The following is a 1,153,433-nucleotide window of genomic DNA, read 5'->3' as shown; positions in this document are numbered from 1 at the left end:
GGTATGGATTTGGAGTCCTGCTGAGGTACAGGAGCTGGACGTGACAGAGATGCTTATGTAACTCTGGTGACTCCCTTTCAGCAGCTGGGGAGGCTGAAAGGGCTTTTCCATCTCCAGGGCAAGCAGGACTGCTGTGGCAAACAGCTCCCTGTTGTGGGGTGACAGCAAGTCTGGGATGACGTGCTGAAGTGTGCCTGCATGTCAGCCAGGCCCCTGACCTCCCCCTTGCTGCAGGGCCATCCCATCACCACGGTGCCCTTCACCTGACCATTGTCTGGGCTCATTTCTTGTAACTCCTTCTTTCCACACCAGCCAAGTTTGTCCCAGTCACTCTGCTTGAGTACCAGAAGATGGGAGAAATCCTGGCAGTAAACAGGCTGGCAGACAGTTTTCTTTCTTTCTTAATATTTTATTTATGGGGAAGAGGCCACACGAATAATTGAGGATGCCTGTTTGCACCCACTGCAGTCTGTGAGTGGTTTGCAACGTAAACATGTCAACTCACAACTGGAGCTTGAGAAACACATGTGCCAAAGAGCCTCGGGCCATTTCTCTGTCAGTCACACTCACCTTCCCAGCTGTGCCCTCCTCCTCTCACGCAGGGCAAGCCTAGGGGTGGGGCATTCCTGTCCCGTAGGACACCGGTGCAAGTTTCCATGGAAAAATTGATGCGGAGGAGGACGGAAACACGCCCATGGCATGAGGTGAACTTATGGTGTATTTTACGCAGAAAAAAGCAAATGGTATTTCAGACTGGTTTTTTTTTTTCTTTCTTGTGTAACATACAAATTGAGATCAGCTGAGGCACCAATAGGGTTGCCTTTAAAGAAACTGAAATGCTGTACAGAAACACTCAACAGAAACAGTAGACAAAAGGCCAAGAGGAAGAAGAAAAGAGGTGGAGAGGCCTGGAGCATTGCAGGGGGATGCTAACAATCCTGCTTGCATAGAACTAGTAAGGGGTAACAGGAGATAGAAGTATTGCTTAATAAAATGCTATAGGAAAACAGAAATAACACAAAAGACCAGGATTCTCTAAGCAGTGGCAAGGTCTCCAAAGTCTTGTAAATCTGATTTTGCTACATAAAGGCCAGATGCTGAATGGATGAGGTCCTCAATACAGTTCTTGACCTGGCGTGATTTATGAACACAAGTGCAAACACAGTAGCGAGGGTGTAGTGTAATGAATCAATTCCTATAAATATGGAAGATTGACATTCAAAGCTTCTGCTATCCTAAAACCCTAGAGCACACAAGAGACAGCATTTCATCCCCTCCAAGCCTAGCACTGGGGGGAGATAGAGGGTTTTTTAGATGCATTGGATTAAAAAGGAAGAATTTTGAAAAAGTCAACAGAATATTCTCCATACACATGATGGTGAATTAAAAAAACCAAGTGACCATATCAGACCCTAGAAAACTTATGCAGGAGGCTGTTTGGAATGTCCAGAAGCAATGTTAGAAAAGTCTCTGTGACAAATATTGAGACAGTCATGACTGCTTCCTTTCTCTTCGCAAAAGGTGGAATGTGAGTGAATAGTATTTTGTAGAAATTTCTGTTGAAGTTTACTGAATTGTTTAACTTCAAGCTGAGAAATGTCTTCTACCAGAAGCTTCAAAAATGTGTATTTATTTTTAAAAAACGAGGTGTAAGTGAGCAACAGCACTATGTTAAGAACAAAATTGCAAAAAAAGAGCTCTGGTGTGGACTTCTCACCAACTTTGCACTGACGTCACATCGTTGGCTACAGTGGACCCAGCCCTGATTAATTGCCCTTGTCAGTCAGATCCTGGGAAAGAGTCTTGAAGGCAGACTGATACTCTGAGGGCATGTCAGATGTGAGGATATTTGATTTGTGTCTTAGCTGAGAGCAGACTTGAACTGTTCTCAGTTGCTGGGCTGTGTAGTGAAAATGAGCATTAAGAACTGCCACGTGTACAGGTTCAGCCTTCTGTTTCTCCATGCAGCTTAAGGCCTCCCTCCAAAATGTGTCCATAGCTGCTGTCAAAATCAGTGGGAATTCTGTGAAAGCGTTGGGGGATGATATCATGGTGCACTTTACTTTTCATTACTTGTGAGAATTGTCTCAATGCATTGTTTCTTAAATGAGGATTTTTTTTGCAATTTAAAGCTTTTATATTAGAGATAATAATGCTTAAGATCTTTTCTAGTGCTTTCCTAAATTAGGACATGCATCACTTGTATCTAAATTTAGTTTAGATATGACTGCTCTAATATTTATTCTTATTTTATATTCTTCTCTCTTCTGGCCTAATTTCAGACAAAGAGAGTCAATATTTTCTCTACAAGTTATTTAATTTTTTTGGTCTATGATATCATAGCAAATGTCAGCTGATGTTATGTAATACAGAGTTGAAGACTGTTATCCTTCCTTTTACAAATAAACATATCTAAATAACATAGGTTCATGGTCAAATAGAATATTTTTAGAGCTATTAAAAGAGTAAAATAGTTTTCTCTGCTGATGAGAAAGTCTGTCTCTTATCCTGGTGGTCTCTTGTTTCTCCTCTGCTCGCATTTGATCTCTAACACTGTGACACTGTACCATTTTGCCGGTAACAAAGTCATCATTCACTCATTACTTAGCAAGTCCAAGCACATTTTATGGTTGATAGCTGGATTGCCAGCATGGTCCAAAATTAACTTCTCTCTGCTTATTTTTGCTTAGCTGTAGGGCCGAGGCAGTACAAAACTCCGCATGTGGCAGGAGGCAGCATGTAATAGTCTCTGTATTTCCTTACACTGAAGGGGCTAAGTGCTCTACTCTTTCGAGTGCAGCTAAGTCTGTGGTCAGCAGAAGAAATTCTGGGCCAACAACATCGAGAACCTCACCATTCCTTCAGCCTGTGGCTTGGGTAGGAGCTGGATATCTCTCTGAGTTTACAACTGCAAGGCAGCCTTAAAGCGTCCCTGATACACAGGCACACAGCTTCTTGCCTGCCCAGGCAGTGCAAATAGGCGAGCAGGACCCGCAGGAGGATCGGTGTTCGCACTGCGCTGCCCTTTGCCTCGGGAGGCCGCGGCTGTGGGGAGCGGGAGCCGGGAGGGCTCCCCGGTCAGACGCAAGCTGCAGGGAGATGCTGGCGAGCCCCAGCCGTCAGCACACGGAGCTTTTCCTCTCCCAGCACACTGGATTAATTTCTGCTGTTGGCAAAAGGGCAACACAAATGTATTTTAAAATCCCTTCCTCTGCATAATCGAAAGGGAAGGAACACGACACGAAAGCTGCCGAACAAAGAGCACACAAGCGCTCCCACCCTTGAACCTCCCTTTCAGTCACCCGTGTGCCGGCCGGCTCTCAAGGCCCGTCTAGGTCGTATTATGACTCCTTTATTAGCGTTTAAGGTCACCAGGAGACACGCAAGTGCATCCTATATCAGGAAGTGTAGTATGTCTCTGGAGTGAGATATTTGGCTGTTAGCAAGAGCCGTGGCTGCGACTCGGAAATCCCGGGACGCGCCTGGAGGGCGGGCGGGCTCGGGGCGCCGCGCTGCCTGCCAGCACACGGAGGCACCGGGAAGCGGCGCGGCTTTCCTGCCATTCTCCGCACGGGGCTGCCTTCCTCCCAGACTTCCCCACCGAGCCCCGACACCTCCTTCGCCACCTTGGCCGTCCGGCTGTGGGCTGCAATGCCAAGGAAAAGGCCTCCACTAAGGCAGGCACCCAGCACAAAAATGTGCCGCCGTCTGCCCCGGCCCCGCGGCTCCTGCAGGAAGACAGATTAGGAAGGAGCACGTCGGGCGGGCAGGGAGGCGCTGGGTGCCCGCCCGCGGCCCTGGCTGTGAGCGGCAGATTTATCGGAGCGCCTGGGAGCGCCGGGACTGGGGGACGTGCCTGGGGTGCAGAGGGGCCCTGCCCTGCCCCGTTGGGGCGCTGGCACCTGTCTCACGGCCTGCCCAGAGTCAGAGGTGGAGGCCTTTCTGGCGCTGCAGGTCCTGCCACCAAGATTAGAAGGCAAGTGCCAAGATCCTTGAAGTGCCTGGGGTGACAGAGAGTGTCGCAGCTTCCTTAGCTGTGCCCAGACCAGATCTGTCGGTCTTTCGCTCAAACGTCACTCGAGCATAAGCTCTGCTCGGAGCATACGCAATATTTTATGCATCATGACTGACAACAACTAAATGAAGCAGCTGTTGGCAAAACGTGATGCAGAAAGGGAGGCAGAAACAGGAACATTTTTTCTTATCTGCGGGAGTAACTTCAAAATATTTATGTTGTATCAGAATGTGCAAGGATAATATTCCCTTTCTCCTCATTGTCCTAACGTAAAAGAGAGAGCTGCAGACAAGGTTGTGTGTCAGCAGAAAAATTTCAGACACCGAAATGCTTTTCATTGGCTTTAGCTCTGGTCTTATTGTGGGGTGGAGGATCCTCTCAAAAACACATCCAGCTGCAAATAAATAAATAAATAAATAAATAAATAAATAAATAAATAAATAAACCACATCCATCCATCCATACATCCATACATACATACTAAAAAGTGAGTATGTTTTCCCCAACAGAAGGAAGACTATCAAGAAATCATTGTCTCAGACCAATACATTACAATTGCAACAACATCTATGGGCCCTGCTAGAATGTTAATTGCAATTAGATGGAGAAAGCAAACTCATGATAACATTGATGCCTATTATAGCTACAGAGTTATTCCACCAGAGATCACCATTTTCAGGAGTTTCTGACTTTTTGTTTATCCAGATTGGCCTTGGATAAATAGTATATGTGTGTGCGTGTGTTTGTGTATGTTCTTACATGTATATATGTGTGCAGACACAGCAAAAAATCTTACTGTCTGATTTTTTAGCTTCAATGAAATGGACAGTCAGCCATAAATAAGAGTGCAGCATATAAAGTGTTGAGGCTAATTTGAAATGGCAAGGTTTCTGTTCTGAAATATCTTTCATTTCCCAAAATTACATTTGACTTTCTAAGGAGGTAATGTTATTGAAATTCTATTAAAAATTCACACTTGAAACACAATTTCAGAAGAAACAAACCAATAACCATTTAAAAAAGAAGCTTAGTAAGGGAAAAAATTTGGCAAATTATTTAAGTGTTAGTAATACTTAGATTAAATGTCTGACCTTAAAAGAAAATCTCCAATAGCATCACCAATGTGTGACCAACAGTCATCTTCCAAAAATGCCAGTTTTTTCTGACGCATGTGTTTTGAAGTGTGTTTTGATCAGCTGCAGATTAATATCCTTTTTACTATTTTTTTAGCACAACGGAAAGAGGAGAAAAGTCACATTTTAAAAATGCTTAAGCCTCATAGTTAAGGGTGTAATTTTAACTTCTTGGCTCTGAGTAATTCTTCACACAATCCGAGATGTTTTATTAATACAGTTCATGTAGGTAAAAAGTGTTGTGCTTACATGCAAGAAAAAAAATTTATTGGAGGCTCAGCTTTCCCTGAAGCGTTTTGTCCTATTTTGAAAAGAAAAGAAGATAAAAACCCAGTGCTGGGCTGTACGTATGACACGTGGTGATGTGCAGTAGCAATTAAGTACTGTCCTTCACACTCCTCTGTCCTACCTGGCTTCACAGGGCACCTCTGAGCATCATCTCTGCTCTGGGTAGCTGAGACGGGCATGCACAACAGGCCCTCTGAGCACCTTGGGTGTTCGGCTCACAGATGGAGATTTTCTTGTGTGCTGATTTTGGCAGTCAGATCAGATTAGTCAGTCTAACTTTATGCCAGCTGGTTTTGACAGGTTCATTTATTACATTGTATTTAATTATTTATGGGTGTACTGCAATAAAGCCCGTCCATGCCTCATATTGTTGCCTTTGGAAGATCATCTACAATTAACATTACTGATAGCACCCAGAGGGTCGGATGGAGGCTTTTTGGAAAAGTTAGTCTCAACAGGTCTCACGTGTGGTTTTCCCTGCTTTTTCCTCACCTCTCCCTTGGAAGGATGTCTCTATGTCTCTCCTGCTGTGGTGGAGGTAGTGGCAATACCCACATGAGGAGGTGGTGGTGGTGGGCTGAGGGTTGTCTCCCTTCCTGTTCCTCTGGAGGAATGCTGTTCTCCCGCATAGGACATACAAGCCTTCGCAGGCCTGGAGTAGCTACAAAGGATTGTGTGCAATCTGTTTTTCTCACGCAGATCTGAGTCCCACAGCATGGCAAACCTGGCTGTGTCATCCACGGCAGGCTCAGGGCATCAATAACCGCTTTTCTTAGCTGTTGCTGTAAGACAAGTCTCTGCTCTGTGAATCTTGCGGAAGATATTTACTGCTTGAATAAAAAAAAGAAAAGAGCAAATGTTGGACAGATGCAATTAATTAAAGACTTCATTTTACTAACTAAAATTTCATATTTCCCTCCACATAAGCTATTGTAAATTGCATGATGACTAACCTAAACATTATCACACGGCATGCTGTCATCTTTCATGAATAATAAAAGGATTGCTGTAATCCTGCATAAACCCAGCTTTGGATGTTGAGAAATATTACGCAAGTGTCCAACATGAAAAGAATCGTGTTTCTTATTCCACCACTCTGGCCAAATATCATGTTGTCTTTACTGGAAAACTGTGTTCATCAAACAAGTTTAAAGCTGAGAGTGGGAGAGGGTGGGACATTGCATTCTTGAGAAATGACATTATAAACAATACGGTACTGCTTTGTGCTGTCAGTAAATTGGGGATATTCTAGAGTAAACAGGGAGAGCACGCCATAGTGTGCTTGGGCTCCATCTTCGCTTTTTTCTTCACAGAACTCACAGACTACAGAAGATGATCTGTGCTCACTGGGGCTTCCCACTCCCTTCTTCAATTCCCTTCTGCTTCACTCTCTTTAAGCTTAAAGCTCTGGATCAAGGGATATGAACCTTTCTTCTTCAATGTTTTAACTCATAATTGAAAACAAGAAAGATGGAGAGGGGGCGGGAATAGGAAATACAATCCAGCATGGCTTTGCTTTTATTTCTATATAAAGAAATAGATGTTTTTGAGGAGGGACAGATGTTGATTTTGAGGGTCTGTGCCATATAAGTGTTGAGGTATAAGCATTTTGCTGCATGTCAGTGGCTTGCTGTGGGCTACAGGTCCTCACATCATAAGCATTGAAGAAGTATTTTAAAGGTGCCATTTTTAATCCATGACTCATGACTTTCTTGACGTAGTGTTTTATGCATGGGAAATGAGTAGAGTCCTCGTTTCAAAAAAGGATCAGGGCTTTTCCATTTAATTGATATAACAGAGTATATTGTATGGTGTGTTTACTGTTCACTATGTAAATTAAGTTTCACTGTGCAGTCTTGGAGGCCTGCAGTACCAGGCAATGGTGCACTGTGCGTGCTTTGGCAGTTTTGAGGAATATATCAGCCTCACATGGACATGCTCCTGATGTGTGCTCTCGTACACAGGAACTGGGTGGAAGCTGTTCAGCTGAAAGATGCTAATGGCCTCCTTTATCAAAGGAAGCAAGTGGCAAAATAGCCAGTGTTTTATTAATTTCTTATGTGTGCTTCTTGTTTTAATAATTTCTTTTATGGATTTCTATGTCTCCCTGGAAACTGGAATGTTGTTAGAAATCCTGGAAATTATCAGGGTGTAACAACAGTAAAAATAAGAGGCTTTTAGAATTTTAAAATCCTTTTTTGTGGGAGCATTTTCTGAATGGTCTAGCAAGCTGTAGAAGCTTGCAACTGAAAAAAGTGTGACTTGGCCGCACCAAGTCCTAAGGTTATGCAAGGCCCGTCTCTCACTTCCATATTTTATCTCTTGCCATTTATCTCTCTTCTCCCCCCTTTCCATTTCATCTTCCCTTCCTCTCCTGTTTCTCCCACCGGTACACAGCTTTTGGAAAGGAATGAAAAAGACTGCTCTGTTTCCTGCTTTGGTAGGCACAGTGAGAACAGTGAGAAGGACCTTTGCTCATCATGTCTTTAAAACACTGTCCTGCAGCAACCTCTGCACTTTAAAACCTGGTAGATCATTTGAGCACTATAGACGACACAGAAACAACAGTTAATCATGACTGTAATGAGAAGAGAAAAAAGGTAAACAATTTTTCTACTTCCTTTCTACTCCACAGTGAGGAGGTGAACTGGGTAGGTGAGCTGGAGGGAAACAGGGAATTGGTAAAGGAGAATCGAAGTGCTCTCAAGCCTGTGCTGGCTGGCAAAGGATGCACCCTCATCCTGCAGAGGGAGGGACATGCATGGCATGGTGCTGGCCCCAGCCCCAGCTGTTTTCTTGGTAGCTCTGTAAATGCTGTTGACATTTGAGACAGGTTTGAGTAAGCACAAATAGCTTAAAAAGCAGCGCATAGAGCTTTGTGTTTCTCTCTAAAAAATTCCTGGTCAGGTTCTAGAAACACTGGGCAGAAGAGAGCACAGAGATGTGTTTGGGAGAGATTGCTGAAAGAGCTTGAAAGTGGGCTGGGCCTTTGCGTATGAGCTTTTCTTTATTTTGTAAGCATGCAATATGGAGATATTAATGAGAAAACAATAGGCTGTGGTTTCTATTCCCTGAGAAGCACAAGGTAGACAACTCCTATTGATCTACATATTTGTTAGGCTCATGTAAGGCAGTGAAAGGCTCAATCCTGACTAATAAATATCTGCTAATGAATACTGCTCCCAAACACTCATATATCAGTGGGGAATATCAAAAGCTCAGGCCAGCTTTTCTATGCTGTTCCAACCTACCATTCAAAAAGCTCTTGGACTCCTTTCCCGAGTCTCAAGCCTGTCATCCAAACTTTCATTGAAAAGACTGTGGTCTCAATGGACAAAACTGCACCTACAAGTCTACTCACCTTGCAACTGCATGCCAGAAACCCTCATCTAATTCTGGATAAAAAGCTGTATGCCAACAAAGAAGTATAGGATTAAAAAAATGTTGAAGAGCAATAGCTATTTTGTATATATGTAAGGTGAACCTGTGAAAGAAAAATGCTATTACCTGAGAACAAATAATAAGTTTTAAGCCTGGTAACATTTTCTTGCTTCATCTAATTTCATATGTTCTTAAACAGGTTGATTTTTGTTTAGCTCTTTTTACTAAACATAAACATTAGAGTTAAATTTGTAGTGAAAATACAATCTACACGTCAAAAGTAGAAGGACATAACTTCTCCTGACAGCTGCTCATGAACAGAAACAGTTTAAATGTGATCAGAAACAGTTTAAATGTAAACAGATCAATAGGTAAAGTGTTTTGGTTAATTTATCAACTTACTCTTTTTTCGGTCTACAATAGCCCTGAATAAAACTATTTTGGCCGCAGTCTCCTCCTGAAATCTCTCCCAGCTACCCCTGTGGCAAACCCAGAAATGAGGACTTTGGGTCACTTTTGCAATGCTCTTGGGTCACTGTGGCATACTGGTAGCAAACCAAGATTTACTCCCTTCAGCTCTCTCATCCAGTCTGGCACAGGACAGTTCTGACAGAAAAATTCCAAAAGGCTTTCTGGTATCTTACCAGTGTTTTGTGCAGCAAAATTTATGCAGTAAATCCTGTGTTTTCCTGAGATATAATAAATATATTTTGGAATAATAAATGTATTGATGAATTCTAGAATTCCTTCATAATAATAGATATTTCAAAGGAATATAAGATGGAGAGTGGAATATATAATCTGTTTTTTAGAACGCTTCATTAAATGCTTGGGGTTAATGTTTAATTATATGAATTCTTGCATGCTGAGCATTTTTTCATGACAAAATATGAAAAAAGATTACAGAACTACAGAACAAGTACAGAAAGAAGCGGATGCCCAACCTACATCAGAGACAAAATTGTGGCCTCACTTTCTCAAGGTCCCAAGTTGTTAGCAGGGCAATACTGATAATATTCCCACTAATAATTGCAGGGTGCTATCTCACTACTTGACAGTCTGGAGGCATATAGTGGGTATGCCTCATAGGCTGCCCATTACCAGGGTAGGCTCTTGGTTGTCACTCGAGTTTTTTAAATCATGATGGGTCAGCTTTCCTATAGGTTTGAGGGAAATGAGTGGCATCCTGGTGGAAGAGATGAAATTCTGATGTCGTTAACAAATGGCAAATTCCTATCTTAAAAAAAAAATTAAACCAGAAATATATAGAAATCTAAAATGAATAGTACAGGGTTATGTATCAACTTTCAAAAACAATGTTGTTTTCTTACCCTGTGGTAGTTGTAAATTTGGGTTAAAATGCATTTTATTTATTTCAACATTGTATGTTTGCAGCTTCCACAGTTGGTGTATTTGTAAACAGCCTGGCATGGTTGCTTAATTAAGACTATAGATGTAGTTTTGACTTCATATTTTGGATAAACCCTTCTGTTTTTCAAGTCATGGGGACAGATAAAACAGTCCTTGGTCTGCGCTTTTGTTTTGTTTTGATTTGTGTGCAGCATATTGTTTTCTCTGAAGTGCCTGTATGGAGATTTACATGAATAGCTCTGCAGCAGACAATGCTAGTAGAACTCTATGAAAAAAACCATAGAGTAGTACAATCAAAAGCATTACAAATACTTGCTGTTCTGCAGAGAATTTAGGTATTAAGCTGCAAGAGAAACAGACAATGAAGACCTTTGTGCACAAATACAGTCAAATGCTCACTTCTTCTTTGCATGTCTTTATGCTAATGTGACTTCAGTGAAATGTCTCTTTAAAATAGTGGAGTTATCCTGCAGGAGAAAATCAGTTCCAGAAAGCACCACAATACATTTTGAGCTCTCTCTAACTTATTGACCATAGAAAATATCTGTGACCATTTGTATTTTGCATCTCCATGCAAACTGAAAATTTAAGGCAGAGATAAAGCACTAAGCATTCTGGGAAATGAAACCTGTTGCACATTATGCCAAAAGTAATAGCAGTGGAAGTAACTAAAAAACATTCTCTGAGGCGGACCCAGACTTAGTGCAAAGAAAAGCTGCACTGTGATCATATCAGAATTTGTTCTCCCCCCTGGAGCCAATAACATGGCTTCCATGAGCTAATGATATTCAAGTTTTCTGTCCTTCAATTTATAGTGGGTGGCTTTGAAGTATTACCTCCAGTGCCACAAAATGAGAGAAATTTTCTCTGCAAGAGAGATAAAAGAGATACATCTTCTGGCAAAGACCTAAAAGTAGCTAGTCAAGGGTCTAGAGGCCCCTAATCTTTTTCCCTCTAAGGCAAACTAATTTAAAAAATATACTATCAGGCTTACAGCAGATCATAGAAACTCTTGAGGGCATATTTGGGTAGTAGATCAGGAACATTAGTGGTGTAAAATTGATTAACAGAGCTGTGCAATCAGAAATGTAGAGAAAGCTTATGGTGAAGGTCCTGCCAGAAGTAACTTGTTATTAACCCATTTGAAAATGCCATACTAGTATATAGAAATTTGGAAAGCATCTTTTTCTGTGGGAGACTAACTCTTGCACTCTGAAAACTGATGTCACCCGTAAACTCCAGAAAGAACACTCAGAATTACCCTGCTAGAGAGTAACTTCCCTGTTTTTCCCCAGCTGCACAACACAAAGACTGTATTGCAAATCAGTTCTGCTCCCCTGAAGAGGTGCTGAAGGCACCCCTGCATGTAAGGTCCAGTATTATGTTACTGGCCAAAATTACCTGAAATGTAAGGCACAAAAAGGGAAAGGTGAAAAAGAAAGCTAGATAGTGATAAAATAAAAATTATAAATATTTAGTCAATATTCTGGGCAATATGTTGTGGATCATCTCTGAGGAGCTTTTGCTGTAAGATGCTAAAGTTGCTGTATCATGTGGAATGAGTCACGTAATATGTCTCTGCATTTGAAAAATATTTTGCAAATTGAACTCTGAACAGATGAGGGCCTATAATTTAATTGATAAGGTTTGTGAAGATGGATTGCATCCCAAAATGACACATGCTCTTGTGATAACTGTGATCTCCTGCTTGACAATGCCAGAGGAGTAGGAGTCAGAATATGTCAGAACATGTTGAAACAGACAAAAAAACCCTCCTATTGATTGAGCTGGATTCCTGAAGAGTTGAAGAACAAACATGGACGCAGGATGCTTTGCAGAAATGTACTGCTTCCTTAAGCCTACAGACTCCAGCTTCTGATCTCATTTAAAGCAGCCAAGAGTCAATCTGATCTAATAGAACAATAACATAGCAGAACAATATCACTGTGCTGATTAGATGTGTGGCCAAAGCTGTCTACACTCTAGGCTAAAATCCATTTGTTGTCAACATGTCCCAGCTTAACCCCACCTCTTCTTTTCCATGGAGAACAACAGCTAAGGCACCTGTGTAGTTTCCCCTCATAGCAGAGAAACCCTCACTTGGTCTTTGTTTCTTTATTCCTGCCTCATTTCTTTCAGTTAAGATCTAGTGTCTTTGCTCTCTGCAGCATCACTCACTGTGCTAGGAATGGAATTGCCTCAAGGTAACCGGCATTTCCTTCCAGAAGTGGGATTCAGACTTTGACTGTTGCTTGGTTATCTGATACTGTTCTTGATGAGTTGGTTACTCTCTGTTGGATTTCATTCATGTTTCAAAGAGGTTTAAGAACAGTAGGTGTTATGTTATCTACTGCCAGACATACTGCCAAATTGCCTGAGTCCTCTAGAGCTTGTGCCTTTAGCAGAAAACGTTTTTCTCAACTGATATCTACTTCCAATCTGCAGAGTAACAGCACTGAATATAAAATTGGGGAGTTTCTTCATTTACATAAAGGTAAGAATTGTGTTTTCATGCTCATTGATAAGCAGATTGAATAATTTCCGGTATTTTCTTTTCCTAAACTAAAATGAAGCATCATTCCTTCAAGAAATGCCACTAACTTGACCATTCTGTGGAACACATACTTTTCACTTGCCTGTGATCCAGTTTAAAAACATGTGATGACTTTAAAATACTCAGTAGATAAAGATTTATAGCATGATATTATGTTACTGAGAAAACTGGGGCAAGAGAATATAAATAAATATAGAAGTACAGAAAATGCTCCTGTTTTGACAGTGGTGCTGTACATTTGTGTGGTGAGAAATCAGGGGACTTAAGATGACAGAGAACTAATCGATTTGCTTACAAGGACCAGAAATATGCAGTCTCAAGAATCGCTCCAGGATGAAGATGGCTACACTAAGGGTGTTGTTCTCTTTCGCCAAGTAACAATCAGTAGGTCAAAAGAAAACAAACTCAAGTTGTGCCAAGAAAGTTTAGATTGACTATTAGGAGATATTTCTTCATGAAAAAGTGTTCAAGAGTTGGGACAGATTGCTCAGGGAAGTTTTAGATTTTCAAACCCTGGACATATTTAGAAGATGTTTAGAGGAGATATTTATGTTCAGAGTTCAGTGGTGGATCTGGCAGGGCTGGGTTCATCTTATAGGTCTTTTCCAGCTTAAATGATTCTATGATCTTGTGATAATAAACTTTAGTTATAAAAATTCTTACACAATAGAAAACAAATTTACATGGCAATTTTCTATTATTAAACTGAAAAGAAAACCTTACATTGAAGCAAGTAAATTGAACAGTATCCCAGTAGAAAGTGATATAAAATGTTACAGGAGTTGCTTTTAGGTTGGAGAATTTGCTATACTGGGGAATTCATTACTATTTTTCTTGCTAGCAGGAAACAAGAATATAGTTAATTATTGCCTCTTCCATTCTCAGGTTTGTTGTTTTCTACAGAAGTAGAAAATAAGGCAAATATCTCCTAGAATAACTTCTTTGGAGAACCTATGGTCCGTGGAGCCTCAGAGGAAAGTGTTCACAGGCTGTAGGCAGTCACTGCATCATTTGAGCAAAGCTAACAAAATAAGCTATATAAGTGAAACAGCTTCTTCTTTCCCAATGGAAGAGGAGCACAGACTAGAAGGATGCATGAGGAGCAATGTTGCTGGCTCTGCTGTTGTCATCTGCACTTCATCATCTATCTTGCAAATTGTGGATTATAGCAATTGCTATCTGAACAGTAATAGAGAAATGGAAGTGTGAAAGAAGGTGTAATGATTTACAATTACTCTAAAGAATAGAATTGCAGGCCTGAAGTTTGTGTGTTGCCAGATACAAAAAGAATGCAAAGTACTAAGTGTTTCCTGCAACAGGCCATTCTAAGAACAAACATTGCAAGAATAATAAATCCAAAGGCTTCCAGAGACAAACTTGTTAAAAAGCTTGTTTTAGCAAGGAACCACAGTCAAACCACTAAGAATAGAGAGATCCAAATCTCTTCCCATTGCAGTTAGTGGCTACACATCATGCTCCAGATTTAGGGTCAAGCTTTCACAGTAATGATTTAGGAGCCCAAGTCCCATGAACATTCCTTGTGGCCACCCTTGGGTTAGGAGCAACGAGCAACTGCACTTCTTTCAGGAATGTGAGGACAGTTGAAGAATCCCCTCTTCAGCTGCTCCTAGCCAACCCTGTTAACCTGAACTGGTTTAGGCTGCGAGGCAGATGGCAGCTGAGTCTGAGTGCAGAGGTGGGGACATCCTGGGGACAATAACCTGTTAGGGGTTTTCATCCCACAATTCCCAGATCTCCTGAAAGGACAGTTGGAGAGGGTCCAGCAAGCAACAGAAAATCCTAAACGTCTCAGAGAAGTGATAGAAATAGCTTGGACAGAAATGTTAGATAAAATTGAATTCTCTGTGTGTGCTCTTTCTTTTTCTGTTTTAAGGAGAGGTTTGTGATTAATCAGATGTGATTAAAGAAGGCTGGAAAACTGACATCTGGATATTTATTTTATAATAAGCTGTTATTACATTAGCGTATTAGAGTAAGATAAAATTTAGTATCTATTCTTCCACTCCCTTTGGGTGAAGTTCTTCAAGAAATGTCACCATGAAAACCCAGGGTTACACCTACACCAGTGAACAAAAAGGACCAAGGATTTCTTTCAGCCCTTGAAGTTAGTGATTCAACCACCTTCCTAGGGAGTCCGTTCGAGTGCTTGGAAAACTTTTTGGTGAAGAAATTTTTCCTTCCTAATCTAAACCTCCCCTGGGGCCACTTGAGGCCATTTCCTCTTGTCCCTGCCCATGCTGTCCAGGGACTGCCCCTGGGACCTCCTGCATGGGCACTGATGTTCAGTGACACCCGGACTGCTCATGCTCCTGGTCCAGAGCACGCAGGTCCCACCTGCCTCCCACGCTGTCTTCAGTGTCCTGGGGGCTCCACCAACTCTCTGTGCCTGTGGGCAGGCATCCGGGAGATCCCTCAGAGGGATCTTCTTCTCCCTGAAGTCCCTTACATCCAGGTAAGGCAGCCTGGGGAGCCCTGTAACCACACCCGTTAAATTGCTAAAGGTAGCTGGGAAAGTGCGAGTTTTTCTGAGTGCTCCTGCTCTTCCACTTAAACAGGTTAGAAATAGTCTCGTGTATGAAATGGCTTGAAGGGGACTGTATTTGGAAAGCAACTTTGACTAGAGAGAGACACTGTATTTTTTTAATCTGAAACAAGTTTTTGTGGTGAAATAGTGCCACCATTCACACCAAGGGAGGCTTTAGGACTGAATATGATAATATTAAGGAACCAATTAGTAAGCTCTGACTTGGCTTGTAAATGATCATCAGATACTGTACAGGAGTTTCCTTTTTGTTTGGTCTAAGTGGTATTCTTGCAGATATCTTGGGGCTTGAAGCAGGATTTTCCATGTTGGGAGAATAAATATCCACTTAATAAGGGGCATTATTGCTTTGAATTTTCATGTACCCATGGGCATATACAGCAAATAGATTTCAGAAGACTTTACTTCAATTAGTACTGCTGTGAATAAACATTTCAGCTTTTGTTTCACACACTTACAGTTCTTCTTTCTGAGGGCTGAAGGGGTGTGCAAAGGTCAGGAAGAACAATGTCACTAAGCCTGCTTGTGAAGAAAATGCATGTAAAAACACTTGGAGTACTTAAGAGCGATTTATGGAGCCATCTAGATAATGTTACAGGAGTCACTGGTATGCCAAGAGCATAATACTGTGTTAGTCCTGCTTATCTCATTTCATTTACTTGACAGACAGTTCTTTTACCAGAGCAATTCATGCTCGTGTGAAATAAGCAGAGTTGCACAGTAAGTCTTATTTTAATGTTTTTACCACCTGGAGACAGCAATGGGCTTTCATTCCAAGGAGCAAGGAAACTCCTTTCATAACATCCTAACAAGCTCCCCTGTTTGACATCATGCTGCACATGGCACGTTCTTCAACAGACGTTGTAGAGCCTATTGATGAGTACCTGCTTTTGTCTTGAAGCTGAGGAGTTATTCTCCTCAGCAAATAGAGATCAGAAGAGAACTCTGTGTAAGTAGGGATGTGCATAATACCCTTCATTCCCTTTCTTGAATGTGAGTTTAATCTACTGGAGCCCTGTTCTCTGATAATATAGATAACACATCTTAAACACTGAAAAAACTCTGGCCAAAACTTACTGTTGGAGGTTAATGTAAGAAGTTTCCCTTGTGTGTTATTAATGGTGTATCAGTAGGGGTGGATGAGCAGCAGAGGGACCAGCAGGGCAGTGAATGCTCTGGAAGACCCATAATTCAGAAAAGATAAAGATCCCAACTGGACTAAACAAAGAGTGCCCCCCTCACAACATTGTATGTGTGCCCTTCATCCCTGAGACAAGGGCAGTGGCAGCTTTTGGAAGTAAACTAATGTGCTTGCTTTCAAATTTACCTTGTCTCACAGTAAATATGAGTTCAGAAATTATGAAATGGAATAATAGTACAAACTGTATATAAAATTGAAAACCGTGATTAAGAATCTATGATAACACCACAGAGATTTCCTCATTCTGCCTATAGGTAAAAGTGTTAAAAGTTTTCCTTTTGCATTTTGGGACTTCATTCATAAGACATTTGAAACATCTCATTCATACAGAATATCAGAAAAAGAAATATCATATAGTGCATTAAATCATAGAAAGGAAGACAATATGTTGCTAAGCATGTAGAGCTTCAATAATTCTTTTTTATATAAGTTGCAGTGAAACTATCCAATCCCCCCCACAACTGAAAATCAAGCATTAAAATGGAACTTGCATCACAATCCTAGCCAAAATAGTGAATTATTGAGTTAATAATCCTGTAAGCTTTAATCCTCTGCTGTTCTCTTTCTACCAATTGGTATGAGGGTGTCTTTCTCACTCTTCATGGATAGTCTAAGACAAGAAAAAACCCATCACTATGGTCACATGACACAATACACTGATAAGAAGAAATTCACATCATCAGCATAAGTCCGCCAAAACCCACTGACAACCCAACTTTGCACCAGGAGGATTTATGCCAGATCTTATATTATCTTCCTGTGCTGCTCTAACTCTATGCTGGTTCAGCAGTTTTCAGTCCTCTTAAAGTCAGAACAAAATTAGCATAAAAAGGCCCCAAACTGGCACAGACTCTATAGTGTGCTCTGGTTAATCTGACAGAGTTGGGATGGAGCTTGGGCTTCACTTGTGATCTGATGGAGTGCATATCTCTGAGAGCTGTTGACCAGAGAATGCAGAAACTTTGAAGATGGGATTGAGAAGAAAACTCTCATGGGCCAAACCAAATCCTTGGGCTGGAGCTCCTGTCAAACATGCAAAGTGCCTTGGCTAGACTCCAGAAGTCATTGCATGAACCTGTTCCTTTCAGGGATGAGAGAAACAGACAGCTATCACCTAGCACTGGCACTGGAGAATAAGAGGATGCAACAGAGGTACCAGAATGAGATTCCTCAGATGATCAGATTAGCCCTGATCATTTTCTGTTTAGCTGTAGTTCTTCTGAAAGAGTCAATTTAATCTGAAATAATTTTATCAGAGATATTGTTCTTTTAGCAGAGAAGGGGCAGTTCTTTGGCCCCATGAACTTTCAGTAATTTTATTTAATACTTTATTTAAGGTTCCTTCAAAGGGACTACATACAGGGATCGGGCAGTCTCTGTTGGAAGTACATTTGAATGCATTCTGTAAGAGTAAGAGAAAACTCTGTTAGCAACCTAATATTTTTTTTTTTCAAGGAAGGAGAAAAGATATGAAAATACTTTTTATCTGGTCTCAGGGGTGTCTTCTGTGGCCTTTGGTAGGGAGATAAAAGGGTCTGTGCGATGTTTACACAGCCTCCCGCAGAGTAATTGCCATAGCAGCTCATATAAAAGCACCAGTAGAAAGGTGTAAAAGTCATTTGCTGGGAAGAAATAGGAAGCAATCAGCAACACTTTAAACAAATTATTGCCATGAAATCACTCTCTCTGCTTGAGATAAGCACTCGGGGTCTGTTAAAGCTATAACAGCCCTGTGGCTTCTTCTCCTGAGACATTTTGCTGTTTTTTCATCAGATGAGGGGATGCAGTGGAGTTATGCTTTAAGCCAGTGTTGAATGTACTTGTCCCCAGGCGCCAGCTGTTAACCCTGCCGTTTGTGAGTGTGTGTGGGGGTGTCCATGTGTGTGCAAGGACTTTTCAAACATGCAGTTAAGCGCGATATCCTTTTCCAGTAAAGCAGAAATCTGTGCGGGTTAAGCTGTTTGGAAGTAGCTGTTTGCAGAGGAGCCTCTGCAGATGTCTGTGGTAGGCAGCAGAGCTCTGAGCTGGAGCACTGTGTGCCCCGAGAGGGAAGCACTTGGCACAGGTGAGCTGGGAAAGGAATATCCTTTTCTGTAGAAAATAAAGGATGTGAGGGATTTCTGAGGCTGCCTATGAACCTGGGCCAGCTCTGTGGCCACCCTGGCTCCCAGGGAGGAAGATGTTCTTTCCTGGTGTTCTGCCTTCAGAGAGAGAGAGTGTGGCTCTTGAGAATCTCCTATCCTGCCCTTGGCCAGAGGCCACATCCGAGCTGAGCTTTTGGCTGCTCGTTCCAGCTCCTGGTTACCACATCCAAAGGGTACTTGAACTATGAATCCAGTTTGTTGTTACGGGAAATTCAGAAGTGTTTGCTTTTAGATTCTGTCATGTTTATGTGTGTGCAGGTCTTTTTGCTATTGTTTCTAATTATTCTCTCCTTTTTAAAACTTCTTTTTTGCTTTTTTTTGGAAACAGATGTGTGTAGGTGGAGACAATGAATATGAGACCATTCACTTTTGCCTTTTACTGAAAATTCAAGTGTCTGCCCATTCCCTCTGATGTCACTGGTAGGATTAGGAGTGCAGGTGGGGACTAAACAGATGAGCTCTTGAGAAGGAAATTCTCATCTTGTAAATCTTCTTTCTGAAAGAAACTTGGCTGCCTAGAGCTGCAGGGCTCCAGGGTTATGATTCAAAGGGGAAAAACAGGAATAGCAGTGGACTGTGGTATTACACTGTGTGAAAATGTACAGACCCATGTTAACATGAAAGTAATCAGAATGAGGTGCGGTGGTTCTCAGCTATGGGGAAGGGGCAGTGACTGAGAGGGATGGGAGGTTACAGGGCTGCCTCTAGTGTGAGAAAATGGTTTTTGGCATTTGTTAGCCATGCCCGAGCGATGGAAGCAGGCTCAGAGGCAGCCGTCGGCACGGCTCCCAGGAGCCTGCTGACAGCCAAATGTCAGAGGCAGTCATGGGCTGGTGCTTAAGCCTTTTGCCTTTTCTCACCGAATTCACTGGAGCAGGCATAGCCAGAGCAAAACTGGCATGCAGGAGCTAGTTTGAAAAAGAGAGATCTCTGTCATGAAGGGGAGAAACAATCACAGTATTCCCAGTAGGACTTCTGGTGGACAGAAGCATTTCAGATAAGTCTTAAATCAATGAGAAGAAAATGGTAATAGAAAGGAAAAGAGCCAATCACTCCACAGCTGCCTGGTTTTAGGAATCATTTTTTTAATTTATGTGCCCAGATGTGGTTGCAGGGATAGCCCCTTCAAAACACTTGTGTTGGAAGAGATTTGTAGGTGTTACACAGCCAGGGTTCATAGACCTTGGTATAAACAAGCTGTAGTGAACTCCAGTTAGTATTTTGTGCCTTTCTGACCTGCTCAGCACCACCTACATTGCAGCACTCAAACTTTCCTGGAGGCAAACTGACTCAGAGGGGAAGTGTGAAGGAAGGATGCTGCTGGTCTCTGTTGCTGCCTTGCCACCAGCCTGGGAACTTTCTCAGTCGTACTGGAAGGTGCTGCTACTTGTGTTACTGCAATGTCATTCTTTTTCTTAACCACTTAAAAGTTACTGAATGTCTTACTTGCAGCTAAGTATGTGACATATCAGGCTCATTTTTAGTTTTGAAACATTTCTGAAGTTGGATTCATTTGACATTTTCTTATCAGTCACTGGTTGTGTCCTGCATTTTCTTTCAAGCTACTGTATATTCCTTGCTAAGGATTTGACTTCTGTTAATACTAAGTGAAGATGAGTCCAGATCACAAAAATTGAATCCATCCATCTCTGGATTCAAACTTTTTCCAAAAGTCAGGAACAGTGCAAGATGTTCAGGCTCATGTCTGAATGGAAAATATTCAAACCTGTATCAAGGCTTGTTTACATGGTTTTTGATTTCAATGTTACATGAAACAACTGCTGTTAAATTAGTGAGACTTTGTAGAAATTCTTCTTACGGGTGTAATTTCCTTTGATCTCTTGCCTGAGGAAGGAGTTTAGTAATGGAATCACTGCTCCTTCCTATTACAAGCACACATAATTGTAATTGCTTTGTCCTGGCTGTGGACTAGATTATTTCTCGACTGCTTTTTAAATATTGCTTCTTCCTCTCACATAATTTTTCTGTCAGGAGCTAGCCATACATCTCTTGCTTCTTTACTGGTCCATGATGGTTCAGCCCTCATGCTTCATGCTGCCACAGATTTTTATATCAGGGGTTTTTGACTAGGAAAGTGATTTGTGAACATCTTTTGTGCGCTGGATGCATAACCTCAAGGGTTGCTCCAGACCTTTATTTTACAGTTTTTATGTCTGTGTGGAGAATAAGCAACATCCAACAATTCTTACCTATGCAATCAACAAACAGAAGAGTAGCACATGTGCAGTTATGATGGCACTGTCACTTTGGGGCTTTCTGGGGCACCTATCCTGTTGACCTCCTTGGTATTAGGTGGCCCAAACCACCACATGTCTGTGCATGCCACTCTGTGTTTACTCTGGCAGGAAGCAGTCTGCCTGGACGCGCTGTCAAGCAGAGTGCAGGAGGTGAGTCTGGCCTCTTTCCTTCAGAAGAAACAGCTGGGCTGGAGCCAGGCAGGGAGGAGAGGTCAGCAGGTCACCTTGGGGTCAGGGATGCAAAAACCTGAGTTTGAGTAAAGTCCTAGTTTCCTCAGACACAGCAAATCTTCCCTCCCACTTTTTCATCTTTCATCTCTTCCTGCCCCTCCCCGGCCTTGGCATCTGTGGGGCCATGTATCTCATCTTTCAGCAGCAGTCAGAGGAGCTGCTGACACCCTCACCGTGTGTGCCTTTTGCAGGCTTGGCAGCAAAAATACTCTCCATAGGTAGACCAGACTACAGCATAAGGTGACCCCAAAAGTGAGGGTTGAATCAGCAGCTGGAAGGGCAAAGCAGGCTCTACCCCTTTAGCAAGGTGTTCCTGGTTGCATAAAAAGGGAAAGGAAGGCTGCAAGAGACAGAGGGAGGCAAAAGATCTCCTCCTGCCCCTGTCCACCATCTCTGCTGAAGGAACGTGTGTGGGAAATTTCTCTTCCATCCGTTTAGGGCACAAATTGTGGGGAATATGGAGTGGGCCATATGTGTTCCTTTGGGGTAATTTCACCACTGACCTTCTGACTGAGTTTTTTTCCCCTGTAGATTATCATGCACTCTTTTCCATCACTTTCTGACAGCCTGGATTGGGACCTTCAGCTGCTCCCTCTAAATAAAAGCTTAGATACAGCAAAGCATGGCAAGCAATCAGCATTCAGTCAATGCCAGATCTTCCTTTTTTTCTCCTTTCTACTTGCTCCCTCCTGTTCCCACTGCCTCTGAAGTTCAGCATCCCCCCTTGCTTGTAGGAAGAGCAAACTAACAGATTGGAGAGAGCTGGTGAAACAGAAGAAAGCTCCTTCCATGGTGCTGTCTCTCAGCACACTCTGTGCCTCACATTCACACATGTAAAATGGGATTGAAACTTCCTTGCTAAACAGAGTGACTGTGGACATGAGGCTATGTCAAGTAACCAGAAACACAACTGGATAGCATGCCTGAGGAGGAAAACAGGGCTGAGCTAGTCTTCTTGGCAAAAGCAAGATCAAAACCTTGATTTAATAAAGCGGGATGACGCCATATACCTAAATGAGCTGGCAGCTGTGAGAAGGAGGGTAAACCCCACTTGGTGTGCATTTATGAGCAGAACTTTTGCAGCACCCTGCTGTCACATGTTGCTGTGTCCTTCTTAGCTTCTTGCTGAGCTCAGGCTTCAGCCAGGCCCTCCTGACATCTGGACAAGGACCTCACTCTGCTCATCACACAAAGAGATTAGCAAGCTGCCCAGCTCACCTTTCGGAGCAATACAACATTTTCTGCAGGCCCAGTGTTCTCATTCTGCATGTAGATATATTTTAAAAAGCCCATACTGGATTTGGTATGGCTATTATTATGGGCTGGACCTCTTGGTTGGCAGACACTCTATGAACATGTGGCAGGAATTTGGAAACTAAGTATCTGTGCTGCAACACTATATTGTAAAGCTTCCTGCTTATTGGTGGAACAGAAAATAAACAAAAGGCAGCACCCTTCATTGTGTCGCTGGTGTATTTTGGCCCCAAGTCAGGGATGAGCCATTCAAACCCCTGGGAGGCTGTCAGCAAAGAGATGGGGTCAGGCAGGGTTTGAAGACCTGGTGAAGGCCAGAATGGGGTGAAATGAGGGTATGCTGAAGGCAGCTGTCCTCCTCTGCCATACAAATGTGCCCAGAGTTATTTGAGGGCAAGGGACGAAGGGAAATAGGAAAGTAAAAGAAGATATGAAGGTAGTGCATGGATAGCCTTTAAAATTCCACAGGCTTCAGGAAGGAGATAAAAAAGATGTATTTTTCAAACAGCTAAGGTATAACATTAGGGGAGATAGGAACCAAGGGGAAAGGATTTGTTTTTTCTCTTTGTCCCTTTGTTGCCCTTTTCCTTCCTACAACCTCTTGCTTGACACAGTGAGTCCTAATATGTGGCAGAGGGATGGGAAATACGTAATTTTGTATTGAGCCGTAGTTCCTCTCTGTCACAGCCACACTTCCAACCCAAATTCCTGCTGAACTCAACTCCACAGAGCACTCCTACAGCTGCTTTCAAAGCAGTGGTCACCACCTGGCTGCCTCCAGATACACATTTTTTGTGACACCCTAACCAATAATTTACATTGTCATAAAACCTCAGTCTCGTCGTGGTTCTTCTTTAGCTATAAAAGTGAGGTGAGAAGGAAAGCCCATACTTTAATCTTTGCCAGACAATGGACCTTTATCTGTTCATTGCAATCCCTATGGGACATTACTTAGGCAAATGCAGGCCTGATAAAGGCTTGCATTTAAAATGGCTATGCAGACACATCAGGAAAAGACAACACGATGCTGAGACTGTCACAGCAGAGCTGCTGTCTCTACTCAGCTGGTGTTCCCTGCAAGGTCTTTCTGGCCCTGGACTGTTCTTCAGATTACCCTCACCAGGCAGAGCAGCCTTGTGCTGTATCAGGCCTATTTTGGACATGGGGAACCAGACCAGATAAGTATCAACAGGACTTAAAATCCAGTTTAGACCAAATGCTCCCTCATACTCTGCAAAGTTTCTTAGGAAGCCTTGACCATCCAGGGTAGGGTTAGTGGCCAGTTTTTCTGTATTACACCTTAGCTGCCATCCCCAGTCAGGATTTCAACAATTAAATAATAAGCTGAGGAATAATTAGGAGTCATCCTGTCATCCAGAAGTGGAACAAACCCAGGCTATATGTGGTAGATGTGATGTGTATTGAGGCTTGAGAGAAGTGTGTCACCTGATTAAGAAGGAGATTGCTTAAGAAGGAGATTTCCTTTAGACTAGGAAAATTTGCACTTTACTTTGTACTTGCACAACAATTTGTTTTATCAATCTATACAGTAATCCATATTTACAAACAATGCATATTTACAAATAATGCATACCTAAAAATCCATAGTGATAATATATTAAATCCTGGAATCCTTGCCTCACGGTCTTGACATTTGATAAAAATGTTTTGGGAAAAATGGAGGATAATATAGTTATTTCACAGGCCATAACAAATATTAAGAATGTGGAATTTATGAATTAATAATTTTTCTTAGAAGCAAATATACAAACATTTTCTGCAAATTTAGAGAGCATTCCAATTTTAAGTCTCTTAATTCTATTACATACATTAGGCTTCAAAGCTTAGTTCATTCAAGCATGCAGGGAAATAGCAACACCTAAAATAACCCAGACTGATCAAAAATGGCTTTTAGTATTGTCCTGTTCTTTATTAAAGACAGGCCTTTTTATATAATCAGCAGCTTTTGAAGGTATAAATGCAAATGACAGTAGGTCTGACTGGGGATAAATTTACTGCAGCATCATATCTATCCCACAGAAGAGAAGAAGCTCTGATATCTGACCAGGTTTAGGCATCTACAACAGTTTCTCTCTTGGCTTTTGCTCTTTGCTGAAAAAGCATCTCCCCCTGTTGTGGCTGCGTTTCACCCCAGGTTTTCCCTTTCCACTTTTCAGATTGTGTAATAAGTCACAGCAAGGGCATCTAATCACATCTAGAATGTGACAACTTTTGGTTCAGATTCCCTTATCAGCATCACCTTTCCTTCTGCCCCTGCCCCACCCTCCAAGAAGAGCAGGCAGTGGGCCTGGGAGATCAGTCACACGTCCACTGCTTCTTCAAACACTTCATGTGGGAAACCATTCAGGGGCAGGATTGCTGAGCTGCAGACCTGGAAAATAACTGTCATCAAGACCTTTGCATCTGTCAAAGGAATTTCAGCCCAGTGACACAGCTTGGCCTCTATTTTGATGTTTGATTTTTTTTTTTTTAACTTTAGGAAGATCTTGGATTCTCTACAACTTAAAACTACCACTGCGGGGCATTACTATGTGAAGAAATCTACTTCACACACAGATATTAGCCAAGGATTACTTACACTCCTTTAAGGTGAAAAAGGGCTTTGTTGCATATTTTGTTCTGACTCAGATGAAACCATATGCTTTGCTTCTATTCTTCCTGTGGATCTGTGGAAAACCCTGTGCTCCTGCAGCCCTTTAAATCCAATTGCAGCTGGCTCTGAGCTAGAGGGGCTGCATCAGGGGAAGGGCAACCTCTCCCACCTTGCTGCCCCATGCCCCTGTGCTCCTGGCTGCCTTCCATGGTGAGGCAAAGGAGGTCCCAGCCCCTTGCCTGAGGACCAACATCAGCCAGCAGAGCTGGGTCAGGCAGGCAGGCAGGTAGTTCCAGCCCCAGCCATACAGGATGAGGAAGGGTGGCTCTGATCCTGAACACATCACCTTAGCCTGACCTTGACTCTAAATACATGGTGGAGACCTACTGAGTGTGATGGGACTGAAGACTGACTTATGTTGGTGGATTCTGCAAGATACCTAAATTCAGGTATCTTATCATAGATTTTGTTGAAACAGGACCTGATTGTGCTGAAACACGTCTCCCTGTAGAAATACAAAATACTGTTGCATATACCATATATGTACATCAAAAGTATAAAACCTGTTGCAAATCTGACCTCTATTTCATCTTGTTATATCTTAAAAGATGCCATCTGCTTCCTACATGAGTGTTTTTTACATGCAATGGCATTGGAATATAATGGCATTTAGAACCTTACAACCAGTTTGGAAATTTGTGCACAAATTTTTTAGCTCTTCAGCTATGCTCATCTAGGAGTGGGGTTTTGTGAGTCCTATTAAAATCTCAGTTCAAAAGCCCCTTTTGAAAGCTGTGTGCTTATATCCTAAAACTTTGAAGAAAAATGTAAATTATATCTGTTGAATACATTTAAACACATCAGAATTGGCCTGCTGCTATCACTGTACATGGAAGGCAGAAAACATTTTGCTCTCTTACACAATTTGCATTGAAAATCTGTTGAACCTTTTCATCAAGTGATCTTTTATTTTTGCTTTGGTTGAATACAAAATCACATACAAATATTGAAAGTGATGTGCTTTGAAAGCAAATGATATTTTGCCATTTCTTTCCTTGCTGATAATAGCAACCTTAAGAAGACTTGTTAACTTTTATGAGGCTATGTCCTTTTCTTTGTAGAGAACAAGGCAGAATATCTAGTAAGTCTTAATAAAAACATAAAAACTAAATCAAGTTTCAGCTTTGACCTTAATATCCTTCTCACTGTAGGAACCTTTGTATGCCAGGTTTAATGAGTTATGCTTTGAATTCACATGACTCCTTTTTCCTGAAGACCACACAGAACTTGGCAAAATTATCCACCAGAAAGAACTGCAACTATTTACACATGTTCCATAGGTTGATTTACATATGATTTCCCTGACACTGTAAGTGTTGTTGTGATTTTTTCTTGCTTCCATATAGACCAGAATAGTAGCCAAGCTTAGTTGGAGAGGGTCAACACCATCAGCCTTCTTGTGAGGCACTCCAGCAAGAGGAGGTTGATTCTGAATGTGGTCCCATCTCTTCAAGCAGACAATGCACACAGGAAGGATATTATAAAAAATAGCATTTCCTTCCTTCCTTCCTTCCTTCCTTCCTTCCTTCCTTCCTTCCTTCCTTCCTTCCTTCCTTCCTTCCTTCCTTCCTTCCTTCCTTCCTTCCTTCCTTCCTTCCTTCCTTCCTTCCTTCCTTCCTTCCTTCCTTCCTTCCTTCCTTCCTTCCTTCCTTCCTTCCTTCCTTCCTTCCTTCCTTCCTTCCTTCCTTCCTTCCTTCCTTCCTTCCTTCCTTCCTTCCTTCCTTCCTTCCTTCCTTCCTTCCTTCCTTCCTTCCTTCCTTCCTTCCTTCCTTCCTTCCTTCCTTCCTTCCTTCCTTCCTTCCTTCCTTCCTTCCTTCCTTCCTTCCTTCCTTCCTTCCTTCCTTCCTTCCTTCCTTCCTTCCTTCCTTCCTTCCTTCCTTCCTTCCTTCCTTCCTTCCTTCCTTCCTTCCTTCCTTCCTTCCTTCCTTCCTTCCTTCCTTCCTTCCTTCCTTCCTTCCTTCCTTCCTTCCTCCTTTTCAGATAAAGTATATTGCTTCCTTTCCCTAAAAGATTTCAGGGATGTAACAGCAAGATATCCAATCCTGTCATACCTTTCTTTAATCCAAAACTTTTTTTATGCAAAAATTTCATATTTGCATCTGTTTGCTACTCATAGATTGTTCCTTTATAGCCTGCATAGGGAGATATGGCATTTCTGGGCAGGTCATTCTAGGCTGATGGAGTTATAGTCAGACCATGATGAAGAAATGCAGAGGATGGGTCAGATCTGGAGGAAAGACCCTGCATTCTGGACTTAATATAAGGGAAGTGGATTAGGAGAAGATGAGTCTTTTAGTGGAAGAAAAAGTCAGCTGCCCATAGTTGGCTCAGCCTGTCAGTCACCAGCTGTGGCTACAGGGTTATCAGTCTGTTTCTGCAGAAGATGAGGCGATAACAGCTTATTTCCATGACACCTTTGATTTGCTTTAGTCTGGTAGCACGGAGCCTGATATGTTATCAATCCTTTCTAATCAGACAGTAGTTCTGTTCTGCAACATACCAGCTAGACCTATTTAGGCAGTCGTCATATGCTTATATGTGGAAGCAGCTGCTGCAACAAGAAGTTATGTTTAAAAGTATGTCAGTGAGCAGCTGAAAAACTGTCCTCCGCCAAAAAAAACCAAAAAAAAAAAAAAAAAAAACAAACCCTCATATCAGAGGAAAGAAAATACATTCCCAAAGGGGATGTGTTTTGTTTGTGTACACTGCAATGTGGCAGCCCTTCTAATTATCACCTAGTCAGAGAGGATGTTTTCTGTTTCGTGTGTATGGCTGCATGTTACTCATTCCTGGCTGAATTCTCACCCCTGTAATTTCAGCACTCATCTGTAGTGCTGGAATGCATGCCCAAAGAAGAAAGCCCATGAGAAACAGATTAGTAAGAAAAAAGAAAGCAAATCCCCTCCTCCTTGGAATCTATAACAACACCCCCCTTTGTATGGATATGAGACACTTCAAAAAGATGGGTGTAGCAGAAAATTTAAAGCATGCTTTGGCTTCATGTTTCGGAAGCACTAGCTCAAGTAGCAGCAGGTATCTTGCTTTTTCTGCTCTCAGTTTTCCCACATCAGATTTATAATCTATTCCCAAACACGAACTAGGAGCACGCATACCAAGCAGATACTTTTACTTTCAACAGAGATGCATCCCATCTCCTTTGTACAAGATTGTGACCACAGATAGAAGTCTCTTGCAGGGACTCTGAGAGTAGTATTCTTATTAGTTTCCTCTTTTTTCCTCTGTATTTTTTCTCTTTCAGTCGAAACACTGACAGAATAGTGAATATATTTCATCATCCAAGGAACACATTTGTTGTAGGTATCTCCTATGGAAATCTGGAGCATAAATTATGCAAAAGCTCTCTGTTTCTTCATTTCACTGCAGACATATGACAGGGTCTTCTCTGTTTGCATAGTTCTGAATTCAGGTGTTTACAGGCAACTTCAGGAAAGAAAAGCTGCCTCATATACACTGTGTTTTAAAATTAAGATGTCATGTTTAAAAGCATGGAGTCATTGCAATCTGAGATAATCTGTTCCTGTATTTCATTGGTGCGAGTTGCACATACCTGCTCACTATGGCACACTGCAAAGCCCCTGTTCACCTGCCATTCAGAAGCCATCTCAGCTTGAAATCTCATGGTAAAAGCATGTTGCACAGCCTGGTCCACTTGTAGACCTAATTTTCCTCAGCACAGGAGCTACAATATGCAGAGAGATGGGGAGCAGGTCTATTAAGAATTACCAAGTACCCACCTATTCTCTTTTGCCTGACTGAATTGAGTAAAAGTGATGTTGCACGAGCAGATATGTAGTCCCAGCATCTGATACCTTGGTCATTCAGAAAACTTGTATGACTTGAATTTTCAGATAGAGGGATTGTTCCCAGCCTCACACAAAACCCTCCTCTTCTCTGGGAGAGTGAACAGAGAATTGCACTACCTATGCTTTTGACTCATTCCTGTATTAGGAACTTGCTTTTCTTCCTGTCTCTTTAGGAGATAACGTTAGAACTGCAGGTCCAACCCATCCTCTGTCTGTCTGGAGTGCCTCATTCCTGAGCACTTGTTCGTCTTTTACCCAGGCTTGTTTGCAGCGTGTCAGTGATGGTGATAAAAGTCAGCTGAACTTAAGGCAATGCAAACAGCCAAGTACTGTCTTCATGCTGTCCCTCTGAGGTGCCTCCTAGAAAGTTCAAAAAAATGATGTGAATAGTTTATTAAGGACAGTATGTTAAGCATATAACTACCTTTTTGGTAGCCTTTCTGGAGACTTGTAACAAGGTTGTTCATTCCTTCCATGACAACAAGTCATCTGAGTGCCCTTGTCTGAGAAGTGGGACATGGCAAAGTTAAACACAAGACATAGCTTAGTCTTCTGACAGCTAAGCTTCAGCTGCAGTTTGTGAGGGCTGAGCTCCATCCATGCTGGAGGAAGGAGCTGCTCAGTCCGGAGACTGGACAGCCCCTGTGGCCTCAGGATGCTCAGACTCCTATCAGATGGGCTCCTTTAAATCTGCAGCCTTACTTTCAATTGATTCTTGGGAAACAACATGCCCTGTAGGGAAAAAAAAAAAAGGCAAAAAAAGAAAAAAAAAGCTTTCAATTCAAAACACATAGTTGTGAAAAAGCCATGCTCTGAACCAGAGTGAGAGAAAGCAGCTCAAGGCATATATTCTACCCCAGCCTGTATTTAATTATGTGTTTTGAACTGAAAACAAACATATTTAAAATGGCTACTGAGACGCACTCCTCGAATGAATCCAAGATGGTGGCAGATGTTCCAGCTTCTGTGATAAATGATTTCAAAGGCGCAGAGGCCGATCAACCTTTTAAAGTGACAGCACTTGGGTCTGACAGCCGCTTCCCAGCTCTCCAGCGGTTTCTTCACTTGACGGCTTTCGGGACGCTTTTCCACCCTGTTTCACAACATCGCCACATCATTCAAGTGGGATGAAACTGAGCCGTTTCTGTGACATTCGTGCAGAGGGATGGCCACTGTGATCCTAAAGAATGTGGCACCCACAAGCAGACACATGGCTTTGATATTTTTTATTTTATTCAGAGCCCTCTAATTTAGAAAGCCATGTGTCATCAGGCAAAACCAAATGCTAGCTCGCAGTGATCACTGCCTCTTGCCTCTCTCCCCTGCAGAAGTTAGCAACTCAAGAGGTTGCTAGAGAAGTTCCTCAGGAAAGTCCTCCATTTTTAAGAAAAGTTATTCACTGGCTGTCTGTTAGGCAAGAGGCTGGAAGACAGAACTGGCCCAGCACAAGCCTTAAGAAATAGTGCGCTCCATAAAAAGCTCAGAAGGTAATAACCAAAAGTAAACTGTCAGCTTTCCCTTAGAATAATGGAATGATGGGTAGTGGGGCAGTGGGAAGAATCAATATGTTCAAGTATAGCAAAAAGGTTCTGAAAAATGAACGTATCCTAAACACCAAGCTGGGACTGCCACACATAGAATATATGGAAAATTACTAATATACCAGTATGGGAGAGGAAGAAGGGGAAACAATTTTGGACCAAAATATAATGTATTGAAAAAAAATAATTGTCTTCTAGCTCATATTTCCTCTTAGGATGGAAGACAAGTCTCCTCTCAAACAACTTATAATTTTACAGTATGTCCCTTCCCTCTTTTTCTGCAACTTGCCAGTGTTTTTGGAGGAGGCTTTTCTTCCTGGTTTCCCTGGCCAAAACAGTCTTGCTGGCTGCTGTCTGCCCAGGGAAGGAGCATTCCATTACTTGTATAAAATTATTTTGTAAAGAACAGATTTTGGAAGGAAATTGCTTACATTCAATGAAATAGCTACTAAATTAATTAGCTAATTAATTAATTAGTAATTATTTAGCTACTAAATTTGCTTTTGGTGATCCTTCTACACTGATAACACCTAGAGCCACTGTGGCTGGGAAGAGTCATGAAACATGCGGAGCCTCACCCAGTTAGCTCTGCTTGACCTCCCACTTGACTGTTACACCTCGCCTGTGATGGAGACCATGACCTGCTCTCAGGTTTCCCACTTGTGAGCGTTGAAGTGTTAGTCCCACAATCCACTTTGTAAGAGGGCTGTAAGATGGGTGCATGAGGCACAGGCAAATTCCTCCTGCAGGAGATAAGTCTCCAGCGGCCTTAAGCATGTGGATCAAATGGTGCAGGCGGGGGTCAAGGATCCAGATAAGCAGAAGCTCCAGGAGCATCCAGCGCTCTTGTCATGAGGAGAGCCTTGTAGCCCACTTTCCTTCTTATTTCAAATTGGAGCAGCACAGAAATGTCTTCAAATATGAGCCCAGTCTTGGAGTTTCTCAACATCAGTTCCTATGACAGTAATATTATGACTCTTGGTAAATGCAGGTGCCTTTTGTATCAAGCTCTTCATCCTTTGGATACAGAACCTATCTGGAATCTATGGACTAAGAAGCAGTGGTTCTTAGGAAATCTAGGAGAGATTAGTCCCAGCATAGCCATCAACCAGGATGAAATTTAACTTCATCAGTATCGTATGTTACTCAGAAACATGTATTCACTGTTTAAAAAAAATTTAAAAAATAAAAACAAGGATATGGTGCTCTTGTACACCTTGCTATTCTCTGCCATTCTGCCCAGAAAAGCCTTTTGGAGGATGAAACACACAGCTACATATACATAATGGCTCTTGGCTTCTGCTGGGGTCCTGAATGATGTATAAGAAAATAATAATAATTTTAAAAGCCATAAAAATTTGTTAAGTAGAAAACACACCGAAATGTCACTTCTCTGCAGGCGGACTTTACAGTGTTCTGATACCTCATGCCTTCTGCAGTGTGTGTGTTCTTGTGCCTGTACCATGGACACCGTGGCCACCTGTCTTCCAAAGTGTCTTGGTGTTACTACTCGATTGTGCTGTATTATAAACACACATTCTTTCCTGTTGGTTTCTTGATCAGGGCTAGCTGTGCAGACAGCAGCCATAAGGCAGCAATTCCATTAATATCTGTGTTATTTCTTTCCTTCTGTGACTTTTAGCTCCCTGAATTGTATTTCACAGTTAGTAGCTGTTTGGATCCAGATCCAAGAAAAAGACAACTCAGCTACAAACTGTGTGCTTGGCCCCCAGAATGTAATCTGAAGGTCAGAGTTACATGCCTCTATCACTTTAGCAAAGTGTCCTGAATATCCTGATTGTAAAGCCATCTATGGTCAGCTAATTGAAAAAAAATGTGGAATTGCATTGGAAATCCTGTCCAGTTCCAGCTGTCAGAGACAAGGTTAAGGTTGCAAAGATGTCTTTGCCCAGAAAGGAGAGACAATCTGTCCCTGTGTGGGACATTTCCTATGACCAAAATGAGATGGGCACATTGTGGCTACTGCTACATTGCCTCTAACAGTTCTATTGCCTAAATGATCCTCTTACTCAGACTGCTCAGAGAAAAGAAACCATAGGACTCATTCCACAGTGGGAAGGGTTTCAAGGCATTTGAAACTGGACATGCCATCCTGGCAGCCTGTTGTGTTTGTGCCCAGGGGATATTTTGCACTATCCTGCTGATGCTGTGACTGTGCAGAGGAGCAAACCATGCAAGGAAGGACAGAGCCATGCTTCTTGCCTTTCAGAGACTTTGGATGAAGAAATGGAAAGCCAGAAAAAAGCTGACAGCAGAGTTCAAAACCCATACCCTCTTAAGTGTGGCAGCAGCATGGGACAGTCCCTACACAGGAGAGAAACCAACACCAAACACCAGGCAGAGCTGCCTTCCTTCCTTCCCATTCCACTTGCAGGGCTGCAGTTACAGACTGCGATGAGGAGAAAGGAAAGCCCCTCCCACAGATGCCACAGTGTAAAGTGATGGTGGGAGAGGAAGCACCAGCGACAGAGGAAATAGGAAAGGACTGTGCAACTTGCAGAAATTGGCAGATAGGAAAGCACAACTGGGAAAACAAATAAGATGTCAGGGAAAAGAACAAATTAATAGAGAAAAAACACCCAGGAAAGAGACAGCCTGCTCTAGGATTTGTAAGCAGGGAGTTTCCCTCTGCAGTATTATTTCAGGGAACAGTTAATCAGGGAAACACTGAGAGGCCTTTTAAAAGCCATTGGCTGCATCTGTATCAGTAAGCTAAACAGCCCTCTGTCTGGCTCCAAAGTTGGAGCGACAGCCTGGCCACATCTGTAGCTATTCAACTCTGTTAACCTCCAAAGCAGGGTGTCCATGGCAGGCTGCCTGTTGGGAACAGGCCCCATGTGAGCTGTGACCAGAAATGCCTTGGGAGAATCGCTAACTGTCATGACTAAACTGTGCCAGGGACGTTTCAGAAAGTTAAAGATGTTCACAACTGAAAGCACATTCCCAGATCTCAGCATGTTTTATCATCACAGATACAGCCATGGCTGCCAGTGCATTTTGCACTCCCATTAAAAGCATCAGCTAGAGGGTTTGATGGTGGGTTGTAAGGACAGAAGTTTAAAGGGGGAAAGTGTGATGTAAAGATGTTGGGGAATGGCAAAAGCTCCCTCTGTGATCCAGCATCCTGTATTGAAGAGTGAGCAAGGGCCAGCACTATGAGAGAAGGCTGGACAAGTATATAAGAGAATAGGTGATCCATGGACCAATGTGGTCCTGAAAGTGCACAAGTGTCTGTCACTTTCTGCTGTAATTCTATAATTCTGAATTAATTACCTTACAAATCAGGTGTTTAAAGAGTAGGTCATATGTCCTCTTCTCTTAAAGAGATCCTAAAATGCAAAACATTTTAATATTTACCAGCCTATTGTATTTTTATCATTATTTTTTCTGTTCACTCACTGGCTTGGTCACTTGGAGCATCCTATGATTCTCTTTGACATGAGGTAATGCAATTGACTTTTTGCCATCAGTGTGGTTGCTGCTTTCTTCCCACCTCTATGATATAGCAAGACAGAAAACAAAGATACCTCAAGAAGCTAAGTCAGTGGGCAATCTAATCTAAGAATTTTGATACAATCACAGAATTACAGAGTAGCTAGAGTTGAAAGGAGATCATCTAGTGCAACATCTCTGCCAAGGCAGGGTTATCTAGGGCAGGTTACACAGGAGTAAGTCCAGGTGGGTTTTGAATTTCTCTAGAGAGGGAGACTCCATGACCTCCCTGGCAGGCTGTTCCAGTGCTCTGCCACCCTCAATGCAAAGGAGTTCTTCCTTATGTTGAGGTAGAACCTCTTGTGCTTTATGGCCATTATTCCTCCTCTCGTTGCTGTGCACCACTGAAAAGTCTGGCACCAACCTCCTGGCACCTGCCTTTGAAATATTTATATGCATTGATAAGGTCTCCTTTCAGTCTTCTCCAGACTACATAGGCCCATTTCCCTCAGTGTTTCCTTGTAACAGAGAATGTCCAGACCCCTAATCATCTTTGTGGACCTCTGTTTTGTGGCCTTCTATTGGATCCTCTCCAGTAGCTCCTTGTCTTTCTTGAACTGTGGAGACCAGAATTTAACCCAGTACTCCAGATGTGACCTCACAATGGCCCAGTAGAGGGGAAGGATTGTATTTGTTCTGAGAGAAATTGCTTTAGATTACACCCAGTTGTATCAGATTTGCTGTTGAACTTACAAGGACCACGGAAAAATAAACCATAAACTTTACATGCTAGTGATGTATTTAAAATGGTATTTTGATGATGATGACCCTTCTGAACTAGTTAGGCTTCACACTGGATATTCCTAAGATAGGAAATATTTTACCTATGGGAATGTTTATGTTACTACTTGACAATACCAGACCAAAGCTGCCAAAGGATTTCTGTCTTTGCTACAGATGTGAATCAGAAGGCATTTTAAAATCCAAATTTCATTGATTAGCCCCAGTGATAGCTTTGGGAAGCATTCCCGATTTTCACAAGTGAAAATCAGAGTTAAGTCTGCTGTATTTTACAGGTTGAACCAATCATAAACTAATGGATGGATCAGAGGTTATTGGACAGCCAGGATGAAAAGGAACATGCTTCTTTCTTGCCCGGGTCTTCTTGTTAAACATCTGCTTTCCAGTCACCTCCTTTTACTGTAAGTGCAGTTTTCTACACCGTACCGAAGAAACATTACACTACTTTTGCTCAGTTAGGATTATTTTGGTTAGGCCAAACTTGATATAAATGACTTGGACAATAGTCAAGTCATTGCAGGACAGTGAGGAAATAGAGCTTTCCTTGCATGCAGAGCTGGAATACAGTTTCCACAGCACTTGCAAGAGAGCATGATAACATCACTAACTGCAATACCTCCTTAATCCAGTCCAATAAAAGATACAGTCTGGCCACACTGACCTTTTCTTTTTCTCCAGTCTGGACAGGCTCAAGTGCCTCACTTGAAATAAAATAATGAGCCTTGTGGTCAGTTTTGTTATTTTGGGTTGAGTTCCTTCTTTCAAGCAAGCTTCTGTGCAACACATGAGAACAATTTCCAGACCCTTATCAGAGCACCAGCCAAGGAGTGTCTAGCCCACTATCTGCACCTTCCAAGAGAAACAATGAGAACCCAAAGGCAGACGGCGAGACGAGCGCCAGTACACCCTCCCTGGAGAGTGGCAGCAGGGGTGGGAAGGGAGGGCAATCATCTCCCTGCTGGGAACATAATAGCCCCTGGGTAGGCCACGGCAAACAGGAAGGGTGTGGACAGGATCTGAGGGCAGCTGCTGCTCTGCTAACAGCATCTGTTCCCACCAGCTTTGATCCGGGCGTGCGGCATTCTGTGCTGCAAGATAAACACTCTTGGAGTGGGGCTTGTTTGCCTTACAGGTATCTCCTCAATGAGGTGTGTGCCCAGGCAGCCACACACTCTGCATCCAGGAGCAGCAAGACCCAGCCTTTCTGGGAGGATTGCCACAGGTCCTTGCAACCTTTTCACAAGTCTGAGAAAGGTGACATCATGTAAAGACTGCTCACCAGCCCCAGGTTTCTCACAGATCAGCACAATCACAGCCTTTACTCTTGCTCATGCCCAACCAGCCAGGCTCCTTCTCTCATCCCTGTGACTGAATACCTCAGAGAAGGGCACCAAATTTAACCTTATTAGTTAGGAGAAAATTATTCTAGTTGGCTTCTTGGCATGGCTCGAGCACTTTGTATGCCATAACTGGAGCCCTTAGGTTTGGAAAAAAGCAGGGAATCCCAAATTACCAATTTACAGGTACAGAAACACTGCTTCACTGGGAATAGATTTGGAGTTGTGCCTGCAAGCCCAATCCAACACCTACTGAAGCCAATGGGAAGCTGTTCAGAAATTTCAAGGTGTGTTTGTGAGTCCCTGGCAACTGAGGAGGGAAACTGAGTAAGTGTCACAATGTCAGAAGTCTTCAAGATCTCTTACCTTCCCAATAGTGCAATGGCTTGCACTGAGGAGGAGAGCAGCTGAAGTTAGCTGCCTCATTCCCATTTTCAGAGGTGAAGCATACCATTGCACATAGGGATGTTTGCATTTGTACAAGGCGTTTTAGAAATGGGAGTTCTCCTTCACCAGGAGTGAACATGAGACAATGACAAACTACCTTCAGATTATTTGCTGGAAGAAACAGCAGAAAAAAGTTAGTAGGTCTGTGTTTTCTGACAAATCATACTCATGTCAGCTGAAAAGTTATCTGTAGCCAAAGGGCAGTGGGTCCTGCCTATCTTCTTTAGGAGCCCCTCTCAACCCCTGAACTCTCTGTAGAGAGCAACCTAGTTCAGAAATCCATCTGGAATTGTCTTCTTTCTGCAAAGAGAAGCAGTGATACATATGATGTGAAGATACTATATGTGGGCAGGAGAGCAGGCTGTGAAAATGCTGGAATTTGGGGGCAAACACAAGGAATTTTTATATTCCTTCTATTGATATTCAAGGCAAGCACATCATGCTATTACAAGGTGAATTCCAGTTTAGTTGCACTCCTGGGAGTAATTGTCAAACTCATCTGTGTACAGTATCATTTGCTGAAAGTTTGGTTGAATCAAGAAGACTTTTCAGATGTGAAGGATGAGTCAGGTGGATACTAAGGACCTTCATTATGGTGCCTTTTACAAATAATTTGTATCTCTGGGATTTTTAATGATATTTTCATTAAGGAGAACAAACCAGAAAAACTCTAATTTGCAGCTGCCCAGACCCATTTGGCCAGAGAATTATGTGGTAGAGGCCTGGACAGCTTTCCAGAATTAAAAATGAAATAGAACCCTAGTATATGTTCAATATAATAAGCAGCCTGCAATTATTTTGTGGGGTGTGTCAACCAATCACTAAATAGATCAAGAGCTGCCAGTGTTCACGAGTTTGTGATTCTTTCTAATGAACAGCTGCAGGCAAATAATTGTTTCTCTCTACATCAAGGATTAGACTTCTATATTTTTGATTGTGAACTTTAAACTTTCCTTCCATTCTCTGTCATTTGTTCTGTGAACAGCAGTAGTGCCACATCTTAATAGATTTTGTGCCTCCTTTGGCAGCCATTATGGCTATTTCAAAATACTCCTCTTATATCCAACTTTACATTCACTGAAGTCAGGGGAAGGACACCCTCTTTTGTCCTTATGAAAGAAATTGAACATGAAGTGCCCAGGACTGTCAGGACCCAATGCACCGTGTCAGTCAATGTCTTGCAAACACCAGGGGTAGCCACTCTGCACGGGCAGCCGTGGTGGGCTGCTGAACCTGCAGCACCAGGAGCACCTGCAGGGCTCGCACAAAAGCTCCACAGCACATTTTCCCTTCATCCTCAAAGAGGTTTGGATCAAGCCCTTCAGGCATTTAGTTCAGAAACACAAGATTGTGGGAAAGAGAAGAAAAAACATTGCAACAACTTTTTGCTTTGTTTTGTTTTGTGTTGTGTTATCATTTTTTAAAGTTCCTTTTCTCTCGGACTGGCCTAGTCCATTTTTAAAATATTATTCCTTCAATATGTGGACTGAATTCAATACCAATATTTTACAATAACCATATTTCTCTGATTAAGAGCAACATTATTAAATATAGTACTTTTTAGATAACCATTTAGAAAAAGCTTATTAGATGAGCATTAAAAAAAACTTACTTATGATATATATATATGTATATGTATATATATAAGTTTATAGGAAATATCCCAGCAAAACCACTGACTAAAGTAACTGAAAACATTATGAAAGTCTCTGGGTTTTTAAAGAGAGGTTAGAGTTCATATTTTGTGATCACAGCAGAAGGTTATTTTTTAACTCTGTCGAGTGGTGGAAAGTGTCTAGCTCCTCTACACCAAAGAGGAGAGAGCGCAGGGAGAGCTTCAACATCTTGGAAGATAGAAATAATGATTTGGTGAAGTTTTATTAGACACAGGTTATTTTAGACATTGTCAGGAATAAATATAAGTTCCTGCGTACATTTAACCCAGTGGATGGGATACTCAAATCTCAGAAAAATACTAATTTATTTCATATTTCCAGAGGCATGCCATTATTTGACTTCTTTTGACTTATTAAGTATTTGTGGAAACTTCATTTTGTGCAGGAAATAGCTATAATCACCAGCAAATGTGACTTTAATAACTAAGATACTGGGAGCCATTTTTGGTTGGCACTAAACCTCACACACACTAAAACCTTGTGATAAAATGGTCTATTTCGTTATCTAAAGTTGAAAGTCAGGACAAATCCTACTGATTAAGTAAATCTTCAAGCATGATACCATATTTCCTTTCTAAAATTAAACTCTGGCTGAAGATTCTCTTACTTCTGCTAGATGTCCTCAAAATGCAAATATTGACAGCAAAAAATAAAGTCTATAGAATATTTTTGTTTAAAAATAATAGTCTTTATCTTATCTGACAAGTAAAAGAATATAAAACATAGCTTGGAAAAACTGTGAATCAGTACAAGCAGTTGATTGCAAATTGATTTCATTTTGTAACTTAAATACCAGTAAAATGCTTTTTACATTTTTGTTCTTCCAGCCTGAGGAGGGTTCATGTGAAAATGTATGTCCATGTGCAGGTTGGACACTGACTGTACTTCCACTGAGATAAACGGAGAGACTCCCATCACTGGGGTATTAAACTTTAAATAGGATAATGGAAATGTTAGGAAAAGACTCAACCCCCTTGTGAGCAGCAGCCTTGGTGGATTTATTTCTCACCCATCCCCACTGCCTGCGGGACACATGACCTCCGGCTCCCCAAGCAGACAGTCAGACACACAGTAAATGTAACTCTGGTCCTGGGAATCGTAAGGGGGGAAAAGGACACGTCCATAAACAGGGACAAACATCTTTCCTTAAGCAAAGCTGTCAGATCCATTTAAATGGAGTCCTGCTCAATCTTTTCCTCTGGGGCCACTTTTTCCTGTCTGGGAACGTCTGTGGCATTGCCTGTCTGCTCCCGAGTGACCATCACTGAGAGGTTTAGATAAGGCAAGGAATCACACTCAACAGCCTACTGATCCCAGGCTCCAAGGAAAAATGGGAAGGCTGTACTTTTGCAACCACTCTTTCAGAGAAAAAAAAAACCACCCAACAAAACCCAAGCACGTATCAACTGAACAAAGGCTGTATTGTCTGCTGGGAAACACGGATTCTTAGGAATTGTCTTCATTTGTATTTGTGTAAGAGAAGTGCTTTTAGGTGGTCTAGCTCAAGTATTAGTCTGAGGGTGGCAGCTACAGGCTTTAGCCATGTAGCTGACTCTAGAATAAATTAGATGAGGCAAAGGGAAAAAAAAGAAATTTTACTATCTGTGGCAACATTAAGTTGTAAATACCTTGGAGCAAATCTCATGTCCTTTGTTAGAATACAGGGCAGAACACCATAACTGCAGACTGCAAATATTATTAGTTATACCTTCTGGAGCTTAAAATTTGGTGGTTTACCTTTAAGCAAGAAAAAAAGTTCAGTCATCTTAATACATACACAGTCAAATTCATCAAACATTTACATAGAAATGATATCAAACTGAATAAATATAAACATGCCCTATGCCAGAGCACTTGCCTTCTAGTGCAGCTAAGATGGAGGTATGAGTTGCTTGTGCCTTTTTTGTGCAGTATGATGATCAGAACCCCCTGTGTACCAAATGCCTGTGTATGAGGAGCTGAAGGGAGCAGCTCTCTGCAATTTTTAAGTTTAGAAGGATACCAGGTCATTTGGACCAAAGCACCTTTGACATGCAAAAACATTGCATGGATCTAATGCAACTATTTTTTTTTATTTGCACAGGGAAAGGACCCAGAAACCATAGCCACATATGGTGTCTGTTTCCTGAGGACCCTGTAAAATAGTTGTAATGAGAAAACTGCCTGTGCTCCACAGACTTTGAAAGGCAAGACCCTCCTTCTGTTTTTAGAATATGTAGCAGTTGTTGATAAAAGAGCACAACACAAAGATGTTGATGTAGAGAATTATGGGTCATGCCTTTAGCTGGTATATATTGGCACAGCTCCAGAAGATCACATTATGTGCCATTCCTTCAACTGGTATATACTGGCACAGCTCCAGTGACTTCACAGAGTGTTGCTAATTTACACCAAACTTATCTACTTTATATCCGTAATTATTGCCAGAAACAATACGTAGTCATAAAGGAGAATTATTGTTTGAAACCTTGAATAAGAGGCAGACAAGATGCTTTCTGTCTTCCAGAAGAAGACACATGCTGTTTTTTGCTTTTTTGTCATTCAGGAAAATTGCCAAATAAGGGCTCAGGCTGGCACAGGATGAAGTCAGTAGAAGGTTTTCCTATAATACCCCAAGATTTTTGCTCTTGGATGTGACACCACTTCAGTGGTGGGATGAGTTTGGTTTGGTGTAGGTTCAGATAAACAACTACTTTTGATAGATACATAAAATGACATTGGAAATATCTGTCAGAGGCAGATAATTTTTGTTCTTTGGATAAGATCATGCTAGACATTAAATCAAAATCAAACCCTACCTGTCCTCTTTAAACTGTTAAATTCTAATGTGAGGTGCTCCTGGAAGAGGTTTTCTCACCTTTGAAGTGTGGTGTGAATGGAAAGAAAGCCATGGGAGCCATGGGGCATATTTGCAAAACTGCAAAAGCCTACAGGCACTTCCTTTCCTTCACATAGTTTCTTTTCAGGAGCACTGGGACAACCACCAGCACCCCACTTTCAAGAGAAGGTTTTCAGCCTAGAGCTCTCAGCAGTGTGTTGTGTGGCCTCACCCATGCTGCAAGACCTGGATCTGTTGGCATGAAGAATTGGTGCTGTATGTGAGTGGATTTAGATGTGCTCTGGTGGGACCAGCACCAGTAGCTGGGCATGGTGTGTTTCTGGCTGTGCTTTAGCAGCCAGCACTGGCTGGCATTCCCAGGGGGCTGCCTGACTTCCCACTCAGGTTACCTGTTGTAAAGATGGAGCTTGGCAAGTTACTGGAACAGGCTGTATGACACGGCAATGAGGAGAGCAATGGGACAAACTTTACTTGGAATGTCCTTTCCTATCCTGTGTTCCTGGCTATTACTCTGGCCCAGTAAAGAAGTGACAAAAGTAGGTGTAGCTGCACATAATATCCCACCATAATGAGACAGAGTTCCTGAGCTAACTGGAGAAAGCAAATAGCATTATTTGAATGCTATTTTTGACTGGTTGAATGAGATAATTTGTAGCAGCTAGAACAGTAGGACTGTTCTAACATTAAGACACATTAAAGACTGACTGAAAATTCCTGCTATTTGGTAAAATGCAAAGGATATGATTGTACTGCTAATACAAACTGACTTTATACTTGTTCAGTAGAAGGAAGGATGAAACTTAATCTGTTAATAGCATGCAACTGAACGAGAGGTTTAAATTTCCTCTGAATCATGAATAGTGAAGTGGAGCTGAGCAATGCACATTGCTGACTGCTACTAAATAGGCTACATTTCCAAGTTAACTTATTCTAACATCACTGTTGTGGCTCCACACAAATCCAGAGAGGATTGCACTCAGTTATTCTACCCTTGGCTAAACAACAGTGCTGTTTTCGGTGTTGCCCATGGAGATTACAATCTGAAATAGCCATCACTATGGAAATGGACAATGCTGTCTGATTGAGAACACAAGAGTACTCAGGTTAACCAAAATCTTTAATGAATTATTATTTCTGTTGTCAGCTTGTTTCAGTATGAATTCTCCCTCTCCAATTCTATAAAGTTCACCTGTTTTTTCAGTTATCTTCAATCTGGATTTTTATTTCATCCTGATTAAGATGTTTTCAAATTTTTTGTAAAGGAAAGTTCTCAACTTCTTTTAAAAATATTACATCAAGCCAAAAGCTTTGAACATGGTTGTTTGCAGGAAATTTTTAAAGCCATTTTCAGCTGCTTTTCTTAGAATTATCTCAAAAATTACAAAAATAAGTCCACTGTGAACTTTAGCAGTATACCTCCCTAAATCACAAAGGAGATGATTCTGAATTAATTTCCAGTATAAGTGATATAAGTGATTGGAAGTTATTCCTCTTTTCCTTTTGACTTTGGATGCACAGCACAATATTATTATCAATGAGTAATAGTAAAAGAAAACTAACTTATGTGAAGATTGTCTTTGATCCATGCTAACAAGAGTCAAAAAGGAAGAAGGAGCTTCAGAGCTACAGTACCTATATCCTGTCTAGAGTGAGCTTGTGAGATTATAGAAACTAGAATCTTAAGCTAAATATTGTGCTGTCTTGGGAGTTTTTCCACTGACAGGCTCTGTCCAAGATTTCACCCAGGACTGTGATGCTCTTTCTTAAGTGGCTCTGAAACAGATCGATAATTCACAGGAACTTCTTCATTCATGCTGCAGAAGTAAAAATAAAGGAAAGCATTACAGTGTTGATATTACCAGATGAAGATCCCTACTATTTTAATAGTAGTTACTCCTCTAAGCAAGAGTTGTATAATGTACTTGGTAGATGTGACACACCAGTGTCAGCCTTTGGAAACCTGGATGTGTTGGCCTGTTGCTGACACTGTGAAATTTTAGAAATTGCAGAAAAATAACTGTCCAGTTTTCATGTTTAAATAGTTCTAGTAGGAGGGGTTTTTATGAGTTTCTTCAGAAACGAGAAACTGTGCTTCATCATCAATGCTCTAGGGCAAACCAGGTGCAATCACCAGGCTGGGGTCACTTGTGAGGGAACTGCTCACAAGGAGCACCATTTGGCTTCTGTAGTCCAACAGGAATATTCTTGAAGAGCATAAGAAGACTTTATTTGTTTTCCACAGCTTTAAGTCAACTTTTTCAGACTCCTCTGTTTCATAGGAGTCTTTCAAATTCAGGTGGCCACAAGATATGCCATGCTAACTGGTAGTCTGTCTACCTTGGGAGTGTTTTTCTGACTCTGGCAACTAAGTAGGCAGATTCTGATGAAGGTTTTGAATTATATATATTAGAATATATATTATTATATACAAATATATTACAATGTATTTTTCAATATATTCTCCATTGCTGCAGTTTCCTAGTTCTGAAGTATAATGGGAAAAGACAGAGTACATTCATGTCATAAATCTCATGGCCACCAACCTGAACAAAAGCAAACTGAGTCCATTATGTCTGGAGAAGCTGCTAGATTTCCAGCAGATATTTGGGAGCATTATTTCAGAGAAAATTATTGTATAAAATGCACTAATTATTGTATAATTACCACTAATTTCTTTCTTATTGTCAAGGTGGTTGTTTGTTAAATGACCCACCACTTTCTAATTTGATGTTTGGAAAGTATATCATGCAAGACAATTTAGATTTTTCTCCCTGTTGTTTTAAAATATCCAGGAAGGAGTTGCCAAAAGTATTTTTAAGTTAATTAAGGATTCAGTTGGGTTACAAATAAAAACCAAAAACAGATGATGTTGTGAAGCAAATTAAGTTTTTGGTAAAAGTAGTCCCTGTGATGATTCTCATATAGATCTCCAAGATCCTTGTCCTAACAGGACAGATGTTACTTACATTTGCACTGAAGAAGACAGTAAAATCTAACACCAGTATGTTCACTTTGGTAGGGTAATGCAGTGGCTGCTATTCCTTAAATCACATGAGTTGAAGCTCCCAAGCAATACCTGAAATAAGAGAACTGAATTTCAAGTAACACAGTAGATAGTCTACTAACAGAAAGATATATCATACAGTGATTCCGAATCATTCCTATGGAAAGATTCAATGATTTGAGGAGAACCCTAATCACAGCTCTGGAGCTGGCTGATGAAAGTAAACAAGGGCTGACTGCTGCCTCCCAGGCACTGGTGTCTCCTGTGATTCTGTGCACAATAGCAGCCCCCATGCCAAGCTTCACAGGAAGATGAAGGGTGAACTTCATCCATAGATTTCACAGGATCAGGTTACCTGCATTCATAAAAACCCCGTAGGTACAATTAACTTCTCAGATCTCCTTCATTAAATGGCAAACAATCCCACATTGCAGGTTGCTTTCCCTCCTTCCCACACAGGTTTTGTGTCATCCTAGCTTCCAGGAATGACACATTACTAGCGTTCCAGGCACTGAGATCAGCATCTTAAATTACAAAGCAGCTCACTGGATTTGGGGTTTCTGCCTTACCCAGACATGTTGCTGCACTGCTGCTGGCTCCCTATCCCAAATTTCAATACAGAGTGCTTCTCATTTTATACATTTCACTTCTTTATGTTTAAGGTCTTTAGACTGTTATTCTTTTCTTTAATTTCATCTCCAGAAGAGTGGTTATATAATTGCTAAAGGCTAAATACTTACTTTTATTTTATTTCACCAAAAATACAGAGTTAACACTCTGAGAGAAAATTTGCAAACTATTTCATTTTTTTGTGGGATTCTTCTAGAGTTAATTAAGTTCCCAAGGAAAATGTTTCCAAGAATGAGATCTCCCTCCTCTCTTCCCACCTATTTTAATTGTCACACTCCTTTATGCCACTCTTTTTTCATTTGTTTTTTTTTTCTTCTTGTATATGGTATAAATTAGGGCTTTAAGAGCAGGCTCATAAGCCTGATCAACTTTAAGTATGTCCTTTGCATATAATTTATGTCAGTAAAATGAACCATTTGCACTTATATTAGAGGGAGGAAACTATAAATTATAGCCTGCCAATGAAGTGATTCACGTAGAAACAGAAAAAGGGGAGAAGCAAATGACAAAATGCTGACCTTTTTTACTGCAGCATGTAAGAGAAGAGGCTTGGCCCCACACATATATCCTCAATTTAGTCAGGAGCACATAATGTATCTTGAGGTCTTAGAAAAGTGGGGAGGTCTGAAGAAAAAAATTATGGAACTGGAAGTAGCTTTAGAAATGAAAGAAAGCCCATCAAACAAAGGGTAGTTGATCCCAAAACAAAAAAAAACCAGGCAAGTATTAGGCCACTCTCCAAAACATCCCAAACTCTGAAAAGTTAGGATCTTTGTTGTACAAAATATTTTTAAGTCTCATATGACAACAGTTTCCAGACCCCTGTCATGTTCCTTAGCAAAAATGAGCTTCTTTCAGACTTGAAAACATATCACAGAACTGTAAAGTTCTTTTGCATTTAATATTGCATTAGCTGGGACAAGGGGATTTGTATCAGTGGCTCTGTAACAGAGTGTTCCTGGCTTGCTGGAAGTGTTTGACTGACCAGTAGTGACAAATAGTCTAAAAAAGGAAAATAATCAAAACAAGAAACACTTGCTAAACAATTCCTTAAAGCCAGATTTTCATCGGCTGGGGAGGAACTGCACCCATTTACCCTCAGCAAGAAGCTTGCTTGCTTTCATGGGAAAGCTGTGGAGACTCTTACCATGAGAAAAGTTACTTGTTCTCAAACTACAGAAGATACTGGCTCCCACCTTGCTTAGCATTTAGCATTCAGCAACAGCAAACTTGTTTAAGAATTTAGAGGAAAAAACAGATACTCTGCCCAGCTCCCATTCCTCAAGTAATATATTCCCATCCTGAACTTCTTATAATTACAGGCAAAAGAAGCTACCCTACACCTTGGATATTAACTACAGTGATTGAAATTTTATGTACCAAAAAAACCCCAAAACAAAACAAGACAACAAAAAAACCCAAACAAAACACCCCCCAAACCCTCACAAAACCCCACAAAAAACTAACAAAACCACACAATCCCCCCAAAACCCCCACAAAAAAAACCCAACCAACAAACAAACACCTATCCCCCCACCCCCCAAAACAAAAAAACCACACCCCCCCCCCAAAAAAAAATCATCCCAACCCTTGGAGTATTAACATTTTCAGAGTTTTTTGATGGTATGGACAGTATTCAAGACACTTGCAGACCTCTGGCCACGCTTCTGTCTGAGAGCCAGCCCAGGTAGGAATGTGACAGCCTGGCAGTCCTGGCACTTAGGCAATGTTTCTTGCTCTCCAGATTGCTGCTGCTACAGCACTTCAACTCTTGAGTCTCTTAGCATATTCAAACTCCTGAAGCATGAAGTAAGAGATAATAACCCTCACTTTATCTGTTCAGTATTTGCTGCTCTTTCATGCATCAAGCACAATCCTCTGCTACTTGTTGTTCATATTTTTCATGTGGGAATGTCTTGTTCTTCTGCCTTAGCAGCTTTTTCTATTGACTACTGCAGTCTAGATATACGAAAAAATGTGAAGGATTTTAACAATTCAGCTTATTACAACATAATGCAGCCTCTTGCATTACACAATCAAAATATCCTATTTAGCACCGTAGCTAAAATGCAACAAACTAATTATATAAATTAAACCACTACTGCTGATATATTATTATTATATTTTAGCTGTAAATCTAAGATGGTTTGATGGTGGTTAGACAACTGTTCTTCCAAGCCTTTTCATCACCATTAAAGTGATCACTAATCAAGGGCTCCCAAAGGCAGTGACAAGGTTTATAGGGCTGCAGTTGTAAGAAAGATGAGTGCAGGGATGGATCCTTTTTCCATATCTCTGCAGTAGCACTGAAAACCCAAAGAAGGTTTAAGGAAGCTTTTGGCCCAGGATTACCATTTGTGGACACAAGACAAAACATCTCCTATAACTGTTACACACTAAATCAGTTCATTTTCTGTTGGAGGTTCATTTGCATCCTTCAACGGTGTGTTGGTTTCCTCAATTAAATCCCAGATTTCACGTCAGGATAAGATATTGCTGTTAGTATCCTCATCACTTTCCTCTTTTGGCACAGTCTAATTAGATCTGTCCTGCTGCTTTCTTCTAAAAATAGAGTTTCCAAGCTCAAAATCCTCATTCTATCATATTATTATTATTATTATTACTAGTACTACCCCATATACAAACTGCTGCAATTGCTTATGTTTTAGGAGTGATTTTGAACTCCCGAGTAAGACAAGTGGTGCCAAAGAGATGAAGAAATGAAACAAGAAGAACAAATAGCTCTGTGATCTGGACAGTCAACTCCATCTTGCTAACAAGCAAAGTAAATGACTAAAGGCTTATTAACTAAATATCGAATTAATTCTATTAACCATAAATTGCAGTAATAGGATTACCACTGTGAGCAGGATAATACTATAAAACTCCAATGAATCTCTGGACCACTGGCAGCTTTTCAAAAAGGCATCAGAAGAGGGCTATGACACTTAAGCCAGTTTAAAACCTCAGATCAGGCAATGCTGTTGCATGCATAATAAAAGTTCACTTGCTTTCTTCTTGCATACTTTCTCCAAAGCTGCCATGATGTGAAGAAATTTAGCTGTATAAAGCAAAACAAACAACAGGTAGAAATCAACTCAGAAAAAGGAAAAATATTTTCAGTATCAAAAGATATTGTACTCCTAAAACTCTGTATGGGACAATCAGGAACTGCCTTCTTCTGCTGGGGGAGTGAAGGGGAAAACCAGGTAAGAGGTAGGGAAGGAAGAACCACAGAATGGGCTCAGTCTGAGATGTCATTAGAAATCAGGGATGGTTTTGCTTCTGCCATGTCTGTACAGCAACTGGCCTCTGTATTAATTTTGACAGCCTGTATCTTAGTGCTGTAAAAAGATCAAGAAAAACGAAACTTTTGGGCAATCCTAACATTTTCCTAGTTCATTTTGTATGGTGATGTCAACTCACACTTGTGGTCCATAGGCATCTTGTGGACATAAAATTATTAAGAATATTCACTGCACACTTGTGGCACAGTTGCTAAAGTAGGCACTGCAGAGCTTAGAGCAGATCTAATATCTCACTGCATGCAAACTTAATCAACAGAATTTACAATTGCTCTTGTGTTACTGGAATGAAGGACTGATTTTTTTGTGAGTTGGAAGATGGTTTCTTTAATCCTTATTGCCTTGAAAGGCTGTATTGTTGTTTTCATCACTTGACCCATTACTCTTTTCATAATTTAATTAAATTATAAACTCTCTTGCTGATGCCGCTTGCTTGGATGTTTTCCCAACCTTCTTTGTGTGAACTCCTCTTCACCTACTGCTTTTTCAATTTTCCAATCTGCTTTGCCACTAACATCACTGCTGGAAGTTAGAAGCTGACACACAAATCCGTTTAAAGTAAGGTCTGGGTCTGTTTTTGGTCTGATATATATTAACAAAAAAGCGTCTTACAAAATTGTACCACTTCCTCTACTTTAGGCAAGTGCAAAAAGAATAAATACTTGTCTGTTCTCCCACGATGTGTAGGAGGTGACCTGGGCTGCATTGTAAATGGGTAGAGTAGATAGGCTTTTGGAGGTATGCTGTAAAACACTCACAGCTCTCCACAACAGGAACACTTTTCTCCTTCTTTCAGAAAAATCAGAATAATTTTTGCAGATTAAAACCAGCTCAGCAACTTTCCACTGACATGTCAAGGAAAATGTTTGCAACATTTTATTTTCATTTTTAAGCCTGTTCAATATGTTACATCCCCAAGCTCCCCTCAAAAGATGAGAGAAATCTTTTCCCAGAGCCAGCTGGTACTCTTTCCACAGAACGAGGACTTCAGTAAAGCTGATATTTATCAATGCAGCAGGAAGTCATGATTCTTGCAGAGCTCTAGGTGCACACACTGGCATAGCCAAAGCAAATGAAATAATTTGGGTTGTGTTTGTCTGTTCCAGTGCTACCATGCTGACAACATGCATGCTCAGTGTGCTATGCCGTGCTCACTACAAATTATCAAAAAAGGAAGAAGTTTGTAAATGCAAGTGCTTTGTCCATCACAGAATCAGCTTCCTACTTTCTGTAGACTTAGGCAGGTCTAAAGTCTCATCTGTGTTTGTTTCACTGTAATGCAGAAGTTCTCTGTTTCTCACACATAGGTCTAAGAATTGCCAAACTGGCAGGCACGTGTGGATGCATTGAAATAATTTTCTGCAGTTAGAGCTGTTAGATATGGCCCACCTGCATCCCCACTATTTGTACTGGTAGAAAGTTTCTTCCTTTAAAACTTCAGTTGAAGTCAAATGCTTTCATTATTAGCTGTGATCACAAATTCTGTACCATTATTCTTTCATCTGGCTTTATGTTTGCCTGCTGAGAACATCACTTTCCATACCATTTGTATTATGCATTGCAGAAGCCTTTTGAAACTGGGCTGATTACTGTGATCAAGGCCAATCTGTTAACACTGAATGTCAGAGAATTTTAAAAGAGAGTGTTTTCAAATCAGGTAAGGTAATATTACTTTTTCCTATAAACACTCTATTTCCACTGAAATGTCTTTATTGGCTGCCTGCTTGTGAATTCCTTGAATAATAAAGTAATAGGTATTTTTCATCTATCAGGTAATTACTTTTCAAGTCTGGAATCAGACCCTGTAAGAATTCAATATGAAATATTCAGTCTCTTTGCATCACTATCCTCTTACTATCATTACCTTATTTAGTATACAGTACTGTATTTCCAAGATGACATTTTCTCATAGAAATTCATCACTACAGAATGCATTGCAATAATTATTTAATTTAAATAATAGTTTGTAATGAATTTTTCTACTTATAGTTCTATTATTTGTGCTGCTGTGTCCTTCATGAACAGACCTCATAATCCTAGAAGATCTATACCCTTATAACAAAAAGTTTGTACTCAAGTACCAATAATATGCTGAAAGAAGTTTAGCCTTGAATAATGGTGAGACACAGTAATTGAGAGGTACAGGTTGCAGCAAATTTTATACAATAATCTACAATGTCGGCCAACTGTTTGCTCTGCAGGTGTTAATGCACAAAACACAGCAGAAAACTGCCCTTTTTTTCTGCTCTCTTGTTATGGACAGTTATTTTGTTGGCTAGGTGGTTTGGATAGCTGTGGTGTCATCATGTACCTACAGTCAGTATTTCCTACCTGATTCAAGCCTGCTGATGTTTGGGAAATGCATCAGTTACTGGAGGTTTCCACACAGTGGGTTTCTTCTATCCACTCTCCTGTCCATGCATTCACCAATTCAGACAGGTTTCCAGAGGTCCCCAGCAGTGTCAGATCTCTTTTATAGCTGTAAATGAAAATACCATCTTTGTGAGAAAAGCAACACAAGTAAAATTAATTCCCTTGGATCAGAAATTTGCATCTGGTCACCCTACTCAAGGCCATCCTTTCTCTGTGTCTTGCCTCTCTGACCTTTCAGATTGCACAAACTTGTACCACTTTCCTCCATTATGCTTTCCCTAGCCCAGGTTATGGCACCCATCAGGGGTGGGTCTGATGTTGTGGTTTAATGTAAGAGCCAGCTTTCCAGTTTGGTATGACTGAATGGAAAGCTATCAGGCTGAGTAACTGATTGCAACCAACCTATCTCTTTCTCATCTGAGTGGACAAAAAAGCACCTTTAGAAAAATCCAGTGACAGTCTGCTGTAGAAACTCAGATATCACAAGAGGCTGAAAAAGCACTGTGTGTTCTGCTTCACAGGCCTCCCTAAGGAGCATTTACACATAAAAAAGAAATTAATGAAAAACTAACTATTTTGAGTCATAAAACAATAGTTGTGCTTACACTCTAGAGACCACCAGACCAGCATTATATCACCATCTCTATAAGCTTTCTACATCTCCAGGGTAACATTGGAAACCAGTCCCATTGATCTTGGTCTCTCTGAATTAAGCTACTGAAAAATGGATGCCCCTTCTCAATGCTGTTTGTCTTCCAAATCTCCTCCACAGGCCCAGGTGTGCCATGCTAAACAGCACAGGGCACAGGTGGGGAGGGAGGGCTCACCCTCCTGGGCTGTGTTTAGGCTCCAGCCTGTCATTAACAGGCAAAGGAAATTATTCAGTGTGAGCACTGAAGGGAGACAGCCTTGAAAACTTGCAGTAACTAAACTGCTGTCCCAGCAGTGGCACAGGGGGAGATCTCCTATGCACACAGACTGTCTCAAAAAGCAGTAAGAAAGTAAGGATCAAATCAAACCGAATCAAAGGCCTGCCTTGCCCAGGATCTTGCCTTTGGCAGACATCAGTATAAGTATACTGGAAAAGGGAAAGTATAAGAACAAAATAAGTATGCAATGGGACATCACCTGATCTCCTCCTAGCTTCCAGTGATTTGTTGTTCTCAAAGGAAAGGTGGCATTTTTACATTTAATAAACCCTGAGAGAATTTTCTTAACTTTTTCCAATTGGTTTTGAACCTATATAAACTCACAGCATCCCGTGTCAAGGAAATCCACAGCTCTGCAATGTGGGGTGTGAAAGAGAAGTCCTTTCTTTTAATTTTGAAAGCTCTGCCTTTATTTGATGCTTTTCAGTTCCTGCACTGGAAGAGCCTTTCCAACCATCATCCTGAGCTCTGTGTCCTTTGTGACGTTTGTTGTAAGGCCATCCCTCATTCCTTTTTCAGGTACAAGAGTGCTTCTAGATTATTTGGGTCTTGGGTTGAAGCCACTCTGCACTGCCAATCATCCTTGTTCCTCCCCTCTGTGTCTTTTCTGACATAAAAAGGCCAGAACAAAGAAAAAGGCCCCAGCAGAACAGTACTGAGCACTAAGATGATAATTTCACATATCTATTTATTATGAGATAAATTATTCCTCAGTGTTAGCAGCAACTTGGAACCTTTCCTAGTAGTTTTAAGAAGTGGAGTTTGCATTTATATGTGTTGAATTCCACCTGCCAGTGGCTATGACAAGGTCTTCCTGCAGTTTCACTAATTTTTAGCACCAAATTCAAGCAAATCGTCTGCTGCATCCTGTGCAGAGAAGGATCCTGGTGCAGTAACATTCCCAAGATGTTGCAGTGGAAATGTAATTTTGCACTTGTCTTCTTAAAGAGGATGTTATTTGGCCCTTATGACTAAATAATCTCCTGCCCTAGAGATTCTCTGGCAAGATGCTGCTTCCTAACATGTTTGAAAAATGATTTATTGTGCACATCCATGTCTTTTGGAAGTAGTTTCTCAAAATTCCTGCCTTTGAGTGAATTCTGTTTAACCTTCCAGATCTAATGATATATTCTTAGAGAAATCTTCTGATCTCTAAGATCTTCCTCAATTAGTTGCCATCATACCTGCTTTCTTCTGGTCTTTTTATGATTTTTTAAGGATCTGGTATGTATTTTCACTGTGCCTTCAATACACAATTATTGTGGTATAAGCCAGCAGGCAGCTAAGCACCACATAACCATTCACTCATTCCCTTCACTGGGACAGAATTGGAAAAAAAAAGGTATAACTCCCAGCTTGAGATAAAGGCAGTTTAACAGAAAGAAATGGAGGATAACATCAACAACAACGACAACAACAATAATAATAATAGAAGAAGAATATGCAAAACAAATGATGCCAATAATTGCAGTTCAGCAATTATGATCGATGCCCAGTTGGTCCCTGAGCAGGGGCAGCCACTCCCTGACCAGCACCCCCAAGCTCACTGTGCTGAGCATGATGCCAGACAGTATGGAATGTCCCTTTGGCCACTAAGGGTCAGTTGTGTCCCCTCCCAGATTCCTCTCTGTCAGTATGAGAAACTGAAATTTCCTTGATTCTGTGCAAGCACTGCTCAGCAACAACAAAAACATCAGTGTGTTATCAACATTATTGTCATCCTAAATCTAAAACACAGCACTGTGCCAGCTATTACAAAAGAAAATTATTATCCCAGCCAAAACCAGGACAACTATCTTTGAATTATCTGCATGCCATCTGCAAAGACTTTACTCTTCAAAAGTTGGAGGTTTCCTTTTTTACATAATCCTACATGTTTTAAAACACATTTTTACATTACTACCTTTTGAAATTAGGCATGATAGCATAGATATGGAGTGGTTTTATTGGTTCTGCTAGGATGTTGGATGTGAGCCTAATTTGTTCCCTGTTCCACAACAGCATGTATGAATCAAGTCCAGTGGTGCTCAGGGCAAAGTAAAGAGCTGATCATTCCATCAAAGGTTCCCTGAGTCCTTGTTCCAGAAGGAAGTCATTAAGAATAACCAAATGCTTTACTCTGAGGTCCCATCCCAGCAGAGCATTAGCCAATGCATCCAGGAGTGTTTGCAGTGTCCTGCCACAGCCACGTTTCCTGTTCTCATCTCCACCAGCACTACAGGCACTGCTGCATTCCAGGGATCTCGGGATTCTACAGGCATAGTATGGGGGACAGAGGAAGGGCAGGCACACCAAGCACTGCCAAAAGTAATGCAAATGACAAGAGGACAAAAATATTGCTAATTTGCTTAGAAGAATCAATGACATTTCAGGGCTTGAAACAGGCAGACTTGGATGAGTATAGAAATACGGAACTCGTGTTTGAACAAACACTGAATAAGTTCAAAAACCTGAGGGTCTTGTCTGCTGTAAGTAGCTAATTTGTAGGCAGCTTTGAATATATCACCCAAGGGACTGTATCCATTTCTTTGTACAACATTACCCTGCAAAAAGATGCAAGCAGATATCAGTTCATTAAGGCGGTCTTATTACTGTAGTGGGACCCTCAGAGCCTGATATTCTTTAATAAAACTAAAATAATTCATGCACAAGTCAGACTATCTACAACAGCTAGTGAAGGTAAGGATAGCTGAATGGAATGAAAGGGTATTTAAAGAAATGGTACAACAAAAAGAGTGATAAACATAAATAAGTCGTTTGTCCTGCCGGTCTTGAAACATTCATGCCCTTGTTCAGAATGAAAAAGTTGCCCAAGACAAGAAGTCTATTGTACTGAAAAATATTGGCTGCCGGATGATTTTGGAAAAAAATATGCCATGTTCACAAATACCTCCCCTGACCTGTTTATTAAAAAGGACAATAAATGACTGAGCAGTAAATATTCGGAGCCTGGGAGATTTTATCAGGATAATGTTTCTGAAAAAAATTGCATGATAGAGTTGGCTGTGGGAAGAACTACAAGTTCAGATCTTTCTCAGGTCAGCTGATTCTGTTCATTTTCTAATTCCATGTACAGTTGCTATTTAACATTTTGCCAATCTTCTGGGAAAGTTTGTCAAACAAAGGTTTTGAACGTGACTTGCACAGATTGCTGACTGCCTTTCACAGCCTGTACATTTTATGAAGTCCTTCACGGGTGACTGTCTTTTGTTTTATTTTTAAATGTATTCCATAAAGGAAGAATTCTGAACTAAGCCACTGTGATTGCACTCAATCAACTTGCAAACAAAACACAGAAAAGAATTCATTATATTACTATAGTGCATTCCTGCTATTTAAGGATAGTGTCATTATGAATAGAGCTTATTGGAACAACAATGCCTGAATTTATTTATAGATCTTAGGTACAAATGAAAGAGTAAGTAGTTTTAAAACAACCAATACAGTTGCTGTGGTGTTAGCTTTCCTAAAAGTTAGCTGGAGTAGGGGCAAGTCACCAAGGGTGACACACAGTGCTCAGCATTTGACTCTGTCTGCTGCTGTTGAAGTTTGCAGGAAATCTTCATTTACATCACAGGAAACAGAACCATGCCTATGCTAAGCTCTTCTGAAAATATGTGCTTCTAAGAAATGCAGAAGGCTGCAGCTGATGTGACTCCGATGTTTCACCAGCGCTAGGAAACAACATATGAAAAAGCTAAACATTTCATCCTTGAAACTACAGAAATGTTTTAGAAATCATTACCAGGGGTTCAGGGAGGTTGATTCCAGAAAAAAAATGACCTCCAAATAACATCTTCTCTCTGTGCCATGTTCCTTAAAGGTACTTCTCAAAAAACCCCAATATCATAACAAAATATGTTATTAAACTAAGATTCTTTTTATCTGCCTGGCAAAAAGTAGCAGCTTAAATAAATTACAAAGAGAATTTTTTAGACCATATTTAATCTAATGGAAGAAAGATGAGCCACTTAGTGGTTTCAAATATTTTATACCACTGTGGTAATATCTGGTGCCAGCATCCTACCAACATCTGCACTGTTTCTCAGAAAGGAATGCTACAGGCCCTGTATATGCTACCAAACATTCACAGCTTACAAATGAAGTAAGCTTGCTCCACTGCACTGTTGTTAGTCAAGGAGAGCCCCACAGGAGCCAGTTGAGTTACCCCAGAAGATGGGAAGAGTAAGATCAGAATCAGACCTTGTATCACAATGTGTAATTCACTAATCTCTTGAAAATAGCTAGTACCCTAATTCCACCTCTTTCATAATTAGGGAGTTAGGCATTTCCTGGCTCTGGCCCCAGATATATATCATGTCAATCTATTGGAAATACTGTACATATTGACTTCTGACAACTGTCGTTGTTGTTGTTTACTTATGATAATCAGCACACACAGTCTGCTAGTCACTGTCCCAAAGAGCTTACCAAAAGAGCTTTGTCCCTTGTCCATGGACTTCCAAGGGACATGAATTGAAGCCAAGCAGAGTTCCAAGGTGGTTTCACTTGAGGGTCATATCCTAGCATGAAATCTATTTCAAGCAGAGCTGACTAGGAATTTGGCTCACTTGCACTTTGGCTGAGGGTGGTGTTGCCCATCAGGTTCACGATGACAAGTGAACAGGAAATTTCACCACTGTGTCATCAGAATGTTTCAGATTGCTCCAGGTGCAGCATGCAGCCAAGCTCTCTGTAGAAACCCTGAGATGTGGCACACAATGAAATCAGTGTCTCTTGCTCTCCAAACAGCGTGCCTGGATAGGCTGTGGTGAAACCTCCCCAGGGGGACAACGGAAGCCCGATCACTTTGGTCATTTAGAGCTGCATAGTAGGAAACACTTATGAATGTACTGTAGGGAGCAATTCTTCTTGGCAGAGTCTGTGTTAAGTGATGTAAGAGATGGCTTTTCAGCTCTTATTTCTGTGCCTTTGAGGATATATTGTTGCTATTTGCTTTCTTAAGCAGAGATCTGAGCCTCAGAGGGCATGATACAAAAAAAGCAGATAATCAAATAACTGATTTCCTTGCCTGCTTTCCTTGAAGTGTCCAAAAGTGAGATGCTGGGCTAGAGGCAAACACTGATATATTTACAAGGAGCTGAGAAGAAAAGTGTTTATTAGTGTCCCTTTGGGTCTGCTCTCCATGTGGCCACCTTCATATTTGCTGCTGCACCACCACGTACAGGTACTGTACTTGAATAACATTGGAAGTTTTCGAATCCAAGACTTTTATGTGCTGGGACATCTACAAGGAACTGGCAGATTATCATGGTTTTGCAGATTCAAAATGGGAATAGTGCAATTAAAAAAATGGAAACAAAATATTTTTTACTAATCAGATGGTGTTCAATGATAGACATACAAATGCTGTAATCATGCTCATGCTAGTTCTTGCTAATCTTCTATCAGTCTTTTTTAGACTTTTTTTTCTCTCTTCAACAAGTTTTTCATTAAGTACATGGATCTCTGCCAGAATCAGCTTTCATTCATGTTATTGTAAATCATGGCTGAAACCTGTGGTATTATTCCTGTTTTCTCCACGTACAACTTAGATGAGCTTTTAGGCTGTTGCCTTAGGGGTCAATATGTCTTGATACTTTTTGAAAAAAAAATTTGAAAAGTGCAAGAACAGTTCTGAGGCTTCTTTCTTTTTCTTTCTTTCTTTCTTTCTTTCTTTCTTTCTTTCTTTCTTTCTTTCTTTCTTTCTTTCTTTCTTTCTTTCTTTCTTTCTTTCTTTCTTTCTTTCTTTCTTTCTTTCTTTCTTTCTTTCTTTCTTTCTTTCTTTCTTTCTTTCTTTCTTTCTTTCTTTCTTTCTTTCTTTCTTTCTTTCTTTCTTTCTTTCTTTCTTTCTTTCTTTCTTTCTTTCTTTCTTTCTTTCTTTCTTTCTTTCTTTCTTTCTTTCTTTCTTTCTTTCTTTCTTTCTTTCTTTCTTTCTTTCTTTCTTTCTTTCTTTCTTTCTTTCTTTCTTTCTTTCTTTCTTTCTTTCTTTCTTTCTTTCTTTCTTTCTCTCTCTTGCTGTCTCCAAACCCCCTTCCCATCTGTCTCTTTCCCCTCTTTGTTACCTACTGCCCCAGGCTCATGTCATCTTCCCCAACTTTTAAAAAATGTAATTGTGATGAGCTAGTAAGGTAATTTGGAACATCTCCCAGCACTTCAGCAATGTTGTAGTGAAAAATCTGAAATACACACAGTTCACAGTTGCTACAATGCCATACCTGCCATCTGTTTGTTCTCTCACCTGCAAGCCTGTTCACATATTAAGATCCTCTCATGTCTAAAATAATGCATACTGTTAAGCTTCATAAAGGCATGAAATGTGAGACACAAGTAATAGCAACCTACTTATATAACAACATTTGCACTAGGATTTTCTTGTTGCCTTCAGTGGAGTTCAAGTATTTGCTTTTGTATCTCCATCTTTACGGAAAAATTACTAAACTGTTACCTTTTTGGTTGACTCAGAATCTGAAGTTAGTGCTGTTCAAGTATCCTGACTATCATTTTAAAGTGTCCCAGACTTCTGATAGCTGGGCAACCTTATGCCCCAGGGTATTTTGTTCCCAAGAAATGATTTCTTCCTCTTTCCTTTCTGCTCTGTTTATGTCACGCTGCTAAACCCTACTCTATTACAAACCTCAAGATAGTTGCTACAAATCTTGCTTGTAACAGGGCATCAGAACTGCCAGTGTCAGAGCCTTGGAAAGCCAGGAGGAAGATGGTGCTGAAGAGCAAGGCAGTTTCTGCTTTCAATTCTAGCATCCTCTGGAAGCGGAACCTATCTTGCTCCTCCTGGTCTCTTCCTGCACCTCTATTTTTTCTCTGACCATGGGTGGAAAAATCAGACCCTGCCTAGCACAAAACCCTCATGGGCTCACCCCACCTCTGCCTGGGGAAGCAGACATCAATCTTGAGTAGACTACAGGTGAGTTTTGACTTGATTCTTGTTATCTAGTTGTGAGCTTCAAGTTTTAGCTCAAAAAGTATGATTTATTTCAATTCTCTCTGCACGTTCTTCAGCAGACAGCACTGTCCCTTAGCTCACCACCCTTTCATAAACCAAGTATTTCTTGAGCTGGAAGATCACACAGTGAGTATATGCATTCCTTAAGGACTAATTATTTAAAGTTGGTTTCCAGCATTTTTTTGTACCTATGGTCTGGAGCCAAAAGATATATCTCTCCTTAATGTTTAGAAGATGCTAGATAAGGAGAAGTTGAAGAAAGCGTGCTGTGTTGAGTGCTCTAATTGCCGACACATTCCTGTGGTATACTTGATCATTAGAACAGCTCACTTGAAACAATATTTTCTTTATAGAAAGGAAGTTGGTAACTGAGTTGTTGTGCTTCTCTGCTTTGCATATTCAGTTTAAATGTTCAGCTGGCATTCAGTGTAAGGTTACTGGTTACCAGAGCGTGTTGATTCAAATTTTCATTACCCAACTGCAAACTGATTTTGTTGAATGATGCTTAAGCACTTGATTGCTGCAGATTTTCATGTATGGGCCTTTTGGATTTTAGACATGAATATGGGCCATTTAAACATGCTTTAATCTGTAATTACACTGTGATTAAAATGGCTGTGACACAGATTTGGATTCGGTCAAATCTATCCTCAAACCACAGTGGCCAAAATGAACTGGTTGTAGAAACCATGCACGAAAATACACAAGATAAAGTACAAATCCAGCCCTGAAGTATATCAGGCTAAGTAGAGTCTTGCCCAAATATCCCATTTTACTGTCTGGGGATGAGCTAAACCTGTGCTATTGGCGAGTTTCATGTGTTTGTGGCCAGAGTGTAAAGTGATATAGGGAAACAGTAATCCTACATAATTCCTACTCTAATTCCTGCAAGTCCTTTCCCTCTAAGCTGATAACTCAAGTTGTTCCCACTATGGTCTTGTCACCCCCATCACTCAGTGTCATTCTGGTGGCTCAGTTGCTCTCAGTCTCAGCTGTGAAATGCCATCATCCCACTGTTGCCCTCACTGCACAACAGCATGTGAGCCTCACCTGAACCCCAGGCTCTTCTCTGAGCTACTCTCTCTGCTCAGGCTGCCTGTGCCTATACCACCTTCCCTGGAGGTTTTTTTGGGTACTTTGGAAACCATCAGAATCCATTCAGAGGGTTTTATGAGATAGAAACAAAATGAAGAGTAAAGGGAAAAGATCGTCTTTATTCTGTGAAACAGTGTTGTTCCAGTAGAAAAGGCTTTTCTCAAAAAAGCCCAGAGTTAGTTACTATTTTCCATGAAACTTCTTTGAACAAGATTCTGCTCCAAGAAAATATAGACTATAGACTTCATTCTATATAGAATATAGACTTCATTGTGTTGGAATTCATTTGATCTCTCTTCAAGTTAAGTGTCTTGTCCACATTTGCCACCTCTGCTCCTTTGGAAGGAGGGATACTCACACCTGAGTAATTCAGTGCACCTATTTGAAACGTCTGCTTTAAGATGGGAATACCCGTGTCTCTAGAAGTTGTGCGGACAATTACCTAGGCAACTAGTGCTAACATTTTATGTCTTGGGTTAGGTCAGCTGAATCCTGCACAAAAGAGTAATTACAGAAGCTGCAGAGTGTGTTGGACAGGAGAGGGTTGCAGTTCTAAGCAGGAATTTACAAAACTATTTACTATGAGATTAATATTTTTTTCAACACACACAATAAAAAGTTAAGAAGTCACCCTGAATGAAGTCCTACTGGATGAGTTAAACCCATGTGCCTTACTTAGTAAAAGTCACTGTTTTTTTATTACAGAAATGGAAAATGAATACCACAAGACACTGCTGGAAAATCCCGAAATATTCAATGCAGATGTAAGTTGCCTGGGCATGTCAGTTAAAACTTTAAATCCTGCATACTTTGTTAAAAAGACAAGTTAAATCTCACAAAACTACTCGGATCCATTAAAAGAGGTGTGTTCATAGAAGTCATCTAGCCTGTGGACTAGAATTTTTGTTGGCAGTGACTCCTGTGACTCCCGTGACTCCCTGTGCTCCCTGGTGTTGTTGAATGAAATGCATATACCCACCATGAAACATTGAGTTCACACCATAGCCAGATTTTTTGGTGAGGTCTGTACAGTTTTAATATTACTTGAGAACACTTTTTAAGCAATATTCCGAGTCCCATAAGATCTCATGAGATCCAATTCTTCCATGAATTAACATTGAAATAATAGGTATATTTGGACTGATCACCTAACTTCCTTTGCAGATCAGTAGAAAGAAAAATTCACAGGGAGAGTCATCTTATGAGAAAAAGCACATGAACAACTGTCAAGCCCTTTCTACAATGCATATGGGGGTAGATACTTAGGTTAATAACACTTTTCATCAGGGAAGATGAACAGAATACCCTTCAGGTCAATAGAACACAACACTTGCAAAGCAAAAATCTGATCAGTCAGCTGGAAATTGTGCAGCAGCACCATGTCTGACTCCTTACTTCAAGTTTTAGTATGTGAAATTATTTCTAAGAAGTCTAATTAAAAAAGAATTAAAAATTTCAGCTGATATTTACTGATGTTACCGTATTGCCCTGCTTCCATAGACATACAACACCTCTGTTTGCAACACCTTTTGTTGTTTGAAATCTGTTTTTAATCCAATTGTCCTTAGAAATTCTTCATACTGTGCAACATTTAACTGCCCTGGCAGCTCAGGAAGAACAACAGTGAAAAATGTCCAACACAGATTTCTTGAAGCTCCAGTTTTCTTTTAGACACAGTTACAGGACTATTGGATTGGTTTTCAAGCCAGGCTTCTAAACAGTAATCCAGTAACAGAACTGCTTAAGATTTAATTGTTAAGTGGAGCATTTATTACATAGTGTGAATGTCTCAAGTTCAGCCTTCCAGTACTTTTTGAGCTTGAAATGCATTACACCAAGAAATGGCCTCACAATTTAATGTAAGCAAAACCTTTCACTGGCATAAATTTTTCTGTAGTCACCATAGGGGGAAGAAAAAGGCAAGGATGGTGTTGATTCTCCCTCTGCTATGTCTGAGATATTGTTTATTCATCAATGCATTATTTATTTTAGCTTGGTATTTCTTTTTAAAATGTCTTCACTATACTAGACTGCCACAGTTTTAAGCCTCACAGGGAAATTCAGCAAGTTATGAATAACTAGGGAGTGGGATTTCAATGTAATTCAGGAATGAGAACTAAGCAAAGAAGAATATTCAACCTTTTCATGGAAGGACTGAGTATTCTTTTCAAAGTCATATATCAAAAAGCCACATACAATGGAAACATTCTCTCTCCATAGAACATAAAAGAAGAGGGAACTGCCTGTTATATGTTCTGAAATGATCTCTTTTCATTACAGCTTCAGAATTTTTCTCTCTGGGGATCACTGACTTCAAACCATGAAGAAAGGGAGAAACGACATCATACTATTTCCATTAAAAGCAGCCATGTGTAACCTATATTTTTTCCTTTCCTCTTCCCCCCCACCCCATTTCCCAATAATATTTGCATTCCAAAAAACTTCATCTCTTTCTTTTAATGCATTGAGGTTAAGCAAATGAGGTTGCTGCTGACAATGTTGTTCATACCACTTGCGTGCTCCTTGTTTTAAGCCAGCACAAGAAAAACTGCTACGTCTGTGTGAAACTCATTAGAAAACAAAACATTCTGTCTTTCTTCATTTGGCCTGCTCCTTCTTGTTTACCATAATTAAGTTATGAGAAAATCATCTTACACACTAGGAATACAAAATTCTCTGAGTCTTGTAAATGCATAAGCTAGAACTGACTTGATTTCTTTGAATGGTCCCACATGCTGTATTTTCAGAAAACTCTTGCATATGAACAGTCAGAAAAGAAATAAGAATAAATGATTCAGAGAAAATAGAAGAAATCTGGAGAAAGGGGAATAATTACTATAAGGCAAAGGTTTCATCTGACTTTTAATAGCATGAAGAAATATAAAATTAATAAAGAACAGACAGTATAACACAAGGAATACAAAAGAAAAAGCAACATAGTCCCATGGAAGATTTTTTTTTGGTTCAGTAAGACTGACTCAAGAAGCTGACTTTGGATTTATCACTAGTAGATTTATAAAATAACTGTAGGAAGAGTGTAGAGAAGAGAGATAAAAGCTGAGTGTGAGACAGACTAAAAAATGAAAGAGAAAGCAGCACTTACCATTCACATATTGTTCTTTAGATGTCCAAAGCAGTGTACAGACATAACTCCTGTATAATATCTGTTCAAGGCAAATAGGTTTTTAATTCTCTTTTTACCAGTAGTGACCCCATAATAGGATGAGACCACTTGAGTCTCATTCTTCTGTTCATCTCCCCAGATGATAAGACTACTAATCAAAAGACCTGTGTAAGCATACTGTGTAATGCACATTTTCTATTTTCCACAGTCAAATCACAGCAATTACAGGGGCCATGCTTTATTGATCTCTATAATGTAATCTATATATATAAAAAAAAAGATAATGAGATAATGGCATAAAAATCTTAAAAAGTCAGAAAAAGTAAAATATAAATTAAGAATTACATATTTTGTAAATTAAAGACAATGTGAAAACATTCTGGAAACATTTTGGTGGATTTGTCTGGAGGCCTGAGATGGTTTCTCAAAGCATGGTTTACCAATCCTTTTGGTGTCCTTACTTAAGCCTGGATTCTTCCAACTTTAAGCATCCTGACAAGATGGTGCTAATACTATTGAAGGCAATTCATGGGCTACAAGCAAAATTAACAAGTGTATTTAATATTAGCATATTGATGAAAATCCATGATGTTTGATGTAATTTGCTGGAAGCTTCAAATTACTGATCTCTGCAAAATACACAGGGCAGTTGCATTTCTGCAGTCACACAGAGATTTGTATATGTATTGCTAGTGAATATAAGGAAAAACTGTTTTGAGATCATTAGGAAAAAAATCATCTTCTCTGAGGGTGAAGACAAAATCTTGCCATGGGGGTTGATATTAAAAGGCACTCTACAGATGTTCATTGTTACCATCAGCATAAAGGAAATGGCACTTTTAATACCAAGTGTTTGAACAGGATATCAGATTGCTATTATCACATCCTGTTTGCTAGAATAACAACACAGAACCACAGCATGAATTTTGCAAAAGATTAATGTTGTCTTTTCTGGAGCTTAAGAGAAAAAGATTGGACACTGAAAATACTTCTGTTTCTTCCCAGTATTTCCAAAGGCTAAGGCATGAGTGTATTTCTTAGACAGTCATTGATTCATTCTCTCATGTATATTGGTTTTTAAAATGTATTCAAAAATGTTTGCTGAGTAGCTGTGGGAAGTGACCTGACTGTCCAGTATGCTCCAAGTGATGTTAGATTTTTCCTTTGTTTTAGGACAACTGTGCTCTGTATTACCCCCAGCCTTTAAGTGGTTTATGATCTTTCCCCACTACAAATCATCTGCAAAATTGATTAATATGCTTTCTTCCAATCATTCCTGAAACTATTGCACACAGAAAACCCCCAGAAGGCACCTTCTCTCAATTAGCACTGGGGTTTTTTGCAGGCATTTCTCTGCATTCCCATACTACAGATTATGACATCAAACAATTGAGATTAGGATCAGAGTCTGAACAAGCAGGAAGGACATATGTTCTTAGGGGAAAAGATCTCTCACACAGAGATATTTTCAGTAAACAGCAGAATATAAAAGCTCAGCAAAAGCCCAGGCTTTATATTGGCTTTTTAAAAATGCTGTTCATTCCTTTACCACTTTTAAAGCAACATTTGGTCCTCATGAACAAAGAAAACCAATAGCATGTGACCCAGTCAGCCCTGCTGGAGTAGGCACCTCTTACTCATATGGAAGCTTTTGCCAGAACCCCATGCACACTGGTGCCAGCTTTCACCATGTTTTCCTGATGAGCTGAGGTGACTTGCTCTTGATTTGGACTTCAAACTGCTCTAAGCTGGCCAGGAAGAGCTCTTTGTTATGGTTCATCTCTTTTACTTCTGCCTCCAGAGGAAGAACAAGCCAGGCATAGGCAGAGAGGCAGGAGGTGACAAAAAGCTTTTCGTGAGGGAAGGCAATTGCATGCTTCTGTCCATTCAACTTGTCTTTTCTTCTTCCGTGAGTAAGGATGGGAGGAGAAGAGACATTTGGGTGTCCCACCCAGCAACAGACCTCTCCTTCCCAGGGCTGGTGAGGAAGTAAGGAGGTGAAATAAACACTAAATTCCTCCAGACTCTGGCCAAAAAATCTGGCAATTTTTTGATCTTTTTTAGGTCTACTAAGGCACAGAAGTTGAAGACTTGTCGTTGTTCTGGAGTTCCTGCTTTATTGAAAGCCCCATATTTTCTTGGGTATGGAGCTGTGTGATAAGGAGAAAAGTAATTCCAGTTCTTGTCACTGGGGTGGTTCTTATTTTTTTGTGGGGTTTTGAATGGTGCCAAAGACAGGCTTCCAGGCAGAGGCCAAGCTCCTCATTCCAAAAGCTAGGTACCAAAAGTTTATTTTATAATAAAAAACTGAGCAATATGGGTCATCATTAATAATTAATAAGACTTAATATATAGTTCTATAGGTCATTTTTAACATTATATGATTTTTAGGTTGATGGCAACATAAAAGCATGCTTGATGTAGACAAAAGGGCACATTAGTTTGATGATATAGTAAGTATAGCACAAATTAGTAGAAAGGTTGCCCCACCATTTAGATGTCAAAAATGTTTGTTGAGTTCAGATACCTTGATTTTGGCAACTCACTTTCCTTCTTGTTATTTACTTAAATCAGGCACAAACTCATTGAAACACCAGTGTGGTGATATTAGAAATTAGGGGCTGATTTTGAGAATGAATTATATTAAACAAGCTTTTTTTACAAATGAAAAATTCTAAGACTTTGAGGTTCCTTTGCTCTCTCCAAGCCAGTACCTCCTGGGCATTTTTCTCAGGGATGCACCTTTCTCCAACTAAAAAAAAAAAGCTGCACCAGTGGTGGGATGCATTTGAGCATTCATTATTTCCGTGGCTGATAACACACGAGCCGCATGACAATGGAAGCAGCAAGGCAATTTAACTTGCCCACATTATTAGGAAGGCACTATTTGTCCAGTCCCAGTACACTAAAATGTACATGTTATTGTTTCAAATCACAGCTATCCCTGATTGAAGTTCTAAGAGTGTGGAACCATCCAGGAGAGAGTAGTGACAAGTGTCACTACTATTTCAACCTTTTCTTCCTGCCACTTGAACGATTTTCTGTTCTCTACATAAAATTTAAGATAATGTGCATTTTTAGTTTGTTGGTTTTTTTTAATTACAGCCTTTGCACTGCCTACATAAAAGAACATTTTATTAGTTCACTTAATATTTTACATAAAATTCCAAGCACATTGTTTTATATATATATATATATCTTCTTATAAGCAGCAATTTTTAGAATGTGTTTTAATCACATATAAATACAGTATAAAATATTATTCTTAAAACTTAAAGAGTGATCAGATGAAAATGCTTTTCTCAAAATAATACCAGTAAACTGTATGCTTAACCACTTAATTCTCTTTTACCATAATTCAAAGGAAACAATTGATCTGATCCAAATGTTTATTCATACTTAGAGAAGAAAGCTATCTTAAGACAAAGAAAATACTTTAATTCTGTGGTCTGGTCTGATATTGTCAGGATATCTGAAAATATCATTCTAACATTTCCCCTGAAAGGCATTCTTTCATACAGAAAACCAAAAGAAAAGGAAGTGGGAAGTTCTTTGGGCAATGCTTATGTTTTGTGAACCTACAAATCCAGGCTAGAGTTGGTTTATTGGGTCAGATGATATTTCATCACATGAAAAAACATCTTTAAGAAATTAAGCACATCCTAGTGGCTTAGTATGTGCATTCCATTTGTATTTGAATGAATTAAACAATGCGTTTTTTTGAGAGGCAAAAGGAAACTTTCTTTCCCTTACTCTTCTGATGTTTAATTTTAAAGTTTTCCAACCGCATATGGTTGATGTGCTGGAGCAATGAAACCAAGAATAAGAATTTAGCGCTATAATTTCATGAACATTAGCAGACATAAGAGCCCACTGTTAAGTGGTTCACCTAGAAATCAATCTCTTGATTATAGATGCCTACTAGTTAAAAAGAATATGATTTGATTGATTACAGCAACCTTCATTATGTCATGGATTAGAAGCTGAGATAATAATTATTATGCAAGAACAGGTGTGGTACAAATGAGAAAGTTAAGACAGCATATCAAAAAACAAAAGACAAATTTTATTGTATACAGGTTTACTACCACCTGGAAAAAGAGAAATACAGTTTTGTTAAGATAAGACTTTCTCCTGGAGGCAAAAAAAGTGGACAGCACTTTTGAGGACAACCCTAAACTAGGCATACAGATGTCTAAGAAGCTTGGAAGTGTTAAAATAAGAGGAAATAATAAAAGGAAGATGAAAATAAGACCTAATTCCTATGCTTCTACAAGGTAATGGCCCAATAAAGGAAAGGGAAAGACAAAGGCATAGGAGTGTTTGAGTTTAAACAGTTATGTTAATCTGATTTTTTTTTCTAGTCCTGGGACTTACATAACATTCAGAAAAAAATTAAAAATGTTAGGCTATTTTGGTAGCCTCCTTTTCAGAATGGAAGTCTTTCTTCAAAGCCAAAGGGTAACTTCTGCCTCTTCGGCTGGGAAAATTGACAGAAAACTCTTGAAAAGTTCCACTTTCCTAACTTTAACTCATAGGTATTTCATGGAAATTGATCTATGTGAATGATAATAAAGGCAAAATTTGGAAGAGGAGGACTGAACTGTGCTTAGGCCAAGGGCTGAATACAGAGTGAGGCAAAAGTGAATTAAAAGAATTAGCAGGTGATTTGAGTTCTGTGGGCAGAGAGATAGTAAGTGAGTAAAGTTAAGAGAGATGAAGCTTCGTAGCAAATACCATGTGGTCTGACTGCAGCTTTCTAGGCACTTTGAAGTTCAGTGAGTATGGCTTCAGGAGTCCATTAAAATGCGTTTTACAGTAGCTGATGAAGGAAATAATTATGGTGTGTCCAAGAAAGAGTTTTACAGAGGTGGAAGCTGGTAACATTTCAGAAAAAGTATCAGAAATTCAGATAAAGATTTTTTATTATATTTTAAGATAAAGATTTTAAGACAAGGATTTTTAAATTCTATTTTAAAATAATTTGTAGTTTCAGAAGTTCAAAACTGAGATACACAGAGTAGAATTAATGTCTCACTGATGGAACATTTGACTGAGCAAATAGCTTCATTCAGAGAAATAAAGTACACAGAAAAGCTGAAAATCCAGGGGGAAAGAAGTAGGCCATGGAGATAGCAGAGAGGTACTTCTCTGATCAAAGAGGTATTTTCAGCAGTTGTTCATGAGTACTCATAATAAATTCATTTTTTGATCATATAGTGACAACATCTTGTTCTTGGCTTGACTCGTATCTCTCTAGCAGCATGTCCATTCCTAGTTAAGGCTTCACTTCTCCTTGTCTTTCCCTTGAGAGTGTGCAAAGTGCTTCTTTATCTTTCTCATGGTGAATCATGGACAGTGTCTGACCTAGTCATCCTTTGCACACAGAAAACAAAGTTATATTAGCCTTTAATCACCTGGTTCTTCTCTTGCAATGTTTAGTTCACTGAAGCAAATCTCCTAAAGCACATGCCAACTTATTCAAAAGTATGATTTTTACTCGCACCTTGTCTGTGGGAAAACATTTGGACAAAGCAAGAAATTATGTACTCAATTTACATACACCACGGATGAATATCACTAAAAGCAAGACTGACAAGTAGAACATGACAGCATTTTTATTATTGTCACCTCCTTCTATATAGCCTAGAATTTTATGTAAGATCTAATAAAATCTAGTGGCAGCTTTGCAGTACATTCACCAATTTTTAAAACCTGAAAATTTAAAGAAAATATTCTTTATCTGAAATAGCACTTTTGTCCTAAAAGTATTCAAGTATTGATTAGCAAATATTTTTATCCCAATCATAACAATGCTTGTGGTTTTTACCTTGGTTTTGTTTTACAATATGTTCACATTTTTACGATAATATACTTTTTACCTGCAACTATGTACTTATCATTCTCTTTTTCAATTAAAAGATAATGATGGAAAATTTCCATTTGCTCTATCATCTCTAAATTGCCCACTTATATGAAGGGTAAAACATTTTTGAAACTGTGCTCTTTCTCCACACCTTGACAGCACTTTATTTTTCAGCCTAAATAAATTGGATGCATCAAAGGCTTAATGTTACTCTTCTTGTTTTATCCCATGTCAGTCTCATCACTTTATGATACACAGCCCTTCCTTCCTCCAACAGTTCCCCATAACATTTCTACAGTACTTTCTGACTGTAGCAGGTCCCTGTTTTTGAAATGTGTTTATACAATTTGGTGGTCCTAAAAACCTGACTCTCCTTTTGTACTGGTGTTTACCGAGATCCCATTTTCAATCCCTCTTTTGATATTTATTCTACCAGCCCACATGGGAGAACACTAAATATGCTTCATAAATTCCCATGCTTAAGCATCAAAGAATCTGCACCAGCCCTACTGGCATTGCAAGTCATATTACATCTTTTGTAGATTGATACACATCTGCAGGGGGCAAGGTCTTTCTCATATATCTTTAAAACTGTGGCTTAAGACTTTAAAAAGAAGAATTAACATTTTAATACAAACACAAGAACATTGTTTGCATGTGGAAATGCACTGAAGTCATCCAGAACAGCATACTCCAAACAGAAGTACACCACATAAAACGTGCCTCCCTCTGCGGCTGCAGCTCTTTCTGTTTCATGTATACAGATGTTAGTGTGGACAGTATGGGGAACATCTCATGTTGCACTCTGACGACTACCGAGAAATGCTACTGACAGTCTCTTCTTCTGACATCTCTCCCACTGCATTCAGCTCAGCTCTCTGCTCCACTGTAGGGAGTTTACAGCGTAAATCACAGGGACACTACAAACTTCTGGAGGAGTGTTTAGAGGACCCACAGAGACTTTGGGCTCTTTGCAGAAAAGGAGGTTTTTATGCACAAAATTCGTGGCTCTCAATGATTTCAGAGGGAACCACAGGGCTGTATCAGTCTGGAAAGAGTGGGGAAAAGGCTCTATGGCTGGGTGATAAAACCACAGAGTACAACAGGCGATGCTGGTGGGTCACCCATCCTCACATGAGATATTAGACTGCCCTTGGGGTTAGGTCATTGTAACTGAGTCCTGCCCTTACGTACATGAAAATCTGAGCCCCACAATGCCTATATTTTCTACAACATAGAGGAGTTTCAGAATCCCTGTGTGGCCCCTCAGACTCCCTGTACTGTACATATTCAGCATTAGTTTTGGTGCAAGACCCTTTTGTGTAGTACCTTGGCTTCCCCACCCTGTGGCACTCAAAGAAAGGATCCATGCTAATCTTGCCTGGAACTACAGCTAGAGGAGAGAGGGCCTGCCTTGGAAGATCCATTCTATAAAATACAATTTTTGAAGCAGCAACCAGCAGCTGTTCCCCAATTGCTCTTTGTTTTTTTTCCTGCCTTCTGAATCCAGCACCAACATAAAAGGCAGGGAGACCCCCTTTCACACTAAGATGAAGTCTGCAGTCAGAAGAGCCTCATAGGATGTGGGGATTTGAAAGGAAAATGCCAAGCTCAGATCCTCCCTTGTCTAGCTGCATAATCTAATTGTGAAGTTACTATTTAAAGGGATTGATACAAACCAAACCAAAGCAGACAAACCCCAAAAATCAGTGATGCTGTCTTAAAGTAGTTAGTTCATAGCAGATATTAGAGACTGTTCCAAGAAAACTTTCCTTTTGAGCATCTCTGAGGATCTAAATGAAGGAAAGACACTTGTCTAGACCTTGATCATTCTTAGAAGTCAGTTGGAACTTAGCTGACTGTTTTTAGGATATAAAGTTTCTCTAAGTTTAGAAGCCACCTGGATTAGGTTGAAAGTGCAAAAACACTTTCAGGATTTTCTCTTTCCATTTAGTTGATCAATTTTCTCACAATGTCTGTTTTCTTCCTCTAGATCTGTTGACTTTAGATTCGTTCACTGAATGAGGAAGGACTGGGATATGTCTTGCAGAAGGAATGAATTTTTGCAGAGTTCATCCGTTGTACCATTTCTATTCCAGGTAATGGAAAAGTTTCATGTATTTGAACCTTTTTGGTGAACAGTTGTTCTGCAATCCTTTTATGGAGAGCAACTGCACTGTTTGTCGACAGAGATGCGTATCAAGAAGAATCAGTCATGGGAAAACATGCACTTTGCCATGAGCCAGAGCAGGGAAAGGAGAGAAGAAGAGGAAAGTGTCATAGCATTGAGGAATTTGATTATTCTTTTTCCTGAGAACATGAGGGCATGAAAAGTAAGCTGTGTTGTTCATTAAAAGAACACAGCATTGTTCAGGCATGACCCTGCTCCTTCCCAATAAAGACTGTATTGACATCTGATCCAATCTGGGAAAAATGGCTGATGAGAAAAAGGATTTGAGTGAACAGATTTCCATTTAAACCTACTGACAGCAGCACAATAGGGAGATACAAGCAGTTTCCTTAGACCTAGTTCAGTAAAGGTTGAAGGAAATAGAAAGGCCCTCAGAAGGCTGATGCAGTCCAGTCATAGCGGGCTTCCAGCACTTCTGCAGAAGATCTGTTACTACTTAAAAAGAGCAGACACTTGTTAAAATGTAGCCATTTCTCATCAGCTTTGGACTGGTACTATTTATTAGTTTAGACGCCACTGATTCCAAAAGGCCAAGGCAGTTCCTACACAGTTAGAAGAAAAATATGCTTTTGACTCCCAGGAAAGTTTCCCTCGCAGCTCCCAGTTTCCCGCTCAGGCTCTTTTGTGAGGCGAGTGGTGAAATTGGCTTTTGTGAAGAAGAGCCACACATGCAAGGCAGACTCTTCTTCGGACAAGGCGCCATCATTCATGTTGCTCGCATGTTGACAAACACTTGGGTTGTGTTGCTAAGGCAATGGTGCTGGTGTAGCAAACACATCCCTGTTAAACACCCCCCGAGGGCAGTGGGGATGGAGGGCAGCAGAACCAGATGGTTCCACTCATTCCCAGCAGTTGGCCACCGCTCTGTGCAGGGCTGCCTGGGAGCTGCTTTCCAGACGGACAGCCAGTTCAGAAGGCTTGTGGGCTGCTTTTCTTTAATTACCTCTTTTCCAGAAACATATCAAAGGCCATTTTCTTCTTCTAAGCAACACATTCAATCACTCGAAACATTTCCAGGCAGTGTGGGCTGCAGCAGCAGTGTGAGGGATCAGGGGGTGTTGAAACACAGATGTCCAAGGGGCAGGAGCAAGAGGCAGACAGTGGCTGGGGCTCGCAGCCATAAAGACCTTCCTTGGACTTTGCCAGTGGCTTTCCATACGGGACACCTCTCTATAAAACCCTAGGTGCTTGGAAAGTCTGATGTGTCTGTGGTGAGGGCACAGGAGCTGTCATGGGAATGGGAGCAGGAGAGCATGCTGATGCTAGAAAAAAATGCAGTTAGTTCCTTTCCTTTCTTTTCCTTTTTTTTCCCCAGACAAAAAAAAAAAAAAAAAAAAAAAAAAAAAAAAAAAAAAAAAAAAAAAAAAGTGAGGTTTACCTGCTTTTATTCCATTCCTTTTATTTTTATTTCTCATTGCTTGGAGGTGGGAGAGGGAGGTGGAGCACTTTGATTGAGGGGGTTGCCACAAAACATGAGTTTCTCATCTCGCCTGCCTATGGGGATCCAGTTTCCTGTCCTTGATCCCAGATTATTTTCTCCCGTCAGGAGACAGCTGGCTTGGCAGAGCGGAGCGAGGAGCGGCCCTGCCGGCAGTGCCGGGGTGCGGGGCAGGGGAGGGCCGCCATGGCCGGGCGGCAGGAGCCGCGCCCGAGGCCTCGCGCGGGTGACCGGCGGCAGCGCGAGGTCCTGTGAAAGCCTCCCCTGGCCGCCCTCCAGCCCACGCTGTTCACAGGCCTGCTCAGCCTTGCCTGGTCTGCGGGATCCAGCCAGGAACAGAACGTGAATCCCTTCTTTATTGGCCTCAAAAGGCTCCTTTGATGGCAGGCCCACGCCTGCCATCCCTGTTTGATCCCTCGCTGCTGGGCCAACCCTTTGCCAGTGGCAGGTGACATTCCCTCGTCCCACAGGTGCCCTGAGGGGGTCTGAGCCCCGAGAAGGGGCGCAGCCAGGCCACAGCACCTCCACTGGGACCTGTGCTCAGGGCTGAGCGCTGCCTCCAGCACAGAGACAGCCTGTGAGAGATTGTCTGGTGCTCACAATGTGTTTGCCTGCCAAGTTTTTTGTCTTTCGACCCACAACTGCCCTAAGAGAGGCTTTTGGAGAGTGTCTGCCTCTCCAGAAGGCATAGTAGCTGATTTCCCCAGGCAGTCATGGCCACTTTGGCCACTGGAGCAGCCATCAGTGTGGCAGGCATCCCTCCAGTGCCACAGCACAGGCGAGCCCATGCAGAAGTGGTGCAAAGAGGCTGTTTGGCACAGTGTGGTGTCTGCATTCTGTGGCTGGGCTTTGGAGACCGTATATCCCAGCTTTTGTCCACCTCGGCGAAGGAATTGACTCAAGGAAAATAAATAAGGACTTTTAAAGACATGTATATTTATGGACAGGCTTTCATGCACGCATCTTACAGCACTCGGCATAAAATATAATTAAAACAAGCATCACACTGAATATGATTCAGAAAATAAAAATGTCTTTAAATACAATGTAGCTGCCAGCAGCTCAACATTCTTCATTCCTCTGGGGAAGGAGTAAGGGAGACATGAAGTTATGTGACTACAGAAGCCATAAGACATGGGTATTTTTAGAGGAAGTACAAATAGGGGAAGCAGCTGACCTGTGACAAGTGTTTAATATAAGAAACACTCCTGAAGCCCCCCAGCTCCTGAGGGCAGTCAAGCAGCCTTGGTCAGGCCCTTGGGAGAAGGATGGAGGGGGAGGTCAAGACCCACCAGCTCAGCTCCTGCAGCTAGTGTCAGCCCATGGAGGCGTACCTCCACCCAAACAGATCTTCAAATGCTTCTATTGGCAGGTCTGTCTGAAGGCTGGCTAACATCAGTAAAACAGTGAGATCCTGAATGCCTGCCACCAGTTTTCTGAGATTTTTGCCCTTTTTTTTTTCCCTCTGTTCCCATTCAGGTCTTCAGGCAGAGAGGTGAGTAAAGCTGTCTTGGGGCACCCTGAAATGTCACGCAACCAGAGACGCAGGAGATGCTTCCTGTGATTCCACATCACATCTTACAGTGTCTGCTGGGACAGTCAGAGCTTGTTCACAACCCTGAAAAATGGAGACACTTTTCTGTATTTGTCATCTTTTTTGCCACCAGCATTGACACCAGACAGCATGTTTGCTCACAGCCTTTGTTGAGCAATCAAGGATAAACACATGCAGAAGCTGAAGTAAACTCATCCTGTAGATGGAACCTTTTTCTTTCCTCCTCATGCTCATATTTACCAAGTCAGATGAGCACTTTTCTGAAAGTGCTGTCATATGAAAATATCTGTCATACTGCAGAGCTGGAAAGGAGGGTATGGACTCACCCACTTTTTTTACCTATGGAGATTTTACCACTTGTGTGACTTTTCAAAGACTTTTGCCAGCAGTCTTTCCACTAAACATACAAGGACAAGAGTGTTTCTCATGAGATTCAAAGGGGACTTTATTTTAAATACCTCTGGAAAATCTAAAAGTGCCCATAATTTTCCCACATTCTTCAGAGTAAAATAGAGAAACTTAATGTTTCTTCCCTGTTAATTTCACATTTTATGTTTATTATCTGAACATTTTCTAGGGGAAGACCCTCAAATTCTTTTTCATAAAAATATTGTTCTAAACCGAATGCAAATATTGTGAGGCAGGCTGTTTTATGAACAAATTAATTAATTAATATTGTATATTTAATTATTTAGATTTTTTATTTCTTATGTATTACAAGTCATCTCAATATAAGAAGCATAATAGGTACCAATGCCTGTTTTGAATTTTCCCATTCTGTTTGCAAAAGAAAATGCAATTCCACTACAATTCCCATTGCAAATGAGGGCAATACCAAAAGCCCAAAAGAACATGAAAACAGTGAGAAACTTGTGTAACTGCAGAATCTATAGGGTAAAGTTATGCTTAAGAAAATCCAGTTTGAGATTAGAGATTTATGAAATCAAAGATCTGCAGCGATAGATTTATGTCTATAACTAAAAATTCTCAAAAGCCATACATTCTTATTTTTTGTCAGAAAAACTAGATACTTTACCCGCATAATTGTAATTTTACTGCTGTAGCTCAATGTCTCATAAAAAAATGAACACTGCATATAGAAGATCGATGTATGTTCTTACTATTTAATTTTAAATGTGTTTTTCAAGACAAGAGGTTAGATTCTATCTGAGCTGCTTTTTCTTTATTTATGTGTAAAAATTTATTTCTAAATTCAAGTATATGTTGTGTTGGTCCTCTACCTTGATGGATATCCTGTCTACTTTGCACACATGTAATTGGACAAAAAATGATACAGATATCAGAAAATGAAGCCAACTCAAAGCTGTGTATTAATGTGTTATACAAATACAAGTGCTTTAAATGCAGTATTTTTAGTCTTGAGCTTCATTTTCCCATTGGATCCTGAAAGAATGGTAACAGGTAAGGAACTGAAGAGTCAGCCTTGAAGCAAGGATTTCTCTGCTGAATTGACTGGAACTTTGCCCCTGATTTTGCAAGCAACATGTGTCAACCCTCTTACTGTACAGGGTCTAACTCTGCCATATATTCCAAGTTATACACAATCCAGAGATATCCATCATTGGGCAATGCATAGTGACTACACCAATGCATTTGGTGTAGGCAGTTCATTTACTAACCTCAGTTTCCACAAATATAGAGACAAATACATAAACAATAAGAAGACAAACCCATAAAGCTCATAAACAGACTCTGTGTGGTCATATATGTAGGTACACAAATATGAGCCAGTAGTTAGGGCACCGGGGCACTGCCCAGGTATTGGCTGCTTGATGTGCATCTGCAGGTTTGGAAGAAGAAGCTGAAAGGTGTTACAGTGATGCAGGAAAATATTCAGATTGTTGTGCATAACAGAAGTTCTCGTTCAACTTGTTGCACTTGAGGAACTTCCCTGATAGGTTTTTGTTTGTTTGTTTGTTTTTTCCTTTCTGTCCATTTATCTTCAGTTTGGTGGTCTGAACAGATAAAAGGAAAAAATGGCACTTGCAAATAAAACTGCAGTGTTGAACCTCCTTTATAATGCTTGCAGATATAACTTTGTCTTCTTGAGATCTTAAACTCTGCTACATATTAAGATTAACTTTATCTACAGAACAGAATCTTGTGACCAGTGTAAAACCTACAGGCACAAAAATCTTGAAGTGTTGTAAATGGGCTCTGAAATTATACAACTGCTAAGGTACCTAAATGCAAGTTTGTTAGAATTACATCTTGGCTCTCAAGGTTAAAAAATGATGTTTCTTACTGATCACCAGACATCCCAGCTCTGTCCAAATGCATGGTTGTGTTTTCCCATGCACCAGGAGGAAATGGAGCGTCTCATTGCCCTACAGCTGTGGCTCCACCAGCAGTGAATAGGCGATGACAGATGGGACATTGGGTTTGGAATTCATATGATTTCTGAAATCCCATGTGCTTGCTGGTGGGCATGGCAGTGTTTCTTCTCATCATTTTACACCCAAAATTTCCCTCTGCTGGTTTATCTTAGAACAGATAAAGACAATTACTAGACGTGTATGTATACATTACTATTATTTAAAAAAGCCTCAGATATTTCCTGCTCTTTTTCCACTCCTGCCTCCCACCATAGACCAGCCCAGCCCACCCTGGGGAAACACTCTTCATGCTGAGGGCATGCATTGTGTGGGTGCTGGCAAGTGCTCAGGGGTTACGCCAGGAGGGAGGCAGCAGCTGAGTCAGAAGCGCTGCGGTAGCGCTGGGCTGGGAGCAGTCAGCAAAGAAAGAGCAGAGAGACAATTCTTCTGTTTCTGGCTGCTAATGAGCTTTTGGGTGGCAGTGCTGTTCTCATCAGGACTATTTGTTTTTACAGGCTGCTCTTTGTTGACTTTAGGCTTGTTTTCCTTGCCAGGCAGTACAAATATTCTCAGGCGTTAAGCTTTCCTTGCCCCTACTGCCTTCTTTTCATGTGGGACCATGTAGGAAGCTAAATTTAAACTTGATTGATAGCGTTTAATCCAGGGAGGGTCAGAGTGCTATTTTCCTGTTAAACATTCTCTGGTTTGCTTCTTCTGTTTACAATCATGTCTTTAAAGTTCTGAAGTCAGTCCTTCTTCCCAATGAAATCTTTTTTGCTTTCCTTGCTGCTGTGGGATAGTTGCTCTTAATTATGTGGAGCCTCATGCCGCTCTGTCTGATCCTAGATGGAAAAGAGCAACAGCTATGGGCCTTTAAACCAGATGATGCCATGGCTTACATACTCTCTCCCACTATAATAGATCGCAGGCTCTGAATTCCACTGCTGCAAACCACTAAACATGGAAATACGAAAGCAGTCCTGGTTGTGTTTTCCCTTTCCTGACAGTCTTTGAGAAACATCTTCCTTGAGCAACCACATGCTCAGCATAACCATATGAGTGCATTTTTATAGCTCTGAAGACAGCAATCTTAGTGTCTGTGTCAGTACTGGATTTAAGTAAAACTTTTCTCTCTACCAGATGTCTGTGCAATCTTATACACGTTATTTGCACGTTTTGAGCATGATACCTCTTGCTGATGTCAAGTAACTGCATGCATAGGCTTTTACTGACTCTACCTAGTCTATACTGTCATTGCATCTGTGGCAAAACTCTGACATTCTTAGCAAGGTGGAGGGGTTTAGCGCTAGAGAAGGAAAGGCAGGACACCCTTATTTAATGCTCTACACATTTTTCCTTTTTTCTGGAAAATACAAGTTCATTTAACGATGACTTACTGAATTCTGTTTTCAAAAATAATTCCTCTAGCACTGATGAAATATACATACATGCATGCTCACAAGAGCAAAGGAAAGAAAAAGGCCTGAACCACTATGTGAAGTTGGAATCCTTTTAATTTTTTTTTAAAACCCTTTCCATTTGTTTGCCACTATATGCATGTCATATTCTTCATGATCTACCCACAGTGTTCCCTAAAGTACATTGACAGTACTCTACACATATGTATGAAGTTAACTCATTGGTGCTTTTCCATGGTATAGTTCATCAGGCTTAGGAATTAGATTTTTATGAGCTGCTGACAAATCTTCCCTTTAAAAACACGTGTCCTGACTGACACCGTTTGAGTATTTTCTGGTGGTATTTTCTGGTATTTTCTGTTTAGACAACCAGTGAAAAAAATGTTTTTAATACACAGAATTCTGATCATAAATTATTTTTAAAATATATAATGGCAGAGAGCTATCTCACAGTCTACAACCTTGACATTTTGTACAGATGATTCTGCATTGACCAGCTGCTACTGCAAGAGCGGAAGTGCAAATTCTCCTGAGGAGCTACACAACCACATGTGCACACACTCAGACCCTCATTCAGACAAGGAACATATTCAAACATGTAAGTGCACCTCTTGAACTATGCTGTCAGGATCTTTAGGCCTTAACTGCTGGGAAACAAACAGCACTAGATTGGCTTATGTGTTAAAATGATACTGGATGAAATACCATTTGTCAATTGGAAGTGGAAAATTTGGAAACAGAAAATTTCTCTCCTGAGAAATCCAAAAACAATGCAACACACCCACCTCCCACTCCAATCCCTCCAAAAGCCTGGCAAGAAAACATGAGGAAAGTACTTAGGAAGAACTAGGGACTAGTATTTATCAAGACCCTATGACCCTGTGAACTGCTTGAAAATGGAAGAAGGGTCAACTAATTTTTTAAGAAAGAATCACAAGGAAAAAAAGATAAGGCAATCACCGTGTCTTACAAATCCAAGAAGAGACACTTTACCTGGTGTAGTAAAACAAAAAATCCAAAATAAAAAATTCTTTGTCCATCTGGAGTACTTTCATCTGACTCTACAAGCATGGGAGGCAGGGGCGTGTCCCCAGGGGGTAGGCAGAGGCAGACATTGTCCCTTTTACCTGGTCTTCCTTCTCCCTAAGTGTCCATAAATGATGATAAAGAGTAAATAAGGACAGGACAAGAATGTATGGTTCTTCCATCTTAATTCCTCTGCCATGTCCAACTTTTTTTGAGTGAGTAGAACTTTTGGGGACTTGATGCAATTTGTTCAACAGCCTTCAATGGATCCTTGCTCCTACTACTTCTCCAGTCTGTTTTTGTGCCCATATCAACTCTTTCCTGGGACAAGAACAGCTGTAGACCTTTTTCCCATGAAGAACCATCCCCTTTTGTTTACTCCAACCCTGGATCTTACAGCCTCTGTATGATGGCTCCTACCTCATATATGGCAGTAGAAAATAGAAAACTTTTAATAAAAACTGAAATCCTCCTTTAGATCAATCATGATTTTGCAGAGATATATAATATCTCACCAAAGTTGTCTCTTTTTCAGCCTGAGGCCTACTACTGCTACTCAGTTGTCCCTCTTGGAGAAGATGTTTTGCTCCACTCATCTTTATTGCACTTTCCCAGTTTTCATACATCCTTTTGAAAAGGAGACCAGTACATCACACAGTGACATGGTATTTAGCTTCTGGACCGTCTAGAGGGCATTTTGCACCTTCCTGATGGGCTAGAACAATTTAATCCTGGTTTTGAATCCTTCAGCATTTACTTTTTGTTCTCTTTTGGCTTACTTATGTTTTTGTATTTGATCTACTAGAATGCATATCAGTGTATGTTCCTTGCCTGGATACAACTTCATCTTTTCAGAAGAATATCTTGTGTCTATAATAAAGAGCCCAATTTTGCTATTTAATGATACCAGCTTCCCTTTAACCTTTTTCAAGGCCTACCTAATAGATGACAAATAAGGAACCAATAGCAAGATTTCAGCATTCAGTTCTGCACTATTATTCCTATCGCATTCCTAGCAGCATCTTCTAGCTTCTTTTTAACCAGCTTCTTTAAAAAAATCAAACAAACCAGCACCCAAAATCAGAACCAGAGCCACAAAACCAAACAACCAACTGAAAAAACCCAAACTGCCTTAAACCACAAAAAGGACCCCAGAAATGCACAGCTGTCTTTTGGAAGCCACTGTTGTCTTTTGCACGCCAAACACAATGTTTTGGACTTTATAACCTCGATGCTCTGAAACACATCCAGAATAAACACAGTAGAATCATGATACATGGAGAAGGTTGGCAGCCCCAAAGAGACTTTATAGAATCATATAATGTTAAGGGGTTGGAATGGACCTCCAAGATCATAAAGTTCCAAGCCCCTTGTCATGGACAGGGACACTTTCACTAGACCAGGCTGTTCAAGGCCTTACCCAACCTGGCTTTGAACACTGCCAGGGCTGGAGTATCCACAACCTCCCCAGGAAATTTGAAACCTGAAACCAGGTTCCAGAGTCTCACCACTCTTACAGTACAAAAAATGTCTTCCAAATTTCTGAATTAAATTCCCCCTCTTTCAGTTTGTACCCATTACTCCTTGACCCATCGCCACAGATCCCAATGAAGGGTCCCTCTCTGCTTTCCCTGTAGTCCCTCTTCAGATACTGGAAAGTTGTTATGAGGTCTCCACACAACTTTCTCTTCTCCAGGCTGAACAGCCCCAGAACAGCCCAACAGAAGATATTGATGGAGGGGCCACAGCTCTGGCACAGGTTTGCTCACAGACTGGACAAAGCTAGTCATGAAACCTCACCTTTGATTTATAAACACTGATTATCTTTTAATGTTACCATTGTAATTCATACTCTAATCTAATTTCTTTGTTTGTATCTCTCCCTGGGGGAATAATTTATATTTTCATTGTTTCTCCATAGAGAAAAGGCTAAGAACTGCATTTTAAAAATGCATGAAAGCCTAGTAGTCCCTTCATACCCTATTTTAAATCAAGTGGTGTTAAATGTCTCTCAATAACATTACCTTAAATCTTAGTAACTGTATTATGTCTGTGGCTAAGGCAGAATTGTCTAAGACTGAACACCAGTGTTTCCTTTGTGCAAATTTAATGAGTGTGGAAGGAAACCTGAGCACAGTATTGAAACTTAGGTTCACACCTTTGCTATTTTCCATGCAAATGTGAATTTCTGATAAAAATGATGTGTGATGATGTACATGTACGGTTCTAGCAAAAAGCAGCTTAATTCAGTTGGCTCCTACTGGGTGTGCTGGCCTTTTTAAGAAAACATCAGGGGGCAACTTGTCTACTAATAAATATAATTTATGAGAAACATCATGATAACACATATAAAAGGCTAATGTAGAAAAATGCTGGAATTGTCTTTGACTTCAAAATGAAGATTCAGCTCATGACACTGAGAAAGCTCATGAGTTTTGCTTTCACAACTTATACAAAGGACAAAACTATACAACCTCCTTTGAATGCCTTATCTTTAGTCTCTCAACTCTAATGTCTTTTGAAGGAAGGCCTTTATGTAGTAGGTCACAAATGCCTGAGTTGCCAGGAAGTGTTTCTAATAAAAAGCAATTGTGCAGGATTAGATAGCACTCGATAATTTACAGCTTTCAGATCGTCTTCTTTCCATTCTGTTTAATGTACCTCTTACACATAGACTTTGCCCAAGTTCAGAATAATGGAATAATCATTCTCCCCCTCTCTTATTAATAGTGGCAATGATAAAACTATTACTGGTTTCAATGTTGTAGAGCTAAACCCAAAATTACTGAAGAAGAGAAAAGCAGCTAATTATGAACAAGAGTCAAACTCCCCTCTTCCTCCATCAGTCTGTTGCTGGGATTAGTTAGTTCACTTTTTTTTTTGAAATTCTGTAGGTCACACATGAAGTAAAATCTCTGTGTGCTCAGGACAAGAACCAGTACCGACTGCAGTAAGTGGGCATCATCCTGTGCATTTAAATAAGTTGCTTTTGAAACAGGTTTTCCTGGCATTTCTGAGGTACTTTCCTACTACTTTAAGATACTGTTCTTAGAGTACTTCTTTTCCCTCCCTCCCCCACTCTTTTTCATATTCATTGAAACAAAATGTCCAAAATTAAACTAACAGCTATGGACACCACACAGATGCCAGGGCAGAATGTCAAACACTTCCTGTTTTTACACCAAGACTCAAAAAGAGTTTCTTCTCTCTTCCTCTGTTTCTGTGTCTACCAACCACTTCAGGGTTGTCATTTTGCTAGACTTTGACAGCCAGTGACTGAACAATCAGATTGATCTATAACAGCATGGCCACAGGTAAGATAACTTCTGTAATATTTATGATGGTCTGAAACAAATTACTTGGCAAAAGAATCTTTCATTAAATGGGAAGACAAGGTGTCCTTTGAGGTCTCAAAAAGTCTAAAATTTACAGCTTTTGTCTTGGATCTCTCAGTTTCATCCTGGATCATAAAGGATCAGAATAGTACAAAAATAACCCACCCAAAACTTCTGAGTCTCTTTCAATCCACAGCAACTGCCTGAGGGGCAGTTTTGTCTATTATGTGCTTTTCTCATAGGCTGTTTCTGGTAAATAGTTTTCCTTAAAAATGCCTGTCATTATTATCCCTGCACTTACAGGGAATCCTTTTATTCTAAATACAAGAAATACCCTGCTGAGACAGCCATATAATTGATATGACTGCCTGATGATGTTCTGGAAAATATTCCTTAAGGATCTTTCTGTGTAGCTATATCTTGAACTTGCTTCCTGTGGTAGAGTATAATCGCCTGAACTTTTCCAATAGAGAAACCTTTACCAAAAAGATCCTGTAAAAGTAGCCTGGTGAGCTGTACGAAGACTAAAAACTTTTTATGGGCTTTTCTTTGTGGAAATCCTTTTTCTTTTTTTATGGTGCTACTTAGTTATTCTCAAAGATCAGTGGCCATTTCTTACTCTTTGACACATGAGCTTTCTGGAAATTGAAGTCCACACTGCATGTCAGTCCTTTCTTAATTGACAGACAGATTGCATTTTTCTTTGTTCAATTCACTGCTGGAGAGAACAGGAAAAAAATCAAAATCACTGCAAATCCAGGCAGCATGTTTATGACAGTGGTGTATAGGACAGGATGGTATAATAATAAGCATGGAAACAGGTTTCCCTAGGAAGTAATGGAGTCGGCCTTTTGGGAAGTGTTAAAAAGCCAAGCAGATGTGGTACTATGTGATATGGTTCAGCAGGCACAGTGGTATTTGTTTAAAGATTGGATCTGATGATCTTGGAGAGCTTTTCTTACCTTAATGATTCTATAATTCTGAGTAGTACAAGACTGGCTGACTTTGTCAAAGTACCACAAGTATATCTCTGTCATTCTACTATCCTGTCTCATCTGGAGGCTAAAATATTTTTACAGTACACTTCTGTTCCTCAAACAAAACTGAAGATTAGTCATAAAAAAAATTAATTAATATATATTATGCAGTTACAGTTCAGTTTGAGGAGAGGTCACCAAGATCCTTACATTCACCAGCAAGGGAAAGGAGGACCTTGGAATATCCACCTGTATTTTATTTTTAGTTATTGTAGATGAACAATGTAACAGAAAAGAAGGAGGACTTCTGGAGTGCAGCTTCAGCGCTTTCATTTGTAAAATGTAGGAGGTTATTATCTCCTCTTCCTCTGAAGACAACTAGTCCAAACCTGACCTAGAGAAGTGAAGTGACCTTGGGACCCCAAGACACCACCCCATGTGAAGTATGTACTAAGAAGAATAGAAGGAAGAAGGAGCTGAGGGTAGGGAAATTTGACCGATGAGAAGGGTCAGAGGAAGTGAGTTTGTTTAGTCTAGAAGGCTTGAAAATGAGGGAGGACATGGTGGCAGTTTTCTAATATGTAAACAGTTATAAAAAAGATTAATTTGTTGTTCATTTACTGACTAGTCTTAGGACAAGAAATAATTAGATTAAGTACTGGGCATTTAAGTTATTTATTAGGAAGAAGCAATTCTTATTAAAGAAACATTGAAACAGGTGGTACAGGCAGCCTAGGGTGAGTAGAAGTCTTCCTTCACTGGAGATTTTTGGAAGAAGATAATCCTCCCATTCAGATTGTCTGGGCAAATGTCATCCTTCTCTGAGTGAAAGGAGGGCATAGATGATCCCCTGTGGTACTTTACAGCCTTGTACTTCTGTGATTGTAGGATCCATTTTCAGAAACATGTAAAGTTTCTAGCAGCAGCCTGCTCTTTCCAAAGCTGCTCAGCAGCTTTCTCACATCTCTGGAAAGCCCATGGCACACCTGATGCTGGATCAAAGGCCGTTTTCCATCTTGGCCACTGCTCAGAACTTTTCTATGTCTACTGGATGCAGAGAGAAAGTGCTAATAGGTAACCAATATACTCTACTTCACCCTAGAAGAGCCTGGTATTGTCTTATGTTCAACCATCTACAAAAGACTAAATACAAAAAAATCCACAGACATCTTATAGAATGCATGGGCATAGAAAAGCAAGACAATCAGCCAGAACCTCACAGATTTAATACACAAATGTCATGACTGGACACAAAGTAAAAAAAAAAAAAAAAATGCTTCCTGTTTTCCATCTTGAAAACCTTAGTAATTATTTTTGAGGCCTTGACCAGATTTATCCAACTGGGAGACAAAGATTTCCCTGCTGTTTTCTCCCAAGCTTCTGCCTAAAATTTCAGCTCCTTTTTTCTGCTATCTTATCAATCCCTTTTCTTCTTGCCAAAAAATATCATAAATGCCCTGTAGAAAGGAGGATTCTTATGTGCCTCTGCTTACTACACAGCTAGAAACACCTAAATTGGGAGGCAAGGAAATTGTTTATTAAATTCTCAGGGTTAAACAAAAAGATGGTTCTTAAAAATTATGCCTTTTCTTGCTAGGAATACATTGGTTCTAATAGCCTCTCAAATCAGACCTGCACTTGGCAAACTCTGAAGCAATTGTAATGGTGCTCAAAAAAGAGAAAGGTAAAAGAGGAAAAGAAATGGATTGTCACTAGTGCAGCTCACTTAAAATCCTTCAGCTGTCTTCCATGCTTAGAGATCCCTGCTGAGTTGCCTGATCAGAGGAGTTCCTCATATTCCTTGTGAATGTGACTGATTCCAACTCTCTTATTCAAAATTAAACCATTTCTCTCCTTTCCATCACTATCTTTGCGAGCCACCACTGATGGGTCTGTAGGATGCCTCAAAAGTCTCTGCAGTCCCACACTGTAACAGAGCATATATGAATACCCTGTGAGAAGGAATGCAAGCTCTGCTTCATCAGTTTTCACCATCCCATTGGGGAGAATAAAACTCTTAATTTTTTTCTTGTTCCATAGAGTTGTCTTTACTCTTCTAATTACAATTGCATTGTTAAGCAATCAAGTACGTGATTTCTAACAACCCCATACAAGAGCCATTGCCCCAGCCTCTTAAATCTGCCTTGGAGCAAGCTCTTTATGTTGCTCAACTCCTCATCTGATCATGATCTGCACAGGCAGTTCTATGAAGTACCTGCTTGTCCTCTCAAATGCAAAATTCATTGCTTTTCTTCAAAGCTGGCATCCTAGCACATTTTGTTGCTCTTGTTCATGGCATGTTATATTTAAGACATTTCATTTTTTAAAATCCTTATTGTGTTGCTGTTTTACTGCCAGCTGACTGTAGCTATAAAATTACTCCCAGTAACTGCAAGTCATGTTCTCCTTGATTTTCTTTCTTTGTTTTTTTTCCTTGGGGTGTGTTGCCATATATGAAAATGGGGATGTCAAGCTGAAAAATTGCCTGTAATCCACCCATTCATCCTTAGTGCTTCAGATTTCTGTACACTTTCCCTGTGGAAGTTTCTTCCATATTACTCTTTGTTTTCTTGATCAACAACTTGTAAATCTTCTTCACTTTAACACTGTTCAGGGCACTTCAATGCCTCCTTGCTCTCTGTCCCCTACTCTCTCCTTCAGCAGCATTCACAGTTTATTGGATCTGCAAAAGTCCTTTCCTCCAAGTTTGACACATCTCATTCAAAACTGGACCTTGATCAAGAGTGGTAGTTGGCTCATTAATTGGTCACCTGGCACTGTGGAAAAGATCTTTATGGAGTTGATGATGAAAATTATTATCTATTTTTGCTTGCATGTATTGCACTCATCTCCATTTCAATATTCTTTATTATCAAAGGCATTAGGTACATCTGCATATTCCAAAAACAAGAAATCCAATTCAAATTCTAAAAGGCACCTGCCCCAGAGCACTGCTGGCTCTTGTAACCTCTTGAAAGCAGCACCCAAACTATAGTAGATCCCCTATTGTGCTGATGGCTCCCCTTACAGGGGAAGAAAGCCACAAAGGGAGCCAGAAAGAAGCCACAAGTGTAGCTATTATGCCATAAGTTTCTGGCATGTAATAATGCTAGTGGAGATCACCACTCACTTTCTAAAGAGGGAAATGGAGTTTTCCAGAAAGATCAGATCATCCAAATTACTTCCCATATACCAGACACTCTCCCTGGTCTCCACTAGCTGGCAACAAGACAAGTACCCTTTGCTCTAGCTCACCGTTTCCCTTCTCCTCAGTCCTCCTGGTTCCCTTGCTCCTTGGTCCCTCTGAGTTCCTACTCACCACAGGGTACTAACTCATTTTTGTTGCAGCGAGTGCTGTTTGGTTGCTAAATCTTTGAGTTTGGCTGTCTTTGGGTAGCAGTTTTAGCCTCCAGCTGCAAGGAAGGAGCACCAGGTTACCAAGATGCTTAGGAGAACAAAACCTCTCTGCTCTCTCCCATGGCAGGCTGCATCCATCTCAACAGGAATGTGAAGGAAGAGTGAGATCTTTTCTCTCCCTCTAGTTTAAACATCCTTAAAATGAGACACTGCCTTCCTCAGAGAGGAACCACTCTGGTGGTTGTTAGCAATGAAAGTCAAATACATTTTTTAGATTTTCAGGCACCAGCCAAGCCCGAATCTTCTAAGTGTGGAGCTGGCATGTACATGGGTGGCTGATGAGCTGCCCAGCATCTGTCCAGACAAGCTTTACCAGGACACAGAGATGTGGCTGTGGGTAAGTCTGATGCAGTGACATGATGAGACCTGACCACAGGTCCTGAACAGGCAAAGGAAATGAAATGAGAGTCAAAGTTTGTAGCATAAAGGGGAGGTGTCTTATCCCTTCCACCAAGGGATGAGCTCATCACTCATGGCAGGAAGAGCAGTGCTGCTGCCCTCAGCATAGACATGCTGAGTTACAGTGCTCTGATTTAGGCATCTGTGGAACAGAAGATTCAAGAAACAAAGCTGTGAATGGATTACTCACATTATATAAAATGAGTTTGTTACATTTGTTACAGAATACAAACTTACTAAAATTGTAGCTGAAATTCAAAACACAAGGTATCTGAATCTGCACTCCAGTTAAGTATTTCATCCCTGCCTTTAAAAGATACAAATGAGTAAAAATCTGAAGGCAGAGTGATGTAATTTACTCTACACATATGGAAATAGAAAGAAAGAAACTATTCATTGTGAATATTACAATACAGCATTTACCAATATGGTGGACATATTCTCTTAGCACTTAGAGTAACTAACATAATGAAAAAAAAAACCCTACACTTAACTTCCATTCTGTGTGTTCAATCATATTCAATTTGAATTTATTTTGTCCTGCTTTGAATTCCTTGAATTACCCAGATAAAAATTCCAGTAACTGGTTTCACAAAGACCTGAGTAAGGCATGGAGAAAGGCAGCCATTGTTTTTATATGATAGTTTCACAAACAGACAGGGATATCTTTGAATGAAACTAATGGGAATAATAAGCATTGCCTTCTAGGAATATTTAACTTGGAGATTTTAAGCTGATCTCCAAGAACACAACTGTGTCAGGTACTGTTTTCTCTGTTTCTACACATAATACTGCATATGTGTGCTGGGCTATGGTGGGCTAATCTACTCTCATACTCCCTTATCTAAAATGCTACTCATTCGTTTAGATCAGGACCAGTTCTATAATGCCATCATTCTATTTTATCTTAGAATTCAGTTTTAATAAAGGGTTTGAGGAGGTGGAAGTACCTGGGGTGTGTAAGACAATGTGGGAGAGGAAGCTGGAAGGCAGCATGTAGAATGTTTTCAGCTCCTCCCAGGACCAGAGATGACAGCTGGGATTTGTGTGCCTAAGCAGTGTCTAATGCAGGAATGCTTGCCAGCAAAGTGCCATGCCACAGGCTACAGCATAAGACATTGAGAAATGAAAGGAATAAAATCATGTAAAATCCACAAGTTACTTAAAATTTAAGGAAAGAAATCTTTGCCTGTCTTACACAAAATACTTACAAAAACAAGCCTTAAACAAAAGGATTTTTGGAAGTGTTCTCAATAGATTCAAATGGCATGTTTCCAAAGTGTCTTTTGAAAATAAGGAAGGGCAGATTTATTGAAAGGTGCCTGTAGGGGGAGATGGTTGCCCGGGAGATTGGCAGTAAACATTTCATCTCCAGGTCACCAGCTCAAGCCAGCTCTGCTCACTAGTGGTCAAAAGCCTACTGTATTATTGTCATTAGGAAAGGATATGAATCATTCCCCAGTCTGTGGAGACATAGAAATGTCTGGTTCAATAACATATATAAATTATTTTCTTAGAATGCTTCTGGGGATGCACAAGCAGGGCCAGGACTTGGACTTGATGATCCTTGTGGGTTCCTTCCAACTCAGTATATTCAGTGATTCTGTGACTTTCTAAATGTGTTCTACTCTAGAAAATACTAGTCATTTTAATTTAAAAAACCCAACTCATTAACTACACAAACTATATATCAGTTTTCCCTTCCCTTCCCTTCCCTTCCCTTCCCTTCCCTTCCCTTCCCTTCCCTTCCCTTCCCTTCCCTTCCCTTCCCTTCCCTTCCCTTCCCTTCCCTTCCCTTCCCTTCCCTTCCCTTCCCTTCCCTTCCCTTCCCTTCCCTTCCCTTCCCTTCCCTTCCCTTCCCTTCCCTTCCCTTCCCTTCCCTTCCCTTCCCTTCCCTTCCCTTCCCTTCCCTTCCCTTCCCTTCCCTTCCCTTCCCTTCCCTTCCCTTCCCTTCCCTTCCCTTCCCTTCCCTTCCCTTCCCTTCCCTTCCCTTCCCTTCCCTTCCCTTCCCTTCCCTTCCCTTCCCTTCCCTTCCCTTCCCTTCCCTTCCCTTCCCTTCCCTTCCCTTCCCTTCCCTTCCCTTCCCGCACCTTCCCTTCCCTTCCCGCACCTTCCCTTCCCTTCCCGCACCTTCCCTTCCCTTCCCTTCCCTTCCCTTCCCTTCCCTTCCCTTCCCTTCCCTTCCCTTCCCTTCCCTTCCCTTCCCTTCCCTTCCCTTCCCTTCCCTTCCCTTCCCTTCCCTTCCCTTCCCTTCCCTTCCCTTCCCTTCCCTTCCCTTCCCTTCCCTTCCCTTCCCTTCCCTTCCCTTCCCTCATTCTCTCATTTGTCATTCATTCATTTGCTCATTCTTTCTCTTTCCTGCTGTCTTTTCTTTCTTTTCTTTTAAAGAATAATTTCAATTTACTTATGAAATCACATTAAGAAGACATAATATTTTAGAGAAAGCTTTTATCATCTGTTTTCTTTTAAAGTATAGTGGACCATTGGAATTTTAGGGAAAAAATGTTTGGGACCATTTGTCTGCTAGAAAAACAATAATAAATAAGACACTAAACAAAATGTTTTGCAGCAGCCACTGTCTGAAGCGTATTGCATCAAGGCATGATATGCTAAAAGGAAACTTGATCACATTTGATTCAGGGTGATGTCTTTCTTTAATCCACTGGAGAAGAGAACAAAGCTTGAATGATTTTCATTTAATAAAAACCAGACAGTAATATCAATAGTGCTTCCCATTTAACTTTTGGCATCCATTAATATGTGCTGCGCACATACCCGAGAAAAGAGACATTTTCCCCATTTGGTTGGTTTCATCTTTTGAAGCATGTCTCCACCAGAAAGCAGATTTCAATTTCCTTTGGGGACCACAAAATACCCAGCTCTTTTCCTCTCCTTCACTGTGGTTAGAAGTTTATTTTTCAGTTGTGGTAAGTGTTTTGCACCATATTTATCTGCATGTTGTTTGTTTTAGGAGTGAAGCACAGAACATACAGACTTGTACCAGGGGAAAGACTAACAAGCAAAAGATTGTACAGAAATAGTTTAATGAAATTGTTATGGGTAACCATGCTGGTTGAATCAGAAAGTCTGCAAGAGACCATAGCTGAGGAGCTGGCTTCGGCAAGAAATATGTGTCTGAGGCTTGCCTGCTGCCACAGGCCCAACCAGCAGTGAAGCTGGCCTGCCCTTGTTTTTTTTACCTAACCCCAGGCAAGGCACTTACCTTTACAGAAGCTTGGTCCTCATAAGGGACATTTGCTAGATAATTTCTGATCTTACTTCTCCCAGCAGCCTTACATGTACATAGTGTTCCTGCAGTTTTTATATTAGTGCAATGGCAAATAATTGACACTGACAGTTGGTTAAAGTGCTAAATCTCAGGGAAAGTAGACAAGCTGTCCTAGAAGAACTCTTGGCTTCTGTAACTTGTGTGGTGATTCTACCAGCAATTTCAAAAGGTCCAATACATTTCTAATCGATTTGCAGTTATGTAACCCTTGATAGGATTTGGCTTTCTTTTGGAGGACATCAGAGAGAGAGCTGTGGAAGTGATCAGTGTGTAGGGAGATGAAGAGGTTTGTCATTTTCTTTTACTCTACGTAGTCTGAGGCAAACATTAAAATGTTTGTTAAATATGTTTGCTGGCATATGTCCATTTTTCACATGACTATATTTTTTCTTCCTGAAGCTTTATCTGCATGAATGGAGAATAAATATTGTAAGGTTTCTCTAAGTAAAGGCTCAGCAGTTTGAGAAATAGGATTTTAATCAACTGTGTATATTTATTTATTATGACCATCTCTTTAGTGCAAACACTCCATAAACAGTTGAATGCGATGACCCAGAGATGTTTTTGTGTGAGTGAGAAAGAAGCAGAAAAAATTTGATGCATCCACGTAAAACTCACAAGAAAAGATGTGCCTGTTTCTTGTTTATATGTAGAAAACATATTTTTCTTATTTCTTGATTTGTCAGGTTTGCTTTATATACTTTTGCTTTGAATTTGCTCCCTCAGTTGCTGGCCTTTATTTTTCATTTAAACACTGGCAAATTTTGCAGCTGTAGTGATTGTCATCTCAGTTTCCTTAGAGTATCACTCTTCCATCTCCTGTAATATCATGCTGAATCAGTATATAATCAGTGTGTCTCAGTCGTATCACACCATCCCTCCTATATATCACTACTCTTTTTCTGAAGTACTGTATTCCAAATGCATTTTTGATAAAAATGCATTTTTGCATCTTTTTCCAGAAATTCTGCCCTGCCTAATTGTTGAAGCCATCTTTGGTCTTTACCTTTTCTGCCCTGCCTGAGTTACTTCACCTGTGTTGCAAACAGCACAAAAGATTTCTTGCCTTCTCTAGTTGCCCATGTAGGTACTGACCTCATGCAGAACTGCTTCAGGCAGCATCACCAGCAGGTCAAGGGAGGTGACCCTTCATCTCTGCTCAGGCTGAGGGAGGTTGGACAGCCCAGTGTTTCACCACCCTCACAGGAAGGAATTTCTTCCTAATATCTAATCTAGTTCTATCATCTTTCAGCTTTAAGACATTGCCCCTGATCTTACCCCTATACTTCCTGACCAAGAGTCTCTTCCCATCCTTCTTGCAGCCCACCTTTAAGTGCTGGAAGGCTGCTCTAATGGCTTTCCAACAGAAGGTGAATTTGTTTCCTAGAAAAAGGGGGCTTTTTGATCATAGCTGGGAAATCTTTGGCTTTCATTAGTTTTTGGCACATGGAACATTTTGGAAGAAAATCTATTTAATTAAATAGAATAAGTGGATGGAGCCTGAACAACAAATAAAATACATGAATAAAAATGGATGGGAAAATAAATGGACATTAACGGATGGGGTTACTCTATGGCATTTTTCAAATCTCCAGTCCAGTTCATTTTCCCTCCATTGTTTTTTGGTTTGAATTTTGGGGGTTTGTTTCATTTTCTTCCCCACATAGCTGCATGTGTGTATTGGTACTTTGCATAAGCCTGCAAAGAAATGCCTTTTTTAAAAGTGAAAGAATGGAATTTTAACAGCTTTACTAACCCTGACAAAAGCCGTATTCCACAAAGCACTTTCATCTAGATCCCTGTTTAAGCAGCATTGAGACGTAGTAAGGGTTTATGGAGGCAAAGACAAAATTAACAGATTTTTTTTGGAGGGGAAGGTGTAACTAAAAATGAATCACATAAAACAGCTTTTACAGGCTTTGAAAAATCAGTTTGCAGGAAAATTTCCACTGATATCAATGAAAGCCTTGACTGAGTGTAGGCTGAATTAATATTAAGAAATCCCTACAATAATGGCAGAAGCTTTTTACTTCAAACCCATAACATACTCTAGAACCTACTGCTTTAGAGCCATTTCCAAGGTTTTAAAACCTGCATTTAAAATAGAGATTATTTTGCAATAATTAGTTTCATGTCAGAGGGAGTTTAGGAACGTTTCATGCTAAATTGTGACAAATCATCATTTACACTAAAACTAAACCCCCCTTTTTTTCTTGCACTTTGTTATGTAAACTTGTACCACTGTACTTCTTAGTCATAATATTAAAAAAGGTTTCCTGTCAACGTGAAGCTTCACCGAACCATTGAGAACAGTGAGTCTTGCACGATTCCAGCTGAGTTATCCCCAGCTGCTGATCCCAGAGCATCCAACAGCGCGGAGCAGCCGAGCTCCCCCGCCGTGGGCTCACGGCCAGCGGCGTGCCGGGTTCAGGTGCGAGGTTTGTGAGGGAGGCTTGGCAGGAGCAGGGCGCTTCCCTTCGGGAGTGTTTAGCAGGAGGAGGCAGCAGAAGCGCTGCTGACCTACCCCGAGAGGCTGCGCTTCCCCCAGGGCACAGGGATCTAGAGAGGGCAGCGGCCCATGCCAGGCACAATGAAGCTGTCCCGGGCTGTGCTGTAACTCTGCATGAGGTGGCAACTTGGGTTTCAAATAGCACAGCTTTGAGTTTTCATCTGGGGTGTGTTTACACACAACCCCCCAGCTCATTACAACACCAGCTGAGACATAACCTGGGGCTTTCCTGCTCAGGAAAATGGTCCTTGGCTTCCAGCAGGGAACACATCAGCTGCTATCAGCACTGCGTTTAGCAAAGATGCTGACTAATGTAAGTACTGTCGATGTTGACAGGTCAGCGAAAGCAAGTGGTCTACAACCTAGCTAGCCCAAAGAGACCTGCAATTTTAGCTGGAAATGCCTGCAAGCAGGAAGAGCTTCAACAGCAAATGATGGGGATATTTTGGTAGTCAGCTGTTTTTGCAGAGTAGTGGTTATTACATACACATCTAAAATGTTTGCACTATTTACACAGCATTTTAACAAACACATGATACTATATCTTAGAATTATTTTTGTATAGAGGCATTGACTAACGAGTTCTGGATCTTAGCTGGAGGGTGCTACACCCATTGCTTGATGCTTGGCCAGTATTCTGCTGCCTGTCACACTGCCTGAATAAAGAAAACTTGAATCTGATATCAAGTCAAATTTGTAGCAAGGGGGAGGTCTCATGTCTCCAGTTAAAGGGAGTGTTAGCCCCGGGAGAAAAAGTAATTTCCATCTCCTAGGAATCCTAACTCCATGTCAATGCCTTCTCTGCAAGACCAGCATTGTCTCAAGCACTGATTCTAATCAGAGACCAACGCAGAGTCTCCCTTGTTCGTGCCCAGCTCCCCTTATGCAGCAAAAGCATCAATTCTAATTAAAAGCTTAAAGCAGCTAACAGAGTCAATAGCACGTGCTGTGAGCATGGAGCCTTTGCCTGCACAAAGGCCATGTGTAGGGTGTACACTGGGAGCAGATCTCTTGCCTAAAGGACCTCAGTTCTCTCTTGTGGACATCTAGGGCTTTCTACCATGACGACAGCAGTCCCTTACTGTCAGTCACAGCTACTTAGCTCTCTTTGACGTTAGCTCTTTGCTTCAGGACTCACCCTGCAATGAGAAGGTAGGATGCCATGTCCTTCCCAACAGAACCAAGGAAAATTTAGATGGAGACCCCTGATTGAGTAGAGTGTGTAATAAAATTGTGAGTTTCAATACACTCCATATTACTTCTCTGACTTAATGGTCCTGGGACAAACTTTTCCTGAGACCCTTTCAGCAAAGTAAGCAGACAATTTACTGAAGTCAAAAGAAAGTATTACAGACTGAAATGTGCAGAGGGTATAGGGCTATTCCCCTCATCTGACTGAGAGGAAGCAGCTATTAAGCAGCACTAGGAAAGAGTTAGAGGAGCCAAGTAAAGATCTGATTGCTTGGTATGATTAATTGCTATTTCTACTTCTGGAGTGCTGGGGTAAATGTGATGTCAAGAGGGCAATATTCTATATCCCCCCTGTATAAAGAGAACAACTACCTAACATATAAAGCAGCAGCATCACGATCAGTATCTCCTGCTAAAACTGAGAGAAAATTAGGTTATCCAACTTTGGTTATTTATTCTGGAATTTGGCCAAGTTAACAAAGTTACTCTCATTCTTGCCAAGTCTGTGTCACAGGGTATTGATGTGGTCAGCACCTTGGCAGCTACAATGTACACAGCCCCTGTTTGGATAATTCTTTTCATACACATAGTGTAAAAAGACCTGGCTTTTACATACAAAGTAATTGTGAACCGGAATGTGCTTATTGCATGAGTGCAGCAAAATATTTCTGGAAAATTATTTTCTTCCTCCCTGCTAATCGGTTAAAATCGCATGGGATAACCAGGGTGTATTGCAGATGGAAATAATCAGGAAAATATTCAGTTTCCATAGGAGATTTACTTTTTTTCCTCGAAGCTTAGAGTATGACTACTCTTATTTTCATGTTCTCCAGTCTGTTACAGCAAAAGATTATCCTCTTCTCCTAAGAGCATCTTGATTACAAATTTTGGATTTGGGTTTGAATTCAATAGAATTGTTGACTTCTTTAGAGAAGAAACCCATGTCTTGCCCAAAGTGAACTCTCCATAGACTTCCACTTATAATCAGTGGAATGAAAGTTGCTCCTCCAGCCAATGATTCACAGCTCTTACTTTGAATCTGGCAATGACACCATAATTAGGTGTGTAAGGTGAGGCCAAGTGAATTTTTTCCTTTGGTTTTTTCTGACGACCAATGGGCCAGCTTGTGGGATATTTGCTGAGGCATCTATTTATTTTCAGAGATAACAGTTAATATCCAGATAAATGGTTTAAACATGTACAAATAAAGCAGGGAAGTACCATTCCTCATTGCCACTTTATGCCCTATTGACCCCTGCCTTTTGGCAAGAAAAAAATACCAAAATTATCACAAATCTCTCTGACTATTCCTTGTACTAAAAGGTTGTCCTCATCTTAACCCCAGACAGAGTGTTCCAGAAAGAAGGCATTTTGGGGCAGCTGAGGAAGAGAGACAAAATGCCTAAAGGAATTTCACACACTGGTGATTTTGTAGAGATTTATTCCAAAAGAGAAGCCAGTTGGGGTTACTAGTACTGTACCAAATCGATGCCTATCAGCCCTTAAAAAAATTCATGCTATTATTACACAAGGCTGTATTTCCCTCTTATCTTTAACATAAGCCAGTATAGAGGAAAATGTACAGAAGGGAAGGCATGACAGATGTGAATCACCTCTATTAACTTGCAAAAGTCATGTACATGTGTCAAACCAGAATATTAAAATGGATTAGCCATTCATACAAATAAGAACAACATGTGCATTTGTTTCAGCTAGGATAAAAATCACAAAAGCAATCAATTCTTATGCAGCACATGTGAAAAAAAAATCTTGGCAAAAAGGACAGTGTAGCCCAAGTGTTCAGATACATGTTTCAAGTAATAGACTTCTTCTTTTTTTTTTTTTTTTTTTTTAGCTTTCAGGTTATTAGTTTGCTCCAGAAGGCCATGAGAAACCATAGCTTGAAGGGGGACATAATGACTTGACACTCCCAATGTATTCTCTAAAGTCACTATTTTTTGTCTTGACGTTTTTTCCATGTGGATTTGAATCCTATTCACAGAGCCATGCCAAAATGACTTTAAACTGTACAGTAAATGCAGTTGTTTGGATAATACATTTGTACTGGGGCATTTTTTTTCTCACTCTTTTTAGCTAAACTTTCATCATATACAGAGCTGCCACTTAGCATGCACAGAGCACATTTTCTACCAGTTGGACTCCCACTGTCAACCCTGCATGACAACCATATTGACAGATGGACTATATTTATTTGACAGGTTTTGGACCAAAGAAAAACATTACAGCTTAGACGATCATAAGTATTTTGTTATTAGCACACAATATTCCAAATAACTTCGCTCTTATTGGTATTTTGTTTCAAAGGTGATAAGAAGCATTGCTGCTCGTACGCAGCAGAAATTTTTGGTTGTCCAAGAGTATGCAGCCATGTCACATGAAAAAAATCCCAAAACAACAGGGTAGAAGAGCATTATTTCCCTTGGTAAAGATATAAGCTCCAAAACTACTTCCACAAACTCAGTCCCCTCTGTTGCCTTACAGTCTTCTGAAAAGTTGTCAAATAAAAATATCTTGGGTAGACAAAGTCGGTTCTCCCTCAGTTCCTTTGGCAGCTCAGCATATCCACACATTGCCCACTCTTAAATTAGACCTCAGTGATCTGTTTATTTCAATGGCAACGACAACATTACAGAACTACTGTTGCTCTGGAAAATAATTCAAGAAGTCTGAGATATTATTTTGCTCACTCTTTGGGTTGGTGTCCTTTTAACTGCAAAGATGCTGCCACAGTTGCCCCAGGTTTTGAAGCATAGAAGTGCCCCAGCTTCTCTTCTGAAGTAGGACCACCTATGTTTTGTGCAAATTCCATTGACACACAGCCCTGACAGCTCAAGCTGGCTGCTGGGGAGACAGGCTGTGGGACAAGGTGAGAGGGCAGCTTCAGGGATCACTGGTGGTTTTTGTTGAAAGTTGGCTCTGTTCAGCCCAGGGTAAACTGTGGGAGTGAGATGTAACCACAGTGCCAGCTATCAGGTTATGGCCATATGCAGAGATTGTTGCCCACTGCTGTTGAGCCAAATTAGCTTTGCCACTGGTATCAACAGCAAAGGATTTGATTCTCAGGCACCTGCTGATAATTCACTCGAAATCTTTGGCTTGTTTTCAAATAATGTCTCTTTTCAAATATACTTAAGTTGATCACTTTCAAGTTTCCCCTTAAATGCCAGAAATTAAGTGAATTAAAAACAACCTCAGCCATCCCTGAGCTTCTTTGCTTTCTCATCATTCAAGGGTAGAAGGACTTTTCTATTTTAATTAATTGGAGAATAAAAATCAGCATCCAGCTGAGATGTAGGGTCTCTTTTTTCCTGTGGAATCAAGTCTCCCACAAAAAGTAGATGTTTGTGCTGGAAATGTCGGCTCACATGAAATCAGAAGACTGTGATCAGGGATGTCAAGCCCACCAGAGATTAATGTTGCATTAAATCCTTGTGGCTGAAAAGCAGCCACAACAGTCAAGCCCCTTCTCCCCGGACACATGCCACACTTCACTGCTCCTCAGTTTCTCCCCTCTTTCTCATATTTCACTGCGTGAGTGTATATGTGTGTGTGCACACACACATGTAGGGGGGTGCTGAACTGTGCTCTCATTGTGCTCTGTTTCCTCTGCAAGTGCCTGCCTTCTTCCCTGCTGCCTGCACTGCCGTGCGTGCCAGCAACATCCATGCACACTCAGTGAATTATGCGGAGTCGCTCCGAAGCCAAAGGAGGAGGTGACAATTGGTGGACATCTTTCTCTGCCTGACAGCATATGTAGAAACAATCCAGCTGAACAGATTTCTGTCTGTGCTGAGGGGACCAGCACATTATTTTTGCCATATACTGGCTTGAAAGCTCAGCATTTCAATGCCTCACTGACTAGAAAGCTATTGGGCACAAAATTCTGAGAGCATAAGAACCGATCTTGGAAAGTGGCGTTTGTGCCTCCTCCCTTTTTCCCATCTTTCTCTTCAGCAGGCAAAGCGTATGGGCAATGTTGAAAGGAGAGGTACAACAATGCTGATAACTTATAAGCTGGCAATGGGATGTAATTTATAAGTCAACCAACTGCCATTGAAGTTTCTGAAAATCCCTGTAACAAGTACAGTTCTAGCTGAAGCTTTGCCTTCCTCCTGTCTCCTCAAAGAAAACTCAGCTGGTAATAAACAGAAGTGGGCTTTGGTTCACAGAGGTGTTGCCTTCATTTCAGGTCAAACCACAAGGGCAAGAAAGGGGGAAAAAGGAAATACTGCGGCTTCAGTAGTCGTAGTTACAGTTCTCTGGTGTCAGCATCAGATAATGTCGCATCTTTCAGGATCTGTAAATTTTTTTTAGCCCTTACAAGGGTTTAAAGGTTACAGTTACCTGATGCAGAACATGCAGGGGGCAGGAGGAAGGGGCTGTCATTCTGCCAGCACCTGGTGTGGGAGCAGACTACTTGTTCAGGTACTTGCTGGTGAGTTTCCTATCAAAGGCACTCATTTTGCTCTAAAGCCCACTCAATTTTCAGGGCAATTATATTCTTGGTGTGGATTTTTACATGTGATAGCTTGCACTGTGCCTCTGAGGCCCTTTCTTCTGTAGGAAAAAAATTATTAGTCCTCTGGGAATGTTTGCTCACGGCTCCCTGCCTTAGCTGAAGCATCCCTAGGGGAGTGACCTTCATGTTGGCCATAGAATCTCCACAGAATCACAACCAGCACTATCAGTAATGGTGTTTAAGCTGTGCTCCGCCAAAAGGTCCTAACCAATAACTCTAATGCCAACCCCCAAAGCAGCTGAGATGCTACAAACCCCTTCTGGGCTGCTCTTGCAGAATTTTGAGCACCTCTACCTGGTGTGAAAAGAACAGCAGATAGGTTTTCACTCCAACTGCCTTTGCAGGGGACTCGTGTTAGAAAGCAGTTGTTCTCCCCAAAGCTTGGGGAATAGTCTTTTTCCATTACAATCATTGTAAAGGCACTGACCTGAATGCAGTGGTGCTTGCACAGTGAATGTATAAGCAGCTCTTCAATATTTCCTTGTTTTTGAAAAAGAAGTTGCATTTTTAACCAGCATGTCTGGGTACAGGCCTTTTGGGCAATCAAAGGATATGTGATATACAAATGATATTTCCTTTGATAGAAAAGTCCTGGTGCCGTTAGGAGAGCCAGGAGAAGTTATTTTTAATTTATGCATTTGGCCAAACACCAAATCTTATGAGCCAGACAGTTCCATGTGAGCGTTTAACATGCCATGTGATTACTCAAGGGCTTCAGCTGAAGCTTCATCATTTTCCTGAGTTTGGCGTCATACAGTGAGTTACTACGTCCCCTCCTGCCACGGAAAATATAAACTCCAGATCAGGCTGGAGTCTCTCAAGTGTGGAATGGCACAGATCTGAATTCCTCTTTGCCTGAAATGTGAGGGAGCTGTAATCACAGGGGTTCTTCATGTGTCATTGGTGTGCATTATTTAGGGTAAAAAGCAGTTTTGGTAATCTCTTACCATGCAAAACATCACATCTCCCTACTGTTACGATGCTATAATTGCTCATCACATCTGTCCCAGAAATTTTTGTATGTAGAAATTTCATCTTGATATTTTTTCCATTGATGGGCAGTTTCACGTCTGAAATATGCAGGGTTTTTTGTTTGTTTGTTTGTTTTTTACAGAATGGGAAATCCTGGAAAAAAACCCATAAAAGAATATAAGAAAGCTTGGTGCTGTAAAATGAAGTGTTTTTTGAGGTAATCATGCTCTCTGTAGTAAAATAAAAGGTACAGTTTTTTACCTCTGACAAACTGAAAGACACATTTTTTTGGTATGATTCAATTTTCTCTTTTATCATTCTTCTTTCAAAAGAAGCCACACTAAAAAATAAAAGTTGCGCAGAAAAAAAAAAAAGACTTGGATATAAATAAAGATGAGATACAACAGATCTGGGGCACATTAACATCCAAATGTATAAAAGAAACAACCACAAAAGACCCAACTCAAAACATTTTATGTTAACATACCAATGAAAGGAAGTTCTAGACTATGATCTTTTCAAGATGCTTCCTAAACCCTACTTGGAGCTCAAATTAAGTCACATTGTGTACTTTCTTGGAATTTTTAAATCCAGGTAACTAAGAGGGCTTCAAGGTGCCTTTTAAAGTATGTCTTTTTAATGTTAATTTAGAAATAGAAGGCATTACTTTTCAAGACAAGAAAAATTTTCTAAAGCGAGCAAAGTTTTACTGCTCCGAAAATTACTTATTAGCCATTCTACAGGAATCAAAAATGGTAGGTAGGTGTGGTAAGAAATCCTGCTAGTTTTGTCTATTCACTTGAGATTATTTGGGTATATAGCTGCAAAGCCATCTTATTAATCTAGCCTGGATATGATGTACACTGACAATTCTTAGAACAGGAGGCACATGCAGCTACGTTGGTGGATCTCTGCCACCATCAGAGAGAGGCTGTTTCTGTTTCTTGCTGCTATTGCCACTTCTTTCACTGAACATCCCCTGCAGCATTCACACACATGCCTCACACCTTCCAGACACACAGCCATAGCCACACACAGATACAGATGTAGGGAATGGACAGCCCACTAATTCATTGCCAATACCCAAGACATTCTGCCTGGAAAAGTCATTACCACATATGGAAGGCTCAACTAGAATGAGCAAGAGGTGATTTATTAGCTCCATATTTAAATTTAACATCATAATCTAGGAAAGAAATATTGTCATTCTTTTTAACAGGGTTACTCTGGATTTCTCTGACAATTTTAGCTTTTTGACATACCTGCCTGCAGAGAAACTCCTATTGTCATTTCTGAATGTAGAGAGACCAGCATCTTGAACTCTGCCATAATTTCTTTTGTTGTAGATTATCTAGCAATTGTAATTATTTATTGCTGGGCACATTATTCCTGCGCTCTCTGTGGATCCTACAAACAACATAGGGGTTTTTTAGGCACCAGTGGTTCCACTGACATTAAGAGAAGTCAGATGAAGTTTATTGTTAAAAAGCATCCAGAATACTCCCTGGGCTTTTCCTGACATTTAGTGCAACAGCTAGAAAGACAGGTCAACTGCTTGATATTTCAGAAAACCTCAGAAATAAATTCTGTAGAGCTTTCTGCTAGTCTTCTTACTTTTGAAGACAATGCATCTTCCAGTAGCCTAGCTCAAAATAACCAACTGGTATGAAAAGGTTTCCTAACCCTTACCTGGTGGAAAGGCAGGAAAAGCGTTAGTGCCAGTCCCTGGGACAGTGGCTTTTTGTCCATGTTAGGCTGCTATCATCCAACACCTCCATACGCCTCTTTCTGCTTTAGCCCATGCCCCTAACTGCACCCACAAGGCTCTGGAGGGTCTCCAGGATGGCTTTCAGCAGTGCCCACACAGCTCAGCGGGGTTCAGCATTGCTCATCTTCGACTCACTTTGACCTGAGTGTCCTCCTGCCCTTTCTGGACTGTGACCCCAGCTTCATGTGTTGTCCCATGATGATTGCTCACGATGGGTGGAAGCAGGTGAAGGAAATACAGAGACCAAAGGAAAGAAAACAGATGAAAAAGCCTTCTCTTTTATCTATTTCAGTAAAATTTTTAACTGCCAAATGCATCTTCTCTTTCCTGAAGTGATAATCCTGTCCTCCTTCCTGTATGACCTGGCTGCAACCCTGGGAGGAGGAAGTAATTTATTTCTAGCCCTGTTGTTTTAAATGTGTCTCAGCCTTTAGGCTGTCATGGGAGGCCAGCTGAGATCATGTTTTTCACCTGCCTGCCTGCTCACTGGTCTCCAGTCACCTGGCAAGAGGAGCCAGGGACGGGGCAGCCACAGCGGTAGCCCTGCACAAAGGGCTAACATGGGAGCACAAGCGAGGCTTATTTCTTTCACACCATTTCCCCAGTGCCCGTGCTGACTGACAGACAGACAGTCTTCCACCAGTCTCTATGGAGCACTGAGCAGCCCTGGCACCACGGGCGTGCAGCTGGGGCACTGCCAGTGCTCTGCAGCTCCTACTTGTTGCCTTAGAAACAAACAAAGAACCATGAGCCTGTGTTCTTTCTTCCTTTCTTTTTCTTTCTTCATTTTCCTTCATTTTGCTACTCAGATAGTGCTCTGTGTGCCGAGTCTCAAGGTGGGAGGGAAGAACGAGGAGAAAAGAGAAAAGAAAGGAGAGAGAAGAGTATATAAAGTCCAGAAAGCAAATTTTGAGACTAAATATGAAAGCAAGACATGCTGGGGCAGCTACTGGGCTCGTCTCTGCCTGCTGCCCTTGTGTGGCGTGCGGCAGGAGGTCAGGCTGCCACACTGAGAGCAGTAGGAACCAGCTGTGACATCTGGCTTCCATTGAGGAATCTGAACACTGGAACTGGACAATGTTTGTTTTCTCTTGCTTGAGCACGAATCAAAGTTTTAATTAAAGAAATCTCAGAGATGTTTTCAGCAAGACTGCCCAGGGTCAGTGTGCAGAGGGTGCTTTTTTAGGGATAGAAGCTGGTTGTGGTCCAATCCATTCCCTGAGGTGACGAGTGTGTTTTGGGGTGAGGGAGGAGTTTCAGAGCCTAAAGCAACAAGGATCGATGACACTCAGAAAGATTCTATCATTGTCTTTGTGTACATAGAGGCCTAGACTCCAAGGAATAACCATTGCCTCCTGTGTGCCTTCTCCTTTGGCCAGCAGCTATTCCCATGGCTGAACAGCCTCGCTGCCCTTCTCTTTGCAGAATCATTCAATCCTTCCTGTGGTTCTTCCTTCATTTAAAGCCACTCTTAGGACCACCTCTCCCCATTCCCAACAAAGACCACCAGAGCTATGCCCTCTGACACCACTGGCTGCAGCTCTGCTGCTTAGTTACCACTGAAAGCTATTAGTTCTCCAGCTTTTGTGTTAGGCAATATTTTTTTTTCCAAATAATTGTTTTTCAGACTGTTAGTAACCCTTTAGGATAATTTCTGAAATAGGGCAACCCTATTCCCACTTCTGAGCAGTCAGTACTACCATAATAAAGTACTTCAAACACATCAGATCTCTAGAAACCCCTTAAATTGCTTCCCAATCCCCATTAAAATTGCAGCAGCAGTTCATCTCTCCAGGGCTACACTGGTTTGGAAAAACACCTGGCACACATCCTATTCCTTCAGTGCAAAGCACACTCTGTACAGCTGCATGTTAGGCAACACATCTGAGAGTTGCAGTTAATCTGTAGCAACAATAGAGAAACAGAAACCCCAAGTAGAGGAGGAGCAGGTTTGTGGGATCCCTTTCTACAAAGAATGGTATTAAAGGGCATTAGTCTGTTGGACATAGCTGAGACTCCTAGAGTGGCTGCTGGCTTACAGCCACCCATGTGCCCTATAAATCTATTTTTTGTTTTTATGTGTAAATGATGTAATGCCCGCAAGCTTCCTCAGTCAGGGTTCATTATTTAATTTCTCAGGTGGCTGAAGTCATAGGCTTTGTGGCGTCTATGACCACCCACAATCTGCTCTCACTGCCCAGAAATGAACTTCCTCTTAGACCCTGGATTCTAATTGGCATCTGCAGAATTAAAAGTCCACTGACCACTTTATGTCATGGGAACATTTTGGAAAGCATCTCTGGAATGATAAAACCATTTTGATGCATAAATAATGTGTGTGCTTAAACTACGACCTTTCTGATAGAAAGAAGACAATTAAAGCCAAGTTTTTGATATGATGCCATGTTAAGATAAATCCTGTTTTCATAAGCAAATATCTACTTGGAAAATAAAACTCACCAAACAAAATAAAGTCCTTGCTCCACCTAATCTAATATTCCACATTGTCAGAATTTTATTCCCCACTTTCTTTCTTTGCTAAATGAGAGTGCATCTTTACTAACATCACTGGGCTCCTAAATAATTCCTGGGGCTGGTTATCACCAGTGGAGTAACAAGGATTTATCTGTCTCCTTTGCCTTACCTATTAGTGACAAACATATCTCATGCTTTCTTTTAGTACTGCTAAACTCACATCCTTGGAGTTTTCCCTAAATGTTTATAAATCCAAGAAGTTAACCATTCATGAAAAGCAGTTTCCTGGGCACAGGGACTTACCTACACTGGTCCAGTTGGGCCTGAGAAATTAGTCTTCCCCATAATACTGCCTAGTCATGGTACCAAACCTTGTGGGTTTCTGATAATATTTGCAATACACTTTTTGGCAAACTGAAATACTGTGCCTTATTAGAAGTAAAAATAAATTGAATGGAGTGGTGTAGAGGTCAAATTATTCCTGCATAAACACTGATCAGCATTCCCTAAACTATGTCTGAAAGGGTAATCTTCACAAATTACAGGTATTTTCATGAATCTAGAATCAAGCATTTAAAAACAAAACAAAACAAAAAAGATGGGTGCGGTCCAAAGCACAGTGAAATCTATAAAAATCAACAGCATCTCAAAGACATCTTCACTGCTAGAGTTAGGATTCTTACTGATGAAAAAGTATATAAACAACAGTAGATAAAAGTATGTATTTATACAGGAAGACAAATATATTTGCAAATATATTGTATGTTTGCAGGCGAATACATAAATTATGGCTATCTCTTAGAAGGGTCAGAAAGATCTGGGGAACTACAGGTCTGTCAGCGTGAACTGAATGCCAGGGAGGCTCATGGAGCAGATCAGACTGAGAGCATTCCTGTGGCATGGGCAGGCCAGCCAGGGGATCAGGCCCAGCTAGGGTGGATTTGTAAAAGTCAGGTCCTGCTTGACCAGCCAGATCTCCTTCTATGACAAAGTGGCCCAGTTAGCTGATGCGGGAAAGGTTGGGTTGTATCAGAAATCCTGGCCAGAAGGATCAGGGCCATGACCATCCCTGTGTTCCTCTGTTCTGGTGAGGCCACACCTTGGATCCTGTGTTCAATTTTCAACACTTTGTTGCTAGAAAGACATTGAGGCAATGAAGTGAGCCCAGAGAATGGCAATGAAGCTGGTGAAGGGTCTGGAGTCCTGTTAGGAGTGGCTGAAGGAGCCTGGGTTATGTTTAGCCTGGAGAAAAGGAGACTCGGGAGACCTTATTATTCTCTACAACTGCCTGAAATGAGGCTGTAGCTATGTGGGGGTCGGCCTCTTCTCCCAGGTAATGAGCAATACAACAAGTGGAAATGGCCTCAAGTTGCACTAGGGGAGGTTTGTATTGGATATTAGAAGAAATTTCTCCATCAGAGTTGTCAAGCATTGGAACAGGCTGCCTGGGGAACTGGTGGAGTCACCATCCCAGGAGGATTTTAAAAGATGTGTAGATGTGGCACTCATGGACATGATTTAGTGGTGGACTTGACAGTGCTGTGTTAAGGGTTGGACTCAATGATCTTATAGGTCTTTTACAACCTTTACAGTTCTATGATTCTATGATTCATTCTCCTACAGCTGTAGAGTCATATAAGAGAATTTTCAGGTAGTGGTTATTTAATTTAAGTCTATATCCATAATAAATATTAAAAAAAGAAAAAATAATTTTCTCACAGAAGCAAATCTGACTAAGCAAATTCTTAATTTACAAAGTTCTGAGTGACTGAAACATGTTTTTTATCTGCTGCAAGAATTTGAGTGAAAAACTGTCACCATGAGAGAAATGGATGTTCATGCTGTAGACAATACAAGTAGCTCCTGCCATTTCTCACAGTGCAAATGCTCAGAGAATGTTTTTGGACAGAATGTTTCCAGCAAAGGGTCTCAAACCAAACTTTTATTTTTCCTCTGTTGAATATAAAATAAAAATTAAAAGTAGCAATGAGAAAAAAACCTCATGAGGAAACTTTTTGACCTCAGTAGCACATTTTCACTCAGGTAGAGTTTTAGCTGTGGAAGAAGAGGAAAGAACAAAGGTTTATTTAGCATGTGAAGCAAGTGAAATTCTTTGCTCCCAAATATTTCTGCATATATTTTTATTCAGTCTTTTCTACACCGGATGTCTATTTCCCAGGGTTTCATCACTTTAAACCTGTTCCAAATATTACAAAACCCATGCCTTTCCACAGGGGGTGCGAACAGGGGGCTTTGAAGAGAGACATGTGCTGTGCAGGAGGGCAGGTGCCAGGGGAGGTCATCCCTGTGCCCAGCCCCCTAGATTCGACGGCAAGCCTTGGCCACCTGGAAAAGTCACCTCGCTTGGGAGACCTGCAGCTGACATCCAGAAAGCTCAGACCCTCCCCTGAACACACACAAGGCCTGCTGCTTTCCAAGTCTTGAGATGTCAGCCTGGGCCCCAAGGGTTGCATCGTGCAGGCCAAAAACTCCACACCCGGCATTCCCATGAGAAACTCGCAGAGTCGGGTGAACCGCGTCACAGCAGCCTGCAAAGCGGAGGCCTGGTTTAAAAATACTGCCTGGTGCAGATTTCCCAGGCCATATATAGTTCACACATCTCACAGTAGCAGGAAGGAGATGCAAAGACACACAGAGACACAGAGGAGGAAGAGAGCAATGAGAGACAGGACTGCCAGTGTGCAACAAAAATAGGTTAAAAATAGCCTGGGCTGCAACAGCTCCCTCCTATCCCGGGAGTGCGTGGGCCACTGGTCCTCCCTGGCCTCTCTGGCCTGTCTCTCAGCTGCCTATTTTCTGCCAGGAGGAAAGGGCAGGAAGGAAATTTTCAGTTCCTGTAGGCAGAAGAAGAGAAAATGACAGCCCTGTTTGTTTTGACACTGGGCAGGCTCCCCTGGGCTTGCACAGACACCTGGCGGGTGCTGTAAGATCCCCTCCTGTGGAGAGCACAGGCTTGGAATGCCTCTCTCACATCCCCCAGCAGCAGCAGGCATAACCCCACGGGTGCCACGCTGCTGAGATGAGGTGCCAGCAGAGGAACACAGCCTGCACTTTGAGAAGGGCTTTGAAAAAAATCTTGTCTTCTCCCCATCATCCTTTGTACATTAAGTCCTGTTATAGTGTCAAGAATAAGCTGTCCAAACCTACTCTGGTAAATCAAATAAAAAGCAAAATCCCCACTTTTTCTGTCCATTACCTCTTCTCCTCCAAAGCCAATGCAAAGGGAAAGCAGCCATGTGCCAAATGGAATTATCTATATGCAAGGATCCTCTCCATCACCTTCTCCTAGCCCAGTCCCTTGAAAGGAAAGCAAGAATATGAAGATGTGTGCCATCCAGGCCAGGATGTGTGGCCCTAGACTCCTGGAATCTCTGTGCTTGTTGAGATTTCCAGCAGCCAGGTGAGCACTGCCTGACCTGTGACTTTCATGGGCAGAAAGATATGTTGGTGTGTCTCCAGAGGCCAGGCAGTTCCTCATGGGGCCAGCTTAATTGGGGGGCTAGAGTTTTTCTTTTATTCCTGGTCATTTGCATCTTGCAGATCTGGCTGCCACAGCTGCAAACAACTTCTGTCAACTCCTAGATGCTGACACGAGGCACTGAGAGGGGTCCAAGCCAGAAGTCCAGATTCCAAACATCCCTGAACTTTGGTGAAGTTCAAATCAGAGCACACATCTTGAGTGAGAAGAGGAAAGCTGTAACATGATCCTAGCCCTGGGCAATAGAGGTAACACTCCAGTGTGGTCTGAAGGTGACTTCCACAATATGCGGCGTGGAGCAGAGCACTGGAGGAGAGGGAAAAGCAAGAATGAATTTTTCATATGTTAAAAAAAAAAAAAGTTCTAGGGGGAAACTGGATGTCTGTTGTCTGTGGGAGGTGAGGATGGTTGCTGACAGAGTAAAGGGGGTTAAGAGAGGTGGATGAACTCTGAATGGAATAAGGAGTGATACCAAAGAGCTCTGTAGGCTGTCAGAGAGGTGTCTGTGAAGGAGCAGAAAGACTAAGAATGCCAGCATTCAGGGAGAAGCCCATCATAGTACATCTATCTGCATATCTATGGAATCTTGAGACTTCAGATGCATTCAGGCTCATGCACATCTCTGCAGTGCTCTCTGCCTGCCTTTCATATCCTCCTAATGCCTCACCTCCAGCTCTGTTTGCAGGGGAAGAATGCAATGCCTTCAGTGAGAAGGGCAGGGCTGGGCACTTCTTGTGCCCTTGTGGGGGTCTGTGAGCAGCATCAGCCCTCTGCATGCTACCAGCAGCATCCATACCAGCATTTTCAGCTACTGGGGCAGTGTGGACCATTTCTTCTGCGGCACAAGGAGCTGCGTTCTGCTCCTCCCACTCTCCATGGGTTTGTCCTCAGTTTAGCACTTGGGCTTGCAAGAATCAAACTTGGGCACTAACAACACCAGGGCGCAGAAGCAGAGATGCCTTTTTCACTCCACGTTGAAATATGGGCTCTTTGATCCTTGTTCCCAGAAAGGTTCCCTGGATGGCCACAGAGAAGCAGCAAGCAGTCTAACTGGGTTCCCCTAGTTGTGTATCAGTGTGCTGTGTGTGATTAGATACACCAGTCTCTGTGCATCAGAGGAACAAATTTTAGCCTGAATTTAGAGGGCACCAGCCCTCTAAACCAGGATTGGGAAACCATCCCCATCAGATTACACTGGGTTAAGGTTTACGGTCAGAGCAGTGCACAGCTTAAGGCAATAGCAGCTCAAGCCTTGCTTGCTTGGATGACAACTGCAAATGTGACCATGCGTGGGGTGTGCATGCAAGGGTGACTGTGTGTGCAATGCCTCTCCCATGTGCCAGAGGAACCAACTCCTTGTCAATATCTAACCTCCTCTAAGCCAGCTGATGGTGGCTAGTTAGCTGGCTTTTTGTGACACTGGCCATAAAGAGTAAAGGGTTGCTTCCTGGCTCTCACTTCCTCAGTTAATGAATGACAGCACTAATTAACTGACAGTAACATGGAGCTATTCTTGGCTGTAGGTGGATCTTACTGAGGTCATACTGGTTGTGGGCAATGTAATTTATTACCCCGTGAGACACTTTGGGATACAGAGTGAGAAGGCCACTTGGAAAGTGCCGAAGCAATAAACCAAGTCAGAATTTTCCCAGCAAGGTAATATGTTCCATACTTGCTCTGCCTGTGAGAAATAAAGCATCAAAGTTGCATTGGCTCTGGCAGAATGCTGTAAAGATTTCCAAATACATTGGTAGAAACAGAGGACTACTGTGCTCAAGAGGTGGGTCCCTCTTTGGAGCAAAAGAAGTGCAAGGCATTAATTTTTTTCTTACAGCAACTCTGAAGACAGAAATCCCCCATGATGGAAAGGCAGCTGTCTGCCAAAGGGAAGTGCTGCGCTTGGGGCAGGCGGGCAGCGCAGCACGGGGTCACGCCATCTGGCCCCTGTTAGGGCTGGAGCTGTACTCCAGCTGAACTCTACCAAATTAGCTGTACATGATGCTGCATTCCCTCCTTTCTCAGAGGATCAAAGTAGCTGGATCCAGTCCCAGCTTTCTGCAGATAAGCAGGTCACAGGACTAGTTTGCACCTCTGTGCTGCTTGTAATACATCGTGTTACAGATTCCTCTGAATTTCCTGGTTTGTGCCCATATACACTACATAGTGCTGGTCACATTTTTTTCCCTTTAGTCCTGAGCTAATCTAGGGACCTGGGATAATTCTAGAGCCTCTTCCCAGTACAGCTCTCTGGCAGTGCTACATCTGATTATAAACTGCTACCACCATTCTTGCACAAATGCTTTTTACATTTTCTTGTTTTATCTAATAAGTTCATTCTTTCCTTCAAAAGGCTTCTCCCACCAGGGCAGCAGCATGAGGGCAGGCACAGCAGCTCAGCAGCCTGGCTTGGATTAAACCCTGGCTGAACGGTGGAAAGAGAAAGGGAGAAAGACAAGACTATCTGGTTTGGTAAGCCATGAGGCATCCCTAATGCCTAAGAAAAATGCATGTGAAGAAGAGGGGGAGGGTGGAGATAGTAGTAATTGGAAATCCGTTTCACTTGTACAAAAGTGTTAATTAGTTGTTTATCTGCAGCCACACTGCTGGATTCACAAAGGCACACACAAGTTACAGCGCTTAATTACCAGCAGGGCCTGGAAGATTGTCTCCATAATTCAAATTTGTGATCAAGCAGCAGCCATGGGTGATTCAAAAGCAAAGAGTAGAACATATATATAAATTCTTCTTTAAAAAGATAATGTGGTTTTGTTTCATAGGACTGGATGATAAATTTATTGTAATTTTAACCATTGCTGTTGTTTAAGCAACAGATACTTGTCCAATATGCAAGTGGTACTTTGGAGCAAGTAATTTTTTTTTACCTACACAGCTTATCTGTCAGTAGAAGGAGACAGAAACTATAGACAATCTTTATAGATAGAGCAAGAAACTATGCAAGAATTTATGTCAAATTTGAAAAGAGTTTTGGATGAAAAATAGAACTAGAATTGAGAAAAAAATATTTCCAGAAAGTTTTATTAAATTTTGAATGATAGTTTGTGACCTGGTAGGCCTATTTTAATTTAAAAAATGAAAACAAATGACTGATTTGTCCAATTACTCTGTTGATTTGGAGATAATATTTTTTCCCAGTTCTCACACTCAGGATAACAATTGTTAGCACATGGTTGCATTGTCCATCCTCCCGGTGAAATAAAAAGGTTTTAAGGACTGAATGAGGGAGAAATTTAAACAAAGGCATCCTATAAGCAAAGAAAAATACATGAAAATGCTTTGGATAAAGAATTCACCTATTTATCAAAATACTTTGGATAAAACATTATGATAATAGAACAGCACTGAATTCAACTCACACAACTCCAGTGGGATTGGAAGAATCCCAAAGATTTTGGCATGAGATCATTTTTTGCAACATGTTTATGAGACTATCTGATACTGGAGCAGTAAACATAATCCCCTAAATAAAAGTGCTTTTCATAATTATTTTGGTAGGCTATTTTCGACAAGTTTGCTTATTTGCAAATTATTTCCCATAAGTTTATTTTAAAAGTAATGCATTTGTACTTTCTTGCTGCAAAAATGTTCAAGTAATGAAAATATTTAGTATTAAAAATTATTTATTACCTCTTTATCAGAATATTTTTTGGCCAGGAGGCTGTTATAAGAAAAGCCTAGAGTGTTGTCCAGCCTGTATTTCAGCTGTGTTCCTCACAGTGTGGCTGTGGCATTCTCTGTGCTCTGCTGGGTGGCCAAAAAACCTCTGCAAACAAGATTTTGGAGGCACCACTTCCAACCGCTCATTGAAACTCCCATTTCCATGTTTTGTAGGTCACAAAAGATCTCCTTTTTTTTTCCAGGGATACTGCAGCCAAGAAGCCAACAGAAAGGTTTACTAAAGTGTTTACATGCAGAAAAGAGAAAAAAAAACCCCGGCAGAATAAAGTTCAAGCTGACGCCAACAAACTGTATTTGGTGCAGTACAGCCTGTTGCTCACAGCTGCATTCAGAGGTGAAGAAAACATTTTGCTGGGTCCAAGGTCCCCCTGCTCAGGAATGGGCTTCCCGCAGGGATGATGCACAGCGCCGCGCAAGCACTGCACCGCTCGCAAGTGGAACAGGGGATCGTATGGCAGCCGCTCTCTGTTGGTCTTCCCTTTTCATGTGTGCATTTTCAAAGCAAAAAGTTGCAAGAAACGGAGCTGTAACTTTATATCTAAACCTGTAATTGAGCATCTTGGCCATCAGCCACAAAACGTCCAATTAATCTAACTAAAAAAAAAGAGTTCATGTTTCAAAAATGAAAAGTTAAAATCCAGGACCAGCCCTTAATTACCAAGCAATGACCACAAAAAAACTCACAAATCCCAAATTCAATTACCTGAAATATTACTGCTTGATAGTATTTTAGTCTTGTAATTTGGACATTAAAACATTCCTTTTTAAGTAAGAATGTAAGAACAGGGAAGGGCGAGACCAATGCTTTTTCCTCTGCCAACAAACTGAGTCTTGCAGCTTTTGTTGAGCAAAACACTTTTTTATTTCAGATTAATATCTACCTAGACTACTTACCTTATAAGACACAGCTGCCCGGAGCTAAGTTAAGAGGGAATAGGATATTGAAAAAAATTGAAAAGAAAAAAAAATTGAAGAAAAAAACTGAAATTAAAAAAAAATAAATCAAACAAGAATTCAATTATGGAAAATAAGCTTTGTGGCTTTGTGAGAAAGGGAGAATTTCTTTCACCTTTCTGCACGTGCCTACTATTTTTTAAAAATTTTATACCAAAATGTCCACAAGAGAAAGTCAAGTAACAGTGATGAACAGTGGACATACTCCAGCATAAAAAAAAAAAGAATCCAAAATATTTCTGAAATTGGGTATTTGAAGGGGATTTATACTTATCCCTTGGACTTTAAAAAAAAAAAAAAAAAAGACAAAAAATGCTTACCATTAGTAGAATCATGATCCATATCAGGAAAGGTAAAAAACTTTGAGATATGAACAAGTGCTGAGGAAAAGGCATTTACTAATTAACAGAGCCAAATTTCAGTCAACCAAGTAGAAGACTCCCCTTTCTACCAGTTAGTTTGGACAACCAGTTCTCTCCAGCTCAAAAGCCATCTGCACGTCTTTAAATTGTCATATTTGGTTTGATTGAAATGCTCACATAGAAAAAGAAAATACAGAACTTTGAGAGATCAAGAATCTTACTGACAAGCTGTGTAAAAATCAAACCTTTTAACACAGACACACACACAAAAAAAAAAAAAAAAAAGGCAGCTAGACAAAGAAGCCAGCAGACAAACATTTTATTGGGGCAGTTTTGTTGTGAATTGTGAATTGCTCAGTTTACAAGTGTACCAGTTTACAAAGGGGAGCCAGCTGCCTTATCGAAGACAATCATAAATTTCGCCCCAAGTATTTTATAATGCGGTTATTTTGTCATTAATTGTAATGACCCACCAAACAGTCAAAAAAGCAGGGAGCATTTTTCACATGGAATCCTTGTTGCAGTATCGCTGTCGTCCCCCCAGTGTTGCTGTACCGATCTGTCAGTGCCCTGCATAGAACACCTTTGCACAGCAGTTTGTCAGGGTGGGGGCACTGGGGGTGTTACAACTTCCAGTGATCTTGAAATGCTTTCTTCAGTCTTCATATGTGTGCTGTGCTACTCTCACACTCAGAGCTCTCCAGCAGGGATCTCACTTCTCTGCTTGTGAAAACATTTGGTAATTTTACTCTTAACAAAACAATTAAAAACTAAATACACAACTGTCACAGAGCAGATACACAGCTCCACCTGGGAAGGCATGTATGGATGACAACTGTCAATGCACTTGGCCAAAAAGCCAAATACCCACTTCATAAAGAACTGTGCCTTCTGTTTAGATATGTCCACACAACCCACAGACTGATTAAAAATTTGCATTAAAACAAAATACACTGAAGATCAAGTGTCCAAATGAAGTCTTTCTCCAAAGAACAAAACAAAACAAAACAAAAAAAAAGAAAAGAAATGCTCTAACTATTTGAGTCCTATAAAGAAACATGGTTTAAAAGGTAGGTAGGTTAAAATCACTATTTTTCTGCACAGAAGAAATTCAGATTGATATTGCTGTATTAGATTTCCCATATGAAAAATACAGCATATGAAAAGCTGTGGTACCTCAGAAGACAACTTGTAATGCTGAAAAATCCCTGGGCCCTTCAAGGGCATATGGCTGCAGGTTTTAGCTTTAAAAATTTTAGGAGAAGGACCACTTTCAAAGAAACAGTAAAGTTGTGGGTGTAAAGAATCACTTAATAAAATTCTTGTGTAAATTTTTACATAAAACTAAAGATTGTGGAGTCAACAAAGCAAAACCTGGAAATTTTAACATAATTTTAGTTCTCATTTTAGTGTGTCCTTTTTATTTATTTATTTATTTATTTATTTATTTATTTATTTATTTAAACAGCTGCTGATAGGAAGTTCATCTCCTTTTAAGGCATGAAGGGGTGATATTTTGTAACTGAAGATGACAAATAGAGGTTGCAGAGTCTTCATCCCTGGAGACAGGCAAAAGCTGTATGGACATGGTCCTGGATCACCTGTCCTTGCTGACCCTGCTTGGGCAGGGCAGTTGAACCAGATGATCTGCAGAAGTTCCTTCCTACACCAAGCATTCTGTCAGTCTGTGATCTTCACTAACAAGAATGATTTGTGGTGTTGCAAGAATGTGCTACTTATCACTTACAACTGAATATTGGGAATATGATGTACAATAAAAAGGAAGCTAAGTATTTTTAACAAGGAAAAAAACCTTCAAAGAGATAATTGGGATTGTTTAAACAATATTTACTTATTAAATTTTGATTTCCTATGTCTTTCAGTTGAATGCCTGAATGCATTTTAAATGTTGTAAGACTGAAGAAAATATTCTCTTGCCTGAGTTCTCTAAGTCTGTATTTGATGATGAGCAGACAAAACAAAAGGTGGTGGCTTACATCTTTAAACATTGCATTTAATTGACAGTTCATTATAGCACACATGATCTCACATGTAACTGGCAACAAAACAGCCATTGCCCACCCCTACACTGCTCTGCGTGTTTTACAAAGAAGAACTCAGCAGCACAAGGATGTAAACTCATATTTAGAAGTTTCTATCTCAGTCATCAGTAGGGACTTTCCTTTTCCCTGGCTGGAGAATCTGTATAAGATCCCAATTCACAGCATTTATTTTTTGTGCATGACATTTTTTGTGCTTTCTCAGAAACACTTACCCACTCTTGCCTCCTCTAGTTCCATTTCATTCTTTGTACTGGCAAAGAGTGTAAAACAGGGACAAGTGGCTGGACTTTGAATGCATGGCCATTTTTGCTAAATTTACTGTGAACTGTATATATTCCATCCCTCTGTTCCTTCCTTGCCCATCTCCTGGCCAGGAGGAACTCTCCAACAGCCCCAAAGTGACTCCCCACCACTCACCCTCACATCAATGGTTGAGCAATGGCACAATCCTTCCCAGCAAACTGTGCCTAAAAGAAAAAGCGTTGCTAATACAAATTTGAGGTCTAATAAAGGTCACATCTGGGTTAAGGAATGTTGGATAGTTGTAAACAAAAGGTTAATTTGTCCTACCTCTTGGAGACTGTAATATTTTACCCAACACCCTCTTCATAGTGCCCCATAGTTTGCAACTGTATTTGTAAAATCTCATCTTCCACAGTCTGAATGTGGAAGAGATTTGTTTTTTTATCATGTTCATTATTATGGGATCAGACAGTAGCCACCACCTGCTGTAACTATGATGTGAAATGAGGAATGTGTTAAGATTTACTGTTTACTGTCTAAATGCAGCTTGGAAATATATGTCCTATGGGAATAAATTTGCTTTTCAATTTAAAAAGTATAGCATACAGCTTGCTTTGGGATAGAGGGAAATCCACATAGCAGGAAATCCCCATGTTGACACACTCAGGTTGGTGCCACTGTTCTGACCTAATCAGGAAAGGAAATGACTTACAACAGACCTACAAGCAGCGGTCAGCAGCCTCTGTGCAGCAGCAGCCAGGGGTGTTCAAGGCTTTGGCTCAATTCTCATGGTGGCATTTAGTCACATCTGTAGCACCTTCTCAGACTGCCACTTGGTTAGAAATAAGAGGCAAAGATGAAATTAGATGAAAAAGGCTACAGTAGAAGCCAAGAAAGGCTGGTTTCCTCCTTCCTGCTAAACTGCTGATGACAAATTATTTCATTCTCTCATGAGTCTCTGTTCTTCCCAAAAGATCATGCACTCTTATTCATCCTTGTAGATTAAATCTCTCATGTGTTGCCTTCTACAAGAGCTTCACGATCCACTGATCCACCTTCTGATTACAGCTGTCCCTTGCCACAAAAGAAACTGCCAATAATCCCAGGAGAGCTTGTGGGGCAAAGACAAAAGTGCAAGTGGGCAGCAGGGCACACGTAGCTGATTTTGGGACGGTTGGTCTGAGTGGTGGGCTGTAAATATTCCCTTCAGCCATATGTGGGGTGGAGAGGAAAGACATACACACTTCAGCCCCATCACAGGGTGCTCTGACCCAGTGCCTGTCTGTGTCAATGGGGGACCAGGACCTGGGGAACACTGCTGTGCTCTCTGGCAAGCCATTGCTGTGTCTCATGGGGATGCTAGTTCCTCCTTAGGGTAGGGCAGGATACCAGAGTCTCAGTGGAACCATATCAATGTCTTTTCCAACCTAAATGATTCTGTGATTCTATATGGAGACTGTCACACACAAACTGAGGCATCTGAGAGAGGAAGCAAGTCTGGCATGGCTTTCCCATGGTCCATGTCTTTCACAGGCTGGTTCAGACACAAATTTAAGGAGTGGTAGCAGTGAATATGAAAACCTCCACATTTTCTGCTGACAGAGATCCTTAGGATTTTACCTACGTGTCTTCTCGCAGCAATAGAATCTCAGCAGCATAGCGCCTTAATACACAGTATCAGCCACAAAACTGCTGAGGGCTGGCTGCCCCCTGGGCCACCAACCCCCTCACAGGCACATCAAAGCTGTGAGTTCTCCTCAGAGCTTATTCGTGAGTTTTCTTTAGAGTCTGCCCAGCTGAAAAGTACAGTGGCATTAAATTGTATAAGCATTTTTTTTTAAACAAACAAAGCCTCCAAGCCTGACAAGCAAGGGCAGGGATGGGATTAGGCAAACATCCTATACAGACGGTTCCCCCTTTCTGTCTGTCAGCTTGTAAGTGCTTTCTCTTCTGGAACTATACAGTACTAACTGAGCCGGAAACAGCTATTTAAAAAGTGATTATAGTGTGACATTTTTGTTTGACCTAACATCAAGCCATGTGCAGCTTAAATGTCAGCAAAGCTATTTACTACAGGGACAGACAGGCCCTAGCATGCTTAAACCTACCCAGCGTCTTAACAGTGGCTGCTGTCTCCACTCGGTGCACATGAATGCCGCCCAAGCCGGGATGTGAAGCACCGCGCTCCGTGCGCTGCCGTGATCGACTGATGCGCTGGGTGGCACAACGCGTTCAGCAACAGGCGCACAGGGAGGAAGGCGAAATAATGCATAATTAAAGCCAATCTCAGGTTAGAAAGCAGAGGCCCATGCAAAAGGTTCCCTCACATTAGCAACAGCACGCCTATGGCCGATGTGTTTTGTTCAGAGATGTCTGAAAGGCTCAAATATTTGGCCAAAAATAGCAAAGCAGATTTTTTTTTGTTAGTGTGGGAGCGGTACCGGCGGCGTGAGAGAGGAGCGAGTGCCGCCCCGGCTGTGGCCAGCGAGCCTGCCCGCAGAGGAGCCCCTGGAGCCCCGCAGCGGAGCGCTGCGGCCTCGGGGTGTTCCCCTCCCCCGGGGCTGGCAGGGCACAAATCGGGCCGCCCAGCGGCGGCTGCCAGGCAGGGTGACAGAGGGGAAGGGAGGCTCCACAGCCCTGTCACCAGCCGTCAAAATAATAGCCAAGCAGTGCGGGGGGGCAGGAAGGTAAGGCAGCGAGTTACGTGCACGTCTCGCAGTGTGAGAACCGGCGGGAGCCTCAGACGGCGGCGGGCTGCAAGCACGGCCACCGCCGCAGGGACAGACAGACAGACAGCGCTGAGCGCTGCCGGAGCTCAGGGACACAATGCGCTCAGTGCCGTGCAGCGGATGGAGATAAGTACGCTCGCAGGTCCGTAAGGGGACTAGAGGCACACATTTGGACAGGGTTCCAGTCTGACCTGCTTCTCAGAGCCTAAAATAACAAACAAATCAGTGTGCCTTTATTTTGAGAAAACGCTGCTCCCAGTAATAAGGGAGGGTGGGGGCACCCAAAAGGAAGCAGGGTTGTGATAAAACTTCCATTTTGTTCTTTCTGGCATGTCAGGGAAAAAAAAAAAAAAAAAGGTACATTATAATTCAGAGTGCCTTTCAGGATTTATTTTTCTTTACATTGTTACATGCCCGACCACATCTGATTTTGGAAGCTAAGCAGGGTCTGACTTGGCTGACATTTGGGAGATGGCTGAAAAGCAAGAGTCTGAGCAGGATCTCTGTGCTCATTATATGAATGTGCAGTGCTTAAAAGCATGACTGGGGGAATAACAAGAATATTCACAGCTTTTCTATATCTTAAAATACTGCTTTTCTTCATCTCTAGCAACTCAAATAACACTACAACTGAAAATAACATAGTGAATATTAAATAAGCATTTTTTAAAATTATAAAAATAGACTGCTTGTGAATACTGGTTAGTACTTCACAAAAAGCACAGAAAAATCCTTTGAGCAAACTGATCATCAGATCATTAGAGATAGGAAATAAATTCTTTTATTTCTGTCTGCTTGCTGTTTACTAAGTGCTGACAGTGGCAGCTGATTGTTAAAATCCCCTCAAAACTCATTTAAGTACAATTAAGTGAAAACAGTATAAGCTTTTTAACAGAAAAGATATGAGAGGTAGCCAGAAGATTTTTTTTTTAACGTGGGATTTATTCTTGTTCTTGGTGTTTCCAGTGACAAAAGGCTGTTATATCATAGAGTGGTTCCCTCATTCTCACTTTACCTTAGAAAATTTCAGAAGACCAAGGCTGATCTGTTACAATTTTACTTTGAGGCTCACAAGAAAGTGGTATAATTTTAAGAAAAGCTTCTCTGTTTAAACATGTTTCTTAGTTAGAACAAATTCAGTTTTAAAACCAATAAAAACTATAACTAGAACTGCCTCTCTCACTCTCTTATCTCAGATTCTGAGTGGGCTCTGTGGTCCAAGGTGAGCTGCTTTTTTTTTTTTTTTTTTTTTTTTTTTTTTTTTTTTTTTTTCCTTTTCATTTCCTCCCCCTGCAAATTTAAAAAGGCAAAACTAACAAGGAATGCATAATAAAGAAAACAAACATCAAACAGATATTTGAGTATCTGTCTTCCACCTTTAAATAAGAAATAAATATGATATGGCAAAGCAAGACAAGATTCACATGCTGTAAGCCTCTCCCACATAGTGCCCAAGATGCCCTCATTCAGTTTTGCAGTCCTTCTTTGTTGTAGCAAAATGTTAGGGATTTCTAAATCCTGATTTGGATGCATCCCCCCACAGCAGAGACAAATCAACAATTACTGAAGCAAGGCAAGTTGTTTTCAGTTTAGCAGGTTTTTTTCTAAGCCAGGCTTGTGGTGTCATTTAAAGTTTGAATGCTTCCATTCTCTGAGAAGACCAGTGGCTTTTCAATAGCAAAAGATCAAATGATGTTAATCAGGCAGTGTGACCTAATCCTCTAATTCAGCTGCCTTTTTACATTAGAAATGTTCTGCTCATGTAAGATTGATTTACTCTTAAATTAACTTTTTTTCCCCCAAATGTGCCATTCTAAAGTTCTACTCTTGGTTCTGCAGATCTGTTACACATATAAGATAAAATAACTTTTTCTTCATTTTGAAGGTTTAGATAGGTTAATCCTAAGGGTTCTGATAGAAAATCTCTTGTTAATCACAGAAAGCCCAAGATGTTATGGAACAGCAGCAAGAAGAATATTTGTTTTCTGGTAGTGATGCTACAGGTTAGCTACCCTGAACTGTCCCTACACTCTGGACAGTTATTGCTGACTACTGGAATGCTACCATAAGTGTACATTCTCCTCAGCCTTCTCGTATGGAGAGGGATGTTTTACATGGGCACGTAGTGACAAGACAAGATGGAACAGCTTTAAACTGAAAGAGACTATGTTTAGATTGGATATTAGGAAAAAATGCTTTCCTGTAAGTGCGGTGAGACACTGGAACAGGTTGCCCAGAGAAGCTGTCAATGTCCCATCCCTGAAAATGTTCCAGGCCAGGTTGGATGGGGCTTTGAGCAACCTGGTCTAATGGAAGGTGTCCCCAGTCATGGCAGTGGGGTGGAACTAGATGGTCTTTAAGGTCTGTTCCAACCCAAAGCATTCTGTAATTCTATTATGTGATTCTAAGCAGAAGACGTCCAGCCCTTGGCACAGATATCAGTGCACGGTGCCTCTCACCAGCACTGACAGCCCACACAGGGCAGAGAGGGGCTCCCTGGGCACAAGGAGACAGTCCAGCATGGTGAGGTGCATGGCAGAGTGAGGGGAGCCACATGACACACATGTACTGTCACTCCAGAGGTTTGCTCTTCTGTACCTTTACTGAAGAATCCTTGCAACAGATTTTCACTAGCTAACTCTACATAGCTGCTAAGATTGCCTCAGACAAGGGAAGATATTACATTCTGGAAAACTAAAATGACCATTTATAGTGTCTGGCAGGTGCTCATTTATTTTTTTGCTATTAGGGAGGGCATCAAGGCTGATATTCCTTCCTGATGGGTCTGTGATACATAACCATTTTGCCCTGTCCACTGAATTACACAACATTTTTTTTCTTTTCATGCCACATGGTAATGAATGAATCCTATCAACTAATTACTTTTCCTGAAGATATTTTGCCAATACAAGGTTTACTGTGCCCGTGCTGGCAGAACATATGAGGATTTTCAAAACCCAATGCGTTATCATTGGTGCTACATTATATAAAGCACAAACTGATTATGATCCACCCAGGAGTAGTTACTGGGTCTCCTCCCAGCCCCTTGGCATTTGGGGAGATGATTTTCACATTACTGCACCAAGTGAACAAAGCAATCTCTCTCCTCCAGCGCTATTTCTTAAAGAAATGGAAGCACAATTTCAGCCTGGCACTGGTAAGCAGCAAATGCGGTTGAAGCAGAAATCTGTGGGCAAAGAGCGCCATCTCCAGCTTATAAATCATAATTACTCTGCGGTAACCAGTTCATTTGGGATTTCTTTTTTGGAATTGCCATCTGTTCTGGCAAAAGATGGAGAAAAAAACCCAGCTGAGACTGATGAAAGATTGAGACTTAAGCCTTAGCACTACCTTAATATCTTGTAGGGAGACTTTGCTAATCCTTGCTGAAGTTTCTTAACTACATAAAAAAGCTGCTTAAAATTGTATGGAGCTGACTTGTTTCTGTTTTCAGGCACTTACTGAAGAATAAAATCCTGACAGAGCTAATATTTGTACTCTGTTGGGGTCCTCCAGCCTACTGAGCTTCCATGTATTTAACACTACACATGATGCTTTGATAGGTATTTGGAAAAGCACATAAACAATACCTCTAACTACTGTCGAATAATGACTGGGTGGAAAACCAGTGTCAATAAGCAATATGCAAAAACAGCACACAAAGTGCTTGTAGAGGAATTATATACATATAAATGCTACAAAACTGACAAATATTACAAAAGCAACACTGAGGCCAGTGCCTGTGAGTCCAGCCTCGTGATTATCGCTCAAGTGTTAATTCTAGAAACATACCTTAAGGACATCAGTGGTAAAGCATTTATCAGACAATAAAATTGGAAATCATACCTCCTCCATACACGTGGGATGTATAAGACTTACCCATATTACAGAATTATTAATGAATATGCAAGAGCAAATTGTTTACTGGATTTAAAGTGCTAGAAATACTAAACATGTACATTGCATAGATCCATTCAGGAAGGGTTAAAAGACAGCGTATCTGTTATCGGCTAGCCTTAAGAATAGCATATCTGAACTAGATCCAGCATCTCATTTAAAATGCAAATTATTAAATTACTCTGTATTATTTTTATGATTGGGTTCTGAAGGCTTTTTTCTCAACCATTCAGGAAACCAGAAAGAGGCTGCAGGAGACAGAAAGAATGTTGAAGAAGCTCTATTAGAAAGAGACCTATAAAAGACAAGAAAGCACTTAAGAACAGTGTGCATTAATTTATGAAGAACAAATCCCACTTGGCCAACCTGACTGCATCCTCTAACAAAATGGTTTACTATTGTGGACAAGGATGTAGCAGTGGACACAATCGATCTTGACTTCATTACAGTGGTTGAAATTATTTCCTGCAGCACTTTCACTCACAAACTGAGGAACTATGGTATGAACAAGATGTCTAATAGATGCACTGAAAATGGCCTAGGCTGAGAGGCTCAGTGGGTGGCACTGGTGGCTTGGCAATGTGCCTGAAGTACCAAAACAGGTTGAGTACTCTAGGGATTGATACAAGGGTCTATATAGAGCATTGTCATATCAAAAATCTGGACCACAGGACAGGATGCACTCTCAGGCTATTTTAAGGTAACGCTAAGTTAGGAGGGATCGCTGACACACTAAATATTAGAGCTTAAATTCTGAGGGACTTTAGGCAGCTTCTGGACTGGTCTGGCAGAAGTTTCAACATGTTTAACACAGAGGAACACAAGGATAAATGCTCAGTTCTGGATCTAAGGCCAAATAAGCCCTTCTATTGGTACCAACTGTGAAGAAACAGCTGGCTAGCAGCTTCATCAGAAAGGACCTGAAAGCAAAGTCCAACACAAGCACATAGCCCGCTCTCATCCCAAAGAGGGGAAATAGCCTACATCAGGAGTACAGCCAGTGTGCTGAGGAAAGTTCCTGTCCCCCTTCGCTTGGTGTTGGTGAAGCGCTGGCTGGACACAGGGCTCACTTTGGTGCTTTCTCAGATCAAGTCAGGGCACCTTCAGTGAAAGCTACCAAGACAGCCGAGACCTGAATCACATCACCGGGAAGGAGGTGTTGGGGTATCCCGGGCCTGCCTTGCCTGCTGAAGAGTTCAAGGCCCATACAAGAGCAGGCTGCCTCTGCCTGGAGGGGGATTTCAATACAGGGGAGCTAAACTTCCCTTGGGAGTGGCATGCAATACCATGGGGAACTGTGGGCACAAGGAGATCCAAAGAGGACATTATGAAACAAACTGGGGAAGGCAGACAGCCTGCACAAAGTATGAAATTTCTATTTTCCATGGTTTCAAGAGCTGTCAAGACAAATTTGCACAGATGTGATTCACTTCAACCAGGAAAGCTGTACTGCAACACTGTCCTAGGGTGACTTCATGATGCTTGTATCCCCAATCATCTGTTCTGTCTGTGCTATTTACTGAGTTCTATGCCCTTAAGAACTGGCTCTGAGAGCGAAGGAGGGAACGAAGAAGCACCAAGTTTTTTTTGAAAACAGCTCTCACTCCTGCACATTCCTCTCCGGACTGTGTTTGTCTGAAGCACAGACCGGCAGCCGGGACAGAGATCTTTGTTGCTTTTTAGTTAGTTTAGCTAGCTAAGGCAGAGAAGTTCCCTGGACTGGTTTTTTTTTTCCTTTTTCTTGGGACTCTTTAAATCTGCTCCAGACTGAAAACGCCAGAGAAGCACCAAGGGCTGGCACCTGCGGCCCACCGGGCCTGGGCCTCCAGAGGGACTGGGGCTGATAAAGAACTGAGTGAGCTGAGCCACCCACGGCAAGCATTTTCTCAAGTTTACCATCTCTGTTCGGAGCAGTGAGAGGTTTTATTGTTTCATATTATGTGGTGGTGTGGATGGTTGAATTTGCCCTGCTTAGTGTGTTAAACCCTGGCTGGGCCCTCCGGAGAAAGATTGACATTTTAAGCATGAGAAGGCAGGTGTTTCGAAGGAATGTGTCAAGGAGAAGAAGGACAGACGAGAGAGAAGATTTGATGAGAGACTCTAGGAAGAGAGAGAGGGAGCTGAAAGAAAGATATTAAAGAAAGGGTTTTAGAGATAGGGAAGAGCCGAAAGAAATATGGGTGGGTTACCGGGTGGATTGGACTTGGGTATGAAATAATTGAAAAAGTTAGAATGTTGGTGGGTCCAATACTGTATGCATATGTTCTATGTACCCCTTCCCCTAATTGATATGCGTAAGTTGATACATCCTCCCTACAAGCTCCTAATTTTAGTTCGCTTCAGTTATGTGTCAATCTCCTTTTCCCGCCACAGTGTTTTCCCTCCCCCATTCCCTCATTGGCCCAAGGATCGCAACCCCTCCCCTTGTCTCCCTGGTGATAAGTTACGATTGGAGGCCACAAAGAGGAACTCCCATTTCCCCTCCCCTCTGCTGAAGGTTTATAAGATCCTGAATCCCTTTGTTCGGGGTCCAGTCCTATCTGGCCCTGACAGTGTTGGTTAAGATTAAAGTTGCTGTTTAACTGTCTGGCTGACTGGATCCTCCTTTCCTGCTCTCTGCGCTCTCGCTTGGGACATCTTATCGCCGTTCAGCCTCCTCCCAGGGCAAAGGACCCACAAGGGCTGACTCCTCTTGAATTGCTGAGGGGCAGCTCAGAACTACGCTTGCTCCGGTGCATGGGCTAGCTCGGGGTGAAGCCGAGGGGCTTCGAATTTGGCACCGCGACAATATTATTCATTCTTTATGCTTGTGGGCATTTTTTTTGTTGTTAAATAAATATTTTTTTCCACTTTTCTCCGAAGAAGTTCTTTTTCCTGGACTGGCTGGGGAGAGGCCGTTTGGGTTTGCTTTCCAGAGGGGCGCTATTCAGAGGTTTCTTCCCAAATTTGCCCTAATCCAGGACAAACACCTAACACGTCTATGATGGTGTACACCCGTGTAAAGGTGATGACTTTCCAGGACTAGGATTCTTGTTTCTTGTGGGCTTTATTATTAATTTAGGAGTTTAAATATTTGCACAAACAAAAATAAAAAATACTCTGCCATCTGTTGATAGCTGGCAAAACTGCAGATGTTCTTTCCTGAAACAGACTATTTCATCACCACACGTAAACAATTATCCGCTATTTCAGTTGGCAATATAAAAGTAGCAAAGAAATGCAATGTATTTTGAAAATCCACCGATTGTCAGGTAAGTATTATTTATTCACCGTGTTATTTATTCAACTCATAAAAGTGACGTATGTGCTTGTAGCAAGATGCTGGGAGTCCACAGAAAAACTTAAAACTCATCAGCAACCCTGGTAACTATCTCCTCTTCTCTGAACAATAACATGAGTTTACTATTTTTTTAGGTATGGTAAAGGTCACCGAGATGCTCAGTTTCGACAGAAGTGTCAGCTATTCCTGCCCTCGAGGCTGCCTTTCGCTCCTCCCTGCTGGACCCCGGCGGAACAGAGGAGCGAACACTCCTGCCACCTTCCCTTCCCCGCTCCGCAGCGCTCATGCCCGTGAGCAGCCCGCCTGCTTTGGCGGCTTTTCTCGTTGCAGCCCGTGTCGTTCTTTTTTGTGGTTAATGAAACCCGAGGAGCCAGAGCTCTGGGGACGCGGTTCCCCCCGCTGACACCTTTCCCCACACACCTGCGCCGGGCCCCGCTGCGGACGCGTTCCCGGGGGGCGCAGGGCGGGCACGGCCGCCTCCCGCCCGGCAGGAGGAGGAGGAGCCGCGGCCGGGCCGTGCTGCCGATGGCGGCGAGCGGCGGCGCCGGGCTGCTGGCCTTCCTGCGCCTGCTGGGGCAGCTCAAGGTGGGCGCGGGCCAAGGGCCGGGGCGCGGGGCCGGGTTCCCCCGGCAGTGCCGGGCTGGCAGCGGGCCGCGCCTGGCGGAGGCCGGCGTGAGCCGCGGCTTCCGCCCGCGCTGTGGCAGCGCAGCGGGCCCGGCCGGGAGTCGCGGGTGCCGCCGTGTGCCGGCGCTTCGGCCGCGGCTGGGCCGTGCTCCCGGCCGGGTGCAGCCCTCGGGGCCGGGCTGGGCCTGGGGCTGGTGTTCGCTGGGAGCAGCAAAGCTCTCCGGAGCGTGGAGGCCGTGGTGGGGCGGAATTTCTGCTGGTGTCTCTGAAAGCAGGGCCTGCGAAGCCAAGAGATTTAACCTCCACAGTGGCACGGTCTGTGGATACGGTGGTATCCGCGCAGAGCGTGGACTCGATGATCTCTGCGGCTTTTTCCAGCCGACACTGATTCTGTGATTCTGTGGCACGAACGCAGAGAGTGCCGCGGACAGGATGGGTGTACAGGAACGTGGCAAACCCCGAGAGCGTCTCCGACCATATGTACAGGATGGCGATGATGGCTTTGGTGACTGAAGACAAAAGCCTTAACAAGGACAGGTGAGACAGCCTCTGCTTATCACGACCATATGTTAATGTTGTAGGAGAGCTGCAAATGCTAAAAGAAACTGTAGTCCCGAGTAAGAGCTTTTAAATCACACTGAGGGACTTTGAAATCCTTTCCCCTCTTCTTTTCTCTCTCTCCTTTGGACAGGATCTCCTCCTGTTTACCTGGACAATTGAAAGGGGCTAAAAACTTCATGCTTAACTGTGAGTGTTGAGGCAAGTGCTTAGGGCAGAGGCTCAAAGCTGGTCTTCTTTTAAGCAGTAAATAAACAGGCTGAAGACCTTTGTTAAAACACAGTGTGAAGAAACAGAGCCATGTCAGACCCACAGACCATGTGGATTTTGACAGAGTGAAGGAGCACTCAGCAGCAGTAAGGAGCCACAGAAATTCTCTAGGATAGCAGAGGAAGCTCTAGGAGCTGATGTGAAGGCTTTTTTGAGTATTCTGCTGGAGATTGGCATAGCTACAGAGCTGTGAGTGACAGATTGTAGACTGAATTTGGGATTGCTCCAATCACATTACCTTCTACCTGCCGCAGGAATAATGTGAAGTATATAATGTAGTTAATTACCAGAGCATCTCCAAAAGCTGAGTATACAAAAGCTAAGTGCATTGCCTTTGAATATTATGCTGTGGTACACAGTGTATTTATACTTAAATCTACATTTACAAGCAGTAGGGACTAGAAATCAGAAATCAAAATCATGTCTGGGTGGAAAATAGTCCCCGTAACAAAAAAGTGGAAAATATTACATAAGGTTTAGGAAAAGCTCTGACCAGCCTTTAAAGAGTATATGAAGGGGGATAAATTTTGCAGTCTCTTAGCCTTTTGGATAAGTTTTCAACTTAAAATGCTGAAAAACTAATTATTCTGTCCCTCCTTCTTGTCAGATGCATACGATTGGCTTTGGTTCATGATATGGCCGAATGCATTGTTGGAGATATTGCTCCTGCAGATAATATCCCAAAAGAGGAGAAACACAGGAGAGAAAAGGTATGAACATAAGGTATGAAGCCACAGCTGCAGGGCATTCTGTGTGTTTTAATGTTCTGGTAGTGGTGAAGGAGCACTCCAAGCAATATAATACATTGGCATTGGAGAAGCCTGCCACAACCAAGTAGAGTTTTCAACTCATTGTGATTTTTGTACCTGTAACGTCACCAAGTACAAGTTATGGAAGAATAATTGAAGTAATCTTCACCTTGGCCATTTATTCCTGAACTAGCTGCAGTTTTGGTAGCCTGAATTTGTCACGTTCACCAGCCTTACCATGAGGTGAGGAGCAGGGAGTAGGTGCACTGAGTAGGATGGATGACAGTTCATGTCAGATCATGTGTGTGGTGCCACATCACGAGGTTGACAGAGACTTCATTTAAACCTTTTGCACAGAACCTCAGATGCAGATGTCTTATTCTGTTGTTGTGATTCTTTGAGTGCAGCATGCCTAGAGTCACTTTATTTTTGGCCTTGCACATATCCAGACTGTTGGTTTGTTGTTTTTGGTTGGTGGCATTATTTGAAGAAAATGTAAACCATTTCTGTAGCCACAGCTAGAGGGCAATGTCATGCCTCAGGAACTCTTCACAGGCGTTTTTTTGTTCAGTGTAAGAACACACTAGGAAGTATATTGAAAAAAGAAACACCGAAATTAGAATCAGTAAATAAAATAATGCCAGATGCACTTTAGATCTTTAATTTCCACTTTCTTAGCAAAGAGCTTACTCCTAGTGTTAGTCATGGCCTGCCAGCTCCTAGTTTTAACTAGATAAGCATAAAAGGTGGGGGGATAATCACTGAAGTGTATGTTACACTCTTCAGAGAGTTTCAGAACACTGAACAAAAGAAATGTCTTTCCTGGAAGCCCCTAAAAGTTATTGTGTCACTGAGGATCAGCCTTCAGCATTGGTCTAGAGAGAATTCTCATTTGAATTTGGGCAAGGAAAAAGAGATTTTGATGCCTAGGTATATGTAAGAAGTTTTGTTAAGTATTTGTGGCTCCTTTTGCTCCCATTTCAGTCAGTGAGGACTTTCTATTGACTCTGTGGGAAGGCGAGTAAAGCATTAAACATTTGGGATGACTCTGAAATACTTTGTTGCAAAAATAGGCCATGGGTAGCCGCTTCAGGAGGTGGCCTGAGGTGAGTTATCAATACTCCGCTTCCACTGCAGAGTTTTCTCCTTTTTTCTGTTTGCTCCACAGCCAACATTGAGCTGACTCTGAAGTTTGCTGCCTGTGCACTAACTTTAACCAGTGAGTCTCATCAACATTAAGGTAGCAGAAAATGAACCTGATTAAAAAAAAAATTGGAGTTTTATTTGGAGGAGAGAGGGTGCTGTATAGAGTAAAGGGTTTTTTTGCCAGGTAAATCATTTTAGCCACCTAACCTTGAAATCTGATGAGTTCCAGAGCTGGAAAGAGGTGAGAAGGAGTGAGACCTTGACGCTTCAGTGGTGCCAAGCAATGGGGAACCATACTGTGACACTATATCCTGTATTTAAAGTGGAGAAACAATCATGGCATAAAACCTTTGTCTTGCCTGTGATGTTGGTTGTTTCAGAACCAGCCCTTCATGTTACTGAGCAAACAGTAGAGATGGCACAGAAATGAGACTGATCAGCTGAGAGAACACAAAGAAAGTGCAGAACAATTTCTGGAGTCCCAAGTTCTGCTAGCAGCCTGCTCCAGTGCAGGCTTCCTACAGGGTCACAGCCTCCTTTGGGTATCCCCCTGCTTCAAATCCTCCATGGGCCCCGGGTGGATATTTCCACCATGGACCTCCAGGGCCTGCAGGTAGATCTCTGCTCCTCTGTAGGCCTGCAGGGGCACAGCTCACCATGATCTTGCTCAGGGGCTGCAGGGGAATCTCTGCTCTGGCATCTGCAGCACCTCCTCCTTCTCCTCCTTCACTAACCCCGGTATCTGCAGGGTTCTTCCTCTCACTTCTTATTCCTTGTTCTGGGTGGAGTTGCACAGAGATTTCCCCTCCCCTTAAATGAGTTATCCAGAGGTGCCTTGGCTGTAGCCAAACGTTGCCATGACAAAAAAAAAAATACAGTAATATGCTGTGTAGTGGATGTTTCTGCTAGCTTGGTAACAACGAGATAATTATTCAGAAAAGATAATGATAAAAATGTTTCTCAGAAAATAGATAAATAGAAAAGGCTTGTTTTTTTTTCAGACAGCTATGCAACAACTGACACAACATCTATCAGAGGACCTCAGTAAAGAAATCTATGAACTCTGGGAAGTAAGTTTGCAGTCTTTTAATCCTGTGTTAAAATCCAGGGTGACCCATTACCTTCTTCCCTCTGAAATTGTGCCATCTCTGATTTTGACCTCAAGAAAGTGAGATTTATTTGCTTAGAAGATAAAGCTTAACAGTATGAGTCAAGGTCATTTTAGAATCCTTTTCAAACAGAAACACTGGACTTGGGTAAAAGAATGGTATTCTGCCCCTAGCCTCTGAGTTTCAGATGAACCGGTCCAGGGCTTGGTGTGTACAGCTGAAGGAAGGGTTTGTCCTCTACATCCGGCCCTCTGGATATAAATCTGATTTTTTATTACATTATTGCTTTCTTTCATATCTGTCCATTTGCAGCTTATAATACAGGAAAAAAATGATAGCTGATAGTGCTGTGGTTTATCTTCTGCTTCTTATGCAAGTAACTTCTGTGGCTTTCATTTCTTTCTAATAAACTCCATTAGACCAGATATTTAGTAATAACTTAAAATGATTAAGTAAACTGAAGTTTAAATTAAATGTGAGAAAAAACCCATGATTTTCTACAAACACTGGAGATTTCCGGTCTTGGATTCCTTAAAAGTTTGTATTAGAAAGTATCTTTTGTGTTTGAAGGTGATTTAACCATTTTTATGTGAACCCATGTTGTTAATTGACGAGATCTTTTATGACGAGATCTTGGAAATGAGGGATGATTAGATTATTTCCAAACAATTCAAGTTTATAATTACTGTGCTTTATCTCCTCCTGGCATACCGTCACACAGAGGGAATTGCATCCACAACCTCTCATTCAAACAATGCATTCCATGTTTCTTGGACTCCGTGACCTGAGTATGGATCTTACATTCATATTCTTTTTTATTTAGAGTGTATTTAAATTCCAGATATTTGCATTCAATTTCTTCTTTTTGCTACAACACCCTGTTTGTGGTTTTGTTTTAGGTTTAGGATTATTTTTGGGATTTTTTTCTCTGTTGTAGTTGTGTGGTTGAACAGGCAGTGGGGATGGGCTCTCAGAGCTATAAGGTAACGGGATAAACCAACATCATCAGATATGGGAAGTAATATGTGTGTACTTTTTTTAGGGAGCACTGGTTTCTTCTCCCTGGAGAAACTGTTATAATTGAGGAGAATGAGGTTTTGATAGATAAGGTTAGTACTGTATAATTGGGGTTTTTTTCTTTGCTGCTCTTCTCTGTGACACTGTAAGAGCTGGGTCAGTATGGAGTCAGTTCTTCAGCATGTTAGTTTTTCATCATTCTCATTAACCATAATTTAATATGTGCACACTCTTGATAATTTGGTCTTTGTTTCTACTTTCAGGATTATTTATTGGCACTGTCTGCAATTCATTAGCATGAGTGCAACCCTAAAAATCTACTATTCACAGGTAGTCTCTCTAGTGTTAAGTGGAACAACTAGTTGCTCCTTAACAAGGAAAAAAGAAAAGATAAAGAGAATAAGAAGCCTCTGATAACTTGGTGTGCTGCTGTGCTCTCAGCTGGCCAGAGACATTTCCCCATGACTTTTTTTTGTGAGTGAAGGTGGTTATGGACTAGAGCTGAACAGTGCTGAGCAGGACAAGATCTCTTGACACTTTTAGCAAGTCCTTCCACACTGCCCTGCCCTTGTCTCTGTCTCTCTTTGCCTTTCAGCTGTACAAGGCCTGCTGCTTTGGATGGTGTTGGTGGGTACTTGGCGAATGTAGTGTAGGGGAGAGAGGCAGCAGAAAGATGCCTCAGATCTATTTTCACTTCATAATTCAATCCCAGATAGGTTTGAAAAACCAGGAAAGTAAATGAGTCAGCACATTTCAGCTCTGTCCTGCTTTTTTATTCCCAATTACAAAAGCACGCAAATGATTTTTAAAAGATGGATGGCCTGTGGTGTTGGAGAGTCCAGTTAGTGTTTTTCCAAAGTACACTGTTATTTCAGAATCTTAACCACCTGTGGGGAGGAAACAGTGTTTGTTTGAGCACTGTGCACAGTTCCACGTGGCACAGCTGATGTTTCTTGAGGGCAGTGTGAGCTGAGGTGTGAATAACTTCTGGTGGGCTGTACAGCACAGAGGTTGGCAACACATTGATACTCCCACCTAATTGCTGGAGGTGGGACTGACTTTTACAGGTGAACAGCCCTATTTCTCCTTTTCCTGAAGTTCTACTTTGTAATGCTGCCAAGAGTTTTGTTTGTCTTTGAGGGACCCTCGCCCCTGCAAAATAGATTATAAAAAAATAGGGTAGAAATAAATAGATTTAAGAAAATTAGTACTTAAACATTTTAAAATGAGGCAAAGCTCAGGTTGAAAAGAGAAAAACAAGATAGAAACACTGAAATGAAATTTATTACTAAAATAATGATGATGTAACTGAAAATTAAGAGTACCATTGAAATCTAAATAGAATAGTAAACCAGTCATGGCTATTGAAGTCTGGATTTCTGGCTTCAAAGGTAAAGTAATAAGCCTAAGAACAGGCTCCTAATAGTATGCAAGACAAAGAAATGACTGTCATGCTTATCTGAACATCCCTGTGCTGGAATTACAAACTGGGATTTTGCTACTGTGGATGACACTCAGGCCACATTTGTTGTCCTAAGATGCAGAAAGGAATGCCACATTCTGATCAGTAGGCAAATCTCTTCCTGCATTCTTGCTGCTCTTCTCTGTGGAAGGTTCTGTGGATCTGGGAGCACAGATGGGCCCAGTGTGTACTTTGGTGTGATTAATGCTGGTGGGGATGATGAATAGGGTCAGACCTGCCAATGGTATCAAGTCATGCTAACCTGCACAGAAGAAAACCCTTTTTTATGGGGTTGTGTTTGGAAGTCAGGAGAGTCAGGAAGACCTGCTCAGGAGACATCATATGCAATGCAGTAGATTTGGAAAAGAGAAAATGCAATGCCAGGCATGTCTGCAGCCATCGCTGGAAGCAAATGGCAGCAAAATTGTTCAAGCTGACTTGACATGTGAATTGCTCATATACTGATGATGACTGTAGAGAGGGAAAAGGTAGCAGAGAGATTAAGGGACTTAAGTTCTGATAGGGAGGAAACCCCTTATCCACTCCCCTTCGTATCTCCCAGGAGAGACATAAGGACATAAGCAGCTCAGACAGATTAGACCAAAAAGATTAGGCAGGAATGACAGGAGAAATATAAAGAACAACTCCATATAGAAACAGCAAGTGGTGAGAAAAGTGCAAAATGGGTCTTAAAAATAGATGGTGACAGTGCATAGGCACACACTGACACACTGTCGTAATTTATAGCCTTAACCAGGCCTGAAATAATCTTTATATGTAAAATATTTTAAATCAAACCTATTGTTTGACTTGTATGTCATGCAGAGTTGCTTCCATATCATCCCTGATTCAGCCAAAATAGTTGGTATGTTTAGATTATGGAAAAGATTGTATTTTACATGTCACTGCAATTAATATAAAATTGGCACATATTTCTAGTGTTTTGCTGACCACTGTGTTTGTAAAAACAAAGTGAAAGACGTAATTGTGCTGAATGTTTCTTGAGTGGCTTGTAGTAACGAAGAAAAATCTAGATATATAAAGAGATTTTAATGTTTTGTTTCAGAGTAACAAAACTATTTTCTTATAACTGCAAATCTTTTCAGGAATATGAAAACCAGTCTACTGCAGAGGCCAAGTTTGTCAAGCAGTTGGATCAGTGTGAGATGATACTGCAGGCATTTGAGTATGAAGAGCTGGAAAACACACCTGGCAGACTGCAGGATTTTTTTGATTCAACTGCTGGTATGACATTTGGGCTTTTTTTCCCTTCTATCATAAATGAAATATATAAATTGCCTTTTTTTTCTGACAGACATTCTGAGCAAGTGAGAACTAAGTCCCCTAATATTCTGGGGAAACTTAATGCAATGTGAACATACCAGATATTTCTCTGTAGGTATTAAACCTGAATTTCATTTATGCCAAATTCCTTTTACATCACTTTTTACCTTGGAGAGAGGCTCAGCTTTCATTACACTTGCATGTGTGTAAAGATCTCCCTGAAACATCAGTCTCTTCATGTAGGAGTCTTCAGTGTTCCCCGATGCTCTGACAGCAGCTTGTTTGGCAATGTTTCAGGAACCAGTGGGGTTTGCTATCCCCAAGGGAGCTGAGTGACCAGCCCAAGGTGCCTGTGAGAAGCTCCTCAGTGAAATGATTACATGGCAACTCTGTTACTTTTTATTCTATCCACCGCTTTTCATCTTTTGCAAAATAAGCTGGTAGTGGAAAGCAGAGATGGGTAAAATAATAAACTTTATCATTTTGGCAAGGTAGTTGAACATCAGATAAGGGCTGTAGCTAACTCATCCTGTCCTGGAAAAAAAAACTAGGGATAGACAGACTCCAGGAGTAAGAGGACCAGCAGTCACCAAACAGTCCCTGACAAGTCCCATTTACACTTTAATGACTGCCCAGGGAAATAATAATCTCTCTGGACTTTGGTAAGCGAAGGAAAAAAAAGGACAACATGAATGAAGCTTGTAATGTTTTATTTTCTAACTGACACCTTTGCTCCCCTACCAGAATTCAACAACTTAAATTGAGCTGGTGTCTGTGTAGAGCCTACAGCAGGTACCCTAAGTGCTCCTGTAATTGGGGTGGTTTCTTACAGCACGATATGTAGTCTCAGATTATCTTGGTCAGGGTGCATCCCTTTTTCAGCTCTTAAATGTCTTAATGGAGCACAAAATACAAGCTCTTTATGAAGAAGAGGTGTAACTACACTAACTCTGTAGTTGGATTGAACTGGAAGTATTCACTCTCGTAAGAGAGTAATTTGACATTTATTCTGAGCCTGAAGTGACATCCCTGCTATTGTTCCAATGCCAGTCTTTCACACATGGCAAAATGAGAGCATTTTTCATTAACTTTCCCATTCTTTTGTTTTGCAGGGAAGTTTGTTCACCCAGAAATACTCCAGCTTGTATCTCTGATGAACACAGAAAGGAAAAAAAGAATAGCTGCCACATCTCATCCACATTCCTGAGGTGCTCCTAAAGGCTGTAGCCACAATAAATGCTTTGGTTTATATTCTGGTCGTTATTTTTCCTCCTCTAACATCACTGATTCTGCTGGCAGAATTTTTCTTGTGCATTCATTGCTGAGAATCCCAGCACCACATAGAGGGGAGCAGGTAGTTTTGTTGCCTCCCAGGTCAGAGGTTGTGTCAGGGAACAAAGAATCAGTATATTTAAGGTTTTCCTTCTTTCAATCAGCCTGATTAATGCAGTCTCAGTTACAAATAGATTCTCCACTGAGGAAATTCAGGTAGGTTTAAAAATTAGTTGATTGCAATCTAATCTGTTCATGTAATGGACTATGTGGGGCAGGTGATCTTGTTCTGTGAATTTCTAAATATGTATGGATTTAAGTACCTTCCAAATGGGTTAATGTCCACTCAATGCTACAGAGAAATAAAACCAATGAGCATGTGTCTGTAGAAGCTGTTGGCTGAGTTTAGAGATAAGATTCCTTTGGAGTGTATTAGCCTTAAGTGATGGTGCATAAAACTGGTAATCTCATCCATTACATTTTCTTAATGCCTTTCATACAACTTTCCCCCTGTTCATGACTTGTATCAGGGCATGGTGCCAGTATTTCCATAAGGTCTATTTTCCTGACTCCCCGTCACCCCAGATTGGCAGTTTTACAGACTCCTTCACAGGTAATTGATAATCACAGAATACCTGAGGTTGGGAGGGACCTTTGGAGTTTGTGCAATCTAATGCAGAAGAAGCCTGTGCAGCCAGGTGAAGCTGGCTCCCTTCTTCAGGCTGTCACACGCTGGTACCAGTTCTGCCATAAGTGGGTTTCTGGCAGAAGTAGACACTGATGTAGCAGTACAGAAAGACTGTGAAGTAAAGCTGTGCTGGTGCTAAATGCCAGAATGAGGCCAGTGTCTGCATACCCAACTGCTGAGTTGTGTGCAGCTGGAGGTGAGGGCAATGCCGTGATTACCAAATAAGCAAAATTTGCACCTGGTAATTACATGGTAGAGACCTGAGTTCTCTTCTCTGTCTTCTGCCTCATGCCAAATGAAGAAGCCAAAAACTAAGTTCAATTGTCATACCCTTTGAAGGTAGGTAATGTATCTGAACACACATTTTCAGGCACCATGACTCGCGAAGCGCTTTCTTTAGGCAGACCTTGGGGGCCTGATTGAAGCTCACAAAGTGTTCAGTGGCTGGTGCCTTTCCTGGAGCACAGAGTGCTGTGCAGAGATGCTGGGAGCTTCTTGCCTCACTGGCTGGCACTGCACAAAATCTGCAGAGTGTATTGGTCTGGTTCAGAGGAAATGCCAGATGTCTGCTCTGCTCAGGAACCCCCGGGGCAGCAGTCATGCCCTGTGGCAACCCTGGAAGAACAGGTTGCACTTGGCTGAGCTGATTAGTGGATCTTGGCAACAGCTTGTCATACTGCAGAGGGGGATGGAGTGGGGCCCACCGAGCTTTTATCAGTGTCCCACAGAGCGTGGAACCCCATGCACAGTAATCAGAGTGGTTTGAGTTGGAAGGGACCTTCAAGATCATCTAGTTCAAACTCCCTTGCCAGTGGCAGGGACACCTTCCACTAGGTTGCTCAGTACTAATGGGTAAACACAAAACATCACAAAGGGTAAAAGAGTAAGAGAGAAAATTATTTTTAATAAGAATATCAAGAACTTCATTTGCACAAACTAGTTGTCAATTAATATCTTCCACTTTTAAATAAATTCACATTTTTGCACAAAACCACATAAAATAAGCTAGAAAATTATCACAAGAATACTAGAAAAACTATTAGATTTGCTTCCATGCTAAAAATCACACTAAAGAGGCATGTGATATAAATGTCCAAAGTTAACTTAGGTCCAGTAGAACATTACAAAAGGACTTTCAACTTTGTAAAATCTAACAAAAGCCACACAAGAAAAAACGAAAATCACTTAAAGCCACGTTTTCTCACAAAATTTTCAGCAGTCTGTAATGTCAAACTTACTAACACTGATTGAAGCTTTGGCGTATGCTCAAAAAATGCATCCATTTCCAAAGTAGCCAGGCTCTTTTCCATCCTGTTTACTGATAACATTGTGCCCACCTCAGTGTGTGGTGAGCTGAGCAACGCAACATGCGGACTGGCACGTGCTCACTGCACAGCAAGATAGTGTCACAAACGTGCTGCTCTTCCCTTGGAAAACATGTTAAAAGAATGCAATTCCGAAAACATGCTGAGTCAAAGCTGAGAGATGTCTGCCTCTTGGAGATTGAGCAGAGATAATGAAGTTGGTGGAATTACATCCTGGAGCGAAGCACAGCGAAATTTGACACCAAAAGTGAAGCTCTTACTCATCCTGTGCATTGTCGGGTAACAGGGTCTATGCTAGCAGCTCGAAAGGCATGGGCTCTCTAACCTATGGCACATCTGAAGCCAAATGTTGGGTTTGTATTCTTTCACTTAAGGCTGTATCTTGATAGAAGCTCATAAATATATCATCCCTTGGTTTTGAAGGGAAGGTACAGAGGCAAAAATATTAGAGGTGCCCTCCACTTGATTTTCTAATTAATTTCACTGCCAGGTCATACCAAACCAAAGAGAGCAAGCAATGGTGCACATTTTGAAACTGAAATTTTTCCAGCCAAAATGACCATCTGAAACCAGCAGCTGTGATAGGTTGTTTCTGTATGAATAACCAGGTGTCTCTTCCTGCCCTCCTTAACTCTGCTGCCTAGTGAGTGTAGGGCAATGCCAGACTGTACCACTAAAGGAGAAACAGCTTTTTGTGACAGTAAGTGATTGTAATTCTGTTAGCAAATGATGATGTACAGACACTCCTGAGCAAAGGGCACCTGGTCTGGGTGGTAGACAGCTGGTATATGGGCTACTGCTGGCAGTTGAATGCTTTGCACAGCTCTAGGTCCATCTGTCCGATGTGGCACTGAGAGGGAAGCCAGAAACTAACAGATAGAAAAGAGTAAACCAAAATAAATAAGAAACAGAGACTGGGAGATTGTTAGAGGGAAATTACATGTAACTGAAAACTACTTAGTCACTTAACACAGAATTTAGTGCATTATAGCCAATGAGTTGTGTGTGGTTTTGATGATGTACAAAATACCTGGTGATCTCCAACACAAGGCCAGGACGGCAATTTTCCAAAGCTGACAAAACTCTGCTGCACAAGTTGTGCAGTGAGGGAGGGCTGAAAAATCACTGTCTGGGCAAGTCCTTGAAGAGAGGCATGTGGGGCTCAGGAGGACCTGCTGTTTAACACTGAAGCTCTTCTTCGCTTTCAGGGAGTCGGGTGCCAGCAAGGGAGCTCTGAGCACTGGCATGGGCTGTAGAGCTGAGAACGTCTTCAAAACTGCCTCCCGTGTGGCTCGTCCCACCAACCTTGGTCTGAAATAAGGCAAACAGAGAACAGCAAGTTCCTCTGCTCACACTGAAGCAAATCCTCTTTCCAACCCACCCCATGGCCAAGGAGAGCAGGGAACTGTTCAGGCAGAGAACATGTAGGGATGGGTTTTTCCTTAGAACAACAGCTTTAAAACCAGTCAAATAAAGACAATTCTTTACTCCACAATTTATAAACTAGGCTGCCATCATAAAATCTGACAGTGGAATGTCTCATATGCTTAAAGGAACCAGTCCCTAAATAGATCCCAGGTAGGATCCTAGAGCCTAGCAGTAAACTCAATGTGGTTGTTTACCTGAGTAGCTCACACTGGTTTCACAGTTCTTTTCCAATTCTGTGCAGGCTGGATAAGAGATGGATACTAAAATGGACTGCTTCATTTGCTGAGTGGCCCACATGCCAGCTATGACAACACAGTGGCGTGCAAAATACATAAACCATACTGGGATTTTGGACAGCAGAAGGAATGTAGTAACCAAAGGACAACCCTGAAACCCTGAAGGGATTAAGCAACCTTAATCCCTTCAGGCATTTGTAGCTGTCTAGATACTGGTTTATAAAACTGCCAGCAGCATTTTCATGGGGGAAGGCAGGGAAGAGATACCAAAATACATTAATCAAACATATCCAATGTGCTTGCACATCTACTTCCAGAATGCTTCAGGTCACTGAATTTTTAATAACTATTAAAAATAAAAATCAGTAAGACTAAATCTTTGAAAATGAAGTTTCCTAACAAAGATAGAGCTGTATCTAAAGATTTGGAAATCATCAGGACTAAGTGACGAAGAGACAAAGCTGTTGTGACTAGGTTGTCTTGGTAAGAGAAAATTTTTGTGGCTTTGCTTGCTGATAGGTCCAGTCCAAGTTAATTCAAGCCTCAAAATATGACAAAAGCTTTTACTCTCTCCTAGAATTGCAGCAGAACCCAAAGACAAACTGACATTTTTTCAACCTCTAAGCCACTAAATGCTTAGGAAGATTATTTTAATTAAACGAATTTTGTGTTCTAAGTTTCCAAAGGGTTAATCCTAAGTAATCCTGTTTCTGTAGCTAGCACAGCTTGAAAATCCAATAAAACATTTAATTCATCAGAGTTCAGATTTTCAGAAAGTTGAAAAGAATGAGGCACGCTGGTCCTGTTTGATTTCCAAAGGAAAATGAACTAGTATACTCTCCCAAGATAGCTGCTACCCAAAGTCCAAACTCCAAGAGCAAATAAAATCTAATTTGAAATTTGACTTGTAAATGTTATGAAACCTGAATATCGGTTTTGGCAAACTGCAGAACACTGGGATCACTGAAGATTTGTAGCTGATATGGGGGTTGGAAAGATGATAAGATGATACTGCTGTTCTTTTTCCAGGGGTCTCTCTGGGTAGTTTTCCACTTTTTGAGACCACAACAAAACCCTAGAATTGAAGGGTAACCCCATGATTTCTTCCCCAGTCCCCTGGTCTTCCTAATCTTGCAAGCCTTGAAACTGAGGCAGGAAAAAGGAGGAGCAATGATTACACTCCCATTTGTCTGCAGTCTACCCTAGTGGCACCCTAGATCCATGACTCCAGCTTCCCTTCCCTATTCACACAAGGAAAAAGGGGAGGGGAGGGGAGGGGAAGGGAAGGGGAGGGGAAGGGAAGGGGAGGGGAGGGGAGGGGAAGGGGAGGGGAGGGGAAGGGGAGGGGAAGGGAAGGGGAGGGGAGGGGAAGGGAAGGGGAGGGGAGGGGAAGGGAAGGGGAGGGGAGGGGAAGGGAAGGTTGCGGGGCGGTTGCGGGGCGGGGCGGTTGCGGGGCGGGGCGGGGCGGTAGCGGGAAGGGAAGGGAAGGGAAGGGAAGGGAAGGGAAGGGAAGGGAAGGGAAGGGAAGGGAAGGGAAGGGAAGGGAAGGGAAGGGAAGGGAAGGGAAGGGAAGGGAAGGGAAGGGAAGGGAAGGGAAGGGAAGGGAAGGGAAGGGAAGGGAAGGGAAGGGAAGGGAAGGGAAGGGAAGGGAAGGGAAGGGAAGGGAAGGGAAGGGAAGGGAAGGGAAGGGAAGGGAAGGGAAGGGAAGGGAAGGGAAGGGAAGGGAAGGGAAGGGAAGGGAAGGGAAGGGAAGGGAAGGGAAGGGAAGGGAAGGGAAGGGAAGGGAAGGGAAGGGAAGGGAAGGGAAGGGAAGGGAAGGGAAGGGAAGGGAAGGGAAGGGAAGGGAAGGGAAGGGAAGGGAAGGGAAGGGAAGGGAAGGGAAGGGAAGGGAAGGGAAGGGAAGGGAAGGGAAGGGAAGGGAAGGGAAGGGAAGGGAAGGGAAGGGAAGGGAAGGGAAGGGAAGGGAAGGGAAGGGAAGGGAAGGGAAGGGAAGGGAAGGGAAGGGAAGGGAAGGGAAGGGAAGGGAAGGGAAGGGAAGGGAAGGGAAGGGAAAAGGACGAAAAGGAAAAGGATGAAAAGGAAAAAAGGAAAAAAGGAAAAGAAAAAAGGAAAAAAGGAAGGAAAGGAAAGGAGAAAAGAGAAAATAAAGAAAAGAAAAAGGAAATACAGAAAGAAAATATTTTGAGAAAATGTCAGTGAGTTTGCCAATAAAGATAGACAATGAAGGTTTCATGAGATGTGGAGGATTATTTCAGACTCAAAATTTACTGTATTGTCCTGCTTAATTACAGATTTCTTAAAGGATGATCTAAGAGCACTCTGAACACAACAGGCTGAGCTAATAGGACAAATACACTCCTCTAGAATACCTTTGCTTAATCAACAAAATAAGATCAGGCTCCTTAAGCAGATCACTGAGAGGAAATGGTCTTCAGAGCTGTGCAGTTTGAATTACCTTTTTCTATTTCTGAGTACACATTGAGATGACTGGGAACAGACACTCCTTATCACCACTATTTTTGGCATTTTTAAGACCACTTGCTTACTTTGGCAGGCATCAGAAATAATTTCTTAGCAGCAAAGCAAAAGAAAACAATTTCTTTGCTTATCGCCTTCATTTTCCATTAGTGCTCTTGCACTACCATGAAGTTCTTGATGGAACAACAAATTCAATCACTCTCCTGTACAAATGACAGGGACAACTAAGCTGTCACACTTTAACACACACAGACATGCAAACTCTGCCCCTAACCTTTACCTTAAGGCTTGTGACAGTGGTTTCAACCTTCTCCTCAAAAGATTTGAAAGTTGGAGAATTCCTAGGAGAAAAGAAAGTTGAAGGGAGGAAAAAAGAGTCAGCTGCCAACATCATGGGATAACTCCACAATTTGATCAGTTCTTACCAGGCAACACTGCCAGCACAGAATGAAGGCTGGCTGGCAGCACAGGGCTATGAACACTCACTTGTGCTCTGTCAGTCAAATCCAATTATGGTAATCGGATGAGTATTTTTTAGTTACAAATTTTCAAAAGCAGAACCTTTCTTGTAATTGAAACCAAATGATAACTGGCCTGCCTACTCTATGATACATTTGTCATGTTCTCAGAAGAACAACCAGACAATGCTGCCTGTAATGCTGCTTTTCTATGGCTTTATCCATTTGTATTATTGCTGTAAAGAAATAAACTTTTTTTCAGCTGATGAGCAAGTTCATAACCTACATTATTAAAAAAAAGCCAAGTTTAATGTCCTAAGGCTGGGAAGAAGGAGGTTAGAACCATATGGGTAGTGGGTCCCAAATGCCTTTGAGGAATCCTGTCCCCCTCCCCTGTGATTTTGTGACTACTGCTTTCAAAGACAGACTTTAGAGAGACTGTGTTCCTAAGGTGCCTCTCTGACTAAGATAAGCTTTTCTCTGTGTTCACCCAGCACAAAGAATACTTGGACCAGTCTGCAGTGGATGAAGGGGACCTTCTTCTGTTTCTCTGCTCCTTGCGGGGCACCTCAGAGCTCATTTACAGCATACGTTGTGTTTCACAATTAGTGAATACTCTGAAGCTCAGGCACTGTTGTGTAGCACAGTTCCTGATTCTGCAAATACATTTATATCATATCCCTCATCAGGCTCAGTTGAAATAAGCCCAATTTAAGGGAAGGGCAAACAGAAGCCAGTTGAAAAAATAATGCAAATTTAGTTTCTGTTATTTAGATGACAATTTTTTTCATAGGGCAAGAAGGGTCAAAATGAGACAGAAACTGAGTTTTATAACTTAGATTTGATCTGTAGGTCACACTGGTGAATGTTTGCCTTAAACTACCCACCTGCTGAAGTTGAATGAAATAGCATCCATCCAATAGCAAGTTGTGAGCTTGTTTTTCAGGCATACTTGGCACAGAGTGGGGACAGTTATATACTTACAGGACAAGGGAGTAAAAAGAAAGCTGTATAGTAATTTTATTGAAAACTGTCAGAGCTTTACTTGAACAGACGTCAATATTTGGCTGCAGTCAAGTAAAGTGTGATTATAGCCATTAAAATATGAAAGCACTCATGTAAAATCCCTCCGTAGGAGCATGATCCAAAGCCTGTTGGAGTGGAAAGCATCTCTGACGTTAATGGGCTTTGGATGATGTTCTAGAGACAGCAAAACAACTGAATTTCAGATTCAGTCATACAAACCTGTTAACAATCAGCTACCCAAATACATCTCAGAACTGCTTCATTTACTCAAAGGCTTGTACATGAGATTAAGCAGTTAATACAATTAAAATGAAAAAAAAAAAACCCCACAGCTAGCCTGTCCTGCAGCCCTCATCTACATGAATAACCTTAATTGATTGAAGTAGGACTACTCATCCAACTAAAAACTGCAGGATCAGGATCAAAGTATGCAAATCCCCCCTCATTACTCTGTTGAACACCATAGCAAATAGAATGTGGGTAGCACATTACCTCATTGCAGGCATGCTTATGGAATGGCGAATAGAATAGCTGTGGGATGAAAGCAAAACATTAGAAAAAAAAAGCTATAAAATCTGATTTCCAATATGATTATAATGTATTTTTAAACTTATCTTTAAATGTACATATACATATTTTTAAGAGTACTGGTATTCTTCCTCTCCTGATGGTGAGGGCTTGTAAAACTCCAGCTTACTCTCAGCACTAAAGATCTTATCCCACCACATTCTCATGTCAGCTGACCAGCAATGGGGCTCCAAAGAATGATGCAAAACAGCTCCTGGCAAAATCTATTTAAATGGTGCAGAGCCCAGCTATCTACACAGACACATGAGAGGGGCAGAGAGGGGCACAGAGAGCCACCACTGTGTGCTGCAGTGACAGAGGACAAAATCTGTGTTGGGCAGGAGGGATACACCCCAGGTTTATGCATATCAGCAGAGCTGGTTCAGTTGCCTCCTAATCTCAAAGGGCTCCTGCTCAACTGGTTACCTAAACAAGAGGTTTCTTCAGCCACAGAGGCAGCACTCCCACTTATCCACACCTCTCCAGAACATTTCACTTCCTCCTTCATTCCTCAATTTTACCAAAGGTATGGAGCTATTTCCCACAGCCCTTGTCCAGCTCTCCTTGTGACACCTCCCTCCTCAGACTTCCCAGCAGCAGGAGTATTGGAAGGTTGCAAGCAGAGGATGGCGCCTCTGCATTACTCAAAGATCCTCAAATCATGCTGCAAACCTTTAGACCTGCAGCTGCCACCCACGCAGACTGCTTGACTTACATGAGCCAAATTCTCCCACCTGAGACACCATCTCTGCTTTCACAGCATCATCTGTTCCCTGCTGCTGGGAAGCATCAGGCTGGTCCAAATAAGAATCTTTATTTGAAGCTCAAAAACTTTCCATAAGCACATTTAGATCTCAGCACTTCAAGTAAAGTGTGTGATGCAAGACTGTGTCTTTTTCCCAAAATCCCTGCACTGCTACTTCCAGTGTTGACTGACAGCTGCAGCCTGGTCAGACTGAGAACAGGGAGAGCTTTACTGTAAGGATCACCAACACTTGGCTGCAAGCAAAGCGTGATTATAGCTTTAAAAAATGAAAGCTCTCATACAAACAGCACACGTTTGTTTTAAACTATACAAAAACAGAGCAACGCTGAATCTATATACAGATTTGTTTTTCCAGATTAAAGATTCAGAAATGGGGGTGGGGAAGGGAGAGAAGAGCTATTTGGCAAGCAGATAGAATAGTGGGATCTAATACAAATTGTTTGCTGTTGTATATATTTTAAGGCTAAGATCAGATAGACAAGAACTGAAGGCAGACAAAACTAATGTTTTATGTTCAATTTTTCACATAATTTTTACGACTTATGAAAGATTAGCCCAAATATTTCACAAGTGCAGCTGTTAAATCTTTAACAATCCTCATTAAATTCAGCAAGCATCCTTGCCATTTTAGTTTTGCAACTTGCAACAAATAGGCAAAAATAGAGTTTGGAAGTATTTCAGCATAGACTGCTCCTCTTCTAATAGCAAAATATCGTAAATATAAAGGTTTAAGTCAGAAGATTAAATTCACACAGCTGAGAGATGACACATGACAGACAATCCAAATATTGAGTGTCTATTTTTTTGAGTTTGTATTTTAATTACTCTGAAGAGGTAAGAACGGAAGCTATAGAAACAGTGCAAAATCTTCTTTTGATACAAGCCTGAAACATGAAGTTTTTTTTTCAGATACATGTCTGTGATAGCAATCGTTGCAGAGAACAGAGATCCTTCATAACAGAGGTCAGTAAACACTACATTTTAGTTTCATGTCAGAGTGAGTTAAAAAGGTCCATCTATACTGTACTTTGAAGTTTACTGAGTGAAGTTAGAGTCCTTGTTAGGATAACGTAGCTGAATAGAAAAAATGTTCTTGAGGTTTTCAATGCACTGAAGATTCTACAAGGCCAGAGGGACTAGCAGGGCATTCAGGGCTGTTCAGCCTCTCTTCAGGGTGAACTGACATAAAGCCAGACTGCTGATAGAACCTTTGAGAACACACAAAATTGTTTTCTAATTCATCATATATTCAAGTGCTTTACAGAATCAATAAACTCAAACTCTAAATATAAATAACCCTTTTACCATCTTTAGAAATTGGAAATTTCCCCAGAACTCAAGACTTTTAAAGAATCATGACTAAGATACTTTTGCTCTATTGAAGAGGAGGTATACTTGAAATACTTCATGTAACACTTCATATAAACTTTACAAAACTCAGCTGAATAGAATTTTTACTGTTTGTTGCTCATGTTCAAACCTCTGACAGAAAGAATATAGTTGAGAGAATGAGATTGTATATAAGCAGGTTTTCCCAAGACCAACATCTTTTGAATGCATCTATTAAATCTACTCGAGGCAAACACTCCAATCCTTTTCTTGTTACACTCACCACACTGTAAAAATGAGGCATAACATTTTAAGTAGCACATGTTTTTTTCTATATAATGATGCCGAAAGGAAAGAGGTTACTACATTACAGTCCATAAAACAAATCCTGTCAAATACAGAGGCAGTGTTCAAGAAGAGTAATGTGTCTTACCTAATTGAATGCGATCTGTGGTGGATGCACAAGGAAAGAAAAGCAAGAGTTAAAAGTACTAGGAAAAAATAACAAAAATAGACATACACATCAGTAGCATGTCAAACTGCCCAAGGAGAAAAATAAAATAATTTGCATTCAAATCTGGAATTCACAGTAAAATGTGGATCAGTACAGATCCCTCTATAGCTAAAGTTTTCACACAGTCCTTCACTAGGCAGTCACCTATTCTGTATGCATTGAAAAACAGAAGTTTTGTCTACTAAATTTTGTGTTTTCCTCATTAGAACAGATTTAAACAATGCTAACTGGTTTCCCTCCTCATAGCCTCCCTTAGTATCATTAAAGAGAAAGTATAGTTGAACTGGAATTGTACATGTACATAAGAGCAAATGTGAGGTTTTTTTCCATCTGAATTCCTTGATTATCTCTCAGTTTAAAAAGGATATGGAAAAAATAAGGAGTTTTTAATTCCTAAAACATTTTCTAAAATACTTGTTCCTTGTTGAAAACAATACTTGAAACACTTTGACACTGTATTCCACCTCACAGGAAAATTAATTAAGGCGGAACTGGGAGAGACATGCTGATATACAATATTCAAAGGATGTCACTAATATTCCAAAGTTGAGAAATGATGAGGCAGACAAGCCTCTCCTTCATCTGTGTTACTGATGTAGTCTTTAATTACAGACCACTTCAAGGGAACACCTGCCTCATGCAGTGAGCCAGAGAGGTGGTGCACACTTAATGAACAGCTCTTCGAATGCTTATTTTTCACATCCTTTCTCAATGTGTGGTGAGATGCATTATTTACTGCGGAACGTTCGTACTTTGCTCCAGAGAAAAGCACTGATTTCTTCAGGTTTATTCACAAGGTTATACACATCATCATGTATACTGGTGCTTCTCAAACATTCAAAGGTTTGTGTTCACAACACATTTCTGTTTAGACTCGTTTAAGAAATACTGTTGCCCTCCTTGTACTACCTGCTGGCTCCCAGTAACAGCCACCCCCTTCTCCATGCCAATACAATGCATATCCTTATCATATGCACAGACATATGATAAGGAAATCTCTGTTACTGCAGACCTCTAAAAACCAGCACAAATTAAGGGACAAATGTTCACGGAAGTGACAGAAAACAACTTCCTCACCCACCAGCAAAAGAAATGCTTATGAAATTACGTTCTGAGGCAAGGTAGTATTGCTATTTCCTTTATAGGTGTATCAAAAGACAGAAGGGTTTGAGAATGGTGGTTTCAGGCATGACAGCTACAGCATTTGAAGGAACTCAGATCTGACAGCGGTTTTAAGTGGGCAGAACATCCCCACATCGCAGAAATCCTAAAAGGCTGAGCAAAAACTCGGTCACCACAAACAACAACAAAAACCTCAAAAGCATAACAATAAAGGCACAGCAAAAATCAACTTCCAAAGTGGTAGAGCAGACTAAACGTACCTGAACTATCATGAAAAGATTTTGGCCCCACCTGCTTCTACAAACTTTAAATGACAGAGATTTCATAGCCTTCAGAAATAACCTCTGCTCAGCTGCAGTCGAAAGCCATCAGGCAAGCCACTTGCTTGCCCTTCTCTGTAAAGCTGCCTGGTCAGTGCTGTCCATCTCTGCGTTTGAATTTTCTTCCCATTTGTCAATAAAGCACATTACACTTTCCTACACTGAATTTTATTTTATCATTTAAAATAATGTGGATTTCTAATCCCGGTGCCTAAAGTACTTGCATACCCTGCTACTGCAGCCATATGGGAATTGTAAGTGATGCCATCCTGGCACCTTCATCTAACCCAGCAATGAAAATGCTGAATGAGTAACAGACTCAGGACAGATGCCTGCAAAATCCCACATTAGGTCAGCTACTGTGACCTATGCTTTGGATACAGTTTTCAATTCCCTATGCTCTCTTCCTGCTAAAGCAATAACACTTAAGCTGTATTTCTCTAGTTCTGCAAAAACAGTACAGACAGCCTTATCAAAGTCAAGCTCTATCACATCTCCTACCTTCCATCTATCCTCTGTGACAGGTGCTGTCAGTTCAAGATAATTGTTCTTGACAAACCCTTTTATGCTTTTGCCATCATGCTATCTTCTAAATGCTTAGAAAATAACAGGTTAATGTATTCATGCAGTATCTGCTTTGTAGTTTCCAGAACTTCCCTTGCCCCTCTGGAGAGGAATTTGCCTTCCCCACCCCTCTGGTGCCTCTTATGGTGCCTCCCCTTCTGAGGGGATCGCTGAGGGACACATCCAACTGCCACAGTCATGCCCCCAGGCTGTCCCTCCTTGCAGTGCTTTGTGTCTTTCCACATGTGCCTTCCAACTCCTGGCAGGAATGAGGCATTATATTACCTTCATTCATCTTGAGAGCTGGCTCATCCCAGGCACTGAATTTGAAAGGGGTCTGTGTGATCATGTAATTAAAGAAAACCAGACAGCTGAATGAAGGAGCTAGACAAAATGTAACTGCTGACATCCTAATTTGCATGCACGCCTTTGTTAGCTTAATCTTTAAATATCTTTACTTGAGTAGCAGCAATGTATGTGGTAGTGTGCATATAGCAGTGTAGTGTAGTGTAAGTAGTGTAGTCTTTCTTTCCTCTTTTTTTGTTTTTTTTTTCTAAGCAACCCCAAACCCGGAAAGTCTCTCTGTATCACAGTTTGTTTCTGAAAGGTCATCAGCAGGGATGAAACATAAATCCATACAGACAACTGCAGAGTTGTCCAGCAGTATAGGATGAAAATATACAAACTTTAGCAGAAAGCAAAGGAAAAAGGGATAAAGACCCTCAACTCTATCACATCTGTGCTCTTCTTAGCAAGAGCCACCTTAAAATGTTAGCGCAATCTCTAATACTGGGTGATCAATGCCCTGTGAGTGACCTGGGACTATCAGCTTCCTCTTAACCTTCCACACCAGAAAAATACTAAAAGAGACAATGTGAGCTGGAAGTGAAAGAGGAAGAAGAATCTCGATGGCATATAATTAATCACAAGACCTATTAATGAAGAATCTATTGTCTTAGCTATATTGCTAGTGTCTGGTTTGTATCCTAAAGCAGAAATATCTGTACACTGGTTTTATATGCATTTCTTGTATTTCTAGAAACACAACATTAAATAGGATGCATTATGACTGTAAAGAGACTTTACAAGCACTGTTATTAATGCAAAATTCAGAAAATGTAAAATGCCAGTGTGATTATTCATGCACAAAATGAATTAGAGAGTTGTGACACTGGGAAGATGGGGTGGGGATGAAAGAGAAGCACAGCAGCTGCATGAAAAGCACTTGGTCCCCAAAGGGTGGCATCTGTTCTTTCAGACACATAATTTTTTGTTTGTTTGTTTTTCTTATAGGCTTTATCTTCTTGAATGCTAACACGGCAAAATAGCACATTTGGGTGAGTCTATATGGCCTGTTATTATATGATATTTTAGTAATATTTTTAGAGCTAAAACAAGATGAAAATTAAGACCCAACAACTTCAGAACAGAATTATGTGTTTCATGTAGTGCTCTGTACAGTTGACATAGCAGGCAACACAGAATACAGAATTTTGTTCTATAAAGATGGCAGGTTTCAGTATTTAGTCAGTCTGTCTACAAACCCTTTCAAAATCACCATCACTACAGGCAGGGAGTAAAGCTGCTGAACACACTGGGAATTATGATGACATCTGGATTTTAGAAATCAGTCTCAAGTGTCTGGTCTGAGTGAAAGCAGAACAGGGATTTGCATCTGGATGTCATTGGTGACTATCAGCCTTAATGCCTAACCAAGAGAATTAAGCTGGAGTCTGATGTTTGTTTAAAATGGCCTTATGGGAGGGGGTGGTGATAATCCATACACTAGATCACTGAAATAAAATTATTTGGATTAGCAAAAAAAGCAAGCCAACGATTACACAGAAAATTCCTGCCTCTTTACAGTTTATGCTCCCAAACACAAGTGGGATTGGAAAGGGAGGGGGAAGATTTTTAATAATCAGGTTAAGTGATAAGGTTTGTAATGCGACCCCCACACAGAACTACACCTGGCCAAGTTAAGCAAAGAATTTAGGCCAGCTTTGTTGCTGAGGGAAGCATACTGACCATCACTCCAGATCTGGGATGTGCAGCAGATGCAGAAGGTCCAGGTCCCACCACTCTCTCCATAACTATGGGAACCTGGCTAGACCGCTTGCTACTTCATCATCAAGCATCAAGAAAACTCAGTCCTAACTGAGAACTCAACTGAAAACAGCAATTATCCACAAAAAAGGCAGTACTGGTAGTTTGGGTTTTCCTGAAAAATTCCCAACCAGTTTCAAGGTAATAATTTCAATCAAAGAAAGCTACTAGAAATCCGCTTTTTGATTAATCAAAATGCTTTTGGACTCAGCCTCTGCTTTGAGCCCTTGGCTAAAGGGCTAATGGGATAAACAACTCCCATCTGCCATGTCAGAAGCATGACTGCCATGGGCATGAGAGCTGATTATGATAGGTAAGACAAAGGCATTTGGTCACAGTGATTAATTAGGGGAAATATTAAAGGATGAACATGCTGTATATCAGTGAAGACATTTCTGCCTTTGCAGTTAATCTCACACCATGTGCAAAGCACAAGTAATAGGACCTGAGAAATCCTGAACTGTTAAGTCATCCTTCCTTCTATAATCCAAAGCCAGTGCTCAAGGTATTCACACAGAAGCTCTTTGGTCACTGCTGTGGGATCCAAAGCCTGGAAACAGCAACAGGATCTGCTGAACTGTGGGCTTGTCTTTTTTACAAAAGGAAGTGTTAAAAAACAGCATAAAATGAATCAGGGAATATGTTGGTGCCACATGCATCACACACATGTAACAGATTTCTCAAAAATACAAAATAGAACTATAAATGCAGGGAAGACAGAAAGAATTAACAAAGGTAACAAAAAGGGTTGTAAAAGTGACTCATCCAACTGGAGCCTGGAAAGAGGGAACGGAAGTAAAATACAATAAACCCACAAGAAATAATGAGTGAAATGAAGGTCAGAAGAAGAACTCACTCACTGTTTCTCATAATGGAAGAGCAGAAGGCACCAAAGGAAAGACCAAGGAGACTCCAAACAGGGAATGAATGAACAAATAAACCACAGACTTTACTACATAAATTTCTATTCATCTGAGGGGAGACATGAGGTGTTATGAATTCAAAAGCTCATATACGTTAAAATAAATTCTAAATAATGATAAATTCATGAAGAAAAACTCTCAAGAAACTCTTAAATGAAGGCTCAAATTTATGTATTAGAAAGTTTTCAATTCTTAGATTTCTGAGCACTAAAAGAAATTCTTAAAAACTATAATTGCATGCCTGCTTATTCTTCTATCCTTTGATAGGCATATACTACTCATGAATGTCTAACTGTATCAATTCAAAAATTATTAATTATGTTCATACTCTGGTTGCAAGCCAATGTGTAAATTTCCATTTTGAACTGCAGTGTGGAAAAAGACACTGTAAAGCTGATAATACAGTAACGAAGATTTTCCTTTTTTAGTTTCAGCTGGAAAGACAATAGTACTTCTGTAGAGGATTTATTAAGCTGTATGTAAAAGGTAGATATTAAGGGGGAACTCCAAAGATATAACATCCAGAATAAAAATAAAAAGAGGGAAAAAGAAGTTTTAGCTGCCATGAACTAAGCTTCAGTCATTTGCAACACACACAGATCTTAGGATATGGTTACTTCATACATTACAAAATAACAAAAAAGTGAGTACATACCAATGAGATAAAATGCACTACTAATAAACGAGACCCTAATTCCGCAGGTCAAACAGTATATTGTAGAGTTACCCATGTCCATTTATTTTGTCACAAAAAATCAACTTCTTCAGACACTCCAGAAGTTCTGCAGTCCTACTACTTAATGAAAACTGCAATGCGGGTTTACAGTATACAATTTCTGCTCTCATACCGAGGAACTTTAAGACCAACACTTTCAAAGATACATCAACATATAAAGCCTGACACTGAAGTTGCCTTTAAATGACAGTTCTACTGACCTCAACTCCTGTTACTTCCATCATATCTATTTTTATACAACTGCAGAACAAACCTTTGCAGTACATCTTGAAAAAAAACTGATTAAAAATAGCCTGAAATATTTTTTGTCTTATCACAAGCAGCTCTTAGGTAGGGTTCTTTTCTTCAGATGATATTTTTCTCCAGTATCCACATATGAATAAAATTGGGTTAATAATGATCTAACAGCAATTTTTTGTTCCATTTTACTTATACATTTCCTTGAGTTGGCAAAGTTATTACAGAAGGATTTCTGACTATAATTTAAAAAAAAAAAAAAACCAGGACTCATATAAAAAGTCTATCTTTGGTAATCATTATGTCTTCTTTCCAGTTAAAAACATGAATGTTATTAAATACTCTAACTAAAAACTACTTGAACTTTCAAAACACTAAATGTAGAAGGAATAGAAGAGCTGACAAATGATCTATACTTTTAGTCCTCTAAATAAGACCAGAGAAGCAGCAGATGCTGATACCTCATATCTCCAAACTTCTTGCTGATAGCCGTTCCTACATTGCTGATAGCGGCTGTTGCTTTTTGCCCCGCATGGCTCAAGGTCTCGTGTGTTTTCTTGTAACTGGAAACAAAAAATAGAACAGAAATAGTGACAAATATTAAAAAAGAGAGACTAGAATCCCTGTAACCAATTTCCCTCAAAGTCCCATCCACTGAACTGTTAAGAAACATAGCAACTGTAGCTCAAAACAAACATGAGTGAGGATGCCCATTTCTGCACAGCTTCCTAAGTGCAGGGCTCTCCAGAGCAATCCTTCACTTCACTTCACCTAGCAATCCTCTTTCCCCCTTGCAAATAACATCCCCCAGATGGGCCAGCACACACTGGTTAAAAGCAGAATGCAGTGATTTGTTGAATACCTGTTTGATACAACTTCTGATTACAGAAAAACATATTTACATCAAGTAAGTATTCTTCCAGCAAACACTGACCTTCTGGCAAAATCTGCTGTCTGAAGCACAGAAAAGAATCAGGACAAATACAGCTCTGCTCTTTCAAGTATATACATATTAGGTACATTTAACAGATATACTTCAAAATGATTCTGTGAATTTAAAACAGAAAAAAAATCAAATCTGTTTCCCTATGCCACAAATTTCCTTCTTTTTTTTTCCCCCCCACTTTTTAGAATTTCTTTAAAGAAGGAAGGTTTGGGGAAGGACAGAGAAAGAAAGATGAAGAAACCTATAGAGTGAATGCCTATTCTTAGTAGGACTGAATTCTTTTAAAAGATGTCACTAATTTCACTTATAGCATGCAGATTCAAACACAGAATCATCTTAATTTACTGATCCAGAATACCTCCTCTCACCCATACAAACCCTTCAGTATAGTTAATTTACTTATTGAGTAATCAATAAGCTTTTCACCACAGACGATTTTCTGCTGACTCAACTAATTCTGAGCATGTCAGAGGCTTCCTTCTGAGTAAATTATCTGATACTCCCAGTGACAAGCTCAGAATTAGAAGTACTGACCTAGTAACAAAAGGAGAGCACACTATAATCAGTATTCTATCCTGTGGCGTACGTTGGCAGACAAGAAGAATTATCATGAAAAATTCACAAATAAAACTCCAATGGTTCTCATTCTCCTTTGAACAAAAACTAGAGGATCTCAAGCACGTACTAAAATACACTGGCAATTGATAAAAAAATTCCTACTGCCTAAGTCCTTACAACAGGGTATTTTCTCCTTATTATTATGTATATGAAAGTAATAACTTTGTGGAGGAAGGAGGGGTAATAAGATTAACATTTGCAGTGTGGCACATCACATTTTATGTCACTTTGTTTTAGCCCCAGCAGGACCTATTGCTGAAAGTTTTCTGTTCAGAACTGTGTTTTACAAACCACAGGTCTGATGGCAGAGGCCACATAATGCTCTGTTCCTTCAGATTTTATGTTTAATGTTAATTTTGATTTTATGTTCCTAACCCACAACATCCTACTGATCTAACAGGTTCTTAAACTGCCAACTGAAAGGGTGCTTGCCTCTATTTTCACTAACAAGGCAATCCACAGGCAGACTAAGGTATGGGATCTCTAGGAGTCTCCAGTTAGATAAGCTGAACCAAACACATGCAAAATGTTGAATAACAAGGGCTAAAATGTTGCAACACTGACAGAAGGAACATAAATTTTAATTAGAAAGGAAGAAGCAATGGTTATGTTTGTTTAACTTATTCTAGTACAATACAGAGAAGATGGAAAATATTGGTTTTTATAGGGTCTCATTTCTTCTTAGCCAGTCTGTCCTTGGACATAGCAAGAATGCAATGCTGTTATTTCACTGAGGCCTCATCCTCTAGCTTAACTAGTTTAATAGCTGTGTCATTCTCTTGTTGACAGTATACTCTCATATAAACTAGAATCGGATGAGACCCTAAAATAAGGATGCTACTATCAAACTAGAAGCATGTAGCTTTTTGGTAACAGTTGCCTATGAAAAAGAAGAAAATCAAATATTCTGTTGCCTGTGGCATCCAAGTCTTAAAGAGTTTGCTTACAGAAAAGCTTCCTAAACTATTCAGCACAGGTAGAATTTTGCTTACGACAAAATAAAGGCCAAGATTTGACTTGCAAGTCTAAAAGGTCCTTTGTAGTGCAACCTATTTACGTACAGGTTGAATGTATATAATAAAATACTTTTCAGATATCCCTCTGAACTGATTTTTTGAAATGACACCTTGGAGTCAATTTTATTTATAGGCATATTTAACTTTATGATAAAATATCTCTGTCTTACCTTTTCACTGCAAGTTCTTCATATCAAGTAAAAACTATTTAGACAACAGTCCAAAATGCGCCATCCAGCAGACAGATCCAAATTTCACTATGAAACATTAGAGTTCCCTCCATATTTTTGAACATTACATTGGTCAGAACACATCTTCAGGAAAGTGGCTGAAATGACACTGATTTTGACATTCCAACAATATTGTGTTTTCTCTGTAAATCCCATAAACCAAACATCCTCCAGTATGTCCGCTAGTGAGGAAGACATGGAGAATGCACTTGTGTTCTTAATACTTTTGACATTACATAAGAGTATAAATCCAGCTAAAACTGTTACACAACTAGTCTTTTTTCAGCACCAACTTCAGCAAAAATGACCTATGACATTTCCCCTCCTCCCTTCAGCAATGCTGAAGACAAGCTTTAAGGAACAATAAAATAACAAAGGTGAAAATAGACCACAACATGCAATACCTATCAGCAGAAACAAGAAACATTAATTTGCATCTCAGCAGAGCTTTCTGATAGCTTTAAAATCAACTCCCCTGCCCATTCCCACCTCTCCACCATTTCATGTATCACTATGCCTTCTTCATAAATAATCTTTCCACAGAGCACATTGCCTCACTGTAGCTAGTGATGTGCTGTGTTGATATTTGGATGTATGATGCACTGTATTTTGGCTCAGATATATTTATTCTTGTAGTTATTTCCTATTTACAGCATCCACTTGATACCTTGCCAAGCACTCTGGTAACAATGATCTCTTTAACGTATTTTTTCTGTCATCTGATGTCTCAGTTGTACTGCACATTAATCATCTGACCAAGCAGTTTTCATCATTTCATGTAACTCACAGCAGCTGGTACTTTTGTTTCAATGCACTGAACAGCTTACATAATTTTCAGAAACCTTTACCAGCAGAAATAAAGTTGGATATTCCAGGTAAGAACTACAAACACTTACTACCTGGAAAAGGTGCTCTATGTATGGTTTACGTCCTCCTTGCACCACCAGGTGCTCTGCATGCTACGTCATCTACAACACCCGGACACTCTCCTCCTTTCAGTGGCCACTGCTAGCAATCATTAGGTGAGTGCTGACCACCAGCTCATCGACACAGGTGACAGCATCTCAGCAGTCAGTCAGCCAGGAGCTCAGATTAGACCACTGATTACAAAACTTATAGGCAGAAATACCCCAGCAAAAACAAACTCAGGTAATATAGGATACAGGGATTCAAGAAAGAGCACCTTCCATCCAAGTCATAGAGTGCATTTTTACACAAATACATCATTACACTCATACAAAGGCATGATCAGCATTACAGCAGGTAGCATCAGCAGAAGTAGAAACAGCCTACTTGATTTATTCAGTTAGAGCAGGAATTCCTGTTCTGATTTTGTGCCATCTTCCATAGCACAGAGAACTTGCTGGTAATGGTTAACAAGGGTGTTATTCTGTGCTTTCACTCAGGGCTTAACAATAAATATTTATCATGTATTTCATGGACAAGAGGGATTAAACTAATAAGTTATATCAACCGCTGTCTCGATTGTAAACTTGTAAATAACACTCACCTGTGAACATTCAAACATTATATATGACATAACCTAAGAATTTCATCCATCAACTTCTGATTATAATTTTGTTTTTAAAATAGGATATTTCTTTAACAGAAGCAATTATTTATAAAACTGATTATCAGAAGTTATCACAATACATGCTGATATTGCAGTTATATTCCAATAACATGCTCAACATAATTAAAAGGAGCTTTAAAGACAACTCATGTCTCCAGTGCTCTAATATACAAATAGTATGTAGGAAAGGTAGATTTGCAGCATATTTTGACTGCATTTTCACTTGACTGTGTCATATACCACATTTAGGTTACGCTATCCTGTGACAACCAGATCTCACTATATATCTCACTGTGCTTTTTACAGACAGTGAGAGGAAATATAAGGAGATACTGTTTCATAAAACAATATGTGAAGGAACGAGTCCTTTATAGAGAGAATAGCCAAACAGCAGCCATACAGAGAGAACTAGAGAACTAGACATTTAAATGGCTAACATCATCTGCAGGACATGACAGGACAATCATACTCATCTCATCTCAGTACAGAATTACCCTTCATATGGCAGTTAAATGTAGCCTTCTCTCACAGGTGCAATACAGGGTGTGTTGACAGAAGCAGGCTACACATATAATATTTATATTTTGCATGTCAAGCTGCACATTTGATGTACTGCAGTAAACGATAAATAATTTTTATTCAGCTGCTGTCAAATTAGTATATTTGCTAATTAGTACATCTTCATTCAGCATTATGCCTCTCCATCAATGCTTGCTGGCAAAATTAGTCCATTTGAGAAACCCTTGCCTCACAGAAGATGTAACAGAACTCAAACAATTAACAACAAAACCATACAATAGAGCAGAGCCTGGTAGCACAAGCCATGCCCTCTGGAGCTTACTTCTTTTCGGTTTTCAAACCATTAGCCAACTTAGAATGATTTTTCTGCAATCTATCTAAAGCATCTGGATCCCTGAGAAACTCTCAGCTACAAAACTATTTTTCTGTTGATTTTCTGTGAGAAACGGCTCAGCATTAACTAAATTATGCTAATACACAAATGAGATAAATACATATGAGACAAAAGGTACATAAAACATTCTCTAAGAGCGTTCTTGCTGTCATTTTTGCCACAAATGAACTCTAAGCTGTTGTGCATTATTTTTGGGTTTTGTTTTGGTGGGTTTTTTTTAGTACTCTCCTGAAATTCATTCCAACTTCAAAACCAAATGACAGATGTATTTTTTGTCATCCTTCCCATTTTAGGGATGCTAAGAATTAACTGAAACAGTGCTGGCATTCGGATGGGTACATACGCCTAAATCTAGGGAAGTATGCCCCAGGTAGTTCCTCTCCCACAGAGAGAGGAAGGAGAGAACTAAGGGGACTGAACCTCTGCAGGCTGCAGCAGAAATCTGTGTGCAGCACATGGAAGGTGACTGTTCAATAGGCTGGAGAGAGTAACAGGTCTGGAGAGGTGCCAGACAAAGGTGACAAATGTTCTGGGCTGTACTGCCCTGTAACCTTCAAACACTGGGGAAGAATATGGGAAACAGTTGTTTGAAATGCATTATTTGTGCAATGCAGCACAGAATGGGGCAGGGAGAGAAGTGTGCTACTTCTGGCTCCTCTCCAGGTAGAAAAGCTAAAATATGTTTGCTGAAGTAGAGATGATATTAAGACATTACAGGCAGTTCATCATACCTGAACTATATCAGTAACACTGTCTGTGGGCTCTGTGCTGTACATTAGATTAACAAAATTATGCAGATTAAACACATCCCAGCCTCTCTTTTCCTTTCTACCCCTGCCATTCTCCTTTTCTTCCCTTTCATTTCCTTTCCCTTCCCTTTCCTCTTCCCTTCCCCTCTTTCCTACTATTTTTTTCTTGGATATTTTTAATCCTTGTAATTTCAGAGATCCCAATTTACCTTTGGGCCTCCCTTCCCATCCTTACAGTCAGATATACAAACATAAGGATCACTATAGTACACATGTATATATTTTCTGGTGCCCCATGATAATTACAGTGGGTTTTTTTCCTGAGAAATGAACATCTGGAACAGATCACCTGACCTTATTGTGGAATTTCCACTAGCTGAAGGTTCTCGTGCAAACAAATGGACACACATCTTTTGGACAAGAAACAATGAGAACAGACTAAGCTAACTTCTTGAAGTACTTTCTCTTCATTATGCTACCCTTCCAAATTCAAGGCCATAGACACATGTGGACAAGCAGCAAAATAATTCTCTTTGAAGACAGCCTGAAGGTTTCCTGATTGACCCAAAGGAAGCAAAGGCAGTGGAAGGGGCGGCTCTCTTTTACTTGCATATAGCACAGACTCACACACAGGTAATGTACTTGCTAAAACAAGCATAGAATTTCTTCACTTACACAACTGTTACATTTACTTGCAAATTTAGAGAGGAAAATGTCAAAAGGTGATTACACATTGCCATGAACAGAAACACCCACATTTCTTTTACTACCACTCGTAAGAAGTATGTGTGTGGGAACACAATTTACTTAATTCCTAGAAGTCACAGAAGGACTGTGGCTGTCCACAAATTATATCTGACTTACTGAAGAAAGTTCTGAAATTTTGGAACACATTACCATATATTTAAAGTTATATTAACAAAGACTGTCTGTACCATAGATTGCAAGCCTAAAACACATGCAGTGCAACTATTACCTTCTATTTTCCTATCACCTGGCAGAAATTTGAATTATAAAACAGTAAGTTCCCAATAGTTGTTGAAATCTATGCAATTGTCCTCAGGTTTCCTGCCAGCAGAACTAAGCTTGCTCACAAAGCTCAGCCAGTAGTCAATGAATAGAACTTTATTCTGTCTAGAGGAAAAGGCGAAGTCTATGTTGAGTGTTCTTGTCCTAAATCTCAATTAAATATCACATGAAAGAACAGAGCAACACCAAAACCTTCCTAAAAGGGCTTGAAAAGACAGGCGCCACCTAAAAAAAAGCCCAGGGCCCTGTCTAGGAAACATGCTGTTTGGAGCCGACACTTAGGTTCTCTTGATTTTGGCCTATAACTCATGAGCTTTTCCCTTTCTACAAGTGAAAATTTCTGTCTGAGGTCAAAAGATGAAAGCTTTGTCAGATTCCTATCCTAAATGTTAGCCTGGTGTGGGCCCACTTTCCATCACATCAAAGGCTTCCCAGCCCCCCAGTTGGAACCACTAAGCATATTGAAACATTTCACTACTACAGCCCTTGAAGATAGAATGGGTTTCCTCTAATTTTCTAGCTCTTCTAATAATTTATTTGCCATGGCAGTACTGATGCTTACAGTGGTCCGAATGTCTGGAGTATTTATTTTTTGGAGAGGTTTAGTAGCAAACAAAGCATTTTCATCTCCCTAGAAGCTGTCTCCATAGTTATTATTCCATCCATGGGTTGAAAGGTTAACCATTTAAACAGAGGAGATTTAGGTCTTATAACAGTTGATAACATTTTAAGAAAGGATGACAAAGAAGTTTGTGGGAACTACTAGGCTAGAGTGAGTTTATTGGTGGGTATTTTACAGATAAAACTGCTCCTTAGAAGCTCAGTAGAATTGAAATATCTCCCAAGAGGACAACACTATTATGTCTTATGTTTTATTTTTCCGAAGAACTACAGAAGAGCACCAAATGAAAAGCTGAGGGACAAAGCTGAGCATGGTTACAACATAAATGGTCAGCAAAGGGTAAGATATCTTGTGGATCTACGTCTTTAGTTCTTAATATGAGGGACTAGTGAAAGGCTGAAGTAACCCTTGTAACCTTCTCCATATATAATGAAATGCAATTTTATAATTGCACCAAAGAATACAATTAGTTGGGACTTTGTCTGAAAAAAATGAGGCAACAGGAGTCTCAGTAAGTTCAAAGAGCAATGCAGAGTCCTGCAGGTTGGGATTAATATTCCAGTAGGGGCTGGGGATCAACCAGCTGGAAAGCAGCCTTGCACTAAAAGGCCTGGAATCCTGGTAGAGAACAAACTGGGCATGAGTCAGCATTGTGCTTTAGCAGCAAAGGTGGCTAACAGTATCCTGGGGTGCATTAGGAAAAGTGTGTAGAGTTTGAGTGAAGTGATCCCTCCCCTGTCAGCCCTGGTTATGGCCACACCTGAAGTGCTGGGTCCTGTTCTGTCAAGGCAGACATGTAGGACAAACTGGATTAAGTCCAGCAAAGGTGCATAAAGATGGTTAAGGACTGGAGCACCGCTCATATGAGGAGGCTGGGAAAGCTGGGACTGGTCACCTTAGAGAAGGCTCATGGAAGGATCTCATCAATGTGCACAAACAACTTAATGAAAGGAGGAAAGAAGACAGAGGCAAGCCCTTTTGAGTGGTATCCAGTAAAAATGCAAGAGGCAACCAGCACAAATTCAATGCAAGAAATATTAAAATATATTAATATTTTAATATTTAAGAAAAATGTTTTTCATAGCAAAGGTAATTGAACATGGAACAGGTTTCCCAGAGAGGCTGCAGAATCTCCAACCTCAGAGATATTTAAAACCTACTGAACATAGTCTTGAGCATTCTGCTCTAGCCGGTCCTGCCTGAAAGAGGCAGTTGGACTAGAGAGTCTCCTGACATTGCTGTCAAAACCTCAAATATTCTGTGATTCTGTACAAAATGAGGTTAATCTTCATCAATGCTGTCTTCTACCTTAATCTACTATATGGTGAAAATCTGAAGCACGGAACCTAAGATCTGTGGGAACTTTACAGAAGCACCACCAAGAAGCTTCAACTGAATACAAGGCATTCAGATTACGTAAAACCTTTCTGTTGTAGCAGAACAATAATTAGAAAAGCTCCATTATGGTCTTTACAAATATCCATGTAAAGACATTTGTAATTATTTCTTAAGTTAAAATAAATAATCTCAAAATCCACCAACATGACCCTGCTTCTAGCATCTAAATAAGAATGAATTACCTATTTTTAAAATATAAAAAACCTTCATTGCTAGAAGTTGAATATCCACCCACCTCTATTCACTGAAAACCCAATCATTAAAAAGGTGTGTGTGGGAAGTCATTCCACTTGAATGCCTTACCACCATGAAGCCAAATCAAACTCAAGGCAATCATTTGCTCTCCAGTTACTGAAGTCCTCTATAGCAGAACCCCTTGCCTCCCCCAACACATAGATTATATTAAACATCAGTGCACTGAATATTATAGGAAATTAACAAGGAACTTATGGCCAACCATTTAAAATGCAATTGCTTTAAAATAGTCAAAATCTCAAGTTTAAATTTAATCAGTAAAGGTGGCATGCATCCTGTAAGTTAGGTCATGACTCTTAACTCACTTTACGGGACTGTTTCTGAGAGAAGTCCACCTCTCTTCCTCTAACTCCACTCTAACCCTGAGAATGCATCCCTAAATGGAGAGCTTAAAAAGATTAACAATAAGTGGACAAAAACTTTCGTGCTCTGTGGCTTTGAAAAGTTACCTGTTAAAGAAAAGTAGTTTTAACTTACAGGAAAGCACACCAGCCAAGTGAAACAAAATTTGTCCTCTTAAAACCAGGTCATTTTAAAATTTAAAATGAGTAATTGTGTATTTAGAAACCTAAAGTACAGGCATGTAAATATTTTGAACTGTTTTTTTAAAAAGCTTTTTTTAAAACAATTTCGTCCTTCCTAAATCAGAGAATAATGCTATCCCACTGCTATTTTGGTACAGCAATGAATAACTTCTATTACTTAACACCTCCATTCTTAAGAATGCTGGATTACCATGATTGTTACCAGCACTGGTGTTCTGGCATGAGGATCTAGCCAAACTATACAGCAGTTGGACCATAAACATGTGAATTTTTGGGGGCACAAATGGAACTCCTGCTGCTCAGTTCCACTTAAGAATTTCTGGACATTTACCACCTAATGGATGGTAGTTTCTGAAACTCATCTTAAATAAAAAGTAGCAGTTACCACACTGAAAAAGTATCCTAACTCTATCTTAGTGGAAAACGTCAATGTGGAAGAAAAATGAAAAGCTATCTGAGAACTCGCTACCAAATTTCATGTAAAAATGAAAGTTTTTGTTTCAAAATTTTGCTAGTCTCTCCCAGTAATTCTAGTTCAGATGTTTCATGCCCCTCTTCTCTTCTAAAGCTTAGTGTCTCTAGATTGTTCTCTCCTAGCACATCCCAGACATCCTCACAAAGGCAACACTAATACCTCTGCTAATGATGTGTCATGAGAAACAGGACCTAGATAAGAAACTGTCCAACAGTGAGAGATAGAAGACATCCATTTTTATCGAGGGGTTTTTATTTGTCTTCTCATGAAAACACAAACAATAGTTCTTTTAATGTAAAAATGTACATTTTAACATGTTTTACCAAGTCTCTGTCAGCACCTTGAATGCATCAGGAGGAACTGCTAATGCTTTTATCCCCACTCCTCTGAATTTGGTGGCTCAAGGCGAGATCTGAAACTGCACAGCAGTAAGATTATGGTGAAAGTGTTGTGCAAGAGTTGGGAGAACCCTTGTTAAGCATCTTTTCCCTTCATTTGGGAGCAATACTAAAGCCTAGACTAAATTTAAGGTCGAGTCATATTACTGATATGCCTGTATCTGGCCAGGTACCTCACAGATCTTGAACCCAGAGACTGGATTCCCTTGCTTGACCTAGGACTTGGCTCATCAGTACAGATGCACTTGGAGATCTGAACTCTTGGCCTGACCCTCTGCTGTCATTGGACCTGCGCTCTGCTCTCTTTGTTCAGGTATTGTGGGATTGCTTCTTCATGGATGATGCCACTGCCACCCTGCCTTCCTTGCTGTCAACTCCCAGCTCAGCTCAGTTGTGGAGAAGCTCACTTTTCCTTCTCCTCAAGTGTCAAATTCAGTTGTCAAATGAAGAGGGAAAAAAAAGCAAATGACTTTGCAGACAGCACTTGATGAAAGGTGGGTGGTTCTTTCTACCAATGTTGCTATTAATTCAGCCCAAAAAGTTTTAGAAAAACATGGTATGTTCATATGTGTAAGTATAAAGATCAGTACTCACGCAGAAGTTGTCTGCATATCATGCCAGCTTTTGCTAAAGTTCTGCTTCAGTTCATTCATCAAACTTATGCCAAGTTTTTGTTTAATTTCAACCAGGTGCTTCTCTTTGGCTGCTAGCACTTGCCGCAAAGTTGAAATTTCATCCTCTAGCTGAGAGAAACAAGGAGAAAGGTGTTAGCCTATTCCCACAGAATGATAAACACATACAATATTAAAAGGTTAAATGAATCTCACAAACTCATGCTTTTTGTAGGTATCTAGAGAGACAGAGTCAAGTGCTTGTGGAGGTCACAAAGGCATGCCCAGAACAGAGCTGGCACTATGTTAAATTAATGCCTCTGTGTCACCTATTCTCACCATCACACACATGCATCTCATAAGAGAGAGAATTATCCAGTAAGAAAGCAACTTCACCCAAATCTGCCTAAGGGCATCAGAAGTCTCAAACACCATCTTTTCATTCACTAGTAAAATGGGAATGGTTTTCATTCACTAGTAAAATGGGAACGGACAGGAAAAGAGAAGACTGGAAAATTCAAGCAAATATCTTTCTTTGAATGCACAGGCTTTTAACTTCATATTTGCCGATTTTTAGTCTTCTAGCCCTGAAAAAAACATATGCAAACTCTTAGGAGCAGGTTAAAAAAATAGAAAAATTGCATGATAATATATGACTTGAGAGTACAATCAAATGCTATAGCCTTGTCATATGAGTCTTATTTTAGGCCTTACATCTTTCAAAATTGTAACATAAAAAATTATAGTTGAGCTATTAACATGAGTGATCAGTACCCAAAGCAAAAAAGCACTCAGAAGACAGAGCAGATTAGTCTTTCCAGAGATCCTAGTATTTAACCAAACTCTGCAATTTCAAGCTGTAAAGATGTCATCCAGCCCAAACAGAGAAATATAATTCTCCCTGTAGTAGACTTTTTTTTTTTTTTTGAAACATTTAATCAAAGCCAGTGTTTTACCAAGACAAGAACCAGAAGACAGGACTGTAAGAAGAGGGACTTGCAGAATTGTCCTGTCACTGGCTCAGAATCCTGCTCCCTGGGCAGCTCTCCTGCAAGTGAGCAAGGATTTGCATTCTTCATCTGGAAGCCTCCCAAGGCAATCTACACAAGCAGCACACAGAGATACTGAAGCTAACAAGGGCAAGTGACACCAGAGCAGCTGCCTTTCACTTCAGGTTTAGAAATTCCCTTACCAACTGTGTTCCTTTCTCCATATGTTAGTAAGGTAACATATGGCAACTTATCTCATTACCATATGCTAAATTCCCTGGAACCACAGTCTCCCTGTGATTTAAACTCCATAGGCTTCAGGGAATGATGCAAGAACCAGCTGAAACAATGCTGAGCTCCAAGCCTATATTTAGGACACCAGTACCAGGATTATTTTATTTAACACATTCATGCATTCTGGTTCACTGAAAAACTGGCTGCAAGCTCAGTGCTCTTGGTGAAGTCTCATCCTTGAATCCCCCAGCTATCAGTTTCTTTTGTCATTACCTGGTAACTAAATATTCAAGCAGCAAAACTATGAACACAAAGCAAAATCATGATCTTAGTGAAGCAGATACTAGTATTCACCAGTGCCTGTGATGCCAACACTTTATCAGTGCTATTGTTAGAAAACAACAATCCAAATTTCTTTATTCCTCCCCATGTCCTTTATGCTCCATTATATTCCTAACCTGCAAATGGAATACTGTCAAGACACAGGTGTCAAGAGTCTCTCTTCTGAGAGGGTAATTGGTAAATGCTTACAGAAGAAAGCACAAACGTCAGCATTCCTCAGGCAGCAGCGCAGAGTTCCTTTTGGTTGTTTCTCACCAAGAACAAACCCCTCAGTGCATGACTGCCTGTGCAACACTGCTGAAGAACTGAACTTAAACTGATGCCAGGACACTCATGGGCCAGCACTACGGTGATCATCAGGTACTTGGATATAATAAACATTTCAGGGCTTCTATTAAAATTACTTTCCACCTCTTCCATTGAATAGACATCTTAAAGCTGTGACAGCCTAAGCAAGCATTAGCCATGTGCTCAATGGCAGAAGTATGAACAACATTTTTGATTAAAGAAAAGTAATTTATTATTTATAACACAGCAATTAATTTTGAATTGACAAAATCCTCCTCAACTTCCATCATTTTGAAATAATGACAGATACAAAGCCGCCCTCAAGTGCTCAAATACCAGTGATGACTCTGAAGTAGGTAGAAAGTAGCTACAGTACCTTACAGCAGGATCTTGGAAAGCATTTAAGCGTGTCACTTACCTAAGTCTCATGGAAGTCAGGTATCACCTGTTTAGGCTTTTTTTTAAATTCCACTTTTGTAAGTGTTTACAACTCCATCATAAAACTGGGGGTTAAGTCAACAGAAGTACAAGCTTCTAGTTCTCATGCTTCCCTTCTTCCAAAGTGCAACAGAGTGAGAAGAATATAGATGCACCATATAGAGGCAAAGTTCCCTTTTCCCGTAAGCAGAAAAGGTATTATTATATTCTTTCCTCAAACTGGGAACAAACAAGCAGTAACACACACTGCTGAACCTGTGCATCAGCTAGATCAAACCAGATAGCTCCTTCTGGGAAGGTGTGGGAGGGGGAAGACACCAAAGAGTAAATGACTACTTTGATGAGTGTAATGGAAGGACAACTGACAGCAGTGAGCAAGGTAGCTCAAAATCTCAGCCCCCAGCATGACTCAAGAGTCATTGTACAATGCTCCTCACAGTGAGGGGGGCGGGGGGAATCTGTTCTGCTAACAATCTTCTGGCCTTATGTAAAGCTTTTGGGCTACAATTTTCTGCTGTTATTCTGAAAAGTCAGACTGACCTCTGTAAATTCAAATGGCTGTTAGAAGTTTTTGTAAGAGTTACTCATTTTAGTTGCATTGTAGAAATCCTAAGGTTTGATTAGAGTCAGAGCCCTGCTGTGTTGGCTAGGCTACAAATACAATATCAGAGTAAGTCCATGCTCTGAGAAGCTTCCAGTAAAAAGAGACTATTAGCGGGAGAATAGGAATAGAGGATACAAAAAAATCCTGCCAGAAAAACAATAGTGCTTGTTCCTCTCCTAATGTCAGAGTGGGAAGGAGGAAGAAAACAAAGAATATATAAGTTAGATACACAACACTGAGACTGAACATATGTTTTCTGTGTAAATAAATGCACAACAGGAGATCACAAAGAGATCCCCATTTTATCAACTATTGATAGCAGAATTAAGGATGATTTTTACCTCTCCCAACAGAAAGAGAGGTGCTTGTTCCTACAGGCTCAAACAGGTATTACGTAGCACATAAGGACATGGAAGAAAACAAAACTATCATCAGTGGAGCAGAAAGGGCTTGTAAGTAGGGACTAATAGCTTTTCAAAAGGAAACTTTACCCACTTCCCACATTAGCAACTTTTTCTTTCTGAAGGAGGCCAGGCCACACATTTTTGCAGTCTTCTCTAAGAGTCATCAGCTTTATTTAACTTTAGACTTTGTTCAGACTATGACCATTCTAGATTCAAGTTTTCCAAACCTTTCTTAGCATAATTATCAGTTTTATTTTGCCTTTAAGCATTGGCTGCATGCCAGTAAACTGCTGTGAAGAATTCAGGAAGTAATTCCTGATCATAATATTTGACAGGCAATCTCTCAGGCAAATCTCTCTCACAGAAGTACAGGAATGAAAGCATTTCCAGCATGAGCTTCTGAGAATTCTCTACTATGGCAATCAGTAAGCAGCAGGGACACCCAGAAACATTTGAGATCAATTCTGTTAAGAGAGCTGTATCATTCTCAGATGATTGCAGGAAGTTCTGACTTTTTTTCCTTCCTTGTTTCTATCTTCCTGTGAAGGCCCTCTCACCAGAAAAGAGAATCACAGAATGGCTGAGGCTGAAAGGGATCACTGTAGGACATCTGGTTCAAGCCTTATCTAGAGCATGTTTCCCAGGACTGTACCCAGACAGCTTTTAAATATCTTCAATGATGGAGGCTCCAAAACATCTTGGCGTACACAGCTCAGTCCCACACACATTAAAAACATGCTTCCTGATGTTCAGAGGGAACCTCTCGTGTTTCAGTGTGTGCCCAGAGCTTCTGGTCCTGATGTAAAGCCAGTAATGAATATGCCAACTCCTAACTTATTTGATAAACTGAACATGCAAATTTTCAGCTTCCTTCTGATTGTCTACAGATGTGACAGGATCAGCAAAGAAATAAAAATTCACTAGTAACTCCGAAATACAAAGATTGATAAAATTTTATAGTGAAAAAACAGTCTTCTGTTACACTTGAAAATCTTGAATCAGCACTTCAGGTAAATTACTTGAAAGTCATTACAAATGTTACTTCTTAGAGAACTTCCTAAGTACTACAACTTAACATCAATTTAAGTATTCCAATTAAGGTGAACTCTTCACATTCATATGGCTGTGATTTCTGTTATTTGACTCATATTTCAAATAATTAAATGTACGATTCTCCCCATTTTCTCATTATCCATTCCAGAATTTCACTTTTCTGCAGGATTCTGAAGCAATAATTAAAACTGAATCCATCCTTCCATGATAGACCAAATCTAGACAAACTCTTTAATCCTAGTAATAAAGAGATCACAGAGTTCACACCTTTTTCCTCCCATCTCATTATTTTTAAGCCTCTTCACAGTATCCTGACTTCCAGACTCCTGAAAAAAGATATTACCCTCTCAAAACACCTCAGTGCCAAAGGAAACAAAAATGTGAAGAATTACTGTGCTTGTTGTCATCAGCTTCTCCTGTAACCATCATCATTACCTTTTCCTTTGAGCACCACAAAAAGAAATTTTTCTATCAGGTGGCACAACTACTGTAACAACAATACAACAGACCTAATGAGAACACCTTGCACTCTTTTTCAAGGAATATTTATAAATAAAAACACGTCTTGACTAAGATGGGAACACGCACTTGACTTTTGCAGTACAATCATCAAGTAGAAGACACTTAACCTTCAGTAAACAGATATAAGATTATAGGCTACATTATTGTAGCCTAGAATAATTTTACCAAAAATGAAGGGCATGGCTTTATGATGTATACTTCATCCTACAATTAATAGCTTCCAGTTTAAGGAAGTAGAAACTGTAACACTCACAGAAATTCAAATTCATTACCTTGGCTAGCTCAGTCTTTAACTCTTCTTTTTCTTCTTCAGACATCATATTGGTGAAATCAACATCAGTGACCACATCTTCATCTGCTTCATGGAACGACTGAGTTTCCAACAGTCCTTAAAAAGTTAAAAGGTCAAGACAACCACTATTAATTATTTTAATTATTGTATTGGCCTTCCCTAAAATCCAAGAATAATATTCACACACTAGAAAATAAAACCACAAAGTAAAAACAACCTTTTCCTGCTACAATCATTTGCATTCTGCTTCTCTTTGCTTCTGAAAGGCTGTTGGAAGTATCAGAGGGTAATGTCTGCACAGAAGCAATTTAATGTGTATAAGCACCACTCATTCTCAGAAATCAATCACCTTGGGCCCTACTAATCCCTGATAAGGCATTTTCTTGCTTCTAAAAATACAGAAGGAAAAAAAGAAAGCTTTTTCTTCAAAATAAGAAAGCTGGCTAATGTGGATCACTGCAAAGAGCGACAATAGTACACTGAATAATAAAGGGGGTATATTACAAGGCCAAGTTTTCTCTAAAAGTACCTCTGCTTGCAGCAATTTGAAACCTTACAGATGCACACAGTTTGCAGAGGCAAATGCCATACCTATTGTTTGAAATTTCTGAATGTTAATGAGAAGCATTCCTTGATTGCTGAATCTAAACCTGTGAAGGGGAGACAAATACACTAGACCTCACCACTTTCTTCAGCACGCCTACAACAAGCAAGATAAGTGCACACATAAATGCTTGCAAGACCTGGGGCTGGCTGGCATAATAGATACTGATGAAACAAAATATTTCCTATCTCTCAGTCATTCAGTGAGGAGAAGATTGTTGGGGCTCCAGCTGCTAAGAGCCTCTCTTCTTTATGGTCTGCAGAGAAAACAATACAAACCATGAAATAACAGAAAACATTCTGGTTACTTTTGAACTAGTTTTGAAATTCTGGATCTTCTTCCGTTGTGGAAGAAAAATCTTATCCAGGTTACACCTGGGACAGCACTTTCCCCTTTATTTCAGTTCCCATCAGGGTAATCAGCCATCTCTGCTAACTCTTGACACCTGTATACTGCTTCATATGGAAGAGAACAATTTCTTTCCTAGCTCCACGGAGGCCTGTATATGCTATTATACAGAGATTAAAATACAGCTTAGTTAAGCTGGGGCATTAAAGAACAGAGGTTACAAGGAACAAGTCTTTTGAAATTGAGTACTTTACATTTTCATGCAAAAAACAAAATTCCCTCCAGCCTTCTGCCATTTCCTTCATCCAGAGTCCCCCAGTGTACCTGGATTTCCTTGTATTTAACAGAGCAGCACTAATTTGATTCATACAATCAACTTCCCCGCAGAACAGAATGGAGTGAATTCAGCCTTGTTAATTACAATCTTCGCTGAGTGGGAAGATAAAGAGCAGCAACACAGGTGCTGAACCCCTGCCTAGCACCATATGCAGAAATAGATCACCACCCTTAAGCACAAAACCTTTTAAAAACTTGAAAGCATACAGAAGTAGTTGATATCTTAGCTATTACCCAAAAAGCAGCTTGCCAGGAAAACAGAGATTGCTGAAGTCACAACAAAAGAAAAGCATATTTATTCAGTAGGAACACTCCCAAATCACCTTTATTAACACCCCTAAACACATCTCTAAACACAATTGTTATTTGGTATTTGTTTGAGGATTAATAGTGTTGCTATGGGACTCAAGCTAAACTTAGTCTGCACAGTCTTGAAAGCAGTCTATTTTTTCATGGATGGAAGAGCAGTGATACAGGGCAGCTGCTGGAAATGCTGGGAAGGCTCTAAGGGGCAACAGGGTTGAAAACCCTAAAGGGAAGCCTTGGGATAGATGTTGAGATGAGGTGATCCTGGAGCAACTGATGCTTAAGCCAAAAAGAAAGCAGATCGATGCTCAAGGGACAACATTAGTTTGGGAATGGATAGGTAAGAGATGGAAGCCAACATGGACAAAATAATCAGAAACAACTGAATAACACTTATCACTAGGCCAAATGGTCAAGTTTAAACTTCAAGACTGGACTGAAATTTTACAATCCATTCCAAAACAGCAAATACATGTCAATCTTCTCTATGATCCTTTACAAACTCATCCAGTTCCTCTCCCAATTTTCGTCCTTTGCTTCTTGTTTAAGTCCTCTAAAATCTAGTCTGATCCTTCAGCCTCCACTTTCTTGTTCAAACCACCAGAGTCTTCCCTAATGGTCACTGTTCCTCTGCAAAGTTTTCACTTCGGTCATCTTACAGTTCCAGTCTGAACATCCCCAGCATACTGTGGGTCACAGCCTTCTTTAGGCCAGTCGGAGTTCTGAAACTTCCTCATGTGAGAACACTTAGATTCTGGTAGCAGCAATTGCAGAGAGGTTACAATTAGGACATTATATTTGTAATGGAGCACAAGAGCGGTCAGGATCCACCAGCTCAGACTCGTACTGTACCAGTTGACCCCTGAAGTTACAGAGCTCATCAGCCCAGATGTGCTGATAACCTAACACTGTGCTTTGGAGCCTTGAGCTAGGACTGATGCTTTGGATCACACGTGTGCCAATTGCTCGGGATTTGTGGGTGTCTCTGCAGGGTGTGACTGCAAGGCCAGCAGAACATTTTCTTCCAGTCACTCGTTTCTCTCTCTACATACTGTCATCTCTCATACTTTAGTCTCCAGACTGAAGGAAGTTCTGTGATTCCCTGACCATACAGGAGACAGAGCAGCCTAGCACCCTCCAGCACAACTGAAAGGATGTCATGTAAGCCCACCTACAAGTTCTGCTCTTGTACAGTCTCAAAATCCTGGGTGGGCATGGAACAGAAGCATAGAATCATAGAATACCCTGAGTTGGAAGAGACCCACAAGGATCATCAAAGTCCTGCACAGGCCAACCCCAAGAATTGTACCATGTGTTTGAGAGGACTGCCCCAGCACTTCATGAACTGTCAGGCTTGGTGCTGTGACCACTTCCCTGGGGAGCCTCTTCAGGGTCCAACCATCCTCTGGATGAAGAACCTTTACTTAATATCCAAGCTAAACCTCCTCCGAAACAGCTTCAGGCTGTTCCCTCAGGTCTTGTCACTAGTCACGAGAGAAGAGATCAGTGTCAGCCTCTACACTTCCTCTCATGAGAAAGTTGTAGACTGCTATGAGGTCTCCTCTCAGTATTGAAGAAGACTGAGGCATTTTCCTCTCCTGCTGAGCTACATAACCTAACAACACACAGGAATGGCTCTGGTGAAAGACAGTATTTTTGCCTAAAGATACATAGGTATTAGTTATGAATCATGAAGGCTTGATCACTCTGGGAAGGGAATTGTACAAGTAGCTGAGTTGCTCTCAAGATTAACATAAGGTCATTGGTAGCAGGAAAAAAATTGCCTTCAAGTTGCATTCCCTCTCCTCTTACCCATTCCTCCCAGAAACACTGAAGATCATGCCTTGTTTCCAGCTGTGGTCAAAACTGGAATTGTGATTAAATTGTTCAGATGCAGAGCTGCTATTATTTCAGAATTGCACTGATATCCAGGTGTGGAATTGGAAATTAACTTTGCACCCTATTAGAAGAGCAATTCAGTTGCTGTGTGGGTGAATAGCTTTTGCTTCACCTTGTAGTATAGGTGTTACAAGCTTCCCTGAAAGAATTAGGAGCTCATCTTGTAGATTACCAGCCATTTACAAAATCCTATGGCTTCGGTGATGTCCTGTATCTCTTATGTCCTTTACTAACAGCACAGTATTTTAGGCATAGACCTCCACATACTGATCTAAAGCACAGGTTTTCCAAGTTTCATTCAAGCAGGCCACTAACAGGTAAGGCATGAGGATAGAGCCTACACACTACCACTAACATCTGTTTTCTTTTCCTACTATGTCTTACACAGATTAAGTTAATTCTGTTGCTCCCAAATTTAATTTCAGCTGCTGTCTGCCAAGCGGTTCTATTACGCTAAAGAAAAAAAAAAAAAAAAGCACACAAGAGGCATCAATGGAGCAGAAGCTGTCTTAGAACTTGCTCCTTGAACTTCCCCTCCCTCATTTGCCATGGTCAACTAAGGAGTTGTCATTTGTCATTACCTCCCTCTATCCCCATCTCTCCAATTCTTCCATTTGCAATGAAGCTCAATCCAGAGCTTAATCAACAATTAGCTCTGGGATCTGCTGTCACAAAACTCTGCCCAGAGACAGATGCAAGACCCACTCCACCTCCCTCATTATCTCTTCCAGACAGCCTCTTCTTGTGGTTTAGGATTGCTGGAGACAAGACTGTAGGTCCTATGGTCTCATACAATTTCCTGTTGCTACAGCAAGTTACAGTAATAATATACTCATATAACTCATTTATCCTCCACAAACAGGCAAACTAGTGATTCTCTCATATGTTACTTCAAAATAACAAAAACTTCGCCCCCATAAAGCGTGGGAAATCATATAGTAGGTTCAAATCAACACAAAACACTGTTTGGCTTCTACTTTAAAGAAAGTTTTAGTACTTACTGTCACATATAATTAGATAAAATATGAAAGAAACATTAAAAGTATGGGATTATCAGTAATTAGGAACTGCAAGTCATACAGAAGGATCCAAGTTGAAACAAATGAGCAGAAAATCCTTTGTATTAGGAGATTTATATAGAAAGAAGTAGGAGGTGGATAGCTGGGGGAACACATTTATTGTGTTCTTGTGAAAGATTCATACGACAAGATAATACAACAAACATGCAAGTTGTTTCAGTGTGCTGAAATGGGCATTTTTGAGTTTTCTCCCAAAGTTCATGGTAGTTCTGGCTAAGACTAGTGACTGTTAATTCTACAGTGTGCTGTTAAATCTGATTTAATGCAAGAAACTGTTTCAGCATGGATCAGTACCTGTGCATATGTTTGCCAGTAGAATTGTAGGGACGACAAATTTAATAAGCCACTTAGAATCTAGAAGATCTGTAACTATTCTGCGAATTTAAAATAACCAAACAATACAATGATAAAATCCATGACAGATTTTTTTATACTTACTCAGGTATCTAGAGATAACTACATAAAGATGTTTTAATTAGTGCTTTTCACGTATTTTCTCTGTATTCATTTCAGACCCATGTTCTAGAGTAGTACATATCAGACTATTTCTTGTATGTCGACTGTTTAAAAAAGAATAACAACTGCAAACCCCCCCAAAATCCAACAAAAGGAAAAGCTTACACTGTAGGCACTGATGTCTGTTCAATTAACCATAATGACAGCAAAATTAAGGTAAAACCCATCAAATTTCTGTTTGTGTACATTCTCTAACATTCATTCAGGGAAATATATAGATGATCCTTTTTGTTAACAAAGCATTTAAGCATTAAAGTTTTTTTACTGCTCTGCTTTTTTGTTTTCTTACTAATTAAAAATATCATATCGACCCTGTTATCTAGCATCCACATCAAATAGTGAGAAAACAAATTATATAACTCTTCTAGTAAGCAAAACTACTTGCTACAGCTTCTTTTGCCATGTTATTAAAGTTCCTTATTTAAACTTGGAAAACACTTGTTCACAAATTTAAATTGCAATTGAGTCTTCAAAGGGATGAAATGGTAAGTAGAACAAAGGAACTGTCCAGACACTGCATTAGTGTCTTTGATCTTCTTTATAATGTAGTCTTAATGCCAGATATAGAGATTAAGGGGGGGAGAAGGGGGACTAGAAGCATGTACTAAATAACTAAATTGATCAGAAAAAGCTATCAGAAGTTGTAAGTATTTCCATACCGTTTTTTTCACCACAAAGTTATTACTGGAAGATGAAAATAGAAAAATATGTTATCATTTAATTCACCTAGAAAACAAACTACTGAAGGAACATTTTCCCTTCTGTGTCTGGTTCTAACTGTGGACAAGTCTGGACTTAAACTTGCTTAGGCTTGAGCCTAACAATTACATACAGCCTGCCATTCTCCTAAAGGACTTAGAACTGAGATTATAAGGTAGATTTTGAAGTTGTGATTGAAAAACTCAGAGGCTGAATTCACCTTGGTTAAAAGAGGGAAATATTTAAGATACACAGGTGATGTAGATTAAAAATGTAAACATTACAGAAAAATGTAGGTTCTCCTTTCTGCAACCATATGGGCTCAGTCTTCTTTTTGCTCTGAGTATGCTCCTTGGAAGAAAGAGATGGATGGGCAAGTGTCTTCGTTCTCTCTCTCAACTGAGCTTTAGGTTGGCAGTAGTGTCAAGGAGAGGGAGCGAGTTCAGCTGTTGGGTATTCAAGAGTTCTAGGTTGTAGCCTAAAATCTCAGAGTAGGGGTCCCTGGTCATCCTGGAGCTTTTACTGACTTTATTAAAGCTTTCCCTTCCACCTGTTAACCCCTGCAAACCCAAGTAGTAACAAAATCTTTCCATAGTTATGAGATTGGCAGATTTCCAGACAAAGGAACATTTTTATTTGAAGCTCCTGGATAAACAGCCAGTTGTACTGTGCTGATTCTTTTTTCTGTTTTAGTATAACAAAAATAAATTACTCATACCTCGATGAAGTCTCTACCTTATTTTTCCTCCAGAAACTGCTGACATAGCTGCCAATCTATGCTAGTGAAAAGAGACAATCTACACATAAAAAAAATGGCAGAGAGTCAACAGCTTGACCACTGCACCAAGAAACCATATACATTGATAAGGAGTTTGATAATCATGTCAAACACGGAAACATGATAAAAGTGAGAATAGCAATAACAGTTAAAAAAAATATATCACTTGCTTCAACCTAAGATTTCAACCGGGGAGCTGATCTTCCAAGCAAAATAATTATCTGAAATGTCCAGGAATGCAAGGATGATCTTATATATTTTACCCTATTTTTTGTATAGAATGATAATCCTGAATGCCTGGACAAGGGTAACATTTTCAATTGTTGTGAAATATAACAGTTTAAAAACAGTAGACAGTTCCTTCTATTATGTCAAACTGAAAGTAATGACAGAACTGTACCACTTTCTGTGCTTGCCACTGATCATGCTGCTCAACTTTCTGTGAAGTCAATGGTAAGAAAAAAAATGTCTCAAGTGGAAGAGTTGTCATCTCTTTTTCTTTAGGAAAAACAGGGAAGAAAAAAGAAAAAGATAAAGTCACAATGGAATAATAAGGAATGAAAAGTGGATAACACTGCATCACAAAAGGAACTTGTTCTCTACAAATAAGGTACTCTAGAAACTGTAACACACAGCATAAAACAAATGAAGTAGTCATGCATATATAATCAAACTAGAGGAAAAGCAATATAGGGGAAGATAAAAGCTATGACATGGAAATACTGGCAGTCAGAGGTGGAAGTTGTCAGTCACATTTCTTAAACCCACCCTTTCATACTAAAAATACATGACAGTACATTTTTCTCATCTCTGAATAGAGAGGCACCTGGGGTCCCATCCTCAGCTGGTAGAAGTGATGGCAATCCCATCAATTGTATAATTAAGATCACGCATCTGCTTCACTGAATCAAAATCACTGAAACTTAATGGCAGGATTTAATAACCTTTCCCTCCTAAGAATGAATCAGTTTATTGTACTTTTCTAAAGCCAGGTGCAAAAGAATATAATTAGATAGCAATCTAACTGCAGTATAATTAAACTCAAAAGCCTCCTCAATTAACTTCCAACAACGTATCTGTACTGCAAGAAGTAATACAATTTTATTTTTTAAATTACAAAATAAATTCTCCATGTGGTCATATTTTGTGTCCTTTAGATCACAAAATACATAACTAACAAGATGTTTAAATGTGTAATTTAAAAATGAGCAAAATTGTGCTGCAGCCAGCAGGTTGCTTGCTTTCCTCATCACCCCTGTCAGCTATTTCAACATGTAAGACAGATGTGTCACTTTTGGTCCTGTAAATGTACTGGGGAAAATACACAGGAAACAATTATAATTGGGTACATGATAGATTCCTTATTCTCTTCAGACTCAAATTCATTACTCCCATTGTTTTAATACAGAATAAATTTCTCTATGTTGTTACATTTACTAAAATTCACATTTAGGAGTGCTGGGAGAAAAGGGACAAATTATCTTTCCCCTCTGTGATCAGTCTCTCATACTGGGAGCTTAAAGATCACAGTTTTAAAGGACCAGGACTGCCTTATTGCATGCTTTTTGGTACAAAATATCCATGATCTGTGACTAAGCTTTGTAGGCAGCATAATTACAAATTAGCAACAATAAATCATAGAATAGTTTGAGTTGGAAGGGACCTAAAAGATCACCTACTTCGAACCACCCTGCCCTGGGCAGAGACACCTTCCATTAGACCAGGTTGCTCAAAGCGCCAAACAACCTGGCCTTCAGCACTTCCAAGGACGGGGCATCCACTTCTCTGGGTAACCTGTTCCTTTGTCTCACCACCCTCACTGTAAATAATTTCATCCTAGTATTTAATCTAAACCTTCTCTGTCAGTTTCAAGCCATTTCCCCTTGTCCTGCCACTACATGTCCTTGAAACAAGTCCCTTCAGTTCTCTTGTAGACCCCTTCAGGTATTGGAAGGTGCCGTAAGGTCTCCTCAAAGCCTTTTCTTTTCCAAGCTCAACAATACTAACTCTCTCAACCTGTTTTCTTAGGAGAGGTGCTCCAGCTCTCTCATTATCTCTATGGCCCTCCATGCCTTTCTTAAGTTGGAGGCCCCAGAGCTGACATCACTCTCTAAGATGGCAGAAAGGTACAGTTCCTTTTCTCAGAGTTTTTCCTTAATCATTTATGTTACATTATGTAAAAGCTCATGGCCACCAAAATGAGGCAGTGAATCAACACACTTCTCAGAGCAGATATGTCCAGTGTGTTGTGTCCTCCTCCCTCTCAACTCCCCATTTTTAAGCAGCACCTGCTTCGCCCCTTAATCCCTTCATCATTAAGACTAGCTGCTCTGCACCAGTGCACTTGTGCCCTCCCAAAGGGGTGGGGTGGTTGTGGGGGTGTGTGTCATATGATAGTGGAAACATCCACTAGTCTTCCCTAAATAAACTTGACCTACTCTTGGATGCATCTACCTGCAACACAATTTACTTAAAACCAATAAAACCAAAGCTCCCTTATATGAATATTATTTGAAGACAACACATTTTAATAGAGACAATGGCCATGTTGCACAGGCACTGTATTCAACCTGAAATGATTTTTTATTTTTTAAAGGAAATACTCCAAATCTATTGACAAACAGCTCACTTTAGTGCCACACAACTTCTTGCAGATGCACTGCTTTTCAGCCAGGATGTCTTGCTGCAGTGGGTTGCTCTGATAAACCTGGAATCCAGAATTAGTCTAACAGCAATTCTTTGCACACTGACCTGACAAAACACTTCTCAGTCAGAAGAGCACCATCTATCTGGGCCTGTCCAGCTCCAACTTTCATTTGTTTTTCCCACAAGCTTTTTTGCCAGCATCCTGAGGTGTGAAATGAAGCACTTACTATTCTGCTCCTAGTGTTAAGCTCTATGTTAAGGCCTCCCGAGTTTTTGGCATCATTAACTTTGTGGCTTTGCCCACGCAGTATTATATAAAACACCATTACAAAGAAATGTTTTGTTTAGTGGGGTTCTGAGTGGAGGCACTTGGGGTTTAGGGCCCTGGCTATCTGTGTAGAAACAGGTGGCATGCCCCATGCAGCCATCCTAGTGACACAAAGACTGTGCTTCAGGAAGAGGGGCTATTTATTGGACCAGGAGAGGGACTGGCACTTCCAGCCACACCATACAGCCTCAGTCTTTGAGGTTCACCCTCAAAATCAGCAGAAAATGGCAGCTGACACAGACAGAGTGTGGTTTTTTTTTTTTCTTGAAGATCAGCTGGGAAGATAAGCCCTGAAGCCAAGTGGGTGAACTTCTCTGACAGCTGCTGTGGGCACAGGCAATGGCAGGCCAATGGGCAAGAGAAGGACGGGGTTTAGCTAAATACATGTCATGAGTGCCATGCTGCTGAGATTGCACTCAAGAGGCAAGAATATCAAACCTCCAACCTAGAATGTTTACAGAACCCAGTGTGAAATAATGCCTATTTTAACTTCAGTACCTTCAGAAAATGAGAAAGAACATAAGATGGTCCTTCTCTTTACTCTTCTACTACCCTAAGTAAGAATATTTTACTGAGGAAGTTGTTGCAAGATGGACATAACACAACGTACTTTTCTGAAATAAACAAGAACTCCAATACTTGCATCTCTGCTAGTAACTTTCATTCACATCTTCATCCCTACTCAATTGTTAATTTTTTCTCTCTTCTTACCCTCCCCATCCTTGACTCCCACACACATAACTATTACCAAAATACTGCCACTCCTTTTTCAGGACATGTCCATGCTCGATATTTCTGTGCAGAACTGGACACATCTGAGAAGCCTTCTAATCTGGATCTAGGTCTAAACCTAGTTCCTATCTTTGAGCCTCTCCTAAATGTGTACAAACTATTATCATTACATACTCTTCTTTATTCCTTGTGCTTATTGCAGGCTTCATCTATATTGCTGATTATCTATGCTTCTGTTTTCTGAAGCAATTTAAAACCAAGAGAACACATTTTTCCTTCACCTGTAGTATTTGACTTCCAGTTTCTCGATAAAATCTGTTATTTAGCTCTGCAAAGACCTTATTTAAGTCTTCAAGTCTGCACTGTGATTCATTTTATATGAATGTTTGAATGATATTATTCAACGGCCTTTTTTTTTTTAATCAGTCAGGCTATTCAAGTAATTGCTCCTTCTTCACCGTCATCTTTTCTTTGCTATCAGAGTTCTGAACCACCCATCCCACTACATGACTGAAGGGTTTTCTCTTGGAACAGCGCATGGCTTAACTGGTTCTTCATATGCACATAATAGTGCACAGCACTGGTTAGGTAATGACATGGCAAAAAATCATTCTCTCTGATTATGACTTTGATTCCTTCCTCCCACAATAATAAGTTAATAGCTGCCATCTACCTAAAATACTTTGAGCACAAGATAATCTTCTGTTCCTGGCATAATTGCCCCTCTAACTCTGTAATGTACATATATTTTACTCGTCTCTAAGAAAAATCTGGATCTGTTTAAATACAACTATCTCTGATCACTTTTAAATGAAAACTTAGCCTGTAACAGCCCAGCATGCACCAGAGAAAGAATATAATGCATCTAAGGACTTCAGAAGATCGTCTAACTAGACACATTTGCTCCATATCATCCTGCAAAGATCTTAGTGTGACCTGAAGTCTAGTCTGTGCATTTAAGAACATTTTAATTCAAGTGAGAAACATAGAGAGAGGGATTAGATAAGCACCTAAAATGCCTGAGCCAATATCAGCTTGACAAGTTACTACTAAATCCACCTAAAGCACAATGAAAATAGTTATTCTGAGGCAACTATGCAGAAGTATTTTAAAACTTTTAGAGCCACCTTTTTGTAACCACAAACCTTCATCACCTTAGCCCCAACCCAAGTGGCAAGGCAATCTCCTGGTGAGGACTCTAGTGAAAAGACAATTTAACAAACAGGTGAACACAGAAAAACCTAACTTTTTACTGAAGAAGCAAACATAGAAAGCATTACCTCCCTTCAGCTACCTTTTATAAATATTTACAGAACATAAATCATACCTTTTAAATTCATACCATACATAGTTTTAAATTAGGCTTTATTTATAAATTATATTTTAGTAATTTTAATTATTAGGCAATTATTAAATACAATTTGAAAGCATGGCACAAGTACTAAAGAGAGAAAACTTGTGTATTTCAATGGATAAGGAAGAAGGGTGTTTCACAAATTAATGCAAACACCAGAGAAAAATCAGACTGTATAAATGTAAAGAAAAAACCAGAAGGAATGGTTTGCAATAGAGGAAGAAACAGGTTGGAGAGGGTCTGGTCCTAACAACTTCATTGATCAACAAACAAAAGTAGCCCTTTCAGCAAGAAAGCACATGAAAACAAACTGCGCTGCCCGCTATGTAAACGTTTTGTGCAAACACTTTTCACTGGGAAAATAAACACTGTATCTATAGACACTTCACACTTGTTTTCAGTTTTTTAGGAATGTAGTTTTAGCTTTCTCTCTGCCTAAAGCACCACTCGTGTTCTAGTTGCTGTGTACTTTCATTATGTTCGTGGTTGACAGCAAGTATAATTGCTGGCTAAAATACATTAGTGGTGAGAGCAGGACAACTTTACAGAAAGGAAATCCTAGAAGACCAACAAAAAAAAACCCCAGAAATATGCATTCTTTCTGACAGCCCTTCTTTCTTCAGAAGGAACTGACTGCTCAAAACATATCATTGCCTTCCATTTCTGGAAATGACACAAGTCATTAGACCTCCTTCTGCTCTTCATACCCCAGACCTCTTCTCTGAGCTCCCTGGATTCTCCTTCAGTGACTAGAAAGGCAAAGATGTAAAAAATTATCCAAGAACTGGATCTCTGACTACATAGCTCCTAAGCATCTGAAAGCCTGTTAGTAGGAGAGCAGGCTAAATGAGAGAAGCTATTTTATCTGACCATGGGATACACACACGTAACCATTACTTTTCTTTTTCTCTGTAAACTTGTCTTTGCCGTAAAAGACTGGGGTTTTAGCTACAAGCATGAGATATTTTTCAACAACCAGCTTACATAAGAAAACATGACTGGTAATGTGAAGAGAATACAGAAATTCCTAGTATTTTATGCAACTACTTACAGTAGGATCTTTCTTGTCTGCTTGGGGATCCAACCGTGGATCCTGCACTTCATTATGCCACTAACCACTTACCATTAATATAAGCACAATAAAATTTTCCTGGAATAAGTAACAAAGGATAAAAAAGTTCAAGAAATCTTACACAAAAGTAATTAATTAACAAAAGCAGCATTTTAGAAGCCCTTTTTATCATCCAGCGATTTTAAATCCTAAACGTGTAGAAAAGGTAAAATGTACCCAAGCAGAAGAGTGAAAATTGAAGACACTATAAGAGCTTTATCTTTATGGTAGGATGACACTTCAGGAAGTATTACTTCTTAGTTGTTGCATTCTTGCACTTGTTTTATACTCTTCAATAAGAACATTTGCAGCAAGATCCTCACTGCTGTTGTTCTATTTCTTTGTATGAAGTGAGAGAGAGACTGAGAGCACAAGAGAAAGGGAGATTCACTGCTAAAGTACAATACAAGCACTTGCTAAATATGTCTTTTACAATTACTCATCTGCCACACTTAACCACATCATGGATGTAGAAGTATAATCATGATAGTCTAGATAGATACAATTTTAATCCATGGACCTCAAAGATGACTAAGTAATATTACCTCTGTTCTAAAGAATCAAACAAATCCACTTATATAGTTTTGAAGGGTTTTGAAGAAAGTCAGTGTGACATCTGATACTAAAATCTGTATATGTCCATTCTCACCATTTCTCACACAAGATGGGTCCAGAGCATGCAGCAGCCAAAAGGCCCTGTTTAGATAGCAGTGATATGACTACAGCATATTACATATATAAAATTTGGCATTGCAAGTGTGCATTTCTATGAGATACAAATAAAATCAGATAAAACTAGCCTGCCTAGATCTCATTTTATCTATAACCTCAAGAGGTATTTTCCAATTAGAAAGCAGTAATTCATTTTACCCTGAAAACACTTCCTGAATCAAGGGCTGAGTACATTCTTTCTAAATCCAAATTCCAGGATTGCTCTATAACAAGCTACCAAATGATACATGCATTTCTAAATATGATGACATTCCTTCAAATCCTCTGCAATCTTCAGCCATGGTTGTGCCGCATTCCTCAAGCAGCACATGGCCTAAGCAAAGCACTCAAAAGTTCCACACATTTCTCTACTGTACTAGTCAGTGAGGCACATCAGGATAGCATCAGCAAACTCATCTTTCTGCTAGCACACTTTAGTACAGAGAGCAGACTCAGATTATACTTGTGCTGCTTTGTAGGGCTCATACCACCAGACCCGTGAAAATAAGACACAGGAGAAAAAAAAAACAGCAAGAATTTTAAAACATGGGTTAAATGTCTTTGTTTTAGCATGCTCTACATTTTATGTCCTCATGGCTGCAAAACTGTCAAAGTTAAAAAGGTTTGTAAGACTGGCCCTAGATTTTAGATGAGGTCTCTTTTTTTATATCTCATTTCTGAATCTCACAGTATGCTATTTTCAGTTCTCAGGTGTAGCATGAAGCCACTCAAATTTTCTCAGCCTCAGCAAATGGAATTTCAACCTGTGACAAGAGTCATGAAGCTGAAAGAACAGGTTCAAAAGCATAAGAGAAGCACTGCATTGACTTGCTTAAGATCTGATATACCAAATAACTCATTCCACACATGCATTTTCTCTCCTTGTGGTATAAAAAGCATGAAAGAGCTATTATTTTGAGCTTTGCGAACTATTGTTAAATATTTAAGAATCCTATCATAAATTACAACCCTGCCTTTTTCACCTGACCTCCTTTTCATGAGGTCTTATTAACACAGCAGCTGAAACTTCCATCGTGCAGTGAAACAAGCAGGTTATCACTGGCTGGTTCAATAACTCCAATATTCTCCTGACCCTTTGTGAAGTCCCTTCTCTTGCTTTCATGGTGGGGCAATGCTGAGCTCTACAAGGCAGTACAGAGACAGCACAAACCCCTGGAAAACTAGAGTGAATCCTGATGCTTCAAAAAGCACATGTGGACAGGCACTTCTCATAAAACAATTACACTAAATCAGCTCCAAATCAGTAGTTTCACACCATCCTTAGGAGAAAAAGGTGAATATAGATCAAAACAGTCAGTGCTGCTCGGTAAAGCACCAGACTCTAACAAAAGGATAAGGAAGATGCTCCCGTCTTCACCATGGCACTGCTTTGGTGTGACGGCTACAGCACTGCTGCTGCAATGAGGTAACATCATCGTGTATTCTCTATCCCCACCTTCCCACTGCAAGACTTGACTCTATCCACATTCCTATGTGGATTAGTAACCATATGAGTAGCTAGCAAGGGCACAGAATGCTGACCAAGCTGCCAATGCCATTTTGGCAAGTCTTGTACATCATATCACAGGTGACACAAGTCTTCCTCACCACTGCTTCCCACCATGGAGACCTCAGACCACCTGACTGAGATGGCAGGTGCCACTGTGGCAGGGAGAGGGCACTGGGCTAATGCTGTGACTCCTGGCGATATTCCTCTGATCACAAGCTCCACTCCAATGCTCATGCCAAGGTGCTGCCTCTCTGCTCTATGACATCACAGGGCAGATGCAGCTTGGCTAGAAGATGCCAGAAGGAGTGTGGCAGCTGCACACAGCAGAGAGAGGAAGTGAGGGGCTGCAGGCCTGCAAGATAAGGCCTTGAGAAAGTCACCCAACATCTGAACTAACCACAGCTCTCACCACAATACCTGACAGAGGTGAGGGTAGCCAACACAGGCTATTAAGGCTACGGTGAACAACTGGCTGAGGATGCAGAACATCTGTCAGGAATAGCTCTAAGGAGAATTGCTAGGACAGGGAAACACCACAAAACCCCTTCAGAGGCCAGGAGTACAAGCAGCTGTGAGCTACCTGTGTAGGTGAAAAGGGAGCAGAAAGCTGCACATCAAAGCTCTTCATCAGAGTAAGAACCAAGAGAGGATGTGACAGGGAAAGAAGGTACAACTATATCTGGATGCATGAAGAAATGGAGGATTATTGCAAAAGGAGAAAAATGTGTAATGAGCAAAGATCCAGTGTTAAAAAGTCACGAGATATGACTTTTTAACATCTCCTCAGATGAGAGACAGAGTAGGACTCCATAGTACTGTCATCATTACAGGACATTCACAGTTTTAAAATGGAAAGCAAGACTACATGTGATAGTCAGTTAATCTGGACCTGGAGTAGAATGAGTATGATGAGAAGCAAAGTCAGTTTGAATCTTTCTCCCTTTCAAAGAAAAACACCATTCTTCAGATTTCCAAACTTTTCACTTGAGAAATGACTGGCAGCCATAGGAAGGAAAACAAATATGCTCTTATGAAATTTTTAGCACCTAGTACAAGCCTAGCCGGTGTGTTCACGGGTCAGCTCTTCCATTAAGAACAAAAAGTAATCAAAGAGAAAAGCACTCAGAGGCTTAAAGATAAAATCTTTATAGAGTAAAATTTATTATTTTTATTACACACATGAATTTGTTTACATGGAACATATGGTTATTTCTTAAGAAAATAATTTTAACATGAATTACTATTACCCTCTGTCTGGTTGACTGTCTCACCTAGTTCATTCACATGAATGCTGCCAACATACTCAATATGTTTAAGTATAACAGTAATTCCAGTAATAACAGTTTCAGTCCATGAACTTTCCCTACTACTTCAAAGTAAATATCAGAGCATTTAATTTCCAGGGTCTTTGGGGCACGGGCAGGTACTACGTTGTGCCTTGAATGACGCAGAAACTCATGGTGTTAGCTGTGACCTCTACCCAGTACCTTGATACATTTACACAGGACAATTTTTTTTTCCACAATTGTGTTAAGACTCATGAAGTTGACTCATGCTGCTATGTAAAAATGCTGACAAAAATTATTTTCCTGTTCTGAAGAAATCTGTGTTTTATACTTGCATGCATTTCTTGAACATAAAATTGCTCTACTCAGGCATAGCCTGCCTTAAGGACAATATGAAATGGCACAAACTACACAATTATGCTTTTAAATGCATAGCTTTTTTTCTTTATCTTTTCAGTTGGAACACAATACCCCAGCAGCGCACACTGGAACAAACCATTCAAGATTCCTTTCTCTGTGGGCATCTGAAAGTTCTTTAGAAGCAATTAATAAACTCATTCAAATGTATATACATTTCTCCTGCTGCTTAAGGAGATATTGGAAGTAGAGCAGTGTTTCAAGCAAATTGTGACTGTTTTGTTACTAAACTGCTATAACTGTACTCTGCAAAACGTGTAAATGGGATTGAAAAATTCTGACTTCTGGCCAGTGCTTAAATGTACTCAACTGAATTTGACAGCATTAGACACGTACAAGTTGAATTCTTTTTGCCAGCAAGGCTCCCTAATTGCAGTAGTATGCACTACATTAAGTCTAGAAGGAAAGGGAGGGTAAAAACAAAGATTTGCTGGCATGCAAATACCTACCACAAAAATCTTGGATTGTACTGCTAGTTTATCAAAGCAATATTTTTTTTTTCTTTTTTTTTTTTTTCGTAATAGGAGACTGTTCTGAGAGACTGTAGAAATAAAACACACAGGTGAGAAATCAAAGAAAAAAGTGATTCAAGAACTGAGTACAGGAAAAATTTACCTTCTCTCACTAGCCAATAGATACTCATCTAAAAGAATAATTCATTCAAGACCTGGGGAAGTAACAGTGTTGCTGACCCAAATATACATTAGCAAAACATATTTATTGACCTAAATTTTTAACACACACTGAGAACACGTGCATTTATTCATCTTACTAGTCAGAGAAGGCAAAAGATTCACATGTACTTATATCACTATCCAGCTAACCAGAATCTGATACTGTTTTTCATCAGCTCTACAAAACAAGAAATTATCCAAAATCTGTATCATATGAAGTTCCTGTTTAATGAATAGGAGCTCCCATCATGGTAGCTATACAGATGTATTCAGAAAATTAGTTTAAATAACAGTCTGGTCCTGTAGTCTTAATACTGACTTCTAAAAGTCCTGAGAACTGAGCCACAGATGTGTTATTTTAGCAGGCAGCTTCAGCCATGCATCCATTCGGATAGCAACATACACAACACTTGCCAGAAAGGCTCTCATTCGCAAGCATCATGAACTCAGATTTCCCACTGTATTCCTTTATATACAAAGGTATTTGCAGCCAACATTGCCTCTTTTAAGTGTATTTGTTTCAGGCAGATTTTAACTATCTTGTTAGGAATTAGGAAGCCTATTTTTTCAGTCAGTTTCAACGACCATATGTCTCTTGCTTATTTCATCTTCCTGAATTATAGACGACATAAAAGATTTCCTAAATATTCTGGTTTTGCAGAACTATTTGTACCACCTGCGTATTCCTGTGTGACAAAGCCATTAGGTTCTTTAGAAAACAGAAGGAAGACTATAAAGGTGAGCAAGACCTGTCTGTGCTAAATCTCTTAGGCGGACCCAAACATCATTTGTAACTTGCATGGAAAGTTCCTTCTCTTCTTTGGACGCCAATTAACTTGATCGAGAGAGAGATATGAACAGCTAAATAAGCCGTAACATGTGCATCAGAAAATGCTCACTTCGAGTGAATGAATGCCATGTTTGCAAAGCTGCAGAAACATTTTAGCGGAGGCAATTTTGAGCGGCTCTCGGTGGATCCAGAGCCTTGCTGGAAGCCGAGTCCCAGGGTCTCCGCTGCTGGAGGCGGCTCCTGCCCTCCGGCTGCCTCCAGGACGGGGCTGGCGATGCCGGCTCCGGCTCGCACGGTCCCGCTTTTCCCCGGCAGGCAGCGGCTGCAGCCCTGCCCCGGGAGGAGGACCGGCAGCGGAGCAGGACACACAAGAATACCTCAAACAACCTCGACAGCACTACCTTAACACAGAGCTGTCAGCCGGCTACCTGACCGCGAAACGTGTATAGCTCGTAGGAGGAGAGAGCGGCCGCCAACATCCCAACCACAAGGAAAGCCAAGGGGACAGCGGCTCGGGATGGAGGACGGGGCCGCCGCGCTCCCCGGCCGAGCCTGGGGCCACTGCCCGGGCGCCGCGCTCCACTCACCGGCCCCGCCCCGGGCCGCCGCTCCCCTCGGGCTCTCCCTGCCCCGGGCATCCCCCGCCGCAATTCGCGCTGTCCCCGCGCCGGCTCGGCCCTCCCCGAGGGGTGAGCGCAGCTCCGGGCGGCAGGGACGGGAGCCCCGCGCCGCCCCGGAGGGCTCTGTCCCGACGAGACTCACCGCGTGCCTGGGGCTCCATGGCAGCGCGGGGCTCAGCCGTGCGTGCGGCGCGGAGCCCGCTCCAGCGCGGCTCGGGCGGCGCTGACAGCCGGGGCCGGGCCCCGCCGCTCCCGCCCCGCCCCGCGGCGCCCCCTGGCGGCCAGGCCCGGGCGGCGCCGCTCCGCGGGGCCCCCGCACGGCCCGGGCCGGCCCCTCAGAGCCTCAGAGCCTTCGCCGTCTCCAGGGCACAGCACCCCAGGCTGGCACGGCTGTCCCCCCCTCAGGGGAGGCACTCGGGATTTCCCCCCAGGGGAAGCCAGGAGCCGCAAGGCACCGGCGGCACAGGCTCCCCACCTGAGCAAAGGCGTGCCCGGTGTGTCAGCGGCGCAGTGAAGCCGTCAGGAGCCTGAAATGAACGAGTTCATGGCTTATCTGAGTACCTGTGGATGTCAAGTTTTGCCACCTCCTATGGCAAAAGCATGGGAACACATGCAAAGGAAATGCAGAGCCTATGCTGTCATGGATACTTAGCAGCTTAAGTAAAAGTTATATACTTTTTCCCAGCACATAGGTCTGTATCCTGCTGTTACTGTGTGGTGTGACCACACACTGTTCACACTGCCACACAGATTTACTCTAGGCTTGCTCTGGCCAACATAACTCCCACACTTTGTAACCAGTCCTCATTAACGTCATTTGTGGATCCAGAATATTGTTCTAGCAAGGCTGCCTTCTCCATGGCATAATTCTAATTATCCACATATTTATCAGTCAGACACTATCTAATTTGAGTATATGATACCGCTGAATGCCTCCAAGACACACTAAGGACGCATCGATTCTCAAGGCCTGTACTACTGAAAACAACAAAGCAAGACAGTAAAGGCAGATGCAAGAAGTACTGCACGTTTTTTTGTGAAATTATACAAATGGGTAATACTTTGAAGAAATTATCTGAAAGAAAATTATTATGTGGTTTGGTCAAAGAAAAAAGAACATTTATAGCTAGAAAACAAGAGTTTCTTTTTCCTTAGAATTTTTTTGTAGCAAAGCATCACACTTATTTCTCAACTTTGTTTTTTACAAAAAAAAATTAGAAAACTAAGGCCGCAGTAGCTTTAATTTTTGCATACCTAGTGAGGTTTTCCTTTTAATACATGCATGCTTGTGGGTTTGAATTTTAATTTCCGTAAGGCGTGAATTATCATTATTTTTTCCTTGGCAAACCTCTCTTCATTGTGATTTGACACCTCCTTGAGCTGGAATTTACCACTGACAAAAGCAGAACAGAGGTTGTCAGAAGAATGAATTCCTTTACTCATGTCATTTCAAATGCAAAGACATCTTACCGTGACAAGATTTGAGCTCAGAAATGCTAGCAACTTTTACATGAAAAAAACACAAAGCCAAATCCAGCCACAAATGCATGAAATTGCTGAGAAATTTCTCTCAACATGTGAAACTATCAGCATAATTAGAAAATGTACTTTTCTGCAAATATAGGCAGGGCTTTCTAAAGCAGCCTAAGCAGTTCCTATGAAGCATGATGAAAACTCAGCACACAATCTACTTACAGGGCTACAACTATATTAAAAACACTGTTTATGTACAAGCCTAATGACAAACCTTACAGCAGCATATGCTATTCAAATTACTGAACAACAGGAAATTTTACCAGATGCTTATATGCTGAGTTTGATTTATCCTTTACATTTAGATACATTACTTCTTTTTCCACACCAGGAATGCCCTCTACTGTAAAGAACATCCAACCATTGTTTTACATAACAAGCTATGGTGAACAACAAATCTAGTTCTACATTTAAGAGAGCTATAAATAGGAAAACAAACCTAAAAGTATTGAGTTCCACAGTAATATGTCCATCTCATGGCATGTTTGACAGGAAAAAGAAACCAGTCTTTTACAATATCCTCCTGCAACATACAGCTAGGAAATCAGCATCTTAAAGATGGATTTTATTAGAAAATTAATATCCCATTGAAATGATGCAATTTAATTGTAAAATAGCTGATTAATTTTATACCTACAATACAATAGGATGCATTTTCATATTGTCCCACATACATCACTGATTTAGTAAGAGTCCTCATCAAATTTGCCTTGCAGGAGATTTTGTTTAACTTCTATGTCTGAAGAGACCGGCATAATTCAGACTTTGTTTTCTTTCTTGGAAGGTCTCAATCAAGTTGTAGGAGCTTGGTTGTTGCTTGAGAAAGGTCATTGTCTCTCCCATCATGCTGAAATTAAAAACAGTTGGGTTTTGTTTGGTCAAGAGGTCAGAACAAAACAAAAGCCAGATTATTTTATTTTTTGAAACAATTATGTATTATCACACACTTCACATTACACCAGTTTCACAATAAAACAGCAATAGGCTTCAAATAAATGCATCATGTATATGTCATTGCACTGACTGGTTCTTGTCCTCTAACACAAAAGTGACAACATTGGATCTTGTGCCAGACTTCAGTGGATATCTCTCTTCTTGGAGGGAGTAACTTCAGGCATTTTGCAGATGGGGATTAAGGTAGGATTTTGCATGACTATGAGTATCCTAAACTCCTACCGATTTTCCATGGAAAATAAGGGGAAAAAACTACTGAATAATTCACAGAAGTGCAAACCATCTAAAGACTGAAATACCAGTGGAATTTGTTGGTCCTAAACAACCAGGCAGAATGGTTGTTTAGCAGGATGGACTATGGCATGTATGCACTTTGGAGAAAAGATGGCAGGCTGCAGTGAAGCACAGCATTCCAGTTGTGATACAAAGCAAGATCTCCAGCAGCAGGTTAAATCTTGGTAGGAATATGCCATGGATGGAAAAGCCAAGCTCTGTGTCTTCTTGTACAAGGTTCAAAAACCATGTGTTCACACAAGACATTACAATTTATTTCCTTCCATTCAGATGTCATTGAGTTCTTTGCCAAATGCGCTATGCTAAATGTTCAGTTCTCAGAATATTGTGGGTTCTGATATTTGAAAGAAATACTGAAAAATAAAATAAAATATGCTCAATCTTCTTTCAGAGTTTTTCTTTGATCTTGAGTAAGTTATTTTGATTTTCATCTCTTATTCTTTGTATACTTAATGTCTAGGACAATGTTGCAATTTAGAACATGAAATGTGAAATGTCAGTGTTATGACAGTGTACAACAGTGAGAAGATGCTATTTGCAGGGATTGCAGTTTAGCCTGCAGTTTCATATATTGTGGTTCTGGCTCCATGGTCAAAAGGTACTAGAACAATATTAGAAAGATACTAAACAATATTAGAAAGATACTAGAAACACTATAAAAATAACACTGAGCTTTGTACAAATGATACAAATACATTATTAGAGAACAATATTACACACACTAGACTTTACCTCTTAATAATAAACAAAACTTTTAACTCCATTTTCCACTGGAGCTAGAGTGAGAAGAAATGTGCCTGAAGCATCCCATAAGCTCATGAAGGTGAACTCTGATGGGGACTCAACTACATTCTTTGGAAAATTGTTCCAGTGATTAATTACTCTCATTGTAAAAAATGTCTTTCTTATATCAAGATAAAACTGCTCCTGGAATCTCTTCCAAAATCTCTCTCCTTTACTTTTTTTGGTAAAACCTTGGTAAAAAAATAATGTGTAGCAGAAGAGAGGGCTGGGTCTGAAGACATAATGGAAATAAGAAGGATTACATAAATTTTATCACATATATGTATTTACCATAGGACAATATTTTGCTTTACTTGTGTATCTTATCCATAAGATTACATGAAGAGAAGCCAGTTCTGCAAAACAGAATTTTGATTGGTTTAGGAGACATTCCTAAGTTTTCTTACAGCCTGTAAGGATGCATATACTAGTGTGCTGGTTTGAAAACAAAACCATTGAGAGACTTCAAGTCAGAAACACAATTTAATAGGAGAGAGGGAAAAAAGTAAAATAAAATAAAATAAAATAAAATAAAATAAAATAAAATAAAATAAAATAAAATAAAATAAAATAAAATAAAATAAAATAAAATAAAATAAAATAAAATAAAATAAAATAAAATAAAATAAAATAAAATAAAAGCAATAGCACAAAAGACCACTGACAGAATCAGAAATACAACCCGACACCCTGTTAGTTAGGGTGGTGGTAGCAGTCCAGATGGAGCAGTCTTGTTGAATCAGTGATCCTGTAGAAAGGTCTGGTAGCTCTTTTCCTCTGGGAATCCAGTGGGTGAGGCCTGCTGTGCTGTCCCAAATACCAGATTATATCCAGGTGGGAATGCTTGGCTCCTCCCCCTGGGTGGAGCATCTCACAATGGGCTGATGTCATTCTATGAGTCCTGCAGGGTCCTTGATTGCCCATTGAACAGAGATGGCTCCAGAGGGAGTTACCTGTGAGTCATGGGCAAGGCCTTGATGGCCCATTAACAGAAGATAGTCCAGAGGGAGGGCAAGGGAAACACTGCCCCACCTGGTTCCAACAGCTCTTGAAGATGGTGATAGAATACATGCTTTGGGCACATCTTACATTGTAACTTAGGACAACTAGGAACATGCAGAATTATTTGGAATACAGTCTAAGCATGTATTCATTTTACCATCATGTATGTCATACTACCTGTAACTGGATGTCATGCCAGGCCTGCAGCAGAAGACAATTCTAAAAAAAAAAAAAAGCTGAACAAGTTGCCCTTCAGTGATTTCATCTGAACATGAAATCTTAAATTTACATTTTCATTAGCAGATTTTTATGATTTTCCAAATAATTCTGAAACTACTTTGCAAATTATCCTAATAGTCTTCTGATAAAGTAATTTCTTTTTTCATTTCCTACCATGAAATGTTTTTTTCCTCCATCTGTAACTAACAGAATATAAGAATGAAGATACAAAGCTTGTGTGATATTTTTGAGTGTGCTTAACTTTGTATGAAACATTCTCTGTGATAGAATCACGAGCAGAAAAATATTTTTTTATTATTGATATGAATTTAAAATATCTGCCTGATTCTTCAACAGCTCTGTTTTCCTTCAACCATCCTGACTGGGATCAGTGGAACTGAACTTCATATCAGCTATCCAGCGTTGATCACTATGCTCCTAATGTCAGAGAATCTGAATCAAGATCCTTTTCTGATGCCAACATTTCTATTATAATAATAAAGTTCTGATTACTCACTGCAGTTGTCTTTGATAAATATGTAACAATGCCAGTAACAGTATTACTCTGTGTTTTTACAAGTCCTAGAGGTCATTTAGAATATTTTTGAGAAGTGAAATAAATACTTTATTCCCGCATTACTCAACAGATTTCTGACTGTCCTATCAATTAGGTATCTTTTCCCCCTCTCTCTCAAATGTTTTTCCAGTTTGCATGGAATGAAAGGGGGTACTGTGAGGTGAAAAATGGAGCATGAGCAAGTGGGAAGGCACATCAAACTCTTCACCACAATCCAGTAAAACAGAGCTAGAGAGAAGACTGAAAGTGAAGGTTGGATCAGACTAGAATTTATACATGGAGTGATTGCAATCTGCTGACACGTATCCTGGGGCTTGTGGATACCACAGTGTGGGCATGTTTTGTCATTAAGCTTTCAGGACTTTCTAAAAGATATATATACTGCCATAAAAATTTCAGCTTTCATTCATATAACTTGTGAGATGAAATACTCTGTTTGTTGATGTAAAGGCTCATCTCTCATGTTAAAATACAAAAGAAATCCAGCATTTCTAGGTGTGGGTTCATGCCACCTTTACACACAGCTTTAAAGTGATTCAGATGAACTGCAACCATGAGCGCTCAGAGCTGATTCCCTCATGGTATCTTTCAGCACCAGATGGCACACAACTAAACATAGCTGCCTGAATGAAGAGAGGCTATTAAATGTCTAAACATACATATACAGAACCATTTTAGATGTCCCAAAAGACCTGAGATACCCACATGAGCTAGCATGCATCACACAACATGCATCACCACAATATGGGAGTTCTGTGAAATGTCATATTGGGACAGGCAGGATACCCTGGGATTTCTAAAATACTAGTAGATATTTAACTTTAAGCACTTGAAATATTCAGTACAGAAGGCACTCCGTTACCTACAGACAAACATCCAATGCCACTTGGGAGTTCCTGAGGAGTCTGGCATGCCTCTATACAGCAGAGATGTGTGGCCAACCCCAATATGAACCCTGCACTTCCCTGGAGCAGCAGCAGCAGCTCCAGACCAGGTGAGATTCTTTGTGGTATCTGAAGTGCTTTTCATAAAACTGAATCCTGCTTTGTGCAACCAGGTGTGTGTTAAGTGTCTGTAGGTTGAGTCCCTGTTAAGACGTAATAATGTCATCTTGTGTTTGCAGAATTGTTGCATGTTCAGCAAGTCTGCCTGACAATGTGCATCCACCCCTGCCACAATCACCTCATTCCTTTCAAAGAACATCCTTGTCGCTTTATGTAAGCTCTTAAGTCTGGTTGCCACTAGGCTTTTGTTCAGATCAGCCATTAATCTTTAACAACTTCAATGATGGTGTATGGAGTGCAAAACAGTGGTTTTATAACAGTGGTTTTATACTCGTAAAGCTTTCCACCTCCCCAAGAGCATTGTCAATAGCTCTCCTTCAGAAGTAGGGCATGGACATTGCTACTACACAGGTCAGAAACATAAAAAATTGGCAATCAGTTTAATCCATGCAGATGAAAACTTTGTACAAAGCCATTAACCTGAGGAAAAGGAAATACAAATTGCCCCAGCCTGCACCCTGTAATAGACTCACAGTAAGTTACCCCACGGCTGTGGAAGAGGGAGGTCTTTCCCTGAATTACCCTCCGGTGAAACTTAAGTGTGTAATTTCTGATTCAGAGGCCCATTGATACAATCTTTCATGGGGCCAGAGTGTAATGAGCCCCATGAAGATGTATCGAGCTATGAGGTATTTAGTATCTTGATAATATTTGCGAGATGGTTCTTCAGGTATATTTTGTAAAGCAAAAGGTTTTAATTAATGAGAAAATAACAAACAATACAAACACAAAAACAGAAGCTGGGCATGGTGCAGAGAAACCTCTAGCACTGGCTAAGACACCCCAAAAACCACTGAGCACCTCTGTGCTCCTTTTTAAATACTTAATGTTTTAGGAGGGCTTCTGGCTTGCTGCCCAATAGAAACTAGCTATACTTCAGAGGAGCAGCTAAAAGGTCCAACTGGTTTCTCTGTGCTAGCACTGAGCCAATTACAATGAGAGAAATGCAGAAGATTACATTCCATTTTCCTTTTCAGTTCAGAGGAAAACTGAAACTCTTTTCCTTATATAGAATCATTTGCTTGGGTGTGGGAAATGCACTGCAACAGCCCATCACCTGATTCTTATGGTTCTTGTGGTCTGTTGCTGGAATCCTCTTGGAGCTCCTCTTTTATTGTATTCATGCACATGTCCTTTGGTGAAATGTTCAGATTTTTCATTTTTGCAGACAGCATTGCCTGTGCTCCTCAGCACAACACAAAGCCCAGGGGCTGCCCCTGTGATAATGCAAGTATCAAGTATTTACACCCAGTGATGAGATTCCTCTTGAGGAGCCTTCAAGTTGAACTATCCCAGTCTTCTCAGCCTTCCCTCAAATAACAATTTCTCAATAATCTTCATCATCCCTTGCTGGACTTGCTACAATATGTCCATGTTTGTCCAAAACTGGACTCAGCACTCCATGCATGACCTCACCTGTGCTAAGCCTTAGGAAGAATCCACACCCTTGGCCTGCTGGCACCATTCTACCTCGTGCAGACCAGTGCACCCCAAGTAACTGGGCTCCAGCTGGGCTTGGGCTACTCTCTTTGAACCCTGTCCTTCAGTTTTCAATCCACCTCTCTGTCCATTGGTCTAGTGATCTGTCAATAGTGCTGTACAATAAACTGTATAACAAACTGCCAGGTTTGGCAAATGCTGCAAAATGATGCTATATTAAAAAAATTGATTGGTGAATCTCTATTATGACAATTAAAATTTTAATAGGTCAAAAACAGTCTTTGATACAGGTAAAATAATCATGATAGATCCAATGTGATTTAGTTTTAACTTAGCAGAACTGATGTAGTTTCTTCTGTCTTCTTAGAATGTATCCTTTTTACCTAAAAGGTAAGAAACCATTCTAAAAGCGAGGATAGAACTTATTTTTCACATGTAGCTCAGAAGTAGATTTCTTTATTGGTTTAGAAAGCATTCATTTCTGTATATGTGCATTGGGAATCTGGTACAAAAGCTATTGCTGAAAAGTGTTTAATTCAACTTCTTAAAGGAGATTCTTCTTTGAAGTGCTATTGATACTGATGGAATGCCTAGCACATGGAATTATTGCTGCATTGCTGGATGCAATGCCCATTTCTGGGGCTTAAATCCTACATCTCCAGACTGAAGTGGAAATGCATCCTGCCATGTGACTGGGAGTGACTGAACCAACCTGGCAACATTCCTGACTATTGTCTATATCACCAAGATAAAAACATAACAACTCTTTAAAAACAGCAGAAAGAAACAGAGAATTACTCTATTGTAACATCCTTACATAGGTATTCATTTAACATCATGATGCAAAGATATGAATCACACTTCACTGAAAGGTTAGATTAAAAAAAAATTCCAATTTATGCAAAAACTCTTGAAATGGACCCTTCTAAAAATGGAAAAAAACCCTAAGTTTTCTTTAAAAGGAGTTCACAGTAAAAAGGATGCCTCTTAAGAATCAATCATAGAATCAGCAAACATCACAATAAAGTTTCATTTTCTTTTCTCCTAAAAAAAAAGTGAACAAGGAAGAACTGCTAGCAATCTATCACAGTAAGCAGAGTGTATTCAGACAATTGGATGCCCAGTTAGACCTCTGTGAGAACACAACTGATCCCCAAAAATAGAATGCATTTAAAATTGAGTTCTGTGCCTTCAAAATTCCAACTACCACAAGCCAAATCATTGATATCATCTCTTATCTACTCTTGTGCCATCACTATTTTAAAAAATTTCCTCCTCCATGTCAGGTACAGCCATTGCAATTTCAGAATCTCTCTCCTCATTTTAGTAAGTGGTTGCTCTACAGCTGTTTGTTGTTCTGCACTTTGCTTTAGCTTGGTAAACATATACATATAACAAAGCAGAACAACATCAACATGAGGATTTAAATTTTGGTTAACTGAGCTTACCTGTAAGCCATACCACTAATTTGGGATGCCAGTATTCTGGGATAAGAGGTAGCTTGCTTGTTGAAAATCTGCCACACATTCTGACTTCATCTTTTGCTTAGTAATGAGTGGTGGGAAACAGTGAAAATACGGAATAGCTCCTCATTTTTTACCTAATTTATTAAACCAATTAAACCACAGACTGCATATTCCTTTTCAATGCACCTTTGTACTTTGCAGGGGTTTTTATAAAGCACTTGTTAAGCCATGGCTTTATCCATATGATCAAGTGGCATCCCTGCATGCGCTTTTGGTTTGGAAAATTCTAAATTCAGGGAGAGTCAAGATGACACCAGGATCAAGCTGAAGGATGTGTGATCTATAGAACAGATTCCTCTCAAAGGTGTGAAATCAAACACCCTGTTACTCAGACTATGCCTGCAAAAGCTTCCCAAGGCTTTAATGAGAAGCAGTTTTCAGTGCAGCCTGCCTGTGCTCCAGCTCAGAGGGACTCGAGCCAGTCCTGCACTGAACCCCAGACAAAAACCTGAACTGGAGGCAAGGTACATTAGCTTGGATTGAGGGCTGTGCCAGTGTGGGGATCCATGGCTCCTGCTTGGGAGTCGGCTGGCGTTTGGGTGGAGCTGAGACACCACTGCTGGCACAGCAGCGCTGCCATTCCCCAGATCATCTTCTCTGCTGACAATAAAACCTGCAGCAACCCTTCTTCTTCCCTGCCAAATGTAGGGTTTGGGAGGATGACAGCAGAGCACTGCTATCAATCACTCTCTTATGAGTAGTGGCTGAGGCCTCTACAAGGGAATTACACCAAAAAATTGTTGAAGGCTTCATAAAAGTCAGTGCATCTCCCTTGTCCCTTTCCCCATTATTCCCTCATAATTATCTTTTTCTCTTCTATGATGCTTTAACACAGTACTCATGTATTTTGGTCCTGCTTAATCATTAAGGATATTTTATTAACTACCACACATTTCTTTGCATTTGTACTTGGGATTCTAGGATCTAACACTGGGACAAACAGTGAGAGGGTTTTGTGCATTTCTGCATACTGCTGGAATCACTGACCTGTTTCTCTCTGAGCACATTATTTCCTGAAGCTGGACATGCTATTACAATCAAGTGCATCCAGTACTTAAAAAAAAAAAAAGAAGGACAATTTGGAAAACATTTTTCTGCACGTAACTTCCTAAAATTTGGTAAAGATGTCACAAAAGACCCTTCAAATTCTCCTGCCCCATTTTTGGAAGTCCAAGATATATATGAAAAGCATAATGCTACAAGCTGTGGACACAGGGAGATGCTGGGCATCCTGATTTTCAAGGAGCCTGCTGCAGATTGCAAATGCTCTCCCTTTCCCATTACAAGAATCCCAGGCTCAGTTAACACTGATTTCAAATGAACAGTAGAGAATGAAGTCTTCACCTCTTACTAAAATATTGAGCTTCTGTGTCTGAAGGGTAGATTAAAAGAAATTAATTTAAACTAACATTGATAATTTCATTTTCTGATAAGCTGAATTCCATCTTCTGTATCCATAGCAAAATGGAGAAATATTTTCTGCAACAGATAATTCTCCTCAGATAAACAGGAGGATTCAATCTATATAAATGCTTTGTGTTATTCAGTGATGTCTGGAAAAATACCTTTGACTGTAACACAAGGATTTTCTGTTCACTGTTATTTAGGTTGGTTTGCTGCCCAGCACAAATTACCTGCTTTTCCTTCTCAGAGGTCAGCTCATCTGCCTGTCTCTTCTATCTCTTCAGTTGTGTGAGCTCATCCACTAGAGTTTGGTTCTCATTAAAATAAATTTTTAAGTAATGAAAAAGGTTATTTTAACAGGAGCAGGTTTGGGCTTTGTGTTGGTTTGTGCGCTCATTGGTTGTTTAGTTGGTTGGTTTGATTTGATTTGGGTTTTTTTTCAAGAAGAAGGTCTTTTTGTAATCCTTATTTGATAAGCACACACTGGCAAAATTAAAAAACATTTATGTAACAATCAACCAGTATAATTATAAATCATTTTACCCCACAGGTAAAATTAAAAATAGGTCTATTATTTCTTTAATCAAGTTATGCATATATTAAGTTTTCTCTGTACCAAAGGTGGTACTAATTGAAATGATGCATGATTACTGCGTAATTTAAAATCTTTTCAGATTTCAGAATTGGGTTTGGCCTAGCAAAAGGCTTTATTGCTGTTATTATTTTAGAACCAAATTAATTGTGCTCTTTTAAATTCTGTATTTAATTTCTACTCATTTTATCTGCCTACAATTGCCTCTTTTGCAGACTGCCTTTACCACTGGCTGGCCCCATTCAAGCCGATTCAATGGCCAGCAACGAAAAGTTAAGCAAGTCTCATAACTATGCAGGCTACTTCTTCTGCTTCCATTTTACAGAGCTGTTGTTTTAAGACATCACCAAGGAGAATAATAAAAAAGTTAATACTAGCTTCTGTGCTGAAGTGAACATTATTTCTATGTTGAGTGCATGTAAATAGACTCAACTTCAGTAATTTAGACTGAAAAATACTGAAACTGATTGCCATGATATATTCAAGCTGAAACAATGACTGATCCAACTTAATTTGCTGGAAACAAAAACATTTAATCCAGTATTTTTCCAATAAAACCTCAGAAACTTTTTCAAATAATCTTGATAAAATATATTCCAAAGTTTCTTTAGGCTCCTTTCTAATACACAAATTTATCGCTCTTCCCTTTTTTATGACTGAGACTGCTATGAAGGAGCAGTCCACTGTTTTACCACTTGATGGTGCCAAATGTTTTAGACAATCAAAGCTAAACACACTTTAAAACAGGTCATCTTTTTAAAAACATTTTAAGTTGAAGCTTGAATTGTATTTACTGTTCATGGGAAACAAACAATTTTCATTTCATATCAGGGCTATTTGAAGATAAGGCATTATCATTCACTTACTGTAACTTCAGCACTGAAAACTGTTTTTAAATGTGTGTATCTTGTGTATATCTTATATGTGTGTGTATCTTAAATATCAGCACAATCTGCCAGTGATTCCTTTGGCCTCCCTCTCCGTGATGTTGAGCTACTTGGTGTTTACATCCTTTAGGTGAGGACAGCTAGACTTGTACAGATCTCCAGTGTGCTCCTTTTTCCCATACACATCCCTGACAGTATGTCTAGTCCACAGTCACCTTCTTTTGCAAATCAGCATCATGTCCTCTCCACTTGCAACACTCTCGTTTATATCTGAGTCCAGGATAAAATTAGCTGAGCAGGTTGACTCAGCAGTGAAATGTGACTGAGTCATAGCCCTTGGCTTAGCATCACCATGAGCAGAATTTGGCAAGAGCAAGCACAAGATCGTTCAGAGGGGCTCTTAGCTTTGGTTAGCACAGAGAATTCAGGTAGGATTGATTTGATATTTAGGACAGTGAGCTATGATAATGCTTAGCAGCAATTCAGCCTCAGAAGAGGAACAATAATTAGAAAGGATATGGGTGGAGATCTGTGCTCGTTCCTTAAGACTTGGGTGTAGTGAAAGACAGTGGGTGAGAGCTGGCACTTGTTATGTACTTGTGCTAAGGAGGCTGCAGGCAGAATTTACAGGCAAGTTGACATTTTGGTGTAGTGTGGCTGACTTTGGAGAAATCACAGGAAGGAGACTGTCCGGGTGCTGCTACTCCTAACCTTTTGCATATAGCATTTTTTAGGGCACAGAGGAAAGATCTCCACTGGCTTGCTCTGCTCCAGGACGGACATGAACAACATGCTGTACATTCACAAACTCCTCTTGAATACTACTTTCCCTAAGGGAAATAAAGTTAATTACGAAGTTGCAGCAAGCATTCTGTGCAGGTCTCCTTTACAGCCCCCAGGGATGGGCTGTATGCTTACACAGGCTATATGCCTACCAACGTGTGTGGGTGCCTCCTGAGAGTGTGAAAGAGGGAGACAACTGTGCCTCAAGGTAGATTTGCAAAGGGAAACTGAAAGTTACTACAAATGCAGGATGAAAAAGTGTAAGAAGGCACACTGCACAAGGCACCTGTCTCAAGGACACCTTGAAGATATTTGGAAGCCATTTAGCTGCAAGAGAGTTACACTGAGGTGCAAGCCAAGGTGTTGAACGGTGCCATTCCATGCACTTGGGCAACTAACTACCAGTCCTGTGAAAGATGCCGTGCTACTTACTGCAGAGGGGGAAAGGGATTTAGCTACTCTTTCTGACATCTGTGCTATGTGAGAAGTGTCTCAGCCATGTCTCTGCAATCATCTTCACTCCTGCTTGATTTCTGATCTCCTGGTTAGCTTCTGATCAGAGTGAGATATTGGTGTCAGAAGGTATGTTCAAAAATGCCAGTAACTTACACAAATTTTAGAGTATTTGCAAAAGGTGTTTGCATAATAATCTCATTACTATTATGCATGACATCTATCTGATACTTTTGTATTTTTAAATTGATTCACAAAGTCTAATTGAACCATATTAAACAGCACCTGTCCTCAGCCAATACTCCAACCTAAGAACTTGAATACACAAGCCTGGTAGAGCACAATTAGAATCAAATTGTGAAACCACACAGCTGCCTCCCCAACTCCAACATGCTCACAAAGCACTTTTCAAGGCAGGTTTTTCCTGGAAAACAGTCCCTGCTTCCAGCTGCTCAGTTCCAGTTTTTCATCTGCTGTGCTGAAAAGAACACGTAGTAATTAAAAGTTCAATTTACACTATTCTATTGAAAGAACGTTTCAGTCTGTTCTGTGGTAAGACCTCAACTGTTACTGCTCTTCTACCCAGTTCTCACTTTTAGCACCCACCTGTTTAGCTGGGATGGGCTTCTGGTTTCAGCCTAGCACTTCTGACACACCCTGACTCATAAACTTGCATTCCCAGCTAATAAACAGATATGTCCTAATCTGAGGTCACCTATGGTGGGAAGGATTTATTAGCATACATTGCCTTACCACAGTTGCACACACAATATGGTTGTCAGTGCTGCTGCTTAATGTGTGTGAGAATTAATGTATGAGCCTACTGCACCCAGATGAACATGATTAAAAATTGCGAACACTTAACAGGATTCAAATTATACACATACATATATGACACGTATATAAAATGTATGTAGCAACATATACTTTAACATAATAACTAATACTGCAATTTGTAATAATGAATATATGTTTGTATATATATATGCTAGAGAGAAAATCATCTGCATCTAATGAATACATTATTTGATTATTTTACTGTTACATAATCATCCAAGTGAAACAAATCACTCAATCTAAAAGTTTGGCTATGCATATATCTCAACAATGTCAGTAACAAGGCTGAATTTTTTTCTGATGAGTTAACTTACCAGTGTGGCTGGAGAAAATGACAAGCAAGGAGTTTCTCTAGTGGAAAAAAATCTGCCCTTTAGTTCTCAAGGTGCACAAGATATTAGTGGATGGGTGAAAGCAAAAAATTTTGAGTCATTTAGCAAGTGGTGTTCGAAAACTGCTTGAATAGAGAATACTAGAACTGTGAAAAAGGCCTGGGAAGGACCCAAGCCCTTTCCCAGCTGGGCATATATCAGCAGTTCACTTACTGGTATTTAGAGGGAAGATTATTTTCTCTTGCCAGAATATTTAGCTTCTGCCTGCAACTCTTTTGGAAGCAATAATCAAGAGGACTGTTCACTGCTGGAGATGGTAGACTAAAATAGAAAGAGTAACTGCTATAATTAGAGCTATTCCTCAGATTATTGTATTGAAGAGACAGGACATATCTATATATAGGCTTATAAAGTGAGACAAAAGTCTGTATTTGAGGAAACATGGAGTAACAAATAATCTAAAAAAGAAAAAAAAAGGAAAATTGCGTCAGATCTAAATTTATTTTCCAGAAGGAAGAAAAAGTTAATCAGGAAGATATTGAAACAATCTCCTGAATTCTAGAGCCTCTTCACCCTGACTGGCAACCTACCCAGATCTCAATTCAGTACAGACTAACTAGGACTCAGGAATGAGACCTCAGTGTTTGAGTGGGACCTGCAAAGAACTTTCACTTCCTTCCTCACTAGCAGGCAAGAAAGCCAATAATGCATGAAAAATGAGAAAGCCATTATAAAAGTTTGTATTTCCCCAGATATTCAGGACCTTGTTTGTGTCTCATCTTTGTTCTGTACTGTATCACCTATCTGAAAAAAAGCAGAACTGAAAAAGGACCAGAGAACAGCACTAAGAACAGTCAAAGCATTGGAAGAATTTCTGCTGTGTGAGCAGCTCGCAGGCTAAAGTTCTTTAGCTTGGAAAAGAGATGTTGGGTGAACAGCTAGAATTTTACATAATGTTATATAGAGCAGGAGCACACAAGTCTCACAACATGGAGGCAGTGGGCAGGGGCTTACAGTTCACTGTCTCTTCCTATACAGTGCATTATTGGATTCTAGTGGTAATTCCAAATTGAAAAAAATTACTGATTCAGGTAATGTGTGCTAACTTTGCACCTCCCTTGCTGTGGGATATTGTGATTAATGAAAATTTGCATTTGTTCAAAAGTTATTGGGAAATTTCATTTTAAAAATATCTGTAAGGCAAACAAAACACAAAAATACCACTTCTTTCCCAGCAGACCCTGCAGAGTCTCCAAGAGTGCTTAACAAGCTCTGACACTACTCAGGCTGTGTGATACCAGGCTTTGTATGATCCAGCACAGCTGCTGTCACAAGCTCCCAAGGACCAGGTATTGATTCAGGAGCCCTGTTGTGAGCTACTAGGAGAACACTACAGTGTCTGGGGGATCAGAAATCTGCCCCAGGGTGGCTGTTCCCACACTGTTCTCTCTGTGCTGTCCCAGCGTTCACAGTCTGGTATGAAATATTTGACACTTCCAACTGGAAGGCAGAAAGGGACTGAAAATCTGTTAGAAACATAACATGTGAGAGACCAAGAATTGGAAGCAAATACGTTGCCCTCTGGTAGCAAAACAGATGATATTTATGATCAGTGGAGAGATCAGTTTACTGAAATATATGTCATCTGTCAAACTGTGAGTGTGGGAGGGAGAGATAATGAAAAAATTGCATCTATGAGACTGAAAAAAGTATTTATCATCGACGATCTCAGCCTAGCTATTAACACACTTTTTTTTTCTGTTGAATACTTTTCTGTTGAAAATCACACTCCTTTTGCTTTAGTTCCAAATGGAAGCTGTCAGCTTGAGATCACAGTGCCTAGAAGAAGATATTTAGTGTTTTATGGTGAAAGTTTCATTCACCTCATTAACTGAATGTTTCCATGCAAGAAGTCAGAAGTCAGCCATCTGCCTTATTGTCTCTCAGGTCAATCTAGTAATAATCTTAAAAAAATACATAAAAGTGATTAAAAACGCATTCAGATAGAAATTTGCATGCTTTGAATAGCTTTGTCTGATAGCATTCCACAAAGTCAACATCTGTCACCTTCTTGCTGAAAGCAGAATGTCCAGACATGCTAAAACTTTGAACTGTGAGTATATAATATTGGTCTCCGCCTTGGTAATAACTAAAGTAATGTTTCAAATAAATCAGTTCTAACTAGTTAGACTGATAAAGCACAACACACAAAGTTTGCTGTTTGTGAGGAGTATCATTTACCTAAAAATATAATTTTAGACATAAAATCTGAACATGTAAGGCTAAAAAATACTGTATATCAAGACAGTATTTTTAAGACAGTAATTTTTCAAGACAGTAATTTTTAAGACTAAATAATGGAATACTACGTAGTTCGCTTTCTCACCTTTTAAAAATGCTGGGCCATTTTCAGCTGCCCTTGACTCTTATGCTTGTTTATTCCTAGTTGGTCCTGCACAACTCCTATCTAAAAACCTTTCCTGGCTCCTATCAGTCCCTCTAGAAAGATTCTGATAATTCAGGGTCTTCATAAACATTCCAAGGGAGGTAATACTGACTTCAACTACCTTTGAACTCATACACAATAAAATGGAGAGCATGCATCGGGCTAAACTCTATTTTGAGCATGTAATTATAGCCCATTATTTTGCAACAACCTTTCAAAGATGTGTGCTTCTACCACCCACTTTCAAGCATCTCCTTGCCCTTTAACACAGGAGTTTGGGCAGCATTCTTCAAGCACATAAGGCTGATGCTAGGCTCCCAAGTACATGGCATCTTTTCAAAAATACTTCACATCCATCAAATCCATTGAGGCCAGTATAGTGCCCCTACCCCATTTCAATGCCTTACTGAAAAGCACTCTAGTCACTATGTGTAGTCCCATTTAGTTTTCTGTTCATGAGAAAAGCGCACAATATTCTTCAGTGAATTCGCTGCATTTTTTCCTTTTCTTTACATGAAACGTCTCATTAAAATGTCTTAATTTGATTTGTAATAATGAATATGTTTGATGTGCTGTTCTTCTTCAAGGTAATTTTTAACTTTTGTTAACTCTTGCACAAATTCCTTAAGTGCCTGGTCACAGAAGAGACTGTCCTACAATATTACTTAAATGTGATGTAAACCACTAACACACAATAAATGTAATGCCACGTCTCTTAACCCAGATGATCAAATCCCCTTTCTGGCATGGTGGGCTGTCAATAAAATGAGTGTGAGAGATTGAGCAAAAGGAAGTGTTTTGTCTCCTAAGGCTTCACATATTTTCTAATATAACCAGATTGAATAAAAAAGCTTTTCCTGCATTTAGTTTATATCAATATTTATACAGAATATGTAATAATATATTTTTATGGAATATATAGAATAATGTACCTATTTGCAGAAAAAGGGCTTTGTAAATGAACTCTTACCTTACTGGTTTTAGCATCTATGTAAGGAGACAGACTTTGGTGAACTGCATGGCCTAAACCAAATGATAAACTGAATGATAAAAACACACAGTTAAGCTCAGCAGATGTGCAGTAACTTGAAAATATTTTAACAAGTTCTTGGAATTTGGCATCCTTTTAAAACAGCTTTTTTACTATTAAAAATACCCAAAACATTGCAACTCTGAAATATTTTAGGCTAGACCATTTATAAAATAAATCTAATGAACAATTACTTAAAACAAAAGAGTTGATCCATGGCTTTTTTATTCTGCAAAACTGTGTTGATTTAAAGTTAAGTTTGCTAAGTAATTTTTCACTTGTTATATAAATGCCATCTTTTAAAAAATATAAAACTAAAGGAAATTTATTTTATTGAATAAAAAATTAAAACCAATATTATTTATTTGTATTAGCAGTTTTTTATATCCTTCCCCAGCAATTGTTTGGCTGGTGGCACACACAGCACCAGGGAATTCAAAAATTCCAGTTACAGGAAATTTTTGCTGGAGATTCATTGCATATTCAGACTCAAAACTTGAAGAAATAAATATTCTCCATAGCCAGAAAGTATCTGGTCAAAACTATCAGTACGTTTAAATTTCTATTTCTAGCTCCACAATTTGTTCTGTGTTTGTCCATGTACCCCTTCTCATCTCTATACTTCTTTATACCCACTGCAAGTAGCATTATCCAACATGCAGCTGGCTCTCTTTCCATGATGTAATTACCATTGCTGTGCTTTAATACCAATGTTCAAAAAATGAAACATCACGTTGAAATTAAAGGGAAAATCTTACATGTGCACATATGAAAACCTCTGTTTTATCCTCAGATTCTAAAGAAATGAGGCTTAGAACGCTACATTGTGTGGTGGCCCAGAGTAACCATGCCCAAACAGGATTTTTGAAAATCAGTACCTGGACAAAGGCAACTGAAGTAGGAGTGTTTCAGCTGGGAGAAAGAGTGGAGCACCCAGTCATCACTTTCCTGATGGGCAGCCAGCCTGCCTGACAGCTCCTGAAAATTGGTCTGGCTACCATCACAATTCTAGTAGATGACCAACTGGCTGGGAAAAGGTTGAGCATGTGATAACTCTTGCTTAGATAGAGATGGGGAGAAGGCACTGTGTGAGAATTTAGGGAACACTTGGCAGATCAGAGACGTTTAACAGGGAGAGGTAAGTTCATATAGGCTTTACCAGGTGAAGACAGGTTATAACAGAGAGGCACAGAAAATAAATTCACAAGGAAACAGACTTTTAGTTTTTCCATTCACGGAATAGCTAATTTCAAATATGATATGCCTAACAAGCTCAGTAGCAAGCAGAAGTAATGACAGGACTCTGCTTTTAATCACTGAGTTGTAAAAATCTTTTTGGGTACATCAGTCTAATGTGGTCAGTCTCTAACCTAAACAATGTACATGTCTCATCAGATGTGACTTCATGTAAGCAGTTTTCCTTTTTCTGGCAATCCTGTTTTGCTATCATCTTTATAACTGAAAAACCTTTTTGTAGTTCTCATTCACTTTTTGATATACACAAATTCAAATCAACAACTATCTTCCAGGACTTTGTTCTTATCTTTAAGGAGGTAGACAATTGTTATATAAAAAGGCAATTACTGAAGCAAAGAAATACATTTGCACACTGGAATGCAGATAATTCAGTGCCAAAGACTGCCATTGCGATAAGCAAATTAGCAAGAGTAATAATTAAAAAAAGCCCTAGAGGTGCGCATGAACAATAAAACAGGCAGTTAAATTATTTCACTGTTCTTTTGTCATGCAGCATGACAAACCAGCAAGGAATGAATAATGCTGTTGGTTTGTTGTTATTACCTACCTATAGATGAGAAGAAATCACAGAATAACAGAATGGGTCAGATTGAAAGGGACCACAATGGACCATCTGGTCCAATCTCCCTGTTAAAGCAGGGTCATTATAGAGCACATAGCACAGGATTGTGTCCTGATGGTTCTTGAATATCTCCAGTGAGGGAGACTCTACAGCCTCTCTGGGAAATTTATTCCAGTGCACAGCCACTTGCACAGTGAAGAAAGTCTTCCTCATATTCAAGTGGAAGTTCCTATGAACCTGTTTTTGCCCGTTACCTCTTGTCCCATTGTTTGGCACCGTCAAGAGCCTGGTTCTATTCTCTTGACATCCTCCTTTCAGATACTGGCAGACATTGATGAGGTCCCCTCTCAGTTGTCTCTTCTGGAGGCTGAACAGGCCCAGCTCCCTCAGCCCGTCCTCGTAAGGGAGATACTCCAGTCCCTTCATTATCTTTGCTGCCCTCTGACCTGCTCCAGGAGCTCCCTGTCCCTCTTGTGCTGAGGAGGCCAGAACTGCACCCAGCACTCCAGATGTGCCTCACCAGGGCTGAGTAGAGGGGGAGGATCACCTCCCTTGTCCTGCTGGGAATGCTCTGCTTAATGCACCCCAGGATACCACATGGAGTGCTAGCTCATGGACAGCTTGTTGTCCATCAGGACATCCGTGTCCTTCTTTGCAGAGCTGCTTTCCCATCAGGTCAGCCCCCAGCCTGGGGTGTCTGGGGTTATCCTCCCCAGGTGCAGGATCCTGCATTTGACATTGTTGAATTTCAGATGGTTAAATATATAGATAACTTCATATTTTATCACAATATAACACAAATCATTATATATTCCATACATACTTAAAAAGTAAGAGAGCAAAAGCTTTCATACCATACTAATATGATCACACATACACATAATAAATTGAATTATGTATTTTTCTAAATTCTGTGCCTTAACTTAGGACATATTGCCTGAATTTACAGCAGGCAGAGAAACTCTATGCACTTTTTTCATGCCTTGATAGTTTATGAAAAGATGATAGTTAAAAGAATTATAGTTAGTAATACGTTACCTTTATGCAGATTGACTGGACTGGGTCCCATAACGTCTTCCAGTAGCAAGACTGGGATGTGCAGGGCTCTGTTATGACTTGGACCCATGGCTCAGGGGAGCCAGCAGCCTCCACACCAAATCCAGGGTGCTGGGACCTGCTGAAGTTCCCATGCACACACCCCACACTTACCCCTCAAACAGCTGCAGAAAGCGGTAGCTCAGGACAGGCTGCCACCAAAGTGATGACTGCAGCTCACATTCAGCCACTTTTTTTTTCTGAGAACTCCTCATCTGACAGGCTTGTCAGGTGAATGAACAGATCCAGCAGAAATAGCTGCCCCACTCACCCACCATCAGGCTGACAAGGGGCCCCCACAAAGTTTGATTTTTATGAAGTACAATTCTGACAGCCATGTTTAGTCCTTGAATGCTCCTTTGTGGGAGAGGAAAAGTCAGCCTTTGTCTGCCTTGTCTCCTTTTACTGCTACAGGAGAGATAACATCACTACAATAATCTCTAAGGTTCAAAGCCATAAAAGAGCTAACTCAAGATTACAATGCATAAATAAACGATAGCTAAATAGAGGCTCAATGTTGCCTGAAATCCAAGTAATCTGTTTGTTAAAAATAGCATCAAAAGGGGAGTAGTGACAGAGTGCCTGTTGGAAAGGAATTTGAGAAAAAGGCAACAGCAGACACAGGTCTGAAACACAGAAGGTGTTATTGGAAAGCCCTGTAGAATTAAAGTTTATTTGATTTGGCACAGGTTTGTCACTAAGCCATTTATTATTAGCTCTGACTTGTCCATCACCTTATAAAAGTCAAATGAAATTAAAATGAAGCCATGTAATTGTGTTTTTTTAATAAGTAATAAGCATATGGTCAAACTAAAGGTTAAAATATACATGGTTTGAAAATAAAAAAATCAAGAAGAGGGGAGAGCTGTGGAAAAATGCCCAGAGCAGGCTGGGGCAGAGGGAGACGGGTGCCACACTTGTGTCCTTCCCACCACTCCTCCCAGACACCATCTTCTGCTCTGTGAAGTGTTCTGGGGCCATGTATCAATGACAGGAGCCTGCCATTACTGCTATTTGACATGGCATAAGTTAAAAGAGGAGAATCTACAAGGCAGTTCTTAGGCAGAAGGGGCTGGATGGCCAGGGACAAGAACCGGCCATGCTCCTGCCCCGGTGGATGAAGGCAGCAATGCCCTGGGTTCCAGGCCCAGGCACTGGAACGATGTTTTATCTATCAGACTCTGCTGTTGGGAGTGTGACTTGGGAAGCAGTGCATCACAGGGCTCATCAAAACCCTCTCTCAGATGGCTTTAGCCTCAGGGTAGGGCCATCCCTCATCAGCCAGTAGGTGCATAGAGATTCCTTCACAAAAACCTAACAAAAAACCACCCCAAACACAAAAAACTGCAAATACTACCATCAACTACTGTTCAGGCTTCCAAACATTTTTGACTGAAAACACTTTCTGAGCCAAACAGGATATTCTATACATGAAGTGACTTGCCACCACTTTCTCTCTGCTGTAATTGCTCTAGTTTTCATGTCAGCTCTCAGCATTTACAATATCCTTGGGCAGGAGGCTTCACTAGTCTTCCACTGTTTCATCAAGATTCGCTTTTTTTTTTTTTTTTTTTTTTTTTTTTTTTTTTTTTTTTTTTAGTATATATATCCCATCTGGTCGATATTTTGTCTTTCCTGTATCACTCAGAGACCTTTGGTACAGACATGATAAGCAAGATCCATCATTCATATCATTCCATGCAAAGAACCTACCTCTAGTTTGTTGTTGTCCAAAACCTACTTACTTGACTACTGTAACTATCATCTCTACACTTCTGGGTAACTCAAGATTATTACCCCATTGTTGACCTTTCTCTTTACATAATTTGCAAATATGTTCAAGAGCAAAGCCAAACATATCTCTGCAGAATTCAAGCACGTTCTGACCATACTATGCCCACCTTGTCCATGCAAGAGCCTCCTTCTTAGCCCATGTCTAGGTTTGAGGCTATTGCAAGGAATTACATAACTTCCTGACCTGCCAATAAACTTTGTGGTTGATTAGACAAGACTCCTTCATAAAGGCTGTATTGACCTTTTAGAAGCATAACAGGTTTACATGGTTGCTGATTCTAATTCAGCACTTCACATACCCCACAGCAATTCATTTCACTGCTCACAGCAAACTACTAAGCAAATCATGAAAACCCTCAAAAGCACGTCAATCAGCTGATGGGGAGCATCTAAAGATTACAATTCTGTATCTGTAATCATCTGTAATAGTGTGGAGCACATTAGTCCTACTTACTTGGGGAACCATGCTTATAATCAAAGTCTGCTGTCTATCTTTTGTCAAACAGTTTGAGATTCCAAGTGAAGTTAGCCTTTAACTTCAGTTTAAGCTCTAGGGCTATTGATTTCTTTAGCCTGCAGACTATCCTGCCATGGCTGCACGCTGCACGCTAGGATTCCTGCAGATAAGGCACCTCTGGTATGATGTCCTTGAGATTTTGTTGCAAATCTTGACTGTTTTGGAGGGGGCTGGTGAGAGGGCTGAAAGGTTGGTCCTCCACCAGAGGGATCAAGCAGAGTCCTCAAGACTTTTTTCTGGGTATTTCTCAGCAGGGAATTGTTTTTCAGCTTTATTTCTTACAGAAACAAAGTGATACCTTGTGTGTCTGTTCATGAACGTGCAAGTGCAACTTCATAATTACGTATAGTGTTTAAAAATCCCCAACACATCAGAAAATACATTCCATCAATATTGATAGCTCACCTAGTAGGGAAACTGAACACAGCTCCTTTCCAGAGAGAAGAGGCACCTGCTTCAATTAATGGGTTACCTATTTCAAGTTTCCAGCTACAGACTGCTTTCACTGAAACCCTTTGAAAGTGAGAAAGCTTTAGGAAGCAGTCATAAAAAGGGAATGGGAAAACTGGATTTTCCCAGCAGTTTTCTCCTCATTTTGTGTTCAGTTATTTTAAGCAAACATTTTAACATTTTATGAGAAGGTAAAATTCTGTGTTGCACATTAAGATGCTTTTAAAAGTGAAAGCAGTAGCAAAGATGACACAACATAACAGGGAGTATTTTACATTAAAATATTCACCACAGTAAACTGGCTTTTACCTCTGCTTTCATTTTCATTGTTAAGCAGCTAAAGAGTGAAGTAACTTTAATACAGGGTTTGAGAACACAAAGATTCTGAAGTTTCAATTATTTGGTGTGATTTTTTTTTAAAGATTATATAATATCATAAAAATATTACAAATTTAAGCAAGACTTCCTTGGAGATTGCCAACTATCCTTCACACAGAATTGCTTAAAGAAAGAGTTGAACTTTCAGGCAGTTTCATTTTTCTTTTTCAAAACTTTATTAGGTAGACATAAGTAGATGACATTGTAAAACCCCTCGTGTGCAAGTGAACGATCTCTACAATGTATGTCTCCCCACAATTAATCAAATCCACTGCCCCCCACCCCCATTTCTGAATATTGATTCTAGGATGGGTGGAGTGTACTCAAATACTACTTTACATTCTTCCATTTCCTCACGGGGAAGCACTTTGTCAGTCTGTTGCTAACAGGGGCTTGGGATGTCAGTGTAGTGAAAGGAATGCCTTTAAAGGAAACAAAGTACCGTAAGCTTTGTCTTACGAAATTCAGTCGCATATGAACACCAGATTCATCGCAGAGTCTTTTAAAAATTAAACTGCCTACCGTGATTGTATTTAGCAAAGTGAAGCAATACAGAGACATATCTACTACTGAGTACTAGTGAGGTAACATTTTGAAAACAAAACTGTTAAAAAATTCACTTACTTTCGAAAGGTCCTGTCCAGCAGGACATTGGCAGAACACCCTCCCTTGTATCCATGCATGTACATGTGCATATACAACCGTGTCTACTATAGCTTTTTAAAGAACAAGGTTTTAGTTATACATTCATCAGGACAAGTTTGAAGATCAGACATTACTATGGTAGATTCAACAGAAGACTTCAATGAACCATCTTCTATATCTCCTAAATGAAAAGGCACTCTGAAGAGGGTAGCAAGAAATAATCCTTACAAAACATTGACATTAACTAAAGCAGCGACATAAGTAGCACACTCAACAGTGATTACTGTGATACATTTAAAATACCAACTTGAAGATATTGCCCAAGACTACTGGATATTTTCATCAAGTTATTACAGCATGAAGACCATTGTTGCAATACTATGCAACAGAAAATACAGTATCAGCTAAATGCAAGACAGAGATAATGGGGAAATCTTATCAGCATTTTGGTTGTGTGCTTGCTGGTTCTAGGAGAAAAAAATTAATTTAAGGAAATAACTAGTAAAAATAAACAGTAATTCATAAGGTTGAAGGAGTATTTTGATACATGGCATCTTCTATTTAATGTACTATAGAAGGATCAAATTTTTAATGACTCAAATTTTGAGATAATGCTGAAATAGAAGTCATATGATATTTCACACTTAATTTTATTGCAGTATGGCTCTAAATCAAATTCCCTACCACCAAAACCTTCAGATATACAAGCTGAATCCTGACTAACAGTCACAGTAGTGTTCACAGGAACACTGTGACAGCTATATTACCAATTAGTAACTCCAGGGTGGAAAAAAAGCCCCTCTACAGTTCTGAAAAACTCAAGAATTTCAGGAAAATAAAAGGTTCAAATGGATGCTCATCTTAATTCTTCCTTCTTTCCTTGACAAATTCTCAATGGAGGAAATTGAACATATTAAAACCATCTTAACATATTAAACTTATGAAGCCATAAAAAATAGACCTTCTAATCATAGTTTTTCTTCTTACCCCCCATTAATTCAATTTCCTTGATAATTACCTTTTATACTTCTTTTTTCTTTTTTTTTTTTGACAGATAATTACTACCATAAGATCATGAAATTCAAGGTAATTTTAGAAAAGTAGCTTATTCCTAACTTCAATAATAGTTGGACAATATGGCATCAATGTTAGTAAGAACAAACAGGTCCTTTAGTAAATCTAGAACGTAAAGAGTAAATTTCTACTGTCTTCTGGAAGGGGAAGAAAGAAAAAATAAACCCCACAACATCCATTTTGAAGCTATCAGAAGATGGCAAAATGAGTAATACTTTTCCAGATCACACCTCCCACCCTGCAGGGAAGGGCTGGGCAGAGATCCCAAAGCTGCGCCACCATCTCAATTGATGGTTTTGTCCACCCAGATACCCACTCCAGAGTTACCAGCTTGTATTAACAGGGTAAGTTAGTTCCAGCTGGATAACACTGAAATGCTCTCAACCTGTCTCAAGTCCCAGCCTAGTTACAGTGCACCTCCATGTGCCATATTCCTCGGTGTTTCCACCTCCAACAGTTAGTGTGAACAAGGCACGAGTGAGCCCCCAAGCTGGCAGCTACAGCCACAACAGGCTGTGCTCTAACATAACTTGGGCTGAATTCTCTTCTCCAAAAGGCTGCATTTCTTTCAGTGGTTGAAAACTCATGGCTTCTTAAGCTGGGAGGAGCCAAACTAACAACAACTTAAGATGCATTTCTGCAGAAGTCTGAAGGAAGGGAGTCAGAGGGAGAGATGGGGGCAAAGAGCAAGTTAGAAAAAACCACAGAAATGAGATCATCAGAGTTAAAATAAGCATGCCAGATTACTTTTATGATAGGCTAACTTCTTCCCTAATGTAACATTTGTCAACTTTCTGAGCAAACCAATACTCATTACTTTGGTTTAATATAACTGTAGGAGTCCACAGAACAGGAATTTCCATATTGCTCTGTTGAGGGGTATGAACATCTTTCATTTGTTTCACGCAATAAGGCACTTAACATATTTAAAAATCCCTCATTATACAAAACACTAAATATTGGAATTCAAGTGTTGATTTCATGGGCATTGCCTTCCTCCAGTTTCTGTAAGTTCTCAGTCATCCCATAAATATACTACAAAAAGTTCCAACCGCTGATGCATCTAGCTTGTATGCTGTCCAAATGCAGAACTAGAAATTGCTTTCTTGACGAATCCACAGTGTTTGGCCAGCACCCTAGTTGTGCCAGAAGCCTGTACACTAAAAAGGATGTGATCTGTTATCTCACTACCCTCACCTCTTGCCATTCAAATTAAACCCATTTTTAAGGGAACCTTTCACCCTAAAATACACAAAACAAGAGATTGAGGCAAGGGAAGACTTTTCAGTGAATTGTCACGGAATTAAATTCAGCTTGGATAGGCTTGTCAGAGATAATTTCTCTTTTTTTCAGTACTATTCTCATCTCTACCATAGTGACAAGAATTAACAAACACCCCAAAATGGTATATTTGTACTCAGATGGGTAGTTATGTAACAAAGATGACTGTGCTGTTTAAGTACATTTAAAAAAATTAAACGCCCTGAAGAAAAATAGATTTCAGCATCTTGCTTTTAAATAAATACAACAAAATTATTCTTTTGCTTATAGCTCAGCAAAGCATTAACAAAGCAACTTCTTATGAGATCACATTTTACAGGTCCGATTTGATCTTCAGCCATTTTCACAAGTCAGTTTCAAATTATGAAATTTAGAAGGAGAAGGAAAGCATATACAATGTATAAGAATGGAAACATAGTAAACATTTTATTATGAGATGGTAAACAGTGAAATGTAAATCTATCCCTGTCCTTGCAATTTCTGGACACAAAGCAGCAGGATGCAAATTGATATGAAAAACTCCTAAGAGTGCATTTTTAATGCAAAAACATAGTCCATGACTAAAGACTGAATCCATCTGCTCATCCAGAGCTTGCATAAGGCATGAAGATGTTTTCTGACTGCATCACAGTTTTACAGGACAGGTTTAAAACACCTGAACAGCTTCTCTGGATTCTGTAAATGTATCTCCTTCTAAAAATGAGGTAAATGTGGCATTGTGTTAATAACATCATGCTCTGTGATAGTAAGTTAAAAATTTCAAAAATACTGTTTTCAGTCTGACAAATTTTCAACAAGGTGAACACTGAATGAGGTTGGCATGCAACTGTGTTTAAGATATGTGCAAAATTCATGTTTATGCTAAAGGAATATTTTTACACAATAAGCTTCTCTTCTGACTTTGATCCATCTAAAACACTTCAGATTAATTTTTCATGTTTTGATAAGCCAAATAAGCACCAAAAAAGGATTTCTTTTGCACAATATGCATATTTTAATAAATTTATCACTATTATAACTATTGTGTTATACAGACAGGTTTATAAATAAAGAGCTGGAGTTATGTTTCAAAATGTATGCATTTATTTTTTGCTATGGAGTAATTAAAACTTATTACACATTTTTAACTTTGAAATCAGAGCATGCACTCTAAGATCAGTTTTCATTTCCCTACCTTATGGCATTTCACTATTAGGCCAAGAGAAGAGAAGCATCAGTGTCTAACTGCCTAATGTGTGCAGTCTGTTCCTTAATGCAGAGAGAACATATGGTTCCTGAACTCTTATGCACAGAAAGGTAAGAAAGAATCAGCGAGGAAGTTCAGTCTGCAAGCAACTGCACTTGTTAGTTTTATTACAAAAATGTTTTGAGGTGTTAAGTACTGCTCAAGCTGTAACACCAGTGAAAACACTGTTTGTCTGTTGATCAAATCAGGGCTCAGCTGGTTTTTCATGTAACAGTGGCAAGATAAACTACCAGAGAGATCAGTAACATAACTTTTTAGATATTGTGTGTCCTGAAGTCTATGTGTTAAGTCCTAAAAATACTGAACAGCTGCAATTCCATTTCTTACAGTGTGCTGCTATTTTTTACATTGAAGAAATGTTATTTAACACTGTCTTTGGGTGCTGCTTCTAATTTTATTAGTGACTGAAAGCATTAAGGTTTCTTTATTATATTAAAAGCTAGTATCCCCTCTCCTGACAATCTGCTGTGATGAGAATGTTGTTTGGAAATCTTCCCAATTCTTTCCCTCTCCTGCACTTACTAAACGCATTGGCATCATTCTGCAAATGAGAGGAGTGGCTCCATAGTAGTTTGGACTTCTTAAGAAGTGAATCAGGTTTTCCATGGCTATCAACACGCTTCCAGATGTTTTTATAAAAGTATTTGTGACCAAATTCCACGCTGGCATAAAAATAGTTTTCTCTGGTTTAATGGGGCTGTGACTGATGTCAGGAATGAAGCTGACTCATTGCAACTATAAGGCTTAAAAATTAAAAGAAAGTAAGAAATTATGTAATAGTCTCCTCATGTAGGATTCTTTCCATCAGCAGAGATCTAATATAGATTATAACAGTAACAGCAATCTGTGGTTCTTATCCACAACTTGAACCTGCACAATTAGCATACCAAAAATTATAATGTAAGCTTTGCTCAAGAAACAAAATAACACAACTAAATTTAACAAATCTAACAAACCAACAAAGAATCTGCATGGCAAACTATTTGGCCATTGAATACTAAACATTTTCTCAAATCTAACTGGCTTAAGAAACCATTCCATCACTGGTAAATTTGTATCCTCTGGGAGAATTACTGCCCCACCCACACACCATTTAACATCACTCAAACTGTGACAGTCTTTGGAAGAGCAAAAAGCCTCTTGGCTAAAAAGAATACCTGATGGTGATCCAAAATGCTTTCTAGTCAAAATTGGCAGTAGTCCCTGCAAATTAATATTTTTAATAAAGAAAAACTTTTATAATGAATAAATAGGTGTAAATCGCAAAAACCCCTAACACACCAGGAAGAGTTACTAAGTCAGCATTAGGAGAACCAAAACCAAACGCAAATCTTCCCTTACACATTTGCACTGCCTCAAAGGAAGATAATAGATCACTCAAAGTGCACTGTACTTTAATGACACTGAACAAGGAATTTGCTGTTTATTCTAGAGGTGGTGAGAACTGAAGTCTCACTGACTTTTTTGTACAGAACTAAGCCTGATGGGTCAGCTCAGCACAAAGCTACTCAGAATTGCTTTTCTGCCTCTTGCTTGTATTCCTACTCAGCCTATTACTCTCACTGGGTAACAGAATGACATAAGGACAAGCACAATTATTTTCCAGTCACAAGCTCCTAGATAAACTCCGTACATATTCCTAACAACGCTCTGAGATGACACAGGACAGAAAATGATCCAGCTGCTGATACGGCTGAGTAGCCCTGGTACTTGACCCCATTAATGAAATACAACTAAATTCCACATAATGGGGAAAGGGAGAGAGCAGCCCCTGCAGGGCGGTGTGTCCAGCCAGCCCTCCCAGCAGGAGCAGCATGGGGCACACAGCCACAGCAGCACAGGGAGCCCCAGCTCTGACTGCACGCAGGACTGAGCGCACAGGCAAGCCCAGCCCCAGGCAAGCTGGAAACAGAAGGCCAGTGTAGAACAGACTGAAGCACTTCCGAGTCTGAACACAGGTACTGATGAGCAACAACTTTGCACCAAGTTAAATAATCTTAAGCATTACTGTTGTGAAAGCAAACGCAATGACCAGTGATGATCAGCATACAGTAGAGTGAAATCTGCCTTAGCAAGTTAATGTAGCTGCCTGATGAAGTTTTCTGCTAATGAAGATAGAGTAGAATAGCCTGATGGTTTCTTTAGTTACAAAAACCACAATATACTTAACATGATTTTCTTATAAAATTAATTCAGTTTCTTTCAAATTAATTAATGCTTTTAAAACAAATGACATGGCTGTAATGCATATAAGGTTTCCTGTGATGAGTTGCTTAAAAGCCAATGTTTACCCAAATGAAGCTTTGTACTGAGCTAATTCTCATGCTTTAGTAGGTTGTTATATAATATTGATAAAAATTGTATTTATGTACTTTTCAAGTGGGAATATTTTTATACAGATAGAAAAAGACTTCCATATCCCTGTTCTGCCTGGTTCTTGAACATTTATCCTGTTCTACAGAAAAGCAAAAATTATTGTAAGTCCTTTTTTTTCCCTACAGAAAAAGCACAATCAGACTCACTCATCTTTACAAGGTCAAAGATGTCTTTCTGCTCTGTATAGAAAATGAAGGATCATTTGTCTTTGATTTAATCTGTTCTGATAAAATCAAAATGGCCTTGATGAAATGATAATGTAGGAGCCAAGTTGTATGTGCCTTTTCTCCATCCACAAGGACACATTTTCTGAATAGAAGTAAGTGCAGATCTATTATCTTCCCTTTTATGTTCTTTATTCTAGTATCTTAGTTTCAGATCTTATTGAACTCTAGTTAAAAACTGAAAATGGCAAACATGGCTGAGTGAAAATAGCTACAAAGACCGTAAGAATATCTCACACATTTATACAGAACCAGGAAAAGAAAGGAAATTAATCCACTGTGTAGTTAATTACAGATAATCTCAAGTACTGAAATATTCTCAAGTGGAATAGTTTGACACCAAGTTATAGACTGCATTGCAAACCCAAATCTATCTATATATATCTCGCTCTCTGAGGTCTGAAGGTTTTTCTAAATAATACAAAAATATCTTCATTATTTGACATTTAAGAGAGGAATAAAAATCCCTGAGTAAGCCAAAGACAACTGATATGTATAGCCTCAGAAAACACACTCAAAACCAAGACCAATTTTAAGGCAGCTTCCAAATTCAGACAGAACACAAATAGAAAACTGATGTGTCTCAGACAAAAGTAAGTCTAAATAACAGGTGAATCTGCATTGACAATAGGCTTTGAATTTTCTTTCTAAATGTCATTGCTTCCCTTTTTAATTTGCAAATCTTTGAAAAGTACTATTTCTACTGTTAGGATAATGAGGTCAACATACCCTTAAATACAAACAGAAATTATTAAATAGTTATTGACTACTATGGTGTGAAAAAAAAAAAAAAGGCAAGAAAACAAAACCAGAAGCTGACAGAAAACAAGCACACTAGCCAGCTATGGTAAGCTGATATTTGTGTTTCCAGGTAAACCAAAGTTATCAGCTTCTTCCACTGAGGCTTTGAAGTCAAAGTATCTTATAACAGTATTATGTTGGTGGGGCAGAACAGTATTTGCTTAAAATTTACAACTGGGTTCAGATTTAACAACAATTTTCAAAGAAAGTGGTACTAGGTACATCCTCTTCAATGATACGTTATTGGCAATCCTAAATTTTGAAGACAGTAGACTCTTAAGGACATTTCCCATCTTCCTGCTTCCCCCTTCCCCATATATACACAAACATATATATAAATATATGTGCATCTTCAAACACACACACTGAAAAGAAGTACCTTCACAGTACAAATCCAGCCTTAAGATTAGCTTGTATTTTAACAGCATTAAGTAGATATTCTTCTTATTCAGCTCCTTTCTTTATTGTTTCAGTGTCCTGTCTAAAGAAATTTATTCTAATTTTTTCTCTTAAGTTATATTTGTATGATAAATTTGGACTAAAATTTAAAGTGTAAAAATCATCAGTAACTGATTCCTTATGCTGAATTATATTGCATTTGTCATGATGCATTGAGAAAGAGGTTTGGTAGCAAACAGTGGAACTTAAGAAAAAAGAGCAAAGATAGCCATTCTCTTCAGAACTGTCATGCGTCAGGATGAAAAACACTGGAAGCAGAAAGTAAGAAGGAAGTGGTCTCCTAAGAATTTATGATCGCTTCCCTTACCCTGGATTCACAGATTTTCCTCATGAGACATCAGTGGGTACTTCAAGACTTATGCAGTAGTAGCCTACTCAAGGAAACAAACAAACAAAATGTGCTATTTAAGTTATAAAATTTCACCAAGTCAATCCTCACACAGGTAGTGTGTGGCACGTGCACCATATTCCAAGTCAGAATAAAAGAGCAGGTTTCCAGCTTCCCTGCAAACACACTTCAGGGATATCTTGGGACAGATTAGGCCACTGATACATTGCTATCTAAACCCTTCAAATTTCTTCTGTACTGTGAGAATTTAAAAATGAAGTCCTGTTGTAACAAATCCTATCACACCCCTTGCCATTAATATTAACAGACTGTCATGAATAAATTACTGAAGTGAAAGCAATCACCACATCCTTAAGTATCATGGCGCTTCAGTCAGTACTCAGGGCATTTCCCTCCGAGGCACTGCAGTTTGGCGGTGGCAACGCGCGCTCCACTAGCAGGAGGACTCAGAAGATAACCAGCTGTCGTGCTCTGGCGTTTGACGGGGTTTCAGTATGCTGAACAGAATGCTGTGTGATGGAAGTTATTTACAGAAGTCGTTTTTAATACCAAAAGTAGTATGCTCAGTATACAGAAAGTCCGAACACTTCTAAGCATTTCCACCTTAAAGGCCGACACTGAAGTTAAACGAGCACATGTGAGCAGTTAAATGCTTTCTTCACAGGCCAAATCGGTAGTAGAGTTGTGGCTACAATACAGACTTGGATTGTCTGGTTCAGAAACTTAGACTCAAAAAACCCCCTCCAAAGTAATAACTAAAAAAACCAAAACCAAAAACATTTAAAAAGCAGCAGTCAGGGAACCCATCTCGTTGAGAGTGCACCAGAGCAAAGAGGCTTTCTGGTCTGCAGTAGTGTTTTCGGCTGAGGGAAGATGGCAGGAAAGCTCCCATTCTTCTTCCAGAGCGGTGGCTTTGATGCTGTAACCAGGACTGTATTGCTCTGTTGCACAAAACACGGATAGCCCTTGCAGGACCAGCTCAGTTCAGGCGAGTAATGTCCATCCTCACCAGGGCATACCTGTCCGTGATCTTTTCCTCTGCTTTTTACAAAGGCAATAGATAGGAAACACAAATAAACCTGCCAAAGGAAGGAAACATGAAAAAAATCCCATCATTAAATGCAATCTTCTGTGCATGTTCTTTAGATACATGTATTCAGATGGAGCTTTTCACGTCTCAGGAGAATTTAGACCAGGCACTTGGACAAAAAATACTAGCTTGCAACGGTGTCTTTGATGATGAGCTAAGCTACACTTACACTTTCCATTACAACAAATTCCATCTAACCCTACACTCACTTCTGATAAATTAATTTCTGAACCATACTGCTTGATATGAGGTACAAACATAAAACTTTAAAAAGCACTCTGGAAGTTCTTAGATCTAAATTCAAAGCTGATGTAGCTAAACTAGTTTTCAATTAGATTCACATGCAATAGAGACAGTATGTTATAGTTTTACTTTTTATTTATTTTTACAAGCATCCTCATCTACTGTGAAGTAATACCAAATATTTATCTTGAATAGTATCAAGTACTTATTCTTGCCTGGACAGGGAACTATTTATTCTTAAAAGTCTTTTGAGAGAATAAAGCTGTAAAAACAAAAACAAATAAATACATCACAACAATTCAGGTGAAAAATAATTGGTCAAATAGTTTTTACCCTCTCAAACCCAAATAAGAAGCATCTTTCTCTTGCCACCAGCTCACTGAAATGGCCAAAGATTTTCTTTTCGGACACCACTACCATAACAACAGAGAACAAAAGACTACTACAATCACAGAGTTCTTGCTTTGCTCAATAGCCTTGTAAATGGTGCAGTATGGTTTTCAGCTATGTAACTGAGATGACTCTAATAGTGGTTGGCAGCAAATACTGCTCTAATTACCTCAAAACCAAAACTTTTCTATAAATAATCCATGCTTTGGGAAGTGCTCATACTGCTGGCCTTGTCTGTATCTTATCCAGCCAAGCCTAGGATGAGACTCCAACAGCATTCTGATTATTCAGGCAAATATTGTTACTATAATACTGCAAAACCCTCTTACTTTCAGTATATAAAAAAGCGGGGTTTTTTTCCTCCACCATAGATTTTACCAGATTGCAGATCAAAATAAGACTTACTGGCATTAAGAATCTTTATTGTTTAAAATTTTGGCATAAAAATTCTATTGAATAGAATAAATATTTAAGATGGACACAGCTCACTCTCTTCAGTGAAAATGGTTGGTCTAAATTACAGCAATATTCCTATTGGCCAGATGTAGCCTAGAAAATTTTGGTTATAGGTTGATTGGTTACTTACAACCTTATTAATGTAACTATCCTGCTGTATTTTGGCTTCATTGTATCAAAATAAAGGAGCCACATCCCAATATACCTCAGGGCTGGGCACACTCTGCAAATTTTCAGTGGAATAAGCAGTTTGATAAAAGCTGTGAAGCAGCATGATCCCTGAATGACTTTGAATGATATTGCTAACAACATAAAGAGAGGATATGCACTCACATGAGCAAAATTACACCTTGTAGTCACAGCTGATCTCCTTTCGTGGGAAAACTCAGCTAAGCCAGACAAAGAGCAGCTTTGCTAAAATATCTGTGTCCCCATTAATATAACCACATTAACAGAGCTTTGCTACTGTAATCAAATGACTTCACAGTACCAGTTTTTGCAATGTAATACAATTTGGCAGCCTTTTCACTGGATTGTGTTTTGAGACTGACTCATGTCAATTTGCTCCTTTGTTGCTGTTACATCTTCAAGCTGGTGAGCTCTTGGGACTAGGCCTTAGTTCCCTAAAAATCTTGTCATACACATGGCCAAGATCATAAAATCTTGATTCAATGAGGTGATCAAAGGCTTGGTCCAAGTCAGTCAGCCCTCAGGGTTATGTTTAAGTTACTCTGGACTTTTTACTAGTTTATCTACAGCAGTTAAAGATGTTTATTTAAAAAATGAAATAACATGGGAAAAAAAAAATAAAGCTAGTAACTGTAAATTGTGTTTAATATTAACACAGTATCTGTGAATTATGTACTTTGTCTCCATGTCTTTGAGATGTCATGTAGAGAAATGCATCATCAGGATTAGATTCATTCACATATGTAACTCTTACCTATTACAACAGCTACGGCTCCCAGTGCCAGTCCCAGAACCAATATTAGGGGTGTAATGAGTAGTTTTCCAGCTGAAATGCAAAATTCATTAAATAGTTCAAAGAAGGAATTTTTATTTTTTCCCTTCCAACAATTCATAAATATTTAAATATTGGAAAATATTTTAATTTATTATTTTAAAATAATATTTTTTACCTCTACAAACAGTATTCCTATTTGTAATTTCATCCTACAAATTCAGCCAGAAGCTATCACCATGCAGTCAGCTCCCTATACACATTTCTCTCTGCCCTCTTCACCCACCACAACTCTCTGAGCACAGCTTATTTCATACATTAACAGCTTGCATTTATTTGTTTCCATTCTGAAATCCCTCCAGCATCGACAGGAACGTGACAGCTATAAAGCTACCATAATTTGGCTTCTCCGGAATCCTACTGCACAGCAACCACTCTGGGGAGATGCCAAGCAAACTAGCATCTTGGAAAGTTTAGGTTAGCTCAAGGTGATGAGACCATCACCTCTAAATACATTTCTGCTCGCTTTAAAAGGCTACAGTGAAGTGCTCATGTACAGCCGTGATTTAGGTCTCAGTCAAACCACAGCCAAGTCTATTTTGGACCTATATTTATAAGGATATGTTGTGGCTCTTACATGAGTAGGGCAGTGATGTTGAGCAGCATACTTGCCAGAGCATAAGACCGAGAACAAATAAAGCATGTTCATAGTCTTTATTTCTGATGAGTTCATGATCTGTAGAAGTTCACAGAGCAGGGGTCATGCTGAAGAAAGTGAATTTGAAACTGAACCAGAACCCAAGCTATCTTCCTTGCATTGCACACTTTCAGTGGAAGAATCTCCTTGTCTCTGCTGACTGAGCAGTTGGGTCAAAGACATCACTTAACAGAGCTGTTTGAAAATGCAGGAGGGCAGGCATTTTTACTGATATACCCACCAGCAGTCTGAGCAGGGACTTGAAATTCTGCAATTCTCTGGGTTAGGTATGTGTTTGAAAGATCACCTCTAGAAAGGGAGAAAAATTCTGTTTTTTACCTCTCTCTCCCCTGCCCTTCCCTCTCTCAAGTCACTCATATCAGATTTCAGTAAGTGGATTACTTCATTCAATAATGATGTAAACCTTTCCATAACCTGAAACACTAATTTTAGCAGACTAAAGGAAAAATTAGATATTTTGGAAATATTTACAGCAGTTAAATGAACTAGTTCTTTTCTTGCTCTGTTTTGATAGCTTTTAAATTTCATGGGAATGTTGTGAGTGAGAAACATTAATTCCTAGAAGAAAATAAATTGGCAAATATTTGTATTACTCCAGTTGCTAGGCATCCTAATGGCATACCTTCCTGGGACTTCACTGAGCTGTGTTCTATACACACAGAACTTGTCAAATACATTACTCAAGTGCAGACAGAAGTGCAGACAGAAGAATGAATGTAAAGAGATGGAAAACCTCAAGAAAGGTCCAAAAAAAAGAAATTAAAAGCTTCTTAAAACATTACCAGAGCCTTCAACAATTTCAAGTAAAGATTCTAAAAGATTCATGGTCAAGGTATGAACTCCTTACTTCATTAATAGCCATATAAGTAGAATGCTAGAAAATTATGATGTTTGGTACCAAAGTTATTAAAAACTTAAATCATTGAGCTGATGACTGAGTATGTAGAAACAGAGTCTATGGGAAGGGCTAAGCTAGCCTTCAATTGGAATAATTTCTTTTCAGACACAAAGAACAGCTCCTGAGCTAATTGAAGAACTTGTTTACTTTCATTTGACAAACTCCAAGCTGAAACAAAGCAAGAGTAGTGTCTATCCTTCTGCCTGTGAATATGAAGTTACGAGTATTGTGTAGTTCCAAGATCTTATAAAATAAAATTACTTTTCATGTGACCATATCTTCTTTTGGTTATCAATGTATTATTTCTAAAGATCAAATTTCAAAACAAATACTTTTTCGACTCATATATCTGTCACATTCGAATCCTTAATATTTCTTTACCTTTGTAAACTAAAATTAACAAACAACACAAGGCTTGCAAATCTTGCCATCAGGAGGAGTACAAACAGCAGCAATCAGTGGCAAAGCAGCAGGTATGTACTATTTGCTCCAGTAATGTCTATCTGCATTGTATGAAACAATTACAAAATGCTCAGTTTTACATGTTGGAACTGAAAACTCCTTTATATCCAAGTCCAGTTTGACAAACATGGTTTGTCATAGTGCAAAGCATTATCAGGCTCTTAATCATAGAGGGAATCATGACACACCAAGAAATGTCACTGACACTAAGGATGTTTGCTGCAGGCACTAAACTGTCCTACATCTGTTAGCTCCGAGACAGAGCACAGACAGCAAATGTAACACCTGCCTCAGAGCTGAGTAAAATCTTGGGTCATTGGCCCATGTGGTGATCTCAGCAGTAGGTTATGACAGCCAGTTTGCTGTTGTCCAAAGCTAGTTTTTAAGGGTACCTTAAAAAAACCCAATTAAAACAGAACCTTTTTACAATTGCACTGAAATTAATGGTAAACAATTTCTCTACTGGGTGGCCCAGCGTGGAGAAGTAGACATTTGTGGTAGCATAACAACTGTATTTGCAAGTGTCTCAGAGGGGTTGCCTTATTTGTGATATAGAGAACCACTTTTTTCTGCAAAATAATGAAGTATTTCAGGAAACATGAGGGAATACTTTTCCCTTGCCTAACTTTGGTTTTAGTTACAGGTTTTAGGGTAATATATCCAAATCCCCAAATATCCTTAGAGAATTCTTTGCCACATAAAAAAAATAATAAATTAGTTTATAAAAACAGATTTAATCACTAACATATGAGAAATACTAAATTTTATCTTTTAAGTCTAAATACCATTATTGTTTAAGCAGAGACAATAAAAACATCTACTTACAAATCAAGCCAGCAATATCTATGTAGACGTAAGTGCTAATAAAAGTCTTCATTTGTTTTTGAAGAGTCTTATCAAGTGTATAGAGACACCTTCTTACAAGTCAGACCAACTAAAATACGAAGTTGCTAATGAAGGTTGGATCACAGAACTGCATGCTGCCTTCTGTGAGGCTCCAAGTGATGCTTATGTGAAGCAAACCTCATGCTCTGCTTGGGATGGGAGTAAATGTCAGTCAAATCTCAAAACATCCTGCTTTCAGAATCCTATCTGAAATGCTTGTTGCCATGCAAAAAGAAATTAATTTGCTTTAATAGCTTCATTACATGTTGTGTCTTGTTACAGATCTGTGAAGTACCTAGCAACTAATTTTGAATACAATTCATCAACTGAATCCAGGTGGTATTCCAGTGGCATCTTGAGTACACTTAAGACAGCTGAACATGCTTTTCCTTCCTGTATAATTCATCACTGGCTCCAATTACAGCCAAATATTCTGCCTTCAACAATGCAGGCAAACAATTATAATGAGAATGAAATCTCTAAGTCTGCTGGGATGGAAGAATAAAAACAATTTCACTTGACTGAACTGGTCACAGGACAGTTTCTCTAAAAAACATGCTGGCTAAAGAAAGGAGAGAAATGTCAGAGATGACTTCTGCTCTTGGGTTTTCTTCTCCCTGTGATTACTATCACTTTTACGTAATAGCTGGTTTATGAAGAAAAGTATGTTGAAATTTATGGTACCATAAATAGTTTTCCCTTCTTTTTTCTGCAGAGCAGTTTGTGACTGTATGCACTTGCTTCTTAACAGATACCATGATAGCATGCCAGCCTGCCATGAGGTGATCTTTCTACACAATCCACCTAGCCAGATTTTAGAAACAATCCAAAAAACCATCACTCCACATGGCTACAAAATTACATTTATTAAAGTATTTCTTCTCCATAGCAATATAGTAAAAAGTCATACAAAATTCCCACATATCTAGCAATAACTCACCAGTCTTCCACAGATAGTTAGGATAACATTCCTTTAATTTCCCCTACTTAGATAACTAGCAGAGGCATTTTTCTACAGGAAATCCAACCCTTGATTCTTACTACATGTAACTAAAATGTGCAGGCTATGCTTTTAATGGCATCTCTGCTACCATCTCTTCTTCTGCTGACTTTCAGAACAGAACCAAAACCCAGGCTTCTGCAGTAACACCTACTGATGATAATGCTCCTCTCTTGCCTGATAAAAGTATTTACATATTTATATTTACACTTCTAGCTACTGGGAACCTCTCTGAGCCTGGGTGTGATCCTTTAGTGGAATTCAACAGTTTTGGGTTTTAAATTTGATCTTAGGTGATTAAGATTCAGCTCAACACATAAAACACAAACAAACAAAACAAACAAAAAAATAAATCAAATATCATGACAAAACAGAATCTGATGGACGGTCCATAAAAAAAAACGTATGAAAAGGCCAGCAAGTATTATTGTTTACTCAATTTCATGATAACAGATGTAGCCAATGAAATTACCAGGAATCAATAAAAAAAAACAGGACTTTCTCCACATGACACATCGTGAAATCTTAGAGCCTCTACCAGAAATGTTGTGGAAGCCAAGATTTAAGAACTGTTAAAACTAGCGAAGGATCCATCCACTGAGGCTTATAAAGCAAAGGTTCAGATACAAACCTTAACTAAGAATGAGTTTAAAGCAATTATTACTGGAAAACAAACAGGGAGTGAGATCTTACTTCTAATTGACCATTGCTGGGGACAGACTCACTAGGCAGACCTTTACACAAGCCCAGTTAACAGCCACAGATCAATTCTGTTGAATTCTGTTTCACAAAGACAGATGATCCTAGCAAATTTCCAGCATTGAAAACGGCAGAATCCACAAACAAACTGTATCACAGTTTTGGATTATGCCTTCTTCAAAAGGCCAGGAAAAGGGTCAGGAGATACAATCTTACAGCAGTATAATGCATTTTTAAAAGCAGATGTGAAAACCCACATGTGCACTTTTGTGGAAAAAAATACAAAAACCTAGACTTGCTCACAATATGCAAGTCATAGCCAAAATCTACTGCAATGAAAGAAGAGCTGTGAGCTCAGTGACCAAATTCAAATCTGATGCAAATTTCTGAAGATTTTAATTTTTTATTTGCATGTGTGAGTTCTGTTAGGTCTCTGGAGTATTTTGGTAGTTATTCTTAAAGTGTATTGAGATCAATATTCAAATCTAGAGCTGTAGAGATGACAGATTTAAGGTCATAAGTACTGATGAAAAATTCTATGAATTATTGTCAACTTAAATGTTAACAAGCTGTTGTAAAAATGTAGGCGATTACTACATGTGCTGACAGATTCAGGTACCTCTGTCTCTATTCAGATGATGATCATTCTTGTGAGAAATCACATCATGTGACGGAGTTTTGGAGAGAAATTTTTAACAGAAAACCCTATGAGAAATGTAATCTGAGGTTTAATTAGCTTTGCTTTGTAATTAGCTTTGCTAATCTTTCTTGGTTTATTAATTAATGCAAACCACAAATACACTTGCAAATAGGAGATGAAAATAAAAATATCTTATACCTTCTCTATGTGTGATCTTGTAAATATGAGCATACGCATATTTACCATGGAGCTTTAATATACAAGGCCAGGCTGAACAGGGCTCTGAGAAAGCTGCTTTAGTTGAAGATGCCTCTGCACATTGCAGGTGCCCTGTAAAGGTCCCTCTCAGCCCAAACTGTTCTATGATTCTAATAAAGCTACCCGTGACTCTGCATGTGAGCAGCACTGACTTGGTAATGTCTGCAAGTACAGTCTGTTGCTACAGCAGAGACTAATTACACCAAATATAACAAGATCTATTTAAAAACAGCTTATACTGTTTGCCATTGTGGCTATTACTAAAAGCTCTTCTGAAATCTTACTAAGTGCTTTGAAACAGTTCTTGAAGTTTAAGCCTAAATTTCTTAATGAATGTTTATATTCATGTGCCCTAATGCCAGCACTGTCTTTCATCTAGATTAGATCTTCTCGAGTGTTGCAATTCATCTCTAAAAAATGTTTCAGAGTAGGCACCTCCAATCATTTGCAATTTTCATCTCCTTTCTAGTTATTTCTGTATCTTTAAATCACTTCTCTCAAAGTTGGTTACCAAAGTCTTGCAACCTCCTGAGGTCAAACTAATGGGCTTGGATGACACATTGTCACTTGTTTAAAACAAGCATTCCAGATCTGTGTATCTCCCACAATGCAAAGCAGCAAAACTGGCATTTTTATTACCAGGTCCATGAATTTGTGTGGCAATTCTTATGTTACTCTGGAAACCACCTAGCTTTCTACCTGGAACATGTCTGGCTCAGGAGTAATGTTTTCACCTCAGGTCTGCTTTTTCCCACATATTCTGTCTCTTGCCTTTCTCTCTACAATCAAGCTCAAAGCATTTCCTCATCCTACAAGTCATCTCCAACTTTTATGTCTTAATTCTGAGTATGAAAAGTTCTATTTTCCTTGATGTTCCCAGTTTTTGACAGTTAATGCATCCATTTCCTGTAACATTATAGGTCACTTCACATGTTGTAAACTCACTACAGTGACTGAATTTCACATATATGAAAGACACCACATAATATTAAGAGTCTACTTTATTATCTTGTGTTTCTGTAGATTGAGAAAGACATCTATCTGGCTCAAAAGCAAATTATAAGTGCCTTTTTGGTCAGCAAAAAGACATTTTTGGCATCATACTTTCATGAGTAAATTAGTGTATGTAAGTTGTGTTTTGTTTCAAGCTGATTTTATCTGAACTAAAGCTAACAGTTAAAATAGTGTCCCATTTATATGGGAAAACCTTAAGTTTTTCAACTCAGGTCAGCTTCAAATCCAAAGAGCACTTTATTCAGACTTACACTAAGGGTAATTTAATTAAGCTTCCTCCTCTCTCTGACCCATTTCTCCAATATACCTTCAGAATAATCAACACAGCCAGCAACATGCATATTGACAGCACTCTTCCAGTTTGCTTATGTATTATTAAAAAAACAGGAAAAAAGCTATGAGAAGAGGACACAATACTTAATCATATAAATTCCATGTAAAAAGGGAGGGCAAACGCCATATATTTGAATATACTTAATAAGCCAACCTTTTGAATAACTGAGTTACCCATCCAATCCTTTAAACCACTGGTTTTAATTTACCTATAACTGTGCTATCCCCTCCACCACTTCATTGTGCAGCTCTCCCCAAGGAGCATGAATCCACTCACCACAGACAGAGCCTCGCACTAATCTCCTCAGATGTGGTCTCTCGGGGAGGTAGCGGTATTTGCATCCAAAGATACTGAGGTTTGATGTGTGATCTCCGAAGAAGCGGAGCTGGCGGTATCTCTCCCCACAACGGTAACAGAAATTAGTGTTGCACTGTGAACAGGTCATGTGGTCACACCCTTCGGTTCTCTGGATGTGGATCTGTGTGAGCACAAGGAAAACAGAAGTATTATTTCTTCCTCCCTTCCTAAGCCCAGGAAAGCGGGCACTACCCGGGGCAGTTCATGTGCCAGATGAAAAGAAGCTGCAAGCAACCCCCTGCTAAGCCAGTATTTGCATTAATTGATACTGCAGCTGGCTTAAGACAATAATGGTTTTCTGAGGCATGTTTCAGAGCATTATATGTGAGTTCTATTGTTTTCAGATTCCCATTTCCTACATAATACTCCTTTTTTAACACTCTTCATATCAGATGAGAATTCTTGCCCTTACTGAAATCTTGGCTTTACTGCCGAAGTGGATCTGTTAGCATCAAACTTTATTAAAAATAAAAGCAGCATAGTGAATATAGTTATGAAATGAACTCTGTTTGACCCCTCCACAGATGGGTTTCCCCTCTTAGGCCACCTGTGGCTCCACTCCTTTTTCCATCACAAATTGATTTGGCATTTTGTAATAAACACCATAAAGATACTACTGTTACAGTGCATGATTTGAGAAGCATGGATGCTTTTTCCTTCTCGGAAAAAAAAAATTCCACAAACCATACGTAGAATAAAAAATTACACCAAACTTCCACGATACCCACAGCACACTAGAAACAGGGCTGCCCCAGTTCTACAGCCATCTTTTAATGACTGCCTGCATAAATAGTTCCCCATTCTGCATTCCAAGACCACGTTCCACAGTAGAATGGTAGCTAGCCTAATAATTGAGGTTGAAAGTGATGCTTGGGGATCATCTGTTTTAACCCGTAACTCCAAGCTGGGATAACTCCAGCCAGATCAGATTGCACCAGGTCTCATCCCATTAGATTCAAAAAACTTCCATGCATGGGTATGTCACAACCTCTTTGAGCAATCTATACCATGCTTCACCATCCTCCCTGGGAATACATTTTTCCATTACATCCAATTTGAATTTCATCTGTTGAAACTTGCAACAGATGCCTCTTGAAACTCCTATAATTATTTACACATATTAATTTTGCAGGGAGGTACAGACAAAGACATGGCATGACCACTCAGTGGCCCTGAAAGCACCAGAGACACTGAAAGCTCAGCGAGCTCCAGAGCAGCTCGTGACTCCTGGGGTATCCGACATTGTTGAGAGGGTCAAATGTTCTTCGCTGTTGATCAGCGTGATCTGGGCTCTCATCTTGCTGGCTCAAACATCTCCTGAAGCTGGCACTTTATACATGTAACAGAGTGATGCTTTCCACCTGCAACACTGGCGGTAAGAGTTACAAAGGAAACACTAGTCCAGATACACCTGCCAGCATCCCTGTGCCACAGCAGTAATCTTAGGATTTGCACTGCTATGCTTTCAAATGCTGCTTTTATACAATAAGCATGGAAACACATTCACAAAAGAGAGAACTGGGCTATTAAAAACAATGCTTTCCACTGGGCAAGTATTGTAGTAGACTTAAAATTTGTCTGACCAAGCAAACATCCCCCTCTACCCCAAGGAATTCTGCTGCATTACAGGTGTGCTGTTCTCCAGAGGCACCTGAAAAAACATCATTGCTGATGAGCTTTATAAACCACTTGACTTCAAAACTTTCACAGTTAAGCACTGACAGCAGGCAAAGTGGAAAAAGACATCCACTCAATATTATACCAACTTAAGCATAACTTAAGAAAATATATGGGGTTTTTTTTCTAAAAGGAACACTACATTGTCAGCTTGACTTCTTACTTCTCAGGTTACATGTGAAAAAATATTGACCCTACTTTGGAGCCATAGTTTATCTGTAATTCCTCAGATTAATTTAAACTGAAGCAAAGGAATTTTAATAATGACTTAAGAGTATTTTGACAAATTAACTTTAAAATTTAATTCAAATTAATTTTTCAGGGGACAAGCTCAGCAACTATGCAGACTTTTGTAATTTAAAGGGTAATCTTCCTCATCTGCTGATTCTATCTTAAAAATGTAAATGAGCGAACTAGATTTTGTGACTAATAAGAATTAGCTGGTTGCTTTATTTTCTCTTTGAATCGAGACTGTTGAAGTCTCCTCTGCCTTCTCTAATTTACTAACCCAATTAAATCACCATTCATCCTCACTGTAATTCTGTATAATCCTGGAACCTATAAAAATCCTAGATGCAAACTAAAATTACCTCACACTTCAAAAGTAAGTTAATTTTTATAGATAGTGAGGACTTCAGGGAGATGCTACAATAGCCTTTTATGTTCTACCATTCATATCTTTCAGAAGTACCCACCTCTTAGAAACTGCCTGCCATCCTTCTACCCATGCTTTCCTAGAAGCCTCCCAGCTCCATTTAGTCATGCATGACTCGTGAATAATTTGTCAATCTACTTGTTTCTGCCTTAAAGTCTCCAGACATACTGTCCTCTTGAAACATGAAAGAAGTTGATAAGGATTTATTTTCTTACAGACAAATGCTGCAATTACATGCACTTCATGCTTGTTTTTTCAAAAAGCAAACCATAAAAATATTTTAGTCAATACTCATCTGCACATATAACTGTCTTCAAATGCTGCTTATCTGGAACAACTGGTTCTACTCGCCTGTATCTTTTTATTGCAAAAACTTTCCTTTTTTCCAGTGAGTAAAGACTTGATTTAAAAAATGAAGTAAAAAACCCCACGAAGCTTAGATGCAGGGCTTGGACTCCCTATCACATGCTTTGCAGACTGACAATGCCAGGTGAATTTTGCATCACTTAGTCAGGCGGCTCTCAAGCCTAAGACATGACATCTCACCAGATCAGCTTCATCTCGGGTTCACATGGGCATGCCTCCGTGCCCTCCCGATAATCCACTGACAGAGATGGATTACAGATCCATAGGCTGAGAAAGCCATCGCGGACGGCTCAGTTATCACGAGTGCTCCTGCGGCACTGACAGCACCATGGCGCACAAGGGGCAGCCGCGGGAATGTGCAGGAATGCCGTTGGAAGCTGCGGCTGTGCGCGGCCCAGGGCCCCGTGACTGCAGGCTCCCCTGCAGGCTCCCCTCAGCACGGCAACTGCAAGCGCAGTTCCTGCCTCCATGCATTCAGTCCAAGCTACAGGCTCCATCCCACACCCACAGCCTGTTCAAAACCCAAGATGTACACTCACCTTACAGTTTAGCCATTCAGAAACCAAAGAACAGCTTCCAGAACAACACGGGTGAAAGCTACACATCAAAGCCAAACACATCCAGTTTGGAGTCTCAAGTAGACAACTGAAGTGGCTATTTCACACCCTCATTTTACCCCCTCTGCATATGACATGCCCTCTCATTGAAATCTTCTAGAAAAATCACTGCCATAAGTTCTGAGGGCGAGTGGCCATGTCTCCTCCACCCCTGAAGAAAATCTGCACAGCTTTACACCTTTGTATACAAATAAGGACTCTCCTCCCTCCAGAGGATGAGAATTGATTTGCAGAGTGCTTCCAAAAACTATGCCCTGAATTATTTGATAACACGTACATGAATCAGAACAGATAAGAAGTACATACTCCTTTATTTGCATTGACATGCTTGTTCTTAAATTTCTGCTGCTGTTCAAAGCCTTCTAAGCTAGAGCACCTATGTGATAGTGTTGCTTCGGAAATCTGGGGTAAGATAACACCAACATGGAGGGTTTCCTTGGTTTGCTGTACTGTAAAAACACTTGTGGGAACCAAAGCATTTTGTTGAAAACATACCAAGAAATTGTAAAAAATAACCCCTTAAAACAGTACTGGGAAAAGACAAATAATTTTCTAGATTTTGACAAATGACATCCAATAACATGCTGGACATTGGCACTTACTAGCCAACTTACTCTAGAACAAGACCAGCACTTTTTGAATAAGTCTTGTTGAGAAAAATAGTCTATACTAACTCTCAAAATAGTGTATAGTAAATTTGAAAAAGGCTCTGTTAAGAAAAAAGTCAAAATAAATTTAAGATACAGTTTTAAAAAGTAGCATTTTTTTGTATTTCCATACTGACGCACAGGGACAACATGAATCTATAATTAAATGTTTGGACAGTGTGTAACATTTTTATTGTCTTTTGCAGACATATTTGGAGAGACCAGGTAAATATAAGCTATTCCTATTGGATGAGCTAAAGCTGTATCCAACTACAGGAAAAAGCAGTCAAGTTTAAGCTTATCTAACAGCCCCCACTATATTCACATTACAAAGGATTATGTTCTTTCAAATCATTTACCCAAACCACTGAAATACTTGTATTCTTCTGAGGATCTGCCTCTATATACACACACCCTGTTAAGTGTGTTTTGATTTTCTCACTTGCATGCTCAGACAAGATAATGCATTCAATTTCTCCACAGCACAGCTAAAAAGAGTCACGTGTGTATGTATCTGTGTGTATAAATACTTATCTCCAGAAGCTATCTGTAAAATATGGTCACAGTTTACACTGTAATCATTATCAAGCTTTGGAAGTTAGCACTAATTTTACATATTATTTCAGGAATGAAACTGTGCCTCTATTTAAGCTTCTACCTTTAATTTCCATTAATTTCAGTTTTAGTGTAAAGATGAAATACTAATAGCTTTAGGCACAATTTAATACTGACTTTCCCTCAATCTGTTTGCCAATTTTGGCTGCTGCAAATTTTCAATCAAAATATGAAAGAGGTTAAAAATAAAGTATGTTTCCACCTGAAACATTGCCTCTGTGAACCTAGAACATGGATAAATCAAACAGTGTGTTAAAAATTATTTTCTTCGTCACTCTTTATTTGGAAATAGGATTATGTGATTAAATGTTATTTTATATACAGATTTTGGATGGAGGGATGGATGGGAGAGAGAGGCAGAGTAGTAGGAGATCTAATATTCGGTAACTGTCACATTGCTTACCCCCACGGCCCCAAATACCTACTAAAGATTTGATGAAGAATACTGCTTAAGATGTATTTTTTTTAACTACTCAAAGATGTATTTGTTGAACTAACTGCTGGCTAAGTAGTACTTTTGATTACTTGTAGGATATAGATTTGATTTAAAAATAAACTGAGATTGTAGGCAGGAAGAACTTTTCTCACTTCTGAAGAAGTATCAAGAGTTGGGGTAGCAACACTGTTTAATAAAAGGTTGAATTCCCTTTTCAATATTCACTTACAGTGGCACATTACCAGGAAGGACTTAACAGAGGTTCTTTTTCTCTGCTAGTTTCATAAGTTTCCATACTGCCTCCCACCACGTAGGAGGTTTTATTTTCCTTTGATTAAGAAAAGAAACCTCAAGTATTTTTTAAATTAGCAGCCAAACTCATGCAACTTAATGCTTCAGAATTAGTAACAAGCCATGTAAGTTTCAAGTGTTCAGCCTTTTCTTTTGAAGATGGTGAAAAGAGTTGAATATTTAAATGTGGCATTTTAAATTCTTACTTATTCAGGCTATATGTTAGACTTAGCAGTTTGAGGTCCTTTCTCTTTCTAGCTATCAGCCTTCTTACCACTTCTGTTTTTCCACATTCATATTTTTTTGTTTAGTCCACATCCTTAGTTTTTTGGACAATTTATTTCAGGTCACATCTTTCCCATTGTCATAAAATCTGAACCTGGACACAAGTCAAACAAAATCAAAATACATACTTCTTCCCACTCTAAAAGCAACAAAGTATTTTACTTTAAGACTTCCCAGAAAGTGAACATTTTTAAAACTGACTAAAACCTATCAACTCTTACCAAAAAGCAAGCTGCAAAAACTTTGTTAAAAGGTCACACATGTGCAGGAAGAAGGGTAAACAACCAGCTGCTGATTTCAGAGCCTTCCAATTTTGCTCACTGTTTTGAAATCTTTCAATTTCAAGCTATGGCATCATAGGCATTTCTTTCTCAAAGACCAAAATATGATACTTAGTAAACTGATGAAAATTCTCTTATTTGCATGGTGTAAGGCTCAAAGTGTGACATATACTTGGTATGTTTATAAGTAAATCCTCCCATTCAATATTCATCTTCTACAAAACACTCCAGCTTTGCCTCACTACTTTGTTGGTAGCCATGAAAAAACTAGTGAACAAATTTAAGAGCACCCTTCATTAAGGGCAACTGGGGCAGGGGTGTGCAGGGCTGCTGCATCTCATTTGAGGAGTGGGAAATACTTCTCATCTCTGAAGGAATCAACGACATTTTTAGGGTCTGGAACTGCATTTCCGTGTTGAAAGTTAATAATGAGAAAGACTTCAGAAGATCACCTAGGTTGGAAAAGACCTCTGAGATCATCAGCTCCAACCTTTGATGGCACTGTCACATCCAGTCATTTCCTGATCATCTCCAGGCTGGTGACTCCATCACCTCCCAGGCAGCTCATTCCAATGTTTAACAATCCTTTCTGCAAGGAAATTCCTCCTAATGCCCAGCCTGAACCTCCGCTGGTGCAGCTTGCTGCTATTGCCTCTTGTCCTGTCACCGGTTGCCTGGGAGAGAAGAGGCCAACCCCCACCTGGCTATACCCTCCTTCAGGCTGTTGTGGAGAATGAAAAGGTGCCCCCTGAGGCTCCTTTTCTCCAGGCTAAAAAGGAGGCTCATGGGGAACCTCAGCCACTCCTCACAGGACTTGTGCTCCAGGCCCTTCATCAGCTCTGCTGCCCTTCTTTGGACTCACTCCAGAAGCTCAATGTCCTTCTTGAAGTGAACGGCCCAGAACTGGACACAGCACTCAAGGTGCGGCCTGTGAAGTCCCACCTTGAGGTACAGCTTGTGAAGAAGTAACACTAAATCATACAAAACCTACAGTTTTGCCAAGTCTTAGTTTCCCTTTGTTAACTTGTTGACAGAGTATTTCTAGTCTTACTCAGACATTGAACACACTCAAACTCTGGAAAACCTGACAAAGGGCACTGTATTTCCCTAAAGCTTTCCATTTCTTTAAAGCTTTATCCCAGGATTCATTTATTCTGTAATTAATTAACCAAAACATTTCTAAGATTCTAAGCATACATCAAAGCCTCCTCTTAATAATTTCCATAACGTTTCTTTTACATGCAGACGTTCTGCAGAATCAGTGCAGAAACCAGCAAAAAAATCTGACCTGTTTTTCTCAATGGGTCATTAACAAGAAACTGCACAGCAAGTGTGAATTTCATTTCCAGTGCTGAGCAGAAGCTACAAATATTTATTTTACATGTATATTTGAACAGTTTGAAGGCACTACCTGCAAGCCAAGGGAGAGCAGCTCACCTTGCATTTTGGACACTTCTGGGCATTCCTCTGCCCGTGTTCGATTTCGTTGGCCCAGTGACGTAACAGCTTGTCTCCCTTCTTGTATTCTTTGCAGTTAACGCCTTCATGCCAGGGAGAGTGGCACTTGAAACACCAGACAAATTGGCAAGATGGACACTGGATCTGTATAAATGAGAAAACACCACACATTTGCAAGCTGGGTGCTGATACAACTAGAAAGCCTGTTTCAAAACCACTGCTCTCCAATTAAGAGAGCAGCTGCCCAGCAAAGATCTAACATCTCTTGGAGGCATTTTTAAAAACATGAGAAGTTGTGGAAGCTAGCTTGTTCTTTTCCTTTATAAACAAGAGAAAATACAGAAGTAATTGCTAAAGCTGGGAAAGACCTCAATGAAATTAAATTAATGAATTAAATTAATTAAACCAAGCACAGTAGCTTGGTTTAATCATAGGCACTACTTCCCAAGGTGATTGTGTGGCTCAACTGCGGCAGAATCCAGAAAGCTTATTCAATTGCCTCCAATACATTTGTGAGAACAACTAAAAATTAGCTGACAGTTTTCAGTGCAGTGGATCTGTCTTTTTCTAGGAATAAACTGCACTGCCAAGGCATTTACAGAAAGTACTTGGTCTTCTGAAGGGGCTCTACGGAACTCAGCATGGGTTATGAAGCTTAGATTAGAAATGGTCCTGGGAAAAGGGGCCATAAACAAGGCTCTCATCCAAGAGCCACAGCTACCAACGGGAAGTCAGGCACCTCCTTTTGCTCTTGATTGCGTCAAGGCAAGCTGAGGCTGTGCCAAACAGCCCACTTGCTACAGACCACACCTAATGGCAAAACCCACAAGCCATATTCAAACTGAGAAAGGATCTATTCTTTACACTCCCTCAGTTTTAAATCATTGTGTCAAACAGGTACCATCGTCATCACATCTTCTTCCGCAGCCTGCTTATTTTTTTTTCTGAGAAGCCAAGGCAGCTGCTACGTTTGCAGGAGTAATAAACAGAGGTACATTGCAGCTGCTCATCTGACAAAAGACAGGCCTCCAACCTGGATCATGACTAAGGAAAGCAAGAACTAGAAGCCACATTAGACTCAGGCATATCCAGGCTCCTGCAACACGTTTACTTCTGCTGTGTTTGGCAGCAAAACATCTCAGCCTCTCAAGCGACTGCTGAGCCTTGTCCACCAGCTCCAGTTGCAACCCATGTCTGGCAGGGTCCTGGCTTTGTACCCAGCTGATGGATGGGACTGAGGAATTCAACCAGCCAAAGCATGGTTTTTTTGTTATGTCTGTGTCCAGACTTGGTTCACCACCACACCACAGAAATATCTGTGCTTACCATGCATGGTGTGGGAGTGCTTCTCAGGAAACTACATCCTAGAGTGTAGTCACATGTGAAGTCCCCAAAACATATTTCTCAAATTCTCGCTCACACCAGCTGCTGTGCCCTCCTGTTGAGTCATGACAACTGGTGTTAGGCTTCCTTGACTACAATTAAGAGTCCAAAGTAGGTGCTCTGATCTCCCTTACACATTTTGCTGGGGCTAGCCAAAATTATTTACACATGCAATCACTACATCTTGTTTAAAAGGAAACAACACATTAGGACTGAAACATGTGCATTACAAACATTATCAGTTTTTACCTGAAAATTTGTCCAAGGCCATGATAAAGTATAAAACAAAAGCAATACAAAATAGTGACCCTTCTCAAATATAATGAGCCAGTGGCCAAGATGCTGAAAAAGTGAAAATACAATAACTTGCATCTCTGCTTCCCAGATGAATTCTCCTAATAAAACCAGTTTAAAAGAAAGGAAATTTCATGCTCTGAAGAACCTAAGGAATAATATATATTGCTACTAACCAAACTAACACAGAGCACTCATAAATGTTTCCATAATACTTTAAAAACCAATATGCACAAGACAGTCATCTAACCTATCCTAACCCCTATCTCCATACCTTTCTTTTTCCCTTTTTCTTCCTCACTCCCTCCCAGCACTGAATTTGTCTTTCAACAACACATGTCACAGTGTCCTACTGCTGGAAAGACAGATTATAGCAAACATCATAGTGTAGGACTCAGTATTTGTTATGCTCAGCCAAAGATGGAGCATGTAGCCAAAAGTAAGTGTTCTACAACCTGAATAGTTTTATCAGTTGCAGTATTCAGACATTTGAGATAGAACACGGTTGTTAAAATCTACAAACCCAAATCAACAGGTCAGGAAGCTGCAAGTTAAAACCCCTTCCTTAAAAAAAGGGCAACATAATTTAAAACACAAGTTCTGTGGGTTTGTTTTTTGATGAATATCTGACAAATTATTTGGATTCTCTCTTTCTATTATAGCATGTACATAAGTGAAAGCAATACAGCAGCCACCAGGATATGTATTTAAACTTACCCGTGCACACTGACATCAGGTGTTTCTAAATACATTAATCAGAAAGTACTGAAATACAGGATGAGGCTATAACCACAGGAACTCAAAATAACATTTCTTACCACAAATAGCCCTAACTGAGCTAGTGAGAACTCTATGTTTCATTACCAGTTTCCTCTTCCACCTGTCACCCTGACAGCACTTTCCTCAAAATTGAACTTGTAAATAGTTTTTATATTTTGAATGGGCCATTTCACCTCTCTGTGGGTTCAATGCTTCCTGAGCATAACTGAAGCAAGCAAAGAAAACTATGTCCTTTAAGTAGCTATGAACCTTATTTTTCTTGGAACTCATGTCTGCAAAACACATCCCTAAAACCATTTAAACTTGGATACAGTGTGATGCCCCTGTGCTTAAGAAACAGAAACAGAACAGGGCAATTACAGCAGTCCTTCATATTTTTATTCCACTTTTTCTCTGCTTTTCTGAAAGAAAAGTCAAATATTATTTGATACATGCTTCAGTAGTTATGCATGAAATCACCACAGCAAGGACACAGAAATGCTATCTACACATGATTTTGAATTAGTAAATATAGTCCAGCAAAGCAGACAAACTATATCTGCAAAAGAAAACATTAACCTTGTGTTTTTTTCAAATATTTTTTTCACACAAACATTTTCCCACTTATTTTATGATTTCTCTTTCTGTTGATTAGAATTGAAAGGATGGATATATACACAAACCTCTATGCCATCTGCAGATCAGCCTCCCTTGAAATAGAGAAGATTGCACAACTTTGTGTTCTAAGTCTTGGTTCTCAGCTTTCTGAAACACTGACCTTTGAGGCTAACATTTTCCACTTTCTTAGCAAGCCTCTTTACTGCAAGCTACTTTATCTATCAGTTTCCTCATCTCAGAGCAAAAGATGTTTCAAAACTGATAGATAATTTCAACACAAAACACAACTCAATGTGACCTGATGATAGCAAAACTGATTACACATGAAAAATATTCCTAGAACCTGAAGGTACAAAAAGCTCAGTGGGATTTTCTGCTGCTTGGTGGAACAGCAGCTCTATAACAGAATGGCCAAATTAATTATGCAATTAACTGATTACATAAATTACAGTCTCTCGCTGCAGATACTGTGCCTTTATTTGAAAATAAATATGGGCTCCAGCCAAAACAACTTCCTTCTCCTCATCATCAACTCATCTCCTCTCTTGAAACAGCTGAAAATAAGCAACAAAACAGACAAATTTTGTACCCCTTTAGGGCTGATCTTTGATCCAGCTCCCAGTGTGACACCAAAACATGAACATAAGCAAAAGCAGGCTGCAGGAATGAACAGCTGAGAGCGAGGAGGAAGAGCACAGCAAAACCACCTGATCGGCAGCAGCTGAGGCTCAAGGAAGATTGAAGCCATGCATAGCCATGAAGAAATCTGCCACTTTAAGTTAAAATCTGATCCAAAAGTGAGGAGGTAACAGATCAGCTCTATCACAGCATCTCTGCTGGTACAAATTCCACCTAGTTCTAGAATAGCTTTCAGAAACTCTTCAGTAGTTCAAAAAAAGATAGTTTGTGTAACAACTGCATTGAAAAAACATTTACATTTGCAAACCCAAGCACTCAAGTCCTCCTTTTATGTGATGTGTATCTCTTGACAGAAGTGAATAAGAAAACTTTACTATGAATCTCATAGAGCAGACTATTGCTTCTCCATGGCAAGTGGCAGGTCAAAAAACTAACTTTAACAGGCAAGGCCAGAGCTTCCTCACAGAACAGGTCTTCTTACTCTTGTGAAACCTCTACCTGTTCCAAGCACAGGAACTTGAACAGCAATTTTTCCATTTCTGTCCATTTCCATTGGACTTTTGCATAACAGCTCTGAACACAGGTTTGTTAGGGTCTTGTCTGCAACCACATTACACACTCAATTCAGGACATATGAGAGCGGCCAAGGAAACTGTTTCAGAGTTAATGCTGGATCCATTTGTGATAAAAATATTTTACAGAGAAAAAATAAATAGTTCTCTTGCTGTTCTGTGTGGCCCTAAGTGGCACTAACGGTAGAAGAAAGGTTTGGACAGTAAGTTCTCCTTTCCTTCCCCTCCTTCTTCCTCAACATAACATGTTAACTTTCTAGGCTTAGTACACCAAGACTTGAATCTCAGCCAATTGAACTACTGGACCTAGATCAGCTTAGCTGACACAAATCAGCTATAATAAGAAAGACTAGTCTATAACTTTGCCTCTTCAAATTTCTGTTTAATTTGTAATTTTAAATACTGTATCAAAATTTTAGAAATGGCATTAACATTTTTAAAGTATCAGATCAAATGAAGTCTGGAATTTCAGAGTGCTTTCCCCTTGCAGTGTATAAAAGAGTGAGTGTACTGGCTGTGCTGTGATCCTACCAGCAGGCGTGTGCGTTCGTGTTCTCCACACATGACTCAGTTCTCTTGAAGCCAGTACTTGCAATGCTGGTGCAGAATTCACCTGGTGCAATTGCTGTTTATATTACTTATATGTGTATGGGGAAGCCTCAAAAGCCTCCAGTGAGATGTCTCCTATGCTATCCACAAAAGAAAATGCCTCTTTGCCTCCAAACAGCCTAAAATTCAAGACACAATGTGTACATGTAATCAGTAGTAAGAGAATGAGAACCTAAGAAAACAGATAATATTGGTTCACAGCTACATGTGTATGTAAATTCCTCACATATACTCCACGTCACATATAGTCATCTTTTTAAACCTTCTCCCTACAACAAAACTTATCCTTGTGCTAAGCTTAAAATAAATCACTAAAACTGTACCTACACCAGAAAACAATTGAGGTTCAAGGAGTATGCTGAAGCCTTGTGGGCCACAATAATTCATATTGCTTGTCAGCATTTTCCCAATTATATTTCTAACTAGCATCAACTAGATACTCTTCCACACAACACCTGGGCTCAGTTCAAAGGATAGATTTCACCAGAGTCTGCTGCCAGGAGATTTAAGCTCTGCAGATCACAGGTACACACACTGAATCACCACATGACCAACGAACTGCTCCTGCTTGCAACATACATCACAGTCTCCCACTCCTTCCCATTGTAGTTTGTAGGGCAGTTGGGAACATTTTAACTCATAAAAGAGGACTGGTTATGCTCTGAGGAATGTTCTCAGATCTGGCAGGCCTATGATACAACAGCTGCACCACCAATGACCCACACCTGTGGGACACTAACAGCCTCTGACACTTGAGAGGTGGCTGCCAAAGCATTAAAAGCTCTGATCTACCCTAGATTGCAACTGATGTGTGGTGATGATGAAGCAGATGGGTGAAGGAGAATAGCTTTGGGCAGAAGGAATTTTACTTGCAGTTTCAAATTTTTTCCATGTCAATGTAAGACGACAAAAATTTGAAAACACTGGGTCCAACAGAATGTGTCACGTAACTCATGCCCTATACAGATATGCACAAAGAGGTCATAACTCAGAATTAGCTTTACCAACTTTTCAACTCCAATGAATACACAACCTTCCACCTTTTAATCTTCATACTGAGCTGAATCTTACACTGTGTAATTAGGGCTATCTAAACAGTCATCTAAACTCCTACTGAGGAGAACTGGTTTGTCCAGGAAAGGCCAGCTCAGTCATGAAATTAACCACAACAAATCTAGTAACCGGATGGAAAATTATCACAGAACATGGTGCTGCAGACAACTGTTGTTTTCTGGAACTCAGATGGACTTTCAGCAGCTCAAAGCTTATTATAAATTCTTGCTTTTTATCTTTGATTAAAATCACAGTACAAGAAACTGTTCCATGAAAAGAAATGCTGTAGAAATATTTTTTCCCCTCTATTTCTCAAAGTTCTGCACTGTGAATGATGAGACTACAGTAATGTATAACCCCTGGTAAGGGAGTGAAGAAATCAGAATCAACATGCAGGACAGACAACAGCTTTATTACTAAGGAAGAAGAAAAGCCAACAGCCTAACATCATAAATGCCCGGAACTCACTCACCCAGAGTTTCAGGGAAAACTTAGAAGCTGTGTGTCTAAAATTATTGGTTATAGTGGTAATTCCCCTTTCCCAGTCTCTTCTGACTGTGCCCATATTATCTGAATGTCAGAAAGACAACACTCTTTAAATTAAAAGGTATCTCAGGACAAAATTATGCTACCTACCAAAAAAATACAGGTTGAAGAGTTCAGCTGCTTGAACTGTTAGAAGTCAATTAAGTACTTAATCAATGATGTACTACAGGTGTACATTCCTAATGACAGCTTGCACACAGCTCCAGTGAAACAAAAAAGTTCATTTAATGCTCACCAAATGCTGTCCTACTTTTGCAGTGCCATCTAACCCACAGCCCCGGCAAGCATGCTCACTTTGTATTTGTTCTCCAATTTGGCAGGGGTAGGAATGTGGCCTCTCCTCCGGAAGGTTGTAAAGTGCTTGCACTGAGGGCATGGCTTGGTGCTGGAGTCAATGCGGCTGAGTTCCAGGAAGTATTTGTACTTGATGATGTCATCATGGGGCAGGTTATAGAGGACAGTTGTTTCATCCAGGTGTTCACTGCACTCTGTGATGGGGCATTTTATATCCGCCTGTCCCAGCTGCACCTGCATATAAAAAAACCAAAATGATCTGTATGACCTTTTGCTTCGAAAAGTTAAGCAACCATTGGTGAAGTTTGTGAGGAAAATTAACTTCAAATTCTGTAACAATCCAGAGACTACCTAGCACATCATCTTTAAATTATTTAATTTGTGGCTTGGTGGAGTTACACCAAGCACACTGCAATTTTTCCAAAGAGCATTTTCAAATCCAAATGGAAAAGCTAATTACCCTGACAACTGCTGTTATTAAACATATTCTCAGTGTATGTACCATGGCTACACACACCACAAAACCAAACACAAGTTCTAACTAACAATGTCCACCCAGTACTCCATACTTTGGGTGTAATGGTGAGTGCACCACAGTCATGGCTCACAAAGGCTGTGAGAAAACAGACAAAGGAAACACTTGCATACTGTTTCACTGCAAAACGACACGGGAATCACAGCACAGAGAAATTAAAAGTCAATTTAGGATCAGCAGCTCTGACTCAGGAACCCTGAGCTGGTTCCTGCCCAGTACACTCAGTGCCTCCGCAGTCTGCTTTCAGGAAGCTCCTGACATGCCATACTGCACACGCAGAAAGTTTCAGCTGAGCTTGGGCCTGATCAAACTGATGTATTTCCCCAGAACTCAAGAGTTAAAAGTTTTTAAAAAAATCATACCCCAACAAGAACAACATTAAAAAACTTGAATAAAAACCAAACTAAAACCAGACAAACAAACTTGAAGTTACCAGAGTAGAAACTGTTGCTGATCTAATGAGTCCTGGTGGTCCCAAGCTGATCCATACATTCAGAGCTACTTGTTTACGTGTTTCCAGAGCTCCTGGATCCAAGAACTGTGCTGGACCCCGATTTACACCCTTCACGCTTGGCAGGCTTTAACTGCTTGGACTCCATGCCAAAACAGCTGATCCTGCTTGGTCTGAGAGCACCAGAGTTGCATTTGCTTGGCAGTGAGCCCAAGTTAATAAACTCTGCCGGATCTTGAGTCTGCAAGGACCCAGCTAAAAGCATGTTTGTGTCTGCCTCCAGAATCTTGAACCAGTGAGTTTTGACTGCACAAGTGCAGCTGACCACCAACTCAACTCCTTCCTTAGTGAGTATCTCCATGAAGAGAAAAAGAGTGCAACCAGCATCTCTTTCCAGGAATTATTGTTTGAAGGTTGGTAAGTTTGATTTCCCCATAGTGCTTATTCTTTAACATGCTCAATTAGAGAAACCTGCTGAACAATACTTTAAATAAGACAGAAACACCTCAGATTTGGATGCAGATCTCGTTGCTGCACAGTGGTACCAGAAGACACAAAGACTCCACTAATGCAGTATTTAAGCTAAAAAAGATGGGCAAAACCCTAAAAGGCAACACAACGCAACCCTGTCATTGGTGCTTCAGCAACTGAGCCACATGGACTCTAAATGAATGATAATTCAGTCAGGAACCATTGAATTAGAAGAGTCATAACAACATGGTATCAAACCCAAGGTTTATACCGATTTAAAAAAAAAATCCTACTGCACTACCTGTGTTCTCTCAGCAACACAGCTAACTCAGGAGAGCAAAGAGATTATGTACATGTTAGGGATAGAACTGCAGGGTGTGGATGGTGGCAGCGAATCTCAGACCAGATCACAGTGGAGAACATCTCAGCAAGCTATCACTGCCATGGTGCCCTGGGCAGCCTTGGCTCAAGGCACAGACAGGTCAGCACGGAGGCAAATCTGTCTGCAGTACACAGGAGAGGCAGCTCCCCAGTAATATACTCATTTTTAGGAGGGAAATTCCCCGTGTTTCATTTCCAGCTCTAAAAGGTGAGCAGATCTCTGCCACATGCAAACGATGCCAGACTTAGTTTGGCTTTTACACAGACAAGTGTAAGGAAAGGAGGAGTATGTACTCAAAGGCACCAAAAAAAAAATAGAACAAAAAAAATCCCCCAAACCTCACATACTACACGCTGGGGAATGCCAACATTTTATACCTGCAGGACACTGATTCACCTGTAGCAGCATGTGAAATAGAAACCAAGCATACAGACCACTGGACTGCTCTCAGAAGAATCACTCAGTGCATCAAGGAGCTGTACTTAAAAAGCAGATGATAGTCGGAACACAAGCCCACTGAACTAAAAGAACAACTTGCTACAGAAACACAAAAAACTATTGCACCAGATTAGCATCAGCTTCTGTTTAGACAAGTATAGGTATGCTTTAGAACCAAATAGTCAAATTAATCCTATCTATGACTACATCATATATTTTTAAAAAAATTAAAGCATTAGGGAGGTATTAAAAGAGCTATATCTTTCTGCCAGGAATAAACTAAACTAAAATGGAGTAGCACTACATAAGAAGAAGGTGCACTGTATCTGACAGTACTTAAGCATTGTTTATATTAAATGCTAGTTAGAACAAACCTGCATTTATAAAACCAAGGAATACAAAGCTCAACATTTTCTGTACTTCATGCCCACACAGAATATGATTAATATATGTGGTAAGAGTCAGGTGTGGTTTCAGTGTTTATTTTGAAAATATGTTTTACACCCACTTGAAATAAATAATTTTTAACCTCTGTAATAGTTTCAGCTTTTCAAGTTTGGCAAAGACTGAGCTTTTTCCTGTGTTTTGAAGGGGACTGAAGTGAACAGAGCTGGCTTGCTTATTAGCAGTAACTTCAATGGAGCCTTGTCCTACCAAAACAGTCCATCTTTGTGCACTAACATCAGAAAATGATGGAAGTATAGCTTTAGAGGAAGCCTGTCAGGCTACCTGCTGCCATGGATTCAGGACATGCTACAGAATGAGAAAGGAAAAACAAAATAAAACAATCTCTTATGACATTGATACAAATAACTAGTTTTATAATTTTCCTTAATTTTCTTTTTATTTTGAAGAACCTTATCCCTTCAATATCAGCTTCTCACAATGTCAAACCCCCAAGTTTTAAGAAAACCACAGTGTATGAAAAACTTCAGAACCTTCAGTATACAGAACAGCATGGTGTATTTTCACAGCATGAGGAAGGACTCATATGTCTAAGAGGAGCTGAGCTGCAGCGGTGTTAAATCAGCAACATCCAGCTCTCACACTCAATAGTGCTTCACTTCTGTAAAGCATCTCAGGAAGGGCCACTCTGCTTATAATTCAGAAGAAGAAAGCAGGTTCTAGCCTTTCATCCTACAGAAAGGTAACATTTAAATTATCAGGAGAACACTATGTACCTCCCCCTGACAACTCCTGACATTTTATTTTAAAAGTGCTTTTTTTGGCAGGGGGTAGGGAGGAGAAAGGGCAGGGGGGAACAGAGACAGGACACACACACAGATTCTACATTGATTTACTCACTACTCAAGAAAGCAATGATACCAAGAGAAAATAGATGGCACAATACCTGAAGTCAGAAAATCATTTCCACACCCTGAGCCTTCTTTTAAAGTAAATCTTAGTTAACACAATAAAGTTCAAACAAGACCAGAAAAGCACTGATTTATACCTGTCATTTGGCCTGCCCCAGGCTAATGTAATGTAACATTTACAGGCAGTACTTGTGCTGCTGTATTGCAGCTATATTCCTTAAAGGGGCCATTCTATTTTGTAAGATATCTACAAACCAGCATTTTCTAACTGAAACTTCCCTCTTAGTTCAGAGATGCACATGCTTAATTGCTCTTAATTCTTAAAGCTGAGAGTGAACATGGCCATGCCAAGTATACACTTCTGTAGAGAAATTTAATTTCTACCAATGTGCCACATTATCCCCTGTAAATTACCAAGGGAGTAATGCATTAAAAAAATTCTGGAAATGCACTGATGCAAGGGAAGGGGCAGTCTAGAGGACTTTCATACTCTAAGTAAAGAAACAGTTAGATTAAAATTCCCTTTATTTATAAGTAAAATCCTATTCCTTTCTAGTTCACTGGAAACTTTTCTTTCATTTTCATTGGTACATTACAAAGCAGTGAAGAACTACTTTTCTCGTACATGTAGAAAGTGTGTCATTATGAATTTATTTTCTTTTAAAAACCAGTAATAATTTGTGGAAAATACTTGAAGGAATCACCACGATTCAGAACTCCACAGCAGTAGGTGCTAACCAAATGAAATTCAAGTAGACGTGATTCAAGATGTGCCAACCAAAGACAGTTCAAATTTATACTACACATTTTGCACCTGCCTTTAAGGCATTTCTGTGGTTTCAGTAGTAACTTTGTCAGTCTAGATCCCTGATTTGTGCCAGTGATATCCTGGCATTCTCCATCAAATTTCTTTAACAAAACAAACAAAGAAAAAACCAAACAAAAAACAAACAACCCCCCCCAAAACCAAACAACCGACCACCAAAAAAACACCCCCCCCAAAAAAAAAAAACAAAAACAAAAAACCCCAACAAAACAGACCTGTGAAATACATTCTCTTTTTCAGTTCATTCATCCTCCCTCCTTGCTCTCAAATGGTACAAATCCCCAGTGCTTGTCTGCAAGACAAGCAAGAATAAACAGCTAGAACTTAGAGTAATTAGATCAGAAGCTACTTAAGTTGTATCACTACCAAATAGAACACCTTCTGTTTTGTGTGTGCCACCTCCTCCACTGAACATTTTCACACGACTTCTTGCCTGTAGCTCATTACTTCACAAACCATGCTCCATGGGGTGTTTCACTTTTACTCCCTCTTTAATTCATCTCTCAACAGACTTGCAATAAATTACTTCCTGAATGCCTGTCTCATTCAGTTGCTCCACCATCTTCTCTGACAACCATCTGTAACATCACTCAAGAGTCATCACTCCTCTCCTCAGGAGGGAAGAGCATCACTAGCCTTTATCTGGGCATTTATCACTGTCCTCAAAAGGAACCAGAAGTTGTTCAAAATGATACATTTGAGCTGTCATTAACATCATCTAAAGGCCATTTATTATTAATAAAAGTTGAACCAGAGTCTTTTCTACTGTGTCACCAGCTCACACAGACCAACTCAGAGTTTGTGAGGATGCTCCCCTTCACAGGTCCCCTGAGTCCTTGTTCTCCTTTCACAAGCACCACACTTGAGGATGCAGCCATGACAATCACCGTGGAGTGGTGGTTCCTGCTCCACGTGACATTCAGAGAGTCACTAAGGCACAAACACTGCAGGCTTGAGTAGACATCATCTCTTGTTTTAACAACAATTTGTTCTCAATCAGTTTTGCATTAATTACCACACTGTCAACACTAAAGACACAAAAAGGAGCAAAGTCTCAGGGCCTTTGAAGTACTTGCTAGTCCCTCATCCTTCAGGTGAAAGGCACTCACAAGCAAGAAGCTGGGAGAAAATCTAAGTGTACGTAACTGCATCCAACCACCATCAGCAATCAAATGTTTGACCTTTCTGCTCCAAAAGCAAGTCTTCTGAATGCTTTACAAAACATATTTAAACACAGCATCATTTTTACAACTCCAGCCAGAGGCCAAAACTCCAGCTTCATTCATAACTCTGAGGACCACTGTCAGGAGCACACTTACACACATCCATGTCCCCAGGAGCACTGTGGAATGGTGCAGCTACACACCAGCGAGGGTCACAGCCAGCACCACCTGTGTGGGAAGAGACCAGAGTGGCTTTAGCCCCAGAAACAACCCAAAACCTAACTGGCAAAACTGTCCTTGGCTGCCTGGAGCAAAAGCCCACATCATTTTGCTTGTTTCCCATTCAAACTTCTTTTTCACTCCACAGTCACATCTACAACCCTCCTAAAAAAAACTCTGAGGATAAGGGAGAAAGATATTCTTCAGAATGCACCTAAACTCTACCAAACCTTATCTTAAAGGCCTCTTAATTTGCTTCTCATTTGAAGACATGGTGACATGTAGTTCTACTACTTTTTTATTCCACAGAACTAGGTTACCTGCTCATATGGATCTGGTATTAATAGCAACATTCAGATTTTACTTGTCCTCACCACACAGGGATAGGATTTATAGAAAATTACTTTTAGAAAAACAATTGAATACTGAAATTTTTCTTTGCAAGAAGTGAACAATTATCAACATGGAGAGCACTCCCTTTTTTGTCTTTTCATCTCCTGTTACTTCACTGAGTAAATTAAAAAAGGAAAATTTTATCTCAGCAATGCATTTAGAAAAGCTGCACTGCATTAAGTCATGCCTCTGCCTGCTACGACTCATCAAACCCTGGTCTCTCTCTGGCAAAGAGGCATGCCAGAGTTAGACTGACTAGCAGAATGCTTTATCTTGCAATCTCCAGGGCTCCCATGGGTTGTGAAAGCTATCTTTCACCTATCCTCCCCACACATGTGTGGGGGCAGAGGGAGGGGGAAATGCCAGAGGAGGAAGTTAACTTGGGAAGAATAATGGCAGAAACTGCAAACCTTGGAGGAATCAAACCCAAACCCACAGCCCTTTTAGCATTCATTAAGGGAAGAATGAAAAGCACAAAAACTTTCTGATTTTGCCCATGTGTCCATATAACCAATGTAAATATGCTTATGCTGATGGTTCTATTCCTTAGAAGACACATTCACTTTCAGTAAAAGATCCAAAGATGATCATGAAAGAAGAGCTTTGAGGACAGCAGAACAAGCCAGATATCTGCCCTTTCTCAGCTGGAAAACAGAGGCAGTTGTTCCTGCCAAGGAGACCAAAAGACCCCACATTAAAACTGAGCAAGTGCAGAAAGGGATTTCAGAAAAGTAGCAAGGGCCAGGAGACCATCCACATACCATGATAAATTTAAATAACCTGGGCATCTCAGGAGTGAACCCTGCTTGAAGGGTCTCAGTAGCATTAGGAAATGAAAGTAGCAAATAAGCAACACCTTGTTTGTAATGGTAATGATTTGTTGGGCTTCCAGCATGAATATAAAAACATCACAGCTAAATAACACAGAACCAGAACAAGCCAACTCTCACAGCTAATTCTTGTAAAGATAAAAAGCTATCAGTTACCTCTTTAATTAACAGTCTTAAATTCAGAGGGGGACAGTCTGTTCTCCTATAGCCAGAGTAAGACTTGTAGAAACTGTCACCTGTGTTTGAATTTGTTACCAGCCAAACCTAACCCAGATATATTCTGCTCATCTGAGTTCTCTGTTAAGGCACAAACTGCAAGAGCCCATGCTTATACATTGGGAAGGTGAGGAGGGAACAGGCTGAACACGATGGGATACAGACATCGCAGCAGCCACTGACCACTCATCTTCCCCCTGCCACTGGGCAGCAACCCTCACTTTCAGTATGTCTGAGCTCCCAAAAGCGCAAAAGTCATCATGTGCTCACTGTAATTCATTTAAATACTTTCCCAAGAAAACAAATTAGAAAGAAAAGAAAATAACCTAACTCCCCAAAAATCGAAATCCAATTCTCCCAATTAAGGGGATTAAACCAAGTGTGCTCAGTTAGGTAATTCAAAATTACCTTCAGCAGGTAATTTTTATGTGTATGACACTCTCTCAAAGGAACAATGCTTAAAAAGGTACATAGCTGTTTCCTTGTCTTGCTTACGACAGGAAATCATCTACAGTCAAACTCCAACCTTCACCAAATCTATTCCAATGGAATAATACTGTTAACTATTAACAATAATCAGCATCACAATCAAAACCTTTCCCATGTCTTTCTTAAAGATGGACAAAACGTTAACATCCATAAGATGATCAGAAGGCTGGAGCACCCCTCTGATAAAGACAGGCTGAAGAAGCTGAAAAGAAGAAAGGGAGACCCTAGGGCCGCCTTACAGTTCCTAAAAAGAGCCTATAAGAGAGCTGGAGATTTCCTACAACTGCATGGAGTTACAGGACAAGGGGTAATGGCCTTCAAACAGAAAGAAGGCAGGTTTAGATCAGGTATTAGGAGGAAATTCTTTACTGAGAGGGTGGAGAGGTTGCCCAGAGAAGTTGTTGATGCTCCATCCCAGGAAGTGTTGAAGGCCAAGTTGGATCAGGTCCTGGGCAAACTGGTCTAGTGGGTGGCATCCCTGCTTACAGCAGAGGGGTCGGAACTGGATGATCTTTAATGTATGTCCCTCTCAATCCAAACCATTCTATGACAAGCTGTTACACAACAGTGAAAACATGATCCCCATCCTCACTTGGAATCACCACTTTGGTCTTTGGGTGGAGCCACAAAAAATCCATTAACAGCGAAAATTTATCCTACAATTATTTGTGTTGAAAAACCCAAGATCAAAAGTTCATTCTTCTACTGTTCATGTCAGGTTCCCCACCAGACGTGAAACCTGGAATAGGCTCCTGAGCTCCCATTTGCCAAGTGTTTCATTTATTTCAAATAAAATAGGACAAATCATGGTATATTTGCACAACCTATTCACTAACCTGTATTACTGAACCTCTAGTAGAGGTAAGGCCAACTGATATCATCAGCAATAGTTAATCAACCCTTGGTTTCTCCAACAACAGCTGCTGTTATATTTTACTGTTGTACCTACAGAAACACTTCATGAGGCTTGATATTCTTCCAACAGAAAGTGGTACTTAGCAAAAACTAAGAAAAGCTCTTATAATCAAGCAAAGGCAGTAGGAGAAGAGAAGTACGCTCCTGCTCATCTCACTATTACATCCCAGAAGACGGCTACAAAGAGTTAGCATGGATGTAGGTGAATACTTAAAAATAGAACTCTTAACACAAATGTCTCTACTACTCTCTTCACCAGTCTGATCATCTACATTCCCCAGCCCATAGAAAAAAGGACAGGCATTTTATAGCTGTTTCTAACCTATCCTGCTTTCCTTCAGAAAGATACCTACAACTAGTTTGCATATCTTTGCTAGTTTTGAGTTTGTGAGTTTTCTTGTGCATGTAGTAATAATCAGTATTTTCATGCCTGACTATCAGACATGAAGCTAAATTGCGTCCTCTTTACTTGATGAATTTAATAAAGAAACAGCAGAGTTGCATAGGTACACACAAAAGCAGAAGAAAGCCTGAAAAGTATTTTCTAACTGGCAGGTCATTGTCAGGAGTAATAGCAGACATTTCTTCGATTCAAGGTATAGTGTATGAGGTTAATATAACATCACTTATCTTCCCCTACAAACAAGGTAACTTGAATAAACTTCTTTATGTGATCAAGATGTAACAAAAGAGCTAAGTTTCGATCTATAAATAGTTATTTTGCTCTGCCTTTTTGAAAAGTAACCCATCTCACTGTACCAGTACCAACCCACAACACAGCTGGTCTTAATGGAAAGCTGTGCTAATAACAGGTACCATGAAATGACAGAAATTGGTAACTTTTACATGGCTTCAGTGATGGATGTGCATGCTGACCCATTTTCAGGAATAAACCTGGAAAAGGCTAATGCAGAACAAACTTTCAAGCTTCCCCCCACATGCCATCACACAGGCAAACCCTGGATACTGTGCTATAACTCCAATGTCACACTACTTCATCAAGTTATTTCTCACAGTGCATTGTAAGTTGAAAACACATTTTGATGCACACTTAATGCAAAGACAGATACAGCCACCACAGGGAGCAAATATACAAGATAAACAAGTGCAAACAAAATACAGCCTTCTCCAGGGAGCTGAGGCAAAAGCTTCACCAGTGATTCTGATCCATACTTGGAGAAACAGAACTGAAGTCAAGTGTCACTCCAGCTGGGAGCAAATTACCCATCACCAAGGAGTTAAACTGTTACCTAAGATACCTCAGCAGAAACCTATGGCACAGAAGAAAAAAACCCCACATCTTATGAAAGCTGAAAGTACAATTCTGTCCCATAATTGATCTAATCCTGTAGAGTGCTGCACTCATCTAGTGCACAGTAATTTTTAAACAGCTTATTGAACAGCCAAGCTATCAGAGTTAATTCTCCCAATGATCAAACACTGGCTGTAATTCTGGAGTTGTTACCATGTCAGGTCAATCTACCCAAGAATCTGACAGAATAGGGTCCCCACTGAAGCTGAAACTTCAGCTTGATGAAGGGACTGTTTGTGTACTGATTGCTGCAGACCTTGTTTGCCAAAAGCAGCCAGAATCTTTATATCGTAAAACCATTAGAAACAGCAAAACAAGGGGGGAAGCCGACAATATACGTGTTGTATACTAGGAAAATCAAACTGTAACTGTGTTTAGAACAATATATTCCATTTACCACTTTCTCCTAAAGCAGAGAAAACATGAAGCAAGTTCATTTAAATTCCTAAAGGCAGTTCTATCAGCTGACAAGGCTATTAATATATTCATTTTTGCATCAGGTTTACAATGAGAGAAGAAACTACAACTTCCCATTTTTTTACAAATTCTCTTTATAAAAACAAAACAAGCCAAACCCACTACTAGTCATCTCATCTACTGTTTATATATGTAAATCTACGTTTATCAGAAAAGTATAACATAACATGACCTTTACTACAAACCTTTTACTATTTAAAAATGTTAATATCGATTTGACAAAGATGTTGTAGGGTAGTGTTGTGCTCTGACAGCCTGCCTTTGTGATGAGGCAAAAATGAACAACAAAGGTAGAATAAGTCAAGTGCCCAAGGTTAGACTCTGGGCTAAAATCTCAGTGTTAACAGTGAGGAAGAGAGTTGATTTGTGCAGAAGTATCATTGTGATCAGATAAGGCTGTGGAAATACTTGCATGTAGATCAAAAAAACAAAAAACAACAAAAACACCGCAAGATAAAAGGACATTTCCTTTCCCTGCCTTAAGTTTTTAATAACTTTGAGACTGATAGCAGTCCCAGACAGTGTATGAATATGGGAAAGTGGGAATAACTGTTGTTACCACTGAATTCAGATCCCTGCAATCATCCTTTCTGCCTGGTTAGAGACTGACTTGGAATAGAAAGGAAAAAGAGGACTCTACCCACACAGACTTCTCTTTCTGGACGGTATGTCAGGTTTACCAGTTTAACCGAATGTCTCCAGTTAAGTGATCAAACACCTATAGACCTGAATATAGGGTGCAGGTCCAGCCAGACCTCTCCCACACCAGCTGTTCCCAGTATCCCTCCCCTGGTCTCAGACCCTTTCAGCCACTCCACCAAGTCACAGTCATCCAAGACCAACATTATCTCAGACTGCACTGTGACTAATGGATAAAAATTTATGGAAGAAGTCAATGTAGCTTTCCCTTCTTTTTCTCTTCTTTAGAGAGCAATTGCAAGGCTGCAAGGAGAGAAGTTTCAGTTAGCTAACACAGGAGACTGAAGTGTTTTAAAACGAGTTTCTAATTTAAAGCAGGTGAATTAATTCCCCCTGTGACACATGATCACTACTTCACAGCCCAAGAGAAAAGTGGGAAGCACACAGACAAGGAAAAACTCTTGCAGAGGTAGCAGGCCACCAGTTGTCTTACCTGTCATGTCAATCTACACCTTCAGATCAAGTACCAAGCATATCTCGTGTTAACTGTGTTTACTTTTAGGAAGCTACAAGCCCAAAATATGCTCAGCAGCTCCTCTCAGTAAAAAAGAAAAACTTAATGGCAACTACAGCACCAGGGTTGGAGGAGTGCACTTGATCACTGCATCCATGCAAGGCATTAGTTAAATTAGAGAAAACACTCTAAGCAGCAGTGTTTTCTGCACAGGTGCCAGAATTTCTGTCCCTCAGAAAGCAGCCTATATTTTGTTGTAGCTAGGTGATTATTAACTTTATGAGTACAAATGTGTATTTACCCATTTTGCCCAAGTACTTAAAATGCTCAGGAACATGCACGAAAATCCTTCATCGAGCTTCAGGTCTCAGCTCAGCATCTGCCCTAACAGCCACCCCACAGCCTTTCAGATGCTCTTCAGGCTTTCCACTTCTGTTGGCGCAATTCCTGCTCTGCTTTCAACTGTCTCCCTTAAGGATACAAGAGTCTAATCTGTAAAGCTAGCCAAGAGGAACAGTTATAAAGTAAGCAGGTTTTTCATGATGAAGAAATACATTACTTGTAATGAAACAACTAAGTTAATAGGTAACCTCAGCAACTTTGGACCAAGCAGTAGGGAGGAACTCGACCAACAACTGTCACATATGCTATAAAAAATTGTGAACAAGCTGACCATAAGAATAAAACAATGATTATTAAAATATATACTATGAACCAGACATCTCATTAACTTGACATACAATGCAAGAAGTTTTTACTAAATATGTTTCATTGTTCTATTCCAAGGGTAAACATGTTACCTCTGGAGACTCCAAGTTAAAAATGGCTATGGTAGGAGAAACTGCTTATAATCAGAAGAAAATCACTACTTTTTATTTCTGTAGGTACTGCCTACCTCTTTACCAGCAAAAATAATTCAAACTTGTCTCAACATCCCCCCCTGCAATAAACCAAAACCCAAAAAGAAAATAATTGAGCATTATTGACTACGAAGGTTTGAAAAATGATGAACAGATTGTTAGATGCCTGGATGCTCCACTTCTGCCAGTGTTAAACTTTCGCAGGGCTGCAGAAACTTTGTCAAACTGAATTTTTATAGAAGCGTTTTTGCTGTACTAGAAGGTAACAGAGTTCAAACCATCACCAGAAAGAACTGAGGACCAGGAGGTGGGCAGGTGAAGTGAGGTGAAGAAGGTATGAAGTCAACTACATGCATTCTCCACTTCTGAAGCGATGGACTCTACTAGTAATTGAATTCAATACCAGCTGAGGAAATTCTAGTTTCATTAATTATTTCCAAAGAATTTATACAGTCCCCAGTGGGAGAAAGGCTACTAAGCAGGAACTGAAGCAGCACAGGAGCAGAAGTTACAAGGCACAGTAACAGGACACAAGAGAGTTTGTACACAAGGACATATCTCCAACTCCTGATTCTGTCAGACCAAAAAGAAAGGATCAACAGATTTTGTGACAAAGAGACAAGTAGATAAGCAGAATGATTGTTGGCAAGGAGGAGAAAACTTTTCAAAAGTATCTCATTTACATTGCATTGATATTACCATTGAAATGGAAACATGATGTTAAACACTGACCTGTCTAGCCAAAATACTAGTTTTGTTTCAGATTTTTAATGCGATAAGAACTATTGTTTTTAGAAAAATAACCCAACAGTTCTTCCAGATCTGCCCACTGCAATTACTCCCTATGGTTAAGCAATCACTGACCACCATAACAAGCTTCTCTACAGGCCTGGTTGGCTGCAGTGATTCACCTCAGAAAGGGTAGGAAGATGCAGCTTTGATAGCTTGTTTGGGGAGAGGAAGAAGACAAGACAGAAAAATCAGGAAAAGAAAGAAGAGGGACCCATATCAGCCTTTCCTAAGAAATCCTGCCTTTTCCATAATTTGCATCTTTTCTCTCCTGCAGTTTTCCCCTGGAAAGTAACATCCTCTTCACAATCACAGGGAAAAAGGTCTAGTCATCAGAATTTTATGAATCCACACACTTTTCCTGACTTAAATAACACACATAGTGGCTGGCTCACCTCTGAACTGTTCCAGTTACTCCACATTTTCATCCAGTGATGACTTAGCACTTGTAAAGTCTCTTTTTAACCAGCACCAAACAGCAGGAACTGCCACTAAAAGCTGCTGTTGTTGCTATGCAGGAAACTGATGTCCCAAAGCACACTGACTTTCTGTGCAAAATGAAAGCGGGAATATTTGTATTTGTGACTTTTGTGGTTTTGAGACAACGTCCAAAAATCCAGGTAACTTGTACGTACTTTTCACAATGCTCCCTGCAACAAGAAAACTGAGTGGCATCTTGCTGCAGAACTAAATTCTGAGTTGTATTCACATTTCTCTCTAAGAATCAAAACATTGCTGCCTGAGAACAAACACGGCTGTTGGTTTCCCAATAAACTCGGCAATTTTAGAATTTCTGTTCATGTGTGTCTACTTTTGACTATTCCTCACCACCCCAACACACCATAGGTTTTTAAACCTACAGAAGAATCATAAAAGTTGAGAATTTCTGGCAGCACAGTAGGACAGAAAACCAATTTGATGGCTCCCAAAAAAAGGACTTTCCCCAACCGCTAGGATTTCTAGTATTTGCTAAAACATGTCTCAGAACCTTCCTTGGTGGCAAGAGATCAGGTTCAGTGACCTTCCCACTCCCATATTCACAAGAGGCTGGGGAGGGATGGCAGAAGCATCCCTCCAGAGCTAGTCCCTGGCACTCCCCCATGCCTCTTATGTTCATACCAGCTGCCCCACTGTGTGCCTGAGCAGCCACAATATTTCCTACTAATACAGAGGCTTAGTAAACTTTTAGTACCAAATAACTCATGATATTAAGATGGCACATCTGAAATTAACTGAATGAAAGCCACTCTGATTTTATTCCCTCACACACTCTATGTATTCCCTGCATAAACTGAAGGTGACATTGTTGAAACAGCTGAAAGAGCACATAAACTCTTTTTTTTTTTTTTTTGTGAAACTTCATTTGAGAACAGGCTAATTCACCCTAACAACAAGAAACAAAGTAACTAAATAAATCCGTTAGAATTTATATTACAAGATCAATGGTGTGGTGAGACACTGGAACAAGTTGCTCAGAGAAGCTGTGGATGCCTCATCCCAAGAAGTTTTCAATGTCAGACTGGATGAGGCCCGAAGTAACCTGATCTAGGGGTGGTATCCCTGCCTATGGGAGGGAGACTGAATCTAGATTATCTTTAAGGTCTCTCAACTCACACCAGTCTATGATTCTGTAAAATAACTTTTTAAAACCGCATAACTCAAGTCAAAATGACAACTATGAAGAAGCCAAAGGATGTTCATGGTTAAATCCACAAGTCACTTGCTGACGAGCAATGGTAAGGCATTATCAAGAGAAAGTTTAGGAACATTTTATTAGATCATTTATATTTAATGAAATACATTTTATTAAAGGCAAAAGTAATAATTAGCTGTATTCTTACGCATAGGGTAACCTAATTATAAAGCCATTTTAAATAATGAGGTCTTTCAACCTGTACTGAAATACCTATCTAGTAAAAGATTTTAATATGGGTATGGTAAGAATTATAGAAGACCAAAGAAAAGACTCACATATAATTCACATCAAGGAATAGAAAGGTGCCCGAGTCCTTCGGCTGATCAATGATTCCCCCAAATGATCACCTACATATCATGTTTTCATATGAAGAATAATCATGCAAATTTTTCACAATGAACAACTTAATACATATGAGAAAGTCTGACAAAACTATGTAACTCAAGAAAGCAATAAACATTATTAAAATTAGGAAAAAAAAAATCAAACTCCATACCAGTGCTCATTTCCATACACTTGCACATTTTGTGTCTCTGAAGTACATACAGTTATGCTTAAAAGTGCAAATTACAGTTCCATTTGATTTCTCATTTGCAAAACTGTAATCAGTAAGAAAGAACAGGCTAGCAAGAAAGAATGATAAAATAGATCATGAAAGCACTTTTTAATGTGCCCCTTCAGTAATTTCTGCACACTAAGTCGCTACAGAAAATTATTAACTTCTTGTAATAGAATATAAATGTTTTGCAAGTAAGAATGTCTTTTTCCTACACCAGCTTGACTGACCTCAAAGCACAGCTCCTAGTGGTTTGAGTGCCAAAGGTAAGTTCACAAACTGAGTCACTGCAGTATGTGGTCATCTGTGAGAAGTCCCCAGGGACTTGGCTGGGATCATCCTGGAGGGCTCTAATAGTACCAGGAAGGGAAAACTCACAACACAGTTCTTCTACCTTCACTATTACACTATTCTCTCTTATCTCATGGCTCCTAGACTCATTAAAGTTGTAATAATCCTCTACTCCTCAAAAACATTTCTATGGGAGAGTATCAGCTTCAATACACACTTTTGTCAGCAAGGTGGAAATCAATCTGTCACATACAGAGGAAAAATACAGAACTCTTGATCAAAGGGAATAACTATTAGGAGCAGCAGGCAGGCACCTCATGCTGATCAGCTGCTAGGGAGATATGTGCCAGGAGAGATCACATCCAGGCAGAGCAGCCTCAGCTGCAGCCTGCAAGCACCCAGCCTCTCCTCTGCCCTGCTGCCTCTGTTTCCTGCATCTCTTCTGGTCTCTCTATGCCAGGATTCCCACACACCACACTTGTCTCATTCCTCACCAAGCCAGACAGCCCTCATCCTCTGCACCAGAAGCCTTACTGGATGTCCACTGGAATGCAAGCTGCCTTCAGGGACCATGCCTTGGCACAGCATCCAGAAACAAGGTGACTTGTCCCATGCAATTTAACTAACCACAGCATATTACAGGGTCTAAAATTGCCAGCATGGACAAAACATGCATCTAGTTTAAGTCCCACAGGGCTGGGACACCTCAATGCTGTAAGAATTAGTGAGTTAAGCCACTAATGAAAAAATCTGCAGTTAAATATTTCATTCCCTGTGTACAGCATTTTTAAACGTGAAGACTGACATCCTGCAATACTGCGTTCCCCACTCAGTCACTGAAACTCGGGAGATTTTTAGTGAAATAACCTAATGTGATTTGTAGGGGTGGGGGTTGTGAGGTGGGTTTTTGTTTGTTTGTTCATCTTGTTGTTTTGTTTTTTTAACCACAGGAGCAACCAAGTAAGTGGGTTTCTCCAAAGTTCACGCTCAGAATTCTTCAAACTAACTGTTCACTAGGATTTTCCCCCATAGATTCAAGTAGGATGGAACATTTCCATCTGGAAAAAACCCAAGAAAATCTAGAAATCTGTGTTAGGACTCTTCAATTCTAACAGCAGACAATAAATTGCACCTGGGATGCAAAAATAATAATTTTAGTAAATAAAAAATACACTTGCTGAATTCACAAAGGACTTCACATAATTTTCCTCCTTAGCTATGACAACAGACAAATATCTTAGGATGGAAGATCTTGAGTTCATATCCCATGAAACACTGGACAAACTGCATACATACAGTACTCTCTACCACACAACAGAAGTAGTTTTAAGAGACCCTTGGAAAGACCCATTCAACTGTAAATTTGAGTGCAATACAGTAAAGAAAACCTGGCCAACCTGCAGAAACTACTCGAGATATAATCACAAAAGTAGAAAAAAAAGCAACAAAAAATTCCACATGAGTAGACCAGAACTTTTATTTAGTCCCCACTAAAGATGGGAGCACCCCAATTCTGCCTGTATTTCAGGAACTTTACAATTACTGAGGTGTGCAAATTCAGAGAGCAGAGAGGACCTAACAGCAGGAGTTCAAACACAGAAATCCCAAGAAGAACATGAAAGGAGAAAGGAAGTTACATAAAATGTATATATTTCCACTTTCATTATATGAGCTGTAATTTAACTTTAGTATGAGAGTTTAATTATAATCATATTCTACATAGTATTACCGTAATCAGTATAATTCAATACATTATTTACAGGTTCAAGGAAATTTCAACAATCAGGCACCACTTCTCCGAATTTGCAGGTTTTGTGAACAAAAAAAATGTTTGGAATTTTACAAGTTTGCAGCTAGTTTCACATGAAACAATAGCAAAAAGCAACATGTTTTCGCCAAAGAGTTAAAGCAAAGCTGTTTTTTAAAGTCATTTGAACTGGAGCTACCATTAGGCATGATTCCAAGGATTTTTCACTGTGGTCACCATAGGACAAGTATGACTGAGCTACTCTCATAATTCTGTTTTTCCAGTTAAAAAAAAAAATAAATCTAGAAGCAATTTCTTGTTTGCTTGGGTTTGTACTATGCAGTATTAGCACAACTAATTTATCTGTTGTACAACCCAAAACATGATATATACAGGTAATGTCTCTCAAACCTTAACCCTCAAAAAACAATTTCTAAAATGCGAATAAGTAGTGAAGGAAACAGTATGGCAAAGCAAGACTAAATTTCTTAATGCCATACGATGTGTTCTGTAAGTTGGGCAGTGAGAGCTTCTCTATTATTAAAAAAAGCCCATTTTTTTATGGTCTCATTAGTGCAGCCCTACCTGCCCAGCTGTATTAGTCACTTCCTGCACAAGCATTTGGACACCTACATGGCATCAAAACACCTCTTAGTCCATCCAACACGGTACACAGGTTTAACTGAAACATTAAAGCTGCAATTGGAATAAACGTATCTCCTGTGACATCACACACAGGAACTCCACTGCTTCAGAAAGATTAGATCTTCTTCCCAATGCCCTCCCACCCCCACCCAAATTCTATTCAAAGAGAAAGAGAGGAAGAGGAAAAAAGTAAGGAAAAGCAGATAAATGAAGTCTAAATGTCATGATTATTCTATTCTCTTCTCCTTACTTATAGAGTTTGACAGGTAAGAAAAGGGAGAACAAAATCTATCCCTTCTGCTATTTCAAGGAGATGGGAAAGCGTCTTTCAAAACCTTTGGTAAAAGCCAGTGCAACAGTAAGATTACTACATGCTCCTATACTTCCAAATTTCACAACTGTTTCACTTTGCAACCAAAACTATTCATATAAGAGAAGCACAATGTTACTGAGCTCTATCTTCAAAACCAGTGTGCTAGAACCACAGCTGAGCAAAAATAGGCTAGCACAGAACTTCTGCAAGCCCCAAGTAACAACACCCCCCATGACCATTCACTGCTTTGAACATAGTTCAGTCGCCTCTCCAGCGGTGTACAGCGCAGCAAGGAGCAGAGAAGCCAGCTGCAAATGATGTCTCATGAAGGTTCAACCTTGTCTTAAGTGTCTTAGCTGAACACAACAGAGTGACAACAGCAGTGCGAAGCATAGACAGCTCTCAGGCAAATCTACTACCTGCTCTAAAGCAGTCCATCAGACAAAAGGATGTGACATATAATTACAAAGATCCTCGTGCAAGGAAGTCTCTCTCCTGATCAATTAAACATTGCCAGGAAGAAAAACAAGACAAAGATTTCAAGACTACAGAAATAAGAAAAGTTCATAATTGAGTAACAGTCACTTGAATGCCACTGATGAACAATCTATAATGTGCCCAAGTTTGTCTTCAATTCTATAAACCTTTTCAGAGCGCTACTACAAACACTGTATGCAGAAGGATCACTGCGAAAAGGAAATTGCATTTTAAAAAGCTCCTGACAGTGGAAAGGAAACTTATCCAGGAAAGGGAAGAGGAAAAGAGCAAAAGAAGCTGGTGAGATCAGAGGTCACTCTCCAGGATCTTCACAGCACTCACTAGATAAGTATATATATTTTGAAGAAGCTGAACTTCCTGTCATAAATAAAGATTTTATAACCCACTCAAAATATGCATAAGCCAGCTATTTACTTCTTTTCATCCATCTTATTAGTTGGGCAGTAGCATTCCACTTTTCAGGTGTTTCAATAGACCATTACACAAGATATACTATTATCTGATATATTCCAGAAAGAGTTATCAGTTTTTCCACCATGGCTTACATATATAAAGAAATCCAGTAAAGCCATTCAACTCTCAGAAATATTTTTAATGTTTCAACGCCTGTTGGTGTCAGCATATATCAGTTTTCATGCTTGTGCAAGGTTTGTTCAAACCCAGAAATGGGCTTGTTGTGATCCAACTGGTGCTCATACCGATTGCAGAGCCAAAATTTTTATCTATCAGGGCTTCCATTAATTTGTCTTTCCAGACAAACTTTGCTGGTGAACTTAGAAGCCTGAAGTGATATAACCCTGCAGGAAACCAGTTTAGTCTGGTATAAACCTAACTTAACAAGAACCGAATAAAAAAATTCTTTCACGTTGCACAGTCTTCAAAGGTGCACACACATACAGAAGATTAAACACGTAAGGCATGGCTACCAAGCCTCTATCTACCTCTACGCAAGATTTATTGACTTTCCCTGTGGATCCATCCAGTTTCTACATAAAGCAGCTATAAAGAGCACAACAGCTTCACAGCTTCAACAAGTTCATCTAGACAATTTGCAGATGTATTTCATGACGAGTACAGAAACTCAATGTTTTTTGCATCTCAGCAGCAAAGCCCTCCTGTGCACACCAGGCCAGGCAGGCAGCCAGGATGGATTTTGCCATAATCCCCAATAAACCACCTGGCAAACACCCTGAGCTTCCAAAGGACTACCTGGCAGCAGAGATAAGTACTCTAAGTGTGCCAAAATCCTTCCACCAAACTTGACAGATATTGCTATTAAAAACAATAAAGAAAAAAGAGAAAACAACAACTTTGAATGAGATATCAGGAGATAAACCCAGATTGATAATGCTGCAGCTGTCAACTGAAACACACACAGCTAAACTATACACTAACTGTAAGACAAGGACATTCAACAACCAACTACTTCCTTCCAGTAATTTACTCCAAATTTGCCCAGGTGGTAACAGTTAGTTTCACACACAAAAAATTTTTTCAAAACAGAACCCACGCCCAAACCACATGATTTCAGAGATTGTTTTTCAATGTTACATAGCTCTTCCACCTTAACCATCTGTTCTGTTCATTGTTTTAATGTAAAAGCAATCAGTGGAAACTAAAACAATCACTAGTCTTTGCTAAATGTTCTCTCTCCAAGTTTCTTTACACAACAGCCTGAATGAATTCCCTTGGAGAGTTATTTCACAAAGGCATCCTCTCTAGCCTAGGTCAACTCGGGTAACACCAATGCAGTCTCTCCGCTGCCAGCAGAGGGAAGGAATCACTTCAGAATTGCTCTGATTCAGCCAGAACAGTCTAACCAGAACCTGCCTCAAAAAATCTGTTTTGAAATTTGAGAGCTACTTCTCCTAAAACCAGTGAGATGCTTGACTTTACCTTTAATACAAACAAAACAATGCCAGATACAGTTTGAAGCACGCTCCACTGTTTGAAGCGTGCTCCAAGCCCGCATCGGGCATTACAAAGTATTTTACTGTTTTCAATGGTCAAGAAAAAAGTAATACCAGAGAATAAAACTCTTCTACCGTTTCCTCACTGGACTCCAGCTTCTCAACAGAGTACACTGAGAAGCACAGGCAGCCTCACCATCCAACTGGGCCAAATTCTGCACAGTGGCACCACACAGAAAGCCTTCTTTTGAGCGTACTGAAGATGCTGGCTTTGCGAACCGCTCTGCTACTGCACGTTTCTTCCCAATTGCAGAGACTGGAAAGATGCTCCCAAATCACTCTCTCTGGCAGAGGCTCATACTGATTTCTAGCCTGACTTAATTATTTCCCATTTTTAGAGTTTTGTGTTGTGCCAAAAATTCTTTACAAGCACCTACCCAAATTACCCCCTCTTGCATTTAGACAGAACAGTCATTTCTCCTCCCAGTTCTCCCTATGCTCAAGTAAAGAGCTCTGCATCTGTGCAACAGCTCTTTTCTCCTTGAAGTCCTTCTTAGTTCCATTTTTCTAAAACCAAATTTATTGGGTTTATGTCACCTGGTTGGTGGGAGGTGCTGATGGCGGGGGGCGGGGGAGAGAGATTACAGGGGTGGCCTCTGTGAGAAGCTGCCAGAAGCTTCCTCCATGTCTGGCAGAGCCAGTCCCTGGTGGCTCTAAAGACAGATGTGCCGCTTGCCAAGTCCGGACCCATCAGAAATGGTGGTAACACCTCTGGGGCAACAGATTTAAACAAGAGAAAAAAAAAAGTTGTGCAGATGTAATTGTGGACAGAGAAGAGCAGGGTGAGAATATGTGGGAGGAACAGCCCTGCAGACTCCAAGGTCAGTGCAGAAGGAGGGACAGGAGGTGCTGCAGGCACCAGAGCTGGGATTTCTCTGCAGCCCCTGGTGCAGACCATGGTGGGGCAGCTGTGTCCCTGCAGCCCAGGGAGCTCCACAGCAATGCAGAAATCCACCTGCAGCCCAGGGAGGAGCCCAGGCTGGAGATGCCTGAGGAGGCTGTAACCTAGTGGGAGACCCATGGAGAGAGGGGACTGCACCCTCTGGAACTATGACCCACACTGCAGCAGTTTGAGGAGGATTGTTGCCCATGAGACAGACTCACAGTGGAGAAGTTTGTGGAGAACTGTCTTCTGTGGGAGGGATTCCATGGTGCAGCAGGGGAAGGACTCCTCTCCCTGAGCAGCAGGAGAAACTCCTGATGTGATGAACGGACCATAATCCTCATTTCCTGTCTCCTAGCACCTTGGGGTAGGAGGTGGAGCTAGGAAGGAGGGAGGGGTGGGGAGATGGTATTTTTAAGGGTTTATTTTGCTTCTCATTAACCTGCTCTGATTTTGTCAGCAATGAATTTAATTAATATCTCTAGCCGGATTCAGTTTTTCCCGTGATGTTATTTGGTGAGTGATCTCTCTCTGTCCTTATCTCAACCCATGAACCTCTTGTATTTTCTCTCTCCTGTCCAACTGCAGAGGGGAGACAGAGAAAGGCTCTGGTGGGTGTCTGGCAGCTGGCCAGCATCAACCACCTACATCAGAGATTCCAAATGAAGCCTCACCAGATACAAGTGCCTCACTGCCCTCCTCTCTGTACTAGAGCCTCAAATTGCATTCAGGTTTTCAGTGGTTTCATCATTATCAGCCGTTCGCATCACCTGCCATCATTCACCCAGATCTGCTGTCTCCTGCTAACATTCCAACAGCTGGACAAGCTCATACTTGAAAAAAAAAAATCAAAAACGTCTTCCTTGCTCCTTCTTTTCACCATAGATAAAATTGTCCTACACAGAAACTCGATACAGAAGAAAAAACGATAAGCTAGTATCAGAAAACTTATCATCTGGTGCCAGTTCATTATTGATGCAATGAAACGGGACCCTTCTCCTGCTCTCATCTCCTTTCTCCGAACATCTCAAAGCGGTTCACTAAAAAACATGCTTCTAGTCTGTGAAAGCTGTAGTCACAGCCTAGTGCATATGCTAGAACTTTTCTTAAAATCTAGATTAGTTTTAAAAAGAAGCTTAAACTTGTTATGGGTCAAAAGCAGCAGACCTACAGAAACAAAAAAATCAACTGGAGTGGAAAAGAATATGCTGAAATAGTCTTATTTTGTTTGTCTTCTTCAACAGAAATGTTAGGTTATTTATACCTAACTTATTTTATACCTAACTTATACCAAGAGACTGTATGACCAAGCTCAAAAGAACCTTCACTATCAAAATCTAATTATGCATAGCAGTTGACATAGTTGTCACTGCATGACAGTGCTGTACCTTGCTCTGTTGTACATTTTTAAACGTCATATTCAATACCAATGTGCATTTTGTGTCTTTGCAGAAAAAAAAACACAAACAAAATAAAATACCAAAAAACCTAACACACCTATCCCCACCTCCAAAAAAACTCCCAACATAACACAATGTAACCCACACAATAAAACCCCCAAATTCTTCTATATATAATTTTAAGTTCTGCATCTCTTCCCTTGTTATTCAAACAGATTAGGAACATGAAGAAACTTCCTTTGAGAGCTCTGTGGAGCAGAAACAAAAATCTCTCAAGAAAATAACGATCATACTTGGCATTGCCTAGCTGCAGCAAACTAAAGCTGTTGAAACAAGCAAGATTAAAAGAGAGGCTCTTCATCTGCAACAATATTCACATAAAAAACTTCACTTGTAAGACTATCTCCAGAATAATCTATGTTACAAAACACATGAGGATGCTTTAGAATTCAGCAAGCTGAAAGCTCGTATTTAATGATGCCACAGGCAGCAGAGACAGGACCAGTGGGTACCAGCCTGGGCTTGACTGGGCACCTCAGTGCTGTGAGCAGCTTGGAGTAACTCCCTGGACCCTGCCTGTCCAAGAGCTGTGCGTGCAGATGCACCTTCAGGTGCTGGATAAGCTGGAATTTCCATCTGGATTGTGAAAGAGGAAATGATGCAGCAAAAGGACCAAACTTTCATTGAGCTCCAATGAAAACCCCCACCTGTCATCTTAGTGAACACGTAATTTTCAAATGTTTTGGTTTGACAGGCTGCCACAGTTGCCAAAATAAACGGCTTGGCTTAGCACTTTATTCAGTACCACCTTGAGGTGAAACAAACATTTGTATATTGTGCGTAACACAATTAGAAACTGGGTAAGAATAAAAGAGGCAAAAAATGACTGTGAAAGGTTACTTTTTAAACCAGATCTTTTTTTTCCCATGATGGATCAAATGATACACAAATAGCAGGGAACAAGGAGCAGACTGGGGTAAGCAGCACTGCTAGCTAAAATCACTGTATACCATCAGCTTCAGACGAGTTTCCTTTTCCTGACATGGAGAGAAAACAGAATGAGATCCAGAACTCATTTTAGATCCTTAATTTACCAGAAGTGAAAGCCTGGCCTTGTCTGACTACCTGTCATGGCTTGGGTGAGGTTCTCATGAAGCATTACATTCTGGGATAATTCAGGTAGGATTTGATGAGTTGCTTTCACTGAAAGAACAACAAATCAAGCCTTGACATGAAATGCCTACTTTGCTGAGACAAAAGCACTCAGCAATGTCCATCAGTAACAGCTGCAACTCACCACAAGGAAGATTTATATCTTACTGACTGGGGAGATGCTAGTAATGTAAAAATGTCTTGAAAGAATGGATATCTCCAGAAGTTTGAAAATTACTCTCTAAGTGTTACTGAGAAATACAACAAAAGGCTGAATTTACTTTCCATTACACAAATGAGTGAAAATTTCTGAGTCTTCTTGATTTCCACTGCTCTTATGTAAGGCAAATGGGGACCACCAGGTAAGTGCATACTTTAAAACATCCAGATTTTAATATCGTATTTCACTTTGGCCACTTTGAGGTCTAGGTGGACCTGTATATGTCAGTATGCATAAATGTCTAACAGCAATAACACTTAAGACTGAACTCCAGTGTTTCAGAACTCATTTTCTGCCCTAGCCTCCATATAGACTAGATCATCACAAAAAAAACATACTAATGTACGTTTTCTAGTCAATATGTAACACTAGGCATCTAAATACTGTGGGTTATCTTTGCTCTTTTCCAGATCCATCCATTCCAAAAAACTCTAAAGTTGCACATCCTTTTCCATTTTTAACCTGCACACTAAAAAATGCCATGAAGTTCCCAGAGCTTCCAAGCTATTGCACAACTGAACTGCACACGCATGTGAAAAAGCACTGAGCGATTTAATGCTTGCTCCTGCGAGCCTTCTAAGCGGACAAATATTATCCAGCACTGCACAGATGCAGTAGAATGGAAAGTGTAAGATGTCCTCTCCCCAGTTAACACTCTCATAGTGAGCAACATTAAAATGGCTGAGAGGTTAAGAAGCCCTACCCCATCATCTCTCTGCCCCTCTACAGCAGCAATACTACTAACTATAGTGAAGGTCTTCTTTTTGCTTCTGGAGGGAAGTGGCCCCTCCCATGTACTCTGTAATTGTGTCACAGATGGGATGCTTTACCTACCTACTCCACCCACCCTACTGCCAATGGGGTATAAAAGTCTTCCAGCAGCTCAGTAAAATACTAACCCATTATTTTCCTGGAAGTTCTATACTTTAAACTGTGTTTGGAATCCTTAGTATTTGTTTTTTTCCTTTTTAAGGCTAGATTTATTTACTGCCTGCCTCTATCCAACAGGAAACCAGGGAAAAAAGCTAGTCCCATTTCACTTTCTGGCCACTATTTACCAGAGTAACTGGCCAGTACTCAGCTGCAGCTTTAAATAGAGGCCAAGGATCCATCCTACATGGAGGCTACCGGTCTTCACAATTCCCTTTTGTTTTATGAAAGCTTACTCTGAGCAAGTCCACCTTCTGGAGCAAACCAATTCCTACATGATTGCCATGCCCTTCCCATCCCAGCAATCTTCTCCCTTTTCTTCCTTCCTTGTATTGTGTGAGCAACCCCACAGAGCCATGTCACAGCTGAAGCAGTTTGGATAGGACTTCCCTTTCCTACAAGCTAAAGGGACAGAGTCACTCGAATCCCCATCCCACACCCTCAAGCTGACACATCGCCACTCCTACAAAATCAGGAAGCCAAACCAAGTGAACTAGAGAGGTACCTGCCTTTGCTGCCATTTATACCATGTTAGTGGTATAGACTAGTGGTATAGTGGTTAGTGGTATATATAGTATAGTGGTATATACTGTAGAAAACAGTACACAACTGCATCAGGATGACTAAGCTTGAGAAAACTTTGCCCCTTCTATTTTCCAGTACAAAATCTTATATAGTTATACAGTGCAATATCTTTTCCAGTACAATATCTTATATAGCGTGCTGTACTTAATAAAAACATCACGGGGGAAAATGAGTGCTTTGCAGTCTACTTAGCAAGCTTGTAAAGAAATGGAAGTGGGATAGACTTGGAAATTTCTTTACCTTTTCATGGAATTCTAATCCAGAAACTGCCCAGCCTTTCTCACAATCAAGTAAGTAAATGGGAGCAACAGCACATCCCAATAAGGCTGTCAATAAAAATATATATCAATCTCAAACTGAAGCAGTGAGGTAGCATCTGAGGTAAATGTGAACTTGAACATAGACTCTAAGTCATTTCAGGTTTGATTCTAAATCTGGCCTAAACTACTGTTAAATTTCTGACCTACAGCACTGAAATCCATAAAATATTCTTCTGAGTAAAGTAAAGTCTTGAATTTTTCATCCTAATTTTTAACTTCCAGGTAAAATTAATTTCTTTGCCTTACCAAAATTTTTCAAGTACTTAAAAAATGGACTCAAAAATTAAATAGCCTCTTCACCACTAGGACAATTTGTCACTTTTTATAGTATAGAAAAAGTAATATTTGGCTAATAAAATCCCATAGACAAGGACTTTTTTAACTTTAAAAATATAATTCATCAAGAAAGTACTTTAAAAAAAAAGCAAGAGAAACATTAAGCACAAGGAGATAAAGCATACAGAAAGATAAACCTGGGTGGGTAAGTAATGCCCTTCTTCAGGGGAAAGCCTACAGTTTGAATTCTTTTAAAGAAATTACATCCCTTACAACTCTTAATCATTTTGACAATGTACTGACATCCTGGCCATTTAAAATACATACTTTCCTCAAGCCTGGCTGGTTTAGACAGCAGGAAGCAAGATATTTGTACAAGAAGAAAAGAGGAATGAAGGGCCAAGAGGCCCCAGAGCAGTTGGATGAACAGTTGTTCTGGGTGGAGAAGCAGGAATGGGGCAGAGGTGAGCTGAAAGCTTTCCCAACCCTCATTTAACTCCTTAATTTCTTTTTGTTTGGGCAACTAAGCACCAACAGTTCAGTTTCCAACTCATTTAATTTTACATTCCCTAGACTGATACCATACCTGTGCCTGGTAGCTCCTGTGAACAGCTGGAGGGAGCAGAGGGAGTGAAGGCATGCAGCAGATGATCTCCTGATGGCTCAGCCTGTCTGTGGTCCCCAATGCCAACACCACCCACAGATCAGTGAGGTGCCACCCAATGTGGCTGCGAGAGCTACACAGGCTGTGAGACACAGATGACAGAGGGCTTCTGTTTCACAGAAATCACACATTTTCAAAATTAGGTTTCAACCCCAGCTAAAACAAAACTGGTTCTCCATCTCCCGCTGCAATTCCCCATTCACAGGACTTTACACTTCAAAATGAACTTCACTATCAACATCAGTGAACTCATGGTATCACTGTAGCACCCACCATTTACCCTTACCACTCGCTACAACATTGACAATTTCATGATGCCATTCATCCTCCCCTCAGGAACTTGGGCCTTTTTCCATCAGCAAAACCTTTCCTGCAACAGCTCAAAGGTGACACCATCTTTTCTATTCTCAGTAACTTGGATCCCAGAGTTTTACTGAAAGTGTCCTTAGCTGTCAGCCACTCTCTTACGCCTTCATAACAACACAGCTAAGAAAGGACAGCCACAATTCCAGCTCTACACCTGGCAAAGATTTATCCAAACAAGAGGAAGTCATAACTAGGCAGAGTAAGCTTGAAAACACTTCTGCACAGGCAACAAACATACCACATGCAGTGCTCATATGCTGACAGAGCACCTACACACACTACAATAACTAGGCAGTATTATCTTTCAAGAACATTGCTCAAAATTAGTTTTCTTTAAAACTCGTTTCAAAGCATTTTCCTCAATGCTGGATTTTGTAAACTGTTCCAAACTTAAGTTTCGGCACAAACGGGATTCACTAAGAAGCATTCAAGATGGACTAAAAGTCTGCCATGAATCTTGTCAACTTGAAAGACTCTTACAATCTTAGACATACTTGGGTATCATCCTGAACTGTGATATCTGCTTACGCAGCAGCTTTTTGACACTGGCACTGCATACAACACATCAGGAAAACACAACAGACTTTCAAAAGCTGCTTGCTGAGAATGACAGAGAAGCAGTTTAGGTGCTCCTGCAGCTTACAGGCTTCTTGCATCTGATGGACCAAGGTTATCTGCCTTCTCCTCCTCCTGGGGAACACAGCTAGTTTACACTAGCCGAGGCTGCTGGTTTGGTTTAGAAAGCCTGTAAACCAGCAGGTTCCTTTCTCCTCCTGCACCTCTCTTCCTCTTTTGGAAACTTCTGCATTCCTGCAATGTCAGCTGGAGGGGTGGTCGCCCTGCCATCACCTCCTGGTAGGCAGTTTGCAGCTGTCCCAGAAACTCAGTAGATGGTGTTGGAGCAAGGTTTTAGATTAATTACCCTTGCAAACACAGAGCTGCTTCTGCACTGAATTGACAGTAGTGGCCTTTCTGAGCTCTGGTTTGACTCAGGGCACAAGCAGCTCATTAACCATCAGATGATTCAGCACTTGGTGCCTACATTTCTGCTGGCTGGTTTTCATCAGCAGACTACAGCTTTGAAGATGGAACATTTAAATGATACCATCAGACACCTGACGAGACACAGGTGTCAAGGCCCTCCAGCTCCAAGCTAGTACTAGTTCTATGTGATACAGACTGCTCCTAAATTTTCCTCTTTACTACGTAGCTTTATAATTGCATTCCCCACAAAAATCCTTACTGTAACAGTCAGCAGCTTTTTTTCCCAGCTCTTTCAGACGAATTATGCATAGAAAAGAAAGGGATCAAAAACAAGATCTCAGGTCACAGAGAGAGAAAGACTGAGGTCCTGAGCAGAGGGCAGATGATCTCTGAATTCCATGTTCAGAAGAAAACAGGATTCTTGTCCCACCAAAGCTAACCATGCACAAAATGCTGAGATGCAGTCTCTCCCCACCCCCAATCATCCCTTCTGATTTACTCACGGCTACTAATCTCATTAGAGTTCCTATAATTAAAGCACCATAAAATCTGATAAAGAACACAGTATGGTGTATAACTTAACTAACCCAAAGGCTTTTACTATAAGAATGACTACTCCAGCAGAGTTACAAGATTTACAAAATAAAGCATCACTAATGAGCACAGGATCAAAACTGGATTATCAAGTTTCCCTGTCTGCACATAGAAAAAACAGGCACTGAGATTTCTATAAACTTTTGCAGCCATTTTATAGGAAAAGTGAAATGTTCCCTCTGATGTAAAAACACAAGCAGCCCAGCATGGTTAGGAAGTGAACGATGCTTTTAGCAAATGTCGGTATGCATCGAGTTTCTGAAATAACCCAGGTTTGGTGCCATGTTCAATGGAGAGAAAGATGGGAAGTTAAGGAGGTGAAGGAGATACGGATGTAATATTACACCTGTGAGATTAAGTGTCCTGGTTCTTGCTTCCCTGTCCCAAGTTTGTATGCTGGGTGGCAGAGTGCAGAAACCCACAGCTCTCAGCTGAATGGGAAATTGTTCTTCCATACTTTTGATCCTAACCTCACCCATCACGTACATGAGAGGCTTTGGAGGGACAACACTGGCCTTTCAGACAATCACATTCTTCAACCTCACCCATTAAGCATAACAAACAACACCTCTGGGCTGCATCAATTCCTAGACACAGGGCTTGCTGAGACCTGACTCAGGCTCTGTGGGATCCACACCAGATCCTGAGCTGTGAAAGCCACCACACCACATCCTGAGCTGTGAAAGCCACAACCTCTTCCATGATAACTCATCAACCATACCTATCAATTATTATTTAATCAATTTCTTTGAGTCCAAACAAATAGTCACATTTTTCTGTGAATGGTAGATCAACTGATGATAGTCAGACCCTGGAGAGTCCTGAGAGCTCCGTAACTATCAGGATGTGAGACAGAATAGCTAAACTGAGGCAGTGAAGTTACACAATTTCCAAGTCAGGCTCCAGATCAGCTTGCGCATTCCACGCTTGCCTGCTAAGCGTCTGCTCCGGCCACTAAATCTTTGAAAGGGATTATGCAGCAAGGTGCCAGTGATAAGAAAGACTGGACTTGACCTCTAAGGACCTTCAGATGTTACCTGCATTTTCCAGCACGCTGCTAACACAATGAGCAAAAACTCTGCAGTTGGGAGTATTTTCATCTGGTATTCCTTTTACGAATGCCTAAAACTTCAGTTGATTTTCTGATCTATACAGAGCTCAAAAGCAGAAGTTCTGATGCTCTTATGTATTTGCGCTGAAGAGAGCAGCGTGCATTAACAGAGTTTTCACTTTGCTGCTCCATTAAACATCATTTCAGGAATCACGATGAAGCCATCGTGAAGAATACAGCTTTCTTCAGTGAGAGAACACACACAGACATCAAAGACAACACAAATTATTTTAAGTGCTGTACTTCTGCCAACATATTCCAAATTTTCAGCATGAGAGACCACTCCTCCAGAGATGCAGAGTCAGCGAGGGCAGAGATTACTATTTCTCTGACAAGAAAACCAGATCTAAACTCTGCATAATGCTGACTGGGGTTTTGTTTTCAAATTGTTTTTTGTTTAATTTCAGGTACATTCTTAAATGAGGCTGATCACATCCAAAAGTAAGGTCTTCTAAAATTTTCAAACACAACCAGCTCTTCAGCATTTATTCCTTTTGAGCTTCTCACAAGTCTTCTTTTTTATTTCCTACTAAAAATGTGAAGTCTCAAAGATTAAAGGTAACTTGATTTCTAACCTATACTAGCTTTTCATTCTTCCCAGAAATTCTTCTAATATAACTGACATGGAGATGCCTTTCTCATTCCCCGGGATGACTCACAGGGTCCTTCCACAGCACAAAGAAAAGACAGATCACTTTTTGTTCTTGAAGAAATATCACTTTCTTGTCCTTTTCAAAAATGAAGATAAGGGAAGAACACATTGGACTGTTATTTGTCGTATTTTGTTTCATTTTTCCCTAACAAATTTATCAAGCAACTAAAATTCTGCCTGGTATAAAAGCATATGTAACAACATGTCCACAGAAGTGCTCTGTGAATCTCCCCAAGACCAGTATCCCTGCTGCACCTCTAATGTGCAGGAGGAAGTATCCATCTGGCTCTGTGCCATATGGGTTCCTTTCAACAGCTGCTGGGATCAGCTCTGCAGGTGCTTCGCAATAGTGGTGCCTTCCTTGAAGGGCATCCCAGCACACACATCCAACACCTGGCTGATGCTAAACCCACTTCATAGCACATATACCTGCCTCCTAGGCCAGCTAGCTATTTCAGCCACCAAGCTACTGCTTCCTCTGCCAAGAGTCCAGCCTAAATCAGGCAGAAGAGTTCTTCAGTATGGCTTTAGATACTAGATCATGTAACTTCCATTGCATCACTGTAAACTGCAAGCACCTGCATAACATGGGGAAGATCATCCTGACACCACAACACTTGCCAATTTCCAGCTTAAATGAAAGTCAGTTTTCTGACACATGACCTCAGTGGCAGATATCAAAGTGCTACAAATGTGCACTGACAATATAACATAAAAACTTAGAATTTCCACTCCACCACTTATCTACAAATCAAATATTCTGATCTCTGTGCACAAAGTCTCAAGAAGGTTTATTAAGTGTTCCTGAGTTTCAGTGTTACAGGAAACACACAAAACATAACTCTGACCATCCAACCCATCAGTGCCCAAGTTAAGCCCTTCGCTGTTATCTAAGCATATCCAAACTAGATCATAAAAATGCTACTGAGTTTACTATTAGCCAGAACAAGTGATACCAGCAAATGCCACAAAGGCTAGTAGGGCCCAGAGAAGAGCAAATACTTGACTTTTGGTAGCACGAGCAATTTCCAAGCAGTGAAATGTACTCTGGTCAGAAGAGGTCTGTCAACTATTTATAGAGTGTAGGGGTAGCTGTAATCATCCATTCCTTTGCTACACGCACGGCTCAACAGGAGCACAAACTGCCCCAGCACAGCACCCAGCCCCAACAGGTGTAAAAACTCATTCCACCACCAAACTAGCACATCTCCGCCAAGCACATCCTAAAACCTTCTGCTGAATAAAAGCATAAAGGTGGTAAGCAAAGGGTTTAGTTAGTTTTGGTTTTCCCACATACACCATACTTCTCCCATTGTTCTTCGCGTTTAGAGTATAACTACAAGAGCAGCAGAAACACACAAATATTCTGTGGTGCTAAACTAACTACCGAAAACATTAGCAAAGACAGAGCTTAACTATCAAGCTGCTGATTTCGGTTTGAAACAGCAGTTCTGACTGACAGAACAGCGATGAACTTGTAGGCAAGCACCCTATATGCCAGCTATCTGCCCAGCATGAGCAGTTGTCTGCCCAGGATGGAAAAGCTGTGCTTGCAAATTTTTCCTCCAAAGATATTATTGTTTACTGTTGATAACTACAATTCTTCACCGACAGTCACACGGGATTTTAATCTTGCATAACTGGCGTAACACCAAACGCGATGCGTCCCGCGAGGCGCAGGCCGAGCGGCTGCACCAAGGCTCGAACGGCAGCAAACGGCAGCGGGCAAAACCCCCGGCTCCAGGAGCCGCTCCGGAGACGGCTGCCAATGCTCTTGAACTCCTTATCGCTACTTGGCCTCCTCTTCAAAGCAAGCTGGTGCCGCCGGCAAGGTAACACCAAGAGTCTGAGACACCAAAGCGAAAATCCTTGGAAAGACGGGAAGAGCCTGAAAACGCACTAGTGACCAGCGGCATACGAAGGCGCAGAAAAGCGCCTCGGAAACGAGCGCTCAGTGAACCCGCAGCTCGCACGCAGGTGGCGGCCGAACGCGTTCCGTACGGGGCGGGGAGGGCTCCGCCGCCCGCACCCCATGGCCCAGCCCGGCTCGCCGGCCCCGGCGCAGCGCTCGGCCCGCCGGGCTGCCCGAGCATGCGGCCACAGCCCCCCCAGCACACCCCGGCGGCGCCCGCTGGGCAGTACCTGGGAGCTGAGGTACCGCCGGAGGCACTCCTCGCACACCGCCTTCTTGCAGCAGGACAGGGGCTTGATGGGCTTCTCCTCCAGGCACACGCGGCAGCTCAGCACCAGCAGCGGCCCGAACTCGCCCGCGATCAGCCCGGAGAAGGGCTCGGGCAGCAGGTACAAGTCCACCACCTCGATGCTGCCGCCGGACGACAGCGGGTCGTCGCCCGACACCACCCCGCGCCGCGCCGGGGGCTGCCCCGCGCCCGGGCCGCCGCGGGGGGAGCCGGGGGCCGCCGGGGGCCGGTCGTTCTCCACGCAGTAGACAGTGCAGTACACGTGCCGCCGGGGGGGGCGGCGGCGGCCGCTGCCTCCCTCCGGCCCCTCCTCCGCCGGGGCCGCCGGCTCCCCCGAGCCCGGCGGCTGCTCCGGCCCGGCCGCCGCCTCCGCCTCCTCTTCGGCCCCTCGCCGCTCGGGGCCGGCGGCGGCCGGCGGCAGCTCCCCGCCTCGCCCCGGCCCGGCCGCCCCGCCGCCCGGGACCGCCTCTCGCGGCGAAGGCGGCTCGTCCGGGCCGGGCTCCCGCGGGTCTCCGGCCGGGCTCGGCGGCGCGGCGGCCGCCCGCGGGGCGCTCAGCGAGCTCTGCTGCTCCCCCATCGCCGCCCGCCGCCGCTCCTTCCCATCCAGCCGCCTCCCGGCCCCGCTTCTGCTTCCGGGTCCCGAGCCCCGCCGCGCCGAACCCCGCGCCGCCCGCGGGCGCCGGCCGCCGCCGCCCGGCCTCCCCGCCGAGGGGCTGCGGGCGCGGGGGAGGGAGCGGCGGCAGCGGCGGGTGCCGCTCCGGTCAGCGCCGCCCGCGGGGTGCCGGCCCGAGCCCGACCCCCATACCGGGGAGGACGCGGGCAGCCTCCCCTGATGCCGCGGGGCAGCGCGCCCGGCCGCGCCCCGCAGCCGCCCCGGCCCGCCCCGCGCGTCACCGCCCCCCGCCCGCCGCGGCCCGCCCCCACCCGCCTGACGCTGCTCCTCGGCTGCGCCCCTCGCTCGCCCGTAAACACGGCGTGGCTGCCCGCACGCCAGCGCCTGGCACCGGCACCAGCACCGCGAGGCGTTGTACTGGGCCCAGGTTCCCTCCGCCCTGTGCCGGCACCTGCGGCCCGGCCGCAGAGTAGCGTCCAAAGAGTAAACTGTGCGCGTCCGGTTAAAAATCATCCCCGAAGGAAAAAAATTCTATTGAGCATCATCAGTTCCACTGTGGGAGCTACGCACTAACATCAAGGCAATAGAGTGACATTCACAAACATAATTGAAACTATTGACAACAGGGGTGTCCACACAGGTCCAAAACGGTACTTGCTTCTTTGGGTACTCAAAGGGATTAGATGGATGGATGCACATTCTGCTCCAAGAGTTGGCCAGCATGCCGATGCCTGCTTGAGGATGGTATCGCCAGGCCTTGACGTCACCATTTACATAATCACATAGGGAAGATGTCAAGGAACTGGTGCTGCAGCGACTGAGTACCTTAACACGGATTGTGCAGTTTCCATCCAGCGGTTAATTACTTGCTCTGCTTGAGGGGCAGGGTGTTTGGCTTAACTAGAGTGACAGGAGGAGGTGTGGAAGTGAGGAGATGACAGCCAGGGACATCATGACTATCTGCATGTCGTACCCTCAACCGCAGCGAGCTCATGATCTCGGGCTCATGCAGGGAGCAGCTCCGTGCCTTTGCCTGGCTCTGTGTTTGAGCTCAGCAGCGCAGCTGCTCAGCCGCAGTGTCCCAGAGTGCAGGGCACTGAGGACACTGCATGCTGCCAGTCCAGCTTTGGAGGTTCCTGTGTGGCATTAAAGTATACATGCACTGTGGGAAGGAGCTGAGCCTCCCAGAAAGGCACACAGGGAGCCTGGCCTGCCGTGCTGAAGGCTGGCGATGGAGGCAATGCAGGCCCCATGTAGCAACTGGCAACAGCTGCTGGCTTGGGGGGCTCTCTGCCTTGAAAATGCTGTATTTCTTGCAGACCCAATTAGATGTGAAAGTCAGCGGGTACGAATTTGTGCAGTGTCAGTCTCTAGTTACCCCTTCAGGAAAACAATGTAGAGGAATTATTTCTTTAAAACAATATGTATAACTTTTCTGATTTGAGCCTTTAGGGATTATGATCCCAAAGTTTACTTTGAAAATACAAAGTGTAAAACGTCTAATGATTGAATAAACATTAGAATTTCCTAAAGGTCTACCACTTAAGAACTTGGAACTTAAAGTAAAAACCAGAAAGATAGTGTCATTGCAAGAACCAGAATGTTGCTCCACTGTTGCTCCACTGGAAATGTGTGTACTAAAGCACAGCAGGGAAAAAGGGTCCTTTGGGAATTCAGGATGGCAATGATAATCATATTTAACTGAGGGGAAGCATGAAGCAAATAGGAGTTACAGAACTGCCTGTGCCCTACCAGCCTATGGTCTAAGCACAGATAGTTCAGTTGCCTGTGCCCAGCCATGGGTCCTGCTGGTCCTGGCTGTGAACAGAGAGTGGATGTGCCAGCCCAGCTGCTCCCAGGTCCCCCATTCTGTCTGGGATGGTGGCATTGGCCCTGGCTGGTGAGCAACCCCCAAGGGGACTCTCCCACTCTTTGACAAACATATCAACCAAGTCTCTGCAACAAGTCTTTGCCATATTCTGTATATATTATCTCAGGCATATTGAAAAAGTATGAAGTTTTACAGTAGTAGGCAGAAAAAAGTATAGACTTGAGGTAAACATAATGTGACCTACTAGTATGTACTGATGGCCTTTCCCACTGTGCCTTTATACGGACTCATGTTTGAATGACATTAAGGGAGAATTTACACAAAAAGACCGCCCTAGCCTCCCAGAAGCCCTCAATAATCTGATAAAATAAGATTTTGTGTTGCATGGCCCTTGCTTATTCTGCAAGAGAGCTGGTGAGAGAAGGAGCGGTCAGTGAGGGGTGCTAGCTCTGTGGCTCCGTGCACTGCTGGCGGTGCCTGGGTGCACGAAGCAGGAGTCCATCCAGGGATGAACGTGTGGATCCCAAGGAGGCTGCGCTGCTGCTGACTGACAGGCTGCATGATGTGTCTTAGGCTGGCTGTTGCCCAGGTTTTGACAAATCCCATGTCAGATTTGCATCCAGAATGAGTCTGTTGCTAAAACCTTCTTGGTTTAAAGTGTGATTTTAGATCCGCACATTTTACACTCTCTGTAGAGCATGTCTAGCCTTATGGAAGATTTTAAAAAGATAGCAGCACTGCTGGGTTTGTATAAAATAACAGATTAAAATAAATTATCCTACAAAGATAAACCTTTTTATCACCAAACTGTTTGGTTTACAAGAACTTCATTATGTTTGAGCACAGTTGTGTAGAACTGAGCCTAGTTGCTTGAAAAATCACATCTCTCCCTGTGATGTACTGCCAAGTCAAACTCCACAGAGATTCACGCATTTAAACTCTGCAAATGAAGTATGAAGAAGCAGCTGGCAGGGCATTAATTATCTGTGAGAGATCCCCAGTTTTGAAAAGCTCTATCCAATGTTGTCCACCAGAACCTGGATTTGTTTATCTTTGGGAACACAGAAAATTCCATAATACTTTTCTTCTCTGCTGAAAAAATTGGAGGGTTTGGTTTGAATAAGTATGTTTATGGCTGTTTATGGTCCTTTTATTCATGCCTGACTTTAAAATTGCACAGCTTAGAATCAGGATAGACATTTATATTTTCAAACAATGAATTAATTGACCGCCACTGTTCTAGTAATGCCTGAATTTAGTTTTTTATTATTGTTATTAATTATTTTATTATTATTGTTATTAATTATTCACACTAAAAAAAGAAGTTGTAATGGCTATTGCATCAATTAATTACATTTGTCCAAATTTGTAAAATTTTCCGGATTATTGCCTGAGAATCTCCATCCTTGTTTTCTTTCAGTTCCTTCTTTCCTACCTTCCTTCCTTTCCTTTAATCAAAGAGAACAAGCTTATGTAAAACTTCAGCAATAGAAAGTACTGGGCTATGCAGCATAAAGGCAAACTGCAGAACTCATTGGTTCACACAGTCACGAGAGCAGTTCTATAATTAATTACAAAACTGATTAGATACTTTCAGCAATACAGCAGAGCTAAAGTAGTCCATGCTGTTCATGTCATATATCTGTGTGTATACTTATATATGAAAGGACTTAATTTCCCAGGGCTGTAATTCCTGAGACTTCTTGAAAATTACTTTTACTAAAAATAATTAATATTTTTAGGATAAGTAATTAACTTTCATTCTTCTGGGTTTAGCCTCTTCTGCTGATAGCCTCTGAGGAAATGTGAAGCCTTCTTTGTTCTATGTAGTAAGTAACTGGCAGTATGGGACTGGGTCACTGGGTGCTCACTTAGTTTTTGAGGGGATTCTTTGGCTTCTGTTCATCTTGAGAGTGAAAGAGTCACATATGTTTTACAGAAAGTGTAGGTTTGAAAAAAGCATGCACTAGAATAATTTCTTATGAGCATCCTAATTAGATGAGGAAGAATGACTGTGTGCCTAGTTTAATTGTTGCAGTATTTGTTTTGAAAACAGTCTGTGCCGTTGTTTTTATCTAGCACTATGGAAACGACCTTCAAAACATAACTGTGTATCTTACACATTGCTTAAACAGATCAAACCCTTTGTACTACCTATGTGCTTACTGCCCACATCTAGGGTAAGGAGAGAAAATGCTTTTCCAGAATTGATGTGTCTTTCCGAACAGATTTTATCAATGTCTCAAGTCATATTTTAAAGGTTCTAAGTGCCCTTGATGCATCCTCCTTAATTGCTTCTCTTGTTTTGGAATTATTTATTCTACACACTTCTTCAAAGTCCTTTTTTAACACATTTTTATTTTCTTGTTTTTCTGCCTGCATCACTAATTTTTAATATGGTTATCCTTTTTCCTATCACATCTTCACTTCCTAAAATTGTCTTAAAGATTTGTCTTTAGGCTACAGCTTTGTAGAGCGACTCATGCCTGTCTTTGTGTTCTGGATATTGATTAATCCAGTTTCCCACTTAGGGCTAGACCAACCAGGAGCTTGATGGAAATTACTTCCCCCTCCTCATCACTCAAATCTTTTATTCTTCCTAGATTTTTTTACCACATTATTGCCACTTATGTCACCTGGACTCATAAATGAGGAATCACTTCCATCTTCAACAAATGCAAAAAACCACTTGAGTGAAGCAGGAAATTTACCTTTCGTGGAACAGGAGTATATATTTTTAAGTTCTTGAGGTTGAAATGGAGAAACTGAGCCGGGAATCTCATGACCATGGCTTGCTTCCCCAGGTGAGTTTATTTACTGTTAGTCCCAGAAGCACACCAGAGTCAAGCTACACTTCATTTATCTCACAATCACATTTTTTTCCTTAACAACAGGCAACACCCAAATCATTTATCAGCATTAATCTGGAATGAAATGCCTCAATGCACAGCCTGGGTGCAATGCAGTCATTTTGGGGAAGCAGGAGTTATTTACCACCATCAGCAGCAGTACAGCCATGAGACCATTCTGAATTACATCAGCATTTTAAGACTCTCCCAAAGAAAGAATCCTTCATTACTGCATTATTTTTATTAATATTTCTTTGAACTTATTTTTGTAGTAATAGTTGGCCACAGGATTACCTGACAACACCACAGTGAAAGTAAATTCTGCTGAAGGGCAAGTATATTTTATAGCTATTATTGCTTTAATTAACTATGCAGAATGACACACAAATAGAATGTTTTGTAAAATAAAGACTTAGCAGCTACGTTTTTGAAAATACTGTGAGTCATTCTCTGATGTGCAAATTGCTATCTTTTCCTTCTTAGCTTCAGGCCTGAAAAGCAGTTGAACATTTGTTAAAACAATTGTCTACCCTTATTACTGGATTATCAAATTGTGCTTTTCTCATTTTGTACTAAAGGGGTTTTTTTTGCAATGCAAACAATTTAAAAGGATTTCAGAAAAAAGTGAAATGAAGTAATTAACATGATCAGACATTGGGGATACATAGAGCTAGTCAAATGAGCTGGTTTTTAAATTATGCTCCTTTGCTTCTTAAAGCCAAATTTTGGAATGGTTTTGAAGACTTCCTTAAGTTCATCTCTGTAATTCAACAACCCCCCCTGTTATCAGCAGAGACTCCCATTACACGCTTTGTGACTCCTTGGAGACTCACAGGTCTGCACAGGAGGCTGCCCTAACAAGTGGAGCTGCTTTCGCCAGCCAGGCAGGGATGGGCAGCGAGGTCTGGTGGTGAGGGCACGGGAGTGGGGACCTGGGGGCCCCTTTTCCAATCTCAGCTCTGTTACTGACCAGTCGTGTGACCTTGGATGAGATATTCTTGTATCTCTGTTTCCCCTTTTACCCTTTGCCTGTCTCCATTATTTGGACTGTAAGCCATGTGTGACAAGGAGTGTTGGCAGCTGCAGCACTGTGTGACCCAGTGAATCCCCTGGTCTTGGCTGATGCTCGAGGTATAACACTGTCACAGACAAAACACAGTTGTTTCCTCATCCAGAGTGCCACGTGAAATTAACTCATTAATAGCCCGTTTTATAGGTAAAAGTAAAATTACATATGATCAGATACTTCTGTCTATTTTTAATTCATTCGACTGCAGAACACTACATTCACAAGAATTCTTCTGCTGGGCTGAAGTCATTACTGAATAGCACTGTGTGCCCTGTGAGGACTTTACTGCATAAGCTAACACCAGGAACTTATCCCACCTTTGGCCTCATGCTCTCTTTGTGTAAGAACACAGGGATCTAAACGTTTTCCCTTGCTCAGATCATGTGTCCAGATTTCCAGTGGGATTTAACCTAGTGTACCAAAACAGGTATTTAGTAGGGTATGCATGACAATTACACCAAGGAAAGAAAGGCCAGAATAAAACTAATTCCCTAGCAGGATTGAAATACTGTAATTTCTCTCTACAAAATCATTTTTGCTACTGCTACAAGAAGTAATGTCTGACTACACTCAGTAGTTGTTCTGCAGAGTGAGATGATGCTGGTTTCATAACATCACAGGTCAAAATACAGGTTCATTTTATGGCTCTGTCCCTCATTTGCAAGTCCCTGTGCTCTCCAGCCTGTAAAGCTGGCTTCACTGTGGAGGTGCCATGATAAGAAAATCTTCTCAGCTGGATAGGAAAAAGGAGTCTGAATTATGACTCTGCAAAATTAAAGTGGTGATATATTGATTATACGCTCAATTGATTATTCTATAGATAGCTTGGCTGCAGTGGGGATTGAGAAGCATCAAAAATAGAAACAGGCAAGACAGCAAACTGCCTAAACAAAACTTAATAATGAACTTGCTGCTACACAGATGCAGTATGTGACACAACACAATGTCAGGAGTCATGTCTTTTCTGAAGGGCTGCTGAGACATAGCAATCAAGAGGGAATCAGTTAAATTATTTTCTTGAAAGGTAATTGCAGTATTCTAAATGTTGATTCTTAAAGCTTTCAGTGCATACATTGAAAAAGAAGTTGTTGGTAAGTGAAATGTATTTTACCTTAGGAATTGCTATATACAGCTGAAAACCACACTCTTGTACATGCATGAGTAATGAGTCTACACACAACATCATAATTCTTTTTGCAGGCAGTTCTCAGCAACATTGAAGAAACTGTTCCTAGAAGCCTTTTCCTCTATTCTCTCACCTAACATGTCTTGTTTTAAAACAGGCCCAAACGATACTATCAGAAAGTGCCAGCCAGCTGGAACAATCTACAGCCTGGAATGGAAAGCTGTTTTGGAAGAAAAGTTCAGCTAGGAACCTGATAAATATAGGTGAAAAATGCTTTGCACTCTCCCTTCAGAAGTTGTTTCTTCGTAGCCATTTTAGACAAAATAGTACATCATGCCCTAACAACACAGTGTTAGTACATCATGCCCTAATAACAAGCTGTATGGTTTGCAGATTAAGTCCTGGATGGAAATGTCAGAACAATCCCTGGTGTAATAAAAGGGCATCAGTAAACTTCTTATCCTAGGGATGCATGACTTGGGGGGAAAATGTAACATTTGAAGATATTGTCTGGGCAGAAAACAAAATCCTCATGCTGTCAGAGTGGAATCTGAGACTGCTGGCAAGCCAAAGCTGCAGTGAAAGCCTTGCACTTAGTTTTGTGGTTCTGATATGCTTATCAGCAACACTACCAAAAAAAAAAAAAAAAAAAAAAAAAAAAAAAAAAAAAAAAAAAAAAAAATTCAGAAATGCCAAGCTATCACAGGAGCCTTCCCAAGGAGCCACTCACGTGGCTGTCTGCTGGGAAATCAGCTGTTGTCATGAGTTCTTGTTACATGAATCTCTGTTTACGAGGACAAGAACCAAGCCTAACTTACTTGATGCAGCTGTGGAGCACCAAGATAAAAAGCATTAATTTCACTTTAAACCTCAGACAAACTTGAGGTAGATTAGTGGAAAAAATTATCACCATCATGTTCTTCAGTGCCAGTCATAAGTTTCACTTTTATATGAACAGGGGAAGATTTTATAAAGAAATGGTAAATATAATTGCAACAGTGTTCTTTCTATTAATTAGATAGGAGGTATCTGGCTACTTATGATTGCTTGGTCTAGTGTGATCTTACCTGCTACTTGGAGTGATTTGATGTACTTATAAGAGAGAGCATAAAAATAAAGATGAGGGCAGCTGTGTAGTTGCAATCAGATTTGTCTTAAGTTTTTGTTGCCTATAAACTTTTTGGCATGTGAAAAAGTATAATGCTAGAGGACTACTGGTTAAGCAATTAATATGTGAAACAACTGTAGGGTTGCTTTATTCTGAGGATACTAATGAAGTGCATTTATTGAGTACTTCTTGTTTTCCAGTGAAAACATTTATCTGTGATTCCTTTGGGACACAACTATAAAGTAAATGGAATATTTTTTTCAGCTAAGAATTGATCTGAACACAGCACTAACAACAGGATTTTATATCAGTGAAATTAAAATGGTGCCATTCAGAGCTATGTCAGCTGGTTTAGCTTGCACCAATGCCAATGAAAAATTATCCAAAACAAGATGTTTATTTAAATAAATCAGCTAGCAGTGTATGTTAACATAATGTATTTCTAGATAGCATCCTCTTAGCTTATTTAGTCACATCAACAATACAATAAATTGGTCTAAAATGTCTAAGTATCAGTCTAAAATTGAGCATACTGAAAAATGGGTAAAGCATTTATCTTAATATTATTGTTTAAAGGACATTCCATTGCAACAGAAGTAGTATACATGTAAAATAGATTAAAACACTGGTAAATAAATTCAAGAAGTAACCATCGGTAGGGAAGGATCATCAGGTGGGGCTGTTTCCAGTAGAGTTCAGAGGGAAATGTGTGAGTCCTGGCATTGCTCAGTAATTTCATGGGCAGGGAGAAAATGTATAGAGGGACTGAAAGCTAGTGAATAACAGTAAAAAAAAAGCACAGTTTTACAAAGGAGTTTAACTTGACTGTGTTAGTCTTGTTTCAATAAAATGTCTTAATATAATAAAAAACAAACTAGTATGTTTCAAAATACAAATCTAGTTTGTACAGATTTTGTAATGCCTAAAATCTTCAAGAATAGATGCTTTTCTAGAAATTATCTTTGCATCAAAGTTATATCAAGTATACTCTGTATATATTGAATAAATAGAAAATGAGACTAAAATCTACTAGAGAAGTCCTTTTAAATTGGTTTTTATGAATCTGTTTGTTAACAGCAGAACTCCTGCACATTGATCAGAGCTGGTAAAAGCAGCTGTTTATTGTCACCTGAGTGTTTAGGCATAGTGCTGCTGCAGGAGTCTGGCCTTTTTCTGTGCAGCTGTGTTAAGCAAAAGTTAGGGTCCCAGCTCTCCTGGAGCACTGGAACACATAGAAGACTTACTGGGAACTATCACAGCAATTCCTGCAAACAAACCATTAAGGAAGCTTTTTCCTGGTTAATAGCTTCACTTGCAGCGCATTTTTTTTTCCCTGGGAGTTATACTGGTGAAAAATTTTTGCTTTCACATTTGTGGATGCTAGCAAAATTTCAGCTTGTGAGTTTCTTCTAGGATATTTTTAAATCTTTATACCTTCATTAAGTAGCAATGAGAAATTGAAAGTGAAGAATAGTAAAGCTTAATTTTTTCCACATATTTTTATTAATAATATATAAAGTGTGTGTGACAGAAAAGGATTACAGATGAATAGCACCACTTCCCCTGTAATCTTTATCCTTTTCCTGACTAAGTGCTATCTGCTAATACAAATCCCCAAGATCCTGACCTTTCTTTTTTGCTTTCCTTCCCGGCAAGCAGGGTGGAGGAAATGATTCCTGTCACGTAGCCAAGGGGGGCATATTTACATGGCTCCACATGATGTGATGAGGATATCCTGTTGCAGAGAATTCAGGAGAGGAAACAAGTAGGTTACCAGTTCTGCTTTTTTTTTTTTTTTTTTCCCTTGAAGTCCTGCCTCCACTCCTCTAAAGGTTTGCTTCCTGAAAAGCCACTTCTGTGACTTTATCAGTACAGATCTCTTTGTTTCTCAGTTTGCTTTCTCCCTTTTTGTACATGGATGTTTCCAGGACATTATTCTCCTGCCTGATATCTTGCCATATATTAAGTGATTGTGGTGTTATCTGCTATGGATTTTTGCTTTGCAGATTTTGGTTTTAGTACTTGTATTTTTATTGTTCCTCCACTAATTATCTCTAAAGGTCTGCACAAAGTAAGGGACCACTGTAAGAGTTTTAATTCTGGTCTCTTCTGGGTTAGGGGAAAAAAGCCTTCATTACGTACAGAAGGAGATTGTAATTTCAAATCCTAAAGCATTCAAATAGCTTTGCTTGTATCCTAGAGGAAATCAAACATTAAGGGTGTTTATTTTAAAATGCATATGGAGTTTTATAGTTGATATTTTCTAGATTATATTATAAACAATATATGAAAACTCGGTGTGAGAGCTTTCCTTCACCTAAGATAAATTCACCAAGGCTGAATTCTCTTTCCTACTTTGAGATCTGTAATAAAAACCCAGTGAAATGCATCAGTTGACTAGAAAAGAAACCTTTCATGAATGTAGAACCTGGTGTAAAATCAACATGAAGCTTATGCAAAAAAGCAATTTTATTAAATGCATGAGGCACTAAAAGATAAAGTGTGATTGTTAAGAGATCATGATGGATGTGAGTGTCATTCTGCCATTTCAGACCAGGAACATGCTCCTTTAAGGGCTAACCATGCCTTCAGCTGGCAGCCAGGTCACATGTGTATGCTGGATCTGATCAGAGATTAAGAACAAAAAACACTTTTCCCATGGTAGCATTAGTTTTTATCCACAGTGCTGTCCATTAAAAGCTTTAAGCTTTAGGAAAATTTGGGTCCAGATCCAAATGTTCCCTGCTTCATACCTCAGAACTACCGCTACTTTTATGCAACAGACCATAGACTATTTTAAAAAATATCTGATTTCAGAGAGGAGTTTTTCTAAACAGAAAGATTTTTATGTTTTATTCCAACCCCATAATTCTACATACTTATTTTAGTCTGTCTCCCATCTTTCAGGAGGACATAGAATAGACACAGTAGGCCTCCAGTGATCAAATACAATTTACCAAGATCAAATGTTGGTGCTATGTTTTGCCTTTTGCCAGCCTCAGGATAGGGAGTATGAGATCCAATTTCCTAGTCTGGCATCTCCAGCATAGCACTAATTTAGAAACACAAAGAACTAATGATCTCGTCATACCAGTCAAAGAGACTGTGCAACCACTGTGGGTTTTTTTTAGTGATTTTCTTCTTTCCAGTGATATTGGAATTTATCCAATGCCAAAAACTTTTTTACTTGCTTAGAGATGTTTGGGCTGAAAACCTGACATCTTGTGTTGAAGGGAAGAACTGCTAGGACAATATTGTCGGGCAACAATCAAGTCAGACTTCCACAGTATAGACGTGTACAACTCTTGGAATAGAAAGCTGTAGAATATAATAAACATTTTAGGAGAAAAAGCAATTTTTTTCCCATAAAAAATTGTAAAACCATTGCAGTTCTCAGATTAGGAAGAACAAAAATATAAAGGCCTCTTATTCTGAAGCCAGCTCTTTCACCTCTCTTCTTCAGAGTTTAATGTAAAAAAAATTAGAAATGGAGTACAAGGAAGAAAACAAGAAATATTAAATGTATGAATATTCCTTGGGTTTTCCCTACTTAATTGGGGAAAAAGACCCAACAAAACACTCAATAAATTGAAAATTCTGTTGCATTTTTTTATTAACAGATCTCTATATCTCAGAAGCAAAAGGAACCCTGGAGATGAGGAGACAGTTTAAAAAGACAAGAGATTCAGTTCTAGTGCTGCCTTAGATTTTTAAAGGGGACAAAACACCAGTATAATAATGGAATATCAAGTTTCAACTTTTATATGATTAGGGCTTTTCCCCATTGCAATTTCCTTTCAACAAATGTGTAGGGGATGGTGACCACCCCTAAAAGGCCTGAGTCAGATGAGAATGTGGCATTATGAAAAAGTTCACCAAGGCTGCTCATAAAGGCAGGACCTCGACTGTTGGGTGTGTGATTTGGGGAGGTTTTCCACATGCCCCTGGGATGTGGGGCCAGGGCTTTGCAGCTGCATTTTCTGTGTGGCCCCTGCCCCACATGTCACTCAGCAATGCCATGGGACAGCAGTGGCTGGCCCTGCTCTGGGGATGGGACACTGCAGGATACACCACCCACATGAGGTGGGATGAAAGCTGACAGTGGGTGCTGCTGATGTTTTACAGTGAAAGAGGTCTTCTTGTGCAAATTTGCTCAGTTAAGCTATGAAAAATGCAACTTCAGCATGTTCGACTGCAACTTTATGAGGCCATCAATTTTTAAGAGGGTTTTATGAAGTCTTGATCCGGGCAAATATAGTTTTTAGATAGCTTCTGTCTAGTTTTAAGAAGAGAATAAGAACTACAAATAAAATAATAAAGATGGGCAATAATAAAAACCTGTAAAGATTTTATGTATGCAAGCAGAAGATTTAGGTTTGAATTTGACTGACAGGAAGAAAGGGAACTGTAGATTTCTAAGATGAATCATTTTCCCTTGTGCATCATAAAGTTCAATTTTTAAGTAGTTTAGCAATAATAAAAACCCTTAAGAATTTTGTGTGAGGTGAAGATTTAGATTTGGTTTTGATTGACAGAAAGAGAGGGAACTTAGATTTCTAACATGAATCATTGTTCCTTGCTCATCATAGAATTCAATTTTCAAGTAATTTACCCGCAGATTGCCAGAAACAATTTCTGATTCCACTCTAGATAATGTCAGTGGGACAGCTGTACGTTTAAGGGTCATTAAAGAATTCTTATTCATAAAAGTATGCACTTATCTTTAATCACATATTTAGCTCTTATTGAAGCTAATGAGGTTTAAACATGTTCTTCATTCCTTTCCTTTTGCGTTCAATAGAACTTCAACTTTTTCTTTGAACTCTAGATTCCCTTTAATACTTTTCTTAATTGGGGACTTTCCCATCTTCCTACTTTGATGAGTCAGCTTCTAGGAAGGGTCATTCCTCTTGGCAGTCACCAGCCTCCCCGGTACAGGGAGGGGCAGAGAGAGAGCCAAGATCTAAATGGAAAGCAGGGCAAGGCTCTGCCAGCTCCCTCTGCTGTGTGATGGGACATACACATGGGCACCAAAGGCTCTGCTGTGTGCCTGCACAGTGGATGGACTGGAGCCTCCCTGGTAAATCCACTTCTGAAATTCTGCTCATGTGATACAGCCAACAAGCACCGCACCTTGTTCTCCCTGCTGCAGGTAAAATTAAAGAGGGTTTTCCCTGAGTTTCTGCAGATCTGGAAAGAGGGGGGTGGTTTCTGGTTTTATTTTTCTGGTACAAGTGCATTTTACGGCGAAGTTTCGGTTAGGATAGGTGATTTTCAGTCATTTGGCCTCAGAATTCCTTTAGCCCTGATATATTTTCTGCTCTATAGGGGATTTTCCATTTCATACATCCCCAAAAGTACACAAAAGAGTAAAACCTTAATACTTCATTTAAGAAGATTTTATAAAGAACCATAATGATGATTATTGTTTACTATTTTATTTAAAGGAGAAACTCCATTCAGGGACAAAAAACTCAACAAGTTTAAGAGAGCTAGTCAAATGACTTTCCAGGAACATTAACATCAGTGAAGACCCTGAGTGACTGAAAGTTCAAAATATTTGGCTTCTATGTGTTTATTTGGTGACAGAAATGTTGAGCCCTTTTGCAAAATTATTTGGAAGAGACTTAGCAGTGAATAATCTGTGCTTTCCATCAGTTTTTGTATTCCTTGTGAAATTCAGTAAAGGCATTTTTTCCATTCCCTGTGAAATTCACCACTCAGGCATGGTGTAGTTCTAGCCACAGAAAAGAAAAAAAAATAGGTTAATAGTAAATATGCCTGACTATATTTCAAATATAAGGCCAAGATGGAGAGCCATTGGGTCATCAAGGAGAAGCATGGGTAAATGGATTTTATTTACTTCTCTGCAAAACAATAAAGAAATTATTTCTTTCTTGCTAAACAGAAATCAAACAGGTGTGTTTGCCTAAGTTTTTATTTAACAAATAACCAGTCTGTCTTTTAAATTAATTTTTAATTTATCACTACATCACTGACAGAACAGAACATAGTTTAATTTCATTTTTCTTTGCTAGCCAGTAGGTAAGTCCTGATTTGTCTTAAAACCTGGAAAGAAAGACATATAATAATACAGTTCTTAAGTATAATATTACTTAAGCATTTGAGAGAGCTTAACTTAATAATTGTGTCCAAGAGTTAGAGTTATCCCATGTTTCAGTTTGTACCAGTATTACAGATATCTGAAGGACACAAGTTCCAATGCCCCAAATAATTTCTGTTAAGCTCTGCTACATTATTTAGAAATTAATAAGAAAATGGCTTTAGAAATTAATAAGAAAATGTAATTCAAAGTTTTGCCAAGACTTTGAATGTAATCACTCTCAATAAATCCCACACTGTTTTATGAACTTAGGCAAATGAAGTTATGCATGTTCCTTGTCTGTCTGGGTACAGCATCTGTGTCTGTCCTACAGTCTTTATGCTGCATTAAAATGTCCAGTTGGAATCACAGTGCTGTTGTGGCTACCCAATGTTCCTCTCAGCCTGGTTCAAAATATCCCTGTTGGCACAGGCAAACACTGCTCTGCACTGAAAGCAGCCCATACCTGAACGTGCCACTTACAGAGGCTGTGCTTGTCCTTTGTCAGTAGCAGCCTGTCTTGGCACTGGTAGAAGTAACTTGGGGTCTCAGGAGTTTTTCTCGGGACTTGTTTGTGCTCCCACGTGGTGAGTACTTGCTTTGAACACCAAACTGTCCCCATCAGAATCCAAGGACTAGAGAACTGTGGTGTCCCTCTCTTGTTTCCCAGGGACCCCACTGTGTACCACACCTAAAGTACACCCATTCTTGGACCAGCGGAGCTGACCAGAGCCAGGAACATGACTGTGAACACCTCCCATGGGTTTATGGGCAGGGGAAGCATAGGATGGCTGGGACTCTGAGCAGAATTCCTCTTCTCAAGAAACCAGTCAGGGGACAAATGCTGTGCACTATTTCTGGCAAGAGACTTGAGACTTGTTTAACCCCAGCCAGCAAGTAAGCACTACACGGCCACTCACTCCCTGTTGTTGTTACTCAGTTCCTAAAATAAATTTGTTCATTTCTCCCACAGAGGCTGAGGTGAAGAAGATGTCCCTGATGCTGCAGAGACAAGCCTCCCTGCAGGCTCTGTGCCCCAAAGCAGTGCAGAAGTCATAGCAGCTGCTTTTGACAAAAGAGTTCCTGAGTAACTCTGGAATAGCCCAAAGCAGATCATTTCACAAGAAAATAGAGCAGGCCTTAGGCTTAGCTCCATTTCCAAGTTTGGGCCCCCAAAGAAGTCTCATTCAGCTGCAGGGACAGTGTGATCCTCTTCTCCAGCTCACCCAGCCAGACCCCAGGAGGTGTGGGTGAGCTCTGCCTTGGCATCCACACCCCTCAGCTGCTTCCTGCAGCACCACAGGGTATGCTAAGAAAACCAGCACCTGTTGTGCCCCCTGGAGGAGCTCCTCAACCCTCTGTGTCTTTATTCTAGTCTAGTAGGAGTTTTAAAACCCTCGGTTGCACAGAGTGTTTACAGGGATACCAAGGCAAGGGTTCTGCTCTCTGTTTCATCAGTGTTTAGGGAAGCAAAAAAAAAAAAAAGCTAAGTAAGTTTGCTGATGACACGTTTTGGAATTGGAAGGAACTGTTGACTCTCTCAAGGGCCCTGTGGAGAGATCTCAACAAATTAGAGAGATGGACAGTCACCAACAGAATGAAGTTTAACAAGGGCAAGTGCTGGATTCTGCACTTGGGATGTGGTGGCCCTGGTTGTGTTTACAGACTGGGGAATGAGGGACTGGAGAGCAGCCCCATGGAAAGAGACCAGGGAATTCTGGTCAATGGCAAGTTGAACATGAATCAGCAGTGCCCTGGCAGCCAGGAGGGCCAACTCTGTCCTGGGGTCCATCAGGCACAGCATCACAGCTGGGCAAGGGAGGGGATTGTCCTGATCTGCTCTGAGCTGGGGCAGCCTCATCTTGAATATTGTGTGCAGTTTAGGGTGCCACAACATAAAAAAGACATTAAGCTATTGGAGAGTGTCCAAAGGAGGGCCATGAGGATGTTGAAGGGCCTTGAGGCCTGAACTTGATCTGTTCAGCCTGGAGAAGAGGAGACTAAGGGGAGACCTCATTATGGTCTTCAATTTCCTCATGAGGGGAAGCAGATGGGCAGGTGCCAATCTCTTTACTATCATGACCAGTGACAGGACTTGAGGAAATGGCACGAAGCTGAGTTAGAGGGAGGCTTAGATTGGATATCAGGAAAAAGTTTTGCAGTGGAACAGCTCTCCAAGGAAATAATCACCACCAAGCCTGACAGAGTTCAAGAAACCCATGAACAATGATCTCAAACACATGGTGTGATTCTTGGGGTGTCCTGTGCAGGGCCAGGAGTTGGACTTGATGATCCTGATAGGTCCCTTCCAACTGAGCATATTCCAAATGCTCCCTTGCAACCCCTATATTCTCTATATATCTTCTTTATGTCCTTGCACTCCAGCAGGTTTTCTGAGAGGACTCCCTTGTCCAGTCTAATTGTTGGCCCAGAAAAAGAGGACTTTACCATAACTAGGATCCATGCCAAAGGCCAATGGAGGAAGAGGAAGGTGGTGAGGATGAGGAGAGGCCATTTAATAGTAGGTGACACTTATCCCTGGTTGCAGTAGAGTGGGGCAGTGGGGCAGTTACAACACAGTATTTTCTATCCAGAGAAAATATAAGGATGTTTGGCTTGTCCCTGTGTAGGTATTCAGGCATCCAGACTATGAGCAGAGCTGGTGTCTGTTTACGGTGACCAGCTGGCCTAGAATAAATTTCAATGACTTTTGTTTTCTTTCAGACTGGGGGTGGGGATGAAAGGAAAACAAGGAGCTGCCTGGGAACAAAATTAGAGTCAGACACACATACTTGTGGGATGCCAGCCAGTAGGCATGTTGTTATTATCTAGAGCTTTTCCAGTTCTGCTGAAACTGGCTGCCTGAGAGATTTTGTCAGCTGATAATCACCAGTAAGAGAAGAGCTCTGGATGGAGAATGGAGGGGAGATGCTGTAAGTGTGAGGCAAGAAGCCATGGGAGAGTCCAGCCATTGCAACTACGCTACCCAGGAAGGTCACTGCCGGGGGGGTGTGGGAGAGGCACCTTTTGATTCTGGCCGTACCCCATAGTTCTGCCGTGCTCATCCCTGGTGAGAAGAGCATGTTGGCTCAGCAGAGGATCTCTGCACAGCTGTTCTCCTGCAGCTGTGTGTGGCAGGGAACTGGGACTCTGCTGGGTGCACTAAGAGTGTCAGCAGCTCAGCATGTGTGTGAGCAGTGGGAGTGCCGGTCAGGCTGTGCTGCTTTGTGGATCCTTCAACAGACCTGGGCTTTCTATGTCTCCTTTAGTCTAGAGAGTGTGCAGACCACTCCAGTAGGTGGACACCTAGGTGCCCCAAGTTTTGGGGTTTTTTTTTCCCCAATAATCAAGGTAGAGTGTTCTTTCTCTGACTCTGCTTAGATACAGTCAGAAGTTGCAGAAGTTACTCATCTGCAGAAAGCAGGAGAGACAGCCTAGGAAATCATATTAACCTTGTTGTCTCACCTTGCTCTATGCTTCCAGACCTGGTTGCACACTGTTTGCTTTTACTTTGACCACCATATATATTCTGATTTAGCAGCAGACCTAAAGAGCAGTAATTAGGTATCTACCATAGAAGTGAAGATGTAAAATCCTTGGAGGAATAGGAAACATAAATTTCAAGTCAGTCCTTGAAGGCAAGAAGACTTGACCAATGTAGTTCAAATCCATCCAGATATCTGTTCTGTTTAACATATTTATAAACAACCATAATTAAGACAATATCAAAGATTGAAGATGACCCTAGTTTGTTTAAGGAAGTAGGGCTAATTGTGGGTCACAGGAAGAATTCATAAAACTGACTGAGCTGGCAGGACAAAGGCAGATGAAATTCAGAGTAGGTATGTGTGAAGTAAAAAGGTGATTCTTTCCACTGTGAGACATGAACCCAACTTCTCAACCAAAGGAGGTCGATGTTAAAAGAGGAACTGGAACAATTTGATTCAAGATGTATTAATTGCAAAGAAACTATATCTAGCACTGAAAGTTCTCAAGCTGAAAATAACTGAAGAGCTTTAAATGTGTGCATTTCATATACTTGCCTTGTTCTTACTCTTTCCTGAGCAATTTTTTATGGCTACTTTTGGCAAGAGCACAATAGTCTAGATGGACTCTTACACAGCATGCATTATACAAAATAAATCATGAGCATGTGTGGCATAGTGCATACTGTTCCTTCCTGTCTTCCTACTTCCCCACTATCCTCCTCTCTCTAATGCATGAATTATGTAAAAATGCTGATGGTTAAGCAGACCTTTAAAATTTTCAGCAGCTGCTATTTGCAGGAGGGAGGAAAACAAACCCAGGTGTTTCCAAAAAGAAACTTTCTAATTTCTCATGATGCTCTCTTAGCATCCATTGGATGCAGACACAAGCAAGGGACAGGGTTATCTTCACTGAGAGACACAAGATGACCAAGACAGAGAACAAATTTCTACATGTTAGTGGAATGATTTAAGGTTTTATTTTATACAAATGGAAACACTGATGTAGTTGTGATGGTCTAAGGATGTAGATGCAGCGGTATTTGAAGAAGAAATAATAGCTTTTGTTAGGCTGGCTGACACATCAGCAGAAGCCATCGTGTGGTGCTCGTGCACAGGCGCTGTGGCCTTGGGCACACAGCCCTTCCCCCGGGCTCGGACAGATGCTTCTGTCTGGGACACACGGGCCTTTCTTTTCCCTGGATCGGGAGCTGTCCTCTGAGGCTGGAAGAAAGGCTTCTGTGCTTGCTTGTTTTCTGTAGCACTACCAGCTGGCCTCAGACAGGAGCTCATGCCTCACTTGCTGCTGTCTGTTAGGGATCTCACAGATGAGGCGCTAGAGATTTCTGCACCATTTTTGGATACTTCAAGGTTATTCAGATTTTTTACAAACTTGTCTGTGCACAGTTTACATTGGGACTTTATGATAGGAACTTCATTAAAATAAAGAATAGAGAACCCTAACTGATAACAAAAATGCTGGAATATACAGTAGCCAGTCATAGATTATGAGGACTTTCCTTCAGACAGAGACCTGGCCAGCTCAGGCTCAGGACAGCTAGCATGTGCCTTTAGGTGACCCCTGGGATGAGCAGTGCTGCTGGCTGTCTTGGAAAGTGGGAATGAAATGTGGCAAGAGCCACAGCTTGTGATGTCTTCAGTTCTCTGAAGTTTGCTCTTTCAAGTGGTGTAAGTGTAGCCAGGATGGTGCCGTATTTGCAAAACCACTTTGCAAACTGAGGAATGCAGACTGGGAAGAATCAAGGGATTTACTTACCCTGATGTAGAAAGGCAAGTCACAGCTCACGACAGCACCAAAGTCCTCAGTTATGTCCATGACCAAATAATGATAAAAGATCTATTTTTGCATGTGTATCCTGTTGTGGCGTGGTCAATTTTCTTGATCATGCTCTGTGATCCCTTGTCCTCATTGAAACTGCAGCATAAGAGAGCTGTACTCACAGTCTGTAGCATGCTGTCAGGGGTGACAGATTTGGCTGCCTGCTTTTCTACTGAATTGCTTTGATGTGGATCTCCCACATCTTGAGTGAGCTATCTAATAAGTCACCTACTGTGTAAAACCTGGATATAGTTCCTCCTCCCACTGTATTTTTTAATGAAAATAACTGTGACATCTGCTTTAGTCAAGCTTTCAGGGACGTAGCTTGTCTCCTCTCATAATGGGGCCTGGGAAGAAAATAAAAGCCAAAATGTACCTGGGTTACTGAAACAATATGTAGGGAATTTTTCAATCCAAACAAGGTTTGATTTAGCCTTGACCAGGAATTTAATTTTATCTAGCATTGGTCACCTAAAAGGGAGGCATCTGGTCTGGTTCTGACCTTTTTTCAAGCAATGGAGAAAGTATCTTGCAACAGGAAGTCAAGACATTCTCTCTCATCTAAGTCCATTTTCAGGGATGGAGTAGGAGTAGCCCACTTTTCTTCACTTCTGTGGGTCTCTACAGCAAGTCCAGGTTTACTTGGCTATGCACAGAATTTCACTGGTGCTAAATATCCATTACTCACACTGCCTGAGAATTATGCATTGTGTGTTATATGTATGCACAGGCTGAAAAATGTAATGGTCAGCTAAAAAGCAACCATAAGTCATTACTGTTCTCTAAGAAAAAGATAAAAAGAACCCCATCAAGTGTTCCCTCTGAGGTAGAACAAAAATCTAAAATACTTCAATGAATTAGCTGGTGGCCAGCTGCTTCAATCTAAAGCACCAGTTTCTCATTACTATATAAGATGAAGTGGTAAAACCTGCAAAAAGTTACAATACTGTGGAGTTGGTTTCATGGAGAAAAAGACATATACATTTTTTTCTTTTCTGTTTTAAAAGACAGAGTGTCTGCTTGGAGTGTGCTGGTCTAAGCACATCATAAGTATTGACCAAATGGATCTGTAGTATGGGTTTTAACTCTGATAATGGCATCAAGAGACATCTGAAATGCTCTGCCATAGCTGCATTAGTCTCTAAGTCGTGCACTACAGAAGACATAGGCTCCCAAAGCTCAGTTTAAGAAAACAAACTATCTGAGCTAGATAAAGTACCCTGCATGTGGGAAACAAAACATCAGCACATACCTTGGTTTTGGACAACAGCTCAGATGATTTGTAAAGGCATGATAAGTACTCCAGGTAAATCTGGTTGGGAGCTTTCTTTTATACTCAAGGAAGCCTTTATAGTGGATTCTTTTGTTTAAATCAGCTGAAGCAATCTTTTTGGTTCAGATTTTAGAATATCTTTCAGAAAATAATCTCATGGTGCAGTGTTTGAGCCACTGTAATCAGATGGGGGTAATGTTAAAAAAGCGATAACTTCTGGGGGATGCAGTCATTACTGCTTCACCACTTGCAAAGAAAGTTGTAAAAAGTCTAAAAGAAGCAACATGAAACAGACCTTGTGCACACAATGAAGGGACAAGGACATATTCAGGCAGGAGCAGGAAATCTATTTTTCTTTTTTATCTCTAAACTCCATGCTTCTGCTGAACAAACGTAAAATTATCCCAATTGCTCTCCAATTCCCATTTTTCAAGCTGACCTATCTCAGCAGTTCCAGAAGCCTTTTTTCACCTGGCTTCCTCTCTGCATGGAACAGAACACTTATGCCACTTTGATCCCATAATCTTAGAAGGTGTTTATGTCACAAGCAGTCAAGAATCTTTGTAAGACACGTTTTTGCAGCTGGAATATACGGGTATGATTAAGAGCCTTCATTGATGTTGAAGGGCTATAGTGCTAGCTACAGAACTATTTAGAGACTTTAAAAAAATAGCTGCATTAAATTTAAAGGTATTTTCTCATTATTTCTATAATCCTTTAGTCATCATCCTGTGTTCATCTTTGCAAGTCTTATTTAGTGAAAATCAGTCTTGTCCTACAGCCCCCTCTCCTGTACATTTATCATCAGTGCAGGAAATTCAGGAATTTGGCCAGGTCTGTAACATTGGTTTCTTGCATACTTATGCAGAGACTTAAAAGTTTCCTCAGTATTTCATGTTTGAACAGTTCATAGCTAGTAGTGAATTTATAGTCGTTGCACTTCAGTGTGTTAGGGAGTACTATTAAAGAGAGCAGCCAAAAAGGAGGCAGAAGTAGCTACATTTATTAAAATACTTATGAAGCTGTAAGACCATCACCTGCTGTGTTATTCCGAAATGCCTGAGCAAGCTAAGTATTTAATTTTTAAAGGGAGTTTATTAGAACCTTTTATGCTTATTTGTCTGTCTGCCAAATGCCAACATTCACCCTGGGGCTTCTAAACACCTTTGAAAGTCTGCTGGAGAAGAGCTGAACGTCTAGGCTGTGGTGGCAACATTAAAATAGTTGAGATCAAGATTTAATTTCTCAGTGTCACTCCAAGAACAATCGGAACTTTCCTAGTAGAACTACAGATTAAACCAAGGGTTTAATGATGAAGCTCTCATTCCTTAGGTAAAAATAGAAGCTAATTTTATGCATTTACTGTACTGATGGCTCTTCCTCAAAAGCCCCCTCTGCCCTCTCTGTCACATATAGACACTGTGGCTTCCTTCATCCAGGCAGTGCAATAGGCAGCACAACAATGGCAAACTCCTGGCTAGCCAGTAACCAGTGGAGCCTTCTGTTCCCTAGATGAAGCTTTTCTGACCTGCACATTTCATCCCAGTGCACTACAGTGCTGATTGTCCCATTGTTTTTATGAGATGTGTGTGTGACATACAGACACATGCAGCAGAGCTGGTGCCATGTGCCTTCTCAGGTCTGGAGATGTCTCATCTTGTGAACAACTGTTAGAGCTAACAATATATGCTACTACTACAGCACTACCTTAACTCTTAGCTTGGTAGCATCAGCTTTGCTTAGCACTGTTTAGTATTAGTCAGCCCAAAAAGGACTGATGGACTTCTAACCTGTTGTTACATATTCTCCTTATAACAAGGATCCCACCGCCCTACACAGCACCGTCCCTTACACTGAGCTCTGAGGAAACAAAACAGTGGAAGAACAAATGTATAAGAAAATACATGGGAAACAGAGGTGAAATGAGGTCTTTTTTATCCTTTCTTACATATCACAAAATCCTTACAGAGGGACTGCAACAAAACTGCAGAGAAAATATAATTCAGTAGCCATAGCCCAAAATGGAAAAAAATTTTCCATTTTGATGACATAGCATATAAAATCTGGTAAGTAGGGAAAAGGCTACAAGAAGATGTAACATAACTGCTTCAGGTAGAATATTCAAATTATTTAGGTAAAAACAGTCTTTGCTGTACTTGTGGGTTTGTGATGGTGTTGTAAATTGACCAAGTTTGGAGGATTTTTTCACACAAATTATCAAAGGTTCTATGTTGAGACCTATCTTCACCTGAGCTGTAGGCATCATTATACTGTCTCGATAGTTATAAAGACATTTTTAATATCCATAAACAAATTGTCACTACCAACTGCTTGCTAAAATGTTTGTTTATTTATTTTCCCTTTCTTCTTCCTGAGAATGCTGCATGATATCAAGCAGAGTTTGGCAGATCCTAGCCAGGGCCAGTGGTCAATTGTGCCGCTATGGAATCACCGCAACATTTGTTTTTCAAAGTTCTATCAACTCATCATCATCCTGTCATTGCTTGGGAGTGACGTTCCAGACCACTGGGGGTGAGAAGTTCTCTAGATACCTGCCCACGTTCTTCCACATGCTGCAGACCCCATGATCATACTCTCATGAAGACTGAGTCATAACCCTAAATTGCTCATTAATCTTAGACAAAACCAAAGTAATATTCCCAGGTAATACTATCAGAACTATTTTAGCCACCCAGTGATGTTCAAGACACTGGCAATTTGTTGTAATGAAGGAGAAAGCACCACAGAAGAAGGTAGGGAAGGTGCCACTCTGTATTTCCTTCACAAAAACCTCTTATAGGAAGAAATAGAATTGTTAATTTTCTCCAGGAGATGGTACCCAAAGTACAGTAATTCATTACAGGGCCCAAATACCAGATTAAGCTCAAGATCTGTGATTTAATAAAAAAATCTCCCAGTCAAACCATCACTACTCACTACAGAGCACAGCAAACTGAAAAAGCCAACTCCAAGCTTTAATATCTACAGCAAAAAAATTTCATGGCACAGATATGATAAACTAATATTGAGAACATATGAATCAATGTTGTGACCTGCAATTGCTACTAGATATAAATCCTTTCTAATACACTCTGGTAATCTGCTATTATCTCCAACTCTTTGAGCCTCATGTTGGGTACCAAAAGAACTGTTGTGGTTTAATTTCAGCCACCATACAGCTGCTCACTCACTCCCCTGCCCTAGCCTGCAGCAAGCTGGGGGGAAAAGAAAATGGTGAAAGGGAGAAAATCTGTGAGTTTAGATAAAAGGAGGTTAATAATGGCATAATAATAATAATAACAAAAAAGAAAGTAAAATAAAACCTAAGAAAGATAAGTGGTGAAAACAAAAACAATTTCTCACCACCAACCGACTAATGCCCAGCAAGTCCCCAGGGAGTGATCCTCTGCCTAGCCTTTCCAATAGCTTTTTGCTGAGCATGATTCCAGATGGTCTAGATGACCATGCTGAGCATGGTCCAGATGGAATATCCCCTTGATCAGCTGCTGTCAGCTATCCTGGCTGTGTCCCTTCCCAGCTTGTCCACTTCCTTCTTGCTGGTGGGCTGGGGTGAGAAGCAGAATAGGCCTTGACTCTGGAAAACCTCTGCTCAGCAGTAACTAGAGCATCAGGTGTTATTAACACTCTTTCCAGCATCAATACGAGTCATAGCCCCATAGTAGCTACCATGAAGAAAATGAACTTCAGCCAGAATCAGCACAAAACCCCTTGTCTGCCCCTGCTGTCACAGTTTCCCTTCTTGTTTTCTGTTGCTGGAGTAGGACAGTGCCATTCTGCTGAGGCTGCAGCATCACATGTGACTGCAAAGGAGAGAATGTCGTGCTGTGCGTGAGGGAGGTCTTGACCTGAGTGTAGGACACCCCAGCACTGACTCCATGATCAGAACACGTGGATCTGTACGAAAAGCTGCAAAGAGACAATTCAGGAAGCACCAATATAGAGGTCATGAAAATGTTGTCATGTGCTGCCTGTTGTTTGCAACTGGTTTATCACTGCTGTTGACTCATGCATTGTCCCAAATGCCAATGGTGACAATCAAGTGGCTGATTTGAAATGAAAGCTAATTTGACCCGTATAGCCAGTGCTGGCTGCTGGGAGGAAGCTGCTGTGACTGGAAGCTGTTGCTGTGATAGGTGACCTGACACTTCTGCTGCCCGCTTGCCACAGTGGAAGTGTTCCCAAACTCAGTTTTGCTGAGTAGCTGGGCAGTCTGCCAGCCACAAGACTCCCAGATGGGACATCTTCCTACTGCTCTCTGCCAGGACCCAGCCCTTTTTCTGTACCATGCACCCTAAAAACCCTGTCTGGAGCTCAGAGATGTTCTGGTTAGTATTTGGAGTAAAAGCTGTTTTGGAGAAAGTGATTTAAATGAATTGTTTTTAAGAAAAACTTGGCATGAACTCTTGAGTTTCCTGGAATGGAGTTTTTCATTTCCCATCTCATCTATCAACATCTGGTCCAGGTTGTGGAGTGGCAGTGTAATGGTGATAATCTAAATACCTCCTGCTGAAGTTACTCTGTTTCCCATGAAATAAAAAGTTCTTCACAAGAATCAGAAGACAAAGAGAGCACTCTTTGTAGCTGAATAGCTGGGATAATCCTGTTTTCCCTTCTTGGCTCCAAGGGCTGCTCACTGACTTCATACTGTTAACATACAGGCATGAATGAAATTAATAGAGTTGGCTCAGTGGAAGGATAGGAACTCAGGGATTCCTCTGTCAATATCAATCCCTATCAGATTTCTTATGTTTTTTCTTCTCCTCTTTCCCTCTTTCCTCTTGTTTTCTATGCTGTAACTGAAGAAAAAGTAGATAGGAGACAAATTTCAGTTTTAGCAAAGGCAAGGGATTTTGGGAGGCTGAAGTTGTTCAAATATTGCTTTTAAACATCCCTTCTCGGGAGAAAAAACATTGTAAACTCAAAAATTGCAGTATCATTTAAATGTTTCTAACCAATTTAACTAGTAATTCAAGTGTATAAGAAAATGATATTTCTATACATTATATATTTTTTTAAATGGAATTCATTAGAAATTATCACATTCAAAAGGTCTTAACAATGAAATGTAGCATTAGGAACATCTTAAAGACTATTTCATTTGCCAAAGAAGTACTGCAGGGGTTTTGTGAAGGGTAAAAATTCTAGTACTACCTCCTGATATTTATGAGATTGGAATGGGCGGGAAGGGTAGAGCAAATATTTATTTTTATCCTTCTTGTTCTTTATTTTCTTATGAGTCATTACTCTCTTCATCTCAGTGCTCCGTATGAGAGTCAACATGACTCTACATATTCTCTTACCTTATTTATGGATGTATTAAGTATTTTTCAAAGTTCAATGCATTTGCTACCCTCCAAGCTACTCAAGCCCTTTTATGACTTTGTTCTTCTGAATCACTAACAATATTTTCCCTACTCTGATCATTACACAAAAGTAGCTATTATAAGGGAAGGGAGATATGAGGAATCACTTTCACTTATTTTCCTGGAATGAAAGCCTCATTAGCAAGAGTAATTCTGCTTTGGGAACTGCTCATTTTGACCCTGGCCTGAAAATATATAATGTGTGTAGCACATCACTATCCCTTGGAGACAGGGTTTTGTTATGTATGGTCTCAGTGGGACGTCTATCTCAACAGGACTCTCTTACCTGCTGAGAGTCTCTAATGTGATTCAAAGACAGGAGCAGGGTTAAAAGCTCAGAAAAAAAGTATCAGTTGTATTTTATCACTGCACACAATCTGATTGTGTGGGAATAAGGTAGCCATGAATAGATTATGGTTTTCAATTAGTAGAAAAGGTCTAACTATGTGAGAGAAAAGGTTCAGAGACAGCATGTTTTGGCAGCAACACAATCTGACCAGTTTTTATTTTTTATCATTTGGGTTATTGAAGGACAAGGAGAGCTCATCTGCTACACTATTCCTGCTCAGAGGATGCTTGGTGTAGCTATTGCAGAGTTTTATCTGACTGCCCTTGCCTTGTTTCTCCTGCCTCCATGCTGATTTTCTGCATGGATTTAGATACTGCAGTGGGAAGGTTAAGCTGTTCTTCTGATCTTTCTTGGTCTCTCAGACTGCATTCCCAGTTCAATGTCTGTCACTATCTTTCTCTCACAGGAGACTTGCACTGCTCTCTCAGATCCTGCCCTGGACTGCTGCCTCTGTGCCTCTGTGGTTACCTGAGGGGTCTAACTTATTTGACATGCCTACGACACTCTGGGAGCAATAGGTTCGCTTCAGAAAAAAAGTTACTGCACAAAAGCACAGACCTTAAAGCCACAGAGTCATGCACATTCACTCCTAGTTTACAACTTACACTTTCCAAAGCCTTGAGTCCCCAAATGCTGACTTATGTAATGGCAAAACTGTATCTGTGCTCTGAAATTTATAATTTAAAATCCAGACCAGTTCCTTGATCTCTTCACTTAGATCAAACCACGACTGCTTACCTGTCTGTAACCTTTTGATGCCAGTGACTACCGCCAGCAACAGTAAACTGGTCCTGCAACATGATGGAGACAGAACACAAGAGCTGTGAATTAATAGCTCCTAACACTCTTTTACAAATGTAAACCATAAATCCCACAGCCTTTATGCTTATTTTTCCAAACCTTTTATTTTCTCTCTTGTTACTAGGTAAATAAAACCTTTCAGATGGGAAGCTTTAACCATTTCATGGAGGTTTTCATTGTTTCTGATCAGAGACAGGGCACCAACCACATCGAGGTGTCAAGGAAAGAATTAAATGGAAATGTTGAACAGGTGGCATTACATTGAGAGGCTGGATAGTATTCAGACATGTGAGCTAAGGCTCAGCTCCCAATGGAGGCACCTAAATTCAATGCCACAGGAGTTTGGTGCCTAGACTTTTACTGTTGTCAGAGTTATTTTGGATGTCATTGAACAGAACAAAGACAGTTGTCTTGTTTGGGGAAAAAAATCAGCCAAAATCTCCATGTCTGGTATTATCTAGTGCCTTGATTCACCTGTCGGATCACAGGAATCTAATGTCACTTGAGATGCTCTCAATGGTTTGGCAAATATGACACACCAGCTGCAGAAGCTCATGCCCTTCTGGAGGAACAACTGGAGGCCAGTGGGACATTTCTGGGTGTATTCCTTGACTTTTGTGCTTGAGCACTTCAACAAAAGTACTGAACCCTTAAATTACACTGAAAGCCAGTTCACATGCAGAGGTTTAAATAGGTTTTTTCTTTTCAGGAACTGATTCATACCTGTAAGTGGCTTTCCTGGCTATGAGAATACTGGATGAAAAATTAGGCATGGCTAGATGGCTACAGGTCATTGCAGTGTGTGGTGGGGAAAGCCTCCTGCCATCTGACATGGATCCTGGGGGAGTACTGACCCCTCCGTTCCCTACTGACTTTGAGGATAAGGGAGAACTGCTACCAGGAGTCGAGTGGATAACGAGCCTAAACAAAGGCATGTGGTGATCACAAGGACAGCTCCTGCCTCTTGCAGCTCCCAAGAAATCTTCAGAGTCTGGGAAGAGGGACAGGCATAAAGCCCAAGCTCAGCAGGAGTGCCACAGAGGCTCTGCAGTGGTTTCTCTCTCCTGTGCTGGCTAGCTGAAGGTCATTGCAAGTGTATATTTTGCAAGAAATGCCTTCAGCTTCTACTCTCTCAGCAGTAGATGGCACTCAGCAGTTAGCAAGAACCACAGCAGTTTACTGCATTTTTGATCAGTAAGGAGACTGTTTCTGTACTCAGTGCTATGCTCTTTTTATGTCTTTAGATCACATTTTCACAGATTCTACAACTCTTTCAAAATTTTCTTAGTTATAAAGAATGAATGATGTAACAAGAAGCTGGCAGATCTGACAAAGAGCCTCAGTTATAGTAGGCATTAAGATTCTTTAATTAAAATGATAAATATGGCCTGCAATGTCAATTTTCTTTGTGAAAAAAGTGATCCAGTCTTGATTTGCCTTAATTTTGTTTATAGCCATCATTTCAGATTGAGCTCTTTAGCACTATTCTGAGCTGAAAAGGACACCTTGAGGCTATTGACAGGATACATTTTCTAGTTTAACAGTGTATGCAGGAAAATACCTTATGAAGAATGAGATGGGGAAAGGAAAAGATGACAGTGGAAGAATCCCAGGAATTACTGATCCCATGAATAATGTGAAGCTATCACATGCAGTTAGGAGGGTGAGCAGACATGATATCTCTTTTGAGAAGAGACAGATATTACAATCTCACCTGTAATGCTACAGCTTTTTCCCTCGGGTCAATGTAGTTAATCCATCTGCTGTATGTCTCATTCCCTTTGTAACTGTGTGATTGTTAGAGAAAAGCAAGGGGAGAGCTGATAAGGTACTTTTAGCTCTTTTAAAAAAAGTTATGGACCAGGATTAAGATTTTTTGATGGAGTCAAGATAAAATATATCAAAACCCCCAAAGAAGGTACAAGAAGACCAACAGGAGCAGATCCTTCTATTTGAGTCCAATACACAAGCTACAAAGGGCTGATTAAACTGTTTTGCAGCACACTCTTAATGTCTTCTTTTGCTTATACTTGCTGTGTCTGGCTCCTCCCTTCTTTTATAAAAAAGAGATAAGCAACAAGCAATCTTAGTTTGGAAGGAATACACTCTGCCACAGTCATTAACTGCTTTAAAAAATATAATTGCAACATGCATGGGCGAAGGAAAATCTGTAGATGTCTGTGTTTCGATTGCACTCACACCTTTAATTACAGTGTCGTACAAAAGTGTAATCTCAAAATTAATTCAAATGGAGTTGGAAAGGGAAACTTGTCATGCAGATTGAAAGCTGACGGCAATGCCACAATTGAAGGGTGATAGTAAATATGGATGTACCTCATTCAGACCCAAAGGCTCATGGTGATTCTGCAGACTGATATAATTTAACAACTTAGTGAATAATCTAAAGTGAGAAGCAAAGATTGTAACTTCTTGTGCTGGTTTGAAAGCAAAACCCGCAAGACTCCAAGTCAGAAATACAATTTAATAGATAGAGAGCAAACAACAAGAAAGATAAAAATAAAATAAAAATACAAAAAGACAAATGCAATAGTACAAAGGACCACTGACAGAGTCAGAATGCAAACCTGACACCCTGTTGGTCAGGATGTTGGAAGCAGCCTGATGTAAGTCCTCCAGGAGTGACAGGTGTGGCTCTGTTGAAGTAGAGATGATCCTCAAGAAAAGGGTCCAGTCACCCTCTGGCAATCCAGTGGAAACAGGCTGCTCTGGTGTTTGGGATTGCCAGTTTTATCCTGGTGGAAAGGCTTTGGCTCCTCCTGCTGGGTGGAGCATCTCACAGTGGAATGAGGTGATGTTGTCAGTCATGTGAGAGACCTTAAATGGCCCATTCACAGGTGATGTCCCTCGGAGGAGGATGGGTAGAGGAAGAGATAAGGAGGCACTGCCTTATCTGGTGTTATCAGGAGTCCCATTAACAGAAGGCATCTGCCCTCTTTCCACCCCTAGAGTTACAAGAGATAAGGAACAATATCTCCCAACCAGTTTCAACAGATGAAAATAGAATACACATTTTTGGCTACATTTTTCAACCCAGGACACTTCTCTTGGCTAAAACTCAGGACTGGAACAGAGTCCCTAAAACATGAGGTTGTTACACAGTTGGAACTGCTGATCAGGGCTGGAAAAAAAACTTATGTGTTCTGCAAATTGAAGTACCAGGGGAAATTTTTAGCTTCTGTGGAAAAATGGGTAACATTGATAGTATAAATACTGTTGAGATATGTAGGTACTGGGAATAAATGGAAGTATTCAGGAAGACAAAGGAAAACAGCAAACAGTAATAACAACCTGACCTCAAATCTCAGAAAAATAAAAGAGATATCCATGGGGTGTGTGTATGTTTGTTTAAGTTTTTTCTTTTTCTTTTTTGTAATATCCTTTGGTTGGATCGGGTTATGCGACCAACCTAATACAATTCAGAATAAGACACTGAGGAAGTGAGTGGGTGCAATTTAAAAAGCATGTTCAGTGGGACAAAGGAACGTAGAAACACTACAGATGAAAGAGAACCGTGGGTGATGGCAAACAGCAAAACCGTGCTGATCTGAGGGCTTCTATAAGCCTCTTGCCATGCTACTGCTGTGAAGAATCAAATCAGCACTGGGAAACAATGTCCCCAATAATATTTTACTGAAATAAATATGCAAAGTAAAGCTTTGTAAATATAAAAAACTTACATAATGTATCTTGCAACATGTACTTACCGCTCTTGTGCTTATCACTAATTTTTTTGTACAGTCTCCAGATACAGAGATCTGCCACAGATACAGTCTCCAGCTGTATCTTTCAGGCATTACATAATGTCTAGTGTCTCAGAGACCAAGGAGTTGCTCTCTGAGCAGTGATGAAACCTGGTTTTAGTGTCTGTCTTCACTGCAGATGCCAAATTAAAGGGTGGTATTAACCACAACCTCAATTTATTTTAAAGCCTACTCAGCTGTCTATCTGGGAATGCCTCCCACCCAAACCCCACTTTTATAGGAATCAAGCAGAATGCTGATCTCTTCCCACTGGCCAGTTTATTTCAAACAAATTCAGAAGCTTTTTTCTCAGAAGGCAGAATTACAAGTAGATCACAACTATGTAGCCTTTTTCAGTTTGCAGCATGGACAGAGTTTGTTTGTGAATACCTTCAAAATGCACTAAAAATTCAGAACTCATGTGGAGCCAAGGAGTATGACAGAGGTCTGCTTGGTCAGAGACCTGACTGATTTGTGTTACTTAACCTAAGCTGCAACATAACATGGCAGTTCTTTCCTACTGATGTACTCCTAAACCCTTTAAAAACTGAGTTCTCCAAAGTCTCTATAAACTGTAGAATAATCTTGTATAAAATAGTGAGGAGCCATTGCTCAAAAATGTGTTAAAGGGCAGACTATTAGGAGATATTAATTTCAGAACATCTGAACATGATGCATTTGTAAGCAGGGTCTTAGATTACTCCTAAAAGAACAGTTATTATAAATGTATTTACTGGTGATGTTATTTTTAAAAGAGTTGTTTACAGGGTGTCAGATAGTGTGGCTGTATATGATTAATAGCAAATGACCGCACATCAGAATTTCAAACTCTCCTTGCATGGTGACTAGCCTACTAGCTAGGTTGGATGGAAAGAGAATATTTAGCTTTCTGCTGTAAATATACTTTATAATTAGCACTCTTAAAACAAAAAATGGGAAATGCAGGATAGCAAGGTCTGTTAATGTTTATATAAACACCATTAATCAAGAGCCTTCTGTATTGTATTCTCCTTGCACTTACATTCCAAATTGACCATACTTTTCATCTTAGAAAACATTTTCTGTCACAAAATCTTCCTTATTTTTTAAATGGTTATGGTTTGAATTCCATTTTGATGACATTGATAGACATCTGGGACATTTTGAAATATGTACAACCAGTTACTTCATTATTCATTGCACTGTAACTAGAAATGAATGGAGGATTCTGGTGTACTTCCCACTGTACTGCTGATGTAGAACCTGATTAAACCTGTTAATATGATACATATATGGATGGACAGCTGCTCTGAATTTTTTGGGTCCTTATAGAAACTGCTTAGGTGCAGTGTGGCAGCTCTTTTGAGCAGTTTAGACAAAAGGCAAAACTAATTTTTTTGTAAGCCATTTATTTTACCTATTGGAATGAAAGATACCTTCTGCACATGGAAAGTTATGCCACATGTTCTTTGTAGAACTACTTAGTTGCTTGCAAGATTGCTTTCTATCTTCAAATCAGATCTGCAAATGTAGAGGCAGTCTAGGAAGGTCTGAGAGAAGGTGTCTGTCGCTGCTACCTAGTCAGTGATATCATCAAGGGACCAAGAAAGTGGAGGGGGAGAAATAGGTGTAGGTATCCTCAGCTTTCCTGTAGACAAAATCTGCTTTACTTATTATCCCAGGAGCTAGAAGAGAGACACTGGATCTATATCCTGTTCAATGCTCAGTTTCTTCATTTTGCCAACCTTGAAAAGATCTGTACACTTGAATCTGTACACTTGAATATTGGACAGCGCTGAGGTGAGACACGAGTTGTACTCTCAATAGACAGGTCATCTGCAATACTTTCAGAATTAACTCTCTCCCACAACATGCACATGTGCCCAAACAGACAAACACATATTCACTCATTTTCTGCAGCTATTTCCAAAATCTTTTCATGTAGATATTGTTCTTTGCATCCTGCACTGAATTTCCTTGTTAGCCTTCTGAGATGAAAATACCTCCATGAAACAAGAAATAGATTTATCTAAATTTTGCTTTAAAATTTTTCCTGGAAATCAGTGCTTAAGTTTGTGCTTGGGTGATGATAATTTCTGACCTCAAGACAGACTTGTAGGTCTTCAAAGCATACATCATTCTAACCAAATTAGCTACTATGACAGAATAATGACATTTATCCAAAATGCCTTGAGTGAAATGTTTGGTATGTCACTCTGTTTAACAGTTACAATTAGCAGAAGTTCATTTGTTTGCTTCTTTTTTTTACCTAATGAAAAAAATGCAGAATACAGCTTTAAAATTGGTACATAAAACACTAAGGGGAATACTTCATGGGCTAGTTTTTCTGCTACTGTACTTAGAAAACTTAGAGTAGTGAATTTTTTTTCATTAAATTTATTTATTTCCATGGGGTTTTTTTCTTTTTTCATCTCTCATCTCAATTATTATTTTTTTTTAATGCTCTTGTTAAGTACTTAACAATCCTGCTGTAATCTGTTGCTGCAGCATTTGCACAGCTGAAAAGAAAACATTACTGAATTGTCAGCATGTTTTCAACTTCATTAAAGTTGACAACCTGGAAATCAGCTGTACAGACTGCATTACTACAGCTACAGGGAAATCTGAACTATTTTCCTGCCATTAAATCATCTTAACAGCAAGGAGCATACTCCAGAGTTAAGTTGCTCATCTCACACTTTCAAGTTTCTTAAATAAGTTGCATTGAGAGAATTTGGAATTTTTCTCATCCATCTCTCAAGAAAAAAAGGCTGCTTCTCAATCAATGTTTGAACTAGTGCTAGATTGTCAGTGTAGCTGTGATAAGTTTACTGAGGACAACTGGTTTTGAGATCAAGTTTTAGCTGCTTTTACACTGGTTTTAAGAACTGAAATTTTTAAGGAACCAAGAGTCCTCTTCAAAGAGAACTGCCTTTGCTTAATGCTGCTTAAACTAGATCTTTGTTTCACTGAATTGTGTTGTTTTGGAAATCTCATGTGCACACAAGTAGGTTGTTTTGATTTTTTCATAATTCACCAATTCAGACCATACTTCTTCGTTACAGGAACGTTTTGAAAGTGCAAACACTAAACTTGGCACAAATAAAAGGCAGTACAGTCAAGGAGAATTCTTTTCCCTAAAAAAGGAAGAAGAAACTAATTAGTGATGCATGACTAGACCTTCAGGATTAGGACAAAAGTATTTCAGGATTTGGTAGAAGAAAATAAATTACTTGATGCTAAGTTTGCAGCTGTCCATGCAAAGCTTGAAGGTTAGTGTGGAAGAAAGTAGAAAGGTGCTATTTAGAGAAAAGTCTAATTAGAGTTCATCAAGATGAGCAGAATTGAACTATGGGAAAAGAGACAAATTGTTTCTCAGACACAGGCAAGGTGATATTTTCTATAAGAAACAGGAAACAGTCTGAAAGTTACACAAAGGGATTTCATGGAACAATTTTAGAGACAGACACAAAGAGATATGCAAAATAAATGGTTCTTGGGCATCGGATGAATTTAAATCCAGAAATATATATAGAAGGAACAAAACAGCAGCTGCAGTAGGCACATGAAACCTCTCTAAGAAAAATGAGAGCAGTTTCAGACAGGGGAGAACACAATAAGGGTGAACAAAGAAAGGAAAGGAGCCAAAAAATACTTCCTGGGTCAAAGGAATCATTTACGATATATATGTGATGGAAAGCTGTATAGCCAGAAATAAATGAAAAAAAAGAATAAAAAAGAAGTATGGAGGCGACAGCAAGCTACAGAAAGCAGTTGAAGGAAAGCATGTGGCAGAGCACAGTCACAGAAAGCATGTAGTGTCTGTTGTTGGGTAAGGGTATTAATGAAATGTGTGAGAGCAAAGGCTTCTGCACGGAGTAGGCAGGGAGAAAAACACAGTTCATGGCCTTGTAGGAGGGCATGGAAGATTTAGCAAGAGTGCAGCCACTTATACTTTTGGTGCAATGCAGTATGAAAAAATATATGTAAGCCTGGTGGTTGTCACCTGAACTGCCCTGCCAGAATGGGCAGAACAACTCAGAATGTTGAATCTAAGCCACAACATCCACACAGTTTTTGTCAGAAAGGCTGATAATGTCATGAAGGCCTACTGGGGAAATGCGGATTTAGACGTAAGCATTTGGACAAGTCTTGATGCCTGTGTGATAGCTGTGACAACAGAGCCATTCCTAAGAATATTTGTCATAGCTTCAGGAAGCGTGATAAAAATTTTATAGTCTATGGGATGCCTGAGAACTTGCCTTCCAGCAGAAAAGATTGAGGAAGCTTTTCTTGGTGTGTTTAAGGGAGTCCTGATTCCTCCCAGACTCCAAGGATTCAGATACTTCTGAATGCAGCATGACAGGGGACAGCAGCAGCATATGGCTGAGCATAAGTGAAGAAGGGGGAGCCTCAGCAGTTGGGATTTCCAGCACTGGTGTGAGATAAGGGAGTATGGGCCTTCTGAAGCTACCAAAATTAAGTATCAGAATGAAGGGCCTGTGCTGAGCCCAAGCTACTGTGCAGCTACCCAGCCTTCTCCTCTTTTCAGCTAGATCATGTGATTATACAGGACCTCATCCTTGGGGCAAATGTCTCACTTCTCCTTTCTTCTTCCCTACAGCCCAGCTACAGTCTGACCAGCCTAAAGAACATAATTTACATGACCACTTCAGGAATTAAAGTCTAGTTTGGGACAACATGTCAGGTTGGACAATCTGAAGAAGAAGGAATTGAAGTACACACTTTTGTCTGTCTAGAAGAGAACAGTCCCAGAATATACCTTTTTCTACACTCATATAACACAAGTCCAGAAAGGGTACAGTGAAATATTAGGTGGAATAGAAGTCCTTGCTTTTGACAATCTAGTATATAGAGACACTCAACAAAAACCTAATGGCACAACTCATAAGATGGAGTGCCAGCTAAAACTGAATCACAGCTAAATAAAAGTAGGTGTTGAGTGAGTTACTTTGGCCAAATCTTAGGAAAAAAAAAAAACAACAAAAAAACCTCTGGACCTGTTCAAACAATATGAAGACAATAAAGCATTCTCAAATCTCTAACTTCTTGCTGGAAAAATCAGAATCCATGATAAACTCAATGGTTAAACTACAACAGTTTATCTGTTAAGAGATTTATACAGATCCTTATTATGAAGCTCAAAATAGAAAACACGTCTTATTGAGAAAATTTGATAAGAACGTTGAGAATACAGGGGCTGCATAATTTTTAAACCACAATAAATGGCCTCAACAAACTCACTGAATGTGTTCCAGGGTATGTTCCTAGAAATTCAGGTCACAACACTGAAAAGGTAGATAAGCTGTAAATAGTGGACGGAGCAGTATTTTACAGGAGACACTTTGGGGGCATAAGGATTGAGAGCATAGAACTATCACAGGAAAATTATACTCAAATAGAAAAGAATTTACCACTGTCACTGGATGTCAGTACATACTGTACAGTGTGGCTGAAATAGATTACAAACCTTAGGGGATATTTTTGACAAATCTTAAGCTTCTGCACCATCTAGACTTCGCACATGATCATAAACCTACAAAGGCATGATTTCAAAGTGAAATACAAGCCCAGAAGAGAAATTCCTGTAGCAACAGGAGCTGGTGTCTGCAAAAAAAAAAGCTGCAGAAATGCTAAAGAAAAAATAGAGAACATTAATATGGTGAATCTTTTAAAGGAATAGGTCAGGATGACTTGTCCAAAACCAAGTTCTCCTGTCCTATCAGGACCTCAGTAGTGTAAAAAAACAAAGTTAAGCTTGAAAATTAGTGTAAAGAAAGCAATGACATTGAAGAAAGGTTCTTCCAGGCATCTGCAAAGATTTATGGATCAGACAACGATGTTGTGGGAAGTCTGAGGACCAGGCATACTTCACCAGTTTCAAATGTGCATGAAAGACAAGACACGGTTAGGAAATGCTGATGATTTTTATATATACACGTGGAGTTTTTTCATATGGCAATAATATGTGTACAACAGCATCTGAAGCATTTGAATAAATTGATCTGCATTAGTGAATTAATAGATACTTCCATTATGAAAACTGCTAGGGGCAGAAGCAGAGGCTCTTATACTAGCAGATGATGTACTTTAGAGAGCCCAGGAGCAATGGATAACTGACCTAGAGGATATCCTTAGCCTGATTATTATTACAAAAATATGTTTGAGGCAGCTCCAATAGACAAAGCACTGATGATTTCTGGACTGGGTGATACAAAGGCAATGTTAATGAGCTAAAGCAGCAATAACAACCTCACTTCACACAATGAACCACAGGATATATTTGAAAAATTTCCAAGCATTATTGTTTGGTTTATGTGCAGGCACACACAGACCAATAGGGGCAGAGGCATCCATTGGCTATGCTCATCCTCCCTGGGGCTGGCTGAAGGGCACACTATTCTGCCAGCAGATTCTGATACTGTTCAAGGTGGTCAAGAGTGCTACCTCTTTTGTTTTATTAAACTCCTAAAACATGCTTCTGGAGTCAAACATTTCGTCTTCACAGGCAAGCAGAAAGTGCAAAGCTGTAACCCCTGTGAAAAGACTGTGTTTTCCTTCCCAAAACCTGACGCCAGGGTGAAATAAAACAGTTGAGTGAACAACGGGAAAAAAATAGGAATACTACTTGTGATAAAAGTGCCAATATACAAAATTCCTTCCCAAAGAGGATTATAAGAAACAGTGCCACTCCAGTGAGATAACTGAACACCCTGGGCTGGGTAGGGTGAGACAAATGAGGGGCTCCTCTCTGTGTGAAATCACAGATGCTTAAGACCCAATTATGTCTGTCTGAGTATGACAGGTGTTGACCACACAGGCTCTGTTATGTGTGGAAGGTGATTTCCATCTCAAGCCGTCTACCTCTGGGAGAAAACAAGCAACACAGCTCACAGCCTTGTTTAACCTTGTGATTATATATAAGAATGTGCAGAACAGATCATGATACAGGTATGGGAAAAATCCAGACTTGAAAATTAGAGGACTTTTACAGCATCTGCTAAGGTGTCTCCCCCCTTGGCTTAACCATATTAATTCCTAGCATCCTTATCCTGATTCTGTGGTTTCCTTGAGCTTCATCTTCACTATGAAAACCTGTATCTAGAGCTTCTGTATACAGAAGCTTGGGGTCAGAGACCCCAAAGATGCATTCATTGACAACATGAGACGTTTGCTCTACACAGCAAGCTTCCTAAATGAGTGTCCCATACCTGGGCTTGTATTCCCCATGGAGAGTGAGCTGCATTGTTACACAGACTCCAATAGAAGCTGTGTCCACCTGCATCTGGGTAAGAAGTGGGGGAACTAACTTGTAGTTTGATCTTGTAAAAACAGACCAGGATCTTTCTTGATATGAAACATTCTTGCCTGTGTCTCCACCTGATCTAAAGCTCCTTCATTGTTTAGGGCTCTTCCTCTGCCATGCATACGTCTCCTTTCTAGTACTTGCCTTCCTTTTTTGGGTCTTGAAGAACTTGTGGTACCCTTCCTAAGAAAGAAGTAGAACAGCACCAACCACCTCCTCAGGGTGTCTAGGAGAATTCATCCTACACAGGAGCTCAAGATCTAGCAATTCACTGTGGTAAGGTCCTCCAAATCTCACATTTGGGGTACTCTCTATTCCAGACACCTAATAAGGTCTTACACCTTGAATTGTTTCCTATAGCCATTTATGCATTCAAGGCAGGTCCTGAGCTGCATGCTGATTTAAGTATTCTACGAGCTGTGATTCTGGAACAGCATGTTTTTCAATTTTGTATGCTTAATCTGATATAACAGAGAAGTATAGAGACACTCAGTTTGTAAGACGGGCCATGCTTGCCTTATGTGAAAAGTTCTGTTTACTGGTTGACAAGGATGGCTGCTGCAGCTCAGCAAGAAGCCACTTGTGTCTGAGTCACAGAAATGCTGAGGTAGGAGGACACTTCTGGCTACTCCAGCATAAGGATGAGCAGGGACACTGAGCAGGATGCCCAGGGCTGTTTCTCATTTTGTTTCTGAAATGCCTTTATCAGAGGTCAACATTGGGACAAACAGCCTTTAAGTGACAAGTAACTTAAGGGCTGCTATCACTATTTTCAATTAAGTACCAAAATTGCAAATGATGGGATGAAAGAGTGATGCACTTCCAGTTCAAGGGATCCTTTATGAATAAAAAGGCATGGTGGCAGATTTTTTATATCAGCTTACAGTCTTCTTTGGAAACACAAGACCCAAGAGAGGTGATCTGCCTAAGGAATTAGGCCCTAATTCTGATGAGTGTGAAACTGTCATGTCAGATTTGCCAGCTGAGCAAATCAAACAACACAGCCCAGACTCAGTCAGTACATGAAGCAGTTTAAGGTGTGCTAACATTTCATTTCTCTGTTCTGAGTTCCAAAGCCAATAAGTAGTTCCCTGACTTTTTTTCCATCAGTTTAGGGAAAACGTCTCCTCTTTAAGTTTTCTTCCCTTTCAGAAGCTATTTTTGGCTGGCCTCATAAATATTAACTATTTTCCTCTTCAGGTTTTGAAAGATCCCTGGAAGATGCTGATTCTACCTAGGGCATTTCGCTACTGACCAATCAGAACAGGTAACAAGGGCTACCAAGCTGGTGCCTAGAAATAGCCCTGGCTCTCAGCCAAACACAGGGATCAAGCAGTGGGGACAGGCATAGATGGCCTGGAAGCTGAGTGCTGTACTCACTCTGACACCCACCACTAGCTGACAACATGACTCACTGGTGTGACTCAGACCTGCAAACCCATCATGGATGTGAGAAGACTGCAAATTCCTCAGGGAGAGAATGCCCCAAACTCCAGTGTGCTGCATCAAGACTCTCCAGCTCCCAACTAATATGTGCCACTGGAGTTCATCTACAGCAATGTGAGGGCTGGCATCTGCAAACTCGTGTGAGAAAATGCAGCTGTATTGCAGCAATGCCAGACATTACATATCTGTAACACTACTTTCAAGGGAAGAATTGTGAGCAACCCTTAAGTAATGCTTCTTTGTCACTCTCAGCACGGGCCAAGCCTGAGTTCCTAGTAAAAGAAGGTTTTTAAAGTTTTCATTAATTTGAAATCCTGTTACACTTCTTTCAGGCTAATCTGATCCTACATCACTCATTCCAGAAGTCAGTGCAGTAGGACAGCACTGTCAGCTGTCACAGCCAAGAGAAATTGGAAGACCTTTGTTCTGAGTCTGTCATTGCATGGGTTAGTAATTTGTTCCTATGCAACACTGTTGATTTCCATTCTATTCACAGCAGTTAAGACCAAAGCTTGACACTAATCTGGGTGGAAGTTAAAATGAACTTAGGTTGTTCAAGATGAGAAACAAAAGAGAAAAGACTCTGGAATTTTCACTCAGACAGCTATTAAATGACTTGGTACCTGATATTAAATGGTACCTGATATTAAATGGTACCTGCTGCTTGGGAAAAAAAAAATACTATAGATGCTGTAAAAAAATTTTGAAGGATTCTGAAGCTTCTTTTTTAAATTTTGACTCTGCAAAAACTGTAACATCTTCTTTGAGACAGAAAAAAACCAATCCTACTGTTGTAAAAACAGTTTAGGCTCCCTGTCTTCAATTTTAACTCCCCATACCATGCTACAGCTGCAGTACATACTACCAGATACCTTGAAATCATCTTCTCCAGGCCGCCAGAGTGGCCACATGTACCATGCACACACCATGCCCCTAGATTTAGGTCCTATTGCCAAGCCTGTGGGTAATCCAGACCTCCTCACAGGTTTTTCCCTCTTTAACAGAAAGTGTCAGCAGCAAACAAGCCATGTGCTGGTGGCATTACTGCGGATAGCTGTGCACAAAAGCTGAAGCCTGACGGTTACCATGGGATTATCTCATTAAGCTTTTACTGAATATACTGCATTCTTCAATGTCTGTTAAGCTTTTCTACTCTTCTCCCTCTCCTCCTCATCTCTTGCCCTCTGTACAGGAATGAGAATTATATCAAACCCTGGAAAGGGTAAGGGGGCTGCTGTGCTCTTCACCCAGCAGTGTGGTTCCATGGTCACATTTGGCTTGAAAAATCAGGTCTTTCAAAGGCATTGATGTGGATTTTGGAAACCCTACTGCGCCTGTTGTTATTTATGAATAATAATAAAAAGCCCTGAAGAAGGAGGATACTTAATCTGCTCTCCTGCTGAGAATTGGATCAGGTTCTTGTTTTCCCTAAGCCACCTTTGTATTCCTTGAGTAAGTAAAGGGGTCTTCAGATGGGTGTGTTTTACAGTGGCTCCTGTGAAGGCTATTCACACCTCCAGAGAGGTACAAGAGGGTCCCAGTAGCAAAGTTGGTTGTTATTATTTCATGAGAAGCAGTACTTTCGGGTTTGCGCACAGGTCCTGTGGTTGCAGGAATGGTCTCTAGGGAAGACCTGGCTCTATGGAAATAGTACCAGCATCTTGTGTCTCAGCAGAAAGGTTTCTGTTCTTTTGGATTCAACAAAGAACATGGCATAACCCAGTACACCCAAACTGCCAGGGAGGCTGCTGCCACATTTTAATGCACACCCCTTTTTTACTGAAAGGGTTTTCTTCCCCCTTAGCTCATCAGGTAAAAGAGCTTGAGTGGCAGATTTTCCCCACTGTTGTCCAAATCTCCAGTATATTCCAGACCTGTCAAGAAGATTGTCAGCTATTGCATTGCTCTCCTGCTATGGATGTGCCTGTTTGGAGAGAGCTGCTAGCCTGGGTCAGGCTGCCTGCACTGGCCCCAGGTGTTCTGTGGGCTGCAGCACAGAGCTGCTGCTGCTGTAAGCCCGCAGTTGGTTTTAGAGAGCTGGGAAGGGAATTATGGTGACTTGCTGCTGGCACATTTCTGTTAATGTGTTTACTCACTTTCTTCAGGATCTTATGAGATTTGCCACTGAATTCAGATAACTGACAGGATCTTAGTTATAATTAGTAGCAGCTTCCATTCTCACACACGGGAAGGACTAACAACATTTTTCTTAAGGCAGAGTTGTTATGCTCTCCTCCAGAGAGGTACTTAAAAAAGTACATTTTCTAGCAAAAAGACTCTCCCACTTGTTTAGGACAGATGGGAGAGGAAGGGATTCTGAAGTGATGGAGTTTGAGGGTAAAAAATTATTGTACAAACTGTCACAGAATGTGGGCTGTCACAGATCAGCTATTTTTGTTATTACTGATATGCATCCGTTATTATCAGGGACTCAAATAATATCAGAGCAGATGTGGATGAAGTTTATATTTCTGTATTCTGTATTATATTTATGCATATATACAAGCTGTGAAAAATCACAGGGAAATTAGCAGAGTGTAACACATGTAGAGACCTGAAACTCAAGAGCTGAATCAAATTACTGAATTTATTTAGCCTGATGAGCAAAGTGTACCTGTCCATAGGGTCTAATCACAAGGCACTGATTTTCAAAGGTCCTTTTGTTCCACTTCAGAGGAATTTGAAAATAAACTATAATGGGCATTCAAAATGGCCCAAGAAGCTAAATATTTAAGAAGAGTTTAAAATCTGCTGACTTTCAGTGAAACTGGGGTTTTGATTTGAGGGTAACCCTCCTCACAGAAATGAAGTAGCAGAAGGAACAGCTTGGGCTGCTGAGTCCAGTTCTTTCCAGCTGCAAATAGCCCCATAATGTTTGAGAAGGCCCAGCCTGAGGGGCCCTTTGCCATCAGTATTTCCTCAGAAAATCTCTTTGTTATACATGCCTGCAAGTCCTTCTTGGAATCTGCCTGGTCTCTTTCTCCAGATTCTGTTATGGACTGTACAGATGAAAAGCAAATAATTCAGGGACAAAAAAATGAATGATGGACTTCCATTTCAGAAACCTCACTTATGAGTGCAAATGACAGCAAAGGTGATAGGACTGGGAGATGATCTGGGACAGTGATCAGTCAGCCATTTAAGTAGAATTTAACAACCTGAGATCTAACTGTATGACCTCCAGGACAGAGGAGCTTTTTTTGTAGTGTGAGTGGTTTATAGGCCTGAGCTTGGGGACAGTTTTTGAGATTGATCCTGATAGTTAACTTAACCATCAAGTTATGGTATGTTGGTGTTGTGGAATACTTTCCTGGCAATTTTTCCTGCCATTTCCTTTGATTTTTCTACATGTAATACACATTTCTAAATGTAAAAGGTACCCCACAGGTATGAGCAATTTTAATGTAAAAAATAAATGTCTTGGGTTGCAATGCAAGATGTAACCAAAAGCACGTATTCTATTCCCAGTCAGTTGAAACTGGTTGAAGAGGTGTTTTTCCTTTGTCTCATAACTCCAGGAGGGGAGGGAGCGGGTGTCTTTCTGCTAACAGGCCAGCTGTTAAATCCAGGTGGGGCAGTGTTCTTTATCTCTTCCACAACCCGTCCTCCCTCTGGGGGATATCTTCTGTTAAAGGGCCATTTAGGCTCACCACATGACTGATACAATTACATCATCCCACTGTGAGATGCTCCACCTGATGGGAGGAGCCAAGCATTACTACTTGGATAAAACCTGTGATTCAGAACACCAAGAGAGCCTGTTTTTCCACTGGATTCCAGAGGAAGACTGGACCCATCTCGCCACCATTGAACCCTTCTACAGGATCATCTCTACTCCAATAGAACCACATATGTTTCTCCAGAAGGATTTATTTGGACAGCTTCCAACACCCTGTACCAACAGGGTGTCAGGTCGTTTTCTGACTGTCAGGGTTTCTAGAATTTTTTGTTTGTTTGTTTCCTTGCCTTTTTTTTTTTTTTTTTTTTTTTTTTTTTTTTTTTTTTTTTTTAGTACTACTATACTTGTATTTTTAATATCTTAGTAAAGAACTGTTATTCCTATTCCCATCTCTTTGTCTGAAAGCCCCTAATTGCAAAGATTACCATAATTTGGAGAGAGAGGACTTGCATTCTCCATTCCAAGGGAATGGAGCCCAGCTTTTGCTGGAAAATACCTGTCTTTCCAAACCAAGACAATAAAGCACGTATTTACATCAATAAGCATTCATAAAAGTAATGACACTAAATAACTATGCATGTGACTCAGGATGTCTTCACATCCATAAAGGGGCTTGAATATGTTAAATGTCAAACAGTGATTTATCTTTTTTTCACCTATAGTTTATTGTTCAGAGGTACACCTGAACTACAGGTTTCCTAATGCAAAAAATTTGGAATGTTGTCCCTGCTTGCCAAAACTGCCTCCTCTAATTGAACTTGCTCTTTAGCGACTGCAAAGTGAAGCAAGGCAGGGCTTCGCCACCTCAAATGTAAAAAGCTGTAGCCAGACAAAAGTCTGACTTCTTCTCTTACAAGAAAGATGTAACCTGAGTTAAAATAGAGACTATGGAAGTGATTCCTACAGATGCAGACTTGCTCTTCCTGCTGGTGCCAGGAGGTTGTGACCTCTTGGATGATACCGTTGGTCAGATCGGGGTACTATTGGTGATGAAGCCAACACAGGGAGTGGGAGTTTTTGGGGCTCTGGCAGAAGTTGGGAGCAGAGATGTAGATGTTGTTGCCCTTCCTGGTTGCCTCTGCTAGAAGGACTCTCTACCCCTTTTGTGCCTAGATCTGCCCCTGCTAGGTGGCACAGCACCAGTGGCACACTGAATGCTTTTCTGCTAAGGATGTAGAGACCCTACTTAATTTTAATTGGCACTCACCTGTGGTTCAGCTTAATAACTCCATGTACCCATGAGAACTGAGCCTGTTGGGGGCCAGCAGTCTCAAGTGCTCAGGCGTGAGAAAGATAAGCTCAAGGGAATAGGCCTGAAGGAGCTATGCTAGTCTCTCATCTGGATCCTTTCACAGAGCAGAATATGGGTTGTACATATCAGTGACTGTCAGGGTGGGAGTCTCACCCAGACACAATTTTGTCAGGAGCTGCATTTCAGGCTGTAAATGAATGAACAAGAAGAATTTTTGTGCAGGAGAAACTTCTGACTGAGAAATGCCTTTGGCAAAAGTATTGGATTTCTAGAAGCACTGGATATTATTAGGCTGTCTTTTGAGGTGGTGCTTTATCTTTCTGTTTATGTGCAAAAATTTCCCTGCTGTTGGATTAGTTTGCTCAATGGAAATCTTATCAAATCTGAGGAGCTCTGTGCAACTGAGCAAGAAGATAGAAGGATGTGAAATATTTACATGGAGAATTCTGGGTTACAACTAATATTTAACATGTATTTATAAAGGGAAAAGAGGTTATGTAGCAGATTCCTACTATCACATTGGCCAAATAGCTATGCAAATGTCTTTTGATTTTTCCTTAATACTCATGTTTTGCAGAAAGCCTCCCAGGGTGTTAATCCCCTGGGTGATATTAATTCACATGAAATGAAATACACAGAGGAGTGGGAATGATAGAAAGATTTTACTGGCACAAATGTGGCAATGAGCAAGTTATATGGGTCAGCACAAATGAGTACAGATAAAATTTTTATATCACCATGTATTTCACAAATGCTGAGCATGAAAGGGGAAAAAAATTCTCAATTTTTGTAGAGCATTTAAAAATCATTGAGGATAATGGCAGTGGGTTTTTGTTTTTAAAGGAAAGCAAATATTCAGACCTCTTAATCACAAAGTATGAGATCTTGAAATCTCATTTAAACAAACAACAAGATTCCCATTGGCCTTAATGGAGCTGGGATTTCATCCAAATGGCCAACTATAGGCGGCTCAAATAAGGGAAAAATAATAACCAATGCATTTTAGAAACTGATTTTTTTTTCTCTTAATACGCAGATCTGTTATTTTCACTCCAAAGGTTAATTCTGAGACTACCTCAGCCCAACAAGGAAGATTTTTGCATCCTCTTGAGATGCTAGGAGTATTTCCAATGGGTAAAAAATATAGCTTGAATGAGAGGTGAATCACAGAATCAGAGAATGGTTGAGGCTGGAAGGTGTATCTGGTAATTGTTGAGTCCAACAACCCTACTCATGCAGGGCCACCTACAGATTGTTGCCCAGGACCATGTCCACTCAAGGTTTCACAGTCTCCAAGAATGGAGACCCCCACAACCTTCCTGGGCAATGTGTGCCGGTGCTTGGTGACTCTGACAGTAAGAAAGAGTTCGGTGATATTCAGAGGGAACCTTCCTTGTTTCTATGTGTGTCACCGGGTATCACTGGGAGGTATCTGCCTCCAGCTGTTATAGTATGTTTAATAGATAGAGTGGAGTTTTCTAAATCCACTGGAAGGCTGTCACTTGATGCAGACTGCCAGGGCTCTTGTCACTGGGTCTGTGATCTTTCACTTTTCCTGAGAAGTTGTTCCTAGCCACCTAAAAGTGAAGTAAGAATTTGACCATTGCTGAAGATGCCTGCAAATCACAGCCATGCTGCATGTATGCATGCAATGTATATGTTAATAATTTAAAAAAAAAAACTGTTCAGTGTTCCTGATAGTTTAAAATAAAAATATTTGCCTAAATGAGACTCAACACTTTCAAAGAATGGTTTCCTTTTGGTTTCAGTTCACAGACCTCTGTTGTGCCCAGTGTCTGCCATTTTGAAATCTGTGACTCGACCTAATTTGGCCATTTCTATTGACTTTGAAGCACATCCTGTGACAGTATTAAAATACAAAATCATAAAGTCATGGAATGGTTTGAATTTGAAGGGACCTTAAAGATCATCTAGTACTAAAACCCCTGCCATGGATAGGGAGATATTTCACTAGACCAGATTGCTGCTACCTGCTGGGATGAACTAAGCAGGATGGAGCCCGTGTGTCTCTGCTGCTCGGCATTGTAAGAGAGGTAATGAAATAAATGCTCTCTTTGCATTCCCGCTGTGGTTTGATGGTTGCCTTTGGTTTCCTGTGTATGCTGATTCACTCACCACTCAACCTGGACTTGAACACTTTCAGGAATGGGGAATCTATCACTTCTCCAGGCAACCTGTTCCAGTGCCTCACTACCCTCAAAGGAAAGCATTTTTTTTTCTTAATATCTACTCTAAGCTGCCCTCTTTCAGTTTTAAAGCCATTCCCCTTGTCCTATCACTTCTTGCCCTTGTAAAAACTTATCTAAACTTAAGGAAAACATGGTGAAGCTGCTGACCTTCTTAAAACATTCTTGCATTTTTTCCTTGGATTTGAACTACAAAAGGAAAACCAAAGAGGGAACAGTTATTCTGTTTAGTGTTGAGTGTTCAACATGTTTTTCATAGTAAGTTTCTGTCTAAAGTTTAAGCAGGTTACACTAAAGAAGAACTTACATCTTTGCCATGCTGAGCAGACCCTAAAAGCAAAGATTAAATGGAAACCACATCTTTATATTAATTATAGATGGCTAGTGTTTCTCAGGACCTGAGGGAAATAAACAAAAGTTCTCAGCTCCTGAAAGTTTGGAGTGTGCTGCTTTAAATCAGTAAATGTGAACAATTTACATGCCCAACATGCCACATATCAGCATGAAAACATTTGTCAGAAATTGATGAATGAAACAAGAAGAATAATGAAGAAAAATGACAGTATACAAACCCTCCAGAGAGCAAAATAAACAATGTAAGTGTTTGGTAAATAAATCCCCACAGAACTCTTAGAAATGAGTCACTGATTAATTGAATCAATCCATCAACCTTTTGTGATTACATCAATATGCAGTCCTTTTGATACTCTTCTTCTTCCATAGCTACTGTTTTAAATGACTTTAAGATAAGATATAATATGTCTATATGGAGTTACCATAAAATAATTGGATACCCTAGGAAGATATAATTGGCTGATTTACTTAATTCTTATATGTAATGCTGCAAATAACCATATCACCTTATAGCTATACTCCAAGTTCTTGTTTCCCTGCTCTTCTCCTTTCTGAGTTTTTTTTTGTCACCCACCTCTTTGACTAACTGAAATTTAACAGCAGAGTGAGATTGTGAGATCATATTTTTCTTTTTTTCCTAATTGAAATATTCTTATTAGCTCACTTTATTTACTATATAAACCCTCTGTAGAAAGGACTGTCTTATTTACTCTGTTCATAGATTGCACCATGATTGTACATCTAGTAATTATCAGAAATAATAATTTTTGTGTATCAAATGCCTGTCTAGAAAATAAACACTTGGGACTTTGAATGTCTTGAGAGGAGGGATAGGAAAAACTAAGCAGAGAAGGAGAGAGACTGTGTGTGGTTATGAATCTCCACCATAAAATATAGTCACATAGCAGGTGTGTGTATGTGTGCATGTATGTGTGACTGAGCAAACTGAGCCAACATTTAGCACAAACGAACACAGATGCATCAATACTGAGAACCCCGTGTAAATTAAAGCAATTGCACATACTTACATGCTCTCCTAGGAACAAAATATTCATGCATGCATAGAAACCAGCTACCAACTACCTTTTTTTGGTTTGAAAGGAGAAAAAACACAATCCTGACACAATTTTTGAAGACGGTGTGAATCCAGTCAGTGTCTTCACAAACACTTTTTATGAATTTTCTTCTAATTCACCTGTGCCTTTTGTAGCTCTGACTTTCTGACTTTAAATTTATGACTTACTGTGAACTCAGTGAACTATAGCTTTAGCAAATATAATTGCACATGTGAAAATGATTCCTACCAGGGCTTGCTGTGTATCATGGCTTTGTAATGCTGCCAATCTTTACCATTCTGTTAAATGTCTCCCTGTCTGGGGCTTTTTGAGGATGGACAGAACCTTGTGCTTCCTTTTCTTGTTCTGCGCACATCCTCAGTGACACTATCCTCCATGACTGCCATCTCCCCCTTTATGAGAGTTAGAAACAATGGACGTGATAAAGAGCAGTATGTAATTTTGGGAGGGTATTTGGGGTTGTGTTCAGGAAGAGAGAGTGAGAATGAGATGAGAAGATGGTGACAGAGAGAAAGAAATTAACTAGGTGTGTGGCAGAACTGGAGGCTGCTGGAGAGCACCTGCTGAATATGAACATGCTTTTCCACCTTAAGCTCCCCATAACCTATTTCCCAGCAGGACAAAGGCAAAGCTGTGAAAGTGATAAGGTACCAGATAGCAAAGATCCTTTTCCACTGGTGGATGCAGAAGTATGACTTTGTACAGATTTAATTTTGAATCACTCATGACCACAAGCATTATTTGTTTTTTAATTCTCAGGTTTCACAGTGCTCCTATCTATCCAAAATAATAATCCCAAGGCATTTGGAAGTCCCAAGAGCAAAGTCTTCTACTCAGCAGAGAGCAGAAATGGTGGTGTTTTTATTGGATTTTTCATTAAAAAATGTCTTTTGTGATCTTGGCAGGACTTGGAAGACACTTGTAAAAGACAATCTGTTTCAAATGGTTTCTGTGAGAAAAAGGAAAAGTGTATTTTTAAAAAACCCTTCTTTTGTACATAGGGAGATAAATGTGTAAGAAATGTATGTATGATGCTACTTAGAACTTCACATTGGTACAATGTCTTCCTAAACTACTCAGCTATGCCAAGGTCTCAACTCTAACTTGCTACAATTGCTTCTCCTGTTGAAGGTCTGAACAGAGGGACTTGTCAGGACATGAGATCAAACACAGCTGATTTCTCCAATCCATGTCAGGAGATGAAGCATATTGGTGACTGCAGGAAGAAAATCTTTTCCTGATTGATTCTGTGCTGTGACACTTCTGTATGTGAATGAGTAATTGCAGTCTAAAGGGCAATTTCTTTTATGCATTGTAATTGCATTTAATACCACGCATAGCTTGAAGCAGGACCAATTAGCTTAACAACTGTCTTCATCTTTCTCCAAGGTGCAGTGTTGTCTGCAGTATTGCTGTGCATTGGTTCTTCAGCAAAACCTGGCTTACCTTTAGTGTCTGCTGTCAGTCCACATGTACTGGGAAGAAGCCAGATTCAGAATAGCTAGAAAACAAACTCAAGAAGTCCATCACTTTCATCTCAGCTACTCATTGATAGACAGTCAGCAAGCAATATATACACATAGACTATCCATGGGGCTTTCCATATCTGTAAGAAAAGTCCCCCTCCACTTAGTATTTGCATGTAAAAATAAAACAGAAGGAGTGGAAATGAAAATATTACAAGCTGGAGCGAGTCACAGTGTGTGGAGTTTTGCTTTGGCTACTATGAATGTGTTCAAATGGAAGGTGAGCATGCAAGTGATGAAAGCCTTCAGACACTGAGTTAATGGCCATTCCTATCTGGAGACATCCAGCAATCAACACATGACTGTGCCAGACTGTCAAAATGCTGTGCAGCAGTGGAGTATTGTAAACAGTACTTAAATTAAGCAAGTGGAGCACAAACCATTCTTACCTGACTGAAATGTATAACTTGCACTATTATGAAAACCTAAAAAATCCTAATGAAAGAACTCCCTTTTTAAGGAATCATCCTAAGAGAGCACGACCGAGTATCTCAAAATGTGTATCATTCTGCTCCACCTTTATTAAATGACCTCAGGCAAGCTGTCAATATATGTGAGCTCTATAAACATTTTGCCTAAGACAGAATTCCATCATTTCAGTGTAGGGACAATAAATAGCATATAAAAGAATTTGAATGCAGAGGAAATATCCATGTTACATCTCTCCTTCTTAATAAGTATTATTTTTGCAATAGTTAACATTGTTGGCAACTCTATACCTATCATGGAATTAAAATTCCTGATGAGTGGGCAAAACCAGCCCTATTTTCTAAGCAGAGTCTGTTGCAGTCAGCATTGTAAAAGAAACCTTTTAGTGTCAGTGATAATGGAAATACCTAGTACATATGACAGTGTTAAAATGGTGTCATGACCCGGCAATTTCTATTCAGTGCTGTCACATCCATGCACTGCACAGATCGGGATTGTCATCATGTAAATGTAATAGGATTCTTTATCCTGCATTGTTGCTCAGCTGGGAAGAGCAATTCTGAGTTTCCTGTAAGTTCTGAATAGCAGCAGGGGCCATGAATAGCTTGGAAACCTATATTTTTTCCATTTATTTTTTTTTAAATGCAAATTACACTAGTAAGTCAAAAAAATCACTTTCGTTAAAAATACATTCAGAATTAACAAATGCCAAAAAAGAAAAGGAAAAAAGAAAAAAAAAAGGACACATTTGGATTGTATCTCTTGCCTTCTGAATATTTTAGTTTATAACAAAAGCCCAGCCTAGAAAAATAACATTCTTTACTGGATTTTGAGGAGGATACAGCTGTACAAATCAAAAATGCCATCCAGATAGTCTCACATTACCGTGCTCTAAACGCTTCCAGAAGAGATCTGTCCACTAATGATTTAGTTGAGTAGTCAACAGTCCTAATCTTTTAATGGTGGTGCTCTAACTGCAACTTAAGCAGGGTTATGAATACCAACATAGGTATGTATGCATGTGTGTGTATATATATATATATATATATATATATACACACTGTGTGTATGTGAGTGTGTGTATCTACTCTATATGTAATATATGAATACACATTTATATTGCAATCCATAGTAGTTAGATGTGCTTCCTATTTCCTAAGCATTGTACAAACATTAACAATTCAGACCTCACAAAAAGCCTGTGAGGCAAATATTATTCCCGTATTATAGATGGGAAGACTAAGACACAGAGAAATTAAGGCCAAAATTTTCTAAATTAAAATCAGGCCTATAAGCTACGTGTAGACACTTCATTAAATTGCCTGACTTCTAAAATTGCTAACTACCAGTAGCTGCTGTTCCATGGGAAATCACTGAAAGGTATGAAAAATTATCTTCTGAACAATTGGATTGCTGCTTAGGTGCCTAAACTGGTTTCTTTTCATGTTAAAAAATGATTTTTATAGAAATATCATTTTGATTAACTGGTATACAGGGAAAGATAAAAAAACCTGTTATGACATTTTCGTCCCATTTAAACCTCTTCATTGTGTTTAATACTATACATCTGCTATATTTAATACTACATAAAAGTAGAAACTTTTTTAATCTTTCAAGTTATGGGAAATTTAAACCTGTCACTTGGAAGTTGCATGGAGTTTCCATGGGGTGAAAAGCAGCTCTATCCAGTAAGAACTCCGATTTTCAGGTACCCAAGTATGAAAATTTGAATTTGAGATCCAAATCAGCAATGAATGCTTTACAGGATCAGGCCTAGGGGACGTTCGTGTTTTATGCATGAAATTCCCAGCAGTATCTGAGATGGGAACCCTCAGTCCACTGCATCAAAATCTTCCTGGGTGATGCAGCCCCGCAAAGTAGTTGTTCCTGTGTATTTTATATACAGAGACATACACACACATTCACACACTTACATATATATATATCTATCTATATCTATATAAGTCTCACTGAATCGATGTAGGTATAGTTCCTGAACATGTCCCGTATGTTGTTCTCACTGGTGAATGCCTGTTCCTCTGTCATTGTCCAGAGCTGCTGCTTGTGACACTGTACATCCATGCAGACACAGCAAAGGGCGCTGACTTGTACAGGGATGGGTGAGTGGTGTGAGCACACAGGCCTTTGGAGCAAGGGTTTGGCCACCAGGGAAAAGGGAACTGCTCAGGGGTGCCTCGAGCACTTCCGAGCACTGACCTTCCCTCTTGCCCTCAAAAGCTATGTGGTCACCTCAGGTGTGGCAGGTGCGTGCGTTTGTCTATGCAAGGTCTGAGCAAAGAAACAATGACAATCCAAGTTTCTGAAAGACCTGAGCAAAATATTGGGTTTTCCTAGTGAAAGCCGCCTACGTTCTTGAAAATACAGATCAGATGTAGAATAAAACATATGTTCCTAGGAATTCAGAGTATTTCATATACACATTGACCTACTAGCAAAATTCCCAAAGGCATCTTGTTGCCAACTACGTAACAGCACAGGGGTTTTTTTTCAGCCACAATAATACAGGAAGATAAAATACACGTTCTAACACACAACAGATCCCCCAAATATACCACAAAAAGGTCTTCAGTATTTCTTCAACTCAACTAGTCCCTCCCTGCCCTCTCCAACCAAAATCGAAAAATAAAATATGTGCATCCCTTACGGTGCAGTTAGAAAAAAAAGCTCACTCACAGAGAATTTTTAGTTGAAACTAGATATAAAAGAGTAAACATAGCTAGTACATATTCAGTTGGCCTTTGTTCATAGAAATCTGCAGATGTCTCTGTAGTTAGTAAAAGATGTTTAGAGACAGCTATAAAAGCACCTACAGTGCGATAAATAAAACCAGCGGGATTAAGAAGCACTGTTTCTGCTGCTTATTTCCAGTAGGTTCAATTTTTAGTTTCTGTTACCCCTTTCCCCACCCTGACCCCCCAAAAGGTCTCATTTATTTCTTCATTTATTTTTCTTTTTAATCATTATAAACTGTTTCTTGACCACTGTGGAGCCCCAAAAGTAAAGCACTTATCAGACAGCTGGCAGTTTTCTACTTGGTTGCTCTGGAGCCATGGAGCAACAGAGCCTTATTCCCTGACATGAAAACAAAGCAAAACCAAACAGAAGAAAACCATTGACTTAGAAATCGTTCAGAATTAACAGCAGCATGTTAACTTCAGAAAGCTTGCACGTAGTTTCTCTAATGTGCAACGCAGTTGGGTTAAGGCAAGTATGAACTGTACAGCCTTCAGGGCAAACCATGCACTGTCTATTGACTCCAGCTGCAAGGTCATCCTGGTATCTCTGTGTTTTGTGTTGACTGAGGAGACTCAGCGTGGCCTGGAGCGTGGGGGAGGCTCCCACAGCACTCAGGGGCTGGGTCCGTGTCTCAATCCAGACGGGCCGTGCTGGCCGTGGCAGGGAAAAGAAAGGGACAAAAGGTGGCACCAGCGCCTCTGCTGTGTTCCTCTGGCGCTGGGAGGCAGGAGGTCCAAGGAGGGGGTCTGGGGCATCTCCTTTAGTATCTGTTAGAAAGAGAGGCTGAAGGTCTCTGTTGTTTTCTGTCTCACTGTTCAATCAGCTTTTATACATTATTTTTAGCACAAAAATTGTATTTCTTTTCTCTTTAAAGAACCAGGAGGCCATCCTGAAAGAGATCTTTTTGACAGGTCCTCCAGCCCACCTTGAGTAGTCCCAATGTTTACTTCGACCTAGAAGAAAGACAGAGAAAGGACAATACTTATAATCCACCATATACTTATCTGATCCCTGCCCTGCTGCTCTGGTGTCCTTTTGCAAGCAAATGTAATCCACAAACCAGTAACAGTTCATATACACAGGGGATGTAAGAGGACAGAAAGACAAAGTGTTTACTTAAGTAACTGCTTTGGCTCTCTCTGGAACATTGTCAGAGAAGTCAGCGCAGATTTTCTAAACCATCTTAGGCAGGAGTTATACTGAATTATAACCTTAACTGTATGTCCATGGGTCAACTGGGATATGACTTGATTTATATAATCCATCAGATACGTAGCTGTCTTTGTAGAACCAAGAAGTGACACGGCATGAGGGCAGAAGGGCTGAATTGCAGGTGCAGGGGAAAGCCACCCACAGCTCACTCACAAAGCAGAGAGCCTGTGCAAGTGCCACAGCCTGGCCACCTTAACAGTGTTGTCCCAATCCCATGTTTTGTAACTAAAGCTTTCAGTCTAAGATGGACAAGATGTTGTTTGCTGATAGTGAAAGCTGAGGTGGTAGCTTATTCAAATGTGTCTGAATCCCAAAACATGACGAGATAATTGCACAGAAGATTTGTAGTGCATGAACCTGCTGAATGTCGTGGTGGTTATACTCAAGGTGCTCATTTTAGGTGCCTCTTTTTTTGTGTTTCATTTATACTTTAACTGAATAGTGAAATAGGTAGCACCTTCAGTATGTGCAATTATCTAGACAAATGCCTATACGTCTGTGTGTGTGCACAGGAGTACAGATACTGCAAATACTCTTAGGCTTCACAATAGGAGGAAAGCATGCTTCACTTCAGGGCTGCACTGCTTTTGAGCAATTTCTCCAGTGCATTAGGCATCAGCATCAGACATGCATGGGTTTTTTTGCTTCACTTCTTCTTTTCTCGAACAAACAAGTTCAGTGTGGAGAACATAAAGAAAGATCTCTCTCCCCTCCCTCCTTCCTACTGTTTTTAGAAGAGTGATCATGCAGTGCAGTCTTGTTCCACAACTACAACGGTGTTTTTTCATGTGCAGCAGAATCAGTGTCAGGGAGTGTTTAGTCACCTTCCTTGGTCACCTCCCAAGAGGAGAATTTTGTCTTGACAATTGATTTCCGCCATCTTATTGTGTCCTTCTCCCATGGTCTGGAAATGAGCACTGGCATCTCCGGCACAGAATGCCAGGAAGCTGCTTTTGAGTACATCAGCTGTGGCCACACTGCAAGGAGGTACATGAGCATCGGTTCTGTCCCGCTCTGTTCAAAAAGCGTATTCGTTTTGAAGGGACTGTCTAGGCTTCTTGGCTTGTACAGCATAGAGCACACTGTTGGCACTTAAATAATAAAAAAATTCCCATTTATAACAGGTAGAGAAATGTCACCATAAGAATTCTTCCCCAAAACATCAGTGTTTTATTTAAAACATAGTTTTAAATTGCATATATTTCTCACTTTAAAAAGTAAACTGATTTAAATTAAATATGAAATTGGAAGAGGTGATAAGGAAAACTGGTTGGAATTCAAAGCCTAAAACATAGAGAAAAAACTTCAATGTAAGGCTGAATCTAATAATTTTAGACTATTAAAGTCAACAGTAGCCAGAGATAGTCACTTCAATTAACTACCTAAAGATAATATTTCTTTTTCAGAAACCAAGATTTTTCTTTTCCTTAGATATCCTGTTTATTTAGGCTATTTTTGCATAACTGACGGAACACCACACAAAGTGACCATGTGTGTATAAACTGAATTAGAGTGTTCTTAAAAGTAGAGCTTGATTGATGAAAATCACAAATAAAAAGTAATAAATCTTTAGATAAAATACTCCTGACACAATAGAAATGAAAATATGAGAAGCCTGAATAAATCAATATAATTTGCACATGGAGGTTGGTATAGGTTAAATATAAACTCCACGTTAACAAAATTAAGTCTTAACTTTAGCACACAGGAAGAAACTGGTTACAAAACAGTATGTCTTAACAGTTAGCAATTATTAAACTCAGCATTCCTTCAGAATAATAATTAAATAGTGCATGTATAAAAGAGTTAAAATTGATTTAAATCACTTGGATGAAAAACTGTCTGACTTCCAAAGAAATAAGTTTCCTGTTGATGGACTTCTGTCACTGCAATCCACTAAATCAATTCACATCAGCAAGCAGGATGTGGATAGTGACTGAGACACAACATAAAATTCTGTATGTCTTTAAGATTTGTACTAGTTCTGTCTGTGACTCAATCTGGTAAGTATATAGGGGGCTTCTCTGTTCCTCTTCAAAGAGGAGGCCATATGCTTTCCTTCCATTTTGCAGCATGCTCAGCACAACACAGCACAGAGAACAAACTGCTGTTGTGCCTCTGCATATAGTTAGCAATCAGATGATTTAAAGGCACCTGTCTCCTGATCAATTTCTTTTCTAAATCCAGAGCTCCATATGAGATGTGCCCAATGTGAGTTTGAACTCTCCTCTCCTCTCCTCTCCTCTCCTCTCCTCTCCTCTCCTCTCCTCTCCTCTCCTCTCCTCTCCTCTCCTCTCCTCTCCTCTCCTCTCCTCTCCTCTCCTCTCCTCTCCTCTCCTCTCCTCTCCTCTCCTCTCCTCTCCTCTCCTCTCCTCTCCTCTCCTCTCCTCTCCTCTCCTCTCCTCTCCTCTCCTCTCCTCTCCTCTCCTCTCCTCTCCTCTCCTCTCCTCTCCTCTCCTCTCCTCTCCTCTCCTCTCCTCTCCTCTCCTCTCCTCTCCTCTCCTCTCCTCTCCTCTCCTCTCCTCTCCTCTCCTCTCCTCTCCTCTCCTCTCCTCTCCTCTCCTCTCCTCCTTATTACACATAGAGGCGTTGAGCACTGTAAACTGGAGGTGATACTGGCCAGAGAATAACATAAAGCCCTCTTGTGTTTTTTCTTTTTTTCCTTGAATACTCTGAAGGCTTACATTGGTGATATTTGGCGAACAAGCTCTGTAGGGAACCAAACCTTTCCTCCCAACAAATAAAGCTTAAATATCAAGTATAGCTTGCTGTTATCATATCAGCATGTTTTGATTTCTAATACATAATATTGCTGTAAATAGTGCTACCAGCAGATCAAACCTTGACTTGATTAACTTGACATTCGAATTTGTCACTCCACTACCTAATGGACTGCCTACATTTACAGAGTGACTGCAATGTGAATACATTTGCATGTGTTCCTGGTGTGCCCCAGCTGTAAATAAGGAAAAGTATTACTAAATGTGGTAAAAGCCTCTTAAGGACAGATTGTAACAATCCTAGAGAACCCTGTCAGACACTATACAGTCAGAGGGAAACATGAAGTGTCTGTGTTTGACTGCAGCTGGGACATAGCAATACTTTTGTGGGTTGATTGGACAAAATGTCAACTCACATTCTGATTTCTGTCTCTCAATAAAGACAGCTAAATCACCTATACTCCAGTGAGCATGTGGCATTAAAATCAGAAAGAACAGTTTACATGGATTAATCATCTATCTCTTCATTTTAGCTACAAGCTTAAAAATGTTGCCTTTTTTTTTTTTTTTCCTTTTTTCCACAGGTCTAGCTTTCTTTCCAGCCAGTATGAAGATGCACAGTAAATGCAATCTGCTGTTCTGGAAGAAACACCGAAAGCATAACAAGAATGGGATAATAGCTAGAGGGCTCCATATGTTGATGACAAGGTATGGTATACTGAGAAAGAGACAGGATTAGAATTGTTCTGAGTACCTATGTACCCACTATGAAGGAAATAACATTTCCTTAATGCACAGCACTGTGCCAAAAGTGCAGGTGAAAAATATTTACTTGAGCACAGACAGATGGGAAGCTGAAGTTAAGATGGCATTGGTGATATGGACTACTGTAATTTGAGATTATTAAAAAGCTCCTAGTAAGGCTCCTGAAGGGCCTGGTTCCAAACACCACCACAGAACAGATTGTACCACTGATAAAGGAGTAAATGCAAGATTCCATGCAAAAATACACTAATCCATTAGCAAACTTGTTTCCACTAATCAGAAGAAATGAAATTGCATTCAAAAGTGAGTGGAATTGTGTGTTGGGATGGCTACTGTTTGCTTGAACTTAATTCTTTTCCTCAAAAGAAATATTCAGAAGAGAAACAAAGGAAAAAACATAACTGTTGCCCCTTTATGAGCTGTTTGGTGCTGTGCTTTTAGTAGGGCATTGATTTTAGTGTGTAGGGCAAATAAAAACTATTCCAAGAGGCTGCAGCAGTGAGGTAAGATTTATCTGGGCACTAAGGACTGTTCTGAATTTCAGTTGACATCAGTACAAGAAGTATTTGGAGACGATTATTCCTGGGCTGGTCCGTGGTTGTGTGTCAGCTCTAGTATGAATACACTCCAGTTGAGTGTATGAGCCGAGATTTGATTATATCTAACATATCAGACTGTACTCTAAGATGGAATTGTCTCTCAATGGTTAGGTAAAATACTGTCTTCTATTCAAACTAGTTTTAAAAGCCATATGTTGTTACATTTGTTTTGGCTTTTTTAAATGTGGAAACTGGAAATGAGGTACAGAGGTGCCTTGGTGAACAGATGCTCTGGTAAGACAAATGCTAAATGCATCCACTAAATTAGCACATTGCTGAACTTTTGATAAAACTTAATAAAAATCCACTTTTTTTCACAACCAAGGTTTGTCATATATGATTAGGGTTTTTTTCTACACCAAATTGTCACTGTCTCTGAGTGGAACCTGCTTGAACGAAAATAGGGAAAAATCAGGTGAGAGCTGGATGTTGTTTGATCAACTGTGATACATGATATCCTGCCCTGAGAAATCATAATTCAACACAAGAGTAACATTGGTGCTTAAGTGTAACTTGAATTCAGTCCATCAAAAAAGGCTTCTGCCTATTCTGAATTTTTAAGTCATGCCACCTTTCAGTTTAATGATCCTTTAATATCAGGCTGCCACTCTGCTGAATATCCTAGAAGTTAAGTACTTACATATACATGGGCTGTAGCTGTAAATGAGATGTCTTCTGTGGACCTTGATAGCCGTAAGAGTCAAATCCACCTATGAAATCAACTGAAAGAGGAGAAATTGCTTTCATTAGCAGCACCTTTTCAGAACTGACAGGCACTATCATTCAAGAACCACCCAGTACACAGATTATTTTTGACAGGTCCTCTAATAATCTGTTAATATTAGACCAGCTAATTCTGAAGATAAAGCAAAACAGTAAAAAAGTGAGGAAAGGTAAAGTTCCCCTTTTTCCCCCTTTAAAAAAACATCAATTCTGTTTTAAAACCACATAAAAACAGTAAAGGATTTATAACAGTCATCTTTCCACCAGAAACAATCACTCTTTTTCAAGTAGATCACTTCACTAATACAAAACAACATGCTATTCAGACATTACAAATGCTGAAAACCATTCATTTATTGGCATGAAATGCATTGCTTCTGACTGTGATTACTGTGTCTGGCTTGCTGTCATACCATGGCTCAGTAGAGATGTAGAGGAGGGAGTACATTGATCCAACTCTCTCTGAGAGACAGAAGTTTCTCTGATTCCCTGCTTTGACATTTGGGTTGAAATGCATGAACAGAGAGTTGGAACAATTTATCTGAGCTTCAGAGATGAAACTTCACAGATGTAAGGAAACCTGCATTTCTCTCAAGATGCTGAAGGTCTGCAAGAAGGTTGTAGGGTGGGAGTTATTTATTAATTCACAGAATTGCTGGTTCCTGATGGCCTTCTTATGTTTGTTTTAAACAATTTCCAGGAAAATTCAGTCTCATCTGAGCCCAAGACCCTTATTTCTCTGCTAAAACACTTTCTTTGCACAGGTAAAAGGGTGCCCTTTGCTTCCTTTATTCCAGGAGACTCAACTATTGGCTTATAGGGGTTATTTGGGGCAGTTCTCATCCCTGAAATATTGTCTCTTACATCACAGATCTGAATTGGACTTTATTTTGATAGAAAAGGGCCAAAGAGTTCAGGTATGGAAGTGCATTTTTTTCACATGTCTGGTCACTGCTACTGACAGACTGGCTCTGTGTACATTAAAAGAAAAAAAAAAAAGGTTATTTCATAGACAACAACAATTTCCTGCAAATTAACTACTTATCTCCATTTTAGCCTTTTCTCCCTATAGATATGAAGAAAAATGGGCCATTGTTTTCTCTTATAACTGCTTTTAAGCCTTTTTAAAAAGTATTTCATGCTAACCATTGTTTTCAGGTTTAAGCAAACCCAGTTATTTCAGATTTTTCTCACAGCTCATGCTTTCCAAGCCTCTACATTTTGAAGCCTTCCTCGGTTTACATATGTTTTTCTTACAGTGGGGTGCACAAATCAGGACTAACAGGGACAACTGCCATACAGTCTTCTGTGCATTACCTGAAATAATTCAGTAGGCTTAGTGGGTTTGTACGTTTGGTTGGGTTTTTTTCTTTTGTTTTTGTTGTTCTTGTTTTGTGTCATTTGGGTTTGGTTTCCAATTTCTTCTTTTCAACAGCATCATCAAACGCTTAATAATCAGGTCTTTTTGTTTTGACACTAACTGTAGCCTAGCCAAGTAGTCCGTATTTTATTTGAAGATGAATGATTCTTCCCCACAGGAGTTCTTCTGTACTTGTCTGTACTGAATTTCACCTTCTTGATTTCAAGCCACTTCTCAAGATTATTTTGACTTCTAATCCTATCTTCATAAGTGCTTGTACCCTTCCCAGTCTAGTTTAATCTTAAATTTTTACAAACATTCTCTCTTCTATCCTCGTTGTTAATAAAAATAATGAAGAGAGTTATTTCCCTAGCTTGAGGTCCAACTAGGATCCCATCTGAAATGTCACATCTGCTTTATAACTGTGTTTCAAATAGAGTTTTAAACAATTCTGCACTCAACCTATGCTGACTGCATCTGGACACTGTTTTCCTGAACTTCTTACAACCCATTTATAGTGTCAAAATCTTGCTAAAATCAAGATGAATGCCATTTGTCGCTTTCTATTTAATCAATGTCTGTAACCATCAGAATACCTTCCTCAAAATGTGATCATGTTTTTGGGAGCGTATTAAGTTTACAGGCAGAAAATGAAGGATATTGTTTAGTGAAGTGCTAGGCTGGCAGGAACCCCCCCCTTCAAATACAAAGATTGCAGAAAAAAGCATGGATGTGTGTTTGCTTGCCCAATTTGCTTTTCTTTTTGTTACTCTTGATCCCTGACAACACAAGTCAGAAAATACCTGTGTTGGATCAAGTGCCTCACTGTTGTCAACCTGTGACTCTTTAGGGATATTGCTTATACTCATTTGTCCAGATTTGCATTTCTTCAGTATCTTCCTAAAACTTTTTTTCCAAGCAACCTGTAAAACATTATTAGTAGGCTGCAGGCATAGACACTCTGCTTTGCAGATGTGGGGCAAAAGGTTGTCTTCAGGGTTGTTTTCAGAAAGCTAAACCAATCTGTTAAGGAAAAAATTTAACTGAGCAAAACGATTTTGTGTGAGCATGAGGGAAAGATGCGTGCTGAATATCTCTTTGTGCATTGTAGCTTTGCCCTGTTGTACAGAGCAAGCACAGAGTAAGCCACATTGCCAAGTGACAAAGCAAGGTCGTGGAGACATTTCTGTGTTCATCTCACTATAGAAGTTCCCATGTGTATAACCAAATGATAGCAGGGCAGAGAGTCCTACCATGACCTCACTGGAGACATACAATGGCTTCTTACAGGCAACAACAAGCTTTGCAAGGTGGGTGAAGGGAGGTAATAAAAGTGAGCTCCAATACAAAAGGATTTCATCAATTTGTTTGTAGCAAGGTTCTTCATAGCGGCTGCTTCTCAACACTGCAAACCCTGTGGTGTCCAGACTGTGCTAAAAGCTCCCTGTGGACTCTGAGCTGATTTCTTAAAGCATGCAGCAGGCTGCCCTTTCTGCAGGCGTTTTATCCTGGCTGTTCCTGAAAGGTCACTAAAGTGTGGTACAACGGACACACTCCTGGCAGCCAGAACATCAGATGAATAAAACAAGGCTCATTAGCTGAATCAGTACAGAGGCTTCCATCCTCAGCCTCATACATCAAACACTTTTTTGGCTATTCTGTCTTACATTCATCTTATATGTCACTGTTATCACAAGAGGCTCATGTCGAGTTTCACTTTAGTAAAAGCACACATGAGTGTAGAAATATAATCCCATTTCTTTTGTGGTGGGTTGACCCTGGATGAACGTCAGTTGTCCACCAAAGCCACTCTGTTGCTCTCCTCCTCAGCTGAACAGGAGAGAGAAAACAACAAAAGATTCAAGGCTCCAGACAGAGACAGAGGGAGATCATTCAGTAATTACTATCACAGGCAAAATAGCCTTGAATTACTACCAAAGATGAGATGTATAAAGAGAAATAGAGTCAAATATTAAACCTTCCCAGCTTAACTCCTGATTCTCATCCTTCTCCACCCCAGTGGCAAGGAATGAGGAATGGGGGTTGTCATCAGCTCATCACATGTTTCTCTGCTGTTCCTTCCTCCTCATGGGGAGGACTCCTTACATGCTTGCTCTGCTCCAACGTGGGGTCCCTCCTATGGGAGACAGACTTCCACAAACTTCTCATATGTGAATTCTTCCCACAGGTTACGATTCTTCATGAACTGCTCCAGTGGGTCCCTTCCTTGATGTGCAGATCCTCAGGAGCAGCCTGCTCCAGCGGGTGCCCCACAGGTCACAAGTCCTGCCCGCAACCCTGCTCTGCTGTGGGCTCCTCTCTCCATGGGAGCACAGATCCTGCCAGGAGCCTGTTCCAGCACAGGCTTCCCATGGGCTCACAGCCTCCTGTGGGCACCCACCTGCCCTGACACGGGGTCCTGCACGGGCTGGGGGTGGATCTCTGCTCCCCCATGGACCTCCCTGAGGCACAGCTGCCTCACCAGGGGCTGCACCAGGGGCTGCGGGGGAATCTCTGTTCCCATGCCTGGAGCAGCTCCTCCTCCTTCTGCATTGGTCGTGGGATCTATAGGGTTGTTGCTCTCACCCTCATTCCACTCTTCAACTGAAGTGTTGTGCAGGGGTTTTTTTTTTCCCCCTTAAATCTGTTATCCCACAGACACTACCCCTGTCACTGACAGGCCAAGCCTTGGCCAGCAGTGGCTCCATCTTGGAGCTGTCTGGCATTGGCTCTATCAGAAGCCACAGGAGAAGCTTATAGTAGCTCTTCACAGAACACACCCCTGCAGCCCCCTCAAACCATGCAAACTCACCTTTGAAATATTGTGTACTGAAATTTTTATTTTCCTAGCTGGACTCAAATAGGATAATAGCAGTACTACTTATCTGTAAAATGTGTTATAGAAAATCAGATTATTCTTTTGCTTGTGTTAAGAGTCTTGTCAGACATATGACTGTCATAAATGTAACACAGGCAGGACATGCAGTTCAAAGTAGGGACATATTTTCTATCAATAAGCACCCACAGAAATGTGAAGTTTCAGTCTCTGCTCACAGTCAGAGTCTCCAGTGTTTCTGCTGTACATCAGGACAGGATGAGAGCCATAAATTTATCATTTTTCATTTTTGGAAGTGTGTGGTATATAGAAGGACCATTAAAATGTGATGCACAAAAATAGACCCCATTAGCATGGATCCGATATGGAAGAAAGTTCACAGTGAGAATAATTATACCTGTTGAAATCAACAGATGGACAAAGAGAAAGGATTGAGTATGGAATAAAAGCAACATCTTCCTATAGAAAGCAAAAAGAAAGATTCTTAAAAGAAAAGTAGACACTATTCTTCTTGTAGAAATTTTGCTCTGTAAAATATAAATACAGAAGCACAAAGATCCAGGTCCTTCAGTAAATATGTTGATACCTCCAGTGATGCCTATGAAGGAATGGTAATTTACATTAGCTTAGGACCCATCCCGAAGAATTACATAGGGCATATATTTATGGAAATGTGACTGACACTATGAATTTCCTTGCATTTTAGCAGAAAAACCTTTGCATTATGCAAAATTCAATGCAGACTAGATATGAAAAGACATGTAGCTAAAGAATGGGGACAGGGATGAATGGCTTTATCTGCCAACAAAAGAAAAGGGAAAGACTGGAAAATACCCAACTTGGCCAGCCTGGTACTTGCATACAGATAACATTCTGACTACTTTCTAACTCTCTTCTTTGTTCTTTCACTACCACTGCTTGTTTTGCTGATTATCTCATCCCTAACCTTGGTGCACGAGGACCTGCCTCTCACTGTGGTGAATCTACTGCCAGCACTCAACCCTGTCTTCACCATCACATCTGTTTCCTGCCCATGGCTCCTTCTTTAAAAGTGGGAATGTCCTTGGTAATAATCCTGTATTAAGGATGACTTCTCTACCGGTTCCTCTCTTTTCCCTTACTTCATCTCTCATATGAGTGAGTTTGTTTCCTCCAGCTTTATTAGTTCTATCCCACAGACCCCACTGCCCCCTCATCTGCTTCAATCCTCTCATCTTCAGTCATTTCTCTGCACATCAAGTCCCATTTTTTTGTGCAAACAAACTGATAAAGTAGCACTCCTTTCTTCAACTTGACATACTTTTACTCCTTTTACTTTTCATTTCCCCTTCTCTCTTACTACAGTAATAAGAATTTAATTCCATAAAACTTCTGTTTGTCCTAGTGACAGACTCTTGATCTCTTTTTTGCATTTCCTTCCCAATAAAAAATACATGTAAATATATATAAAAAAAAAAAAAAACAAAAAAAAAAAAAAAAAAAAAGAAAAAAGATTCCATCCTTATCCCTGCTTGTCCCAGTCTTCCCCCTTGAACTCCCCTTGATGATTTCAAGCAGTTTCTGGAGGTACTTTTCTCAACTTCTTTAGAAGATTTTCTTCCATCTTGTGTTTTGTCTTTTGCATGCAGCTGAAACCTTAGTCACATCACATCTTCCTATTCAAATTTAGGCCCATACAGTCCTCTGTGTGGCCATCCAGCCGCCTTCTGTGCACTTGCTCCTCTCTTTTTCCTGGAACTTTTGCCTTTTTGGGCTCCTTTGTCTCTTCTGCTGGTGCTCACTTTCCTCCTGTCATCATTCATCTCCTTTCTTGGGGGTTCTCTGTCCATCATGCTCCTGGAGTCCAGTGAGGAGTAACCTCTGCATTTTATTTTTCTCTCCATCCTGCTCTGGGTAATTGCACTCACAAACACAAATTCTGCTGTTGTCAGCACTCTGAGGTGTCACAGATTACCTGGCTTGTGCTCACTCTGCTCCACCCATACAAATTTAAATCCCAGCTTCTCCCTGTGATATTTATTCATGGATAATTAAACATCAGTTCCAGTTCTGCACAGCTAAAACCAGAACTCTTAGCTGCTCCTCCCTAACCTTCTTTGCTGTCTCTCATTGTGAACTTGCATCCTCAAGTCTGTCTATCACTTGAGGATAAAAGTTCGATGTCAACTTGGTGTGGGCTACGCAGGATTTAATTTCTGGAGATTTTTTTTGCATAGTGAAGAAGAGGACTCTTTTACCTATTGACACAGCTGTAACATTTACCCAAGGCTCCCAGTGTCAAATATGACAATTGTTCCTTTTTTATTTTTGAGCTCACCAAATGTGGACTTAAGCTGCATGACTTACCTTTTTGTCTAGGTTACTTTTCTCTGCATCCTTCTACTGATTTAACCTTCCATATTACATCAAGTATAAACTAAATTTTCTTACATCTAAAGCCTTTTGTAGAGACTCAACATCAATCTCCCTCCTTTCAGGGCTAGAAGGTAAATTCTGCCCCCATGCCACCAGCTTGACCTTCATACTGGTCAAATTTCCAAACCTTTCTCTCTCCTTGTGGGAATGTCTTTACAATGATCTCATTCTTTTCCCTAAAACACTTCTGTGCTCTGTTGACAATAATTAAGTTGCCCATGCCCTTACTTTCCTGTTTACTTGAATGAATAATATCTGCTCATAGTTTCTCTGTGCTCACTTTCTCCCTGTACCCATCAGTTTCCTGTTGTCTGATATGAAGATTGCAAGCTCTAAGAAACAGGGCTGGTGTTCACATTTGTACAGTGCTTGGCATTATGGCAGTCCTTAAATATATTAAAGAATCTACTAAAATAATATAAAAAACCTAGAATTACCCATGACAAAGACAATACCTTTTAAAAGAAGTGATAATGACCACAGAAATGCATGTGTGCATGAATGCTCCTTGCCTGTGCATGTCACAACTGGATGTATTTTCTGCGTGGTACAGCAGAGAGACAACATGTGGTGTTCAAAACCTGCATCTGACCTTCAAGGTCTTAAATTTATATGCACTCTCTCCAGAGGCCAAAGACTTGGCTCCCTGGACTCAGGCTTTTGAAGTGCTGCAATTGAGCTTCTCTGCCACAGCCAGGCATTTTACTGCAGGTGTAGCTGGAAGGAAGGAGAGATGGCAAACAGATGACAGATAATAACATTACTGAAAGCATGGCTGGTGCAGAAGTGAGTGTGTGAGGCTAGAGAGAGCTGTGCACAAATAGCAGTAGCTAAAAACTGGCCAAATTGAGGAAAAAGAAATAAATGGAGTGGAGTAAAATTAAGTTTGCTTTTAAGGACCTTGGAAATGACATATGGAGCAAAAATATAAAAGAACATATGGGGACACCTTTGCTCTTGCAGTTTTGCCAGTATCCTGCTACCCAGCTCTCCATTTGGTGAAGACGCTTCCAAACCATTCAGTGCTGCTGCCTTTTTATGCTGTGGGCATGGTCTGGTGGCTGTTCCACAATATAGCACACAGGAGGAGGTTTGCTTGAATGTGATCTCCATAAAGTTTGTTTACAATGATAATCAAACATTATTGGTCTTTGTGCTGAGTACACAGTGATTTAGGCTCTTAAACCACCGTAGAGACAAACACCAGGGAAGTGTGGGGAAGGAGACATCTGCCAGCACATGAGGCTGTCACAGGAGGATTCAGAAATGGCATAAGGACTTGGACATGAGGTCCAGTTCTAGCGCTGCAATGAGCAGCATTTCTGCCAAGCAGTCAGTAATGAAGGGCCTGTGAGTGCTCTCAGCTCAGCCATTTGCAAGGTGAATATTAAACCTCAGATTTTTAAACTGCAACCTCATGGCATTTCTGAGCTCTACAATGGCCCCTGGAGCTGCAAAGGGAAGCCCTTACACAAATTTTGATAGAGGTTCTCAGCTCAGATTTTGCTCCATTGCCACTATTTTCATGCTGTTTACTTGTATAAGAATTAATATTATTCAGTAATTTTTTGCTTCACAGGGCCTTGTCCTCAACTTTCTTCTCCTCTTATCATATTTCTTGTTGGTATAAGGCAGCATCTTCTTCTGTCTCTTTCTGCTGATCCCCTCCCTGAGTCTTTGATCAGCCCTTCTGAGACAAAATGTATGACTGGGGAGGTACTCAGGTGTGTGAAGTCTAATAAACATGATGTGGTGTTTCTGCCCTCAAAGAAATACAGGCATTGATCTCTGCCTGTTGCTCCCTATAATTAGGGAGCAACAAGTAGGCAGATATTTCTTTCCACGTGAATCCAGCTCATGGTTGTACCCAGGAAAATACCGAGATGAATGGTGCTGTGGGTCCAGAAATTAGACAAGTCATAATTTGTCTCAGATTCCCAGGTGGAGAAGGCATCTGTTGGTAGCAGACTCTTGGACCATGACACGAGGAAGACCATGCTCTGGAGCAAAGCTTCTGCAAGGCAGGACCAGCCAGTAGTGGGAACCATGCTGAGAGGATGGGAACCAAGGTCCTTGCTGAACAGAAAGGAGCCAGGATGGATGGAGTCAGGAATAACCAAGGAAGGGCTGAGAGGCAAGAGCAAGTCTTCAGTAGCTGAAGGCAGAAACTGGGAGCAGAGATAAGGCAGGCAGGAACAAGGACCAAAGGGCAACAGGAAATAACTGGAGCATAGCTGCAGCAATGAGAAATACTGTATTGAAATGGTCAGCACTGCCTTTTATACCTCACAAATGCAGCAAGCCACCTGCCAGCCTGTACACCTGGAAAAAAAGGCTTGCTCCCTGACCTCTGCAAGGCTTTGCAAGGATTGTCTCCAAACTTGCAGCAGGGCTTTTCTGATGCTCAGTAAAGAAAGAATTTATAAAAGACCTCCACTCAGCTAAGAGAACAAGAGAATGATAGTAAGCAAGAGAACAATAATAGTCTGAACAATATATTATTTTTTCTAAACTGGTCAGGCCTGAGCATTGTTGGATAATAGCCGTTTGCTTTCAAATTTTAATCCCTAAGTGCTGAGCAAAAAATTATAGCCCTGCAATATAGTTTTTGACTGACAAATCATTCTAAGAATTAAATGTGTGGTGGACTGAATTATTGTAGAAGTTATCAAATGAGTCATTAGGAAAAATTGTTCTTACCCAGATCACTGCTAGGGGCAAGCAATAAAGAGAAGAAAAAGAAAAAAAAGGAGGAAAAAGAAAATGCCTGGGGCAGTGGCCTCCAAGTGTGACTGCCACACTAATAAATTAGAAAAAGAGTCATTAGTAGGTGCAACAAAGTGGAGAATCAAGGCCCAAATCTATGAAAGTTAACAATCCAATGCTAATGAAGACCTATCCAGATATTTGAAAGGAAAAGCAATAAGGAAAACTTTAACAGGAGTCATGCTGATAAAAATAATTTAGTACAAAGCTATGTTCATGGCATGTTGGAAACTGCAAGGAGCTCACACTGACTGTCTCAGCAGGAAGGACACTGAGGCTATGGGCAGGTGTCCTTCTCAGGGCCACTGGAAATAATTAATTAGTCTGGTCCACCCACAGCAGCTCATCACCATTCCTCTCTAATATGCTCCTACCTGTCAGCCTGGAGTGAGCTTGGATGGCCAGGACTGCTGTGCTCTACCCGCTAATTTTGGCTGAAATCCTAAGAGGGCAGCCAGCTGCCCTCTTAGGGTGGGACACCAGGCTGGGGAAGGGTCAGCAGCCCCACATGGCCACCTGAGAGCTGTTCCTCTTTGGGCTCCAAGCTGCCTCTCCTGTGCTTCAGGAGATGAGAGAGGAGATCCTCCCCATTGGAGTGCCTCCTTCAAAAGACAGCCCTCCATGTTCAGTGCAAAGTAGAAGGAAAGGATTGATGTTGAAACAGAGTCTTTCACCAGCACCAGAAGAAAACATGCCTCAAAGTATTTTGCATGCAATTTTTAGCTTGTTGAGAGTTTCAGATTTTGTTTATTTTTTCCTGATTTTGAATATGAGCTTTGTCTATTTTTCAATGTCAAAACACTTCCATGTCCAGGAAGACCACACCCAATTCAGTTGCATCAGCAATCTGAGCATTGCTTCAAATGATCTGTAGTGTTTGTTATCAGAACCATCCCTAGTTACTCCCTCATTTCTGCTACTGGCTTGACACAACTGACTGGGACATTGTTTCATGGTCTGAATGCCTTTGTGTTCCTCTCCTGAAACAAATAACTAACAACGAGTAATATTTTCACAATGTTTTGGTATGAAATGCATCTTTCCTCAAAAACCAGATCTTAGCAGTTCATTCTTTTTTGACATGTGCAGATCTTTCCCAACATTTCTGCAATGTCATTCTTCAACAGATAAAAATTGTGTGGTCTAAAGTTAAAAAAAAAAAAAAAGTAAGGTAAGTATATTTCCCCAGCTGTTACAATGCATTGATTTTATCAAGCTGTATTGCATTGTGATGAGCTGCTGGAATGGAAGTGTTACTTCCTTCAAGCTTTATGTTATGTTATTTAGAGATTTTTAAACTTGGGGTTGACAACTCCCACAGGAGGTGGTGATGGATGCAAGGGGAGTGGCAGGGAAGACAAGCGAGGGAGAAAAGAAATTATCATAGATGAAGCCAGCAATGCCACCATTTTCCCTTGTGTGATTTTATTTATACATTTGTCTCATACCACAACACCGTCTCCTAGGGATTCCTTGAACATCAACTTCATTAGTTACGAAGGCAGCAATCCATAACCAATTTTCTTTTCATGTCAAGCTTGTTCATGTATAAACCCAGCCCTTTTGTTGGAAACATTTGCAATTAATCCCACAAACAAAGGAAATGCAAATCATACAGTATACCCTAAGCAACCCTTCTGACTCAAGGCCCTGACCACCATCTATTATACACTAAAATGAATTGAAATTCCCACTTTGAGTCTAACCTAATTTTCTAGTGATAATAGGCACGGATTCCCAGAAGCATTCTATGCATCTAGATAGTAACATCCTAATTTCCCTTCCTGGTAAATGTTTTAAATAAGATTTTAGCACCAAAGGAAATTAACCTTTAAATTAATTGTAATTATAAAATGCCATCACTGATTTTGTCTTCAGACTAATTACTTGCTATTATTTAAACAAACTGCACCTCCTCAGAGCTTTTAAGTTTGTTTCTCTCTGCAGTGCTGTGCCAAATGATCACGGAGCAGGCTGTGTAATGTCTGCCAAGCCTTGTGACACCTTGGACTGCTCAGGTCCATTTGCATCTCAAATGCAGCCGGTTTCACTTGTCATATCTTCCTGCCATAAACTTGTTCCCTCGTGCTTCAGCCTGGCACTCTGCAGCTCAGACGTTTTCAGCCTGCGCCTTGGAAGCAGCGAGCACACCTTAGGGGACAAAGATTGCCTGTGCTCTGTGCCGAGGAGAACGAGACGTTCAGCCCCAGCCTTCTGCTCTGTGAGGGGCCCCCTCCAGGACAGGACATGACTGGAAATAATAACACAGCAACCAGCTACTGATATCTGCAAAAGATTGATGTTGTACAGGCGTCTCAGGGAATTTCCTAAATGTTCCTGGTGGCACCATGGCTCTCCAAGGCAGCTGTCCTTAAGGATGACAAACATGAAGTAGCACCTTGGGATTACAAAGTCTTCTCTCCCTCTACACTTCTATCAGCATCCTGACAGCCAAAGGCATCCCATTTTCCTCCCTCTGGTTTACTTAGTTCATGTAGCAGTCACCACACTAAATGAAACAAGTAAATGGAAAAATCTACTAATTGAGCTGCAGGCTGTAAATTGAAGAGCACAGCTGAGCAAAAACAAGCTGAAGCTTCAAATTTGTAGCGTATTCCTTGCATTTCCATTCACAATGACCCGTTCAACAGTTTGGAGGGCAAGTGTGTTTGAAATATTGGCTTTTATTTGTTCCTGTTATTATTTGTTGCTGTGCAGTCTCTGCAGGCTGTCTAGGCTGTCCCCAGCACCAAGCACACAAGTCAGAGCAGTGATTCCCCCTGTCGTGAGAGAGCAGATTGCTCTTTGGGGTTACGTCTCTGCCTCCACCGACTGTGGTGGAAACCTTGATTGTTGCTTTAGGCTGCAGTCCTACCTACATGTGCCTGTAGGAGTGTGAGGTGGATGCCACCTGTGACAGCATGGAAAAGGTGCAGATGGAATCGCTGGTGTTTTCCAGAGAAAGACTCAGGACACACTACACAAATGGTAGATGCAAAACTAACCAAGTGTATAACCGAGGTATCGGATGCCCTTTTCTCAGGAGGAGAAAAGCTGGACACTTTCAGGAAGAAAAGACCACTAGGGGAAACTAAATACAGCTAGACCTCTCATGGCTAACGAAGTTCATGAACAGCAAATTACTGGGAAGAATTTCTGGGAACCACAAACTTGGGATGGGAAACAAAGAAGCAGAATGTTTGCTACCAGTTTCTTTTTCTCTTTGTTTTAGAGAATTTTTAAGCAGGAATGGAAGCTGAGGTATTGTTTCTCTGTAATGTCTCACTAAGCAGATTGTGAAAAGCATTTGGCACAAAAATAAAGCGATTCCTGAGCATATTCTGCACTTCAATAGTGCCTTTCATCCCAGAAACTCAAAGTTATGAAACAACACGCCTGTGAGTTTGTCCCTCTCATTATTTCCCATTTTAAATATGGGAAACAGAAGTATGGAGAATTTAAACAACCTGCCCAAAGGTGGGAGTCAGCCTGTAACAGAGACAAAAAGAAAAGGTTTTTCTGTCTTTCCCATGTGCATGTCAAAATTTCACATCTCTCACATACAATGAATTTAATATTGTCTTTTAAAAGAAAATCTTTGTCATCACTTTGGTACTTCCCAGGTCAGGGCTAGGATCCCACAGTGGACTATTGTTCAGCACCAAGTTTATTGGCACATAACACTGTATTGCTTACCAGAAGATATTTCCTATATAGGGTATTGCTGTCTTGCTGAACATTTTCAGTAATTCAAATGGAGTCTTTAACACAGATTTTTATTGGAGGGGGAGGAGTGAAATGATTTTAAAGGGTTATATAGAGCTTTACTTCTGTGCCAAGACATTCCCAATAGCAGGGTTCCAGGGAATATACAGCAAAAATCTTCTAGACAAAGTTGCAATTTCTTTTGCTTTGCAGTTTAACTGGAAACAACACCAGGAGAAAACAAGAAAGTGTATGTGCAGGTTGGATGCCTGCTAGCATTAGATGGTGCAAAGGTTGTACCTCATGGTACACAAGGGAACGTTCAGAGGGGCTGTATTTGTTCTCTGATTGCCTTGCCATTGCCTAATAGTAGGTCAACACTATTTCTGCTCCCTCTCTGGGTCAGCAAGAGAGCCTTCCAGGTTAGGATTTTACTCTGAGATACAGACTAAATTAGAGATTTTCTCTTAGCTGGAGTTCATTCCTAGTCAAAGCTGTCTCTCTAATAACAAGTAAGTCTCCTTACCCTCAACAGAATCTGCAAGGTGAGTGCAGAATTCCCATTTCAGTAACCCAGGTTTCTTTTTTAATGAAAGAGACATTTTTTTTTCTTTTACTTAGAGACAAAAAGCCCTAGGAGGATGCTGCTTGACTGCTTATATTCCAGTGTTTCCCACAAAATTTCTAGATCATTAATGAAGTTTTCAAAAATACATTGAATTTTCTTTTAGCAAGGCAGTAGCAACTTACAGCAGAGAGCCAAATTGCTAGTGAGCAAATGCACATTAAAGGAACATTTTGATGTTATTAAAAATAATGTGCAGCCTTTAGAAAATGCAGGCCTAATATGATCTTGGGAGACAAATGAGAAGCTCCAGTAAGTTCACAGTCATTGAATGCCTCCAAGTAAAGGCTGTTGCTGACATTTTCGTGTTTTATTTTTAACTGCTGCAGTTAATAATGCTAATGAGGTAAGAATGGTACTGGCTTAGGCTTTCCAATGGCAGTGGTGAAGAGGGGAGCGTGGAGTTGGCAGCAGTGCTGCTGGGGACCCATCCTCCCTGGTCTTTCCTAGAAAAAGACCTGAGGCACTCCAACCTTCAGAGTTCCTCCTTCCTATGCAGCCACAGGGAGAATGTTTGGCACGCAGACCTCCCCTGAGAGAAGCAGCCATGGAAGAGCTGCTCTTGCCTGCCTCTTGGACGTGGGTGCTGCAGTTTGACTCTGGTGCACCCGGTGCTAGAGCACTTCTGGGACTGTACCAGGAGAGAAGGCAACTTCCTTTTTAATCCTTGGAGCAGAATTAATAATTAACCCAAAGCAGATTGTTCTCATGAAAGGTAGCACAGACTTGAGCTTTGATTTAGGGGGCTTGTGGCTGGATTTATTTGGTGTGTGAGTAATTAAAGCCTCTAGATTTGCTGATTCAGTCCTAGTTATGACCATGATTTGATCACTGTATTGTTCCATTCCTAATTCTTTAGTGAGGTTAGAGCAGGTTAATCTTAGTGAAGTATTTGCTTAATTCTACCCTAGCTCATTTTTTCTCTTAATAAAATCTGCATAAAGAATGGAGAAATAGTAATTCTTTCAGCTTGTTCCAATTACTCTGAGTGCAAAGCTAATTCAGCTGAAGCAGCTTAAGAGCAGCTTAAATGTGTTTCTACAGTTGAGGCTCTATGCTGACAGAAGATGAGACACCTTCTATACTCCAGAGCAGTGTCAATATCTTCATCTGGTTAAAATCTGGGACGTGCCCATGTTTGGCTCTTGGACACTGCAGGGCTTTTTCTCCAGTCTTATGCCTTGCTGCTCAGTACTGCCAGGTTCAGCCTTTCTGCCTCTTTTGCTCCTCCTTTGGGCTGCTGTTGTTCCCATGGCCCATTAGAAAAGCAGAATAAATGGAATTGTGTATGGGTGTTCACTTTGTCCACTATGAAAAGCAAAAGACTTTTACTGTTGATTCTGAATCATCAGAAAGGACTTGTGGCTAAAATGATACTTTGGTATGACCCAATACAATTATCCTTATGGTTCTCTCTATATGTCTGTTAGGCATCCCATTTTTATAGTCATGAGTGGTCCTGAAGCCAGAGATCTAGATTTCTCCTGTGATGTCTGTGGATATGGAAGTGGTTAAGATGAAAATGTCCCTCTGTTGCTCTTCATGGACTACTTTGGTGCTGGGAAAGCAGGGCAGGGTGGTTGTTGCTTTCTGGTGACTGTTTTTACCAGAGGATCTTCCACAGCTGATCTTTCACACTGCTAGCACACAGAGGGAAGACCAGCTGCCAAACTTCTTTGAGACACAAGCCTGGCTTCACTCCTTATCAAGTGTGGATGCTAGGCAAGGGCTGGGGGTAGCACAGAAAAGCTTCTTTCCTCCTATGCTAGATGCTTAGCAGCTTTGGAGGCAGTACACCGTGAGTAGGAGGGGCACCTTCATCCCTCTGTCACAGAGTTTGCTCCATAGCAACAGGCAGGAACTGGAAAAGTGGAAGAAGACCCTATGGAAAGAGAAACACAGCTAGGGGAACTGGAGCTATCTCTGATCAAAGACTTTATGCAGGATAAAGCTCTAGCAATAAATCTGGGATATATTCCACATTTCCTGAAAGCTTTTCTCCTTAGCATTCACTTGGTCTGCATGAGATGACCCCATCTGTGATTATATGGAGTAAGTCAAGTTTTGACATCTTCCTTGAGTACAAATCCTATATAGCAAGACATCCACAAGGGATACACTTCTCAGAAGAGCACAACAGATGGATGTGTTGCCAAAAGGGATGGAAAAGTTGAGGGAAAATGTATCTAAGAAAATAAAAGAATTTTAAATTGAACTTGAGCAGGGGGTATTTGTACAGACTGCAGGCCCTGGCTCTCACTATAAACACTTGGTACCTGGCAGAGTGGATATCTGAACAGAGAGAGAACAAGAATTATTCTTACTTGCTCCTTCATGAGGCCTCTCAGCAGAAACTAAAGCTGTTTTAATTTTATGATACCTTGAGGGCCAGATCCAATCTGAGCATCATTGGCACAACTCAGCCACAGAAGTTCCCTTTCCCTTTTTTGCCAGTCAGGCTCCCAAACCTCAGCAGAGGGGAAGCTGCAGCACCTGAGCTTGTGCTGGCCTCATTGCACTGGGTGGGGATTCACCCTGGTGCCTCAGAGACGTGCTGGCAGATGGGTGAGATGCTCTTTGACAGGATGAGGACATCTGGCTGGAGTGTATGAACAAAGTTATAATGAAATCTAAATGACAAATGTAATGGCAAAATAGTCAAGGTGATGGCAAGAAATTGTTCAAAGAAGCGTGACAATCTGTGGCTGCTGAACAACAGGGAGCTCTTGCTGCAGAGAGAAGAAAATAATACCATATTGGCCGTGGCACTTTGCTGCCAGGAATGCCACTTTATGAACCATGGGAGCAGTCTCTCAAATGTGCTCTGACTTCTGCGCTTCATTGGTGAGCCAAGTCTCAAGTCCCTTCCTTGCTTTTTGCTTATATCATGCCCTAAAGCACTACAGAATAATCAAAAAATTATTTCAGCCCTTAGAAGAGGGGGCAGAACAGTATTGAATGGGATTTCATTTTGGGGGACAAAGAAAACTCTCTTCCAGCTCTGTGGATAATGAATGCATTTATGAGAAAGCAGGAGAGAGTACATATGACTGAGTACTTCCCTAAACAGAAAAGTCTGTTTGGGACATACCCCTGGTCCATACAGCTGTCCCAAACCCTTTGTACTCTTTGTATCTTCCTCACTTCCACAGAAACACAAAGAGAACCGAAATGAGCATAGTCAAAACGACCTCCAAAATGTGGTGGTTTGATTTCAGCATTAAATCTCCCCTTGATGGTTTGCAGTGACACTGTATTGCCAATAGATTATAGAGTTGTAGCTATTTTCCATGCAGGAGAACACACAAAGGAACCCCTGCCAGCCCTAGCAGTGCTCTCAATCAAATAAAAACCCTTTAGCTTCCTGTTGCAGAGCTCTCCCTAGGATTCATGTATATTTTATCAAAGTTACATGCAGTTCTGATGCTTGTTTCTAAAGTGCTTTAGTATGAATCCCAAGATGTACTGAAATGCTGCAGTGGCCCTTTTTAAAAAAATCCAGGTTAGAGGAAAAAAATGAAATGGCTTGACTCTACAGCATGCAATAAGAGCAAATTTTGCTCAAAAGGCTTCTATGGATATAAATAAGCAGAAGAAACACAAACCTATATCTATATGAAATCATTTCACTTCATGTAATTGTACCCTAGGAGCAGCAGGAACCAAGAGGATCTCCACTGTTTCACCTCTCATAAATGAAGGTCCTGCGATGATCTAAAGCCATTTTTTTGCTAGAAGTGCTTTTAGAAGACAACATACATGCCAAGACAAAAGAGCTATACTCTCAGTTGTAACTAATTACCCTGAAAATAGTTAATAACAGCCTGGAGCAAGGGGAAAAAAAGCAGTTTGTATTTACTAATTGGGATTCTTTTTTTCCCCTTTTTTAAACAAACAAAAAAACCTCAACAAAAAATCCAAGAAACTTGTTTTATGTCTTAGGCTAAGTACTGAGATAAAGAGTTGCAATGATCTTTCCAGAAGAAAGGTGTATGTAATTTTTAACCAGTATTTCATGACTCCTTTGTTCTCAGACATTTCCAGATTTTAGACCAAGAAGGATGGACAGAAAACATGATCTGGCTACAATATAATGTGGCATTTAGGTTGAAGTCAGCAAGAGCCAGCATAGTGGAGAGGTGATTAAAAAAATAAAAAAAGCATTCATTTTGTATGTAATAAAGCTTTAGTACTTACAGCTGTCCTCTTCTTCAGTAATACACTTCACAACATAACAGGCATAGATGAAGCCTGCCAGCTGAAACAAAATGTAATAGTGTTAAATGTAAGACTGATACCATAAAGAAACAAGGGACGGCTTTAGAAAAAACGACTACAGAAACAGAAATAACAAAATTCAACAGATTTTCTTTGGTGAGGTAAAGACAATTCTCCACAACAGTTTAATAATTTTAATTAGAAATATAGGAATTCTGCATCTTTCTTGGAAAACACATCCTTCAATAAAATTTCCAAAAATTGACCAAAATTTTTCCAATGACTAGTTGAATTCTTTTTAATTGTTGGAAAAATAGAAAAGTGAATGGGTATTTGGCTGGATGAGCTTTTAGTTACAGAAAATGTAAATATTTCTGAAAAAAACCAGATTTGATATCCAACAAAACCTGGCCCTCTAGCAGAACTTTTTTTAAAATCAGAACTCTGCCAACTAAATCAAGGACAAATTCAGTGCACTTGGAAACCAGCTTTATAATGATATTTTTTGAGTTGAAATTAGGGCTGTGGATTAATGGAACTTGTTCCCATATCTGCAATAGTCCCCAAGCCTCATGACAAGTTGCTCTGGATAGTCCTGAATGTGTTTACATCAGCATCTCACACAGCAGCTGGCAAATTTCTATCTTGTTCTCTTCAATCCTCTCTACAGAGCACACCCAGAATTGGATTGTAAACAGAAGCAATGGATTTAAAGAAAATGAAAATCTGGAGTAGTTACTGAAGTACCACCTGAAAAAAATGATAATAAAAAAGGAATAAATGGCCAGCATCACACATGCAACAGGCCAAGTATCATCTGAGTCAGCTGCTGGTCCCTCCAACAAGTTCTGTTGTTGCTAAGCTAGACCAGAAATAAAAGAAATACTGGAGCATCAAAATGTGTATCATATTGCCTGCTTTAACAATTTCCCTTACATGTAGGTCTGAAGAGTTTTCTCTACTACATTACAATAAATAATTTTCCATCCTTAAGCTCATCACTGAAGTTTGCATGGTAAGACGTCAAAGTAATTCCAGTTATTTGATCTCTGTGTAGTGAAAAGTGAGCCCTGCTGCCGAAATGTGTTATTCTGCAAAGGCCACCTCAGAGAGATATTTGCATGAGCTGCAAACCCATCTGTACATTCTGGGAATTCGTTCTTTATATGGATAATAAAAATGCCTAGTGGCTTCAGCCAGGACTGAGCCCTCTGTGAATGGTGCAAACCCCATAATCTCTGGCTGAGGGAGACAATGATCTTAACCTCAGTTTGAGTAATCATGGGTTGGACAGTAGAAGAAGTGAAATTTGAGAGACCATGTATTATGAATGCTGGTTAGTGAAAATGGATTTTTTTTTCATTAATCCAAGGCTTATGTACAATCACTGCAATACTGTGGGTTCTTAGAGCCCTTACTATTACCCATCTATAAATTAAATGTAAACAAATCCATTCTATTTCATGCTGCCTTCAGACCTGAGGCAGTGACTGTGCCTAGTTTATTCCAGCTCTTACACAGATATTCCTGTAATTTCTGACAGTTTTCTGTATAGAAAGATACCTATACCCACAAATGCTATCTTCTAATATCCGTATGGGTAAAAGATGGCAAAAGGAGAAAAATAAAAGGTCAGCCTCAAGGCTTTCCTGAAGAGATCAAGATTTGATTTGGAGATCACACTGAATTCAGTATAGATGTTGTCTGCTCACAGTTTAAATTCCTGTTGGAAGCCCAGAAGCTGCATTACAACGGAACTAAACCATTAATTTTGTCATTTATTATGAATCTGCTTTAAAGTGCTGCTGGGAAGATTTTACACCTGGGAAGGATGAAATATTCACTGCTGGACACAAAGAACGCACTGTACCAAGAAGTGGCATTCAGCTAATATCAGCATTTCATCTCTCCTTTATCGGATCCCTCTTCCCTTTCCTTTCTTGGCTTCACGACAGAGGGCTAATTTGCTTCACTGACTTATGCCCTGCATAACCCCATTGACTTCAATGACATTACTTGAGGTTTAATTCAGCAACGAATTAGGCCCAGAAAGGTTGTTCATAAATGATTCCATTCTTGGATGTGAACCTTGGCTTAATAGTTTCTCTGTTCTCTTTTTACAGACCATCAGATCCAAGATAGCTGAATAGTTGCATCTCTAGCAGGCTCCAGTGGTAATCCTTTTCTTGCACTACAGTTCAATACTTTACTGTCCTCTAAACCACCACAAGTTTATGTGTTATTAACTGAACTTATCTTACAAAGCACAGCAAACAAACTGTATCACAAATGGTGTTTACAGCTGATCTTTTAATTGTATTCAGTTACATTGCTTAAATCTCTAGGGAACTCCTTTGATATATAAGCAAATCCTACAGCATTTCATCAGATGAGCATGTTGATTAAAAGAATGCCTTAAAGCTCAAATTGTTCTGATCTAAGTACAAATGTCAGTTTTTTTTCCCATGAGACCATCAGAGTTCATAAAAGAAACCTCTCCTTCTCCCATATTTATCCAGCCCTTTCCTTGGTAAACATAATAATTTTGTTCTTATTTGAATCTCACATTAGTTTGTTCTTCTTTCTCTCTCTCTCTTTTTTTTTTTTTTTTTTTTTTTTTTTTTTTAACCAGGCAATTTATCAGTTCTGATATAGTGACAGCCATTCAAGATTTATCTTCTAATTGCATCAGCAGCAGTGGGCACACACTGTGAGCTGAAGCTCAGAATCAGAAGTGGCAGTTTTCACTTTGTTGATGCTCAGTGACCTGAGCCCAGGGTGGTTGCAGAGATCAGGAACAGGATAGAGACAGAGATTCCCCAAGATAAAGATCAGGAACAGGTTTCCTCCCCCATGGACTAGGACTTCCCATAAGAAAGGTACAGTTCATCTATGCAAATAGCAAAGATGTCTTGGGGACTAATAAAATTATTAATGAATTCCTACATGGATGAAGAGGTCTCACAAAATTTACCACCTTTGTTATAGTGCAAGATGCACTCCTTTAACCTATTCTCTCTAACAAAAGCATGCCACAATATACCTTTGTATCACAAAAAATACCCCCAAACCCCCCCAAAAATCCAAACAAAACACTGAATACAGTCTTCACCCTGCAGAAGAATGCGAGAAAAGAAACCAAACTAAAGAAAATGATAGAAGTTAGTAACATCACATAATATATTCCTAGAAAGTCCTCAAACACAGCGGAGCACGGTGCAGTATGAGAATTACACAGAGCAGAGTCTTCCTGATTCAGTAGCTCCAAAAGATTTTTGTCTTACATGAGAAGGAAGGAAATGAGTCCTCAGAGATAAAGAGAAGGTGCCTGACTGTCTCAAATAATCAGTTTAAAACTGGGAAAGTTAGCTTGAAAAATCTTGTTGCTTTGCATCCCTACCTATTTTTTTTAATTAACTGAGCTTTGTTTTTTATAAACCATGCAGTGATAAAAAGAAATAGGTGCAATGAGCAGAAGATCATTTCTGGATCCCAGACTCATCAAGATTAGGTGTCTGCATCTGTCCCACTCACATTTTAATGCTGCAGTATGGGCCTCTAGAGGAGAAGGAACCATTAACAACATTCCTGCTCATTTATACATAGAATTATTAGTGAATGCACCTTTTTATGAACCTCATTTTCTGCACCTTGAAAAAATCTGCTCTTTACAGTTTTCCCTGATATGTCCATATGGAGTATAAATGAATACTGCTCTTTCTAAAAGTGACACATTACCCATGCCTGCACCAGCTCCCTGCTTGCACTTTGTTGACCCTGATTTTATAAACAACGACCACAAACAATAATTTGATTTGTTCTTTTTTTGTTTTGTTTTTTTTAATCCATAAGCATGTTGATAAAATCATTTTCCTTCTGTCAAGAAAAAAAAGAAGACAGGCAAAACCTAAAATAAATTACCAATAAAACAGCACTATTGAAGCTTTGGTAGTAAGATTAACCACAAAATGAAGTTAATGGATTTTATTGCCTTATCATAGCCATATAAGGCAAACAAAAAAGTAGATGGAATATTCCCAACTAAGTCAACAATGTCCCGTGACATCACTAAAGACTCTCAGAGGATCCTGAGTCTCTGCAAGTGTGCTTCCAGACTTGCTCAAAATGTCAAGTGCTGTGATCAAACTTAATCAGAATCAGTATTGATCAAAATCCTGTCTTGCTATTTTTTCTCACTTCTTTTACGGAGATGAATGTTTTCATACACTGCAAATTGCACCAGATTTGGGAAAAATATGGGCTGGTTCAAGCAATAATATGGCAGAAATACATGGATGTAATTCTCGCCCTGGGAATGCTATATTGCAAAGCTGTGATGTTACTTGTCCGGCCATGTGCAAATTAATTGTATTTCTTAAGCTTACAGTGGTCTGCACACATAAGACCTTTGTAGTGCTGTGCATTTAAGGGGCAGTGTTTCTTTAAAATAGATTTTTGGAGTCTGGAGATATATTGCTTTATATATATACACACACACACATTATGAGCAACTGAAGAACTGGAACATTACTGTCTAGAAAGCTTTCGGTGTATTGATTCTCAGAAGAATCATACTCATTATTTAGCAGGAAAGGTGAAGCAGAGACCTTTCTCTCAATATCTGTAGATTTAAGTCGGTGTCATGAGGGTTCTAAAGCTGCCCCCTGCAAAAACCCTTTCAAGCGTGATTTCACTGCCTTCAGCAGTGCAGCATCAGTGAGTGAACATCATTGCTGGAGTTTAATATAAAACTCAAGCTGTGTTCCATGGAAACTACTCTGTTGAGGTATGCTTTATTTGTGCTTACATTTAACATTACGAGAACTCTGTCATTCCTCCAAGCTTAACTCTCTTTCATCATAAAAGGAGCGAATAGGAATACTATTGGTATAAGGATAGATTCCTGATAGGGAAGGTAGACTGTGTGGCCTTGCTGTCATTCTTTTACAGAATTAACTATCTATGTGCTGTCCAAAAAGAATATATCATTACTATGGCCAAGTAGCTTTATTCTGTGCAATAAAATAATTACTTAAAAGAGCCAATGTCAAACTGACATGTCCACAATAATACCTAATGTGCAATGATGAAATTTAAAAGCAAGCCAAAATGATAATTTCTCAGCCTGTGTAGTCATCAAATTATTTTTCTTTCCTTTCTTGAGCTGAAAACTCAGCCCCAAAGATTTTTTTTTTTTAGCACACACAGTAAAGCCATGAATCATAAATTCAGATAAGTCTAGGCACATTGGAAAAGAGAAGTGTGATAAAAATTGCATTTATTTCAACTAGTGCATCATAATCTTTTTTATATCAGCTGTCTAGAAGGTATTTAACATAAAATCTTCCTTTATTTCTCAGCGGACTCCTCAGTTTTCTGGAGAGTTCCTTTTTGTATAAGCATTTGAAGATCCCTGTGAAGACCTGCTAGAAAGCTTTTGTTTGAAATGCTGCTGGGCTCTTGAGAGCGGTTCTGTCTTGTTCAGGGTTCCCTGAGCATCTTCCCTGGCAAGTTCTGCACCTGACGAATTGAAGAGACTCCAGGGGCACTGAAACCACAGCACTGTGGCTTGTCACAAAAGAGCAGTGCAAACCTTTAACAACAGCAGAAAGCAAGAGATACTTACCTGGTTTGTAGCTGTATTACAGACATTTGGCTTGACCCAATTTTCCAGAAAGTTTAAACTTTAGTGAGAGTTTTCTGCAATTTTGACCTAAAACTTTCCACAAATCTTCACTCTTCCTAGGTATTACTAAGTGATTTATGCTTTTGATAACCACATGATATTTGGCACTTTTTTGTGATTTCATCTCACAGCTAAAGAGTAGCATGTCCTTTTTTCCTGCCTCAGACTTGAAAGGTAACCTAAAATACAGGGGCTACCAGCCCACATGAGGTAGAACTGGGGATCACTAACTGCTGACCTCTGTGTTAACTGAGCTGTGGAGTATCTTGTAGATTCAGGCTTAGCACTGAACTTCACATTCCTGCTCCCACAGGTGAAAGGCCCCAGCCAGGCCTCTGCTTTCCCTTGAGAAGCTGAGCCAGGCATGTCTCAAAGGGGAGGTGCCAGTAGGCTCACCTATGCAGTTCCCCAGGTGACAGCTTAGAACAAGGATGGGGCTGAGAAGCCAGGAAGAAATTATCCACCTGCATTTAGCAGGTACTGGGTGCAGCTCAAATGTGTATTGCTCAGTGCAGGCTGAAGGCAGTAGTGATGCCAAAAATATATTAAACCTGGAGAAATTTTAATTTTCTCTTTTCTGCTTTTGTGGAATTGTCTCCACTTTATATTTTCTGACTTCATTAAGAGATAGATATTTGGTCAGAGGAGATATTTGGTTAAATATTTTTGTTAATTCCATCCAATCCAAGTGTATGGGAAGTGCTGAAAATGGAAAAGCCTATTGCTCTCTTTCCTCTCACGGTGTAGCTCTGTAGCCCAACTACATTGCCATTGTAGAGTTTTGATTGTGCAGGGGTCAAGAGTGTGTAGTAGTGCCTGCTCTTCACCTAAATATTTATTTAGCCATTAAAGCTTTGTAGATTGCAAAAAACAATCCCACTTATTTTTAAACAAGAAAAACTGCCTCTGTCCTCTTTGCAACAGGAAAAAAAAAAAAAAACCAACAAAAATGAATCTTAAACAAAAACTGAAGTGAAAAGTTTTAAAACACACATCACCTTGTTTTTTCTGTAAATAGTAAGAATGGGTTATTAAAGTGAAAATATATACATATCACTGTGTGGGCTTTGCTCTGAAGGTTTTATAGCATGACAACTTATATGGAAACAACTTTGGACCTTTGCCTCCTCTTGTCTTCTGGGAAAGCTCTGGTTTAATCATCTGGCTTTGGTATCTTACTGCCTTTGGCAGCAGTAGCTTTTCTTATCATTATGTGTAACTGTGTGTCACCTTTTTCAGACAGCCATAGGATTAGGATAAGAAAAATTGGTTCTTTGTGCTGTAGATCTAACAATGCCTCAGACTCCTTGCAGCCCACCAAATGAATGTCTAGCATTTTAAATTGAACTCTGTTAGAAGAGACTGTTGATTATCAATGCTACTCACTCTTTTGAGGAGCAGTTGGAAAAAAACCATATTTAAAATTTGTGCAGATTGTACAGGGGAAAATATTTTGATGGTACAAGAGAACTCTGAATTTCTGATAAACAAACACATATGAGTGTTTCTGTTCAGTGAAAATTCATCCCTCCATGTTGAGGCACCCATATGGCAAATAAACTTCAATGCTTTGAGTGTGAACACCAGGCCCTTGGATCTGGGAAACAGAAAGAGAGTGAATAGAAGATGAGAAAGAGAATAATATGTTGTGTCTGCCAGCTTCTCAGGACTGTGGCCAACCACAGACACTGTATACAATAAAACTTCAGAAAGAAAGCACAGGTAATTTTCTCTTCTCCATCATCACATGTTAGATTAAATTAGATCATTGCTGTCACATAGATGACAAGAGCCAGAACATTTGATCAGAGGTAAGAGACTTTTCAGTAACAGCCGACTCTTTCTCTGTGATGATATTTATTTTCCCTGTGATGAATTGCTGCTTATTTGAAGGCTCTGATGACGGCCACAGGGTCAGGAAACTTCATGGAACGTGACAGCTTTTGCACTGCACTGACTTCATGGTGTTGGTCATGTAGCAGCCTAATAATGCTCTGATCAAAGTGTTCATACAACAGCTGGTGATGGTGGTGCTGACAAGGCAGATGGATGCACGGTATGCAAAGTGCACAGCTCAGCTGAGGCAGCTCTTCAACAGCCTGAATAATAGTCAGGCTCATTACTTTAACATACAGAAAGAAAAACAAATAAGGCATTCATAGGAACAGCTCCAGAGAGTGTGATCAAGATGAACAGGGCTTGAACTTATGAAACCCGAATGCTGATGGATTAACAAAATACAGTAATAGTTATTCAGAAGGTCAGTGGGAATTGTGGACTAACAGCAGAGGAACAGACAGATATCTCTGAGAGTGCCATCAACAGCAGAGCTGCCAGGAAAGTGACTGTCAGGTGGAGAATTTGCCTGAGCCCTCTGGCTGTTCGTGCCTGTGCACAATATGGAAAGGTGGGATACCTGACAGGACAGCCTATGTTGCTGGCAAGACATATAAGGAAGATGAGGAAGAGTGAACTTAGCTTAACTCCCTCAAGCCTCATGCTCTGGAGTAAAGAAAAAGAGGTATCCCAGTGAAAGTACAAAGCAGCATGCATAGGGTGCTCCACATCATCCCATCTCCTTAGGATCCATACATCTAGCAAAGGCATTGCTTAGCACAAAAATTTTGCTCCAGGTGCACAATATAACAGCATCAAGTGTCTGGGTGGTTTCAAAGTCAATAAAACCTCTTACTGTGGTGTCTAATGTTTAAAGGAACTGAACTCTGCTAATGTTTCAATGCTATTTTTCCTCTCAGCATTAGCCTACTGCAGGCTTTTTCCACCTTTGAAAACGATAATAAAAGATATGTTTCAGGGCTACCTTTTCCATTCAGCAAAATCAGCTAAGCAGGCTTCAAAAAGCAAATGCCAAAGTGCTTTGTGAAAACGCTTCCTGCAAAAGGAGAACCACTGGAGAGTTTAAATGAATATCGCCCCATGCAGCCTGGGCTGGTACAAAGAGAGATTACACTCTAGAGGCTCCAAGCAGAACGACAGATTGAATTCCATGGTCAAAGGCACCTTTCCCCTTACAGACCTTCTGCTTAAAGGCAGGGGATCACTCTCTTGTTTATTCAGCATGAAAAATAGTGATCTCCTTGCTCCGAATGGAAATAGTTTGATGGCAGAGGTCCCAGTCACCGCTTGGGGTGGCAGAATACGTAGGAATACATTCTGCAATATGTGTGACCAAAAAAAAAATTGAACCTTTTAGCTGAAGATTCCAGTAACATCATAGCGCATGAGGCATTTCGGGAGAATGACGAATTACAAAGAGAGAACATTCTCGGAAAGGCCATGTCCTCGGAGTCTGTGCCTCATTGCAGAGAGTTAAGTGGATGAGTTATATCTCTGACAGTTTATGAACCTTGTTAATATAATGCAGTACCTGGGAGTGTGCCAGCCATGGTGATCAAGGAAGTCTGAATTAGACCTCTGCCATCGACAGACATCAGATGCCCGTTTAAAAATAAATGTATCGTCTGAACTGGGCACGTTTCTCTCTAAAGCAGTGACCACCAGCTTGAAGCTCTGAAGACTTGTGTGGCTCTCAGTAACACAGCACACATCCCTTCCCTAGGTTTCAATAACAGGCTGTTGAACGTGCTGATGCAGAAGCTGCTTGGTAGGAAGAGCATAAGTGGCAGCAGTACTTTGACATGTTAGTCTTTATGAAAAATGTGAGGTTTGTGTTTTCTTTAACCCACATGCAGAGCAGGCTGCAGCTCTGTCACCTGTTTCAGGCACGGGTCATTCAGGGCCGCCCATCTAGTGGCAGATTATGTTGCCTTGGCCCCAGCAGGAGAGGTGAGGGAAAGCTTCTGCACCAGCAGAGAAGGCCAGTCTCCATCGAGCCTGCACACTGGCAATGGACTGCCCGAAGTGAGAGCAAAAGCCACAGACCTTTTCCTTCTGCTCTGACAACTGCACACAAGTAGCCATCATGCTGGCACAGCAGCTGTGTTTCTTCTTTGTCCCTGAAAATGCTCTGCTTTTCTTGCCTCCAGAAAGTCCCACTTCTGTCATGCAGATCCCTAACACGACTGTCAAAACAGTGCAATCCAGTCATGTTTTAGTCTTTTTTTTTCTCTCCCAAGACCTGTAACATTGAGATAAAGGTGGCTGTTTTGCCAGGGCACTGCAAAGCTCCAGTAAATGTTGTGACTTTTGAGTTCAGTTTTAGCATGGGAGGCATGAAAAGTGCTACTGCTACATATACTATTCCATGTTATTTATTCTTTATAATACCCTGTGCAGAATATCAGCAATGTGTTAATGCTTTATTTTTAATATTGTTTGTTTTTAATTTGTGTATTCCAAGTATTTATAGCATCACTTCTTTTGCAATTTTCTGTCAAAAATATATATGTAGTAGACAGAAATTTGGTGTGACTTGAACAGATACACCAAGCCTTTGAAAAATGAAAGACAATATTATTTACTACTGAGAGTTAGAGAATAGATAATTTTTAGATATTTGGTTCCTCTACATCACTGGTTCTTTGCCAGAAATGAGAAATATTTCATCTGGTTGCATTGACTTGGCAGAATAAAGGGTAGAAGGGTAATTTAATTGAAGAGACATGAGAGGACACGGCACTGTGCAATGAGATCCAACTTGCACAGCCATCTTTGGAGACTGCTGAGCTGTGTAGCTGCATAGCAGCAATAAACATAGGATAAACCCAAAAGGTCATTTTTAGTAAGAGGTTTTCTTACTCCTGGTTTCTTATATATCCGAAAGAAGTGGAAAAAGTTCTATTGAAATTTTTAGAAGTTAATGAAAGATTTTTAGGGAAAGTGTGCATAAAGTTGAGTTAGACTTCTCAAAAGAAGGAAAAATATTCTGTTGTCACAGGTCAGTTCTAGTCATGTTTCCCGTTCGAGAGCTTTAATCTGAGATGTTTTCTATCATCTAGCCTGTTTTCAAATATCAAGATACATGATACTAGTCAGCAGCAAAGTTGTATCTACTAGGAAACATCAGGAGAATATTCCAAAGGAAGAAGAAAAACATTATTTGCAGTATAACACACTGGAAAGCTGCTTAGAGTGTGTTGTCAGATGGGAAAGAAGAGTGCCAGCACAGATGGAAAAGAGGACCAAGACACAGGCACGCTGACCTACCCTTCATTTTTCACTGGTGCCCTAATGGTAGAGTATTATCCAATGTGAACAAGAAAATATTGGGAATTAGGAGATACGTCCATACTGTCCAGTGGCTCCTGGCTTCATCTCATAAAATCATGGACATCTGAAACTATCTACTGGCACATAAGAGACACTCAGTTTGCCTCTATCTTTAGCTATGTAGTTTGGTAGTCCATGAAAACATCCTACTTCATCAAAATTCATGGGTTAGGAAGTTACTTATTTAGAAAGATTATGTGATTATCAGGTCAAGATCTAGGGAATTACTACATTATTTAGCTAGGATATTAATTTGTGAAACCATCTTGCTTTACAAAATAGACAAAACTAAACGTCTTCACTGACTATTTACTCTCTGCATACTTTCAGGCAAAGTGAACAAATAATTTACATAAAGTAAATCTGACATAGAAACCTCATTCTTATGTTGACCAAGGGACCTAGGAGCTCACTGATGACCTTTAGGGGAAGTATGTGAATGATTTTTGAAAGTAGGGTTTGAGAGCTTTTGACAAAATTTTATCCTTTATGAACTTCATATTAGGCATGTATTTCATCCTATTTGATAACAGTAAGTGAAAAGTGATAGTTGTATTTTGTCTACACACATTTAAGAAAACTTCACTTAAATCATAACATTTATTAATAAACCCATCTAATAGGTGAATAAAGCTTGGAACCTTCACTGCAGAGGCAAAAAACTGTTTTTCACTAGATCCAACCCCATATTATACTTTATCAATTTGTTAAGTGCTATGTACATCACTAAGATGTTTATTGAAATTCTGAAGATATGAATTAATATATTGTTTGATCTAAGATTTAAAATCACTTTATCTTTTTCAAGGCTTTTATTACAGGTAGCCTACATTTTATAAACTCAGATTTATTTGGTTTCTCACATTTAGGGCAGTAAAATACTAGTACTATCTTTTGAATACTCAAGAAGATACTTGGAAGTTCTTGGAAAATTAGTAACAGTATAACTGGGAAGAAGTCATGAATCTGTAGGAACATAAGACTGCATCATGAACACAGAAATGTACAGGTATAACACATTAGGTATGAAAGTCCAGTGGAAGGCCAGAGACATTACAGAATAAATTCAGAGTTATAGAAAATGGAGGAAAAACAGAGTCTGAACCCCCCTCCCCCCAATATTTTATGCCAAGAGAAACAGCAGCCAAAAGTTCCGTCAGTGGGAACTGCAGTGGCAGCAGACCTTATTAGAGACAAAAGATTTGAAAAGTTTGACATATAAATGTGCTACCCAAATAAAATAGTCCCTTTGCTTGGTTGTCTATGAACCAGAGTACATACAGGTCCAATAAGCAGGTCTCTGTTTCTCAAAAACCCTGATATGTATCAAATACTAAAGAAATAGGTTAAAATTAAGTTGTAAATGCCAACAGACTTCACAGACACAAAATTCATTTGGGCAGAAACATCCAGTTCCCAAAACTGTTACAAGTAGTGTTTAAATGACAAGTTTTGCTAAAGAGCTCTAATCTGATGGTCTTTGTCCCTTTGCTTGAATCACTAGAGGCCTGGCTGGGACAAGCACAGCTCCTGCCTAGCATGTGCATCCATATATTTTTTTCCTGTGGAAACTTTGGCTTCAGGAAGGAGGAGATAAGTGTGAGCTCAGTCTGGTGAGAGTGTAGATCTTTCTTTTACAAACCTCAAAGTCCTTTGTTCAGATTTGCAGAGGCCTGCTGTTCCTCTGCAATGAAAATGAGATTTGCAGAGGCAGGTGGCTGCTTATGTGCCCAGAAAGTCTGTGTGCTCACAAGTTTCTCATGAAAACTCTGCAAAATTGTCAGTGAAGACATAATTCCACAACAAGGTGTCAGACTTCATGCTTAATATGAGCCTAATTAGTAGGTGCTTGCCACTGAATTTCACAGTGGCCTTCAGCATGCAGCAAAGTAGACACGAAGGAAGATTTTATACAAGTGGGCAGCAAACAGATGTGAAGCCCTACTGGTATTCAGAGACATGATAGTTGCATAATTCATAACAATGTCTATTTTATCTGGAGGATGGCATGGGGCACAAAAGCCTGCCTTGGGATCCTTTAGCTTCTCATGCTGATCATTTGGCCCAGCTATCTCATTCAGTTTCAACACAAAATCTGGATAATGATCCCTCGTCCACCTGACTTGAATCTGACAGAGTCATCCTAAAACTCTTCTGTGTTCTTTTGGAGATATCCTTCCAAATTCTTTTTAGGCCACTGTGTTTTTCCACCAAATATAAAGGTCCTGATGACGGCATATTTTTTTTTTCATCATTCTTATATCGGTTTACTTGATCTTGAGCTCTTACTGAGCCCACTAAGTACTGCAGTTGTCTTCATTGTCCTTGCTGCTGCTTCAGTCAGGCAGACTTTTATTACTGACAACAATATTTTTTCAATCAATTCAGAGTCATCTTTTGCATCTTTCACATGCACCCTTTTGCATGCTTTCATTATTTATGGCGTCTTCACACTGATACTGTGTGCATCATGGGGAGATTCTATATTCTAATAAAATGTCTTTTGTCTTCCATATGTCAACCAGTCTGTTTCCTGCTGTCAAGAAACAAAAATTGTGGCCTTGTAGTTTCTATTAAACATCTACTGACTTACTGTGCTATTTCCATCAGCTCTTTTTCCCCTAGTCAGCCACTATATCACACATAAAAAGATGTAAACAAGTACACTTGTATACAGGTATACAAATAAAGATGGAAAGGTGTCACAAGTACATTGTAATTAGCAGAAGCATTTACAGCTAAGCTTAGAATAACATTGTTTGACTGTAATGACTGTGGTATGCACATCAACTTTGAAATACTTTCTAGTTAGACCATCTTTGTAATGAATTAGTCCCATTTCCAAAATAAACAAGGTAATATCAAGGCAATCCCTGTGCTTAGTGAGAGATCAATGGAATACCAATACACTGATATTTCGTCTAAGAACCAAAAATTCTTGCTTCGTTCTTCACTTTTTGTGGCATAGGAGAATGGCCATGATAAAAATGTCAGAATTAATGTTTTGCCTTCAAATTTTACTTGCCCTGCAGCTTCTGAAGTTTTCACCTGATGAATCACAGACATACTTGGTGACAAATATAATTATCTTCCTTTTTTTTCCCCATAAATGTGCAAACAAATGCCAACCAGCTTTCCTTTTTAGTCACTGAGAGTCAGGCAGCTACAGAATGAACAAAACTCACACCTGTTTCAGTTATCTAAATTATCTAAAATAGGTTTGGATGAATCTCTCCAGAGGTGTCTGTTTAGTTTCATGTCTGGGAAGGAAACCTCACTGCTGTCTAGCTTCAGCTAGATACAGCTTTTGGAAGACTGACGATTTGAATCATCAGTTTTCTAAAGACTGATTTGAAAGATGATTTGAATTAAGCCTGTGCTAGAAGAACAAAGTTCTTCAAAGAGTTTCTATATGCCTACAAGAATCTCAAAAATTGACTGAATTTAGAATATGCAGACTGGAGGACTGACACTCCTTCAGAGCAGTCTGGACATCTTGATACTGCAAGTACAAGCAAATAAAGTGTTTGAACACACAGAGGCAGGAAAGCCTGTCTCACAGATGGGTTGTCTGTGGAGTAGTGACTCCAGGCCTGTGGTTCATAGTGCATAATTAGCACTAGAATTAGAGTGTGGATTTCCAGTTTAACACAGCTATTGAGGAAAACATCTTATGCCTTTAGCTTGATGTGGAGCTGCCGTGTAAGTTGCAGGTTAAGCTCTGTGGGGCCAGAGTCTGAGGCAAGAGGCCACAGAGTGGCTCCTGGAGAGTCAGACAGGAATGTTCCCTTACCAAAGTGGCTAAACAGATTGTGTGCTCTGTGGCTATTTAAAAGGGAACTCGAGTCTAAACAAGGATGCTATATTTTGTCTGTACTTAACAGCAGTACTGTATATATGCCTGTTTTCAAATTATTCTTTTAAGTCCACACTCAAGTAAAGATTTTTGAAACAACAGAAAAGGTTCAAAGAACACAGTGATTAGAGGGCTAGGGGGAGGAGATAAAGCAGTTTGACTACTGAAAGGAAATTGACTGTCATCATAAAAACAGCTAATGAAATATTCCTGATGACAGGATGATGTAGTTTTTCAGATAACTGCATTGTAAGCATCTGTATGGAAAGCTAGATATTTAGACAAGTTAAAGGTAAATTTTAACAAGAATTGTGGTGAGCTTTCAATTGTTGGACACTTTAAGATCAATGTTATATGTTTTTTAACTTGAGACAGGAATTAATTCAGGGAATCTCTATGCCCTGTGTTATGTAGAAGGTCAGACTAGGTAATTGCAGCCTTTTCCCCAGTCTTCATGGTTTTCTACTACAATATGGTATATGTAATATTGGTATGTAATGATTTTAGTATATAGAAGTATATGTGAAAAAAATTAATTCTGAAAATTGGGAAAAATGAGCACTACTTTAGTGGAAGAATAACAGAAAAACTTTTAGTGATAGTAAAATATTTGTAATTAGTATCTAGCTCGCTCTGGTACAGTGGAGTACAATTACCCTCAACTGTATTATGATTTCTTTTACTTTTTTCTTCTTGAGCAAATTAACTTCAATTTGGAGATTCAGTAATAAGTAGCACAGTGTATATTACACCATTATTACAACACCTAATTCATTAGATATGTAATTTACATTGCTATTTACATAAGTGCTGAATTAAATCCAAAGAATCTCAGGAGAGTGGTAACCAGCTTGTTCCAGATCTCAGCTTAATATTTAATATGGAAATATGAGGAAACAAGGCACACCTCAAAAGCTTCAACCCTTATGTCAGGAACTGCATGTGAGTTTTCAGAAAGGAAGAAGGTAGTATCTTAAAATATACATCCAAAACAAAATGCAGAAGATTTAAAGCTTGGGAATAGGCCAAAGAGATAAGTGAGGAAATATGTCACCTTGACTCACTCTTTCACTTCTTTTTTTAATTTTTCATTTTTTATGGAGCATATTATTTCTGACTTGTCTATTCTACAGAGGGCTGTGGATTACTATGAAATGTGCAGAGGGAAAAAATTTCAAAATAGACATTGTACCCCTGGCAGGAGGTTGCCTGAGGCAACACAGCTCTTCTCTGCTGATCACCACACAACCACAGTGCCAGACTTTTCCTCTTATGAAATGATCATGTGCTGAAACTTCAAGGCTACAAGAACACTGGGGCAGCCCACAATGGTGGAGCCCTCCCTTGTCAGCAAGTACCCTTCATGAAACATATTAAAAGAAGTGAACTGTAGAGCCAGCAATGACAGGAAGCTGTACAGCTGCATAAATCGAGTGTCTTATGGAATAGGGCCACATTCATGATGCACAGACACTGCAGAACTGGATATATTTTATCTTTGTAAAGCAGAGACATTCTTGGGACCTGGACAATTAATGATGCAGGGAAAGATACTCTGGATATGGCCATGTTGCTAAATAGAAAAGGGCCAAGGGCCAATCTCTGGCTTCTAGGCCAAATTTTGTAGACTGGCTTTTGACAACACTGCTTTGGTGCAGCTCTAGCTAAAGCACAGGGGCCATGCACCGACTGCCCAGCACTTAACTGAGACTCCCGTGAGTCCAGAGTGGTAGAGACTGACAGTTCTGAGGCAACACCTCTTCTGTGAGGTGTTATTTTTCCCACTCAAAGTGTCTGAAACAATGAGGGCTATGTCACAGCCCAACAGAGTGAGGTTTTGCATAGTTTACTGTTGCTGTACAGTAAAATGGCTGTGTCATTAGTCCTCCAAATTTTTCTCAGTGAAAGTGGCAAGGTAGAGGAGAGACAGCAGAAAATATTCTTGTTTGGTATTGATGCCTACATTGAGATAGTACCTTGATTTTGTCTTTAACTCTGTAAATTACTCTTGGATGCAAGACTGAGGATTGTGTCTCTTGGATGTAACAGGAGAGTATGTAGGGGTGCTTGGGGTTTCAAAGCATCTGAGATAACACTGGGAAACTGTGTAAGCTTGAAGGAACAAAGGGTAGTTCTGTCTTATCCATCCTGACTTCTGGGAGAGTTCTCTGAGAGGAGCTATCTCCAGAAATGTATTCGGGTACTGTCATAGAAAATGTTCATGGAAGTACTCCAAACAGAGGGCGGGTGTAAGCTGAAAAATAAGTAATGTCATTTATCAGGAGTCCAGTACTTGAGTTCTCTCTCTGGCCCTCCCTCACTACCAACACAGATGTTCCTTTTGAGGACACTCACGTTTTAAGCACTTCAACACCTATGATCCAAAGGGTTGCCAAAATACTTGAAACACATATTGCTAGTGTGATTATTATTATTCTGTAAATCTCCACAGTCACAGTAGTATTTAGTTCCCTCAGACAGCCTTGTTGAGATTTATGGTCTCCTGAATATTAGTGAAAGTAATAGCTTCACAACCAGAACCACTCAGACTGATAAAGAATCAAGTCTTTCACGTTTTTCCACGGACCACGTTTGGGATCTTCCTTCAATCTGTGTGGAGATGTACCACATCTCTCAGCTGGAAGCTAGGTTTCCAGAATTTGCATTTACCTTACTCTGGGAGCTAATTGCTCATTTGTACAGTGCATAAAATGGTGCACCTTATTAACTGTAATGTCTTTCTTTCTTTCTTTCTTTCTTTCTTTCTTTCTTTCTTTCTTTCTTTCTTCTTTCTTTCTTTCTTTCTTCTTTCTTTCTTTCTTTCTTTCTTTCTTTCTTTCTTTCTTTCTTTCTTTCTTTCTTTCTTCTTTCTTTCTTTCTTTCTTTCTTTCTTTCTTTCTTTCTTTCTTTCTTTCTTTCTTTCTTTCTTTCTTTCTTTCTTTCTTTCTTTCTTTCTTTCTTTCTTTCTTTTTCTTTCTTTCTTTCTTTCTTTCTTTCTTTCTTTCTTTCTTTCTTTCTTTCTTTCTTTCTTTCTTTCTTTCTTTCTTTCTTTCTTTCTTTCTTTCTTTCTTTCTTTCTTTCTTTCTTTCTTTCTTTCCTTTCTTTCTTTCCTTTCTTTCTTTCCTTTCTTTCTTTCTCTTTCTTTCTTTCCTTTCTTTCTTTCTTTCTCTCTCTCTCTCTCTTTCTTTCTTTCTCTCTTTCTTTCTTTCTTTCTCTCTTTCTTTCTTTCTTTCTTTCTCTCTCTCTCTCTCTTTCTTTCTTTCTTTCTTTCTTGATGCTTAGATTTACTTTCAGACACGACTTCCCTTCCTCCCCTCTGACATCTTTTCATAAAGAATATAAAAATGATGAAAGTAATAGCTGAACACTAGCTGGTTTGAAATATTTTCCTGCAATGGGTATGTGCTTATGCTTGTGTGCACATATTCATATGAGGACATGCATGACAAAGAGGAAGGAAAGATTTTGGTGCAAAGGGGCAGGCTGTACTTGTGGCTCCATTCTAGCTACTTCTTACAGCTTATGAGTTTCTAAATGCAGGGAATGTATTTTGTTCCTCAGACTAACCATGGTGAAAAAGATGTCATGTGAAACACAGTGTGGCAGCCTCCCAACATTACTCTTCAAAGGCTTTGATATCATGGCACACTGACACTGAGTATTAATGTCATCTAGGCTCTAAGTCCAGCTTTAGTTTAGTAACTGCTTAAGTAAATATTAAAGCACAGGGTCAAGGAAAGCTCAGAGTTGACACTAGCATAAAAATTAATATTTTCTGACATGTCTTTCTGTCCTTACTATGAGAAAAATGCATAGGGATGTGACATGTATTTTATGGCAGTGAAAGAGTGCACCAGCAGAAATCAGAACACTCAAAATAATACTGGAGCTTCTTGAGCCATTTTTGAGATTTAGATTAAATTCAGTAAAACCTGCCCAGCAGAAGCTTTCACCATGTAACACCACTTGTCCATCTCTTCACCAGAATTGATGAATTTGAACAGTCTTTCCCACACACACCTTAAAGCCAGCAAAAACAAGTAATTCCAATAAAGTTATTTTTTCCCCCTCTACATACGTCAAAGAACTTACAATGTTATAACAAAGCAGCAGACAACTTACTACCTCTGTTTTCAAGTGCAGACTGGGAGATAATAATGAAATGGTTTACCAGGAGGTCACTGTGTATTTATACTCTGAGCAGAATTTGAGAACACAGGCTCCAATCCTGACTTAAAGGCTGGATTTCTGTGCAATTTCAGGTACATATAAAACTGCAAGCAGAATTTGAACTTAGTACTTGGCTCCTGGCCAGTATTTAATTCATCAGACCTGAAGGAAAGAAGGCTTCCTTAGGGAAAACTTGCAGTATTTTAGAAGTAATTTAGAAGCAATTAGTTGATCCCACTACTTGGCCAAGTTTTCTACTGCACACGTGCACACAGAGTTTGCAGCAGCTTTTCTCATTCCGGTTTGAGCCTCATGCGGTCACCACCACATTTAACACCCAGTTCTGCTACAGCATCATACGGCAGAACTGCCATCACACCTCCCGTGACTCTGTGCTCATTGTATTCTCTAACAGCTGTTTCCAGAAGGAATGAGAAATGAAAAAGTACGTCACTTCTCTGGCCTGTTAACCACTGCCTTTTACAGTCCCTATCCTAGCCACATTCTGATATTTTTTCCTGATAAATCTTTTATCTCACAGGCATTTCTTCCTCATTTCTACTCCTACTTTAAAGGTTTTACATTGGATCTATGCACTAAAAGGAAAGCATTCTGAAAAGACTTCATCTATTTTTGTAACACCTACACAGCAGCCTGCTGTAACACCTAAATTTTTCTTTCACCTTGTCTCAAAGTATCACAAGTTTTTTTCTTAGCAGTCTTGCATGTTATGGTTTCTTCCTTATTTAGTGCTGTTTTTTGATAAGGTTCAGCTGGAAAAACTCATCTCTCTCAGGACCCAATCAGGGTTTTACATCAATTAGGCTAATTGACAGAAGACTTAACATATTTCTTCATTACAACAGCAAATATCTTCTTGGAAGAAACCCCAAAGCACAGGAGTTAAAATAAAAAATAGTAATGAAAAAGACACCAACCTCCTTTCTAGTAAGATAATTTTGGAAATATTGTAGATGTGAAACACCAAGAAGGAAGTTTCCTAAGAGATAGCTATTTCACTATAGCTATAACATCTTTCAACAAGAAAGTTTATGCCATTTTAAAACTATCACCCTATGCTTGACTGTGAAAGTGTAAAATTATCACATAAATAATCACAAAGAAGGAGAGAGAAAGATGTATATAAGGGAAATACATGAAAACAGAAAATATATAATGAGCCACCAAACTACAAGAAGCCTCCAAAGCCAAACAAAAATTTTAATTCTTGAAAAATCTACTGGATTTTTTTCTGAATTTATAACAGGACATCTGAAATAATTTGTGTTTTTTCACATTAGCTGTCTTGATTTTCTTTTAACTTATGCTAAACCTCATAACTGAGGCATTGAGCTTAAGAGACAGTTTACATTTTAATTCAATATTGTGTGTTAAACTAATCTTTACGTCCTGTTTTGAATTCTAGTCTTTTATATAAATTGAAATGATATGGTGTTTCTGAAATGTAAAGAACTGCACTTTCTTGATATTTCTGTTACTGTGTTTGTCATTCTGCCTGTTTCCCTGTGCTCTACGTGATGCTGCAGGAAGGCAACAGAAAAAGGCAATTCAATACTTTTACGAATAACTTACAGCCATAAAATGTTTTCAGAAAAGGAACCCCTGAGGGAGGTATTTAACCTTAGTCTTTGCTGGTGTTTTTGAACATCTGGCCACCCTACTTGATAAACATGCTAGCAGTGTCAGGGTTTTTAAATGTCTGTGCTGCACAAACCCCAAATAAGCAGTTTAGTGAATTAGAGCCTTTAGAGAATAATATTTAAAGGAGTACAGAGGAGTTATGTACATAAATCCTGTGGACATATTTTCTGTGTAGTATACTCCAACCCAACACTATTACTTAACATGGCTTCAGTGCAGTTGGAATCAGTGTTAGCTGCAGCAGTGTTTTAAAATAAATGGGTCATGTTGCAGTTCTTGTGCGTACGTGTGAACACGGAGGAAGAAGGTCATGACGTCTTTAAGTGCATATGCTACACACTGAATCCAATTGCCAAAATGCTCTTTCCTTTTCTAGCTACACTGCAGCACCACCATCTTTTCTCTTTAGCACTGGATGTGTCCTATATCCATTCTCTTGAAAGCTTTTTCCTAGAGCTTCCCTCAGAAGTGTCACAGCAAGCAATTCTTTCCTTTCAAGCCCCTAATTTTGAATAATGGGAAAGATGAAATGTTTCCCTTCAAAATGTACCCCAACAAAACAATAACTAATTAATGCTAGAATATAATCATATAATTTTTCTCACAAGTTTTCTAGCTCTCAGGTGGGAATTCACTAGCCCTGAGGAGGGAAACAACAGAAAGATATCATGGTGCCTTATTTACTTTTAGCTGGTTTGGAGCTTGTGGTTGGGGCATGCAGCAAGAGCCTGTGATCCAAGGATTTTCACAACAGGCACTACTTCATGTAGGATTTACTCTAGATTAATTCAGTGCAATTTAAATTGTAGAAAGCTTCAGCCCTCCTTTTAATATATGTGAGGGCTACTCCCTGTGGTAGGCTTCTCTGGGAAGATCCTGGCAAATGACAGAATATTCCACTGAAAGGTGAGGACTCCTTTAGTTCCAGCCTAGATACTTATCTCATTTTCCCTTAACAGCTCTAAATATTTCTGCTCCTTACTCTACATTGTCCTCAGCAGAAAGGCAATATTTTTTTTCTGGAACAGGTTTGCCAACTCATCAGGTTTAGCAACATGAAAGTATGGAGAGGTGTTAGTAGCAAATCTGTCTCTTTTGTGACTGCCAGTGCTTTTCTTTATGTTTTCTTTAATGCAACTCAACACTGCAGGTCAAAGGGGAATGCTGAAAAGTGTATTAAGCTCCATTCAGTAGCCTTTCAGGGCTTTTTCTGTTGCTTCAACTCAAGTTAGATTCTGTTCACAAAATGAGTACAGCCATGGTGCACAATCTGTCTTGCAGGCAGCCTCTCTCCAAATCCACCCTGTGAATCTCCTCTGTTCTCTTGGTCTCCCTTGGTCTGTTATCCTACACCCCAAGCCCTGATTAACAGCGAATTAATGGGGGACAGAAACAAGGCAAAAGAGACTCAGAATGATTATACTCCACTGTGTGTCTTCACCTACCCACTGCCCAGATCCCAGTGCTGACTGTCCTGAAGGTATGGACCATTTTTGGACATGCTGTGTCCAAAAATACCATGGAAGGAAAACACATCATAAGCTTGGAGAAAAGTGTCCAGTGAAGCAATAATAGAAACTCAGGGCCTGTCTTAGAAAAAGGATGGAAACCATTGTATTAAACCCTTCTCTGTCCTCTCTGCTGTGGTGATATAAGATTTTTCTTGTCTTATCATATACATTTCCTTCTCTTTCACTTGTGTGTGTGTGTGCAGAATTACTTCCTGCATCACACTTTTCAGGATTATAATCCATTTTTAAAGAACACTTGGGATCATATGAAAAAGGGAGAAAAGCACCTCTACTGTCTTTTCCAACCTCAAAACTGACTTTTTGAACCTCAAGTTAGCTCTGCCTGTACTGTTCCTAACAGATGTTTTGCTGGATGAGTGATGCCTCAGGAACCTCTCCTGGAAAAAATTCTTTGATTAGCCCAGTTGATCCATATCAGTAACTCCCTACTTCTATGCTCAGCACAGAACTCTGCTGCTGCTGTATTTTCTTCATTGCAATTTAAACCCAAGATTTGCTGCCCTAGTAAATCTAGACGATGAGAAGTGTATTCCCATTTTCCTTCCTAGTGCTCATTGTTGAAACAAGAATTTTCTAAGCAGGTGGGAGAGGGAAGAGTCCTGGGTTCTGGTCCTTGCTCTGAAAGCAGCTGCTTTCAAGCACCCTAGTGCAGGGTCTGGTCCTTGCCTCTAGCTGGGTCTGGGCTCACCCTCTGCCTCTGGCAGGACTGCCACCAAGCTTGTTGCAGCCTTCTTGCCTCCAGCTTTGGCAGGCACTGAAATCGTGACGTCAGAAAAAACACTGCTATTTTCTCTTTGCAGGATCAGTTTTCAGCCCTTGTATTTGTTTCTCAGCTCTTAAGTGCCCATGATGGGCACTGTGGGGTCTGTAGATCATCAGAGCCATGTTTCACATCCAGGCATCACCTGGAATTAACTGTAAAATCAGAGAAACTGCAAAATCAGAGACCAGGGGGCACAGACTAAATACAGTTACCTAATGTTCAGTGACAAGGAAGACTGGTAATTCTGAGCCAATCCAAATCATTAGATGTTAAAGGAAGTCTACTGGTGAAAGCTCAGTAGGCTCCAGGCACTCACAGGATGAGATGTCTTTGCACCTCCGCAGAGCAAGGGCAGCAAATAGTTAATCCTGTCTAGCAGTGGGCATCTGACTGATGCTCTGAATCACCTCTGAGTCTTCTTTACACTATAAAAAGGATTTTACATTTCATTTGACATAGCCTGAATCTCACTAATCAAACATGAATAGTCCTACTCTGCCAGAGCCCTCTTTTAGATGATCAGGCTCTTTGTAGATCTAACTGCCTTGAGCTGGTTCTATGAAAATAGTAGTAACAGTGAAAGCAGCAATAAGAGAAATTCATGTTTCTTTTTGTTGTTGTTTGCTTGTTGTTGACTGCAGAATTCATATTTGTACTTCAAAATCGTTTCATAGAATAAATTGCATAATAATTCATTGAGTAGCTGATTGTTGTAGTTTACCAGACTTGCTGATGGCAACTACAAATCTACTCTGTTAGGCAAAAAACCCTGATTGGTTTAGAGGTTTTTATAGACTTACTGAAATGCTTCATCTCTAATGCATACTGTTCCCCAGCACAGCAAAGTATGTACAGCATTAGCAGGATTTGAGCCTGGCACAGATACAATATCAGTATTTGAATCTGTTTACTGATAAAGAGTATTCTGTAATATGTGGCTTGAGAACATGAAATTCTTCCTTTTTAAATTTATTTTTATTTTTATTTTTATTTATTTTTAAATTTTTAAAATTTTTTTAATTTTTTTTTAATTGTGTGCTACTGGTGCCCAAGAACTGGTGTCAATTTAATTGTAGATGAGGGAGCCTGCAATCATCCTGATATGCTTCAGCAGTTGTAATTTGGTTAAGGCTCAAATCAATGTTCTGGTTCTTAACATTTCTTGAATGTGTTGAAAATCTAACTTAATGGTGAGAAGCAGTTGTCCTGTCTCTTGGAAGTAAACAAAAGATTCAGTTTAGTCCAGTATCATTCAAGCCTTCATTTAGGCTTGAATGATACTGGACTCAACTAAATTTTACTATATTTTGATTTCAACTTTTATATTTTTTCTTATTCTTTCTAGCAAATAATCATCTAATTTTTTCATTATATCTGTAAATAGATAGTGGATATGCCTATTTTCTGTTTTTAGCTATACCTGATAAACAAATAGAAAAGAAAATGTTAAACTCAGGCTGAAGGATACAAAGTTAAATTCAGAGGGGAAAAACCTGAATGTGAATAGAAAAATGTATCAGATATTAATATCATCCTACAATATTGTCTAAGATATTGAATTACATTTAAAGAGTACTTAAGTACCCTTGTGAATATAGCATTTTATGAAGTCAATATATATCTTTCTGCCCCTAATATTTGGCATGCCTTCTCTTGTTTTCCTCCACTATAAACCAGCTATCACTGATTTAAGTGCTGATATAATGACTTATTTCCTTGATCAACAGCTGTTCACAATTTGTTATTGCAGATTATTTCCTCTCTGAAGTTCTATTGAGGGTCTAGAGTGCCTTACACCTTTCTTCTTGGAATGATAAAAATAATAATTTTATCAACATGATTCATATTCATTTATCTCTGAGACTATGCTATTCTAAGACACTGAAGAAAAAGGAGTGAAGTCTGACAGTGATTTTTCTGAGTGTTAGATTTGCAGGCTGTAAATGAAAAATTGTGGCAGGCACCACTACTGAAAGCCTATTAGAAAATGTGACAGAAGGAATATTTTTAGCTATTATAATCATACTATATTTAAAAACCCAAGAAATAGAAAAAAAACCCACCAAGGATAGCAGTCAAACTTTCTTGCAATTATTTTATGATTTGCACATAAATTTCCTTATAGGTTAATGAAAGTCAAAGCAAAGTGCAAACAATAGAGAAAAAATAAAGAGTATTGCACAAAGCTGTTGGATGCTGTGCAATTTATTCATGTCACAAAAACCTTTCTTAGAGGAAAACAAATAAAAAATATAAACTATGATGTCATGAGGCCAGATGCTGGACCAGATAAATATTCTTTGTTCTTTCCAGTCATCACAAAAGGTGACTGTATGCACACTCAAGATAAAACCTGAGTAGAAAAATCCTCTTGCCTTTATGCTACTTACTCTGCTTCCTTTTTTTCCCTTCTTTTTTCTGAATTATGCTACAGGACAGCTAACCTGGGAATCAGTGCAATTGATGTACACCCTGATTCTACTTGATAGTCTAGAAACAGAAAAATGCAGCTGTTCCAGGAAGATAGCTTGTTCAAAGATCAAAAGAACTACTTCTTTAAACTGAGCCCAGCCACAGAAGTAGAGAGAATCACAACCTATGGTGTGTGTGTGCTATTAAAAATCTCCTCTTATACCGAAAAAATAAGATTTCAGTTTTGTGCTTCGTAAACTATGAGTAAGTGAAAGAAAAAAATCTTTTTTTCAAGATGATGAGGAATTACAAGGCCTCCAACAGAAGGCTCATATAGAGTGCCGAGATAATTTATCAGCCCATTGAAAAACTCCTCAATATAACACAGAAACTTCAATTTTTTTTTTTTTTAACACTGTGGGTGAAATGGGACTAACTAACAGTTCTTTATTGGCGACTGGAAAGCAGATATATTTTATTTAATATCACTGAAAGTGGCATATTTACAGAACACATTAGCTACCATTTGTTTTCTTGAAATAAGAGCAGGCAATGGTGATAGGGAAGTTTCCCATATTATTTATCTGTTCTCCAAAAGACAGCCCTCCTAAAAGTGTACAGTTTTTCAGGCCTCAGTTTCCCATGGTTAGCAAAACATTTTAAATCCAGGGAGGTAAAAACCACAAATGGCAGCTTCTTGAGGCTGCTTTGCCAAGGGCCTTGGTTTATCAGCACATTAGGAAGAGTCTCTAACTTCTTTGAAGATTTAAATACCCAGGCCATGTGACTGAATATGCAGATACTAATGACCTAGAGCAGATACCAGGTAATATGTCTCCATGCATGGGCTGGACCAAGCTGTCAAAAAATGGATGACTTTGACTTGAAATAAATTAGTAGTAACTTACCACAAATTGCATAAGAAATTATAAATTGCTAAAAAACTTGTTAAAAACAATAAAATTTTTCTGGTTAAAAAACCAATAAAATTAGTTTAGGAACTGTTTGCTCCCACCAGATGTGTGCCTGGCATCCTTTGTACTCATATGGATTTTGGTATAATTTTTCAAACTCTTTTCCTTTTCCTTCCTAACTTACAGAAAAGCATCAACTCACATGGATGGCACTTATTTTCTGGTCTGGTCTTGCCAGTGCCTTTCAGAGTAAATGCAACCCAGGAAGATCCTCCTGTACTGAAGGATGTGACAAGTTATAATATTCCAGTCAGCCCTATGGAGAATTAGTAAACAGTGGCAATACAAAAGCAAGTCAGGGCAAATCAGACCAGAGATTTTTTTCAAAACTGGAATAAAACCTGGAAAACAATGCCAATACACGGCTTACCACTGTGTGGTATACATCTCATTAAAAAGGAAACACAGAAATAAGACACAATAAGTTACCTCTGGTAAAGTGAAAATTGTCATCAGACAGAAATCACACCAGTGTGAATTCAGATTTTAAAGGAACAAAGCAAATTGGCTCATTTAGAACTGTAATTCTATGTATACCTCATCAGTGCCTAAAAGGAACTGTGAACATCAAGAATGGAAGTAGATTAATTCCTACTGGAGCATTGCATGTAGGGCTTATTGTAGCATTACCAGCATCCCCTGATACACTTCCATACTGGTAATTCCAATTATTTACCTATCATTTAAGACTCTCCATAATTCATACTGTCATGTGTTGTAGCCTATTATGTCACTGTGATACCATAAGGATTTGATCAGTGACTGAGCTGCTTTAACTCAATTAAGAATACTTGACAAACTCTGTGATACTCCAAGTTTTACAGAATTATTTTTTAACCATGGCAAGATGACACATCATTGTCTCTTGACTGCTACCCTAGATTGGATGATACCAGCTGATAGCAGAGGCTATCTCAGATGATGACATGTGTACGCAGCAGTAATCGAGAATGCATCATACGATTAAGCTCTCACAATTGCTTTACTGCTGTTATAAATGTCATTTCCAACCCACGATAAAAAAATTTTCACAGCAGGGCTCCTACTCGCTCTTCTTTGGACACTGAGACTCATTTTTCTAGCAGCCTGAGTATTCTGGAATATCTACAGAGACGAGAGAGTCTGAGTTTCTTCTAAGTAAGTCTTACCCAACAAGTTTAGACACAAGATTAGATCTATCGTCCTGAAAAGTGCACATTTACATTGCTTCTATAGAAATTGCATGTAGGTGTTGCCTGTACAACTCAATGAACATAAACACCTGGGTGTTTTGGTTTTTATTTTGTTGTTGGGGGTGGTTTGTGTGGGTGTGTTGTTTTTGTTTTTGTTTTTGTGTTTTTGTTTTTTGTTTTTTTTTTAATGGAGACTAGAATGTAAGCACCTTGTAACTCAAGTATCAGTTCTGGCTCTTCCATGGACAGGACCATATTTCTGGCTCTACACCTCACACCCACACTTGCAGTGATGTTTACAGTGTTGGAGTGTGCAGATGTTTATTCAACAAGCAAACCAGGTGGCATATTTTCTAACTAGGTGTGTGATGCTTTGAAAAAGGTACATCCAAAGGAGCTCCCCGTCCTGCAGTGTGGGGGCAAGTCTTTGTGAGCAGCAACACTCGCTGAGGTGAGTGCAGAAATCTTTACCATGATCTGAAGATGTGCACCCATTAGCCCTCAGGTGTCAGTGGGGACAGCCAGAGTACAGCACTGAGAAGAAGCCCCTAATGCAGATGTTTTAGTGTGAGCAAACCTAAGGAGGGATTAGATGTGTGAACAACCTACATCTTTGATAACTCTCTATGGTATTTGATGACTCTGTTTTGATACAGTTTACATTTTCAGGTGTCTTTCCTAGCACCAGACCTATATAAATATAGGTAGAGATGAATGGGAATGTAAACATCTTTGTTTAATTTTAAAGAATGTCTAATTTTCTTCATATATATTTTCACATAAAGAGCATATTTTAATCATGAGCTTTTTTTCCTCAGCTTTCTTCATTCTTGCCTTTTCTACCTTTTCATTCTTCAGAGGAAAATAGGATAAGAGGAAATCTTTTTCCCTCTAGTAGGCTGTGAAAAAGGCTGTGAGAAAAAGGTATCTCTGAAAAAAAAGTATATTGGGAATAAGCATAACTCTTTCTATCATATTTCAGTATTTCCAAGGTATTTAATTATAAAGCCTGTCTTCTCAACAGCAGGACAACCTAGGAGAAGGCATGCTGCAGTTCAGTTACCTGTCTTCCAGACTTTGACACCATGCAAGTAAAACTGACATCACAGCCTTAAGCCTAAAGGATGAATGTAACACCAGAGAAAGGGGTATATATTGGAGAGATTTTGCATAACAATTTTAATTGCATGGTTATTCAGACCTTCCTCTAATAATTGGATAAGCTAGACTATTAGTATCATTGTAATTTGACTAGTAATAATTGTTGTGTTTTGATAGGATTGTTAAATCTTTAATTGGTCTCAACAAACTCTTAGCTGCACATATCAAGCATGTAATACTTTGAGTTGACAACTGTGCAATTTAAAGTGTGTTGTAACTAGGCTAAAAAATGGTTGACTCACGTGCAGATAAATTTAGGCAGAGCACAGTGTTTCTAGCCTACAAACCCAGGCTGCTCAGGGTATTTTCTGGGTATTTCTGGGTGGTATCTGTTGTGTGAGGTAGATCTACTTTTTCTCTAAATTTCCTCATTTCCTTCTTACAGCTCCCTTAACACTGGACTGATGACCACTGTATTATTATAAAGAAGAATAAAAAAAGATGCAGGTACATTAATCCAACTTAAGCAACACCAATTGTTATTTGTTCACTCTGTTAAAAAGTCTTTTGAGGTTCAATACAAATAAGAAATACTCTGATGATGGGAAAAGAATCATTGTCACTTTCCAAATTCTCAACAGATGCTGCAATACAACAGGAGCCAGAGAATCACAGAATCAGAGAATCACAGAATCCCAGAATCACAAAATAAGCTGAGTTAGAAGGGATCCTCAAGGATCATTGAGTCCAACTCCTGGCCTTGCATAGGACCATCCCCAAGAGTCATACCATGTGCCTGAAACTATTGTACAGACACTTGAACTCTGTCAGGCTTGATGCTGTGACCACTTCTCTGGGGAACCTGTTCCAGTGCCCAACCACCTGTAGGAGAAGAACCTTTTCCTGATATTCAACCTGAAGCTTCCCTGACACAACTCCAGGCCACTCCCTCTGGTCCCGTCACATAGAGAAGAGATCTGTGCCTGGCCAACCCCTCCCCAGCTCTCCAAACCCTCCCCTCTCCCCGAAGTGCCACAGAGAGGAATGAAAGAATTATTTTAAGGACACTGGGTGCAATATTCCTTTTTTCATATCTGGTGCATGTATTGGGACTGCTGGAGCAGGGTAGAATTGCTGTCAAACCCTATCAGCCCATCCAGGAGGATTCATCCTTTGGCTGTGGGATAGCCAGCCAACCCTGTGCTCGATTGTTGCTGCAGCAACATTGGTGTCCAGGCTCTCCAGTCTGCTCCAGCAGGGAACAGGCTGGTTCTGGACCACATGAGTTACACAGATACTTGTGTACATAGGATGACTTTACTCTCAAATGCATTTGATCAGTCATTTTTCTTTTCTGTGTCCAATGAATATTTTCTTCTTGAGCAGATATTCTAACATGGGAGAAAGTTTGATATGTGTCTCTACAAGGTTTACTGATACCAGCTAAAATTTGGTGTTGTTATCTGCTGTAGCCACAGTTAATGACAGCAGCTATTTCCCTGTAGATTTGCAATGGCAGTGGACACCATTGGAAGTTTGGTCAGAGATGGTCATTATAAAGTTTGGTTTGTTTGGACACATTAGTCTGTACTAATACACTGCTCTTTTAGTGAGAGTCTGTGGGCAAATGGATATGGGAACAACTTGAGATATGTGACGTCATTCTGCATAATAAAAACAAATGAAGCTTTAGTCTCTGGTGTGGTTGTGTAACCTTCTTAGCTGTGGGGCTCCCTGCACTGCCCTTATAGCCCATGTAAAGCCATGTGTGTCATTAGCCAGACGGCTGATAAACCGATTTCCAACCCAGCTGTAACCCTTTGTCTAAATTCCTGCCTTGACACGGCACGAAGTGAGTGTATCTAAGCTAAGACAAAAGGGATGCATTCTGTACAGCTGACTCTGACACTGTGCACCCACAGCTCAGTAAGCAGTACCAGCGCAATGTGAAAGACTGTCACAAAGAGACCGGTGCTATTTCAAAGCTACAAATGAAGAGAAATAGAGTTCACATGCTGCAGTGAAGCAAATCAAACCCCATAACGTTTGTATTAATTGCCAAAAGCAGATAGTGCCTGGGAAGCAGAATAGAGGGTGGAAATGCAAGAAATCTTCAAGCTTAAATCTGGAAATAAGCCCAGGTTTTGGGGAGTTAGAGTCTAGTAGAACTTACTTTTAAAAAGTACGAATCTATCAGAAAAAGAAATCAATCTGAAAAGTATATTTTAGATCTTGGTTATTTTTCCTTGGCTTTTAGCCAAATAAATATTAATTGAAATTCTAAGAAAGAAATTATCTTTTTGAGAACAACCAATGCTCTCAGACCCTTCATTAGATCTAATATACTCATTCTATATTCTATTTAGGAGGAAAATATACATAAATGATTAAATTAACAGTACAGTGATTTGGAACTATTCTAGGCTTTTACCAACGAAAAGAACCGTTGAAATGGAATATATAGCGTCACTGCTGTAACAATTTCCTTTTCTGCAGAAGAAGCAGCATCAGAATTCCCGAGTTCATAACAATTCTGAGTCAGGCTGAGGGAGCCCACAAACACAACCTAGAAGAGGCAGACTTGACCAGCAATTGTTTATAAATACAATACAGGTGATGCACTCCAGAGTCAAATGTGTATTGGAGACCTGGGAGAAGTCCATGCTTTGGGAGGTAATCATACAGCTTGGAAGCTGATCAAAGGTTGAATGCTTTCTCACACAAATGGGGTGAAGATTTGACTGCACGTGTCAGGCAGTTGTTTTCTTCTGTTAAATTGGCAGCAGGGGGAAAGTAAAGAGGAAGTGACAAGATTTGTGTGATGCTAAAAGCAAAGGGATAAAACAAAGGAAGAGAACTAAGAGCAGTGGAAAGAAATTTTGCTCATTTCACTGCCAGTACCCGACCTTTCCTTTTCCAGTTCTTTTTTCCTGACATCTTGGGCTCACTGTGTATTGTCTCAAGTAACACCCTGCTGCCTGCAGGTCATTAGTTGGATGGCTTTATTGGCCATCCAGAAAAGCTGCTAAGAAAGGAATTTGGAGAGTTAATAGTCATTATATCAATGAAGCCACAACATGTCATTTACAAGACATTCTTGTGCTGCTAAATTTTATTTCTTTTATGCTCTAAAAATAATGTTTCATTTGTTGAGTGGAAAGGCAAAGGATTATATTGCTTGCACTGAACCATTTACTCAACATTTTTGCCCACAAGCCAACAAAGTAAGGAAAAAGCAAAGGTGTAATATTAAAATGGAAGCATATATCTGCCTGTGAATCAATACAGCCACACAAGCAAAGGTTTCTAAAAGAGATGTAGAATATATTGACAAAACTAGTTTTCTGCTGCTATAGCTTAAGTTATTTTCCCTACCAGATTTCACAGATTTCAGATTTGTTTTAATATAATAACACAAACATCTATGTTTTTGCTGATAAAGTTATACAGCTGGGGGAAGGAGAATAGAGTAATACCAGGGACATTCACAATGGCATTCCATGAATTTTCATATCCTTATTCCAAGGAAATCCACAAATTCTTTTTGCCCATTTCACAACCCGCCCCCCCCCCCCCAATCCTTGGAAGTGTTTCATCTATATAGACGAACCATTACTCGCTTCCCATACTTTTCCAAAAATTTCTGACACAAATCCATGCAACTTGAATGGAAGGTACAATTTAAACATATCAGGGCTTAAAGCAACTTTCTGATATAATTAGTCACTAGTTCTGGTATCTGTCAATCCTGCCTAATTTACTTGGGTTCCTTTGTGGTAGCTTATGCATACCTTTTTTTATCCTGAGAGAAAGACAAAATGGGAGAACAAAAAATATTGTCTGAGTGACAGCACACATAAACAGAGACTTGTCAAATGGCAAACCAGGTAAGATGTCCCTGGTGAGTCCACAGCACTCTAGCAAGGAGAAGCAGTTGTGCTGATGTTTTCACTGAGATACTGTTGGGATTTTCCTTTCCTGCCTCTTTCTGTGAAGGCATTTGACATATGATTCTATGCTGCTCAATTACACATCTCTTTTCCACCCCAGATAGGATTTTTCATTTATTTGTCGTTTCCCATTCTTCACTAGAATTATACTTTATTCATCCTTCCACATAGTCTTATGTTATTACTTTTTATCAGGGATTGGAAAAATTTAGTCTGGAGAAGAAGTTTAATCAGCACAGAGCCTGGCTTAGAATGAGTTTCCCATTTTAAATGGTCTGGGGGTTGGTTGCTGACATGGTTTTTCCCAAGCACTGAAAATGTGTTTAAAACTCTGTCATTTGATTAACTTGTAAAGTCTGAGAGTAGCTAGCAGATTCAATTATGGATTCAAATTATGCAACTAAATTGGTCCAATTTTTAAAAGTGATGAATGAAGTGCATTAAAAGAATGGGATAATAAAGGTCTAAAGAGGAATTGGCAAGGATTCTATTAATTAAAACTCAATGAACAAATGCATACCCTTGCGTGAATGGGTGCACAGCTATAAATACATTGATTCGCATCAAAAATCCAACTTGACATAATGTTTACATTACACTGGGTTTAATTTCCTACATATTTGAAATCCATTTAAGTACATGTTAATGATGACAGGAGATATCAGAAATCTGCTCCTAATATTGCAACAAGCAATAACTCTATTAACTATATTAGGGTGAAGTGCCTTTCCCAGAAGACAGAAAGCTGCTTAAAAACATATTGAAAATCTGTACAAGATATAATGTTGTCTGACAAGACATAAAGCTGTCTGACCCTAATTATGACTTGGTTGTGTCAGGAATACTCAGCAAGGCACAATGATAAAGTTTCTTTCTAAGAATGCTCAAGAGAGGATGGGTCACAGAGTTGCACATGCTGTGCCCACAGACCAGCTCTCAGAGGCCTCCACAGCATCAGCAGTGTTTCCATGGGGGTCACATCAGACCCTGCCACAGCCCAGAAACACAGAGACAGGAGGACACTTAAAGCTGCAGAATCACCTCATGGCCTCTGCTGTAACTTTCACTTCTTGGGATCAGGCCATGTTTAGACCCACCTGTATTGGTGAGGTTTTCCGTCTCCCTTTTTTCAAGGATGGAAAGCATCTACTCCAAGACAATTGTTTGAAAGAACCACCTGTTTCAGTGAGGATTTTCACACCTCCCTTGCAGACAAGACCTCAATCTCTGCAGGTCCTTTCCTGCACTGAGAAAGAGCCCAAACACATTGTCTTGCACGTGAGCCATGGCCCAAACCTATATCTGCATTTTCAGTACATTTCTGTTTTAAGTAGAAGGAATATCTAAGAACCGAGTGGCCCTCTAGAGTATGCTTCTTTCTACTTTTGTCCAATAACTAAAAGCTTAACACCAGTGTTCAGCAAACTAGATCAGGACCTGCATATCACCCCTTTTCATCCACCCTTCTTGTTTGTTTTTGGGTTTTTGTTTTGTGGGATTTATTTATTTTTTATTTTTTATTTTTTTTTAAATTTTATTTTTAAATGATGAGCTTATTCTCATCAGTTGCTAAAAAGCTGGCACACCTTCCTGCAGCTGGTGAAGAGAAGTGCCTGCTTGCATGCCTGCAAAGCACAGAGCTAGCTCCTCAGGGACAGCCTTTTTCTGACATATGCAATGTGCATCTTCTGCAAACACTCAATTACATTTTCAAGATGAGAGATTTGAGTTTCGAAGGCTCTCATAAGTAAATCTCCAACTGTTTAAACTGAAAGTATTTTCAGATAATATTTTTTTTATATTTGTAGGAAACAAGAAAAAGTGGGATGCTTCAAGTCCCTTGTGGGTGAAACTTAAATGTCAGCTCAGAATGGGGAGGTCAGGATGCGATTGGTGAGGTGGGGCTGGAGACTGAGGGGGCACACCCACTGACAAGGCAAAACAAATGGCTCTTGTCAAAATCATGGAGAGACAGCCTGTGTTGCACAGGTCAAACATTATCCTAACCAAATACTTTGCAGTTCATAGCACAGCCTTTGACTGGTGAGGCTGTCACATAACAATGAGGACAGTTGGTAGCCTGTGAACGGATGCTGCCTCCTGTCAAAAGTCTTTGATTCACCCAGTTTAAAAGCTGCTTTCCCCACAGTCTTTCAGGCATCCCTGCTTCCTGCTTCAGAGACTCCATCTCTTGGAAATAGCCTGTCAGGTCCCATCTGGTTTTTTTTTGTGAAGCTGCCGGCCCCCTGAGAGAGGGTCTACCATTCCAATCTCCTGTCTGATGCTGGAAAACCAAAGGGGAATAACCTCTGCAATCTGCCAGAAATTGGTTTTTTGAAAGCAAGGACTCTGCTTCAGAGAGCTGCAATCTACCATACTTAGAGGAAAATTAGTTTTCTAAGTACGGTGCTTTCTTCTGCTGACTGCTTCAGCCCTCTGTGTCTGCCTGTGCTTCTCCTCACAGTGAAGCTTGTGGGAGCTTAAACCTAAATAACTCATTAACAAGCAAAATCCAGTACACTATATTTCTTATTCCAGCAGGTATTGTGAAGGGAAGGAAACAATGACAAAGTAACTTTCAGAAAACTCTTGCTATTTTAATGGTAGTAAAACTGCTTGAGCACTAAACAGTTTACAGCTGGTATTATTAACAGCTGTTATATTTGTCAGTACCTCAAAAATGATTAGCAGGTGTCCTAGTTGATGCAACAAGTTCATTAATCACTGGAGGCTTTCCTTCAATTTGCCTTATCAGTCTTAATGTGCCTTCACTATTGCTTTACAGAGGGCAATAATATTACACTCAGTATTATAAACATAAGCAAACTGACATCATGTACCCCAATGGACTTAGGATCTAAATAACGAGACAAACATGCACAGTAAAGACAGCACGGAGCAAAAGCTGAGAAGAAATATTTGCCCTGAGAACAAGACAGCAGAGAGTTCCAAAGTGGATTTTGGAACAGAGAGTAGTTTCTAAATGGAGGGGAATGGTTAGAAAACAAATGGAAGTTGTGTGACAAGGAAAAAGATTAAGGTACTTGTAGTCAGAATCCTTTACATAAATTTGAGTTTTTCAAAAGCTTTAAGATAAACATAAGGTTTTAGGGTGATTCAGCAAAGATGGTGAAAGGTGAAAGAAAAATGGCACCATTTTGCATAAAGGACAAAGACAACAAGTGAAAGGCTAAAGAAGTAAAGTTTTGTAAGTGCAAAACTGAACTCTTGGGAAATGACAGAAAGAGGACGTACAATTTAATGAGCTAGAGCTCCCCCGTGAGCAAAGGGAAAAGAAGAAGTAGCCTAGTGTGCATGGAAAAGTTTCAGAAGTGAGAAGAGGACTTTCAAGTGATTAAAGGGCACAGGATGGGTGTGTTTTCTTGTGGCTTTTGGTTGTTTTGCTTATTTTTGTTTTGTTTCCTTTCTCCTGGAAAATGAAACAATTTGATACTTTCCTAAGGGATGGCCCATCCTCTAGCAAAAGTTATTTCTCATGTGTCATCATTCAAACCAGAGTACAGAATAGACCCAATGAATTCATTAGGGAACTGAGTTAACTTCCAGATTATTCTGACACATTGTTCATTGGCAGTTTCAGAGATTGGGGTTTGAAGCTGATGGGCCCCTGAATTATTCTGATGTCTACATCATCAAATGTCTTTGCTGATTTTCTACAACTTCTTACCCAGACAGCAGAGACCTGGTCTGCAGCTGAATGCAGACAGGTGAGTGGCACAAGGCATAAATCTTGACAATTTCTTTGAATGTTATACTAATGTTAAAGATCACCTTTGTATGCACTGCAGTGAGTTCTGCTTCAGTCATTTCATACACACACACACAGATGTGTATGTATGTTGCATAGATGCTTATTCTTGCTTCCTCCATTTGCTCTTCTCTGCACTGTCTCTACCTTGCTACAGCAGAGGATCATTTTTGTAGGGGTCTTACATACTAGCTTGTAAGTAGGAATAGATGTCAGCTTCAAGAATCCTAGCTGACCTCACACTACTTCCCAGCAGGGCTAAGGGTGCTGTCATGTCCTCTTTCTGTCTAAACAGTAGAGATATGAGTGAAACTTGCTGCTAAAGTTTAGAGCAAAATACTGAAGTGATGTTCTAAAATTATGTCAGATTCTGCCAGATATTCCATTAACATCTATTTGTACTTTAAATCTTCAGTACTCTTGCACTATTGAAACTCTCCTACTTGACAGACCCCAGAGGTGGAGGGAAGATGTTACTGTTGCTGGCAATATTTTTACTCAAGTTGCCTGGGCAAAAGAGGTATTTCTTTGCTTATCCTGAATGTCAATGCCACTTGAAAGCCTCCTTTACACAAAAATGGTGCAAAATTTTGTCAAAAAGTGAATTACCAAGACAGGTACTGCTACTAAAAAAAGCAGAACAAACGCTGAACCATTGGGATAATTTGTGCACAGTTATTCAAAGGTATCAGCAAGCAGACACTATTTGTATGGAAAAGCAATTATTGCAGGAAAAAATGTGAGCCTGTAAATGTAGTACATATTGCTTTCCTATGCTTTTTATGTAATTGGTATCATTATGCTACATAATGACACCAATTACTTAAAAATTAAGCATACAAGAATGCATACTTCATATTTATTATATTCAGATCGAGGTCCTATCTGTGGCACATCAGGGCCAGACATCCTTTAATAAATTCTACATGTGCCTACAGTATTTTCTCTAGGGTTGTATTTTTTAATGCTTACTCTTTTAGTGGGGAATCTCAGGCATGAAAAATTAAAAAGGTCAATTTTATGATGAAACACATGAGCCTGGATATTCTAAGTAGCACCCTAGACTGCAGAAGCTAATTGCTTTTTGACAGAAGAACTCTCTTAAGTGCTCATGCTGGAAACAGTTTCATATGAAAAACAGGATGCATCTCTAGCCTGCTTCCAAGCCTGCTGGGATTTGTTGAGATGAGTGACGCTGTGAAAAATAGAAATCACCTGGAGCCTGTTAATATTATAATCAAGTGAAAGCACAATTACTGCTGTCTTAATCCATCTGTCTGTATGCATCCTCTCCACTTCCAATCACCTGCTTTAGTCGCAGGTGTATTATTATTGAGATGACATTAAAAAATCCAAGCCGTGCATGTTCCAAATTGCTGTATGCTCTTCCATGTCTGTCTGTCTCTCTCTGCAGCTTTAGTGCAGTCATTTGTCAAGAAGGAGAGCAAACAAAGGTCCCAGACTGCATGAAGTAAAGCCAAAATACCTTTGTGTGTGGAAGCTGGCTGAATGATGCCCAAATTTATGTTAGTAGGTTGCAAATTTGACAAGTGCCATTTATGTTAAATGAAGGGAAAAAAAAAAATCAAACAAATGTACTGAATTCTAACAACTCATGTAAAACTCAGTAATGCTCAATAGATGCCATGTCACGTATCTGGAACACTAAGGTAGCTTTGGTAAACAAACATAAATTTGTAGAATATGATGGAAGTTCTGCAAAAACAATCTGACGTGATAATATACTTAGTTTTTGATTTCACCCTGAATGATGCTTGATAGCCCAAGTGATCAGAGTGACAAGAATTCTACATTATAAAATCAAATTACAACAACAGCATCAACAATCAAGAAAAAACAACTGCAACAAACAACACAAGTAGTAACTTAATTTAGAATAAGAAAATGCTAACTGAACTAAGGGTATATTTTCAAATTTCAGTAGGCAAGCTATAGGGAGGAATGTTGGATAGTTTAACAATGCAGACTTTCACTATTTCCAGCTAACGTCTTTTTCATGTGAAACTTGTCTATTAGACATTCTTTTGAAAAAGTCAAATATTACTCACCATGTGAGTCTCTGATTTGCTGAATGTTTGTATAGAAAAATACTAGATCCTAGAATCTATGTAAAAAATTCTTCATCTATGATCAAAGAGACTCTTAGAAGCCATTTTGAAGATCATCAGAAGACCGAGTTTTGAAGGTAATTGTAGATATTGGGAAAGAATTGCAGGTTCTTGTACACCCCCTTAAGACATTACAAATAGAATTTTTAAAAGAGCTAGCTTTCCAAAAGTGATGCTTAACACACTTTTGTGTGCACAAACCAGGGGTTAATCTATAATCTCTCAGCAATTTAAAATTGCTTGTTCTTTTCCAGTTGGCAGTCTGTTTGGGAGAGAAAAAACCTTTTAAGAGTCTTTCAGAAGAATGTTACTTTTCAATTTCAGTGAAGTTTTATCTGAACACCTGAAGTTAGAGGAAGAATTATAAACCTCCTGAATGGTCTATGCAGCTGCATGTGCTGACTCCAAAATGCCACCAAATCCCTCCATGAGGCAGCTAATGGCCTTAATGCTTTTCACACTGCAGTCAAAATTCGCCCTGAGACTTGTTCAAAGCTCTGAGCACTGAGTCGAGCTCTCTAAGGAGCTATGGATCAAATGGAGCCTGTTACTCCTAAGTGTGTTAGAGCTGAGGAAGACACCTTTGCAAAGTTCAGCTCCAAGTTCAGATCTGTTCTGAGATCAAACTCCACAGATCAAACCTTGCTCCACTGCACAGTGCTTGTTCAGTCCACTGAAGTCAGCTGTCATCTGTGGCTGCCCTTGTCTAGAAATCCCTTGTCTGGAAATAGGTGGGATTAATTTTGTTTTTCTGGAAGTTTGTGAATTCTTGTTAGTTACGGATCTCACCATCCAAGGCTATTCCCAGTAAGTGCGCATACAGATAATTCCTTCCTATGACTTTGGAAACAAACCTTCTGGATTTTTTTGTTTGTGTTTTTTGTTGTTTGTTCGTGGTTTTGTTTGTTTGGCTGGTTTTTTGGTTTTGGGGGCTTTTTGGGGGGTTGTTTTGGTTTGGTTTACATACAATTGCATTTACACAAAAGGATATTTTTCAGGATAGAAAATACAATGTACTCTGGAGGGATTTGGTTCATCCCCATATTTAAAAATCATAGTATTAGATGACTACTACTTCTGGTAATTTTTAGGATCTTCATAGTGAGCCTCTCATTGCACTCTTATTTCCAGAATCAAAAAGAGACTTGAAATGCAGCATGTATTGCTTACCTATGTCTCAGACATAATCAGTATAATAATTTTTAATGTGACTAACCTCTTCCACTCAGCCAAAGATTCATAACTCATGTGCAGAAGACATTTGTAAAGATCTGATACTTTAAAAATGACAATTTGTTTCATTCATGTAACTCACATTTCTGTAAAATTTGCTGCATCGTTATATTCTGATGGTTGCAGCAGGAAGCAATAATCATGGCAAAAAAGAACAAACAGCCTGGGGAAAAATCCTTTTCTTTTGATACACAGTGATTTTAGAATGATCTTTACAAAACACAAAGCCACTGAAACCTAAAATGTAGGTTCAGACAGAGTACAAAACAATGATTTAGCAGATTAATGTTTCTGAAGATGAGATCAATTCATGCAGTTTGTAACAGAAAATGTTTGCAAAAGTCTGCTGTAATCTTTGAAATGTATCTGGGTTGTGTATTTTGTACCACTGCTACCTAGCCACAGCAAATTTTCTGCAGGCACCTCTAATGGAGAATCAGGAGGCTGCCATCTGAAATCGAGGCAAGCACCACCAGCTGATACAGAAAATGCCAAGTGGCCATTTAGCAGTGCCAGCTCACGATAGACTCACATAGAAAAACTACCTGCCCCCTCCTTCTCCCTTTTGTACCTAAATCTTCAGGAAACTAAATCACTTCCTAAAAGCAGAGACGGAGAAAGCAGTCTATTATTGCCTGGCAGACCACAAAGGATTGCCCATATTGACAATCTGTTTTGTGTAAGCAGGCTGCAGAAGCAATAAATCCTATTAACCTGTTCAAAGTCAAATGAAGACATCTAGAAAACAGAACTGCTATTACATGCAGTAGTGAAAGAAGAGCATATCAAAGAAAGGTTAAATGGATGCACCAGCATTAGATTATGCAGTTACAACTGTAAAATCCCCCCAAACCTTTCTGTCACCTGCTCTTGCCCTTCAGGATATTAATTATAACCCCTCCAAGCTAACTAGGTGACCATTCAAATATTATCTTCTAGTCTGTCAATGACAATTTTCAAGATTAAAAAAACCAATTTCAACTAACAGGACTTCTGTGGAAAATGCTTATGTTATACTATAGTTTTGCTAATGCCCACTTACTCTGTCCAAAACATACGGCATTTTGTGTGTACAGACCATTCTGGAGATTTACTGTAATTATGCCATGATGCACTTATTGTTATTGACTCGGCAGCCTTTCTGCCTCTCTACCTGTTTTGTTCGGGAGCAGCTGCTAGCTCCAAGCTGTTGCCTGCTTCCAGTGGCAGAAGCTGAATGAAAGAGTGCTTTCCAGGGAAGCCATGTTTTGAAACAGGCACACTGACAATAAACCAGTTCGCTAGGGAGGCATAACATTGACTGGATAAAAGTTGAGTAATCATTCTGTGATAATTTACTGAAACTGGGTGCAATTTGCTTTAAAATAGAAATTCCCTCTGCTGCTGATGTTGGACTTGGAGGACTTTTGCTGATAAAAGCGTGGCATTTGCTTTTATGAAGTAGCTGATCTTTGGAGATTCATTAAACCTCATTATTTTTCCTTATGCATAAGTGACTGTTAATACTTATTCACTGAATGAGAGGAATGGGAATAATGGAGTTGTCTAAAGCAAGGCTTGACAGTGCTTCTCTTCCTCCAGTTCTCTCTGCTCATCATGACTGAATATACTGAGTTGAATTACCAAGGAAAGCCTTGATAATCCCTTGGTAAAATGGTGAGCGCTTCAGGTGAGGCTGCCCAGAATTGCCTTGATTTCTGTGCCTGGTTTTAACTGTGAATCAGATGTGTGCAGTCAGTCCAGCTCCTCCCAGAGCTGCTCTTCCGTGGGAGTGGGGAGGAGGAGCTGAGGATCCTGCCCCTTGTCAGTAGCCATTTCCCAGAGCACTCCCAGAAAACAGGGCTATCCGAACAGCAGTTTACATAAATGGAAGCTAGAGAATCACATCCTAGCCCCAGGTTTATTTTTCCTAATCTTTAGGAAAAGAGTATGTAGAAGAGGAAACAGTTAACTAATTAGGTAAAAAAACAATAGTGCAAAAATGTCAGAGATTTCTCTGCCGTGTTCTTGTTACAACCTTCTTGCTGGAAATGGCAGATATTAATATTTTATTGACTTGAACCTCTGGGGTAGGTTCCAGATGTCACTACTTGATCATTGTGAACATATAAAGAAAAATAAATTCTGTCATGGCAATGTTGAATTCCCATCTATGGAAACAATTGTTACCAGAAGACAAATGCTCCTGTGGCTTTGTAGATGCCTTTTCCCCCTCTGGTTGTGATTATGCACACATGACCGATCTGTTTGCAGAAAACATGGACATACAGAAGTAAAATAAAGCAGTGGTAAAGTTGCAACATTTCATTATTAAATTGTATACATTAAGAAATACCTATTTCAATTACTATGCTCATACCAGAATAGAGGCTGACAAAGCTCAAAGGTAGAGTTAAAATAATGCTGCCTGCTGGGAAAAAAACAACGCTCAGATGGTTTTGAAAACATCAATCACTTTATGCCAGTCAGCTTTAAGCAGCTGGGTACTGCAAAACTGATGTCTCAATAGTGCTGCAGATTAGGTGAAAGGTGCTGCTCAGGGACACACCTTGAAAGCCCCCCAAACATTTCAGAGGTGCATTTCTGTGCTCTCTACCTGCCCAGCCAGTGCTGAAGATAACATCTATTAAAGAAGTGGTGAGAATTGGCTGATGTCTACTGGGAATAAAAGCATAGAACCAGATAATCTCTGATTTTCAGTGAAAGAATTTTCTTCAGTTGGACGAAACAATGACTTTTTCACCAATGAATATAACCTGTCACTTAAAATCTAGGCTTCAGGTGGAAATTTCAGAAAACTTACAATTAAAAGATTCAATTTTCAATCTCAGACTCCATTTTCCTTAGAACTGCAGCACTGCAGAAGTCAGAGAGCCAAGAATCTTTACGTCATATCTACAGAGCATCCTTATTGCATGCATTGTTTCGTATGCTACATAAGCACTAAAAAATTAAGACATATGACAAATTTTCCTCTCCCAGCACTAGGATTCCAATTCATGTTTCCTTCCTGAACTCCAAGGTCAGAGTCCACAGCATGACTCAAATATTAGCTGGAGATCTAGACATCATTGGTATTGCTGAATGTCCAGGGAACACAAACTCTTAAGTGTGCAATTACCACAACATTGTGAATGTACAGAATTGTATATAGACATAGAATCAACTGAAATAACCTACAGACTGTCTTCTGACCTAGAGGCCAAATGTGAATATAGCACAGCTTATATTCACACAAATAAGCTCCTTTTCTGCCTCACAACAAGATGGGCAGATCCAAGCTGGCTATCAGAGGCGCTCCCTGGTTTGTGCTTCCTCTGTACCCATGGCCCAGCAGAGTCTGGGGCAGTGATACTGGTCTGGGCTGAATTCATGACAGAGAGACTGTAGAAAAAGTCAAACATTATGAATAATCATGCTGCAGGTTTTAGGATGAACCCTGTCCAAGTATAAATGTACCATGAAAGCCCAAGCAGCCAGCTAAAAAATCTACCAGAAAACCAGGTAATATGTTGACGATCTCTTGCTTGTACATTAAACGAAGATCATGACACTGTTACATTAAGACAAAACATTTCAGGGCTGATGCATTTTTCAAAAGAATCATTCAGAAAAATCCCAATCAGCTCTGATTCTGAGACTGTAAGAGAAACTTAAGTTATCAGAAATATTGTGAGGAGTTTTCGAAGCCCATTAGCTTGGCCTGGCTCAGACACTTATTCCAAGGGTTCTAGGGTAGACATTTGCACGAAAGCAAGGTACTTTTAATTTTTTTTTTTTTCTGGAAGGCAAAAGACTTGTTACGCTGTCTGTGCTAGAAAATGGGGAAAATTGCAGAATTCATAATGTCATATAATACTTTTTATTGTACACACACTAAAGATCAGGGACATCTAAGTTCTTCCTAGATTTTTATTTTCCTTAGACATAGTTATTATTTTTAGTGGGGTAGATAGCTCCACCAGAAGCACTCAAGTTGCATTATAGAATTTCAGGAATCTATCATTGATCAGTTCTTTCAATACAGTTTCAGTTACAGCTACTCACATTGTTGATCTTTGGTGAATTTTACAGACCACATTTTCAGAACAATGGTATTGTGACCAGAATAGTCATGACTAGAGCTGCAAAATAGTTTATTCTACGTTTTCATAACACTATACTTTTATGTTCTCAGCTCATCTTCTGCTCAGGAAGCTGCGCTAACAGCACACAAAAATGAAACATGAAGCATACTATCTAACGTATACCATGAAAGTTTCACTACAAATTTGAGAAAAAAATCATAGTTCTGGCTTTTTCTGGTATTTTTAGTGTGGAGTTTTTTGTTGCTTTTTTTTTTTTTTTTTTTTTTTTTTTTTTTTTTTTTGTTTTGTTTTGTTTTGTTTTGTTTTGTTTTGTTTTCTGCTTGTTTAATAGATTTATCTCCATAATGAAGTGAGGAAGTTGGCTATATGTTTTATGACTCTCTATATTTTATTCAGGACAAAATTCACTTTAACTCATGAACTGAGTCCTTGTGCTTCCAGAACTAGAGGGGTTTTTTGGGGATATGAAGCAAAATGGCAAATGTCACTTTTGTGTAAAGCAGAACAAGGCAATACTGTAATATCAGCAGGAATACCACACATGGTGACACTGAGGTATAGCTGTACTGTGGATGTGGTTTTCAATATTTCCAAGGAGCAGCCCTAATTTTTATTGTACCTTTACAATCAGCTCAGGAATGGGGTTGGTGAACCTGACACATGACTATGAGTTTTCAGTATGAAGAGGAATTGCTTTTTGTTTAACTACATGTTGTAAATACTTATGATTACAGAAGCGTGCGCTACTTATTATTATTGCTGTTCTTCTCAGTGCTACTATTATATCTCAAACAAGTGTAATAAGCTTTTTCTACCTTCTAAACTCTTTTGTATAGCAAGAGAATCAAATGGACTAGGCTTTTTATCAGGAATCTCTTCAAAGAGAGAGGCTCACCAAGACTAGGTAAATAGGCCCCAAGTCATCTGACCCGTGTATAGCTGGAAAATGTTCACATGCAGCTCTCATGCTATCACAGTGAAATAAAAACAGGACTATGCCAGCCCTAGAAATGAGGAATAATTTAAATGCCAGATGTGGGAGGAAGCAAGTCTGCAAGAAAGCATCACCAGTCAGCACAGCACCAGGAGCGTCTCACAGCCTCAGGACAGCCGTGAGGCACTGAACCTGGGGATCCATAACCTCATTGCTCTAGCACATCACTACAGGGACAGCCAGAATCAGGGGCCCCTGTGTGAAGGGATACATATGAGATGGTCAAAACAAATTCTCAGGAAAATTCCCTCAGGCCTCAAAGTAATGAGTCCAATGTTCAGTTCTTTGTTTTCTTAATTCCAACCCTGCTCAAAAAAAAAAAAATCACATATGATATTTGCCTTTGCTAGTGCAAGAACATTAGTGAGATGCAGAACTGCTTCTGCCAGTCTCAGCTCATGCTGATGCTTTTGTCTTTCTCTTCATCAGGGGAATAAACCTCTCAGAGACAATACTGTTTGCCTTGGTCAGGTAAAACTGTTTAAAGCTGACTTCTCTCTTCTGAGTTGGAGAAAACTTGTTTTCAGACAATTATATAGCTTAGCTTTATACAAGCACAGCTCATTAAGAAGAGAAGTTTTTAGGGAAAGGAATGAGCACAATTCTACTGACAAAGCTCTCATTATGAAAAACGTTTATGCTTTGATGTGTAAAATTCAGTTTTCTGCAAGAAGCAGTGAAAAAAGGCAGATAAAATTTGATAGAAGCAATACCAGGTAATACATATAGACATAAAAATATCTCTTATAGCAATCCTTCAAAATAGTAATGACATATGCTTTAGCATTATTGTCAAACAGCAATATACTGTGCTCTGAGCCAATGTCAAAGATGCCTGAACCTGATGCCTGCCTGCTAACATGGAAAGACAGTGTTATTAAGTTAACACTTTACAATGATTCATACCCTCTTCATATTGTGCTGATTTTGCCCAGTCCCACAGTGAAAAAAAGACTTTCTAAAGTACCAATCTATATCATTAAGAATCAATTTTCTTTCAACCATTGCATTGCCCTAGAAAAGAACTTTACCTTAATTAAATAATCTTATTTTCCTCCATTAGGTTCTAATAGTCAAAACTGAACTACATGAGGTCTCTTCTCCTTTCTCACATACAAATATTCTCACCATTCTAAAAGCACAGGAAGAGACAGCTGATGTGCAAGGTATGTGTATGAGTATAAGCAGGTGGGAGGGGTGGAGGATGCTGTCAGAAAGAAAAGTGCAGGAACCAAATTAGCAAGGACAAATCTAAGAATGGGCTTTTATGTGCAAGATATGCTTCCTGCACAAGTGAAGACCTTTATATTGGGTAAAAAGGACTGGAAAATTAAGAACACAGCATTAGGTTTACTGCTGCATTTGATGTTTTGCAAGAGCTTTGCTGCATTATGGTTTTTTCCCAGCATATCACACTGTATGTATTTTGAGCACAGGAATGGAATATCCTGGTTTATTAGCCGACCCCAAGGGCTACATCAATAGGTGACTCTTCCTAAAAGATGAGTATTATCATCTGAGGACAGTGAAGGCTGTTACTACAGTACAAGTTCTTAGATTCTTCCTTTGCAACTCTGCAAAGGAATTTGCCTGTTTAATTTTAGCATTTCAGCTTGGACTAGCCAGGGCCATCCTCTCTATTGTTTGATTCCATTCATGAATATTTTGGGACACACAGAATTACTTTTTTGCTGTTTGCCTCATTCCTAATGACATTATTAGTTAAATAGCTTTTATTTTCCATGCATTCCTGTGACTACTTCCCTCATCTCCCCTGCCTTTGCTGTTTTGCTTCTCTTCCTATCATGCAGTCTGTCCTGCTGATATATCTGCTGCCTGATTCTTTTAGTCTTGCTCTGTCATTTGCTGGTGTATCTGGAGGAACTTCTGTCCTTTTTCTCTGCTCAGGTCCTATAAATATATTCCCAAATAAAAATAAAATGAAAACCACTAGAAAAAAAAAAAAGAGATCAAATGTGCTTCCCTTGCAGAAGGCTTGTTTTACCTTCCTGCTCTAAATGCAGGAGCTTTACAAGCTCTCTGTTTAACCTTTGGTCTCCTGCTGATAACCTCGTGATCTCTCACTTTGTGAGTCTCAGCTTCTGAGAAGCATCCTGCCTCTCCTCCATGTTTTCTCCTTGCTCCTGAAAATGCCCACTGCTGCGATTATTTTCTGCCTCTTGCTTTAAAACCTCAATTTCTTCTCCTTAGTTTCTTCCAGTGAAATTCAACTACTTAATTCTCTTGCAAGACTATCTGTGTCCTGTCCCACCTGGCTTGTCCACTCCTGTCAGTATGAGAGTGATGAGACACCAGCTTCTTGTCAGTTACTTCCTAATTTCAAACTTTCACACACTTCTGTCTTTTGCTGCTTTTTAGGATAGATTTCCAGCAGATAATTTTTTCAGAAGTTTACTCATTCTGAGTCATAGGATTTTTCTATCATGCTTATGGGAAAGCTGACAATGGTCAAACAGGAGGTCCAATGAAACTTCAAAGTAGTATTCTTTTTCTGTATTCCTGTCTTTTCCTCCTTTCCTTTCCATATGGACTGGGTGGCTTATTTTATACTTTGAAGGTTAGTTCTTTTGGATAGTAACCACTGCTTTTTTTCCCAATCATATTTCCTCATCAATGTAGAGAGCCTTTAAGTGTTTGGGCCACATATTTGAGCATGGAGGTCTAAAACACAGACAGTTAGACAGTTCAGTAAATACATTCTTGTAAAAATACACCTTTACTGAGTACTCCTATCTCTCCACCAGGGAGACTCCTATCTCCCCATTCTCATAACTCCAATGAGAGTTATTTAATGCCACCTGTGCTATGCTCTCATTAAAGATTTTAAGGCTATTGTATTCTAATTATTAATCCTTAAGAGAAGCAGGGAACATAAATGCTATTCTACTGTTCTAAGTGCTTAAATACATATACAGACCACCTTTCTGTAACATTGGATTACCTGCAATGTTTAATGGAATTATTGTGGCAGCATCTTCCTGAAATATTAAAGAGCCACTGTTTGTACAGCACAGACAATAACTGCCATAAATTAAGCACCTTGCCAAAGGTCTTATGGTAAGTCTGCAACAGAGAAGAGATTTTGATGCTGGCGTCCCAGCTTCATAGCTGTACTATTGCATCTTAATAACACAGTTATGCTTCATGATGTTTTAAATCAATCTGACAGCATCAGGGCTTGAAAGGCATTGTGCATGATGCAGACTTTGCAGAAATCCAAACAGTATACACTTACCATAAATCCTATGGATGGGTAATTACATATTACAAATTTTGAAGCATGAAATAATAATTTTAATGACTGCATGAAGCATATACCAGTACAAATACAGGAAGGAACGAAAAGAAATTAAGACTAATATACAGCACATAAAAATCAGTGGACAGGATCACTTTGAAGATGGTCAATACTTTTATGTAACAGTTTACTTATGGTTTTATTTATTTGGTATGTAAATTACCATCAATAATGCAGCTGCAGTACATAAGAAATGCTTTTCCTCCACTTGTGTTACTGGAATAATATTAAACAGTTCATCTTTTCGAGGGCTATATAACTAAAACCCAAACTGGATAAGGTGATGCCTTTACATTAGTCTTATTCCCATAATTCAGGCACTTATCTCCACTAAAATCAATAGATTTTTGAGTGTGCAAGAAGAAAAAGACAAGCATACTAAATACTTTCAATCCTGTGTTGGCAAATAGATATGTAATTCTGCTACACTTATCTCCAAGGCTGATCTCTAATTTGCATATTTTCAGAGTTTTGATCTACAAATGGGTTTTAATTTGTTGACTTTTGCAAAAACAGACTTGTGGGAGTGAGGGCAGGTCATGGATAATCAGAGTAAAACAGACATAAGAAAGATGCAGAGAATCTGAGCTCAATTTCTGTATGTAGTGCAATTAACATTATAATTTCCTTGTACCACACAAAGACCTTACTGTACTGAGTGTCCCCCATATTCAAGGGCTTTTTGAAAGATTCAAGAGATCTCTATCTGTGCAAATGGTACAGAGTCTTATGAAATGAACATGAAAAATTTAGGCATGTTTTTCTCTCTCTTCTGCACTTGGAAAGAGGAACAGAGAGATGAAATGACTTTCAAAAGAACATTGTAATAGATCTGGAAGCAGAACCCTCTGACCTGAACTGGAACTCAAGGCTTGAACTGAAAAGCTTTTCACCTTCTAAGACAAGAGTTCAACGAACTGTGGAAATGAAGAAAATTGTACATAGGCTCTCTAGATAGAATTAGACATTGATATGTGTGGGTGCTTGCAAAACTGCCAGCTTATAACTCTTTCAGCTGTATGACAAAAGGCTGGGACACAAATGCTGTTTATACACAGAGCCAATGACTCCCTTAAACCCTGGCCCTACATGCCAAGATTAAAGTGGTGTATAACCTGCACTGTGCCCCTCCCAATCACTGCCCTCCCCACGGTCCAGTGGCAGCTTTACCTTGTATTGTTTAGAGGTAGGAACTTTCAGTCAGCCTCCACTCTGCAAATACTATACAGAATGGAACTCAGATAGTTGCAAATCAAATCCCCATTAGTACCACTGACCTCATTCTTTACCTGGAATAATTCTCTCCAGAGATCAGTCATTTAAGTATATCTATCCTTGATAACCCAGGAGGCCTGAAAATGAAATAGCTTCTCTAATGCAAGCAACAAGAATCAATAGCCTTTAAACACACAAGGAGACTTTATTGTCTGAAGCGTGTGGGTATGTGAGTCATGCCATCACTAGACCAGTTCATTTTGGTAATTTGTAGACATAAGAACAGGCAGAGTTGTGGTCCTTGCAGACCATGTTGGATGGGCCAGATGCTCAAGACTTAGGAGCTCTGTAAATGAGCCTTCCTTGGAGAGAAGCATCTAGTGGAGAGCATGTGAGCACAGGCTACATTAAGGGTTAGTTCTGTCCAACAAAAATATTGAATTAGTTGTGGCCAAAATGATGCATTTTTTCTGCATGTATCAGCACACCTTTAAATAGCTGTTACTGTCAAAGTGCAATGAAGCTAAGATCTCACATTTGCAGATTCAGCTATGATACTGATAAAGAACTGGGGAGGGCAAGGAAATGAGGGAGTTTTTCCATGGAAATGCAGAATCACAGATCCATAGAATTTTTAGGTTGGGAAGGAACCTCTGGAAATAATCTAGTCCAGCTCTACTGACAATGCAATTCCATAGGAATTCCACTCATTGACACTAGGAAAAGAAAAGGGGGAGGTATGCTTTGGAAGGGGGTCATATATATTAGGTGATTCGGAAAATCTGTACCTCTTAAGTACCTCAGCCAATGGGGAAAGAGAGAAGGAAATGTGGCCAGGAAAGTAATATAAAAAGGAGGCTGAGTCATCTAACAGTTTGAGAGACCCCATGGGAAATGCCCATGACCTCTCCCTTTATTCAAATAAAGTAACAGGACTCCTCTGTCTTTGGACATAAACCTCTGGTGTTTGCAGATTAATTTTCGTGACACAAAGAGTATCTGCTCTTCCTACTTTTTGTTACATTTCACTGAGCTTTACCAGTTAATTCCTTTGTTTCCCATTTGATCACATTTAATACAGGACAGAATTTACACTAGCACTTCTATTAGAAAAAATAGCCACAATGGGAAATGTGAAAGTGATATAAACAGTAGTCAAACACAAGGTTTGGAAAAGTGACCCATACTTATGTTGTGCAGCTCTTTACCTGTGAAAATCACAGGTAAATGAATGGGAATATAACACAGATGTAGTTAGCTACAGCTAGCAGTTTACTAATGGCTTGTTATTTTGAACCATTACCCTGACTTGAAAAGAATGAACTTATCCAAAAATACACCTCTGTTTAAACACAGACACACAAAAAACCTTGTAGAATCAGGAACAGAACTGAGCTTGAACTACAGATACCTTGAGTTTCTTGTTCATCATTCATTAAATTAAAAAAAAAAGGGCAGAAGAAAGCACCTAGTTATCTGTTTTTGAAGGTTTGTGGGTAGGAGGGATCTGCAGAGGGATCTGGGCAGGCTGGATCAATGGGCTAAAGCCAATTGTATGAAGTTCAACAAAGCCAAGTTCAGGGTCCTGCACATGGGCCACAACAACCCTAGGCTCTGCCACAGGCTGGGGCACAGTGGCTGGAAAGCTGCCTGTTGGAGAAGGACCTGGGGGTGCTGGTCAACACTAACTGAACACGGGCCTTCTTACCCACTTGGCCAAGAAGGCCAATGGCATCCTGGTCTGGATCAAGGCAAATCAAACTTGCACTAGGGGAACTTTATGTTGGATATTAGGAAAAACTTCTTCACCAAAAGGTTTGTCAAGCACTTGAACGGGCTGCCCAGGTCAGTGTCACCCTCCCTGGAGATATTTAAAAGACGTGTAGATGTGGCTCTTAAGTACAGGCTTTAGTGTTGGACTTGGCAGTGCTGGGTTGAGGTTTGGGCTTGATGATCTTAGAGGTATTTTCCAACCAAAATAATTCTATGAAGCTATAATTCCATGAGTCAAGCTTGAGTGATAAAAAATGCTGGGAAATAGATAGATGGAAAAACTTCCTGTTTTTTGGATAGCTGTGAGCTGCATTATACATTTTTCTTCCAAGAAAAAAGTTTTCATCCCTTATAAATTTTCTGCAGTGCAACAGTGGATTCTTGTACTCCTAAAAATATTTTAAAAGCTTGGGTTTTAATGTTCATATAAGTGTAACTTTTCTGAGAGGGGAGGGAAAACCTCTCCCATTGTAGTCTAGTGTCAATTAATACGGTTAAAGACAAATTGATCAGATTTGAGTCCTGTGATTCCTGTGATCAGTGAATCTATTTTTACTGTTTGTTTGTCTTTTGTATTCAATTTCACATTTAATTTGGCTTTCACAACAATAGCTGCAACTTGCTATTATGTCACAACTTATGTATTATAGTATCAAGAAAACAGTGTGTCTTGTCAGTAGGTCTTAGCACAATAATAAATATGTATGTTGGAAATTTTAGCATGCAGCTATCTTGAACTGGCTGAATGACAACTGAGTGTCATAACTAAACTAAGACCAGTGTCATAACTAGACTAAAATAAGCCAAGGTTTGGGAATGAATGCCACAATCATCCCCCGTTGCAGTAAAGACAAGAAGAAATCCTGAAAAGGTGGTGGAATTGAAGTTATTTGTAAACACTTACTGCAAGGAAGATCTGAAGAGAACTGTGAGCCACTTCTATGTACTGATACTCAAGGAAACACCCCGAGACAGTGATATAGCGATGGTCCTCTGGTGCCCAGTCCGGCGCTGGGGTTACTGAGGTCACGGTGCAGCCCGGCCCATTCTCCATCCACCAGGAACGGTGCATGGAGATGTTAAAGGTCAGAATGAGATCTGTTTCCTGCAGGAGAACAAGAGAAGAATTAATGCGCAGGGATGGTACTCTGGCATCCAGTGCCTCAGCAAGAGATTTCACAGCATGCATAAAGAAGTAAAGAGCTGCAATAAAACTGCACTGTCACATGAAAGTTAGTGGAGCTTGCCTGCTGCAAGCAGAAGTGGCTGTACCTTGTCAGGCAGAAATGCTTTGGAGCAGAAAAATAATTCTGCAAGCCAGGATCTGTTCCTATCATGGCAGCCTAGACTATAGCACTCATTTCTGTTAATTGCCCATTTTCCAGGGGACACCATAAGGATTGATGGCCCATGTTTTGTTGGTCTGATGTACCAAACCATACAAGAACCCCCAGAAGCAAGGCTTTATGCACTTTAATATACACACACAAAAACTGCAAGGAGCTTTTTCTCATGGACCCATTGAAGGACATTTATGGTAGCTCTACTGAAATATTGGAGAAGGTTGAAGAAAAGGATCCTATGCATTTGCTTGCAGGCAAATCTCTTTACAATGCCTCTCTCTGATTCCTAATTTCCTAGGATCCTGTAAGGAAATAGTGAGTGCTGCCGTGTCTAAAGACTACTGGGCTAGTTAAAAAGGAGGGGCAGAGGCATGCAACCTTTAACTCCCATACAGCTAGTGCCATGGAGTAACTAGTCAGCCATGCCTTCCATTAGGATTGCATTTATAAATAATTCAATAAGGATTAATAAATTTTTAATATACATCATAAACAATACTACGGATATTGCTTTCATAAATTATACGTGGTTGCACATTACTTGAGGGTGTTACACATAGCTATAACAAAACTATGGACTCTGTGGATTCCGTAATAGCCTACAGTGTTTACCAACATTTTGTAAATAATTTATTACTGTAACCTCTTGTAAAGTGTCACTATCTAGTCTGTGTGCACACGTACTCAATCATGCAAAAAAAAATTGTTTTTAAGTAATGTCTTTGCAGGGCCAAACTCTCCCCACACCTAACCTACCTTTTTTTTCAGCCTGTTGATGTCATTAATAATTAAGATTCTCATAAAGATTTTAAAATGTAACTATTTAATTAGACTTACCATGACAAAAATAAAAGAATACTATTCTGTAGCAGATAAGTAATATTCACATTTCCCTCCCTTCAAAATAGATGTTTTTTCAGTCCCACTTATTTCACCTTTTTGCACTAACTTTTGAAGAGGTAACTCCATCCAGAAAGGTTTTGGATAATGTCACATGTCAGTTGATCTGTGATTGCACTTGACACTGCAGTGCAGCTTAATGTTTTTTCTCTAATTTGCAGTTTGTACCAAAAGTATGGGAAGTTTTTACATTAAAAAAAAATCAATTGCTACCGTGCATAAGCATGCACAGCTATCAGATGGCAAGGAAGGACCTTAAATACATTTGCAATGAATAATTACCCTTCATTCCCACAACAGTCCAATCCAGCAAATAATGAGCTGTATGAGAAAATTTAAAATGCTTAATATGAACTTAATCATGCAACTGACTTCAAGCATTTGTTAGTATTGATCAAAGATACAGCAAACATTTCTATAAACTTTGCAAATTGTGTCCAAATATATGTATTGATGTATGGTTATAAGTCCTCATCCCCAAATATCATCTTCTTTCTCGAGATCCTTCCCTACAAAAGCCATAGACACTAGAAAGTGTCTGCCATATGTTTCTTGGAAATGCGATTTTTTACCTTTCACCCCACCCAGAAGATTATTTTTTCCTTCTGAAGGCAGGGCTGCTACAACCCCTCAAGTAGAACAGTGGTCTTCTCACTTAGTGTAAGTAGCTGAAGAATGGACATTTTTGGAGTAACTTTGCTTAAAGCGATGAATTTATTCCTAAATGACTAACACTGGAATCCATCATATTATTGTCAAAAGAACTTTCAGCCATTCTAGTTACCATGGAAAATTCTAAACCTAGTCTCTTATCAGAGATGCAGCACAAATGAATAGGACTCATTGTCTATTTCTATTTTAGCATTTGCAATACCTTGAGAAGAGTCACGATGGACTAAATATATTTTACAAAGTGCAGACTAGGGATGAAAAATGTATTCATTGAAAAAGAAAGGGATAAACTGGCTTGCAGGAACTGAGTACTTGTTATGCATCTGCCAGATGAAGCAAAATTGGATCAAGAGGAGCTAAACATAAAAATCAAAACTGGGTATGTGGGTAGAATATAATTTCTCTAGAGACAGCTATTTTTGCTTACCACAGGTTCAATAATCAAACACTTTATTAGTTAAAAGCACAAGTAAATTTCCAAGTTACATGGGAAACATAATTACACATTAATATATTTATGATTACATATGTAAATAAAGCTTCAAAAATCTAGCTTTCTTCCATCCCTGAATTTATCCCCAGATGATTTTTTGAAATATTTACACAATTCCTTTGCATGTAAATCATCTTTTGGCAGTTAAGTTAAATGCTGTGAGTAGGACTTGTTTTGTTCAGGAATAGTCTCTAAATGCTTACCAGTAAAAATATTATACACCTTTATCAGATCTGTAGTATTTCTTTCTCTGAATAATCAGTTAAACACTATTCTGTTTTCTTTGGTCTTAAAATAGATCTTATACCTGGCATGGAAATGTTATATTATTTAATTCACCATCATCATCATCATCATCATCATCATCATCATCATCATCATCATCCTACTGCAAGCCACAGCTTCAACTCTTAAAGCACTTTGAATCACGTGGTTGCAAAGGTTTTTGAGAAGCAGTTGTTACATACTGAGCCAGTTATGAAAAAAGGTCAACTTCAGAAAGCAAAACAAGAAGATGTGAAATCTGGTTCTATAAGATTAGACACCATTCATGTCTCAGGTCCAACTTGGATAGATTAAGAATGACAACAAAATAAAATCTTGAGAAGTCAATATGTAAGTCAGACCTTGCAGATTTCTATCCCCAAAATATCTGGGATCAGAATAAGCACAGAAGGAGCCTATTAACTACAAAGCTGCTGCACAGTTAAATCTCAGGTATAAATTGTTATGTGCTTTGAACTTGCCTATAACCTTCAAGCCATGTCCCCTTTCATGCAACCATATTAGCAGAGCAGTTCCTGTTGCTCAGTGCTGAAGGTCACCCAGCTTACAAAAAAGTTTCCCTTAGTGAGAAAACACTTACGGACTTGAATCCCCTTGTAGAACTGTGGAAGCCAAGAAGGGGATGATGAAGCTATCATTAACATCTCTTCTACTGACAGCATTTAGAGCTAATTTTGGACAAACTCTGCTTGCTATTTACTTTGTTCACTGTTTGAACACAGTTTTAGTGGACATAGACAAAGTCTACACTGGAAGCTGGGGATTTATTATGCTCTCTAGTGTATTTGCCGTCTGTTTCCCTTCCAACATCTGCGGCTCAAACTTTGTTCAGGGAAATGCAGAGAAATGGTCTGATAAGCCTTGAAGCTATGAAAACTAACAAGAATTGTTGATACACATTGGGCAAGCCAATATGTTGTTGTTCGAAGTCTGTATGTCAAGGAAGATTTCATTATCCTAAATTCAACAAACAGCTGCTTCCTTTGTGGACATAGAAATACATCTGTAAGGGCTTTATTGCCGATCACTGTTCTGCTTTGTAAATTCTGCTGGTATTTGTAAAGCTTTTTAGTGAAAATTGGTGCATTAAAGTAGATTTTGATACTCATCAAGAAAAAAAACAAAGGAAAATATTTTGTAGGATGTCTTTGCTGCCATTCTGAAGATGTGTTGATATTTGTAGTCATCAGGAAAAATACTGCTAGATTAGACAAATCTTGAAGTTTGGAGGTCTCAGAGACAGATTTCTGAGGTTACGATATGAGACATCTTCAAATTACATCTGTAATTTTATTTCAGCTTAGCTGGTATAAAATTTTGAGCTCTGATGGTTTTGTGCCTATGTTTAATACAGTAGATGGCAACTTTTTCTGGGATCAACTGCACAGTACATACCATTTTCTGGCTGAGGACAGCTGATGACAGAACATGGCAACATAAAGCTTTGTAAAAGCTGCCAGAAAAAAAATAAAAGCTTCCTCATAATCAGACACAGCAGGAGGACAGCAGTGCTTAGAAGGAAGACAGCTCTTTGTGTATTGTATTAGTACTAGAACATATTAGTAAGTGCACTGTCCCTTTGCAGAAATCACAATGTATTATTGTTTCAATGATTTTTGTTGGTTGCACCTCAGAGAAGCTAATTCCATATAGTGCTACGAGAAAAAAAGAGGCAGGAGTGGTTCAGGGTGATTCTCCTTGGAAGTCCAGGAGATCTTGCAGACTCAGGGAAGTTGAATTGGACAATTTCAATGGTTGTGGCTTGCTGAGTCATGCAAAATGGTTTCTTCTATTTTTCTAATGAGGAATTGCTGAAATCTGTGCAAACTTGCTACACTGAAGTACGTCTTTTGTTGAATAAAACCATGTAACCTCTTATTTCATTTATCAAACTCAAACTAGCAAGAACAGGCTGCTTGGAGAGTAAACAATCACACGAGGATTCAGTGATAAAAGATCAGGGTCTGAAAGCATTTGTAGCTCTGGATGCTTAGGATGCACAGAGGCCTCTGCAGGCATTTTTTTTTCTTCTGTTATCTCACTTTTCCACTAAAATTAACTTCTGCTAGGCAGTACCATTTTCTCATACAAGCAGACTTTTTCCTGTCTAAAGAAAAAATGTCTCCTCACTGAAGAATCAAAATAGAGCTTGTCAGCTATGGGTTTTTTTTTTTGTTTTTGTTTTTGTTTTTGTTTTGTTGTTGGTGGTGGTCTTTGTTTTGTTTTGTTTTTTAATTCAAAGTTGATATATTAAAAAAATTGTATAATTGTGTAGGGAAAATGGATATTTAAAGATTTGTTTTTTTATTTTGTTGCATCTGAATTGGGTTTTTTGCCCCCCCCCCCCCCCCCAATTTTTCTATGTGTGTGATGTTTTCCCTTGAATTATTTGATTTTTTTTTTCAGTTACCTGGAGTTCGCGTCTTTAATTTCCTCTTGTAAAACCATTTTGCACCAGTATAATTGAAAATTGGTTACAGAATCTGATTTATCTATGTGTCATTAATCAGATAAAGTTTAACCAGTTTGATTCTACCCAACTGATATACTTATGAAGTTCATCAATAAAAAACTGGCAAAACTTCTCTCCCTGATAGCTTTTCTCTGTATTCTGTCACAAATATTACAAATGTATTTTAAGTTATTTCTGGTGTACCATTATGCTTCCTAAGGATTTAATTATAAAGTTACCAGCATGAAAGAGATGACTCAGATGCCCTGATTTTCTTCTCTAAAATGAAACTAGAATATTATATTAATAAAATACTATAAATAATCCTCAAAAAGCATAGGCACTATTATACAAAGCTTGAAATTATCAATTATTATTTTATCATACTTGTCAATTATCTTCTGAAATTATTAAAGCTACAATAATGTTATATTAATTTAGATATTCACTTTTTCTAGTAGTTAAATATGTACATTGAAAAACCTAAAAAAATTACTCAGCTCTGTTTCTACTCATTAAAAAAAACAAACAAACAAAACAGGACACCAGCTAGGCTCCAGAATATTAATTTAATTAGTTCAGTGGCATCAACATTTTTTAGTAACATCATTCTTCAAAAATTTTCTATTTAGTTCTTCAATTAAAATATCATAAAAAGGAAGTAGAAACTTCAGTTTATATTGCAAAGTTTACATGATTATTACTGCTCCATGAATATTACTCTTCCATGAATGTTTTTTCATATTGAAACGGAATATTTTTAGATTGTTCTGGACTAAGATCCATTGAATTTTTTCTTGTAAGAACATGAGAATTTAGCCCTTCACAGTAGCCCAGTGTCATTCATCATGAGGACTAGGAAATTGCAGTAAAACAGAAATTTTAATTTAGCTGTTGTACATATTTAGTGAAGATCCTGAGAACTATAATTTTGTAATTTCTTGGAAAATTACTTTCTGGAAGATGTAAACTTGTTGAGCGATAAAACATGATGAAATGGAAAGCTAACTAGAGGCACTCACATCCCACAGTAGTAGCTAACTCTGTCAAATCTTATTTCACACTGTGCAGTAATCAAGGATATCATTCTGGAATTGAGAAAATTTGTTTAAGGAAATTGAGTAAATAGAATACATTGTTTTGACAAACAGCAATTCTCTGACAAAGACATAGCCAAGCTCTGATAATGTGAGTGGACAGTGGAGAGTTTACCAGGTGATCTACATTGTTCTGTGCCTGGGATTACCAGATCTCGTCTCTGTCCCATGAAACAAAACTAGCAAAGAATTTTAGAATTGAACTAAAATCAGTAAGGTTCTGAGTCTCTTTCTTAAGTGAAGTGAATGTTCTGATAGGTTTCCAAACCCTGGTTTTTAATACTGAGCTGAAAATGCATGACTGTACTGCTTTCACTATATATTAGTACCAGTTTTTTATGAGTAAGGCATAATGCTTTTAAAGATGTTTAGTTCATTATTCTCTTGGGACTGGTTTTTTCCCCTTTATTTTTAAACAGTAAAGGAAGTATGTCTCTTGTCTTGGTTTACCCAGGCAAATACACTGATCAATAGTGCTTAGAATTTTCAGACACAAATATACATAACCTCTTAATTCTAAATAAAACCCCTCTAGGCACAAGCGTTGCCTAGAATAAAAGACAAAAAAACATTCCAAACAATACTAAGAGTGATAATGTTAAAAGCAGATCTTTAATGCAAGCCTTCAGATGCACAAGTATGGCTCTGCACATGCACACAATTTATTTGCTACAAATTTTATAAAGTTAAATAAGTAGTATATCTAGCAGGTACCTCCAATAACAGAGTAATTGTGTCACCCTAAGGGGTCTGCCCCTTAGAGTTGTTCCAGAGGCTTCTTTGCCCTATTTCTTGCTATGTCTTCTAAGTTCTAGTGCAAAACAGAGTGTCCTTGTTAGAATTCATCTTCTTGAGGATACAGAAGAAACAGAATTTCAGGAATGTCTTAGAAAGGGCTAACTTACTGTTCTAAAATGTGGGAGAAAGGGCTGGAAAAGTACTACAAGCTACATAAGTATGTATTAACAGTCTACAAAGCTACAAGAGTATGAAAATATATAAAAAGCAAAAATCTTTAGACATCGCAAGGACATCTAATATTTGGATTATATCCAAAAGACTATGCAAAGCTTCCAGTGAGCTGGGATCACTATTCTGAAGGCTGCATGCAGAAAGATCTAGGCCTTGATTAAAATTGCAGCATAAAATGAATATTCTTAAAATAGTTTCGTTTTTAGAGTAAGTGGTTTACCAAGTTACCAAACCATCTCAAAAATATTTTGCTTGATCATCTCTGTCCAAGGAAAAAATTTAGTATGGTCCAACATTTTGTAAGGAAAGATGCAGAAGTGTATCTTGTAGAACTTAAACATCAGAAAGTTTATAGAATGCCTGAAGAAAGACATTCCAGCTGATGCAGTTTGTTCAGTGTCCCCTAGTGTTGGTTATTATTTAGTGTTAGCTACTGTAAAACAAAATGCATGTGTACAGTGATAAGTTTATGTTTTCTATTTCCTATTTATTTTTATTATCTTTTAAAATGTAAATAATTATCTAGTGTCTGTAGTGTGTGCAGGAAACAGTAAGAAGGCTTTGTACAGAGTTCTAAAACCACAAAAGTGGTGTTGCTATCCCAAAAGCAGTTAGGAAACCTGAGATTATTGCAACACAGGTGGACTTCATGAAATACCAGGCTGAGGAGAAATACGTGTTGTGCACATTGTGCTCTAAAGCCTAAGCATTTCTAGTCAGTGGTGATTTTATAAGCATTAGGATCCCTGGATAACTAGAATGAAGCCTAGATAAGTCAGAAAATTACTAAAAAAGAATGTGGAGTCATCTTTCTCAGTTTGATTCACATCTATTCCAAAGTGAACATTTTCAAAAGGATTTACTTCTGTGGGGAGGTTTCAATAAGCTCAAGCATCAATTTAAAAAGCATAGCTTGTTCTCACAACCCACTTGCATTCTCAGTGTGAAATAAAATATCCAGATTTAAATGGTTTGAATTCCTCTGAAGTCAGTAGAAAGGACTCAGTTGAAACAAACAGATAGGTATTCCTGAAGGACTCTGAAAAGCTTGTTTTGAAACCTAGATAAGATGTTGAGCAGCCACCAGCTACAAAGTGGTTCTCAGGAAGCACAGAAGAAGTGTGGGCTCTCTCCACATCGCCCTTGGGCGCTGTTCAAGAAATGACGTGGAACGACTGTACAGCATTGACTACTTCAGGCTCTTTCACTACAACTTATTCCAGTGCTGACCAGGCTGACAGATGTCATCCTCCAAAGTACTACATTCAGATCTGAAGCTGTGCAACATTCATGTACCTTGGAAATTCGGGCCAGTAAAAGACAAGTCAGTTGTCTGCAAAAACCTGCTACATGCTCAGCATGATGTGCAGAAAACCTGCCTATAACAGTCTGTACTGCAACACTGCTGAATATCTAAGGTTTCTGACATTTTCTCCTCAGCACGACTTTCACCAGTTTTAAGGAATTGTACACCTGCAGTCCATCAAGTGAAATGGGAAACCCTGTGTCAGTTTTCAGTGCTTATCTATAGCAAGAGCTACTTCTGCCTGAGCTATATCTACCCCACAGATGTTAAAAACCAGCTTCAGTTCCTGTCTGAAAGATCCTATTTGATTTTTTTTAATGAAAAGATATTTGTCACAGGAACATGTTATATGATAAACTCTGTTCATAAGTGTTTTTTCATGTCCTCATAGATGATGATGGTTATTATTAGAATACCTAAGGCTATATCAGATTTCATAAATCAGCCTCTTTTTACTTTATATGAACTAATTAATTTAGCAGTAGGGGAAATTGCTCTTTCTTTTAGTGGTGTGATATCATGTCATTCAACATGGACCACAGATTAGTTTTATTAAAACTAATTTGACTATCCAATATCATTCAAATACAGAAATAATAAGACCTAACTTGTCATGAACACAGAGTGAATTATGGATGTTTTGTACATTGGCTGCTTCCTGTGTTTGAAAATTATTACAACTAATTTTAAGAAACAAAGTACACAATTGCTTCTGTCCTAGAGCTGATAATTCTTTTTCAGTGGGTTTTTTCTTGTGGTTTTTTGTTATTTTGCTTTTGTTTGGTTTTGTGTTTTGTTTTGCTATTAATCTGTGTGTTGGAAAGAATTTTGAATAATGAGAGTACTATGGACAAAATCCAATTTTAGCTAGTTTTTGCTTTCAAAATGAAAAGAACAAGAAAACAAAATACACTGTGGAAAATGTATTTCAACATTTTCATAGGAAAATGTTACAGTTTTCCACACTTGAGGTGCTTAGGCTACATTTGCAAACTGTTAGCAGTCCCACATATCCAGTGGAGGGAATATGGTTCAAATCCTTGAATCAGAAATGAAAAATAAGCAACTCATAAACTTCTATTCTGACATTAAAAGTCTCATGGAAACAGATGAAAAGAAACTTAATCACCTACATTAATAAACAAACTATAATCTCCAGCAAGCTGACGTTAGCAAACTTTTCAAGTCCTTTCCTTTTGTGAGCTGCTGCTATGACGTGACAATTCCACCACTGTAGTAAACCACAGCCTCCTAAGGACAGTTCAAAGCCATTTAAAAAGACTCAGTGCATAACTTTGGATAAATGTATGGGTTTTATTACATTTGCAAAAGCACCCCCTGAGGAATACCATAATGATACCATGCTAGATGTTTTTGCTAGTATGAAGGAAAGCATCTCATGTACTACAAAAGAAACTGCAGCAATTTAAACCAGCTAGGTACTAATCCACAAATGAATAGCTTGTCCCTCTTTTGCCGTTTTCTGTGTGGCATGTAGTGCTGCTAAAAAGCCTAAGAGGACTACCTGCATATATAAGAATATATGTGTTACATATAATGCAAGAACACCTAAATTAAGATGGCAAAATCACCTCAACAAAAAGATCCATAGTTTTCCTAATGTTATACCTAGCACCAGTTTGCACAACATATATACCAGCCTTTACAATATACTAAGATGTAGAAAAATATGTAGAATCAGTGTGTGGCGTTACAGTTTTGAATTGATGATGTTATTAGGTGGTAGAAAGTAATTTTCCACATACCACACTCTTTCTTTCTAAAACTCTTTACATCAACTTTTGTTTCCCATTTTTAAGACTCTTTCTCTTAGATTCAAATATTTTCATCTGATATTTTGTTGGAGTGGTTTAGAGATAACTATGTTATTTAATGACAAAGCAAATGCTGTTTGGTCTTGTATTTTCCAGGCTGGTCTTGTAGAAACTTTATTCTATTTTTAAAAGAAAAATTGAAATTTATATTAAGAGAAATGATATAGACTGATTAAAATCTAATCAAACTGCTTTTTACTTCATGTGTTAAACAAACGTATAAGAGATATTTTAGAAAAGAGAACACAGCAAACCCTGTTAATTGAAGAGTAGGATCCAGTATCTGGCAGGCATCCTTAAAAATTAATTCATGGATCAGTTATGTTTTAATGACAGTTCACTGACAGTCTGTCAGCTGCACTGTTGCTGAAGTTATGTTTGGATGCTTTACTTCATCTCTCAGGGCTGTCCAAGAGGGAAGATTTGCTTTCAGTCAAAATTTTCATTGAGTGCCTGTGAGTGTTTGAATGAATGTGAGGGGTCTCTGCTCTCAGACAGGACTGTCAGCAATTTGCTCCCTTTTCAGCAGGAATGGAGCTCTTCTCTGTGGCTGAACATCAACTGGCAGAGGAGCAGCTCTGCAAAGAGAAACCTGGAGTGCTGGTGGGTAAAGACTGCTGGGCTGTTACGGGGAGTGTCACCAGCAGGCTGAGGAATGTGGTTCTTCATCTCTGCTCAGCACTGGTGAGAAAACACCTGGAGGGCTGGTCCAGTGCTGGCGTTCTCTCTCTCCCAGAGAGACACATATGGAATGCAGCCAATCCAGCAAAGGCTTCTAAGCCAAGGTTATGGAGTAGAGCACAGGACATTCGAGGAGACAGGGAAGGAGTGAGGCCAGTTCAGCATTAACAGCTGAAGGCCTGTGAGGATGTTACTACTGCCCATAACCTCTGAAAGGGAGAGCTTAGGGAAGGTAGAGGCAGCCTCCTCTCAGAGGTCCACAGCAGAATGATAGGAGACAACAAACATGAGCTACAACACAGAAAATTCTAATTATTTTTTAATATTTTTTAAACTATGAGAATTGTCAAAGACTAGAATGAGTGCCTAGAAATGAAGTAAAAACTCCAACCTTGGCAATACCCAAAATCTGACCAAAAAGCACTAGAACAATGTCATTTTATTTGCCCTCCTTTGAGTAAAGCATTACACAAGGTGACCTTCCAACCTAAATAATTGTGTGATTCAGTGTTTCTTTCCTTGAAAGCTTAGAAGAGTTGTTGCAGTTCTTCAAAAATCCTAATAAAAACCCAGGCAATCAATGAATCAACCAACTAAACCAACAGAAAATCCCAACCTCCCAGTTATAGAATGGTTTGTCTTCCTGATCCCTCAAAATCCTACTGTAACATACCATGGTAGTAGTGAAAGCACGGTATTTGGGGATAAAAAAACGAAAGCGTGCAACAATTCAGGAAGTTTATTTCAAAATATATTCTGTCTCTTGCCTCCATTCCTTTTGAATCATATCACATTTCTTCAGTGTTCATATTTTACTTGCAAGCATTTCCTTCTGGCTAGCTAAAATTTACTTAAGAAAATCTCTTCAGCATCCAGCTCTGTACTCAAAGACCCTCCAATTTCCAGGCAGGGTTAAGATGAAACACTGGGAGCAATGATCTTTAATGAGCATAGCTTGAGAGGAGTACCTAGAACTGAGCTCTATCTTTGTAGACCAAATCAGTGATTGAAAACCTTATTTGAGAAACTGATGGGGAGTAGATTTACCATTCTAACTGTAGTGTCTGTGTTAGCTTCTTAAATTGAGTTTTGAGGAGCTGATTTAGTCCAGGGAAATAGGGAAATCTGGTTGAAGCGTCTCTTGGGGCTCCTTATACTAAATTTTTTGTTTGTGTTTAGTGCTAATGCAGAATTAGACGAACTCCACTGTCAAGATGTTAGAAGATCGATGCTTTTATTACTTGGAGTTGGAAAGCTGGTGCACACAATAGAACAGTCGCAGGGAGAAGAGTGATAAAAAGAGCTCCTTGATTTCCTGGTGCTTAGGCATATTGAAAAATGCTGTGAATTCAAAGAAGCAGAGTTCATTTTTTTTAGTCAAGGAATAAACATAGCATATCTGATTTATTAAATTTAAGTGGGGTAAAAATATTTTCAAGGAACTGTATATATCTGCCCAATGGAAAAATGCATAAACTTCAATAAATAATTCAGTTTTTCAGAATCTATAGAATCACTTCACTGTGAAATGCCAGCAATACACCTCATGTGCTTTGTCTTTTTCTTTGGAGTAAAACTCTCATAAAATACTTATGAGAGGGGTCTTTTGTTTACACAAAGACATATAAGTTTTGCATCAACATCACAGATTTTTTTCTTTCCTGAAGAAAAGCATTGGAAGTTTTAATGTTTCTCTGAATTTCCAGGATCACAGCAGTTTTCTACAATGTGCATTAGTGCAATTCTGAATTCACTGGGAGTTGAATTTCTCCCAAGAATGCAGCAGTAATGCCCTATATGCTTCAAATCTAAAACAAATGTTTTAATTTAATCTGAAAAGTGAATCTATAAAGTATTATTATACTAAAGGCATACATCCCTTAAATAAAAAAAGAATCTAATCTCAAAAACAAATGGCAGAGTTAAGAATGAAAATAAAGATTACATGGTTAAGTCCTCAAAGGTTAGAGAATGACAGACTCCTTGGTTCTGCCTTAGTGCACCTCAGCACTACAACAGAGTATTAATTACACACAATTTTTTATCGCCTGGGCTGAGAGCACACCATCCTGTAAAACTTCATCATTAAGCCCTCATATATTTTTCAGTCTTTTAACCTGTAGAGATTTACAGCTTAATCCAAGATAACGTCAGATTTTCTTTTTTTTTGTACTGGAAATGATTTGATTAAATTAATGGAACTTTCGCAGCAGGTGAGATTGAATTTGTTACACTGAGACCAGACATTCAGATAAACACTTCCCAAGTCATTACTATGTCTTATATATATCTGGCCCTATTAATATATTTTTCCTTATTGATGGTGATATGGGTATTTTTTCATTCTGGGTATGGTTTTCCTGCTGATTTTGATAAATATACTGTGATTCCTTAGCACACTGAAGTGAATGTCATATAAGACTAATTGTCAAAACAATTTTTATTCTGACCTACCCGTTAGATATTCTGCAAAAAAAGGGAAACTGGGAAACTATGTCCAGAGGGAAATTTCAGTTGTTAACAGTCATACTGGAAAGGAATATGACATGATGCTATGCTGTGGTCTGTACTGAGTCCAATGTTGATATATTTTAATTAATTATGTGAATGACTGAAAAGAGGAAAGGCTTGTTACTATATGATACTGAGAGACTGAAAGAACATTTGAGGAAAGGACTGGCATTCAAAACCATTTTGAGAAACCTTAGATTTTTTCTGTAAAGTGCTAATCAGCAAGGACAATTTGAAAAGTACATTTGTGCTGAAATAACTAAACATACAAACATGAGGAACAAAATTTGGGATGTTGCTCTCTCACAAGGAAGGGGAAAGTTATCACAGCACAAACTCTCTCTAGTATTGGCAGCGCTTCAACTCAAAAGACTTCAAGAAAAACTGTGGACTAGAATAAGCAGATGTGAAAATGAGACCTGTGGGGAAAGATAGAAGGAATTGGTGTTTCCTGCCTCGGAAGCCTGGGAGCATGACGGGCTGTTGGCATGGAGTGAGTAACCTCCTTCCCTGCCTGTAGTGGAGGTCCATCATCACTGGCCCAGGAACTCTGCAGTACAAAGACACTGCAAAGAACATACAAGTTAGATCTTGGGGGAGAAAGCTTCTGAAGCCAAGGGAGAGGAAAGCACTGGAGAGAGCTGACTGGGGAGCCTGTGATCTATTGCTACTGGCTTTTAGAAACAAAATAGACTAAGTTGTGTCATGTATTCATGCATATTTAGGCTGATGACATGGGCTAATTGACCTACTGAGCCATTCATCAGTGTGAATCTATGATTTTAATAACCCAAAACATGGTTCTGCGAATACATAATATTTATAAATATGTAACACTTATCACCAGTCATCCCACTGAGATTTGATATATTTAATATAATAATTGGAAGTACCCAACATGTAAAGCACAAACATAACTGAATTTAAATATAAGACTTTTCCCTAGAGCTTTTTGAGAGATATGAGCAGTTTTAATGCCGGAAAAAGGAACCTTGTTTATAGAAGTAATTTTAAGGGAATGACCATAAAATGTTCTTCTTTTTTAGGTTCCCAGCTTTCAATAGGATAATTCCTATAATATTGCACAGTCCATGCAATGGAATTGTTGCAACAGAGTATGACCTGTAAAAGCTGGAATGCATTTCCCTAGCTTTGGCTGTCTACTTCTGAGCTAGTTGCCCATGGAGCAAGGGAGCTGAAAAGGCACTGTGAGGGTATGAGTAATATCAAAAGTTGTGGAGGATTTCTTCAGTATGAGGTGAATCATGCCTTACAGTCCTTTGGCTTTAGAGCTGCTCAAGATACTAATCCAAAGGTACATATCTGCAATCAGTTCAGCTCCATACACTTAAGAAATAAAACCAGAAGTATGGATATCCTGGAGTACAAAGAAATCAGATTAAAAATAAATAATTATTTGTGTGTCTATGCATATATAAAACCCGTGAGCCAGCTGCATGTTTTCTGCAGATATATATGCTAAAAAGGCACTTCAACTAGAAATATGTGGTATTAGAGGAAATATTTGATAAGTTGGAAATTCCCTCATGAATAATTAAAAAAAAAAGTTAAATATATAAGGTGGCATTTCCTTCAGAAGAATACAGGAGTTCTACTTAATAATTAAGATTGTTCACTTTGACATGTATGTATGATTCCAAAATTCCTGAAGCTTTTAGGCAACTTGGTCTTAAACAGCTATGAACTCAAGCAGCATTGAGAAATTTGAGGACTCTGAGACAAAGTTCCTGGGAGTCTGCAATACTAGAAAATTAATCAATTTTTAATTAATCTGAATTAATCAACTAAATAGTTGATTTATGGGTGTCTGTGACCTCCAGGAACTGTGTCAGTGCTGTAGGCAGTTCCCAGGATTCTGCCATCATTTCACCATGAATGTACCTCTTTTGGATTAAATACCCAAACTTCAAAACTTCCCCATTGGAACACCAAGTTCTCTGACAGGTATCTTATATCCCACCCCAAAACTGGAAAGAAGACAAGAGATAGTGTGTGCATAATAATATCAACACTTTCTATGGAATTTTTTGGGCACCACAGAGTACATAAAGGAGTCCAAAAAAAAAAATTACAGGCAGCTCACTTTTACCTAATTCTTTAAAGAGGAATTGGTTTGCAAACTGAAACTACAGATTGAATAAAAAGAGACAACATGGAAATTTAATGTAATTTAATGTACCTGATATTTGTTGTGTTTTCTTTTTTGACAGCATTATCTTGAACACAAATGTTAAACTGTCACGAAGAAAGTGAAGTCATGAATTATCAGTTATTAAAAGTCTCAGAGAAAAAAAAAAAGCAACACAAATGAAAAATGCTGGGATCAGAAAGAGCTTGAAGTATCATGGAACATATCTGGTTCATGTATTATTCAGCATATTAAAATATATCACTTGATTTTGAATCTTTAAATTTAAATCTGCCTGAAAATGAAATGGTCCTTGATACTGTCTAGATTTTTAAATATGAGCTAACCTGTAATTAATTTAGTCTGTGCTAAGTGAGACAGGCAACCATTTGTATAAGTTCAGTTTTCTTTGTATGAACCTGAAAGTTATTTTCTTATTTTCAAATTTCAGATAAAAATTTCTGTAACTATTAAGTCCTGATTTCCTACTCAGTATTATTTCTCTTCTTATCTGCTATCATACCAGTTGTTGCCTTTATTCTGAATAAGTCCAGTTTCAACTTCCTCCATGACCAGCTGTAACTACCAGCCTATATTCATGTAACATCCCAATGATTGTATTAGATCCAGTGGTTCTTGATCCCTGTAGAGTTCATATGCTTTTGAAATATCAGCTATTTCTCACTTCAAATTAGATATTAATCATTAGACTAACATGCAATATGATCCCCTAATAACAAGCAGATTAAAGTTTATGATTCCTGTTCTGTGTGCAAGGGTCATGTTCTGTTCAATAATGCAGCTCTCTAAATCGGTCTTCAGTGGCAGTGTTTGCTCAGTAGTCATGGACTCTTCCACAGGATCTCTGAACACAATTCTGTGTAATGGGGTTTCTGATGTTACCACTGAATGATGATTTGAACAATATTACTTTGTATTTTCTAGTGAAATTCAGCTATTACTTTCTTAGAGGTGTATTATTCCTCTGATTAATACAGATCTACGTATATTCATCTGCCTTAAATAAAAGAAATCCTTCATCAAGAGCATATCTGAAACATTTTCATTCATTATATACATTTTTTTTTAAATGGGTAGAAAAATATGAACAGTATGGAACCTGTGAAAAGCATTTCTTATTGTTTTAATGTTGGCAAACCGCATTCAAAGCTATCTTTGTTTATCTGATCTTAGAGTTAGAAACCTATTTTTAATTAATCTATCAAGGTAATGAATCTGTTTCCTTAGTTTAGGATGAAGGAAAAGTATAATAAAGCTTACTTAATATACTTATTAGCAAACTTCCTGATATTAATGTGTTGTTCAAATCATTGGATTGCTAAAAAGAAAACTACAGTTTAAAGGGAAATCTCTTTAAAATGGGGTTTCTGATTTTGCTTCATTCACATTAGTAACACTTGAGTGTAGGAGTATATGTGTGCCTGGAAACTGCAGATCTGGTAAAATTGAGATCTGACACCTGATAAACTTTTCAATCACAGAGTATTCTGAGGAGGAAGGGACACAAAAGGATAACTGAGTCCAGCTCTTAGGGGAAGGGACTCTATAGGGATCAACCTTGGCATCATTAACACTGTGTCAAAAAAAACTGAGCTGTCACAACTCAAAAAAGAGGAAGGCTACAGATCACATGGACAAGTATGTTGCATATGCAATATGTACGCTGGAAAAAGAGTAGCAGGACCAGCCACCTCCATACAAAAAAACAACCCAACACTGGTATATAATGTCTCCTTCAGCACATCTAAATTCAGAGCAGAATCTTTACCATTCAGCCCTCCTTTCAACACCATTAGCACCATACTGAGTATGCAATATTTTGTCAGAAATTGAGAGTACAACTTATAGATCCTTCTGTAATCAGAAAATTGTATATTAAAAACAAGTAAATTCCAATTCTATTTTAACTGATCCAGACCCTGAACTTTCCTAGTTCACACTGCAGTTGCTCTAATGAATATTTAGTTTTATAATCTCTACTGAAATTCCTTCTATCTTCTTGTCATTATGATAATTATGTTACAAACTGACGTGAGTTATTCCAACATGTTGGCTCATATTAACTAAACTACCAAAAGAGACAAAATTTCTCTTGTGAAATTGAAATTCAGTGTGAGTTTGCAGCTTAGATGTATATGTCTTGGTTAGCTTTAATTTAACTAATTTTACTTCGCAATATTCATTAAGAAGATTCACAGAATAATTCAGCCACTTGCTTAGATACCGTAGATGGGCTTTGGACAGTAAGATCCATATTGCTGTGACTAGATTATGTAGATAATATATGTGACTATACCTCGATTATCTATATCTAGGCTATCTAGATTTAACCTTAAAAAAAAAAATGAAAAAAGAAAAAGAATAAGCTGTCGTGGTTCTGACTACATCAAATAACATAAAAAACCAACTCACATGTTACTTGCAATTAAATTATATTTTTATGTCATACTTCATTTTCTACTTCTTTTTACTCTGGTGTGTAGTATAATACTACTCTTGTCCTGTTAGAAAGGACATCTGAAACAACTTTATGTATTCCAGTCAATACGCTTGGCAGGGAGGAAACAAAAGGCCTCATGTTTTGTCATTTCTCTTTCATTGTCCTTATTTTTGATAGCCACCCACTGAGGTAGAAGTAGCAGATTTTGAATAGCAAAAGTAGCCTCACTAACCACTGAACAAAGAGGGAAAAGAGAAAAGAAAGGATGAAAGAGGGGAACACCAAGTTATCATGATAATGCTTATGTACATGGCACGAATTACAGGTGTGTAAGAAACTGAAGAAACTGATTTCAGAGTTTTCAAGTATACAACACTTCAACTTCCCAAGTATTTTTGCAAGGGATAGAGGTTGTGAATAGCCTTATGTGTTTACCATATAGAATTCTGCAAACATTTCCTAGACTTTCTAACTTTCTGGGTTCATTGTCAACTACAGGGATTAAAGTGATGTTACAGGTAATGCTGCAGAGAAGTCCTTTGCAGTCTTGTGCAGTTTCACACAGGCCAACTTTTTTTTCCTATTTGTTTACAGGTATGGATTCTAAACTTGACTCCTCTGATATAGCCAGATCTCAAAATGCACTGCTATTGTTATTGTTATTTTGAAGCATTTTTTAATCCCTCTGACAGATTGTTTCTAGTGTTTTTTTATGGGATTTAAACTAGATCTTTCTGGCTTTAGATGCCATGTTCATTTATTTTTACTCGCTAGAAAACCCTCCAAGCTTTTGAGCCACTTTTTCATTAGATAATAATAAATTTGACTTGAACATACACATGCTAAAAGGCTTAGTTTGCAAAGTCTTGACCTTGCATACTTTGTCATCTAAACCCCTAAGCTTTATTGGTAAAGGCTGTTAATGCCACAGCAATATTCAGTTCAGAATTTCATTTAATACTTCTTCCTTTGGGCACAGTTCTATAAAACGTGAATTAATCTGAGATAATGTAGCTCACAATAGCAGGTGAGAATATTCCCTTATTATTTAGCAGTGTCCAGAAAACAAGGAGGTGACTAATAAATGGGACAAAATGAATCCTTTTCTTTCTGCCCATCCTTTTGTATTTCACAGAGTGTGCACATTCCAGACAGAATGATGCAGTGCAGGACGACTGAGCTGGCATGGGTTACTATGACTTTATGCTTTCAGCCAGCATGTTTGATCATTCATTTGTGTAGCATTAGTTTTCCTGATGTCACTGTGCTTCTTGAAGCTGTACTGTACTTTGTTCTAATACTTTTCAGGAGTTGCCTCTCAAGAGGCAAACTTAAGGAAACTTAATAAAGAATTTTAATTCTACTTGCATTAACATTTCTTTTTGAGGCAGGTTTTTTTGGCGAGGTTGGTTTGTTCTTTTTTGTTTCATTTTTTTTAAACCAGATGAAAATTAAAAATGCTTATCTTCATGAACCTAAAAACCTTAGAAAATACAACAGAATTCAATCAATTGAATTTAGTCAGTTATATCAAGTCTAATAAAATAAACAAGAAGAATTATAGGCTTCAGAAACACCTTTTCCTCATTACATCTGGGCTAGATGAAGATCTCCTCACTTCCACAGTGTATCGGACGTTACCACTTTCATGGATGTGTCATTTAGTCAGAACCAATGCTGCCATTATCAGTCAGCTTAACAAAGAACAACTAGTTCCATTATTTAAACTTCTCTGCCTCTTTTAAACAACAAAGTGTGAAGTGCTTCACAAGGCTATAATAAACTTTGGCAGATGTTTAGATGATGGAACATATTTGGGCAGCTGAGATCCAAATGGTATAATCATATCTGAAAAGTATGGTTAAGCAAAGCTGGTCAACACCATTAAGTCTGGGAATCAAGTAATAAAAGGATGCAGCCTTGGCCAGTATCTTTCTTTTGATTGTACAGGAAATAAGCATGTCTAGAGTGCTGTGACCAGTTACCAGCTTCTACCAACCAGCAGTGACTATCAGTTTTCTGAGACCTGGCTTGACCATTGAGAGTTTATTTAGTGTGTTCATTTGTTGCCTCTTACTAATAATTACAGTGGTTTTATGTTGCAGCAGCCCTCTTGTTCGAGGGTAGAAATGAGCTGAGGCACAGACTTCTTGTTTATCACGGCATGAAAAGGGTCCTGTTTATTCCTCCTTACAGCTCTGCCATCCTGACTCCAGCTATTCACTGACTCTGGCTGCATCAGTTCCCACTGTGGGTTTCCCTTGCAGCCTCTGACTGCTGGTTATTTCCTGCTAAACTGTGACTGCAGGTATCAGTTTGCAGCCTCTGACTGCAGGCTTTTACCTGGCTAGACTGTGACTGCAGGTCTCAATAACAGGCTTTAACTGCAGATCAAGAATGACCTCACAGCAATGATCCTTTCCTCAGAATCCTACTTCCTCACCCTCTACCATTCATGATCTTCTCCTCACCAGCTAACTTACTCCCTTTTATCACACTTATCTTTATTGGATATAGCTCTGACTTATTAGGGGTGAGGCTGAATTGGGTAATTAACACTGCTGTAACTTATCAGGGACAAGGTCACCTGTATTTCCTTCTCTTACAGTTTTATGGTGGCCTCCAACAATCTATTCCTACTTCCAGCTCTTACTTTTCCCTTGTGCTGCCTCACTCAGGACTGCATGCCTTCCTCTTAGATATATCTCAAATGCCAGCTCTTCACAGGCCTGCTGCCCTACCTTTTAACCTGGATGCTTTTGATATCTCCCTCGGGCAGTGTGTTGAGATTCGCTCTACTGGCTGGAGCTCTCCGCCTCATCACTTCACTGGTGTGCTCACTGGTCCTCACTACCCAAGCTGGTGCCATCTGATGTCTGCACGCTGTTAAACACTCTAAAAGAGTGAGGGAACTCACCTGTATGTGTTTTCTTCTAGCCTCTAGATTAACTAGTGAATTGCTCAAAATTGACACTTCATATGACAGTTACTTAGCTAAGATTTTTTATTAAATTAGGTGCTTTTCTGATTGAAGATCACTAACATACTCTTGTTTGCTTTCTGGGATTCATGGGAAATTAGCCCTTTTGTGCTAATATCTAAATATTCTTTCAATCTGCTCTTAGATTCTGTGGGATGTTAAATTTAATGATCAAGAAAACTTTTATTAGAGCAACTCAGAGGAAGCCTTTAGGGTATTTACATAACTTGTGAAATTGGACTCTTGTCAGCAGATCACACAAGTGTTTTTGTGAAATTACCCCATTTTTTTACAGGCCTTCACTTGGTTATTCCTATGATGGCAACTAAGGTAAATCAAAATGTTGTACTTTAAAAATTTTATCAAGTTTTGTTTTGTACAATATTTTTAATCTCACATTGGTCATAATCATCTCATGATCAATCACATTTGGTGATTATTCACCAAGTATTTTCCTTTTCAATATTTTTAAAGCTGCCCTATATGAAAACATGGTCTATAGATTCCCTGTTGCATTGCCTCCATTCCCACTGTACTCAAAGGAAGAAACATTTTTTCTGTTGGTTGTTTCCAAGTGTTTAATGATGACACAACAATCTGGAAAACTTTCTGAAAAAGAAAACACATTGCGAATTGAATGCCTCCTCCACTTTCCCACTTTTTGCTGAGAAGTCAGCAGATTGGTGCCCGTAAGAAGTGACTAATCTGAATTTACTGTGGCCTGATTCTACATGGAAATTATGTGGTACTTGCATCTTGTTATTGACACTGCAGCTCTCTGATATGCCTATTGTTTGGAGCAGCACAAGAAATAGGGGTGTTTTCACATTTTCTGCAGACAAGAGCATGTGATTCTGCAACTTCATCTATGTTAAGTAACGCTGTTTTGTCTGAATAAATCAAGATATTTTACTTATGTTCATGGTCTTCTGTTTCAGTAGAATAACATTTTCCCATTTTTTCTTTGTGGGGAAGAGAGAATTGTGCAGGATTTCCATTACATATAAAAACCTATTTCATTTTGACGGGTATTTAAATCCTTTAAAAAATCTGTACCAAAAAGACTTTGAGTAATTAGGTTTGTGACAAAGAATATACTTGAACCCGTCTCCCAGAATCCACCTTGCTGATACAACCATTTGATGATTTTACTCTCAAATGGGACTTCATAGGAATAGTTCCGATTCTACAAATTCATATGTTGTTTTACTAATACCTTTAGATTTAAATAGGTCACCACACCTGTGCAGAAAATCACACCCATTGTTTATAGAAAGAAAATTAATTTTTTCATTCTAATGGAAAATAGCCAAGACAGTTGAGGGGTTTTCTTTCAGAGTGCAGGTCATATCTTTGGTGTTTTTATTCCTCTGCCAATACAACCATTGCAATGACATGGTCTTTGACAATCTACCTGCCATTTACAGAATTTCAAAGCACATATTTCTAAAATAAAATCATGTTACGGCCAGAGATGCCAGATACAATTACCAGTGATTTCCATTGAGATCTGAACACATGTAGCTAAAGGGAATATTTGGGTTTAAGAACACACAGATTAAGGATATGTTACAGATCTGGTACTACCTCTATTTTTTAAACTAGCTATCGTTAACATTGATGAGATTGCTGGAGGTTTGCATTTCATTGATACTTTCAGAAAGGAGCTTCTGCTAGATTGTGTAGAGCTGAAGTTGAATAACAAAATTAATTTGTAAATAGAAAAGTATTTTCAAAGCCTTATATCTAATCATTTAATAGACAAAAATATTTGGAAGTCATTTAGCTGCATTTTAATGAATTGAAACAAATTTTCACTGTTGCTTATTTCTTCCATATTCAGATAAGTTCTGATTGTCTTAGTTTTGCTCTCATCATCACACTGCACAGATAATAGCATCCTGTTTAATTGCTAATTATTCTTTGCAATTCTGTTTAGACAGTTCAATTATTTTATTCATTGATTTAATAACTACATTTGACTCCTTATATTTTCAAAGAACTTTAAAATTAATGAATAGCATGGGATACATAGTGGGAAGAATAAAATCCTGATAGGTGGAAAAATCCAGACAGGAAGGTGACTTGATTCTGAAAAATTATGACTGCAGAGTTACTCTTTTATAACTTTGTTTTTGGGCCATTAGACCAAGTCCTATCTTCCTTATTTTGCCTAATGAGGATTCAGGATTAGAATTTGCTTTAGTTAATGGTAGTCTAGAAGTTCCTTTCAAAAGAGATGAGAATAACTTATTAATTTCATATATTAAGAATAGGTACAAATGAAAAAGGAGCAGATCCAAAATGTATTTTAGGCAATTAAAAGACTTTTTTTTCATGGATCTGATTGAGTTGGGAATTAAACTCTTAATGCAATTTCGATCACTTTTTATGGTGCTGTAAGTGAAATGCTTTTAGAAAAGTACATTTTGTACAGCATGTTTTGACCTATTTTTAAATTCTCACCTCCAAGAATTTCAGTGAATGCATAACCATTTAATATTGAACATTTCTAGATTATTGTCCCTAATGTGTAGACAGGCATAAAAGTAAATACATTGTTCTCTTTGTTAATCATAGAGGAAATAGCTTTGCTCCAAAAGGGAAAATATAGTTAGAATTTATTACAATATTTTTGGACACAATATTTTCCAGAGAAAAATCCATAAGAAAATCCCACAAAACCTCAAACCACAGCCTAATTTACTATCTTTTATATATTTGTGAGCTACTCCATTTGGATCCATTTCAGAAAACCACATTGCATTTTAAGCTGTCAAATTACTTGAAAAACATATTATTGCAAGTATACACAGGTTTTGTAAACTCTTCTGTACAACATGCAGAGGGATGTTCCTTCAAGAGAAACCACGGTTCAGAAGAAGAGAAGTTTGCTAGATCAAGATTATTTCCTACTCCATGTTGCTTATTATCAATTTAATATATTATCAATCCTTGGCTATGAATGTCAGTTGTCAGCCCACAGGCTTCTAGACCCCAGATTTATCTTTCTCCAAGTAAACCACAACACTACAGACTGCAAAGAGATGGATACTCTGAGCTTATAAAAAACTTCCTCATCTGGTGGTAGCATCACCACCAGAAGCAATTCCCACCCCTCCTTCCTGGTGAGCAGCTCAGCTCCATCTATAGCACTGAATACCAATTGAATTGTGTGTGTTCCCAGTTGTGATCGGGTGTAGGAAAACTCTTGCTATGGAGGAAATGAGAATAATAAACAATGTTTCCCCAATCTGGGTCAATTACTAGCTATATTTACAAGGCAAATTTAACAACCCACTCGAGATGTAAACTGTTAAAGTAACTTCCATGAGGCACAGAGTTTTGTCCATTGCACAACACCGCAGCAACCAAAAAGTTATTTAAGTACCACCAGTGAAAGCATCACACAAGGAATTCCAAGTATAATTTACTCTTTTTTCTTTTACAAACTGTCTTCTATTATTAGATAACTCCCTACAAAGACATGGATTTTTTTTTTCTTTTCTTTTTGATGGAAACATGGTTTCCATCACATCGTGGTTTAATACACCTTACGGTTTTTATTTTGGTATGCATAGATATTACCAGACATCTGCTGTTGAATTTTCATATGCTAAAATAATCTTCTGCATTTCTCAGAATTATATGAATTTTTGTTCCTTCATCTTTCCTATCAGGTGTGCTGACCCCCTTGCTGATCCCAGCTCCATCATGAATATCCATGTGGAGTCCAGACTTTTTCTGTACGGCAGCGAGACACACCATCAGCTGTATGACACAAGTAAAACATATGAACTCACCATTGTGAACTTTAGAAAGAGGCAGTCATTTACATTTAGCTTTTTTTCAATATTTCTTTCCCTCTAATTGTACTTCTATCTACCAAAGAAGTACATCTGGCAACCCTGCCTAAAGAACAAAAATATGTTTAGATATGGAGTTTTGCTCTTCAGCTCTAGATGAGAGAGACTATAAAATCCATTTTCTATAGGTCTTAGACTCTCTTGAAGATTGATTTGAGATCTTTAAGAACCAGATTTTAAATAAGTGTTTACTAGGGTTATATGTAGCCCAGGATGTGGATGGGAACAAAGGCTTTGCAGCTGATGAAAATATGCATGAAATCCTCTGGAGCTAATAATGTTTCCACTTATTAAGTATAAGTACCACTCTTTATGCTCTCACAAGTGTCAACATATATTACAAAACAAGGAACATAAGTGCATTTGTAAGGACACATACACCTGACATTTTAAGATGTGCTGGAGTCACCCTGCAACTGACAAATTCTCTCTCTCTCCCTCAGACCAAACCTAAGATAATAAAAAGGCAGATCATCTTTGTGAGACAAGGGTTTAGCACTAGCAGCAGGCAGAGACCAGATACAGGTGCTCCAACTTCTGTGATTGTTTGGGGAATGTTACTGTGCTGCTCCTAAGATTAATGCTGCTTCATTCTGCAAGGTGACAGCATTAGCAAGTTACTGACAAAAAAGCACACTTGCGTGACAAAACCTGCTGGAATGGTGCTTTCTGCACAAACCTCACAGGCACAACTAGGATGTGAGGTGAAATGAAATGCTTTTTGGTGCATTTATAGGTGGTCTGATGTAACAATTATATTTAAGTGACCCAGTGGTCCCTTAGTTCTCATTTTTTTCATTGTTGCTTTTTTCATACTTATTTTTTTGTCAATACAGTTGTGTGCATTCATATAATAGAGTCAGCCTTCACAGTCTATTTTGTGAGAGGTTCAAGATTGCAAACTCACCTTCTGAACTGAGGGTTGTGTCTACCCATACTATGAGGATGAACAGCTTGTTGGCATAAGCACACTAAATACAGAGAAAAATTATTATGCTCATTAACATACTTTCTGGATTATTCTTCAGAGACCTGAAATTAATTGCTCTTCTGTCATACCACTTCTTGAAAAAGCCCACAACAGTTACCGGGTTATATGATTAAAATTTTTAACTGATTATGTCTTTGTAATTTTTTCCATCGTATTATTAATTTGATGCCAATACCTTAATAAGGGAAAAAACTCTGCCATTATATCAAGCTTAATTATATGCCTTCTACAGGGATGAAAGCAAAAAAGACTGCAGTAATGAAATAATAAAAAACCCACATATCATCCTTCTGTGAAAAAGGAAGTAGCGTTACTACATAGTTTAAGATTCACCTCTCCTTACTTAGGAGAGACTTGCAGAGATTTAATAGTAGTGGAGAAATAAGGATGAATTTAAGACTGTGAGTACTACAGAAAATTTTCAAAAGCCTATCAATTGTTGCTTAAAGCTGGGGGGAACGCCTGCACAAATGAGTTGAGGGGAAAAAAACTGTTCCCCAGGATTTGCAACTTGAAAATTTGTCACACAATATTGATTACTTCCAAAGAAATGCTTAGAAGGTAACCTTATTTTACTCCTTAGTCACTGCATTTGGAAAATGACTTTTTTTCAAGTCTACCTCAAAATTTTTTTGAGTTCACCAAAACTTAACCAGAAAAGGATTTTGATTTTTTTAGGTCTCAAAAATGAATAATATTTTCCAGATCCCGGATGCCTGGTATCTCCATGAAGTACATCAGTGTGTTAATAAGCTACAACAAAACAGAAACTTCACCAAAATGTGTGACAGTTACCCATCACCTGAGAACTGCCTAAAGATATGTTCTATCACAAGACTATAACCCACTTTTTACAGCTTCAGCTTGTTAGTGTAAATTCAAAATTTATTAGTTCAATACTTAAGTATACAATCTACCTCTAAATTAACCTGAACGCAATGTTAACTTTTTCAATTCGAGGATCTTGAAATAATTAAATTATCTTAAAATTTTCAGTATTAAAATATGTTCCATATTTGCACAAGATTTTGCATAATGGGGTGTTTTTCCATTCATGTGTCTACTTTTTTCTATCCAAAACCAAATGTAAAATGTACCATTTGATATCAAAGTACTTCATAAGTGATGCTATTAGAATGTCTTTAAAAGTAATGACCTGGACCTTGTCTTCTCAGCAAGTAATTATAAAATTTGCTCCATATTTCATATGTATCTGTTCTATGAGTATAGTACTGTGATATTTTTTACCCCACCTGGCTTTCCCTCACACAGAAATTAAAAGAATGAGTGTGCTCAGCTTAATGAATTATATGAAATGTTCAATACTATCCTACACAGAAGTGGTTTGAAACCCAGTAGGAATATATTGTAGGCACATGGTTTACTATTATCTTTTTATCATTTTGGAGATGCTTGATTCTGCATGAGTCTTTCAACAAAGTCTAGATATCTGCAAAAGCAACTCTCTTATGGAAATGGTTTGCCAAAGACCACTCTAATTTCTTGGAAAAGCACAGGATTCGAGAATAGTAACAAGATGTAAAGAGAATTCAAAGAACAAACCATTATATGCAAATTCAGACATTCATTGTGAATAAAAATCTATCAAGCACTGTAAAGCCAGTAAATAAATTCATACTAGCCCAGGAGACTTGGTGAGAGTGTCCTGGTGTTATAAGAGCTTCTTTCTTCTCCCGTGCTCTATAACATTAGGGACTCTGTCTGTGTCTTGCATTTCAGTACAGAGTAAAAAGATGTTTTCATTTTCTAAAATCAGGAAGTTTGCTTTTATGGGCTTCTGCTAAGTCCTCCATTTATAGATTGATGCTTTCATCCAGCTTCATGAAGTTTTTAAGAATCATGATGTGTTTAACCCAAAACAAAACAAAGCCATTAGCCACTGATATAAGCTATGGAGCTACAACATGACTGTGGGTACTTTTATGACCATTTTGTTCTACCTTGCTCTATGCTCCAGAACTGCTGTCACAAATTCAGCCTCTCTGCTGTCACTAAGCAATTCCATTTCATTTGATAGAGCAACCTTATACTGATCTCATCAGTGTAATCTCTGGCTGTTTTCCAGTAGTGACTAAAACAAAATGAGGCATGTCTGTGGTGTGTTGTTTGTTTCCTATTGTTTGAATGGGAAAGGGGTGGGTGCAAAATAAGCTTTTGATCTCTATTTCTGTATATAAATCACTTTAATTGTATATTAGAAGACATACTGTGTATTTACTGGTTTTAGGATGCCTGACTGAAGCTGTAAAACTTTTTTGACCTTGGCATTTACAACTTGCTTTATTGCTTTTTCCAAGGGAAAACAGTCCTGCTTTGACACATTTTGCAATGATCTGCAATTTTTTCCCAGGTTCTGTTGTGCACAGTGGTGACAATCCTGCTCCATTAATTACTCAGAATAACTCTCCTAAAAACAGACCTTAAAAAGACATTATGGACAAACAGGACAAAGCAGAAGGTTTTGCCCAGTTTTATAGTGGATGCAGAAAACTGTATTCCTACTCAAACCTGCTGTCAGCAGTTCTGGAATTACAGGCATATGTTTTTTAAAGCACACTTGAACTTATACATATTATTGCTGAGATTCTGCTTGTTTCCCTGAGAAGGGTGGTTTTACAAAAACCTGAGGAGTTTTGCAATAACTTAGGCCAGTACAGAACACATTCAAAATGCAGTATGGGATTGGGTTTCTAAGAAGAGTTTATTATACTTTAGAAAAATGTGGTTAATATTGCCTCTGCCCACATAAAGAAATAACTAAAACCAAGTATAACATCTCATCTACTGTTATACTTTGTCAAGTCCTCAAAAGCACGATCTTGAGGAACATAAAGTGTGAAGGTGAATACAATTTCCAAGAGAGCTCTTTGCCCTTCTTTCCAGGACCACAACTGGTGTATTCAAAATGGTGGCACAATTTTAGCTGGGTTTGCACATTCTGTGTGCTTTCCCATTTTAGTTATCATGGTGTCCTGAAACAAAATGTAGAGCAATGTAGTTTTGACTAGAGGGTTTGGGGCCTTTTGAAGGCGATTCAGGGGTCAGAACCGTTGCTCAGAGAGGTTGAGTCAAGAGGAAAATGATCTTTGGCTCGGGCTTTTCATTTCTCTTCGGTTTTCCTAGAATCTTCTCACAGGTCAACCAGAACAAAGCACAGGATCCAGTCATGAAGACCATTTTGGTCTCTTTTGTCCTAAGTCTTTTTAAGTTGTGACAAAATTATACTGATTTCTTTATGTTGTTAAGCTCGTTCATGTAACTGCATAGTCGGGGGAGAGGGGAAGCTCTGTACCTAATTGTTGGTGCTTTTATTTGGTCAGAGGTAAGAAAATATAGGGTTAGGGGCAATGGAAAAGACTTCAGGACAACAAAGCACTTCCAGAAGTGAGTAACTCCCCTTATCTATATATGGAAAGAAGTTTCAGTGGTTTAATACCCTCTGCTCCTGAAGGAGAACAGTGGGCAATTCCTCCAACATCCCAGCCTGGAACCAACCCCAGCTGTGTTCACATCTGGATGGTACCAACTTCTTATGAAGGTAGTCAAAGGTATATAAGGACTCTGCTAATATTTACCCATCCCTTTGATCTTCAAAAAGCAGAGGATTCTCAGTTACGATTTTGCAGCTTTTTTCTTGAAAGGATCTTAAAAAGCTTCACTTTTTCTTCCAGTTCACTGGCTAAGTAGAGAGAAAATTTGCCATGGGATGTTGGAGTCACAGCCTTGGATCATCCAGAAGAGAGTTTGTGAAATATGTCAGGGGTTTTTGTGATATATAGAAGCAATGTTTGCTGTCTGCTTACAACATAGTAGTTGACAGAAATTCCTATAAAATTGTGAAGATAGTTGAAGGTATAGATCTATAATCAAATCAATTATTCCTTGAAAAACTAGATTATAATTCAAATGAGAATTCTGTCTCAAAATTCATTCTTGCCCCAGGCCACATGAGGAGGATCTGCTGCCCCTAAGCCTCTCTACTTCTGGGATGTGTGCTGTGTTCCTGGGGGAGCTCAGCTGGCACACTGTGAGGCCAGAGCAAGAGTAAGGAGCCTGGATTAAGCACAGGGCATCTGTGGTAAACCCTGGCAGCATTGACTGAACAGGTGCACCAGGAGATTTTAAGACTCTGCTAATTTGGCCAAATCAGACTTTCAAATGGGGAAGAGATGTGTATCTCCAACAGCAGTCTTTACTACTATTGCCAAAATGCTGGTCTAAAGTATAAATGGTCCAGATTGCATCAAATACCTGAGAATTTGTTTTGGTGAAACTACTATCTACTCTCATTCTTTGAAGTACTTGAACCTCTGCTGAAATTTAACACCCATCTCCCTAAAAGAAAAATAAAAGTCTGATGTATGGAGCAAGTATGGAAAATTTCAGCATGAAAGGCTGACCTAAGGCAAAGTCATAAGCTGCTGAAAACTGGGATTTCTTAGTGGAATGTATTAAGCAGTCTCAAATACAGATTTCTTACACTATCCAGTGCCAGAGAAAGACAGTTTCATTTACTTCTACTAGCTTATTAATGACACAGATTTTTTATTAGAATTTCCTTCTGAGGTAGCAGTACAGAAAGACAACACTTTATTATACAACCTGTGATTCAACTAATAAGTACAACTTTTAATGTAATATTGATGTTTTGATACCAAAATACCACAGCACTACTATTCTTGACAGGTGGCAACCAATAGGCAAAAATATTAGCTACTTCCCAAAATTCCCCACTTCACTGTTGTTTATAGAGGTTTCTTTGACCTCAGTGCAGAAACATCAGTAAACTTCACTTCTGACAGGAAACGGAAGTTGGAGCATCTTCCAGAATTTGTCCATAATTTTGTAAAAGGGCTTTTATAAAATGGGGGTTTATGCTGAAACTTTTGTTTATTCGTAAGTCTAGGAAACTTGCAGTTAGATGTTTTGCAGTAGGAAAGGAATGACTGCTTGACAGATTTAAAAAGCCACCCTTGACAGAATAGTTAAAGCTGTTTTATAGTCAGACTTAAATGTTCAGCTTTATTGGATGACAGACTGAAGAACAGAAAGACTATCAAAATAAAACTGTTTTTTATATATACTCTTTTTTTTTCCTACTTAATAATCCAAGGTCAAACATGTATTTTAATCATGAACCCGCTGAACTTTTCTGCTTGGTCAGGGAAAATAGAAAAAATTTAATGTTCTTTTCAATGGATTTGTCAGTCTACATACTGAAAGTCCATTACATAGCTGTGTGAGCAAAGGCAAAGCTTTTTTCTTGATTGTCTAGGGATGTTGTCTTCAGAAAAAAGCTTTTCAATGGGAATTTTAGACTTTGTAAAATAATCAGAGTTATGAATTTCAATAATATTTCAAAGCTTTCTCTTACTTTTATATTTGTTACAAAATTTGGGGACAATTTAAAATTATCTCAAATTCTGGTTTTTTGTTTTATGTTTCTCCATATTCAGTAACATAATAAAGCACATTTTCACTCACTTTTGTCAAGATATCTGATTCTTTGTATTAGTTATTTTTTAATCTTATGTTAATGACAGCTCAGTCTTGATCAGCTTGACAAATGGGCCACGTTGCACAAATTTCTTTCAAAAGGTAGCATTGTTGAGGATGAAGTTATAACCTTAAACTCTGTTTACTGGCAGTGACATAATATTCCTCAGGAAATTTTCATTCTTTAAAGCTTTTGCTGTAGTACTCCCATTTCAATCAATAAATATGGCAGGTTCCTTGAATTGTAGCTGAGGGGTTCAAAATAAATGTTTTTTTCAGTATACTTTAGTACCTCTCATATTGATACTGATATTAATTTTAGTATGATTATTATAACTATATCTCAAATCTATTTTTTTGTTTGCCCTTCAGTACCAATCACTAATTCACACTGAGGGGAAAAATTGCTATGAAGTTATATTTAGAAAAATAAATTTTCATCTCCGCTTCTTCTCAGCAATATGAGGATGTTTTTGTCAGTGATAATATTTCTGCCTTACTGTTTATTCCTATATATTGATTACAATGCACCATTTACATATTCAGGACTATTGATTGTACATAAAAAGGTAATTCATTTGATGTTAAAATTCTCCTTAAAATAAAGAGAGAAAAGAGGTAATTTTTTGAACTTGTAAAACAATTTTAAAAATGCAACCTTCACATCCATCTCCCATGTTGCTCCTAAGGTTTGTTATAAAAACCTCTGAGACTTCTTTTTTTTTTTTTCCTTCTTTAATTTTCCCAGTCACTTGGCAGTAGGGGAGAAATATTCCCCTTTGCAACTCCCATTATTCTTCATTTATGCTGCAACTAGAGTGTTAGTCCAGGAAATAGCTGAACACATCCTTTTTTCCTATTGAACTCAAAATATCTTCATGTCCTCTCTTAAATGTAGGTCAAATTTTGTATACATTTATATATTGAAATATATATAACCCCTAGAATACATAGTATTACAAAACTGTGACTGTTTGACACAACAAAATAATTAGAACAAAACCTCTACATGAGGAATTACTTGGTCTATATAGAAAAAAAGAAATTAAAACTGTGCTAAAGATTTATTTCAACGGTCTATGTACAGTGCTTGAAATCCCAGAAGATTCCACTGAGTTCACCATACTTTCAGAATAAACCAATTCCAGACATAATTATGGACTGAGTCCATAAGTCTTCCCTTCAGCTGGATTTATAATTAGCTTGTTAGTCCTCCTACAGACTAAGAGAAATGACCTTTTTAGAGTCAAGATATTCTTTCTCATGATAGCACCAGAGTTACGACAGTAAAAAATGACATTAATTTGTTTATTGGACTTGCAGTCAATTACAGCTTTGCCTTGTAATATGATAAGATTATTTTTAAAGTCAAATTATTAAAGAGTTAGAGAGTATTTTTGTGAGAGTATTATCACCCATGAGAGAAAGTATAGTGCACATCACATCTGCTATCTCAGGCAGATATTCATCCTGGTTTTTTTTTTTTTTTTTTAAATGACTGTGCAAATGTTTCACCTAAAGATCAAAAGGAACTGTATCACTGGAGAAAAAAGGATTAGCTGCATCAGAAAAACAATACTAATTTGTCAGTGATTTTGCTGACATATCAAACATTTTAAGAAACTCTCTGGTAACATTCTCCAGCATCTTTGACAATGGTCAGTGGTAATTTGACAGAAATGGAGATCAAAACCATAAATGAGGACTTGGCCTACCTTGAATTCCATTATAAAAACTATTATGTTATAAAGGTATTTTCTGTTCAGATGCTTGGATAAGCAAGGTACTCAGGACTCCAACAAATCCCAGGTTTGCCTGTAGCCTAATGCTTTTAAATGTCTAAAGTTAGGCATAAGCCTAAGCATCCCACTGGGTAAGTGTCAGAAGAATGACATTCTCCATTTTTTCTTTGCTTGAAACACATTGATCTTTTTTTTTCCAGTGTGATATTTTTGTTTCTGAAATTGCAGACAAACACAAAAGCAACAACTAGGAGGATAAGATGATACAGGATGCAACTTTTCTTGTGCTTAGAGAATAAGTTTTTGAGATTTTCTCAAAGGTCTTACATATTTCAGAAGTCAATCCATCTGAAATAGATATTAGAAATCTGTCTATTTTTTATTTTGCTTTCTTTTTTTGGTAAACCTAAGTGGCTAAACCCTGTAAGCATTCAAAAATAGCATTCAAAAGGATGCTATTCTTTCAAAATAATCAGTTTTTATAAATCCTCCAATCAAGTTGTATCCAAAATTCAGAAAAGAAAGGTACAATTACTATACCTTTGTAAGAAAAAAAAAACAACAAACAAAAATAAGAAGTCAAAAGGCACGCAGAACATTGTTCAACATAACAGGAAAGGACTTAATAAGAATTCTTTGTACTGGTGCAAAAGAAATTATTTGTTTTAGCTTCATAAGAGTGGCTAGATGGTGAACAATACTTCTGTCAAGAAATGAAATGTTTTTCCAATGGCTGCACAAACAGAATAAACCAGAAAAAGAACATTATTTTATATAAATGATCAATCTCTTCATGGTCCTTGAGGCTCATTTCATAGCAGATTTCTGCAAGACAACACTCCTGAGTCTGTGATGCATGTAATAGAATCATAGAGCTCCAATACAATTCCAGACTGGGAGGATCCCTGCTTATCTCCAAGCTCACATTTCTAACATCAGGTCTAGATTTAGTGGCCTTGGTAACTTTCAAATGACCAATAAGCTGATATCTGGAAATAGATTTTACCTGTAGCTCTATCTGGTAACTAATATAGGTGGTATTTTACTACGAAAACTGAGGGAAATGATAAAGCTCTGTTACATAAATAGCTTCTTCACATATAAGCAGATTTGACTATTCCTGCTGCAATATTTTCTCACAACTTCAAGTGCAGGAGATTTTATGCACTGAAAGGAAACATTGAATTGCATTCAGTTGCCTCAGGCTGTAATAAAGAAGCTCTTTCTGGACACCTCAGTGAAAGCTGAGCAGTGCTCTTCAGCTCTACAAATCAGTGTAGGAAGACATAAAAAGTTTGTTTAAGCAGAGTTCAGCTCCACTCCATTGCTCCTTCTTACCCTTTCCCACATAGACACCTTCAGTATTCACAGAAATTTCATAGTACATGTAGATGCTCACAATCATAAAAGATGAAATCCTTCATAAAGGGAAACTTATTTTCATCTACCTGCTGCCCAATATACTAAGATAAATCAATACTTTTGGGAAATTATTAATGCTTCTCTTTGTTCTGAAATCAACTTTTTTAACCTAAACCTTGGGATGTAAATTTTGCAAATATTCAACCATAGCTGAATTGTGCAACCTACATAATGTTCTCACACCTTTTTGATTCAGGAAAGCAAGTGAGGAAATAGAGTGCAATGAAAATACATTGAAAATCTTAGGGGATTCTATTTCAGATCTGTATCCAAAGCCAATATTTTTCCTAGGGATCATTTGAGAAAAGTCTGTTTGAAATGTAAAACTACCCATGAACCTTGGACATTTACACCAGTTAATTTATTCACCTGCACTTCCAAGACAAATGATACAAACGGAATTTACTCTTATCAACACACTGTAATTAATGGCAGAGCTCAACTTTTTGCTCCAAATCTTGCTAGGCAATGTAGCCCATATAGTGGGACAGAGAAGGATAAAAGCTTATCTTAGTTTTACTTAGTTTTGCTGATAGTTGTGCAACACATCTGAGGGAAAGATCCAGAGCAATGAAGAAAGACAGAGCTGATGTCAAAGACTGATGATAGATAAAATGATAGATACATACATCTGGCATGTATATAATTTTTTTTCATTGCTGAGGGGCTATTATGTACAAAACTGAGCAGACAAATCACCACCACATATCTCTATTTTAAGACCAATGCTCAAAAAAAAAAAATGGATTTAAAAACTTAGTCTGAGCTCCCTAGCACAATCTGCACAAGGACATTTCCCCCAAACCAGAAGAGGAGGAGCAACTTGTAGGAAAAACTTTGATTGTTAGGAGCCTAATTTATAACTCTTTATGAATGATAACTGATAATCCAATTTAACAACTCTAAAAATATTCATCTAAGAAGACCCTGAACTTGCTGATCTTCAGCAGTAAAATACCAAAATACACCACAGAAATATAATGAAAATGGAATGGAATGAAAATGGAATGGAATGGAATGGAATGGAATGGAATGGAATGGAATGGAATGGAATGGAATGGAATAGAATAGAATAGAATAGAATAGAATAGAATAGAATAGAATAGAATAGAATAGAATAGAATAGAATAGAATAGAATAGAATAGAATAGAATAGAATAGAACAGTTTTGGATGGAGGAACATACTAGTCCTGCTGTCTGACAAGTTTAGGGCTGACCAAAACTTAAAGCATTATGTTAAAGGTGTTGTCCAAATGTTTTAACACTGACAGGCTTGGAGCATCAACCTCCTTCCTAGGAAGCCCGTTCCAGTGGTTAGCCACCCTCTTGGTAAAGAAATGCTTCCCTAATGTCCCAATCCAACCCTCCTCTAGCACTACTTTGAACAACTGTGCTCTGAAGTACTCTTGCACCTACTTCAGTGAAAGGGACCTGCTGGCATCTGTCATCTTAAGGAACTCTGTGACTAAGGGCAACTTTGTAATAGATAGGAGAAGTTTTATGTGCAGAGGTTAAGATTCATCTCGCCTATTTTTGGCTGACTAATCAAACTTAGCCAAGTTTCCTAGTTTCCTAGACCAAGCTAGCTGTTTAGACTCCTTTGTTAGGATTAAGGAGTGACGGCCACCTCCAGTGGATGAATCATCCCACCTACCCAGATGAATACCTCATCTGGTATTAGGTGATTAGGATATCAAGGTGATTAGCTTTGCTTCAGACAACTCACTGTCAGACTGCTTCAGCTGGTCACTCCTACTCAAAGTAATGCCAAGCTTTCATACATTTAGACTGCAATAGAAAATGAGATTACATGGATTTTAGGCAAAAATTACACATTTGGGAAAGCCCAAAGCCAGAAGTTACAAGGAAACAGGAGGTTTCCCTCTTTACCACCGATTTGATGTCCCTGTGCCACAAGTGATCACGACTCAGTTTGGGGATCCTACTGCCAATATTGTGGCCAGTTCCCCTGTCCTTGCTGCCTCATTCTCATCCTTCCAGAATGATCAGAAATATCAAACAGGGAAAACTTTTAGAAGTAGCTTTTCGAGACTGTGAACAAAAGACAGTTGGTAAATTTTACAATATGAGTCACCAAATGATCAGTGGAGCTTCCTCAGTACTCTGCTGCTGCTTCCTCACCAGTTTAATTATCTATGTGCCTCACTTTATTTTCCAGGCTTCCAATGGCTTATTATGTTGTTTAAACACAATCCAAACACATTAAATTATTAGACTTTGCTTATCCTCAATAAAGTTTCATTTTATTGCTATGAAATAGTTGTTTTCACTTCATAGATTTGAATATAATTAATTCACTATGGACTAGAACTCAAACAGCATTTAGTACCCTTATACATTGTACTGCTACATTAAACTATATGTCTTTCCTATTAAGTATCTGAGTCTGCCCTGAAAATTCAGTCAAAAATAAAATATTTTTCCTTAAATCTGTATAGAACTTGGAATAAAGCAATGTACTGAACCTGGTTACTTAACTATAGGCACACCAGGTAATCAACAGCAACACTGACATTTTTAGAGACATTTTCTGAAAGCAGATCTTTTGATACCTAGAATTTGAAGCTTCCTTCAGACATTTCCTTCTTTCCCACAGCTTTCAGGCTTGTCATTATGTGGAAGGGACTGCTGTACAGGTTATTCTCTGTGAAGATGGGCTTTGTATGCTCTGGGTCATAGCTTCTGCAGTCAGCAGCTTTGCCCAGAAGCTTTTACTAAAAGACCAAAAGATAAAATGGAAAAGAAGGCCATATACCAAATGAAAAAGTTGTATTGACTTTTTTTCTTCTTTTCACTTTTGCATTCTCTGGATGTTTATTATCTTTCAGATTATAGACTGTGTTGGTGAAGGATTGCGTACTCCTCCCTGATTTTATTGTATACAGCACCGTCTCTTCTTTATACTTATAAAATGCACAATGCTTTTGTGTTCACTAAGACCTGAACACTTGCTTTTGGCCAGACAGGTATACAAATGCCTGATGATGAAGAAATAAATCAGTTTTTCTTTTCCTGAAGCTGTGAGCTAGACAAGTCTTTCTTTTCCTTTCTTTGGCAGCAGCAGACCTTGATAACTAAATACATCATTCAATAATAACCAAGAAATGAACCATGCTGCAGGTTTCTTCAAGGAGATGAGTCATCATATCTTACATGAGGATCTGTCCTGGAGTTTGGCATGGCCTCAGTTGAAACTGAATTAATGGTATTGACCTTTCCTTCATTTTCTGAATACTACAGACATCAACACTAATTTTGTTAAGGTTCAGTGAGATGTGAGAGATTTACAGCCCAAAACATCTGAAATAAAACCCAGGTTATGCAGATTCAGAAGCTGTCATAAGGCAAAGTTGTTCTCTGGATGAACAGTTTCAGAGAAGGTTTAGGCTGCAGTAAAATCTGAACTGGTGTAGTTTCTATCATTTGCTTTCCCAAGGATATAAAAGAAGGGGAGAAACAAGTTCCCAACTCTAACTATGAAGCAGAGAAAAAAAATCCAACCAGTTTTAAAAAATATTATCCTGAAATCCAACAGGGAAAAAGTTCAGTTATTATTTTGTTCTTTTTATTATTAATGTCTTTGAAATTTAAAAGGCAAAGGTAGATATTCTGAGTAATTTCTGTGGCTAAAATTGACCCACAAAGGTTTTAAAAAAAGCTGTGCCATGCCTGTCTTCCTAGCAGAGGCCACAAGAAAAGAAAGCAAAGTCAGAAAGTCATTCTTTCTTTTGTCTAAACTCTGTTAAAAAAATCTTTAGGCTTTTCTTTTGCACAAAAACAAATATGAAGATGCAGATATGCTTATTCCTATTTACATAACTGGAGTTGTACCACCAGTTAAATACCATATTTTCCATTGATATAAATTTAGAAAATTAATTTGTAACCTTCTCTGTGTTGGAGAGCTTTGGATAGCATTAGTTGGCATTACATGACAGAAAATCATATGTTAAAATACAGGCTATGCCAGATTAACAGCTATAATAACGATTCCACTTTTTCAGCACAAGAACTGTTCAGTCACTGCTAGTGGTTGGATTTCTCCTGACTGCCAGAGGAATTAGACCAGATCCATCAGCAAAATAAAATTCTACAACAGGAAAGCCACAGCAATTAAAACCTCCTGGTGTGACAACTTGAGAAGTAAGAATCTGTTAAAAATATCAGAATATCTTTTAACAGTAGCTTATACTAATCTACTTCAGGATAAACATTTCTAAAAAACATCTGCTTATTGATCTCTCCAACATGATGTCATTGGCTGTTTTTCCCTCTGAAAATTCCTGCATATAGAATGTGTATGGAGCACCAGAAACTCTAACAAATTCTTGTTCAAATGAGCTAAACTGCAGAAATATCAGTGGGTCTGGGAGGAATAAAAGTACTATTAAGTGGTACTTTAGAGCTGTCCAAATTGCTCTTCTGCTATCTTGAAATGAGAAGTCAGGTATGTCTCTTTAAGGGTCTGTAAGGAGTCAATGGAAAATGAACAAAACCCCAACATACCCCCCTTCCCAAATATGAACCACAAAACCCCCAAAATACTTTGTGTATGTATGTAACAGCTAAAATTCTTATTTGTAACTACTGTAGGGGCTCATTCCTGTGCCCTGTGCAGCTCTGTGGTGCTTGGATTCTGACAGCATGAGCGTGGTGGTAGAGTCCCACTGCCCAGCACCAGAAAATCAGGCTGAAGAATTCAATTCAGAGGTCTGTTCTGCCCACACTACCTTCTGCAGTTACTCAAGCATGGCTGAAATCTCTAAATGGACACTCAGAGAAGAAGATTAACTGCAGAGACACAAGTACACAACAGAAAAGCTTATGGAGGTGTTTACAGGGTGGCCAAGCCAGCTGCTTGAGCACTTGAAGTCCTGGGCATTCACGGGACTAGAGAGCTTGCACCTACATTTTTGTGCAGGCAGCCTTGGATAAGGTTGTGTTTCAGCAATAAACAGGAGAGGACAAGGTCTGGCACCTTTGGGCCGTTCAATGTTGGACGCATAAAAGCCCTGTAAGAGCAGATGAGATGGATGAGGTCTGGCGCTGACCCACAGGGCAGGTAAATACAATGTGAAGTGTTTTGTGAGGCATGTAGCATTACCTCAATTTTCCCCAAACTGAGGTGTGCCAAAGCATTTACAGGACTGCTTCTGCAGTTGCTGAATCTGGCCACAATCTATGGCTGTAGAGCTGTTTCTGTGCAGCAGAGTATCTTCAGTCCTCCATTTCTCAAGTCCATTGGATGCTTAAGAGGCTTCTAAATGATTTATTTTGCCTAAAGATACATGAGGTGTCTATGATGTGTTTTGGTCTTTCATCAATGAATGGGTTTCATTTATTGGACTAACTTTATAGCTCCTGATTGGTCATTTAGGTGAAATATCCATTCATACTCTCACACTGCTAACAGAAGCATTCATAGTCAGCACCATGACTCACCATATTAGCACAATAAATCCAGTTCAGTGGGTCATTTCCAGATTTGGGAATCTGAGTCTGAGTTGATCTGCCTTGGTATTAGTCAGTCTAATGATTCATCTCCACTAAGATAAAAAGAACAGGTTAGTGCCTTTCAAACTGAGCATTTACATTCTGCCACCAGTTAATATTCTTTTTCTTCAAGAATGAGTCATCAGAGAGTATCTCTTTGGTGTAGTTTACCTTGCTTTCTACTGATATTTGCCCTAAATGACACAAACCCACGGTCAAGATTAAAAAAAAAAAAACACATAAAAATGCTTCTTTGTTTCTTCTACATTTAGAAGTGATTCATGAGCTGGAATACCCTTATACCAACATACCTGGCATTATTCATTTTGGCAGATAAACCTGTGCTTAAGGGGAAGTATCTGAATTTGAGACAAAAAACCAAACAAGCAAAATATACATACTGTAAAAAAAGAACTCTGGAGCAGGTTATCGGCATGTAAAAATGCATTAGGACGGATTTCAGTGACAGGTGCACCAAAGCCAGTCAGAATTGCTAATTAGAACTTTCAGGAGAGATAAAAGAATAGGCAAGATACTACAGGAAAATCATAAACCAAATGTAAATTTAGAAATAAAATATGTGGGAAAAAAAGACAAAAGAATCAAGCTTTTCTTTTGCTACATTATGTTAACTACCACTTGCAATTGTTATAAATGTCACTTGCAGGCTTCCAGCTGTTCTGGAATGGGTTTGTTTTTAACGCACTGACTGAATAGAATAATTGTTTTGTAATGTTGAGCTGTATGGTATGGTGGTTTTGCTCCTGCTTTTTAACGTATTTAACTGAATAATCAAATAACGTTTGTGCCTCACATACCTGCAATGTGATGATAGGAAATTCTCACTCTGAGCATCTAAAGACTGATATTCACTTCAGTGATTTCTCTAAGCTGTATAGTTCCATTGTGCAGCACATAACTCTATGCCTCTGATCAAGTTAAAGCACTCATGATTCAAGACTTGTGTAACTTTTAGCTATTGTTCAGCAGCTAAATTTCTATTTTAAAAAAGTCTTTATGCTTTTGTACAATGTTGTTATCTATATTAAAGTCTCCAGCTTTGGCAATACACTTTCTTAATTAGTGTACCTACACTTTCAAGCTGTAGGTTTGGTTTTATGACCTGCTTTGATGATGTCACCCAAAAATTCCCCTTCTCCTTTTATTGGTGTATAAGCTGGGTGGCCTAAAGGCGTGATTCTCTTCTTATGCTGGTTTTGTTCTCTGAAATAAATCTAATGTCTTCAGGGAAGTTATTTGTGATTGAAACCCACAGCAGAGGAAAGCCAAAGCTTCAGGTTACAGCAGTACAATCAAACACAATTGAATTGCAGTGACTTAACAAGCTGCCTCCTGTCAGCTGAGCAGCTACAAGGATCCAGGAGCATGTTTTTCATCCAATTAATTATGAGAGAGTATAACTTAGCTTAAATGAATGAATGAGGGTGAAGACAACAGAAGACATCAGGACAAATAACTTTTCTATGCTATTTAGTGCTTGACACAGGTGTAGATTTGCTCTGTAACCAAAATCTGTGAACTGCACTCTGGGAGCCAGACTTTTACAAGCCTTTTGCTCTCATCCTGATATCATCACCACATTGTAGGCTCCCATTTTATAGCCAGGGGAAGCAAGCATCCATTTTTAACTGTGATTTATATGATGTATTATTAGATGATTTTTTAAGATGAGGGGAATTGCATCCTAGAGCATACTAACTCTGCTAAATATAATTCTGGTAACTGTCAAAGGAGAGAAAACTGACTGATTTAAACACAGAACTTTGCATTGCCATCTGTTGAATCCCACCTGAGTCTCATATAAGCAGATTTTATTTACTCAGTGTAGTAACTGGATCTGAAGTAAGAAGCAGGTTTGTTTTCATCTTTTTTCTGGGCACAGAGGGAGGTACTTGTGGTACCTAGTTTTAAATGTGTAAAATGTAATAACAAGCAAAGACAAGCTAAGCAAGGTGTGTGGAATCCCTCTAGAATCAAAGGCAAAAATCCCTTGCAGAGGTAAAATTTATACATATATATATAGGTCTCTTTCCTATATAAGGTAGGGTGTCATACTTTAAAGATAAATTTTTCTACATTGACTTAAAATATTAATCTGAATAATAGGGTCAGATGAAGACACTGAGAAAGAAGAATGTTCCAGAATGAGGTAACTGAGAAGCAACACATTCCACTTTTGCTTTATGTGTCCTGTCTTCCCTTCTTCTCATGCAGATTTTTCTCTCTCCACAGGTTGAGTGGAGGACCATAACATTTTCTCATTCCACGTTAAAATAAGAAAATACATGCAGTTAGGAAAGTTTTTTCAGGTGAGGAAAATTGTAGTGATCAAACGCGGCACTGTGTTGGTGATAGTGCCAAAGACAGTGGTACCTTTGTGTGCCTCTTCCCCCAACAACCTCTTTCCTTTTCCAGCTCTCTGATGGGTGATGTGGTTGGTCCTAACACAAGAACAACAGATGAGTATTTCAGGAGGAACTGTCTGGATTCAGTGTCTGAATGCATTCCAGAAATGAGGGGGCTGAGATGTTTGTGATTGACTTTGATGCACATCAACCCGCAAAAGGGTGCAAAATGCTGCTGGAGACTGGGTCATCTAGTCTACCAATGTTTTAGGCAGCTTCCAGGTATATCCTCTCCCTATGTCCATCTTGAAGATGCAAAACACTGATTTTTGGATGGGTGAGTATAAAGCACTAAGGTCCAGTCAAATACAGACATAAAATTGTGGCCACTTAGCTGCTTTTTTTGCTTTGTAATTGTGACTTCTGCAAAGCCAGAGGCTATAAACCTGTACATTTCCAGCTGAACCAGCTTATATTATAACCCTTTAGACATGGCCTGTTGAACAAACCTTAAACTCAGTGGACTGAGCCACACTTAGACTTCTCTGAGAAGTTTAGTAAGCAAGTGGGTCCCACTAAAGCTCATGATTCAAGACTAGCTACCAGGAATGGATTATACTAAGATCCATTGAAGCAGATGATGAGCTGTTTGGATACTGCATTGGCAATATTTAGATACTTTATTACCAATAAGGCTAATCATAATCATCCACATGATCACTGAAACCTCCTCCTTGTGCTTGGCCAGGAACCTTCTCTTGACCACTCTGCTACAGGCATACAACATAGACCTGGCATGCCCTGTTAAATCTGATGAGTTTCTTGCCCTGGTCAACAAATCTTTCTACTACATCAAGCTAGGACTCACATGAAAAGTAACAGCAAACTGGTAACAGATAAAGTCAAATGAATAAGTGACTGTGCAGAGAAAAAAAGACACTGCAGGCACCAAAAGTTCAAAATCAGCAGAAAAATATAGTGCACAATATTGCATCCTTTACACAAGTAGTTTGCAAGGAATTACAAGACCAGGACTTTTAAAATTAATGACAACTCTTTAAATTTAAGCTCTATAGACTCATTAAATCAGTAAAGAAGAGCTTCATGATGTGAAAAGGGAATTTGAATTGTAACTTCACTTTTTAGTTTAATCCATCACAAATAGCTTTAGACACAGCAGTAAAACATCATAATCTCATCTTTTCCCCATCTTAGTTGTCTGCATTCAGTAATCCAGAAAATTGCTTTTCTAGAGTATGTAGTATGGCATAAAAACATGAATTTCCATTCTCCAGTTTCATTATGTCCTCAGCTTCAGGAGGAAATAGAGACTAGAAAAAAAACCTTAGCTAAAATATAATGTGCAGTTTTGTTTACCTATCAGAGCATAAGCATTATATACTAGGGTTTTTTTCTTTCTAATTTATTATTTGAAAACATTTGAATAGACTCTAAGGAAAAACATGGGAAGCTCACAGTGACAAAAAACTATAATTAAAATTAAAATATTTTTAAATGTTTGTTTTATTTTAAGCAGTGAGATAAAGTCATGATATACTTGTTTGGATTTGCATTTTATGTGTGTTTGCAAAACACATAAGAAAAATGCAGCCTTCATGTTGATGGAGATTGATAGGATATTACTACAACACTTGGGACATGAATAGTAGTTGTAAAGAATTATCAGCAAACAACAGTCTAGCAGAAGCAGTCTTGTATAGAATGACATGCAAATCTCTGAAGTAGACTATGAATATAGAAGGCAATCATTAAAGATTAGATACTCTTTAATAGAGAGGCTCATAGGAGAAGTTTTCTCATATATCTTTTAACTTTTTGCTTTTAAATGTTCATCTGTGGTAAATAAAGCTTTCTTTCTCCTTCATAAAATTTCAGTGTTGTATTGTTCTCTTATCAGTAACAGTTAAGTATAAAAACACAGTGAAAGAAACCATAAACACTTGAGAAGAGCTATGGTTCCCACAGCATACCTGTATGATTCCTCTTAGAAACATCATTCAGAGGTTTACACTTATGCCATTACAATTTCATTTGAATTTTATATTTTCAAGACTGTTACATTTTAGGATGCTTCTTTCAGATAATAGCCACTCTGTGCCTTGACTCAGACTCTTGACAGTTGCACATATCAACCTGTTGCACCTCCAGGTAGTTCAGCTCAGAGAGGTCTTTCTGCCTTGCTGCACATCACACTGGGTCGTAGGCTTGAATTGCACTTGCCTAGGGTTCAACTAACTCTAGGAGGTTCTTTGGTACTGCTATGATTGTATGTGTTTCTTAAACAACTCTTTAGACACATGAGAATGTCTACTCTAAATGTTATAGTAATCTTTTTCTCCAGGAACCTCTCACAAAAAAGATTATACTGATACTCTTATTTTTCTCCTTAGAAGCTAGCAACCTCTGGCCTACATTTGCAGAAGTTTACTGTTCCCACTGTTCCTGCCTCCAAGTTAACAGGTGTAAGCAAAACTCCCAAAAAAGGAATTCCCTTTTTCTTTCTACATAGTGGCTAGACAGAGAGAAAATTCTGCTTAGGGAAGACATAAGAAATTATTAACCTCCATAGAATACCTTAATTAATAGGCAGTCTACCTTTGCATTTTCTTTACTAGACCTATTTAAAAGTAGTAAAGGAGACTATTTTGAGATTTGAATTATTACTATTGTTTGGGTTCATTTGTTGCAGGTACAGGTCTTACAAGGATTTTTCGCCATGACCAATTTCCAGTTTTATTGGTAGAAGGCATCTTGCCCAAGAGGTGTAATGTTTCAAAGTGTCCAATGGAATCTGGAAAATTATGGTGCATATTTTGTGGTGCTGTGCTTCCTAACCTTTCTACTGAGTGGTGTGCAATCATGGATCTGACAATTTATTCTTTTCAGCTTTCTGCCTACTCACATAAATAATACATGTGAGGAGAGGAAGAGGGCTCAACTCTCAAGAACTACAGAGAAGAAAGTGTGCCTTCTCAGAAAGGGATTTGGGAGTGCAATATTTGAAAAGTGATTACAGACTCCTCAAAAGAAAAAAAAATAATAAAAAGGACTCTGAGGACTCTGATAGTACTTTTGAAAAACGGCTCTGAGACTTAGAAAAACACCTAAACTGATAAAGGTAGAGGAAAAAGAAGCCAGCAGCTCTGATTATTTTGCTGCTTTAATCCTTTAATCTTTTCCATTTCATCTAATAAAGGCCTGGATTTTCTGCAAACTTCACTCTTCTATCTTCAGTAAAATTACAGAAGTAGAATATTTGAACACATTTCTCTTAGGTTAAGCTTTTCTCAGAAAGGAGGAAACATCCTGTTAAATGGAAACAAATATGCTCAAGAAACAATGAAATCAAAATTCTGATTTTAATTTTCACAAAGAGAAATATTTAAGACTCAAGGATCTAGCAGCAGCACTAAACAATCATTACAGGCTGACGTACCTTACTGTAAGATGCAATCCCTTCCTTGTAGATTTTGGTTACTTATTTTAAACACGCATACCCAACCACACAATGCTCATACATGAAACTGCAGTAGACTGAGCTTAAAAACTTCAAGGAAAGCATAAGTCAGGCCCATGAATCCAATTCATATTTGGAAAATAACTGACAGTGTTTAGAACTGAAATCACAAATCAAAATCTCCCAGATACCATGTAGGTTCAAAGCTCATATTTTTTTCCCTGAGTCATGGAAGGCCCTTGAAAAACTTGGACAGCAATTTAATATTTTACTGAGAAAAATGTCTTGCAAAGATCAGAATTATATAAAGTTTATGATTTTCATTTCTACACTAATTTCTAATTGTAGCTCATCCTAGGTATGTAATTTTTTTTTCCTGAGAATTTTTCCTCCATCTTTCTTTGGGAAGATCTAGAATCCTACAACTTTTCTCACTTTCAGGTCTCAATGTTTTTTATCTTCTATATTAGAAAAAGACACTCTGCTGGTGAATATAACTGCTCATCAACTATCTTTTGTGTTTCCTCTGTAAAGCTGAAATCTTTTCCCACAAATTGTCCAAAAAGTAGTTTTGATTTTCTTATTATCTGTACTAATTGAACAGAGAAGTCATCCTTGACACGTAAAACAATATTAAAAGGCTTTGAATCATAAACAAGCATTTTCTCTAGTCAGAGCTATGCCAAAGTATGTCCACCACTAATGAAAAGTTTCAGTTTTACCAGAATCTAAAGCAGAACTTCCTCAAAATTTCTCTTAGAAAGTGTAATCACATTGCATGAGCACTACTCAAGTGGTTTGTCTGGCCCATCAAGACCTTCCCATTCAACCGACACTTTCCAGCAACTGCATAGTAAATATGCTCAATTTTTTTTCATGATGTGAAGGTTTCAAAATCATCCCTCTTTGCAGTTGTATATTTTACGTTGTTTCAGTTGGATATTAAAGACTAGGTTTGTTTCTGTGGGCATGTGTTGCATAAAGTAGGTCAGTTGGAATTAACAAATTTACTTAATTTGACTACGTACCCCCTGAGTTTTGGAGTACTTCAATGGACTATTCTCACTTGTCTTTAAACTATTCGACTTAAAGAATGGCTGATAAATCCCTCAGTTCCCAGGATGTCAAACTGCACATATGAAAATTTTGTTATAAAAAAGTAAACCAGAGTTCAAAACAAAATAGGATGCTATTCCACAAATATTATTTAAGCAGGTGAACAAACACAGTAGACTGTGTTAAGACCACGATGAAGTAAAACTTTAGCCAACTACCATGAAGTGACAGGAATAGTGAATACAAACAGTAGTGCTGACCCTCCACCAAAGCTCAGATCTGACCAAGCAACACCAGTTGCAAGTTAAAAAAAATTGAACCTTCACCTTGAACTCCTCTGTTCCTTTTGAAAAACAATCTCCTATCTCACAACAACCATGCTTGCACTCTGCAAATTCCCTTAATAACAACAAGTTGTTAAGTAGAATTGGCCCTAAATCGTGCTGCTTGAATGTCAAGACCAAGCTGGGAACAAAGTTATAGACATAAAATGACCGTGACAGCTGACTTGGCAGGTGAGAGCCTGGAGTTCTGACCCTGGGTCACCCAGGCTGTGTTAGCACAGCTTGAGTAATCTTGAACAGAGAAAGGCAAGGTTTTTATATTTTGCAGCGGGTGTTTATTATTAGCTGTTTCGAATCTACATATAAGACATAGCTGCTCATGGTTTCCAGAAGCATGGATTTTAGCTGACATACATCTAATCACCAACATGTCTGCATAGTCTGAAGAAGTCACCTAAATGTCCCTTGTGACATTTAATTTTGAAAAGACATTCTTTGTTGCCATGAATTTTCCTGGTTTGCTGAGCGTTCATATTAAAGGAGAAACGTGCAGTTTCTCACGCTGGTGAATTGTAAACACAGGACCATGTTTTGTAAATATTGGCAATGTTATGAATACTTTCTCCAAGACAAGGGGAGGTTGAATGACAGCCTCCTGGACCAATGTGACAGGAGAGGTGGCGATACCCTTCTCCAATCCATGGTCACCTTGCCACAGGTATATAATGGAAAAATAAACTAAGGGCAGGGTCTTCTGCCCTGCTGCTGTTGTTGCACCCAAATCTGTGTCCCCAGTCTGTGTTCCTGGTTGGGCCTCCACGGTGATAACTGGCGCCCTACGTGGTCAAGTTGCAAGCTAGTGAGGAAAGAAAAAAGAAGAAAAAAAAAAATCTGCCTTCTACAGCTGCAAAAAGAAGAAACCCACGATGTTCTCAGAGGAACGATTGATGATGGAACTGCTCCACTCCTTTTTGTTGTCCTGTGACGCTGACTTAACCAGGAAACACGTGAGAGAACTATTTAGCTGGGGAAAGAAACTTGGAATTTTTTATAGTGCTGAAAAAGCACTCTCAATCGACCCATGGAAAACCCTGGGGGAAAAACTTTTTTTATCCGTTCTGAACGGAAATATGAGAGCTAGCGCTCTCCTAGGGATCTGGGGAACAGTCTTCCCACTTCTAAAAGAGGCTGGAGAGGACTTTGAAGTTGATTCTGGGCTTTCGACAGGAAGCAGGACTGGCTCCCCTGTGAGCTCCGTCGCTTCTGACGAGGATTGCTCTGATGCAGGGTTGGAGCCGATGCAGGAGACCCCCACCCCCATGTCGGGGGTTGGGCGCGCCCAGCGGGGTTTTTGGAAGGGCGGGGAAGCTTTTTTCGGTCCGCTCCCCGCGCGGTTTGCCGGGCGGGGAGCTGGGGTGCCGAGGGGGCGGAGCGCTCGGCATCGGGTCCCACGCCGAGCGCGGGGGATCGCCCGCGCCGCCCCGGGCCGCCGTGCCGCGGCGACCCCCCCGCTGCCCGCCACCGCTGCGGGGTCCGCCCTGCAGCTGCCGCGCGGAGCCGCGCCGCCTCGGGCCCCCTGCGGGGAGCCGGGGGGGCCGCCGTGCACGGCGTGCACGGCGCCGCCCCCTGCCGCCGCCTCCCCGGCCCGCCCCGCCCTGCCGCGACCTGCTCCGCGCAGGATTCGGCAGGCGAGAGCGGCGGTGACGGCCCCTCCTTGCCCCGTCCCCCCGCCGCGCCAAATGCTGTGCGCGGGGTCGCCGCCGCCGGCGGCCCGTGCGGTGCCCGCAGCGGCGCCACCGCCGCCGCCCACCGCGCCGCACCCCGCCCCACGCGTCCGGTGCCGGTCCGGCGCCGCGGGGGGAGGGCTGGGCGCAACGCTGCCCGCTGCTGCGGGGCCCCCCGCGATGGACAGCCCCCCCGCGCCGCCGCGCGGCCCCGCCGCATGCCCCCTCCGTTCAGAGGGGACGGGGCCGAGCGCTGGAGCCGCAGAGCTGCTGCCGGCTCTGGCCCCGGCCACCGACCCATCGGCTGATGGGGCAGGAGCTGAAGGCTGTGGCCGGTCGGCCACGCCTCCCTGCCCAGCGCGACAATCGCCCCCCCCGCTCAGAGAGGAGTCTGAGCGAGTCACTGTCCCCCGCCCACCCCCCCTACGGGGCCGGGTCGGCTGTGGGAGATGATAACGGGGTAAAAGCGTTGTCTGATGTGCACGCTTTTCCTGACATGAAATCGGATGAGGCTTTTAGTCCGCAGGTGAACCAGGCTGCTGACCTAACGGAGCTGCTGCCTGAAGATGCAGCTTTGCCCGAGCCAGTTCAGGGACCTGTGGACGTGGTTCCACAGCATCATATCCATGATGACCCATCATGGGCAGTCCCGCTTCCCTTATCAAGGGACGTGGCAGAAGATGATATAAGCTTCACTGAGGCAATTCAATGGATCAGTGCAGAATTTGAGGATCTGATCTTTCCTTATGTAATAAGAGGTCTTGCAACAATGATGCTTGAACCTCAACAGGTTTCTACCTTTGAAAGAAATTGGAAATTCCTAGCTGGACAAATGGCTGTCAAAAATAGCCACCTGCCTCGAGATGATCCCTTGTTTGGGGTCGGAGTTGACCTACTTATGGGGAGGAGTCAATATGCTTGCCCTGATGTGCAAGCTGGCCTTTCTTTCAGGGTTTTAGATTCGTGCAGATACATAGGGATATCTGCACTGATAAAAACCAAGTTATCCTTCTCCCCAAAGGAAGACTTCTTAGACATAGCACAGAAGCCAGAGGAAGCTTTTAATGAATTTATATCGCGTCTGATGCATTTTTTAAAGACGAGAGTCGAGGATGTAACTTTGACAATGATAATTTTGGAGCAATTAGCAAGAAGCCATGCTAATTCTGCTTGCCAGAGGCTCCTGGAAACCATTCCAGAGACTTCTACTGTCCTGGAGATGGTCCAGACCTGTGCAGTTCTAAACACCTGTGATTCTATGGTGATAACCCCAACGGCTGCTTCACAGCCGGCAGAAAAGAGGCAGAATGATGGACATGAGACACAGGCAGATATTCAGCCTAGTGGAGAACAGGAAAAGGAGGCACAGAAAGTGACTCCCTTGTTTCTCTGCGCACAATGTGGGGGTTCAGACCATACTGCAGAAACTTGCAAAGCAGTGGGTCATGCTGAGCCCACGCCAAGCCCGAAAACTCGGAGGCGAAGAAAAAGACGAAGACGTCAGGGGGACGAAACAGTTTCCCAAGCTCTAGAACAAGAGCAAAATTCTCTGGCTGGTTTACAGCCAGCATCTCAAGTGTAGGAAGTGTTGATGTTGCCACATAGCTATGGTCAGTTTTCCTTGGACCTTGCAGTGGGTTTCTACGTCCACATCCTATGTTGCATGCATTCTTTGAGAAAAAGTCAATTGCTCAATTTGTGTTTTCTAAGTTCTCTATCCTCAGGTTCTGGGATCTTTGCCATGGAGGTGGCCGCTGAAAGTCTGCTGAGCTGCCTCAGGTGCATTGGACTGATCCTGTTTGATCCTGAAACCTTGTGCACCCTGTGCCACCCTAGTGCCACCCATCACAGAAGCCTCTTCGAGATCTGATTGACATGGACACGGACTGGCATCTTCTCTTTTCCTATATGGCCTCCATAGAGACTTTGGATCCTGTGGAGCTGCTGGACAAGGATTGACTGAAGCAGTGTGATGCTGAGATCCAACGGACTGTTAATCATGGACTCAGAGGAATTGTTTGCTACGGCTCAGTTTTATGTATGGTAGCCATTGTGACCTCTGTGGGGAAAGGGCATGTTGTTTGGGGGTTGTGGTTTTGAGACAGAACTTTTGGGGTTCAGAATTTTCAACTGAGTGGTTAAATTTTTCTTGGAATGCTCCTGCCTTTTGCACTGTATATTCCCTTGTATCTTATAAAAATTTAAAAATATGAGGGTGTTGGTTGAATTATGTTAGACTATGCTCGAGATATTTTGAGCAGGTTATTGCAAGGGGTTCAGGGTGAAACCCTGGGTAGCAAAGGCAGAATCAGACCAACATGTAGCCCTCACACCGTCACCTAAATGAAGGTCGGTGAACTTTATACAGGTTTTTTTTTTTCTTTCTTTTTTCCTGTCATAGAATTGTTCATTTTTCTTTTTTTGTTTTCTTTTTAATATACTTAAAAGGGTGAGATGTTGCCATGAATTTTCCTGGTTTGCTAAGCGTTCATATTAAAGGAGAAACGTGCAGTTTCTCACGCTGGTGAATTGTAAACACAGGACCATGTTTTGTAAATATTGGCAATGTTATGAATACTTTCTCCAAGACAAGGGGAGGTTGAATGACAGCCTCCTGGACCAATGTGACAGGAGAGGTGGCGATACCCTTCTCCAATCCATGGTCACCTTGCCACAGGTATATAATGGAAAAATAAACTAAGGGCAGGGTCTTCTGCCCTGCTGCTGTTGTTGCACCCAAATCTGTGTCCCCAGTCTGTGTTCCTGGTTGGGCCTCCACGGTGATAATTCTTCTCCCAGAATTTTAGGTACCCCCACTTAGGCCTAAAATCCAGCACAAGGAAGTAAAGAAATTACAATTCCTTCAAATCTGGATCTCTGTAATGCACTGAATTATTGAGAACAACCCATGAAATTCTCTGTTTTATCTATGGTCTTATATGTAGTTCTTACAGACAGGCTCAAAAAGCCAAACAATAGAGAATAAGAAAGGAGAGATAACAAAGGTTACTATGTCAATAGATGTATTTTAATACTATTCTATGTCTAGATGTTTATAAGATCAAGCATTTTTTGTTTAAGAATAGGATTCAATTTTAGTGCACCAAGAAATAAATTTTTGTTTAAGGTGTGGTAGTGCTGAATATCATTGCTAAAAAACCAAAATTTGAGTCCTAATTTTATATAACTTTTATGGACATTGGTTTCCTCTATTGCTTTGGCAGCATCCCTTCATATAGTGTTGTCATTTTGTTCTTCCATAAGCAGTAGCATTACTGTCATCTAGCTGAACTTTTTAGCAGGTGTGCAAGTGCTTGAGCAAACCCCAAACACACCTTAGATGGAGATGCCCTGTTGTGATGACCTTGCAGTTTTGTTTTGATCAAATTCATCAAAAGAGAGAATTTATTTTTCATTTAAACACTCTCAAATCTTAGACAAATGTCACGTTAAGGTGGAAATGCACCAAAAAGTATCCAAATGTTTTGACACAAGGTTTATAGATGGTTCTGGGCTCGCCCTCAGCCCAAATGTGATACAAGCCAGATGCTGTTGAAGTAAGCATGGACATGCACCTTGTTTTATGAGGGGTTTATAAGCCATGTCCCCAGGTCCAACTCTGCAGGTGGTGTGGCCCATGGGGCATCTTGCTTTCCAATGACTGGCAAGAGGTGTCCTTGTTCAAGGGGACATGTCTGATCAAGGGACCTCTGGATGTCATCTGCTGCAAAAGGAGACAGCAGGGAAGCTGAAATAGCAGGATCCACTTTCACTGAAGTGCACACACCCTGTCACCTTTCCTCCTTTCAAATTTCAGTGTTTTCTGGATAAAAGATTTCAATTTTCTAAAAGCTAGGGCAGGTTTTGCTCCACTTCTCCTCTTCTTGTATGATTCCTAGGGACATTTTCCTATGCTTTCTTTCTTAATTCGAAGGCCATTTTTAAAAAACTTATAAATATTTTTTGAAATAAAATCAGTAAATTTTGCTCCTATATCTCTTACCTCAGCTGTAGTGACTTATTCTAATGCATGACCAAATACTTTCCTTGAATATTTACATGAGAGGGTAGTTTATGGATATCTATGAAGCTGTTATTTCCTAGGCAACTTTATGGTTGAGGTTTGTTTTTTTTTGTTGTTGCTGTTGTTTTAATTATTATTATTTTTTAGGACCCATAATATCATTGTACAGTGAGGGATTCTCCTTCTCTATCATCTTTGAGACCCATTTGATTACTCCCAGCTTTAACTAGACAGAGAGGAAGGAAAAAAAAAATCTTAATTTTAATCTGCTGGGAGGCCATGGGGGTGGTGTTTCCCTAGGTGCAAGAAGTGCACCAGTCACACTCTATCTCTGGAAAGCAGATGATATGCTGAGCTTTTGCAAAGATGCAGTTTGGCTCCTGCCAAAAGTTCCTTTTAGCATCTACTTTTGGAAAGGACAGAGAATTTTTTAACTTTAATTTTTATTTTCTACTATAAAATACAGACTACTCCACAAAGTATTATACACTTTATAAATATTTCAGAAGTTAAATATGTGGAGGTTGTGATAAATATGCAATGATTTTAATGCTTTATTAATATAGATGTTGGCTTGCTTATTGGCACAGTATTGGGGTTTAAGTATTTCTCTGTAGGGGTCTTTCAAACTGGAGGATGGGGAATGTTCAATAGAGTCACCTGTGAACATTTGCAATTTGTTTATGCACAGCACTCAGCTAGTAACTCTGAGTCCTTGGTCTGATCCCTGTTGAGGCCAGAAATGTACTTTGAGGAGAAGGACTAAAGGTGTCTAGAGCTGTTAAGAAGCAGCCCTGACAGATTTTCATAAAAGTTTTCATGGAGGTGAAGGCGGAGAAGGCAGAAATCAGATTCAGTTGAATTTGGGGCACAAAATTCCTTTTGCCACAATATAAGGAGGCTATAAAGTTATTAGTGTATGGACAGGAGAGTGAGAAGATGGTGGAAGGATCCAAGCACAAGATTTGTGAGGAAAAGCTGAGGTCCTTTGGTTTGCTGAACTTGGAGGAGGCAGAGGGTTTGTCCTTGCTTTCTCAAGGGAGACAGGGGTGGGAGGTGCTAATCTCTGTCTCTGGTGACCAGTGATAGGACATGAGGAAACGAATGGAAACCAACTGTGTTCAGGTAAGTTCTGACTGGACATCAGGAAAGAAGTTCTTCAATGAGGGGGTAACCAGTCACTGGAACAGGCTTTGTAAGGAACTGGTCATGGGATCAAACCTGACAGAGTTCAAGGAATGTCTGGACAATACTTGTAATCATATGGTTGAGTTTTAGGTAGTCCTGTGGGAAAAAAACAGTCATTCTTATGGATCTCCTAGAACTTAAGATATTCTATAATTCTATGATTCTAGATAAGTAAGTGTCAGCAGGCTGCAGCCAGGGAACACCGAGAGAGATGAAGGAAGAGAGAAAGGGAGGTACACTAGTACACTCCCCTGTGAAAATGCCACAAAGATGAAAAAGACAACTTTCAATCTCGGCACATGGATCTTGCTAAAAGTGTGTCAACCTTGAACTGCTAAGTAGTTAAAGCCTCTATGCAATATGAGCTTATTTTGCTGAGAATATAGTTACAATATTTTACTGAGATAAAGCTAGGGGCTTAGTCTTGAACTTTGGTTTAAGCCCCTGGTTCTAAATGAAATACCTACATTTCCTTTAACTTAGCTATATCTGAGTTGACTGAAAACCAAATGTGTCCCCTGCAAAGAGAGCAATAATTCCTTTGTATGATAATGTGTACAGAAACTGATTTGCCTTAAGAGGGCAGACCAATCAGACATCTTATCTCAGGACAGACCTTTGAGTGTTTTTTACTATTACTTAATACTTATCTAAACTTTAGATTTAAAAAAGCAATTTGGCTGAAATGTTCTAAGAGTGTTTTAAATGGCCATTTTTTTTAGATCATCAATACAACTTTTACTTCCCCTTGTAGAGTGGCTGGCAGTATAATGCCATGTTTGTAATTCCTGAAAGAATACCACATAAAGCTATTCCAAATAAAAATAAAACATAGTATAAAAAGTAATTTAAATTATTTATCAATATAATTAAGCTGTATTAATGCCCTTTATTATCCATATTAAAAATTCACAAGGATTTTCATCCCTTTCATCTTTATTAGATGTGTCATAACTTGTTACGTATTTTCATGAACTATTGATGAATGTGAAATGCTCAGAAGCAATTTTTCCCTTTTAGTTATAATGACTATATGGGGAGCATATTAATATTTGAACAAGTAGTTATATTTCTAGTTAGTATAATTTCTAGTACTTTTCCTTAGCATGCAATACAAAGGCAACATGTTAAACGTACAAAGCCTGCATCTACTTGTAGCTAAAAAAAATTTTATGTAGTATATAGCATAATTACCTATGCTTCCTTATGTCATAAAAGTAATAGTATCATTACAACATAAATTGAACAGAAGACATTGAAACACTATGATGAAATAGGCAGCAGTTTCAGTGTTAGAGGCAAGTTCATTGGGAAGTTGATTTTTTGTATGAAGAACTTAGGAGTCTTCTCCCCTAAATTAAAATATTTTCTCTTTTAAGTTAAACTCATCTTTTGGAGAGTTAATTACTTGCCTGCAATAGAAGGATGACAGCATAAAAATGAAGTAGATACTTAAGAAAGACTTGTAGTAGCAATTTGAAATATAGGCCAACCTGGATAAAGTTTTTAATTTTATTTTTTGGGGGGGGGTTGTTTGTTTGTTTTACTTTCAGTTCTTTATCTCTTCTTATTTTATTACATGGATATTGAGAAAGTGTTTTTAGACCACAGAAATCTTCTGATATATTTGGCAGCTAGTGTATCAAGAGCTCTAAATCATTTATGCTATCTTATGCTGACCAGTGCATAAAATGAGTAGCAAATACCTTCCTAAATTGCTTAACTGTGTTGAGAAAACCCATCCTTTATCCGCCCAAATGAAGAGTATGAATGTAGACTATTCCTAAGTGTTAGTATTTTGACTTAAAAACTTTGAAATATGAAAGAAAATACTTAGTGTTTAGAAAGTGGAAGTAATTACACCTCATTAACTGCAAGGCAATTTGGGTTTTAAGCTACAAGGACATTAGAAAACTAAGAGAAAAAAATACAATAAAACTGGAATTGGAGACCTCAGACAACAATATTCCTCATTATCTAACTCAAGTTTATTTGCAGATCAGCTGTCTGGTTTAGGGGCAGATCCTGAATTGTGTTATATATTTGCACAAATGAAACAGAGGATTAGTCTGTTCTTTAGTTCCTCTGCTTGTGTACAGAGGAACTAAGGAATTGCCTAACTATTTGCAGTAAAAACCATTGCTTTTAAAGGGCCATTTTATTTCTTTGCCTCTAGATGTGCTGCAAAATTCAAAAGCAATATCCTCACACTGATGACATTAAAATCTGCATTCATAATTTCTTCATTAAACACAGCAATGAAAAGCAGGAATGCACAAGGTTTTGAAGTTCTTTTTATAAAAGCTCATGCTGAGTGGAATTTAAATAAATAATTTTAACAATGAATAAAATCTCTTTGACCTGAAATATTCCATATTGGTGTAGGGAAAGTCAGGAAAAAAAAAAAAAGATGTGAATAAACTGAAAAATTGTATCATTGAGAAGCTGGGAGTAAAGCAGTATGGACTAGCTTCTGAGTTTAATAATAAAATTACTTAAATAATAAAAAGATAGATTTTATCTCTCATCCTTTAAATTTTGAAAATAGCATCCAATTTGTTTTTTTCTTAGAAAGATATCTCAGTGCAAAATTAATGCAAAAAAAAGGAAAAAAAAAAGGAACAAGAAAAAAACAGTTACTGGACAAAAGTTATTCTAACAGCAGACAGCAACATCACTCAGAAACTCAGGCAGTAAAGAGAGGAGTAGAACCTATTCCTCCAGAGCAGCAATAGCTGTCTTAGTTTTTCTCTCTTTTAGGTTCCTGCCTTACTATTCCAAGCTCAGCAAAGGAATTCCCTCAGACAGCAGTCTCTTTCATTCCTTGGAGGTGATTTATCTGCAGATCTATTCCACTGTGCAATGAACAAGCTAGGGATTTTGAGGAAAAATAATAAATCATAATATAATTAAAGATAGTACCACAAGCCACAGGCAACAGAGGCAAATAAGGGCTTCACAGAAAACATTACTATTTAAATATTTTGGAAGAATGAACTAATTCATTTCTGTGATGGTGGTGAGGCACTTGCATAGGTTGCCCAGAGAAGCTGTGGGTGCCCAGTCCTGGAAGTGTTCAAAGCCAGGTTGGATGGGACTCTGAGCGACCTATTCTAGTGGAAGGTGTCCTTGCCCATGGCAGCAGGGCTTGGAACTAGCTGATCTTTAAGGTCTCTTCCAAACCAAACCATTTTATGATTCTATGTTTCTATTTTACCAACTGAAAGATTTCTTAGGCCAGAGAAAAACAGTAAGTAAACACACTCTTTAGTCTGCAGGCTATTCCACAATATAGTAAGTATTCAAGATAATATTCACTCCTGGGAAAAGTATGACACATTATAACATGCTCTTTGGATTCACAAAGAAAAGATGCTGCTGCAAGTCTTTTATCCAAAACATAAAATAGAGTGGGTACAGCTCCCAGAAGACAGAATTTAAAAGAAGGAAATACTTAAAACATCAAAATCAAAAGTACATCAAAAGGCAAATGGCAACCTATTTGTCACGGCAGCCCATCCATAACCTAATTGCATGACAGATTCATCTAGAGGAACCTTGAAAAATGCTTACAGAAGTGTCTGATAGAAATCTTTTGGGAGATGGATGCCACTTTTGGAAAAACAGGCTTTACGGCTGGAAACTGTATTTGCAACAATTGTGATTGTTGTCCAGTGATAAGTTGGCTGAAAATATGGTTGGGTGTTCTACAAACAGAATCCAATTTCTTAGTAGTGGCAGCAATTTAACAATATATTGACTGGGAGGATATAATAGCAATATAAAGTCTCCCAGAGTCTTTTTGAGAAAGAATCATAAAAGGACTTTGCTGAATCATTTAATTTTTAAGAGTACCATCTAGAACTTTCTGTTTATTTTTATGAAAATGTTGAAAAAAGTGCCTGCAGTCTGTAAAGGGCTTTAGAACCCTCTAACCTAAAGACGTAAATGCATTATTGCTAGGGAATTGTACTTGTTCAGTAAAATTATCTTGCCTTAGACATTTGATTATCTTCAAACTTATGTTTGTTTATGTTACACATACAGTTATTTGAAACACTTTTCAATTAAATGCAGGCAGTTACTTCATGGTCTCATCTTTATCATAAGTGTTTTTATCAGCAGATTATCAGCAGATGAGTTCTCAGAATTCTCAGCTGGATGATGAATCAATGTTTGGAAAGTTCTTAGAATATCTTTTTTAAGCACAGTAAGTACCATAAGAAGTTATACATAATGATGTGTCCCTGGTTGTTCATTAGAGCACTTTGAGGGAGTGGAAAGTTGGTGTTTGAAAACTTGATTTCAAGCACAGTTTACTGATTACACCTTATAAAAAAAAAAGCCCCAAACCATGGGGCATTGGATAGATAGTATTTGTTATCTTTTTTATAACACAGGGATTAAGGAAAACCATACGATGAGGTAGATTGACTGGAATGAATTAATGCACAATCTTATGCAGCCTTCAAAGGCTGGGAAAAAAAGCATCTCTAAGTGTCCATGAACTGAAAAGAGAAAGGAGGATACCGTGGGGTCACTGACAACATTCACACAGAAGAAGGCTAGGGAGGAGTGGGATGGTCTCAAGCTACACAATCCCCTGAACAATCCTTAATATGTACAACGCAAGACATAGACAGTTGCTGCTAAGTCTTGGAGACTGTCTCTCGCTGCATAATAATTTTTTTTGTGCCTTCTGTGCATGATTTCCCACCACAACCCTTTCAACTCCTTTTCATGGAGCGTAATAGTATTGTCCTAAACCTGTGATCAGAAAAAGAGATGTGGATTATTCCTACCCTTGCAAGAAGAACCTAACTTGTCACTGAGAATTTATCTGAAATCCAATTCACCCAACTGATATGCAGTAGCATAAATTGTTTAAATTGGTTTCCACAGAGCCCACTGTATCCTGCTACAGTGTACTTACTGACAGCAGGTTTAATTTGCTTGGAAATTGAAAGTACAATCCACATCCTTCATGCAATGCAAAACATTATGCATATTTAATGAGCTAAGTTTTTATACCCCAACTGTGTAAACTGAACCTTTAAGGTTGATTGAAATATGATTTAAATGTAAATCTGTCTGCCTACATTTTTATCTTTTAAAATAGCATTAAATAGTCTTTACAGATATTCAGCCTAGTACGTTCTCTTGTAGAGGGGAGATAATTATATATAATTCTTGTGTGAAATTTCATATGAACTACCTCATTTTCTGAGCAGGTACAGCAGCATATATTAAAGCACATCAGAAATTATTCCCTTTGTTGCAACATAAGATAAAACCCTGATGTGAAATTTGATACAAAGACGTGGTTGGGGTTGATTTTCAGGTACCCTGATGTAATTTTGGAGTGCAAAACAATTGAAAAAGAAAGAAAGAATCCCAAAGTAATTCTGAGTACAGAAAGTAAAGCTTTGACATGTGTTTGCTCAGCAGTGGGTGCAGCTCAGCACAGTTATTCTGCAAGTGGTCTTCATGGGAGGTAGGGTACAGTGTTTGTTTTCATCCTCTGAAGGCTGATATTTCACCTTTCCAAGTCTTCCTTGGAGACTGTGAAGAAAACCATTTGCATGTAAATGAAACAAAAATTTTCCCTCCATGTTACTTAGAATATCAGTAACAATCTTTAGGTAGACTGGAATAGATTGAAGAGTGGCTTTTGTATACAGGCTGCCTGAAGGAGTGGATGCCATCCATTCTGAAAACAACAAATCAGCAATGACATGATTGAATTCCTGAAAATCCAGCATCTGGAATTCAGAATCCTTTTTTTCTCCTGTTATGGCTCTACTGGAGTAAGATTGGTCTTACTGGAAAAAGCATACCATTTTTTCAGAAGAAAGGCACAATCTCCTCAGGGGGAAATAACACAGATGTCTTAGAGGTAATCTTGAAAACCCTTCGATACTTCAGATATGGATGTTTGTTGTTTCAGCATTTCTCTTCTGTTTAGATTCTTCATATTACTTTAAAAATTCCTTAGAAATAAATGACCATTGAAAAATAATCCTAAAGGAAAAAAAATATGAATCTTAACAGTAATTACAGTGCTTTTCCTGATTTTCTTAGCCTCTTAATTTTTTTTTTTTGTAAAGTAAGCAGTCAGAAGATATGTCTGGCTATAAAATAGTTTCTCATTACTTTTAGGTGTGGAGAAGTGTAAAATATCAGCCACAGATCTCACTAATGATTGCACACTGTATGTAAGCTTGAGGAATAAAAAAACAGATGCATTGATTACTTTGGAGCAGGTTGAACTATTTATGAGACAGAACATACATCAAAACACACAGCAGTGTCATGGACTTGCAATAAAATATTCAGAACTAGAAAACCCTCTTCAAGAAACACTTTTTAAAGATATTTCCTATCCTTGTCTCTTTTCTGTAATAGACAAACAATAAAGGCATCATCCTTTTTGCCATTCTGCTTGTTCTTTTTCAGCTCAATTGATCTTCCCAGAAGATTTTCAGTGTGCCTATAAGCCTTTCCAGAATACTTTGTCCTAAATACTGTACTAATGGGTTGCAGCAGCCCTCTCAGAGGGCTAGAAATGAGCCAACACATTGTTGTTTATCACAGCATGAAAAGGGTCCTGATTTATTCCTCTTTACAGCTCAGCCATCCTGACTCCAGCTATTCACTCTGGCTGCAGCAAGCTCCTGCTGTAGGTTTCCCTTGCAGCCTCTGACTGCTGGTTATTTCCTGCTAAACTCTGACTGCAGCTTTTACCTGGCTAGACCATAACTGCAGGTTCCAATAACAGGCTGTAATTGCAGACCCAGACTGACCTTACAGCATGGACTCTCTCCACCTAGGATCCTTTTTGTTCATAATCCTTTCATTCCCTCTTCCTCAAGGTTCCTCCTCCTTCATGATCTTCCATGATAACCCCTTCATGATCTAACCCACTGCCTTTTATCACACTTATGTTTACTGGATATAGCTGTGACTCATCAGGGGCGAGGCTGTATTGGGTTATTAACACAGCTGTAATGTACCAGGGCCAAGGTCACCTGTATTCCCTTCTCCTACACTGATAGGCTTCTTTTTCCTTCCTCTACCAGCAGTAAGACAGAGTTTCTAGGCATTAGCATGTTTCCACTTCCTCAGCAGAGAGTAATTTGCAACACTGTTGGATCACTATCTCCAAAATAACATGCAATAGAGGGCAATGAAATTATTCTGGTCACGCTGAACATAATAAATATTATTTGAAGACATAACACAAGATATTCAATAAACAAGTGTTGCAGAAATAAGATTCAAATGTCCCTTGAAACAACGCTGCAGATCTCTGCCTAAATATTGGTAGGAGTATTGAAGAGACCTTATCTAAGTGATTGGAAGTTAAAAGGCAAAAAACCCTACACAGCAACATAGGTATAAATGCCCACCACAGCAGGTACACCCAGGCAGTGAGCAGCTCTGTGGTCTGTTGCATTACTTTGGACAAGGTTCCACTTCATACAGAGAGCCTTAGTCAGGGCTTGGCTCCTCAGTGGACTCGCTGCTCCTGCTTCCTGCTCTGCTGCCCAGCATAGACCTGACATCCACCACTGAGAAATGCATCATGCTGAGGAAGACACCTCTAGACCTCCTGACAGCAATTGACCACCAAACATTTTTTTGTTGGTAAAAATGGTTATTTTACTGTTACAGTGTAAAAGGCATAACGCAATCTGTGCAGGACACAAGCATGGGACACCAAGAGAAAAGTAGGCTGGGTGGGTATGAGTGTCTCTGCAAGACATCACCATGGGATATTCCATGGGTGCAGTGCTATTGGATGAACTCCTAGGCCCTCCAAGGCTCCATCAGAGGCACAACTGCGATGCTGGTACAGCTTTGAGCAGGTCTCAGCTAGCTTGGTTTACTACTGAGCTGCAGCATCCCAGTACCTGGTGGGGATCACACAGCCAAACAAGGCTGTGGGGAGGCATACACCCTTCCAAGTACAGCCATGCTGCTATCAATGTATTCATCCCTTTTTCTGGAACATTGTTTGAATTACAAGAGTTGGGATTAAGGTTTGTAAAGACCCACACACTCCTCCTTAATTCTGAGTTCAGATCCACAACTTGCAAATTACAAACCTTTTTTTTGGAAGTATATTTGGACAAAATAATGAATGTTTCTTGCCCTGTCTCCTCTCCCCCACCCTACAAATTTTCTGAAAACATGTTCCTTATCCAGGTTTAACTGGGTAGGATTCTGACCTAATCTAAAGGCAAACTTCTAGATGAACTTAATCAAATATTAGCATATTCTCTACTGATTATTTGGCCAGAGCTCTAGGACACTCATCAGGAATTATCAAAATCCACACAGTTATTTCAGCTGTTGGGTGCTTTAAGAAATGTATCTAGAAGTGTTTTAATACTTCTTCCACATCAACTTGCTTCTGTTTGAGAAAAATAAATTAACTCATCTCAAAAAGATTTTTAAATTTCCAAGTGTTACAGATGATTTGAACAGAAAATAAATGAGACCTCATAGGCCATATTTCTTCTGTCTTTCTGAAAGATAACCAACATCTTATTTTTCACTCTGTTAAAAAATCTCTTGAAAATATCTTGTTGCATTATTTGTTAATGTATATGATAATTACATACAGAATACCATCCTCATCTTCATAACTGAGAGCAAGGATTACAGTGCTACATGCATTTGACGTCCAGATGCATTTTGAATGTAAAATCATATTTTTGTGTTTGAAAAGCTGGGATTTATGCAGATAGCTATCAATACAATTAATAGAATTACCTGCATAAATCTTTTATTTTAACAGGACTCCACAATTTATAAAGATTTAATGTAATTTTTGGCTCCATATCTTATTTGTCATATGAAGAACTTTTTACAGAAAGTCTGTACTCAGCTAAGAGAATTTAGTACATCTTGTTTGCTACATAAACCTGATATATCTATTTAAATAACTTTTGCGGTCTCCTCTCCTATTAATGCCATACCACAGCATGTGCAAAAAGTGGTATTTAAAGAGCTTGTTTTTGAGTGACTGGTAACACAGTAAATCCCACCCAAGTGAGAAAGCTTGTCTTTCATCTTGGGTGCTTCTCAGCTCCCCACTGCAGGGTCACAGTTCTTGGAGGTCTGCTTTTTTATCATAGTTGGAAACAATAAATAGGATTTTATCATAGTAACTTTAAAAAAAGTGCTCTATAGATTGGGTCTTTGAGGTGCCATAAAGAGAAAGATGCATTGCTGTCTTCTGCCTGAGGCCACTGATTCATGTCCTGGGGAACTGAAAGGTCTGGAGGCATGGTGCAGGCAGAGAGGAAGAGGGCATCCTGAGTCCTGGGATCTGGTTTTTCTACACCTGCTCCTGCTCCTTCTTTTAATCCAATCAACAACAACAAAATTTAAAGCTGCTGTCAATGCAACAGTAAGACACTAGGCATCCATAATAATAAAATGGATTGTCATCCCAGAATCATAGAATACCAGGTTGGAAAGGGACATTAAGGATCATCTGGTCCAACCTTTCCTTGCAAAAGCACAGTCTAGACAAGATGGTTCAGCACATTGTACAGCTGAATTTCAAAAGTGTCCAATGCTGCCGAATCCATCTCTTCGCTGGGGTGATTATTCCAATTCCTTCAGTTCCCTTTCCACAGAGGTATTCCCCAGCTGGGTAGATCCCAGCCTGTGCCACACTACCGAACTATATTTTCCAAGGTGTGAGATAATTTTGGACTTGATAAGATCTCATCCCACTCTGCCAGCCTGTCAAGGTTTTCCTGCAGGGTGGCCTCCCCTCCAAAGTCTTCAGTTTGGTCTCATTGGCAAATGTCATCAGAGTGCACTTGATCCTATCTTCCACATCTTTTATGAATGCAGCAAGCAGTGCTGAGCCCAATATCACTCCCTGGGGATCCACACTTGTGACAGGCTGTCAGTTTGGAACAGAGTTATTTACCAACATGTCTGGTGTTCTGGGGGAGCTGGTCAGCCTCTTCCCCACCACTGCACAGACCTCTTGCCTAGACCATAACACGCCAATTTCTCCAGGAGGAGGCTGTGGGAATCCGTATTGAGGGTTTGAAGAAATCCAGGGAGACCACGACTGCCGCTCGCCCTACACGAGCTGAGTACGCCACTGTCATAGAGGGCCATCAGGTTTGTCAGGCCTCCTTTGCCCTTGGTGAGTCATACTCATACTTAAATGACAGCTATTTCAAATTGCTGATGGTATCACTGTGTTTTTTGCTGTAGATAGACAAATACAGGTGACAGGGGGATTGATTAAATTACCTGTCTTGTGTGCAGTAAGCGCCAAAACCATATAAACCACATCTTTTTTTTTTTCCCTAGAAAATCTAGGAATCCAGAAAACACTGCACAGTTTTTAGTTAATTCAAAAAATTAAACCACAAAAATCTGATAAATCCTACACATGAAACATTTTTGCCTTTTTATATGAAATGCTGACTTGGTCTGAAAGCAGTGAGTAAATTCCTTTTTTTAATTTTTAATTTTATCCACACCTCCTGCTTTGTTCCTCCCTATAGTCAGTTCTCTTCACACAAGGCCTGAACAATATAACAAGTTTTTCATGGATGTCCAATCAAGCCCAGACACGTGTGTAGGAATTTTCATGTGGGCAGTCTGCAAATGATATTTTACCTTTACTGTTTTCCCAAATAAATAATTTTATAAGAGTACCTAAAGCCTAAATACAATGTCATGTTCATTGGGAAGGGGTTCAATAGTTGGAAAGTACACGACTGAATAAAAATCCAGGAAAATCTACTGAGTTTCCAGAGGGTTCTAATGTAATTGTGCTTCTTGCTTAGGAAGATTTGGGGAGATACAGTTTAATAAGGTAATGTCTTTCTCTGCATTATTATCAAAATGCAGCTGTTCTCATATCTCCTGTTCCAAACATATTTGATCTTTTTTTTTTTTTGCACCCCCTCAAAAACCCTATAAAATTAATTCAAGATACCTCTTCCATCATTCAATATTCAACCTTACAGAAAATGGCTTCTTAGCCTTAGTGAATAAAACATGTGCCTGATATGCTCAAATCCTGTCACTGGCATAGGTGCTCACAAAGGAAGCATAGCATCTGCTCCCACTCTGTCGCACAACACTCAACCCCATAAAGAGCTGCAAAATGCAGAGCAGAAAGCAAGAAACACGTAACTAATTAACATCTCTTTTATGTCTCTGACTATATCTGGCACCGAATGACACGATTTTTATTTGGTTTAGTAGTGTTGTTCATTTTAATTTTGTATTTTCTTTTACTGCAGCCATGGCTCTGCTGGTTTTAAACTGCACACACCTGCAGAAAACAAAGAAAAATATATTCCTATATCATCTAATCTAGTTCAGATTCTGCTTCTACTAAAAAGGCAAAAAACTGCTTCCTCATTACTGTTAGCCTCCTACTTTTCCCCAGAGAGCAGGGAAACCTCTCCACATAGCTGCTATTTTGCATTTATCTGTATACTGTGAGCAGAAGGGACATGAAGAGGCTGGGATGAGAAAGACTTATTTCTCCCTGCTCTTTGTCATGCCTCTTTACACCACGCTGCTCTGCAGGAGCAGTCATGCTGCTTTGAGGAGGGCCAGAACTCAGTTCTTTTTTTTTTCCCAGAGACTATGGAAATACAGGAAGAACATCCAGACTGACAGGGCAAGACTATAGCTGCAGCAGGACACTCTGCAGTGCTCCCAGGGCAAAGCTCTGTTGCAAGAGAGGGGTAGCTGGATGAAGGACGTAGACATCAGCAGAGGACTGGCCCAGGACTTGCCCTGACCAGTGGAGAAGAGAGGGAGCTTTGTCCATCAGGACCTCAGGACTGGCACCAGTGTGGGTATTCATCGACTCCAGCCCAGTGTGATTTTGCACAAATACAACATGAAGCCAACACGGGCATTGCTGACAGTGAACAAGGAGGAGAGGCAGAAGTTTCAAACAAGACTGCCCTAACCCAGGTCTGAAGATTTGCTGTAGCCTCAGAATTTGGGTCTTGTATCAGGCAACCCCATCTGAGTGATGCGATCACACCCCCTCCAGGCTGCTCAACCAGGAGTGCAGCAACACCCTGCTGTCCATCAGATAGGCCAGGACACCCAGCCCAGTCCTCTGCTGGACTTTGGAAGAGATGGAAAGGGAACATTTTCCTTCATTTGCCTAAGAAACAACTAAAATTGTTACAGAAATGAGAATACTTTATTTACTAGACATAAAACTTGAGTATACTAGTCTACATATCATAGTAAATCATTATCTGTCCTTCTATTAAAATGTAAGATCTATATTACAGTTGAGTAAAATGGTACTAGAAACTATATAGAAAAGAAGAGAGTATCTGTCCCAAAGATTTTAAAAGAAAGGAAGTGGAATTAAAATAAAGGAATATGTTTCCCTTTTTAAACATTTCTTTTTACTGAATGAATGCAATGTAAAAACCCCGATACAAAATTTATGCCCAAGATTTTTTCTTTTTTAGATTCAGCTGTCAAAACTTGTGGGATCATAAAAAACCCATAACATGTACTTCTGTAACTATTCCCATATAGCTCTTTATCCAGTTTGAAATTCATATTCTCAAGTCACAGACACCTGTACACAGAGTCGTGCATGCAGAACAGATACAATTTTTAACTGTTTGAATTTTCCTTTGTTTCTATCACATGGACTGTGATGAATTTATTTCCATCCTATGCATATAAGTTTTCTACACTTCTGAATTATTTCTGAAAAATAATGCGTCTGAGTCACTCTGGAAAGGAAAAAAAGAGCAGAAAGCACAGAAGCAGCAGCTGTACTGCTCTGTGAGTCAGACAGAGGTATTGGACTGGCATTTGCTTTCTGCTCCTCCCTCACCCCGAGGAGGTCCAGCAGTGGGAGCCAAACAGATGGTGCAGTGCTGTTCATTAGCGAGACTCCCACGGCCACATTTAGCAGTCAGAGAAGGTCAGGAGGGGTGCATGGCACCCCCAAGAGTGCAGTGAGAGGCATTTCAGCACGACCTGTCTCAGACACACAGCTCTGAGCTGGGCTCGGAGTAGGGATGCACCCAATGCCCGCAAATTGGAGTGGCACAGAGAAAATAAGGTTTTCCTGACATTTCTCAAAGGTCATATGGTGTTTTTTTTTGTTTTTTTTTGTTTTTTTTTTTTGTTGTTTTTTTTTTTTTGGCTGAAAACATTGAAAAAAGGAGTAATGATCAAAAAGAGAAAAGGGGCTGGGAGAAGCCTGCTTTGCACAGTTTGTTCTCATCCCTCACAGAAAAGTGCTGTACTGACTGTCTATCAGGCTACTTTGTAAATACAAGAAGTAGGACTGATCTGGCTGTTTGTTCTAATCACAGCAAAATACAGATCATATAATAAATGGCATGGGGTGTAGTGCTTGTTTATAGACTGAGTTCTGCTGCTGTAAATAAATATTGCAGAACTGTAGTCCATGTGTTCAATTGGCAAGATCTGCTTTTTAGGGAAATTTACAGGATTTTTCCCAGGATTCTCAAGGCAGCCATCTCAACAGACAAAAGGTGACTTGGCTTAACTCTTCTGGAAGGGCATTTTATTTATAAAACTAGCTTTATCCAATACACTTTTAGATGTGTCTTTATTGAGTGTTTTGCAAAACATCTGACATGCTGCTTGCTCTTGGCATAGAAACTTACTGTTGATGGCCTCTGTACTACGCAGTCATTAGGAAAGAATATTCACATTCTTTTAAATTTTCTTAAGAGTATAATCTCCTTTACTGGAGCACAAGGGGGCAAGAAGAACTAAGCAAGCAAACATGATATTACCTGGATTTCAGTACATGATTAACTGGAGCACTTGCACCAAGATCCAAAAGATCTGTGCAGATTTCCAAGATTTGGAAAAAGTATATTATAAATGGGGAAAAAAAAACCCAAATCAGTATTCTTTCTTGCACTTCTTGAACAGGAGATAGTACTATGTTCATATTTCACAGCCACACAGGAAAGATAAGGGGTCTTTTAAGGATGCAATGTTCCAGAGAGAAGGCTGCAGGTAGGTAGTTCCTGATCTCTCCTCCTTCAGGGAGTAGTGGGAAATGTAGGAATAAGCACAGGAACAGAGGAAAAATTAATTTTGTGCTGATGTAGAGTACCTGAAAATCTTATTTCTAAAAGAAGCAAAATTTTCTAGAAAGCAGATACTATCTTCTGGAAGGTCTGGTGTTTTTTTGTTGTTGTTGTTTGTTTGTTTGTTTGTTTTTTTAAGATAAGACTATTAGGGTGAGATGAGTAGGTGGTTATTTGAGACATCTAGTCATTAGCGTGTGTCATTTTTATTCTACACCCTAAAATTCAGATTTCCATGAAAACATATTTGCTTGTTTCTCACCTCTTGATCTGTGCACAACGTTTAGACACAAATGTTGAACCTCTCAAAGTACTATTTAAGTACAGGACATCATACACATTTCTGCATTACAGAACAGCATGTCTCTAAATATCCTTATGTTCTCCTACTATGGTGCTTCTTTCTTCGCTTACTTTTGCTACAGAAAGGAAGATGATTTCTTTCTTTAGTCCCTTGTGAATGTTTTTTACCACTACACACAGATTTGTTTTATGGAATCTATCAGAGATAAGAGGAAGGAAGAAATATTTTGTTGCTTTAAACATCTGATGCAAGGTCAGAGACTGAATCAGTACAGGGAATGAATTACTTCCCTGGTCTCCAGAATCTGTACCTTCATAAAACACAGAGGAGGAAATTTGTAGAGTGGAGAAGAGATACTACCTGCATATACACTGCATTATGCTGGAGAGTAGGTACTATCTGCAATATTCTGTAGTTTAGAAACACGGAACATTTTCTCAGTGCTGCATTCACTTTAATTCAAAAAGAATGATACAGTAAGAAAAGCTAAAAAAAAAAAAAAAAGTGGCATTGATTCCACTGCAAGAACCAAACATTCAATTATTTTCAAGCAAAATATTGTGCAAAAGGGTCTTATCTTTTAAACGCAAAAAATGAGAACTAATCTAGCGTTAAATTTCTGGAATTAAAGATTCAAAAATCACCAACCAATCACTAATGTGGTTATTACATCAGCCATATTGCATGTTTTGCAACATAGATTAGTGCTACAGAGTAATACATTAGGATTTAAGGTAACAAAGAGAGAAAAACTGCAAATCCTGCATTTATGCAATGAAAATCACCAAAAGAAAGAGAAAAGCTTTTGTGATATAGATATATACACACACACACATATGCATATATACATATATACATATATACACATATACACATATACATATATATATACACATATATACATATATACATATATACATATATACATATATACATATATACATATATACATATAGATTCTGTGAGGGTTTTTGAACATGGTGTTGTGAGCACACTGCTGTCAATCACTGCAGCAGTCTGGCCCTTGTCTTATGTGAATGCTGTCCCCAGGCCCCCTGATAACATAGCTCCCCTGGCTCACCCTGGGATGATCACTGGGACCGTGCAATGGTGTGGTTTTCTTAGTGCCTCAGGGTCATCTCTGTTACCTCAAAGGGTATCTGCAAATATCTTTTGAAGTCAATAATGAATTTTGTGCTTCATAAACCTTCTCCAGGCACTGGTACTAGACAATTCTCCAACTGGAGGAAAAACTAAAACCAGTGTGTATGGTAACTGAACCTGCCTATCAGGGCACTGGGTTGTCAGAGAAAATGAATGCATACTTACGAAATAGAAGAAAATTTCTCCCATGTCACGAAAAAGTAATTAACATTACAGGAGGAACAACCCATAAATTTTAAGAGCAAATATTAAAGCTGTAATAAAGACCATTTGTTGCTGAATGTAGAATAATTCCTCATTTCTCCACAGTTTTCTTACTAGAGGTGCAGAAATTGGTGGTATGCACGAATCTGGCGGGACATGAGCAAGCTGAAAAGGAGAACTGAAAGCCTAGTGTGAAAGCAAAAGGTCTGCCTTATTCACTTAAGAAGACCAAGAGCATCCCGGCTTCAAAAAGCTCTTCTCCCACATGTAAAATAGGTTGGAGAAGAGGAGGAAGGCAGCATATGCAGATCAGCTTTTGAGATATCATGCTTTTTAATTGGTGGGGCTTGTAATTTCAGGGGTCATGCGGGCTCACAACAGTACAGGTCCTGTGCTTCTCCATACACTTGTTTAGTCCTCAACTCTTTCTGTACCACCCATGTACCATTTGACTTTTAAGGCTGCATTTTCATAAGTCTTGGAGTTGATTAGCCTAATGTTTTTAACCCTTTTCCTCTTAAGCTTTGTGGTCATTTATTGATTAGTTCTCTGCCCTGGCATTTCTCTGTAGATATGTTTAGTGGGTGATACATTTCAACTCATCATACAGATCTGAGCAGCAATGATTTGTATTGATTTGGCTGCCAGAATTTACCCTATAGAAATTGAATTTCTAGACAGTTTTGCATTAAAAATGGCCTAATGAAAATATTAGCATAAGGATTATTTTGTCCTTGAAGTCTTTTTCCTAACATCTCTTTCCTTTGTACCACAGAGTGGCAGCCTCTGTACTTTCTCCACTTTCCACAAATTCATCTTCATTTCTCTACCTCTATCCACTTTCTTTCAATTCTCCCAGCTGTTTTCATGTGATTATCTGTGAGTTGGCATTTACCAAGTAAGGCAAGGCACATACACAGGCAGCCAGATGCTTTTGATAATTGCTATTTACAAAAGAGACCAGAGCTGGGCATATCACGGTTTGGAAACCTCTTTCTGTGTACTGAATTCTGTGTATTATTCCACCAAAGTCCCTTTTTTATTTTGCTTAAGGATGAGCAGTTGTATTTTCAGACCTTGTCATTCCTCGGTCAACAAAAAAGTGCAAAGTGTGCTTGGGAAGGGCAAACTCCCATACGGGGAATCTACAGTTACCTTGGTGTATTTTTACTGTTTAAGACAGAAAGGCTTGAATCTCTGTGGTCTGTTGCTTTGTGACCATTTTGTTCTGCATCAATCTCTGTGAGATTTACACTTCTTTGTTCTTTCTTAACACACAACTTCTTCACAGTAGATTGTGAGATCTTCCAGAGGAAGCAAATCTTTGAGATCTTCCAAAGCAAAACAAAGCAAACCAACAAACTATAGAGAAATAGCAACACAGTGCTTTCAAAACACTATCCTTTCTTTATTTCAAAATGCTCATGATGTACAAATGCAAAAGTCAAATTTGCCCGTAACATAAACTACAATAGAAAGCAGCATGTTTGCTATACATGAACAAATAAATCAGATGGAGGAAGATAAAAACTGATTTTTTTTTTTCTTAATAAGAAAACTAACAGTTATGTTGAAACAGGAGAGGAAGAAGTTACTTGTTTGTATGCACACAGGCACATAGCTTCTATGTTGGGTTGTGGTAACATAAAATAGATTCTTAATTTGAAAGAGAGGGCTTAGACTAAGAGGACTCCAAAAGAAACCACTTTATCATGATCTCTGATCAATAAATGAAATTTATAGGATTAGAAAAGGTCTCTCTGTGTTTGCAAATTAAAATATGCCATGACATGTATACAATTATTTCTACCTATCATGTGAAATAATGGTTATTTGCAAGCAAGATAGTTCCTAATTTATTTTTCTAATAATCTAGTCACTGAGTAACTATAATACTTATTGATTGTGATTCTTTCAGTTCAAAAACATATTGTCAAAACAATCCTTTAGTTGTTCCATAAAACAAAAGACAAAATGATAAAGCAGTATTTGCTGTACAGAAATAGCACAAATGCTTCTTAATTATGTAATCATTATGTAATGTTACCAAAAAAACCTGGAGTGTAGTCCACCTAATTTTAGTCATCCAAAGAACAGATTTCAGTCCATTATCTAAACTCCCTTCTTGTCCAGAGGGTAAAATGAAATGAACAGCTTTCTAAAGACCACAAAATCACAGCTTCATCAAGGTTGGAAGAGACCTTCAAGGCCATCTAGTCTAACCATCAACACAGCACCACCAGAATCATTCCAAACCACATCCCCAAGTGCCTCATCCAGATGCCTCTTGAGCATTTGCAGACAGGTGACTCTGTCACATGCTTGGGCAACTTATTACAATGTCTAACCAATCTTTCAGTGAAAAAAAAGAGACCGAGCCCACCTCACTACAACCTCCTTTCAGGTTGGTGATAGATGCCAATATCTCTTCAAAAACTATAGAAGTTAGTGTTTTGATGGTTGCTAGCAGTTCATAGTACCCCAGATAGCCCAAAATTATCCTGAGAGAGCTATTAATCTGACTAAATTTTGTTGTGGAGAGGGATGGAAAGACTCGCTAGGGAGCCCTTCCACTGATGCACTCTAATGCGGAGTATTTATGAGAGGAGTCCAATCCAAATTTCTCCCCATATATTTGGGTTGCTTTGTGGGATTGCATTTTATGGAAATGGTTTGCTCTGGCTCACCCTTGGAAAATGTATGGTTTATCCCAAGTCTGTATCCTCCCTGCAGTATCCTGTATCTGTAACCTCATTGGCTGGAGAATGTTACCGCGCCCCTTTGAACCTCTGTGATAAGAATGCTAAGGCAGAAGGCTCTGCCCCCCCTCTTGCCCCTCTACCCCTGGAGGCGTCCGGACGCTCCTCTCTCCTCTCCCCCCCTTCCCCCTCCCCCCTCCCCTTCCCCTCTCCCTCAGTGAATAAACCCTCACCTCATCAGCACCCCACCGGCATCTGAGTCTCCTTGCCTGCCAGCGCGGGAACACCACGACCCCAAAAGACCCCGGGGGTCTCCGGGGGGCACTCCCCGGGGACCCCCCCCCATAAATTTAAACAACAACAGATGACGCACCAACGTCGGGCAACAGCACCAGCGACCCTGAGATAAGATGGACCATGGTAACTCCGTCTCGGTGCCGTCTCCGGTGGAGCGGCCGTTCTGGGCCATCGCGGCCCGGGGCGGCCCCTCCCCCACCGCGCAGAGACCTCGTGAGCCACCACGCGGCCGTCCCACCACCGCCGACCAGCCCGGCGCGGGCCCGGGTCCCGGCCCCTTGGGGCCCCGGCCCGCCTCGGCGCTGCGCGGGCTGCGCAGCCCTGCCGGACGGCGCGGCCCAGGCGGCGCGGCTCCGCCACGGCGAGGTTGCGGCGTGAGCCCCGGCGCGGCGGGACCGCTGCTGCGGCGCGGCCCCGGCCCGCCTCAGCTCGGCGGCGCGGGCTGCGCGGCAGCGGCGCGGCACCCTCCGGCCCACGGCAGCCGCGGCGTGGGTGGCGAACCGGCGGCTGAGCGGCCCCGGCCCAGCACGGCCCCGGCGGCGGAGCGGCCCCAGCCCAGCGGGGCCGCGGCGCGGGGCAGTCCCGGCGTGAGCCAACACGTGGTCCCGGCCCCGCCGCAGCGCACGCGGGCCCCAGCACCGGGAGAAGCCGCGCGGAGAACAGGCGCCCCTCCCCCCGCCCGGCAACAGCGGCGAAGCAGCCCTGGACAGCAGCGAAAGGAACTCAGCCAGACGGCCATCAGAGAAGGAAAAAGCAGTCTTCAGTTGTGCCCAAGCCCCGCACCTTCCAAAACTCGGTTTTGTAAATTGTGTAACCTCCTTCCTTACCCTTACCCCCTCCTCCCCTCGCTGCTCCTTCTCCCTAACCCCCTTTCCCTTAACAAACCCCCGAGAGTTAACCCTTTCCTGATAAACCCGGCACGGCACGGCTGACACCACGTGCTGCGCTGTGACCGCATGGCCACCATGGCCACGTGCTCTCAGTCCCATCTTCCGCTTTCCAAGTCCCACAAGGTAAACGCTAAGAAACCAAACCCCAAAGCTAAAGTGAATTTGTAATACCAGTTTTACAGCCTTGTATAATTGTTAATGCTACTTTGATTCCCTTTCCCTGTTTTTCTGCCCCTGTCCCTTGCTGTTCTGGCCAAACAGCAGGGTGTCCCAAACCCCTCCATTTCCTTCCCATCCCCATGAAGTAGTTTTACAATTATGCCTTTCTAGTTTTGTGTGTGTAAATATTGCAGATTCCCCTGTTTTCTAATTTAGAAAGCAGAGGCCTTTTCAGGTCACAAGTGTGGATCCAAGGGAAGCAGTTTTTAGATTGTCTTCTTGTAAAGCGCGAATCAGTAGTAGACTACTGAATCGATAATGCTTTTTGGGTTTATACTGTCCTCAGTTAGTTCTGAGGGTGATTGATAACCTGATAGAGTGTCTGAGAAAGTATTTGACGGTTTTTGTAGTTTTTTTTCTTTTGTTTTTCTTTTGATGACCTAAAACTGGGGGTCTTTTGTTTTGGTTGAACCAGTTGGAAAGTGAAAGGAGTGGTTTGGCTCAGATCCGTGAGTGTCAGTGACTTGCTGTTCAGGCCTTACGGGAATTCCGTGACAGATCAATGGCAGCTTGAGTTGATTTAAATTCCTCACTGCCCCTGCCCGGCCCCAATGGGGGAACTGCAGCAGGCCACCTGGAGAATCTGAAGCCGTGTGTGGAGCCCGGGGAACTCCACGTGCTTTCCTGTCCCTAGAGTGGGAGCATAGTCAGCGCCACAGCCTAAACTGGGGGCTGGGGTAGGCTGAAAAGCCAGTTGGAAAAGGCTAGACACTATTAGGCCAGTCACGCTGAAAAGGCTCAAACAAATTTGCAAATTTGTTTCAAATCTTGCAATATAAACCCACATAACCCGTCTACTGCAATTACAAGGTCAGATCAACTGTTCACAGTATAACATAATCCTTACTGCAATTGTATTTGGTTTCATGCTGCAAAACTGTGTAATTACTGTTTCATTTTTTAAATTGTTAATTGTCATATGTCATATTTCTCTTCTCACATTTTAAAGAAAAAAAGGGTGACTTGTGGGATTGCATTTTATGGAAATGGTTTGCTCTGGCTCACCCTTGGAAAATGTATGGTTTATCCCAAGTCTGTACCCTCCCTGCAGTATCCTGTATCTGTAACCTCATTGGCTGGAGAATGTTACCGCGCCCCTTTGAACCTCTGTGATAAGAATGCTAAGGCAGAAGGCTCTGCCCCTCTTGCCCCTCTACCCCTGGAGGCGTCCGGACGCTCCCTTTCCCTCTCCCCCTTTCCCCCTCCCCCCTCCCCTTCCCTTCTCCCTCAGTGAATAAACCCTCACCTCATCAGCACCCCACCGGCATCTGAGTCTCCTTGCCTGCAAGCCCGGGAACACCACGACCCCAAAAGACCCCGGGGGTCTCCGGGGGGCACTCCCCGGGGACCCCCCCCCCATAAATTTAAACAACAACATTGCTTTACAACCTCAAAGAAATAAAAATCTTGAACATGTCTCTCAGAATCCTAACATTAGGTTTAGAAATGTGAGCATTAAAAAAAAAATGTTTCCTTTTATTGGTTTCTGAATATTTTTGGGTATTGTGCCAAGACTTCAAATGTTTCTTAATGAATGTGAGGGTTGTAGTTAAACCAATTTTACTTAATATTTTTTATATTCTTTAGGCTTTTCCTATGCTACAAGGGTATTTGCATAGAGAATCTTGTCTACAGGAACAGGAATTCAAGCAAAACGCAAAATACTACAGACATAACTGCTAAAATTGAAACTTTTTGAAGTTTATAGGAAGTTGAGCAACTGTACACCGATACTTGGAAGAGGCTGAAGCTATTGGTGTGAAGCAGCACGGTTTGCTTATTTCTGTGGGTCCTGGGTGCTGAGCTCCCTTACCCTGTCTCAGTCAATCTCTTCAGTCACTGCCCTGTGTTTTTGGCCAGGACCATGACAGAAAAAACAGTGCACTCAGACTAATGCCTTAAATGTCTCTCATCTTCTTAAGCACATTACTTAGAAAACAATAGGTATCTATCTTCCTCAACAAGGAATTAACAACTGAAATATATTTTAACCAAAACCAACTAATATTTAATTCTGAGACACAATAGAGTGCCTGTTTGTGATTCAAGAAATTCTTGTGTGCTGTCAGAAAAAGTATTTCAGGTGCTTAGGTTAGCAATGAGGTGTCTTGTAATATCTAAAATTTTCATTTTCTTGAGATTCAGGATAATTACACACTTCTGTTCTCTGAGGTTTTGTGTGCAACAGCAAATAAAGCAAACTCAAATGTTTTCTGTCACCTATACAGGTGTTACTGTAAGCTAACAAAAGAAATACCAAAAAAAACATCCAGAGAATAAACACAAGCTTTCCTCACTAAATAGTCATTTGACATCCCTTTTCACAGAGTTTGCCCCTTGAGCAAAGATCTCTGTGATAAGGATAAGCTCACATTGTAAATGCTACTTTATAGCCAGCTATATTGAACTGTGCTAAAGGCAATATTTGTAGTTAACATTTGTAGTTAACATTACTGTGCAAATTTCTTGCTGTTTTTGAGCTAGCTAGAAACACAATGCTGCTGATGTTTCTATCAGAGTAAGATTTCTCTCCAACCTTCTGCCTATATTTTTCAAAGCTACTAGAATTGGAATTTTTTAAATTATTTTTCTTCATTTTTTGCTTATTTTACTTTGCTTGAAGACAAAGCTTTTGCTTTACCTATCAAATTGTCTTTATCCCAGGAATTTTCTCACTTTTAGTCTTAATCATCTTCCTCATGCCCCTGGGAAGAGGAGGTGAGCAAGTATCTATGTGGACCTGAGCTGCCCATTGAGGTTAATCCACACCGTAATTGTTTTATGGTCATCCAAAATGAAGTAAAATGCCTTCAATTCATTCCAGCTTTGGCTATTACTTAAAATATAAAATTCATACAAAGTGAAGGTGAACACGAGATCCAGCCTGCTCTCTGCTTTCTGGTTATACAAACAAGAATGTGCATGAAGATAGAATGACAGTGATTTCCGTTGTGATTTACACAAACCAAGGGTATTCTTACAACTGCTCTCACTGAAATTGCCTAATAAAAAAGTGTAAGTCATAGGCATATTCAATATTTATGACAACTGCATATAGGCTAAAAATGAAGTTACCCTCACTTTTGTGGCTGGGACAGACCAGCTTGGAAGGACATATATTTTCTTTCTGCAGAGTACTGATGACTTTTCTGTGGCATGTTGCAATAACTGATCTGTAGAGGATCCTGTTTAAGTGATGGTATGTCAAGGTTAAATAAAATACTTAATCACTACCCTCCTTCTGTGTTTTAAGATTTTAACATTTCTGTGTTCCTGTTCTTGACATATTTTTCTTCCAGAAATGCTATGGCCAAAATTTCAAAGGGGAAATCGAAAGCCTACTACCAAATCTGTGCAGTGCACGTATTCAGAGATTATCACATATTTTTACTCACTTGTGGGCACAAACAGTTTAGGCATCTCATAATCCAATTTTGACTTATGAACACACAGCATGCTTTCAGATTTGTGCTTGCATGTGTAATTAATAGATATGGGGTAATGCTTACAGCTCCTGCCAAAGCATTCAGCAGAGAGCACCCTGGAGAAGGAGATGAAAGCAACCAGAGCAGGAGCCAGACAAATTGGAATATGGGGCAGCAACAGCAGGAGCCCAGAGCAAATGAAAAGTTAATGCAACATTCCTGGGAACAAGATGGGGAGTGTATCCCCAGCAGGGCTTAGAACAGGTCCTGAGATTGGCATGAAGCAAACTGGTAATTGTGAATTACCAAGATACCCTTCTACCTTGGGATTTGTGGCAACTCTGTAAATCATGTTTGCTTTTCTGTCATGATTTATCACATCATTGAAAACCCTTGATGGAAATATAACATCATAAGCAAGATTTCCTCTGTTTAATCTCTATCTTGTGTCTATAATCAACAAATATTTGTTTACAGCAAATCTGACTTACATCTAACACATTTGAACTCAAGGACCTCCAGAGATGAAAAACAAAGCAATAATCTACAGCTTTCCAAACCCACCAGAATACCTTGTCACAGTGATGGAGGGTGGGAGAGAGTGCATTACTGCCTTTGTGTCAGTGAAAGAAAAGAAAGGTGGACAAGTGCAGGGCTAGGTTAAGCATATGGGAAGCAAGGAAAATAAAGTTTGAAAGACTTGCAGTCACCTTAAAGTCTGTGCAAGATATTTGGCTAAATTCCATGCAACATCGAAATTTGAAGAGAAAGTCTTTAGCCATTAGCTGTGATATAATTTAGTTTGAAAACTTAATGAGAGAGGGAAAATAGCATTTGGGGGCAAGGCATTTGCATAGCCCACTTCTGCAGGTGTCTAATTGGTAGTGATACTGGTTTCATTAGAACACACAGCAGGTTGTGGAGCTATCTAAAATGTCACTGAAGATAAATGCATTTTTTTATCAGTAAATGTAACTGCCTGCACTGGGAACAAATTGCAGAATATACTGTATGACAATTAAACTGCGTCCACCCTTTCATCCAGCTCAAGAAAAACTGGAACACAGAGTTATTACCATCTTGTATGTTGCAGAGGAACTAGCTCAAAAGACTTAAGTACGGAAATCTAAAGCTGAGATGAGTAAAACCAATCTACAAGCTTTAGTAGTGCTGTGTTTGCTGCAGTCCGTGCTGGAGACAAAAAGGCAACAGAATCACAATTTGAAGTTAATAGACTTCTGTACTTTTAAGCAACAATGTAAGAAGGTAAAGGGGTTTTATACTAAATCCTGTGTGCAGGAAATTAATTCTTAGATATGCTGTTCTCTTGCAGGTGTGCAGTATTTTTGCATGGAAGATATTAAGGATTGTTGCCCGAGGAGAAACGGTCTCAGGCTGGGAGCGGGTAAGAAATACAAGTCACAAACCAGAAAGAAATATTACTTTTGGACCACTTCTGTCTCTCTACTAATTGTTAAAATTGAATGTGATAGCAAATACATATCTATAAAGCAAGTGGAATCAAATACAGTACTGGCCTTAAACCCACAAACTTTAGCAAAAGTAGACAAAAGCAACCAGCCGAAGTGGAATATGGAATAAAAAGGTAGCACAGAGTTGCAGAGTTAAAGTATCCTAAATAAAGTTAACACTATACACACATCTAACATTGCTGTTAACTTATGTTCCCTAGCCTTTTTTTTTTTTTCCTTGAAATTGTGAACACTTTTGAATAGGACTGTCTTTCTGTCATGTTTGTAGAGCACTTGGCAGAGAAAACTTGGCTGGTGGCTGATACTCCTAGTCAATCTACTTATGCGTAGAAGAGGTGACATTAATAAGAAAGCATCTGGCTATGTTGCCATTAATAAGAGGTGGAGTTCTTGGGTATTTTGGAGGGAATCAAAGAGGAACTAGTTTTATATTTTTTTCTTACAGTAAGAAACTTGAAAAGTGTTATCACAGGTGGAAAAAAAGGTCTCTGAGATCTCAGCATGCTAGGTGTGAACACTGGGAGGCATTTCCATCACTCAGAAGGTGATTTTTTTTTTAAGAATTGTAACAGTTTACTTGCAGTTCCAGTAATAGAATATATTGGTGTGGGGTTTTTTTGTTTTAGTTTTTGGTTCTGGCATATTTTTTTTACCTTCAGGAAATTCACAGAAATTTATAACACAGAGGCAGACAGGCACCTCACTGACTGGTACAAAGGACACCTTAGTACAGAGATGGAGAACCTGATAGATTTATTGTGCCCACATTTGCTTTCAACAACCAGGGCTGCTCATGTCTCTCCTGGGCTCCTTGGCTGCCAAGAAATGAAAAACTAGAGCTAAATGTGCCATTCCCTTTGAGTTCCCACCAGTCTGAAGATTACATGAGTTCCTTAGGCCACTACTACTAACTTTTCTGTAGGCTTTTCATGCTCTATACCTACCACCTCCCTGCTGTGACCTGCCACAATCCTACACTGTATTATCTGTCTTTGAAAAACTGCTATTTTCAATTACAGCTAGTGTTTCACAGAAACTGTGAGAGTGTTCTGAATCCTGTATTTTGCGTATTAATTAGCCAGTAAATAAATATTTAAAGCTCTGCATTTAACTATGTATTACAGGAACTTTAGATCAGTTTTATAGGAAAAAAAAAGGGTTTACAGCATTCTACAGCCTGACTTGACATATTCTCTTTCTGTATAACTCCTTCTTTCCTTCTCCCATGCAATTTTTGAGCCTGCTGGCAGACTTTAATCAAATTTAACAGAAACATCTAGATATTAAAATCATACAAATTTCATGACGAGAGAAAACAGAGAAGAGGAGAAACAACCTATTACTACATCCACAGAGGGAAGTTTAAGATGTTTCTAAAGCTTTTTCTATGGGCTGGCTTAGTGGTCCATCAGGCAGCACGGACAGAGCTTGCAAAGAACTAGCTTTTCTTGTCTAGTCAGGTAGGCAGCAAATGTGATAAGGTGCTAAGCATTGTGTAAGTGCTTTTCTTTTGGGGTGTTGTTGTTGTGTGCTTTCTATTTGTTTGCTTGGTTTTTGTTGGCAAATGAAGTATTATTGCAGTTGAGAAGTGAGGGTAGAGATGATCTGGGGAAGAATCAGAGTTTTTCCTGGAGGCCACTGAAGGAAAAAATAAGAGTATTCTGGAAAAATAAGCCTTTTGGGCAGAGGGCAGGCACAACAATAACTGTAAGGGAACCACAGTCAAAGGAAGTCAAATCTTATTAATTACTCTGCCTATGTAACAACTTCTTTTGCATTTGTTCATTTATATTCTGTCCTTTTTTGACTCTGCCATAGCACTTTGTTTTTCTACATCTAAGATTATATTCTAAACAGTCAAACTAACCCATTCCCCTCTTTAGCTATCAGCATAAAACAAAGATTTCCCAACTTCATAGATGACAGTATAGGAACACATTTTGCTTGTCCAAGCAATGCAATAAAATGAATATTTATTGTGTTTACTAACTATGGAGAACAACTCTTCTCAATGAACACAGTCATTCTGCAACTATTCCTGAACAGGCTGTTAATTATATCTCTGTATTTGTGTATTTGTAGTAGTTCATATGCACAGTTTTTAATGTCCTGTAGAATTTATTCATAACTGGTCAGTATGATTATTTTCTGTTTAGTCTGTGCATTTTGACTAATCACCAAATCAGATGGTATTATTTCTGCTCCAAGAATGAGTGACCTATGCATTATAAACAGGAAAATTGCCTTGCTTGTTAATGAATTATACATGAATATCCACTGGTTTTGATGGCTCTTGTGATAAAGACAAAAAAGAGTCTTTAATAAAGGGCTATGATGCTTTTCACTAGCTGTGAATACTCTATAAATCTATTCTTTCTAGTATTCACGATTCATTCCCTTTCTTGGACTATTCACATGAATAAGGTCTTCCCTGTACAAATGTTTGTGAATAAAAACCCTGTGAGTGTGACTGAAATAAATCAGCAGATATAGTCACAAAACACAGGCAAATATCTTGTTACTTGCTTGCTATTTTAGACAAACTGAAGTTCCTAAAACTAGAAAAAACAGAAACATTGTATAGTCCTTAAAGACTGAGAGAATCTGGCTTTTTCACAGCTGAAGTTGCATAGGAAGCCCAGCCCTGCACTGTTCATTAGCACACAGTGTGAGAATCTTATACTACAGATTGTATTTGGAAAATGTATAGTGTGTATGATACTACATGTTACAGTAGAATAGATTTCTGTTCCTATTGTCTGCATAAAGCAAGAGATAAACAAGAATCTGAGGGGGTTTTTTTGGGTTGTTTTTTTGTTTTTTTGTTTTTGTTTTTTTTTTTTTTTTTAATATTGGCCTATATTAAATTCTGAGCAATAACAGTGTGTGCATCAGAGTGTATGCAAAAGATACAATTTGAAAAAAAAATTATACTTGTCATGAAATATATGCTCTATGAGACTCCAGAGGAATACTGCTTGGAAAGAAAGCAATAAATTAGAATAAAAATGCTTTAAAATGCATAATTATCATGCATTAAGCTGAAAAAACAGGGGATAGAAATATCCATGCTCCTCAAAATGTCAAGTTGAACACCTTGCTGTGAGCCAGACTGCTTAATGTAAGTGTGGCTTTCAGTTCTGAACTTCTAATGCATAGAGGACAGCATGACAGGATGTTATAACTTCATAAAAAGGACATGAAAACTGTAACATTTCATTAACATTAGATCAGTTATTAACATGTCTGAAGAAATACATTTTTGAAGTCTGATACTTTGTTCAGTGAACACAAGTTAAAATGTCACATGCCTGTGACCACTACTGTGCTCAATGCCTTAGTTAAGGATGCAAAGTCAAGGATCTCTGTGTTCAAGAATATCAAAGAAAGTTATTTTTAAATTTTTTTTCCTGTTTTTTTCCCTAATAAAATAAATAAACAAATCTTGCTAATCTGTGAAGTATTTAAAAAATGAGTATATTTTGTTCTTTTTCTTTCTGCTCCTGAATCATAGTAAAATCTGGCAAAAAACCTTTTTATGACCCCTTTTATGATCAAAATTATTGCCTGAAATTTAGGACTTTTTTTTTTTTTTTTTTTTATGTCCATATAGCTGTTTTTAAAAGGCAGTTTTTTTCACTCTGGGCAATGGATAATTCTCCTTGCTGACCCTGCTGTTGAAAGGCTTAATTGTGGCACTATTATTTGTGATGAGTGATGTCTCACTTCATGAAAATAATCCCCAAAGACAGTAAAAACATTTAGAACCAGACTCCACAACCAAGCACATAAAATACACCCAAATTTTTTGATCCCTGCTTCTAAATTTAACACTTATTGAAGGGCTATGGAAGCCCAGATAAGTCTGTAGAAGTCTGTTCTCTTCTTTCTCTCTCTCTCTATCGTCTTTTTTTTTTTTTTTTTTTTTTTTTCCCCCTAAGGATAGTTTGATAAAAGTAATCAGTTTAATACAATGACCTTGCTTCCGAGACCTAGGTTACTGAAGATGATTTTGTTTGCATATGTAAATGCAATTATTTCCTGTCTGAATGCAGATAGCTGCAGACCAAACCTCAATATGCAGAGTGAACAATGATTCAGGGGTTTAGGGAAGATATCAAAACAGCTGTACATCCTAATTTGTCAGACACATCAATAGAAAAGTCCCCCTATGAATGTACATACAAGCAAGGTTTCTCCTTTGTGACTTGGTTACTCTTCTATTCACTAGGCAGAATATAAGGGAAATAGGAGATGCTAAATGCCACCAGGGTTTCAGGAAGCTGCAGAGAGTTTTGCTCCTTGGAGAAAAATCCTAATATTACCAGAAATATAGTTTTTAAAGTCAGAGGGGAGTGTTAATGGGATTTTCTGCATAACAGGACAGAGAACTTCAGACTGTTCCACCAAGTACAAAGATACTGTTCTGTGACATTCTGAGCAGAATTCAAAATAGCATACAACAGTGGTTTAACGACTTCAAGTGATGAAGGGTTCTCCACCTTTTTAGGGAAGGTTAATTACTTCTATTTCATAAACAAGCCCTTTGAATTTTTCTACCTAAAATTTTCAATCACAGTTTTTACTGCAACTTTGGTTTCTCCTAGATTAAAAAATTACCTGCTAGGATTTTTCTGGTCATTTTACTGGAGTGAACATACTCAGAAAATTGAGTTTCCTATACTTCTTGCTATGTTTTATTAATCACTCTTTTCCCACTGCTCTCTTGTTGTTCACTACTCTTCTAACAGAACTGCATCCAGGAGACCAACAACCATTTACAACTGCAGTGTTCTATACCCACAGGTTGTCTTTATCCTCAGAGCTACAGTAACTAACTGAGACTTTCCTTAATCTCTTGTGCCTCCAAATTTAACATCAATGCAATCCAAAATATTCTCTCATCTCACAGGAACAACATACATTTTTTTCTCTTGGATGCATGACCTTGGATTTTGTATTGCTTCCATTTTCTGAATGTGTCTACTTCACCAATCAATCCAGATTAATCTATAAAGCTCACTTGACTCTGGCAAATTTATTTGTTTGCTTATAATTTGGTTTCAGTCCTAATCAGATCCCAACTTATGCCCAAATTAGACATGAAACTGTAAGGTCTGCTCCAGAGCACTGATCATAAGTGACCTCTTATGGCTTTTAGATAAAACAGACATTTTTTCATAACTTTGCAGTAAAAATGTCAAGAGTGTCATTTTCTTGAATGTACACCTATTTATTATCCTTACAATTTTAAAATATAGAAATAGTTGGTTTATTAACTTCAGAGAGGGTTTAACAATATTATATTTTTACAAAATCACATCTAAATCCCAAAGTCAAAATTTATACAACCTTTCAGCATTTAAAATAGGAAGCAATGTCTAAATCCCCAGAGAAGAAGACAGCTTGTGTGATTACTTGCCCTTGGCTGTCTGTGGAATAGGTAAACTTCTCTGCAAATAAATTCAAGGGCACTAAACACTGTCCAAACCCCATTGCCAGAACCACAAAATGGAGTTAAAAAATGAAAAGCTAATCTTGAGAATGTGGTGCTAGTTTTTTTAGGAAACTAACTTGGGGTATGAAGTGTTTCCAGATCATTGCAGCAATTATCAGGCGCAGACTGTGATGTTTAGACTCAGTCGGGAAGGGAAGGGAACACAAACAGTGGCTGCTGTTGAACCAGAGTAGGGAGTGGCTTGCCTGAGGTCTGTCCAGAAAGGCTGTCTCCTCCCAATTGCTCAAACAGAAAATTAAGTTCCTCAGACCATGAGATTAATGTACATGCACCTGTCTGACAGACAGGAACACATCATAAGGAGGTTTTCTAGCTTCCAGTGATCATATTTTCCAGCTTTTCTAGGTGAGCTGCCACTCTGTGTGTGCTGAAATGTTCCAGCAATATTATGCAGTAACAAGGTCATGCATATAGATTTTTTTTTCTGTTTTCTGAATTAGTGATTTGAAATTAGTAATTTCAGATATTATTGTCAGTTCAAAAATAATGATATGAATGAGTGGAATAAATACTGTATATTAACTTTTAATTTACTCCTGGGTTAACAGCTTTATCTAAGACATCAAAGCAATCCAGCTCTGACTGCTACTATAAGGAAAATGCTTTCTCCGATTTTACCAGATTATAAAGAGCAACAAATGAGTGATTTTGGTTTCCCCTTGACAAGGCTCCAATTTTCCTGTTTTCTTGGAAATGTTTACTCCTCCAAGAGTTACAATGAAAGTAAAATCTTTCCAAGATTTTAGAGAGAGACTTAAGAGAGACCTATGAATAGTATATGTGTATTCTAAATGCATTTATGTGCATATCCTGGTCTGTATTTGGGATGTGGTACTGCACTGTTTTAAATGATGTTGTGAATTACATGGTTCATAAGATTGTGGCAAAAATTGTCTGAGGGGGATTTGGCTCTAAAGGTATCTTTTATATTATTTTTCTAAGTAGCAGTTGACAAGCTTGTTAACCTGAAAGGAGATGCTGCATCTCACTGAATCCAGCTGTATAAATATTTTAACATCATAAATGTTTTCCCTAGTGCTGCAGCACATGGTGGTTTCAACTTCTAAGCACATAAGCATAATTCTTCTTTTGGCTGGGCAGGGAGGTAAGAGAAAGAGAACAAACATTTTTAGTGGTGAAGGGAAGGCAGGTGAGGCTCAGGTAAGAAACCAAATGATTCTTTAACAGATGACCAGCTTGGTGCTTCAGCTAATTTTGTATTCCATTTTTAAATCCCACTGGGATGCTAAGGTGCATTTCTGGAACCTATTCCTAATTTTAATGACTTCAAGTATGCTTCATCTAGAGTAATTTATACGATCAGTGGTAATTCCTGTTGAAAATAATTTAATCCAGACAGACAATCTTGCTTTCAAAGTAAGAAGTTGCTGGTAAGTGCTCTTAATTTTCAATGAGATGTTAAATACAGCCTTAAATCACAAGTCAGAATGCACTTTAGAAAGAAGAAATAAAAATCTTAAGAAGATATTACCAGCTTCTGTGTAAACTTTGGTAAGGAAACATGCTGCTCCAGTTTGCAGCATCAGAAAAATACTTGAGTCAATATTTTTGTAGCCAAATGTAAAGGGTTTGTTATATAGCTTTCAGGGCTGCTATACAACAAGATAGAAATAACATTTTGTGTGATAAATGTAAAGCTTTACAGTGGCAAATCCTTACATCCATCTCTGCATGACACTCAGCTTCCTATTCACTTCTTCTTGGAATGGCAGCTGTACTACCCCATGCTACAATCCTTCCCTCTTCTGGGAAAGTCTGAGGTTTCCACTGACTCAACCCCCAAGAGGCCTCTTTGGCTGTATTTTCTGCTTACACAAATGAATGAGTTTGTGAAGTGGAAACCTCTCTGATTTTCACTTCACTAATGTGTAGCAATCACACAGAATTATAAAATCTGTGTTTTTACACAGTTTTCAGATTATTCATTTTGTTGAATTAAAGTCTCACAGAACTGAAAAGACATTGTTTAAACATTACACGCTGTAGAATACTTTGAGGACCCTTACCCCATATGTCTGATATTGTTAAACTTTATGAATAAGAACTTGGTCTAGCCAGTTAAAGAACAGTCCTTAAATATTGATAAAACACACTTTTCGTGTACTTTAACCTAGGGAAAGCAAAGCTTTCTGGTGCACTATTGCAACACTAGCTTTTTAATACCATGTGACTTGTGATAAATTATTGACCACATTTTTCTAAATAATGTATCCTCATCAGTTCAAGAAATTCAGTAAAGCATGGTAGAACCATCTGCCACTAGCTTGAATCTGAAATTTGTGGTGCTGTAGATTTAGAAAACTGAGCACTGCTAGTAATTTAGCTAAACACTTCTGGACTAATGAACTTAAACCTATTGCAGAATACCCCGAGTTGCAAGAAACTGGATCCACACACAGGAGCAGGGCAGACCACATCTAAACCTTTGGCTTGCAAGATTACCAACTGGATATCCTTGCCTTCAACCCTGACTGTGGCCATGTTCTGCTGTTCACCTGGAGGGATCTTGGACATAATCCATCACCTCCAGTCTATCAAGACTTTTCACTGGTGCCATGTGGACCTTGCTTGGAGCTGTGCCCAGGTCCTTGAGGGCACTGCTTGTTTTGTGGTCACTCAGATCCCCTCAGCTCATCCTCCCATGTCAGGGCAGCCCTGTTTTTGATGTTCCTTTCTCCAGCCTGTACCAGATAACAGTTTGGACAGCACAGCTTGCCTAAGGGAAAGCAAGGGATTGACAGAAGTTTGGAATGTTTTCTATTTTCATGTTTTGAAAGCTCTCAGCTTCATCTTGATAGTTCTTGCTTACATTGTACAAGAATGTACAAGACTAAAGTACGAGTTTCATAAAATAAAACCTGTCTACAAAGATACTCCAGTTGCTTACCATTGCAGCTGTTTACACATGTAGTCTGTTTTCCACATACCAGTTTCAATCCTTTTTCCTCCCTTCTGCTTCTCTTCCCTCCTGAAAATGAGTTTGGTCTGAAACTTCTGGACTAACTTGCTGGTACCAGATATATGACTGACACAATTCCAGCATGTTATGAGCCCCATGAAGGTGTATCAAGCTCTGAGGGTTGACCAGAAACTTCTCAGAAATGGCTTAAGAATAATTAGTGAGATGGCTGATTGGGTGTGTTTTGTAAGCAAAAAGGTTTTAAAAGATAAAATAACAAACGACACAAAACAAAAGAATAAAAGCTGTGCACAGTGCAGAGAAGTCCCTTGCAACTGCTAAGACATACCCAAAATCCCCGAGAATCTCCGTGCTCTCTCATGTACTTAATGATTTAGGAGGGTTTTTTGGCAAGCTGTCCAATAGAAAATAGCCACATTCCTTGAGGGACAGCTAAAGATCCAAAAAGTGCTTTTGTCCTGGCACTGGGCTAATTATGGTGAGAGAAACATAGAAGATTCTGGTTCTTCTCCCTCATAAGTTCCAGGAGTGTATTTAAACTCTTTTTCTAATATGGAAACACCTACTTGGGTGTGTGGCTGCAGTGCAAGATAAAACCATAGGGGAAAGTTAGCAAAATCATCTTCATCCTCAACCTTCTTTCTTTCAATAACCAAAATCATTCTTCTGCTGAACTGACCAAAATAATATCCTTTTTTTTTGTGTGTGTGTGTTATTGCCACTGAGGAGAGACAGCTCTCACTCTAGGACAGTTTTTCCTATTTTTATGCTTAAATGTAGTGGTGTAACACAATCAGAAGCCTTTGAGGCTCAGCCTGTTGTCTTTCACTCGTTTTAGCTCCAATGTGACTGAACCAATCATGATTACTCAGTCTCAGAACCTCAGCTCTTTTGTTATTAAAGGGTACCTGCTTAGCCTGACATTATCTCAACAGCTTCTTTGCAATGTTTGTGACTCCTCTAGCAGAGATTGCATAACACTCTTTGGCATGAGAAAAAGTTTTGCCCTTTTGGTCATTCCTGACAGCCATTGTTGAACTTTTCCCATATTCCTTTTTCTGTGTTTATGGGGTGCTGTCATTCTTGGAGCACTCTGTCTACCCAGCTAAGCTTGTTTGTTCACATACAGAAACTAGTTTCTCTTGAGGGGGCTGACAGGTGAGAACAGGATCACTGGACTCACACTGGTACCTTTTACACACTTTGAAAAACTGTTTATGTGCAGTGCAGTACCCCACTTCATGTGAGTCCTTTACTGTTTCCTATCAGGTGGTAGAAGTTCCAGCATAGCCAGTGTTGCCTTTTCTTCACTGATTTGCCATTTTGTTACATCTGAGGTCCATTAAAAATAATAAAATATCACATATTGTATGATCTTGTGCTGCACTGCGGGATCTATTTCATATTTTTCTTACTGTCTTAGTGGTTATTTCCTAGCACTCTGCTTTTGTTTTCTATTTGCAAACTGTACAAGGGCCTTATGACTCTGTTTCAGTTTGACAATATTTTGTTGCTGCATTGAAATTAAATAAATGGATTTCTCTGTCCAGTTTCAAAATGTTGGGTGCCACTGATGCTTGCAAACATCTACAAACCCTGACTTTCTCAGGACTTTCTTATTAAATTACTGCATGTTGCTACTGGCATCATAATGTTTTCCTGTTTTGAAACACTATGATGTGGTCATGCTCCTTCAGCATGATACTTCTGCTTTCCAGTGTGGCAGGGGTTACAATACATCTGCCTCCACAAATCAGCTGGAATGCAATTTTTCACTGATCTAATAGCACAGTAGCAAAATGCAGAAGTTGAAAGAATGTCATCCTTTGTAACAGATCAGATGTTTTGGAAAAATGCAATAATGAATATTCTATTGACATAGATGCTAGGGCACATGATGAAATAGCCAAACACTGTTGCATCAGTATACTACAGGAGTTATGTGTATTTCTGTGCAGATATGTGTATTACAGCACATGAGTGTTGCCTGTTCCTATATATATCACTTCCATAGAGATTACCATAATATATATTGCTTTGGTAGCATAGGGGACATTAAATCAGCACAACAACAACAACAAAAATATCGCAGAATAAAGAAAATTAATTCCTGGAGGTGCAATAGGCAGTGCTAGGAAGGCAAGGTGTGACTGTAAGCTGCTTATTGCTCTGTGATCTATTTCCTCTATTCTTGCATTCTGAAATAAAATATACTGTGCTCTAAAAGCCTGGCCATCCCTGGCCAACTTTGACACTGCCTGGAAGGAGCACTGCTGTTGATGCTGGTCTCACACAGCCCTGCTGGGATAATCAGAGTACAAAAAGTCTTGAAGGGGTGGCTAGGATTATTTCTCACTCTCTTCCCTCCACTGGATAGCAAGTGAATGTTTTCCTTCCAGTCACACTGATCTTAATGATAACTGTAGTAGACATTGTATGACTGAACACCCAGTATTTCTGTCCTGCTGCTAAGAGCTCTTGAAGCTGAGCCAGAAGCTCTTGTTCTCTAACAGGGATCATCACCCTTTAACTTTTATCCTTCATAGCTTGGTCACTCTTGTTTGGTAGTCACTCTAGTGTAGCTAAACTCATTGCTTTGAAATAATGCCTCCTAGAAATTGGTGTTACAAATCTCACATCTGATTCTGACTTTTTGAAAACTTTGCATTTTTCTGAAGTGACTAGTGCAGTGGTTCCTCACTAAGAAAAAAATACTAAGGAGCAACACTAGAAAGATAGAATGGCTGTAATGAGTCAGACAAAAAATGCATCCTGACATGTGTCCTGTCTGTGTCAATGGCCAGAACCAGGTGCCTTGGGAGGTTAAGGGGTAAGATAAGAAGGGGCAATCATATTGCGTTTAATTTCTAAAATACTCATACAGCACAGTAGATTATATGTGTTCAATAATCCTTACAGAATTTATTCCCCATGATAACAATTTCTTTGCATTCAAGGTAATGAAAATTAGGAGCAAATATTCAAAGCTATTGAGGTACTTGGAAAACTAAGAAACAGTTTTGACAAACATGTTAGAAATTTCCTAGGTACAGCCTTGTGGCAGCTGTAGGGATCAGTAACTTCTCGAGACCCATTTCTGGTCCTGAAGAAGGACAGGTTTGTTTTATTTTTTAAATGTTATCATTTTGGCCTTTATTGATGAAATCTCATCCATTCAACCTTTTAGTTTCACTAACACTGAACTGACTGAAGATTTCTATAAGAGAAATAGTCTTTGACTTTTTGTTTATTAGAGAAGTTTTGTTTCTCTCTACAGAGAGAGTCTGCAGGGATTTATGTTTAGACTGGGCACCCTATAGCAGCAGCAGATCAATTTTCCTTAGAAGACAGTTCATATCCAATTTATTCTCTTCTGTGTGGCAACACTCCATCTTTTGCCAGCTATTTGATAGAAAGTTATGTCTAGCCACACTGTCTCACTGACTTCCTAATCTGTCCTTTAAAAGGGGTAGTAATGAACTTAATCTTCTCATTTTTTGCCTCATCCCTCATAATCACTACAAACACAGATTTACTTTTTATTACCACCACTTTCCTGTTTCTGCAAGATTGCTTTATTTTCCTGGAAATAAGGATTACAGGTAGTCCGAGTCTTTCCTGGATGACTCCTGCTCTGTTCTAATATGTTACTTTCTTCTCTCATTAATCACCCTCTTTTCCTTGCTGTGAGAGCTTCTACTTTTCTTCATGCATTGTGCACTATGTAATTACATTAGAGGACCTACTCTTTATAAGTCTGAATTGTTTCTTTATTTATAAGAGCTATTTACAAAAGTGGTAAAATTAGATGAAGAATTCCAACCCTGTGCACACAGACTGGTGTCCTGCCTATTTTTTTCCAAACCTCTTCTTTTTTTTGCAATTAATTTTTCTTCATCCAGATTTCAAGCACATTGCTCATGTACACTTCTGACACTGGCCTAGATGTTGGGAATAACAAGCTGAGGAATCTTACAGTTGAGGAATCCATTTTTGAAATACATTCATTGGAGCTCATAAAACTAGACTGATGATAAAATGGGATTGAATAAGCCACCATAGCTGGATCACTGCTTGCACTAGAATATGAAATCCTGAGAAGGGTGACAGTGCAATTTAGGTGCAAACAATTCCATAGGGGCAGGGGAGCTGCTTCAGTGACTACCCTGTTTGTCACCATTACAAGAACTCCAGTTTGATCTTTGATTTTCACTGCTACAGGCAAGTCAATTTATTATTGCATCTGATAAAACAGACAGTTAATAATAATAATAATGATGATGATGCAGATATTCTTTGTTTCTATGAATTCTAAATCAGCCATCAGGAGCCATCCATAAGACTATACCGTACTTGAAAAGCTCAAAACCTTTCAGTGGTTAATTTTTCTGTATTTTGACAACACAAATCAGAATAAGAAAAATAAAACATCAGTTTTTACTTTGCAACAAGGGTTCACTGGAATTCGCCAGAGCATTTCTTATTTCAAACACTTGGAAAGTTGCAATCATACAAGATTGCATGCTGTAACTCGAGAATATATTTTGTACATATGGTTAAGAAAAGGGATGATCATAAATCTGATGAAGTTCAAGAAGGTGAAGGGCAAAGCCTCGCACCTCTGGAAGATCAAACCAAAGCACCAGTGCAGGCTGGAGGATGACCACGTGGAAGGACTCTTTGCAGAAGAGGACCTGAGGCCCTGCCATGAATACACTCTCATACCAAAGAAGGCCAATGGAATACTGGGCTGCCATTCAAGGAAGGTGATCCTTTCCCAGCCACTCAGCACTGGTGGAATCACACCTGGAGTTCTGAGCCCAGTTTCGGGCTCCCTTATACAAGACAGGCATGGACATACAGACACTATGATGATGAAGGGGTTGGAGTATCTGTCACATGAGAAGAGACTGAGAGGGCTGGGACTGGTCAGGCTGGATAAGAATAAGCTCAGGGGGAAAAGGGTGCACAAATACGTGCAGGGAAGATGCAATAGGACTGAGACAGATTTTATTCAGTGGTGCTTAGTTACAAGTGCAGAGGCAATGAGTACAGACTGAAATGTGGAGGTTCCCTCTGAATATCAAGGAACACATTTTACTGTGTTATTTACAGAATACTAACACAGACCATCCAGAGAGTTTGTAGAACCTCCATCCTTGGAGATATTCAAAACTCATTAGGCATGGTTCTGGGCAATGTACTATAGCTGATTCTACTTTGAGCCAGGGGGATGAACTAGATCACCTCCAAAACATCTCTTTCAGACTAAATTATTCTGTGCTTAGGCCATTCAAACTTTCTGCTTATGTAACTTTTAGGTAAACCCCAGACAATGCTTATCCAAAGGATAAATATCTTTGAAATATGGTATGAGTGGAGATCAAGAGCATCAACACTGATGTCATGCAATGCCAATCTAATGAAAAATCATATATTCCCCCTTCCTTAGTAAAAAACCCAAAAAAACAATGCAAAATAAAACTGAAAATAGTAGGGTTTTTTCCAAGTATCTCATCTATCTTGCAGTGATTTATGCACCTTATCATTTTTCTCCATGCAATAATTCTCTAGTGAGAATACATAAAACAGCCTGGGGACAAGGGCTTGAATTGGTCTTCCCCCCTCAAGGGGAGTGGAGTAAGCTAACCTTTTGACTAAAGAGTTTGATGCTTTTGTGTTCCTTTTCTGACTCATAAATCTTGTATACTTTGCTGCTCTGTTTCCCAGCCTTGGTTATCCATTCATTTCCTAGCTGTTCTGTACCCCATCTACTAGGGAAATTTTCCCTGAAAGTAGCAGATGAGGATTTGAAACCCTGAAATCTGGTTAGAGACCTTTTACTCAGATTCAACAAGGAAAATATTTTCATTATTACACTATTTGCGAAAGATAAAGACTATCATCATTACCCAAACATCCTTTTCCAGCAGCTGACTTTTTAAAATAAATGAAGCATGGTCTGTTGGCATTTATCTAAATTCTGTACAATTTAGCTTGAATAAATTTTTTAGGCCTGAATTAGAAACTTACATTCCAACAGATTATTTCTTTTTGTTTGCTACCCTGATTTTTGGTATAAGCTTTTGCTTGGCCCTTTGCATTTTAAAATAACTTGAAACATTCAGCCTCCTTTTATTGTTTGTTTAATTTTCTTTCTAGAATTGAAGATTATATTATGAAAAAAACCCTCAAAAGAAAAAATTCAAGTTTTTCATTTTCAAAACATAAAATGTACACTTTAAAATTTAGGACTTGTTTATAAACTGACACAGTTTCGTAAACAAAGTGATACACGAGAAACAGCAGTGCTGTAATTTTGTCTTTTGTTCAAAAAGAATACATCTTGGGATGAAGCGTTTCAGTCAACATTTCTTTTCCTTTATTCTTTTTTTCCCTTTTTTGTTTTCTTTTCTTCATTTAAGTATCAAAATGTATGCCACAATAAGAGTTAAAAAGGAAAAAAAAAAAACTAAAACATGGTCTTCCCAAGTATTCTGAAACTGTCATTAACCAAAAAAAACAAACAAAAGAAGATATTAACAATACCATGGCTTCAGTGGAAAAATACAAAAATTTAGCAAGGCTACATGTTAAAATTTTTGTCAAAAAACCTTTCAGCTGCTGCCCATAGTTTCTTTCTGATATGTGGGGATTTGCTACTCATGCAGCAATCTTACTTCAGCAGTTTTAGACTGAGGAGAAAGTAGAGAAAAGGAGTCAATTCCTCTCATCTGAACCATCATCCTCAGCTGAGGCTATTCTAATTCACACCCAAGTCTCTAATTGAAATATCTGTTTTGATCACACATATATGAAAATGGTGGATTTCATCTCCTGGAGTCTAAAAGCACTCATATTTAATTTTATGCATAGGATGCTCTCATGAAAGTGAATGTTTCTGCTTGTGTTTTTTACATTAGGCACATAGCTCCACAGAACAGGTATGAAGTCAGCAGGTCTCTTGACAGTGTGTTTTAGGCCTAATAGAGCATCCTAAAACAGAAAATGGCTCATGAATGCAAAACCTGCTTTTTTCAATATCTGATTACCAGGTCTTCCCATTACTAGCCTATGACTTTGAGGTGCAATTGCAGTCAATCATTGTGCCTTTGTACACATAATGGGTCGTACAAAGATGTTTCACTCCAAATATTTCAGAGCTTTTTTTGGTCTCTATGTGATACAGCTTCTATCTTGCAGGAAAACTGAGTTATCATTTTTATGCTTTAGGCAGGTAAGGAGTTCCCTTCCAGCTGACTTGAAAATTCTTACAAAAAATGTTTAAAGAGCAACTGCTGTTAGATCAGTTCTACCAATAATTCCAGTGACCTTATATGCTTTGCACAGCCAAGTATTTTTTAACCTCCTGATCCCTACCTTTTTCGCTCAGTTATTGAATTCCAGAAAGAAGTGCAAGGCATTAATATCTCAGCTGGAACAACCAAGACTGAATATTATCAAGCTTTCTTATTAAAAGTGGCATTTTCATTACAATTCCTTTCTTCGTCCTGAAAAATCGTGATGCTGTATTGTCTCTTTTGATATTAGAGTGCTGCAGCAAGTGCCTAGAAGGTAATACAGTTTACGAAAAAGTACATATGATGGCTGGCCCAGAGGTAATTTATACATTTGTTTCCTTGTTGGCAGGCTGTATTTTTAACAAGAAGTTATGCACCTGAAGCATCAGTGCATTGATTTCTTAGCAACATAATAGACAGAAAGGTTGTTTTGCATAATCTGATCTACAAGGACATGTAAGTCTGTCAAGAATGACAGGAGCTGGATGTTTCTGTTAAATTCAGTGGACTGTCATGTGAGAGTAAAAACCACTTCAGCAAAAAACCCATAGAATAATCAAAGGGAAGTGAATGACATACTGTAAATTTGGCTTATGGTTTGATGTAGAATTACAGATACCATCTCCCTATAAATCCCTCACCCATCTAAAAACTGTCTGCTCTGTGTAGACACAAGCTGGTTTTCTTTTACTATAGATGCTCACTCTTAGCTTCCCTTCTCTGGAGGAAAAAAAGGTCGATAAAATAGTTTAATTTCCCTAATCAACCCAGGACACCATTTCTCTGTTTCATAAAAAAGCACCTTGCTGTCCCCGGCCCCCCCAGTCAGTGAGTGGTATGTGAGGGAAACTAGGAAACGGCTGTCCAATGTGTGAGCTGGGGAGGTGTTTACAAAATCTTAGCTCTGACAGCTCTATGTGACCTGTGCAGCTGTGAATGATGTTTTTAACTGCTTTGTTTTCTTTGTGACTGAGGTACAGCCGCTTAATGCAGAGGCATGGACATCTCTGTGGCCAGGGCTTCTCCTTGTCCTGTACTCCAACCCCAAACCCATCATCACAGCTGTGCAATGGTGTACAATGGCCCACAGCAGCAGATACAGTGGCTGCTCAGGGAATAGCCCAACAGTATCCTTCCAGGTTTGACACAACACTCAGGATTTGGGACAGTATGTGGGAGGCCAGTCTGCATTGTGGGTGAGGCTTACTTGCAGTTAATCTGTAGGTAACTATAAAGACATCCAGCCTCTGGTTCTGCCAATATTCAGATGTGTACTTAATTTTGACCTTTTATTTGCACGAGCTGCCCTGCTGGAATCAATGAGATTACTGTTGTGCTAGGAGACATCGCTGCTGGCAGGATGTGAGATGTGTGTGTAAGATGGGCCGTGTTCAAGCAGGCACTCAAGGCTGTGTCTGCCTCTGCCCATTCAACAAGTCCCTTTAATGGAACTCAAGTGTGTGCCTGAGTGCTTTCTTAAGCCTGAGCAGTGATAGCTTGTATAATTGGGGTCAATGAACAGAAACTGTGTCAGCAGCCACATAATGAATGACATTTTCTCCATGTCAAGCACAGATGAAGTGTTCGAAAGCAAGGAATGGCATTAGCCATTCCTATTATGTATGCAAAGTGCAAAAATGATACCTTGAAGTAATTGCACTCTGGAAAAGAAAGTTTTTTCTTTTCCAGTGAAACCATTCCATTATATTTTTCTATATTTATCTAGAAAAATAAAGATGTGAATTTTCTACATGGGTATCAGTTGGAAAAATAAATTGAAAAGTATTTCTCGAATCAGTGGCAAAACATTAGCATCTAGATAGTGAGTAAAAATAGTTAAAATTGTACAAAAGCAATTTATCTGATTTTCATCACCAAAAATGGAATTAAGAATCAAACCTTAGTTACTATTATACTTACTAATGAGATTCAAATCAAAAGCATTTGTTTCCTAGGTTGATTGAAACTTCTGAAGAGATAATTCAGAATCCTTTTTCAAACTAAAAAGTAAAAATAAAAACCACCAACATAAAAATATAAATTCAAAAGTGATGGTTTGATAAAAAAAATTGCTTTTTTGATCCAGCTCTTAATATATCTGGACCATAGAATGTATTTTTTAACGAAATTATATAAATTAATGAAACACGCCAAATTAGTCAGGTACAATCTCAGCACTAAAGTTAATTTAGTTCAGTTATCAAAACAATTTGAACATAAAGTGACCTCAGATATTTCTAGTTTTAAATTTGCTAGAAATCAAGGTCCTGATCATCAGGAATGGAAAACAGAGAAGGCCCACTAAATCCCATGCAGTGACCTGCTGTGGGTTATGGTTTGCATAATTCATAAAAACAGCAGAGAAAAAACATGACAGGTCCACTTTTCGGTTGCAACACTACACTTTGTGTTAAAAATGCAAAGACCCCAATGGCACTGCAATGAGTTCTCATCATTCCAGCAATACAGATTTTCCATACAAATTAGAAGTGATTTCTGAGTATCAGATCATAGAATTATATCAAGGCTTGAGGACAACCAAAACTTTTCAAAGACTTTCAGCCTGTTTTCAAGTGTTAAGGTAGTAATTGAGGTAAAATTTATTCTTCAATATTTGTTACTTCCTGGTTTGGAAGTGGTTCAGGGAGCATTTCTGCTAGATCCCTCAGTACCTTGGGTGAATCCCATCCAGCCCCACAGACTTGTGTGTGTGGTGAAGCAGATCCCTGACCTCTTTCTCTTGGATCATGGGAGATTCATTCTGCTCCCCATCCCAGGCTTCTGGCTCAGAGGGCTGAGTACATTTATGTTGATGTTCAATTCTCCTGCATTTAACTTCTCTCTTAAAACACAGACTTGCCTGCTAATGATCTTCCAGCCTTTCTGCCTTTTCCCATCTGTATCTTTAAATACAGAGGGACTCTTGTCATGTAAAGCGGGTAGATCTTGTCCTTCAGTTTCCATACGTGATGCAGAGAGAAGTAAAAGGAAGTGGACGGAGTAAAATGAGGGCTGTAAAGCTATCAAGTGATTTAAGTATAATAAGATGACCTCAGCCCTGCAGCTGTGAGGCACTGTCTGTCTGTGCATGAGAAGAGGAAAAAATCTGTCCCTCAAACACATGGAGAAATGAGTTATTGCTTTTCTGCAAGAGAGGAATTAATAATAACAGCCAAAGAGAGAGAGAATTATCCATTGGCTGCAAGATTTCCCTGCAAATTGATGATTTCTAAAATTTGCTATATTACTGGATAGTTCCTGTAGAACTCAAAATCCTAAATTTACTCCACAAACACATTCATTCTAAAATCAAAAATAAATTCATTTTGTAAATGAAAAACTTCAACTAACATACAGCATTAAGTAATCTGGTTTCCCTGCAAAGGGAGTCCAGGTTTTTGAGTCTATTTTGAGACACTGACATTCTCTCGCTGAAATTACTTGCTCTTTCAAAATACACTTCCTCCTTAAAGATCATTTAATAAAGGTTTACATTGATCTGAATAATCCTAATGTGAATGATATGAACAAAAATAATCTGCTGGTACTTATAAAGCCCTTTGGGAGATTCATCATGGACAGGTTCTGATTTCAAGAAACAAATCCAGTGTAAGATTAAGACACCTAATTTTGTGTCTCATGTATGCATCTGCTTGTGTGATAAATATCTATAATCCCACGGTATGGGCCTATAAGGCTCTGCTACAGTCAATGGAGGCACAGTCAATGGAGCCTAAGGAATGATTTAGATGACTAAATTAGATGATTTAGGTGATGGAGATCTGCTTTTGGAGGAAAAGCCTTGCTCTGATCCCACGGTGGGCTCCACACTGTTAACAATATCACCGGCACAGTTGCCTAACATGGTACACAAGACACCTCTTTATAAAAGGTGCCTGAATTTTGGTGCCATAATATTGAACTAAAGGCCTTGTCCAGGGGGTGCTGGGATTTCCCTGACCCAGCTGGAGTCATGCTGCTTGTACTCCCACAGCCTGTGTCAGAGCTGCCAGCTCTGGTGTGTCAGCCAGCACAGGATAACAAGATACCACAGGGCATTTCTATGACCAAAGGATTTCATGTGGCTTGCTCAAAATCCAAGAGTCCTTTTAGATCTGAAATCCCCCAGTTTCCCAGGTTTTTCACATCACAAGGGTGAAACTAACTTCGTGATTTTTTTTTTTTTTTTTTTTGGGGGGGGGGGCAGGACTAGAAATACTCCAAGGGAGCCCTTTTGGGCACACCCCTCCACCCCCCCCCCACCAGATGTACTCTAGAAGCATTCCAATGATTTCTCTCTATTGCAGGCATTAAAGCCACGGGGTCTGACCCTGAATCCTCCATACTGTGTGAGTCAGGTCCTCAGCACCAAAAGCTTTGCTCTGAAAATCTCCTACTGGGCTGCACTTGTGGCTAATGGAGTTTGTAGGGACAAATTAGCACTGAGCTCATTTTGCCACCCCTGTCTTACAAAATATATCCTAGGAAACCTGGATGCAGAGTTCTGCACGGAGTATTTCAGGAGTGAGAACAGCTAACTGTATGGATCACATATAGATTTTTGGTTCAGATATCATGCCTGACTAACCATCTGGCATTATTTTAGTTGTTGAGTTATGTAATGGTAGGTCTAATGAACAACTTGGCTGACTACAGGTTTGGTGTTGGAAGGTTTGAATTATAAGCATGTTGATCAAAATGAAAGCTGGACTTACTGGGTCAAGTATTAGAACTGTAACCTAAAAATCTCACACAATGAATGAGTCTAGTTAGGCCACATATTAAAAAAAAAAAAAAAAAGCTATATATAAAAACAGCTTGTGTTAATCTTACATTCATTCCTATGTTACGCATTTCTTTCTCTTTGATATCCACCTCCTTCTGTCAGACCTTCAATGTAAAAGTGAGAGGGAGTCCAACCTAAAATTTGCATTTCCATAAAAAGCACCAGGTGTTATGTTATTTCCTATTCATGCTAGAAAGAAGTTCCTTCTATCTTTGAAGTTTTATCACCACAGGAAAGAGTATGGATCCACAGGGCTTTGGAAAGTTGAGTAATAAGGTGATCATCAAGAGACAAGAGATCAGGGTTTGTATATGTTCTCTGAAAGATGGTATTCAATATTTTAGCAGTGGCTTTGAAACACACACACAGAACAGAATTAGTATATTTTTCTCATAAAAGGAGTGCATTATTTGCAATGCTGTAGTTTCGTGGTCTCTCCTCTACAAATTTCCTCTGTTGAGTTCCTCACTGGAGAATCACTCCTTCAAAATGGTGGAGATTTTTTAGCTTGTTGACTAAGGCACCCTCTAGGAGCTGGGAGACATTCTGGTTTTGAATGCTGCTACAGGAAGGAAAGAACTGAATCCAGATGACCTGTGCTCTAGGTAGAATACAAGCACACAAAACATAGAGCTTAGGTGTGAAGCGTGATCCCCAAATAACAGCAGTTCTGGACATGTGCAGGATCACTGAGCACTAAAGATCTTTAAGTCAGTGATGATATCTTTGTGGTCAGATGAACCTGGATAATAATTATTTTGTTTAAAGCCATAATTTGTACTTTTGTTGCTCAATACAAGTTGTAGATCATCACAACCTTCACAAGACCTAAGCTGCAGTTCTTCTTTATTGCCGCCTATGTTTTTCCTGCTTGACAGATTTGTTAGCAAATCTGTGAATTTAAGTCTTCCAGTCACTATTTTTAATGTTGATTTTGTTCACTTGACAATTTCATTAATATAAAAGGAAATGTTAACTTTTTGATCAAGTTGAAGCTTTTGCCTTCTAGTTGTTTTTAAGTCATACAGCACAAATTGATCTCTGCAGTGTTTTGGATGCAGAAATGAATAAAAACTACTATTGAATACAGCAGATGTGAAAATGTTGCTGGAGGGTCTGAGAAGAAACAATTATTAACATGTGACTGTGTTTCAGTAAAGACAATGAAATAAGTTTCTTGCAGGATCATCAGACTCATCAATTTTCTGTTCATCACTATACAAAATTTCAGTCAGTGGCATATTTGATCTTGTGGAATTCAAAGAAACCAATTTTATGATCTTTTTGAGTTCAAAACAAATTCAGTGAGTCTCATGAAGGATCAGTGTATCTTAGTTCAGTTCTCCTTCAAAACAATCCCTTGATTCTTTCTCCTTCTTTCAAACTCAATAATGCAGAATTGAATAAATTCACAAATTATTTTTATATTATCACTGAACAATAACAACATTTATAATATTGATTATTGCTTTTACAGTTAGAACTGTTACATACCTACATATAAAATCTGAATAATAACATAGCATGCATTATATACAGACAGGTGATGTGATATAAAGTGCTTATTTTTCAGATGACCTTTCTGTGTTCATCAGACTTAATTCCCCAAAATTTCACAAGTCTCTCCCCTCTCACCTTTTAATTTCCTTTTCTTATAGTCACAACAGTTACATTCATTTTCTTAATCAAATCCCAGTTCTGCAATAGCTTTTATAACAATAAAAATGCTGTTCTCATTACTTTCATAGTTTTAGTTGGTGATTTTTTTAATAGATTAAAAACTGACTAAATCTTAAATTTAGCTTTTCTGGGATGCCCAAGGACTTCTTTCCTACCACTGTTTTAGATTAATCTTGGTCTAGTATAGAAGTATATATATTTTTTCTAAAAGGATCTCTTCCTGAATTTAACATAGGTTTAATGCCAGCAATTACGCGCACAAAAAATGAACAAAAAGCCAAAAAGCAAAAGCCAAAAACCAAACCAACCTAACCAAACAAACAAAAAACAAACTCTAAAAACCCATAAAGAAGCATATGATTTGAGTTCTACAGAGGAACTTCTGGAGCTGTTTGGATAATCTGTTTGATAGGTAAAGTGAGAACTTTTGACTGACATTTAAAGAAATAATATTGCCTCTGAGAGGATATTTAAAATGAAAAAATTATATTCACCAGTAAACTTGGAACCCATATTCTAAATATCTATGATTTCAGATACTGACTGTAATCAGGAACCTTGATTATAGGTTGAAGTCCATAAGATCTGTTTTCATTTTCTCTTTGACTTGTTATTTTAAACTTATATCATTATTCTTTTGACAGCAAGAAATAGATACAAATTGTTCTGTTGAAGAGCCTCAGACATCAGTTTTGATGATATTTCTATGATCTCAACCATGTTAAAGTGGCCTGCACAGTGCAGGTGATAGCTACCATACTCCCAATGAGAAAAGCAAATTTACTCTCAGTGGTCATAAAAATGTGAGGGTAAAAATGTCAGCAAAGCCTCCTAATATTATTTCAATGTGGGGGTTTATTTTTATATATACTTATGATCCCCTAGAAAAAAATATTGATAACAGGGGAAGAAGGAAATAGCAGGTAAGGTAATTATGCTGCCATGGTTACTCCGAGAAGAAAAAGCTCACAGCAAATTTTAATACAATTCAAAAAGGATAAACCAACAGCATTCAACCAACACATAGAGTGTCTATGAATATTTTCACAAAAATGTTGCAAAGTCAGATTATCACCTTGACTGTGTCTGCCTAAATTTGTGGGCAATAAATACGAATCACAGTAAAGTTGTGGCCCAGTGGGAAGTGCCCCTAAAAATAAGAAAAGAGGCACATTAGTGTGTTCTCTGGCTTCATATAGGTTAATCCCTGGATAAACACTCTTTCTAAGCCCTGTGTAGAGGGTAGTGCTGAAATGGGGGCAGCATCTAAGAGACCCCACCACCGAGGTGAACCACCTCCCCCTGGAGTTGTCTGAATGATCCTGGGCACTGTGGCAGCTCAGAGGGGGAAGGCACAAGAACATTTTTGAAGCTGTCTACTCTATTTTGAAGCTGTAGAGGTCAGACTGGAGAGGTGAAGGGACAGTACCAAAACACTCACAAAAGCGGGCTTGTCTTAAGGTAAAGGGATTCAGAATTAACCTTCTCCTTCATAAAAACAAAACCGAAGAATAACTCTCTCCTCCTCCAACTTGCTGCTTACATAATAGATTTGCAGAATTACTTTGTTAGAGACAGGCAAGAGAGGTAAGGTCCCTTGGTTCTTCCACTGATACAGTTTGAACATTTATGTGTTTCTGATAAGAGATTGATCCCATCAAGTCTTAGGGAAATATCCTTTTTGGAGTTTGATTAAGGTACATTTACACACTCTAGCAACAGTAGAATATATTAAAATGTTTCTGCGAAGAGACAAGTGCACCTGTCCACTCATTGTAAAACAAAATAAGGGCACTTTAGGGTAAGTAGCTCCTTAAGGAACACAGCCTTTGGCTCATGCATCATTTCCATAGAAAAGATGCCTACATTACCCTTTGTTAAACTCAAGTAAGTTTCCTAGCAACCCAGTCATTATCTCTGTGGGGTATAAAAAGACACCAGCATTACAAAGAAGTTGAGTCTTTGACATGATTGTGTTTTTTGACTGTATTTAATCACTAAACCTGCTGGCATCTGTCCGAAGTCCTCTTCTTCAATAAGATAAGTATCAACAAAGTACTTTGTTAATGTTAATGCATTTTATTTTCTACTACAGGATAAAATCACATTCTGTATATCTAGTATACTGTGCAAAGTACAGAGCATCCTACACAAATCATTTCAAATTAACCTCCTATTTTGCATGTCCAGTGTCAAGGATAGCCAAACACCATATCACAAAGGTGACTTCTTAAGATTTATTTTATGAGGTAATTAATGGCCTAAATAGAAAACCTTTCTAGAAAAAAACTCTTCCTTTCACCCCCTGCTTTTAGGCTCTTTGTTTTGCTTAACTTACTGGTTTGTTTTTAAAGCAATTTTTCCACCTCTGTAGTGTTAGATAATAGCCAAAAGTTTCAACTAGCTCAGGACTGGCTACTAGATCCAAGACTGGAGCAGTGAAGAATATAATTTGCAACTGAAATATTCGGATCATTAATTTATCTTGCCCTGTCTGTATGGTTATGCTATTAATAGAAGAAAGACATCTCAGAAAAACAAAAAAGCAAGACACAAATGGAGAAGTGGAAAAATATTCCCTATTATTACTTCAAAACCTGTGTTGAAATATCTTTGTATAGAAGAAACTCTTGTCTGACATTTCTCAAATTTATGGAATGTATAAAGAAATGATGACATTAACATTTAGATATCCTTTATTTTTATAGTACATTATTTATATTTGAGCAAGCATGTTCTAGAATAAATCTAGACTTCCTCTCCATATAAAATTTCACTAATAGTTCAAAATATCATGATTTTGCAGTAGCTGCTTTTCCTGCACATTAAAGGTAGGTACAAACCAAACTGAAAGAACATGTCAGTATAGTAAAAAAATATATTCATTTATTGGTGGTCCACCACTTCAGGAAAAAAGAAAATGAATAATTAAAAAAAAAAGGAAAAATGGTGAGGTATTTCTTTCAAATATATATAAAGCATAGCATGAAAAAGAAGCAGCTAATTCAAAACCTTTCTTCAGAAGCTATGCTACTCCAGAAAGAAAAGGAAAAAGAAACCTGTGTGATTTGTGAGGAACCTATGACCAAAGTTCCTGTATTATTAATTCCCTTACAAGCAGGAGAAAAAAGTGGTGCAGGTTTGCTGACTCCTGACCTTTCTTAAAAGGCAAATCCCTACCTATTTATATTTGAGCATCTGGATGCAGCCATCTTTGAAGCAGCGTTTTTTTGGCTTTTCTTAGGTTGTCTCTATCACCTACAGTGATACAATAAGGATTATTCACCTATAAGGCAGGCAGTCTATTACAGAGATGTTTATTTTCACCACGATTCCCATAATATACAGGCAACATGACTACAAAATAAAAACTGCAGACACCTTGTATTACCTCATTGAGGTTATGGACTAATGTTAGGGTAATCTATAGCTCCATTGCATGTGGTTGTTTAATAGAATTTAAAAGAAAGAAAAAGAACTAAGCACATGTAGCCCTCGTCTGAGCTTAACACAAACTGAGAATACACTTTTTAACTAAATGACCTCATTAAATTTTAGGAATCTGTTATTCCTTGTCTGATTATTACTCTGAATATAAGACTATGGTTTCTATGACTCATGTAAGAGTGCCTTAGGAAAGATTTCTTTTTGATGTACGCTGCATTAGTCATACTTATCTATGAACATAGATTATATATGGTGCAACCTCTACACCTACTGCAGTATTCTAGAAAGGAAATATTAATATTTTACTTGGCTCTGTAATTAACACTAGTATATAAACCCATGCAAGTCCTAAATAGCTTTTAGGATTCAGGATTGGATGATTAAAAAAAATTCTTCTCCTCAGAGTTGTTTCATGGCTACTGTTAGACATAATTTATTACAGTGATATCAATTTCTCTAGTTCTTGTAAGAAGTACGATATAAATGAAGAAAATATAAAACTAATGGAGAGTCTTTTCTGCAAGACATCAAATTAGCAGTCATAATGAAAGTTAATAGTCTTTGCATGCTAAGAATCCAAAGAGCTTCAGTTATCAGCCTTCTCTGAAGAAATTAAAAATCACACCAAATGAAGTGATTCCAGATCTTGACTGCATGTTTTCTAGTCCAAACTGGTAGGCTCCACGCTAAGATTTCAATGGGTGTATGTTAGAAGGTCAATTGTGAAAAGATAACTTCTTTGTTAATAGTGCAAGACCAAATTTAAAGTGCAAAACTGAGGAGAGAATGTCTGAAGAAGGAGCAAAAGCATCCTGTCCTTTAAAACTTGAGCATCATTACTTTGACCTCTTCATAGTTAAACAAGGTGTAACATCCTGAACCTGGGGAAGAATAACTCCAGGCACCAGTGTATATGCTGGAGGATGACTATATAGAAGGCCTCTTTTAAGAAAAGAGGGACTATGGTGGACATCAAACTGAATAGATAAATACTTGAAGGGAGGGTGCAAAATATCAGGGTCTTTTCAGTGGTGCTCAGTGACAGAACCAGAGAACAGCCCACACTGAAACAGAGTAGATTCTCTCTGACTATCAGGAGACACTTTTTCACTAAGAGGATGACCAAGCACTGGCACAGGTTGCCCAGGGAGGTTGTGGAGTCTCCATCCCTGTAGACATTCTTAAGCTGTCTAGATAAGAGTCCTGGGCAATTGGCTGTGGGTGGACCTGCTTGAGCAGGCTGGGTAGATCAGATGACCTTTAATGTCCTCTTTCAACCTTAGCTACTCTGTTTCTGCAATTCTGTTTCATATCCTTCTACATCCTGTAAAAGGAACCATCCTGTACCGTTCCCTCACCTCCTGAGGAATATATCTTACGGAGGAGCTGAAATGGAACTACATTTTTGAATCATTACAAATCCAGCAGGATGTTCTACTAGAGAAATAAGAATATAAAGTGTCAGAGTAGGTAAACACAGTCACTAATCCTTGTCTTTCTAACTCCACATAGTAGTAACAAGAGAATATTGGGTCTTCTACAAGAGGACAACAACTTCCCTTGCATTCAAAGCCCTCCTCTCCTGCTTGTTTCACTATTATGCTTGTGAGATATTTGGTGGTTGGCTTTCTCTCCCTAATCTTAGTGCTGTGAATGCTTTTAAGTCATCTAGCTTTGCAGGTGGGTGGATATTTGGGATTTAAAATTAATGGAAGTATTTTTTCACATGATTGGCAGCTGTCAGATTTTTTTTTAAGAGCTGAACTGACAAACTTAATGAAATTGCAAATGAAAGTGAATAAATTTTTATGTGCAAAACAGAAAATAAAATGTTGTTGAGAATGAATGAAACTTGTTCTTTCTCTTGGCTCCTTTTACACCATTTTGGAATATCCATGTGATCTGACCAGAATGGCCAGTATCAGATGACTTATCAGCAGAAAGTTTCTCTTCCTGCTCTGCTCAGGGGAACTTGACACACACAAGTGCAACTCTAACTCCACATGTATGACAACTGCCAGGGCTGTCATTCTACAGAATCATTTTCTGTGCTTTTCTGTAGTTCATGCAGAAGAATTTTCTAGGCAGCATGAAAGGTTAATTAGCTGAAAATGGAATCATGCACCTCAAGAACTTCATAGTCATTACCTTTCAATGTGGGTGATTAGGTCTTCCTTTAGGAGATAACAGACATAGTTTCAAATTTCCATAAAAAAAGGAGAGGATGGAACAGGGACTGAGATTTCCTGATTCCTGTAACTAGACTGCAAGGCAAAGCACTTCTTTCTGCTCAGTTTTGTGATTCAAACTGAAGCATTTAGGATTCAAGTTGTGATTTATATCATAATTTGTAAACACCTGTGTCTATATTGATTTTGCTCCCTAACGCTCATCATCTGGCCCAAAAGGTGTCCCAAGGTGTTAAGCACTGGCAGCAGAACACCTTGAAATACATATAAAAAAGCAATTCCTACAGTTATGGCCAATTCGGGACGCTTTTCTAAAGCGTCCTGATGTTGCACCTGATCCATGCTTCAAGCACCCCTGGAAGATTGTTTCTTGTTGCATGCAGCTTCACTGTTAGATAAATATGGCTGTAAAAGGAAATGTGCCTAAATCCTTCCTTTACTTCCATTCAGTCACTCCTGGTTACTTCTCTTTGAGTCACCCTACCTGATTCCTCTCTCATTTACCCCCTTAAAACACTTACAGATATTTAGCATGCCGTTCATGAATCATTATTTAGACAGGCACTCCATATTTAGCGCTTCTTCTTTCCTCATAAATCAGTCCCTTCCAGACCCTCAATCATTTTTATTGCTCTTTCATAACTGCTGATAGTACTCATAAATGAAATGTCTGTAATGGCACTAAGCAAGAAAAAGGGAACAAGAGACCAAGGCTGGAGTTAATAAAATACAAATAAAGCATAACCTAACTTGCGCATCCTCTTTATTTTGGCAGTCAAATAGACATAAATAATAGCACAACATGGCAAATGAATTACCAGAGGCCTAGGCACACCTGCTGAAATTTCTGTTTTCCCTTGTATTTTTTCCCTTGTAGAGAGAGAAGTAGAAAAATAGCTAATGTGAACATCTATTTCTGTTTCTTCAAATCAATATTCTAACATCCTGGGGAATGGCTGCTGGCCATCAAACTTCAAACATCTCAAAGCTGGACTCGTGTTAAGTCCAACATGTAAGAGCAGTATCTGTTGTCGTGGAAAAACTTTCTTAGCACTTCTATCATAACTCTGTTGGAAGATGGGATACTATACAGTAGCTTAGATACTATAACAATATATACTATAATTATAATTTTACAGAAGTTATAATTTTAATCAAGACCGGTTAAAGGCTTAGTATGGAAATAATCATGTTTTGACAGTCTGATATTTACAACAGTGCACCCTAGTAGCTTTAGTTTAAAAGGGAACCTCAGTTTTGCCTGTGAGGCCAAGGAATGCTGGGATCTTGGATTTTTAAATATGAAAGGTAAGAAGCAAGCTTTAGGCAGCGTTTTAATTTTAATTTCTGAATGATTTGTTATAGAAGAGGTGACAACTTTATGGAAGTTCAAATAAACTGCCTTTGCTTGGTGAGCTGCTCTCTCTGTGCTGTGTCAGTGTACACATGACAAATTTCTAAACGTATGGAAAAACAGAACGTGTGAAGATGAATCCAGTTGCATCTATTTTTAGAATAGTTTACTGAGCATTTGAAAAATAAAGAAAATTAGACAAGAAAAATTTATCAAACCAATTCCTTTCTACAGGAAAAATGTTAAAAATAATAACTCTCAGTATGTGTTTAGTTATAGCACCTTAGTGCTCAAATAGCTTTTAAAGCCTCTTTTATGGGTCCTTTATCAAGCTTATCTGAAAATCTAATTTTAATTGCCTGTAGCTGAACTGGTTTTGGTTTGTTTTGCTCTTAAAGAACAATCAAGATGTTAGCTCTTAACACTAAATTAAAAAAAATTAAGTGTTAAAATGTTTTGGCACTGCAGGTGTGTAAAAGCATAGAACACTTAAGAGTTCAAAATGTGACACCGATAATAAAAAAAACTAACTCAGATATAAATAAACCAACAAGAAACAACTAGCAATCCTCTCTGCACAGGCTAGAGCATATATATCAAACCAGGTCACCCCTTGTCAGCAGATGAAGATTTTAAACATGTATATTTTTTCAAGCAGGAGAACATCAAATGCAGAAAAGAAAGATTAAAACAAGGCAGAAAAGTTATTTTAATTATAACAAAATATCTACTCTCTTATATTTGGAAGATTTAGGAGAACGTTAGGGGTCATAGTTATTAGGCCGTGAATTCATAGAGGGGTTGCTTATTTTACAAAGAGCTCAGTTCCTCCTTTATGCACATACTCCCCTCTCTATTTTCCTCAACGATTTAGACAAAATGAAAGAAAATGTGCAGAAGTTGCTCAGATCAAAATCTTTCTTTTCTTTTTTTTTTTTATTTAGCTGAAAATGGGCCGAAAAAAAGGTGTCATGATGCAAAAGGCTCATAAACCTGCCTTCAGCACTTCTATCAGAAATGTTTCAAACTTTTATCTGTTGTCTGACCTAGAGGAATATTTTCGTAGTTTGAAAACTCTAAACTTGTCTAATGAAACATTTATGACTTCAGTGCTTTAAGTCAAAATGGTAAAAGAAATAATCTAGAGTGAGTATTAAAAGCTAAAGCTTTAATCATTACCTCTGATGGAGTAACTCCATTCATCAATCATTCTCTTTCAAAGTCCATGAATAAAGAAAGAATATCTATACACTGCAATGAAATACTGGGATCTGATAAGATACTAAAAATAAATTATAGCCTTGGCACCCAGAAAATCTCCTTTAAATGGTTGGGATATTTAAAGGAAGCAAACAAAGATATGTTACTTTTGCTGGAGGTCTCAATACCATGAGACCAATAGAAAAGATTTTCCTTACCCAGCTGTAGAAGTAGAAAATACAATATTAAGAAGAAAAAAGAGTTTCTGTAAGACAGGCAAGGCAATCCTTTTCTCATCCCAGCCCTGGGAATGACACAACTGGTGCATTTCAAACACTTCTTTTGAAAAGCATTTCCCCAAAACATCGTGGGCTGGCAGAGATGCCCGTGATAGAGCAGAGATGAAGACCTGCAACCATGAAAATCTGAGGAGAAAGTTCAAGGCTTTCAGCAACACAAAGGCAAATCTGAGGGAGGGCATAGTAAAAATTACTGCTAAGCAATTGGTCTATTGCCTCTATGTAAAAATAGGACAAACCCAGCAGATTTCAGTAGATTTTCCTTTACTATAATAAATACTTTCTAATTGGAAAGCTAAGCCATACCGTCATGATTTGAACAATAAACTTGGTTACATTATTTCCTACCTTATAGCGGCATTTAAAAAGCCCTGTTTTGAGGGCCAAAATAGTGATTATAAATTGTCTAGGCAATGATTTGATGGCATAGGACAAAAATATGTCAGGGACATGGCTAAACAATGCAAGGATATGGACTTGAACTACTGATTCAGTCCCTGTCTGAGTTCTTTTAGGTCTAGTTATATAATAATATAGACATAGCTGCATACCAGGACCTGAACCAGTTACATCTTTGAATAAATAATATGTGAAAGAAATTCAGTACTAACTGCTGCAAAGTAAAGCACACAAAGAAAAAAATAAATCTTGACATATAAACTCACTGATGACTGAGTTAGGTGTTACTAGTCAGCAAAGTGCCTTTGGAATGATTGTAGACTTTAAAAAGTCAGTAACAATGAAAAGAAAGACAGAAAATATTATTTTCTAATATACAAAGTAGGAAACCAAACAAAAGAGGACAAATTAGAAAACACAATTATGTCACTGTACAAATACATAATGCATGGAAATCTCAATTACTGTGTGCACACTTCAGGCCACTTATCTAAGACATGAGGTTGTGATACTACTCACAGTACACATAAAATGCCATAGTTTTCTGTATCTCAGGAGGTTTCTAATACTGTAAATCACAGAGGCACAAAAAGATATCAGGAAAATAACACCTCCTCTAGCTGTCTTTCTTACATTTTTTCCTGTATTTAACGGAATAATTTGAATCCTTGCAGACATTTCTTTCAAACTCTCCAAACCTCTGATCATACAAAAAGCTTCTGTTTACATATTTTACTTTTGAATACTTGGTTCTTGGCTGCAAACACTGGGACTCTGCATTTTGTATGAAAATTCAGCCATGCCTTATAAAACAGCTTCAATACCTCCATGCTTCTAGTGGAGATACTTACCTGACATAACCCAGTGCAACATCTGTCTTTTTTATGATTCCATTACTTTCTTCTTAATAGTCATTCTATGGTCAAATAATGAAAGCTAATGAATCAAGGAGCACAGAGAATGCTTTATGATTTTGGAAATCAATCTATTTTCATTTAAGTACATGTTCAAGAGTCTAACAGTCAGCCATCAATTAAAAAACAAGCAAAACAAACAAAACCACTAAAAACAATGCAGAAAAATAAGAAATGTGAATAATTGGAAAAAGAGTAAAGTAAAAGTAAAAATGGAGAAGAAGCTTAAATTATGTTTTCTCTTCTATTCTCTTTATTCTTTGCATGACTAGTGATTTCATCCACTGTATTTGTGTTTTAACATAAAACATCACTGACATACTGATTGCTAGAGTCCACATTCTAATTTTAATTAAAATCAAATATATCCAGTGGTGTATATTTGCTACAGAGGAATAATTGCACTTTTACGCTGTTTTAAATGAGAAAAGAATTTAGCTCACTACATTTTTACACACTTCACTGGCTTGGTACTGAGAGTGTCTTACTGGATTGGTTAGACTTTTTCCTCATAAGAAACAGACGTGATTATTTTTATTTGGCAGTTAAACACCTGGTCACTAAATATTTAAACTTCTGAAATGAAATGCCTCTCAATAAGCTGTGCAGCAATAATATGCAAATACTTACTTATACTCAATTGGAATATAACAAGGTATGAACAATGTGTATGCATTGTAATGAAGTGATGCAAATGACCTCAGAATCTGGAAGACACTGCCAAAAGTTTGAATTGTATCCAAAATAAGAATGTCTGTTTTCCCTACAATCTGCTGAATGCAGAACACATTAGTATCTCAGCACTGCACAGCTGTGTTTTTCTATCAAAGAAGGATAATGCCTGCTTTCAGACTTGCAGAAAAAAATCCTTCCTGATGGAGTTGGGTACCTTTATCTGCATTCAAGCTGCTGCTTATTTATTTTTAAATAACTGAATTCTGGAAACATTTTATCCTGAATAAAACACACAGTTAAAAAAAGAGTTAAGACATTCCATGTCAGCCCTTTGCTATGAAAATACAGTACCTATTTAAGACGGATCTTGACCCTTTTTTAAATGTTTTCTCATCACTAATCAGCCAAAATTTCTTGGTTATCTAACTTATGGCCTCAGGCTCTTTCCTCCCTGATGTCTGATGCAGTCTTATAGGGCAATCATAACATACAGATACAGTCCTGCCTTAACCTGCCCTGATATAATCTCCAGCTCCATGCTTCTACAAGGGCAGGCTCCTCCTTTAGAAGGGGAGTCTCTCATCTTGCTGAGAAGTTGTCCATCACTTTCTTCTCTAGGCTTTTCTCATATAAACAAGTCCAGAAAATGTGGATTGTTCAACAAGATAATATCAAGGACAGGGCTTCCCAAGTGAAGGCTTCAGTATAAACCTAAGTCATGAATGGTGCCTGAACAACACCATGGCCCCAGACATGAAGTGGTTGTGGAGCATTATCACCATGAGCCTAGCTAGATAAGGACACTCAGGAGACAGAGGTCTGGGTTCATCCGAGCAAGCAGGGCAGGAGGGCTGCCTTGTTTATTCTTCCTATTATATACTTCTGGCAAGGTGACCATGGATTGGAGAGTTAACAGTCCCACCTCTCAACCTATTGGTCAAGGGGACTGTCACACAGTCTTGTTTGTCCCAGCATGGAATGTGAAAACAAAGGCTATGTTTATGGAACATAGCTGGTGTTTACATGAAAAGAGTGTGAGAAGGTATGAACTTCTACTTAATATGAAACGCTTAGCTAGCTAGGAAAACCCATGGCAACAGAGCATCTCTTCTTCTTTTATCCTGTCCTGGTGTGACAATGAGGACATCTATCCTGCTGCATTTGGCACACGTGAGAGTGCTGTTGAGCCGCCTAGAGTAAATGTGTTTACTGTTTGCTGGGGAAGAATTCAGTGAAGTCAGGTACACAAAAATCTATCAAAGCTTGATGAAAGTGATCTTCAATACAATTTCCCTGTAAGTATGATCCATGAATGATATCTATACCAGTAGAAAATCTTCTTTTGCAGCAGAGCTATACTACTCCAAATGCCTCTTGTCCACAAAGAGGCCTCAAGTTGCTGAAGTACAAATATTTCCAAGGTAGTCTGTTATTCTGAAGTCAAAAGCAATTTCTTTTTTCAGTCATACTCCACTACAACACAGGAGAACCTGTACTTACATGGTTAGAGATAATAATGGTGTAGAGTCCCAGTGGGAAGAAGTCCACAAGTATGTGCTTAAGTCTCTCTTTGCTCAGGAGTTTGGTAGAAGCCAGGCACATGCTTGAAGGATATGAATGGCTTATCTTTAATGTTTTTCTTTAAAACTTTGTTAGTCTGTATTCAGGTTTGTGTATGAAAGAATCATATTTCAGTAGTATGTTTGAAGGAGGTAGATCATTAGTTAATATAAATATATCATTGCTGTTCCACCATCTTCATTATTGTGAAGAATCTATCACCCAGAACCAAGATATTTTGTACATTTTATTCTTACCTCTCTCTAATGATACAAGGACTTGCTTTTCAGAGAGGTAATTAATTTATTTATATTTTCTCACAAAATGTTATTTTAGTGTTTACCCTTGCTCTTGTACTTGACTAAAACTAAATTTTTATTTCATAACTTTACTTTCTATCTGATACATATCAATGAAATACAGATGTGCTCTGATCACCATGTGTCAAATACAACTTGTTTTGCATTTTTCTACTCAGATGTGGAAACCATATCTAATAATATCTTATCAGTTTTGTATAGGAAGAATAAGGTTTTGTTCACACAAGAGATTTGTGAGTTAGTAAGGTTTTTTCATAGAGTGAATTAGTTAAACTCCACTGCGTATGAACAATTCAGTTTAAAAGCAGTTTGTTTCACTTTAGTTTAAACAGATCCTTATTAATGCTACATTGAAAAATGCCTCATTTAAACTTCAATAAAAGTAGCTGCACAACTTCATTTAGTGGTTTAGTTAAATTAGTTGGATTTATTGCATTTGATTGAACAAAGATAACAGTATCATAGAATCAAGGCTGAAATTTTAAGGTAACATGCAGTATGTCATCTGACAAATTTTTCCATTTCAGCAGCAGATATCTGCCAGTATTGCTAATTACCTGGCTACTTTGGGCAGTGACTACCAAACCCCAAGTCTGGAAATTATTACTGTGCAAAGCAATTGTACTCTGCATGTGAGACCTAACAGCATGATACAAAGATCTACCAAATACCTCATTCCAAGTTGAAAAACTGGATTGTATCAATCCTCAAATGCTATGAGGTGTTTTAAAGAAAAAACTGAGTCTTACAGAGATTGTCTTTATGATAAGGAATTGATTTGGGAAATACATCTTTGTTTTCTGACTCATTTTTCATTGGTCTCAGTGAGCTCACATTGAAAAAGGAGAGCATTACTTTGAGTCTTCTGAGGATTTTCTAAAGTTATGTTTATGTATAACCCTAGCCCAGGTGATAAAAACTCACTCCTGATGTGACTCATCACTTAAACTGCATTTTTAAAGAGATTGAAAGCTTGCTGAAAGTATGGGTGAGGATTCAGTTGAGCAAAACAGCTAGCAAAGAAAGTTAGCTGATTACAAACAGGAGAAAGAAGGCCCTGACCTCAGCCTCAGCTTTGGGCTCCCTGGAATCTGGGCTCCCATGGAATCTGCCACCAGCTTTCCCTCTGGTTCTTGATGATAAAAATGAATTCAAGCACATGCTGAGGCAGCACCTTGTTACTACTGTAATATATTTGCAGAGATACAAACTTTTGCAGAGAGACATCAGACACCAGAATCAAACTGCATAAAATTTTAGCTTTTCGAGGCAGAATAAATAAACATTCACAGAAGTTATAATTATTCAAACTCTACGAGTGGTTACATGGTCAATTGCTACTGTTCTTTATAGTGATTTTCCCAAGCAGTTTTTTGAAATGATCAAATAAATACCTGTAGCTACCATTTTTTTAACTACTGAAGCCTGGTAATTCAGATGTCATTCAAAACAAATTTGTGACTGGACTCAATGCAATTTTTTGTTTTATTTATATCTGTAGTTTGAAAACACATTTCACTTTTCATAAAATGAAACTTTTCATCACAAAGAAATGACAGAAAGCACGAGTCCTCTATTCAATATTTCACCAATACATATTTTCATTCAGCTGAATAGGGATGCTATGAGTATTAACAAAACATTTCTTTGCCTACTTAAGTTATAAACTAAGCACCATAGTGCTTTGTTTTCCCACTGCATACAGTTAAACCACTGCAGAAAGTTCGAACATATGCAGTCATTTGAATATATCTGCATATATTCATATGCATAAATACACATAACACAGAAGGTGAAACTCAAAGAATGTGAGTAAGAAACTGAAATTCTCTTCAAGAGCTGTGCTATCTTTGAAGGTAACTCACTGAGCTGTGAGGTAAACCAAGTACCACATAAATGTATACACTTACTCTCTTAAAAAGAAGAATCATTGCCTGGCAAGAAGATTGCAATTAACACTGTCTTGTCAGCTTGCAGTATCTAAACTAAGCACTGAGCTCTTTTTTGTTTTCCCCCTAGTTTGTGATCCTTTTTTCAGAAGGAGAGAATCTGCTATTTGGAAATTCCATTTACAAGCATTTTCATATCAAAATAGATATCTTCACATGAAAGTCAGAAGAATCTTTTTTTGAAACATGTCCTTTTTAAGTTTTTCAAAGAATTCTTTTCAGAAAAAGCCTCATCAGCTCCCACACACACAAATCTTCAAATGTTGTTTTTGAAGAATTGCATTTAAAAGTATGTTCACTTATATACCAAGCATGAGAAGCAGGAAAAAAAAAGTCTTTGAATTTGAACTACAGCTCATCATAATCTGGTTAAAATTATCTTCAACACCACCTGTCATTATTAATGCATGAACAGAGGCGGAAAAATACCTTCAGCCCAGCTACATTATTGCAAATAAGGTCCATCTGCTTTTCACTGTTCCATCATATAATAACAGCAGTTATATTTATGATGGATTTAGGATTTTGCCTGTAGTAGATGAATGTGAAACTGCTTTTATTAAAAATGTTTTCCTTTGAAGGTGTTCTACGGTTTTACCAGACTTTATACCTAATTTTTAATGTGGAATCCTTAGTCTTTGATATATTCCATCTCTAAGTAAATTATTTTTTCCAATTATTAAATTCTTTTTATATATATGAATATATATAAATACTCTAGCTTTTTGTGTTAAATGGTATAGCTGCGAAGAATATGATTTCAGGCATAATGGCTATAAGAGCCATTTTATAATAGTCATGGTAAAATATTCATTATCTGCATCCTTAAAGAAACATATTAAAATCATAAAACCTACAGGGTAAGAATTTCTAAAAGAGAAAGCAAGGATGTTTTATAAAAGCAAACAAAAAGATAAAACCTAAGACACAAAATGCTTGCTGTTATCATGGGTAGTGTTCAAATCGTAGGAAGGAGATTAAAAGTAAAGGGTATGTCTACATTAGCCATTAAATTGTGGTGTGGTGCATCAATCCAGGGCTTGTGGTGTGATTTATTCTTAGCTTGCTCTCTGTTGTCCATGAATCTGAGTGACTTTGTACAGCCACAAAGAGTATTATTGCAAGAAGAACAATCATCATTAAGACTATAAACAGAACAACAACAACAACAACAAAAGGTAGAAGAAGCTATTTGCAATAAAAGATACCTTACAATTAAGAAATTTTAATTCAGTTCAGACTAGAACAGAAAGAATGTAATATATGAGAATTTAAATGCAGAAGCATGACAACACAGGCCAAAAGAAAGTGTGAGGAAGTACTTTTTAAATGCAATAAAGTCTTAAAAAAACCTTTTTTCCCCCTAGATTCATTAGAAGAGCTCAACCAGACAAATAGTTTTCAGTGCCAACAGATGTCAGCATGTTGTATGGGCACTCAGAGAAGACAAGATCACAGCAGAAAAAAAGACTAATTTTTTCTTTCTAATGATGATTACTACAAAGATTTTCTTTCTTTCCACCTTTTTTTTTTTTTTTTCTTTTGAGTATGACTATAAAATGTTCTACTGGAAAGCTGTTAGAATAGGTTTTAGAATAAAGTGATAAAGTAAAACCACACAAGATAAACTAGACACAACTCACCTGAACATTATTAGATTCACTGAAGAATAAGCACAAGCCGTATGTGTATTCACACTTGTTTTAAGTGTCACACACTTGTTTAGAAGTGTCAAACACACGTATGTGTTTGACACTTCTAAACTTTTTCTAATTTCTACAATTAAAAAACAAGGGCAGTCACAACTGGAACAGAGACAGGCAACAGATTTGCAAGGCACTGCAATGCTGAATAACTGAGGAATGAAATGACAGATTAAATTCAGTGTTGATAAAACCTGACAACAGCTTTTAATCTGTGTATTTCTAGTTCTTGTGGTCTAGAAAGTAGACTTGGGAATATTATTTCAAATCTCAGACCAATACTCAGAGGTGTTTAAAAGACCAAATGAAGTTCTAGAATGTATTAGGAGGAAAAAGAGAACAAACCAAAATGTCACAATGTCTCTTCAAAGCCATAGTGCAGCCTTACTATGGATAATATGCACAGTACTACTTAGCTGATCTTCAAGTACATGAAGCTGAAAGAATTGAAAAAATGGAGAAAAGGGGATAAGGCAGATCAAACAAGTGGAATGGCTTCCATAAGAGAAGAAGCTGTAACTGTAGCAGGAGAAGTTCATAGCCTGTGACTCTACAGCCTGGAGAAAATGGGGCTAGAAAATTGTAAGCAATGAAAGATAGGATGAAACAGGGAATAGAATTTTTTTTTCCTTATTTCTTCTACTAAACATGCTAAGTGAAATTGAGACCAAAAAAAAAAAGGAAAATTAGTACTTTCTGTTTACTGCACACATTCCAGCTTAGAATTCATTGCTATCAGGTTCTTTAAATACTAGGATTTTCAGTGGACAAGAAAAGCTACCACAGAAACTTATGGAAGAAATGTTTGTTATAGGCTACCAAACAAAATAGAATCAAAGCCAATTCTTGTTCAGACTGTTCTTAAAAGAGTGATTAGTTGAATCCATGAGGATACACAGGGAGAAAGAAGTCTGCTTGTTCTGCCGTAATAGGTATTGCCTAATCCTAGATGTGGAAAAAATGTGCATTTGCTGAGATTTTTGTTTATTCTTGTATCTTACATGAGGTAAGTAAAAATGAAGAAGATGAATACCATCTCCAAATATAGGTGATAAGAAACTCAAATTTGGAAGATAGATTCTGGCCTCCCCACTCAATTCTATCTCACTTGATCTACTGCAAGATATCACAAGCAGTGGTGGGATGGGCTTACTAGTAAGAAGCATTTCCTTCAAAGGCCATTAGCAACTGCTTCAGATCAAATCAAATATGGATGTTTCTGTGAAAGGATCTCTCATTTTTCCCCATGATCTCTGTTGTGACTGACTCACTGTTTTTCTTGTGTAGCATACACTAAGAATTTTCATCCTAAACTTATACAACAGCACAGATTCTAATTAATTTCAATTTTGATTTTAATTTTAATTTTAATTATTAAAATGTACATTTATAAAACTCCCATTCCATGATCTGGGATCTTGAAAGGCTTTAACCATCAACAAAATTACAATAGGCTTTTTTTTCTATGATAGGGAAGACTTTATTGTGAGATCCCTTGCCAACCAACAATTTTAAGCAATAAAAGAAAGAAACTATCAACAACCTAAGAAATGCTAGAGAGATCTTTCTTAATCAAAAAGTTAATAAATTCTAAATAACCATGTTTAATTAAATAAACTTATATCAGGAATGCTGACTTACAATCTTATTCCATAAATATTACTTACTGAAATCACATGGTACTGTTAACTGATGCCATTTGAAATAAAAACTCCTTCCATCCAAAGTCCTGAACAACCATTGACTTTTATATCTTCATATTGCAAACTCAAAACACAGTTCACATTCTAATATATTAATAAATATCTCCTGAAAGTTTTATGTCTTCTCTGCAGTGATGCCAAAAGAGTACTGAGAGAGGATAAAGCATACAGAAAAAGTAGTAGTTCTCTACTACTAAAAAGATGTTATCTGTTAAAAATACAAGGGATTTCTCTCCTGATTTTTGAAAGCTTTTCAGTAGAAACAAGACAGCAAGATAGCAGAATATAGTGGAGTTTTTTTATTTTGTCAGGGCAAGGATGCTTTGTCAAATGCTACTACTACAAGTCACATATCAAATCAGTTTCACATTAATTAGGAGGTGATTTTTGTTCACTTTCATATTTTTTGAAGTATAAGGAATAAAATTTATATTTTGTTTTATAACTGACTGAGAGACAGAAAGGATTCTGAATTAATTTAACTTCATGAATTGGAAATAGTGTCAATTCAATTTAAGAACTGTTGGAAGAAATCATTATTTCACACTTAAACTTCAGTGACTGATTTTTGCCACTGTGCATACATGAGAGACAGAGCAGAGGTTTGCTCTGATGTGTTCCTGAGAGTATAGCCAAGTCATTCTTTGTGGAATGCTGTAAACTGCAGGTCTTATTTCATATTAAGGAAGTAGGTTTATTATAGCATTTTGCTGAAACTCACTTACACATGTCAAATTTCTGAAAAGTCTCCAATTTCGGATATTTCCTTTAGTCTGTTTGAGCATTTTCCACATACCTGATATTTACAGGTGCTATCCCACCATAACTAATATATTTAATAATGTTATTGCAAGATTTTTTTCAAGGCAAAAAGACTATCTTCATTGTAATGAAGGCAGAGCAGGAAAATCTAACTTTTGAGATAACATCCCTGAATTATCTATTTGAAATGGAGAAGTTCCTACTCAAATTGCTGGGAAGAGCTACTCACAAGCGCCAAGGGACTGTGTCTGTGGGAGGCGTGACTGAAATGTGGGAGACTCAGATTAAGTACTCAGCTCTGAGTCAGGAAAAAAGATCCATGTAAATGCCTCCTCCCTGGCAGTCATCTGTGCCTCAGGAGTATTCCAGGGGTGATGTCTCTGGCTTTGATCAGTTAATCTGTCCACAAGCTGTGAAATGCTATAAAGATGAAGGTTTAATAAAAATTGCTGTCTTCTCACAAAGAAAAAAACCACAAAAAACCCCACAACAAACAAACAAACAAACCAAAAAAATCCAAGAAACAAAACCCAAAGAACTCTAAAAAAAAAACCAAAAAACAAAACAAACCCCCACAACATAAACAAAACCACAAAGTTGAAAATGCTGAAAAAGTTGGAAAGTAGTCTTCTTGGATTTTTTTGTAGGTTTGTTTGTTTGTTTTTGTCATGAAAAATGATTGTTTTCTGTCACAATTGGGATGAAATACCAGTAGCCATTTGGATCAGGAGAGACCAAAGTGTGTTGAAATATGTGGTATTTTCAAAGTTCAGCTTCATCTTCAAAAGGGCCAAATGTGATGCATGTTTTATGCAAAGTGGATGAACTCAAGATATAAGCCATACCAGTAAGGTAGAGCTATATTTGAGAAGTTTAGCCCTGTTGTAGGTTTTGCCTAATCTGATTGCTAATGTATTCTATAAACCAAGGTATTTACTGAAGGAAACATACATGACATATATTTCTTTCTGTAAGCCATCTAATATAAACCAGTTGAAGCAAAAAAGAAAAAAAATATATATATATTTAAAAAAAATCAGTTCCTTACTTTAGAGTCCTACTGAATTACAGATGAAAACCAACTTTTTATTGTGCTCATCTCCACCATGGCTTCTGTGAAGGTTTCAATTCACCTGAACAGTAACAGTCTTTAATCAATGCAGTGAAGATAGTGGATTCAATGCCTCCGTCTGTGGATTCATATCATCACCCTACTAGCTGTTTTTCTTTTCTGACAGGCTTCAGTCACTTCATTTTCTCACATTTCTGCCTCAACAGCTCAGAATGAAACTGGGCTTCTGCTGCAGTAAGAATTGTTCAAGGTTTTCTCTATAAATTTCTTTTACTTATACTCTGCAGGCTTCATATTTATAAGCATCAATGGTTATTTTTCTCCCTTCTTTTCTGAAGCCATAGGATTAATACACAGGATTTTGCTTTTGAGACTTCAAGGCAAGCATATTGAAGTGACTGCTGCACAGTAAATATAACATCAGTTCATACCGGATTTGCAGATGTTTACAATTTCAACTAGCAGGAAGGTACCTCTCAGAAAACTGAAAATTCTATATTGCAATTCAAATTCCTACTTTTCCCCTTTAATAAGTCAATTTTCAATATCATATCAAAGGCCTGAAGGCCACTTTTTATTTACCAGAGCAAGAACATACATAGATACCACAATCATTCCTCATTCTTTTAGGACTCCACTGCAGATGTCAATCAAATGGCAAAATCAGAATTTTTACTAGTCAGAAATCAGCATTTGGCCTAGCTATGAAAAGGAAGCATAATATTTAATAAGGAGAGGGTAATGGGTAATGAATGCTACTATTAATAGGTGGGGTGTTGTGGTGGGTTTTTTTTTTCTTTTTTCTTTTTCTTTTTTCTTTTTTCTTTTTTCTTTTTTCTTTTTTCTTTTTTCTTTTTTCTTTTTTCTTTTTTCTTTTTTCTTTTTTCTTTTTTTTCTTTTTTCTTTTTTCTTTTTTTTTCTTTTGTTTGTTTTTGTTTTTGTTTTGTTACAGGTTTAGTAATTATTGTACATTTCAATAGAATGAGCTACCCAAAATGAAGCACTGATATGACAGATCTATCGATGAGGAGTAAATGTGATACTGGAAAAGATGCATTTTGTACTGGCACTGTGAGAGTTGTCCCCAAACAAAACTTCCCAGCATCCAAAGCATATTTTACACTGAACACTTCTAGTTCTCTGTATAGAAATTAATATGCATTTAGCATGTGTTTTAGAAGGAAAATAAGATTAAGTTATACAGATGCTATACATACTGGTGATATTCAGGTGACAAACAGCAGAAATATGTGATGAATTCCATCCGCCTTCGAGTTTATGTATTGATTTTTTTATAGCACCCACCACACTAAGTGTGAATTACACATGCAGCTCCGAACATTCCACCTGCACTCTGCCCACTACTGCATTTTTTCCAAGATTACTTGTAACATATCACACCTCTACACAGTGTGAAATGTTTGCCATTTTTATTTCTAAACCCCATCTTCTAAGGAGTTGTTTCTCTCTTTACTAAAAAGTTACAGTTGTTTAAGAGGCAACACAGGCTACATAGGAAGTGAGAAAAGAGAGAAAGTTTAGCTTTGACACCTTACAACACTGCAGAAAGAGAAGCTACACAAATTCCTGCAAGGGGAGTGATTTTGCTTCCAGTGGACAACCATTATTTCACTTTTGGGGGGCCTATGGAAACCATCTTTTTTTTTTTCTCCAATAGCTGTCTCTGCAGGGTCATTTGAAGTGCCTCATGACTACATAGCACTGTCTGGCACATGCTAGCCAAGAACTCCCTGTAGATAGCATACTAGCTTCAAGGACTTCCATGGAAACTGTACCTACATTCCATTATAACTTTTCAGCTATTATCATTCACTTCACTCTCATTCATGCAAAACAGTCCATTATTAGCCTGAAAACATACTACAGCATTTACAGTACAATGGCCTGAAGAACTCAGGTGCTGCTTCACTGCCTGTGTGTTGCAGGAGCTCTCAGCTGTTTAGATCCACCACCACTGTATATTCCATGTACTGACACCTGCAGAGCTTTGTTTGGCCACCTGCTTGGCGTGCCAAGCATCGCAGCTACGTACACATGTCACATCCAGATTTAGCACTGAGAAAACACAGCTTTCACTTGGTAGATGGTATTTATCAGGTCTACACATTGTGATCTGCTTTATTTAGGACAGGAACACATATGACAGAAACTCACCAGTAAACATTCATTTTACTGCCTTATTTAAACCCATTTACTTTCTTTAGTAATAAACCCGGGTTTGACACTATTTAAGCTCATTTTTATGCAGAGATGAGACCTTGAGTTTTGTTGTTTTAGGGATCCAGACTAGGCTCTCCAGCACTGTCTAAATGTCTCCATTCTGGAGAATGGCATTTGGCAGTTAGTCACTTATTCATATGTGATGCTGATGGGAAAGAATTGATGCCGTAAGTATGCAGGGTATCACTGCATCTACCTCCTGTCAATATCTTTCCTAAATGGCAAGGACAGTTTGCTTTTATAGCTCTTTGCTGGAAAGAAGAGGCATTTGGCAGAAATGCAGCCATTATGAGAGAAGTAGTTCAGACAGGGCAGGGAAGCATAAAAGATGCTCGCTCCATCTTTTACTGGTATAGAGATTTAATTCCCCATTAATATTCCAGCTATTTGCAATGGCAAGTTGAGATTTCACAGTGGTGTCTGTGGCCAAATGACAGTACTCAAACCATGTGTACTCTGAAGTTCTTTCAACAGACTGTCAATAAGTATAACCTGACAGAATTTAAGTCATGCCAATATGAGATGAAGACTGTGCTACTCCAATGCCTTTTACCTTGGAAAAGACTTTAATAGCATTTAGGAAACTAAATATACATTATAGCTCTGAGCTCTCAGTTTCCAGAGAGTAAAACCAAATTCTTTCCATTCATACGACACTCAACCAGAACATCCGGTATCTTTTTTTGTGACATAGATCAGTTTCAGAAGCTTCAGAGGAGATCATGTGAACCCATATATCCAGTCATTCCCTGGTGCATTCTTCCAGCTTTGAACACTGAGTAGGTTACAGACTGATCTGCTCTTGTGCATCAAGAGTCTCTGTCACACAGCTGCGAAACATGAAAACTGGAGAAGAATGCAGAGCATTTTTACAGTCCAGGTCAAGGAATAGCTCTCCCATGGGGTGGTGTAAGGATTTAAAGCATGCAGTTGCCTGTCTCAAAGAACAGTCAATGCCACAGAAGGAACAACAAGATAAGCCACCCCAGCAGAAACTTGAGATAAGCACAGATAGCAACATCAGGAAGATTCTAATTCCTGGCCTAATGGAGGTGAAGGTCTGGTTAGCACACTGGACAAAAATTCGCACTGTGCAGACTGTGAGAAAGGAAACAAATGCTTATACCAGTGTGAGCCTATCTTGTTGGAACATCTGTGACCACCCTGAGGATACCCAGAACTTGAACTATACAAAGGTAGTACCCCCAGAAGAATGACTCTGAGACCTCCACCACTGAGAAGACCACGGTGGCGGAGGACCAGCAGGATGCTATGGTATCCATGGAAGGTAATTATCTTCTGCTTGATCTCTCCATCTCTTTCCCTCCCCCACCCCTCTGGCCACCTTCTTTAACCTATTTGTTTCTATCTCTGTACCTCACATTTGCTGTCAAATAAAACCCATACTATTGACGTCAGCCTATGATCTTGTTTGCACCTTAATTCAGGCAGAGGCATCCTTTAATAATCGGATCATAACAGGTGGAGGCAACTGCCATTGACTTGACAGTCTGCCACCTTCGCAAGCTTTAACTCACTGGGGTCTTCTTACTTAGATCAGATCCTTACTGATCCCACATCCTACCTTTCCCCACCCCTTCCCATGAAAATGCTGTCCCATATCAGAATACCAGGAGAGTCCTACTGAAGTTACTTGTGTTTTCTTTTCATCATGCCAGGGGTTTATAGCACAGAAGACAGAGATATGCTTTTATAAAAATTCTTCAAATACCATAGAATGACACTGCAATGAAAACCAGGGAAGGGAAGAAAAATATGTCCATTTTATATGTAATTCTCAAAGCAATCTTATCTAAAAAATTACTAGCCTTTTATAGTTGTAAGATTACTGGGCTTAAATTTTATCTCTTAATCTGACTTTATATATTCATTTTTCACCTTAAAGTGCACATGCTTTTCAATTAAAATGATATGAACCAAATAACTTACATTTATTTCCTATGGATAACTGCACTGCAGTTAACATTGAGATGAAACAGCTGAAAAAACTTTCAAACTATTTTCAGCAGTAAAAAGATTCTTGCAAACATTTCTTAACAGGGAAAAGCTACATGGCTGATTTTGACAGCCAAACAGCTGCTCTAGAAAGATATATCAAGTCTTTTAATGATGGAAAAAAAAATCTGTTAATTACAATTATCGTATTATTTTGTATCAGGATTGTCTCAGACGTAAATATGGCAAGTATTGGTTTCTGAAAATAAGAACTGGCAGGAAAAAGAGGGCTGTTTTCTATTCAGATTACTTGGTAAAATATCTATCTGTGTTATGTTTAATTTACAAAAGAGTATATCTACTTATACATTCACATATAGTGTTTTAAATTAAAGATTACTTGGCAATTCCATCTAATTTTATAGAGGTATAATTTAAATTTTATGGTTTCTTGAATAAATATTCTTAAACTTTTGAGACTGTGGTTATGACAAATTTTAAAAGCAATGAACAAATTAAGAAGAAAACTCATTATTTTTCCTGATAGAGAAAAAGTAGTATTACTTGGGAAGCAAATTATAAAATGTTTTTCTTAATCTGGGGGACCTCAAATATTAATTTTCAGAGAAAACAATTTTTTTAATGTTACTTTGGCATTATTTAATAGGCAGAATGGAGACTCTAAATGAGTTTCTAATGCCAAAATTCAACAATTCACATAGGAAAATTTATTTATAACTATAAACAATGCAGTATTTTATCCTTTTAAAGGATTGTCTTCATTGTTTATAGTTCAAAGTATTTTCATTCTTTCTCCCCCGCCCCGTTCTTCAAGAAATAGTCCTGGAAACAAGTTAAATTTGCCTCAGTTACATGGATTTTCACCTGAAATCTGATGTGACTGAAAATTATTTAATCCAGTTATTTAATCCATGTGGTTTTACTCAAATCAACACTGCAAACCAATGTTTATATATGATAACATATATGCTAGAAATCGCATTGAGATTTTTCCGTAATTGTGGTTTTAAAAATGTCATCATCTGTATATAGGAGAGAACTGCTGATTTATTCCTTTTAAAAAAAATCTGTGAAGAATATTCCCCTTTCTGTAGCCAGTTCCAAAAATTTCAGTCTAATTCATTTTACTTTGGTACCTGAGTTGGCCATTGAGGATAGCAGACATTTATTGTCAAAGTAAAACTATTCAAAAGGGGAAATATAGGTCTGAAAAAGGAATAATCTATTTTTTAGAAAATAATATTTAAATAGCCACAAATAAATACATTACTAGTTGATGGATTATATTAAGCTTTTGTCCATTTTGAAAATATAATTTACCCAAAGCAAAATCACTGTTAAGTTATATTAAAGATCAATACACTAAAATTAATGGGATTATTTTTTCTATAAGGAAAATGGAGAAATATTTCTGTCTAGATATCTATTAAAAAAAAAAAAAAAACCCACCAAAAAAAACACACCGATGTAACAAACCAAACAACATTTGAACTGAGTAATACTGATGCCTGGCTGAGTTTTATTTGTCCATCTGAAGCAGGCCAGTAAAACAATGCCAGATGGTCATGTTATTTCACTCCTAAATTGAATTTGAGATTTGAATCAGATAAATACCTATTACATAGCTTGCCTTTGAAGCACAGTCTGTTGTCTAGGAGACCTAAACAACATCCATTTTTCCTTTCAGCACATAAGAAATTATTTAGATCCAGTATGCTTGACATGTTGAAAGATCACAGATAGGCCCCTTGTGACTCAGGAAAGATGTGATATAAATGTATTGCATTGTTACTGCACTGAAGAGACTGTTTAAAATCTCCATTGCTCCTAGGTCAAAACCAGCACATTTTGAGACACAGAGCTTATAACTCAAGTGAAAGAGTAAAATCTGGATTCTTCATTATATAAATTTCTTCAGATACTGTGCTATGTTGCTTTGTGGGAGATTATTCCTTTCTCATTGCATAAATCTACAAAACAATATGTTCTGGCATAAATAATGCTTATCGAAATATCTGGCTACATTTGCCGCATCTGCTTCTATATTTTACTTTTCTTAGGGACTGAGTATGAGCTTCTGCTGCTGCACAAGTGTCCTTACAGAGGCTGAAGAGGTGATGCTGGTGTAATGGAAAGGGATTGTTAGTGAGAACAGCATCTGCAAGTGAATACTGTGTTTAACTCTGAGAAGAAATTATTACTTCTCAAAGTGTCCTTTAAGAACAAAACACTCCATGAACACTTCAGCTCTGTTCTGTTCATTCACTGGTTTTGAAAACAAAACCCAACAAACCAACACCATACAATCTGAACAAAAAACATCCTGAGATTTAATACTGCCCTTATTTAAGAAGGAACACTATGAGGGAAGGCTGACAGATTTTCTTGTTCTTCATACCATATTATCACTATGGTATCTTAAACACCCAATTCAGTTAGGAAGTACAGTATACTTTGAAGCCACTTCATGTCAGTTTTCCCAGAAGAGAGTAATTCCCATATTTCCAGTGACAGAAAGATAATTGTCTACATTTAGTGTCATATAAGGAAGGATGTCCCCTGAAACAATCAAAGTTTCTGAAGGCAGTTTAGATATTTAAGCATAAGTTGTGGTTTTGCAACACTCAGCAGCAGTAGAATGGGACATCAAACCTTCCAGAAGAGAGGAAAAAGCCTGAACAAGAAAACAGCTTTTCAAAAATACAGTCTGGGTGGGGGTCAGGTAAGCCTGCAGATGTGATAGGTTTTATCTATTCTCTCTAAACATACAAAGATTTGTCATCATAGTAGTTGGCAGCACTTTCCAATATAATGAGTGCAAACAAAGTAAAGCATATTTTTCAATTTCTGCGTACATAATGTAGTACACTTTGAGGTATCTTCTAAGTGTCATGTCTCCTAACTAAACTGCCTAAAATGCCTAACCTGAAGAAGAATTAGATGTGTGACAGCTTCAGAATTTATAATTTTTATTTTTTTTTAAATGAGATGCTCGTACTGTTTATCACTAAGCTGAGGAAAATCACGTTTGAGGACGAAATGAATAAAGTGATTGTCCATGCTGTCTTAGTCCTGATACTCTGCTGAGCACAGACTGAGAATTGCCAATTAAGCCTAATTGTGATAAATTATCTTCTCTTTATTAAGGTTAAAGGGGAACTACTGTCTAACAGGTAATAACCCTAAACCATTTTTCTAATTGTGGTTAGAACCTCGGGTTAGATTTAAATGACCATAGATGTGGCATGCCAGTGCTCCATGTACTAGACCATTATTACAGTATTCTCATTTTCATACACAACTAATTTTGGCACAGTGTTAGATATTATTTGCCAAGTATGTCTGACTAGACTTTCTACAACACTGTGAGTTTTCATCTGAGTTTTCATTTGAACTCTTTTCATTTGAACTCTGTGTGAATCTGTGTTAAAAAAAATGGAGAGATAGGAAATGCTTTTGCATCTCTGCATTATATCTTCCCTTTCTTGCCTCAAAACAGCCCTTGTAGCAAACAGCTTACTGAAATATGCACGAAGTTTGAAAACATCCAAATATAAACTTCCCTCCACATGAGAGAAATGCCTAGCCAAGAAAGACCAATCATTCCTGGGCTGATCAAAGCACACACATTGCAAAAAAATGCTCCAAACCCTTCTAACTGGAAAATAATTTCCTTTAGGCAAACATATACATTAAGTGTATCCATAAAATTATTCCTTGGAAATATTCCCCAATTTTCAAGCAAAGCCAGTGTTTGTAAAAGCCATATATCCAGTCTTTCACTGTGAAGATGAATCATTCCTCTATGAATTTTAGAAATAGATTGTGAGGAGCTGAACTTCAGAGACCTGTTCTTCAAAATTCTCATCCAATTTAACTGATTTTCCCCAAATCAAGCAGCAGTAAAGTGGAAAAAAGAACCAAGCATTTTGTTCCCCAACATCTTTAGATTGCATATGTGTTAATGAGAAGAACTTATCTACATAAAGAAAGATACATACTATAATTTGTGGGGAGCTCTGAATGTAAGTGTTCTAATTTTGAACATACCTGGATCGTATTTCAATGATTATATGTGTGGAGAGAGAACTTGAAAAATCTCAATAAAGCTACTACACAGAACAATTCAGGTTGCATGGTGTTATCATGATTTTAACTGGCTTTTTCACTGACAGTTTTGCTGGGATGAATTTTAGAGGCCTTCTCTATTGCTTCACAGCTGGGCTACATCTATTTTTCATGCATCACTATGAACTCCTACATTGTGCTCCTAAGTGGTAGACTTCCAACCCTTAAGCAATTTGAAACATACACACCTGAAGTTCTCAAACACAATAAGGACATTTAAGAAGTACAGTGATTTTGCTAAAAATTGTAAGATTATTTAATTTAAAAAATCCTTTTGCTATAAATACTAAAAAACCCTATTTGCTATAAATAATTATGCAAAAGGCTGAATGAAGTTCTGGAAATTAGCAAATTATCAAATAAATAGCATAAATATTTTATTTTCTCTAGCAAGCTGTTCTGTAAGAACAACTTTTAATTATTTATTATTCTTCTAGGCACTCCTCATTCCATTCTTAATTGTTAACAAACTTCCAATGCTTTCTCCAAAGCATTTTGCATCATGAAACCTGTGTTCTATCTGCACTAATATATCTCTCAGCTTATTTTACCATCCAGATGAATATTTTCTGATAAAATGTTTTATCCTGAATATGCATCAGAATATTGAGCATTTGAAGTATTGGATTCAGTGACATAAAATAAATTGATATTTCTATTACTCCTTTAATATTTGCATGACATTTCTATAACTCTATGCATGAATTGAGTGTGGAATATGATTAGGACTGAGAGATAAGTGTATCAAAGAGTCATATATTTTTGCTGACAGGTTTTTTTTGTGTTGTTGTTTGTTTGTTTGTTTTGGTTTGGGGTTTTTTGTGTGTTTTTTGTTTGTTTTTGGGTTTTTTTGTTTGTTTTTTGTTGTTTACTCCAAATTTGAAAGGTATTTTCAATTAACTAAAATTCAGTTTCAGGTTTCAGTGCTTGAAATTCTAGAACAGTACATAATAAGATTCTGACTTTCCTCTTCTGATATGGATAGCATCATTTAATGTTTCAGATCCTTTTTTCTGTGACCTACTTTTAGGAGAAATTCCAGTCTCTTAAGCTCAGGGCATGTTTTTGGGTTTGTGATTTGAAACTAAATTTAAAGAACACGAGCTTAGTACTGGTGGTTTAGAAGGAGTCCAGTACAAGCAGACACTATCACAGCTTTAAATCTACTTTCTACTAATGTTTATAATTTCTGAGTTAGAGAACAATGGCATACGAAGAATATTTATAACCTGCTTATATTTCAGAAAGAGGATTCACGTGTTACCTTTTTCCTTCCAGATTCTTTCCAAAAGGTGCTCCCTTTGTTACAAGACTGGGGCTTCCTAATTACCCACAATGCATTAACGATTGCCTAAAACCTGATTCATGGTGCCAGATGAGCTCTTGTGGAGCACCTATCCTCTCCACAGCAGTCCTAAGAGCAGAGGGAGGAGGACGACTTCTCATCAATGGAGCAAGGAAAGGAAATTACCTGATGGAAAGGAATGAAGATGGGAGAGCCAGAATCTTTTCTCTAGGAGCAAGGGAAAGACCAAGAGGCCGATAACCTGAATGGCAATGTTCAACAATGAAAAGTGTCAGATTCTGCACCTGGGAAGGATTAACCCTGGATGTCCGGACAGACTGGAGAGTGAGATGCTGGGTAGCAGTGCCACAGAAAGGAACTTGGGGGTCCTGGTCGATGTAAAGTTGGATATGCATCAGCAGGGTCCTGGCAGCCAGCAGGACCAGCCGTGTCCTGGGGCACATCAGGAACAGCATCATCCTGGACATCCTGCTACAGCTGACCCTGCCTGAATGGGGAGGGTGAGTGCAGTGTTTGGGATGTGTGGGCTAGATGATTTCAAGAGTTCCCTCCCAACTTCACCTCTTCTGAGATACTGTGATTCTATCAGTTGGAGTCTCCTAGTTCTGAAAAACAGCATGATCCAGATTTTGATTTCAAGGGCACTGAAGTAAATCTTGGAAATCTGATGCCTTTCCCTGAAGTCAAATCAAAACAGGGAAATAGGTTTCTCACAACAGCCCCATACAAGCTCTTCATTTACAATTGGGAAATCAAAACAATTTTCTCCCTTAAAGAAAGAAACAAAATTAATTATTCCATCCCACTGGGAAGACAGTAACATGAATCATGAAAATAAAAAAGGACAAGCTTTATTTGAGCTTTTGCTTGATTCTTGGGAAAAAAATAACTCTTGGGTCTCCTCTGAGCAGAGAAGCCCATTTTATAAAAATATTGAAGTAGTCTGTAAGTACTGGGATGAAAATTCATAACATTTCAGTCAATCACCTGCTGTGTGAGTCAGAGAACAGTAAGCTGAGCAACTAGGCCACCTACGTTGATAGCTTAAGTAACACTAAAAGGAAAACGTGTAAACCTTCAAAATTTAGCACAGTCCAATGACATGCACTTCACTGAGGTTTATTTTTTTCTTATATAAGGGGCAGAGGAAGATACAGATCATAAAAAGATAAGTAAAATCTGAAATTACACTGAAGATTTAATACTCACTTTTTTCCACTGCCAATGTAATCAGAGAAATAAAATTTCAACTACTACAAGCTAAGCATATCAAAGAATCAGAGTTCATCTTCCCAAAAACCACTGCATTAATTGTCTTGTCAAGTATTACTAATCAAGTTATAGCCCTTTATGAGGAAAGTGTTATGAGTCAAGAAAAGTGAAATATAATAATAATAAAGTTAAAGAAAACAAATAGCAAGCTTGTCTTAGGCAAGCTTGTTTTAGACAGAAATAAAAATATCTTTATTTTTAGTTGATTTCAGATGTAGCTGATATTTTCTACTGTAAATCTTTAACACAAAATTTAGAAGTTGAATTAGGAAACAAAATTTTCAACTGAAAAAAGGATTCTTAGTGATCTTATTCTATATCCAGTCAAACAAGCTATAAATAAGGTAGTATTTATGAAAGCAGTGAAAATCTGTGTCCTTCAAAGCTCTGGTAATACACACTATGCAAGCTTTCTAAGAAAGAACAGACACAATTACTAAAGAACCCATGACCCCGTTAACAAAGACCAAAAGAATTAAAAAAAAAAAAAAAAATTAAGAGCTACAAGCAAGGATAGGTATGAGTGTTTCAGATAAGACATTCGATAGACCTGATAGTTTATATTAATATGGCCAAGCATATGCAGAGGCATTATGGTGCTGTTGAAATCAAAGTGATTAAAGACAGCCTAAAGATGATTCTCAAAAGACTAGTTTGGTTAGAGTTAAAGACTTATTTCTAGATACAAGTGGGAAGGAAATCAGTCATGCTAAATACCAACCAGTCAGTGAATAATTAAAAGATGTGTCTGGAGACTGTTTTGTGGAACAAGGGGGACCCTCACTCCCTCTTTATTTTTAAATGCATATTTTGGACAAATCAAAATAATGGTATATAATGTGCATCCAATGATTTCTAGATATATCTGCATATTTAGGCAGACAAAGAATTCGTTCATGTCAGTGAATTTTCCAGCTTGTTGGAACTGGATTGTTACAAATTCCATGTGACAATCAAATCATTAGTTCTTGTTGCCTGCAGAAGTGACAGATTTCCATTTACAAAAGAAGTTTGACATGAATTTGGTCTCTTGTCAGATTTTTCTCAACATCTTGTAAAAGGGAGCTGGATGCAAATTCACCAAATGAAATGTTTGCCACTGGCAAACATCGATTTGAAGAAATCCAGATATTTCATACAAAACTGTCAATTTCTACTAAGACTTATGAAAATAAGGAAAGAGGTGATGCTCCTCAGATCCCTGTGGGCATCTGACACTCTTGGTCCCCACATTCTGAATCATAGGGCCATACCTTCAATCTCTTAAGTCTAAATGATCAAGAATTCTATGGTGTATAACAGGCTATGCTTGAAGGATAGAGTATTATTCAAAAGAGAATACTGCTGCAAAATCACTTTCTGGTATGGCTAGAGGTTTAGGGTTGGCTTTCCCAGGAAAGAAGGAAAATCTGGAATATCCCACAAGGCAGGTGACTGCCACATCACGCTGTAACCCCAGTGCTACTGTGCTGAATGAAGAGCCAACATTCCTGTGGAGTGGGTCTCTGCCTGACCCAGTGAGAACTGCCCAGGGCGGCATATGCTTCACATCAGCACATCATCAAAGCTGTAGTGACATATTGCCTTCCCTCTAGTACATCACCAGTATTACAGCAGTTACCCTCCTCTCCTCTCCTCTCCTCTCCTCTCCTCTCCTCTCCTCTCCTCTCCTCTCCTCTCCTCTCCTCTCCTCTCCTCTCCTCTCCTCTCCTCTCCTCTCCTCTCCTCTCCTCTCCTCTCCTCTCCTCTCCTCTCCTCTCCTCTCCTCTCCTCTCCTCTCCTCTCCTCTCCTCTCCTCTCCTCTCCTCTCCTCTCCTCTCCTCTCCTCTCCTCTCCTCTCCTCTCCTCTCCTCTCCTCTCCTCTCCTCTCCTCTCCTCTCCTCTCCTCTCCTCTCCTCTCCTCTCCTCTCCTCTCCTCTCCTCTCCTCTCCTCTCCTCTCCTCTCCTCTCCTCTCCTCTCCTCTCCTCTCCCCTTGATGGTGTCTGGATCATGCTCTGACAGGAATTGTATAGGACTGCCAGGCATTTCATATCTTTTCCCCAAGCAGACTACTGCTGTGCATTGAGTCAACCCAAATGTTTGAATGAGCAGAAGTTCCTGTGGACAAGAAAGTAGAAGATGTGGTGGAGCCATGCAATGGGGATGATGAGCCAGTTCCACAGGGAGCTGTGAGCTATGAGCTTGGAGGTGGGGAGGGAGGCAATGCTGTTACATCTGCACCTGTTATACCTGCATCCCCGACTCCAGCTAGAAGAAACCCATAGCTGGAATTCTTCCTTGCCTCCTGCTGATTGTCAGCATCCTTTATTTCATCCCCAGAAATGTGTTAGCCTAAGCAGCAAATGTATCTGAGAGGTGTGGACTTCACTTTGGGCCCTGACTCTTATTCGTTAGGCTTTGTAGTGTGTGAAGCGTGAATTAAACAAGTGCATTACACCTCACAGGCAAGTATTTCATAATGGTTTGCACCATTTTGTGGTGCAAATAACACCAGTTATTGCCAGAACTGTGTCTGAGGAATGATGTATATGTAAAACTTGATCTCATTTCATATAAATTCAATAAACTAACCTTGTGTAATTTCCATAGTTTGCTTATCAGGTGATATGGAAAAGACAGATCAAAAGCTATCCTTTCTCTGGAACTGTCTCTACCATAAGCATGATGGCAGCCTTACAAAGTCATCCATGTCAAGACATGCCTTTGCCTTTAACGTTTATCTGTTGTTAGTTGTGGCCGCATTTGTTTAAAATTATCAATTAAAAGAAAGGAACTTTCAAGGCTCCTTTTAAGTTAGGATAATAAACATAGTATCATTAGATAGTTAACATTCAAAGCTTCTGCTGGTACCAGGATGGTATGCTCTAAAGATTTCCTCAACTTTATTATAAACATTGCAGTCTTTCCTCACTGTTGATTCTGTTCTAATTCTTGAATACTGCTGGAAAATTTAGATTATTAAGGCTCAGATAAATAAAGCAACAGCATGTCTACTGTGGTTCTCATCTAGCTGGACCATGTATCGAGTCACATTTTCCTCTTTATATATTATCCATTATGATTTTACTTCAAGAAATGTCCATTTAAGCTGTCATGTTACACTTGAATTGCTGTACAGAAACAGCTCTCTCTTACTGGAAAACAGAAAATATAATAAAGAAATCTGAGCAGTGATTCAGCTACTAGAAAGTAAATTATTTGATCCTTGAGCAAGATACGCAATTTCTCATCTTGCAAAGGACTTTCATGTTAGTCTACATGAGAAAAGTGGAGCGATGCAATTTCTTGACAGATTCACCTATCACCAGCTGTACAACTGCACAGAGATTGAAAATGGCTCAGCAGCTGCATTCTAACAAGTTCAGTTTTACAGCAGAGTTTATATAATTAATCCATGAATAACTGTGACAGCAATTGATACCTTGGGTAAGTTATCTTTTTTTTTTTTTTTTTTTTTTGCACAGGCTCTCAACCTGTAACAGATCTTAAAGTTCTATTAGAAAACAAAATGGAGATAATGTCATATAATCATGCACATATTCACCTGAAATACTGTAACTGAGAGATTCACAAGATATTTTCTTCTTCCTGAAGATAACTTCAATATGTAATATTTGTACAGAAGGGCTGATTCAAGTACAGAAGTCAGGGCACTGCTGCACTGACTTCAAATCCTTTGGTTCCCACCAGACTTTGGTTGTAACCCCAAATATTTGCTATTTTTTTTTTTGTCCCTGCAAGTACAAAATCAGAGGCAAAGAATAAAACTCTCTTTCAACAGGGTGTTAAAAAAATAAAAATACTAGAACCAGTGCCAGAAATCATGGGAAGGCATTCAGGCAGGCAATGTGGAAATGCCCATGTGATACTCTTCAGCTATACATTCATCCAGCCTGATTACCTCAGTTCTGGTTTTCTTTTGCTGTTAGTCTTGCCAGCTTTCACAGCAGATCTGTGTAATGTATCTTTCAAATGTGAACTGTGGAGTGAAACTGGAAATTCATTTTGTCTTGCATTGCAGATCTGAAATCTCATTTGAGATCCAGAATCTCAAAAAGGATACAGTTCATTTGGGAAATATGACAAAAAACTAAAGGTGTACAGCTACCATCAAAACTTTATAAAGAATATTTCAAAACATTCTTCAAATTCAAAAGCTGATTCAGATCATTTCAGAACAATGTGTATGATAGCCAGTTATAGCTAGGCAGATGACAAAACACTTTCCTTGCATGCTCAGTCAAGATGGACATCTCTAGTGAAGTGGAAAAAGGGATAAAATTAGACAATTTTGGCTCAAATGAGAAATTTATGCCACCTCAAATTTTGGCATAAACCTATGATTTGTAGCTTATGCTTCATAGCTGAGGCTACAAGAAACACAAATCAATTTGAACTTTGAATGAAATTCAAAGAGAAATCACTCTTGAACAATAACCTCAACTCCAGTTATAATTAAGGATTCTTCCTGGAATATCTGCGAGCTAAGAAACCTGACGTATGTCTTTCTCCTTTCATTTCCCCTTCTCTTTCCACCTTTCCTCTTCCTGTTCTTTCCTCCTGATTTTTCCATTTTTGCCTTCTTTCCTCATCCCCTTCTCCATTTCCTTGCCTTTCTGCCATAATATTCCTACAGAGAGATACGGGCTATTCAAGAATGTGAAAAATCATCTGATACTCCGACAAAATGCAGTTCTTCCAGTTCATGCTCCATGCTTCAGTCACTGGAGAGAGCAGGAAACAGTTGCAGTGAGATAATACTCATGGAGCCTTGGTATCCTAGTTTGCTATCCCTTTTTATGGTTAGTTATGTGAACTTAAAAAGACAAAAAGTGAAACGATGCAGGGATGCCTATGAGTTCCTGCTCCTTGCAGAGAGAATTTTAAGGCTCTGCCATAGGAACACTATTTTCTGTGTGCAGCTAATTGAAAAACCAAAAGGAATGGAAAAACATGCGGTGGTAGGTTTGTTAGAATTTCTCAAGACTACATTAATGTGTAGTTCCCTATGTTCTCCAGAGTTTAAGAGGAGAGATGACTGACATGAAACATAAGGACTCTATGATTGTAATTGTCCTGTATTTTCCTTACTCCCTCTACACAGAGTTTGATCCATTTATGACATGCTTTGCTTTTCAGCCCTCTCTGGCTCCAGGAGAGAGGAATACAAATCAGAAATTGTTTATTTGTGTTTATTATTCCTAGATGAAAAATGGTCTATGAAATGACAAACCCATTAATCTGATCTGACTTTGAATATTTTTTTTCTATTTTTGAAAGTGTATTTACAGAGATTCTGAAAGCTTAAGAGAAAAAGATTAGAGATAGAACTGGTACACAGCTTTCAGTCATTTAAGCAAATGAAAGCAGAGCAGTATTTGAAAAAAGAAATGGTACCTATTAGTAATGACAGGAATGGCTCAAGCACATGGGAAAATAACCTAGGCAAAGCAAAACAGCTAGCAATGGTTTAAAAATTCAGGTAAGAAGCCATCATTTTAATATTAGCAATATTTTCCTTATCTGCACTTTTCCATAAATGAAGAAAGGTTTAATGTTATTCTAAATTTTCATAGCAAGATAAAAAGAAATCAAATAAAGTCCGTCATCATTAACTCTTTTGGCACTAGGTTCATCATACCTGCAATGCCTGCATAGCCTTGGTCCTCTTAGATTGTAAAATGAAACACCATCTCAGCCAGACTCAATAAATAATGAAAGACATATTTGATAACAATTTTAATTTTTTTTCTGTGTGAACTCTTCAGCTTTTAATTTCAGTAGGGATAGGATGGAAGGAGTTTCTGTAACTGAACAGGTATTTAAAATTTTTTTTGTCTAAGCTATGGATACAAGCAAAGGCTTGGAGTCTGTCTCATTTCTGCAGATAAATAAGGGACAGAGATCTAGCTCTGTTGACTGACACAGGTGTATTTGATTCACAACAAAGACTTGCACATAGAATCAGGTAAACAAGACATGTCAGTGAGAGTGAGAACATCACAGCCTTGTTTCTAACTGTCATATTAAATTCTCCTTTAGGAGTAATCTTTATCTTAAAAAAACAATAACACCTGTGAGTTTTGGGCACCACAACATAAAGAAGACATTAAACTATTAGATAGTATCCAAAGGATGGCCACAAGCATGGGGAAGGGAGTGGAAGCTGTATGAGGAGCAGCTGAGGTCACTTGGTCTGTTCAGCCTGGAGAAGACTGAGGGGAGACCTCACTGGTGTCTACAAATTTCTTACAAGGGGAAGAGTAGGAGCGGTCACTGATCTCTTCTCTGTGGTGATCCGTGACAGGACCAGAGGGAATGGCCTGAAGTTGTGTCTGGGGAGGTTAAGGCTGAATATCAGGAAAAAGGTTCTTCACCCTGAGGTTCCAGCACTGGAACAGGCTCCCCAGGGAAGTCGTCACAGCACCAAGCCTGACAGAGTTCAAGGAGTGTTTGGGCAATGTTCTCAGGCACATGGTGTGACTCTGGGAGATGATCCTGTTCGGAGCCAGGAGTTGGATTCAATGATCCTGATCGGTCCCTTCTAACAGGATATTCTACGATTCTATAATTCTATTATCTCACCCTGGTAACACAACAGTCCAGCCTAAGAGAATGTTTAATGCTGACATCTAGGGACCAAATCCATTACTGATAATAGAGATTAAAGAAAAGCTAAATATTTTAGCATGAATCAGTAAAGCAAAACTGGATTTTTTTTTTTTTTTTTAATTTTACTTAAGAAATTTGGCTGTGCAAATATCGTTATAAAAAATGCAGGTAGGTTACATAGCAGCTTTTTGTACAGATACCAACAATTGCCAGAAAAGTTCTGTGTGAGAGAAACCCAGGATAATATAGAAGTCATTTATGCTGATCTATATTAACATGAGCACATACAGAGCTAGTACGTCAGCTTTGACCTGAATATCTTCCTGGAACTGGAACGTAGATATTTCTATCAATTTGTAATTGTGGCAGATGAAAGTCCTCTTTCCTCTGGGCATGCACAGGTGGCTCTGAGGCTGTGTTTGTATTGCAGTCTTGGGAGATGGATAGTGACAAATGCATTGTATATGAAATCCCAGCAGACTGAGGATTCTTTTGGTTTTTTTCGGCAAGGGCTATAAATAAGGCATGTGGCACAAAACAGACTGCTGAATGAAACAAATGTACATGCACAAAATAAATCACAAAAACCTTTGCGGTTTACAAACGGACATTTTCAATTGGATCCAAACAGAGACATGAAGGGCTTTTTTTATACAAATGAAAGAACAGCTTTATTGCTTTCTACAGGCACTTATGGGAAGAAGCTACTATCAAATATTCATGGTAGCCTCTTGTCTACACAAGTCTGGTTGACGGAGTAATAGTGTCGACTCACCTGGCACAAAATCTCAGCCATTTTCTCTTTCCCCATCCAGTAAATCTGTGGCTGTCAGTGATAGGAGCTGATGGGAAATGATAGCCTTATTGAGCTGCCTCATGAACTGTAACTCATTTGTTCTGAAGACCCAGACTGACAGCCTCTGCATTTCTCCCTTCCAGTGAAATTGAGTATAAATCACTTTATCATTTTTCCCCATGACATTTATCAGAATTCTGGAGTTTTATATGAAGTCATAGAGGCTGGTGGTAGAAATAAGACTTACAATCGATCTTGTTGTTGGAGGGCATTGCATCTTGCAAAGTTTAACAATCCCATGAAAAATTTCAATTTGACTTCCACTAACCAGACACAAGTGTATATGTACACACACACTTGACATGCAACAGAAGGGGAAAGGTAATCAGGTTCACTTCTACTGGACAAATAATCAAAGCTTATGACTCATGTGAACTTAAAATTGATAATCTCTTTCAGTTCTTGGTAAGTTAGTTCCTTATTTTGACTTGTAAGTCTCGTAATAGATTCCCTAACCAACAAAATAATAAAATCCTTCTTGATACAATACTGCTTCACTGGAAAAGAAACCTTCTCTTCTTGTTTGCTTTCATTCTTAGTAAGTTACAAAATAGAAGAATAGGATGTGTATACTAAAGAGTAATGTAGATTGCTCCTTTAACCTAGAATTTCTTTTTAGGAGTTTGTTATTTAGAAAAAATAAAAGATTGTCACCATGGATTAGTCAAAGATATTAGCTAGCACAAGAAAACAATTTAATGATTTTTCTTCTTTCAAAAATCCTCTGTGAGTTGATATGTACTATTGTTCTGGGGTGACCTAAACCAAGACAACTGTGTAAATATTATTAATTAATTCTGGCACTAAAGAATTTGTTGTACTTAAGCAAATAGCCATCTCTAATAAAAAAGGTAAAAGACATCAAGCTAGGCCTGCAGACACTTTACATAAAGCAACAAAAGACAAAGACACTTAGAAACATATATAAGCATGTAAAATACAATGACTTATACTTATGACTTTTGTCATTATGGTGCCCAAGGGAACACAGATCAGAATCATAAATCTAGGAACACAAGTACTTATTTGGAGTCAGAATGCTTTGTTTGATTACACTGAAGCAAAACTTGTTCCCTTGCACCCTTTGAAGCAGAGCATAGATGATGACCTGAGCGGAAATAACTGAATTTTGGATTCTTTTGGGCTCTGGGATTAGCAAATTCCTCAAAGTGATTCTTTTTAGCTTTAGAAGTAATACATAAAATTTTATTTTCTTGATCCCTGTAGGTAGGTATTTAAAAATGTAAACTGTTCTATAAAAGTGACAGGACAGGAGGTAATAATTTCTAAAGGTGGGTGATATAATAAAGCTACATGATCTAACATGTTCCCTGTTCTCTGCATTTATTTTGTCAAAATGCAGCTCTTCCTGCTTACCAACTAAACTTACTGTGGAAAAATTCACAGAAGAACATATGTTATATCAAATAATAAGCTAAATTCACCACAGTAAAGGATGAGGCTCAAAACTGAAACCATTTTGTCATTAATAATTAGGCTACACTGTAATTCATTCCTAAGCTGAGCTTCAAATTGGTTCAGCAAGAGCAAAAACCTCATGCAACACCAACCTATTTCCCTTAGAAGGCATGTTAATACCAGTAAGTTGCAAGGGAAAAGGTACTTGAATTTGATGGACTTGTCAGTGTCAGGTGAATAGCTGGACTCAATGATCTTAGGGGTCTTAACCAACCTAAAGGATTCTCTGACTCTATAATACTTGTAACACGTAATGCAGGTAATGAGGATGTGTCCTAATTATTATAAATGGTTAAATATTGACATCAGCTGCCTGTTTTCTACTGCCTTAGTACTGACTGCTGTCATTCTTGACACTAACTTGTGCAGCAGAAACCTCCCCCACCTTTCTTTATTAAACTCCACTAAATGTTATTTCATTTGCTTTTGTATCAGGTTGCATCTATCATTAGACAATGGACACTTGCTTGCCCCATTAACTCTACTAATGACATGGAATTTTGCACAGCTGATGGATCAGCAAGGTAGAAAAAATGTGCACACAGTATTCAGCAAAACATCTCAGATGAATCTGAATTAAATGTAAACTAAAAATAAAGTATGGGGGTCCCTGGGAGATCAAGGTTGGGACCATAAACAGAACATCATGAAATGTTTCAAAAGTTTCTCATTAAATCCAATGCCAAAGGCATTGAGAAGGCAATTTATATCTATGACATGAAGCTAAACCAAGAGTGAGTGAAATTTGAATGCAATTTGATCCTCAATGGTGTATTTGTAGGAGAATAAGAAAAGCAGATATGAAATTGTTGAGATTTTTGGGGGGGCTGTTTTTCTGTTTTACATTGCAAAAATCAAAACACAAGGAACCCTACTGGTCAAATGCTTTAATTTTCTGATCTTACTATTGAAGCTCAAATTGTCAAAATAATCCTGATAGAACTTCTCCTCTTAGATAAATTAACTTCTAAAGATCGCAGCCTCATGCAGACTTCACAAAAACAACTTCAGAAAGTCAATATAACAAATATTCATAAGAAATAATATTGTGGGGCATAAGAAAGGACTTAAAAACTGAAATGGATTTTCTTTTCTGTTCATAAAAATCTGGGCTATGCACAGAAAATACTGTGCCAATGCAAATTTAGTGCATTGTAAGGCTCTTATGAAAAATTATTAGTTTTGAATTCTATTTCTGCCTTTAACTTTTGCAAATATGCTGACATTGAACATTACCCTTAGGTTAAAAAAAGTCAAGAAAGTAAATGTTCAGAAAACACACTGCCCTGCAAATGTCATAAGGCTATTGCTGTTTTCATGTGGAGAGTTTTAAGGCTGTTGAGATGAAAAGGAATTATAGCCAAGTCACTTAAGTGTCATGAATTTTCCACTGTGCTTCAGGCATGTTTTTTGTGAGCTTGTGTGTGTCTTGCTAATAGCTTGACCTTCATGGATTATTAAGACGAAATTTTATGCAATGAAAATGCTGATAAATTTGAGCTAAACAGCATACTTTGAAATGACTATGTTTAAATATGCTAATTGCAGCAGTTTTGGAAAGCAAAATGTTATCATAATTGCAGAGGATTGAGATGCTGGCTATCACACAATGGTATGCAAGCAAGCTTGTCTTAGCATTTTATGGGAGTTTTTTCTTCTTTTGCGTAGTTTATATTCTTTTCAGTATTTATTTATGGATTGGAGAACACATGAGAAACAAAAAGCATCTTTTTTCAGACACTTGTCTTCTCCCACCCTGAAGTGAGTCAGAAAGATAATATTTCTTAGCATATTAATCAGACTGATATTCCTTTCATCTACATTCCAGGCAGAAATATGCATATTATAAGCAAAGCTTCACTGCTGCTGAAATGATAGCCCTGAAAGACAACAAAGCTACTGAAAAAAAGGAGGCAGGTAAATGGTATCAAGTCAGACTCATTTTTGTTGCTGTAGATGAATTGCAGGTGTTCCATGAGGGTCGAGGGTTTTGATCAATGAAAAGGATGGTAACATTTCTGAGACAATGCACTACAATTCAACCATATGAGAAAGGCATTCTGATATGGAGGGAGACAAGAATCACGAAATGACTTCTGTGAAAGAAAAATAGATCTTTCAAAAAAAGAAAAATCAAGAGAGATTTTGGAATGATTAAAAGACTGCAAAGCAACAACTGGCAGAAAAGATGAGAATTTCTGGGCTTCAAAAAAACAGAGGAGGCAGATGGAACAAATCCTTGACTTTATGTATATGCAATTTGGATAGTAACATTTCACTTGTAGCATGTTTTATTTCTTCAGTTTTGTTAATTCACTTTTTTTTGTTGCATTTTATCTTTGCTGCAGAATCCAAGAATCCATATTTGTGGGACACCAAATGGGAAGCACGTTTAAACAACCAATTCCAGCACTGTCTACAAAGGTGTTCTCTTATGATATATCACTTGCAAAATGGAAGAGTTCTTTTTTTGCCTCTTTTTTTTTTGTATTTGATAGTATAATGATTAGAAGATTTTAAATGAGTGTGAAATTCCCTTGACCTGTTTTAGATTCTCCCGTCACTCAGGTAGACTCTTATCATCTATAATGTGTGTTGAAACACAAGTGTCTCAGACTTGATGGCTGAAATTTCAGGTAGACCTAATAGCAACGCCTCCTTGTAAGCTCTCAGTTGGAAACTATTCCAGTTGAGAGCTATTCCAGTTTGTAAAATGATAAGGCATCCACAGAGTCAGAAAGTGGAAATAACTGCTACGACCCTGTGATTAGGCTTCCCATATTATCCTAGGGTATATCTATTCTTATCTCTCCTCAGCCTTTTGAGTGAAATCAATCCTGTGGGCTCCACTGTTAGTTCAGTTGTCTCACAAGGGAGATTTAAGGGTTTGTGTTTTTTTCTGATAGTGAGGTGTGTATCTCTCCCATGACTTTTTCAGGTCTGCAGCCTTTGACTGCATACATTTTATATGTATATACATAGATATACGCTGTTCTTTCCATATTCTCCGAAAGGTATGGAAACGCTCCCACAAACAAAGTTGTTTTGGTTTTTATTTTCATTTGGTAGGACTGAGGTGTTTTTTTTTTCTTTTCTTTAGTTGGTTTGATTTTTTTTCCTATAATCAATGTCCAACCATATAATTAGTTACAGTGTTCTTATATATCCCTCTGCTGTGTACACAAATTTTAGATATCAGGACTGTCATGTAGCCAAAATTGAGATTTATTATCCATGCACTGCAAATATAGTTCCATATCTATTCCTGGATTTGGGCTCACTTAACCTAATTATATCCATCAAATACTAAGTTTCCTTGGAAGCAGATCTAAACAAAATGTAGTACATTTGCTTGTGGATGCTGGTAATGATGGGAATGCCTCACCATCTGTGTCTCTTCAGGTTGTGATCTCGTCAGATCTCATAAGGCAAGCAGATTCTGGCCTGCATAGTAATTGGTTGGGACCTTTCCAAAGAAAATCCCAGGTGCTAAGGAAAGTAGCACTGACGATTCAATATTTGGCACTCTCCCCTCTGTTCCTCTGTTCAGCAGCAGACCACTGTCTCACCATAATATTGAGAAGCCATTTGGTACCTCCAGAGTGCCAGCTTCTGAGGGGGACACAATCAGTGCACACAAGACTTGCAGTTAGAAAATATCTAGGGTATTTCTTACAATATGAGCAGACAATATAGCATTTTTGGATATAAACCAAAGATTTGCTTGTGCAGTAAACTGCTAAAGTGGCTGGGAGGATTTGGTATATGACATTGCAAAGTCTGTTTTAGAGCACTGAATGAACATTAACACACAAACTTCCCTGAAATATTTGGGGACAATTTGTGAAAACTACTCTGGACTATTGTTGGCATTAATTCCTAGTTACTACTGCTGGCATTTTTCCTAGAAAGATAGGCCAGAGTTTTTAGATGCAGTGTAATTGGATTATTAGGCACCCTTAAAATAAGTAATTTAGATAAAAGAAACAGTTCCCATCAGATCAAGGAGTAGCCAGGGAGCTGAAATGCCTGATTTGTCTTCCTGTTCTGTTAATACTGTGCCTGTGGCAAACCATTTGCAAAGAAAATTGGACTGTCTTATCAGGATGTAGTTTGCATAACTATTTTTAATCTATTCATGTGATGTTTCAGTGGGTACCTTTGCATGCATTAGTTTCTGATATACAGTGAGCTTTAATTAATAGTTAGTATATTCCTTGCAAATAAAAGTTTATCATGGAAAAAAAGGGTGTCCTTTTTATGGCTAAGAACTATACATACTCTTCTTATCAAAGGGCTGACTGTTCTGTAAGAAAATTTTGTGATTATAAAGGCAGCCTTCAAGAGAAGATTGCTATTACTCTATGCAGACTGGAAAACCACAGAATCAGTCAGGTTGGAAAAGATCTCCAAGATCATCAAGTCCAGGCTTCGACTGACAGCACCACCATGCCAACCAAACCACAACACCATGCCCAGCTGTTTCTTGGGAAACTTCTGGGAATGGTGACTCCACCACTCCCCATGGTCAGCCCGTTTCAATGTCAAGTGTGTAACATGCAAATGCATGTTAAATCCATACCCAGTGCAAAATGTGCAACAAATATGTCACAAACAGAAATAACATGCTTCTGTTTTAGACTGCCAAGTGCACTTCATGCACTGTGGTCCTGATGTAAGGGCTGTGTATAAGTATTCGATCACATTCTGTGTAGTACTACCTTCACAAAAGGACAATAAATTAGAGCTTCCTTTTCCAAATGCCTGAATACTAGCCTTCATAATTCAATAACATAAATTGCAATATGGAAGGGTTGGCCATATTTTTTTTTTCTGGATATACACAAACCTATGTGGAATAGAAATTTTTGAATGTAATTGTGGATTATAATACAGCCTCGATTTGACATAGATAATTTGATAGCAGCCCAGTGAGCACAACCCTTAAGGACAGACTGAGAACGAAGTGTACAATTTTCTGTATGAAAAGGAGATCCAGAGAAAAGACAGGTATTTAAGACATGAATTACAATTAGCCTCATAAGTTCACCATTTCTCTGGCTTTTATTTTCTTAAGAGAAAATTACATGCATATATTATAGAAATAAATGTTCAGGGGGAAGCAAATTAAACATAATTTTAGCCTTTCCATACTTCTTGATTCTTTCACTGAGTGTACTCTAAGCCATGCAATTAACAGCTACTCCATGTATTTCTCTAATCACCTTGACCTAAGGAACAGGGAAATGAGAGATAAATGTGCAATGGAGTATCACTTTTTGGCAGTATTATTGCTGTTATGTTTGAAAATTATTGTTATATGTGCTCTTTCTCAAAATACATGTTGGTCTCTTTTTATATTAAGAAAGAACAAAAGTGAGACATCCCATCATAGAAAGATGTGCTGAGGTTGGTGACTGTTCGTCAAAGAGCTCATTCTAATCCTTCTATTTTTTCTTGTTAAAAATACCAATATTCTTGTCTCTCAGAAAAGGAATAGAAAATTAAGGTTTGTCATCTTATTAAAATAAAAAAAAATTAAAAAAAAAAAAAAGGCAGAAAAAAATTACACTTTCCTGGGTACCAAAACTATTTGAAACTGTAAAATTTTCAAGTCATTAAGTTGCATATGCACCGTGGAATTTAATATTTGAACAATTACATCTCAAAAGCTGAAAAAAGGCGAGACACCCTGTAAAAGAGGAGTCCTGCCCTGACACGACTGTCTTTTCTCTGTGCCCCTGTTTTCCAGTGAAGATAAAAAATTTAAGGCAGCTGAATTTTTTGTGTCTATTCTACACAAGACTCAATAAAAGCAACAAGTGTCCATCTCCCGCTGTACATTTTCTTCAGAAACTGGATCTCAGATGAGTGCAGGAATAAAGACCTCTCACTGAAAATGGGCACTGAGGGTGTTTTTCCTGCTTTCCTCACACTTCCCCTTCTACCTCTCAAGAATGAAAATAATTGAATCTATATATAGACTAAATATAGTGAAATAAAAAAATAAATCACTATTTTATTAAATCACTATTTCACTAAATATAGTGAAATAAAAATAGTGAATAAAACTAAATATAGTGAAACATGATAAACCACATTCCAACAGCTAGAAACTGACCCCAAACAATAAAATATGAGAAGGAATAAAAGGAAAGAAATTCCTTAAATTTGTATCAGTGAAAAAACTGCCTGTTTATCTACCATTTTCCTCAACTATTTCCAATCTGTTTATTTTATTTTATTTTATTTTATTTTATTTTATTTTATTTTATTTTATTTTATTTTATTTTATCAGTGTTTTTACTCTTCCCTCAAAACCGTCTATGTTTTCCTATCCTTAGATATGAAGACAAGGGACATGATTAGTCTTCATTTTTCCTCTGAAATTTTTAAGCAGATATGACTGAAATCTGAATAAGAAAAAACCCCATTATATTAACTAATTAAGTTTCCTCCACAGCTATTATGTCATAATGTTGTCAAGTCTCTAAAATACCTTCTAAACACTGGATTTCTACAGAAAGGAAAATAGGGAGGAAAAGAACTATTTTTTGTCAGTAAAAAAACAAACACAAATCTTTTTGCTCTTCAAAAAATATTATGATATAAATTGGACTAATAATTTTAAATTATTTGAGCACAGTAGCTTATGGAAATTAGTCCACTTCCAGGCCTTCTTTTTGGTCTTTTATGGGCAATTTTTATACCATTAGTTTTCTTAATGAAGCTTTTTATCAGTTTTTCCAACTACCATTAATGAAAATAAATGAGACTTAAGAAAAACTAGTCTACTTATGAGAAACTCGTCTTACAGAAAAGAATGGAAAATATACCAGAGTCTTCTGTCTCTTTTCTGCATTGACATACAATCCATGGTGAATTTCCTGTTGCACAGGGGGAAGTTAACTGGGAGGAACTGGTTGCTTTGGGATGGGCTTGGCATCAGTCAGTAAGTGGTGAGAAAGTGCACTGTGCATCACTTTTCTTTTGGGGGGTTTATTCTTTTCTTCCTCTATTATTATTATTATTATTATTATTATTATTATTATTATTATTATTATTAATTTTTATTATTATTGATTGCTATTATTATAATCACTAATAGTAGTAGCAATGCTACTATATTTTTGTTTCAATTATTAAACTGTCCTTATCTCAAACAGTAATTTTACTTTATTTCTGACTCTCCTCATTCTGCTGGGGAACACTGCATGGTATTTGGCTGCCTGTTGAGGTTAAGCCACAACACTCCTACCTGCCCTACCCTCATTTTATATCCTGGACATGATATTCTATGATATAGAATAACCCTGTGGACTGTTTAGGTCAGCTGCCCTGGCTATTCACCAGAGCAGCATGGGAAACTAAAAAGTCCCCAATTTAGAGGAAGGACTATACAGCAACAACCACAACACCAGTGTGTTATTAACATTATTTGTGTGATAAATCCAGAAAACAGCACTGTGACAGCTATTAAGAAGAAAATTAACTCTATCCTAGCCAAAACTAGGAAAATAACCCACTAAGTTTGCAGCATAATCAAATGAAAAGAATAGTAAAAGAAAGCTGAGTAAAACTAAGGTTTCAAAAAACCAATGCCTCCCAAAGTTCATATATCACCTCATCACCATATGATCACATTTTTTATGCTATTTGCAGACAAATCTCTATCATCTTCATAAGATCACATTTAAAAGATAATATGCTAATAGTACTGATATAAAATCAGATTTTTATGGCATGCATTTTCCATGGAGAACAGAGAGGTATAGTTTAAGGTGATGAAACCAGGATGAGACTGTGTTTGCCTTTCCTGATTAAATAGTTGTCTTTAAAACATGAAACTGTCCATTGAAATGCAAAGCACACCTACAGAAAGTCAGACACCACATTGAAGTCTTGTGCTAGGGACTCTCAAAAACCTCTGGCACAAATAAGCACTACTAAGTACAGACATCTAGATAGATGGAAGGAGGCAAACATAACCTATAAACAGAGTAACTGCAAGTAGGTCCCAGATCAGGGTGGGAGTTAATTAGAACTTCACTAAAGACTGACCAGTATAATACATTTATTTTTAAAAATATGAAATCAAGGACTTCTAGGCATTTTATGATTTAGCAACTGAATTTCTTCATCAAATGTGTTGTGTTGATTTGAATGGGCTAAAGAAAATCTGTGGGTTTTGTTGTTGTTGTTGTTTTCCACTTCTTGGAGCTAACTTACATATATTCCAATGAATATAACCTGCTTGATTCATAAAAGCAATTTGTCTTAGAAATTTCCTAAGGCAAAATCTCCTTAGGAGAATTCTGGATCAGAGACGTTTCAAAGACTCCTTGCAGAGAGATGTGAACTACATAAAAAACTACAAGCTATTCCATGTTATTCCATATAATTCGAAAGAAAAAAATTAATTAGCAGTATTTTTGTCAGCAAAAATATCTTGATTAAGCTTTGTATATCTACATGTGCATGAACATGTTTTAGTAGCTGCTCAAGGTGACATCTGCTATGAATCTTCAACTGTGGCATAATATGCAGATCAAATTTTAGTTTCTCCAAAATTTATTTAAGCTTTTTATACATTTTAATACATTTTAATAAATATCTATAATCAAATAGATTTTGTTTACACTTTTTTTCTTCTACATAGAAACCAGTATTATTACACTGTATTTTCAATCCCTCTAGAGTTTTGCTGATGTTTGATGGATTGCAGTGCCACCTCCAAATAAAAGGACTTCCAGCATACTATTTTTGCTGGCACATTTCAAAAACACTCAGTCTTCCAATTATTTTCTGAGATCAGAATGGCAACTAAATGTGTATCTGATTTGCTAGTAAAATAACACCACAAATCACAGCTACTTCTTTTGTATAGGCCAACCTCATTTTTTGCACAAGAAAAGACTGGGTTTGTAAAGTGAAGAAATTGAGCTTTTTTTGTAAAAGGGCACCTCTGAAAGACAAGAGCAGACATGAAAAGATTAGATTTTTTTTTTTCCAAAGTGTCCTTTTTCTGATTGGGTTACTTTTCTGGGTTTTATTCTTCAGTATGACATCACAGGGAACCTTTTTATGTATTAATCTGATAAAAAATGGAAATAGTCCAATGTATATTAAATATTTAAAGATGTCAGAAAGGTTTTTGGTGATGCCCTGAAACTCTGGTAACTCTTCTTCAGGAGTAAAAGCAAAATATTGTGTTAATGCCATTTCAGAAAGATTATGGCTGCTCAGCTGCTGCAGAAATCATAAAAACATCACGTAATTTAAAAGAGTATTGCCTGTTGGCATTGCTTTACCCTGGTTGAGCATCTGGCCCTGAGATTACAACTACATAAAGATCATGAAATCAAGAACTCTAGATCCATAATCAATAAATATTCTGTTTTCTAAATACAATTAAGTCTGTCTGAACTATCATCATTGAAAGCAACACATGCTGTGTAATGATCTTGATCCATCTTCATGGTGTCTCTGGAACACGTGCTCTGTGATGTCCTGCCATAACAGACAAGACAGTGAGACTGAACTGACAAAGGCTTTGAAAATGTGCCACTGAAAGAGATTATATGAGATATGGAACAACTTAATGGAGCAGAGAAGAGTTTAAGTAGGTTGTAACCTTTGCAGTAGCATTGTCAGTATGTACCCTGTCATGAGAAAAGTAAGTGATATTCAGCCTTTGCATATATATTGCAGATATTCTGCCCTGTATCAGACAGGCTGTTCTATGGCTTGCAACCCTGGTCCTTTTCAAGGACATACTACACAAAACTGTATTTTCCATCCTGTATGGAGATCTCAGGCTATATTTGTAAAACATAATGGAAAGGAAAAAGAGCTGTAATTGTCTATTGTAGCATATTTTGTAAAGGGTAGATGAGATGACCCAAGTAATTATGGTCTGCTTAGATGAACGTCTGTTCTTGGCAAAGTCGTAGAAAAGCTGATGCAACATAAAAGTATTAAAGAAATAAAGGATGGTGGCATAATTAGTGCCAATCAGCAGTTTTATGGAAAACAGATCTCATCACAACTTTTGATGAGGCGACAAGTTCAGTTCACAGAGGAAAAGTGTGTTGACATAATACGACTTCTGTAAGGGCAGTTGTCTGCACAACATTCAGATTAAAAATTAGCCCTACACAAAATTGCCTATAGCACATAATGATATTACCATCATGCTCTAACCAACTGAGTTAATCTCAGGGTCATAATAATCCTTTGAAAAACTTGTTCACTGGATAATCTCAGAAAACAGCTGTTAATTGGGAATCATTATGCAAAAAGAAATTTTTAGTGGGCTAGTGCAAAGACCTTGATCTCTGTAATAGTCATTATTCCAAAATTTGCACATTCATGTTAGCAAAAACTTGCAGTTGATAAAGAAATGGTGGAATGATTAACACTCATGAGGAGCAGATATTTTTACACATATACCTACATTACAGAGTAAGGCAGATTTTCAAAATAATACATTTTAATATCTTAGAATGTGGAAGAAGGAACACACATCAAAGATTTTCTCATGGATGTCTGAATTTTGGAATCAGAGCACCATAAATCATTGAATGGTTGGAGTTGGAAGGGACCTAAAAGACCACCCAGTTCCAGTACCTCTGCCATGGGCAGTGACAACTTCCACTAGACCAGACTGCTCAGAGCTCCATCCAACTTGACCTCAAATACTGCCAGGGAGGAGGCATCTATAACCTCTCTAGAACAATCTGATCCAGTGTGTCAACACCGTCACACAAAAGATTTTCTTCCTAAAATTGAATTTAACCTACTCTCTTTCAGTTTGAAACCATTCCCTGTCTTCCTGTCACTACACGCTCTGTAAAGTCTATCCTATCTTCCTCGTAGGCTTCCCTTCAGGAAGGACACAATTTGGTCACACCAAAGCCATCTCTTCTCCAGGCTGAATAAACCCAATTGTCTCAGCTTTTCCTCTTAGGAGAGGTGTTCCATCCCTCTAACCAACTCAGTGGCCTGCTCTGGACTCACTCCAAGATGTCCACGTCCTTCCTGGATGTCTTGAACCCCAGAGCTGGACACAGCCCTGCAGCTGGGCTCTCACCAGAGCAGAGCAGAGGGGCAGAATCCCCTCCCTCCCCTGCTGCCCACGCTGCTTTGGATGCAGCCCAGGACACGTTTGGCTTTCTGGGCTGTGAGTGCCCATGCCTGGGTCATGTCCAGCCTCTTATCCATCAGCACCTCCAAGTCCTCAGCAGGGCTGCTCTCCATCTGTTCATCCCCCAGCCTCTGTTGATATCCAGGATTGCCCCAACCCAGGTGCATCACCTTGCACTTGGTCTTGTTAAACCATGAGATTCCCATGGACCCAATTCTCCAGAGTGCCCAGGTCCCCCTGGATGGCATCCTGTTTTTCAAGAGTGTTTGACAACACTGCTCTGCTTGGTGTCATTTGCAAATTTGTTGAGGGTGCACTCAATCCCTTCATCTATGTCATTAATGAAGATATTAATTAGCACAGGTCCCAGTATAGGCCCCTGAGGGACATAATTGTCAGTGATGTCTGTCAGTACTCTGAGCCATCGATCACTACACTCTTTGTATGCAACCATCCAACCATTTTCTTACCTTATTTAAGAGTCCACTCACAAAATCCATCTTTTTCCAACAGAGAGAGAAGGAAAATCATTCTTGGGAAGGATTTTGAGATCTATAGTTATCAATGAAATAGAATCCCCAGAATCAAATCATGAAGAAGAAAATATGAATCCCTGAACATATATGAAGGATGTGTATGTTTGAACTGGATTTTTTTATTTACCTGCTCTTTACATTGCTGAGACCATTACTGAGAAACAGCTCTCAAATCTCACTTTCAAGTGGAAATTGAAAAAGAAAAGAGTTCTCTGAAGAGCTCAAAAAGTTATTCTGGATCTAAGAATTCTGAATTACACAGAGAAATTTTAAAACTTTAATCTATATCATTTAGTCATTTAATAGCAGTAATTTTATAGCAGAAATTTGTTGAAGATGATACAGGACAAGTGGTGCAAGAAGGAAGACAGTATAAATATGAACAAAACATTACTGACAAGACAAAGATATAACAAGATGCACAGGATGAAAGTAGAAGCTAAATAAATTCAGATGAGATTGGAGCACTGTTTTAACCCCAGAGATACCTACTCAGTATAACAGAGAATAGATTTTTCATAATTTAAAATCTTTTTAGACTAAAATGAGTTTCTTTCTATAAGATAAGAGAAGCTCCATCAGAATCTGAAAAGGTACTCAGTGAAATTCAAAGGACTGTGTTATTCAAAAGATCAAGCTAGAGGATCATAACAGGCTCTCACAGTCTTCAGTCTTACAACGGATTACTTACATCTCTGCTTACAAGTATGTAATTTTAAACAGAAGAGTATGTAGCAAGTGTAAAAGCAAAATTGCCCTAGTATTTCAAGAAATACCTTTGACCCTTTAACTATTTCCCCACAAAATATGGCTCTATTTTCTTCTTCACTACGAGTTACCATTCTAATGACTTTTTTTGACAGACAATATATCTGATGAGGCAAAGCAGGGTCAAATTAAAAGATTTTCCCATTAAAAAGCACCACAAATCCATGAATATTATATTTTTTGTTAAGAAAAGTCCCATTATTTTTAAACTGGGTTACTTAAATGTATTATCTCTACATTAACAAAAATCTATTTCCATCTCATTTAAAATAATTTTATAGCTCTTACTGTACAGTATCGATCTCTTGTAATACTTTTCAACTCTCTTTTTTCCTAACTTTCTTTTCACATACTAAAATTTTCAAAAGCAGGTGACTGTTTGCAGTATTGTCACACTTATTACATTATAATTACTAAGAATATTCTAAATTTAAATTTATGCCTGCAACCTTTGAAAAGAATAAGAAAAACAAGGTGGTTTTTAATGAACTTTCTTAATAATCACAATTTATGTCCTCAGAAGTAAAAACTTTACCTCATATTATGTCGAAGCATCATTGTTTTCTATGGTCCTAAGGTAAAAAGAGAACCCTAATGTATTTCAACAAAAAGATCTACTACAACTCTTAAAATGTGATACTAGAATTATGAAAGACTAAATACATGACTCCAATTTTAATTTTTCTAAATGTTTTCTAGATAAAAGAATAAAGGAACACAAAATTTAGTATAGAATCTGAAGAGAAACAAGGCCTTCTTTAATCATGCCACTATACAGGCAAAGATTTGTTGAGGTAATTTATGTCCTTTACATCTCAGACCAGTCAGTAAAGATGTCTCCAAAATGGTGTCTAATAATGTCCACAGACTTTTGAAAGCATAATTCACTAAAAATGCCAATGATTAGACAAGGACTTAACCCCTCCCACCCATTCATCTCTATGTACCAACAGTGTAATGAGGCTACACCACTTTGGTCAAGAAAACAGGAATACCCCAAAATATCAGACCCCTTGAAGAAAAAAATTATTTCTTTTTCTGCATATAATATTTTATAAACCAGCGTTTATTATCTTATGCCTGCCTCCTATCTACTTCTTCTGTTAGTATGTACACCACACAAGTCACCCCATGCACAACTGTCATCATTCTCACACAAACTACCCATCTCCAGAGTCCATTTTTTGAACTTTGTAGAAATGTGTCTTAAGCAAAGATGAAACATGTAAATTTCTTTATTACATGACTTTCTCAAGTAGACTTTGACGAATTCCACCACACATTCCCCTGCTCTTGAGGCTGATGATTAAGTTCTACTTTTGGCTGTGTGATATCATCCTATGTTAAAAAAAATTATTGCAATTTTAGAGGAAGAAATCTGAAAGTAAAAATTCACATAATTTTTAATCTACATGAAAATGTATTCAATGGGCTTTCCAACACTGTGCATTTTTATTGCCACAAGTGTTATTTATGTCTAAAGTGCTAAAACCTTACATTCCATGAAAAAGAAAAATTTTGGTGTTAACCACCAAATCAGTTCTCTGAAAATATTTAGATATTATTAGTGTTGCATCATTAGCAAATAAAAAAATTATTCTTCCATTTTGCATATGTCAAAAAGATTTTTAGCAGTCCAACAAATTAGTAACAATTACCACTAAGATGTAGATTGTTTTTCCGGTCACTGCAGCATTTAAATGTTATAGCCTAAATCAGCAGAGGAGGCATCGTTTTATCTTCTGCCATCATAAGTGCATTGCATATTGGAAAGCCTAAACAAAGCCATGAAATGACCCATTATAAGCCAAGCACTGTAAATGCAGTTTTGGATGGCTTTTTAAATATGATTGCTTAAAAAAAAATCAATATTTCAGCATTAAATTCAAGATCTAATTAGTCATCACTGGTACCATTTTTCAAATAGTAAAAATGACATGTTCTTCAAAAAAATACAGTAGTGTGACTTATTAGGATTTTCTTCTTTCAGTTTAATACTTATTTTAAATACATTGCCTATCATTTAAGCTGTACAATTAGTGTCAAGGTATTGAAAACAGAAAAAACTCTTAATTCGATGTTTTCAGAATTCTACCTTCATTGGTTTGTTTGGAGTTATTTCTAACATTTCCATGAAATTATAAAAATAAATTGAGATTCCTTCTAAACCAGCCCACAGTGTATGTATAGTCTGAGTGCTTTGTACACTTAAGTCACTAGGCATAAAATCTTCAAAAGGAACTGGTGAAGGGAAGGTATCTCAGTATTGAAGATTGAAGTATAAGATTCCCAACTATCATTCCACATCCAAACTGATGCTCTCTACCCTTCTGGCCTATCATTCCTTCATCTTCTCTTCTACATCACATATCAACAAGGTGGCTCCATTTCCTTAGCCTGCAGTCCCATGTTGTTGAAGGCAGAACTGCATAAACTACATTTTAGAAAGAAATGGAATAAAACACAATCATTTAAATCCCCCCTTTCCCCAACATTTTCAATACTGAGATCATGAATGGCAACAACCTGTATAAAGACTACCAAAGACAAGCAATCTTCAAGTGGGAGCAAGCACGGTTCAATCTGTTGGCACCAATTCACTGGACACTACCTTACAATGGTGCATCAAAGCAAACATAACTGTGCTCAAAGCACGGCTTCTATAAAGGCAATGCATTCAGTCTCTGGTAGGTAAATGGACTGAAAGCGGTATTTCCAACTTGGGGAGCTGATCTGTCACAGATGGAGCACACAGCTCTAGCAGAAATCTCACAGTTTAAAAGCATCCATGTGATATCATCTGGTAGTAGAAGTATCTAGCGTTAGATGGGTTAATGGGTTTGTTTTTTCCTGGTGTTCCACTGCAGCCTTCTGATCATTCATTAGGACATAACTATGCAGAGTAGACATGACAGAATAGGAAAAAAAAGTAAAATCCAAAATGTCTATAAATAAACATTTTTCATAAGAATTTTATTACATTCTGTGATTAAAAAATCAAGAAAACAGAAAGCAATTTCACTTTACTCTTTAAATACCATCCTTTAAATCTCATATTCTTTGGATTCAATGTCACTGTAGGTTATTTGCCTTGTTATTCTATGTAGACTGAAGAAATTCCAAGGAACAGAATTTTTTAAGCATAAATTTGACATATCTGGAAGAAGGGAGTTTAAAGAGCTTATAATCATCAAATCAGTTTCTCATTTTATCCATGCAGTTCTTATTACATTATTTTCATTAAGGTAAGAAAAAGTCTGAATGTTCTCAACAGTATTTTAGAATGTGCACTGATTTGGATAAGAAATACAGAATGCTTTTACAGTTGCCCTTCTTGAAAATTAGGCATGTTCTTTCAGTGACAGATTTTAATGAAACTGTAATGTTTAAAAAAATTATAGGAATCCTCAAAATGTAGATATGTTTCACTTGCAAATTGTGTATGCCCTTCAAATTTATTAGGATATACATTTATTAACATTTTATGGTGGTTGTAATGCTGATCATTATAAATGCTTCGTCTGGCTTAAAACATTAAGCTGCCTAAAATTGCCTCAATTCCTTGAGAAAATGCAATTCTTGTTACTAACATCATTAAGATTTAACTGAAAAGATTGGTGTGAAATAGTGAAACAAAAATCCTCACAACAATTAAACAAGTTCACAACACAGTAGCTGCAGTAGTATATTAAAATTAAAAAAAAAACAACAAAACAAATTCATGTGGTCGTTGCTCCTGTATTAGCTGTTCCTACAGAAAAAGTATTATTACTGTTGATTCAACAAGGCTCTGAGTTCTTTAGTGTGCATGCAGAAACACTCAGTCCTTTAGTGAATCTTCACTGTGCTAATCCCCTTGGAATGAAGCATTTATCACCTACCAAACAAGTGTAAAATATTTCCATCCAGAAGGATTATCACCACTGTCTTCCTCTGCTTTACTGGAGCAGAAGAGGAGAGGGAGGGTAGGTAGGGAGAGTGATTCATCATCTACAAACAAAAATCCAGTTACTAGAAAATTCCTAAATAATTTGGCCCATTTGTCTTTATCCTTCAGTTTTTTGTGATAGATTTTTTTTAATTGCTATTTTAAGAGGACAATATTTACAAGCAACAAATCAGGATACATTCTATTTCCTGAAAATCAAAACACCTGAGAACTGTAGCCTAAGCTGGAACTATGGCCTTGATATTGTAAGTGTAAAAATGATACTCCAGGAGAATATTCCTTTCTCCAAGGAGTTGTGACAGTCAGTCATCCACCATTAAACCAACCTAGCATCCCCGTTCCTTCTTCGACAATTTCATACATTATTTCTGTTACAAATGAACAGAACTGATCAATTTACCTAATACTGGAGTTTGCAGTGGTTTAAGTCAGTAGTACGATATTACTTGCCTGGTGATCTGTTCCTTTCCTAGTAAGCTTTAAGATTGTTTTCTCAGTGTTCAGTCGATGATTTCAAAGAATTTGTCACTTGATGGATCTACTACATAAGTGGTAATAGGTAATTTAGAGGCATTTATCATCAGGGCCAACTTGTCCTATTAGCCACTTTGCAAAACACAAAGATTGTGAGATTGTTCTGCATTCTGTGTAGACTCTTAACTTTGGCAAGCCTGAAGTTCTTGATACACTCAACTATTTCTCTCACCTTATTTTATTCATCATTTTTGCTTGACTAGTGCTGCATACTCTTCTGGAGAAAAGGTTAGCACAGATCTTACTAGGATACATTGGCCAATTCTACCCTTGTGGAAATTCTCTCTTTGTTTTCTATTTTTTGTGTCCTATCTGCTAATTGATTACTAAATAATATTTTGATTAAAAAATAAGTTAAAAGGGAAATAAACAGCACTTTACATGGAGAATATTACAGCAAAGTTCCTGGCTTTCTATCTGATAACATTTACATCACTGAAATGACATAATTCTCTAGATGTTCTTTCCCATGGAAAACCCTCAAGTCTCCTGGAGGGGTAGCTGTAGGTAGACACCACACTGAGCTGAAAAATAATCAATTTTCTGATAGATTTCCCTGTACTGATGGCTATGATAATTTGTCTAATGCTGAAGTGTTTGTGATTGCTAAAGATCCCATCATATTTTTGTAGAGAGGCGTTGGCCTTTTTAGCAAGGTAGATGACCAGAAACATTTAATCATATTCTGCATATCTAAAATCTTTTTCTGATGATATCTCTTTTCCTCTCCAATCTAAAAATGATTGTTTATACTTCTGCCTTCTGATACTGCTATGGTTCAGCTATAAATTATGTGATTACCATATCTGTTATTTATAACACTTCAAAATACAAAGTTATGACTAAACATAAATCAAACTTTCTCTTTCCCCCCTGAGATTCTTCTTAAAAAAGTCAACTGTACTTAATTTTATGCCATAAAAACGACTACTAAACTTCTTTTTCTCGAAGTGACTTTCCATAGTATTTATCATGGAAAATCATGTTTTCCATAGGAAGATACGACACTTTAAAAAAAGGCAGACAGAAACTTTCAGTGAATCAGTATTCATTTAAATTGGTTGCTGTTGATCTTCATGATTTAAGACAAAATACTTCTTTTAGGAACTTAGAATATTGTACAAATGTTTAGGTTGCATAATCCCTAAAGTAAATATAATTTAATAGCTTTAAGCAATTGTCACTGAAACTCTAAAATAATCTTGTTCAGTTTATCATCCTCTTTTTTCTCATTTCCTCTGCCACAAAAAAAAAAAAAGAAAAAAAAAAAAAAAAAAAAAAAAGAAACATAGATATAAGGATTCATTTAACCCAGAAGACTGCATTGTGAACCAGTTTTTACCTTTACTTTACTAAGTGGCTAACTATACTGTTTCCAGAAAAATATTGTTCATGTCACTTCTATAACAAAAAAAAGCAAATACAACAAGAAAAAAAAAGGTGCAATTACAGATGCATGTACTTAATACAAAAAAGACTGAAATGTTTGTCTGTTCTCCGAGTTTGTTTTCCAGAACTGATCACACAAAACTTTTGTCCAAGCAAAAGTTTCCCAGGCAAAGATTAATGATCATTACAAGGACCCTGCCACATACTTAGTACCTGTATTGTTTCATTGATTGTATTTCTTGTAAACCAAATATGCAAAATAGACTCATGTAATCCAATTATAATAATCAAATCAGTAAAAAAAAATAAGTATTGGTCCAAACTCCAAACTGCCAGTCATTCAGTGAACAGTTTCTAAAAAAAAGACTTTTTCCCCAAAAAGTTCAATAAATTATTTGAATCTACAAGAATGATAAAGTCATCACAAACATTAGAACAAGAAAGATTAATTATATTGTGGACTAGTTATCTTATTAGCAGTAGGCTGAAGATGTCCTGAACAAGGGAAAAAATTAATACATGAGAAAACTTAAAGGGACTTGTTTCTATGATCAAGGCTTCAAGTAACTCCACTTTCATGAACAGGACTAGACATGGTGAGCCAGCAGAGTGGGGTGTCTCCACTAATACTGTGAGGCACTTGAGGAATAGTGATTTAACCTCACTGTGGTGGTGTCCCTTTCATGCAGGCAGCTGTAAGCATCTTTGTTTTACAGTAGCAAGAACTAACAGCAAAAGCTGAGGTAAAAGCTGTGATTTGCAGGAAATCTGAGTCAGAGCTGAAAAGTGGACTTAAATCTCCCAAGGTTCAGTAAAGTGATTTGAACTACAAAGTTGTGTTCTTGTTCCACAGTTAAATAACTGGCTTATTTGGTGAGCAGATTATATTTAATAGATTAATAAATATTTGCTTCTTCGTGTACATATTCAGATCCCCTGAGATTTGCATATATTTTATATTCCATTTGCATTGAAATATGAAAGCAAAAAACCAAAACAGAACTCATACTATTATTCATATGTCTATCTGTGTTTTGTGATGATAAGTACATCTTTTTCACTAAATCTAAATTAACAACATTTTGGTGAGGATGGAAATAATCTGTGCATGCCTTACATGGTGTCAGTTTAGACACTGAATGCTTTCATGATGCATGCTCCATAACATGATTTCCATATCAATGAAACTAAAATCTCTTCTATTATGAAATTGTTTTTGATGTGCATAATTCTCAAGGCATTATCGTGCTTTTAGGGATGAAACTTGACACTTTGACTAGCCCTTGAAGAGCCTGTGTTAGCTTCTGGCCTCACTATAGTAAATGGAATAAAAAAACCCCCATGTATCGATTTCAATAGGGATGTGATCTCACCTGATTTTCTGACTGAAAAAAGAAAAAAAAAGCAGAAAAATTAAAAAAAAAACCTGATGAAGCAACTACAGAGTATCAGAAAGACAGCCATTGTTTTTACAGTTTTAGAAAACTAAATTAGTAATTGGTCTTGAGGTTCTGTAACAAAATTTTTAATTCATCAATCCCTGTGCACCCATGAAACAGTAAAAAAAATATGAGTTTTCAAGAGCAATTCTTCCTAAAATCACTGTCCTTCTTCTGTGACAGATGATTTGGCTGTGGTGGTTTTGGAGAGGCAGAACAGCAGATAGGACCTAATTTATTCCTGCTTATAACCCTGGGCTGTGCGATGCCCCTTATATACAAAGAAAGTGCTTAGTGCATGTAATTCACCAGAACAACTTCCAGAGCTGGTTTAAAAACTGTTCACAAAAAAAGAATTAATTAGTGTTTGGGTGTTAAGCTGAGAAAAGGTTTGAAGAGGCACGTGGGTATCCACTCCATATTCATTTAATACTTTCAGTAATGATTTGGATGATAGAATTTAAAGCTGTTTATATTGCACAGAAAAAGGATAGTTAATGCTGCAGAGGGCAGATGTCAGCAAACTGATGAACAACAAGGTGAATTAAATAAAGAAAAGAGCAAAGTGCTTCCTGTAGGCAGGAGAAATCAGACAGAATGAGAGCAAGTAACATTTGGCAAGGTAGTAAAATACAGCAGAGAACTGTGGGAGATTGTAATAGTGACTCAGAAATGAAAACCAACACTGTAGCATTGGGTAAAATCACGAAAATCTCATTCAGTAACACTCAATGACAGTTTTATAATAAAATACTAAAGGTCCTATAGGTCAGCTTTATTTGGTGTTGGTGAAGTCTCAACTGAAATAGTTTGTGGGGTTTTTTTTAAATACTTCATACTAAAAAGATTACAGAGTATATGGGAAGAATATAGAGGACTACAATAAGAGTAAAATACATAGAAAATATGAGCAGTAAGAAGACAGGAAAAAATATACACCATCAACAGAAGAGAATAAAAATGAAGAGTCAACATAATAAATATCTTTTAACAGTAGACATAGATAAAGATAAGTAGATAAATAATTTTTATACTGTAGACAGTATGATAAAAGCAATGTTTGTCCTGCTTATTAAGAACAAGTCCAAGATAGTCAGTGAAACAATTTTGGTTGGATACCAGGAAGGACTACATGCATGCAAAACCAGGTTACTTAGTAATGATATACAATTAATTTTATTGGTTCATAAGAAATTACTTAGCTAAGCAAGTGTTGAAGAAAGGTCAAATATCATTATAAATTTCTATGTCTAAGAAATATTACAAATATTATAAGCCGGTATCTTCCATCTTCACATTTCTGTAACTCTATTTTGGGCAACTTAACATCAACTTAACAGAGGAAAAACAGAGGACATTTTGGGCTCATAGGTGTTTTTTTCAAAACTTATCAACAACACATGAATATGTAATTTGGTCATCTGTTTGTTGTTTTTTCTTCTTTTTCATTCTAATGATAACATAAATAATCCCAAAGGAGTTTATACTTAACATAGGTTCATGTGACTTTCCATGTATAAAATACAGGAGTTCTACATTTCTGCAGTTTGATATTTAATTCTAACAAAGTAAAATAAAATATTTATCCACTTAAGGACTTACACATTCAAAAGTTTGCCTCTTTCTCCTTTTTACCTCATTTCATATGTACCATGTAGCCCATCACAAAGGAAATATTACAGAAAAGAAACAGCCATTAATAAAAGCTTTTTTAATAAAAATATATTTTTTTCAGTATATTGAATATGTGTTCCTTCCTCAGTATTGGGAATCTTCATATCAGATCTTTTGCTCTGAGTTTTTCATGCAGTCTTTCCATTTTTCTTGTTGTGTCTTCTATAGTACAAATCAATACAGAGCTGCAAATTCTTGACATTGCTCTTTGATTTGAAGCACGTGCTTTACTTCATTTGCCTTTTTAAGGATTTCAGGTTTTGAAATTCAGCTATTCCACGTTCTGAACCTCAAGCTTATTATTCATATGCATGTCAATATGATGTTTTTTATTAGGTTTTCAGAACTGGCTCCCATTGTTTCATGGATATGGTAGGCAGGTTTTTAATTTATTTCACGTGTGGCATCACTGCCTTACTCTGAAACAAAATTATAATCAATGAAGGAGAAGAATCAAATAAACTCTGTAACTCCAGTTGAAGACAAGAAGCAGTTTCTCAGTACGTCTATAAATGAAAACACCACCACTGCCACTCTTTCTCCTTTTCTTGAAGGCAAATCAATAAATACAGGATTTTCAAGAAAGGATAAGGATTTTTTTGCTAGAACTCAAGCCTAATTTTCAGAAATGGCTAATAGACTAAACACTTACATTTCTATTTAAATGCAATTTAGGCTCCATGCCACCAGATTTTTAAATATATTAGGAGCTCAGTGTTCAAGGAAGGTATCCTATTAGTGCCTAACTACCATGAATTCAGTGGGTGATAAGCATTTAGGGTTGGATTCAGCTCATTTAACTTCAGCTGCCTAGAAGTCAGGTATCTTGAGCAATGCTGGCAATCCAGGCAGAGAAGCAGGGATCTCCAAAGAATGTTTCAGCCCAGCACCACCTGCATCAGGCAGGCGTCCAGGAAAACAAGGGAAATGTAAAAAGAAAGAGTAAGAGAGACTGAAGAATTACACACAGGAAAGGGCATGTCCTATGGGTATGGGAGAATAGCAGCACACCAGGACATGTTATGCTGAGAAGGAAGATTATTTCATTATTTGAAAATATATGAAACAACACTCTAATTATTAGAAATTTGTCACAAGTTCTCCTAGTACTTTGCATTGCCTCTATGAGATGGTACTTGACACTCACCAACTTTGAAAGCATGGTTCTTTATGAAAGGAAACATAGGAGTACTGTCTTATACAGCACACAGAGTTATCGGTGCAAAAAAATAAATTATTTTTATAAATTTCTTTTTAACGGAGTCATTACTGTGCTAGCAAAAAAATGAAAACATTGCCTAAAGCTAAGCAGAATGTGTACAGGGATCAAAGAAATTTCCCATGTAAGCTTTTTCAATAAACTTTAGTCTTCAGTGACTTTTCATATAGCAGCAACTCTCTCTGTAGAACCTATCATTAATGCTACATGCTGTGACACAGACAAACATCCTTTAATGGCAAGTTAAAGAATGAGTGCTACACTCATCTTCACTTTGAGACCAGAATGAGAAAAAATGCTATTATCTCCTGGAGAAGTTTTGCCAGAAATTTAACATCAAAATTAAATCTCCAGTCTGTTGCAAACTCCTGCTTTCACTATTCAGACAGAGACATTACTTGAAGTATTCCCTATTACTACAGATTTGTACTTTACACTCTTTCCAAGTGTGAAAACCCAAGAGTCTGGCAATTATCATTATATTCTCATTCCTGTAGCAGGTTGTATATGCTAATGAAGAGAAAAAAACATAATTATATAGTATCATAGTCTGTTGTTACTGAGCTCTCCTGTAGCCTCTTCTTCCAAACAGCTGTCTGAGCTCATGACTTTTTCCTTTATTAAAAATTAAAACCACAGAATTCAGGAAGGCAAACACAACAGTCAGAAGTTGTAGTTTTAGGAAACATCTCATGCTTTTAACCCCGTCATTGTTTGTCAACCACGAGAAATGCACAATTAGAAGCTCCAGAGGTTTCTAATTTTCTGCAAATTATGCTACCTTGTATATCCTTGTGCTGAGTCTGAAGTAGTTTTCTGATTGAAATACTGCAAAGGAAGTGGAAAACACTGAACTTATATGTATGTATGTATGTATGTATGTATGTATGTATGTATGTATGTATGTATGTTCAAGTCTTTCAATAAAAGTGAAAAGGCTTCTCTAGGCTTAAGAACAAGTTTTCCAGAGGAGGAACCTCTTTGGTCTTGGCAGTGTTTCTTGGCCATTTGAACACCTAGGATTACATACAATTGGGTAGATGATAATCACAGATAAGCTTTGCACAACTGTCAGTATCAATTTTTACTTAAATCTTATGTGAATACTTGTGCAAGTAGTTTTTATATTGCATATTACTTAGATTATGTCAGCAATATATTTAACAATGTTTCTTTACGGTTTCTATTATGGTGTCATACCCAGTATGACATAAACTCCGTATTGGCGTTCCACTGAGGAAAAATCTATAAGTCAAACTTTGAGATAAATATGTTCTAACTGCTTAAATTCTCCACCTAATGCAAATCAATCTCCATCACTGCAGCTGCAGGACAAATGTCTTGTAGTTGTGATTTAAGAGCATTTGTGGTACACATTGAATCAAGTGCATTTGGTTACAATGGGCAGTCGAGAGCAACAGTTAGTGTGTTCTGTAAACAGTGATTAAGGAGAAATACCGAAATGAACATGCACTCAAATACAGTGTTTCCCTGTGCTCCCAAATAAAAAGTACCCCAGGCAGTTCAGCCAAATCAAGATGGAATACCTTTGGATGTGCTAAGCGTCAAAGGAATGTGCCAGAGGTGAGCAAAGCCAAGATTAAAAACAGTGTTCAGCTTTAATAAGCTGACAGAGGAAAAGAGAGGAGTGACAAGTATAAAATTGCCAAAAAAAGAGAGAAAGAAAGGAATTGCTTTGTGCATCTGATAGGAAGTCACAGAAGGACCCCTTCAATGAGGCTGCCCTATGAAAGGAGAGGCCTTCACTTTTAAGATATGATCAAAAGCTTGACAAATCTAACCCCTTTTATTTTTTCATTTGAGTAGCGAGGTATATCTCAAATTATCCGTAGAGGAGGTTCTTCAGATATTTTTGAACACTCTGATCTTATTCTTCCTCTGCATTGCAAACAGCAGTTTTTCTACAAAAGGATTCATTGGCAGTTTAAAGATACCTGTGAAATACTTAGACACAGCACATTACTGATCACCTCATTATTGCTGAATTACACACCTGTCGTAGGGTGGAAGAAAAATAGCCTGAGTTACACTGTGGCCTGCTGAAGAACAGGTTCTTAGTAGAACCCGCAATAGTAGAACCCACAACAGGTTCTTAGAAACCCACAATAAACCACATTTTAGTTCCATTCATAAGGTTACTCAATCAATCAAATCCTACCCTCAAAACAGGGAATCCAATTTCTAAACAAACAGGTATTTGTGGTAGTCTGGTAAGTTGGATGTGGCACCACACTAGAGCACTCCTGAACAGATAGGTTCCCCCTTAAAATTACTATCATTGAAGGAGCAGCAACAAGTTTTGAAAACAACAGTAAGGTAAACTTATCCTCTGGGGATTAATTCACTGAGGCAATCATTGAGTTTAATGGGTTATTAGAAAAGGACATCAAATATTTTTCATAGCTAGGGCTTCATTCTGAGCATCAGGAATCAACAAAATAAAACCAGCTGTGAGTGTGCAGTCAACTGCAGAGTGACAGCACTGAAGTCAATGAGAGAGAATATTTTTTCTGTCTATTATGGACAATTATTAAAAAATCATCATTTAATCCTATGCTGTTATTGAAGAGGATATTAATGAATTCACTTATCCATATACTACAGATCACTGCCTCTCAGTACCAGTTTTGGAAACACTCTTTCCATGGGAATGAGAAAGGAAGAAAATTACATGAAGATTACTAGTGTTTAAAATAATTCTACAGTTTTGAGGTAGCAGTTTTACAGGAGGAAAAATTAATTTCTGTTTTGTCCTAAATAGTTACATTCCAACATGCTTCTTGAAATACCTGTTTAAATGTTCAAGGAAATTTATCTAGTGACTATAAATTCTCTCGTGGTGCAGAAAGCATAGCATGGCTCTGTGACTAGGGCAGACATTCACTTTGAAATATTTGTGACAGTTTAAACACATGACTGTCTCCTTGGCTTTCTATTAGCACCTTTTGTAGGAGCTACTCACATGCTTCAGTGCAAAGCTGTCCGTGTCCCTGTTCTGTGTAAGAACGAATTTTATGTGGCTGCTGAAAAAGTGCCTTAAGACACACCTGTGTTTTCAGCCCAGAGATAGATCATGAGTGTTCAGGTGGCAGAACCATGGGAATGGGGTCTCCAGCAGAAGGGCAACTGCAAATACAGAGTGCTATAAGATGATGAACAGCTGTAAGAGGTGATTAGTCACCATAGCCATTTTCAGTGCATAGCCTATGAGCCTGTTGCTACCATTGCAGTGGTGAGAAAGGAGGATGGGGTTTCTATATTAAACAGGATCAAAAAAGGAGAGTACTTTGCAGCTCACATTGCTTTCCCAGGTTCAATAAATGCTTATCCATACGTAAAAAGATGCTGAAGGCAATACAGGATTTCTATTTCCTACTGGATTAACACCAGCATAATTTTTAGTGACATAAGGATCAGAATGGCTTCCTTCAGAAATTCCAAGTAACACAAACCTCCTCAGAAAATGCATGGGTTCAGTGCTCTGCCTTGAAATTTTCAGAAGACCCCTGGTTCACAAGATGGAGTTTATTTGATAGATGCTAATTAGGAGGTCAATTATATATTATATTTAGAGGAAGAGTAGATGTGAGGAAAGTATATTCTGGCCATTGCATCCATATTTAGAACAAAAAAAAAATTGCTAGGGACTATGTTAAAGTATTGCATCTGTACCCCAAAAGAATAAATAATGAAACACAAAGCTGACACCATGAGAGATTGAAAATTAAAAAGCAGACCATATTTTTGAATGTTTTTATACTTTCAAAAAGATGGGTGGTTGCTCTGGCAGACCCCTCTACTTTCAACTATGGTAAATCCCCTTCAGCCCTTGTCCATAGCTGACTCATACAGGCACAGTAAAAGTACTGTGTATGAGAGGCATAGACAATCCCCACATGAGCTGTCATAGCAAACATGCATTCTGTAGCTGTGATCTTCTGAGCATCTGCCTGACTAGAAATAAATTTAGCTTCTGATTTTTCATTTTAAGCAAAATCTACAGTTTTTCCCCCGGTGCCTTTAACAACTGTCGAAATGCTAACAATAGTGCATTGCAGCATACAGAAGTGTTTTGCTCACCAAAGTGGGCCATAAAAGCTGTAGGAGTAAGGTTTTGTGTCACTCAACTAACAATCCTCACAGAGAGGAGAAACATGAGGAAAATAGGACAAGAAAGTTGTGAAAATCTAGACTTCAGGAAGAATTCCAAACATATAACACTGTTTTAGACTCTCACAGCAGTCTACTATTTTCTGGTTTCCACCTCCCATTCTCACAGAATCACATAGTAAGAGTTTGCACCATTTAGGATAAAGTTTACTTATATGTGTCTAGGGCTCATAGCATAATGGCACCATGATATCAAAATGGGGCCACTAGATGGTACTGCAATATAATTAATAAATATTAAAAAGTAATTTCATAAACATATTTTTGGATATTTTTCTGCAATGTCTTGGCTGTAACATTTGAAAGACTTGCAGAAATATCCATGGGACTTCCTTTAGCTGTATAGGAAAGCCTCCATGTAACTATGATATATGCAGCTTTAAGGTACATGCTAAAATGCATGCCTAGTAATGTTAACAGTATAACTGAGGCACTCAATATATATGTAAACACACACATAAGTAAATAATCACATGGAATTGTCATCTAACCAGTCACTACACATATTTTCCTGTGTTCCTGTATTTGTAGCAAAACTATTAAATTGTGGGAAAAGTGAATAAATACAAATCAACAGCAAGATGTATGTTTATTCATAAATTCAACAGAAAATATGTCCCAGGATTTTAAAAGATAAAATTGTTACTATTAGCAAAATAGATACAATCATATTTCATATTTTTCTATACTTTGAATGATTTCCTATCACAATTTACTTCACCATTAGGAAAACGAAAAATTCCACTTTTATCTAAATGTATTCCACCATATGCTATGTCTACAGTATTAAACAGATTACATTTTATAATCAGTTATCTTCCAGCTGGTAAAGATCTTGAGGTTTAAAAATTGCTGCAGAACTAAATTTTCTGAAACCATAAGCATGCTTAATAGTATCTACCCATGAAACTACCCCCTGAATAACCTAACACTGCTGGTTGCCAGCACTATTTTCAATTTTCATCTGTTAGATATATGATCAAGCATGTCAAATGTGCCCTAAGTAATAGAAGCGAAAAAATAAAGTCATTTACTTAAAACATTCTGATAGCTATTTATCTGAAAACCCTGGTCAGATTTACTGCTCAAAGGCATTTACCTACAAAGTTAACCAGATGCTTTGAGTTGAAAACTGATTTAATTTCTCTGTTATCTTAACAGGACATCTGTTAAAACAACATCCAAGGAAGGTAATATGTTCAAATTAACCATCCTGCAGGTTGTTTTATTAGAGTATGTATGACATTTAACTGCTAATGACCACTGCTTTACAAAAATAATTAGTAAATGTGGAATCAAAGCAGTATAATGATTACACTAATGGACACAAAGTTATGTAGAATGAATGGATAACTGGTGTAAGTTCAGTCTTTTAGCCAAGTTCATTGCTTTGTTACAACTGAGTAATGCTGAAGATGAATTACCCATTTCTTTTGTTTTGCTCTTTCCCCAGCTTCACCTATGTATCCAGCCCTCCCTTTAAAATCAGAGCATATTAGCTGCATAAAGTGTTCAGCTCTCATAGCCAGCATGTTTTTTAAGCAGCATGAGTGACAAGCTATGCAAATCATGTCCTGAAGTAATTTGCATTATTTCAGTTAATTTGCATATGGATATAAACTGTATTTCAGAGCAACTAGGTATCAATCCAAGCAGTGGTATATGAAAGTCAGACACATAGGTGGATGAGTGCTTGCCAAGGTTGGGGTATTCAAGTGGAAAAATACAACTTACTACAAGTGGCCTGTTTCTAGCTGGTCCTTACAATTTTGCGCAATAAGATGGTACGGACAAGCGGGAACAGTTGGAGGAAAAACAAGCTCCATATTTCCTCCCACCTTTTCCATTTATTCTCACCAGCAGTGCAGGACTGCTGCTAATTTGCTGAAAGGAGGTGCTATGGCCATTGCTGCCTCTTCCTTTTCTCATTAGAGTCATCCAATGGAAAAGGAAAAGAGAAAGAATAGGCTGCCCTACAGCCACGAAAATCAGCTGTGTCTGGCTAATCCTGGACTAACATCTCAGATCAACAAGGGAAAGGAGAATTTCTCAGTGAGGAAAAGTTGCTAATGCATGAGCAGCATTTGTAGGTGGATTTCTAAACTGCGCATTTCCTCCTTGAGACCATTTGCATCAGCTGCTCTCCCATGGTACATGTTGGCTGCTGGGCCTGGCTGGAGGCAGAACTGATGGCTATATCCCAAAATCCCTTCTGGCTTTACTTTACTATGAACCATGACCATTAGTATGTAAACACTGACTTTAAAGAGAGTGCATATTGGCAGCTGGACATGATTTCTTACATTTGCCTTTATTCCTCTGATTTTGTATGTCTTGGGTTGGAAAATGTAACCAAAAAAGTGTATTCTATTTTCATCTGTTGAAACTGGTTGGGAGATATTGTTCCTTATCTCTTATAACTCTAGGGGTGGAAAGAGGGCGGATGCCTTCTGTTAATGGGACACCTGATAACACCAGATAAGGCAGTGCCTTCTTATCTCTTCCTCCACCCATCCTCCTCCGAGGGATATCACCTGTGAATGGGCCATTTAAGGCCTCTCACATGACTGATAACATCACCTCATTCCATTGTGGGATGCTCCACCCAGTGGGAGGAGCCAAAGCCTTTCCACTGGGATAAAACCAGCAATCCCAAACACCAAGGGAATCTGTTTCCACTGGATTCTCTGAGGATGACTGGCCCCTTTCTTGAGGATCGTCTCTACTCCAAAGGAGCCACATCTGTCACTCCTGGAGGACTTACATCAGGCTGCTTCCAACACCCTGACCAACAGGGTGTCAGGTTTGTATTCTGACTCTGTCAGTGGTTCTTTGTACTATTGCATTTATTTTATTTTTACCTTTTTTTTTGTTGTTCATGTCTTCTCTCTCTATTAAATTGTATTTCTGACTTGGAATCTCCCTGGTTGTGCTTTCAAACCAGTACATTATGATATAGAAAACTAGCTTGCAGTTCAGCTACAGAATGGGCAGCACTTGCAGATAACAAAACAGCAGCAAACTCTTTGCCTAAATCGTCATTCCTGCAGCTTTGCAGGGCTGACTGTTTCCCCACAGGCATTCCTCAGGAATGCCATTGTATTGTCTTCCTACTGCTCCTTAGCAGTTACTTGGGACCTTCACCATGTTTTGTTCACCCTCCTGATTCACTTACCTCAGCAGGAATAGGGATGAGTTACATATTTGTAGCATTTTACTGGACTGCAGGCTTTATACACAAAATTTTCAGTAGTTTGATAAATACAATATAAGGAAACTTAAATATCAGCATAAGTTGAATTGTCTTTGAACTAATGGACTCTAATTGTTTTTGAACGTCTTACTACTTTTTCCAAACATGGACAACCTATGTGTTTTCCTGTTTTACATAAGATACTTTATAGCTTTACATATATGTGAAGACCCTTCATTTTTCTCCCATAGTAAAGTGAAAGTGTGAAAAATAAACCAATTATTTATTACTGATTATTACAAAATAATTTGCTTTTTTTCTTGTGAGGTGCAACAAACTATCTGTGGTTTGAAATAGGAAATAAACCCCAGAAAGAACAAACAGCCAAAGCACTCAGTTTCACTTAAAAGCCTAAAGGGAATCTTAGAAAAGGTGGAGCATTACTCTTCTCAGAGGCACTCAGTAAAAGAACAAGAGGCAACATCACAGATTGCAGCAATGGAAATTTCAGCTGCATATCAGGAGAAAAATTTTCACAATGAGAATGGCTAAGAAATAGAGAAGCTGTGAAACTTCCATCCTTCTAAAACTTGACTTGCTAAAACTCTGGGCAACATGACAGAACTTTTAAGTTGGTGCTGCTCTGAGCAGGAGACTGGATTAGGTGACCTTGAGAGGGCCCTTCCAGCATGACTAAGTCTGTGATGTTCTAAGCCTAAGTTATCTTATATTTCCAGTTATTTGTTGTGGGTAGGAGAGAAAGTGTTCAGAAACCTTTAATTTCCCTTAAAACTTCTGGCAGAAAACAACCTGATTACATATTTTCTTTTAGTTTACATTTTAATAACTACAGCAAATTCAGTTCTTTGTATCATATATAAGAATTTCAATTTTAAATAAGTGCATTTTTTAATCTTATTCTTTCATGTTCTCCCTGTTGCAGTACAGGGCAATATAGGAAAGGAAGAAACATATTTGAATACAAATAGAAACTCCCTCTTTTTATTATTATTAGGAACAGTTGCTCAGACCTGTAGAATGAATAATGAGGAGCCACAGTTTGACTACACCAAATGATCTATTACACAGTATCACTTCTGTCCTTAGAGATCTTATGTGCCAGAGTTCTCTACCTAACCTTTCATATTCTTACTCTACATGTTTTCAGATCAGAACTGAAGTACAGGATTTACATTTATATTTATTACTAAACTTTTTCTGACTGCTGCAGTGTATGGAGATAGATCCAGTATGGCAGCCTCACTCAAATACCAAAACTTCATCTCTGAAATAGGCTATGTGGTACTGAGATTAAAGAAAAATATACAGTTGTGACTTCATAATTAAAAAGTATATAAAAATGGATGTACAAGAGAGCTGAATCATGCTTAGTCAAGCAATCTGGCATTTCTTGATACCAGAGTGTTTGACTTTTAATCGTCTAATTTTTGTGACAAAAATAGATAAGTATAACCTAATTATTTAACATAATAAATATAAATTTTGTATGTTATTAGGTTTAAATAACGAAGATGTCAAGAATGAAAGAAAAATAGAAACGAATTCAATTCTGACTGTTAAAATGAGCTTTTCAGAAGTGTACTCTTGGTCATATTCGCATAGTAGTCTGGGTTGTACAGTAAAGTGATTCCGGAGCTCAGACAGGCGACAGGAATGAGTGAGAGGAAAACTCTTGGATCTGGTCATACAAATAAAGTTGCATGCAAAGAGAACAGAAGTACTGACTCAAGGATGGGACCCTGTGCAGCAAGGGCTGCTTTGGGCCCTGTAGCCCAGTTGGTCCCCCTTGTTCAGCACCCCAAACCCAACTTCTGCCTCGAGTTCCAGCAATTGACAGCGACAGGGTCTCCACTCCCACACTTGCAACGGGACCACTGCAACCTCAGGAAAGGGTTTCTTTCAGCAAAAAATGTTTACTCGTTTCAAAAGTAAAAATGGGAGTATGAGAGTTCTTATTCTGCTTATTTTCTGTTTGTGGTATCATTAGACATCATTAGGGGAAGCTTTCAAATGTCTTGAATCAGGAGTGTTGTTCTTAATCAAATGAGTATTATCTGTTATTCGGAGATAGATTCTGCTATTTCCTTATGTACTTTCCTGGGTTTAAAAAATCACAGGAATATTACATTTTCTCAGAAATGTTTTCTATTATGTTTTCCTTTTATTTTTGTTTCACTAGTGTACCTCAGATGTGTCTCATTCAAGATAAGAGGTTATGTTTTTCATGTACTACATTTGCTTAGCCACAGGCCAAAATAAATATTACCAGTCTTGACACCTAAAAGTCCTGCTTATAGAAAGTATGACAGTCATCAACAAGCAAAACAACACTCTGACTAATTAAATACTTTTGAAGAATAATACTGAAAAGTAAGTCTGAGAAGTGGGTTTTCTAGGCATTTATTCACAGATCCATATAAAAATCAAGGTTAAGAACAAGAGATTGTACTTCCTCTTTGTTAAAAACCTTTCTTACAAAGACAAATATTCTATCTTGCTCTGATAGAGTTTCAGCAAAGAAAACTGTGCCTCAAGGACAGAAAATACTTGGTGTGACACCATTTTCCACAAGATATCTATGATTGTAAAGGTGTATAATGCAAACAGATTCACATGGATGTTCACAAATAGTCCTTGAATCTCCTCAGTCTCTTTAGAGATGCTTATCTCACTGTTCTAAAAATTTCTAAGTCTTCACAGACCCCTTTCAGTATATCAGGAGAAGCTGTAAAAATGGCATGACCTCCACCCCCACAAGGAAAGTAAGTATATTAACAGTTAAAATGTGCCCTCTCCATTGTCTCAGCAGGTGATGATGGAAAAACTGTTGTACACATAGAACAAAAGCTTTCTTAAAACTTTGGAAAAAAACCATTCCTTATTTTTATTTTATTTGGTAGCAAGCTATAAATAATACATATAACAATAAACTATACCCATCTGAACTATTATTAGGCTGTAATTTTAACCTATCAATTCTTAAAGCCATGCACAGGATCCTCTCTCATGGTTTACAACCTCAGAGGCATCCCTCTGGTGCTTGCCTAAAGGTTGTTTTATATTCTCTATTTAGAACTAGTTCAGATCTAGAGCTTCTCTCAAGATTCTACATGCCATTCCCAACAAAGAAATTGCCCAGATTTATCCCCACAGATTTAAAATTGCAGTTATTCCCAGATGAAAATATAAGTAATAAAGAAGATTTAGGAATATGCCTGAGAAAAATTACACTTGAAATGATCTATTCTGTAAGATACCTATATCTGTGAAACAGCCAGAGCCTCTGAAGGATCTAGAGTGGAGGGGTATGTTATCAACCTGAACAGTTTGGTACATTTGCATTAGATGTGTATTTCTAAGTGATAGGTCTTCTAGAATATTTCCATGTGGGAAGTCTTGACATACCATTTGAGTTGAAAAGGAGAGGAGAATGATACCCTACATGTGAATTAGATCTTTTGTAAATAATAAACTTATCTTTACCATTTTTAAAAATCTGTTTTTCTTGGAATTTTTTCTTTTCTCCCCCTCTTTACCAACTCCGGTGCTCTGAAAGTCAATTGAAGTGGAAAGAATATACTCTACTGGGTATTTCAAGGCAGATCATATCACTGGAGCAAATAATACCTCTAGAGACCAAATAAAAGATTAAACTGCATTCAAATATAGACCTGAACCCTATGGTTGTTTGGGAAACATTGCAGATGACAATTTCTAGACTTCAGAAAAAAATAATTTCAATATCTGTGGCCCATTTTTATTCCAACTAGCACTTACTAGTATTCTTATGCTGTTTTTATACCCAGTGTTCAAACAGCAACTTCTCCTTTCTCCATTTTTTCCCACCCCCATTCACTTCCTGAGGTGAGATAAGCATCCCAACATTTACAAGTTTCAGAATGCAGGTGGCTGAAACAAGCAGGTGGAAAGAGGGTGGATTGGGTTGAGTATAATTGTACAACAGGCGCTGGGTTTGTTATATATGTTAGTTCTCCTGGCAACAAAAAAAGAATTTTGGCCAAATAAAAGATAATATATGCAAGTTCTTTTATTTGCTATGTTTTCGCCAAGCTTTTAATGAGATTGGGCCTGCCTGAAAGTATAAAACCAGGAAAGTGGAACATTTTACCTGCAGAAAATTACTTTACACCCTCAGGAAATGAAATTCTGATCCTTTTGAAGTCAGCATCTTTTGAAGAAATGGAATACATGGGGATGAAACACCTTGTATCTAGTAGTTTTTGTACTTTGGGGGTAATTTGAAAGAAACAACAAGCAAGGAAGTCTCTCTGCCTCATTTACTCTTCCTATAATTGTGTTTAACCTTCTGCATAACAAGGTGTCAGTAACTCACAAAGGATCAGAGGATTACATCTGTAATTTACAGTTGGGCTAAACTCCCTGTAATCAGGAACAAAAATGAAAATCTGAGTCAAGAAGAGAATGTGATGTGTTTGACACTAGGGATTCTCCTTGATGGTCAGTTCATAGCATTGTGAGCATAATTCAGCACATCTAGAATCAATTGAAGCATGTTACCCTAAAAAATTATTTTTGCCACTGCTAATCTTTTATCAACAAATTTCCAGCTTTCTGGGAACACCTTAGAAAGTAAGAGTGTTGGTTTCAGGCCATTACCGACTGCCAGTTTATGCATTATCACACTGTCAGTAAAACTCTATAAATATGTTGTTCTTAGGAAAATGTATTTCTCCTATAGATTTTTACTGTGTATAAATGTTCAAGGAAAACAGTTGTAGCAGAAGTACAAACTTAAAAAACATTGATGAAGCCAAATGGCAATCTGTTGTGGCACCCCTGTTTACATCTTAATTTAAAGAAAGACCTCTTCTTTTGCAAGTATTATACTGTGTATGAGACCCCTGAAAGGAATCCAGTTAAGTAGCAGCAAGCTACTAAAAGGTACAATAAATATTTGTTTGCCCCTGAGATGGCAACATTTTGTATTCATAAAATCATTCATTAATGTCTCTCATGTGGGTGAAATTTGCATTGCAGAACTACTGAGGGGGACAAAAAGAGGTAATTTTCTTTTAAGAATTTACACAATTATTGTTGTGGGCATCAGAATGTATATGCTCATTACTGTCTGGTTTAAAATTTTCCAGCATACCCAGAATACTCCAAATTTCCATCATACATTTCCATAGTATTCATTTAGGTAACACTAAAAGAATGAGTAAAACAGAGCACAGCCTGGGGCCTGTTAACAAAGAGTTGATGGCTTAAATGTATCCAGTGGTAAATTACCTTTGAAAGGTCTCCAGCCTCCAAATAGAAGCAGATAACAAACACGTTCCATGTAACCCAAAGGACCAGCCAGACAGCATACTGTAGGGAGGAAGAAAGAAACACAGAATTAACAATTCCACTCTTAACTAAGTTAAACTTGGTTCATTAGCTCAATCCAAGACAAAACCAGATTATAAGTATGGTGCCTATGAATAAAAACGTTACACGTAAGAGAGAATCACAAATAAATTCTTCCCTTTCCCTACCACAATGTCGAGTGATCTAGTGAGTACTGTCACACCAGAAAACCTGCATCTCAGCAGAGTTGATATATCTGACATTTGAATTTGAGACTAATCTGTATCTCTTTCTTTTTGTTTAAATGGGTGATGCTACAATAGAGAGGCATGCAATATTAATTATATTACTTATTATTAGTAGTTATTATATTATTGTATTAATTATATTAGAAGTGCAGAACTGATCATTCAAATATAACTTACTAAATAACAGCCTAATTGAACTAGCACTGGATTTTTTCAACACTTCAGATTTAGTCTCAAGAAAACAAGGATATATATAACCTGAAGAAAATCTGTGTGTCTATCTATCTATCACCTATTTTTTGCAATATTTCTACAAAACATGGGGGAATTGCTTCATGACACATGCCTCAATCAATTTGTTTTGTGACCTTCCAAAGCACAGTTCATAATTGTTCAACACATTTAATAGACAGACTGTATTTTAAATTGACTGTTTCTTTGGGGTTTTAAAAATTAATTTTTTGTTTTGTTTTGTCTTAGAGCATATAGGAGAAGCAGTCATGTTTAAGCAATATCTGTTCACTGGTACAAACATCTTGTACATGTATTTGGGATACACTTTTTCTCTTCTGTCTACTACTGTGCTTCTTTTTTGTATTCATAAGACCTTGTGTGGTAGGACTGGAAAGTACATTCTCCTGCTGTAATGCTGGAGGATCCTGTATAATAAAGTTTGACCTGCTGTTGCTACTCTTATCTAATGTTAGTACAAAAGAACTTCCCTTGACAAATTATTCCATCGTCTAATAAACATCATGATCTTCAAATGCATTTCTGATGGCTGTTGTAGCCATCCTCTAGCTCACAATTGAGTTCTGCATGTTTGTTTATTTCATTCCACAAGGCCTTGTATACAAGTGAAATACGACAGCGGTGGTACACCATTCCCTACCTGTTATAGCTGAGAGCTGTCTTCTCCTTTTACACCACCACACCACTTCTCACAATTATTTACAGACTTACTCCTCATGTCTTGTAGCCTTTTCTCCAAACCATACTGATTACATTTTGATAGCTCCTCATCCAAATCAAGAAGTACTATTTTCTGCACACCTCCATGTGTTCACATTCTGAATAAGCAGACTACATTTTATACTGCATACTATCCATTCCATACAACAAATATACATGACAAACAATTTTTGTCATAAATGACAATCTGTTTCTCATCATTCATTAACAACATATGCAGGATTCTTCTTGCATTTCTCTTCCAAGTGCTGTTCTGCATTACACTGTCTATTATTCAACATGCCATTTACAACCTAGTCTTCTAGATACGGTGAAAATAAAACAATTCTGCCATTTCCCAGCATCTAAAGTGAGACTGTATCCAATATGACCAAAACTTAGCCCTTTTTTAATTTCTTATTTTTATAGATAACAAAATAATTTCCAGACAGCCTAGCTATTAGTTGCAGCATGTTCAGATTTTAAAAAGTTATGATAAAATAGTTTTGATTTAATGGAAGCTAACACAGCTATAAATGCTTGAATTGCTTCACACAGAAGTGATTTCAGGTAATGTAAAGCATACAGATTACATAGACTTTATAGGTCAGCTCTTTCTGGTCACAGATGACAGATTTATTTGGGTCAGGAGAACTCTCTGGAGGTCACCTGGTCCAATCTCTGCTCAAAGCACAACCAGCATGGATCAAGCTTTGCAGGGATTTATCCAGTTGAGGTCAAAATATCTCCAGAGATGGCCCACATCTAATCCACATCTACACTTTGAATGCAGCCTGCTAATAAAACTTTGGAAAATAGGAACTTAGTTCAGCTGGAGAGTCTTAACAAGCTCATTTTTTTTATAACAAGACTTTGAGACATTAAACATATTAAGCTTTCTCATAGTACACTCCTCTTCACATGTAACATGGAGCTTTATAAAACTACAAAATAACAGAAGAAAACATTAATTTAAATTCAATAACCTTAATTTGGCTTTGTTAACCAACTATGCAACATTTTAACTTGTTGGTTTTTGTCAATTATTGTAACACTGTAATGTTATATATTCTCATGTAGATAATAAAAACACTCCTTCTGAAACATGACAATAACTGGATTTCTTATAGTGAAAATTCAAAATACTGCATTTAGACTAATTTTTCAAAGATATGAAATGTGCAATTTCTGTTCCCTTCAAAAATTTTTTGTGCTCCAGAAAAATTTGAAGCGAATCAGACAAAACACAAGAAGACTCAAAGATACTTTATCCACAAAAGTTTCAGGAAAATGGGCATACAAATAGGAATAGACACTACTAAATTCTTCTACGGAGAATGACTTAAAAGATCATCCCTTATCTGTCAACATGAAGGAGGAAAAATGTGGGAGAGAGGAAACCAGGGAACCAGGTTTCATTAGGTCAGTGGTCCATAGCACAACATGTCCCATTGGATGTAATCAACAGCTGATTAAAAAGCTCAACATGCATTCAACAGAACATTCAAAGGAACTTTGGAACTGCTTGTGCCAGCAGAGAACCTTATTAAATAAAGAAACAACTTTTTCACTGCCAAGTTTATCACCAAAAAACTGATGCATTTATCTGCCATTTTGATATACTCTTTTAACACGAATTTCTTGTTATTGGACTACAAATAAGGCTAAAAATGTCCTTTAAAAGTATGTTTTAAACTTCTTCCTTTTAAAATGTTGTAATAAGTGCCTGTTGCCTGAATTCTGTGGCTAAACACTGAGTTTAGTTGTCTTGAAATACAAGGATGTTTCTGCTTCTCATTGTTTCTTATTTCAGGGGCTTCAGATGTAGCACATCTCTTATCTCTGCATCACATGCAGTCATAAATGCCTTTTGTTTTCTATGTGCTCCAGCAAATTGTTGAAGAAATTCAGCACTGAAGGTCTGTGACAGTGAACAAATCTCTCTGACACTTTCTATTATATGTATCTAATTAGAAGATCATTTTATAAGAGCTCTTCAAAGGTCTATTGCTGTATTTTTTTTTCTCATATGTGGGAGTTCAAGACAGCTGCATTATCTGACAGAAGCCACCACAATGCTACAGCAGTCACATAACAGCAAGACAAGAACTCTGATAAATACACACTTGACCAAGCAGGAGATACTGAGAAGGGGCACAGCAATGACATGGAAGCTTATTATTTTTATGGAGATCCACACTGGAAAGAGGTATAACTAGAAGGTTAAGACTGAAGACTTGAATAGCAAACATGAATTTATAACCCTCTGCAAAGAATTTTGAAAAGAATTAGGTATTTTATGATTTACTGATCCTGTGTAGTTACATTCACTATGAATCATCACAAATGAATATAGAATGTATTTTTTCTTGGGGAATGGAAAACTGAGATATTAAAATATCTTGTACCAGTACTGAGAACCTATACATTTCTCTTCACACTTCTGCCAAAGCTGGCTAAGTCACATTATCTCCAATTTCCTAACAAGGAAACTGGAGGCCAAAGAAATTACATCACTTCACTTAATACCTAAGCCAAATGGAAAAATAATCACAAGGGCACAAGAATCAAAGGTTTAGGTAGGCCACAAATGCCTTTGATATAAACATGGTCACCAGAACTTATATCTATTGTCATACTTTGCCTGAAAGAGAAATATGTCCCATACTTTTCAGGCACAAATAGTCAGGAACTCTGATAGATATGAGAATTTTAAATTAAAGTATTATTATTTTTTCCCAAAGAACTTTACATGGCATTTCTCTTGCTCCCAAAATATTTTTCTGATATCTGAATCAAACACGAGTGTCTGAGGGATACATGGGCCAAGACCTACATTGTGCAATGCAGAGCAATTGAATTGTTCTTGTGATTAATGATTTGCTATTTATTTTATTTTTAGAAATGTGCACAATTTTAGTTTTAGAGTCTTCCAATTCTGAAAATATTCCCCAAGAGCCTTCTGTGCTACATTCAGGAAAAAGAAACTCAAGGAATTTTTAAAATTATGATTACTACGTTTACCATAGTAATTAAACATGTGATTATTTATGCTATCTGGAAAACAGCACTTGAATTGTTCAAAGATTACCTTGAGCCCAGCATGTCTGGGAAGAGCATCTCTTTCCAGTAATGCACTAAGAACTGTCCACAATATAATTATCTTTGTTTCTAAAGTTATTTCCCCCTAATTTCCTCAGTCTGTGAAGATATATCACTTAGAAATACAATTTTTAAACCTATCTTTTCCCCATCAAATCTGATAAAAAGTGAAATTCTGAATACTTGGCATCAATATACTATCTCTGCCTCTTGTTTCCATATGTCTGGGACTGATAAAATCACCTAGATTCCCCTGTGGGAAGTCCATCTGGAGCAGAAAGTACATCAGTCTACAGTGGGACTTCATGTGGTTGCTTAGTAGGCACCATCTCTGATTTCATCTGCTCTGTGCATTTTGCTTCCTATTCCCATTGCCCGAGGCTTTTCCTGGAGAGCTGATGAGGACATGGGCAGCACAACATGGTGGAAAGTCCAGTTCTAGAACCCAGCAGGAGCCACACATTAGAGGGAAGCTTCCAGTGCAGAGCAGGACCAGAAACCACAGCCTGACCCCAAAGAGGCATCTGAAGTCCAATTCTGACCCAGCAGAGATTCAGTAATTGAATGCACGAGGACCAAATGTTTTAAGCCGAACCGCTGCTCTCAGGAACCTAACACAAAGAGAGGCTGTGTTCTGCTTTTAATGATTCAGATGAAAGTCTTCCCTGCCCAGCAGTTTTCTACAGGCCTCACTGGAAGAGACCTCGGGGCCAAAACCAATAGCCTTGACAACCAATAATATTCCTGGCAGCAGAGACTTTGTGCAACCAGTTCAACTTCAATAAATGTTCATTGACTTTCCTGAACGTACTGGGAAGCTCTTGCAGAATGACATAATCCTCTGGACTTTTTTCGTTGCTTGTTGATTGTCACAGCATGCAGCTTGCACTATTTTTGCTTGGCTGAATTGTTCTCATTATTTTTTAAGACTTAGATATTTCTTGCTAGGTTTTATTTTTTTCATTTATTTTTAATCATGGCTATAGTATCAGAGCAGCGTCCATTCTTGTGAGCATCTGCTTCTAAGCCAATATGAATTGATTCTGTAGCATCCATTTTGAGTTGCTGTAGTTTCCTGCCTCAAATTGCAATGACAGTCTAGTTTTCTGCTTGTGTTTATCAGGGAATTTTTTAACCCATTGGCATTGTGATTTCTTGACTCTTCAGTCTTTCATTAGTCACACATTTATATACATATTTTTTGCCTTTCCTTTATTTCCTCAGATAAAAAAAAATCTGCCTGATATTTTATTTTCTTGTCATTACACTTTAATAATTCGTGTCCTCTGCCAAGACTGACTGGAAGATGCTGAACTGTCATGTGCATCAGAACTGGTCATTACCAAACAGAAAATTGCTGTTGGAATGTTTTTTTTTCCTCTTGAGCAATCGGTGCTTGCAGATACGGAGCAAATGCTGCTTAAAATTTCTTTCCAGAGCCTTCCATACAACCCGTGTATGGAAATCTATGTATAATCTTTCAAGCTTCTGGAATTCAGTTATAAGCCCTGATTTTATATTATTTATTAACTCTATTTGCCCCTGGATGTGCATGAGAAGGATTCATAAGCATAAAAGGCAGGAGGAAAGTTGAGACACATTCTGGTCATGTCATAAATGGACAAAGGCACAGCCCAGAGCCCAGTACATTGATATGACATACAGTCAGCCCTCAATCTACTCATAGCCAGGGAGTTCTAGCTTGAGTGGGGCTCACTGGGCTTCCTCTTTCTTTTGGCTACTTCTGTTTTGTTCCCTTTCCTTTGTGCTAGAATTATGCTGAGAATAGAAAGCACAGCAGAGATTTGTTTTTTGTTCTGAAGACATGGCTCCAACTCCTTTTGCATAAAATAAGTTGAATTTCTACAGAGCACATTACTGTCAGAGCAGTATCCATCTGCCCACATTTAGATGTCTGCAATGCAGATGTCCTTCCTCTGAGCAGCATCTAGATTCCACTACACCAAATTCAAAGGAAAGGCTCTTTCAGGGCTCGGTTCATTTCCCAGTGTCTGACACAGATTACTCTACCCTTGCTATTTGGAAAGCCAAACTTATCAAAGGCAAAACTCCCAGTGTCACAGAGACTACTAAAAATCTTGTACTGGTGACATAAAGAATAATGCACTGTGCAGATATATACTTCTTTTTTCCCCCACATAAACAAAAAGACCAAAATAATTTAAACATTACCCGGGTAAAACATAACTGATGGAGTGCTGAAGAGACATGTTCTGAGAACTACTGTTGCTTATATCCTACGCTTCCTGATGGTCTGTTAATGCTTAAGCTTGAATAATTCATTTGTTCATTTCCTGCTTCTTGGATTCACAGCTCTTCAGGTTTTAGTGTGAAGGATTGGGAAAAGGATTTTTTGGTATTGCATCACTTTTGTTTGTTCTTCAGCTTCTAAATTGCAGTCCAACTACACCATGAAGATATAATCCACAACACTACATGACAAACTTCCAAGGAAACACAAACAAATCTGGAGCTATATCAGCCCATTCATACAGCTTTCCTAACAAAGACACATAACATTTTCTCATTGTAGTCAGTCTATTCTTACAAATAATAATAATAATTTCTTTCAATATGATGCTACAAGAGTGAATGGCCAAAATGTAGAACTTAGTTTACATTGTAGCTCTCCAAATGAAAGTATTCTGGAACTGAGGAGTTAATTTAAATAAAGAATTCTCTTTATACAGACAATATTTCTGCCATTCTTCTTCCAAAAGGGGAGCAAAGAAATTTTCTCCCTTTCATCTCAAATCTTTTATTTTTGTCTTGATTAGGAGAGTTTTCATTGATGGTTTTGCTTTGGTTTTTGTTTGTTTCTTTGCTTTGTTTTGGAGGGCAGTTTGGTGGAGATTTAGGTTTCTTCTGCATCAGTATGTTGCAATTCTTGAGCTTTCTAACAAAAGTGTATTTTAGGTATAAAGGAAGTAAAGTAAGGCAGAAAATTTAACAGGACATATTTAATTCATCTTTTGACATAGCAGAAGAAATTTAATTGGTTTGGCTTCACTCATCATTCAATTCCTGTGTATCTTTTGATCACATCTTTGCTGTGAAACATTTATCAGCAGGAAGTAACTTCAAATATCTGAATACTCAGTGTACTGCAACACAGTACATATCCAACCAGCTGCAGACACATGAATATACATACATATGTTCACAGATGGACTGATATTTTTCCTCTTATTTCCGTACTTTTCCAGCATTATTTCTTTTGTTTGTAAAACAGATAATAAGGTCTCTCAAATTAGAAATTACTAATTAAATGTAAGTAACAGGAAAACTATAATTCTTATTTAAATGGATCTCAAAAGGCTTTCTCGTTATATCTCTGTATTTCAAGACATAACTGGTTGAGCTGGTTACACAAGAGTCAACCTTAAAATAACACTGCTTTGAACCTTTTTTAACCTTTCTGCTTCAATTCCAACATTAATCTACCAGGATCAAAAGCTACTAGAAGTAGAAATCAATGCTGTTCAACATATAAAAACTTGAAATTATGGCTCTGAAATGACATTATTTTTTGACCAGTTCTAATCAGCTGTTAAATTTATATTAAAGTTGGCATAGAAAAAGAATAGAAACCAAAATGATGTGATTTTGTCATTTGATTCTTCAATTGCAGGGCTAGAAATATTTTGAAAAAAAATTTTTAAACCCTACCTTGTAGAACACTCCTAAAATACTAAGCATTTCAAGACCTGGATTTCCTCAGAGGTAATACATAGTTATCAGTGCAGAAATTGCATTCACAGGACTCCAAACTACTTCCACTGGAAATATATTTTTTAATAACAAATCTCAGGGGAAATTTGCAGGAATTGTTGTGGTAAAATTCCACTATAACTTGTGGCTCCCTGGAACATTTTACCAATTAATTACCAATGGGAAAAAAACCATGAACAAGATCATTGGATGCTATAAACTGCTTTATGATATGCTTCATCTAAGAGTGAATACTACTATGAAACTACCACATGCAAAATACAAAAAAAAAAAATTAGCATGAAAGTGATAGGTGGCAGAATGGTTTGGTATGTACAAGTCTGCCTCAGTTGTTAAGAAATATTTTAAAACCTGCTTGAGAGCATTATGCAATTGCTTTTCTGTAGACTGTGTGAATACTCCCTTGCCAACATGGGAGGTTGCTTGCTGCTTGCCATTTCCCAGACCAGGCATCACTCTACTAAGAGGCTCTGCTGGTGGTGCCAGTTCAGGAGGCCACACTGATGGCCCAGCCCCTCTGCAGGGCAGCAGTGCTCCTCCATGTGGGCTCTGTGCTGTGCTCACCTTGCCACATGCTTGCGTTCCAACCAGGGTACACCAGGCTCACCAGCTGGGCACCACTTCTCCGGGCCCTTTTCAGCCTGAGGCAGTCCTAGGTGGAACGTGCCCATCCTGCTGAGTGGCCAGCCCTCAGCAGGAATCCCTTCACTTCCTCCAGTTTGGACTGGACAATGTGCAGTGAGGAAGGAAAGGTGTTCTTTTCAGCTAAAATAAACACAAGACACGTATCCTCGCTGTAATCTAACGAGAGGGGCTTCTCACTGGAAAAGTGGGAAGCTGTAATTTGCTTCAGACGTTAGCAATTGATGGAGCTAGACATGTATTGACTGTTTCCTTGGTGTCTCTGGGCTTTTCAGAAACACTCAGAAAAATCTTGATTATAATTCAGTCATTTAACAGTTTATTTTAATGGAATGTTTAGCAGCTGTTCTCATTTGAATTGTCTATTAAAAATACAAATCAGGACAATCAGAATTCTTTCAGTGTTCATTTTTAACAGAGTGCAAAAAATAAAATCAATAGCTACTGTTGCTAGGAACAGAAGTCTACTGACATTTATTTAGACTCTTCTATTGATGCTTCAGTATTTGAGTGCCAGCTACAACTATTTATAAAGGGAATCCATCTCCCTCGGAGAATATACTGAATTTCTTGCTAAAACTAAAATTAAGCCATTTATAATAATAGCTTTTTTGATAAATTGAGACTTTTTATTCAGCTTCCCAGGTATTGTTTTCTCCCTTCAGTTTTCTTTGGCTTAATGCTTTAACAGATAAAGTCATGAGGAGCCTGGTTGTTGAGTCCACAGAGCTTTGAGTGTGTCTTTAATATTCATATACCAAAGGAGATATAATTTTAACTAAAGATTTACCACACGAAAAATAAATGAGGACCATCAAATGCTTTCTTGCCTCTCTCCAAACTGTTTTTTACAGCACAAATTTCAAGAAATTCCTTAGACCACTCCAAAATTTTGGAAAAAAATTAGGACATGGCTAAGATACTAGGAGACTTTGTGTTTCAGAGTTGCAGAACGGAGCACACTGACCCTCAAAGTTACTGGCTGGCAACTCTGTTTTGGGAGATCAGTAGCTGCTTTGGGAGCATCAGTCAATGGAAAAGGTCACTTCCTATTTTTGGAGATAACACACAGAAACTGGATCTGCAGGGTGTTTACAGCCAGCCGTACAATGGAGCCAGGCTGAATTTTGTTCAGGAGGTGAAGGTAGCTGGAGGGGATGGAGCCTAACTCTGGAGGCACAAAGCCCAGCCTCACGGAACCGCACGGGGAGTACAGGGTCAGACAACTTTCCTTGTGTAGGGGCTGCACGCCTGCGAGAGCGCCACTGCACACACTGCGGCGGGATGGACTCTCTGAGCGAGCCCAGTGAACCACAGCCAAGGGAGAGAAGAGAAAGGGTACTCTTCCAATTCCCTTCCAGTAAATCTGATGGGCAAGACCGCCTGATTTGGCAAGATCAGTATGTTTTAATAGAGCGTGGCTTTTTTTTCACTCTTTTTCAGTCCTGAAGGTATTGAATTATACAAAAGAAGAATCTGAAGCTTTAACAATGAATGTAGATACACAAACATCACTTTCAAAGAGAGGATAAAATACAAAATGGACTTAATTTTCTAACTTCTTCAGAGGGATTTAGGACTGTGTTTCTCTAAAAAATTATGATCATTTTGCAGAGACCGGACTGCATATATTCAGTAGAAGTGCTATTTTAAAAGCATTTTTTTTCTCAATCAATCAATCTCTGATTTTTCTCAAATCACCAAAACACATTACACTTTGTCTGCTCATTGGATGGATTAAGGTCTTCCTCAAGGAGGCTTATACCTGACTCTGTGTGCAAGTTGGCTCTGTATTACTCAGGAAACAAAGAAAGTCCTTCTCTTAGATCATATTAGGGAAACTACCTTTCCCTTCTCTTTCAACTTGCATCAAAAAATATTAGCTAAAAATACTCCATGCCCTAGGTTTTTGCAGTTCAGAGAAGAAACTAGAGATGAAATCTGATAATGCTGTGGTCCAGCCCTCTTAATATACATAGACTGGTCAAATTCTATTTCCCTAAATGTGATACAATCAAAGAACAGCATAATATTCTTTATTCATGCCTTTGAGAGTCTTTCTCTCATAGCATCACCTCCAAATCTTTTATCGGTAATATTATGGTAAATGTGTATCTCTGACTGTATTTGATTTTCTTTCTCTTAAATTACGTGTTGCTTCTCTCCTCTGCATATCTCAAATACCCTGAAAAATGCTTTCACTTTCTGGAATTTTTGTGTTTAGTTTTGGGTGAGAACATACAGCTGTTTAGGGCTGGGGAAAGTTATTGCTACTATTTCCTTTACTGCCAACCTTCTTGTTGACCAAGTATCTTCCAGGCAAGCATTCACAAAAGATTCCCTATAATTTATAAACAAACCAAGAGAAAATTTCAAACACCATTCAACAGTAAGGCTGGCATCTCTGTAACTGCAGATGCAAAAAACTCAAGACATTTAATCGTTAAGACATCACTGACTGGGAAGCCTGCCACCAACATCCACACTTGATGCACATACATTGTCTTTTGGCTCTCTACAGCTATGCCCATCTGCTTCGGTGGCATGGTGCCTGCTTATCAGCTAGTTGGACGATTTCAGTACGCAGAGGTGCCAAAAAAAGGTTTTACATGGCTAGCCTGTATAGCCACTAAAGTGCCATTTCTTTTGTAGGAAGAAATGCTAGAGCTGAGATAGTAATAGACTATGGCTGCTTTTTTTTTTTTTTTTTTTTTTTTTTTTTTTTTTTTTTTTTGCTTGCTGAAAATCGGTCTTGCCATCACCATTTTTTATCTCTTTTACAAAGGAAAATATGGTACTGGGATTGAAACAGAATAAAAGCAGATAAGACACTAATGAACAAAGCCATTGTGAGATAAAATGAGAGTAGGGTGGATTAGGAGTATAATTTAAGTATTGTGCACCATATACCTCTAATTCAAACAGAAAAAAAAAGGCAAAAATACATACTCGCCCCATTTTACAAAATTTGAAATCAGGAAAGCTATGGAATTCAATTAGATTGAGAGGGAAAAAACCAAATTATTATATGAAATCATAGAGCTGAGATAGAAAAATAACCCTAATTTGTCCTAAGAATATGGCACACAGCTCTGACAGAAATTCAAACATCATTTGTTGATTTTGTTTTCAGGACCATTGTTCAGAGTACATATTTCAATCTAAGGCTACACCTCAAATTCTTCTTATAATACTCTTAGCTCAGCAAACTGGAATCTAAGATTATTTAAGCTTTAAATTATACAAGTCTTTAATAAAAATCTTGAGAAATACACGCTGAAGGAATTAAACTGATTTACAGTGTACCAGATGCCTATGAACTGGTCACATATCATAAATACAACTAATTGCAGCATAATTTCTGATGGAAGAACATTAAGAGAAACAGCCAATATAGTCAAGAAAACTAAAAATAATATGTGGGTCCACAAACTGCCTTGAAACACCAGATTACAGAACTTTGCTTCGCTTTTAGAGGGATATTTTGTAAAATGATTATCAGGTTTTTTTCCCAGCCCAGCTTTTCTTCCAATTCCTTGGTTCTTCCATACCTTTCTTGGCATTATGACCTATGCACAGCTCAGATGGAAAAGCATACACATTATTTTGATAAACACTCAGTGCTACACAGATCCTTTCCCGGCACTTTTCAGAAAAAGTAAAAATAGCAGGTTGTTGAAAGGATGATAGCTCAAGAAAACATAAGAAGGTAAGAAAGGTCAACAGTGAGGGAATAAACAGCTGATACTTCAAATGGGGTGGGAATACATCCAGATGTCAAGATGGCATTTGATGACATTAGCAATGAAAGGCACAGTAGCTTCCACACTGAGGCAGAAGCGCCATGTGACTTTCACTGGAGCAACCCAACTTGCCATGCAAAATCTGAGCACAGCTGAGCCAAGAAGCTTTGCCAGTGCCCCCAGCTCTGCCACATCAGAGAGACTGCGATGACAGTTTTATGACAGGAGACAACAGCATGACAAACTGATAAATGTGCTTGGAAAAGCATTGGTTTTTTTAAGCAACCAGACTGAATTATTCCAAATTCTGGAAGATGTAATGAAAATTGAAGAGGTTTCTCTTGCTCTCCAATTTCATTTCAAAGTGCCAGAAAGAGTGCATACTCCACCAGGTACGTGGAAATAAGTACTGAAACACCCAGTAGGAAAATGTCAATTTTTAATTGCTGCTGCCTGAAAAATAACAAGATAATCTTGTGACTATTGAAAAATCTTGTATCTATGCAAGCTAAAGTTCAGGCTTATATTTCATGCTTGAATTAAATTAGATTATTCTGCTGGGCTGATTGCTTGGATATTTCAAAAGTATATTTCTATCCAAGCACAAAAATGTATTTCATGCAAAGACAAAAATAAAGAAAAAGGGGAAAAAAATGATTCCAGGTGTTTCCAAGCATCCAAAGGCAAGTTTAAGTAAAGTACTGGAAAATTTAGAAAAGAATGAAAAGTTACCCACGATCATTTACATCAACATCCAATTTTTTTTCTTGTATCACAGTAGAGCTTCACTGGAGGTTGCTGTTCAATATTTCTTTTTGTCTTCTTCACCCAGTCCATATTTGTGCTTTATTTACTGAATATCATCCAAATTCATTTGTTTGTTGTATTTTCTTAGCCTAGCTGACTTATTGTAGCTTCTGAGTGCATCTTAAGCATGGATTACCTTCCTAAAGCACTGGCTGGGCAGGATAATAGTTATTAGTCCCATGTTAGAGATGAGATACTTGTGCTGCAAATGAGTCTGGGGTGCTGAAGGCAACCACATTATTCATTATCAGTGCCAGAAAGGCATGTTGTGCACTAATAAGGAGATGCTCACTTTGATCACAAAATTAAAGACTGTAGCATAATTCAAAACCAGAGGTGGCTAAATAAAGGTCACACAGGCAGCATCAGGTTTGGAAGTTTCTCAGTCTCGGATACCCCATTTGCAGCTTTAATAGGCTCTTGTTCCAGTGCTTGAAGAAGTGAATGTGTAAGCATTTTCTCAACTCCACTTGTACTGTGGATAGTGGGTGTTATGCAGTCAAGTAGCCACAGTTAATAACGTGTGATGAGCAGTGTCTTCCACAGGAGCTGATAATAGCTCCCAGATGAATCTTCTGTTAATACATAGGTGTAAATAATTCTATATTGTTTAAAGGGCACATTGAAAACAAAAAGACACCCAAAACCACAGCTACACAGAGATGCTGATCAATGTGTGAGCCATTAGAGACTCTCAGCCTCTCAAAACAAAACTGTGCCAATGAAGGCAACAAAATGACAGAAGGCAACACCCCACCACACACGATTATAGGGATTATAGGGCTTCTGTGCTCTGCCCTCCCCTCTTTGCCCACATTAATGATGGCTTCCTGCCTCTCCCCCTCACCACTGGTGTGAAGAAAAATGGTCTTCTTTATTCTCCCTTCTGCAAAGGTGCCAGTTGCCTGAGCCAGGAGAGACACGGGTTGAGTAAGGGCCTGAGTGGCCCCAGGGTTCATCCCTTTGTTCAGCAGTAGCAGAGCCCTCTCCTTCAGCACTGTGGCTCAGTTGCAAGGTGGATGGCTGCATTCTGGCTCTCTTGCCTAGAGTTTGTTGCCATCCTCTGATTTGAAATCACTGCCCATTCTAACAAATCTAGATGAATTTGCAATGAGAACAAGGGACAGTCTGAAATGATGCCCTGTGGCATCTCTTCCCTCATTTCTATATCAAATGTCACATCGACTTTGCAAGAAAGAAGGATTAGAACATATTTATGTAATGGCTGTCAAAACAAAAAAAAAATACCTTCTTGGGTTTTTTTTTTTTTTTTTGTTTGTTTTTAATTCCATCAATCTAAACGAGCAGAAAGACTGAGTTGTTTTGATGATAAAATAATAAATAGATTTGAGCAAAACTTTAGTTTGAAGGGTTTAAATGTAGCCTGTTCATAAAAGTGGTTAAACATCAAGGTTGTGTAACGGAAACTGCTGGACAACTTTACATATAAACATTTATTGACAAACCTGACTATCACTCTGGAAATCATTAAATAGATACAGTCATTTCTTTTTCCCCAGCTTTGTTTAGAACTTCATCTGTTGAGCAAATGCACTGCTTCAGTAATATTCAGCAGATATGTCCCCATTCATTGATGATACTTAAGAGAAACAGTTCCATAGAAAACATCTGCTATCCTTTTTCTACAAGAAATTTCAATAAGTTGCTCAAATCTTGCTGCTCTTTTCTGTTATCTCTCCACATTGTTTAATATTCCTTTGCCCCCACTTCTACTTTAAATGTATCCCACGCTATTAGTAATACAGAGAACAAACAGGAGAACTTCCAAAGCAAAGAGGAGAAGGAAGATAGAAGTATTAATACTGCAAAGATATATAAAGTCTGAAAACAGAAAGAGGCAAGTGAAAGGTTAAGTAAATAAGATTTTAAAGAATAAAAGCATAAAAAGGGTAATTTTACTGTCAGAAGAAAAGATAATTCTAAAATGTAGACAGGATGTGTGTGTCACATAAGCACTTGGGAACAAAAGCCAGAAAGATAAGTATAAAACTCCAAAACTCCAAGGGGTAAAAAGAAAGGAAAAAAAAAGATAAAAAGGATTGTCAGAGTACCATTACCAGGTCAGTAGTGATCAGCAAGAAATTAGACCAAAAGGATTAAGAAAACTTACATGGGAGTTGGATTCTTTCCCAGAACACTAATGAAATGGCAAGAAAGACAAAAGAACAATTAGGTTATGTTTGCAATCTCAGCTGCAGGACCACCCTTCCAACAGAAATGCAGTCAAATCAACTGCAAAGCAGTTTGGCATTAAAATGAAAAGATGGAAATCTAGAACAACCAAAGACTTGTCACATACATCTAGTTTTAAAATTAGAAAACTCTCCTCTACCAGACAGACTCAGTTCAAAGGAATCAGAAAGTCTTGGCTGAGCAGAATAAATATGGATTCATCTGGGGATTTATGTAAATGCTCATTGTATTAACTGGCGTTTTTAGCAGATACAGACCTAGAAAGAGGAAAATACTTCAAAATCTCTGTCCTTTTCCATTACTAAACACTTTTTTGTCTCACCCAACCTCAGACTGCACTTGCCTGGAGGTGCATAGATGGGGAGAAAAGGATAGTTATTGCACCCTGACACTCTGCCGAGCTCCCACACTTGGAGTGTCTTCAGAATTTGCTGAATTCTGTGGCAACCTTGTCTACTCCCAGTTTAAGTGAGAACCTGCTGTGGTGATGACATTCCCATGGCACTCATTTTTGAACAAAATTCTGCAGAAAGCAGATGAAGCAGCATAAGAGGCTGCTGTGCAGCCTCAAATTCTATCTTACATTCTCTATTTTCCTCAGTGCTGTTCTAAGTGTGCAGAAGATTTTGCCTGCTGAACATGTATTAGGAAGCAATGAAGTGGATCTTTTTCTAGTTATCCCATGGGATATACTTGAAGAACATTCAACCTAATAGATGGCAGGTCTTAGAGAAGGCATCAAGTGCAGATTGCAGATGTGATCCCCTAACTTTCAGTGAAAAGAGTACTGGTTTGTACAATTGTTTTGATTCAGCAGGGATTTCTGTCTTAATATCTTATTTTCCTGTGTAAAATAAAAGGCTGCTATATATATAAACCTGCAGAAATCAGGCCTTAAAAAGCCTCCAGTGCAACATTTTTATTGATGAAACAAAGATATGGGAACATCTACCTAAACTGAGAAAAGTCCAGAATCTTTGACTTAAAGAAACATGTTAGTCCCCTAAATTCTTGATTCTGGCATGAATTGCAGTGTTAAGAAACCTCCCTCAAAATGACATGTAGCCAGCATGTATAAATCACTGATATGACAGATCAAGTGAGAAGATCTGTTTGGTGTGGCAAGCTCCTTTCCATATGCTTTTTGACACCCAACCTTGTGGGTCAAATGTAGCAGTAAAGAAATTGCAGGAATTCAATAGAAAGAGACAATATGTTGTCCAGAAAATTCAAACATTTTTATATGATTAGTTTGCTGCCTTTGCTTTCTACATGTTAGAAAACAATTAAGAAGTGGATGCTAAACTGGATCGGTAAAGTACAGAATTATGGCTATTTTTCTCATTTTGTATTAATTCTAAGCAGAAGGTAAGGCTTGGGTTAATTTAGTTTCACAACTGGAAAAGACCAAGATTGTTAGCCACATAGCTATATTTTGAAACTTTTATTACAAGAGTTGTGGCATTTCCCTAGATTAACACTTGTTGAAGAACAGTTTTATGAAAATCAACCTTGATTATATATAAGTGTATATACAAATGCTGCTTCGTTAGGATGCTATCCTCCTTTCCATTAATGTGATTTTAAAAAAAGGAAAAAAAATATACATACAAAGCTCCTAGTACATTGTTATTTATAAGGATATTTTTGGTTTAGTTCAGTTTCATTTTAAATTATATGATGAAAACTGTGCAAATAAAAAAGGAGGGACTCCAAACATCACCTGTGCAGACAGTAACATTCAAATATCAGCCTAACACTATTTCTTTCTAACACTGAATTTACAATTGGTCTTTAATTTTTTTATTTTGTTGTCAGACATGCTGTTGAAATATTTTTTAGTTTGTTTGTAGCTTTGCTGTACTCCAAGGATAATTTTACACTTGTCAGTTGCTTCTGGCATATTTAGAGATTTCTCAGCAGTATGAGATTTCCTGCTTTGTGCTGCTATCCTAAGAAAGATCAGGTAAACCATCTTCAATGTTTTCCCTGTCTTAGTAACCACTTATTTTCTTTTCTTTTTTTTTTTTTTTCCCCCCACAATTATGTCTTCTTATTTTCTTCTTGTAATTTTCTTACGAAAAATCCCAACAATCACCTCCGCCAAAAGCCTACAGTCTTATCTTTAAAGATAAACTTTAAACTTCTGTTTCTCTGTGACAAGTATATGAGAAGTTTCAATGGGTTTACTGACTCATTTTTAAGCTCAAGAACCAGAAACCAAAGTTGCCGTATTTTTGAAGTGACTTCATAAATCAAAAATTTTAAAAAGCAAGCAACCAAACAACAACCTCGGCATCATCTTATTATAATTTTTGGCAGAAATTTCTCCAGCTTTTTCTAAAGACAGCGAAGGTTATTGATTTGAAAGAATTTTTGAACAGCAATGAAATGTTTGCAGTTATTTCAGCTGCAACACTTACTGAGGTCCCAAGCCCTATGTTCTGTTCCTAGAGTGTACAGCTGTAAGTAAAATCATGACTTCACAAATTCATGGAAATCAGAGGATGTAATACCTGCTATATTTATCCTTGAAAGCAAAACTGGATTGCTGTAGACTATGAAGTTCACCATGTTGGGGTTTTCCCCCAGCACTTTTATCCTTTTTCCTTTCACTTTTAGCAGTATTGTCACATATTGGCTAACTTTCCATGGACATTTTAACTAGTTCCACAGCCTGCTCTCTCTGTATCTATGACGGTGGTTTCTACCTTCATAACAGGACCCTTGTGTTTCTTACCACCCACACAAGCATTCACTTGTTTTGTTTAATTTCTTGTTGCCCAGTATTTTCCCTTTTGCCACCCAAATGCATTAATGATAAAACCCGACTCACAGTTCACTGTTTTCAAGAGCTAAAAATCAGAGACATAACGCTGCAATTAGCAAAGTTCTCATTTCTTGATGACCCATGCTGGAGTTGCTGTGGAACCTGTTCACTAGTGTTTACACTCTCTCTGTGTGCATGCCATACGTCACTCCTGCATGTCCATTTGTGTTTCCCCTTTAGCAAGCTCCATGCAGTGCAAAATTTAACAGTACAATTTTTTATGTGACAAGAAAAGTGGAAAAATATTAAGCTGGCACTGCAAACATTTACACAGCATGCTCAGGAATTTCACGCTGTGTCCTAAATGTAGGTCCAAACCTATATAGATTTAAAGAGGACAAATCAAAGATTTCTTGACCATTTCTCTTCTGCAACAGGATCAAACAGCTTCAGTTAACAGCAATAATTGAAGGAATTCTGGGGTCATCATCAGGTAATACCTATAGCATGGGCAAAGATCCTCTACGCTTGTTTGTTATCTAATGCTTTAAACTAGCGTGATAAATTTCATCCTCATTTGAAAATATATGTAAATATAAATTAGCTTCAAGTAAAGTCCATTTGAATTATTGGAACTGAAGTATTCACTAAACATAAGATAGCTGGTGGAACAACATGGAATGTTAAATATTTTACTATAGAAGAATGAACTTTGGGTTTTGGTTTTATTAAATTCAGTGACTGTCTAACAGAAAGTACATATCAAAACTTAATTCCCTTACTAGTGTTTGCAATGATGTTATGAAACTTCTATAAAAACAATAGAATACAAAGAAACAAACAGGAAAGAAAAAAGAAAAAGAAAAACAAATAAAAAATATTAGAAACTTCCTAAAGCAGCAGATAATGCTGGAAGAAAGATGTTATGATTATATCTATATACTTCTTTTTCAGAAATATGACCTAATTTTCTGAGTTTCAAAATGCTGATAATGTGAAATATTTGTGAAGTACTTAGAACCTACAGTATCTAGTGCTGTAAAAATACTATTTTGATCAGATTATATGTGGCAGACAGGCCAAAGTTTGAAATATCCTGTCATGGAAAATTTACATAAATTACTTTTGGAACTAATCCACTCTCCCACCTATTGGCCTAGGATGAGCTACCTGTCAGGTTGTAATGCAGCTGCTAACACAGATGTCAATTACAGTATGCTTGTGGCTGTTCAGAGTACATAAAACCCTCATGACTTAACTTTTAATGCTATCAAGTTGCTTCCTTCCACGGTAACTAAATTCATGTAACAAAAATAAAAAGCAAGTCCTGAACTAAATTCTGCACCTCCAATACCATGAGATTTTTGAAAGGGAGTAAGGTATTGACAAAATAGATACTGGTTATTTTCAGGCTCTAATGCATAATTCCTACAGTTATGCTGCTAATTTGGTGGTGGTGTTGTTATTTCTTTTTTTACCATAGGGAAAGAACCTCTTCTTATCAGTGTTACTTTTAGCCCTTAACTGAATGTACTAGATAAAAATTTGTTGTTAAGTTCCACTGAAAGCAATAGCTTCCCATGTATTTACACCAAGGCTATAATCCAGACAAGGATTTTAAATCCTCATGTCTGCTGGCCTGTGATAACTGTGTCATCTCTTTGTGACAACCTGTATCTGATACAGGCTAGACATTTAATAACGTGTATGGCATCTAACATGTCATCTTGCTAGAAAAGGAGACAAAGCTGTAAAGACGCTTATCTGCAAGCTCCTATTTTTAAGATAATCAATAAACTCTTCCATAATAATTGTACCCCAGCAGGCTTCAAACAGCAGACACTGGACAGAGTCGCAGTGATCCTTCTCTGTTCCCCAGGCAAATGAGGTAAAACTTCAGAGGAGCTCTCCTGCCTTTACAATCACAGAAAGAAGCCAGACAGGGAACATCAGCCTGAGACCTTTCTGCAGTTATGACTAGAAGTCCCTGTGCCGAGCCTCTGTGTGTCACTGCTTTTCTCTTCTGTTCCAGCAGCATCTTTCAGCACGCTGAGGGTGTGCATGGGGTGATGCTCCCACTTCCAGAGTCTTCAGGGAGTTTGACAGTCACAGGAAAACATAACAAAAGCCCAGCCTCACCTAGGGCATGGCCATTAGGTGTTAGGATCTAAACAGGGGATCCCTTTGGCAGCCTGGTATATGCCTGCCATAAAACACAGGTTCCTCCTCATTTGGGTTTGCTCTTGCCTTTGTCTCTGAGATTGCTATGCTCTCTCACTTTTAACTTCTCTTTCCAAGTTACTCGCTAATCCCACCCTCACTGTATTTATACACTCTTTAGCACAACAGAGCACCTTCTTGGTTAGGTCTTAGAATTTACTGCAACAGAAGTGATTAATAATGATATTAACAGGAGCAACTTTACAGACCATACATTTTACTGTGCAATAATTCAAATTCCAGCATTCTGACAAGAAGGCTTAGTTAAACTAAAAGGTGTGAAATTAGTCTGCAATTTACCACAGAACGTATAATTTATTACTCACATAAGTAGGTGATAATGCTCAGAAATGCCTTTTCAAAATTGCAAATGCATAGAAACAAAATTTTGTAAGCTGGACTTATTTTACTTCACAATTAATCAAAAGGTATTTTTGTAAATGTGTTGTACATACTCAAAGTTTGACTCCAACATCGTATTCGACAATTTCTTGAGATGTTGGCTACTAGATACCAAACTTAACAGCAATACTTTGTTCCTCTCTGTAATTCTGGTGAAGATAGTACCCAGTTCTGTTGTTCAGACTGTTTCAGAACTCTCATGAAAGTAAAGCTGCTTTACTTATGTCAAGAACCAATACATTGAACTAAGAATATTTCCACCAAGAATATTCCACAGGAATGTAGGATTTGCTTTCAACTTCAACTAATATTTAAATGCACAGGATTATAATCATCAGATTGTTTTGTCTCTCAGTTTTAAAGTTTCATGCTTACTAAGGTCATTTAAAGGAATACTTCCAGGAAGGGAAGACATAGAGAGCAATGTAAATTATTTGATATGTAGTGTTATAAACGTGAAATGGTTAATTCATGTTCTTATGATAAATTGATAATTTATAAAACTGTATAAAGTTTTATCAGGTAAAAGTTTATGTTTTAAGAGATTTTGCAGCAGATGGTGAAACTGACCACCCTGAAACAGCAGGCGCCTCCATTCAGAAAAGAACAAAAGATTTTTCCGGCACGGCACTGGGAGGGGACCTCCGGAGATAAGCTGGCACCAGCAACTCACACCTTGGGTGCCACCTTCACAGACCATCAAGCAACATCATCGATATCTCGATCATTTATCAACCATAAAGACCTATAGAAATTGGACATTAACATTTGAACTAAGAAAAGAACTCTTTTCTGCTGGACTGGGGAAACTCCTGAATTTGTATAGTTGGTCGGGAAACAATGGGAAATACGGGGAATATTGCCAGGGGCAGAATAAAGTGTATGAAAACCAAGCCCTGAACCGGGCCAATTTGTGAACCGTTGGGGGAGATAGCAGGCTGCCAGAGCCTGTATCTCACGGTTCACCCTTGGCATTTCCCGGGAAAACTCTGCCAAGTGTCTCCGCTGTTGGTGGGTTATCGAAATTCTGTGATTTGATCTTTATTAATAAACCAAATTATTATTTCAATTGGAATATCTGATTGGCATTTATAACATGTAGCATAAATAGTGTGCTCAAAAATTATCAAAAATATTTTTGCAAGATTGACCAGATATATCAGTTTGGTGAGATATCTTCAAAACTCCTGGTACAAGTGCACATCCTCCATAGATCTGAAATCCAAAGTCATCATTATTTTTATGAGGTTTGAAAAGCTCAGTAGGCAAAAAAACCCTCTCACATTGTAAATTTGCATTTAAATTTGAATTTAATTTAAACAGAGATGTTGTTTTTTCCCTTCTGTGTTAGTTCTATATTAAATTCCAGCAGAAATTCTCTTTTCAGTCAATCATATTGTGGATCAGAATTTATAAACATAATTCCCCAAACATGGTCATGCTTATTTTTATACCTAAGTAATACCGTTAACTTCAGTGTTTTGCTGATAAATAAAAAGCTAAAATGTGCATGTAGCTGTATGTAGGATTGATTATTTAGTTGTCTGAATATCTTTGTTCACTTCAGCAAGCATCTCATGACTCTACACAGCTGTTTATTCATATAAAATTAAAGAACAGGTAGTTTAACTACATTAATAAGTAAAAAAAGCACCTTTTAATTAGATATTGTGTTAGCATCAACACTAACCTTTTTATACCTTTAACAGTTTTAGTAGCTTGTCACAATATTCGTGATACTTGCTAAGGACTTGTGAAACTCGTATAACAGTGATATTCTGAACCCATTTCATTAATTTCTATCTTTTAAAATAAAAGATAGAAATTAATATTCAAGTTATGCCTGATATTTTGAGTGCTGCAATTTTTACTGGAGTCAAATTGAGGTCACATATAATTTAGTTACATCAAAACTCTCTTAATTTGATAAAAGCAGAGGTAAATTTTTGGATAAGAGTTTATCTGGAAGGACATATATAGAGAGAAAACTTACAATTGGAGAAGCATTTTAAAACAAGTAGATAGCCAAAATGTAGCTATTTATTGTTTAAGATGTTGTTTATTCCCTGAATTAGTGAAAGGAAAGAAATAGAATTTCAATTACAAGTGTTATCTGTTATGTATATTAAAAGCTTTCCATTTTCACCAGTGACAACCACAGCATACACACAGCCACTGACTAAAAGCCTTTCATAAGGAGTGGATTAATAGCATTTCTACATATGGTAGAAATAAATATTTCATCTATAGCTCAGGAAAACTTCAAATAGTTAAACTGTTAATGATGCCATTCTCCATTCTCTTACCATGCTACTTCTCACAGAAGCTTTACAGCAGGGAAGCCTTAGACAGGTGAGAGTCAGATTTCACTGCAGCATAGCATAATTATTATATGCCTTGGCTTTCTAAATGTCCCCTTGTCATGTGGTTTTCTTGGGTCTGGTAATTAGAAGTATGACTGAAAGCAGCGCAGTCTAGCTTCAAAGGGAGACATAGTAAGACAACTCAGCATGGCTCTCTCATGAGAGATGCACAGAGTCATTTATGTTGGAAAAAACCCTCCAAGATCATTTGGTACAACCTTTGGTCACCATTTTATCAACTAAACCATGGTACTAAGTACCACTTCCAGTTGTGCCTCCAGGGATAGTGACTCCACAAACTCCCTGGGCAGTCTATTCCAATGTTTAACAACCCTTTCAGTGAAGAAATTCCTTCTGACATCCTACTTGAATTTCCTCTGGTGTAGCTTGAGGCCATGTCCTCTTGTCATGTCTCTAATTGTCTGGAAGAAAAGATTGCCCTCCACCTTGCCACAACCACCTCTCAGGGAGTTGTAGAGAGCAATAAGGTCACCCCTGAGCTTCCTTTTCTCCAGGATGAACAAACCCAGTTCTCACAGCTACTCCTCATAGGACTTGTGCTCCAGACCCTTCACCAGCTCTGTTGCCCTTCTCTTGATACACTTCAGCACCTCAATGTTCTTCTTGAAGTGAGGGGCCCACAGTGCTGAGCACAGAGAATCAATCACTTCCCTGGCCACACTGTTCTTGATACAAGCCAAGATGTCATTGGCCTTCTTGGAAAATCTCATACCCAGATCTTATCAAGGTCTTTACCTATCCTGTTATAATCCTGTCCTTAAAGGTATGGGAGTAACTCTTTTCACAAGAGCTGGTGCAAACCTCAACCACCTTGAAAAATCTGAAAAAGGTTTTTAATTTTGGGATAAAAGATCAAAAACAAGTAATGTGATTCCCTGTCTATGCTACACTGATCAGCTAACAAGTCCTAACAGGCAGTAGATATTTGAAGAATATAAATAAGTATATTCTACTAAGCCAATAATTTCCATATATAAGTTCTCAAAAAAACACTGATAAGTGTAAATGCTTCCTAATAAGCGAGTAGAAATAGTTCCAAGTATCAATGAAATGAAATAGCAAACTATGCACAAGCATATTAATGAATATTTCTGGCTGTCTTAACATAGATGTCATTGACATTCAGCACTCAGCACTCACCATGCAGCTTCAAGTAGATTACATAAAAACGATGGAGAGACAGATGATAGATTATTTATTGAGAGTCAAGCCCTACAGGGAGAGGGCTAACATTTCTCTGATTTTTGTATTCCCTCAGGATAAAGGTTACACTGTAAAGAAATGGAAACTCTTCTCCCATTCAACTAATGGCAGGATCCGACTGTGACCACTTCAATAGATTTAAATGAAATGGGAACCAACAAATGTTACAGTAACCTAGTCTAAAACCTCACTCAAAAATCCAAACTCGAACTGGCAAATAATCCCCCACAGGATACTTAACACCAAAGCTGCTTCTCCCCTCCACACCCTGCCCCCCCCAAAATAAAAAACAAAAATCCCAAAAATCCAAACCAAATAAAAAACACTCAAAACAAAAATAACAAAACAAACAAACAAACAAAAACAAACCAGGAAAAAACCCACCAAAACACTAAAAAAGCCAAACAACAATATTCCAATTAGGCATAATGAGATTTCACATTTGAGGTTTGTTTTCAAAGTGTCTTGAGGAAAAAAAGAACCCAAAAAACTAAATCCAAAAAGTGCAAAAAGATAACCAAACAGAAGTCATCAAGAAACTGGCCTTAAGATACAGCACCAGCCCAGCATGTGTAGGAGCAATTCAAAGCCTATAGAGCCTTACATCTTTTTCCATCATACCTCAACTGAACAGTCATTACTGTATTGAGTAATTCTACTTTCCCCTACTAGCCTCCCACCATAGCTAGATTTGAATTATCTTATATAGTATAAAGTAATTCATTGTCAAAACAAATATGTTACCATGTCAAATTTAATTTGTAATAAAATTAGGCTTCAAGCAAAACCAAAACCAAATAAAAAAATGCCAGTGAATGTGAGCTACTTTGCTTCTGTCATGAGGTAAACTCATGGTTCAACTGGCAAACAAATGCAACTTGAAGCATTCCTATCTCCACTCAGATTTCATAGAGAGAGATTGATGAAAGAAAATCCTAACCATTAACATAAATAAATGTGAAATGTACACTACTGATAGTAAAAGCAAATTGCAAAATTTGTTGGGCTAAACTTATATAGCAGCTAGGTGTCAAAGCTGATATGAGATATCTGAGTTAGTGTTCTGAAAGCACAGAAACATACTGAAATATTTTGCCATTCAAATAATAGCAAAATGCTTAGCTACTATTAGGCAATTGATTAAAACTACTGTCTGTCCAACATACTGTTCTCCCAAATGTACCCCAAATTCCCTGGGAGTATGTGACTGAAGCACTCTAGATTTCTGATCACAAGACAATACTTTGCAGCTCATCTCATCAGCAGTGTTTTAGTGACCTGAGGAACAAAAAACCCATTAAAGTCAGAGTCTAATAGTTTGTCTGGAATATATATGTGCAAGTCAAAATTCAGATGTGGAAATGAAGTTGGTTATGTTCAACACGTACACCACCCTATTTGAATTGGACTCGGAGGAAATTAGCAGAGAACAACCCAGCCATAAGAAGCAGTAATTATGCCAAGGATGTAGTCAAACAAACAAGCAAACAAACAAAACCCCAGAACCAACCAAACAAAAAACTGATATGCCATTTGGTTTGTATAGACAGGACTGAATTTCCAAAACACAGCACATGCTGAAAGATGATGAAACACTACTGTACTTTATCATAGGAACTTGTTTTGCTTGGTATGTCCAGCAAGAAAGTTCAACAGAGACAAAAAGGCTGATAAGAGAATTAAAAGAAATCCTCTTTTAGGCACAAAAAGAGTTGAACCTCGAAGGAATAATTTTTACAGATAGGTTAACTAGAGCATAGGTCCATAGGCAGCAGAGCTGTGCAGCTCCATTTCTGAGAATGAGAAGTGAGCAGAGAATTTGTACCACAGAGAAGTCCAGGAGAGCAGAAATGGCAGGATATCTCATTTTTGTGTACATTAAGGAGCACAAGATCCAGAACAATGACCTAAGTTATTGAACAGTGAGGACAGAACATTCATTAAATTTTGCAACTACTTCATAGGGGTTTTCTGTAGAGAAACAGGGCCAAGGGTAATACAGTGTAATTAAGTCCATATTCTATTTATTTGGTTTCAAGACAAGAAGATTTTATGCTGAGGATCACTCTGGTGATACACACTCCTCTAATGCAATAAAAATTAAAACCCCCTCATGTATTTCAATGTGTTTCGGTCCTCATGATTTTCAATGCCAGCACTTACTTGGCAGTTCTGTTTCCCAGATGACAGAAAGGGATAAGTCTGAGAGTCAATTCATCATCTCTCCTACTAGTAGAATGAAGACTAGTTTTATAAGAAAGGCAATATTGTATTTAAAATTCCCAGTAATTATTATGCATGAACATACACAACAGTTTCCCTGACTGAACCGGAACTTTTTTAATTTCTACAGACTGTCAGGGATGTGGTTTGTGCAGGAATCCTCCTACTATGCACATCTTCTAAAGTACAATTGAGTGCAAATCACAGCATATAAGGATCAAAAGTTTTTTACCTCATTCCATTGTCAGTGCCTGTTTTCAGACCTTTTGTGACCATAAATAAAACTGGCCATTTTTAGAATCTGTTATCCTAGAACTCAAATATCAAATGGTAAAAAGTCAGTGTCAATAAAGTCATCAAAGAGACTTCTCACACAGAAACAGCAATGTATTTTAGAAACAGACACATATCACAAAAGGCTGCTTATTTGCACTGTGTCTACACCTATGTGAATTTAACATAGACACTTTCATGAGGGAAAAGCACTGTCAATCACCCTAAGACATGCAGACAAACCCATTAATATTGGTAGTAATTAAATTTGTTACAAGGGTAAATCTCTTAAGACAGAAATAGGATCTAATTTTGCTACAGAATTCAGAGCCTCGATATGAAATAAAAAAATGGCTTAACTAGACAACTTAGAGGTGTAGGGTCCAAAACAGTTGTATCATTTATGTCACTAAAAATTATTTCAAATCTATGAATGAGTATTTCTACAGGACTAAAGACAGGGGAGTGCTTCTTGTTTCACAGAAAGTAGAAGTAGTAACTAGGTAAAACAAAACTCATAAACAAAATCAGTGACAGGCTTGTTTCAACATTAAATTTCAAAAAGGGATTTGCTCTTCAGGCAGATAGAAAATTAAATATGTAACCAGTACCATAGGCTATGAATAACTTGGTTTTTATTCATAACAGAAACATTTTGAAGATTACTTTAGATCTAGACTAAAAAAGCCAAACTGATTAACAGTGAGCTGATAAAATAAATGATGACAATTTAAAATTCATGTTTTTGTTTTCAAATTTATCACCTATTCAAACTATTTAACAAAGGACACATGGCTGTGATGATTTTGCTTGTTTATGCCTTGTTTACATAATGCTATCTTTTATCAAATTTTTTATCCAAGGAGCAACATATATGCTCTTCCAAAAGATGGTGATTTAATAAACTCAAAAAATTCTGTAGATATTTCTAATGAGTTTTCCATTTTTATAGTTGGACAGTAAACCCACCAGCTAAATGTTTAACTTTGTGAGCCATAAATGAAAGCAAAAACACTCTGGTTTCAGAGCACAATCAGCACAGAATCTTTAACTGGCCTACTAGCTGAAAAAAAACCAGCATGAAACCCAAAAGTATTTATGTCTCATTCACCCAAAATTGATACTGAAATCAATGAAAACAGCTGCAGAGCTTAATATAATAAATAAAGAAATTGAAATCTAACAAACAGGATGATTTGAAACAGTTAATAAATTACAGCTAGGAACCAAACTGAGCAGCAGCATTATTGGTAGCTTGAACTGGCATAGGGGGAATCATACCATTTAATTGTAGAACTAAAATATTACTTTACTAGACTTGTTTAGAAGTAAAATTTATATTGATATGCAAAATTCTGTCCTTAGAGGCATTTATAATTCAAATCTTACCTGCTGAGTTCATAGCACATAAAATGCTGCTTCACTATGGTCTAAGCAACATGAATGTATGTAGCATTAACATCTATGCCTAATATACATAAAAACTCATAAAACTGTATGCAAATAAATAGTGCCCTTGACAGCTAAATTATAGAAGTAGGGAGCGTTGAAAATTTTGGAACATGTTTAACAGTGCATTTTACAACTCTACTCATTGTTTATCCTGCCTTTCAGTGTCATTCAGAAAATGTATCTCCATTGGAAATGTTCTCACAGCAACAGGTGAAACTTGAAAGAAGTACTATGCTCTGTTTCTTGTGGAGCTTTGGGAGTTGAAAACCATAATGAAAACATCAAAAATTTTAAAAGGTAAGTACAGATGAGAAGAAAAAAAAATCTCTGAAATTCTGAAATGGAGATTTGTGAGAAGATTTACAAATGATTTTTATTCAGGTTCTTATTCACATGGGAGAAAAGGCCACATTTAGAATACAACTGAAGAAAAGCATCTCCATCTTCTCTCAGAATTGGAAACGGGGATTTGTAAATGAATAGTGTAGTACAGTTTTGTGTGGTTCTCAATGAACCTTTCTTGTACCATAACCTCAGGGTGACAATGAAGCTCACAAAAAAGAATCAGCCACATTTCCTAGGGAAAAAAAAACCTCTTAAAAATATGAGGATGGACTCCAGGTACTGCCAGGTCATTCTGCACAGAGACAACTATATAAGACAACTGTGATGAAAGTCAGCTTCACTCAAATTACTAAGATTGCATAAATCTTAATCAGTTGGCCAGAAGAAGAACTTGGTTTCAGCACAGTAGTGGTAAGCAGTGCTGCTCAGATTCCATTTAATTTAAAGCTAAAACTTCATTTTAGCTACATGCAGTACAATGCCATTTCAAATATACATGTAGAGATTAGCAACTGAATCAAAGTGAAGAGATTAGAGGGAGACATAGAAGTACAGAAGGAGCTGGAATAGAAAGAGGAGCAGCAGCAGAGTTGTTCTCTGATGGTAGCCCACAAGAAGCTCAGAGCCAGGAGCCAGTTGCAAAGGAGAGGCAACACAGAGTGGAGAGAGGAATGCGAGATTTGAGCAGGTAGTTTGGACTAAAGGCAAAGATTCCTCTTCTTTTCTAATGTATATTTCACTGTGCTATAAGCTGTTAGCTAAAATGCATTAATCTCTTGGAAGGAGCACAACAAGGGATATCAGTAGCCATTGCAACAGCCACCGAGTCTGACAAAAGAGTCATCACAAAGCCAGGTTCAGACATCAGCAACTTTTCCCTTGCTGAAAGAATATACCAGCTTTGTCTGGAATAGTTTTTTCAGAGCAGCTGGTATGAAGCTGTGTTTTGGGTTGGTGCTGAAAACATTGTTCATAGTATGAAGGTGTTTTTGTTGTTGCTAAGCAGTGCTTGCAGCCCATCAAGGCCTTTTCTGCCTCTCACCCCACCCCACCAGCAGGGAGGCTGGGAGTGCACAAGAGCTTGGGAGGGGACACAGCCAGGACAGCCAACCCCAGCTGACCTGGGGAACATTCTGTGCCATATGACATCATGCTCAGTATGTAAAGTGTGGGGAAGAGAGAGGAAGAGGGGGATGTTTGGAGTGATGGCATTTTTCTTCCCAAATACTTGTTAGGCAAGATGGAAACTTGCTTTCCTGGGAATGGCTGAGCTCCTGCCTGTCCATGGGCAGCAGCAGATGGATTTATTGCTTTGCTTTGCTTACATGTGCAGATATTTTTTAATCTCCGAAACTCTCTTCATCACAACCTGTGAGTTTTCTCACTTTTACCCTTTCAATTCTCTTTCTCATTCCAGTGGAGGAGAGTGGCTGTATGGGGCATAGCTGACAGCTTGGACAGAGATACTGACCAAAGACTGTTTTTTTGGGTTTTTTTTGGTTTTTTTTGGTTTTTTTTTTTTTTTTTTTTTTTTTTTTTTATGGAAGTATTCCACACTGTTAGGTAGCTGTGATTCCAGTCTTTATTCCTAGACATTATAGAGAGTTTGTGGCACCCCTATGTTTGCTGGATGCACTGGGTAAAACACTGGCTTGTAACTTGAGAAAAATGGATTCACATGATTATCTGTTACAGCATTTCATCTGATAATGAGAAAATGTCTCAGACTTTCAATGTTTCAGCTCCCACATCATAAAGCAGTGTGGGGGAATACTTCCCTACTCCAGTAGCGTGACACAGGGACAGAGACATTAAAAGCTATGAGGTGGTTAGATATCTCCATGAATACACACAAAAGAGAAAAAGATAGAATTATGACCTTTTTAGACAAGTGAATGTCAACATAATTGATGTGTACCTACTAGAAAAAAAATAATGTGGAAATTCACAGTAACAAATGCAGGCGTAAGTCTGGGAAATGCAAGGAAACCTGATTACGCTAGATAAAGAGGAATATTCAGCCCTGAACTACAGAGGTCATCTCAGAGCAGTGAAAACATTGCCTTACCCTTGCTTGATTTTTAATTATGTCTAGCTGGCCAGGGCTGTTGGGTGCTTAAGAGAATTTTAATGCTTTCCACTGCAGTTTAGGTAGAGGTAGCAAACTCCATGGATTTCATCTCTAATCCATTCCTCTATCTATCTCTTTAAAGACTTCATCAGCTAAGTCATTCTCCATGCTCTTCGCACTATTTCAACTAAGTGTCAGTTAGACATTAGTTTAACAGAAAGGCTTGCTAGTTCTTCTAAAGAGAAAAAGAACAATCAAAGAAATGAAGCACAGACCTCATTGTAGAATAAAATCCACTCATTATTATGTGACAAAACAGAAGATCTATTCTAAAGAAACAAAATGAAATGCAGAGGAACTTCATGTTTTGAACTTTCCACGGTGACCTCTCTGGTTTGAATACAAATAAAATACAATATTCGTTATACATTATTTTCAGTTCTACATGGAGCTTTACTCCTCAGTGGTGACTCCCTGGAAACCCATCTTCCTTTTCTGTGGAATGGGAGAGGGAGAGCCATTTTGAATGGCTGCTTTTCAAATGTGAATACAATTCACTGAAAGGGGATAAAAGCTCTAGGAAAGGATGAATGTAGCTGAATTCTACATCAGTCAAACCTGTCATGAGACTAGTAAGTGTGGATTTAAATTAAAAGTATCAGCCATTTGCCTGCACTGAACAGGTTCTGCATAAACTTTCCTGGGAACTGAAGCTGCACTTAATTATATGATGCAAATTACAATCTTTCATCTTCTAATAATCAACATTTTAATGACTTTAAGAAACAGCATTAGCTAAGTGTCTGTAAAAGGATTTTTTTATATATATATAATGGAAAACTTAAAAAAAACCACTGAAAATTAGTGAAAATCCATGTCAGTCTGAAAGAAAACAAAACTCCATGCAGAACTGTTAAAGTAAATTCTGTACTGGAGTCTTGTCCAGAGTGTCTTTAATCATATTTTTCGAAAATGTATCAAATTAATTTTCAGCAATCAGTGGCTCTAAGAACCTAATAGATTTCATGCTCAAATAAGTGAGAAGAGTATATTGTGTTTTTAAAAAGCTTGCTTTTTAAAAAGCCTCTTGGAGTCTGGCAGTTTCTCTTTTGCTCTTTAGAAATCTGTTTTTTGACAGCAGGGAGAAAATTCTGCAGAAGTAATGTCCTACAAAAACTTAGAGGAATTAGAGACTAAGGAGTGCTTATCTGGGATCACTTTCTTTTCATGTCTTGACTAGTTCTCTCATCAGCAGGGGTTTTGTGTTTTGGTTTTTTTTTTCCCATTGTGCTTTCCTAGGGCTGGCAGATTAACTGTCTGAGTATTCTCTAATCTTGAAAGAATTTTTTACACTTTTTAAAGAAGATACTGATGGTGGAGGGTTAAAAATATAATTTCTGTATAAGTTAACCACGGGGTTAAGTTGAGGTATGTGTGAGGGGAGGAAGGTAGAGAACGCACAACTGGAACTTGACACAGCTCGGCTTTGGAACAAGCGTCAGCTTCTGCAACCAGCTCCATGCCATTGTAATGACCGAATCAAATGTGACTGCAACTCGGGATAATTGAGAAGCATTGTTTTAACCAAATCAAGTGTGGATCAGGGTAGAAGCGTAGGTATGATTTAAGATAGTAACTAAGGAATAGGATAATCAGTATCTAGGGGTGGAGGTTAGTTAACATGTGTATAATTTAAACTATAAAAATCACAAATCGACTCTGTATTCTTGGGCACAAGATTTGGGCACTGTATGCCCCTGTGTCCCGCGCGCTCAAATAAAGAACCGCATATGATCGCCTTCGTGTGGTTATATGTTTTCCTACGCTAACAATACAATACATAATTTTACATAATTTCCTTTAGATTAATTATTTGTACCCTCAATACCTCACACCTAAATAAGTCCCAGTGATGAGAGCTGATGAAAGTAGACAAACTTCACCCAGACAATTACAGGGAAAAAAAAATATTCTATCCTAAAGAATATGAAAAGTATAAAATCATGAGCCAAAAAAGGATAGAAAATGCAGAGAAATTTACTGTAGACTATCTTGTTTCATCTACTTCTATATAGTCAAGACAGATGCATTTTGTATAATATTATACTGGAAGTGATTTCTGAACATATTTATTCAAGGCTTAGCTGAATCTCCAGGGCTTAAGAATTTGAAATCCATTGAGATGTCTTGCAAGTTATCAAACTATATTTAAAAGGAGGGGTCAAAAGCCCAGGGTCTTCAAATCTTAGACCAACTTTCTGGAATGATTATCAGGTAAAGAAACAAGACCATTTGTTATAAACTTGTATTTAATACTCCACCAATAAACTAACTGATAAGCAATCAGAAAAAAAAATTACTTGTTGAACACTGGAATACTTAAGCTTTTGTTTGATCAAGTTCTGTACATGTGTTAGCCATTACACTCAAAATCTGGATTAGTGCTATGACACTGACTGGCCAGCTATTCATGAACTTCTACTCCCTTCACATTCCCACTCCTACCCTAAGGCAGGCTAGATTCAGTTACAAAAGTAAACTGCTGAGCCTGTCCTTTTAAATATAAATTAAAGTACATTTGAATCCACAGCATACTGAAATCTAGTCTTTTAACACAACAGCAGCAAAAGCACTCTATTAAGCAGCATACCTCCCTGTGAATCAAAATCCCTTTCAGCATATGTTGTTCAAAGTCCAAAGGGCAGTCTTCTACTTACACCCCTACTGATTTTTCACAGCATCTCCCAGAAGTGAGCAAAATCCTCCAATAAAATAACAGTCAGCCAAGTTTACAAAGGTCATTTGTACGGAGGTAGCATCAGTAGTAAAGGACAGACTATAAAAAGAATCCCAAACTCTACTCTTCCTTGGCATCCAAATTGCAACACTAATCTTTCATGAGAATTTTTTTTATGAGAAAAAAGTTGCAATAACATGCTCTTGTTCCAGGTATTTCTGAACATGGAAATATTTCAGAAAACAGTGACAAGACCTGAGAAAGGACTACTGAAAAGATGACCAGAATAAAGGATGTTTTTTAAGAAGAACTTTGACAAACAGCAAGCATTCCTCAACCAAAATATTACAGATAAATTTTGGAAAATGCTAACATATTGAATACTTATCATGGAAAATGCTAAGGAGAATTCATGCTTCTATTCATGCCATGGAAAGCCTTTCAAGAAAATGCTCCTATGCAGAAACTAGTATACCATAAAATACCAATGCTTCTTTAATGTCAATTTATCTGCCACAACAAATGAATGAATGAATGAATGAATGAATGAATGAATGAAACAAAGTGAATTCAGGGCTAGGGTGGATTCTCCAGCACTTGTGAGAGTCTTAATGAATGTCATAGAGTTCTACTAGTGTCCCAAACAGGTTTCTGCTCGGTTTATTGGTGGTGCTGTTTTAAGTTTTCTAAAGTCTGTATTTTTTCTTTGTCCTCATCCTCTGGGTCACACAAAATTGCACTTTGAAGTGTTTATTTACTTCAATGCAATCCTATGTTGCATTATAGTTTTAGCAACTTTATTTCTTTATTTACTTCATCAGCCATAACCCTTCACAGAAATGTTTATTATAGTTAACTATCTCTACCAACTAGCTATACGAGTGTGTTGTTTCTCCCTTGCTTTGTCTCCTCTTTAATATGGGAGTTTATAGGGATCCTAAAGCAATATTCTATTTCCTCATCCCTGAAAGTGTTCAGAGAAAACATGGAAACATGATTTTTAAGGGAGATGGTTTAGTGGTGGGTCTGGCCATGTTAGGTTAATGGTTGGACTCAATGATAATAGAGATGGTTTCCAATCTTACTGATTCTATCATTCATAGGTTTCTCACCAAGATAAGGATCAGCAAAAAATGTTTGTTTCTTGATATTTCCTGAGGCACAGTGACCACTAATATTTTAGTCACTTCTGTTTTTAAAACTTATCTGATTTTCTTTTATCTGAAGGAAAACTATTTACATAACTAATTTTTAATCCACAGCCCCACTAATAAAACAAGTGAGCATTGAGGAACTATTTTGTTAAAATTTCACCTAAGCATCTGTTCTACTTAGATGTAGGCAGAGCTTTCCATAATGGCCACACTGGGGGTTGCTATCACCTCCTTCATCTTGCATCATTTGTATTTTCTGTATCTTTTTCAAAATGTAATGGCAGTGTGTTTACAATACAGCAACTTGAAACTAATGGATGACAACCTCCACTTTTCCTTCCCAGTGTAAGAACATCTTAATACACATGCAGTTCTCAAATAAAACAGCTGTTCTGTCCTCCCTGTTTAAGACACACATGAAGTTTAATTCCTAGAATTCTACTTAATCTGAGGAAATTATTATTCAGTCACCATTATCTTTAATTGCTTATACCTGAGATACCTCTCTTGTTGGTTTTAACTCTTCCATTGGGTAGGTGTACATCTGGATTACTCCTGACATTTTAGTAATTACCTAAGTTTTCACTGACAAAGATTTTACTAACTGTGGTCACCCACTTCTTTGTTGATCTGGCTTGTGAGTACTAAAATATACATCACCTTCCATCACACTATTTTCAACTTGAGTGAAACAAATAAATCCTGGAAATTTTTACACTGAGAACAGTATGAATGATGAAAAATGTTTCATACAAGTACTATTTCCAGTTTTAAGTGGATTTACTGCAGTCTTGATTGGCTTGCTTTCTAGATCACATGCAGCAAAGATTTTAGTAAACAGAGTGACAGAATATCCTAAAACATAATCATTCTGTTCCTGGTATTAGTGATAGTTGCAGGAAATAAGTTCTTTTCTTTCAAGTGCATTTTTGCCAGAAATACAAGTCTAAGGGGCTTGTCTCTGAAATATGGTAGATATAGTAGCTAACTGTTTTGTTACTCAAATTACAAAGAAAATTACCAGAAAATTATGTGATTATTAGAAATCGTTCATTCATTAACTGTGGATGCATGGCTGGAAAATCAGGGATGTGAACAATCCTGTTCTTAGCCTAAGGGATGAGTAGAAGCTGAAACGTCCTTGAACCATTCCTTAGGTGGGATAAGGAGGAAGTAAAGTTTGGAGCAATAGCTGTAACAGGATGCTAGACAGGATGCACTGACCATAAGTTGGAGAAGGCTCACAGCATCCAGCCGTGTGGACAGAGCTTCTAAGCCAATCATGTGTACTGCAAGGACACTGAACACTACGGTTTAACCAATGATGTTCAGAGTTATGTGCATGGTATGCTTAGCACAGTATAAATGTAAGCCAAATAGCTGAATAAACGAGCAAGATTCTTTAACTCATATTGAGTGCTGTCTTGACTTTGGCTGATCCCTGGCAACAATTAACTAAATACATTGAAATACAGAACTGAATATATAGGCATGAACACATAAACAAATGACAGAGATAGGGGTGCTTAATGCATTCATTCCCTCTGTCTTCAACGTGGAGGATGGACCACGAGGGTCTCAGTGCCCTGAGCTGGAAGATCATGACTGTGAGAATGATCAACTCCCTACAAATCTATGGGACCTGAAAGATTCATCCAGATTCTTCAAAGAGCTAGCCGATGGGCACTGCAAAGCCTCTCTTGATGATTTTTGAGTCATCCTGGGAATCCAGAGAGGTTGGCTTCCAGTTGACTAGAAGGTAGCTAACATTGTCACAATTTTCAAGAGGGCAAGAAGGAGGACCTGGAAACTACACAACTCTTAGTCTCATTTCAGTGTCTGGTAAAATCACGGAAAATATTATTCTATATTAAATATATCAAAAAATGCCTGGAGGACAACACAGTCATCATTCACAGCCAGCATGGCTTCATGAGGGGAAAATCCTGCTTGTCAAACCTGATTTCTTTCTACAAATGTGGAACTGACCTCGATGATCTAAAAAAGCAAGGAAATGTATTCTTTTTGGACTTGAGCAAAGTTTTTGGTACTGTTTCGCACAGCAACCTTCTGGACAAAACATCTCAGCAGCTGGATAACTGTGTTGTGTGATGGGTGAGCAACACACTCATGAGTTGGGCACAACGGATTATAGTGAATGGGGTGACATCAGGCTGGTGTCCTGTCACTAGTGGGGTTCCACAGGGCTCCATTCACAGCCCTGTGCTCTTCAACATATTCATTTATGACTTGGATGAAGGACTCAAAGGAACACTAAGTTTCCCAAGGACACCAAACTGGAAGGAGCCATCGACTCCCTTAAGGGCAGAGAGGCCCTCTAGAGAGACAAAGTAGAGGGCTGGGCAATCACCAGCCATATGAAGTTTGACAAGGGCAAGTGCTGGATTCTGCACTTGGGATAAAGTGACCCTGGCTGTGTTTACAGACTGGGGAGTGAGGGGCTGGAGAGCAGCCCCATGCAAAAGGACCTGGAGGTCCTGGTCAATGGCAAGTTGAACATGAGTCAGCAGTGCCCTGGCAGCCAGGAGGGCCAACCCTGTCCTGAGGTGCATCAGGCACAGCATGGCCAGCCAGGCAAGGGAGGGGATTGTCCTGCTCTGCTCTGAGCTGGGGCAGCCTCACCTTGAATATTGTGTGCAGTTATGGGCTTTTAAAGAATATCCAAAGGAGTGACATGAGGATGAGGAAGGATCTGGAGTCCCTTACGAAGAGGGGCTGAAGTAATTTCATTTGTTCAGCCTAGAAAAGAAGAAACTGAGGAGAGACCTAATTTCTGTCTTCAATATCCTCACAGGAGGAAGTGGAGGGATATGCACTGATCTCTTCTCTCTGATGACCAGTGACAGGACTGAGGAAATGGCATAAAGATGACACAAGGGAATTTTAGGCTGGATATCAGAAAAAGTTTTTTCACCCAAAGGGTGGCTGGGCACTGGAACAGGCTCCCCAGGGAAGTGGTCAGAGCACCAAGCCTGTCTGAGTTCAGGAAAGGTTTGGACAATGCTCTCAGTCACAGAGTGTGAGTCTTGGAGTGTCTTGTGCAGCGCCAGAAGTTGAACCCAATGATCCTGATGAGTTCCTTCCAACTCAGCACATTCTATAGTTCTACGATTCTATGAACTACAGAAGAAACATTCCCTTTCATTATTATCCATAACAAACTACTAAATCAAGGAAGAAACTGAAGAATGTTATTATGTGTGCTTGAACAAACTTGAACAAACAAATCATCTTTCCAAATGGCACAGTTTGAAACAGAATGAGTATCTTGATTCACAGCCTCCTGTGACAGTAACCAGACAGAGCTACTACTGAAATGTTCAAGGTCATTTACTTAATTGTACTTATAATAATATTGGGCATTAGCTCAAAATAATTATGCAGAAAATTATTGCTTATGTTCCCAAATTATCATTTGCTCTGAAAAGTTGTGTAGAGCAGAGAAGTAATTTCTGTGTCTGTGTGCCTCCTTCTATAAATAAATGTCTACATTTCAGTTGCAATATAGTAAATCATCACATAAGTACAATTAAGCAGAAGCACTGAATGGTTTGTCTCAGTATGGAAAAATACTTCCTGATAAAACCTTTTACAGAAAGCAGTTTCAAGCAGGAGTCTAACTTCACAGACTTCCAAACTTTGTGTCTTGCAGGCTGACAAGAATGCACAGCGACCATTCTATTTTATTTCATCATCCTTTTTATTAAATGGGTTTACATATGATTTTTCCCCCTAAAAGCCATAAAGAAAGCAGAAGTAAAATAAGAGGAAAAACTTGTTTACTGTGCAGGTGAACAAGCACTAGAACAATCTGCCCAGAGAGGTTGTAGAGTCTCCCTCACTGGAGATATTCAAGAACCATCTGGATGCAATCCTGTGCCATGTGCTCTAGGCACATGAGCAGGGGAGTTGGACCACATGATCCACTGTGGCCCCTTCTAACCTTACTCATTTTGTGATTCTGCGAAAATATATTTTTTAACAATTTCTGTACTGAGCTTGAGTACACACACTTTCTTATTATAAATAAAACCATTATCTGGAAGATAAATCAAATTATGTCAATAAGGTATATTAATGCCAGAACTCACTTATTAAAAATGTTAAGCATAAGAATCATTTTGTTCAAAATAACTGCTTTATCTGAAAAAAAACCCCTGTTTTATCTGAAAATTGGTTCTCTTAACAAGATTTGAAGTCTTCTGAAATGTTTTCTCACCAAAAATCTTGGCCAAATCATTCACCATACGGAGACTGTCTTACTGTCTTTAAAATTCAGAAAGGTAGCTCAGAGGCTTTACAATTTCCCATGGCATGATTACAGTTGTTGGATGGTATCCTGGTATGTACATATGGGAGATGAACTGCTGCGCATTTTCATGTACTACTATAAACATTTTTTAAAAAAGAAGATAATAAATTTCAATCTACAACAGAAATACTACAAACCTGGATTGGCAGAGTCAGGGCTACTTGTCATATAAGACATTAAGTAGATCCCACTAGGTGTTTTGACTGATTGACCATGTCTAGTCTTTAAAAATACATAGATTAACTCAACTGTACTCTCTGGGACCTACATGTTAAGTAATGTACTACTAATAATCTATCCTTTTCTCCCAGATTTGATGTGACCAGGTATAAGTTTGGAAGGGACCTTTAAAAATCCTTTAGTCGCCTGCCACGGGCATAGATATTTTTCTCTAGATTAGATTTTTCAAAGTCTTATCCAACATGGCCTTGAACACTTCCAAGGATGGGGTGTACACAAATGCTCTGGCTAATCTATTCCCGTGTTTTGCCATCCTCACTGTAAACATTTCCTTCCTTATGTTCAATGTAACCCTGCCTTATTTCAGTTTAAACATATTCTTCTTTCTGTCAGTACAGGCCCTGGTAAAAAGGCCTTCTCTATCTTTCTTATAAGTCCCCTTTATATATTGAAAGGCTACAATAAGGTTTGCCCAGAGCTTTCCCTTCTCCAGGCTGAACAATTCCAACTCTCTCAGCCTGTCTCCAGAGGAGAGATGTTCTACCTCATGGACTGTTTCATGGCCCTCCTCTGGACCTGCTCTGACAGGTCCATGTCTTTCTTGTACTGTGGGCCACAGAGCTCCTCTGTTGATCCAACTAAATAAAAGATGAAATTTTTATCACTGTCTTCTTATTCATTCTGTGATAACTGGCACATTCAGGTGTCTTTTATAAACTCTGAGCAAGACAGTTCAATCTTAGATTGGTTCTATCCAAATCAATGAGATGATGCAGAGAGGAAAACTCACAAAGCCAGATGGGCTACACAGTTGGGGTGAGCTCTACAAAGGATGTGTGTGAAAATTAGTTAGAATTGCACAATCCATATCATTCAGAAACTCATGTGAACGCACTCAATTTATAAAGCTGCTGTTCTTCCCCATTCACAATGCACCTATCATAGTAGCTGGTCATTTAAATCCAACTTTTTGTTTAGCTCAGCAATGGATTTTATGCTCATGCTTTGTTTTATGCCAGAGAATAGTATTGGGATGAAACATTTAACCCTTTAACAGATGCTTGAATTTTGCATTTTTATTTTCAAGTAGTTTTTACTGATCAAAGTATCAGAAATTAAAGAAAACTCCAGTTCATATGGCTCCCACTGTTGTAAGTTAAAGAAAAACTAAATATTCAAGACTTTCAACATACTTTACAATGTTGATACCTTCTGGAATATATTAAATTATGTACATGCATAAAGGCATTGGACATGTGGATACAAATTTTCTGCATATAGGAGATCACAGAGACAGAAACAGACACAAATGTAAATGTATTTCTAGCATCACAGTAATGCAATAGGGATGGTAGCATGGGTAAAAGCAAAATGTTTCTATATTCTGAGTGACTACTGGTATATGCGGGAACAGTTAAGGGACACTTTGCAGAAGAGGGTACAGATTCAGTGGAGTTAACAGAGACAAGGGGTAATGGCTTTAAATTGGAAGAATAAACAGAGTAGGTTTAGATTAGATATTAAGAAATCTTCACTGTGAGGCTGGTAAGACACTAGAACACGTTGTCCAGAGAAGCTGTGGATGCCCCATCCCTGGAAGGTTTCAAGACCAGGTTGGAACAGAGTTTAAAGCAATCTGGTTGCTTTAAACCTACTGAAAGGTTCCCCCTGCCAGGCTGGAACTAGGTGATCTTTAAGCTTACTTTCAATGCAAACCATTCTACCATTTTAAGATCCCCTTGTTTTCATCTGACATGAAAATATATTTGTGTAGGGGCAAATTTTTCAGCTCCTGTCTCTGAAATGTATGCAAGCTTTACATGAATTAATAGTCAATTTTGACAGTAATATTGTTATGAAAATCTAGCAAAAGGTATTCTGAATGATGTTTTTCAGAGTTGCTGTTATTCTTTCTTTGTAGAAGTACAAATGGCAAAAACTCCACAAACCCAGAGTATGAAATGAGGACTTAATGAATACTGCATTGTGCCAGAGAGTACAAATGTACTAAGTCTGTGTATAAGGGGTAGCTGAATAAGAAAAGAAATGGATTAAAAATATTAATTAAGGTCCAAATCTTTTTTTCATACTGGAGCCTTCAGTCCATTCTTTCTAACCCTATCATCATAGTTTCAGGTTGGATTATAAATTCTAGGAGGCATGTCTATAACAGATAAGCACTCTAGCAACAGCAGGTAATAACGAGTAACTATAATGAATCATGCCTCTGTTGGGGAGATCCAATGTAACTAGGAAAGTTATGGCTAACATTTAGACTAGTTCTAAATTCCCCTAATACTAAAGATGTTTTAATTCCTTAAGCTGACTCCACTTGAAAGTTCATATTGTCATGCAGTTAATGATCATATTGACTTTTAACTTTTGGAGACTGTCACCAGTTGATTATTGCAGGTATCCCAAAAGCACAGTAAGAAAATGCAAAATGTTACAGAAGAAAATTAAACCAAGATAAGATTTCTATTTGCTTTATGAGCGATGCAGTTTGGAGCACTTTCCTGTTTGGTTTTTTTCAACATGCACATCAAAGTAAGTAAATGAAATTAAATACTCACTCCTGTTATGTAACGAGGTCTATACTGGATGGTTCCAAATAAGCCAAGTATGACTATAATAATGTGTATAAAATTTGCGAGGATGGGTGCCCACTGATAACCAAGGAAGTCAAATATCTGCCTCTCGAGCACAGAAACCTATGATTAAAAAGCAAAAGCATAAATTGATTAGAACAAACCAGAAAACATATATGAATGTATTTTCCCTTCCCATATCCAAGACAATTGCTCTGAAACAATTGTTTCAAGTATGTAAAAAACACACTTGTCATCAGTAAAATGAGTTTGAAATATTTCAATGTCTTGTTTTAATGAAAGCTGCACTTCTGACTGGTTACTGAGTTATATTCTACCAAGATACAAAAATGTTGACTCGAATGGTATGTTTGCAGGAGGAGAAACACAAATCACTTTGTTATATACACCAGCAAATGCTATAATGTTTTAGGGTATCTGAAACTACATGATAGGTTTATGACATCTTCTCAGCTACATTATTTCCGTTCACAACACCATCCTTTAGCTTCATCCTGTCTCTTCCATGATCTCCCTGCATTTTGATTTTTATCTCTTCTCTCTATCCCAGCTATTCTGTCAGTGGGCTTTTACCTATAACCAAATACATACAACTTTTTGACCTGGTAATAATGACTCTAGTTTACCTTCTTCCATTGTCACAAACATCAGCTGAAGTATAAACTTCCCCAAGACTCCAGATAAATAACTTAAAAATTCAATTGAGGAACAATCCCAGTCTGATGATTACTGTTTATAAGCAAACACATTGATCACATATTAGAAAAAATGCCTTCCTAACAATATCAGTAGAAATAATTTCATAATTCCAATAGCAGGTGTTCCTTAACTGTTTTTACATTATGTAAAAATACTTTACTGTAGATGAACCCATAGGTAGAATGACATGTTTTGACAAAAATAATATTTGTGTTAATATCAGAAGGCAATGTAATGGTGAAGTGAATTTAGACAGAAAGATCAAGGAGTTTTTCTAACAGCATTCCAACAATTTCACTAACTGGAATGGTGAATTGATAAATTTCATGAAAATGTGAATATTGAAAATAAAATAATATAATTTATAATAATTAACAGCAATGTAAACACCACACAAAACAAAAAGGGAAAAGGAGAAAGAGAGAAAGAGAAAAAGAGAAAAAGAGAAAAAGAGACAAAGAGAGAGAGAGAAAAGAAAGAAAGAAAGAAAGAAAGAAAGAAAGAAAGAAAGAAAGAAAGAAAGAAAGAAAGAAAGAAAGAAAGAAAGAAAGAAAGAAAGAAAGAAAGAAAGAAAGAAAGAAAGAAAGAAAGAAAGAAAGAAAGAAAGAAAGAAAGAAGAAGAAGAAAGAAAGAAAAAGAAAGAGAGAATGAAGAGAAAGAAATAAAGAGCAGATGGTTGTTTCTTGATTAACTTTCATCAAATAACAGATGACTATTTACTGAGTTTATGTTATGCTGTGAACAAACTGAATTAGGTTTATTTGCCAACTACTCTGTTCATTTAAAAAACAACACCTTCTGAGATCAAATACTAAATGAGTAATTAACTACTGCTCTTGTATGATACAGCTATGGGAGAGTTTTTCAATTTCATGCCACAGTCCACTATCACATAAACACTTTCTTTTTGAAATTAAGTAAGAAAACTTTTCATTAAATGACAGCCTACATTTACATCAGCATTACAAATGTAAAAAGGCTGTTAATTATATACTATGTACTGACACTTGTTGAACTTTGAGATGGAGACTGCCAAAATAATCCTGGGAAATGTAATGTAATTTCAAATTTGTAATTTACAGCCATGTAATTTCAAATTTGAGTGTTCAGGTTTCATGTCAAACATTGAATTTCTCTTTTCAACAAAGACCCCTTTCACACAATACGTCCTGTGTATAACCAGTTGAAGTATTTTGACTACCATTTTATTTTACATATTTATTGAAATAAATTATGTTCTTGCATTATCCGAAATCTTTCTGAACTGATTTGTGCTGTCCTACAACTCTCCCGAGCAGAGGAAAGTCAAAGAAGAGTTCCCAGAATCCCAAGATACGTCTAATGGTGACAATGGGATGAAGAAATAAAAGAAAGATCAAGCTGTCTCAGAAACTTCACAAAAACTCATATTGCCTCTGCTTCTAAGTTTATTATTAAGAGGTATTTCCTTGACTACAGACACAATAATTTATATTTAAAAGGAGGCCAACATGTGGCATGAAGCAGTATTACGTAGGTCAGTGTGAAGTCTATTAGGTGTATCAGGAAAACACCTATTACATCTAAATGCTGTTAAACAGGTAACAAAGGGAAAATGTTCCCTCTGAGGACAGAGCTCTTATTTTCATCAGATAAACAAAGAGTAAATGAGAGTAGCAAAGCAGTAGCAAAAAGAGTCTAGAGTGTACATGCTTCTAGTTTAGAAACAGTTGAGATTCAGCAAACAAAAAACAATACATGAGAAGATGCAAATTATTCAAACAGCAGGAGATCATCCAGTTAAGTATGTCAATTATAGAGGAAAATTGCTGCATGCTAGTTAATTTTATAAAAAGTAGAAAACCTCATATCCCTAACATGACTTTTAGTCTAAAAGGAAAGTGTGTTATCAACATGTTTTGTTTTGCTTGTCTTGGTGAAAGATGGAGTTCCACCAAAACTTACGGCACTGCATTGGATAAATAGCTATTCTGAGAATCTCTCCTTTTCACACTCCAATGTACTCTTTGTTTTTTTCCCATTATTAGCAATTTCTTCAGTACCAAGCAACCACTCTCAGGTTTGTGGTCATGTTGAACTTGGGGTGAGTAAATACCAGAAAGCAGGGCATGAAAGGCTGGGAGTAAATACAGGAGAAAAAGACAAGTTTGCACCACTTCTGTCCATGTATATCTATCTCTCATTTGCCACAGGCAGACTTGCTATGAGATTTGCTCACGTTACTTCAAGGAATCAGCTGTGTGTGGGGACTGCTGGATATGTGAAATAGAAGCATTCTGGTTGGGTATGAACAGATGAAATGCTGTGGAAATGCAACTTTTTCTTCAAAGATCACACTAACATGGCAAAGTGCATCATAGATTTATCAAACGGAATTTAAAGGACAGAACTAGATCTTTATTCCCACTTCCTGGAGAGATGAAGGTGGAGACAAAATAAAACTCATTCACAAACGAACATAAATATAATACAGATTTTCTACATGAGTTACTTTTTAAAAAATCTCACTTGGTCTATGTTTCTAAAAGGAGAAAAGTGGAAAGTAGGACAAAGTAGTGACAAAGACTATTAAAAATGGTATTGTGTAGCTTCTTCCTCTTCCACAGATGTCAGAATCATAAGGGATTTCCTTACATAGCAAGAGAAAATATAGATTCTGATTTTGAAAGCATTTTATTCTTTTACTTCAAAATTTTTGGTTAAACAACTGCACTACTTCAAATCGTACCTACTAGCTTCAAATGTTTAATGATCTTTCAAGGATATTACAGAGAGAAAGGAAAGAACTAACAAAGAAATATTAATCTTTAAAGTCAAGGGATTTTCTTTCTCCTTCCTCAGGGGTTGGTATTGGTATCGTCAGTTTTAACATTTTTGTTATTGACGAGGGCAGTGGGGTTTGGTGCACCCTCAGCAAGCTTGCTGACAACACCAAGCTTTGTGGTGGAGTTGACACGCTGGAGGGAAGGGAAGTCATCCAGAGGGACCTGGACAGGCTTGAGAGGTCCATTTGTGTGAACCTCATAAAGTTCAACAAGGCCAAGAGCAAGGTCCTCCAATTGTCCTCCTGGGCAAATCCAAGCCCAGGATTTGCAGGCTGTGCAGAGAACAGATTGAGCAGCCCTGGGTAGATAGACTTGGGGTTGTTTGTGGACAAGAAGCAAACCATTTTACTAATGCTTTATTTTTTCCCAGACTCCTGCTAACTATTGTAAAAATAAATACAAAATATAATGAACCCATATACTGTTGAATTGGCATAGCTCAAAAACTATTTCCAGATTCTTGTCAGAGGCTGATTGTTAATAGATTAACAGTATTATTGACCTTGAGGGATCTATGAATTGAATTTCCAGAGGAAAATGAAAAACATTTGGAGATGATTCTTAAAGTATATGATTGGACTAGAATTTCAGACAGGAACCACAAAGGAGAAACCAGTCAAAAGATGATTTATAACACAGACTCCAAAATGGAAAATGACTAAATGCCTTTGCTCAGACAGGTCCTTGAGAAAAAAAACCTCAACCATGACTACTTTACAACGATACAGAATCTAAACTTTGCACTGATATAAATTAAAGTGCACATAGGCAGACACACACAAGAGGATGTGTACAGCCCCTGCCAGCCAAGGTCCTTGGACAGCAAACACAGCACACAGACACTCAGCACACTGGGGCTAGGGCAGGGTCACAAAACTGGCTGAGGGGTGGTAACAGGCTCTCAGTAAACTCCAAAGGAAGAGTATTAGCTTAAATTACAGTGCAGGAGAATTAAACAACTGTGGTTCATATCATTGATTGGTGCATGCAAAGAATGAGCTAAAGAAATTAAGCTCTAAACACTAACTCATTAAGTCCCCTCAGCCAAACTGTGTTGTATCAGATACCCACACCATCTGATAATTCACTTCTGCTTTTAAGCTAGCTTTAAAAGTTTTTTAAATGACTTTCACTTCTTGCTCTATGGCATAAAAAATTAAAAAGACTCAAATAAATACAAGCATTTTTGGGCTTTTAGCTTATGAATGATTTCTAATGCTAAAGCCTGCCTGCATGACTACAATATCTCCAGCTAACACTCCTCCAGCACTTCCATCATTTTGAGGCAGAATGCATTTATTTGTGCCATTCCTTAGAGAGATTAATTTAATTTTTCATCAAAATTTCAGATAGTATCCTGAGATAGAGGGCCCAGTTACTCAGAAAATTCTCCACAGTCACCCAGCAGAAAAACAGATTAATATTTTGAAAGTCAAATCTATACAAAATACACATACACATCTGGAAGTGTGCATGCACATGTGAGAAAAGTCCTTCACTGCAAGACAGCAGGGTAAATAAAAACAAGGCGGGGTTTTTGTAAGAAAAAAAGCAGCGTTAAAATGAAGCCCTGTGAAGAGCTGTGGACACAGTGTTGTTCTCAGCACATCTAATATAAACCATCAAAACCATAGCCAGAACAGGTAATTCAATTTAAAATCAAGAAGGAATTAGTTTCCATTTGTCCATTCATTCCTCAAAGCAGTCACATATATAACACTAAGCCACCATCCTTAATCCATGTGATGTTGCTGAGAGAAGGAAAAGGCCTTCACCACACTTGATAAGAAGGTAATCATAGTTTTTAAAAATCCTGTGTAGGACCACATTCCTGCATCGTGTTCTGTATAAGTGGATTTCTGCTGTGACCTACTAAGGACAACCAACCTCTCCACAGGTACAGAGTGCATTCTTAGTCTCAGCTGCTGCCTTCCCTAACTGAGCACGGCAATAATAAGAAAATGGCACGCACAAGCCTCCTACAGTAGGTTTGCTGTTATGAAGTAGTGAGAAGCATATCTACACAGCATTGTAGAGATAATTGTGCCTCAAATGGCCATAGTTTTTACTGTACAAGACCAAATTCACTTTTGCTAATATTTAAAACAACAACAAAAATCCCGAATTTCTGAGGTATATTAGATTTCAATACTCTTGAAACCAGCAGAGCATTTCAGTTCATTTATTTGTTTCAATTGCACACTTGATCCCAGTTGCTTAGATGGGTTAGAGCCTTAAGTTCATGATACAATTTAGATCCTAAATATTAAAATCAGGGTACAGCAAATTTTGTGTGTGTGCATATGTGTATGCTTTAAGACAATAGAGTTTCTTGTTTCTGGCTGGCCACCAGTAGCAAGACTTAAAGATGTGTAAGAACACATACTTTTTGTGTGTCTGCAAGAAAACTTAAAAAATCCATCTCATGTAAATTCTTCTACCCATGAGACTACCAAGAAGTTAGTAGTTCAGCTGCAGGATGAACTTTAGCAACAGGTGCTAGCTAGAAGTTTTAATCATTGTAACATATTTTATTTCCTGTTCATGAACACTTGTAATAAAAATCTGTGCATTATTTAATAAGACATATTTGCACTCCACCAAACCCAGGGAGAGGTGCATAAAAGTGATTTGCTCTCAAACTGATAAACTGGGTCAACTTATGAGGCTCTTTTTTACCTTAAAACCAAGAAAATTTTATTGCACAAAATACTCAGCTGCCAAGTCCCAGCAAGGGGGTGAAACAAGAAGGCTAGCTGTGACAATGGCCAAAGGAGGGATTGTGACAGATGGGTTAGTCACCACCAGTGGGAAACAGCTTAAACACTGCCAACATAGGAGTTTCCTTCCATCTCTTTGGCTGACCCTTATTTCTCCCTCCATCTCTCTCTCTTAATCTTTCTCTCTTCCCCTTCTAGCAAGAACATCGAAGCACTGGCAGCCACACCTCACTTTAAGATGGCAAAATTAAATTTTACTGACACTGCTGAGAAAGCTTGAACGAATTCTAAATGTAAAAATTAAGATTTAATAATAATTTATAAATGAATAGCCTGAAAAGCCTGCAGTAAAGCCTGAAGGCAAAATCAAGCATTCAGAGATAATTTAGAAATTTTAGCCTTATCAAATACTTTCAAATTTTTTCTGTCTTTATGGAGATATTTAACAATAAAATAGGTCTTGGTTTCAATTGAAAAGATACAACTTGTTTCTACACAGTGGCTCAAATTATACTACATTGCATTTGTAAACGCAAGAAAGAAGTGATAACGCTCTCATGTAATTTACAGAAGGAAGTATCTCAGGTATCTTCAGGTAGTGAACCTATCTTCTTGTGTATGATTCTCAGTCCAGAACAAACTCTGGCTTAATACCTGAAAAAAAATTGTCCTGTAACAGCAGCATAAAATTAGTCTCTAGTTCTCAGAAGTAAAGGCACACCTGTAAGAAACCTCATTAGCCAAATTATTTTGAGTGGAGTTGGCAGGGATCATTCATTATCTCATCAGGACTGAGTCTCACAATAATAAGAAGCAGGCATCCAGTATCAGAGGACTCCATCAAGTGAAAATAGCCAATCTAGAGTCACTAGCTGTTGTGTCCTGGTGGTTTTATTTGTATGCAGGCATATAAGAGTGTCCACAAAGCAAGAGAGAGAATGACATGGTGAGAGAATGACAAATAGTCCATGTCAGAACTGTAAGGCACAGAGGGCTCCTCTGTAATCTCTCACTCCACAACTAAACCTGGATAAGCAAAATGCTGACTTTACTGCCCTTACAGAGATCTCTTTCTTAGGCTTCCACAGGAGTAATCATTATTACCACACAGAATATTTGAAGCACCTGCTTCATTTTCATGCCTTGGCATCACCTGAAAACTATATATTTAAACTATGCAGACCACTTTATGGAAGAAAGATAATTGACATCAGTTATAGACAGAGAAGTTTCTACCTGCTGATCTTTGCCTATTACCTGTGTATAAAGCCATCCATCCTTAGGGAACTCCCCAGTACTGTGGAAGGCATCAGGGCATCTTCTCTGCAACATGGCTACCTACAGTTAGACTTGTCATCTGGTCTCTACACAGAGTCCAAGGGAGAAGCACAAGGTCTCAGATCTCATCTTCCAGATGTCCAGTGCTCCCAATTCCCAGGTCCAGTGCCTTTGAATTCAATAGCAGCTGGGCAACATCAATTATTGTCTACAATCTCTACAACCCAGTTCTACAAACATACGTTTCTAGCCAAAGCATCGAGCTTTTTTTTTTTTTTTTTTGGTAAAGAAAATGTGGTATTCTCATGGGCTAGTTCAATACTTAATTCAACTCAAGAATTGATTGGAACCAGCTAATTTGCATCATATTTCAATATTTCATAATTTTTATTCAATCTTCTTTGGAACATGATTATAAGGGGGGAAAGGCAGCATATGAAGCACTCTGTGCTGTCATTGTCATTACAGGAAGTCTAAGTCATTCCAACTTCCATGGACCGCTACAGTAAGTCAGTCAGACACTGCACCCATTGAATATTTCAACAAAAACACAATGGTGTGGGTTTTTCCTGATTTTATGAAACAATATTTTTAAATGAGTGGGACCCTAAGCTTTCTGTTTTGAAAAAATACAAAACCTATCACCTTCCCCTGGAAACACAGCATCTGTAATATAAGTAAACAATATAGATTATAGTCTCATTCTCTAACCTTTTCCAACACTAACACTTCAATAAAAATAAGAAGCAGTCCGATCATTCCTTTTCCCTTGCCCCCATGACAAATGCAATGAATATAAAGCTAGTCTGCAATGAGTAACGTACTAATTAAGTGTGCTGAACTCTTTTTAGTAGCCAGTTCATGTATGGACACAAACATTTTCTTCTCTTAATACATTCTTTCTGAAATCCTATCTATTTGCATCCAAGCTTTATCAACTTAAAAACTAACAAATACAGAAAAAAGGGACAAATAAAATCAAGCTCCAACTTGGTGAGCTGCAAAGCTCTCCTCCCAGTCTGTTAAACTGGAAAGTTAAAATGTAAGGGACAAGGAAGGGGATAGATGCAAAGCTCTGACAAAAGAATAAACACAAAAGAAGACTTCTTGATATATCACATGGAGATAATAGGTGTTAGTAGTGATGAGAATGGTATAAAAATATGTATTTCCATGTAAGTAGATTGTCCAGAAAAAATGTATTTGGAATAAAATTAAAATTTTCAAAAGAAAGGGAGATACTGGAAAAGAAGCAGAGATACTGAAGATGGATATAATTGGCCTGCTTATTTGCATACATGTTTATTGCAGTCAAAAATATTTATCTGAGAATAATTTACATCAACTAATTTGAGACCAAAGTCAGATTTTTACTGGGTGTTATTTTGTGTATTGAAGGCTAGTGTTGTGTCCTGGATTAAACTCATTTGCTTGCCCAAATTATGCACTCAAGCACAGTGGCACATTCTCAGAAGGTATTTTAATTATGACAATATTGATAAATACCTAAATTAAGGCTTTTAAAACTTTCCTTCTGTTCTTCATACGGTAAAAAACTGATTAAAAATATTCTTCTTCCCTGAATTGAAAGAAGAATAGCATCCATTTGCTGACACCAGTTGGTACTTTAACATTGTGAGGAAAACTGGAGAGGGCTGCCTAACAAACCTGCATGGCTGACATGATGGTGTTTGTGGAAGGCTTTTTCCCCATAAGGAGAGCCAATCACAAACAGTAAATCAAAAATCGCTTCCTTTTCAGAACTTATCCCCCACCCTCCTGGATTTTCCTTTGACTCTTTGTCTTCCCCACCTTCCAATTTGCTTTCTTTAATTCAGTGCCCACAGCAGTTCCTCTTGGAAGCAGCCAAAGCTATAATCTAGGACTGCTGCAAGCTCTCCTCCAGCAGAGGCCTGTCCCTGCCAATAGCTGTCATCATTCAAGTGGCACTTGCTGGCAAGATAGCACAGAGTTACAGCAATTTCTTGCCACTTTTTCATACCTCATATCCCCAGCTGTTCCAAGGGGGTGATCACCTTGCTGGTTTCATGAGGACTAGAAAACACAGCAATAATTATTGTGCTGGCAGTGCTGAAGGCAGCCAGCATTACAAAGGGAGGAATTGGAATGCAGCCCAACCAACATAGCAGAATCTACTAATTTGTTGCACCGAATATTTTGTTGTAAGAAATAATCATGAGTCTTGTGATAGACTATGAAAGGCAAATTACATTGCCTGAGCCAGCGCCTTCTACAGTGCCTAGCAAACCTCCCCCAAAACAACAAACCAACGAACAAAAAAACACCCCAAAAAACCCAATCAACAACAACAAATCCCAGAAGCAAAACTGAACCTGACAATTTTGAGTTAGCTGCTGAAATCTAGCTCTTTAAATGCCCTGGCTTGTCAACAAATTACTACCTTGAATTTACAAAAAAACAAAAAAAAATCTTCTATCTTCCATCTAGTCATGACCTGTCAAAAAAAGAGGTGTTTATAATTGATTTTGACCGATTTTGTGTGTATTACACTAGGAAGGGAACGCTAACAGCATTCACTTTAATTTCATATCACACGATACCTTACAAAAAATTGTAAAAAATTCAACAGTTAACCTTTCTTCCTATAAATGTATTAGTCAATGTTTTAAATTATGCATGTCTATGACACTCTAATCCCTTCTAGACAGCAGCTTTTAATACAATTATTTGAAGGTAACTACAGAATCATTTCCAAAGCAAACTTCTATTATTAATGGAAAAAATAGGAAAAAATAACACTTACATAAGACCAAATACCTGTGTGTTTCTTAGCGGTATAGGTGACCTCTCTAGAGAGAGTATTTTTAACTCAAGGAGAAGATAATCTGATAATATTGTGCTTGCTGCTTTTCTGCTAGGGCAACAGCATACCTTTATGCAATGAATGCAGCACCTGCTGGCTCCTGCTTTGTGTGCATGCTTTGACTGTGGTAAGGGTTTACCCAGTGGTTTGCCCCTAGCCTGATGACACCCTGATTGGAATTCCATTTACAGGGAAGATACGGGAAACTGCTGTCCCTGGCAAACAAGGCAGTTAGGTGGAAAAGGAACTTTAGTTAGTGAGAACTGCCTTCTTTCTAAGCAGGAAAAGTAAATGAAGCACAATCAACCTCTTTCACCCCTGCTGCTCTGTTACCTCAGCCAAGGAAAAAAAGGATCAATGTCCATTCAAGATGCCCTGGTATTGACAGATAGTTCTACATTGCAGAGAAGAAGGAACAGATAAAGCTTGTGCACATCTGAGAATACAGGAGGAAAAAACAGGAGTCATCAATTTTCCAGTAACATATCTCACTATACAAAGTAAATTATGGTGAAAAATAAAACTTTAGGGTAAAGGCAACTTTGTACTCCAGCAGACAAATCAAAGTGCCCCCAGATTTCCTATATTTCTGTTGAGAACCGACAATGATTGTCAGCACCAATAATTTTTTTAGGGATGTTCATGTCCTGGCTCTGTGAGAAGCTCAGGTAGGAACTATTGATTCCTGCATAGCTGCTCTCCTCTAGATGGAACTGTCTTCTCTTCTGTGGGGGTGCTGCTAAACTGTAAGTCTCCTCCTTCATCCTCTGCCTGGCAGGTTTCACCCCACACATGGCTGTAAAATCCTTTGAGCCAAGTAAATAGATCTTCCTCTTTTAAGGATACTATCTTAGAAAAGAAGCCACTGGCTCATCCCAGCCATAACTTCTATTTAGAAAGCAGAGTTGAGGTCGAATCTATCTAATCTAGGACCCTTAACTTCAGTCTACATTTTAGGTATTGAATCTCCACCAAATTTCTGGTATATTGAATTAAAGTGTCACTGTTGGCCTCCAGAGGCAAATCCATTCTGACTAAGTACAGGTACCTAAGCAAGACAAAATGAATATCATCCATCCATTTAATCTAAAAGAACCATAATTATTACTAAGTTAATCAATACATGTGATAGTCCAGGAATAGACTACTGGGGTCTATGCTGTTCCAGGGACTGCCACAGATTCCCTATGGGATTCAGACAAAATCTTTTAGCTTCAAGGCATCACAGTTAGGCAGTATTTAAATCCTGATGTCAAAATGGAGCCATGTGGAAATTTAAATTTAATTGACTTTCTCTAATTATTAAGTTCCTAACTTAGGTAGTTGTGAATATTTTATTTTGTTTAATCTATAAGGTGAAAGATGTTCAAAGGCAAGTATGAACTTTCAGCACTATTATAAACTGGACTTTCTCTTCCATTCTTCTAAAAGTATGCCAGGAGTTAGAGGTGAGACCAACAAATGTCTTGTCAACAATCAGTGTGATGGAGCATAAATTTGCTCAAATGCTATTTCATCAGCTTCTTATCTCCCTGTATGGAAGCTTACAGGTTTGCAAAAACAAACAAACAAACAAAACCCCCAACCTGATTAATGCAATTTGCTATGGGAGAATTAACATTATTTTCACTAAAAAATGTTAATAATCAGTGAGTGAACCTTCCCAGTACAATTTCTTTCATAAAGCTTCAGCAATACTGAACACTTGAAGGAAGTATGTTGTAATAGGAAGTTATGTGGGAAAGTGCTGAAACTTTATGTCTATCCAAATTTGCAAGGTAGACAATATTAAAATTGCCAGAATATTGTTGGAAAGGATATTACAACAGTGAATGACTAGGCATCAAAATGACAGATGAAATGAAGTCCTGATAAATGCAAAATTATGTGCCTCCATGGGAAAGAATATTTACCATACACAGTGGATGATTCTAAATTAATAATCACTACTCAGGAAATTATAAAATTACTCCAGAATATTAGCATAAAATGTCAGCTTGATGACAAACAAACCCCAAATTTTAGAAATCATTAAGAAAGAGTGGGCAATGAAACAGAAAACTGCACTATCAAAGAGAGCAACCGTAGATACAGTAAAGCTGGAAAAGTACAAAGAAATATAAATGGGATTACCAGAACAGTGGAATATTTCTACTGAGGACAGACTAAACCAATTAGGACTCTTGAAGTCAGAAAAGAGAGAGCTGTAGGGAATTATGTAAAACTCTTTAAAATCAAGGATTGCATGAAGTAAATAGGTAAGGAGCAAGTTCTATTACTTTTTCTAGCACTAGCCATAGAGGTAGTTGGCTGCGATGAAGTGAGAGAAACTGAAAAGAAGAGAAGGAAATATATTCTCACAGGATTAATAATGAACCTGGGAAATATATTTCCACAGGCTTTTGTGTTTTAGACAGAAAAAAATCAGATAATTTCATGGAAAATTAGTCCATTGATAGCAGATAAAAATGATGGTCTTGCTACAGCCTTTGGTTTAAGAAGTCTCATAATTACCAACTGCTGAAAGCTGAGAGGGTAAATTGAAGGAATGACCATGCTCTACAGGGTCCTGCACTGTTCACCAGGCAACTGCAACTGGCTGCTGCTTGAGGCAAGTTTCCAAGCTCAGGTTATCTTTTGTTCTCATCTAATATGTCTTTTATATCTTCCATTTGAAACAGCTTACAGGTTTTGGTTTGGTTGGGCTTTTTCGTTGTTGTTTTGTTGTTTTTTGCTTTGGTTTGTTTGTGGGTTTTGTTTGGTTGGTTGTTTGTTTGGGTGTTTTTTGGTTTTTGGTTTTTTTTTTTCAATTTAAACTGCAATGATATGACTGCAAAATCACAAACCTTATTAAAATTATGCCCATTGATGGCATATGAGAATATGTATACTTAAGTTACAGAACATTATGCCTTCAGACACATGAAGCCTGAAATGTTGCGATTTAAATTGGGTCATGAACAAAACCAATATGATCTAAAATCATACTGCCTGAACTTATTAATAAAATTTATTTTGAACATGATAATTTTGGAGACATTCCCTGTTTACATTTCAGGAACTCTGCAGGACAGTAATCTCTCTCAGGTCCTGTAGAAAGCTGCTCTCTAGTGGCTAGTTGGAAAGACCAAGAATTAGGAAAGTATAAAATGAAATCACTTCCTTTATTTGCAAGTCCTTATCCATTTGTTTTCATTTTCAGCTTATTGCACACATACATAACTGTGACTTTGAACGGCACTGATTCAAAACTTTTGAATAATACTGTAAAAGGCTCCATTTACTTACACATCAAGATATGGTGGGGCAAGGAGAGAGGGCAAAGCTGAGGAGCAACTCATTTTATTTGTTGATAAAATGAGACTACAAGAAATCTACTTCAAATTTGGATTTAGTAATTTTTTGTGATGGGTAACTTTTGTCTGTCCTGGGATAAATATTGCTGATCCTACTCAGCTATTCCTCTTCAATTCTTCAGAGCCTCTATGGTCATTAGCAAGCCTACATATATAATTAAATAAATTTGGACTTCTGTAACTGCACCTTTCATCCAATGACTCCTGTAAAAGGACATGAAACACTACTATCTTAATTTTAAAAATAAGGACTTGAAGAACAAGTGGGCTAGAGATCTACCAAAATTCCCCCAGTTGAATACAGCAGCACAGAGCTGACAGTGAAGTACGCAGTCTCTGTTTGCACTGAAGACAAGTTTTAGGTGGCACTTTTCTTTTGTTATGAAGAACCTGAAGAGAGCCATCTATCCATTTCCAACAAACATCTGTTACTTATATTATTATCTGGTTCTAATAATGTATGCCATGAAAAAACACAAGATTGTCAGGTACATTAACAATAAATTGATGGTGATCCTAAAACTTTTAAAGCATACAAAATATAAACCTTTCCTTATTTTAATTAGCCCCTTCATATCAGCATATCTAGCATGACACCAAGAGGTGACACATCTGGTGGGATATGTATCTACAGGATATACCCCCACTCAATACTGTCATTGTAATAAGAACAAACCAGACAGTGTACTTTGAAATGAAAAAATGAAAAAAATATCTCTCAGATGTGGCAGATTAGTGTCACATCATGCAAGCTGGAGCACAAGACAGAAAAAGTCTTTTGCAAGCTTAAAGTGCAATATTTTGAAGATAAAATATATATTAAGTCTGGACAGGAAGAAAAGAATGTTAGATGGAAGACTTCACTGCATGCCTCATGAGCCACCCATCAACCACTGCATGTTGGCCAGTTAAAAAGCTGCACCTCATTAAGTTTTAAAAGGGAAGGTGAATTTGGCACTAGTGGAGAAGTGCAGTAATTTTGGTTACTGATGAATAGCTGTCTCTAAACAAAAGAAATTCAAGCTCTGCTTTGAAAAGAGCAGACATAACTGAAATAATGAGTTGGGGGCAAGGCACACAAGACATTGTAGATAACCATCCTTTTAAGTTTTTCTATAGAACTAATCTTAAACTTGAAGCTTTTCATACCTAAACTAGAGATCCATTTGCTATCGACCAGAGAATATGAATGAACACAAACTCATAAGCTGGTTGGACAAGGGAGTTTCCTAGGACTTTGCACAGTTTCCTTGAAATGCAGGTAGCTAAGAGTTCTAGACTCCCTGATTTTAAAATCGCGTTATGCTACACAATACATATCTTCTTAGAAGAACAAAAACATTAAAATAAGAAAGGGGTTTTTTAAGAGACCTCCAAATCACAATTACAGCACTTCCTTCTTGTGAATCTGCAAACAGAAATGAGATAACAGAAAACACAGTTGGTATCAGAAGCCTATAGAAAAACTGCATTATTGCAATAATACAGCAATTTCACTGCCTTGGAAAGCAGCAGTGATATCAATGGCAAACAGGTAATGATTAAAAACAACACAAATCTGAACACAGAAAGTACCTAGGTAAGGAATCAAACTTCTTTTCCTGCTATTTAAAGGCAGCAAACATGGATTTAAGCTGCACCAGGCTGGAACTTAGCATTTGCAAAAAACGTGACTTATGTACATATATAACATGAGCTTACAAATCAGTGCTTATGACTGTGGATTTTACACATTTGGTTCATTAACCTAGGCAATGGGAAATATAATTCCACCTGTATCTAGATATTATGACTACCATAACAGGCAAGCTCTTAATATTGTCTGAGGGATAACATCATCAGATATCTCAACAGAATCAAAATAATATGAAACAATACACTGCACTGTAGGAAAAAAATCAACATTTTTCATTTTTTATGAATACTTGAGATAGTGTTAAGACACAGACAGATTTATGATCTTATGGTATATGTTAACATATTTTTTTTCATTTTGAAGGTGTTCCTTGAGCTCTCCTGCCATGTCACTGCGCTCCTCATTCATCCTCTCCGCATCCTTCACTGGCAAAACTATGTAGAATTGATGAACACTCAGTGTGTTTTATGGGATTTTGCCTCACACAAGTTTGTGTGGTTGCAATACTGCTAGGGCAGCATTTCATCACTAAATCTGATTAAACTATTGTAATCCTATACATGTATATAGCAGATATTGTCGCAAAAAAGAGAAGTCATATTAAACTGGTACCGTTCACTCTCTATATACTTTCTTCTGGAGATTTTTTATAAGAATTTCCTTTAGGTTTGGTGATTACCTTTTTATTTATTTGAATTACCACTATAAAGTAAGACATATGCCATCAGTGAACAGAATTACAAGCCTCATAGTTATGAGAAGTATGAAGCCTAGCCACAAAAAAAAAAAAAAAAAAAAAAAAAAAACAGATTAAAGAAATTGTCTATAATTCATACTGTTTTCATTGTAGTACCATTAATTAATTAATATTTTACTTGTAAATCTATGCTGGGTGCCCAGGCAGTGGGGGACCTGCTCTGTGCCAGGCATGGCCAGTTCCAGAGGGCTCCTTGGGCAAGGCTGAGGCCCCCAGACATGATGGCAGTGCCTTGGGGAAGTGTGTGTAGGGATGGGCAGGACACAGTCTATGAGCAATTAATGAGGAGAAAAAGGTGTGAGAAACAGCCCTTTGAGGCCCAGGATGGAGATGGGGAGGAGGAGGTGTTCCATGTGCCTGGGCAGAGTTTCCTGCAGTCCCTGGAGAGGCCAGGCTGGAGCAGGGAAACAGCAAAAGGCAGGAATCAGGATCTGTCATGGGCTGATCCTAACCCCCTATTCCCCATCCCCATGCACCAGTCAGGGTGGGAGGTAGAGGAGTTGGAAATGACAGAGTGCAGTTGAGGCTGGTAGAAAAAGCCAGGCAGAGGGTAATGTGTTTAATTTTCGTTTCTCACCATCCAAATCAACTTTAATTTGCAAAAAATTTAGGTAATTTTTTCCCCCAAATTATATATGTTTTCTCCTTGACAATAATTGGTGAGTGTTGCCTTTATCTTGGCCCAGGAGCATTTTCATCTAATTTTTTTGCCCCTGTTCTGTTGAGGGAGTGAGAACAACTGGGCGAGCACACGGCAGCTGGCCAAGGTCAGCCCACCACACAGATATTACAAACTTAAAAGCAGAATGAAAAATGCTGCTCTTAATAATTATGATTCTGATTAAAGATTTCTTAGTATTTTTATAATGGTTCCCTATTCTTGCAGAAATCCATAAAAACTGCAGCTGGTGGTTCAGCACCTCTGGCGTTCGCAATTTTCAAAAAAATCTTTGCTCAGAAATAGTTTACACCAATTACATGTATACATAGCACAACAGCTTGTATTAGTAAAAGTATATCATTGATCAAAATTTCTTTGCAAGATGATTTCTTGGCTTTTCAAAATTTGAGCTGTTTGACCAATCTGCATGAAAAACACTTTTTTAAAAATCAGGAACTAAAGGGCTTCTGGGGCTACAGTGAATCTATTCTACCTTAACTTACCTGACTTATTCTATGAAGCCTTTAATTATTTTGGTTGAGCTTGCCTTGTCTTGCTGGCCTTTATAGAAAACAGAAGGCACAAATGATAACTGATGTTTCCCCATCTGTTTCCTTAATAAATGCCCTTTGCTACAAAGGACTGGTGTGCAGACAAGAAAATAGGACTCACTTATCAAACGATACACTCAGTGCCGCCAGAGATCCAAGCTGTGTTTTGATAAGGATTTCCTGGTTGATGTGACAAATTTCTGCCTGAATCTCAGAGGTATCTTAGGCATCTGGCGAAAACACTTCATCCAGATCATGAAAACAAATCACTTTTAATTAGTAAAGACCTAATCCCATCTCTCCCCACCCCCAGAAAACAAAATAAAACAAAACAAAACAAAAATCTCCAACTAAAATAAAATACATCTAGCTCTGACATTTGGAAACATGATGCCATGCTATTTCCTAAAGGCTCAAATGACAAGACTACATAACAGAAAAAAGGCCAAAATCAAAACCTGACTTGTATGTAAACATAAAACCTTCAATTTGCAATCAGAAAAACCCATAAGTGATTACTCCAGTCAATGCTCATAAATGATTAGTCTGGTTTTGGATAAATTTTTAAATCCAGCAGTATGAAATCATGAAATGTTTTCAAATATACACAGCTAACAGCATTTTTTTCTGGTCAGATATTTTATTACAGATAAGGACCAATATCTTTAAACAAAAAGAAAAGAATCTGGATGCACCCTTTATTTAAACTTCCCTACTGTTACTAATTTCAACATACTAGATCTTTCCAATGTAATTGGCCAAAAGGGCTTTTCATGCCAATGCTGTGATTGCAAAGTACTCTATCAAGGATGCTGCAGTCCCTGCACTATGCATTGAATCTGTCCCCTCTCGTGTATCTGGCTTTCTGCACAATGTTATGTTACCACATAACACTGGCTCCTCATCTTTTTTACCTCAGACAAAGAGAATCTCGACAACGGGCTCTCAGACATGCTGCAGTCATAGGTGCACCATTTACAAAAATAATTTTAAAAAATATTCACAATCAAGTTGAAAGAATCAATTTATCCTGCTTCACTCAGAATAACCCAATTATTCAGGTGCCATGTGTATGATGTCTTTTTTGGCACTGTGTGTTATAAGCCACTGCCAGAGGCAGAACTTTGAGATAAATCAATGATCATTCCCATATGCCAAACCAAGAAACTGTCAATGGGGTGAGGCACATTCCACTTTAAGTGCCTGCAGCACCTTCCCTGTGTCTTAGTAAGGAGTGAGGGTCTCTGACTGGATAAGTCCTGATAGCCTGGGAAGCAATAATTTCCCAGAGAGCTATCACTCTGGAGAAAGTAGCAAGGAGAGAAAAGGGTTTATGGACTAAAAAGCTCATTGGCAAAAGGTCAAACAGTAGATAAGTATAATTCCTCAAGGAGAAAAAACAAGAAGATATTGAAAATGTTACTTTACAAAGCAAAAGAAAAAGCAAACACAAACTGGTGAAAGAGTTGAAATAAAAAAAAATCTGGCATAACAATTAGACATATTTTTTGGTGCTTTTCTCAACAGACTGAAGTTTCTGGATTTGAAATAGTTCTTTTGGAAAAAGATTTCCTGAATTGCTTTTATAGATTACTTTTCTGGATCACTCTAACAACTTGCAGAATTGCAAGAGTGAGGATAATTATAATTCTCAAAGAGTGGATATTATTGTCTCTGCTATTACTGAAAATGTATCAATAAAATTAACCTAACATTTGGAACAGGAACAGAAAAAACATGTTGTCTTGCTCTTCTTGTGAAGACAAGAGATTTTGGGACATGTTTTCTCTTCACTGGGAAAGAAAATATCTTACAGTAAAAAAGCATTAATATCTTGGAGTGACACATCATGAAGAAGTTTTCATTTCTGAATTCTTCCTGAGATCAACATATATACAGGATTGTGTTTTCCTTTTGTATGCACTTTGTATTATGTAAAAATGGTAAATTTTTAATAATCTTTGTTGAAATAAGTTCGTTATGTAATTATATTTTGCTGTCAAGGAACCTTTGGTAAGCCCTCAGCCAATCATTTCAGAAATTGTCTTTCAATCCACTCTCTCTCTCTTTTTTTTTTTTCCCACCACTTCATAGGGTTGAAAAAGGGTAACCAAAACATACCTATCTCAGAGTTTTCTATAGCAGGCCTAACTCACACCTTTAGCAAACACAGAAGATTAATTGAAACATCCTTGAAACCATTGCTGCATTGACATTTACAGCACAGATTTCTTTGTGACACACTGCTACCTCGGTTTCAATACAACTTCTCTGACCTGAAGAAAAAGGATTGATATATAGACATTAAATCTGACCAACTGTAGTGATGGGCAGACCATCTAAATCACTGTCCTTAAACCAGCACTGTCACAATAGCCTTGATCCTTGTTCTGTCCTTTATGACCTTCTGATTGTCTAGCAATAAGTCCAGCTACTAGTGTCAACCCAGAGTCTTCAAAAGCACTCTGTATCTCCCTTCCCAGGGAGCACTGACCTGAGGAAAAGACAAGATTACACTGTGGTGGTTCTGAGTCACATCCGCACAGAAAGGTGCATCTGAAGGTACAATGAATGGGTGTTGCTGAATTAGTGCCACCAAGCAGGCAGCAAGCAATACTCAGGAGATCAAGAAAAGATATGCACCTCAAAAAGAATTCAAAATTTTATGTGCAGTGTTAATTTATACCCTTTAAAAGATGCTCTGTCACTTATATGAGCTTGTCCTTAGCAATTGAGATTATTCAATTGTTTTTAGATTTCTTGTTCTGCACTTTCCCTCCTCTTACCTCCTTGGTATCAAAATCAGAATACATTCCTGATTCTGTAAAAGTTCAGTCTTAAACTTCATTTTACATCTACTCCAACACAAAACCTAAATCAAACCAAGCTTTGCTGAGCAGAATGGCAGCTTGGGTTGTTTGACCAATACTTAGTGATGTACACTTTTCAATAAAATATTCAGTCAAACATAACCAAAACAGCAAAAAGCATACTGATTTTAAAAACTCATACTGGATGGAATTTATTCTAGAACAGATGGCTGGAATAATGCCAGTGCCTTTAGTCAAAAACACTTATGCTTATAGACCATTCTGACATCCAGAGATCCCTGCTGCTTTAAAAACTGTACAAGAATGTAACACATAAAACAATGTCTCCATTTGCCAAACAACATGTAATGCAAATGACTTTGGAAAGAAAATAGAGCAGTGCAGCCTTAACATCAGGCTGAGGATATTGACCAATGTTTCCAGATTTTTGAAACACTTGTCAAAGCACACCTTCACACAATTCTAACTATTTTTTTTCTAAATTAAGAAGACTTTAATATTCCAAGGATTTCAGAACAATAAAATTGGTATTCTTTTACTGTGATTACACAGTTGTTTGAAGATTGTAGGAGACAATGCAGATTTCTCAAAACTGTGGGATGGCCCTTGCATTACTCTTTTACTTTCTCAGTGTGTAGTAGGAGAAAGTAAAATCTGTGGATTTAGAAATGTTTGAGGAGTTTCCAGGAAAAACGTTTAGGATGACACTTTGCTGCCTCAGCAGCAAAGGCTAGATTATTTTGAATAAAATTGCCCAGACAGATGAATTTCTACTGTGATGTACAATGAGTTCCATAATGACCTTTGCAGAGGAAAGTAAATCCATACCTCTCTCTTTACCTAGCCCTTTTCCCACTTACAAACCAGATGCCCAATCCCATGAAGGGTGTGTGGTGTGAGAGTTCAGGGTGTACAAATTACGTCACTTCAGCCACTTATAGATGAAAACAAAACAAAACAAAACAAATAAAAAAAACCAGGAATAATAAAATAACTAGATTTGGAGGCAGCCCTCACCTCAAGATATAACAGCTCAGTGACTGTTAATCACTAATCCAGGAAATGGAACACCTGATGATGAGACAGAAAAGGTGGGAAGAACGTGCTTGTATCCCAGCCATGTAAAGATTTGATTTCTCATACAGAGCAAGTAGATAATCATATGGCTTCCATAAAAAGAATAAAGTTTTACGTTCTCACTGACAGAGGGTCTGTCTTCACTACTGTAACTGTGTGTAATTTTCCTTGTTCACTCTCCCTTCATAATCTTGTATTCTTGGCTTTTTGGTGCAAGGAAGACATAGAAAAACATGAGAAAATATGAAGAGAAAAAGGAAAAAGAGGTTCTGGAGTGAAGAGAAACGGCAAAAAAGAGCTAAGGGTAAAAAGCCTAAATTTATAATCCACAAAAAGAAAAATTGTGATTGAAGTCTATAAATACATTCAAGCTAACAATATAAGAATATGGGTATGCGAACACAGGAAGGAGGAATAACAGCTTGTTGTTGTGAAAGAAAAAATTAGGCAGAACATAAAATAATGTCTTCCCTATAACAAGAATACTGGGGAAAAGAAATAGATTCCTCAAGGAAAGGTGTGAAAAAAAAAATTGTACATGTTCAACAACTACTAAAACCCTTCACTACTGAATCACTAACAATGTCATCAAATGAAATAAAAGTGGCTTTTGAAGAATGACCGTAATTAATTAGCTGTTTATGTGATAAAAGAACTAAGAGTCTGTGGTGCTAGAGTTGAGAATTTATGCAGATATTAATGAAAAAGGAAAAAAAATTAAGACTTAGAGCATCTTAAGCTTAGCCATACTGTATCTGATAAAAATGCATATGTAAAAATAGAAAAGATTATTAGGATATTTTAATAGGGAACAGAGGAGTTTTAAATAAAAACCAAGACATGAAATACAAAAAATAAAAACATACCTCATAATAATTAAATCCATAAAAATTATAAATATGAATATTAAAAAATAAGGATCTAACAATATTAATAAACTAACACACAATTATTATTGCTTATTTTTCCTAAACTGATGTTATCACATATATTGATGGCAGAAAATTAATCTTATCTCTAAAATAGGACATGAATATGCATACATAGACAGACAGACAACTAAATACTGAAGAAAGCTTGATAAGAAATCTAATGTTGCATTAAAATGCAGATAAATTATTTATAATTTATTATTAGACTATACATTAATAAAACAGAAAAACTGAAGCCATGATAACATGTGATTATACTGAACTTCAGTTAAGGACATATTTTCTGATTGTCTTCATTGTCCAAGTCCAAACTTGGAACTGAACCACTGAGCAGCACGATTATATTTTGATTTACAAATGGCTCTTATTCTATTCCATTTGAGAAAAATGAATTTCAAAGGTAAAACAGCAAGAGAGTATTTCAGATATACTTGGTATTTCAGACATAGTGTATGAGAACAAGTCCCATGTTCTGTACGATTTATCTTTTAAGCCCTAAAACGATAATTACATTTAAATTACTCTACAATTCCATTGCATTAACATAATTGTGTGTCAACTAAGAGGACGTACTTATTAAAAGGAGAATTTCTGGCCGATTTACACATGTAATAACAGGTTATGGTTAAATTTATTGTACACCTAACAATACTTTGCCTAGCAACTCGGTCTCACTGAAAATTGTGTCACTAAATAACAGCAGTTCTATTTCCTGTTGACCTCAATGAACTCTTCAATGCTCTGTAAAGAATATAAAACTTAGCATTGTGCTACTGCACTTCTCTAATGTAAAACACACACTTTAAACACGAGTCTAGAGCAAGCGTTGTCTTAAAACTGCAACAGTCTCTTCACGCTAGGGAGAAATATTGCCTTTGCAACAGGTGCACTAAAAACAAGTGTAAATTTTGGCTTTAATTTTGTGCCAGATTAGTAATTCACAAAGGTGTGAATTAAATTAAACTAAGCAATTTCAGTGGTTTGGTGCTGAACCCGGAAAACAAAATTTTCTTCCTACCCTTCTAGTACTAGCAAAAGTTCACAATTAATTTATTTCCTCTTTCAAAATTGGGCCTTCAAAGTGAGAATTTAATAATCTTAATGCAAACTGTAACTTGTTTAATCTACACACACAATATACACACATATATATAAACATACATATATAAATATGAAGATTGTGAAATCTTCAGCCGAAGATTTAATGCAAATCTTTTGGTGGAAAAAGTGTCTGATGGCAACAAATATTATAAGGTTACCATTTACTTGCTTTTCCATCCCAGTACAGAACTGCTCACAACAGTATAAATGTTTCTGAAAACTAAAATGTACATAAGGACTGCTTGGCTTCTGTGAAACACTGTTAAGTCTAAAAGATTCTGTGAATATTGAATGGTCTGCTTGCAAGTTATCTCTTGCAAAACTCTACCTAAAAGACAGTAAATCCACAAGTCTACAGTCCTGCTATATTTTATTGTTTAAATACAGATTTCTCTGTGAGAGCAAACACACATATTTCTGATGTGACAGTCTGGAGATTTTCCTGCTCTACTCCCAGGGCAAGACTGACTCTGTACATTCAGAAAAGTCATAGAAGATGCCCTGATTTTGTTTGCAAGTAAAGTTTCTCACAGAAAATTGAATGCACTCAATTTTCATGGACAAGTTAGTCTATTTTTTGGGATCGGACCAAAACTACAAAATACTTCTCTAGTTCTATATTTTTCTCAAAAGTTCTTGGATATATGCTACTAGTTTCCAGAAACTGCTAGCTTCTTTGAGTCAAATATTCAATCAGAATGAATATTCAACAGAATATTCAACCAGAAAATTAAATCTCCCATTAACAATCAAAGGGTATGCACAATTTATGGGTGAGTGGTTGTTGTAATTAAAAGAAAAAAGTGAAATAGAAAGTGACTTAAATCTGAAAACAGCTACTGAACATTTTCTCTAGCTACTTTGCTAATCCATGCGTTCAGAAGGGCAGCCACACTGTTTGCAGACCTGGAGATGCCACACCAGAGTGAAGAACAGCAGAAGGGCTGGCACTCCAGGAAGCAGGGAGGGGAAAAATGCTTATTAAGTCTCATCCTTTTACTGTCAGTTTGTTCCTTAGAGTACTTTTCTTCAGTATCATGTTGAATCTGGTTTTAAAGGTCCCAAGAGATAAGGCTACCACATTTCTTCTAAAGAGCTATCTCTAAGTCAAAAGGAAGAGATTAATGTTTTCCTTTTTGATACTGTATACCAGCACTCTTACAGTAATGTTATCGGTATGCACCACATTAAAAACAATAATGGAAAAGAAAAATGAAATGTCTTTCAGATACTTATATCCTGTTTTCCTTTGGCTATGAAAGGAACATTGTAAGAATTTATGGCTCACTGACTTTAATATAGTGCTAGTTCAGGTAATTTATTTTGTGAGGTAAATATGTATTATCTTCAAAGCAGTTAGTTTCTTGCTTTTCTACTTCTGATAGAAAGCTTTAAACACAAACCTGTCATGGTTAGAAATCTATTAATTTCCAGGTTGAAATAATTAACTGACAGTTTGTATTCAACTAATTCTCTTGCTAAAACTAATTTCTAACTTCATAATTTTCTCCTTTCCTGTATTTATCTTTTTTGTGGATTTTTAGGAAACAATCATGTATTCCTTAATCTTTAGTTTTTTCCCAGCTTCTTGGTATCTTCTACTTTGTAGCCTTTTTCCTTATATCACTTTTTTGGGATGCTTTCATTCATCAGTTACACTGTGAATTCATTTTTCTTAGATTTAGTAACCTCAATTTTACAAAGATTTTCAGAGGAGACCTTAATACTTCCTTATACAATGACACTATCACTTTTTAATTTTCAGAACCAAACCCTCAACTAAATTTGCTTTCTTCTCGTCCAAATAATTTTGAAGATTCAGTCATCTAATACACTCAGTTGTTTTCTCCCTTCACCGATGAACATCTCCTACTGTAAAAATTTGTAACAATCCCTAAATATATTATTATCTATTGCACTGATGAATTTAATTCCATTTTCCCATTTTTATTATTTAAATTTTTAATTAATTCTTAATTTTTTCAAATTATTTATTTTCCCTATGGCAGTTTTTTTTTTTTAATTGACCATATGCACTATATTTTTATCTTTTAGAGTGAAGTCATTAAGGAAAATATGAAATGAGAACGCAAGAAAAATGCTAAAAATCACCTGCAATAACCCCCTTCCCCTTCAGTGTATCTTATCTGTTTTAATATCACACATGATTTTCCCCCCTTTAGTAATTTCCTTGCAAGGCATTAAAATTTTCGTAAGGATCCTATTTTTAATTTACTCTTTGGCACTGAATCAAATATTTAACTGAAGTCCAAACAGATGAGTTTTACTGCATGTCAATTGCCTGGAAAATTATTTATCAAAGAAAAAATGTGGTTAAAAACATGTTGTGTTTTGTCCTATTTCTAATTGCCTTCATATTTTTCATTATAGTTGCCACTGAAACTTGTTCTAAAACTTTGTATGTGATAATGGTCAGATGAATATCCCACTATCCCAAATCTCTAAATTCAATGCAAAAGCCTCACTAAATTTAAGGGTAGGCTTTAGCATTGTTCTCTGAGTATATGATCTCTGCTGAGAAAGATTGACTAAGGATGGGTTAATTGAGTAGATCTGTCATTTCAAACATGTTTTTTTCAAAATTCTGGAATGAAGACTTTCTAATCTATCCCATCTAGATCATATGGAATCTTCTAAGCTTTCTTTCCTCTATGAAACAATTAAGTCATATTTCCATATTCTCATTTTCATTATTTTCTCCATATTAAACACTTTTGCTTTTATAGAAAGCTTTGATAAGATTTTAACTTAGAATTTGGGGCAAAAAGAACCATTTTTAACACCTCTCTAATCCTAGAAAAAAACCCTTTTTCTTCCTTTTTTTATTCTTAATTTTACATGGCTAAAGATCATTTGTTTTGATTACCTTTTGTATGCTGTAGCTTGGCTTGATATTTGACAATTCTCACACTCCTCGTGTGTGCCAAGTTCTAATATGTAGCTTTCATACTGAAAATTAAAAAAAAAAAGCTGTCTGCTCACAATCACTATAAAAGAAAAAAAGGAGGAGTTCCTTATTTATCTGTTGTGAACTTAAACTATTCCTAATGAAATATTTTCCTTCAAGTATCTTTTGCACTCATGCTTAAGGCATTTTGAACTCTTGCAATTTCCAAATTCTGGAACAGTTTAGTCCACTTAGTTTTACTGGACAGTCTACATAACTATTCACATTTCCTCTTCTAAAATTAAGCACATTGTATATATTCTTTACATAATCCAGCAAATTGATCCATTTTAGGAACACTTACATGCAGAGTTGTTTTAAAGCAATAGATTTTATAGAATGACTGGTCAATGTAAGATATAAAGTACTGTTTTGCTGGTAAATTGATTATGTGGTGTAAAAGTACATAAAACCCCTACTATAATTTACAGCAGTTGTTCTTTAATCAGGAAATTTCAAATATCCCAAAGGAAATATTTTCCTGTAATACTAATAATATTGTACCAGACGTTTTGCAACCTAACACTGGCAATCTGTAACAGGTCTCAAATTAGACCTCTGAGTCTTTTCCACACTTCTGTCACATATCTTGACCTACAGATATTCAATTTTTAATGATCACTGCCCTTTTTTCTATTACCCCAGAACTTTGTATACAGTCCTGCTTTAGTACATTTGCATTTACATATTTTATCACTAACCAGTTCTTCCAGTTTTTGGATGCCTTCTCTCTGCTAAATATGTTTTCATTTCCTGTCAATTCATCTATGAATTTCATTTACATGTTATGTAGCTTTTTGAAATTATTAATTAGGATGTTAAACCAGAGAGTGCCCTGCAAAAACCTAAGTACTTATTTATCTTTAACCTTGCAGATTCTCACTGCATAATGTCTTACATATGTTGTGCCTTTTCACCTGCACATGCATGTATAAAAAGTATAAAGATCTCTATCTTCTGAAGTTTCAATCACAGTATCCAGTGAGTTGCTGAGGGGTATCTATTTCATTCCATCCCACTTGTCTTTTCCTTCATTTTTGACTCAATTACCAGCCCAAATTATCAAGACCATTTCTCTCTCATCAGCCATGAGGACTGAGTTCTGCCACTGATTAGCTCATGATCCAAACCTTCATCCAGTTACTATGTTTAAAATTTCCATTTCTCTTCTCCCTGTTTTGCTTTTCAGATTTTGGAAGATTTCCTTGTAAACACAGGCAGAGCTACCTTTATTCTCCTTCATACCCTTTTATATATATTTTTTCTTTTTCTTGAAGCCATCACAAAGTTAGACTGTTAACATACTACCGATCATACTCATCATCTTTGCCTCTTCTTTCGTCTCGGCTGGGACAGTTTCCTAACATGCAATCAGACCTTTAAGGCACCAAATGTCATTTTGTTTGGTATTCACACATAGAGTCCTAAGCCATGATTGAGTTTTTTACAAATATTAAAAAAATAAACAAATAAGCTCAGCAAAATAGACACACACAGCCACACACACACACAAGAAATCTCAAGAACTTCCTTCATCCTGATTTTTTTTGCCATTATATTTTTAAGTGTTAGAGCTAGCAGTTAACCAGCCTAATAGTATTCCTATTCCAGCCAATAAGAATCATTGCAATATGTTATTTCTAGTTGAAGTGCCCAAATTTTTGCTTTTATAAAAATCTAAATTACAGGAAATTATCATATGACTCAGCATGGTAATCATGGACTGCAAATGTCAAATACTGGAGACACTGTGCACAGGAGGAGATCCCATAAAGGATGTGCAGGATGATATTCTGCAGCATATAGCAAGTGTCACAATGACTGGCAGCTAAATACAACTCCAGAACAGATGAGTCAAGTTTGGAATTCCTCATAAACCAATAAATAGTGATGTTTCTGTAGATAATTTGCCAGAAAGAGAAATTTGGCCCTCATCATATTCTCATTGAGAACATTTTTCACAGAATTTCTGTGAATAGCCCTTTTTACCTCTAGACAGTACAAGTTTGAGGTGAAACAATGGATTAACTCTGTATCCTATAGCAACCTAACAAATTTTAAGTTTTGTGGTATTGACTGCTTTGATACAAAATCTACAATCCAAATTTCACTAGGAAATTGTTGAAGGAACTGATTATAAAGCTATCACATTAAACACATATTATTTAAAAAACTAAGTATTGCATGGTGCATTTAGCTAAGCCAGTGATAAATAAGCAAGATGAATTTCAATGCAGCCAGTGATTCAAAGTTGAGTATCTTGAAACCATAAACACCTGTGCAACTCCTAGATGAATGGTAACACTGGGTCCAGAAGATTGCTATTTAACCCCAAATAACCCATTGAAATAAAATTTGGTTCAAATTCATAACAATAATGGTCTCGAACTAACACTGACCTTTTTCAGGTACAGAGCCAATTTTCTAGGACTGATGAAACCAAGCAAAGATTTTCTGAATCATTCTGTCAACTTCTCTGCCTTTGGATCTTTTCTGCCCCCTTCCATTATGGGCACACTTAAGCTTACTCAATAAACCATGATAACAACACCAACTCCTTACTGGTTATTTGGTTTAATGGTCCAAAGAGTGAGATGCAAACATCCCTATCCATGGGGTGTACAAGGGAACCTAGTAATCCAACAATCACCATTTCTGACATTTCTTACTCTCTTGCTATCTTTACCTCCTTATTTGATCAGTACTGAGTTTCAATGTAAAATCAGTTGCAGATTTTGGGAAAAGAAGAAAAAAGCCCCCCTAGGTTTTTAACCTGCCAAAAAGGACTTAAGAACTGCCTATATATGAACAGTCTTCTAATAATTGCTAATCTTTTTCATAGCTGATATATGTGGTCATACTTCATACAATTTTTTCTAGATATAATTCTAAATTTAGAAGAAATACAGAACTAAATTCATCACAAGAGAGTAAAAAATTAACAATAAAATGTGTAGCCATCTTGATTTGAAAACTTTTTTTTTCATGTCCTCATTTCTTTATTTTTCTTCAGAGCATAAAAAGAAGAAATTAAAATAATTAAAAGATCAGTTACTACAGTTCTGACTAAATCACTTGGCTCTTGAATTACACAACTACATAGTCATATTGTCATCTGAAATACAGAAAACTTTTTGCTTTATATTATTGAACCTTTTTTTTCTTCAAACTGTCCTTTCACATCATTTTAGCAAAGGTTTCGATATTTACACAGGGTCATTTTTTCTTTCTCCGTGCACACAGGGATTCTCTCTGATTTGTGTCAGATTATATTTTGTATTCTTGCAGTCAATAGAATTTTACAGATGTCAAAATTGCACTAGAAAGGTAGAAAAGCTGGTACTTCTGCTTCAAACACGAAAAGGCCTTGTAAGCCAAGAAAACTCCATAATTCACAGACGGACATATGCTGCAGAGGCCGAGTGATGGGTGAGCATACAGTAGAGAATTCTGGAGTAAACACCAGGATGTAGGAGGATTTTGACATTTGGGAGAAAGGGAGAGGATGCCAGGTCCTCCCTCCTGCTGCTGCTGCAGCCACTCAGCCCGGTGAGGAGCACCCGCGAAGCTGGTTCACAATAAACGCTGTTTCTCTCAACCACACAACACTCAGGGGGCGGTTCTGAAAAACCCAAAGGCTTTTCCCTCTGTGTGTCCTTCCACTCCCTGACTTTAAGACACCAGACTGCATTACTCTAGGTGTTAAATATGAGTAAAATTCTTTGAAATCAAGAGACATACTTGTAAGTCTCAGGCTCGTAAATTCCCACACCCCAGAGAAGCAGAATATCTGATGACAACTGAGGCTGTAAGCTTTTAGCTCAGAGCTTGGACATTCTGAATCTACAAAAATAAGCATATATATAAAAAAAATTAATCTTCCACAACATTAGAATAAAGGCACCTGTAAGTGTATCTCTGTTAAACTGAATAAACACAGAGTATCCTTTTAGCCTGAAGAGAAGTATTCAAAATTCCTCCCTCTCAGTCCCCAGACAATTGATGCTGCCAATTATAGGTCTACTTCTTTAACATCAGGTGATGAAAGTACATCCCTACTAGCAACGCAGAATGAATCAGAGCTTACAGTAGCTACTAGAGAGCTGTCAAAACTACTAAGCTCCCAAACCTCCATCCTGGCCCACAGCCCCACTACCACAAAAGCCAGAGTCAAAACAAAATTTCACCCGAAGTTTCTTATAATTAAGACATGTCTAATCCTTTTTTTTTTTTTTCCGAATTCTTGAAGACATTATTTCAAACAATAGTGGATTGTTCAGGAACTTATTCACATCAGGTTTCCTCTGTTTTCAAACATGGGAAGATTGCTTTAAATACTTCAAAATACTCTGAGTGACAGAGATCCCTGCAAAATTGAATAACCTTGTTGGCTTGACATATCTGAGGTAAGATTCTCTAAAGTTCATGCCTGCATGCTTTTCTCTTATATTCCTGTTCTCTTCTTTTTTAGCTACTACTATCTTCTAAATCTCTTTGTGTTAGATCTACTGTACAAATTTCCCTAGCATTGTCATCCTTTCCTTGCAAAGTGCAAAGAAACAGATTTGACCAGAGAAGCAAGCACACCAACTACAGTTTAAATTTCATCCTGACTAGGTCTTATACATAGTATTTTTTAAGTAACACTCACTTTTATTAATTATTAAGATCTTTGTGTCATGGTGAGCCTAATCCCCATCTCAGAGACTCCTCAGAAAAGGACAGTCAGAATGGAGTTCAGTATACCCAGGAAAGATATTTGTCTACAGCTTAGTACTGTAAATCATACCAAGTGACCATATTCAAATAGAAGATAATAAAGTGTTCTTTATTTTAAAAAGAATACCTACCATTCTTTATTTGGAGTTACTATAGACAAAGGGTATACATCAGCAGCCCTCAATGTCTCATGGTCTCACTGAAATCAAGGCATTTGTCCTTACCTTCTTTTCTGTTTATTTTTCCATGACACCTTTCACCTTTTTGAAGTGAAGAGCTGAACTGCACAGATAATCTCTTTATTAGTGTACCTATTAAAGTACAAACTGAACAAGCACAAGCTATAAAACAGTCCATAAGAAAAACATGTGTCTTCAGCAGATAATATGTCCATCTGCTGGAGTTCTGCACAGAGCGCTTGCTGAGTTCAGCAGAGGGGAAGGAGCACATGGGTTGATCAGTTCCTTCCACGAGCCACCCTTAACAGCAAAGCATGGGAAATATGGATGAATGCAAGGCACTAATTCTGCTGGGTGGCATGCAAAATAACACTTTAAAGCAAAGTGACTATGTTCCAGACAATACATTTCAAGGAAATTCTTTATCATCTGGGAATTAGTTTTTACCAAATAATTTAAATACATTGCCCATTCAGCTATAAGCAGCATGGAAAGGTCCCATGTCAGGGTGAAAGTATTGCCACTTTCTGACTAATAACAGTGCAGTTTAGATGGTATCTGCTTGAGGTTACTTGCACTGCTATTTGTCCGACGTTTATTAGAGTAAGCGGTCACTCAGGTACGTAGCACTAAGAAGGAAAGATTTGTTGCAAACACTAACCATACTTTGAATGAATAATATTTTTTTTGAAAGATGGATATCAGCTCATTCCTCAAACTATTTGTGGTAACAACTTCCTTATTCTCAACTTAGATCACTATTCGTTTCTGGCAGCTTGACCATTAGCAAGAAAAAAACCCAAAAACCCGAGAGTTGTCCCGTTGATTTGGCAACTGCACACATGCTTTGAAGCATAAAAGCCATAAGCTGCCCTGACTAATCTGCAACAGCTCAGCTTCTTTCCCTGCCTCATCAACACCATGGCACTAAAATGACATGTCCTATTAGAGACCTAGTCAAGCTTGAATTAAACAGGGTCTTCCATGACCTAATGGCTTTTAGATGATGTGCTAGAGCTCCTGTTCACAAATACAGAGATGTTTGGGTATTTTGGTAAAGAACCATCTACCAAATGGTAAAGAAATCTACCAAATGACTGAAGAACTGATGCAAAAGCAACACAACTAAGCATCACTTGACCTATTGTAATACATACCATAAGTACAAGGTCACCTTTTAAGCACACAGGCTGTCATGGTTTAACCCCAGCCAGCAACCAAATCTCACAGACTCACTCACTCACTCACTCACTCACTCACTCACTCACTCACTCACTCACTCACTCACTCACTCACTCACTCCCTCCTCCACCAGTAAGATTGGGAATAGAATCAGAAGGGTAAAAGAAAAAAAAAAGTGTGCATTGAGACAAAGGCAGTTTAACAGAGAAAGCAAAAGATGCACACACAATAAAAGCAAAACAAGGATTTGATTCACTGCTTCCCATGGGCAGATAGTGGTTCAACCATCTCCAGGACAGCAGGGCCCCATCACCTGTAATGACTACCTGGAAGACAAATGCCATCACTCCAAATATTCTCCCCTTCCTCCTTTTCCTCCACACTTAATATACTGAGTATGAGATCATATGGTCTGGAATACCCCTTTGGTCAGTTAGGGTCTCCTGTCCTGGCTGTGTCTCCTCCCAGCTGCTGGTGAAACTCCAACTTCCCCTGCTAGCCATGGTAGTATGAGAAGCAGAAAAGGCTGTAGCTCTGTGCAAGCCCTGCTCAGCAACAACAAAAACATCTCCATATTATCAACCCTGTGTCCAGTACAAATCCAAAACACAGCCCCATACCAGCCACTGTGAAGAAAATTAATTCTACCTCAGCCAAAACTAGCACACATGCAAAGAAATGCTGTGATCGTCAAGCTGTGCTTGATGTTACATGCTGCCCAGAGTGAACTCAGTTAAAAAGGGATACAGGCCCAAATGCCCTTTGTCACAAACACAGCACAGCATGGATTTGTGGATCTAAGTCTGTAAGCTGATATTCTTAAACTGACCAGAATGGCCCGGATGAGAGTGGTCCTAGTGTTAGTGCCGTCTCATCTTAATAGAAAGGGTTAGAGAGCAGCAACCTATGTTTTATGCTGTCAGATATAAAAGCAAGCAAGCTTCTGGAAAGCAGTAAAATGTAGGGTCAAGAATTATCCCACATCCAGATATAGCTGCTAAAATCAGGAAAAACGAGACTGACTTTTTGACTTAACACCTTTCAGCGAGGTTGATGCTATGACTTGTGATAGGGTGATAAAGAATTCTAGGGCAGTTTTGACCTTCCACAGACTTGGTAATGTAATGGATCCTTTCTGTCATGGCTTTAACAGCAGTTGTACTGATATATCACAAACTCAAAAAGACAAGTTAAAATCAAGTAGAGAAACAGTCACTCTGTAAAGTTTGCTCTAATTGTATCCTTTGAGACATGTTAGGGAAAAAAACCAGAGAAACAATACTAAAATAAAATAAAATAAAATAAAATAAAATAAAATAAAATAAAATAAAATAAAATAAAATAAAATAAAATAAAATAAAATAAAATAAAATAAAATAAAATAAAATAAAATAAAATAAAATAAAATGAAAAAAAAAAAAAGATCTTTATTTGCTATCCAAAATGGAAATGATTAGCAGAATACTACATCAAACACAGATGAAGACAAAAATCTCGAGAGTTTAACTGTGCTTAATGCAGCATAAGCACTTAGAGATTACAAGGAAAACATACATCAAGGTTTTCACAATTTGAAGCATCAGGTCTTCAGTCGAATCCCACTGCCTATTGTCTTACTACTCGGGACTAAATTAGCATCCTTCAGGTACATGTTCCCAAGAAATAAATTCCTTGTAGCCTAGGGGAAGCACACCCATCTGTAAGCCAGAAGAATGCATTCTCTTCCTACCTATCCTGGAAGCTGTTTATACTTCCCTGAAGAGGTTTGCTGAGGATAAGCTGGGGTTAAAAGGCTGATCACCATTGCCTCATATTAGTACTAGCTTGTTGTGTTGCACGAGGAAACTAATATCCAGTCTGAACTGAGAATTTAGAGAATTCTCAACTCTGCTGAATGTGATCTCAATCCAGTAGTCTCATGCAGTGCCTCACACAGCAAATGTATGAAGTTTGCATGGGGTTTCTATTAGGCTACTTGGTATTATTTCTTAGCTAGCTAGGAGTTATGCCATTATTTTGAAATTGCAGTAGCCCTTACTGACAGAAACTCTCAATGATAAATAGCTTTTAAATTATGGACCTGTATACAGCTTTCCTTGGATAAAATAGTTCAGATTCATAGACTTTTTAAAAATTACTTTTGAAGCCTAGGTCATTTTTCAAGCTAAGGAAATATTTTAAATAAAATATAATATACTAGAAACCGTATAAAAAAAGTTAGTTTAGCTCTACACAAGCAACTGTGGTAACTAGTCATTTTGACAAGCAGTATTTCACTTTAGGGAGCAGGCAGGGAATACTCACTTGGGAAAAGTAGCAAGCAATAGCTGAATGAGAGTTTTGGGATGGTTGAATTTCCTCAAAACTTTGCTCAAGAAAATTTGATAGAACTATTTATGCATGATGAGGAGAAACATGTAGAATTTCCTGCTCTCTTTCATGTTGTGGCTTAAGGTACAGACTAACAGCAGAAACATGACCTGGTGGTCAGGCTGGGTGCCCAAACAGGGATCAAGATGTTTGACAAGGGAAACTATTTCTCGAAGAATGGGGTGAGAAGGGGAATGTGGCACATTGGTGAGGCCAATATGATGCCAGCTCCCACAGTGATTCTATAACACATTGGCTGCCAAAAAAATATTTTGGCTTAAAACTCATAAAAGACCTCATCCCTTGTTTTAAAATTATTTTGATAAAATAAGCAGTACCCTGAAATCTTCTAGCGAAGTTTAATACCACTGAGATTAGACATATGATACTTGTTTAGAATCATCTATTCATCTATTTATAATTCTTACATTTTGCTACTGATGTGACACATCTTTGAGCCTTTATTAGAGAAAATTATTGATGTTTACTCTGTTTTCTTAAAAAGGATACCATCAGTGTTATACTTCCTCCTGCTAGGAGAAAATAGCAGGTATCATTTTTTTCAAGACTGCCTACAGTTCATCAATAGAGATTACAATTGAAAATTTATAATTGTATGAAATATAAGTGTCACAAGAGGTATTTCATATAGAATGTTCAAGTTCATGTCACACAAGTGTTTCTATTATGGGTTCACATTTGTCTGTGTTCTATCTTTATGAAAACTATGCCTTACTTGCTTAACTGGTTTAGGGTAAATCACAGAGTAGTATGGGATATTTATGCATTCAGTAAGTCAGTGGCAAAATCTCTTTATTAAAACATGAAATTTGTAAAAATCAACATTATGTCATCCAGTCACCTTCAGCAAAATTTAATATTGTGTGGGAGTATTTTAAGGTGTATTATACTGAGTGCATGCTAAAATTTAGGCAGAATGAATAACATGGCTTAGAATATTTGTGAAAATTTTTCAACTCAACTTTTTGAATATACAATTTAATAAACCTTTATGTTCAGCTTAAAAAGAACTGGCATAGTACATATTTAGGAAGTGCAATTTGGGATCTCAAAAAAGCTCAGCAATTCCTTCATGGCAATGAAGGTTTTTATAATGATTCTTGCTGCTGAGGCTTACTGGACAGGGTTGGGATTTTTTTTTTTTTCTGTCTTGCAGTACAAAGGACTGATTAACTTGAAATAAAAAGCATGGATATTTAATCCACTGAAAATAACAGCATGAATGTTCTTAATCCATTCATTTTATGCGGTAATTTTATGAGCAGTTCTTTGTACAGCAGTGCAACTTGCAGGAGTTTGAAGCCATTTTTACACTTCATTTACGTAACACAGGAGATGTGATTTGAAGATATCACAATTCATAGAATCTCTCTACATTCAAGTAGAACTCTAATTGAGGGTATGAAGTTGCTGCATCAATAAACTGCTTAGAGTATATGATATCAAGGCAATGCCATGGGTGTCCTAGACCAGGAATAATAAAACCTTAACAACTCTCATTCAAATGGATCATTTTAGGACAACAGACTACCAAAGACTAAGAAAATCCTTAGTTATTAGGAAGATTTTTTTTTTACTGTGAGGGTGGAGAAGATGAACAGATTGCCCAGAGAAACCGTAGATGTCCCGTGCCTGCAGAAGTTCAAGGCTGGGCTGGATGGAGCTAAAAGTAAACCTGGTCTAATGAAAGGTGTCCCTGTCCATGGCAGGATGGTTAAAACTAGATGATCTTTCAGGTCTCTTCTAACCACAAAATTTCTACAATTCTATGCATGACCTCCTGCTCCAAGGAGGTAATGGCTTGGTTCAGTAGAGAACAAATATGGTACATACTGAGAATGTGAGAAAATCAGAAGTACTTGCACAGTACTAAGTAAATAGCAATTTAGCACATATAAAAAAGTATTCTGAAATAGTTTGCTTTAATAAAAGGCATAATTTTACTGTAGTCCACAGTATGAACAAACCAACTCATATCAGCCTGCCTGGCTGTCAGCCAGTGATGTGTGTATTCTACTGCAACATGAGAATCAGATGCACAGCCACTACTTACCTGATGGAAGTTACTTTCTATAATTTTTTTTCTGTGGTATGTTATAAGGTAGAGACATAAATTATAACATTTTAAAGAAAATTTTTTGTAGGTCAAAAAATTGAGATGTCCATGATATACCTATCTGAAACACAGTGCCACCTGTGCAGCAGGTGGAATAGCAGATTGTCAACTGCAGCCAAGTAGCAGGATTTATTATGCATAGCCATTGTGCCCTTGGCAAAGTAGAATTTCAATAGCTAAATACTTCAGGCAAGAAGTAGCAAAACACACTATCACAGAAATGTAGAATAGTTTCAGCTTTTCTAAAGCAGGTTTCTAAAACAAATCAGGTTTTCCAATGATTGCTTTTTAGCATGTGCAAAGGCACACAGAATAAAGTCTTAACACGTGACTTGAAAGAGATACGGAATCCTTGTATGGAGTTACAGCTTGCAATCACAAATGATAAGCAGAAACAAAAAACCCCAAAAAACTTGTTCTTTTTTTTCTTTAAGACAGAAAGACAGAAACACAGGAATTTTCAAGGCATCACTGAAAGTCCTCTAGTCCAAATTCCTGCTCATGACTGGGCTAGCTTTCAAATTACACAAGTCACACAGAGAAGGGTCTTCAGATGAATTTTGGAAATCTCTAAGGATGAAGATTCCTCAGCTTCTTGGAACATTTTCTTCACTTTCAAACCACTCTCAGTAAGACCCATTTTTCTCATATCTCACCATAACTTACATTAATGCAACTTGCAACTGTTTTTTTTCTGCAGTGATAAAGAGTCTGTTTCTGTCTGCAATCTGCATTTGGGAACAGAGGAGTGGAGTTATGTTCCCCATTCCCATCTCTTCTCCACTTCAGGCTAAACTGGCACAGCTCCTTTAGCTTTTTCTGTGTGTCCTGTGCTGCATTTACCTGACAGCCTTAGTGTTCCTCCTTTGGACTCTCTCAAGTTTGTCTATGTTTCTACTGTACTGAGTCCCAAAACATGAACCAGTACTCAAGATGTAATTCTATCAGTCCTCTGCTGAAAGAACCATCATGTTCCTTGACCAGGGGGCTCCACTCTTGCCAATATAGACTGTTATTGGATGGAGGTACTAATAAAACTATATAATAGTTTTCATTAGCACAAAGTCATACTGCTAAAACATGCTCAGTTTGGTCCACCAGAACCCCCAGCTCCTTTTCTTCAGAGCTGCTCCTATCTACTTAATCTCCAGACAATGCTGCTTCATCGGTTATACTATCTCAGAAGGGATTATTTACATCTATTTTTGTTGAGTTTCAGTGATATTTGGAGAAGAATATAATCCTCTAACTTGTTGAGGTCCTCCTGTATGGCAGACCTTTCCTCCGTCATTTCAAATGTTCTCCCCAGTGTAGAGGCATCTGTAGATCTGATGAACATCCAATCACTCCTGCTTTGCTGATTGTTTTTTGGCTTTGCTTTCTTTTTACCTTTGGCTTCATGCCTTCCTCCTGTGCACTCTGGAATCTACATTTCTCCTGACACCAGTGCTCTTGTCAAGTTCACATGTTCAATGCTATCTGGCCTTTCCTTTCCTATATACATTGTCCACAGCAACAAAAAATAGTGTTGCCATAAAACCTTCCTTTCATACTATCCATATTTATCTCACCTGAATTATTTCTAATAATTACCCCATGACAACATATCCTAGATCTTGTGTGGGTATTGACACCTCAAAACTGGGAGGAAGGGATGGAGGGAGGGGAAAAAAGAAGGGAGGGAATCAGGAAGGGAGAGATGATGGTGGTATGGTTTAAATACACAGGAGTGAAGACAGCACCCTGTGGAGACTAAATTAGCTTTTCAAACAGAATACACTCATGCAGATTTCCATAAAAAGTGTTAATTGCTTGACAGAACATTAAATTGATAATCATTCATGAAACTAATTATGGTAAAACGTGTTCTCCAAATGTCTTTTGTTTCAGATGCAATACTGTGAGGACCAAGTCAAATTCTAGATACAACTAGATTTCCCTCTTCAGTTGTGGAAAAATCACTACTTTCAGCAGTTTATGAAGCTTCTGATTGTTACTGTTTCAATATGTGTTTGTATGAAGCCAGACCCACCATTCACACTCAGTAACGTAAAAGCTTTCTTCCAGAGAAAGCTTATATGTGAGAGAGGCTCTATCATAACAGAGAAAAGAAGGGGGATTTGACTTTAAATTAGAACAATTTAACTTTAACTAGAGAGGAGATAAGGATAGCATAAAAGTAGAATAAGTTGGTTACAACAAAACAAACAAAAAACCAACCCCCCAAAACACCCCAAACCTGGAACTCCAGCTATAATTGTAAGAAATACAATGGAGATGATTTTTTTTTACTTTTTAGGGTTCAAGTAAGAGAATACACTAATGTAAAATTAATTTTCTTTCATCAAAAATCAGAGATTCAAAAGTTAATTTTGAACTTCTGAGGTCTTATCTCTTGAGCATATGAATATTTTATGTACCTTTTAATTACATAATGATATACTACCCTTTGACTCAGGTCTCTCTTTATTAAGGGGATGTTATTTTTAAACCAGTTCAATATTTTGAGCTGTCTCAATGTTATAATTCCCACACATGAAAGCCTTTTCCCTAGAAATAATATAATAAAACAGAAACTCCAAGTGGAACTCCAAGAAGAGCTAATATTTAGTAGACTGGTAGATATGCACCTGCAGGAGAAAGCCTGCTGGCATTTTCTCTCATGAACATACTGATTTTCAAGATATTTATTGACAAAATGTCATATATGAGATTGAGCTACCCTTCAAACATCATTTGTAAGGAGATCCCAGATGAAACTGTGTTGGAGAAAGTGCTAAATTTTGAAGAGTAGAAATATGGGTAGAAGATATTCTTAGCTCTTCTTGCTTCAGGCTGATTGATTTGCACTAATTGCATCACTTTGTTTTCTTCCATTATGACTCTTTCATAAAATCTAGATGCATTTTATAGAAACTGATCTTCATGAGTTTATATCATACACTCACTCTTGATAGAAAGAAAGATGCTTCAAAGCACATAAATTCTATGAAAAGACAGCTTGCCTTTTGGGTGATTCTTCAAATGGATAGGCTTCAACATAGAAACTATTTAATCTATTTCTATATTCAAATTTTGATTGATATTGCAAAATCCATTTCATTTGTGATATTCTAAGCTAATGGAGGCTTCTGACACTGCCATCAATTACTGGTGCAGACGTGACAAATAGTGATGTGAGGTTCACCATTTTTTAACTCAGTATATTAAAAGCTTTTTCTGCTAAATTTGCAAATATTCAAATTGCGGGATGTGTACATGCTGTTTAAACCCATCTGTGAACTTTAGATACCTAAAAAGGCTATTGTTTCACAACTGATGGAGAAAAGAAATCTTACAAAGAATGCCAAATAAAGGAATAGTATAAGAAGAGACTGTAATATGTCTTCCCCTCAATAATTAACAGTAAATCTCATCCTTGCTTGGAATTACGAGCAAAATTTTAAAATGCCTTTACTTGAACAAGGCACTTACTATAGCTGAAAGGAATATGGAATACATAAGTTTTATTCAGAAAGCACTGAGAACCAAAGCATTTGACAGAAGTAATTTTCTTTTCGTATCTGGGCCTTAATTCTTAGAAACAGCACTTGGAGAATCACTGTACAAAGGCACCACAGGTCCTAATCAGCTCATTCAGGAATCCCCTTGAGTTACAGTTTCCCACAAAATGGGCCTTTACTTCCAAAACAAAACCTTGACAATCCTCAGAGGTCATAGAAACATAAAACAAAGCCAAAAGCTCAACTTCATGGGACTTATTTTCTCTCTTAGGGGCTAATTAGCTATTTTATTTTAATCTCAAAGTAGGAAGGTTGTTAATCCTTGACTTCAAAGCCCCCAAATCTAAAATGTAATTAAAGGGAGCAACTCACTCTTCCAGCCTGGGAAGCATTGACTTAACATTTCTGTTTCCCTTCTTTCCCTGCCTCCAAAAGAGATTTGATTTGCAGGAATCCCTCGTGACCATTTAGCTCCTCAAGCAGGGCTTAGGGAGGTAGGGCAACAGGAGTGTTAGATTTTGTTTTTACCCTTTCTAGCTGTCTTGGATTTCTAGCTGTGGGTTTCAGGTACTGGTGCAAAACAACTACCCAAATTGGAAACACAGCAACAACATGGAAGATTATGGCACTGTAAATGGTGTAAGGAGAACATACGAGCACATACACTCAGAACTGTCATTAGAGCGTTACTAAAATTGCCCTACACAAGTATTTCATAGATAATCATAAGGAAGGACTAATACCTACATACACAACTTAACTTCATAGGTAGTTGCAATCTTTTGACTTACAACTGAAAAGAAAGGCTTATATGTCAGATTATTTTCCCAAAATATGTGAGTTTCAACAGTACATAGAAGCACAATACTTTTGTACAGATTCTTCATTGGAGAATCCATTACGTTTTGTGAAGTAAAAAGTAAATCAGCGTTAGATCATTAAAATTACAACAAATTATAGCAAGTCGGATCTCCAGTTACCATGGTTACAGGTCCCAACAGACCATTCCTAAAGAATTTTCTCCTCCACCCAAGATAGCAACACTCTTTTAAAAATGTTATCTAGGCTACAGCAAAAGATGATTTATAGTATATTTATGCTGATAAGCAAATTACCAGAGTATTTGTTAATGAGACTGCCACTTGGGCAAAAGCATGGGTATCTTTATACTAAGAATGACAGCTGCTGGAAATTATAGGTCTTAATTCTAAATAAGCCATGAACGCTCTAAAAATAAACTCCACAGAATTTTATCGTGACAAATGTGAAAAATATTTCCTGTAACTATCAGACTAACCCATGAGAAAGAATCCAACAGAACGACTTTTTCTCACTCAGTAGTGTTCATCTCTGTCAGGTGCTTCTGTTCTATTTTGCACCAATCTATAATTCTTCTGTGATAACTTTCACCATAATTAGTAAGCACCTTTATGCACAGCTTTTTACTAAGCAATTTAATCTGTATGTTACAAGGGATTTTTCTGTATATATTTCTTATCTTCTGGAGCTTTCACACAGGCTCAAAGGAAAGGAATTTAGTACAATTTACAAACAAAAAATCCCAATTAACTTAAAGGGAAGGTTGTTCACGTGTTTATCTTTTCAAGATAATCACAGGGAATAGTATAACAAATGGATTTGTAAGCAATCTCTTTCAACAGGTGTGAAGCTTCATTACAATACCCAAGAGCACTCACTGAGTTGTCAGTTCACCCAGATTCTCCTGTCAGTTGTAACCATAAGATATATACTGAGGACACACAATTCTAAGATTTCTAGAAACAATGGCTTGAAATGACAGCAATAAAAAAAAATAACGCCTAGTCCAAAACTGATATTTGCTGGTCTTTTTCAGAAAAGATGATAAAAGTCTAATGCTAATATTAGTTGCTGCAAATTCAAGAATGTCAAAGAAACTGAACAGGTTTTAGCTACTAATGTCTGGCACTCATGGAGTCACATGTTTGAGTCCCTATTATGTTATCCTGGCAGCTTTCTAAGAAAATAAAATCAAAAATGTGCAATATTTATCTAGAATGCATTAAAATGGAGGAACAGACATAAATTTATACATGAAATTTACAATATTTACTATGTGTCTTCCATTACACAAAGATTTCATATATACAAATAACTAAAATAAAAAAGAGATGCAAAATATATCCATGCATTAAATCTCCTCTAACTATTATGTTTTCGGGTTTCGTTCATATCAAGATTTTTTTTCAGAGTCCTATTACTAACACTGTCTATCATATTTTACAGCTATTATAAATTCCTGATAAATTTCTATAAACAAATTCTTTTTCTAATAATCTAACCTTAACATGCCAATATGTTTATTTTGTTTCTAATATAGGACACAATATAAAACATTGCTGATGTTAGAAAAGCAGTTAAATATTAAGGTACATATTAATTCAGCAATTCATCAAGGTGTTAGACAATCTGCTCAAGACTAAAGGATTCCTTATCATTGACAACGATGGGAGAGAGTGTGGGCAGCACCCACTTGCTGTAATGCTGTTCAGGTAGGTGCATTTTCAGGTGTAGGAGAGAAGTCATCATCCCATGCTCATTTAACAAACCAGATCCGCCTGTCTAAATTGCTGTTTAAGTGCCTCAGATTCATCTAGGTCAACACCAATATACTCCACTTTCTAACTCAGGGTGAATGTGTTTGTCACTCTCCTTCTTGGAGCCAGACTGTGAGTAGCCAGGCATGGAGAAGTCAAGAGCCAGACGATCAAAAGGATCAAGAATAAACATAATTCTAGCAAAGTGCTTGGCACTGAACTGGCTCCTGGGTGCTGCTGCAGTACTATTTCTTTGTCTAAAGCATTCTTCAGTGGACAATATTCCTGTTCCTGGGACTGACCGGGAACCCAGTAGTGTCTGTGGTGATAAGGAGAGAATCTCCCCTCTGCAATGAGCTATTGCTTCTGTGCTTCTAACTCTCTGTGGCATAAAGTGGAGAGAGAAGAACATCTTCATTCAGAATAGGGATTAGGATATAAAATCAGGAATTAAATCTTTCTTGAAATGAATATTACCAACAGCCCAGGTTGCTACTCCAGACAAGTGGGGCTTCTCTTGCCATACAGTGATGGTGGTCAGAAGTAGCAGTAGGAAGATAGTACCACACCCCACTGGGGTCACATTAATTATAGAAGATTCAAATAAAGCTCAAGGAGACATGAATCAAACACTGATTACTGGCTCTCTATATTAAGATAGGTATCTCACTTAAAAAAGATGGAACTGCCTCTTCCTATTGCCTGAACTGCATGGATTGCATGTCTTCAGGAGTAGGAACATTTTTTAACAATTAATTCATAGAGTTATTATGTGGTTTATTTTCTCCCTTATTCTCTTGGCTGCTTCTCATGAGTTAAACAATATTTATATGACATGCAACCTGCACCTGCAACACTTCTGTGCTTACCATTTTATAGCTTAGCCAGAATTCCCATAACAATTAAAAACTTTACTCAAAGATAATAATGGAGTCATTGTGCTTCCACTGTCAATTGCTGGAGAATTTTAATCACTGATTAACGTTACTGTCTATGGCCATTCTATCATTTTTGTTTTGAGCAGAGGAGTATTTTAAAGGTAACGAATACAACAACAGTAACAGGCCAAAATTCTCCAAGGGTCTAAAGACTCAGATGTATGTTCTGAAAGTGATTCTGTCTTCTGGTCCCTTAATTGCTGAAGCTGTAAACCACATCATGGCTCCTTTATGGCTCATGAACCCAAATTTTCTGTCTATGGCTGATACTCATGTTGATCCCACCTTGGCGGGAAGTCAAGTTACAGAAATGACATATTACTCAGATCTTTTAGCTGGGGACACACAGCTTTACTAACTCTTATACCACTTGTACAAAGCCAGGGCAGGGTAAAACAGGAATAACTCAGCAGTAAATACCAATACAACAAGCACTGAAATCCATTGTAAAAGATAAAATATTGTGATATTTAACTGTGGCAGCAAAGAGAGAGAGTTCATAGGAAGAGCATATGCTACTTTACATTGTAGGCATAGTTAGTAATCTTCCTACTGTCAAAAATTTTTCCCCATACTGCTACACAAATAAAAAAAAATTATCCTAGAGCAAAGCATATTTATCCTTTCCCTATTAAGATTAAAATATTATACATTTATCAAAGACTCTTTCAAAGTGTTTGTTGAAAACTGTGCACAAATTCACCTGAATCAAACCCACTAGACCAGAAGGAGCTGCCTGATAGTAAATCCCAGTGTTGGTGGAGATCTCCCCAGCATGAGCAGAGCTTCCTGTGGTATATTTGTTCTGTAAGCAACAATGATTTTCTGACTGGGTGGCACAGGCATTAGACTGTCAATAACTGAATTATAATCCAAAAAAAAAAAAAAAAAAAAAAAAAAAAGTTGTTTTTACTGTCATGAAAAAAAAATAAAACAATAAAGCTCATTTATTTCATTGCTTGAGGGATCCATACTATTTACATAAAACCAACAGTTTTTCTAGAAATTATCATTACAATCTGCATCCTCATGGGGTTAAATTATTGTCATTTCTAATATTTTTTAAAGTTCACAACAGAATAATTATTTATATCTTCTATGAGTAGAAATGTATTGTATTATTTAATTTTCAATTATTAAGTCTTATCAGCTGGTTGAGATAGAAACTGAGAAATAGAGTTGTATGCACTGAGACTCACAATACAGCCAACTTCAGCACTCCCAAATTAATGCCACCAACAACAGATAGCTAATTTCCTTTCACTTCTATGATTCTTATTGAAAGTTATTATAATAGCTGGCTTTTTAAAATCTAAGGGTTGCTTCACAGTACACTTCCAATATCAATTATCTTTGTGTGACACTTCTGAAAAGCATAAGTTCAGCAGCTTCAATTATTTATGAAAAACAGGTGTTCACACACAAATGTGTTATTAGAGGCAGAAAAGAAAATGGGACTGTCTGAGTGAATTGTATTAGATTTGTCTGATTTTCAGCTAAGGATGTTCTATGAAATAAAACAAGAGAGAACTATCACAACTGATCATAAACCCCTAATTTTCTAGCAATTCTCCAACTTATTTTCATTGTTGCATATAAATATATGCATTTTAAGAGAAAGCAGAAACAAAAGTTATTGCAAGTATTGGACACATTAAATAAGGTGCTGGAAGAATAGCAGAAAATTGATTACACAGAATAAAGCTAATGAACCTTGGAAGCACTTTCTGGGTAATCTCTCATTTTTTCTGCTTCACTTTTTCATTGTCCATTCAGTTGAGGGCTACTAGTAAAAAAACTGTAAGTCTAGTAATTTTATGGTGCCCAAATTCTCAATACAGAATGAAGAAAGCATCTTTGGTACCTAACAGTCTTCTGTGAGCTGCATCCCTTTTGTTCCACTGGCATCCAGCCTGCTTCTGTATTCATCTTCTGGTCTAAGCAACAAAATTATTTGCTTCCTAGTTGTACAGGAGATGACTGTTCTCTCATGACAAGGCTATTTTCAGTGCTGGTTAATTAGCAAGCACATGGTCACAGAGCTGTCCATCTTGTCCTTTACCACATAAACCTGGCATTTTTATGCAGCACACGAGGCAGACTTAATATTAGGACGAGTCTTGCAGTGGTAATCAAGTTCTTATACTTGATTTCTTTTTTAAATAGTAATAATTAATTTCTGAAGTTCCACCTATCTATCCATTAAGTGATGAAGTGTCAGGGCACAGAGGGGAGTAATCTTTTATGCTGTCTAAGCATAATTTAACTCTTAATTCAGAAGGGGGAAAAGCATAAATACAGCCAATTATTCTCATGTGCATTAATGGTTTTTTTTAACCTCCTCTATGATCTGTGCTGTTAGGTATGTGTAATAGAAACCTAGCAACTTTTCAATTTGTACTCTAGACAGCAAAATCAGTGACTGACAAGTCTACACCAGCAGCCTTTGCACAGAGTCCTAAAGCATTCAAAGTGTGAAACCACTACAAGAAGCTATAAAAAATGCAGAGGTCTGAGTATCTATTCTAAAATGATTCTAGGACACTATTCATCACACTTGTTTTCACTCATATAAAATCTGTGCAAATCCTGTCATAGTGCATATTAATCAAAATCCTGGGTTTTGTTCAATAAATTGTAGTAAAAACATCCAAAACACTGCTTAAAAAAGTTCAAATATTATGCTACTTCTTTTGAGAAAGTGAGCTTCATAAATTTACTTATGTGCTTAATATGATGGAGATTGCATATTATACAATGAATTCTACATATATTTGTTAATGTACTGAATACTGATAAGTTTCATTTTATACATTAGAGAAATATTACCACATTTTAGCAAATAAATTTAAGATATTTCAAATACACAGGTAAAGTTAGGCTTTTAAGAAATAATTCTCATTTTAAAATGTATCAAGACAAGGTTTATGCTAACTACTTTTCCTTCCCTGTCATCCCTTATATAAGATTTGAGTGGGTCCGTTTTAGGTAGATTTAGCAAATAGGTAAAGGTTGAAAGAGAATTTGACTTTCTAAAAGATGCAATAAATTTGGAAACTAGAAAATGGAGAATTAGACAGATAACTGTGGACACAGCTACATCCTGAGATACAATACCCTGAGAGGAAGGTAGGTGGAATGTAACAGCTACACACCCCATCTGAAGGCAGCTGGGCCAGGCAATCTGGACATATCTAGTTGCAGACTAATGACAAAATGCTTTATCTGCAGGGGTGTCACAGACAGATTCAGGAAGGAACAGATGTTATTTCCATGGAAGACAGATCTGAGCGATTAAAGGACAAAAGTCAGTGGGAAACCAGGCACTGTCATTAGCTCCACAGCTGATACAACAACTAGTAAGAACACTCACTAGCATATTCAGTAGCATGCTCAATTGTACCACCTCCTTAGGTGTCTGAGCAGAAAGCTTTTAATGGCCTGTCATAGGTGATGTGTGTACATTGACAGATAATCTTCATTAAAAAGACGGCATTTCTTGTTTTGTGGCTGCCATAGAAGAAGGATGCATGGTCTTCCCTCAAACTGAGAGATATTCCTACAGTTCCCATTTGAAGACCACATTGAACAACAGAAAAGACCCAAAGAAGCACAAGGAGCCTTTTTGTCCCTTGCAAGAGTTACTAAACAGCAATACCCATACTCCTGTTACCTACAACTCTACTGACTCCATGGTGCAGATCTTACTAAAGGAATGATGACTGGTCAATAAATTTCATTTCTCTTCAAGACACAAACAGGAAGCTCTCCAGCTCTTAAAATCGCACAAAATACTGAGGCCTGGCTTCACTGGAGACTGTCTGCTATGGATAACTCATGCTTCACATTAAGATAGACTGAGAGTCAAAATACAGAGAACTGCTGTGCTCACAAATCACTGCGACAAATAAATAGCTGATTTCCTTCAGCTATGTCATAAGGACAGGCTTGCCATGGGAGAGGTAGGCAACCCTTTTCAATAAATTCTTCTTGTTCCTAAAAGAGAAAGAATACTTGCATAATAACAGGAAAACTTTTTTATCTCAGGATAAAAACCATTTAGAATTGTTTTCTTGGAGACTCCAAGACTAATTATGTTTGATTATGTTTATATTTGCAAGCCTTACAAATATATTTCCTAAGGTTTCCTTTTACAAAGGACAGCAAAGTCAATAGCATTAGTAGGTAGACAGCAAGTAGGTAGAATCAAAGTATATGTACTATGGACAAGCTGTCCTTTCCAGCCAAAATTTGATAGGAACTGCTGAAAAATAGTAGTGTATGGTAGTATATATACTTTTTTTTCTTTCTTTCCAATATAACTGCTTTAGGAACACTGAAATGATTGGTATACTATTTTTGTGTATATAACCATGATCCTGACATGCTAACAGCTGATGTACTTTCCTGTTCTTTGTGGGGAATTTTAATCATTCAAAGAGTAGCTCCATTACATTAATATCGTAGAAGAAGTTCTAGATCTTGTGATCAATATCCTGAACAAGAACAAAGCATTTTTCTCTCAAACCTTTCCCTGAGACTTTTTTAGTCTCCTACAGACTCTGAAGTGAATTTACTGCTGGTCTTCAAGAATAAGTTTTGTTTCCTACATTGAGAAAAGTGACTGATTTTACATGAAGCCTTAACATCATTACATTAAGCTTTTTCATCATTAGCTAAAAGTATCTGAAAAGTTTCCATGCTTTGGGGAAGATTGGCCAGCTTCTGTAATTAGAATTGCATGAAAAAAAGACTGAGGCAAGCATTGGTTGGAATTTCTCAATCCTACATCAATTATTGTCCACTTAGGAGACAAGCAGCAGTTGCCAGTTTAATCGTTTTATGAGACTCCATTTATCACTCATGTTAAAATGGCCCTGGGTAGGTTCTTTTTATCCATTATAAATCAAAATAAATAATGAATAATGATAAGTAATTGCAACTAATGAATCAGACATGGCATTCCTTATTCCCACTACATCAACTCTACACATGTGCACTGCTCAGAATAGGCAGAACTATCTTCACAGAGAGCAAAAAATAGTGAACAAGATCATGCTGCTACTTCATGGAGCTTTTGCAGCAATACAGTATTTGGCACAAGAGAACAACTTGGAATTAATGTGGATGCTTTAAAAACAAAGAAAGAGAACAGTTCTTATTTTCTTGTTGCAGAGCTCTGAGGTGGACTTTCATCATGAGTGAATAGATTTTTACATAGTTATTATTAGTGTGTGGGCTACAACATGAGAAATAGTACTCGAGTCTATACTGCTTACATTTTTTCATACCATTTACAAAATCCCTTAGTTCTACAAAAATAGATTTGTGCATCCTTGCCAGATATTCTTAAACACATATCATGCTTACAAAAGCAGTCCTGTAATAAATTAACACTTTTTCCATTGACAGTTTTGGATAATATATATCCCATATGGTGGTGAATGAAGTTTAAAAACCATGAAGTACTCTCACTGTTGGGAGTAGTGAAGGAATTCTCATGATAGAAAGACAAGAAGATAAAAATAAGTAGTTGATATACCAGTGCTCTTCATTTCTTTATAAGCCTTCTAGGTCCCCCATAATACAGTGTGTACAAAGACCTAAATTAAAGGAGCATATAAACATTAGAGAAGCATTATACTCATCTTCCTTAATGTGTAGCATCCAAAGACATTTGATACAGCAGGAATCTAGACAACAGACATAGAAATTCTTCATGCAATGTAAATTTGAGCCATGACCATGGTTTGACAGATCAATACTCTATTTTATAATAAATTTTGAAAATAAAAATCCCCTAACAAACTGGGACAAAATCAGAATTAAAAAAAGATCAAGAAAATATTTCAATTTATTTAATCTGAAACTTAAGGGGAAAAAAGTATTTTGAGATGGGAAATGTGAATATGTTTTTCAAGAGATCTAGTTTTTCTGTTTTCATTTTTTCAAATCCTGTCAAACCAATTTGCTAAATTCAGTGCAAATTGTTTACCTCAATGAAAGGGAGCACCACATCTCAATTGAAAGTGGTAAGCCAGAAATTTACTTCTCCTATAAAATATGTCAAAAGGAGCTTTATGAAAGTATTCATGCTGATCTTGGGGGAACAGCTGAATGATAATGTCTCTGTTCTGGCCTTAGTCATAATGGAGTACTATGATGAGGGGGAAATACAAATACATTAATTTGACATTTTAAAGTAACACAGGAAAATAACTAATGTTTGATTTGAAAGAAAACAGAAATAAGAACAATTATTTGAATGGTACTTTTAATAAAAAACAGTATGCAGATTTTTTCATACATTTCACCCATGATTTATCAGAGACCCATTTCACAACAATGAAGAGCTATCTAGCAAGGAACTAAGGCTTGCCTGAACAAAGCCAATTGTATCCTCCAAATATTGACTGGTTTTGCAATGATTATTTTCCCAAGGCACTGCATTGATCATTGCTGGGTTGATCACTATGCTGCCCATTCAAGCACAAACTCTACTTGACTGGTCTTCATTCAATTTTCAAAGCACAACCTATACGATTCCTTTACTATATATTGTTTTCATTTGTCACAGTTTCCATTCCTGATCAAATTATTCCTGACCACAGTTTCCATTCCTGAAACTTGTATTGTTACTAGCTGTATTTATAAACATACAAAGTCTTCAAAATTGTTTCTAATAATATCTAATAGGAGTTCACTGTAACTATCCACAAAGGCTTCTCTTTAACCTTATTTAAGTTCCTTCTTGAAACTCACTGGTGCCAGACAGTGATTAAGTTGTTGGCAGGCTGGTAATGCCACCCCTCCATCTAAGCAGGTCCACCTCGTTGTTTCAACACCCTTGCCCACTGTCTTCACCAACCTGCCATCTCTTGTCTTAGAAACTTATCTGAGTAAGAATAACATTTTCATGCCATGTTGTTATGCTACTTGGTGTGATGGCGTGCTGATGCACGAGTGAGAATGTATGTTTGATCCAATATCAACAAAATATTTATAAAAAAATATGCATAAATAAAAAGTGATGTGGTTTTGAGTTAAGCTTCTGTCTTCTAATTAAAGTAAAATGTTCAGCACCACAGAAGGAATGAACACAAGTCTGGCTGTAAAATGTCACTGTTCTTTGTGGGCTGTGGGCTTTGCACAAAGCTCTGTACAAAACTGGGAAGAGAGAAATTTTTCTTAGATGGGGCTTACAGAACTCATTATCAGCAGGCCCAGAGAAAAGGCAGAGGACTTAATCAATGGTGTATTAATATGCTTTCCTTTCCTCAAGAGTTGCTAAATAGGACCCACAAGAGCCCTCTGACACCAAACTGAATTCCCTGTGAACTGTGTTCACTCCATTGCCACTGTGGCAAGGAATCTCCTTCGTACAGGAGGGACAAACTACCATGGTCATTCTGACACAGAGGTAAGCTAAGTTTGCATGAGGACCTGTCCTTCAGAATCGGGGGAGAAAGAAGATATTTGTCTGTCCTACTTTATCAAAAGAAGTGATTTAGGAGATAATGTGTAAAAATCCCTTTGTAACAGGTGGGCAAGACATGGATGTTGTAAGTATCTTGTTTGGAGTCTCTGCTCTCATAAGTCAGTATTAATAAGCACCAGTGACAGAATTGAAAGAATATGCCCAAAATACTTTATTTATATTGTCTAGAAAATTAGACAGAAGCACTGAGTCTTTCATTGTCCCAGGGTGAAGAAATATCTTGCAATAGGAATGCAATCATTGAAGCATAACAAACAAAAGGCATGCATTTGAAATGACATCTGTATTCATAGGACAGAAGCCAGAGTTTCCAATTCATAGATTGTATATATGAATTATTTGTTATATTTATAAAAAAAATTATCTGAATACATCTTCTTTTTCAGTCTTTAATAGGAAACAGCAGAGGTGCCTTTGTAAATTAGACCCGAACTATTAAACCAGGGAACTTGACATGCAATGCAAAAAGCAGAAGCTGTAATTCTAATTCTTCTTCACCATGATAACTTGCAAATGCTTTTTGAAACCAAAAAAAGTGTGCTAGAAAAAAAAAACCAACAAAAACAACCCCCCAAAAACCCAAAACAACCCGCCCACACATACACACAAAAAACCAACCAAAAAAAAAATACCCCCAAACCATGTCATAATCTTCCATAGTCTTCTCTCAACTAATACAAACCCAAGATACATGACATAAACAAATTTTTGGTGAGCTATAAAAAGATTTTAAAAGCAGCAATTTTCCATACCCTACAGATAGACCGTTTACTTATCTCAGTCTAATGAGTGCCTTAAATGACAGTGGCTCGCTATATGGAGGTACTTAAAGAAACACATTCAGTATTTCAGCTGGCAGAAGTTCATGATAAATATCTCAGGTCAGTTTTGCATTTATTCTCTACATAGAAGTTCAAAAGAAGAAAAAATCCTTAATTACTAACATTAATTTTTCCTTTTTATTATATGGGTCCATCACAAGAAAATACTTGTGACTACTGTCCAAGCAAGTCTTGGCATTGATTCAGAGAAACAATTTAAGTAAAAATCAAAGATCTGAGCAGTTTTTGATTGTTCATGAGTCTACATCATTATTGGTGCTGACAACTTAGATATATTTCTGACACCTTAGGTATTCGTACTTAATTTACAAAGCCATTCAATAGTCCTGCATTAAAATACCAAAAATATATTCACATACAAAAAAAGTGTAACTGCTTCACCCTCTTATTTTAATGATAGGTCTGGAAAGAAGAATCCAACAATTCAATAACGTTAAATTATTTATAATAATTATAATTCTTCAGGAGGTCATTATCAATCTTAATAAAGCCCTTACTATACAGATGAATCTTTTTTTATGGAGCATCTTCATATGTAAATAACTGTCACTGCTGTAATGATAAAGCCTCACCTAAGAAAAACAAAAAAACCCAAGAAAACCAAACCAACTATGCAAGATAGAATAGATGGAAGAGATCAGTCCTTCTCTTTAAATGCTTGAATTTTCCCTTGTAGCAAAATTGCTGAAGAGGAAACAACATATTAAATGTCAATTGACCAGGGACAGATAATATTACTGGATTTTAGCCATCAAATATTTCCTTTTATCTTAATTGGCTATTAGTCTCTATGAACACAAAATGCTCTGGAGAAAATAAAGCTTTTATCTTTGTTTTCCTCTTGCACATTTGGTCATAAAGAGTGCACAAAGCCCAGTAAACCTTCACACAACGTACACCAGGTTCTTTGTGGAGTATGAGACTTTGAGGATTTATTCCTCTTTTGAACACTAAGGATCAGAATACAAAGAACAGCACGACTAGCTAAAACAATTGCTTGTGCTACCCATGTGAGCTGCATATTTTCACTTCCAAGTAATTATCTTTTATAACTAGCAGTTAGTGCAAGTAAAAAAGCTCAGACCAAATGATGGTTATAGCATCTAATCAGATGCCCAGAAGGTTAGTAAACAATATACAACTGTAATTAAACAGCACCTAGGAATGAATGTGTCCGTTTCAGGCATTTTGTAAAATAACTCCAGGAACTGATGTCAGCTACGGTTAATAACTACCTATGGAAAGTAAAAGTCAATGGAAATTATTACTTTAAACTGAATAAACAATGTATGAACTCCTGTTTACTCAGCATCTATGTCTTGCAAATTTAATAATGAGGAGGGCTTGAACCACTGCTGTGTTCTTCAAGTTTTACATTTCTGTCACTGCATAAAATTACACCCCTGTAAACTAGAAACTATTAAGCTTCTAGCACTTGAATTTCTCTAATAGTATGAAGTTAGGCATTTTAGAGGAGCTTTGGCGCTTCTCTAATACAGAACAAAGTAAAAGTTCAACCATAAAACTAATATACCATGATGCCCTGACAGACAGGAAAAAAAAAGAAAAAGAAAAAGAAAAAGAAAAAGAAAAAGAAAAAGAAAAAGAAAAAGAAAAAGAAAAAGAAAAAGAAAAAGAAAAAGAAAAAGAAAAAGAAAAAGAAAAAGAAAAAGAAAAAGAAAAAGAAAAAGAAAAAGAAAAAGAAAAAGAAAAAGAAAAAGAAAAAGAAAAAGAGAAGAAGAAGAAAAAAAAAGATTAGAAATTGTACATTTCTGCTAGCTGAAGGCTTTACAGATATGGCAAAACGTCTGAAAGCTCTGACCAGTAAGAGTTGAACATGGTAAGAGATATACACCATTTCTCAACATTATAAATCAACTAGCAGAAGTAATTTCAATTCCAAAATTCTTATTTAAAAAAAAAAAAAAAAAAAAAAAAAAAAAAAAAAAAAAAAGAAGAATAACAGAATCACTATTACTGTCTTAAATTAAGTTGCTGCTAGTTGGTTGATACTTTTGGATCAACTTAAGACCAGCAAAATCATAGAAAAACCTTTAATTTTTCTGACAATTATAAACTGCTCTATCATATTAAGTGGTATTTTTAATTTAAAGCCATAAAGAGCTTATTTCTTCCCTTTAATTTTTAAATAATAGCTTTGCTTGTGAAATAATACATTATAACTGCAAATGTGCCTATTTGAATAATTACATATACTGCATTCTATTGTTTGGTTACAACAGAGATGAATGCACGCAGCATAGAATCAGGAACTAAACAACACCCAACACCTCCCCCTGCTTAGTTTCACAAAGCTTCTGTCCTCTGACATTTTTTACCAGGTCAATATAAACCTGACATAAAATCCAACATATACATTTTTTGGAAGTAAAGACTGTGTTCTGTATAATTTGTATTTTGATTTTGGAACACTCTTCTTCTTGAACGTCTTAGAGAATATTTAATTCTGTCAAAATTAATATTAACCATTCATGATATATTTGAGTACTAGAAAAGAGTTCTAAGGAAGATTTGGCTGAATGGAAATGGTGATAATGAATACAGCATATTAGCAAAAAATGTAATGAAACAAATGTGTGCTACTTCCATATTGCTGTTTTGATTAGATTTTATGGCATTTGCATGCTAGTTAGTCCTGATAGGGTATCATTCAGTATAATCTCAATTCTATAAGGTACTTTCCCATGTACTAGATTCCTCTGAAATCAACCACTTGTGCCTGAAAACTGGGCTTGTTCTTAACTACTTGCTGAAGAGTAGTCTCATTTACTTTTCGTTAAAGTTGACGGAAGAAGGAATCCCAATCAATTCTGACAGACAATATCCAAGTCTTAAACCCCACATCATGTTGTGAATTATACATGGGTAGACATCTGTGTCCCATTCTTATTGGTCAGACATAATATTATGGCATTGCACCTCCAGCTATTTCTCACACACTGGAGAGCAGGGCAGTTTATCTTGTCCCTTACCTGTCCCTTCTCCACTGTGCCACCACCCTCTGCCATGGTCCCACAGCTGGTGATCTGACTACACCAGTGGAAGTACTGACTACAATCACCTGCTGATCTAAAGTGCTTCAACACTCAAATGAAATGTTAAAGAAAACATTCACTGCTTCTCTGGCCTTTTGAAAACTTAAGAAAAATTGAAGGCTTCCAGGTAAGTGATCAGGAAGAACCAGTAGGGTGACTGGGGAGCTACCCACAAGGGTGCAGCCTGTCCTGTCCAGGTAAAAATGCAATTCAATAAATGTACTTTCCATTTTATCATTTCCCCCAAAGAAAAACTCTGCATTATAAAGTACTTTGGAGACTTTAAGACTTAGTTTTTAAATAAAAGGAAGTTACAAGGTCAAATCACATCACCAATACTATGACAATAGTCTGTTGCAGTGATAATTTCAGATTAAAAGTAGTGAAGTAACTTGTACATTTCCACTAAGAACTACCCCTTCTGTCAGAAAAACAAAACAAAACAAAACAAAAACAAAAACAACAACAACAACAAAAGACCAAGAGTCAGGTGTTTAATTTGCTTTATGCCTCACCATAGCAGGAAGCATTATGCCATTCACCTTCTTTTCAAATAGAGGAACTAGGGATTATCAAATGAAACCTAGGAGGTAGCAAGCCAAGGGTAATTCTGATGAAATGTGTAGTTAGTTCATGGAAATGCTTTTTCAGAAGTATATAGATGATAAATAGTTATAGATAAATTGTTAGAATATAAAAGGAGACTGCACAAGTTAAGGGAGAAAGATCTAGTAAATAGAATGGTAGTCCCTTAAACATAATGGCTGATATTATTCTGAAGAACTGTTTTGACCAGTTTATTCTGACTCTGTCAATTTACTTTTGATAACCGCTAAATGCGAGAGTCTAATAAATTAAAGTACCTCTTCTCTGACCTTGATTCCACGAAACTGAAAAAAATTGACAGTCAACTGGATTCTGGAAGGCAGGATAGCGTTCCAAATTTTGTATGTAATATCTATTATTGGAGCATGAACAGAGTTGAGACCTTATTTTCCTGAGTACCAAAGTAACATGAGAAATTACTACTGTAAGGGGGCACAGACCACCAGAGTTTCTGCTCTTATGTAGCAGCCCACATGATTAGTCCCAGTACTCAATGAGCAAAGTGAAACAAGTTTTTAAAGCTTTGATTTCAAATTCTGAAATGGCAAACAACACTGAAGAAACAAGGGATCATAAAAACTATTAATTAAGCACACTTCAAATATTTCTGACTGCTCTTCAGTCTCTCATCAATAGATTGGCTAATTAATCGTAAGTATCTTAGATGCTTCACTATGTTTTTGAGTGTTTTGGTTGTCTTGATGTTTCAGGTGAATAATATTTTTATTTTCCCAGGCAATTTTTAAAGAAAAAGATGTACTAAAACAACAATGTTTTAAAAATGACCTTTTCATTTATGAAACATTTGAGAGCCTGTTTTTGAATTCAAAATTAATTTGAGTTAAAGAAGATTCAAAAAGGTGAAGGACTATATAGTCAAGCCAGTCCTTTTATTGTATATTGAGTTGTATTTCCTTTGGCTGTTAAACCTTTTTCTGGCTTTCTATATTGCTTCTTTTCTCTGTTCTCTGTATCACTGATATACAACAAATGAACTAGAGCAGAACTCCATCTTTGATAGGAGGCAGGGCAAGAATTTATAGGAATGCCTATATGTGTCTCAAAGCTTAACTTACAGCATCTGAAAAGTGCTTTTACAGAGTCAGGTCTAATGTCATTAAAAAATGCTACATTCAAAATACTGCAAAGTGTATTTTCATTAAAAAGTTGTAGCACTGGTTAATTCCAGAAGCCTGTCACACACAGAGAACATAACAAGATGCCTTAGGGAAAGTAATGAACAGCTACAGAAAAATCTGCCTATTGGGAATGTTTCTTCTTAACTCTTAAGCCTGAAAGGTATATTGCTTGCAAAATCTTTGTTTGATATAATAAAAAGTCAAAAGGCAAATGTCTAATTCATTTACAAACTGTATTAAGATTTTGGCCTCAATTCTACTCAGTCTGTAAAAATGAGATTTACATATAGTGTGTGCTTACATAATTTGTATTTTTGAAAAGTACATTTTAGTTCTTCATTTTCTTTTCCTTATCCAAGCGTTTTACACCATAACAAATTTGGGTATGAGTGAGTATTTATCTTCCTTGCCTGTATCTACATTATACCATTTATTTTCTTTAATCCTTTCTATTGCGTGTTTCTACATTATATAATTTATTTTCTTTAATACTTTCAAAATAAAAATAATATGTCAAGTCTTTGTATGGAAGTCTTTATGCTCCTCCCTTCAAAAACCAACTTAGTGGCCCTTCTCTTATAAACTAGCCTTCTATGATGGAGTAACTACATCAGGAAGACAAAGGAAGGACAACATCTGTCTTTCTGAACTGGAGAGAAATGGGCTCAGCTGATGGACTGTTAGATGGATAAGAAAGTAATAGGATGGTTGCATCCAGAAAGTAGTGGTCAATGGCTCAGAGTCACAGTGGATATCAGTGGTCAATGGCTCGGAGTCACAGTGGATATCAGTGGTCAATGGCTCGGAGTCACAGTGGATATCAGTGAGAAGTGGTGTCCCTCAGGGGTCTGTATTGGGACCAGTGTTATTTACTATCTCCATTATTAACATAAATGAAGGGATGAAGTGCACTCAGAAAATTTGCAGATGACAACAAGAAGAGTGTTGCCATTGACAAATCAGAAGGATAGGGTACCCTTCAGAAGAACCTGGGCAAGCTCAAGATGTAGGCCCATGGGAATCTCGAGTGGTTTAACTAGACCAGGGGCAAAGTGCTGCACCTGGGCCAGGGCAAGCCCAGTATCAACACAGGCTGGGGATGGACAGATGAAGAGCATCACTCCCCAGAAGCACTTGAGATGCTGGTGGATGAGTGACTGGACATGAGCTGGTAATATGTGCTTGCAGCTCAGAAAACCAACCATATCCCAGGCTGCATCAAAAGAAGAATGGCCAGCAGGTTGAAGGAAGTGATTCTTCCCTTCTGCTCTGCTCTGGTGAGATCACACCTGGAGTGTTTCATTCAGTTTTGGGGTCCCCAGAACAGGAGGGACATTGATGTGTTGGAGTGAGTTCACAGGAAGGCCATCATGATGATTAGAGGGATGAAGCCCATTTCCTATGAGGAAAGACTGAGAGAATTGGAATTGTTCAGCCTGGAAAAGAGAAGGCTTCAGTGTAACCTCATTGTGGCCCTACAGTACCCAAAAGAAGCCTATAAGAAAGATGGAGCGAGACTATTTACAACAGCATTTTGTGACAGACAAGGGGGAATGGATTCAAACTGAGAGTAATTTTAGATAAGATATTAAGGAAAAAAAATACAGTGAGGCACTGGAACAGATTGTCCACAGAAATTATGGATGGCTCATCCCTAGAAGTGTTCAAAGCCAGGTTGGATGGGGCTTTGAGTGATTTGCTCTGGGGGAAGGTGTCCATGCCCATGGCAGAGGGGTTGGAACTAGATGGTCTTTAATGCCCCTTCCAGTCCAAACCATTCTATGATTCTATTATATACCTACTCTCTTTTCTGAATTATCATTTTTGACCAGAACTGTCTTATTCTAGCTGACTGATTATAATTGATTCATATGTACGATAGCACTATTTTCTGTCTGTTTAAACTTTCCCACACCCATTTGCTTTTTCACTTCCTGATGCAGTCATTGAACAATCTTTGGCAACATCAAGTCTTCACTGCCCAGTTAGAACCCAGCAATGTGTATGGTAAGCTCAAATTATGCCTCTCAATGAGCCCTAACTTTCACTTGTCAACTATGAGGATGCAAACACTGAGCTAATCACTCAACTGGCACTGATGTGCCTCTCCATAATCTCTTCCAGCCACCATTGGTTTGCAACCTTATGGACTGTAAAACTAGTTTTTTCTTAGTCAGTCACCTCTCGGAGAGCCAAGGATAAACAGTTAGAGCACTGAGACATTTGGCTAGTTATTGCTCACCTTCTGTAAAAAGGCTTCAGGAGACAGCTTTGTCAAAACATCCATGCCCTAATAGAGGTTCTACTGTCTGTGTCCTCCTGTAGAAGAATTCTGGTTCACTGAAAATGCTTTGTGGAGATTATTCAGGTTTTACCAATTTACAGGAATACCCATGTTTTCCAATTCTACCTGCCAGCTTCTGATATTCATCTGAATATCTTGAGTTTCCAGGTCTTACACTACTAGGCAGAAAAGAAGACAAGAGCTGAGACACTAAGATTTGTCTCAAAAGCTCTAACTTATCCTATAGTCTAGGTAAAATCCAAGGATGAGTTTTGGTGATTGCAGAAGCTCTTGGTACATGTTTTCAAACAAGCTCAAGACCTCAAGACTGGGTGGAAGCCATCACTTTTGCATGTTCTTGTGAATCTGAAAAGTGTAATTCTGCTCTCAGGAATCCAGATTTTTTTTTTTTAATTTTATTCCATATCAGAATGAATTCTATCTTTAAACCCCAAAATCTTTACTGTATATTTCTACTTCAGTCCATTCATTTTACAAGAAAATGGAACATTTCTAATGAAAACAGGACTTCCTATATATTTTTATCTTACAATTGTGTCATACAAATGGACAGGACTGAGAAATTTGTGCTCAAATATATCACCACGTACAACTGCTAAAACTGCATAACTTTTAATGAAAGCTTATATGCTCAGAAAAAGACTTCCTATTCTTTGTTATAAATTAATTGCTATATCAAAGAAATACTTTTATTCTGAAGCTTAGATAACAGGCTGGTACAACTTGAACAGATTTGAATTTTTTTGACAGAAAAATTTCCCATCAGAAAATAAATATGATTGAGTAAAAACTACATAGAAATGCACAGTGTCAATAATGAAACTTATTACACCAGTGTACACTTTCAGATCAAATTTCCTTTTGGGAATGGAACACCTAATTTTAAACTCACAGTAAGCTTCCTGTTTCCGTACATTCCTATGTTACAGCAAAAATGTATTTTTAAAGGTTAATTATGTTTTGAAATTTCTATTGCAATTTTAATTTTCTGCCTTTGAAGCTTCTCAGTTTATACTTTGCATAGTAGTATGCAAAATAGAAATTTTAGTTTGTTATAATTCTAGTCAGAGTAGATTTTGATGTTCTTCAGTACCTGTTTCAAGAGGAGATTGTAGTCACTGCAAACAAACTTGTCAGCTTCTAAGCATCAAAACATTGTACTGCTATTATACATTTTTATAAGCTGTATTGGTTAGGAGTTCTCTTAGACTGGGAATAAAAATGGGTGGAAATACTGTTTGCTAACCTTTCTCTGATGCAGATGAAAAGCCTTCATGCATTTCTGGCAGGCTCTGCAAGAACTAGCATTTATGACTACTTGGTAAAAGATGGGATTGCAAAGCTTTCAAAATAAGGGCAGGATGTTCCCTTCTTCTGGCTAAGCCCTCCTCCAGCAGCAGCCATTTAAATTTTTTTGCTCTGAATTAATTTTTGTAACAGTGGTGCCCAAACTTTCTGCTGCATGATCTGCACAAATTAACCTCTTTCAAACTCTACTGCACTTAGAGAAGACAAACACCTGGAGACACACGTGCGCACACACACAGAAAAACAACTTCCGGTTTCCTTTGTTTGACACTATTTCAAACTGCAGAGAGCTGCTGCTCTGCTGCAAGCCAATCTATATTCAAATCCCGTGTGAGTTTTTAGCGTGGCTTTTAAAACCATTCAGCACTTCATGTGAATCGCTTTTTTTGGCAGAATCCACAGATAAACAAAGCAATAGTATTGAATCTACATTTATCTTGACAATTCACAGCTCATTTTTTTAACTTGTACATGTTGAAGGGGGGAATAATAATAATAACAACCCGAAAACTAGAGATTTCAGAATGTCCAGAAAAGGTCATCTGGCATGCATGATGTTATCTTCAGTGGCAGGACAAAGACTTAACAGTCAAAACGCTAAGAAAGCCAACTTAGTTCATTAAGAAACTTAATACAAAATACATTGAAAGTTAGCCCAAACTAATTTATAACAGTATTAACACGTGTGGTGAAAAGGCTGTTATAATCATGCTCGACTAGTAAAATTCAAGCCCGGATTAAACCCCAAGGGTCCACTAAAACTAAAGCTTGAATAGGAAAAAATCTAGTTTGTTACTGAAACAGAATGTAATCACCCAATTAGAATCTGTGTAATAAACATTTGTGAATAAATATTGGCAGATTTATGTGCACATGAGTTTTTATCAAACACAATTCTAATTAAAGGACATTAAAATAGTTGCAAAGTTGAGTACTCAAAGGCAAGGCAATTCCAGAGGCTGATTTTTCCATAGACCCTTCAGCATATCAAGATGATTATGTCTTTGACTGCATGCTGGTTTTTTTCTCCATAATCTCTACTTTGTTTGGGGTTCCTGATGGACAGCACACACTTGAATAAGTAATAATTCAATGTTTTGCTTTCTTTCTGGTGTTCGAACATGTCCTCCATTCATTACGTACAGCATGCTGCTTGTATCCTGCTCTAAAGATTTAGCTTTTAATTTCTTCTAAAGTTATTAATTTTCTCATAGCTATTTTTCTGGTGCTTTTTTCCACATACAACTTTTCAAAATATTCGTTCATTTATTTTCACAGTAGCCTTTACACTACTGGCTACTACAACTGTAGCACAGAGAGATCAAGATCAAGGCTTCCATTAACTTCTGAGGGTCTGGATGAGATACTAAAGACTTGACTTTCAAGGTCTCAGCACATACAGCATTTAATAGATTGAAGCCCATTTTACACATCTGCAAATCAGTATCTTAGGTTAGGAATCTTAACATGAGGAACTTACAGTCATATCTAAGAAAAGTCTGTTTTAATCTCTTGCTAGACATAAGATAGGAACTTGGTGTTAGTGGCAAGGTTAGAATACAATTTCTCAGAGCCAGTGCCATCTCCTTCTATCCTGAAGTGAACCCCATTCTTCTGCATTCCTTTGCCTGCTTAGCATAGGCTTTCCAACTTTTCCAACAAGGGATGCAAAAGTCAGTAGAGGTAGATAAAAAGGATAGATAAAAAGGATATGCCCAGAGTAGGCATATCCTTTTCTTTGCCTGAAGTGTGAACAAGAAAAAACCTTACAGGTGTGTTAGAAGGGGGGGACATTGACATTGCAGAAGCATCCAGAGCATTTTAATTTCCAAATGCTAAGCCCTGCTTTCATCCCTTTACTTGTATCCTTATTTCTGCAAATGATTTCTCAGTTGTCTAGTTTGATTTTAAAATCAGAGTGCAAAGCAAAACCCCATTACCCCATATTTAACTCAAATTTGTGTTCCAGTATCAGCTATTTGGGGAACTTTTAGATCTCCCACATAGTTTTTCTACTTAAGGTAGCAGAGTATGTGCCAGTGGTAGTGGACGGGTGACTCTGGTCACCACCCACTGAAACATCAGTCCAGAATCTGCTGGAGATTTTTAGAAACTTTTACAGTTATCAGAATGACTGTGTTCAGTCTTTGTAGGCCATCCCAAGGCACTGACCATCTGGGGAACAGACTCTCCTGCCTGATCTTCACGGGCTTGATCTTTCCTTCCTTTCTTTTTACAATCAGCTCTTCTCCAGCTCCTGGAAAAGATGTCAGCCCATGACTTGGACAGGTGCACTGTTCACTGGGTCAAGAACTGGCTAGGTGGCCAGGCCCAGAGAGAGGTGGTGAGTGGTGCTGTATCCACTTGGTGTCTGCTCAGTAGTGGTGTCCCCCAGGGACCAGTGCTGTTCAATACCTTTACTGACAATCTGGATCAGGGGGCTGAGTGAAGCCTTAGTAAACTTGCACATGACACCAGTCTGGGTGAGAGTGTTGGTCTGCTGAAGGGTAGGGGAGCTCTGCAGAGGGATGCACACGGGCTGGATTGTGGGCTGAGAACAGCAGGAGGTTCAACAACATCGAGTGATGGGTTCTGCACTTTGGCCACAACAACCCTCTCCGGTGCTACAGCCTGGTGCAGAGTGGTTGGAAAGTAGCCCAGAGGAAAAGGACCTGGGGGTGCTGGTTGACAGCAGCTAAATTCTCTACAACTACCTGCAAGGAGACTGTAGACAGCTATGGGTCAAGTTCAATTAACTTGTTATGAGATTTTCTTATTTTCTTTGAGGCAAGGTCGAAAAGTGCCAGGCATCTAACAGTAAATGCTTGTTGGTCATGAATATAATACAGTAAAAACTGATTGTGTAAAAACAATTCAGAGATGTAAGTTTGAATTTGGGCATACCTGGCAAATGTTACAATCTGGAAATTCAAGATAAATTTTGCGACTACATCTAAAATTTAGTGATATCATGCACCACATGGGCTTGCATTGTTCAAGAACTTGTTACGATATTAAGGTAATCCTGTTGTTAAAATAATCTATGAATGGAGGGAAGCCATACAAATATTTAGGAAATAAAGCACATCACAGTAAATTACTTTCTACAGTACATTTATTAATTTATACTGCTGAGATCAAAATCTTTTCCTTCAGTTCCATTGTATCACATCTTCCATTAAAAAAAATCTCCACCTGAGCCACAAAACACTATACTAAAAAAAATATTTCTACTACTTGCAAGGAGCATATCCCCTAGCCATTAGAAAAGAAATAGCACATGAATTCCTCATGACCTCTAACACAATATGCCAATAACTGCCACTCTCCTAAAAGAGGTTGCAACTGATTTTATTGTAAGTCTAAATTAATACTTTCTAAAAATACATTATTATCTCAGCAGCAAATTAAATTTAGGACCTAAGTAAATTTTTGTACAAAATTTGAAGTGACTTGAAGAGGTTTCTGGAACATTACTTTATACTTTACTGCAGAGTAGTAAGTAGGTAGAGAAAAAGAGTAAATAGAATAAATTTAAAAGGCAGGTTAACTGCATTTCTCTATACAAAATGTAGACACCAAATTATGTAAAAAACCATTTATTATTAAAATAAGTATGCTAAATAGGGTTAGAACATGTTAAACACTAGAGATCTGAACTTATATTTGGCAATAATTAAAATCATTCCTTCCTTTCATCTGCTCAGGGATTTGGTTGTGTCATGCTCCCTGCAGGTATTTAACAGATGTTTAGATGTGGCACTTGGGGACCTGGTTTAGTGGTGGAGTTTTCAGTGCTGGGTTAACAGTTAAACCTGATGATCTTACAGGTCTTTTCTAGGCTAAATGCTGCTGCTGCTATGATGTCTAAAGCTAAAATATTTAGTTCACAAACACAAATAATCCGTATGAGAAGTACAGGTCATTAAAGTGGTAATCTAGTACACATCCAGAAGAAAATGCTCTGCTGGAACAAAGTATTGCCATCTTTCACCATTCTCTCTGAGTAATGTGCACACTGTCAATATTTCCCCGTTATCTGCTAACATAAAGGGTTTGATATAGCATGTGCTTTGCTTAGCCCTTCCTGGTCTCTTTCTCACTTTTTAGTTCCAGCATCCTTCTCTGGAACTCTAATGTTGAAATTTCAGTCAGCCTCCTACTGCCATTCCCTGTAGCAGAGGCACAGATGTAAACTTAGATTCTTCCTAGTCTGAATTCATTATTTCGAAACAGGTTTATAACCACAGTCTGGTATATCCTGCAATATCCAATTAAAGTTGTTTCCTGAAGAATGCAGACTGAAAGCTTGCAGAGAACACCAAGGGGCACAAATCCCAATCTTTCAGTTCCCGTGCCCCTAGCACTCCTGCACATGGCAAGAGCTGCAGTAGTAGGGAGTGCACAGCTGTTGCAGATTTTCGTGAAGGAGTTCTCAACACTTATCAAAATGCCAAAGAATGTGACATACGCAAATTCACATTTCTGAAGACCTGAGTGCTTGTTCCTCTAGTCTTGGCCTATGAATTGAGTAACTGCTTCTCAATCTCCCTTCCTCCTCTCACAACCTCTGTTCTCACACAGACAGTGGGCATCAATCTCTTTCTCCCTGCCACTTTTTTCCCTTTGTCTCCAACTTTACGCCACTGGAGGATTGTGGAGCTACCTAGAGTAGATCAGGGTATGGGAAGAAATACAAAGGTAAAGGGGACAGGGTTTCTGATCCTTCCATTTGAGTCAGGCCACCAGGTTGTCCAGCTTTGTATAGTGATAAAATTAATTATTTAGAAGTCTTAACAGTTCTTAAGTATTGACTTTCTAAATCTTTCTTTGTAGTTTGTGCCTGCAGTGTTAGGTCACTATGACAAAGGCACTTTGGGAAGAAATACATCTAAAATCTGTGTTTCTGAACATACATTACATATACAAAGGTAGACATGCTTTATACACTTACCCATATATTCATACATGTGCAGAATTTTTCCTTCTCTCTCTCAGGCTTTGAACTCAGTTGTTCTTTTGTGCTAGCTCACCTTTTAGGGGGAAGCAAGTCAGAATCGCAAGGATAAAAATTAATCCTAAACAAACCAGATTATTCATCATAAATTGCATACCCTTATGTGGTCTGATCACTTGTTTATCTAAGATCAAAAGTCCCCAAGTGACTTTAAACACTGATCCTCCAGATAACACCAGGATGAGCAAACCCAGCAGCTTCAGATGTTTTATTCTAATGTGAGATGCATATCTCATTAATAAAATCCTGTGAAGCTTCTCAAGGCATTTCTGCCTTGACAATTCCAATTGCAAGGAAAGCAATAATTCCCAATTTATGCTTCTTAAAAGCAGTTAAAGGTCATGAATAAATTACTGAGAACTTCAGCATGGAAAGTGGACTGATGCTAGAATGAAAACATAAAGATGTATTATAATTAAAATCCTCATCACACAGAAACATTTCTTTACAATATTTAACATTTTGATACCATGAAGGCCAAGGTTATAATGCCATAGCAAAAGATGACCTTTACTTGTATCTATGAACAATAAATAAGCACACAAAATGCAAAACACAGCTTCCTGCATTTATCCATATTAGGCATTTTATTAGCATAACTTTCTCTTATGCCTTCAAATTCTTTGTATTTCCATATACCTGCATGGAAAGCACTTACTAAAATGTCTAAAGTCAAGCTATCTTCATTAGATGGGAAGTAAAAAAGCAAAATGGTAATATAAATATTAAAAAAAAAAAACCTCTCAAATGACTTCACATTCACTTTTAAAGGTATTTAAAAGATGACTTCAGGTAGCCTTTATTACTTTAATTACTGCAATTTATTTTGTTCCTGAAATAGAGTGTGGCTTTTATCATGGAACCTCCCTGAAATCCCCCAGTCACCATTCAGCATCTTCATTTCTACTGTTTGCCTCTGCAGACATCAATCCTAAGCAACTTCAGCAATTAAAAAGTCTGACCATGAAGGCTGTAGAATTTGTGAGGCTTTTTCTCACAGCTTTGTGACAAGTTATGTCTTCCTTACAAAGCAAAAATTCAATCTGTTGTAGTAACACTACACTCTGTTTTGTGTTTCTCCGACAATATTTTTTACAATTTCTTTCTCTCACAACTTAACGTAGGCCTGTGAAAATCTCAAACCATCTGGAGACTGACATCTCCTAATTTCAGTCAGATGTTACAACTCTAAAGGAAGACAAAAGATATTTGGCTGCTATAATTATAGCAAAAGAAAAAAAAAAAGGTGTAACAGCAGAAAATGAATTGAGTAGAGAAAAAATGAGATTCTCACCACAAAAGGAAAACTCAGCCTGACTCTTTGAGTTTCAATGTCGAACAGAGGCTGCCCTTACCTTCCATCTGCTGTCGACGTTCCTAAATGTTTCTTAAGGCAGGTAATGAAAGCCATGATTAGATTAATCAAACAAATCAGATTAAAACCAGCTATTAAGTGTCACAGTAGTTCAGTCATTTTTCCTCACTCTCAAGTCCTCTTGGGTGTCTCTAAGGAAGCCAGGAATCTGTTTAACTCTGCTGTGGAGAAGCAAGCAATAAGATGCAAGGAGACAGTATTTGCCGCTTCATTCACAGTGAGTGCTATGCAAAGTATGCAGCTGTGCTCCGACACTGGCCTAGGATCACATTCATGCCAGAGCCTTTGCAGACTGCTGGAGCCAGGCTCTCTGTTGCTCCTTCCTTTCTCACCCTTTACAGTCCCAGCAGCACGGTTACCAATTCCAGACAGGGGTGGACCCCATTCCTGTCCTGTCCACAACTGCATGGCCACCAGGGGAGCTGAGGCAAGAATTCAAGCCCATGAGGGCTGAAGAAAGTTGAGGTCTTCCAACTGAGACAGAAATCTCCCTTATCCAGTGTGACTGAGGCTCCCATTATTTTCTGCCAAACTGCACTTAAACTGGGGTAGGAATAGTAGGGAAGACTACAGACAAGAAAGGATGTGATTTTTGACAATGACTTGTGGGTAGTTCTGAATTCACACTAAGTCCTTTCTGGAATTTCATCTTACAATTTTAAATCTCATGCATATTGTCTTGAATGGAAAATGGACCCTGTCCCAAAATATGAACTATATTTACAGGTCTAAAATGAGGAACATGCAGTAATATACTACCTCACTATCAACATAAGTAAAATCCATTAAAGACAGAATGTATTTTTATACTTGATAGTTCTCTGTCTCCTGCTTTTCAGCATTATCTTGTTAACAGAAATTTATATGTGAAAGAAATAGTCTTTGAGAAGCATTTGAAAAATGGTTAACAAAATCCTGTCTTAGGCCCTCTTTCAGAACCTGAAGTAAAGCCCAGATAAAGACACATATTAAAGGAACACCACATGATTATCTGCTGCTTAACCAAAATCCCAATATATAGGTCAGCAGTCTTGGCACCACCAGCACCTACACCACAGTAAACCACTCTGCTGTGCCAGTACTAAAAGCACTTCTTATTGATTTTTTTCTTCTAAGAAAAGGATATGAAAGTAGTAAGACAAATTTAGGCAACAGAAAGCTGAAGGAAATAGTCTGATAAAAAAAAAAAAAGTAATTCACAGTGAAACACCAACAAAGTGAAAACACAAAGTGCGTAATACATCACCAGTCTAGAAACATACAAGCAGGCTTTCCACAATTCTTTCAGGTTTTCAGGTGACCACAACTAATTGTCAAAAACATAAGTCATAAATCTTCTATGAAGCAAATATAGTACTACACACAAGTGATATGTGCCCCATTCTTCCCTTTCTTGCCTGCTTGGTGCTCCTGCTGATTTCTGTGAGTGGTGAGTATATGTACGTGACAATATTTGGTCTCTGCTGCTCATAAGAGAAGACAGGATGACAGAATTGCTGAACTGAGACCTAGTATGGCCTGTTAATCTGATTCTAAATCCAGTGTGAATAAAGCACTTGAATTGCTGAAGCTTCACCTAGACACATCAACCTTTGCTTTCCCCTCCTCCTCCCTATCAGGGATGTGGATGTTGTTATATGTGTTAGTGTTAGAGGGTCCTACAGCATTAAAAAGCTAATTTTGTGTTAGCAAATGGTGCTGGATTTACAGGTCTGGAGGATAAAATGCTTTAAAATGGGCAAATAATTTGACGTTTATACAGTGACTTTCGTCCTGAAGATTTGCTACAACGTGCTTATCAAACTGTACACATTTGGTGGCACTGAAATACAGCCAATTTGGTGTGCAGCCCAGAGCACAACAAAGAAAGATGAGAAGGAAGGTATTTAACTAGGTACACCAGGGAAAACCTACTCTCGAAACCTTTTTTTTTTTTTTTTCCTGGAAATGCAGTGTTCATACTGACCAGAGGGAACAGTAGATTTCAAAGTTTCAACCCCAAGGCTGTCACAAAGATGAGTACAAAACAAGTTTGCATTTTCCCTCTCTCATTCAGACAGAAACAACTGTCTAAATACAATGACACTGTTTTCTAACTTTGTGTGGACCATTAAGACCCCAATTTATACTAAGATGGTGTGCAAACTGCAGAACAGCATTTTACCCGAACTGTTACTGCCAATCAGCTCACATTCACCAGTACAAAATATCTCAAATTTTAAATTGATATTTCTAGTAGGCACAGATAATTTCTGTTCTGCATACCACTTGATACGCAATTTCTCAGCCAAGACAACAAGCAAAAAAAGGTGAACAACGAGAGTGAGTTTTGTGACTCTGGTCCTGAACTAGCAAAATTTGAAAGATCAAATACCCTAATGTCATCCTAATACAAAAGATCAACTTAATTTGACTTACTCTGAATCTGCTGCAATACCTCCAAAGTTCCCAATAGTCCATACTTGCCCAGAAATGTGAATTTACATGCATGCATATATAAATACACACACATATTTAATATGCTTAGTTAGATTTTCAAGAGAGCACGAACATACAGATAACACAAAGTAGGAGTAAGTTATGGACTGCCACAAATGTGATAAGAACAATGCATAATCTAACAGGACCAGGCTGCAGTCTGTCAGAATGATCCAAGATAAAGACTATAGAAACTAGGAGTGAAATTATTTAGATGGTTGTTTAGAATGTGTAAGACCTAAGATTGAATGATTCCTGCTCCTGGAGAGCTTTCAGAGTTTTTTTTTCTTCCATTAATTTGGAAAACTGAATTGTTTTCTTGGTATTAAACCCATGCTTTCAAAATGAAAGCTATAACTGCAGTGGTTTGCAGTAACATGTATTTAGGTTTTTTGCTGAAAAACTGAACTACAGTACTGCTAAAGTTTAAAGAAGAAGAAAAGAGTTTGGAATTGATGTAGAGGGGCTCACAATCATTTTTGGCAACATTCACTTGCAGAAAGAAGTGTCTTAGTCCACATACCTCTGATTTGCTTTTGAAACATCCCACCTATTGTTTCATTCCATTTGAATCTCTGTGATATTTGTATGAAAGTTTCTCTATTTTTGCTCATGGAGAAAGCACAAAGCAGGACTCTGAGCAAGGTCACTCACCTTTTTCCCTCAGTCTTTCTTCCATGATCAATAGATACTGAAGTGGGATCATGAATGCCGATCTAAATAAGATGACTTTTAACTGCCAAATGCACACAGAGCAATGATTTGACACACTACACACTAGTTACAGCCTCTACTGAGAGGAATATTTTTTGGGGAGCAGGGTGGGGGGACGATTTATATTCATGACCTTTCCCAGCATCTGAAAGCAAATCTCTGCAGGTATCGTTCTTTAACATCTTGGATAATAATGAGAGAAATCATCTAGGAATAGAGCTTTAGACTATCAAAGGTTATTTATAGCAATTTGATTAACCAGTGAGGCTTCAGAGACACTACTTTACCTCCCTCCAATAAACCTCCCAGTCATTCATTAAAATTAATACACATTAAAAAATCCATTTAAATTACAAGGTTGTACTCGAGATATTAAGAATGAATCCAATATTTTACAAGTAAAAGATATTAACATGGTTTTCAGGAGCTCAGGCAAGATAGTAGCTATGTAACATTACCAAGAATATTCTGTTTTTATTTGCAAACTTATTTGTGTTTTACAAGCTGAAGTGTCATTACTTGGCAGCTAACTATTTGACTATATGCTCAGCTTGAAAATTTTCTTAGCTCCTTGAAAACAGTGAGGTCCAGCCATACTCCTCTCCAGAAATTTGTTGTCCTAACGTGAAAGCACACACAAACAGGTTATCAAGTCTACTCATCACTAATGCAGCCATTGATGAAACCATCTGCGATCACAACAATCCCTAGAAATCTTCTGACAGAGCCTAGTCACAGGTAAAAAACACTCAAACTGAATTCTGCTTGGAAGCTTCAGCACGTGCATCCTGCAGAATGCACCACCAGCAGCATTTTCTGACTGCCACACTCACGAGAGGATTTTCAAGGGAAAATCAACATGTCAGCGTCTGACTTCTGAAAAAGCTTGGTCATCAGTGTCACCATGGGCCACGCTTTTGACAAATTGAAAACAGGAATTTAACTGTTCAAGCTCTGTGACCCACAAAGGTATATTGAGAGCCTAGAAATAGAAATGTGGCCCTGAACTCTTTTGAATGCATCATTTCAAATGTCAATGAAAATAATTTTCTTTTGGCCAGAAAGGAGTCAAGAACAGAAAATATTTTCACAAATACCTGTTTGAATCTTGAAGTACACTAAACTCCACTGTATCCTTTTGCTTATCCTGAATATATATTTGGGAGAAGCAAAAGGATAGTATGACTACCAACATGATCAGGAAGGATTCTCATAATCTGGGAATTTTTTCTATTTGTTTCAATTACACACTGTGGGATTGAAGAGTTGCATCAAGAACTCCAGGAATTGTCATTCAAGCAGATATACAAAATAAAGAGCACATCATTTCAGCTCTTAGAGTTATCTGGTCAATGTATAGATCATTTGATTAGGGTCTTTGATCTCCAGATTTGAGGATTGGATGGAATTTGTCATGTCAAGGGTTGGCTCCAAAGTCCAACTTTTAGTGGAATGATGAGGACAGCACACTTGCAGGCATGCATAGAGGCAGTTATGACACTAGCAATGCCTTTATTCTCTTTTTTACCTCTAGTGGCACACTAGCTGGGGTTGTTTGTTTGTTTGGGTGGGAGTTTTTTTGTTTGGTCTGGTTTTGCTTTAATTTTGATCTTCAATCCTTTAAGTGTTGGAATTGATATAAGATACTGGAAAATGCTTTGTGGCCAGTTTTGTAGGGGCAGATGTTTTGTGGACCATCATGATCTGTGTAGCTGCTTGATGCCTGTCTGCTGTTGTAGAGTACTGAACCTAAAGACCTCCTTAGCAATCTCCTACAGCCTTCTGTTCCTACCAGTTTTCATATTAATTTTATGACTATTGTTCAAATGCATTCTTAAATGTTCACATTTCTACCATGAACACCATAGCCTAGGAAGTATAATTGTATTCCAGTGATATTGTTTTGATTAGCAGGTTTAAAAGGAGGAGGAATTTTCTTTACATTAATTTGAAATAATTGTGCTTGTTCAAGCAACCAGCTTGTATTAAACAAGATTTGCCTACTTAGGAATTGAATGTCGTATTCAGTTTAGAAATAGATTTTTAAGAATAATTTTGATAATTTTAAAAGTGCATTTTGAAACTATTTCCTTCATTATAAGTAAGCTATCCACTATCACAATTAATTCCTTTGAATTAAAAATGCATTAAAAATTTGGAAATAGTTTCAATCAAGTTGTGTTCATTCTTCAAAAGAAGTTTTCAATAAAAACAATGTGGTCCAATACATCACTCTCTTCATGTTTTCTTATGTGGTAACTACAACACCACCTAATAAGTTTCATTAAACCTATTTCAAGCAATTAGCTCTCTAGCTATTTTTTCAGTCAATCTGTCAGTACCAGATTTTACGACACCAGCATAGATGGCAATAATAAGCAAAACCAACAGAGATCTACTTTGATCTTCTGCATTGTTATTAAAAAATGTAAATGTCCAATTTGCAGAAAGAATATAAGCAGCAATAGATTATAATTAGTTTTGCCTCAAACTGTTCACCTTTTATTCAAACATAATGACAACTAATTTGACATTAAGACAGCATAAACACTTTTCTTTTTTGGATAGCACCATATGGATTTTGTATTCTCAGAAGACAAGCCAATGGCTAGAAGTGTATCTTCAAGGTCACATGCACTTACATAAACATTACATTGTACTGTTTCAAAGAAATTAATACAAGAGCACAGCTAATTCAATAAAACAAATGAATCCATAACTGAACATTAAGTGCATACAAGTGGATCGACTTTGTCAGATGCCAAGTAATTTTCATCATCAACAACATGATCAGTTTCAAAAAACCATATCAGTTTTCAACTAAGGTTTTAAAATGAGAATTCAGAAGACTACAGCAAGGATTTTGTCTTCACTCTAGATTTCTTTTTGCCTTGTAGCAAGAAAAGTATTTAGCACTTTAAGCAAAAACCATATATTAGATTGTGCATCATCAAAAGAGCTCTCTAGATGGCAGAAACCATTCCTCAAACTCAAATTATAGACACCAACTTGAAGAAGAAAGAACAGAGAATATCTGGAGTCACTTGTTTTCTTGTTCTTGTTTTGTGTTCCTCCTCCCAAGACTGCAATTTTGGTAAAAAAAAAAATGTCAGGAGCAACATTCAGAGGAGAATTTCAGTATCATAAGAGATACTTGAATTGATACTTGAATTATTTAAACCAAAAGCAGAAGTAATAGAAATGATAGATAGAACTTATAATCCGAATACAATCAAATAATGACTAGCAAAATTGATGTGACAAATCCAACATCTAAGAAAAATAGAAGATAATAAAATTTGTTGGATTAGTAAATTATAAGTGATAAATGTAATGTGGGCACAAAGACTGGAAATTAAACCCTACTCTAGCTCTGGTAAAGGAAATATTAAAGGCAGTCAACAAAGCATAGGCTGGACTAAACTGTGAATATTGCATTCAGTCCTGATCAGTTATTCTCACAAAAGTCAAACTGAATGTTACTCTTATTTTTGTTCTATATATAATAAATTGTGTGTGTGAGAGAGAAAGAATGATGTACTGTGTTCAAGTACTATGTTTACAGGTAACTGTCAAATGTTTTTTCAGAATTGTACATAGCTAAGTTTTTGTGGGTTTTTTTTGTTTGGTTGGTTGTTATTTTTGTTGGTTTTTTTTTTTTTTAATTATACTGACTTTTTTTCTCCCTGTTCTACTTCCTGCCAAATCATTGTGGTTCTGTAATTTTGGGGAGATAGATGATCCTCTGTCTATCAGAACAAAACAGAATGACCTATTAAAGAAAACCTCTTCTAAACGAAATTTTTGGACAGAATCTGACACCAGACAAATTAGGTACCTCTAAATTACAGGTGTGGAGCAGTAAAAAAAAGCTTCCTGTATTAAAACATCACTCAGCTGTATATACAGTTCAAGTGGTTTCTCACAAGTAGAATCAGACAGACAATGAAGCATCTACTTGCACACCTATTAATGAATGCTTTCCAAAGCTGGCTCAGAAGATATACCTCCCACAACTTAAACTTCTGTTTTAAGTTAGAAGAGAGATTTCTAGTTTTTACAGCTCTGAAGAACTTATACTATGATACAGAAAAGAACATTAAGAGTACTTCCACCAGGATATCTAGTTTCTTAAGTCAGAGCACAATTTGCCATGGAAATTTATCTGGTATTTAAAGGTCAAGAAAAGCAAACCCTGTTTCTCCACAAATTCTTTGCTGAATCAACTAAAAAAAAAAAAAAAAAGAGAGAGAGAGAGAGGAAGAAAACACAATTATTCCCATCAGGGCATCTGTGAAGTTCAAAAAATCATCCCCTGGGCAGGTTCAACCCCTCAAGTAAAGATACAGATTATTATCACCATGGTTAAAGATTTATTAATAGAGACATTATTCCTGTGTCTGACAACTACAGATGTTTTCAACCTCTACTTATTTGAAGAAAGACAAATATCTTCAAACCTAGCAGAACTGGAAAATAAAGCCTCTGCGAAGATGCTCAACAATATCAAGCTGCACAGATGTCAGTGCAAGTATCTCTTCCTGTCAGAGAGATCCTCCTTGGTGTGGATACTCTTAACTGTCCTCAAAGACACTGGCTGGAATCCTTCAATGAAACAAATCATATCACGATGCTGTGTGCTGCTAAATCATAGCAGTGTTATGTTGTACTGTTTAAGAAAAATGGTGCAATGGCCTACATATAAAGAAAAAAAAAATCTTCACATTAAAAACCATAAAATATCAGATCAAGAATAATTTTTGCTCCACAAAGGCCAAAAGCTCTGACAGAAAGGACACATGAATAAGGCATAATCCATAGAGGGGTAATTGCAACCAGCATTTACTATCTTTTGTCTTAAGCAAGGTACTCAGTTGAGGAGAAAGCCATCCACCTTCTAATGTGTACATAAGAGAAGTAGAATTCCCTTTAAAATTTATATTCAGGAAAAATAGATATGACTGAAGAGGACACTGAACACCTTGGTATAACTATCTTATTCAGAATTACACTGAGATTTCCAGTGGCACTTAATGACAATAAAGTATTTAAGAACTTTAATCCTGTGAGATTTGAAGCAACAGCTAAAATGCATTCATTAAACAAATCACTGATGGTGGGATAGACACCATGGGGAAAAATAAACCCGATACAAATGAACTTGCTCCTCAGATTGAATATGACTATGTCTATGAGATTCTGCCTCTGCCCAGTGCTACTTTCAAAATGTGAATTATGCCCTGAAAAAGATAAAACAGTCACCATAAACACACACTTCAAAAGATTTCATCCAAGAAAGGAATAAGGACAGTTATATACTTAAGACTTTGGTAGTATATACTGCTTTTTTTGAAAATTGTGTCATGCTACAGATGGAAATTATCATAGATAAGATATTTATATGCTCAAGTTGCCATTCACAGCTATCCTGATCTAAATATTGTATGTGCCAAAGAGAATCCACCCCTTGTCCACATATCTCTGTTGATAAAATCTGGTTTAGTGTCCAAGAATAAATCTATCCTTCACTTGTGTTGACACTTCACTAGATGGACTTTTATAGTCAAATGCAGAAAAAGTGGAATACAGCATATTACAGATAAACTATATAAAACTAGGAGTTGGCCTGTCAGAAAAACGATAAAACTTGCATTTTGTAGGTGTCTCAGTTTGAGGGGGAGGTGAATTTTTCATGGAGTTGTGGGCAAACCAATCAATGGTCAAGTTTGAATGCTGGCATTTTTTAGTGGCCACTGAGGGGTTAGACATGCCTCCGAGGACACAAGGGGTTAAAAGCGAGGCCTCCCAGAGGGACTTCCTCTTTTCTGGCTCTGCTTTCAGGAGAGGAACACTGTTTCCCTCCTCCCCTACCTAGGCCGGGTGCGGGAGGGGGGCCACGCGGCTGGTCTGAAGAGAACCACGCGGCCAGGCTGAAGTAAGCTGGGGCCTCGAGGGAAGAAGAGAGGGGACAGGACTGGAGCTGAGCTGGCCCCATCCAGGATGGAGGGGTGGAGAACCGTGGAGGTGCCTTCCCCCCCACCCCCCTCCAGGAGAAGATGCCCAGCCGCTTGTGGGAGTTGCCGAGCCTGGGAGTGCCTGAGCCTGCAGCCCTGCCAGGAGCCAAGAACTGTTAACCCTTTCTGAGGCAGAAAGAAACTTTTCCCAGACATTGATTCTCATGGCTAGTGGCTTCAGAAGAGAGAGAAAACAGCCTGGGACCGAGATGATAAAGCACAACTGGAAAAGAACCCTAGATGGGCAGGGAATTGTCTGAGCTGGACTTTTCTTGCATAATGTCAGCCATAGACTGAACTCAAGCCTCTTTTGAACATAAACTGCATTTTGGGTAGATACAGCTGCCCTTGCTTTTGCTACAGTGACTGGCACTTGAAGAATGGAGCGAGCAGAGAAGAGAGGGGGAGGGTGAGGTGGCGCCCTCTGCCCTCAGGGGAGACCTGCTCTGAGAACCCCGGCCCCTGGGTGAAAAGGGGGAGAGCTCGGCATGCAGCATCCTTAAAAAGCCCTGTATGCAGCTTTAGACTATAGACAGCGGTGAAAGCGCTGGACATGGAAAAGAGAGAGTCACCCTGGCAGACTTCTCTGGGCTGTGCCATGGGTGACATGGAAACACATAAGGGGTAGACCCGTGTTTTCTGAGGAACAGTCTGTGGTGCAGGAGAGACTCCTCTCTCCCTTGCTGAATTGAAGATCAGTTTTTGAGTGGTGATTGTTTGATTTAAAACCCAAGGGTTTGGTCTGTGGAGGGTAACATGTAGGGACTGGAAGTTGGGGGAGGAGAAGAAATGTTCTGGGAAGGTTTCATTTCTGTTTTGTGTGTGTGTTTAGAGTTTTTCTTTCCATTTCTGTTCCTATGTAATGTAATAAAGTTTTGTTCTCTGTTTTCAAGTTTTAGGCCTGCTCTGCTCTGTTCTTGACCACATCTCACAGTAGTTCATTAGGAAAAAACATACACTCATGGGTGCATTAACATCTGGCCAGTGCTAACCTATGACAGTAGGCAATCAGAAGATTTTTCTAAAGCCAAAATTTAATCAGAGCTTGATCTGTCTGGCAGGACTGGCAAAAAGACAAAGAAAGCGGTGGTGCAGGAGGGATGAGCAGGGTGCATCTACATCACCCACCTAGTGCACTTAGAACCACCCTGATCACTTGCTCAGTGACAGAAATGCATTGTGTTATATCTGGATTTCAGTCCTGTGGTATGGACTTAACTGCATCTTGAAATGCACTTGAAATGCTTTCTCCTGAGGTGGAACCAAGGCTGAGGTAATGTGCCAGGGCAGAGTGATTCCCCCATGCTAGGAAACAAGATGATGCCTTCCTCAGGAGAAAAATCACATCCTCTCAGAGGTTTTCCAGCTGTGTACTAATCCATATGCATGAATTTCTTTTAGTAACAGCAAGTACAATGGGGACAGTCACCGGGGAGGGCTATAAAATCTACTTTGTGTCATCTGCCAGATACAGATTCATCTTCTGTACCTAAGACTAGCAACTAGCAACACGTTCATTGCCAGCAACAGAAAATACAGATATATGGTCCTAGAAAAGCATCATAACATGATAAATCAACATTGCCCTTTCTTCAGGCTGTGCCAGCCACTATTAGAGACAGAAAATAAAGATCTTGGCATGATGGGATATAGGATACACAAGGCTGCATCAACCAGCAAGAGGGACATTACATAATTTATGGCAATCATTTCCTAAAGGTAAACATTACTTTTGTTAACTATTATTTTGATCACTAAACATAACTGCTCTGAGATTTGCTGCTGTGTTAAATCAGATCTCATGACAATGGTTTAATTATCACTAGTCTTTCTGAGTGATAAGTGATCAATTTCATGAACTCCTCTTCATTTGCACTTGTACTCTTCTTCATTCAGGTATCCTTGACTGATGGTCTTTTCCATCACAAATTCCAGTTTACTGACTTCCTTTCTAGCTGATACGGTTTTCCGTCGCACAATTCTCTTTATGAAACTGACCCAGACAGTAGACTTTCTCAGTGGCCATACACCTCTAAACAGTTCTCTGTAAGACCTACTTTCAAGTGCCTATTAAAAAAATAAAATTAAATTTTTAAAAAATCTGCTGCTGCTGCACTCTGACTACAAAGGATAGATTTTACATTGAAGTTGAACACTCCTTGATAAACCTGCCAGGGCTTTCTTTATTTTCTTGGGTAATAACTTAGCCTATATATCAAACTTTAAAACTAAATAGAACACTCTCCCTCTCCATCAGATTCCTGCTCCTTTTTCTTTTATTTGCTTTGTTTTGGCTATTGAGTGCAAATCTATTATATTCCTTTCCCATGATATGCATCCTTTTGTTCCACTACAATCTTTCATTCATCATCTTATGAAGTATATGAATTTTTTATAATTTATGTACCTCAAATTACTGGAAAATCTACTGTTCATCTTGAAAGATCTCTAAACCCTTCCAGCACCTTTTTTCCTTTCTCTCTGTATGCTGAATAAATGAGGTGGTATTGTGCATTCTCACTTTAGCCTTTTACTGACAGCAATCCCTTTATTAATATTGCTTCTACTTCTTAGATGACTTAAACTAAGTTTCTCTGGTTTTTGAAGGACTCATTTTAAGCCCTAAGTGCTTTTATTAATCTGTATATAAAGAAATCTTCTGAATAAAACATGGTCTTTTTCAAATTTTTTATGCTGTTTTCTTCATAACTATGGATCTCTTAAAATTTTAAGCACATTCTTATTTTTGTTATAAAAACATCACCTAGTCAAAGAAGGTCTGAGTGGAAAGAGAACAAGTATTTAGATTACCAGCATGGAAAAGATTTAATTATTATGGATGAAGGATTCCATGACACAAGGACATACAGGTGATGTACCAAAAAATGTTGACTGTGCAACTGGTTATATCTCTAACGAATGCTGAGAGTTACAATCAGAAAACCTTGTATAGGTACTTTGAAGGGCTTAATCCTACTATCATATATATGGGTGACCATCACTGACTTTACAAAATCAGCTAAAGGTGCAGAGATTTCAAATGCTTTTTTTTTATTATTCAGAGCAGGCCAAACTATCAATATTGGAAAAGATTTTAGAACATATTTATTCAGATTTAGAACTTGTCACCACAGGTAGATTCAAGTACCTTGCAGTTTGACCTTGCAGTGATGTAGGAAAAACTCAATCTGTTTAGTTAAGTACACGGACAAGGTAGATTTTTTTTGAAGTTACTAAAGATGTTAGTGAAAACAGACAGAAACAGGAATTCACACAAATAAACCAATTTTGAGCTCTGAGAGACAGATTTTCCTCTAATATGAAACTTTTGATATGTGATTACATTTGCTTTTCAATTACTATTCAACCGTAAACTGTGGAACTTCCTGTGCTAATCCATCCAGCTCTGGACCCCACCACACCTTTGAAAAAAAAAAACCTTTCAAAACAAAACCAACATCAGGATCAGCATCAGCATAAATCCAGTTTCAAATAACTCTTCTGCTTCTATGCTTGAAAACCATATTTCTCTCAGGAGATTTTTCTTACTAAGTGTTAAAGGTAAAAAATACATCAGGAATTGAATATACCAGCCATCCCCATAAGAAACACAACCTGTAGACCCTGGTCTGTAACATTTGATCTAGGATGTGATACCACACAGATAATTAGTTTGATTAGCTTGATAGCTTACTGGTTTCCTTCTGGAAATGAATGCATGTGCTGGTTTTTAGCTGTGTTATATGCTGTCCTGCATGGAGGAGTTATATCAAAACCAGATTTTATTATTAGCTTTAGTGTCCATGACTATTTAACACAATGTGAGTGTATTAGATGACAATACTGCCTTGCATCCTAACAGGCTACCTCTGGTCAGACAACAACCAGATGTTTGTGTGTAAATAAAGTATTAATATTTTATAATATTAAAGAAAAGGACCATGGGAAACTAATGTCATCACTTATCTGCTGGAAAGCTGACCTGAAATATCACACAGTTCAGCATCCTTCTGACAGAGTAGCTACACTGGTGTAACCAGATAGTGTCAGAAAAGGGAAAAGATCACCATCTACACATTAAATTTTTCATAACTTTGTTTAAGTGTCCCACAGGAATCAATAACTTGAGAGAGGTGGGGGAAGGAGGCTTGGGTTTTTTGGGTTTTTGTTTTTTGGGGTATTTTTTAAATACTCTGTTCAGTATTGTCTCCACTGTTTTTTATTTAGGCCATTTTTGAATAGAATGCAAATAAAGCAACATTCAAGTTTAAATCATAGTAGTGCTTTTCAATACAGAGTAGCTGAGATGGTTTTAAAACACACAAAAATCAGCAAGAATAGAAAGCGCTAAATGCGTTTTTGCCAAGTGACTTTTCATGGCACAATTACTTTGGTCTTTTTTAAAAATCTGAAATATGGGAGTTTTTGCTAGCTGCCTAATGCTATACCTCTTTAGAAAGTTTAATTCCTTCCAAAACACACATACCATTACCCAGCTTCAAGTGTCTGAATTGCTACAAGAAGACATAGTTTCAAAAGGTGACAGAAAGTCTTTGCTTTCTATAGCAAAAGAACTATAGCTCTCTTTCCTTTGTGGTATTATTCAGCTCTCTCAATGGTTTGCAGTTGCAGAGAGCTAAAGAGAACCCTATGACCCCATCTGTAGGTTTGGGCCAGGACACGCTGCTGCTATTAGAGCTCATTGTGTGGGAGGTGAAATTTTTTGTATGCAAGTAAAATACACGGTTCTTTCCTGCTTTCCTTTCTGAAACTTGAAGCTACATTTTCCCAGTTTTAACTCAATTGCCATTCAGCAAATGCAACCTTACTAGTTTTGCAGCACGTGGGAGTCAGGATGTATACCTTATCTTGTCTCTCCATCGCATACAAGGAGAATATTTTTAGCCTTCGGCACCTAATTAACAAAGGTGAAGCTGACATCTTCTTCCACGCCTGTGCTGGTTGACACGGAGCATTGCAAATGACTCTCTGCTGGGCAGAGGGAAGGTGAGCTTTGTCTAGCTTTGTGCTTCAATTACAGTCCCATGCTGGCAGCAATTTATCCCCGTTGCCAAAGCCCTTGTTTTCCCACATCCAGTGCCCTGGTTACAGAGACCATAAGCTCTGCTAGTCTTTGGCTACGAGCAGCATGAAGGAGAATCCTGCCTTTGCTACAACAAAGAGGAATTAATGGTTAGACCTCAGAGGGATGGAAAGGGACTTTAATTACTGCCCTGATCCCCATCGAATTTAAGAGATGGTTTGAACTCTCTTGCTGCTGCTAAACCACCTCAAAATTTTGGGATTAACCAACAGTGCTTTTGTTCCATAAATAAGAAGCATGGGTTTACATTAATTTCTACTCCCAATGGCATGTGCTTGGAGCTTTTGCTTGATAATTTCTATAAACTGTACTATGCAGCTATCTTTGTCCCTATACTTGTCTTTTTTGAATTACTATTATCTTGTTTTGTCTCTCAATTTCGTAGTATACCCAAAGATTTTAAATAATGGAAAGAACAAATTAATAATAACTGATTTTATTACAGTATTTTGGAAATTATTTGAAATGTTATAGATCTAAATTTAAGAATAGAAAATTGCACATCAATGACTTTAAAAATGGGATTAGATTTTTTTTGTTAACATAAGCAACATAAGAATAACATGCTAAAAAATATAGATTTTATTATCCCAGTATATTGTAATTTCAAAGTGCTTTCTGCAGAACTGCTTTAAAGGAGTTGCTCATCAGCACCATGTTGCTACACAACCTGAAGTATGTAATTTGCTTGCATTAGGAAAAAGTGCCCTTGTTCTGCTGGGTCAAGGAGGTATAATACCAATTAAAGTACTAAGAGAAGGCAGCATAGTCTATTAGACAGCTGCATTTATCTTTAAAATGCAAGAAGAAAATAATACATTAAAAGAACCACAGAATCAAGTGGTAAAAAAGAAAAGAAAAAAAAAACAAAGCAAGAGAAGAAAGATAGTCTAACAGTTTTGTTTTTTTGGGGTTTTTTTACATTTATGTTTAAGGCCCTTTAATATTACTAGGAATTATATTCAAGTGCATGAAAAAAGAAAAAACCAAAGATTAACTACTGTGGCCACAATTAAAACAGATACAAGCAAACAGAATAGAAAAGGCAAGTCATGGTGAGAAAAGACCGCAGCACAAATAAGAGAGGCAAGTAACTAACAACTAAATGTTCAAAAGTAGCTGGAGTGATGTTACAGCAGTAGTGGCACTTGGGGACCAGAGCTAAATGAACAATTAGATTCTGCTGTTAACAATAACAATACAGGTCGGCGTGAAAGCCAGTCTACAGAAAAGGATGGAGTTCTTCAAACAGTTGCGTTACTGAGAGCTCAAATGTAGAAGAGAAGCCTAATTCCTAAGAGCATCTCCATTAATAAAAATGAAGTGCCCTTAACTCCCACATGAAAGTATTTTACACTACAAGTCAGATTCATCAGGAAAGAGTGAATACTGAAGAAAAATAAAAGATTGATCTTAAATTCACCTCTCCTAGAGAGCTTTTCATCCTGACCTCTGGACTCCCTCTGTAACCAAAAAGGACAACATGTTGCTGCCTAGAGAACTAGGTTGGGGTACTTATTAAATGTCAGAGGAGTGAATCCTATCCAGAATATTTTCAGAGAAGAGACAAGGCAGTGATACTTGTTTCATATGATCCTGAAATATGTTTGCTGAATCACCATAGATGAATCAAGGGCCTAGACTTGAACATTAACAAAATAAAGCCAGACATAAAATCTAAAAAGTTGCTTTTCATATTAGCAAAAAAAAGTACAAAAGGTACAATGCAAAGTGCTGCAACAGAGTAGGAGAGATGAACAAAGAAACCAATGCTTTTACTAGCATCAGAAATTCATTGATCACTTCTTCCATTCCATAATACTTTTGTCATAAAACCTGCTGGAAACTTGTATTGAAAATTGTTTCTCAAATTAACAAACAAGTCCTTTAGCTATTCTGAATATAAAGAAATTATTGTTTTCCTAAAATAGGATCTCACTGTAATAGTTTTTCTGATTGTTTTATTTTTTTGTTTATTATATTTGGAAGAAGTATTTAAGTTGATGCCAGGTAAATTGTGTCAAGCTAACAGTAAAAGAAGATTCAAGTAAGTGTCAAGTCAGCCAATAGCCCAATCTGGCCAGCAGCAGCAAAGATTTTTCCAAAAATTAACTCTTTAAATTTATTTTTGTACATATCCAGGGCTTTTGCTCAGGATGAGCACTAAGCACTCTGAATTGGTAGCTGCAGAGATGGTGTCTGCTTTAGGCTCACAAGGTGCTGGGTCAAATGAGACAGAGACAGGAGGACTCATTGCAAATATCCTACAAGCACCCTAACTTTCCAGATTGAAAGGAACACTCTACTTCCCAGAGGGAAAGGGATATTGCAAGAATGCAGTGACCACAGGGCTGCCAAGACAGCTGTTTGGTGGGTATCTATCCCCAGACTCTCCAGTTTCCTCTTATCACCATCAGCAGAAATGTGCAACAGAATGTTAAGGAGTATTACAGAACAAACCCAGTACAAATAACAATAAAATTGCTCCTCCTCAGTAAATCATTTGTGAGATTTCAGACACGGGCATCCCTGGTGCTAATCTCATTCACAAGATGTAATGAGCAGGAAACAAAGCAGAAAACCTGGCCTCCTTTCCTAAAGAAAAACAAAAAACCAAAAACCCCCAAAGCAAAACCAAACCCCACCCCACCCCCCCAAAAAAACCCCAACAACAAAAAACAAACAAAAAACAACAAATAAACAAACAAAATAAACCAACCCCAAACAATTAAAGTTACTGCAGCATTTCATTCTGCCGTTATTAGAGCAAAACCAAACGTAACTCTGCTTAGTTCACTGGAAGAAAAAAATCAAACCATAAGTTTTTTCCAAATACCTTTTAAGAAAATACCAAGAAGAATAGAATTTTTTATATTTTAAGTGTGGTGTGCATGGCTATCACCAAAAGGATTTTGAAAGTAACTTGCACCTTCCATTAGTTCAGGTTTGTTTGATCTGAAAGCATCTATAGGAACTACATTTAAGTTGAATTTTCAGTGCACTACTGGAACCCTAAGCAGTCAGAACACCCACAAGAACACAACTGCTTTATTCAGCTTTTCGAGATCCATTTTTCTTTTCAATTTTAGAATTTTTGTTTACAAATTGACAGTTTAAGTTGTCCCTAAATGGCTTTCTATAATACTTTGGAATGGGGAACCATATAGGTAGTTCCCTTTATTTTTATTTGTGACTACACTGCAAAATATTCATCTGCTTTCAATTTATGATCCCAGAGATCATCTCCCACTCAGTCTTGAATATTTCCATTTAGGGCCTATTAAGGTACAAACAATTCATGTAACTCCTCTTTATGACATAAACTATGATGCAGCTTGAAGCATAATAGACATCATGGTGAATATAGATTTTTTAAAAAACAAGTTCAGGGCTTTTCAGGAAATATCTGTGTTCTTTCTGTTTATGTGATTCTAGACTGCTTTTCTATATTCGCCATTTATTAGACAGGTCATAATCATAATCCTGTTGAGAAAATAAGAGATGTGTAAAAACAGAAGTTTTGTTCAGAGGTTTATCTTTCACTAGAAGTGCCTGCTTCACTGTTATTTGGAAAACAATGATATGCATTATACTTCTATTGCAGTTCCTTCGCTTATTTAAATATTTATTTATGGGAACTGTACTTCTTTCACAATAATCAGATATAAGAAGACATATTAGATATCATGAATATTCATAGGTTTTCAACCTCACTATAAATAGCAATACAGCAACCTGCCTTCATGAAGGAAAGGAGATCTTAAATATAGATTATTAAGAAGAATATATGCATGCCTCATCACTGAGTTGGATTTGCATCTACATCCATTTAGCACAACCTATATAAATAATAATTAAAAAACTGGAATCATTAAAAAAAAGGAACCTGTCAACCTGAGCTGTTAACCAGTGCAACAGGTGACATTATAAAAGGAAAATATCTTCAGAGAAGGGATCTTGTATCACAGCCTAATCAAGGCCTAGTACAACACATTCAGCATAAAAATTATTTATATGTTCTAGTTAAATGCAGTACTATCATGACTAGTGGGAAAAATTCTTGCACTGTTGAAAAATTTAATCCTTTACTGAAATGAGTTAATTCTCTTTATGATTTCATTAACACTACCAAATCTACAGAACAACATTACAAATTATTCTCAGAGACTACTACAAATAGAACACAGAGAGCCTGAGGAGGTGCAGGTTTTATTCCCATGACTTTTGACCTTAGCTTCCATGTGCAGTCTTGGCACTATGCCTGCCTTAAGACTGACTTCTCTACCTCTTTGACTCTGACTTCTTTGTCCTCAGATTTTGTCATAAACAGGCAAAACAAAATAGGCATTACCAGTTCTCTGAAATATCCCAGTTATGAGAAAGTTATTGCCTTTTCCCCCACTATATTTGTTTCCGTGAAACAATGGCCTTGAAGTTGAAGCAGCTTTGCTACTTAGATACCATGAATTTGGTGATTTTTCCTTCCTTCTATTTATTATGTATTTGAGCAGCATATGAGGCTAGGGTCAGGGGAAATTTTAAATCTCATATAGGAGAGTTATCTCAAAATATAGCAGTCCTGGCAACATATTTTTCATTCTTTGCTGTAATAATGCTCTGCAAAATATCTCTTTTGCTTGTCATCTGCTAAAACACAGCATCAGTCTTAAAAATCAGGCAGAAAATATACTGAAAATTATTAAAACCAGAAAAACCTTTGGTATATTATACCTCAGAAATATTTTAATTTTCTTTTCATTCTTTTTTTAACAGTTTTCAGTAAAGCATGCAGAAAACACTCTGATATTACTTCAAAGCTTCATCTCCTTCCAAAAATTCTTCTGTTGATGAGATGAAACTTCAGCAAGTTCTTTATAACATTCAGCTTATGTGGTGCCATGTACAGATGTACATACTTCATTAACTCTAAGCCTGCAGGTCCTGTTTTATGTTTAGAGGCTTATCTCCAAGTAATGTAGGTGTTTGCGCTTTATAATTGCCATTATTATTAGTGAAAATAATCACATACTTTATGCAAACCTCAAGCAACAGGTACATGAATTCTATGTTTCTATGAAAATGGTAAAAGGAATTTTCTGGAACAGTATCTGGGAATTCAGTGATTTTCCCAAGAGCATGCTGCAAATAATTAATATTATTTTTTATTTCTAGAAAACAGGAACAATGTTTTTGAAAATGTATACCCAGTTCAACACTATACACTGTACTTACTTACATAAAGTGCCTTTTATAAATGTGCTATTGTTACTGCTGCAAAAGGATTTAATGTCAGCCCCTGAAATGCCACAGCAACAATGATGCAAAGGGCATTTTGGGACATGGTGATTTTGAGAAGCTTCAGAACCTATTCAAAATTTGCACAAGTTCAATGAAGCATATAGGATGAAGCATAAATTCAGGATTCCACCAGAAAAAAAACTGAGAACATGAATTTGAATTCATGTTTGACTTTTAAAAGATGTAAATTGAAGAAAAATTGATGCTACATGTCTTTTTAATTGATTTGTTGTGGTACATTCAGCTAAAATATTTTAGATTTTTCCCTCCCACAATCTACAATGAACTAGTTTTGAGGTTGTTACTAAACTGAATTTTGAAATTGTAACTACAACAAAACACTAGGAATTCAGTTTGAATGAAAAGTGAATCTGGAACAGGTTTTTGTAGGTAGAGTGTTGACTGTAGAAGGTCATAATAATCTTTAGGTCAACTAAAAGAAAGTTTTCTTGATCATGATAGGAGGCAAAATGAGAGGCTTTTTAAAAATTTCATTTTCTTGTTAGTACCTTTCTTCAATATGTAGTAATTATATGGCAAATCTTAACCAGCTTTTAAGTAAAATGACTGTTACTGAACAGGGAGAAAAACAATCTTCACCACTGATAATTTCAGCAGGTATCAGTAATTCAGCTGTCTCAGATAGGGCCAAGCCTCGAATGCTCTTTCATGCCAGTGACCATGAGCAACGGGTATAGCTGCAAGGCTGCAAGGACATTTGTCCCCACTTCACTCGCACTGTCACTAAGGAGATTGTGGAGGGTGATAATTAAATGGGACTACAATTTCTGTGGCCATACACAGTCTTGAACAGGATTAGGGCACTTGACACATATGCAGGGAAAAGATAAAAACTGGAAAAACTGAGGGCAGTCAGAATAAGCTATGGAAAAAAACATTGCTTTTGCTTTGGTTTGGGCATCTGTACATGCCCCCTAATTATTAGAGGATCTCTAGTGATGGAAGAAATCTTATTCAAAGAATAAGAATAAAAAGATTTTAGAAAGGTGGAATAAAAGGAAATGTTCTTCCTAATAAAATACAGAAATGTAGAGGAGAAAAGGGAAAAAAAAGAAAAAAGCATGGAGGGAAGATGGTGGCACAAAGGTATATATCCAATGACATTACAATTTAATGTTTGGTCAGTGGTTTATATACATACGTATAAAGTAAACAGAGATGGTGTAGTCAATCATGAAATAATGCAGACTATCTTCAAGATATCATTTATTTTTGAGGTTAGATTAGCATTTGTATTAAAAAGAAGTAAAGTTCAGATATCAAGAAGGATGTGCAAAAAGACAAGAGCGAGACCTCCCATGAAATTAAAACCATGGTGCAAACATTTCCTGAACAGCAAAAATGCCTTCTCTTTTATAAGAATTCCAGTAATTTATTGATATGTAGATAGTCCTTGAGATGCCAAACATCCAGAACAGATGGACATCAAAATCCAGACTCAATTTTTCTGTGTGAAAGCATCAACAAAATTTCTGACTCATCAAATGCCTTAATCTTCCATTCATTGATTGGTTTGTCCAGAATGAATGAGAACTAACTCAAAGTAAACATATGTGCTCACAATAAATTTTTTCTGTAAATGTTCTAGTGAACAGAAGTGCTAAATAACTTCAGTCTCATGCTTGCCTACTATCAATAATACTCTTTATAGCACCGAATAATCACTAACTAATTAAACTAGATAATAACTTTGATGCAGAAATTAAGCATTTCCCCACTGCAAGGGAAAAAAAAAGAAAAAAATATACAAGTCTAATTGTCCAATATCTTTATAATAATGGAAGTGTGGACAGCTAGGTCCTTAACATCACCTATAAGTTAGTGGTTCACATTCTTTCATCATTTATTCTGATTTTGTACCTATCAAGCTACTTGGGAATGTCTTGTGTAGTGATTTCATTGTTCCTAAAATGCCATCCAGAGACGTCAGAATTATATCTGAGTTATATTAAGGCAAAAAAGGTGATCTCTTTCTCCTAGTCCTGTTCCAGTGCAGTACCAGCAAGACTGTCTGGAGAAACATATTCAAGAAATATTACTACATGAACAGGAGCTCCAGAATAATTGAACAAGTGCAGTATTTTTTTTTTTAATAAGAGTTACTAGTAAGTTTGATAAGGCAAAATATGAAATAAATTCTTTTAAGACTGAAAAGGTCTTTTACACTTTGAATATCTTCAGAAGTTGAAATATTTTTAAAATCCAGAGAAATGAAATTTAAAGAAAAACTATAAACACTTTGGCAAAGATGTATGACATATTTTTTAGTCTCTGAACCACACTTTTGAATGACAGAAGAAACATATGCAAGAAAAAGGGTTTGTGTGCCAGAAATCTTGTCTGACTCCCTTCTCCAACTATATCAGTTGCTCTAATAAAATATAGATTCCTTACAGGCATTTCCCTACTTACATCACTAAACAATCACAGCCATACAGTCATTATTCACTCCATTAAAAAAAAAATAAAACACATACACAATCCACATTTCATTCAAATGTTTGTCAGATGTTTAATTATTGCTTTCATGATGAACAATAACATTTCCCAGAAGGAAAATACTTACTTTTGGACTTCTGAAGATAAAATATAAAAATAAAATATCCCCCAAACACAATTATTTTTATGAAGCATTCTAGCTTGGTGTGCATTCTCTGGTTTAACTAGCTTCCTCCATTTGAAAACTGTTTCTCCTTCCTTTTTGGGTTTGGCTTTGACAAAATGACTGCTTTATATTTCTTAGCAGTTCCAGTATTTATGACTTGTCATACTGGTAGATGTACATCCATAATTTACTAACAGTGCAACTTAAGGATTATGAAACTTCAGGAAGCATCTAGGTTGGCTGCAAAAATATGCAATAAAACCACAACACACAATTACACATGGTTGCCTCAAAGCAAAATAGGGATTAATTCTTTCATCAGGCTGTGTCCTGCTGTGTTATCCTTGGTACAGAGATAGGAATGGGAGCTTCGACTGTGCAAGGAAAGGGGTACTGTGCACACATTAAGGGAACACCCTTCTGTTGCACCAGCAAATGGGAAATTAAATGATTGCATCTGTATCAATCAAGCAGTGTCATAGAAATGGAATCATGGTAATGGGACTGTTATCACAGGATCAGTGCTGCCTGTTTTGAAATTTCTTCTGATTCACCTTGTGGCCTCAGCCTTTATCTGGCAGCAAAAAGCCATTATCTGTTCTATTTCAGTGACATTTACTCTTTCTCCTCATCTGTTCAGATGTCCATTCTTTGATGGCTCTAGTATATCATACTTTTCCTACTCTAGCAGTTATTTATGCCAACATTTTCAACTTCTTGAATGCTTTGGGTGAAAAGGCTTTTTTTCTTTTTCTCTAAACTCCATCACAGCTGAAATTCTGTTGGTCTAATTAGGTGACTGCATTTTCTTTATCCAGTTGGAGGCTCCATGAAATCATAGTAGTGCAGTACCATATCTGGATCAGGTTGAAAAGCTTTCTCATCACTAAAACATTGCCCAAATAAATTATGAACCATAATTTAAATAAGTGACAAAAGCACTAGTCTAGTTGTAAAAGTAGTTGCTGAAAAGTACAAATGAACTCGCTCAGAATTTCCAGCTGCTCACAGATTTCACTGCATCTCTGTTACTTCACTAGGATCATAGGTCTATGCTATGAAAAAAACAAAACCAAAGTATAACTCTACATAGAAATCAGGGAGTGTTTCTGTATTATTTATGAGGGATGTAGGGTATCTTGGAAAATTTGCATAGGCCAGTTGAAAATTAGCCTTTTACTTACACTTCAAGGACAGTGTAAGGATTAGATATAGGTTTGGAGTTCCTTAGATTATTTTTGTTCCTTGTTGAAACAGGAGGAGCATAGGTTTTTCATTGAAACTTGAAAGTACAGTGATGCCATCCTTCAACCTAATCTCTGAAACTGCAGCAAAGCTGGCTGTGAATCTATAGTAATTATTACAGGTACTACTCTTTAAGTATAGCATTAATATCCCCCAAAGAGTTAACTTGAAAGACAACACAACCCTCAAATATTTAAAATAGTAATTTAACAATTGCAAAATGACTGTTTTAGTAGTATAACTATCAGTAGTAATGCTCATTTTAATTTATAGAATTACAGGTGACTTATAGGGAATACAGATATTCTGTAGAGTTTACAATTTTTTTCTGACACTAGCAAATTGGTCCTATGATTTTTATTATTCAAATTCAAAAGGCTAAGCCTTTGGAGGAAAAAAAAATAATGACATAGCAAAAAAGGTTGCAATTTACTCAGTGGAAGTCTGAAACACCAGGTGCAGAAGAGAGACTAACAGCTTTCATATTTTTAGTGCATTTTCTCTGTGAAAACAGGTCCTCAATCAGCACAAAAACCCTGCCCCCTCACTGAGGATGACAGCAGCAGCACAGCTGTTGCTCCAGGGAAAGAACTGAGCAAGGCAGGCTGTCAGGGGCTGTTACAGCCACTTCAACTGCCAGAGACACCTCAAAGGTAACCCTGTTACCTGAAAATGAAAACTCCCTTCAATGACACCATGTTTTTAATTTCAAATGAGGTTCACTAATTATACTAATCAGACAGTTGACATACCAAGAAAACACGAGCGAGACTAAGATGTGCAGCACAGAATACAGACACCAGAACTGGAGTTATCAGCACTGAAGCTCGTTTTGCCTGCTGCTTGTAGACTCTGCCACACAGCCACTGCTCGTGCAATCCCAATAGGGTGCAGGAGAACGCCAAATCAGCACAACTGAGAGGACAGGTGATGGAGTGAGGCCACACCTCACCTGCAGCTTGTGCACATTAAGAGAAGCACCACATTGCAGGCACCCAGTTTGTGGTGATTGGGAATGCGGCTGTGGCCGAGCCTCATCCCTAATCACCACAAACTCTGTGCCTACACTGTATTTACCTACTTTTTAAAGAAATGCATCAGCTTTCTTTTCCAGTTGTGGATGTCCCATCCCTGATAGTATTCAAGACCAAATGGCTTAGAGCAAACTGGTCTAGTGGAAGGTTGGAATTAGATGATCTTTAGCATCTGACAGCACCCCTTTTCAACCCAAACTAGTGGTCCTGGGATCATGAATTATATCGAGAAGAAACCAGCATGAAAACCTGAGAAACTCTGAAGAAATCAGTTATAGGTTAACTATTCAAAAAATGATTAAAATAAGATAATGACACATTTGTAAAACATATGAAAGTAAACACATTCAACTGCAGATGAGGGAAAAAAAAAGACAAATTAGGTGGCATAAAAAATGGTCATTAAATAGGAAGTAAGATTAAAACCGCTGACTCTTTCCAGAAACCCTGCACCAAATAGTACAGTGTAATGATTGTGATGGTCTCTACTCAAAGAAGATATGCATGACATAGAAAAATGGAACAAGATCATACTACCACTGTAAAACATGCTGTTCTCAAAACAAAGCAGGGTAAGGAAGTTGTCAAAGGATTTTGAACACCACCACCACGAACAGTAGATGAATTATAAAGACAGCCAGGCAAGAAACAATGACATGTTCACCACATTTAGCTTAAATTTGGTGCAATATAATTTTTTTTTCATATCCAGTGCAAAATTTACAAGGGCCTGATTAGCTATATATTGTTTAAAACAATGCAACAAGGCAGTGCAGCCATCTTTTTGCCTTGATCCCATCTCTCTTTGCTAGGCTGACATTCCTAGTGGGAGAAACAAAATCCATCTTTTCTGAGGAAACTGAGCATGTCTGACTTCTCTTTTATGGAACAGTATTGAAGACTTTTGAACCTTTTGGTATCTTTCAGCTTGTTCTCTGAAACCAAGCCACGTGCTTCCGTTTCCAGCCTGTGGCCAGCTTAGGAATAGTTTGCAAATCCAAAAGAATTCTTTATACCTAGGCAAAGTCTTGAAATGAGACATGAGAATGTTGCCCACAAACAACTTTGTCTTTCTAAACACTCAGAATACTTAAACATCTGACAGATTTAAATGGATTGATGCCCTTTCATTTGATACTTAACAAGTATGAAAATTTATGTCTGATGGTTCTAAAAGCCTTTGATAAACTTCCAACATTGCTGGTCAGTATCCACTTATTGAAAGGTCAAACATTTTTCCTTCACTGAAAGAATTGATAGAAATGCAAAAAATACACATGCAATAGAAATTGGGTAGGAAAGGTGTCCTTTATCTAGGCAATGGAACTATTCTTTACACTCATACTTCTCAATTTTCTCCCATCTTCAAAGATGCATCTGAAGATGAACATTTAATCTCTGTCCACATCAGAAAGTATCCCCATGCTGCTTAGGAAAAGCATTTCTATGGACCTTAAAAACTTGCTATTTTTGCAACAGTTTAGAAACTCAAAAAAAAAACCACAAAAAAACAAACAAAAAAAAAAAAAAACCAAAAAAACCAAGGTTGAGCAAAAGTATCAATGTTAGGGTATTCTTCTTAATTAAACAGTCCAATCCTGAATGACAAAGAAAACCTACACATAAGTTCATAGAACAAGAAACAAAATCTTCTTATCTTCTTAAGAAAAACTTACAACTGGCTTGGCTTCTCTTACACCAGGAAAATTAGCATAATGTAATTTTCCATTAAAAAATAGCTGTGAATGTAGGCTAGCATGAGCTGTTTGCCTAGTCATCAGGACGTTTTTTTTAATTGAATAAACAGGCAGGTGGGGCTACAGAGTTGCATATCATTTTCTGTATCCTAATTTGTTTAAGTCCAGACAACAACCTGAGCAACTCTGCAGAGAATTACAGAGTTTGCAAAGGCACAAAGACACTTCACAATCCATCATGATAATGCAAGGCAGAGTACTGTAAGACATCAGAGGTAGGAGGAATGCTGCAACTTTAGTATATCACTTTCGTTTCCTCTATCAATCAGTTTAACAAATAGATAGAGCAATGACTTATTAATGCAAACATCTTTCCTTACTTCATTAGCTAAATGCTTACTTGTTTCATGGTAGTTTTGTTTTAGTTTTCATTTGGTTTTGATTTTTTTTGGGGGGGTGACAGTGGCGCAGGTGATGGTGTTCCTTTTTCTTTTGTGTTTTCTAAACTAAGCCTTTCCAGCTCCTACAAATGATCTTGTGTGGTTCACAAACTACCTGTGGCAGCGATATGATCAAAGGACGAATAGAGATTTTAAAAATGCCCTTGCATGGGTATGAATGTGCAGCAGCTCACACAAAGAGGAACACTCACATTACCGCGTACACGCTGCAGCTCCACCAACTGCTGTCTCCAATGGCACAGCAGCCATTATCACAGTACATCTAACAGCACCCCTGGGAACTCCTGAATTTGCTGCCTAATACAAAGCAGCTTGCTCAAAAATCAGATCACTTCCTACTCTTTTTCCAAAAGGAAGAGAATAAAATTGGAGTACCTAACAGCTGTTTCCTGTATACTGACAGACCGAACGCTTCTCATACCACTCCTACAGAAGAAGGCATGTTCAGTAAAATACGTAGATATTCTTAAGCAATAGAGTGCAAATTCACAAGAAGAAGCAATAACAAGATAGTAGATGCTTGAGGATATGGGTGCATTTAGAACAATTAACTACATCTGCACAATTTTTGTCTCCTACCTGCCTGATAAAATCAACTGCTCATTCTTTCATTCATTCCCATGAGACATGTTTTAACATTTCAAATCACTAAACAGCTTCATAGCACCTTCTGCACGCAAAAAACTTTCTACATGTTAAACATTTTCTTTTAAAGCCCACTCATTCTCCTGGGAACAGAGAAAGATTTTTTTTTAATATTACCGAAAACAAAACAAAAGAAAAAAAACCCCAAAACAACAACAGCAAAAACCCAATCAGGAAAGAAAATAAAAAAATAAAAAACCCTCAAAACAACTGCTGAACACCCAAACAATTTTAATATCACAGAAAAAAACCCAAACAAAACCAAAACCCAAATACAATTCAAGTGGTGTGATGTTATAATCTTGTAGAAGCAGATTACGTTTAATGAAGTGTAAAATCCCAAAGGAACCAAATTTTCTAGTTTGTAATCAAGGTAGAAATTATTTTTTTAAGGCATGTAGAAGCTCGGGAACCTGGACTTTAAAGCATATTTTGCATTTCTTTACTAGACAGTCATCAGTCTTTTTATACATTGGATAATGATATGGATATTTTCATGTTACTGAAATTCATATGATATTCATATTACGTATTCATATGATTCATATTACTCAGACCAGGAACAATTAAGGCACATGTCTTTTCAGCCATTAAGATATGAAATACAGCTCAAACTGGAATTAAAGCAGTAACCCTTACAAAAAACAAAAGTAAACCCTAAAACCTTTGAAGCTGTGAAAAGCTTTTGAGAACTAAAAAACCTCAATTAAAAAAAAAAACAAAACCCAAATCCAGTGCAAATTGAGGATTAAGCATATTTTCAAGTTCAAATATGACAAATTGATAATATTGGTCTGTTCATTATTTTATTTTTATTGGGAACTTTTACCCTGGAAACCATAAGAAAACCAGTACTGCGTCAAAGACAATCTCAGTCATCCTTTATTCTTAATGACACTCAACCTTAAACCCTCTGAAACTATATCTCTTTCAAGAGCCTTCACATGCTTATACTAGTGCATCTTTCCAAGCTTACAGACGATTCATTCGAAATATCTAGCAAACATACAGGTTTTTTCAGAGAAGGAGTGGCTGATAGTGATTTCATTTGTTTTATATTAAAAAAAAAAAAAAGAATTCAAGGAAGTCTCAGTGCAACTCATTTCCTAAAAATATTCCTCAATTTCTTGCAGCATACCCTGAGTCTCCTTCCATGTCTTCTACAGACACCTAATGTGTGAAGACTAAATACAATTGCAGCATTCTGCTATGCCACCATCTCTCCTTCATGTCTGTGCAATATTGTTCTAGCATTTCTGTTAACTTTAATATTCCTTAAGAGATTTCTGCCTGTTCCATGATCATTTAGGAGATGACAATTCAGGTGTGTATCCTTCTCTTTTGGGCAGTGCGGGTCGTGGTCAGTTCATCATGCATTGTCTTTGCTACTCCTTCCTCCACAGAGGGAGGACTCTACAGACTCTTTCCCTGCTCCTGCATAGTATCCCTCCCACAGGAGACAGGCCCCCTACCAACTTCTTAAACATGAGTCCATCCTACAGGCTCCATCCATTCACAACCTGCTCCAGCTTGGGTCCTTTCCACAGGGTGCAGCCCTTCAGGAGCAGCCTGCTCCAGCGGGTGCCCCACAGGTCACAAGTCCTGCCCGGAACCCTGCTCTACTGTGGGCTCCTCTCTCCATGGGAGCGCAGATCCTGCCAGGAGCCTGTTCCAGCACAGGCTTCCCACGGGCTCACAGCCTCCTGTGGGCACCCACCTGCCCTGACACGGGGTCCTGCACGGGCTGGGGGTGGATCTCTGCTCCCCCATGGACCTCCCTGAGGCACAGCTGCCTCACCAGGGGCTGCACCAGGGGCTGCGGGGGAATCTTGGGTCCTGTACCTGGTACACCTCCTTCTCGTCCTTTTCACTGATTGAAGGATCTGAGGGGTTATTTCTCTCACATATTGTCAGTCCTCTCTCCAACTGCCCATGCTGCCACACAATAACTTTTCCCCCTTCTGTAATGTGTTTTCCCCAAGGCACAACCGCCACTGATGTTTGGCTTAGCACTGTTAGGTCCACAATTCTTCTACCCACTAGGATGCTGTAATATTCAACCTTGCATAAGTGAAAACATAGGCTAGCAGGTTATTATGGCTGTAAATGGTGAAGAATTGCAGGGTTAGGAGTGACATTTGTCAATGTAACTTACATGCAGAAAATTCAGACCTCCTAAATCAAGCTGTTAATACTTTTTAGCTGCAGTTCATGCTCTGACAAATAATCAGATATTCTTTGTTTATCTTTCCAAAGGCAGCAAAAACGAAGCACAGAAGATAAATCACAGTAGAGAAACACTGTAAAAATTACTAGTGTTACTAGTACCAAGTGAGCAGCTGTTTTTCCTCTTGTTTGCAGTGCAGAAGGCTCTTTAGATGGAATGTAAAATGATCCAAAAGAGGTGTGAATTTGGGGAACACGAATAGATTAGGAAGAGCAGTCTTCCCAAAGAGCCACTCCTAACTTCTGTGTCCTTAAGGCAGCTTTGAACATCTAACCATCTAACCCTTTTCAGGTGTACCACAGAAATGGTCACACTGTCATTTTTTCTGAATGATAGATGACCATCTTTTATGAAAAATATATGCTCTAATGAGAATTCTCAAAAAAATCAACAGGAAACCACAACTTTATCAATCATTTGAGATCTTGCCTATCTATAATTTACCTCTTATTCAATGGCAAACATATACTATTTCTTATAAGTTAAATGTCAGATTTTTCCCTCTGTCTAGTAATTTTCTTTGCAAGGCACTCAACATGATTCAGATTCTGAGGCATTGGCATTCTTGTTTAGACAGTTCTTTCAAGGTCCTCTTTCCACAGTAACAGCAGGCCTGGTCTTTTTTCTCTGACTCTGAACATGTTTCATCAGCATCTCCCTAAAAAGTCCAGTTTCCAGATTTCTGCTCACATGTTCGAATAACTAATTTGAATATGTTGATTTCTGCATTTCTGGCCTAGTTTCTTCAAATGTGGTCATCATTTCATTCACCTCATTCATAAAAGAAATACACTTTGAGACACTTTTCCCCTTGAGAAAAACTCCTGCTGCTTCAGTTTCTGATGTGACTTTAGCACACAGTAGCTTTAAAGGACACCACTTTCCTGCCTCCACTTTGTTCTCCATCTTCTGTTATTACTCTGCTTTGTATCTTTCACATGTGTTAACATCAAGTCTCTAAAATTATGTTTCATCTGTGAATTAATACTATATTTTTTAAATTCCAATAGCAGTAAAGAAAACATAGTTTAGAGAAAGAGAGAGAGCACAAACAAAGAGTGAATGCACTTCTGAAACAAACTGCACTTACTGTTCCCATTCAAGACCTTTAATTAATAAATCCTGAGGTGGTTCTTTTACCACTTGTTCTGTTCTTGATAGGTGTAAATTTCATTATCAGGCCTCAAGATATGCATCACTTTTCACAGATGGAGCTTGGGTTTCCCTTCCAAGTTGCTCCCAAGACTCAACTATGGACAAAATGGTGTGATTGGAGCTTCCACAATCTCTTCCTAAATGTCCCTTTTTCAAATTGCACATTTGATTCAACGAGTAGAACTTAATGTTTGCTCTATCTTCCTGATGGGTAATGCCAATCTGTGCAGCAGTTTGTTTATTTGTTTTTATAAATGAATCCCAGTTTCCACAGAGAAAATAATACGCTTATAGACAGGCAGGGCTACCTCCTTTATTCTAGGATCTGCTTAAAAAGCATGTTTAAATGTTTCCAGTTTACCATTTGTAAGCAGCTATAATCTATTAGGAATATTCTTCCAATGTTTTACTACCATTTGCACTGGTGAAAACACATACAACTTGGTCTTTTAACCCAGAAAGGTAAGCAATTCATAATTTTCCAACTATATTTTAAATGTACTGCTTGTATATTTAATCAAATCTAACTTTTCTAGATGCAATCTTTTCCTAAAACATCCAAACTCACTGGCCTGTTTTTGAGCACTTATCACTCAGCCTGAATGAAAATCATCCGGCTTCTGCATTAGATACCTCTGATCTGGTAACTGCTTGTATAAAAGCCTTCCCTGGCCTGAGCAGGATACAGCAGTCAGTAGAGAGGGATAAGACCTCCAAAATGCATTCTTTCCTTTGAATGATTTCCAGTGATTTTAAAACCAGAGTCAAAATAAAGTGAAAACACTTCACAGACCTTGCCTTGTCTCAGCACAGACTTTCTTTCTTACAAAGGCACCACAAGCTGTCACCCTTTAACCTCTAGTGAAGATCCTTAAAAGGATTAAAACCCAAAATGTCAAAATGATCCTTGTACACAATGATTTGAGAGCATGGGGTGGGTGGAAGAAAAGTGGTGCTAGGCCTCATAAGTTAGGATGTCTGCCTCACATGGAAGTGAGGAAGCATTTTATAAGCTCCTGGAGTAATTTAAATTCTACCATGAATGATCTCCTTGTCATATTCCCTCCCACATGATCTTTACACTCTTGCCACCATGAGAAACAATGGCTCTGGGCTTCCACTGATGACTGACTTCCTTCAGGACAGCTAGAAGCTCCCAAAACGTCAGCGAGCTTGAGTACAGTGCCACAGACCAGCCTTTCCCCAGGGAGAAGGCTCTGTGTGAAGCCACAAGTCATAGAACTTTCATGGAACACAAGCTGTTGCCTTCACAGAGACAAGAGAACAGTAATCAAATAATCAATACCACAACAAACAGTGGCTCCTATCTCCTGCAGTGCACCGCCTCCTGTAAATTCAGTTAACAGGAGCCAGGAGGCATTGATCCCACAGGAGCAGAGTAACTTCAACATCTGCCTGGAACACTCTTACCGCTACATGTCACTGCTTGTAGAATAGAAAAAAACAGGGGCAAAGCATCTTCCCTAATCTGGAAACTGGGTAGATACCACCCAGCACTAAATTACCAGTATTACATACAGTGCAGTCCCAGCAGTTTCTTGCTCAAATGTTGAACTCTGCTAAAGCCCAGGAAACACTTGAGCTCCAGAAGAATGGCAGATGAATATTAACAGAATTTAGATTAATATATTCAGAAGTGCCAGACCAGCCTTACAAACACAAAAAAAACCCCACTTAAGAACAACATTTTGCCCCATATTTTTAGTGTTTTTAGCCTTAGCACTATCTGTTTTTAGCCTTAGCACTCTTTGGATAGGCAACAAAGGGTACAGCAATGCAATCTAAAGAAAACTGCAATACAGAGGAGGAGAAGCATAAAGAGGTCAACTTTAGAAGCTAATATACAAAGAATATAAATCTCTCTCCTTGAGAAAGCTGTAATAATTATCTTAAGAACATATCCAGCCTTGAAACTCGACGATATCAAGTCTCTGGTACTACAGCCAGAGAAACAGAAAATCTGGGCTTTTTATTATTTTTAGAAAATATTAAGACTTCTGTTCATACAGCCAAAATTTTACATTGTTCCTTGCATCTCACAATTCATTGGTCAATTACTAAATTGGTCAATTTAGGTATTCATAAAAGTAACAGAAAACTTGAGGCTGTGTCAATGTGGCAAAAGTATCTAGTTTTTTTCCTCAAGGACAAAATGTCAGAATATGAAGTATTCAACTGATTACTGACGCTAAATGAAAGTGCAGCAGACTTTAAACTTTAAACTTCCTTTAGACTAAAATCTAAAGGAAGTGGGCACTGCATTGCCACTCCAATGAAGGGTGGAAATGCAGTGCTTTGCTTATTACCAGCACAAGATGTGTCCCAAAACTTCCAGCCTCTCCTTAAGAGGGGAGATATGCCAGTGCACAACTTGATCACAGCAGTGAATATGGATAAATGGGGATAACAACTTTTTTTCTTAAGCAAAGTAGCGACAGGGACACAGACAATTCCAACTCCACTAAAATATTTATGCCAACCTCAGTTAAAAATGCCATTGTACCCATTAAAATTGAAGGAAGTTTTCAGGTGAAAAAAAGAACTGACAGGGTCTAGCATTTTATTATATGTATAAAGACATCACAGAAACAGGAAAAAAGGAGCTTCTGCTTTCTCTCAAGGTTTTCATTTAAAAATAAATAAAAATCCTTAGAAAGCTCAGAAGATAATGTCCCACTGGTAAAGTTAATATAGTCTCCAGGAATTCTTTCTAGATCTTACAGAAATAAAGGTATACAAGATGCAGTTGACAATGGGACTTGGTAAGACCTCGAAGGTCAAACACATAAGAGCGAAGCTTCTCCTAAAGTGGTTAAGGTGCACTATATACAATTACAGGAAGAATACTTTAGCTGACAATGTTAAAAATAAGTGTGTTTTTAAAGCAACAGAAATTCCCAGATAGATCTCTATCCATAATTCCCTATGTTTGTCTTTGAGGTAGGATAGGAGCCCTTGGTCCATAACATACAGAAACCACTAAAAAGCACAACAGTGGCCGTATTTGCTATTGTGTGCATGGGTCAACATCAGGAGGATGTTGACTATCCCTTTCAGCACACACACATTTTTCATTGATACCCTCTCCATATCAGCTGGGATTGATTTCTCCTGCAGCACTGAAAATCATTCACTTACATGTCCACAGAAAATCTGAGCTGGGAATCAACACATTTGTGTGGGTTTTTTTCTAAAATCTCTCTATACTTTGTGTGATGCAAAAATAATTAAATTTACACCCATTTAAAGTGCAGACAGAATAGTGTGTCTAATTAAGGACTTGCATGCGTGCACATTTTTTATTGGCAATCTGAATGTTTGCCAAAAAGTAGCATTGTTACTTTTAGCAGTATTGTTACTCTGCCATCATACACAGGTCTTATTGTTTCAGGACACTGCTTTGCTTATTTAATCTTTGTACTGCAAGCTTCCTAATTTAAACATTTACAAAATTATTTTCAGGTTGCTAAGATATTCCTATTTAGAAGTCTTTTTTTTCTTTTTTTTTTCCCAAGAGATGTATTTCTTCTTACAAAAACTCTGAAAAACTAATTCCACAGCAATGCACAGCCTTACAAATGAAAGAAAGCTTCCTAAGAAGTGACTCATGGACAGAAAATGTATAGATTTTTCAATTCAGAGCCGGCATAAAAAAAAATCCCCACGGTAATGCGATTGCAAATGCTAATTGCATTCCAGTAAATTGCTTTACATTCATCAAACAACAATCAATGGGAAACACTGCTATCTTCTTTTATTGTAGTGATGCTGTTCTCAGCTATACAGATAAGGTAGTGTCAAATAGCTATAATCTTTCCCCTTTCTATGTTTGGAGGCTCATAATTTCAGAATACAAATTTATGCTGAAATTTAGCAACTCTGCCCAAGAGTCCTTCTTTTTAATTGAAAAGTTGTTAGCATGTATCTTGGAGAGATAAAGAAAGACTAAAACAAATATTCCAATTCAAATATCTAAACTCAACTAATTCAAATGTATCATTAGAAAAGCATAAGTTATTCCAGTCTCTAAATTTCAGAGGTACTGCCCATTCAATGCTCCTTTGAAAACACCAGCCTTCTATTCTAAACATGCTTTTCTTTGTTTTACTTGAAGAGAAAGGTCAGAAAGCAAGCCCGTGTGATTTGGAGGTTATATTCAGAGCTGCTGATAGTGTCAGGTCATTAAGGTTTGTTACAAATTATCAGCCCTGTGTCTACATGTATGGTGCTTATGTCTAGAACTTTTAAAAAGCGGTGTAGATGTGTAAACACACGTGTACATGCACACAGAAATGTAGGTATATACATATAAAATAAAATTGCCAACTCTGTTTTTATTTCTGAATGTCATCTCAATTTCAAGGGTCTCTGCTGGCAGTATTTCATTCCCCAAATTTCAAAATATCTTGTGCTCCATTGTCTCCCAACATAGAAAAATAAACGTGATTAACCAGAATGGTCATACTTTCAAGTAAGAAAAATACTAGCAGCGGGACAGCACAATACACATAAATCTTGGTTATGTGAATGAGCTTAAAGCATTAGATGATAATAAATTTTTAAAAAAGAGGAAAAAGAGAGAGTTGAGAGGAATGAAAAATGAACACACAAATACTCCCAGCTGTTTCCTCATACTTTTACTGAAGTAAGTCCCCATAGCTAGTGAGATATTCAAATAAAACAATAACCAAAGGGAATGTCTTTTTCCTACTTGGAAGTACAAGTTCTACATAGAGAGAGAATTGTACAGCCTGGACACATGAGGCATGAATAAGAAAACTAGAGAGTGGGTATCGGCAAAAACTGAAAAAAATGTAATTATGAATGTGTCAGAGTGGTAAACATAGAGGAAAGATTTAATTTGCAGGATTTTCTTTCTTTTTGCTGTTTCTTGGATCTCTTTGCCTCCTGCTATAGTGAGCACTCAACCATGCAAAACACTGCTTTGGATATGGAAGAGCACAGACATTCTCTTCAGCTGTAGTGTCTCCTGAAGCTGAGCTAATGGCTCTGTAGCATAGAAACCTACCTTGCCTGGTGTTCACCTGCCCACTCTACTTATACATTAACAAATTTTGTTGCTTACTGACACTTGCTTTTATCTGTTATTTTTAAATTAAGTGCTTGAATTCTATGTATCCATTTACCCTCAAAATCTGCCACACTTTCTCGGGTGAATTTCTGCTGCTTTACTTTTGGAACCTGCACAGCGCTCTGGGTAGGACAGCTCTGACAGGAGTGGGAAGGGAAATTTCTTCTGTTGCCAGCCAGTCATTCAGTCAGCTGAGCAATGTGTGTGCTAGTGCCAGATCAGTGTCTCATGAAACCCTTCCATTAAAGGGGTATTACATGGAGCTTATGTTCCTCAGAAAGGAGTCTCAAAACTCAGAGATGCACTTCCAAATGCTGTTTATGCTTATCAGATTAAAACACAGCAGCTCAAGGGACAGAACAGCTACAGTAGGTCAAGGAAGTCTTCAGAAGGAATAGAGATTGGTGCCTCAAACTCAGAGATGCTTCAAAGACCAAGGAGTTGTACTGCAGACAGCAGCACTTAGAGTTAGGCACCAATAGTAGTAGTAGAGAAAGGGTAGAAGGATAAAGGTAGATGGAACAAGTTAGGGCAACCCCCTAAAATACAGCTTCTTAGAATACAGAATTTCGTAGGATCACAGAATGGTTTGTGCTGAAACTTTAAAGCTCATCCAGTAAGAATATTCAACAGAAAAACTGAGAAAAGTTAGAGAGCTGAATTACACCCAGTAAAGCCACTGACAAGCAAAGAGGAAGTCTACAACATGTAAGATTGAGGCAGTGGGAGAGAGAAGCTTTGCCTTCCCCTTAAGCAGTTTTAAACTGTTATATTAAATCAGTTTTAATGGTTAACATCCACTCTGGAAGAGATTTGTTGGTTTTGCCTGCATGAGCAAAATATTAAGTTAAAAAGTCCTGATTTAACAAAACCTTTAGAGAACATGATTAAAATACCACTTTTAAAAATGTAGTTTCATTCTAATAATTTATTTTAAAACTTGGATACTTTTGGATGGTGAAAATTTACTACTTGCACTTTTCTATGGTTAGTTTGTGGAAACTGAATGTAGAACTGATAAAAAAACTGGTATTAATGGGTAACTCTTATAAGAGATGCTCTCTGTATTAGTTCCTGTAGTAAACAATTATGTTGCCATATATATTCATATTTCTTTAGAATTTATAGTTCAGTATTTTAGAACTGAAGTTTCCGCTGTTGGCTGTCAATTAGATTTCTGCTTTGAATTTTGTGACATTTAAAAATTTTATAATTTGCTTTCTATCAGCACAGACAATCAGTGATTTCTGTTAATACACTTCAGTACAACTGATGTTTCCAGTAAAATTAATTATAAAACACAATATCTTTACATCTGTCTTCTTATCAAATTTTAATATTTTATATCAAACCATAGGGAGTATTTCCCTTTTTCAGTGGAAAAGAATGTTCCAGCTTTTGATCCTGAGGTTCCTGCCAGGAAGCATCACTGCATACTTGTAAGACCAGTTGTGTGTTGGCATAATTAACTTCCAGGTCCAGGTGAATTAGCTAAAATGACAACTAATATAGTAACTCCCAAAGCCCATTCGATACATGAAGATAGTAGCCTCCCCCACATTCACAGTCTCTAAGAGAGATTATGGCTGATAATTTGTTCTGTTTAGATTGCCATCCAAAAGGAAGAAAATAGTAATAATAATACTTCTACACTAATTCTCTAACAATATTTATAAGTTGACCAGCATTAGCAATTTAGTTATAAAATAAGATGCTGCAAAACTACAGTATAATACACCCTTTAATGCACATTTTTCTATAGTGATTCTAATCTTGCGAGCTAAGAATTAGCTGGATTTTAACTAAATGTTTGCACCATAAAACATCACTTTAATTAAGAAAATACCCTGACTTTCCCCATCAGTTTACTCACTTATTTCCAAGTGAGTCCTTTTGCACCCCAGCCCTTACATTATTAAAACAAATCCACAATTCCCGAAATATAGGCTGAAAACTACTTCCTGTTCATATCCTCAAAGAAATAGTCTGGAAATCAAAATACTCAAACAAAAGGATTTGTATAATATTAGCACTGATCCAAGATTTGAAATTACTACATGCTGAGCATACTACCCTTTTTCTCTTGCAAGATATTTAGGAGTATTCTGTACTTAAAGTGTGCAAATGTTCTCACAGAGGTCAACAGCATTCTAAAAATACCACTAGGTACAGGTTGCAGTAGCTAAACCTCATGGAAAACCCCTGCTGTCCACTGCAGGTCATTCTCTTCCTATTACGACACTACAGGGACCCATCTAGAAAAGAGTGGTGCACTGTTTGTGTTGAAAAGCTCTCTCTTCCTGCACTAGATATCTGGGCTTAAAACTCCCACAGAATCCACTGCTGCATTTTCCAAAGCATTATTTACGTATTTTGCTCTTGTTGATGGGAAGAGAGGAAGAGAATAGTTATTAAAGTGCAGTTGCAATGTAGGCTTCTGTAATGGATATACCACAGAAATTAATTTTCATAGAACTGATTCAGTGAGGCTAGTACCAGTAAGTCCCAGCACTGAGGTGATCCCCCTTTTACCCTGCTTTCCCCAAAGGCTTCTGCACACCTTCTAGTCAGTACAAAATGGACCAGTTTCAGAACCACAACACAAATGTGTAGTATCCCTCAGCTACGCACCAAGAATTCCCTGCTTACCAACAGCCATATCTGAGTGGGAGACCACAAGAGCATGTGGACTAAAGAGGGGGAAGTGTTCTTGCATGTTTATCTCATTTCCAGAGGTCCTTTATGCAACTCACAACTCTGCAGGGAGAAATCCCACCAGCACGCCTCATCTACTCTTATCAGCAGACACAAATGAACCAGATCTGCTAATTTTAAACTGTAGAGCTCCAAGGGTGGTAAAAGTTAGGCACTCCACATCAACCAGCAGTTGGGGAGTATTGTCTGCAGTGAACACAGCTGAATTTGGAAGACTGCACCTGTCCCTGTACTGATTTCTAAGCTTCTTTAGAGATGAAATGTTGCAAATCCAACCAATTTAAAAATTTGCTTTAACTGTTACAGAGCATGGCCCTGGCCATCCCTCACCATCACCCACATAAAAGGCTGGGACAGTAAAAATCATTTAAGATAAGGCTTAGAAAACTGGATACGCATTAGTAGCCTGGTTTCTGGCATACTGCCATTGAAGAGACTACCCCAAAGCAAATACAATAATTAAAACTCTTTTTTGGCATAGATCTAAGGTGGGAAGAAGGAACCAGATTGTCACAGTGATCACCAGCATGACTAACACCAGAGCTTTTATCATGCATTTTCGTGTTTCAAGGTTGCAGCTTGACAACACAACATGTGCTCACACAGGAGTGGGGGGCTGGCAGACATCTCCCTGCCTCCACCACCCAGGTGCTGCCAGAACCAGGACCCAGTCTAAGAAAGCTGCCAAAAGGGCACATGTTCTTGGAATTTTCTCTGAAAGTGGAATGCAAGTCTTCAATCTTTTGCACAAGCCCACACAACTATCTCGATATAAGCATACTGCATATGCCAAGGCTGATTATTTCTGCTGTATCTTTCTTAATGTCTTCTGGGGTTTGTGTGAAACCCAGGTGGAAAACAGCTGTTCATGTCAATCCACCTATGCACCTTACACATGCAAGCTATATATTCATAGCTTCATTCCATATGTTACAGGCCTGTGGTTGGTTGACCCCAGCTGGATGCCAGGAACACCAAAGTTGCTTATCACTGCCCTCCACAGCTGGATAAGGAAAAGGATAAAGAAAGGTTCACAGGACAAGATAAGAAGAGGGAAAGACCACTCAGCAGTTACCATCATGGGCAAAACAGACTTAACTTGGGGAAATTAATTTATTACCAATCAAATCTGAGTAGGAAAATGAGAAATAAAAACTAAATCATGAAACACTTTGCCTCGACCACTTCCTCCTTCCAGGGCTCAATCTCACTGCTGATGCAAAACCTCCTCCCCACCAGCCGTGCAGGGGGATGTGAACTGCAGTCAGTTGATCACGTGTCGTCTCTGGCTCCCCTTCCTCCTCAGCAGGAGGACTCCTCACATGCTTCTCTCATGCCATCTTAATAGATGAGATAGTGCTCCACCACCCTGTTCAGTGTGATTCATCTCCACGGCTGCAGTTTTCCACAGCCTGCTTCAGCGCAGGCTCCTCATGGGGTCACAAGTCCTGTCAGCAAACCTGCTCCCGTGTGGAGGCCTCTCTCCATGGGCTCAAGATCCTGACCCACAGACTTCTCCTGGGTCACAGCCTTTCTTAAGCATCCACTTGATCTGGTGTGGGGGTCCTTCATGGGCTTCAGGTGGATCTCTGCTCCACCATGGACCTCCCTGGGCTGCAGGGACACAGGTGACTTCACCATGGTCTGCACCAGGGGCTGCAGGGGAATCTCTGCTCCAGAGTCTGGAGCACCACCTCCTCCTCCTTCTTTCCTGACCCTGAAGAACTCTAGCTGTTGCTGACAGGTTCAGCCTTGATCAGCAGTGGGTCCATCTTGGAGCTTGTTTTTATTGTCTCTGTCAATCACTGGAGAAGCTTCTGGCAGCTTCTCATAGAATCCAACCTTGTAGCCCTCCCACTACTAAAACCTTGCCACACAAACCCAACACAAGGAAGTTTGCCTGCTTGTAATTTTGAAGTATTTCTTCCACTTGCTCTTAACAAATCTTTTTAGTGACTGCTCCTACCACGATGCTCCTTGGTTATATCTTAACCATAGCCATGTTCTCCTTTCCACACGTGTCCATTACACATTGATTAACTCAGAAAATTAGTCATCCGGTCTTCTATAATTTGATGGCATACAGTCTAAGAACATGTACTAATTCCTTCCCCCCATCTCCCAGTTCCACTGAGCAACCCCAGAGACAGTCTTAATACCCTATAGAAAATATTCCAATGTCTGTGTCTTGGCCACCACTCCCCAGACTGCCACTCTAAAAGCAAAACTGAGGGGATTCTCTGATCTTGGCAAAACACACTGACAGTCACAACCCAATCCCCTAAAAAGAAAAAAGCCTCAGTGTAAGAACTAGAAGAGGTATTGGCTTTTCCAGCAGCAAAGCCACAAACTGTGTAGGGTCAGGGAAAGGCAGACCTCATCTTTCAGATGGTCCCTGCAGAACAAGGCTGCTGAAAGAGATTGGAATAGCTGGCACTATTTCTGACTAAACAGGCCTGTTGTTTTCTGGCCATGCTGAGTGGATGGAGGCCAGAGCTCTTCATACTCAACCTTTAATGAATAGTAAATTTAAAATGATTTATAAATTAATGTGCTTCCTTCCTCCTCCTCTCACGTTGTAAATAATTGCAGCTTTCAATTTATCTGTGTGAAAGAAGAATTAAAGCTGGAGAGAGTTTGATGCTAGAGGAAAATAAGCTAAGGGGATGATGATAAAAGCAAAAAGGGGAGAATATAACATCAGCTCTATTGATTAGCATAAGAAAGGCAAGCCTCTAAAGAATAATTCTTCATACAGTGAAAGGTTGTCATCTGGGGAGAGGTGGGTGCTGAGGTGTACAAACACAGCAGTGATGTGCCTATGCTCTGTTCTTCCACCTTCCAGACATTGTTCCCCAGCACCACTGACACCCCCTCACTCTGGGAGCTGTTGGCTCCCAGACACAGGGGAGCCGGTAAGCCCGGGAGGAGAAGGGGCATGATGAGGAAATCAGGTGCTGTAAATGAGCTCAGAAACCCACATCCATAAAGTGCCTGGTGCCTCACCTGCTGCACTCACTCAAGACACCCCTGGAACAAGGGGCCAGCATTTAATGACATAAATTACTTTTGTAGAAAGGAGCACATAGGTTATGCTTCTCTCTTTTCAGACTCACTACCTGTCCAACTCAATATGAAAATGAAGCAATATGAACCATATTGTATGTATGTGTGTATGCATAAATAAATGCTAAGAAGCACATAATTATTCCCTTGCTAAAATTCTAACTTTTGCAAATATAATTGCAATAACCAAGTCAAGCAGAATCTCTTAAAGAAACTCCAAGATCTTTGATCAATGAGATTGACCTATATATTATTACTTCTGAAGTAAAATTTTACAAATTTTACAAATAGCTTGTCAATTCTTTAGTAACAACTGAATTATTATAACACAGCATTTTTTTAGAGAAGCAGTACTAAAATAATAACAGAATGGGTCAGGTTTGAAGGAACCACAGTGTGTCATCTGGCTTAACCTCCCTGCTCAGGCAGGGTCATCCCAGAGCATACCAGGACTGTGTCCAGGGTGTTCCTGAATATCTCCAGTTGAGGAGATTGAGACTCCACAATCTCTCTGTGCAACCTGCTCCAGGGCTGAGTAGAGGGGCAGGATGACCTCCCTTGACCTGCTGGGAATGCTCTTTTAGTGCACTCCAGGATACCACTGGCCTTCTTGGCTACACAGGCACACTGCCAGCTCATGGACAGCTTGTCATAAGACCCTCTTCTCTGTAGAGTTTCTTTCCAGCAGATCAGCTACCAGCCCATACTGGTGCCTGGGATTATTTACCCTAAGGTGCAGGACCCTACATTTGACTTTACTGAATTTCAAAGTTATTCTCATTTCTCTGACCTGTTGTGGTCCTTCTGAAGGGCTGCACAGCCCCCTGGGGGATCGGCCACTCTCCCTAGCTTTGTGATAATAACAATAAAAACACAAACAAACCTTACAATTTGAAACCTAATATGCCCTGGTGTTTCCATCTTTGTGATAAAGTTACATGAAGAAGAGGGGCCAGCCAGTCCCTAAGATGTCAGTTGGAGATTTAACAACAGATTCAGACATGTAAAAAGGCTGCATTAATCAGGAGAATCAACTGCTCTCGCAATCTGCCGTGGACAAATAGCAAAGGAGCCTTTAAATCCTGTGAAGGAGTTTTAGGTTGCCTAGATGTATTACTGTACTCATATATAGATAGATCACAGAATCATTAGGTTGGAAGAGACCTTCAGGATCATCAAGTCCAACCCAACCCTAACCTCACCTAAACCATGGCACCAAGCGCCACATCCAATCTTTTCTTAAACACACCCAGGGACGGTGAATCCACCACCTCCCCAGGTAAACCATTCCAATACCTAATTACCCTTTCTGTAAAAAACTTTTTCCTAATATCCATAACTATGTCCTCTCCTTCTGTCAGCTGCTGCCTGGAGAAAGAGACCAAATCCCACCTAGCTACAGCCACCTTTCAGGTAGAGAGTGAGAAGGTCACCTCTGAGTCTCTTTTTCTCCAGGCTAAACACCCCCAGCTCCCTCAGCCGTTCCTCACAGGGTTTGTGTTCCCAGCCCCTCACCAGCCTCGTTGCCTCCTCTGGTTGTGCTCAAGCGTCTCAATGTCCTTCCTGAACTGAGAGGCCAGAGCTGGACACAGCACTCGAGGTGTGGCCTCACCAGTGCCCAGGACAGGGGAAGAATCCTGACCTCCCTGCTCCTGCTGGCCACACCATTCCTGATCCAGGCCAGGATGCCCTTGGCCTCCTTGGCCTCCAGGGCACACTGCTGGCTCCTGTTCAGCTGCTGTCACCAGCACCCCCAGGTCCCTTTCTGCCTGGGCACTGTCCAGCCACACCATCCCCAGCCTGTAACAGTGCAGGGGTTATTGTGGCCAAAATGCAGGACTTGGCACTTGGACTTATTAAACTTCATCCCATTGGACTCTGCCCATCCATCCAACCATTCCAGGTCTCTCTGCAGAGCCCTCCCACCTTCCAACAGATCCACACATGCTCCCAGATCACTGTTGTTCACAAATTTACTAATGAACCCATACATGTGTGTATGTCCTACTGACAAACACACTGAAGTACTGTAACAGATTGCATTGAAATGTTACATAGTCTCCAACATCAGAGGCTTTCAAGATCTTGCAAGTAAGATGGATATGACGCTTTCCAGGGACAGAATGATTGACTTGATGAGCATCAATCATGCCTTTTTCTATGAATTTATACATCTAAATTAGTTTGTTTCCATTCCTACGGTATCATCTTTTCTATTTGCAGTAACAACGAAGAATAAAGACCTAGGACAAAGCACAAAGGGATGCAGATATCCCAACACATCCGCAATTCTCTACTTGTTGCATCTATCCATGAACAGAAACAGTTAACAGCATAAAATTTTCACTTCCATGACAAGGGAAGCCCTAGCTTTCTTTCTGGAGCAGCAAGACTGTGTTAGGAGGCAGGCTCTCAGTTCCTCTGTGCATAAAGAAAAGATGGGTTGGGAGAAGGGAGAGAAGGGGTACGAGAGAATCAGCACAACAGTTATTCACAAAACTATCGTAAGCAAATGGAAAAGTTAATATGGAAATTACTTAATGTCACTTGGATAATACATGATCAAGTGAGAGGCTGCTGCTTCCAAGCAAGCCCATGAATGATTAAAGCCCTAAAAGCACATTCACACAAAAGCTCTTCAATACATTTAACACCAAGAAAAAGCACATGGAGAAAAATTCTGTGTAAAACCCCTAAATCCCATCTCCAAACTGATAGCACTATTCCAAATGGGAATATAATTTTTGGTAGTTTAAGTATCACATAATCAACTGGAAAGAAAACAGCACAAAAAGCCTACTATGTAGACTAAAATACCATGACTTTATCATTTGGCTGTGACTAGTGATTCATAGAAAAGAGTTTCCTGTAAATTAGCACTAAAACCTGAAACATATCAGGCAAAGCCAAGAGCTTGTCCATGATTTTGTTGCTGTTGTTGTTGTAAGACTGCTACCCTTCTCAATTTCCTACTAAAAACAGTTTCTTCAGAGTTTCTTCAGTGTACTGTCAGCAAAGACTCTTCACCATGAAAGAAAAAAAAAGCCAGAAGATTTTCTGTTGGTAGGGTTTCAAGAAGATATTAAAAACAAACAAACAAAAACAAAAAACAAACAAAAAAATCCCCAAACAATAAAAACCCCACTTTTAAATGAGCGAAAACACACTACTGGAGAATTGAAAGGCAATAAACTGCAGCTCCTCTTGCAATTACCACCGCAAACTATAGAAAGAAAAACTGTTTATTTGATGAAACAAAGTATCAAAATGCACCTTGAAACATTATTTCTAAATAGAAGCTTAATAAGAATTTTGTCCAAAGAAGTTTTTTTGGTGCAAACAGAATCACTGCAGCTTTTACCATACATTACAGATTTAGACTTCTCTGTTTTAATAAAGAGACCCATAGTTTATAACTGTGATTCACAAACAGAGTAAAGCCTATTAATCAAAATGCTGTTTTGATGGGCTGTGCAAATAAATAGCAGTAAAGTTATGCTTAGTGTGGCTATGGTGCATGAAAACCTGCTCCCAGAACAGCTGGAATGAAGAATTGTTCATTTACAGTTTCTAATCACATTCAGCATCTAGAATAAAAATCTGATGTTTGTTAATTGCTTTGAGTATATTATTTCATTTTTCAAAACCCTATAACACAACACTGACATTACTGGCACCACTTCACATCTATTGCACTCATTCTTTCAAAACAAAATATTTATTACCCTTTACTTTGTACAGAAAAAAACTACCTTAGAAAAGGATACAAGGATGACTTTAAAATATGCTCAGTAACAAGTTTTCATCTTTTCTGGAAAGTAAAAAAGGAAACCCTATGGGTAAAATTCACCCTATTTCTCATGCATAAAACTAAACAGGCAAGAAAAGCAGTGTGATTCCTCTATGCAGGAAGGGAGGATTAGTCTCTCAGGGCTCCTGCAGATCAACAGCATTTAAAATGATTTGGGGTTAAACTCAGGTCTGGATCACCAGATCTCAACAGGGATGTTGCATGGATAAATTCATCTCAGATGAGGTTTCAGTTGTAAATGTGAGAAACTAATTACTTTAAGAAATGACTAGCAGGAGCCCGAGCCCTGGTGGGAATAGCAGGGGCATTCACTTTTGTTAACCAAAGCAGCCAAGTTTAACACCTCAAAAGGAAAAATTTGATTTCTATGTTCTTTCAAGGATACAAATATTATGCATGTGAACCATGCTCTGTTTATTTTAACATCTGTGGACAACAGCTGTGGAAACTAGACCTGATCTCTCCCACAGGAAGTTATGCACTTATGCTTTCAACTTTAAGTGTAGAATTGTTTTATTTCTGCTCTCCTCAACAAAAATTATTGCAGCAATTAATGGTCATACTCATATCATATTTTTTTAGTGTGTCTTGGATAAATATACTTTTCTTAAATTAATCTGAATAGGAAAATTTTTATACATCATAGTTCCATTACTCAGGAACTTTCCTCTTATTTAAATCATGTTTTGGCTTTTTTTTTTCCCTTAACACCTTCAGAAATAGAGAAGTAAACTTCAAAATAACCTGATTCCTAGTTTAAGTGTTAATGTCTAAAAAAGTTTTAAAATACATGTGCAACTTGTACCACCTTCTGACCATTTAAGTAAGGCAGAAAACTGTCATTAGGGGCTGATTTGTAAAGCACTTTATTTTCTTCATTCCTTGTGAACAATTTCTTTTGATATACTGGTGAATCATCACCAGTAAGGTACAGCCTTGGCTACTCCAAAATATAATGATGAAGTACAAAAAGTAAGGACACTGCAGAGCTGTTAACCAGCCCTTCTCCTTGACCTCCTGCTTCTAATGTCCTTAACAAAATACATGTTCTTTTGTCTGTGCATTTATGACCTCTTACCTTCCACTTGTCTGCTAAGCATTGTCATTTCTCCTGTGACTTTTTCTTAGAATGAGCTAACCATTGTGTATCAGCTTGGACTGATTTGAAAACCTCTATTACTTAAAAGGTGATAAAATTACAGCTACAAAACTTCCTACCATGTCATTTTAACATCTACTACAAAGCTAGCCAGGGCTTGTCTACCTGACAAAGTTGTATCAGCAAATGTGAATTTCAGGTTCTATAGTTACATATGTTCACATATCCTTCTGTGAGCACTTGCATTTTATGATTTTTTATCTGGTTTGAAAAGCAATTCAATATCTAAACCCAAAAGATATATGTCAGTGTGTAACAGCTCCTAATACCATTAAGGACCTGGTTTATTAAGTCATATACGTAGTATCAGGGTTAGTATTAGGTTGAAAGTACTTTTTTTTTTGTTCTTTACAAATACTCTCTAGTTTGGATTTTGTTTCCCAGATGTATTAGTATTGACCTACAAGGAAACACCAAACACTACAAAGGACTACAAAGACATGGCTCTTTACAGATTTTCTTCCACCTTGCAATGTCTATCTTGTTGCCACCTTATCTGATACCTCAACATTTTCCCATCTCCTAAAAGTCATGCTTTCTACATATCTACATATTTTTACAAAATGTGAAAAGATTTTCTTCACTAAAACAAAACTTTTATCTAACTATTGTGTTTTTCCACTAGATTTCCTCAGTTTTCTGCCAGTATGCTGTGGACCATGGCTCTCCTGTGTCTCTTGACAGTCCACATTTGAGTAAAGCGTTTTTAAATTACCATTACTAAAACGGAGATAAGAATCAGATTCTATGTTCATAGAAGAATCTATTTTTTTCTATGAAAGCATTTCTCCAACAGATTAATATTTTCCATTTCCATGAAACAAACAGGAAAAGAAAAAAACAGTCACTGAAGATGGTTGTACTTCTATTTTTTCTTAATATACAATGATATTAGCTGAAACAGACCTGAATATTATTCATAACAAAATTATGCTCTTTTTTTGCATTTTAATTTTAAAAGACTCTCTCTCTTGACTATTCACAGTTCATCACACATTGAACACCACTTCTAATCTTCTAGTTTAGAAATGTATTAATCATGCAACAGTGGAGAGATGTTGCTTAAGGATCATTCATGACACATTTTTAAGGTGTCCCTTAGAACAATTAATTAAAACTATAAAAGGATAAAACTAAAATAAAAACAGCAGGTACATCCATACATCCGATTTTTTAATGGTTGATCTGTTCTTCCTACAAAAATCCTTCCTGTAGCCTGCACAGAAAATTTCTACTTTATTCTGAAGACAAATGATCAATATGTGGTCACATCCCCCTCCCAAAGTGGAGAACATGCTCTCTAAAGAAAGCACTTTTTTGGGCTTGGTCCCTAAAACTTATCCCAATCTAGCAAACACCTTAAGCATGTTAATGAAGTTAAGAAGAAGTCCTCTGGATGCATGTGATTTCATACCCAAAACACGAGGTGAGGGAACTGCTGGGTGTACAAAGTAGCATCCCTAAGTGCCTGGGGGACTGTGTGCAGGCAGTTTACCTCCTGCACAGTTTGAAAAGTCTACATTCCGTTTGAAAACCTTCCTTTTGCACATCTCCTTAGTGAAGTTTATCAGCCGTATTATTCAATTACAAAATATTTGAAGCACTTGGGGAAAAAAGAGCAAACAAACACAAACCCACAGCATAATATTACAGTACCTGGACACACCAAGCTATTCCAGCTGATCACACTTTGCCTTCTTTTAGAAAGAATGTGATGTACATTAAAATTCTCTGCAAAGCCTTTACCATAATAATCTTGAAAAAACAAGAATCAATTCCTCAAATTAATGCCTTAGAGAACCCTTGTACAAATACTGTGCTTTTACATACTGTCTCTAGGCAGCAGTGAAGCACTTCTGCCCTATTAAGCACTATTTCTTTAAATTATCTTGAATTACAAAGAAACCCCAAACAAGTCACACTAAATATTATTTTCTTTGTGGCAACATATATCTTGTGCTGGTAATTTTACATTTCAACAGTAGATGCATACAAGTTTAGTCAGACTCTTGAGTAGTGGATCTAAAACAACATGAGTAAAATTTCATCAAGTGCCATAAATCCTTTAATATCGTGGTAACCAAAGTCAGTTCAGAGAAACTCCAGAAAAAATTCTTGTCATTATTTGATGGCTCACGGTCTGAAGTGAACTATAAATAGTAAGAGAATTGAATTGTTAAACACTGTGGCTTTAAAGAGGCTGACTATATGAAACAGATTCATCTTATAGAAATACCTTTCAGCCAAGTTTGTATTTCACCAGGTCATATTCTAAGCCTTTACAAAAGTTAACCCATACTCCAGGAAAGGATAAATTCAGGTATCCTCTGAAGGCTTTAGTAAAGTTATTTCAGTTATGTCAGCTAAGAATTGGGTCTTAAAATCCTTCTCCTTTGAACAAGATTTTCAATAAGATTTACCTAATTCAGCTGTAGTCTTTTATATGAGCAAAAGAGTGCCATCAAAATTTACTTTCTAACTTTCATTTTATGAGAACTCACACATTATATAAAATTTATACAAGCAAATTCATTAAATTACATCCCCCCATGTGACACTGAAATGCTAGGGCCCAAGTACTTGGATGCCAAACATATTACTTGAAAACACATCTTTCCACTGCAGTCTTAGTGAGCTTAACAGCCTTTTGTCAGTCTATTCATGCACTTACTAGCAACCTTTACCCAGGGAGATATCACAAAAGCCATAGGAATGAATGTTAAAATCCTCTGTAGCACATCACATACATTGGATTGTGTGTACAGGAGATGGCAGCGTGAAGTGGTATGTACACACCAACATCATCAAACAATTCCAGCCCTGCTGGAATAAGTGTGATCCTACTTGAAAGGATTTTGTATGGATGGGCTTTAAAGGAACTGTGCTGAAATTCAGACTGAATGAACTACACTGGGGTCCAGGACTGTTGTAGGAGCTTTACATATACAAACTTGCTCAGAGAAAAAGGCAGAGAGACAGTAGTGACCAATGCATTAGTAAATAATAGAAGTTAAAACCTCAACCAGATTGGAGGAAAAAAAGCCAAAAATGCAGAGAAGTGCAGCAGAACTTTTCATAAATCAGATGTTCAACAACATATTCATGACTAATTCATGTTCTGTGCTGTAGTAGGTTGTTGATTTTTTTTTTTTTAATTTCCTTTATTTTCTGGGTTGTAGGTTTTTTTAAATGTAGATCATAAAGAAAGCATTAAATTGAACAGATCTGTGCCAATTTATACTAGGTGAGTATATGTGGCTGCCCAATATCAAGAGAAAAAGAACAGAAGAGAAACAGATCAGACATTCCTTCCTTGAATATGTACCAATTTCAACAGCTGAGGCCTGGACCAGTTAGACACCTGGTCTCTTAGAGAACCTAGGCTCATTTCTGAATTATTATCATGGTGATGATGACTTGTGGCACAAAGAACAATACTGAACAGTCTTGCCAATGCTGAACACATCCATGTCTAAGAAAGATGAATCTACAAGTTTTCCCAGGTTACACATGTGCCTTTCTAATTCACACTTATTCCAAAAGTACAGACTTCTCTCTATGATATATTTGTGGGTGAGTTCAGAGCAGCTTGACAAAAAACACTAGTTAAGATGCTCACTGTGTGTTAGATATTGTATACACAACTATAATTTGGAACACATTGATTCATCTGCATAAAATGTCATCTCCCAATTGTTTAACTTAGGGCAGATAGAAATTGATTTGATTTAGACAGAAATACATAGAAAGACATTTTCCTCTTGGCTTTCTTTCTTTCTCATCTTATTTTTCTTCTGCCACATGAGTTTTGAAGCCTGTTAACCCTTTCTTTCACAAGAGATTCCTCTCTTTTTCAAAAAGCATGCAAGTTCTTCCCTAGACAAATTTCACTGTATTTGAGAGTGGCTAATGGCAATGATACAGTGCTTAAGCCATCCATACAAAACTATTCATAGTCAGCCAGTCAGATTCCCAAGATCTGAAGCATGACACCTTTTCTAGATTTTCTAACACTAAGAATTTCCTCAGACATAGACTCAGAAGGATGACTGTACTGTTTTGAGTCATCTTCATTGTTTGAGGCTTTTAGGAGTGAAAAATTTGGCACCTTGGAGCTGATTTCCTCAGTTGTTTTGTGTGTGTGTGTGTACACTTTTGTGGTGGTAGACAAACCAGTGTTTCTGTCTTCTTGGCTTTTTAGGTTTGTTTTTTTTTTTTGTGTGCCATCTGTGTCCTGATAAGATGAACTCACATGTCTTATACATGGAAATAGCACACAAACCTGTTCAAAGAAATGAGTAAAATCCAGATTCAAGCACCTCTTAATCATACAAACAGAAACCCTGTAGACACAGAAGCAAAGCCCCATAACAGAGCAGTATTCTGAAAAAAATCCCCCAAACCAAAAAAACACACCTATAAAAACAACACAATTACCACATAAGTGGCCAAAAGGAGTATACATCTTGGTCATCATGTGGTACAGCCAATCCCAGAGTCTTTGAAAATCCCTGTGCAAGAACAGTGGAAAGCCATCTAAGAGAGGGAAATACAGCTAGGACAAAGCAAATTACTACACCATGGTGAGAAGTCACTCTGGCTTCAAGTACCAGAGCCATGCATTTTTGAGGAATCTCTACATTTACTGTAAACATACTATAAACTGATATGACTCATTACTGCATTTTTTGACTGAAATGCTTTTTCTTTTTTGCCATGAAAAGTTTTTTTATGGACTATAAGTTATGAACATAACAGAGGATACAGTCTTTAGACTGGATGGTATGATTTTATAGCACAAAATGTTGTTACATTCTGGCACTTCAAAAGGATTGATTTTTTTTTTCAAGTCTCCTGTTTAGCTGGAGGGCATGTAGATATATTTTGTTAGCAAAAGGGTTAATAGATTCAGTCCTTTGAGAAATATACTCCTTGCATGCATACAACACCATTGTGTTAGATAGTTAACTGCATGCACATTGGTAAACAGAGGTGAAAAACAAATTAATTGGAAGGTATAGAATTTATTGTTCATTCTCTGTTTGATAGATGGATCTCATTATTTTCATTGGACAGAAAAAGCCGTAACAGTTTCCAGAGAAAGGAGAAGTAGCAGCTCCAGGAAACTGCTTACAGATGGACACCCAGCAGGCTAAAAATATTACTTCTGTCCACCTCATCAATAAACTGCCTCCATGCAGAATGGCAATTATTCTTTTCCTGCTCGTGTTGCCCTTTGTGAGGCATGAGGACTATTATTGATAACAGGGTATCGAGTGCAAAATATATACAGTAACTCAAACTCATTTACTGTGGTAAATCCATACTGGGTAGTAATGATGCCTTTTATGCCATTATTTAAAGTGGCAGTGTGCACTCATCAATGTCCAAAAGGATTAAGTTGATCCTGTGTTTTGCTACTGGCCTATTAATGATTAATGATACAGTTATTATTTTCCTGTGTCAGACATAGCACATTCTGAGCTGAAAGAAAAAGAAAACTCTGTATTATGTCTTTAATGGACTAAAATTTTGCAAGCAGCAAGATTTTCTGATCTTTCTTTCACCCAGGGACAGATCCTAACTGTGCATAACCTAGAGAAGACAAGTTCCCTCAGATAAAGGCAACAGGACTACAAACATGCTTTTCTGGGGTGTCAGCAGTGCTGTCACCCAGCCCTGACCATGGGGTTGAACAAGCCTCACACAATGTGAGAAGCCATGAGACCCTGGGAGCAAAAGCTGTTTGAGAAAGTGACCACAAATACTTTCTGTATGAATTGCTGACATGAACAAATGGCTTATTATACATTTACAGTCCTCTGCCTTTTCACCCAAATACACTTCCTGAATGCACAACAAACTGAGCTTATTCTGTATGAAGTAGTAGGATCAGAGTTCCTTGTGGGGATCCATATGGATCTGCTGACTACCCAGCTGAACCTCATGTGAGAGAGGCTGTGCAAGGTTTTCATAATTTAAATGTCAATTTCTATGTGGCACATGAATTTTAAACTAAGAAATATTAAAGGCATGTTGCTTAAATGTACCATACCCATTCATAGGTATGGTATAATTAAGGTCTGGAAACATTGTAAGAGCTGCAGTGTGCCTAAGGATAGGAGATTTCAGCCCATAAAGTAGGTTAGATGGAGACTTGATCTTATTCATCCTAGAAGATCTTTTCCTTTTTCAGCAAGCAAGCTATGTGACAGGAAATGTTAATTTGATCCATAACAAAATCATTACTTCATGAGGTTCAAGGTGAACTGCCCTTCTGAAATGAAAAAAGTTAAGATAATTAGAAAAATTGGAAATTAATTCAATGCAGAGATTAAGGCAGATATAGAAGGCTGTATCCAGAAACCACTAACATCAGTGGAAATACTGCCACTGAGTGAAGTACAGTCATGTATTAGCTTGCTGTTTCAGAGAGAATTCCCCTACAGACAGTTACACCTATGTTGCTGGTGTTGCTATTACCATTGACACGTATCCCTTACAAAGATCCTTTCACCTGTGCAATTTATAGAAATTTACAAGTGTGTTGAAATATTCTGTATTTCAAAATTTTAAAAAATGTATGAAATTAACTGGTTTTGTTTCTGATTTCAGCAGCCCTGTTGCTTCATACAGCACAATGAGGGGTCCTACACTTTCACTAGGTGAGTCATATTTAAATTCGCTTATCTGTGTTAGTTCCTGAGATGCTCACCTCACCAGCTGTTTTGTATAGGCACACAAACCTCCTTTACCACACTCATTGTGTAAAATAAAAAAATCTTTCGTTGTTCATTGTCACCTGAATATTACAAATGTTCAGAACCCAAAGCCTGATGGCAGCTATGCCTGTGGAATAGTCAAGGTGACACCACTCAAGAGTGATCTTGAAAATGAGGACAGAATGGCAAATACTTGTTAATACTTTAGTATTCTCTGCTTAATGACCTGGAATTCATTGCTGTGTTTCCATTTCATCCAGTAGATTCAATGTAGTAGAAAGTAAAACCTGATGTTTCACTATCTATACACACCAAAATAAAAACTCTATGCTTTAGAATTTCCATGAAACTAACCAGCATCATGCATTCTGAACACAATTCAAATATGACCAAAAAACCCAAATCTTTAACACCTTTGAAAGAAAACACTTCTTTTTGTGTTGTTCCCTTGATGACTAATATTTAAAATTCTTTCTTAAAAATAATCTCACATACTCAGAAGAGGTACCTCTCAAAAAGAGACACTGTATGCTCTCTTTTCCTAGATCCAAACAGAAATTACAATTACACAAGCATGTTAATCACTGCCATTGTCCCAAATTTCTAAGAATTTGTAAATTCACAGATGCATAGCCAGAACAACGGAATAATTAAAAATCTATTAAAAAGTTCAACCCCTACCAAAACCATTGAAGTATCTATGTTTTCCAGCTATTTGCCAGAACTTGTTTTGGTCTCAGAGCTCTGCAGGACCTGGATGGTAAGACTACTGGTTCACTCATTAAAATTTTACAGTAGGTCTTCATTCAAAAGTATTTATACTGCCCAGAAAGACATTCAATCTACAGTGAAGTGATATGTCTAATTTGTATTGGAGAATGAATTGAAGATACTAATTTCTAGTAAAAAACCCTCAAAGCTATAATTTTTAGAGGGTCTTGGATTTGTTTGTGGTTTCAGTGTGGTGTTTTTATTTGTCTTTGTTTTATTTTTAAGGATACAAAGGCTGGCTAATAGGCATCTGCTATTTTCTTTTACTGTTGTCTGGGCTATCATCAAACCAATAAGCAAAGTATGGATAATATCAGTAAAATTGAAAGTTACTGGAAAATTTACTAGCTTTGTATAATATCTAGAAGAAAAAAATTAAGTGTCTCTCTTTTAGAACTACTGTTACATTACTAGGTCCATCTTGTAGTAATTCACATTACCATGGTTCAGCATTGGATTATTTTACCCAAATATTGTTTCATCAAGATTTCACAGTCTTGCTCTAGTAGGAGAAAAAAAGCAAGAAGATTTTTAAGGGTTTGTTCCCTCCATAAGTGAAATGTCTCACACTGCTTTAAACTCAATATTTCTCATGTCTATGCACTTAATGCTCTGCTAGTTTTTATAACACTGCTTGTCTCACAAGTAAAATCAGGCTACTGGTCTTAGCATTTTTACTGTTCTCCACATATGGTTATCTTCTTTATGACCTAGATGCATTACCTAGATTCTCCCTATCTTCAATGTGTTAATGAACATCTTTGTTTAATTCTATTCACAGTCACAGCACCTTCTATTATTCATTCAAGCCTAGAAAGGCAAGTTATTTACCTATAAGCAGAGACTTTTCCTGGCGCATTTATAAGCACACATATAAATTAGAGTTATTATTTTGACCATGCAATAAAGTTTCCTTGTAGTTCTCTAATCACTTTTAGAATTATACTGTAATGAAAATCTATTAATCTTATGGTGCTTTACACACTACAAAAGTAGCACTTCTAATGTAACTAACATATCAGGGCAGGAAGTGGAGAATTAACCTTTCACCATTTCTAAATAAGATAGATAATGAATGAGTAGCCAGAATGTCTTTAAAAAAGTAATTTTCTCATCTTTATGAAATGATTCTTTGGTTTATCAGTGTGCTGGTTCTAGCCAGGACTGGGTTCATTTTTGCAGCAGTCAGGGTGCATGGTTTGGATGTTATTCTACCCCACGTCATGTCATTGTCAGGTGTGGAGAGAAGGGGCTCCTTCTGGTCAAGTGAGTGGGGTAGACAGAGCCATCAGGTGTTGTCTGTTGTTGGGGGATTTGGGTGTAAATTGATCCTTTCTTGTACCTTTCATCATCAACACTGTTGCTGTTATTGTTCCAGTAAACTGTTCTTATGTCAATCCATGATCTTTATCTTTTGTGCCTCCAATTCTCCTCTCCAGCCTCTTGGAGAGGGAGGGGAAAGTGGGGCAGAGAGAAAACAGCAAACTCTGGTGTTTTGGAGAATCTCAATGGGACCACTAAACTGGGGAATAGCATTCCTCAATCACAACAATCTGTTGGGAAGTACAGCATGATCTCTACTTGTATGTCACCATAAATAACACAGGCATGAGCTCCAAAGCACAGATGAGTTGCTGTACTTTAACAGATTAATCCTTCTATTTAGTACTATTAATTAATTCTTAGGTGGTGTTAATTTAGTCATGTAAATAAGAAAAAAATTAATCTTTATGAAGAAACTCTGATGTCCAACAAGCAGTGGGCAAAGGGGAAAAAAATCCAAACTCAAGTATTCAATAGGGTTTTTATCTTCTCATTTCCTTTCGCATCTCTCCAAAAGTGCTTCCAACATGACAACAACATAGTTAGGTATAGGTGACTGGTGGAAGACTTAAATCTTTTCCTAGAAAGAAAAGATCCTGTTTTCTCAGGAAAGTATGTAAAGGTGCACTTTTTATAAATTAAAGGTTTTGCCTTACTGTACAGCACCACACTTGGCAGAATATTTTTAATAGACAAGACACAGACAGAAATTGTAGTTCAAATTTTTCTACTGAAAATTTTGTTAGCAATAAAAGCTGATACTTTTTTTAAAATGTAATACTGATGAAAGACTGTGTAGCTATTGAAATCCATTAAAGTCATGTTCTTTTCTTGAATGAGATTTTTTAGACTCTAACTTTTGCAAGAAAAGAGAAAAAAAACAAACAAGAAATCCATTAATTACTTGTACAAGTAAGAGAATTAAATAGCTGAGGAATTAGCAACAATATCATTCCATATTCCTTGTACCTAGATATCTATAGAAAGGAGAGCAATCACTGTTTAAATATTGTCTTCTACTGCATTTGCAACGAGATAAACAGAACATAGGCACACACTGGATTTTAATGACAATGCTAACATGTTTTAGATACTATTTACATATCGGGTGGGGAGAAACAGATAAAAAAGGAAAGAAATTTGTGTAGCAACCCTGATCTTGGATTAGTTATTTTGAAAATTGCATTATTTCAATTCTGATTCCTTAAAAATTAGTTAATTGCAATTTAAAAATAATAAGCTGAAACACTATAATCACTACCATAAAAGAACCATTTAGCCTCATTTTTAAGCCTCTGAATGAGACAAAAGTTACTAGGTTACCATTCCTGTTTTCTATCAGTAAAGAATTTAGCTCTTGTGCCTGAGGTTTGCAGCAGTTGTTCAAACAAGAACAAACATGTATGATAACAAACGTAGAAACTGATTTATTTTGTCCAAACAGATACAACCCAAAGTATGAATTTCATTGCCAATATTATTTAATCTTTCTGACAAGATTGTAATAAACAATTAGCACTGTAGTATATTTCCATGAGTCTGTATCTCACTGCTACCAACCACCACCATGAACCAAGCCTGGCTTTCTGTTGAACAAAGAAAGCTCATGGGCCAGTGCCTTGCCATTTCATGTGTGTCCATGGCTAATTACAGATATAAGAAGCTTCCTGAAGGGTCAGGTATAGAGGAAAAGGGAGATTAGGAGTTAAAGGGTATCCTACAGAGGTGTTCTTAGATATCCTCAGGCTGCTCCTCTCAGATGCTAAAGAGCTTGGCTGTATGCACTAGAGCCAAACTGAAGGCCAAGAGAAGCTTTTCTAAAGACAGCAGACTATAACTATGAATGTCACCCCCTAGGGGAAAAAGCAAACAAATAAACAAACAAAACCACTCTTAACTATTTGAATTTAAAAGCAAGTACAACTGCCCAGTAGGATACATCCTCAGAGTCTGACAGTTGCTAAGCACTCTTACAATTTCAAAAAGAAAATTTAAAAGAAAAAAAAAAACAGTAAGGACACACACAGCACCAGGAAATGCCTCGCCTCTTTAGTCAAAAGTAAAAAAAAAAAAAAAAAAAAAAAAAAAAAAAAAGAACCTTTTTCTCACTGGAAGTCAAAAATTTTTCCCAAAGTCTTTAACAAATACACAATAGTATTTTCTATACAAGAAAGTGAGAAAAAAAGTGGAAAAGAAACAGCAAATTTTGTTACAGCCCACAGTCCAAAAACTTCTTAACTATTGGCCTAGAAGTGTATTGCATTTAAGGAACTCCAGGAGATAAAGAAAAACTTCCAAAGTTTGACAGAAGCAAGGAACATATCACTTTTATAGGGGTCTGAATTGAAAATTACCAGAGCCCAATTTTATTCACTTATTTTACTTTTAATATAGTTGAACAAATGATGGCAAAGATCCTGATCCCTTTAGCCCTCCAAATTAGTTCCAGGAAGAGAAGCAGTCTTTCAGTGAGTGCCAAAGATCAAAGAGTATATGGACTGTAAACTGGGATGTCTCCTGACTGCCCAAAAGTAGCTGTAAGAGTAGCAGCAAAACATGTTATTAATATGATGTAATATGCAATTTGGAAGGTTTATAAAATGAAGAAACAGCCTCCCCAACTACCCATATTAATGATAAATTAGCATTTTGCCATAATGTCACTTCCCTGCATAAACTGAAATAAGTGAATATTGTCACTTTGCTAATTAGTCATAAGAAAAAGATATTACACATGCCAAGCTTGAATATTTTACTGTGCTATGCAGAAAAAAAAATTACTGATGATGATATAAATACATAATTATTGAGTTTAATCTCTAAATATGGTAATTATAACTCATAAAACCGATAAAACTCCTATTCCTCTATTTTACCTAAGCAGTATGATATAGAAATAAAAGTATTTTCAGCAGTTTTTTAAGTACAAAAAAAAGCTCTTGGGAGCCTTTTTTGGAATAAGCATACATGGATCAAGGCACCAATGGTCCCTCTAATCCAAATATTTGCCAGACACCACTGCTTTCCCTTGAAATCTTCCAGCTGCTGATGACTAAGCTTTCGAGCTATGAACTAATAGCACCATTCGCTTTTTCAGTATTAGAAAAGTGATACTGCCTGTTCTTAAAAAGTTTGCTGGATTGTAAGCACTCATAACTATTAAATACTGGTAAAGAAAAGATTCCTTTCTCATGTTATCTCTCTTCATCTGTGCAACTCCTTGGACTTTGCCACACAAAATTCAGATATTGCATTTGATCTTTGTGCCTTATGCAAAGTGTTCTTGTGCTAATTACACATCATGCTTTTCATGCAGACCTTGCAAGACCTGCGATCATCAGTTTGTACTTCACAGTATCTTTTCCTTCTTTTGCAGCAAATGTCTAAGCAGAAACAAATGAGAAAATTCCTCCTTAAGCATCATCCACCAAGGTCTCGTAATGCATATAAAATGACTCTTTAAATTACTGTTCAAAGATTTAGTTTAATTATTTTTTTTCTATTACCATGTTTTCCTATCATTCAAGTTACTCTTGCATGGTTGGTATCAGTTGACAAAGTAAAAGCTTTGCAAAGGGATATAAGCCACTGCTGATGAACAATAAGCCACTTCTTTTGACAAAAAGACTGGTTTTGGGCATCACACATCTCAACCAACCAAGACCACCAAGAAGTTCAGAGACATGCACTCAGGGGCACTAGCAACTGACACAAGAGCACTTGTTGTTGATGGCAAATGACTATATTAATGGTATTAAATTGCCTGAAGACCTCTGCATTTCCTGATCCTTAGTAGGTGTTTATCTGCTTTGAAAATCACTAATTCTAATTAGATACTGAGTTCTTCTCTTTCCAGTGAGGTGCTGTTCTTCAGTAACAGAGATTAAGTACTAGAAACAAATTATGAAGTGCACTGAAGTAATGCAAGTCGTTATTTTACATAGGGCAAAAACATTTCTCCATTTAGATATTACTGGAAGCAAGCTGAAGTATCAAATGATATTTTGTGTGTGTACTAAAATAACTCATTGTTATTGTTACCCAGTTACACTAGGTTAGCCCCTGAGTCACACTAGGCGCTGAGAAATACCTCTGCAGACCATAGAAAACTTGAGGGAGTAGACAATCACGAAGATTTCAGAAAAACATCAGAATTGATGACCCTATTGTTCTCATGTCCTTATATAGTCTAGCTCCTCTTTAAGCCACAATTTTGTTGTGAAGGTTACCAGAGTTATGGGCTGGTATGATTGGCATGTGTTATATTTCAGTGGTAGTACTACTCTGAAAAAAATAAAAGAAATCAAAGTTCATTTGATAATCTGATCTTCATTTACCAAAAGAAGTGCCATTAAAATCCACTAACAAATATATTTGCATTCTTCTTTGAGTCCCCATTGTATGCCAGGCTTTTGTAGCTTCCTCTAACTGTATACAATATTAAAGCAGTTTTTCAGCTATGAAAGCTCCGGTGCCCCCAGTTTAAGTGATCACCATGGAGAATAAAAAATTGAAGCTTTTGACTAGATAGCAAGAGGGAAAACAATCAACCTACAGGGAAATAATACTTTAATACATGGTAGGAAGGGAAAAAAGATAATCACCTACAAGAAAAAACTGAGTAATTTCATCTGCAGTTTTGTAGCTCAGTATTTTCAAGCTATCCATGAAATGCAAGCAGATCAGTATTCTCACTTCAATACCATATTTTAGGGCAAGAATGAGACTTTGATAATTTGAACGCACTGTGATAGTGCATCAAATTAATTTAGTCCTGAAGAGCAAAATGGTTGTGTTTCTGAACCATAAACTGATGGCAGAGAATATGAGCAGAAAAAATGAAAGCTTTATTCCCCCCTTCAGAAGCCAATCTTTGTAATGCATTCATTAGCAGTTAAAAACTACTGCTTTGAAATAGAGAAAAAATGGATTTGAAGATCCTGGATACTATGGGGTATAGTTTTGCTTCCCCATTTTACTAACAGGCAACATAGAGAGTTTATTTTATTGGTGTTACATTTGGAAATGGTTTGCTTGTAGAAAAAACCAAACAAAAATATAACCAAAAGGAGGTGTGGATTTTTCCTTTATCTTGTAATAAATGTAAAAGGGAAGTTGTTTCTACATTTAAGAAAGAAAATCGAGGAAGTACACTTTTTTCTAGAAGAGGAGGATTCTAGAAGTCTAGACAAGAAAGTGAAATTTTCTCTAGTGACCATGTACGGAATAAGTTTGTTTAGAACTTAAACAAGCAAACAAACCAAACCCCAAAATATAAACAAAAAAGAAGCCCAGCTGAAAGAGGATCCAGTAATGCACTTATCAATAATACATATCAATGGAAATTTCTGTTATGTGAAATAGTAGATTGCTACCTGGAATATTCATTTTATTCAAGTTTTTTAACCCACTAGAAAATTCTTCAGGATCTGAGAAAGTCTGATTGAGCAATGTTTTATTTTCCTATCCAAATAAAAACTATAATTTTACGTACACTTTGTCGTTTTGGTGCATTTCATCTGCCCACATGTAGATTTAAACACTTCAGTTATCTGAGCTGATAGACAGAAATGTGCATTTCCATGAAGTCAGCAGACTTGCTCCGAAAGCAGGTATTTACATTGTGGGATGGAACAAACTGCTTCCTTGTGCTTGTTTCCCTCCAGTAAGTATAGAGGGGCTCTAGGCAACCAGTTGAGTTCTCCATTGTTAGGGCAATACTAAGACATAGAAATACAGCAGAACTATGCTGATGGCAACCTCAACTATTAAAGCCCAGTAACGTACATAAAGAGGTGAGAAAACAGAAGCAGTGACTCTGAACAGTCACAACAGCAATGTATTCTTTTCTCTATTGTACATTTGAATTGTGAAGATCAGCACTAAGGACATAGTTTCCCCATGTATTTTAATCTGTCCACTCCAAGAATATCAGACTGGCACAAAATTCTATAAAAGAATAAGCAAAAGAAAAAATACTTCAGTAAGTATTCTGTCTACAATTATGACAATTCAGGAAAATCGGGCTTCAGATACCATAAAGGCCTACTGTGCAAATATAATATGGTTATATCTGAAATTCTGAAGACATTCAGATGTAAAACTTTAAAACCTTATCTTTCATATTTCACTGGTCAAAGGTTATTGCATGCCCTTTGATTCTAGGCTTCCCATCAGATGTATTTCTTGCAAATTCTGATAGAAAATCTAGATTACTCCTAGATTTGAGAACTATACCTGTATTAATAAATATTCAGTGGCACAACTGTTCTTATTTAACACAAAAGACTTCAAGAGATTTGTTGCTAAATAATGGATCTTTTAATATTTGGTTAATACTGATTTATAGTCACCGATGGTCATATACTGTCTTACACTCTACAAGTCCAGCCACAGGTCAAATGAGTGACACTACAGCAAACCAAATACTTCTAGGATCCAGAAAGCGAAAAAGCTTTGCCTCATTTTCCTAACCAGCACTAGCATCCACACTAAGAACCAGGAAACAAAGAGATGAAGAATGATCAATTATCCTAGCAGATGAAATTTTGAAATACAAATATCCTTTTGTAACAGTTGTTTTAGCCCTCTTCCAGAAGGATGGTTTCCAGATAAGCAAATACTCAGGAGAACAGGTGAGCTTTATGGACTGGCAATCATTCTAATGAGCATGTCACTGAGAGTTTTGAGAGCTTCAGAGCCATAGAATCCATTTCACAGCTGTCTACAGCCTAAGTGCTTATGCAGGCAGGAAATGCATCCTGCCAATCACAATCCCATCTCTCCAAATCTGAGACTGAATCTTACTCCCAGTCAAACAAACCTATTTTTTTTCCCCCTACCTATGATTGTCAACTTACCTCTCCAGGTGGTTGTTTCATGACTCAGAACAAAAGGAAACTGCCTCAGCCAATGGAAGGCAGGAGTATTACTGGTCCTGAAGGGTGTATGGCTAGCAAAGGAGCTAGACTAAATTAATTCTAGGCAGAAATGATGACACCTGAGCACCTTGAATTTTGGCTCCCCATACTTGGAAGCTAAAGTGAGCATCATAGCACTATTAATTGCAAATTTCCAAGATATAAAGGAATATTTTAATGAATGGTTAGAACAGGAAAAAAGGAAGGGGGAGAATGATGAATACCCAAGGAGTTTCTCATGAATCAAACCAGCACCTAGAGATCAAGATTCTAAATTAAAACCTAAATTGTCTAAGTCTGCAAAGAGTGGTTGTGGAGTCTCCTCTGGAGATATTAAAAGCTTGCCAGGATGTGATCCTGTGCAACGTGCTCTAGGTGAACCTGCTTGAGCAGGGATTTGGACTAGATGGTCTCCAGAGGTTACTTCCAACCCCAACCATTCTGTGATTCTTCAAGTTGCCTGTATTGAATGAATAACAGCACTGTGTTTCCCATTTGCAAATGCAGCTCAGCTATTAGACACTAAAACTATGTAAAAAGATTTCATCTTCCAAGTTAGGCAGTTGGTTAAGTTATTCCTGTTTCCCTGACAACCTGTCAGCATTCATGACCCAGTGAAATTCCCAAGTGAGCTGCTGATCAGGCAGTTAATAATTTAGAAGTTTTTTTCTTCTGTGGACTTGTGTTTGTCATTAATGATAGAGCCACTAGCAAACAGTTCTTCATCTAGTCTATAAATAGGACAAGTGTGAGGTAACACCAGTCACTAAATAAGCCAAATCTTTTCAGATGTCTTTGCCTGGAACCATAGTAAAAACAAAGGCTAAGTGCTCTGCTCTCATCAAGAATATGCCACAAACATACCTGGAGTTATCATTAGTAGCATATCCTTTTAAAATGCTGTTTTATCTCAAACTAGGATGTGAAAAAACTCAGAATAGAGGTATCAGCTAATTGCAATTTTTACTGGGCTTTGTCCAACACAGAAACATTACTTCACTGACAAAAACCTTATTCCAAGGAGCATAAGGCTTCACTTTTGTGTGTGTGTGTGTGTGTAATCTGTCCATTGAGCAGAACAGATGAAACAACATATAAGGGTAGACAGCAGCCTTAAACAAGACCTTGAGCACAGAAGCCACTGTGTGTCCAACTTTTCCTACTTATTTTCCTTGTTCTCATGAGATAGACCAGGTTCTCCTCTTTTTTTTAAACCATGTTTGGCAAAGATGAGATATTTGCCACAGTGTTCCTCATTCCTGCACATCCAACCCCAAATACCAGTGCAGCTGTGTGTGGGAGTCAAGGCTATGAAATAGTTGAAATAATGATGTCTTTGGCTCATGAAAAAAAAAAATCCAATAGGACCAAATGTGTTTCACTGTAATATGAATAAGTGGCAATTTCCTGGGTGCTTAGAGTCTTGCAGTTTCTTCATAATTGAGTCCTTCATTAGCATTTTTTAAACAGCTCTTCTCGTTTTCATTGCTTCACTGAAAGAAAATTATGCTTCAGCCTTATTTTATTTCCAACATTAATACAAGTCAATATTCATTCCCCCCACCACTCTCCTTCAAGACTGGGATCTTCTTTTATGAAAAAAAGGACATCCTCTGAAAGCCTGGATTCTACAAAAATACTTTCACAATTCCAAGGAAGTGAAACCTGAAATTTCAAAGTGTCTATATTTTGGCACTATCAGGAAATTAAAATAGTCTAGCAGTACAAAGACCAGAAAATTAAATTCTCTAAGAATAGTTCAGTGCAATTTAATTCCTCTGGCTGAAGGGAGTTTAAGGAGAGGTAAGGCTTAAAGTGCATGAACATATATTTTAATAATATTCCTTACTTCCCTCCAGTGCAGGACCACAGACAATTCAGAAAGAATGACTGTATGAAAAAATTTTCTTCCACGTTAACTAAAACTAATGGGTTTTTTTCTGACATTCTGTGCCTTAAATTCTTTCACCATACTTCAAATATTTCTTGTGATTTTTCAGAAGACCTAACCATACACAGAAACATTTCATCAAGTTTATACATTGCTATTAGAATAGGTATTGCAAATATGAGCACTAAAATAACTGAATTTAAAAAAAAATAACCAAATGTGTATTTTGGACGGAGTGCTTTTAGTTTCATTTAACTGCAATAACACTTTTGTTCAGAGCAGGAATTACACAGAGTCATTTGAGAGCCTAAAAACATGTATCTAGTGCTTTAAAGTATCCTGAGTGTCCTCCAGCTGGTAGTCCTCAAGTGTCTCCCATTAATCACACAGCCTAGCTGCCCAGCCTCTGTTGCTGTCTTAGATTATATGTTGTGTATTCCTCTGATGCCCCTGCTTAGGCACCTGGGATGCTCCTTTTCAGTTTAGCTTGCCTGTATAAAAATAAGACAGGCAGGAAGTCTGCTGCTCCATAAAGCCAAAAAGAGGTTTCAAGAGTCACTGATCAACCTAAGAAATGTGAAGAGGCGGCCAAAATTGGCTTCAGTAATTTGGTACATTAGGAAAGTAGGGGATTTGTTCAGAAAGGCATTACACTGTGCTAGTGATGAATGGGAATCAACCTGCATCACTGAACCAGAATACACAGCCCAAGTAGAAATGAAGTGTCGAAGCACCCCAGGTGGTGTGGTACCATTAGGAGAGGAGTTAATGAGAAAAATCGTGATATGGAGAAACATCAGGAAAAATTAAGTTGAAAAAATTGTAAGAAATGAGGTCTGGCTGTAGTCTATCAGAAGCTGATTTTAAGCCTAAGGAAATGCACTTTATCTCCCAGGCAGGTGGCTCCAACTGAGCTCTAGAAGAAAAACTCTTAAGTGCAGACTATTTTAAGTGCATATGAAAAGACAGAATAACCCCAGGAACAGCTTTAAGTTTTCTGTATTGACAGTGAACTATGAGATGCAGTTTAATGAATCAGGATGGAACCATAAAAACCTACTTTTCTTTTAACATTCAATGTAGTAATAAAATTAGATTCATTAAAGTGGAAATAGCAAACTACAGAATAAAAATAGGACAGGGCAGCAATTTTTGGAGAGATTTTTTCCTAAGTTCTTTATCCACAGGAATGTATGTTAATGCCTGTTTAATACCGAAGTAAAAAAAAAAATCTACTTTTGTAGAATGTAGAAGAATGTATTACCTGTATTTTTTAACTATTTAACCATTGTAACCATGCATGTGTGCCAATTACTTACAGAACCTCGATGTTGTGTTATCTTTTCTACTCAATAAAAGTTATGGCATTTTGCTATTTTATTTTTCTGCTATGATGTTCTGGTTGGATGCTGGCTTCCTTCTGGCTTATCTTTCAGATGTCACAAGAGCACCCTGATTTTGCCACTACCCCAAGCACCCAGCTGCAATCCCTGCCAGGCTGGGCCTTATACATTTTAAAGAGTTGTTTAATCTTAAATGGTCTCCAAATGGACCCATCTGTATCCAGCCTCAACTCAGTAAAGCTTTGCTTCACAGAATCTGTCCATAACACTATAAACACTGGGTGCAAACAAACAAAGAACTGCTGAAGTTACCCTTCTGCTAAGACAATTCACTCTCCTATAAAACTCTACATGTTTCAGTCCTGTACCTGCTTTTACATTCACTAGGAAAGGTGCTTCAACTCCTACCTTAAGTCAATTTTAATGAAACGAAAGAAATCGTTTCATTCGTTGTCACTGTGTTTTACCCAGAAAAACCCAATACACTACTCACAGGTCAACCTGTTGCAGAGCATATTGCCCAATATCTCCCTCATCTTTCTAATGGGCTGCATTTCAAAATCAACTATCCATAATAGCAGGGTGGCTGTGTCAATCTCACTGTTTTGCCCCTATGGAAGTTTGTGGAGCAGAAATTATTAAGCAAATCAATGCTAAGGAAGCAAAAGCAAGGAGAGGAAATAGTTTTTTTTGGCACCTAATCATTATTCCTGCCCGCACATGTACAGATAACTTGTTCCTAAAACACACCCAGCCCCTACTGCATCAAATCTCCCTGGCACCTGGCACCTTAGCAGGCTACCTTATTTCTATGGCAGTCACATACACAGTGGAAGGGCTGGTGCCTCTGAAAATGAATGACCCACTAAAATGCACCCAGTGTCATGACAGCTTGTGTTTCTAGTAAAGATGTTTCTCCACTCTCTCAAAAACAAAACAACAGCCAAAAAAAAAAAAGGGGGGGGAGGGGAAATATTGTAAAACAATACTTCAGGGGTGTCTACTTCTTTCTTCTGTTCCTTTTAAACCTCAAAATGAATATCCTAATATTTATCTGTTAAGTGGATTTCTATTTGGTTAGAAGGTTGGGGTTTTTTGGCTGTTTTCTTTTTGTTTAGGGTTTGGGGGGGGGGGGGGGGGTTGTTTTTGTTTAGGTTTTTGGTTGGGGTTTTTTTGGGTTTTTTTCCCTTTTTGGCATTGATGGGAGGGTGGCTGTTGGGGTAGGAAGGCAGAGGAATTACCACCACGTTTTCTGCCATTATGTCCTAAGCTGCTACCCATGTTTTCCTCAGTTCATGTATACCTGATTCCACCAAAGTTTGTTTGTTTAGTGTAAAAGGAAGAAGTTCACGAAGAAGGGTAGCCCTAAGACAAAACAAACTAATTCCCTAATAAAGTGTAAAAACCTCAAAACGTGCTGGACCCACAGTCACGCTATAGCTGGTGTGCCTCTTGTGTGACAACCTCCAGGGATGGTCAATGGATTGTGCTTGACAACAGGCACAGAGATCCTTCACATTTGCAGAAGAAATTTTCTTTCAAAACCTTAAAGTGAAATAACATTTAGTACAGGTGTGGTTCACTGTAACCATTTTTCTGGTTCATCTTTTGTAAGCGCTAGATGGAGAAATAGAATTATTAAAAACAAGAAAAAAATTCTGCTATTTAATTATATAATTTTATACCAGCAACACTTGTGTTTATGATCTCTGGAAGCCATTTTAGGAGGTGTTTTTCCAAGGAAGACAATAACAAATAAAACCAAATCCCCTTTATTCTTACAGAAAAACATAGCTAAAAAGCCTACTTTAGATTGTTACTGGTGCTTTCAGGTTTTCGAGAAGGCACTGAATGCTTTTAGTTAACATCATGAAGCCAACATTTTGCTTATACCATTTGAGTTTAGCCCTAAACCTTTCCAGGAAAAATAAGGAAATTATATTTATCTCATAAGCCTCACACTGCTTGGATAAAAATGCATTTTGAAGGCATTAGCCAAGGAAGGGATTATAAAAAATGAAAATACTAAATACAGGTTTAACACTAAATCATTTCACTGTTTATTTATTATCAAAACCTATTTGAAGTGAAATCTTTCTGTACCTCCAAAAATTAAACAGCAATTGCAGCCTTCAATACAGTGTTCAGTACAGTAGGGAATTCTAAGGTATCTCTATTTTGAGCTATGAATACTAGAGACACATTTTGAAATGTGTGGTAAATTGCTGTTAAACAAGGTAAATCAAGCCTTGCATAATCACAGTACCACAGAATCACTAGGTTGGAAAAGACCTCCAAGATCATCGAGTCCAACCCAGCTCTAACACCTCAACTAAAAGAATAAGAATCCCTTTCAGAAATAAGTAAATATTTCAGTTTTATTTTCTGTCTACATTTTGAGGAAATAATGGTTTGAAGGCAGAACTTCTAAACTTTTTATAAGGATATGAATTAAATCCATTCCTTTTGTTTTTTAGGAAATAATTTTTAAAAAGTTAAATAACAGGCAAAGGAAAAAGCAGTTCAATTCAAGGAACGTGGACACAAGATGAATGAGATGTTACTAATAATGGTGCTGTCACAGTTAACAATTTTACTGCTTACTATGTGTTAAACTGCATGGCCAGTTAGGCTAGAATTACTTAGCAGCACAGCCTCTGCAACCCAGTGGTATTTTTATTTGCCACTCAGCTGTTGGAGGAAAATACAAGTCTTTTAATGAACTATGAAATCAACCAGTAAAACGCTTCAGCTTAAGAGACAGGCTGACTAGCATCAAGGTGATATATCACACACGCAGGGTGCTGTTCAGTCTACTATGGTACAGTGAACTCAGCCTGCAAGACTACAGTACCCGCCAGCAGGCTCTTACCAATAAAAGCTTTCCAAGGCAAATGAGGGTGTCTGAGGACAGCTTTAAAATATTTTATTGCTCTTAACTTCGCAGAAAGCACAGCAGGGGTTGGAGAAAGCGAAGGGGTTTTCATTTCTCTTCTTTAGTGACTGCACACAAAATTTGGTTCCCGACATAAATCAGATCCTGCTTCTAACTACCAGCCATCTCTGTGTAAGGAAGTTCTGGCTGGGCTCTTTCTAGCAGAAGCATCCATATTACTTGAAAAATACAAAGAACATTCTTATTACTTGAAAATAAAAAGTGCATTCCTGAACACATCTTTAATGCTTTGATCGGGCATTTCCAGCATAGTCTCAGATAACTCAGTGTTTGCAATATACAAGAATTACAGGTTAAAAATTGTTTTTTTAATAAGTACAGTCAGGTTAATTGTACATTAATATAGCCAGCATAACATTATCCTCCAATATCAGAGTATGAGGAAGAGACAGTAAACAGATTGGATCACGTAACCTTTTCCTTATACATGAATTCTATCAGATAAAATACAAAGAAAAGGAATTTAAAACTCATAAACCATGTAAAATTATTCAGGGATGTCACACCTTCCTGGTCTAGTCATAGTAGTGATAGAAATCACAACAGGTTCTGAGGCATAGGCAAAGGACAGTAAATATACAATAAACAATATGTTCTACAATAAACAGTACAAAGTTGACAAATTTCAGAAACAGCCTTCTTGAAAGGAAACATCTCTTTACGCAACTTACACGTTTAAAGATAAGCATGCTCAGGAGTAGATAAGCACATGAAAACTTAAAAGTTTGTATCTTGAGGTACCTCTGGAGGGCTTCAGCTTCCTGCTGAAGCTGTTACACTTTTCCTAAGCCAAATAAAGGGTAATCAACATTCTGGAGGGCATGTTTGGGTCAATGAATAAAGAGAATGGAAAAAAACCGACCAGATTCCAGCCTTTTTATCAAAGAATGTTGACGATGGCTTGAATATCCAATAGGTAACAACACTGTCAAATCATGCAACATTGCCATGCAAAATTCAGTGCAGCATTGCTCTGTATTTTTCCCTGCTGATCAACCAGCTTAACCTTTATCCATATCGCAGTTTTCCTTCTTGAAAAGAAGGGAAACAGGACACAATAGAATCTCTAATCTAAGAGAAACATTCACAAGCCTTGAACATGTTAGATTTGCTTGGCTGGGGGCTGGACTGGGTGGAAAAGTATGACCAGAGGTGCAAAAGAAAGAACAGAAACTTCTTCAAAGAGAGGTCTTTCGGTGTTAAATAGAGATATTTTCAGAATTAACACCACTAAAATTAAACTAAGTCTAGGACCTATATAAGAAATATGCATCTATACACACGTCATAGACCAATAGCTCATGATAGATGCTGAGTAGAGTCAATGCGTCCATAAGCCAGCCTTTAATTTCAATTCTATTTCTGATGCAGCATATAATAACAAGTTACTCCACACTTACGGTTTTGGTTTGACTTTTCTCTGTTTTACAGACTCCCTCCTAAAGTTTCTCTATAGATGTGATGAGAGACTGTTTGCTTGAAAAGGCCAAAAAAAAGTGCTTGAGTGGGCTCAGGTCAGCTGTTGCTTAACTTGTACAAGCAAAAAGGAAATTCATGCAGGGGAGAGGAAATTACAGGAAATACAAAATATTCCCCAAAAGTCACACACTGAGAGAAGAAATACTCCAAATAGTCAAAGCAGTTGGATTTTGCACCATCCAGTGTTTGGATAATATAGAAAGTGTCTAAGGTTCATTAGTGCAAGCCCCAAGAGCCCAGTAAAAAAAAAAAATCTCACTACTAGAACTGTTAACTCTCAATCCCACCCTGGACACCCACTTTCTTTTAAATATCTTGCTGTGCATGCTATCAAAGAAAGACCACCAAAATAAGGGATCTTTTTCCTAGGAGAGAAGGTTTTCTAAAGATAAACAAACATTTTTACAGAGAAAACATGTATCATCATGACATGTTGACCATTGCAATGTAAATATAGGGATTCATTACTTGTTTTGAGTGACAACTAAGTTCTTTGCGAACTGCATGATAGTGGGAAAAAATCTCAAAGTTCCAGTCCTCCTTGTTGAATTGTTACTATTTTTGTACAATGGAATAAGATTCTTAGGGCCTCGATTTAAAAAAAATACAAAATCTTTAAATGTAGCATTATAGAATCTCATTCAGTGGATAACATTTATTTTGAGCATTAGAACAAAGGGATCAAAGAGATGAAGTGTACTTGTGCTTTGAAATGTGGCCATAAAAGTGGTATCATTATAGTCTATGTTTATTGTATCTCAATGACCAAATGTGTTTGATTTACTTTTTTTTTTGTTTTTGTTTTTTGGTGTGTTTGGGTTTTTTTTGGTTTGTTTTTTTTTTGGGGTTTTTTTTGTGGGGTTTTTGGTTTTTTGTGTGGTTTTTTTTGGTTTTTTTTTTTTTTTTTGTTGTTTTTTTTTTTGTCTAACTTCCAAAGTAAACTCAACAAGGGAGGCTATTATGTAAATGTGCACGACACTCTGCAGCAACACATTAGAACAGCACACTGGGAGATGGGTATGTAAAACAAAATGTTAATTTGGGGAAATAATCACAAGAAACATGCTCTCTAGCTACTATGACCTTTTGTATAGACTGGTAGAATATTTTGCAATAATAGTATGTTTTTGTTTTCAGTGTTTTGAGATAAGAAAACTGAAGACCATATTCTTGCTTTAGTATGAGAGCTGAAATACTGCCCCAAAACATTTCATCAACCACAATGGCTGCAGTTGCCTTAAAAAATTCACAGCACTGGCATCTGTTATGAACAAGACAGGCAAAGAGACAGGCATCAGAACAGAGAGTGATAAACACCCAGAAAGAATGGAGATCTGACTTCTTGGAGAAAAAAACAGTGTCTGGAAGCTTGAGGAAGAGTAAGAAAATTGCTCAGAATGCATTGTGAGCTGAAAGAACACAGATAATTATTGCTAGGTTTTGTTTGGTATTATTTTTGTAATGTTTCATGTTAGTTTCTAATTAGATTCATATAGTGATGTGAGATTTTATGACCCAGAAAATGCAAATTTTGCAGTTTGCTTTGGACAAACAAAAAGGAACACATGAACACAAAAGAATTTATAGCAAATTAAATAGTTCATGTAGTTATTTTATTATGGAAACCCATAGCAGCACAGAAGCTATGAAAATGATCATGTCAAGGGGTGAATAGCTCTCATGGCATCAGTTAAACACTATGTATGTTCTCAGAAGGAATACCACTAATCTCGTTTTTACAAATTAAACCCATGCCTGTTTTTACTTTATGCCTAAGTGGTTATATCAGTGCTGCAGAAAGCTCGCAAGATTCAGAGTTTATCAGGCAGTGTCTACCTAGGAACATAACAGCTCACCTGCTACCTCAAAGTCCTCCACATGCTGAAGGACTTTGGCTGGCCACCAGACTGGCACAAACTGATCCTTTCTCCATTCCATTGCAAACAATCTGCAATACTAGATTGTATATTGTGTTTGTTCTCCCTTTTAACTGTACAATGACAAATCCTAGAGTGTGCAAGCAGTCATGTATGGATGTAGGAAACCCATCGCACTATGTAGAAAATAAATCGTGCAAATGCTGAAGATCTCTGCACTTCATGCAAAGGCAGTAATTGCAATGCCTCACATCCTCATGCTCCCTCTAAAAATAGTTCATGGTTAGATAGAGTCCAAAACTGGAGACCAACATGCTGCTGACACAAGCTGAAGGCTATCAGCTCTCCATTGGTTTATCATCGCCATCTGTCTCCTGATGAAACATCAAATTACTTGGAGAATCAACAGGTCTGTGCTCTGATTTTGTTTAGAAGCAAAACACACACATTACCATTTCTCATGTTTGGTGATGGGACTGGTTTCAGTCACATCATAACAAGAAAAAAATGACCACCTGAATTCAAAACTTCCCCATTTGAGGTATGCACTAGAGGAACAGACTCTTCATTCAGTCAGTAAAATATGTACATAATAGCAGACTTAAGAAATGCTCTCCTGCTTCAGGTGATAATCAGGGGAGATTACAGAGAACTATTATTTAATACACAAAGAGTAATACGCCTTAATTTTTGTTCCACCTAGGACAGGGGTACTGTGTAAAACATTCTTTTGATAGCAACTCCACAGATACTCTAAACGGAGACTCTGCTGATCCTTGGATCTGAGTCATACCCTACAAGACAAAGTTTACTAATTCAGGCTGGGCAGCACACAGGACTGACTTTACTGCGGGCATCACAAAAATGTTGCAATGACCATGTGTGTTCAGGTAAGCTCCACCTCAACGTACTTGAGTGCTCTGCTGACAGAAGCAAAAGCGTAGGTCTTGCCATTCCACCTCCCTTAGACCACAAGAAAGAACAGTGCCTGGCTTCTTCTGGATTACATTGGGATTGCTGCATCTGAGCACAAGAAAGAGTGAAGAAAAGGGCCCAAGAACTGTATACATTTCCAGTCACATCAAGCACATTTCTCTGGGAACAGGATCTGTTTTCTGAGAATGGAAAATTTTTAAATCTACCCCTTCACTCTTTGTAGAGGGAAAATAAAGGCACCACAACAACATATGGATTTCTTTTTCTTCTACAGCTGTCAGAAGGCTCCAAATAAAACTCCTGTCATTTTCTCTTTATTACGCACATTAGAACTCTCACTGTAGCTGCATATCTGTAGGACTTTTCTGGAAGCTCAGAATAAAATGGATGCATTTCAAAGCTAACTACAGTCTATTTATAATCCAACTGAATGCACCTTCTCATCTGCAGTGGGTTTTTGAATTCATATTCAGTATAAAACTGCAGGGGCTGTCAACTCTTTCCAACAGATATCCTTAGTGTTATTTCTCTGTTCTCTCACAACAATTGTGCTTCTTGCAAAAACAAAACCCTAAGTAATAACAAAAGTTTCAACACTATATGTCCAACTCATCACGCTCAAGTACAGTCCATACTGTGGAAGTTTCCACAATTACTCAGCTATTTGGAACAGAAACTTAAAGCAAAGATTCTTTATTGGTTTAAGTCTGATACTTCTTTGTGATGATGGTATAAAATTACATATATGTTCATAGTTACTTAGACTAGAGAGAAACTGACTTTCTACCAAAAATCCTGTTAACAGAACCTGAATAAAATATACATATAAAAGATATTTTTAGACCTGTCACGACGTTGAAACTCATGATTGATTAATATTCTAACTTTCCGGTCTGGAATATTTTATGTTCCCTTTTTCATTTAGTACCTGAGTAACCACTCGAGTCATTTGAGTGAATATACAGATATACATACATGTTTAGGTTTCATGGATTCAGCATTCAAGAGCATGCAATTTCCTGGAAAAGAAAGCTGTTATTGGAATAGATCAAAAGCAATTTTATATTTTGTCTTTCAGACAAATTTGTTTTCTCCTTATCTTACACATTCCAGGAAATAAAAGCTTTAAAAATCAAAATAAAATAAAAACAAACAAACCAAAAACCCACAAGCACTCTCCTCCGATTTTCAACAAAGTCCAAGACGAAGACAGAAAGCAAAAAACCCCAGTATCCCACAAAACTTTAGAGATTCCCTTTCACTTCCTCAGGATGGCATTTCATGTCTCTCAACTTTATGAAAATAAGAATATTATTTAAAAAGTGCTAGATACAGAAAATATTGTCCCTTGTGAAGAATTTTTCCATGTTCTTAAGATTCACTTCAAGTAGAAAAAGATTACTTTAAAGTAAAACCTTTTAATTAAGCAGTAGAGATATTTTTTGCTTCTTACTGAACGTTTCATTTCATTAGTTTCCAAAGATCATTCCTCTCACTTGGTATTTTTCTCACCTGAACAATTCACAAGACAATTTGCAACTCAGACCTGGGCCAAGATTCTCAGATATGCTCAGCTTCATTTCAACACCAAATATTAACATGATTATCACACTGGGTTCTGATCCCTTTTAAAAATCAGACCTGACATCATAAGTGAAATCCTTGGCAACACTGGTCAGCTTCTATAAAAGAGCTCATCACATATCAGCTGCTCTAGCGAAACTCCTCTCTTCTAGATATAATTGATCAAAGACTTTTGAGGCAGCAAGCAATTACTAATCTATACAGGGAAAGCATTGTGTGAACAAACTGTAAGTACTGATAATTAAAAGTAAAAATCCTGATACTACTGTAATCTTTATAAATTTCCATTTACTTCAGCAGGGTTGAGATTCTGTCATACTCATATAAATATATTCAGACACTGCTGTTTTCTCATTTCTAATGATGTACAGAGATGGTAAAAAACGGGTTGCACTTATGCCCCTGCCCAGGCCCATCACTGCAAAGTCCTACAAAATAACATTACATCAATGACAAAGGCTTTCAGCAAAAAATCCCAGAATGTTTACATCTGCATACACATAAACATCTGCAAACAGCACCATGAAAGACATTATTTTCAAGGTAAGGTTCCAGCAAAGGTACCTGCATACTTTTTGAAGATGCCAGTTTGAACATTTTCCATTATCTGAAACATGTTAAAAAGGTCTGAACAACATTCCCATTCTATTCAGTGGCTTCTCTCCAAAATAATGTTCTTAAACAAAATACCATAATAGCTTTACAAAGTGTTTTCAAGGAGTCACAAACACTGGTCAGGATGTGAAGGATCCAAATGAGGCACATTAAAAATGCATGCAGTTGTCCTTTCAGCTAATGGCTTGCTAGAGCTCAGATGTACTAGCTGGCTCTCAAAAGCTCAGTCAGGCCTTTTTTGTGGGTCTGTCCTTATTGCCTCGTAGAAACTGCTATTTTCCCCCAATTTATACTTTTTGCTTTCAGGAAGTGTATTATTGAATATCTTGACATTTGGAGAGGACAACAAATGCCAGCATCAATTCTAGTTATTTCCTAGGAAGTCTTTGTTGTTGATTTTGGTTTTTAAAGTACATTGAATTACACTTCAATTCTTACCCAAACATGGCTAAGAGGACAAAAACCAAACCAGGAAGCTTCTACCTTCTAAACAAATGTGAAAGAAATGTAGATGTAATAGTACTTCCCTAACTAATTCCACTACCATCAGGAAGAGGTTGTTGTTTTGGTTTGCAGGCTTTCAAACTTTGTGCCTACAAGTTTTTTCATGCACTTCAAATGGAATTTCTACATGATGGAGATTTTCAGTCTGGCTGTTAATGGCTCAGATTATCAGCTAGCAATTTCTGTGAACACTCCAACCTCAAGTTACTTCACCATTGGTTTTCCACTTCTTTGAAGCTTTGCTCTATTTGTTATTTTAAAAGAAAAGGTCAAAATAAGACCACTCATCTTCACCTTTCTTTGCTTTATGTTAATACATCCTGTGAGGTGCCAAGTCCTGCGCTAACTCTGATGACTGGAGAATGTAGTTTAACATATCAAAATAAATGCTCAGATCCCACATCATCTTCTTGAGGGAACAAAACAAGACTTCCCTGGTAATGCAGAATCAGATGATACACAAAGATAATTTTTTAACAAAGAATTGAAAAAAACACCTCTTCGTATGTGGATCCTCATTATTAAGTATCTACAGTTTTGAAGGTGTAGCTGTTAAACCTATTTAAATGTAGCAGGTGTGAAAACACTTATATTATTTACACCTCACAAACAGAAATGTTTTCAAGTCTTAAAAGTGACTAAACTCTCAATCCCAGCAGTAAAACACAAAAAAGAAACACATCTTACTATGCAGATTTTAAGATATGATATAAATATATAGCCATAAATGAAACCTATTTTTCCCTATAAAGAAAAAAAAAGTCATTCTGTTAAGCATTTTTAATAACAATTTCTGGAGACCACTTATGAAAACAAAATTCTCTCTACTTCTCTATTTCATTGTGCTCAGAACACACATTGTGACCAAAGCTATAAAAATCAAAAGAAACCTGTTCACAGAAATTTTTAAAATTATTTCAAACTTGTAAAGTGGTCAGATGCCATGCCATATAAATTGACACAGAAATAACAGACACTCTAAATTTTACCTAAGGGGTCAAGAGAACTTCCCCACACAGCTGACCATATGCTGCACCTAATTTCATGGTCCGCTTGAAATACCTTAAGTATTTTACCTCTCAGAAAATTCTCCTTCTATCAATATATGCATTCATTAATATTCATTAGAACAAAGTGTTCTTTATGCATCTGAACTCTGTACACTGACTGCCGTATACAACACAAGTAGGACCTTCCACTAAGTCACACTACCCAGTAGATACTACAATGACGATCTTGAGGGTTTTGTTTGTTCATTTTGTGTTTGGGGTGTTTGGGGTTTTTTTTTGTTTTGTTGGGGTTTTTTGTTTGGTTGGTGTTTTGGGTTTTTTGGTAACTTAACTAAGCTTCTTGTCCATTTACCTTGAAAGCTGCTGCTCTGAAGTGCCAATGTATGATGGTAATGCCAGCAAGGCATGAAAGGTAGCTCCCAGGGCAGCATGATGAAGTAACTTGTTTCTACAGGAAAGATTTGTTACCCATTGTCTGTCAGAGGCCCTGGCTGAAAATGGTCTGAGAGTTTTGACACCCAAGCAGAAGCACTGGAAGCTGTCCATGTTACTGCAGTTTACCATTATCTCCTTAATTATGAACTTTGACAACTAAGTGCAGTTTGACATTCCCCGTAAAACATTACTTAATTCTAAGAAGTCTCTCCATACTCATCCATGCCCTCTTTCCAAGGCTCTCCTTTCAGAGAGCACTTAGTTTCTAGAACTGTGTGTGTATTTTTATAGCTGGGATATCTATTCCAAGCAGACTCAGTTTATCTTTACCTTTCTCTTGCCATTCTGATCTGAAGTTCTATTGCCAGTCGGAATTGATGCAATGAGAAATTGCGATGAAAAGATGTACGTACCTAGGATCACCATGATTCTATTCATATATCTACTACTGACATTAAAGAGGTCAACTCATAAGCAGAAAAACAAATCTAAGAGAAAAGCATTTGTACCACATAAAAACCCCACAAAAATTATACATGGATACCAGTGAATCACATGCCAACTCCAAAGCTTCCAGTGGATTTATAAAGAATCATTAAGGCTGGAGAAGAACTCCAAGACCATTGAATCCAACCGTTGAGCAAACAACACCATGCCAACCAAAAAAGTACCAAGTTCCATATCCAGTTTTTTCTTGGAGACATTTAAGGATGGTGACTTCACCACTTTGCTGGGCAGCCTGTTACAAGGCTTGACAACCCTTTCAGTGAAGAAATTCTTCAGTGTTGAACCTGAACCTTCCCTGGCACACCTTGAGACCATTTCTTCTTGTCAAGATGTCTAGTTGTCTGGGAGAAGACACCGGTCCCCACCTGGTTACAACTTCCTTTCAGGCAGCTGTAGAGAGCAAGAAGGTCACTCCTGAGCTTCCTTTTCTCCAGGCTAAAACACTCCAGGCTCTCTCAGCTGTTCCTTATAAAGCTTATTCTCCAGACTCTTCACCAGCTCTGATGCCCTTCTCTGTACTCACTCCAGCACCTCAATGTCCTCCTTGTACTAAGGGGCCCAGAATGGGGCACAGCAGTCAAGTTGCAGCCTCACCAGTGCCAAGTCCTGGAGGAGAGTCTTTCTCTAGTCCTGATGGTTACACGATTTTTAATAAAGGCCAGGATGCCATATTCAACATCTCATGAAAACTACTTGCTTGAAGCTAGTAAACTGGGTTGGGAGCTCTGCTACACATTTTTTACTGTTAGCAAATGCATGCCTTTTTATACACTTGCCTAGGACAGAGAAGTCTCTGTACCGGGAATTTCGAAAACAAGAAGTAATTTTCCAATGATCTGACTGTTTGAGAATACTTCAACACAGTAATTAATATGCAGACATGCCAACTCTTATGCAGCCAAACAGATGCTGCCAATGGTGCAAACACAGCAATGAAAAGGGCTGCTTGGGCTGGCAATAAAACTTTGCAAGAACCATCTCCCTTTAACTAAACTGACAAAAGACTTTTTTTTCCTGAGGAAAAATATTCCTCAGATGATGATAGGCGTGGTAAAAGAGCCATTATGAAGAATTCTAGTTGGCTTTTCAGTTTCTACATACCGATCTCTTGACTCTTCTCAATATTAAGTCTTACTCAGCATTATGTCTCATGCAACAAAATACAAACTATCTGAAAATCAGCAACAAAAGGGAGTAATATACTGCTGGGGCAAAACAGCTTCATTATATGCAATACCATAAAGCATTTTCCCACACTTTTATTTCTGTTCTTTCCAAAATCTAATTTAATGGTGTAGCATGTAAATGAATTTTTATTCATGAATCAAGCATAGAATAGACTTGGAAAACAAAACAAAACATGCAAATCCGTTGAATTTCCATATCAGTTCTCCAGATTACAGAAAGTGGGTTTGTGTTAACACTTGATTTCCCAGGTAAATTTCATCTAACACTCAGAAAAAGAGGTGATCTGATGAAAACAACTAAAAAGAAAGTGTTGAGTACTGCTTTGCATGTGTATGCACTGCGAATAACCTAGCCTTTACTCAGGATAAAAATTAACTTCCCTTGCTAGATAACAAGCTATCTCAAGGAGCTACTCCTGTATAGCCTCATGTTAACGTACAAGCTGACAAGTGACTGAATATTTCAAGGTTCAGGAGAACCAGTCTGTAGCTGGTGTTTAACAAAGGCACAATGATTCTTTGCTAGGTAAATGCAGACAGTCTGCTGTCACTTCCCATCCTGTTTATAAATATTCAAGCAATAGTAGGCACAGAGCAACCTACCCAAAATCCTCCTGGCTTACTTGAACAGGTGACTGCATGCAAACTGCTCATTGGGAATGTTCATCCAAGCACCTCACCTCCTGATCTCTGCATACACATAAATACAAATACTCGAGAATTCTAGCTGTTACAGGCAAAAGCAGCACCTCAAAATGTGTAAGCATTTTAATAAATATATGTTCTCATTCCAAAGACCGAAAAATTATTTTGAATATAGACACAGTCATAGCACCCATCCTAAAAAAACAACCTGAGTGGCTAAAAGCAAGCTTGGTACAGCTTAGAGGTTTTGTACTTGCAGAGAGAGAACAGGCTGAAAATGTCTTGAAATTGAGACACATGTATTTCAGAAAAGGTCATTAAGAGCACGTCTTCATGTGCACAGACCACAATCTGTGCTGGTCCGAGAAACGACAATCTGCACATAGCCAATTTTATAAAGACTGAACTTAAAAAAAAAAAAAAAAAAAAGGGAAAAAAAAAAGGTGAAGGATAACAATGGTTAGCAGTATCTGTAGCAGTGACAAATTGCATCTAGTGCCAAAGAGCAATGAATGGAAAGCATTACTCTGCAGCTGTCTTTCCTGCACAATCACAATCTGAATTGGTATTTTCATCATTTTTCTAGAAATCAGAGTGTAACCATCTCCCTGTAGACAGAAAGTTTTAATTGTGGGTGGCAGGAGATACTTATAGCTACTAAATGTATCAAAATACAATTTAGAGAAAAAGGATACTACGTCAAGGCAAATCAACAAATGTTTCTCTTCTGTGACTCAGCTAAGGAAATTTGCTGAGATGCAACTGCAATTTCATCGTGTCTTTAAATTAAAAGACAGCTAATGAATTGTAATTGACATTATTCTACAGAAATCACAGAAGCGAAAATGTCAAAAAAATTGTGTCAGTTATAAAACTAAAGTAATCTTCTAGTAAACCAAGAACGAGACAATCCTCATATCTCTTTCAATTGCAATTTTCTGTCTCTAATGCGTTGAGCATCCCTGTAAACAGTAACTTCATTTGGAAGAACAGCTTTCCTCCTTACAGTCAAAGAATTTTCTTGGATGCATGAAAGAGAGGAAAGCTCTTTGCGTTCAATCTATATCCTGTACCTGACAGATTCCAATTTCAAACTCAAGGCAGAAAGAAAATGCTCTGCTAACAAAACTGCTCGGGTTTGCCTCTTCATTGGTTGAACATCCCCAGGATTAGGGATGTCAGCCAGCAGTGCAACCCCTCGGCCACCCCCAGCCCTCCCAATGCGACTAGAGGGCAAGCAAAGCACCGAGAGCTCCCAATGCTCAGGTCTCCAACCTTGGCACCACATCTGCACTAAAGCTGACCTGGACATGTCAGAGGGATAAGGGCAACAAGATGGATGCAAATGTAGCTTAAGGCTGATTGGGTAGGAAATATTATTAAGGCTTTTGTTTACAGAATTATTATTGTTGTTATTACTATTACCAACACTTTTTTACTGTAATAAAGTACAACTTGTAGAACACAATTACAGACATCAGAGGAAATCAAAAACTGTAACTAAGCTTTGAATCTAATGGAACCCAGTTGAGCAGAATAAGCATTTATGTATTATTAATAATAGCTGCACTGAAGACAAAGGACATGAGAGTACAATTATATTTTAAATTATCTCATTCCTTCTTCTGTTCAACAGGTACAAGATTGATACTTGTGCTAATACCCATTCAAGTTCAGAGTTTTGATTTCTGGGACAAGTCTAATCTGACTTGTAGCACCTCAAGTGCCCTGAGGGATGTTCTTAGGCAACTTGTAAAATGCTGCTTTTTCTTCTATCTGTCTTGCCACAATAGAAGGCTAGAGTGATTTAAGAGTGGCATTTTGGCATCTTTCTTCCAAAGGTTTGAAACCCTATCGGATGGTATGCCCTAATTTAACTACCATACCTGTATAAAAAACAGTGAAAGTAAAGGGAAAAAAAAAAAAAAGAGAAAAGAAGAAAAGTTTTACTATTTTTAATCTTCAGTCTTCTCCTTCATTAAGCATTTAAGCCAGGCTACTCTTGCATAAGATATTGTGAGGAAGTTTATGATTTTTCTTTTTCCTTCACGATCTAAAGCATTTTATACTGGGAAACTTAAAGATTTCACTCTGCCAGTATAATATAAAGTTTCACCTTCCAAAAATTAACCTATAGGCATCCTTGCTGGTACGGCTCCTGTTCCTTAGCATCAAAAATTAATTAGGAAGAAAGAGAATTGAGAACTGTTAATGTAGATATTTCTAGCTTTCCTTTGGAAAAGATACTTGCCACATCACAAATAGGAATGACAGCAGATGCTAAAGCCCTTCTGGCTTTTCAACATAAACAGAGTTGTCACATCCTATAGCTGCTCTCATGTTGAGATAGTAGCACATTTCATTATGGTGTTACCTCTTGGCCATCCAAAAAGGAGTATTTGTTGCTAGCTTCTTTAGCAGTTTTGGCTTGAAAAAACAGTACGGAGGTTCCTTTCTTATCACAAAGACTGTTTTAATCTCTCAGTAATTAGTGGCAGCACAGCTACCTCCCCATCCTTCTTGGGCAAGATGAAAAGAGATGTAAATTTGTATAGAGAATACAGCTCTTCATTAGAGCTGCAAACTGCTCAGACAAGAGGAGAATTTTAAAAGGAGAAGAATTATCTTTGGTGTGTATTCAAACATACTTGAGAATACCTTAAAATGGATATGGACAAGAGTTCACAGCAGGAAAAGATTAGTGGCATTCCTCTGCCATATCATAGCCCTTGATGGAAAAGATGCTGTATGTCTGGCCTGCCCAGCTAATCTTGCTGGGACAGCCCTACCTCTGAGAAGTATTCTTAATCTCCACAGCCTTTGCACAGGCAGATGCTACAGCAAAAAAAAAAAAAAGAGCTGACTGATGTGGGTTTTTATTAATTTAAAAAAGGATGTTGAATGGAAGTTCAGTGACTCCTAGATGCACACCTCACTTGGGCACAATAGTTCCAACAGGTAAAAACTTCACAATTTTTATCTATCCTAATAAGTTCTTAGTGTACACACTACACAACTGCACTGACCCTGTTCTACACTTGGGTATATGGACATTCATCTATTTTTCTAAACCACCAAACTGCATTTTGTAACCTGGGTTTAAAGAGTTGAGTCAAAAATAACCGACTTTCACTGCACCTAAAGAAAGGGCATAGGTGGTGGAGCAGAATAAACTTCAGGATTAAAAAAAATAAAATAAAAAAGCAAAGAAACCTCCAGTTTTCACCGAAGTGAACCAAACAGGAAAAATATAGCCAATATAAACATTAAGGAAAAAACAAAACAAAACACAAACAAACAAAACAAACCCACAAAAAACACCCCATCAAATTACAGCTCTTACCAGACAATGAAAAGAAACAATACAGCAAGATTGCCATGTAATTTCTGAAAGCAATCATTTCCTGTGTTAGCCTTTATCAACCTTTCCTGTAGCAGAATCTTGTCCAATAAAAAGGCTTATAGTAGTAACAATGAGCTAAATATATTTCCACTTCATTTTTCTGTTCCTTTTTCCTTCCCTGTACCTATATAAAAATAACAGGCACAAGATGACTATCCTTACTTTCCACTCAAGCTGTGATAAAGGACTTTTTACACAGTCTAGGCTCACTGCAGGTCAAGAGAACTCAGACAGCAACACTACTGTTTCTGCTAGGACAGGGATTCCTGTGGAACCCAACAGATGTCTTCCTTCTTCCTCTTGCTAGAGGAGTTTGCAGGAAGACAGTGTGCCTGCACTGGTGAAATGCTCATCAGGATACTATTTACCAAACATTTTCAGGATCAATGAACAGTGGTGGGGTTTTTCTCCCACTTAACAGTTCTTTCCAATTTGGGGGGTAAAACCAGTTTTGTGCACTCCTAATGGATGAACATATCCTTTTTTTTTTTTTGGCATGCACATATATAATACAATTACAAGCATAAAAAAACTCCTCCCAATATGCCAAAAAATAAAGATATTTTCTCAAATTACCCCACAGGCAGCTTTCCATTATTTGGTGATCCCATTATGAAATATCATCCAAAACACTTTTGTTTGTTTGTTTTTAATTTTCACTATTTTCTTAATAATTCTAGTAATTTTTTTATGCAGTGACTAATACTGGCCAGCCCTAACACAGCTTGCAGACCCACAAAAACTATGAATGTAACAGGGGGTGTGGGGTGTGTGTGTGAAGGAGTAAAGTCTATATTTAGAGTGTCTTTGGAGCCCCCCTCCAAACAGGTGCCTATCTAACCCCCTGGATCACCAAACAAGTGCAAACTCTGGGACAGTCTGACCACCTGCAGGAAATTGCTATCTACAGATATTCCCAAAATTAACTGAGTCTCAACCTAAGTGAATCACAACTCTTCCATTCTCTTTCCAGTATATCTAAGAAATATGACTCTATCACTAAAACCTTAGGGATGATGAAAGTGCTCCTAGAGTTCAAGTTCAAGGTAGAACTAGCTGTGCTTCAATGATCTCTAAGGTATTTTCTGTGCTATAAATTTAACACTTGCATTTCTCTAGGGGTTTCAGTGACACATATAAGCAGTACTTAACAGCAGTGCCAATAAATCAAAAGTGAAATTTCAGCAGAGATGAATGCAAAAGAGTCCACATCTCCAGACATGTGTCTTAACTCTTAATAATGTTCATTGAAATCTTAATTCCCCCAGACTGAAGCAGAGTCAAGCAAACACAGGAAACAATAATGCTATCTGACATGCATGACCTTTCTGATTAAAGCAACTTGTCTTTCCTAGAGAAGGGAGCCACAATAGCTCATTAACAGCTTTGCACTCTATTCTTCAAAATACTGTTTCAACCAATTCATATTCTTTATTTCTGGTGATATTTGGAAATGTTTCAATTTCCTCTTGAAGTTAATGAGAGACAAGGGGTATTCAGTTGTAGGTCAATAAAGATGGATGGTGCCATATGATACACCCATCTCTTTCTCCAGAATATTTTGGGCCTTTTCTACTTCCATTGCCTTGCCCCTCCACTCTGCTCTCATGGGACTTCACCCAGAGTGCTGTGCCCACCTCTGCGGTCCTCGGGGCAGGAAGGATCTGGGTCTGTGGGAGATTTCAGAAGGGGGACACCAAGTCAATCAGAGGGATGGAGCACCTCTCCTATGAGGAAAGAGTTGGGGCTGTTGTGTCTGGAAAAGAAAAGGCTATGGGGTGACTTAATTCCTTCCAGTACCTGAAGGGAGGCTACAATAAAGGTGGAGAGAGAGTATTTACAAGAGCATTTGGAGACAGGACAAGGAGGAATGGGTTCAAACTAAGCATAGGTTTAGATTAGGTGTTTGGAAGAAATTCTTTGCTGTGAGGGTGGTAAAACACTGGAACAGGTTGCCCAGACAAGCAGTAGATTTCTCATCCCTGAGAGTTTAAGGCCAGGCTGGATGGAGCTCCAAGTAACCTGACCTAGTGAAAGGTGTCCCTGCCCATAGCACAGGGGTGGTACTGGATGATCTCCAAGGTCTCCTCCAACCTAAGCCACTCTACAATTTAGAGATGCTGCAAAACCTGCAATATTTTCATGGGGGAAAATCTAGCGAAAAGTTGCATTTTAAGCTTACAAAAATTAAACAAAGATTTTTTTCTAGCACAAGAAGAACTACCTACATGTAAACTCACATGAAATTTAGATATGTTGTCATGGGTATTAGCTTTCCTTCTTGTATAAAGTTTAGTTGTCTGATTACATCCAGGGTTAATGTAGAACAGCTACATATTGAAAATGTAATGATCTATTTGACACTGATAAAATAAGAGCTATGGAAACGCTGTAAGCAGAAAGCTATTGCTCAGTATTTGTGTGTGTTATTTGGGATATAAAACTGACAGCTTTTCCATTGTAAAGTCCTTGGTTAATATCCACAGTTATTTGAGAACATTCTGCGATAAAAATCACATTAAAATGGTTATTTAAAATACACAAAAACTGCATGTGTGTATTTTTACACTTTCCTCCTCATTTTCTAAAACTAAATCCAGTTTTCACCAGGAAAAAAAATGAAATTTGCTTTTCCACAGTAGGAGCTAGCTATTTCAGCTTGCTATCTCCCTCCTCACTGACTAGAGGAACATTTAAGCACAAATCCAAAGAGTCACTGAAGAGGAAAGGCTTTTTCCCTTAGCTTTCATACACTAAAAATGGTAGAACTGTTATTGTTGCCAAAAGTCCACAATAAAACACCACCAGAACCACATTCAGGCAAGAAAGATGACTGGAAAAGGTCAGGACAAGAAGGAAAATATTACAGAGGCTTGTGAGCAGCAAAACAGAAGTTTGGAATGGAACCCTAAGTCCACAAAAACTTAATTTCAACTAGTAAAACCAGAGGCTGTTTTAATTGTCATAGCACTTTATTAAGCTTTCACAAATACTTTTAGGAAGAATTATAAATCATGCAGTTGCTTTGTTTCCTATAACTTCTACTATGTAGAATGTATTGTACAGATCACAATCAGGCATTGGCCCAGACCCAAAGGTTGCAAGTGCCAAATAAAGCAGCATTACTGCCGCTGAGGATTTAACACTACATGTTGAAACAGTACTTCAGGTTCTTCAACTCAAATGTTGACAAATTTCCTGTAACAGTAACACACTTGTACCCAACATTCTGTGAAGGATAAGTGATTTGATAATCAGTTTAAATTAGAATTTCCGGCATATGAACATCTGCTTGAGAAACATGTGGCCACGATATCAAGTGGCCAGCAAAAGCATTACTGAATGTTTTTCAGAATGAAACATGCTCAGAAAATGTAACAGTATGTTTATGGAGATTCAGCTCAACTTTGAAAGAAACTATTAAGAAAAGTTTTGCTGATCAAACAAGTAAAACATCCACTAAATCCCAACATAAAATACCAAGCTGGGTGTGCATTGATAGGACTGCTACCTAACACTACGAGTACTTTGGGGCACAGATTTTGAACTCCACCCCTGCTGAACACCTTGAATGCCTGTCCTTGTAGTGCCCAAAATGAAAATTTATGTTCCTCAAAACAAACTTGGGAGCAGCTATCTTTTACTGTGCATCAGTAAAGAACATAACCGAGTTCAAACCCAGAAAAACACTAGTTTAACATGCCTGTTTTGTAGGTTATTGCAGCTGACAACATTTAAAATGTTCAAATGTTCATCCTAGGTGTTGGTTTCCTTTTTTTTTTTATTTTTGAGATCAGGGGGAGAAACAGGTACTATCTGGCCTGTTCATTTAATCAAATACAATAAAATACAGATACACAATAAATTTTTTTAAAAAACAATAATCAAATACTTCAAATTGCATTCCAATTAATTTTCATTGTCCAAACATTTAATAAATCAACTGTTTCAGAAAAATCTCCACATTGTAGATATCTAGAATTAGTTGAGATTAATCCTACTTTAAGGCCTCTGGGCAGAGACTTGGGTACATTCTATATGTGATCTAGAAATTTTACTGCCAAATCTGATTCAATTGATGATGTCATAGTGGTAAGTAATTTCACTGGTGAAGTCTCATTTGCATATCATGTTAAAAAAGCTCAATAATTTCTATGTAGGCAACTCATTTCAGTTTTGGCCATGCTTTCCTTTGAGAAAAAAAAAGTGACATTTCATGTTGACTTAAAGCAGGAAAATTTCTCTTCCTGGGGAGCCTCTCCATAAAACAGAAAGGGGGAAAATGATGATTGAATTTCCCATTCTCTCTCTCCTTGGGGCTAATATCTTCCTGGTGTTTCAGTAATCATGGCTTATGTAATTGGGCTGAAAGAAAGCAAACATCATGGTTTAGATATTAGTTCATTGTTGCATAAAACTTTCTGGTTTTATTTTGACATATATATTTCCCCATAGGTCTTGACTTTCTAGAGCTACAGAAACCAGATCACTAAGGGTCAGGGTTAATACTTCACTGCCAAGGCCACTGCTAAAGGCTTATCTCCAGAAGAATATCAAGTGGGGAATTACTGCAAGGGAGAGATAGACTATATAGTCAATTCTATGCTTACTTTTTATTTTTTTTTTAATATATTATACCAGAAGAGCAATGCTTTAGTAAAATCAGTGGATTTAGTAGGGTGGGGGGTTTTTTCATGCCACATCATTGACATTTCAGGGTTTTCCTTCAATGACCTCTGAATTTATCTACATGTCTTGTCCTAAGGGGAAAGAATAAGATTCCTTTTTACTATTAGGTTTTCTTCTTTTTCAGCTCCTTTCCTACCCTGCCCCTCATTTTTCCAGCAGCAGCTCTGGAATTTTTATGACTATTTGACTAAAGTATCAAAGAAATCCTTTGGGAACAATCTGTCATGAGTTTCTCCTTTAAAGTCCTGTGGGTCAAGTGCCGATACCTCAGCCTCCAACAAAGGAAGATGCCTTTGAAGAGGAAAATGACCAAATGAGCTCTTAAGCCTTAGTGTAGTTCTTAATTTTTTTCTTTTTTTTTCTTTTCCTTCCTTTTCTCATGAATTAACTTCTTTTTTATTCCTAATTCTGAAAAGGAAAGGCTACCTTCTTGCATTAATCACTTTTTCAGGGTCACTGTGTGAAGTCTGAGCAAGATTCCACACGCTAGTGCTTTCTGCTCAGAAAATCTTAAGTGAAGCTGTACTAGAAAGGAACCTGTGTCTTGCAAGGTCACAGTGATGTGCCTTGACATATTTTGGTGGAAAAAAACTCAAAAGCTACCTATGGGTTTGCTAACTGCAAGGCATGTGCCGAGTAAGAAAGCACAGCAAAGCTTCTTGTGTATAAGTCTTCCAATTTTCACATTCCCTCTACAGCTTGAAGACCTAAGGAGGACATTTAAAAGTCTTGACCCACATTTTGTGCTCTTACACATCATGGTATTTTTTTTCAGTCTCTGTCCTGTACCCTTTTTTTCTATCAGCCTTGTTCGCAGAGGACACAAAGCTGATAACCTAGACAGAGATCCAGACTGTGCTCTACAAACTAAGGGCTCCCTTTGTGTCATTTTGGCCTCCTGTATGCTGTCCATCTGCTCAACTGCAAATTTTGCAAAAGCTCAAAATTCTCCTGTCGAGTCAAAGGGCTGGCAAATAGTCCTGCTGGAGATGAGAGACAATACCCTCTTTTTCTCAGCCAGCAAGAGGCTTACAGGCAACAAACATGAGAAATTAAAATTGATGGCAGGGATGTTGAGGAAACTTCAAAGTTTTTTTCCACAGTTCTTTCAAACTATTTTATCTGATGTTGTTGGTGCCGACAATGGGCCATAACTTCCTTCAAACTGCAACTGAAAATTCAGGCAACAAGCTTATAATGTGATAGCAGCAAAAGACAAAGGGATATTTGTGCTTTTAACTATCTAGTAGGAAACAGGGCTAAACTTTATGAGGGATCTCATTCAGGCATTGTTTTGCAAGCATCTCTCCAAGTAGAAACAGCAAGAGAATCACAGATTTAATTGTTTAGTAAATAGAAATAGTCCAAGCAAATGCAAACGCTATGGCTGAAATTAATTCTAGTTCCCTAAGACCTTAATCATGCAAACAGCTAGTGTTCCCATGTTTCATTTTGACTGCCTGCTCTTCTCACAACTGTCTCTGAAAAGGCAGCTACAGTAGGAACTCTAGAAACAGGATGAAGCTTTAGATAATATGGGAAATACAGCAGCACTGAAACTGTCAGAATTTTCTGTTTTGTTTTGCACTTCCAATGATTTAAATGAGACAATCTACAATGTCTAAATTCTTCCTGAGAGTTAATTTGCTTTTGTGTGTGTCTTGCCCTCAAGCAATTAACTAGAGGATGGAGAGGGAACAAGACAATAGAGTTCCAGGTAATGCTGGAATTCAAGCATCAAACATGCATTTCACTTTCTTGCCCTTTTCTCCTGCTGACTGCCACCTCCTTAATTCTACTTCCATCTGTTGATTAATGACTTCTTCAATTCACCATGTTGTTATCACAGAGGCTCTCACTCTGCCAATTTCCCCATCCATATCAAGCAGAATGCCTCCTCCTCCATCACAGTGCTTGGGAGAGAAGAACATGTCCCAAATCACAAAGCTGAGATTGTCACTAAGAGCTCAAGCACTTGTAATCATATTTACTAGGTTTTAGCTTCCTAAATGCATTTGAGTATCAGTTCTCTGGTATTTCTGGCACCTCCAATCAGCCCAAAAAAGCACAAGGGTTTTATCTTTTTAGACATCAGAAAGCACATCCACCCAGCCTGCACTGAAATGCTGACAATAGTAATTCAACTGGTCCTAACCAGGAAGCAAAGAGTAAAAACATATTTAAAAACCCATACGTTACCTGTTTGCCTCTTTATGTGTGCAATCACTTTATGACTACAGCAAAGTACAAAAACTGGAGCAAAGAGCAGGATGAAGAAATCAGATGAAAAAGCAAAAAGCCGTAACACCCACAGTGTTAGGGAAACTGCCCACACTGCTACCTAGAACGGTCCAGAACTGAAGGGTACATGCTTTCCCCCTCATTTGAATGGAGTAACAACTAAAATGAATGGTTCTCAGTTACAGCTAATCTTTCATCATTGTCAGATTATAAATACTAATATATATGATTATGGGCTGAGTAACACTGTAAAGTGCATGTATCCTAAGGCTGATTAAAGACTGCACACACTCAAAGAAGGGTAGCTCTGTTGTTCATCCTCATTTTCCAAGAATCTTATTCTTCCTGTCTCTTATAGTTTTTTAGCTACTGTATTAATTCAGAGAGTTAGGCAGCTCCCACTTTGGGAATTCAGCTATAAAAGTACAGTTTTATCTCAGAAAACGTATTGCTATAAAGCCTCCTGAAGCTTTAGTCTCCAGAAGAACAAAAAAACCCCGAAGATTTTTCTTTTATATTGTAAACACTGTTACAGATTTAAATGGCGCTATAGTAATTTACTTGGCCAAAATAAAACCTTTTAATCTTAAATGCTGCTTATGTGTAATACATCTTTTAAACTGAACACTGACTCTAGAGTCCAGCAAAATGTTCTCCAGTACATTCTCAAAAATATTGCAATATACATAAAACTAAACCAAAAATAAAGCAGTCATCTCCCAACTGGAAAAATTAACAGGAGACTGATTTTCACTAGCTGATTTCAGTGGAGCCACATTAGAATGACTGATCAGCAGATGAGCCACCTCATACTGAAGGCTTTAACATTTTAATTTTGTGCTCCAGCATACAAAAATAAGTTCTCAAAATGCAACACTCTCCATTTTACCATAGATCATGCTGTAAATTTCTATTCTGCAGACCTTCTTCTATTTCACAAAGCTAAGCAAGATAGAAAGAACAAAGTTCTTAACCAAGACCATCTTTCCAACCACAATTGATCCCATTTTCTTTGTTCCACAGCAATTCTTCAGTGGCTGATTGCTAATTTTTTCTAACACTAACTTGCACTTTGGCAAGATCATCATGTTTCCTTCATCAATGAGCTAATTTAGGAGAAAAAAAAATCCTACTTTTCTTGATTGAGAGCGTTAAGTCACGGACTAAGTGTACAGGATGAAAAATTTAAATCTATCTTTTCTGCTGTCAAAGAAAAATTCCATTGTTTCTAAAATTCTAATCAGAAGCATTTCTTTGTCCTCCTGAACTTGTAGAGATTTGTCATAAAGCTGGAAATTTTTACATTATTTAGCTTTCTACATGAATATTTCTTTAGATTCCCTTCTAAACCACCAGCAATGGAGGTATTAGGTAAATAGAATTCAATAATACAAAGTCCAGTGCTTCTATTTCTCTGCTTTATGTAAAGCAGAGAAATAAAATCATAGCTGCAATGACTGTACACAACTGTTCACTTGCTAAATCCTCAGCAAGGATATTTTTACTAGCTTGGACCAAAGAAGAAGGATTGTCTTTGGTTCTGCAGGCCCTAAGTATGATTAACTGGAGTTACCTGCTCCAGAACACTGGCCAATTTCACCCAGTGATTCCTGATTAAAAGAACCTTTGAGCAATTTCTTAAAAATGAAAACAGTTATCATTTTACATCAAATAATTAACATCATGATCACATCTTCACAGATTAGAATTCCCTAGCTGGAATCCTATACTGATCTCTTCTTGCCCTCACTGTGAAATCTTAGGTCCAACTACATATGCTTCCCCTCTTCCCTGCCGCTTAAACCTACCCTGTGGTTCACTTGGACTTGAAGGTGTAACCAACCAGAAACAAAGAACAAGATTTCTTCTGATGCAAAGAAGGTCCTGTGCCCCTCTTCAGTTCATTTGCAGAAAACAAAGATCATGCAAAACATATTCACAAATTCACATTGAAAGCACTGTAAAAAATTACAGTAGAATCATCAACAAAATATACCTCATTGTTAAAGCACGCTTAAAGTAGCGGATGTTAAAGTAAGTGCCAGACTTGGCACCTAGGATTGGTCAACCCTGGATGTATATATAGACTAAAAGGGTAATAAAAGACCAAAGAGCAGCCCCATGGAAAGGGGTCCTGGTCAGTGGCAAGTTGAACACGAGTCAGCAGTGCCCTGGCAGCCAGGAGGGTCAAGTGTGACCTGGGGTGCATCAGGCACAGCATCATCAGCAGGGCAAGAGATTGTCCTGCTCTGCTCTGAGATGGGGTGGCCTCACCTCCAGTGCTGGGGGCAGTTCTGTGTGCCACAATGTAAAACATTATGTAAAGCAATTAGAAATCATCCAGAGGAGGGCTACAAAGATGGTGCAGAGTCTAGAGAGGAAACCATACAAGGAATAGCTGAGGTCACTTCATTTGTTCAAGTGGAGGACACTGAGGGGACACTTCACAGTTGTCCACAACTTTCTCATGAGGGGAAGCATAAAAATGAAAACTGATCTCTTCTCAGTGGTGACCTGAGGGGATGGCCTGAAGCTGTGCCTGGAGAGGTTTGGGCTGAATATTAGAAAAAGGTTCCTCACCCCAAGAGTGGGTGGGCACTGGAAAAGGATCCCCAGGGCAGTGGTCACAGCACCAAGCCTGAAAGATTTCAAAAAGCATTTGGACAATGCTCTCAGACACAAACTGTGACTCAGGATCATCTTTAAAGAGTCAGGAGTTGGATTATTATGATCCTAGTTCTTACCTTCTAACTCAGGATATTCCATGATTTCTTACATATTTTTCTATAAGCAGAAATTGTTTGGGTCACCCAACAAATCTGGTCTATGTTTATCCAAAGCCTATTCTGACTTCTCACAATAGGTAAACTCTGACCATTAACAGTCAAGACACTTGTAAAAACAAGTTGAGAACTTAATTCATCAGTCTAGTATAATTTAAAATATGTAACAGACTATTTGAAAGTAAACCTCAAAATACACCACCTTTATATTAAAAATCACACAGAAACCTTCATGAAAAAGTGCTTAAGTATTTGAGTGTTTGGAGACCATGTAATATCACAAAGACTTAATTCTATTAGTCGGGGAAACTTCTTCCCTTGACCTCGGGGGAGACAGTTTTTAAGCCTATGTAAGCAAATAAGTCACTCTTATGCTATGTATACATACAAAGAGAGAGAGATACATAAAAAGATTGTATTTCAAGAGGAAAAGATCACCAATCTTGCACATTTGTATAAATTATTTACCATTTGCTTTAGGACATACTACTTCACTGATACCTCCTCTTGCCCCATATTCATCTGTTTCATTCTACTCTACTGAGAAACAAATTTCTCGCAATTCAGACACTAAGAACCATTATTCAGGATTTCCCACCACATTGTGGGCTGTGAGCTGCTATATCTCCATGCCTCAATAGGTCAGAGTACTAGTTCGACTCAGGGGATCAGAATACTAGTCCAGTCTTTATCAGTAAGAGGTAACACAAACAAAATAGCAACTTCCATAACAAGAAAAACCCCAGTAACCATTACTACTCAGGATTTTCACTCACATCCTGATTTTGTCACCCAGGATATTTAACACAGTTTCCCTGTGGCAAATCAGCGCTACAAGACTATAGGGGAGATGGCACTGCACAGTAACACCTACTAAAGTCCTTAATCCTCTATTTACCTTAAAAATCAACAGGTTTCTCTTTGTTCTCATGCACTAACTTTCTATCATAAAAAAGTCACATAAAATAACCACATCCAGTGGTAAGCCTCCTACCTCCAGATAAAAAAAAAAAGAAAAGCAATTTTACTTCAGCCATCATCCCACACACTCTGAGTAACAGACCTGAGATGATAAGAGAGACCTTGCAAAGAGGGGCAGAAGAATAACTCACAATGGAATTTAATTTAATCCACCCACCCACACAAACCATTCACCCTTACCAGAGGTGAAGAACTACCTGAACTTTTTTAAACCTTTGGCCACTGAAACATCTTTATAAAGTTATGACATTATAACCATTGCAGTGCTAGCCTTCCACACATGCAGAATCTCACCTTTCTCATTTCCTCATAGAAACTCACTAACCTGAGTTTGCTGAAGTCACGTCCATCTGGAAGTATCACATTGCCTTTAGATTTTGTTTTCAGTGAGACTGGTAACCAGTCTACGTTCTGTGGTGGTGATGATGATGAAACTAAATCACTGAAGGACTGAAAATGTTTGAATACCTCTCCACAGCACTTTTTTTTGCCCTCCAGGCACAGGAGAATGAACTAGCTCTTCTTTAAGTCATCCAACGATGCTACTCAAAACACCTGAGCTTACAGCTGTACAAAATAACCCAAGCAACAACTCTCCACACAAGCTGTTCACCTGCCTACAATAACTCTCTTATAACCTCTTCTGGCACTGAACAAAGGTCAGTTTAAACCTTCACATTTGGCTACAAATTGCTCTGGGCTAATGTGGGGTGAAGACACACCAAAACTAATCAAGGAAAATTAATCCTAAATTGAAGTAGGAGAAAAGCTTCTATCACTTACTTGCTTCAACTACTGTAATCAGATGTTGCTCTCATGGAAGAACCATAAGGTTACAGTTTGTATTTATGGGCTTATTGACTCAAAGACTAATGTCTCGCTCCAGATACTACAGCAACCATTGCAAAATCCACAAGTTTGATTTTAGCAAGTGTTTACTGAATCAGGAATAATAGCAATACAGAGCAAGAGAACTTTATGTAAAGTTTTGAGACTTATTTCCTTTTGTTGCTGAAAATAAAACTGAAGGCAAGTCAAAGGATTTATGGCACTAAGTTTTTCCAGCTTTGTCTTTCTTCACTAGAATATCACACCTGGATTTACAATTGCCAACACGCATTTTCAGTTGAGGAAAGGGACATCTGCAATTGAAGACAACAGAACTGTGAAAGTGAAGATGTGCATATATCCAGCTCTACATTTCTTAAGATATCAGACTTATGTTTTTAACACAGCTTCATTGCTCCAAATATTTTCAACAAGGTTACCTCAACCTAGCCTTTCCCCATCCCTTGTTTTTGAAATATTGAAAGTTGATATATCTTGAAAGTTGATAAATATTTGTTCCAAATGATCTTGTCTTCAGATCCCTGTAGAAGTAGGCATTGTATCCCCCTTGTCTTACATGGTCTAAAAGAAAAAGTTCCAAAAGAACAGCTTCTGAATGTGATACACAACTGCATCATCCTTCCCTCCTAAGGAAAATCTTGGAATGGGTTGGAGTTCCTGATCACCTATGTCCACACTTAGAAGGGTTTCTGTCTCCAGTGACCTCTCTGGCTTACCTTACCTGGTATGACAATAAGTTCTGAAATGGATCAGAACAAGATAGGAAAATGACAAAATTAACCAGGAACACGATTTAGGGAGACATAACTTCTGATTATTTTTTTAAGTGTCTGAATGTTTTTCCAGTGTGATACTTAATCTGTATAAAGTAAATCACCTAATATTTAAAACCGAGTAATATGTTTTACTCTATTACATGGTATTTTATGCTGAAATCCAATACAACAGTTTAATTTTTCAGAAATTCTAGCTAGTGTACTGCCATGTTAGAGCTCCTTATACCTTGACAGTGGCTGTTATAATAACCTGGCTCATCTTCTAAACACTTCGTGTTAAAGAACTCACATGTTGACCATTTCTTTAGAAACATGTTTTGTTTGGTTTTTTTTTTTAAATAAATTCAGATATTGGATGTATTGGATTTCATTGATCGGATCAAATACTCTCTTGTAACCTTACTTTTTATCATTTTCATTGGGTGAAGTTACTGTAGGCTATCTAGATCTGACCAGTTGATTATCTCTCTCATATGAATGAACTGCAAGCAGAAAATTATCTTGTACATATAGCATTTACATTGCCTATTATCAGGGTTTTTCTCCCATGTGAATAATTCGTTTTCTTGTACCCTCTGTCATTAGTATTGCTCCTGTTACTGTCAGTTTCTTTCACTCATTGCTGTTCACTTGACTGCTCCAACTTCAGGTGATGCTGGTGCTTATAAGGACAAGCAGTGTGACCCTCTCTGCCACAGTGTGCAGATACTTGCTGCGGCTGGTCCACACATTGTCATTTTGATAGTTACACTCCTATAAATGGTAGTGACAAAGCTGTTAAGACAGATATGTTTGGATCCAGAGAAATCAAATCCTGCTTTGAAAGGAAGCTGAAGCCAGTGCCAGTGAAACAGTCCCAAAGCACCAATGTCTTTTTATGAATTGCACTGGCCGCAGAAATTAGCCTGGAAAGTTACCTCCACAGATCCACAGGCCTTGAGGAGATATTTAAATTTTGCTATTGATGATTGGAAAGCTAATCCTAATACCCCAGTCATTCTGAAATCAGGACCTAGCTAGACAGAGCCACATATTTGCAGAGGACTACTTTACAGACATTCTTCATAGAGATGTTCTATTTAGCCTATTTAGAAAGAAAAGCTGCAAATGTTTTCTACACAAAATGTAGATGGTGCAGTGTCAGATTTTTCTTAATGTGGTACCTGGTATTTTGCTCACCTGTTCAGTACCATAGATCATGTTCAGAGGGTTAGAATTCTCTAGAAATGCATGCATTAACCAATCAAAATTTGTTTTTCTTTGCAAGGTCTCTGGCAGTCACTGATTGATAAGCCATAAAATGTTCATTCATTGCCCAGAGCTTCTGATTAGTACTGAAGATTATACCATTTAACTCTCCCAACCACTGCAGCAGAGCATTAAGCAAAATTAGAATACTTGGAATTATATTTCATCCAAATATGGTTTCTTTGGGGTAAAACAAGCAGTTAATTTACATATCATTGGTTTTGCTTATTCCTCTATATGTGAAGCTGTAAGTGATTCCCAAGGCTGAGAAAACTATCACACCTTTCTCAAGTCAAGTGGAGTGTAAACACATTCGAAAGAATCACAAAAGTAGCTGAACTGGTAAGCACTAAAGAAATGCTCACAAATGAAAGTAAAATAGACATTAGTGATTAATAGAAAAGCTGACTACAGCTTCTTGATGTGTTTGCTCTTCATTGCAAGGATGAAATACTCCATGAAGTACTACCAGGTTTCAAAGTGTCAGTAAGGGAATATGCTGCAGTACCTGGCAAAGATTGCATCATGATCTCTGTGCCTGGAAGAGGAAAGTAAAGCTACATTCAGATCTTTCTCCATTGCAGAACACAATCTTCATCTTGGTTTGTAACACAGGGAAAGAAAAGCTAGCCACAATATGGTATGCATTATTATTATTTGTTGTCACAGACAACAAATGCACAGGAACTTGTGGTGCTGTATAAGCAAGTAGATTGTCTTTCTCACTGAGAGTTTGTAATGCTTGCTTAAGGACTTAAAGGCAGAGACTTCAACTAAACACTGTGGGGATTTAGAACTACCCTAAAAATAGACTGCAAAATACTCTTACAGAATGAGTACGTATTGTGGAAGACTCCTCTAATTAATAGTCCAGAAGACTTTAAATAAATCTGCCAGTGAGTGAGATGCCTCTCAAAGAGGCAGGAAAAGCTCTTGTTCCAACTTGATGGAACTGTACCATCCCGAGGCTCTGTCTCAGTTACATTAACACATAGCTTTATAAACTCCAACAACTTTTTAGGAAATCTTTAGATAAGCTTCATAACAAAAAAAAAAAAAAAAGGGATCTGATGAAAATCTAGAAAGGTGGTTTATTTTTGGGTTTTTTTTTTTGTTTTGGTTTTGGTTTTGGTTTTGGTTTTGGTTTTGGTTTTGGTTTTGGTTTTGGTTTTGGTTTTGGTTTTGGTTTTTTTTAGTCACAAAAAGACCAAAACAGCTAAACGCTGAGATTAGGGTCTCCCTAAATAGATGGTTAGTGAAATTATGCAAACAAATGAGATCTATAGGGATGCATTTTTTTAGCAAGAACTTGAGACCTAGATAAGAAAAACAAGATGAATGACAAAAGCTCCAGGAATTCCAGGAACTTTACCAGTTCAAGAAATCCCTGTAGACATAAATATGCTGTCTCTAACCTATAGCTGAGATCACAGAATATTTCCAGCTGGATGAGACTCATAAGGACCGTCAAGTCCAACTCTTAAGTGCATGGCCTGTACAGGGACTGAGCTCACAACCTTGGTGTTAGTGCCACCATGCTCTAAACAACTGAAGTAGTCTCAGGGTCAGCTCCTGGAGGCTGAGAACATTCTGGGAAAGTATCACTACATGGCTGGGCTTTAACTGCACTGGTGTTGGAAAGGGCATTATAGGCTACTTAGAGTCTAGGTCTGTCCCTCTATGGACATTATGTTTTTATATCAATTATATAAAAAGACAGTATCATGAAAGCTTGTGTCTCCTAAATCACACAGGTCATCATGACCTTTGTGAAAAAAAGAAGTCTTCTTTGTCTTTACTTTGCCAGGACCTTTGTATCAGAAGTAAATAAGGAGAGAACTGCCAACTCTAAGTTGTGTCTGTACAATGTTTTCAGGTAATGTTGTTTATCTAGCATACACACAGTTAGGAAGACTGCCATACAAAAAAATAGTAAATTCATCTGTAAGTGTTCTCTAGTATTTACTGTCATCCAAAAATATAACAAAATGTTGGAGGCCTTCTGAATTAGAACGGGGTAATGAAGGTAAGGAGGGCTCTAAAGCCCTCCTTTGTGTGGGAAAATCATGAAACAGTGCAAACAGAAACCCTTATTAATGAGTAATTTCCTCCCCTCTTGAAGATCACAGAGAAGATCCACTTCCTTTAGAAACAAATTCTAGGAAAAGTGGATTCTAAGGGAAAGATAAAACAGGTGGGGACAGGTATGAGGCAACTTACAACGTTCTCTGACCTTGAAGTCTATGTTGTTGAGTACCAAGATGTTCAATACCAAGAATGACAGAAGTTAGCTTGTAATGCAAGGAAAAGTGACTCAAATCCATAAGCATGGGAAAAAAGGTAACTTGAAGCTGAGACCTGGAGAGACCGGGGGCTAGAGCTACGTGAGTCCAGACCAATATGGTGATTAAGCACGTACTCCGCTTTATTTCCCGAGATGGCGGGTTATATACAGAGTGAGTCGTTTACATTTAGCAGGTGCACTGTGATAGGCAGTGGACATACAGAAGTATGTAAACAATCCAGGGTTAAGGTAGCTACGGAGGTTTAGTGCCATTACTTCCATGCTGTAAGTGTCCATACCTTAAAGCATTCCTAGTACCAGATAAGTTTATCTGCTACTACGTATGCTGAACGTCTGAGGCCTACTAGGCCCAGGCCTGAGGCCTAGTCGGCCTAGTTTGGAATAGCTCAAATGGTATCCCCGAGCTTATCATGCCCATGGTTCCTGAGAAACTCGGCCACAGTAACTCAAAACAGATTTGTCAGGATTGTCACTGGATTAAATCAATGAGAAAGTACCTTGAGTAGGTACTAGGGTCTTCTGCCATCGCAAAGAAGAAGATTCTCTAATTTTTCCTATCCTGTACATGGACCAGCTCTCAGAAAAATCTGTTCTCGTTTTCTGCAGTCATATACACATTGAAAGGAAAAAATTAGCAAATAAATCCTCCAATGTGTGAAGGGCATTGCCCTTTTTCATGCAGAACTAATTTGCATCATCCAAACAGTAGATCCTTCTCTGATGACTACACTGCTCCTGGGATCTCAGAACTCCAGAACCAAGAAGACAGCGGCTCATTACCACACAGATTTCCATTGACTGTAAAAGGGTAACTGCAGCATCTAGAGCTGTTTGTAAAGGTGCTCTTCCTGTTCACTGTCCCGCAGCAATTGAGGATTTAAATTCTCTTCTATGCTCCTGTGGTGACTTCATCAACAAAATCTGTAAACTTACTATAATTAGGAAAATCATAACATGCCAGAAGGACCTAATAATTTGAATTTCTAAACTGCAAGCTTGCCAATGAATGGATTTTATGACCAAGCAGATCTGATCATCTGAGCTCCCTCTCAGCAGGAGTTCGCACCAGTCTGTTCTGTCCCCACAAATAGCACACCGTATATGTATGTATTTTGTTGTTTCCTGCCTTTGAATTTGCAATGACAATTCAAGGTCCTTGCCAGATATTTTTACAGGTTCCAAAATGAGGCCTCATTAATGAAAGCTCTTTTCTCCACAGCAGAGAAGTTTGCAGCATGTTCAACCATCCACAGGCTCGATGAACATTCTTATGCAAAATTTTGAAAAATTTGGTTCTCTTTCTCACAAATTTCTGGAAACTTCAAGAATTATCTTGGATCCAAGTGTACTAGAGGCATCAGATTGTATTCTAAAATAAGGTTTGAACGTTTCTTTGTTCTTAAGGACAGTCCTAACAAAATTCTTTCTGCAGCTGTTTATAGACATCTTGGTGATATCCTGGAGATCAATTTTAAGTGGATATGAGGCAGGAATCAAGAAAAAGATTACTTAAAATACGTTGAGTCCTCTTCATCTTTTGTTATCGATTTTCTAGAAGTACTTAGTCAGGAATCCTTTAAATGTAAACAAATGTAACAGTACAAGGAATGCTTGACTGGGGGAAAAGTCGAAGTTTAAAACTAGAAGACATTAATCTTACATTTCTTTTACTTGGGACACCTAGTGGAGAACGTTTTTACAGAATAAGAAACTGTGAAAAAAGTAGCCAAAATCCTATGTGTAACCTGGTGCAGGTAAATTTCCCATGGAGCATATCTACCCACCACTGGTACACTTGTCACTACTTTAAAAGGACTGTTAGTTCTGCTGCTACTACTGAAGCTAGGAAAAAAGTAAACAACTGGAAAAAATACAGCATTTACCAGTGTTATTACACTTTTTTATTTGTATTACCATATGGCCTAGAAGTCCAAGTTATAGACCTAAAATCATTGTGGTAAAAATTTGAAATTTGGGAGAAGTTTCATGTTTGTATTCCTGAAAAGATCATAAGCTGCTCATCTGAAATGCTTCACCCATCCTGTATCCTACATTATTTATTAACCTTGAAGTTTCACTAGCTTGAGCACAACTCTGAATCATGTTTCTTTTAAAAAGGTACAGAGCATTATTTCATTTTCTCCAATAAAAAGCAGGCTGATCAGTTTGCATGTTAAAGTTGCACATTGTAAAATCAACACAGTGTTTGTCAGTTTTCACAGAATGTTTCTCAGTCTAGTGCATCCATGTTAGAAGTGCTCTTACTGGTAAGATACAGGTAGAAATCATCATTTCCTCACAATAACAGCCATTGTCATAGTGATTCAGACCAATTCATGTAGTCCAACACCCTCATTCTACAGTGACCAGCATCAGAGAAAAGGGCAAGAAACCATGAAATTGGCAATTATGGAATTATCTTTCAATAGGCGAAGTTGCCTCTTATATCTGAATTTAGAAGTGAAATGCCCCAAAGCTTGAGCTTCCATAGAAATGGAGCTAAACTTCTGACTCCTATGGTTTCTTATGGCAGCAAGTTCCAGGCTGCTCAAATGTATTATTGTACTACTATTGTATAAGCTTAATTTCAAAAGTATTTCCTTCTGCTTTTAATTTTCTTGCACTTTTGCTCTGGAAATGCAAAAGCTAATAAGTTTTTGTGGCTGCAGTTTAAGCAGCTCCTTTATTTGCCCTTAAAGCAAACACAGACCATGTCTCTGTGCTCCTAGAAGGAGAAGTGAAGAGACGCACATAACATAAAAGCTTAAGAAAAAGTACTTTACATCTAGCTACATCCCTTTTCTACTCTCTCACAATTATGGTATACATGTATTCATATACATGTGAATATTTATTTCTAATAACCAGCAATACCACAGGCACATAAACTCAAATGGACATAAATATTAAGCCCTCTCCATTGCTGAATTCAGTTTTAAACACAGAAAAGCAGTTTCATTAGCCCTTGAAGAGAACAGTGAAGGAGAAAATTGAAAAATAAAAAAATTAATGAACATTGCCAAAACAGCCTAGCGAATTTAGTCATGTATTTAGTCATTAAACGCAACTGAAGAAATGTGGACCTTTCTACTTCAAAAACACTGGCTCCACTGTTTGGAGGCTCACTAACAGAGCTAACAGTGACTTGAGAGCAAAGCAAATAGAAAACCTCCAAGACAATCAAAAAATCATATATACAGTGCAAGTGCCTAGAAGACAACATTGAAAATCAAAACCTACTCAAGTGACAAAGGAAAACAACCTCTACATGGTACAGTACTGAATGGATCTTTTATGAAGGTTGATGCATTGGATAAAGTTGTTTAATGAATTTGCTTATTGAGCTGCCCTTGTTGAATACACACTAAAACTACAAGTACTGAAGTCAGAGCACCTGATTTATAGGAAAACTAGTATAAATTGTATAGATACATGTAACATGCTCACAAAACAGAGCAATGTGCAGTTAACTATTGTATCTTACAAGGAAAGAAAAAAATAGCTGGAACACCTACTGATACCTAATAACTATTTAGTAAGAGAACCCTATTCAACCGCTACATAAATCTGTAACTTTATCCCCAAGAGTTCAGTTCTTAACAGACACTTTCAAACAAAACAAAACGTTCCTGAGAGCCGTATCAAACACTGGCTGAAAATCCAGGAAAGATTCCCATTGATTTGAGAAGCTTTTGAATGATGCACAGAAATTATTAGATCTGTTCTCTTTTAAGAGTCTGCAAAACTTCTTATTTGTGGTTAGTCCTGTGAAGAACCGGTATTTAAGAAACCAGTCCTCCTTAATGACAAATCACACCTCCAAATTGCTTTCACAGTGGTGATACCCTGGAGGTATGCAAGACCCTGAGCTGTCCTTCAGTGTTTTGCCACCAAAAATATTGCCAGTAAGTACTGTTCTGTTTCCACCTGCAGCATACTCTAAATGAAGGTAAATAAGGCATTCATGCAGGAAATTAACACATGGCATAAAATAATACTGAGCTTCAGGGTGAAAGCTAGCATCATGTCAGAGGGAAAAACAGAGTATAACAGTATGTGTGCGGTCTCAAGCAGGGGTTTTGTAAGGCAGCTCAAACCCCTAATAAATGTATTGACAGACCAGGCACACAAACCAAACCTAATGTTTTTCCTTGTCCTATGTCCTGAAAAAACACAGATGGTTTTTCTTAACTTTCTCTGATTTTTGTAATATTCACGTGTTCTTATGGTATATTTTGTTAAATTGCTTGCAAAATTCACATTCAAGGTTTTGACCGAACTATTTTAATATATCCTTTGCAATCTATGTAGGTTTATAAGCAATGTGATGCAATTCCTACTTCGAGTACCATTCTCTGTGGGTTTTATTATTTGGGATAGGGAGGGAGAACCAATGTAAATCAAAAAGTCTATGAGAGTGTCTCTCAAAACTGAGGCACAGAAACTAGCTAAAGAATTGAAGTCATGTAAAATACTATGCCCAGCATCCTGAGGGGTAGCAAAAAGGTGACAAGTGAATCTTCTCTGTTTCAAACTCCATCAGATGCCAGAATATCCTCGAGTCTTTATATTTTGGTTAACCCCCAAAATTTCCATGGCCCATTAGAGACAGATTAGCTGGGATGCCATCACTAGAGTGCTTGAGGTATTTCCTACTTCACAAGATTTCGTACTTTCAGATTCAATTCCAGTATACCATCAGCCCTGGTTCTTCCTTGGATGGCAATTTCTTACATGAAAAATAAAGTGATTCTAAACAGTGTCTGTGCCAGAGGCACTCTACAGCCTGGTCACCCATGGGTACCAATAATACCCACACAAGGCTATGGTAATATTCAGTACACAAATAATCCATTAGGATTTTTTAAACTGCCAGTAATGTACATTCACAAACTAGTCCACATACAGACTACAGCACAGGAGTTACATGGAAGACAGCTGAGCTTTTGTAGCAACATTCACACAAAAACCTGGGAAACAATTGGAGGACTAATTCAGAGTTCGACTTAAAAAATATATATATATCTATGGACAGATTTTTGCCATGAATGTAGATGAGAAAAGATGTAAGAGCAGTAACATCTTTAGAAAAGCTGCAAAGCTGCCAGTTCAAAAAGGTGAAAATTTCAGGAGAAATGCTTAGGAATGGAGGAAAAAGAACTGCTGTGAACTGGACTAAATTTGCTATTCTTGCCACGACAGGAGGAAGCAAAGGTCAGGGTGAACAGGGGGTCACTTAACCAAGCCAAAAATGCAGAGTAGGTGTTTTATGGATGATGCAACACTGTAAACCAACGACTAGGCAAAGAAGAGGACACAAAGAACCTTGTGTTTGCTGATACTGATCACGGGGGCCAAAAGCAACAGAAAGCAATAGAAAGAACATTTCTTCTCCACAGGTGGCTCAAACTGCAGAGGACACGCCTGGGGCTGGGGTGGGGGGAAGTGGGACACTGCCTCCCTCAGCCAACTGAGCTCTCCAGTACACTGCATAAGGGAGCTTAGGAGACAGAAAGTTTGGGGCAAGGCCAAAGCATCATTGCACAAAATGGTTTCACTGAGCCAAAACTCTCCATGGAACAGCTGGTTGTATCTGCTGCATCCCTGTACTGTGAAGCAGAAAATACAAGTCTACTGCCTGCTGTTTTCTAAGGAGAGTTCTCTGCAAGCCGTTTGCACTGTATCTGTGCTTTGCTCTATCAATTTGCTTAGGTTTTCAGGAGGATAAAAAGGGGCAAAGCGAAATAAAACAAAGGTCCTGAAAAGTAAATGGAAGATGTCTGAGACTTTACACTGAAGAGAAACCTGGGGAAGGAGGGGGAGGATGGAAAGGGGGAAAAGGAGAAGAAGAAACCTTCTGTGGAATCTAATTCATCACACTATTTTTCTGTGAAGATTATAACAATCTCCTTTATTTTAATATATTCAGGAAATTACTTTATTTCAATCAGAATTGTCTCAGGCTGAAATGACGACTGTTAATCGCAGTCTATAAAACCCAGACATTCTCTCTGACTCATTATATATATTTCTAGGGGAAAGTAGAAAGTCATTTATCTATTGGAGGTCATTGCTGTCTCTTGGCCAGGCAAACACTCGCCACCAAGCAGCGTGGAAACATCCTCCAGGAGCATCTACTTCTCTAGTGTGAGTCCTGGACTCTGTGGGTCCAATTTGTCAATTCTATGGTTTTCAATTGACAAGTTATATCCTTTGCACTTCAGCATTTGCCTCCAGGAAACACTCTAATGAATGAGTTTATTAGGAAGCTTTTCACAAGAGGAGTATTTTTCAAGGAAGATAAAACCTTGTGTTTCAGGGGATATCTGATAATAAAGACTAGGAAGATTATTTTACATCCAAGAAAGCTGATATTCTTTCTAGGAATACTGTCCAGTCTGGGACAGAGATGTGGACTGGACTCAATACATTGTTCCTATTCTTCCAAAAAAGCAATTATGAAAAAGAGTGAGCATAAATTTTCCTAGAGGATATGAACAAAATGCTCACTGAAGAACATTGCTTGTTCCCTTTAGTACCTTACATTTTTCTTCACCTTAGCCCTTTTTGTTAAAGCAACACTATGAATATTTCAAGGCTACTACTTGGAGAAAAAATGTAGGGTTGTTATGTTTAAACACAGTCAAACATAAAACAGTGTTTGACTGCAGTAAATCCAAACAAAAAACCCCACAGAATTACAGAATCGGCTGGGTTGGAAAAGACCTTTGAGATCATCCAGTCCAGCCTGTGACCCAACACTGCTAGACCATGACACTAAGTGCCACATCCACCTCCAGGAACAGTGACTTCACTGTCAAAAATTATTTATAAGTGATTTTGCTGCCACCCTGTACTGAAGTACTGCTCTGTACAGCATAAAACTCTAAGTGGATATTGAATCTTCCACTTGAATATTTTTAAGATAGGGAGTTATTTATTTGAGTAATTAGTCCTTGAAATTCTTTCTAAAAGATACTATGTAATTTTGAAGCCTTGTTGTCACAATTTTTTGCAGCTTTAACAGGATTTTGCAGCTGAAAATGTTGCAACACACTAGATAGATTATGCAATTCTTGTTCTTAGTAATGCTACTCAGTATTGTTTCTCAAAGCAAGAGCGAATATCCCTTAGAAAACCCAATTTCTGTAGATGTCTAAGAGACAGAAAAAAAAAGCAAATAAATAGTATAAGTTGAAAATGAAGTTGACATAAGAACATGTTGACTAAGTGTTTGTGCCTCACACCATTAGGTCACAGCAATTCCTTTAGACAGTTACAGTGTACCTTTATTTGTTTTACATTATTTTATTAACTAGCCATATTAGTGCTGTACTTTGGGTCATTTATAAAATGTTGCCTTCCTCCAGTGTACCTTTTGTCACACAAACAAGATATTTTACATTTCAAATGCAACAATTATTTAGAGGGTTTTTTTTCCTTTCTTTTTTTTCCCCTTCTCTTGCTTTGGCTTACTACCCAAGATGAATAGGTTGTTTGGTTTTTCCCCTTTTCATCCCAACATATAAATGCAATAATAGAAATAATTAATGTTTAGCTGTTTAACTTCGATTTTATGCAGAGTAGACATCTGATGATCAAATCCACCTAATGTCTGCAATTAGAGCAACTTGTGCAGCTGCGCTTCCTCTTGCTGGCTGGAAAGCTCTTCCCTTTTGCTCTGAGCCGATCTGTGATGCACTTGATGTACAATGTTCTATGTACAGCTTTGAAATAAATGTGGGATATTATTCTATCTTCAAGGCCAAAACAGAGAAAGGCTGCATTAAGCATTTAGGTGGGAGAAGGAGGGAGGGAGGGAGAGGAAAATAAAATGAAAAGGCAATGACTGCAGATGCCCAGGCTGTATGTGGCACTGGAAAATCATTGTCAGCTTTGCTGTCACTGTCACACTAAACTTCCCAGATGTTCATATCTGGAAATGTCACAAAATGTCATGGCATAAGTTGCTGTATTTTGTTTTCTGTAGAAAGAGTGCACAATAATAAAACAGCCTCAGGAGTGTATGGCTAGCCAACAGCAGCTTGTAAAGGTCTCAGTAAAACAGCATGTGTGCACATTCTGGAAAAGAAGCAAACATCAGCTTCTTTTCTTTCTTCCTTTTAACTAATAACAGTGCTTGACCTGATAAAAATTTAACATTTAAATTAAACACAAAGAAAAGGCCTTTCTGCAGTCTTCTCCAGATCTCAAAGCTGCCTTTGTCCACAAGCTAAAATGCTGATGTCAGATTAGTTATTGACAGAGCCAGTACAAATTCGTTCCATGTTCATTTATCTTCTGGAATTTGATGTAGTGGTCTACAATTAAAAGCAGAACCCTCTGTGAAATAAGCTCTTCATTGCTGACTCGATGTGAGAGAAAGCTTTGCATTTTAAAGCAAGATCTTTCAAAGCACAGATTTTATCTTCTCCACAAGGTTTGTGGTTTTGAGTGAAGTCCAGGTCAGGTTCTCTCTGCGACATCTTCTTTCTCTCAAATTACTTCCATTTGCTTTTCAGAAAGCAAAACCAACTACACATGCATAAACTCAACAAGACACCCTCCACTTAATCATTAAGATTAAGCATTATAAAATTGTATCTGCAGTCTATACATCCAAGTAAAACACTTTGGATAAAATGCTTTTGGCTCCTTTACAAAAAGAAAAGAAGAAAAGAAATCAATCATCTGTTTTTCTCTGCTCATAGAACTCAATACAGATCCAGAAGCTCCAGTTAAAATCCCTTCCTTACAATCTTGCTCTTGCATGTAATTAAGTTCATTGTAATAACTTAATATTCCAATGCTGTGACCTACTTACAAAGTCAGAACTGTCAAATGGCTAAAAGTGACTCACTCACTTCCATATTGATTTCTACTAAGTCATTAAGTCCCTTTGCTGTTTAGTGAATCATGTGCCTCTGTTTTATCTACACAGCTTGTGTGGGGCACACACACTCGTGCCTTTTTATAACATACAGCATGACAGCTACTGCAACTACAGAACAGAGGTGGGCACAAGGAACTAATCAAGAATAAATGCTGAGCCAGAATCATTTGTTTTCAAAGATATATTTGCTCCAAGACAGTGACTTATTTCATTTTATATATGCCAAATGACTCAGATGTCATCATTTGGTCTTGTAGTCCTTGGTACATTAGTCTAATGCAACATCACTGAGAAGATACATTCTCCTTTATTTCAAGCACAGGTGGCAGCTATACTTTGGTCAACTGTAAATTTATTCATTCCAAATCTCTTTTCCATCATATTTTGCTTTATTTTATAATGGCTGGCTCTACTCTTTCTGAGTCTTTTATTCTTTTATTTTCACCCCCAGCTTTCATTAGTGTTAATGAGCAATCAAGCTTAGAAACATTTAGATGCTTTTCAGTTATTTTATTAGATGCTATGTTTCAAAAGAGAGGTGAACTATTCTGTTTATTTAATAAAACAATATTACCAAGTGACAGATTCTGCATATCATTCTGTTCCTTTCTGCTGTCCTCTGAGGACTAAAGATTCTACCTGGAAGCAGTCATTCATCATCCACCATTTCCTGAAACAGGAGGCTTGGCCTCCCACACTCAATAAATCCGCAGGAATGACTGCCAAACCCCTTTAAAACAAACAATATTATATTAATATTACAAAGAAGAAGCAGACTTTCATAAGGTCAGATTTGTCTTCTTAATTTTTCATTATAATTATCTCTGTCTTTCTACCTCTTCTTAAATGCTGGGCTGAACAGGAGGCTGTAATTCCATTTAAGTGTTCTCCTTGCTACCACCGACTCCTGCTACCACCTGGCTTCTCAAATTCACAGTTCTGCAGCCTGCAGTGTTGTCCAGTTAACCTGATGCTGAGATTATGGGAGGCTGATTAAAAGCACTCATCCTGATTTATGCATTTGCCATTTGTAGCATGTTCACTGAGAAGGGGTGTGGGGCCTCTCAGATGGGAGTAGATGGTCATCCCAAAGTGGATGGGTTTGACTGCAGCACAGAGCAAGCAGAATGCACAGTAAGCCAAGGACATCCAGCGAAAGCAGTGGTTAAGAGGCTTCTAAAACAAGCAAGGAACAGGCTCAAAGCCAAACCTCAGAGCTGATGATAAAAAAGATACTTTCACAGAGGTTCAGAAGAGGCAACGCAGAATTTGCTGCCACCTCAAAGAGGTGATGAAAGTTGCTGGAATCACAGCAGGACAGAATTCACTCAACAATCACAGTAGGTTGAGAGAGGTAGGAGATATCAGCCGTCAGGCCTTTTATTTTAATCCATCTTGATCAATAAACCTTGAATTTTCTCAGTTTCAAGAGCTTTCCACTTTAAGTGGTTTTGGGTTGTTCACTTGAAAGAATAGATGTGGCCAAATCTCCATGAAAAAATTATCTGAGATTAAGTTGTCAGAAAATACAGGAAATGTCTGTATCACTTTAGACTATTCATTATAAACTTCTTCCTGTGCTTGGGCTCAGTTGCTTTCCCATTTAGCAACTTTCACAAACACACTCCTTGCAAAAAATTGAGTAGTAGCCACTGTCAATTCTATATAATGGGATGGCATAATTCTACTCTCCTTTTTTCACATAGGTACCTCTCTGGAGGATTTCCAGCTGTCTGTTATGCAGACTATTTTAGCGATCTAAAGAGCTACATTTTCAGAGAGGGATTAGCTTACATCTTCTACATCTAAATACTATACAATGAGACTCCTTGAAAACATGCATAGTTCATGTTTTCATAGTTCATGAGTTCATAGCTCATACAAATTTCCAACAGCAGATAACGTCACTCGGAAAGTGATGCAGCCTTACAAGAGTACTTACACTACTGCCAGAAAAAAATAACAAAAAAACCTCAGAACCAAACAGATGAAGAAAAAGGGTAAAAATAATGCAAGCAGAAACACTGTTAAGAAATAGTTCTGTGTTAATATACCCCATGTGGCAATGAGCATTGACATAAGCATGAAACTTCTAAGTCAACCTCTCATTTTGTTCCAGCTTCTACTATGCTATTTAGTCCCTACTCTGCCTAACAATTAAGATGTTATTTCTGTTTTATGTTCTAATGGATTTGTAGGCAATAGCTTATTTCATTAAATGAACAATGGAAGTACAGTGCCTAGAGTCTCCTCAACATTTCAAAGTATTTAAAAAACTACAGGCTTTTGTTTTTTCTTGTCAATATCTTCTTTAAGGAGGGGAATGATTTTCAGGCTTTCAGTGTACTTGAATACAGTTGTCTCCATTTATTAATATCAATATTATTGAAGCTGTATCTGTCTATATTTATTGAACTGAAAAAGCCTGGAGATACAAAATTTCTAGTACAAGAATTCTTATCTCTCTAGTTCGTTTTCAGAATTTGTTTCTTGGTATACAGTATTTACTTCTCTGCACCTCAGATTCTTTGCTTGAGTTGTTACCTGTTCCCTTAAGCTTTCTAACAAATTAAACTGTTGTACTAATACCTGAGGCAGACTTTCCTGATAAAGCCAGTCTACTGTGTCCTTTAAAATGAAGGTAGAAAAGCTGCATTCCAAAACACTAAAGTTTGCAAATCTAGCTAGGGTGCTACATAATATCTCTATAAAGTATTTTATTTCAAAGAAAAGGGCTGTTTTGTGTAGACAGCTTTTGACATCCAAAACTCCAGAAAGTAACTGAGAATCTTCCTTCTAATTTCTTAGACTGAAAAGTTCCATTTTTGATTTAAAATACCATTTGGCAGGTGGGGGAATTTATCTACAGCAATGCAATAATACACAACCTGAAAGAATATTACAAAATTATTTAATTCTATTTCAAACCAAGAACACTCTAATATTGTGTAAAAGACTAAAAACTTTTGATTTTTTATTCTGGTTTGGGACATTATTATTTTTAATGCACTTCTGTTTTTTAGAAGGCCAAATAATTATTTTTCATTCAGATCTTTCTCTAGCTATAGAATCTTTGAAGGCCACCCAGTCTCATTTCTCAAATTCTATACATTTCTCAAATGCATATTACATTTTTGGATGAGTAGATTATGACCAAACCTTAATATTATCTGTGGCTGTCCCTTATCAAAATCTTTGTTCTAAGAGGACAGTAAAGGTAATATAGTTCTTTTAATTTCCTGTTTTACTGTTTCCAATACTTATTAATATATTTTTCTTTCTCACCATGACTGTATATCCTTATTGTCTGCTTCAGCCCATAGTATATGCCCATAGGCATACACTTCATTAATTCCTAAGAAACATTCCTGACAATGTGACAGATCAACACGAACTACTTGCACTATCATTTTAGAGGTATTGGTTACTTCCATTTTAATGAAATTCTAAGTATCATCCTGGAATTGCAATATTTTTTTGAGTTCTGCACATATGTATGGTAGGCAGAATTGCACAATTGCACAACTGATCAACTCTGATGCAATCTGAAGTCATGAAATTCCCACAGAAAATAATATTAAGGATCCCTGACAGGCATTACTTTCTTTTGGCTGCTCTTTCTTTTGTAAGATGTTATAAACTGAGGATAGCCTGCACTATTTCCTCCTCCTTGAAAGGGCTAAAGCTGAATATACTATTGAAAGCCTGCTCAACTTCGTATTAAAAACATGCCTTCAAAAAGATACAAAATTGAAAAGGTTTCCTTTCTGTCAAGGAGGACTACAAGCTCTACTGTAGGATTCTGTGACCTAAAAATTTCTCAACAAAATGAGAGCATAATCCTATACTCTCTTTTTCTTTTCCCTTCTTTAATTGTAAAGCTATTTATTTTTCTACAGAGACTGGTTAGAGGCACCAAACCAAATGTCAGCCTCCCACATGTATGCATATTTATCTGTATTCTTGGGGTCACTGCAACACATCCTGTGCTTAGCACAGTTATTCAGCAGAAGCCATCTGCTTCAGCCCCAACCTCCCCTAGACTAAAAATGGTCAGAGCTGGGACCCAAGACCTGTTTGGACAGCATATACTGGAAGGCTCCATTATCTTACAAGTGTGAGAATGATCTGTGGATTCCTTGCTTTTCAGATGACAAGCTTTATTTAGTGATTGTTACTGACAATTCAGACATGTGCTTTTCATATTCTGAAGCTTGAAGTGAATACAGAGCTGCTGCTTTTAAGAACTTCAGGTCACTGATTTAAGATGCAACTTAAAACAGTCCTACTTGTGGCTTTCTCCTTAAAAATTATAATTGAGGTGATCCTCTACCACACTTTAATCCCTCACACAGTTGCAACACGACACTTATAAACAGTACATTTACTCTTTTGTTTCTTAATTAGGAAGAGGCCTGAATTCTTGTGTTTATATAAATAATAAAAACATAAAGTAGCGGAAAAAGATATGTAGGTCACTAAGAAAATTCAAGATCTACAGAGAATATTACTGGGAATTTTTTTCTTCCCTCTTTTTATTGGGTCATTTATCTAAGTAAGACTACTGGAACAAAGGCTGTTGAAGCAGTAAACTGGCCTCAAGACTCCATCAATTTAACTGGAGTCCACAGTCTGCTCCCAATGAATCAAACAGGAAAAAAATTAAGTGATACACAATTTCTTACCTTTGAATACTCTAACTCTGCATTTGTTTGAGCAAAGCTTGAGGTAAGGATAAGGATAGTCTTTGCCACTCCCTGATCAGGGTCAGCTCCTTGGCTCTCACAGATCACATTAGGTCTCACTTCTCTTTCTATTCTCTCACTTTTACCAGACACTGTGTCCCAGGATGTGTTGCAGGCTGATGTGTTCCTGCCATGTGTTTCTTCACATTTCTCTGGTGGAGTTCTGAGAGAGTTAAGTAAAATCTGGTTCTGCTGGCCCCATATCCACATAGTAAAATATATCCAATTTCTGGTTTATTTGCCCAGGCAGATTGATTTAAACAGAGAAGAGACCATGACCTTTCCATCTCATTCTTCCTCACTGCCATGATGCAGCCAAGCTGCCCTATTCATGAGAGCATTTAAGTGTGTGGTTTTAGTTATATACATGCTTTGCTGAGTCCTAGCCTCTATAATTATGGAAAAAAATCAACAATTGCTTAGAATACAGTTGTATTTTCCATAAATGTCAAAGGCATTTCCAACCCTGGATGAGTGCTCTTTAAAGTGTCAAATAAATCTAAAATAAATACACACTACTAGAATCCACAAAAAAAAAAAAAAAAAAAAAAAAAAAAAAAAAAAAAAAAAAAAAAAAATCAAATACATTTGCCTTCAACTAGAGCAGTTACTCCAATAAAACTAACATTCTGATCTTTTCACTTGTCCTCAGAAAGTGAATTTTTTTTTTCATCTGTGCAAACTTGGGAAATTAGCAGAAAAGGAACCATTCCTATGTAAATGGTGTATTGTATCTTCTTTTCTCACATTCTTAGTCCACATAGGTAACACAAAATAGGTCATTGAATGGACACTAAGGGCCATGCAGTACAGGAAAGGAGCTCTGCTTTACAAAATAAATAATACTCTTTTACATCTATAACTTATTCCTACAGGGGAAAAAGCCTCAACTCTCCCCACCCAGCCCCCCCCAACACACTCAAGAAACCCAAAACGAAACTAAACAAAAAACAATATCCAAATGAATAAGTGAATGGCTTTTATATACATCTCAAAGGACAAAAATAAAAGCAATAAGGTTTCACACTTTTGAGCCTTTAAATGAACACTGTGTGAAGCCACTACGATCCAATTTTGTGGTACAGTTTCACTGACCTAGTGAAAACTCATGCTTTTAGATTTAAAATATCTTCCATTTCCATATTTTCTTTTTCCACACAAGGACACTGCATTACATAAAACATGGAAAGCATCTCATTGCTTTCAACAGTTGAAAACTCAGAGAAATTAATCTGTTGGTTACACTCACCAATTGATGCTAAAAAGTCATATTGTGACTATCCATTACTTGCCTTTTAGAAGCATTGAGCAACATAATCCTCATTAGATTCATAATCAGATTTTTTTCCTTGCATTAGTGTTGTATTCATTCTACAGTTCAAAAGATCACTGCAGTAAACAAACACATTCAAATATTTTTAATTATCTCTGATTTCCAGAGGATTTCAAATGAATCAATAGATTTAAGAAGTATGTAAAAGTGCTGAAAGTCCTACAAGCAAAAATAATATGTAATTTACATAAGCTACCTTCTCTCTCTTATTGAAGAGGGAAGCTAGCTTATACAAATTACACATAATTTTCATATACCTAATAGAAATAGCCTTCAGGCAAAAGTATTCTCATGTTATTCCATAGAGCGTACTTAAACTAAAGGTAGGGATTATTAGGTGACAACTAAAAGCAATTTTTTCTTAAAGTGATATTTCATTATGCTTAGTCACAGTAATATATTACACCTGTAACTTTACTTTCAAAGAAACTTCTTGAAAAGGAAAAATGTCCAACAGTACCACATTAATAAAGTTCATTCACTTCTCCATAAAGATAAATTTACAAATCAAGGGAAGCCTTATCTTCTCTTACATGCACAACCGCAAGGGGTTAATGACAACTTCTAAGAAGAAATACATAGACTAAACCATGTTTAGTTGATTTAACAGAACCACATTACATGATTTTAAAGGTACCAGAAACCAGGAGCTCAAGAAATCTTAGAGGTCACTGGAAACATGAAATACATTCACTCTGCTGTGAAAGCTTATTGATGAAAAGAGACTCAAGAGTTTCCCAGTAAAAATTTTAAATCCTGTTGTAGTAGAGATATAGCACCACATAAATTAACTGAGACTAAGCAATAATCAAATGGTATTTCCCCCTTATGAGAGCAGGGAAGAAATGGTCCTCAGTCAAGGCAGAATCAGAAAATAAGCAGACTTTAAAGCATACCAAACAATAGAGCAACAAAATATCAGCAGTGTGGTTACTTCAAGAGCCAGACTGCCCCTGAAGCATACTGGACAAGGCAGGTACCTTGAACATGCACAAAAGCCATGAGATAACCAGAAGCCAAGCTCCTCTACTAGCTTAAAATGTATCAGGCTCTTACCCACCCAGGGGAATCAGCCGCAGCCTGGTGCAGGTCTATTAGAAACTGAGCGGAGATAGGGAATCAGATGTAAAACCAGGCATAACCTTTACCTGCACTGAGAACTGCATATCCAAGTCATTTTGTGGAATGATCTCATTTGCCACTAGTACTTCAATCACAGTAAAATAAAAATTACAAAGGGAGCAATTTCCTTTGACTCTTCAGTAAGAGCTTGGGAGGGCCCATCTGCTACCACAACAGGTCAATGACAGTTTTGCCTTCATGTTTCACTATGACTCCCACCAGTCAAAGTGACTCAGGTGAAAATAAAAGGAACAAGGGTAATGACACTCATCCAACAACCTAAATCCAGATGCACCAGCTTGGAAATGATAAAATGTTATTTATCATATCAACAGCAATGACAAGGCTGTTTCCACCACATAAAGGTAGGTGGTGGGTTGGTGGGAAAACAGAAGAAAGCCAACCAGAGGTAGTCACACTCCACTTAACTCAGTGCTCTTCCCAGTTTTAGCTTTCAGTCTTAGTTTTGTTGCTATATTCTAGGCTTTTTTTTTTTCCTCCCGAATACAACAAAACATGCAGCAAATAATCTGTGGTCATCCAGATCAAACAACTTCTGCAGGGCTGCACAGTGGCTGAGGATACTTAAATCCTGTTAAATCCTGACTAATGGATCTAGTGCCAGAAGAATAACCTGTATAATCAATCTGACATCTGTAGCCACAAGCAGAGATGTTCCCTTTACCAAAGGATGTTCCAGAATCACTTAGGTATGTCATGTGGAGCATTAATGGCCTGATTACCACTTGTGGCTTAAAATTTAGTGAATAATTGTAATACATGTTCCTTTTTATCGCAAAATACTAAACAACAACAACAACAACCAAAAAAAAACAACAAACAAACAAACAAACAAAACAAAAACAAAAACAAAAAACAAAAAACAAAAAAACAAAAAACAAAAAACAAAAAACCCACACCAAAAAAAAAAAAAAAAAAAAAAAAAAAAAAAAAAAAAAAAAAAAAAAAAAAAACACCACACAAAACCACCAAAGAGAAGGGTACCTCTAAATCATGGCAACATTACATTTAAAATAATGTGAAATAAATTACTTAGTTCTACAGTGAATACTACTCTTCAAGACAATCCATTTGTCAGACTGGCAAAAGATAAAAACAAAGGGTCTAAACATTCCCCCCAGTAATGTTTTCAGAAGAGTTTCTATATACTAGGATTTTTATCTATATGCACTGTTATTTATTTCCCTTTGAAAATGGCATCCATTGCCTCACCTACCAAGACTCCTGCATAAGCTTCTTCAGAAAGAGCATAAAAATTTTCAGAATTCAGATCTGAAGAGATTCTAAAACCTACTGGTTTTATGTCTCAGAAAAAAATCATTTTGGCAGAAGGGAGTTATTTTCAGGAAGGTTTGGAGACTTTTCTGAAAGGCACATTGAATTGCTAACTAATTGCAGTCACATTATTTGCTATATCATCAATGGTGAGCATTTTATGGCTGGATGCAACTAGATTAATATCAATTAAAAAGATGAAGGCATTCTTATCGTGTATTTTTATTTAGTCTGACAGCTGCTTTCTGAATGGCACAGAAGAGTGCCTATGAAATAATAAACCAAGTGAATAAATAATAATAATAATCAGTACCCTCTCATATATTCTTTAGCTCTTTTATAGGTGATGTACTTCATAAAGGAGACAGTTCAATGATAGAGTTGAAATTCTGACAGTTGTCATGCTTGAAGTTCCACCCCAAAACTAAGCAATCTGTACTGTCTGTACTGAAACAGGGCATACTGAAAGCAAAAGAATGAGGAAATATTGCTAGAAATTACCAGGTATGAGTATAGAGATATCACTAAAAAGCTGAAAAGAGGTTAAAAAAAGAAAGCAACAGAGAACCAAAAGGATGGCTAGGAAATACTACAGGAAGGCTGAAGCTGCCTCTGCCTTTTTCATCTAGCATTTTCCTGTTTTTTACTTTCCTGTGATTGCTATACCTTTTGAGACCTTTGGGATAAATAATAGCCACTTACACAGCTTCCTTGTGTGTCCTGAAAAGTAAATAGACATTTAATCAACTCCAAATTTGTCACGAAACATTAATATTGCTTTAATGATTAGGGCAGCACTTCAAAACACTTTCAGCAACAGAGACAATAAAGCACGACTGCCACTCCCCAAACAAGGCATACTTCAGCCTTGCATGAAGCTTCATCCCAACTCACATCATGCAGAGCTTGCCAATATGCTTATGCTGGATTGTTTTGCTAGGCAAGAATTCTTAAGCTTTTGTTCCCACATTTTCCTGTTGAACTTTCAGTTCAGCATGACCTTGCTACTGACGCAAACAACACCACACTGGCAAGACAAGGAAGATGAACCACAACGAGTATTTGCAAGGTAGATAACAAACAAGGGAAGTTGTAGCATTCCCTAAGCTTGCACAGCCATCTCCTATATCAGCTCCTTCTAAACACAAATGAAGTTGACAAGATTGATTCTTTGGCCGTCAATTAAATTTTTGGTTGTGGCTGCGTACTGAAATCCCCAGCAGAACACGCCAGTCTCTTGACAAGCCATCCAGAATTTACGACGTGAAAATCTTTCAAAGATCAATGGTTTTCTATGTTTTTGCTCAGTTGATGTTTTAGGTTTATTCTTTGTGTGTTGTTTGTTTTGGGGTTCAGGTTTTTTATTTTTGGAACTGAAGGTGAGGACATTTTTTCAGTTGGGTTTATGGCAATATTAGATAGAAGTAGGAAAGTTTCCTTGGGTTAATGCTAGAAAGGCAACCTTTAAGTACAGGTGAAATATCAAATAAAATTATGTTTACTCAAGATATAAAAGAAAAAAAGATTTTCCTCTCTATAAAACTAAGCAACGTGGTACACAATTACTGAGAGAAAAGAGCTATGGAATACGAAAAAATAAGTCATTGTAAAACTTTGGTGCTGCTATTGCCATATTTTAATGCGACTTTGCTTATTTATAGAAAGCAACTGTGAAAATGCACTACCCATTTATCAATGTGCAGATTGTTTTATGACTCCCAAGTAAAAGAACACCCTAAGCTTAGCTAGTCAACAAAAAAGCAAGCCTGGATTTCTTAGGGTCCATAATTTTTAACTGTCAGAATAATTTAGGAAAGGTACTGTGACTTTCACACATATCATACCTCTACCTTTTCAAAAATACATGCAAGTCTACAACATGCTGCCAAATTTCTTTCTCAGTATGGGCTTCATCTGTAGAAAGCAGCTTTAGTGCCTCCACCCTTAGCTGTTAAGTTGTATACTTCATTAATTAGAAATATTTTGGAGGCCATCACATGAACAAAACTGCTGTCTGGTGACAAATCTTTTGACAAAGCTTTATCTTCACATGCTTTGACAGTTAGCTCCCTGAAAAAATAAAAGAACTAAAAAATATCTTTCAGAATCTTTTATTAAAGGGTAATTAATAAGCGAGATATCTCATGAGTGATGGCCCTCATCTTTCTTTCTTATTGGGTGTGTCTCCAGCCAATGCAGGATCTCTATCTCTCTTTTGAGTCTAAGATGTCTCAACAGTTAATTCACATTAAGTGTTTAACCCGTCCTTTCAGTTCTCTCACTTTAGTAACATGATCTTACAGTAATATGATTGAGTTCTTGAAATTTCAAGATTAGTCAAACACTGCTTCCAGAACTTAACCATACGTTTTTAAGGAAGAGCTCAAACATTGGACCTGCCTAACCTGCAGCTAAGGAAATGTTTTTCAATTCCTGGTCAAATTGGGGTGGGGTTTTTTTTGTTTTTTTTTTTAACAATCATTCATGCAATTTGGTTCAACTCTTCTAAAAACCTTCAGTGACAAATTATGAACTTAGAAATAGGGATCAAGAATACAACGATTCTGCCTAAATTAAACAGTGATAGGTTAGCTAAGACTAGCTGAGCTCTAGTCTGGTTAATCTTCTCTAATCTATGAGAGAAAAAGGCAAACACATATGAGATGTGTTTTATTTCATCATAAGGACGTGAGATGTTTGCCATCTACTTGATGTAGCTGCTTCTCTCCATTGGGTAAAAGAAGTGAGTGAGCCTCTTGGGATGAGATGATCAGCTTTTAGCACTTGATGGGTAAAAAAAATCTCCGTTTAAATGTCTGAAAAGAAAGAAAGTGTGACCTCAGCTGAGAGAAACACAGTCCAGGAAAACCTGAATCTAAATTATGAGTTTCTTTCTCAATGCCATTCGGTGCTATCAGGGGTGAGAGCTTGAAACATGGGTTACATTGATTAAAAAATTAATTTATAACTTCTAACAGATCAAGTTGCCCTTTTTGAACATCAAAGAATTAATGAACAAAACCCCCTAATGTCACTTGTAGTACTGGCACGTCTAAGTCTGCTGTGTATGAACTCCATATTGAACAGTCCACCCTAAGCTGTAACTCAGACTGATACCTTCAGTGCTTTCTCCTGCCAGCTAGATCTCTTGCCAGTTAGCTCTCTTCCACAAATTTGCCATTATTTAGCTCTTCTCCAGAAGTGCTATGACACAATACAAATGTATTACTAAGTCTTCTAAAAGCCAGTAATAAATAACATAACAGCAATTAATCCAAATCTGTGATCTAACACAGAAAAAGGCAATGATTACTTTTGGCATGATCCCATAGTGTGCTGAAAATCTAACATTTGGAAAAGACACCAACATACTAAAAACAGGCAAGAGCCACAACATTTATTTAGCAATTTTGAACATCAGAGAAAACAAAACCAATGTGAAACCAAGACACAGAATATCATATATGAGAAGACAAGTTAAAATCAAAAATTTTATGTTTAAATAGTATTAATTCTCTCTTCTTTGTGTTTGAAGGAAGCTGCATTATCTAAAAGGAAAGGCTCTTCAGGTGAACAGACTTACAAAATATGTAACCTAATGAATGTCATTATAATCACAAAGATCTACACCAGTAAAGAACAAAACTATCACCTTAAGTTCTGCAATTTAGATTTGTATTTCCTGTAATCCTTTTGAACTCTCTTTCAATTACTGTTCAGTAACTTGTACTGAAATATCAGTAATTTAACAATGCTGAAAGGCTCTCAGACTTGCACCTGGTCAGACATCTCCCCTCCTTCTCTTTAGAAATCCATAAAATTACGCAAAATTACCATGTAAGTATAAAGCAGAGCACATTCAGCTGAAGGTTTGGCGCAATATGGGGGTAGAGCTGAGCTACGTTTTTAGTAAAAGAAATCCTTCCAAAATCACAAAAGGTGGAATTTTGACAGGAACTGACAGAAATTGGTACTTAAGACTGTAGGATGATTTGAAATGCCTGCACCATGTTCCCTATACATAAGTTTATTTGACGTAAGATAGCAAACTGAGTCCAAAACTCAGTTAAGAAAATGCCACAAGAAAAATCCCACCTCTACAACTTCGTACTATCACAACAGGCACAGCAAAATTGCCCAAGATGAAACAAATCTTTAAGAGAGAGTTATTCATCATGATTAAACAGAGCTCCTTGAGATGGAAGGTAAGCATCTGGACAAAGTATTGCCAGGAAAGGAATGCAGTTGTTCATGTTGTATCTCTTCTCTGATAGGGACACGCAGCCTATCTATCAGGGTTAAACTCAGTAACAGCAAGGATAATGAACACACATCAAGCCTGCTCTAGAGTATGAAATCAAGCTAGAAAATGAAATCACAACACATTCCTTTTCTTTAGTTGAAAAGTCAGGGAAAGTAATGGTGAAGTAATATTATCAAAGCCAGATCTAATGTGAAACAGAATCTGACAAATCTGAAATGATACATCAAGGCAAAGCAGAAACTAAACAGAATTTCATTGAAAACTGATGAAAATGTACTGCAGCTTTAGTGGTAGTGGTTGATCCTCAAAGGTATACCCAGCAGCTACAGAGCAATTCTGGTCTTATTCCATCTTGGGGCCCCAGCTCTCAGATGTGTGATTTTTGTGACAGAGGAAGAGCTGACAAGACAAGACGAGCATTGAATCACCAATACTTTGTATTCCAGCATTCTCACACAGGCTGAGATCATGTCCTCAGCAGCAAAAGTCAGTGGGGGTTGTGCCTGCTCTGCCTGAAGCTCTGCTTCCTGTGGTCCTCAACAACTGACTTCTCCTTGCCAAAGGCTGCCAAAGTGGTGCTCAGTACAGCCCTTGTTCATTCTCTCTTTAATTGTCTCTGCTTCTCTGAGCTCAGTCTTTGTAGCCCACGCTTCAAGGGCTGTAAGCAGACTCACAAAGTACTGCACTCTCTGCTCTGGCTCAAGGCTCCTTGCACAGAGATTGTTTCTGCGACCAGCAGGTTCCTTTATACTAGGAGGGCAACCTAAAGAAACTTAATGTAATTGAATCACTGATGGCTGAATCAATGATGGCTTCTTGTTACTTGCCTTTTTCAGAAGTAGATTTATATTTAGTTATTTCTCCTTCAGCTCCCCAAAGCAGGACATTAACCACCGTATATGTTCCCAAAAGCTTTTCTGACTCATCAGGAAAAAAGGGATGGCCTGCACTTCCACAGGCTTCAGTTCATAAATGAGGCATCACAGCACCTAAAGGGGAGGAAACCTCTATTTTGCATGACTCAGACCAATCAGACTTACTCTGAAAAGTTCATTATTGTGTTTGGTACTTTCAAATGTCACAGTGGAGGATTTGAGAGAATATTTCCTGCAGCCTCATCTACAGTCCTAATTTGCCTTCTGTAATGGCTTTTCCTACTATTTCTCATACCCTTCAAGGCTATGGGAATCATCTACCAAAGGGAAAGCTGATAAAGTCAGGATATTTTGAAAAAGCAACAAGGAATGTTCTTATAGCCTTGGTAATCGCAGGGAACCATATCATGGAAGATTTGAATTTAGATCTTGGGAAAGGGTATCTTGCCTCTACCTGAGATAATCTCTCTTAATCTTTGAAATGAACAACATGAATAATATTCTACTTTACAACAAAAATAAAGGCACAAGCACCTTACTGTTCTTTTTAAGAAAACTATCCAGCAGCAATAGTGCAAATAGTAGAAACAGACTTGGTTAATAATTTTTCAGAAAGAAGTCTGAAAACCTCCTGCTAATATACTTATGATCTCAAGTTTTGGTGAGAGAGACGTTGTACCAACTACCCTGCTGCTTGCCACTGTAATTCAAAGAGTTTTAGTACTTGCTCTCAGTTGACGGGAAGTCTAGTTTTAATGTGAAACTTGCAGCAAATCAATATAATCTGCATTACAATACATGGTCTGATTCAAGTGACAGGATACTTTTTAATGATCTCCCACAGAGTATCACTTTTATGTTTTATTGCTGAAATGTTGTTTCAGTACCAGTAATTTCACCTGGAAAAAAAAAAAAAAAAAGAAGAAGAAAAGAAAAGATTGCTTTTGTTTCTACCAGTGTCAGCTGCTTTATTTCAGCATTCTCTATGTAACATTTCCAGTGAGTTCCACCTTCCCCACGGAGATAAAGGCATGGATCTATGTTAAATTATGCTATTAGTCTGACATATGTTAGATTATGCTATTAATTTCATAAAGTATGCACCAAAAAACCCCATGGAGTCAAAGATATCCAAACCTACAACACAAAAAAACACACCCAGAGCAATCCACAGATAGATGACAAAGTTTCTGTCATTGCTACCTATATGGTGCTCTCTTCCTTGGAAGTAAAGCCTAAAGACAAAGAAGCACCTGCTTCTATTTATTTTAGCAAAGTAGCAATCCCTTTCCAGACATTATTATCATGAGGCTAGTGTTTGGTATTACTCTTTGAAGCCATACCAGAACCCACTACCTAATTTCCCTAAGCTATCCTCACTGAAGAGGAAAAACTAAAAATTAGAGAAGTGAGATAAATAAAACCATGTAGCAAATTGCCTATATTTCCTGATTCTTTTAACATTATGTATTTACTCAGGAAGTTGCCTAGATTTCCTGATTTTTTTAACATTATGTATTTACTCAGGATTCTATAAAATGTCATCTTCTTATATGACATGTTTCTTCTTACATAGAGAATAATTCATTCAACAAAGTAGCAGAAAATGGCTAGTTAAGACATCAAGGTTTTGTCTGCACTTTAATTTATGCATCGCAAAATTAATTAAATTTGGGTAAAAATTATTTCTTTCTCTCAGAGATTCATAAACAGCCACACAGGGCATTAGATAATGTGGTCAATCATGGGGCCCATGGTACACCCAACCCTGGAGTGCAATTCTATTGATTCTTAGCTGTAGCCTACAGTAGAGACGTTAAGAATAGTAATGAAAACTGAATGAGAGAAAAAATTACAATGAATTAAAGGAGGGGAAAGCACTAGTGCCAGTAGATCCTTCACAATATCACATTAGGGCCCTGCAATCTTTCTCCTTACAAATAGCCTCCAATAACACGGAGAGTTATAACATGCACGGAAAAAGATAACAGTAGTAAGAGTACAGAAAAAACTCTAAATCCTTAAGAAATAAAAGGAAAAAAAGCACTGTCTGAGAATGAAAATGCAAAAATATCCAAGCCCTTTGGAAAACTGATAAATTATTGTTTTACAGGAAATTTTTGATTCACCCTCAATCATTATAACTTACTTGGTGATTAACTATGAAAGAACATAGAGAATTTAACTAACTGATGTGTTACTAATAATGTCCTCCTGTCATAAGTATCTCTGAAAAATCATTTTGAAATTAAAGAATGAAACACCTACAGATTCCTGTGGGAAAATAGCATGAGTAGTCTGAAATCCTAACATTTTCAATGACCATAACTTTCCAGCTGGCTGATCCAAAAGATGTGCAGATCATGAAAGAACTCATCTCTCTGAATCTTCCTTTTTCTGTCTTTCATCAGCAAATCATTTTTCCATTTTAGTTTCCATAAGGGTGCTAATGGAAACCCATATTGGGCTAAACAGATGATTAAGGTTAATGGATTGCTAATGCACATTACTTGCAGAATTTTACGGAAGTCAAACTCTCAAATTCACATATGCACAAACAGTTGAATGTAGATGTGGAGAGAACATTAACAGTAGAGATTGATTTCTGTGCATGAATCTAAGGGAGGTTACTGGAGGGAAGAAAAGGAAGAGAGTGACAACAATGAACACTGTCAAGATGGGCATGGCAAAAATGCAGCTTTTTTACATATTTATAGCAGTGTACTTCTGTGGAGTGACTTCTGTTTCTACATCTGCATTTATCTACTTCCAGTGTAATGGTGACCAAAAACATTAGTTATATCCTGCTGCAAGTATCAGAAAACCATGAGATGATCTCAGGCATCTGCACGGAGCTGCAGAGATACTCTGCTGATTTGTCTTGAAAACTAGAATATATCATTCCTGTTCCCTTCACAAGGAGAAAAGCTGAAGAATCTGTAGGGATTTCAAGCACAGTATTTTGCAGAGAAAATACAGACTCACAGACAGCTCTGGGAGCTTTCAAATGAACCAGTTCTGCTTGGTAGTTAAAGTTGTGTTTAAATCAGTTCTGAAAAAGACTTACAAAAATTGAAAGAAGAGGCATTTCTGGAACGGCCATAGAAAGTATTTATCACAGTAGCATTTGAAAGATATCTATTGTTCTGTCACTGGGAAAAAAGACACGTTTATTGCTAAATCACCTCTCTGGATCAAGCATATGTTTTATGCTAACCACTTGTCCATTTTGAAGCAGTAATTAACCAAGAAACATAATTGACATCCTGTGTTAGTGTGATGGACAGAATAATTGAACTAAACAAATTACTTCAAAACTGAAAAAAAAAAATTAGCATTTTTGTAACATTTTTTCCTGACAAGAAGAAAGCAGGAAGAGTTACTGACTACAGAGCTGCCATTTGACAGTTTGGTTGTATGCTTGGTACTTTATGCCCATTTTGCCAGCTCCTGCTGAAATACCAACTGGACATCCTTCTTCTTTTTTTTTTTTTCCTTAATGTAACAAAATTCCCTCTGAAAAGTCCAAATAGTTTTCAATTTGACAAAAGCATATTGGAACTTTTACAAATATTTCAACAGCATGCACTTATATATATATATATATATATATATATATATATATATATATCACAGTGAAGAATATATGTTCTTTTGGCATATGCATGCAACATCTGTTGAACCATTCAATGTTTAACACACCCGAACTTTATCTTTTATATTGCTGCTGCTTTTAGACAATTATGATGAGAGACATTAACAAGATTAATTTCTATTATGTTATGTTTGTGTCGTATTTTTATATCATTAAGGTGTAGGTAGGATATATTTAATGTATTGAGCTCTTAAAAAATAACTTCCAAGCAATTATTTGAAATATGTAAAGAGAAAAGGAAATAAAGTCTCAATGAATAACATCATTTTAGTGTTCTCTGTATGGTTCATGGATTTGACCCTTTTTTAATTCCTTGGTGGTATAAAAATCACTCTGCAAATGCAGAGTACAATCTCTTAAAAGAAGGACCACTATTTTTGGGAATCAGAAGCAGATCACTCTATATGTCAAATTCATCTTTATGTTATCATCACAAGGTGAGAATTTTCAGCATCTTATTTTCCTAGTGCAAATGCCTTTTGGCCTGTTTCCAAATTAATAATTCATTCTAGTTATCGTATTCCCCAGAAATGACCCTTGGAAGCATAGAACCACAGAACCATAGAAAGGTTCAGTTTGGTTTGGAAGGGACTTTTAAAGATAGTCTCATTTCAACCTCCCTGCCATGGGTAGGGAGATCTTCTACTTGTCCAGGATGCTCAGAGCCCCATCCAGCTTGGCCTTGAACACTTTCAGAATGGGGATTCACTACTTCTCTGAGCAACTTTTTCCAGTGCCTATACTCCCTCACAGTCAGGAATTTGTTCCTAAAATCCAGTCTAAATCTACCCTCTTTCAGCTTAAAGCTATTAGTCCCTCTTATGCTTAGAGCAATGCACAAATACTAGTCAGGTTTTACCCAGAAAAGATGAAAATCTCTGAAATGTGAGCAAGAAAGGCATTCATTTGTTTTCTTAAGTGTAACTGTTCCAAATATATGACATATAACCTCTACCTTGTAATAGTCTATTAAGATACACTGCACAGTTCCTGAATATATCCCAAGTTTATTTCAATTTTATTTTTTTTAATAATGATTAGAGGATAATATTTCCTTCCATTTGGGAAAAATTCTCTTGCCAAGTTACACAAATTGTTATGAAATTTTTATTAAACTCCTTGCATAATATATATGATATCTCATTAGATCATTTTAGCTCTGAGTAATACAGCAGTTTAAAATGTTTGCTCCTAATTATCTTTTAACAGAGCATCATTTTCTTATAGGATATTCAGTATCAGTAATAAGGTACAGGCTTTGTCCCAGCTGTGTCTTCTATAATAGCCATCATCTGTTTTGACACACAATCCTGTGTTTTTTCAGAAGTCTGTATTTGTTCCAGAGATCCTTCTTTAACACATCTCTACCCCTCTGACCCAGAGGCCATTGTACTAGTGCCCATCTGACCTTCCTGAGGTTTGTGCCATAATTCCCACAGCAGTGCTAAACTCAGCAGTCATCAGATGTGATTTTATGTGGCTCAAGAATTTCACCTGAATACCCGTGTGAGCAGTCTAACTAGCACTTTGATGGCTGTCTGATGGTTTTGATACGATGCTTCCCAGCAAGATAAATCTATTTGACCTTACAGCTCCTGTGATTTGAAACAAATGCCAAACCAAATCATTTCGTTTTAAAACTCAGTCCTAATTAGTTGAGGAAGAGGGTGACATCCTACTATGACTACTGGCAGCATGTTCAGGCTATGAGATTTTAAAATATGATGCTTTTCTTTCAATAGAAAATACTTCATGATTGGTACAACAGCCTTCCCAAAAGCAGAAGATGGTGTTTCCAGACACTGTGCACACTGATGTCTTTTGGATAGGGTGGATTAACTGAAGCCTATTAAAGGAGATCTTGGAGCATGTTAATTGAACCTTTTGTAAAGTTTTATTGAAGTTTTAGGAGCTGGGGTTTTTTTCCTTTCTCTTTAGATAAATGTTTTATTGTCCAGTTCTGAAAGATCTGAAAGGATAAGAGATCTACAAAGCAAAAGGAATGTAAACTTTAAAACTGAAGATGAGAATCGAAATTTTCACCTTTCACTGGAATAATACAACTTTTTATTTTAAAAAGATTCATGACTAAATGGGCCACACATACAAAGAGAAAAAAAGAGGAAAAAGTTGTTGACTTCTTCATAAATTCTGTTGTAGATACAACAAAGAGAAAATAGACGAGATGGAACTGAATAAAAGGTCTTAAAGAAATACATTCTGGCATGATCAGTCAGAAGTCAATCAATTTCTTCCCCAGATGTCTTGTACATATGAGAATATGATCTCCTCCAACCTGGAGACTAAGAACCCAACATAAAACTGACAAAATAGTATTTCCACATGTTCCTGTTTAGGTTCTTTATCTATCTATCTATCTATCTATCTATCTATCTATCTATCTATCTATCTATCTATCATCTATCTAACTTGTGCTCTGTTCTCCACTGGAGGCAAAAGCCAATCTTGGAGAGAATCACTACAAAGACTATGAGTCACTCAAGTCCTACTTGGAATAGTGTAAGAACAACACTCATTCCAGTTTAATGACAGGAATTTTGGTAAGAAAATGCAGACAAGAATGCACATTAGTGGTAAATTTATGTAGCTCGTTAATTGTAACAGTTCCATTTCTACATATTGCTAGTGGAAGACTAAGGCCATAAAATTCAACGTTTCTATCCTGTTTTCACAGACCACTTTTAGAAAATAACTGAAAAACAAGCCTCAACAAAAACACTGTTGGCTGACCCAAAATATTTACAAATTTCTCAGGTGGAAATTCTGAAGATAGTGTTCTGTGTACTGCTCAGCAACACTGTGAATTTTTTTTACATCATTAGTTCACTATTTGGCAACCCTTCCCTACTCCAAGCTCTGGAGTTTCCTGACAAGTTTATTAATGCATACCAATAAATGAAGCAACCTTTTCAAATGTGCCCATGCCCCAATACACCATGTACAGAACTGAACTGTCAGCTCCCTAAGCCAAAATGTTACAACCATTCTACGTACATTGCTCAAAACCAAATTGCTGTTCCCCTGTCAAAATTAATGATGTCACCACCCCTTGCTCTTCTTTTTAATAATCATTTTCTTCACTTCAGTAGTATTTACAACTTCTTTTGGTCTCATACAATCTCAAAACACAATTAACAAAATTGTTTGCCTCTTCAAGAGCACTAGCAACAGTGTTGGCAGATACTCTGCAGTACCTAGGTTCCAGGTGGCACAGGAGAGGGGAAGGACTGCTGAAATCTGTCTTTTCAACTGGCAAAATTGCATGTACAGCTTTGGTATCACTCTGAGTACACCACCTGGCAAATATGGAATGAGAAAGAAAAGCAGAGCTTTACTCCACAAAAATATCAAGGTTTCAAAATCTTTCTACATTCAGCTCGGGAACTAACCCAAAGTCTTAAAATAAACTAAGGCAAAAATACTGAGCAGAAAATAGTCTCGAGACCTGCACACCTTCTTGACACCTGTGAGTCCAAGCTTTAAATTAAGCACAGCAGAGACACTAAGCTGAGTTTCGTCGCCTATGGAAGTGTTTCAGCACAAGCTATCCCAGGAAGATATATCTTGGTAAGACAGCATGGGTGCTTGTATATGGTTCACTCTACAAATTTCACCAAAATGTAATTCTGAAAAAGCTTTTTGGTCAGAAAAAAAATAAAAAAGTGGTTTTTTTTTTCTGAAAAACCATTTTGACAGAAAATGTCTGTACATATTTATTGATATTGATATGCCCAAGACACAACTTATTACCTAGTCAGTGCTGCTAGAGACATTGAAGGAACTGGCAACCATTAACTCACATTGTCTGGGTTATAAAGTAACATTTTGCAAATCTCTCCCTTTTTCATTCCTAGCCAAGTACTCAGAGAAGGGACTAAGTCTTTCTTAACAATGTCTTCATCACCATTTTTCCCCAGTGTAGAAAATTGCATTGTTAGTTTTGCAGGTGATCCTGAGACACACTGATACAACTAAAGGCAATTCCAAAATGCCTTCCAAATGTGACTGGAAGCTTGGTTCTTCCTCCTTTTTAACCAATTCATTCTTCATGTATTTTCCCTCAATATGCTCGAAGTACCTGAAGATGCTGATTTTTTTTTTTTTTTAATTTACTGGGGACTGGGTTTAATCTCAGCATTTTGTGAACAGGTTCAGATTTCTTTGTCTTGCATTTTAAGTAAGTTCATAAAACTGCCAATATGTGCTGATGAGAATTATACTCCAGAAGCTAATGGTGACTTGATTCAATTATCTTCTTGGCAGCTCTGGGTGAGTCATACGATTGTAATTCATGAACAGGGAGAAACAAACCTGATGTATGGCTGGAGCTCAGTAGCGTGCTGCCATTTTCAAAATCAATAGGTCTGGAACGGCAAGGATGAATCAGAGCAAGAATAAAGTAATGATCAGTTATTCTTAACGTAAAATAAGAATGAACACAAACTACTCTGTATAAGTCCACAAGTTTGGGCTCATGGCAGAATGGAAACAGAATCACCTCAGCAAATCTTAGCGCACAGCCCAAAGAAGAAAAGTTCTTCAGAATTCACTTGTATAAAATGCAGTGACTCATTGTGATGCTGAATCTCCACTCACCGTGAACTGACTGACCCGCCTCAACTGCTTCTTCCAATCCATTCTCCACTTGACTATTTCAGGAGAGGAATGGATAAAGAGAAACAGAGTGGAGGCAGGGGATAGTATGAACAGGAAGCAGGAATGCCAATAGTGTGTCCAGCTTACACAGTCTGATCATTTGGCAGGCTTAATGACAGTCCCTCTCCCCACCATGTCAGTCTGTCTGACTGAATCACACACACACTCTAACATCTATCTACACATCTCCAACATTTTGCTGTGGCCCCTTGTGGCCTAGGATGACCACTGGTTCCAAGGAGAGCTCCAGCCCCAGCTGGTGCTGTCCGATGACCTTGCACTTTGCAGGCCACCTGCATTCCCTGATCGATGAACATTCCCCACAACGTTGTTTTAAGAAGTGTACTGCAAAGGGTGTTTCATCTGTATGCTTCTAAGCTGTAGATAGCAAAGATTATGTCTAAGAGAAGATTTTTCCCTCTGCAAAAAAATATTCTTTTAGTAAAATGACACAAAACTTCATAGCTGAAGGATGTTTTCATACGCTACAGGAGTACACAAACAAAAGTATTTTTTAAACTAGGTGCAGCCTGAGGACTTTGAATGTGAGCTTCCTGCACATGCTATTTTTTTGTTGTAGTTTTTAATAGAAAATCCTCAAACAGCCATTCTGAAGAGGGATTGATTTAAGTGATAAAAATACAACTCCATCTCTTTTATTGGAGATGTTTACAAAACAATAGGGGATTAACAGAGTTGGGAGATGGGATACAGGGTATGATTTATCCATGCAGTTGAAGGAAGAATCAGTGTTGGAATAAACAACAGATTTGCAAAATGTACGTTGCTAGGATGAAAGATTTTCATGCACTTTCTACTGATGTGTGTTCTACTGAGAGGCATTTTGAAATGTTGCTTACTTTGACACAGTAGGCTTCATACTGAACACACAATGACTTTCTTTGTTTGCCTTACAAACAGCAATAGAATTAACTTCCAAAAGTTGCTGTGCACAAGATTATGGAGATTTCTGAGCAATACATTCAATATACAGTGGATGAAAGCAAGGCACAAGGGCTTTCACAGTTAACAAAGTCAAGTTGAAAACTGCGTCATCTGACTTCAAAACTCTATAAATAATTTGGTTACATCTGAACTAGAAATTTCACGCTGTCTGTGGTGAGTGGAAACAAATAGGTTTATCCTATAGACAATTCATTTCAACTAAAAGAGAAATCTGAACTGGACAGACACTTCCAAAGAACAATTTGCTTTTTCATCTTCCATTGCACCTGTAATTTTATTTTGATGGTTCATCTTTAAATATGCAGCCCTATTTCACATGCCACTTCCTAGGGACAGGGACACTTTTTTCCTCCATCCTCTCTTCACAAAACCTTTGTAACCACACTCTTCAGAATGAAGGTATCTTGAAAGATATGAATTTGTCTACCCACCTATCCCTATGAGATACAGAGGTAGAATTCTGATAACTAAAAGGACATTATTTTTACCTCTTTCACTTTCAGTGACTTTCAGTTCATTTTAGGGGGGAAAGCCCAAATATAGAAGGAACTGTCTTATTTTTTTTAAATTTTCTTTTCATTTTTTTGCATAGATGATTATGCTACATATTTTTAAAGAGAGTAATTCTGTAAAGCTCTAGACTGTAAGGGCTTGATGTAGTGCAAAAGTTTCAAGAAAGGTAAAATCAGTGTAGCCTGTGGCTGATTTGATGGTTCTGGAAAAGCCTGTTCAAGGGCTGAGAAGAGACGGAACATTATTCATCTCTACCAAGTCAATGCCCATTAGTCCCACTAGTAACAAACTACAAACTGGATTAGGAATCAACCGGATATTTACAATGTTGCCTTTTAATAAACTCTTCTGTGAATGAAATGATAGAATGAATGATAGAAAAGGTTTTTGTGCATCCAATGGCCCCTTTGTATACAGTGGAAAACCAACAAATTAGTCAGCTAACGAAACATCATTACACTACATCGTAAAAACAAAATGAAATGCGTAACTAAAGCCTGACATTGTCGTTATTCCCAATTGATTGTGCTGCATCTAACTTTGACATACATGATGAAATTACAGCAAACTTCATTTACAACACAGTCATCTCAAATATCTTAACAGTGTTGCAGTTTACGAACTCTTAATTAAATTCTTTAACTTGAGTACTAGCTTTCTTATTTAGCCACAGTTACTCTCCAAATTCATCCATTCTTCATTTGTGAGAAACATTTTTCTTTGAATTTGGACATGAAATTCAAGTATTTACAATACACTCATTGAAATGACCCATCTCTTTTCCCTTGCAAAAAGATTTGGTTTGTGATGGAGTTTGATTTTGCTTTCAGGCACTTGGTAGACATAAGCTCTTATTAAAGAACAGAACAATACACTCTTCTCAGTCACCAGAATATATGCTGGTTTTTAGCTCATTAGTCTTGTCAGAATTTTTATCGCTTTTACTCTTCAGACATAATTTTGTGTACATCTGGATGTAGCTAATTAAATATAAGAAAAGTCAAATGAAACAATGAAAATGGAAGCTTTGATTTTCTGCTCCCACTCAAGAGCACTACTGAGGTCTTCACAGTATTGTGCATTTTCTCCCCTTTTTACTGGTGAAATAACTTCTTTAAACTAACTTCTATTTGCTGCCAGCTTTTAGAAAACAGAAGCAACCATACTGTCACTTCTGAAGTACTAACAAAACATTTCATTTCTTCCATTCTTGTCTCTACACGACCAGCCAGATGTTGTTCTTCCCCACCGTGGACCTCCAGTTAGGTTCACCCTCCACTTTGGCAAGTGGTCCTTCTTCTTGATGCCCTATGTTTTCTGCATATCTCCACAGCATTCCTCTCCCCTACTAATGCAGAGAATTGAACCTGCCCTCTCCCTGTTCACCTCTGGTCTGGAAAGAAGTGAAAGAGGCTTATTAACAACATAGTCTTAGTGGTTTGCATGTTACGCACCTCAGTGACCAGGTCCGGGACTGAAACTGTGAAGTTAAACAGAAGACAAACAGGGCTGACTTATTACCAGTAACTGCAGGCAAAACAGACTCTCTCCCAATACCATTCCTGTCCTTTCTGATCCCAAACTTGGCAACTTTCCCCTACCAGCTTGAAAGCCTAATCACATCAGATCCATGAAGTTTATCATAAAATCGTAGAATATGCTGAGTTTGAAGGGATCCATAAGGATGATCACAGTCCAATTCCTGGCTCTGCAGAGGACACCCCAAGACTTCCTGAGAGTATTGTGCAAACACTTGTTGAACTCTGTCAAGGCTTGGTGCTGTGACCACTTCCCTGCCCAATGCCCCTCTGGGTGAAAAACCTTTTCCTGCTATCCAACTTAAACCTCCCCCACCTCAGCTTCATGCCATTTCCTCAAGTCCTGTCACTGGTCATGGGACTGAAGAAATTGGCACCTGCCCCTCTGCTTCCCCTCATGAGAATGTTGAAGACCATAATGAGATCTCCCCTCAGCCTCCTCTTCTCCAAGCTGAAGAGTGTCCTCATCCATGCCTCATAAGACTTCTCCTCCAGACACTTCACCAGCTTCATGATCCTCCTTTGGACACTCTCCAATAGCTAAATGTCTTTTTTTCATATTGTGGCAACCAAAACTGCACACAGAACTTGAGATGAGGCTGTCCCAGTGCAGAGCAGATCAGGACAATCCCCTCCCTTGCCCAGCTGTGATGCTGTGCCTGATCCCCCCCAGGACAGAGTTGGCCCTCCTGGCTGCCAGGGCACTGATAACTCATGTTCAACTTGCCATTGACCAGAATTCCCTGGTCTCTTTCCATGGGGCTGCTCTCCAGTCCCTCATTCCCCAGTCTGTAAACACAACCAGGGCCACCACATCCCAAGTGCAGAATCTGGCACTTGGCCTTGTTAAACTTCATATGGCTGGTGATTGCCCAGCCCTCTACTTTGTCAAGGTCTCTCTGCAGGGCTTTATTCATGTTCCAAATGTTAAATCATGTAAATCATGTAATCATCTTTTCTTTAATGAAGCTCTGTAGTCATATTTAGCCGAAAAAAAAATCAAACTGGGTCATACAGTATAAAAAAAACAAATCACAAAATACCCAGCAAAAACCTAAACTCTATCAGCCTAAATCAGTCAGGGTTTCTGTACTCCAAAACAATATTTGAATTCTCCCATAGTGTGAAGCAACTGTTTTTTCTATTAAGAGAAGATAATTTTACTATTCTTTCTTTAAAATGGGATGTGGGCATGTGGACTCCACACAGCACCCACATTAAAACAGCACATGTTGGCTTCAAAGGAGCTATTATGCAGTCTATAAGTTCAATGATCTGCAAAGCAATAAAGAGCTTCTTCTGTAGCCCTCACGGCCTATTGAGTAAATAGTAAGCATTTAGGAAAACTCCATAATTACATGTTTACACACTGGAGCCATTATGGGCAATCTAAAAAAAAGTACATGTAGTTTTCAAAAAAAAAAATCCCTAATCAAATTTTTTATGTGATTATAACTCTTTTACAGCCACTAAGGACTACCAGGTACAGAACAGACAGACTGAAAAAAATCACACTTACAGTCTGTGTTTATATGCAGCGATGACATAGTAAGATGTCAGCTGAATATTTTTGATAATGAAATCTAATATTTTAAATTAAATACATTCTGTATTTCAGATGTGCCAAATGGTAAAGAATTGGTAAAGAATTAAATAGATTGATGTTTTTAGCTAAGTCAACAGTTAGAATTGTTGTTATACAACCCCAACGGTTGTATTCTTGGAGATCTGTGTCTTGGACTCATTTCTCTGTCTGTGAAGCACATTTCCATGTCCTGAGCTACAGCTGCTCTACCTTGATCAAACAGAAATTTTGGCTGCAAAGCCAGCCTGCTTAATCCCTACCTTATGTAAAAATTTAAATTTGAGGATTTAGGAGACTGTATCATATAGATGGAATATGCCCTGAAACTGAATTTGTATTAGCTTGACACAGTGGTCCATGGGTAAACACAGAGTAAAAAAGGAACAGCATCCATTAAGAATGGGAATGACCATGTAGTTTTCATATGTTGAAGACATATAGGGCAGATAAACAATTTAAAGTTGATACGCATCACTCACATGCCTTCAAAGAACCATTTACAAACAATTTCCATCAGACAAAATGCTTTTTATATGTACTTGTACACTGCATGCTGTGAAAGTGACAGACTATTCAGTTAAGAATAATTTAAAGTAGCATTTCTGTTCCTTTCTTTGTATTTTGTATTCTAATTAAACTATCATTTTTCATATTCATAAAACAACAACAAAAGCCTTTACCAGCTGAAGAGATCATTTCATGTTTTATAGGAACACAGAAAAATCCTGAAGAAAACATGAATGAAATGTCCCTAGAACAACTGTGGTTTGGGATCAAAGCGTCCTTTTAACTTGCAAATACTACCACACATACTGGGGAGAATTCAGTTTCATCTTCATATGAGTGAAAAAAAAGATTTCCCCATTTTTTTCTTCCCAGCAATTAATGGGTCATTTGTCACTGCAATAATTCAGGTACTTTGGTGATCATAGTATAGTTCAACCTAAACTTCCAACATGATACATCTTTGGAAATTGCTTAGGAACACATTTACAGTCACGGGTTCCAAGCAGTGCATTCAACCTAACGCTCCTCCGCAACATTACAACAGCCTTAATAATTCTGACAGAAGTCTATGCAGACCAATTAAAGTAATGACATTCAAATGAACACCTACTTAGGATAGCTTCACATTAATTTAAGACATTGAATAGCAACATTTGCATTCAAGATGCTGAGAGACCTAAAATGTCAGGCAAAAGTGATGTTCAATGCACAACACAAATCCAGGTGCCTACTGTCACATCAGATATTGTGTCATAACTACCACACACTATTAAATAACAGAACCCTGTAACAACCATGGATAATCCACAATAACCTGAAAGCAAATATTGATGGAAAATGTAGAATTCTAGCCAGGACATTGATGCTTAACCACAAAATTCTCTGCCATTGAGTAGTACTGTCAGTTGTACATCCCTGCTTGACAAATACACAGGAGAAGTAGGAATAAAATTCAAATTGGTATTAAATGCAAGTTAACCAGAATTTCTTTTTAAATTGGTGTCTAGCATGGGTGTAGTAGGTCATATTACCTTGACAACAACTTTTTTAATACATCACGTATTTTCCAAGGGTCATATTTATAATGAATGAGTAATAAATGTAATAATACAATATACTCTTAGAGAGTATCTTTATTTGTACAGCTCTTCCTACCATCTAGATGCCTATGCAGATAACAGTAGCACACAAGACAGAAAATATATCAATGTGTGTTAAATAATAGAGATGTGTTATTTAAGCATTTAACTCAGTGAAATCAGTAGTAGGTCAATATTTAAATACCTTTAAAAACTGATTGTGAGAAAGCTTCCTTACTCAACAGGTCCATTCTGCTTAAACAGACAGCATCATAAATGCTCTCTCTAGCAACAAACTGCAGTCTGCACCGCAGTTCAGCCCAGTGAATTCTCAAAAGACATCTGTCTTTACTCTTTCTCATCATCCTACCATTTTCTGCAGTCTCTTTGCTAAAGTCCTCCAGCACAATTATTCTACCAATAGCTTCAGGCTCCTTGATGCCTTTTTTGGGTAGGAATCAGTTGCAGTGATCCCAGTCCAGTTTTTGGCAGCAAATTTTGGTCATAAGAAAGGCCACAGCTTTCCACTGAGAATTGTTAAAGAAATACCACTGCAGAACCAAGGTGAAGTGTACCATTACATAACACATGCAGTAGTGCAGTATATAGTCAACTGATATGAAAATGAAAACAGCACTTTAGTTCTATGAAAGCTCCCAAGCTAACACAGACAGCACAAACTGCATCTTGTCATTCCTGAGTCAACAGGACAACTTGCTAAGTCTGATCTGATGCAAATATAAAGGCCCTGAACACATGATTCACATGGAAAACCTTCTAATAATATAAACTAGTGGTCAGAATCTCAGTCCTCAGTCCCAGATATGGTGGTGGTTAGTTAAAGATGCTTTAAAAAAATACTGCTTTACTTGTAAAGTGTGTACTTATGAGAGGCGAAAAGATGATACAAAATGGAACCTTGTTATGTAATTTTCAGAGAAGTGCTTTTCAAGTCAGAACCTCATAAAATTCAACACTCACAGCACAGAAGGGCTAGAAATAACACACAGAAGAGGTTCTACACTTTGATTTATTACAATTATTTCAGAAAGTGGTTTGACTGTCAATAAGGTGGTGCTCTTGACCATAGAATCATAGACTCATAGAATCATAGAATATTTTGAGTTGAAAGGGACCCACAAAGATCACCAAGTCCAACTCTTCACCCTGCACAGCACCATCCCCAATAATCACACCATGTGCATGAGAGTGCTGTCCAAACTCTTGAATTCTGCCAGGCTTGGTGCTGTGATCACTTCCCTGGAGAGCCTGTTCCAGTACCCAACCATCTTATGGGTGAAAAACATTTTTCTAATATCCAATCTAAACCTTCCCTGACACAACTTCAAGCCATTTCCTCAGGTCTTGTCACTGGTCCCCACAGAGCATAGATCAATGCCTGCCCTTCCTCTTCCCCTCCCAAGAAAGTTGTAACTGCAATGAGGTCACCCCTCAGCCTCCTCTTCTCCAGGCCGAACACACCAAGTGACCTCTGCCAGTCCTCCTACAGCTTGCCCTTTGTTGCCCTCCTTTGGATGCTCTCTAATAAGTTTATATGCCTCTTATACTGTGGTGCCAAAAATACATTATTCAAGGTGAGAACAGGACAATCCCCTCCCTTGCCCAGCTGGCCATGCTGTGCCTGATGCCCCTCAGAACATGTTTGACCCTCCTGGCTGTCAGGAGGGTCAAACTCGTGCTCAGCTTGCCATCGGCCAGGACCCCCAGGTCCCTTTCCAGCATCTCATTCACCAGTTTTTACACACAACCAGGGCTGGACAATCCCAGGGGCAATTCATGCTATTAGACAATGAGCTCTGTGTACACACTTCCACCATTAGTAACATCACATGTCTAGATTTGCACACATATTAGATGAAGAATCACACTTTTAGATGGCAAACAGCCTATTTCCACCACTTAGTGCTGGATCCAAAGTTCAGGGAAGACTCGAAGACAGTGTTTGACAGATGTGCACACACCCAAAACCAGACCAAGCACTTTTACTCCTCATGCCAATTGGAAGTAGAATACCTGTGGGCCATTTGCTATGGTCTTCTCAGAAAATTGACTTTTCTATTAAAGCTATCCACTTCAACCAAGTTACTTTCCTCTGGAAAAGATAATTCCTCTCATACAAAGATTTTATGTTCTCTTTTTCTCTCTGGAACATCAAGCCAAAGGAAACACACACATGGGTTATTTATATAAATTGTAAATACATGAATAAAGTGACAAAGCAAAATTGAAGAGTAAGTAATTTCAGGCTATCAATTCACTCTACCTTGTATACCTTGCCCTTGCTTTCTGATACTACATAATATGTGAAGATAATCACATGCTCACAATTAGTCTCAAATAGCAAGCTGACATTAAAACAGCCTGGAGGGAAATTATTTTCACAGATGTTAGGAGCAGCTAGTAACTCCATCAGTCAAATTACATTTAGCTGTATTTTAGATAAAGTCATCTGCACTTCAGATATATCCTATAGGTGATCTCACTGAGAAGCATGAAAGCATCATCCATCCATCCATCCATCCATCCATCCATCCATCCATCCATCCATCCATCCATCCATCCATGTTTAATTAGGAAAAATATTATTCTTAGCGGATTATCTTCATGCATTATCATGGAGCGGATAAATTATAAATGGCCACAATCAAAAGTGGAAAGCAAAACATAACACAAGTTTCATTAAACCTAAAATACAAGAGTTCAATACAGAATTCCCCATGATAACCATTTACTTTGGAATGACAAACAATTTAAGTGTGGAAACTAGCATAATAAATTTGATTACACCCTATAGTTGATTTCTAAAACATAATCCCTCAAGAGGAAAATCTAACAGGGAGAAAGTGCCAAACTTCATATTTTCCTATTTCAACTTTATTATGGATCAGAACTTATAAATGTGTATGTTTAAATTACCAACTGAGATGCTACCATTTTGTAACTTGCCAGTTACCTCTTTCCTAGATCTCAGTCTTAAAATGTCAGTGACAAAATCCACACTTCCCTTTTCCTCACTCATCCTATATGCTACTAACCTTCATCTTTAGCCTCTTTATTACCTCTCTTAGGGAGAAAACAAACAAACAAACCCAAAACTAATACATACACACGCACACAATCTGTCTCCCACCTTACTCTATGCATGCCTTTTTTGGTAATTAACTTTTCTGAGTCCAGTGTTCTTGATGTTTCAAATTACTCAAGGTCTGAGGATTTTATTTTAATTAAGGACAGATAAATAAAGTGTTCATCTGTTTTATTTCTGGCAATTGGTCAGTCTGATCAAAAAGTCATGCCTTTTGAAAAGCTGCAACTAGGGGAAAATGGCAAAATCAAATGGTGCTAGCTATGACACATTTAAGAAGGGGTCCCAAGCCCCCTGCCTTCAAGACTCATACCAAAATACTTATCCAGGCAGGAGATAACAGTCAGATCTTATACCTCAGAGAGCCAAAGGAAATAGTTTATAAGATGTGGATAACCTTTTCGCCACTGTCACATTGCTGCTTCTCTGTGAGGTACAAATGGCACACTGGGGTAAGTCAGCTTCTTTGTGCAGCTCTGCTTTTGGGTGACCAGGTCACACATAAGGGCTGAACCAGGGGACAGCATCCCAGAGCAGATTCTGCAAATCACAACTCATGGGAGTCACGCACGCAATCCTGTGCCATGGCACTGAAGGGGTAAACAACCAAGATGACAGCAAAATATGATGGAGATCAGTGAAACACTGAGTGGCAGAACAATTTCCTATACCATAAAGTTCATATTATGAGAAAAATCACTTGTCTTTCCTCTTCTTCATGGGGGAGCTCTCCAAAAATCGAGCGACTTCCCAACAATACCAGTCACCAAAGCCTGCTGTTTTGCTCAAATGCTGCTCTCCATGTTATGCTCTTTTCCATTAATGATGGGTATGAGATAGTCATTAGTTGGAGTAGGTAGATTGGCCTCCCCCCACCTCTTCCCTTAATCTTGTTACAGAACAACCAGGAAATTGATATTACCGTGAATGTAATCCTTCATTTCAGCGTCTCCTTGCAAAGGGAAAACAGAGCAAATCATAATATCTGTTCTTGTCTGTAGTACATGAGGACAGATGACAACAAAAATGCTTCCACTGTAAGCCTCCTTAAAGATTTTATTTTATTCCAGTGAAAAAAGTATCATCACAAACAGTAGTAAGAGCACAAGAACCAACAATCCAACCTGCCTCAAAAACCAACCAAACAAACCGGCAAAACCCCCAAACAACCCCAAAATATGCTACCTGGCTTCAGACAAGACAATGTGACATTCTACTTAAATACGTGTTTAAATAAATATTGGAAAAGACAATGTGGAAGAAAAGTTTCAAAATAAGGACAAGAACCTGAGAAATACATGAAAATCAAACACTTGTACACTGGATTCAGGAACCAAAGGAAGAATATATAAAGAATAAGAGAGACTGAAAATCAGAGATATTTGCAAATATTTTACCAGAAGCTAATAAACCAGTTAACATTCTACAGAGCTAAACGCTTCCATGAAAAACAAATAAACAAACAAACCAAACTGAACAAAACCTCATCATATCAGTAATATCAGCTTCCTGGTTTAGAAATTTCACAAAATATCTCCAAAATTGCAAACACATGAGTAGAACAGATAACTGTGTAAGCCAGCCCAAAGGCTTTAAGTGTATTAATGAAGAGATCACCAACTTTCTAAGGATTTCATTTGATCCTCGTTTAAGTTTCCACTCTGAAAAACAGTAAACGAATCTGTAAAAGCTTGATGCCCAGGAGGATGATATGATGGTTTCCCAGGATTGTGCATTGAACAGATTTCTAAAATCATCAGAACCCACAGGGCAACAGATTTTAATATAAGTACTATTTGCTTCAGTCATTTGCAGGCAACAGAGAATTAATTTAAAAGGGCAGTGAAGGACAGGATTATTTTTTTTTTCCCCAGCAAGCCTGTCTGTCCCACAGACAAGATTGGGAAGGCAGGGGGAGGGAGGGAAGGGAGCAAAAGGCTGTGGAAGTAAATCAGCTATTGAAGGAAATCTTTTATAAACGGAAAGCTAGAGCTTGGTGTAATGATAATCCAGTTTGTACAGAGAAGTTCTGCATAATTTTGACTGCCTCTTTCTCAGCAGATAAGGAACTAATCTGCTAGAAACAAGCTGGCTAGGCTAGTCAGCGGTGGTAATTAAAAAAACCAAAAAGCCAAAAGGGGGCAAAAACATCCATTCTTGCAACATAAAAACAAACTGTCAATGTGAAAATGCTCAAATGTCAAATTTAAAAGTATTACGGACTTGCTGATATCCAGAGGCATAAAGGTAGGTGGGAAGGAGGAAAATATCACAAGCTGATCAAAGAGCCTGGGTTGAAGGTCTGACATATGCAATCTGGCAAGGAGATATCACTAACCAGTCAGAGTAGAAATAATAAGCCAGTTTCTGCAAAGCCAAAGAAAGAAATGTGCAATGGTTTCATGTCAAAATTTATTCTGTCCCTTTTGGTTTGCTTTGATATTAGAACTTCCCAGATCGATGTGCCCACAGATCCGTGTTCCTATGCACCTATATATGTATATGTGTGCATTACAGTATTGATTGCACTCTTGTTTTGCAGAATGTTTCACCAATTAGTTCTCTTACTGTTCAAGTGAAACTCTGCATGCCCCTCAAAACCATTAAAGTGAATTCTGAGTCCCTTTGTACCAGTTATGCTGTATCTCCAAAACCCTGGTGACCAGTAGTGGTTGATCTGCACTTAGAGCAACACCTTGCTCCTGCCAGAAATCATGTGCTTTCAATAGTACTGATGAACATAAGGCATTACATTTCCCAGTTATGAGCTTCCTGGAGGGAGGTGAAGAAATATGGAAAACAAAATACAGAGAAAAAAAAATACATTAAGTGAATACTCAGATTGCCCACATTGTGAAGCTAGGAGATGCACATGCAAAGGATATTCAACACCTTCTTCTTACTTACCATGATATTCCTTTTAGTTAATTGATTGCATTATAGTCCTTCCAGCAGGCCTCTGGAGTGTTCAAAAGAAACCATGCCTACCACTCAAAGCAGGTCAGTAGAAAATAGTGTGGCAGAGCACTCATGTGTTTTTGAACACAATATATTGCGGAAAAAATACTTGTGTTCAGAAGACTGAGAGCATCAGCCAGCAGGCTAGGGACAAAGCAGGCTTTAATTCTTACACCATCAAACCATTTTGACTGGTAATGTCTTACTCTGTGAAAAGTGTGCTCTTCTGCTAGAATTAGCCCCATGTCTGAATTTCTGAAGGACCTAAGAATTGCTATTGTGCTTGAAAATCAACAGAAATTATGAGCTAGGAGAATCCATATCCCGTTACAGATACCTAAAATATTTTCCTTCCCATTTTTAGTGCTAGCAATGCTTTAGGATTAGTGACGGTATGACAAAAGAGCTTTGAAAGCAGCCTAATTTCAAAGCATTAAATAAACAGTGTTGCTTTGAAAATTTAGTTTTAAACAGAGAGACAATTACATCTACTCCTATATAAGGAAGAGAATAGTAAAAGTGGTGTTTTTGTAGTGTGTAAAATCTGTCAGATCTCAGGATTCAGCATAGTGAAAACACAATATATGATAGTAAATGAAGCAAAGAGCGTATGGCATGTTAGGAGGGTAGCAGAAGGGCACAGACAGTCAAGATACCTCAGTGAATCAGACAGCTATAACCCTGGTCAGCACAGCAGACTGAAGCCTATGCCTACCTGCTGGCACACTATCAAAAGCCTTGATGGTTTTATGGAAAGATATGGAAAAGGGCAATTTAAATATTTTTTTTTCTAGTGAAATAACATTTTTCCTGTCCATGTGAGCTGTAAGAACTTGATGGGGTTTTTTTAGCAGAGGCAGGGCAAGAACAGAACCAGCAACAGGGCAGGCGAGCACATGGGTCAGCAACACAGCCACTGACCGTTCACTTGCAACACTTTATCGCCTGAGAAGCAGGCTGACTCCTTGATAAAGCATCCATCTTTCTAGGTCACTTGGCTGAAGTTTGCTTTGCCATACTCTGCTGAGAACAGCTGACAGCCTAATAGCAGTGCTTCTCCAGCTATTGATTCCCTGATTATTTTTTTTTTTTTGCCTGCAGACTCACTGTATATCTACTTTATTCTGCACATCTAATGAATACATACAGCTTTGTAAATAAATGGCACAGCATTTCACTGATATTCCATCAGAACAGCGAAAAGAAGGCAACAAAGTGAAAAAAAGCAGGATGCAGTAAAGGGTCCTTCCGCCCCCTACTCTGGATCACACCCAGCAAGGCATGAAGACATATATGCCGAGCTGTGGCACTCTGGGCTCGGGGCACCACAGACCTTCAGCTGTGGCTCACTGAGGAGATCATGCTTGGCAGGTGTTCAGGTCAAAAGCAGCAACGTTCTGCTCTGTGGCCCTCCCACCCTAAGCAGTGGCAGCAGTCAGCCCAAATTTTGCTCCAAGCACTTAAACTCGCAGCAAAAATCAGGCACTTTAAACAGCCATATGAAAGATGACAATAGCAAAGCTGCAGAAAATGCACATTAACATAAAATTATCACCAGATCCTTGTCAGGATTGCACATGTCGCCAGTAATATTCAGTGTAAATGATCAGAGGTAGAACTGGAGAATGGCAGCAAAAAAGACTCCCAAAGGAATAACAAGCCCTCTGTGCTAGAAATTAACTAGTGTAAATCCATGAGCTCCAGTATCTGATCCCTGATCTAATCTATCTCTCTACAAATACCTACCTTTTAGATACAAACTCAACAGACTTGTTCTTTGAATGCTTTCAGATTGTTACCCTATGGTCCATTCTACACCCACTTCTATATTTTTAACTTCTTAATTCAATATATCCTGTGTCACCCACTGCCTTCCTTTTTATCCCTACTGAGAGGGCAAAAGCTTGAATTACATAGACATTCAGTGAAGAGTAAATTTCTACTCGTTATTGTCAATGACTCTCAATGAAAACTGCACAGCTGTAATTCTTAACTTACTTCATAAGTAAGCTACAAAATGCTTTTTAATTTCTATAAACTACAGTCCCATAATCACAACTTACAAACGCCAGTAGAACAAACTTTGAGTGATGCAAATTAGCATCATATGCTCTTCCTACAGTATATTTCTTTCACTTCCTTCCAGAGTTCAATAAAATGTACATATTGCATTCAGAAACTAGTAGTTTTCTTCCTAATGGCATCATACAGAGACTGGAAGTTCATTTTGGGCCAGTACTTTTGCAAGGGAACAACAACTTCATGGATCCCACCAAGTAAATCCATGGTTTCAAATCAACTGTTGCATACAAAGTTCAGAGTACAGCAAACAGACGCTGTGGCTATAAACCCCAGTGAAATTACATCCTTGTGTATTTCAAGTCGTACATTTAAAACTCAGCTATCTGAAAGCAATGGCCACTTCTAAAAACATGGTCATTCAGACTTCTAAGACATTTTTCTGCTTACAAATATATCCACCAAAAACGGGTACCAGAAAGACAAAGAGATGTGTTTTTAGATATACAGAGCATACTATAATGCACCAGCTGAAACCATAAATTGCTTGTGCTTTTGAATCATTTGAAATCCTACTTGTGAAAGACCTCTGTTAGCCACCCCCACCTGCCCCAAATACTGTCTCTATCCTCTTCCCACTTTCCCCTTTCCCCCATACTAAGGATTCTCACTCTGCTCTGTTTCTCCTGCATCTTCTCTGCTCCCACTATTCTCTTTTCTTTCCTTCCTACCTGGGAAATCCTTAAAAGGATGAATGATATTTAATTATTCTAGGAACACTGAGAGGAAGAGCATTGCCCTGAGGGGTTGCCAGAAAACCTGCATCAAACTAATGCCAGGCCTTGTATTATTCAGCTGTTTAACTTACCAATTAATTATACAGTAAATAAAAACTATTTCCAAGGGGAGTCAAAGTGCAGTCCTGACAATCTTGCTGGCATTCCCAGATCAGGAACAATCACATTACGACAAACTTTGTGATTAATGAATTCATGACATTCAGATAGCGTGACAGCTGCGGTATTGCCTGTGGCCATTGCTCTGTAATTCCATAGCTGCTTCAACCCGAGGGACTCATGGAAGGGAAAGGGACTGCAGACCTTGGGCCTGTTTGGAAATTTTGGGCTCAGGATCTTCTTCGCCCAGAATTCAAACCAATCCCTTCAACAGTGAGCCTGAACTACCTCTGTGCACCTGCTATACCACTGGTGGGTACCTCAGACAATGTCAGGACTGTTTCACCAACAGCACCCTCAGGAACTCAGTAACTGCTTCATGAACCAACCTTAATCCCACCAATACCAGCTGAGCACCAATCAAATGGGGACCCCATGGCATATGCCTCACCCCCACTATGGACACATCCCTTGTGACTTCCCTTGGCCTCAGCACTGTTTCAGCACTTCTGCCTCTGACTTGGAACCCGCCAGGGACCATGACAAATACCTGCCATGTCTATCACTCCCATCTATTAAGAGATCCTGCTGGCATGACTGCCAGTATTTTAGAAAATCCAGTGTTATTATCATTTCTTTAGTGCAACCAGAGGTTTTTGCAGTCAAGAATGAATAGAACAAACCATATGAGCTTCTCTGAATAAGGTGTATGATAAGGTACTTTCAATTTGAGTTAAGAATGAAGTACTCTTCCAAAAGGTGTTATCCAAGATTGTATGATGTAACATCACATACTGATTTTATTAATCACTCTGTCAGCATAACTGACACAGGAACTACCAGAATTTATTACACACTCTTTCAAAATATACATTTGTCTTATTTAGGAAGTGACAAAGTAATCTTGATTTCAAAATGTGTGACTGGAAGGTTGCCTAACAGTTGGTAAAGTCAGATGAAAATACACTCCAACAACTACATTTTTCTCCAAAAAATAATTATGCAATTAGAAGTTTAACAGCTTAAGTTCATGTTTGTTTCATATTTTAAAGAACTACATCTCATATACTGAACAAAATCACATGCCAGAGATCACAAGTACAACCGAGAAATTACTCTTGCTTCCAAATCACCATTGCTCACCAGTCAAACCTTCTTCATTTACGACAGCATTATCAGGTTAGACATCAGGAATTTTTCACTCCAAGGCTGTTGACTGATGAGGAAAAGCTGGACTCCTGACATGGTTTCTGCTCCACTAGGCACATCTTTCTTCCATACATGAGCTGGTAACCTAGTGAGGATGTCAGGCCTCACCTGAAACAGTACCAGGATCTTTGCAACACACATCCCACCTGATGTGCCTACGTACAATGGAATTAAGGAACTGCTTCAAATGTGTCTCTGAGGTAGAAGAGCAATATCCAGAAGAGGCTGACAGATGACAGCACCACCTGACTTCAATCCACTTGGGTTTTTTTCTGTGTCAAGGCAATAAAATGTTGTTTTAACTTGCTTTCAGTCATGCCAAATGATACCAAATGAAGGAAGAGGCAGCCTGACACCCACAAAGCAGAACAACGAACAGGGAGGAAAAAAGGCTGTAAGAAGAGAAATGAGGCAGGACTGAAATGAAGAAGGAGGCCTGGAAGAATGAGAAGGATCATGGTGGGTGGGAATGGGGAAAGTAAAAAAGAACAGATACAGCGAGGTACGAGAAAGGGCTCAAATGATGTGGTCCAGATAGACTAAATTGACACTAGGAGAGAGAGACATCATAGTTTATCACTTCTAATACTGAACCATATACTGGAGCAGAGCTCTTTGCCTTTTTATTTTAAGGGGGCCAAATTAGGAAACAAGTGAGTTAAGAGTAGGTGGGTTGCAAGGATACAACAGATGGGACGTGGACAAACCTAGTACAGAAGTGGGAAGGGGAAAATGACACCCTGTGCAGCACAGAGAGATGAAGGAGGGAGACATTTGGTGCAGTATGAGGCAGGATGCATGGTCCAGATACTGTAAGTCTCATGATGTCACAGGATATGCTGGTGTTGAAGTCCTGCTGTCCTCCAGTGTGTTTACAATACACTGAGCACTGTTCTACACCCTGAAGATGCTGAAGACTCAGGAAATTGAAATAATAACTAATAATAAAGCATATCGAGGAAATGGAAGCTTTCTTTCCCACCCCAAGTTTCCACTGAGTTCATAAGAGAGGTTATAAGGTTACTAACAGCAGGTCATATGAGAGCCAGAAGAATGAACAGAGCATGTCATCAGTGGCAAGAACTTGCTATTTTGAGCAACTATTTCTAGAGGTAGGACATTTTGACAAAAGGATTCTTAACTGCCTGCTGAGAGCATGTGATGCTGAAGACTTACAGTTCCATAGCCAAGTTCCATGTTTCACAGGAAGGATCCTTTGGCTTGGGATGGACATCTCAGCACGACCCAGAGCCAATGAAACCGTACATCTTGCATGTTTCAGTGCTCCTCAGCTGTCAGCACACAGCTGTGAAACCCCTGCACAGAGCACTCTGCAGGCATTAGACACTATTAATGACTGATGTGAGGAAGGACAAACAGCACACAACAGCTATCACAGACTCTGCACACTCCACTAACAGCTAACAGGGTTGAAATAGAGGAATTTCATGTCAGTGGCCAGTCCATAGCCTGTTGTGTGCATTTCTTAATAACAGTAACAATTTAAGAAAGCTAAAAATTTGATAAAGTCTGAAGAAAATGCACATGCAAATTTTAGAAAAATGTCAAGAGGCAGTCTCTGCAGATTTAATTTTCTGAGACTATGATACACTATTAAGATATGCATTATGATATTGTCTTTAATCATATGATCACACAGTTCTCAGCATATATTTAAAACATACTAAAAGTAGGTGGAAAAAAATTGCATTTAAAAAAATGAGAACCAAAATAATCAGACAAAATTCTGAATTATTGCTTCAGAAGCCTGTTATTCTTGTATTTCTGTGTATCAAAAGCTCTGGCTACCTTTTCAAGTCAGAATCTTGTTAGGGAAAATTGAATAATAAAAAAATCAAACTTTTTTTGCACACTTGAGCACTTGTTAGTAATAAATTTGAAAGCCATCTTCAACAGAAGAGCAGACTGGAGGAATCACTTTTTTCTGCTTTTTGTCCTGTGTGTTCTGTCATTTTTCGAGTCAGACATGCAATTTATATGTAAATTTTTCGTGAATATCATTTCAACCATTGAGAAAAAGTAAATATTTTAAGAACAGTATATAATAATTTGGTAAGAATATCCAAGTAGTATTTAAAGGATAGTTGTAATTGAAAAGAATACAGTATTAATCAATAAAACCTGTACAATATGTTACAATTTCTATTCAAAGTCAAAGAATAAATTAAATACTGAAAATATTTGAAGCTAAGCATACATTTAGGTGAAGTAAAATAAAGCACATATTAAAATTCATTCTACCAATTGCAATTTTTATCTTTATTTAAAATCTGAGCACTATCCTGTGAGAGATTCCTTGAAATAGACAGGCTGAATAGCCCAAAATAAAGGTGTTAACCCAGACTGTGTTTTAGTGCCAGAATAGCTAGCTACTGATTTGATCGTTGTTGCTCTAGATTAAACATGCCTGTTCCTTTTTTGGAAATTAATACACCAGAGCAAATTCACATATAGCTTAGTAATGAGTATCTCCAAATATTTGTTTGAATGGAAAACATGAGTGATTCACTTTGATCATTTCAACAATATTTATTTCCACATCTTGAAAACAACACTGAAGAATTCTCAGACAAATGTTCTGCATTTAGAAATCAGTTGACACCATACCTCAGTGAAATTATTTATTACAGCTTAATCAATGACAACGTTGCAACTTCAGATTTTCAGTTCATATGAAATGCAGAGAGACTGCTGTCTTTAAATATTGTAATGAGTTAGATTAGCAATGTAAAAGAGTCTGAAGGTGCAATGCATGGTAAGGGTATACGTATATAACAAGAGCAGCAGTGTTTGTGAGCAACAGAAACTTATACTTTTCTAGATTGGCCCAGAGAGGTTAAACTCTACAAGTCAGTTACAACATTGCATAGATGGTAGTAAAACAAAGCCATTTTACACTATCACAGAGCTTAGAGATAACAAGCTAGCCCTCATCAACAGATTTCTAAAATGAACAGGCATGGTAACTTGTTCCTTCAAACTTTAGTTAAAGGATCACAACTTCAAAGCCAAGTCACCTTCTCAACTCTGTTTTCAAGACTGCTACCAACTGAATTTCCATCTCATCAGGCATCATCACTGGCAGCAAACTACAGTATTTAAGAAATTTTTCAAATCTATAAAAGCAGATCCTTAATACTTTATTGTTTGCCATAATCCTTTCATGCAGTAAAGATAAGGCAACATGAAGTGCAAAGGATCCTTTTGCTTTTCAACCAGTTATCAGTAGCAGGGGTGGTGTCTCTGAGATACTATACTTAAGGGGGAAAATAAAAAAAAATAAAATTAAAAAAAACCCCACCAACTTTAGCAATTTTTACTAGAGGAAGAGAGAATATGTGAGACCAACAACTCTGCAGACCCCAAGATCCATGAAGAAGAGGAAGGAGGTGCTCCAAGCACCAGAGCAGAGATTCCCCTGCAGCCCATGGTGCAACTATAGTGAAGCAGCTGTGCCTCAGCAGCCCATGGAGGTCCCTGGGGCAGCAGAGCAGAGCAGTCCCTGGAGTGGAGCAGTCCCTGGAGGACTCCAGTAGTGCCCAAAGGAGGCTGTGGCTGTGGAAATCCTCACTGCAACAGGCTCTTGGCAGGACTTGTGGACCCATGGAGAGAGCAGCCCACAACTGAGCAGGCTTGCTGGAAGGACTTGTGGCCCCATGGGACATCCCCACTGGAGCAGGGGGCCTGAGGTCATGAAGGACTGCGCCCCACAGAAAGGACCCACTGGCACAGCTTGTGAAGAGCTGCAGCCCATGGGAAGGACTCATGTTGGAGAAGCTGGTGACGGACTGCCTCCCATGGGAAGGACCCCATGCTGGAGCAGGGAAGAGTGTGAGGAGTCTCTCCCTGTAGAGGAAGGAGCAGCAGAGAAAAGGGGTGATGAACTGAATGCAGCCACCATTCCCTGTCCCACTATGCCACAACAGGGAGGGAGGAAGTAGAGAATTTGTGAGTCTTGGAAGAAGGAAGGGGTGGGGGAAAGTATTTTTATGATTTGCTTTTTATTTCTCATTATCCTACTCTGATTTGATTAGTAATAAATTGAACTAATTTCCCCAAGTCAGTCTGTTTTGCTCATGACAGTAACTGGTGAGTGGTCTCATCCTGTCCTGATCTCAACTGACAAACATTTTGTTATACTTTCTCTCCCCAGTCCAGGGAAGAAGGGAAAATGACAAAGATACTTTGGTGGCAAACTGGCATCCACAAGTTATTACTTATCAGTGTTCCTTAAAAAAAGAATAACCTGTACATAAGTAAACAATCCTATAATGATATATTTTAAAGATACTGAGATAGCATCTATCACACATATAATTACCCATCTGTTTCTACAAATTACATTTAACATAATACTTAATCCCTTCATATAGAAAAGGAAGACAGATAGGCATGCATGCCTCAAAATTTTATTGGGAGATGGTATAGAAGAAAAAAGGAAGAAATTAAAAAGTAGTCAGGAAAATGTTTTCTACCACATTTCTTCTTTTTTTGACAATATTTACAAATGCTAGTATAGGTGAGCAATGGGAAGTAAAAAAAAAATCAAAACTGGAAAAGATCCCTGACTGAGGTGTTTGCCAAATCTAAGGTGCAGTCTAAGTTTCACAAATGCCAAACATCATCTTCTGATTAACTTTTATTTGTATAGTAAGGGAAATAAAACTAAGACAAGGAAAAGAAAATAAAACAGATGTGATTACAGGAATTATAGTAAGCAGCACATTTTCAATGAAGTAATGACACTTTTTATTACTGGTAGTCTGGATGAAAAACTGAGGCAAGACAGCAAAGCTACTACACTAATGTTTTTGCCAATGAAAACAAAATCATAATGGTGGCTACCAATAATTTCCTTTAATCACTTGTCAGGCTTCATGGACTGTTATTCTGGCAGTTGCAACAGAGACCCCAAAAGCTAAGACTTTCAAAGCTGTCAGAAAGGCACTTGGGTGTCTGTTGTATATTTAAATAATATAAATATAATATATTTATAAATATAAATATTATTATAAATATTATAAATATAATTTAAAACTTAGCAGATTTGAGTGACTGAAAACAGAGGTAGCTTTTAAAAACTGAGCAGCTTTCAAAAACATGAAGATCACTGACCATTGGTAAGACTAGAAAGCACAATACACATCTGACAGAACCAGAACTGTACTTAGGAAGAGTGTAGGTCATAAAGATATACATTTCAACTGTAAGGATTTGGGGTTTTTCCTGTGGTGTTGGTGGTGTTTTGGGCTTTCCCCTTTTCTGTCTGGCAGACAGCACTAAGTTTGAAACAAAGTAATCAGATGGGCAGGCAAGAGATAAACCATGTCCTTTTTCTTCCTCCCAGATTCAAAGAGAAGTGCAGCTAAAGAGAAGGATCGGTTAGGAAAGGAACTGCTCAGTTCTGTCTGTGGAACACCAGGGACAGAATCACAGAATACCTCAAGTTGGAAGGAACCCATAAGAATCATGTAGAACACAGGACAATGGTCAACAAAAACACCATTGTTTACAAAACATTGTCTAGGCACATTTAAAAGAACACCTAGGAAAGATGGCTCTAAAAAAAAAATCTGAATTCAAACATCAGAGTATTTTCATCAGTTCTGGGCGTTGCTGTAAGGAGAAATCCAACAGCCATAGAGGGACACTCAATGGCAAAAGGCCGTATTCTGGTGAGGAGTGACAGTGCTCTGGGTGCTGCCACCGACCCCTCCCGTGTGGCACCTCACATCTGGGGGACTCTCGCAGAGTCTGTGGCAGGCAACACACCTGTGGCACTACCATGCACAGGGGGTGCAAAGCTAAGAGCATGAACAGAACGGAGCAATGTTATGACAATTATCACCCTGTCCACCTGCAAACTTATTTGGTATCTCTCCTAGGCACAGAGAACTGCAAGTATACTCACTCATTTATGGTTATTGTTGAAATGGACTTAATGTCTTACTGAATAAAATTAGACCATGAACAGTAACTGAGAAGAAGAAAGCAAGCTTAAGATATTTCCCCCCGTAAAGCTTTCTTTAGATAACTACTGATGATGACAGCACCAACCATAATTTACAGTGTAAAGAAAAAAAAATTAAGCTTGATCTTTTTACCGTAATCTTGCTTTCCCTGACAAAGCAACTTGGAGTTGTAACAACAGTAGTCTTTATAAGGGATCTTCCAGGGACTTTAACTAATATTTTAATAAGAACTTTTGCTTCATAAAGAGGATTTTGTCCTGGAGCCTGAATCTACTTTTTTGGTATCAGAGATGATTAATATAGCTAATGTTTGAACTACTTTACTGAAGAAAAAATTAAGTAAGATCAGTCCTAAAAGGGAAAGCATCAAGAGTTAAGGACTCAGATCCAGTTCCCTCTCCCTGATGCCATGACTTTGGGAGAATGACCAAGATTATTTCTACCTGACTCTATACCACACTAAACAAATTCCTAGTTGAGATCTGCTTTTAATACCGTTTATGCATCTTACAATTCTATCACAGAAAATCAGCAGAGTGGTCCAAAGAGCTGAGTCCAGGTAAGTTTCTTTAGGGAACTCTTCTGTTTTACATAGAGGGAGCTCAGGCATCTTCTTTCTCTGTCTTGTTCTTGGTCTAGACTGAGTAAGAGCTGGATAGTTCCCATTGGTCCTGGGCTGCTGGCAAGGGTACTCTGAAAAGGGCTGAGAAATGAAAGCTTCAGCTCCCATCTTCTTAAGAGGGCAAACAAATGGATGGTTTTTTTCTTGTGCACACAAACTCACAGATCACTTACTCTGTGAAAGCTGGGCAGAACTACAGCTACCACTACGCTTTCTCCAGACAGAAAGGACCATGCCTCATCTTGGAAATGGCAGAGCAACCTCAGTTCCTGCCTCAAGCACTGGTTGCAAGTGTGAATCTTAACCCCGTGCAGGCATCTACTGTGTGCAGTGGGTGGTCACTTAAACCCAGCCAGGAAGGGGAATGAGAAGCCTTCCACACCCTCAAAATGACCCAGAAGCACTTCTGCCTGCCCTGCTCACAGCAGACAAACCAACCAAGCAGCCCAAGCCAGGACCTAAGGCACATTCATGGAACTGATCTAAACAGCTTCCGCTATACTGACTATTTCTTAGCTTACCAAGTAGCTAAAGCAGGAAAGTATCCAATCTTTAGGTCTGAACAGCAGCTAAAATAAGTAAGGACAAGTAGAGGAAAGAGAATTAAGGGGAAAAGATCTAGCCTAGATGCATTAGTATATACCAGTAAAGCTTCAAGGGAGTTTAATACATACTTAAATTTTGATCACATTTTTTTGGAGGTGATTGATAAACTCCAGGAAACAAACACAAACATATTTAAAGGAGTACTGAAATAACGTTAGGAAAAAAACAACATCAAAAGCTCGTATCAGCCAGAATTAACCCCCCACAAAATCAAAATAACATTAATTATTACACGTTCAGCAACTACAAAGCATGTACTGACAAAAAGTGAAAGGAAAAATAGAAAAGGACATTTATTTATGTTTTTGTAAGCTAAGTGCGTGAAAAAGCAAAAAAGAGCAGGTTTCATAAGTAGAAGAAACCTGCAAACTATTACCTTGTCTTAGCCAAATGCTCCCTCACTGTGAGTAGTCTTAAAAATACCATCGTTGTCCAACCGTAATGCATTCTTTCCTCTGTCATGTGTCCTGTTAGTGTGGGCTTTCAAAATCAACATTTATACAATTTTTGAATAAAAGTGTCTAACTGACCTTACACAGGGTGCCTAATTTATGTTGATTCCTTTATTGTAAAATCTGAGCTGAAGCTTAAATTTTGGAAGACTTTCTAAATATATTCAATATAACCCATAGACTTTATCACAACTTTTATACTACTGGCCTAAGTACTTTTGGGTTTTCTACAAAATGACATTTAAATGTGTGTGCTTACTGATAGGGCACATAAGCTAAAAGTACGAGGTTTTTTCTACCTCTGCTGCTCAAATGCCTGAACTGATTTCTGTTAGGTGAACAAGCCATGGGTAATTGGAATGAACAGAAATGCAAGTTTTTTTCTCCACCAAAAGAAGTATCATTTCTGATGGTCAGCAATACTGGTTACTGGCATAAGCCAACTCTGTGGGCATGCAACAGCTTGTCCATCCCTCTACCAACAAACCTCTCCTTTCCCTGGACTTCAGTCCTAATGCCTCTAACAAATGTCCAGAGATCCCTGGTCCACAAGATCCAGCAGCAGAAACCTTCCATCTGTGTTTGCTCCTGAAGATTATACCACCTCTGAAGAGCAGTGCTATATTTCTGTTTTCTCAGAATGGCCCCAAGTCTTGACATCACCACTCATCACCCAGGTTATGTTTTTTCTTCTGCTCTCCTTCCTTTTTTTTTCCAATTAGCAGTCCAACATGGCTAATAATAGTAGGAAGTGGCTGAATGAAGGACCTTTCCCATTTAATTCAGTGACATAAATACGAAACATTTATCATCTTCTCAACTTGTGGGTCTGCTAAAGACAAATTCACCTGTGACACATGCAAGATAAATTCATATCTCTTTCTAATAGACTTCCATTAGTATCAGACTTATCATCCATTTCCCTAAAGTCTTGAGTACCACCCATGCAGCGTAGGAGATTATGATTCTATTCAGTTCAACAGGATTCTATTCTAAAAACTCACAGCACACACATTCAGAGCTGTGACTTCATTCAGGCATATTTTCTTAAGCTGCTGTCTTCTTTGTTGCAACACTGAGCTGAAAATGGGTATGTAATCCACCTCTTATATGCATCCTCTATTCAACATATTAAGACTCTGTCTGTGCCTAAGCTTCATCTTCTTTTCCCCAGAAACCAAATTTCCCAGCTCAAGTTATGTGAGTTTTTCTTTGAAAGTCCCCATTTCTATGACACATTCAGTGTCATCACGTATGCACTGCAGTACACCTGCAGTACCTGACACATCACTGCTTAAAACATTAATTCAATGTCAAGTATGACATCTTCACACATCACTGTGACATACACATTTTTCCTGTTAGATAAACACATAAACATACATTTCCTGTATATATATATATTTCAAACTGACTTACTTCCTTCAACCTCTTTATCTCATCTGAACTATGAATCCCTGAAAAACTGTTGTCCTTTTTGATTTCAGAACATTATAAGAAGAGGTTGGTCCAGCGGAAAGAAACCCCTCTGAGAACAAATTCCCCAAATTAAAAACTAGTTCCATCAAAGATGTATTTTCCTTCTTTTCTCTTCCTTTTATCTCTTCTCCCCATTCCTCCTCTCCCACATCTCATGGTAGCTGTTACTACAGCAGAGATCAGTTCTTATTTTCCTATCTGCACTTCTTGAACTCAATAAACCTTACTGTTATTTCATTCATTATCATGGGATTTTCTTTCACTAAAGATACATTTCCTCAAGATGTGCAGTATTTGGGGGAAACAGCTATGCCTCTTTTTCTCCTGTCATGCTGCAAGAGAACTGATATTCCCTTACATTTTTAACCACTATTACCTATGGGAATAAAGAAGATAGTCCAGTGAAATACAGGCAGGTGTATTATCTTGTCACCAAAGAGATCACTGACTGATTGCAACCAAGAAAATTCATGCAGACACAGTAACCTATGAAAGAACCAGGAAGAGTGATTCCATCCAGAAATATTTCATGTTTCTTAGTAGCTACATAGTAAGCAATCCTTGCTGTTTATATATCTTAGCTTATAGCTAATGGCAGCAGAAGAAGGCAAGCTAATATAAAAAATACCAACTAAGAAGTGGTTCCATGTAACCTTTCTTCCTTCCACGACATTTCAAGGAAGTTAAACAAGTAGAACTTGAGTAGTGAAAAGATACAAACAGTGACAAAAAAAGTGTGAAAAAAAACCACAGTCACAAACTCCACAAATGCATGTCAGCTCTTTGAAAGCAGAGACTCAGACACCATTATGAGGGGATGAACTTTATTAACTCTATTTTACAGTTTTTCTGTTTACAATTACATCCATCTTATTGCATGACTAAACTTGAAGAAATAGTAAAATAGTCTCTTTTTTGTTTGTATTCTGCAGATCCATAAGGAGATGATATAACTTAAAAAAATCTGGTTTTCAAGAAGATGGGGCCTGCCTCTTTTCACTGGTGCCCAGTGACAGGACAAGGGGCAACATGAACAAACTGAAATATAGGAAATTCCACCTGAACATGAAGAACAACTTCTTTACTCTAAGGGTGTCAGAGCACTGGAACAGGCAGCCCAGAAGTTATGAAACCCTGCCTGAATATGATCCTGTGCAAGCTGCTCTAGGTGAGGCTGCGTTAGCAGGAGGGTTGGACTATGCAGACGGAGAGATCATCACCAGAGATCCCTTCAAACCCAACCATTCTGTAATTCTGTGAAATATAAAAGGGGGTAAAGAGAAAGGGAAAAAAAAAATTATCCATATTTTAACCTAATTTATATTCAGTACAAAGTATACATCAGATGTGCATGGGAGCAGAAAAAGCACAAGTATTCTGTGTATTCCACATGCCTAATTTATGACTAAATATTCAAATTAGGTTCATGGAGATACTTTTTCTTTCAGAGCATGATTTAAAGAACCTAAGTAAAGTTTCAAAATGCTAACAAAGAGTAGTCAATTCCCCCCTAGACGCCCCTGCCTGCCTCCATCATCCTGAAAGGCAGTTTAGGCACCGAGGTAGGTACCTGCAAGGAATTCCTCTCAGGTGCTTGCGTGCATGGGAGAGTATGGCAGCAAATAAAGCAAGCAGTACAGAAAATGACACAGATCTCCCACAAGGTGCACTAGAAATACTTACTTTAAGATTATACTACTAATCTTAACTAGTGAAAGACTGGGAAGACCAACCCTGACAAGGAAGGGAGCACCTTGTATTACTTCTGCAGGCATAGGGAGACTGTAATGTAGACACATGAAGAAAGGTTTTAGAAAATACCTGTATGACATTTGTCAAGTATGAGTACTCTCCTTAGAAGGACTACAGAGATGCACTTTCCTACCTATCATTCTCAAAATGCTTCCCTTTCCAACACCAACTTCCTTACAGCAGCAGTACTCTGTGGGGTATCCAGTAAAACCACTACAGTGTAAAACATTCTTCGAGAAATGAGTAAGCTAATAATGTCCACGCAAATATTTACTTTCTTACACTGCAGGAACATTAACCAAAACACAAAATTTTCTAACATGTTTTTAATCAAAAATAAGGATGCTTTAACATTCCTAAAACATTATTATGGAGACAAAATGTGGAACAAAAATCTAGGGTAAAGCTATGTGCAACTATGCACAAGATGTGCCAATCAAAAATATTTATGTAAATTTGTAAACAAATTTTCAGCTCACCATCAGCTCCTGCTGAGACAATTATTGATCAATATTCTGTCAAGTATAACATAATTCTAGAGATTTATTTTCTTTATCCCTTACTTTAACCTAAGACCTGCTGAATTTCAATTGAAATAAATACATGATCTTTACCTTTTTGACCTTTAAAAAAAATTCACTAAGCACATTTTCTCTCTATCAAATTTGATGTTCTAAAGAGATTTTGGTGGCTGTGTCTGTATAGTGACCTTATATAAGTCCTAGGGTAGCTATGATGTAGAGATTCCTCATACATGTAATTTGACATTTTATATGGAAACACTCCTGGAAGATTAATCATTCCTTCACTCAGCAAGCATGTCTCAGCACACTCCTTAACAGATTTCACATCTTCAAGATAAATGGGATAAAAGCTCTAAGTTACAATACTCTAGAGGTGTTGTAGAGAAGACCAAAGACAATCCACTGCAAGAGTCTCAGGTCTCTGCATGAGCACTAACTTTCTCCTTCATCTTCCTCCTGCTGGATTATGTGGGTACAAAATGGACATAATTGACTGTGAAATAATTTTAAACTGTAAGAATGCAATTCAGTGGCTATTATTGCACTGAGGTATGAAGGGTGCCAGCATGGCTCGGTCCCCTGGATGCCACCATTCACAGCACACATGGAGGACATTGAGTATGTCCTCACCACAGGGCACTGCCAACACAGGGACACATCTATGAGAGCAGAAAAAATCATCCTAAATTGTGCAGGTGGTCCTGGGGTGCAGAGATTAGAACCATGTTCTCATGAAATCTGTAGAGGCAAAAAAACAAGGTTAGCATCTCGTTATGAGAGACATACCTTCCAAACTGCCTCAAAGAGGGCTGTTCTAAAGTACTCTTCTGGAACTTGTTTGTATGATCAGCTTTCACTCTTTAATATATCTCATACTATTATTAAAAAAAAAAAAAAAGTTCAGTTTTTAAAGTTTACTATTGACACACAGCTCCATGGGTCCTGTCACTGGTTACCACAGGGAAGAGATCAGTGCCTGCTCCTCCTCTTCCCGTCACAAGGAAGGTGTAGACTGTGGTGAGGTCTCCCCTTAGTCTCCTCCAGGCTGAACAGTGTCCTCAGCTGCACCTCATACAGCTTCACCTCAAGGTCCTTCAACCATCTTTGTTGCCCTCCTTTGGATGCTCTCTAATTGCTTTATATCCTTCTTACACTGTGGTGCCAAAAATACAATGTTCAAGGTGAGGTCTCCTCAGTGCAGAGCAGTGGAACAGTCCCCTCCCTTGCCCAGCTGTGATGCTGTGCCTGATGCACCCCAGGACAGGGTTGGCCCTCCTGGCTGCCAGGGCACTGCTGACTCATGTTCAACTTGCCACCGACCAGGACCTCCAGGTCCTTTTGCATGGGGCTGCTCTCCAGTGTCTCATTCCCCACCCTGTACATATATCCAGGGTTGCCCCACCCGAGGTTGAGAATTTGGCACTTGCACTTGTTAAACTTCATCTGGTTGGTGAGTGTCCAGCCCTCTAATTTGTCGAGGTCTCTCTGCAGGGCCTCTCTGCTTTCAAGGGAGTCAACAGCTTCACCCAATTTAGTATCATTGTGCTCATGCTGAACATCAAAGCAGCTGGAACCTTTAGCACAGCCATTTTCTGAAGAGCTCAAAAGGAAAGGTAGCAGTGAACTTACTCTAAGTCTAGGTTTTCTAATTCACATAAAAACGTACTAGCAGTTTGTCAAAAGTCAGCTATTTTTAAATGGCATAAGCATAAAAGGAAATGTCAAATATTAACTGTTCAATCCATTCATCACTGTAGCTTTGTATCTCGTCTGAAATTAGTAAGGAAACTGTCTGGAATAGATGTAGTTTCAAGATGAATAATTTTCACCTTCCAAAAAAAGTCATGGCTTGTGCTTACCAGGAAATCTAATTAGTCACCCCAAGTAGTGCAGAATTTCCAATTTACTCAAATTTTGAAATGCAAACAAAAAACAGAAGAGAAACTTACATGAACATAGAGTCATGTGTTTACATTAGGCCAGTCTGAGTTGCCCACCAGGCAGCTCTGAGCCGAGAGAAGCAAGTGCTTACAGATTTACATATGCAGCTCATTACAACAGCTAAAATGCCAAGAGGTGGTTCTTGAGAGTATGTTCTTGGGCTTGCCATGGTCAATAAACTTTGCTGTTCACTGCAAATGGTTTTCTCCAGCTGAGTTTACATTAGTTCTTAACAGCATTATGACGGCAGTGTTCTCCTTTGTTCCAATTCAGTCCAGTTGTCAGCAGAAGTGACAGCAGCCAAAGCATCATTACAGCATCTGAGTAATTTCAGAAAAATCTGCTGGTCACTTCTGGTTTTCAATCCTCATGGGATAAAGAGAGACCGAGGAGACACCACAAAATGCTTACAAGCTGGAAATATCTTCTGCACATCAAGCTTCCTTGGTGTAAGGAAGCTTGCACTTGGACTGTTCTTGGGCTGATGGGATCCTGAATACCTGGCCTCCTTCTTGTGGAGACACACAGCATGCACTGAAAGACTCAGATGTTGTGCATTTGAACAGTGCCTTTCTTACTCACCTTGTTAAAAAGGCCAGGTAATAGAAGTTCAAAACCTCCTTACAGACACTGAACTCTGAATAAGCAACTGAATCGTCACAGATGTGTCACTATTTCATTCCTGGCTTTATACCTAAGTCATTTAACTGAAATCATGAGAGCTCCAGCATCCTCTGTTGGGGAAATGAAGAGGAGGGTTACACTCGCAACTTCTATTATCATCAGTGGTAGCTACATATATGTGCTGGGCAGAGAAGAGCAGCTGTCCTCTAATAAGGTGCTCATCATGACAAATATAATACTGACCCACATAATTGTCTCTATAAGCACACGGCAAGGCAAGAATGATTGCTAATACCAGGAAGCAGAAAAAAAACTCCAGCATTCTCCCATTTTTTTTTATTTCAATTTGCAAAGAACCACACATTTCTGCAGTAAATAGAGCTCGCTAAACCAGCTGCCTTTTGTTATTATCCTTATGCATATCTGTGATATTATACAACAGATACCACTTTATCAGTGTCCATAAATAACTTTTATTATGCATCTGAAAAAGCACAGTTTAGCACGATGCAGAACAGACATTTCTTCCAGTCGCTGAGGCCAATAACTTTATTTCTGTACCTGCCACTATGACCCCACCACTGGGTTATGGTTTTCATTAGCAAAAATGAAAGAAAAAACAAAAAAATATTGCACCAGACAGTAGGCCCTCTAAATAGTCTGAGACATTGCCAGGACTAGAAATAGGCATTATAAGGAATATTGCTGAATACTGGATCTAACTCCAGTTTGTTGTGGGTTTCCTTCTAGAAGTACCAAATTTACTGCCAGCTCCACACTCAGGAAAGTCCGCCTGATTAAATCCAAGACAGTGAACTCTGTTTTCAGGATACACTGAAGCCCATATCTTATGTTAACACAACCAGTGCCATCATCTGGCTTGTTACCAAGCTGCTGTCACTGCCTGTGACTGCTGCAAGTGTCAAAGAAAATAAAAGCTAACTAGCCTCAAGGGCATGAAATGGGCATGGACAAGAACTTAAAAGCAAGTTAAAAAGAAAGGACAAGAAAAAGGTAAAATCAACTTTATAACTTATGACAAAAATAATATCTAGATTCTATATTATATTTTTTTCAGTCAAGCCGCTTACTGTTTTGTATTCCTGTAGCTGCTAATGTTTTCATTTCTTTTAATGCTATTTGCTCTGCCAATTTGAGCAGTGATGTAATGGCATATGACTCCCTCATATTCAGTGGTACTCAGAGCACCTTTGTCACTGGTGGCTCAAGAGCACAATGAACAGTATCTTGAGTTTAATGTATTTGAGGCTTTGTGAAGGCAGCAATGACACACAACAGGATTTTTTTCCTTTTGTTTCTGTGCTCTGTAATAGAACACCCTGCCACAAAGGCTGTGACTGGAGCATAATGAAAAATGCTAAGCCATTGTCAGTCATGGCAAAAATTTGCAAACTTTACATTTTGTTTAATTATTGAAGAATAGCTTTTCAAAGGGACGTGCATTGTTCTAAAGAGGCATCACAGCATCTATCTTCCTCTCCTCGCAAAAGCTTTTTATCTTCAAACAAGAAGAATATACTTGTTGAGGGCCAATTACTAGTCTGTCTATGAAGAAGTTTAAAGGAATTTTTAATTAGTAAATTGACCCATACTATGAGTCACCTGGAGAGGAATGACATCACTTCCTAAGACAGTTAAGCTTTCTTACACAAATATTAATCAGTACCTAAGATTCCACATCCTCTAGCTCTTAATACTATCATGTTCTTGTACACCAATTTAATTCACTACTGCAGCATCACTCAGAGTGACAGTAAATGCCACTCAAGGTGAACAGGGCCAGCCCTCTGACCCTTGTTCTAGGCCTCTAGCATGACTTCCATTCATCCAGAAGAAATGTATCAGTCCATTATGTTCTGCTTGAATTCTAAAAAAAGAGTTTGACAGTCTATCTAATCTTCTTTAGTACAAAGATATCATCAAAAATAAGCAGGCTTAACTGAATAATGAGGTTAATAAAGGTGCATGCAGAAGAGAGGCCTATACAGTCGATGAAAAGAGGCAGCCAGTTCCAGAGGGTGTTTCAGAGCCTATTCATTACGTTTGAATGAGATAGCATGAGTCTCTCTCCCACTACCTGCAAATGATCCTGCATTTTCTGCCTTCTGAAAGGTGATGTAAGGTATAAACATGACAAGCATCACCATTTCAACATACATCTTAGAAATAATAGAATTAACCTTGCATGCTGCTTTCTGTACAGAACTCTGCTAATGAGAATTTCTTCATAAGCAGAGAAGGGTGAGGAGGAAACCAGAACTCAATCTGTTATGGTATGAATATAGAATATGACAGACTTTTCTTATTCCCGTTCACACAACTGGTAACTTGCCAGTTACATCTAACTGGTGACTTGCCACTAGAGGTACTGCCTAACATCCCAAATACAAAAAAAAAAAAAAAAAAGAAAAGAAAACCCACCCCCCATACACACTGCCACCCCAAACTCTATTATTAGAAAGCTATTTCTTCAAAGAGCATAGGAAAATATGACATTCAATTATGTCAAATAAATGGGGTTTGTTACTGTTTTCAGCAAGCAGTATAATAATCAGCATTTCCCATATACTTTATGTCATTATGTAGGCATCAGAGATGCAAGTTGTCTACAAAGATTCACCTTAATCTGTGCATCAGGTGAGAAATATTTTCAAGGTATCCAGATATATGCAAACATTTAAGTGGGAATCAGCAGATCTCCAAACTGATAAACATTTCTCATAAGTTATGTATGAATTAAAATCAAGTTTTTATTAAAAATGCATAAGTATGATCTGTGGTGAATAGAACCATTAGCTATGCATGTTTACTCTTTAGTGAACACAGAAATCAGTAATTTTTCTTCTAAATGTCATTTCCATCAGAGGGTTATAGTATGATAAAATGCTTAAACGATTCTCAGATGCCATCCAGCTGGTGCATGTACAACTGGGGAGAGGACATAAAATAATGAACTGTGAAATGTTTATTTGCCACAGGGGCAAGAAAATGTCATTTCAACTATTGCACCCATTCGACTTTACAAATCAGGTAGCACTCAACAGTCCCTCACTTTCACTCACTGTGATAAAACAAATAAATGAAGACTAATCTGGATGATAATAAACTGTTTCTTTAAAGTTATTATATTTTCAGCACACTCTTTTTGATTGCACATTATTTACAATGCTCCCTGTCTTCTTCACTCCTGTTGGAAGCTACAGAAATATCATCCAAACCCCAAAGTGAGCATAAATTGGTTTTATCCATGTGGTTTCAGCATCATATTTTAGGAGATCATGAGGGAGCATGCACAAAGGTTGACATTTTTCTAGTGAAAGCAGGCTTCTTAATTTCTCTTGATAGCAAATAAAGACACAAATACCTTTCCAAAACATTATTTCTCAATCTATAGATCGCAGTTTTCGTTAAAATTAAACATTCCTCATTAAAATAACAAGTGAAAATGCAAGAGGAAGGAAAATATAAATAATAAGTACTGTGAATGACTAACATCATATAATGGGTCTGTGATTTTTCTTCTCTCTCCCACTCCCAAAAAGCCTACATTAGTTGAAAGACCACTTTACTTAAAGCACAACTCTAATGGTCAGTTTAAGCCAAGAAACAACATTAGGCACTCTGACCTATCCCCTGATGGACTCCCTCTTCTGTTTGCAGAGAAACCTCGAGAGATTATTCTGATTTAGTCAGATCATCAATACTCTTGCCCTCATCCAAATCTGAAAATACTCACTATTGTTATTCTCCATTAAATGTTATTTGAACTCAGAACCTTAAATCAAATCCTGTAAAATTTCAAAATTTTTCGCATACTTTTTATAAAACACCACAGGAATGAGGTGTCTCTTTTGGCATTTTTCACCTGGGGTAATCTCTTGAGTTCAGTGGAACCATGGGACCAAAACTGAAGTTAGGAGTCTACTGGGATACACAAATAGTCCACTGACATCAGCCTCCAAAGCAAACACTGTCTGAATCTCACCAGTCCCTAAGCTCAGGGGAATTTCTAAAAACGTCATGCTAAATGAAACTGGATGTTGACATCTGTGTCACCAAATGCACCAAAATATTGAGAAGACCCCACATGTATTTAGATTCATTTCTGGAACAACTCACCAAATACTTGTTTTCACACCTTATCTGCTGCACTTTGCACTGTGTACATTCTCACAGCCCAGCCTGGGACAGTAGTTACTACCAATTTAAAATACTATGTTTCTGTTTTCAACCACAGTTTTCAACCTTTCTGTTAACTACAAAATGAGATACTTCCCTTTATTGAATACAGGCTGACTAGAGAGAACCTTTGGTGTATTTTTAAAATGCTTACTTAGTGCTTTTTATAAAGCAACAGCACAAAAAACAAAAAAAAACCCACGACACCACTCATTGTTCAAAGCGCTAGCTCCTGTCTCTGTCAATATGAAATTAATTCCTAGTGTCACAAATTTTCCCCATGGCTATACAAGAAGAGTAACTGCTAGATATTCTAGGTGCCTATAACCAAGGAGTTCATTCAACTTCTCTCAATCTATTTAAACCTTTCCTTAAACCTTTCCTCTACAGTGTTGGAATGTTGAGTCTGCTAACTGAACTCTAAAGGAGCTTCAAAACACTGTGAATTAAAACTGGTATTCAGCTGGTCTTAAATCTTTTACCCCTGTAACTTAACACAACATGCTCTGCTTTTCATGAAGTGCATAACTGGTTACTTATTATTATTATTCATTCTCACTTCTACAAAAAATAATACTGTCCCCTTCACAGCAAATGTCAAGCCACTAAAATCCAATTATATAATGGACTGTTACCTCAGACATCCATTCATCACCCCTTTTGAGCTCAAGTTATAAAGAAAAAAAAGTTTGGTTATGAGTCATTGCTATTTTATCTCAAAAACAGAATTTAAAAAAAAGTTATTTTTCTACCAAGGTCTCACAAACTTAAAAAATTGCTACATATTTTTTCATGACAAGAGATGTTAGCTCTCTGAATTCATAATCAAGTTTCTGGTTTATCTATTTCCAGCAATACCTTTAAATCTACTCCTTAGTGTTATACAATAGCTCTCAAACACACATCTGCTGAAAGTCTGCTATTTACAGACTGTTTCCTTTTCATTGCTAGTAGGATCACATGTTTTTGGATACAATGAAACTTTCACTTTCCTATCAAATTTGAAACAAAGCAAGAAGCAGGACTTTAAAGAAGGGACAGACACAAGCTGTTGACACAGTCACAATCTCAAAGGCAGCACTTATATTTAAGTACTAGCCAAAACACAGAAACCAGTCCTTTCTATTCTTTGCCAATTGATAAAACTACAGCTCCACAGGCTAAGCTCAGTAATAACATCACTTTCCATTCTATGTGAAAAGCCCATGTTTTTCATTTCCCTTTTGCTAGCAGAAAATGTAGGAACATGTACATGTCATCAGAATTTTCCACTGCAGACACTTCTCTCCTAAAGCTGCTATAGAAAACCATTGGCAGCAGTGACAATGAAACACAATCAAAACACATGTGGAAAAAGAAAAAAAAAGCTTTCCCCCAAACTCAGCAATTAAAAGTAAAGTCCCAAAATTTCACTACCGCTTCCCTTTAACAAAAATGAAAAAAAAAATACATTCTACGTTCACTAGTTATGTAGTCTGGTGAGCTATGGCAAAGTACCCTGACGCTATTCATGGTGTAAGACCCTATATTAACAAAAATATGTTCTTTGCTGCATAATACTTCAGGATATCTAATTCTAAAGAACATCCACTGTGATTCCCTCTGCTTTGCTCTCAGTGGGAACCGAGCCCCAATCCAGCAAACTTCACTCTCTGAAAGTCCTGAGACAATTCAACCTCCAAACTGTTAAAACACGAGGTTTTCTCCAAATAAGGATATTCATGATATTAAACTGTATTAATCCTCGTAGCTAGATTTGTGATGTAGACTAGGCCCTGTCATGACCACCATTCCTGAAGTGTTTGAATGAGCATAAGAATGTTATTCATGTTTTAAAAAGGCAAACCTAAACTTTACAGGATCAATCACTAAGGCATACATTTTCCCCAAGCGTCATGGTCTGTTCTCTTCAGTTACATGCGCTGATTTTTAATAATGCAAGGGACAATTGGAAGAGTGCAAGATACTCTTCAGACTTATATCAAGTGTGGAATATAGATTATGGACATCTCTCATGACACCTCTTGCCATAGAATAAATATGGCAGATACTTCTTTCCATACTAGTTTGTATGTAATTCATTTCCTGGGTTCCACCACTTCACCACAGCAGTTCAAATATGTATCTTCATGTCCAACGAGCAATTAAATGTGTTTATGGACACCAGTATCACAGTTAAGCAAAGAAATTACCTCAGCTGAAACAGTTTTTGAAACAAAGTATTTTAATTTTCTCTCAATTAGCATTGTACACTTGTGGAAAAGTACAGAACGAGGACATTCTATACGAATTATTTGCATTTTGATCATTGTTTTCATCAGCTCAAAAGATCTGGCATCTTAGCAAAGCAACCACATCTGGGTGTCTTTTTCATTCTGCTTGGCCAGCATGACAGACTTGGACAGTGGCTTCAGCCAGAACTGTAACAGGATGAGTTCAGAAAGAGTCACCACGAGGTTGCGTCAGTGTGCTCATAGCCCCAGCAGTGAGGTGTCAGCAAGAGAAAGGAGAGACTAGAAGGATGGTACACTGGTGCTTGTGAAAGACACTGGTTTTCAGAGATTCAGGGATATGTACATTATCATACACAATTCTTTAGGGCATCAGATTGAGTACCTCAGAATCACTGACCCTTTGCATACATATATGGCTTGTTTACAAATTTTGTATGGTTTTTAATACTTGGTTGGAATATCTGAACTGCAATACGGTTTGCTTGGAAAAAAAAAAGGAAGTAAGAAAAACAACAGGCAGAACAGGCAAATTTTACAGAAATATTTATATAAATGAATTCAGTAAATTCTGATGGAAACTGAGAGAAGGGAGTGTCAAAGCTGAATTATCTGTTATCTAATTAGCCCTGGGAGTATGGCAATCTTTGTCTGATGGTGAGAAACAATCAGGCAATGATTATTAGGGACTTAAAGTTTCCTTATGAAATACTGTCCTTCCTCCTCACTGCACTTGGAGGGGGTAGACCTTCTAAGTTGAAAACATGCTGTACTTTTCACTGTTTTGTCATGCTCCAAGTTTTCCCAAGCAGCAACAATGGGAAAGAAGAAAATGTTTTAAACTGGTTTCTGTGGGGCTCTTGAAGACTTCTAGAAAGCAAAATAATCTTGGCAGTTTCACCTTTGCTGCTCTTACTATTAAAAGACTAGGCACACTAGGTATCAGTGTTACTGATGCAAGCTGTTAATAGAAAAGGAAACACCCCAAAATAAGAGGTTTAAAGGACAAAATGAAATAGCAGAGAAGTCTTTTGTTGCCACCAGGATAGTTACCATACAGCAAAAACCACCAGAGCCCCTGAGCTCAGGGTTCTCTTCAGAAGAGAAATGAGCAAAAGAGACCAAAAGTAGTATCTTTACATACATATGGAGAGAGAGAGAGAGAATTTTGTATACAGAATGCAATGCCTTGCTCCTAACATGAGCAAAAATTAGTTTTTACTTGCTGCTAATTTTTCTCATTGGCTACAAATGCAGAGGAAAATGAGCTGTCAAAGGTTGTTTTCCATAGTACAAATGAGAGCACAAACAGCAAGGTATATTTATGTTAATAAGCAGAGAGCAGTGATCAGTATGCCCTTGAGAGAAGAAGCATTCCTTGAGGTTTCTGATAATCTGATGGTATACAGTAAGTTGCCTTAACTATGAGCACTTAAAATGCATTTGTGAAAATAATTCTGCTTGTGCAGGGTCTCTCAAGATAATGCAGCTCTACTCCTGAACCAGCATTTGAAACAATCCCCTTTCTTTACCCATTTGTGACATCTATATCATTTATCTATGTAAAATATGTAACAGCTTCTCTAATGAACTGCAGTTTTCCACAATACTGTTTATTGTGCAGTGCCTACAAAAACCAATTAGATCACCACACCCTAGCTTTGTAGAGATGGAAGGACATTTACATTAAAAAAATAAAGAAACCTTTCTCTTTACCACGATTTTTCCCCAAAACAAAAGTATACTTTCTACTCAAATATGACCATTTTTAAAACTGAATCCCAGGTACCAGTAACACATAGGCTTCACATTTTAAATTTTGCACCTTTTTTTTGAAGTATGGTTGTCAGTGTAGAAATGCTTCCCACACCTAGCTCCTCAGGCCAGATAACTACTAGATCCCTTGTTTTTGATTTGCATCTGCATTAACGTGGATGTTAATTCCAGGATGAATCTTGACAGCATTTGCTCCTTTAAGTAGTCTTTACCTAAAAAAGTACTGACAACAGATTAATCACCCATGGGCCTACTGAGGAAAGTTAAATCTCCTTGACTTAAAACTCATAACCTATTCCCATCTGACGGTATATGGACATGAAAGAATATGACACGTGATTTTAATAAAAGGCTTTTTTTTTTTTCCATTTCGTCTCCTTTTTTCTCATTTAAATGATTACTCCTGCTTTTAACCTATCTAAATGTCATGTCACAGGCCAAGTGTGATTCAGAAGTTTGCGTTGCTGTTAGCACATCCTTTTCTTGCTCAATAAAAATTTTCAAGTTAGCTTTCAGTTTACGATTCTTTAACAATTTTCTTAAGCTAATCCAGAAAACAGTATTTATTTTTAAAAAAATATGTTTATTTGACCATTTTATTTTACAATCACTTCTTGGAAGCTTCATGTAGAAAGTAATGCTACAGTTCTGCATTAGCTTACCTGTTCATCCACCTGCTGATACATTCCTATTATCACTTCTGTTGATGTTTTTATGAGTTCTGCATGTATTTATTGTCACCATGAGTTAGCAAATATGCTTTCCTTCACAGATTTTCCACAAAGTATCAATTTAACATCTTAACACATTCTCAAGTCATCATGACCTCCTGGTTGTTAAATGCATTTAAAAAAAAACCAAAAAGCTCCACAAGAGGCACAATTTAAACAATTTTTTGTCTCTTTTGGAAGAAAAAGAAAGAAAAAAACCCTACGTCTCTGAAATGTACATGGATCTGAAGAACTTCAGTCATTCATTTTATGTTTCCAAATTGCTGGAAAAGGCTACATTCCTACCATTCCACTCAAGATTCCCCCTACCATTACTACTATTCAAGATTCTTTTTTAGACAATATACATGAATAAATCATGTCTGATAAGATACATCCAGTTACAAAGAATTAAATAACTTAGGTGGGGAACAGCATATACAATTAAAATGTTTTCCAGAATACAAAAGGATTAAGGGTTGATGACAACTGATAAAAAGATCACAGGCATTTAGAATTTCTGATCTGCTAACACATGCTTTCTTACGTACTATTTTATGGATTTGGTTCCTGAAATCTATTATTTTTCTTCTTCTATAGTTCTCTTAGTACCTGCCTGGAGGAAAGAAATTGGCAACAATGTTGGTTGCTATTGACACTGACTTACACTTTCTCAGCAAAACTATTCAGTAAGAGGTAGAGGGATGGAATAACATGAAATATTTCTTTTCTGCCTTAAGGTTAACTGCTTAACAAAGGTGCATCCAGCACCTGTTCTGCCAGCACATGAACATTCAATATAATGAGAATAAGAAATGGGGCATATTCCATTGATAGGTCTTTATGTGTATGACAGTGCATCAAAATCCACAGGAATTCTTACATCATGTATCAGATTTCACAACAATGAAATAATCCATGTATACATTACAGGAAGGGACATGAGTTTCTTAACTTTAACACCAGTTTCTTTCAAAGTACCACAATACAATTGCTCAGCCTAACCATCTTGCTAAGCAGATCTATTTTTAGGCAGCTTCTTTGTTATTGTATCTCAGTGCCTACTTTTTAAACTCAGTCTAGTTTCGCTGGTAGCTGAGCTTACAAGTGCTGCCACATGTCTCCTCCAAAGGTAAATATAAATATATGGCTAAGTTCTGTTGCAACATAATGATACAGTGTTAAAATACACTGGACAACAAGTCTGAAAGAAAACAAAAAAAACCCCCACAACTGCAGAACAGCTCAGGCGTGACAACTTCACTCAGACACACACCTGTATGGCAAACTGTTGGCAAGCTGCGCATCACCCCTGACACGCGTCTCTGCCTTACGCAGGGCCAGTCAAAGGAAACCAGGCACCAACTTGACTCAACGCTCGGGAGAACTGCCCGAGTTTATTAACTCCGCCGTGCGCCCACCGCCGCCTCCCAGGCAGAGCCCCCGCCAAACTACCTGTAACACAGCCCCTATTTCCCACCCTGCCGCCTTGCTCGGGTCCCCATCCCGGCTCCCCCCCGGCCCTTCCTCGCCCAAAGCGCGGTCGCTGCCTTCCCCCTCTGCCCCTCCCCGGGCCCCCACTCCGGGCAGCGGGGGAGCCGCCCCGCCGCCCCCTCCTTCCCTCCCTCCCTCCTTCCCCCCTCCTCCGCGGGCCGCCCCCGCCGCCACTCACCAGCTGCGCGCCGCACACGGCCACCAGCGTGCACCGGCCGCTGCAATAGCCCATGGCTCCCGGCACCCCGCGCCGCCGTCCCGCGCCGCGCCCACTCAGGCGGCGGGAGAGCACCGCCCGGCCGCCGCCCGGCTCCCGCCTGCCGCCGGCGCGCCCCAGCCCGGGACCCGCATGGGGGCGCGCCCGCCGCCCGCCCGCCCGCCCTCAGCCGCGGCCGCAGCGCCCGCCGCCTCGGCGCTGGCGGGCAGCGGGGCCGGCCGCCCCCGCGGAGGGCGGCAGCGCCGGGGGGAGGGCGGCGGCAGGTGCCTGCAGGAGCAGCCGCGCTCTGCCGCGCAGCCCCAGAGGCATCTGGGCTTCAAAGTTTGCCCCCTCAACTCCGCTCGCAAACCATCCGGGCTCGCAGCCGTCTGCGGCGGGGGGAGGCGGGGGGAGGAGGGGAAAAGGGAGGGAGGGACGGACGGACGGGGAGGCGAGGCGGGCGGCGGCGCTAAGCTCGGTTCACGCTCGCAGAGCGGCTTCCCTCCTGCGCACGGCATAGCTGCTCCCCCGCCCGCCTTCCCCTTCTCCTCCTCCCGGTAGTGCTCAGGCAGCCCTAGCTGTGCGAACCCTTTCCCCGGGGGCTCCCCCGCGGGAGGGCGCGGAGAGGCGGCGCAGCGGCGGGGGCGCCTCCGCTTTGTGTGCGCGGGCGCGGCGAGCGCGGCTGCACCTTGCCGGGCACCTTTGTCTCGGCGGGACACCGCTCCTCGCAGACCCGCGCGGGGCTCGCCCGCACCGCACGGCGCCAGCCGCCGCGCCCTGCCGGAGGGGCCGTGCCTGTGCGGCGGCGGGGCCCGGTCCGGCCCGCGGGCACGGCAGGGCAGGGCACGGCACGGCAGGGCAGGGGAGCGCGGCCCGGCCGCGGAGCGGAGCCGGCGCGGCCGCAACCCCGCGGTGCCGCGCGCTGCTGCCGCCTGGCGGCCGCGGGCGGCGGTGCAGGGGAAGCCGGCCCGGCCGCGCTCCCTCGGCCGCCGCCGGCACCGGGGAGAGCTCCCGGGAGTGCCGGGGACACGGCGGCCCCCGTCTGCCTCCGCACCGGGATCACTCCCGCCCTGAGCAGAGGTCGCAGGCGGGGGCAGGTCAGAAGAGTCTGACCTGGGAGACTGGGAGAGATTCGAGGCAGAGGCTAGGAGCTGGAGGGTGAGGGCAGGAAAAGAAGGACAAGTCTGGTCCAATTTAGAAAAAAAAAAAAAAAATTGGTGTCAGGGAACTGGTTCTTCCCACCATTATGATGAGGAACATTTGCACTTAGTGACTTGATCCGGTCTTCCTCTGCAGTTAATTGCATTCAGAATACATGATGTTGGGAAATTATATGTCGAGGTCTGATGTGTCAATCAGCCTAAAAAGGCTGTTAATTGCTGTGTCATCAGCAACCACCTTGACATTGCATTTGGACCAGGTCGCTCTTACTGAGCCGGCCATTAACAGAAGAGGTTTTACTGGTGACGTCAACAATTATGAACTGGGAACGTCACTGGGTTTCCTGAACACATGTGGGTATTTGCAGCACAAATACCCTGTAAAAGTAGAAGCTCTCTGGAAGCTTCGAACCCCATGTAGTTTGTTCTTACTTCATAAGCAAGTTTGTAAAAATGATGAGTTACGACTCCTAAGGTTCTTAAAATGTAATGAGTACTCCACAGGGAAGCAAAACACGCTCAAAAGGGACAGTGTTTGTCCTCTGCTCCATAAGTGCATTCTTCTGGAAGTCAGCCTCTATGCTGTCAGACACACAGTATGGGCTAGTCAAATCACTGGTCACTAGGAAAACCAAACACAGTGAACATACTCAACTGCAGGATCCAAGGAGGCAACTGCTAGAGATAGCCATAGCTGAGAACAAATAAATCTGTAGAACAGCTGAGGCTCAGAAAGCAGAGATGTCCAGCAAGTGGCAGAGAATAGTTCAGGCACCTCTGAACCCAAACAGTCTTTCATGACTTCTTCAGCATATAATGCCTAAACTTACAGGATCACAGAATGGGTAGAGTTGGAAGGGACTACATTTGAGTCATCTGCTCCAACCTCGCTACTCAAGCAGGGTCATCCTATAGCACATGGCAGTGGCAAGAGCAGTGTATCTCATTATCTGAGATTGGGAGCTGGGAAGCTAACAGAAAGGACAGCTTCTACTCCTTTGGACTTGTTTGTGAGGAAGCAAAGGGTTCTATCTCTGTGCCATAACTATCTGCTTCTTCATTACAGTGGGAGATTTCCTAAGGAAATGTGGGCAGTAGTGAGAGTCCAAAATTGCAATCTCCATGGACTCCAACAGCTTCCTAAAGCTCCATGATCTTTTTTCTTCTCAACACCTTCTCCTATAGCTTTGCATTGTAGTAAGAATCTCAACTTGTTTGCCTTCTCCTAAGTACCTTTAAAGTAAATATGTCTATTTCTATGCTGTTATCCACTTCCCCCTGGTCTGTGGCTTATCTGACCACACAAACTTCCTTTCTCTATGTCACTTTTATTTATTTAATCTCTTTTATGAAAAGGACTCGAAGTGAGCCACAGGACTGAGTTCTCATTGGGTCAAGTGCTCAGGTCAGGGCCTTTTTGAGTCCAATCTAAGCCTGTTCTTGGGGCCCTGCAGCTTCAGCATACAGCAAAATCAGCTGTGTACACACAGCAATACTGGTTTTTTTGGTTCCTAGTTAGACTTTACAAAAGGCCTGTTATGTGTGCTCAGTGAGTAATTTCCAAACGTTCATAACTTTGTCAAAACAAAACCAAAGTTTTCTTCGAAGGCAGGCTGTGCAGTGCTCTTCACTGAAGGTTCTTCCATGCAAAACATTAACTTGCAGGTTACCGTGGTTTCACTAGTTGATTTGTAATCATAAAGGGACCAAAAAAACCCAAAAATCTAAACAGAACCCCCCCTCCAAAAAAACCAACCCAAACCAAACCAAAAAACCACAAAAAACCACAAAAAACCAAAAACAAAACAAAAAAAACCCCAAAACAAACAAACAAAACAAAACAAAAAACCCCAAAACAAACACACAACAAACAAACAAACAAACAAAACCCAACCACCAGATAAAAATAGGTTTTCCCTGTTTCCCTTCAGTCTTCTCAATCAAGTGTAACTTTATTCCTATTTCTATAACTCATTTCTGGGAGGGGATCAGTTCCAAAATCTGTGACTGTCACTAATGATTGGAAACAGGATTATTTTACACTTCAGATTCATTTTACACTTCCAGTTGCAGGAGCTCATTGCTAATGCCTGTACACCCAGGATGTCTGCTCTTTGGAGACGAGAGGGGAATTCACCTTTCAGCAGCATAATGGTGAAAGCCTGTGTCCCCTAGAGTGCCTCCCCTGTGGTTTGACAGGACTTACTGACTGGTTTTAAGCCTAACCCTAGCCTGCTCCTTCCCTGAGCCTGGAGGAGCACCTGGGGAAAAGGGAAGTCCAAGGAGGGCTGCAGCTGCCAGCCTGCTGCATCAAGCCAGAGCCAGAGGGGAGAACAAGGGCTTGCGAGAACAAGCCGCAGGCCAAGCAGACTGGCAGGGAGGGCCACTAGCGGCTTACAGAGCATGGCTTCTGTATCCCTTTCCTTTAATAAAACGTTCATGTGAGATCTGTTACGCCAGCACAGTGTGAGTTCAGCAGCACGTCATCCCAAGCACTCCAGCCATGTAGGAGCTTGCTGCCGCCAGCACCACATCCCCAGGCTGTCCCAGGTGCCAGCAAATCAGCATGGGCTCCTACCTACTGCATCCATTCTCATATCAAACCAGTCTGAAATATACCAAACCAGTGTGCTTTATAATTCATAATGCTGTCATCAAACGGAAAATACTGTTTCAATTTAACCCACACCTTGTTAACAGAGCAGACCTTGCTGTGTCACGTGCATGTTAATTTTCTGGGGAAAGAATCAATTAGGGGGGAAAACTAAGAGATTAGAACATAATACAAAATTATTGCAGGCTTAAGCACACTGCAATAAAAATTCTATTCAAACTTGTAAGACTGTAGCAGTATTAAACAATTTTTTTGAACATCATCTCTACCATGAAGACTTGAGTGTCAGGTACTTTTTTTCACCTCCTGCAGGATTTCAAGACTTGATTGCCCAAATGACAGTTTACTTATTTTACTGTCACATACTTTTGTGAAATGCCATAACAAGTTGATTACAGGTTTCACATTTTGCATAGTGACAAATTCATCTGTCATGTAATAGTCTGATGCCTGAAAACCATTTAACTAAGAAGCAGTTGCTACTGAAAATAATGATATTTGAAACATTAAGTGGGTTTAAATGTGTACATTTTCTAAGTAAGTCTTTGTTTTAACTGAGTGAGAAGAGCAGTGTTATCCCTTTCAGGCATGAATTTAAGGCTTGTAAAAGTCACCAGACAACAACTAGCCAGAGGGTGAGATAAATTAGGAGGGGTATCATTTCATGAATGAAATGAAAAATAGAAGTGGAAAGCCTAGTGATACATCATAGCTTCTACAAAGATGGAAAAGTTTTTGGTTCCTATTTCTAAAACTATGCTGGAAATCTGAGGCCATGTCATACACTCTGGCTACTGGAAACAGGCACAGTCTCCCTTTCCCTTATGGAGATAACTATTGGGCCATGGAACTGTTGCAAAGAAAAGAATAAGATTTTACTTTCTTATTCAACAATATCCATACCTTAGATGAGATGTAAGTAATAACAATAATAAGGATAATCCATTCATTTAATGTATTCCATTTCTTGACTGATTCTAAGTGACTAAATTTTGGAAATAATGTGATGTGTCATTTCTGCTTAGCAATACTAACCAGTAAGGGAATTTTCTGGGCATTTTATTACTGGTAATGAGTGGATGAAGTAATGGGAGTAGCAATCTCACTTCTCGTGTGCAGGCAGAGGACAAGCCAGTTTTCAAAATATGAAGGGAATATGATGGGGAAGCTCAGCAAGCAGTTAGATTCAGGAAGAGAATTATTTGTCCCTGGCACTTTGTCATATACTGACTTTGTAGACAATGCAGCCATCACATACTTGCCATTAGAAATGCTGGTAGAAAATCATAGTGAATTATACATGAGGATGAATGCTGAACCTGTCTGGAAGGGTGCTGCACCCAGGTGCTCAGCTGAGGTCCTGAAGTGGGCTGCAGCACAGGGTATGACCAGAGATCAGCAGAGTAGTGTCTAAGGGTACCTGACCTTCCTGGGCCACCAACTGCAGAACACCACAAGTGGCAAAAACTGATCAATGGCAGCCAGGTGCTGTCACTGCATCCTTGCTGCTGAGTTTGATTTCCACCCAGGCTTGAGAGACATTAAGGATGCAATAGCTTTGGCATTTTTCAGGTTGCTCCACCTTCTATGGGACAATGGGAAAAATAGGAATGGGAGGGGAGGAGGAATTCCTTGCCATGTTGTCTTGCTTTACAAAGATGCATGGTTAACAAAATTGTCAACCTGAAGGCTTATCATTTCTCTCTGTGGACACAGTTTGTACGAGGTTTTTCTTAACTAACACTGTAATCTTCTATGCACTTATTAGCCTTTCTGGGGAAAAAAAAAAGGCGTCTAGTAATGCTATCACTATTTTTAGTCAATGTTTTCTCAAACTAAATGTTTTTAGTCGATGTCGAGTGTTTTTAGTTTTGTGGACATTAAAGCATTATATAGGTAATTTAATATTATTGATCCTACATTTCAGTAGATCTGCGTACAGAGATTTGAAACACTTCATATGTTAGATACTTTGGACATCCACACAGTAGATTTTTCTTATCTGTCTCCTGTAAACTTGTGTAACCTTTGGCAAGTCGATTAAACATTCTGCTTCTTATATACCTCATCTGGAAAATAAATGTGTTCTCATTTTGCCTAGGGCAAGGTAACACAAGGGAGAAATCATTTTCATAGCATTGGAATTTCTTCTCGCATTTAAAATTGGCCAGTGAGGAGGTCAGATTATTCTTTGTGACCACTGTTTTTTCTATTTACTTCCTTGTCATGAAATCATGGATGCATATCCATTAACGTCATATTTTAAGCATTCTGCTATTATTATTATTGAAAGTTGCTTTTTTCCTTAAGTCATTGTCAAATCCAATTTTCATTTATCAAGTTTGTATTTAATCTATTTAACAAATTGTTTTAATATATTCTAATTCTGAAATAAACAGGCTGTGTTTTCAGCAAATATTTTGATTGCCAGTGAAACAAAAATCCTGACATTTGACAAACAGAAGGATGCTTTCTTCTGTGACAGAAGTGTGACTATGGTCTTTGAAATGGAGAAAAATGGAGAGAGGGGTAAAAATATGGCTTGTATTCAAGGAGGATATTTGACGGGCAAAGAGAAGAAGCAGAATGGACTGTCGTACTGCCAGTCTCCAAAGCTCTGAGCAGTTGGAAGGGCTCTGGTAGCGCTCAGCTGCAGCTGAACCTTGATATTCTTTGTGAACTGAAACCCGCCAAGAGAGGGCACTGCGTTCATGCACAGACACGGCACCGGTCTCCGGCCGCTCTAGCGGATCCCTGGATGAAGAGATTCGCAGCCCGCAGCGCTGCCGCCCCGCCCTGCCCTGCCCTGCCCTGCCCTGCCCTGCCCCGCCCTGCCCCGCCCTGCCCCGCCCTGCCCCGCCCCGCCCTGCCCCGCCCTGCCCCGCCCTGCCCTGCCCTGCCCTGCCCTGCACTGCCCCGCCCTGCCCCGCCCTGCCCCGCCCTGCCCCGCCCTGCCCCGCCCTGCCCCGCCCTGCCCTGCCCTGCCCTGCCCCGCCCTGCCCCGCCCCTCTCCGGCCCGCCTGGGTACCAGGCTGCAGGAGGAGCCGTGTCTGATACGGCCTCACTTTGCCACGCAGGGAATCAAAGGGCTTTGCTGGAGTGGCACGCAAAACAACACAGAGGCAGGAGGTCTGCAGTGAAAGGTTGCTCCCCAAAAAGAGGGCTAGCCTGTTTATTTCTTACATTTTTATACATTTATGGGTCTGGTTATGGATTGGCTTCTGGGATTACTACCCCTTCACCCCACTGGCCAGACCAGCTGTCAACTAACATTATTTTCAGGCTAGAAATATATAGACAAAGGACAGTTTTGCAAGAAAGGCTATTTATGTTCCAAAGTGTGAGAAAGTGAAAAACTGACCCTTAATGTTGTACAGAAACAAAAGAACTGACTCCATCTTATGAACAAGTAGAAGGCTTTAAAAAAAACTCCAAAAAACCAGGGCAACAGGGCTTCATGGAGAGTGGACTGCAAGAAGGAAAAGTAAAAGGCATGCAGCAGTTCTAGTGATCTCTTCTGGACTGATCTCGGAAAATGCTTTTGTTTTCCTGAGATCATGGGTGGCCTTGTAACTCACAAAACACATCAGAGAAGAACAACCCGATATGTTTTTTTATAACGTTTTAGTGACTTTCTAGGTGAAATGGAGTCCCTTTGTTTACCCAGACTGGCCTTCTGCAGTCAGTGAGAGGTCTTCCTTAGATTGATTTCTGATTGGACTAAATTTGGGGAATAATGTTCCAGACATTATTTAGGATTTTCTTAAAATGAAGAATACATAAAGCATTATGTAATAAATTCTAGAGATCCAGTAGAAGAAATAATATCCAAAAATTTTATCTCTAGTCTAAACCTTTTTTTTTTAAAGAACTGCTTCTTGCTCAGCTTCTAACAGCAACACTGAAAAGTTCTCTTTAGAAATCAAAAAAGTTGTTTTCTTCTCTATATAAGCTTCTCTTGAACATTGCCATTTTAATATATAATCTTCTTTCTGATAAGATAAAGACCTTGGTCTCCCTGTGTGTTATACTATCAGGTAGATTTTTCAGTCCTTTCAATCATTTTCACTTTCTTTTTTCTTTTTTCTTTTTTTCTTTTTTTTTCAATCCTCCCTAGTGGTTCAATATTTTCTAGAAGTTTGGGCTGTGGAAGTGAACACAGCATGTTATTAAGGAATGTGACATTTTCAAATGCAAAAAAGCTTCATATCAGATTTGCTTTCATCATCCTCATGAAATGTCCTGTCCATCTTGTTCATCTCCTATGACCTCTAGAGCTCCTTCTCTGGTTCTGTTTCCTGAGAAAGGCTTCTCCATGTATTCCCTCTGAATTGCCATGTCTTTTCCTGGCTGTAGGATTTTGCGTTCTGCCCTGCTCAAATAAAAGTTTCTTTGTCTTCAACTTGCCAAAGTCATCCAAGTTACATAAAACTACCAGTTGTCTTCACAACATGCTACTGAAGCTATTTTTGCATCTTCGAATTATATTGACAGCAATTTCCTTTTTTTTTTTCTTTTATGTGGAAATACTTAAAATGGTAGATAGTGCAAGGTCTTACTGACTTGTCCAGAAGTTGTTTTCCACTTAAAGTTCCAATTTGAGATGTATCATTAGCTACTGTTTTTACTAACTCAATATGCTCTATGTTGAATTTCCTTCTAGTTTTCCTTATTAAATGGTCATCAAAATGAGCTCAAAAATCTAAAGTTTTTGAACGACCATGGTTTCCATCATCATCCAAATTTGTAATCTCATCAATAAAAGCCATCAAGTTAGCTTGATGTTTTCCATAAACCCATGTTGGTCAGCGATAATTATCCACCTTTAATTCCTTATTAATTGAGTCTTATTTTAACTTTTTTCATCATTTTGCCTCAGATCAATGTTAGACTGACAGGTCATCTCATTCACCCCTTTAAAATATTGGCACAACATTAAATTTCCTCCTTTTCACTGGGCCTTTTCTGGTGCTCCAGTTCTTATTGAGAATCAACATTATTGGTTCAGAGAATTTCTTTACCAGATTTTTCTGAAACTTCTCAATTAAAATTACCTTGACCTTTTTATTTGGAAATGTGTGCTATTATTAACTGCCTTTTAATTCTCTGTAGTGACCAGTGAAATAAAAAGTACTTCAGCCTTAAGCTATGATAAAATTTCTATTCTCTCCCCTCCTAAACAGAGAGTGGGGCTATGTACTGAGCACACATGGTTTGTCTGCATTATTTTTCTTTATTCTGCATTTCTCATCTGCTAGTGCAAAACCAGTGTTGTTCTTCTCTTTTATTTGCTTGTAATATCCTTTTAAAAAAGCCCAAGTAATCTCTCTTCTTATTGTCCTTAGCAGCCATGGCAGGTCTTATTGCCTTTTCAATTTTGTAATTGATTAATCTTGATTTACTAGAATCTGATGAAGTCCATTATTGAATGACTGTGTATTCTTTTACTTTTGTTTCCTTTACCTATTTTCTCTGGTTCAATGTAGGCTCATTATGTTGTGATACTGTTTCCCCACCTTTTCAATTATTTTGGTTCTTAATTGCTATCAATTCATTGAAATCAACCCATTAAAAGCAGTACAGGATCACTGCTGACTGGGCTTTGTTTTCTGTGCAAACAGCAAATCCAAGAATTTGTACTAACACAACCATGATTTTTACCTAGTAATATGTTAGAAAGTTTTACCTATAGCTTTGGGATTCTAGAAGAATGTTAGCATTGGCATCAGAATTTCTTCAGCATATGTCTCTCAGGCTGAAGTTCCTGTGATTCTACAGCCATTTAGTTCTCCTGCTCTATAGACAGGTACTCACCTGAGCCTGGTGCTCCCTGCTGTGACACGGTGACTTGCAACCAATCCCAGCTGGTAATTTGCACTTAATCAGTTACATATTCACCCCTGAAATTCCAGTATTCATCATTTCTACACTGGCAGTGCTTAGAAAGGGCCATTTTTGACATGAAGTGTCTTGTTGCACTCTGTCTCCCAACTTCTTTTTTCCTAAGTGGAATACAGCCAGTGATTTCAGTATTTCAGTCATGCAGATCACCCAGTCAAGTCTCAGTAATGCCAATGAGGAAAAATTCATGTTCATAAATTAGCCATCCCAACTCTTGTTTACTAAGAAGGCTCCTAGCCTTAGAACATAGGCAATTAGAGTTTTTTTCTTCCTCATATAGTCTGGATTTTTGATTAATTTTTTCTAAGTGTCTTCATTTTTTGCTAAATTTGATGATTCTCTTCCCCTCATCGCTCCATCAATCCCGCTTGTTATTTGTTTGTTATCCTCAGACAACACTTGAAAAAGGACTCTGATGCCTTGCTGCTTGGTAAAATTTGCAGTGGAAGTTCCCAATGCAATGTATGCAGGCAAAAAGTGAATTTACAGCAGCAAGTGCAGAGTGCTGCCAAAGATAGGCAGATTTTTTCCAGAATCTGGCATCTTCTTTGGCCATGATTCACATTCACTCGCAAGTCTTTGGATATAATTTCCCATTATGTTTTTCGAGTAGTAAGATCAATGGAAAGAGTTCCTCGTTTTCCCTCACAGTAAGGCATCCCCCACAATGGACCACCTTCCCAGAGACACTGTACAACTGTGCATGGAATCAGGCTGTAAATCAGAGCTGAGAAGAAATTCAGGTTTCCAAAAGCCCTCCTCTGTGCAGGCTAGGTTGCTGGGGAAGTGTGCTGGAGAGCCAAACAGCAGGCTTGTAGGTTGGAGTGGGGCTCCTGATAGTCCTTGCCCCAGTCCTGCTGTGGCAGGGTTGGCTGCTGAAAGTTCCCTGGTCAGGGGCACAGGGGCAGGAGAAATACCTGTACTTCTGCACACTTCCCTTGTGTGCTGGGGGAAAGCAGAGGTGGCCAGCTGCATTTTCAGGTCCTTCTGGCTCTTAGGCAGAAATCCTCAGCACTGTTGATGGGGAAGGCACAAGTAAAGAGATCTTTCTTGTGGTGCTCCTCTCCTGTGCCTGGAAAGCTGGCACAAACAGCAAGGGAACAGCTTCCAGCTCTGTGGTTAGCACAATTCACAAAGGGGCGGAAAAGGGCTTTCATGGATCAAGTTTTGTTGACTGTCTTAAAACGTCTGTCAAATAGCAATGTCACATTTTGTGTCTCAGCGTTTGGATATAAGCAAACTAGTTTATATTTACTTGAAGATGATCCTTTCTATTTATTTTTCATGAATGGTGATTTTCTTCAACTCTATAGTTAATACAGAGATTTGAGATAGATTTAATATGTGGAGAAGATAGTGCAAGATGTTTTTGTGCTAAAAGGAGATACATATTAACCTTTCAGACCACTAAATGTATATTAGTTTAGTTATAATAATAACTCCCAAACTGTTTTAGTTTGGTTTGGAGTTTTTTTTGGTTTGGAGTTTTTTTGGTAGTTTTTTGGTAGTTTTGGGGGTTTTTTTTTTGGTGGGGATTTTTTTTTTTCAGATTTATTTTCTTGTTCTGCCAAAGTGAAATAAAGAAATAAAGGAAGTTTAGATCAAACACCTCCTTGGGACAAAAATTAGATCTTTTGGTGGAAGAAGCTGTAACAAACTTACCATCATATCGTAAAAACTGTGAAATAAACTTCTTCCCTGCTTTCACCCAACTAGTAAAACCTGTGAAGCTAGTTTAAGCCTTGGGCTTAATAATGGTTTTTTTCCTCTTTTTAGTAACAGGCTCCTGAAGTGTCCACCAGTCTGATTAATTAGAAGTAACACATATATATTATCTGATTATTTTTAGAAATTTAGGATTTATTTTGTTCTATCTCACACATTTCATTATCTTCTCCCTCTTTAAATCTTTATTTAAAAATAATATCTGATATGTTTTTTCTAACATGAATTATAGGTTTCACATATTACTGAGACATCTGTAAGCTTGACAAGCAACCAGCTGAACACTGAAGCCTGAAACTACCAATTCCAATTCTTTTTATGAAATACATTTTTTTTTCCTAAGCTGTGCTTTGAATGTAAATGGAATTCTTAAGACAGAGATTGGGGTTTTAACTGTATCATAAAATGTTTAATACATTTGGGCATTTAAGAAATTACATTAAGTTGGCTAGGCCATTAAAAACTGTGCTCTTTAAGCCCCTATATTGTGTATCCTGTTAAGATTTATTGCAGAATTTTTCAGTTGCTCTTAAATTCACTGAGTATTTCAAAGGGGTTTGATTTTGTTTTTTCCTTTAGCCGTGGCAGATGCCAGCTCTCTCAGTTTTCTTCCAATTAATGCTTTTACCAATTTTTCATGTTCTGCCTTGAGGTTAGATTTGAACATGAAGGGTTTGTCAGTTCCTGCAGCCACCAGATCTGGGGTTTTATTGTTGTGGTTTCTATACTTTTCCATATGTTTTGTATCTTTTTATTTAAGATTTGTTGTTGCTCCCTTCTCCATGTGTCTCTTCCTGATGGTCCAGAGTGTTTCTTTGTCTCTGGGCAAAGCCTTCCTGCTTGAGAGACCTATTTTATTTGCTTTGTAGATGCAAAACACTCATCTCTGTTTTGGTGTTTAGGAAATACGTGTATTGTTTCTTCTTTGGTATTGATGTTCATGTGGTACATTTCAATTTATGCCCTCACCTACCAATACATATTCACCTCCCATGTGTTTCCCATCAGTCCCAGCTACTGAATATTACTATCCCATGCACCTGTTCTAGAAGCACAAAAAGGTAGACTAAATCTGACTTGATGACTTATGAGAAAATGCTAATTTTGCTAGCATTTTTCTACAGTACCTTGGAAATAATGGAAAAGCTTTTTCATTTTTATTGACCCACAAGAAATAAGCAGTAGATGATTGTGACTAAAATGGTAAATAATGTAAAAGATTTTTATTTCTGAGGGTAAGAGTTCAGTACTATTTCTAACATTATATTCAGTAAAAGGCCAAAGTAAATCTCCCCTTCAGTCTATTTCTCAGGATTATTTTGCCTAAGAAGGTTTAACCAGCCTGGAGTAATCTTTCAGTGCATGTTAGGAAGATTTCACATAAATGAACCATCCAGAGTAAACTGTAGTCTTCGATTACATTGTATTCCTGTTCCTCTTTTTTCCTTCTTCATCATGTTTTCTTTGGTTGTTTTACTCCCTGATACTCTTGAATGTGTCCTTTGCTCACATATTGACTCACTTTCTCTTTGTTCTTACTGCCTCTAGGTCTTGCTTCTGTCACCTAGCTTTCTTTGCTTCACTGAAGTTCTTTCTTCACTTGCATATCCTTATCCCTTCCATACCTCAAAGTTTCTTAAGAACTCTGAGGTTCATTTGCAGATAATTCCAGCAGGAAACTCTCAAATTGATCTTTTTTGCTAGTCCTGGAGCTTTTTTCACACTTATTTGTTTTTCTTGACTCTAAAAACATTAGTCAGAGTAGTCTTATTATTGCTTGAACAGTACTGCGGGGGAAAAAAATCATATAAGTTGCACATTCAACATCTGTCTACAGGGTAAAAGAGAGGAACACTCAGAGATACTGGGTATTCTTCCTGCTTCTGCTGTTTGTTGATTATATCAATTTGATCAAAAAATATTGAAAACAATCAAGAAATGAAGATACTTCAGTCATGCAGGTTTTGACATTGCCAAAGTTTCCTATTACAAGTGAATCTTCAACTTGATTATATTCTTAGCTTTCTTTTTTAATTATCTACAAATGAGATGGGAAATGAAATCTAAGTGAAAAACCCTCAAATACTAGAATTGAATACCCAAGCTATAAACCTTCATTTTTTTTCTTACAGCAAGCAACTTCTGCTGTAAATATGTAGAGCAATAAAGTTATAACATAGGAATAAACAATCTTGTTCTCCATGCCCTCTGCAAACTATATTACTAAAGCGATTTTCATTTCATCAAACAAGATTCTAGGAGTGGATAGAGCTGACTGGGATAATGCAAATCATCACAAATAAAGAAATATGATCAGTGTTACCTTTTTTTTTTTTTTTTTTTTTTTTTTTTTTTTTAACACCAGCCTGTATGAGTTGATTTTTTTCCTCCACATTTGTCTGCTTTATCTCTCCTTGCTGCATTTATTTTGGATTTCATTTGAGGTGATCTTAGAGCATATGGCAGCTGCCATCTCGGTCAACGTAGTGGGACAGTTTTAAGAACTGTTCCTCACCAGAGGCACAGTCAGTCTGTAAGACCATAGGCTTTCCTTCCCTCCCTCATATCTCTGCACATCCACCCCACACACCATGCAATCGGCTTATGGATACATCAATCGCACAGCAATAATCTGCTCCCTTGTGGGCTGTGGCTTTTGCAAAGGAATAAGGCCTCCTTTTTTACATTTTACAGATGTGTGGAGCTCAGCCTCAGCCACACAACTCTTTTCGGTCCTGATTATTCCTTTCATACAGGCCCACACAATTTCTAACAACATTGCAGCCAACTGAAACTTCTGATTGAGGTTTTTGCCTTTATGTGCTGGGAAGCAGAAAGTAACTCTGCACTGCTGAGCTCACTTTCTGGGCTAACCCATCTGCAGCTGCACAGAGATAGCACCTAGCATCTGGTTTTACTTGGTCCATGGGCTTTTTTATTAGATCAGATGAGCAACCAGCAGAGGGGAAAAGTGCCTTCTTGGTTATATAGGCTAACATTTGCTGCTAGCCTGTTCCACGTATGGATTCTAGGGCTGCAGAGAGAAATGAGTATAAAACTGGGTCTCAGAGAAGCACTCTGTCTTTGGGAGCTGTTCGTAGGATGTCTGGGCTTCAAAGGGTGTAACTCACTGGTGTCTTGGGTTTTGGCTTTCATGTTTTCAGATTCTGTGCTGCTTAGGTGTGGTACTGAGCCTCATATTAAGTACTAGTAAGCTCTCTTCACAGAGCAGGTAGACAAAGCAAATCCTTTCCTGCTGAGAACCAAGGATAAAACCAAGGATAACTTTCAGGCCCAACAACATAAACAATGGTGGACTGAAGGGAGGAACAAGAAGGATGAGACCTCACAGCCTGAAGCTGTAATTGGACAACTACAGCCCAATATGCAAATGGACCAAAACTTATAAAAATGTAAGATCTCATGGCTGGTTAGGTATTTTGTGACCATTCACTTTTTGTGACCCTGGGTTCCGCCTTGGTCAGGCTCCTGCCCTGCCCAAGGTAGATCCTGGAGGCTTTTTCATGAATACCTACTTTATTCTCCAGCTCTGTCCAGTCTGTTTCAGGTCAGCCTTACCAGGCATCATCACTGTACTGAAGATCCTAATCCTGCCCATACTAACAGCGTGTGTATGATTCTTCTTTTCCTTCTTGTTCATGCAAATGGAGTAAATAGATACAGGTGAGAGAACAGAAACACAGAACAGTCAAGGTGTAAGTATTAGAAAGCTACCTGGATTTCTTCAGTTGGCAGAGCTGAGATTCACAGACATTTGAGGTTGTCTGCATCCATTTTCCTATATTCAGCTGCTCTGTCTTAAATCTGGGTGGTCAACAGAGCATAAACATGTTGTGCATGTGCATTCTTACAGCACATATATCAGAAGAAAATCTTGCTAAAAAAGCATATAAAACAATTGTCACAAAAACATTTTTTCATATCACAGCTAGTCATCTGCCAGCAAGATGCCAGAAAGAGTGTTAAAAATACTGTAAATATTCAGCTCTAAGTGTGTTTACATTTGCAATATGTTCTTTTATGTGAAAGAACAGAGACAGAATGAAAGGAGAATCCTCCCCTCGGTAATGACTATTTTAATGTCTGCTCAAAGCTTTGTAAATAATGCAGCACTATAAAATTTAGTCATAAGAAGTAATCATTATCTCTCAATGAAAGAGAATAATTTTTCCATTTGACCTGACATATAAATGTCTATAAACATTATATTTATCTTTAAGAGTGTTCCTTCTATTCATATGGTAATACAAGCAATGTGAAGATTTCTAACATCTCAGAAAATTACCACAAAGTACACCCAGTTGCACGTATTTTCCAAAAACTGCAGTTTTGAACAGAGATTTTTATGCTTATAACAGATTGGGTCAAAGTCAGAACAAACAGGCTCTGGAATCTTCTTTTGATTGCTTCTAAACTTCCTTCATCAGTGGCTGCTAAGAGATACATTAGTGAAACATGCTCCTGCTCAAATAGGCCAAAATCTCTTCTCACAAGATTCTCTGATGTTTCCTTGAGTCATGACAAGAAAATTTTGGAGGATTACATCATATCTTAATAGAGAACTTTTAAGAATGGCTTATTATTTCAAAGAAAAAAAAAAAAGAAAAAGAAGCAGGTGATTATTAAGCAATTTGATGTTACACTGTCTTGAGGGAGAGGTGGAACTTGATGACTGATGCACTGCCAAGGGATTTTCTCTTCTTGTTTATATGTAGCGTGCTGCTGTTATATGGTCAAAAGATGTGACACATGCTCTGTGTGCCAAACTGGGAAGTACTTTCATTCTATTTGTTGGCATAATGAATCAGAATGCATTTTGTGTGATACATTGCTTACAGTTGGATAAGAGTAAAAAAATTAATGTAGGAAAGCAAAACAGTAGCAAACATCATGATACAATACACAACACCAATGTAACAAAGGATGCATCTGGGGCTTCCAAGTTTTAAATTCTCAGGTCAATCTCGAAGTACATATTTAAAAGCTTAAATATTTCCATTTGCAGAAAGAAAAATGAAGTATGAATCATGAATGCTACATTATGACTCAGGCTTGGAGTCCTGATTTGTAGAAAGAAAAGCCCAAGCATCAGGTTATCCTGATAGGACAAGAGTGGACCAGGTGCCACCTCTTCTCCAAACTTTTCTTCTCCCCACACTTCTACACAGGCTCCAGTTTATCTGCTAAAGAAATGGGATGGGATTTCCAGATGGGATCTCTGATACACTCCAGGCAATACCAAACAGCATGCTGCAGGCCTCAGGGCTCCACATGCTGTGCAGCAGAAGACAGCAGAGAAGCACCCCAGAGAAGTCATTAAGCCATGCCTGCCTATTTGTGAGTGCTTTAGGGAGTTGCAAGTTTAGGTGAGACAGCACACTGAAAGATCTTGCTTCACTCTTATTATCTGAAGATTTCTCAGGTCTGTTTTGTGTAAGTGACTGTAACCAGAGGAAACAACCTGGGCTGCTAATCGATTTTTCCTTTTCAATGCCCTACCTCCAGAGTAGAGCACTGATAGCCTCAAAAAGAGCCTCAATAAAATTTATTGAGGCTGAAAAAGGCAGTTTCTGTGCAGATCAAAATATAGTTATAAGCAACAGTTTCTTAAATCTTTCATATGAATAAAAAAATCAACAGGAAATATTACAAAGAGTGGGTTATCTGAAATCTTACTAGTAGCCATTTCCTCACAGTCGTCAGTTGATATATAAAAATGGAAACGAACAATCAAAAAATGTCCTTCTGCAATTAGTCTTTTAGGAATTTCATTTAGGAAGGTTGGTCATTGTTGTCTTATAAAGTGTGAGCCAGCGAGGAAAATGTGATTGCGTGTCTCTTGTATATCGCCTGGCTAAATACACTTTTTCACCTCTCTTAATCACATAATTTCATATTGTGCTTGTAGCTACTAGGTCTTGTGAGACTAATCTGGAGAAGCAGCTATGCACTGCTCTGTTGTCAAGGAAACTCTTGTAATCACCAGTTAAACTGTAGCAGAATGTCTCTCATCTTCATGGTAAAAATGGGACATTCTGCAAAGTTCTGGGAGAAAGGGGAAAACCAGTTGTAACAAGCCACTGACATGAGTCCTTACCTGGGAGGGAAGATACTTCCAGCTTCTGGTCCCTGCTCCAAATAATTCTGGTGTGTTTTATCATATTAAATACACAGCCTTGGAAGCAGAGAGGTCTAAATCTCCAACTCTATCCTTAGAATTGTGCTGGATTTCAAATTTTACATTAGGAACCACAAACCCTACCTAAATAATGTGAAAATTACTTTAATGTAATCACAGTTGTGTTTTATTTTTTTCTTAATACTTATGATATAATTATTTTTAGAACAAAGAAAAATAAATAAAATTATATGATAATTTTATAAGAGAAAAGTCATATAACCATGAATTCAAAAGGTTACCTATATATAGCTAAGGTTACTGAGAGGGCTCTTAATGAATCAGTGATAAATATTTTTGATTTTGTTTCTAAAATAAAAGCTTAGAATAAGGGGAATAAATGGCATATTCATGCTCTAGGAGACAGTGCAAAGTCTAGGAGACTTCAAAATGGTGAAGGTGAACAAGTATTTGCTTGACATATGTAAAGAGCATGCATTAACATGGGACATAATTACTCCTCCTCTGGTACTACTTCAAATTAATAATTCCAGACATCTCTATTTTAGGACTCTATTGAAAAAAAAAAATAAATAAGGCAGGTCTGAGAAGAATCTTTTTAAGTTTTTTAGCAACTTTGAAAAAAAAGTCACCAAGCAAAGTGACAGATCATATGCAGTATGCATATAGAAAACACAGACACCCATATCATTCAGGAGCACTGAAAAATCTGACCAGTAGAAATGCCCAATTTAATTCAGAATTCATTTTTGTCTCTCCAAAATTGTAAAAGAATCTAAATCTGGAACCTAATCCAGTGAGTGTGCATACAGATGCCAATGAATCAACAGATAGCAGTAGATTTAGTGTAAAACTCAAAGATGAAATTGAGTCTAATATTCCAGCTGTGGTTATCCCTGAGTTTCATGGATGAGAACTTTACCTCCTCACTTGTCTATACTCTGATTTTGTAAATGAAGATCAAAATGAATTCTGAGAGTCACTTGGATATGTAAGGGTAAAAGGTCTGATGCTTAAAAGAAACAACCCTTCAGAGGAACAAGATCATGTTTTCAATTTTTTTGCCAGATGTAACTACACTGAGCAATGGTATCATTGTTAAAATTGAAGCAATTCTAGAAATCATCTGAAAAATCATCATGTAATATCTCTGTAGTCAACAGAGATGTGTTAATAAAAATAAAGAGAAGCTATGGATGCATTTACTTCTCAAGTAAACTCTATGTTGACTACACAGATTTGTTTCCTTTGACAATAAAACCAGTTTGTTTAAAAGAGCAGTTTCATATATAGACATTTACATTGTATGCAGTTAAAGACTGGGTCAAGGAAAGATGTCTGAATCTGGGAAAACAACATTTCTGAGTTAGACTTATGTACATGGAATAAAGATGGCAACTTTTTTCACATTCTCTGCTTTAAACAAGGAAAATAAAATGTCTGGAGAAAAAGCACAGAGAAATTATAATGAGTATAAATGCCTTTCAGTCTGTGGAGCATCAATGGAACTAATATGGGAGCTTGAGTGTTTTCCTTTCAGGTCAATCGGCTTCAATCTGGCGTCACTCAGTGTGAGGACACACTCTGTGTGTTGAGATCAGATATTTTCTCTGTGAATAGGCTCAGATCAGTCTTGTTGCTTTCCTGTATGCAAGGATATACTGTGGCAAGGGAGTCTTTGCATTACATCGTTATTGTACTAGGGGTGATGAGTACAGGGAAAAAAACCACACACACACACCTATACAGGTCACATTTCCACAGATGTATTGCCAAGTCCTGTGGTATACGTGCTCCTGTAATATAGCCCAGAATAAAATGTCTATTTTTTGAGAAAGGAGTAGCCAAATTGTAAAAGCCCTATGAGAATTCTGAGTCCAAAATCTGGAGAAATTGATTTTAAGCTGGAACAGATAACTAAATAAGTTATGCCATAATGGCCCATTAGAGTATAACAATATGCTGCCTTTTAGATAACTTTCAGTTTGCTAATTTGAAAATTGCAACCATATGAAAGCTTTCAGAGTGACAGCACATTTGTTTGTAGTCTGGTATTTGAATATGCCAAATATTGGTTCTATTAAACTATTTTAAATCTAAACATCTACATCAGACACATTTTCCTTCTTCATGAAGACAAAGGCATAATGTACCATGTTTTGCTGATCTCTGCATGATTAACTACATTTGTTTTTATTTACCACAGAAAGCTGTGCTCTGGAAAATCTACTTGAAACATTCAAGCTTTCACTCAGGGGCATTTCTCCCCTTACAATGACCAAAGAGCAATAGAGGTCAGTAATCAGAAATCTCTAAGGACACCAATTTTTATGGCTTCATTAGTTGGGTCTTAATTAGTTGTCACCCAGGTTAGTCTTGACTTGTTAAGCTCATACAGAATGCACTGAGGTGCAGCTGATTTGTTCTCAAAATGTCACATCTTGTATCCAGGCTCCATTTTATGATACTTCTGTTTGAAAAGGTTGGTCTGAGTAAAAGACACCCCTTTTATATCTCTTAGTAGGGTCTGTGGATTTACCCTTATTTCATGAGGAAAAGAGTGTTATTTTAGAACATTTCGTATAAGAATATTCTTTTTCAAATGCAATTTCATATATATATGTATATTTATACATTCATTTCTTTATCTTTCCAACTTCCATGTTTCTATCTTCATGTGTGGGATGTGTGTGTTTATATACATCTATTTAAAGAGAAATGTGTATGTATTAGAAAGGTAACTGAGAAATTGTGTTGTTTAATGTATAAAATTGTAAGGTACTAGATTTTTTTTTCTCATGAAAGCGTTTCTTTTCCATAGCTGTCCTCATGCTAATGTAAATAAATAACTTGCTATTTCCAGCCCAATTAGTGAATGTATGTCTGCCTTGAGCAAGGAGAGCTGGACAAGTTGACCTCCAGAAGACTCTCCCAAGCTAAGTTATTCTGTGACCTTATTTATACACACACACCCACACCCACTGCCCCTGGCCCCCCCCCCCCCCCCAAAAAAAGTGCACACACATGCATTTCCCAAATAAAAGTGGATTTCAAAAATGCCTTGATGATGAGTAATTGCCTATTTACTTGTCTCCAGGATCTTGGTAAAATTGAGATTAAAAAACTCATATAAAGAAAAGATACATATGAGTTGTGGATGTGGAGATGATTGGTGATCAGACAGGTGATGCCTTTTGTGGCTCTTGACCTTGGATTCCATGGTTTGGAAGAAGAAACTTCTGTACAGAGAGTAAGCTCTTCAAAACTCTACACAACAGTTGAAACAAACTGTTTTACTTCATGTTAATATTATGCACAAGCTTAATTATTATTATAATGGTATTATTTGTTATTATTACTATTACCTCCTGATAGGCTTCTGAAGGAATTTGCATCTTGATTTGTGGATGTCAGCAGTGATCTTTGCATCTCTGTGGATGGATGACAAACTCAGAAGGAAGGAAAAATATATAATACATAAGTTTAAATTATGTGGTTTCATATAAAAGAGTTATGGATGACACCAACTGTGCTAGTATTTCTCTTATAAATGTAATCTTGAACAACTAAAATTATGAAATCTTAAAAGATTTTTCTAAATAAAGCTACTAAATTGATCTTATAAGTCACAAGCTATAGAGATACCTTTTTTAAAGCTACATTTGAGATCACGTTGTGGGGAAAGGATTTTTTTGCTTTCTGTTTCTAAATAATGTTTGAAGCTCACTGGACAAAAGTTTTCCAATGTATTTTCTGTGACTGTGTGTCAGCTGCCCCTAAAATGGTCAGCTGCCCTGGCCATACATTCCTTTAAACTTTTAACCAGAAGTAGTAAAACTACCTGAGATGAAAGAGCTCTGCTACTTTGGACAGTAAAATACCTCAGACTGTTACCAACAAGTGACTCACACAAAAATACGTTACCCTCTCTCCTCTTCACTCCCTTTCCAGACACCCTAATGGAGTGGGTTATAAAGGCAAGGAAGAGAAGTTCTCAGTAAAAGAATAGGAGAATAACTTAAATCTCACTTGAAATAAATGAATATAAGAGCCTTCCACCTGCTGCATCATTATCTACTGGAGTGACACACTGGACACTTAAATTCAGTGATGAAATGTAGTCCCCTGGGTAGCTGAGATTTTAGGTGTATGATAGTTGGTGCAATAATATGTATTCCTAGCAAAAAAAAAGGGTTTTTCTTTCCTGGGGAACCCAGTGATGTGTTGTCAATAACTTGAAGGGATTCCACTCAAAAAATGTGCTCCTAATGGTATTGGATTATTTCAACAAGGATTTTGATTCCTGAGTAGAGAAAGGCAAGGTAGCAGGAGGTATTTTCATTTGCTTGCTTAGGCATAAATACTAACTATAAAAAAAATAGCAAAAGAAAGAAGGGACTCATTAGTTAATAAAGAACTAAGAAATATTAAGTTGAATTTTTTGTCATATGACTTGTTCCTGAACATATCTCTCATATATTTATCTTGTACAACTATTGACAGAGGGTATGGTTCAAAAGGTTGGATACGTAAGGACAATTTTTAGTACAATGTATCAAGATCTATTTGATCATAAGAGCCAAAATAAAAGTGTTCCTTTGTTCCATGGTAGTGATCTGAGTCTAGGGAGTGAAAGAGGTTCCTTTCTTCCTGCATCATGGCACTATCACAACATTATAAAGTAATTTTATGTATTGTGCTTTGCATGTGAAAACACCCAGTTGTTGCTTCCCTATCAATAGAACATTTCTGTGGGTAATTATCTGACTTCTTTTTAAGAGCTGGCTGAACTGCTGTTTTGTGGATCCTGCTAACAAATCTTGAGATAAAACTTTTCTTGTCCTTTCAGGTCACAGAAGGGCCACCAGCTATGGGGATGGTGTTTGCAGCTGTGCACATTCACACCCATTCCCACCGCTGAACATCCATCTGCTGCACATGCTGCTGCTTCTGATTAATCAACAATTATTTGGACAGATTTTCAAAATTTGGGTGATTTCCGGGGCTGTGTGAACCCTTTCACTCCTGCATCTAGTTCTTTTAGCCTTCCTTTACAGTCATGAATTAATTCAGTTAAGCAGCAAATTGTAGTCATATACTTACTGAGAGTTATTGTTATTTTATAGCTTAATTAGTGTAGTTAATTATATTTTGTAATTATACCATGTTTTCTTTCTATAAACATGGAGGTCATATTATGTGTAGTCAGATCAGCTGCAGAGTTTAAGCTAATGATTATTTAATTAGGAGAACAATTTTTTTTTTTTCAGTTTTAAGGCTACATACTGACAATAGGAACTGGGGATAATGTCCTGTATTGATCCACTTTTCCATCCATTTTTTATACAGGCTCTGTCCTTTAAGACTTGTTATTTTGTTACTCTTTTGCTGAAGATGAACACATTTAATGTTTAAGTTTTCTCCATGATCTCTAAAATCCCATATGGGAATCCAAATCTATGAAATAATTGCATAATGTGAGTAATTTTATTTACTCACCTGCTTACAGATTAAAACAGAAATGCAAGAATTGTTGAGCACATATACGAGTTTTTTTATTGTGCTAATGTTCTATTAAAGTAGTATTTTATTACATTATGTAGTGAGGGTTTTAATGCTCAGATATAGAAGTTAATATGCATGGTAGTTTGATAAAAGATGTTGCAAAAACTAATCAACTTTTAAAGTTATCTTTTATTTTATTAGTAGAACAAATCGTGCTTTTGCATCTAAATGCATGCTGATAAATACACCAGCATCAAAAAATCCACCTCCCTGAAAGAATCTCAGCATACAAATGTGACTTTGATTCAGTTTGGGGAGTAAGATTTTAATTATGCAGTTCTTCAAATTCAGCTGACATTTTTGATTGCTATTTCTGTTCTATTCTCTTGATGATTTTGATCGTGATTAGGTTTTTAATTTCATGACTATATAGTGCTGGTGAATATGACACTTTATTCTTTTATGAGAATAATTCAACAAAAAAAGAAATGTACTCTCTCTGAAATCTCGTAACACTGAATTCATCATATATGCTATGTAATCTTTTAAGAGAAGCTGATATGATAATGTATGCTGATATAATCACATGAATGGATGAATATCCAGAGAAGGTCTATCAGCATAATAGGTATAATATATTTTAAGAATTGACAAAAAACTTGTAAGCAAATTCACAGCTAGGATGGCTTTGCACTGCGGTTCAGTACACAGGTTTGCTGTAACAATGCTTGTCTTACTGATGCTTACTTATCTAGTGCCAGAACATCTCACATTGTTTGTAATATATATACTTTTTGCATTTTTATATTTCTGAAGGCAATAAACTTTACATTTAAAAGCAGAAAGAAAAAAAAATCTCATGAAAGATAAGCAATTAAATAATTACAAAGTTCTAAGTCTCTTGAAACTCTTTTGATGCTATTATGCCAGCACAACTGAATAACTACTATACAGAAAGTTCCAGAAAATATAATAGATAATGCCCATGCTTTTTTCAGCCATTATGAGATATTTTTTAGCTGTTTTTCAAATGTAAAGAAACTATTAATCTAAATTTTGTATTTTATGCATAAAATGTTTGTATTTAGTATTTCCCATGTTAATAAATTCTCTTTTCAGACTGTGAATCACAGATTTTTGTTGATGTATAATACAGCCAACTTTATTTTTCAGCCACATATTTTTGTTTCTGTCAACTGAAAATTTTGTGATTCGAGCTTATGACTCATGTATGAACAACAGTGACCTCATGTGGCTATTGCTTCAGGGATACATGTGTCAGGCATCTCTTCATGGCAGGAATATAAAAACATTAAATGATGCCCACTGTGGTTCATTATAGTTACTTTTCTTTTGTCTTCGAACAATGTTAACTACAATATGTTCATTAAAGTACTTCTTGAGAAAAAAGCTTAATTAATTCAGCCATGAATTCAGCCAACAGACTCTTACACATAGTTAAGATTTACCAAATACATGCTCAAGACTTTCTGATTTCTTTCCTGATAACTTTGGTGATTATTAGTTAGTGAGAAAAAAGCTTCTCCTCTCCTCTCCTCTCCTCTCCTCTCCTCTCCTCTCCTCTCCTCTCCTCTCCTCTCCTCTCCTCTCCTCTCCTCTCCTCTCCTCTCCTCTCCTCTCCTCTCCTCTCCTCTCCTCTCCTCTCCTCTCCTCTCCTCTCCTCTCCTCTCCTCTCCTCTCCTCTCCTCTCCTCTCCTCTCCTCTCCTCTCCTCTCCTCTCCTCTCCTCTCCTCTTGTTATGATGCCTTTATTCATGTTAGGAATATGTGTAACTATTTTTTTCTTTTCTGAGAGGATGTTGCATTAAAGCATATTGATTCTTTTCCACAAATCGTGTCCAAAATAGTTATTAGTTAGGGAAGCTTTTAGACAATACTGCCTGTTTTAGAATAAAATACCAGAGTCATTCCACACACCATGTCTAAACAGAATTAATATTTTAGCATGAAAAGCACAACAAAGTAGATGCCAAGGTCTTCCTTTCATCAACTGGTATGGAAATCATGTTTAATTCAGATCCAATGTCCTGCTTATTTCACCATTAACGGCCACAAAGAAGTAATTCTGTGGTTTAGATTGGGAGGGTTTATTGTGGTGGATTTTTACATCTAGATTCACTGTATTCTATGGAGGGATGGATGGATGGATGGATGGATGGATACACAGTATGTGAATCCATGTTTCTACAGAAAATGACTCTTGGACAGTGCAGAAATCAGAGATTCACTATGTGTGATAAAAATGCACCTGAACTGACCTAATGGAGAATGAGTAAAGTTTGACATGACTGATCAGCTCATACAGCTTCTGTAACCATTTCTTCAGAAGCCTGGGAATTAATGGAGAAAAAAAAAGAAAAAAGCTACTCCATAAGAAACCATCTCCAGGAAATTCTAACCAACTACACTGTTTTGCAGATAGACTAATGAGGTGCAACTTGAACCTATCTGTATCAACATCCTTAGTTGTTTTGGTGCCAGGAAGAAGTATCAGCTTAGGAAAAGCACTATGCAGAGGGCAGACTACCTCTGGAACTGAAATATTTTTATTTAAAAATACATCCCATAACCTGGAACACAAAGAAGAATGGCTGGCTTGTGGATGAGCAAGAAGCAGTACTTGTGACATCTGCCCTCAGTGGCTTTCTTGATGATGAACTTTCCAACACACCGCTGCTGGTAAAAAGAGCTTGACTCCTTGTAGTAAATTCGGCTGAGAACCACTGTTCTGTGGTTCACTGTTCTTCTGTAATCATCACTGTGATGATTAAAGACTGGAGCACATGACAGCTGAGAAGAGGTTGAGAGAACTGTGTTCTGAATGGGGTTCTTACTGCTGTCTTTCCACACCTAATGAGAGTGTGCAGAAAACAAAGGAGACAGGCAACAGGGGAAACCCTCAATTGTTAATAGAAAGAGCAACACCAGACTTAGTGCAGTCAAACACTGGAATGGGTTTCCTAGACAGGCTATGAAATCTTGTCCTGAACCACCTTCTCAAAATCTGCTCCTAATTTGAGAAAAGATGGCCTCAAGAGGGGAGAACAAAGTGCCAGGACTGTTTTAATTGTGTGTAACGGGTTATAAGTTCACAAAATTTTCTTGATTTGAAGGAGATCTTGATCAGCTCAATAAACTCCTGGATTTGGATAGAACATTCCTGAAACTGATGAGTTCAACTGTTTTGGTTTACGAAAATAGTGTAAGTGCTTTTGAAGGAGACATCTGAGTAAATAACAATCCCAAATCCTCGATACAAAGCAATCATTTCCACCTAGTTCAAAAATAAAAGGACATTTCTCAGTATTTTTTTGAATAGTTAGATATATGCATGCATATATGTGTATGGAGAGAGAGAGAGAGAAAAAGAGAGGGAAGCACATAGAAAATCAAAAAGGGGAATGGAAAGTATCATGTCTACGCTGTGAATCTATTAGAAAAGAAAGTTATAATATCAGTACTCTGACTGAAAAATGTTTAGGAACGTGAACAAGAAAACATTTTGGTGATTTAATTTTTCTCGTATTCAAGATAACATGATGATTGCATTCACATTATTAGAATATTGAAAATAATGCTTGATTTCATCAGTAGATCATCCTCAGAATTAGAACTACCAGGCTGATCCTTATTTTATGGGTAGTTAGGGAGGAAATAATAATATATATTTATCAGAAATGAGAAAAACTATCTCCATACCTAAATTCTGCAACCAGCTCTTTCCTCTGCTCCAATGTGGACAAGTGAATTCCGTTATTTTTATTCAAACTCTCTATTTTTAATATTCTCACAGTATTTATCTAGAAAGTGCTTCTTTTAACAACGCTCACAAAAGCTGTTGTGAGGCAGTGGCCTAGATTATGCATCTGCTTTGGCAGACAGCTATGAGCTGCTGAATTCCAGCTGTAGAGGGAAAAATGCAAGTTGCCAAAAATACTAACCTGTCTTTTTAGCCAAAAAACATAACGAAATTTGTTTTACATGAATACTTGCTTTCCTTTTCTTTCTCTGCTTCTTGAGCTAATGCTCTTAAGCTGAGATGAAAAGATTGTGTGAGAGTGACTGCAGAAACTTAGGAATAATGTTTCTTTTTTTGTTCTCTCTGACTCACAGTACAAATCAGTCAAATCTGGTGACCATTGTTCTCCTAAATCACGAGATTTTGGTCTAACAAGGATTCCTGTAAATTAGTGGAATTTGGCTTAATTAAGCTTCTGTTTCATTTCTAATATGTGAGAAATTTCACAAGCAAAAAGCCTTTTCTAGACCACAGTTTTCTGCAGATTTTTTTAGGTTTTTGTCCTCAGCTCAAAACTGTTTCTATATTTAGTACAACCTTTGCAGCAAGAGAGCCTTCTGAATTCTAAGATAACTGATATCAGTATACCTTGTTCTTTTAAGTGGTGAAATCTTCTGCCTGCCAAGTTTTCCATTTCAAAGCAGAGTTAATAGTGAGGTCGTTTAGTTTGGGAGGGTTCTACCTGAGGATTAAGAAATGCAGGATTCCACCCTGTGTCCTACAAAGGAGTTCCTACATACATTTACTGGCTGCTGGATTGCACTTCAGATGTAAGGAGTAAGTCTCAGAAGAACACATGCATAAAAGGTATTTCTCTGAGAGAGCATCATGCTTATGTCCATAGCCATCTATCCACTACAAGAGTACACATCTTTTCTAGATGTGAAATTTTAGAAATAAAATAAAATATAAAATACATACAACGAGTCACATCTAAGCAGGATAACAGGAGAAAGGAATCATTCTCATCCTGGCTTCCTCTCCCTTTCCCATGGAAGACTGGACCTGATTGTCTTTGAGGTTCCTTCTAGACTGGGCTATTCTGTGATTCTATGATCCTGTGACTTCAGGTTATCCCTTAAAAACCACAAGGATTTTTCTTTTCCCAGTAAAGTCAATTGCAAAAACTTTTTGACTTCAAAAGTAACACAGCAAGGCCAGAAATTTATAAAAAATACATTTCCAGATAGAATAGAATATAAATACAGAAAACAAGTCGGAACTTCTTCAGCGGCAGCTTTAGCCTTGAAAACAACCGAGTCCTCTTGAAAGTCTTTGTAGCTGAACATGAAAATTCTTGCAAAAGTAGAGCAAGTTGACATCACACAAGCATAAATAATGACTTGTGCACCAAAGAAACAAAGCATCTTCTGTTTATTTTAGTTCTGGAACGGGGGGGAAAAAAGGACAATAGTTTTTGTCTAAGTGTGTTATGAATTAAAGTTTACTTTTTATATGCTTATATGCTTTATATGCTTGTATTGCATTATTCATTTGTAATTGCTTTGAGCCAAAAAATTATCTGAAGAAAAATTGACCATGCTCTTAGGATGGTATGCAAAAGTTACTTAAGAGATGGGTTGATGCCAGCAGTAAATGATTTGTTTCAATATTAAGAATATAGTAACCCTGAATCCAGATAACCCCTAATTTTATTTTTTCCTTCCAGTTTCATGGTTAAAAAAAAAAAAGCAAATAACTGCTGAAAGAAATAGATATGAATGAATCATGCTAAGTCTGCTTACAAGTGAAACTAAATGTCACAGCATCAACCCTGAGCTTATCAGAAGTAGGAGCAGAGAATTTAAAATAGTGGGACAATTTGTCCATCAATTCATATAAAGAATGTCTGGCAGAGCTGAAACGTTACAAAAAGAGGAATATAGAGACAGAGAATATTCAGAAAAATAGTGCTTTCCTTAATGCTACCTATGTGCTTTTTTTTTTTTTTTTTTTTTATTCTGGTGATTCGGTGTTGCCACTTAATATACTACAATAATCAGATGCTGAAGAAGCCAGCTGTTTTCACAGGCAGCAGCCATATCAACCATTTCTTCCTGGATTAGGAGACAATTCCACAATATACAAATGATTTTGTGGATTTTTTTTCCCTGTACTGTAAAGCCAGTTGAGCCATCCAGTAAAATCTTAAACTTCAGAAATATACACTTGGCTGTGTTAAGATCATTGATATGAAAAGGAAATTCTGTATCATCAACATGAGCGAAGTCACAGTACCTGTCTATGAGGAAACGGGTTTTTATTCTCCTTACAAAGCTATCATCTGATCGTATAATTTATCAGTTATAGTCTTCTGGTGTCTTTCTAGATCCAGTCTTGCAAGAGTCTGAACATGGGATCTGGTTAAGATCATTGTCAAGGCTGCATGGGAGACATCAGAAAAGTTTATAAATGACAAGTATGGCTCAGGAATCCATATGATTAATGTCTGCTTCAGTGAAAATATGAAGTGTTCAGTCAAAGGTTGATACTGATTCCTAAGCACTGTTTATAATAAAAGTCTGAGTTGATGCTGAAGACAAAAGTATAGTTTTAAATACCAAAGAGCATATCATGACAATTCTTCATTTAACATTACATTACCACTAGTTGAAGGGAGCCTCTACACACAGAGAAAAACTCCAGTTTTCCCTCAGATTCTTGGTGTAATTGAACAGTTTTCTCACTAATTTTCATGCAGTTCAAATATGAGTTGGGAGAAGAGGAATAAAAATTTTCCAAGAAGTGACACTCCATGTCATTGTTTTGGAAGATGTCCTGTTTATGTATGTTATTGTTAGTCTCACTCAAGTGCATCTATCTCACAGACAGTGGTGCTGACTATTTCAAAGATATTGATGAATTTAAGTCAAATGCCTGCCATGAAGATTCAGGATCATGACTCCAAAGAAGAAACTCTCCGCTACCATCTGTGGGATCATGTTCTGAGACAGCTCTTATTCATTTACTTATGTTTGCTTTGTATAAATGGAAACTTTGCTTAGATATTTGAGTCTGGACCAAAAAACCATTACACTTGCAGAGTATTCCTTTTAATCTTTGTTTTATAGTTTTAACTAGGTTTGTAAGCCTACTAAATAAGTTGTTTAACAATACAACCCAATTTCTAAGAAGTTGTTATCACAGAGTGCGAACCAAATCCAGAATTTTGTTCAAGTCATTCATTAGCCATAATCTCTGAATTGCATCAAGATGACTGGAATGTTTATATCCATGATAGCCCTGTTTTACCAATCAATTATTTTTATAAGTGTCTGTGTTACAGCATATATTAATCTAATTAAGAGACAATACGAATCAAACAGGACATAGTCACAGGATAATCTCTTCCTTCTACATGCATCTAAGGCATTAGATTCATAAAATAAGTACTAAAGGCACACTAAAACATTAATTTTCAAAGAGACATTTCTTCTTATGTGGTTCTTGTTATTGGCTCTAATAAATTCTACTGCACCAATGTTTTTATGCAAATCTGATCTTGAGCAACATCTAGGATAATTTGATTCTTGCAAAGTAAGGAGTAAACTGTACTATTTTGCTTAGGGGAAAAAATAGAGAAAATGTTTGGCTTGAGTGAACTCTAAGTTCTCATTTTTTTTGAAGAAGCTATTTCCCATTTTTCCCCTAACTTTTCCTCTTTCAGAAATAACACACTTGGGTCATTTCTACCTGATAAGTTGGTCATCATAATTGAGCCTCATCTCACTGATTCTGAACTCACTTAGCTCTGACATATTTACTGAAATTTTCTATGGCAGACACTACCATAAGTTAATCTTTTTGCTAAATAGCTCTCTTTAAACCTCAGTGTTATTCTGTTATTATTTCTACCATGTGAACTGCATTTGATTTAGGTTCTCCTTTGCAGTGTCCACAGGTATGGTGAGAAGACAATTGCTGCTTAAAGTTTGAGAGTTTAATGATAAGTAGCAGGTGAATCGAACAGTTGACAGGAGATGTTTGGTGTTGGTTTGGTTTGTTTTTTCCCAACTATCAAATCACTTCCCAGGATGTGTAACTACCATGCAACTGCCATCATAAACTTGTCGTATTCCATCATAAAATGGATTCTTTTTCTGGGTCACATGCTGAGCCTTTTGGAACCCAGTTCTCAGGATTGTTAGACAGCTTCTAATTTCAAGTCTGAATCAATTCCTCACCAATGTACACTACTTTGTTTTATGTCAGTTCTGTCCTTCTTAGTAAATCACTTTTACTCCTTTCTTGTATTTATCCTGTGAGAGAACAATTAACTCTCTTCCCAGACTCTTGATTTTAATGGAATTTATTCTTAATTTATATCTAGATAAGAATGATTTCCTGTTAAGTCTTTCAGGAATTTTGCCCTTATTTCAATACCAGTACAGAGTTCTCCAGAGTGATAGTAGATCACAGCTGTAAAACATTTTAGAGCATCCTCCCCAAAAGAGTTTGACTCATATTGATTCTTTTGTCTCTTTTTGTTCTACTTATTACTCTGTAGCATCCCATGGCTTTAGAAATCCCTGTGAATCCTTTTACTTGCCTTTATTTCTACCTTTTCTGGTCAATTTGTCTGCTGTAGCACCTGTGCTCCACCATATTCATATAACATTCAGCTTTATGTGAAGAACTGGTAGCAGGATATTACAATGTAACAAGTATTGCAACTTCCTGAAGAAGTAGTAAACAGCTTAATTCTCATTAAATGGAGCTTCTTTAACAACAACAACAACAAAAAACCACCAAAAGCAAGCAAACAAAAAAACCCAAAAAACAAAACAAAACCAAACCAAACAAACAAACAAACAAAAAACAACCACCACCACCACAACAAAAACACAACAAAAAAACCACAAAAAAAACCTACCACAAAAAACCCCAGAAACAATGCAATTATTTGAGTCCAAGTTTTCTCTCTGTAGATGGAGAATACACAAGGGTAGGTAAAGTGTGGAACAAAGACAATCAGATTAATAAATGAAGAAAGGTGACATTATGGGACTAACTCCTATGCAGAATGAGAGTTGCTACACAGATGGTGTTATTCTGCATTTGCTCAGCTTGCAGGTACACCATAGCTCCTAATTACTCCTTGCACAAAATTCCTTCCAGGCTGTTCTCCTAAGGAGGACTTTCAAAGACACTTCCAGAGGGACTTTAATGTGTAAATCTCTTGACTGTTTTTGAAGGTTCAAAACACAATGTGTGGCAAGAAATTTTGAAATGGAAGTCTTCTAAAAAGGAGTTTTTCTAGCAATTCCTTCTTTTACTTGTGATTATTCTTCTGTAGTCTAGCAGATTTGTCTAACTACTTGACATATTATGTGAAATGTGTAATTTCCTTTTTTTTTTTAGTTTTCTTTATACTTGTTCTTTGAAAATCATCTTATTCCTTATGGTATTATATAACTTTAAAATGAGTAAACATCTAAGAGATAATTAATGGAACTATCACATTCTCCGAGTACAAGAGGTCAAACAAATGACAAATGACAAACCAATGTCTAAAATATTTAAAATCTGATATGCAGAAATCATCATGTAGTATGAAAATAACTCTAGAATAATCTTGGTATGATTATTGTTCTAATAGAGAATATTGTACATGAAAGAGATACATTTTAGAAATTGAGATAAATTAAGATACTTCTCTACCTAAAATCTACAGCAATAAAGAATGATTAAAATAGATAACATTTTCTAATCAAACTAGAGAAAAGCAGCTCCTGACACATCACTAATTTTCTGTTCTTGTAATTTATCAGCCAGCTGCTGAGATGATGTTTTATGCTTTAGGGAATGACTAGGCAGGTAACAGAGAAGCTGCAGTACAGTTGTGAGAATGTCATTCCACCTTCTCTTTTGCCACATTATCCCCTGTCAAATATCCTGCAGAGGAAACTGGCCACATGTTTTTGTTTTGGGGTACACAAATACACTTGAAAGGAGTACACTATCAGCTAGGTTTACTATAGGAGTGCAACAGTAACCCCAAGGAATTGTTAGAAAAGTGTGGATTAGCTTCTCATTTCAGCTTCTTGGGTGAAATGTGGGAGCAAATTAATTATTATAAGGAGAGTTAAGCTAACCTGCAGGAATGAGATAGTTATTTCTCTTCTGGATTTTCTCTACCCAAGAATTTTTTTTAATATCCAAATTTAGCCCTTAAGTATTGTCAGAAAAGCTTTGGTTATAACTTAATCTGCGTGTATGTGAAGAAATGTGAAGCGAATGATGAAGGCAAAATGAAGTTAAGAATGAAGTAAGAAAAGTTATTTTCCTTGTTCTTCCATACACGTAGCATTTTTAAACAACTGAAAAAATTCTGATTTAATGTTAGGTCCTTCCAGCATTTGTGTTATTTAATTAAAATTCATTGAGTAATAATATATGCAGGGCATACACATGGCACATACAATAAATGTAGTTAAATAGGTGTCATGGGTTAGCACTGGCCAGATGTTAGTGCACCCATGAATATATGTTTTTTCTCTAACAACTCCTGTGGGATGTGATCAGGAACAGAGCAGAGCAGGCTTAAATCTTGAAAACAAAAAAAAACCCACCAAAACTTTATTAATTACATAAGAACAGGGACAGAAATACTCTTAAACACACACAGAGACAGAAATAAAAACTTCTTAGAACATTTCTTCTCCCAGTTTCTACCTCCCCACCCATCACTCTTCACAGACCAACCCCTGGGTTTTAGATCAAACAATCACCACTCAAAAACAAACTAATCTTCAATTCAGCAAGGGAGAGAGGAGTCTCTCTCGCACCACAGACTGTTCCTCAGAAAACACGGGTCCACCCCTTATGTGTTTCTATGTCACCCATAGCACCGCCCGGAGAAGTCTGCCAGGGTGACTCTCTCTTTTTCCTATGTCCAGCGCTCTCACCGCTGTCTCATAGGCCAAAACTACATACAGGGCTTTTTAAGGATGCTGCATGCCGAGCTCTCCCCTTTTTACCCAGGGGCCGGGGTTCCAGGAGCAGGTCTGTCCTGAGGGCAGAGGGCACCACCTCACCCTCCCCCTCTTTTCTCTGCTCGCTCCAATTCTTCAAGTGCCAGTCACTGTAGCAAAAGCAAGGGGCAGCTGCATCCACCCAAAAATGCAGTTTATGTTCAAAAGAGACTCAAGTTCAGTCCATGGCTGACATTATGCAAGAAAAGTCCAGCTCCAAGGCTACTCCTCTCATTCTTCCATCGAGTTCCTTCCAATCATGCTTTATCATCTCGGTCCCAGGCCGCTTCCCTCTCTCCGAAAACCACCAGTCATGAGAATCAATGTCTAAGAAAAGTTTCTTTCTGCCAAGCAAGGGTTAACAGTTTTTTCTCGGCAGGGTGCTGCAGGCTCAGGCACTCCCAGGCTCCGCAAACCCCCACGTGGCTGAGCACCTTCTCCCGGAGTTTGGGGGGGAGGAGGGGGTGAGCACACACAGAAGGCACTTCCACAGTTTTCCACCCCTCCATCCTGGACGGGGCAGCTCAGTTCCAGTCCTGTCCCCTCTCTTCTCCCCACCCCTGGGGGGGCTCCGGCTTACCTGAGCCGACCACGTGTCCCAGCCTCGTGGCCAGGCGGGGGAAGGAGACCTGAGACATCTCTCTGCTGACACCCGGATCCGAAAAGAGGCCGAGCCCCTCAGACTCCTGCTTTTAACTCTTTGTGTCCTCAGAGGCGTGTCCAAACTTCCGAGTGACCAACCCAGGTGCCAGCAGAAAAGCTGATCACTGATTGGACTGCCCACATCCCCCTGGAGGAATTCACCTCCCCCCCCAACCACGACAATAGGCTAATTGGAAACTTGGCTGTTAACATGAAAAATGGCTCCACCTCCTGTTTTTAATTCATATATCAGTATATATCAGTAGGGACTGATATTAAAATGCCTCACAGGCTTTGATTGACATTGACTGGCTAGCTGTTGCTGCCTTAATGATAGACATTTACAATAGTCTCAGGGGTAAAAAGATCAGTATTATGTAACTTCTGATATAGCTCACTTGAGCATGTTTGAGTCTGTGACGAATAATGTTAGAGCCATGGACATTATTGTCCATGTGGATTGACATTTTCTTCCCAAGTCATGTCATATGACAAAAAGATTCACTTTTGTCAGAAATATTTAATCTCATTACAATTATGTTCTGACACATGTTCTTCAATTAATGGGTATGGTTTGTCAGTGCAATTATTGCAATTGGTTTACTATGCAAAATCTATGGCTTTCTCTATTCACCTTATAAAGAGATTTTTAGGCCAGTATTATAATGACTGTGCCAAGCTGTTCTTTTCCTCAAAACCCAACCAAAACCCAGAAACAAACAAAAATGCAAACAAAACTATCCACAAAGAACTGTGCTAAATTCGTGTCTGACACACAAGAGTCTGACAAGTGTGGGACAAAAAATTACTGCATTTGGTGGATAATAAAATAAAAAATTAAGTGGACGGATAATCCCACCAACACATCAACGTTCTTTACTGAATGAAGTGAGATCCACTCCCCTGGGTCCCACACCCAAATTCTTTGGGCTTCTGTTTTAACGCCTGAAACTTTAAGAGTGAGTTGTGAAAAATTCCCTGAACATACCATGTCAGATGAAGACAACTAAGTGCAAATGCCATCTTCACAGTATGAGCTAAAGCATTAATACCACCACCTCTTCCCTCACGTGTTTAACTCCATTTTCTTTTTCTGCCTTTTTTTGTTGTTATTGTTGTTTTCTTCCTTTCTCTTTTGGTCTTCTGTATTAAAAAGAGCCTGGTTTTGCCAGCTACAGCTTCATCTCATAGACGCTGCTGAAAATATATCCTGCTGGTGATGGCTGTTTTATTAACCTCACACAGAAACTGTCTAGTGAGCAAATACCTCATCCTTTTCTGGCTGACAAAAGGAACTTCTTCAGGCAGCACAGCTGTGAACAGAAAAGGACATCTGTCTGGTGGGGGGATGAACACTGCGGATCAGCTGAGGCAACCTCCCAGCTCTCTGTGTATCCGAGTGTGCTGATGATTTTGAGGAGCCTTCCCGTTACAGAAGGTTCACAGCAGCTTTCTGAAGGGTGGATTAGAACAGCTTGACCTCTGTCCTGGCCACTGGACCACCTCTTCTCATCACGGGCAAATAAACTTACATAACCTCAGACACCTTGCCAAAAATAAATAGGGAAAGGAAGCCCCTGTGCAGGACTTGAGTCTTGCCCTGGATTATGCAAGTCCAAAGCAGGAAAGTGTCCTCTTCAGATTAACCAAAAGGAGATCCTTTTCATCATAGTTTAAAAACTAGTTATAATCTAAATCTAGTCTATAATTCAAAAGTGAAGCCCAGAAACAGAATCTGAATTTTTTTTTTTTTTTTTTTTTTTTTTTTTTTTTTTTTTTTTTTTTTTTTTTTTTGTTCCTGGTCTTTTTATCTTCTCTTTGCTTGTGTTTATCCTCTTTTGTTCTGAAGGACACAGACTGCAACAACAACCTCATTTTAATCTGCTCTTCCTTTTTTTTCTCTATTCCAAATGGACAGCTATTACCATCCAGAAGTTAGAAGACTATTTCTTAAAGGTTCAAAGCAAAAGAATAGAGTAATAGAAAAAAATGTTGTTTAAAATGAGCTTTGTCTAGTTCCTTATATGTCATCAAGCTTAACTGTTATTATATATATTTCTCTGGTTATTTCTCTCCATTTAATAAAAGTTAAAGAGGTTTTGGATAGTGTTTATTATCATGACACTCAAATTCTGAACTTAGCTGTTCACAGTATTATAAAGCAAGTGTTATGAGAACAATTTTTTAAAGTCCAGCCAACCTATTCCATCTGAATTAATGCACCACCACTATATTTTTTTCTAAGTTTTCTATTAACACTTTTCATTGTAGTGTCCAAGTTCCTAAACATATTTTTAGAAAAAAAAAAATAAGCCATTAAATGACTTTAATAACAGGATGGATATAAATTCACCTTATGAAATGGGTATTTTAAGATTTTCAATTTGTCATCTCCCCTCTGCTTTCAGATTTCTATTAATATGTCTATTCTTTTTACTCTTCCTTGTAAGATTTAATATTAATCCCCATCTTAAAAAATACAGTGATTTCAATCCCACTCTGCATTTCTTTGTCCACCACATAAGACAGGGTTTACATCAGCTAGGTGAACATGAATTTCGTTCACACATCAACTTTTTCTCCCCAGAGCTGATTTCTGCAATTAAAATTGTGATTTCAGGAAAGTTTCATTATTTGAATACATTCCTAACATAAATCAAGCTCAGTTATGTTCGATGTCCTAGTTCCAGACAAGACAGGGATAATTTTTGCAGTACCCAGGAGTAGGCATGGCCAGGACAAAGAAGTTATTCTATGTCACCTCATCTCATTATTCTCTTTGGGTCAGTGGTAGTGTGGCAGTGGTTAGGGTATTGCAGGTTCTCACGCAGTGAGTTGTGAATTCTTCTCCTTTCTTGCACACACTTTCATTAATATTGATGCTGTTACCATTTGTTTGTCATTTCATTCCTGTTTCCAATAAATTGTTCTTATCTTAACCCATAACCTTTACCTTTTGTGCCTTCAATTGTCCTCTCCATCCCGCCACAGAGGGACAAGGAGGGAGAGGGGAGATTGAGCACACTGCGCGTGGTTTGGAGTGCTTTAGTGAGAACACTTAATCGGAAACACCATTCCTAATCCAGGACAGCCTTATTTGGCACCCAGTGTGGGGTAGGTATTGTTGAGATAACAACAGGTTTGCCCAGTGAGAGGGCAGGAAAATATTTGATTTAAGCATTTGTTGTGTTATGACCAGAGACACGGGTCTCAATGTTGCTCGGACTGTTCACATGGTTGTGGTACATAACCCTGTCTGTGTTTCCATATGTGCAGCATGGGACCAAAGCTGTGCTCTTTTTCAAAGAGGGAGGAGGATCAGGATTGCTTTGTTGCTGTACTTCGCTGCACTATGTCATATCAGCTTCTGACATAAGAACATCAAGGCCAATGAGGGACACTTGGATGTGCATTCAGTGTTGCTCTCCTACCCTTACTTTGGGCTCTACCTTTTGACATCTATTAATAACCACACCCAGTCTATGGAGAGAACAGGAGAGGATGATTTTCCCCAGTTTTTCTTACCCTTTTTCTCCTTTGGACCTGCTACAGCAGCTTTTGAGAATTCTGATTTTCCTTTGGATGTTGAGTAAAGCACGCTGTTTTTGCTATGTGTGCTACATACTCTCAGTATGGTCTGGACCATGTTTAGGGGCAGTACAGTCAACTCCAAGATTAGATTCAGGACAGAGACTTCCAGAAAGGTAATTCAGAGATCTGCCCTGAGGGTGGATAGCCATGAATGGCATGAAATGTGGGAGAAAACAGGCCAGCTTTTGCAGGGCTATTCTCTCCAATGGTTTGGAAGTACACCCTTGAACAACTGCAGAATTCTGATTAAGTGACAGAATGTTTGCAAGAAGAAGGCTGTGCTTTTCTTCTGTACCCTTTCATTAATATTGTTGTTGTTGTTGCTGTTTGGTTTTTTGTTTCACTACTGTTACCAGTAAATTGTTCTTAACTCATAATCCCTCCCTTTTGTGTCTTCAATTTTTCTCTCCAGCAGCCAGAGGGAGGGAAGGGAGTAATGAGTGAACAGCACATGGTTTGGAATGTTTCTATGGGAACACTAAGCTGGGAACACCATTCCTAAACCAAAACACTCAGAAAGATTAAACACCAGAAGAATGTATAACAAGGGATATACTCTGGAACACATGGAGCTCTTTCATAAGTATTATTTGTGACACAATTAACTTTTTACGTGTTTTTTAATGGTGTATTTAGTCTCAAAAAGTTAAATTTCAGTGAAAAGCTTTCCCATCTGCAGATAACCTCTAGAAGCTACTCCTAGCAGAAGAACAGGGTCTCCAAAAAAAGTTCTTACTCAGTTTATTCCAAGGGGAAGGAAATTCCAAGATGATGAATGATGTAACCTGAATATTTCTGATTTTAAAATAATTCTGATTTTAAATATTAAATATTCAAAATATTTAATATTTCTTATTTTAAAATAAGAAAGGCAAGGCCTGGACATTTTGTCCACAGTTAGATGAACATTAAAGTACTTGATCATATTACATAGAACATGAAAACTGAAAACTTCCTGTATTATTTCTTGTTATCCCAGTCTGCCCTTTGCTGTTTAAATCACTAAAAATCTTTATCTCATACATTGTGGGAGAGTCTCTCAATCATTGTTTTTCTGGGAAAGAATTGGCAACCACAAATACTTTTTGCAAACCAGCCATTTATTTACTTGTCTTCTATATAAATTAACAAAACAAAGTCTATTACACTGCTGTTAACAATGAACATAATCAATAAGAAATATTTATTATTATTTTACACAAAGTGAATTTTTTTCTTGCTTTTTGATTTCATGATTTCTCATTTTAGTTTCTTGCATTCATTTTCTGCACAGCTGAAGTGCAAAAAACCCCTTATTTCCCAGCTTTCATTTTGCCATCCTAACAGAGCAACACGGTAAGTATACAGAAAGGAAGATACTGAGAGTCATGTAAACATTAAGAGAGCAGTCAGAATTAAAATACATGTGCTTTAATTTACATACTGGAGTTCCATTTATGGGAATAGATTACAGAGAACAAGAACTAAAACTATGAACTCAGAATATTCTCATTTTATAATTCAACTGCATTCAATGTGCATTTATTTATCACATAAGTATTTACAGGAGTGAAATGGCTGATTTGAGGGCAATAAAACTTGGGGAGAATACTTTGACAAAAGATAACAATACTCTGAATGCTCTTAAATGTAAGGATAACACAAACTTCAAAGTTTGCCAAATACTTTCAGCAGAAAAGGAACTCTATTCGGAGAGACATACATTAATAAAACGAATGAATACATGTAGCTATCTGAAGACTGTTTATTCTTAAGGCTATCAGGAGAAGAGCAAGAGAAGATTTATGCTCCGAAACTTCAGTTATCAGATGTACCAAAACTTAAAAGATTGTTAAAACAAACTTTAAGAGTTTTTTAAATGACTGAGAAATTAATGTGCCAGGCCATGGTGTCTCATAAGAATGGTTCCAAAGGCTTGGAAGGTTTTAAAGCCTTTGTAACAGATACATAAAACACTTAAATCAATTTAAATCGTCTCAAATGTAAGATTTTAACAGCCAAAAGGAAGCTGCTTCCCTGAAAGAACAAATAAGAAATATTTGGTCTTTCAACTATTGAGGCAGGAAAACCCTGATGAAAACTCAATTTTAGCAAACAAGATACAGATTGTAGTGCAATGAGTACTGCAGTGAACACTTCTTGGAAAAAGAGCATTAACCTTTCATATGACAATGTTAAACCCTGCCCCATAGGAAAATGGGCTCCCTATTTTATCATCTCATGCTCACAGAGTCACTGGAGAGAATTCAGATGGGATTATATGCTGATTATTCCTTGAGAAAGAGGAAGGGATAGGAGAAAAAACAGGCCAAGAGTGACAGCAGGAGATTGCAGTCATTAATGGAAGGGATAAGGGATGCAAGCAGCTTTTTGCAGCAGCATTTAACGCTGAAGAGGCTGCACTGCATTTCAGGGACTTGGATACCCAGGATTTAGCCATATCTAGCCTGAGGCAGCACCACCAGTAGGCAAAACCACCAAAGACTGAATATGAACTTGAGCCAATTTTCACTGTAAGAAAAAAGAGAGAATAAAATGCATACTGCAGTTAACCTGATGATACTGGGCCTCTTTGTGGCAAGCAGTATGCTTGCCACAAATTGGAGTAAATACACAGCAAAAATAGGAGTATATACTCAGCAGCTCACGAGCATGAAATACAGAAGGCAGTGAGTAGGATGTACATGATGAGAGTTAGAAGCGAAGTCCAAACCAGGACTGAAAAATAGAAAGAGTAGAGGTATGTTTTCTGTGCTTCCACACCTTTGCTGTAGCTGATCCAAAAAAGCCTTCACTAAATGCTGAAACCATTTGCATTACTTCTCCATGTTCCCCACTAAATCCAAAAAGTTGGTAGTACACAGAGAAAATCCAAACCAATATCTCCGTTGCACAATATCCAGCCAATATGCAAAACCATGTCTTAGGCCCATGAAAATGAAAAAGAATTGTGCATTCCTTAGTTTATTTACTTGAAGACATGTTTGAAAAACAGATAAATATATTATGCTCCATCTGAAGATCATGGCTTTCATACACAATAACATTTCATTTCAGTTTTGTAATTTTGAGGAATATATTCTTTTGACTCATCATTAAATTAATTTTCTAGCAGAAAACAGTTTAGTTCCCTAAATCTTTCTACTCACGAAAAGAAAAAAACCCAGAAGTAGTTCTAGTAGTTTGAAGTATTTTGTGCTTTTTTTTTAGTGCTTAACAAGGATTTTTATTTTTTTAAGACAGTAATGTATGAAAGAAATGCATTCAAATATACTTTTGTTAGCAGTTGGGAAGTACTTGCATGTGGTTTCAGATGAACCAGAACTGATTTATAAACAGCTCGTTCTGACACCTGTACCTCTGTAATGTAGCAGTACTCTGGAGTTGAGTCTAGTGGCATGACTCTTCACTAAAATTTCCTTTACATAGAGTGTTTTTGCCAGTCTGTAGTTACTCTTTCCTCTTTGCTGTGTTACAAGCTGAATAATACAGGTGAAGTGCAGAAAAACACTTTCTTGAAGGAGATTTCCTAATGCTTCCACAGCACCACAGCTTTCTTTCAGGCAGAAAGACATAACCTTCATTATTATTTTTCTGACTTTTCAGTGGGGATTACCAGGACGGCAGCCTTCTGTAACACCTGTGACTGGGTAATTGGGTATTTCCATCACCAACAGCAGAAGGGGCTTGATGCAGCCACCTTCTAGGGCAGAAGTTCCACTGGGTCGTGAAAAACACTTGCAAGAAGGCGGCTTCTCAGAAAAACATTTTTCTCTGGGATTGTTGCCAAAATTGTCAGGGTGTACTGTCACAAACGCAGAATAGTACAATTGCTTAAATAAGAAATTATGCAGCCTTAAGCCTACAGTGTTTTCCAGGTTGGGAACATTTCCAATTAGGTGCCAATGAACATAGGTTTCCATGGTGATTAGCTAAAATGTGGAATGAACTTAATTTTGTGATAATCGCTACATATTTGCTACTGAAGTGTATCTTCCTGTTTCAGCCTAATATTTTCAGGTCTTAATCACAGCTGTGGATCTGAATCTACTGATGAATCTTATAATAAAATGCAGGGCTATCCTCCGTTTTTTTGGAGGTAGGAGGATTAACAAGAGACTAAATATAACTTTTTAAAATGCTTTTCATTCTTCTGGCTTCTCTTTGGTTGTGTTATCTTTAAAAAGCAGTACATATTTTACTTAAAAAAAACCCCAAACTTTTATAAAAATCCGTTTTTACAAAAATGGTGAAAAGTATCCATAACTTTGATTACCTGTCAGTAACAGAGTTGCATGTTTCTCTTTTTCTCAAAGCTTACATGTAATGCTACTGTTATTGAATTTCCCTATAACTCTTTCATCCCCTATACTTGCACACATTTTACATCACAGCACACTTGCCAGTAAAAAGTAACAGCACACCCTTTCACATTTTCATGGCATTGTGAATGTGCAGTAATTAGACTGTAATAATTGATGTCAAATGCTTCTTTAAGTGCAATCCTGAAAGCTATCTTTTCTTGGTGGAATGAACTATTTACAAATCCATTTATCTTACAAGTTCGAGTTGGGGGAAGATTGCAGGGTAAGATCAGTCTGTTCAATTAGGCCCCCACGCTGATTCAAAATTAAAAGGTCTGTTTATCTCTTGAAGGAATATGACATTCTCCTTAGATTAGATCATATGCAATTTTGAACAAAAAAATCTTTTTTTTCACTGGTCTCTGAACTGTGTAGCGGATTGTACAAGAAAAAAAAAAAAGCTTTTGCTTTCAGCCACCGAAATTCCTCGAACACACCTTTTTGATTAATTTTGGCCACACTCACTGTCATGCTGAATCTGGTTCCTGTAGATGACAGCAGTCACAGATCCACCCTGGGAAACTGAGAGTCACTGGCTGTGAGGTGACCCTGGAGGACAGAAAGGTCACCTGTGGGGCTGTTGAGCCCCAAACGCTTGGTCAGTATGCTCCAAAATGGCAAAATCATGACTGTATGTGAATACCTAAATGGCTTCTGTCATTATATGATGAGCTATGTCCATATGGGATAAAACTGAAGGTGTCTGGGAAGAGGGGGTAGATTTTACAGACTTCTGAATTTTAAAAATCTGAGGTATTCAATAAAGGATTAGGTTTTGTATAATTTGTGTTATTGGAAACTGCTGGTATTTTTTACTTGTAAGTCAAAAATGGGTGTTTGGTAATATAAATACTTTAATTCTGACTGTTAATAGCACCAATCACATGATGAAGTCCATTTCTTACTGGAATCCACTACCAAAAATACTCAATTCCTCATATCCATTGTCCTTAGTGATTTGCATGAATGAGTCAGCAAATGCAGGAAAATGAAAACTGTAGCATAGGGCTTTTTAAAGTAGTTAGATCAATTTTACCACAAGTGAAGGAGGAGGTATCTGGCTAATTACTAATAACAAATCTTTCCCTCATGTCAAGAGGCCGCTAAAGATAAAAAAAAATAAAATACCCATTCACATTTTTTTCCTTTCTTTCTTTCTTTCTTTCTTTCTTTCTTTCTTTCTTTCTTTCTTTCTTTCTTTCTTTCTTTCTTTCTTTCTTTCTTTCTTTCTTTCTTTCTTTCTTTCTTTCTTTCTTTCTTTCTTTCTTCTTTCTTTCTTTCTTTCTTTCTTTCTTTCTTTCTTTCTTTCTTTCTTTCTTTCTTTCTTTCTTTCTTTCTTTCTTTCTTTCTTTCTTTCTTTCTTTCTTTCTTTCTTTCTTTCTTTCTTTCTTTCTTTCTTTCTTTCTTTCTTTCTTTCTTTCTTTCTTTCTTTCTTTCTTTCTTTCTTTCTTTCTTTCTTTCTTTCTTTCTTTCTTTCTTTCTTTCTTTCTTTCTTTCTTTCTTTCTTTCTTTCTTTCTTTCTTTCTTTCTTTCTTTCTTTCTTTCTTTCTTTCTTTCTTTCTTTTCTTTCTTTCTTTCTTTTCTTTCTTTCTTCTTTCTTTCTTTCTTTCTTTCTTTCTTTCTTTCTTTCTTTCTTTTCTTTTCTTTTCTTTTCTTTTCTTTTCTTTTCTTTTCTTTTCTTTTCTTTTCTTTTCTCTTCTCTTTTCTCTTCTCTTCTCTTCTCTTCTCTTCTCTTCTCTTCTCTTCTCTTCTCTTCTCTTCTCTTCTCTTCTCTTCTCTTCTCTTCTCTTCTCTTCTCTTCTCTTCTCTTCTCTTCTCTTCTCTTCTCTTCTCTTCTCTTCTCTTCTCTTCTCTTCTCTTCTCTTCTCTTCTCTTCTTTCTCTTCTCTTCTCTTCTCTTCTCTTCTCTTCTCTTCTCTTCTCTTCTCTTCTCTTCTCTTCTCTTCTCTTCTCTTCTCTTCTCTTCTCTCTTCTCTTCTCTCTTCTCTTCTCTTCTCTTCTCTTCTCTTCTCTTCTCTTCTCTTCTCTTCTCTTCTCTTCTCTTCTCTTCTCTTCTCTTCTCTTCTCTTCTCTTCTCTTCTCTTCTCTTCTCTTCTTTCTTTTCTTTTCTTTTCTTTTCTTTTCTTTTCTTTTCTTTTCTTTTCTTTTCTTTTCTTTTCTTTTCTTTTCTTTTCTTTTCTTTTCTTTTCTTTTCTTTTCTTTTCTTTTCTTTTCTTTTCTTTTCTTTTCTTTTCTTTTCTTTTCTCTTTTCTCTTTTCTTTTCTTTTCTTTTCTTTTCTTTCTTTTCTTTCTTTTTTTCTTTTCTTTTTCTCTTTCTTTCCAAAAAGAAGCTTTATTTCTCTGGAATAAAACCCCCTTTAGACAGAGATGGAAGTGTTACTAGGCCCTATGATTTAGTGTAATTACATTCTTGCAGACTGAAAGGCAAATGCTGTTATTGCAGTGGAAACGACAATACACAGTTATTGAAGCAAGCCTCTGATACTCATTTTATCTATGCCTAATGTGTCACAATGATCAGTAAAAGGATGTACTAATGAAATAACAGCTCTCTTAATCACTTGATTAAAGTTGAAATGGGGCTGTATGTAAGGGCGTGCGAGCCAAATTCACATCTGGCATAAGAATAGAAAAAGAATATCTGAAGATAAGTGGATGTCTTTGCAACAGGAAATTATGTTTTCCCTGTGATTATTTCAATTTATTTTCTGAATATTTTTTCTTTAAAACTTGCCACAGAAAATAAAGCATATGTTTTGATAAAAACACAGAAATGGAAATGACTTTTAAGTGGATTTGATCCTATGACAAGCTTTTCACAACAAAACAGCAAATGTACATACTTTTTATTGGATAATTTGAGCCATAGATGACAAAGTATTTGTATTGTGTGTTTCTTGAAGAGATGATCAAAGAAAGAATTAGAAACAGTGTGGAGGCTTGAGACCCAAGAAACCCGGTTTGTATTCCAAATTATGTTGTTGAGTTGTTGATGATCTTGGTAAATATATTTTTCTCTGTGTGGTTTTGTTTCTTATGCCTGGAAATAGCAGCAGTAAGATTATTTCATGACACAGAGCTCAAAGAAGCACAAAGAGGAATCTATAACAGATCTATAAATCATGGCCAAGTTTTGTGGACTTTCTACACTTCCATTTCTGCTAATCATGAACATTTAGTGTTATATATTGACAGGGAATATGAAAATCATAAATCATGGAATATCCTGAGTTGGAAGTGACCCAGGAGGATCATCAAAGCTCAGCTCCTGAAAAGTGTCTTCATCAGTTGCATACAGCTATGTAGAAGTGTTTTCTTCTGGCTGGACTTTTATTCTGGATCTAAATTACAATTTTATAACAGGAAGAAGTCGTCTCTTCTGACATCTTTGCTGAAAGAAGAAGCTTCAAACAAGTAAGTGGAGCTACCTTTCACATCTCCATGCCTAAGGCACCAGGTGAGAGATTGTAACAGGACCCCTGGACCCTGTCAAACATTGCCTCTGAAATCTGCTGAAACTGTATATTAATAAGAATATATCAAGTTTGATCACACATGGTGTGCTGGGCCTCTAAGGAGTTTCAGTTTGTAATGATGCCTTCCCAGAATGTATTTGTATCTGCCTTTCTTCGTTATTTAAATTGATTTGAATTTGAGGGTGAAAATATACACTGGTGAAAACTACTAAAGTGTAGTTTGTACACAAAACCCTCTCAGAAATCTCTTTATTTGACAACAAATGTTCCCTTTTTCTTTAATAACCTTTACCTGTTTCTATCAGTTTTTGTGAATTGATTAAAAGCTTGTGATTTTTTCTTGATTCAAGAATTCCCAAAGCTTATAGACAGCATGGTGGGTTACTGCTAACACATTTTTAATCTGTATTCTTTCCATCTGTCATGTGTGTTCTGTAATTTAGGTACAAAATATAAACACTGATGGGAATATAATGACTATTATTAGAGTTCTGATATTCCTATAGACATGATTGAGAGGTGGAAATACATTTTTACATTCTGTATATGAAAAAAGCTGTGAGATTTTCCATAATCATTCATTTTATTTCAAGATTTGTTAAAAATTAGGATTTTTTTCCTCTCTAAAATCTATTGTTTAGATTCCTATCTGAAATTCTGTTTATTTTGCAAGAAAAGCACAGTGGACATTGTCCAGAATGCATCCCTTAAGATCTTCACAGTGAGAACATGGAAAATGAATGTGTAACTCAGTCGTTCACATTTACTATGATGTTATTTATAACTTGGATTGAATACTGCTGGAAAGGCCTGGGGGAATTATCATCATGTGATAATCAAACTCCTTATTGCATGCCCTTGATTTATATTTTTCCCTTTTTTTCCCTTTTCAAACTTAAAGATGTTTTCTAGAAGATATTTTAAAATTTCTTTTATATATTATTATTTAGACATTTTTATACCTTTGCAAGATTTATATCCATTTTATCTGTTTTTTTATAATGTTAATAATGTATATTGAATATATAGAAAATAACACTGTACTAATCAAATTTAAGAAATGTTGACAAAAATGGCATATTTCACTTTGTGAATATTATTTCATTTTTCAATTAAATGAAAAAAAAAAACAAACCACACCAAAAAACTAAGGGGAAGAATATTAAATCTTTGCTATTTGCTGTGCGTTAGCCTCCACTTTGATTCCCCAATTTTGAGATAAAACTGAGGTTAATAATGTACAAGGGTTTTGAAAACTCCAGGTCCTGTGACTCAGGAACTGAAGGAAACAAACAGGAAGGCTCTTTACAAATTTTGCAGAAGTCCTGAGGTGTTCTGGAGACAGAGACAGATGGAGAATGGCAGGCATGCAATTGATCTTGGCTATCCCAGTGCCCATGGTGGGGTCCACTGGAAGCAAGAAAATCATTTTGGTGTATCTTAAAACATATTACAAATATTATTAGCTATTACAAATCTCCAGATTATTATGCAACTGGAAATAAAGTTGTTAGGCATCTCTAAGGATTTTTACTCATCTTCAGGACTGGGCATTTAATCATTACTTCCATTCTTGGAAAGACTTTATATATACTACTTCTTTAACAATGCATAGTTAGATTGCTGAGGAGAGAAATCTTCCCTTCCAAGGCTCCTGTAACACTCCCTGTATCCTGATCCCAAATGGAAGGTCAGGCAACATCAATCTTTTAAAAATTGAGTAGTTTCCTTCTGTTGTGGGTTTGGCAAGGATCCCTCAAGATCCTTGCCTCCCACTGTTCCGTAGTACTGACTTTCTTGGGAATTACCACTGTAAGTTATAATTTGTCCTGCTATGGCTCAAAAATGAGAAATAAAGTGACTAATGCTTGTTTTTTTCCCAGATTTCCCATTCACTGAGCATTTTTGACATGTCTAATATCAGCTGTTTTTTTAAAAAAGGGCTTGATCACTGGCTATACTTCTTATCTGTGAGAGGGGATTGGAAATCCTTTCCTTTTTTTCTCTGGTCTACAGCACAGTGAGCACATGATAACGACCATTAATGACCATTTTGGCAAAACTTCATCTCCACAAACACTTTGTACCAGTGCACTGTGGAATGAGTTGGCAGGGAGAAAAAATAGTGAGCAATACAATCCCCTTTCCAGTGTGAGTGAATGAGACAAAATACCAACATATCTGCAATATTCTAGTCTTGAGCAGCAAATGAAAAATGTGTACAACTTTGATCACAGAAGAAATGTTCAGTACTGAAATATTCTCAATTTGGAGCACTGAACAGACCTAGAAGTGATATTTGGTTTATTCATGGCAAAATATTCATTCTTGTTTTTCATGGTTTACCTTTTCTTTGGACTGTTCCTTTGAGTTACAAGGTCAAATTCCTTACAGACTTGAAGCTATAGTTATAATAAAAAAAATTATACATCAACCATTATCTGTGCAAAAAATGCAGTTCTGATAATATTTGTAGGAAAGAGATAAAATAAAATTTGTATTTTATACCTCTTGTGCTTGCCTACTCCAAAAGCAATCATCCTTTCAAAGTTTCCAGGCTCAAAGATATTTCTAATATATTTTCGTGAATGTGATATAAGGTATTTCCTATTCTTTTTGCCTGATACATGATAAAAGTCTCTACACAGAATAGGTATACTTATGCAAATCAAGAAGGATCATGGTGCTTGAAGTTCTAAGATCTCTTTTTTCACATCTGTCATTGCTTTTCTTTCTTCTACCTGTCTAGGACTGAACATCTGGTTGTCACTAACACATGAGAAATTAATTTCTTATTACTCAAGCTGTTATGCTACTAGAGAAAAAATCATAAGAAATCACCAATGGAATAAAAATTAAGAATCTAATTAAGGAAGCAAAAGGGTTGACCTTAGAAGTGACATTCGGTCACTCTTACTGTATTTCAGGCACTATAAAACCCTTCACATTTTACTGAACCTATCCAGTGCTCTTTCCAAGAAAGTGTTCGCTGAACCTCTGGGAATGGGGTGTCTGTACAAAAAAAACCCTCAGAAAGGTTTTCTCTAATGGCAGTGCAGATGGAGGATATAACAACTTACCTCCAAAATTAATTCCCTTTGCCCCTTGTTATTAAATTTCCTGTTGATATCTCCCACTGCATTCTAAAACGGCATTTTTATGACAATCTGACCTGAATAATTTTTAAGAAATTGTCTTTATTTGCTTCTTTCTGGGGGCTTCCACTCTCTGTTTCCACTGCCACTTCTCTCATATTCCCTGAGGCCTCAGTTTCAGGGTATTAAAACCCACCTTTTTATTGAAAAACTAAGCACTGTCTTTCTGAATTGAGGTTAGAGCAATACAAAGGTCAGTAAACTCTAAATCCCGTTAGGGTGTTTAGGTTTGGGCTGTTCAATAGAGACCTGACAAGAAACTGCTAAAAACTAATCCTCTGCTTTCAAACTTTCCTTTTTATTCCATATCATTTTAAATTCTGTTTTAGTTTCAGTAATAGTTACAAAAAAAGAATATATCATTATATGCATCATATAAATATGGATTGTAGGTAGGAGGAGAGTCTTATGATTTCGTTTTTAGTCAGTGAAAATTAATAGAATTATTTTTATTCAGTTCTCTGATACCCCAAGACAATTTTCAGCCAAGTGGTCCATCCATATTTAAAGCAAAGAGAGACAGAGATTACATATTACATACTTTTAAGAGGAAATACAGCAGAAGTAAATTGATTCATATAATGAATGCATTATATCTTGGCGCAAAGAAATGCATTCACGTTGAAATCTTCAGTGATTTCAGTAATAGGCAAACTACCAAAATAATTAATAAACTTAAAAAAGGAACCTTGTCAGTATTAGAGGCACCTTCAATATTCTCTGAGCCACAAGGATAATTTGAGTGAGTGGTAAACTCTAAACTATATGAAAGAGTCTGGAGTCCTGAGAGAAGGCTTAAATGAAGGACAAAATCACAGGACTATTTTTGAAGGGAATATTTCTATTTATCAAAATTCTCATGAAAACATTTTTCTCTTTTTCCAAACCACTGTTACACTGTAATGAAGTGTGACATGAGTAAATTAATATCACTGCTCATTCACAATAAAGTTAGAACCTGATACATTTCAGCTCCTTAGAGTGAGAGCAGTAGTTTCACAGGTCCCTTTGGTCTTAGCACTGTTATATTATTTGTAACTAGACTATATTTAAGTCTTTGCAATGGAAAACCAGCATAGCTTTGTACATTTAATTAGAAGTGTTATAATAAAGATTTCTGTGGAATTTTGTCTACTACCCACCTCTATCAGTGCTCTAATACTTTTCTCAGAATAATAAATCTTTCCTTCTTCAGTAAATTTTGATGTAACTGTTGACTTTGTCCTTTACTTGCTTTTAAATCTCCAGTTGAGATTCAAGTTTGAAATACAGAGGTGTCCATATCTTGCACGTGAATTTTGATCCTTAAGGAGATCTGGCAGGGAGAGCTGAGATGAGTGAGCTGAATCCCTAAAATGGAATGAGTAGAAACATTGATGCAACTGCCTCATAAATTAGGCAAGCTGTCAAGTCAGCTGGAAGCAGATAGATGTGCAAAGACAGTGAAGAGCTCAAAGGATGGATGTGATTATTAGCTCCATAATTTTGTTTTGCAAAATGCGACAAACCTTGACATCAAGGCAATGGGTGCTTGAGGGTTCTGATTTTGACTAGTGCTTATATTCAACCTTACATCTACAAGAGTTACTGTAGATTTTTCTGTCACCAAAGAAGCTATTGGCATTATGTGTCAATATAATATAGGGAGCTCCCCCTATAAACATAAAGGGGGAGCTCCCAGCTTGCTACCTGGTGCTGGACAAATCCAGAGGGAAGCTGTTTGCCAGTAGTTGCTTCTAAGTTCCCTGAAATAGTGTATTAAAGAAAGAAAAAAACCTGTGCCTCACGTGTGAGAGATGGAGGCCTCATGTGGTTAGAAACAGTACCTGGAGACTCACAAGAGGACAGTGGCTAGTTATGCCTTTCTCTGGCTAATGTCTGTAGCAGGATTTTTGGTGATAGAGACTGAATGAACTGCATTAAGATAATTAATTTCTTATGCTCCCAGAAAAAGATAGCTTAGTCTAACTACTAATAGACTTGTGTTGGACCAGCCCTCTTGTTCGAGGGTAGACATGAACCAAGACACAGACCTCTTGTTTACCACAGCATGAAAAGGGTCCTGGTTTATTCCTCCTTACAGCTCTGCCATCCTGACTCCAGCTATTCTCTGACTCTGGCTGCAGCAAGCTCCTGCTGTAGGTTTCCCTTGCAGCCTCTGACTGCTGGTTATTTCCCGCTAAATTATGACTGCATGTACTGGTTTGCAGACTGTGACTGCAGGTTCCATCAACAGGCTCTAACTGCAGACCCAGACTAATGCCACAGCAGGGATTCTCTCTTCCCAGGATCCTTCTTCTTCATGATTTCTCCTTCTGGATCCTCCATGATGACCCCTTCACCAACCAACCCATTCCCTTTTATCACACTTATGTTTACTGGATATTGCTGTGACTCATCAGGGGTGAGGCTGTATTGGGTCATTAACACAACTATAACTTACTAGGGACAAGGCCACCTGTATTCCCTTCTCCTGCTGACTTGGAGATATTTTGTGTTGTGCTGATCATCTCCAGTCTGAGCAACTACAACATGGCAATTGTACAGCTTATTTCTGATGATCCTTTCACAAGCAATCCACTGCTATTCATCAGCCCATGTACCCACCTCTGTTCCACAGAGCTAAGGAATAGAATTGTTGGGGTGGTAGAGAGGCTTTCACTGGAGCAATAGGGCTCAAAATGATAGCAGTCTGACAGTGTTCACTGCTGTGGATTGTCGTTGGTGGGACTGGTGCTCCAAGGTGAGTAAGGGCAAAACCTGATAGGAACAGATGGAGCAGGTCTGCAGGGCAGAATGACTGTGTGTCCTTGCATAGTATGCAAACTGTCAAAGGACAATAGGTGTGTGAGAAGTACTAGGGGAATATCTTGTTCTAGTGCTTCATTTGTGGCAGATCTCAAAGCTAAAGGAACAAATGATAAATGGAAAGTATTCCTTATAAGGACTTTGAGATAGAGTAGTGAAACAAGGCTAAAATGAAGCGGCTAACTTCATCTGAACTCAGCAACAGAATCAATTGAACATTGCAAAGATTCAGGAGACGTTTGAAAATCTGGCAGACAAAAGATCAAATTTGTGAATGCAAAGTTTTCCAGAGGGAAATGAGAGAGAAAAGAGGCTGTCATTTTATAAATAACTTTTAAAGGAGTTCTTCACAATCAAGTATGTGTGTGCCTAGTTTTGCAATAAAAAGCCAAGCCTTCAGCTGACAAGTCATCAAGTGCAGTGATAGTAGAGTTTCTGACTCTTCAAAACATGGTGATGGCTTTAAAATTTGCCAGGAAGGAAATGTAAAGTAGATATTTATCTGTAAAATAACTGCAGTGTATTGATACAATCTGGCCAATGAGCTGACATTTTGGCTGAAAAATGCTTTTTCTAACAGCAGAAGAAAAACACAAGTCTGCTCACATCAAGTATCATTTTTTAATTTCTGAGATTTTTTTTTTTTGTATTTCATTGGCAAATATTGCCAGAGTGTGCTTTTATACTGTGCTGAATTAATGTGTTAGATTTGCTCCCTTTTTTGTTAGGAGATGCTTCAGAATTTTCTCTCTTTGCAAAATTAATGTCTTAATTGTGCAGCAACCAAAGATGTGATAATCAAAGAAAGTGAGTGATATTTTTGTTGCAAGCTTCCTTTGGCTCATCGGGATCACCAGGGCTCTAACCCTAGATTATCTTAAAGGGTGTGGGTGGATAACACAGGAAACTTAAAATTCTGATTTTTTTTTTTTTTCTTTTTTTTTCTCTTTTCAAATGAGGAAGGATAAGAGAATACTACTTTTGGCACCCTTGTACTGGTATATAATGTCCTTTTGATTTTGAGTTTTGGCATTCACCGCTTTCTAAACATACCTTTTCATGCAGCCAAATTTGGTTCTTTTTTTCTGAATTTAGCAGCTACAAAACGCTGGGAATTGTCTTTGAAGTCATGAGGTGTGAGAAACCATTATCTGCTGTAACAACGAATGAAATTTCAATTGCCACTGGAATTCTCCCACTTCAATGACACTACATTGTGTGGCTGTCAGAAGGTTGAGGCATAGTATTTCTCTCAGCAGTGGTTCTTTCTAAACAGCCTCAAAATACACTCTTATTCTCTGTGTAACATAAATATGAACAGTATAAAGAGCAAAGTGTATGAATTTATTTTGCCCTGTTGGTTGCGACTGTAAAAATAGAATTGATTTGAAAATGAGAATGAAAAAATGAAAATGAGAATCTATTAAAACTCTTTCAAGACTACAGTGTTCATACAAATCACTGTGTTAATTATATATTCTAAAAATTATGCAAATAATCTTTTTAGAGGTGAGTTAATAATGTTAATTATTTGAAAAATAGCATTTAAATGTGGGGTTTTCTTTACAAAAATGTGTCAAAGTATTTGAAATTCTCATGCTGAGTGTATATTTTAATAGTTCTGATTTATTTCTTTTTTAACAGTGACAGATGAATACTCCCTATATTATTTTACAGACAAAGTAGAAAATCACAGGTGTAAAATTGTTACACTAGGTTGCAGATTCTTGCACAAATTTATTAAATAATAATTTAGATTTCACATCCTAATGTTTCAATTTATTTGCCCGTTGCACAACTGAAATAATGCTAGTGGAAATGCAAAAATTGTAGCAACTGAGAGACAAATTCAAGTGAGGCACTTGACCTCTTCTTTAGAGTTGTGGGCATAAATTGCCACCCAATCTGAAAATCTGGCAGAAATTGTTCTCATGACCAGGGCATCGGTATAAACCTGGATCAGAGTATTTAGTTCGTAAACTATTTGACATACCCATATCTTTTTAGTGTCCCAAAGGCACACTGACGTCTAATACCTCCTCTGGTGAAGGGTAGGACAAGCCTAAAAAACGTGTGGCTATGATGATGTAAGCTGCTACCACTGTGTGAGACTACTGAATAACACTCAAATCATGAGCTACTGGATTTTGTGCAGTGTATCTGTAGTACTCCAAAGAAGAACAAATCAAGCTAAAAGAAATTTACAAAATGAACCCAAAATCCGAGAGACAATGTCTTAATACTCTTAGTTATGGAAATTAGGTTTCATTTCTGTGGAGTGTATGACAAGATTATTTCAGAAATAAATAAAAGCGGAGCATAAGGTTTGTAAAGAAATGTAATAGACATTATGTGTCCTTTTACATTAGGAATCACAAATAGTAGACTAGACCCCTAAAATGTGTGGCTACCATTCATTCATTCATTCATGCATGCATTCATTCATTCATTCACACATCCACACATTCTTTCCATAACCTGACTCAAATTCCCAGCTATGTTGGGCATTTGATGAAAGACAAATGATCAAGTGACTGCAAAACTTCCAGTAGCTCAATAAAATTGTTTTTCAGTATAATCATGGCACATATGTATTTTCAATCAAATACATTCACAATTACTGATTGCATATGCAATGCAAATATACAAGCAATGAAGTACATAATCAATATTTTGGTTTTGAAATTTCCCACAGTTGTCACTTGCTTTAGCTGAGGTCTTTGAATACTCTGAAAATTGGCCTTTAATTGATCAAGTTGGATGAGAAAGAGGTTCTTTGGTGCCAGAACCTCCACTGCAATGCATGATCAACAAGCAACAAAAAGCCTCTTCCTGATCATTATCAATAACTTGCACAGCCAAAAGTTCTTCATCTGATGTCAGACACATATGGTGGGGAAAACGTATGTTGTGCCCTAAATTAAAGTAATAAAATTTGCTTTTCATGCTTTTTAATGCTTGCTCTTTTTTCTTCTCAGTGACGATTCATTTCTAGTGGGCAACTGAAGAATGTTTCATACATGTGGGGACACAATACCACTGCCACAGGAGTGTGAGAACTCTTTTTTAGTTAGTAGATTTCAGTTCAGTTCCCTGAGCTATTGCATTAGATAATATTTCTCCTTCTCAGGACTCAGGAAAAAAACTGTGTGGAATCAATTTCTATCTTCTTGAAAGAACGCTTACACTACACCAGACTGTCTAACATATCTACTCCACAGTCTTTAGTTTAGAAGAAAATTTATGAGATTTTGCTCAAGGAGGAGACTCCAAATTTTACTCTTATTCATTCCTGACTGAAGCAGGCAATGTGAAAGAGTCTGTATGTTGGGTTTTATACCTGAAGGTGCAGTAGAGCTGGTAACCTGGCAGAATGCCTCACACTAAGGGCTCAGAAACACTGATAAATGCTAGTTACGAAATCCTAACCACTCAGCAATGATTGACACAGATGTTAGATGTTATTTTTGCAGATAACAGTCTTACGGTACACGAAGCATTAGTCATATCTTTTAAATAATTCAGCACAATATTAATATACTCCAACTGCCTTGTACTTAAGAGTGAAAGGTGTGTTTAAATCAACCCCTCAGAAAACACCCAGACCATCCAAGACATGAATTTACTTCAAGACCACCTGCTTTAAGTGCCTGATTCTCCACATTTTTTGACTCCAGTAAAAGGGCTGATGGATACTGTATACTCCGACAATGTAAAGGGGTTTTTTTCTCTTTCTAATATGCACTGATGTCAGTCTTTTAGGAAGAAAAGAGCAAGAGTAAATTTCTGTTCCAATCCACCAATGTTAGTATGAGGCGGAAAACTGGAAACATTACTCTGAGTGTTTTAAAAAGAGCATTAGGATTTAGTCTGCCAGAAGTGTTTGCCTGTTGCTTTCAGGGCTCTACTGTGACAAATGTAAAGAGTGGGGGGTTTTAATTAAAAACAAATTTTACTGGTGGGGAGAATGGTGGTAAGGAGGTCTCATTTGACGAATGCTGTAAAGGAAGTGGGATGGCATCTTTTACAGAGCACATTTTCGATTCAGGTAACATAGGAGAACTGGGAACATAACTCTGTTTGTGGCATGAAGCACTCACTACTTGAAGTCTTCTGCCTCTGCATAACCTTCCCAGGGCTGTGTAACACCCACATTACTGTCAGGCACCTCTTTATTGTATATGGGTCACAAACGTGAATCTGAACACTAGCTCAAGTCTGGTGATGTGTGGAAAGTGCATGTTCTGGTTGATTGTGAAAAAACATGTTCTGGTGGATTGTACTTTCAGTTCTGTGTTTGTGTATCTATGTTGTGTGGCCTTTTCTGGTTCTGCTGCTGAACCACAAGTTTGTCCCACTCAGCTGTCATGCTTTGGTTCTTATTTGTGGAACAGATAACATTTTCTTGTTGTTACTCTGAAAATGTGGGAAATAGAAGTATTGTTATATCTGCCTTCCTCAAAGGTTGACTAAAACCCTAGCTACCTTCCCTCACTTAAGGAAAAAATAAATGCACAAAACCACAATACAACAAAACAAAAACCCCTTTCTGAATTGTCTGTACTTCTGTAAAAAGAAACATGGCTTTTCCTTGTTCATCACAAGGCAACATTGTTAGGTGAAGCAGAATCCAAATATTCAGGCTACATTTTCTTCACAAAACCTTTCTTCTGCCATGAATTTTAGCAAAACCCTGAACTTTCCAGGTAGCTGAGGAAAGTAGAAGAAGCAGGAGTGACCAGAGAGAAAAGTCTTTAAGGTACAAGACATATAAAATAGGATTTTTTTGGTCAAATGCCCACATCACAGACCACCTATGAATTTAGAAAACACAAGTATGGTTATAATTACTTCCAAGACCCACGAAATGATCTCGAGCACAGACCCTTACACCGGAGGCAGACCCTCCAAACAATGTTTGTGTCCCTGTCTGGACTGTTTTCCAGTTGCACAACCCCTGGCGCGCTGCCCTGGGGGCTGCGGCCGTGCGGGCCCTTGGCCGCACGGGGAGCACCTGCCAGCAGCTCCCTGGCAGCTCCTGTGCTTTGTGCCAGCTGCACCAGCGCTGCACGCCTCCCCTTCCCTGGGAATGCGGCCGGGAGCTGCACAAAGTCCCCGCTGCCCTTGCCCTGCCTGCTGAGCCCTGGCCACGCAGCTGAAGATCCTCTGCTTTGTGCCTCCGGGGTAACGGTTTTATTTTCATTTCAGCTGGGAATTCGGAAAAAGAAATGGTATAACTGTCCCTTAAGGATCACGGTAGTCCTCTGTGTTTGGTCTATTTGTGTTCTGCTCTTTCAGGGTGACTGGAGAGGAGAAAGAAAGACCCAGCAATTCTTTCCAGTAAATGCTTTGCAGACAAATATTCTTTACAGTTTGGATTAGGAAGTTGACTGTGGATGTATATTGGAGCTCGGACAGGAATCTGAATTGATTTACAATGACAAATGGTGATGTATTATTGAAGGAAAATTAATATATATGTGATATGATGAGTTGTAAAGACACCAATGCTCAAAATTATTTTTCCTTTTAAAATATTCTTTATTTCTTGACTTTTTTTCAGTGCAGTCACAGCTGTCAGCACTGACAAGGTAGAATTTACTAATTCATGTCTTCCAATTCTACTCTGTAAAGAAGTTAAATTGCCTAATGAAAAAGCTCACAGATTAGATTTTCTTTTTAAATAGTGATGATAATAATAATTAATAATAATGTGAGTTGTTCATCTTCAATTCCAGCTTTGGTCTGTTGAAGACTGGGACTAGAATGTAGTCACAGTCTTCGACAGATCAAAGCTAGAATTGGAAGAAAGAGGAAACACAAAGAAAAAAATATGGCTGTTGTAGAAACAACCTTTTTTTATAAATCTGGTTTCTTTCATGTAATTATTTTCTTAGAGATGAAAATTGCTGAAATACTTGGTCTGCTTTACATTTTTTCTCCTTTGTTCTGTATCTGTCTCTCTGCATATTTGTGACACATAATAGATTTGATTTTTTCTTCAACATTTTGCATCATACGTTTGTGTACTGATGGGTGACTGTGACACATAAAGAGTTAGTTAATTCATCTGCAGGCTTTTGTATTTAATTAGAAAATGATTTATCCACCTTAGGAGCTGATATCTATTATATTTGTGGAAATGCAGAACTCAGGTCCTGATGTCCCAGGGCAAACAGGGATCTGGGAATAGCAGAAAAATCTGACATTCAATAAAACCCAAACAAACACAAAACACATGAGACACAAACTCTGAGCAAAACTACTCTTAGACCTGCAGCTGTATCATGCAGAGAGATGTCCAGGACAAAAAGTGCCTGAAAATGGCTTTTAATTCACTGTGTCTAGATACTCAGTGTCTGCTCTCAGAAAAATATAAAAGTGCCAAAATCCAGATGGACCTTCTGAGACTTTGACTGGGTTTATTTACAAGGTAAAGACTTTGGCAATGTGATTAGGGGAGGTCCAGTCTAGCCTGAGTGTCTAAGAACATGTGACACATAATGTACAATATCAAGCAGAAGAATAATCTATTAAGTGGAAAGGAAGACGAGATTTCACCTTGGTTATGAAGGTCAGCCTGAGCACATAGACTGAAACATTCCAAAAAGGGTTCACATTACTGAAGATACTTGATACTTAGTTTTACTACATTTTTACCTCCAAGTACTTGACAGAAAAACATTTATTTGTCTTTGTCTTTTCGCATCAGACTTTTGTTCAAAATTATCTTCTTCTCCATCTGTTTTTGGCAACGTGCTTGACTATGGTCATATCTGGAAGAAAACCCACAAAACACTAAATGCAGATTTCTATTGAAACTTTTCATAAGGCTAAGATGTGAAGACAAATTTAAAATGTATTACTGGAAATCCAGAGCTGGGTTTGAAATTTGAAGTTCAGGAACAATTTTGTTCTTTTTCTAGGTATTTCTGTGTGATATATTTCTGACTCTTGTTCTTTTGGCATAAAAGCTTGGTTTAAAATAATTTTTTCTTAAAAGTCACTGAATTTTTTCAGAAAATTTCTGTTCTCAAGGAAAGTCATGGGAACTGAAGTCACCTTTCTTGGCAAGGACGTTTTTGACCTGACACCAAATACTTGGGTATATTTGATCAGCTCTCAATCAGTATTTGACAGGGGTAATTCATGTTGTTTCAAAGCCAATCCCCATCTCTAATAATCGTTTGGCAACTTTCTATGTTCTGTCTAAGGTCAAGCTTGAGTACAGATTGTCCTGAAGCAAAAGACAATTACAGTGTACTTTCTGTCATTGTTTCTGAAAAAGGGTCAGCATTTTCAGTGTCACAGAACTTGTCTGTTAAACAACTTCTGAGTAATCTTCTAGATGTGAAAGTAAAGCCACATAGGTGCTAATAAAACAATACTCATTAAAAATAGCAGGAATAATCAAAAGAAGAGGAAAAGTGTGTTACATGGAGCTGCTAAAGGTCATCCAAATGCTGTCTACCTTGACATGCTGCAATGAAGACAGCTTATAGTAATAATTTTTATAGTTAAAGCAGAGAACACTGAAAACATCCAAATCTCCTAAGCTAGGGGACTGCTTTAGTCTGATTTCCTGCCATAGATTGTCTACTTGGCCAGCTTGGAAGAAGATGTAGGACGTTCTTGTTTCCTGGAAGTAGTTTTATAATGAGCTGGCCTTGGATATTAGAAAATGTTCATTTTTCACACACTTTGGCTGAGGCCACTTCAGCAGTTTTGCAGTACAGTGACTAATAGGGACATTTGTCCATAGTAAGGCAGAATAGTCAGTATCATAGATATTTTCTTTTGTACCTGCTGTGTTTCTATCATATAGCTTTGGAAGTGCCCTTTAACGAGCTCAGAGTGCCAAGGTGATGTGACCTAAGTGTGCTTGTCAGCTGTCCCCGGGGAGAGGCTGATTTGCATTCAGACCAGTCAGCCTACAGAACAGAGCTCCTTATCTGTCTGTCAGTAGTTCACATTAAATGTAAGACAGATCTACTATGGAGTTCAACTTACTGTCTCCTACATATTAAATAAAAACTTGTGTAAAGGTACTATGTATGCAATTCTCTGAAAAATTATGCAAATTAATTTATGAGACAAACATATATATGCCAAGATTTAACCTAGATCAGATGTGATGCCAAGGTCTTGCTTTGTTTTGTATTTTGGATGTGATACAGAATATCCAGAATAGGTCTATATTTTGGTCATGTTGATTCCAAAAATGTTGCAACTATTAATTATGAAATATCAATCACAAATGGAAAAAAAAAAAAGACTTGAGAATTGTCTAATGGTCTATATAAAAGTCACAGCTACATCTTTGACTGATCAGGACTTCACAGGCACCAGAATGTGTGTTCCTATTCATACTGGAAAACACACTATTAATAGTGGGGGGGGGGGCTGAAATAAAATCTCATCCAGAAGTAAAGGTATTCCTAAACAAAAATAAAGCATAAAAAATAAAAGTTTGTTTCAGAGGAAACCAGCTTCATCTGCACAAATCTCAGCTGGCAGACATCACTCTAATCCTACATATATTTGCTTCTGCATATATCTTTGTTACTCAGTAGATTCAATACCATTCACCCTCTCCCTGGCATTATACTTTCATCCTATATTTAGTTCTTATCAGTTGATTACTGGATGTTTCTGATAACAATATAGTCCCATCTGAGCCAGGAACATCATTGGGCATATCAAAGTTAAGTTTCCTTTCCTTTACCAAGCTGTGCTGCTGAGCATGCACTGGGATGCAAAATTCTTTTGTTATGAAGAGTTTGATTCTCAGTAGGACTGAACTCTGAGAATTCATCAGTAATGTGTTAGCAGACAACTCAAATTTGTCTTGCATTTTCTTCAGTGAGAATTATACTCAGTTCCTCCAACAGTTCCTTATATCAGTACCAAACCGTTTCCTCACATTACCTCATAACTTCATGTGAACTGTTGTCTCTCCCAATCCCCTTTTGAATAGTATCTTCAAGACAGCTCAGGAATGAGCTCATGAAGTATTTGTACATTCCTACTTTGACTATATGAACAACTAAACTTTTCACTAATAAGCAGGAGTTTGCATAAGAATCTGACAAACAGTAAATCTCTGACTTTTTCCCGGAAGAATTTTCTCAAATAATTGCTTTAATATGTTTCATCAGTTAGATTTTGAGTGGAAAATGCATTATCTAAGATCAAGGCAAGTGCTTACATGAATATTAGTAGCATCACATAGTATGTTCTTCTGCCCTTTTCCAAATATTGTTACTTTTTTCCCTCCAGGCAACTCTAGAGCAAAGAGAACTGTCATTTTATTTTGTCTAACACAGACTTGTGTATCTGAGGAATCTAGTGTGAGGGTGTAGCTGTTTCTGTGCTTCCCTCCATCCCTTCCCACCACTAAACGTGAGAACTGATCCCAGGACAGTTCATTTACCAATGTAACCCCTGTGAGTAGGAGGGGAATGTCTATTGCTAACTTGAGGCAAGAGCATTTTCTCATTGTGCCCAAGGCATAACCAAAAGAAATTATGAAAAAACTTGTGTGTGTCTGTGTTTAGATATCACTTGCAAGAACCAAAGTAGTTTTAGATTTTTTAGTTTCCTTGTTGTTTGAGGAGCAAAGAGAAAGAAAAGACATCTTATAAAATAATATTGCTGGTCAGGTTAGAATAGTTCTGGTTAGAAAAAGTTCCTACTAAAAAGCAATGTTCAACATACAAACTAGGCCAAGAAAATATGTTTACTTTGTTGCATGAAGATTTGTGTAAATTTTTGCACTTTCTACATACTGTGAGTTTAAAAGTTTAAACAGTTAGTTTAAAAGAAACTTCTAAACTGAATCAGGAGCTAAATTTCAGATTTTGAAAAAAATTTTAAATGGCCCTAAAAATTTTTCAGATTTTCCATTCTTTATGCTTCTAAAGCATACAACATTTTTATAAATTCCTAATGGCAATGTTTGTTTTTCGGATTGAACGTGTATGCACATATGCACAACTTTTTACTTTTAGTTCTGTATATTTTCACCAAGGCTTTGATTATCTCCAGTAAATATGACATCCTGATCCCTTGATGCTTTCCTCCCTAAAGGGAGCAACTCTGTAACTTGCAATGCAGTTGTCCAAAGCCACACTTATATATGTAAGATATTGGTACATATGACATATTTAACCTGCTTCCCAGGATGAATATTTTGCGCATACAAGGGATGCAGAGGGTAACAACCACTTCTCTTTCTGGCCACTGAGCTGATGTGGAAAATTTGGGTTCAAACTGAATTCTCTCTCTGCTTCTGCTCTTGTATTTTGGTTTCAGAATAACAGCTCATGATTGAGAGTAACCATAAATAGTAACAAGGGAATAAGACATGGAGGAAGGAGGGCAGGTGGTGGGAGCTGAAACGTAAAGTGGTAAGGGACAGACAATCACGCACTTACAGTTAGTCACACAAACACCTATATCTGGGTATAGATTACCTTTATATATATATAATCTCAGGATCTTGCTACATAAAACAAGAACAGAGTCACACATTAATCTTTCCCCATTTGTCTCTCTCCCCACATTCCCACATTAAGACTTTACTATTTTATTCAATTTGAATAGGAATACAAGTAAAAAAATCCTGACTTCTCAGGATTGATTAGCTCTGTGTTTTGGGTATTCAGATGATCTGTCTGATGTCTCATGCAGGAGGTGAAGCTGTCAAATAGGTGACCCCAAATATCTAACTGTTCATGTAAAGTGGAACTGCTTTAGCAGAAGAGAAATAATTAAGAGGAACAAGGGATTTGCCTTAGTATCACACCTTCTATCATCCTTTATTAACCACTGACATTTTGTGGGCAGCTGTTTTGTTGATATGTGAATGTGACTCATATCATTTTGGTATTCAGGAAAGATCATTTTTGAAGCAATAAGGTTTTATCTGAAATCTCTTTATCAGTCTTAGTGAGGAGGATCTACCGAAGAACAGGCTAAAGGAGCAAACATAGGGTTAGAGGGGTGATCAGAAAAGTATTGAGTACTTAGCACCAAGTAATCAAACTTGTCAGTACAAAACATTTGGTCAGAAGAGCTAAATAAGGAAGGGGCTCAAGCACTGATTGCAAGCTTTGCTAGAAAAAGTTACCATTTTCAGACGTGGCAGATTTGAAATGTGCTAAGCATAGAAGGAAGAGAAAAAAAAAGGGTGATAATTTTGCTTTTCAATGAACTTTTGTTTCTGCATCTTTAGCATTGGATAGATAGATTTCTTTCCCCACATTTTGCCACAGAGCCAGGTGCTTACGGCTCCTGGGGGGAAGATGAGAAGTGTAAATGCCAACTCCTGTAGCAGAGGCAAGGTGACTATAGGTTCCCTAGCAGGAGCTATTTAGGATGGTTTCTGGTTTCATGTGACGATGACATTTAGGTAGAGGTATTGGCTGGCTTGAGGGCACTTTTCTGCTAATTTAATTTTCAAGCTCTTGACCACATACATAATTCTACAGCTGTGAAATTGCAAGCAGTGCAATGAAAAGATTGTTCAGGTTTTAAAATAATTATTTAAATTGTTAATATTTCACTTCCTCTAAATGCTTTTAAGAATCCATTTCTTTTCAGTTTTACAAAATCTTTTTAAAAAATCACAGCATTTTTGAGCTACTTAAATATTTCCATGAATCAGACACAGAAAACCAAATCTGATCTACTTGATATTTTTTGCTTATTACCTTAGTATATCTAGACTATATTAAATATTACTATTTAAATTTTTAACAGTGTTCTGTAATACTTAGATGAACTCCACAGGTATGTGTGATAATTGCAGCAAATCAGAAAAGGACCAAAAAAAAAAATCCAAACCAATTTTATTGGTTTAAAATAGTGTCTTAGTTGGTTCTGAACTGCAAGTAAAAGTGGAGAAACTCACCTAAATTTACCCTCCCCCTTAGTCAGCGGTGAGCTTCATAGGAACCTCCCCAAGCCATATAAGGCCAGGAAGAATGTGCTAAGCACTGAGTGTGCTAAGAATAAAGTTGTACTGGGATGGATAAGGTTACTTTGAACTCTATATTTCATGTTTCCTGACATACCCCTCAAAGAACTGCAATTATGCTAGCAAGGCTGTAGGAGCATTGAACAGTTCTTTCCCAGTTCTTTTGATTTGTGTTGCCTCCCTATGCATTCCTGGCCTGTTTAGATCTGTGATTTTTACATTTTATTTGTGGTGTACATGGTTCTGAGGATATTAGAAAAGCGTGCTGGTGGTTCACTCTGAGGCATTGCTATTTTCGTTAGAAGCTGATACTTTAGACTGAGCTCTAAAAGTTGCCTCTGGAAAGCCTTGGGTTGTTCTGGGAGGCCAGGATTCTGCAGAGGAAACAGACATTTCAGGGAGCATAAAAGAAGAAGGAACACAGCTAGAAAAAGCAGAGGACCTTCCTCCTTCTCATTCTGCAACTCCTGTGAGAGTCAGCAACCCAGAAGTACTATCTAAGCTGCCACAGTAAATCTTGACCTTTTAAACAGAGTATCTCTTACCATCATCATGGCCGAGATAACAGCAGAAGGTACAGTAACTATTTTCAAATATAATTAACCAAAAATGATATGTGCTTTAACAGTATAATTGAACTGGCATGTCAAAATGATTTGCTGCTCATAACAAATAATGTTTTCACCCCAGGATCATTTAATTTTTTTTTTTCTGGATTAATTTTATTTTTCTTTTTTGTTTTTTGGGGTGTTTTTTTGATTTTTTGTTTGTTTGGTTGGTTTTTTCTTTTTCTTTTTCTTTTTCTTTTTCTTTTTCTTTTTCTTTTTCTTTTTCTTTTTCTTTTTTTTTTTTTTTTTTTTTTTTTACTTTTTCATTACTGTAGCCTGAGTTTTTACCAGTTTCTGAAGCAAGTTTTCTGCACACCTCTAAAAATAACCTTAGTTTCATTTGCAGAACACCATTATTTAGGAAGCTCCATTAGAGTGATACAAACAGGGAATGTCTCAAGTTCAGGGTATTCTATTCTCAAGCTTTTGCTCAGAAAAAGATTTGGTAGCCCCTTATAATCAGATTTTCCAGAGTCAGAATAGCCTAATTTGTTGGCCCTGGTTTTTCCATAGGGAGCACAGAGTATTTGTGAACTGCACATGAAGTTACTGAAGGGTAAAAAGTAGAAAACCCTTTGCTATCCTTATTTAGGTAGACTTCTAAGGTAGTCAGTGAAAATTGTGCTGAAACAAATATGCCAAGTGTCAGGCTGCAAAAATGGAAGGCAATTGTATTACCCGATAAATATATATTCTAAAATGTGAACGTTTCATGTACTTTAATATTTCCTGACCATTCATATTTAAATAGCATTTAAGATGCATAAAAATATTTTATCAGCTGAACTCAGAGAGGGGATATATTTAAAATGCAACCCTCTCTAATACTGAATATTTTAGTAGAATTTCACTCCAACTTTTTTTCCCACTGTTTATCTGAATTTAATAACAACAAAAATTTAATATTGACAAAAATACAGTCTTCTGAGAATTATTTTATTCTGCTTCTCAAGGCTATATGGTGTTTCAGTGCATGAAAGATGTAGTTTTCATCTTCCTTTTTTTATTGTTCATAATTGTAAGAGGATCTGCATTAAGTGTTATTAGAAAGTGATCCCCTTCCTCCTTGAGGGCTGATGTTAGGACTATGTCAAGTAGTACAATCTTTGCCTGATGTCTGGTCAGCCATACCAGGGAGTCAATGTGATTTTTTAATCAGCAGTTGGACGGATCTATAGTTTACTTCTGGCAAATACTTCCAAAACAAGTGGCTCAAGCTGACAGCCCTAACCCAAATACTAACACTGGTTTATTCAGATATTCTTAACTAGGTTTGTTGGAAACACTGGCTATTTTCTGTCTGTTGTGAGGAAAATCTGTGAAATAACCAAATCAACGAGATTTTTGGTCCAAAATTAATGGCAAAAAATATAAGACTTTCCAACCAGTCTGAGGTTTCAGTCATTTAGGTTATTAAAGAAAGAAAATTAAAGACTCTAGAATGAAAAAAAAAAAAAATCACAGAATGAAAGAAAATAGAGTCTGAAGATGTTTTTGTTTATATAACGTTTTTACAGGAGTGTTTTTGCAGCTGTAACAGTGTGTGTCTTCTGTGGGGCTTTTTGTACAAAGCATAGACATATATGATAAGGAGCATCAGCTCCCCAGTAAGCTGACCTTCCATGTGACAGGGAAATAAACTGTATAATTAGTTTAGTTTAGTTTAGCTTAGTTTTATTTTGTTTTCATGTACTTGGAATACACTTGTAGTGTTTGACTGATTTTTAAACTGTGTATCCACAAGATGAAAATTTTATTTATGGCAAAAAAGTAAGAATTCAGCCTGAAGCGAATGTTTCACTGCAATTTGTTTTCCTCTCAGGCTAGTACTGGCACTCCCAGCCTGAGAGCTTAGGTATAAACATCAGCAACATATAGTTTGGATAAACAAAAAACTATTCAACTACCTGTTACTTCACACAATTTGTTTTGTTTTCCATACCACCTTCCAGCCCAGGATTTGTTGGGCCCTTCATGACTTTGCTAGGACTAAAGCACTTGCTCCTGGCAGTAGGTATTTATAACTCTTCTTTTTCCACTGTCAGTCACAGAGCCAGACCCTTGGGCTCCTTGCCTTTTGGGGTTCCATGGTGACACATCAGAGAGCAGGGCACAGCAGCCATGCAGGCACTGCCATGGCCAGGGTGGCTGCTGCTTCAGAGTGGTGGCCCAGGCCTGGCAGGGTGTGCTGGGGCTCCTCTCAGGGTTCTCTTTCTGACAGTCTATGTCAGGACAACGATCTATTCAGACATGAGCACGGGCAGTGGGGAGCTCTTTCAGATCAGCAGCATGATAATGACAATGAGATAAAGTTATTTAAATATGTAGTAAATCAGCAACTACCTTGCACTGTCTACTTGCACCAAAACCCACATGTGCTACTTATTCTTTCACACAGCTACAGATTGTTAGTTGTGGAAATGCTGGTGAAATGTACACTGCAAAAGACAAAATGAGATCCCTGAAGACAGCAATTTATAAATGTCCTTAGAAAGTTGGCAGGACCTATGTCTCTAGCTGTCAAGTATTTAGGAGCAAATTCCAAAGGATTATCTTCAGCATTCTCATATTACATATCATTGCGATCACAGAAATGTACTATTAAAAAGTGGAAGTCCTTAAAATTGTATTAAAAAAAGTAGTGACTCAGCACAGAGACTAAGTACTCTGTCTTTGCTATACTCTAAGGAGCTAATATTAATATTAGTATTAGTCATATAATTACAATGAATACTAATTATTGCTCTTGTTAATACTACATTTAAGCAGTTACTATTCTTGTAGCAGCCAGGATCTTTACTGTAGTCCACTTAAGACTGTCTGAAAAGCCATGGGTCTCTAACTATGCTACTCCACTGTGTCTATGAACACAGGGATTGGACTGGACTCTGTGGCAGATGTAGTTGGAGCTGCCACCAGTGAAACACGAATAGGAAAAGGCTGACACCTCTGAAAAATGGCTTCTGCCAATGTACACCTTAATCTGCATGTGCACAGCAGCTCCAGCCCCAGTTTGTCCTTTCCAGTCCAACTCCTGCAGGTCACAGTGCAAGGTTGATGGCCATCCCCTGACATTTTATCCTCCCATGCAGGGAAGAACGAGCAGAGACTCAGCTCTTCTTGCTGCAGTGCTCTGGAGACTGTGCACTGATCTAATGCTGGGAGGTGAGGAGAGGAGAAAGACAGGGTTTCTGTGCCAGCTGTTTGTCTGCCTCAACTTATTTCCCCAGTGGAGCAAGAGAGAAGCAGGAGTGAAATAGAAATGTGACCATGAGTCACAGTTTGGTCCTTATTTTGTTGCTGAGAGCTGTGCAACTACATATTTCCTCTGTCTGGGAGCAGGCTGCAAGGAGACAGGCTAGCCCCAAGGCTACACACAGCTTGTCAGTGACAAGATCAAAATTAGCTTCTGCATTTCAGCCCTTTTCTCAGGCTATTGGATAACTATGAAAAGTTTTAAGATGTAAACTATTTCAAAAGGCAAAAAGATGTGTATGCTGGAAGATTAACAGACATAAAACTACTAATGTATGAGAAATAACACACAAGAGCCAGAGGGTAAAATCCCAATTATTTAATGAGTGTGATGGTCAGAAGCTAACAGAGGTATTCAATTGCAAAATGTTTAATGAAGGCACACTAGAGGCAAGAGGCAGAGAGCTACTTCTCATGATAATTCATGAGTTGCTGCTAGAGGTGCCAGTTGTGCTGACTGCAACCGGGGCCTAGATGAATAAATTGGATTAGATGATTCATTTTGGTGGCTAAAGGCATAAGAAGTCTCCTACCCTTCAGTTAAACTGATGCTTATGCTTGGAGCTAGGATGTTTCTATAGAATCTATTTGCATCTAGCAAACTTTCAAAATGAAGAGATGTCTTCTTTTTCTGCTCTTCAGTGTTGCTGAGGAAGAAGATGGTCTACTATTACAGCAGTGTAAGGAAAATAAAACAATTTTAATGATGTTTTGTTTTGAAGGAATCTGTCTGTTCTTCTTCAGAACAACCGGGTAAAATCAACAAACTAATTACACAAAGTGAAAAAAAAAACCAGTCAGAAAACCCAGGTCTGCCTGTAGAAATGTCTTTGTCAGGAACAGAAACTCTAAATTCTTACTAAAATTCCTTTAAAAATTATATTCCCTGTGACTCTGAGCCTGTACAACTGTGCTGGTTAATTTGGCTTCACCCTTGGTTTTTTCTCATGGGCAAGCAAGAGGCCAAATTAATTAGCTTGGCTTTTAGGTTTAAGAATTTGTGGACAGTGCTACTCAAAGCTCATACAGTACTGATGCGCCTTCAGTTGGTACAAGGCAACGCTTACATATAATTCCTTACCTTAGCCAGCCCCTTAGAGGATCAGGAGCTTAGCTCTGGGCAGCAGGAAGACTGGAAACCTACAAACCAGAGGGCCAAGCTAATGGATTGTGTTAGTACACGACAGTCTAAAAGTGTGTGTCTACAGTTAGCTCCTGTTTACTAGTGGGCAAACAGCTGGAATGTAGGTCTGAATATTTATTCACTTTTTTTTAAAAGAACCTTGTTATCTTAAGTATTTGGAGCATATTTTAATGTTACTTATATAATGAGAAATGTTTTTAAAATCCTACTGGTGTTTTCAAGTTATTGGAAAGATCAGTTACCCCTGACTAAAAATGAAATCTGTGCAACTACTTACGTTCTTGGAAGTCCCAATCTACAGTTTCATAGACCTAAACCTTGAAAAAAGTTTAGTCTAGAAATACTTTGAGTACTTTTACCTATTGCCTACAATATAAATACTGAGTAAGAGGTAGACTCATTCTGTTTTTACTGCTTGGTTCTGAAAAGCAAAAACTGTTTTACTTTAGAACATTTCATAATACAGATCTGGCTTCAGTTCAGGACACACTGAAGAGAGAGAAACAAACCAGAGGTATCCTATTTGAAGCAGGTAATCCATTTACAGAAATAAAAAACCTTTTCTATCCAATGCTGACAGTCACTGCCTTCTCCTCTGTTTAAAAACACTGAACATGTGAAAACTACTCATTTTACCAGCTTAAACCATATTACAGTAGTGAAGGTGAACTGCTTTAAATCAAAATGATTGAAAAGGTTTTTAGATTGTTGGTTTTAATCATGATTTAAATCAACAAACAAGAAACATGGATTTCAAAAAAGCAATTTTCAAGTTTTTTATATATGACAGTGTATCGTTCTTTTTCCCAAAAGAGACTAATATGACAACAGAATACAGCCCTTCTCACTAAATTTATGCCTTTTAGAGAGAAAGATAACCTAAATATCTGTCTAATAAAAAAAAAAAATCTGTATTTTGAGAGTCATTTATCTGGATTCTTAGTTTTTTCATAGATTTTTTGTATTTATTTTTTTTAAATGCTGGAGGATGGTAAATGGAGCATTTCTCTTTTGCTAGATAATGGTTTCATTTTTACTTGTGGTTTCTCCCAAGCTTCATTAGGATGGAAATTGGAATTCAATTAAAATGGTACAAACACAGCATTTAAAATTTGTTTATATGGGTACATTTATATACTGGTTAAATAGAAAAAGTCCATTATAAATATGAGTTATTTTGATAAGTTAAATGATTTATTAAACAAATATAGTGCTATTTCTAATTTAGGTCCTGGCCACTGCATCGTACAAGAATATATAACTGAGAAAACTCACTTTCTTTCATGTAATGTTTATTTAAAGGTTAGGGAAATAAAAAAATATTTCTTTTTTTTTTTTTTTTTAAATCCTTGTTAGTCCTTGATATAAATAGGATAATAATTGAGTTCAAATAGTGAAATAAATTGAAATAAGGAATAAATAAGGAATGCATTCTTTGCATTTGCAAACAGGCTATACTCTCAACAAAAGGCTGCCTTAATTTGACTTCATCTGCTCAGTCAGAGCAGATTGGTTTCCAACAATTCAGTGATTTCTTTAACTGTTTTCAAAACTGTAATGACTTGATCATCGTTTTAAAAAAATAAATGTGATTTCTATAAATAGTAATATAAAATTGTAATATTGTGAAAGTGTGGTCTTTAGCACAGAGTTTACTTAAATTAATTTTTAATTTTAAAGGGCATTTTTTAAAATGTCATTTATTGAAAACTTTCGTTTATGATTCAAAAAGCATCAGCAATTCTATTCCCTGCCTATATCCCCCCACTGCAGCCTCCTTTCAGTGGGTCTTATAAAGGAGGATTGCTGAGCACTAAATGGAAATATCTTCAGAGAGGTGTAAAGGAGGAACAGAATTTGTCACTGGTTTAAAACCAAACCAAAGGTGTGGTCAAAGAGAACTTGCAAAGACTGGCAGGCTTCATATCCTTGTTGCTTTGCATTGACAGATCAGACTGATCATACAGTATATGAAGTAGATAAGCAAGATAAGTAGGATAAAAGTCACTGCATCTAAACACTTGAAGTGATGGACAACCAGATGTGCTTATTATCCATATGATCCCATTGTCATGTTTTCTTGTTGACTTTAAACTTTTTTTTAAATATTTAATAATTTTGTCATATCCCTGAGCTTTATATAGTATGTCTTGCTTTAGTGCATTGGAACAGACCATTCAGACTTAAGTTTCCTTATTGGGAGTGTGTTTAAGCTGTATGTGGTCAAAAGGGACCAGCAAGATTTAGCTCCTGGTTTTTTTCCTAATATGTGCCTACAGCACAGTTGATTTATGTAAGAAAGTCTATTTTGGGAATTGTGAAACAACTACATGGCTACCAAATCTTTGACTATTGGAAAAGATAGTGACACCAATAGGTAGAAATACCAGATGACACTGTTGACAGATCTTATTCTGTCCCGTGTTCTGTCCTTTTCGTCACAGCCTCTGATACTTTTTTGTTCCCCTCCTCTAAATGCATAATGAGAAGAACAAGATAAAGCACACTGTAAACAGCTACATTATTCTTTAGACTCACTATATTTTGAGTAAAAGAGATGAGCTAACAAAACAGGTCATGCAATGTAGAGGAGGCTAAATAGAAAAAAACCCACAGGAGGTATTTATTTTTTTTATCCCAAATGGTCCATATGCTAAAACTTTCCTATGTTATACTTTCACTCAAATCAGTTCAGCAGCTTGAAATCATAATCTGTGCTGAGCTTCGTCCTTACAAATCAGTATGAAAAAGCTGTGGCTTTAAGTTTTGAATTAGCCTCTCTGGAGTCCAGAGGCAGATTTGACCTTCTTTCAGAATAAGTCTGAGAGCACAATATGATCTTGTATCTGGTCTAGAAGTTCTGCTTAGTGCCATGCAAAGACATTTAGCATAAAAAAGGAAAGTATTAAATGCCAGACACAGAAAAACTTTCTCACTGGAGAAGTCTCCTCTTTCTATCTTCAAAGATAGTTTTAAAAAAATCCTTTACAAATATGTAATAAGTAAAGACCTGCTACTCCCTGTACATGCTTATACTCTCACAACTTCAAAAGTATCTCTGTACCTTTGCCTGGAGTCAAATTGTCAAAGGTACAATGAATCTAAGCCTTTGTAGCCTCCTTTGGTATGTAAATGAACTCAATCTTTTCCTAAATTCCATTATGTAGATTTAAGTTGTGGTTCTCTATGCATGTCAGGAAGGCTAAATCTTGTTTCAGTCTTTGCTGAGAGGCTATTCACAATTGACACAATTACCATAAATATACTTTTCTGGTAACTATTTTGCTGTTTTTAGAGGCCTAATTTAGTACATCTTTTCAAATGTTAAGGTCTTTATTTTGCATTGACCTTTTCCTCCTGTAGCAGGTAGAACCTTAATTTTGACTTCAGATCTATCCATGCAACTCTTACGGAAGTCAGCTGTATTAGTACATGAGCACATCTGGTGTAGGATACACCTTAACACCCCAAAAAGGTCATAACCCATGTATATGGTACAGTTCAGGTTATACACTTTGAATAATTTTAATCCCAATATTTAAAGTGTAACTGCAAAGTAAATTTAGTATAATTTCAATGGCTTTTTCTAAAGAAAACATTAAAACTTGCTTTTTCCGAGGAGATTTTTTGCATCACAATTAGGAGTAGAAAATACGAGCATTTTACAGGGACGCATCCAAATTTAGTCTCACTCTTTTATATTATTTACTGTTGACTTAGTTTGTTGTTTTTTTGGTTGTTTGTTGTTTTTTATCAGGAGTGTTAATATAACACCATTACAGCAAAAGATCTGTGGTGCAGATTGAATGTGAACCCTGCCTGTCTGGGGCAGCTACAAGACTGTATCCTATGAGCTGGAGCAGAAACACTACTACTCTACTCTAAATTCATCATGCAACTTGTAAAGTCTATGAAGATGTTATTTTGCTGTAGAAAGTGAATTCTGAGAACAAAAAGTTTTCTGCTGGTCCAAAAATGGAAGGACACAGAAACCTTTTATTATTTTAATCTGTAAATATATTTGATAAAGTTTTTACTTTAGTAAGAGGCGTGTCAACTTAAAACTAAGTACAAGCATATTTTTCCCAGCAAGAATAGCCCTGTTATCAGATGCTTAAGCAGAATTAATCCATATGAGATATCTTTATCCTAAAATGCATCTCTTGTTCTAACATTGTGATTTTGTATTGATTGAATCAAAGCCACCTGAAATGTTCTGAACAATGTAACGCTCTATTCTGCTGTTAGCAAAGCAGATGAAGTGATGAGTTTCCAGATGAGTAGCAGTGAATACTCTCCCAACCTACTCTCTCTCTTCCTTCCCCTTCCAGAAATAAGTGCAGTGTGTCTCTCTGCCCAGAGACACACTCTAGGCCTATTCCTTCCATTTATCATGAGGGAGATATCCATACATTTTGTAATACAATTTGACTGTATTTTACTTGCAAGTTCTTATTGAACCAGAAGTGTCCAGTGATTTGTTGTTGTTTTCTTTATACAGTGCCTGTGTAAGAACAAGGGAAACTTTGCTAGGTCACTGTTACTCTGGATAGAAAGGAACTTCGGAAATTATGTGGAAAAAAGCTATAAATATATGAGAATGCAATTTTGGGAAATCTTGGCAAGGTTAGCTACAAATATTGATGAGGTTTCAGCATACACTTAAAATTAAAATTAAATGTGATGTAAAGTGTGCAAATGCAGATATTAGTGCATTGGGAAGGGGAATCAGCAATATTGCCAGAGTTAATGAATAAAGGTAATTTTAACTACACAGATAAAACAGTGATGAGGACTAGGATATTGTCTGTAAAACTAATTAGTTGAAAGTTCCTTTTAAACATCTATTTGCCATTGTTTCATTCATCAATCATGATAGGCAAATGCATTTCACACTGTTAATGCTAAGGACAGTTTCACAAAAGGGAAATTTAGTCTGTTGTAAAGCTAACTTCTACAACAATGTTGCTATCTAGTCTTCAGTGTGTCATTCTAACTATAGACCAGAAATAATGCCACACCTGTGGAGGCTGTCAAGACTATAAGGCACAGGACTATAAGGCATTAGATCCAATTTTTTTCAACTGCAGTAGTGCTGAGGTCAGGGCTACTTTGGTCTAATGACTTTACTTCATGCAGCTGGAAACAGTCTCTTCACTAGAATCCTACAATAATTTAAAGATTCTTTGACTTTCTTAATATTTTACAGAATAAAACCTTTTTGGTAATAATTGTAAGCGTCAATGTGCTAGTAAAGGGAATATTAACTACACAACTATCCAAAAGCACCCTCCCTTGCCTGGAGAAAAGGTGGCTCTGGGGAAACCTAATCTCTCTGTTCCTGAAAGGAAATGTAATACATTGGAATGGACTGCCCACGGAGGTGGTGGAGTCTATCCCTGGAGGTGTTCAAGAAACCACTGGACATGGCAAACCAGTGCCCCAGTCTAGTTGGCAACGTAGTGATCAGTCAAAGCTTGAACTCGATGATCTCAGACATCCTAACCCTAAATTATTCTGTGATTCTGTGATTAAATTCAGGATAATATTTTTAGTGCTTACTTGTGCTGTTCTGACATGTAAATCACACTTTACATTTTCTGCTCGATGACTGGGTTTTTCACATGATTAACACAAATAAGAAGAAAAGGGATTACTGCACTCTTCATTCTCCTGGAGACAGCCACATCTGGTAGGCTTCAGGACCTACAAGATTCCTCTCTACTCCCTGCCACAGCCATTTACAGTGGGAAGCCTCTCCTTCCAGTGCTGGATGGCCGCAATTGTCCCATGTCCCCATGTGCAAGAAAGTGGGCAGCTCAGCCAGTGCACCCCACAGGACCACACCTCTCTAACCCACCTTCATGCCTCACTTTCCCCAACTTTTGTACTCCCATTAATCATCCTGTCTATTAAATCTTGGTTCTGCTGCCTCAAATCAGTGTTTCTTCAAGCAGAACTGGCAGCACAGTATTTCTTAGTTCTTGTATTACAGTGCTTTTGATTTATTCTCAAATATCAGACACCTTCATACTATGAAATAGTTTTTCACCAAAACAGAAATTTGTCTTAGATACTGCAAACTTTATATAAAATTTCAACTAACCCTCTCCATTCTTCTCTCTATGGTACTGAGACACTCAGAGCTGTGAATGCAGAATATTTATTTGCATATATCCTGAAGCTGTAATAATTGATTCTTTGTATCTGCAGACTCTGCCACTTTTCCCTCTGTTCTTTCATCAAGCTATTTACATATTCTTGGCATTTCTCAAATGTGAATACAATTTTAACATCCAGATGCTCCATCTTCCCCTGAAAATGCCCAGATAGGCAGATATGAATTACATCCTCTTCTGAAAACACATGTACTTTGGTTGCATTGGAGCAATTCCAGTGTTGGTCTTGTCCCACTGCAGGAAGCAGCTGTTCTTCAGATGAAATGATTTAACTAAGAACAATAAACCACCTTATAATATGTGTCTGTTTTCTAGCCCAGAAATCTAATTTTTAACCAGTTCCACATCTCCCTGTTTTTCTATGTTTATGCCAATAAGCCAGAAGAGAGACCTTTCCCCTTGTCCTGTACATTGTCTGCAAAAAAACTCTGCAGAAGCCTGAATTCCTGGTCTTGCAGGCACAGAGGACATAAAAAATAGTTACAGTTAATATTAGGTCCTTGTGTTAAAAATTAGAAAGAAATGGCAGAATAAAAGCTTGTAAGTCCTTTAAAATCCTCTGGATTTTCTTCCCACCCTGACAACTCATTTTCTCAGTTGCCTGGTGGACAGCTTGTAGTTTGCTATGTAATATGGAAATCAATCTCCAGTCTGAAAAAAACCTCCCAACTAACCAACCAAGCACCCCAAAAAACACCAATAAATTTCTTCTTTTGCACAAGAGTAGATATCAAAACAAAGAAAATATATAAAGTGTGCTAAAAAATTTCGTGTTTACTAAAGCCTGTGAAGCCTGTGAGGTTGTACTCTTCCTCTTCCTCTTCCTCTTCCTCTTCCTCTTCCTCTTCCTCTTCCTCTTCCTCTTCCTCTTCCTCTTCCTCTTCCTCTTCCTCTCTCCTCTTCCTCTCCTCTCCCTCTCCCTCTCCCTCTCCCTCGTCCTCTCTCTCTTCTCTTCTCTTCTCTTCTCTTCTCTTCTCTTCTCTTCTCTTCTCTCTTCTCTTCTCTTCTCTTCTCTTCTCTTCTCTTCTCTTCTTCTTCTCTTCTCTTCTCTTCTCTTCTCTTCTCTCTCTTCTCTTCTCTTCTCTTCTCTTCTCTTCTCTTCTCTTCTCTTCTCTTCTCTTCTCTCTCTTCTCTCTCTTCTCTTCTCTTCTCTTCTCTTCTCTTCTCTTTCTCTTCTCCCTTCTCTTCTCTTCTCTTCTCTTCTCTTCTCTTCTCTTCCTCTTCTCTTCTCTTTCTTTCTCTCTTCTCTTCTCTTCTCTTCCTCTTCTCATCTCTTCTCTTCTCTTCCTTCCTTCTCTTCTCTTCTCTTCTTCTTCTCTTCTCTTCTCTTCTCTTCTCTTGCTCTTCTCTTCTCTTCTCTTCTCTTCTCTTCTCTTCTCTTCTCTTCTCTTCTCTTCTCTTCTCTTCTCTTCTCTTCTCTTCTCTTCTCTTCTCTTCTCTCTTCTCTTCTCTTCTCTTCTCTTCTCTTCTCTTCTCTTCTCTTCTCTTCTCTTCTCTCCTCGAATCTCCTCTCCTCGAATCTCCTCTCCTCGAATCTCCTCTCTCCTCTCTCCTCTCTCTCTTCTCTCTTCTCTCTCTCTCTCTTCTCTCTTCTCTCTTCTCTCTTCTCTCTTCTCTCTTCTCTCTTCTCTCTTCTCTCTTCTCTCTTCTCTCTTCTCTCTCTTCTCTCTTCTCTCTTCTCTCTTCTCTCTTCTCTCTTCTCTCTTCTCTCTTCTCTCTTCTCTCTTCTCTCTCTTCTCTCTTCTCTCTTCTCTCTTCTCTCTTCTCTCTTCTCTCTCTTCTCTCTTCTCTCTTCTCTCTTCTCTCTTCTCTCTTCTCTCTCTCTCTTCTCTCTTCTCTCTTCTCTCTTCTCTCTTCCAAAGCCCCCTTCTCTTCTTTTCCCTTTAGGGTGTGTTTTACTTAAGTAAATATAAATTAAGCATGAGCTACATTAGCACACTTTAAATCAGAATATTCTGTGTATTCTGAAGACAGAGAAGTGAAGGTGTTGAAATCTTCACATTTCATGCACTTCACTGAAGAACTGCACCTCGTCTTAAATTTTATGTTTTAGAGGCATATTGTAAATTTCAGAAACTTCAATGTATTTTTTCAAGTATATTTTAATATAATAGTTGTCTCAGTAGTTTCCTCATTTAAACAATTTTCTTTTTTTCAGTTGTCTCTAAGGAATATACAAGTAAGACCCACCTTTCCATAGATCAAACTGGTTCAAGTTAGTGGAAATAAAAAATTGGCTAATATTTTCAGCTTTCACAGAATGCATTCTCTACACTCCAGTTCTTGAAGATAACATTTGAAGTTTTTCCCTATCTTAGTCCTATTTTTATTCCACTTCTGGTGTTTACTATAAACTCTTTTACAGTTGCCAACAGACTGAATATTTCCAATCAATGCCTTTGAAATAACCTTTGTTGTTATTACTAGTAACTAAATCCTTGTTGTCTTTAAGGTTTTTGTAGAGAATAATTTCACTTTGTCTAATTATTTAAGTTGTCAAAAGGTAGATGCATTTACATAGGCCTTTAATGAATGTCGTCTGCATGAAATTTGCTAAAACTCTGAATTTGGTTTTGGAAAAGATTCACCTGTTTACAGCCACAGTCAGGATTATCTATGTTGGCCTTCAATTTTTTCACTTCTTTCACACCTTTCATTATTTTAATTGAAAGAATCAAGGTTTCCTGACACATTAAATATTGAAATATTACCTTTTATTCTCACAGTGATTGAAGAGTGCATTTTCAATTGCTTTGAATAGAACTAGAACTGTAGTGGTATCTCATCAGCTGAAAAAGATGAGTAACTATTCTATGTGCAGAAGCACATATTTGGAGTCTTTTATTAACGTTTATTACCTTTCTGATTTACTTTTGGTTGAGGAAACATAACTTTTGTTTTAGCTTTATAACCTGCTTAAATGCTAGGGCAATGAAGAGGGAAGATAAAGAAATAATAAATTATTTTAGTCTTCTGTGAGTTTATAACCAGAATTTAATGAACATATTTTTTTGGACATAGATATGAAGAATGTGAACTTCCAAACATACAGATTATTATTTTTCTGTGGATCTCTTGTACAAATACAATTTTCATGGTTTGTATGCTTCTGAAGTTATCATCAGAATTTATTCTGTATAAAAGTTACCTGCCAAAATTTCCACTATATGAATCTGCAAATGCTGCAACACTCTAACTCTTTTCAATCTATAGTTCTTTCTGAAAAAAGTAGCTCCTGACTAAAGGTGATGTGAATTGAAGTATCAGTTTGGGCAGAAATACCTCGTGCATGATACAAATCATGATAATATTTTTCCATGACAAATAGATCTTACACTTTTTCATCCATTCAGACTTGTTATCAACATTTTCAATATTTGATCCTGGGAATGGTGACTTTAACAAGCCTTTGATGTCTAATGGACTTCTACGTCCATTTGTGCAATGATTTACTAGCGAATAGCACCCTCTGAGGAATAAATACCAAAGTGGCTCTCATGTTGTACTGCTCCAGGTCTGAACATTTGGAAATGGAGTGAAGAACACCTAACCCTTGCCTGCCTATTTGGGGTCAAGGAAAATGTTACAGTTCTCTCTTATACCACATACCTTATGTCCTTTAAAAGCTAATACTGCTCCTGCCCTGATCAGCAAGATGAATCAAAATAAACTATTGATCTGGACAGTTGGTCAGGCTCAGCTGTATGTGAGACTATTTTATTGTCACAGTTTCCAATGATGTGAGAACCCTTAAGACACTTTAGCTTTTCTCCACTTACCTGTCAGAAGTACCCTGCCTGTTCAGATCCTGAGGAATGCACAGCATGTGGTGCAGTATGTAACTAAAGTTCTTTAAGATCACCCTATACAGTTTATTTCACACTTCCTACATGGCACTTGGTCTAAGGTCTAAATAAAGCACCAGCTTAAACAAACAAAACCCCAAACAAACCAACAAACCAAACAAAAACAAACCAACCCAAAACCACAAACCAAACCAGGAAAAATAGCAGGTATAGTACAATGTATTAAGGTCTTCCTTATTTCATATTGTGAGTGTTATTCATTATTACTCATTCAGTTATATTAAGTACATCTTGTGTCTATTCCTGTCTTCCACCGTAACAGTTCAATAGCATTGTGAATGTATTGTAGCTCTGGGTGCATGGATTGTGTTAGTGAGTGAAAGATTATCAGTTATATGACCATAAGAATATAGTGAATGTAAGCTCTAAGGCTGAACCATTGGCTGTAAAGTAAGTATTCCTTTTCAATAGATGTGAAAGTATGCATTTTTTATTTATTAGAACTTATATAATTACAGCTGAAGCTGCACTCTATTGATATAATAGAAAAGGAAATTAATAAAGAAAGGTTAGATGATGAATAGGCCTTTGACTAGAATATAAAAGCCAGCAAAATATTGCAAACATGTAGACAGGGTAACTAAGAAACTCTCGAAAGCTTTATTAAAAATTTAGAAAGGACCATCAGCTTCTACACCTGCAAAGGACACCTCTATGTCCTTTCATTATACTGGCAAAGTAATGAGTTTAAACTGCTGTATTAATACTAAAGAAATATCAGACAATTGCTTGAAAGTTTCCTGAAATTAGAAGGTAGCTTAAGTATTCCTAAAATTCAAGAAGGAAATATTCAAGGAACTTTATACCTATGATGAATGTGTATTAAAACTTACCAAAATGGCTGGAGAAAACAAACCACTACACTCATGGGAAGCCACTGTTATGTTTAGTGTAGAGGATCAGTAAGCCAGAAGTTAGGAGATTCCCATTGCTTCTTTTCTTCAGAATAAAAATAATATGGCCTTGCATCAGAATGTGAACTGGGCAGAAGATAAATATTAGAAGACCAGGGGCAAATAAATCCATATTTGAAGATCTGTGGAAATACACAAAACGCAATTCCACAGTTTGAGTATGACTTGAGACTATGTGAAGATTTTTGTAAATAAGAAAACATAGTGTTTATATGGACATGTTTGAGCATAATCAGAAAACTTGTGAACACAGGACAGGTTGTTTGGGAAACAATACCAGCTTCCATCTCTAGTTCATCCATATGAAACAGAAGGGTTTTCTGTCGGATGGAAAACATTGGGACAAAATTAGGACAAACATGCATAAATATCCTTTTCATGGCTGAACTTGAGGCAGAGGTATGCAACTTTGTTGTCGTGTTCTCCTACCTCACCAACAGTCAGAGAGCAAAGCATAAAATAACGAAGGTCAAGGCAAGATGCCAGGAACATTATAGACATCCTGCAAGTGTCTGATGTTCATGCAAGGCGCTCAAGCTGGGTGGAAACTTTGCAGCACCTGCTGTTACTGTGGGCTAGGAATACTGGAGTTAGATGGATCTGCTCTGCAGAGAATGTGGGGAGGTGTTACAGCTCGTGAAGCATAGCTGAATGTTTTTGTGATGACTTTGTGCATGTTTACAGCAGATGCTAAAGATTAGTTGATTTAGAATCCATGGGAGGTAATAAGGAAACTATCATTCCAACCAGGTCAAAATTTTTCCTTGATGTAACTCCCTTTCAGTTCCACTCCAGCAATAATAACATCAAGGGGCCACCTCAAGACGGTGGCTTTTTTTTTAACTTGAAATAAAGTCTTTTGAACTGTACTGAAGCAAAGCTTTAACATTATGAAAGCTTTTGGGACTGATCATGTCATTAAAATAAGTGGAAAGGTTTTCTTCTCTTCTAAGATGTATCACTGTTTTCCATGCTGCTCTGCTGAAGTCTTCTTATATGTTAATTAGTCTTCCACTGCCAAACTAGGCTGAACCCTATATCTAATGCTATATGCAGACACAGGAACTGTGAGAGGCTACAAACTTCAGAAAAATTCACATTCCAAAAATGTACAGGAATGGATTTCCCATCCATACATAGGGCAGAGAGTTGCCCAGAAAGAGAAGCTCAGACATTTCAACACTTTTGCTACATTTTTATGCCAATGTTGACTAGAAAAATGTGATGAGAGTCAATTAAAATTAACGATAAATTTGCAACATTCTATGCTACTGAAGAGTCTAGAGCACAAGCCTTATGAGAAGCATCTGAGGGAACTGGATCTCATTTAGCCTGGAGAAAAGGAGGCTCAGGGGAGACCTTATTGCTCTCTACAACCACCTGAAAGGAGGCTGCAGCCAGGTGGGGTTTGGTCTCTTCTCCCAAGTAACAAACAATGGGATGAGAAGAAATGGCCATAAGCTTTGCTGGACGAGGTTTAGGTTAGGTATTAGGAGGAAGATTCTTCATGATAAAAGGGATTAAGTACTGGAACAGGCTGCTCAGAGAAACGGTGGTGTCACCATTCCTGGAGGACTTTAAAAATGTGGCACTGGGGAACATGGTCTAGTGATGGCCCCGGCAGTACTTGGAGTTAATGGCTGGGCTCTGGATAATCTTAAAGGTCTTTTCCAACCTGAAGGATTCTCTGATTCTATGCTCTGCCCAAGAGTGTGTAGCTTAAATTGATTTTCTAGAATTTGGAACCTTATACTAAGATAATTTTACAAATATGTCTCTAGTAGACAATAATTTTTACTTCATATATATTACAAACATAAAAGCTTATAATTAATGTATTTTTCCTGGTTTGGGTTCTGGGTTTAGAAGCTTAATTTAAGTAGGGTAAAGAAATATTTTAGACATAGTCTATATAGATAGATTTTTAAAATAAATCATCTTCTGCTTTAGGAATCTTTTCATTGGGAGAATATTTTTATTTTATCTGTCACTGAATTTGTTTAAAGGCCTGTTAGCCTACAAGTAAAACTTTCCTGTGAATAATTTTCAAAATTAAGATGTCACTTCTCTGAGACACTTAACAACTAAAATTTTCCACTCCTGAGGCCAAAATCCCATACTAAAAACATCCTTCTTGGTATTATATCTTTTATATGGATAAATTTATATATTTTCAAAGACATGGAGAAAAAGATTTTTTTTTTTAACTTTATAATTCACCAAATTTATACTGAAAAATGGGACATATTCACAACATTAGGAATTTAGTTCTGTAGTACTACTCACTGTGCTTAGTAAAAATAAAAATTAGGTTTTTTTTCATTTCTTCATATGATGTTTATTAATACCAAATATTCTGGCATATATACTTTAAAAAATTAATTTGGGATTTGGATCTACCCTGTTAGATGGAAAATTAAGTTAGCGTCTTTTATAGAAAACAGGAAAACCTTAAGCTGTAATAATCAGTTGATAATTCTGCCAATTCGTTCTCTGTAAAATCACAAAAGTTTCTATACAGCCGTTATCATAGACTGGAAAAGACTAAGCAAAGAGAATATCCTGCCCTATAATATACACATAAACTGGTACTTACTTTAATAAACTTACATTTCTTGATATGTTCCATGTATGTTCCCATGGTTATCATACAATTTAGATGACATTTCAAGTTAGAGTTGAAGTAGAAATTCGAACTTCACTCATAGTTTGGAAATAAAACAAATAGCCCTTTTAAATGCACACATCAAAGTGTTCCATTTCAAGCACTAATTTCTGCAAGAAGACGTCATAGCAGACACCCAAAATCTGAATTTGCATTTCATAGTTTCTTTTGCTGAGTACAAGTGGAAAGGTATGGAACTGTATTTACTTGTGCATAGATTTTAATCCAGACTTTCCTGTAATTTCAAATTTTATTTTAAATGCCCCATGAATATATCACTTCTTAATGGGGAATATTTCTAGGAATTATTATAAAGATTGGCTCAGTTTCTGGAGTTAGATAATGTAGCCAGATAATCACTTTTTGCATATATCACTGGGATAAGTTAGAGACCCGAATTTCATACTTGTGTGGTCGAGGTCTTTATTATTACATCTTGCCTACTCTGCAGAGATCTGAAGAGATGTGATAGGAATACTTAAATGATAGGTAAATCTCTATCCCCTTATAATAAATGGGTTTGGGACCTGATTTCCAGGTCACCGAAGCATGAGTCCCCAAACCAAGCTTTAGGTTATTCATTATGTTTCTAAGGAACTCTTTTAGGATGTTTTTCTTATTTGGAATGTAACAGTGTGCAAATTAGCAATATTATATGTTCTCTGGAGTTAGGTATGGGTATAAGACAGCTTCATTGATAGATTAATTTGTTATTAATTTACTTGTGGCTAAAACTCAGGTGTTGTTAACCGTTTCTAAAACATAGTCATGACCTCGATCTGCAGACAGGTGTTGATTGCTTTGGACTAGCAGGAGGAAGGATGCAGAGAATGGATGCTGTTACTGAAGGAATTTTGGTTTTTTCTCAGGTAGTCTTCAAAGAACCCTAAAAGAACCCTAAATCTTGGGTTTTTTCAGTGTGTACATGAGGTTCCACAAAAACATCTGCATAGGGAGAAAAAGAGAAAAGGTACCTAGGGCTCTGTACCTGGAATATTATGTAGTGATTTTTCTCATCAAAATTCAATTGAAAAGTTCTTCACACATTCCAAAATTTGGCCTAAGTATAATCCTGAGTAAAATGGATTAAGGTATGGCTAAATTATGGTAGCTGGTTCAGGAATGAGTCCCAACAGTCTCAAAAATATCCCATTTTTCCAGATTATTTCATATTGATTTAAAATAAATTTTTCCTCTAAGATGTGATCATCTGGCACAAGATTTTATTAATTTTTTTTTTTAAACAGTGCAAAGATTTTACAGCTCTTGAGAATTGCAGAATACATATTAGATGACAAGTGTGTTATGAATATGAACCCTCAACAAAGATCAACTGTTCTCACTGTGACAGCATATCCTAAAGGTCTCAGCTGCCTTTGGAGATCATGCCTTTTTCCAAATAAAAATTAGAGATGAGTGATGTTATTAATTTAGTCTATCAAGGCTAAACTTCCACTTCGAATTACAATTTTAGGAATTATTATTGCAAAAAGAAAATTATGAATGCACCATTAATTTTTACCTAAACACTGAATTTTATTCATCTGTGTCAGTTTAAGATCCCTCTTGTGCCTTAAAATTGAAAGGATAATTTTCAAAGGATTCTTTCAGGCCAAAAACAGAAGAAAAGAAAAAAAAAAAGAACCAACCAACCCAAAGCCTTCAGATGAACTGTTTCTATAATGATTGTCACTGCTTCCTAGAATTCTTTTCTTATGAGAACATACTGAATAAAAATAGTCTACCAGACATAAATTTGGGGTTATATTTTGATAGGAAAATAACTTTAAAAATGCAAGTTTCAGAAATCCTAATTTCTCTAGTATTTTAGGTGCCTATTAGTGAGCTTGCCTTTAGTTATTCTGTAAGTATACAGATGGAGTACTTCCATATTGATTCAAAAGTAACTCTCTGACAGAAGATAGACCTTGGTTCATCTGTTTGCCATAGCTAACTACTGTCTCCTGGGAAATCGGTTATACTGTTTTGCAAGCCACATAAGTTTTCTTCTGCAGCTTGCTTCCAGTTTTCTCTCTCACAGAGAGGATGACCTATAATGTAGTTGCAAATTGCCATTTACAGGTGAGATCCAACAGTGACATAGATGGCTAACTTGCCACAAACACTTATTTTAGTTTTCTTCTTCTGTCAGATGAGAATTTTTTGCTCCAATTTTTAACAAAGTTTATATATAAATGTATATATATATGTGTGTGTGTGTATGTATATATATATATATGTACTGCTGTATAACTTAGTATTGCAATTTCTGTTGTTTGCCAAAAATACTTCTGTCCTGGTAAATGACCTGCAATCAAGTTTCTTCAATATGAATCATGAGTATATACATTCAAACTATGCATGTGGTGAACTTCGTATTTGAGTGCTGTAGTGACTGGGTAGCTCCATATGGAAGACTTCTCAGACTTGCACCATAACTTGTGAAGAATATAGTAAATTACTCTTAGAACTGCTTTTGTTTTCAGAGTCTGTAAATGCCAGTCCATTAAGACATATAAAATTGGTCCAACCTTCACGGTCATATCAGCTTGGAATAAAAGAAATCAAGCAAATAATCTTATTAACCATTCCTCAATACATTTTTTTGAGTGAAAATAGTAGTTCCGTCAGAGGAAACATAGATCTGGAATCTGGATTAAAGAGTTTCTTTATATTTGTCAACAGTGAAGATAGGTGTGTGGAACTTACTATTTATCCTAGTAACTTTCCTTATATGACTGTCATCATTTTACAGATGAAAACAGATAATTTTTTCTTCAACAATTACAAATAAGTCAATGTTTTTTTCTAATCCCTTCTGAATATTTCAAGGATGTGTAAGAGTTGAGTTTCCCAAATCTAATAACAAGGGGACTGCACACAGTGCTCTTGCTTCAGAAGGTCTACTGCTATTTAGAGATAAATGGCAATCGTTTTTCTCCAACTTTCATTTTGACATTTTAAAAGATAAGATGTACCTCTCAGCTTATATCACCTCAGAAGTGTGTCTAAATATCCCTTTGGCATCTCTTTCTGAAATGTCAGACTGCTAAGATGAATGGGAAGGTAAAACTTTTTACTGTTTCAGAGCACCAATTTATTTCCAAAGAAAGGAAAGTGTTATTACTAATCAATAAAAAATTCAGATGTGGGACCAAACAAATAATGGATTTTTCAGGCTGCTGCTAGTTTAGGATTGAGTGTTCAGAATTCAGTTACATTCTTATCTCATCTGCATACTGAGAAGCTGGAAATGAAGCTTTTTTTTTTTTTTTTAAATCACATTTCTAAGACAATGTAAAAACCATATCAAACTGAAGAGATACTTAAAAGAGAAAAATGTAAATTTCTAACTTTCAGCTCATGAAAAGGTGAAATCTGGTGCCTTTTGGAAAGAAAGTAGCTCAGTGCCCCTTTTCCATATCTTGGTATCTAATTTAAATTGCAGTAAATGATATTTCTCTTGTTTTTATTAACTGCACATCCTCCAGGTTTGATTTTATAAAATAACTTAACCTATTTTATAATTATTCACCACTGTGGTCTGCTAAATTCTCAAGAAATTATTGCAAAAAAATGATAGAGTTTAATTATAATCTGTAAAATTTCCCAGTAAAACATGTCATCTTTTGAACCTGGTCCTTAGATCTTCTTTTACTATTATTTCTAAAATATTTTCAGGTATGAATTATTGCAGAGAGGTTCACAATACAATCAACCACATAAGACTAAGAGCACAGAAGATCTTTTAACTACTGCTAAGGCCTTCTTTGTCTGAGGTCCCTGAATAATCAGAGTAATGTAAAAGCTTCCTGAAATGCATATACACACAGGAAACAATCCCACAGAGCAAAAGGTTAAAGTTCATATCCACCTAATGTTCTTTATAAACAATTTTGGAGTGAAGACACTTTTACACTTTTGTGCTAAGTTCTGAGACAAGATTTTTTCTGCTTAAATTGAAGAGTCAACCAAGGCCCACTAGACTATGAAAATAAAACATGTAAGGAAAGATGAAAATTCATCTCCAAATCTCTGAAGTTTAACTTTTAATGTGATTTAGGGTTCATCTTGTATGAACTTTCAAGGGGATGTGGGCACCTAAATCCTTCAGATATCTGCTGACCTAAGGCCCTCTGAAGCCAAAAGTTAGAAGTATATCAGCTGAGAGGGAGACAGCTTGTTTTACTGCTAATTGTATTTTAAAGCACAGTGTAATTTAGGTCTGGCTTAAACTGGTTTTCACTTCCCCTCCTTGAAGTTCTCAGATTTCTCAAGACATCTGTACAAATAGGTAGATCCTTTACATGTAATTTATCTAACTCCACTTTTCATACCTTGGCCTATTCCAGAACAAGCAATAGCTCGTATTAATATTTCTTCAACAGAACCCAGCAGTACACTTTAGAAAAAGCAATTTTCTTTTCTGCAGGGGAAATCTGATTGGAGCAAAGAGACATTTTTGAAGTTATGTATACTTATTCCTTTCCAAAATCTTCTGATGATCTTTTTTATCAGTTACATTGGTTGCTAGAGCAAATTGATTTTCCCAGATGTGCTTCCCAAATTTTCTTCCCTACTACCCCATTCCATTCTCTGAGACTTTCTAGACAAACCATCCTCTATTGCTACTGCTTGAATTTCTCTCCTTGGTCAGTAGGGAGGTGAAGTCCAGATTACCTTCAGGGAATTCTGACTCCTTTTGTACTGCAAAGGTCCAAATTTGTCATTGAATCTGCATGGCAAGGAGTTAACCACATATGTCAACTTCTTACTTCAACCGAGGTACAACCAATCTTTTATATACACAGAAGTATTTTTAAGGCAATCTTTGTAGCTGTCCTCAGGGACAAAATAATCAGGTACACGTATTCAAATAATTTTAGCGCATGAAAAATGAAGGTTTGAAAATATCTTGTCTTTTTCAGCAGCCACTGGTTGTGGAAAAAGTTTTAAGTTCAGACATTAAATTCTTAGACTTTGCCCTGCCAGTACACTTGCCCAGCATTCAGGGATATGAAATAAAGAAAATCCCTGAGCCAAAGATTATATCTTCCTATTCAAAAGTCCTTTTAAGTCCTTATATATAGTTGTCCAGTCACTACTGCAACCTGGTTGTACATCACAGGAAATTTCCTGATCATATGGCTATGGAGGTTTTCTAGTTGGTATTAGTTATTTTCTGCTGAGATCCTTTACTTTTTTTCCACATAGCCCATGGTAGTGTACTATATCTGTACTGGGTTTTCATGGAAAGATTTTGGTAGTGGGGGAGGATAGAGCAATGGTTCCTGAATGAAGTTGCTAGAAGCTTCCCTGTGTTTGACAGACCCAATATCTTATGGCCCCAAGATGGACCTGCCACTGGCAAAGACTGATTCCATCATGATGAGAGTGGCACCTCTGAGATAAAAGATTTAGGAAGGGGAGAAACAATAATAATAAAAAATAATAATAAAAAAACTTCAACCAGACAGAGGAGACAATAAGTGGGAGAAACAGCTCTGCAGATGCCAAGCTCAATGAAGGAGAAGGTGCTGCAGACAGCTGCAGCCCAAGGTGCAGCCCATGGTAAGGCAGGCTGGCTCCCTGCAGTCCTGCAGCGTAGCAGATATTCTCCTGCAGCCCCTGGAGGACTCCACACCAGAGCAGGTGTGTGCCCACGGGAGGTTGTGAGACCATGGGAAGCCCATGCTGGAGCAGGCTCGTGGCAGAAGTGCAACCCTCTGGGGAATCAATGCTGGAGCACCCTTTTCTTGAAAGACTGCACTTCAGAGAAGGCGCCCACTCTGGAGTAGATGTGAAGAATACAGCCCAAGGAAAGGCCTCAAGTTGGAGAAGTTCACAGAGGATTGTCTCCTATGGGAGACTCCATGTTGGAGCAGGGGAAGAGTGTGATTCCTCCTGCTGAGGAAAAACTGCAGCAGATACAGCATGTGATGAACCCACTGACCACAGCTCCCATTCCCTCTTGCTCTGCAGGGAGGAGGCAGGGAAAATTGGAAGTGAAATTAAGAGAGTGATTGAAAGATTTAGATTATATTTCTAATTACCTATTCTGATTGATTCAACTAAATTCCCTAAATCCAGTCTGTTTTGCCCATGGTGATAACTGGTGCCTGATTTCTTCCTGTTCCTATCTCAACCCATGAGCCTTTTCTTATATTTTCTATTCCCTGTCCTGGGATGGAGAGGAGTATTACAGCCTTGGTGAGCACCTGCCATCCAGCCAGGGTCAACCCACCACAATACCCTAAGCAACCACAATTACAATACCAAAATGTATGTCACATGTTAGTATACAGCATTACCAGTTTCTAGTTTTCACCCCATGGCAGTGCTGTTAGTATTATTTACTGATACTGTATGAAATACGGTTTCTTTGGACTTGATAATGAAATGGCTTGATAGAATGTATCTTTTCTTCTAAAAGCTGCTTATTGAAATCGATGAAATGAAAAGATTGGTGTACATAATTTCTTGGAAAATGAATAGAAAGATTAATACTATCTACTTCTTTAAATTATCAGATGTTCTGTATTGATCAAAAATAAAACCAATACAGATATAATAACAGAAAAGGAAATTAAAAATGTACACAGCACCAACCGCCATAATAATTATAAGCAACCTTTCTGAATCCAATCATTCAGCTAATTTTCATACACTATCTTCTCCATATTCTTTTGTCGTGTGGAATTGGTTGCTGAATAATCTCCAGCCCTGTTTTCCACATTTCATAAAGATTATTACATTTTTATAACTATCAGTCACCCATAAATCTGCATATGTTCTCATATACAGTCCCAGACACAGCTTTCTAAGCCTCCAGTCTGCAAGAAAGACTACTTTAAAGTCTGAGAAGTTGTGAATATACACATGATATGTGTTGAGAGGTTTTTCTCTTTGCATTTTAATTATATAAACAGTAAAGCAACACTTCAGTACATTGTGTGATGAATTTAAAAGTATGTAAGTTCTGGTATCAGTTGTGAAACTCCATTTCTTTATTTTTCCACTTAGGTATTCCAGTGGCATTCATTCATTCATATGTACAGGGAAATAATCCTTTACAAAAGAGAAATTGCTGAATCTCAGTCATCTCAAGAGATTTCTGCTGCATCTCTAAAAAAACTAGCTTTTCTTAAGGTTTTCACATTTCTGCTCAAAAGCCTGTAGAAGCTTTTGAGCAGAAGAGCTACACTAGTTACCCACTAGATACTCAGAAGAGCTACACTAGTTACCCATCACCCATTTTTGGGCTGCACTGTGGATCCTTGTCCTACTCACAGTGTATTGAGATAACAATGAGAGAGGGGAAATTTCAAAGATAAGCTGAATTTTCCTATATAAGTTGTCTTTTCCTATTTCTATCCCCTTCTCTGTGTCAGAAAAAGTCTTGCCCATATATTTCGGTGTATGTCCAATAGAAATCATGATCCATGTTGGTGGATCTAGCTGAGTTTCTAACCTACTGAAGTTTGGCAGGGCTACGAATTTTCCACAGAAAAGGGTTTTACACCCACTTCAATTGCATCCTTTAGCAGTATTTGGAGGAGATCAAAAGGTTTTGACCAGCTGCAGTGCTCTTGCTCTTTCTCCTCTGAAATATTTTTCACCCTGTTGGTTGTTCTCCAGTATCTGCATTTTTGGCCCCTTGTGCTGGCCAGATAAGATGATATAGTCTCTCTGTTCAGTGCATACAGTGGATCCTGAGGGTTTCTCTTCTCTCTGCTCAGCATTTTGTTTTCACATAAATATATAAACAAGATGAAAAGCATGAAAAACGTCAGTAGGTTGCTTTAGGAAAAAAAATATTGTTACTAATATTTTATTGTAAGGTACTAGTTACTGACCACAAAATTAATTCTGTCTTTTCCTTTGTGTTTATATAAGCCAAGGAAGAAGAAACCCTAACAGAGAGATTGAAGCAGGAGGACATCAGAGTCAGGCATAAATATCACCTGGACAACAGGTGTAGGTGTAATCCTTCTTGTGCTAGAAATCATTTTCCCCACATGAGGAAAGAGTGATTATTGCGATGCATGCAGATCTGTGTACTCACTTAAGGGTGATGTGCTGAGCTTGAAAAAATTGCAGCAGCTTCTCTTATATCCATTGCCCAATTCTTCACTGAAGGGTTCTAATCCCTTGTCCTCTTCTCCCTGCGGTACCCTACTTACCGTAGGCTGAGACTCCTGCCTGCCTGATCCCAGCAGTGGTGGATTGATAAGGTCAGCAGGTTAAAGCCCAAGGCTTGAGCTGGTGCTTAACACACAGTGCCAATTTATACAGCTGGTTTTTCTCTTTCTTGCTTCCTCAATTAGTATTTAAATATTCCAAGTGAAGTGGAATAGGTCAAACAGGAGCCATTAATGTCAAAAATCTACCAGCTATCTCATTTAGAGCAGACTGCACTGAGATTTCTTACATCCCAACTGCATTGCCCTAGCAACAATATTATTATTTAGAAGTGAACAATCTCTTTTTTTAGTATCGTGACTAGCCCTCTGCTTTTAATATGCCAAGCCTTAAAAGGGCATTGAACAATAAATATTTTACTTAATTTTTTGTCCTATTGGCAGAATAAGATTGTTATACATTAAATAGTTATGAAGTGACATAAATACAAATTTATTACTATAAGAAAATTACTCTTTTACATCTGAACGAGTCTGAGTAGAATAGGTTTATTTATTAGTTTTTGAGGCTTAGTTTTGTTTTGTTTCCTTTTTCTACTAGAGTAGTAGAAAGTGTAGCAGTTGAACTGTAAAATCAAGTGCTCACCCTTCACCAGGGACTCCTATCTCCTTAAGTTTTAAGGAGATAATGCCTCAGCCCACAAATATAAATATTTTACCTAAGCTGCCAGGAATACAAGCTCACTCTGAACTCTGAAAGTCACATGGTGTTCTCAAAGTTGTCATCAATTGTCAAGGTTTATTTATACTTACGAGACCTTATGGGTCTTCAGATTGTATTCTATGTGACAACTCTGAAACCAGAGGAATAGTAAGAATCTCAGAGTTTTAGCTGTTTGGAATTTAGCAAATCAATCTGTTGATGTAAAGGTGACATTTGCAACCTGGTGGGGTAGTCTTGTGTGCACGAGAAATTGTGATGTGCAGTCAGAGGTATAGATCCCTGGAGTAATCTTTTTATAGAAATGTATATATAACTTTTTTAAGTTCCCATCCTCATTGAAAATCAATAGCAATCACAACCCAAAATGCCAAGAGGCTCTAGCAGACATGTGGCAGTGGATTAAAATTGGATGGCTGAAATTGTAGCAGCCTTCAGCTGCGCCCTCCACTCCTGTGATGGATGTTGCTTCTCCCAAAGCAGGGACAACTGATCTGCTCATGAGTCTCCTGATCCACTGCAGTGCTGATTGAAAGTAAACTGACTTGGATTCAGGCTGGCTGTAATATGGACACAGAAATTTGTCTTGAGAGAGAAAACGTTTATTATATGGACAACAAGGATACCTAGAAAAGTTCAGCAATCTGATTTTAACCTGCTGCTGAATGACCTCTGCTAATTGTAAATGCAGGACTCAATAGGCTCCATCAGGTGACTTCAAAGCAACAAAAAAGCTTGTTTTTCTCAGTCACCCACTGGGCACCTAAAGCCCCACTGACCTCTTGGACGGGAGTTCTGCCAAACTTTGTCACTCTCCTGAGAAAAAGGAAGATCACTGCTGGCTGAACTGATGGGAACATTGTATGTGCTTCCCCTTTTTCTCTGCTGTCTAGCTCTGTGAATATCATTGCTGAAGGTTTGCAGGGAAGGTTAGCACTGGTAGGAGAGGGACAAAAATAAACAGAGCACCTGAAAGCAAGAAACAGGCAGAGAAAAGCATGAGGATAACACCTTGGGAACTACAACAAGAGAATGCTTGTAGGGAAAAGGAGATCATCTCAGTGTTATTCCTGTAGGGAAAAGGAGATCATCTCAGTGTTATTCCCTCTTCATTCTGGAGTCATGAAACAGTGATGGTATCACTATACAATCCACTCTACATGAGATTACGTAGCAGCAAACGATTTCTTTCTCGGGAGTCGTTAGATAAAACACCCCAGACAATTTTGTTTATATAGGTATCTAGGGACATAAAAATCTAATTTCTATTTGCTTGAGGACATTCTGTCTGGGCTTTTGTTTTTAGGCAGTTCCAAAGTTAGGGACCTGTAGACTTTGCCTGCCTGCCAGTTCTGTGAGGATTTCTTTGATTATGTAAAAAATTTAAAACAACACTGGAGATCTTCCTTGGGGCCCTGAGCCACACTGCAAGCACCTGTATGAGGAACATCCAGCAGTATAACAGTATTTTCCTAGCTTGACGTCCAGTCAAATTTGAATCAATAGCTGCTCACTCACACTTTAATGAATGCAATGACAGCAATTTTATTGTAAAACATCCTGAGTTTTTAAGGCGAAATCTGACTTGACTATATCAAAAGCCAAAATCTTGCCATAAATAACCTTCTAATGCACTTGAGCTCTGTCTCTGCAGCATTGCTCTGATTGATAAATCATAAATTACTATTTTCTTCACCAAAGAAGACACAGAGTGGTCTGAGTTTTAAAAGTTAGGTATGCTAAATAGTAAGGAAATATTTTTACATAAAAACAGACATAGAGGAATGATCCTTTGACTGGTAATTATAAGTCTGTATCTGTATACACACATAGAGCTTTAATTGTTTGTATTATAACTTCAAATATCTGCCACTAGGATGTCCTTGAAGACATGCTGTGGTACTAATCAGATTTGTCAGGATGAGACAATACCTTTCTATTCTCTCTTACACATCATAAACTCTGACTGATATCCCCAAGGGGAAAAAATGCATAATGTGTCATTTATGACCTATTACATGCACAAATTACTTGAATCTTGTATGCAGTAGGATAACAAAATGCTATTGATTTTCAATTTGACTTAAGAAGCTGATCTTTATTGTTAGTTGTCACTTGGCAGATTTTTCCTCCTGCTGTGAATTGTTTGAGCTAAAATCTTTGTTTGGAGAAATGGAAGCAGTGATGGTTTTATAATATTTTTAAACATTGTATACATTCTATCCTAGGAGATAGACATTATTTATAAGCAGAAAAAATATTCTATAAATCAGAATAAATTTCAAATAAGTAACAAAAACATGTAATATGCCAATCCAGTTTTGTTTTTACAAATCTGCTGTGTAGCAGAGCAGTTTTTCAGGGCTGGAAGCAAGGCACTCATCAGCACCAAGATGCTTATGCAGAAGCAAAATTAAAAGGCAGAGCTAAGGGAACTACTCATTAATACAATGTACTATACAATAAAATAAAATTTAAAAAGGAATTCTAGAATAGATTAGGGTGTGAATTTGAAAAGTCAACAGGTATAACAGATTAAGAATTAGGGAACATCTTCCACCAAAATTATCCTTCCCAATTTTATATGTTTTTGTCAGATACATAAAGAGGCATTTCAGTATCACTTTAGGATATTGTTTTAGGATATTCTACAGGAATGGAATAAAACCAGTATTCATTAGCATAAGAATTGGAAGTTTTGTTTGGGTAAAATAGGAAGGGAAAATGTATGTATGTATGAGTAATATTAATAATTTTATCCTTTCCTCATTTATTTCTTTAAGAATATAAATACTGTGATTCTCAAAGAGAGTCTAAATATAGGTTGTGATGCTAAAAGTTGCAGTCTTCAACAATCTATACCTTAACTCCAACAAAAGTTTCTCAGTGCCTATTTGTCATTTTCCACATCAAAAATTAAATTGAATCTGCTTACCTTCATATAGAGCAACCCTGTCCCACAGAAATTATCAATTTTATAGTTCTATCAATTCTGACAGAAGACAAAGAAAAGCAACGATTGTGCAAACTAGCTGTCACTTGATCCTTATGCAATTTGGTGTAAACAAGTAGACCAAGAACACGTGTAACATATCTTTAGAGATTTTAGGTGTAGCATACAAGAAGATTCTGCAAACTAAGTAAAGATACCATGGTCTTCTACTAGTTTGAACTGTGGTGTTAGGAATACTTTTACTATTGTTATTGTATATAATGGAAAAAAAAAACCTCCCTAGATTGTTTAAGTTATCAAAATGTATTTTATAAAGCAGATTGAGAGTTTTCAATTAGAGTTAGGTTTCAGTTGCCATAGTTTTGGTTTGTGTCTGGAATTAGTGTTTTTGTCCAGAATTAGCATTTTTAATACCTCAGGAAGAAGTTGGTGAAGTTACTACTGTTACTGTCCATTACATAGTTAATGTGAGTTAACTGGTCACTTAGCTAAATAGAATTCAACTTCCTACCAGCTTTTTATTACCAGACCTATGCCTTCTGCAATCAAATCTGCTTTAGCATTGTAACTCTTGTTTCTTAGGAGATTGTTTCATTAAGTGAAAAATTCCAGAAACAAAAGTATTTAAAATCAGCTACAATCTTATTCACAACTTTTAAGGATCCTGGACATGGAAATCATTTGTGTTTTTGTTAGATGAAATTAAATGAAATATATATATATTTGCTACTGATACATGCCCTTCACAGCTGCATTCCAGCCAAACCTCAAGTGGCGTAGATGCATTAGCTCCATTAAAGTCAATGGAAGTTCACTTAATCACATCACCTGAGAATCTGGCCTACAGGCTGTAACAAGACAATCCTTTGGAGGGTAATAATATTTTATGCTTTCATCAATCACTCTCCTAGGCCTGTAGCTATTTGTGGCAGACTAAAAAAATGTCATATTATAATAAAAAGGCTGGTTGTGACTATTTTGTCCAGAAAGTGCAAGAACCGTTTTTTAGTAAAACAACGTTTATATTTATTTTAAACATTCTGACAACAAAATTATTTTAAAGCAGCACTCATATTCTTGGTTTTAAGGGTCCAAGTTGTTACACTGTTCTCTGTTTTGTCTGTTTGTACAGGACACATGTCTACAACCACAACGATCATAGATGGTAAGAACGGATCCGTTCCTTCGTCATCCATGAAAGTGGGCAAGAAATCAGTGACAGAAGACCTTGTGACAACGTTCAGCTCACCAGCAGCATGGCTTCTTGTTGTTGCTCTGATTGTTACCTGGTCAGCAGTAGCTATTGTAATGTTTGACTTGGTGGACTACAAAGACTTAGCAGGTAAAACTCAGCATGTTCTATTTGACACCTCATATATTCTAATTTAAAAATTTATTAAGCAGCGTCTATTACGTAAATATGCCTGTGTCTCACCTCCTTGGGGACAGTACAGTGTCTCTGCTGAGTCTACCAAGAGAGGAGATATTGTAAAAAGTGTCAGAACACATTAGTTTACACCTCATACACCTTTATAATTGAAGTATCTCCATTTTGCAGCCCATTCTTATCCTGGAAAATGAATATGTTGACAGTAGTGTAAAATGTTTATGAGCATGTAAGGTCAGGTTTCTGTTTTCCAGTTTCTATATAATTTTTTTTACTAGAAAATGAAATTAGTACTAATTCATATTTTCAGAAATATAAAGTCGTTACTAGATGCCTTGAGTATTCTGATATCTGCTTACACAGTTCAACAATCAAAAAATTGTAAAAGAACATGCTAACCCTAAAACTGATCTTCAAAAACCATAAGTTCAGAGGACTAGATTCTTAATATTAGCTAAGACATACCCTTGTCTTCAATAAGGCAATAACTCTAGCCTAGTTTTAAGACTTGGCTAGATAAATGAATGAGATCAAGCTTTAGGATACGTATTGATTACTGCAGGCAAAGATGAAAATTAAGTGGGTGGTACAAGGACTGTGATTCTATTTGAGGAACAGAAAAATAGAGCAACAAATAGAAAAAAATAGAATATTTATGCCTTTTATCTGGCAATGATATATAATGGAAAAGAAATTAACTATCTATGTTTGTAAAGGGTATGTAGTGTTCAGTAGTAAAACCTTTGTGAGGCAAACAGCTATTAACTATTGGGGAACATGTATATGAACCAGAAAACAAATGATTAGGGTCCTTGTCTTCCTTAAATGAGAACTCCAGCTCCAAAGTTATCACATCTGTCACAATAATTAACTAGGAGTTGAAATTCGGACTTCAGCCTTTTAATTTAAAAGAAACTGAGTTGATGTTTTGGAGTAAATTTCCTGGACTTTATTATTTTACTGATAAATTCATAGATTTTTTTTTGTCCTGCAATATATCAATATTGACTTCAAGATTTACTTAGAAAGCTTTTGAAACGCATATAGATCTTGAAAGAAACCAACAAATCCTGGATCAATAGACGTCACAGACCTTGAAATGTGGAGAAAATGTACCACAAAACTTTCTTAATTTTTTTTCTCATATGTATTTGTTTTCAGAAGGACATATCTGGAGGAAAATATAAAGTTATTTTTGAAAGATCCTTCCAAAATAAGCATCTGATTTTTTCTTGGACACAAAACACTTGATGCCAAAACAGAGAGATAAACCAAGAAAGAGAAACTATCATATTCAGCTTTATTTTTTCCATATTAAATATTAATCTGTCAATCAATCTGTCAATCAAGTTCTTAATATATTTTCAATGAACAGTCAAGAACTGGGGCATAACTCAGATTAAACTCTTAAACTCAGAAATTTCTGAACCAGCTCTAAGGTCACATACGCTCAATAAACAAATCAGGGTAATGCTAGGCAATAAGAATGTGTATTTGTACCAGAGTCTGAAGGAAGCTTTCTAAGCAGATTTAATTCCTTTCACATTGTATTGGTTAAATGAGCTTAAATCTCACAATTTTTGGTGGAAACTGCCATTTTCAGACCAGGATATAGCAACAAAACAATGTAAAATTTAACCAGTAAGTTGAGTTTTTTATTTTGTGACGGTCTCTGAGAGATCATACTTTAGTATTTTGAATTTATGAGTTTGTTTCTTTTCCTTCCCAGCAATATTTCTGTTCCTATGTGGTTAATTAAACCAGCATTCAAATAAGGTCTTGATGGTCAAACATTGAGAGAAAGAACTGCTGTACTTCTCTAGACCAGGATTTATCAGACTGTTTTCTGTATTTACATACATATAAGAATAGCTGCATTCATGGCTGTTATCACAACCTTTAGGTTTCCACTCCTGATTTCTTATTGATTTTTTTGAGTTAAACCCAGTGATTTGTAAAAATTCCATGGAAATAGCTAAAGATTTTACACAGAATCACCTAGCTGACATTACTGATACAGGAATGATTTTCACTTTTAGTCAATTTGCCTACAGTGGAAATAATGTCTTCTTTTCATATAGAAAGTAGAATTTGGAGCATATTTCTAAGTGGCTCCTTAAATCTAAAACCCAGTAATTTTTTTGTCTTGGATTTGATATTGTTCTTTGAAAAAACAGACCTACATAAAAGAGCAAATAGTTATATTTGGGACTGTAAATTCAGTTTTCAGGAATGATTAAAATGAATTTCCTAGTTTTCAAATGCAAATGAAAGATGCCAAAGAAATGATAGTCACTGTGTGCTTTTTAAATCCATAAAACACAGAAAATTCAGTGTATTTTTCCTCAAAGAACACTTGCCTTTCATAAGCCATTGCATTCAATTTCTTTCCCATTTATCTACCTGAAGTCCCATGAAGTTCAAGTTCAGAAAGTATGCATAGCATATGAATGAGGCAGGCTGAGAGAGCTGAACTCAGCCTAGAGGAGACAGAAGGGTGACAGAGGAGCAGCCTGCAGATTTTTGAAGGGCTGTTGCAAGGCTGACAGAGGATTCTGATCTGTGGGCTTCCACAGGGACTTCCACTGCGTTTCTGTGCCAGAAATAACCATCTCCAGTGCAGAGCTGTAGCAGTGACTGCACTGCACAGGAGTGCAGCAGAAAGCAGGAGCAGGCTGACCCAGCAAACCAGGCAGGGAACTGTGTGGCTCAGGAGCAGACATGGATTTTTCCCCCCTGATTACCCTACAGAGCTGCTAATGTCTGAAAATACAGGAAATGTGATGCTTTAGATCATGAGATCTACTTGTCTAAAGTACACAGAGATTCATGGAACTCAGGAAAAACACTACACGTGAGCTGAGTAGGAAATACTTTAAAGAACCTGAACATTCTTTTTTTTCAATAATTACCAGTTTTACTCTCATGATCTGAAAGGCAAATAATTCCAAAAGAAGTAAATTATCAGTATATGTATTTTAGCTCTTATATATTCTTTTAATTTATCAGTATGAACTTCACACCACCCTCTGTGATTAGAGTGCCAACCCTCAGGTTTTGCTTCTTGATTACTATGGTTTCACGTTATTTCAGAAGGCAACTATTAAGTTTGTGAAATTTTGGCAATTTATATAAGATGAAATTTGTCCCAGAACAATATGAAAAAGAGATGTTTAGTTTCATCCTAAAAAAGATGTGGTAAATTAGTTTTTTTTTGGCCTTCTTTATTCAGCATACATTTTACAAATGTAAGGTAGCTTATAGAACCGAAGGAGGCTGAGGGAGGTTAACACTTAGAGTTTAAGTAAGAGAAGTCAGATTACATGAATTCAAGCTCCGCACACAGAAAGATTTAAGATACAGTTCTGTGTAATTTTAGACATCCGAGAACATGAAGTCTGGAAATTCTGTAGCACTCGGCATTGTTCAGGAGGTGCTGGTTGTGATATAAAATCTATCATTACAGGGGGACTCCGTGTCACAGGTTGCATGTCTAAAGCTTTGCTTCCTGGGTGGTTGTGTGTCAGTTTGTTCAGAAGTTAGGACAGGGATGGAATCTGCAGATCAGCTTTAGCTTTAGCAGTGGATTTCGAGGAAAGTATGAAACAAGAATTAGATCTGTACTGAAAGTTTCACCCCTCTTCTATCTACCCAGAAGAAGGAAATTAAATTTTACAGTGTTGTGCTTTAGTGTGTTATGTTCATTCCTTTGAGGAATCAAATGAAAGCTTGCATTCCTAGCGTGCTGTATTGTACAACTATGAACATGACTGAAATATTTCTAGCATGGTATGGAGGTGACATGCATTACAAAAGCTTGAGAGAAGAACCCACAAATCACACCTCAGGTGTACAAATATGGAATAAGTAGTATACCACATTAAAGGATCTCTTATATTTTCAATATTTTCAGAAATGAAGAAAAAAAATTAATTTTGGTTTTATGTGCGCTTTGCAACAGTTCATTACTTCCATCCTTTGTGTTAGAAAACACACCTTTTTAACAGGCTTCATTATTCATGAATGTATTTCATGCATTTCTTGTACACATAACTAGATTATACATTTTAATTGGTAAATGCAACTCAACAATTTAAGATTATTTTAGTCCTTAAGATTGATTGCCCAGGAATCCATATTTGCTAATGGGCTAATAGAGCGTTCAAAATTCCCTGCCATCTCTGTGACCAATTACAGCTAATTACATCCCCCTAATTTCACATCCAGAGTGTTCAATATTCAGAGTAAATTGACAGTGATTTAGCCAGTCACCTGAAGGCCAGACTAAATCAAACCTAATGAAACCTCACCAAATCTATGAAAACCAAAATTACCTACAAAATAATATAGGTGAAAATACAGAAAACATACACAGACACACTTAGCAGAATGAGCTTGCCATGTTGCTTTATAAGTAAAAAAACCTCAATAGTGCACTCTTTGTTGGGGCTAATTTGTTTTGTTCACATAAAGAGGCTTTTTAGACACCTGTAGCAAAGGCAGATCTTTGTGGAGGTAGTACCTTTAGGAATGGAGAATTAACAGAGCATGCAGCTCCCATCCAGTCAGATGTTTTCTTTAAATATATTTTTAAAATATTTTTAAGTTAATGTAAAACATTTGGCCAAATGTTGTGGGGCTTTTCATAGTAGCTTCTGAATAACACAGTGTGAAGTCACCATTTCCCTGCCTGAACTTGTGGTCATTTTTTATTACTGTCTTGCAGTCACGGATAGATTTTGTCTGGCCTTGGGGAGTATATAATAATTACAGGGAATATACACTTACATGTCTTCCCTGCAATATCCTCTCACAGTAGTCACCTTGTTGGGCTAATATTCACTGGAAAGTTTTAAGAACTGCAGAAAGAAAAGTGCATGTATTTTTGCTCTTGTATTTTATGACTGTATATCCACTAGTGTTAAAACTAAAAATACATTTGCATTTAGTCAGGAAAAAGAATGAATTTCCGGGTTAGTTTAAACCACCAGCAAACTTAATGGAATAAATAATTTTTTTCTCTTTTTCAAACATGCAAAGCCCTAGACAAACCTCCTACTCTGGACTTTATCAAAACAGTGTTATAGTCTTCTGCAATACATTTTTTTTCTGTATTTATGAATATCAATTCAAAGCATGATTGAACAGCTATCTATTTCAAAGTTCTTAATGAAGTTCTTAATTGAATTATATGAGACTTCAATTAATGTACCTAAAACCTACAAAACATTTTTTTTCTCTCTTCTATGATAAAATCCATTAAAAGGATTTAAGCTTAATTCCAGTTTAAAGAAGGGCTGCTCAGATGACATCTGGTTTCTCATGTTTCAGTCTGCATCAGATTTCACAGCTGAGTTATAAACCCCTAGAAATGAGCTTATAATGAAAAGAGTGACAGTCTATGAACTATTGCAGTATTGCAGGTGCTGCCTTCATCCCAAAAGCTCCAGGGCATAAAAGATGATAAATTTTGATAGATCAAACATTGTGAGGTTATGTAGTTGAAAATATGAAATTCCAGAAACCGTTTCACTGTATAGGGAAGCATCTAAGAGGGGACTTCATGCTTAAATATGCTTCATGGGACACAAAACAGAAAACAAATTTCCAGTGCATAATGGCATCTGTGAGATTCCTAATTTTAAACAAACAAATCAAACCATTAATTCATTTCAGTCACAATTGCAGTGATGCAATTCTATGGTTACTTGCTGTTGAAGAAATTGATGTAACTTAATTAGAATGCAATATATTCTTTTCAGCAATAGAATTTGTTCATAACTTGTGAAAATACTGTGCTTTTTTGACCACGTTTTTACTTTCCTATGGTTCACACTGTATTTTCGCACATCTACAGCATATTGTTTCTCTTTTTAATGAACTTAAATTTCTGCCACATAACAGCAGCCCCACAGAGATTAAGCAACTCCTCACTTCGCCCCTTAAGTGCTTCCTTTAGCCAAGAGACAGCTGAGAACATTCATTATTGCTAATGGTGTTTCTTCATTTTTTTAATTGACCTTTCTGGGGCTCATCCTGTTGCCATCAGGTATAGCCACCTACTCACAGCATTGTGATGATCCCTGTTTCCCACCCGGTAAAGACCTTCTGCCTGCAGTGTTCTGAGTATGTGTGTGGATGATAACAAGGCATGGGCACGAGCAGAGGCCAGGACACAGCAGCACTGCTTCTCAGATAACCCCAACTCTGCCTGGCTGGGGCTTGCAGCAGCCTAATCCTCATTTTCACATCGTGCCTGAAACAGATCTGACAGCTGAGAGATGCCCCCAGCCAGGAGAGTCCCAAGAAAATGTGGCAAGCTGAGGTACTAATTTTACACTTTAAATGCCCTTTGAAAATGCTGTTGTACAATTATCTAACAGCTTTTTAATCTGAAGACCTGTGCTCCTAGTCAGAGAACTGAACCCATAGAATGAGAAAAAATAAAGCATCTAATTATTTTAGGTAAAAATTGTCTCAGAAAACACCACCTAATGGCGATCTGAACTATGAAATCAAAACCTTCCAGCTGATATCAAATGAAGTCATATAAACTACACTTAAAACCCATCCTAAATATACACTCCTAGTGGTAAGTAGGGCTATATCAAATGGACTTGAAATTACTTAATTACTTTGTGAGAGTTTGTGAATTTCTTTCTAAATTTTGGCAAGTAAATTCTAGTTATAACTGCTTCTTTGTTCATTTTCAAGTGAGGTTTCCTCTATGAACCTGACCTCAATATAATTATCTAAAATTGATATTAGACAGAGACAGCTACACTCTGTAGTCTTAATATTTACAATATAGATACTTATAAAATGGAAATTACTAAGAAAGTTGACTCTGCACTTTCTTTGACATTTTTATATGTAGTATAATTAAAAATGCAATTAGTATTTTTTAAACAAATAATGGTACCAACCAGAGTTTTATGGCTTTTGTTTATATAATATGTTTATAAAACAACCTGTTTATGGCTTAGAGCTATAAGCTTGATAAAAAATGTTACAATATGAAACAGAAATGTAAAACCTAAGGACAGTTATGTTGATAATCTGGAATGTTAATAATAAGAGACTGTGTGCATACTGAGTTCAGTATCTTAGATGTTACTTTTCAAAAGATCACAGAGTAGAAAGAAAGAAACTTACAAATATATGAACTTCCAAATTAAATTACAGGTTTCTATATTTATAACAGAATATTTTACTAAAAATAGGAAATGTTTTATCAAGCTTGTGTTAGGCATTTATATTTTATCAAACAGAAATTCTGTCTTCATCAGCTGTACCTTGTCAGTGTCAATGAAGCAGTTTATATCTCATAGATCAGTCTTTTCACCGGATAATTACCATCATTTGTAACTTAATTGCATTCAATTCACTGGAGTCAAAATATGCAATTGATGAAAATCCAACAATTGTTAACTAATTTGCTGCAATTCATTAAAGAAACCACCATCTTAACATAGGTTCAATTCTGAGTATACATTTAACCGTTTGACAAGCAAAAAAGATTGATAGGAAACTACATTTCTGGCAGAGTTACTAAGACTCGAATTAAGACTGAAATAATTTATACAGATAATCAGTTAGTCACTTCTTTGTTGTGCACTTCACAGGAATTAATGACACAGACTATTAAACATAACCAAATTTGCTCTACAGTCTACAGCGAATCATACCATGTGATTGCTCAATTCTTGTATTCAAAAATCACTTTTAAAGAATTCATTATCAGACCTGATAAAAAAAAGGGGTTTTCTGTTCAAAAATACTTTGTCACTTTATGAAAATTACCTTCTATCTTCTTGTTACCAAGAACACCCCAAATGCCAATTGCAGGACTTGAGAACTTTGTAATTGCCAGGTTTCAAGTATCTGTGTTACTTGTGAGTTATGAATTACCATTACGGTTAAAAATTTGATTTAAAAATAATTTGGAATGGATTGTGAGCTAGGGAGACTTCAGAAATGAAGAAATTAATTGTTGAGAACAATTTTTTTTTCAGCATTTTAAGTTAAATTAGTGTTTCTGTACCAGTAATGCTAGAAAGCTACAAAAAGTAGTAGTACTTGATGTGCTGCTTCAAATTGCATAGGGATTTTTTAAAAGTATGTAATACCTACAACACATCTGAAACTATTCATTAAATAATTATTTTAAGATATCTGCATATGTTTAATACAGAAAATCCAAACAATCTTCCAGATATCTTCAACAGCTAAATAACTTTGTCCAATCAAATTCGAGTTGTCCTACAATGTGATTTCTTTGAAAAGTAGAATACAGATTCCTTCTATTTGATTGGAATTCTTCCTTTGTCAGCTTTAACTCTTCAAAATTTCAGCATTTTGTAGAAGGTTCTGGAATTCTGATGTTTCCTCTGAAAACAAAACAACAAAACTGTTGCTATTCTCATAGCAGTGAATAGACCAGCACAAGAAAAGGGGAACTTTTGCTGATCTGAAAAACATCTCTTATACTGTACCAAGTAATAAAAGACTTTGACAAACAAAATGTTCTAGCAAAGTGTTTTTGTTGAATCAGTGCTGTTCTGGAATGTAAGTAATTTATCAAGGTGAATAGTTGTATAGACAAGGAATTAATTATGAATGTAAAGTTGCAAATATGGCTAAGTGCATAGCCAAAGTGTGCAATAACAAGAAGGATTTAAATCTGAAACAGCATCACCAGGAGGATCCTTGTCACATACCTCAGTACTACCAAAATAAGGGCATGGACATGTCCATGCTAATTTTTCAGACTTCCTTTCTAGTCAAAGGAAAGGAGTGGGTATGTTTGGAAATTAGTTCATGTAATTCTAAAAGAGATTTCAGAGGAAAGAGAGACGCTCTCTGAAGGTCACAATATGTCTTTCTGCACTGGCTTTTGGGGGAGTTAAGAAACCATCAGAGATATACCTTTCAGGTATATTTCAGTAAATAAGACAATCTGAACTTAAACTGAGAATAAAGGTAATTGCGTAGTCTGAACTAAATTCTTCAGGATTAATTGTATGTTTCATGTCTGAACTTAACCTCCTCAGTAACATTTACTTCCTTTCCCCTCCCTCAACAGGCATTTATTACTTGTTTACTATTTTATCTAAGACTGAAAAATTGGCTCAATTCCTATTTAAATGTTATACAAAAGGTAAAACTTCACAAGTCTGTATCTATCTGAGAAATATTCAGTATGATAAAGGCTGTTTATAGTTTAAATTCAAAATCCTGCCCCCTCTGCTTCCAGAGCAATGGATTTTATGTGATATATATTAATTAAAGTTTAGATCAATTATGTTAATCTATAATAATAATAATTACAGCTATAGATTAATTACAAATTCTGATTTACACACCATATGTTAGCAAAAGAAATACATTGTGAGCTTACTTTTAAAATAATTAGTCTTCTAAGAATTGCTGACAAATTAGAAGTTGGATAGAAGATTGCTAATCCAGTCAAATATGTTGACTACAAGTTGATTGCAAAAAATCTCATCATTCTTTTCAATTGCTGGACAACTCTAAATTAAAAAATATCAAGCTCAAACTTTGTTATGAAAATATGGATTCTTTCAGCTTCACTCTTGAAGCAAGAGTTTGCAAATCTTCTGGAAACGGTTGTCTTTCTTTGCATGTGTGTGAGGCAAATTGAATCTTTCTCTGTACTTGTTAACACCAGAATTGCTTCATTTCCTTTGTCTTTAGTGTATTTCATACTGCTAGGGACCTCACAGAACCTGGTATTTTCAAAGTTGTTGAGAGAATTAAAAGCATGGATTTAATCAGTTGTAATTTTCATTTCAGCATTATTTGGTGTGGTGTTCTTAAGAATTCCAGAACGCATCATTACTATTAGCACTTCTGTTAAAAAATGTCAGAAATACAGCACAAGTTGAACAGATTTGTGCATGAGGACCTAATTTTCCAGGTCTGTGCCACTTGCATCAGCCCTCAAGTGTGCTCACAATATCTGTTTGAATGCAAAATTTCATTTTGCAAATACGAATAAAGTGCCCTCTACACAGCTCCAAAATGATTTTCCTAAACTTTGTATGTTAAACAGGATTTGCAGCTTGGGCCTGTTAGCATAGGCATGACTGGACACACAATTTTGCCTCTGGTCACTTATAATTTCTAATCCCTTTTCATAGCGTGGTATGAAGATATTATGAATTAAAGACCAGGATATGATGTTGAAGGCTGATTCATCAGCAAAGATGGCTTGCCTTGGGGTGGTTGGAATAATTTCCTCTGCTCTTGATCTTGCACTTCTCTGAACATTTCCCTTGCCTGCCCAGGGGGGACAGCTCTGCTACCTGTGAAGCAGAAGCAGTTATTGAACTTCTAGTTGATAGACCAGTATATTAAAATAAATTTATGCCAGTTCTTGTTTAGTTTACAGCTGTATTCCCTGCAGCTGTAAAAACCTGTGGCTGTAAAAGCAACTGAGCCCTCCCTAAGGAACCAGTGGGTAAAAGGAGGGTGGATAGCCACATGGAAAATCAAGGCAGCTGTCCAAAGTTAAACCATCCCTGCTTGTGAATCAAAATCTTGAATTTGCTGAGACACCTCTGGCCATGTCCATTCTATTAGTTCACTTTGACTCCTTGGCACCTCTGGATTAGAGTAAAGTGCAAATGGCATCAGGGGTCAGGTCACAAATTTACTTTTAAAGAGCCTAAGTATAGGTATTCATTCCCCTGGTTAACACTTAAGAAGGTAATTTGTGGCAAATCACTTGAAAAAATTAAATCTTACATCTGAATGCATGAAGACAATGCAAAGAAATAAGTGTCATGCTAAACAAAGTAAATATTTCCTTTTTTTTTTGCTATTTAATCTCTCTGAATAAAAAAGTGTGCGCAGTAGTACACTAAATTTATTTACAAGTATGTCATTGCATAATGTCACACCTTTAATTTATTTGATGTGTCTAATTTTTCAGCAGCGTTTAACTGGAAAATACAATATTCACAAAATATTAACTACAATATTTCTTCAGTCTGCATTATCAACAAGCAGGGGCAAACCAATAGAAAGTCAGCCTTGTATCTTGTGTTTCAGAATAATTAATGAAAATAAAATTAACTATTTAATGGTGTATTTATATTTCAAATAAAACTACATCTAAGTTTCATTACAACACTTTTAGAAAATAATTGTTCATAGTGCTGTCGCTGAAAAAGTTCCTTTAAGCCTGCACATTGCATGATTTTTAGCCTGCAAGTCCATGTGAGACTGTTTCTGGTTAATGCTAAAATTCGGCTTGTGAGTCAGAACACTGCAATAAGAAGTAGTTCTGAAGAGACTTGTCTTTAGCTTCCTACTAAAATATTTACCTACAGAAAGACAATGTGAAACAGAGGTACAGTTCCAACCTTGATACTGTTAAATTCAGTGTACACATAGCTATCAAAACTCCTAGGAACAAGACTATTCCAAAAGTTCAGTTTCAAGTACATTGGGCAGTAACACAGACTGAATGAGGGTTGTCCCTCTTCCTAAGCAATGTTTAGTACAACGTTCAAGAAAATAGAAAATTGCTGCACAAAATAGTCAGAAGTAAAATCTTCCAGAGTCTGGAAAGTCCCTCTGAAGTAGTGTGTGAGGTACAGAGAAATCTGGTGAAATCCCAGATGGAAAAGCCTTCAAGGGAATACTAGTACTACCCACTGATGGCTGCACTGCCTGGGTGTGGATAGGGTGGGGAGCAGAAGTCTCACTTCCATTAGAGGTCCCAGGAAGGTGAAGGACATGAAACTGCACAGCTTCCTTGTTTCCCAATTCACTTGTCTACAGGGGCAGTAAGACCAGAACAAGTAAAGTATGCACATGTGCACAAGTGTATGTGAAAGAAATTCTGGAAAATGTGGGAGAGAAGAACCAGAATCACAAGAGTGTGTGTTTGAAAGCAGCTGTCTGTGTGGCACTATCTGGATTTGCATCTCTGTTTATTCTAATCTCAGGGTAATTTGAGCCTGAGTATGCACAGTTTTCTTCTTCCCATCCTGTATGTGTGGTCCATGACAAGGACATGACCTTTCTGTGTAGTTAATCCAAGGTTCAGCAATTTCTTCAGCCAGGACTTGTGTGAAGGAAGGAGCTCAACAGGGAGATATGACATGACTGGACTGAATCCTAGATGGGCATCAAGAGGCAGGGGATCTGAGTCAGATTAAAAACTGGGCCGAAATGAAGAGATCATCTAAAATGAAGAATATTAGAATGAAATCTATGCTTATATTTTACCCAGCCAAGCCACCGAAGGAGAGCCAGAATTTGGCGTACAACATCAGACCAAATTATACACAGGGTCCTTAATCACTCTGTGAACAGCAAGTGCAGTAAGATACAGTTTATACCAGTCTCCCACAGGAAGGAGAGCTGTCCTCAAGTGCTTGAATAATAAAAATTAACATTCACAATCCTTGTTTCTGCTAAAAGAGGTAGTATAATTAGTCCTGTGTAAAATGGAGATTAATTTTTGTTACTGAAGGAATTGTTTGGTTTGGGTTCTTCTTTCAAATCGCTTTTGTTTTAAACTCTGCACTCAGGAAGATCTGTTCACAAGCTCAGCACAGAACCACTGAGAATCATTCATGAGACACTGGAAGAGTCTTCTGATTGGATTTATGGCTTTTTTTCTTTACTGTCTGACATCGTATGGAGTGATGATGATGACAGTGATGAAGGTATTTGTAATGTAAAGGCTTCTGTAACTGCTCTAATTGCTGTTTTACAAGCATTAAAATGGCTTACTCAGCTTTTAACCTCACAGACAAGAAGGTCAGACAAAAGGAAAAGTGAACGTTGTTGCTAATGAAGCATCCACTGGCTACTTCAATCAGTAAATTGGTCTCTTTGTTAGCTTTCATCTCATGTTTAATGTACTATTACAGAAAAGCTGTCAGAATTAAATATTATGCCATTAGTACATTTTGAATAAAAGAGCACTAATTTATATATGACTTCAAAGCCACAACCAAAATATGCATCAGGATATTGCTTCAGAGAAGGAACATAAGTATTTTCTTTTAATCATCAAGGATCTAAAGAACCCTGGAAAATACGCAAGATACATCAAGAAAGTTAGAACTTTTTTTAATTTGACATATTGATGATGGGGCAATATATTAAAATGAAAAAAACCCATGACATTTCAACTGAACTTACAGGATTTTGGATGGCATATTGCAAATAATTCAGTTTACTAGAAGTTATAGTTCTGACATTATGGTACCATTCTTCATCTGATATAATCAGATAAATGAAAGTAAATTACTAATATTTTGATTTTGGAAATAACTCTCCTTCTGTTATTAAAAAAACAAACAAACAAACAAACAAAAACCAACACCACAAACAACAAAAAAGCCCAAAAGAAAACAACAAAAAATAAAACCGAGTTCCCCAGTGTGAGCAGAGGCTGCTCACAGTCAGTAGTGGATCATCGTGTCACATCATATTGGTCATTCTGACAAGCGATAAGTGTAGGAGTGACATCTTCATTTCACGGTAGTTTATTTTGTACTCCATTTGGCTACACCAGAATATAATTAAAAAGCGACATGTACTGAAACTGACTTCTACCCGTTTGCTCAGAAACCTGAGATATTACCAAGTGTTTACCTTTTAAATATGTGCATGAGCTTTTTATGTTAGCACTGTGTATGAATGCTAATAGATAGGCTGCTACATGGGAGGCTGTGAATTGGGTATCCTATTCTGAGATGTGATTTATAACTAGCAGAAAGCCAATCTCTCCTAAGGCTGACAAACAGAAAAGATGAAAAATAGACAGGTTGGTAAAATTTGATCAGTGTGCATTTTTAGCATTTCATAGCTCCCAAAACACGTGCAAACTTTCAAACACTTGAGTGTCTAAGTGTAAATGGCAGTAGGAAAAGTCATAAATACCTGACAGACAATAATTTGAGATCTGCTGTTCACTAGATATGGAAACCTTAGCCCTGGCAGTGTTTTGCCAGAGCTAAGTGAAATTTCATCATCAACCAGGAGTGTGAATTGTCAGTAAGGCATCTTACTGCACTATATCATAAAAATTAAATGTTTTGAGCACCCTGCCCCCTCTGTGCTGTAGTCAGTGCAGCTGAGGCTGCACACTAGCCAGTCATTCAGGATCTCTCCTTCAAATTCCTTGTCCTACATGGAGGTGCAATAACATATTGCAGCAATCAAGTGCTTATAGTTACACTGAAATGGATTATTTCTTGCCTTGGCTTTCACTGGAAGCATTTCTAGATTTACAGTTTTGCTAAATTTCACATATGTTTTATTTGGAATTAAAAAAACAGTGAGCCTTTCCTTAAAATGTGGAAACGTGTATAAAGTAACGCAAATTTTTAATTGTAGTCACCAGTTAATATTCAGAAGCACAAATAGAGATTTGGGTATTTCCTTAGTTACTACTTAGTTACCACTGCACCTTGAATTTATCTGCCCAAAACTCTATGGCAAGATAGATTTTTTTATTAAAAATCCAAAATCTCAGAATAGATGCTCGTCATTTAGCATATAAAAATGAGAAATTATTTTTTGAAAAAAATAGTGAGCCAACACGAAAAAAATGTGATTTTTGGGGTAGTTTTTTGTTTGTTTGCTTTTTGTTGTGGGGGTTTTTGTTTGTTTGGGGTTTTGTTGATCTGTTTGGGTTTTTTGTTATTGTCTGGGTTTTTGGTTTGGTTTGGTTTGGTTTGATTTGGTTTTTTTGGTTTGGTTTGGTTGTTTTTTTCTTAATATTTTCTCTGATATCTTTTTTTGTCTTGGTTTAGGTGAAGTGGAACCTTCCCTAAAAAAAGGTTGGTCACTTTCTTAACAATAGAGGGAAAATATTTTGTAACCAATTTAAAAATTAACTGTATATCTGTGATATATATTCTGTCAATAGTTACTTGGCAGTCTACTAACCTTTTCAGCTGTGCTCTAACAAACTCGCTAAATGCAAAACACAAATAATAATATTTACTGAGCTGTTTGTTGGTTTGTGATAATTCCTTATTATTTCATTATTACTGAAAAATCTGAAAAATGTTCATATAAAAATAGAATTACAGAAATATTATTTATATCTTTGTCATGCTTATGGGACTCCTGTTAATGCCAAGGAGTTATATTTATGTCTGGATAGAAATAAAGTTCAGGAATAATTATATGGAAAGTATATTTAGTGAGAAATAATGATGAGGTACTGTCAAGCATTTTACCTGAAGCCAGCATAGGCCCCTAAAAAAGAACTTCATCCTAATCTTCTGAAAAATTACTTAGTTATCATTGAATTTTTAAAGCAGACAAGTGAAGGAAATAGGATTTATACTATAATCCTTATGGATATTGAAATTGTTTTGCTGAATCATTAGACTTATATTCAACTTCTATTAAATCAAAATGCAAATATATTAGAAGGCTGGAATTACTGATGATAGAATGTAAAGCTTTTCAAAACTAAAATGTGGGTTTTTTCTCCATATTGAGCAAAGCTTGAGAATAGTAGGATGTGTAACCAGCCCTGTGTGAACTGAATGGTATCCATCAAATTCTCGAGAGGTAAATGCCTATATTAGATAGAAGAAGACAGAAAAATCTACCTCAGTTGCTTCTGAGATTACAATCCAGTTTACTTTGAAGTCATTTGGAACTGGATCAGGTTTCTGTTTAATGACATGTTTTGTCAATCTCAATCTGCAGTCCAAGGAATTAATAGGCTTGAAGACCAGAACCAGTTATCTTTCTATTGATGACTCCTCATGTTAGGAAAATTTACAGACAGTGTAGGAAACTATTCCATTTCTTTACTTCATCTATAAGAACTGTAAAACCTTCAGCACCACCCTGTCGCTTTTCTCATAGAGACAGGTGTATTTTTGATTTTACAGAAGGTGCACAGAGTCTGAAGCTGTAGCACATTGTTGGCAAGGATGTGCATGGGTGGAATGTGCCTTCTCTCCACGGGCTAATATAGGGGCCAAGCTGAAAGTGCTGCTACTTCAAAGTGCTACTAGGAAGGCATAATCCACAAAAACACTATGGAGAACACCAACACACTCAGCATTGCAATTCCTTCTCCTCTGGAAAACAGTGACATAGGCCTTACCCATTACATTGAGACACAAATCTGTAGAAACAAAATTTGAAGAAGTCCCCTAAACAAGCTGAACGCTGCTTAAATTGTAAGCAAATGTAAGTGATGATATTGTTATTTGGACCTAAAATTGCTCCATCCAAGGAGCTGAGTGTCTATCTGTTTTCCTCACTATTCAAAGCTGCGAGCCTGGTTCTGGCCATGAATCCTGAGAGGGTCTTCTATCTGTGGTATAAAGGAAATGGACAAGGAGCTGGTGATTTCTCCAAATCTGGTATTTTGCAGGGTAATGCAGCCACACAGATGTGAAAAGGCCCAATTTCAAACATGCTTCACTTGCCTGAATAGTAAAGCAAATTTTGAGTGGGCTTTTCCACTTCCTGGATGTGTGCTCAAGGTTTTCCCTCTGTCTTTTAGAGTATAAACATTCTTGTCTCCCTTCAAAATGTTTTCTCAGACTGGGCCTGCTGAAGATAGTACCCCTTTCTGTCAAAAGTGATGCCCTAAGCTTTCACATAGCAACATCCTCAAATAACTTTCTCCAGCTGACTGGAGGTCTCCATTTCATCCTGGCAGCCAGGATCTGGCCTTGTTTATACTTGATTTTGTCACCTCTTTTACTGGGCTACAGAAACACAACATATGTGGCCTGAAGCCACGAGTCCCTTGGAAATGCCAGAGCAGAGCACTGCGTGTGTCCCCTCAGTGACAGACACCTCCCAGACCCTCAGAGCTGTTCCTGTCTCTCTGCAGACTTCTCTTAAAACTGGATAAACACAAAAGAGCTTCATTACCAGGGTCAAGGGCTAAACAGAAGTTTTCTGAGAGCTCTGTAGTGTAGCCTAGTGAACAGCTTTTCTGCTTAGGCACAGGGAAATTCTCTCCATGCTCATGAGCACAGAAGACACAGCCCTGGGAGGTGAGCTGAGGCTCAGGTGAGCTCCTGCAGGTAGCACTCTCACAAACATCACAATCTGTTCCCCAGAGCACAAGGTGCAGATTTCTCCAAGTAGCTTTTCTTAACTAATTTGAGCTGTCATTTACATGGTCCATAAGTAAGACTTCCAGAAGTTTTCTAAAACAAAACAAAACAAGACACTGCATTGCTGATTTTTTTCCATGTTGCTGCTGTTGGGACTGGACCCAAAAGAGTCCAGTCTATGAAAACAGATCTGGAGAGTTTGGGGTGTCAAAATGTTAGTTTGATCCATGAAATCAGAATATAATTTTTTGGTTGTGGAGTTTTCTCTGCCTACATGTAAAGGACCATTTCTGCATTGAAATTCCTTCCCCGCTGAGCAGTAATTTTATCTATAGCTTTATGAAGGATCCTTCTTTAAGTGACACTGGTATTTGAACACTCTAAACAAGAAAAAACAAAAAACAAAAAACAAAAAAACAAAAAACAAAACAAAAAACAAACAAACAAACCCCAAAAAACAAACAAACAAACAAACAAAAAAACAAACAAAAAAAACCCCTAATGAGATGGTGCAGTACACTCTGCTGTCTCCAGAATTTGAATAGATCGACATTTTTCACATCTTTACGGAAAACCTCTCTCAAATTTCACTCTGGAAATGTGCACTATGGCTGCTGTGCCTGATATTTAAGTATTTGTATTGGATCTAAATCATGGTTATTGTCATATTTATGAATAGAATGAGAACTTTTGAATAATCTCCATGTCTATTTTTAGTGAATGGACAAGTCTTCACTTTTTTGCTTTGATGTCTAGCAGCTTTTATGAATGCCAAAGTGTTTGCACAAAACTTACTTCATAATGGAATATAGCAACTGAAAAAATAAGATTGCTGGTATCACAATACAATTGCATATTGGAAAAAATTCAAGGGGAGTGGCAAGGACATTGTCTAGCCATGAAAGAAGAAAAGTCGTCTCATAATTATGATCCCAAAGAAAGCAAAGATCACTTTCCTAGAGATGTAAATTAAAAGCAAAGATAATAGAAGTACAAGTAATGACAATGGGCTTCCACAGATAATGGGATTATTATCAGTTTCAGAATCCTTTGGAAGATGTGAAAATATCTCTCAGGCACCTTTTTTTATTGCAATTATTTTGCCAGTCTGAGTCCTATCACTAATATTTATCTTCAATAATTGGAAAAGAAAAAATATTTAATATTGTCTGACAAAGCAGTATTTTTCAGTGGACATAGTGAAAGATTATTCTGGACGGGACTTTGCAGTCTTTAGCAATGCATATTCTCAACATACAAAAACTATAGGGCATTTTCACAAAAGACAGAGAAGTTTAATTCTTTCTTTCAGGCTTAATTTGCTTTTAGTTTCATTTTTTTCTATAATAGTTATAACTCATAATCTTTTACATTTTTCAGGGTTAGTTTCACCTTTAGAGATACATTACATTATTTGATAGTTCTATGCCTGTATGTTTTTAGTAGAAATTATTGCAATAAATATTGGTTTGTTTGTTCATTTGTTTGTTTTGTTGTTTGTTTTTTTTTTGTGGACACTACTGGCCTCAGTTGTGAGTTTGGAAAAGACCTGAGAAAATACAAAATTAGAGATAAAGATCTCTAAATAGTAAAGAAGTGCAAACACTTCAACATTGACCATCATCCCTACAAAGGTCTTTATTAAACTAAAAATAATTTTAATTTCAATAAATACTTTTCAATTAAAAAGCAGAGAAAGAAATAAAGCACCATAATGACAGTTATCCATCTCTGTATTAACACAAGTTTTATTGTTAGCATAAGATTATTCTTATGCACAAGTAAAAGAAACATTTCCTTAGGTAGAGATGGATCTCTAATTTTCTATGTTAGCTTATATATGAAACAGAAAAATGGGGGTATGACTTTTTTCTTAGGAAAATTTAATTTTAAAAATCATAAATAACAGTAAAAAACCAACACAGACTGGAAATTTTTGTTAAAGGTTGCAAGAAATTTTGGAAAAGACAAATAAACCTTTTGGCAAAGCACCTTATCCATCTGTCTTAAGTTCAAATGAGAGTATCATTGCCAGAGTATTAGGCTGGTTATTAATATGCTGAAGACACATCATGCTCTTAAAAGACATGTCAGCTTCTAAGGGAATGGTCTGACTCACCCTTGGCAGCTCTGGCCAAGGTGCAGCTCCCCCAGACCTGATGCCAGACACTCCTATTAACCCCTTCTCCACCCCAAGGTTAGGCCAGTCAGAATTTATTCAGCACAATCTATTGGCTTGTTCAGACCTGGTTATTGATCTGTGCTAACAAACTTTACTTAAAAGGAAAGGTTCTCAGACCAGACAATTTTCTGCATCATCTTTTGTTGTAGTGATCAAGTAAACATGTACAACAATTTTGCCTGGAAGAAGGGAGAGAAAGGAACAACTTGCTTAGAGAAGGTAGGGGGTTTTCTAATTTGGATTTGAAAGTAGTTTTGATATGATAGCCTGTACAAGTCTAAAAAGAACTGTCCTCAGTATCCAGGCAGGGTAGGGAAAACATACTGACAAATAATTAAGTTCTTAGTCCTACATTTTATTGCGTATGTCAGATGGTTCTCAACTATGAAAGTACCTAAGGATGTATGATTAGACCAAAAGTCCACCTGACTCAGTGGATGGGACAGAAGTCCTTATTGCTGCCCTAGAGTGACCAGTGCAAATGCATCAGGAAGTATATCAGAACTGTTAAAAACATGGTTATAATTTCCCACGGGAGCTCTCCATACTCCAAGCATTTTCCCCAGCAAAGGGACACAGTATTTGCGTGGCTGTAATCCATGTACAAATTCTTGTTTACCCAAGGCTACAGACAGTTTGGAAATGAACTAGAGACAATAAAGTCAATAGCACAAATGAAACCTGAAAACTGTGTTACTAGTTTAGATGTCACATATGTGTCTTAAAAAATAATTACACAGTTTCATTCATCCCCAAAGTATATACCTATTTGCAGTGATAATGCCTCCTGAATTCAGTTTCTTTTATGTTGCTGTATGGTAATGTTCACTTCTCTGCGTATGAGTTGCTATTAAAGATCTCACTAAAGGCTGTTGCTGTCTCCCTAGGCTACACTTTCCTATAAAGCATTTTGCATATCTTTGTGTAAAGTACACCCTGTGTTAAAAAGATGGAAAACATTGATTGGTTCAATTCTCAGATGTTAAACTGCTTTTCCAGATATGTATTTTTTGCATTTTTCATTTTTGTGACATTCATTTCTATTATTAATGTTCTTTTAACAATTTCATCTGGTTTTACTTACAATGATCAATACAGCAATAGCATATCCACCATAAAATAGCATTTTATAAAAGGAAGAAAATATTTTCCATATTACGCAGATGAAAAAAGGCAATATACCACCAGGGTACAGGGATACTCAATTACAGTTCTTTTGCCTTTTGAAGAATAGTCATTTGTTTCCAACTTGAGCTGAAACTTTTCAATCCAAACTTATTAACTATATTTTAAAGGAGAAAGAGAGAACTTTGGACCACAAGGCTAGTAGGGACCCTGGACAGAAGTGTAGAAGAGAGTTTTGCAGCTGTTTAAGTTATCCTCTTAAATCAAGGAAAACCTTAACTGAAGATATCCATGCAATCTTTGTGGAAATATTAATTTGTTCCCCAGTAATGGGGCTCTGGAGAGGTTCCCACTCTGAGAGGAGAGGGTATTAAACAGATCCTCACTGGATGAAGCCTCCTGTGCTCAACCTGGAAAATGAACAACTTTTCCAAAACTCAGTTAAACCTACAACACCAAAACTGTGAGGTCATGCATATCTCTGAGTGAATTCAGGTTCTTTCACAGCTGTGCCAAGGAGGGGATGTAGCAAATAGAACCCATGCTCATGACCCACAGAAACTTTTATAATAATTATAATAATAATAATAATAAATTATTTAGGCTTTGGAAGGAAAGGAAAGGTTATGTAACACATCAAGTTCCATTTGCCTTGTTAAACTGAGGATTCCCTTCCCTTCCCTTCCCTTCCCTTCCCTTCCCTTCCCTTCCCTTCCCTTCCCTTCCCTTCCCTTCCCTTCCCTTCCCTTCCCTTCCCTTCCCTTCCCTTCCCTTCCCTTCCCTTCCCTTCCCTTCCCTTCCCTTCCCTTCCCTTCCCTTCCCTTCCCTTCCCTTCCCTTCCCTTCCCTTCCCTTCCCTTCCCTTCCCTTCCCTTCCCTTCCCTTCCCTTCCCTTCCCTTCCCTTCCCTTCCCTTCCCTTCGTTCTCCCTCTAACTTGTAGTTCTAATTTCCAAAGAGGTGGATAAAAAATTCTGAAATTGTATTTAACAGGCACTGTGGTCTGGTTCCTCACATCACGTGGAGCACACAAGATGTTCAGGATTTTCATTGATAGGAGCAATTTGTCCCCTGTTGCATTTTCAACAAGAAAGCTCTTACAACACATGACTTCAGGAAAAGTTATTATGTACCCCAGCCTGACGTTGCTATGAATCCCCAGAACAGGGTGGGATCTAAGAAAACACTGGGGATAAGACTGTGCTGCTGGCAAGATGGTAGAGAAATCACCTGAATAAGTAATTTGTGTCAGTTTCCAATACTGAATGCTGGTGTTTAAGGCCTTGTGTTACACTGTCTTTGGTTCCTGGATAGGAGCACAACACACCAATTTAATTCCCCAATTAAGTATTCCCTGCCTTTTTCTTTTTCTTTTTTTTTCTTCTCTCTGTGCTTTTTTTCCTTTTGCAAGGTATTTTTTGGTTTTGCTGTGGTTTTCTTTGCCTCTAGAGTACAGCTACTTGATGTATTAGTTGTTAGATAGAAGTTGCCCTAGTGCACAGCTTCCTCTCTTCTCCTCCTAGCCCCTCAAGGATAACTGTCACCCTCACCAGCTGGTACTATCTAGATTAAAAATAGACATCAGCTGCACAATTGCAAATTTCTCCTGAGGATACCAACAGCAAGAGAGTTGACTACAATTCTTCACCCAGACAGCATCTAAAACACATTAGAAATTACATCTCTCTCATCTTCTAAAGCTCTTAACACCATTCACACTGGCCTTGCCCTCAGTATCTGTTTGCACCAACTCTTCAGGATAGTCAGCTGTCTGCTACAAATTAGTCTTGATAAACTAGCGAGGATACTGCCCCACTAAATTGGTGGCAATAGCTGTAAGGATTTTAACTGCTCAAAAGCAAATTATTAACCACTGAACCATACTCTGAGTTGGAGTCATTTTCCTTTTCACACTTAGATATTTGTAAGAGAGAGAATGCCAGAGCACCGAAGGTGTATAGCACTGTATTACCTGTAACAGGTTACGAAGATGATCACCAGCTGGTAAAATTTGTTAGGAAAACAATCTATTCTCAATTAATAGAAAATTCCACATGCCCAATTATACCTGTAAAACAATAGATGTAGTAAAACTACATTCCTTCTTCACTGCAGTATTTAAGTGGAAGCAGGATGGCTTTGAGCATGGAGGGTAATGTTGAATGTCAGGTTCAGAGGTAAATTCCCAGTTATTTTGTTGATTTTCTGGGTTACCTTAGGTAAAGCATTCTTGTGTTTCAAATCGGGACTCTTTTTTTTCTGCTTTGTTTCTTATATCATTGACACTTTTGATATGGTTCTGGGAATTTTAAAAGGTATATTTCATCTGCAAGATGGAAACTTAGCAGAGAGTGAGGGTTAGGTGCTGTTTTAACAACACCAGAATGCTACTCACCATTTTAACCTCTAATGAAGCAAGATGCATGGCTGTGCTTTCCCAGTCAGAGAAGAAATACATCCCTCAAAGTTTGAGCCCCTGTGTTACAGACATGAGATATTTATGTTGTGTTATAGCTCTGTGTGGTACCTAAAGTAATTCGTGTAGGCTAAGGCTCAAAGATGCTATTATAACACAATAAAATTAAAATAGCTGATAATAATGCGATCCATTTGACTATGTTATGAAAAAGGACATAACAAAAAATCAAAATCAGAAACACAAAGGCAGACAAAGAAGGGAACCAGGAACCAGGAGAATCTCCTCATGTCGTAGCCTGAGGGGCTGTGCTCTTCATTCACAGGGATGTAAACCTGTACAAAGCTGACCCATTAGTTCACACAGATCAAGGGACAGAAATTATTTTCTCCCATCCTGATCTTCCTGGAGTTGGAGTGCACAGCCAGTGCTGTGCTCTCGTTAGACACTGTCAACTGCTGTTAATGAAAATTAGCTGGGTGAGGGGTGGGGAAGCTGCTGCCCAGACTTGTTGTTCAGCAGGGATTTCCAGGAAGGCTGCCTGCAATACTGACCCTCAGCTGACTGTCAAGGTCTGTTTTGGGTCAACAGGACACAGATAAATCAGCCTGACAGCAATATAGTTGAGTGTGTCACCTTTCAGCATCTTGAAATGGTCAGTGAGAAGATTCCTAGTTTTCCTTCTTGGAGCTATTTAAAATAATCACCCTGCTTGTTCTGTATAACTGCACAAGACCAGAGGTCTTGAGAAATTAGCATCAAGAAGTATTTAATGAATTATTTATCTATTCAAAACCCAAGCAACATAAGGAGAAAAATAATTTTTCATTTCTGTCTAATAATTTAAGAAAACAAACAAACAATGAAATACAGCTTTCAAAATACATACTTCTTTACAATAATTTAATAAACTGTGCTGTCATCTCATAAAGAATCTGGATGGTTGCTGTGGTGACAAAGATTATCCTTGCTGCTCCTTGATTCTGTCAGTTTTCTAAACATGAATTCGTAATATTTAGGATTTATTAACAATGTGTCACATTGATAGAGATAAATTGCATGCTTTAAACTGACCATGTAAGTCTTCTATGATATTACAACCACTTTGTCAACTCAGCAATAAGATATGATGTGATTACTAGAAAATTAAAGCTATTTGTCATAAAAGATGAAGCAGAGCATATCAGAACTCTTATAAAACAACAACAAAAAATCTCCAATAATCTAATGTGTTTCCTGATTTTAAATATTTTGAAATCAGCAAATAGTTGCTATTTTCTGTTCTGTAAATTGATCCAGTTTAGCTTATATTGAGACTAGATTTATTTATAGTGGGAAAAATTTGGGATGTAGTGTATCAGAATTAATGTGATCCAGGCTGCAGTTTTTTATGGTGGTTCAGATTGTAATGGGAAGTTTGTGAAGAGATGTTAATGATGGGACATTTTGCAGCATTTAAAAGCAAACATATGCACACAATCATGTGTTAAGATGTACTTCATTTCTAAGAATTTGAGTATGTTTCTTTTTGATGTGTGGCATCCTAATTGTAGCAGAAAATTAGATGAAATTCTAAAAAGTGTCTTTTTGTACATCTTACTGGAATATTTATTTGAAGCAAGCTTCACTGCTGATACAGTGTGAGTCTGACTTAAATAACCAGCTCTAGAGTCATTGCTCCATACATATTTTGCAGTCAAACTAGCAGCAAATTCCTTAAATCAAAAGTAATTTTAAAACTCTTTTCTTTTCTTTTCTTTTCTTTTCTTTTCTTTTCTTTCTTTCTTTTTCTTTTCTTTTCTTTTTCTTTTCTTTTCTTTTCTTTTCTTTTCTTTTTCTTTTCTTTTCTTTTCTTTTCTTCTTTTCTTTTCTTTTCTTTTCTTTTCTTTTCTTTTCTTTTCTTTTCTTTTCTTTCTTTTTCTTTTCTTTTCTTTTCTTTTTCTTTTCTTTTCTTTTTCTTTTCCTTTCCTTTCCTTTCCTTTCCTTTCCTTTCCTTTCCTTTCCTTTCCTTTCCTTTCCTTTCCTTTCCTTTCCTTTCCTTTCCTTTCCTTTCCTTTCCTTTCCTTTCCTTTCCTTTCCTTTCCTTTCCTTTCCTTTCCTTTCCTTTCCTTTCCTTTCCTTTCCTTTCCTTTCCTTTCCTTTCCTTTCCTTTCCTTTCCTTTCCTTTCCTTTCCTTTCCTTTCCTTTCCTTTCCTTTCCTTTCCTTTCCTTTCCTTTCCTTTCCTTTCCTTTCCTTTTCTTCTTTTCTTTTTTTAAATAACAAAGCTTCATTCTTATTTGATACTGATTTTTTCAAGAAAAATAGGCCTGTTTTCTGTAGTGAGACACATAATATATGGTAGAAATGCAGCAGAGCTGAGGCATTTTGAAGCAAGGAAGGAATATTTGTCTGTGGAAGTGACTCAGCCTGAAGAATATGATTTATTCATATTCATCTCTGTATGTAGGATGACCTCCTGAATTGGGTGAGATATGTCTCCACTGTAGGTTGCAATGCAGAGGAAGTGACTCAGACTTCTTTAAGTCCCCTGAGTCAGTGTTTGGAGGCAGTCTGGAACAGAGGCATGGAAAACTGCTCAGATGTGCTCAGAATCAAGGAGCAATCTTCCATCTGTTCCTGTCTTGCACCATTCCTACCACTCCTGCTACCTAAACTAGACCATGTACCCATTTAAGCAAAGGTGGGAAAAGTTTGAAAATCCAGCAACAGGATTCTCTCAGTTGATAGAAGTAAAAATATCCTCACATATTTGAAAGAAAAATAATCCAGACTCATCTGAAATACAGTAAATCAAGTAGAGTGTATTTCTTCCTATTCTCACCCTTTCAGGTTTATAGAACAATAAATGAACTGCACACCCGGGCTGAAAAGAGCAAGATGAAAACTGAATAAAAACTCCTCTTAGTCTAATGACATAGTATAATTAGCTGAGTTCTGTTTCCATACATTAGTGACTAACAGTGATGTATTTTACCCTTTGCTACTCTTTATCTCAGTGAAATAATATTCTGAAGAAATTAGCTGAAGAAAACATAGCCTGATGCCATAGAATAGTAATCTTTTTGCACACATAACAATTATTTCAGATACCACATTCTATATAATGAAAACATTCTGCATTATTTTCAAGGACTTATGTAAATATCTGAGGAGGGACAATTCTGTTTCCTTACTGGATTTCTTTGGCAATGTGTATCCTGAAAAATAACTAAGGTTGTAATTGAAAGATTTCAGTTGTCTTCAATAGGCATCAGAGCAGCTTCTTAGACTTGAGATGCAATATGCATAACTTTTTCTCTGCTGGATTAATTTTGAGGGTCAGTGTTCTTGTTATTTAGGCCCTGCAGGACCTACAGGTAACTCTGAAATACAAGAAGGCATCTCCCACAGAGTCTAGTGAGGTTTGCATTTGCTTTTGTTGAAAACAAATTTCATACAGTATTTTAGAGTGGTTTCCTACTGCAGGAAATATGTGCACAATATGATAAACCAGGCACTCTGTATAGTCTTAATGACTTTATTGCACAGCTATAATAAATGCCCTTTAAATTGCTCCAGCTCTGTGCAAAGAGGAATTTAATTCTGGTTTGCTTTTTTGAAAATTCAGTACTTTACCTTTTTTGTATTATCCTGGTTTTGACATAATAAGGACAGTAAAAAAAAAGACTTATACGGAGGTATATAGCAGTAATATAATATCAATATTACAACTGAAAATTTTTGTTTAAAAGGAATGGCATTACAAGGGCAGATAAATACTGTACCTCTTTCTCCTCTAAGAAGACAGTTTTCAGTTTTTGGTATACAGCATGATCAAAAGGAGTCATTCTCCAAGACAGCAATCTCTAACCTGGGAACTTTATTAACTCTCTAGTTTGTATAGAGCATTGAGTCTACCTTTCATTGTGTGTTGGAGATACCAATTCGGTATGTGAGCTTTGAAAATTTTAGAAAATGTAGTAAAAAGGACATTTTTCCTTCCAAAGGTAATTTGGAAACAAAAAAATACTAATCTTGGTAAACAAATCAAGATAAATACAAAAAACTTTTAATAAAACCATGTTTTTCTGAATCATGACCAACACGTGTTGCTAATATAGATTATAACAAGTGTATGGCTATTACAGATCAGCAAAACCTATTATTGCCTTTAAAAGTAGCTGTATGGCTCAGTTAAAACTAGAATAATTATTAAAGGCAATTATGTGATTTTCATCCATATATGGTCTGTGTATATATATAAAATTGAACTATATTGTATATCTCTGACTATGCTGGTGATAAAGCCATAGTGCAGTCCTAATATTTTAAGCACATTTTAATTTTTTTTAATAAGAGAATGCATCTGATTTTTTGTGTGTGAAAATTATTTTAATATTGATAAATCTGCATTGCTTCTTTTTTTTTTCAGAAATTCAAAAACAGAAAACAGAGAGACCTGAAAAACGAACTCCAGCGAAGGGTAACTTGCTTTTTTTGTCTGTTTTCCCACATATATTTGTCTAACATACATTGCCTTTTTTAACTACATAATTTTTTTTTTTGTTAACTTGGTTAATTACTGTTGTTGTATCATGGAAGCATTCAAAGATCAGCTGGCACAGACTGCAAATGATCAAAAATTTATGTATACCTTAGCACTACCAAAAAAAAAAAAACAAAACATTTTCTGCTTGAAAATGCACATTCATAATAAGATTCTCCTGCCCAAACTTTTCCAGAAATCTTTTTTCTACCAAAGGTGCAAGAAAGTTGAGTGTTGATGAACTTCCTCTGGTGCAAAAGGCATGAAGTGTGTTGGGCAAGGAAAAAAAGCAAATTTATAGGCCAGTGGGTGCCATCCAAGTTAGGAAGTCATAGTTAAGAGTGAGCCAGGTGTGTATCAGAGATAAGAAAAACTTTCCATTTTAAGAACCTGCTCTTTTCCAGACTGTTTAATCTCCTGTAACTGGCATTTTCCAAAAAACCACAGGTTTGGACTGGTTTTCAGAGGTCATATAAACAAAAGGTGTTTCCTGGGATATCTAAAGGACTTTTTTTCCTAACAGAGCTCCTCCATAAAGGCTAGGCCACATAAAACTTGATGAGCATCCCTCTAACACACCGGTGCACAGCTTGAAAGTAGCAGGAGGAAGCAAGAAGGAGGCTTATTAGAAATATTTTGTGTACGCATACACCCTCCCCCATGCAATTATATTCATTTCTATATGTACTCTTACTGTGGTTTTATAGTATTTTACATCTCTGTAAAATTTTTTATATTATTTTTCACCTCCAGTTCTGTGCTAATCAGGGTCATCTGGACTGCCTAGAACAGTTTCCCAGCTATTTAATAAATAATGTTTTGTCAAAATGAATTTTTAGGGTACCAGTGGGCAAGCCAGGCAATAATGAACTCAGATCCATTAGCGGGATCCCAGTTAAGGTCTTTTCAAGCAAAGTAATCAAAAACACAAATGATGTTGCAATCTTGACCAAAAGAGCCTCTTGTGTACCATTTCACCTATACAGAAGTCCATTTCTTTACACAGAAAAGCATTAACATTGCAGAAATTATTATAAAAAGAGTTATAAGATGCCAGGAAAAAAAAACAAGTGTTCAGGTTTCATGTGCCCGATAATGCATTCTCTAGTTATACAATCAGTTGCTGAAGCACAAAACAAATTTTTTTTTCCTATACTTTATTTTCATGTTTAATGCCAACAACACAACTTGTACACAGGAGGAACAATTACAAGAAAACATTCTGTCTGGCTTCTGTCTACAGTGTGATAAAGACATGAATCTTTAGGGAATACTACTATTACCTTCTAAAGTATCTTCAGGAAATACGTACAAATACAATCTTTTATTGTTTTTCATAGGAAAAATCCAGAAATAAAATGAATATTTTTAATAGCAGGAAATGGAAAAACCGTTTCTGTCTTCTGCAGAACATGTGGGAGCACTAGAGTTTTAAAAGTAACTTAATTATGTTTTTTTGAATAGTCAAATCCTCTGAGTACAAGTCCCACAATTTACAAGGGAGTTCAATCTATAAACCTCATTTTTGAAAGATTGAACTGAAATATGAGGAACTGTTATAATGAATAAAAATCCCAGATGGAAGTGACTGAAATTAGAAGATTCAAACAGTATTGAGAACCAGGCAAACTGGTGCCCTAAAATTTCCTTTTCATTAAATATTTTGATAAACTACTAGCATTAATGTCTATTTCAATTATTGTGGCCAATTTAATCCTGGAAAGAAGAAATACTCTGAGAAATAATTTCACAAAGCCATTGGTCATGCTTAAGAGCCCTGAAATCAAGTTATTTCCTGATAACGTGTACACATAAACACAAATTCAATACAAAGTAGGGTCTTTCCAATTTGGTATTTGAGGTATTAGTAATTTCACAAGGGCAGTGGCAACTAGACTGCATGCCCAGGAGCTTGATCAGCCAGCAGAGGCACAAGGGATTGAATATCTTCTTGTACACAGTGGAGTGTACCTGAGCATCTAGATATTATGTTCTACACAGATTTTGCAGGACTCTGAGTTGCTGCTGGAGCCTATTTAAGACATAGGTGATATATTTATTATTATTACTAACCCTAAAAATAAGGGTTAATTACACGTTTTAGCAGAAAGTAAGAACAATAAAAAAAAAATTGAGATAAAAATATATGTAAGTACAGAAATTCTGTCTAATGGAAGGTCCGATGTCAATTTCTGATTTTTATGGAAAACTGATCTTACAAGGAAAATGAATTGTCCTGCATTTCTGGGAAATAGCTCTAATTAAAACAGGTATTGAGAAAGAATGGGAAAAGGTTGATTTACTGTGTGGCTTTTCCCAAAAACACTTCACTAATACATTGCTGTTGGAGTGAGGTATGGAAGAAAACAACATAATGATGGTTAATTCACTGTAGCTGGAAGACAAAATACTTGAGACAGCTAAATAGATAAATAGAGCTAGACCATACAAATCCTAGTATGCTGGAAACCCACATATTTTCACCAAGTTAATGAATTAAAAGGCATATTTCATACACAGACAAATCTGTCTAGCCTGATTTCTCAAGGTACATCTTCAACCATGCCTGTGTTAACTTCGAACTGGAAAGCATGGTACAGACAGCAACATAGCTGTAATTTCCTTAAATTATTTATTTAGACCTGGGAATCTATGCCCCTCCCCAGACCAACCCTGGTTTTTCTCCAGTGTTCCTTCAAGAAGAAATAAGTTGTAGGCATGTAAAGTTGCTTTGCTTCTGAATGAAGGCATCTATACAGAGATTTAGTGTTCTCTGACTAATGCTCTCTAACTTCATGGTATTAGTTCATTTGTCTTAACTTTCCTGAGAGTGCTGCTCTGTAGACAAGCACTTAGTCTGTCAGCTGGAGCGAGCAGTCTCTGCTTGATGCTAACTGCACTCTACTGCACTCTTCACCTGGCTCTGTACTAAGCAGCAGACTTAAGACTGACTCAGCTGGAAAATATTTTTGCTTTTCTTAGGTACAGAAGTAGTGTCTTACTACATCTCTTCTTTTGCACTTTCTGTTTTGGAGTTGGAGAACTTTATCGAAGAAAAACCTAATCACATCTCCCTTCACTATGTCTTCCATTTGATGCAAATAAAATCTGTGATAATGATTGAAATTAGGAGAATCATCTCACATATGTGTGATGCTTTCTTATTTTTATTTTTCTGTGAAGTAGGTAGCAATATTAAGTTTAGAATGTGTTGTTAAATTACCTTAAAATTTTCCATTATAAGCTTCTATTTTAGATTATTTATATATTTATCACACTCCAGTCACTTAGGATGAGATTTCCCATGTTCATCCTTTTGCCTCAGGCTAAGTTTTCATTCAAAGACATGCAAAAATGTTTCAGCAATTTCTAAAATCTAGGTTAGTGAAAATTGGGTTGGGGTGTTATATTTTTTTTTTCCAATGCTAATAACACTTCAGTCTGAGCTTATGACTTTTAGGTACTTGCAAGGAAGTCCAAGAAAATTTCTTTTAATTTGTGGAACATTTTAGCTTCCATAATTGCCATAAATCTACTTGGTTTTTAAGTCTAGTTATTATTTTTTCTTATAGATGTCACCATCATCCTAGTAGCAAAAGTAACAAAAGGGGTGATCTTTAAATTACAAAATGCGTCATAAAGCTAATAAAATGGTTGAATTCAAGCTGAATGAACACTTTTAATTTCAGAATTTTTCAGACAAAGAGTGTGCAAATAACTAGCCTTAAAAACATTTTATATGCATGGGGTTTTTTTTGTTTGTTTGTTTTGGTTTGGGTGGGGTTTTTTTGTTTTGTTTTGGTTTTTTGAGTTTTTTTGGAAAAGAAAATCCAATCAACTCTAATTTGTTTCACAGAAACATGGCAGTATGACCAGCCTGGTTAATTTGGCTAATTCTAAAATTGAATTCTTGCACCTAGAACTGTGGGCTTGACAAAAGGCATGCATTAAGCCCTTGACAAAGAAAAAGTTATCCAAGTGACGAAATATGGAAAAGTTCTGTAGACCATGACTTATTTTTTATGACAGAGTTTTTATGACAACATATGAAGCTGAACACAGAAACATTGCAGAGGAGAGCTAATATGCTAAGAAATATCAGATTTAAATTTGTCAGATCAAAAGGTTCGGTGGATTTTGTTGGCCTTGTGATTGAGGAGTCGAAAATGGCCAGTGATCACAGCCCTGAAACATGAACACTTTAAGTTTTGGCAGCACCTGCCCTTCCCCAATTAGGGAAGCCATAGCTCTGACAGTGCCCATAAGAGGTAATGATAAACATTACAATCTGAGATTAGCAACCTCTGAGGCTATGGGGATATCAACACACAGGATAAGGCTCTCAAACTAACCAGAGATCACCTTCAGCCTATAATTGGGAAGAGAAAAATAGCTTATGCTTATGCCAGCCTGCTCTCTGCTTATCCACATTCCAGGCTCCCTGCCCAGATACGTCAAGTTACTTTTCTTTCTCAAGAAGGGGCCAACTGATCCCTTCATATTTTAGGCTGTACTCCACATGAATATTAGTATTTCTTTGTATTTTTGCTGTTTGCATCATTCTGAGGATGTGAAACAAATTTAAATTAGATTTTTCTGTCCATTTTCAGGTCTACTGACATTCAGTTCAGTTAGTGTTGATCAAGGCTCATTTTATGGGTTTGTTGTGTGGTTATGGGTTATGTTTGTTTTGTTTCCTTTTGGGGTTTTTTGTTCGTTTTCCTGTTGTTGTGTGGGTTTTCTTTCTCAAATCATGAAATAAGGGAACTCTATGGAAAAACTACAATAAATTTTTAAAAACACAGTAATCTCTCTTACACAAGTAAGATTTACCATGGATAAAAACAAACTTTCTGATTATCAGTCTGTTCTGCATAGTTCACGTGTATTTTTTGGCATAGAGACTACAAGAGCTTTTGTCTGAATGTGCAGAAGCTCATGTTTCACTCACACTGACCATCACCGAGCCACTGTTTGCAAAACTGTGCTGTCGGTCCAGCCAAAACTGACAAAAGTGTTTAGCATGGAGCTGGCATCTGCTAACACAAATGCAAGATGTAAAGGCATGCTACAATTTCCAAAAAAATGGGCTTAGTTTGGAGAAAGTATTTTTTTTTCTTGGTATGCTCCTAGATGTGCTAAAGCATTTGAATGAGTTGCAGTTAGTAATTCACTCAATAATACATTGCTGGTGCTGCTGGTTTCTTCACAGACTGTTTTTTTAGTGTAAATTTGCTGTCCACATTCTTTAAAGGCTTTGAAATATCTCTCTTCAATCTTTTTCAACTGTACTGCTGTTTTTTATCAGCAATAATTCACTTGTTATGACTAAAAATTAATTTTGGATAATCCAAACACATATAAGACATAATGAATTTACTGAATGTTCTGAATGATTTCTCTTAATGACTTACAGCATGCTTTTTAATGTGGAAACACTCAGACAACAAAAAAGTGCTTGCACTTTTGTGAAATGGCATTCACTGCAAAGCTGGTGAAATGAATGGATACAAAAGCATAATGTGCTTGTTTGTAAAGCTCACCGTCTTCTAATCAGAATTTGTTTTACTTGTTCCCAGAAACCTGGGTACAGAAAAGAAAATAATTTTTCCCTGAGATTAGAAAATGCTAGTCTTTTAGTAATATGGGTTTACTAAGAATAAAATCATTAGTATGTGGGATTGAGCCACTTTGTTACATGGTCTGAGGCCTAGGTGGGCAATAGAGCCCATAAGGAGTCAGGTTTGCCTGTCTCTTGCAGGACTTGGAGTTGGTTGTGTTTTGAACAGCTGCTCTTCCTGAGGTTACACTCTGATTAAAAGAGATGTCGTCTTGTTAATCCATCCTGTGACGGAAGTGACAGCTAAAAATAAAGAAAAAAATAGCATAGAAAGGAATATGCTGGCCGGGTTTTTGTTAAGAATAGAAAGCAATGCTGTCAAGTGCTGAAAATAATTTCCTCTGTCAGAAATCTTAGAGTCAGGGTGGTTGTGTAATAGGACCAAAAGAGAAAGGACAGATTAGACTGAGATTGCTGAATAATCACTTCTTTCAGAAAAATATAGTCTAATATCTGAAGGCTTATTCAAGAAAAATATTTCTCTTGGACCTGGAATTAAATATTGACATTAAATCATCAAGTACCTGTGACTCAGAGCTCAAATCCATTATTTGGGTTTGAAAATGCTTTTCCCTGATCACTTTCATGAGATAATAACTGTGCTTTTTGCATCTAGATTACAGATTTATTGTGAGCTGGGGTTTATTTATTTGTTTATTATTTGTAGCAACACACAAACCTGAAAAACAAGAAAAAATCGAGAGGAAGGAACCCCCTAAGGGTATGTATTCAGCTTTTGATATTCTTCGTCTTTTTATCAGTGATTCGAAATAGTCTAATCTATTGATTCTTAGACTTTTCTTGTAGATCCCTATAATGTTTAAAGATGGAGGAGGTGTTATGAAAACCAGCTGGAAGGAGAGTGACGTTTTTTAAAACAGTTTGAATTCATCATTTTACAGAAAAGCTGAAATTATATTCAGATATTAATTAATAAGTCTTTACTGTACTCATAAGTTAAGTAAGAAATGCCCAGAGTACAAAGAGATGTCCTTTTTATTCTTCTTGAATAAATCCAAGCATATTATTTGTACTTGAGAATATTTTGCACCAAAATGTAATGACTAAATTATAACATACTGGAAATTGTCCCTGTAGACATTCTGCTTTGCAAATCTGCTTTAAAAAAATCCTCCAGATTAATTTAGGGACACTGGGGAAAGGTTTTAGAGAGAATTTAATAATTTCCTGGTGGTGTATGCCAACAACAAATTATAGATCTGTTGTAGGAGTAGGAATCAGGATACTGATTACTCTCCACCCACAAGTCATGAGTTAGCTCTTGGTTACAAGAGCCACCATCTAGTTTGTCTTTTGTGAGGATATTTTAGCATAATGGAATTTTGGTGGAGTGCACCTACTTGTCAAAACACTAATTCTTCTGAGAATATGTCCTTTGCACTAAGTTATGGCTAATGAAGTCTTGGGCTGGAGGAAGGAACATACTCTGGAAGAACAAACAGGCCAATGACCATAATAAATTACCAAAAAAAGAAAAGGGAAGACCAAATATCCAGCCAGAGCAGATTTATTCAGGCCAAGAACACAAGTGAATGTGCACCTCCTGAAAGCTGTGCTTGACTAGGCCTTTCTAACAGTCTCTGATTGGAGCTTTTCCATTTCATATAAGTAATATTCAAAGTGCCTTGAGCTAACAAGACTGATTTTAGAAGTTAATGGTACACATATAAATTGACGTGTCTGTTAGAATGAAGATTTATTCGTAGAAAATAGACTGGTGATAGCATGGGAGATTTTTTCTGGGATTTGGATAAATGACAAAGCAAAGGCAATAATGTCCCGTATTAAAACATGAATTTGTCTTTAAAACTTCTGTTATAATGTGGAAAACTTGGGGAACTCTTCAACTTGATTTCACAGGAGAACAATATATAATGTTTTATTAAGTTTCTCAGAACTGGAAAAAATTATCCTGTTTTCCAAAATTATCCCAAGTTTTCCAAACTCAGATAGTGAAAAAATTTACAATTATACTGCCTTAGCTTTCCATAAATTCCATTAATATTCTGTCTACCTGATGGTATTTTTTTTTTGAAGTGAATTATTAATTCTATTTGGTGAAATATCACCAAAACTGCTATGGAAACACTGGTATGTATAGAGATTCTCTGTATTCACAGTACTACTATACTTTACTTTCAGACTGTACATTAAATTTCAAAACTAAGACTATGAATGTGTGTCTTTCTAAGGTCCATTTCATCATAGTGCAAGTGGACTGCATTCCTGTATTTTTGCTGCTTATTTTCTACATTAAATACTTTGCCATTTCAAGATCCAGATAATGGAGAGTATAAATAGCATCCTATTCTAATCTGTAATCAACTTCTGGGTGAAGTTTAAGGAAGTTTTTTTGATGACACAGAGAGTAATTAGAAGTGTCTCAGTCAAACTTAGCAGAGTCTCGCTCAGAGATGTCAGCCATATTCTCATGTATTTCATCACTATATTGCTTAAAAATGTGGAAGCCTGAATATTGCCTCCCATTATTCTTTCACGTCCAGTTATATATGGAATTCATCATATTGTGAAAGAAGTTTCTTATCTCCTTGTGTTAGACTAAAGGAGTTTTACTAAACTTGGATGAAATCTCCACAGGAATTAGACTTAAGCTAGACTTGAATTTTCACAGCTGTTCTTTCAGAAAGTGCTCTAAAACCCACACAGTTATTTTTCATTTTCTGGAAAATTACAGTGTAAAATCCTAAGAAAAGCGAGTGGAAAATGTTCTGTGAAGTAGTGTATAGCATAATGCATTTTCCACTGTCATAATGTTAGTTTTACTTTGCACATAGCGGGTATCTAATTGTGGTTCTGAGATCATCGCTGCCAGGGACTGGTCTCAGCTAGTGCCCATTACTAGCTATCCATATCCATTACTAGCTATCCATATCCATCACTGGCTGTCCATTTCAAGCCAGCTGGCAAGTCACAGATGTCTCATTTGCACATGTGATTCTCTTCTGCTCCGAGATTGATTCCAGGGTTTTACAACCTGTGTCTGACAGAGTATGGGGTGGCCAAGGTGAAGCCCTCTTTCTAGCACAGGCAGCAGCATTTACTGCGAGCTGTGCCTTAGTAATTGACAGTTTTCTGAAATTCTTCTGGAACTGGCAGACCATTGCAGGAGATGATGTTATGCAGCAAACAGCTGAGGCATGTTACCATGGCAGTAACTTGTTAGCCAGAGCTGGCTGCTCACACCCCTGTAGTATGATGTACACTGTGAAAATATGCACGGGGCAGCTCAGCAGTGACACACACTGCCACTTAGTATCCTAAGGCTTATCTGGGTGAAATTGTTTTGGATTCTTAATTTTTTCCACTTTTTTTTTTCTTTTTCTTTTTCTTTTTCTTTTTCTTTTTCTTTTTCTTTTTCTTTTTCTTTTTCTTTTTCTTTTTCTTTTTCTTTTTCTTTTTCTTTTTCTTTTTCTTTTTCTTTTTCTTCTTCTTCTTCTTTTTCTTTGGCTATATATAATGCTTTCTTTCTTTCCTAGTGACAAGTAAAGAAAAACCAGAAAGACAAGAAAAACCTGAAAAAAAGGAAAGGCATGCAGGTAATTATTTAATCTCAGAATTTATTTTACATTGGGAGGTACCTCAAAGCTAATCCTTATCCAATTTCCATTTATGTATCCGTTTGATTGGAGGAAAGAAAATGTTATAAAACGATATGAATAAAAATAATGAAACCATACAAAGGTTTTCAGTCTTACACACAAAGTAGTATTTAATATTCCTTCTGCATGTTTTTGTTGTGGTTTTTTTTTGGTTGTTTTTTTTTTTTTTTTCTGGGGAAGGGAGATAATATATCTTGTACTCTGGATTAGTGTAATCTTATGATAATCACTGAGTATTTCCAACACTTGCAATAAGGATGGTTGCTAAGAGACTACGGTCATCCAAGAAAAAGGCACCTGACAGCCCATTCACAGAGATAATCAGGAAGGCCATGTGGAAAAAATTAAACATTTTAAATAGAGTACGGAGTAGGACCAGTGCATAGCCACTAAGTAGGCCAGAACTAATTATTTCAGTAGTTACTCTCAATAAATAGGTATCCAGCACTGGTTTATATTCCCGAATTTTTACTTTTTTCTAAAACACCTGCTCAATGCTCATGCATACATTTTTATGTTCCTTGGATAATCTCATATGCCATATTCAAATATGCAACTGTGTGTTTTCACATGATCCCTGTAGGCCACCTCAGGGCACATCAGCCCATGCAGAAATCAGTTCTGCACATCCATGGCAAAGTTACTGTGCAAACACTAATCATAAAAAAATTAGCAAATCAGAGCCCACACAGGAGAATATTTCAGATTACCCACCACTCAGTGACTACCGCACAACTCGGGTGTATTCTGAAACCTGAGCCAGAAACCTAGGAACTACACAGCAGTTAATTTTAATTTGTAAGGTGGAAATTAAAAGCAAACAAAAAGTCCCAAAGAACATTAGTTATAATGTCACTGCAATTAGATTTGTAATTAATTATAGTGCTTAATCATTCATAGCTGGAAAAATTGTTAGTTGTTCTGTGGAGTTCAGAAAATCCTTCAGAAATTAACCAAAGTAATAAACAAGAAAGCTAAAAAATAGCAATAAACCAAAATAAACCAATAAATTACTGTATATAAATATATTAAAGAAAGAAAAACAGTAAAAAATATAAATAAGTATGACTCTTCTTGACTGTCTTCTTTCATGGGATGACAGTGGAGCTAGAAAGGTTGCTGCTCCTCCAGCCAATGGTAAAGACCTCAGTGCTGGCAGATGAATTTTTGAAATTCCAATCCCTTGTTTTGGCATCAAAAACAATCAACAGCAGCTGAATCAATCTTTCTCATTCTTTGCATGCATAACCATGGTGTCTACTTGTGTTTCTTGATCCTTTTTCTTTCAAGTGCAACTTCTGTTTTTTTTAATGACCATTAAAATTATTGGTTTTATTTCTAGCTATTCACAAAGAGAAACCTGAAAAGCCAGAAAAACAAGAAAAGAAAGCACCATCTAAAGGTATTGCAGATCACCATTAAAAGTTGTACAATTTAAGGGCTTGATATCTTGAGAGAGTGTGGAGAAAAGTATTTAAAGTACAAAGCTCTTCTAGTTCATGTTGTATATTTTTTGGGTGTTGTCACTTTTGCTTGAGCAGGTCTTGATCAGCCCTGGAATGAAGTCTTGCTCAGATTATTTTCTTGGGTTTTTTTTTGGTTTTTTTTTTTGTTTTGTTTTTGTTTTTGTTTTGGTGTGGGTTTTTTTTGTTTGTTTGGGGTTTTTTTTTTGTTTTTGTTTTTGTTTTTGTTTTTGTTTTTTTTTGGTTTGTTTTTGTTTTTGTTTTTGTTTGTTCTTTTTTGTTGTTGTTGTTTTTGTTTTTGTTTTTCTTTATTTTCCTGTTTTGATGCACAGCATTTATTACAAATCATTCTTGCACAGCTAAAAATGAAACCTATGACTATTTTATTTGCACTCCCTGATGCCTTTTGCCTGCACAAAGGGATTCAGTAATTTTCCTGCAAAGAAGGTTTTCTCTTGTGTATTAGTTTTCCACCTGCTGCAGACCTAATGCAAGAGGATTTACTGTCTCTTGGTCTGCGTCTTCCATCATATCCAAAAATAGAATTTCATTTTATCACCTTTATTTTTTTTCAATAACATTTTAATTTCCATATATGATGTGCTCTGTCTTCTATGGCAGCAGTGGCTTTGGTTAAGATTTACATATCTAATAATTATCATATATATTTTGAAGTAATATCATGGGTGTGTGAGGGATGATTTTCACTGTTCTTTTGACTGACAATTCCATTTTTTGCTATAGTTTGGAGAGGAAAATTTTAAAATCCAATCACCTTGCCCTATTATGCCATTTTTAAAGACTAAAATTTATTGTTGCTTGGCATTTAAATGTTTTTCTCTGAGGTTAGGTATTTCTCCATGGCAGATAATTCTATAATGAAGTTCAGTTTCAGTCTTTGTCTCTTTTTACTTTACTCAGTTAACTCTTGAAGAAATACTATGGAACGTATATTCCTATCAGCTTGTCGTGGCATTGAGAATAATCTCATGGTGTTGAGATGCATGAATTAACTAGGTTTAATTTGAATATTTTCAGATAATATGGTACAAATATACAAATCATCCTTTTTTTTTTACTTGACCAAAATATAAGGTGAAATGTAAAACAGAAAGAGTAAAAGTGAAGAAAGAAAGAAAACAGGATGAAGACATAAAGCCTTAAAAAACTTTGAAGGGTAACCATTGTCCAGTCTCTCTTTTAAAAGGATATTGTTCATTTTTTTCTACTTTCAGTGCATAGCTTGAAAACGTGGGATTTTTTCATAAAATGAAATCATGCTGAAGTAAGCCAGAGAAAATAAATGCCCATAGTGTCTGTGTTGATTTGAAAAGCAAATAACTTCCAAGAATCACTGAGATAGTCCTAATAAGCAGCCAGCCTCTTTACCCATTTATCTTCTGTTAGCTAACCAAATAATCACTTAGAGCCTTAATGTGTTTAATACCAGCCATGACTCCAGTCACTGGCTGGAAAATTTTATGAAGGATTTGGATGGTGTAGCTGCTGAGATTTGTGGCTGCAGTGGGACATTGCCAGGCTGCCCTCTCTCGGGTAGTTTCCCTGCTGTGAATCCCAGTGGCATCAGGGCATCAGGACAGTTGTCCTCAGCACGCCCAAAGGTGCATTTCTGCCAGCTCAGTGTTACTGAGCTTTCCATTGCCAGGCCTGCCTCCCTTTTCTCAGGGGTCTGCTCTAAACTGGATTAGCTACCAGCAGTGCTGAGGGGTTATTGCAGCCACTTGCAACCCCTAGGAAATGAATATATTCAGGTCCTGGCCAGCTCTGGGGAATGGACATACTGAAAGTTGTGTGGCCCTCTTCCCTCACAATCAGCAGGTTTTCTTTATGCTTGTTACAAAGACTCAAGGTAGCTCTTCAGGCTCTGATAAAAGCTCCAGAAAGTCTCTGTGATATAAATGATTTTTAAACACATAATCTAAAAACATCTTCAAAAATAAAACCAAGTCTAAATATCAGTCATGTCTCACATAAGCTGGAATTCCAGGATGGAATTCAGTTACAGAGGGTGTTGCTTTTATGCAGTTATCAGTTGAAAGAAGTGTAATATACTCTCAAGGCTGGTTTGTTCTGGTACTCTGTCTGGATGGTGACCAGGAGGGCAAAGATAGAGGTCTGCATAAAATTTTAACAGTCTTTCTGGAACATAGTCATGTGTGTGTGTTTACACAGTGTATCTTAAGCAGACATGGACTCACTCAAGCTGGCCTCTGAAGTGAGCACCAGACTTATGGCTGTGTTTGCAGACAATGAGCCCAAGCTAAGAAAAACACCTTTCTGGAAGACAAACACAGCCACAGGGCTCCCTGTTGGCTGGAGCACAAGGCCAAGTCCGTGTCTGCTCAGCACTTGACATGAGCAAGTTTGTTTCTTCTGGAATATGCAGTAAAAACATTCCCTAGGAAGATTCAGATCTGTGACTCACTTGTTTTCTGGAAAGGGAGCCTCAACACATATTTTGATGTTTTTTACCCCACTACATGGATCTGAAAACAAGAATTTTGAAAACTGAAAGAAAAGGAATTGTAAGGAAATGTGAAACTTCCATTGATGATGTTGTATTTTGGCAATATTTTCTTGTTCTTTGTGAGGATTTTTTTCCTAATATGCAGTTGTTCTCATTTCCAGTAACTCAAAAAGATGCACCTGAAAGACATGAAAAAGCTGAAAAGAAACCTCCTCCAAAAGGTATTTATTTATCTATATTACAGTTTTTTAAACTGAATTGACATCAAAATATATAAACTTTATTTTATTCAAGCAGAGATTGTAAATGTGTGTGAAACTTCAGCTACATGAAACTAAAATGAAATTAATATATAATCAAAATTAATATGTTTATAGAACATCCAGGGATTAATTCTATGCTTTATCTCTTTCAAAATCTGTTGAAATTTCAGAATTGCATATAAAATTGACAATAAAAGTATGAACCACCATTTTACTGAAAAACAAGTAAGCCTACCTGCAAGTGATCTGACATACATTTTCACTATAACTAGTTAAGGAAATTAATTCTACACTAGCCAGCAATAACTGTCTTTGTCTGGGAGTAGTAATGCTCTTATATAAAAGTATCTGACTTCTGGTTTGCAATAGTTAGATATTTCACTTTGCATATTGATAAAATCAATAAATTTAGCCATCTCAGTAAATTAACACAAATAAAAGTCTAGAGCCTTACAGAAAACAAAAATTTGGTAGCATACAATTTTTTCCTCAAGAATGGAGACATTTAGATCTATGAAGAAAACAGGAGTATGAACTTTGCACTAAACTAATTAATTTAAAACATACCCAGTGGTAGTTTATACTTCTATTGGATTTTCCACTGGAGTGAACTAGAAACAAACATAGTGGGAGAATGCATGGCTCAGGTGAGAAAATGCTGCTGATACATCAAAGCAGAAAGAACACTTTGGGTCTCATCAAGCTCTGTGTAGCTTCAGCTACAGATATTTACAATTTGTTAATTCTCCTTGGAAGTCTCCTCACTCTGCTGAAGGACATCTCATGAATTGGTCTCAGGTTCATGGCACTTTCAGCCCCATGAACCAGTGTAGAGTCAGACTCAAGAACTCAAAACTTCTTGGACTGAGACCTAGAATGGATACATGAAAGCAACCCTTAAAATGACCAAACACTATTTTCCAGCTTGCAACAGTTTAACTCTGAAGTCTAAACTTGTTCAGATAGTACCTCCAGTATTTGTTTGCTTAATGATCAACATCTTTCTCCCTAGTTTATAACATAAAATTATCATATTGGAAGCACTTAATATTATTTGTTTTATTCTATTATATTTAGCATCAGCCAAGTACGTGGAATTGCACTGAAGATAAAACCTCTTAGGATCTCATATTTCTGTTTAATTCTTCCTGGTTTGAGGGAATTATCATTTTCATCAGATCTTACCAAACTGTTAATAATGAAGAAATGCTCATTATTAAAAGCACAATATAAAGTAATGGCACTGAGTATTATATCGGGGGCAGAGCATGACACTGAAAGCTTTTTCTTTATTACCTGCAGAGGAGAAGAAAGTAAAGAGCACTAAAGTGGAAACAAAAGCTAAAAAGGAAGTGAAGGATGGAAAAGGAGAAGCAAAGACGGCAGAGAAGGTCAAGCAGGCAGAGACAAAAACAACAGAAACTGGGCTAATAAAGGCCAAAACGAAAGTTAAGGAGGAGAAAGCTCTTCAGACTGTAACTAAATCGGACAAGAAAGGTAAACAAAATGAGGAGGAAACAGAAGAAGATCCTAAAAAGGTAGTAGGGAAGAAAGAGAATTGAGTTAAATCTGTCAAAGACCAAAGTCCATCTATGAAAAACAGAAGTGCAGTACAAATAAATTCCACATGAACCTCACACTGCTAGGATGTGATTCCAGAAAATAAGTTTAATGTATATAATAAGAAGGCTCTAGAAGTTTGTCATGGCTAAAGTTTCATTTTAATTTAAATCCTTCTTTACCAAGGACCAATTTCTCTTCAGATAGATATGAGACTTCATGGATTTGATCAGTAGCATCTAATGTAGATTGCAACCAGAGTTATTTTTGAAAATTCAGACTGTCCAATGACCTATTGCGAATTCTGGGGTTTTTTTCTACATCTGCATATGTCCTCTGTAACCATACTGAAAGTAGTGGTAGTGTAAAGGGAACATAATCATTTATCTAACATCATATTGTACGAGGCACTGTCAGGTTGTCAGGTATTGTACAACATACTGACATACCTGCCTGATGTAATTTAATGTGAACAGCTTCCAAATTTCTTCCAAAAAGGAAAGAAATGCTATTACTCTGGTGAAAGGAAGAAATTAAGTGATAAAGCAAAGAATCATCATGCATTGACATCATATAGTTAACAAGGTGTTAACTGTATGCTCCACTTTGTCAGAGTAAGCCTGGGTTCTTTTACTCCCAGGATGCACACACTGGTTCCCTGATTTCCCTGTGGCATTTCCATGGCACTAAGCACAATCTTGCATGAATGAAGGCAGCAGGGCCTGGCTTTCTGTGTGAAATGCCACACTGCAGCCCCGGGATTATTCTGACATTGAAAGAGGCAGCTCAGTGCTGCATAGTGCACCTATCTGATCTTTTCAGCTTTTAACCACAGATAAATCTTTGTGCCTGAACATCAAAGAAGCCATCCCTGCTCGGATATCTGAGTCTGCCTGATCAGATTCTCTCAGATTTTCATAACCATCACTCTGGACCCCTTAGGAGTTGCCTAAATTATACTTTTCCAGGAAACTGAGAGATTCTGAGACATAGCCCACTTTCTGATATGCACAGTGTGCTGAACTAGTATTTTTTAACATTTATTCATATTCCAGTTAATTTTGTCTTTTACTTGAAATATTGGGACTTTGAAGCATGGAATCAAAGCAGCATCTATCACAGTGATTGCTGTGGCCAAGGACAAAGTTCAGCAAATTGTTCTGTTGGCTTGGGAGGTGAAAATCTCTTTCAATTTTTGTTTGCTCTGGCAGAGTTTCAGTGCACAGTGGGATCCAGTCCATACCATTAAGGATAAAGCTCTCAAAAAGAAATGCTGTGCAGATGACAACAAAATATTTTAAGTAAGGATCAAAGATTACAGAGACCAATAGAATAATGGTGGGATTTGTTTTGTTGGTTTGTTTATTGTAGGATTCCCAATTCCCAGTATTTATCTTTAGATGATAAATATTAACAAAATTATCCATCTTGACATCAAACATTAACAGATCACTTTGCAAGTCTTCTTTAGAGTGTGACCCCAGTGACTGTGCATGGAATCCCAGCAGGTGAAAATGAGACTAAGCAGCTGGAGTGGAGGAAGGAAGGAGCCTCTTCAACTGCCTCTATCACTGGAGACAGGGCTACACACATCTACTGAAAGCTGGATTTCCTACTGTCGTGCTTCCTTTTTCCACCATAAGCCACTGCTGCCCAGCTGGATACTTTTATATTTCAGTCCCCCTGTGTCCCAAAGTGAACATAATTTTAAAGTTTTGCAGAGATTTTCTGATCCTGCAATCTTTACTTTTACTTGCTCAAGGGAGTAGTTCTGCCAGCTTATCTGAAATAATGTAAAAAATATAGCAGTGATCACAAAAGAGTTGTTGCATCATTTAGTACTGAAACTTAAATTTAAAAAGATAGGTCATCTCCCTGGGTAAGTCACATTAAGTCCAATGACAGAAACATCTATGAGTATTTTTATCCTTGAGAATCTAGTCCCAAATTATGACATGACTTATTATCACTTATATCAATATTTTTGCCACCATTATGGAGTTTTAGGTGAAAACTAAAGTGTGAAATTCTCCTTTTAATAAAGGAGTTTAGATTAAAATGGATTTTAGCCATGAAGAGGCACTTGAAAAATCATATTCATTTAAAATTCCTTAATTTCAATCTTTACTGATAGCATTCCTATGAACTTAAATGGGATGTTACAATGCACCTTGCTATGTCATTTAGAAAATATATTTTTTTTATTGAGAGCTTCACATTCTGCCTTAAATTTCTTTTATAAATCCCATTTTTTCAGTTGAGTTGCTGAAGAAATATGAGGAGAAAATTAATACAAAATCTTTTCTCTGAGGTACAATTAAGATTAAGGCTTTTTTTAAAAAAAAGCTTATTCAAATTACGTTTCCACAAAACAAAATAAAATAAATCCACAAAACAAACAAACAAACACCATCCCCCCACCCCCCCCCAACCACAACAACAACAACAAAAAGATAAACAAAACCAACAACACAGGCTGGTTTATTTCTGGTCTATACTACTATGTTTAAAGGATAGATTATTTTTATATCAAGTAAATGGTCTGACCCTAGGGCCTCAGGCTGTGTCCATATCCCAGCTCAAATAGAACCAGCACAACAGGCTTGTGCTCTGCCCAGGCATTGTCCACAGAGTGTGCTGTCCCCTGCTGCAGTTTTGCTCCTTATCTTCTAGCAGTCTTTTGTACAATGCCCCAAATGGTCCAGGAAATCTTTCCAACAGGCAGCAGAGATAGAGGCATCTTGTTTTGGCAACAGAGAACTAAAAAAAGCAGCTTTTTGTGCAAGAGCTGTGCCCTGTTATTTGCTTTCTGGGCTAAAATGTTGGCATTGCTCCATTTTCTTTATAAATACTGACTGAGGCCCTATTGCAACTGTCAGTGTCAGTGCAAACACTTTGCTGGCTTCAGTAGCTTTAGGTGGGCTTAGGAAAACAGATCTCTTGATGTTTTCTCACACACGCTGTTTTTGTTTTTGTTTTTTTTGTTTTTAATTTATCATGTAAACTTAGGAAAGATACTGTAGCCTTAAGGATAGGATGCAAAGTTGGAGTCAGTCAGAAAGATAAATTTGAATGCCCAAATATAAAAGTAAAAATTATTATGAATATTCATTAGTGGTTTTAAAAGGCAATGTTTACAGCCATAGCCTTGTGTACATGCTAAAAGTTTTGCCCCAGGCTCTACAATCCTGAGTAGTATTATCCTTGCCATCTCACTAACACAAAGCAGCTGCCTAGGCTTCTATCCACTAGAAAAAGTGTTTGGATATTTGTCGAGTTGGTAAACTTTTCCTAATTTCTACATCTGCATAAGAAACAATTACTTGTAGCTCTTCATCCAAGAACTGCTGTATCCGTCAAGATAACAGCAGCAGTCACAAAAATGCCTCAGCATCAAGTGATAGGGATGTAGCAGTGACTTATGTGTGAAAGTCAAAAATGTAACAAGTGTCACATACTTGGTAATTACATTTTGCATTTAAATGTAACAGCAACGCCATTTAAAAAAACTTTAATTATTCCAAACCCCATTGGACTTGGCAATGGGGAAAGCAAGTGGCTGTGTAGATGAGTAGGACAGAGATACCACAGGAGATGGAGAGAGGAAGGGATGTAACTTCTACAGTGTAGGAACTACGCCAGAAGAGTCGTGGACAGATGGATGGATATGCTTCACTCAAGGACAACTGAGAACTAAGTCAGCTAACCAGAGCTGGCTTTTAGACATCAACATTAGCTTTCAAAGCAAGTGCCCCTTGGAGTCAGTCCGCTGGGGCAGCAAGCTGTTTTTTCTGACCTACAGAAGAATCCAGCAATACTGAAATTCTTTTCTGCTCAGTTAAAGCTGATAATTTTCCTCACCATTTTTAATGTTAGAAATTTTTATTAAGGTCTCCAGCTCTGCTTATGTATAGGAGAAATCAATGGACAATCAATGCTTCTGGAATCAGCATTTCATTTAATTTCAGAAGCCTTAATTTCTGAAGAGTATAGTTTAAAAAAGAATATATATATATATGTCTACACACAAATTTAATATATACATATATATTTACAAAGGTTAGTGTTTGGAAAATGATTCTGTAGTGAAACAGTAGAATTCTGTGGAAAATCTTGTTGCTATAGGAGTGTAAGTGTACAGAGTTCTCTTTATATTTCCATTCACTAAATATACATATTTATTATATGGGTAAAAACATAAAAAAAATACTGTGATGCAAACCCTTTTTTTTTTTTTAATTCTCTATCAGCTGTCTGTGAAACTGATTTTCACAGATAATGAAAAGTCTATGGGACCTGTGGCCAGGCAGCAGTTTGCACTGTACTTATGCACAGGGTTAGCATATATGCCAAGCAAAGAAAAAGAGGTGGAAGCTCTGGGACACTGAAAGATCTGCGGTTCTTGGCTAGAGGTTTTGAATTAGATCTGGACAACAAATTGTCACTTTCTGAACATGCGAATCACTTGAACGTCAGGAAAAAAACACAAATATATAATAGGACTACCTATGAAAAGGCTACTGAGATGTCTTTGAGCTACCAAACTTTGTCTTCATTGTTAAATACAAATGACATTCTAAATTTACTTTCTTCATTACTCTTCTTTTCCTTTTTGCTCTGTTAGATCAATATGCGTTCTGTCGCTATGTGATTGACATGTTTGCGCAAGGGGATTTTTATCCAGGTACTTTCCTATATCATTGAACTCTGTTCTAATATTCTGATTCCCTGAGAGTTTTTGCTCCTTTATGTATTAAAAGTGTGGGTTTTATTATGGAGAGGTCTCACAAGAGCAACAGAGAGTGTGCAAATAGTTTTAATAAAGCATAAGAGCTAATGGCTGTTTTATTAAAGCTTCTAATTTTCTGTCTACAATGCATGAATTAAAATCAAGGTTATGTTAAAAGTAGAGTCAATGGAAGGCTGTAGAAATTGCTAAAATTTTCCATGCTTCTTGTGGCTGAGATGCAAATGGAAGAAGCTTATTGTTAATGGCTTATTATTTGTTTTACTGGGTTTTTTTCCTCTACAAATAGCAAGGCTTAACTCTAAAAGGCTTCAAAAATAGATCTTTCATTGTTGTTAGTATATAAAATACCTTAGCTGATCCATTACTTCTGTGCTTTATATTCTCTCTTCCCACATCTCCATGCTAATCTGTTCTAACACAGACACTTAATTCCTCATTGAAAAAAAGAAGATGGAGCTACTGATGATGGTTGATCATAGTATTAAGTCTACCTTGAACTTATTAAATAAATATCCTTCCTGCTGAAGTCTAGACATACCACAGAGAGGACATAACCCTAGGAAAGAAAAGCAATAATATTCATGAAAAGAGTCAAGGAGAGAAAGTTTGTTCAGATATTTGCACAACAAGCTCTCCACTGGTACAGCTCTGAATTAGTTGGTTTTTTTCCTTGTCACTGCCTTGTGGCTTACATTTTCTCTTGAGATGACCAGGTTCACACAGAGCTGGGAAGTCCTAAGGATGTAGCTGAAAAGAGAAGACTCCCACAAAGAGGAGAGGGAGAGCACAGATTTTTTTGGAGAGAAAATGAATAAGCTTGGGATTCTGTTGGGAGAGGGTTTGTGTGTTCTGTTCTCAAAGAGTGACATGAAGAGAGAGTGGCTTCCACTAAAACAGAACAAAATTCTGCATCACCTTTAGGACTTCTAAAGACAGCCAGTTATAAACAGAGGGACTGCCTTAGGCTCAGAGGGGGACAATGATTAGCCAAACCTTCCAGAGACTGTCAGTCATGCCTTGATTTAAAAAATAATGCCCTGCACCAATGTGAATGACCTAGTTTCAGGATTTACACAGTTGTACCATCAACAAATCACATGAGAAATACTTTCATGGAGATCTTCAGGATCATTTTACAGTTCTCTTGACATTTACAAGCAACAGTAAAAAAGCCTTTTTTTTCCCAGAAGGCTCTCTAGCCTGTTTGACACTCTTCTGAGGCAGAGCAGACATGCTGTAAGAAGAGAGGGTTTGGGTTTTTTCAGTTTTGACCTTTCCAGCTACAAGAAAATTGGGAAAACCATGAAGGGGAGCAGTGAGACAGAAAGGGAATTCTGTAGCTTGAATTTCAGAAGATAAGACTTGACTCTTCCCTTGCAGTGTTTGTTGTGTCATACCAGTGTGCTGTGACAGGCTTGTAAGAAACCACAAGTTAAAGAGCTGAAAGACATTAAATGGACACAGGGTGATCAGATGGCCTTACAGGTGAATGAAAAACTAGGGTGACAGGTTTAGGCTCCAAAAAGTGGAAATAAGTCATAAAGTATCCTAAATAATCTAATTTTTTTAGGTGAAACAAAAAAATACAGCCCCTTAACATCTGCCAAAGTCCATCTGGGGCTCCACCTGTAAAGCAACTGCTTTTTGACCTCTCAAGTCACTTGTTGACCCCTGAAGTTAAATGTTGCAGACGGTTGTTGTGTGGAAGCCAGATACATTTTTGTGGAAGGGAAAATAAGCAAAAGCATTGCCTTCAAAACAAGCTTTAGTCAACCCACTAGCTGTGAAAGGCAATGCTGAAACACCCAGACTCCAGAAACACTACTCAGTGTTCCTGAGAAGCAAAGGATGGGTGAGGTACGATCAGCTTTGGTTTGTGGAAATCACTGAGTGCCACCAAGCAGTACCTGGTTAGTTTGTTACTGTCGTTCTCAGGCAAAGTGCTCATTTTCCACTGCACTTTTGTGAACAGAAGTATTGTTGTACTTGATTTTACTGAATAGATAAATGTGGGGAAAACACCCTTTATTAACCTTAATACCCAACTGGCTTTACCATCTGGTATATTTTATCCTTTTATCTCTGTATATTCTATGGTAAAGAACTTTGTCTAAACAAAGAACTCTGAGTGCAAATCAGCTGAGGAATTAAATTACAGTCGCCTTGACACTGCAATTATTTCAAACAAGGAATAATTTCTATCAATCTCAATATTGCCATTTGTGAAGGAGAAAAAAAATTCCGTTGTAGAAAATTCCTTTACATAACCATATTGGGGTTTTCTGTGATTGATTGCATTAAACATGAGCTTCTGATTCCTTAGGCAAAATATATGGATTTATAATATCATTAACAGTACTATCATTCAACATTTTTTCTTTCAAAATATTTTTTCAATGTTTCTATTATAAAAATTTATATACATTACTTCTAAAATTAGGGGGGTTTATTTTTATATAAATTTTTAACAAGAACTTATAGAAAAGTAGCTCACTTAATATGGCATTTTACAGTGCTCAAACAATTAACATTAAAAATAAGGCTCAGTTCCTTAAATTTCATTAACAAATACACTTTTTAAAATATATCAATTAATGCATTTTGTCAGTCACATCGATCTGTTGGAGGTCAGTTAATGCTCTTGTGTTGATTTTAACAAATGAAGCTGAAACGTTCTTCAATTGCTCAAAGTTTCATAATGACACTCCTGTCTTAGCTATAAAACATGAATTAAATGTACACAGGGAATTCAAGGAAGCCATAAAGAAAGAATCTTTGCTAAGCTTCTTCATGCAGCACCAGCTGGTTTTCTTGTTTTGCTGGTTAGTATTCGTCCTTGATACTGACAAATTTTATGGATGTCCTCCTTTAAGCAACAGTAATTATATGCATATCACATAACTGGTAAGAATTATATTTTAATTTTTATGAAAGAGAAGTATTTGAGGTTTTCAGCCCTTTAAAACAGATAATAGTGGAGTTTTAGCTATGAACTCATTTCTTCTAATCCAGAAGTCCTTCCCATGAATATCACGACTGCAGCAGTGACCAATTGGATTCTACTGATACATTTATAGGAAGACCTCTTGAGGCCTGCTGCATACAGTATTAAATAACCCCCTGCTTTCTGATTTTATCTCTTGTGAAATAGACCTTAAAAATATTTTTCACCTTCTGTCTAACATGCTTGTGATAAGTGACAATTTCTCAGAGGAAATGGTGAATGTTCTTTCATAGATTTTCTTGTCTTATTTGTCCCTGGACTTCAGTTGCTCAGCTGAGGCAGTACTGTCTCAACATTAATAAATCACTCTGCCCAAATTTCTCTGTACTCCTTTTGTCCATCTCTAAAGGAAGAATTAATATACATTTCTTTCAGGATTAATTCCCCAAGTCTTCCTCATAAAGATTAAAACCTTAGGTGGAAACTTTTTTATTAAGAACATTAGTTCTGACAGGTACCTTTATTTTTCTACTGGTATTTCTTAAATGCAAGACAGCATTTTTGATGCAGAAGGTCGCTGACTTATAGTTTCATGGATATAGTCTATTCCACGTATTCAATTTTTTTTTATGTTCCTGTATTTTGTTATCAATAGTATTTCTAAGGTTCTTATTAATAGTTTATTTTTTGTTGGTAGGAGAAAGGGTTCTATTTTAGTAGAAATTTTGAAACTTGACTTCATAACTATTTTTTGACTTTAGGGGGTTTGAAATCTTCACCCATGTGGAGGGATTTCAGGGGCACTAATTGGTCACTCTTTCAGCATGGAGCACATTATTCTCTGAGTTAACTGGATCTACTCTTTTTATTCCCCCAGTGCCATACCTCTATTTTCCCACTCTTCCCTCACTTTCCCTGCAATACTTGCCAACCACTACTCTGGCAGATCAAGGAGCTGTTCTGATGAAATGCCTTTTTTGTTTTGCAAGCACTGAAATTGGATTCTTGCATGTCTGTCTTTCTGCATGCCACCTCAGCATGTTGAATTAGGAGTGATAAGCATGTCTTGGGTATTTAGTCATAAAATGCACTTTTTTTTTCTCACAGGCATATTGTCTACTTGTGATGCGATTTTGTTTTCTTTTTAATCACTTCAAAGTTTATTTTGCCTGCATAGTTTTACTGTTCTGGTTTTGGTTAAACCACTTGTATTTCACAGCACACTCAACTCACTGCTGGATGATCTTTACAGTTGCCTAATTGGCAACAAAGACAGTGGGAGCACAGATGTAGTATTATTCACAATATAAACTTTCTAAAACTTTAGCACTGAAGCACACAATTGCCCTATGGAGCTTGTACCACTACATAGCTGTTTCCAATAACAGCTGAACTGCAAAGAATGTGGCTATATCAGTTCCTTTTATCAGTGTACCCATATATGTTCATTGTGTATTTCCATGCCGGGGTCTCAAAGCCAGTCCCAAAAACAATACAAAAGCCAATGTGATGTAGACAATTTTACTTATACTGTTGAAAAAAGATATAAGACTTGGAGAAATTCGCCAGGATTTCTGGTATGTGTGCATTTACAAGAGACTATCCTACAGGGTAAAGCAGTCACTCCATCTTCTCAGTAAAACGATCATTGAAACTTCACCTTTTGCACATATGCTCATGAAACCGCACCCCTCTAACAAATATGAAGAAATTAAGGCCAATTGTAATGAGAATCCATGGGGAATCTTAGAGACTTCTTGGTCCTGTAAAGTGTAGGCTGAAAATCCTTCATGTGTCCAATTTTCTTCCAAGGTTTACCTCTTCCCCACTGTCAAGAAATATTCTGTCAAAGAGAAAGGGTTACTGTTATTACACAGTACAGCAAGAGAATTTCAAGACTGTCAGTGTGATACTTGCCATTTAATATCAAAAAAAAAATCCAGATACTGGTATAAAGGTAACCAATATTGAAAGATCATGAACTATATAACTGCAAAAAACAAACAAACAAAAAAACACCACCAACAAAAAAAAAAAAAACCCAAACCTTAAAATAATAAAGACTAATTTTGAAAGTAGAAATGCCTGTATTTGCCGTGGGTGGGCTGTAGCACTGGAACTAAATACTTGCCCTCCTCTGTTCAGATAGCTTTAGGCTCTTGAACTATTTTTAAGTGTCACTCCTACTTGATTAGACTAGGACGTGTTGTGGGTATCTCAATGACAGGGAGTAACATTTCAACTTGTTACATTACATTTACATGGAGACAACTTTGATATACTTTCTTTGGGGATATATTTAATGAAGTGCAATTAGAAGAAGAAATAAAAGTCAGTCATAATAAATAAGAAAGTAGCATATTATTAGCTTGCTGTTTGGAGAAATTCAGCATGAAAAACTTTCAACTGAGTTATGGGCTTTCACATTTGAGATCAAATGCTGAAGAATATTATTTTTTCCAATGGAGAGATGCTTTCTGGTGCGAATGACTCAATAGCCCTGTCTCCAAAGGTAGAAAACAAATCAGCCAGATATTTGTTTAAGTGAAAAGAAAAAGAAAAATATGGGAGGCAATGAGACTTTTCCAGTTTTACTTTTTAAATTTTTTACTTGTTTTACTGCCTGCTGAGGGAAATATTGTAACCCCAAATTTGAAAAGACTCATCTGGATTCTTCTTCAGAGATAATAGTTAATTGTCCATCAGTTTATCAAAAATCTGTTTATATGATGAAATCATTTCCAACCCTTTTCTTTCTGTGGATGGCATAAGTGGAAATGATTGATCTACAGAAGTATTTATTTCTCTAGTAATATCTTGAGAGAGTTTAAAATGAAAGAATTAATGAACAGTAATCTTAAATACATGTATGAGAAACTAGAAATTCAGTTTGAGTTAAAAAATTTTCTAACTAATTTATTAATGAGCAATTCTTACAATAAACATTATCATTTGGAGCTAAATATTGCATCTTTAAACTTCTATTCAGCTATGAGAAACTATAAGAGGATATTCACTGATCTTATTTTAACAAGATTCTTGTCTATGAGGGCCCCCCACCCCAAATCCTGTCTATTTCATCAAACTCTGAAATGACATTGATCTCTCAAAGGGGATGTTATCAGCATACAATCCTAACACCATCCCACAGAGGCAAAATAACTATCCCTTATTCCCAGTTTACATCATCTCCCTGTGAATCAGAGCCAGATGCTGGCACACAAAGCTGCATCTGTCAACACTCTTATGGCACTTCATTGTAACTTGGCCAAAAAATTTCAAACTACTCCCTCTCTTGGAAACAGCTACAAAGGGAATGTGTGATATTCTGCTTCTGCAGAAAGGAATGGATATCTTTCTTTGATAGTTCACTGCAAGGCATTCTGAGGGTCAAAATGATGTGATACAAGAGAAAGCCAAAAACCTTTGCTGATGTAAATGAGTCTAAATCATTGATTTTAATGGAAACAAACTAATTTAAACTGTGAAGGTAAGAAGATTAGAGTAACAAAATTATTCTCATACTTGCATTATGTATCATTACTACTATTTAGTAGCATAAACATTTCTCATAGTTCAGTAAACAAATTTAAAAATGAAGGATGATTTCAATGGAGGATCATCAAAAGACTCAGCTACTTTAGTTTTGAAAAGTAAGCTATTCAGAAAATAAAGGCAAAAGTTAAATGCCAAAAAACCCTCCTAAACAGCTATTAGTAAACAAAACTTTTCCTATTTAAAAGGTAAAAATAAGTTTAACAAGTGGCTTTGCAAAATACTAATTGCATTTAATGATTCATTGTCATAAGTGATTTCCAGTAAGAATAATTACAACAGATACTAATGTATCAAGTAACTTAAAAATTGGAAGCATTCCAGAAGCAGCTTGAAGCAGCCTGAAAGGCACAGGCACAAGTTCTTATGAAGGAATGTAACTACCCTGATATCTACTGGAGAAGTAACACAATGAGGCACAAACAGTGCAGGAAGCTGCTGTAGAGCATTGTTGACAACCTCTTGTCACAGGTAGTGGAGGATCCCTCAAGGAATGGTGTTCTTGTTACCTCACAGTGACAGACAGGGAGGGCCTTGTCAGACAGGGGAAGGTTGGGGGGCTGCCTTGGCCCTGAGGCCATGAGATTGTGGAGTTCAGCACTGGGCAAGGAGGGAGCAGGCAGTGAGTAAAATTGCAGCCATGGATTTCAGGACAGCTGACCTGAGCCTCTTTAGGGATATTCTTGGAAGGATCCCACAGAAACAGATCCTGTGGGAAAAGGGTTCCAAGAGACCTGATTGATATTCAAGGACACTTCCTCCAGGCTCAAGAAAGGTGCACCTCAATGAGCAAGAAACCAAAGAGGGCAAGAGGCTTGGACAGATGAACAAGGAACTCCTGTCATTACTCAAGTGTAAGCAGGAAATAGACAGGAGATGGAAGCAGGGTTGGCCCACTTGGAATGAATATTGGGAGGTTGTCAGAGAAAGCTGGAGTCAAGGCTCCATCACAGAGTTGCTTAAACCAGACTGCAAACAGCATCTTAAATGCCAACCATTTCAGTACAGCAGGAATCCTACATGTGTTGCAAGTGAACATCTGTCTTTGATGAGTCATGATAACCCACAAGGTTCTCCTTCAGACAGTTTTACAAGCCCAGGTTGAATAACTCAAAAATTATGAATGAACTAATGAATCTGTTACCTTTAGAATATAATTCTGAAAAATTTTAGGGAAGTTAATCACCATACATTGAATCTCTCTCAACTTTGATGACATGGAAAATAGCTGACATCCATGCAATGTGCCTTTAAACACCTCCCGATGCTGAATACACTGAAATATCAAGAAGAAGGAAAAAAATGTGTTCTGAAGAGCTTCCAGTTTTCTCCTGCATTTTTTTGTTAAAAAATGAAAAACCTATACTTCTGTTGTGAAACCAGAAGTTGGTCTTCTCATCCTGATATAGAATTCTATGCTGACTCTACTGGAAAATGAGGAGGTTCACTTTCATCAGTAATGGTACCATTTTACCATATCACATGGAGAAAAAGAGCATAGAAAGGATCTCCAAGTACTTTGATGGGATACATTCCATCATGAAGCATTTCAGCTTAGCACAAATTCCTCAGCTCTTCTTCTCTGTGAACATGAAATGCAGTAGACAGAGGAGTTCAGCTTTGCCCTAAGCAACACATGCTCACCCTGCCTTGCTTTATGCCCACCTACTGATGCATCTCATCTGCAGCCACTGGGACTGTAAACTGTGGCAGATCAATTCTATTCACCATTGTCTCTTCAGGTGCATCTTTCTTTTGATGTCAGTTTTTTTTCTGCATGTATCTGACCTGTCAAAAAGATGAACAATTTATGACATACACCTATAATGAGTCAAAATGACTTTATTTTTCCTTCATCAGGAACTTTTATTCCTTCCTCTGACAATTCACCTTCATTCCTATTGTTTCACTTTGTCCTTCAATACACCCAGTATTATCTGACAAAGTAAATAACTGATTCAAAAGGTGTTCAATGCCCACGCACATTATACCAAAAGAATGGTGTTTTTTATTATTATAGTATTATTATTATTATTATTTTGGTTAGGCTTAAAACCAAAATCCTTTCTATATGTGAGATTCAGTCATATAATTGCAGGCGGTTTGGGGAGCAAATACTGTGTTACCAGACAGTATTTACAGTGTGAAAAATCCTGCATGGCTCTTTTAGTCCTGGAATATTTTGGTGGCATGAAACATCGTCTTTATGGACAACTGCAAAATAAAATGTTTGCAATTCATTGAACTTCACTTAGATACCCAAAAGTTAATTGCCCAGCTTTAACCTTTAGCTGTCTTTATAGCCAGTGGTATGAAATGGAGGCCTCTAGAGGACAATTTCATCCTAAGAAAGATGCCTAAGATAGAAAAGATGAATCACCCTTTGAAGGTACCAATTTCTCTCCATTTACTATAAATGGATCCCTTGGGTGACTTATCTAGATATAACTGTCTGAAAGTTAACTTTTAAATGTCTTGTAGAGAGAGAGCCTACATACATTCAAGAAATATGCTGCAAATGTCAAGGCAAGAAGTTTGTTCAAATGAAGACTTAAAATGACAAGTTTTCTATAAGATTTCAAATTAAATTATCTGGAACAGCTGTTGACTCAATCAAGGAGACAGTCATGCCACTTTAAAAATGTGCATTCCAGTTGCTATAGGGTTTTGGGAGTGAGTGAAAGGGGAAAAGAAGAAATGCAGAGAGGAATATTTTCTTGAATAAATTTGGAAGATATTCCCCACCCCAATGATTCAAAGAAAAGAAACTTAAACAGGTTTGCATCAGAACAAAAGCTCAGCCTTTAGAATTTCCACTTTAATAGAATTTAAGATTTGGGATTTTTAGTTGCTATATGTTCACAATGTTTTTTTGGGTTTTTTTAAATTTCTGTTAGATCCATCTATAGGTCCAATGGAAAGACATGGTAAGTTAAGTAATTTACCCAAAAATCATGGGGGATGCCTTGAATACAAGAGTTAAAACTCATGACAGTGAATCCCAGGATCCTTTATCCTAAAAATAACTTCTTTAAAGGATAGAGCATCTTCCCTGGCAAAACTAAAGTGAAAGAAGAATCAGTAGTTACCAACGTATGATTGGTTTAAAATAATCATTATCTCCAATATTGCAGGTTTTTCTTCCAGTGCTTCTCATAACTATAGCCATGGCACTTAGCTCCCAGTGATTTCAGTGGCAGTGAATAAAATGGAGTTAAAAGCCAACATCTCTGCACCTTTGGGCCCTCCTCTGACATTTGATCAAATAAAACCTCTCAATTATTTTCCCTCTAACTTCAGACTGCATTACTGAAATTCTAACTTCTGAAAAATGGCTATAGATACACTATCTTAAGTGATTATAAAGTATAGAAAAGACAACATTAACTTCTTGTTTGTCTCATTTTAGCAAAAAAAGACTCAGAGATATGAAAAACTTTGTGGCTTGGAAACAGAGATACTTGGATTTAGTTTGACTTCCAGTGATTTCTATATTAAATATATTCATTGTTCTCAAATATCTGTAATTGTGAGAGATTATCACAATTTGTAATTTTATCTGTAATTTGATTTTATCCATGTTAAGCAGTTTTTGTTTTGCAAAAACTGGCATATGCGCTCTTTCTTGAAGATAATATAAAGTAGCATTCTTGTAGCATCACTTTTAGCTTTTCTGACTAGAGCACTGAATGTTTCTTAGATATAGTTGGACTAGGGATAGTTGAAACAATGATATGTGCAGATAAACCAAATACAAAGAACATCAATTACAAAGCAGTGCTCACATGGCATAGGCAGTGTCTATTACTTTTCATCATAACAGCTTATAAAGTCCCTCTGTTCTGTTTAATTGTTAGCTGCAAGTATTTAGTTGCAGTGTTTTCTTTTCTGTTTTAATTGGATACTTCATATTGTGAAAAAAAATAACATCTCTGCCAACTCCTGATATTCATATTAATTATGCCAGGGGTTACTGCTTATGATACCAATTTATTAAAGGTTATTTGGGGAGAGAGAGAGAAAGACTCAATATGTCTTTTCATTTTATAATCTGCCTTTACAATCATTTTGTACTCCACTATGCATATAATAATCTATCATTACCACACAGCAACCCATAATTTTTACTGTCCTCGTACTTAGTTCTTTGAGATCCATCTTTCAATATTTCTAAACATAACATGTAGGTTTATTTTTACCTGCTAACTGCCCATGATAAATAATGGGAGGAAGTGGAGGTAGCAAATTCAATTTTCAGTTTTTTCCATTCAATTATATTTTAATGTCAGGAAAGGCTGTGTGACTTCTTACTTAACATATAATGCCAAACCTGTTAACACTTAGCTCATTACTCCTTGATGACTTCAGTCTTCTGAACACAAAAATTAGAACAGTTTTCACAAATATGGATTGAGTTAAAGAGGGATTTTGTGGCAAAAATCCATGTGAGAGAGTTCTCAACAGATATAATTTTGTAAATAAATTAAACTGCAAGGTCTGTTATGCAGCTGAAATATGTTCCATGACCCACAGTATCCACTTTAAGTTAAAACAGGAAAAAAACCCCAAACCAACAATAACTCTACCCACACCTCACTTGCCTGCCTCATTTGTACACTTGCATTGTGTGAGTTACAAATGCATGGGAAAAGAAAGAAGTATATAAAAAAAATTCCCAACTGTGACTTTAATTGGATTTGGTATCAGTGAAAACACAGCAACTGATGTTCACTCAACCTCCAGGAGTCTGCAACAATGATTCTCACACCTGTTTAATTACCAAAACCAGGATTTTCTGTTTGGAAACATCACTAAACCATGGTAGGAATTTGGAAATACATGATTTTCAAGGTCTCTTCCAACCTTAATCTTACTGTGATTAATTCTAAATAAATATTGATATGCCTTATATGTTCATGCTTGCACATGTATAAAAACTATATTATATTATTACAACATTAAAACATATATAGGAATCCATCATCAACAACAAAGGATGAACTCAAATCTTTATGTATTAAATATATAAGGCTATCAAGTTGCTGCTACTTATTGTTTGGTGCCTTGAGAAGAGAAATTTAATCCTTCCCCTTGCTCCCTTTCAAAAGAGCATTTAGAACATTAGTCTGCATCCTTCCTTCCTGCACCCTCAGTTTTAACTTACTGGTCCTTGCTTTCAGCTTAATAGATGGATGAACTCCCAAGGTTGTTAGGTTATTTCTATAGGCCTAGTTTCATTGTCTGTGTGTTGAGGTAATATCTCACAATAATGTGCTTTACTCATTAAGTTAGACTCTATGAAGAGTTCCAAAATTTTTTTTGATATTGTTAATGGATTTTAAATACATAGATATAGTGGAACATATAGATAGACAGATTTATCATTACTCATGTAGCCTCTCCTTTTCTTCTTTTCTTATGCATTGTAAAAGAAACTGGCTGATAGTCAGTGTGACATAATGCTAAAATTGAAAAGACTCCATTGGAGTCTTTTAATAAAGAGCCATATCCTGAGTGCAATTAAAAAACAGAAATATATTTTGGCTACTAAAATACACTTTCCTAAAAGTCTCATTTTATTATCCATTAGTTCCATTTTCCCCTGTCAAAAATTCGGTCCCAAATAAGTCATTAAAATCCTGTTTAGACCGTTTTTTTCCGATTTGACGTAATTTTGTTATGTGGCCACGTGGAGATTACTAAACTCAAACTCAGCTCAACTGTTCTCTCTCTGAAGGTGATTTTTTCTCTCATAGAGAGATCTACCTTCAGTACACTTCCTCAAGGACAAAATGGGCTGGATGTATCTCAGCTGTCTACTGGGAGTTGTCCCTGGCCCCTGCCAATTCCTGAACTGAGCCAATGAATTTTTTGAGACACTGCTGCTTGGCACAAGTCAAAGTTGTCAGAGGCTATCCAAAAACACGTTGCAGGATATGTTGTCTGAATTCCAGAGCCCAGTAATGTTCCTGGGCACCATATAATTGCCAGTGTGCATAAAATCCTTGTGTCACAGTGTTCCTTAGGAAAGAATGCCTATATGGGGCATCGATATTTTATTTTAAGTAATGCATTCCAGAAAATCAGCATTTACATTGTTCAGTACAGTTACACAATCTCACCTCTTGATCCTCAGGTGTTCTTTCTTAAAGAAAAACAGTTTGCTCTTGGTTTTTCATGCACACATAATAAGCAGAGAAACCCTTCTCCAGGACAGTCACAGCCTAATGTCTGGAGAGTAATGACTGAAAGCTGGGAAGAGACTCGCTTTTAACTTGCAGCATCTTGCACGTCAAAACTGGAAGCCTGGTCAAAATGGCTGGACTCCATTACATTTTCAGTCCTCTAAAAGCATATTTGGCAGTCTTGCCTCATTCTGCTGATCCATGCCTTTTTCCAACATTCATTAAACATTTGATTGGAATTTACTTTTCATAACAAATAACTCTGCAAAGACAGTTACTTTATTTGAATTATTTTTACTATCACTAGAGAATGATGTCATATCTGAGCAGAATGAGATTTATCTGAAGACATTTTGCTGCACTGAGAAATTGTAACAGTGTTGGTGATGTTGGACTGTAGGGTTTCTGCTGTTCAAGTAACTGGTATATGGATATGAGGAAGTGAACAGTGAACAGAATACAGAATGGTATTTGCATATATTGCACTCTGTGATGGCATTATTTCTCTCCATATCCAATTGGAATATTCACCAGTCTGAAACGCCTGCATCATCATCATCATCATCATCAATCATCAATTTAAAAATATTTTATCTTCTTATCTAGAAAGACATTTTTAGACACTTTATTAAGCTCACTGCAGACAAGTTGAACTCATAAGATCAGGAAAGAAAGAAAACTCACATAATTTGATATTATCATAAGAATTCAATTTATACACAATATTCAAACATGACATTTTTGACACACATAGAAAGACATTTCCTAGATTGAGAAAAGTAAGGTAATTAAAGTTTGCCTTGTATTCCTTATCATTCAATAAAAAAATCTAAAATATTAATAGACCAAGTCAGGATTAATTTCTTCAGGACATCTCAGGCAACTTGATAAACATTTATGACAGAAGTTTCCCAGAGCTTGAGGACTGTAGCTGATTTTCAATTAAGTATTCATGCTAGAGCCCTAAACCTTCTACACATCCTTGCAGCCTATTTCTTTCCTTTCAAGCTGTGATAGAAGGTATTCGTGTCTTAATGTGACACTTTTTCTCCTGGTGAGATCATTCCCATGAGCTTAAATCTTATATATTTCACTCTTTCAGTTTTCATCAGATGTAAATTGTTGTTAGCTCTTTACAATATCATATATGAAGGAGACACCTATAGCACAACTGCACTGACAGATGACACGTGGAAGTGTTGGGGGATCAACTCTAGGGACAGATTGACATAGAAATGCATGAACATTTTTGTGCTTGCAATTATATCTTTTGGAGAAATCAAAACTTAATATTTTAAATTTCTTTTTTAAAGCAGCTTTCATGAACCTTAATGGCTTATCTTGTAGCCATAAAGTGAAGGCTACATTTGAAAAGAGAAGCAAATAACTATGCAGAGCTTTTTGTGTTGCATTTTTAAAGCTGTGAGATAAGTGTATGTCCAGTCATAATAGTGGTAATCTGGATAATAACTTCTTGTAATTCATGGGTTAATCTGATTGTCCACTGAGAGCAGTAAAAACATCCTGCCTTCCTCTCATTTACATCATGGATATGTGTCCAACTGGCCACTGCTAGAGTCAAGATAGTAGACTTCATTAATACTAATGGTCTGATCTGTTGAAGTCAAATCTTCATTTCCATTTATCAGTTGTCTGTACTACAGAAAACCACTTGTGCTTCATAAGTTAAAGAGAAGAAGGAAAAGAAAAGAATTTTGACTTAGGTTATCCCCTTTAACATATTTCATCAAAAGAATGGATAAAATATTTATTCATTTGCTCTCCTTTACATTCCCATCAAAGTGAATAGAGAGACATTTAATAAGACATGGGAACATTAAAGAAGCCTTTTATCAGAGTGGCTGGGAACCTGCTCAGAACAAACATTTTGGCCTAAGGGAAAGTTTTTGATCTGTGAAGCTTAAACTTAAAACACTCTCATATTGGATCATGTGGTCAATTTGCATGAAATAAATGATTTGCTTAAACCTTGCAAAGCTATAAAATAGAACTTGACAAGTCATTAGCAATAAGTGGTATCATACTGGCATTATGCACACACTGGTGCAGTCATTAGAAAACTGCTGCCACAGCACAGCACAGGAAAATAATAGGGCCAGCCCACAATTTGACCTGAAGGATCATTCCCCACACTGTAGATACTACACTGCAGTCCAAATTATTGACTATCCTTCATCATTACTCGTCTACTAAATATTCTGAGCCACTGCCCTTTATCCTTTTTCTCATACAAAAAAAAATCATCCAAGTTATAAAAAATTATCACTTTTTCTAAATGGGAAATAGTTTTGGAAAGGGAAAAAAAAGGGAAAAAGAAAAAAAAATGGACCCCCTCCCCCCCCATATTTATTCTAGTGCTTTGATCGAATGTAGAAGGAAAAATAATATTACTCATTCTTCATTAATTGCTATGTTGTTTTTAGTTTTCATTCTGAACTGGAAATTCAGTCGCTCAGGTTTCCGTGTGTTGACATGGTTATGAATACAACTTTTCTATTCTGGTTGGCAACAAAGGAAATCAGCAGCTCATTAGTTCAGTTTGTAACTTAAAGATTACTTTTTTTTCAGACATAAAGCGTTTGGAAAATCATGGCTAAACATCTGGTTTCCTGAAGTTTGCCTAACATTAATTTTAAGGCCATAGTTATTTTGTGATGAGATCAGTGAATATCCACTTGGGTTTATTGCCAAGACAGGAAATATATGGAAAATGTAGGATTATTACCATTTGTAGCAAAGTACCTTCAATACATTACTTTTACCAAGGTGTTAACATTTTGTCAGTGGTTCAGGTACACATGGAGTTTGAGTAGCTCCGTGTTTGATATTTTATAAAATTACTGGATGAACTGAACCACATGCTTGCAAATTATCTGCCTGCAATTGTACATAAGTTGATGAGATGCAATAACATTAAGTCCACGATGCTCAAATCCCACTGCCATCTTCAAGACAATGTTTTTCTCATGCATTCCCCATGAGCATACACACCTTTGCAAAATGAGAGAGGTAAGTAAGATGCTGCTGTTTCCAAGGCCCATTAAAACCTTAATTTCTTTTCTGAATCTATCATCATGCATGAGGTATGGCTTTGAGTTTCTGATGGAAGCTGGAGCTGAGATTTAACACTCTGTTTGCATGTGGACTCTAGTGCAGTGAATGTATGCTGGTGCATATGACTAAATCAATATTATATTTAAGCACTTAATTTTATTTCTCAGGTCACAAAAAATTGCACTTTAGCTGCTGAGACTAAATGCCAGTGAAATAACTTAAAAGGAAAAAACGAGACTGCAAATATGTCATAAACTAGAAAATAAGCATAAGCAATATAAGAGTAAATTAAATGTGTTTGTGAATCTGTGGAGAAATTAAGTAAAAAATGTTTTGTACAAAACATGATATCTGCACATAGGCTGAGACAGTACAGAAAGTCCCAGCTGAACACTCTGAGAGAGTAGAGGCATTTCAGTCAGCAGCTGGAATCAGAACCTCATCAATGTTTACAATGCATGACCTGTTTGGTACTGGTTAATTAAGAATAAGCCTTAAGGATGAGAAACATCATAATTTTTACTGGTGTTTCCAGGAACTCATAATCAGTGGACTTGAGGGAGTAACTGAAGATCATTTGTTTGACAGAAGAAAATAAGACTTTCTTATAGAAGAGGTGTCATGAATATGTAACCTTCTTATCATAGTATTATTATTCTCTTTTGAGTCTAAGGAAGAAAAACAGAACTGTAGCTTTTCAGCATATGTTTGAGTCACTTGGACCTCATTGGTTTTGAATGTGACTCCTAAAAGTAAATTACTCTATTTGTTGAGAAATACATTTCCTTCTTATAGTGTCTGAAAGATATTAGCTTTTATGCACATTGTAATATTTTTAACATAAACCATTTTGAGGGGAGCTCAGCCTCCCAGTGAAAGTGCTCAGCCTGTTGGTGAATACATTTTCTATGCTTCCTAACCTGTCTTCTTAGGTGCAGGACATAAGGAATTCGTACCACCTCCTCTTCTTCTAGAACATAGTCCAAGAAAGAAACCAGCAGCTATTGAAGGCAAGTCTGACTTTTCCCACCTTCATTGGCTTCTACTTATTAACTTCACTGTTTGTTCTAAAAAGATTTTTTTTTTTTTTTTTTGTGGTAAATATAACCTCTATTAGAAAAGTGATCCCATTACTAGGCCTGGGACAGGAATGACATCCTGACGTATGCACAACAAGATGTAAATGTTCCTTAGAGTGGTCTCACAGGTGGCTTGGGGGATTTTCTGGGTGAAACAGATTACGGGATTGAGGCCTAATCTGTAAAATGTTTTGAATGGCATTCAGCCATAACTTTCTACCTAACTATAAACATAATCAACATTATCATCTTAATATACTTTGGATTATTCTTTCAGCTATTGTTATTCAGTAATTTTTTTGTGCATTATTTTTAATAATGAACATAATATGACTGGCTCTGCATTTATCAACCCTGTTGTTATTGTTAAAGCTACTGAAAGAGAAATACAAAGTGAGGTCTTACGTTCAGAAGATTAAAACATAATCCCTGCAATTGAATGATATTGTTTGTAGTCTGATCATTACAGTAAAGTGGTTGAAATGCTCATTTTAATTGAAATGTACTATGTCCAATGACTTAGAACTACAACTGCAATATATGTTCTTGGTCTTTACACCACACAATTTAATAGTACAAAACACCTGAGTCTTTTTGTGTAATTATGTAGCAGTTTTCATATGACACTTGAGTCCTGCAGTCACACCATGGCACTTACTAATTTCTCTCATAGAGGTCTTAGTTCTATGTTACCCAGAAAGCAATTGCAGTCTAAGTGCAAAACAGATGGGGTGGCAGCAGAGTTAGTAACAAGAGCTACAAGATTTCCTTCATTTGAAAACAGAGAATGAGACTTAGGTTTTGCCAGGACCCGTGACTGAAAGAGTTATATTAATTAGATATTTCTGTAATGTGGTTATTGTGAATCAGAACATTTGGATAAAAATAGTTGTGACTTATTATGTCTTTCCCCAAAACTCTTGTTACCTCAAATAGTTATTTCTTTTAAACATGCTGCTTAAAGGAGTATAAAATCGTGGTTATTTTGAGACAGTATAGAAATAGACTAGTACTCCTGCTTATTTCAGGAAAATATTTGAACCCTGCTTATCAGCAGAAAGAAGTTCCTGCAATGTTAAACTCTATTATCCGTCAATTAACCATAATGGAAAAAAGACATAATAGAACAAGGCTGACACATTTGCTAAATGACAAACTTAATCTTTAAATATAACTGTTACACAACATGAACTAGCATCAAATTAACATTAGTTTCTTGATTTTCAAAATCATGAGGAGCATGCAATTACTGCAATTGCACATAGAAATGACTATTTATGACCAGTTACACATTTGTGTGTTTCATTAGCTCATTTATGCATGCAATTCAGGTAATTGGGAATGTAAATTAGACACCCATTTGGCAAACAAATTTGGGGGAGATTATCTGCTCGGAACCATATAACTAAATTCCCTTTAAGGCTCAAGGCCAGTCACTAGGATACAATATTTTTTCATGCAAGAGATTTGGAGGAAATGAAGGAGGCAGAATTACTTGCAAAATGTTACCAAGAAAAGCTGTTATGTTGTGCTAGTCTGTGTTTTCCACATATGAGAAAATATGCCACAGTGCCTTGAGGAACCCTAAACCCTGAAGCTTTATTTCAGCCCATAGCAAAAAAAAAAAAAAAAGTAATTTATGAGAATATTTGGCAAAATGTCAGAAGAGAAAAAGAGGTGTAGGCAGACAAATTAAAATCTTTAAAATAGCTGAAGAGACACCTGCATGTGACTTCTTAGTCCTTAGATATCTTCATGACTGGTACATTACTAAATATCACTGATCAGGAGAAGGGACATAGAAACACAAGATTCTTCTTATAAATATAGTTGAAAATAGTATCATAAATTGTCAGAATAGACAACAAATAGAAACATTTTTAATTGCAAAATATACTTTATATAACATCAAAGACTGGCTTAGCCTTTGACAGAAGAAAACAACTCTGAAAAAAAAGTAAAACTGTAGGAAGTAACAGAACATTTATCACACAGAAAATTTATGAAGCCAATCTACTTACACCCTAGGCTTTCTAATTCAGTGATACTCAGACATTATACACACAATTATGTAGCTTATGAAGGCTGAAAGGATCTTACTCTTTTTCTAGATTGACGTTTTCAGAATCACTCTGTTTTGCCACTGCTGCCTTAGGTAATCTTGGACCATTCTTGTTTTCTGATAAGGTAGAAATAGTGGTGTGTATGTGCCACATATCTCTAAAATTTTTAGATTACTTGATACCTTCAAATAGAATACTTTTCCTAGATAAATGTCCTGTAGAAATTATGCTCTGCTGAATTCTTGAGGTCTTAGAAAAAGAGCATATTGTTATTATATATTAAATCTCAAACTTTCTCTCTTTGTCATTGCCTTTTTCTCTTCCTTTAGCTCCACAGTAAATCTTTTGACAAGGGGGCCATTATTTAAGACAATTTTAGTTTTACAGTAGATTATAGTAGCAAGCAATAAATTGCATTGAAGTGTGTGTATGAGTTGAAATTTTCAGATATCTCCTGGTCAAAAAGCAAAAGGCTTTGTACTAATCTGGTCAGAAAGAAAAGAACAGATCATTGCTCTCCTATTTCATGGTTGGTTGGCTTTTTCAAAGATCTTACCTTAAATCTTCAACAAAGAGTTTGAGTTTTCAGATCACCAACAGAAGAGAACAATAAAACAAAATTTAGGATCCTGTAACAGTCAACAAGAGAAAGAAGGTAAAAGAATTTGTGAGGATAAACGCATTGATATATAACATCTACTCGTATTTCAAGCTTATAAACCTTGTTTGGTTAACTAGGAAGTAAAGAACTAATTTTAAATTTTTTATCTTATCTTTTTATGGAGCTTTCACAAGTACTTGGAAGTAGTACTCTCAGCACGGCTGACAATGATGTTGCCATGTCAGGACATTGGTGTCACCAGTAATTTGAACAGATCAGTTCTCCATAGCTATTTGAACTTTGGCTTTAATATCCTTCTTCTTCCTTGCCTGTAGTCTTCCACACCTCTTTTAACTCCAGATGTCTTTTATTTTGTTATTCACTGACATCCTAAAACTCCTCTGTAGTGTATATTGTTTCTCTGTGATTGTCTCTCTTAAGTCTTGAATTTTTGCTCAGTTTAAACAATTTTTACCTTCCTCCATTTCCATATTCACAAGAAAAGGATATTCCTTTCCGATAGTCCTCCCATGTTTCCCTCTCTGACATGGCATTGTAATCACTCAGGAAGATGCTACAGTTAGACAAGTGTAAAAATTAACATCAGAGGCTTAGCCAGTTATCAGTGAATCTTCATGTTAATTGTTCCAATATAGCATGTCTTTGCCTTCTCCCAAGACCACAGCACCTTTGTGAGAAGCCTGTATCAAAATCCTTCTCCTGTTGGAAAGACTCTTAATGTATGTGGTTTACCTGGGCAGGTGGTGCATTCACCATCCCTGGATGTGTTTCAAAAAAGACTGGATGTGGCACTTGGTGCCATAGTTTAGTTGAGGTTAGGGTTGGGTTGGGCTTGATGATCCTGGAGGTCTCTTCCAACCTAATGATTCTGTGATATGATCTCAAGCAGACCTACGCTTTTTACCACTCCGAAGAGCACCGTATCACAAAAAAAAAAAAACGAACAGCATTGTATCTGAGTATGATTTTCCAAGTTATATTGTCCTAAAAATCTGCTCCTGTATCTTTCAGTGGGAGACCACTTATCATGGAAGAGTCATCAACATAACCATTCTGATCTGTTAATGAATCATGACAGGCTCTCAAATATCCCCCTTCCCTGAATGAAGAATACTGTGTGTTCCTTGCCATCTTGGTGGTATCTGTGATATTAAGAGAGGCCAAAAAAAAAAAGTGTCCGTAATATCTTCAGAGAATCTATGAGGAAAAAAAGTATTTTCTCTAGGTCATTGAATCCTCTAATTACAAATTTTGTAGACTGCAATAAAGAGAGTTTCTGTGAAATCTGTTTAACTTAGCTCAAAACTCCTGCGGAGGCTAAATTGGCAATCTATGCTGCTATGTAGAACGTACACTATCCGACTGTCTCAAGAAGAATTTCTAATCTATATCTCTGTTCATGAATATAACACTGGGGGATATAACCAAGAATATCTAAATTACTAAAGTCAATACAAACTTTGACAAAGCTCCCTTGATGTACAGGAATGTATAAATCTTGTACAAATCAATCTGCTTCTGTCTGTCAATGTCTGCCTTCTTTTCTGTACATGGATTGTTCTATAAAAAGATCTGTTTTCCCTTTATACAGTAGAATCAATTACCCTTAAAAAAAATCCTTTCAGTGAGAGATTGTGATTCAAGACACAACAGAACCCTTTAAAAAAATGCACAATTTTGAAAATTTTCTCCCCATTTGGGATATTCTTAATAATACTGACATGAACAGTGGATGAAAATCCATTTTTCTGATAAATTTTAATCCAAGAGAGAATAAAAACAGAAAAAAAGAGAAAAATATTCCTATTAGAAAGATCATAATACAATGTGTTAGGTTTAATCTAGGTTAATAGATGAACAGTTTAGTTAGCTTTAATGCATTGCTGTATATACAGCATAATGAGTTTTTTGAGAAATATGGGCCTTATGTTTCCATGAGTCTGTACTGAAGACAGTAAAACCTTTAAAATAATATGAACAGAGTTTCAAAGCGAACTATTTAATGGTATAAATTAGACATATAGGCAGTAAATTCTAATGATTTAGCAATGATGAAAAAACCCTAAATATTCACTGTTTCAGAAAGCCCTTAACATTTTCCTTAATGACATGAGGCTCTTCTGCGCTACTTTTTTCTATTATAAAATACAAAAATTTAAACAGATATGAGAGGAAAGCTTACTAATGTAAGAAAAAATATGTATAAAGATATGTACATTTTGATCAGATGTCTTATTATATTTTCTCATCATTTATAATAATAATTTAAAATGTTAGAGTATACATTTGAAAATAAATATTCACCAAAGTCTACCCAATAAAACATAATAAATACCTCTGAAGATTATTTTAATTTTTCATAGTGTTATAGAAAAACAACAGTCTTTTGCATATGTTGCACCCGCAAATGGGAAATACTTACTGGGATTAAGTTAATCTGGGCTTTCTAAGGCAGAACTCCTGTGTTTCTTTGGAAAGAAAAAGGAGACTCTTACAAAAGAGGTCCTGCATAACCTCATCATCCCATTATTAAATCTCATACATTCACGTTCAAAAGCATGCCCCTTAAAAAGTATCAGCAAAACCCTTCCCAGCACTGGTAACAGAATTGCTCCTGACTTTAATTCCTGTTGTCCCGTAGGAATGTCAGTCACAAGGAGGGAGCAGGCTAGCCAAGGCACCTCAGCTGTGTTGATTTGGCTCTCACTAGTAAAGGTCGTACCATAAAAAAATCAGTGCTCCCCTGGGAATTTAATTATTCATCATAATCATATTTGCATTATATTTACCATTAACCATTGTCCAGTGGAGTTTCTACTGCTGGTCTTGTTATGGAAATTGGTCTGTTCTCTTTTTTGACTTGCTGTGCATACTCTGGCTTCATCTCACTTGTATTTTTATTCCTTTACTCCACACTGTGCTGTTTAGTGAACGTAACATATGGCCCATGCTATTAACAAGGAGTTGTGGTGCTTAATGCAACAGAGCCACGAAAAAGAAGTCTATAACCACTAGAGGAAGAAATAAGAAACATTTATGTAGGTCACATGAAAGCATTAGGAATTTCAAGCATGATATTTCTGTTGCATAGATTCTGCAGACCTCAAAAATATCTCCATAAGCAATCTCCACAGCTGCCAAAGAGTGTTTCAGACTGGGATTTGAAAACACTGAAGCAGTTTCAAAAAAGCAAAGTCGAGCTGGAGAGACTTCCTAGGCCTTCAGGGTGTGCTATATCTCCAGTGATCTGTGTGCCCTGAGAGTCTTTCACTTGCCCAATATGAAAAGAAATTGTATTTCATTACTCTGCAGAAAAGAAAAAAAAAAAAGGAAAAAATAATAATAATTAAAAAAAAAAAAAAAAAAAAAAAAAAAAAAAAAAAAAAAAAAGGGTCATTTAAACAGAGCTTTGCAAATAAATGCACTTCATTTTGGCCAAAGCACTCACCTGTAAGTCAGAGAGAGCATGTGTGTGCATGGGTACCTGCACGTGTATGTGTTTGTATATGAACAGAAAAAATTCTAAGAACTTTAGGAACTTTAGATTAATGTTATTTAGGTTTCTTTGATCTTTCTTGGCCTTTAGGTAATTTGGCTGAATCAAGACAGAATTATTTCCTACAGAGAAAGTAACCAGACAAACAAGGACTCTCTTACCGCAGAAAGAGATTTTGTTTATTATTGTTACTTTCAAAGAGACAGCTAAGGTCAATTTTTACTTGAAATTTAGATTTAATGTTAAAAGTTTCCATGAATTTCCATGACATCCTAAACTAAGTAGAAATATCTCTTTGCGTTATTTATTCATTTCTCCAAAAGCTTTGTAAGCCGTGGGGGATCCTATTTTGTGAATAAGTGTTAAATTGTTTAGAATTGAAAGTGCAACTGACCAGTCACAGTCAGTCTCTACTCTAAGCAACAAGATAAGGGGAAAGAAAAGTAGTATCATCAAAAACTGAAATGCAAGGAGTTATTTTAAAATTTAAAAAGATAGCCAACTCCCACTGAAATCAACAGCAGAACTTTTATTGAGACCAGGAGAGAAAGGATTTCAGTCACCAAATAAAACAAAGAGCAGCTGAAATCCCTTCAAAATTAATAAGGAAAGAAAAATGCAGCTTGTGCTTTGTTTGAATGGTCTTTTAAAATTATGCCAATGACAGCTTAAGGTATACAGAGCTGCTGGTAGAAAAATGAAAGCTGCTTGTAGAGTTTTATCTGGAATAAAGTCACTGTGTTCAGTCTGAAATATGGTTTCTCAGGAAAATCTTAATTAACATTTGTTTTGTTCTATTTTGTATGTCATTGAGTATACATGTGTCTCTGCTGCTCCTGAGTTCTGCCAGGACTAGAATCTGTAGGCAGGAAAAGCTGTTGTAGCATTTCACAAAGTCAGGTAATAAATATCTAAAGTCTCTTACAGCAGCTTTCCTCCTGAGATTTCCTGACCACAGGGTTTTAGACAAATGCAGATAAGTCTCATGTAAGGATCTAAACTTTGGAAAGCTAATGGTGGACCAAACCACCTCCAAATTTCTGGCATTCAGTCCCACTAGTTAGTGTTTGCTATATGCATGCCTCTCCACCAGAAGGAAACTGTGGCTATATTTTGCTTCCCTGCTTACCTCAGTTTCTCAGATGGGATGGGGTGAGCTGACAATTCCTTCCAGAATCAGACTTTCCATATGAACGTGGACCACTTGGAGCAATATGGTAAAGAAGCTCTAAGAGCACCTTCTTCTTCTAGTTCCTGTGCAGCATTCCTGTGACACTATGCCCTGTAACACATGTGCATCCCTAAATTTAGATTCCACTCAGCACTGGCTGAGTAGCACGCTGATCTTACCAGGCCTGATTTCAAGTGCTGCGTTGTTAGCATGCTTCTGTTATCTCCCCTCCCACCATTGTCCAAGAATTAGCTGCTCTCCAGTGAGAATAACTCAATGATGTTGTCAAGATAGGTGGAGGAAATTCGTATTGAAACATCCCTTTCTTGGTCTTTGTTGAATTTCACTTGGATTTCTACTGGCCTCGGTTGTTCATCCCTTATTAAAAAACAAATAATTCCATCTCAGAGGTTTCTTTGCTTCAAGGGCTGTTCAGCTCAATCCAGCCACTTTGCAAGAAAATTATTCTATGCTTTCTATGCTGCTTTTTTTTTTTTTTTTTTTTTTTGTGTGTGTGGTTTTGTTTTTTTTTGTTTGTTTGTTTTTGTTTTTGTTTTGTTTTGTTTGTTTGTTTTTTGGGTTTGTTTGTTTGTTTGTTTGTTTGTTTGGGTTGTTGTTGTTGTTGTTGTTTTGGTTTAGTTTTTTTTGTTGTTTTTTTTTTTTAACCCTGGTATAATTTTTTACCTGAATGTCCCACTCAGTATTGCTTTAATTGACAATACTCATGTTCACTGGTCTCCTTCTTATACTACATAAAGCTCAAGTTCTGCATAGAGTCTACAGAAAAAAAATTGACTAAATGAAAAGTCCATTCCTGGCCTTGCTGACTGATTCTGTCATGTACTCTTCCAGCTGCATATATCCCTATTTCATTCTTATAAATGCACTGCAGTCTTTTAAAGGTGATGTCTCACACTGTCTCACACTGTCCATGAAATGTGGCTCTGGACTAATGCTACTCGTGAAAAAAATCCTGTTAATTACATTATCAAGAAACAGTAGCAATAAGAATAGATTGTTCAATAGTTAATTGCACTTGAATGTCATATTGTGGTCAATGCCAAATCCTCAAAAGCACCTTGTGTTTCCTTGTGTAACCCGCAATTTGTGCATATTATGGTCTCTGTGCAGTTGGTCCTTTGTAGTTCTGTAACTGTTCCTTGCTAAAAAAGTAAGTACTTTCAATTAACAGATGGAGTTCATATTTTACAGTGCAAAAGACTGCCTAAGTTCCTATTTAATTATTTGCTCTGCCTCTTAATTTAGCTGTGTACATATCTGCATAGAGCCCACTACATTTACCGCTTCAGATATTACAAGTTTTGCTGGTGTTAAATATACACTTAATATGCAACATTCTAAATGTGAGCTTCTCAAATTGAGAGGAAATAAATTTATTCAAGAAATGGCATTACTTCCTTAAGTCAGAAATAGCTCTCTCCATAGTACTCATTTACCAAGTCCATCGTTCTCATTTGCAAAAATTTCTCTCAGTGGTAGCTGTGAGAGGCATCAGCGGGGCTAGATGTAGCTGAGATGTGAATGGAAGCTCAGTGACTGTTTTTCTCAGACGAGCAAGAGTGCTTATCTTTCATTATATTTCTTTGAGAAATAGGGGCCACAGTCCTTTAATACTTCAATATAATCATTCCCCAGAAATTTCATAATAAATATAGATATCTCAAAGCTGCCTGGACACTCTGAATAATGCAACTTGAGTGCTTGATTGAAGAAAATTATGTCAGTGGGATAAATTGGTGGAATGACATGACAATGAAGATTCTGCAGCTAGGAACGCCATCATCTCTGCTTGGGTTATTGTCAGTGAAAATTCCTGCCACTTCCTTACAAAGCTTCACTTCTCAAAGCTCTGTGCTTCAGCTTGTGGTTTTCAAGATGCATATGGCTCTGAACCTATGAAACTTAAGGCAGATTTCATGTGAGCTTTTTGGGGCCCCAGTGGCATGCAAATTGCTACAAATTCAAAGGCAGAAATGGTCTCAGATTAAAGAGAATCTTGTTGTAAAACCTTGGGCTTACAAATTATTCTTGTGTATCATCTAGCACCAGAAATGTACAAAACCAAAAAAATCAATCTAACTCACCAGAACTGAGGCATTCAGGGAAAAAATGGACATTACAGAAGTCCCAGCAGGACTTCAGCCTCTAGTTATTATGAGCAAAGTCTCATGGAAGGAAGACAGAAGGAAGGTCTTTTCTGTCAGTAAATGACACACAGTATGTTCAACAGTTTTGATTACTTAAGGCAGAGTTTGCAAATAATTGAACCACATTTTAGAAATTAGAGATCTACATTACATGGAAATAATGGAAATAATCCATTGAAGATTCATGGGCAGCACAGGAACAGCTTTTGTGGAATCTTAAACTGAAGAGACTTCCATTTCAACTGGACAGGAACAGTCTCTGGAGAAGTGTGTCAGTGAGAGACAGAGAGACAATATCAATATTACATTACAAAAAAAGTGAAGTCCCAATCAAGTTAGTGTAGGATGAGCACTACTCTGATACTCCACACATACCTAAGAAACCTCACAAGACATTTGTACTTGAAACTGTAGCGTGCTCAGTTTCAGCAGGAATAATTAAGCACATAAAACTCTGAGAGAAACATTCTATAGAACCCATGTGAGAATTTTCTGAAGGCAATAACAAGGGAAACACATTGAACAAATCTTTTTAAAACTAGAAAGTAGTGGAACACATCTATATTTTGCTTAATATTAAAACCAACGGACAAAAAATTAGAAGAAGTATAATTTGAGGAGACCCTGAATATCGATAAATACATTGCCTCCACAATAGGCAAAGTAACTTCATTCGTGAATTCAACATGTATAGACAGGGGAATTCAGATACTCTATAAACCCAGCAATTTTTTCAATTTTTCAAAACTCAAACACACATATTTCTTTTGGTTGATAAAATTTAAGTTTTTAATTTCATTTTTTCCCTGTTTGCATTTTTTCCACGCAGAAGAAAAGTCTACTGTAGTACCTAGAGATATGAAAAGTAAGTTTGTCTTTTTTTTTTTTTCCTTCATGTTATTTTTATGCAAGAGACAGGAGTATATTTGTTTCTTGGATTTGAAAATATTTCTATATCTTAAATATTTTTCAATTAAAGAAAAGACTCTTGCTTAAAGTCTTATGGTTCTATCTTTTATAAGAAAATAAAACTTAGTTTCTTACCCACATTTGTGACAGTAAAAGATGACAGAAAGAAAACTACAGTTTCACTAACTATATCAACACCTAAAACCATGCAGCACAAACTGAAGGTAACAAATTTGGCTTTTCATGGATGAACAATTAAAAAGGCCCTTAGATTAGCTCTAAGTACAAGCTTTTCTTGTACTCTTGTGTTCTTTCCCATCAAAAATGAGATTAATTTCCAAAAGGAAAAATAAGAATTATAACTTTCTCATATCCCCTACCGAACACTCAATTTTCTAATTCAAAACATTCATAAGTAATTAAATTGTTGTAGCTTGTTTTAAAAAAGGAAAAAATATTCTCCTTATTTCTACTGTTGCCCAAATGGCTGCCAAAATAGAGGCAGATTCTTTTGAAATAATGTCACATTGTTTTGTAGATGGTGCTTGAACAACTCTATGAGTACCAGAAGTCCTGTAATGACAGCTTCAAAGATTCAATTAATAAAAAGTTTTATAAAAGTATATTGTATATACAGGGTTTTCATGGCAATCTACACTTGTTCCCAAGTACCACGTGCAAGTTTTGCTATCATTCAATCAGGTCTTACAAAAAAAGCAGAACAGGTGCATGGCTATTGAGTCACCACAATAAACTCATAGTTACAGCAGGTTAATGGGCACAGTTTCTTGAATTAGCAATTAAGTAATAATCTGGTGTGCATGTTTGTTCCAGTTTTATCCTTAGCACCAAATGCACTCTCTGGGCATTAAGCTGCATTTCTGAGCTGCTGGTAATAAGTGACCAGCTTATCAAATCTTGAACATGATGCAGTTAGTGGATTCCCCATCCCAAGTATATATATACATACATATATACATACATATATATATGCGTACATAAATTTGTGTGTTTCTGTATAAAAGTAGACAGCTGAACTTCAATTTCCATTTTTAGAGAAAAAAGAGGAGAAGAAAAAGAGTGATGAAAAGAAGACTACAACTGAAACTAAGACGAAAGGTATGGTTTGGAAACATTTACTACTGGCCTCATTCTGTTTTTACTCACACTTCTGCCTCATTTCTCATTGTTTTCTGTTAGATTAATCCTGTGCTTCTGGCTGTATTGTCCTTCTCTTAGTTGCTCAGTCACTCTTTGTGTGTTTCTACTTCTTCGGTATCTCATGGCCAATGTGTTCGGCATCCAGTATTTCCTAAACTCATTTTCTGACAAATTAAATGTCCTGTTTAGTGGCTTTTAAAAGAATTTAATGGAGTCCATATACAACAGAACATAGTTATACAGCAATACACAAAACTCATGGAAGATATCACTCAATTCATGGTACATCAGTTTCTGAAGGTGAGGTAGATCTATTTATTTTATAGAATCACCACTGAAACTTACAGTGACCAAACTGAAAAGTTATGGTATCCATTTAAATAATATTTTGATCATACATTTTCAGAAAAACATCTAAAATTGGCTAAAATGTTGCTTCATGCAAAATATTTAAGTCATTCATTATTTTTTAATGATCTCATTGCTACTGGAACTTAGGCTAAAAGGTGCTACATTCATGCACTGATGATTTTTGCCTAACTTTTGATGAATTATTAAGGGTCCAAATCATCCATAGTTGATGCATACTGATTAATTTTCATTTTCAGCTGATTCCTCTAAGGCTAGTTGGGTGCAAGTGCTATGAAGGAATAATCTGAACTCCCAAATAAGTAATATTTTTCAGTATGTACCCACCAGGACTTGGTTGACTGAATATTTGAGTGTATGATTCAGAGTTCTAGCACATCAAATTACTCTCTTTTAATTAAATCTTAGAAAAAACAGGAAAAAAGGAGAAAGCTCATGAGAAGACAGCTGTCCCTGAAATTAAAAAAGCAGGTAAGAAATTGAACTCTGACTTTCTCTGCAGTGTTATCTGACTAATGTAAGCACTTTCAAGTTTTAAGCATTTGAGATAAGGGTGTATGTAGTTCATTATCATTCAAGAATCCAAGTGGAGATACAGATAGACAGATGCAGATGTATCACAGTATATTTTTGTCGCGGTGTGTGACTCTCTTCAGTCCCAGGGCACACAGCGGCCAGGGGTGTGATACCTTCCCCCCTGGGGACTCCGATGTTCTCGGCAGTGTCTGTTTCGGAAGCAGAGATGGAGTGGAGGTGAGACGGGTCTTGGGGTGAACTGAAGAGGTTTATTAAGGAGATGAGCAACTAAAAGACAACACCCCAAGAAGCCCCGAGCAGGGCTTGGGCAGTGGGTTTCATACAACAGGCTTAGGGGAGGGGTAAAGGGAGCGGTAAATTTGAAACAACCAATTAGGGTCTGTATCTTGGGTGTTGCATCCGCGGGTAAAACTAACAGAAACCAATCCAGGATGTGTGGGATGGGTTTACACAAGGCGGGAAAGATAATAGACAGACAACTGAAAGTCACATAACATAACAGGTGCACGCATAACTTAAAGCAACTGAAGGAGACAAAGGAATACTAATGAGGGGGATAGGGGTACATAGAACTAAATTAAGGGCACATAAAGAAGGAAAATGGGGTACACAAAACTGAGTTATTACAACAAATATGAAATCATAATAAACTAAAAATAATGCACCGCCACATATTTTTATATTTATATATACATATATGCATTGTATTTATAGATTAGATTAGATTAGATTAGATTAGATTAGATTAGATTAGATTAGATTAGATACATATTTATTATATATAATACAAGTAATTTTCTGTTCTATGATCTTGGTACGGTACTTTGACAAATATAATTAACTTGTAAATACAAATATATTTACAAATAAATTACAAACTGCTTTCACTCATACACTAAATCTATCAGGAACATAACTAATTTCAAAGGCTACATGGCAGAGACTGAATGGAGAGCATATATTTTCTATTAATTATTTTACAAATACAGATCATTTTAAGTAATAAACAGAAATATTACCATATCAAACTACTAAGTGAGGGAGAAAATAGATGGTTATTTTCTGAATTTTTACTCATGACCAGAAAATAATTTTTTAAAAGGTAAAGGTAGTGAATATCCTAAACCTAATTTCTTGTTTTGTGCATAAAAATATAAATATTTCAGTAAGATTAGAAATTAGCAATTTAGGTCTTGTTTACCCTAAAAATACTGTATTTTTTTCTTCCCTATTATTTCAGTAAACCTGCAAGTATATTTAATGCAGAAATGCAGAAGTGTCTCCAGTAAGTGACACAGCCTGCAAAACTGTCTCATTAAAATCAAGGAGAAACAAAATGCTCAGCCTAGTGGCTGGTCACCATATGAATACCTAGAAACACTGATTCAAACTGGTGCTTTATCTGTCACTTTCTATATAACATTTTACAAGCCCTCAAGTACTCAGATTAACCTTTCTGTAGATTAGTGTATTGCCTAAAGCCAAGGAGAAAGGTTCAAAATAGGAGGTAAATATTCAAGGCTATATTTACTGTGTCCTCAAGGCAAGCCTTGTGCTCTGTTTTCTAATTATTTAAATCTGTTGAATGTTATCAAAAGCTGAAAGGATCTTTATCCCACTGTTTACTAATATTATGTGTTACATATCTAGACTGCAATAAGCAACAGGTTTCTTTGCCACTGAATCATATGTGGTCTGCACAAGTTTTCCTATTCAAGCATTTATGGATGGGAAGAAAAATATTAATTTATGTTTGGGAAAATATAAAAAAGCACAGATTACCTGGGACAATTATACTGGTAGCCCCATATTTAAATATGTCTTTTATAGTAGAGAATTGTACACACTGGAGAAGGAAAAGGGATGAAAGAGAATATTCTTTTCCTAGTTAAGGTGCATATTTTAATGTATAAACACAGGTTTAAAAAGAACATAAGCTAGCAATTCAAATATCTTTTGTAATTTTATTCTGTTTCTAAGCTTGTATTTCACTTGAGAATACAGAATTGTAAAAGATTACATTTTATAGCAGAGCTGCAGCATAAAGGCATTAATATGTTCATCTTCACAAGCAGTTTCTAAATCCAATGAGTCATCCTACCAATGCTAGAAAGACACAAATTAGACAAACCAAGATATCTGCACATTTCTGTCTTTTTTATTAGCTCTGTAGGTTGCTGCATTTTTGAAGTTTACTAGCCTTTGTGTAAGAGGATGGTAATCCATAATGTATTCTAGATACACATATTGCTGTTATTCCTCTTTCAGCTTCTTCTTTGAATGCGTATGCACTTTCTACCTTTGATTGGCAGCAGCCATTGCTATCCCTAAAATGTTTTGAGCCTGAAATAATTGCTGTATTTGATCAACAGAATTGTAGTGCATAGCCCATAGTTTAAAAATGAGGCACCTCGAGGTCTGATAGTCTTTTCATAATTTGGACAGACACAGAAAATCAACCTGTGAGCCCTTGAATCAGCAGAATAGATAAACATCCAAAAGCAAGGAACAGCTTCAAATTTTCTTACTTTTCCCTTTAAAAGGCTAGGCAGAGGCCATTGCGTTGAAAATAAACTCCTCGCCCTGGTTTTCAAACTCTTGCATTGCCTCTGAATGTCTCTGATTTGTGTCTCATTTTGCTTCACCTGCCCTTTACAATCCATGACACCAAGGGGTTTTCAGGGCAAGCTGCTTTCTCACTGCCACCCACACTCACCTCCATACCAGTGGGCAGCTCCTTCTGCTCTGAGGTCCTCCTGACACCCAGGTCCCACTGCTGCCCCACACCCTTGCAGACCTTCCCCAGAGGACTCATCTCTGGCTGGAGCCTGTTAAGCATTCCCCATAGAGCAATGGTGGCATGTACAGGCTGTCAGGCTCAAGAGAGAGAGAGGAAGAGGTGCTCTGGAAGCACTAAGTGACAAAAACACTTCTAAAATAATATTTTGAGAGAAGAACTTCTCTATATTCCTCTCCATCTCTCTTGCTCTAACAAGGAATGCTTGTAATTGCAAATACTGAATATATTTGCAGATTAATATTTTAGATTGGTCCTTTGGTCCAAGACACAATTTCATCTCTACTGCTACCAGAATGGAGGGTTTTTTATTGCTCTTCATTAACTGTATTCCTGTGATATATTTGTTTATTTGCATGCCAGCTCACTCTTTTTCCAATCCTCTCTCCCTCTGTATCTCTCTCTCTCTGCCCCCCTCTCTCTGCTGCTGCAAAGGATCAAGAGTCTTCTAACACGAAATGTTCTCAGTCTTTAGTACAGAGCAAACGGAATGATTCTTAATTAGCTTTTAAAAATGCATTGTAGATAAAACCACATTAATCCTCTGACCTTCAGCTCATACAAAAGCATTGTGTTAATTGTCCTGAAAATAGATAATTCCATTGTTACAAACTCAGAGGTCTAACTTAAACAAACATAATCATCAGACACAAGGGTTTGGCACAGTCAGACTTCAAAACCTTTCACAAAAATCTATCCAGTGCTACTCTGGATAAAGAAGGAGCTGCATCTCCAAATCTGCTTTAAGGGGGTTGTTACATCTCAGCAGATACAAGCCTTTGCCATGCTCTTCCAAAGTTTGTCCTGGTGACATCAGCCCAGGGGGCTCCAGTCTGCAATCTGACTGAGAAAAGGGTCCCTCTGTCTTAAAGCTTTGGTGTCCAACCCTACATGAATAGATATATATATATACAGACACTGATGCTTTCAGGCACTAATACTTGCAGATTTTTTTTCCTGATGATCCCTTTCCCAGAGTCCAGAGCTTTGCTGCTCCTTCTTGAATCAGCTTTCCTAGAAATTATATTCACATCAGCCTTTGTTTTTGATTGTTACAAACTCTTTCCCACTTTGTTTTGGTTCTTAAAACAAAGAACATAGGTAAAATGAGTTTATAAAGTAATAAAAATTTCAGCCTGGATTATCACACCATTTCCTACCTAAAATTTTGTTTCAACTGTCATTAATGATCTTCCTGTTATTCCTGCATTTTTTTGATAACAAATAGTATAACTGTTTTAGAAAGATAGTCAGGGTCTTTTTCTCCACTTTTACACATTTCTCCACAGGGAAATTTGGGTACAGATATGCAATCCAGGCCAGTTGTCCACATATTTATCTTCTGTTTATAAATATCTTCTGAAAGGTAAACCAATGCTAGCTGGATTAAAGATCCCAAATTTTTGTACACTTTCACTAATTCTCTTGTGATAAACCAGAGACATCAGACAATGCAGCTGATGTCTCAGAAGAAAGTGGTTTTGCTAAAATCGTAAAAACTTATCAGCAGGACCAGCATTCAAGAATCCCTCAGTTCTATCACATCGGTGACAAATGTTTTAAGGCCACAACACTAAAGCACCTTCCTGAGCACCTCTGGTGTGCACATCTATTTGTCCAGATTAGGGAGCATGATCTGACTTCCGTTTTGTTGTGTTGCTATGTGCATACTCCCAACAGTGTACAAGTCCTTACAAAGGAGCATTGGAACTGCTCCATAAATAAAGGAAATATCTTGCAGTGGTTGCACACTCATTTTTTGGATGAATCTACCACAAAAATCACAGAATCATTTAGGCTGGGAAAGACCTTTAAGAATATTGAGTCTGACTATAAATATAGCACTGCCAAGTCACACTAAACTGTATCCCTATGCATTTGAATATCTTTCAAATACCTTCATAGCTGGTGACTCAACTGTTTCCCTGGGCAGCTAGCTCCAGATCTTGATCACCCTTTTGGTGAAGAATTTTTTCACCAATATCCAATCAAAACCTCCTCTAAACATCTTGAGTCCATTCCCTCTTGTCCTATCGCTTGATATCTGGGAGAAGACACCAACACATCCCTCCCTGCAACCTCCCTTCAGGTAGTTGTAGAGAGCAATAAGGTCCTACATTGAGCCTCTTCTTCTCCAAGCTAAATAAACCCAGCTCCCTCAGCCACTCGTAAGGTTTGTGGTCCAGACCCTTCACCATCTCTTTTTTTGGACGCACTCCAGTACCACAATGACTTTCTTGGAGCGAGGGACCCAAAACTGAACAGAGGTTTCAAGGTATGGCCTCAGCAATATCAAGTGTAGACAACAATCTCTTCCCTAGTCTGGCTGGTCACACTATTGCTGAGGCAGGTCAGGATGCCATCCATCCTCTTGGCCAGCTGGACACACTGCTGGCTCAGGTTCAGCTGGCTGTCAACCAGCATCCCCACATACTTTACTGCCAGTCAGGTTTCCAGCCACTCTTCCAACAGCCTGTAGTACTGCCTGGGGTTGTTGTGAACCAGGTGCAGGACCTGTCACTTGGCCTTGTTGAACCCGATACAATTGGCCTTGGCCTGTAGATCCAGTCTGCCCAAATCCCTCTGCAGAGCTTTCCTGCCTTCCAGCAGATCAACACTCTTGCCCAACTTGGTATTGTGCACAGATTGACTGAGGGGTACTTGATCCTTTCATCCAGATCCTTGATAAAGATACTAATATGGTAAAGATATATTTATGATGCATGATACCGTGTCATGTGTTTCACACCAGGCAGTGTTAGCAGAGGAGGGCAGTGGTGATGTCTCTCTCTAGATACCACAGTAAATCTTTGCCTCCTGAATAGGAAAAGCCTCTGGGGGCCTAAAGTTACAGACACCAAGGTTGATTTTATTTATGTCACTGTGACAACCAAGTGAACTCTCTCTGCAGTCACGAAAGAAGCAAACTAAAAGTTAATCTTGGACATAAATGTTGAAAACAGTACCTTATGGCAGCCACAAAATTGGGATAACCAGGTTATTTCTGCTACTCAATTACCCAGTGAGATCAAGACAGCAAGAAAATCTATCTTTAAGTCTGTATTCTTGGAGGAAGAATGTTAGCAGCAGGTAGAGCAGAGTGGAGGTGACCAGACAAGAGCAAGCATGACTGACCAGGTCCCAGCAACTTTTTCCATGGGTTGGCCACAGATGCATTTTCTTTAAAGGACAGTCCTTGTAATATAAAACAAATGCACAATGGTTTAGTAGGAAATGGAGGGAAGAGATCATTTTATACACCAATAGTATCTTCTTTCTTATTGTCCGCTATAGAGGCAGGAAGAGAAATTCCCTCTATCATTTTTAAATTCCTGGTCTGAACAACAATTTTAAAAATGCATTTAATTTTGTGACTATCTTGGCTCAGCTTCTACTTTTCCAGTCTTAATATTAAGCCTTTCATTACAATAAAAGAACCACTACTGACACCTGGTGGTAAATTTTCTTTTTCTTTCAATCCATATGCTTGAGGGGTTTTTTGTTTGCTTTCAAATATGGCTATTTAAAAAGAGTTTGCTGAAGTAATGATGAATCTACTACTTACCTCCCCATGTTGTTTATCCTACTGCTTTCATGTGAAGAAATATGTTAGAATGTCATCTAAATGTGACACTATTCTCAGAAGAATAATTTTGGAATGTAAATACTTTCAGTATTGCCAGAGAAGTAAAATCTAATTAAAATACACATTATGACAAAAGTTATTATTATGGAAAAAATGTTCTTTGCTAACCCACTGATCTAGAGAATTAGATGCATACCACACATCCTGAAAGTCTTTGGGCTGATCTAACTGCAATAGATTAAATGTTTCATTACGGATACAAATGTTGATCCTAGGTTTTTCCTGATGAGCAAATGGGCTGTACTTGCACACATTTGTAGGAAGACATCTCTGTTGCCTCTCAAGAGCAGGGTTTGAAATTCCTCGCTCTACCCTGCCAGGAGTGTATTTCCAGCTGAGTGTCTGACAACTTTAAGCAGCCCAGCTTGGACACTGTGATGCGTCTCATGCTCCCTTGTGTGAGAGATGTCACACGACACATGTCAGCAGATGGGAGGAGGATGTGTGGAGGAGGAGGCCACAATGTAAGATCTGCAACTGCCAGTGAGATGTAGAGACTGTCACAATTTAGGTTGCTTACAAGGGAAAAATGGCATTGTGAAATCAGAACAAGAAAGTTAAGTATTTTCAAAGTGGTTGGTCACATACAGAAAAAGAAACACGTTTATTCAGAAATTTTCTTGTGGTTTATTAAACAAAGTTGAGGAAAAGATAAAACCTGAGTCACATAGGAACTGGAGTGCAAATATAAGAGCTATGATGCATTTTGGATTGACCAGATCTGTTTTCAGAATGGCTGCTGCAACAAGTAGAACATAGGAGTTTTGAGTGGTAGAACCCTGTCTGACTGGTTTTTTACCTTTCTTTTGTTTTTAATGATGAAAAAACACTTTATTGAGTTGACCCTGGCCAGCTGCTAAACACCCACACAACTGCTAAACACCCTGGCCAGATGCTAAACACCCACTCAGTCACTCTCCCCTTATCAACATGACAGGGAGGAGAAAAGAAAGAGGAAAAGTGAGAAAACTCATGGGTTGAGACAAAGACAGATTAATAAATAAAATAAAGAGAAGAAAAACAAATTATATAATCACTCACTACCTTGCCAAGCAGACCAATGCCCAGCCAGTTGGAGCAGAGGACACCTTTCCACTCTTCTTCCTTTACTTTTAATTTTTCTTGCTGAGCATGGCATTATATGGTAGTGAATACACCTCTGGCTAATTTGGTTCAGATGTTCCAGCTGTGTCCCCTCCCAACCTTTTCCCATCTCCCAGAGGTACAGACAGAGTGGGGAAAAGAAAAAGCTGTGATGCAAGCACTGCTTAGCAATAGCCAAAATTCAGGTTTGCTAACAATGTCTGAGTAACAAATCCAAACCACAGCATTATACAGACTGCTACAAAGAAAATTTACTTCTCTCTCTCAGCTGAACCCAGAACAGGAACCTACAGTTTGCATTTATTTGCAGCTAGATTTAGAAAGATTGAGAAGAGACAAATATAAAAATTAAGCCACAGAAAAAATAAGCAATGAATTGCTTTGTGATTCTTCATACAGACAAACGTATAAGAGCAATAAATAGGGAAACACAGTGTGTTATGGGTTGAGAGCAGTTTTAGGAACAAACCACATTAAAGCACACACAGAAAACAAGAGAGAAACTTAGGCACTTTAGAAGTGGGTGATCCTTCTCTGGGATGTTTCTCACCAATATTCACCAAGATTTCTCTTCTAGATTGTTCACCATTTCTGTAGTGGTTTGGCTTGTTGTGGGTTTATACAACTCCGAGCTAAGCCCCTGGCTCTGATTTCATCTTAATTATGATTCCAATTGATAATATCATTATATGAATCAATGCCTACACACAAAAGCCTATAAAAAGCACCTAGTGTTCCCAGATGGATGACTGCAGCTTCAAGGTTTCATCTCCTCTACTACAGGCCAATCTGTTCCTGACTAATAACTTGCTCATGACCCTATTATGCATGTCAGGCCCATTCTGATTTTACCTTTCCCACTGCTCTTCTCCTGGATCCTATTCATAATTCACTTGCAGTTTCCTGACATTTTTTTCATTAGTAGATGCTTTCACAAGTTATGCACACAGCCATCAGCACTGGTAGCATTTACTAACCCATAGAAATGCTAGATTAGGATTCTTGCACTGTTACCATCAAGTGATACATTTTACTCTTTTTTCTCTTGCACAAACAGGGTTTAAGGGGGCATCCCTTGACTTTGATAACAATTTCCTGTTAGTGGGGCTTTGTACAATAAAATCACAGAAAGATGAGATGGAAATGACCTACTAGGTCATCGAATCCTTCCTTCTGCCAATGCAGGATAATTTCTTACAGAATATCTTCAAGTGTTCAAGTAGTTCTAAATGTCTGAAGTAACTAGGCCTCCATCAATTCCCACAGAAGATTATTCTACAACCTCATAGATCTCACAGTTAAAATGTATTTCATTCCAGTCTGCCTAAATTTTCCCTTGCTTAATTTTATCCCATTACTCAGAGTTATGTTCTCTTGTGACACCCAAATATAGCCTTTCTAACCTCGGGGCCCAGTTCCCTACTGTCTCATGTTATGTTGGCACTTACATTTACATCTGGAAGGTGGCTTTAAAACTGACAAGGTGAATGGAAAATTGAGGTTGACACTTTTTCATACAGACATGAAATTATAAACCTTGTAACAGAGGACAATGACCATGGCCACACATCACCCATCTATAAAGCACTGAAGAGACTGGAAGTTGAAAGTCCAAAATGGAGAAAGAAAAAAAAAAAAAACAAAAAAAAAACAAAACAAAAAAAAAAAAAAAAACAAAAAAAAAAAAAACAAAAAAAAAAAAAAAAAAAAAAAAAAACACCACACTTGAGTTACTTACAAAGGAAGGATTTTTTTTTTGTCACATAGAAAAATAAAGTATTCAATTCATATCTTCAGAAAGAGGTGACTTAGTTATTGTGGATACTAAGTACCTTTGCAGAAAAAGAAATAAAAAAGATTCCAGCTACAGTAGTTCCCTTTAACATAGTAGGGACAATTAAACAAGAATGAATGACTGGGATCTGAAGCTAACTGAATCCAGACTAAAAATGAGGTGCATGTTCTTAACACTAACAGTGATAAACTACCACAGCACAGGGTGGATATTTCTTTCCCTGGTGTCTGCAGAAGATGATTGTTTACCTAATGAAAAATACACATCAGTTGAAAAGGTGCCTAGCTGAAATATAGGAGTCTCTGACAACAAAATGTCAGACTAGATAGCCTGATGGTGTGTTCTGGCCTTGAGCGTTACAGAGGTAAACCCTCAGAGACACACACAGTGAGTGAAAAGAGAATGTAGTGACGAGTCAGTGCAGGAATGCAGCTGGAGACAACTGCCTTGCAGGTTCTTTGGAAAAACAGACATTTTATAAACCTTTTTAAGCTGAACACATGACTGGTAGTCATCCTCTAAGAATTTAGTCTTCCATGGAAAATAGATAACCCTGCTTTCCCAATTGACATTTCCAGAAATCCTCAAGACAGATATGGCTATTTAGTAAAAATCAAATTGTATCTCCCCAAACAGATAAAAAGAGACAAATAAAAACAGATTCACAGTGAGGGAGAAGGGGAAAAAAATCTGGCAGAATAGAAATGCAAACACAGCAGAAAGGCAATTCCCATGGTCTCCATGTGGCTTGTTAAGGGAGTCTACTCCTGAAAGAAGACAAAAGGCAGTTCAAACATATTCTATACCAAAACCTCAAATCATTCAGTGGAATTTGAATTCTATGCTACATCATCATCAGTGATTGACAGTATGATTTCAAAGCATGCCTAAAGATGCAGCATATCACCTGGTGGATATGCAAACACGTCACAGGCCAGCCACATAACTCCCATTGATTTTCTGTGGGAACTGAGCTCCTAAACACCTCCTTTGCTCTTGTAAAAATGCATACTCTTGCACCCTAGGCTGCAAAGAGGCTGCAAAGTCACCACGGTGTTTCTGTGTCATGTTACCCATTGAAAGAGTTTTTCAACTGGGAATGATAACATTATCTATGCCAAAACAAAACCAAACACTTGTTCCATTCCAGGACATGATCAGCTTTCAAGTGTTCAAGAGATAGAAATTAGGTGAAATGCAAAGATGAAAGAGTTAGAAAAAAGTTTTTCCTGCCTTCCCTCACAATGGGAACTGACTCAGTCTATGACTCTATGTGGCAACTGATGTGGTGACTCTCAGGTGGAAGACTCATCTCCTCTTTCCTTTACTAGGAATCTGCTTCAGTGAAAACTGATCCCTTCCAATCCTTGCCCACTACCACATGAAAAAGGGAGATTTTCTTAAACCCTTAATGTTTGATTAGTCTGTGTGTGTCCCAGGAAAACTGAGACCCTTGTGCCCAACCAGTCTGTCCGTGTCCCGTTGTGGGGGCTCTTCACTGAGCATTTTGGCAGATCAGTTTTCTGCGCTGACTGACTCGTTCAGTCACTTGCCAAACAGAGAGACCCCTCCTGGATCTCCCTGTTGTTACCTCTGCCAGTGACTGCTAGCACCCATTAAGGACTCACATTAAGAGTTCACACTATCGCACTCTATTAATAAAACTGTGACAGGTTTAGGTTGAAGGATTGTCAGTGATAGTGTCTGACTGCAAAACATGTATTCAAAGCAATATACTAAAGAGATGATCATTCAGCATGCATTAAATACAGCTCTTACCCAATATGCATCCCTGTGGGGGAGAAGAGAGATTCAGGCCATTGACTGAGCTCAGAAGTTATGATGGACTCCTCCCTAACTTCTGCCAATTCTTAATTTACTTTTGTATTATTTATGTACGTTCAAGGGAGCTCAAGTGAATTTAGTCATACATCTGTACCTTTGCTCAGTGAGGTGTGATGGTTCCTTGGTGATGGGTATCTCAGTATAGTGTCTGGGATAATCTTGGGAATGGGACATGCATCGGTCCAAGCAGAGTGATTTTACCAGAGCTGCTGACTCAACAACAGGCCTTTGTTCCTTTATCTGTCTTGGTTTTCAGCTTTTATGTGGCTTATCAAGTAGAAAGTACCACCAAGTTCCCTCCTGTGCAAGGGTTCTGACAGAATCTGGCTGCAGTCTCCACTCCACTCCACTCCACCCTCTGTTTAGTCAGATAGCATTGGGTGGGGGGGGGGAGGTTGAGTGTGTTGACCACATTCCATTCAGAGAATGGCAACAGTATTTTCCCCTGTAATTTCCATACTGGAAATCTTTTTATTTCCCACCCCCCTCCCCACCCCAATATGTCATACAAAGAAATCTCCAGCACAGAAAAAATTGAGTACTCACTGTCTGTGGCAGCTGCCCTGTCCATGAAATGTTAGTAGCAGACAAATAAATGCAGTGGCCCTTTTCAGTGGCCCTTTTGCCAACTTCCAGGAGTTGAATGCTTTCAAGGCAACCCTTCATCCAGATATGATGTTTTGTGTTTGTTCTTTTCCATCTTGGACTACACAAAGTACATGTGTGAAAGGAAAATGATGAATGATGTTGGGAAGATCTGATTGACAAAGAATTAGAAATGTCAACCCTTTAATAAATACAGATAAAAGGGAAGAAGCTTGGGTTTGCACTACCACTCACTTTTTGATTACTTGGAAAGAAAATCTTCCTTGAGCAAAGCAGAGGAGTAACTTAGTGTCTGATAGGCAACCTCTTCTGACACTGTATTGTCAATCTCATAAAGAACTTTTTGGGGAGATTTGATACTAGAAATAATCGAGCTTGAAGGTAATAAAGTCCACACAGGCAACCAAATAAAGAGATTGCCTTTGGACTTTCAGATATACAGAAAGAACTACCTGTTCTGTGCAAGCAGCTCAGTGGCATAGCTTTAATTAAAGAATCTAATTAATTTCCTCAACCCTCTTTATGCTGGTGTGGGGATTAATGTAATGTTTATTTTTCCAGTCATATCCAGAAAAAACATGACTGGACTATGCCTATGCCTCAAACAATACAAAGTTGATCTCTTTAATGAAGAAAAACTGTTCTATACCCTCAAAATAAGATGTGTATCTGAGTTAGCAGGCCTGATATTTGGGATAATTATTCTATGTTAAATGTCCATGCACAGATACATCCACCAGGTTGAAATGACATAACTATGCAGTATTGTTTTCTGTTGTTGCTCAATAGACAAGTTCATGGTTTGACTCACAGTTAAAGTCAGTCAGGAGGAATCTTCAGAGTCTGAGATCAGGAGGATTGTCTTTCATTTCTTTTGCTTTACACTTAAAAAGAAAAAAAATTCCCTTGACCTTGAAGTAAAGCTTAAAAGCTTTTACGAAGTTTTGATGAGTACATATTAGATAAAGACATTCATGTCACTGAATTGAAAGTATACTTCAGTCTCTTGTGTGCCATTCCCCTATAAAGGTTCATAGATCAGAGGTATTTCTGACTTAAAATATAAGCCTATATACACTTCACTTTTAGTTATGATTGTTTAACCTTTCAGTAAATGTTCCCAATGGCTGTGCTTTTTCTCCTGATCTGTTTTTCAAGAAGCAGAGCCAATTTTGTGGTTTGCTATATGTAACTCTGAGAGACTAAGTCGGATACAGTATTATTGAATGATTAGGGAAATAGAATAGGCAAATGTTCTTTAAAGGAAGAGTAATACATAACTGGTTAAAAAAGTATTGATTTTTAGCTTGATTGCAGTATGTTGTGGATGAAGTTACTTTCTCATAGATTCTGCCTCACTTGTGAGAGTATAATTAGAGTAGTGTGTGACTTACAAAGATGAGTGGATGGACATTTCATTATTTAAGATTTCCCTTCTCACAGAGTGAGATGGTTGATAACATCTGTGCTCAGATATATGAAAAAATCTTCTTCCTTGTGATAATATCTATAGATTCCATCTGTACATCTATCTATCCAGCAGACAGAAAGAAATGGAAAAGTGTTAACAAGTACAGAAAGAGGTATCACAAGGATGCATAGCATACATGCACTTAACAAAGCCTATTCCAACCCAAAATTCTCTTCTGAATCATTCAAATGGTATTGGTGCTGAGCTTTATTAAGAAAAGTTTAGAGTGCATCTCCCAGCTGCTTCAAGGAAAGATAAAAAATGCTGAAGAAAATTCTCACCTCTTATAATATTTACACTAATTCAAATGATAGGTTATTCCAGGGAAATATCTGATTCCTTAATTTTAGTATATAATGTTATTACTCACGTTTACTACATAAAAAACTATTACCTTTTCTATAAAGGACTGCAGTTTCAGTAATTAGCTGCACTTACAGCTTCCTGTGACTGCAATCTCATATCATGCTTCTGAGATTTGCTTTTTTAAACCATGCCTGAGGAACACATATAGAAGCATAGAACATTTTAGTCCGTGAAACAACTTTAAGCTTATTGAGTCCAACCTTGAACCCATCATTGCCAAGTCCACCACTACACCATGTCTCCAAATGAACACACTTCAAATACCCCCAGGGATGCTAACTCAACCATTTCCTTGGGCAGCTTCTTATAATGCTCAGGCATCCTTTTTGCAAAGAAATTTTCCCTAATATCCAATCTAAACATCCTCTGACACAACTTGAAGCCATTTCCTCTCGTCCTACTTATTACCTGGGAGAAGAGGTCAATCCCCATCTTGCTACCACCTCCTTTCAGGTACCTGCAGAGAGAGTGATAAAGTCCCCCCAGAGCCTCTTTTTCTCAAGGTTAAACAACCCCAACTCCCTCAGCTGCTTCTCATAGAGCTTGTGGTTCATACCCTTCACCAGCTCCATTGCCCTTCTTTGGATTCATTCCAGTCCCCCAGTGATTTTCAAAGAGTGAGGGGTCCAAAACTGGAGAGAAGATTTGAGGTACAGCCTCACCTGGATTGAGTACAGGGAGGTGATCCTTGCCCGAGTCTGTCTGGCCACAGGATTTCTGATACTAACCAGGATACTGTTCATGCATGAGCATGTATTGAACATGAACAAGTTTCTACCTGCTCTGCAAAGAGACTGAATCCATTCCAGCAGTTACAAAGTAGAAAGGAAAAATCACCAAGTAATGGAATCATGAACCACTATTATACTTGAAACTGGCCATTCCGCTAGAGCAGGCTTTCTCTTACTGTAACTGAATCACTTGTCTGCTCACCTCCCTCATCTACTTGCTTTATTTTTTGCTCTGTTGAGCAAAATGATCTTGGGAAATCTGTTTGAGATAATATTTAGTATTTTATCCGTGTGCATTGCCAAAACTCTTTCTGAAAAGCTCTGGGGCTTTAGGTTGCTATCTGCTTCTGATGTTCTTGTGCCCAGGGCTTGCAGGCACTCATTGGATGCTCAGAATATAGAGCTGCCTTGGAAATGGTGATAGACCTGATGGTGTGAGGAGACACTGCAGAGAGGAAACAATACCTCCAAGGGTTGGTCATCAGAAGGGACTTGGAGACATCAAAGAAATTTAGAAACTATCAAAAAGGCTGATACTGCGAGTGGAGGAGAAATAGAGAAAATGCTGAGGTGAGAAGGTGCCCTTCTCAGAGAGTGGATGGAAAGTTTTGCCTCTTTTTCCTGCTTCAGTGGAAGGTGATCTGTTTACATTTAAGATTACAGTCACCAATTTTCTACTGTAATCAACAACAGAGGAATTTTAGTTAGCTAACTCCTTTTTCAATGCTCTACACTATTCAAGTTCACTTTTATATGCCACATTGGGTATCAGTTAATTCTAAAATTTCTATCTTATAGTCCAGTCTCATGTTGCTTGAGGAAATTTGATTTTAACACCATGAAGCTCTACATCCGCCCATTTTACCCGGATAATAACATTATCTGCAGTTTCCTTTTTTTTTTTGCATGGGGAAATCTCTGCAGGCAAAAGATAGAAATGCAAAACCTGCAGTCTGGGATTCAAGGCTTACTGGTCTCTGCAATGGATTTCCCTGTTATTCCCATTATTCCCAAAGCAAGATAGTTGCTGGTCAGAGAGTTTACTGTTGTCATGTAATGGGTCAGGAACAGCTCTGAAGCAGTAGTGGCACAGTACCTTGCTTCCCCTTGTGCACAACTTCAGCCACTTTGGTGAAATGAGATGACTTTCTCAGCCCACCAAGAAATGTTATTTTGTAAAGGCAGGATTTTTTGCCAGAAGTTGTCACAGGACCTATGGCAATATCATGCTCAGTGATAAGGACAGTGAACAAGATCAAGTGTTGGTCCAAACACAGAACTTTGCTTGTGGAATAAATGTTGATATTTCTAAACAGCTTTTACGCTGTCCAATTTTAGGGGTTTGGGCATATTAAAAATTTAATTGTAGATTAGTATGAGCAGTTTTTATAAATGCTTCATGGATTTTAAGTCTACTAAAAAGAGGAAATATTATTTCCTGTTTTTTTATATTGTATGGAATTTTTAAAATCTTTATTGTAAAATGGAGACATTACACCAGAAAGGGAAGATAGTCCGATATAACACTCCTATATGTGGGCATCTGCTGTTTTGGAAGTGACTGAAATCAAAATTTAAAAAATACTCCAGAAAGTGTTTAGATGTGGTAAGGTAAAATTTACTTCAGCAATGTCATGTAATTAGTGAAAAATTATCCAAAATAATTTAAATTAAAAAGCAACTTAGAAATTCTTAAAGACACTTCAGGAATGAGAAGTTCTCAGAATTATTGGAATATTAGTTGAAATCAATACTGTATTGTGGAAAATGGTTTTAAGAACCCCAAGTAAATGAAAAAAAAAAAAAAAAAGTTAAACCACAGTATATTGTAATAGAAGGTTTGACAATGCTTGTTTAATTACTATATGCTCAACAGCAGTTAATTTTGAAAAATGCTCAGCTATCTGGGGTATGTTCCTCTTTTACCACTGTAAATCACATTAGCTAAAAATTGTGGCACTTAATAAATTGTTTCTAAATTCTGGTACATCTGCTAGCTTGGGAGCAGACAGTAGTAGGACTGGGCTCTAGGTGACTTTAATTATGTTTTCCATTCACATGATGGAAGTTCTCAGCCATCAGATGCCACCTGCTATCATTTTTATTTCCAGTCATGTGAACTCTTGCTCAGGGCAGAAAAGGGAGCCTCAGCTGTCATACTTGTAAGGTGCAGTGTCATGAAAACTCTGCTGTTGAATTGTACTTGCAAAGCCACAACCAAGCTCCCAAAGCACGCACTCGATTGACTGTGCTTTTGTTGGTAATAACAACCAGGAGCTTCTGTTTTTATTTCTGAAAAACCTACACTGTTGTGACTTCAAAGCACTGGAAAGCTTTTTTTTTTGTTTTTTGGTTTTTTTTTTTTGTTTGTTTTTTTTTTGTTTGTTTGTTTTTTTGTTTTTTGTGGGTTTTTTTTGTTTTTTTTTTTTGTTTGTTTTTTGTTTTATTTATTTATTTTATTTTCAACACAATTCTGTTTCTTGAAGGTTCTGTTCATTTTTCTGCCATCTTCTCTTTCTGTTCTCCCACTTTTAATCACTAGATGAATTGAATACCCATGTCAAAGTAAACAATAGAACTGAGAAATGAGGGAAGATTTTGTGAGTATCATTAGGAATTTTCTGCTTGGAGAACTATGGTCATGTTGTGTGAGGCATTTTCATCACTCAACCTATTTTCTGTGGGTATGTGTAGATCATTAGCCAGTCAGAGGGGTTTGATGAAGTCCATTCTAGTATGTGATTATCAGGTAAAAAACAGAAGAAGTTGAAAATGTTAGCTGAGATTTCTGGTGAGAATTCCTCCTTCAGTAATTGCTTAACATTTTAATTATTTCTTTGGTTTCTGACTCAGTGAATCATATCTTCCAGAGGCATCTGGTGATTCCCCAGGGTCTTGGTACTTAGCCCAGATCAGCAACAGAGGAATCTATTGGGTTACACCGTGTTTGATTAGGATATTTATTAGCTACCATGCAACTTGAACACTGTGCTTGCCCACTGATGTTGAAACTAGTTTTTGTTTGAAAGTCTGATATTACCAACATGTTATTTTGTTAGCTTCCAAATAGAAAGGTTTTTTAGATACAACATATACAGTAATGTTTCTAATAATTATAAGGGGTTTAGCTGCTATTTTAGCATGATGCATCATTATTTGAACTATCAGTATACTGACTCTGAAACACTCATTTTTCTGAATAATACTTTAAGATTTTTAAAACCCTTAGATATGTTTGGAAACATACTAGGAAAAAAGGCACAGAGAAACCTTTCAAGAGAATACAATTCGAGATCCATTTATTTCCTAGAACTTCCTTTTAGTTATCAAAATTATAGGTTCCATGGAGCTGCTGAAGATCCCCTGTTCTGAAATGTACAATGTACACTGTATTATAAATCCATTGTTAAAAAGGTGTAAAAGCATTGTGAACCCCAGATCTGGAATTCACTTCAGAGCAGTCTTTGAAATATTCCATTTTGGAAGTTTGTTCAAACTGAAACAACCAAACTCTGTACCTGAGCACTGGGGCATCCTTGTCTAATAGCTTATTACCAGCCTCCTAGGGACTCACTGCCATGAAAGGGACTCTATAAGCTTAGAGGGATTTTTTTTTGCTTGCCCCATGTGTAGTTTAGATGTCATTTGTAGTTACTGTGTACTGGAAGTTTACTTCAAACGAATGCTGATCGAGGCCTGAGGAAAAGATCGAGCTATGTGCTAAAAAGAGGCAGAAAAATAAAATACTCCTTTGCTGTTCTACTGAGATACAGCTGTGCTGGCTGCCAAATGCTCATTCCTAGTTTAAATTCAAAATTGATCGTTTTGGCCTGTAGAGATAAGAACAAAGTCAGATCATATTTGTTTAAATATTTGGTGTTTTATAATAAAATAATTTCTTAAGTATTGCAGTACTTTAGTATTTCACAAGAGTCAATAAAAGAAAAACCTGTTCATTCACCTGAGGAGAGCTTGTACAAGCATGCTTACTTTTTGAGAATGTAGACTAGAATACAATTGTCTTCAAATACCTCCAGAGAATAACTGTAAAAAGAAAAGGGTGCTTCACAGTGTTCCACAGATGATGAATTATTTCATCAGCTTAGCATTTTAAAGTCTGTTGCAGGTTTTTTCAAGAAAAGAAAATGGATAGGGTTGTCAGAGGTACCCAAATCTTTGAATTGCACAGCATTTGGGTGGTTTACAGGAGCCCTTTAAGAAGACCTAAATATCAAATGTGTCTTCAGAATTTTCTAAAGAAATTGGTCTTTTTTGGAAATTCCTCTTCTTAACTAACATGAAAAAAAACCCACTCACCAAGAAGCAAGAGAACATATTGCTGTTGTTTTTAAGAAAAAGACATAATGAAAATAAAACCTGATTTAATATGTTATGCTCCCAACCACACTCCCATAATTTAAAAGTTAAACTCTAGACCTGTGCAAAGTAAAAATGAATGAGCCAGATTTCTCATTGTCTCAAACTGCACCAGAATAACTCATTGGCCAATTCATTTTTGGTGTTGTTTTCCATTGAGTTTGGGACTTCAGAAGTCCTGATCAGTTTTCCCTCCATCTATAAGACCTACCAGTTGCTCATTTCTTTGCAAATAGGTCATTTATCTAAGTGAAGTATGTAGATGTAAAGGTTATATACTTTCAAAAGTACTTGCATGGTTCAAGGTCCTACATAACCTCCTCTGGACAATTTTCTGTAAACCACTCCAGCCTAGTTGGATAAATAAGGCTTCAGAAATCAAATGTGAGATGCCTCGGCTTGAAAAGAATAGTCTAACACTATTTACATTTTCATATTAATATGTGCTATTGAAATCAATTATTGGTAACATTTCTGCACTTTAAAAACAAACAAAAAATACACAAACCCCCAAATTATAACATTTTCTTACTGGAAAAATTGTGCAGCTATTTACTATATTTATTATATGCTATATATTTCAAATCATGGGAAAACACATTGATTCTTTCAAAATAAATTATTGTTTTAAAATATATTGAAGTAGGTTGCCCTAATAAGTGGCAACTTATATGAAAAAAGGAAATAAAGAACTTGAGGGCTTTCTTTAGATCCAGTCTGTTATTGTAAATGATGCTGTCAATTTATTTATTTTTTATAACCTCCAGCAATGGAAGATTATTGTGATAAATGATTCATATAATTGCAATATATACCTTTCCAAATTTCCATATCTGGCAACTAATAGGCACTTCTTGAAGGCTTCAATAGGCTCCTTAGCCAGATAACATGGCTGGAAGCTGCTTCATGATTAATTTCTTCTAAATGTGGTAATTATCATACTTTGAAGTAATGCCTGCAGAACATGCTTTCACAGACAGTTAGTGGAAGCAGAGGATTAACCCAGAAATATTTCAGTTCAGAGCAGTATATCACCCAAGTAGAAATATATTTTCTTCCAAATTTTTCAAGATTATTAGACTACTCCGCAGTCATTCACATTACCTTATCTCATATCAACTTCTCCAGAGCAATTTAGAAAGCAACAGAAAAAGAAGCAACTTTGTATTATTAGCAGTAATGGAATAATCTTGGGTTTGCAAGCAATTTAATTTGACAGTTTCTGCCCTGAAGTATTTCTTATATTAGTGTTTAAGAGCACAATTCATTTATCATTCATGTGTTTTGTGGACATAAGCATTAACAAGCCTATATTCCAGGCACACTATAGCTTATTAGAGAGGATGTTAATTTCCTCAAAACCATCCAGGGGAGTACCTTCTACCCCTGCTCTATGCATGTCTATGCTCTATGCTCCTGTCTCACAGGATCCCCATGAATAATTTCCTGGTTGTACACGTGAGACTAGTGAAAAAGGTATGTGAGGCTCCAAGAAGGTTTCTAAAAATGCATAATTTTGTACCCAGTTAAAAGCCCTGAGGTAGAATAGCACCAAGAATTATAACAGAGAGAGAAGTTAACTCTGAGTTTTTCAGCACACTGATACCACCTCCAAATCTCTTGGCCATCAGAAAGAAAGGTCCTGCAAAAAAGTTGCACAAAAATCCTACCTTGAGTGAAAGTGAGAGTGAACAGCCTAGTTAAGTCTTTTTGGTAAATTGCCTGGCCATGCTGCATTATGATTCAGTTAAGTCACCTCAATTTTATCCAAGTCACCAGGGATGAATTTTACCTGCTCTTACCTGCATATGGACCATATGTAGAACTGAGTTACTCTGGGTTCAAAAGGTGTTAGGCAGAAAATCCAAACTAGGCCTCAGATGTGATTGCCGACAACTGCAGGAAGAGAATGCTTTTCATTGTGTCTCTGTTCTTAGGCTGCTAGCACATCCTTGCATTTCTGCAGCCTGACAACATGCTCATGGTGAGCAACCACACCTCAGCCATGCATGGTAGCCCAATCACATCCTGAACCCCAGGAATTACCGTACCAAAATGAAACAAGAGTATTCAGGGTCACACAGGCTTTCCTGTATTTACACTTAGGGTTAAATTAGTGACACTGTACCATGAAACAAACAGAAGTAGAATGAATCACTGTATCATTCCAATGAACTTCATGGCAAATAAGCTCTTTCTCCTCTAAAGCATGCTTCAGCTTTCTGTCTACCTTTGTCCTTACGATGTTTTCATGCGTGTTTGGTTTTTTCTCTTACAGATAAAAAAGAAGCTGCTGTGTCCAAAGAACTCAAAAGTAAGAAACTACCATCTCTTTTATATGCCAGGCAGTTTCAAAAAGTGCATTTCATTACTCTAAAAATAATAGTGAGTTGTTGAAAATACAAAGAAGAAAGTAGCTACACCGTTTATAATTGAAAAATGACATGTTTAGACTTAGCTGCCTCCTACTTTCTAAATCTGTTCTTATACTACTTCTAACTGCACACTAGTTTGTGACTGACAGTTTTGCCTTTCCCTCTTTCCTATCACTGTCTTCAAAAACAGAGGTTTCATGGGGAAGAAATGTCAGACTGAGGTCTCAGCTGAATGTGATCACAGTGGCAGCAATTTTCATAAATAGGCTGGGAAGGCTGAGAGTTCAGCATGCTGAGGAAGCTCTGAGGAAGCATGTCTAGGTAGCTCTGGTTCCAACAGAGAAGCTTCTGCGTCTGAAGTGAGATGGGAATTGTGCTCTGCTGAAAATAGCCAAAAAGTGCTCTGAGGACAAAGTATCACTGAAAAGGGAAGAGTTACATCTTCCTTTCCTGAAACTTTGCAAGCGTCAATGCCTCAACACAATGAGGACAGTAAGACAGTATCTTTGGTGAGACTTCACCTGCTCAGCATTCTGTTCTGAAAGTACAGTATATAAATGGGACAGAAAAAATGGGAAAAATACGGGCTTCGAAATCTGATTCAAATTCACAGTTAAGGAGTGCACTGACTCTCATTTCCATGCATGAACTTGCGTGACATCTATGGCAGAACAATCTCCTGCCATCCTCAGTCTTCCAGCAATTTAAAGATCTCTTTCGGCAGTGAAAAAAGGAGCTTATACTTGGGTTGTTCTGCAAATTTTGCAGAAATAGCTAACAAAACATTTCAAGTAATGTCTTGTTAGTGAAGTAAGTACCTGTTTTCAAGCAGGTCTTAAAGGACCTATTAATTTGGACACATAATTCCTCAGAGCAGCAAGTGCCTAAAAGGGGCCTACAGGAGAGCTGGAGAGGGACTTGTCTCAATGACAGGACAAGAGGTAATGGCTTTAAACTGAAATTAGGTTTAGATTGGATATTAGGAAGAAATTCTTCACTGTGACAGTGGTGAGGTGCTGGAACAGGTTACACACAGAACTGTGGATGTCTCCTCCCTGGAAGTGTTCAAGGCCAGGCTGGATGGAGCCCTAAACAACCTGGTTTCATGGAAGGTGTCCCTGGCTGGCAGAGGGGTTGGAATAAGATGAACTTTAAGGTCGCTTCCAACCCAAACCATCTATGATTCCTTTCATGGGAGAATTCCACAGCAGCTGCCACAGCAAAATTTCCCACCTTCATCAAATGAGTGAAATATACAGAGTGAAATTTGCAGCTGAAAGTAGTTCATGCAAAGATACAGAATCATTAACACTTAAATAATTAGTGAATAATAAACTGAAAATGGTATACTTGTAAAAGCTAGCTTAATTTTGGGCACTTTTGTTTCAGTGCTGCTAAAAATTTATATAAAAATTAAATAAATTACAGAAATTTTTAGTCAAACGTATCCTTAATTTTATTTTTTTCTCAAAATTATTTTAACTGCTCAGATATTAAATATTTAAAATCAATATCTTTGTATAACAGAAAGAATCCTAATTTTGTTTTAACAGATGTTATGAAAAAAAGTTTTTAAAAAGTCACTGTCAAGCATACTCTAGCTGAGAGCTCAGAAGGGGATAAATGAAAGAGTCCTGCTGTTTTGTCCATTCAACACTTATAGAACATGTCTGCAAAAACAAGCACTCAGAAAAGTGATGCTAAGTAAATTCTTTGAGGTCTTCTACAAATTTCCCTGAAGGAGGGGTGAGCACCCCAAATAATTACAATGCTGTGATAATAACTAAGTTAGGATATAATTATCAGCTGTGGGCTTTTAAATGGGTGGAAATAAAGCAATCCCACACATGCAAACTATATTTTGTTTTCATTCCATTTCACGAGACAATCTGATGCATCTTTTATTAATTTCTCAAAAGACTGGAGGGGAAGGACTCAAAATTACATTCCTGATTTAGCCATGCTCTTTTTCATCGTAATAATACAGTGACAGATGTGAAGGATTAACTAACATTTTTTGGCATTCTGTAATTCAGCTTGTGATTAAAATGATTAGTTATTTCCTCTCAAGATATGAAAACGTGAATTTTAATTTAAAGAACTTTCTAGTTGAACAAAAAATCCATTATGACCATTGGTGGAGTTTATCTTATGGATATTTGTTAAACTATGGTGATTTAAGTACAGTATGTTTGGGTAGTCCCTGAGGATAAAAGCAATTAGCTAATTAACTAAATACCAATAAAGAATGAACAAATCTAGTAGGTTACTTAGGTTCTTCTACATGGGGTTGAGATTCCCCAAACCCCGTTTGGGGATGCCCATACTATTCATCATTAGGACTTTCATTCCACAAGGATGTTCTCTACAAGCAAAGACAGTATACTGCAAATGCTTCATGAGAAGACCAAGAACAGTTAAATGGCCAGAGAGGGCACGTTTCTCCGCTAGGAGAATGCAGCAATTGCTCTTTCAATTGCAGGATCAAACATGAAGATGTTCTCTTAATGTTCCTCTGTTCTTCAGGATGGAGGGAGATTCCTGGTATAGCCAGGTCTGTGGATGTACTCTGCAAAATTCACCAATTTCACCTCTTCTAACCAGGGCCAGTTTCAGATTAGCAGAAAGGATGCCACTGTAAATAGCTGTGGGATCCCCTGAAGTACCACTGCTGAATTCACAAGAGTGAATCCTCAACAGCTGCCAGAGGCTGCTTCAGGACCTTCTGCTCTCATAGCTGCAAGATCAGATGCAGAGACTCCCAGCACACAGCTGCTGCCTGAGGGGCAAGGCCATGATGAAACCCCTACAATATCTGCCTTGCCAGTAGATATTGAACTAGTAAACAGACAAAGCTGAAAGAAGGGATTCAGTGTCTAACAAGCAGAGCTTACTAGCCCTTTAGCTGGTTATTCTGTTGTTGCCTTTGAGTTTATTGAAGACAACTCAGCCTTTCTCCCTTTGGGTAATTTCTTTGTTTAACTCTTCAGTTAAAAAAAAATCTGACAGGCTTCCTCACTGGAAGCCTTTCCTCAAGTTTCTGTGGGGTTTTTAAAATATAATGCTTTGTAATTTTTTTTTAATTCTTTTAAGAGCCAGCAAAAGCTCCTGCAGCCAACCCAGCCATCAAAAAAGTAGCAGCACCAGGTAAAGGAGAAAAATGTTTGCATGCAGTGTATTTCTTGTACTCTTGAACCAGTTTATTGCATCATAGCACCATCTGCTGGATTGCACAGAAGCCAGTGGCTTTTGTTAGTTGTTGGGGTGGGTTTTTTGCCTGTTTTGCCCTAAATCTGTGTGACAATTCATATGTGAAATATTTGCCAGGAAAAATAGTATTTAGCACTGATTTCTAACATTATGTTTGCTTCTTGTTCTCCCATGGCAGCTATGAGGTTTCTTCATATTGGGCCATTCTACAGGCCCTGAAATCAAAAAAGACAATCTGACTGTAAAGTCTGCATTTAAAGCAATATTTACAGAAATTAATTTCCATGTGAAGCTATGTTTGAGTCCTTTGAGAAGGGGATCTGATATTTCAAAGTACTGATCTCACAATAGGTTGTTAAAATGCAGCTCTTAGGTAATCATAAATACATAAATCGTAATAACAAACTTTTAAAACAAATAATGGCATAAATTCCTATCTGGATTTAAATTGGATTGTAAAAATCAAATAATTTTTATTTATTTATGATCTCATGTGCTTCACAGCTGTCTTCAAAAATGTTACATCTCACTTCTGCTTAATTAAATAAAACCCAATATAGTGAATAACAACCTGAATAGTCATTATATTTGTAGTTTGACTACATTTTATATTAACTATCAAAAACCCCCTCAGGAACGGCCATATGAAAATCTGCAGATTATAAAACCATAATATTATTGTAGTCTGAAGCAGGATAGCTGGTGCTGCACCAGACTCTGTGCTACTGAGCTGTGCCTGGTGCTGGCATCCCAGCAGTGGCCAGCCCACACTTCCTCTGCTGCTTCTTGCCTCCAGCTGATCCTTCTGTATGGATCTGAAATATTTTTATTTCTTTTTTTTTTTCTTTTTTTTTCGCCTTTGGAATTGTTTTCTGGCTATCTTTCTCTGATTAAGACTGTTTCAGTAGTCTATCTCAGAGCTCTCCTCCCCTGAAAAGGGGAATAATAACTTGCATCAGTAGGGGTGGTTGGGAATTGGTCAAGGATCGGTGCAAGCCAGGAACACCTGCAGTGTCTCTCTCACAGCAGGGCTCATAGCCTGCAATCACAGTGGATGTGGGTGTTGCAGCCCATACTGCATGGCTGTACAATGCACTGTGTGCACGTGGCCTGGGAAGCACCATTCCCCCACCTGTGCTCCCCATCCCTGCCTGCTGTGTCTGCTTGACACCGTGTTCACCTCTGCTCACACAGCAGGGGTGACAGTGTGAACCACACCACCGCCATGGCTCACAGCTGAAAACTGTCCTAGGGATGTGTGTGTGGCAGAGCCTTCAGCCTGGATCATTTCAGCAAGGCTGGCTCCACAAACATTTATATTCATGTCACTGATAGTTCCTTAAAGCAGCTTTGTTGCCAAAGTGTGTTGTATAGCTAGACCCTTAGAAGTCTCAATAGCACTCTGTAGAAATTATGTTAGAACCATATGCTTATAATTAATTCATTCCACCTGCTTGCATCCAGTATTTGTGTTCATGTTTGAAAAATATTCCAATGAGTCTGCTTGTTGACAAGAATGGTGATGACAGTAATCTGCTTAAGATAAAGAAAGGGGGAAAACTGGTATGGCTTCTTATGGAAAAATAAAATAAGTTTGTCTGTTCTGACACATTTCTAAATATGTAGCTTGCCTTAAAAATTATAAAGAGCAGTAGGTTTTGAATTCTACATTTTAGATTCCCCTCCTGTTCTCTGAAAATTAATTCACCACCAGAATAACTCACCATAGCAAAATATTAAATATGCTTGTTTGGCAACATCATAAGTAGGCTGTTGCCTATTAGCACAGTAAATTAAATATGTTATCCAATTTCATATTTCGTTTTCTTCCATATATCTTATTACACCACAACCTGTACCCAAGAATGCCTAAAGCTCAAGGTTTACTCCTCTTAACAGACTGAACAGACTGAGAGCACAGCTGGTCATCTCACAGTGCATCTACATCACATATGTTCCTGATCTTAATGTCACTGGTTGAGAAATGCCTGCCTAATTCAACATGCACTATTTTTACCTTCCTATATGTATCTGTATATAGAGAAAGCAAAGAAAGTGGATATGGCGTTTGGAAGTCTATGAGAACTTCTGGATCTGCAAGCTGACAGCTGCTCTGGGAAACCAGCCTTAATAAATTTCCATCACCTCATTTTCAAAGTAGATACTTTCAAACATTTCCAGATTTCTCTAATTGGAAAAAAATCACCTCTCTGACAATCATCAGAAATTGGGCTGGAGATCCCAGTATTTGGCTGTAAAGCAGAATAGTTTCACAGATATATGCAAGTAATGCTGTTCTAAAGGGAGAAATCAGAGCTGAAGATGTTTTGTTGCACATCTTCCTCAGTTACCCTGTTTTATGTTTTTCCCATTCTAAATCCTGCAGCCATTCCCTCTTTTTTCCTGCATGGTGCATTGTCTCCCCAGCTGTGCCAGCAGAACAGGTCTGAGAGTGACCTACCCTTATAAAATATCAGCCTGTGCTTTTGCCCTGAGGAGTGGCACAGGTTCCTTCCACAGGATTTCCTCAGGCACTCTCGTGTGTGGGCCCAGCAGGCTCTCCCTGAAGGGTTGCTCAGAGCCAGGGGTGTAGGTAGAGAGTAGCTGCCTCATCCTGACATCCTTTGTCAGGAGAGAGGGCTAGGAGGGAAATCTCCCTCTTATTCCCATCCCTTTGCAGCCTCACACCTCAATCATTATCATGCCCTGCAGCAGTAGTGAATTCTGCTGGGTGAATATTCCAGCTGTCTTTGAGGCAGAGACATCACACCTCAGTTTAGTAAATTTGAAATTTGCTGGGTCTGTTTTGTCACTGTGGGAAATGCATGCCCATGGAGGTGAAGGACAGGGGTGGGAGCACAGGCTCAAACCATGCAGAGAGAATTTCCAGCCAAATGAACAGGAATGTGACTGTATTCCCCAGCAGGCAGCAAGGAGCCTCAGTGCCACTAACCTCATGCATCCTGCAGGCAGGAAGAGGGATGGGGACAGCTCATCTGTGAGTCCCTCTCAGGGGATGGCCTCACTTCATAGGCAAGGCTCCTGTACCTTCTCTGTGCACCAGTGACAGCTCTATCCCCTGATAATCTGCCTGATTTAAAAACCAGCTCTAACTTTTCAAAACTGCAAAAATTAAATCCTAATTACTGCTTAGAGTTTCCCTGGAATGGTCTTGAAATTTTTAATTTAATTTTACAGTATGTTTAATGGATTTTGTACTGTCACTTAACTGCCTAATTAGTGAGTTTAAATGCCAAATTTTCCCCATATTCCTCTATACACACATGCAAAAGAAAAATCTTATTAATCACTCGCTTTGGGTTCATAACAGAAACTCTTTTTGAACACAATTTCCCCCTTGAAAAACCAATAAAATTTAGTCTGGATCCAGAAAGAATAAAATAAGTATGACAGACAATAGCTAATTTTAAGCGCTCAGATTTAAGCTGCATCCAAACTGACTCCAGTTGTACGAGAATTATTATTACTTTATTATGCCACCAATCTTTCTATTGTTTGTAAGAAACAGAAAGAGTACATTTGTATGAAATTATATAGGAAATGAGTTAGTGGGGGTAAGTACAGAATATTAGAATGCAGGCTATACTGAAAAACTTGGTTAGAGGATGGGTTGTATAGGTTCAGATCGCTGCCTAAAGCAAGAAGGACTACTGGTTTTACTGGCAATGGGCACTATTTACTTAGCAGGGAAGTTAATTTTTGGTTCAAGATAAATGATTGTAACGAAAATGGCAGCAGGAAAGCTATTGCCAAGAGCTTTATGGCAATAACCAGTTTTAGTCTACATAAAAAGGAAAAATTACAGAAGTTTATGTCACAGTAGGTATGTTTGAAGTGTAGAAAGGGTTTATCAAGGACCTGGATTATTGATTATTTTTTAATTATCACCTGTAGGACACAAGTGTATAAAAAGTTAATATCATATGTTACAGAAGATTAACAAAAATCAACATTTCTATTGAAAAATTTAGCAACACAATGGAACAGGAAAACTTATCATGAATTATGTCAGGTTTCTCAGATTCAGGTCTCAAGTCACACACCAGGGATGTATTTTACTCACAGCACCACACCCTCTGCATCATCCATCAAACCATGTATTCTCATCTTGTGTAGATATGTGTAGTCAGTCCAAGATGAGGGACTTCAAAGATCAGGGTCAAGTTTATGTTACACACCCTGCTGTAAGCTGCTTTAGAGAAAGGAAAAGAGGCCTGTCTCTCTCACTCTGTAGGGACATAGTAACATTTTCAGTCCTGCATTCTCCTCGGGATCTTATGTCTGAGTGCCTCTGTGTGTCCTGAAATTTCTCTTTATAAGCAACCACTGCACCTGGTGAAAGCATCTCTGCATGTATTTCTGTCATACTGATGTTACCAAGAAAATTATTCTGGTAGCTGGAATAGACAGTTCAATTTTCTGTACCCTGATGTTAACCCTCTCAGACTTTTTCAGAACATAAGCACAGACATTCTCAGGGTTTATATTCTGGGTTTACAGTCTATCTCTTTGGGGGCAAATGTTAGAAGTAACTTATTGAATGTAGTTCAAGCCTTGCAGTTTATTTCTGTACAAAATAAATCTTCACTCAGAAAGCAGGTGTTTATGCAGCAGTAAACAAAATAAAGGAGCCCTACCTGCATTAATATTGCTGCTCAGGGTCTTTAGATTTAGATCCAGGATCGTTCTGTAGTCCTTCTGAATCACCAAATCTTTCTTTTCAGTCCATTTTAACATAATTCTTCTTCTGTCCCATCTTAGCTCTTTGAGAAGTTAAATATCGTATCTTCTCTGATTTAGTAATTTTCTTTCTGGTTTCAATGGGATGGTTCCAGGCTTGCCTGTTTTTGCACAGTAGCTGAAAATTATCTGATCTCAATCCCCAGCAATATGCCAAAGGATGGGAGAAACTGGGTCTTGATCTTCTACTCTTTGTCCCAGGGTGCTTCCACTAGGCTTTACTGAAGCCTCAGAGCTGACTCTGCTCCTGGTCTGCCAGGAATGCATTGTCCCTTCAGCAGCTAAAGCCGTGTTGCTGGTGCAGCAGTCCATCCCTCAGCCACTTAATATCTGCACGAATCTATTATGTGGATGGAGATACATTCCACAAATCATTTCAACCCACTGACATTTTCATCCCAGTTGAAGTCTCAGAAAATATTACAGAACATGATGTCCTAAATTGTCCACAGGATTATGTAAGCTGAGCCATTATCTGACTCTGAATGGGAAAGGAAAAATGAATTCTTTACTTATGTCACAATAGATGATGCCCTGAACGGGGAAGAATTTTCTGATGTTAGAAGATCTTATTTTACAACCAGGAATTCTTTACATATAGGATTTATTTAAATAGAGCATGAAATAGATTAGTTTACACTAAGCTTTCTAATCTGAAATCCAGGTTTTATTCACCAATATTTTTGAATGTTTTTGAGTAAATGGCCTAAAATCCATGACCTTTTTACTACTTTCGCTAGGATGTTGGGACATTATTTTGCATTTATACCTTCCCTAGAGTATTCTCTGTTTCAGGATAATATAGAGTTAAAATAATTTCCAATACTCCCTTTCAGTTCACAGTGTGTGTGAAGATACTTGTACTGTAAATGCAGTCTTGTTTCTTTTTTTCTCACCAGATATTTGCTATGCATCAAAGTACTTTTGTATTGCTAACACAAAGACAGCACTACTTAAAGAGCAAGGCAGGGGGAGCAAGTTAACTACAAAAATGATTTTTATTCATACATGAAAGTAACAATAATGTCAATAAAAGAGGGTCAAGTTAAGTGCAATTAAAAAAACAGAGCTAAAAACATTATGGAAGTGTCCACTCTTTACAGAAAAGGCATTTTAAGGTGGTTTGTTCTGAGTCTGGCAAACTTTCATAGCCCTGAACTTGTTCAATGATTCAAGTGCACTTTTGACTAGAATTGTGCCCAGTTTCAATAAGGATTTAACATATCTTTAGCTCCATCTTGAATTCACAGAATCACAGAATCACTAGGTTGGATGAGGCCTTCAAGATTCGAGTCCAACTCAGCCCTAACACCTCAACTAAACCAAGGCACCAAGTGCCACATCCAATCTTTTTTTAAACACATCCGGGGATGGTGACTCCACAACTTCCCCAGGCAGACAATTCCAGTACTTTATCACTCTTTCTGTAAAAATATTTTTCCTAACATCCAGCCTGTATTTCCCTTGGTGCAGCTTGAGACTGTGTCCTCTCCTTCTGTCAGCTGCTGCCTGGAGAAAGAGACCAAATCCCACTTGACTGCAGCCACATTTCAAGAGGTTGTAGAGTGATTAGGTCACCTCTGAGTCTCTTTTTCTCCAGGCTAAACACCCCCAGCTCCCTCAGTCGTTCCTCACAGGGTTTGTGTTCCCAGCCCCTCTCCAGCCTCGTTGCCTCCTCTGGTTGTGCTCAAGTGTCTCAATGTCCTTCCTGAACTGAGGGGCCAGAGCTGGACACAGCACTCGAGGTGTGGCCTCACCAGTGCCCAGGACAGGGGAAGAATCCTGACCTCCCTGCTCCTGCTGGCCACACCATTCCTGATCCAGGCCAGGACGCCCTTGGCCTCCTTGGCCTCCAGGGCACACTGCTGGCTCCTGTTCAGCTGCTGTCACCAGCACCCCCAGGTCCCTTTCTGCCTGGGCACTGTCCAGCCACACCGTGCCCAGCCTATAGCAGTGCAGGGGTTATTGTGGCCAAAATGCAGGACTTGGCACTTGGACTTATTAAACTTCATCCCATTGGACTCTGCCCATCCATCCAGCCATTCCAGGTCTCTCTGCAGAGCCCTCCTCCCTTCCAACAGATCCACACACGCTCCCAGCTCAGTGTTGTCTGCAAATTTACTCATGAAAGACTCAACCCCCTCATCCATGCCATCAGTAAAGATATTGAAGAGAGCTGGCCCCAGCACAACCCCCTGAGGGACACCACTGGTGCCTGGCCCCAGCTGGATGCAGCACCCTTCACCTCCACTCTCTGGTCCTGCCATGCAGCCAGTTCCTGACCCAGCAGAGAGAGCTCCTGTCCCAGCCGTGGGCTGCCAGCTTTTCCAGGAGTGTGCTGTGGGAGACAGTGCCAAAGGCCCTGCTGAAGTCCAAATAGAAAACATCCACAGCCTTCCCTGCATCCACCAGGCGAGTCACCTAGCAAAGCATTCAAGGGCATGCTTAAGCTTTGTTGAGTCCAGACTATCACATCCACTACAGATATAATTATCTTTCCAGGCATTAATGTTTTGGAAGTGGTACCAGCTTCGCTTTGTGAGAATGGGAGTAAATGGGCCTCATCCAGTTCATTGTGATAATTATGAAAATGATACTTGATTGCCAGGGGAGCAGTGGTGGGGATTAGACTTTTCTATAACATGTATGCTTATATATTACATCTACAATTTATGATGGACAGTTTCGATGCTATGGCTTTCTGCCTGTGAAGAAAAGTCTCAGGCCAAATAAATGGAACTGAACATGGCTGAATTTCATCTAGGCTTTTATTTCTTTTCTTTGCACAAAATTATTCTCAAATATTTCCCAGCAAGGTAGCAGCTTTCAAACAAAGATACTGAAGAGAGAACTGTCACCTGCTTTCCTTTTCTTCACAAAAATCCATCAAGAAAACTGTTTATTGTCCTCCACAAAAGATGATCATATGTAGAGGAGTGAGTATATGTGTGGCACAATTTCACATTTTAAGAGATTTCCTTAGTGTTTTCTTATTTCAGAAAGAAATGAATTTGTACAGTTCATGATCTTCATAAATCAAAGTGTAAAGCAGCAGTGGGGTTTTCTACAATGATCAAGAAAGTAAGAATAGCAGAACACATACTCTTTGGGAGCAGAACAGGAAAAATCTAGTTTGATGCAAGACTTTCTCATGTGGATTACCTCAGGTCTAACAACAGGACTGAACTCATATTGCAATATTTCCCTTCAGCAGAAGGGACTAAAGGGATCTCCTCTTTATCTAAATGCTTATGTTTGCAATATTCTTAATGACAGGATATCTTGGAGAGCTTTACCACTCTCTCTCATTTGGTTTTAATTAACCATCATGATACGAGGTTCTGAGAGGTTTTTATATATCGCTTATAAAACCAAGATTATAAAACTGTAAGACCAAGCCAACTTTCTGCTAAGGATTCAAGTACTTAAGACACTGCATAGAATATTTTAACAGTAGATTGGACTGAAATACTTCTGGTAAAAGATTAACAGCAGTACAGAAAGCACCATTTTTATGCAGCTACTGAGTGCAAACAGAATGGGGTTGGTTTATTAACACGTGGTGCATCCCACACAACAGCGTATCCACTTGAAATGCCATTTATTTAAACTTTTCCAATCTGTGTCATTCCCAGTACAACTTTTGTTTTCCTGAACCCTTCTTGGACATGAATGCTTTATCTGAGTTAAAAAATAATAGGTGCACACACACGCTCATGCATGTGCTCACATACCTATATAAATTATGACAGGCAATCAATTGTTCTTTCCTGTCGGGTAGCAGAGGGTCACACTTTGTCTATTCTGGTACTAAAAATTAAAATTCACCTCAGCAAATTTGCCAGCCTATATGCTTTTCAGCACTGTTTTTTCTTTAGGGAATAATGTGGCTTAGGGAAGAGCTACAGAGGCAGGTTCAAGTTCTTTTCTGTCTTCCACCTACTCTGGATTGCCTAGGAGTATGTCACTATAATGAAGCAAAAAGCACATTTGTATGGTTTTATGGGAACGTTATACATAACTTTGCCAGTTTTCATAAAAAAAGAAAAACAGTCTGTTTAAAATATCAGAGCAAATAAAGATGGTAAAATGTCAAACTAAATCAAATCTCAATTCCATGCATGGTAGAAAAATACTATATTACCAGCAAAACTTCCCTGAATAAAAATATGTTGAACAGTCTCAAATACATGCAAAAATGGTTAAATATAAAAATAATGAAAAATGCCGTGGCAAATATCTAATGTGTTTACAGCTGGAAATATCCTTTCATGTGTCATACTAGGTACTTGAAAGTACAAAAAAAGTAAAGAATAAGACATTGAGATCAAGTCAATGGTAACTTGTGGCAAACAGGAATGATCTAGACCTGAAATTTCCTGCACTTTGTAGCTTGTGCAATGAAAGTTTTCAGTTTATTCCAATCAAATCTCAAATGAATCACCTGAAGTCTCATATCATGTCAGATTTGCCAGAAATGCTTGATGTCAAATTCTATGTTATTCATTTTTATAAATTTTCTCATGGAAAAGGATTTTATTTCATATGCCTCTAGAAATAAATTTATTATTTATGAAAGAAGCTGTATAAGCCTTTCCTAATGTTTGCAGTTTAGGGGGAAAAAAAAAGTGAAATAAAACTAAATAAACTGATTATTTTATACTTTGCCAAAATACTTGCTGAGTGTGGCTGGGATCATTCTGTTCCCTGATCTCCTGAGAGCTAAGAGATCTTAGAATGAGAGAGAAAAATAATTGCCTCAGAACCACTAAAGACAGAATTACATTTCCTTTAGTTTCCAGGAAGCTGAGCAATATTCCTGAGCAACAGTAAAACAGAAACCTCCACAATACCCGTGAAAATTATAATTTCTAGAATGAGTCCTAAAATATCTGTATGGTAGTGGAGAATCTGGAGAGCACTCAGGCCACACAAATTCAAAGCTGCAGATGTTGCAATGATCAAGAGCATTTAGGCAGCCAAACTACTGAGTCCCAAACTTTTGTCCTCTCAGTTTTTGCTATATTTTTCCTCCTTGACCTGTGTTAGAATTGCAACCCAGGCTAGGATGCCATCAAGAAAGTACATTTATTCAGGCAATAAATACCAACCTGCTCTCTATTTCAATCACTTTTTCATATTGTTGGGAAAATCACAGCCATGACTCTTTTTTCTTGATGACACAAACCTGCTTCGTGATAATTTCACTAAAATTTGATTTCTCAAATAAAATGTTTCATTAAAGAACCTACAATATTTTTAATATTTGTTATGTAATCAATACACTAAAATGTGCTTTATATGACGATATTAAGACTAGATCCATGAGTTCAGTCAATCTTGATGCTTTGAAATGTACATTTTGGCTCAGATTCTTTTTTTTTTTTTCCTTTTTTTTTTTCCTTTTTTTTTTCTTTTTTTTTTCCTTTTTTTTTTTCCCCTTTTTTTTTCTTTTTTTTTTAATTTTAATGCAATTTTATACATGGCTTCTGGGGGGGAAAAGAAAAATAACTTTTACTTAAGAACTTGGCTCAGAGCTTTATTTTGGAAACTACATTTTTCTTTGAAATATATATAAGATGACTCTTCAGAGAGATTTAAAAACTCAGACAAAAAGGAGTATTTTATTTCAGATAGAATGGAAATGTGTTGTTTGATATAAGCTTTTTTTGGGGTGGGAATATGGAGCAATGACATATTTTGTTTAAAACTTAACAGTTGTGTGGTTTTTCATATTTATGATCAGTCTTTCAAATATTAACTATTTTCATAGCTCTGCATGAAGTAATTTTTTTTCACTCACTGTGCAGTCAGTATTAGCATTGATTACAAATTATTATTTAATGGAAATATTATTCATATTAATGTTGCTGATAAAAGTATTTAATTTTATGTTGGAAGTTCTTTGTTCCTTTTTCTTATTCAGTTGAATGATAGGTCACATCTATGAATAAGTTTGTTTTTAGTGAGGCTACAACATTCAGAATCACTTTGAACATGGAACTTTATATCTTGATTCCAGAGTGGAAACTGTTTAAACATTATTGTTGCTCAACTCTATACCACAGCTTTAATACGAATATAACCTATAATAAGCCTGGAGAAAATACAGCTATCAGATACTGGTAGGCAATGAGCTTGTATTTAACAGTATTCACTTTGAGTCCTGTGTGCAGTTTTGAGCACCACAATATAAAGATATAACTTTATTAGGGAGCATCCAGAGGAAGATTGTTAAGATATTTAAGTGTCTAGGGGAGAAGTCATATGAGGAGTGGATGAAATGACTTGGTTTGTCCAGCCCAGAGGAGAGGAGACTGGGGTAGACCTCCTTGCAGTCTGCAGCATCCTCATGAGGGGAAACAGAGGAACAGGCACTGATCTCTGCTCTGTGGTGACAGTGACAGGATCTGAGGGAATGGCCTGAAGCTGTACCAGGGGAGGTTTAGACTGGATATTGGGAAGAGGTTCCTCACCTAGAGGATGGCTGGGCACTGGAACAGGCTCCCCAGGGAATGGTCACAGCACCAAGCCTGGCAGAGTTCAAGAAGCACCCAGACAATGCTCTCAAGCACAGGATGTGATTCTTGTGGTTATTCTGTGGAGAGGCAGGAGCACAACCCAGTGACCCTTGTGAATCATAGAACCATAGAATATCCTCAGTTAGAACTCAGTAATGTCCCTTCCAACTCAGGGTGTCCTATGATTTGATGATTCTGGGGTATATCTTGTGATCAGTCAGCTCAGATACTCTTGAATTTAGGAAATGTTCCCTGTGTGGATCCCAACTTGCACAGCACAGCCTTTCCATATGCTGTTTGAAAGCGTCTGCAGACAGAAAAAGCTTAACTATTTTTTTTGCTACTGTGAATGTCAGCATTGGCTGGTAGATGTTGTTCAGTCTCTTTCTGCGGGAGGCTGTCCTGATCCTTCTGTGTTAAAGCACATTTTTGCAGCATGGAAAGAGGTATTACAGAAACTACCATTAAAAAGTAGGTGTCCTGAAACACATAAATTGGGTTGCAGACCTCCATTTAAAACACCCTGAAGCAAAACTACAGATGTTTTAACCTACACTGTTTCTATGGTTTCCTTTTAGCACCTTATTATAAAAGATGAATCCTTTGCTCTCCATTATTAACAGCTTATCTGACCTTGTTTATCTAGTGTGAAAACCACTGAAGAGATTGATTATAAACATAAAGGATTTATTTTGACATACTGGAAAGCAGCAAGGACTCACTAAACTGGGAGTCCATAGGAATGTGTCACATCCAGTGGCCAAAAGTAACATGAAAAATTATTGTCCAAGGCAATCAAACAAAGCATTACAAGAAGAGAAATGTACACTTTACTGTTTTTTTCTTTTTCAGAACCACATAAAAAAGAAAACATAATGGAAGCTGGTGAATATTCTATTCTTTTTATTTTACTTTTAAACTGTTCTAATATTTTAAAGTAATTCTTGTCTGAAGTCAATATTTGATACTTTTTAAAATTTGTTTTTACAGGCAAAACAACAAAGAAAGAAGCAAAAGTACATGGTAAGTCCTGTAAAAGACTAAGTTTTAGAGTCTCATTTATCTGGTTTGATTTTCAGCTGAGACAGGATTAGGTAGAGGGATTAAAAAAAATAAAGTCACGAATATAATTTTGCTGGTTTAATTAATGTTACTTAAGCAATTGAATGGATGTGGAACAACCATTCGATCTTCTGGAACTGAGATCTAATTAAATGTTGAGAACAAGAAGAGGGTGAGAATTCTCTATTTCAGCTTTTAAAAGGTTTGTCTATTCAAGGAAAGTAACAGTAAATTGATGGAGAAACAAACAAAACTACAAGATTCAGAATGTGGAGGGTAGGAAAAAAAAAGTACTGTTTAATTTTTTTTATGCCAAGCATCCATGTATAAAGATTTTCCTCTTTTTACAGCCAAGCTTGATGACTCATTCATCAGATGACTCTATTTTCTCACATAGAAATTCGGAGCAAGAAATACCTACAGTAGACAGTCAATTTGTAGAAAAATGAATCTGTCCTTTTCTATAATGTAAAAACCTGTTACAGGGCTTCAGAATGCAGGTGTGAATAATGAAAAAAGATAAATATGATAGTTCAATTAATTTGCATTTAGTTAGTGCAATAATGAAGGATAGTAAAGAAAATAATCTGAGAAAACTTATAAAAAAGGAAGACTTTTGAAACTGGATCATCCTCTGTTTCAATTCTAGAAGTTCCAATAAACTGAAAAAAAAAAGAAAAAGAAAGGAACAATTCCTAATTTCTGCAAATCACTGAAATTTTAAAAAGAACATTTCTATTGCATACCTTCCACCTGTGTTGAATATATGCCCATTCTGGAGCCTATTTTACTCCTTGTCTCATTTTCATACTTGAAAATAGCAGAGCTATTGAAGCTCTGTATGCAACTTATCTATTGGCCTTGTTTTCCACTGCCTTTAATCTGCAGGTTAATTAGTCATCTGTCATGAGACTATCTAAACAAGCAACATATGTGTATATCAGTTTTTCTCTACATAAAAAAATGAACTCCTGCTCTACCCAGATAGGTAGCATATTGAAAAAGGGAAGAGATGTTAAGATCAATTTTAATTTCTTTATTCATTTATGCAATTTGGCTCTGTGAATATTTTCTTTTATTTTACAGCATCTGTGGTAACTCCAAAGTCAAAAGGTGAGTAATTTGATTTGTTTTGAAATTTGAAATGGAAGCATGCGGCTGTTAGCTTTACAGTAATGAAAGAAAAATTCTTGTGAAAAAAAGAAAAAAAAAACCAGTAGGACTTATTTAAAAAAACAAGTCTTTTAAATTACAATAGTGTCTTCCTTGCAGCATCTCAAAGCAGGCATCTTTTCCTCAGATTTTTCATAGACCAGCTGTAATTCTCCAATAATATGAAATTCAGTTTCTAACCTTAACTCAAGCCATAAGGCTTTTGTGAAAGGGCAGAAAGGAGAAGTGACCAATCTTCTACAGAGATGACACAAAGCAATATTTCTCTTTTTGCCACTCTAACTGCAGGACAAGCCCAGTGACTGAACAGTTGTTTTCCATAGGGAGTCTGGGGAGCTTTGCAGGGAGGTTTGGTGTAAGAGTTTTTGCCTACCTTCCATACATGAACTGTCCATGGCGAAAGGCAGGAGGTGTGAGAACACCAATGCTTGCTCCAAAGTTTGCTCCTTTCCACACGGCACAGGGAATTGGGACTGATGAGAAAAATCAAGGTCATAAATTCAAGCTGAGAAAATATAGTAAATATTTGTTTCAAATCAGTGTCTGGTTTTTAGATACATTCAATGTAAGTTACTAGCTCCAAATTGCCTTCAAGAACTTTACAGATTTCAGTTGTAACTTAAAAATGGAAAATGAAATGTCAGATTACAAGCTGCCCTTCACTCTTAGCCCATATTTACTCATGTCAATGACCATCATACTTTTATTCCCTTTCAGACCAATGGGGGGAAAAAAGCTTTAGAAAGTTCAGTCAATTAAGAATAAGTAGAAAAAAATTAGTTTCCATTATATAATATAGGAATAATTCCATTATTTCTGATGTCAAAGAGCAGTGTCACAACTCAGTGTTGGCCTCAGCCATCTTAGTTTTACCATAGGCTCAACTGAATATTGAACCTGAAGTTGTTCTCCAGTGTCTAAGTAATGACAACTTTGTTTTACTCTTCATTAAATAAAAATAAGATGATTTTAGCTCTGGGGTAATTGTTGATTTCTTAAAAATTTTTTGTTAACAATTCATCTAAATTTAACTTTATGTTGCTAATTTTGAAACTCAAACATAGCCTGTACTCCAGGGGAAAAATCATATTAAAATGTTACAGCTGTTCCTTTTGCCGTTTAGTAAGAATCACAAAAGAATGCTGTTATTTTCTTCTATTTTTTATATTGATGCAAACAAATTCCAGTAGTGTTTAATAGTAGTCATTAGTAGTCCGAAGAAAATCATTGCTTTTTGATCCATATTGCTCTACATTGGTGTTATTTATTTGTTTGTTTCTCATTTTTCTGCTGTTAGTCCTTAGAGACTTAGCAGCTCTCTGGGCACAATGTGATTTTCAGCATTCAGCAGGTGTTGGCAAATGTAAAATTTTTTAACCATCTTCATGGAAGGCAAGCAATTCTGCTCAGAAATAAAAAAAAAAAAAAACCCTAGGCTTTTGATGAAATTCTCTTCTTTGGTAATTAAAAAAATTAATCTGCTGGCATTGAATGAGGTCTGGACCATTTCCACTAGCCTGTATTACTTATGAACTATCAAATTCACATGGAACTTTCTTGCATTTTCTAACAAGTCTCACTACAGCATGAATTTTTTTCATTTCTCCATGTAAAAGAACAGTTCCTAAACCATAACATACACTTCTTAGGTTAATGATTTATTGATGTTTGTGATGTCACAATGAGGAGCCTCTGACCTCAGGCTTCACTGAGTGAATTTTTTTTTGTTTCCAATGAGAATGATTTCTTTCAGTCTTCCATCACATTGAGCATATATCTCAAAATAGCTTTAAAATCAGTGACATTTTAGAATGCATATTTTTGATGCGGATGCTAGTTATGCAACCTGACTCTTTTGGGATAAAAATATTCTGATAAATTTGATTGTAGCCTACAACTATTGAGACTGAAAAAATATTTGACTGATGAATTGCTCTCCTGGCCACTTTCAGCATAAAACAATATCTGCTGACATTGTCTCCCATTTGTTTCCTAAGAGCTTATGATGGAATCAGAGAAACAATTATAAAGTATATGCCCATTTGATCTACATTATTCCAAGTTGTCAAGAATTTGCTGAGAAATGACAAAATATATGTGGGAGTATTACTCCATTTATTCAATCTATTTTTTGAAACTATATTTTACTGAAAATATAGATCCCTGATGAATTTCTGATTTTACCTTCATGTGCACATATTTTATTTTATATTGTTTCATGCGGGGGTTTTTGTGGGTTTTGTTTTGGATAGGGGGTTGTGTTTCTTTATTTTTTTTAATGCCTGCCATTCTGCAGAGGAGAAATTATAATACATTACAATATTCATGTTACTTTAGTCATATGGCTAAAAGATCAGCTTTTCAAATGGGGAATACCTGGAACAGGATAAAGTTTCAAAATGAGATCATCTTTCAGGCTGCCATTCAGAAATGACAAAAACTTTAGAAAAGCCCAGTGGAAAGGATGACATCTTGACCTACTCAAAAAACTTGTCTCTGTTCTGATGGAGACAGAGACAACCAAACCTTCTGAATCGTATTCCAAACACTGACTCTATGTGGATGGGCTTCCTATTTATACAGGCTTTCAAAGTGACAACTATTACCTTGATGATGAAAGACCTCTCAGCGTCACCAAAGCAGCTCATGCCTCTCTTCTGAAAAAGCAAAGGGAATGACAGAATGTCCTGTTTGTCCTTCCAGATACTGCTCTGCCGTGTGTAGGTGATGTCACTTGGCAGTTCCCAAAAGTTACTGAAGCCCTGTTCTGTCTCAGCAAGTTCTTCTTCACAAGCACTCACTCACTAACTCATGGAAGTTTTTTTGCATTACTGAATTCACTGGTAGCCAGAATTCTGTTAAAAATGCTGGTTGTTATAGCAGCCTCAATGCTTCTCAAGGATGGATGTTTCCTTCATGATTACCACACTCGTGGTCTACCACCACCAAATACATTTGATGACTAAACACCTGATTTTTGCAGAAAGCTGTATTTCTCTTCTAGCCTGAAGTTCAGTATCCAGAAAAAATACTTTTAGTCCATTAGTATTCTGACTTTCAGAAATTTTACAAACCAAAACTGCTTTCATTTCAGCTAAAAAGTATTAAAAAATGCCTTGAAAAAAACAATAGTTCTCAATAACTCATTTAACTCTTGTCATAGCTGTTTTTGCAGTTTTAATGCTAAAACTATATTTTGAAATGTGTATGGGACAGGTCCCTTTTCATATGTTTGTTTCCATATTCAAACAGATTTATTTTTCAAGATATTGACCATTTCAGTAAGCATTTTAGAAGCACAGTGGTATTGATTTGCTCAGTGGTAGGGTTCAGTGCTCAGATTCATCGTGGCTTATCAGTGTCTGGTTCATGGTTAGTATAAGTAGTACTGTTGATCTGGGCCCATGAATCACCATGGATGATAATAGCAGAGGTCTACAATAAATATTAAGGATCTTTGGTTCTATTTGGCTTTCTCTATGTCCATGAACACCAATAAAAAATTAGGTACTTAGATAGAAATGGAACGCTCCCTTTTTTTTTTCTTTGAGAATCGAGTCAGATGCATTTTCAACCTAGATTTTATTTTCAGCAAAATTGAAGATTATCTTCAATAAAATAAGTTCTCTGAGGTAACCGAGGTGCAGAAGTGCAATATTTCACTATTTACATGGATCTTGCTCACAAACACCTGCTCCCATCACAAGGGAGTAATTGGTGCCTGTGAGTGGGTTCACCCCACTCAACATGAAGCTGTTCATCTATCAGTGAAAAGTACACCTGACTTTTCACTGAATCTCAGATTCAGGGAATCTGGGAACAGAAGAAAATTCCTTTGGTCCCCAGCCCACCAGCAGACACTGCAGACAGGCCACAGCTTATTAACTGAGCTGAGCTGATCTGCTTGAGCCATCATGCCCAGCAGTTTCAGAATGCTCTTGAAAGGATGTCCTGGTGGTGGCCCTGGGGCCAGACTTGCAGCCCAGGCAGCAGGGAAGAAGTGAGCACACATGGAGGAACCTTATAGGTTCTTTGAATTCCCTTTTTCACCATAAATAATGATAACAGAATGTGACCCTCAGAATTTACTTTGTCTCTAAAAGCCAAACTCTTAATTTTCAACTGTGATTTGTTCTAATAAAATGACAGGGTGAAATAACAAGCTGAGAGGTTGTTATATGTAATAATGACCCTGAAGCTGCAAAGACATTTTCTCTACCCCTCAGATGTAAACTAATTTTCACTGTCCACTTTACATCCTGCCACTTATGCTGATTGTTTGTTATTTACTTTCAAACAATGACAGTGAAGCTTATTTTCTTAATGCCACATTTTTTGTCTCAAACACTGTAAGTGGATAGCCTTTTAAATTAAAGTAAGGATTTTATTTAGCATAATAGTTGTAAATTATGGCTACAAAAGCTTGATTTCACAGAAGGGTTGGATGTACCCCTTGCAGCTAAGCATGTATATTTATAGATTTACAATATTTAACCCCAAATAATTCAACATGGTAAGAAATACATAGGTTGTCTGAAAGATATAATCTTGTACATCACCAAACCTGCAGTGTAAATTGTCAGAAACTATAAAAGATGCCCATATTTATGTGAGCAAAGTTTAATGGTTCCCCTTCCTGCACCACCTCTTCTTAGATAGTTTCATCCTTAATATCCCTTATCTCCCAAGATGTAAATGAATTTATGAACTGTGCTTGCGAAGCTTGTGAATAAGCAATTGGACATGTCCATGCATGCTGACCTGGGCTGTTACAGCTGCTTCCCCTGGTGTCAGTAAAGGTTAAGCAGCCCTGCTGCACAAGTGCTCTGGTTCATGCTTATTGCTTGCCCACAGGAATCTCAGTATTCAGAAGGATCACGTTAGATGTCATAACATACAGTCCATTGGTGGCCTGCTACCTTCACTGAGACTAGCCTCGTGCTTAAAACGGAGAATGTGGGGCAATCTTATGCTGTGTCAGGGGTGCAGAGTGGAGGTTTCTTGCTGGTTCAAACAGAAACCCATGCTTGCTTGGGGAACTCTCGAATGGCTGGGCAAGGTGAAGATCTGCTTGTTTTGCTCTCTTCTCCATTACAAAATATGTACTACAGTTTAGTCCCTCTTTCATCTGACATCGCAGAATCATAGAATGGTCTGGGTTGGAAAGGACCTTAAATATCATCTAGTTCCAAGCCCCCTGCACTGGGCAGCCCTACCTTCTGCTTGATTAGACCTACTATTTATTTTCTAAAAGAAAATTAAAAAAGGAAATTACTCTTCTTTCAGACAGACAAAAAATATCTATTATGTATTCATATCATGGGGGGGGAATATCATAGTTGCAAATCTTTGAAATCTTTTGGCTCAAAATAATGTGTAGGCATTTAATAAGAACTTTGTCTGATGTAATAATACCTCTGACTAGAAATCTTAGTTAAACCATGTCTTTTATTTGCAGGAGGACTTGAAAAAAAAGAAGGAAAAGCAACAAAGGCAGCAGTGCAAGGTAAAAAGAAAACAAAACATGTTGGCGTTATCTATCTTAAAATATAATTGCACAGAAACAATAACCTCAGATTCAGAAAGCTGGATGACAGCAACCTTTAAATCCATTGGTTCACCAGAATTTTTTCAGAGTTCTGTTGTATTGGTCAGAGCAACAGGGAATTTCCATTATAAAATTGGGTTTGTCCCACTTCCATAAAACTGCCACTGCAACAAAAAGCTTGAGGCACATGGCTGCCCACTTCAGATGAAAGGCTCTGTGCTGAGACCTAGTGTCCCACTGGGCTTGCAAGAGGCTTCCTGCCCCTGTAGCCTGGACAGGGATCAGCTTTTGCTACTCTGAGAGTGTAACTTCCAATGAGGTAAAAGAGCAGAGGCCCTCTGAAGTCAGCTGAGCTGCCCTTCTTGTCCCAGATGAAACACCAGCCCCATGAACAGTCACAAAGGTCCACTGTAGAGAATCTCAAAAACTTTTGAGACCAGACCTTGTAGAAATTTTTCGCAAAAATCTTAGGATTGGTATGGATAAGGCATGAGTGGGATTGTCTGAGTGGGAACACCAGAAGAAAGGCTGCAAGGACCACATGTTGGTGGCACGTAGTTCAGAGGGTCAAAGTCTATATCCAGTGTCACAAGCCAACAACAGCAGGAATACCAAGGAATGCTCTACACCAGGGCCAAAACAAAACTCAAGCCACTGAGTGAACACAAAAAGAGGACTGATGCCTTAAGCCATCTAAAGATGTGTCTTTTCCTATTATATACATTTATATTATTATATTGTTATATTATTATTATTATTATTTTCAGCATTATATCTTGCATACTTGCTTCTTGTATACTTGTTTAAAACAATCCATTCTTTTTTAGGCTAGTATGGTAAGAAGCAAAATAATGAAAAGGGGCTCTAAATCCCCACAGCTTATCAGTTCAGGCTTCCTTTAGGTGATACACAGCCCAGCTGCCTACCGATTTTTGTATTTACTCATGCTCAAATTGGCAGCTAGAGCCCTGATTATGAACTTGCCAGTAACCTGTAGTATAAGGTGTAAGACATGTTTACTGGTGCAGCTTTGGTCATTCGAGCTATTATTCCTCTCTTTTCTCCAGTTTTTCAGCTTCAGCTTTACTCAGAATTACTCAAGCCAGCACAGACACCCTGCAGCAGCTGTCAGCTGCTTGGTAGTTGTCATGGAAAATGTTATAATTAGGTGGGCCTTGGCCTAGATTTCAGTCGATGTTGGGCTGGGTATCTCCACATTACTTTCCATTGCCACACAAGCGCTCCAGACATCTGCACTGCTTCCCCTCTTTTTGTCTCTCATGCAGCAGTGAGGTGTGTGCAGTTGCTGTAAGATTTGTCCCTTCCACGATGTACCACCATTAGCTGGGATTTTATCTGCCAAACATTTTAACTGTGCCATAAAGAGCACAGACTGAGCAGTACAAACTATAGTTCCACGTGGTTGGCATGGAGGAGGGTTTTCTAAGCCACAGGTTGTGGTAACCAAGGAACTCAGAAGGGGGGCAAACTGTTTCCCATGACAGTAGCAGCAGCAGCAGCAGCAGCAGCACTGTCTCCCCAAGCCAGCACCATCTAGTCTCTCCAAGCCAAGGGGATAAGAACAACATGTAATGTCTGTCACAACTATTGCTGCAGCTACTCCCTAGTGCTGGCAGCAGCTCAGTTCCTCTGATGCACAGAAGCGAGCACAAACACTTTCACGCAGCAATTCCCTCTGTTCTTGTTTCTGCTCCCTGTATGTATGGACCTGCTGCCAACACACTTATCAGCCAAAGACAAACATGTCAAAAAAACTTTCTGGATGCTTTTTGAATATTACTGTGTACTTATATTCCTCACAGAAGAGTACTTTGGATCAGGATGCATTTCAAAAAGTAGAGGGATTCAGTCCTGGTGAAAATTAGGACTTGCTATCTGAGAAAAACAGTATAAGGAGACTTGCAGGAAAATCTGGAGTGTTTGAGGCTGGATTTGCTCAGCAATCAGGACATAACTTCATTGTTTCGAACAAAGGCTTTAGTGATTATTGCAGCTTTGACCTCAAATCCCCACATCTATAAACGGACTGAAAGATTGTAGCAACATATCAGTTCAATAATATTTTATTTGTTTTAAAGCCAAACTACAAGTAATATTTTTAACTGTTAAAAGCTGAGCAAGAAGGCACTTGACTTTAACTCTTTGAACTATTTGTTTGAAAAATGTCATGAGCAAATATCAGATGGTTTCCAGGAAGTTAATGCCTGAAAATTATTATTTAAAAGAGATGATAAAAAGGTGTTGTTTTTTGGGTTTTGTTTGTTTGTTTTGTTTTGTTTTGTTTTGTGGTGGTATCCAATAGTCCTAAGAAATGAGATTTGCTATCAGTTAAAGATATATCAGACTAGGGGATTTTATATTCTTTGTGCATGTATGACAGGCAATAGGTGGGAACCATAAACTTTATTGACATACTTTGTCAATAAACAGTGGAGGTTCAAGATATATTTGAGCACTTAGGGTCAATATGCATTTAAATACATTTTCATTAATTGATTATATTTTTAAAAAATTTCATGTGAGCATGTATTCTAACATTTCCTTTTTCTTTTCTCTTTTCACTTCTGTTTCCCTTCCCTTCTCTTTCTCCAGATAAACCAAAGACGAAACAAGGAAGTAAGATATAGTTTTATTCATCCAAGTAACATTTTACACAAGAGTTTGGGTAACTATACTCTTAATAATGGAGGTGTACAACAACTTTAATTTCTTACAGGCAGGCTTCTGAAAGTAAAGGCTTTATGTCATGCTTTAAATTACTTGTTTTGGCTGGAGCTCTGTCTTCAGATGTCTTGGTTTTTTTTTTGTAGACACTATTGCTCTGAACATGAAACCTCTTGGGAATTTTTCATTACACATGAGCACAGAAGAAAAGGTTTTTCAGTCTTTCTACTGAATTTTATGTCTTTTCATAGAGTCTTCTGTGAGACTTAAATACTTACAAATTTGATTTTTTTTTTAAATTAGGACCATGACTATATCTGAATATGTCCACCAAATATACCTATATATCTACAGATAGCTGCAGTAAATTGTGTATTTTCTAATTTAAAAAAAAAACGACTGAATAGTAAATTGATGAGTACAAAACATGAAGGTCAAAGCAGGAGGGCAGGAGTAGTTTCTGAAACAGATGTCTGAGGTACAGTGAGGAATAGAAGAGACAGCTTTATTTCAAAAAATTTCATTTTTGACCTTGTTCAACGGATTTATTTCCCAAGTCTTCTCCTTTAAAAATTATATTGTGTGGAATTATCTAGTATTGCCTTTTTAGAAACACAATGTAGAAGGAAGAAAAATAATGAAAAATTTATTTCTTGACATCAGTCTCAACAGAAGAGGACTTTCAATGTCAACAGCAAATCAGGTTTTCCCACTTTATAGCTATTTCTAACATAAATAAAAAGTAAATATTTATAGATTCCTTCAATTCAGATTCCCCAGGACCTCAATTTTTCTTAGAGATAAATACTAAACCATGAACAAGAATCTTTATTGATATGATCATAAATTGCTATTGGACACATTCTATGTTTTTATAATAAAAGAGACAATTTGTGAACTGTGTCATTAAGGCAGTAAAAAATTACCACTAAAACTACCTACTGTAGCTTATACAAGTTTCATATCTATCTAGTAAACACAACCTCCATCTCCTAAACACAAACTTCTCCTCTTAGGGAGTCTTGATTACTTATCCAATGTGTAGAAACCAAGACGATCTTCTAACAGTTTTGTTTAATATCTTCTGGCTCTGAATTGCTCCAGAGTTTTTCAATAGAAGGAATTTTTGCTTCATATGTGATGGAAAACCTATTATTTTTATTTTTTTCCAGAAAACGCCTGTTAGCATTTCTCAGATGACACGTATAAAACAGTTCAACCAGCAGTCAGATGGTTAAACTACAGGAAGTCAAAATCCAAGTCTCTGATCTTTTTGAATAGACTGCTTGGTAGAGTCTTAATTGTCTTTTTAAATTTGGGGTGGAAAGCTTTGGAGAGCTTTTATCAGCCCAGAGTAGTAATCTCTAATCTTGTCTGAAACCAAATTCTTATTTTCCATCTGGTGCAAATTGTCCCCTCTGCTTTTTCCAGGCAACTGCCCTTCCCTGAGGAAGGCTGGTGGGACGTATCCATCCTCTCTACCTGTCTGTAGACAGAACGAAAGCAACTCTTCACCCACCTATTTGTCACCGCTATGTTGCTCACCCTGTGATCAGCATCTGGCCTTTAGAAAAGAATTGATGCAATAAGAGAACCCTTGGCCTTGCTCAGCAAGAATGGGCAATCCCAAAGGAGGGAAGTAGGCCACAGTCAGCTCCAATGAGTCAAATTTGGCAAAGCGTCAGTTTTGACCTGTCTGGTTAAGAACACTGAGAAACTGTCCTTGTCTCATAATAAGATGAAGTTTGCCAATCTTATGATTAAATCTACAATAGTTAATCCACAAAACACATTTGTAGACTGAACCTTCTGATTGATACCTGGTGAATTCTGTACAAACCTTCCAATAACTCAGTTTTTAACCATGACTTCCAACATATAGGTTTAGTCTCTTGCACGATTTATATGCTTCTCTCTGCTGGTTAAATCTCATTGTTTCACTTAGTTGTGGTTTCTGACTGTCACTTCACTGGTGTGACTACTTCTTTTACAGATCCTGGAAAAGAGAAAGAATCAAAGCCTCCAGCTGCCACAAAAGATAAAGGTAACATGGCAGGACAAATTTGTATATAACTCTCATATACATACATATATGTGTGTGTGTGTGTTTGTGTATATAGATATAATTTGTATGTAACTTGTCCATCAAGAAAATAACTTGGAATTCATCACCATTTCTGTTTTTAAAGTATGATTTGTTAGGAATTTGTAACCATAATATTATTTCAGTAACTTTACTATGAAACTTAATTGGCATTACCTGAATTAGATGTGCAAAGCGAGCACTGGTTACACTAGTTATGAAAATTCAAAAGGCTAAACCCAGCATTTAGAACATTTGTTAACATTTAATATGAGCTGCAAAGTAAAATAACTTTTGAGTGATCTTTTTTCTTTCATCAGGTTTAAGAAAATTTGTGATTTCACTTTGTGAGCATGCTAAAACTGATGAAAATTAATTTTGTGTTACACATTTAGTTGGTGTCTTGTGTCAGTTAGAAACCACCAATTATTCAGTCAGTCATTATCCTACAAACATTAGATGTTAACTGTTTGACACTCTAGCTTGAAGATTAATAAATTATTTTTACAGAACATGCTAAAGAAAAAGAAGGAAAGAATCCTACATCTTTAAAAGAAAAAGGTAAGAATACATAATTACATCTAATACTTGTTAAAACCACACCAAGCAGAATGAAGATGCTAATTTTTTAAACAATCATTATTAGTCTTTCCCATTATAAATTTTAACCAAACAAAATTTAATTAGTTAAAATATTCTATAGGATCTATATTATTAAAAAGGCAAGGGGTGGGGGAATAAAAATAGAATATATCAAGACAATTAAAATTCAGAGTTCTCAAAGTTAATTAAATCAATCTCATAAACCACGCTATGTAATAGTCAAGAGCCTTACAATGATGGTCTGAACAATACCAAGTCTTTAAGAGAGGCCAGTAAAGAAATTCTGAACTGAAGCATTTCACAAATGGAAGAAAGTAAGGTTTATGAGCATGAGTGGGAAACATGGTTTCTGTATTTCATAAAAGTTATAGCTAAAACCCCAGAGCTTCATCCAGTCAACCATCTGATCATCTGCAACATGAGAGGTGGTCTGAATCTTTCTTGTATTCCTTTTTTTTTTTTTCTTTTTTTTGGCAATTTGATCAGAGTAGATGATTAACTCAATTAAATTTCCTTTCATCAATTGTTTTATTGGGTGCATTTTACCCATATTATTTCTTCCTTCCTTTCTAGAAATAACTTTATTTGGAAGAAGGTACTTACGGATAAGTCTTATTTGACATCTTCAGAATAAAGTGATCTACCATATATATATTCAAATTAATATTTGTTCTAAGTAATAGCCTGTATTATAAGTCTATAGCTATATATAGATAGATATGGTCTGCAATATATAGACTTTAGTCTATAACTAATTAAAGACTCAGTCATTCTATGTAATTTCAAAGAAAGAACTGAATGAAGAGGTCAATTCAAGCAGTATTGAAAGATGACAAAAACATATAAAGCAAAGGAGGAATAATTTATTGCTAGACATATTTTCAAAATCCTAGAAGCTATGTTCATTCACTCACATCTTTATTCCAAAGTTTAAATCAAATTATGGCAATCTGCAAATTCTGTGGTGCATATATTGTTCTTATGTGTGTGTTCTACTCCTAATGTACACATGCCCCATTTACATGAACTTAGTTTTCTGCCCCAAAACTGTATATCCAAACTCTATGGAGTCCTGTGGCCCTCTCCACAGACTACTTATAATGTGTCTGCCTGATGGTATTGTGATTGTGCTGGAAAATTAGAAGAAGCACTTGAGTGACAACTCTGCCCCTTCTTTCCCTGCATGGAGCACGTGTATTCAGCCTGCTGCTGCTTTCAAAGGATTACAGGGAGGCAGGGAAAAGAGAAAAAAGAGAGAAGAGCCAAAACTTTTTTCTCTTTGATAGGAGTTTCTTTAGAACAAATGAACAGTGGTTTGCCAGCCCTGAAAAAGTTTTCACAGTGTGTCCTTTGTTAAGAATGGCCACAGCACTGCTTTTTTGTCTCCTGTGCTCATGTCTAACATATCAACAACTTCAATTACTAATTTATTAGTAATTAGCAATTACAAGTCCTTCTAACATGACAAAGGACCCACCCAATCTTCAGAAAAGAGCAGGCAGGAACTTCTTTTAAATGTCAATACAGCTGAAAACTTGCTGCTGAAAACATCTGTAAAGACATGACAGGCTCCTGAGCCCTGTAGTAGCACTGATGTCCAGCCCAGCTGAGCCTGTCCCTCAGATCCTGACAGCTCTTGCTGATGCATCCATCACTGTTTCCCATAACAGGCATCAAACTGGCATAGCTCTGTGCCTATGCCTAAAAATGAGGGTGCTGATTAGTGAGCTCTAGAGATCAGTTGAAAATCTATCAGCATCAAAGACTATGGGGAGAACTTACAAACCTGTGGGGAGAAACTTCTAGAAAAACTTGGTGATTTTCTTATTGCATTATAGATTACTTGCTACATAAACATATATTTAACATTATTTGTTCCCTGTTTCAGTTATCATATCTGCCTAAAATGTAGTTAATAAATTAATCAAAGCCTGTTTGTATGTCATTCCTTCCCCTCTTCACCACCTCTTCAAGCCTCATGAGTGGGCTTCTATAAAGGTTATTGATCAGGTCACTGGGGACCTCTTTTACTCTTTGCAACTTGGTGTTTTGCAATTTTTTTTCTTAAAGTGGATCTTCCTGGAAAATACAAATATATCAAAGGACACAGGAAAACAAGGATTTTTAAGACTGAATATACTTCCTAATTATGTATCTTGGGAGTTTGTTACTATTCATGTAAACTAAATAAAGGAACACTTCTAGGTGAAGTGTTAAATACTTCTGGTGATTAACATGTGTCTGTCACCTCATGCAATAAAGGAGGTACCATCTCACCTCATTCCCTTTCAAGGATAGGCTAAGTCTGAATGAGCAAGGAGGATGTCCAGACCACAAACTTTATCCTAAAGCAAGCTATTTTTCATAAACTGAAGCAGAGTGATTTTGTTTAAAACAGAAAGGGGAAAAATAAATCCCTGAATTTGGACTAGTTGCTATAGACCATAACCTGACAAAGTTACTTTATCTGTTTTATGAGGTGAATAAAATGTCTTCAGTCTTGAAGCCTAATTTTATTGAGAATAATTAAAAGAACACTGGAATAATATGTTTTCCACTTCTTAGTGATACCGGACATCTCAAGACTGTCCGAATTTATAACTTTTTTATGGCTTTTCAGCTCTTCCCTGCAGAAAAGTCCATTTGTGCCCAAGAATATAAAAACTGATTTTCTGTTGCCATAAGCATATTCAAATAACTTGAGATCAATGAAACTCTAAGGTATCGTTTGCCACGTGGTTTTTGGGTAGGCATCTTACCCAGCTAACCAGAGTACAAGTTCATTCATACAGAGGGCATAACAGTGGCACTACAAGTTTGTCATATTTTATTTATAACTCCTCAAGGAACTTTTTTTAAGGTATTTGCATTATGCTGAGTTATTAAATTGACAGCATTTGTCCTGTATAGATAATAGAAATTCATTCACACCCTGTGTTCCATGATTTGTTTTCCAAACAAATGCTCTTTTTTCTTCTTCTTTGCTTTTGACATGTTTTGGGATGTCTTTGAATATTTTCTTGTGTCAGCTATGTGTGGATAGTAAACCTATTTATTTTTATGAACAGATTGATAAGGGAAAAGAGTAATGTGTATTTCTTTCTTGCCATATATGTCAAATATACTGTCATTAAAGAAACAAATGAGCTGATTTGCACTTCCTATGCAATACTTGTGTTTCCTTTAAAGAAAAAGTAACATGAAATAATGTCTTGCCTGTGGCATTTTTTATCTTAACTTGTAACTTTTTTCCCTGAAAAATGGACTTATATTGTGAGCAGTTGCAGTTCACATTTCTGTCTATTTCCATTTATTTTTTTGTCGTTGTCATTTGCGTGAGAACTATATCTTTAGCCTGAGGATATCACATGCTGCTTCTGCTTCATCATTCTATACCATCTTCTTAACCCGACCCAGCTTCACCCTGGAATAGAAAGCAGGAGGAAAGTATTATGGTGAAAGCTGGCTTTAAGCCAGCTCAATGTTTTTCCCCTTCTGAGACAAGCAATAAAGCGGTCAGTTGACAGCAGAAGTTTGAAAAGTCCTCAGTGAGTATGTGTTTAATTTTCTGAAAATGAAAACCTGCTCTGGAAGAAAAGCAGAACTGGTGATCTCAGTATCCTTGGCTCAGAGGGTGGGGAGTTTGGTGCACCATGGAAAGTATCCTGCACTGGGAGTTGCATCCAAAAGTTGTAAGAGTCAAATGTGCTGAACCTTCTTAAGGAGCCACATATTACAGGAAATCTGAGGGAGATCTGCAACATGGATGGCAAAAAATCATTATGGATATATGGCACAAAACCCACAAGGCCAAAGATTAGTGGCTGTGGCTGCAAGAGTGGCTGCTGATCACTGAGATCACCAGCATGCCCAGAGTAAAGTGGTCAAGTGGGCAGCTCTTGCCTCAAGTCTTTTAATATAGTTCACACAGAGGCTACTTCAAAGGGTTTCAGGCTTCACACTGGAAGTTTTCTCTCAGTCCCTTGAAGAAGAGTTTACCTGCTGCTGTGAAAATCAGGCTCCTAATTTCATAACAGTGCACACTGTGGTTTCTTCAACAACTTCAGCCACCCTTGAAGTGATTTTTTTCTGTTACAACTCACACTTAAACCCAGATGGATAAGTGGGATTGCTTCCTGGTACCATGGCAGCCAGGAGGATGTTCAGAGTTAAAATTATTTTGCAAAGGATCTTGTTTTAGTTTTTTCTGTTTTACTGAAGATTTGGTTTACTTTAATTTGGAATAAATTGCAAGATTTTTTCTAGATGCTTAGGTGCTATATCCTGTCAGATGGAATGCAGCTGGGTCTATTTACCATTCTGCAGGCTGTGATATTCTCTCACTCCAACCACATACATTCATAAGCCTATCAAATTATTTCTTCACTTTGGAAAAAACTGTTTTCCCTAATTTCTCTGATAAATACACTTAAGATGTCAAGAGGTTGTTGCTTGAAAAAAATATTTTAAAATTAGTTATTTACACAACATAGTGTATGATTTTCCTGTGCTTGTTGACCCTGAATACATATTCCCTGAAGGACGGAGGCAAAAGATATATTCTTCAGACAGAGAAAGCAGAAACTGTCTCCATGAAGCTTTGGATAAGACCCAAAGAATTCCTAACCCTGTGTCATTGCTGGCATTTTCCCCTTCTCCTTTCGAATTTCTCTCATCTATGTGGTCTCTAGAGAGAGTCACCAAAAGCAATTTCTATTCTTGCTTTTGCTACTTACATTGTTGCACCTTAAAAATATGAGACAGTCTCTAGAGAGGATATAACGAGAAGTCAAGCTTGCATCTATTTATGTTCACAATTTTACTTGTGGTTTTTTAAATGTTTCTTGAGTTTTCTTTTAAATTTTGAAGGGTACTCCTGTCTTCTAAGTCTCAGAAATATAACTATCTCCCTACAGATTCCCTGAAAGGAAAAAATCCCAAGAATCCAGAGGGCTTAAAAGAAAAAGGTAAATGAAGAAATCCAGACCTGAATATCAGAACAGTTATTCAGTCTATAAACAGCTCTTGAGTAGGAATGTAGAAGTGTGAAAAACCAAACACATCCTGGTTCCTGTTTAGATTATTTTAGCCATGATATCTTTTTTTAATAATATTTGTGCTGTACAGATCCCAGTAAGATCCCTAGAAATCATCCAGGCCTCTTTTAAATGTGGAGATTTGAATTGGCATTGGGGAAGATACTAAAATTTATTTTTATACCACTTTTGGATGCTAGTCTATCAAAAATGAATTGTCTAAATCCCACAGTGGGAGCATTACTGAAGGAAACTAGACTAAATCTAGTCCATGTGGCTACAGCTCAGGAATGTAGGTGTCTGAGAATAAAACTGACAAATCCAGGTGTTTGAGGGTGATGGATATGTCAAGATTTTTTCTTAATTTGTTTGCAACCTGGTCACATACATTTCTGTCTCTAATACTTTCAGTTGCAAGACTGCTGCTAGCTGTTCACACAGGGGTCATGGGTTGTTTGATGGCATCTGCTTGGAGAAAACCTTATTTGTTGCAATGTGATGTGTATTGAACACTCTGGAGAGTACTGAAACAGCTGAAAAATTTAAACAAAACAGCAAAGGCTGTAGGAACTGTCTGATTCCTGAGCTGGAACAACAGAACAGCAAATCTGAAGTCCAAATTTTTACAAAGTCACTTTTTTTTTGGAAGCTGGAGATGTTAGATGAAGTCCAGATTATGGCTGCTGAATAGATATAGAGCAAAATGACACACTTCTGCAAGGAATGCATTATACCTTGTGAAATCTGTAGGAATTGAAGCCAGGACACCACTTGTGGCTGAGAATTCTCCTCTGTGACACTGCTGTTGGTCTCTGTCTCTCCCCTGGGCATCAAAAGAAGATCATAGTTTTCCTTTATTTGTGCTTACCTAACCCCTCAGTTTTTGGGGGGCATTTGAGAGGTTTGGTTGGTTGATGGGCTTTTTTTTTTTTTTTTTTTTTTTTTTTGTCCTTGGCTTCTGGCCTTGTCAGTTACTAGAAAGAGAGAAGTAGAATAGCAAGGTTTTTTTCACCTCTCCTTTAAAACTTTGTCATATACTGAAAAAAAATTTAAAGATACAATTAACTCCCTAGACTATTCATTTTGACATAAGATATATGAATGTTCGTTTGAAAGATGAGCACTGCTCTTCTTTTATAGCCTGTGTTCCTGTCATTTTAAACGGTTATATATATGCAGGAAGTGAAATTCTGTTCACAGGTAGTACCCATATGGCTTCCTTGATATTAAAAGAATATTGGAGTCCTGAACTAGTAGCTAGTCCTTTTGTCACTTCTAAATAAAAAAAAAACCCTCCTACTTACCTTTGTCAGCAGCCTCTGGCTTTCAAAACCATTATTCCTAATATTTCAATTGTATCAATGTGGATTAATATTTTTTTGGATACAGGAAAAGAAGGTCATTGATGCCAACTGCTCTATAGAATTTCTTTCTTTGTAAGTTTTCATTACCTGCTTGAGAGAGGGCTCCACAGTTTCCTCAAAATGCAAAGAAACTAATGACATATTAAAGGCTTATTATTTTACATATCCAAGACTAGCAAGATGAATGAATGACCTTGCTTTTTGTCCTGTTCTTTATTTCCATGTTGTTAAATTCATTTAATTATCACATCTCTTTTGCTCTCCACATATCAATTTGTTTGACTTGCTTTCTTTTCAAGTGTCATTTTATTTCCCTAACCTGATTTGTGATAAATGTTTCTTTCTAGAGACTGGTAAAAGAAAAGATGTGAAGTCTCCAGCAACCTTAAAGGACAAGGGTAATGTCTTATCATTATATGGCTGTCAAATAACAAGTCTTCTGCTGGTATTTCAGTGCAGTTTTGATATATTTTGAATTACAGGCTGTTGGTTAAAAGAGACTAAACCTAGATTCTTCTCATTTAATAGATCTGAAATATTGAAAGGAGCAGTGTCTGACATGATTCAGAAATAATAAAGTCATAACCCTTCTTATTGTGGTATTCTTTAACTGCTGTCTGACCTGCACAGCCGATATTGCAGTAGGAGTGTTTTCTGTTCTGAGTGAATTAGTAACAGAGCTGCTACCGAATGCCCACGACAGGCTGAAATGATAGGCTGCACAGGAATGAGTGCATGGTTTGACCTGCAGAAATGTTGTCAGCAAATTTAGTGGGAAATGTTTTCGGTTTGCTTTCAACTTTAGTTTGTGCCTTTTATGGAATTAAATGGAGATTCTAATTCTCAACACATCTCTTTTACACATTTGGTTGATTGGGTGTTCTGCACATTTGTTACAGTACCAATAAGCACAGCGTATATTTATGTTGCTAACTTTCTACTTTCATTTCTGTGTTTGATTTCTTCTTCAGACTCTTCAAAACGAAAAGAAATTAAGGCTTCAACTAATCCTAAGGAAAAAGGTAACAATCCCAAGTTTAATTGAGCCTTAACATAAGTTTCAGTTAAGAAAATAAATCCATTGTGCAAGGAGTCACAAATTAAATCCTAGCTTCTTTGGTTGTCTATTCCTAAATATCCTTGAATGGCATCCTTTGCTGCTGGACATTCTTTTTACCTGGCTGAACACGTGACAGGTGCATATGAGGCTATACAAGCAAGTTGTAGCTCTGGTATTTTATAGACTTTAAAGTTAAAAGAGTTTATTTTCTTTTTTCTTGAATTTGTCTCATTCTTTCTATTTAAATTACTAATTTCAGATCGCAATTTCTTTTTCTATATTATTTGGTTGCACTTTTTTCTCTCTCTTATTATATCTAAATATCAGCACTAGCCATCAAATAAAAATCAATCACAATTTATAGTACATCTCAAATACCAGGCATTTTTAGGCATTGTAACTATAATTAACCAACTATGTTCAGGTATATTTATTCATATCAAATAAATCAAATAAAATTTAGTTTTACTTTATCCCATTTGCATATGGATTAAACACCAATTTTTTATTATAAAAAAGCCACTCAGGTTAAATGTGTAAATAATTTAATACGGATAAAAATACGTAATATCTTGTTAGCTAATAGCAGTTATTTAAGACATGGGAATGTAGTAATCAATATTAAAATCTTCCAGTCGGTTTTGAAAACTGCTTCAGATGATTGAATAATACTGCTTCCTATCTTTAGAGTTTCCCTAAGGAGTACTAGAAATATTGAGCCAATATTTTCTCTGCCAAAATTATGAAAGACAACATTTTCAGGTTTTTAAGTGCAGCTACTTCACCTGGTGTACAGCAGAATAGCAGAAATCAGCTATTAGTTTGCATAGCTGTATCATTCTGAATCAAAGGAAAGGCTTAAGTGCTATCAGAAACAAAGTGATATTGAGAGTAGCCCTGTCAAGAAGGACTTGGGGATACTGGAGAGTGAAAGGCTGGACATGAGACATCAGTATGCTCTTGCAGACAAGAGAGCCAGTGGAATCCTGGGCTGCATCCAAAGCAGTGTGGCCAGCGGGTCACAGGAGGTAATTCTTTCCCTCCACTCTGCTCTGGTGAGACCCCACCTGCAGTGCTGCATCCAGCTCTGGGGTCCCCAGCACAAAAAGAACATGCACCTGTTGGAACAAATCCAGAGGAGGGCACCAAGATACTTAGAGGGATGGAGCACCTCTCCTGTGAGGAAAGGCTAAGGGAATTGGGAATGTTTAGCCTAGAGAAGAGATGGCTTTAGTGTGACCTGATTGTTGCCTTCCAGTATCTGAAGGGAGTCCTCAAGGAAGATGGAGTGAGACTATTAGCAAGAACATGTAGTGACAGGACAAGGGGGAATGACTTCAAACTGGAAGAGAGTAGGTTTAGATTAGGTGTGGGAGAAATGCTTTATTGTGAGGGTGGTGAATAGGTTGCCTAGAGGTGTTGTGGATCCATCTCTGGAAGTGTTCAAGGCCAGGTCAGATGGGGCTTTGAGTAATGTGGCCTAGTCAAATGTATCCTTGCTGCCATGGGAGGGGGGTTGCAGATAGGTTATCTTTAAGGTTCCTGCCAACTCACACCATTTTATATTTCTATGAAAATTAACTAGGTCTTAAATAGTCTGAAACTCCTTGTAGCAGTCAAAGTAGGTGAATCTGAATTGTCAGTTCAAGGTTCAGGGCATTACAAAAATAGGGACACATTATTGCACCATTCCATTAAGTTTACTTTAGTCAACAGAGAGCAATAACCCTTCACAGAAAGAGCTGGCAAGTGTTGAAAGAGGTTATCCAGAGAAGTGATGGAGTCATCTTTCCTGGAAGTATTAAAAAAACTTTATGGATATGGCATTTAAGGACACAGTTAAGCTGACACCTGGGCTTGATCTTTAAGGTCTTTTAAAACTTTAATGCTATGATTCTAAATGTAGGCAGCTTTTCGTATATTCATCACTGGTTTAATAGAACTTGGTTTTTATTTTAAGCTTGAGGTAAGCAAGGCCTATGGTTTTGCTGTTAGGTTCTTGCAAATATGAAACATAGGTTAATAAATAATTACACATTAATTAGACCCTTAAGTCTAATTAGACTCTTGACCTTATCACTAAATTTCTTTTCTAATTCTTCTCATAAATATTTCTGATTGCAAGATTGATTTATTTAAAATTAAGTGATAATGAAAATAAAATCCTATTTATATCAAAAGATCAAGAATTGTAAAGAAGAAATACATGTCTGTAAAAGTGTTTTAATTGCAATGCTAATGAATTAGCTTCAGTGAACTGTCAAACATCCACCCAACTATACAAAGAATAAGTATTTTAAAAAGGGCTTCATTAACTCAGTTTGATCAGACAGTGAAACAACTGGTGAATAACAGCTCCTTTCAAGTTCTAAAATGGAATAATTTCAAGAAAGGACATGTTTAATTAAACACTGTAGAATTCCACTGGCTGCACATGAAGTTGTTTATGCTTGGTATACTTGAAAAGGAAATTTACTACCCAGAAGTTATTAATTCTAGTATCTCTCTTTTCTTTACAGTAAAATGAAGTCTTTTTCCTGTAGTAGCTGATAGAACATAGGCAAGATTTTTAGTATGGTATAGCAGTAGAAAATATGAGCTATGTTCAGAAATGAACTTTCATTTCATGCAGATTTTTTAAAAAGGCCTTTTTAACCTACGGATGAAAACACTGTAAGAATCATAGAAATCTATGTTGTTTTATTGTCTTACAGTTTTATAGTTTCCTGCTTGTCAAAACACAAGAATGAAGATTTGGATATTTAGTGTGAAGTATGCTGAGTTTACTGCAGTTTAAGGTCACATTAGAGATACCCATGATTGTTAAAGAAGCGTGGGTAAAGTCTGAAGTAGAATTGATTGGTTTTATACTTACAGCAGGATATTTGGATGAGCAATGCCATAATCTAGTGGAGTTTGATAGCACTGGGTTTGCACAGCCTTTACCAGGTTCCCAAGCAAGATGAGTACTACCCACTTCAGGTATTCCTATGGGATTGCATACAGCCTTGTATGTCACCTGTGGATGTACTCGATGCCTTGCACAGCTCACTGAGAACAAATGATATCCCACACCTGAGACAGCACTTCTCTTTGGCTCTAGCTGACTCTATAAGAACTTAAAATATTTGGATTAGATTCTGTCAGACACACAATTAGGCCAACTGCCCCCTAAGTCTTGTGTATCTTAGGTCTGCCCAGTGAGCAGGACTACAGATCCGTCAAGGCCCCTGAAACAGGACTGCAACAGAAAAGTTGAGTAGGAAAGTTCAGCTTGAATGAAAAGATCTCAGGCTGCAATCTTTGTGCATAGTGACATCACTTTTGTGTCAACAATAGGAATCAGTAATTTGCAAGTCATCAAAGTTTGTGACACAGCAAATCTTATACAATCCTCCTTTGGAGGCAGTTCAACTCAGTGGCTGCAGGTTTTTAAAAGTTGTTTCTGTCTTTTCTGTTTTATGTGACAGATATGTTATTTCTTATCTTCTGGGATTCAAACAAGTTTAACATTTCCAAAAGCAAATACAACTAACTCAGTGACACTGAATATGCATGACAAGACATTGACATTTTGTCAGAAGAGTGTAACCCCAGTGTGCAAAGTGGCTTTGAGCATTCATGTGGGATGCTGCGCATCACTGACCCTCTCTTTCTTAACAATGATAAGTGACATGTCACATACATCAGGCAGACAGTCTGAGAAAAGCCTCTCTGAGGAAAAGTATTCCAGAAATTTTGTGGCCGTTGCCCTGTAACCAATGTGAGCAGGAGGTCACCTTTATGAGCACTTTGTTTTTTAGCCCACTGAGAGTACATGGAGTGCTTTCTCAGAGGACATCTCAGGTTAAACTAGCCAACCAAAAATGCCTTGAGAAATAGCAGTGTTTAGACTAGAACTTGCTACTTTACAGAAATCTGTCAAGTCCAGTGTAAATTGCTGTAACAGAAGTGGCCTCTGTGTAACCCATTTGTTGATATGTGTATTTCAGAAATGATAAATAAATTCCTGAAATGTGAAAATCAAATTCACACAAGCTGAATGTAGAATTATAATATAAAATCCTGACTAATAGAGAACTAAAATGTAGGGTAGATATATTTGGTATACAAAAATCTCAATATCAGCCTGCGGAAATGACCCATCCATTACAGAACATCATTGTCTCACATTGTCAGTAAGAAATACTTCAATAAAATACCAGAGCTTTAAAAGTCAGACTAAGATAATGACACATATATAACCAAGACTGAGTCATAACAGCAGGTATAAAATTCCCATTTTGAGTCAGGACTTCTCTGTAAATATTCTTCAATAGACATTAGAGAACAAGAGAAAAAGAACAAAAGTAACATACATAACATGAATGTATACCAATTTAGAAAGGAAGGAGTTAAAATTTTAATTCCAAAAAGCAGGTTATTTAAAGATGAGGTATGTTTTATGGTAAACTACAAAGTGTAAAGTTATCCTCGTGAACAGTTTGATAGGAAAATATTCAAGCTGTATAAGTAGCACCTGCATATGTAGGTAGAAATACAGTCCGGGTAGTAAAAACAGGTTTTTAAATGAAAGTATCTCTACAGATACTTCAGGTATTTCCTAGAGTTAGGGCCTGCTACATTCTGGTATATCCAGGACTCCATAACAGCATCCTGAAAAGTTCTCCGAATCACAAAACCACAGACTCGCAGACCCATTTATGCTAGAAAAGACCTCCAAGATTACTGAACTCAACCTTAGAACGTCACACTCTCAACTAGACTATAGCACTAAATGCCATGTCCAGTTGTTTCTTGAACTCCTCCAGGGGTGGGGTAACTCCTGGGAAGTAATTTCAATGCTTAGTAACCCTTCCTGTGAAGAATTCCTCCTGATGTCCAACCTGAACCTCCCGTGGTACAGTTTGAGGCTAAGTCCTCTTGTCCTGTTGCAGGTTGCCTGGGAGAAGAGACCAACCCCCACCTGGCTACACCCTCCTTTCAGGCAGGAGCAGTAGGGAGCAGTAAGGTCTCTCCTGAGACTCCTTTTCCCCAGGCTAAACACCCCTGGCTCCCTCATCTGCTCCTCACAAGAGCTGTGTTCCAGACACTTCACCAGCTCCATTGCTGGACACACTCTGGACACACTCCAACACTTCAGGGTCTGCCTTGAAGTGAGGGACCAAGAAATGAGTCCAAGTTTTTATTTTTGCTTGATTATGCAATAAATCAAAATTCTTGGTGTACAATATTATTGTTTCACATATTATTTTCGATCAGAAACAAAGATTGTCTCTGACTGGGACAATGTCAAGAGCTGACAGAATCAGGCTTATTCTGTTTTATTGCCATTTTCTCACTGACTCATAGAATAGTTTAGATTAGGAGGGGTCATCTAGTTCTACCCTCCCTGGCATGGGCAGGGACACATCAAATAACACCAAGTTTCTTAAAGCCCAATCCAACCTGACTTTGAAGACCTCCAGGGATGAGTCATTCACAATTTCTCTGGGCAACCTATTCCAGAGCCTCACCACCCACACAGTAAAAAATTCTTCCTAATATCTAATCTAAACCTACTCCCTTTCAGTTTGAAGCCCTTGCCCCTTGTTTAGTCACATGTTCTTGTGTTTCTCCACCTTTCTTGTAGGCTCCCTTCAGCTATTGGGAGGCCTCTATAGGGTATCCCCAAAAAATTCTGTTCTCCAGGCTGAATAAAGCAAACTTTCTCAACTTGTCTACCTGGCACGGGTGTTCCAGCCTTCTGATCATATCCATGGCCTCCTTTAGATTCACTGGGACTCTTGATGTCCTTCCCAAGTTGTGGGCCCCAGAAGTGAACACTGTACTCCAAGGAGGGCTCTCACCACCAGAGCAGAGTAGGACAGAATCTCCTCTCCCACCCTGCTAGCCTAACTGCTTTTGATGCAGCCCAGAACATGGTTAGTTCTCTGGGCTATGAATGCACATTGCTGGGTCATGATGAGCTTCTTGTCAACCAACAACCCCAAATCTTTCTCCTTTGGGCTATTCTCGATCCATTCTCTGTCTGTTCTGTATTTGTGCTTGGGATTGCCCCAGTCCATGTGCAGGACCTTGCACTTGGCCTTGAACTTCATGAGGTTCACACAAGCTCACCTGTCAAGTGTGTCACAGTCCCTTTGGTTTATGGCTCTACTTGCACCAGACCAGGCTCCACACACAGCTGAAGGGAACTTGCTCAGGAACATTATCACACTCTTGCCACCTCTACCAAGTGACTTTACAGAGAGAGGACTGTTGTGGTTTAGGAATGGTATTCCCCAATTCAGTGTTCCCACTGGAACACTCCAAATCACGCACTGCTCACTCACTTTCCTCTCACTCCCCAACTGAGACAGGCAGGAGAGGAGAACTGGAGGCCCAAAAGGTACAGCTCATGGGTTGAAACAAGAACAATTTGCTGGAAACAGCAATGCAATAAGATAATGAACAATAACAGAAATGATATTGATGGCAGAGTGTACAAGGCAAAACCAAGCAATTCATGTGCGGATGCTGCCTGTGGAAACCTCAGGCAATAAACCACCTCTCTCTCCACCACTTACCCAGCCTGGAACCCATCTCTATCTCCAACCCCAGAAAATTACCTGAGGACTTATAGAATTACCTCTGGGTCCTGGCTCTGCTCCCTTCAGGCTGCTGTAAAAATTAACCCTGTCATAGCAGGATCCAGAACATGGGGTTAATAATCCATACAGCGCGTATGTATGAGAGTTTGTACACTTTCCTTCTAGATAATTTCTTTGTGTATTCTCATTAAGGCATTGCTAGTAATTAAGAGAAAAACACTGTAAAATTTTTTGGGGTCATCTAGTGAATAAATTTTTTCATGGTAGGTTGGCAGCTATGTCTTACAAATTAAGGCAAAAGGGATAGGCAGGTTATGAAGGAGTTCAACTGTAACATCATTCTTGCCCGTTACTGATAAAATACATGAGTATAATTGAATAAGAGGTTATTTCTCCAAATCTGTTCATTAAAATCTGGACCAGAGGAGGAAAAGGGCAGGGAAGGTTTTTCCTGCTACTGAATGAGAATCATTCTAAATAACAGATGCTCCAGCCAATTTAAAGGCTAAATTCTCCTCTCTGATACTCACTATACTGGTTCTTTTAACTGTGGTTTCTTAACATGAGTAAGATTTCACTTGACATGGATGAGAGAAATTCTGAACTCAAAATGACTGAAAGGGGGAGAGAAAATATCTTCTAGGATGGTCTGAGAGAGAAATATCACTTTATATGGTTCTTAAATATTTTAAAACACTATCTTCTTCTCAAGCTATGAACAGATGGACAATTCATGGTGAGATGGGCAAAGACAGTATCAACTCAGTGGATGCCAGATGCTTTGCTGTAGCTGTCTACATGAGGTGGTTTTCACTTCAGCATAGCAGCATGCATATGAACAGTTATCATAGAGTACCTGACACATGGGATGAGTTTGCATTTGATCGTGATTCACCACATCCTACATGTTTATAAGAAAAAATAAATATAAGAACTTAGTCAAAATTTCAATCACTTTTAGACAAAACAGTTACCGTGTCAGGGCAAATACACTTAAATTACTGTGGGTTTATTCAGAAATTTAAAAATCTGTCAGAAATCTGGTGAATTCATAATAAGATTCAGAACAAAACAAAATATCTGAAAAAACACTGAGTTCCAGCCTGTGTTGTATCTAGAAATGGAAACTGTGTCTTAGTAATAACTGTTTTCAATATATTAATAAAGTAATAAGCACAGCATTTATTTAATGGTTTAAATAGATCTTTATAAAGTTTCAGTACAAGAATTAGTGCAGAAGCCAAGTAGCTGCTGCCTAAGACCTACAGTATTAAAGAGAACACATATCTAGTTAGGAAGCAGAGAGCAATTGATTAATTTTTATATTGCAGCTTATTTATAGAATAATTGTTTATGATTCCGTGTCTGGACTCATGTTATAATCCTTTATTAACAGGATAAGATAGAAATAGTAATGTAATGAAATTTTCAGATGACAAAATCAGTTAAAGAATCCAGGATCAGAAGGGGCTGTGATACATTGAATTTACAAGGTGAACAGACAGCACGATGTCAAAGAAAATTTAGTGTCAATAAATAGAATGAAATATGAAATGGAGGGAAAATATTAAAGGAGTATTTATCCCTAAAGTCACTATGTAAATTAAAGAAAGTACCTAAGCATTGCAGCAGAAAAGTCAGTGAACAACTTTCTTCCATATGCAAATGCTTTAGGAAAAATGCATATAATGTTCTAAAGCTATTGCATAAATAAAAGCTGCATCCTGTCTAGACAGTTGTGTACAAAACCCTCACATGATAATGTGGCACTGGAGAGTCCTAGGAAAAACAACAAAAATCTCATACAAAGTGAAATAGGAAAGATTCAAGATCCCCTTTGAGATTAATTAGTGTGATCATGATAAGACTGAAAATCACAAATCTAAGTCAAGGGCTCTTTAGAAATGACATAGAGGAACGGGCTATCTTTATGGAAATGTAGTTTTCATAATTAATTATTGCAAATTTAGAAATAAAGTTAAACTTTGTGTTTCAGGATGGAAACCAATTGCTTCTTATAAGAAAATAAAGGGAGAATTTGTAGAAGTTGCTTCTGTGACAGTATTTAGACTAAATATCTGTTTCTGGCTATTGCTGGGTCATAAATCTACACAGAAAGGACTGTCACTGAGTAGAAACCAGTGTACTCAGGATTTTTTTCTGCTTTCAAGACATCTTCATGATTTCAGAAAGATTTGTGTTTGCTCAAGAGCTCAGAAAAAAGTCCTTTGAAAACACCACTATGTATGAGATTAAAGGACTGCTGGTGATCAAGGTTCCAGTTTCTTATAAAAGTCCAAAACAATAGAACAAACTTCAACTTGATTTTTTTTTTCTTCTTCAAAATACTTACTACATTATCACAGTTTTCTGACCTTTCCACCAATGGAAATTTACCTTTATTTTCCCACCCTACATAAAAAATTTGAACAAGGTCCTCCATGGCTTGTAGTGATTTTTTTTGACCTATTCACAAAATCTAAAATATGACAATGCTCATTTCTGGGTTCTGGAATAGTTGTCAGTATGGATTTATAATTCCAGAATTTGCTATGTATACTCTTGACAATTGTGTTTTGCTTTGTATGCTATTTATATTAACTGAAAAAGTATTATTGGATTTGGATAGACCTAGAAAAGATAGATTACGATTTAAGGCTGCTAATAGAACAGCCCCTTTGAATAGCTTTGTGTGTATAAATTCCTAATTCAAGAACTACAAGAAAAGTACAGAGCAAAATAAGTTGATTCAAGAATTTGTTCTTTCTCCAAATAATCAGGGTAAAAAGTACATGGCCAAGAGCATCTCTTACATTTTCTAGTTCACCACTGTATTTCATGTCCTTCCCTCCTGAGATACTATATTCAGTAAGTAATCTGGCCTTTTATCACTAGCAAACCTAGTTCCTTGAGTAAACTATCCATCTTTTTGCTACTTTTCAGATTTAGACACATTGCTCAACTTCTTAAAGAGCAATGTAAAGGACGGTGTTTTGCTCTTTTTCATTTAATCCTTGTCATTTTACATTTGAGTAACACGATTTGACCAGAGCAATGCCTCTGGCTACAGTGGTCAGGATGAGGCCTCTTGTGTCTCATGAGATTTGTGGAGTATTTCCAGAACATTCCATCTGAAAGGCTGTGGCCAAGGTGAAAATTCCAACAGGTGTCACCACAGGCTCTAATAGCACCCTAGCAGAAACTCGCCAGCCGTAAGTGCAGCAGCAGGCGTGGATGGGCCCAGCTCTGCCCGGGGAGCACGGGGAGCCACATCCCATCAGCTGGCAACACAGGAGGAGCCCAGAGCTGCCCTGCACCTTCACCTATAGGCCCTTCCCAGATATTTGGGGCTTCTGTTGGTTTGGGAGTCACTTCAATACACCACAAGTAGCTGTGCAAGTCTGCCTTTCAAAAGCCGTCGAGGCTCCTATAGCAGTCTCTGGGGGTAAAAACTACTAAATCTGCTGTAACAGCAGTTTGTGTAAGGTGCACAGAACAGCTTTGATACACACATTACCTAAACAAAGTGATTGCAAAGAGGACCTGATCCTGGAAACCTCGTGACAAATTTTTATTCATTCTACCCATTAAACCTTTTTTTTTCTTTTTGTGAGCACATTCTTGAGATGCTCAAAATTTATCTAATCCTCAAAGGAGAGTAAGTTCTAGAAAACATGAAAAATCTTTGAAATCAGAATATTTTTGCCACAGGCCATTGATAAACAGCATTTTAGTAATTCAAGGTTTAACCGGTTCTTTCTTTTATCCAAATGTACAAACAATTTGAAATAAAACAATTTCTCATTTTAAGAACACTGAAGAGACAGAGATCGGCATCCAAAATGCAAACATTTGAAACTGCTAGGGAGTGTTTATCTTCTTGTGACCTCATGATCCTTGATTTCTGTCCATTAATGTACCAGGACACATTAATGTACCAATGATTAATGTACCAGGGCACATTATCCAATGAAGGGCAGAGTTAAACTTCTGCTTGTTTCATTTCCAGTTCCAGTGCCACTCATATCCACTCATACTGGCAGCCGGGTGCTGAACATCCTGTTCGGGGAAGCACAGGCTCTGAATCTTAGTTCCTTTCTCTTTTGCCTGCAACTGCTAACCTTAGGCTGAGGCTTACTAAGACCACTTCTATCAGACATTTCAAAATAAAGTGACACCTGTAACTACATTTTTAGAAGTTTCAGTCCTATAACTGTAGGCTGGGGAATGAGTAGTGCATGGATTTCGAATGGATTTAAGAATAAGCTTGGTTCATCTCCATCACAGTTGTAGCAGTCATCTGTAAGTGCAGGTAAACTCTCATTTTAGCCACTTCATCCCTTTTAGTAAACTTTTGCTATGATTTCACAGAACTCACTGTAGATGTGTGCAAGGTTTCATTGGAATACTGGGCTGAGTTTTAGGGGACTTTTAATCTGTCTTTGGATTTGAATATTGGGCACACAGCACAGCTTCTGCTGAGGAACTAATTCAGTGTTTTTTTAAATATGGTTTAAATTTTTTAAGTATCAGTTTTCTTCCATGCTCTTTCCCATTTTCCTTCCCACAAAACCCATGCTATGAGATTTAGAGGTGGGATTGCTGGATAATCAGGTCTTAAAAATCTCAATATTTGGCAGAGGCTTAGAAACATAGTTTCAGCCAGTTTTTTCCTTCTTACTTTTTGTATGTTTTTAATACTACAGTTTCTAATAGCAAAAAAAGGAACACATTTCTCTCAAACTGATGACATCTCATAACCTTTCTCTATACTCCTCTTACTGCTTTATGCCTTGCCATTTCAATCTGTCGTCCTCCTTCATCATTAATTTTGAAATATTCACTCCATGATTCTCCCATTATCATTGTCTGGGAGGAAGGATGACTGACCATCACTAAACATGTGAGAATGCAGAAAGCTGGAATTTGCTCTTATCAATAGCTGAGCTGGCTGTACACAAAGGCTCATATATGTGTTTGAATTACTGATTTTACTGATCAGTAAAATCAGTAATTCTGATTATTTTTTTTTTACTGATATTAACTTCAATTTTGAAAACAGAGTATTTTTGTTTCTATTTCAGCTGCAGTGAAAAAGGAGGGGGAGAAGAAAGGTAAATCAATCTTTTCCCTTGACTGAAATGTCTTTCAGGCTGTGACTGCTGTGAGAAATGTTTCTTTCATTCAGTGATACAATTGCTAGGATATACAGCATTGTGATGACATACTGCCCCTCGTGTGCTACCATCAGCCAGCTTTATCTGGTCCTACTGTGATAACACTGTTGTCATTTCCACTATTGGTAGCTCCTTTTTAAAAGAGGCCAATACAACCAGTATCAGGCACTCCATCATTCTGGCTGGGAGGAAAATGAAAGGCCTTTGTTACCATGTTAGCATTTGTCCAAGAGAACAGAACTTGTAGTGCACCATGCATGCTGACCTGGCTGCTTGTTCGTTGCAGAAGTTGCTTTTCTAGGCACATTAATTTCCTTTTTCTAGGTATATATGGAGCTTGCATGTAACCTTTGCTGAAGTCATTCTCTGATATTTTAACAGATTAGTGGAAAATTTTGCCCTAAATCAGAACCCAAAATATTACTTTTAATTAAAGATAACTGTAATGTATTTATCAAACCATAAATACCTACTTATATTATTGTGGTTTGGAATAAGATTTGCTGAGTTAAAACTTCTTTTTTCCTAATTTTCTGATTTTATTCAAACAGGAAAAATAATGAAATATTTGTACTGAGATTTTTTTAACCTATTCAACTTTATTGAGTATTTGGTTTATAAATCTTGTCTTCTCACTAAACAGCAATGAGAACATTTTCAGAATATAGCCATATATTTCCTAGGATTATTTGAGATTTATTTTTTTATTCAATGAGAAAAAAAATAGTTCTTTATTATTGATGGGGGATTTAGTATGGGGGCATAGGGTGTGTCTTTTGCCATTTGGAACTTCTATGATTCACATAATTGAACAATGGAGCCAACCCTTACTGTCTATACATGATGAAATCTTTAATCTTATTATTTTTTTTTCTGTTATCTCTGTATAGAGCTGTTAACTGAATTGGAAAAAAAAAATTATGGTCTCAACTGTTTTATCAGCTCATGAGTGAAATCTTGGCTGTGTTGATGTTCATGGCAAAATTCCCATTCACTCCACTGAAGCCAAAATTTCGCTTCATGTCTCTAACAGAATAATAAAATTCAGTTCATTTCAGTTATCAAAAAGAACCATGATTAATAGGTATCAAGTAGGATATTTTGTCCAAAGATTAATTTACATCAACTAAAGCATGAAAAGTAGCACATGAAGCAGGAAGAATCAGAAAACTGGCAGCTACATTTAGAGCCATTGGTTTTCAGATATCAAAATTTCTGCTGTGTTCAACAACGTGAACTTCTATATCCTTAATGGAAAGGAAAGAATGAGGTAATTGTTAAGGGTGCTACTTCTCTCACCTTTGTCACAAATTAAGGGCCCCATTCATTTACAGAAGAACATCAAGGGAATTTCTTTTAAGTACCTAGTGCTCATTTTTCACCAGTTAGGATTTTCTTCCCCCTTAACCATAATCTTCCCCAGCAAAACTGATTGAAAAATGCATTTTTCATGAACATTCTTTGAAGTTAGATCAATTTTTCCATTTCATTTTATTTTCTATATTTCTTTTGCTTAAAAAAATTCCTTTGATTTCTTAGTTGAAAGGTTTTTATAACAAGGACATGTAGGCTACTTTCAAGCACCTGGCTTAGGCTGTATCCCATCCTGCTGGTTACCACCAACCTATTTCACAGAAACGTGGAAGTATGAACAGAAATTCAGCTTTAGTCATTCTTATGATATCATCCCTTTATTATTTTTTTATTAAACCTCCCTCTGGTTTTCTGAGATCATAACCAATACTGTCAGCAAGTAAGGTAGTGATTCAAGTGAAAAAACAAAAACAATAACAAAAACAAAAACAAAAACAAAAACCAGAAAAATCTTCCAGTGACTAAGGAAAACTGGTTCAGTGATGTTCCTGCCTTTAGTAGATGTGCACTAAACTGAAAAACTACAGAGAAGTAATAAGATCTCTTCCAAAAAATGAGCATGTTGTGCTGTAGTTGCCATGCTTTCTCATCTATCTTCCTCCTCTCTGCAGGCCCCACACGCAAAATATTGCATGCTACTAGCTAACTCCTAATATGATAAGGTTTTATTTATTTCTGCTTATTCTGTTGTCACAAAAAATTGCTCTAGGCTGCATGTGTATTCCTCTGACTGGCAATAAAAAAGGGTAATGTTCACTGGTTTTGCTTAAGGATACAGTATTTTTTGCACAGCTGCAAAAATAATAGAAGTAGCCAGGCAGCGCTCTAAATTGACTGGCTCATTATCCAAAATATATTGTGGTAGTAGCATGCACAGTTCAAGCAGCATTTTACCATTCCTCATGTGAATCATGCAGCACACAGACACTATACTCTACATTAAGCTTTCTCCAATTATTTTGTCTTATTCAAATACACATCCCTCATCTAGAAAAACAAGAATAATGAGCCATACAGAGTGACAAGCCATCATAAAAGAGAAGAAGATGGAATGATGCTTTCAGTCGGTAGTACATTCTGTGCATAGCATAAATCAGACTTGAAGGAGCTGGAAAGAGACAGAAAAGAGCAAAATTAAGATGGAGAAAGATTACATATTGTGCTGATTTCTCCAAGTATGGATGATAGTAACAGGAACCTTGAGGCACAATTAATGCATGAAATTTAGGCATTCATGATTTCTCTTTCAAAAGTTAGGTCTCTAGGACTTTGTGACCAAAGTCCTAGAAAATGGTCAGCTTTACCTTCCAGCATCAGTTTATGCCTTCTTTCAACATGTGTGGGATAGAGAAGCTGTCACAGAAATGTGTAAATGTTGTCAATTCCAAAAGGGCAAGAGACAGCAAACCTTTGCATGAGAAAGACACTTCCTAAATTTCCCAAGAGCAAATCTGACTGCCAGTATACAAAAAAATTTAACTCTTTCTGATAATTCAAAGCACTGTGATCAAGGAGTCAAAAGAATTAAAATAGACCCGGGTGTTGGTAAAGTGATATAAATCCCATCACTTCCAGGGCATCTCCAGAAAACAGTAAATGGAAATGTAAGATGCTGAAATATTCCAGCATTTTTTCACATTTAATTGCCATTTTTAAATGAAAGAAATATTAATGATTATTTTTATTTCTATAAACCAAAAGAGTATTTTCATATTTCAAAAATGCTTTATAACTATGGAGTGTTACAAAAATCTCTTGCTCGGAATAGAGCCAGATCAAGGAAAACTTCAGATTTTCCTAGTTCTGCATAAAGTTTATTATTTCAATTCATACCTCCCATCCCCTATTTATTTCTGACAATAGAGGACATGGGCTGAGTTGGGGATGTCAAGAGAGAAAGTTTAGTGAGCCTTCTCTCCAATCAGTGTCAGGAGGTCTTGTTTTGTAAAGATTCCTGACACCTGTGTTTCCAGTGGACCAAACGGGATCCAGCAGTGACGTGATCCCTGGAGTTGCTCATTCTCACGAGTGCATGTCAGAGCACTCCCAGTGTGAAAAGTGAATCGAGAGCCTGAGCTGCCAGGGAGTTGGTCTCTCCAGGCTCCTTGGAGCTAATGAGCAAGAGACAGAGAATAAACTCTGCCTTGCTTCTGAGAGCAGCTCTAATTCAGGACCTCTGTGAGTCTCTGTAGTCTGCCCACAGTCAGATATTATGAGGACTTGTAAGTTAGTGAGATGCAGGCACTGGTTGCTTGTCAGTAGCAACATTCTAATTCTGATTTTCAGCATTAACACTCTGACACCTTGCTCTTAAATTAATTTACTAGTTTTTAGAAAGCAAAATGAAAATCATATTTGTGTGACAAGTTTCATCAAAATAAATTGACAGAAGAGTATATGGGATCACACTTAGACTTTTTCTCAATAAATGTGTTGTAGTGTAAAATATGTGTATAATCTGAGTGCAGCTAAAATCAATCAAAAGGAGAAAATGGGCAAGCCATGTACATTCAAGCTCCAAACTACATCTTTTTCTCAATTCAGAAAAAAACAATTTCTTTCTAGTACTCCTTGTAATGGTGCTGTATGGCTTAGAAACTGCTGTTCTGCCCACAGAGTAGGGAATAAACTGGCCAAGGCACAGCAGCATTTCTTTTCAATATATATAAATCATGACGCTTCCAAACTGAAAACAAACAAAACAACCCAAACGAAACAACCCAAAAAAAAAAAAAAAAAAAAAAAAAGGAGGGGGAGGGGATTTCAGAACTGTTTAGTTTTGGAAGTCAGCTATCTTATTCATAAAGCAAATGGTCATGGCAGTATGAGATTTCTTCTCAGCTGCAGATGCCACTGGTGATGAATCACAAGAATGAACCACAGCTTCATTATGCCATTTTTTAACAAGAGTCAAAGGATAAGAAAGTAGATTATCTGATTCTATAACTGCAAAGTGTATTATACAGCCTCTTAATTGAACATTTAATCCTAACAAAGGGATCAAAAAACCCCAAATTATTCTAAACAATTTAAAATTATTTAAAATACAGTCAAAAATTCTGTATTATATATAAGAAAACAATAAATACAGCCATATGCTAGTATGCTGTTGAAACTAGTAGTGCTATTTTGACCAGCTAAAGGCAGGCAGCTCTCTCAGAGGTAACAATCACTGAAATAGCCACAAGATGGAGCCCAAAGGATCTTCCAAATGGTAGTTAATGTTGTCATGCTACATCAGATTAAGTATTAAATAAAGTGATTTTACTGAAGAACACTTTACAGGAATCTTGAACTACAAACAAGATGTTTTTCGGTGTAAACCCTCTCCTGACTAAAGATGTTTTCAATTTAATAAATGGCTACCCATGCACTGGTGAGCTTTGATTTCCCATGCTAAAATAACAAGTCCCCAGCATTTTCAAGGAATATTGATGAACAGATAATTTATTTTAAATAAAGAAAATTATCTGAAAAGGCTGCATGAGTTAGTTGAAGTTTCTTTGACCTCTGTTTGCCTTGTCTCTAATATCTTAAGGGTATAAATAATTGACGTCCATTTTACAGGGTTATATTAGACTTAATGATCTGTACAACCTCTGCTTAGGGATGGACAGAACTTACTATGTTGCAGGTATTTCAGAGGGATAAAATATGACCCATTCAATATAAGAAGGTAGAGGAATGAATGTCTCAATCTCATGAATGTCTCTCACTGAATTCATAAATTGTAAGATTTTTTTTTAGATTCTCAGATTAATCTAATCATTAAGAAACTTTACCTCATGGGAAGTTAGATGTCTAAAGTTAGGCATCTACATTGAAACTGTTCACCCTAGTCTCAGTTTAGGGCTGATGGAGAGAAATAGGCATCTGAAAAGTGTTTCATCTGTCTTGTATCTGTGCCAGAATGCAATTACTTGGCCTTCTGGAGACATTTATATTTCTCAGTTATAACAAGGAACATAGTTTAGATTTAGTAACAAGAGCAGAAAACAAATGTCAATGAATACTAGGATTGTTTGTTGCTAATTAACAACTTTCCCTCTCTTAAGAATATGACATGGAAAGAGAAGTGAGAAGATGGAGCAAGTCATTTGTAGATCTTAATAACTGATTGAGTATCTCTCACTATCCTTAGATGGAGGATCTAATGCAAATATTTAGCCTAGACATTTTAACAGTAAGGTGAAATCTCCATGTTTGTCTACCCAACACCTTGGTGTACTCATAGTTAAAGCACATTAAACTAATGATGCTACCTTGCATTCATATATTTTCAAAAAATGATGATACTTTTATTCTTAGTAGGATTTAACGAAAGCCTTGACATTGGTTACAACTTAGTAATCTATTCAAGGTAAAATTGAGATTACATTCTTTTAGGTCTTATATAACAACAAACCTGCAAAATTTTTCATATTGATAGACCTGGCAGAGCATTTCAATTGCAGTTATGATTACAACTTGTGTTAATCATCCTTACTTGCATTAAAGTACAACAGTAATTTATTCAGCCCCTGCTACTCAAAACTGGAGTCAGTTTAACTACTGTTTTAATGATTATGAAACAGCTGTGATTTCTGAAGAAAGAGTGCTCTGTGTAATTGGTGGCCTGTGTTGTGACTGTAAGTTAGGTATAACACATATATATTGGCATCATGTCAGAAACACTCACACCTGTCAATCAGTGTAATATGCTTGAACACCTGCATATCCACATAGCATGTGTTTAATTGGCTAAAAATTTCCCCATGGGATAAACTATTACTTTATTGCACTGCACAAAGATGTGTGCAAATGAATGCTCAGAGGTATTCTATTCAGATGCAATTCCAGAATAAATACTTCTTCTAGTGTCAATCTAACTTTCTTTTTCTTATCTATGCAGACATCATACATGCAGACAGAAACGTGCTTTTACAAAGTCGTAATTAAATCAAAAGCAGTGATCAGCAGCATTTCATGAGGAACAAAGATGATTCAGTACATTATACCTCTAGAAGTTAGTCATTAGCCCTTTGCTTTAATCACCATGTTAATTTGAGTAGCACAATGGGAAAAGTATTTTTTTGCAAAAGCTAATTAATTTTTATAGTTCTCCACCCCTTATATCAACTAACCTCTCCTCCGAAATTATTCTTTTCTAGACTTCCATAATTTATTACTATTTCACATTTATTTAATAACATATGTAAATATATTTTCAGCCATTATTATGCTTTTAAAAATCCAGTCATAGATAAGAAGGACCCCAACTAAGAAGTCCCCTTTCAAAGTATTTGCATGGAATCTGGACCCAGGGGTTTAGTTTGCCATCTTTCACCAATAACAAGCATTATGACTGAAGATTCTACTATAACAAACATTAACACCAGCAAGAGGTGCTACTTCTGGCTCCAATTTTTAATATAAAGTGGCAAACATTTTTTGCATAAGCTAACATCTATATTCTGAAAAATTATTCTAACACCCTATAAACTTCAGTCTGCCTGATTTCACTCAGTTGCCCTTTGTGAGTCAATAATTCATGCTGCAATAAAGACAACCCAAGCACCACTATGTTTTGCCTTAGCTATATGCAAATGTAAAACTGATATTTCTAAAACTGAAAGCTTGTTAGCATACTCTCCCTCATCTGTATGTTCCCATCCCACAGTTTCAGGGAACAGCACATGAAAACGTCAGAAGCTGAGGATGATATTGAGAGGAAGCTCTTCAGGTCTTTCACCACACGTGCCTAAAGATGAAATGCATTAATGCAGCAGATGTACCTCATCTACATTTGACTGAAATTTTATTCTTTCCAGATCTGTCGATGGAAGATTTGTTCTCCTGGGATTTTAGGACTTATAGTGCTTTAAAGATATTAGTTTTCAGTGCCATCAGGCAAGATTGCTGTTTCAACAACTTACATTTCCCAGAGCATTTCTATTGTTTAAGTGACAAACTGGGAAACAGAGAAAGATTGGGATCATTACTGATGATTCCTAAAGGCATGCATCTCAGATGGAAGTTGAAGCAATTCCTCTTATTAAAAGTCATTTTAAAATGTTGGAAATGTCTGTACTTCTTTGCTATTTCTATTATATTTACATTATGACAAAGTTTCTCCCTTCCCTCCTCTCTCTATATTACTATTTGGTTTTCCTGTTATATAAAGTATTCCTGAACTACCAGTTAAAAACAAGTCTTAAAAAAACCAAGTTGTTCTAGACAACATCAACAAAATCCTCCAAATCTGAGAGTCAGCTCATTTTTCAATATGCAGCCCCAAGGTATAAAACAAACCAAGTAACAAGGATACAAACATGACAGCTCTAGGAAAGCAGAAGATATCTTGGTCCAGGCTGCTCTGGTAATGAAAATAAGGCAGTAAGGACTGTGAGAGCAATCTGTCAGCTTTTTTTTGGCTTAAAAAGCCGAACTATGGCTTGTTAGGAGGGTTTATCTTAACCTTTTATCCTTTTATCATCCTTCAGCCACTGCTGATAGAGTGATCCAAGGAGGTCTGTGGAGATGCACAGACGGAGAGAAGCATTCCTAGACTAAGAGTAGGGGTAAGAATATGAAGCTCTCTGCTTCCCTATAAATATTCCAGATAGCCTTAATCACTTAGCATTTCACACTTGTCATGTTAATGTGGTATAATACCTCCTTAATGTTTAGGAACCTGGACAAATATCCCGGGAAATACTAGGCTTAAAGCAAGCCAGAAATGTAAAATGGATGTTGTAGGGAATTAAGAGATCCTGTGAGAACAAGGCTCATACAGCATGCACTGTATTTTAATCATGTACCAAATTCCCCTATTTATGCCACCACCACACACTTCTTGCTTTCTTTAGACTCAGCCATGGGGTAACTCTTGGTCATACACTGTCAAGGCAATTTTTTGATGTAGAGCAGAGGTCAGGATGAGCACAAGCCATTCTCTTTTTAGGAATCCTGCTGCAGCTAATCTAGTTTTTGAGTTTTAGACATATTCTCAGTAGACTGGCTTTGCAACACAGTCTGCCAGCTGCTCATCTAGCCACAAGAACTTAAGTAAGACACAGGCAGATATGACAGATCAGGTCTGCCTATCTAAAAAGCTTATGCCAACATTTGACTTCCTCTTTGAATGACAAAGAGTACAGACAATAACTTCACAAATGTAGGGAATTGCTCCTTAACAGAGTGGCGAGTCCTAATAATCCCCTTTTTTCTGATCTTATTATCTGAGACATGTAAGGAATATATTTTATTCTGTTTGACTTCTTTATAATACAGTTGCTTCATAGTTTGAAAAACCTTGACCAATTAGACCAAAACTGTCTTATTTAAGTCATGCACAATGATATGGTCTCTTAAGTTCTTGAAACTTAAATTTGGAAGGAGTAATACCCACTAATTTGTCTTAAGGACAAATAGGGAGTTTGTCAGTAGTTCAGGGAGAATGAACTCATATTAAATATGGAAATCAAATTTTGCCTTTGTCATTATGTATAAACTGGAAGATATACATTTCAAATTTTGATAATTCCATTAGAAGATTCCTGTTGAGCTTCATCTCTCTCTTGGCCTGTAACAGTGTTACAGATTAGCATTGTGTGTGTGTTGTGTATTTAAGCAATGTCCAGTCCAAAACACGGTAAAGAATCTTTGTGCTCTCTTTATGGGAAATAAACCACCTTCTTACTTTGTCTAATGGAAAGTAAATTTATTTATAATACACCTGTAATTATCTAACTGGAAATAATTTTTGCCAGCTACAGCATGTGTTATTATTCCATTTTTCTTAACTAAAACAAGCACTTCTGACATTGCTTTTATTTCCTGCACAACATATTCTTTTCTTACAGAATGTGCATACTCACAAATGTATTTGCTGTCTGAATGGCAAATAACTCTTAGCCAGATGGAAAATAGAAGCCTTATAATCAAAAAGCACATTCTGCTTTTAGCCTTACCAATTTATGGTTCAATAAAAGGCAGGATTTCATTTCTGAACTTGCATCAGAATCTAATTTACAAAAATATGGCATATATAATAAGTATCCTTGCAACCTTCAGAATAGCAGGCAAGTCAAAAAATTGAAGTGAAAACCAGCAAGATATCTAATGAAGCCTGTTTTCCAAGTTTAATTTAGAAAGGCAGAAAAGTTCAATTCAAAAATTTCAATTTTTTGCTGAGAGTAGAACCAGATGATTTCATTGATTCAGTTCTTATGTAGTTTCAAATACTTAATCAAAAATCCAACTTTTTTCATTCAATTCAAATCTGACCTTGTTCCTCTTCTAGGACAGTTTAAGTGTTGAACAAATGAAGACAAAACACTTACTTAGGACTGAATTTTCTAACACTGTGAACAATAAGTACTTTTTTACCCAGTAGGTAGTCTTGCTAGCTAATGACATCAGAATAACTATTTGAAATGAGACCAAGAGTTGATTTAGCCCAACACCCTCTCGCAATAAATGGCCAAACCAAAAAAAGCTTGTTTGCTCTTTCATGAATCCCACATGAAGTATGTAGGATTCCCAGAGCTGCAGAACACAGTATTTAACTTCTCACCCTTTAGGCTAAATAACATATATCATTAAACATTTTGTAAAATCTGACCTGGACTCTTGCCATTTTTACTAAGTACAATAAAAATCAAGGTACCCACGTTATAGGCAATTGTGATACTGTAAAAATGAATCTAATGGTCTTGGGATTTCATTTTTTAACTTTCTGATTAGTCTTTAAGTCATTTGAGTTGCGTTTTTTATAAGATAATGACACATGAGAAGGATAACTAATATTGAATGGACTGAAATCACAGTTAACAAAACATAAAGGTTTATTTTTATTTTGAAATACCATTTCAAAATGTCACCTTGGTGTTTTCTTTTGGCTTTTTTTATAGAAAACATATCTATGTGTTTTAGAATAACCAACACTAGAGACTTTTAACTTTAGAATATCTTCATTGTTTCATCAAAATATCTGGTAGAAATATATTTGAGTGTTATGCCAGAAATAAGAAAGCTGGACTTTTAGGCAAAGCACAGATAGTAGTAATTTCAGTGTTCAGTCTTTCTTGATGTAGACATTACACAAGTTTGTCTAATTAATGCCTCCACAAAAAAGATGGGAAAGGACAACAGAGATACAGAGATATTTTCACTTCAGGGACCGGACTTTAGCTGTCTTCCTATTGTTTTACACATTCTCTGTGACTGATATTCACCAGCAGAAAAAGGGAAATAACTGTACTGGCTTCACTGGAAAGTTAAAGAGTAATGGTTTTGTTTAGATTTTAGGCAGATCTTTGAAAAGGATGTTATTACAAAAGTTTGTTTGTAAAATTCCTTAAGCAGAGTCAGTAGAGACTCTTTAAATTAACACTGTTCATATGTGGCCTAGCTCTGATTATTTTGGGTGATTACTGAGAGAATTATATGACACAATATTCTGCATTATTTATGTAAGTCATTAGACTAGCCCCTGGTGTAATGGTCAGGTTTGATTTAAATATTTGCTGTGAAATTCCTTTTTTGCAAATTGAAATTCATATTACCTGAGCATATCTCTCTATGTCTTTTGCCACAATTAAAAAGTAATTCCCTTTACAAATTTTTGACATATTTCATAGAAACTCAATTGCAATAGAATTTTCTGGAGCCTATGATGTTTAGGGAACTACTTTTTCATTTGTTTTGGGGTGTTAAATGAGCCTAAATCTACAAAAAGATTTCTTACACTCATAAAAATAACAAATGTGGTTTTGTCATAAGACCTTCTTTTCCCTTTGATTTCTTATTTCTGATTCCTTAGTTCAGAGCAAAAATATACATTTACTTTGTATCTTTAGTCTTTTTTACCACAAAAATGTTCTGGGGTTTGGTTGTTTGTTTTTTTTTTCTGCTTTGTTCTGTATCCCATCTCCAGTTGGATAACAACTTGGATTAGAGATTGGATTTAAAATGGGAGTGGATTTCATACTGCAGGAAAAACAAGTGAAACAGAAACCCACACGCAGAGCAGTTTTTGTCCCAGGTGGGAGCTGGGGAGCTCAGGAGCTCGGTGAATCACAGCCTGGGAGCTCACAGCAGAAGTTTTATTGCTTGTGCTGCTGGGGCTGCAGAGGCAGCTCATCCCCTGCCCTGCCACATCTCTCTGTGGGATTTCTCTCTCACATGCACAGAGGAGTTGCAGGTGGTAGAGCCTTTTCCCTCTTGAAAACAACAGCTGGGTAGCAAAAGTCAAGAAGAAAAATCCAGCTGGAGGGCTTGGTCTTGACATTTCGCTTCCTCCTGTAGAACCAATAATGACATTGGGTACAGCTGCCAAGGTCTCTCTCTACCTCAGGAACATTGTCTTAACATCCATGCAAAATATTCACTTAGTTTTCAGTTTTATCTCATCTAGGATTTTTTCTGAAAAAATGCAGAAAATGAAAGGGCACAAAGTTTAGAAGTTGCAACATGAAATCCTTTTGTTTGGAAGTGGCCTAATGAAGTTATTGAACACTTTTACATATCTTTCTGCTTCTTGGAGTATCACTGAATCCACCTAAAATTCATTTGCCTCATAGAGCAGGTGCAATTGTCAGGGACTCTCATCTTTAGACTGCCCCAGGTGTTGTTTCCTCACTCAAGCTAAAATCATTTTTCTGTCTTTGTCTAGTAGAGAGCTCATGGTCTGAATTTGCCCTGTCTCTTAGTGGGCACAAAGTAAGGTGAGCTCCTTACTTAGCCAGGTAATTTCCCCAGGTTTGGTATATGGTCAGCATTTACTGGGGGTGGCTCAGCACTCAGAGAAGGTGCAGAGCATTCCAGGGATGTTTGTACCAAATTTTGGCTAAATGAGGAATTCAGGGTGCCTGTGTTCCTTAGCTGAGTGTCCTATTTATGCATCTGGGGTGGACAGTGTAGGTAAGACAATGTAACAGCTGCACACTTCACAGATTTCACTGAAATTTTGTGTGTGTAAAATGTCACTGAGAAATCATCTAAATTGTGCAACACAGCTACAAAAATATTAAAATGTGCCTTTTTTGTTTACTTCTAGCTACCTCAGATAACCCTCCTGAACAGAGTAAGTACCAAGATAATATAGACTATTGTTATTTTAACTTTCAGAAGGAAAGTATTGCCTTATTTTTACAAAGTTTTAGCAGCTAAGGTGGAATTCATCAGCACAAACTCACACTACATTTTGACTTAGGAAGCTGGTTTTCAATAACTCGCTCTGTAATGCAGGACCAGGTGTGTTTCACAGGTTCCAGTTTGCATGGAAACTATTTTCCAGTTCAGCTGGACCCACCTATGTCTTTTGTCTCCATGGCAGCTTCGCACTGGGAAACAATCACCGGGCCACAGATGGGGAAGGGTCTGTGCAATTCTCTGGCCAGGCCTCTGGTTCAAGTTTGAGAGATTTCCTGCTATATTGCAATGCTCACCTGCTGCACAGCTTAGACATCAGAGTTACAAATCTGAATTAAACACATTTCTAAAATTCCCCTGAATTATTTTCTGTCTTATAATGTTGGGATTTGAATAGCACACTGTTTTTAAATAGCACAAAATTGCATACATGTCCTATTATAATACAGACTAATATCCATTATTGTCAGTGTTTCACGTTATGGTATCCCTATATTAGCTAACATGAAAAAAAATTAGCTCTAGTCCAGCCAAATCCATGACACAGAGGAACATGGAGAGCTTGATGAGAACATGCAGGATACTGAACATTTATCTGCCATTCTGTGCGAGAAAACCCCACTTCAGTTCTAATAAAAACTGCCATCATTTCTATATTAAACATCAAGGAGAAATTTTCTATACAGAAGATCAGTGATAGGAATCACAATTCATCTTAGAAGCAATTAACAGTTCTAGAAATTCTATGATATTTCTAAAATTATGTGGAAAATAATTAAATCACATTAAAAAATAAAAAAGACCTTTCATTATTTTAGTTTTATAGGGGGAAAGTAGTTAAACATAGTTTCTTAGAAATATAGCTATCAAAAAATTCTTCTCAAGTCTAGTGGGAATCTGTAATGTAAAGTCATCTTTACAACTGTAATGAGAATCTCTTTTTTAAAAAAATCTTCCAAAAATTAAAAAGCCTTCTAATATAGGGGTTCTTATTTTCAGAGCATGAACGTGTTAAACGTGAAAAAGCTGTCTCTCAGACCAAGCCAGGTAGGTTTGGTAAAGCAACCTCCACTTACACCCAGCTCCACTTAATGAGGATATGAGTGGTCTGCAAAACTTGGAGACTTCCTTGAGGCAGGCACGGGTGTTTTGCCTTATGCCATTGGTTTTTTTCAGTGTCTTGGAGAGGAACAAAAATGAGAGTGAAATTTAAATAAAAGGATTCGGCTGTCACAGTTTTTGACTGTTCTTGAGACTTTTCTCACTGGTGTAGTGAAAAGTATTAGCAAAACCCATTACCCAGAGTGTGAGGGAGGAGTGCTTTACTTCCCTGCACTGCATCAAAGAGGTGTACTGGGAATTAATCCGTCTCAACTTTTCAGGAAATTAGTTATTACATTAAGTGCGTGTGGTCCCCCCAAAAAAGGAGAAGCTACAATCTCAGAGAGTACTCACTCAGCAGTAGAGTCAGCCTCCAGGTCCTGAAACTCAAAAGTAACAGGAGCTGAACTAAGAATGGCAATCCTGGAGTGGCTGTGCGCTCGGGTAAAACTGTAATAACTGGCTGCAGTGAGCAGGACAAAGGGTTCCCCTTTCAAACCACGGCTCTGTCCTAATCATGTTTTCTGAGGAGAAGGGCACTCAAGCATCCACAGCAGGGTCTGGTGTGAATTAACGAGAGGGTAACCTCACAGAAAACTCAGCTATTGATGCTCAGCTTATATCACTCCTGAGCAGTTTTCCAGTCCCCACTCCTGAAGCAGTGGGGACTGGAAAGCAAGTACGCATATCCCATTGACCTTTGCTAGCAGTGCTGCTGTTTGAACTTCACATTGAAAAGAAGTGCTCATAAATAAGTGATTAAATAAAGCATTTAAACCTTATGTATTCAATGATAGGCAAGCAGGCTTTATTTCATTACTTTTTTTCCCTTTTTTTTTAAGAAATCAATTTCTCCTATGTATTTCGTATTTTTCTCATTCATTTTTCTAATATAAAATATTCTACCTTGTAAGTTATGCATTTTCATAGACATTTTGAGGTTTCCTGGAAGCCTCGAGGACCTGATTTAGTGAAGATGTATTGGTTTTGAGTCAATAGTGGAAAAATGTTTCTCTCTTTTTCTTTCTAGGACACAGAGGCCAGGCTTTTTATTTAACTCCTTGATCACTTTTTGTGTATTAACAGCTAGCAGAATGCTTCAGGCATTAGGTGAGCTCAGCCAAGGCAGGAATATCTTAGTGAAGGAGCCAAGCTAGGTGGCCACAGTGGTGGCCAGAAAGTGGATTGCCTGGGTGGCATGACCACTCACCTTTCCTGCTAAATGTAATCAGTCCTACTGAACAAGTAGCCCAGTCTCATCCACATAGCAGCAGGAAAACAATTTTCCTTGGTAAGGCATTTTCAAACATCAGAGCATTGTGTCACAAACCAGTATATTAGACAGATGAGGATTTTACTCTAGCATAATACAGTACATTCCAGACCTCAAGCCCTTGGAATTTAAATGCTTGAAGGGAAAAAAAATAGGAAAAGGCTTGCTAAATTTTCTTTAGCATAAAATCTCTATTCTCAGGTGAATAATGGTTGCTTTGGAGAACAGTGGCTGTTTTGAGTTTCACTTGAGGACTGGAAGCATTAATCTGCAGGCACTGGTGGTAATAGTGCTTCTGCCTGCTGTGTGCCAATGAGTGCTCTTGAGTTAGCAGCTTGAATTATAAAAGCTTCATTCTGTACAAAACAGTGGCCTCCTTTTTCACCTTGATCCAGTGCAGCTTCAAACCATTTTTCCTGTGCCTCCTGCCATCAGACATAGAAGTATCACATGACTGAAATGCTACAGAATTTCAGAAAATATATTGATCCCGTAGGGAAGAGTTTAAATTAAAGAGAGTTTTGTGTATGACAGTGAAAGCAAGTAAAGGGGATCCATTCCTGATGTAAGTCTACTGAAACTGCCTGCAATACACGGGGAAATATTTACAGCCTTATTTTTCCATTTATATTAGGTACATCAGGGAAAAAAATAATATTAATGCTTGAAGTGCTGCAAAACTGGAGCTCTGCAGAGCAAATAAATTCTCTTCAATGAAAGATTTCAGAACCTTAAACTTTGGGCTTACTCAAAATCAAGATTTTTTATTAATTTGCATAAATTTTTTCTTTACTCGTTATAGTTTTATGAAGTCCTCAAAATTGTTTAATTTTTTTTATTTGCAAGACTCCTCATGATATGGTAAACAAAAATACATGAAAAATTAGAAATATTACTTCTGTTCTTGTCAAAATAATATGTATTATACCCATCATAAGTTTTTCTCTGCTTTTCTTCATACTGAATGTGGTGAAGAATTTTATGAAGCTTCCTGATGTCTTGAAGTGTATTCCCTTATAGAGGCTGTTCTGCTTAAGTCTGGATATTCTGCTCCTTCAGTTTCCCTTTGGCTACAACCAGTGGCTAGGAAGTGAGAGAAAAAGCTGAGCAGCCACCACCTGTAATTCTGCCAGGGAATGCATCAGGGTGTTCTCCAGTGGAATCAGCAGTCTAATATTTGCTGTGGGGTTAGGTTGCAGAATAGACAGGTAAATGAGCACCAGAGAATTACTGTGTTTATTCTCAGATGAATGCAAATCCACAGGCCTGTCCAATTTTCAAGAATAAAATCATTCTGAGAAGAAATATTACCCCTACTTTCAAATGAATCAGGTACACCATCCACTCACAAACTTATTTCCTTACTTATTTCCTCACAGACTTATTATCCCAGAGTTATGAAGCAAATATTGCTGTACATTCTCAACAGAAGGAAAGGAAAAATATCTTATTTGGTGTTTAAAAGTGTCAGGATAATACCCAAAGAAAGAGAAGCCTTTTCATTTTTACTTGTCATTGATCCAGTGCATGTTACAGTACCTTTGCATAATGTCAGCAACCCGGGTTTTCTTCTGTAATGGTACATAGAAAGTTTAGTATCCCAATCTAAATTAGTGAAATGCACTATTACGTGTTAAAACTCCTCTAATAGCAGGAAAAAAAAGACACTTCTTCTCAATAAGTTGCATCTTCCAACTCCTGGTTGTGTTATAAAATATTTCTAGCTTCACAAACATTCACAACATGGAGAAGAGATTTTTCATTCACTGTTTTCATAAGAAACTGATAGTAACAGTAGCTGAGTAGGGGAATAAAAATGTCCTAAACTTAATACAAACTAAGAGAAATTAAATTGTCACATACTGGAAAATATATGAATAGTATAGCAATGCAGAGCTACATTTAAATTCTAAATAATAGAAAATATCAGTAACCATAGAGCTTTATCCATCCATATATTTGACTATGTCAATACTGATTTTCTTCCAGAAATAGACCAAACAAGCAAAAGAGGGAGATCAAGACATATCTGCCCAACCTGATCTCCACCCAGTCATTTTTGTCTTTGTCCTGATGCCTTCCAGAGGTCTTAGTGGAAAGGAAGGGGCCAGAGGCTGGAGGCTTTCAGCAAGAGGAATAGCAAATACAGTCTGAATGTGTCTTAAGAATATTTAAGAAGAATTTCGTAACGTATGTGACTGTTGAAAGGTGGAGATTAGGAGAGGGGCTTGAATTCAATGATGGAAAAAGACATAAAATGGAGTAGAGCTATAAAAGGCTGAGGTAGGGTGAATTTAAAATCGACCAAACCAGGCAGAGTAGAAACCTCAACACAAACATCCCAGTTTCCACATGACTGGGATATTGGGAAGGTAAAACAAACCCCACTTGATTAGAAAGTGTAGTCCCACCAACTTACTCAGAGAAGAGGAGGTTCAGGTCTGGTGGCTGATGTCGACATGGGTCCACATCATCTGATAACTGTGCTGAGCAAATCCACAGACAGCTCTGGAGCACGTGGGCTTGGGCGGTTTTTCCCATGAGATTAGCAGAAGTTGAAGGGTGCTCCAAGGTCTTGTGACAGATGTCCTGCTAGGTCTAGGAAGGCTTGTCCAGTAGCAGGTGGTGTGGACTGGCATTCAGAGTGTCCCCTGTGTCCCTCTGTGAGCAGCTTGGGCGCCTCCTTATCTTTTTCATCTTCCGAGTGTTAACGCACGCAAATACCTCCACCCATGTTTGAGGTTAGGCAGTATCTAAAGAGAAGTTCTCAGTGTTGTTTAATACCAAACTTAGACACTCAGGAAGGTGCTGCTGCCAAAGGTGAAAGGGATGCAGGAATGGGGTGGTTTCCACCCGAGTGCCTGCCTGGAAGACGCTGGAGGGTACGCGGCTGTTTCCCGGCAGGTGCGACGCTAGGCCCAGTAATTTACTTTTTCCATGAGTATGATCTCACCATGCAGTCAGAACTCATAATGCCTGCATGCTGTTTTACAGTGCAGAAATGGGATAGTGAGTCTGAGGATATGCCTTTATTTTGTCATTGTGAACCATATGCATAATATCACCTATAGAAATATTTTTCCAATTATATGAACCTGTGCTAACACACTGTGATTTTAATGCTGCTTTCATGATACAGAGGAGAAAATGAAACAACAAAAGACAACTCCCACTGAGAAGTCAGGTAAGAATAAGTGATTCTCTCCTGATTTGTGGAGGGGGATGGGAGGGTATTAAACAATATTCAGCACTCATCTGGTGTTGTATATTTGCAATGCAATATTTCATTACAGTATTTTGAAATATGTAACTGATAACAAAGTAAAACCAGCAGAGCGGCAATTGCAGCTTTTGTTCTACTAAGAATTGTCTTTGTAATGATGAAGACGTGTGGAGGCCTTTCAGCTCCTTAGCTGCTTTTTCCAGCCTCTCATTAGCCAGAGCTGGGGTGATGAAATGAGGTGTAGCTGTAAATCAGACCTCTGAAAGGATCCCAAATATCAAGATACATTGGATGGATTAGGACTTTGGACCAGTCTTATGGAGAAAATGTTTTTGGGACTAAATTCTAAATCTTAGGGTCTTATTTTTAATGTTTTTTACTGTAATGCTGACAGGAAAAAAAATCAAGTAATAATGAGTGTTCTGGAAGCTGTGAAGGGTCAGCCAAGGAATTAGAACACTCTCATCATCACTGGCAGTCAACAAAAAGCTGTCTAAACTTTAGGGGTTTGAATGCTGGGCATCCTTGCACAAGTAGGGGAAGCTAAGAACAAGTGAGAACTGATTCCAATAAAATGCTTGAATGTTAAAAAGAAAGGGGAAAAAAAGGACTATATTTTCTCTTCTTTCTGTATCTAACTTTTACAATTTAACCTCTTTTGTCTTCTGTAGCCCAGGCAAAACCAGCAAGTATGTGATTCTTACGTTAATCAGAAAAAATCCTGTAAAATTTTTGGATATGTGTGTCTTTTTTTACTATTACATAAGGAAACATGCCCTTGGCAATTTCTAGTTTTGCTTAAAGTTATCGTGTCTTTATCACCATGTCTTCCATTCCTCTCATTTAACATACTGTCTTGTCATTGCTGTTTTAAAAGTCCATTTGGCATAATCAATTGCTTCAGTGAGGAGTGAATTCATTTTAGGCTTCCCATATTAAAAGTCACAACAAAAATTCTTGCAGGAGTTACAAGCCTTTTAAAAACCACTAGTAAAAATTATCTAGGTTGAATAAGTGATCCTTCTAAGTTAAAAAAAGAAAAATGGGAGTTAATTTAATATAACTGTATCCTGAATTCTTCTCAGTCAAAAAGAACTCAAGGGTTCTTAACCTTAACTTACCACGCAGTCTGCTTGTTGATTTTCTATACCTTTCACACCTTCAGAATGCAGATTACACTACAATAATACAAATTAAAACTGTCAATTAATTCCCCAGATAATTTAATGATCAAAAAAAGTCCAGATATGGGAAGTTAATCACTCTTCACTGTACCAATTTTTCATTCATGCTTCACAGAAGTGTTTCCCATTTGAAATTTCGTATGATGTTTTCATCTCAGCATTTCTCAACTTGTCTCCCCACCTGAAATCACAGTTACTAGGAGTTCAATTATTCATCTGAGTAGCAGAAAGGCTGAGGCATGTTGCCCTTTTTTCAGAGGCCGTTCACATTTTCAGCACTCTCCCTTTACAGTATGTTTTTGAGTGCTCATTTCTCAAAAGGAAAGTGATGTGTAGTCCTTAAGCTGAAGTAAACATCACCAGGAAACAAGGCCAGCAGAGCTGTCCATTGATTCCACAGCCTTAAAATGTATTTTGGCCCCAGTTTGCATTGCATGGTTGCTGCTGTGCTATCAGATCTGTGGGGTGGGTTTTTTCTGACTTTTCTTTGCTAGACCTATTTGAAATTAAAAAAGCTTCTTCAGCTTTTATATTTCCAGCAACATAACATAAATTATATATTTTTTAGTTATAATTATGAAGTAGAAGGATGGGAGGAGGGCTAGGGAAGTGGGCATGTGGAGATGAGATGCATTTTCCATATCTAAATATAATTTATTCATATGTAATAATATGTGTCCAAGACTTTGGGGATTCAGCTCAAGTATATCTGAATCAAGAACAAAGGATGAGTGAATGGATGCAGAGTTTACTCTACACTCTCCTTTCCAAAAATAAAAATTGAAAATAGAGAAAAATTACATTTAAGAAATTATAGGACACCTTACTAACTTCTTCCTTAAGATGCATGCATGACTCTTAGTAGCATTAATAGTAGCTACATTTGTGAATATATGTCCAGTACTAAGTAACTTTCTTATTTTGTGGCAGATCCCTCAGTAGATAGTCTTTTAATAAACATTCATTTGTGGGGTTTTTTTTCAAAATAAGAGCATGAACAAAGAGAAAGGAAATGTTTAATCCTGAAAAACATATGTGCAACCCTTCTTACTAAAAAAAACCAACAAACAAATGAAACAAAACAAAAAACGGTGCAAAATATAACTTAGGAAACATTATGGCAATTTTTTTATGCTGTTGTTTTTTGTCTAGAGCATGAAGCAGTCAGACATGAAAAAGATATTCCCCTTACAAAACCAGGTAAGCACCCCTGCATTTTATTTTGCATATTTATTTTGAAAATGTTATTTAAAGAAAGAGTGAAATACAATTGCATATGACAAATGTCAAAACCATGACCCTGTGATCTATTTTGATGTATAGAATGGTCCTGACATGTCCTATCACAAAGTAAATAACACAGTACATACTTATAATGCTGGTCATCATTTTAAGATATAGATATATGTATATATCAAAGGTCAAATTTCTGCTTCTGTAATTCCATTGATTCCATGTCAAAGGCATATGTCAGCAAAGAATTTGAACTGCTTTCTGCAACTGCTTACTTTAAATGACTCCATCTTGCTAATTGTTTGTGGGGATCTGCCTTTTATTTGGACTTCACAAAAGAGTTAGCCTCCCAGGATGAGCAGCACTTTAATTTTCATCCATTGCAGGTATCATATGATATATTATTCAGATCTTGATCTGGCACTTTCCATCATCTATGGTAAATGTCTCTGAAATCATAGCTCATGCACAGTCTCACTTGTACAAGACAGAGCAAAATTGATGCTGGTATAGGAAGGAGCATTGTTCAGTTTCACTGTGGACTATCATCAGGAGTTTAAAATTGTCTGCTCCATGTTTCTTCATGAAAGGAAATAAGTGAAGAATTAATATTTTTACTATTAATATTAGTCATCCTTAACTCTAGCAGAAATTTGCAGTCTGTAAATGAGAACATCTCTACTACTAACATTCATTATTAGATTGTTATTAATTACTGTGAGATTAGTTAAAAAAATGTGTTCTGATATGCAGAAACATATAGAACAAATAAAGCCATTCTCTGTACAACCATATCATGCTGAACCTGACTATTTTGACCATTTTTCTTTCCTCTTTTTACATCCCAGTCAAACCAAAAAACACTGCAAGTACGTGCAATGATTTACCTTTTATGGAATACAAACCTTCTTTTCAGATACGTGCTCTCTCAATTTGCATGTTTGCAATTTTGTCATGTTACATAATGCTATTTTCTTGCTTATATTACAGATACTCTTGTATTCTGTCTGCTTACTAACAGCCAAACACAACAAAATCAAGCACATTTATAATGCAATATTGTGAAGCTGCAAGATTCAAACTGTTTGCAATTTTTACTCCCTAGAAAATAAAGTAAATTACACTGGTAGCAAAACTGATATTCTGGTGTTTTTAGATGAGTGTAGATGCATAATTTATATTTATGCAAATATATTGTTTATTGAAAATAAGGAAATAGCATGTAGCATAACTGAATCAGACAACCTTTTCCTTACTTCTTTTACCATTTGGAAATTACTTACATCATTAATTCACTAAGCATGTTATTGGCCTTGTTCCAACAAAAGCTTTCTTTAATAAAAATATCTAAATTAAATTACAGGAATATTTCCAATTTAGATTAGTTTTAAGGAGGATTCAAGGGGAATTAGTCACGTTGCAAAAACTTGCACTGAAGTTATGGGATAATGTCCTTTTTAAGGTCATTTTTAAGGACGGCTTCTGAGCAGATGAGGACTGGGATCTATGCTTATTGTGGCAAGTCATTACACATTACATACTGCAAAGCATGGTCAGACAGGAATCAGAAGGACAGTGTTTGTACTGCGTGCTTTGAATTGTGAAAATGCTGAAGTATGGACCTTCACAGAGGAATTAGTTGTTGCTTCTTTGGCACAGGATCTGTGTTTTCTCTCTGGTGCTGTGCCTGGCATATCAGGACTAAACCATGTGTTATTCTGATGGAAAGTAAGCTGACTACATAGCCAAGCAAAATGATTCACTTGAACTTCCCAGACCAGTCACTTGCGCTAGGTGCTTAGAGAGAGTGAATACCTGCTCCTAAAGACCTGTAGGAAAACAGTGTTACTCTGAACCCTAGATGTAAAGTCAAGGTGTGAGCACAAGGCGTCTAAAATGTGCCTACACTGAAGGATCTCCTTCAGCCCTGAACTGCAGTGTTCCATTTTTCAGTTATTATTGCAAAATTTTTACCTCCTGTGGGGCTATCCATGGGGTTTTTTCCATTTTTGCCAGTATTTCAAGAAAACTTTGCTCTATTTAATTCTATTATTCACTTTTGTTCAGTCTCATTTTCATTGGCTCTGTTCACTGACATGTAATGTCTTCTGCAGTGATTTATCTGAGAGACCCAGTGATGGCACTCACTGCTGTTAGAGATTCAACACAGATATAAGTGACTAATTCCTTATGCTTTCATCAAAAAATCACTGTTTACAATGCTTTTTTATCAAGAGCTATAAGACCCTGGTATATTGTGTATATAAGGAGTAGCCAGGATATTTTCCCTTGACCTTTGCAGAGGGATGTTTGTACCACATTCTTGAGCTTATATTCTGCTGCTTGAAATGATTACAAAGGTTAACAGTGCCTTTAGAAAAATGAAAAATAAAAAAAAGAAGAAAAAGAAAAATAAGGAAAAACAGCTACAAGCAGACCTATGGTCATTTACAAAAGCAATTCTCTATCCACTGCCCCTTTTTGAGCAAACCGTCCTTGAACAGATCTAACTTAAGATTTTAAACACCAGAGCTATCTATTTTAAATTAATTTTCTCCACTTAAAGGGAAACACTTAGCTGGATCACTGCTTTCTTTATTTATAGAGGTCTATATAGTTTTGCTTCATGTATTTCTTAGCCAAATGTACAGTGTACTTACCATAACATGAACATAGCTATCATGTAATTCAGTGAGCTGTAGTAATGGGATGTAGTAATGGACACGAAATACCCTCCGATTTGGAGGTCCAGTGGGAATGTAAAACAAATAAATAGATTTGTTCTGGGCTGAATTCATTCACACATTGTATCTTGTTCAGTCTTACCATAAAAGCAAATGTGGTTTAAGTTAGTAAAGAAATTGGATCATTCTGAAATGCAGCTACAAACAGAAAGACAAGGCGAAGTTTGAAAACTACCCAAATTAACAACACATACAATTTCACAGCAGTATGCCTGCCATGGTGTAACCGGGCAGGCAGGTATACACCACACAGCCCCTCACTCAATTTTAAAAGTAAATAGTAAATCATCCTAATTTTCACTGTTCCTGTTTCAGTGTACAGGAGGGTTTTGGCAGTCATTTACCATATATCAAACTTGAATGTGTAATGAAACAGAATTTACTCCTTTCATACTGACCATAGACTCACAAATTGTGAGACGTTACCTTGAATAGAAAACAAAACTGGTGGCAGATCTTACACAGGAATACCAAACTGTATTTTGCAGTCAAGAAGAAGAACACTTAGGTTATATTTAAAAAAAAAACCCTAAGAATTGGCAAATTATATTCCCACTTAGGTTTATAATGAAAGCCCCATGATAGGGGTAATATGTTTCCCAATGTGCTCAGAGTAAGTGGAAGTTTGTTGATGCATTGAGAGGTGGGAATGGCCCTTACATTTCATGCAACAGATGGTCAAACCTACTGCCCTTCAGGTTAACAGTCTTCTCATACCTGACTGTCTGAGGAAATGAATTAATCCTAAATTAAGTACATGCACATAACTGGGCCCATCCAGATCCCTCAGAGAGATATTCCCTCAATTAAGAAGTGAGGGAATGAAGGCCTGTCCTCGATTTAGTACCTCAGCAAAAATCTTAGTTTTTTCTTTGAAAATGAAAAAACATATTAATTATTCCATGGGTCACAATGCAGTGATGTATCATCTTTCAGAAGCTACAAATAAGATCATAAACAAAAAGGTAAATATTAAAGGACTTTAGCATGTTAACATTTAATAGCAGCAAAACTGGCCTTTGTTGAATGCCCATGGTGCCTAAGCATTGAGCACTGACATTTACAGGTCTCTTTATGGGCCAAGACTTGAGTGAAAGTTTCCTGGGATGTGTTAGGGAAAATGATGCTTAATTGCTCAGTCTTCCTGATGAAAAGCATTGACTGAAACACTTTCACCTTGGTATGAGTTCATGGTCATCTCAAGCTAAAACTCAGCAGGAAGAAAGTACAGAGATAGCTCAGTCAAAGGAAAACCCTTAAATGCTTTGTGGTCTTATTCCTTTTTTTTGTCCTGCTCTAAGGTCTAGGAAAAGAGACTTTGCATGGGTAGGAAGGTCATTCTTTTTCTTTCAAATTGTATTCTTACATAAAACTGGGACTAATGAAGTAGTGATCGGGAAAAAGTTATTCAATTCAAAATGACGATGTAATTAATTTCTTTGATTTAAAATGAGTGACGATGATTTACACCACAGAATTTCTATCTGCTGGATTGACCAATTTTCATCAATTATTTTTGGTATTATAATAGCACAGGAATATATGCTTCTCTTGTGCTAGGTGGTGTGGAAAGATTTAGTCAAATTCTCTCAAGAGATTTTATTCTTAAAAGGCAAGTCAAACTGCTAGTGTGGGAGAAACACTTAGGGGTCAGTGCCATCTGCTCAAGGCAGGGTCAGTGTTTGGTTGGGAAGTGTGGACCATAGGAAAAGAGAGGTAACAATTAAACTGAATACATTTTTTGGAAAATAGCATAGTCAGCTATAACCTTGAAGGCACACTTTAAAATAAGTCTGTTTAAATATTTGCTTGCTGGAAAGCTTTGATTGGCACAGTGTTTGCATTTGCAGGAATCATTGCATGCTGGATTATAGTACTTCAAAGAGTGAGACTCTGAGCTTTCAGTGTGAAATTTTATATACATGCTCATTGTTAAGGCACATTTGTTTGTAAATCAATACCCTGCAGAAAAGTTGCAGATGAAAGAGATCTATTTAAATGTTTGCTTGCCCAGAAAAAACATGGTACTGAAATTCTTGTTCTTTTCCTTCCCTTCCCCACCCCCTTTCTCTTCATTACTGGTTATTTTCCTGGAGAGCCAACAGCTGAAATCCCAACATCAGGTAAAAATTACATTTTGCTAGTATGCCTCATGGAAAGAACTAATGAACATACCAGTGCTGATTAATGCATGTTGCTCATTAGCAAGGCACAGTGTTAATGTAAAGCAGCATGGGTGAAGTGACAGCATTGCAGCTACACAGGTCTCTGCCACAGGCTCTTCCTTTCATCTGATTATGTGATTCTCACTGTGCACCTTCTGCAGCACCTTTTGGTGAGCTAGACACAGGTCACACAGGCACATCCTCACTGAAAGAGATGGTGTGAATCAGGTGGCACAAGCACCAGAGACACTGAAGAAAGCATTATTACAACTGGTTGGATGATGCAAAGTGCAAATGAACCATTTGAAGGCAGCCAGCTATTTTTCTGCTGTAGTCAGCAGGGAATACTGAAATGGGCTCAGGTGCCTGGAGTACTTTGGTACTTTGCTTAATTTCAGTCTGCCTTGTTAAATGGAGCCACAGACCAAATGCATTTTTAGCTGGGGAGAAAGGATGTGGAAAAGGAAACAGCACATGCTCTAAGTGAATGTAGACTAGGAAAAACATCCCTCCATAAAATAAATTACAAACTGTCACTGCAGGACTTCTGAATGGTCAATACAGCAGTTCTAAAGATCCATCTAGCTCCATATCCTGGGAATTTTTGTTGGTTTATTTCTTTCAGATATTTCAGGTCACTCTGGAAGAGTAAGAAGCAAGCAATGGGCAGAGGTCTTCCCTAGTGTATTTTGGCCACAAACAAATAGGTAAATCTGCCAGTAGTTAGGGGATTACAGAATTCAATGCTAAAGTCTTTATGAGGATTTTCTAAACTGCTCTACAACCAGCAATATTCAAACAATATCTAACAACTCTACACAAAGCCCAGAACTGCTACTGCCACTCCTGCAATATTACAGACATTGTAAACATGCTATGAGAAACCACAGTAATTCTTCCAGGGAAATTACCAGGGAGAGAATCTTTGCACAATGTACTTACTGTAGAAGCCCTGCATTTGTGATGCCTGTCACTTAATGTTATTTCTTTGCAAATCTTTCTAGCCACAAAAAAACCAAAGACAACTAAGGAAAAAGAAGGTAGGAATTTACTCCATTTGTTCATATATATGTAGAAGATCACAACAAAAATAGTATGAGATTGCAAATTTACACATGTTATTGTTTGAGGCAACCCCTAAAATATATGTGTTAATTCTCAAAGAATTTTACTTGAAAACTCTAGGTAAAATCTATTCAACAGTCAGTTTACCAAATTTTAACTGTGCTACTTTTTTCTCTGTAGAAAAAACAACGGAGAAGAAACCACTGAAAAATGAAAAAACTAAAGGTAATAGAGGCATGAAAATCTCTGAAAACAGCAATAAAAATGCAAACATTCAGGTTTGGGGGCTTTTATGAGATTGGAAAGAGGAGCTATTTTAGTCTCTCTACACACATGCAAGTAAGCCAAAATGATGAAATTGTACATAAATCCCCAGTAATTGAATGTCTGGTGCCTCCTTTGCCCATGAGCATCAAGGATTACATCAGCACATCCAAGCTGCTGCAGCGGTGCCCTCCCTGTGACCCGTCCAGCCCCCCAGCCCTGCAGCCCAGGATTAGCAGTCCCCACCCAGTCTGCCCTTGTACTCCCTGCTGAGGCAGGGCAAAGTTCATCTCCACTGCTTCTCTGATGCCTTAGGTCACCAGCTCCATGCTATAAAATAACCACACTGATAGCGAGAAGCATTTTTTCCCTCCACCAGACAGACTTCATGATCACCCATGTTCTGGCTAACCTCCTGTACACAGCCCTGCATTGATTGTTTCCTCACAGTAATATGCAAAAGGAGAAATGGCTTCTGCTATACCTCTAAAGATAATTAATAGCAATAAATTACAGTATTTTATTAAGAAAGTGATTGAAGTCATAAGTATCTTGTCTACATTGGTTAAATGCAGCAACTTGCACATAAAATTTGTATATTGAAATCCTGAACCTCAAATGATAACAGTGACACCGGTGCAAGTTCACTAAACAAGAGTCTAGAAGCAGTTTGCTTATATGGTTTTACTGGACAGAAAATATATCTGTTTACATGATTTACTAGGAGAGCCAGGCTTAAAAAAATCTGGTTTATAGAAATCCCTACCTGAGAGAAGATTCAAAAAAACAAACATATTTCTTATTGAAATTTATTTCAGTATTTTGACCTGAAACTGTAGGTTAATTTATTATCTATTTTTTTTTATGTGTCCCACCAGTAAAAGAAGATCCACGACATCAAAACCTGACATCAGGTACATGATTTTCCTTTACTGTAAAGGATTCAGGAAAGCTGTGGTTTGTAGTTTGGTTTTGTTTGGTTTGTTTTGGGTGGGTTTACGTTTTAAGGGAGATCACACTTATAATATTTTCACATTGTTAATTCAAGTCTATGGGACAAGATGTGAGACAAGCCAGGCAAATCAAATCCATAAATCTTGTTCCTGTGAAGAATGAATTGCTGAAATGGAATTGCTTTTCCACCGTCTTAAATTTTTAAACATATATTCATCTGATTATCTTACATAAAACAAGAGGTCTGTAATTAATTTGGCAATGCAGTATTTAAAACAAATATTTTCTCCTCATAAAAAATCTTTCCTGTAATAAAGTCACATACGGAGAAACATGTTCAATTTGTTTTCTCTCACGTTAATAAATATTGTCTCCCATTACAGTCTGCCCCAACTCCACACCAAAATGGTGAATACAGATGGGCATCTGAGGAGAAAATCTCCCTCCATTGTGTAATCATGTTTTTACTAGTTCAGAGCAAAAGGAAATATATGTTCCAGATTCTTGACTAGTATAAATTAAATTAATAGCTATGACTTCAGTGGAATTGCGTTATTTCATGACAGACAAGGATCAAAGCCTTTAATCTCACCTGAGGTCTAACTGGCTTGCACAGAAAATATGAATTACATATGAATATGTTTCCTCCTAATGCAACTTGGTAGTCTTACCTACTGAGGAACTTCTAATCATCCAGACTATTTTGTTGTACATGCTTTTTTCATCTCTTTATTGTAAGTAGAATAATTTATAGTCCTACATCCATGATATAAAACGTAATATATGTGCAATTATATGTACCTGTTTATTTATTTAGAAATATTTATTTATTCATATGTAGAAACTTTAAATCACAGAATAATAACTATAAAACAAATGCAGAACAAGGCACTTTCAAGGAAGAGAAATACAAATTAAATGCTAAGATAAAACTTGCATTTGTTAGCATGTATGAAAGTATTTGTACACATGGCTCACTTTGTTTTATAAGAGCAACTGCATTTACATAAGAACAACTTGGATTTTTTTCATCTTATTTTCTTTAATCAGGAACACAGAGATATGGATTCAGATATAGATTTTAATTCCTCTTGATTACTATGTTATCAACTGACAGGTTGATAGAGAAAGTAGAATCCCTGCTGCCAAAAAATTATTGCTATTTAATTACCACAGAATTTTTATAGATCAGGAAGTGTTAATCACAAAATATAACCAGTACATTAAACCAAAGATTTTTCCATGAGAGAAAAGAATTGTCCTATGCATCAAAATCCCAAATATAGTGTAAAACAAGAATGTACTAAAATTTTTCTCTCACTGGACTTGGTGGACTGAAATTTTTCTCTCAGTGGACTTCTGCCCACTACCCTCCTACGAAGTTTACATCATTCAAAAACTGTGTTTGTGTGGCCTTCATTTACATTAATTATAATGATTGTTTAATTTAGTTGTACTGGGCAATTATTTTTAAGTTTATCACTGGGCAATTATTCCCTATTGGATGTTTCTCAGGTCATAAGCAGCTCTGTGCAAAATTAGTCCTTCATAACTGGCTTTGCAAACAGAACTTACTATGTAAGTGTTTTCACGATATTCTTTGTCCACCAAAAAGAATAGTTAGCTTTCAGACAATGGATGAAAGGTTTCCAAAGAACATCAATGTTACTCTTTTATGGGTGTTGGTTTTAGGTATTTGTTCAAATTGAGAATTTAAAAGTTTAGACCAAGTCCCAAGTTGAATTGGAACTTGATAACTTTTCCCTGTTTTGTATGCAGATGAAGCCAGTGGTTTTTTCCCAGTGCACTGAATACTAATTTATTTTTTCTGATAAATGGAAGCAGAAAAGGATTTACACATTCTGAGTTAATCTAAAACTTTAAATACTAAATCTTCATTCAGACTTCAAAGCTGAATAGAGTAGATTCCCATGTTCTTAGATTTTGCTCAGAAACCTTCAACCTTTCCCTGATATTAAAAAGTTATCAGATAGAGAAGAATATGCAATATTAAAAGTTGAATATGGTTGCAATTTTAGAATGCTCCACATTTGAACAGAATTTTAAGCATTACTTTACCTTTCATAAATAATGGTTCTATGTGCAGAAGACACTAAATTTCACTCCCCTGGAGATCTGCAAGCAATTAATTACAATGCTTTCCTCTTCTTTTTCCTCTCCTAAATGTCAAAGTTGACACCTGTACTGAGACTGAAATTTACCAACAGCAAAAAAAATCGCAAACAAAAAAAAAAAAGGAATTCTGGGAACTCAATTTTTATTTCTAGCTTATTACAAATGTATTTGGAAGCACACATAAGCAGTTTTCTTGACTCTTGGAATGACATTTAAGGAATGTACAAATTCAATTCTCTAGTGAGGATTATTTACCATACTCATTATATGAACAGCTGTACACTTATGCATGTTCCAGTTTGTTTCAAGGCTAATATCAGAGAAAGTCTAAATGGATCAAATGTTGATTATATTTATTCTAATTACTTTCCAATGGCCCTCTTGGATGAAAACTCTGGAACCAATGCATATTGCATTTATAACACTGATAATTGAAGAGGTTGATGATTTTACTGCCCGCAAATGTGACAGAAATAGAGACGGTGTTGAAAGAGGATGAAAAGTGAGAATTAATGAAACTGATACTATTCTTATATGACTTGTTTTTTAAATTAGAGAAAAGTTTGGATTATTCTCAAGATCAAGTGAAACCAAACCACTCATGATAACTTTCTTGTAAATAGATGTGTAAATAGACTTACACAAATAGACTTACATTTTGTGCATCTACTCTCATACATTATTAGATGTTTGAAACTTTCTTTGATGTGAGAACTGTAATACCTACTGTTTAGTTAAAGAACTTGTACTTCTGTGAAAACTGAAATTGACATTAAGCAGGGTTGGAACACACACATACTGTGCAAGAACTTTTATGGCAGGAAAATCTAGATATTTCATCTACTTCTGCATTTATAGGGATTCTCAAATACAATACCAATTCTCAATCATTTTCTAGTGTAAAGAGCAACCATTTCATCATACTATCAATATATATTCAATGCCATATAATCACCACAGGAAAACCTCAGCAACTGCAGGGGGTGAATCCATTATATGTCATACAAGTGTATGGAAACTGGTTTATTACTGAGGTTGTTTTAGTTGCTTTTCACTTTCTGTCTAGTGAAAGAAAGATGATTTCCAAAACAAAAAAGAAACAAGAAAGTTTTATTTGATGTGAGGTTTGATATGACAGCCATTTGGGAGACTATGAAGGAGATTTCATCAGTGCTAAGGGAAGGTGAACTTGTCAGCAGTGCAATGTGTGAGATTTTTCCCACATATTATTATTTTGAAAGAGACTAAGACCACTTCATTTTTTTCCCTTGGTTCTGGAGCATTTGAAGACTTTGGAATAAAATGTGATCTTTTTTATTGTTCTGAAGTAACAGGTTTGGTCAATTTTATTATGCACAAACATTAGTAATATTCAATAATATAGAAGCATTGAATGACTTTTAAAATATTGCATAATAGTCAAAAGAGAAGGCAAGGACTTTGTCTCTGCAGTGCAGGGAGCTCTCACCTATAGACAGAACTACTGGTGAACTGCAGATACAATATTCTCTACTTTTCTTGCCTCCCGGTCTGTGTGTCTCAGATGAATGATGGTTCTGGTATACTCTCAGCAGTTTCTTCCAGAAACTCAGCTGCATAAACTTATAGTGACTAGAATTTTCTCACCAGAATTCAGCAATAATCATTAATATTTATATTGTTGTTTCCTGGGCACAAGAAAATCCGCTGTTTGCTAGAATATTGTTAGAAGAACTGACACTCTGAGAAGTTTCAGAATTTATTGTAAAAGGTCAGTTCTCACTTATTTACAAGACATGTGTTTGTGTAGGTTATTCTCATTAAGACTTTTTGGGGTGCTCATCACAGGCCAGTGCAAGAACTCAGCATGAGAGCAGGATGAGCTGTGCACTAAGGCTGTTTGCAGGAGAGCCCATGCAGAACATCCTCCATTCTGTGGGTACACTGGAATGCCTCAACATTTCACGTGGGTCAGAACTGTGACCTGTATATGCAGGCCTTCCAGCAACTTGTTAGTCATTCCATTATTCTGAAGTTGACTCTTAACCAAATACTTGGAGACTAAATCTCATCAGGCTTGTCTAAATGAAGACATGGAAGTATACTGCCCATTTCAAAGATATAGATATTTAAAGAGCACAGCTAAATGATGCAGTGGTCATTTATTAAGAACTAAGGTGACCTTGATTTAATTTAGTTTAACCTACTGTAAAATTTTCACTGAAGTTGTTTTAATACTGAATGACCATGTACACAGTATTTTATATCAGCTAATTAATCTCATTTTAATTTACCTTGCATTAATTTTGCTGATTGTTTCTATGTAGAAAAGACATCCAAGGGGGAAATTTCAGACATGTTTTGGTAACTAGGTAAAATGAAAACTTTAGGATCTGTCCTGAAACTGATTAAATGTCACTGGAAAATTTCTAATAGATTGTAATAAGTTTTGAAACTCAAAATCTGTAAAGACACACTATATGGAGAACAAAATATCAGGTCTTATGTTAATGATAAGTTTATAAATAATCTCCCAGCATAATGACATTATAATTTAAATTATGAATTCCGGAGATTCTACTTAAATGCCCAAAGGGTTAAGTTTTATCTTTCAAAACAAAAAAAACTTCACAGTGAGGATCTACAAGCACTTTGGGTTCATGTCATTTCTTCTACAGAAGATTCTTCAACATCTATCCCTAGCTCTAAATTAATCTTTTTTACTTTAGGCTATATTTGGTAATTTAATTACCTTATCTTGGGTTTTTTTATTGTCTAGATTTGTTTACAATTGGAAATTACTGAGATTGAACTTTAATCATCTTTGTCTTATGAAAAGAGCTACTTGGAATCAGTTCAAAGGCCATCTTCCCAGAGAGCAAGCATAAGTTTTCACAACTATCAACGTGGTGAAAAAGAGGGGATGATTCAGTTTAGTTTAACAGCTAAATTCAGTTTAGTGTAGCAACTAAATATTAGCTATATGTTAATAACACTTGAACATTATTAGGTATTGAGAACCTTTGATTATTATGTAAACCTGAGCTGTGTCATAACCATGAATATGTTTCACAGGTTCCATTGATAGACTCTTATTTAAAATCTCTAAGAGATAAATCCTGAAGATCAATAAGCAGATTTAGTCCTTGCCAATTAAATCCCTGTTTAAAATATAAGGTTAGAGCCAAAATATTGTTTTAGAATATCCTGATGTCCAAAACAGTCTGTCAAAGAGGTTCCATAAAGCTTAAATTTTATGCATATATAAGGCACATTACTGTGCAAGCACAGAATTTTTTGTATCCTACATCCCTAGTTTTGAAACAAGGCAAACTGCTGGAGTAGTGCTCTGTTCCTACAAAAACTTCCTTAGGATCCAGAAACATGATTAACAATTGTGTCTGCCAGACATGTTTTGTGAACAACCAAGACCACCTTCATCAGGCCCTTGACAAAATGCAGCTGTAGGTACTTTGCTTTTGAAATGATAGAGACAGTGAGAGTTCCTTTATACCTTTGTAGTCACTGTGCAGTTTCTAAGGGGTTAAGATGATACTCTTTCAAAGCCCTCCTCAAGTGGAAAGCCTCAGCTTTACAGCTTCTATTTTCCAGAAGGGCACTAGGGTTTCTGAGTTACAAAACAGTGTAGGTGGAGTGCAAGCTTCTTGTTCCTCTTGATTTTGCACAGTTCCAGATCCATCAATGCAAGAGTCATTGGTACCAGAGGTTAACAGACAAGACTTCTATTTGATAATGTATCTGTTTCTGTTTCAGAAACCCCTTTATGTAAAATGCTTCAAAATGGTTACTGGGTAAAATAATTACAGACTAATTTTTGTGCTCCCAGGCACACCTAATAATCTATGGAGATGACTCATGTGGCTCATGCATATTCACAGCACTAAGTTTAATATCTGGAGAGCTGTGCAGTTTACAGTGGAGTTTACTTCCTGTCGTAATTGAATATCTGCTTTGTGAACATGACTTCAAATGTGGGCGCTGGTACTCAACCTAAATCTTGCTCAAAGTGTCTGAAGTCCACCCTAAGCCTTGGTCCACAGATATTATTACAACTCTCCCATTACACTTGATAATGTGCCCCATGAGCTTGGAGTGGTTTTCTATATCAAAAGATGAAACAAGTTCTACCAGAGAATATAGTAAGGGAAAACTTACAGAGAGCAATCCCAGAAATAAAGAACATTTGGGGAAAAAAATTAATTGGGGATAAGCAAAAGCTAAAAATGCACAAGGTAATCAGAAACTGGTGGCTTTTCTTTACAATTAATTAATTAACTGATTCCTTATGTTAATCCCAAAGTTTCTTTGTCTAGCAAATTATTAATGAAACATTTATGTTTTCTATAAATGCAGGACAGATTGGTGTAACAAAATATACAGGGGTCATTGCTTATGGGAAAAGAAAAAAGACTATGAAAAAAATTATTATTTAGCACACTGGTTTAGGTCCAGTAGAGAGAATCTATTTTGCCTAAATTTGAAAAATGAATCCAAATAGTAATGTTATTTATGCTTGTTGAACAAGTAGTTCATTCTTATCCCCTTAACTGGGTCAAAACAGTTTTATAAAACTGAACTAAATGACTCCAAACACTTGTAAATATATATGAAATTTATTTCCAGACAAATCAAGCAAAAACATATCTGTATAAGTCTCTGAACGGTTTTGCCATAAACAAAATATAAATGTCTAGTATCTTAGTGAACATTGTTATGTTCATTTTGCCCTTTAGTTTGACTGGCATATCTTCTTAAATCACATTGCAAGAGAAGAGAAAAAAAGTACATATTATGTATTCCCATGACATACTTTGTGGAAGTAAAGTTATATACAAAATGTAATTCTTCAGCAGTTTTCTGAGTCAGAGATTATTTATCTTTGTTTCAGATAAATGGCCATTTCTTCAAATCCCTCTTCAGCTTTAGGGAAGTAATTGCTGTCATATTTTTTCATCAGCATAGGTTTTGTATTTAAAAAATTATCAGCTAAAAGCAGGCATCCTGATATTGGAGTGAGTTCATGTTTCCAGACTATCATCAGTATAGTGAAATCCAGTGGAAAAATCCTAATTTGTGTGATACAAATTTTTAATCAGTGGCAGCAGATGTTGTGAAATATTTTAAGAGGACAGCCTACTGAATAGCTACAGTTTCTTCCTGTCTTTCCTTATTCCCAGAACTGCAAATTCAGGCTGAAGAAGACATTTAATTTAGCTTTGTTTTTCATTGTAAATAGCATACAGGCACAGATCTGATCTTTTCTAATCTAAAGCACTTAGAAAAGAGCATATTTGCTCCATGGTAAATCAGAGAGGAACTGCTCCAGTGGGTTACTCATCCCTTCAGAATCTGAATTGCCTCCCAGCTTTATGTCACATGGCTAGAGCTAAATCCAGAAGGTAGGCTTCCAGTGCCTGTTTTTAAGAAGGGTGAATTTGGTTCTACCAGGATTTGCCAGCAGTTCAGGGTTATCAGACAGTTCAACATTGTCGCTTTACAGAGTTTTTCTTGTCATAAAAAGTCCTGCTGTTTCCAGCAGAGCAATTCTCATTATAGAAGACAAGTGTGTGAACATAATGCTACACAAAATCCATAAATCCCCTAAACCTTTATTTAATAAAGATTTCAGTTAGAATGATAACTGAAATGAAGAAATCATTTTTGCATCATTCAAACATCAGCTTCCCTTTCATTAGCTGCTTAACTGCCTTATCATACACTGTTTCCCTCCTCTCCCTTCTCCTCTCCTCTTCTCCTTTCTCTATCCCATGCCTTTACAGCAAAATAAATATATGGTATTAACTTCCAGTTCCTTGATATCCATACTTATTAACGTGAAAAGTTCCCTGATTGTTCATTCCTTCTTCTTTGGTTTTATCCCTTTTTTGTGTGCATAAATGTGTTTGTATGTAAAATTTAAACCAATCTTTAAGTGAATGACAGATATTTAGAAACAATTATTTTCTTGCCATATGTGGAAATTACATGAGTTGAATATACTGGACATGGGAATAAGTTGACAATGTCACATCAACATGCCTAAATTTCATGACCAGCACACAATGAGTCTTACCATGACACCGTCAGTGTTTATTGAGCAATAGCAAGAGAATTCTATTCGATTCTGCTGCCCACCAAAACCACTGTAGTCTTCTCTAATTACTATAGCACTATGAAAAAATTCAATAACTTCTGGTCCCTCTTATATATTTTTTGAACAATTCATCCATTTGCTCCTATGTTTCAGTAATAAATCATGCCAGTACTGGACTCCTTTGAAAACTCAATGCTAGCAAAATAGTAAAGCCTGTGTGTTGATTATTGCTATGCTTTGTTGGAAGTGTCTGCATTACCACATGTGTTGCACTGTTATATCTTGCATGGTTTTACTGTCTAACAAAAAGAATTTTTTTAATGACTTTTGGGGGAATGTCACTTTGGGGATATTCACACATTTATGGGAGAATTACGTGGTTTGTGTGCAGTGACCATAACATGGAACGTAGCAATATTCCATAAATATACAGCTTATTTATCCATTTAGCCATCCTACTAGACAATGCAAGAGCCACATAACAAAATACGGATTTTTTTTCCTCAAATGATTGTTAGATGTAATCTATCACACTCAAGCTAAAAGACAGAAATAATAAATTTCACCTTATTTTGCAGAATTGGTTTTCTTTGAATAAATATCACATTCATTGAGCTTTGTTGTTATGTTTCAAAAAGAGCACTGACTTTGACAAGTGGCAGATCATAACTGTTCTTAACCAGTTCTGTTCCTTTAATCTTATATATATTTTTACTGATATTTTTCCCTCTAATGACATTAACTATAATGAGTGCCCTTCTAGTGCTATTGATTTGATGAACTTCCTTCATTTTTTATACTAAATGTTCTTAGAGACATGTACTACTGACTTTGTAATGATATTTTTTTTTTCCACATTGAAACACTGATAAGGGCTGATTTCTTTAGTGTATTCAGCAAAATTTGGGGGAAAATTGGGACCACAGACGCTCATTTGGAGCAATCTTCTGGGAGGCTTTTTTCTCACTGTTTAGTATTATTTGTGAGAAAAAGCATATTAACTCTTATAAAATAAATCTAGTTTACCTTCTCCAGACCTTGCTGGAGAAGTCCCCCAATGCCTAAAAAAGAGCTGTTAAGGAGAATCTGAATTCTCATGGCTGTGATAACAATGTTATTGCTAGAATTTAATTCTGCTACTCAAACATCTTTAGCCCTTTTTCATTAGATAACTTATTATTTGACAGACCCCTTGATAAAATGGGTATGGAAACTTGGATGGTCTTTGCAAAGATATGCAATTAATTGCATTGCATCACAGACACTTTGGAAGTAGCTTTGAGAGCCACTTTCCAAACATTTTTCATTTCCTTTTTTTATTCAAGAAACAAAATAAGATACAGAAGAAGCATCTTCATGGCATAATTGCTTTATTTTCCCTGTCTATGCGTTGTCCATACAATGCTAGAAAAAGTAATTTGAAGAGGATGTTTTTAGATGTGTAGAATTGACTTAAAGTGATAGTGGTATTTCTTTTTTATTTCTAATAGACATATAAATAAATGTTTTCTCCTCTTCTTTTTCCCATCCTTCTTCCCATTAACCATTGTATTTTCTGAGAATGATAGTGGTATGACTGTACAGCATCATCAACAGAAAGGTATTGAAAAGAATTCATTGAATAAATAATTTAATTTTTGACTCAAACATATTGTTTTGAATAGCAAGTAACTATGGGCCATGTTGTGAGCTAAAGAAAAATAATATTTAGTCTCCTGCAGAGGCCCTCAACATTTATTTTTTCTGTCGAAGAAATAAGATATAATTAAATGTCAATTGCACAGGGCCACTAAGCACAAAGACCTACATTCTTCTCTTTAGCAAGTGTGAAGGCAAAAATTTGTGATATTTATAAAAGATTCCACATGATTTCCCTTCCTCATCTGCCCTGTGCTTTGTCTGGTCACCTTGCCATACTGTAATGTTGCTGAAATGCTACCTAATAGGGCTGAAACTGCCTGACAGGAAAAGAAGGGAGCAAAGGGAGAAGTTCTTGCTTCTATTCCTGACCCTTTAGTAAGTGAAAAAAGTCTTTGGCTTCCAAGTCGTTGGAACAAATTCTTTTGCTGTTCTGTGGTTCAGTTTTGGTTGCTGAAATTTGTTTGCACTTCATGTGCATTCCTGAGAAACAGCCACAAGTAAAAGAATGTAGTTATTAAAACTTTTTTATTTGTAATTGCTTACCAAATAGTAGTTTCTAATGCTATGACTGTCTGAATTTTTGTGGTTTTTGAATTGTTTATTTCTATTAGGACAGCCTCCAAGTGAAGAAATTGGATTCAAACTAGAAAACAATTGTCACACATTCTCTGTATTTTCTCTTAATAACCAAACTGCTATTGCTAAAAGAGTTTTCTTTTTAATGAATATTTAATTTGGTGACTTGCATTAAAAACAGCTATCTGAGTCTTATAGAAAGGAGATTTTAATCATTGTAATACATAAAAAGGAACACCTTGATACTCTTTAGGATTATGAAATTTTATTATAGGTTGCTTTCCTGCTTTCTGCTAAAGATTTGAAAACACCAGGTCAGTGCTCTTGCAATATTCCTCACATTTCTTGAAACCAACCCTCTGTGTGACATGCAGATCACTTAGAGATCAAGAGCACAAATAAGTTCCATTAAATATTTGTATACTTGACTGAGTAACTATTGAAGGTACTTAGCATTTCCACCATATAAGCCCTAAACAACTTCACACAGTCTTTGAATCCAAGGGGTTTTGTTTGTTTCTTTTCTCTCTGGAACTCATCTTGGGTGTTCTCTCTCTGACTGATTTCCATCCTGGCAAAAATTACTTAGGTTTTTTTTTTGGTGGTGGTTTTTTTTGGTTGTTTTGTTTTGTTTTGTTTTTTTGTGGGTTTGTTTTGTTTTGTTTTGAGAAAACATTTCTGTTCCTTTCATAAAGTGAAAAAGAAAGAAGCAAATGTCCCATCCTCCAGCCTTTTAGAAATTAATTCATCTTAGGTACAGATGTCCTCATAAAAGAGCATCAGTTCTAATGTCTTAAAAAGACTTATGGCACTTTTCCAGCACTGACTTTATTGTTTCCTTAGTAGCACTCATAAGGGGAATGCAAACTCATAAACTACATCCTAAACAAAAGTGTAGCCCAGATATAAGGCTCTTTTTTTCCTGCTTAAGCTGACAACAATGTCTATTTAATATGTCTACTGTTAAACCACATTTTTCTCCTACTGTTCCTCCTTTTTTCTTTTTGGTAACATTTGCTCTGAAGATGTGAGACAATGGATTCAAAGTGAGAACATGCTTCAGTTTAAAAAACACATTCTGCATTCATATTGAATGTAGGAATTGTAAAGGCAGTGTGGGATGTATTTGCATGCCAAAATTCAAATTGTTCTCTTGACTATGGTTTGTATCGTAACACTGTTGTGGACACAGTTCCAAAGATGTCAGTATTTTCTGAATAAATATCTTATCTGCATGTTTTGCAGCTGAGTTTTGCTAGATAAAGCAGCCTAAGAAGGGTAACATGAAACAGAAATTGTAAAAAATCCATAATAAAAAGTGTAATACTGAAACTATTTCATCCTGCGTAGACTTACTGTATGGGCAGCTGACTTTATGTTACCTAAAAAGTTAGAATATGCTAGAGACAGACAATTCAGTTTACAAAAAAGTATGAAATTCATCAGCCATAAAAAAAAAAGAAATGTGAGATACCAGAAAATATGGAAACTTGCAGTATGTATATTTCATATCTCTGTTTGTTTAATTAGCTAAAATACAAAAGATCCATTCCATGGTGGAATGATAATGAAACTTGCTTTTATAAGTGAGTAGTTTTGCACTGGGAGAATTAATAAGACACAATCTACAAAGATAGTATGGGGAAAAACTTTTTTAATAGTTTAACTATTTCCAAAACCCAAAAATTTTGTCTTTCTCTACCTACATTTGGAAGCATAGCATCTTGCTTATCAAATCTTGTACTCTTATAACTGTAGCTACTAGATCACACATATCTTTTACCAAGTGAGTCTGCTTAAGTTTTAAATCAGGTGTAAACTTTGCCTTATTATTAGGATAAATTTATTAAGCATTGTGCCTTAGAAAGAACATTTGAAGAAAATGGAGACTTTTCAGAATAAAATATTTCAGATTAATTCCAAGAAAAATCCAGTTTAAAATTATTAATACAGACTTTTTTCATATTTGTAGACAGTTGAAAAAAATCAAAAAAGTTTTTTCAAAGCTTGTGGGTTGAGATGAAGATAGTTTAATGGATTAAACAAAAAGCCACATGCTCAAGAAAAGCTAAGCAAGGAATTCATTCACTCCTTTCCATGGACAGGGAGGCATTTGACCATCTGCAAGAAAAAAGGGCTCCACCACGCATGAGGTTTGCTTGGGAAAGCAAATGCATCACTCCAAATGTCCTCCCCTCCTTTCTTCCCCCAGCTGTACCTGCTGAGCACGATGTATGTGGGATGGAATATCCCTGTGGTCAGTTGGGGCCAGCTGTCCTGGCTGTGTCCTCCCCCTACTCCTTGTGGCCCCTCTCTGGTGGGGAGGGATGAAAGGCAGAAAAGTCTTGATTGTGTTAGTCCTGCTCAGCAGGAACCAAACCGTTCCTGAATTATCGACACTGTTTCCAGAAGAAATCCAAAACAACATCCTATATTACCCACTACAGAGAAAACAAACCTACCCCAGCCAAAACCAGCACATCCTGGAAGAAGCATGACTGTTTTTTCCTCCTGACCTTAAAATCTCTTTCACATATCCTACCTTTTTTAGTTCCTTGTTGTTATTCCTGTCCTACTCGCACTATTTATCCTGACTTGCTTCTACTCTTCAGGCAGAGAACTAAACAAAACACCCTATTGTTGGGTGAGGGTTTTAGTGGAGTTTTTGTTTTTCTTTTTCATAGATATGCCTTTCGGGGGTATTTGGTGATCTATGCGAAAAAAAAAAAAAAAAAAAAAAGCCCCCAGCTAATTTCACTAATTTCAGCACTGAAACTTTCACAAATTGGAAACAAATTATGTTAATCTTACAAAAACAATTAGCAGGAAAATTTAACAAAAGTCATTACTACCATCCCTATTTGTTCTAAGGTTCCTCTTTCTGCAACATTTTTCTGATGTTTTCTAAAGATAGATAAGTAATAGACTATATAAACATTTGAATATCACTTCCATGTATTGCAGTCAACATGAGTACATACCAGCCAAAAAACAGGGCTTACTTCACAAACACTGCAGACAGAAATAACACAACAAAGCATTAACATTCCAAATAAACAATTATAAAAATATTTAGCATTGCATATTCCAAGTAAACATGATTCCTAGATAATATTTTTAAAAATAATTAATTTTTATCTTTTTTTTTTCTGATTTAGAATGATGGGTCACAGAATGACTTTGTAGCTGCTGGCTGAGTTTCAAAAATCTTAAATTTTGCCCTTTCCCTTCCCCTTTGTGAATTTAGTGGCTTTTAACAATAGATTATACATGAAGTTTCCAAATTAAATGATTGCAGCAGCTAGTTCTACTAGTGATTTTAGAATAATGATCAGGTAACACCTCTGGAAAACACTATGTTGTCAGGCATGCTGTAATTGCAATACATAAATAACAAAACCATATTTAAAACACTTACAAGTATGTAGCTGTGTTAGTCCTTTACAGAACTTTGCAAATGTATGTGAAGAAAAAAGAGATACATTTTTGCATTCTGATAGCACATAAAACACAGGGCGATAATAATTCTTTTACCCACAAGTAAAATATTTGTTTGTATTTTTTTGGGCTAGAAAGTGCATAGTTCCCTACTTGCCTTCATGAAGAAGAGTGTAATTGACTTTATTTTCATTTTTTTATCCATAAAAGAAATACACAGAAATAGTTTTCCTTTTAACAGTAAAAGGTGAATTTGCAATTTGCATTTTCCTTTCTTAAAGGAATTTCTCTTTGTCAATCTTGCATACACTGTAATTAAATTTTAGGGGATTTTTTGTTTGTGGGATTTTTTTAAAAGATCTGATTGAAAAATCTCTGACTAAGTATTTTGGTAGGACAACACCAGTTTTAATCATAGTGGTTCTTGTGGCAATATATTGTTTGTAGTTAATTTTGCTTTTAAAAGTTACCTTAGTTCAAGAAGGGAATAAGTCTATTTGTTGAAATTGCCCAAGTATGTACATAGAAATGTCAGTGGTGGAGGAATTAGCACATTCATCCAGTCCATGGCTTGTCAAGCCTCACAGGAGAACCTTGGTCTGGCACATTTAGGCTGTGAACTCTAATCAGGGCAGTTGCTTTATTTCTGTTTTCTAAAAAAATCTGAGATTCAACTCACAGAGAAACAGAACACTGAGAATTTGAGGAAAAAAAATTACCATTCTTAGACAGTGAAAAAGCAGTAAGTCATTAGGTCCAGAAGGATCTAATTTCCAATTTCATTTTAAAGTGTGCTTTTAGACAAAAAAGACTTAACCTTTGTATGAGTCAGGCAAGAAAACCACAGAGGATAATAGCAGGGAGCCCTGGAGCCCATCTCAGTTTAGAAGTGTCACAGTGAACATCTAATTTTTGGTTTTTGTGGGTTTTTTTGGTTTTTTGTTTTTTGTTTTTTGTTTTTTGGTTTTTTGGTTTTTTGGTTTTTTCTATGGGATCAACAGCAGGGGAAAGAAAAGTCACCAGAAAATCAACTGCATGAAAATTAACTTGTTTCAGATGCCAACATTCCTCCAGTCATTTGGCCAAACAGATAACTGACTAATAGTTGTCTTTTTAAATCTTGTCAATGTTATTCTCACAGTGCAAAACTCAGCTTTTGAAGCAAATTAAATCAATTCCATCTGTGCTGAAGTATGTGCTCTTGAAAGCTTTTTAAACATGATGGAAAGTATGACTACATACACAGCACTCAAAAATTAAAAGGGAGAAAACATCCATGACTGTGAAAGTTTAGAAAATAGGTGCAGTCATATGATCCCTTTATTCAAAACAGGAGATAATTCACCTGAAGTTTAACAAAATAGATATGAGTTAGATATGAATTAGATATGAGCCTTTCTGGAACTCTCAATGTATCTGAAAATCACTGTGAAAAAAACCCCAAAAAAATATATATGTGAATTTTGGGGGCTTACACTCAGCTATCCCAACATGCAAGTACTCTGTGAGAAGTGAGGCTATAATACTGAGAAAAATTAGGTATTTAAATGTGAAATTGTCAATTATTTCTCATCTTGTGCTACAAGATCTCTTATTGAGCTCCTTAGCTAAAGTTTTGTTGATATATGAAACCTGGCTTGTGATCACACTCGAGATTTGTGATGTTATAACTGACCTAATGGGAATGAAATCATGCAGATGTTTTCTGAAAGAATATGGAATAGACTCATGGCCCCAGTTTGGAAACCATAAACATTAATCATCTCTTCCTTGTTTTCCTAGCTCCTGTCCGCTACTTTCAATGTGTCTTCCTAAATGGACCTAATGGATTTGGGCTGCAATTTCCTATTAATCCCCCTTCAAACAAGGAAGAAAAGACTCACTCAAAGACTTCCAGGAGAAAGACAAGGAAACCGGGGCACTAGAGAGACTGAGTCCTATGATCACTGACATTTTGCACTTTATCTTTCCTGCTGAGGTCCACAGTAGCTACAGTGGTACTTATCATTGCAAGAGCATGATCCAGTTGCACACATGTACCTTGAAAAAGTTTCCATGGGGCAGCGGCAGAACAAGCAGTAATGAACTGTGTTTAACAAAGATAGAAATGTAAAAGTGCCCGGTTTCTCATGGAAAGGCTGCAATGCTAACAAAGCATTGATGTGACTGTGTGTGTGAGCATGTGCGTGTGTTTTCATGCCTCTTTTGCTCTTGTTTTTCTTTACCTACATGCTCAGCATTGAAGTGAGTCTGTTTTCCATTTAATCTTATCTAAGGAGTGAAAGGTTGAATGTATCTCTTATATCAGCAAGATGGCAAGACTAGCTGCAATCCTAAACCATTTCTTCCTGACATTCAATCAAATTGCTGACAGGAAATGCCTCACTAAGTCATGAAAATGTGCTCTGTGACTGGTGCTATTTTTATGTCGCATTGACCAGTGTAGCCTGAAGCTCACACTTACTCGGAGCAGCTCCATACACTATCACTAAGTTGACTCCACAAGTCATGTTAATGATGAATATTTCTATTTAATCTGAAACTGTAAAATCATGGACTGTTTGCCCTGCCTGTTGGTGAAATACAAGCTCTTCTCTTCCTAAAGCCTGAGAGAGAAGAGAAAGTGAAACCACATGGCAAAGTTTAGGAAAATCAATGTTTTACTGACATGAAGGTCTGAAAAAACAAGTGAAGTAATTGTAGTGCTTCCACTTTTCTTCTGTGGCTAAATCAGATTGTTTTGCAACAAAACCATGTAAATGGACAATGTACCAGCCAACCCTTTGCTATTAGCTTAAGCCAGATGAAAAGCTATGATGTGAGATGCCATTCACAGAACTAAAGCAACCCAAATTTCTAATAATTACGTAAATTTGATGCTATCTCAGATCAGTGAACAACAACAAAAACCAAAACCAAAACCAACCAAACAAACAAACAAAAAAACAAAATCAGAAAAAAATGAAACATAAACACATTAAATAATCCAGGTATCTCATTTTACTAGATGAAATGAAAGGACTTACAGCACACTACTGTGAAGGGCTTACAGTAGAACTGAAAGTAGATGTGCTTGTCCTCAACTTTTTTTGTGCATTTATATAGAAATAAGGGATTTGTTGCCCTAAAAAAGAGATGTCATTTGATCCATTTAAAGGCACATGAATGAAAATTGGCATCTCACCAGTCTATGTGTGGCAATGTAAATAAAACATTTTTGCAAGCTGCTATTTGTTTGCATTTTCTTTCTATATTTTTGCATTTAATCTGGGAAATATACAGCAGTGACCTTAGTTATGTAGTTGCCTGCTGATGCAACATGATCCTTTTGTGCAAACCCTTTACTTGTAGAGTCTGAACACGCCAAAAACTATATATCACTATTTTATTTTAAGTATAGACCAAGAAAGCATTGGTCTCCTCCCTCTTACACTCTCCCTGCCCGTCCATCTTACTTTAATCAAATAATTGACTCATGTGAATTTAGACAACTGATTCTCTGACAGATTGGTGCAATTCAGAAAGTTTTGCTGTGACACTGCTGGGTTCAGCTGGTATTGTCTGAGTACTGGTCATGGCCTTACGTGCACTGGATCCTTGGTCTTAATGTGCTCTGATATTGCACAGGTCATGTAATGCAAAACCTGCACTGCAACAAGCAGTTTAGGCAGTGCTGACCAGAAAGGGGTAGGAACAGCTCCTGCCCTAGAAGTAGCTATTCCCATGTGGAATCCCACTATAGATATGAGTGTTCGTGATAAATGAAGGTCCCCACAGACACCTGTGAAATCTGCTCTGGAGATAGCACTGCCAACAGAGATTTTCTAACGGCACAGTGATGATCTTCAATTTTCTTCTGGTGTCTCTTTTTATATTCCCAGCAACTTTTTCCTTCCCAATTTGTGATTTTATATATATTATGATGGATGTTATTGTCCTAGATTTTTACTGTGAAAGCTGTCTTAAAAATGAGATTTTAACTTTCTGCAAAATCAGTTAATTCAAGATTTTATTAGGAAATAATTAGGACAAAGAAATTATATACTATAAGCCTTTATTTTTTTTCATCTTCTTTTGGAAAAGTAATTTTTTTTCATTACAGTTAGCCTTAATCCTTCCTTCCCGTCTGAGATGGGAGATGACAAGAGTTCATTCTGTATCTCGTTTCCGTAATGTTTCAATTAGATATGTTTCAATGTTAGATATCTGAAAGCTTTGGAAATAAACAATTAATATAATTGCATAAGTGATGTAAAATCAATAATTTAATTTTGTCTCCTAATCTTAATCACTGCCTGGAAAAACAGAAAAAACAGGTTCTCTCTCAGAGAGGCAAGCATTCTTCTCTTCCAATTCACCTGGAAACTTTAAAAAATTTCCTGGTTTGCATGGTTTTACTCAAGTTAGCCTGAAATATTGCAAAAACTTATGCTGATTGTTATACATTTTGGAAAATAAAAAATATAAACCCTGTTTCAGTGGCTGTGATATGTTGCTCTGTGAATCCAAAAGTGCAGGACAAGGTTTTACGTATACAAGCTTTAGAAATCTTCTGATAATAAAGATGCAATTAGGCTGGAAAAATTGCCCATCCAGCATTGTATTTACTCCCAATGGGCTTTTAGCAATACTTAGCCAGCTTTTTTACACACTTTATTGATTACACTCTGACATATGGAAAGTCAAATGGTTGCTGCAGTCATTCAAGGTAGGACTTCATCTACAAAATCATTTATGTTCATCAAAATGCTTATTTATAATACAATAATACCATATAACACAACCAGTACAGACAAAGCTGTGATCTCCAATGACAAATTTATAGTTCAGACAATTAGGAAAATGGCCACCAAGAAACTTAGAGTGCAAAACATGGTTAGACTGCTGACTCCCACACCCCACAGGAACTATGGCTTGCCTGTATCAGCAATGGATACAGGCAAGCCATAGTTCCTCTGGGGTGATGAGCTGGTGTGGGAAGCAGCCTGGAGGTGATACAGCTGCAGTTCCTGAGCTCTGCACTAGGGTTCAAGAGTCCTTTGTCCTGCAGAGTTTGGTGAGACATCCCACAGGTGAGGTGTGTCACTCAGCAGTTTGCTTGCACAATTTTCTCAGAGGTGCTAAAATCCTGATGAAGTAACAGGAGTGGTCACTTTCCAGCAAGACCAGTGAGATAAGTTTTACACTACTGCCTGAGCTAGAGCTGTTGACTCTTGCTGGTGCAGTCCTCAGATCTCAGCCCCAGCCCTCAGTCCCTGTTCAGTTTCACATTTCTACCCATGTCACAGCAGGTGTTTAGTTTTGCCCATTTTAAAACCTGCCAGGAAATCTGAGCTTTTCTCAGTGGCTCATTTCTATTGCACCAGTTAGTGAAAGGTGCTCACAAAGTCTGGGTAAGGAGAGCTAGCTTTCTTTGGTGATTCACTGTGCTGGTGCCCAGCACGGCAGGTGCCCAGGTAGGTACCAGTGGGGCTGCAGGGTGACCTCTGTGAGGAGCAGCCCTGGGCTGGACACCGCCGGTTCCAGAAGGTTCCAAGGCACCATCTCAGGCACAGCTGAGCCCTGCTGCCATGGAGGCAGGGCCTCGGGGAAAACATGTGTAAGGAAGGTTTGAAAATGCCCCAGAGAGAGAGAGCGGGAGCAAAAAGAGGGGAGAAGTAGAAGGTGGAGCACCAAGGTCAGAAGATAAGGAGGAAGAGGAGCTGCTCCACACCAGGGCAGAGATTTCCCTACAGCCTGTGAAACACCCATGCCAGAACAGGTTAAAAGTCTGAGAAGAACAAAGCAGTGAGGAGAAACGACCATGGGCCAACCATTATTGACAGACTGGTGTGAAGGAGTGACATTAAGCTTGAGAAAAGGGGACAAAATATATTAATTTAATGTTTGCCTTTCTGTTTCCCACTATCCAAATCATGAAATCATATATTTTTGTGAGCTTATTTTCTCTGAGTCTTCTTTGTTCACAACAGTAATTAGTGAACAATCTGCCAGTCTTTAGCTCGACCTAGGAGTTCTTATTTTCTCTCCCTGAGGGCAGAAATGAGCAGCTGGGTCGAGGTTCAGCTGTTAACCAGGGCTGACTGGCTACAGCTGGTTGTTACACAGATCTTATACATCCTACTAAAAATCAACAAAGTGTTATTTGTCTCACACTTAAAGTCACCACTCGGAACGCAATACAGAACACAAACTGCACATTGCCACAAAAATTTATCCCGCCAATCCCCAACTCTAGAACTTCACAGCTAGATTTACACAGCCATTTACTACTTAGTGTAGTCTTGTTTAGATGCCAAATTCTCCATGCTAAAAACTTCAAAACTATGTAATAGAAGTGCAGTAAGCACAGTTTTAGAAAGATGTCTTTATCTGCTAGGACACAAGCACTCAGGAGAGAAGCTGAAACACTTTTCACTTTCCTATCTTAAAACTTTTCTTCCACCACTCAGTATAGTAATAAATGAGAGACTTACCCCCTTAGAGAGAACACTGATCATTTAAGCTGCTTTGAACAGCATCTGACTGCCCTCAGTTACATACCATTGGCAGCACTTCCTTCCAGGGGGTGAAGATTTTGGAAGCCAAGAAAAAAATTAAAAGTGTTACATGAGTAGTAGTGATGAAAGTGAAGATGTGAGGAGGTGGTAACTGACAAAATGAAAGGAAATACAAAATGCTTTGTGACGGTTCCTAGGCAGGAACCATACGTGGAAGTAGTATTTGCTAAAGATTCATCCTAAAGGAGGTGATATTTCTGCCTCCTTTTAGCTCTCCAGAGGGAAGAAATACAAAGACAATTGAAAATATGAAACATGTATTATTTATACACCTGAAAATGTCACTAGAACTCTAGCTTGCATACCATCCATTTATCCTGAATGAAGTTCTCCAGAAATTCCCAATTAGCCAAATATTTAAGGAGTCATATTAGTCACCTGTAGGCAAAACAGAGTACACCTCCCAATGCTGAATTCTTAGTCATTTGATTAAACAATGAAATAACATAACATTTTTCTCTTGATTTATGGATTTTTGTGTATGCATGTGGTTTGTGATACACACTCCACACAACCATTTGTCCTGACACCCTCACATCTCAAGGACTGGGTTAGATAATCTTGTAAATAGTTCTCATACTGAAGAAGACTTTTCAGTTTTCCATTTTGTCTTTTGTTATGATAGAGATTAATAGAATTTTTAGAATACATTTTATTTTGCCTGGTCCAAAAGCCTAGCAATTCATTCAGTAATGCTTCCTTTGGGAAAAGTATTGTAAAAATTGCACTTTCCAGATACCACTTTTATTACATAGCTCTTTTACCAATACACAATAGATAAAATTTGTTTACAACTTTGAGCCTTTTTCTTTGGATGAGTTGCTTATTCTCAAAGGGAAAAATACATTCTTGCTCAAACAGTGACCCTTGCGTTCCCTTTGGCTTGGTTCTTGTTTTGTATTAAGAAAAACCTAAGTTGTTCCATTTTTCTTCTCCACTCATTGCAGGAAAAGACCGATTTCAAAACCGTGTAAGGAGCCTGAAGGTGCACAAGTCCATGGGACCTGACAAGATACAACCATGGGTACTGAAAGAACTGGCTGAGGAAGTGGCTATGCCACTATCCAACATATTTGAGAAGTCATGGCAACCTGGTGGAGTTCCCACTGACTGGAAAAGGGAAAACATGATGCCCTTTTTTAAAAAGGGAGATAAGGAAGGACCAGGGAATGACAGGTCAGTCACCTCAGTGAGACAGAGTCTCACCTCAGTGTCCAGCAAGATCATGGAGCAGTTCCTCCTGGGAACTATGCTGAGGCACATGGAGAATAATGAGGTGATTGGTAACAGCCAACATGGCATCACAAAAGTCAAATCATGCCTGACAAATTTCTTGGCCTTCTACCACGAGGTTACAGCAGTGGTGGACGAGGGAAAGGCAACAGGCATCATCTCCCTGGACTTGAGCAAAGGCACTGTCCCACATGACATTTATGTCTCCAAAATGGAGAGACGTGGATCTGATGAGTGGGCCACTGGGTGGATAAAGAATTGGCTGGATGATCATGCTCAGAGTGTTGAAGTCAGTGGTGCAATGTCCAGATGGACAGCAGTGCCAAGTGGTGTTCCCCAGGGGTCGGTATTGGGACTGGTGCTTTTTAACATCTTTAGTGGTGGGTTTCAGTGCACCCTCAGTGAGTTCACCGATGACACCCAGGTGTGTGATGCAGTAAACACGCTGGAGGGAAGGAACAACACCCAGAGAGACCTTGCCAGGCTTGAGAGGTGGGCCCAGGTCATCCTGATGAAGTTCAACAATGCCAAGTGCGAGGTCCTGCACCTGGTTTGGGGCAGTCCCAAAAAAAATTTTAGGCTGAGCAGAGAATGGAAAGAGACTAGCCCTGGGGAGAAGGACTTAGGGTTGCTAGCAGATGAAAAGCTCGACGTGACTCAGCAGTGCGTGCTAGCAGTGAAGAAAGACATCTGTATCTTGGGCTGCAGCAGAAGCAGCGTGGCCAGCACGTCGAAGGAAGTGATGGTCTCCCTCTACTCTGCTCTGGTGAGACCCCACCTGGAGTACTGTGTTCAGGACTGGGAACCCCCGCACAAGAAAGATGTCGACATGTTGGAGCAAGTTCAGGAGGGAGTCATTAAGTTGACCACAGGGTTGGAGCACATCTCCTATGAAGACAGGTTGGGAGAGATAGGGCAGTTCAGCCTGGAGAAGAGAAGGCTTCGGGGATACTTGATAACAGTCTTCCAGTACCTAAAGGGGGCCTGCAAGAGAGCTAAAGAAGGGCTTTTCACAACAGCATGTAGTGACAGGACAAGAGAGAATGGCTTTAAGCTGAAGGAGGTTGGGTTTAGTTTAGATGTTAGAGAGAAAGTTTTTACTGTCAGGGTGGTGAGGCTCTGGAACAGGTTGCCCAGAGAGGTTGTGGACTCTCCATCCCTGGAGGTGTTCAAGGCCAGGTTGGACAGGGCTTTGAGATACATGCTCTAGTGCAAGGTGTCCCTGCCAATGGCAGGAGGGTTGGAACTAGATTATCTCTGAGGTCCCTTCCAACCCTAACCATTCTATCATTCTATAATTCTAAAGAATACTCTGCCAACAGGCAAATTTCTTCCCAGATTTGATTTTGCCTGAATTGTTCTATTAATTTTCTTTCAGAATACCTAATGGTAATAAGCATGCCCATGTTTTAAGCCTTTGGGGTTTATCTCAGTCACTAATAAAATTCTATTAGATAGTATGGCTGGTGGCTGAAACAGCAAACTTCTGAATTTGGGTAGTAGCAGAGGTAGTAAGAAGTTTCTTCCTGTTAAGTGTGCTATTTGCTTTCATAATTCTAAAGAGTTTTTTAATTTTTGTGCAAATTTTGCTCAGAAATTAACTTTTTCTCTCATGAATCCCATGTTAAGCTCCAGCTACAAGAAAGCAATCTTTTTTGAAACTGAATCACCAAACTGAAAAATTTTACTTATGGTAAAAGGTAACAGAAACATTTAATTCCCCTGGGTTTTTTTAATTCTAAAGAGGGGTATTACAAAATAGAGGTCTTCTTGGTTTTGAACCTGTCAAAGAAATGGGAAAATAAAGCTGCTAACATTAATACTCCAGGCATATTTTCAGCTGAATGACAAAGATATAAATGCACATTTATCATGCAACCCAGCTCCTGTGAAGTCTCTTTTCCTTCAGAAAAGAAACAATGCAAAGGAGAAGTCTTGAGTATCACGTTGTTAAATTAGAGCTTAGTAGTAGCATTTCAGTGAAGAAAAGGCAACCTGAAGACCACTTGATGAACCTTCCATGTGCCTCTCTAAACTGCATCTTCCTGCCAAAGTCATACAGCCAGACTTTCCCAAAAGACCTGAGTCTCCTTTGCTTTGATGTGTGTGATAAGTCTGCTTTGAGAAAATCTGAATAAATCACTGCTGCTTGATGATTTTTTTGTGTGTGTGAAAGTCAATGCAGTGTTCTGCCCTCTTACACATAAAAGTGATTACATAGGTGTACCAGCATACCTACGTTTCAACTGGAATGAAATGTTCTCTGATAAATCAAATTAGTAAACTAGAATAAGTGTGGCAATGTGTAAAATTTAGTTTATTAAGTTTGTTATATGTCCCTTTGTTCCCTCCCTACCAAGTGTACCCCTGTGGCAAGTTACATAACTGTCAGTTTTCTGTCCGTCATGAAGCCGCGATTTTTTTATTTCTTCCCACTTCCCTGGTTGGCAAAAGCTGAATATCGCACCTGTGTAACGGTCCCTAGAATTCCCTCTATTGGTTGTTTTGCCTTTACCCCTCCCTGACACCCTCTGTATAAAAGTGTACGCAGAACCGCCCTCGGGGCAGTTGCGAGAGCAGGTGCAGGCGGGTGACATCGCACTTGCTGCACAATAAACGCTGCTACCTCACTGCCTCCCACCCTGCCTCTGCTTCATCACTTTAAGACCGTTGCCAAGGATCTCTCTTAACAAGAACCCACAGGAATCAGGATCGTCGCTCGGCGTACGAACTGACCCTTGTCCCGTGTCGCGGTGCCCGGGCTGGCCGTGCGTGGAGATGCTGAGGTCTCGAAACACAGCACCGTGACAAATAAGGAGCTGGAGTGATGAGTCCTAAAGAGCTTATTAAAAGCTCTTTAAAATTCACAAAAAAAGAAAAAATAAGTTAAAGATAAAAACTAAAATACCCATTTTTCTAAGATTTTAAGACCCTTATAGTTTAAATCACACAAATCATCCTCCTTTTTAGTTTATTGTCAAGAGTGTTTTTTCCCATTAATGCCTTGCCAACTGATTTATCATCTCTGGGCAGATGTAATAAAAGTTAATAGAATCCTGTAGATTATAAGGACATTTGGATCCAGCTCCGAATTCACTGTTTTTCTA

General features: G+C 38.1%; 5 protein-coding genes and 2 long non-coding RNA genes across 32 annotated transcripts; 3 read left to right on the top strand and 4 right to left on the bottom strand.

The window, feature by feature from the left end:
- Window positions 1-40,440: 40,440 nt before the first annotated feature.
- On the bottom strand, window positions 40,441-51,049 carry LOC134547734 (uncharacterized). 3 transcript variants are annotated; one of them, XR_010079584.1, is made up of 4 exons: window positions 50,903-51,049; window positions 50,256-50,403; window positions 43,952-44,061; window positions 40,441-42,799 (listed from the first exon to the last, which is right to left on the bottom strand). It is a non-coding gene; the product is annotated as an uncharacterized LOC134547734 (long non-coding RNA). The 3 variants fall into 3 exon arrangements; XR_010079582.1 differs by lacking the exons at window positions 50,256-50,403; window positions 50,903-51,049 and adding an exon at window positions 45,138-46,780; XR_010079583.1 differs by lacking the exons at window positions 50,256-50,403; window positions 50,903-51,049 and adding an exon at window positions 46,273-46,780.
- A 5,044-nt stretch (window positions 51,050-56,093) lies between these two features.
- Window positions 56,094-62,780, top strand: LOC134547733 (uncharacterized). The gene is made up of 3 exons (XR_010079581.1): window positions 56,094-56,414; window positions 59,991-60,049; window positions 61,566-62,780. It is a non-coding gene; the product is annotated as an uncharacterized LOC134547733 (long non-coding RNA).
- A 53,044-nt stretch (window positions 62,781-115,824) lies between these two features.
- Window positions 115,825-133,304, top strand: HDDC2 (HD domain containing 2). 4 transcript variants are annotated; one of them, XM_063389939.1, is made up of 6 exons: window positions 116,661-116,799; window positions 123,969-124,419; window positions 124,874-124,995; window positions 125,894-125,996; window positions 131,876-132,014; window positions 133,166-133,304. In XM_063389939.1, exons 2-6 carry the CDS (start codon window positions 124,360-124,362, stop codon window positions 133,258-133,260), a joined length of 519 nt encoding a protein of 172 aa, XP_063246009.1. In that variant the 5' UTR covers window positions 116,661-116,799; window positions 123,969-124,359; the 3' UTR covers window positions 133,261-133,304. The 4 variants fall into 4 exon arrangements, with proteins under 4 accessions (XP_063246007.1, XP_063246006.1, XP_063246009.1 ...); XM_063389938.1 differs by lacking the exon at window positions 116,661-116,799 and adding an exon at window positions 128,183-128,251 and having other exon boundaries at window positions 124,001-124,419; XM_063389937.1 differs by lacking the exons at window positions 123,969-124,419; window positions 124,874-124,995; window positions 125,894-125,996; window positions 131,876-132,014; window positions 133,166-133,304 and adding an exon at window positions 120,788-123,891 and having other exon boundaries at window positions 115,825-116,799.
- Window positions 133,305-134,897: 1,593 nt separating this feature from the next.
- On the bottom strand, window positions 134,898-185,687 carry TPD52L1 (TPD52 like 1). 3 transcript variants are annotated; one of them, XM_063389940.1, is made up of 8 exons: window positions 185,579-185,687; window positions 166,673-166,788; window positions 161,510-161,658; window positions 150,610-150,711; window positions 144,060-144,074; window positions 141,457-141,495; window positions 139,761-139,821; window positions 134,898-136,649 (listed from the first exon to the last, which is right to left on the bottom strand). In XM_063389940.1, the coding sequence occupies exons 1-8, from the start codon at window positions 185,595-185,597 to the stop codon at window positions 136,518-136,520; spliced, it is 633 nt and encodes a 210-aa protein (XP_063246010.1). In that variant the 5' UTR covers window positions 185,598-185,687; the 3' UTR covers window positions 134,898-136,517. The 3 variants fall into 3 exon arrangements, with proteins under 3 accessions (XP_063246010.1, XP_063246012.1, XP_063246011.1); XM_063389942.1 differs by lacking the exon at window positions 185,579-185,687 and adding an exon at window positions 185,404-185,560; XM_063389941.1 differs by lacking the exon at window positions 144,060-144,074.
- Window positions 185,688-209,797: 24,110 nt separating this feature from the next.
- RNF217 (ring finger protein 217) lies at window positions 209,798-276,767 on the bottom strand. Its single transcript, XM_063389934.1, has 6 exons — window positions 275,831-276,767; window positions 242,601-242,834; window positions 235,813-235,977; window positions 228,425-228,626; window positions 221,223-221,294; window positions 209,798-219,179 (listed from the first exon to the last, which is right to left on the bottom strand). The coding sequence occupies exons 1-6, from the start codon at window positions 276,464-276,466 to the stop codon at window positions 219,106-219,108; spliced, it is 1,383 nt and encodes a 460-aa protein (XP_063246004.1). The 5' UTR covers window positions 276,467-276,767; the 3' UTR covers window positions 209,798-219,105.
- A 50,135-nt stretch (window positions 276,768-326,902) lies between these two features.
- Window positions 326,903-861,015, bottom strand: NKAIN2 (sodium/potassium transporting ATPase interacting 2). Of its 4 annotated transcripts, XM_063389933.1 has the most exons (9): window positions 860,762-861,015; window positions 764,157-764,200; window positions 623,379-623,516; window positions 581,539-581,619; window positions 405,350-405,550; window positions 353,437-353,497; window positions 335,450-335,531; window positions 331,550-331,816; window positions 326,903-330,466 (listed from the first exon to the last, which is right to left on the bottom strand). In XM_063389933.1, exons 2-8 carry the CDS (start codon window positions 764,190-764,192, stop codon window positions 331,744-331,746), a joined length of 672 nt encoding a protein of 223 aa, XP_063246003.1. In that variant the 5' UTR covers window positions 764,193-764,200; window positions 860,762-861,015; the 3' UTR covers window positions 326,903-330,466; window positions 331,550-331,743. The 4 variants fall into 4 exon arrangements, with proteins under 4 accessions (XP_063246003.1, XP_063246000.1, XP_063246001.1 ...); XM_063389930.1 differs by lacking the exon at window positions 764,157-764,200 and having other exon boundaries at window positions 326,905-330,466; window positions 860,762-860,969; XM_063389931.1 differs by lacking the exons at window positions 331,550-331,816; window positions 764,157-764,200 and having other exon boundaries at window positions 326,907-330,466; window positions 860,762-860,967.
- Window positions 861,016-917,702: 56,687 nt separating this feature from the next.
- Window positions 917,703-1,153,195, top strand: TRDN (triadin). Of its 16 annotated transcripts, none has more exons than XM_063389917.1 (39): window positions 917,703-917,856; window positions 956,231-956,440; window positions 969,052-969,189; window positions 971,290-971,316; window positions 983,711-983,761; window positions 990,112-990,165; window positions 992,963-993,022; window positions 994,428-994,487; window positions 997,198-997,257; window positions 998,602-998,796; window positions 1,003,484-1,003,543; window positions 1,020,301-1,020,378; window positions 1,030,797-1,030,832; window positions 1,031,933-1,031,995; window positions 1,032,815-1,032,877; window positions 1,053,960-1,053,995; window positions 1,057,150-1,057,203; window positions 1,069,401-1,069,433; window positions 1,069,539-1,069,571; window positions 1,070,697-1,070,723; window positions 1,076,242-1,076,289; window positions 1,078,945-1,078,968; window positions 1,081,010-1,081,060; window positions 1,081,610-1,081,660; window positions 1,086,619-1,086,669; window positions 1,088,450-1,088,500; window positions 1,089,074-1,089,124; window positions 1,100,840-1,100,869; window positions 1,113,348-1,113,374; window positions 1,114,442-1,114,489; window positions 1,118,956-1,119,000; window positions 1,119,711-1,119,728; window positions 1,121,376-1,121,423; window positions 1,122,305-1,122,325; window positions 1,126,297-1,126,323; window positions 1,127,370-1,127,405; window positions 1,127,611-1,127,655; window positions 1,128,573-1,128,608; window positions 1,150,041-1,153,192. In XM_063389917.1, exons 2-39 carry the CDS (start codon window positions 956,236-956,238, stop codon window positions 1,151,534-1,151,536), a joined length of 3,537 nt encoding a protein of 1,178 aa, XP_063245987.1. In that variant the 5' UTR covers window positions 917,703-917,856; window positions 956,231-956,235; the 3' UTR covers window positions 1,151,537-1,153,192. The 16 variants fall into 16 exon arrangements, with proteins under 16 accessions (XP_063245987.1, XP_063245984.1, XP_063245995.1 ...); XM_063389914.1 differs by lacking the exon at window positions 917,703-917,856 and adding an exon at window positions 917,987-918,119; XM_063389913.1 differs by lacking the exon at window positions 917,703-917,856 and adding an exon at window positions 924,487-925,226 and having other exon boundaries at window positions 1,150,041-1,153,190.
- The last annotated feature ends 238 nt before the right edge of the window (window positions 1,153,196-1,153,433 follow it).

Source organism: Prinia subflava, chromosome 2 (genome assembly GCF_021018805.1).
Source record: "Prinia subflava isolate CZ2003 ecotype Zambia chromosome 2, Cam_Psub_1.2, whole genome shotgun sequence".
NCBI classification, from domain to species: Eukaryota; Metazoa; Chordata; class Aves; order Passeriformes; family Cisticolidae; genus Prinia; species Prinia subflava.
The sequence above is the reverse complement of the archived record's forward strand: the minus strand, read 5'-3'. Positions and strand labels throughout refer to the sequence as shown.

Excerpts from the sequence above, each read along its gene's own strand:
- TPD52L1 (XM_063389940.1), bottom strand. Across the intron at positions 161,659-166,672 it reads TAAAGACTGAGCTAGCCAAG|CTAGAGGATGAAATTTCAAC; the intron begins GTAATGAATTTG and ends TGTTTCTCTCAG. Across the intron at positions 139,822-141,456 it reads ATAAGCATGCCTGCAATGAG|GAATTCTCCAACTTTCAAAT; the intron begins GTAATGTGCTAC and ends CTTTTCTCCTAG.
- RNF217 (XM_063389934.1), bottom strand. The coding sequence starts at position 276,466 with ATGGGGGAGCAGCAGAGCTCGCTGAGCGCCCCGCGGGCGGCCGCCGCG. Across the intron at positions 242,835-275,830 it reads GGCGGTACCTCAGCTCCCAG|GTGCAGCTGGGACAGGCGGA; the intron begins GTACTGCCCAGC and ends TTTTATATGCAG. Across the intron at positions 219,180-221,222 it reads AGCCGTAGCTGTTGTAATAG|GTTTATTTGTGTTTCCTATC; the intron begins GTAAGAGTTACA and ends TTCCTTTGGCAG.
- NKAIN2 (XM_063389930.1), bottom strand. The coding sequence starts at position 860,815 with ATGGGCTATTGCAGCGGCCGGTGCACGCTGGTGGCCGTGTGCGGCGCG. Across the intron at positions 405,551-581,538 it reads AGGCTGGAGACCTTTCAAAG|GAAACAGATCTCATTCTGAC; the intron begins GTAATTTACCAC and ends GTTCTCCTGCAG. Across the intron at positions 353,498-405,349 it reads CTCTTCAGATCTTCCTTGCA|CTGGCAGGCTTCATCTATGC; the intron begins GTAAGTGTTTAC and ends ATTTTGTTTCAG.
- TRDN (XM_063389913.1), top strand. The coding sequence starts at position 925,205 with ATGGCCGAGATAACAGCAGAAG. Across the intron at positions 1,078,969-1,081,009 it reads ACCAAAGACGAAACAAGGAA|ATCCTGGAAAAGAGAAAGAA; the intron begins GTAAGATATAGT and ends CTTCTTTTACAG. Across the intron at positions 1,127,656-1,128,572 it reads GAAAAATGAAAAAACTAAAG|TAAAAGAAGATCCACGACAT; the intron begins GTAATAGAGGCA and ends GTGTCCCACCAG.
- HDDC2 (XM_063389936.1), top strand. The coding sequence starts at position 116,274 with ATGGCCGATGTGTTTTGTTCAGAGATGTCTGAAAGGCTCAAATATTTG. Across the intron at positions 116,800-123,968 it reads GGAGATAAGTACGCTCGCAG|GTATGGTAAAGGTCACCGAG; the intron begins GTCCGTAAGGGG and ends CTATTTTTTTAG.